At 38.2% G+C, this 956,103-nt stretch overlaps 3 protein-coding genes, 3 non-coding genes and 1 pseudogene across 23 annotated transcripts; 5 read left to right on the top strand and 2 right to left on the bottom strand.

Moving 5' to 3' along the window:
- Positions 1–59,432: 59,432 nt before the first annotated feature.
- Positions 59,433–59,533, bottom strand: LOC118923304 (U6 spliceosomal RNA; annotated as a pseudogene).
- Positions 59,534–60,724: 1,191 nt separating this feature from the next.
- SF3B5 (splicing factor 3b subunit 5) lies at positions 60,725–61,542 on the bottom strand. The gene has a single exon (XM_036906860.2). The coding sequence runs from the start codon at positions 61,348–61,350 to the stop codon at positions 61,090–61,092; it is 261 nt and encodes an 86-aa protein (XP_036762755.1). The 5' UTR covers positions 61,351–61,542; the 3' UTR covers positions 60,725–61,089.
- Positions 61,543–124,362: 62,820 nt separating this feature from the next.
- Positions 124,363–148,295, top strand: STX11 (syntaxin 11). Of its 4 annotated transcripts, none has more exons than XM_036906861.2 (2): positions 124,363–124,479; positions 146,305–148,295. In XM_036906861.2, the coding sequence occupies exon 2, from the start codon at positions 146,310–146,312 to the stop codon at positions 147,279–147,281; it is 972 nt and encodes a 323-aa protein (XP_036762756.2). In that variant the 5' UTR covers positions 124,363–124,479; positions 146,305–146,309; the 3' UTR covers positions 147,282–148,295. The 4 variants fall into 4 exon arrangements, with proteins under 4 accessions (XP_036762756.2, XP_036762759.2, XP_036762757.2 ...); XM_036906864.2 differs by having other exon boundaries at positions 124,415–124,475; XM_036906862.2 differs by lacking the exon at positions 124,363–124,479 and adding an exon at positions 124,577–124,768.
- A 16,230-nt stretch (positions 148,296–164,525) lies between these two features.
- Positions 164,526–164,607, top strand: TRNAL-UAA (transfer RNA leucine (anticodon UAA)). The gene has a single exon. It is a non-coding gene; the product is annotated as a tRNA-Leu (tRNA).
- A 46,851-nt stretch (positions 164,608–211,458) lies between these two features.
- On the top strand, positions 211,459–695,176 carry UTRN (utrophin). 15 transcript variants are annotated; one of them, XM_057489131.1, is made up of 75 exons: positions 211,459–211,856; positions 217,186–217,355; positions 303,985–304,046; positions 336,662–336,754; positions 337,965–338,042; positions 338,388–338,480; positions 341,367–341,539; positions 343,862–343,977; positions 344,668–344,828; positions 349,064–349,267; positions 350,185–350,366; positions 351,073–351,223; positions 352,403–352,522; positions 354,527–354,628; positions 357,340–357,447; positions 357,726–357,905; positions 358,523–358,692; positions 362,531–362,654; positions 366,058–366,145; positions 368,476–368,717; positions 368,883–369,063; positions 370,963–371,108; positions 372,739–372,951; positions 380,707–380,820; positions 381,466–381,621; positions 385,822–385,992; positions 387,867–388,046; positions 395,019–395,153; positions 396,711–396,860; positions 398,216–398,377; positions 398,834–398,962; positions 399,646–399,819; positions 401,464–401,619; positions 408,860–409,030; positions 414,206–414,385; positions 416,384–416,512; positions 416,828–416,998; positions 419,179–419,340; positions 419,765–419,902; positions 423,643–423,834; positions 424,716–424,888; positions 430,591–430,741; positions 431,970–432,145; positions 435,751–435,886; positions 437,206–437,355; positions 440,358–440,433; positions 445,805–446,019; positions 448,064–448,181; positions 455,150–455,355; positions 456,958–457,112; positions 468,478–468,667; positions 554,154–554,326; positions 565,781–565,937; positions 592,614–592,743; positions 606,235–606,503; positions 613,299–613,445; positions 615,886–615,964; positions 619,098–619,158; positions 632,341–632,402; positions 634,059–634,133; positions 641,132–641,333; positions 645,987–646,072; positions 650,265–650,422; positions 652,183–652,349; positions 653,246–653,357; positions 666,017–666,153; positions 671,275–671,313; positions 671,540–671,605; positions 672,676–672,741; positions 681,171–681,329; positions 681,707–681,947; positions 684,695–684,803; positions 685,957–686,049; positions 690,887–690,909; positions 692,913–693,155. In XM_057489131.1, the coding sequence occupies exons 2-75, from the start codon at positions 217,277–217,279 to the stop codon at positions 692,976–692,978; spliced, it is 10,359 nt and encodes a 3,452-aa protein (XP_057345114.1). In that variant the 5' UTR covers positions 211,459–211,856; positions 217,186–217,276; the 3' UTR covers positions 692,979–693,155. The 15 variants fall into 15 exon arrangements, with proteins under 15 accessions (XP_057345114.1, XP_057345116.1, XP_057345115.1 ...); XM_057489133.1 differs by lacking the exon at positions 211,459–211,856 and adding an exon at positions 211,934–212,184; XM_057489132.1 differs by lacking the exon at positions 211,459–211,856 and adding an exon at positions 212,244–212,524.
- LOC118923302 (U6 spliceosomal RNA) lies at positions 410,434–410,540 on the top strand. The gene has a single exon (XR_005029157.1). It is a non-coding gene; the product is annotated as a U6 spliceosomal RNA (small nuclear RNA).
- LOC118923303 (U6 spliceosomal RNA) lies at positions 581,211–581,316 on the top strand. Its single transcript, XR_005029158.2, has one exon. It is a non-coding gene; the product is annotated as a U6 spliceosomal RNA (small nuclear RNA).
- Positions 695,177–956,103: the final 260,927 nt, after the last annotated feature.

The raw sequence follows: 956,103 nt of genomic DNA, 5'->3' as shown, positions 1-956,103 counted from the left end.
TTTTCTACTTCAGCATCACCAGTTATCTTTATTCTTGATCTTTGTCTTCCACATCCATCTTCTCTTGACTTGCACTGACTCTCTCAAAATATCCTGTTCATTGATTTTTCTAGTTCATTGGATTTTTTAATATTGTTTTGGATCTCAATTTTCTTAGGTACACAATTTCTCTTTTCTTCACATTCTCATATCATCCTTGAGCTGTTTTAAAGAATCTGCATACATATTCTTTAGACTGAAATACATAAGGAATATGAATCTATATTCCTTGTTTATGTTCTTGGTTCTTCGTCTGTCTTCTGCATGCTTTCTCTGGGTTCCTACTCCCATCTCCCAAGTTACAGCATGTTTGCATAACAACTGTGTCCTATCTTTTATTTTGCTTATTCTTAAAAAGTTAACAACTGACCTTGTATTTGTGCTAATATGCTGAGTGTGAGTTCCTGGTGCACTTTCCTTTTCACCCGAGAGGTGTCTGAGTTCCCTATCCTGACCTTCAGTTTTAGGGCTGTGTTGCTTCTATCTCCTTTTTCTGTGGCCTGAGGGTTTTAGGACAAGGGGAGGAGTGGTAGGGGATTGTGGAACTCAGCTGGAGAGGAGCAGAGAACCTGCTGGGGGAGATCTGCCACACTTCTGAAATTCCTTTACGTCCTCACCAGCCCACCTTCCAGCCAGCCCAAGGAGTACCCCACCCTCAGGAGCTTCAGTTCATTTGCCTAGTTCAGGGTGGTACCCTGGACGTCGGCAAGCTTTCCTGCTTCTGGCAAGATTCAACGCTGATGTGTAAAGGTTCCTTGATGTTTCATAGGGATGATGCGGACTTCTTCCCTGCCTGGAAGGACCTTTGTGAAAATCCTCAGTGTGCCACGCAGGAGGGTGGAGGACTGTAACATACCGCCTGTCAACAGAAACTTTGGTGTCTTTGCTTTGTCATCTCTTTTCACATCTGACACTGTAACGCTGTACTTCTTTCTTTGGTTGCAGCAGGTGAGGTTTTTTTGCTGCTTTCTTTTCTTTACATGGCTTAGGGTTTGGATTTTTTGGTCATTTTTATCCATAAGACAGTCATTCAGACTGACTCCCTTAGTAATGAATTTATCTTTATGTTATTTCCGCCAAATTCTCTGAACACGTTGACTTGGTAACGGACCCCTCCTTCTTCTGAAACCTGTCTCAGCGACACATGCCTTGGCATTACAAGGTGCCCCCCAAACAGGTTCTATAGCAGAGGTTACAGACTTAAACCTCTATGAAGTTTAAAACAATGAGGAATGGGATTAAAGTGAAAAGAATATTCTTTGTGTAAGGACCAGATGCTATACAGCTCCAGCCAATCACTGCTATGTTGCAATTCGGGGCAATATTGCCAATTCTGTATAATTTTCAAGATAAACATGATATCTAGTGTTTCAATATAAGTTTCTAATTTTGGAAATACTTGTGGAGGTCAAATGAAACAGTTCTCAAGGCCAATTGGACTCAAGGGTTACTAGTGCGGTCTAAGTTATAGAGAACCTTTCAGGATGAATTTATTGATCACTTCTAACTATTGTAAGATAGTCTTGTTTCACAGACTCTTCAATGACTTCTTAAAATGTGCTTAGCAAATATAAACAAGATTCATGCTGACATATTTATAATTTGATAAAACATGTTGGGACCCAACACTTTCACAAACAGGTGTTACTATGGATAATAGCTATGATCAGGCTAAAATTAATACCATGTGAATAGAGAGTCCTTACAAATTAGGACCATATTAGCAAAATAGCAGGAAAAAATAATTTTCAATTATGCAGAAAAGGCATTTGACAAATTCCAACACTCATTCTTGGGGAAAAAAAAAAACTAGGAAAAGAATGGAACTTCCTCAACCTGATAATGGATGTATTTGCTTTGTATGGCTGCGGCAATAATTTATCACAGATTTGTGGCTGAAACAAGACATCTATTCTCTCTCAATCCTGGAGGCCAGAAGTCCAAAATCAAGGTGTCAGCGAGGCTTCACTCCCTCTAGTGGCTCTCAAGGGGAGAATCCTTCCTTACATCTTTCAGCTTTTGGTAGTTGGCATTCTTCAGCTTCCTTGGCTTCTGGCCACATCACTCCAATCTCTGCCTCCATTTTCACATCACCTTCTCCTCTGTGTGCCATGTGTTTTCTTCTGTGTGTGTCTACCTTGGAAGGATAGATGTCCTTGCATTTAGGATGCACGCGAATAACTTGGGATCTCCTCATCTCAGTATTCTTAATTTAATCTGCAAAGACCCTTTCTTTCCAATTCAGGTACCATGCACGTTTTGGGGGATTAGAACATGGGCATACACCTCTTTGGGGAGGGGGACCATCTTTCAACCTCGTTAAGGGGAAAAAATCTAGTCAGTTTTGTTGTGGAAATTGACACACTGATTCTAAACTTAACATGGAAATGAAAAGTTTAATAATATAAAAGCCTGACATGTTGTGACAATCACCAAAATCTGACACAGAGACTTGAAATGAATAAATGTGACTGGGAAAATGGCGCTGAAAGACTTGCTACAATACAGGTTCCCACAAACCTTCAATTTGTAACAAACATAACATCTGCAAAGTTCAATATAGCAGAGCACAATAAAACGAGGTGTGCCTGTATTGATTACATGCTGAAATACTATCTTAGATGAATTAGCTTAAATAGAGCATGTGATTTAGATTAACTTAAACTGTTTATTATTTTAATACGACTACTAGAAAACTTAAAGTTACATATGTGGCTTACATATTATTTCTGCTTGACAGTGCCCTTCCAGAAAGAAATCTAGGAATAAGCAAAGATTACTTGGGTATAACACAAAAAGCAATGATTGTGGAAGAACTGTAATTGGTTTTTACCAAAAAATAAAACCTTCTGCTCTTCAAAAGAAACCATTAAGAAATGGAAAAGTCAAATCACATACTGGGAGAAAAATATTCCCAAGACATATATCTGCCATACGGCTTGTATCAGAATACTTAAAGAACTCATACAACTCAATAATACAAACAGCATAACTAAAATGGACAAAGACTTGAAAAGACACATCACTAAAGAAGAAATGTGAATGGCCAACAAGTACATGACACTCAACATCAGTTACCCAGTAACCAAGGCAAATTAAAATCACGGTGAAATACCAACACATCCACACTGCAATGCCTGAAGTTCAAAAAGCCTGACAATACTGTTGCCCAATATGTGGGAAAACCAGAACTCTCACACAATGTTGATGGGAATATAAATTAGTAAAGCCACTCCAAAAAACTCAGTTTCTTTCAGTGTTAAACATGCACTTACAATATGACCTAGTAATTCCACTCCGAGGTATTTATTCAAGAGAAATAGTAACGTACCTACACAAAGACTTAGTCACAAATTGTCATGTTAGCCTCAAACCAGAAACAACCCAAATGTCACTAATAAAATAAGCAAACTGATTATTATCTCACAGATGAACCTAAGAAACTACAAAGTAAAAGAAGCCATGCACAAAATAAGACAAACTATATGATTACATTTTTATGAAATTTTAGGGGGGAAAATGTAATCAGTCAAAGAAAATGCTGATCACTGGTTTTCTAGGGTAGATAGAAGGGGGAACATGAGGGAGCTTGGTAGCAAAATGGAAATGTTCTAAATCTCGATCAGTAAGATGATTACATGAACCTATGCCTTTGTCAGACCTCACTGAATGATACGCTTCAAGTAAGCCCACTTGGTTATCTGAATTAAACCTCAATGAAGTTCACTAAAATTTTTCTATTATTACTTGCATGGAATGGGGAAAAAGCATTAGATGAGATTTTTTTTATCTTCATCTACAGCAGTTTGAATTAGAATCTACCTTCTGCTTTTCCACTGTTAACTTTTTCACTAGCATTCCCCTGTGCATTATCAGTTCATTTTCTCACCTATGAGGGTTTAAATGATAGAGATGAAGCTCAAACCCAAGTCCTTCCTGTGACTCCTAATCCAGCATTCTTTCACAATATCAAACATCCATTGGGAGCAATCACATTACACAAATTACATTCTGCTTAACAGAACTTGAAAAGATCTACTAGTGAATTCAACTCAACAAATATTTGATTAAGTTCCTAGATTTAATTTGCTCCAACCAAAATAGTGTAACATTTTAAGTCTGATACAGAGTTCTTTAGAGGTCCATAGCATCTGTCCAAACTACCTCTCACTGGCCTTATGGCTGGCCTCTCTCAATCTCCAAGTCCCTTCTTTTTTTAGAGATTATAATTCTTAGCTCACAGTACTCCTCCGCACTTCCCTACTCTTATCACTATTTGCAATGACTTCTCCATCCAGGTATCACTTGGTCAAACAGGTCTCCCATGAGAACATTTTTTTTATTTTCACCAAAGCAAAACTGACTAATGTCCATTTCTGTCTTCAACTGACCCATGTTTGGTGGACATAGTAAGCTCACAAGGTGATGTTTGGTATATGTAGTTTCTCTATTAACATTTTTTTACACTGCAAGTACCAGAAAAACTTGACCATGTATGTTGGGAAGCACAACAGTATCATCATGGTTTAGCCATATGCCAAGGATCAAGACAGTCTGTGCGAAAGAAGAACATGGCTGCCTGTGGCTTCCAAAAAAGTGAGGATGGCCCATGGATCTAAGGAGCTATGCGTTTTCTGCTTTTATAGTAAAATGTACTAGTGTGATTCAAATTACACAAAGTGTGGATATAAATTTTAAATTTTAAAGCAGGAAAATTCAGTGTCTAGCTTGAAATGAAAACACATTAAAAATGGGAACAAAACAAACTTTCACCTTTTATTAATAAGTAACCAGAACCAGTCAGAAGTACTTCAAAATAGAATCAACAGCACCAATTTTCATTCCTGTTTCATGTGGCATGAAAGAAACCCAGTTGACGACAATCAATTGAAAGTTAGCCTTTGGAGTGAAGAAATAAAAGCAGTATACAAATGCCAAATATTGATATTTATTCTGTTTTTCTCTCTACTGTAATAAAAATTTCATCACAAAATTTGACAGCAATAGGCAATAAGATATAAGAAAAAGGGAAGACGGTAGATGCTTTCATAATTTAGAAATACCAGCCACTCACTTTAAAGTAAAAGGATATGGCAGACTGAATCCACCTATTTCCTTCTCTCCCTTCCAGACCTCTACCAAAAAAAAACATCAGAGGACAGACATGAGCAGCAGTTGAGAGAGTTCAATGGATTCTGATGGACAAAAAGCAAATGCGTGAGTGGTAACTGACAAGAATGGAGACGTGCCCCCTCAGCAGTACCAGACAAGAAGAAGCTGAAGTGTAGGGGCCATCAGGAAAGCCTTGGCTGAAAGTCTTTATTTTGAACGCAGAGCAGTTAGGTGACCAGGTCCCTGTGGCACCTCGGTTAGTCAGACAGCCACGCCTCCTCCACCCCAGAGGAAACCAGAGTTACCGTCTGGATCAACTGAACTGAGAAAGATGCAGATTCAGATACACAAGGGAGGAGAATTAAAACAAGAGAATTACTGAACATCTAAAACCTGAACTGTGACACATTATTTGGCTTTAAATAATATACTTTATTAAATTTTTGTTCCACTGTAGAATTAAAATAACAGTGAACTTTGCACTAATTGTGTAACTACTTTATCATATTCCTTATTGTTCATCTTCAATTTTTCCTTTCCTTTTTGGAGTTAGCAGTTCGACAGCCTGAACTCTTGGTCCATGGACTTTACCAACAGGTGCTCGTGATTCTCAGAAGATGTATTTTACTTCCCCTCCCATAATGTCCCCAGTGATTCTTAAGCCTCTGCTTTAAAGAATAAACTCCTATACCATTATCCTAGAGGAGAGGTCAGCAGACTACTGCCTGTGGGCCAAATATAGCCTGGCATCTCTTTTTGTACAGCCTGTGGGTAGGAAAGAGTTTGACATGTTTTAGATGGCTGGGGAGAAAATAAAAAATGTTTGGTGACATATGAAAATTATATGAAACTAAATTTCATTGGCCGTAAAGTTTCATTGGAACACAGTCACTCTCTTTAAGTTAGGAGTTGTCTAATGGCTGCTTTCATGCTACAACAAGCAGGGATCTGCATGGCCCACAAAGCTGACAATACTTTCTAGCCAGCCCTTTAGCGAAAAGGGCTGACCCGTGCCCTGGAGGTCTAGGCACCATCCCGACAGCGTAAACCTCCATGTCTTGTTTCTTTGCATCCTTTGACCTCCAATCCTCAATTGTCCTCCAGGCTATTCTCATTCCAGGACTACCCTGAGCTTCCCGTCTCCTCTCATCTCTATTCCTATGGCTGCCTGTCCTACTGCCCCTGTGCCCTCTGATCCTCTCCGCATCAGCAAGCCAGGCTTCTCCCTCCTCCTCCTCAAAGCCTTTACTCAAAAGCCTGGCTCTCCTCAGAGATCCCCCAAATCTGAGGTCCTCTTGGTTGGAGGCAGTGCAATTGACTGTGCCCATCAGTACTGGTTGGGGTTAGAAAGACTGTCACTCTTACCCCCACCCCCACTTCTAAGTCACTGATCCTTCTCCTATATACTAAAACATTTCCTCTTGGACCCGTGATGTCCAGCTCCTACACTCGCTTCCTGGCCCAGCGTTGTTGTCCGTGGACTCCCTGTGGATCTTGCACAGTGGAGGGTTTTGGCATTTGGCCCGTAAAATGTCTCCTCTTGCTACCCCATCTTCAGCATCCACATGGGTGATTTATTCATTTCCCTAGTTTTAGAGTTCCTTTGCTTCTTTCTAATGGAAAATCCCTCTTTCCACTTAAGCGATCCTCTGAATCCATGACAACCTCCTAGACTTTAACAGCTTGGAACAGCTCCACTCCAGAAATTTTAAACTCCAGAATCCCCACCTCTGATCGTCACTTCCTGCTCTTCCAGGTCTCTCTCATTTACTCCCAGGATATTTACTCTGCAGCAGTACCCACAGCCTCCTCTGACTGCAGTCTCTTCCCTAGCTAGACTGCCCAGCGCATTATCTCACCACCGTCTTCATCTTGACACCTGTCTTTTTACTGAACCAAACTCAAAAGTTCTAGCCAACTATAGAAGGAATGATTTTAAAAAGTTACAAGTTGTAACAATCATAATAACTGATACATGCAAGAGTCATCAATAGCTGCTAAAACTACAGTGTGAAAATTGAAGAGGAAAGGATATTTACACAATATACGTAGTTTCCAAGCACCTATCTCCCCACAAATTACTAAAAAGGTGAAAAAAAACAGCAACTTTACATTGAAGAAACCTAAGCAGATACCACCTTAACCAAATGATGGAAGTTCATGTAATAGGACAAATTGGCACGTGCCTTGTAAGGCAAAGCACTGAAAAGGACATAACATTACTTATGTAGTATTCCTGCTAAAAAAACACAGGCCCCAAGTTTTACAAAGAGGAAACAATCGACAAACCAAAAGTGAGGTATGTTAGAAAAAAAAAACTAGACCATATGCTTCAAAAACATCAATGTTATGAAAGAAAGCTGAAAAATTCTTTCAGATTAAATGCGATTAAAAATACCACTGAAAGCAATGCCTGATTCTATAATGAAGCTTGGATTGTGGTTTGTTTGTTTTTTTAAGCTATAAAGACATTGAGACAACTGGAAAAAACTGAATATGGACTGTGCATTTAATAATATGTCAATGTTAAATTTCTTGAGTGTAATAACTATGTTATGGTTATGTGGAAGAATGTCATTGTTCTTAAGAGATAAAAGCTGGAATATTTAAAGTTAACTGGTCATAAAGTCTAATTCTCCAATGGCTCAACAATATAAAAACTATATATATGAAAGTGATAAAGCAAATGTGGCAAAATGCTAACAATTGGTAAATCTACATGAAGGGTTTAAAGGGGTTCCTCTTTCAATTTTTCATTTTGAAAAGCTTCAAAACCACAAAAATTATAAGAACTCCAGCTTGGATTCAACCATGTGATTATGAGGCTCCCATATTCAGGCTGTTGAGAACTGCGGGAAAAGTCCCACAAATGAAGACATGCATGAAGACAGAGCTGTGCCTAATACTGCCTAGTCAGCTCACATCCCATTTGCTGAGTAGCTTTTCCAAACCTTAATCCCATACCTCAAATCCCTCCAAATACCCTAACCATCTTCCTACTTCCTGGAAAACTGTGAGTATCAAGAACTCTCAACTTCCTCCCTTTCCCACTAGGTATGAGCTGTTTATATCACCCATCTTGCCCCTGACTTTGTTCACAACTAATTCCTCCATATGATAATTCTTATGCCCTTTCAACTAAACAAAAACCTGTTCCATCAGTCAACACCCCTCTATCTCCTTAAAATCCCATATTTAATTCTCCACTGGCTCTTTCCCCTCTATAAAGTTTCCCCCAACTTGAAAAAAAATTAAAAACCCAAACCCCAGATCTCCTCTTGCTGCACTTTATAGTTCTGCTTCCCCTCAAGCTTTGTGACAGTGACTTCCACCTGGGCTCCCTCCTTCTTTAGCATCATTCACACCTCAGCCTCCGGCCCCCAGTTGTAGGCTCTCCTCTGCTTCCCTCACTACTCCACTGATGCCCTTCTGGAATCAGAAAGCCAGTGGGGTGCCTGTCATCTGGGATCTCTTTGCAGCATCTGGTGTTATCCCCCCTCCTTCCTGCTTAGGATCCTCTTCATCAGGTCCAGTGGTACCCTTCTCTCTGGGCATTTGTCTTACTACTCTGACCATTCTTTCTAAGCCTCCTGGGAAAGCCAAGAGTCTCTAAAAGGACTATTTCCCAGGGAATTTTAACAACATTCCCTTTCAGAGGCTCCTGAAATATCCTTGGCCCTCTGGTCTTCTCACTTTAAAATTATACTTCAGTGACCTCATCTAAACCAGGAGTAGTGTCAAGCAGCATATACATGCCAGGCACTGCACTAGGTGCCCTTTATGTTTCATTAGCTTCTTAGATGCAATCCAGTAGGCACTATTGTTACCTATATGGTACATATGAGTAAACAAAGATGAGGGAGATTAAGGTACTTGCAAAATTCTCTCAGCTAGTTAGTAACGAAGTTCAAAACCCTCTGATTCTAGAGCCTGTGCTATGCTACTCCCACAAACTCATTAAGATAAGACAACATGCACACAACGGCAGAGGACAACAGGAACTAAATAGGCAACGGGACATTCTATGAATAGGTCTGAGTGAGTTCATAATGCATTACACTAACATGGAAGGTGCAAAAGGACTTCACATTCTGCCTTTATTGACTAACACCGTAGGATGGAGAAGGAGCCTCTAAACTTCTTTTCCATTAGGAAATTTTGGCAATTATTACTGTATTTTTTGTATTACCGTTGTAAGATTTATTAATATCTTTTCTCAAATTATTCCAGCTGTAGATAATCTTCAAGGTCCTGTTTTGTGAGTCTTTCTAATATCTTGTAGTGGCTTTCCTGTTTTATCCTTCAGGGGTCATTTTTGCAGAGAAAAATAACAACTTTTATAGAAAAGGGGGTCTGCTTTTTAATGGTGGAGTAACTACACAGAGTAAACATGGAGGTCACTCCTACGAGCAGTACCTCTGAGGCAGGATCCAGTAGATTTTTGTCCTGTTGTCATTTTAAAGTTACTACTAGATTTGTTTCACTCTGGCGTGCCTTCCTAACAGTTGAGCTTTTAGGCAGTGGGAATAATAAAATTCCACAAAGAAATTAAAGACTCTTAATGTCTGGATAATGCAGTTCTTTTCCTTTGTGAAAGCAATTAGAAAGGTAAGGAGAGATCTTTAATTGTAGCATTCCAGGAGGGTTTCAAAAGGTCAGGTGGTCATGGAATCACAGAAGTGAAAAATGAATGATACCTGCTCTCTGGAAGGTAACTTGATAATTCCTCATTTTACAGATGAGGCAACCAACACCCAGAGAGGCTGAGTAGTAGGAAATGGGAAGGAAGAGGAGATGGTAGCTGCAGAAGAGGTGACCCAACTTTCCTATTTCAATCAGATCTGGGGCTTTGAACCAGAGGATCAGAATCACCCAAAGAACTTTTTAAAAAACCACATGACAATGACAAGCCACAGACTAGGAGAAAATATTTGCAAATTACATATGTGATAAAGGACTTATATTCAGATATACAAAGAGTATTTAAAACTAAACAAGAAAGCAAATGACTCAATTAAAAAATGGTCAAAAGATCCAAATGGACCACTCACCAAAGGAGATACAAGGTGGCATATAAGCATATGAAAAGATGCTCAACACCATTTGTCATTACGGAAATGCAAATTAAGACAAGATACCACTACACATTTATCAGAACTGCTAAAATAATCTGACAACACCAAATTCTGGCAAGAATGCATAACAACAATCCATCACTGATGGTGGGAATGCAAAATGGTACAGCCACTTTGGAAGACAGTTTGGCAGTTAATTCAAAGTTAAACAGAGATATTCCATCCCATCCAGCTATCACCCTTCTTAGTATTTACCCAACTTCTTGGAAAACTTATCTTTAAAAAAAACTTGTACATGAATGTTTATAGCAGATTCATTCATGACCACCAAAAACTGGGAGCAATGAAGATGTCCTTCAATAGATGAATGGATAAACTATGATACATCTGTACTATATAATATTATTCAGCAATAAAAAGGAATGAGCTATTAATTCATGCAACAACATGCAAGAATCTTAAATGCATATTGTTAAGTAAAAGGATCCAGTTTCAAAAGACTACATACTGTATGATTCCATTCATATGACATTTTAGAAAAGGGAAACTGTAAAGATGAAAAACAAATTAAACTTACTAGGATTCTTGGGAGGTAAGAGTACTGACTAAATGAAGCACAGGAGTTCTGGGGTTTTTTTGGTGGGGGGACAGCGAAGTTATTCTGTATGGCAATGTAGCAGTAGATACAAAGCACTATTCTATATGGCAATGTAGTGGATACATGATGCTATGCATTTGACAAAACACACAGAATTATACAGCATAAAAAGTCAAGAATTAATGTATGTAAATTAAAAAAAAATCAACCCAGAGGTTATGAATGTAGACTGTGACAAAAGAATCTAACCATATTACTAATGCATGGTATAAACTCACTGAAGAGAGTCAGAGAAAGCAGGTGTTGACCTAAGTAACTTCGGAAATGACTAAAAACAAAAGGAGCTATACAGGAGCATGCACTCTAGTTGCCAAAGTTGTTTCCCATGGGGGTACAGGTTAGCAGTTCTGAAACCACTGTACGTGCATACTGGAAATGAAAAATTAGTAAACATATGGTAGATGTGGGAACCAGGTTTCTCTGTTAGAAGGAGGTTACAGATAAGAAGGTGGTGAAATCCAGAATAAGCCATGTAGTATTGGATTCAATGTGAAGGTATCATTATGAACTCATGTTTAGCTTAGCTTAATAAAGATATAGAAATAGTTATAGATATACATGAAACAGGTTCATATTTCCTAGGTCTATTGAGAAGACCTAGATGCAATGAAACCCTGTACTAATGAGCACACTCAGATCTTTGTTTCTAATACCATTCCCCAGTAAAAGGGACTAACCCCCCTTAGAGGCATTGCTGATTCTAAAGTGGGGGCAGGGAACATACTAGATGAACCTGAAGCATCTTGTAATGTCCAAAAGTGATGAAAGAACTCAAATCAAAACAATAATGGCAGTATGTCAAAGGGATACGGGTGTCAGCCCAAAAGAGCTGAATGACCAAAACTGGAACAATATGAGCAACAAAATTATTTATGGAGTACTGAATTATAAGCCAAGATATAAAATAAATATCCATTTACATCTGTATGAGTAGATACTGATATAAATAATTGAAAAATAAATAAATGGAGGAGAAGAGACAAATCCTGTGCAGGAAAATTCCAAATAATTTATGTAGATACTCTGTTCTCAAGGAGGTGGTATCCACCTCTCCAGTCCCTAGGTGTGGGCTGCACACCATGACTTCTTCCGAAGCATACAGCATGAAAAGTGGAATCAAGGGGAATGCTGCAGTGGAGAAACCTGTCAAACCCTACCTCAGCCCGGTGATCAAGGTCAACATCAACAGTGGTTGATGTCACAGTCATAGCGTGTGCCATTTCCTTTACCTCTATCGTCTTCTTCCCCCAAACCCCAGTTAACTATGGAAAAACCTCAAACAAACCCAAATAGTGGGACTTCCTATAAAATACCTGAGCAATACTTCTGAAAACTGTCAAGGTCATCAAAAAAAGCAAAATGTGGGACACAGTCATCACCAAGAGGTCCCTGAAGAGACATGAGAACTAAATGTAATGTGCTTCCCTGGATAGGATCCTGAAGCATAAAAAGGAAATTAGGGAAAAACTAATGAAATCTGAATAAAGCATGGAGTTTAGTTGATAATATTGCATTCTTGGCTCATTAATTGTGATAAATATACCACAGAAATGTAAGATGTTGATAATGGGGGAAACTAGGTGTGAGGTGTCCTGGAACTCTCTCTACTACCTTTGCAACTTTTGTGTAAATCTGAAAGTACCCTAAAATAAAAAGTATATTAAAAACACACTTGCCTGAGCAATCCCTGAAGAGCTTTGGACTGCGTCTGTCTGGGAACATTGCCATCAGGCAGCTAACAGGAATACTAAGTCATGGAGAACAAGTAATGGACAAAATATACCTTTAAAGAGTTCCTCCAGGACACCCCAGCTCTTTATTCAGCACCTAACCCAATCATTCATATACTTGATAAACACTTACAGAAGACCTACTATGTGCCAGGAACTCTGCAAGGTACTATGAATCAAATCCAACTAAAGCACTATTTTCCAAACAGTGGGTCCAAACCATTAGTGGGTCATGAAATCATTAAGTGGGGGTCATAACCAGCATTTTTCCCCTAATGAAACAAAATGATAAGCAATATTGGAATGGAATTTCCATAAGGTTTTGCTTTGGGGAAATTATTTCAGTATGTGTGTGTGTGATTGGGATTATGACATAGAATGCATTCCTTAATGTAGGTTAAAGTCAAAAGAAACTTGGAAGCTACTGCAGTAAGTTACGTCCCTGGTTTCAAGGAGCTTAAACTTACTGGGAGAAAACAGACAAGTAAAATCTTGGGAGTGAGATTTTTTTTCAAGTATAACATAACGAATAAGTTTTTTGTGTATGTGAATCACAGAAAAAGACAATGATAACCAGTTTACACAATCTAAACCTAAGTAATACCTTGTATTTTTATAATTATTTACTTATAATTTATTCTGCAATGTCCCCTGCCCAGATTCATATGTTGAAGCCTAACCTCCAATGTGATTGTATTTGGAAATAGTGCCTTAAAGGCAGTAATTAATGTTACATGAGGTCACTGGGATGGGACCCTATCTGATAAAACTGGTGTCCTTTTAGGATGAAGAGACACTGGAGTTCTTGTTCTTCATGCCCACAGAGAAGAGGCTATCTGAAGACACAGGTAGATGTCTACAAGCTAAGGAAAGAGGTCTCACCAGACACCAATCCTGATGGCACCTTTATCTAGAGACTAAAACTTTAAGAACAGCAAGAGAATAAATCTGTTCTTTAAGCTATCCAGTCCATGGTATTTTGTTAGGGAAGCTCTAGCAGACAAATACACTACTATAACCCAAAGGAATTTAAGGCAGCTAACTAGCTAAGACACTCATCTAAGCTATGAATTTAGAGACCTGGCACTCAATTTTATACAGATTTTCTCTACAAATGGCCTAACAAATCTCTGATGGTATATTTTTATAGAAATCCATATGTCCATGATTTTCAATAATTCAGTTATACCCAAGCCTCTGATTTGTTTACAAATTTATCTGTTATTTTGAATTAGAATATGCACACATTTCTAATCTCTAGATTACTTCCACAAGCATGCAGTAATGCTTAAGATCAATTAATACTTAATCCTTTGGACCCCCTACAAACCATTATAACTACTGGTAAGCCAATGAAAAAATTTCTATCTAAAGACCGAAAATGTAATTTTCACTTTAACGTTTCCAGGTTGGACCCATTCTCTTGAGGCTTCTCAAAGGCAAAATAAGCATATCAATGGAAACTTAGTATTAATATGATTTTATCTGAAGTATAAAGGTTTTAAGAAGTTAAATCTAAGTATTCATAATAAAAAGTGAAATTGCAAGTGAGAGCCTCCTTCTTGTTTCTTTCACAATTCCCAGAAAAGGGGTTAGAGAGGAAGAGAAAATAGAACAATAATAGGAAGAAATGGGGGAGAAGTAGTTCTGTATTACACTGAAAAAGAATCTATAAAAGTATCACATTCAGATTCTGAGATTGTGCAATGGTTTGACACAAACATACTGTCTTGCTCCAGGAGATGAAAGCTGCTTTAAGTGCTCCTCTTTTGACATGAGGTTAGATATTTACAACAGTCTCTTCACTGGGAAACACTTTGCTCTATAGGGGAAATTTTAATCATGCTTGTGAAACTTACTTTACATACCCATTCTAGTTACCTCAGTTTCTCTTGTCTAATATGTGTACAGACTCACATATAATAAGAACCTAAAGGAAGGATTTTGCTGATGCCCCCTAATTGCCTCAGTATCATTCAGTTTGGTGTGAGAATAAATACGCTACAGCATGTTTAGAAAAAAGGACAAGAAAATGTAGAGAAATCAAAACTCAAAAAAATGCATGGGGCTATCCCTCTGAAATCTCAGACCCTCCAAGAATTCAACTAATGGCTCATATGGCTCTTTATCCCATTTGTTTATTACCATTTTATGCTATAACCAAAGCAGAGTCCCTTTGTGAAGTTAATTATTTAACCATATAGAGTTACTGTATAAGCCATTAACTTTTCAAACATGTTACCCTCTTTTGAATACTCCATCTAAAATTAACTGTTACTCTTGTAAGTGCTCTTGTATATAGTAAGAGTATATTAGTGTAAAACACCTTTTTTTTCTTGTAAATCATATTTTTTTAAAGTCAGATCTCTTGTGGTCTGCTGAGGCAAATGTTCCACTTCAGTTGTGGTGGTAGTGCCAAGGGTAAACACATTTGTCAAAACTCAAGATGTACAGTGAAACTGGTTGCATTTTACTGTTTGTAAATTAAAAATCAACAGCACTAATAAGAAAAAAAAAAGACTCTACCAAGTGTTCTGAACGATGTAGAGAGGAAAAAAAAGGCTTAATTTAAAAACAAAACCCACTATTAGGAGGAAGAATTTAAAAGAAAAAAAATCACTATTACATGCTAATTTTAGGGTACCATTGTAATTTGAGCCGCGCTTTCTCTATAGTGAAATACGTAAAGAGGAAATGAGATCCTGATATCTCACAATTGAAGAAAAGAAGAAAATCTGGATAAACTAGCTCTGTTCTGGGCAACCATCAGTTTTCTTGCCCCACTTCTGGGCTGCTGAGGGCGTGGAGAATATCAAGGAGCTAAAGCAAGGGGATCCCACAAAGCACATATTATATGATGCATGCAGAACTACAGTACCACCTATGTTGTAGTTTTTCCTTATAAGAAGACACACTCATTTTTAGAAGTTTACAATGAACCAGAAGACATTTTGAATAATAAAATTAAAAATCTCACCATCCAGTCACAATTATTAATATGCCTCCCATGTACACCTTTACATTCCTTATATTAATGAGATAAATGATCTGGAATACAATCTTGATTGTGCTTTCAACCTGAAAACAAATATCTTCCATGACATCTGTAAAACCATGTAGGATCTCCTGTAAATATTACTTATACAGGTTGCATACTAATCCATTGTGTAGCTATATCACAAAGCAATCATTCTCCAATTATCAGACTCCGATATTATCATCTTTTAAAAAGTGCAAAGAATGCAACAAACATCTTTAGCTTTTAATACATAAAAAGCTTTTAATATGTTTAAAATTACTTTCTGAGGTAAGGAAAGCCTTCCTAAGTCTGACACAAACTCCAAAAGCCAGGAAAAGAAAATTTGGTAAATTCAACTATATAACAAAATCAAGTTTCCTGCATGACAGAACACACCATAAGCACAGTTAAAAGACAGCAAGTTGGAGTTGGGGAGGGCTGTGACTCATGACACAAGGCTAGTTTCCTTAATATAGGAACAGCCTCTACAGATCATTAAGGAAAAAGACCAATAACTCAATAGAAATATGAACAAAAGATATGAACAGACACAATTCATTTAGTAAAGAATAAAGATATGACTCTTAAATCTATTCAAAGATGCTCCTTTTAATTATAAGTGCAAATTAAAACTATGCTGTGACTTGTCACATATTATACTGGCAAAGATTTTAAGATTTTAATATTTACTGTGCTGTCAAGGGTTTGGAGAAAGGCACCTTCATTCCTCATGTATTGCTGATGGGAGTATAAATGGCTACAGCCCTATGGAAGGCAAGTGGAAAATCCCTACCAGAAGTATTTGATCTCACAATTCCACTTTATGAATACACCTTTCAGCTAAGCTAATGTGCTGTATGATATATGAACAAGATTAGACAACAAAGTATTACTTGCAAAAGCAAAGATCCAAAAATAGAAAATACAAAGTTTCACACATCCATACAATGCAATAGGATGCAGCTATTTAAAAAGGGGGAGGGAGGCGTAAAACTCTTCATGTATTGACATGTAATAATCTCCAAGCTATTAGTAAATTAAGAAGTAAAATATTGACCAGTTTAGATAGGATATTACCATTTGTGTAAAAACAGAATGTGGAGATGGGAATAATACCCACTTCTAGCCCCTGTCCCCCCTCCCAACTCAGGGATTTGGATGAATAATGCATAATATTCCTCTGAAAAGAAACCCAAGGGTTTTTCACGTACCCTAGTGTGTGGGGTTCACATTAGCAAACGAACTTTTCACTGTCCACTCCTTTGCGCTTTTTGAACTGAAAGACATTTCAATATATTCCTCTTATAAAAATAAATCTAATTTAAAAAATAAAATTGATTTCTTTAGGAATATAAACATAAAATTCTGACTGTGGAATTGCTTTCCCAAAGGGTTCCACAAATTCTATTTCTGGTAGCACTGTGTGAACATCTTTCACAGGCATTAACACAAGGTCTTTATATTTGATAAAGTGACTGGAAAAAGAAATGGCATTTTGATTTACATATCTTTTTTACTAGGGAGTCTGCATTTTTCACATTTTGTTAGCTCTTTATCTTTGCTCTTAGTCATCACCTTGTGCCTTTACATACTGGGGACAGTGTTTCTCCTAAAATGTTTATACTGTACATCAACCTTCTCCATTACTTACTGCAACTTTTTTTTTAAACCAGCATTTATCTGCCTTTTAATTTTTAGATGTTTGATGGAAGTTTTAACTTCCTGTAGAGTCAAAATATTATTTCCTCTACCTTGTTCAGTTCCAAGCATTCTTTAATTGCTACTATGTACCAGGCAATTACTGAGCTCTGAGAGTGCAGAGCTGAGAGACACCATCTATTTGGGTGACAGCCATGTAAAAGGTCACCCCAATACAACATGGTAAGTGAAGATGAACGACCTCATGCTATTATGAATACACAGAGTTGGGCCACTCAGCAGCAGAGTCCAATTTTCTAGAAGCAATGAATCTATAGAATAATTTAGAAAATAAACACATCAGCAAATACACAAAGATGAGCATGCTAGATACTATGGACTGAATGTTTACGTCCCCCACTCAAATTCATATATTAAAGCCCTAATCCCCAATGTGATAGTATTTGGGGGTGGGGCCTTCTGCCAATAATTAGGCTGAGATGAGGTCATGATGGTGGAGTCCCAGTGATAGGATTAGTGCCCTAATAAAGGGATGCTGAGACCAGAGCCTGCTCTCTGCACGTGCACGTCAAGGTAGGGTTAGGTGAGAATGTAAAAGTTCACCAAGAACTCAACCATGCTGGCACCCCTATCTCAGACTTCTGGTCTCCAGAACTGTGAGAACTAAATGCTTGTTGTTTAAGGTACCCGGCCTATGATAATCTGTTACAGCCGCCTGAACTAAAATAGAAACTGGTACCAGGAAGCAGGGTGCTGCTGTAGCAAATACCTAAAAATATGAAGGGGTTTTGGAACTGGGAAATGGATAGAATCTGGAAGTTTTGAGGTCTGTGCTAGAAGCAGCTGATTTTGCTGTGAAAAGACCTTTAAATGAGATTCTAATGAGGAAGTAAAGAGGAGCGCTGAAGACTTCCAGCTTTTTAGAGAATAATTGTGTACAGAATACTGGCAGAAATATGGATAGTAAAGGCCATTCTGATTATGAGGACTGTGCTAATGGACCATGGCAAAAGGCAATCCTTGTTATAAGGTGGCAAAGAATGTGGCTGAACAGTGTTTACATTCTAGTGTTTTGTGGAAGGTAGAACTTATAAGCAATGAAATTGGATACGTACCTGAAGAGATTTCTAAGCAAACCTTAGAAGGAGCTGCTTAGTTCCTTCAAATGGCTTATAGTAAAATGCAAAAAAAAAAAAAGGGAAATACACAAAAAGGAAGCAGAACTTAAAGACTTGGAGAATTCTCAATTTATCCATATTGCAAAAAACGAGGAAGCATGTCTGGAAGAGAACACTAAGTGTGTATCTGACCCCGACCACTGGATAAGGAGATTAGTATGGGTGTGAACCTCGGGCCTAGTCAGACCCCCAGCAGCCACAGGGCCAGTTTGAACTGAAGGTAGCAAAGATGATGTGAGTAAAATTGTAATTTATCCAGAATATCTCACCTGGCTTTAGTACTTATACATATCAACAGGAGCTCAAGGGTGGAGAGAAGTATGGATTTAGTGGATTTGCATAATTCCTCAGGGGTGGAGAGAAGTTCATCTCCAAATCAGTGGGTTAATTACTGGGCAACAGAGGGCTTATCTGCACCTGAGAGGTGAGGGGAGGGCCGGTTTTGCTGCTTCTGGAGCAGAAGAGAGATGGGCCAGACTGCAGTTTGTAAGCAACAAATGGGTTTTAAACTTTATTTCTCCCTTTGACTGATTTCAGTTTTTAGAGGTATTTTTTCCTGGGATTTCCTTTCCCCAGACTTACAGATGGGACAAAAGGAAGTCAGGCCAGACTTTTCATATCCTACTGGTCCTGGCTGTACAATTACTTGATTTCAAATACATGTTATTCTTCAAGACAAGGGAAAAAATGATACTGAAGGGGATTCAGAGATTATCAGGGCTTCCACTTCCACGGGCCCCTGGGGCAAAGCTGTCCCCACCTTGGTGTCAAAGGGTGGGGCTGCCCAGAGAGGTGGGGACGTGACCCTTGCCTAGCTGACCTGCAGAGGCAGGACATTTGCCCCAGTGGGTCCAGAAGGTAGCATCCAGCTAAAGAGAATTACTCTCAGGCCTTAACGTTTAATGGAGTATATACCCTGCTAGCTTCTGGACTTACTTGAGACCCACCATCCCTTCCTCCTTTCTTATTTCTCCCTTTTGCAATGGGAAAGTCTACCTTATGTCTCTCCCTCCACTGTAGTTTGGAAGCACGTAAGTTGTTTGGCTTCACGGGTTCACAGATGGAGAGGAATTTTGCCTCACAACGAATCACACTTCAAGTCTTACCCATAGATGACTTACGTGTATTTAGATGGGACTTTGGATTTTAGAACTGCTGCTGGGATAGGTTAAGACTTTTGGAGCTGTTGGGATGAAGTCAAAGTATTTTGCATGTGAAAAAGACATGAATTTTGGGGGATCAGGGGCAGCAGAATGCTATGGACTAAATGTTTGTGTCCTCCCAAAATTCACTGGTTCAAGGCCTAAAACCCAAATGTGATGTTATTTGGGCATGGGGGATATAATTAGGTTAAATGACATAACAGTGGGATTATCTGAAAATTATAAGGCAATGAGACTTGCTCACTCTCTAGGTGCAAGTCCCCAGGAAAGGCTGTATGGTGACATAACCAGGAAGAGTCCTCATCAAGAACCCAACCACACTGGCATCGTGATCTCAAGACTTCCAGCCTCCAGAACTGTGGGCAACAATACATGTTGATTAAGCCACTCAGCCAATGGTAATCTGTTAGAGCAATCTGAGCTATGTCACAGGTAAAAGGGAGACAAAAACACATGTGTAAATGGCATGAAATCTCCAGGTAGCTACCAGCTGCTTGTTATCGCGAGAGCCGAGACCACACAGAACGGTGAGAGCTATCGAAGGGTTGGCTCAGACTTGGGACCTACAGAATGTGAGGTAACAAGATAGGTGTTTAAGCCACTAAGTGTACATTAATTTGTTCCAGGAGCAATAGAAAACAAATATAAAGTTTGGTGTCTGGAAGTGTATGTTGTTATAACAAATACATAAAAATGTGAATTAGCCTTGGAATGGGTAGAAGCTGAAAGAATTTTGAGAAACATGACAGAAAAAGTATGGAGTGCCTTGAGTAGACTGTTAGTAGAAACATGGACATTAAGGGTGCTACCAGTGAGGACTCAACAGGAAATGAGGAACATGTTACTAGAAGTAAAGAAAGCCACACCCGAACTTGATCTACAAAACAACACAAACCATCGAAATCCCAACTCCTGTGCAGAAATTGAGAAGCTGCTCCTAAAACTCATATGGAAATTCAAGGGAACGATAACCAAAAAAAAATCTTAAAAAAACAGGTTTAAAGTTGGAGGGTTCACCCTTCCCAATTTCAAAATTATCAAAGCTGTAGTAATCAAGACAATGTGGTACTCACATAAGACTAGATATAGATCAACAGAATAGAATTGTTAAGTCCAAAAATAAACCCGTATGTCTATGGCCAGGTTTTTTTTTATAAGAGCACCACGACAATCCATTGGGGGAAAGAAAGAATGGTCTTTTCAAATGGATAAATAAAATGGTAAGTCCATGCAAAGAAGTACCCTTTGGCAGTAAAAAGAAATGAAGTACCAATACATGCTACAATATGGATGAACTCTGAAAACATTATGCTATGTGAAAAAAATCAGTCACAAAGGACCACATATTGTATGACTCCATTTATAAGAAATGCTCAGAATAGGCAAATACAAAGACAGAAAGCAGATCAGTAGTGCCAAGGGCTGGGGGGATGAAAGGATTTGGGGCAGTGACAAAGGGGTGTGAGATTTCCTTTATAGGCAATGAGAATGTTCTAGAATTGATTATGGTCTTAGATGCACAGTAATATGAATATACTGAGAGCCATGGAACTGCACACTTTAAATAAGTAAATTGTATGGTGTGTGAATTAAAATCTCAGTAGCTTAAGAAAACCACATCAAGGCGTATCATAATCAAATTGCTAGAAACCAGTGACAAAGAAATAATTTCAAAAGCAGCTGGAGGAGGGGAAAAGGACATAAAGAAAAGACTAACCACAAATTTGGAGATAGGCTTATCTCAGAATTATAAAGAATTGCTATAAATAAATAAGAGAGAGAAACAACTCAAAAGAAAATTAGGCCAAATGTATAAATAGGCACTTCACTGAATAAACAAAAATGGTCAAGAAACAAATGAAAAGATGGTTGACTTCATTAGTAATCAATTATGTAATTTTAAAATATCAGATACCATTTCACATCCTGAAATTAAGAAGTCTTGACAATATTTGCCCTTCTGATGGGGATATCAAATAACATAACCACCCTGACCAACAATTTATAATTATTCAATAAATACAATAAAGGGGTATATACTAAAAACCCCGAAATTCTTAGGTATAAATCCTAGAAAAACTTGGGTATATACAATTACTGCATGATGTATATACAAGACTGTTCATTATATATAAACAGCAAACCTGTGGATTCAAATCCAGGTAATAAACAACAGACCTGTTTTTAATAGCAAAAGGTCCAAATGTCCATCGACAAAAAAAATATGAATAAATGGTGGCATATAATGACAATCTCTGTGTTAATAAAAATGGATGAAATTAGAGTTAGGTTTAAAAAGCTAGCCTCCAAATAATTTACATCATATAATTCTACTTACAAAGATTAACAATATGCAAAACTAAATACTCACAAGTATTAGGTAAGTCTATGAAGAAAGGAAACAATAAATATAAAAATTTGCATAGTGATATCACAGGCAAATGAGGAGGAAGTGTTCAGGGAGGGACGGCCAGGGGCTCCACACTTAACAGTAGGCAGTAGATAAACAGGTTTTCAGAGTAAAAGGCCTGTTTGTTTCTAAACAAACTACTTCATAATTTTTGCATATAGTCAATATCTCATTATAAACAATTTCTAAAAAGAAAATAAAAGCTAATAGGAGGTGAAAAGGTAGAGCCAGCTAACCATGAATAGTTTTTAAAAAGCTTGAGTGGGAAGAAGAGAAAGAATATAGTAGTTAGTAGGGGACCAGGAAAGAGATTTGACTTTATTCTTTGCCAGAATAGGAAATGGTTCAGCAAATTAATGGGCTAAGGAATTAAAACCAATAGAGATTTAGAGATTAGTAGGTTAACAGTGGTAGTTGTAGTAAGAATAGGAGGAGCTACTGTTGTTCGCTTCTACCATTCATTGAGAGCTTGTGTCAAAAACTGTTAAAGCCCTTTACATACCTTAACTCTTGGCATGCCAACACTGTCAGGTACACTCTATTACTAGTCCCATTTTTCAGATTTAAAAACTGAAGCACATAGAAGTCAAGCAACATGCCCATGTTCATACATTTAGAAAGTTCAAAACCATAATCCACCTTGGCAGACCCTGATCCCAAAGCCAGAGTGTTTTGTTATTGTGCATTTTTATCCTTGTGCTGCCAAGCTGTGATTATGAGAGAGGGGGTATGACTGAGGGAGCAAAGTCCTGGAGGGAAGAAGGCAGGTCTTGACCAAGAAAGATACCCCTGGGGCTGGAGAAGAGGAGGACAAAACGGCAAGAGTGGGCAAGGATAGATGGGAAGGGAGCAGCTCACAACGCAGAGCCTCCATTTTTCCTTAATGAGATAAGAAATCAGGTTGTTTTGTTCAAAGTAAGTGGAGTGGAGGCTGGATTAAACTAAAAGATATTGATGTATCTGGTAAAAGTTGAGCAGAATTGAGACCAACTAAGGGATCAAGAGAGTCACATTCCCCATGACATACTATTCCAGGGCATACACTCATTGCATGAAATACTAGGTACAACCTCTTGCACTTATTAATTTGTTCTTCTCTTGCTCTTGACTGGCTGAACACAGGTAAATTAAATGTGCCTATAACATAGTCTACTGTGAGGTCTTTCACACCAGCAACCAGAGTTACTCAGCTTTCCTGCCCAGAACCATTCAAGGAAATTTTATCTTCTGTATGTTGTTCTCCTATCCTCCAGGACAAAAAAAATAATAATCTCTAAACTCTTTTCAGGCTAGCTTCCTTCTACATTTCTGTCTCCATAATTAGATTATAAACTTAGTCTAGGGAGTAAATTCATGCCTCGCAAAGATTTAGCATATAATATTTACATATATCTCTGTCCTGGCCTTCTCAATAATTGGGATTCTACATATATCTATGAAGTAAATTACCATGTAGACAAGTAGAATTTTTTTTCATAAGGGCTTCCAAAAATGTATTTTGCATAGATTTAAAACTCTTAAAATCTCTTTACACAGTTCTTTAACAAGCTCTTATCTGTCCAAACTATCAGTCCTGTATTTATCTAAATTATCATAAATTTCAAATTAATGATGTTTCTAATGTTTGTGAAAAACCCTAATTTAGGGAACTGTATCTGCTCTTTTATTACAAACATCTGTAGACAAAATCCACTGACAAACATCTAGAAATTAGATGAAAAGATCTTAGTTTTAAAATTAGTACGTAATACATAACAACCTATGTTAAAGTCCAATCAGCTGTAGTTTTTATCATAATCAGATAATGTATAGGACATGGCCTCAATTAGGTACTTATTTCCCCTAACTTCTACATACTATGGAATTACAAAATGAATGTATTTCAAAAATAACGAAACCACCCAATACAGGAAACCGCAATGAGCAAAAGAATAGGACACAGGGAAACCAGTAACTGTAACGTGTGTTTAATTAAAAAAAAAAATCTGTTCAGGCATATATTCAGATGATAACTTCCACTAGTACTTTCATCACACGAATTCTACTTTATTGCTACGAACCCGTAGATAAACACACACTCAGGTGGTTGCCAAAGATTATATACCTCTTATTTTTGTCACAATATCTTACCTCTCTAAATCAACGTTTCAAATGTTTCTGACCACAACCATGAGAAAAAAGTTCCATGTTGCAACCTAATACATATATTCATGAAATGTTTTACATAATATTTACCTTATTAATTGTAATGTACTCTTAACATTTTTTAAATTCTTTTTTTTAAATCTTGGTTTCATTCTACTGAATTAAAATGAGTTTGAAAAGAAAAGAATACTGCTCCAATTATTTTACTCACATATTTTTAATAACATGATCTTAGGTTGTCATTGAGAAATTGAGTATGATCTGCCCTAGGGCAAGAAAAAGGTGTAAGTGACCCTCATGGACAGACTCTCCCACATGGATCACCACAGAGAGCAAAGCAAAGGCAGACAGAACCATCCTGCTGATATCCAAACAGGGTCCTACGAATTATATGAGGCAGTGTGACATAGGAGATAGAATACTGAACTTAGAATCAAGTCCCAATTCTACTATATTGGGCAAGGTACTTCATAGCGATTCAATTTTCTCATCCATAATTAAAAGCATGGGGTTAAGGGCTCAGTCTCTTGACCCCTATTTCCAGAGTCTAGAACAGTATGGCATATAATAGGTGCTCAATAGCTATTGCTGGATGAATGAATGAATATATTGGTCATATGGTTCCAAACAAGATGTCATGCAAGTGCTTGATTTTGTTTTTAAATTCAATCTGAAATAATTGGAGACCCAAAATGCTGGCAGCTTCATGCTAACCAGTGACTGACTAAGTGTTTCCCTTTTTCCCCAAGGAAAAAAATGTAGGAGGGATTTATTTCTGTATTTTTCCTTTTACAACAGCTCATCTATATACAGCATATATGCAATACTGGTGCCTTTTTAAACCACGTATGTAAAAACTGAGCTGTTCTCCATGCACGTTAGCCATTTAAATTTTTTGCTACCATAAACTGAGATGACTGAAGAAGGTCATAAACAAAATTACAAGTCACAGTAATCAGTTTTTCATCTTAACATCAATACTGGTAAATGTTTTGATAAACAAGGATGAAATTATTTCAACTAATGCTCAATCATATTTGATTTAGCCTTATTAGCTATGACCTCACATTGCCCAAAGAAGTGAATGAGTCATTTATTCCATTTGTCATAAATTCTTGAGTTCTTTCAGGTATGATATCATGCCTGTTTCTGTGAGGAATACAAAAGATCCCAGTCTTTGCAATCTTAACATGATTCAACAGGAAACTGTCTACTAACTATGGAAAATATCTGATTAAGTAACAGAGTATAGACAATAAGTCCTTCAAGTATTTGAATAAAGAAATATCCGTCTCTGTCAAGAAACTTGTCACCTAAAATTGTAAGCTTTAGGGATGGTAAATACATGGCCATTTTCTTCATCCCCTTGTACCTATGTCAGGCCAGTTTTACTGACCATGGTATTCTTGATCTCAGGTATATATGATGTCAGGATACTTCTCAAAACATCCCTCTAGGCAGCCACAGCCAAATGTGAAACTTGTTTGTCATCTCTGGGGTTAAGCCTCTTTTAGTGGTTGGAGAAAAGGCTTTGCTTATATTAAAACCATCACACGATCCTTGTCCAAACACACACCAAAAAAAATACCTTCACTCCAAAATCTATCAGAAAAGAGGGATTGTATTCACTTATCTATGTGGTCTAACAAAATGATACCATGTAATTTTAGATCATAAGTTATTTGTCAAATGGTAATTGCTATTATAAATCCAATAAAGTAAGATACTTTATGATCATGAAGACTCATTTTGTAAAAACATCACAAAATAAAAGATTTTTATGTTCATTGTAACAAACAATACAAAAGTACTTAAAGTAAAAATTGGAAGTTTACCAGCCACTCTAATAGTCCATCCCCAGAGGCAGCCAGGATTAAGTTTGGTGAACTTTCTTTCAAACTTCCTTTATATTTATATAAGGAAAAAAGTATGTGTGTGCATTCATTAGTTATACTAGAGCTATTTTCTTTACAAAATTATTTCTAGCAAATTCTTAGTTTGTAAATTAAATGCAGTACTTTAGTAGATGAATGATAATGCAAAATTTAATGCCATTTTATTTTGTATCTAACACAGCTCAGTGTTCAAAATAAAACACAGGGAAAATGCATTAGTCTGGCACTTTTTCGACTTGTTATAGAAATTCCACCCAAATTTTGTTAAAGCTCAAAAAATGGAACTTCCTATTGAAAAACAGCTCTTACATATGGTGATACCACATATGTTGTAAAGTGTCTAATTTCTTTTTATACAGCAAATGAAATACGAGAAATGAGCACTGAGAGGCACATCCATAGATACTCAAGATATTCACAAACATACACTTGCCCTGAAACACAGGGTATTCAGCAGAGAAGGAAGCTCCCCATGCACTTAGTTTTAACACTTTCATTTTACATATAAGGAAGCAGACTCAAAGGTCACAAAGCCAAGAACAGAGGCAGCCCTAGAATCACAACCCACCATGTCTTGCTGGGCTTGCCACACAAAACCACACTGCCTCGGCATTCTTTAACATGAGGAATTGTATTATATAGATGAGGTTTTATATTGTTTAAACACAATTACTTTTGTCCTCTAATCTCGCTCTTTAGTGCCCTGGATGCATGACTTAATCCCAGGGCCCCCAGCCACACTCAAGCCTGCAATTCTTTCTCCTCACTCCAGGCTGGATTCTACAGCCTCTTCCATTGGTGATCCTCCTGCTGGTTCATCTCAACTTTGCCCAAAAGCCTGCCCTTCACATTCATGTTCAGCAAAGTCTTGAGTTCAGAAAAGGGAAATGTGGATGTGCTCGCCTCCAGATCTGGAGCCACGTTAGTCAGAGATAAATCATAGATAAATTGTAAGTACAGGTGCCTTTAGGAAAGCCAGAGGTGCATTTCCATTGCTAATGTAACAAGGACTGGAGTAAGAATCTTATCCCCACAAACGATTAAATAGCCAATGTCTTGATTTGGATATTATATTCATGTTCCAAATACATAAGCCCTATAATTCCAGCTAAATTTTAACCTTTGAAAGTTCTTATAAAAGCAGCACTCTCACTTCTGAAGGTACACTTTTTTCATAATGACTTACCAGAAGCTCAACTTACAAAACTGTTAAAAATAAAACATGTGAGTTGAAGAAGCATGTAAGGGATATTATACTTTACTTTTCCCTCATTCCTTCCATCAACCCACACCCACCTTTGGGCACCTCTGAGGAATCCTAGAGCTCCAAAGAACCAGTTTAAACTACTTCATATATTTTGATACTTTCATCTTCTTCAGCAATGTCAACACCTATATAAAACAGGGTAAATGACATTTTATACATTGTAAATGAATAATGGATAGTGTTGTATTTATCTCTTCCTTGCTAAAAACTTGGTGTCCTTATTTTCCCCAAACTTTATTTATAAATATCTTCTTTTGTATTGGATAATGTGTTTATTAATAGCTTCTTCTGATCATCGGTGTCCCCCCCGGCCCCCATCGTCTCCTTGGTGTTCCTTCAGTGTGAAGGAGCCTCAGCACCAGCTCCACTCAGGCACCTGCTCACAGTGCTCCTGAGAATTATACCCTTCCCTGGCCTAGGTGCCACCTTCCAATGTAACTCCCATATTCCAAACCTTCAAGCTGCTAAAAGTTACTATATTCCCTATGATCCTCCTGCAAAAGTGCTACAAAAATTAGCTTCATCAGCTCATGTCTCTAGCCCCTCTCCCCAAAAACCCAGTCTAGGTAATTGTGCCCGCAGGGAATGAGTTACTGGCAGGGGTAGGGGGCCAAATGCCATCCCATCTTCATCTTTCCACACTACTTGCTTCCATTTCTCTTACCTCTAGATGCTTCTCTCTTCTGTCATCCTAAAGTTCTTAGGTTTGTGGACTCTTACCAATTAATGCCTGAAGGAACTTTTTTTTTTTAAACATAGTTGTACTTTCAACCAGATTTCATTCCAAGTTTATGCTGAGCCAATACTGATTATCTTTGGTAAGAGTGACTCCAAATTCACACACAGATACAGAAGCTAAACTTGTTATAGCTGCCAAACTAATACTCAAAAGTAAATTTACATGTACTAGAATTTCTAAGAGAAATGACCTCTAATTTGGGAGAAATTATACTAACTAAATTAATCAAAATCATGAACATCTGACATGTGGTTGCCAAATATAAGCAAAGGCTGGGTGTGATCTGAAGATGCAGGAAAGGGAGAGGAGTATTTCATTAGTCACTGCATCTCTACCACTGTGTACGGGAGAGCCGGGCCCATCTGCAAGGACATCCCTGTTCACTGACAGGTGAAGGGCACAGGCTTCCATGGCTTCCAGACACCATCACACAAGATGAGTCAACTCTTTTGTTCCGTCTTCTCAACAAATAGCCCTCTAGCCTTTAATTGGTTTCCCCAACCTTGATGAAAATGCCTAAACCCACTACTGAAAAAGTAAATGGGCCTGCTAGGCCCTTTCATCTTTCAGATGTAAATTAATAATCTGAAAATGGGATGTGTTAGACAGATTCTTATGTGTTTATTTAATGTGACTCAGACCCATAGGTGCTGCTAACATTTGGGCAGGACTCTTGGGCCTTTGTGTCTGGCAACAAAGGTCCCAATGTCCTCTCCAGACGCTTCCCTTTCCAGGGATCTCTATGGCTTCCTGATCTCTAACCCCCTTTCCCAATAATAGGGAAGAACCATTTATACTTAGATAAATGTTAGAGCCCTAACCTGAACTTTCCCAGGTATTTTTACTATATTTAGCAAATGTATTTAACAAACAGACTGCCTATCATAGCTACTCACTAAATCTTTTATCATACCTTATGAATTTCAGGGAGCCTTATGATAAGCAGAGGAAATTTTGCCTTGCTACTAATATTCTCCCATGGAGGCTGCCTGCTTTTAGTCTTTTGGGACACCTGGGACAGTGCTGGGGTATCAGCCTAAGGTCCCAATTATTTCTACCTTTACTGTTTCATCTCTCTATCCCTAATACCACCCCCTGTTCATACATTTCCTAGCTGACCAGAGTTTGAAAGGCCATTCTCATCCCTACAGCAAAGGTTTACTATCCCCTGTGGGGAAAATGGAAGTTCCTAGGGCCAGGATCCTCACCTGACCCTAACCTACTTGATGAAGTAATTGGCCTACTGCTAGGCTAATGCATCCACTACCGTTAGCAATGAGCTATTAAGTGACTGATTCACCATATGAAGAGCTCCAGCTCTGGGTGGAAGCAGAGACGTAACTGGATTATGGACCTGCAGATTTCTGGATGCAGACGTGATTCTAGTGCTTGACCTACCACCATGAGAATAAAGCTGAATATAAACTCTTATACCCCAAGAACATTGTTATCATTTCTTGGTCTCAGCGAATCCACAGTGAACTTGCCCAGGGCAGAAACCCTCAGGCAAGACACCCTCTCTTCCAGGAAGCTTTCTCAAATCTTTCCAGAGCCCTCAGACACCCTCCCTCCAGGAGGCTGAGCCACACCTGGGCTTGTTTTCTTCATTGCTCAGCAGGCCAATGTTGACTTTTTACCTTGAGTCTATAGCACCCAACACTATTCTGGGCACATATATTTTTTGATTGCTTGATTGAGAAAGTTAAAAATGTTAAATTGAGAGTTATGAAATTGGGGGTCAACTGTATCTAAAAGAAGAGTGATCTATGAAGATTAAGGACACAATTTCTTAAGGAAAAATGAACCAGTGTTGTGGGCTACTCTCAAACATTCTTTATACTTTTCAGTGTCCTTTTTTTACAGTGAAGAGATTCTTGGTCATACTCTTCCATTGCAAATTACCAATCAACATTCTAATTAAAATCTGACCCACATCCATACCGTCCTGATCCCCTCCCCCACCTCTCCAGGAACCAGACATATGTGAAAGGGGATATACAAGGAAATATTTCTGCACCAGAACCACCAGCTGCAGATGAAAGCGGTTAAGTCACTGAGCAATAAAGCCATTTTTCTAGTAATCTTACAACACATTACTGGAAATTGAAGCGAGGGGTTCCCCCTTTTAAAGCTCTTCCATATATGACTTCTTTATGTCTCTCCCACTGTCTCCTTCTCCTCCCCCCCAAGCAGGAAATGACTTCCATCCATAAGCCTCAAAGAGAAAAATGTAATTTTCATAGAAATCAAACAATGAGAAGTGGAGAGTTCCTGGGTGATGGCGAGAGTGAGAGAGCGGGGACACACCCATGACTGCAGCCTTTGTCCCCTTTACACTCCAGAGAGTCAACCTCAGTCACCACACAACCAGTGACAGCTGCGCGGAGCAGAAGAACACACGGGGCAAAGCTGCAAGACAGCTTCGCCCTGCAGTTGAGCTACCCATGAGCTTTGACTTCAGCAAGTCAGCCTCTCCCACATCCAGCTTCTTCAGCTGGAAAAGGAGGACAGTGCTCTCTGCCCTATTTACCACTGGCTTACCACAAGGATCAGGTAAGGCACGAGCAAGAGCCAAGGCCACTCCTAACTGCCGCCTTATCATGGCCAGGTGCCTCCAAAATATCAGAGCTGTTAATCCTCACAAGTCTCCCGTAGATCCTATTATTATCCCTCTTTTTACAAATGAGCAGACACAGCTAGTTAGGGCCCTTGCCCAGGGTCACCAGCTAGTAAGTTATTCAAACTCAGGGCTATTGAGCTCATGCTTTAACTACACATTATAGTGCCTCCTTCCACATTTTGAAATACCTTTGACAATTAAAAGTCTATACATATGTTTAACCAAAATGTGTAAGCAAATAACTCCTCAGAAGAGCTGGCAGCCATGTTCAACTTACCCATTTCTTTTTCTCTCTTATCAACAAATGCCACCAACCTTATCTCTTTCCTCTTCCCCACCTCTGTCTTCTAGTCAATTTTTTTTATTCCTCTTATAGTTTCCCTTTTGTGCCTCTCTCCTCTATTAAATCCTTTTAAGCTTTCCTAATGAACACAATAGAACCACCAAAAAAAGAGCACAACTTTTAAAAGTGCATATAATTAAAAGTTTATCTGATTATTTTTAAGTGGGAACACAGTATTTAGTAAGAATGCAGGACACACTTAAAAGAATTTAACCCCTTTCTTCGATTAACTTTAGACATAGCCGAGACTTCTACAAAGATAAAGTGACAGAAAGCCTAGTAAATTTTTAAAAGCATCAACATGAAACTGAAAGTCATTTCTACTTTAGATTGTTGTCAGCATATGATTACACTAGAATTCTATCAGACAGAAAAGAACAGATTCCACTACACATAGAATCCCAAATGCTCGAAGCTTTTACAGAAGGGCACTGTTCCCCCAGCCTCTTACTGGTGCCATTCCCCAAGGCTGATGGAGCTGCTCTTTCCTCTGGGCCACATGGAACTTTGTTCATTCTACACTTTATCACAGTACAGTAACCCGGTTATGTTGTGGCCTGTTTTCACATCAGTTTCCTCCTCTAGACAGAGATGGCTTGGGCAAAAATCATCTTTGTATTTCAAGAATGCCGGGTACATCAAGATCCTCAATGCAGATCTGTTGAATAATGGAGCAAAAATTCCCATTTAGCAGAAAAACATGCAGCCTTCAGACAGACTGGGGTTACCACAGGGCAGGACACACTAGTGATTACTGTCTCTTGATTTGCCTAAATGGAAATAATCTAAAGCCCTTGGTTTTTGACAAGGGGAAATACACATGGTGCATTTTTCAAACTGTCCTCCACAGACGAGGCAGGCTGGAGCTTGCTGGCTTCTCATCCAGATGACAGCGATTTTCTCAGGGACAGTTCACACCAACACTGTACAGATCTGAGGGTGGGAAAGCAAACCCTCCTGTCCTTTTCCCTGGCAAGGTGATTCTCTCCCCTCTGAATCCAAACATCACTCGCAGGACCAAAGGATGTGTCCTTCGGTTGCCACTGCCCCAGAATTTTACATCATTATTGCCATTTCTCCCTTTTCACCCACTTCCACACATACTATATTGCCTAATCTTTATAAGAAGTTCTTAGGAGGCCACTTTACAGATGAGAAAACATCGTGCTTTAAATTTGTTCAGCAGTCATACTGGGCAGAGCCCAGTTCTACCTCCTGACTCCCACTTAACAAGACGCCCCCTGCAAATTCCCCAGGGAAGCTTTCACAGAAACACACAGGCCACGGCTTCAACCCCGTCACTTCTGCGTCAGGCCCTTTGGCCTGGGCCCAACAGGTGTACTTTGAAAAGCTAGCTCTCCAGGTGCTTCTGGAGGGGCCTCAGGTTAGGCAGCCCCGCACCAGGCAACATAAATTTAGTAATGTATCATAAGTTCCCTGAACGCCGAGTTTTTTCTTCTTACAATCAAAGCGACCAAAGAGACGCTGAATACCACGACAGTGGAGTAACTGCCATGGCTGTCACTTCACCTAGTTCCTATCTCGATGGAACGCGGGGCTCCTGTGGACTTCACACTCGGTAAACAAAACCAGCCCCGAGGGCTCGCCTTCCGTCGTACACACACTGAAGCACCCGCGCCGTCGCTAAAACCCAAAGAACAGGGCGCGAAGGTGCAAAAGCTGCCGCGGCCGCGCCGCGCGCCCCGCCCGCCACCCACCCAGGGCACCCGCCCCGGGACTCCCCCCTCGCTCCGCGTCGGGGACACCACGGCCGCGGGCCCCTTTCTCCCGAAGTCTCTGCGGACTTCCCCGCCGCCACTCGGGATTTTCCTTCCCATCAGCTCAGTCTCTGGGGACGGGCTGCGCTTGAACTTGAGATTCTCACGTTCGGGGCGGTTCGGGAACCTTCCGCGGCGGGACCCGCCGACACCCACGCCCCCCGCCGCGCACACCCTCGGGTCGCGCGCAGCCCGCTCCCGCCCCGCCCCGCGACCCGGGGAGCGCGCCCGCCGCAGCCCCGGCCCCAGGGCCCGCCTGCCCCCGGGGGCACCTGCCGCCCGCTCCCGGCCCGGGTCCCGCCGCAGCCCCGCCGCGCCTGCCGGCTCACCGCCGCTTCTCCTCGGGTCGTCCTCGGGCTGGACCCCGCGGCCCGGCGCCTGCGGCGGAGGGGAAGCGGGCCGGTGTGGGCGGCCGCGGGCGAGCGGCGCGGAAAAGGAGAAGGGGAAGGGGAGGAAGGGGCGGGGAGCCCCGGCGGGCGAGCCCCTCCGACCCCAGCCTGCGCGCCTCAGCCGCGCCGAGCGACTTCGCGGACTGCTCCGCCCGGCGTTGGAGACTGGCTCCCACTTGTGTCCTCTCGGTTGGCTGAGAGTTTGGGCTCCGGGGTCAGCTACCTCGGTTCACATTTTGCTGCACTACTTACAAATGTGTGATCCTAAGCCCCTTACCCATCTCTGCAAAATGAGGAAAAGAATGTACCTATTCTGGGCGAATCCAGAGTTTGGGAGACCGAAACATAAACAATGGCGGGGCTGGACGGCCTTCTTGAAGGGAGGATGCAAAACTGGACTCAACGCTTTGGGAGGGACTTGTACGAGACAGGGGGCCTGGAGTTGAAGCTTCCTCAGCTTTAGGTGTCAAATTAAATGAGGTGAACCACGTGCAGCGGGTCCAAGAACGGATCCCGGCACGCTCAACAGGTGTTTATGGGGTCAGGTGGACCTAGCAGAGAAGTAAATAACATTGTCAGTTATATGCCAGGAATCTTAAAGACACATAGCGCTTAATTCATGCACAAACTTTATGCCCATTTTACAGCTCAAAAACCTAAGGCACAGAGAAGTCATATAACTTGCTCATGGTCACAGGGAACCCAATTCCTGCTCACAAATATTAATATGTAAATATATTATTAAAACTTGTTTGGGTGAGAAAAGCAATTCCCCTATGAGAGAACAACGTGTCTATGAAATAAATGTATTTCTGAATTTTCGCTGCAAAATTTCCCCAGCTCAGTACAACTGCAAATGAACTGCCCTTAAAACCACACCCCCCTATGTGAAATATCTCTGTGACAAAAATCAATAAATGGCTTTACTTAAACGTGTTCAGGTCACACATTTGCTTGCTCTGCTAGCACTATGTGTTTACTTTGTCATCGATTATTAATACTATGGCAATTCAGATTAATAAGTTTATAATCAATCCCCAAAGGGTTTATAAACTAAGACAAACAATAATATAATGAAAGGAACTCCCTTTGTGTAAGGCATTTATCTCATGGAATATTCACATTGCTTTGCAGTAGTTATAGTTCCCCTCCTTTAACTAATGAAAGCTCCAAAGTATATTGTCTAAGTTTACACAAGTAGCCAGGATTTGAGCCCAGTTTTGCATGGATCCTAAACCTTGACTCTTTTGAATGCCTTTAGAAGAGAAGAAACTAGAAAAATTAACATGAAGTCATTTATATCTTGCCAACTGGAAAAAAAATGTCAAATTCTAGTAGTTTCTTAAATTAGGTTTTTTTTGTAGGAGAACTAAACATAAAGCTTGGACTCATAACTTGGTTTTCTAGTGTGAGGAAGGAAGTGTGCCTAGTACAGTGCCAGGCACATAACAATATATTTGCTGATTGAATGAACTCATAAAAGAATAGTGAAATGGTGGTGTCTAGTAAGTCACAACCTTTCAATAGACAAGATTCTTGTAAAATGACTATAAAGCCAAGAGGCTTTTCCCCCCTCCATGTTTTTCTCACTGTATCCATTCTTAGGTCACTGTTGGCCAGTGAAATGGGCAAGCTAAATTTTAAGAAGGAACAAAAGGAAGAAGGAAAGAACAGAGAAGAATAAAAGGACCATAGGCAAGAAAGGGAGAAGAGGATGGATATCCTTTCCATTGCCTGCTTCCCAGAGAGAAAAGGTTTTATAATTGTAAGAAATATGAAAGAAATTCAAAAGTACCTTAATTCCTCTCATTGAATTATGAAATTCAAGCCATAATTTTATTTTTATTGTATTAGTGTGAAAGTGATAATATTAAAACATCTAAGCAATCTGTGACCCTGTCCCCCAACTTGTTAGTCCTGCTGTGGCTTTGGATGGGCTGGGGGATGGGAGGTCACATGTTCAGATAAAGCCGCCAAGTTCACTACCTCTCCCTCAGGCAGGGAAGCATTCATGCAGGAAGTGAACTTTCAAAGACTTTCAAAAACAATTTCAATAACGGAAGTGAGAGGGAGGCACACATGCAACTTTCAAGGAATAGGTGATTTTTCAGAAATTCCGAGGAAGAGATGAAATGGTGGCTCTGCGAAAGAGAATCACAGCTAGCATTTTAATGTTTACCCACCCGGCGAGCTGACTCCAGAGTCCGTGCTCTTTAGCCCTTGCTGTTAAGCACTTCCAAGTAGAGCAAGTTAGACCATCTGATCCATATATGGTAGGATGGGCTAGAAAGTGAAGGGAAAAAGGAACTCCAGGTGTTTTCTTAAATGACCTGCAGAAAATGTAAGGCTCTTGAGCCTGAAGTTTAAAGCAAAGTTTAAAGAAATGAGTGAAGGGGGTCAAAAGGTTAAAAACAAAACAAAATACAGCTGTTAGATGAATGAACATGTTGACTAAACTGCAATTAGAATCATGCCTTATAAAAAGCAAGAATACATTGGCTTTACTCATTCAACTTTCATTCAATAAATATCATTTAGTATTTTTAACCAGCATTTTAATCATAATATATAACAATAGCTCATGAATGAGTAAACAAACTTTAAACATATGGAGACAAAATGGTAACTTCCATTGTACATTTTCTCCATTGACCACAAGATCAGCATTAATGTTCAGCAATTGAAATATAATTTTTTTCCAATATTCTCTTAATAGAGTAATGACAACCACTTGCTTACTATACAATTCTCTAACAAAGCCAAAAAAAATGTATTTCTGAAAAAAAATAAATAAATACAGTGATTAAAAAGGCTATTTATACTCACTGCTTGCAAGAGCCAGGGTCATAACACAATACAGCCTGAAGTAGTATACTTTTTTAATGAATCAAAATTATGGAACAACTCTATAAAATTATGCCAAATACAAAATGCGAAAAATGATGGAAATTCAAGGCAAGTTGATAAATCTGCTACTTGTTGGAGGTCATCAAGAGGATGAGACCCCCTCTTCATGCTAGAGCCTGACCCAGGCCATCAGAGACTTCTCACCCCTCCCCTGTTTTGGAAATAAATGCTCTGCCCACCATTCCCACAGTGCGAGCTGTCCAAGGACATGGCCTTGAGAAAATAAGGTGTTGTTGAGACCATCTGGGTTGTGGATGTGATTGCATCCAGTTAAGGCCTTTGTATAAACTTTTAAGATTCTGGCAGGCGGGGGTAGGGCTTTATTCATCTTGCTGCCGCCCAAGACAAGCCTCCTAAGTAAGTCCCTTACCTATTAAATTTGCTGTCTACCAATCTAGAGTGGTCAGCCTCTTGGTTTGGACTCCCCTTGCTCTCCATGCCCAGGGGCCAGTTTATTGAACCAACACAGCCACAGCAGGAGATTTCAACAGAATTACTCTAAATTACTGTTGGGTTAAGCAAACAAAAATGCTAAGGATATAGGAGGTTTGAAAAATACAATTAACAAGCTTGATAGACCAGACATACATAAAAAAATGACAATAAAGTAAATAAGCAAATGTATTCCCCAGTTCCAGATTTAGGAGTACAGCTTTCCTTAGTTACATACCTAGTTAGAACACCCCTCATATCCAAATTCCACTCAGCACACCCGGCAGTCCTCAACTTGCAAATCAGTGTCTTAGTTGTGAACAGTTGTGTACTTTACGTTAATAGCCACGCCAGCCCCAATTACCTTGCATACACCGAATTCCCTTCAGGGTCATCATCTGCTGAGAGATGACACCAGCTACTGCTAATGCGAGGTGCTGCCAGCTGCTTACAAAAAGGTCAGGCTCCTTGGGGGAATCTGAATTGTGCTAGGGACTTGTGGCCCCAATGCCCACTGCTCCATAGAGAATGATGGCGTTCTTTAACCTCTACTTACCCCAGGTGGCATCTGGAAAGAATCTGGGGGGGTCACGTCCCAGTGACTGGAACCTGCTCTACCTGTGGGTGCTGGGGTAGTTCTGACAGCCTCAACCTCTTAATGACAGCTTCAAACCCTGCCCCCTCTCCTGCTCCAACTACACAGCCTGGTATAACCCTGGGAGCCAGGTTTAATCTTAGGTGCCCAGGTTAGGGGTGCCCTGACACCAGCCGTTGTCTGTGTACCTGCTTGGGGATCCAGGGTGGTTGTGGGGAGGCTATACCTCTCACTTGTCCCCAGGCTGCTCAAGCTGGTGGAGCCCTGGCATACAGAAACCATAATGAGGAAGTTTTAATCCTTTTTTTTTTTGTTGTAGTAATGAGAACCATTTATAACATTTATGATTTTTCTTTCCTTATACGTTTGACTTTTGAATACATTTCCAGAACTCATTAGTCACCAGTAAGTGACTGTCTTAGCAAATACATTACTCCAAGGATACAGAATTCTTTCCCTCACTACAGCCTCCCGTGCTGCCCTGACATGTCTTGCTTCCTTTTTAAAAATTTCTTTATGACGTTTAATGTCTAGAACCCCTTCCTATTTTGTTTTTGAGTCCATTACTTCCATTCTGACTTCCTTTATCTCCCTACCCAGTATAGGTCCATTTTGTTTGTTTGTTTGTTTATTTTAATGCACGTATTTCCTTACTCTCCTGAGACTTCATCCCCTAGATCTTCCTCTATCCCAGTGAGAATCTCCCCCCACCCACTTTCACTGTCACTAGAATATCAGAGCAGTATGTTGACTGGATCCACTGTGGATTCATATGCTCTCAGAAGAGCATTTACCACTTTTCAGCATCCTTTGCATCCTCTCTCCATTGCATGCTCTACCTCTGCAATTTTAAACCTTTTCCATCCAAGACCTCACATGATGCATTCCTCATGCTCAAAAGATGGCATTGCTTTCCACTTCAAGTAGAGGAGTTACTTATCCCTGGAGCTTCCACAAATATTTTTGCATCTTCCCATTATTCATCTCTCTTCTTTGTTCTGAGACACCATTCCACCTTGCAAAAGCTAATCCCTGTGACTTAAACCCTAAACTCCCAACTTCTCCAAGATTGGACTCTTATCAATTGTCCCCTTTTACTTGCATTTTCAGAGTCCTCCACTTTGTTGGCTCTTGGGTCTCCACCTTCAAGCTGAGGGTTCTATTATTCTTTAAATAATAATTATTAATACTAATATAAAAATTTTCCAACAGCTCTGCTATTGCCTCAAACTACTGACCTGTAGTCAAAGTTCCTTTACCACCAAACTTTGTCAAAAAGTGTCCATTCCCATTGCCTCAAATTTTGGCCTTTACTCTGCAGAACACCTTAAAATCCATCCCTTGAAATCTAGGCTTCCTGATCATTCTACTTTACCTCCTTCCTTAGCTGTCCTAACTGCCAATCCACTGGGCTTAGTCTTCAGCACCCACTACCAAGCTGACCTGTCCCTTCTCCTTCATATTCTCTTCCCAAACACTTTATTTATTTATTATCATTAAGAAAACTTAGGGTTTTTTTCTTATTGGCATCTACTTGATATTACCTTTATTTAGAGTCTTGATTCTTTGATAATACATCAGTTTAAACTCTTCAAAACAAGCCATACTCCTGGACATCCCATGTCATCTATTAATAGCCCCAAATTATGTTGATTTAATATTCCTAGATTTTATATACTCTTTCATATTTCCTATCTATACACTTGCTGGGGAGAAGGAGGAAGAGTTGAAAGTAGCCCCAAGGAAATATCCAACATCTCTAAGAAGCAGCAAAGTGATTATCAAGAAGCTCCAGGAGATCCTACATGAAATTATCCATTCAAAGCCATTATCTCTGTGTTGAGGAAATAATGCCAGCCCTGGCAGAAAACAATTCATTCCTCACCTGGCTTCTGTGACTGGGCATTCTGGTTCTCTGAACACTCCAAACATCTGTCTCCATCCGTTCCTCTCACCCTTTCCTAAGGTTGGGTGGAGCACCCAATGTTCTAGCTCTAGATCTTTTCCTTTTTTGGTCTTCTCTTTCTCCTTTCCACTTTTGTCCTTAATAAGCTTATTATAAATCACTTGTAGGCATACACATTCCAAATCTCCAGTTCTCAAAGATACTGATTCATCTTCCCCAGGGGTTCCACCAACCCTTCTAACTCAACATTAAATCTGAACTCAGCATCTTATAACTAGTGCCACATTTCAATTTCTGTAATTCTAACAGCATTGCTATCTCCCAGACACCCAGATTTGAAACTTTACTGCCTTTCTGGTTTCTTTTCTGTCTCTTCTCCCCTATATCATACTTCCCAAATTTTGTCAAAAGTAAAGCTGGAATAAGCATGTATTACATTTTCTTAAGATACCTATCTTTGTCTTGAATTATGGTATGTGACAACTTTAAGAGAAAAATCTGTAAAAGGAAATTTAGTACTATTTGGATGCTTAAGTTGGTATCAGTAATATTATTCACTCTGCAAAAATGTTAGTTATGGCAAGTGCAAGATGTAAAACTCAATCTCTTCCCTTAAAATTTAATTCTAACAGGCTAGTTATAATACACCTAGTTATAATATTTTTGCCTACTAGAGAAAATAAGTATTATTTTAAAACTATATATCAGTCATTTTACAAAGTGATTTAATTTTATTATGTGTTATGAATTGAATTGTGTTTCCCCTGAAATTCATATACTGAAGCCCTAACCCTAAAGTGACTGTACTTGGAGATCAGTCATTTAACCATTTAATGAGATAATTAAAGTAAAATGAAGTCACAAGGGTGGGGCCCTAATCCACTATGACTGGTACCCTTATAAGAAGAGGAAGAGGCACCAGAGATGCACTCACACAGAAGAAAGGCCGTGTCAAGATAGAGACGGTGACCATCTGCAAGCCAGGAAGAGATTCTCACCACCCTTTTGACACCTTGATCTTGGATTTTCAACCTTCAGAACAGTGAGAAAATATATAACAGGTATTGAAGCCACCCAGGCTGTGATTTATTTATTTATTTTTTGGTTATGGCATCCCTAGCAGACTAATACATCATAAAGAATTTAAATATACAAAGAAGAGAAAAATAGTTAAATGAGACCCCATATAAATGCTCAAATTTAATAATTACCAATATTTTGCCACTCATGCAACCTATATAAATATCTTTTCTTTTCTTTTCTTTGCTCAAGCATTTAACACCAACTCCAGACATTAGTTTATTTCACCCTCCTCTCTTCACCATGCATCTCTTACACAACATCCATGCCATTACTTCACCATGACTGGGAACTGCATGAAACCCAATCTATATCCAAATTCTCTCTGTCTCAAAAAATGTATTTTTACAACTCTTTCTAGTATTGTTTTATTTTAATTATTTTGTTTAATAATAACACAGTTCCACCCCTTGTATTGGGTTGTTAGGTCTTCTAAGTCCTTTTTAATCTCTTTATTTTCCATGCCGTTGATGTATGGAAGAAACCTGGTCTGTGATGTCCTAATGTCCCATGTTCCACATTGTTCAGTCACTTCTTCCCTTGTGGTAGTTGCTCGCCTATCCCCACATTTCCTGAAGACTTATGAGCTCAGATTCATTTTTACATTTTGTATTTTTTCCTCTACCTTGTGGGCCACCCATAAAAACACATGCCTTTCACTGATGCTTTTCTCTCTGCATTCATCTCAGTTGGTTCTTAATCTTTCAGTAGGTACCAATTGTGATGACTTCGCCATATTCTGGTGGTTTCCCCAAGAGAAGAATGAGGACATTATATAGAATCTGAAGATAAACATAAGTTAGATGAAAGAAAATTATTTTGGAAGAAATTCAGGAAACAATTATCATTGGTTTATACAGCTATCTATGTTCTTTGATTCAGTATTCTCTATTGTAAGAATATTCTCTCTTTAAAAATTTAGTCATTTTAAAAGAAATAAAATACTCCCATACATCAATTACATTTTGATTATGAGGGCCAGGTCTTGAAGTTTTTAGATGTATAGAAGCAATTATTTTTAAATAACTAGAGGTATTAGCTTATCGGTGTGCAGACATGCTATTCTTAGTAATATATGTGGGGAATCTTGTGTTTCATAGATTAAACACTGGAGTTCAGTGAGATGAAAGGTTTTTCCCAAGTATATGTATATAGATATTATAGTTATATATTTTATCATTGTATATAACTCTTTCATAAGTATATAGTTTCTAAATATTTTCTTTAGACTTGATACTTTTTCAATGTTATAGAAATTTCATAAAGGATATGGCAAAATTATAATTGCTTACATTTATTGGGTACCTACAATGTGCTAGGTATTAGTTTGCGTTCTTTTGTGTAATAACTTAGACTTCACAACAACCCTCTAAATAGGTTCTAGAATTATGCCTGTTTTAATGAATGAGGAATCAGAGGCATAAACCAATTGGGTTCTTTTTTAAGTTTTTTCTTACAGCTAGTAAGTAACAGAGACAGGATTTGAATGTAGGCAGCTTAACCCCCTGATCCTTAGAGGCCTGATCCTGAGTCTTAGATTCTTAACCCCCAGGTTGTGCAAAGCCTGTATTAAAGTGTTCTTAACAGGGAGGGAGGTGGAAGTCACTAATTAGTTCTCAGCCGGTACAGGCCAGTGCCCACTTCCCTTGTGGCTCCAGGTGACTTCTCCAGTTTCAGATGGGCTTCAGGGAAACCCCAAACAAATAAAGCCGTGTGGGATGGATCTGAGAATACTGCTGAAGAGCAGGGGACAGCCCCGGCCATTGAGAGACTTGAAAGTCTAGCAATTTCCTTTCCTATCTCTTCCAACAGAACTAGTCAAAGTAGGTTTACGGCAACTGCGGCAGGTCCAGAAAGAAGTAGATCTAAGTGCCTCTGGGGAATGCAGACCTAGTTTGGGTAAGGCTACCCTGCCTGAATCCACCATCCTTCCAAGAACACTGAGAAGAGCGGAATTTCCATTGTGAAGATGAGTCCTGAGGGAACTGATTTTCGTGAAAAGTGGCTGGTTTGTTGCACAAGCATTTTTATCCTTCATGTTGTGTATATCACCTTAGATCTTCAAAGACTTCTGTAAAGAAAGCCTTTCTGGAATAGAAAGGTATTGTATTACAGTTGCAATTGTTTTGGCTGGGCTTTGTTTTGTTTTATTGCAAAAGTTTATCTGAAACTTAAGTTTGAACATGTTCTAAAGCTTTATATAAGTTTACCCTCACCTGCCATATTTTGTGTTTTTGATGTCATAATTTATCTTTTTATCTTATGTATCATTTAAAAAAACATTGTAGTTGTTTTTACTACTCTTGTCTTTTAACTTTCATAGTAGCTCTATACATGATTAGCTCACCACCTTTACATTAGATTATTCTGAATTTTTCTATGTATTTACTTTTACCAGTGAGATTTATACTTTGCTGTGTTTTCCTGCTAATTAGTGCCTTTTAATTTCAGCTTAAAGAAGTCCCTTTACCATTTGTTGTAAAGCCGGTCTAGTGGTGATGAATCCCTTTAGCTTTTGCTTATGTGGAAAACTTTTTATCTCTCTTTTAATTCTGAATGACAGCCTTGCCAGGTAGAGTATTCTTGTTTTGAAGTTTTTTCTTCTAGTATTCTGAATATACCATGCCATTTCCTTTTGACCTGTAAAGTTTCTGCTGAAAAACATGCTGATAGTCTTATGGTGAGGGTGAGTGATCCCTTGTACATAACAAGGTGTTTTTCTTTTGTTACTTTTAAGAATGTCTCCTTGTTTTTAACTTTTAACACTTGAATTATAATGTGTCTTGGTGTGGATCTCTTTGGGTTTATATGATTTGTAACTCCCTGGGCATCCTGGAACTGGATATCTGTTTCCTTCCCCAGGTTAGGGAAGTTCTCAGGCATTATTTCTTCAAATAAGTTTTCTGCCCCTTTCTCTCTCTCTCTTCCCCCTCAAGGACCCCAGTAATGAGAATTTGGTCTTACCCTAGCTCCTGTTTGTCTCTCAAATCTTTATGATCACCCAAGCAGCCTACTTTATTTTTAGTGGCTCCCAGTAATTGAGGGTGTGTCAAGGCCTGTCAGTGTCTCAAAGCTCAGGATCTCAGTCAGCACCTAGATTCAGGCTGATTGAAGTCCAGCCCCTCAGCCTTTAAAGTATGTAAACATACCTCTTTCAGGGGAAGACTAGGAGATGGGTGTTTCTGTCTGCTCCCTCTGTACTGAGCCTTGGGGTAATAGCCAGTTAAGAACTGTGTCTTCCTTTGAGACTATCCTGTTGAACCTGTGAACATAAGACATGCTTGCACCAGAGCCAGACTATGTGTACTGTAGGTGGCAGACACAAAAGTTGGGGCACCAGACATGTACACAAACTCCTTTCTTGGAGGCACTGATGACCCGGAGCACAGCAGAGAGATAGCATAATGATAGCACCTGCCAGGCTTTGGATTGGATCATAATCAGTCCTAGATGTATATTTAGTTAGAAGCTTGCTCCTTGAGGCCACAGCTATGAAGATAAGCTAAGAGGCCTCCTTCACAGAAAGACTGTGGGTTTGTTTTGGTCTGCTGTCTCTGCATTGTGCCCTAGGGGTGGGGAAGCCTGTTAAGAACTGTTTCTCCATTTTTAACAGTCTTATGGGACCCACAAGTGCAAGCCCATGCAACCAAGAGGTGTCCCCTGAGCAGCAGTCACAAAACTTGGGGTGCCAGACAAGTGCACAAGCTCTCCTCTGGGAGATACCAGCAACTTAGAAAGAGGGAGAGCACAAAGATGGCACCCACCAGCCTCCATCTTTAAAGATTATTTCACCAGGCTCCTCAGTGTGTGTCAAATTAGATGCCTGCCTCAAGCACATGCTTTAAGCAATAAGCCTCTTTCACAGAGAGTCTGGACCCTTTTCAGTCAGCTGCCTCTGTGCTGGGTCCTGGTCTGGGTGATCTGCCAAAAGTCCTTTAGGAACTGTCTTTCAGTTTGCTATAATGTCAAGGTTCTTGTGGATGCAAGCCCTGTTGGCTATCCAAGCTAAATGCTTTAGGGGCTATTTTGGGTACAGGTCTTAAAAGTTGGGGTACCAGATGTTGGGCCAAACCCTTCACTCCTCAGGGAGAAGCTTGGGGTTATGAGGTCCCTCCTGATTGTGGGTTGGCATACCAGGCATGGGTTTATAGTGAGATTGTATCTCAGCGTCTCCTACCCATTTCAGTGTGGCTTTTTCTCTCATTCACTCAACCTGCAGAAGTTGCTCAGCTAGTTTTTTTTTTCTCCAAAAGAAATTGTTCTGAACGTAGCGGTAGATTTAGTGTGTCTGTGGGAGGAGGCGAGTTCAGAATCCTCCTCCATTGTCATCTTGAAATGGACCTGCTCTCCTTCTATTCATTTTATTTCTATTTATTTCTCAGATTATTTGCTCTGTCTTCACTCTCCCATGACAGGTGAGAGCACCTCCTTCTTCTCCATTCTGTACCATGGCCGTCTACCTCCTTCACCCTTTCCTCTCTATCCAGTCATTTCTTCATATTGATTACAGGTTAATCTCCTAGCAGCATGACTATGAATAAGTAAATCTGCTCAGAAACCCACATTGCACCATTGCTCATGATATTGTCCAGACTCCTTCATTTGGCATTTGCCTACAACAGAGATTTCCTTAAAAACCTTCTCTTTTGACTTTCCTTGAACCATTCATTCTTAAGGTACCTGCCCTCTTAAGGTATATATTTTTACTTTCAGATTTTTCTTACCTCCTATTCTATTCCTCCTAGAATACCACCCTATTCTTCCCTTTTTGTTTACCTGAGGAGTATCCTTATTGAAATGCCAAGTTCAAGAGCCACTTATTTCAGAAGGCAGTCCCTGATTACATGATGTAACCCAATTTCAGAGAAACAAACATGTGGGGAAAATGTGCATTTAAAAAACAAATGAAATGAAGAAAGGGGACTCAAGATGGTAGAGTAGAAGGAAGATCCTGAGCTCCAAAATCTACAACCACATGTAGAACAAGTATCTCTGAGAATGAACAGAAGACTAGCAGAACAAATCTTACACAACTAAGGATATAAAGAAAAAGCCACCTTGAGACAGGTAAGAGGGGCAGAGACATGGTCCAGACAGGACCCACACCTGTGGTGTAGTGGCTCACAAGACCCACACCCGTGGTGTAGCGGCTCACAAACGGAAGGGATAACACAAGGGTAGAAGCCATCCCTGAAGAATGAGGGGTATGAGTCCCACATAGGGCTCCCCAGCCTGGGGGACCTGCACCAGGAACTTGAGTGTCCATAACATCTGGCTTAGAAAACCAGTGGACGTATGTCTGGAAAACCCACAGGGGAGTGGGAAACTGACACTGTGCTCTTAAAGGGCACACACAATCTCTTGTCCTGTATCCCAGCAGAGAGGCAGCAGTTTGAAAAGCTCCTGAGTTACACATGAAAGAGATCCATTTTTAGGGCATTGCCAGAGGGGCAGAGACCTGCTAGAATGTTCTCTGGGAGTGAAAGTGCTGGAAGGGACCATTTTTTTCACTTCTGGTAAACCCATCTGGTCTGGCATTGGCAGGAGCCATTTCTGACACTCTCTGTCTACTGTGTTAGTACAGGGTGCCCTGCCCCACCATTCCCACTATTCCTCTGTGGACTTGCCCTACCCAACCTCCTGCCTGGCCAAGAGCCTCTCTCAGGTGGCCCCATGTCCCACAATACCTGGTAGGCAGACTTGGCCAGCACCAGAGTCCCCCACAAGCAGCACCTAACCCTGCCACACCAGGAGGGTGGCCCTGGAGGGTAGTGGAGTCCCCTAAAAATGGGTGTCTGCCCAGCCACATCCTCAGGCAGGCTGGGCCACACCAGCTTCCCTCGCCCTGGGGGGCCAGCCCTGCACACAGAGTGCCTACAACTGCAAGTGGACTTTCCAGCCAGCTACGCTGGGAATCAACCCTTCATACTGGCACACCCCCAGCAGCCATGGCCAGGCCTATGAGCCACATGGTCTGGGGGCCAGCCCCACTACCAGTGTGCCTGTAGCAACTGTGGCCAGTCCTCATGGACAGCTGCTCCAGGGGACAGTCCTGTACACCAGAAAGTCCTCATCAGCTTTGGCACAGCCACAACAGAAGGGTGCACACAGACCCCTGGGATACCAGGCTCAGGGGATCAGGGAATTTTCCCTACTAAGCCCACAGGACACCTTTTATATAAAGCCACACCATCGATGCTGGGAGATGTGGCTGATCTACTAATACATAGAAACAAACACATAGAGTTAGACAACATAAGAAGAAAGTAATATGTCCCAAGTTAAAGAACAAGATAAAACCTCAGAAAAAGAACTAAGTAAAACAGAGATAAGCAAGCTACCTGATATAGAGTTCAACATAACAGTCATAGAGATGCTTACTGAACTTGGGAGAGGAATGGATGAACACAGCGAGAACTCCAGCAAAGAAAATATAAAAAAGAATGGATCAGAGCTAAAGAATACAATAACTGAAGTGAAAAATACACATCAGGGAAAAAACTTTTTTAATGGCAGACCTCTGGGACAACATCAAATGTACTAACACTCACATTACCATGGCCCCAGAAGGCGAAGAGAAAGAAGGGCACAGAAAACCTACTTGAAGAAATATTGGCTGAGAACTTCCCTCCTGGCAAGGAAACACACATCCAAGTCCAAGAAGCAAGAAGGGTTCCAAAGAAGATGAATTAAAAGAGACCCACCCCAAGGCACATTAATATCAAAGTGTCAAAAGTTAAAGATAAAGAGAGAATCTTAAAAGCAGCGAGAGAAAAAAAAATATGTACAAAGGAACTCCCCCCCCATAAGACTATCAGCTGATTTTTTAGCAGCATGCCAGAAGGGAATGGCATGGTATATTCAAAGTGCTGAAAGGAAAAAACTGCAACCAAGAAAACTCTACTAGGCAAGGTTATCACTCAGAACGGAAGTTGAGATAAGGAGTTTCCCAGACACGCAAAAGCCAAAGGAGTTCACCAACACCAAATCAGTCCTACAAGAATGGTTAAAGGGACTTCTTTAAATAGAAAAGAAAAGGCCATACTAGAAATTTAAAAATTAAGAAACTAAAAATCAACTGGTGAAGGTAAGTGTATACTAAAGGTAATAGATCAACCCCCAGCTACCCAGTATGAAGTTTAAAGGACAAAAGTAGTAAAATTATCAAGATCTACAATAATTACTCAAGGGATACACAAAATAGTAAGATGTGAAATATGATGTCAAAAACAAAACATGGAAGTGGGGAGTAAAATTGTGATTTTAGAACCTACTTGAACTTAAACTGCCATCAACTTAAAATAGATTGGTATATAATTACAGTGTTATATATGAACCTCGTGGTAACCACAAATCAAATACCTATAGCAGATACACACAAATAGTAAAGAGAAGGAAATACACACATAACACTAAGGAAAGTCACCAAATAATATGGGAAGAGAGTAAGAGAACAAGAAAGTAAGGGGGAACTAAAAAAAAAAGGAAAGCAATTAACAAAGTAACAATATGTATGCATCTATTAATAATCACTTTAAATGTAAATGGATTCAATCAAAAGACATAGTGTGACTCAATGGATTAAGAAAACAAGACCCAGCTACATGTTGCCTACAGGAGACTCACTTCAGACTTGAAGATATATATACAGACTGAAAGTGAAGGGATAGAAAAAGATATTCCATACAAATGGGAATGGAAAAAAGGCTGGTAGCAATACTTATATCAGACAAAATAGACTTCAAAACAAAGACTGTAACAAGAGACAAGGAAGGGCATTATGTAATGATAAAGAAATCAATCCACAGGAGAATCTAACACTTGTAAGTATCTATACACCCAACATAGGGGCACCTAATACATAAAGCAAATATTAACAGACATAAAGGGAGAAATTCCCAGTGATATAATAATATTAGGGAACTTTAACAGTGATATACAGAAATTGCCAGTGATATGATACTAGTAGGACACTTTAACAACAAACTTACATAAATGGATAGATCACCCAGAAAATCAATAGGGAAACATTAGCCTTACATGATACATTAGACCATTTGGATTTAATGAATATACAGAGAGGGTGCACATGCAACATTCTCCAGGACAGATCACAGGTTAGACCATAAAACAAGTTTTAATAAATTTAAGGATTGAAATCAAATCAAGCATCTTTTCTAACCACAATGATATCAAACTAGAAATCAATTACAAGAAGAAAGCTGAGAAAAACAGAAACATGTGGAGGCTGAACAACTTGCTACCAAACAATCAATGGGTGAACCAAGAAATCAAAGAGGGAATCAAAAAATACCTTGAGACAAATGGAAATTGAAACAAAATGCTTCAAAATCTTTAAGATGCAGTAAAAGCCATTCTACGAGGGAAGATTATATTGATCTAGGCCTACCTCAAAAAACAAGAAAAAATCTCAAACAATCTAACCATCCAGCTAAAGGGACCAGAAAAAGAAGAACAAAGCCCAAAGTTAGTAAAAGGAACTAAATAATAAAAGATCAGAGTGAAAGTTAAATAGAGACCAAAAATAAAAGAAACCCAGAAAATCAATGAAACTAAGAGCTGGATCTTTGAAAGATAAACAAAGTTGGTAAACCTTTAGCCAGACTCATCAAGAAAAAAAAAGGGCCCAAATAATTAAAATCAGAAATTAAAGAGAAGTTACAACAATACCACAAAAATACAAAGACTCATAAGAGACTACTGTGAACAGTTGAAGGCCAACAAATGGGACAGCCTGGAAGAAATGGATAAATTTTTAGAAATATACAATCTTCCAAGGCTGAATCAGGAAGAGATAGAAAATCTGAACTGACCGATTACTCATAATGAAATTGAATTAAAAAAATCCCTCCGAAAAAACAAAGTTCAGAACTTGTGGCTTCATAAATGAATTCTAGCAAACATTTAAAGAACAGTTAATACCCTCTCAAACTGTTTTTTAAAACCTGTGAAAGGGACACTTCCAATCTTATTTCATAATACCAGCATTACCCTGATACCAAAACCAGACAAAAATACCACAAAAAAAGGAAAATTACAGGCCAGTATTACTAATGACATAGATGCAAATATCTTCAACAAAATATTAGCAAACTGAATTCAACAATATAGTAATGGGATCGTTCACTATGATCAAGTGTGATTTATTACAGGGATGCAAAGACAATCGGTTATCTACAAATCAATCAATGTGATACATCACATTAACAAAAAGGGTGAAAATCATATGATTATCTCAATAGATGCAGAAAAAGCAACTGACCAAATTCAACATCTATTTATGATAAAAACTCTAACGAAGTGGGCATAGAAGGAACATAGCACAATGACTTAACAGTTAAATGCTGAAAGCTTTTCCTCCAAGATCAGGAGAAAGACAAAGATGCCCACTCTTACCACTTTTATTCAACAAAGAATTAGAAGTCCTAGCCACAGCAACCAGACAAGAAAAATAGATAAAAGGCACCCAAATTGGTAAGGAACACAAAAAATTGTCATTATTTGCAGATGACATTATATTATATATAGAAAACCCTAAGGACTCCACCAAAAACCTATTAGAACTAATAAATGGATTCAGCAAAGTCACAGGATACAAAATCAATGTACAGAAATCTGTATATATAATGGCCATAAACCAGAATGAAATTTTGCCATTTGTGACAACATGGATGGGTCTAGAGGGTAAGTGTTCAGTGCAAGAAGTCACACAGAGAAAAACAACTAGTGTTTCACTTATAAGTGGAATATAAAAAACAAAAGAAATGAATAAGTAAAACAAAACAAAAACAGATTCATAGACAGACAGAAAATAATCATGGTTGCCAGAGTGGAGGGGAGTGAGGAAATGGGTAAAATAGGGGAAATAGATTAAAAGGTACAAACCTCCAGTAAAATAAGTAACTCATTGGGATGAAATTTACAGCATAGGGAATACAGTTAATAATATCATAACAACTTTGTATGGTGACAGATGGCATTTAGATTTGTCATGGTGATCACTTCATGTAAATAAATGTTAAATCAGTGTTTGTACACCTAAAGCTCATATAATACTGTCGCCAACTACACTTCAATTAAGAAAAGAATGCAGCTACCTGTTATAAATACCAAACAAACAAATAAATAAGATGCAATGTACAGCATATAGTTGACTAAACATTCAACAGACTTAGAATATGTATTTGTAGTGGGCAGCTATGGTTTATTTTTGTCCAACATCCATTCACTCTTCTCCTGATAACTGTCCCCCTATTTCTCTCAGTGGATTAACCCTCTTGCTTCTTATGGGGTCAGGTCCTCTGGAGGCCTTGGTTCCACTTGTAATCCAGGGTAGAACACATGACCAGGGTTAAATTAATCAATGTATGATTACCCCTGGCCAGAATGATTGGTTCAGGGGAAGTCTGAAGTTTGAACCTAAAAGTATGTGTATATTGCCTTGAGCTAGTGGTAGCCTTCAGGATATGAAGCAGCAGTGAGAAATTAGAAATATGAAATTGAGAGAAAAAAACACAAAGTTCTGGTCAGATGTTTGAGGCCTGGATCATGAAGCATTGGACAGAAGCCCTATGACTGGTTAGTGACATGAGCCCCTAAATTTCCTTTTTGCTACAGACAGTGTAGATCTCAATACCCTTCTTTTGCAAATGAAATAATCCTGATTTAGAATAGGAAAGACAAATCCCTAGGCATAAAGACACATTCAACAAATATTTATTGCATGCCTACTATATAGCAGCACTATGCTAGAAATTAATAAAATAGGCTTTCCACTCAAGCTCCTCTTAGGAAGGAAGGAGAAATCTTCCATCAGTCTTGTGCAAGTCAGTTTGACATTCTACCTGAACTCTTGTAAACTCTGAACAGGATAAATATGAATTTCATGTGAGTGATTTCATCAGGAGGAATTTCTGTATGTATACTAACAGATACAATTTGGACTTTTATTAACCACATATTTGTGGTTAAATGCTATCCTTTTGAAAACCATAATCTCTTATTTCAAAAAATTAAGCCACGACACCATTTAGAAAAGAGATTTAACGTTATCTCTTAAAACCAGCATTGCTGTTTCAAGGAAGCTGTTACTAAAGATATCCAAATGGAATTTAGAGGGTAGTTTGAATTAAATCTTAGGTTTATGTGCTGTGCACTACTGATATTCAAGATTCAGTTACTTGGTGAAAATTTGCAATAGAAAATATTCAACAGTTTAGGCTGAAAAACAAAGAAAATATGTGCTATTCTGGGTACAGCATTTGGTGTACAAATAATTGCCATATTCACTTCAATGTTTAACAAGGCGGAGATGAGACAACTGATGTTGATTATTAATGTGTGGGGTGTATAAAATTACAAGTAGTCTGCAATGGAAAGGTTCTGGCAATTTAGAGCTAGTCATAAGAAATTACACTATGTAAGCTCATAAGAATCAATATTATCAAATCTATCCTTAAGAAAAACAAGCATGAAAAATGAGTATTAATAATGAGCTATTATTAATACTAACTGGAATTTTAAAAATCAAAGACTAAGTGAAGACACAGAGTTTCAGCAGAAATCTATACATATAATATTATTTGACACTTAAAAATGGACGTGTGAGCCAATTGTCACCTTGGTAATTGCCTAGGACCTTGTTAAGTATGATGTGAGCTGTGGGTTTGTCATATATGGTCTTTATGATTACAGCGCACATGATGCCATTGGAACCACATGCTCTTTGGATGGCTCTCTGGTGACAGTATCCAGACAGTTTCATCTGCCTTCCCAGTAGAAACATTTCCAAGATTCTTGGCCTGTGTAGCATTGCAGTTTGTATCTCATTATAGAATTTGCATATATTGCCAGCAACCAAAGTGAGTGGATTAAATAGTTAATAAATCCAAGACTATGGTCTCATTTTAAAAAATGGTTTCTTTCATTAAATCCATAACCCTTAAAGTTTTTTTCAGAAATTTGATACAAAATATGAATAATCAGCTCGAATATAATTCATACATTAAGCATACTCAAGTGCTCCCAATACAAATGAATAACCCCTACAATCTGCTTCTACTGTACCACCCATTAAAGTAAATAAATATTATCTAGCATTCAATTTTCCATTAGTAATGCTTATTTTATTGAAAAAAATGTGTGCTATCAAACTATGGAATCCTTTACACAAATATGTCTTACTTACTACCTTAAAAGTTCATGTCTCTATGACACAAACTTCAGAGTGTATGAAATTTAATTAGTACAACATGTCTTAATATGTGAATTCTAAAGAAGTTCCAGGGCTGAGAGAAAAGGTTAAAAATGTATTGGCTTTACTACACTAATTATCTGTTATGTTTCTTATCACAGAACAGCAAGAATCAAGAGGAGATAAATGGGCAGAGAGATAGTACAAAAGCCAAATACCAAAGAGACAGAGAAAAAATGAATGTCAAATCAGCTTACCACCTCATGAATGTAAATATACTGACTTTTTACAATTCAGACTCTAATAGCTACAGGACTATTTAAATTAATTGGAAAACAAGGTACATATTTAGTTCCATGCTATCACATTATATTCATCAACCCCAAAGTGGGTCCTTACTGAGATGTATTTATCTTAGATTTCATTTTCCATATATCAGTAATTATTTTCTGCTGCATATGGGAGGATATTTTGTTTTTAGCAAACTGTCCTTTCCCCAAGAAACAAAGAGTAAAAATTCCTATGTAATCCTGTAAAAATGATAGTGTGAAATTGCTTACTCAATCAAAAATGTATTTTGAGATTTAGCTTGAGGCTTGCATTTTATATGAAATTGTCAGTTATCTGAGGATTATTCACATTGCTTATTCACAGGCCAAGTGATAGGAACAAGTGTGCATTTCTTTGAAAGATGTTGAGGCTAAAACAACCACCACACCTTTCATGCTTATCATACTTGACAGAACAAGTCACTTAGGTGAGGTTTTTAACACCTCATAAAACACTCAGTTCTATTTAAGCCTAAAGAGTGGAAAGATTCATCATCAACCTATGTTCAGCATTTTCTGCACCCATCTCAGCTTTACCCAATCCCCATTGTTCCTTGTGTATTTGTTCATCTGTTCATTCACTTAATCATCAATGAATACTGTTATTGAGTGTCCACTATTCTAGAGTCTGGAGATCCACTGATGTACTGTTTCCTTGTAAATTGTGACCTTATTTTTATCATCTTTATATCCATTTGACAGCTAGGACTGTTCTTTGCATGATTCAATGACAGGCCCTATCAGTGCTGTTGGCTAACAAATATTTTTAAATCATCTGTAGTATATTGAATGTTAAGCTAGGTGATGGACAATATCAGCTAAAATCGTTGTCCTTGCTTAATAATGCTTTGCCATCTAAAGTTCGAGTTAACCTACCAGGAAGAAACAAATAATAAAAGATGCTGAAGCCCTCAATCTCATAGGAAAAAACACATTTTGTTCTTTCTTTTAAACTCATTTTTTAGAAAATTTCTTCTAAGGCTGGTTTTTTTTTTGCCAGATGGGATGGAATAAATCAGGATAAAGGAAGGTCTCTTGCAAAAGAGGTAGGGATGATAAAATGCTGACTGGGGGTGTACAATATAATACTATATACATATACACAGCTTTATAAAGACATAATTCACATATCATACAATTCACCAATTTAAAGTGTATAATTCAATTGTTTTTATATACTACATTAATTTTTTTTAATTGTGGTAAAATACATATAAAATCTGTCACTTTAATAATTTTTAAGTGTATAACTCACCAGCATTAATTACAGTCATAATGGTATTACCAGCCACCACTATCTTTTCCAAAACTTCTTCATCACCCTAAACAAAAATTATATAACTAGTAAGTAATAACTGCCCATTGTTTCTCCTCACAACCCCTGGTAACCACTAATCAACTTTCTGTCTCTATGAATTTAGGTACCTCATAAAATGGAATCACACTATATTTGTCTTCTTGGGTTTCCTTGATTTCATTTAATATAATGTCTTAGAGATTCATCTATGCTGTAACATGTACCAGAAATTCATTACTTTTCATAGTTGAATGATATTCCATTACATGTATGTGTCATTTTATTTATTAATCTGTTGATAGACACTTGGATTATTTCCACATTTTGGCTATTCTGAATAATGCTGCATTGAACATACATAAGTGTACAAACATTTGCTCAAGTTCTTGCTTTCAATTATTTGGATATATATCTATTTATGTAATATGGTTATTATATATTTACTTTTTGAGGAACAACCAAACATTTCATTTGTATAGTTTTAAAAAACACAGAACACTTTTATATATTATTTATCTATGTATCTATCATCTATCTAGATACATGTTTATTTTCATGGGTACACTGGAAGAACACTCACAGAGATTATTTTGGTGAGGATATGGGATGGACATGAGGAAAGAGGAAAACTAGGTTAGGAGTGGTCACAGGAGTAAACACTAGTTTTTATCTGTAATGCTTCCTTTCATTTTTTAGAAGGGCCACATATACATCATTTGCAAAATCATTTTAAAAGTAGGAAAGTAAATTTGGAAAAGGGGGCAAAGTTGACAAAATATAAAGTTGTCAATTTGATAGAAGGAATATCCATGTTATATTATTCTTGGTTGCTTTCTTATGTTTTTAATTAGAAAGAGACGATTTTTTCAAAAAAGTACATGTCACTTGATTCTCATATCAAAATTGATGAAGGAGATAGGACCGTGCTATTATCCTCATCGTACAAGGCAGACTTCTGAGACAGAGTAGTGGCCCGGGACCGGAGAGCAGGGCTCTGGTCTGCTGGTAGAGGGCCTGGAAGAGACAGAGGCTGAGGACGTGAGCACCGCTGCGGGTGTGAGCTCTCTGGTGCTGTGTACCACAAACCCTAAAATGATCTACTTAACTTCCCCCCATTTTTAGTGGCATGAGGACATTTCTGTTTTGAAGGCCACTGCTTTTGTGAGGAGACATGGAGGAAGACAGGATAAAGTTCATTAAAGCAGGAGGATAGAGTGATAAGAGGGAGGCAGGGGACAAGATAATAATAACTCAGAACAGTGGGTAGGAAATGAGGGAAGTGGAGGGAAGGAAGGATTCTGAGGTAAGACAGATCAGAGACAGAGCTTCAAAGGCCATTTGTAGCAGACCATTTGTGGCAGTGTGGAAGGTGAGACGGATTTTTCCCTGTCTTGATTTCCTACCAGCACCCCTTCCCCCTTCCCTGTTTCCACCATTTCCGTGCCAAGTGACTGAGTGGGGAGGTACGTGTGATGTGTGTACTGCAGGTAAGGAAAATGAAGGAGATGGGGAGCCTGGAAAGAATGTGAGATGTGCGATAAAAAGCCAGTTAAGAACAAATTGTCATCTCTCTGAAGACAGATCAACTGCTGGCTGACAGATCATTCACTAGAGGCTTTATAAGTATTCATCTTCCAGACACTAATAAAATTAGTGAGTAAAAATTTCCAATTCCTTAATAAAATTGTTTTTCTCATTCCCTTGCACTGGAAAAGAATGAGTCTTAAATAGGTTCATAACTAATTTGTGCATTATAATTAAGTCTCTTTCCTTTCTAATATCTTTAAGCTGCTAGTCTGGGAGAGATGAAAAGACTCAGAGCTGAGAACAAAGAACTCTTCACTCACAAAGGTGTTCACTTTGAGCAGAGGGAACTGCAATCCACGGAGGAAAAGGAAAGTTAGCGTGGGTACGAGTTCCACGTACACAAATTCATTTTCCTCAAGCCCAGAGTTGAATGCATTTCTTTACCCAAATTTCTTCCTTTGCCAAAAGCAGTCTACCCTCAAAATATTTCTCAGAATTATGTTGGTATTTCTTGAGAAAAGTCCAAGATCAAAAGTCGAAGAAATGTTGAGCTAAACAAAATTTCTTACTGAAGAACTTTAAAAAACGAATCTGAAGCATTCATCTTCAAGGTTGAGGCATCACTGAAACTTATTTAACAAAGATATTCCCTTTCCCTTATCTCTCTCCACCTCCCCCCAAATCTGTAACTTCATGGAATTAGAATTCTGTGAAGCATAATTTTGGAAAGTTTGACCTGCCCTGTGAAGAGGCTGGGGGTTGGAATCACCCGAGTGTAACTCCCTGTCCTACCACTTACTAGCTGAGTGATGTTAAGCAAACAACTTACATTCTCTTGTGTCTGTTTGCTTACTGATAAACTGGGGTAATACAATTCTCAGGGTTATTGTAAAGATTAATTGAGATAATTTATGTAAGTTTTTGGTGCATAGTGAGCACTCAGTAAATAGCAGCTGTTCTGTCATTATTATACCAGGATTTGGGCCTTAACTTGATTTTTTCAGTCTTACGAAGAATCCAGGCACCAAAGAGTGGAGGATCTTAGTAACCATCGGAAGTTAATGGGAGTAATGGAACAGTTTTAAATAGGAATAAATGAATGACTTCTGCCCTTACTAGGGCAGCTGCTAATATTCTGAGGCTCATAAAGCCTTGTGCTTGTCTTAATACATATAAATGCTTTATTACTTGAGTTCCTGCCTAAAAGCTTTTTTCTCAACAATGTCTTCATCCTTTCCCTCACTGGCAGCTTGCAGTAATCTTTTCCTGTAAACACTATAGCCTTTTTTCTATATCTTTCTTTAGCACTTACACTTGCTACTACAAATCAGTTATTTATCTGCTACTGAATTTATTTCCCCAAGTAACATCGTTTTAAGGGCAGGGTCCACATTTTGCTCCATCCTTGCAAACATAACAGTGATTTGTAGTATTCATACATACTTGTCAAATGAAAAACATGCTTATCCTTTCTAGTTCACAAAGTGGTTTATTTTAATCACATCACTGTAAACATAGGAAGAGTTGATTTTCTCCCAAGTTAGAAGGAAATTTCCAAGTTTTGCTCTTTTTCCAAAAAAGCGTATGCTGCCCTCCTGTGTTTGATACAAATATTACTTTATACCAGAACAAAACAGAATGACTGGCTCAATTAAATTTAGTTGGACAGCATTTTGTTTATCTTCAGATCCTTAAATGGATTTTTTTTCCCTACACAAATTATTATCCTTCCCATTAAAATTATCTTTATTCAATATATTTGAATACGTTTTTTACTTAATATTACATATGAACTATCATGTTGGTCTGATATTCCTTCAGTATAATCTACTACATTTTTACTATTTCCATTTTTCATCAACAACTAACTTCAAAATATTTTAATATGATTTGTATACACTCGGCCTGCTTGGGCAACAGCATATTTAAGGCTTTGTATTTTGAAACTAGTTTCAAATCCTGGTTCAAAGTCACAGAGTAATTGTGTGGCCTTGGGCAAGTTATTTTTCTGAACCTGTTCCATCTGTATAACAAAGATCATACCTCCCAAAGACAATGTAAAATAAAACCCTTAGACACCATAGACGCTATCAGTAGGGTAGCCATTGTTACTATTCAGCAATTGCATTTTCAAATCTCTTAGGTATTACCTATTTTGGTGAAGTTAAAGGCTGCCTAAGAATATGAATTAGAATGAGCCCCACATATGATCTGGATTAAGTTCTTTCCATATTCAACAGTCAACATTTATTCAACATTTGTGATGTGCCAGGAACTGTTCTTGATACAGGCAGTTGAGATATAAACAGACCAAAATCCTTGTCCTTATGAAATCCAACAATACAAATCCTAGCTAGTTTATGGAGGTTACTCTAAGTTACTTTCTTCCACATTCTTGCAGTTCTTATTCTCCAAGTACATATTTGATTCTTTATATAAGCTATCCTGTACTTCATACCCAGTCCCTTCCTCTATCTACAATGCAGATGTAATGTCTCTTGATCTACTGCCACAGCCTCCAATTAGGGACAGAGGCTCACTCTCACACACTTTGTATACCTTTATCAGAATTTTGTAAGGATGGAATTTATAGCCTGACTCTCTCCTATTCTTTAAAGGGGAAAAAAAAGCATTAGTGTTGATACTTTCATTTAATTGCTGACAGTTACAATCTATTCTGTTACCTTACCTCACTCCGTTCTCAACACAGCAACTAAAGGGGTCCTCTGATATAGCAGCTTGTTTTCCTTGAAGTGATGGCCCATTTCTTTGATTTTTTGAGAAAATACCTGCCAAGCAGTCAAGTCTAAATAACTATAGTTTAATCTACTATCAGCCTGTCAGTTTTTTTCCAAGCAAAAATGGTGGGAAAGGAATTTTAGGGAATCTGTGAAGTCAATACTATTTTCATAGTAATACTAAGATTTTATTTGCAGTTTTCATAGTGTTAACATTTGTCCAGATGGCACAAAAGCAGTAGTGTAGTGAGTAAACTAGCACTGAACATGAATCAAGGCAGTGGCACCAAAGTACTAGGATTCTTTGTATGCTCCACAGCCATGTATCTCAAAAAAAAAAAACACAAAACCACAAAAACTCAGTTTCACTTAAAAATATCCTTGATGAAGCAGCAAAAGGTACTAATTTTATGAACTGTTAGTCTTTGCTGACACATCTTTTTAAGTATTTCATGTAACATTGGGTGTATGCATAAAGTATTTCTGCTGCCACCAAAGTGCACTGGGTTTCTCAAGGGAAAGCACTCATCATTTGAGTTGCAAACTGAACCGGCTACTTTGTTTTTGTCTCAAGGAACACCATTTTTACTTGAAAGACTGACAAACTATAGTTATTCAGAATCAGGTATTTGGCAGGCATTTTCTTGAAAATGAACCAAGTGGATCTATCACTTCAAGGAAAATAAGAGACAGTACTTGCCACCAAGATGAAACTTAAGCTATCAAGCAAAAACTTAAGATTGTGAAAACTAGTACCATTATGGTGAATTTTCCGGCTTCCCGATACTATAAGACGTTCCTGATGAGCTCAGTGGTAGTAATAACTGTGACTTTTTAATATGTATAATGAAATGTGTCAGCATTAAAGGGCCTGTATAACGTATGACATTACAAAATCACATAGGGATAAAAGATCCAATCAAAGTTCAAGACAGTTGAATGAATCTTAATGTCATAGAAAATGAAAAGTTTACTGATCAGATTCCATATTATAACTAACTTTTAACAAATTACAACTTGGGTTTTGCTAAAGTATCAAGGAATATCCACAATTATTTGAAAAGGCTATTCAAATAGTCCTCCTTTCCCATATATTTATGTGAAATGAACTTTTTCAAATTTCAAATCCCAGTAGTCCAAATACAGAGGTGGATAAGAGAATCCAGCTGTCTTCTTTTACATACATACATATATATAGAAAGCTTCACGAATTTGCATGTCATCCTTGCCCAGAAGCCATGCTTATGTTCTCTGTATTGTGCCAATTAGTGTATGTGCTGCCAAAGCATTCTTTTAAGCCAGATCCTGAAGACACCTGAAAAAAAAACTTTTTAAAGCCTTTCTTCTCCCTATTATGTTTTGGAAAACAGCTATTTTTCATTAAATAAAAAGTTTTTTCTAAAGTCTATGGTTTAATATTGTTATTTTAAAACAAATTACTAAATATTTAAAATTTTTCAGTTCTAATTTCTAATTTGGTAAACATCAACAGCTGTAACCCTCATAAAGGCTGTGTGGAGTCTTCAAGAATTCCTAAGAATAATGGCATCCTAGGGCCAAATTATTTGAAAACCACTGATCTAAAATATGTCAGATCACATCACTTAATTATCTCACAATGGCTCCCATTTCCCTCAGAAGTTAAGTTCTTACACTGGCCTGCTGGATCCACTCTTTTCTGTTCTCCTTCCATTACCTATCCCTCTGCTCTTGGTCTTCACTCCCTCCAGCCATACTTGCTTCTGCTGTTCCTCCAATAAGCCAGACACAATCCCAGCATTAGGACCATTGCATTGGCAGTTATCTATGCCTGGTAAGCAACTTCCCCAGTTTTCTGCATGACTATCTCCCTCATTTCCCTAAGGTCTTAGCTGAAATGTCACCATCTCAATAGTCTAACATGAGAATCCTGTTTAAAATGCAGTCCTACCACTACTCCCATTCTCCACAGCATCTAACATTTGCTTACTTATGTCTACGATTTGTGTGGCTTCCCTTCCCTCCACCAGTATTAAGCCTCAAGAGTGTGGAAAAATGCCCACCACATTGAGCCCAACACGTATTTGTTAAATGTTGAAAGAACTCGTTTGACAGTTTGTCATTTCTCAAGAAATGTCAATAAAATTCCAAGAAAAAGAGACGATGCAATTTACAAAGGCACGAGAGGACAATGCCAACAAAGATTTTCTGGGTGGGAGAAAAAGGAGGTGGGCTACAAAGACCACAAACCTCAATACTGAAGGCATTATGTATCTGAAAAAAGGTCTTGGGAGAAGTCGGGGTTGGGAATATTATAAAGGTTATGCAGGGAGGATTTAAGTGTCTGGGGCAATGAACGCTGGCCCAGCCTTTGTGTAGCCGACAAACCCCTCCCTAGATGCCCCCACCCCCTCCACAACCCCCGCCTCCTATAAAATCATAGCCCTCAGAGCTCTCCCTGGATCCCATCATCCGAACACAAGTAGTCCACACCAAGAGAATGAAACATTTCTAAACTTTATGGAAAAAGCAGAGACGACAAACAACTAGCCAAAAACGGGCCTCCAACTCCAGTCTCACTCCAGCGCCGTCTTCCCGAACGCTCGCTGGCTTTGGGATCTCTGCACCGTCAAAGTTCCCAGATGTCCCGACGGGATTCCAACGCTGTGTTCCGAAGGCTCCACAGGAAGGCAGGTCTGGCGGGTTCCCCACACGCCCCCGGGTAACCACATCTGAACAGAGAAAGAACGAGAAGCAGGAGCCCTGGAAAATCAGTCCACTTGGGGCAGGAACGCGCGGGAAGGACGACAAACGCGAAGAACTCAGGAAGAGGTGTTTCCGCACGGCGGTGACGAAAAACCGGAACTCAGTTCTCCTCCGGCTTGTCGGCAGGCGGCCCGCAAGGCTGCAGCATCTTCTCCATCAAATTGAAGCGGACTCGCGCTTTGCTCTCGTTCTCCGCAATGGCGAAGTAGTTCAGAAGGTCGAAGTGGCCCATGTAGGAGCAGTAGGAGTCACGGTGCTGGTTCACCAGCCACTCCCACTTGGTGGTGTCGGCGTGGCCGGTGCCGATGTACTTGGACTGCAGATGCTCCAGTTGGCTGTGGATGGTGTAGCGGTCTGTCATCTCGCCGCTTTCCTCTTTGCTCCCAAGTCACAGGCCGCAGACCAGGAGGAGACGCTCTAGTTTCACGCCGCACAGAGCCCACGACAGTCTCAAGCTGGTCCTTTCAGAACCTCGAGAGCCCCCGCAGGCGCAGGCGAATAGCGTCACAGCGACGAACATGCGCGGACTCGCGGTCGTAGGGCTCAGAGGGGGAAGCGGAAGTGTATTCTGTCACGGAATTGGAGTTGCCTAGACGACGCCATAAATTGGCCGCCCTTGTACAGAGCCCCGCCCCCTTCGTAGAGCGTTGCATGATGGTTCATTTAGTGACGCTTTTTTCTACCAGGGAGCTTTGCATGCTGGGACTTGTGGTCTCTGAGGGTTCCTGCGCGCAGGCTGCTGGGACCGCTCGTTGCCGTCTGAGGCGGTGGGCGGCCGGATGAAGGTCGCTGTTGGGAAAGAGTGGGTCTTATTTGAGCGATTTGGCACTGAAAAGAAATGGGAAACAACTAGGACGCGGCTGCCGGCACCGGGGAAAATGAACGCAGTATAATTCTGATTTCGCGGCTAACGGCGCGGCGCATGGCAGCCCCTTCACAACCAGGGTTAGATAACCCTGAAAGTCAGAAATGCGAGTTCTGGCCCCAGCTATGTCTCTTACAAGTTGCGCGGAGTCAGTTATTTCTACGCCTGCAGAGCCGTTTCCTGCCTGGTGACCGAGCTACGGTACCAGTCCGACACGTTCCGGCCGCCACACCGAATCCCTTGTTCCTTTCCAGCCTCTTTGACGCCCTCCCTGCCAGTCCTCACCCGACCCTGCACGCCCCAGCCCGCACTTCTCAGTCCTCCGTGCTCCTCGTCCCTCCAGTCTTCGTACTAGCTGTTGCCTCTATTTGGAATGCTTTTGTTGTTGGCAAACACTTCTCTCTGCAAGTCAGCTCACAAGCATCTCCCTGCAGTCGGCTTTGGTTATTCCTTCCCTTTTTCATCTCTTTGTTATGATCGCTTTTACCCTAATTTTTGGTTTAAGAACTAACTCAAACAAACTGCCTGAGAAAAGTGGTTACTCTTTAAAAGTACCGTCCATCGTATGCTTTTTTTAAAATATATTTTTATGATATCCTAGCAGAAATTGTACTCTTAAAAAACATTTGATGGACTGAACAACTGTATGACGGCCAAATAGAAGGAACTCTTTATTGGGAGAAAGATAACTTTAAAACTGGTACAAAGTTGCATTTATGTAAGAATAATAAGTCTAGAGATGTAATTAATGTACAGCATGATGATTATAGTTAATACAGTATTGAATACTGGGAATTGGTTCAGAGTAGATTTTAGATGCTCTTACCACACACACACAAAGGTAACTGTGAGGAAATGTATTAGTTGATAAGCTTGACTAGTAATCATTTCACTATGTATTTGTATATGAAATCATGTTCACACACCGTAAACATACACAATGTTTATTTCTAAAGAAAACTACAAAAATATGGAATCAAATGCCTGTACCAAAAATGAAAGAAAAAAAGTCTTATTCTTCAGGTTAAGCTTTGTTGTAATAAACATTTCATTTCTAAAATGTAGGCACTATTATAAGGCATACCTGTCGATTCACCATCCAGATTTATCAAATCTTGCCATTTTGCCATTTTGTATCCAGCTTTTTATTTTGTTTTTTTAAATAAATAAAACTATAAAAATAAACTAAGTTCTCTGTGTTCTCCTACCTAATCTGTTCATTTCAGGATACTATCTTGAATTTAGAGTTGATCATTTTTGAGTCTATTGTTTCCTGAAAGTTTGTATGTCCAGGAACAATAGGTGTTACTGTTACGCATGTTTTAAAACTTATGGAAATGACACCCTGTATGTCTTGTTAGGAAAGTTGTTTTTTCCCCTTGTTGGGAAAATATGTACCTTTAGTTCATTTTTGCTGGTGTGTAGTATGCTACTGAATTAATATACTCTTAACATGTCCATTCTCTCAATAATGGACATTTATTTTCACATTTTTGATATAAGAAACAATGCTGTAATGAATATTTTTGTACATATATTCTTATACATGTGGATGTTAGGGCATATATATAGGACTATAGTTGTTGCTTCAAGCTTTGCTAGATACTGTGAAATTCTTCTCCAAAGTTGTTACATCAATAGGTTCTGTCACGAAGAGAATGAGAATTCTTTTTGATTCACATCCTTCCCAAAACTTCGTGTCCTCATTAAAAAATTTTTCAAATCTGATAGGTGGAATGGGGCTTTATTGTGCTTTTGATGTTCAATCCCTGCTTACTACGGAGATTGGGCATGTTTTTTATGAGTTTATTGGCCTGCTACATTTCTGCCTCTGTGAATCACATATTCATATTCTTTGCCCATTTTCTTATTGGGATGTTTGTCTTTCTCTTACTAATTTTTTTAGGGAATCTTCATGTATTCAGAATACCAGGCTTGCCAGTTACATACAGTGAAAATATTTTTTTCCTCTCTGTGCCTCATCTTTATCTTTTTTTTAATGGTATCTTTTCTTATTCAGAAGTTAATTTAAAGTAGTCAAATGTATCAGCTTTTATGATTTATGCTTTTTGCTTTGGTTTAAAAAATGAAATCAAGCAAAACTCTTCTACCCCAGAGTCAAAAAAGAAATAGTTTTCTTCATTTTTCCTATAAGTTTTAGGATTTTAGTTTTAATATTTATTTTTTAACACAGCTGGAAGTTTTCTTTTATGTTTTACTTTAGGGATATATTAAAAAATATTTATCTAGTTCCAAGTGATAACCATCATTCATTAAACAGTACATCTTTACTCAATATTAGTGCGTCTATGTTATAAGTGTAAGTCTGTTTCTGGGGTATTCTGTTCATTAGTCTTGTCTATACCCGCACCAGTAACATGAGATTTTCGTTACTGTACTTTTATCATAAGTCTTAATATGTGACAGGGTGAATGCCTGTACAATTTCCTTCTATCATAAATGTCTTAGCTTATTCATGATTCTTTGCTCTTCCATATGAATTTAGGATTGTCAGTAAAATCTTCATGGAAATTGTGGTTGTGTAGTCAAAACAAAGCCATGAAAATATTATTTCCATATCATTAGGAATGATTCTCAGGATTGAGAGAATTCCTCAAATTCAAAGGCCTTTAGAGCTAGAAAAGACATTTACATACATTAATTAAGAGCCACCGTGTATTAGTTTGCTAGGGCTGCCAAAACAAAAGTACCATAGATTGGGTGGCTTAAACAATAGACATTTACTTCCTCACAAGTCTGGAAACTTAGAAATCCAAGATCAAGGCTTCTCTCCTTGGCCTCATGGCCATCTATGTCTTCAGCGGTTTTTCCCCCTTTATGTGTCTAATTTCCTCTTATAAAGACACCAGTCACATTAGGGTCCACCCATATGACCTCATTTTATGTTAAGGCCTTACCTACAGATGCAGTCATATTCTGAGTTACTGGGGGTTAGAACCTCATCATATAAGTTTGGAGTGTATGGGGGGTGCGGGGAGGGGGAGAGGATTCACAATTCAGCCATAATGGTTTCATACAGCAATGTGAAATACATAAGAGAATTTGTTTCTTTTTACATATTTGTAAATTTATTTAGATTTGTGAAAATAAGTTAAGCATTCAAAAGGTTTTATTGAGTCAATTGCAATACTTATGAGGAAAATGAAATGTATTACATTAATAATGATTGTGAAAATTTGTTAGGCTAATAAACAGTCTACAATTTTTATCTGAGCTCAAAAGCTTAAGGGAAAAAGGCAGTTTCTCAATCTATAACTTTAATAAATTGAAAATTAACTTTTAAAGTCTAAATAAAATCTGAACAGTATTCTGAACATTTCTCCAAGTGACCCTCAAAGGCGTAAAATAAAACAAAATAAAAAATCCCTCCATTTAACAAGATCAGCTTGCAAAAACACATAAACCCTGCTGAAATTTTAATTGTAATTTCACTGAATCTATAGATTTATTTGGGGAGAATTCTTAACTATATTGAGTTTTCTAATCTATGCACATAATAAATATTAGCATTTATTTATATCTACTTTTTTTTTACTTTAAATAAAACTTGTATAATCTTCTCCATACCAGCTTATCAAATCTGTTAGATTTATTCCTAGGTTATCTCCTATTTATGCTTAAAGATGTTCCTTATGGGTCTTAAATTGTGACTAGTACGCAATATCACAGTTTCTTACACTTATTGCCAATAAGGAATTCTCATTTAGGACCAGTTACCCTGTTGGCAAGACATACCAGGAAAGCTATCATTACTTCCTTTCCAAGATTCTACCTCAAGTCAACGCTTCCTGTTAGGTTGCCTTTATGAAACTACTAAATGCTGTCTTAGAATTTTACATTCACATAAGAAAAAAATACAAGAAAAGATGCCATTGGAAAGGACATAGAATTATTAATGTATAAGGGAAAGAAAAAAATACATGTTTTTAGAAAAGTATAGTCTATTTTTTAAGTCTGGAAATGCAAGGTAACATTTTCTTTTTAGTGTTCTTGGTCTTGTGTGCAGCTTTACAGTTTGTAAAAGCCATTTCATATTTTGAATAGTCAAGGCATCATTCAAAAATAAAAGGTATAAAAAGGAATGAAGTTTACAATATCTGCCCATTTCCCACCTTCATCCTCAATAAGTAATCATTGCTATGTGTATCTTCTGTAATCTTCCAGAGACTTTTTTGGTGGATGTATAAATAAATGCAAATAGATGTGATATTTTACCCCTTTCTACATTTAGATAGTAGCCAGGCTCACCATAGTTTTCTACTTTGATTTTTTGTTTTTTGTTTTATTTTCTTTGATGTATCTTGGAGACCATCCAATATGAGTATATTAAGCACTTCCTCATTTTTTTGTCTTGTTTTACAGCTGCCTTATATTTAATGGTATGGATGTATCACACTCTAAATAACCACCTCCTCATTGACTGCCAAATGTCTTGTGTATCCAAACATTATGTTTGAATTCTATTAGTAGTGAAGAAAAATATGAACTTCAAATTGAAATTAATTAAAGTCACATTTCCTTTGGTGAAACATTCTTTTAGATACTATTTTTGTCTGTAAGCAAGTTTTGAAATATTAAAAGGATTTTCAATATGTACAGGTGTTGATACCATGTCTCCTGCTAGGTGTCGCCAAAACAGAATTTAACGCCAACAAATACACCAGTGGTTGAGAACATTTTACGTTTGGGCCCCTTTAGTTTCTCAGCCACAGTCAGTGGGAAAGGTACCTTGCAACTGAGATGCTGAAGGCAAAACTTTGGTTTGCTGTATTTTTTAAGGCAACTAAGACTTTGATAATTCAGGATGAAAGCAAGCAAGCTTTCCCTATTGTCATATAAACTCTATCTGGGGATTTTATACTTAGTTGGATTAAGCAGTGATGTGGAAATTAAGTGATAAGAAATTTAGGGAATTTTAAAAAATAAGTTTGCTAGACATGATCTTATTTTTCTGTGTTTAAAAATGTCTTTAGCTTCAGCTTTTCTATTCCCAGCCATCTTGGGTTTCATGTATCTGAGCAGATCTAGAACGCTCAGTTTTTGGAGGATTTTGCGTCTAACTGGGCATATATTTTAAAAAGATAAAGGACTCTGTATCTTATAATTGCTCCAGGGGTAAGTATGATTGCCAAGGGAAGGCATTCTGTAACTCCTCATTTGAGATTTAATAGGTTGGTCCCTCTCTGTTCTTTAGTGATTACATTAAGTCACAAGCTGGTGAAGTTTTTCTACAAAGTTTCTCCTATGAGAAATTTCAAAGAGGAACTATAAAGTATTTTACACATGTTCCACTCACTGCAGTAATATACAATTTTTTGGCACTAAGATTAGTGATTGGCATATCATAGGTACTAAGTTAACATTTATTGAATGAATGAATGTTCACTACAGCATCTTGAGTGATAGCAAAGGATTGGAAACAATTTTAGTGCCAACAATAAAGGAATAATTACATAAATTATAGTGTAATCTGGTACATATTGGTATATATCATTTGAATATAAGTTCCTTTGAAATATGTAACTTTTTTCTCCATTACATTAGCATAATGATGTACAGATTGTCAGAACTCAATAAATACTTGTTGAATTAGAATATTGTTCTCAAATTGGATTAGACTGGCATATACACAAAATCTCAAAGCATCTCCCAGGGGTTGGGACTAGCCATCTCAAAGTCACAACCATCATTTACCCTAAACTTGAGAGATATGGATTTGGGGGGAGCAATTTTTGGAGATAAAGATGTAAGACAATACTTTACAAAATTATGACTATACTAAATTTTAACTGTTTTAGAGTTGCTTCAATTAGTTATCTAAGGGATTGCAAAGAACAGTTTTACATAGCTGAGCCAGATCAGCTGAGATCTTGAGCATTGGTAATCAGAAATTAGAATATGGATCTAAGAACAAGAATTGAAATGGATGGGACTGACCTTCTATGCAACATTTCAGGTATCCGATTAAATGTGATTCATTATGGTCTACCTAGAGTAAGAGCCACAGGTGAACCTGAGAAAAGGAGCTGAGCTTATTTCTTTCCTTTGATTTGGATTTGAGCAAGTGTAAGATTTGTCTAGTTCATAAGGAAGGTTTAATGCCTTGTGGTTTTAAATCAACACAGGGAAGTCGTTTCATCATAACTTTTTAGAGCAGTTATGTGTACAGAACAGAAGTGATGGCATCCTTATCAAAGTATGGTTTCTTTCACCTTTTGCAAGTTGCACATACTTTCACTAAACAGAACCATGTTTCAAAATCTGCATGTGTATTTTTATGACTTCATTCATTTGTATAATATCTCCTCCATATATCACCTATGGCTGTTTCCTAACTGTTTACAAGGATCTATGTTAATATGCTGTGTAAAGTAGCTAAAAAGAAAACATGTATTTTACACATGTTCCAGTCTAGTATTTTTAATGCTGCTAATTTCTCTGGTAGCTTAAGGCCAAAAAGGAATTTGGAGGAGGAACAGATCGGCGCGCACAGCCATGGCGGGGTACCAACAGTGCCATTTCCCCACCTATTCTCTGCACATTTTCTTCAGCTCATGTAAACCAGTATGCAAATGTAGCTTCATGTCTCTCCCCTGTCAACTAGAGGTCTGCCTCTAAGTCTCTCTTACAAAGAGATGCTAGCATTACAGCTGCTGAAAACCGCTCTAATAATATGTTTCAGTGAGTTAATTGCTTTAGTTGTTTGAAGAACTGATTTGTTCTGCAGAGAGATAAAAATATTTCCAAAGTATCATCTGTGGGTCCCTCAAGGTACAAAATGCTGTTGTCAATACCCTTTCATTTCTACTTGTGTAGAAATCTACTTGGTTTGCTAGGATAATCTTTGTATTTGGCTTAATAGCTTTACTTTAAAAGGTCAGAAAAGCACTTGGCAGTTCTGTTCTAGTTTTAGTGTAGTTCTTCTCCTAGACAAAGACAAGAGTGGGTCTTGCCCTGGGCCCCTCACTTTAGAGGGTCCCACTATAGCTTTCCTCTGCCTGTAGCCTTCTATGAGTTGAAAAGTTCATGGGTCAAGGGGACATAGCCATTCATGTCTCCACTCTCATAACTCCTGGCTCAGACACACACAGACTAAGCTTTGAAGCACAAATTCCAAGTACAAATGGCCCCAAGGCCACTTCCAGGGCATGTGCAGGCTGCTACTGTGTCTGTTCTCCCAAAGGCTGACCTTGCCGCTGAGATGCACACCCCAGGCCCTGCAGTATGCCCAGGGAATGGTTGTTGGCTGGGTTTTTTACTTTGTGAACTCAGAGAGGCAGGTTGAGAAATTTCATCTCAAGAGTCTGGACTTGGAGGCCACTTTTAACTGAGAAGGACTCCAGTGTCCACCTATGGTTCAGAAAAGATTACTCTGTACTTAAACTTCCCTTGGGTCCCCATTGAGTCTCAGGTTTCTTACTGGTAAATAATCTTATGGCCATAAATTGTATACTTGGTAACAGTGACTTGCTCCAGGAGGTAACCTCAGTTCTCCTGAAGTGGAACTTCTGATCACCTTCAGTGTTAAGACTGACTGATTTATATTGTGATTCTATTTATTTAAAACATGTAGACCATGTATTTGACATAATTTCAAATAAAAAAGAAGAATGTGAGCAAGTTTGTAAGTGGCATGCTAATATTTAAGAGAAATGGATTTACCAAATTTATAAGTTAAATTTAGATTTACAAGAGCCTTTGAAATGCTTTGGGAGGTTTTACTTAGTAGGAACACATGCTTGCTTGCTCAGTTATTTGAAATGCTTAAAGGTAAATTGAACATAATAAACCCATTAATGCAAGTTGTTGGATACAAAATCAATATTTAAAAATGTAATGTTATTTTTTATATTCCAGCCAGAAAAAAATAAAATGACCCACACATAAATGGATACTTGATATGTGGCAAGGTATACTGCTGGGATGTGGGAGAAAACACAGTCTTTCTAATGGTGGTGCTGGATAATTGTGTACATGTGGGAAAAAATGAAATTGGACTCCAATTCATTGTACATAGTCAAGTCTAGGTGGATGTGAGATCTAATGTGAGACAAATTATAAAGTTATTCAATGATTAATATAGGAGAATACTTCATGACCTTGGGTTAGACAAGGTCAAAACTTTGGTTTCTTAAATGAGACACAAAAAGCACTAATCATGAAAGCCAAGTGGGAGGGCTAAGGGAGGCTCTAGGCAGCAGGCAACACATTCAAGGGCAGGAGAGGGTGTCTGGCTGGCTTCAAGGCCATTAAGCCTCTGAGGGGAATGGAGCAACCGTTCTGTAAGTGCAGAAGGAGAGTTCCTTCACGTAGGCCTAGTAGGAAGGCATCTAATAGTTTTGGACCAAATGAAGAAGCTCAGAACATACCTAAAGGGACAACCCCCCGCGCTGGGAGAGAGCAAGTCCTATCTCTGGCAGATCAATGGTCGTCTCTACCCACCTGATAGGAAGACCAGTGAGGTTTGGGTCCCCAGTCACTGCCACTTCACCCTTGGCACACCCAAGCCAACCCAAGGATCACGTTTTCTTATATGAGGGAAAAGGCCGGAGCGCCTCCCCCAGGGGAGAGCCGGTGAGAGGCAGCTGGGGAGGCAGACCAGGCCAAGGAGATGGACAGCTCTGAGCCTGTTCGCACAAAAGTCCTCAACCTACCAGGAGGCAAACCCAACATCTCCTGCAGTTGATTCCCAGGAGCTAGACAAGAAACTCAAGAGAGAAGGTGTCAGATATTATAGACTCTTTTGGCCCAAAGGAGTGGGGCAAGGGGAGGGGTTGTCACACATCTGAAGCCAGTTGCACAGAGACTCCATCACCATCCTGAGAGCTGGACAGGGTCCTTGCCTTCCAGACTGCAGAGAGACACAGTTTTGTCTCTCCAAGTGACAAACCTCTAGTTCATGCTCATATATAGTTGCAGATGTGAGAGAACTTGGAGATGGGTAGGGAAGGGTGACGGGTGGGAGGGGAGATGGTGTAGAGCCATAGTGAGGCTGGGTGAAGTGGGATCTTCCACATCCTTTTTGCATTAGCAATCTGCCAGCCAACTGGGTATCTAGACTTTACTAAAACAGTAGCAGAGCATAAAGCCATTGAAAGAAAAGGAAAGTCAGCCTGTCCATTGCTGGGAGATAAAGGAGGAAGGGGTAAGTAGGAACACTAAGAGAGGGGCAGGTGGCCTCTGGGTAACCACCAGCCCCTAGATCCTAATGCCTTTTACCCTTTGTGGATACGATTTCCCTTCCTGAGACTACTGTCACTAAATTCAGTACCTCTTTTTATCACCAGTGTTATGTTTGTAGTCTTTTCTTGATATATTTTGATTGCTTTTCCTCAGCAGCTGTCAACAAAAACCAAAAGTTTTTCTCAGTCTTATGCTTTATGGAAAGGACTAATGATCCCCTGAGTTACTCCATTTCTGTCACCTAAAATCTTGGCCAGAACTTACTTAGGAATCTGTCTTTCATTCACAAAGGACTAGCTTTGGTCTCTTTACAGGCTGTTTTTGCATGCAAATTGTCCCTTTCTTATCTCAGCCTTGAGTCTCAGTCTTTGCTCTTCACCAACCGTGGACAGTTCCCTTCACAAGCTACTATCTTCCTATCTCCCAGGCCTGCTTGACTTCTACAAGACTTAAAATCTATCCAGATGTATCCAGGTAATGGCATTATTTAAAACCTTCATATGTCTTACTTTATTCTTATTAAGATGGGAAGAAGAGATGCTCCAGGATCTCAGGTTTTTACATTTGAATTCTTCGATAATATTTAAAAAGTTATTTTAAAATACCAGCTTCAAATACATGATGATTGACTGGTCTGTTTCTGACATCTTTCCAGAAAAAAATCATGCTTAGGTATACCAAAGAGGAAGAAACGTTTGCTTAGGCCACCCTTTGTAAAGCTTTGCGGAACCTCTAGACGGTATTCACAAACAATTTCCGGGGAAGGCCAGGAGATTAAGTGGTTTGGCAGTGAAGTCTCAACTGGCCAATTCCAGGTTCTTTGCCAGCAAAGATAATGGGCTGGCAAGGGCTGTCCTGCTTTGATCTGTCGGGCAAGTTTCTCCCCATCAGCCCCTAAAGGGCTAGAGCCTTAATATTCATACTTCACTCAACTTGGACCAACTGTTAATGGAGAAGACTGTTTGGGTGGTGGAAGCTATCATTATGAGCTGGTATCAGGTGCTGGAATTATCTTCACTCATTATTAAAATTTAGAAAAGTAGTAACTGTGTTTGGTCACACTGCCATTGGCCTTGCTGCTTAAGTGCCTGCAGGAGCTTCCAGACAAGCCCCACTTCTGGAACTCAGCACAGTGAAGGGATCTGTATGTGGCTTTGTCAACTAGACCCAGTTAGCCTCTTTCAATTGCTCTGCTGACTTCAGAGCCAAGAAACACTTATTCCACGTGACTGTCAAGTACTTCCTGTCACCATTCTTTAAATGGTTTGCAGGTCAAAAGTTGCTAAAAGAAAGTTGTTTGTAATTCAGAGCTTTTTTTCCCCATTAGAAATGTCATCTGTGGTGGGTTAGCTTTTTAAACTCAAACATACTAACTTGTTTAATTTACAGAAATGTTCTAATGGTAGAAATAAACGATCATTTATAACTTTTATTTTTATATATACAAGAAAATGATTTTGGAATTTCCAATTGGATTGTGAAGAGGAAACCTGACACTTCAGTGCTGGCCTTGTGGAACCGCCACCGCACCCCCTGCTGTCAGCCAAGTGAGAGTAAAAGCTCTCTAGGTCCGTCCGCCTGCAGAGATCTCTGAGGTAGAGACAGAGGAAACCAGAGACATGAACAGAGGACCTGGGGAGTGAAGAAATGAGGAATGAGGAAAACACAGACTGTATTAAGAGCTCCTGGGCAGCACTGACAGAATTCTCTACCTTACTTTCTCCTCATCTTTCCCCACTTTTCTTTCATTCCCTGAAGTCACAGGAGTAAGAAGATTGTTTCGAATTCAGAACATTTTTCCCTATTAAAAATGTCATTTATGGTGGTTTAACTTTTTAAACTCAAACACACTAGTTTTAACTTACAGTGAAAGATTTTAATGGTAGAAATGAACTACCACTGGTAACTCTGTTTTTTAAATATTAATCTAATAAAAAATTTTTAGCCTCTTATTTTTATTAAGACTTAAAACTTTTTGAATATGCATTTGGTTCCAAGATTTTTCTAAGGCAGGAGCAAAAATGAAATAGCAAACCTGTACTTATGTACTTACATCACCTGGGAACATTTTAGGAAAGCAAATGCTTGGGCCCTACTTCAGATCTACTGAATCAAAAACTCTGGGGTTGGGGCCCAGTAATCTATGTTTACCAAGCCCCTAAATTATTCCAGTGCAACTAAAGTTGAGAACCACTGGCCTAGAAAATACTGTGTGCATATACATATAATAATAAATAAGCAAGAAAGTTCATAGCAGCCTTATATATTGCCACAACAGAGGTAATCCAAATGGCTAGTAAACATTGAAAAGTGTTTTAAGTTTTGGTGGGAATACATTATAGATTGTACAACCATTTTGGAAAATAGTTTGGGATAATCTGAGTTGAATATAGCCACACATTAGGTCCAAGCAGTTCCACTCATGAATAGATCCCTTGGAGAAGTGGTTCTCAAAGCAGCGTCCCTGGATCAACATCTGGGAACATTTTAGAAATGCAAATGATTGGGCTGCACCTCATAACTACTGAACCAGAAACTCTGGGGATGGGGGTCCAGCGATCTGTTTAACAAGCCCTCTAGATGATTCCAATGCAAACTAAAGCTGAGAACCACTGGCTTAGAAAATATTGTGTGCATGTATGTACATATAAGAATACATAAATGAGAAAGTCCATAGTAGCATTATTCGTACACAATAGATCCTGAAATGAAAATAACCTAAATGTATTTTTTCATATCATTAGTAGAATGATAAAATCATTTTTAACTTGGGAACAACTGAAGCATATTTATATACTGATAGTTGAGAAGAGGTGGAAGAAGAAAGGCTGAATTTAGGAGACAGGATAATTGGATGGAATTAAGTTGAATATCAGATAAAATCTAAGTGGGGAGGTTATTTGAGGAGAGAGAGGGAGGGGAATCTTCTTTATAAAAGACTAGAGAAGGAATGCAGAAGTTTTTCTGAACAAGGAGAATAGGAGGCATTGAAGAAGTTTATTCATACACAAGAGCCTTTATTTTCTTGATTAGTTAGAAATGGGGGCCACATGCAGAGAAAAAGGGTGGGGTGCTAGGTGGCATAAGGAAAGAGTTATGAAGGTTTCAAGTACTTTCAGAATGCATTAAGATGTTGAGCAGCTCAATTCTAACTACACATTTTGAAACTACTGCAAAGGGCCTAGGAATGATAAAATTACACAGAACTGCCTTATGAGCGGATTATGTTTTTATCTCTCTGGCACTGATCCGTATTCTTAATTCAATCTTTGTAAACTTTGTAAGCTTCTTTTAGGCATTAATTGGTTCTTGTTAAGATTGAATGTGATGAGGCGGAGCCAACATGGCGGCATGAGTAGGACAGTGGGAATCTCCTCCCAAAAACATACATATTTTTGAAAATACAAAAAATACAACTAATCCTAAAAGAGAGACCAGAAGACACAGGACAACAGCCAGACTACATCTATACCAGCGAGAACCCAGCGCCTGGTGAAAGGGGTAAGATACAAGCCCCGACCCGGCGGGACCCGAGCACACCTCCCCCCAGCTCCCGGCGGGAGGGAGAGGGAGCCCAGGACTGCTAAACACCCAGCCCCAGCTACGTGCACCAGAGTGCAGACACAGTGCATGCGTGGAGGGCTGGAAACTAGGGAAATAGGGCAGCAAGACCTCTAAGGGGGTGCCGAAGCTGATGCCCTTGTGACAAAGAAAAGCAGGGGCTTTTTGAAAGTCTTAAAGGGACAGGGATTTAACAGCTGGACGGAAACAGCACAGGTGACAGCCCAGTGGCTGGAAATTACAGGGAAAACTGGGCGCACTAACCCCCTGGGCAACAGCTCTGAGACCCCTCACGGAGGTAAACAGCCAAACAGCCCCCCGTCCATTACCCCTCTGGGTGCTGCGAAAGCAGACAAACAGCCTAAGGCAAAACACACCCACAGAAAGGCAGAAAGGAAAATTCCTACACTTCGGCCGGGAAAGACACAAAGACCCAGCCTACACGCAATTACACAACACAAGCCACTAGGGGTTGGAGTTGTCCCGGTAAAGAAAGGCCAGTAGCAAGTGAAAAGTTTGGCCCTCCCAGCTGACAGTCAATAGCACCTGTCAACATGAAAAGGCAAAAAAATATGATCCAGACAAGACTGACCCAGACAGCTTCGGCATCTGCTACATCTTCCCCTGAGAAGGAACCTGGGGAGATAGATTTAGCCAGTCTTCCTGAAAAAGAATTCAAAACAAAAGTCATAACCATGCTGATGGACTTGCAGAGAAATATGCAAGAACTAAAAAGGAGAATACAGAAATAAAACAAGCTCTGGAAGGACTTCAAAACATAATGGACAAGATGCAAGAGACAATTAATGGACTAGAAAACAGAGAACAGGAACACAGAGAAGCTGATGCAGAGAGAGAGATAAAAGGATCTCCAGGAATGAAAGAATTTTAAGAGAGCTGAGTGACCAATCAAAAAGGAATAATATAAGCATTATAGGAATTCCAGAAGGAGAAGAGACAGAAAAAGGGATAGAAAGTGTCTTCGAAGAAATAATTGCCGAAAACTTCCCCAAACTAGGGGAAGAAATGGCCTCTCAGATCACAGAGGTACAAAGAACTCCCATGACAATGGATCCAAGGAGGGCAACACCAAGACACATAATAATTAAAATGGCAAAGATCAAAGACAAGGACAAAGTATTAAAGGCAGCCAGAGAGAAAAAAAAGGTTACCTACAAAGGAAAACCCATCAGGCTATCATCAGACTTATCACCAGAAACCCTACAGGCCAGAAGAGAATGGCATGATATACTTAATGCAATGAAACAGAAGGGCCTCGAACCAAGACTACTGTATCCAGCACGAATATCATTTAAATATGAAGGAGGGATTAAACAATTCCCAGACAAGCAAAAGTTGAGGGAATTTGTCTCCCACAAACCACCTCTTCAGGGCATCCTACAGGGACTGCTCTAGATGGGAGCACTCCTAAAAAAGAGCACAGAACAAAACACCCAACATATGAAGAAGGGAGGAGGAGGAATAAGAAGGGAGAGAAATAAAGAATCATCAGACCGTGTTTATAATAGCTCAACAAGTGAGTTAAGTTAGACAGTAAGATAGTAAAGAAGCTAACCCTGAACCTTTGGTAACCACAAACTTAAAGCCTCCAATGGCAATAAGTTCATACCTTTCAATAATCACCCTAAATGTAAATGGACTGAATGTACCAAACAAAAGACACAGAGTAATAGAATGGATAAAAAAGCAAGATCCATCCATATGCTGCTTACAAGAGACTCACCTCAAACCCAAAGACAGGCACAGACTTAAAGTCAAGGGATGGAAAAAGATATTTCATGCAAACAACAAAGAGAAGAAACCAGGTGTTGCAATTCTGGTTTCAGACAAAACAGACTTCAAAACAAAGAAAGTAACAAAAGACAAAGAAGGACATTACATAATGATAAAGGGCTCAGTCCATCAAGAGGATATAACCATTATAAATATATATGAGCCCAATACAAGAGCACCAACATACCTGAAACAAATATTAACAGAACTAAAGGAGGAAATAGAATGCAATGCATTCATTCTAGGAGACTTCAACACACCACTCACTCCAAAGGACAGATCCACCAGACAGAAAATAAGTAAGGACACAGAGGCACTGAACAACACAGTAGAACAGATGGACCTAATAGACATCTACAGAACTCTACATTCAAAAGCAACAGGATACACATTCCTCTCAAGTGCACATGGAACATTCTCCAGAATAGACCACATACTAGGCCACAAAAAGAGCCTCAGTAAATTCCAAAAGATTGAAATCCTACCAACCAACTTTTCAGACCACAAAGGCATAAAACTAGAAATAAACTGTACAAAGAAAGCAAAGAGGCTCACAAACACATGGAGGCTTAACAACACGCTCCTAAATAATCAACGGATCAATGACCAAATCAAAATGGAGATCCAGCAATATATGGAAACAAATGACAACAACAACACTAAGCCCCAACTTCTGTGGGACACAGCAAAAGCAGTCTTAAGAGGAAAGTATATAGCAATCCAAGCATATTTAAAAAAGGAAGAACAATCCCAAATGAATGGTCTAATGTCACAATTATCGAAATTGGAAAAAGAAGAACAAATGAGGCCTAAGGTCAGCAGAAGGAGGGACATAATAAAGATCAGAGAAGAAATAAATAAAATTGAGAAGAATAAAACAATAGCAAAAATCAATGAAACCAAGAGCTGGTTCTTTGAGAAAATAAACAAAATAGATAAGCCTCTAGCCAGACTTATTAAGAGAAAAAGAGAATCAACACACATAACAGAATCAGAAACGAGAAAGGAAACATCACGACAGACCCAACAGAAATACAAAGAATTATTAGAGAATACTATGAAAACCTATATGCTAACAAGCTGGGAAACCTAGGAGAAATGGACAACTTCCTAGAAAAATACAACCTTCCAAGACTGACCCAGAAAGAAACAGAAAATCTAAAAAGACCAATTACCAGCAACGAAATTGAAGCGGTAATCAAAAAACTACCAAAGAACAAAACCCCCGGGCCAGATGGATTTACCTCGGAATTTTATCAGACATACAGGGAAGACATACTACCCATTCTCCTTAAAGTTTTCCAAAAATTAGAGGAGGAGGGGATACTCTCAAACTCATTCTATGAAGCTAACATCACCCTAATACCAAAACCACGCAAAGACCCCACCAAAAAAGAAAATTACAGACCAGTATCCCTGATGAACGTAGATGCAAAAATACTCAACAAAATATTAGCAAACCAAATTCAAAAATACATCAAAAGGATCGTACACCATGACCAAGTGGGATTCATCCCAGGGTTGCAAGGATGGCACAACATTCGAAAGTCCATCAACATCATCCACCACATCAACAAAAAGAAAGACAAAAACCACATGATCATCTCCATAGATGCTGAAAAAGCATTTGACAAAGTTCAACATCCATTCATGATAAAAACTCTCAGAAAAATGGGAATAGAGGGCAAATACCTCAACATAATAAAGGCCATCTATGATAAACCCACAGCCAACATTATATGGAACAGCGAGAAGCTGAAAGCTTTTCCTCTGAGATCGGGAACTAGACAGGGATGCCCACTCTCCCCACTGTTATTTAACATAGTACTGGAGGTCCTAGCCACGGAAATCAGACAAAACAAAAAAATACAAGGAATCCAGATCGGTAAAGAAGAAGTTAAACTGTCACTATTTGCAGATGACATGATACTGTACATGAAAAACCCTAAAGACTCCACCCCAGAACTACTAGAACTGATATCGGAATACAGCAAAGTTGCAGGACACAAAATCAACACACAGAAATCTGTGGCTTTCCTATACACTAACAATGAACCAACAGAAAGATAAATCAGGAAAACAACTCCATTCACAATTGCATAAAAAAAAAAAAAAACCTAGGAATAAACCTAACCAAAGAAGTGAAAAACATACTCTGAAAACTACAAGTCACTATTAAGAGAAATTAAAGGGGACACTAACAGATGGAAACGCATCCCATGCTCGTGGCTTGGAAGAATTAATATCGTCAAAATGGCCATCCTGCCCAAAGCAATATACAGATTTGATGCAATCCCTATGAAACTACCAGCAACATTCTTCAATGAACTGGAACCAATAATTCAAAAATTCATATGGAACCACCAAAGACCCCGAATAGCCAAAGCAATCCTGAGAAAGAAGAATAAAGTAGGGGGGATCTCACTCCCCAACTTCAAGCTCTACTATAAAGCCATAGTAATCAAAACAATTTGGTACTGGCACAAGAGCAGAGCCACAGACCAATGGAACAGACTAGAGAATCCAGACATTAACCCAGACATATATGGTCAATTAATATTTGATAAAGGAGCCATGGACATACAATGGGGAAATGACAGTCTCTTCAACAGATGGTGCTGGCAAAACTGGACAGCTACATGTAGGAGAATGAAACTGGACCATTGTCTAACCCCATATACAAAAGTAAACTCAAAATGGATCAAAGACCTGAATGTAAGTCACGAAACCATTAAACTCTTGGAAAAAAACATAGGCAAAAACCTCTTAGACATAAACATGAGTGACCTCTTCTTAAACATATCTCCCCTGGCAAGGAAAACAACTGCAAAAATGAACAAGTGGGACTATATTAAGCTGAAAAGCTTCTGTACAGCAAAAGACAGCAGCAATAGAATAAAAAGGAACTCTACAGAGGATATACAGAGGATCAAAGCCTAATTTGGCTACCCAGAAAATGAACTAAGATATGATATGAAGAAGAACTTCCAACATCAGCACTCTCGGGAAGACTCTTGCCAGAAGATGATCATCAATAAAACCCCAACAAAGATCCACGCACTGCTACAGGTGTAGATGCACTCATTCCACCAGTTCCTGGACTTGCCATGGGAATGAAGAAGGAGATATCTAAGCTGGCCTGTGCATACAGTAAAACAACAAATTTGACTGGATCTATACTGTTGGAACTCAATCAAGAATTAGGAGAAGTGCAAATTGTAGTGCTCCAAAATCTTACAACTACAGACTATTTACTGTTAAAAGAACATAAGGGATGTGAACAGTCCCCAGGAATGGGTTGTTTTAATTTGTCTGATTTCTCTCAGACTGTTCAAGTTCAGTTGGACAATATCCACCATATCATAGATAAGTTTTCACAAATGCCTAAGGTGCCTAACTGGTTTTCTTGGTTTCACTGCAGATGGCTGGTAATTACAGGTATGCTTTGGTTACGTAACTGTACTCCTATTATGTTAATGTGTGTGCGCAATTTAATTAGTAGTTTAAAACCTATACATGCTGAAGTTACTCTACAAGAAGATATGTCAAAGAAATAATCAATCTTCCCAGGTTTTCTTCCGACTGCTACTTCTATAGCTTTTCTTCTTCCTTCCTAATTACAACCCTTAAATAGAATTCGTGCCACATATTGAATTTACCGAGTATCATAATTCTTCCAAGTGGTAAAGACACCTGAAGACAAATGCTGGGCATAGAAGCCACAGGGCATAAATCTGCAAAGAAGTAAAAAGCTAACCTTTTCAAACAATAAGGCTTCTCTCTCACTTACCAACTTAACATTTCCCTGTATGGCCCCAGAAGATGACTGGTTAGCCAGAGATGGGTAAGATTCCTCAAGGTAGGAACAACCTAAGACAGGCACAGTCGCAGGGGGGCCATCAGGTGATAAAATGGGGATCAACAGAGGTGAGGCTTAGAACCTCCCCCACCTGTTGTGAGAGAAATCTTCTGCATACGTGGATGTTTTAGTGCCCGTGCCTAGCTTGGATTAACACATAGTCTACAGGCACACACCTGATCATCTACATTTGCTCTCTTACAACACTAAACTATGTTTTCTACCTTTATCTTGTATCTACCTACCACTTCAGCATTTTATTAAAAATAATAATAATAAAGAGAGAAATGTGGTATCCACATATAAATCAAGTATAAAAATCAAATGAATATTCATATTTGAACTGACTGTGTATAGTTCATAATGCATGAGCAAAACCGAAAGCTTCTGGGATGACTGCCCTTGTAATGTTCACCATGTAACTTATTCACTAGGTAAGAATTTGTGCTCCATGTAAGAACTTGTTCGTTATGCTTCAGAAGATTGGAGACTGACGAAAATTAGGCTTGAGGTGGATTAATGATTGTGCATTGAGCATTGACTCCCCTATACAGAATTTTATTGTTGTTAACAACCATTTGATCAATAAATATGAGAGGTGCCCTCACAAAAAAATATATATATATACATATATATATATATATATATATATATATATATATATACACACACTTCCAATTGTAAAATAAATAAGTAACTGGGATGTAATGTATAGCATAAGGAATATAGTCAAAATATTGTAACAACTTGGTATGGTGATAGCTGGTAACTAGAATTATCATGTATATAAATGTTGAATCACTGTGTTGTACACCTGAAACTAATGTAATACTGTGTGTCAACTACCTTCAATAAAAAATAATTATCTAAAAAATAAATAAATAAATAAATAATAAAATAAAATAAAATTCAAAGAAAAAAAAAGAAAGAGTTAAAAAAAAGATTGAATGTGATTTAGTGAAAGAGGAAGTTGTTTGGAGATGAACAGATTTTCAAAAAAATGATAGCTCTATAACTTAACAGCTGTCTGACTTTGGGAAATGTGCACATCTCAAATCAGTTCCCCTAGAACCACAGACTGAGATGGGGATTCTCCAGCAAGTGATTTATTGAGGCAGTAGTCCCTGGAGAAGGGAAGGAAGAAGCAGATTAAAGCAGGAAGAATAAGCTTAGCTTTGGCTGATCCCACAGGGAGTGATGGAGCACAGACTGGCCTTGAGGCCAGCTAGGTTCACATTTAGTATCCCCATGTCACTCAGTTATTGGAATGGACTATCTGACTGTCCCCTCTGAGAAGGGGACTTTGCTTGGCCATGGTCAATTCTCCAGAAGCAGAGGCCTTTAGCAGTCAAAATTCACAGCAGCCAAGGGGTTAGTGCACTGACGTAGCTAAGGATATTTAGGAAACAACAGCATCTACCCTTGCAGTTCATCCCTTGCACCCACTCAGCTCTATTTCCTTTTCAACGGGTTTTTGGTTAATCACAATTTCTGGGAAAACTAACAAGAGAAGGGTTAGTGGATCAAAATATAGTTTCCCACTGTTGCAGTTGGTCTCAAGGCTGTAACTGACATTTATCATCTCCATTCTCCACCACAGTCTAGATTCTCCTCCCCTCCAGCTAACACCTTGTTCAGCTACTTGCCTGGTAGGGTGATGCAGACTGAAGGTTATTTACAGATTATCCTATTCTTACTGGTCTGTGGTTGCTGTAATGACCCATTTACAGTTAAAATTGGGCATAAGAAAGCAAGTGACACTCTACTAGATGATATGAGTGCCAACTGTATTAGCTCCTTTTGATGATTAGGACCATTTAGCCCTACCAGTATGGTTAATTGCTGGCTGGTCTGCAGCAGCTTTAAGTTTAGTGGTTCTCTTGCTGTGTTCCATGGTAGAAGCATCTCTACAGAGCCTAAACTTGGGAAAATGAGCATAATTCCAAACTTGTCCCTGTACGTAATGGTGGGACCATTCTGACTTCCACTCATTGGTCCCCAGACCCATGTATTCTACTTAGGAGGATACGGCACCACACAGTGGCTGATGGGTTAAGGTATTATTCTGCCTCCTGAAGGATAGTGCCTCGTCCTTTGTAGAGTATCATCTCCAAGCTGGTACTTTAGTTGTACTTTCAAGATGCTATTGTACTACTTTTTCAGGCTAACAGTTTCTGGATGGTGCATGATCTATAATCATGCACAGTGTTATACTTCCTGTGCTACAAAGAAGGTCCCCTGGTCCAAAGACGATGTTGGGTGTGATCCCATGCCAGGATATCATATACCTCCTGAGCCTTCACACAGTGGTGACTGCAGAGGCACTACAGTCAGGACAGTTTAATTCACATCCTTAATAAGTGTCAATCCCATTCAAGATCAAATGTTTCCTTTTCCAGCAGTGAAGGGGGCAGGTATAACTGACATATCGCTAACAGACTGGCTGGCAACCTCAAGTAACAATGCCTCTCAAAGGCTCCGTCTCCGCTGCTGGGAGGTAAGACATTCAGCAGCAGCAGTAGGTAGATCCACTTTGATGAGAGGCAATTTATACAGCTGGATAAGAGCTGCTTATAACACAGCTGGAACCTGCTTCAGAGTCCTTTTCTCTGGGTCCAACTCAAAACTAGCAGTTTTCCATGTTATTCAGTCAGTAGGTTAGAACAGCATTCCCTGCCTACTAAACCCAAAGAGGCCCATAAAGCAACATGTAAAGTGAAATAATCTGTCCTTCACTCTGGAAGGGATGTATTGGCATATTCCAGAATGTCGACTCCTAAAAACTTTATTGAAGTGTCAGACCAACGAATCTTTGCAGAGTCTTATCTTCCATCAGTTGTATTACATGTCTTAACAACACATCAAGAGTGATTGCGACTTTTTACTCCTAAGGTCCGAATACAAGTATCCCCTGCTCATGAAAGTTTGCGTTATGCCCCTTCACTCTTATGAAAAATCTACATTGCTGTTTTTGCTAACGAAAAGAAATCTGAAGAGGATTTTTGCTGTTACAAAAAAGGTGAAAAGTGAAGATAGCATTCAGCGTTTGTTTTGCAGCGAGCCTTGACAGAGGGGGTGCATACCACAAGTAGCGGGAGTGGCCCCACCAAGCTCCTTCCCCATGGATACACTCAGCATCTCAGTGTCAAGTCGCAGGGGCTTTGAACTGTGTCTGGGAGCAGCTGTGCTTTATTTATTTTTTTGTGCACTGATTAACGGTATGTGTCCTAAGGGATCAGAAAAGCCTACAGGAGGTTATTTCTTGGTTCTGGGAATGCCCAAAACTTTTCTCATATAAACTAGTGGTAATTGTGTCTTTGCTTTATGCCATTTGGAGATACAAAAACTTTCATAGGAATGCCCTACTTTTGGATGTGTAGTGAGGGAATTCTGTGATATGTCATTCACTTAGAGAACCAAAGTGAAACTCTATGGAATGTCTAGATGGCCCAGATCTCCTTAGACTATCATGCAGAGAATCAGAAAACTAATATAGCATTGGGGCAAGACCGTAAATGTTTACTGTTATCCATCCTGTGTAATGGCAAGCTGTTTCTGATCCTTCTTTGACAGGTATGGAAAAGAAAGCAAATCACATACCTGCAAACCATACACCAGAGGCTGTGTAAATCTGCTATTGTAAATACACCAGAGCTAATACAGCAGATGTAAATGAACCTATTAGTTGGATAGGTTTGTAGGAGCCCAATGTCATGCTCCCTGATTCACCGGGTTTTGTTGGGCCAGAATGGTAAATTAAACGAGGGTTATAATGAAACCCATCATCCCTACATTCTTTAAAACCTTGAGGGTGGCACTAAACTCTTGCCATTCCATTCCTGGGATGTAATATTGTTTATGATTTACAGTCTTGGCTGAGAGGTAAGGGTGCAGTTTCAGGGACTTCTACTTGCCTTTCCTACTGTAATAACTCTTATTCTACAAGTCAAGAAATTAATAGGAATGTTCTGTAAAACCCTATGTCTGCTTCAATTCAGAAACTGGAGAAGTGATCTCTATGTGGATCTGTAGGTAAGCAAACACATGTACTGTGGATAAAATGAGAGTTCCTGTGGCCAGGATTCTCACCTGGCCCTAGCTGACTAGGTCACTGCACATTGGTGGGCAATATATGGCTGTTGGCTCTATACAAAGAGCTCTGCCCAATGCTCTGGGCACGACACAGTGGCAGGGCTGCAAGGCTGCAGGAGAGCAGAGCAGAGGCTGGAGTGGTGGCAGCACCAAGGACAGAGGCCCAGAGGACAGCTGTGTGGGATGGCTGTGCAGAGAGGCCCAGAGGACGGCTGTGCAGACAGAGGGGCCCAGAGGCTGCATACAGACTCGCTCTGAGTGAACAGGATTTTAGTGACTGACCTGCCACCTGGAAATAAAGTTGGGTATAACCCTTTCACCCCAAGAACATTTTACTGTCATTGACTTTGGTCACATTGAATCCATAGTGAATTTTCCCGGGGCTGAAACCCATTGGCAAGACATGCACCTGGCTAGATGTTCATTAATTACTTGACCCTCACCATGTTCCTACTCCATCAAGGGGGTCAAAATGTGCTTCGGGTCTCTGTATATTGACTCAGACTCTGTATCTAACTGTCTTCAGAAGAGCCATGTATTCTCACCTCCAGTGCATGGAGTATATTGCTATAAGATCTTTTGGGGAAGAACTGGGGGTATCACTGTTATATACACTTGCCATGGTGTTGCAGGGTCCTACTTGATGTGGACCTGGCCTCTCTTTCCATCAATGGAAATGTTCTGTGGTGGGTTTGAAAATGGGCAAGGGTCCTCTGGAAGAGTCATTCCAGAAGATGATCATCAGAAAACTTCAACAAAGACCCTGGTGCTGTTGCAGTTGTAGCTGCATTCATCCCACCGGTTCCTGGACTTGCCATTGGAATGAAGAAGGAGATATCTAAGCTGGCCTGTGCATACAGTAAAACAACAAATTTGACTGGAACTATATTGTCAGAACTCAACCAAGAATTAGGAGAAGTGCAAGTTGCAGTGCTCCAAAATCATGTGACTATAGACTATCTACTGTTAAAAGAACATATGGGATGTGAACAGTTCCCAGGAATGTGTTGTTTTAATTTGTCTTATTTTTCTCAAACTATTCAAATTCAGTTAGACAATATCCATCATATTATTGATAAGTTTTCACAAATGCCTAGGGTACCTAACTGGTTTTCTTGGTTTCACTGGATATGGCTGGTAATTGTACGTCTGCTTTTGTTATTTATTTGTATTCCTATTCTGTTAATGTGTGTACGCAATTTAATTAGCAGTTTGTTAAAACCTATACATGCTTATGTTACTCTACAAGAAGTTATGTCAAAGAAATAATCAATCTTCCCATGTTTTCTTCCGCCTGCTACTTCTACAGCTTTTCTTCTTCCTTCCTAATTACAACCCTTAAATAGAATTCATGCCACATATCGAATTTACCGAGTATCATAATTCTTCCAAGTGGTAAAGATACCTCAAGACAAATGCTGGGCATAGAAGCCACAGGGCATAATCTGCAAAGAAGTAAAAAGCTAACCTTTTCAAAGAATATTGCTTCTTTCTCACTTACCAACTTTACATTTCCCTGTATGGCCCCGGAAGATGGCTGGTTAGCCAGAGACGGGTAAGATTCCTCAAGGGAGGAACAATCTAAGACAGGCACAGTCGCAGGGGGGCCATCAGGTGAGAAATTGGGGATCAACAGAGGTGAGGCTTAGAACCTCACTCCCCCTGTTTTGAGAGAAATCTTCTGCATCCGTGGATGTTTTGTTACCCTTGTCTAGCTTGGATTAATAGTTAGGCTATAGGCACAGACCTGATCATCTACATTTGCCCTTTTACAGCACTAAATTATGTTTTCTGCCTTTATCTTGCATCTACCTACCACTTCAGCATTAAAAAATAATAATAATAAATAAGGAAGAAATGTGGGATCCACATATAAATCAAGTATAAAAATCAAATGAATAATCATATCTGACTTGATTGTTTATAGTTCATGATGTGTGATCAAAACCGAAAGATTCTGTGATATGACTGCCCTTGCACTGTTCACCATGTAAGAACTTATTCACTATGGAAGAACTTGTTCACCATGTAAGAACTTGTTCGTTATGCTTCAGAAGATTGGAGACTGTTGAGAATTAGGCTTGGAGTTGATTAATGATTGTGCACTGAGTCCCCTATATAGAATTTTATTGTTGTTAACAACCATTTGATCAATAAATATGAGAGATTCCCTCTAAAAAAAATCCACGGAAAATGTATCTTTGGGGAACTATACCCTGAACAATAACATAATACCTCCACAAAGGTAGTGGAAGGTCTTGACTCATAATATTCTGCAAAGCTGTATATAATTAAATGTGATGATAAATATGAAAAATAGAATATTCAAGAAATTTTTAAAAAATGGGCAAGGGGCCATGACTTTCACCTGGGGCCACTGAGCACAGTCTTCTGTTCATCTACTCTCGATCTATTTTGATTACATATATTAAGCAATATCCTTGGTGCATGTACATCTATCTTCCTCCTTAGAGAACACCTTAATCCATTAAACATCTCCATAGATTCCTGGAGATCAGTCCCCTATCCATTGCATTGTGAATTTGCTGACCATTACAGAAATTATACCCAGGCTAATTTTAGTGATAAAACACTACCACATGGCTTCTTTGATTCTGGGATCCTATCATTCTCATGGCTACTAGGGATCCTAGTTCTATAATAGAATTTCTTATCAACTCTGGCCTACAGAGGAAGCCACCATTGAGCTCCTCTACGGCACTAGTGCCCACTGCCAGTGATTTCCTTACTGCTTGATACATAGAGTCTTCTATGCTCTTTCAACAATCATAGTTAGCTGATAAGCTTTCCACTCTCATATAGTAAACCCTACTTAGCATCCCCACTTCTCTGGGCCTTTCAATCCTTTCCTCCACATTCTGTCTGACAGTTCTGGCATCTCCTCTTAATTTAATAATTGCCATTGATTTTCAAATCTTCCAAAGTCCATCCCAGCTATGTATTAGAACCATCTCTTGGAGCCCATACACAGACATTAAATCCTATATTAAGGGACGGTCCCTCCATGTTGATAAACTCTCCTTAGTGAGCTTTATATTCTACCTGCCACCCCCACTTTGATCCAGCACCCTCTGATTCTCTCGCAGGCATACTCCATGTGCTCCTGCCAGTACATGTTAGTAAGATTCCACAGTAACTTTGGTGTGTAAGCCCTCTCCTTCCATACCAGACCTTGCACTTTCCCAGTGAGGTCATGCTGACATTTGGTCCCAGTCATCAGTATGGTGAACAGGAAGGCAGTCAAATACTAAAAAGTACAAGCACTGTCTTATAAAGTACCTGTCTCATTTAAGGCATCTGCAGAATCTTCAATAGATGACTTGTAACTTCTAACAAAGAAGAATTAACCTACTTTTACAGACCTATAGAGTTCAGGAGAGGTTAGGGGCTTGGTGTTCAAGTGAAGTCCACCCATAAATCTCCATTCTTAGTCTTAGAATCCTACTCCTTTCCTATGAGGGCCCAAGTCTGGAGTAGGAGACTTGACTAGGCTGTGAATTCAGCCTTCTCTCAACTTTTGCCCATCTTACACTTAAACCCTATATTCTATCTCCTTCTGGCTGCAGGAGATGAAGATCTCTTTATTTGCTGCCAAGGAAGTTCTCTGACTCTCAGACTTTGCTCTAATTGCTGATTACTATATTAGACCCTGTTATTTTCTCTCTTCAGACTATCAGTGGCACTTAGCCACAGGCTTCCAATTCTCTAGTTTACAGGTACTATTTCCCAACGATTCTCATACTACAGAGTCAGTGCATTAGCTGGTGTATCTCTTTCCTTTCATAGCCTACCAAATTCACCACAGAGGAAAATCTTAGCAATCTCATCTCTGTAGCATGCCAAGAGCTACTCCATCTACTACTAGTGATGGGTTTATCTTTGCCATCTGACCAGCAGGTGAATCTCATACTTTGCTCTAATTCTAGAACCTCATTCTAGAATCTTTATAAGATTACTTCCAGGACCAGTTAGTTGTCTTAGGTTCAGATTCCTGGTAGTCAGCTTGAGAAATCCTGGAGGTGATTTACTGAAAGAGTGTTCTCAGAAGAGAGTGAGAGAAGAAAGACAGGGTGGTGGGGGAAAGGCTAAGCAAGGATGTGATCTCAGTGGGAGGTGTACTTTGCCCTGATCTTGCAGGAGCTCTGAGGCATTAATTGCATCACAGAGTTGGTCCCATCTTGAGATCTGGGGCTCAGCATTCAGTATCCAGTGTTGACCACTGGCTGCAGTTGGCCCCAGGAGGACTGAAATTCTTGGGTGAGGCTTTCATACTCAACTGGAGGCAATTTCCTGGAGAAGAAGGTACTTCTCCAAGAGCTGATAGCAGCCAATGCCTAGAGTAGCTGAAGGATGGACACAGGGGTCTGATAAAAGTAATCTTGGTGGGGCAGGTCCTGAAACTTCTGAGCATTAGTTTCCTTCATTTATAAAATAGGGATATCAAAAGCTAGTTCATAGACTTATTTGTGAGGTACAATGAAATTAAATGACAGATGACTTGTAACTTCTAACAAAGAAGAGTAGTTTGAATCAAAGTGGAATTTGGAAAAGCCAAATTGCCTCAAAAGAATTTGACTAAGCCTGTCAGTAGCCTGTGAGCATGAAGTGAGGAGCTTCCTGTGAAGGTTCATTCATTCATTCACTCCCTGACAAATACTTGGTGCTCTTCATTCATGTGTTAGCACTCTGCTAGGCTGTGAGGGTTCTGACTGGTTTAAATGTGTGGGCATTGGGGAGGTGACCTGTCAGAAGTCCTTTCCTTTATGTCTTTGAGCTAAGAAGCTTTGAGAGATGCATCAGACATGATGGCCAAGTCTGAGACATGGAAAGACTGGGGGCAATAAGAAAAACCAAAAGGAATACTTTACTAAAAACCCTAATATACTGGAAATGCGGAGCACAGCTTAGGAACTCATCCAGCAAAGTTCTGCACATGAATGGGGGTGGAGATCAGGGTGGTTCCTTCCCACTCCACAGCAGGACATCAACAGTTTTGTCATCTTGAGGGTTTCACTGCCTCCTCTGTGATGGGAGACAGCTGTGCTGTGAAGAACTGTCAATAGCACTGACTCTGCAGGTTGGTGACAGTAAGTGACAGATGCAGACATTCAGGAGTGCATGTGTGAACTCTCTGGGGATGCTCAGAAATTCCCCAGGACCCCCTCCTTAGTGTAAGGCTGATAAATCCTGGGGCAGCTTGGTTACAGCCCTAGCCCACCTAGCACACTCAGCAGCATGCAAAGCACCTGGTAGATCCTCAGCCCCTTACTCCACAAATCCTTCCCCAGTTCAGTGCCTTGACCCTGCTGCCCTCTGTCACCAAGGAGGCCACCCTATGTATAAATTTTAATGACTGTCAGTTTTGTGGAACTGACATTCGGGCTCCCAGACACACTATCCCATGTTTTTGCATTTAACAACAGAGTCTCTGTCAAAATCTGTTACTAAATTCCCAAATGGCAACTATTTTTGCAAAGTGGGTGGAGGAACCCATAATCTAGAAAATCTAGCGTTCAGAACTAACTTTGGCAAAGAGATCCTGGTTTCTGTTTGCTGCTGTTGTGCTTTGTTTTCTGGATGACCTGCCTTTCTTTGGTTTCCCCTTGCCCTATAAGTGAGCTGCCTTTCCTTCCATTAAACAAGGACTCAAAATTGAATACATAGTTAAACTAAAAATATTAACCTCACAGTTTATTTTCATTCCATCTGTCTGCTTCCCTAAGTCCTCTTCTGGCTTATGATTTGGCTGCGGTGGGGAGTCATCTTGAGCTCTGAATTGGTGTCTCAATTCTTCCCATATAACCAGGGTTAAGACAAAGTGCATGAAATAGTTTTAATCAGGTCAGAAACAAGAACTATGGACACAAAAAGAAGTCAGAGAGGGCACAGAAGAGGAATAGACAGAGGTATAAATAAAAAATTACAAAAGGGTTAATATGGAATCCTACTTTCCAAGAAGAGGTGTCCTTATATAAGGCCAATGTGGGGTTGATTTTCAAATAATTTGTTCATCTTAATTGACAGTTTATGGTTTATTTCAAATTCTATGACATATTTTTCCTGTCTGAACCTAATAGAGAGCTAATGAAATTGGCCAACATGGACAAAAGATTAATATGAAATAGGTCTTGTGGCATATTTTAACACAGAAATAATTCAATATTGAAACTCTTTTCATTTATATCTTCTGTCATAAGAAAATTAGCAGCAGCCAAAATTACATTTTTCTTTTTTTTATTATTTCTGAATAGGCCTGTGAGTTAAAAGAGAAAATAAAGTAACATTAAGTGTCACACTAAATGACCTAGCAATTGTTTTACTGAGATAAGTCATAACACTTCTGCTAAAAATTGAAAAACTGTCACTTCCTTCTTAGAGCTGAAAATAGCTCTGACAAGTTGTTCTTCCCTGTGCAAATCCATATGAAGCTTTGTGTATGAATGCAAATCACTCAAAACAATTCCAAATGAACATACAGACTTAAATCAACAATTAGATTGTTGATAAAGCATTTAATCCAATTTAAATGAGGACTTTATCCAGTAAGAGCTGACTTGAGGTTTTTCTTGCCTTCTATAAATTCAGTGCTTACATACCAACTTCATTTGATAAATATGTGTTATGCAACTGTGAGGTAAAAATTCAGAGAATAGGGGCTCCTCAGATTATAAAGGTGAATAATATGTAGTGAATACTATGTAATTTACAATATAATCATGGTTATAAATATGTAAATTTAGAGAGTGGATAGGTTATTTTGAATAGAAAGAAATATCACTTGGAATATCCTTGAAAGTCTGTGCAGTGTTTCAAAAGTTTGTAACAGGCTTTTAGGGAACTCATTCTGGCAGATAGTCTATCATGAGAAAAGTCAAGGAGAACGGAAAGTTCATGATGTATTCAAGGAGTGGCTGGTTGAGAGAAATAGAGAAGGGTAGGAAAGAACAGCGGGAATCAAGTTGAAATAGTATTTTGGAGGACACTTATATTATGTTAGAAAAAGGGTTTGGACTTAATCTGCAAGGAACAGAGACCCACTGAAGAATATGAGACAAGAGAGTAATTTAATTAAACCTGTGCTTTTGAGTTGACGACTAATGACAGTGATGTAGGAGAGCTTGAAAGTGAAGGCACTCAGACTAGTTAGGTGGCTATGATAATAATCTAGGTACAAGATGAGGTGAAATTTTGAAGAGCCTGGAAATGTTGGGCACCCGTGACAAGGGCAGCTTGTTGTCTTCCAACATCTATTTTCCCCTTCTTCCTTTGAATAAAGGCTAATCCCTGCCTCCCTCACAGATAGATGGGGCCATGTGTCTAAGACCAATGGATGTAAGTGGAAACAGTCTGTGCACCTTCTATGGAGTAATATCAGACGAAGAGGTTTCCTCTTCACGTGTGCTCCTTTCTGATGGTTAGATATGGTGCTACAGACAGAATGATTGTGCTTCCCCCCAATTCATATTTTAAATCCTGATTTTCCTTCTTCGTGAAATATTTGTTCATGTCTTTTGCCTGTTGTAGAAATGGATTGCTTACTATTGAGTTGTGAGAGTTCTTTATATCCTCTAGATATAAGGCCTTTGTCAGATACATGGCTTGCAAACCCTGCATTCTCTCTGCAAGGTCTTTCACAGCACAAAACTTTTAAATTATATCTCATGTATGTATATATGTATCTATCCATATGCAAACACACACATACCTACAGGAGCTGACCTCACACAGTTGGATCGCTGGTAAGCAGACCCTGGAAGATTGGCATGGGAGCTTGAAGTCCAGAGGACAGGCAGACAGCAAAGGAAGATAGATGTAAAGGAGGGGAGAGCAAGACCGAGTTGGAGCTCACAAGGACAGACTGAAAATGCCTGGCAGTTCGCACTGCCTCTGGCCATGATGGTATGAGGGTCCTGCAGGGTCTGAGGCCCCTCATGAAGGAACTAACCATCTAAGCACAGCCCGGGAGGTAAAGGAGGATCCGGGGCAGGTGGAGCAGTTGGAAGCCTGGCTGCTGCCTCACACCCATAAGGTCGTCCTGCCGATAAATAGCAACAGGCATGGGCTACACAGATTTCCTCCCAACCTCACACAGACTGCTGTGGCCCTTCCTAAGCAGAAACATACAGGGAGGGGAATTCCAAGAAATGCAATCTAGCCTTGCTACCATGTGTGATATTTCACTTTATGTTAGAAAAATTTTAATAAAGTAGACATGGTGATAACATTATGGGAAAAACATCTTTAAAGAGCAGCATGCATTTTTGGTAGACTGAGATCTAGTTTACTGTGTGGTCCATGTCCCAGAAGAATTAAATTGTGCCTAATGGAGAATATATCTGGCTAAGCTCCAGCAGAAAACAAATCGCTTTTAGGTGGGATTTAGATGAGAAGCTATTAAATTTACATAGGTGAGGGCCTGGTAGAAAGAACCAAGAAGGAATGCCAAGCCATCCAGAGCAAACAGTGGCTGGAGGGCCTTGCTTCCCCACAGCTCTGGGGTGCCACATCAGCTGTACTGGCCAGAACCTCAGCGTCACCTGGAAGATGTGGAGAGGAAACCCCCCATCCCAGCCTCATCCTGCCTTTGGGGGCTCCAAGCAGCAGGCAGAACGGCTGAAAATGGATCTAGGGGGACACCCAGAAAATAGCTAGCACAGAGCATGTTATCTAATTCAACCAAATTTCCTAACATTTTACCAAAGAGCCTGAAATAGTTATGATGATAAATAATCTGGTGTCGGGTTTATATTTTCTGTGAAACTTGCTCTTTTCCACTGGTGTTGAAACATATTCATCATCATCATGACAAATGCCATTAATTTTCATTTTCCCTCAAATGGAACATTGCCCTATAAATTATTTTCATAGCAAAGAGTGACTCAACTCTCCATAAAACTGATTTATGGAAATCTGCCATGTTCTCCCTCTGCTCCTCATACATTTTCTGCATGTAGTCAACTTATAAGTGTTCTGAGTCACACTAGCTCATGGTCAGGTACTGAAATGCAATTCAACTATTCTAAAGGTGAAAGTGTATAATAGGCTAATAGACCATTCAAGTAATAACATAAGAAGGCAAGCAGCTCAATAAAATCAAAGCGCTCAATGCACTTAGTTCAAAAAGTTGGTGAATTTAGATTTAAAAAGTCAATGTCATAATGAGATACACCTCATGTGTACTCCTATGTTAAGTTTAAAAAGTCAAGCATAGATCTCTGGCTGCTTGTTTGGAATACGTTTAGGCCTCACCTTCCCTCCTTCCCTACTTTCGTTCCTCTCTCCCTTTTTTCCTTCTTGTCTATTTTCAAACACTTTCATGTGCACTGTCTTATTTAATCCTAAATAGAGGTATTAACCCCATAATGCAGATGATGAAACTGAGGCCCAGACTTAAATTTGCTCCCTGTACTCAGCTAGGGTACCTACAAGGTACAACCCACACATTAAAACAGGTAACATGCTTCCAAACACTCCCAACATTAATAAAATCATTTATCATAATATAAAAGGCCACTTATTTACTTGCTGATTCTTTAACAGATACTTTCTGTGACCTGTCATCCTAAAAATCAGTCTTCTGACTTCACTCCTATGAATGCCCTGCCTTGTTAAGGGGATGTATTAATATAGCCTTCTAGAAAAGCCCTTTTAAAAATTGTCGAAACCTCTTCGCATACTTATCGCCTCCATAGTGATTAAAAAAAAAACAAACCTCAAGTAGGAGTAGTGACCTTTAAAGGTCGCCCTTTAGGTCAAGAGATAATAAAGCAGCTATAGTGACAGAAGTTCTCAAATGCACCTGAAACATATGTAACCAGCTTCTAAATCAGTTCAATAGAGGAACCCTGCCAAAAGATTATGTTTGTCTACTTAATCTTCTTCAACAAGCATTGGAAAATATAGGTAGAGTGACAGGTTTTGTAAGATATGTATTTTCAGGAAAGTCTGCTCTCACTTGCCACTATCTCTCCAGTCACAATGACAATATTAATTGTATTTATTGACTTCTTACTACTTGCCAACTACTCTCCTCAGATCTTTACATAGTAAACTCACTTAATCTTCATATGGGTTCTATGAAATAGGGGCCCTTATGATCTTGATTTCACAGACAGTGAAGGAGGCAGGGGAAGGGCAATAACTCTGCCCAGATCACCCAGCTAGAATTGACAGAGCCCGGCTCTGAGTCCAAGAAGTCTGACTCTTATGCATCCTACTGCCCTCCAGCCCAGGCCTTCATCAGGACCCACTTAGCTGTAAGCCCGTTTATCTGCAATCTTCTTCCAGAGAAGGAGCAATCCGTACCAGTAGATTGCCCAGTAGTATAAACACTCAGCAAAGTTTGTTGATTGATCAGTTGAATGAAGGAAGGAAGGATGAGTGAAAGGAGGAACATATAAACAGGTGTTCTGAGAGTCAGAAGCAGAAGAGATTGTTTTAGAATAGGTGGGCTAGGAAGAAAAGGTCACATCAAGGAGCCTTGAATAATGGTAGAATTTCAATAAGCAGAGATAAAGAAAAGGGAATTTCCGGTAGAAAAAATACATAAAGAAAGAGAAATTAGAAAGCCTGGAGATACAGTAAGAGAATGGCAAGTTGCACAAATTGGCAGTGGCTCAGTCTTGGACTATGTGAAGAGAAGTCTGATCAGGAAAGATGAAGTTTGTTTGCAGAATGTCTTAAATGGCAGGCTGAAGGAATGACTACATAAAGAGGCAGAAGCCTCTGGAGGATTTAAAGGAAGCTATGAGAGGATGACAATCTTAAGACTGTGCTTTTGGGAAACTAAAATAGCAGCAGTGTATAGGAAATTTAGAGCAGGGGCTGCTGACTTACAGTGAATGAATGTCTGGAGTCCATGGGTGAATTTTAGGGAGTCTGTGAATCCCTGAAATGCACACAAAATTTTGTCTGTATTTGTGTATGTGCACATTTCTACTGAGAGCATCCAGAACCTCTCAATGATTCCCAAAAATTGTGACCTTCCTCCCAAATAGGACTGCTCCAAGCCAATAATCCAAATAGAGGCCACCATTCTCTATATCTAAATATTTTTAAATTATAAATGAAGTTAAACTGTTAAATAAGATATGTTCTTCATCCTGTCTTACTAAATATAACGTCACAATGACAAAACTGAAAAATATATCACTAAAAGTTGGCAAATATAAAAAAATGACTAAATTTAATTCTTATTGAGCATGTTTTTAGTGTTGGCAGATCATTAATTCTTTGATAAGTAAATAACTATAATTCATACATTATGGCACATTTATCACATATAACTTGTTTTTCTATAACTTGGCCTTCATTTCAGCAAAATATTGGGTGTTATAATAAGGCTTCATATTGTTTTATTGACAGTAACAGTCTAAATGACTTAAAAATGAATAATAATAATTATCAAATTTTCCATTTTATTTTTATCAAATATGTAAGTTAATGTAAATGTAAAAAAACCCTCAAAATATTAAGCAATATATTAAAAATTATATATGAAAATTAAAAAGCAACTAAAGTAACAGTGAGATACCACTACACACCTGTTAGAATGGCTAGCTCTCATTCATTGCTTGTGGGAATGCAAAAGAGTATAGCCACTTTGGAAGACAGTTTGGCAGTTTCTTACAAAACTAAACATACTCCTACCATATGATCTGGCAATCATACTCTTCAATAGGGAATGGATGAACAAACTGAGTATATCCACACAATAGAATATTATTCAACAACAAGAAAAAGAAATGAGCTATCAAGCTATGAAAAGACATGGAGGAACTTCAGATGTATATTGCTAAGTGAAAGAAGCCAGTCTGAAAAGGCTACACATTCTCTGATTCTAACTCTATGACATTTTGCAAAAGGCAATCCTATAGAAACAGTAATATCAGTGGTTTCCTGGGCTTCAGGTAGGAGGGAGGGTGGGATGAACAGGTAGAACACAGAAATTTTTTTAAGCAGGAAATTATTCAGTATGATACATGTGGATACATTTGTTAAAACCCAGTAAGAGAAAAATCACACACACACACAAACCCTAGAGAACATGTAACACAAATAGTGAATCATAATATAAACTATGGACTTCAGCTAATAATGTATCAGTAGTGGCACATAAATTGTAATACATACATGTCCCATTATTGCAAGATGTTAATAATAGAAGAAACTGGGGTGCTGGGAGGAGGTTGAGAGAACTTCCACTCATGGGAACTCTACTTTCATGTAAATATAAAATTGTCCCACAGCATAAAGTTGACCGATTAAATTAAAAGGCAAAATGCAAATTATAATTGGTGAATATAAAAACGTATAAAGCTATTTAAATATACCAGAATGTTATCTAGTGATTAATGTATTGTGAAACTGTTATTAGGTGCATAAACTTTTAAGATTGTTATGTCTGCTTAATCAATTTATCTCTTTATCATTATGAAATTAATTTTTTTATCCCTACTAATATTTCTGCTCTGAAATGTATTTGTCCTGCATTAATAGAGCCACTCTTGGTTTCTTTTGATTTGTGTTAGCATGCTGTATCCTTTCCCTCTTTTGCTTTAAATCTTTTTTTTGTGTGTGTGTGTTTGTATGTGTTTTTATTTATTTATTTATTTTTTAACTTTTTTTTGTAGATAATTATTTTTTATTGAAGGGTAGTTGACACACAGTATTACATTACATTAGTTTCAGGTGTACAACATAGTGATTCAACATTTATATACATGATAATTCTAGGTACCAGCTATCACCATACCAAGTTGTTACAATATTTTGACTATATTCCTTATGCTATACATTACATCCCGGTTACTTATTTATTTTACAATTGGAAGTGTGTACTTTTTTGTTTGTTTGTTTGTTTGTGAGGGCATCTCTCATATTTATTGATCAAATGGTTGTTAACAACAATAAAATTCTGTATAGGGGAGTCAATGCTCAATGCACAATCATTAATTGACCCCAAGCCTAATTTTCATCAGTCTCCAATCTTCTGAAGCATAAGGAACAAGTTCTTACATGGAGAACAAATTCTTACATAGTGAATAAGTTACATGGTGAACAGTACAAGGGCAGTCATCACAGAAACTTTCGGTATTGCTCATGCATTATGAACTATAAACAGTTCAAATATGAATACTCATTTGATTTTTATACTTGATTTATATGTGAATACCACATTTCTCTCTTTATTATTATTATTTTTAATAAAATGCTGAAGTGGTAGGTAGATACAAGATAAAGGTAGAAAACATAGTTTAGTGTTGTAAGAGAGCAAATGTAGATGATCAGGTGTGTGCCTGTAGACTATGTGTTAATCCAAGCTAGAGAAGGGCACTAAAACATCCACGTATGCAGAAGATTTCTCTCACAACAGCGGGGGGGAGGTTCTAAGCCTCACCTCTGTTGATCCCCAATTTCTCACCTGATGACCCCCCTGCGACTGTGCCTGTCTTAGGTTGTTCCTCCCTTGAGGAACCTTACCCGTCTCTGGCTAATCAGTCATCTTCCGGGGCCATACAGGGAAATGTAAAGTTGGTAAGTGAGAGAGAAGCCTTATTGTTTGAAAAGGTCAGCTTTTTATTTCTTTGCATATTTATGCCCTGTGGCTTCTATGCCCAGCATTTGTCTTGAGGTATCTTTACCACTTGGAAGAATTATGATACTCGGTAAATTTGATATGAGGCACGAATTCTATTTAAGGGTTGTAATTAGGAAGGAAGAAGAAAAGCTATAGAAGTAGCAGTCGGAAGAAAACCTGGGAAGATTGATTATTTCTTTGACATATCTTCTTGTAGAGTAACTTCAGCATGTATAGGTTTTAAGCTACTACTTAAACTGTGCACACACATTAACATGATAGGAGTATAGTTACATAACCAAAGCATACCTGTAATTACCAGCCATCTCCAGTGAAACCAAGAAAACCAGTTAGGCACCTTAGGCATTTGTGAAAACTTATCTATGATATGGTGGATATTGTCCAACTGAACTTGAACAGTCTGAGAGAAATCAGACAAATTAAAACAACCCATTCCTGGGGACTGTTCACATCCCTTATGTTCTTTTAACAGTAAATAGTCTGTAGTTGTAAGATTTTGGAGTGCTACAATTTGCACTTCTCCTAATTCTTGGTTGAGTTCCAACAGTATAGATCCAGTCAAATTTGTTGTTTTACTGTATGCACAGGCCACCTTAGGTATCTCCTTCTTCATTCCTATGGCAAGTCCAGGAACTGGTGGGATGAGTGCATCTACAGCTGTAGCAGTGCGTGGATCTTTGTTGGGGTTTTCTGATGATCATCTTCTGGCAAGAGTCTTCCTGAGAGTGCTGATGTTGGAAGTTCTTCTTCATATCGTATCTTAGTTCATTTTCGGGGTAGCCCAATTAGGCTTTGATCCTCTGTATAAACACAAACAGACCCTTTGCCTACACTTTTATATGCCCTTTATACCATTGTGTAGAACTCTTTGGAGGTAACCACACAGGAACTGCCTTTTTTTTTTTATATCACTAATCTACACTTACATGACGAATATTATGTTTACAAGGCTCTCCCCTATACCAGGTCTCCCCTATAAACCCCTTTACAGTCACTGTCCATCAGCATAGCAAAATGTTGTAGAATCACTACTTGCCTTCTCTGTGTTGTACAGCCCTCCCTTTTCTCCTACCCCCCCATGCATGTTAATCTTAATACCCCCCTACTTCACCCCCCCTTATCCCTCCCAACCCACCCATCCTCCCCAGTCCCTTTCCCTTTGGTACCTGTTAGTTCATTCTTGAGTTCTGTGATTCTGCTGCTGTTTTGTTCCTTCAGTTTTTCCTTTGTTCTTATATTCCACAGACAAGTGAAATCATTTGGTATTTCTCTTTCTCTGCTTGGCTTGTTTCACTGAGCATAATACCCTCCAGCTCCATCCACGTTGCTGCAAATGGTTGGATTTGCCCTTTTCTTATGGCTGAGTAGTATTCCATTGTGTATATGTACCACATCTTCTTTATCCATTCATCTATCGATGGACATTTAGGTTGCTTCCAATTCTTGGCTATTGTAAATAGTGCTGCGATAAACATAGGGGTGCACTAATCTTTCTCATACTTGATTGCTGCATTCTTAGGGTAAATTCCTAGGAGTGCAATTCCTGGGTCAAATGGTAAGTTTGTTTTGAGCATTTTGAGGTACCTCCATACTGCTTTCCACAATGGTTGAACTAACTTACATTCCCACCAGCAGCGTAGGAGGGTTCCCCTTTCTCCACAGCCTCGCCAACATTTGTTGTTGTTTGTCTTTTGGATGGCAGCCATCCTTACTGGTGTGAGGTGATACCTCATTGTAGTTTTAATTTGCATTTCTCTGATAATTAGCGATGTGGAGCATCTTTTCATTTGTCTGTTGGCCATCTGTATTTCTTTTTTGGAGAACTGTCTGTTCAGTTCCTCTGCCCATTTTTTAATTGGGTTATTTGTTTTTTGTTTGTTGAGGTGTGTGAGCTCCTTATATATTCTGGACGTCAAGCCTTTATCGGATGTGTCATTTTCAAATATATTCTCCCATACTGTAGGGATCCTTCTTGTTCTATTGATGGTGTCTTTTGCTGTACAGAAGCTTTTCAGCTTAATATAGTCCCACTTACTCATTTTTGCTGTTGTTTTCCTTGCCCGGGGAGATATGTTCAAGAAGAGGTCACTCATGTTTATGTCTAAGAGGTTTTTGCCTATGTTTTCTTCCAAGAGTTTAATGGTTTCATGGCTTACATTCAGGTCTTTGATCCATTTTGAGTTTACTTTTGTATATGGGGTTAGACAATGGTCCAGTTTCATTCTCCTACATGTAGCTGTCCAGTTTTGCCAGCACCACCTGTTGAAGAGACTGTCATTTCCCCATTGTATGTCCATGGCTCCTTTATCAAATATTAATTGACCATATATGTCTGGGTTAATGTCTGGATTCTCTAGTCTGTTCCATTGGTCTGTGGCTCTGCTCTTGTGCCAGTACCAAATTGTCTTGATTACTATGGCTTTATAATAGAGCTTGAAGTTGGGGAGTGAGATCCCCCCTACTTTATTCTTCTTTCTCAGGATTGCTTTGGCTATTCGGGGTCTTTGGTGTTTCCATATGAATTTTTGAATTATTTGTTCCAGTTCATTGAAGAATGTTGCTGGTAGTTTCATAGGGATTGCATCAAATCTGTATATTGCTTTGGGCAGGATGGCCATTTTGACGATATTAATTCTTCCAAGCCACGAGCATGGGATGAGTTTCCATCTGTTAGTGTCCCCTTTAATTTCTCTTAAGAGTGACTTGTAGTTTTCAGAGTATGTCTTTCACTTCTTTGGTTAGGTTTATTCCTAGGTATTTTGTTTTTTTTGATGCAATTGTGAATGGAGTTGTTTTCCTGATTTCTCTTTCTGTTGGTTCATTGTTAGTGTATAGGAAAGCCACAGATTTCTGTGTGTTGATTTTGTGTCCTGCAACTTTGCTGTATTCTGATATCAGTTCTAGTAGTTCTGGGGTGGAGTCTTTAGGGTTTTTCATGTACAGTATCATGTCTTCTGCAAATAGTGACAGTTTAACTTCTTCTTTACTGATCTGGATTCCTTGTATTTTTTTGTTTTGTCTGATTTCCGTGGCTAGGACCTCCAGTACTATGTTAAATAACAGTGGGGAGAGTGGGCATCCCTGTCTAGTTCCCGATCTCAGAGGAAAAGCTTTCAGCTTCTCGCTGTTCCATATAATGTTGGCTGTGGGTTTATCATAGATGGCCTTTATTATGTTGAGGTATTTGCCCTCTATTCCCATTTTTCTGAGAGTTTTTATCATGAATGGATGTTGAACTTTGTCAAATGCTTTTTCAGCATCTATGGAGATGATCATGTGGTTTTTGTCTTTCTTTTTGTTGATGTGGTGGATGATGTTGATGGACTTTCGAATGTTGTGCCATCCTTGCAACCCTGGGATGAATCCCACTTGGTCATGGTGTACGATCCTTTTGATGTATTTTTGAATTTGGTTTGCTAATATTTTGTTGAGTATTTTTGCATCTACGTTCATCAGGGATACTGGTCTGTAATTTTCTTTTTTGGTGGGGTCTTTGCCTGGTTTTGGTATTAGGGTGATGTTAGCTTCATAGAATGAGTTTGGGAGTATCCCCTCCTCCTCTATTTTTTGGAAAACTTTAAGGAGAATGGGTATTGTGTCTTCCCTGTATGTCTGATAAAATTCCGAGGTAAATCCATCTGGCCCCGGGGGTTTTGTTCTTTGGTAGTTTTTTGATTACCGCTTCAATTTCGTTGCTGATAATTGGTCTGTTTAGATTTTCTGTTTCTTTCTGGGTCAGTCTTGGAAGGTTGTATTTTTCTAGGAAGTTTTCCATTTCTCCTAGGTTTCCCAGCTTGTTAGCATATAGGTTTTCATAGTATTCTCTAATAATTCTTTGTATTTCTGTGGGGTCCGTCGTGATTTTTTCCTTTCTTGTTTCTGATACTGTTGATTTGTGTTGACTCTTTTTTCTTCTTAATAAGTCTGGCTAAAATATTGTAACAACTTGGTATGGTGATAGCTGGTACTTAGAATTATCATGTATATAAATGTTGAATCACTGTGTTGTACACCTGAAACTAATGTAATGTAATACTGTGTGTCAACTACCCTTCAATAAAAAATAATTATCTAAAAAAAAAAAAAAAAAAAAATAAGTCTGGCTAGAGGCTTATCTATTTTATTTTCTCAAAGAACCAGCTCTTGGTTTCACTGATTTTTGCTATTGTTTTATTCTTCTCAATTTTATTTATTTCTTCTCTGATCTTTATTATGTCCCTCCTTCTGCTGACCTTAGGCCTCATTTGTTCTTCTTTTTCCAATTTCGATAATTGTGACATTAGACCATTCATTTGGGATTGTTCTTCCTTTTTTAAATATGCTTGGATTGCTATATACTTTCCTCTTAAGACTGCTTTTGCTGTGTCCCACAGAAGTTGGGGCTTAGTGTTGTTGTTGTCATTTGTTTCCATATATTGCTGGATCTCCATTTTGTTTTGGTCATTGATCCGTTGATTATTTAGGAGCGTGTTGTTAAGCCTCCATGTGTTTGTGAGCCTCTTTGCTTTCTTTGTACAGTTTATTTCTAGTTTTATGCCTTTGTGGTCTGAAAAGTTGGTTGGTAGGATTTCAATCTTTTGGAATTTTCTGAGGCTCTTTTTGTGGCCTAGTATGTGGTCTATTCTGGAGAATGTTCCATGTGCACTTGAGAAGAATGTATATCCTGTTGCTTTTGAATGTAGAGTTCTATAGATGTCTATTAGGTCCATTTGCTCCACTGTGTTGTTCAGTGCTTCCATGTCCTTACTTATTTTCTGCCCAGTGGATCTATCCTTTGGGGTGAGTGGTGTGTTGAAGTCTCCTAGAATGAATGCATTGCAGTCTATTTCCCCCTTTAGTTCTGTTAGTATTTGTTTCACATATGCTGGTGCTCCTGTGTTGGGTGCATATATATTTAGAATGGTTATATCCTCTTGTTGGACTGAGCTCTTTATCATTATGTAGTGTCCTTCTTTATCTCTTGTTACTTTCTTTGTTTTGAAGTCTATTTTGTCTGATATTAGTACTGCAACCCCTGCTTTCTTCTCGCTGTTGTTTGCTTGAAATATGTTTTTCCATCCCTTGACTTTTAGTCTGTACATGTCTTTGGGTTTGAGGTGAGTTTCTTGTAAGCAGCATATAGATGGGTCTTGCTTTTTTATCCATTCTATTATTCTGTGTCTTTTGATTGGTGCATTCAGCCCATTTACATTTAGGGTGACTATTGAAAGATATGTACTTATTGCCATTGCAGGCTTTAAATTCGTGGTTACCAAAGGTTCAAGGTTAGCCTCTTTAGTATCTTACTGCCTAACTTAGCTCACTTATTGAGCTGTTATATACACTGTCTGGAGATTCTTTTCTTCTCTCCCTTCTTGTTCCTCCTCCTCGATTCTTCATATGTTGGGTGTTTTGTGCTGTGCTCTTTCTAGGAGTGCTCCCATCTAGAGCAGTCCCTGTAAGATGTTCTGTAGAGGTGGTTTGTGGAAAGCAAATTCCCTCAGCTTTTGTTTGTCTGGGAATTGTTTAATCCCACCATCATATTTGAATGATAGTCGTGCTGGATACAGTATCCTTGGTTCAAGGCCCTTCTGTTTCATTTTATTAAATATATCATGCCATTCTCTTCTGGCCTGTAGGGTTTCTGTCGAGAAGTCTGATGTTAGCCTGATGGGTTTTCCTTTATAGGTGACCTTTTTCTCTCTAGCTGCCTTTAAAACTCTTTCCTTGTCCTTGATCTTTGCCATTTTAATTATTATGTGTCTTGGTGTTGCCCTTCTTGGATCCTTTCTGTTGGGGGTTCTGTGTATTTCCGTGGTCTGTTTGATTACTTCCTCCCCCAGTGTGGGGAAGTTTTCAGCAATTATTTCTTCTAAGATACTTTCCATCTCTTTGCCTCTCTCTTCTTCTTCTGGGACCCCTATAATACGGATATTGCTCCTTTTAGATTGGTCACACAGTTCTCTTAATATTGTTTCATTCCTGGAGATCCTTTTATCTTTCTCTATGTCAGCTTGTATGCATTCCTGTTCTCTGGTTTCAATTCCATCAATGGCCTCTTGCATTCTATCCATTCTGCTTATAAACCCTTCCAGAGTTTGTTTCATTTCTGCGATCTCCTTTCTGGCATCTCTGATCTCCCTCCGGACTTCATCCCATTTCTCTTGCGTATTTCTCTGCATCTCTGTCAGCGTGTTTATGATTCTTATTTTGAATTCTTTGTCAGGAAGACTGGTTAGGTCTGTCTCCTTCTCTGGTCTTGTCTGTGTGATCTTTGTCTGCCTGTAGCTTTGCCTTTTCATGGTGATAGGAATAGTTTGCAGAGCTGGGACGAGTGACGGCTGGAAGAACTTTCCTTCTTGTTGGTTTGTGGCCCTCCTCTCCTGGGAGAACAGCGCCCTCTAGTGGCTTGTGCTGGGCAGCTGCGCACAGACAGGGTTTCTGCTTCCTGCCCGGCTGCTATGGAGTTTATCTCCGCTGTTGCTGTGGGCGTGGCCTGGCTCGGGCTCCTGCTCCGAAGTGGTGGAGTCGCGTTGGAGGGGGAGCGGCTGGGAGGCTATTTATCTCCGTAAGGGGCCTCCAGGCTCCCTGCAGCCCAGGGGTTAGGGTGCCCAGAGATCCCCAGATTCCCTACCTCTGGATTAAGTGTCCCACCCTGCCCCTTTAAGACTTCCAAAAAGCACCCACCAAAACAAAACAACAACCACAAAAAAAAAAAAAAAAAAAAAGGTGGCCGCTCGTTTTTCTTTATTCTCCGGCATCTGCTCACCAGTCTTGCTACCCTGTTTCCCTAGTATTGGGGTCCCTATCCCTTTAAGACTTCCAAAAAGTGCTCACCAAAACAAAACAGCAAAAAAAAAAAAAAAAGGTCACTCGCTTTTCTGGTGTCCTCCGGCACCAGGCCTCCGGTGCCCGCTCACTGTTCTTGCTGCCCTGTTTCCCTAGTATCCAGGGCCCCCTGTGCACACACTGTGTCTGCACTCTGGCCCGGATGGCTGGGGCTGGGTGTTCGGCATTCCTGGACTCCGTCTCCCTCCCGCTCTGCCTATTCTTCTCCTGCCAGGAGTTGGGGGGATGGGCGCTCGGCTCCCGCTGGGCCAGGGCTTGTATCTTACCCCCTTCGCAAGGCGCTGGGTTCTCTCAGGTGCGGATGTGGTCTGGATATTGTCCTGTGTCCTCTGGTCTTTATTCTAGGAAGAGTTGTCTTTGTTATATTTTCATAGATACATGTGATTTTGGGAGGAGATTTCTGCTGCTCTACTCACGCCACCATCTTCCGATCTCCCTGCTTTAAATCTTTTTGTACCTTTATATTTAACAAGTGCCATTCTTCTAGGTCGTATACAGTTGCATTTTTTTAATCCAATCTGCCCATCTCTGTTTTTTAATTGGGGTGATTAGACCACTTACATTTATTGTGAGTATTATGAGTTAGATTGAAATCTGATATCTTGTTTTTAATGTGACTAGAAGCAGATTTTAAAAGCAGTTTCTATGAACACATCTTTTCCGTTCCACCTGATAAGCATCTTGATTTTCTATGGCAGTAGCAGCAATAACATAGGCAACATCAAGCAGAAATATCTTGAAACATTTATTTCCAACTCAAAAGAGAGCTTTCTGTTGTGTTTTTTATAAATCTGTATATTCTTTTCTTTCAGATGATTATACATGCAAAGTAGAGCTTGCTCTGAAGCTTTCAACAATGGATAGATTGAAACATAAAATCAATAAAGAAACACTGGACTTATATTACATGTTAGAATAGATGGGCTTAACAGGCATTTACAGAACATTCAATCCAATAGCAGCAGAATACATATTCTCAAGAACACATGGGCAGATCATATGTTAGTCTCTAAGACAGACCATATGTTAGTCCACAAAATACCTCTTACTAAAATTATTAAGATTGAAATCATATGAAGCATCTTTCCTGACCACAGTGGAATGAAACTAGCAATCAATTATAAGAAGAAACTTGGAAAATTCACAAATGGAAATTAAATAATATGCTACTGATCAACCAATGGATCAAAGAAGAAACCAAAAAGAGAAAAAAGCATCTTGAGACAAATGAAAATGGAAGCACAGCATACTAAAGCTTATGTGATGCAGCAAAAGCAGTTTTAAGAGGGAAATCTGTAACAATAAATGCCTACATTAAGAAAAAAAATAAAAAGACCCAAGCAAACAATCTTATTGAATATCTCGAAGAATAGAAAATAAAAACAAACTAGGTTGAAAGTGAGCAGAAGGAAGGAAGTAACAAAGACCAGAGTGGAAATAGAGACCAAAAGACAATAGAAAAAATCAATGAAACCAAGAGACTGCATTTTAAAAAAAATAAACAAAACTGACAAACCTTCAACTAGCTGACCAAGAAAAAAAGAGAAAAGGTCTATATAAAGAAAATCAGAAATGAAAGAGAAGTTATAACCAATACCAAAAACACAAAGAATCAAAAGAGACTACTACAAGAATTACATACCAACAAATTGGACAACCTAAAAGAAATGGATAAATTCTTAAAAATACACAACCTACTAAGACTGAATCACAAAGAGAAAATATGGACAGACCCATTACTAATAAGGAGATTAAATCAGTAATCAAAAATCTCTCAATAAATGATAGTCTAGGACCTGATGCCTTCACTGGTGAACTTTATCAAACATTTAAAGAATTAATACCAGTCCTTTTCTAATTCTTCCAATAAGATAGAAGAGGAGGGAACATTTCCAAACTCATTTTAAAGGCCAGTATTACTTCGATAACAAATCCAAAGAAATGAAAAGTGAATTACAGACCAATATTCCTGATGAATATAGAAATCCTCAGGAAAATATAGACAAACTGAATTCAACTGTGCATTAAAAAAGATCATATACCCTGATCAAGTGGAATTTATTCAATGGATGTGAGGATAATTCAACATCCATAAATTAATCAAGGTAATATACAACATTAACAAAATGAAGGATAAAAACCTATTCATCATCTCAATTGACATAGAAAATAATTTGACAAAATTCAATATCCATTCAGGATAAAACCTTTCAGCAAATTGGTATAGAAGGAATATAATTCAACATAATAAAGGCTACATAAGACAAGCCCATAGCTGATATCATGCTTAATGGAGAAAAACTGAAAGCTTGTCCTCTAAGATCAGGAACAAGACAAGGACATCTACTCTTGTCACTTTGTTCAATATGGTACTGGAAGTCTAAGCCACAGCAATTAGGCAAGAAAAAGTAATAAGAGGCATCTAAATTGGAAAAGAAGTAAAACTCTTTATTTGCATATGACACTATATATATAGAAACGCTTTAAGACTCAAAAAAAAAACTGGGGGAATAAATGAATTAAGTAAAGTTGCAAGATACAAAATTAATTTATAGAAATCTGTTACATTTCTATATACTAACAACAAACTAGCATAAAGAAAAATTAAGAAAACAATCCCATTTACAATTACATTGAAAAGAGTAATATACCTAAGAATGAATTTAACCAAGGAGGTGAAGGATCTGACACTTAAAACTATAAGACATTGATGAAAGAAGCTAAAGATGACACAAGTAAATAGAAAGCTTTTCTGTGCTCAAAAACTAATACTGTTAAAATTGACCAAAGCAGTTTGATAGGGATCCAATATAGTTCCTATTAAAGTTCCAATGGCATTTTTCACAGGAACAGTATGGGACTGGCATAAATACAGATATGTACATCAATGGGGCAGAATATGGAGCTGAGAGATAAACCCACACACATATGGTTAATTAATTTTTCACAAAGAAGCCAAGAATATACAATGGGGAAAAGATTGTCTCTTCAATAAATGATGTGGGAAAACTGGATAGCCAAATACAAAAGAATGAAACTAGATCTCTCTCTTACACATAAATAAAAATCAACTCAAAATGGTTTATAAACACTTGAGCATAAAACCTGAAAAAATAAAACTCTAGAAGAAAATATAGGGTATAGCTCCTTTACACTGATCTTTTTAATGATTTTTTTGGATTTGACACAAAAAGCAAAGGCAATGAAAGTAAAAATAAGCAAATGGGAGTACATTACATAAAAAGCTTCTGCACAGCACAGGAACCACCAACAAAATATAAAGGCAACCTACTGAATGGAGAACATACTAGCAAGTCATAAATCTGATAAGGGGTTAATGTCCAAAATATATAAAGGACTCATACAATTTCATAGCAAGAAAACCAAACAATCCGACTAAAAATGGAAAGAGGAACTGAGTAGATGTTTCTCCAAAGAAGATAAAGAAATAACCAATAGGTACTGAAAAGCTCAACATCACTCATCATCAGGTAAATACACATCAAAACTACGATGAGACATCACTTCACACCTGTTAGAACAGCTTTCATCAAAAAGACAAGAGATAACAACTGCTGGTGAGAACGTGGAGAAGAAGGAAGCATTGTGCACTGTTGATGAGAACATAAATTGGTGCAGGCACTATGGAAAACAGTATGGAGGCTCCTAAAAAAATTAAAAATAGAATTACCATGTGATCCAGCAATCCCATTTCTGGGTATAAATCCAAAGGAAATAAAAACAGACTATCAAATTGATATCTGCACTCCCATGTTCACTGCAGTATTATTCACAATAGCTTATATATATATATATATATATATATATATATATATATATATATATATATATATATATATATACATACACATATATGCTGTGAAAACTGGACAGCCAAATATATAATATATATAATGTAAAATATGATATATCATTCAGCCATGAGAAAGAAGGAAGTCTCGCCATTTGTGACAACATAGATGGACCTTGAGGGCCTTATGGTGAGTGAAATAAGCCAGAGAAGGACTAGTACCAACCACATGGTATCACATATATGTGGACTGATTTTTTTTTTAAGTAGAAATCATAGAAATAGAGAATAGAAAAGTAGTTGCCAGGGGCTGGGGGTGGGGGACATAAGGAGAGGTTGGTAAATGGGTATAAACTTTCAGCTGTAAGATGTAAAAGGTCTGAAGATTTCAGGTGAAACATGATGAATATAGTTGATAACACTGTATTAGATAATTGAAATTGCTAATATTCCCTTAAAAGTTCTCACCGAAAAAAAAAAAAGAAGAAAGAAAAAGATAAATATGTGAGTTGGGTGGATGTGATAATTGGCTCCATAATGGTAATCTTTTTACAATGTACATATATATCAAATCACCACCATGTACACTTTAAATATCTTAAAATTCTATGAATTATGTCTCAAAAAAGCTGAAGAAAATGTTGTGGATTGATGATTAGAGATGAATGTGTAGTTTAAAAGGAAAAATCATAGCAATGATAATAAGGATCAGTCAAATGAATGTCTATTGTCATTGAAACAAAAAAAATCATATAGATTCACAATACAACATTCCCCAAAGCATTTTTCTACTTTCAGAGCCAACATTTGTGTTTGCTTCATCGAAACAATATTAAATCAATGCTGTTTATTTAAATATTGTTAATTTTACACTGTTAATGTGTACATTGGCTTGGATTCTACAGGTTTTTACCAAGTCTGCAGACATAAGGAATTTAAACCATGCTTATGTAAGTAACATTGTATTTATATTATATTCAGGTAATTTTTCAACAATGGGTGCCATATATCCTTTTTCTATTCTTTACTTAAGTTGGAAAAATGATGTACTAAAACCATGAAAGAAAGAAGGTGAGAATAGATTGTGCCCAGCACCCACATTTACTTTGTAATCAATTATGAATTCCAATTTGAATGGGGACATTTGTTTTGTAAATGTTTCTTTGTGACTAGGGATGTAGAGTTGTGGCAAAAGTTCCTGTTTCATAATTCACCTTTGGCCATGACCAACTTGTAGAAAATAGGGTTTAAAGAAATCAGCTGAAGTGGCCTGCTTTCAACACCCAGAACTAGTGATGCAAGGCCACGTCAGCTCCTACCAAAGATTCCTGCTCACATTCAGGGCACATAAGTAAGGTAAGAAGCTGTGGACTGAGAGAAACATCTGTCAAGTTTCTCCATGGTCTCCTGAACAAGATTCTCATCCCAAGAGCATGTATCCTCAAGGAAAGACTGTTCATTGAATCTGTGAGTTCACTGCTCAGACTTCAATCTGTTTTACCTGTTATTACTTTTTGTAAGTTCATCTCAAAAACATTCATCATTTAAACATGTTTGTTTTTGCTGTTGTTTGTTTTATTTATTTATTTTTTATTATGGTATCATTAATATACAATCACATGAGCAACATTGTGGTTACTAGACTCCCCCCATCATCAAGTCCCCACCACATACCCCATTACAGTCACTGTCCATCAGCATAGTAAGATACTATAGAGTCACTACTTGTCTTCTCTGTGCTATACTGCCTTCCCTGTAGCCCCCCTACATTATGTGTTCTAGTCATAATGTCCCTTAATCCCCTTAGTCCTCCTTTCTCACCCACCCTCCCCAGTCCCTTTCCGTTTGGTAACTGTTAGTCCATTCTTGGGTTCTGTGAATCTGCTGCTGTTTTGTTCCTTCAGTTTTTGCTTTGTTCTTATACTTCACAGATGAGTGAAATCATTTGGTACTAGTCTTTCTCCGCCTGGCTTATTTCACTGAGCATAATACCCTCTAGCTCCATCCATGTTGTTGCAAATGGTGATGAACACTTAGGTTGCTTCCATTTCTTGGCTATTGTAAATAGTGCTACAATAAATATAGGGGTGCATATGTCTTTTTGGAACTGGGATACTACATTCTTAGGATAAATTCCTACAAGTGGAATTCCTGGGTCAAATGGTATTTCTATTTTGAGCTTTTTGAGGAACCTCCATATTGCTTTCCACAATTGCTGAACTAGTTTACATTCCCACCAGCAGTGTAGGAGGGTTCCCCTTTCTCCACATCCTCACCAGCATTTGTTGTTGTTTGTCTTTTGGATGTTGGCCATCCTGACTGGTGTGAGGTGATATCTCATTGTGGTTTTAATTTGCAATTCCCTGATTATTAGCGATGTGGAGCATCTTTTCATGTGCCTGTTGGCCATCTGAATTTCTTCTTTGTTGAAGTGTCTGTTCAGATCCTCTGCCCATTTTTTAATTGGATTGTTTGCTTTTTTGTTGTTGTGGCATGTGAGCTCTTTCTGTATTTTGGATGTCAACTCCTTATCACCAACAATGTATTTTTAAATTTTCTATAGAGTCACAGAAGTATGCTGGCTGTGGTCCATGAACTTACAGAAATTATAAACCACCTCTGAGGAAGGAATCAGTCCATCTGAAGAGTGTATTAAAGGGAAGACTAAAACAAATAAAGACATACAGCTGCAGCAAGGGGATGAAATGGATGAAGAGTAAAGAGAGAGGAAAACCATGTCTCAGCCCCAAAGTAAGGTTTTTGAGCAGAAATATAGTTTCTAAATGGGTAGCACAACTGCATCTAAATGAACTAAATATAGATATAAAAATGTTTAGCTTATTTGTGGAAATTACACTTCTTGAGAACTAATTTAATAATTCAAATTCAAAAGCAGTATTTAAACGTGTGTGACTAAACTATTATGTGTAAAAGGCCTGACTTATTTATTATAATTCTGTTTATGCTTCTCTGTTTCACTTTTACCAGTTCCGTAGAGCAGTAATGGTGCAAAAAGAGGTTTACCAGAAGTGAGTATTGAGTAAGAGTCTCATCTTAAAATATTTTTGCAACTTGTTATACAAAATCACAGATGCAGGCAAATTATTAAGAGCTATTAAGCAGATCAATTATACTATCTCTAGACCAGATTTTTTTTAGCCTGCTATTACATAGAATGTTCTGTTTGTACACACAGAGCAGCCAGTACATACTAAACTTCAAGTCTCTTACAAGTGAGCCAATATATCAGAGGAAAGCTTTCACTTCCAATTTGGGTTAAAATAAAAATGCAACAGTGTCATTTCAGGAATTGTAGGCAGGGATAAAATTTAATACCAAAATAACACAATTTCCACCACTCATTTTCTATGCCTCTTTGCATACCATGCACAGAAAAAGAAGTTTACTAAACAATAAGCAATCTGCTTTCTAGGAGAGTTATCTGTTGCATTCCTTCTTTTTTTCTTTCTTTTAGTAATTTTTCTAAGCTTACTTAGATTTTGACATTGCTCTTTGAGTTCAGGTAACAGGATGTAAGAAATAATTTGCTTTAGGAAGTCCTGGTTTGTTGGTTCTTCTATGGTTTTTGATGTTGTTTTGGGGTTCTTTATTGGTGTGGTTAAGAACACAGACTTTTCCGTCTGATACTAGGATTTGAATCTAGAGTCCATTGCTAGTTGGTGCTGGCACACTGGACAGGAAACTTTAAAGTTCTGTCGTCAAATGGGTTGAGTTGTGCACACTTCATAAATTTGTGATGAGAATTAAATAAGATAACATGGGAAAATGTTAACACAGTGCTTAGCACATTGTAACTGAACAATATATATATATATTGGTTATGTTTAATATATGCATTAGCATTCTCAAGTTTATAGCATTAGCAGTAAGTATTGGTTATGTTTAATATAGGTATTAGCATTCTGGAGTTATAGTTTTTTAATGATCTGATGTTTGATAATAATTGTACATTTATATCTTGAGTTTCAGGAGTGTCTTAGTCCATTTAGGCTATATGCTATAAGAAAAATATCCTAGACTGTGTGGCTTATAAACAACAGAAACTTATTTCTCATACTACTGGAGGCTGGGAAGTCTAAGATCAAAGTACTGACAGATTTTTATGTCTGGTGGGAGCCTACTTCCTCATTCATAGACAGCTGTCTTCTCACTGTGTTCTCACATGAAGAACAGATGAGAGAGTTTGCTGGGGCCTCTTATAAGGGCACTAATACCATCCTTGAGGGCTCGATCCTCATTATCTAATCACCTTCCAAGGCTGCCCTCCTAATACTATCACATTGGAGATTAGATTTTAACACAGGAATTTGGGAGGGACATAAGCATTTAGTGTATAGGAAAGGGTTAGAAACTTTTCTGATAAGCTATGTATATTGAATAATACTGGCTTGTTTGCAGCACTGAGGTACAGATGTCTTCACATATCTAAAAGTATTTTAAAGCCTATTAGATATTGAAATATTTCTCATAGACTTTTATGAGGTTGTACAATTTGTTGAAGGAGATCCACAACTAGAAATGTTATCCTTCCAATATACCACACACTGGTTCTTGATTTGTTCATGATCCTCTACCATGATAAGCTGAAAACTTCATACATAGTAATTTCTGTCTTCTCCTTCATCCACCAAACTTAATCACAGATTCATGTCAAACCTACCTACAAAAGCCTCTTGAATCCATCCCATTTTATTCTTCCACATTTTCAATCTTTAGTTAAAGACTTTATTACCTCACTTGTGGAATTATTATAGTACCTGAAATGATCTGCTGTTCCCAGTCAGTGCCAACTACTATTCTACACTTCTCTCCTGGATATATTCTAACTCACTCCAATGTATTTACTTGTATGTTTGTTTATTTATATATAAAAGTTTTATTTTTAATTGAAGTATAATTGACATACAGTATTATATTAGTTTCAGGTGTACAATATAGTGATTCAACAATTACATACATTAAAAAATTCTTACCATGATAAGTGTAGTTACCATCTGTCACCATATAAAATTTTTACATTATTGACTGTATTCCCTATGCTGTACTTTTCTTCCCCATGACTAATGTATTTTAGAATTGCAAGTTTGTACCTCTTAATGCCCTTCATCTATTTCCCCTATCCTCTTACCTCCTCCTCCCCTGGCAACCACCAGTTTGTTCTTTGTATTTTTGAGTCTGTTTCTGTTTTTTTTTTTTACATACCAGATATAAGTGAAAACATATGGTATTTTTCTTTCTTTGATTTATTTCACTTAGCATAATACCCTCTAGATCCACTCATGTGGTCACAAATGGAAGATTTAGTCTTTTTTATGGCTGAATTATATATTCCATTGTGTATATATACCATCTCTTCTTTACCCATTCATCTATCAGTGGACACTTAGATTGCTTCCATATTTTGGCTCTTGTAAATAATGCCGCAATAAACAGAGGAGTGCATATATGTTTTCAAATTAGTGGTTTTGTTTTCTTCAGGTAAATACCCAGATGGAATTACTTGATCATATGGTATTTCTATTTTGTAATTTTTTGAGGAATCTGTATATTGTTTTCCACAGTGGCTGCACTAATTTACATTCCCACCAAAAGTGCATGAGGATTCCCTATTCTTCACATCCTCACCAAGATTTGGTAATTCTTGTCTTTATGATACTAGCCATTCCGACTGGTGTGAGGTGTTACTTCATTGTGATTTTGATTTGCATTTCCCTGATGATTACTAATATGAATATCTTTTTATGTATCTGCTGGCCATCTCCATGTCTTTGGAGAAATGTCTATTCAGTTCCTCTGCCCATTTTTTAATAAGATGTTTTGTTTTGTTGGTGTTGAGTTGTATGAGTTCTTTATATATTTCGGCTTTTAAACCCCTATCAGATATATCATTTGCAAATTATCTTCTCCCATTCAGTAGGTTGTCCTTTCATTTCATTGGTGGTTTCCTTCACTGTGCAAATCTATTTAGTTTGATGTAGTCCCAGTTGTTAATTTTTTCTTTTGTTTCTCTTGCCTGGGGAGACAGATCCAGAAAAATATTGCTAAGGCTGATGTTCATGAGTTTACTGCCTATATTTTCTTTAAAGAGTTTTATGGTTTTAGGTCTTTAATATATTTTTAGTTTATTTTTGTGTGTGGTGTAAAATTATTTTGCGTGTCGTCCAGTTTCATTCTTTTGCATGTAGCTTTTGCATAGTTCAGTTTCTCAACACCACTTATTAAAGATATTGTTTTTTCCCCATTGTATATGCTTGCCCCCTTTATCATAGACTGACTGACCATATTAGCATGGGCTTATTTCTGGGCTCTCTATTTTGCTTCATTGATATATGTGTCTATTTTTGTGCTGGTACTATACTGTTTGGATTACTATAGCTTTGCAGTATAAAGTGAAATCTGGGAGTATAATACTTCCAGCTTTTTCTCCTTTTTTAAGATTGCTTTGGCTATTTAGGGTCTTTTGTGGTTCCATCTAAATTTCAGGATTATTTGTTCTAGTTCTGTGAAAAATGCTATCGATATTTTGATAGGAATTACATTGAATCTGTAGATTGCTTTGAGTAGTATAGATATCTTAATAATATTAGTTCTTCCAATCCATGAACATGATACATCTTTCCATTTGTTTGTGTCATCTTCAATTTCTTCCATCAATGTATTGCAGTTTTCAGAGTACATGTCCTTCACCTCCTTGGTTAAATTTATTCCTGGGTATTTTATTCTTTTTGATATACTTATAAATGTGATTATCTTCTTAATTTCTCTATCTGCTAGTTCATAGAAATACAACAGATTTCTGTATATTAATTATGTATCTTGCAACTTTACTGAATTCATTTATTAGGTCTAATAGTTTGTTGGTAGATTCTTTAGGGTTTTTCAACTGTATCAAATCATTTGTTTATGTTGAAGTAAGTTTCTTCTATACCCAATTTGTTGAGAGCTTTTATCATGAATGGATGTTGAATTTGGTCAAATGCTCTTTCTGCATCTATTGAGAGGGTCATATGGTTTCATCTTTCATTTTGTTAGTGTGGTGCATCATGTTGATTGATTTGCAGATGTTGAACCAGCCTTTCATCCCTGGAATAAATCCCACTTTATCATGACGAATGATCCATTTAAGTTATTGTTGAATTCAGTTTGCTAATATTTTGTTGATGATTTCTACATCTACATTCATCAGGGATATTGGTCTGTATTTTCTTTTTTGTGGTGTCTTTTGTCTGGTTTTGGCATCAGGGTAATGCAGGCCTCATACAATGAATTTGGAAGCATCCCTTCCTCTTATATTTTCTGGAATAGTTTTGGAAAGATAGGTATTAACTCTTTAAATATTTGGTGGAATTTACCTGTAAAGCCATCAGCTCTTGGACTTTTGTTTTTTGGGAGTGTTTTGATTATCAATTCAATTCTGTTACTAGTAATTGGTCTGTTGAGATTTTCTATTTCTTCCTGATTTGGTCTTGGAAGATTGTATGTAGCTAGGAATTACTCTTTTCTTCCCGGTTGTCCAATTGGCTGGTGTAAAATTTTTCATAGTAGTCTCTTATAATCCTTTTTGTTCCTATGGTGTCAGTTGTAACTTATTTTTCATTTCTGATTTTATTTGAGTCTTCTCTCTTTTTCTTTTTTGTTTATCTTTTTCAAAAACCAACTCTTAGTTTCATTGATCTTTTCTATCTTTTAAGTCTCTGTTTCATTTATTTCCACTCTGATGGTCATTATTTCCATCTTTCTATAGCTTTCAGCTTTGTTTGTTGGTTTGTTTTTTCTAGTTCCTTTAGATGTAAGGTTAGGTTGTTTGAGACTATTATTTTTCCTTGAGGTAGGCCTGTATTGCTATAAATTTCCTTGTTAGAACTGCTTTTGCTGTGCCCTAAAGATTTGGAACCATTGTGTTCCATTTCATCTATTTCCAGTTAGTCTTTAATTTCCTCTTGATATCTTCATTGACCCATTGGTTGTTTAGTAGCATATTGTTTAGCCTCCACATATTTATATATTTTCAGGTTTTTTCTTATAATTGATTTCTAGTTTCACACTCTTGTGGTTGGAAAAGATGCCTGATGTGATTTCAATCTTTTAAAATTCATTGACATTTATTTTGTGGCCTCAGATGTGATCTATTCTGGAGATTGTTCCATGTGCACTCAAAAATAATGTCTATTCTGCTGTTTTTCAATGGAATATTCTGCATATATCTGTTAAGTCTATCTAGTCTAATATGTCATTCAAAACCACTGTTTCCTTATGGATTTTCTGTCTGGATGATTTATCTATTGATATAAGTGGAGTGTTAAAGTCCCTACTATTACGTTGCTGTCAATTTTTCCCTGTATGTTTGTTAATTTTTACTTTATATATTTAGGCATTCCTATGTTAGGTGCATAGAATTAAACTCTTATAATAGAAATATACTCTTGTTGAATTGATACCTCGCTCATTACATAATGCCCCCCTTTTTTTTAATTACAGCTTTTATTTTAAAGTTTATTTGGTCAAAGTAGTGCTACCCCAGTGTTCTTTTCATTTCCATTTGCATGGAATAACTTTTACCATCCCTTCATTTTCAATCTATGCATATACTTAGGTCAAAGTGGGTCTCTTACAGGCAGCATATAGGTGGATCTTTTTTTTTTTAATCCATTCAGTCACCCTGTCTTTTGATTGAAGCATTTAGTCCACTTACACTTAAGTAATTATTGATAGATATGTACTTTGGCCATTTTTTAAAATGTTTCTGATCATTTTGTTTAAAGTTGTTTTCTTCCTTTCTTCTCCTTGCTCTCTTCTTTTGTGATTTGATGACTTTCTTTAGTGTTATGCTTGAATTCCTTTCTCTTTAGTTTTTGTGTACCTATTACAGGTTTTTGGTTTGTGGTTACCGTGAAGCTCATATATAACACCCTTTGTATGTACCGGTCTATATTAAGTTAATGGTCATATTCTAAAAGCACTACATTTTTACTTCCCACCTCTATGTTTTATGTATATGCCATCATATTTTACATCTTTTTGTTTTGTGCATCTCTTTCCTAATTTTTGTAGATATAATTTATTTTACTACTTTTGTCTTTTAACCTTCATACTAGCTTTATATAAGTGGCTGACCTTTACCATGTTTGCTTCTACCAGTGAAATTTTTTCTTTTCATAATTTTCTTACTTTTAGTTAGGGCCTTTTATTTTCTATTTAAAGAAGCCCCTTTAATATTTCTTATAAGGCCAATTAAATGATGAATTTTTAAATTTTTGTTTGTCTGGAGAACTCTTTATCTCTTTCAATTCTGAGTGATAAACTTGCTGGATAGAGTATTCTTGATTGTAAATGTTTTTCCTTTCAGGACTTTGAATATATCATGCCACTCCTTTCTGATCTGCAAAGTTTCTGCTGAAAAGTTAGCTGATAACTTGTGGGGTTTCCATTGTAAGCAACTATTTGCTTTTTTTCTTGCTGTTTTTAAGAATCTCTTTTTATCTTTAATTTTTTATATTTTAATTATTATGTGTCTTGGTGTGGATCTGCTTAGGTTCATCTTGTATGGGGCTTTTGTGTGCTTTATGAACCTAGATGTCTGTTTCCTTCCCCAAGTTAGGGACGTTTTCATGTTTTACTTGTTCAAGTAAGTTTTCTGTCCTTTTCTCTCTCTCTTCTCCTTCTGGGACCTCTGTAATGTTAATGTTAGTACACTTGATGTTGTCCTATAAGTCACTTAACCTATCTTAACTTTTTTATTCTTTTCTTTTGCTCTTCAGCTTGGTTGCTTTGTACTATTGTCTTCCAGATTCCTGACCCATTCTTTTGCATCCTCTAATTTGCTGTTGATTCCCTCTATTTTTATGTCAGTTATTGTATTCTTCAGCTCTAATTTGTTCTTTTTAAAGTATTTTCTGTCTCTTTGTTGAAGTTCTGAGGTAATCCACTCTGCTCTCAAGTCTGGTGAGCATCATTATGACCAAAACCTTTCAACTCTTTATCAAGTAGATTGCTTATTTCCACTTCATTTAGTTTTTTTATCTGAGGTTTTGTCTTATTCTTTTGCTTGGAACATATTCCTTTCTCCTCATTTTCTCTAACTCTCTGTGTTTGGTTCTGTGCATTAGATAGGTCGGCTATGTTTGCTCAATACTATGCTCTAGCTACTAATTAATGAATCTGTACCAATTAGGGTTCTAATGTAAGACAGGTGGCATCATCCAAATTAGAATGATCAAGGAAGTTTTGTAAATTATGGTAGAATTATAAAGGCGTAGGCAGGATGGAAACAATAAGGGATTCCTGGGCTATCATACTCCAAGCTAGGAATCAAGGGTAGGGGGAAGTATCTGACACCAGGAAGGAGAGGGAATCACATAGAATAGATCACCTTGAGGGATAGTGACCTTCTGTTGAGGAACACAGGGAGCTCTTCTGTTTGGAGTAATTTCCCTGACCCCATTCCCTTCCTCCATTCTCCTGATAGAGTTCCCTAGTGACCAAGCCCAAGGAAAGCCAAAGGGTACAAGGAGCCTGTTAGAATAACCCATCAAGACTAACTTCCCAGGGTCAACAGCAGGATGTAGGGACGGAGAAAGGGGATCTGAAGGGACAAACAGTGGATGACTGTATACATGCTGACCTTATAGAAATCTGGAATTTATTTTTTTCTTGTTATATTACTATTCATTGGTGGCAAGTGGCCACCCTTTAAAAATGCTATCTCAGTGCCCTGAGCTCCCATAAGTTCAGCTCAGTGCTAACTTTGGTCATTCATTCACTTATCATTCAACAAACATTTACTGAGTCTCTAATGTCCTAGGTTTCTTCTAGGCTTTGAGTTAAAAGTAGTAAGTGGAATAGACATAATCTGCCTGTGAATCTGAGAATATTTTTCAAAATTTATGGTTTAATAGATAAGTGTTCCAACTGACACAGAGAAAATTTAAATAGTTTAATAAGTTTGTGTTCATAAAGGTAATCATTAAGGGCAACAGAACTGCATGGTCACTGAAAATCTAAATATAGCATTTAAACATAAAAATCTGAGAATTTGCAGGGCAGCCATTTATGTGCTAAAGAGCCACATACTTTTTAGGCAATATATTTTCTACTCCTTAAAAGAAGGACCTTCATCTTAAATTTTAATCTGTCTAGTTCTAGAAAAGCTTATCGATATGATTTGTAAGACAAAGTAGAGGTAGCTACCATGATGTAGAAAGTGCTGTCCAATATATAAATAACCAAAGAATTGTCTGCGATGGAAATGTTCTCTTCTGCACTGTCTAATAGACTAGACACTAATAACCACTACTTATTTTTGCTATCATGTGCTTGAAATGTTACTAATGAAACAGAGGAACTAAATTTAAATTTTTGTTTAATTTTAATTTATTTAAATTTAAATAGGCACATGTAGCTACAATAATGGGCAGCACAGATCTTGAACAAGACATGAAAGGTAAGGCTGGCTGAATAGATATTGATTCATTTAACCTCATTTCTCTTTTTGACAGAATTAATAACAGTTCTTTATTTGCTTATACAGTATCATGTGCCCAGCTGGATGTCAGATAGGGAGGAAATCAAAGATAGGTTATATGAAAATAATAAGTGTTGGCAAGAAGGTAGAGAAATCAGAACCCTTGTGCATTCCTGGTATGAATATAAAATGGTGCAGTTGCCATGGAAAACTGTATGATGATACCACAAAAAATTACACATAGAATTACGACAAGATCCAGGATTTCCAGTTTGGGGTATGTTCCCCAGAAAAATGAAATCAGAGACAGAAAGAGAAACTCAGGCTTAAAAAGGAAGGAGATTCTGACACATGCTATAACATGGATAAATCTTGAAACCATTTTGCTGAGTGAAGTAACCCATTTACAAGAGACAAAGATTGTATGATTCCACTTACTTGAGGTGGCTAGAGTAGTCCAATCTATAGAGACAGAAAGTAGAATGGTGATTGCCAGGAGCTGGAGAGAGAGGGAATGGGGAATTTAGTGTTTAATGAGAACAGCTGTCAGTCAGAGAAGAAGAAAAAAGTTCTGGAAATTGTGATGGTCGCACAACAAGGTAAACATACTTGATGCAACTGAAGTTTATACTTTAAAATGGTTACATCAGTAAATTTCGTCACATATACTTTATCACAATAAAAAAGTTAAGTTAGACACATGCCTCAAGGATTTTGCAAACTAGCATGGGAAAGAGAAATAGTGATTACTACATGATCTCTCCTGCATCATTTTTTCCTTCCCTTTTAGCTTATGCCCATGAGCATACAAACACACATATCTTCATTATTAAAAACAAAATCTCTCCCCTAACTATATGTTTCATTCCAGCTGCTATCGCATTTCTCTGTCTCCATTTACTCTCTTTAATTCTCTCTGTGCCTACTTCAAACAGGCTTTGGTCACCACAGACCACCAAAACCCTTATCAACCTTTCCCCTTACCTCCTATGACCAAGACATTGCTCGGTTTTCCATCCTAATTTTGCCCATGTTAACAGCACACACCAGTGCTGATCATTCTGAAGACATATTTTTTTCACTTGGCTTCTGCAACACCATTTTTTGTTAGTTTACATCCTATCTCACTGATATATCTTCTCATTCCCCTTTCTTAACTCTTCATCTTCCTGATCTCTGAGCTGTGGAGTGCCCCAGAACTCAGACTGCAGACATCTAAATTCTATCTGCACACCATCTATATGCTGAAGACTTCCAAAGTGATATCATCATCCTGACTAAACTGTCCAACTGCTTTCTTGACAACTCTGAACTTAAGTGTCCAAAAAGGAACTCTTAATCCCCAGCAATCCTCCACTCCCTCACTCGCCCCAAAACCTGCTTCTCAGGCAGGCTTCCCCAGCTCAGCATAAGGAACCGCTTTTCTTCTAATTGCTTCAGGTAAAAACCTTGATTCCTTCTTGACTCCTCTTTCCAGCCAATTTATCAGCCAGTCCTGTCAGCCAACTCCTTGGGAATATATCCAGAACCTGCCTGCTCCTTACCAGCTCCACTGGTATACCCTTCTATCGGTCACAGTTTTCCAGAGAAGCAAAACCAATACATATCGACCCTTGAACAACAGAGGTTTGAACTGTGCGAGTCCACTTATACGTGGATAATTGTCAATAATATATGGAAAAATTTTTGGAGATTTGACACAGTTTGAAAAAATATTTTCTTTTCTCCAGCTTTTTATTGTAAGAATACAGTATGTAATACATATAATATAGAAAATATGTCTGAATCAACTGTCTATGCTATTGGTAAGGCTTCTGGTCAATAGTAAGCTATTAATAAAGTGTTTTCCAGGGTTAAAAGTTATACATGACTTTTTGACTGTATTCAAGGGTCAACTGTATATATCTGTGTGTATGTGTATTATGTGTGTACACATATACATAAACAAAAATACACAAACACACACATACATAGAGAAAGACACTGATTTGTTTTAAGGAATTGGCTTACCTGATTATGGAGGCTAAGAAGTCCCAAGATGTGCAGTTGGCAAGCTAGAGACCCAGGGAGGTTGGTGGCATAATTCCAGTCTGAGTCCAAAAGCCTGAGAAGCAAGAGAGCAAATGATGTGAGTTCTAGTTTAAGGCTGAGTCTGAAGGCAGAAGAAAATTGATGTCTCATCTTTGATACAGGCCTAGAGAGAACAAATTCTCCCCTACCCTGTCTTTTATTCTATTGAAGCTTTCAACAGATTGGATGAGGTCCACTCACAATGCAGAGGGGAATCTGCTTTACTCATTCTACTGATTCAAAGGTTAATTCACCCAGAAACACCCTCACAGATACACCCAGAATAAGGCTTAACCAAATGCCAGGGCACCGCATGGCCAAGATAAGTGGACACAAAACAATAATCATCACAGCTTCCTAACTGGTTGGCCTGCTTCCATCCTCATCCTCTAATTCTCCTCAGCACAACAACGGACTAAAACAAAACCAAACAAAAGCCATATCAGGTTGTTCCTTTGCTAAAAAAATTCTTAGATGTCTTCCTTTCTCAATCAAAATAAAATGTAAACACTTCATGACCACCAAGGCCCTACATACTCTGCTCCCCACCCCCAACTCCACCAGCTATTACTCTCTCCCACTCATCCTGTTCTACCCACACTGGTATTACTCCAAGAGGCCAAGCATGCTCCTGCCTCAGGGCCTTTACATCTGCAGAGCCCTCCACATGAAGTGGTCGTAACCAAAATATCCACATCAGTTCCTCCCTCAACTGTTGTATCTTTTCATCTTAGAGGCCTTGCAATAAACCTTTGTGTTTTTTAGTTTGTTATAGCATCTCTCATCTCTCTTATTTTGCTTTACTTTCAAAATAAACATTATTTTTTAGAATGGCTTTAGATTTCAGAAAAACTGCAAAGATAGTACAGAGAGTACCCAAATGTGCTGTTCCCTTTTTTGTCTCTCATTACCATCTTACAATTAATATGGTATATCATGACAGCTAATAAGCCAATCTTGATATTTTATTACTAACAGAAGTCCATCCGTACCTAATTCAGATTTCCTTAGTTTTTCACTAATGACCTTTTTCTATCCCGGGATCTCATCCACTGTACCACATACATCTAGTTGTCATGTCACCGTGGGCTCCTCTAGGCTGCGGCAATTTTTCAGACTTGCCTTGTTTTTGATGACAGACAACTTTGAGGAATATCAGTCAGATATTTTGTTGGATGTCCCATTATTGGAATTTATCTGATGTTTTTCTCATGATAAGACTGGGGTTATTGGTTTTGGGGAGGAAGACCACAGAGGTAAAGTACCATTTTCATCATATCATATCAAGAGTATATACGAACAATATGATTTATGACTGTTAATGTTTGACCTTGATCACTTGGCCTTGACAGTGTTTCCCAGGGATTTCCATTGTAAAGTTACTCTTTTCCCCCCTGTCCATACGGGAAGTTTGAGAGAAAGTCACTGAGCAGCCCATGCTTGCAGAGTGGGACCTAATGCTTCTCCTTGATTGCCAAACATCTACATAAACTATTAGGAATTCTTCAGGGGTGATTTCTCTCTTCACAATCTTTTATTTATTTCTTCAACCACTTATTTTTAACATATGGACTCATGAGTTGTTTTTCACTTGGGGCTGTAACCTACCTACACCTACTTTATTTGCTGTGTGGCTCAACTTGTTCCAGCTTTGGCCACTGGGGGCTTTTCCAGGGGGCGCCTGCATTTCTTTGCTAGTGTCCATTGATGCGGGGCTTGCTTGCTTCTATGAACGCTTGCTAACTTTTAAGCCTCTCCCTTATTTTTCAAAATACTTACCACCGCCTCGCACACTATACACTTGATCTGTTTATCTTTCCCCGCTGGAGCGCCAGGTCCTGTAGGGCCGGGTCTTGGGGGTGTTTGGACCACGGGAGTGTCTTCGGCACTTCAGTGGACGTTCAGTCGGTAGTGATTGGATGGCGACCCCGGCTGGTGTTAAGGGCCCCTGGAGAGGGGTGATTCCGGGCGGGTTCTGGGAAGCCAGTGTCAGCCTCGGGGTCACCCGCATCCTCCCCGCCCGCCGCCTCGAGTCGCCGCAGGTGCAGGGCGGCCGCATTCTCTCGCAGTCACGCCCACGGGCAGAACAGGCTGCAAGGGCCCGCGGCGGGGATTCCCGCGGAAAGTCCCGCGCCTCCGGGCCGCCCCTCCCAGCGCTGGGGGTGGCCGGCCGCAGCGGGGAGGGCGTGAGGAGCCTCGACCGCGCCCACCTGCGGCCCCGCGGCGCCCGCGCCCGGAGCGTCCGCCGGCCGCCAGGAGCGACGAGAGGCTGGAGCGGGGCCGCGCCGGCGCCCCCCAGGCAGGTGCGCCGGGACTCCCGGCGGGGCGGGCACGCGCGGGGCGGTGGCGCGGGCGGCCTGGGGCGGGGCCCGGCGCCCAGCTGCGGGCGCTTCCGACGCCGGGGAGGGTAGGGGCAGGGCCGTCGTCGCCCAGCTACGGCTGCAGCGCGGAGCTTGGACAGCCGTAGAGGAGCCCAGCCTCGGCCGCGAGATCCGCGGCAGGCGCCGGCAGTCGCGCAGCGGGTTTCCTTCCTCCTCACGGCGCCCGGCGCGGGACGGGGCTTCTCGGTGCCCACGTTCCGGCCCGTCCCTGGTTCGTTTTGCTCTCCTGGTACTTCTTTTTCTCTCCTTCACCGCGCAGGAGCGGGACGCGCGCGGAGAGCTGCCGGACTGGGGGCCGCGGGTTGGGCTCGCCCGGCGGGGCTCGAGGGACGCCTGCCGTGGGGGTCCGGGTCTGGCCCGGTGCTCGCGCCGCCCCTGGGCCCTCGGGGAGCGCGGCATGGGGTTTCTCTTAGCGAAGCGGTTGTCTTTCTCCCTGTGGACAGGGCACTGCGCCTTCAGAGCTTCATAGACCTTATCTCAGAGATGACCTGTTGATAGGCTTCCCTATAAAGTATCCATCGGAGACTATTGTTTTAGGTCGAAGGGCTGCAGTTTTGTTTTGTTTTGCTTTCCTTTTGAATAAGTGGAGGCATTACTTCGGTTTGGTAACCTCACTTCCTAATAGGTTGCAGTTTCTCCAAAGCACCGGAATGGGTACTTGTCTAGAACTTGACAGTATGACTCAGGAGCCAAGAAATACGGAGAAATTGATACTACTTTGAAACAGTTCCTTCCACGGTCACGTAAGACTTTCTTTTAAAAAGAGTAATGAAGACAAGAAGTAGTGCAGTGCGCCTGCGAGAACCACACCATCCCCGGAGGGATTCTAGACTCGGCTGCCGCGCTCCGAGATCTGTATTACTTCCTGTGGGTTCTCATGCATTTGTTTAAGCCATTTCTCAGCAAAGGGAGGAGCTGTTATTTCCACACGGGTTTCCAAAAATGAGTCACAGGGCTGCTCTCTTTAATTGTGAGACGTTGTTAATGAACTTTTGGAAAGTGAGGTTTGCTCTGGCTGTATTTAAAATAAGAGTAAGATGGGAAATGCATTACTGTTAAACCCTTGCCGGTGGTATAGGAGGCAGCAGTTAAAGTTCAGTTTCCTAAAGCGCCTGATGGTACAGCATGCCAGCTAGGGTCACTAGGCTGATGGAAGATAATCATTAAAATCATGTGCTTTGCCACAGAGGCTCAAGAGAAAATTAATTCATTATTCAAAAACCGGCCTCTTACGGCTTTTGCTGGTATAAGAGAAATATGTCATTTTACGTAGTGGATTGTATGTCATTCTGAATTAAAGTAGTTCAGACTGTTTGTTTTTAGGGAATTAGTGCCAAATGAAAATTTTGTCTTTAGTAGATTAGTGCCACATGAAAATTTGTGATACCAGTAGGAGCTGAGAAATTAAAAAGTTTAAGCTGATAGGTCCCTTTGCAACTGTATAGCTCTTAGGAAGGGGCTGTACACTAACTTAACACAAAGTAGAAAGGGGGACAGCATCTCTGTTGGAGCTGAGTTGAGTTCAGACCAGCAAACAGTTATTGGGCACCTTTCCTGTGTCAAGCTCTTCACCAGACTCTGGTTGTACAAACTGTGAATAAAATGAGATCCTGCCAGTAAGGTCCCTAAAGACTCATGTGGAAGGCTAGAAAATCCACCAGAAAAATCCAACGGAAGGAGGTGAGTGCTATGACAAATTTATTACTATAGTAGAGCTTCTGTCCAAATATGACTGATGTTTCTGCAGATCTGGGATTTTGAATGAAATGGGTTGTCACCGCTGGAAGGAGAAGGAAGGTATTGAGTTTAATCATCTACTATCTTTATAGGCAGCCTGTTGTGCTTATTCAATAGGTGTTTCAGTCAACAAGTGATTTAAAAATAAATTAGAAAGGTATGATTTTTAAGGTTTTTGAAGTAACCATTTTTCATATTATTTAATAACCATCTAGAAATCCGCTTGTTATTCACCCTAGACAATCACAGGCCATTACAATTAATCACCTTTTAAAAAATAGAGTGACTTCACATGACAAGAAGGATTGTAAAAATTTCTATGGAGTTACTGAATTTAAAAAAAAACCTTGTTTGAAAATATGCTGTGAGCCAACTGGGTGGGACTCAGAAGGCACTCTGAAAAAGAGGCTTTATTGTCTGGATAAAATACAGGTTCAACCAAGAACAGGTGACATCAGATGCAATTGTTCTTTACAGGTGGCTCTCCCTTTCTTCTGTCTATCCTCCGGGGGCTACCCACAAATGCCTTTATTTCTCATCCTCGGAATATGCACAGGTGTGGTAGGTGTGGCACTGCCACTGGCATAAAGCTGGAAGAGATGCTTCTGTTTCTCACCAAGACCCAAGACCAGGTCATTGGAGCAGAAATGAATGGAGTTGTCATTGTTCTGGAGCAGAAGGTGGGAGAGAAAACAAGAGGAGTATATGAACCATTCTGATTAAAGACTGTATTATTAAGTCCTTCTTTCAATCATTCCAAATATTTTACTTTTTATACAATGACCTTAAGAATTAGTCATCTATTTCCTTTGAAGTAGATGATTCATTTTTTATGCTTTATGTTCTGCCTTCCAAAAGAGTTGAACTCAGTTATGTTTGAACTTAATTTTAACAGGTACTTAATTTGTTAATTCCTCAAGAATTAATCTCTCAAAGAAAAATAAAATGGTTATGATAAAAAAAATAGATTGACTAAATTAATGGCTTTTAACTTTATAAGTTATAAATACTTTTAGTTAATATTGAAGCAACTTTCTGATCATTGTTTTTATAGTTCAAATCAATCTTTTCTAACACATGATAGCTGTATGAGACAAAATGAGAAAAATCTGTGGTGTCACAGTTTACTATTAGGATTAAAATCTGCTGAAGTGCCTTTGGACTTGGTGCCAAAATATATTCAGTTTCTCCAGTTCTGTAAGATAGTCAACTAGTGAGAGAACCAATGCTAAATTTGAGACTTTACCTTAATTTCCATACTCCATTTCTCCCTCAATAGTGTCAAAGTTACGTTTTCCATGAAAAAGAAAGGGTTGTGTTCTTTATCGTGTACTCTCGGGTCTGGGGCGGCTTTGCTTATGAAAAGTGTTAGGAAGTATTTGTTGGGTGAAAATGACCCTTAATGTAAGAGGAGGAGTTGTCAGGCAGAAGGGTCAGCATTGCACAGTCAGGGAACTCCAGCCTGTCTGGTGAGGGCTGGGGAGAGGCATCCTAAAGAGGACTGCAGCAGGAGAAGGATGTTCTGAGATATGTGTTTTAAAAAGACAGTTTAGCATCAAGATGGAGAATAGATTAGATGAGAGCAATAGGAGCCTTAGGGAGACACAGAGGAGATTATTGTACTATGTGAGAAGAGAAATTAAAGAAGGCTTGAGTCAGGCAGTGAGAGTGAGGAATGGAAAAGAGGGCAGAAGCTGACCGATGATTTATAGGCAGAACCTGGCCACATCTTTAGAAACGGGTGATGAGGGAGAGGGTGGAGTTTAGGATGCCTCTTACATTTCTAGTTAATTACTAGGGTAGGCTCACAGACGGAAGGTTTGTGCTAAAGGATAGTGAGGACCTCATATATTGCTTGACACATAATCAGTGATCATTAAAAATTTTTGAATGAATGAATGAAAGAAGAATAACAGCTAAAATTTATTGGGTGCCTATTAGTGCCACTCTAGGCTCCTTACATGAGTTCAGTCTTTTACAGCTCACTACAATCCTATGACATAGATGCTATAAGTTACTGCTTTAGGCAGGTGAAGGAAGTGTAATGTTAGTACTTGGTAGAGCCAGGAATTGATCCCAAGCACATGGCTCCAGAGCTTGGAAGGAAGGGAGGGAGGGAGGGAGGAAGGAAGGAAGGAAGGAAGGAAGGGAGGGAGGGAGGGAGGGAGGGGAGGGAGGGAGTCATGGACACTGTGCTAAACTCTAATTGGGGTCGCTGTCCCAATCCCAAGAATAGCCCAAAACATGACATGGACCCCCAGTGGCCCTATCCTGCTGCATGGCACCCCCCGACCCCCCTGCTACTTCCTCCTCAAGACATACCTGTTTGGTTTAGTAATTAACCCAAAATAATCCGAAAATTTCTCCTGGAAGTTTGGAACATTGTAATGGAGACTCACAGTGACTGAAGATTCCCAGAGTTTCAAAAACTGTGCCCTTAGCGCTGCCTTGGTTACCACCCTTCCCTGTACTGAATGTTTGGGGCTTTGGGTTTCCTACACATACTCTGTTTTGTTGCTGAGACTGTAGCATCCCTCCAGTGGAGAAGCAGAAAGGCTGGCAGGGGGGCCGGGTGGTGGTGATGGTGGTAATATATCCACAGAGCAGGGTCAATTGGTAAAAGAATTACTGACAAATGCAGGCAGGAACATAACAACTCCAGGTCTTACACTCATGGTTTGTAATCTGCTTTCTTGGGCCTATTTTGCTCCAGTTTTAAGGAAGCAGGTGCTTGTCTGCTCCTCTTGCCTCTAACTTAAAGGGTCTTTATTAAGTGGAGCTGGCCTGATGTGTCCTCTGTTCTCTTGATTTTAGCTGGGCAAAATGACACACGTTTTCTTCTTATAGGCCCTGCTTTCCATCTGCAGCATCCAGATAGATTCCTTTGGTTCTGATAAAGGTATTTTTGACTAACAACCCATTCCCTTATCTCCCCCAAATCTGGCCCCAACTCCTCACTATAATCCTTATTTCATGATTCAACCAACCTGGACTTGAATTAATACCCTGATGTCCAGATGTCTAAAACTTGAAGTTTTAAAATGTTTTCTCCACTTATGAAGAAAATATTCCCTTCCACATCTCTTTAGATTTACCAGGAAATTAAGATATTTATAGCTTCCCATTATTTGAGACTAACATAAAGCCTTTGGGGATGATCCAACCCACATATTTATTCATTGGTCTGAATTCCTGTATGTCTGTCTACAATTCATTCAGTGCTCAGATAACACAAAAAGGAAGGGTTTTGGTTAATATTTCATGTGGGTTTCTCTTGCCTCCTCAACTCAACTGTGGTTTCCCTGAGAGCAAAGAATCACTAGAGTTGGGGACCCTGGTAGGTCTGTAAGCCTCCACCCAGTTCTTACCATTATGCGACTTTTGTTGATAAGGAAATCTTCTGTCAGAGTAAGTCATTCATTGGCCATTCCTTCTGAGTCTGTGGATACCAGGAATTATTTGTGTATCTCATTCAATTCTTTTTAAAGCTCAATAATTTGGTCATTTTTAATATACGCAGAATTTTAGAATTGGCAATTTCCAGTCATCCTTCTTGAGCTAATTAATGTTTGCAACTTAATTATGTACTTTTCTTTTCAGTGGCTATATCATTAAGGTCATCTAGAAAATACTAAGTTGCCTAGAAAAGTATTCCCCATTTTATATGCTCAACTCTGACTTATTTCTCTGTTCAAAGATGTAAAATAATATTCCATTACTCATTGTGTAACTTATTGGGTAATAATGTGAATTCTGACTTTACAGAGTAGTGGAAATTCTCTGTTGCTATCTTCATATGGAAACAGACTGAACAAATACTGTTCTTCTGTTTCAGTTTCAGGATTGCAACAATGCATGTACTTCTTCCTAGTTTTCTAGTCTGTGCCTGGGTATGTTGATTGGTGACACAAATCTGTTGATTGAGATAAAGTAGGACACAGCATGTAAGCCAAATTATATAATATTAGTAAATATCCCACTTCCTCTGCCCCCTTCCCCGATTACTTCATGCTAAACCAACATATAGTAATGTTAGCTGACAATAATTATATAGCACTTCATAATTTATGAAGGATGTGCTTATACAGCTTCTCTTTTAATTCTCATAAAAGCTTGGCAAAACAGGAAATGTAAGTTTTATTACTGTTGTAGTTATATGTATAGGAATTCTATAGATGAGGAAGAAGACACTAGAGAAATTAAGTAACCACCCAAGATTACCCAACAAGTAAGGTGTGGAGGCCCACTCCACTGCTGTCAGCAATTGACTGAAAGAGGGAGGTTCAGGACCTTAGGTCAAGTTTCCTGGAAATTGAATCTGAGATTTGCATAAAGGGGTTCTTGGAAGGAGGTTTGGGAAGAACACTTGACAGGGAGAGAGAACAGCAGGATTACAGAGGGAGAAATTGAGCTGTGGGGCATGTTCAGTGGCGGCCTCAACAGCAGGAATTTTGGAGCTGGGATAGCCCTTCAGTGTTGTTCTGTCACCCCGAAGCAAGGGAGCTGATCGTTTCCAGCCCCGGTATCAGCTAGTCACTGGATGTGGGCTGCATCAGGCAGCAGGTGTAATCTTGGGCTTAAGCAGCTTCCTTCCACCTGAGACAATTGCTGGGTTTGTGAGTCTTTGGCAGCCAACATTTGGCAACTGGGACAATGAGGACGTTAGTCCTAAAGGGGATCTGTGTATCACATTATCCACATTGGTATGGAAGCGAGCGTTCTTCTCTTGCAATGGCCTTTCTTATGCCTTTCTGACCCAGACCATTGCCATGCTGAGTGGAGCCCAGAAAGTGGCATTTTGTCCAGGGCTCTTAAGAATTTAGAACTGCTGGCCAGACAGCAAGGAGACAGAGTAGCCTTAATCCTAGGAAGATGAGGTGCACCAGAGATCAGTGAGGGTAGGTTCAGATGAATGGAATGAGAGTGCCCAATAGAAAAGGGTACCCTTTGATGCCCATAGCTAACAAAAGTCCCATGGCTGTCAGACCCAGATCAACAGTGTAATGTATGAGGTCTTTGCTATAATTATAGGCTTAAAAATTGTGAAATGGTAAAAAATTTTGTACAGTATGCTGCATTTTCTCTCTCTCCTCTTCCTCCTCCCCTCTGTCATCTTTGTAAACCTTTGAAAGGCCCCAGACCAGTCCAGTGAATTTACTGTGTAGCCTGTAAATTATAAGAATCAGAATTAACTGGGATATTTAAAAATAACACTCCTCCCCCAAACCAAATAACAGCAGAAAAGAAAACAAAGGGAAGTCCAGATTCACATGTGAGATCTACTGAAACAGAATGTTTAGGAGTAGAGCCCATGAACTGACATTTTCAGCAAATTTTCCCTAGATGACTTTGGTACATGCTGTAGTTTGAAGACCATTGCACTAAACCATTATGCTCTTTGATGGTGATGAAGCCTGCTAGGATTTTTCAAATTAATAAGAAGCCATGGAATCATAGGACAACAGAGGAACACATGAGCCTTATTCCCAGCAGGCTAGAGGTATTGGCTTTCACCCTTGTCCTTTATAGCAGATTCCATGTGCCATTGCTGGAAGTCAATTTGTCAATATTTTAATATATAATATACAGTAAAAGAAAACAAACTTAAAGCTCCCCAAATCATGAGATTGTGTTGGAGTTTTTTTTAAGTTAATTTAAGAATCTGATGATAATGGCAGGAGGGTGCTTGACAGATTGCTTTTGGGTTCTGTTATAGACCAAATCCGAACCACGTTTGCTCAGAAGTCAGTGTCTGCTCTTGTCTTTGTACTTCACTTTCCAGGCCCTGGTGGAAGAGGGTGCAGTCCTGGTATTGATTTGTAGTCTCTACTTTGCAGCTCATGCTGGGTCTTTTTTTTCCTTTTCTGGACAGGTTTTACTCTTCTATTATTTCTGTACCTTCTTTCTCCCCATAAATTGTTAGCTTAGTTGAGGGCAAGGATTGTGACTTACTGATTTTTAATCTTTGAATCACCTGTAACTCTTCTATTGCAATTTATTTACATTTATTACAATAAATAAGTAACCTTAAATATAACATCTTCATTAAGAGGCAATCCCTGGATTGAGAAAGTAACCACATTGTTCTCTGTTGAGAATCTATTTTTTGTTTAACCTGGCATCACAGAGGAAATATGTCAAGTGCTAACATTGCATATTTAACCTACCTGTGAATGCCTACTTCAGTTACTGGGAATACCATCCCAAATGACTCTTTGCAGGGAAGGGAGGGTTAAGCCATCATGGAGAAGCCCTTACATGTAGGTGGAGGTAGATAGAGAATGTTCTGCTGCGTCTTGCTTAAGTCAGCTTAAACACATCCATGCCATCTAGCATCTTAAAACAATATTGATACTAAAAAATGGAGTTAAAAACTAAAGTGCAAATGAAAATATAATTCAGACTTGAAGTGTGATTTTTCATGAATGGACTTGTGATGTCCTACGATGACCATTTGCCATGTTTTCTCACATCTTTCCTCTTGTGCTCTGTCATATTCCTTGGTTTATTTCAAGTCTTAATTTATTTTCTATATTTTATCTTGGTTTTATTGTAAATATTGAATATAAGGAGTATATGAATGATAAGGAAATAATTATTGACGTCTGTTCTTACTCTTTCTATTTTGTATATTTGAACTTGGTTTATTGCTGAAGGGCAGGTAATGAGTTTAGCAACTGAATCCAGTTGAATACTTCGTTAATTGTAAATTAGTTAAACTTTTATATTGTCATTTAAATATTGGAATTTTTAAATAAAAGGCTATGGTGGTAAAATGAAATACATTCTCCTTTTGAAAATGTGGAACTCTTTGAAAGATGAAACTGGTTCCTTAAATAATCAAAATTATAGTAGTGTTAACTCATCTGAAGAGATTAACCATTGGTAGTGGATAATCCCCTTTAGTCAGCATATTGTTGTTGTTTGATTGGAAAATTGGTCAAGTTATTAGTTGCCCTTTGCAGAAACTTAGGGTGCCAAGGGCATTTTTTCCTTTCTGTTGACATCTAGATACCTCTGCCTACCACTTATAGCAGCATAAACATACAATAACTATTTTTACCTTTATTCTTTCCATCTAGTCCTAGTAACTAAGCGTAGCTAAATCTTATATCCTGATTTTTTCCCCTCATTTTTGGATAAGTTAGTAAGTCTAAACTAGTTATCTTATTTTTAATTTGTATTTATTTGCTAAATAGAATATAATTTTTATTGAGAATATTTTATCTGAATTGTCTTTGTATTTTACTCAATAATTTATTGTTGTTATTTTCTTACCATTTGGAGTTGTCTCTTCACATAATATTGAGTACCTGTATATTTTCTGTTATGTTTTGTGCAAATATTTTCTTCCAACTGCTCACTTTAATTTTTAATATTTGTTATTTTCTGTTGCACATTTAGTCAAATCTGTTTATCTTTTTTGAGATTTCTTCCATAGTCTCATATCTCATAGAAGTAATCATTGTCCCAGAATACTGATAAATATTCAACTTTACTTTCCATTAGTTTCTGTTATTAATTTTGCTTTTTAAATTCTTTGATGGCCCTGAGGCATATTATGGGGTCTGTGGTAAGGATTAGAGAGAAATAAATTCTTGCTAGTCAATTATACCAGCCTAGTTACTTAAATTTATTCCTCTGCTATTATTTTTTGATGGCTGCTTTTTCATATACTAACTTTTTATATATAATCAGTCTATTTCTCACTGTTTCATCTATGGCCTTTTATCTAATTTTATGCTTACAATATTACCAGGCTTTTAATTATTGTGTTATGAGAGGTAGTAATGTCTGCTCCTACCTCTTCTTTTCTTCCTCTCTGTTTTATGGAAAAGCATCTTCCATTCTCCTGCCTGTTGGGTGTAGGTCAGTGTGCTGGATATGAAGGAACAGGGCTTGGAGGTCCAACATTCACTTAATCCTCCTCTTTCAAGATGGGTGTCTCTGAGCCAGTGTAGATTCAGAGTTCTAGCCCGTCTACTCTCCTGCTAGTGTGGGAAGCAGGAGGCAGATACTCCCACTTGTTCAAAAGGCTTCTAATTAACCAAACTATTTGTTATCCCATCATCACTTCCTTTCCATAGGAACTCAGCCTTTAATTCTTGATTCCTGCCCTTGGGTATTTCTCTTACCTGGCCTCCTCCACTGTTAGCTTAGGATTCAGCTTTCTTATATCTGCTGGGCTAGTTATCACTTGTCTCTTGGCTTTACAACTTCCAAAATTTTGTTGTTGTTCTCTTTGTTCTGATGTTTATCCTAGTTGGTGTATGTCTGTGTATATCCTTTTTTAGTGGGATTTTAGAAGGGAGCAAAAGTAACATTCAATTTGCCAAAAATTTGCCCAGAATATAGAAGTCATCTTTAAAAGATACAAATGTGTTTTCTGGATTGAGCTTTTCAAGTGAATTAAAATCACAGAACAGACAATAATAGGTGGCGTATACACACTTCCTCTGCCAGACACTGTTCTAAGAGCTTTGCGTGGGTTCCCTCATTTACTTCTCTCCACCATCCCGTGCAGTAGGCATGTGTACTGGGGAAAGTCAGGTATGGAGAAGGTGACTACAAGGAAATGTGACATAAGCAGGGGTTTGAAAAGCACTAATCCATTAGGACTTGCCCTCTCACCCCTGGGAACCCAGATACCTGTTATACAGCCCAGGCCAGGCCCAGTGGTGGCAGAGGTGAGATCTGAGTATCTCCCAGGCTCAGCAGTTCACCAATGGCTTTCATTTCCCTGAGAAGATGTGGAATTCTAAGTAGATTCTACCACTCTGAAAAGAAGTATCCTACTGGCATTAACACCCTGAAAGACTAACAGGGCCATTATCAACTTTTGGTGGTCCTTAGAAAGCTAGGTCACATTCTGCTAATTTTATTCTTCATAGTGTGATAGCAAGAAACGTGTCTGGTCCAGAGTTGGATGACACAGGAAGGTTTGGAATACGGCGATGGAGTCACGCCGGGAAGTTGCATTTTGCCTGCCCAGCGCTCTTCCTTCTAGCGATACACTTACAACTCCCTACCTCCATTTCAAAACGGGCTCTTCAGGTTCTCAGAACCTCTTATCAGGCTGAAACTCAGCCAAGGCTAAGCTGCCTCTGTCTTTATGCTGTCCTGCCCCGAATGCCCAGGAACTCTGTCAGCATACTTCAGCATCAGTCATTTGTGCACGGCCTTTCCTGTGGAGTCTGCTGTGTGTGAGATAATCTTTTTTTAGCATTGTTTTTTTTTCTTCTCCTTACTATGATTATGACCACAACCCTCAAAAGGAAAGGAGGGCTGTCCTCAGACATGTTAAACAGATGCTCCTTTTATGTGTATGCTTTATATCGACGTTTGTGGACAATAGTGTGGATAAAATGAGAATTCCTGTGGCCAGGATTCTCACCTGGCCCTGGTTGACTAGCTCACTGCACACCTGTGGGCAATACATGGATGTTGACTCTATAAAAAGAGCTCCACCCAGTGCTCTGGGCAAGGCACGGTGGCAGGGCTGCAAGGCTGCAGGAGAGCAGAGCAGAGGCTGGAGTGCTGGCAGCGCCGAGGACAGAGGCCCAGAGGATGGCTGTGCAGGACAGCTGTGCAGAGAAGCCCAGAGGATGGCTGTGCAGGATGACTATGCAGAGAGGCCTGGAGGACGGCTGTGCGGGACAGCTGTGTGGACAGAGGGGCCCAGAGGCAGAGACCGGCTTGCTGCATGTAGACTCACTCTGAGTGAACGGGATTTTAGTGACTGACCTGCCACCTGGAAATAAAGTTAGATATAACCCTTTCACCCCAAGAACGTTTTGCTGTCATTTTCTTTGGTCACACTGAATCCATAGCGAACTTGCCCGGGGCCAAAATCCATTGGCAAGACAATAGGAATAGAATATTGCTGCGTTAAAATCAAAGTATGTCATTAGGTGACATCCATCACCAGGACAGTGATTTGGTATGTGCTGCTTCTATTTCTGTTTTTAAATTACAGCAAAACTTTTGTTCTAAGTGATGAGCATTTACGTTTCAGAAGTTATGATTTGCCCATGGTTCCTGTCATTCTCCTAGGTCCTTTTTAAAGAAGAATACACATTATGGAGTATAGAGAAACCTAAAGGGGGGTGTATCAGTCAGCTTTGCCAGTATAACAAACTACTTCTGAATCATCTTGTTATTTCTCATGGTTGTGAGGATTAAATGAGGTAATCCATGTGAAGCTTCTACAGCAGTAAGTGGCCGAGTAAGTACTGGGTGGTTCTCCCACTCAGCTCACCTGGGCTTAGGCATTCGGCTGCAGTGGTGGGTCATCTGGGGGTGGTCTCTCTCTTCATGTGGGCCTCATCCTCCAAGAGGATAGCCTGAGCTTCCTCACACTGTGGTTTCAGCATCCCCAGTCATAACTGAGAGCAAGCCCCAATGTGCCGATGCTATTCAAGCCTCTTCTTGAGTTGTGTTTTTGAGTGTCCTCTTTGTCAAAGCAGTCTCGTGGCTAAGTCCAGATTCAAGGGGTGGAGAAATTGATACAACTTCTTGATCAGAGGTACTGCTAAGAATTTGTGGCCATTTTTTTGGCAATCAAGGGCAGTGTGCTTCTGGCCAAATGTATTCACGTTTCTCCAAGAAAAATTTGCTCGCCCTCATTCTAGGATTCCCAGAAGTCTCATCTCATTATGACTATCAGCCTCTAAGTCCCAAGGCTTATCCATGATCTGCATCATTTTTGGGTATAGATGATGCTCCTCAGATACAGCTCTTGAGATGTGAATCCACTTGATCCTGAGACAGTAGGTTAAGAAAACAAGTTATCTCCCCATATACACTCAGTATGTAATTGTGAAATAGGGAGAGCAAAACCAAAATCCATTGGAAACCTAAAACAAAAACAAAAACACATGACCAGGATGCAAATAACAATCACCGATCCACTGCAGTTCTGTACAGGTGTTTACTGTTGGTCCCCCAGCTCCTGGGTCAGGGGATGATCCTTGATTAGGACCCCATTCTGCTTCTCAGGAGTGGTTTACTGGTATATATTTTCTCCATTGCTCTTGGCTTCCCTGTAGGAAACACTCTTCCTTTTCCCTAAGAAATGGCTTACTTTTGCTTCTTAATGGCTTCCTTAGCCTACTTCCTGCTCATAGAAATTGGACACCCAGAGGCCTCTTCCTTTAAATGGTCTCGGTCTCTTTTAGGTCATGCTTTTGTGCTTATGAATAAAACTCTCTTAAAACCGTTGTGGATTTCCTAAGAATCTCCTACAGTCCATGTCCCTAAGACCCAGAACCACAAGATTTTTTTAAGTCAGGGAGATCTCCCTCTTACTTTGGGCTGAGCATCAGGCTGCTCTGAATTAACACCTTTAGGTGTTGTAGAGCCCCTTCTATCCAGATGAGAAGGGCTACTAGGCACCATATTTAATTTTATAAAGGCGTTTACTTTGAGAAGAGTTCTTATTATAACAACCATTTCTTCCAGCTGAAGACACTGGAGAGGCAAAAGGTTTTATTTTCCAATCTGGTTCCTCTCTGTTTTCTCTGAACAGTGTTCATTAACTAGGTAATTCATTCTTTAGCTCATCTCTGTCCTGCAGAACCTTATATACAGCTGGAAACACTCAGTGAGCAGCCCCCACATTCTGGCTGCAGATCCTTCCAGCCAGACCCAGATGCACTGTGTGCATTTTCAGCCTTTCATGCTATCACAGGAAACAGTTTTGCCTGTTGTTTTGTTACCTTCTTCCCTGACTGCTGTCCAGCTTCCTCATCACATGTCTAGTTTCCACTACCATTTTGCACGTCATTTGCCCTGTTTGGGCTAATAGTTACTTCACGACTTTTCACCCGCTGTCTGGTCTCAAAGCTGATGCTGGATGTTTTAGGTTTTTGTTATGGCAGTGTGCCACTTTTAGGTGCCAATTTCTAGGTGCCAGTTAATTTTTTACTGCATAAGAAACTGCAACAAATCTTAGTGGCTTAAATGATGATTTGTTATTTTTCACTATTCTGTTGATTGATTGAGCAGACTTCTGTTGGTGTCTCCTGGGCCCATTCATGTAGCTGGGCCTCATCCTCCTGTAGGCTTGCTCATGCTCTTCATGTGGTTGTATCAGGGTTCCCAAATGCAAGCCCTTCTGCATAAGTACTTTTCAGGCCTCTGTTTGCATCATATTTACTAATGTCCCACTGGCCAAAGCAAGTTCCAGTCTTTTGATCCCCCTCAAATTCGAGTAGTTGAGAAGTAGTCTATACCTCTTGATGGGAGGAACTGCAGAGAATGTGTAGTAATGTTTTTTCTACCTTCAACAAAGAGTATGTACAGAGCTGGGGGGAAAGAACACGGCACTTAGGTCAGATCCAGAAAGTAGGATATGAATTGGTGGTCATCACATCATGGAAATAATCTAACAATTTGATGCTTTCGTACTTTAGATACTATCTGGTACTAAAATAGTAAAACTAGTATCAGTCATTTATCAAGGTTCCAATATTTTCCAGGCTCCTGAAAATGTATAGAAATGTGATTGTTACAAATGTTATAAATGGAAATGTCTATTCCGTAAGAGTTTTCCCCCTTTCTAATAATCCTCTTTCCATCATTATTTATAGGTTACTTAAATCAATGAGCTTCTCTTTCCTCACCTTTAAAATTAAGGCATTGTGCAAGATAACCATTAAAGTCTTTTTCTGCTTCTTTGATTTTGTGTAAGATGGTAACTGGGTTGATTGAGGAGGGAACACAATAAGTAGCTGGACTTTGACTCTCTGGTTTCCATACCAATTGAGATGTAAGAAGGAAAAAGCAGTCAGAGGCCAAAGTGTGACCTTTGTTACCAATGAAGACAAGGTTGGAGGACGTGGCTTCATCGGTGGGGAACTGTGCTTTATGTTCCTGAATCCAGAATTAGATGGACTCCTCCTTCGCGGTAACTGACCTCCCCCACTTCCACCCAGGAGTGGAGCAAAGGAGAGCAGAGGCTCTCTGTGGAAAGCCCACTCCTAAGAGAAAGGGAAGAAGAGGTTGGGCTACCAAGGACAATTTTTCCTTTCACATTCACCTATCAGATATCGTCCCCAAGCCCCATGGTAGGAGAAGGTGGAGAGAGACACCTACAGGGAAGGAAATGTCAGAGTGGACATGAATATTTCTTAGCAATACTAGCACCACTTACCCTCAGCTCTCTGCAACTTCAGTACAGGACTGAGTTGACAGAACATGAGCATAGGATCAGGACAGATGTGGCTGAAATTGCAGCCTTCTCACTTACTAACTGGATGAATTGGAAAAGGAACTTAACTTTTGCAGGATCCTGTTATTAGTTGATGGAAAATTATGAACCATCCTCACAAAGTTGCTGTGAAGGTTGTTGATGGATTACATACCAGTTGTTGAGTACAAAGACTGGTTCATACTGGACACTCAGTGTGTCACTCGGTTAGTTTTCCCTTCCTTGCTTTACGTAGTAGGTTTGATTCTAGAGGGTTGCTAACCCACAATAGCTTACCATTATTAGATGCTTCATTCTTACCTGATTTCTTAGTCTGCTGCAACCTGTAATGGGAAAAAAGGAATGTCAGCAGCAGTATATGGAGATAACAGAGCTAGGGCTGAACATATTAACTCTGAGGAAAGATAAACATTTAAAACAGTACCTCACCACACAGTTCAAAGATTTCAATAATGACGTCTGAGTCATTAATAAATTGTGTCCAGTGCCTCCTCTTTAAGGAAGCAATGCTGTATATCAATGCGTTTTAGAAGAGGATTTCCAACAAACATTAGTGAATATCTTTCATGTTTGAAGTGGGAAACTTCAGTTAGGGGAACGTCATGTAGGTGGGAAAACCTCATACATTGATAATGTTGAATAACTGAGATTTTTCTGCACTCTTGTAAAAAAAAAAAGTCACCCAAAAAGAATGATTTGTTTCCTTGGAGAACTGAAAAGGAGTAACCAGCCAACATGATTAGACTCAGTGGCACAAAGGTCTTTGTCTAACAGAAAGAGGAACAGAATAAGCAATGTAAAAGTTCTGTGGGATTGTCCTTAAGAGGCATTATGAGTTGGAAAAAAGAAAGTCATTAATGATCCTGGAAACTGTATTGATTTCTCTTTTCAGTAATGCCCCATGGAATGTTGTAAAACATGGAAGTTTAATGATAGACACACTTCCAAACTTGTCTCAAAAGATATTCCCCATCACTTTTTTCTTTCTATATAGATTTCTTCTGTATTTTCCAGCCACAAGTTTGCTTTGCATTCCAGAGCCAAGTCAACTCTTTTCATTTGTAAACCCAAGTTCTGGTAGGAGTGGAAAACCTTGCGTAGGTGACGTGAACTTCAGCTTGCTCTTCTCTTTACTTTCTCCCTTAACAAGTTCATCTGGGAGCATTTCCTCAGTTATCACTTCCATGCCCCTGACTGTCAAACTCCTGTCTCTGAGTATCAGTGCTTTGTTATTTCAACAGTCTTGGGTCAGTCATAGCCACAGAATTATCCTTGAGTGTTAATTTTGTGGGCTTTTGGGAAGTTGTAAAGAGTTACCGCCTGATTGAGTACCCTAATAACTGAAACTTTGCAGTGTTGGGAAGCTCTGATGTGAGGACATATTGTGGGAAAGGAGGTAATAGGGCTAGTGGCGAAAAGATTTTCATGTGTCCATCCAGGTCTAGGTATTAAATGCTAATAATTATTCCAAATATAAAACCTCAATTAGGAAATGGTATGGTCTGAACACCAAAATTCGTATTGAAATCCTAAGCCCCAAGGGGTGGGTCTTCAGAAGGTGATTAGGTCATGAACCCTCATGAATGGGATTAGAACCCTTGTAAAGGAGGCCCCAAAGAACTTGCTTGTCCCTTCTGCCAGGTGAGGTGCTGGTGAGAAGACCCTTTGTGAACCAGGAGGTGGGCACCTCCCAGACACAGAACCTGACCATGCTGGCATTCTGATCTTAGACTTCCCACCTCTAGAACCATGAGCAATAACCATGTTGTTTATAAGCCATCCAGTCGGTGGTTTGTCGTGATAGCAGCTGGAATGAACTAAGCAGAGATTAAGTTCCCAATAAGATGAAAGATTTTGAAACCTTTGTTGGGAAGGCTCAGGAAGAAGCAGTTAGTATAGCTCTGTGGTTCATGTATAGGCTCTCAAGTCAGACTTTCTGGATTCAGATCTCAGCTCCATATTTATTACCTGTGTGACTGTTCAAGTTGTTTAAACTCATTAGAGCTCATGTTTCCTCACCCGTAAATCAGGATTGACACTGGCACCTCACAGGTATGCACAGTGCTGAGCGCTGTGTTTGGCATATTGCAAATACCTAATGAGTGTTAGTGGAGAGCAGAATGTATGGTCTTGAATACAGGGGCAGCTGCTTTGATTTCCAGTGCATTTCTTCAGGACACACCTGAAAGCATATGGGAATAAGTAAACTCCTGACTGCCCACTGGCCATTTACTGACTGTGCAGCTTGGACTGCCTTCTGTTCAGACTTTGGCAGAAAAGTCTGGTGGAGGGGACTGAGAAGTGACAGTGTCAGGGAACATCAGATGAGTAGAGAGAAAGAGAAGTGGACACTGCTCTTTAAGGTTAGACTTCCCCAAAAATGCTTTGGAAAAACTCCTTCCTGCTTTTTGCTTTAGAGAAGAGAGGAAACAATGAGCATCTGTAATATTTCTTCTAGCCGTGAACTTTTATGATTATAATCCGTCTCAACCAACATTCTTCAAACTGTCAAATTGTGCTTTGAGGAAACCCCAAGGACTTAAAGAATTGGCTATGTTCTTGCCAATGCACTTTAGATCCAACACAAGTTTTTGTGTTTAATTAACTTTCAAGTGACAAGAAGGTATGACCTCTTTGAACTCTTTTCTTTTAGCCTGTAAGTTTTACAAGTTTAAAGAATGATGTTTACCTCTTAGATGTATCATTTTTTAAATCAAGAAATGGAGCAGAATGCCAGGTTTTATGCAGTTGAGTGAAGTTATAATTTATGGATCTGAATTAGCCTGTTTGGGAAAGTACACTTACTGCCCTTTAAGGGTTGTTACTGTGGTGTGTTCTAGAAAGTGACTGCAAAATTACTATGACCTATGGGATATTGATGGTGATGGTTGGACAGGCGTGACTGGACAAGGTGGTTGAGAAAGGAGTATTCAGGATCCCCACACACACTGGGTTGTGAGATTGTGCCCAGCTCAAGAGTGACTTGCCATAAGAATGAGAGGGGAAGTTCATCCCATGGCCAGTGCAGTGGACTCTGTGCCCTGGTGCAGGACTGCATCCGCCCAGAGAAAGGGATGGCTCTATGAAAATGTCATGTGGTCCCTACGCAAAGGCTCACTGAGGCTCCATAGAAACCAGTGGTGGACCTAGACATAAAGACATATCCTGATATTTAATAGTCATTTTCTTTTATCAAGAACTTAAAAGTTGTTATAAAATCAGGAGGAAAGAGATACAGATTATAAAATCTGAAAACCAGAACGTGGGTACTTCATTTTGGAGGTAAGGAAGTCACTACTCAAAAGTCCTCATCTGGAGCATCTATCTTGGGCAAGATCTTCTTAGTTTCTTAATAGCTGATAATCGTATGCAAAGCCCCTTTGTGTGTGTGTGTGTGTGTAAATGTATATTTCAGTTCCTGTTGAAACAAGAATCTGAAGTATCTAAAAAAATAATTAGTAAAAGTTTATTGTGCATGCTTTGAGAAGACGGTTTACAAGCCAGGAACACTCAACTCAAAACATGGGGTGATGCTCAGGGGTATACTTTTATAAAGCAGAGTGGTTACCTTGTATCAGTTTTGGAAAACAGTTTAATATGACTTCCAGAGGCGTGATCAAGAATTGACTGAGGTCTAGTTAACTTTGCAAACTAAGCTAAATTAAGCTTTGTTTGTATGACTAAACTGGTTTTGCCTGCTCAGGGAATTTTCAAGGCTGGTCTCTGGTTGTTTTTTATTTTAGCCCTAGTTATCTCAAGACCTTTTGTCAGATAATCCATCATCTTTCCAGTTATTTGAAATGCTAACTTAATTGTGCCCTGACTGGATCTATTTCTAAATTTTATGTTCTATTCCATTAATATTTCTGTCTGTGCTGATGTTAGTATTACACTGTTTTGATTAATGTAGCTTTTTAATACATTAAGAATCCTGAACTTTCTGAACTAACATTAAAAGGGAATGAGGTTCCTAAAACATTTCTTTGTCATAAATACAAACTGGAAGGGCCTTCCTTGCTTTTGCATTTGGTCTCTTCCTGTAATCTACAATTTATTGATCTTATAATAAACCTCACATGGTTTGTACATTGCCCTCTTCTGCATTGTGCATCCCCATGTCTGACCTTTCTCACTACTTGTAAAAGTACTTTAACAAATTGCTGTGAAACAGGGAAAGGGTAGTAGGCAAAATTTGATTAATGTACCTGTTGCTTAGTGTACAATAATGTATAGATTATGTAAAGACCTCCTTTTAACTTTACTTCTTTAAAGATCTGATCTTCCAAGTACAACTAATTACATTCTGAGGTTTTGAGGTTAGGGCTTCAACGTGTAAATTTTGGGGTAGGGTGATACAATTCAGCCCATAACAATGTGTGGACAATTTATTTTCTTGTTCTCCTTAGAGTAAATAAGGTGCAAAGCCTCTCTTTTACAATTAGAGGTGACTTTATGATGTGTTTATAACTGGTTCCCTTAGAAACAAGCAGGGAACAATGACTTTCATGGTCATTCTTTGTAGCACACAGTGTCTGAGTTATTTATATATTATAACCCTTCTACTCATTGACCTTCTGAGGTAGGTACAAACCTGCTTTCTCAATCTTTCTCTTCCTGTCTCTCTGAATCTTTCTTTACCAATTGTTTGCTTATCAAGATGGCCCACAGGAAGAGGACTATTTTAAGTTGTCTGGAACTGTGTGATGTTATGAATAAAAAGCTGCCATGATAATTATCTATGGAATGGGTCACAAACTTGAGTGTGAAGTAGAATCACCTGGAGATCATTCTAGACTTACTGAATCAAAAACTGTAGAGGCCCAGGCATCTGCAATGTTTACAGTTCTCCAGAAGATTCTGTTGCCTCCTCAAGTCTGAGAGCCACTGAGTTACCATCACCTCTGTTTCTGTGTTTTCTCATACATAAAATCTTATTGCCCAATGGCAGAAGTCTTATGCAATTTCCCCTTCCTTTCCTGTAGGATCTAGTTCTCAGGACAGATGATATGTGTGCTTGAAAAGAAAATTAGAAAGCAGAAGCAGATTTCGGGCAGTAGGTTGTAAATTTCTTTTGAATTCTTCATCTCCATGTGAACCAAAGCAGGATTTATTTTAGCTACTTTATGAATACAATTTACCAAAGTTTATTACATTATTCTTTATCATAGAGAGACAGGAAGGTCTCAATTGTTTGATTTTTCTTTCTCATTTACCATAGTTCCCTTTTTAGGATCTCAACAGTATAGAATCAAGCTACTAGATGTGTAGGTTGGCTTGATGCTCTTTCTGTGCCTACTTCTGTATTTTGGTATAATTACCCCCAAGGAATCATTTTAACCTTTTGGGGGACATTCTTAGAAATGGAAGCCTCTTGGTTGACTTTTTGTTGTAGTTTTACTAATGCTTGCTCCTTGGCAACCAGGACACCTTCTAAGTCAGTGGGACCAATTCATGTGGGGTTGGGCTGGGCCAGGCAAGGTGAAGGCCGCCTTCTTGTCTGCACCTCCAAAGAGAATCTGTAATTGCCCACACTGTTCCTTTCTCTCCTTACCTGATAGTGGAGCCTTCACATGAGCTTAGGCCTTCACCTGATTTAGGACCTATGCCTTGAGAAGGAATGACTATCTTAGAACATCATCTTTCATGGCCATTTTCTATATGATTAAAGTGTGCTTTGCTCTTTGTATTATAAATGAGATGATTCCCCTAAAGAGATATTTCATGGCTTTAGGAAAGCAGTACAGAGCATGGGACTTGTCTAAGACTAGTGGGAGACCAATAAACAGACCTTAATGTTCTGGTGTGTGGCGATGTCCCTCAGCCACCCCACTACCTTGTTGCAAGAAGCCATTCAAAGTGGACAAATATTGCTGCTGTGTGATGGATAAATGGAAGTGTGTTGTATTATTGCTACTAGGCTTATATATGATTGAAATTTGCTGTGTGAACTTTCTGTTAATGATCATTACCACCAGGAACCTTGGAAAAAACTTAATGTCTTTCATTTCTAACTCTGCATCTAGATTACACTGTGTGGTTGCCACTTAGTTGTATATCTTTCTGGATACCTCTACTGCTTATTAAAATCATACTTAAATATTTCCTTATCTCTTTCACTTTTAATATCTTCCATCAGAATACATTTTGGAAATTTTTGTCCCAAATATTTTTAAGCACTGAATATTGAACAAGCGCTCAAACTGAAGTATGTATCATTGATACTGGGCAGAGGAGCAAGGAAATTTCAACTTCCAAATTTTATACTTCCTTATTAGATTATTTCCTGTGTTTATTTTGTTGTTTGATTTTAAGTATGTTTACTTTTATGACATTTTTTAAGGGAAAACATTTTAAACAATGATTATATGGTAACTATTTTAAGAATTGTCAGGATGTATAGGAATGGGAGTGCTCACCAAGTCTTTTCTTATTATTCCTTTTCCTGTGTCTGTTTCAATTTGCGATTATTAGGAAATGTAAAGCAAGAGAAAGTAGTTGGTTCCCAATGCATTCTAAAATTTTAAATTGCTGATTGAATTCTAGGTCCCTGTAATACTAAACTACAGATGCCTGTAAGCTGTAATATACAACCATGTTCATGCCTCTCAGTCACATTGGTCCTTTACTTGTAAGCAAAATGTCATAGAACATAATGGCTCCTTCAGTGCTTTTATTACCTACACCCAGGAATGAAGAATTGGTAGTGCTGAACAGAACATTCCTCTATTTTAAGCTTCAATTCCCTCAATGCAAATATTTAACTGGCCGGAGGAATTTAACCTCAGTATCTCTGCTTGCAGGCAAAATGAAGGACCGGCTCTCAGAACTTAGGGAGTTAACCAAGCACTATGACGAGCAGTCCGCAGATGGGGATAATGACTTTGACTTGCCCCACGAGGACATTGTGTTCGAGACAGACCCCATCCTGCAGTCCTTGTTTAAAGACATCCAGGCCATTCAGAATGAAGTCCAGCAGCTGATGGTCGACGTGAAGCGGCTAGGAAAGCAGAACGCCCGCTTCCTCACGTCCATGCGGAGGCTTAGCAGCATCAAGCGCGACACCGACTCCATTGCCAAGGACATCAAGACCCGGGGCAATAACATCTACAGCAAGCTGCGCACCATAAAGGTGGAGACCGACGCATCCGAGTCCCACCGCGGTGCCAACTCTGCCGTGGTGCGCATAGCGCGCGCACACTACAACGTGCTCATCAGAGCCCTCCAGCACGCCATGAACGAGTACAACCAGGCCGAGATGAAGCAGCGCGACAACTGCAAGGTCCGCATCCAGCGCCAGCTGGAGATCATGGGCAAGGACATCTCGGGCGAGGAGATTGAGGACATGTTGGAGGAGGGCAGGTGGGACGTGTTCTCCGAGAACCTGATGGCCGACATGAGGGGCACGCGTGCGGCCTTGAATGAGATAGAGAGCCGGCACCGCGAACTGCTGCAGCTGGAGAGCCGCATCTCTGCGGTGCATGACATCTTCCTGGGCGTGGCGCTGCTGATGGAGGAGCAGGCAGACACCGTGAACGTCATCGAGACCCAGGTGAAGAAGGCCAGGGACTACATCAGCCAGGCCAAAGTGCGCATACGCCAGGCCGAGCACTATGAGAAGAAGAACCCCTGTCGGACCCTGTGCTGCTTTTGCTGTCCCTGCCTCAACTATCAGTCAGGCCCCCGCCGGAAAACCCTGGGAAGACCTTCTGCGCCCCAGCCTGCGGCGCGTTGCTTACGTCCCTGTGGACCTCAGACTTTAGAGAAGAAAGCGGCTTGAGGCCCAGCAATTCCTACCCAGCTCACTCTCAGGAAGATGTCCATTCGGTCCAATGTTTCTGCAGGAAGGACATACACCTGCTAAAGTTGTGGGAGGTCATTACCTGGCACCTTGCCCTCTTCTCTCTTCCTGATGCCAAATAAGGAACTGACACTGTAGCTAACTGTAGGGTCAGTGTGCAAGACTTCCTAATAAACTCTAGGAGGAAGTCAGTTCTGTGTTGAATGACAGTATGAACTTGTTATGAAAACTTAAATTAATTTACACTATCCTGAACTTTTCAGGATTCTGTTCAATTTAATATGAAATTGACCTTGGGAAAAACGATGTCTTTCAACTTTGGATTCTTTATTTGGCTTATGCTAAGAGATATTCCTACCTAGATACATATCTTCTTCTGTTCACCTCCCCTACTTATTAAAATGATATCTAACATTCACTAATTTCCTTAACACTTTCACTTTTAATATCTTCCATCAGAATATATTTTGGGATTTTTTCCAAATACTTTTAAGCACTGAGCATTGAATAAGCATTCAAATTCAAGTATATATCAGTCACATTTTTATGTATTTTTCATCAAAAAAAATAATTTAAGTTGCATCTTTGTACTTGATACTAACAATGCACATATGTATGTAAATGTAAAGTACTAATACTAATACATGTACATAACGACCAACTAATTTAATGTTGGTAAATACATGAATATCAAGATAAATGTTTTTACTGGTGATTGGTGTTGGTATGCTTGTTTTGAGTTTATCTTAACTCCTGTCTGAATCTCCATAGACCAGTTTGGGTCAAAACTTAATTTTGAAGAACACTGTGTTGATTGTGTTGGTAAAGACGGATGTCAAGGCTGAAAATGCATACGAAACTAGAGATAATAACATTCTTGGAAATGTTACTTTTGTTTTTCTGCAACCATTCCTTTCATGCACTGAAATGGAGTAATTTAAAAACACAATAATCTTATTCTTCAAGTTAGTTTAATAAACATTGTTATAAATATCCCTTTTATGTATTTGGGTCTTAACCATTCACATCTTAGTTTACTTTTCTAACTATTGTTTAAAATATTCTTCTACTAGCTGCTTGAGCCAGCATCATTGGGTGGAACTCTGAATAGAGGGAAAAAATGAGAGAATTCACATGGGGGTGTCTTGCTTTCACTTCTGAGTGACTTACAGTAGGTTAACAAAATCTTCAAGCTGTAGAGATTTGGTTTCACTTGCAAACTTTGGAATGCCCTTGCCCACATTACCATGTTTCCTGTCTTCTGAGTCAACTCATAACTCTTCTACCCATTATTTAATAAACAAGCAAGTTTATTCAGCTGTCCTAATTCTCAGGTCCTTCGGACATTTTAAAAGGAGTAGCAAGAAGAGTATGTGAACTTTTAGAACTCATTGACTAACCTGTTTATGACCATGAAAATCTAGACCTGCACCTAATTTTAATTTCATGGTTAAATATGAGAATTGTGGAAACCAAGTCCCACTGAGCTTGTCTCAGATTTCTCTCAATTTCTTTCTCAGCTAACTCCAGGGATGTTTCACCTTTGACCTAATTCCCTTTCTTTGAAAATAAGAGTCTTTACCCAGCTCCATTGCTATGTCTTTTATGGTAGAAAAGAGATATTGTAAATACAGATGACCATCTAGTTTCCACAAGAGAGAATAATAGTTCATTAATTTGACTCATTTAAACCCATAATGCATTCTTTTTGCTTAAAACCATAGAAGTAAAGGAGTTTGCATGCTGTCTGTATTTTTTAATTCCCCTCATTTCACATTGGAGAACTAGGTAAAAATTGCACTTTGATATACTGAGAGATGAGTGAACTGTCACCTATGAAAAGGCAAGCATTTCTCTTCCTGCTTTTTAGTAACCATTTGGTTACCACAGGGTTTAAGAACACAAATTCAGGCCCCACTTTCTTGGTTTAAATCCTGACTCTGCCACATCTCAGCCATTTGATGGGCATGTTACTTCTCTGTGCCTCAATTTTTCTCATCTGCAAAATGGATATAATTGGATCTACCTCACAGTTTCTGTAACAAGAAAATGACTCAATATGCAAAAGCACTTAGAATAGTGCCTGGCACATGCTAAGTGCTATACTCATTCTTGCTATTCCATAACTTTCTGGTAGACCGAGAGAGCTTTTATTGACTTAAGTAAATTAATAGTTATTAACTTCTGAGGGAAAATAAGCAATTATTTTTCTATCCATAGTCTTTATTAAAATGGAAAAAAGAAACCAAGACCATACCTTTTTTGAACATCAGGGCTTTTTCTACAATGATGAAATTATTTTCACAATGGCATTTTTATTCCTTCTTATAGCCAAACATGTTACAAAAAAGAAATGGGATGTGCCACCCAAAAAACAATGGAGCAGGAAGCAGCTATTTTGTTTGATTTGGCAACTACTCTTCCCCTGATTACTTCCCACCCTGTGAGTCAAAAAGTCCCACAAGTTCAGCTGTGGAGGTCGGACCACAGTAGGTAAAGGGAGGGGACCAGACGGCTGGCTTTTTCCACATCCTGCTCTGCTCTGTTTCCCCAAAGCCCTTCCTGGCTTGGACTCCCTTGCCAAGCAGTGGGTGAAATGCTGGCTTTTCCCTTCAGAAAGGGAGCTCCTATGCCACAAAGAGATGCTGTCGAGTTAGCTTGTTCCAGTCTTGTGATGCTCACTTGACAAACTCTGAAAGTTGACTTTGGGCAAGAAGACTTTGAGGCATATTTGCAAAGTTCATACAGTAATGTCACTTAATGTACCAATGAAAGAACCAATCACAAAGAACAATGTATCCTTCAGGGGCTGGTGGTGGAAATCTTAAAAGTATTTTAACATATGCAGGGACTTCTCCTAACTAGCTAAATGCCAAGCCTTACAGTTACAGCCTCTGGTTATAGGAGGTGACAACTCTAAGAAAGATGCTCACCTCTGATGCAGTGCTGTCCTGGATAATATGATTTAGAATTTTTTTTAAGTCAATCCATAATTCAATATATGATGGGAGTAAGTTTATCGCCTTTCAAGATAATAACTTGGAAAGAACAGTGTTCTACCAATGCTTTATATTTATTTAAAAACAGTCCCAATGCACTATAGTTAAATGTCATGCAAATATTTTTCAGGCTTTCCAATATAAAGTTCCATTCTTGACAGGAAACTACTGAAGAATGTGTATAACTTAAAAATAATAAAATGGTAACTGTGATCTTGGATTTTATGTAGAAGCCTACCATTCTATTTTCGACCATCGGACTTACTGCTACTCCTCCTTTGCAATATACCAGGTATCTCTAATTGCAACATACAGTTTACTCATTTATAATCAGAATAATAGTTTGAAACAGTTCATTGCAATCAGAGTAACAGTTGGCTTACTTTTGATAGCATAATTAAAAATCATTGCAGTTGATAAAATGGGGCTATTAGAAATGGAAAATAAATAGGTTGTAGAATGTAACTTCATCATCTAAATATTGAACATCTTTATTGCCAACATGTGTTATACAGAATGAACCAGATGTCCTTATGCATGGGAAGTTTTCTTGTAAAGGTTATACATTTACTGCTAAGAGAGAAGGCTTTGTGAACTGATGATCTGGATAAGACTGCACAGGATGCTTTAAAACCAGTGATATCCTGAAAAACGAGGAGTGAGAGACAATTTCCCAACACTATCATTTTTAAATACTTGCTGTTCATTTTACAAGTTTTTTTGTATCCCATTTTAATTGCAAGCATCTTTAGCTATTTCTTAGACCTCTTCCATTTTTCCTTAACTATATCTCCAGATTTTCATGATCCATAGCCAACTCTTTAAACATATTCCTCTGTATCCGAGCATTCTGTAATATTCTATAGTAGGTACATAAAACAGAGCATGCAAATAAAGTAAATACACACACACACACATACATATATCCTTTTCTCTCTATTTTCAGATGGGTCCAGCTAACCTTGTTCTTCAAGTTAGTTTAATAAACATTGTTTATTTATGTGTGTCCTAGCTATCTCAAGCAGAAAAGCCTGTAAAGTCACTGAACAAGAACATACATGTCACACGTGTGTTTTAATGTTTCTATGTCAGGATCTACTTTCCCATTGATGTGCCATTTACATTCCCCTTTTACTTGATTTATCTTCTTCCTCAGATTCTAGGATCCCACACCAGGGATTCATTCCAAACCACCATAAATCTATTACGGAACAAGGTAGAGAAAGAAGGAATGAATAAAGGCCCTCACATGTCAAATCTCACTGGCTGAGGCTGAGCAGCACCTCTGTTTCTAAGTTCTTCTGGAGATGGATGTATCTCATATCTGTTCTACACTCCCCATAGGTTTCCTTGTTTTGTTTCCTGTGCATATGGATTTATACAGCTTGCCTTACCTAACTCTTCACTACTCATGTGTTCCTCTCTGACTGTCTACTTTCTGTTGAACTTCTTGCTCTGACCCTCCAACTTGATTGCTGTTCATCTTCAAGTTTTCCTGGATGTCTTTTCACCCTGACCTTCAACTTATGTGTCCTTCTGAGCACTAATCTGGATCTAACCACACTTTGCTTAAAAGTCATCCATCCCACATGTCCACCCAGCACAATAATACCCATTGCTGTGTCACATTTCAATTTACGGGGTGGTTTGATCTCACTGTTCCTCATGATAATCCTGTGATGTAACATTACCATTCTCATTTTTTCTAAGAGGTGGAAACTAAGGAGGCAGTCCTGTAACATTTGACAAAGTTAGGTTCTTGTGTGTGACTATATCTTATATGTTAGAATATTCTAAACATAGTACTAAGTTCTCTCTATGAATGTTCATGCTGACATCCATCTAGAAGCACAGATTACTTGCAGATAGAATGTTTCTTTGACTAATCTCTGTAACACTCATGAAATAGGCTCCTCCCTCAATCATCTGACTGCATATTTTCTCCTCGCTTAGGCTCCTCGTTGCCAGTCTCTTTGCAGGTTTCCCTCCCTCTTTCAGGCTTCGTTGCTGAATTTGCATCTAAGGCCTTTCCTCTTCTCTGTCTGCCCAATCTCCCTCAGCTATTTCTTTTACTCCTACAGTTTCAAATACCACCTTCCTAAATGCTGATGATTTCCAGATCTGTATCTCCAGCCCTGACTTCTTAGCTCAGATGTGGGCCTGTACATACCTACCAAAGACCTGCAATTACATTGCCCACCAGTATTTCTCATGCTGCAGACCCACCATCTTCCCCAGCTCAGCTCCTCCTGCTTACCCTGTATTTGCAAGTGGCATCATCAACCACTTTCTACCCCCGTAATCAAACCAGCCCCTGGCTGCGCCTTCTGTCTCCCCCACTTTGCCTCTCTTGCACTTTATACACTTGTCTCACACCCATGGCCACTTGCTCAGGTCAGTGAGTGTCTCTTGCCTCAGTTACTTGAGCAGCTGCTAACTGGTCTCTGGCCTTGGGTCTTGCCTTCCTAATCTACTCTCTACCCCACAGTCATAGTACTTTGTTTTTGTTGTTTCTTTTCTGTCATTACTCTGCTGCGTTTTTTTTAATTTATGGTAAAATATCTGTAACATAAATTTACCATTTTAACCATTTGAAAGTATATAACTCAATAGTGTTATGAACATCCACACTGTGGTTCAACCAATCTTCAGAACTCTATTCATCCCGTAAAACTGAACCTCTGTACCCATTTAACAACCTCTCCCCATTCCCTCTCCCTCAGCCTCTGGCAACTGCCATTCTACTTTCTGTCTCTATAATTTTGATCACCCTAGGCACCTCCTGTAAGTGGAATCATACAGTATTTGTCTTTTTGTCACAGGCTTATTTCACTTAGCTTAACGTCCTCAAGGTTCATCCATGTATCCATGTTGTAACATGTGTTACAGTTTCCTCCCTTTTTATTGCTGAATAATATTCCATTGTGGGTATAGGCCACATTGGTTTATCCATACGTCCATTGATGTGACTAATATGCTTAAAACTCTTTGACGGTGGTCCATTACTGGTAGGATAAAATCCTACCCATAATTGAGTGTGTCTGAGTCTCTGTAGGATCAAGACCCCACCTGCTTCTTTAGCCTCACCCTCCCCTCTTCATTGCAACTCTCTTCTCCATCAGCTCTGGCCCTTCCCATAGACTGTTTCTCTGCCTGGAACACTTTCTGGGACCTGTCACTTCTGGGTTCTCTGAGAAGCTAACTTCAGGAAGAAATTAAACCTGCGAAGAATTTATTAGGAGAAGTGCCTCTAAGAGAAAATAGGGAGAGAGCTGGGTCAGCTGAGAGCTGTCAGACTCTGTGCAAGGTGGACCCCAGGAAAGGTGAAAGGAGCAAGGTGGCGTGGAAGTGTCCCAGACTGCTGTGCGAACTGAGAGGATTTTGCAAGGCCATCGGTAAGTCCATAAGCCACAGTCACCATCAGAGGTGCCAGTGTCTTTCAGGGACAGGCCTGTCTTAGTGTCCTTGCTGTGCTCAGTCATCACTGTGGGGTTGGGGATGGGTTAGAGGTGCATGGCCTTGGTGGAAATGAATGGATTTCACCACCTGCCCCTCAATTATGCTGGCACAGTAGGTGCATTGTGAGGCACATTTCCTCCCTTGACCAGGCAAGCTGTGCCTTCCTCTGCTAGATTGCTTTTTGACTTTTAAGAGCAGACAGTAGCAACTTGTTTCTGGATCTTGGCATTTTGCTTAGTATCTTACTTCATAGGTATTCATTCAAGTGTTTGTGCTCCAAATGCAGAAATTGAGATAACTCAGAATTTGTTTTGTGTTATGAGTGGCTTTTTGTATATGCTCATGGTGTCTATTTTATGGCAGAAGGCCCCATATCTAGCCTCCCTTCCCCGTGAAGGGTCTGTGCTGAGTGCCAGGCCCAGAGTGGCAGTGGTGTTCTGGGAGCAGGGGCAGGATTTGGTGAGGGGAAGGAGATGGGATTAGAGAAGAAGCTGCTTGGGGAGAAGTAGATCATCCAAGAGAATGGTCAATCCGTAAAGGCTGAGCAGAGAGAGAGTCTGACCAAGTCACAGGGGCTGAAGCGAGAACTGGCAGCACACTGAGGTGGGGCTAGATGCTATGAGGAAGAGCCTGAAAGACTGTACCTTGAATAAGATTGGATCCAAAGAAAATTGTAAAACTAAGTTTTATCTGGAGGAGATTTTTTTTCCTTTTTATTCTTCCAGTCACAGAAGACAGAAGTTATTTTTTAAATTTCTGGACAAAATGTTTTGGCTTCAGTTTCAGTTGTACATCTTCCTCTTTAAGGCGGAATCTATTAGGGGAATTTGTGCAAAATACTTAGTTGTCTGCTCCTACTCATAAAAGGCTGTGTTTCAGGGTGGGGTCTTTGGGCATCTGTCCTGAACTGTCCCTACTCATTGAGGTCTCTGTATATGAGGATGCTCTGAGGTGCCCCAGTCCATTCCCCCAAGTACACTGGGGTACCACCTGCCTCCCCTTTCCCCCCACCACACAGACTCCTTAGCAATCCATACTGCTTATCCAATACAGGAATGTTCAACTGCATGTGTATTGTGCCGAGAAATAACTTCAAGGCCATTCTCTTCCTGGCAGGAGATAAAGACCAAGGGGGAGATGGGAGGATCCTGAACTGCCCTTTCTTTGAGCTGTGAGCTCAGCTAGGCTGCAAGGCCCCAGCTCTCTCCCTGTGAAGCCAGCCTGATAGATGTACTGTTATGCAGCCCGAGGTGCCCCCCAGCTGCCAGCAGCTGGAGCATCTTTCCAAACACGGTTTTGGCCCACAGCAAGAAGATACTCTCCAGGGGGTAGAGAGGATATACAAGGAATGTCACTCTTAGATAAAAAGAAATTATTTAGCCTCCACGTGACAAAGGCAGGAATTCCTCTTGTGCTGGGAATGTTTAGCTAGTTCATTCCTTAGCCCTGCCCTGGGGTTTACCCTGATCTAAGGCGCCCATAAAAGGGCACGGATGAGGCAACATGTTTTCTCTTCACCGTCTTCATTCCATTTTGTAATCTGGTTCATGGAAGAAACCTGTCAAACAAGAAACGTAACAAAGTGGCAAGATGTTAAAACATGTCCTTACCCAGGAGAAAACAAAGCTGTCCAGGAAATGAAAGAAAGTGACCATTCTTTTAATGCTGCTCCTTAGCAGGGTAGCTTCTCATGTTTGGCACCCTGCATCTGTGTTGGTTATTATAAATATTTGAAGGAACCTTGCAACAATTTCTCATTTCCAAAAGGGAACTAGAGCGTTATTAGCAAAAGGTGCATCTCTTGTCACCCATAGAAGAGTTTCAGTGCTAAATTACAAATAGACTGGCAGAACACACTGGGGGACATGAAATGGTCAAGAGAAATGCCCTTCCTTCTCGATAAGAGATGAGAGGCTTTCAAGAAATCTGTCTGGAAGGAATAATCCAATGTGAATTTGAGATTTAAAATAAAGTGAAAGAAAGGAAGCTAGAAGGATGACTCATTCCTAGATGGATGGTAGGTCAGAAAACAAAGTAGCCCTGGACACTTAGAGGGCAGAATATGATTAGGGGACATGACAGAAGTGGACCAAAAAACTAGACGAGGAAGCTGGAAATATGAAAAATCGACTTTCCTGTGACCAAACCAAATTAATTTTCATCTGTGTCCTAAAAAAATAGAAATTGTGAGCATAGGACTTACTTGGCTGGCTGACATGTCAGCCAGGACAACGGGGCAACTAGAAGTTGGTAGCTTTCTTTATTTTTTCCTTCTGTGTATGCCCTGTGAGTACAGTTTGGTAAAATTAGGTATTATGGTATTCTATGATAGAATTTTGTTTGGGTTGAAATTCAGTGTGGTAAGTGGGGTGAAAATTTTGGCAATTTTTCCCAACAACACCTAAAGGCTTTCAAAGATCTCTGCTGACTCAGACCCTTTATATTCATTTGTATATTAATGTATTTTCCTTTTTCTTTTTTTATTAAAAAAATGGAAAAGGTCTTTCCCATTCTCACAATCTGATAAAATATGATTGTCACTCCTCTCTTCATCCTACTATTGCATTATTCTTTATCAATAAATAAAACTGGGAGAGAATGATATTATTGATTCCACTTAGTCTAGTGTTTCTTTGCTTGGTCTGCTTTTTTACTCAGAAGAATATTTAAAATATGTGTTTGTATTTTCAAAATTTTCACAAAGTCTTAAAAACAAAATAGATACTGAAGTTTCTATCTCAAGTCAAAACTCATGGAATTAAACCTTGAACAATTAGTTACCTCCTTAAACTATACTGCAAAAATAAAACAAAACAAAAGGAAACATTCATGCATTTGGATTTATGTTACCAACTCCTCTGATTTATTTGACAGGAGAAAGAAGCTATCATTGCCAAAGGCTACCTATAGCGTGTGGGCTTGGTTGACAGTGTTTGCCTTCTTCCTGGCTAACCCTGCATCCTACACAGCTAGAATAAATTATTAGATGTGGTTGAGGTGCCTAAGAAATAGGGGCAGGGAAATTTCTATTTCCCACAGCTGGGTAGCATGACAACACAGTGTAACCTCACATGTATTTCCGGGTCCTGGGTCAAATGAGTCAGCCCACACACTGACATGTGAAATGGCCAGAGGTTCTGCCCTTGACTCTTCCTTCTCTTTAGATCATCTCATCCATCCCAAGGCTCTGCTACCTTATAGTGGTAATCTCCAAACTTTTGTGTGGAGAAAATTGACCACTGATTAGCCCAGCAGCTCTCATTAATTTGCCTAATAAGGAGCAAGCATGCAGTCTCAACTTCACCCACGATACCCAGGTGCTGTCAGTGTAAGTGGCAGCCTCTCCGAGCAGCGGGCACCCAAGCCAGACTCTTTTTCTTCTGCTTGCTAGATTGCTTTTATTTTCACCTTTGAAAAATACTGTTTTTGAGTAGCAGGGATCAGCTCCTAATGCATCCAGCTGGGTCCTGCCCAAGCGTACCATGGGATGAGGTAAGATTATACGGGCGTTATCCTGGGACTGCCGTTCTGCCTGTGGCACAGCCTGCACTGTGTGACACTATGGCATTTGCCTGAGCCATTTTCTCAGTAATCTGTATTTTCATTCTAGATATGTAATCTAGCATGCAACCAGATACTTCATATGTGGAAGCAGCTACAATTTCCTGCCTGGATTTTCCCAAATGACTCAACAAGAAAGTGTTTCACCCATCAGGAATTATGTTTTGATTTACATTGAAATTGTTATAATCCTTTATGTTCATGTGGTTGTTCACTCAATAAATGTCTATTAGGTACAGAGCTGATATTAATTTTGGTCCAAACTTTCACATGTATTTTTCTCATGTGTATAAGTTACATGGGACTGGCTTCTTGCAGGCCTGTGGACCCACCATAATTTTTAGTAGCTCCTTTATTCATTTTCACAAGTGTCTGGGTTTGGATGATAAATTACATGTTCCTACAACATAAATATATATGATATGTAATCGGGGTGTCCCCTTGTTTGACATTTTCCAAGATTGCCCTGCCCTTTCATGTCTGACCAGTTTAGTCTGCACCCCCATCCTGAGTGGCTGCTAGAAGACCTTGCCTTTTGTTAGACTGTCCCTCTCCTTGGTGGGGAGCCCATGGAGACAAAGGATGTGGCTTTTTTTTTTCACTGCCTCTTCCCAAGGCTGTATCTCTTACTAGCCAAAAACACAAAGTAATATAAATATTCCTAAGGAAAGAAGAAATATTTAAAGCAAAATAACACATGGAGGAGAGAAAATCAAGAAAAACAAGTGTTGAAATTAAAACACAAGGGTTAAGATACAAATGCTATGAGAAATAAGCTGTTACAAGAAAGTCAAATTGTTAGATTTAATTATAAAAAGAAAACAAAAAGCTACCATCTGTGAAATGAAATAAAAATATGAACACAGACTTTAAAAAATTCTCAACTAGAGATAAGTATAAATAACTTCAAAAGAATGAGAAACTAATATTTTAAAGGAAATACAAATGAAGACGAAGGAGAAAAAGAGGCAGAACACTTAAAGAATGAAGAACTAAGAAATGGGGAAAATCAGATAAAGTAAATTAAATGAGATAATATGTATGCAGAGCTTCTCATCACAGTGCTAGAGACGGCTCCATAAAACAGAATTTGTTTTTAATGAAGTTGGAAAACAATAGATGAGGTGGAGAAGACGAGAGGATGGGAGTAAAGAGGCCTTGGCAAGATTCCCACTTAGACTTCTCTGTAGTTGAGTCCTGGGTTGCTGGCAGATGGGAAGCACATGGCAATACAAGCTTCCCTCCGCCCTGCTCCTTGTCCCATGTCCCCAGTAACTTTGTATGTTTTTGTGGTATCTCTGAGCCAGGGCTGTCTGGAAGAGCCTCACCACAGTTTCGGAAAAGCTTCAGCGTTGGTCGACCTCACACATGCTCAGCCACCAGCTCTGTTCTTTGGAATCCAGAAGCACAGCACACTCAGGCACCCAAAACTGCCTCAAAATTATTTAGTAAGGCCCAGTGTAAGCAGTCAGATGGCTTCCCAGTCTCACTTTCAGATGAGAAAATATATCCTAGTTGATGGTGTTTAGTGATACTGTTCTGAAAATCTATGATATGGCCATATTTCTTCATAATATAATTGAGATGATGGGTTTAAAAGTAACCTGGAGGTTTAAGCATTTAACTGCTGTTGAAATGAAAGGATGTTATGATTGTTATGACTATGCTGGGAAATGAGAGATTTCTGGTAAAGTGAAAGTAAAGTTTCTGGCAAGAGCAAGTCACATCTTAAGAGAAGTCAGCTTGAGGGTTCCACCCAATAATTTATATGTCTATTTATGTACAGAAAGACAGCAAGTGGGTCCTCCCCAGATAGGCTTTAAGTGTTAGGAGAAAGGTTAAATGATAAGAAATCCAGCCAATAATAGGGTTTCAATTAAGAAAGCAACTTTAGGGGATACTGGAGAATACCTTCTGCAATGCCGTCTGAGCACTCAGGAACAAATGCTTTGGCAGAAACCCCACTGTGATAACAGGGACTCTAATACCCGAGCATGCCTCAGGCTCACCCAACTCAGATGCTGACTCCTGAAGGTATGGTGGGGTTTAAGAATTTACATCTCTGACAAGTTCCCAGGTGGTCCCAATGCTTTGAGAAGCTCCCTGCTTATATTTAAAGACATGCTGGTTATCTCACATAACAAGAAGATTGGAGGTAGGTGGTTTCTGGTTCACTCACTAAGGTCCTTAAGGGCAAAGTCTCTGTATTTTCCCTCCGGTATCTTTGGGTTTTAGCTGCTTGTCCATTGTCTGGTCCCCTTGTGGCCATGGGAGGGCTAACAAGGCTCCAAGAATTTCATCTTTACACCATCTAATTGAAGGCAGGGGGAAAAGAAAGGAAGGAATAGTACAAGGTTTCACTTCCTGAGGCTCTGTTTTCTTAATTAGAAAGAATCGCTTTCTCAGGACCACCCCCCAACAACTTTCCCTTATCTCTCATTGGCCATAACTGCATCACATGCCCATTCTCCCCCCCATTTGAGCCCCAGACTGATGATTGGCAAAACAGGACAGTTATTGGTTTAGCCCAATAATGATTCTCTCCTGGCGGGGGGAAGGATTCCACCTTCCTGAAACCAAATCGGGAATGGCTGTTGGAAAAGCAAGGACACTCACTCCCAGAGGAGCATGCCTTCAGCCAAGCACTCTGCTAGATATTTTATACACATTATTTCCCTTAATTCTCACAACATTTCTTCTCAGGTAGGTATTATTATTCCACCTTACAGATGAAGAAACTGAGACTTGAGAAGAGGTTAAGTATATTGCCTACACAGCTAGGAAAAAATAGAATTTGAACTAGACCTATGGACTTCACAGTCTAAACAATACATCATGATGTCTTGTGGCCTGTTGTTCGATCTATATTTCAGAAAAATCATTGCTGTCGTGACAATCCTTAATGATGGATGAAAAGGGTAACTCATATTCTGGTTACTCTACAGGATATGCATGTATTACATTTCATGAGATTTGAGACAAAAATTCTGTAACTAAACAGAAAATTTTGTCCCTCAAAGTGATAAATCCCTAAATATATCACATACCTTAATTTTTATTATAATATGTAACATCAGACAGAGTGAGAAGGACACATCTAAAGTGACTTTGGAACCTCCAGTTTTGTATGATCATATTTGCAAGTAAGTGTAATTTATACTTACTCATAACACTTTATAATTTTATGTGTTGTGGGAAGTGAGATTCATCCTGGGCCATAGAGGAGAGTTAGGCAGATGAAAGCAGCATGGGAAAAGACAGGAGAGAGATGGAAAATGGCTTAGCATCTTCAGAGGACAAGGGGTCCCAACTGAGTATGACAGGGATTTTGGAAAGGGGTTATACATGCTACTTAATTCATTTCTATATCACTTGAACGTTATACACTTTTATAGCTTGAATTTATTTTACTTTAGACATATACCATCTGAAAAGATAGAAAAGTAAAGATAGAAGTCACATGTCAGAAGGTTGTGGGAAAACTGAAAGTAAATTAGTGGACTTGGAATCTATGGGCCATTCATTCAGGAGTTTGAAAACAAATGGAAGAAGGAAGATTGGATGTTCAGAAAGAATATAGTGTCAGTAGGATATTTTTTTAACACACATACATGTGGAAACAAAATACATGCCCGTGAATGCATCATCGAAGCTAGAGAAACTGACTTTGGCTAGTATGTGTACTAGTTATGCAAACTGCATAAAAATAACACAACTTAGCAGCTTAAAGCAGTAAATATGTATTATTTTACAGTTTCTGAGGGTCAGGGACTCAGGGGTTGGCTGGGTGGCTCTGGTTCAGGGTCTCTCATGAGGTTGTAGTTCAAGATGTTGGCCAGGGGTATGGTCATCTGAAGGCTTGACTGGGAGGGTCTGTTTCCAAGCTCATTCATGTGAGACCTCAGTTCCTTGCTGGCTGCTCTTCAGCACGTGAGCCTCTCAAAGGGCTGCTCATAGGACAGCTGGTTTCCTCCAAGAGATCTGAGAGAGAAACCAAGATGGTAGCGACAGTGCCTTCTCCAGTGTTGCAAGCATCTCTTCTGCTTTATTCTATTCATCAGAATTGAGTCACTAGATCTAGCCCCCACTGAAGGTGAAGGGAATTAGGCTCCATCTCTTGAAGGGAAGAATATCAGAGCATTTATGGATATATTTTTTAAACCACCTCAGAATGCATAAAGAATATCATGGCTTAAAGAAACACAGAGTGAAAAACAGTTTAAATAGAGTGAAACATTTCCCCATAAGAAGGATATCAAATGCAATTTCCTAAACATGAAGCCATTTCAATGTTACAAAATGTCTTAATATTGTCATTTGCTCTCTAATAGTATCAATTATAACAAATTACAACACAGTGATTTTCACATTTTGTTCCAATACTCAAGTGGATATTTGTCATACCTCACAGTTGCTGGCATCTTTTGAACACCCTTCTTAAGTTTGGGGAATTTCCTCCATTTTGAGGCCTGCTTCTTAAGGTAGAATCCAGAAGTTCACTTCCTAGCTTCCCTTGCAGCTAGGACCTAGGGATGGAACTTGTAGTCTTCCACACAGACGATCTCATGTAAGAAGTTGATTTGGAAAAGAGCAGCATGGCCTAGAATCCCGTTTCCAGTAAGGAGGGAGGAAAGGATTCTACTGATGGAATCAGGCCTTGAAATCTTTATCTTGGGACTCTGTTTTCCCTGTGTTTGCTTTATTCTCAGATAGCCTATGTCTTTGTAATGTTCCTAGTGATCTATTATAGTATCCCAGTTTATCAGTCTCAAAATTTTCATTTTCTATTGCTTCATTAAAAAAAACAACCTACTGGTACAAAACAGTAGCATTTTTATTTTGCCCATAGATTCTTAAGTCACAAATGGGAAAAGGATTAGGTGGGGACAGCTTGTCCCTGCTCCATGACATCTGGCTACTTAGCAGGACAGATTCAATAGCTGGAGGTCACTTGATAGCTAAGGGCTGGAATCAATAGAACACCCATTCACATATATTTGTAGCAGTTAATACTGTTGTTTTGGGTTGTTGGCTAGAGCAACTGCATGTGGCTACTTGGGCTTCCTCACAGTATGACAGCTGAATTCCCAGAGCATGCATCCCAAGAGAAAAAGGCAAAATACAGTACCTTTTATGATCTTGGAAGCCACATAGCATCATGCTGCCATAGACACAAGCCTTCCCAGATTCAGTGAGAGAAAACATAGACAGACCTCCATCTATTGATGGTACAGGTGTCAAAATCACAGTGGAGGAAGACAAGGTCACATGTGGGATGGGAGATATTGATGTGGTCCTATTTTGAAAAATATAATCTTGATATCTTCTCTTCATCAATAGCTCAGCATTACCTGTAACTCTGATTACACTAACTTGTGTTCCAGGCCCATCCTTATAAAGTGGCCAGAGACATTTAATACAGTCTTACAGCTTCAGAAGAGGCACTCCCTGTGATATGGCTCTGCGTTCACACTATCTTATACTAGGAGCTTGTTGGAGGCTCACTCTGGGGTTAAATGAAAATATCCTTCAAATAGTATGCTGCCATAGATATTGTTCCAGAAGATCATGGAGTATTTGATGGCTGATTGGTGGTAAAGCTCTACAATGCCCTTGAGGTGCAGCAGCACATTTAGGAGTCCCCTCCTTGTATCTGAGTGAGTTTTTAATTTGGCCTCTAAAATTCAAAATGGAGATAGAAACACTTGTTTTACAGTGTTGTTAAAAAATTAAATTAGATAATATATGTAAAGAGTTTAGAACAATGATTTGGTACTCAATCCATCATTTTATTATTACCATTTTAAGTACCTCGAAAGTCCGATTTTATGAAATCTGAGGCCCCTGATAATTTGGTGGAATACACTGGAAATGGTTAGGGGTGGGTGGTTCTGAGTCATCACCGCATGGATGCCCTGGCAGAATCCAAGTTCCCTTTTTTCTCTCAGGACAGGGTAAGGCCTAAGGAACCTGCTCTGTTTCGGTTTGCATGTTCCAGAGGCCAGGCCTCGCCCTCAGCAGGAGGTATACTGTTGAGGTTGGGAAGCAGATGCAGGCCACTAATACCACAGTGTTAGGTGGCAAAGTGGGTAGGTGGCAACTCTACTGGTTATTATCCTGAGGAGCTCTCTGAGAGGCAGGCAGTGTTCTTGACTGGGGCTCGGAGAACCGGGGCGGCAGGCTGGGCGACAGCACCCCCAGGGCCTGTCAGTGTTCCCAGGGATCATGAGTTCCAGGGCAACGGGCTTCTTACAGTGTGACCCAGTGGGTGCGGGCCCACACAGTGACGTGAATGTGGGTCAGGTGGATGCAGCGTCGGGATGATAGAAGTTTCTGGTCAAGTCCGCTGGCACTGTGAGAACAAGGGCGTGGCTGCCGATGGCGGCGGCTTCCCCAGCCTTCCCGACGCTCCAGAGCACGTGGCTGTGGTAGTTGGAGGTCCTGGATGTGGGGAATAGAGTGAAGGTGCAGCAAACGGGGTGACAGGACCCACCGAATCTCCTGTGTTCAGAGAGGAAGGAGAGCATTGTAGAACAGTTATAAGAGAACCCAAACATCCAAGTGCACGGGTAAGTCGTGGGAACAGGGAGGCCACCGCACTGCGTCTGGGGCGGTGCATCCGTGTGTGGTGCCTGCGGCCAGCAGGGAGGGCCAGTCGTGCCACACTCCCGGCATGTGGCATGGCCCAGTATTGACGCAAACTTCTGCAAAGCTTTCTTCCCGTGTGACTTGTTAGGAAGGAAAGCAGCACACAGCTTCAGGAGTCCAAGAACTCTGATGCCCCTGCAACTCATTCCTTGAAGTTTATTCTGTTTAGAATTAAACAAACCAAACATCGCCCTCTAGGCTCTGTCCGGGTACCACCAGTCCCGGAGCCTCCAGACTGCGCTCCTAGGAATCCAGATGTTTACTGGGTTTGTTGCCCGCGCCCGCGCACCTCGAAACCGAAAGCAGGACTGGCTGGGCCCGACGCCGGGCGTCGCTGCGGCCGCTCCGGGAGCGTGCAGAGCTGGGCTGCAGTTGCCCTCGACACCGCGGTGGGCTGGGGGCAACAGTGAGCCGAGGCCCTGGTGGGCAGGCCGCTCCGGGGTGGGCTGAGAGAACTGAGGGAAACCGGCGGAAACTCCTCGGCGTTCCTGAGGGAGGGCGCCGAGACGGTGGAATACAACTTGTAGGAAGAGCGAAAGAACCACCGTTCGCCTGTACCAGGATGGCCGAGTGGTTAAGGCGTTGGACTTAAGATCCAATGGACAATGTCCGCGTGGGTTCGAACCCCACTCCTGGTAGACAGTTTTTTCTTCTCTCCTTTTTTTTAACCTCCTTAAATTATTTATTTTTAAATATATATTTCACCGAGCACACCTTGGACTCAGAATTCCGCTTTCTGGCTGGGAGACGCTCAAGCCCGCAACTCGTGGCTCCGCTTCCCAAGGCCAGAGACGCAGCCAGCGGGCTGGGCATGGGGCGCGGTCCGGGTCCCTGGGCGGGAGCGGGCGGACGTCTCCGCCGCGCGGGCTGCTCGGCATCCGCGTTTGCGGGGACCAGGCGGGGCCGCACTCGGGCGGGGCCTGCGCAGCCGGCTGGGCTCCCCCGCAGCAGAGCTGGAACCGGCCAGGCGGGGGCGTGCGCTTGTGATACGGCAGTGTACTTAGAAAACTGCCTGCAGAAAAGTCAAAAGACACATCGCTGCCTTTTTCTTTTTTTTCCCACCAAATTAATTGTGTGCGTACAATTCTTCCCTTAACTCCTCGAAGGCGGAGACTGTGCATCATAGCTCTAAAGTCGACTCGTAACTTGCGAGTTGGGCTTAGAATTTCAAAATACTAATGGCATGGTCTAGTGTTTTTGTTTTTGTTTTTCTAACACTTTTAAAAAACGAAAGTAATCTAAAACCTAAACAAAAAGTGTTGCAAGTACAGTGCAAAGAACCTTATTAGAGAACATTAATTTGAGAGTAAGATGCCAACTAGATGCTCCAATACAACCATTAAAATCAGGAAATTCACATTGATAAATACTACCATCAAACCCCCAAACCCTATATAACCACCATATGTCCTTTATAGGTAAAAGTCTTCTATTCAGAATAATGCATTGCATTTACTTGTTAACGTCTCTTTTAGGCTTCTTCAGTCTGGAACGATTCCTCAGTCTGTCCTAGTGTCCAAGATCTTGACACTCCTGAAGATGACAAGCCACACATTTTGTAGAATGTCCTTCTGTCAGTTTGGGTTTGTCTCATATTTCTTCGAGATTAGATTCAGTTTATGCTTCTTTAGCAGAACTATTGCAGAAAGGATTCTATGTTCACACTGCTTCCTATCGTGTAACGTGATTTTGATGTGTCATTTTACGATGATCTTAATTCACTTGATTAAGCTTCTCTGCCAAGCTTCTCCACTATGAAACTACTCTTGTTCTCTTTGTGATTAAATGCATATTTTGAGGGGAAGTACTTTGAAACTAGGTAAATATCTTATTACTCATCAAACGGAACCATTTTATTCAATTATTTATGGAATTGTAAATGATGTTAAGTATGATTCATGATATTTTAATTAATGGTTACAATCTACTCTGTAATTGATGCTCAAAGTGTCCCAGTGGGGGTGCATTCAAGTTGACTTTTGACATGACTCCATCACTCTGTAGCACTTCCTTACTTCCTTGTCTAAGATATTCCATGCTTACCTTGTTTTTTCCCCTGACCCGGCCCTAGAATCAGCTGTTTTCTAAAGATCCCTGGTTTCCTTAATAGAGAATGGTAGTTAGCAACCAAAATCTCAGTGCTGCGTGTGCTCACTGCTTTTGATGTGTTACTGTTCCCAGGTCTTATCAGTGGACAGAATTAGGGAATGTGGTATATAGGTGTTTATACATGTCCATATTTATCTATTTATATATCCATTTATATTTATATCCAGGAATTCATACCAATACCTCCAATTCTGATCCAAAACTACAAATTTTGTTCTGGTTTCCTATCCACATTTGTAATTCCCTGAACTCCCCACCCACCAATGTAACATTTACCTCACTGGGACCTATTCAATGGCTTTAGACTTGAATTATTCAAGAAAGGGAGGGTCTAAGTAGTTTGGAAATGAACATCCTGTCATCATCTGAGAACTGAATATGAGCCAATCACTTAGACACTTGGGATGTACAAATAAATAACCCAGTCTCTGCCTCAATGAGTTTAGATACTATAAGAGAGATTTTAATGAATCACATTTATAATGAGAAAATATGAATTATATCCAATGTGCTAAAGGAGCAGTGTGAGAAGCCCCAACTCTTCCCCAAAGCTAGCTTGAGGGCTTTGGGAAGGGGAGAAGAGAGAAAGAGAGGCACAGGTAGGGGAAGCAAGCTTACAACCATGCTAAGTATGGTGCCTGAAAGATTCAAAACAAGATTCAATCTGATTAGTGTTGCATTTGGATGTCTCCCTATTTACCAAGATAGAGACTCTTGGTCCATCTATGTAGGTTTTGCGGGGGAAAGGGGGATGCATATTGAATTGGCAGGAAATATTTTTGGGGGAAAAATTGTTCCGTTTAGTTAAAAGCCAGTTAGATTGAGCTCAGGCTACCTCTCTCTTCCTCCTTAAAAGCTGAGCAAGAGGAAAATGATTTGAAGCCTTTCCAGCCTGAACAAATGGGCTCATGCTAATTTAAGTGTTTGTGATACTATGTTCATGTGCAAATATTGCATAATATTACCACAAATAGAAAAAATGTAGTATGGAATTGTACCTTGTTCCTTTAACACTGTATTGTAAATCAAACCTCTAGTCAGTAGTAACCAGTTACTGTGCTTTTAGTAGGGATGGTAAAAGACCAGCCAGTATTTTCCTTAGATTGCTGGAAATCTGACAAACAGATCACTCTGAGGTGCCACAAACAGGGACAAAACGAAGCCTAAAAACTGCTGGTCTAGAAACAAGAGAGTCTTTCAGGTAGATCCTAGGGCACTGAATCAATCAATTTCTATTGATCTGTGTGCATGGCCTACCTAACCACAATCTTAGCAGGACAATTTAGATGGAATCTTTTGCTTTACTATTTCCTCCCCTGCAAATGTTTTATTACCTGTTTCCTCTAATTAGCAGGATTCTCTAAGTGAATTTTAACTTAATGCAGCAAACCTTAAGAATACAGTTCCATTTCTAAAAGAACAAGTCACAGGATGATCCAGTAGAAAGAACCCAGACTTTGGGGTCAGTCAGATTTACCAATTTTCCCAGGTTCCTAGTCTTTCTTTCCTCATTTCCAAATAGCAAAACAATATTTACCTACAATGAGAGGTTGTGAGGCTGACTGGGTTGTTAACATTCTTCTTACAAAAGGAGATGTTTTGTAACTCTTAGTTTTCTTCCCTTTTCTGGAGCTATCTTTTGTGAGAAGTACAGAACTGCACTGTGCAGGTAGGAAGAAATCTTACCCTACACATAAAGACCACCTTGCAACTTTTCAAAATACCGTTACATTCACAATCTCCCTTAACAAACAAGATCATACACCTAGGCCCATTGTTCCTAGGTGCTAGGTACAATTAGGCACGGTTTTCCTTAATGAGTTTAAGAAGTACTGTTTTCTTTCACTCAAAATTACATTTATAGAGCTAGAGAATATCAATTAAAATTAATATTAATATTAATTAAAATTAATATTTTTAATTCTTAAAAATTGAAATCCTGTCCTGAAATGTAGCAGCATCTTTACTTTTCCTTGAAAAAGTAGACCTGCTATTTTAGCCTGTTTGTTTTTCAAAATTCTTCAAATATTTTGAATTTAAATTTGGATCATTTGTAGATATACCACCACTAAGCTTAGACTGATTTTTCAATAAGTACTTTAACAATTAGAAATCAAATCACCAATTTGAATTATAAATTGAGAGTGTGGATTTGCAAGCATTCTTTGTGAGTCTGAACTGGTTATATTATGCAAAACTGATTGTTTTCTATTGGTCATTACACAGAGGTCTGTAGGAAGTATTGCCAGTACAATGCTTAAACAGTGACACCTGCTGGTGTATTTGAAGCAACTTTATGTGTTGAATTCTGTCTGCCTTATTCTGACTATAAAATTCTGATTGTTGTTTGACAGTTACTGTGTTTAGGAGCACATTAGGGTATGTCTAATCCAGCTGTAAATTGACTTTATATTTTCTCTTTCAATCATTAATAATAAATAATAATAATAACAAATAATCATTAATAACAAATCTACCATGGAAACAATTCCCAAATCACTGGCAAAAAATGTGCATGAGTTATTATTTTAATGATATGAGTAGGTCCTTTATCTCATCATTGTCCATCAACTTTATTTCAAAATAATGTCTTTTTATCAAACTCCAAAACTATGAAATTGAAGAAGAATAGAGGTTTGGATTAGTCTTTAGCTTTAAAACACAGAAGTAAAGCTCAACTCGAGAAATCCTGAACAAGAAGCTTTCTTTGTCCTTAGTAACAATTTGGAATTTGAAGATCTTACACATCTCCTTTATTTTATGTTTTTCTGTTAGATACATTGCAGCCAATTAATGAGCTTGAATGCATGTCACACATTTGCTAATTGTTCAAATGAGATAAATGATAATGCTTCAAGTTTTAATTAGTCTGTTCAATTACAAAGATGCCACATTAGAGTCACGGAACATAATTCCAGGTTCCTTGCATGTCTGCTGGATAAAAGGCCATTGTGAACCACCTGGTTTCGTTTTCATCTAAACAGATTTTGTTGTCTCTGAATCACTTACCAGAGTGCCTGGCAGAGAACCAGTGATTGCACTGGGTCCTTACTGAAGAGAAATGGAAACTGTGCCTAGCAGAGTGTCTCTAGCATGTTAGGCAGTGTATAAATGCCCATTGAACAAATGAACGACCTCAAAATTCACTGAGTGTATTTCATAGTTCATTCTATTTATCAGCACATATAAATCCACATTTAGGATATGTATTTTTCAAAATATCCAGGATTTGTTTTAACCAGGTATGGTAAGCTATGCAGACACAGAAATAACTTTCATGAAGGAAGAATTTTTATACTCGCAGATCCCTAGACACAAGAGTCAAGGCACATGACGTAGGGTCACAGGGTCAGTCAGAGGCAGAGGAAGTGAGAAAAATCATGGGTAAAAATCTTTATTGTGGTTTCCATGGGAAGGAATGGGCCAGGCCAGGTAAGCAGGCTTGTTATTGGCTAGTTTGAATGATTTCAGCAGGCTCTGGGGTGTCGGGGCTGTCCTGAGCTGTCTGGTATCTCTAAGGATCAGGTAACCCTGGAGGAGCAGGCCCGCCCTGGTCAGCAAGACCTCAGATGCCAGAGCATCAGGAATACAGACTCTGAGAAATTACATAGTTTGGATTCAGACATTCTTATGCTTCTTCTTCTCTTCTTATTTCCCTTTTTTCAGTGAGGATAGTCCTTATCTGATTAGGCGAATCAAAATTCAGAAGCCTGACGAGGCAAACACTTAGGTAGTTTTTGAGTCACTTATATCTAGGCAGGCTATATAATATACTTGTGCAATTCAAGACCCAAATTTATCTTTGGGTTTAGGTTGTCTTTTCAGCCATTTTCTTCATTGCTGTAGTGTAATGAAGCTAGCAGTTACTGAATAAGGCAACTTTTTAAATTGCACTGATAAGGTTGATTATTAAGAAGAGTGGTGGATATTTGTCTCAATTCCACAATCTTTCTTATACACATATGATTTGTGTGTTTTTGTGAAATATATAGCATAGGTCCTTCGAGGCAACAGAGAACTGTGATTAGGAATCTGCCAGCCCAGGTTTTAATCCCAGCTCCAACCCTTGTTTGCTGTGTGACATTGGACTGGTTACTTAGCTTCTCCAGTTTCTCACCTGTGAAATGGGGGTGATAATAAAAATGCCTGTCAAATAATTTCTTGTGAGAGTTAAGTGTGAATGTGGTGATAATGTGCTTAGAAAGTGTCTGGCATATAGAATGATCAATAGATTTAAACAATTGTTATGCTTCAGTGAACCTCACAAAGTGTGCCCATGGATTGAATATGAGACCAGTTTTGCTGCAAAGGTAAAAGTTGTTTATGGAATTGGTCCTGTTGTTGAGTATACATTGTATTCGCTATAGCAATTGCAGTAAAGTGAGATTGTTAGCAAAAGACACAATTTTTAAAAGACATGAAATTTGGGAGAGGGGCATAGATTACATTCTTCTGATTTGTTCTTTTTTGTTTTTTCCATTGTAAAGTCCTTAAATGCCTAATTTTCCATCATCAACAATCTCTTCTTAAATAAAACTCGGGTAATTCCTTGAATAATTTTTATGTTAAAAAAAACAGCACAGAATTCTAAATTCTAACTTTTCAAATTCATGATAAGTGAGCTTATTGTTTTCTTCTGAGTGTCACACCCACTGGGTTAGTCACAAATAGCTATATTAAGGATGTTGTTCACATTTTTTAAACACTAGCAATTCTGACCCACCCAGTTCAACTTCAATTTTAAATGCAACTTTACTTAAAACTTTTTTTACTCCGCAAGAAATAAAAAAGCCCTGTCATTTGGAAGATGTGCAAAATAATGTATACTGTCATGTTTTTAAGTGTGGTAAAGTGCATATATAGTATAGACTGGCATTGAGGTCTCTTACTATGCAGAAGAACTGAATTTACATTATTCAATGTAATTCCTGTTTCTATTAATGCACTACAAAGAACATGTGGAAATGTACATGGAATTAAAAAGAAATTTTAAAGTGGCTGGATGAGTAAAAATGACCTCAATAATATGCTAATTAATTAATTAGTCAATTTCTTTAATGCTGATTGTGGTCTCCTATGAGTAATCCTCAGAACAAAGTAAGATGGGATGCAGCTGGATGATTCTGGGTGGAGAAGCTCTCTGGGTGGATTGGGAACGAAGGGGATCCCTCTCACTGGCCTCTGTTCTGCTTCTACATCTCAGCACCACAAGCAAGCCCAATGCCTGTTTATGAAGCACACAGCTCCTGTGTCTTTTGCCCTGCTTTCAAAATGTCTAGGAAAGTGTTGTAAAGAAATACAGGCACTGAAAGCTGGGTAACCTCCAGCTCCAACTAAGTGTTTTTTTCAGTGACTACAATGGCAATGCTGGGCTGGTTGCTGGGATACAGCACTGAATAAGAAAGACAGAATCCTGTCTTCATAGACCTTACATGTTATTAGGGAATACAGATGTCATGTTAATTCTATCAGTCATAGTTTTCTCCTGGAACTGTGGGGCATCGCTCAGAGCAGGAGAGGAGAAGCAGAGGCCTTTCACAGAGTAGACTGAATGTGAATGAAGAACGCTCAGTAGCCATCTGCCCATCACCAGGAGAGAGAGCCTGAATTCAACCCGAAGAGAGAAAGAGAAGGAGGGAAAAGAAGAGGGGAGAAAGAAAGAGTGAGAAAAAGAAAGGAAGAAGAAAGCGAAAGGAACAGGGACAGGGAAAGGGAAAGGGAAAGGGGGGCCCTAAAGCCTCACTTGAACTCCTGGACCCAGTTGTTTCAGAATCAGCCCCACACTTGTTATTTCCAAGTTAAGACAATAAATTCCTCTTTTACTTGACTTCTTATTTGAAGCGAAAAGAGCTCTGGTGAACATTGCTTTTAAGTACCGGTACAAAGTTGAGTATCTTCTTGAAATTAAAGGAGTAAAAAAAAGAACTGTAAATGTTTCAGAAGGAGAACAAGTAATGGCTTCATGAAATTTAATCATGGGTTTGTTGAATGTGAGAGCTGGAAGGGATTTACAAGACAAAGCTTGCAACAGGGCAGAAGTATCCCACAGACGCTCCCAGGAGAGGTAAACTAGGCTGCAACCCTGTGGTCCTCAGTCATGATGGCACTGGCTCTGGAAGACATTCTGAAAGAATGTGGGGCCCTTTGGGCTTATCATCATAATTTGGGGGGTCATGAGGGAGCCAGGGATGCTGGGCATGCTGTGAAGTATGCAAGTCCCATGCAGTAAAGAACAACCTTCACCCTGCATGATCTTGGAATAGCTAGCAGGAGTTTCCTCAGGTTAAAAGCCTGTTGATCTGAACTCACAACCGAAACTCCATTTTTCATACTAAACACAAAATGTTTTTGAGCTTTCAATATGCAGTGAATTTTCCAAGTACATAACTATGATGTAAATCAAGGGAAATTGTACTTTGGTTTATTCAGAATTTCATCAAGAGTGAGTGTCCATGTTGGAGAGCTCACAGCACTCACAGCAACGGGCCTGGTGGTGTTCGAGTCAACGGTTCAGCACACCTGCATCTGCATGCATTTGTAGCTATTGTGTTATTGATGAAGTGATGGACTCTGTCTTCTGTAGGCAAGCTCTAGCACTTACATGTTGAGCTAGCATGTAGAACCAGATATCTGCAACCTCCTCACTCATCAAGCTGGGCCTTTCATGCCAACCTAAAGGCTTATTTGTTCCTTTTCTATATAGGAAGAAATATCTTTGTTTGCCTGCACCTGCCGCTTCTGAACATCTGCTTCCCCAAATCCTGCTGAGGCCAGCTGAGCAGGACCACCTCACCTCTGCCTCTTTGCCACAGCTGACAGGCAGAACATAGACACCGGACTCAACAGGGCAAATTACATTCTCTCCCAATAATCTGGACTGTAAATTTACTGCAAGGATCCATAAGGGTGTTTTCTGCTAGGTGAACAGAGAAGCAAGACAATCTGATGTGCAGAAAGAGAAAAGGAGGAAGAAAAGCAAAGCAGAGATGAGTGGCCATGTGGCCAAAGAGAGAAAGACACCAGTGAGCAGCTGCTTTGCTCCCCAGTGGGTTCGCTAATGCAAGTGCAGACTTCAGGACGCCCAGCTGTGGGCTCTGCTGTCTGTACTCGCGATCAAATGATGCCTGGTGCAGAGGTCTGCCTTTGATCCGCCAGATCAGTGCACCAACTCCGTGTCAACTGAGAGTCAAGTAGAGGGAGTCGTGAGCGACCCTGCAATTTAAATGTCTCCCTAACACTTCGCTAATTCATGTATCTCATTTGAAATTATGCAATGGGGTTTTTAAAAACGTTTATTTAAAATAATTTAAAACTTTCTGAGGAGCTGCAGAAATCGTTCATCCTTTACTCAGATCCTCTGATTGTTAACATTTTACCACATATATTTCACCTCTTTTTCCCATTCTCACTCTTAGGTTTCTTTTTTTTTTTTATTAAGGTATCATTGATATTAAGTTTCTAGATCATGTGAGAGTAAGTTATAGATAGAATGCCCTATTATGCCTGCATATTTCTCAGAACATACTCCCTATATTACTACAGTGTAATCATCAAAATTAGGACGCTGGTACGTATATAATATTACCACTCAATCCTCAGATCTCATTCCAGTTTTGTTGATTTCCTCAACAGTGTCCCTAATAAACACTTTCCTATTTGGCTGTTGTCTCTAGTCTATGCTCTTCAATTGGGTATAGCTCCTCAGCCTTTTCTTTACCTTTGTGACTTTGACCTTTTTGAAGGGACAGATGAGTTATTTTGATAGAATGCTCTTCAATTTATATTTGCCTTATGTGTCCTCACTGTTAGATGCAAGCTATTAATTCTTGACAGAAAAACCATAAATATGGTGCCGTGTTCTTCTTAGTACATCATATCAGCAAGCACATGACGTCAGTTTGTCCTATGTCTGGTGATGCAGACTTTTACAACTGAGGTAAGATGACATTGGCCAGGTTTTCCCACTATAAAGTTAGTTATGAAGTTCTTTGTATTTCTACTCACTAGTATTAACCTCCATTGATTATTTTTGTCTGAAACAGTTATTGCTGTAATTTTTGCCAAATGGGGATTTTTTTTTTCTATGTCCATGATTCCTTCTATATTTCTTAGCTGGCATTCCATTATAAGATAGGCCTTTCTCTTCTCCACCACATATTAATTCATTTATAGGTTCCTGGAGTCCTGTTTTATTCAATTAGTTACAAACCATATAATCACTAAAATCTGGCTGTTTGCACTTTCCCAGATTTGGCCAATGGGACCAGCTTCATGCTCCCTGGCTCCCTCCATACATGCCGGCCTGGTGGGGCCAGCCCGCTTGCTTGGTCATGAAGAAGAGGAAAGATTCTGAACAAAGGAAGATTTAAGTTGACTCGCAGGGAGAAAATTCCCCACAGAGGAGTCTGTAAATTCAAGAGAAGGAGTGGGAGTCCTCATTGGAATACTTAGAGATGAACTGCACAAAATAACCTGACACCATCCCTAGCCTTGGGTATACCCATTTTTCAAGTAGCTGTGAATCTAAACGCTGAGCCTGACACAGTGCTTTTAATAGCCTTTATTTCAGCTCTTCTTTTACGTTACTGAGATCATCTTGAATTTTGATCCGTCATCCAATGTATTCACTACCCCTCCTTCTTCTGGGCCACCCAAGCACTTAATACATTTTTATTCAATTTGTTGATAGAATTTTGAACACAACAGGGAAAAGACTTTCCTGCTATTAAAGACATTTTTTTCAGGTGGAATTGACACAACACACACTCTTTGCATTCAACCAGTTCCAAAGTTACTTTTAATGACTATCCAGTGTGTGTCTATTCCTTATGACCTCAAGAATATTTTGAGATATTTTTTCTCATAGGGTGCCAAAATTAAAACGCATTTTGTCTATACATAATGTAGTGACCTTATAAAGTATAAGAGTGTGGGTTTGACCTAAAATGTTATTAATGAACCCATACTGGCTTCTACTGCTCATTGTTTTCTTTCAAGAGGGATTAAGTAACTTGCACAAAGTATAGCGAAGTGAAGACCTGGAATTTGAACCCAGGCTGGTATATTGCTAAAGCCTTGTTCTTTTCACAACACTTCTGTTAGTTTACATGGGGATTGGAAAAGGACCGCCTCTTTCTTCTTTTACATTATATGACTGTAATGAGATATTCTCAGAGTGCAAGTCTTAGCACATAGGTGTGCTGAAGGGCTAGACAACAGTTAATCTGATAGGGCCCAGGAGTTACTACTGTCTGAGTTCCTTGGTTACATAGGCCAGCATTCTTAACAATTTCTTGAACTCCTTCCCAAGATATCCTACTGAATTGCCCATTTGATGTATACAGAGTTGACCTTAACTTAGAAAGGCAGGTGTGAGTCTCGTTAAGAACAAAGCATTTCTAAAACACAATTATGGAGTAGATTGTTTATATGTGTGAAATATTTACCCAATATTTTTTATCTCTCAGAATATCAGTATTTCAAGTATTATGGATTTGTCTGCAACTTTTTAGTTCAAGAAATGTTCAGATTTTGTTGTTTTCTTTTTTAACACCTTTAATCTAAGGTTCAATACAGGATATAAATGCCACAAAAACCCTGACAGGTGTACCCGTGTATATGATGAAGGTGGCTTTGCTAGACAACAAAAAAGAAGAGGAAACAAACAAAAATCTCCCCAAGTACAAGGAGTGGTCTATTTAGGCTGTTTTGCTGCATTTAACAGAATGTTGTGTGCAAACATCACATTCCTGAGGTTGTGGTCGTGTTGAAGGGGTAAAAACAGAGGAAGAGGAAAAATTCTGAACAAAGGAAGATTTAAGTTGACTAGCAGGGAGAAAAATCCCCAGAGAGGAGTCTGTAAATTCAAGAGAAGGAGTGGGAGTCCTCATTGGAATACTTAGACATGAACTGCACAGAATAACAGAGGCACTTCTGTGGGGGAACAATCCCAAGCAGGCAGCCGCTCAGAGAAGTCCACCCACCAGGACTCAGCCACTTATGGCCCTGTGGCTCTCTGGGCCTCGGGATTAAGTGCTCCCTGCTTACCACCTCTCAGGGAAATGGAGTGTTGGCTTCTAATTCCTTGTGTTACATGCGATACCCACCCACGCTGTCATGTACCCAAGGCCAAGCAAGCATGAGGACCCTTTAAAAGAAACTTGTGAGTTCACTGATTTTATTCACGCAAATATCTTTTTCTCCATAAAATCTTCAAGCAAAAGTAACCTTTCCATCCCCCATTGTCCTCAGATAAATCTAGATATTTTCTCCTAGTTTTACTCATTGTTCAGGAAACAATATTGCTGAGACTTCTGATTGCGCCTCACCACACACACACCCCATCTATCCTCCACTTCATCCATCGTGATTAAAGAACAGTGTTTGATGGGACACAGAGTTGCCTGCAATAAGGACCACATTGTCCAGCTTTTCTTAGTTGTGAGTGGCAATGTGAATAAGATTTGGCCAGTGACATAGTAGAAGTTATGTCTACTTGGAAAGCTTCCAAAAAGACATCCTTAAAATACTATATGAGTGTTCCCTTTGCCTGTTCCTAGGAATGTGGATATGATGGCTGGTGCCTCAACAATCACACAGACAGCAAGAATAGGGGCCACAGCCTGGGGTTGGCAGAGAAGTAAGCTAGAAAAAGCTTTTCTCTGAGGCCTCAATAAATAAAAGCCACCGTCCCAGCTCTGGACTACCAACCTTCAGACTTCCATGAAGACTGAAATGAACTGTTATGTAGGGAAGGCTTCTTTGATCAGCAAGCAGTGCTAGTCCGACAAGATACTTGTACAAATTACTATAAATATTAGTATTAGCATAACAAATACAAGAAAGAAGTCACTAACATCACCCCATAGTAACATTTCAGTTTTTACTTTCTGTCATGTGTCTTCTCAATCTTGTTCTGAAAGACTGATATACAATTTAAGGGAACTGTCAAAATTTCAACCTGTCTACCTGAATATTTATCTAGTAAAAAATGCTCACCTGCTTAATTTTGTGTTTGCTTCTATGAGAGATTATGGCCAGTAATAAAAACATTAAAGGAAAAAAGCAGACAGCCTCTACATATTTTTGTTTGTTTCTTTAGGGCACTAAAGGAACAAAAGAGTTTCTGAAACTGAAAGCTCCGGTCCCATCAATGCATTCCTCTTCTCTGGATTTCCTCATTCTCTGCTTCCCCAAGGATCCTTAGATATACAAGATACTCAGAAGAGAGAAGGGCTAGAGATATAAGACAGGAGTCATCAAACCCTAGGTGGCATGAAAGCAAAGGGCTGAATACAATTACACAAGAAGAAGGAGATGACTGAGAAGAGGGTCTGTGATGGAGTTCTGTAGAAAGTTCACATTTAAGTAACAAGTAGAGAAAGAGAACCCCTCGTGAAGGAGTGGTCAGAGATAGTGAATTTTAAAAAAAAGTCAAACATTATCAATGTTTTTTGTTGATCACTGGTGAACTGTATCATCTTCTTGTGATCTGGAAAATAAGACATGAATTGATAGTCACTTGGATCTACCTCGGAGGTCATTGGTGGTCTACGCAGGAGCAGTTTCAGATGGCAGGGTTGGGGGGGTGGGGAGAGGGCAGGCAAGCGGCGGGGCAGAGATGCTATGCATGGACTATCCAAGGCTATATCCAGCACGCAAACTACTGGGCTGCTTTTTTTGTTTGTGTTCAATGGCAAAGTCAATTAAAAAGTTAGTCATTTGATTGATTAGTATGTGTGTGCAAACCCAACCTATGTTAGAGGAAAGAGAAAACTGAAGAGCAGCCTTTCTTGCAGGGTGAAATCTCCTTTATGGCAGACACCATAGTCCTGCCAAAGCGGCGACAGGCATTTGGAAAAGGAAGGGAAGCTGCTCCTAGCTTGAATATATTCACATCAGCCTTGAAAGTTGCCAGAGATCTAAGCAACTACTCCACTGGACCCACAGTTGGGCACTTAGCCCATGGAGGGAGGCCGAAAGGGAGAGAGAAAACCGGGCAAAGTGCCTGAGAAACTGACCTGTCTTTTGGGGGCTAGAGTTAGGATGGAAATTTGAAACTTGGAAGACTATCTGGTTTATCCCAGTGTTTCTATTTCCTACAATTATTTCCCTTTTTGCAGAAGTTTAGTATTTTTTAAACTTCTCCAATCATGTAAAGACAGTTTCTTTATCTCCATTTCTCAGTGCCTTGTGTTAGCACATGCTAAATATATTTCGCCATTTTATTTACTTCAGGCTGAAGCACTGACACCATTATGTGACTTCACATCCAACTCCAAGCTGCACATTTCAAAGATAAATCACTGTAATTATTTATTCTCTTGGATAGAAACAGAAGGTCTAAAAGCCAACCTAATATGCACCTTTAGCCCAGTTGAATGACACTTTGAAAACTGATTGCTCAGAACCCTTAACTTTGACTCCGTATTTCCAGATCCTCTAACAGGAAGAGATAATTAAGGTTTATAGAATAAGTTGGGAAATTTTACTTACTTTTCAAAGACTACCAACCAGAGCTACATATTTAACAGACTTTTTATTGAGTCCTAGATTGTTAGTCCACAGGATTGGTGAGCTCATCAATAAACTCAGGGAGAAACTGGAACCTAGAGGCCTCATCCAAGTAGCATGTTGGGAGCTCCATCAGCCAGCCCTGCAATTCCGGTCTGATTTGGAGAGAAACATGTATCCTAGAAATTCAAGCTAACAGGATGAAATGAATCCAGCAGCATAGCTTGTAGGGTATGTTAGAATTATCTGGAGGAGATTTTACAGATCTTTATATGCAAGATGCACCCTAGAACAATTAAATATCTCTTGCTGGGGTCCAGGCATATGGACTTCTTTTTTTAAGCTTCCTCGGTGTGTGCAATCCACAACTGCTGTATAGTAAAGAATTGACTGGCAGTTGTCACTGGTTCCTAGGGGTAGAGTCTAAATTCTTGGCATCCCCCCAGTGACAGAAGTGCCTTATGCTGCATGGTTGACTCAGAAATGGGGCTGGCTGGACATGCCCAAAAGACCAACCATGTGATTAGAAAGCTGAGTCTTTGAGTCACAGTGATATTAGCTCAACCTCTCAACCTCCAGGGCTGGGGACTGAGTTCAACCATGTGGCCAATGAGTCAATCAATCATGCCTACATAATGAAACCTCAATAAACCCTCTGGACCCTGAGGGGGATCTTCCTGGTTGGGGAATAAACACATCTCTGTGCTGGGAGGGTGGTATGTCCTGATTCCATGGGGACAGAGTGTGGAAGCTCTGCATGTGGGATCTCAGAGACCTCACCCTATGTGTCTCTTCCTTTGGCTGATCCTGTTCTGTATCCTTTACCATAAAACTGTAATCCTCAGTGTAGGGCTTTTCTGAGTTCTGTAAGTCATTTTAGCAAATTATCAAGACTGAAAGGGTAGTAGGAAGTCCTGAATTGGTAACCAGCTGATCAGAAGTGCAGGTGGCCTGGGGAACCCCCAAATTTGCATCTGGTGCCTAGAGTGAGGGCAGTCTTTTTGGGGAGTCCCCTTCAACCCGTGGAGTCTGATGCTAACTGTAGGTGGTCAACATCAGAATTGAATTGTAGTATTGCAGCAACTACTGAGAACCACTGTTCTAGTTAAAGATGGTTTTTTCAGAGCATTAAGTGAGTGCTAGAATCAAGTTGTCCACCCAGATCAAGGCAGGGATACTATCAGAATCTGACTAGAATGGGGTAGTATGGACGGAGGTAAAGGGAAGAAGGAATGAGAATACAGGGCCTTGGTCTCAAAGTCTCATATAGGAGTGAGTAGAAATTATGAATCAGGACATAAGGTCCATCATGCAGAGTGCCTCGTGGGATACTATAGCTTGGTGCTCAAGCAAGTTCTGTTGTCTCCAAAAGCAGATGGCTTTGGTACAGAGCCACACTCTTTTCAGTGTCATCACCTGAAGTCATTCGAAGGAAGCTCTCTATTTAACCAGGTCTGGCTTTATGACTCAGCTAGAATTGAACCAGCTGCTGCTACAATTCTCATTACGATGACTGGATGCAACTGGGAGCACTAAGCATAAGAAATAAATAGTTTAAATTCTTCCCATAAGTGGCTTCTTAAAAAAATATGCAGAACGTACAATAATTGCACTGTATCTTGGTGTCTTGGGTTTCTTGATACTGAAGGCCAAATGAGCAGCTCTTGTCAAGGATGGGTTGTCACTGGGAAAGGTGAGCTGACTGGCTGGCTTCCAAGAGGTGGCATTTATTCAAAAGAATTTGCCACAGTCCACAGTCTCTGTCAGCTTTGCAAGTGACTAATTTCCATCTTGCTGCCACTCTAAAGTTGATTCAACTCAGACCAGTTGACTCTCACTGAAGTAAACCTCAGCAGTCTGAAGTATATAACTCAGAATATGTCAGTTCATAATATATCAATATGCCTAGGTTTTCTCTGTACACAAAACTATTTGGGAAAAAAATGTTAATAAAAATGTTATGTGGTGAGCATGTGATTAAAATAAGAAAAATCGTTATAGCATGCTTACAATGCCTAAGGGCCTGAAGGTCTCTAAAATGCATGGCATCCACCTCCACCAGGGGGTTGTTTACTCCTGCTACGTGACTATGTGACTACGTGACCTGCAAAGCTTGCCTCTGCAACTGTCCCTTTTCTTTGTTTTCTGTATTGATTAATCTTCTCTGCTGATTGATTCGTCTTTCTTTAGATGTGTTACTCACTTTAATCGGGTCACTGCCAAATCAAGGTGACTTCACACAGCTCTCGTCCAGTCCATCACGTACGGAAATTATGTTTGACTCTCAGAGGATAATTATTAAAGTTATTCTTACTGCTGTCTTCTGATTTAAAAATACATTTTGAATTGGAAAATAGATAAAAATATAAAAATCATACATAATTCCCCCAGTTAGTTGGGAGATAATTATATTTACTTACGAAGTTTGTTTCCCGTTTGCTGTGAGTATTGTCTTGTTTTAAAAGTCTATTAAGATATAATTTACATATAAAACTCACCCATTTCAAGTGTACCGTTCAATGATTGTTAATAAATATATGGAGTTGTACAACCATCATCACAATCCAATTTTAGAACATTTCCATCAGTTCACATCGATCCCTCATGGCCATTTACAGTCAATCTCCCTTCCTACCAGCAACCACTAATCTACTTTCTGTCTCTTTAGATTTGTCTATCTAGACGTTTCATCAAAATGGAATCATGACATTCGATCTTTTGTTACTGGCTTTCTTCACTTAGCATAATCTTTTTGAGGTTCACCCATGTTGTACCATGCATTAGTAACTTGTCCTTTTTTTTGCAGAATAGTCTTCCATCCTGTGGATATACTGCATTTTCTTTATCCATTCACCACTTGATGGAAGTTTAAATGGTTTCCACTTTTAGGCTCTTATGAGCATTTATGTGCAAGTCTTGGCATGGTCATGTTTTCACTTTTCTTGGGTAGATAACTAGAAGTGAAATTGCTGACCTATATGGTAAATGTATGTTTCACATTTTAAGAAATCATCAAAGTCTTTTCTAAATGGCTGCACAGTTTTTAAGTTCCCTCTAGCTACATATGAAGTTACTGTTTGTTTACATCATTGCCAGCACTTGGTATGATGTGACTTTTTGATTATAGCCATTCTAGTGCGTGTGATGCAGTATCTCAGTTTTAATTTGCATTTTTCAAATAACTCATGATTTTGGACATCTTTTCATGTGTCCATTAGCCAATTGTGTATCTTCTTTGGTGAAATGTTCATTGAACCTTTTGTTTCTTTTTAAAATCTAGTTGTTTGAATTCTTATTTTTGATTTGAAAGAATTCTTTTATATTCTAGATATTAGTCCTTTATCACATCCATAATTTGCAAATATTTCCCTTTTGAAAACTTATCTTTTCATTTTCTTAATGGTGTTTTTGAAGTACAAAAGGCTTTAATTTTGATGAAGTCTAATTCAGCATGTTTTCACATGTTGCTCTATGATCTATTTTGACTTACTTTTGTGTATGATGTGAGGTAAGAATCTAAATTCATCTTTTTGTATGTGGATATCCAATTATTTTAGCACCATTTGTTGAAAAAATATTCACGTTGAATTGCCTTGGCCCCTTTTGCAAAAATCAGTTGAACAAAAATGTTTCTGGGGTCTAAATTCTGTTTTCTATTCCATTGATTTATAGGCATACCTCATTTTATTGTACTTTTGCTTATTGCTTTTTTTTTTTTTTTTTTTTTTAACAGATTAAAGGTTTGTGGCACTCCTGTGTCAAGCAAGACTGTTTGACCCTGTTTTTCTACCACGTTTGCTCACTTCGTATCTGTCATATTTTGGGAATTCTTGCAACATTTCAAATTTTTGCATTATTGTTATATTTGTTATGGTGATCTGTGATCAGTAATTACAATTCTGAAAGCTCAGGTGATGGTTAGCATTTTTTAGCAATACAGTAACTTTTCATTAAGGTATGTGCTTCTTTTTTTTAAACATAATGCTATTATTACACAGACTACAGTGTAGCGGAAACATGATTTATATGCACTGGGAAACCAAAAATATCATTTTCCTTGCTTTTTGCAATAATCTCTATTGCAGTGGTCTGGAACTGAACCTGCAGTCTCTGAGGTATGCCTGTATAGGTTTTTTTTTTTTTTAATCAATACCACACTCTCCTGATGACTGTAGTTTTGCCTCAAGCTTGAAATTGGTATGGTTCCCCTATTTCCTCTCCTACTTTCACTACCATACTTGACTGCTCTCAGGGTATCCAGTACTCAGACCCTTTCTTTTTCTTTTTCTTTTTCTTCTCCTTCCTTCCCTTTCCCCTCTTCCTCTTCCTCTCCCCACCTCCTCCTTTTTTTCCACCAGCTCATCTTCCTTATGTCTTGATCTGGAAACCCAGGAACACTGTCTTATGTTGGTGTAATGCTTTCTATTTCTCCCACTATGCATGGGTTACCGGCACAGTGAGAGGACTGCGAAATAACAGCCCGTGGTATAGTTTCGGAGTGAGGAACTCTCTCACTCACTTCTATGTCGACAAATGACATTCATAATAAAGGAGGGGATTGTCCTGCTGTGTGCCCTGGTCTTTCCTCACCTAGGGTACTGAGTTCATATATGAACATTACAAGATGACTTCTTCTCAGAAATACAACTTGCTTTCCCTCCAGGACACAAACTCTTTCCCCACCTAAGGCCATGCACCTCCAGTAAAGCTGTCTTTACTCCTTACTCCTGACCAGTCAGTGTACTAGGGCCCTCCTTTCCTGGCAATGGCCGACTCAGGGTAAAGTATGTGACACATGCAGAGCTACTAATATGCAAGGAGACTTTTTCTGGAGTTTCTGAAAGATCCCTACTCTTCTCTCCTAGATCTGAGATTATAAAAATATAAGACTGGATTCTTTATCCATTTTGCTATCCTGTTGGGTAAGCCTGCCTGAATTTCTTTCTTTGAGAAATGGTGCTGGGAGATGAGAGAGAATCCTGAATCTGGAGATTTCCTGTGAGCCACTGCTTCAACTCATGCCTTTAATAAAACTTACTCTGGAAATTGTAATTATGTGAGCCAGTGAAGTCTCCTCTTTGCCTAAATTAGCTTAAACTGGATTTTCTGTCACGTGCAACCAAAAAGTTTTTATTGATCCGGTTGAAGAGAGACACTGATAAATTAGAATAAGCCCAGAGAAGAATTACTGGGGGTGGGAGGGGGGCGGGGCTTGGGCATGACCAGAACTGTGTCAAAGTTGGAGAAATTGAAGAAAGTTCTGGCGTGTATGTGTCCCAGGAGAGGGAGGACATCAAAAGTAGGGCCTACGGTGTTAAAGAGAAACAGTGTCAAGTAGTCAATTGGAATTCATGGTAGGAAGACCCTGGAGAAACAAATTGCAGCTCAAAGTGTTACAATTTTAACAATTTAACATGTCTGAAAATGGAACAATTGCACTGACAGCATGTTTGCTCTGTCTACAAGGGTTTTACATGATTTATGGGAGATATTGTAGAGTGAATTCAAGCAACCCAATGCATGGTGTTTTCTGAATTTTAGTCATTAGAATATCAACTTCACAATTTTTACCATATGGGAAGAGTGCAATTTGTACCATTTTTTGCTCTGTATTTTCTTTGCACCAACTCCCTCTTTTGTATAAATGAATTTATTTTAAAATGAAACTTTAAATCACTACTATAAATGAAAGAAAATAATCAGTGGCCAAAAATAAATAAAACAGAACAATGTTATTAAATTCTAACTGAATGTTGCAAGGCAAAAGCTCTGTGCCTGTGATCTGGGCTAACTCTTCCTTAACAGGAAGATTAATAGTTGAAGACATAAAAACACTGCACTGATTATTCTCTTTCTCTAGTCAGAAGGACTGAAAGAGAATTGTATGGGATCATTTTTACTCACTAAGCAATTTAGTATTTTTAATTGTCACCTAAAATCATGAACCTATTCACACATTTGGAAAGCCTGGAGGTTGGGTATAATTCACACCAGAGCTTCTCAATCTCTTCCCAACTTGTTGCACACAGAGAACAATATTGTGTGGCACAGTGGGGTAAACTAAGGCAGGTGCTAACTAACTGAAACAACTGGCCCAGGGGAGCCTGACTGTGGCCCAGGTGGCCCCTACCTGGGCAAAGAAGATGGATATATGGACAAAAAGTAGCTTCCAATTAGCATTCTATTAAGAATTCTTTCTAGAAAGTCTGTCATTCTATACTATTTACTGTTTAAGTTTCTGGAATCCAAAAACTCTACTTGAAGTAGTTGCTTTATATACATATATGTCTTAAGAGCTCGTAGGCTGGCTAAAGACCATCCCTGCATCTTCTGGAAAATTCTCTTGTGGGATGATTGGCTGGCCCTTTCTGCATATGACAGCGGAGCAGCACTGAAATCAGGTTGCTATGTTACAGCAGGAAAACAACTCCCCCTTGCTCTCTGACCACCACATGAAACCACAGACAACTTCTTTCTTGGATTTACTCTACCCTTTTCTCCAACTGATACACTGGAAAGTCTGATTCAGTAAAAATATGTGTGTGTGTGCATGTGTGTTTAGAGACATCTTCACAATCCTTCTAATCTTACATGTACAAATGCACTTTAGTTTTGGAAACAATCAGTTCATTCTAAACCAAACAGACAATCAGGTAAGAGAAAATTGTCTTTAAGAGCATAACTTTGACTAGGGCTACCTTATTTGGAAGAATCTGAAATGTTACTAGGGCTCCCCGTGGCTCTATGACTGGAAAACATCTGATACCAGTTTATAGACTCCATGATTCAGTAAAGAACTTTGGTCTGTTTCTATTCCTTTAGTCCCCTGTCTTTATGCGAAAGACTTCCCATAAACAGACTTCAGCATTTTCCTAAATGGACAGATTATTTCTCTGTTTATTTGTCTGTATTTTTTCCACACTGTCTTTTTTTTCTAATTGTGGTGATTTACTGTCACTGCTGTTTTTCTTCTGAGTTCCTTTCTTGGGTGGGAGATCGTTTTTGGCTTCAGACTGGAATGTCCCAGAATAACTGCTGGTTAAAAGACTACTGTGTGTTCCAATTTTAAGGAACTCTCATGGTTGAGGCTGGGATCTATCTGTAGGCACAAAATTGAGTAGAAATACTTAGGTCTCTGGTTACTCTTCTAAAACTCCCATTACATTTAGCCCAATTCTCTACTCAGGCCTGGGAGAAGCAAAGCAAGGGGTGGATGTCTAAGGATGTGCCATAGGCTAAAAGTTTGAGCCCTCCAAAGTTTTATGGAGGGCTACCCACCAAGGTTCTAGGTAGTTTTGCTGTAAGCATGTTTGCCATGGCATTTTTGCCTCAAACATTTTTGCTGCATAATGAAATGGCTGTAAGGCAATTTTGCTTTAAAAGATGAAGTCACAAAAAATAAAAGAGAGGCATTCATTAAAAAGGATGTATGACAAATGAATACAAAATTAAAAAAGACTTTATTACAAAATATAAAACATCTGAATGCATTCAAAATACTGTGCAAAGAGCTGATTTTATTTTGTGTATTGTATGTAATCATTTGTCTTCAAAGTCTTTCATTCACAGCATACATTTTTTTTTTCCTTTGGTTGTTGATTTGTCTCTTCCTTTGGCATCACACTTATCACACTTTGCCCTTTTTCCATAAAATTTCTTCCTTCATTAAAATAGGTATCAGTTTCCAAATACCAGAATGCCTGTTTGTAACTGAGCTTTGTGTTACTCTATGAAAGCCTCCTACAGTGCTGTTTGTTCTTGGCCTATTGTCACACATCCACTGATAGATGCTCCAAAGTTCTATGGGAAATGTGGGTTCAAAACTCTGCCACTACATAGACCATGATGAGGGCTAAGATTTATATAACATAAAAATGGGAGTAATGCATCAGTGGAGAAATGAAACCAACTGTCAACCAGTTTTATGAAAACCACCTAACCATGAGAGCTTAAATGTCAAAACAAGCTGTCAACAAGTTATTTTCTAGCTCTTAAGGAAAAATTACCTATGGTCAATTAGTTATGTAGTGAAAAGGTGGCAGAAATGTTGTGGCAAAGGACATCTACATCAAGATGCTTATGGTGACAGTACCAGACACGGTTAAAACCTAACCCCCAATGTGATGGGGTTTGGTAGTGGGCCTTTGGGAGGTAATTAGGTCATGAGGGTGGAGTCCTCATAAATGGGATTAGTGCCCTTACAAAAAAGGCCCCAGAGAGCACCCTTCCTCCTTCTGCCATGTGAATTCTGCAAGGAGATAGCAATCTATCACCCAGACACCAAACCTGCTGGGGTTTTGATCTTGGCCTTTCCAGCCTCCAGAACCATAAGAAATAAATGCTTGTTGTTTGAGCCACGTGGTCTATGGTATTTTTGTTACAGCAGTTGGAATAGATTGGGACTGGATGTTATAATAAGAGGCAGGATTTTGATTCCCAGAGCTTTTCACTCCTATGGGGACCTTGTTAACAGGCAGATTCTGCATCAGTAGGTCTGGAGTGGGGACTGAGAAGCTGCCTTTCTAAGAAATGCCCAGATAAAGCTGATGCTGGTCTAGGTACCATACCTTGGTCTATAGTATTTCCCAAATTTGCCTAAAGATAAGACTCAACAGAGGTGGCTGTTACATAGAGAGAATACCAAATCTTCCTCTTAGGGATGCTGATTCAGAGCTTTGTGTTAGGATCTTCCATCCAGCATTTCAGGAACCCTTCCATGCTCTGGTTCCAAACTACCTTTTCACGTGACATAATATACCCTTGTACTATTCATTTACTTCCTACCCTTTTTTTCTTCCAATTTCCCTCTTTCTCTCCTTTTCATCTTTACTTCCAACAAATATTTGTTGAGAATTTCCTTGGGATATAGATCTGAATGAGAGAGATAGACCTTGCCCTTAAAGACAAGAGGTAAATAAACAGGAGAATAAAATTGTTTATACAAGCTGGGAAGGAAATGAATAGGGGGATGTGAGGCAGAGGGATGGGGCCGAGGTGGGAAACCAAAGTAGTGAGGGGTGTTCTCTAAGGAAGACGGGCTAAAATTCGTAACCAACCATTCAGCCTAAGCCCCACTCCGTGCTGATGGTGCCTGTGTTTGAGGACACATTGCCTTTGTTCATTTTGTGTCTTCCACCAGAGATACCTTCTCACCAAACCCATTCGCCAGTTAATTAAAGACCAACCTAAACGCCACCACTTTCATCCAGGCTTCCCCTCCATTCATGACCTCTCCTCTCTGCGCCCCCAGAGCACCTGCTATTCCTCTGATCTTGTCTTGCTCATTCTGCCTTAAAGTGTCCTTGTTTTGTGAAAACAATGGCTCCATTTTGTGAGCTCGCACTCTTAGTTTACATATGTTATTTCAAAATATCCAACAGCACTGGCAGGTGATCTTATTATATCCATGTTATAGATAAAGAAATGGAAACTCCGAGAAGCTAAGTAAATTGCCCAAGGTCACACAACAAATAAGTGACAGAGCTGAGATTCAAACTATGCCCTCCCAGTGGATTGGTTTATTTTATTTTATTTTATTTTTATTTTTTATTGAAGGGTAGTTGACACACAGTATTACATTAGTTTCAGGTGTACAACACAGTGATTCAACATTTATATACATGATAATTCTAGGTACCAGCTATCACCATACCAAGTTGTTACAATATTTTGACTATATTCCTTATGCTATACATTACATCCCAGTTACTTATTTATTTTACAATTGGAAGTGCGTGTATATATATATATATTTTGTGTGTGTGTGTGAGGGCATCTCTCATATTTATTGATCAAATGGTTGTTGACAACAATAAAATTCTCTATAGGGGGGTCAATGCTCAATGCACAATCATTAATCCACCCCAAGCCTAATTTTCGTCAGTCTCCAATCTTTTGAAGCTTAATGAATAAGTTCTTACATGGAGTACAAATTCTTACATAGTGAATAAGTTACATGGTGAACAGTGCAAGGGCAGTCATCACAGAAACTTTCGGTTTTGCTCATGCATTATTAAGAACTATAAACAGTCAGTTCAAATATGAATATTCATTTGATTTTTATACTTGATTTATATGTGGATACCACATTTCTCTCTTTACTATTATTATTTTTAATAAAATGCTGAAGTGGTAGGTAGATACAAGATAAAGGTAGAAAACATAGTTTAGTGTTGTAAGAGAGCAGATGTAGATGATCAGGTGTGTGCCTGTAGACTATGTGTTAATCCAAGCTAGACCAGGGCAATAAAACATCCACGTATGCAGAAGATTTCTCTCAGAACAGGGGGGGTGAGGTTCTAAGCCTCACTTCTGTTGATCCCCAATTTCTCACCCGATGGCCCCCCTGCGACTGTGCCTGTCTTAGGTTGTTCCTCCCTTGAGGAATCTTACCCGTCTCTGGCTAACCAGTCACAGTGGATTGGTTTTATCTCTTATAGCAGATTTTAAGCACAAGCCAGAAGTGACATTGTATCTTTGCATCTTCAAATTAAAAAAAAAATGAAGTTGAAGAAGAGCCCTGATATATGTGCAACACTAAAGGGAAAAAAAAAGAAAAGGAGAGGACAGACCTCTTTTCCTACTATGTGTTAGTTTGCTAGGGTGTCGTGACAAAGTAACACATACTGAGTGGCTTGCACTGCAGAAATTTATTCTCTCAGTGCTGTGGAGACTAGAGAGAGGTCTGAGATCAAAGTGTCAGACAGGCCCTACTTCCTCAGAAGGTGCCCAGGAAGTAATTGTTGGGTCTTTTTCCTACTGCTGGCAGGCTCTTGGCTTGTGTCAGCATAACTCCAATGTTTACATGGTGTTCTCCCCATGTGTAAGTCTCTGTGCCCAAATTTCCCCCTTGTGTAAGGACAGATTGGATTGGGGGGCCCATCCTTCTGACCTGACCTTAACTTGATTACATGTGCAACAACTGCATTTCCAAATAAGGTCCCATTCTGAGGAGTGGGGGTTAAGACTACAGCAGATGAACTTTTAGGGGACACAGTTCAACTCGTAACATATTTCTACTACAGTTTCTATCACAATGCTGTTCCCTAAGCCAGAGAACCTGATGTAGATGTCCTGTTTGCCCTTTCCTAAAACCAATGCAGCAGAGGGATCAAAAGATCAATTTAGACAAGTTTTATTGTGTCAGAATTGAACCTGGTTTCTGCTTTGATCGTCAATACATTCTGTCAGTCTGGCAGCAAATGTTAGCTTTTCACATAAGCAAAAGGGGTCACCTACATAGCACCAAAGATTCAGCCTGCTCTCCTGTCCCCACTGAAAGGGTGAGTCAACATCTGTGTATAATGTTACAATACCTAAGAGTTATGTTTTAATGCTTAAAATAATTCAACTTTGTTTCAAAATGGTTTAGTTTAGTACATTTCATTAAGTTTCAGAAGTGAAAGGAAATGAAATATTAATGTCAAGAAATATTGTTCTCAAGAAAGAAGTGGGGCTGGTAATTGAGAAAGCCCTAAATGGGAAATGGCCTATACTAGTAAGACATAATGCAAAATAGGTTAGAATGTGGCAAAGTCAAAATTTTAAATTTTGTGAAGTACATCCAATCACAGACCACTGGACACCACAATGCCAAGAATGTCAAATAAGCCAAGTACGGCATTTTGCTTAATAGACTGCAAAATTCCTCAGGAGATGGCTTCTCTCATCTGACTCACCTTTGATCCCTGACAATGCCTAGCCCAGGGCAGTGCACAGAACAGGTTTTAATACATTAAATTGAATGAAGTTTTCATAAAATGGCTTATCTCTTTTAACAGAGATAGGAAGCACTCAAAGTTAAATTTAAGAAGTTAAAGATGGGTAGTGTTTTACTATATGCCAACAATTGTTCTAGGTGTAATCAGGGAATGAGGTAAACTCTATTATCTCCATCTTAAAGATAAAGACATAGATTAAATAGCTCACATACCTAGGCTGCTTACATTTGCAGTCCACATTCTTGACCATTATACTATCTGTCAGTTACCACTGGTGAATAGCCAGAGCTTCCCTTTTCTAAGGAATACTTCAGTTGGAATGCTTACCATCAGCTAATCAATGTATTAATTATATTAATTCAATAAATTCAGCATAGTTACTAAGAATTCCATCTTTGGCATGACTCTAGACCTAAGTTCAAACCCTGACCTTGCCATGACTTGGCTATGTAATCTTGTGTTACTCAACTTTTCCAAGACTCAGTTTCATTATCTGTAAAGTAAGGCTAATTAGCCTTACCTCATAGAGTTGTGATTACATATTTAAAGCATTTGGCACAGTGATTGGAACACAATAAAAACTCAAAAAATGGCATCTAAAAAGTATATTGATTTTGTAAGTAACATTTCATTGCATGGATATACACTATTTGTTTATTCACTGTTGATGTGTATTTGGGTTGTTTCTAGCTTTTGACTATTAACAAAGCTACTATAAACATTCTTATACAAGTCATTGTATAAACCAATGCTTTAATTTCTCTTGGGTAAATTTCTAGGGTGGAATAGGATCTGTGTGTTTAGTTTTTAAGAAATCACCAGTTTTCCCAAGTGGTTGTACCAGTTGATATTCCTGCTAACGGTATATGAGAGTCCCAGTTCTTCCACATTCTTATCCACACTTGGTATGGTCAGTTTTATTTATTTATTTACAGAATTATTTTTTACTGTGGCAAAACAAATCATAAAGTTTACCATCTTAACTATTTTTACAGTGTAGTTCAGTCGTGGTAAGTATATTTTTACATTATTGTGAAATATCCTCAGAAACTTTTCATCTTACAGAATTGAAACTCTACACCCATTAAACAACTCCCCTTTGCCCTTTCCTTCCACCTTGTGCCATGTTCTTTTGACTGACATGTACCTTCATTATACCTCACTTTCCCTGGTTGCTACATCTTATTTGTTGCTAGAGAAAATATTGTTGGTGGATTTTTTCCCTTCCACCAGTCTCATGGCAGAGTCCTAACCTATTTGCCCAAGTAACTGCACACATTTCAGAGAGCTTTTGAGATGCAAGTTGGAACTCATATCTTACAAACTGATGAATAGCTGTAATTCAAGTCTTTGAAACATGGCTTCTATTTTTTTCTCACAATCTGATCTTTAGTCTTTTCCTGATGCTCTAACCCAGACATCTCCAAGCTGGGGCATCTGTTCAGAGTTTTTTGTTTACTGAGTCCATCTTCTTACAGTTATTGGTCTCAAGATTTTCTTTTTCTTCATAATTCAGTCTTGGTAAATTGTGTGTTTCTAGGAATTTTTCATTTCTTCTAAGTTATCCAATTTGTAGACAAATAACTGTTCATACTATTCTTTTATAATCCTTTTTATTTCTGTAGAATTGGTTGAAATGCCCCATTTTTCATTTCTGATTTTAGTTATTTGAGTTTTCTCTCTTTTTTCTTACTGTAATCTAACCCTTAGTTGAGAAACTAATTTCTTTGTTTCTCAATTTTGTTGGTCTTTTCAAAAAAACAAACTTAGCTTTGCTGATTTTTTTTTCTATTTCTGGATTAATCTCTTTTCCAATCTTTGTTAAATCCTTAAAATAGTAAATTTTATGTTATGTGTTTCTTATCGCAATTAAACATTTTTAAAATGAAAAAGGAGAGAGAAAGAAAGAAAGAAAGCAAAAAATAGAAAGAAAGAAGGAAAGATCATTTTGCCTGGGGAAGGAACAGGAGTGAAGGATTACAAAGGATCATGAGGAAATTCTGAGGTTGATGGATTTTCTTGGTTGTAGTGATTGTTTCATAGATAGAAACATATGTCAAAACTTATCAAATTGTACGCTTGACATATGTGCAGTTTAGCATATATCATTATACTTCCATAAAGCTGCCAAATTGTCAATTTTCTAAAAACAAGTCAAATATTTAAATTTGCAAGCATATATTGTTTATTTCTAAGTGCAGTCTATTCAAAATTCCTTAACTAAAAAGTCAGTGAGAGTATGTTCTCCTCCTTTACTTTGCATGTTGTTAGCCCTTCAATTCTGGTCCTGATCTACTATTGCAATTCTGAATCCATTCCTCTCAGCTTTCCTCAGGACATGCAGCACTGTCGTGGGACCAAAGTTCAACAGAGAAAGGTTCTCAACCATTTTTCTGTTAGAATTTCATCATCATACTTTCACATAGATATCCACCCCATCAAAGGAGATTGTATCTATGAAATGATGGTGTTCTCTTAATTTTTAAAAGCATATAGCATTTATGACACTCTTGCAGACACTTCCTATGTTTAACTTTGGAGATTTTCTTTCAAGAGCTTTATTTATCAACAGTAAAACCAACAATGATGTTACACTACCCAGATGGCTTTCTCATGCTAATTGTGTTGGTGAAATTACACAGCTTAAACCACAGATGGGACTACTTTTACACTAGCACTTTAAAAAAAATCGAAAACGGCGATTTGGCATTTTTCTCTTTGATTCTTAATTACCTGCATAATCAAATCACACGAGGTTCAACGTAATCACCACACTCTTCTCTGTTTTGCCTTCAAAACTGGAAATCCCCCCTTTTCCATCCAATTAATTCCATCATATACTCCACCACCTTGTTAACACAGAGCAACTCCAACTCTTGGTAAAAGCTTCATCTGCAATTTAAATTTTACTGGCTCCAATCATCCCTGTTGAAGGCTATGGCTTCAGTGTAATTTATTCAGCATTTTATTCAAGAGATATTTATTGAACATCAAACTATATGCCGCGCTGTGTACCAGGGACACCAGGGTAAATCAGAAAAACATAGTCGCCCTCATGGAATTTATAGTCTAATGGAAGACAGATATTGAACAAACAATTAAAAGATCAAAGAGTGTGTTACCATACAGGAAGAACAGGATGTTTGCTAGGAACATTTTTTCCCTCTGCTCTTCAGGAGGAAAAACCACCAGGCTAAAAAATGACTGTTTTCCCTCCAACTTCTTGCTCCTGGCAATCCAGAGGAGGGATCCCACGTGGGGAATATCTGTATCAAGAAGTAGGAACAATTCCTATGACTAATTTTTTTCCTTTTTTAGGAAAGTAGGAGCATCCTTCTTAACAATCCAGGCACCCTTCCAGATTAGTTGCTGCCTGCGTAAAACTGGGTATTTATAACAGTTCTTAGTTTTCTCCTGGTGGCCACAGCTCTTCTCCACATTTTATATGCTATCCCTGCTTGGGAGATGCTTAGAAACTAGCCTCAAAAACAGATTGCATTCCAATGTTTTTAAACAACAGTTAAGGCAGTTGTTAGATAATATCTACAAGTTGGTTTCAAGAGAGTTGAAGATATTTTTTTTCTTTTGTCTAAGATTTCTTGAAACACCAGGGAATTCTCAGAGAAAGAGCTGTTGACTTTCAGGCTATGTTGACAAGTTTACAGTACAGAAACATTTTTGCTATGAAAACCACGTGGTGGATCTATCTACAAGCACAGTTAGGCCCATCAGGGAGTAGGTAAATGAACAACCTGGGCATCTTCTGAAGGACTAGTGTGTTCAGCCGCAACCCCAGTCTCAGCAGCAGCTAAACAACAGAAAAAGAGGATCACCTCATATGAAAAAGAGATAAAATGCATTTCAGGGAGTTAACCTAGGATTATCCTTCAACCAGGGTTAAGCCAAATAGAAGATAAATTTATGTTTACATGCAGAATCCTTTAGTATTTATGCCAGGCCCAGAATCCAAGCTCACTTAAATGAGTTACTTTTTCTCCATGTTCTCCCCCTGGTCCACCGATGAGGGGAGAAGAACTTAGGTACCTGCCACTCAGGTCTTCTCCTCCTACCCTCAACTTCCTAAGGTGGAAGGGGTGCTCAGGGGTGGATCTGTGAGACTAGTTCAGCACTTCTATTGAGTTGATAATTCTTTTGGCTGACAAGCACAAAATCTGTCCTGGTGATAGACCTGGAATAATCAGGCAGCACACTGTCAATGTTAGCACCTTACAGTAGGAAGAGCCCTGAGCCTGGTGAAAAAAAATCACATAATGTTTCTGGGGCTCGCTTCTTCTTGTTTTAAAATGGGCTGGATTAAAAGGCTGCACATCTGAATCACTTGGGATACTTGTTAAAAGTAGGTATTTCTGGCCCACCTTGGCAGATTCTGATTAGTGTGACCTGGTATGAAGGTGGGGGTGAGGAGGTGGGAGTGGGGCTGAGGATGGGAATGTGGGTTAAGATCTGCTTTCTAAGAGCTCTGCTGGTGATTCTGCTGGGTGACCAGTCAAGTTCTGCTCTCAGATTCTCAGGGGTGATTTCAGGAAACCTCAAAGTTCATATCCCACGAGAATTACACTAGTATTGCATTATATAAAGTTTCACCATCTGTGCTGAAAAGAGTATCTGTTGCTCTTTCCTCCCATCTCCCAAAGACTAATCTGAGTTGATGCCAGGGTTATAAATAGTAATACTACTGCTACTAATATTTACTACATGCCAGGCACTGAACTAAACACTTGATATGTCTTCATAAAGTTCTCTCAACAAGCCTGTGAGATAGAGAATTACTATTATCCTCATTTTACAGATGAAGAAGCCAAAAGAAGTCAAGTAACTTATATATGGTAACACAGACAGTCAAGTGTTCCAGGTGGATTCAGGCTGGTTCAGGGGAATTTCTGTCTGGAGAAACATTCCCTTGTATGTTGGGTGACAATGTGGTTTTATGGAAGAAGTATGCACTTTGGTGTCTGTGGATAAAATGAGAGCTCCTGTGGCCAAGATTCTCACTTAGCCCTGGTTGACTAGCTCACTGCACACCTGTGGGCAGTACATGGCTGTTGACTCTATATAAAGAGCTCTGCCCAGTGCTCTGGGGGCAACACGGTGGCAGGGCTGCAAGGCTTCAGGAGAGCAGAGCAGAGGCTAGAGTGGTGGCAGCACCGAGGACAGAGGCCCAGAGGACAGTTGTGCGGGACAACTGTGCAGAGAGGCCCAGAAGACGGCTGTGCGGACAGAGGGGCCCAGAGGCAGAGACCAGCTTGTTGCAAGCAGACTCGCTCCGAGTGAATGGGATTCTAGTGACTGACCTGCCACCTAGAAATAAAATTGGGTATAACCCTTTCACCCCAAGAACATTTTGTTGTCAATTTCTTTGGTCACATTGAATCCACAGCGAACTTGCCCCAGGGCTGAAACCCATTGGCAAGACAGTGTCAAACACTCAAGTTCTGGCACAATGACTCACTAAGTTGTGTGATCTTGGGCGACCCTACTCAGCCTTACTAAGTCTTACTCTGTTGGGGATGCTATAACAAAATACCATAGACAGGGTGGCTTAAACAACAGAAGAGAGGGGAGGGGAGGGGAGGGGGGAGACGGAGGGGAGGGAAGGGGAGAGGGAGGGGAGGGGAGGGGAAGGGAGGGGAGGAGAGAGAGCTCTGGTCTCTCCCTCTTCTTATTAGGGCATTAATCTCAACATGAGGGCTCCACTCTCAGGACTTTCTCCTAACCTAATTACCTCCGAAAGTCCCATCTTCAAATACCATCATATGGTCGTTGGGAGAGGGTGCAGGGTTGTTAAGGCTTCAACATGTGAATTTTGGGAGGACACACTAAATCCATAGCACTAAGCTTCCATTTTTTATTTGTAAAATATTTGTAAGGTTAGAGAAAAAATAAGATTTTTTAAGGCCTTAGCTCAGTGTTATGAGACCAAAGAAAAGCATTCAAAAAACTTATTGGCTATATATCAGGCATGATTGGATAAAATCTAAAGGATAATTACCATTTATTGAATGCCTTGTGTTCAGAACTGTGCTAAATGTATTTATGTGTTGTGTTCATTGAGCTTTCTTAATACCTGGCACAGGTATTATTATCACTATTTTATACCTGAAGAAACTGAAAGATTAAATATTTTCCTGTAGTCGCAACTGGTGAGAGGCAAAATTTTTTAATTGAACCACAGTGTGTGTTCTGAGAGCCAGGAAATCTTGCCTCTTCTGTTTAGGCAGAAAAAAGTGAAATTCATGATTTAAAAATTTCACAAAATAAATCTAAATGAATATTTTTACCTAGGAGTTTCTGAGGTTAAAAGAAATGTTGACTATAAGCCTCAGAAGGAGAGCATTCAGTTTTTTCATCTTCCTGATGGCCTCATTTGCTGACTAAATATCAGGATACATGGTGAGGGGGAGTCAGGGAGATACTGGTCAGAGGGTAGGTACCTCATCTCAGTTACATGAGGTGAATAAGTTCTATAGGTCTACTGCACAGCATAGTGCCAAGAGTCAACAATACTGTATTTTATTCTTAAAAATTTGTGAAGAGAGTAGATCTTATGTTAAATTCTTTTTTTCTATAAAGTGAGGAAGGGAACATCAGAGGTGAGGGTTACAGTTATGACATTGTTTATGGTGGCAGTTTCACAGGCGTACACTTACCTTCAAACTCACTGTGGATAAAATGAGAGTTCCTGTGGCCAGAATTCTCACCTGGCCCTGGTTGAGTAGCTCACTGCACACCTGTGGGCAATACATGGCTGTTGACTATATAAAGAGCTCCACCCAGTGCTCTGGGCATGACACGGTGGCAGGGCTGCAAGGCTTCAGGAGAGCAGAGCAGACGCTGGAGTGGTGGCAGCGCCAAGGACAGAGGCCCAGAGGACGGCTGTGCGGGACAGCTGTGCAGGGAGACGACTGTGCAGAGAGGCAGAGAGGTCCAGAGGATGGCTGTGTGGACAGAGCGGCCCAGAGGCAGAGTCCAGCTTGCTGCATACAGACTCGCTCTGAGTGAACAGGATTTTAGTGACTGACCTGCCACTTGGAAATAAAGTTGGGTATAACACTTTCACCCCAAGAACATTTTGCTGTCAATTCCTTTGGTCATATTGAATCCATAGTGAACTTGGCTGGGGCTGAAGCCCATTGGCAAGACACTCACCAGGATGTATACATTAAATATGACCAGCTTTTTTGTATGTCAATCATAAAAAAAAAAAAAATCAAGATACATGATCATACAGTCAGACATATAACCAAAAAAGCATCTCGTAGCCATGGTCTCTGTTTTGCCCTGTCCTCTCACCCTCTACTCTTGACATCTATTACACAAGGCCAACTTCAAGGGGAGAAATATAGCTCTGAAATCATGGGCCTGAGGCAATATTCTTTGTAACTCTAGAATTCTTTAGTGTATGAGTTGTTACCCAGCCCTAAGTTTTCTGTTTCTGATTCATCAAAAGGGTGCAGAAATATTTATGCTCTCTCCTTTGGAAGAATTCCTTCCTGAACTTTTCACCTCCAGCCCAGTGTACAGGTTGAACATCTTGTAAAACACAGAAAGGCTTAGTTTTTAGGGGAACTGATAAACAAACTAAGACTGAATTTCCTTTTTAGGAGAATTTTCTAGATTAAAAAAATCATTATTACTTTTAATATTAAAAAAATTATTGGTTATGAAATTCTTGGAAAAAATATAAAGTAGTTTTGAAATTCTCTGAAGAAACTGCAGTGTAATCACGAAACCACACAACTGGTATTAGAAACCAAAGGACTGACGGAAAAGCCTCCTCTCCAACATAACCAGAAAAATGAACATAACCACTGAGTGTCTATTTGGCAGGACCGAAACCCTTGATGACTCAAGGCAACCACCGGACAGGCTGGAGGTCAAGTCCAGGGGGGTGCCATAGAGAAACCACACTATTCATCTAGCCAACCCAAGACAGTTAATCAATCACAAAGACAGAAAAAAAAGAGAACAATGAGACTTCTAGAATTTAAAGAAGTTAACCCAGGAATCTTGTCTCTGTTGATGCAGCAGGCTCCTCAAATTAATATTGGACAAATCATACCACAGACCAAAGGAAGAAATGTAAAATATATAGGGCTCTGATGTGGCTGGATTGAGCCACTTAATGGAATAGCACTCAGAGAAGGTTCTACTAGTAATGGTGTGGTAATAAATATCATTTTGTAATAATTAAACAAGGATTGTTATTCACAATAATTGTGGCATGACACTGAGAAATTAGTAAAACTGTACTCATGTTTTTGTGTCATAACATTGTTCCTGACTTTATCTTTCTAACCTATAGTTTTCATTTGGTCCAGCTTTCCTCACCATTTAGTTTCCATTTTATTTAATCATTATATAAATAATGTTAAATCCCAGAGAGAAATTGGCAGGTCACAAAATATTTAAATACTTATTAAGACAATGATAGCAAGAAATTTCCTCTCTTTTTCTCTCTCCTCTCTCTATTTTAAACAAAGACTGGTTGAGAGTCAATGATCTCAGGCTTAAAGTATTTGGCTTTACTCTTTGTTCAGGGCTCCTAGTAAGCAGGGGTGGACTAGTGATCTACAATTAAGATGACGATCGCCCCCTCTCCTCTTTTTCCCCAAGCTTTGCATGTATAAGTTGAGCCTTTGGGGTTTTACAATGTGCCAGCACTCTTAATGACTATTAATATTATTGCCTTTTTGATTGACAGATTTATAGTTATTATAATTAACCTGAGCCAAAAGATGAACTAGAGATGTTTGCAAATTCAAACAAAATTTACATTACTTAGAAAAAAACCTAACAACTCAGTTTCCATAATTAATTTCAGAGTCCAACCATCAGAATAGTATTCTTTACAGAAAAGTAGGCAGATTTTTTAAAATATATATTTTAGAGGATTTTGCAACTGCAAAATAGATGAAAGTCTGGCCACTTAAAATTTGGTTAATCAACTTTTCAAAAATCTTGTAAGCTAATTAACGAAACCTGTTTGCCCCAGCACTCCCTGATATTTCACAGTTGAGGAAAGAAAAGGTGCCTTTTCCCACCCATCCCCCACCCTGCAGGCAGAGCTGGAGCTAGAGGCCCAGTAAGGGGTCACCATAGGGAGAGGTTTATCCCTTCCTGGGGGGCTTGGGTGCACTGAATGCTACTAGGACAGGATGCTGGCTACGTACAAGCCTGGCTGGAATTCCCAAAAAAGAGGCACAGCCGGGGTAAGGCAGGCACACAGTGCTCCAAACTCACAGCTGCTATCAGTTTCCCAAACCGCTTTTAGAATCTGCAGGGCTGGGAAGTGGAATAGGTTATGCTCACTTAGTATGGTCTGGTTTGTGAATCTGGGAAGAGAGCCAGAGAGACAGTTTTCTCTCATAATTCTGATGATGTGTGCTCTCCAGAGACACGTAGAGCTACAGACTCAGAGATCTGGGCCTTTGGAGAGCATCTAGTGAATCCATCCCCTCGTTTTACAGACCAGACAATGAAGGTGCAAAATGTTAAGCACCTTGCCCAAGGTCATCACATAGATGGTCTCTGTAGAACTAGGACTCGAACCCAGTCTTTCTTCCAGCAAATTCATATTTGATAAAACAACTAAACAGTACATTGAAGTTTTCAGATGTAATATGAAGATATATAAAACACAGGCTTTGGTGCATATATATATATATATAATTTTAATTGTAGCAAAATATACATAACATAAAATTTACATCTTAACCATTTTTAAGTACACAGTTCAGTGGTATTAAGTACAGTCACATACATATATGTTTTTATAATGCCCTATATCTACATGGAAATTGAACAGGTCAGCCAAAAATATTTTTCCTTTATCAATCAATTATTGGATGGACATTCAATATGTGCTTAACACCGTATTAAGACCAGATATACTTTGAGCCTTAGAGGAGCTAATAAAGTGTTCAGGTGACAAAAATATGTAAATAGGAGGCTATAACTAACCATAAAAGGCAGTGTATGGTATATTTTAAATGAATGTACTGACAGTAAGTGTTAGGAATCCAAAGGACACAATCATTATGAGATGAGTACTCAGGAAAAGTTTCCAAGAGAAGATGGGCTTGGAGGAGAAGTCACGAGAGGACACTCCAGAAGAAATAACAGAGCGTCCAAAGGCACGGGAGTGTGCTGTAAAGACTTTTTGACAAAAAGTGGGTAACAAAGTCTGAAAGTAGCAAAAGAGCAGTTGAGTAAAATGAGATGCAAGTGGCTGCTTTTGCCCTGTAGACAATTGGATCTGCTGAGGACTCTTGAAGAACATGATTGCCTTGTAGACAAGTTGGTGTGATGGAAAAGTGAGGGATGGATAGAAGAAGTGAGAGCTGGGTCAGTGAGGCCAACTCAGAGGCCATTACGAAAGTTGAAGTATAGAGAAGAGAAGGGCTGGTGGGGTCAGAATGGGTGACAGAGATATGTGAAATATTGCAAAGGAAGGCTCAATAAATCTTACTAACCAATTAGATGTTGAGAGTGGGGAGGAGAGGCAGGAATCTTAGGTTCAAGCTGGAGTAACCAGAATTATGGTACCACTTGGAAGGACTGGGTAAGTCAAGAAAGGGAGACAATATTATTAAGGGGAAGTTCAGTTTTAGATATGCTGAAATGGAAATGATAAGAAAAAGTAGAAAAGAGAACAGACTTAGAGTACATTATTATTATTATTATTATATTTATATATTATATTATATTAATAATATAATTATATTATTAGAGAAATGTATAGAGTAACATAACTACAAGGTATTATTATTAAAAAATAAAAAAAATTCTTTCAGTTTTCACCTTCACCTTTGGGAACACAGTGTTGAATACCTCAACTTAACCAAATGAAATGGGAATGATTGAGTTGATCACAATGTGTGACATAATCTTCATACAAAAGTGTGAGGGTTATACTTCAAAGGGAAATGTCAGGTTCACTTGTAATAATGGAGAAAGATTTGGAGACATAAAAGCTTTTTAATATTGTATTCAGTTGAGAATAATCCTATGGAAAATTGAAAGTACATCCAACAACTTTAATACTGGTTTATATGAAATTGCTGGGTCAAGCATTCCAACATGATGTTATTGCTACGAAATAAATTTGGAAAAATCAAGAGAAAATACTGTGTAAAATGGTTTTGTGTTAACAGTGTTGGGGGCAAAGCAAACAAAGCTTTTTGTTTATAAAGTCATTTGATTTTCCATCATTCTGACCTAGAAATTCTGGTTCTCAGCAAAGGAAGCTTTGTTAACTATAGAGTAAACAGGAATCTCTATTTTCCTCCTTTCTCCTATAGGGTATATTTATTCATGAGCACAGTGCTTAGGGCCCTTGATATTTTTAAAAAGCCCATGAAATTTTTATTAAATTTTGCCTAAAAAGAAAAAAAAGTTGAAGTGCTTAAAATTATCTATAAAATAACTTAAAATATTGATATTATGGGGGAAGTGGCCCACAAGTCAAAGTGCCTAGGGCCTATGAAAGCCATCACGTGCCCTGCCTCCTGTACTTAGATCTGGGTCTCTGGTTCTAAGCATAAACCATTGCTTTTTGTACTATTCTGCATGAATTTATGAATTCTGTGAGCCTGGAAATATACTTTTAAGAATCAGCCCATTCTACAAAGTTTGCAAAGACAAATGTCAGTCACCTACCCCTTTCCTTCAGAACCCCTTTCTTTCATATTCCCTTTCCCAGATGCATCTACTTAGAACTTTTAAAGTTAATTTTTCTGTTACTACCTCCATATCCTAGGTAACAAGCCTGTAATGTTATTTCTTGTTTTTTTTCCCCCAGGGTTAGTATTATCTACTAACTTCCTATCATGATGATAAAGATTTAGATATCTTGTCTCCTCCACTCTTAGATATTCTGTCTCCTCCACTCCACCAAACCAAATTTCTCAGCTGTTCATCCTCTTGATCAAGATTCATCATAATTTGATTGATTCAATGTTCTAGGTTAACATTATTATGAATCTGTAAGCTATTCAGTGTTGAGTCCTATCATAAGCTATGATTACTTTTCCCTTATTGCATTTTCTTCAGTTAAGAGGTGTCTTGTTTCCTCATTTGCCCATTTTTCTGTATATACACTCATCTTCTGTATGTGCACTAGATATTTAAACATCTTCTTGATATATTATTTGTGTTGGTTATTATATCAGTTTCATGTTCTTAAGTCTCTTCTGTATGAGCCCAGATGGGTTTTCCCCATGCTTGGTGCATCAACCTGGGTAAATGCAAGAATTTCTTTGCATTTCTTCTGTGTTGGGCCTCTTATCCTGTCAATCAAGTCTTCCTTTTTCTTGATTTACTCCATTGTTTTGGTTGTACATATCCTTCAGTAGTTCTCTGAGAATAGGTGTCTGTGTGTATGGAATAGCAGGAGTAAAATTTTTCACAGAAAGATCTTTAACCCTCACAGCTAGTTGAAAAGTTGGCTAGATATTTAATTCTGGTGAAAAATCATTCCCTTTCAGAAATCTGAATGCATTGTTCAATTTTTTTCTAACTCCCTGTGTTGCTGTTGAGAAATTCAGAGTTATTTTGATTCCTGCTACTTTGTATGTGATCTATTTTCTCCCACCTCTCTGGAAACTTACATTATCTTCTTGTCCCCTGTGTTCTGAAATATCTCTATGATGTGTCTTAGTGTGGGTTTATGTTCATTCCTGGACCTCATTAAGTCCTTTTATAGTGGAAACTTATATTCTGCATTTTTCAGGAGTCTTAAATTATTTCACTGATGAAATAAGTTTTCTCTAGTCTGTCTTTGAAGATCTTTTCATTTGCTTGTGCTTTCCCTCCATTATTCATTATTTTTCCTTTTTGTTTTCTTTCTGCACCATGTCTTCTACGTTATTTCCAATCTAGCTATTATATTTTCATTACTTCAACAATGTTTAATTTTTTTGTATGTGTGTTCTATGTAACTTTATTTCTTGGAGCTTTCCTATTCCTGGTTTAACTAATTCAAAGCCTTCTGTTATCTTCTATAGATAGTAAACTAGTTACAACACTTTTTTTCCCTGCCAGCCTAGTCATTTCTTTTGAGTTGCCTTCTTCCACTTATATAATTTATTCCAACATTTATGTGAGGGGTTATCCTCTGATGTCTCATAATTGTTAATTGTTCATGCATGATTAAGGGTGTTCAAATAAAAACTAAGTGAAACTCTCAGTGCATGGGTGATTTTCATTTTTTCTGTGATGCAGGTAATGTGGGTCAGCTGTTTGTCATGAAACCTCTTTTGTCTATCTTTAAGTGTTTCTTTTTGGGCTTTTCTGGTTCCTCATAGAATGTGCTTCCAGTGCCCCATGTGGAGGATGAAGATCTGGCCTCCTGTAGTCTGGGAATTGTATTGGGAGAGGAGGCTGGGGATGTCAGCTTCAAATATACATGCTCAGTCCCCCGTGTTTGGTGTATAGTTCTCCCATCCTTGGCTTGGTTTCCTGGTTGCCCAGATTCAGGTAACACATCTGTGATCTGCTGGGTTAGGGAGAGGCAGTTGCCTAGCTGTGTGGTGAGGGCCAAGGAATTGAGGGGTGTAATTACTTCTACAACCAGTCCTTTTTACCACTCCCCTAACCCTCCTCTTCCAGGGAATCTGGTGCCTTAGAATTTTGGGCTTGGGGCTGAGACTTCAGTGAAAATTAGATGTATTCTCAGTTGCTCCAGCTGCTGACTTAGAGTTAGGCTTTTTCAAGCCTGCAAAGGCAATTTCCACTTGACCATCTGCTTACCTGCTTCAGAAGTGTTGCTGTCATTGTCCTCACCACCTCACGATCTTATGCCTTAAAATGTCTCTTTGGTGTAGTTTCAGTGAGATTTTGGAAGAATCATGAGTAGGTGGTGTTTGCAATCTCCATCTTTACCTCAAGTCACTACAACTTCAGACTAAATCTGAAGTATTTGGCTTTTTATACAAACACAGTGACTTATGGGGCTTTTGATGTTTCTGATAATATTTTACTAATCTATGATCATACGGACCTTCTTAACATAGCTGTTGTGTTAGCTCAATGTTTTGCAAACATGAGAATATTCTAACTCTATTTAAGGAAAAATAAAATCTAAAGACTTCTGGCACTGAATTACATTATAAATGAAATCTTCTGGCACTGAATTACATTATTTTAATCATAATATTATTTAAACGTGTACAAATGTAAGTATAGACAATGCAGCTCTTGTATGTTTTATAATGCACATATTAAATCAGAGAAAATCATGTATTTAATTACAGTTAACAATATAAAGTTAATGTGACAGGTGTTATTTTAATGGAACTAAATTGCTACCCTAAATATAAATATGGTGCTTATTGCTGTGTCATAAGTTCTTCTAATTCCACTGTCCATATGCTACAATGTGTTGTGTGAGAAATAAATGTGTCCATCTCTCTGAATTTGAAATAGAATCTCTTTTTCAGATAGCAAGGTTTGTTATCATGTGGGCATCATTTAGCAAACGTGCAACCTTGACCTATTGAGACTGCATCTGGGCAGCAGCCTCTTTAGAGACTATTTCCCATCTTCTTTTTTCATTCAGAAAACACAGAATGATAAAGAGGGCACTGCCTTTGTGCATGGAAACCTAGGACTCCGGCATCTGCAAGCCTGTTTCTCCATATTTTTTCACTTTCTTGTGTGATGGCTTCATTTTCTCCTTTTGTAGATATAGAACTCTAGCTAGTAGTAGGAGGTGCAAGAGAGGGCTGTGGGAGGATTGTGGGGTAGTCTCAATTTTGCTAGTTCAGTTTACTAATTCCAAAGAGAAAAAAAGAATTTTCTCTTCCAGTGTTACTGTGAAACATCTTCAAGATAAGCCTGGCCTGGATCTCCCGTTGTCCTTCTTGGATTAATCTCTGTGACTGCGGTTGAGGCCTGTGATTGGCTCTTTCTTAGACATGAGTCCACCCCCAAGGCCAGGTGGAGAAGTGATTGACAGCCCCACACAATTCGACTGGAACAGGAGAGTAGTAATTACCGAAAGGAAGGGGTAATGCTCCTTCAAAAAAAGAAGCAGAGATGCTGGGCAGAGGTAAGACAATAGATGTCCTTATGATTCTATTCATCCATTAAGGCTCAACTCAGGTGTCACTTCTTCATATCTCACTGTCCCTGTCCTATTGGGTTTCGTGTCCCTCTCCTGGCTCACGTTTCATCTTGGCTGTACTGGTGTACCCATATTAACTTGTAATTGTCTATTTATGTGTTGTCTCTCTGACCAAACAGGAGCTTTCACACAGTCACTGGGGCTTCCGTGCATTTTGCATACCCAGCCCCTTAGGAGCACCAGAAATGTTTTCAATAAAATAATGAACGAAGATGACAACAAAATTGCAGCAAATCCTCTTAAGAGAAAGAGGGAGGAAAACAATAAAGTAAAAGAGTACCAGACACTGTGATAAATGCTTTATAAGTAAGTCATTTGAAGCTCAACAATGACATTTGAGGAAGGTCTTTGTTTCTATTTCACAAATGGGAAGCTAAAGGTTAAGTTCCTCAAGCTCGTACAGCTAATAACTCCCAATATAATAATTAGTACTTAGGACACTTAAACCCAGCCTTGTTCTCTTTCAGTTACCCTATCTTCTATCTCCTTCCTTTTCTTTTCTTCAGGTTAGCAATGAACTTATATAACATAGGAATGCTCTCTTTTCACTTCTTAGTGATTTGGACATTTTCCCCCCAATAGATTGTTTTATTTTACTCACTAGCCAGTTTTGCACCTTTCATTTGTTTCTTTAGCCACAAAATTAGACGGTTGAAGGACTCTGTAAAAATCTCTTCCAGTATCAACATTCCAAAATTATGCTAAGTAAATGAAATCAGGTAAAAGTAAAAAAGGCACTGTTTTAGTCAAGAAGGTTTTCTGGGTCTCGGTGGGCAGGCACACTGAGGTGGCTGGTCTGGGTTTACCCTCCACGATCTCCTCGCTCTTCTTTCATTTTGGGGCTTCCGTTAATCTGCCCTTTTTTTTTGTTCTATCATTCTTTTCTCCCAACAATTTAGGCCTTTTATTTTGTCCTTGGCTTCTGTGGACCCTGCATTTCAGCTCCCCTCCCCTCAACAGTCCTCTCCTCCCTGTCCTCCCGCCAGCAGCCTTTCCTTCCAGAGCATTTGGTCAGGCCAGGGCCAGGCTTGGCACCACCATGCAGGCCGCATTGGGTGCTGACCACCACCCAGTGAAACCCTTGAATTCAAAGAGGTACAGCTCACTGTATATATATATATGTGTGGATTTCAAAATTGTGATCCATCCAGCCATCCAGTGTGGATTTTTTTTCCTTGTAGGACATAGGGGAGGCCAGTTTCCTAGGAAATAGTTGGTTAGCATGCAGTTCCCCAGCCATCCTGAACTAACGCTAAGCTCATGGGTTATTTGTTAAAACAGCAGCTTCCTGGGCTTTGCCAGACCCAGCTGGTGGGTAACCTGGAAAAATATACTCGCTTTTTAAGGGATTCTTAAGCTCACTACATTATGAGAAACTCTGCCTTTGTGCTAATTATTCTCTGGAAGTTTCATGAATTATTATTATTATTATTTTCTGAAAGTTTCATGAGTTATTGTTATTTAGTTCCTTAATTGTATCACAAATTAGTTTATATATCAACTTGCACAGTATTAGTATTAGATATTTAACTGAAGAATTCAGCTACAACATTTGGCAAATATTCTAGTATCTATTGTATATAAGCCACTTGACCTGAAGTTTACCCTTCAAGATCTCCTCGCTCTTCTTTCATTTTGGGGCTTCCCTTAATCTGCCCTTTTTTTTGTTCTATCATTCTTTTATATATCAACTTGCACAGTAAGATAAGAAAAGGTAAATTCCCTAACCTTTGTCACTCTTTTAAATGCTTCCGTGGGGGGCTTTATTCATAGTCAACACCAAGGGAGAAGCTGAAGGAGTGCTTTGTTATTTTTTTATAGATATATATACTTTTATTTTTATTTTTGTTTTGGTATCATTAATGCACAATTACTTGAACAACATTATGGTTACTAGACTCCCCCTATTATCAAGTCCCCCCCCTCACATACCCCATTACAGTCACTGTCCATCAGCATAGTAAGATGCTATAGAATCATTACTTGTCTTCTCTGTAAATACTACCTTTCCCATGCCCCCCCACCCCCACTACATTATGTGCACTAATCATAAATCCCATTTTCCCCCTTATCCATCCCTTCCCACCCATCCTCCCCAGTTCCTTTCCCTTTGATAACTGTTAGTCCATTCTTGGGTTCTGTGAGTCTGCTACTGTTTTATTCCTTCAGTTTTTCCTTTGTTCTTATACTCCACAGATGAGTGAAATCATTTGATACTTGTCTTTCTCCACCTGGCTTATTTCACTGAGCATAATACCCTCTAGCTCCATCCATGTTGTTGCAAATGGTAGGATTTGTTTTCTTCTTATGGCTGAATAATATTCCATTGTGTCTATGTACCACCTCTTCTTGATCTGTTCATCTACTGATGGACACTTAGGTTGCTTCCATTTCTTGGCTATTGTAAATAGTGCTGTGATAAACATAAGGGTGCATATGTCTTTTTCAAACTGGGCTTCTGCATTCTTAGGGTAAATTCCTAGGAGTGGAATTTCTGGGTCAAATGCTATTTCTATTTTTAGTTTTTTGAGGATCCTCCATACTGCTTTCCACAATGGTTGAACTAGTTTACATTCCCACTTTCTCCACATCCTTGTCAACATTTATTGTTGTTTGCCTTTTGCATGTTGGCCATCCTAACTGGTGTGAGGTAATATCTCATTGTGGTTTTCATTTACATTTCTCTGATGATTCACAATGTGGAGCACCTTTTCATGTGCCTCTTGGCCATTAAAATTTCTTCTTTGGAGAAGTGTCTTTTCAGCTCCTTTGCCCATTTTTTAATTGGCTAATTTGCTTTTTGTTTGTTGAAGTGTGTGAGCTCTTTATATAATTTAGATGTCAACCCCTTATCAGATATGTCATTTATAAATATATTCTCCCATACTATAGAATGTCTTTTTGTTCTACTGATGGTATCCTTTGCTGTACAGAAGCTTTTTAGTTTGATATAGTCCCACTTGTTCATTTTTGCTTTTGTTTCCCTTGCCTGGAGAGATGTGTTCATGAAGAAGTTGCTCATGTTTATGTCCAGGAGATTTTTGCCTATATTTTTTTCTAAGAGTTTTATGGTTTCATGACTTACGTTCAGGTCTTTGATCCATTTTGAGTTTACTTTTGTGTATGGGGTTAGGCAATAATCTAATTTCATTCTCTTACATGTAGCTGTCCAGTTTTGCCAATACCAGCTGTTGAAGAGGCTGTCATTTCTCCATTGTATATCCATGGCTCCTTTATTGTACATTAATTGACCATACATGCTTGGGTTTATATCTGGGCTAGGAGTGACTTACTTTTTATACATTGTGTACTTCCTCATGCTTCTATTGTTTGAAAAGAAACTGCATTGATATATTCTTGCACAAACTTTAGTAAGATAGTTTTCTCTACATTATATATATATATATGTATCTATATATATGCACACACACATGTATATATCTTTTTGTATGAATCTACATATGCACCATTCATATTTTCTCCCATATATTAAGGGCTTTATCTCTGTGTCATCAGTTCAACTTTTTTGAATTTTCACTGTTCTATGGTGACTGTGGGGGGAATTCAGAGTTTGAGTTCATGGTAGACCCAGGGCCATATTCTGATCACTTTCTCTGAATGCTTTACATTGGTCTCTGGGATGGGGAGACAAAACCCCACCGAATACCATCATTACAGGCTGATGTCTCTGCTGCATGGTCTGCAGCTGGACTGTGGGTCGCAGATGTACTACCTGCTACCCATCTCCTGGTAGTCTGTCTCCACTTTTCCCTAAACTCAATTCTCAGGTTTCCAGGGGAGATCACACTGTCTGCTTTATGGAAGCGTAGCCCTCTGGGGTCAAAATCTCCCACAAATGTGGTTTCCCCACTTACAATGGAAACAGGGAGCAAATCTAGCTTGGGACCTCTCAGTCCCCATCAACAGGAAGTTGTTCTCTCTCTCCCAGGGCCTATGAGAATATCAGTTTCTGCATGAGGATAGAAGGGCTAAAAACAAGGCACAGGTCCCCAGGATCATAAGCCACTGTGGCTGGGGTGTGGGTCACTCCCATACAAATGGTTTCTGCTGTCCCTTAAGAGCCTTTTCTTATGGCCTTTGGGGAAGCTTATTTAAACATCCCTTCAGGGCTTAACAACTCAGAAATTCCAGGTTCCCAAAATACTTTTTCACAAGTTTTGAGTAAAACAATATTTGTGTAGCACTTTGCAATTTATAAAGTGCTTCTTACCCACACAATTTTAGGTAATGAAATTCTCAAACACTCTGATGTGGTTTTACTTAAAAGGAGGAAATCTGAGTTTCCATAAACTCAACCAGGATACCATGAATGATAGCAGCCTTTAGGGCCTGTAGAATTATCAGTTAAAAGAAGTCTCAGTCTCCCTTGATACAGCCAGACTCATTATATAATTGATCTGTCCTTTTCTTGGGGCACTTTTCACTGATCTTGCCTATCTTTACTAGTTTACATGTCTTATGTCACTTACTAAATTTGAAGTTCTTTAAGGCAAGATCTCTATCAGATTTATCTTTGTATCATTCACGGTGCCAGGGGACTGGCGAGTCCTAAATTGGCATTTGTTAAATGAACACAGGAATGAAAGTGAATGAATAAATATCCACTTTAGGTTTATCCTCTGGATTTTATTTGGGGATATGAGGAAAACCCCCTCAAGGAAGGAAGCTAAGTTAGAGGCTTTCTAAGAACACTGCCTTTCAGGACCTCATACCCTCTCCATAGCATTTAGGACAGGGGAGCCTTTCATTTTATAACTAATAAAAGGCTAGTGAATTCTTTCTTAAAAATTCGTTTAAGGCCCCTAGGGGTTTATTTTCATTGACTCGTTATTTCAAATATTAAACCAGCAGTAAGCCAGAGCTCGCTTATCAATTAGTCTTTCCTTATTGTTTATACCAACTAGGAAATTTAGGTTGCTGTTTCTTCTTTCCCCTCCCCAAGCAAGATGATCATGTAAAAGTATCACAGAAACACGTGGGGGAATGGAATATGTAAATCAAAAAATGCACATGTGGCACAAACTCACTTCTTCCTAGACATTTTTTGACCAACCCCTCAGCCTTGAGGCAGGCTTTACACAGATGTTCGTGTGTCTATGCTGGAAAAATGGAAAAATAACGTCAGCGCAAACACTGTAGGTATGAACGAATATAAAACGGAATTTCAGGTTTATACTAATATTAAAAACGACATTAATCAAGACTATTTAAAATAAACGTATTCTTGGAACTAGGACCAAAGTATCAGCAAACGCAGATGGGGTGAGTGGAGAGGCAAATGGAGATTTATCTTTAAGGAGGAAGAATCACCTGAACTGCCCGGGTTGCCCAGGGTGGGGGCGTGACTAACATTTTCGGGTAATGGGAATAAAGGGGACTGTGTTTGCGCGAGGCGCCCATTCCGGCTCCGGACTCCCGGCACGCACGGTCAGCTCCGCGAACCGCGCCGGGCGCGCAGCCCCAGGCCAGATGAGCGCCGGGCCCGCTGCTGCGGGCGGGGAGGACACTCAGGGAGGGAGCTGATTGACGGGGCGCGCGGTCAGGTGACCCGGGGCGCCACGTTCCCGGAGTCCAGCCCGCGGTGGCCGCCTGGGCCGGGCCGGGGCCGGACCCGTAGCCGAGAAGGGCTGCTTTCCCCGAACAAAGTTGCGGGGCGGGCGGCGCGGGGCGGGAGAGCCGAGAGGCGCTGGCGCTGGAGCGGCGCCGGCCGGCGGCCGGGACCTGCTGGGCCGCCTCCCTCGCGGGCAGGCGAACCTGAGGTGCCGGCGCGGGCGCGTACCAAGGGGGCAGCAGCGCGCCCCCAGCCGGTCCGGCGCCCCACCCTCCGTCCTCCGCCCCCGGCGCTCCTCTCCAACAAAGGGGCCGGCCGGTGGCGGGGAGGAGGAGGGGCCGGGGCCGGGGCCGCCAGCCGCTCGCGCACAAAGTTGTGGAGTCGCCTTTCCTCGGAGGAGGGGAGCGGGCGGCCGCAGCCTGCCGCGGGCTTTCTCCCGCCGAGGGCCAAGGAGGAGCCTCCGGCTGCCGAAGCCGATTGGGGAATCTCGGGGAGAGGTGCCTCCCTTCTGGTGGGTCATTTCTGCAGGCGGAAAACTCCCTAGTGTTTGGCAAACTTGGTGCCCGCGCGCCCGTTCCAGCTTTGCACTTGGACGGGTTTGTTTTTGTTTTTGGCGGAACTACGGGGCAGGAAGATTGCACAAGTCAGGGGCGTTTTCAGTCGGTGTCAAAATTTTAATTTTTCTTTCGAACCTTGTCTGGTTCTCCACGCTGCATTTTTAAAAAACGTCGCACCACAGAACTCACGCTCGCACACCTCCGCGATTACTGCGACCCAGCACATTCAGAGGGGCCCTCGACCGGTCCGGGCCGCGGGCCACCGGAGCAGGTAAGCCCCTGCGTGCCTGAAGCCTCGGGCTGGGGAAGGGGACCACGGCCCGGGGAATGGGGCGTGGGCTTCGGGGAGGATGGACTTCCCTGCGGCTCCTACGCTCGGGATCGGCGTCCCGAGCCCCTTCTGCGGGCTGAGTCTGAGATGTAACCAACTTTTGCGTGCACTTTCCTCGGAACGTGAGTTCTGCTCCCCCAGGCGGGGGAGAGAGTGCCAGAAACGTGGAGGGAAATCGAGCCAGGAGGTCCTCGGAATCAGTGTAGTAGCGAAAGACCCAAACTCCGATTGGATCTGTGCTGGCTCCCCCAGCCCTCCTCCGCTCCGGGTGAGACGGTCGCGCGTCCGAGCCTCGTGGGCGAGGGGCGCCGGGTCAGTGGTCCCGGAGGGGACGGGGCCTCCTAGGAGGGCCTGTCACACACACCCCCCGCCCCGGGAAGGCGGGGCCCCGAGGTGTCTGCAAGAAGAGGGTGAGAAGAAGGTGGCTGTGTAGTAGGCGGGCGGGGGAGCGGCCCCCAGCCGTCAGCCGAGCAGGAAACGTGCTCGACCTCTGGGCCCGTGCCTGCTCCCGAGGGTGGGGCTCTGGAGGAGAGCCGCCAGTCCGTGCGTAGTCCCGCATGGGCACCTCTTCTGGTTTTCCAGGTTCTTGACATCTCTTGCTGCAACTGGTAAGGTAATTCTTGTTTCCCGTTGGCCCCGGGTCCGAGGCTCTGGTTGCCCAAGGCCACTTAGAAACCAGCGAAGGACTAATTTTAGGTTGTGCAACTTTAGAGGGCACGCTGTTAAAAGAGATTTTTTTCCTCCAAGTCCCGGAGTTCGAAAGGGACTCGTTCTAGGGTTGTTTGAAGGGAAGGAGAAAATGTGCCCGACCTTCAAGAGCCCAGGGACCTGCACTTTGTTTGACATTGAACTGGGGAGCCCCAGGTCGAACGGCTCCGCTCTGTGGGATGTCTCGGAGAGAGCCTCTTCTCTCCAAGCCTCGGGTCACCAGGGCCACGGGTCAGTTCCCCACGCCGAGCTTGGGCGGGTCGGTGCACCGGTTGCCGCGGCTGGAGCGCAACCGAGGTCAGAGGAGCCCCGATTCCGCGGGTCGGGGCCGGAGCTTGCGGCCTCGGGACCGGCGGCAGTAGCCACGTCCATCCCGTTGTAACTTGCACGCCCCAGGAAGTGCGGTTGGCCCTTCCCGGCTGGGTGCTGATGGGCGTGGGGCACGCCGCCTGCGGATAGCGCTGCAGGTCAGGCGAGACTTGGAGGAATGCGAAGCTCGTGGTGCGTCAGCCTCCAGAGTACCAGGCGGCCAGGGCCAAGGTTTACGCGGAGTCATTCCCCGCCCCGTCGGTCCGCATTTATGGGACCGATGAGACAGCTCTTTAACTGTCCTTCGGGTGTTTACTTAAAATTTATTGCTCCTGTAAACAGTATTAATCACTGTAGTATTAACCTTCCCTTGGAGCGTTTCAGAGAGTGAATGGCAGTTCTTGGCACTGGGCGGTGGCTTTTACTGTGTTTCAAGCAGAGCGGCAAATTCTTGCTCCTTTCTCTTCCCTTGCCTTCTCTTCCCACTCTCGCTAGCATTCCTAGGTTTTGGTTCCTAGTGTAAATGACTAGATAGCTGCTGCCCGCGGACCTATACCGCATTTCCTATCATAACTGCACATTGTTGAACCTATTTGTATTCTTACATTGTCTGATTCCCGAATTATTTTAAAATTAAAACAGTGGCTTTCATTGGCTTTATCTTTAAGGCAACCCCCTCGCACCCCCGGACTGTTTTATTGCCACACGCTCACGACTTCCGCTCCGTATGACAGCCAGAAGTGTTACGAAGAAAGAATTGGTGAATGTAGAGTTGATTGTATTGGTGTCAATGAGAAGCATCTGGCTAAACTTTGCAAAACGTCTTTGTGGGGGCAACAGAATCCTTGAGCAGTGGTAACAATAAATTACATTGTAGAGTACTGAAAGCTTATAAGGTGGTCTCCCATTCATTTACACTCAATTTCTCATTAACTTTGTATGGCCTTCCTTCCATTTCATAGATATGTAAGTGGAGGGTCACACCTAGGCACATTGTTAGTGATGAGACTTGGATTCTGTCTCCCGACAACCAATTATAAATCGCTGCAGCAGTAAGTGATTGAGAAGGAGGTCTCTTTCTGCCACGTTTTTTTCACCTGGAGTGCTCTGCAGGTCTGTGCAACAAGTGTCAGTCGGTGGCTACCAATGTTTAAGTGGTCTTCTGTGATTCTCCCTCTATCCTCTGATTCCCCGTAATAGTGTATTTTTGTACCATCTAAGAGATTTTGATTATCAAGAAGAGAAAATTTGAGACATTTTCTTGAAAATGGCAAAAGAAAATATTATAGTGAAAAAATATTAATGTGCAAATGAAAGAAAGTCTGGCGAAAACAGCTTACTCTTCTTTTTTTATGGAGTGGGAAGAGTTTTTGGGAAGCATTGAAGTAAAGACCCTTGGTTAAGACCAGCCATGAAGAAGTGCACCAGCGCTGCCTCTCAAAGGAAGAGTTGCTTTCCAATAAAGAGAATTTTTGTTAGGCAAACCTGATTTTCCCTAATACAATTTTATATGTATTCTTCTGAACTAAGTTTTAGGTTCTTAAATATAGTAAAATACACTCATGAATTCAGCAAATCTTTTACAGGAATGAACTACCAAAGAGGAACTTCATCACATAATAATGCCTAAAGTCTGAACAGTAGTACAGCAATACAAAAAAAGACAAAAGATTTTTATACTTATAAAACTTGGCAGACTGATGATGCAACCCATATTCTTCCCTATCAGAGAGGAAATTATTCCTAAAACTTTAGCAATCTACCACAGTTTTCATCTGCTTCAAATTCTTTAACACTTAAAACTTTCCTTGAAGTTAACTTTGACCTCTTTCTTATTAGAGCATACCCTTTTCCTGAGTGGTCAGGAAAAAATATACTAATTATATATTATATATATATTTATAGTATTATAAAATATAATATGGTATTCCCTTGAATTTTATATGTCATAAACATAATATAAAAATACTAAACATACAAATTAAAATATACTATAAAATAATAATGCCATGTGGTATGTCTTTGAATTAAAAAATTCAGTTGACTTACGTACAGCTAGCAGTCAGCTCTGGTTCTGATTATCTGTTGTAATATGTGAGTTAATGTCCATTATTTGCTGATTGATATTTGGATGTGTTGGCTATTATATTCCCAATTAAGTGATTTATTTATTTAATTGATGTGTAGGGTCCATATACCAATGGACATAAGGGACTGTTAAAATAAAGCCAAGCTGCTGAATTAAAATGGAATTCTGACTCTGTCTAGGTTGGTGGGGCAGTGTGTTCCAGGAAGTATTAGGGTACTCTAATTCTTGACCTTAAAAGGGTTTCTGCAGGATTAAATCCTTGATTTTTAAATTCTAAAGATGCTTTTGGCTAATTAATTAACAAAGATTAACAATATTTTTCTAGTGATATCTGTACTCAGCACAATTCAAATGGTGTACCTTCTAGAATAAAATATATATCAATGGATATAACATATAAGGATTGAGATTTATATTTAATCCAGACCATTTCTGAGATAAGACCTGCATATCCAACTGCCTTTTTGTTATCTCCATGTATATATCTCAGATACATAACTCAGCAAGTCCAACAACATTCATCATTTCTTCCTCCAGTGACTTACTTAGGCCCCAGTGTTCCCTTGCTTAGTGAGTGACTCACCCTCTACTCAATGGCCCATGCCAGAATTGGGCAGTCATTTGTGCATTAGTATCCTGAACCATATCCAGTCAGTTCCCAAGTCCTACTGGCATTCTTTATTTAACACTGACATATTCCACATATCCACCCATTTCTTACCATCTACCCTTGTTTAGGCCACAGTCATTTTCCTGCCTATAATATTACGCTAGAAAGAATAGAAGAATAGAATAGAAGAACACACATTCATGTGCTCTTTATCAACATTCCTTGTTTATCATTTTCCATTGTTTGCTTCATCTCTCTGTGTATATATGTGCATATACTTAGATCCCTTGCCTAATGACAAAACCATTAGCCAATATAAAGGAACTTTAATATTGATACTATAATATTGTCTAGTATACAGCCAAAATTCAGATTTTTTTGTATCATCCCTAAAACGTTTATTTTAGAAAATTCTGAATTCAATCAAGGATTTACACTTGGCTGTCATGTCTGTTTAGTCTCCATTAATCTCTGAAGTTACCTTTCCCTCAAGTGTTTTTTTTTTTTCATGAACATTGACAATTTTAAAGAGCCCAGATGATTTAATTTGAGGACTAGCCACAGTGTAGATATGTCTGCTCATGATAAGCCTCACATCTAAGATTTTGGCAAGGATACTGTTTTGATGATGTGGTATATTTTCCATTGCACCTTGATTCCCCTTATTGGTCCTTTGAAGTCTGAACACTGAGTTAAGGTTTGGAATTTTTTCACCTGACATTTTACTATGAAAAATCTTCAAACACACAGAGTAATTAAAAGAAATTTCCATTAAATACCCACATACCCATGGCCTATGTTCGTCAATGAACAGTTGTTGTATTCTGCATATTCTCCGTGGCTCCCCTCACGTGACTCTGGTCCACCTAAAAGCCAGAAAGATCTTTAAAGAAGATAAATCCGATCATGTTACATTCTGGCTAAAAACCATCTAAGGGATCTCCACTGGTCTTTAGAAAAAAATCAAAAGCCCTGACTTGGTCTTTAAGGGCCTGTCCCTGGTCCTATCTACCTACCTCACCTAGTTCAACAGATCTCTCTCCTCTCGCCTGTCTTCGCTCCAAACACACTGGCCTTTGCTCAGCTTCCTGAGTGCTCCGTGATTCTCCCTGCCACTTCACATGGGGGGCTCTGGCCTTTTTCTCTTCCCACCTCTCTTTGTGGCTAAATTCTTCTCATCCTTGAAGGCTTGGTTCAAATGTCACTTCTTCAAGAGAGCCTTCTTTAATTGTCTAGGGCAGGTCAGATTCCTCTGCTGGGTGCTCATACTACTTTCTGCCTCTCTTTGTACATTTGTAGCATATCAGTATTATAATGAAATAATTCATTATTATATCAGGAACTGCTTAGTGTCTATTAACTTCAGAATGGCAGAGGCTGTGTCTCTTTTTATATTCATATCCCCATTGCCCAGATCAGTGCCTTACACATAGCAGGCACTGAATAAGTATTTGCTGAATGTTTACTATATGTAACTGTATATGACTATATATATAAAATTATATATATGCATATATATTTTTTCAGATCAATACTATCCTTTTTCTTTTTAGGTATTGATGTCAAGCTGGACCATTACAGAAAACAGAAAGTCTTAAAAGAGGATTTAATAAAGTCTTTGGATTATACTGAAACTCAGCAAAGATGGCCAAGCATGGAGAACATGAGGCCAGGCCTGATGATGGGCAGAATGAGTTCAGTGACATCATTAAGTCAAGATCTGGTAGGTAATAGAAGCTTAAGAAAATGACATTTTATCCATAAACTACTTGGAAGACATAGGTTTTCCGGTTTGTTTTGTATTGTTTTTGTGAGACAAACTTCTTTTGAGAAGCATACTTCTGACAAATGACTGTTACATTATGGTGTCTTTGTGTGTGCATGCGCATGTGCATGCATGTGCGTGTGTGTGTGTGTGTGTATGTGTGTGTGTGTGTGTGTATGTGTCTGTCTGAGTGTCCTGTCTTCATTTCTCAACCCAATTTGGTCTCATTGTATGTTGACTAGCATTGCTTGGGGAAATTGCTACGTGTAGGTGGCTGCTGTTCATTCATAAGACTATTCTGTATTAAACACAAAATTAAACCCAAGCATTTTTTTCCTTGTGGCGTCGTTTATGAAGTTGAAGAGATTACATGCTCAAAGCAGGAAGTACTATGGTCTGTGGCAGGATGGAACATCTCGAGTTTTGCTTCCACTACCTTATACCCTCACCCCTGTCCCTTTTGGTGGCCGGGGTTAGGCCATTAGGTGTCCTACTTTGCTTCCCTTTCTGAAATTTCTCATGAACCTTCTGAAGGGACAATTTTCACCTGGGTAATTTAATGAACTAGACTAAGAGAGAGTAGTGATTTTCATGTGAACATTTACATTGGAGATCTAAGGATACCACTTCCTCCCCTAATCTTTTCATATAACCAAGTGCTTTTCAACAGACGCTGTGCAAATGAATCAACTAGGGAGTTTTTAAAAAATGCACATGCACTTTCTGTACTCCAAACCTATTGAATAGACATTGCTCTATTTTTAAGAAGCTTCAAATATGATTCTGAGACAGGCTTTTATGGGAGAGCATGCAGGGCCTTTCTGAACTTTGCAAATTACATGGAACTCCATCCCGGGTGTAAGCACTATTCTTAAGTAACTTTGAGAGTTACTTTGAGGTATAAAATTACATCCAGTGTTACTTGCTAAACAAAACAGGGACTTACAGTCTGTTTTTGTTATGTGAACCATTGTTATGTTATGTTAAGGGCCTATTTCTTAATTATTTGAAATTACAAAAACATGTACTGAAAATTGGCCCTAGAGTAATAGGGGTCTCATTTCCCGCCATGGTTCTGGGGTTGGTTGATTGGTAAAAGTTTTGGTTATTACTGTCTTAGTTCTAAACATGTAACTACTGCTGTGTAGCCTGAGGATACTTTGGGGATACAGCTTAATATCCTGTTTTAAAGTGTGCTTTGAGGATGTTTCATTCCTCCAAAATTTCTTTTGTTTGAAATGTTTTAGTAGTATAAAGTACTATATAGATAGAAGGGATCATCAATCTTTCAACAATATAGAGTGTATATTGAGAAATATGTTAAATATAACAAAAAGGAAAATGTAAGTGAGTCAGTTTAACATATCCATGCTTGTCATGCTCAATAAGTTGTGGAGAGGTGTATTTTTAAATAGCTTACCGAGTTAACCTCCATTATAGTAAGACCTTTGATATTTGTAACTACATCCTTTAGCCATGTCCATTAAAAAGTAATTATAGAAGATTAAAAATACTGTGTTTATATGATGAATGTGTGTAACTTCCAAACTGTTTTTCAAATAAAAAATTATTTTAAAAAGCTGATAATTCTCATACTCTGTTGTGGGACAGTTAGGTAGACATTATCACATTTCCAATGTGTGCATACCAGTTGGCCCAGTAACTCTATTATTAGAATTTTTTCCTAGGGAACACATAGAAATATATAAGCTAGAAGCTGGTCACAGTATTTTTGTAATAGAAAAAAATTGGAAACACCATACAAATGTAACATTGAGGATTGGTTAAATCATAATTTCCCTGAGTATTTTAAAAGGAGCACAAATTCTAAGGTATAATTCAAAAAAGGATATCATGAGCAAACAACTTCAGGTTCCTTCAATGCAGGGCATCTGAACAGATCACATAGAATCTCAATGGAGCTAAATTAGGGTGTATCCATAAAGCAGAATATCATACATTCATAAAAATGTTACAAATGTGTATACGTATGTATATAAATGAACATAGAAATATGTTCTTGATATTGTTACATCAAAAATATGTGCATTATGAAGTCATTGAGGTGAAATATATTTTTTCCAAAAAGTTTAGCAGAGTGTACACTGCTAAACATTAATTAGTTATTAGTTAATGAGGAAACATTATTTGCATTTTGGGATTATTATTTTTCTCTTTTTGCACATATGTGTATTTTGAAGTTCTTTAATGAGCCCGTATTAGTTGGTTCTTACATTTTTAAAGACTCAAATGCCTAGAGTGTTTTAATGCCAAGGCTATGACTACTACTTTTTTTTTTGTGGCACCTACTCCAAAATGCTTTGAAAAGTTAGCTCTTGCATAGCTGAGATACGAATCACATTCTTTTGGCTGGGTTATGTTGCAAAAGCCAGGAGATAAATTTGGACTTGAAAGGGCCTATTAGTCTGAATCTTGCTTTCTGGAAGAGACTTTTTTGGTTTGTTTAAGGTAAATACTAGTATATAGTGGTCAGGTTTCATGGTACTCTAAAATTTGTGTATCAAAAAGGGATTTTTAGTTCAGATTAAGTCAAAGGAATCATATAATTCATATTTTGAAAGATCTGCCTTGGACACGTTCTATGCTGTATTTGTTGCCTTTTCATTTTTTTAAAGGAATGCTTTCTTTTAGGGAAATTTTTATTCTAATTGATTCTTCTAGGTTTCTTCCTTTTGGGGTATTATTGTATGGGGGAAAGGGATAGAGATTGGAATGGAAAAAAACTAATGCTGGGAGTATATTGATACATGTAATCTCTTGGTTTATGAAGATCCTTCTCTGCTCCTTTCTCCCCAAATCCTTGAGTTTGGACAGTCAAAAAGCCTGACATAGTAAAAATACTTTTGCATTTTACTTTAAGTTATTGGGCTTGTTTATATTACCATCAATCAATATTAACTTGCTTTATGCTTTATGTGAGGTTTAAAGTTTTTTAAAAAGTCATTTCCACCATCTATACAGATATTAAGTTATCAAGGGTAGGTGTTGAAATAGTTTCATGAATATAAAAGCCATACATTTCTTTATGGTTGTTGTACCTTTGCCTTCCATTTGAATGGATTTTAGAAACAAACATGAAAGAATATGACCTTCGATGATTAAGGGTTGGGTAAAAGTAACTTAGTTTAAAGACACATAGGTCAAGTTTGACATTAATGACTGCATCTTTGACAGCCCAAATTAGTGGGCCTCAGAGAGCTTAAGAAGTTAGTAAATATTTTGAGAGAGTAGGCCAAGAAGAAGAGATTTTTTTTTAAGTAAAATATATTGCCAATGGAGTTTGTGATGCATAAACTTCTGCTTGGAACATTTTAAACATAAAATAATAAAATGGTTTGAGATGCATATGAAGTCAAAGAACATCCTGCTATTTTTTTTTTTTAAACTGGGAGTTTGTACTTCTCGATCGCCTTCACCTATTTTGATTATCCTCCCACACCCATCCCTTCTGACAGCCACTAGCTTGTTCTCTGTATTTATGAGTCTATGAGTCTGTTTCTGCTTTTGTTTGTTCATTTGTTTTATTTTTCAGATGCCACATTTAAGTGGAACTGCATGGTGTTTGTCTTTCTCTGTCTGACATTTCACTTAGCCTAATACCCTCTAGATCCATTTGCGTTGTATATGGCTAGATTTCATTATTTTTTATGGCTGAGTAATATTCCATTATATGTATATACGACCTCTTCTTTATCCATTAATCTATCAGTGGACACTGAGTTGCTTCTGTAGCTTGGATACTGTAAATAATGCTGCAGTAAAAAATAGGGATGCATTTATCTTTTTGAATTAGTGTTTTTGCTTTCTTTGGGTAAATACCCAGAAGTGGAATTCCTGGATCGAATGGTAGTTCTATTTCTCATTTTTCCTACAGTGACTTTACCAGTATACATTCTCACCAACCATGGGCAAGGGTTCCCTTTTCTCCATATCCTTGCCAACACTTGTTTCTTGTCTTTTCGAAACTAGACATTTCGTGGGTGAGGCATGAGGCGATATCTCATGGTGGTCTTAATTTGCATTTTCCTGATGATTAATGCTGTTGAGCATTCTTCCAATAGCTAACACTCTTCAAAGCTAGTAATGTAGACTAAGTCCTCCTCTTCTATTCTCAGTGCTTCTGTGGTAAGTGTTAGCCCAGAGCCCATAGAAAGGGTAAACCTCAGGGTTAAAGACTGTCAGCAAATCTTGACAGTTTGAGGGTTTGAATCAAAGTCTCTCAGATGGAAGAGGGCCATTTGTTGAATGAATTAGGTAAACCCCACATTGTTGGGTGGTTCAGTATGTTCTGTAGAAGATCTTGGGCAGGATGCCTCAGGGTAACAGTTTCATGATTTTCTCCTTCACCTTTTCTCTTCTTGTCTAATCTTGGCATCTAATTCTTGAAGGAACATTAGAGGCCATATAACTTGGCTGTGCCTGTGAGGTGGTTACCCAGCCTTTGCTTGAACATCTCCAATGATGGTATTTTGCTGGTGATGATGATGGTGATAATTCTAGCAACTTATATTTACTGAACACACACTGTGTACAGATATGGTGCTATGAGTTTAATTCTCTTAAGCACTATTTTACAGATGACAAATGTGAGCCACCCAGATGTAATTGGCCACTGGGCTTCCTTCTGTTTCTCCAAAGGCCCAGTTGTGCCTACCTCAGGGCCTTTGCACATCTCTCTTCTTCCTTTCTTGACCTGACAGGCGTCTTCTTGTCAGTTAGTTGTGGGCTTAAATTTCATCTCTGAGAGATCTTCCCTGCTGATTTAGGAAGTAGCTTTCTCAGTCACTCTTGACTTCATTGTTATGTTTAAGTTCCCTGTATGTTCTTATCACTGTCTGGCACTTTCTTGTTTTGTGTGTTTGTTAATGTGCTTCCCACTGTAATTTAAATCCACAAGAGTAGGGACCAATACATCCCTGGTGCCAAGCCTGGTGCCGCAGCTCATAGTAGATGAGCAATGAATGTTTATTCAATGAAAAAGTCTATGGAGCTAGAAAGTGCCAGAGCTGGGCTTCTCTAGGCCTCCACGTGGCATGATAGCCCTACAAGAGGAGGGCTGATTGTTGGAGACAACCTGTCTGGGCCTCTGCTGGCTCTGATCCCTCATTCTCTGTTAGGAGTTAGCAAAGGGGAACATAGCAGAGGACAAGCAGTCCTCTGGGTAGAAGGTAGAAAATTGATAATCTGTTTCTGACGTGAATTCCCTTTTCTCTTTTCCTCTGCTGCTTAAGGCTTTTCACTGGCTGGTGAAAAAAAAGGTACTGGATTTCAGATGCACTGAGATTTGGCACAGTTTCAGTCCTGGTCTGATGCCCAGATGGGTATCTGTGGGTTTGAAAGAATTGGTAGAGGTGGAGGGAGGGGGAAGGAAGAAAAGAGAGGCTAGTGAAATAAAAACAAAATGAATTATTTAATATGGAATATTATACCTGGTTATATTTATAGCAAGCCTCCTAAAAAAGATGCTGTATTTGCAGGAAATTTGCTTAACAAGAGTCATTTTTTATGCAAATTATGAGGGAGATTACCTTATTTGATTATCCTGCACAGGCCTTTCTTTAGGAAAGACAGTGGTTAAGTTGTAAGTAGGGAATCACTAGTCTACTTCTTTCTCTTTTATTTAAAGAAATATCTGTGAGGAGTTTTTCTAAAGAGCTTAAGGGACTGTGAAAAAAAGTCTTTTTTTTCCCTGAAGCTTTACTTGGCTGGAATACCTGTGCTTTGAAGGGAGCTCTCTAAGTGGGTTTGTTTTTTTCCATGAGCCCTGGGGATTTGTGGTGAGGGACACTAACTCTGACAGAAATTCATCTCTGACAGAGGGAAGCAGCTATTCTTATAATGCAATATGAAGTATTCTCTGTGTTGTTATTTGCTGAAGCAGTGCAGTCATAGAAAAGTTTTCTGTTTTCTGTACTTCTCGTGACCTGTTACTATGGTTGTGAGATCTTTGTAGGTGATCCATTCATAATTGGAAAATGTGAATTTCAGCTGAAAATGTTCGAAGAACTTGAAGTACATTAATTATATAGACAGCAGGGAAAACTCAATTTTTTTGACTTACTTGAGGCCAGAAGTTTGAACTAGGTGCTGATATGATAAATTTCCTAGAAACGAAGGAACATGCAAGATCATTCAACAATAGTAAATATTAGTTAAAATTTAATTGCAAAAGGATACTCAGGTGGCTTCAGATGTATTAGCTGGGTTTTGTTTTTTCCCTTTACGCTGTGTGTGGAGGCAGAGGTATTTACTATGTTATTATTTTCATTTTTATTTTTTCATGCCTGAACTGTTTGATATTAAATATACTCAATTCAGTACTTGAAATGTGAGTCAGTGTGAGTTTTTAATGTATATTTACTCTCAACTTGTGGACTGAGAAATCTACCAGATCCAGCTTAGATTCACTTTTTCTGCCTCTGCACCCAGATTTACACATGTCAACCTTGGGAGGCAGACAGTTTCCAGGTTCCATGTAGCCTTTGCACTGGTGCTTTTGAACAACCGAATACCTGAGGTTTATTTATGTCCTTGGGGCTTCTCTGTCAGAAGCCTGTAGTCCTGGCCTAGTTAAAAAGGGGAATTGTTTATGTGTGCTCATTTGGCAGCTAAGATTAAGGTCTGGAGTGGTATAATCGTATAGAGGTTTTGAGAACTCCATTTCTTAAAAATAAATAAAATCAGTTCTGTTTATCACAGCCATTGAACTCAAAGCATAAAGCAGGAGAGTAAAGTTTAGTAGGTGAATATTTTCAAATGAACATTTTTTTGGTGGCTGGGTAGCCAGCTAGTATGATTTCTGTCCAGTTCAATAATTTTAGCATTTAATTAAAAACAATTTTTTTTTCAAAGAGCAGGAAAAAGCCAATAATGACATTTCTTATGTAGCAGAGAAACCCAATTAAAAAAGACTTTGTGTCTCTAGAGTGATACAATTATGAAATAAATACATCTGTACTTTAACAAGTATTATCTATTTAGATATTCTTTAATACCATAGTTTTAATATTTGCAAATTTCTTCTGTTCCATTTTCTAGTTAAGAATTTGGTATATGATATTTTGTGAGGAATAGCATTTTGAGGTTGATACTAATTGGTTCTCTTGTTCCTCATAGTTTGTGTGTGAGTCATGTTATTTAAAGTTAATGCAGTAATTACATAGATGTATACATATGCTTTTATTTTGAAAGTTGGGTTTGGGGCTCATCCTGTGTGGTGTTCTTAACTCAGGCAGCATGTCAGAACCACCCTTCTGGATTCTGATTCAGTCATGCAGGCAGGTTCCTGGCATCTGGTTTTAACAAGCTTTTCAAGTGCCACGATTTATGGACAAAGAAGGCAAGTTTAAGACTCTTGGAGCTAAAGTGAAAGTGGTCTGTACGTTTCAGAGCAGGAAGGCTCTAGTCACATGTTGAAGCTCATTTCTACTTATAAACACCTCCCTTTAAACAACTCGAAAAGGCAACAGAGTTTTTTGGTATCAGACATTTTTTCTTTCGCCTTGTATTTTGAAGTGTTTGGGTTGTGCCGAGCAAGGTTACAACTGTGGAGAGAGAGTGGGTCAGGAGAGTGATGAAACTTGGTGCATTTCTTATTATGGCCCACTGAACCAGATCATAGCAAAGTATTCAGCACTGGAGTATTTCTTCATTGAGCAATTTGGTCTTCCACTCACTGTATTTCACCTCTTCCTGCTGTGAGCCTAATGTTACATCCTGAATTTTTACATGGAGGCCTTTGATCAATTCATTGTAAAAACTCATTGTGTATATTTTCCAAAGAACTATGTCCAAGTCAGGTATGTTTTTGACTCATCGAGGGGAAATGTCCGCACATCTGTCTTCTATGCCAGTTTTCTTTTTAATTAAGTTATAATTTATTTATATAATGGAATAATTTGCAATAAAAATAACAGGTTCTTTCTGTATGGATATGGGGTGATTTCTAATATATGAAAGAAAGTGTAAAACATAGTGACCCTATGCTAGTTTTTTTAATCTTTAAAGTATTACATATGTATTTTGCTTCCCTCTTTGTGTAATCTTAAACAGATGACATCTAGTACTTATATTTGATATAACCACACTCTCTTTTGATAGAAAATAATTTGTCTACCATTAATTTCAAATGAGTGAATTTTCAAGGATGGATACTTATTTTTATGTCAAGGGTGAATTCGGAGTTAAGTGATTTATATAGACCACCATCACAAGTTCCCTAAGGATCTATAAAAATACCCAGATACCTTGGGATGTCCTGGTATTCATTTAACTAAACCAAACAAACACTAAACCCCCAATCTTTTATAAGCCTTGAGTTATTTACAGTAATGTCTTTGAGTTCTAATCTTTAGCCTCTTTGAAGCCAGAGGACGGGATCTTCATTTCTTCATTGATTAAACAACCTTCAGGGTGGCTTGAAATATGTAATTGCCTCTCTATATGTCATTGTGTGAAATTTGAGGTCATGTCTCAGGATTTAATGGGAGCCGTTCCTGGGGCAGATTTAAGTCTGGGACTTAAAAAGGGGGCACTTGGGAAGGCCTGAGTGGGGTGATACTTTTCTATTTGAACAAAGACTTCTGTGCAGACCTTGGCCACGTGGAAATATGGGTAAATTTTAATGAACTACTTAGGAGGAGCCTTTTCAGTTATATTTGAAACAAATGGATCACAAAAGCACTACTGCCAAACCAATGGACTTAAAACCAAAATTTGGCGCCAAGTTGTAAACGATCCATTTTTCAAAGTGAATTGTTGTATTGCCAATTTAAAAATTATACCACCTTTTTCTATTGAGATACAGTTAACCTAACATTATATCAGCTGCAGGTGTACAACATCATGATTCTGTATTTATAGATATTGTGAAGTGGTCACCTCAATAAGTCTAGTTAACAATCCTCACCATACTTACAGACTTTTTTCTTGTGATGAGAACTTCTAAGGTCTGTTCTCTTAGCAGCTTTCAGATGTTCAATACAGTATTATTAGCCATAGTCACCATGCTGTACTTATATCACCATGATTTATTTATAGTATAACTGGTGTGTAAGTTTTCACTCTTCACCTGTTTCACCCACCCCTTCACCTCCTGCCCCTGGCAACCACCACTCTTTTCTCTGTATCTTCGAGCTTGGTTTTCTTTTTTTTTTTTTTGATTCAGCATATTAGAGAGATCATATAGTATTTGTGTTTCTCTGATTTAATTCACTTAGCATAATGCCCTCAAATTCCCTCCATGTTGTTGCAAATGGCAAGATTCCCTTTTTATGACTGAATAATATTCCTTTGTGTGTGTGTGTGTATGTATATATACACATACCACATTTTCTTTATTCATACATCCATCAGTGGACACTTAGGTTGCTTCCATGTCTTCACTACTTATAAATAATGCTGCAGTGAACATGGGGGCACATATATCTTTTTCAGTTAGTGTTTTTGTTTTCTTTGAATAAGTACCTGGAAGTGAAATTGTTAGATTACACAGTAGCTCTGTTCTTAATTTTTTTGAAGAATCTCCATACTGTTTTCCATTGCAGCTAAACCAATTTACATTCTCACCAACAAGATACTGGAGTTCCCTTGACTCCACATCCTCATCAACACTTGCTTTTTCTTGTCTTTATGATAATGGCCATCTAACAGGATTGAGGAGATATCTCATTGTGGTTTTGATTTACATTTCTCAGATAGTTAGTGATGTTGAGTACTTTTTCATGTGCCTGTTGGCCATTTGTCTGTCTTCTTTGGAAAAATATCTATTCAGATAATCTGTACATTTTAAAAATTGGATTGCTTGTATTTTTGTTATTGAATTGTATTAGTTCTTTATCTATTTTGGATATTGACCTATTGGCAGAGGTCATCGAGAGGATGTAATGTTGACCTGCAAGCTGGACCCACACAGTCAGAGGCTTCTTACCCCCTCCTCTGTCCTCTGAATGTATGTTCTGCTAACTGTTCCCACAGTGGGAGCTAGTCCACGGATGCAGCCATGAGAGAGTGATGTGTTATGCAGACCATCTGGGTGGAATATGTGACTGAACTCCACTAAGGCCTCTATATAAGCGTCTAAGATTCTGGTGGGTTGGTGTGGAGATCTATTTACTTTGCAGTCACCCAAGACTAACCTTGTATGAAAGCTCCCTTCTTATTAAATCTGCCACCTGCCAACCTACAGTGATCTGCCTCTTTCTTTGGTCTTCCCTTTCCCTCCTCCCTGTATGGGGCCAATTTTGAATTTTACCCTGGAGAACTCCTGAGGTTGCCAACAAACATATCCCCTTATCAGATACATGATTTATAATATATTGTCTTTTACAATTTAACATGTTGACTCTTGACTCAGAGCTGGGAGAATGAATCTGAGTCTTGTTTGGTGTTGAAGGTTCCTGGCCTTAAATAAAATGCCATGTGTGTTCTAGTTCACTCTGTTACCTTATGTAGTTCCTTCAAAGGCACTTAGATAATGTCATACTGCAGAATGTAAAGGTATTTGTTTTTATATTTTTACGTGATGTCAGTGGTCAGTTGTACAACATTTCAGACCCTCAATCATACATTAAATACCATTTTAATACCATATGCCTAGAAAATCAGAGTAACTGGCAGTATTTTAACTTACATGTACTTTTTCGAGAGAAGTTAGAAGAGTGTGGTTATTTGGAGAATGCACACAGATAATCACTCTCTGTGTCAGGCCAGCCTTATTTGGTGCAGGACATCTTATTCTGGGGATCTGGCATTGAGGCAGAGTGCTTAGAGAGGATGTTTAAGTGAAACATTTGGGGAAGTCTAATGCTATCCTGTCTTTCTAGCAGCACTGTGCCCCCCAACCCCGCCAACCCCAAATCCAATGAAGGAGGCAAATGGCACCATGTGAGGACTGTCCTTGACCCTATTCTTGCCTTTGTGATATGGCTTGTTTTCTGTGTTTGATTGTTCTCCTCCTCTGGAACCCCCAGTTGTGAAACCTCCATCCTTCAAACATCAGCATAGGTGCTACAAATCATTCTACTCCCCGATGATCACTGAGCCTTGAGTCAATCTCCTTGTTCACTCTTGATTTCAATTTTTGGCTCTTGCTTCTGTATTTCCTAATTTGACTTTCTGAGGCCAGCCTTTAACTTAGTCTCCATATACAGTAAGTGCTCAATAAAAGCTTACTGTGCCCTTCAATGGTTTAAAAAATTGGATTTGCTTATATGCATACCTTATATACTCAGGAAATGGTTGTTGTTCAGTCATTGTTGCTAGGTGATGGGCTCAGAGGTGAGCAACTCATGCGTCTGTTCTTAAGATGTTCTCAGACCACTTGGGAAAAGAAGCATAAATAGACATCCATGTACAAAAACTGGTGCAATGTACACAAGTTTGTGGGAATATAGGAGGAGGAAGGACAAGCTCTTGCCTTGGTGGGAAGGAGGGTAGGGCAGGAAAGAGAGTGCCCTAAGAGGAGTGCCTTTGGGGTGTGCCGTGAAGGATGCGTAGGAGATAGCCATGTGGACAACGAAGGGCATTCCAGGTGGATGGAAAAAAACAATGCCCTTTGAGTCTGTAGCTGGTAGGTGAGGGTGGCTGGAGTTTTGCAGAGGCTGGGAGAAGTTGGGACCAGATTTTGAAGGCTCTTTTGAAGCAGGCTAAGAGGTTCAGTCTTTTCCTTGCGAAGAGTCACTGCAGGATTTTAAGTGGGTTAATGGTGAGCTCAGTACTGTTTTTCAGAAAGTTAACTTGGTTGGCAGTAGGAATGATACATTTAGAAGGGAGCAGAATTGGAGGGAGGCAGGGAGCAGGGAAGAGTTGTGAAACTAATTGAGGTGACAGATTATGGGGGCTTGGAAGAGAGTGGTGCAGGTGGAGATGGAGTAGGAAGCATTTCAGAGACGGTCAGCAGTTAGTAACAATATGTTTAAAGCCACAATGTAAGCTTCACTTTGTTTTATATTTTTCAACCAGATGGATAGTTTTTAAAATCATGTTGTCACTCACGTTCTTAGCACTTTGAGTTATTAGCTCTTCTTCCAGAATTATTTTTCTTAACTTGATTAATTTCTACATTTTAAAGGTAGTTTTACTTCTTAGTTACTTTTTATTTATTTGGTATCATTAATCTACAATTACATGAGCAACATTATGGTTACTAGACTCCCCCCATCATCAAGTCCCCCCCACGTACCCATTACAGTCACTGTCCATCAGCATAGTAAGATGCTACAGAATCACTACTTGTCTTCTCTGTGTTGTACAGCTCTCCCTGTGCCCCCACCACATTATGTCTGCTAATTGTAATGCCCTCTTTTTTCCCCTTATCCCTCCCTTCCCACCCATCCTCTCCAGTCCCTTTGAAAAAGACATACACACCCCTATGTTTATCACAGCACTATTTACAATAGCCAAGAAATGGAAGCAACCTAAGTGTCCATCAGTAGATGAACAGATCAAGAAGAGGTGGTACATATACACAATGGAATATTATTCAGCCATAAGAAAAAAACAAATCCTACCATTTGCAACAACATGGATGGAGCTGGAGGGTATTATGCTCAGTGAAATAAGCCAGGCAAAGAAAGACAAGTACCAAATGATTTCACTCATCTGTGGAGCATAAGAACAAAGAAAAAACTGAAGGGACAAAACAGCAGCAGACTCTCAGAACCCAAGAATGGACTAACACTACTACTCTTTTTTTCTGAAGTATTGCCTTTTGGTCAGTTCACGTGGATAACTTTGAATTGAATTGTTAAAGTAGCATTTGTATTTTTTTCTATATGTATATTCTGAAAGAATGGTCACCCTTCAGAAAAAAGTAGATTTATTGAAGTGAGAAAAAAGAGAAAGTTTATTCATGTAAATAAAGTATAGCACAAAAGTTCTTTGAAAGGTAGCAAAGGAAGGTAATATTAATCTCATCTTAAAGTGAAGATAATAGTCTTGGACAGTTAAAAGAAAATCTATATATGAACAGAGCCTAGAAAACTATTTCAGAGGAACTTTAATTGAAGAGTAGAATGTTTCATGTGACCCTGTGAGATAATGTCATTCTATGTTACTAAATTCAGCTTCAAGAGATAGGATAGAGTAAATGCAAATTAAAAATAAATTAAGAACAGATGTTGAGAAATACCTTTCATTTAGGAAATATTTAAGTGGTGGAAAGGTCATTGGAGTTCAGTCAATAAAGCTGGGTGCTCAGGAATCAGAATTTTTCAGCAACAGATGCTTTTCCTAATGCTTTGCTCTGCCATGGGGGTTTGGGGAGTACGAAAAAGAAGTTATTGTCTGTCATCATTGTATTATTTACCTTTTAAGGTCCATCTTTCAAAGCCTTGTATTTAGTAGGCTAACTTTAAATTCTGGTATGGAAGCTGGTATTTCAGAATCGTGGTTCCCTTGACCTTTAAGGAAAAACAGAAGGGCTGGTGAAGGGCAATGAAAACTGTGATGTTGGGCTGTGTATCAGTGATGCCTACGTTTTGATTTGGCCAGTTTAATTGTCTCTCTTGGCTATGAGTCAATATAGTTTTCTGTAAGACTCAGCTCTATCTTATGTTATGGAGATGATTAAGAAAAGATCTGTCTGTCAGTCTGTCTGTATCTATCCAGTCTATCTGTAAAAGATGTTTTGAAGAGCATTTTGTTACCTTGATCTTACTATGTATTAAACACTTGGATCAGCATCTAGGTGACTGTAAGACATAGGTCTGGGTGTCAGCTGCCTTTTACTTAAGAGAGGGTTGATCTGGTCAGATTTGCTCTGCAGGAGAACAGATCACTTGGGTTGGGGTGGTGGATGGGGCAAGGCTGGAGGCCTGGAGAACCACTGTACAACTCAGTTGAAGGGCAAGTGACACGGGGGCAAGCTGGAAAGCTTTAGGAGGAGATAGACTTGAGGGACATAATGGTAGGGGGGAGAAGTCGGCTTTCCACCTTCAACACATGACAAGTGAAGCCTTTTATTATGGATTTGAGGGGAGGGAGGTGAACAATATATGTAAAATGTATCCCAGGAGAGTGACTGAGCTGGGATCACATCCTTGAAAATGGGTAGCTGGATTCTTGACTATATTCTCCTCAGTGATCTGTGGAACTCTTAAAGATATTTTCAAATTTCTAAAAATTTCAGCAGGAACTATTTTATTTCTCTGTATTTTCTGAGATTTTTGACTGACCCTAGAATGTGCACCTGGAGAAAGGGGAATTTAAGAGATGACAAATTATGGCAGTGGGAGATGAGGAATGAAGAAGTGGTTTTTGATTGTTAATATTTTAAACAAGTAGTTGACCCCTTGGGAGTTGGCTATATTAAATTCCAGGGTCCCAGGGTCATAAGAAGCTAGAATAGCAGGTGTTATTCTAGCTAACCTTATTGATTTGAGGAGGGAGTGGGAGGAATTATCAAGAAAAAGAAACACTGCACTGTGTACAAAATCTTTTACAAATGTGCCTCTGCATATTTTCTGGGAAAAAGTGTCCACAGTTTTCATTATATTTTCAAAGGAGGCCTGTGGCCCACCGAAAAGTTGAGTCTTATTAGGGATGTGCCTCTTGTGGTATTTTAGTCTTTTCTGATGAAAAGTCAATGTATGTTCTGATACTCTGGCATGAGTGTAGGGTCCCACAGTATTGCCTCCACAACTCAAATTCTGGGCACTATGTTGCCTCTTATTTCAGAGCCATTCAAACACAAGACCTGATTACTAGAATTAGGATGAGTAGACACAAGGTTTGAAGGGCAAAATTTCTGATCATGTTTGACCCAGTTTTGCATATAATGAATTTTTATTTGTTGATGAATCTTTCCCTTTTGTTACTAAAAGTGGCAAATAATCAGACATAAATTAATAATTAACAGTCTGGTTCAGATTTTAAAAAAATTAATTATTAACTTGTGCTTCATCAAGTTCAGGTGGAGTGGGTATCACAAAGCTTTTTTTCTAACATCAAAGGTAATTTATTTTCCAAAAATGTTGGTCTCTTTGTCACCTGAGAGCAGGCTAGCCAGCCTCTCCCACACTCATGGACTCAGAGTAGTGGTTCTTCCTTGCAGACATTCCCCGATGGCCTTTCACGGACTTCTCTTCTCTCATGCCTCTTGCTTCCAGAGGGCCAGGCAGTGTTCCCCTTGCTCCACATTTCAGACCCGACCTCCCAGCTTAAATCTCATGTCATAGAATTGCGTTGCCCCAAACCTCACTGTAGAAATGACACAGGGTCAGCCCATCCCTTCCTCTTGTTTCTCTGTGATTTTTAGCTCCTGGTTCACCATCACTCTTTCCCAAAGTTACTCTGTTGCACTGATTTCAATGTAAGCATAGATGATCCTTGCAACAGTCTCTCAGGTTTTGAACTTCTCTTCCTAGTGAGCTTGTCTTCTACCTCAGTGGTCATACCCTGGCAAAACCATCATCATCATTTAAGATCCCAGCCCCTTGATCACCTGAATTCTTAAGTGTTACACTTTCTCCCTCTGTATCTTGTTCTTTCAGTTAACTCCTTCTCCCATCATGACTCCAGGCATCTTTGATTCTAGCTGTCAATCTATTCCATTGATCCAGCTGCCATTAAGCTGTTGCCCATCCCCCCTCACATCCTCACCTTGCTCTTTACTGAGATTCACAGCCAGCCACAGTCCCTCCTTTACTCATGCCTTCAATTCCCTTGCCTTTCTTTAGAAGAAGCTGTGTTGAACTCCACCTCTGGTTAAATCTAACTCTGCACCTACTCTGTACCAGCTCCCATGCAGAGGAACATGGCTGGAGAAAGGCAGATGACCCTCTTTGCTCAGCTCACTGTAATTCACAATCGCACGTGAGACTTTAATGTTGCATGTCAGTCACTCTCCCACTGTTCTGCATGGCTTTCTCCTCTTTTCTAAAACATTAGCCCTTTCCTCCCTGTCCGGACTCTTAGTGATGACTTTGTTGCTCTTGGGCTATGAACATTGAGGTAAACTGAAGAAGAATCCACAAGGTCTGATACTACATCTATCTCCAACAGCACCTGCCCGAGGCCAGCCCAGTGGTGCTGTGGTATCCTGTCTTCTCTTGCTTCCTCAAGGGCATGTCCCTCCTATTTCCCTCTCTAGTGGATCCTTTCCATACAAACTGTGGAAATCTTCATTCTTGATCCCACCTTTCCTTCCAGCTACCATGGCCTTTCTCTGTTCTCCTTCATGAAAGAGCTCCTCAAAATAGCTTTGTTTACCCACAGTCCAAATTCCTCTCCTTTTGCTCTCCCTTAAAATCACTTTAAACAGGCATAGCCCCTACCACTCACCTAAAACTGCTCTCAGAGAAGTTACTAAGGACTTTCCCATCATTGCACGCCGTGGTAGCGTCAACACAGTTGGTTATTCCCTCCTCCATGAAGCATTTTCTTCACTTGGCTCCTGGGATCTTCCACACTCTCCTATCAAGCATGGTATCATCCTATCATCCGTCTCATTCTCCTTTACTGACTCTTTTTCCTAATGCACAGTCCTTGGGCCTCATAATCACCGCTCACTCCCTGGGTCATTGACAGAGTTTTCTGGTTTTAAAATCATCCAACACTGGACTCAAATTTCTTTTTCTGGCCCAGACCTCTTCCCTGAATTGCATACTTGTATTTCCAACTGTTATTTTGACAACACCATGTACGTTCAGATCTGAGCTCCTGGTCTCCCCTAGAGTTGAATGTGATCCCACAGGCTTGCCTATCTCTCTTAAAAGCAATCTGATTCTTCTAGTTGCTCAGCCCCAAAATTTGGGAGTCATCCTTGTAGTCCTTTCTTTCTCTTATAACTGGATCCAGTCCATCAGCAAAGCCTGTTGGCTCTGTTTTCCAGAAGTGTTTATAGAGAATCTGGTCATATTTTACCATCTGCACTGCCACCGCTGTGGTCTAGCTCATTATTGTTGCCTGAATTTCTGAGGTTGCCTCCTTACTGGTCTCCCTGCTTCCCTCCTTGTGCCAGTAAGGCCGGTCTCAGCCAGCAGTAGAGTGAGCCTTTTCAAAACAGAAGCAAGTCCTGTCACTCTGGGCTCACAAATCTGCAGTGACTTACCATTTTACTTTCAATTAAGGCTGAAGACCTTGTAGTGCCCACTGGCCCTGAGTGGTCCCGCCTGGCTTCATCTCCCCAAACCTTCTTGCTTATTGGATAAAGCCAGCGTCCTCCCAGCTCAGGCCCTTTGCCCTGGTGGCCCCCACCTGAGCACTGTTTTCTCAAGTAGCCAAAAGAGTGACTCCCTCCCCTTTGCTTAGTGACCTGCTTGGCTACCCCATTAAAACTGTAACCCCTTTCTTCTTCAGCACCTTCCGTCCACTTCAGCTTTATTTGCTCCATAATGCTTACCATGGCTAGCACACTCCACAGTTACTTGTTCAGTATGTCTGTCTCTTTCCACTGGAATGTAAACTCCTTGAGGGCAGGTCTTTCCTCTAGTTGATTTGCTAGTATCTAGAACAGTATCTGGTATATAGTATATGCTCAATAAATGTATGTTGACTAATTAAACAAACTGCACTTTCCATTGTGTTTAACAACTGTGTAATCCCTGAGACGATTATTAATCTATCTTCCTATGTTGACAGTAACTGAACTAGTTGGGGTGATGATTTAATAATATGGGTAACTGCTGAGCCACTGTATTGTGTACTTGAAACCAATACAAGATTGTCTATCAACTGTACTTCAATAAAAGAAAATTAGTTTAATCTTTATTGTATATTGTGCAGATTGATTAGCTCCATGATAGCCTATGACTGTTTTCCAAATGCTGGTTGGCAGATGTTTTAATAGTCAGACAAAAATGAGAATATTAAGGCTAATGTAAAGTAGATATATTTCCGTTAAGGTTGTCACTTGCTTTTCCATGATTGTCCTTTATTCTGAAATACGTAACTTTTTTATTTAGTGTGAAAGTAGCCATTTAGTGAAATAATGCTGGTGATGGTTCTATGAGATGAATTCTGGCCTAGGAAGTTTTCTTTGAATTTATATTCAAAAGGGCCCAGGCTTAGGGCTCTAGAGAGTTAAGAAGGATGCTGATACTTTAGTTTGTTATGTGATTGGGATCCTCCCTCCCTCCCTCCCTCCCTTTCTTCCTTCCTTCCTTCTTCCCTCCCTCTCTCCCTTTTATCCTTCCTTTTTTCAGCCTTAGAGGTCTCTCTGAATACAGGTGTTAGATGGAGGCCCATTTTAGGCATGTGGCAGTGCACTGTTGCTCTCTTTAATGCAGGGCTGGCAGGCAGGGTGCTTTCTCTACTCCTTATGGCTCTGGGCCAGAGCATGGCCACAGGGGAGAGCTGGCTGGGCTTTCCCCTTTGTTTTCCTGTGTCTGCTTCACTTTGCACTGAGAAGTGTGCAAGTTGGTGGGTTGGTGGTAACCCTCGCCAAACATCCATTGTTGCCCACCCCCAGCCACTAGGCCACTAAGGGTCCTTTGTTGTTTTGGAACTTATTTAAGAATCAGTGTTTTGATTGATAAATTCTAGAAAACTTTGATGCCCTATTAAAAAAAAAACAAGATAAACCTTAGCTTCAGGGAGGAGTCAGGTTCTAGTTTTGATTCTACAAATAACCAGCTTTGTGACCTTGAATAAATGACTCAGTCTGTCTGAGCAATTAATTGATGTGTTCCTAAGGTAAGGAGTGTGGATGAGATGACTTCACACTGATCTCTCTGTAAGCTCCAGGGAACCAAGCCATTTATGCCTAGTTGTCAAAGCCGTGCTAGTGAGGGCTTGGGCTCTCTTTCCTTCTTCCTCATGGCTGTAATTTCAGTTCTGTCTGCGCTGTTCTTGTGTCTTCCAAGTACTCCTTACACTTGGATTCTTACAAGCAATATTGTTGTTGGGATTACTGAAAGAATTATATGTTAGCGTTTGGGATACACATTTTCTCTCTCAATTGGGTTAGGTATCAAGAATAGCATGATGTTATTTTATACAAGATTTGAAAAACAGAATAAAAAAATCCTACAGTATTTAAGAATATGTTTAGCAGTCTATTGTAGCAATGCTATAAGGAATGGTTTTGGGCCATATCAGATAATATAGCTTTTTTCCTAGGAATGGGCACTAATTGGCTGTGTGAGCTTGGGCACATTGCTTAGCTGCTCTGTGCCTCACTTTTCTTATCAATAAAGTAGGGATTGTAAGAGTACCTAATTTCTCATGTTGCAAAAAAATAAACTAATATATATAAAGTACTCTGGTACATAGGAGCATTCAGTAAATGTTAGCTATTACCAAAACATAAATACCTAGTATAATTGTGGTATATTTCCAGTTTTTAAAAATGAGCATGTAAAAATAATTTTAATCACGTCGTACAAGCAAAATTTGTGTTTTTATTTCTTAAGTATATCCAAAAGTCTGATTTTTTATTTTTTGCTTTTTATATTTAATATGAACACATTCTAGGATAGACTGGGCATTTTCAGGTCATTTTATAGACCTTTAGATTCTATGATTAATTCAGATATGGAAGTCTTACTTTTTCTTGTGTGTTTAACAATTAGTCGATAAATATTTTGGTACGATTTTTGAAAACAATAACTCTGCATCCATACAAAATCCCTCTTCCCTTTCCCCATTTTCTTTCTTTTTTTTCTCTTGCTGAGGCTTGGTACTAGTCTTTTGTGTGGGATCATTACAGTTGACTCACATTGTGTGCCTTAGTATAATAGCTCACAAAAATCCAATTTGCAACCAGTTTACTTAGATCATTTGCAATGTGTTACTTAGAGGCTAAATGAATGTACCAAAGAAACCTCAAAATTCAGTAGCTCAAAGGAGATCAAAGCTTATTTCTCTCTCACCTTGTAGTTTGGAGTTGGCGGTGGCATGGGTGCCTCTGCCCCACATGCATTCCCAGAGGTCTGGGTTCCTTCCTTCTTATTCTGCTGTTGGCACTGTTGTCTCATCTTCTAGGTTGTAACCTGTCAACGCCAAGTCCAAGCTCCAGTCCAAGGAAAAGGAGAAGAGAGGAAGTAAAAAACAAGCAATTTCTTTTAGAAGTGTGTCACCCAGAGGCGGTAGTCATACTTCTGTTTGCCCCTTACGGGCTGCAGCTTGGTCACATGACTCCCCTTGCTGCAAGGGAGGCTGGGAAATGTGGTTTGTGGTGAGGCAGCCTTGTGCTGAGTTAAAACTGCAGGGGATGGGGGACAGAGTTATATTTCTGATACCAAAAGGAAGGGGAGAATGAATAAGGCCAAATATACAGTTATAACAACTTGAAGGGCCAGGTTTGAATCTAGAATTCTCTAACTCCTTAGAGCTGGGTCAGAACATGGTGGCAGGGTGCTGACATGGACTTTCCCCTTTGTTTTCCTGGGTCTGCTTCACTTTGCACTGAGAAGGGCTTTGCATGCAGGTTGGTGGTCACCCTGGCCAAAGCTCCACTGTCTCTCTCCATATGCCACTTGCAAACAGTGGTGTGGCCCACCCTTGGAAGTGAGTGCAGGGTTCATGTGGCGGGATGACTGGGATCCTGGGTGCCTAGAGTGTGCTTTAGGAGAAGTTGCATGGGCCCTGGTGCACATGGCCCCTTGGCCCTGTGATCTCTGTATGCCATGGGGGTGGAGTGGGGCTGGACGAGGGCCAGAATAGAGCCCTTGAAAAGGCAGCATTGAACGCAGGGCCCCTCTTGTCTGGGCCTAAGTGTGTTACTATAAAGAGAGACAGTAACTTGATTTAAATTCTTAATGTTTTCAACTTTCTCCATGCTACTGCTTCATTAATACTCATATTTATTGTTTATAGTAAAATGTTATATATGTAATTACTGAGAGTGGAATATTTTTGGAATGAATGGAGTGTCATTTTAATGGATGGTAAGGGTGGGGAAGGCTGCAGTGAGGGATGCTAGAGAATATTCACTTATTTAGTGTAATGTTTTTAACAGCTTAAAAAAAAAAAAAAACGCTTTGATTCAGTGGCAGTTTGCCCAGACTAAAGGGAGCCAGTGTTGGGAATGAAAACTAGATTCACTTTGAAAATCTAGGAAAAAAAGTGACTACACAAGTTATAGGAATGTGCTTGATGGCTTGGATCCTCTGAGAGCAAGGGAAGTCCTCCAGTCAGTGGGCATGGCCTTCCAGCTCCTTCCTCCCCCAGCCCCGGTACCTGGCCAGCTTAGACTCAGGACACTGATTCTAACCTGTCCCAGGCTGAGTCACGACTGCTCTCGGACAGCTTGCATATTGATGGGAAATGTAATTGAAATCTAGCAGATAAGACTGTTCTTGGGTTGATTCAGCAAACCGTCACCTCCTTCGGTTTAGGGATGCGTTATGATACACTCAGTCTCTTAACCAAAACCCTTGGAACCAGATGTGTTTCAGAATTAATGGTTTTTTTTGGGGGGGGTTTCAGAGAGCTTATTGTATATATGCCATATGTTAAATTAGATATATTAATATTTCTCCAAGAAAATGTGTGAATATTCACACAAAATGGGACATAAACAGGGTCATAAAAAAGCCTCAGGTCGCCTTAGGTCATATTTTACTGCTCAGTGGGTTACGAAAACCCTTCTGGTTTTCAGAGCTTTCTGGATGCTGGTCATGAATAAGGGATTGGGCACCTGTAATGGTGACTTTTTTCTAAGTGTTCACTCTGTGCTGGATATTTTCATGTATTGCATTTTGTAGGGCTCACAACAGACCCAGGGGGAAGATACTTTATTATCCTCTCTCCTCTACTCTCCCCTTCTCTCCTATGGTTTCTTCCTCTCTTCTAAGTAAAATTTAGTGAAGTCGAGTGACTTGCTTGAGGTCAAGAGGAAGAGGCCAGGACCCCAGAGCTGGGCACTTACTATGCTATAGAAAAGCTTCTGATTTGCTTGTTTGAAACTTGGGAATATAAGTGGGCTTGCAGAATCCTGCTTCGCATTTAATGGTCGCTGAAAGACAACCCAGTACCGATGGAGGCAATGAGCCTTCATACCTGTTGCTTGATGAAGTGCCTCTTACGTTCACCCAGCGGGGTCAGGAAGCCGGGCCCAAGGACTGGCCCTTGTCTGTAGCTTATCCTCCTTCCTGCCGCTTCATGGCTCCTCCTTCAGGCCTGGCAGGGGCACTGGTTGGGACCATGTTCCAGGACTGATAGGAGTGTGGGCAGGGTGTGGGTAGAATATGGGAAGTAGAGGGAAAGGTTTGGGTGTTTGGGGTCCAGAAGAGGTCAGGGATGGGGAAATTGGCCGAGGTCTGACACCACTTGGTCAGGAAACAATTCCAAACTCTGGTTCTGTCTCACAGCAGCCGCTGTGGGCACCCCAGAAGGAGGTGTCGGGGAAATGGTGAGTTTAGTGTGGTGAGTTGTTAGGGCTGCTGCTTGGTGGCACTTTGTCTTTATAAATATTAGGCCAAGCAGCTCTTGTAGGTGGCCAGCCAGCCAAAGGCCTCCCCTCTGGAGTGACACAGTCTGTTGGACACACTTACCTGAGTGGGCTGTGCCTCTATGCAGAGAAAAGATGTTCTTTTTCCTTGGAGTCACTGTGCCTGCTGATTTTCAGGCCCCTTTGCCACCTTGGCCTGGTGTCTTTGGGCAGTGGGCAGACTTCATACCTGTGTTAGACTCCTTGGAGTTGTTTTATGATGATGCAGAGGACTCGTGGCATCTTCATGTGGCCGGTGACAATGCTGTGGCTCTGTGAGCTGCGTCCACCCATCTGGAGAGTTAGTGAGTCGTGGCTGCCTTGCTGTCCCGGTGAGGACTGCTCCCTCCGAAATGCAAGAGGCAGCTGAGCAATTTCAGGATCCGTTTCTCCAAGTGTTTCATCCTCCTTTACTTCTCTTCTTTCATTATTGTATTAAAAAATGGGTAGATCGATATTGATTCTTATTTGGATGTAACTTCCTGACCTCATAGCTCTCCTTCACGTGGTTTGTGTTTCAGTGGGCTCATCGGTGTGCCATTTGAGTTGGGAAATGCAGTTATGTTAAAAGAAAACATCGGAAATGAGAAGGTCTGGGCAAATATGTTAGTACAGCAATCCCTTTGTGAGCAGTATCTTCATTTACATGACTTTCATTTAAAGTTCAACATAATCTGTTAAACTTTTACTTTATGTAATGTATGGGTCCAGAGTCTTAGCCAAAGTCAGTGCTTTTTACGAGAAGGATCTAGATATACATTAACCTTTTAAAATTGTAATCAGTTAGTTACGCCATGAAAGCTAGCAATGTGTGAACTCACTGATTGCTTGCTAAGTCAAGAGCATGCGAGGAAAATTAATTTCAGAATGAGAAAGTATTTCCTAAAAGAGGAGGAGGCAGAGAGCTAAGCTTATATGCTGGTACCGTTCAAATCCATTATTTCATTTATACCCTACAGTTATTCTATGGGAAAATATAATTGTTTCATAGATAAGGATACCTCTGAGTTTTTAATCAAGTCTTACAGTGAGTTTTTTGTACCTTTTAAGAGACTTACACCCCATCCTAGTCCAGATTCCTACAGGAAGTCATGGAAGAGCTAGAATTTGAAAAAAATAAACGAAAATGCAGAGAGAGTCAGAAATCAGTTGATTAGGAAGATAAGACCCAGAGGAGTTGTACACAGAAATTGTTTGTTTCGTGTAAGATGCCTTTTCCCACTGTTAACCTTCAGATGCAAGTTTGTCTCCAAGTGTGTGGTCATATTAGGCAAGGCAAAGAGGAAGATGATTGCATAGAAGATTGACGCTATCCATACATTTCCAAAAAGACATTTATTAATGTGAAACTGTTTTTCTCTGTTCCTGAGGCCCTCCAAAAGCCTCTTCCCTGGGACCTCATAATAGGAGAGTGAAGGGTATGAAGAAAGCTGTCTTTTCAGCTGTATGCGGCATCTGGATGAATAGAACTCCGACTGTGGTGCCCTTTATTAAGCAGGGACAAATGTATAAAATCATTTTTAAAAATAGAGCTGAAGGAAGTTCTCTGCTGACTTGCCTTCAGTCAGCAACAAATTTCACAGTTCTTTATCTTGGTAAGTTATCAAACTGTTATAAGGATAATACCTGATCTTACCTTTCTTTTCATGAATTAATTTTTCAAAAAGTGGCCCTCAGACTTTGCTGTCAAGAAGCTCCTTGCTATTGGATAACATCTCATGATTATCTTCCCATATTTGCACACACATTTCTGCTCTCACAGTCTGTAATTCTTAACTCAAACTTTCTTCCTGGGTTTTATTCTTTCCCCCTTTTCTGGAAATCTCTTCCAGATGGGATATGTATGTTTTTGACAAACCTCCAGTCCTTCTGCTTTACCATTGTTTGACCTGTTATCTCATTTTTGGCTTAGGTGCTCTGCTGTTAGGACTTTGTAGTACTCTAATATATACTGAAAATACTTGGCAGCTTGTGAACCTGCACAGTTATCCCGATGCAGTGCTCTGGACTTCTCTGTCACTTCCAGTTCTTTAAGGAAAAATCTTCCTGCTTTGTATCCCTTTGTGTTCCTTCTTCCTTTCTCTTTTAGGCTTGCTTAGAAGATAGCAAGAAATATGGAGCTGCTTAATTTAATTCCTTTATAGTGTCTATTGAAAAAAAAGGAAAAGCACAAACTTATTTAAACTTTTTTTTGAATTAAAGGAAAATTTTATAATATTTATTAAGACATTTTTTTTTCTCATTACTCTTTTGTATTTTCCTAAGTGAAGCATGTGCCTTCCACTCTTTGAACGTCATGGCCCAAGGTAATGTGCTTGGTAACCATGCGTTTTTCCCTGGGTGTGCTGGTTTTGCGCATGCCAGAGTTTCTGTAGCTGCCTGTTGCCTTTTGCCAGGGACCTTGACACATGGGAATTTGTAGCTAAAATGCTTTAAATTATTTAAGAGACATTCACTTGGCACTAGGGATTTAGATTATTGTTCCCCAAGAGTAACTTGGGTAACTAACATCCTGCTTCTTGCCTTCTCTTCATTTCTGTAAATACGGGGCCTCAAGGTTTTCCTTGTAGACTCTTAAATACCATAGAATTTATTTGGGGCATTGTATCTGTCTTCAAGTTTTGGTCTCAAGTTATTTAAAGTAAAATTTTAAAAATGTAAATTCTGCGGACTAAGCAGAAGAAAAATAATGATTCTACTACATTTTAAAGGATCTGTAGAGTTGTTCTGAAGATCCAATAAGTTAAGAGTGTTCAGCTAGATCTTACTACACTGATGGACAGTGACTGCAGTGCGGTGGAGGGGTGGACTTGTTAATATGAGTGAATGTTGAAGCCACAATGTTGCTCATGTGAAACCTTCATAAGATTGTATATCAATGATACCTTAATTTAAAAAAAAAAAGACTGTTCAGCTAATACTGTGAGAGGCTCTTGCTTTTGTTATTGTCATCATTATTATTGGTGTTATTTCCTGCCTCCATCCCTGCCCTCCTTTCCCCCTTGTGTCATTTCTTGATTTTCTGCTGGCTGTTGAGAGGCACAGCAGGTACCTCTCTCGGCCCAAGTTACCAGATCTGGCTGAATGGACTCTGACCCACGTTTCCAGCCACTGAATTGGTTGGCACACGCCTGATGCTCAGGGGTACACAGTTTGACATTCTGGTTGCATTTCACAGTGTAGGGAGAGGAGCAGCAGGAGAGTGGGGAGGTGTGTAAACAAAGGTTGAGGGGCATTCTGGAGCAAAGGAGAGTTTCTCATAGGTAGGGTTACAGAGGTAAAGACACTAACCAAAACAAATTTGTGTAAAGACATTAGTCAAAAAAATATGTACCTCTCATTGTATTTTTCACCCCTTTCTTTTGGTTGTGGAATGAAATATTACAATTCAGGCTGATGATGGACTCATAAACCTCATTTACTACTGGGAGCACTTACCTGAGTCAGCTTTTCAAAATCTGTTATGTTTTCCCACCTCTGAGATTTTACTTGGGCTTTATTTACCTGTTCCCTTATGGCCTTTTCCTGCTAATGGAGGTGGAGGGGGCATGGTGCTGGCTAAAGCACTCAGATAAGCTTACTGTGCACCAATTGCCTATATGGGTACAGATGTTTGCAATCAGTTGATAACTTTAAATAGTCTCTATCTCATCATATTGAATACATTTGCTCATGTTTAATGTTTGCTTAGCTTTAACCTGAAATGCTACATGAAGTAATTCAGGATATAAGAAGCAATGCAACAACAAAAAGAGTAGCTTAATGGTTTTTGCATGCTTCCTATGCCATCACTATTTAACTGTTTTAATATTATTTATACACACATCCATGTATGTCTTTATGTGTTTATACACACACATATGTATGTGTACATACAGACACACATAAATGAATTCATTTAATTTCCACAATAACCATACGGAAGAGGCATTTCTGTTATCATCCCCATTTCATAGTTAGGAAACCAAGGCAAAGGGTAGTTAAGTAACTTACTGACACAGCCCAGGGCATGAGTGGTAGAGCTAGAATTTAAACCCACAGAGCTGTGCCACACTCTGAATCACTATTCTGTAGTACTTCTTAGTGCTTAGTCTTTAAGCAAATAATACTTATAGTAAATAAGTCCAAAGGTATCTTATTATGAGAAAATTTAAGAAACTATATAGTTTTGATAATGAAATGTGACTTCTGTTGCTTAACTTATATGGGCCTTTGGGATTCGACTGTTTCTGTTAAGAAACATCTTTTCGTTGTCCGGATGTTTGTGTGATAGTCGATCTTTGTACTTCCCTGCAATGTGTCCTGTGTCAGTGAGCACCCGTTGAAGGTGGCCACCAGATTTATTGTTTCTCATTTGGGAGGCCATGAGCATCAGCTGGTCCAAGAAACTCTGAGTGGCTTTTCCCAGAGACCCTGCAGGTGACTTTCTGGGCCAGAAATTTATGTCAACCTTCCAGTTCACCGTTGTGACTCTCCCCCTAGGGCTCTGTCTGGCCTTAGTAGGTGTTGGACATTCAAGAAACTGACTCAGAAGTGTTTTTTACCCAAGGATCCATTAAATGAGACCGTTATCTTGATGGGCAGTGTTGGAGAAAAATTCAAAGGATTTCAAGGACAATTTTATGTCACTGCCTGCAACAATGCTTGAACTTGGGCACATTATAAAGGATTAATGAATAGAATGCCTTAGGCTTAGGACATAGGAAAATGTGTAGAGAGAGTATTTGATTTTGATCTCTTCAGAAGGTAAATCCTGTTTAAATGTAGAGAGGGGCACTCTTTTGGCTTGCCTAGAAATTCAAGGTCTAATTCCCACATTTAAGTAACAGAGATGTTTGTAATTATGAAGGAAACTTGGTAATTCTTCAATTCGGTGATTGGATCAATTATACTTTCTTCAGTAGGCTATTAAATTGTCATGACCAGTAGGTAAACTGTGGATTAAATACTATAAATATTATTTATTAATATTTTAATATCATTCATCTCCATTCTTCTTATCAAGACCAAATGATATTTATAACTGACAAAATTATGTGAATGAGAGGAGAACAATCCTCCTACTCGAACTAATGGTGACAGAAAAGAGCAAGCACATACATTTTTGGGATACTCTGTTTTGAGTGTTAGGGGGTATCAAATATTTCTGGATCAAAGCCCATGAAGCACAATATTAATATGTTTTTTTGCTTTCAAGTTTAAATTCATTTAATGGTAGTTACCTTTTCTTTTTAACTCCAGTGATCTCAGAAACATAAAGTTTTAAAGAAAACAAATGAAAGAACATGCTAATACATCTTTTGCTTGCTTTCTGTTGCTTAGTATCTTTTTGTGACACATTAAAAATATATCACAATGTGGGCAAAATATTTTTTATGAATTTCCATGACTTCCAGTGCCTTCATTCAACTGTATGTGAGCTTCTAAACCAAGTAATTTGGGCAAAAGTTTGCAATTTTATGAATTTGTTGAGAAACCCACCCTTCTAGCTTGAGAATTTTCCACACTCCTTAGGTAGACAAAGTTGATTTAACTGGATTTTGTGGGAAAATATTGGCATCTAGCTGTGAAGTTCTTTCTGGTCCAGAGGAAGATGTTGGAAAATTATTTCTATATTACAGTATGTTTCTTTTAGAAACATGTGTTCCCTTTTAACAAGATAGGAATTGCTTTCTGTGTTTTTAAAACTTATAGGTTGTCCTATCTGTTCATCGTGAGGCACTGAGATTTTGACTTATAAGAACATCTATATACTGGGTGTTTTTCTTTCATTGTTAATATACTTGATAGAGTTAAAGATTATTTTCTTTAGTGAATGTAGATGAACTTTGGGTTTCTGTGTTTATTTTAGCATACATTTTCAGAGATAACATTTATTCGAATTTTATGAAGTTTTAATGCAGTTGAGTATTTTCAGTACATAAAGTGAATCTGCATGGAGGTCCCCAAATAGAAGTTGTAATTTGGCTGGACTGAATTACTCAGCATGAAGTAAAATTTCATACTTCATAAAGGAACCTAATTTTATGCTGTAACTGTAAAATTTTGCTACAAATGAAGTTATTGTGTGTCATATTATAAATGTTGAATTCAAATTCCAAATTGGACTTAATCATGAAGAGAATAATTAACTGACAGTTATGTCTGATATTATGAACATTACTGTACAAAGTCTGGTTTAGACCATAAAGTGTTCTGCAAGATCGTCTCTTGGAATTCAAGACTGTGAAAACCAAGTGTGGCCTGTGCACGTCCACCATGTGAGGACAGTGTCCAGATTATGGTGATGAGACAATTTTCAGAGTCTTCCTAAGGATAAATTGAAGAGAGCTGAACTTATAACTAAAAGCAGAAGAGTGAATATGTGTTTAACACTGCCTGCTGCTTGAATGATGCTATACTTACAGCAGAAGAACAAAAAAGGAATGAGCTTATATGACCAAAGGGAAGTAGAGACCAGGCAGCTGTGGAAGGGCAGGGCATCACGCGCGGGAAGCCAGTGGTGGAGAGGAGATTCCTCAGGGGCTGGGGCAGGCAGTGGTAGCGAGAGGCTTCCTGATGTAACTCCCAGACTGTGCAAGCCCCCGAGTAGAGTCACCAGGACTGTCTGAGGGTGGGTGAGGGGAAGGTGGGAGAATTTTAGGGTTGAAAACTCAGAGTTTGGTTGAGACCTGAAATAGTGGATTCTGACTCCCAGTTCTTTCCCCTACGTCCACAGCCGCACAGGAGAATGGAGATTTGTACCTTCTCTGGAAAACTGGGATCCCTGTCTCAGAGAGGCGGTGGGGTTCTGGTTTGATGTCAGGAAGATGAAGACACACCAGGGCAGTGAGACCCCAGGATTCCTGAAACTATACCAGCCCCCCAGTAAGCAGGTGCTTTTACTGGGGGTATAGTATAGTTGCAGATTGAAGTTTGATTGCGTACTTTGAGCCTACTGGTTGGCAGGTGACATCCAAGCACACAGAAGGTGAGCATCTGACTGCCCCATTTTGATGACAGTAATCAGATGCTTGAGGAAAGCCTCCATCACTAAAGCCATGCCCATACAACAGGAAAAGGAAACCTAGGGGAAACAAAAGAAAAGAAAATGATACATAATATAAATATCCTCAGAAAGGAGGTAGAAAAATAATTGCATCTTTGAAACAAGAACAGAAGGCTATAAAAAAATCAGATTCAGAGAATAAAAAGATCTTGGAAATTGAAAGTGTAAGTATGATATCAGAAACAAAAACTGGGTAGAGTCTGGAAGAGTGGATATAAGAGGTAAATCCTTGGTTACTATAACAAAAATTCTGTAGATAACATCTGATGTACAATCAGAAAATAGCGGTATAAATGTAGTATTCAGAAATGCATAAATGAGTAATGGAACAAATAGAAAACAGGTGGTTGAAATCAGGACTAAGCAAGACTGCTGAGTTGTGATTTTAAAATGATGTGCATCTATTATTGTGAGAAAATATAATAATAAACTTTATAGACATTAAATTATGTAAAATATATATAAATATATAACTAATAATAAAATGAATGAAATATATACAAATTGAGAAATGTAATGAGAGATTTGCTTTGGAAATCATTTTGTTGAAAAATTGTATTGACAGTATAGAAAATGCTGCAGAATATTCCTTTTTGGCAGTCACATAAACCCCTGGGAATAGTATGGCCCCGTCAAGTGTTTCAGTAGTCATCTTTTCTTAGCACCAGTTTCTTGCTACAGTTAGGCATGGCTGTCCTTACATTTTCTGTACCTTCTGCTGGGTGTGACAAACTTCATGGCTTTAGAAATCATTATTGTATAGATCCAGATTATTCTGAGACAAGCTTCTCCTCACATTATAGCCGCACACTTTCCATATTGCTAGTGAATATGGGAATGTTTTCTGTTAGACGTTTCATATGTAGTATAAGGAATGAAAAATTTTGCATGAGCAATAGTAAGAGCAAGCAGACCTTAAAGTTGAAATGGTCTCTTTCCAGCATTTCCTGACTTAAAAAGTCCTTTTTTTTTTTGGTGGTAAGTGGCCTTCTTCTGATCTTTTCTCTCATTTCTAACCATGGATGGCTGTTACGGCAACACGGACTGTCATGGAATTTGAGAGCTGGAAGATGCTTTAAGGGGTCATGTACTCTGCTGACTTTGCCTGGTCATTGAGGGAACTCCGTCAAGGAGGGAAGAAAGGACTGTCCCAAGATGAAACAGGAGTCCCAAGCTCAGTGTTCTTTCTGCTGCTCTGGGTTCCTGGACCTCAGGGACACCTCCTGCTCACCTTCCTTGCCTCTTATTTGGCTGTTGGTGGTTGTCTGGTGGATATTTGTGCCCGAGAAGAAATGCATTCAGAAATTTCTGGGAAATATTCTGGTGGGAGTGGTGGGATGTGCACCTCTTAAAGGATTTTAGGGTTCTACTTACTTTGTAAAGTTTAGGGGGTTTTGTTAATATTTTGGAAGAGATGTGACACCTGTGGATTAAAACAGGCAGACAGTGGGCTGCAGATCTTCAGTTGGAGTGTAACCGGGGACAGGGTGAGGGAGAGAGGAGGTGGGGGGAGGAAGAGAGCAGGGCTGCAGGAACCGTGTCTTTCCTGTTATTTTTCTACCTGGAGCTCTGAACTGCACTGGCCCCAAACTGTTTTTTAATCTGTGTGAGAGAAAAGCTGTGGTGTGTTGTCTTGCCAAGCAGTCCTAATAGTGCATCTGGGGCCCACTGGCTGCCATCCGGGTTGTGTAAAACCTCTGGACTTCTTTTCTCCTGACCCAGCCCCTAGATGTTTCACTGGCTTTCTATCCAGGCCTGCCTCTCCCCCTTTTTTGATTGGAGTGTTGTGGATATTAATGGTTGGTCTAATAAAGCCAACTCACAGGAAGGTGTTAATGATTACTCTGTTATTCATCCTGGGGGGTGTTTGCATGTATGCACAGAGCTGTTATAGAAATAAGATGGGGTGAATCTCTAATTGGTAGCTTGTAACTATGGAAACTCCTGGTAGAAATAGCATAATATATTTTGTAAACCCTACTTGCCTACATCCTCTGTGGCTCAGAGATGAGTCTTTCCAGAAAAAATTTGGAGAAGTTTCTTCATTATCAAGAATATGTCAGAAAGGGGATCGGCATCACTACTCATCAGGAAAGTGTAAATCAAAACCACAGTGAGATAGCACCTCATGTCTGTTAGAATGACTGTTATCAAAAAGACAAGAAATAATAAGCTTTGGCAAGGATATGGAGAAAATGGAACCCTTGTGCACTGTTGGTAGGAATGTAAATTGCTGCAGCCTCTATGGAAAACAGTATGGAGAGTCCTCAAAAAATTAAAAATAAAAACTACATATGATCCAGCAATCCCACTTCGGAAGAAAGCAAAATCACTATTTGGAAAAGATATCTGCACTCCCATTATTCACAATAGCCAAGACATGGAGACAGTCTAAATGTCCATCAATGGGTGAATATGCAACAAAGATAGGGTACATATATACAATGGAATATTATGCAGTCAACAAAAAGAAGGAAATCCTGCCATTTTTGACAACATGGATGAACCTTGAGGGCATTATGCTAAGTGAAATGAACCAGAGAAAGACAAACCTCTATGATCTCAGTTATGTATAGAATATAAACACAAAAAAACAGAAAACCCCAAACACCTAATTTATAGATACAGAGAACAGATTGGTGGTTGCCAGAGGTAGGGTTTGGGGAGGTGGGTGAAATGGGTGAATGTGGTCAAAGGTACAAACTTACAGTTTTGAGATAAGTAAGTCCTGAGGATGTAATATATAGTGTGGTAACCATATGTTAACAATACTGTAATGTATATTTGAAAGATGTTAAGAGAGTAGATCCAAAATTCACATCATGAGAAAAAAAATCATAGCAATATGTGGTGATGGATCTTAACTTCTCATTGTGATAATCATTTTGTCATATATACATATATCAAATCATTATGTTTATGCCAAAAACTAATATAATCTTATATGTCAGTTATAGCTCAAAAAAAATGTCAAGGATATCTAATACTTGAACAGTAAAGTGACTATTAAATTTTTAAATGTCCATTGAAAATTTCTTCTTTTATAGTTGTTTTGTCCTAAAACTAATGAAATATCTTTTCTAAAGAATAACTTCTTTAATATTTCTATTTATTTTGAAACATCTTTCTTTTAGAAATGTTTTATCCCTTTCCCAGTGAGTAAAAATTAATGTCCAGTGCAGTGAAAACAGAATGTAAGTGTTTCTTGGTACATTAAATGTTTATATCTCATGATAATGATGGAGATTTGGGTTTTTATTCTTTATCTTCATTACTCCCTTTTCCTAATCATGGACCCCTTTGGTGAATCCAGACAAGTGTTTTTAAATGCATAAAATAAAATATGTGGCATTACTTAGGAAAAACAATTATACTGAAATTTAGTTACAAAATACCTAGAAAACCTGTGATAGGGTAATACTTGTTTTTTTACTAGTGTATTCAATGACAGGACTTAATAGTGGGTCCAGTAACTGCTACCTCTGAGGTGATGATGAACCAAATGATTTTTCTGCTATACTGTGATATAAAAATGGCTGTGATTTTTGTTGGCAATACAGTCAAAGGTACTACTCAGAGTGTGTTCTGAGATCTACCTTCATAATAGAAGGAGATGGAAAATATCTGTTAGATGTTAGTGAAGATACCTAATGTTTTTTTCCTATCTCCGTTCATGAATGCCTTGCCTTGTAATAACTCCTGATGAAGATGATGGTTTAAGATGAATATTTCCTCAGAGCTTTGGAATTGACTGCAGTGTGCCCTGAAGAGTATTTTTAGAGACAACACTTTGCAATGGAAATAACTCTTTGTTGAGTATGCCAGGTGCTATTCTGGGCTTGCATGGTCAGCAGAACTGATGAGAGCAGTGTGGAGTCTGGTCTCTGAAATGTGTAGGCTAGTAGAAGAAACATTTTAAACTACAGAGTGTGCGAGTAGTTGTTTCATTGCTGAGGGGAAACATGTCCTGCGGTGCTGTGATAGTGTATCAAGAGGGGGCTTCACCTGCCTGCAATCCACGGTAGTGGTGAGGGAAGACACCCTTCAGGAAGCCATATTTAAGTTGACTCTCGGGTGTTGGCTGAGGGCAAAGCCTGTGTGCAGACCCTAAGTAGGGCAGATACTGGCCCACGGAACACCTGAATGAGGACAGTGATTGGAGTGAAGTGAGCAGAGGGCTGTACCTTGAGGTTGGCAGAAAGATGCAGTTTGTATTTCTTCTAGTAGTTTTAATCCTGGTGGAAGAGACATTGTGTAGCTTTTAGCTTGATGGCCTGTGTTATTTAGGATATTAATGGACAGATTCCTAAGAGCTTTAGAGATTAGTTTGGAGTATATAGGTTAAAAAATTGTGAAATTTATGAGAATGATCTCTCGAAAGCTAGACACTTAAGAACATTTTTAATTCTTCAATTGCTAAATATTACTCCTCACCCAAATTTAAGGAGAACCTAAGGAGAACTGAGGAAGTGCTTGGGTCCTGTGTATTCTGAGCAGTTTGAACAGTGACTGTAGAAACGCATGCCTTCCTTTGCTGTTTCCAGGCAGGTAAGTCTATCACACCTCTGGATTTTAAGGTGACAGGTTCCATGGCCTGGCAGAGGCTCAGACACCCGTAGACCAGTGTTGGGCTGTGCACAGAGGCAGGAATGTAACCATTCTGGTTGGGGCAGTTGGGGAGGGACTCCTCTCTCCACGGTTCCTGTACTTTTGGCTCGGTTTTTCACTTTTACTCCATCAAATATCAGCCTCTAGCCGAGGGGTACACTTACCTTTGTGACTTCAGAAAACATGCACGGTTGGCTTGTGAATCTTTACCTTCGGAGGATATGCTGAGCCGAGGCGAAATGGAAGTGACATCTGATTCCACACAGGGAGACGACCGAGGGTCACAGGCAGGTAATGAAGACGCGCTTAGAATGTTGTGGTTACTTAAATTCTTGTCCGCTGGAAACCCAGGCATGACTCAGTGAGCCAAGAATTAGTGTGAAAATTCCTGAGCAACAGATTCTAAATGATTTTGTCCTTTGGATGACCTTGGAATTTTTTAAAAAAACATTTTCTGTTAGTAATATTTTGAAAGAAGTCAGTGACATGTAAACAATCTTAAAATGTCACTCATTAACAGCGTTTTGAAAAGATAAGACTTGCTCTGCTTAGTAGTGTTGGAGACATCTGAAGACAGGGCAATTGATTGTCAGCCTCAGAGCCTTGTACAGGGCCTTATGTTAATGAGAGCTTGGTGAGAGGGAGTGGATAGGTGTCAATGTCTACTAATACTCTGTGAAAATTATTCCATCACTTTTCTGTGATGCAGAATTGCCCTGAAATGTTTGTTGTATAATAGTCATCTGAGGATAGAAATCATCCTGGCCCCTGAACTGTAAATGAGTTAACGAGCTGTAACTATGGTGCCATTCCCAGTCTTCAATGCTGAGTAATGAATTAATGTTGGTGGTACATTCATTTAAATTTCCATTCCTCTTGTGTTGTCACTCACTCACTTTATGACTTGGTGCCAAGTTCCATGATGGACTGACCCCTGGGAAGCAAAGACAGATAAGGTATGATCTTTGTCTGGGGCCGTGAACAGACACTCAGCTCAGTGTGGTAAGGGGTACAGTGGTGGCATGTGCTAAGTGCAGTGGGACCACAGGTGAGGAAGGATTAACACCTAGAGGTTTGCTCTTCCTTGGAAGGTCAGGGAATGTTTCCTAGAGGGGGAACCTGTGGAGTAGCAGAGGAGAATGTAGGAGGGAGGGATTCCAGGCCAAGAGGAAAGTGTGTGTAAAGGCAAGGCATGTTGGGGGAATCACGTGGTGAGATGCCTTTTCTGTTTTTATAATGTGACCCCTCTCTCACTGCCTATCGCCCCCATCCATGGCTGGCTTGCAGCTCTGGGAAAAACCTCTTAACTGGCTCTTTTCTATTTCTGGAATACCAGTTCCCCAGCTCTTGGATAGTCCTTTCTACTCTTTCTGGGATGGAGCCTTGGGTTAAACTACACCTCCTCCAAGATGCCTTCCTCACCACCAAGCCCAAGTAGATTGTGTCCTGTTATCTCCTACCACCTGTCCTGTTGCTGGCTTCCGCACACTTGCCACAATGTGAATCGTTTATTTACTTTGTTGTTGATAGGTCCCAAGACTGTGATCTCCGTAAGGGCAACGACCAAGATTTTCTAGTTCACTACTGTGTCCTTAGTGCTGTGCACAGTACCTGGCTGGTTAGGGATGATAGATCCTTGTGAATTAATGAATGAAAATGAATGAAAAGATGTCACTTAAAAAACAGAACACTCTTAATGGACTTGCTAGTCCAGTTTCTTCCTTGGAGTCTGAAGTAGTTGTTAATTAGGCACTTTGGATCTCAGCTGAGAATTTTATTTCAGACCTTTGGGTGTTACCTCAAGGTAAAAGAAAGTGGGAGTTATTCTGGATCTTCAAAGGAATGACTTGAAAAAAAATCTATGGATTCATCAAACTTAATATTTATGGATGAAAGAAATTCTCAGAATACTTGAGCTATAAATAAAAGAAATTTGTGAATATAAAGAAAATTGAATGGCATGTCATTAAATGGAGTCATTTTTATAGTAATTTTATAAAACTATTTACTATACTGTATTTTTCTTTGTACTTCTCAGTTCTCTGACATCTGATGATTTTGATGCCTAATTTTCTGTGCTTTCAAATGTTATTTTTATCATTAATATCATTATTTAAGCCTTTGATCTTATATAAATCAGTGATATTCTCACACTGGTATTGTTTTTTTAATGTAATACAGTATTCATAGGACAAGCATTCTCCATCTATGCGCCCAATTTCATTGCCATTTTCTTCTACTCCTGTCAGTTTTTATAGCTTATAAAATGGCTTCATTTCTACTTCATCTTATCCACACCCATTTTTCTTATACCTGTCACATGTAGCACAAGACATTTTCCATAACATATAACCAGTGGATTATCTTTATCATGTTAAGAAGATTATACAACAAAATTTATTTTATAAATTCTGTAGTAGTGGCAGGTGGAAAATGTCATGTGAAATGGCACACTGAGGGAGAGGCAAGTCTGATGCTGGGTTGCTCAGATGATCGTGATGGTTTTTCCCACTGGTCTTCTCCAAATGCGCATTCTCTGTGCAGATCAGCTAATCCCAAGGGGAGGCAGACAGAGCTTCTCCCCTTCAGCCAGTGGGTGGATGGATGGTTGGCCCTTCCTGATTCGTTCTTAGCGATATCTCTTGCTCTTGGCTTCTAATTCCAAGTTGCACTTGGCTTCTAATTTTGTTCCTCTCTTGGAGAAATGGGAACAAATACACTTCGTACTACTCTGAAGGTTAAGAATTTTTTTTTTTATTTGCGAAGGCAATTTTTCATTTACATGCTTGTTGGTTTCATTTTTTCACTCAGTAAAGATTTACTGCCTACCTACGACATACCGGGCACTATGCTAGACACTGGGCATTGAAGAATGCTTTATTATGACCAACATTTAAATTACTTTGGAGTGAACTGTTTTAGGAGATGACTATGTAAAATAAGTCGTGTCAGCAGAGACAGATTTTGCGGTTTGTATGGTAATTTTTTTTTTTTTTACAAAATTGCTACTGGTGAGAAAATCATGATGATTTGCACTTCTGACCTCATTGCTAATGTTGGGTTTCTGTGCTTAAGACTTTTTGTGCTGCAGAGGCGAAAGGCCTTGTAAGAGTCTTAATTTCACCGGAATATTGCACCTGTTGCTAGCTATTCTTGCATATGAAATCCAGGACCTAGAGTCACTTGCTTTCACTTCCTCTTCCTCCCCCTTCTTTCCGGTGTGGAGAGGGTCAGGCTATTAACTCCTGTGAAGAGTAACCACCTTCTTCCTTCAGGGTATGATTTGAACACCCTGGGGAGCTGAAGTGTTGGTCCGTTTGTTCTGTTGCCAAAGACTCACATCCGAGTGGGCTTAAGCTTCTGAGGCTAGTGTTTGTGCCAAACTTTGGGACTGGGGTGGCTGGAGGGACTGGCTTTCAGCAGCTGCTGATGTTACCTGATACCTGGAGCCTTACTGCTGTTGAGGAACATGCATTTCCTCTTGGTTTCATATGATTCTTGGCTATGACTTTGAGGAAGAGAGGAAGTATTGTGTAATATCATTTACTTCTTGAAAAATAACTTTGAAATCTCTGGGCCTCATGTTGGTTCAGGCAATGGCACGGAAAGCCAGCGAGCTGCTTTAGAAGGCCCACAAGACAGTGGAAGGAAAGGACATAGGGCTTGGATTGGTCCCAAGGTGAAGGACCCGCATGAGAACTTGATGTTTCATTTGGTGTGGTGAAACTCAGTTACTTCATTTTTCACATCAGAGTTGAAATATTGACACCGCTTACCTTGTTAAGAATTTTTTGGGCATCAGTGAAAATAAATGTGAAAGAACTTTGAAGTTCAGAGGCCTCTAAAGTTGGTGAGTTTTACTGAGCTAACGGGAACGCTGGTATTTACAGCACTCCACCGAGTTGGCAGCCTCCAGGAAGTTATTTTAGTCCAACATTCCTAATTTAAAACGAATTTTTGTTATATTTGTTTTATTTATACTTTTACAGATAGATAGATTTACTGGACATTCTCTGGAGGAGAAAAATTGTGTGGGAAGTGGAGCTTTATGCGGAACGGCGCATAAAGGGTCCCAGCCGGCCAACTCTGTATGGTGTGTTCACCATCAGGGATGGACGGCTCTGGAATAAGAGGGCCTGACCCTGCTTTTGCCTATTACTGGATCACCTTTTTCTCTTTTGTACCTTCTGGTGTTGTTTCCACGTTGCCCCTTGCCATCTTCCTCCCTGCCCTTTGTGTCTCCTTAGAATACCTAACAATAGGCTGTTTGTGCTTTCTTGCCTTCTGCTGTTCACTCCCACCTTGTTTACTCAGCCTCTGCCTTCTCCTTTGCTTTTTTTACAGGCTTTGGCCTGTCTCAGCACTTCAGCCTGATCGCTGAGGCAGTGATAGCAAGTGCCACAACCCTCCCTCCCACAGTCACGGTGTCTGGCCTGGGAACTGGTTCCTCTGCTTCCCTGCAGGGAACAGAGCAGGTGCTCAGTAAATAGCTCAGACTGGCTCTCAGAAGTGGGCCTCCCTGGGTCTTGGGCCCTGGAACTTGGCTCGTAAGTTCTGGAGTGATAACCATGACTTGACTTCTCTGTTCCTTTCCTGGTTACCTCTTGGAAACAATATCCTTTCAGAAATCCAGGAGCTGATTTAAAATAGTCTCAGTCAGTTCCTCAGTGTTGCTTCTGCCTAGTTATTACCTGGATCATTAATTTTCTCCCCACTCTTAGCCCTGAGTTGTCGCAAGTAGATGATTATGCCTCATTCCCAAATTGAGAGATAGAACATGAGAGTCTGGGTGGGTGTGCCAGTGTTTAGACAGCACTATCTCCGTGTGGTATCAACTGCAGGCTGAATATGCAGATGACTCACATGTGTAAATCCCCATGTCTTCTGATTGGCCAACATCAGATTTGCATAAGGGCATATTAGCTTCATAAGATAGACATTGAATTGAGATTGTCACTGTAGGTGACCACAGGACAAAGTGTTATGAGTGGCACATCTGGGTCCATAGGCTGGCACACCCCATGGGGTACTTTGGTCACATCTCCCACTAGATGTTCTTACTGCTAACAACAAAGAATAATCCCCATGCTTCTCTTCTTTACACCTTCCCAAGAAGCTTGGGGGTTCTCATACCATCTAGAAACTAGAGAAGCTTTGCTCACAATGCCAGCAGGTGCACTTCAAGAAAAGTCACTGCTGGCCTTTGCTTCACAGCCCAGAAGCTTGCCAAGGCTATTGCCTCTACTTTTAAGAACTAGTCTGTCTTTTATATTCCTGAACGTGTCCTTCTCAGCTGGCCACAGCTCTCTTGTCCCCTGTGGAGTCCCTTCTCCGAGTCCTGGGGTCTGTCTCAGAGCTGAGTCTGTCCCAGAGCTGGTATTTTGGTTTGGCTTCGGCTACAGACTGTGCTGCCTCCCTTCTGCATCGTTCCTCTCACTGCCCTGGGCCACTGTCACTTCTGCTCTCATGTCTTTCACATCAGCTCATCTCTCTTCTTTCAGTAAATGCTCCTTTATTAAGTCCTTACAATGTGCCAGGTAGCAATGCCAATAAATGAGAAATGGCAATGTTTATTCTTCACCCGATTTATAAAAGCATAACATGCAGAAAATCTGGAAAAATGACTCCCTTTTTCTTTCGTTTTATTTTCTGTTTTGAAATTCCTCTTTTTAAAGCATTTGTGTTGTTTTATACATCTCTTTTAATGTCTCCTTAAATAACTATTCCTGTTTCCTGAAGAACGCTAGCAATGACCTTCCTTTCTTGTGCTAGTGTGAGATGTTTATGGCTGGAGGGGTGTCCCAGAGACCCCTGCCTTTAACAGCCAGGAGTGCGGGGTTTCTCCACTGTCCTGTCAGGTCAGATCCTGGCTTCTACAAAGCAGTGGCATCACTCAGCAGCCATGTAGTGTTGGCCTGTTCTCAAGCAGATTGCTGCCAGCCTGGAGGCCTCACCTTAGTCCACACCACTCAGCGGCCATTTCTGTTTGGAAGTAGCATTCCCCTTGCGAACGTCCACATGCGTGTATGCACACACATGTGCATGTGTGCACACACACTGCTCAGCACCCTCCCCTCCTGTCTTGGTGCTGGGAGGAAGTGTGTGAGCCTGCCACCTCTCTGTACCCCCCTTATTAAGGGATTCAGTGGTATTGTTCTTCACCTCTTAATTGCACTACTTCGGTGCAGTTTTCCTGAGATAATTGTGAGAAACATTATAAATGAATCCTGCAATGCAGCTTCTTTTAATTCATCATTCCAAGTAGATATGTTTATTTGCACATTAGAAAATAAAACTAATAATACTTAAAATATGATTTCTTTCCTCTCTCATTGGCATGTCCTTAAAGTCTGCATTTGAGGTCAGCCTCAGCGTGGCTGGGGATAAATTCTCAGCTTGTCAGTGATGGGGATTTTGGCTTAACTCTCTCTAACATAATTTTGTTGATGATAAAGTCATTCAACTGCATTAATATACTAATATGGAAACAAAGGCATGATTTCAGATTTTATTTATATCTGTGCTTTGGAAAAACAATCTCATGAGAAATCAGCCCATTAAATACCATCCTTGATGTTCTTTTTTTGGGGTTGTGTGTTTTTAGAAAACTTTTTGTGGCTTTTGCTCTTTGGATTGCTTAGTTATACCAGCAGTACCGTAGTGAGTACTTTTAGACAAATGTTATTAAAATCATGTGAAAAATTCTTTTCATGTCAACATGTGAGGTTTTGTTAGTCATCTTTAATGTGATCAAGAGCTACGGTAGACTTTCCTAGTTAGAAAAAAATAAGTTAAAAAATCCCAATATGCTCTTTGATTACTGGAGAAGTTATTTTCTGAACAATAATTACTTTGATGAAAGTATTAAAGGGAATGCATTAGAGTGGGCAAGTCTTGAAGACAGAGACTAGGCCTTTCTCGTTTCTGCATTCCTATTGGGTATAATGCTGCATAGACGGTCTGCACAGGCAGGGGAGTTGACTCGGATGGCGGAGAGCTGTGTAAACCTCAGGAGGAAGGTTGGAGTCTTATCTCTTTTCACATGGGAAAACCTTAAGGATTTTGAAGCTAGGGAGTTGGAGGTATTTTAGAAAGACCACCCTGGGGAATCTGTGGGAGACTGAATGGGAGTTAAGAGAGCCTGGTGGCGCAGGGAACATTGTGGATGGCTTTGCTGGGAGATCCCAAGAAAAGAGGATGCGGGGAAGATGGGCTGGAGATGGATGAGGCCATGGCTTTCATAGGGCTGGCTCCATGGTCCCTCACCTGCAGTTACAATAGCTCAAAAGAGCTCTGAAAACCAAAAGGTATTTTCTTTGTAAATCACTTGATGGTAAGACATGAGCTTGATCTGAACTCATTTTGGTGGCAAAATCTGACCTAAATTGCCAACGTGCTTTAAAAATCTTTACTTATCCCACTTACTGTTCATTATATATAAATATATAAATATAAATAAATAAATAAATAAATAAATAAATAAATAAATAAATAAATAAATAAATAAATATATATATATATATATATATATATAAAATGCTGCAGAACTATTACCATGTTTAATTAGGGGAAATAGCCTTGGTTCTTGCTGTTTTTTTGTTTTAAGGTAATAATGGCCTATGTGCTCTGTTAAGTTTTCTTGAATGGGAAAAGTATGATTCGGCAAAACATCTGGCTGAAGGCTTGTGAAACTATTTGACCTTTGTTTACAAGATAAGGTTGGTAAGGCTGACAGATTAGATATGGAGGGAACTGAGGAGGAAAAGAACATTACTAGCCTGGAAAATTCAATGGTTAATGATGATATGACCTCATTAGCGTGAAAGGAAGCAGCACGTTTGGGGGGCATCAGAAACATTTATTAGATTTATTGAAAAGGATGCATCTTGGATTTTTGAAATACTGCTTGTGTGTAGTACTGGCATCTTGGATTGAATCCTGAACCAGAAAAATGAGACAGTTGGAGAAATTTGAATGTTATCTATAGAGTAGTTCATAGTATTGCATCAGGGCTAAATCTCTGGATTTGATAATTGTACTCTGATTATGTGAGAGGGTAACATTTGGGGAAGCTAGGTGAGAGGAATATAAGAACTTTGTTTACTGTTCTTACAACTTTTTTGGTAAATCCAAAATGATTTCAAGTTTTAAAAAATGAGAAAAAAATGTCTCTTTTCATATCATGGCATCATCTGTGCTACTTTGAAGTTGAGAATATCTGTTAGCAGGAGTATGGTTTTCTTGGAGAATTTGAAATCTAAAAACATAAGTCCAGTAAAATTTCAGTCAGGTCTCCATCCCCATCTGACTGATCTTTTTTTTTTTTTTTAATTTTTAAAGCTGATCTTGTTTTTTAATCTTAAGAAGATTATTTTCACAGTGTGTGATCTGAGAAGAATGTTTGATTGTAGCTTAGGTTCATACAGAAGAGTCCCAAAGTGGAGCCAGTAGTGTCTAGATGGTTCCCAGGAAGAGCTGACACCTCAGTGTCCCTGCACCTGGCCTTCCCAGTTGTGGAGGGTGCGGTTTGCCTCTAGCTTTGGTCTGCTGGTCTGCAGGGTTAGCTGTAGGTTCGTTAGTTAGGAATGACAGTTATAATAAGACGTTCAAAGCCATCAGGCTCTACAGATAACAGAAAGAATGAAGAAATGTGTGTCTTTAATAGCCAAGGTCCGCTCACCTGGGTTTGGCTGGGCTGATGCTGCCAGCCAAATGGACAGAGATGGTCTCCCAGATGGACAGAGAAATAGTCTCCGATTGCCTTTGCTTCACACTCTCACTTCTACACCACCTCCTGTAGTTTCAGCTGATTTGTTTTGTAATTCTTCCTCTCATCCAGCCCTTTCTTTCCTTTGTGATGAGAGTAGACATAGGCTTGCAGCCAATTGCTATTGAGCTATAATGGAGATAGTGGTATGTACAAAATTTGATTACTGCTGTTAACACCAGATTGACTAAGAAAGTGCCTACCCTAGATAGTTACTTGCAGCATAAATAGTCTATTGATTTCACAGGAACTAGAAATGAGGTCAACATGTAATCTAGCAGAATGGGTCTATGGATAGAGTGGGTTCTGACATTACTGAACAGTTTTAAAAAATGTCCTAGGTCTTTTTAGAAGAACCTTCAGATAACTTTTGATGAACTGATTGCTGCTTCTGATTTTCTTCACTGTCAAGTATTTACAGAAACTCTAATGAAGGCTTTGCACTTAACGTTTGATCAATGGTTTGTGTTTCCTGAGTAGAATCTACTTTAGAAATTGTACTGGTTGATACAGACCATATTTGCTCCTAAGCTATGATGACATTTCCACTTAGCTTACTATGAATGTTTTAGAAATTTCCCACAATGGAATGTTCTATTTGACATAGAAAAGTTCAGCGGTCAGTTTCATTAGCTGTATGCCAAGAAATAACTAAAACAATGGACTACATAGTGCAGCCTTGGGACATGGAAAATTTCTTAGAAGGTAATATATATTGCAAGGCCTAAAGCCTTATATTGGGGAAAAAAAGTTATTTTTTAAACTTTACAGCCTTTTTGTATTTTATTTGTTATGATTTATATAGATTTCATTCTGCATAAATTTAGTTTTTCTTTATTCAGGGATTAAAAAACTAAAATCCCCAAATTGGACATTTTGGGAAAGAGATAATTAACATCATCGCACATGAATTTGTTCAAACACTGCAAGGTCTGAAAATAATGATAATTCCTCTGGATTGGATTGAATTTGATTGGATAATCTCTTTGAATTAGAAAAATGATAATCCTTTTGAATTGGATTATTTTGAATTTTGAGTTAGATTGGATGATCTCTTTAAATTAGAATAATGACTAATCACTATCCTTCTCCCAATACCACATTTTTTAAGAGGGAAGGGGAAAGTATTGCTAGTGACTAGATCCTGACTTCTTGTCCCTCTTGCCTTCTTCAATATTTGTGAGATTCTTAATCTGAAATCACTTCTGGGCTAAAATTTCTTCCTATAAATAGTTATGGCTGTTAACTTACAAAAGGCTGCTTTAATTGAGCCTCTTTCTATTTAAGAGGAAGACACATACAGAAAGACAGGTGGAAAGAACTAAGTTGTAAATGAAGTGTCATATTATGCTGAGAATTTCTTCTTACAAGTTTTCTTAAGCAGTCCTTTAGTAGAGGAAGAAGGGCTAACTGATTTAGCAGCCTCTTACTGGAGATATAATCTGAAGGCCAACAGTATTAGTGGTATGAACCTATACAGTTATACCAGTTAAAAATATTGAAATTTTTTCATACCCATTGAAAAATTGCCACTGGTAAAGGTGGACACCTTCAAGATCTTGCTTCAGCATCGTAGCTGGTATCCATTTGATTAAATGGTGCCCATGTCTTCCTGTTGTTCTGTATTTTGAGTATTTACTCCTGCCTATAAAAATGGAGACATTTTTGGGTTACTGATAAAAATTGGGCTTTGATTACCATCAGGGAAATGCATATTGAACCACAATGAGATGTTACTTCATACCCACTCAGATAGCTATAATTTAAAAGACAGATAATAGTAAGTGTGGGTGAGGATGTGGAGAAATTGGAACCTTCATGCACTGCTGGTAGGCATGTAAGATGGAGCAGCCACTTTGGAAAACTGTCTAACAGTTCTTCCAAAGGTTAAACATAGTGTTACTATATGACCCAGCAATTCAACTTCTGGGCATATGTACCCATGAAAAATACATGTTTATGTCAACATAAAAAATTGTTCACAAATGCTCACAGCACTATTATTCATATTAGCCAAATCTCTGTCAACTCATGAGTGATGCAACAAAATGTTGGGTTCTCATACAATGGAATATTATTTGGCCATAAAAAGTAATGAACCACTGCTACATACTACAACATGGATGAACTTTGAAAGCAGTACATTAAGTGAAAGAAGCCAGGCACAAAAACTGCATATTCTATGATTTCATTTATTTGAAATGCCTAGAAAAGGCACATCTGTAGAGATAGAAAGTAGATTTTCATGGTTGTCTAGGACTGGGGGATGGGGAGGAAACAGAGAGTGACTACTTTTTAGGGTGATGAAAATGTTCTAAAATAATGGTGATGGTCGTGCAACTCTGTGAACATACAGACAAGTCATTGAATTATGTACTTTAAATGGTTTAATTGAATAATATGTGAATTATATTTCAATAAGGCTATTGCAAAACAAGAATTGGGCTTTGACTCTGTGATGTAATCTGTATCATTTTGCTTTTCACGGTCTCTCTGCTCACAACAATCCGAGGAGACAGGTGAGATCACTACTCCCATTTTATAGATTTGGAGATCGAGGCTGAAGAATATTTTGTCAGAGTCATCCAGCATCTAGTCTAGGAAAATACAGAGATAAAGAGGAGGAGAGCAGGGAAAATATTGACTAGTTCTCTTTTCTGTACCTCAGGTAGTAGCAGGGGGAGAGATGGTTTTTAATTAAAACCTGTGTGTACTCTGATAAGGATCCATATTCTATGAAAATCTTTGCTTATAATTAGAAGGTTTCTATATCAAAGCAAGAGAGAAAAAGAGAATAGGGATAAGAAAGCAGGTGAAGTAATGTGGGTAATGATACTCTGCTTGTATGTGTGGCTAATGTGCATAAGTGATAGAGAGCAAATATGCAAAATAGAGTAGGCTGGAAAACATGAGTCAACATTTTTACCTTTTATTCATTTTATTTATTTATTTTAAAAATTAAGGTATCATCGAAACACAATCATCTGAAGGTTTCACATGAGCAACATTGTGGTTACAACATTCACCCATATTATCAAGTCCCACCCGACACCCACTGCAGTCACTGCCCATCAGCGTAGTAAGAGGCTGTAGGGTCATTACTTGTCTTCTCTGTGCTGTACTGCCTTCCCCATGATCTACCTATATTGTGACTCTGAATTACAGATGCTCCTTAATCCCCTTCTCCCTCCTCACCCACCCTCCCCAACCTCTTCCATTTTTTTTCCTTTTATAATTCGATGGAGTTAAGTCTATTTTTTCCATAATAACAATTCCTAAGGAATCCTTCTGAGTTTCATTTCCCTAATATATATACATACTAAAGGGAAGTAAGTCCAGTTTATTCTTTGAAGTATAGTTAATATGTAACTGAACTCTTCAGCCCAGTTGTATACCCAGGGCAAATGCCTCTATTTATATCGCAGTGGGTAGGGAGGTGGGTGGAGGTGTCCTCTATCAGCTGAGGTTGTCAAAACAGGAAGGCAAGTTATAATCTCTTTGTAGTAGATCAGAAACATTCAAAGGCCTTTAGTTGTGACAATTGAAAAAAAAAAAGCAAAAACAACCTAAGGAGTTTTCACTAACTGCAAAGTGTCACTTCCTGTCTGGTACTGAGAGGAGGTTGGGTTAGGTTTAGTCAGATCCTCTCATGGGAAAAATAAAAGCCACCCCAAAACAGGACATCCCAGTGTGCAGTTCGCAGGCAGCTTTTGTTGTCCATTTCCGCTGCATCGTTCTCCTCGGCATTTACACAAATGTAGGTGATGAGCAGCTCAGTGGCCACCACGTTTCGTTGGAAAAAGTACAGATTTGATTTGCCAGGGCAAGCAGCTCGCCAGGCTTGCAAGATATTGCCAGGTAAGTTCATCACCGGGTGCGGGACTCCCAGCCCGAGACATTTTGAAAAGAGGATGTCAACAAGGGCAGGGTCTCCTGGCCCCTTAGGGAACCCAGTTTTTAAGTAGCAGAGCCTCTGCGGGCCTGGCCTGGCTGATGGTGGGGACTTCCTGTTGCTGCTTGATCCTTCTGACACTACATCTGTTGTAGACCCTAAATCGTGGAGGTCACCGCTGTCTGCTGCATCCCTCTCTTCAGAATGTGCTAGTTTGCTAGTGACTTGACTTTTTTGGAAAAAGTGCTCTAGTTTGCTAGTGACTTGACTTTTTTGGAAAAAGTGCTCAAGGAACCATAAATTTGTTGCACAGATGTGCTTCACTTTACCTCCCTGTATTTTCAAAGTAGCCTAATGTGTGCTGACTATTTACTGTCCTATAAAGTTTCCTCTGTGCTGTTAAATAGTGATAGAGCTCATCCCATGCTATAACTGACTGTGTTGGCTAAGAAGGTATTTACTTTTTAAAATATATAGTTCAGAGATGATAAAGGGGAGAACTGGGTATTTGTCCTTTTGGGGGGACTGTAAATGAAGGTGTTTCTGATTTAGTGCAGCTTTGTCTAGGAGCAACATAAATGCAGAACTAAACACTGGCTCTGCTCCTACCCTTTTCTCTCACTGGAGTTGACTCCCAGGGAGATCTAGTTTTTCAGATCCGTGCAGACATCCTTGTCTTCTTAAATGTATCTATTCGTGAGTGGGTCATATAAGCTTTCTGAGAAAATAACCACAGCATGAGGGCCGTGTGGCGTTTGACCTTAGACATCGTGCTGAATATTGTCACTATGGGAACACCGGTTAGAATGTAAAAACATGGCTTTCTTTCCTTTAGAATTGCTTTTTCCCCTCTTAATGTTTTCTGGCCTCTCTATGAATGTGGTGGTAAATGCTTGTAGGCATAGTCTCTGTGGAGCACATTTAAACTAAAATGATTGGAGCAGTCCTTATTTTCTTGGTAACTTTGGTCTCTTGGCCAAGTAATAGATCATTGTGCTGTAATTTGCTTCTTTAGCTATTACTTTTCTCTTCTTTTTTTAAAAAGAACAATGTGGTCTCAACAGAAAATTAAAATACCTTTCAGGGCCCTGAAAACCTAAACCCCATGCAGAGGTGCAGCAGTTGTTGCCTTGTGGCTTTTCCAAGATACCTCTAGACTCCCAGTCCTCTTCCTCTCCCTGGGATCGCTCGTCTCTGTGATCTGCTAGCCTGTGTCTTACTGTCTAGCTGCAGAGGGTCCCAGTGATTGAAATCAGAAGACAATTAGAAGAAAAATATAAACAGACCTTTAAATAGTAGGCAGAATTTAACACAAGTGGACTGCAGCTTTAAATATGAATTCTGGTCTATTTCGATAACGTTCTTGCTCGTCCTTTGATCAGTCCAAAGGCTTTAGGAAAATAGAAAACATTTTTTTACAAGTAAATATTTCAAGGCATAGTCTTTTAATAAAAATAGAAAACCAATGGGTACGTGATTTCAAATTCCTCGAGGGCCTACACTATGCTCTCTTCTCATTGGTTGTTACTGAGCTGAATATTTGCTTGTATCTGTGGAGTAGATCTCTTGAGTGATCGGTTAGAAATAAAGATAGAGAAAAATACATTCTTATGGAGGTGTATTCCATTCCAACACATGTCCTTTTTTTGGTTTTCAGAGCAGTCTCCATAATATGTTAAATTTTGGGATGATTCCTTTATTTATAGACCTCAAGTAAGGTGGAAAGAGTGAAACCACAAGTGTTTTCAAAAAAACTTTTGAAATGCAGAAGCTGGCATTTCAAATGAGTGTTGTAGAACCTAAAGGGAATAATAAAACCAGTGGTAAAATGGAGTAATTTTTAGATAGAGATTTGTTCAACATTAGCATTTCAGTGTTATTTTTGAAATCGCCAATCCTTTGCTCTAAACAAATGCAGAACTCTAATTCAGTGTATTGGCCTCTCAGCTACCCATTGAGATATAACAGGGAAACACTGGGTAAGCTGAAATCTGAATCTCTCTCTCTCTCCCCATCTACCTACCAACACCTACTCTGTATCTTTGATATAGAGTCTTTTTTAATTAAAAAGTATGTATTCTAAACTTTTGTTAATTATTTCATTTCCTTTTCTTAATCTTGATGTCTGTGGACAAATGACCAAATGTTAAAAATTATCTCTTTGAGAGAGACCAAATTTAAAAATAAAATATTTCAAAATGTGAAATAAAAATTGTTTGGAAGCATTGCAGGACTTGTAGGCATTTACCAATGCAGATGATTTCTGTCTAGAAACTGCCCTGCTCACGAAGCCACTTCTGGGAGGCCCTGCCTTCCTTGCCATCCTTCCTGCTTTCTTGTCAGTTGGCAGGACTCTATGTCAGCCGTTTCCTTTGTAAACCAACAGGTTAAAGTATGCTCAACCTTGGCCGCACGTTAGACTCACGAAAATGCTGGGGCCCCACACCCAGAGATCCTGATTTAAGCTTGACTTTGTAGCTTTTCAAAAACTGTCCAAGAAATTCTAATGTGGATTCAAGGTGGAGGAGCCTAGCGGGCTGCTACTCATTCCCTACTAGTCTGAAGCTCCATGAAGCGAAGGACAAGAAGGGAGCTTTGTCGTCATTGTCCCCAGAACCTCAGTGGGTGCTTGGCATCCAGGAAGGCTCAATATCTGCTTGTGGGATGGACAGAGCAATTCCCCTGTGCAGCAGGAAGGCCGGAGGAGGGCTGGAGCTCTCTGTTTCTGGGCTGTGCTGCAGGAGAGTGCATTATATTAGACTGTGGCCAGGGATCAGCTGTCATATGGGAGGAAGCTCTTGGAAATGACTAGAGGGGAGTAGGCTATTCTCAGGGCACATTAAGCAGACCTCTCAGAAGAGACAAGGCTCTGGGTCGGCAGTATCTTCATGAAGCAAGGCAGGTTGAGAGCTTTGGAACTTTGGAATCAGAATTTCATCCAGGGCTGAGGTGTCTGTGTGTGTGAATGTAGAGATTGGGCCAGTTGGGGATACTACCAAGGGGTTCTCCCAAAAGACCTGTGCAAGGTGTGAGTTTGAAAGGAAGGTGTGTGTTTATCTTTGTCAGATATTAGGGGCTGCCTGACCCACTGGGTGGCTATATCCAAATAAAGGAACACAGAATTTAGAGTGGTCAGGGTGCAGTGGGGTTTGTCTGGGAAAATTTCTCAGGGCTTGTGAATTTTTAGCAGATCCTACTGTTTATAAAGAAAATGAATTAGTGGTTAGGGAGACCAGTGACTTGTTTGAAACCAGAGGATTTGAGAGGAAAATAAGAAGAATGATTAACCTGGTACTGAGTGGTTGGTTGTTCAAGGGATGGACCTGGGTCTCAGTCACTCTTGCCGTAGATTGTGTAAGTCACTGAACCTCTGAGATGGGTTTTTCAACCAGTAGGATTCACTGGGGGGTAGTGATCTGGATTAATGATGAAACACATTTTTCAAGCACCTTCCAAGCTATAGTAACAGTTCAAGGTAAATAAAACAATACATTCTTTACAAATTATAAAAATTTAGTCAGTTGATAGTGGGCTTTGCTACTTAGAGTCTAGGAATAGGAAATGATGTCTTATGTTCATTATGGTATTTAAAATACGCTTAAGCTGAGGCTGTGAACCTGCCATCTTTTTAGGTGTGTTTTTCCTTGGCATTACTTGAAAAGTGTACTCATGATACAGACCCTGGATCCGTTTTATGTTTCACTTGAGTTCTTTGACCCATACTTAGAGGGCACCAGGTGCTTCCTAATCTAGCCATCTGCAAATCCAGGATTTGGTTGGGGGGCCATGGGATGGACTGGTGTGAGCATTAGATAGGAGCTGGGTGCAGTGGCACCTTTTCTGCTGCCCCAATATTTTGACCTTGATTTGAACAGTTCCGTGAACTAGCTGCTCAAGAAGTTTTTTCCCATTGAAGTGGAACTTTCATTGTTTTGCAGAGGAAGATGAGTCATAGCCCAGTTTTTTTACCATTGTGGCAAAGTGAAATTTTAATCAAGGACTAAAGGAACCCAGGTCAAACTTTCTGTTTAAATCACAGAGTATTGAAACTTGGATTGTGAGCTGGGCAGGAATTAGTGTGGGCCCCCCCCTGGGGGGTGGGTCCTGAGTTGAAGAAGCCTTTTATTGTAAAACATTTCCAATCCCAAATCTAACTTTTAAGAATATTTTTAAAGTATCTATAAAAATTTCTGTACATAATCAGCTTTCTTCTTACAATAATTCAACGCAGAATAAAAATTATACAAAATGGAAAATTGCCACTCCCTCCCCTTCTCTATAACCACTGTTAATAGTTTCATTTGTCCTGCCTCACTTTTTTCTATGAATATGCAGATGCGCAGCTTTATATCTGTTTTCCACAACTTTTATATCACAGTTTTTATAAAGCTTTGCAGCTTTATATCACAGTTTTTCTTTTTGCACCAAAGTTGAAACACTGTGTAGTAGTAACATCCATTTAAAAAATTTTTGAAAAATAATGACGTGGGTACATGTATCTTAGTTTATTTGGGTAATTGCTGGGGTGAATAAGTTTGTATTGTTAAATTGCTATCCACAAAAGATAGAGAGATAAAAAGTAATATATAATTGTTTGAACTTGCTTTTTTTTTCGGTACAATTGAACTTTTTGCATATGTTTATTGGCTCTTTGGACAAATTCTTCAATGAACTGCCTTTTTATATCTTGCCCATTTTCTTCTGTTGTTTGGATCTCTAACTTAAACTCTTTCTGCTTCTGAAAGAAATTCTTACAAAAGGGCAGATTTTGGATAACTTATTTGAGTTTCTTTTGAGTTTTAAGATGGTTCATTTTCAACTCTACAGACATGATTTCTGGATCTCTGGGACAAAGGTTGGAATCTTCCGATTTAGATTCTATATTTTCTCTTTCTTCCTGGTTAGTGTGGTAGCTGTCATCATCCCAGACTCTGCTGATACTGGTGATTATTTTGGGGCCCTTGCTATTTTGTTACATTTTCATTAACCCTGATAAATTATTTTCAGAGGGATGGTACATCCCAGAGTTACTGAGAGAATAACCCCCTTTCCATGTAATTTGTGGAACATGTTAGAGTTAGCAGGGAGAGGCTCTGGAGTTAGACTGACAGTCAAATCCCAGCAAGGCTGCAGCCTCCATTTCCTCATCTGCAAAATGGAGGTGATGGGGCTGTTGCACATCTTTAAACGGGTGTGCACATAAAACCCCTGGCACATTTGTTGGCAGATTACAGGAAAGATTATATTAAATGGTGGCAGTTTTTGTGAGTAGAGCTTTCCAAGTTAATACAGGAAAAATAAATACAGATTAGAGGTTAAATGAAGATAAGACCTGAGTTTAAATGAGGCCCCACATGCCCCTTCACACTGAAAATGTTCCAGTTTGTCTTCATCCTTCAATCTAGATCTGTTAGTTATTTTCCACATCAGAGTATCAAGGTTGAGATTCTATGCTGGGCTCATTTAACTGCAGATCCAGTATGGGGCAAATACAGAGCTATACAGGACAGCAAATGGAAGGAGGGGCAGCTGTTTGGAGAATATCTTTGTGACAGTGTGCCCAAAATGTTTTTCTGTTTCAAAGTTCACTATCGTTTGTTCAGAAGGGTTTTTATTGTTTGCAAGCAAGTAAGGCAAGCAGAGGGAAAGGGCACATGGCCTGCCCTATGACTGTGCTGTATGACCTATTTGCCTTTTGGTGCTTTATATAAAGAGCTTTATTTAGTCTGTAGAGCGGACTATTTCTCCAAATAGAAGAGAACTGTCATAATGGTCTGGAAACATGATGGATTTCAGTTTAATGCCCCTAGTCCAGATACTGTGAAAGGCTGGGCTACCTAGCAGTTGTAAGATAGGCACCATGCACAGATTCTTCCAGGTCAGTTGCATATCATCAATGGAAAGCCTCAGCAGATGGCGATCCTCTTGGCCCTCTGAGAAGCAGCTGCTCTTAGCACTGACCATTTCTCCTGGGCCAGCCAGCCGCGAGCTGGGAACCTGCTCCCAGAGTGTGTCTCCTGGCCTTGACCTGTCCTGTTTTCTTATTCAGCTCCTAGATTCTATGCCTTTAGCTTCTGCTTCAACTCTTAGACAATAATTCCCTTTCTGAAGTTAGTGGCTCCTAGATTGTGTTTGAGAGAAGAAATGTATTTCCCCCAAACATTCACTGTCTCCTACCCAAGCAGTCATATCTGATAAGACTCTGAGAACTGTTTATTTAGTTGTTAATAAGTACTATTGTCTAACTCTGAATGACTAATGCTACAGCAGGAAAAGGCAAAGTATAGTTTGTGTGTGGCAGTGAATTATGGGACATTTGGGAATAGAGGAGAAAAGAACATCATGAAATGTAAATACTTATATTTTATCTCAGCCCACACAAATTCTTTAGAATAATTACTACATTCTGTCTTTGCTCACATGCATCTAAAAAATTATGATGGATTTCGTAGTGATGGATTTTTAAGCTGAGAGGTTATGGATATTTTGCAAATGGGTTGAGAAAACACTTCTCATTTTTCCCTCCAGGTCCTACTAGATCCTTCTTATCTCTCCACCTCCTTCCTACCCATTTCTTCTGCTGTTACAAGGAGAATCTTATGTTTTATGATAAGAATTTATTTTGTGACTAAATGAACTATGTGCTATTTTTTAAAAAAGTCTTTGAGATTGTGTTCTGTGTATTCACTGAATTTATTGCTAGGCCATTGTGCAAAATTTCTCTGAGTAATAAAGTCTAAATAAAAATAAATGGTGTTGAAGATAAATCTATCACTTGATTACTGAAATAAAGAATTGACATTTACTTTCCATAATTTGGAAGTCATTCAATAAGTAATACTTTATGATGAATGATTCTTGTCATATTGGGTTTGTATTAGGAAGAAAGTAAGCACTGATTTCCCTGTAATTTTCTAAAATTTCTTATCTATTTATGTTTCTTAGCATAGTGCTCAACTTTCTGTCAGCTTGAACAGAGCCATACATTTAAGAATTAGAAGTAAGAAAAAAAAAGAAGCTGAAAATAAATGATTCAGAGAACACTTATTGAGACCACTGTTTTCTGGGTCCTGTTATAGTTGATGGGTGTTTTAAACTTAATGATTCTCCTCACTAGCAGTCTAAGACCACTGCATACCCCCTGCAGACTGCACGCAGATTACGCTGGACGTTTGTTCCTGGAATGTGCAGTGTGAGGACATCGGGGAAATGCCTTTGGTCCTCATTTAGGGGTTGTTTCCTTAATTCACACTTACAGTTTCAGTTTCTGGATCTAGGGCAGTAAATTCTAAGGGCAGTGGGCTTGAGTGCTGCTAAAAATTGATGCCCTGACAATAATGAGGTGTGCTGATTGTAGGGGAAATGCACCAAAAGCGCAGTGCAAACCAGCCTTAAAGCCAAGCAACCTGGGTCACTATGGCACTTTATTTGGCCACTCGAGTTGGCTAAAATTGAAAATACCATTAGTGCAAGAAAGTGCTCTTCTGCTTGAATAACCATACAGGCGAGGGAGGGCTTATATGGTGTTTGGGGCTGCAGCATCCCACCGGGCTCTAGAATCCTGTTTGCATATGGGGTCAGACCCAACTGCATGAAAAGAAAGCCCCTTTTTCTGGCCCTAGAGTGGCTTGACTTAGGCTCATGGGCATTGCTGCTGGGCTTGCTGGCCTGTGACGTTGAGCAGCACTACAGATGATCTTGGTACAGATTCATCCCTCTGTGAGTAGGCTGTGTCCTCATGGTTTATTCTGCTGTTAGATGATCAACAGTTCATTCCTAGGGTGGGTCAAGTACCCCTTTTCCAGGAATTCTTTCCTGATGTGCAGGTGTGGATTGGGTGCCCTTCTCTCATCTGCTCCCTCAGCTTCCCTCCCGGGATCAAATTCAGAGATTCCTATGTGTGTTCATCTGTCACAGCATTTATGACAGATGTTATAGATCAGTGTTTTTGAAAGTGGGGTCTATCTCTGCAGGGTGTGGCCTGGAAACCTGCAGTTTAACCATCTCCCCAAGTGGTCATTGTGCATGTTTGAGAACCTCAGCTTTAGACTATGAGTTTGATGATACAGCCTATTTTTATTTGTCTTTGAATCCCCAGACCTACCCCAGCTCCTGGCACATTTTAGTTGCTCAGATTTTTTTGTTGTCAGTCAACGAGAGAGAATTCCAATGAGAAAAGTATGGAAAGCAGGCGTGCTTGTGATTCTAGCAATGCAGTCAAGACACCCAAACAATTCTCCCCCACTTTTCTTGATCATTTTTGTATATCAACAACAGTATGCGAAACCAAAAATTTAATATGGATATACTAGAATTAGCTTTTCTTATTTTCTTGCCCAAGAAAATAGACTACAACTTTATTATTTGTATTTTTTACCTTGCTTGAAACAAACTTGTATTCTAAGATACATAAATATAAAAGTAAAGATGGTACAGAGAGTTCCTTTATGCCCTTCAACCAGTTTCTCTCTTCCTCTAGTATTGACATCTTGTGTTACTCTGTTAGATTTACGGTGTCCCTATTAGTGAGCCAACATTGATACATTATAATTAATTTAGTTATTAGTAAAAGCATTGTTCAAAGGCCTCCTTAAGAGTTACTGTTGTTAGAAGGTTGAGGATTTAGAGGTGAAGTAATATTTATAACACATACCAAGTTTTTCTTTAGGAGGGCTTTGCATTTGGATTCTTAATGTGCAGGACAGTTGCATATATCCTTACAAGGCAAGTGGGCCAATTCCTATGATAATTAGATCATGAAACAGGTTTTTCAGGTCTCATTGGCTTTCTGGAAAAGGAGAAAGTTATTTTCCAAGGTTAATATTTGGGTAATATATCTGAAGTAGTCTATAAATAAAATATTTATTGACATCTCAGGCTTTGTTAGATAGGATAGTCATTTTAACTCTTTATAGTATGTTCAGGCAGCGGTGCTATTCAAAATATTTAACAAGTGGTATGGCATGGACCACACCATTCAGATTGATGTCCACAGAATCAGAGGGGATGATGCCAGGAAATGTGTCTTGTTAGTCCTACTAATGTCTAAACTGCCCTAAAAATGTTTTAGACTTTGCCAAGTGTCTGCTAGGGAGGAAGATCGCTCCTGGTTGGAACTGCTCGATAGAAAGCATTAGAGCAGCCCACTACTGCTTTCGTAAGTGCTATAGAAACTTTTGCTATTATTATTCCTATTGTTGGTATCTTTCTTTATTTTAGTAACATATTTGATAAGTTTAAAAACATACAGTTGAGAAAGACACACATCAGGATTCATTTATATGGTGAAATCACCACATGTATTAAAAATACAGCTACCTTTTTGATGGTAAGACTTACTCATCATTTGTCAGAGACAACTAACTACATATGGTGGAAGAAATTTCAGCTCTATCCATGAAGGTTTTATGCTCTCACCGCCTGCCATCTTCCTCTCCAACACCGCAGCCTCGTGAAGTGGGAGACTGGAAAGACAGCTCATAGGTGTGGAATAAGAAGACCAGAATGCCTCTCCCTCCCACCAGCCCGTGGTCTGTTTTAGGTTGATAACGGCTCAGCCAGAGTGGGATGTGTACTTTGGTTCATGCCAAATTCCCCTCATTTTCCCGTGATGACATTTATTTGTTATTAGTATACTGAACCCGGTTATCTATTAAGTTAATCTGCACTTCAGGGATCTCAGAAGATCAAAGCATTTTTTCAGTGACTTTATTTTATAATATATGCTCTGGATGGGTGACAGTAGATTAGAGACATGTAAGCCCAACAATTTAGTGTTTCATATTGAACCTTCCTAACCATCCTTCCTCAGCATTCTAGAAACAGGTGCTTGAATCGTTTAAACAGAAGTCCCCTCTTACTTAGTCTAAGGTATCCATTTTCCTATTGACAGGGCATAGACTTATTTGTTTAATCCTCAAATCTTTGAGAGGAGAATATCGAATGGGATGTGAGGATCAGATGAAATCCCCTCATGTTAGAATCATTGATTCCTATGGAAACTCTGACAGTCTTATTTTTTTCTCCTTTGAATCAAACTCAGCTGTTTGTGGCAGACAGTTATTTGTCAATATTGATTGATTTTAAAACTATTTACAATTTTAAAATACAGGATAAAAATTAATCTTTATAATTCAGAATTACTTGAAATACGAGATCCTGTTGGTTAAATCATTGTTATGTCTACTCAGACAAATTGGTAACGTACTTCAAAAGGTAGGTTTTACATCTTTGCATCAGGACAAGTTCATTGCTGTAGGGAGGAGAGGAAGGTTCAGCCTATCTTTCCTTCACCCCTATCTTGTCCCCAGGCACACATATTTTGTTTGAAACAGTGGGACTTTGGAGTCATACTGTCTGAATTTCAATTCAGGTGCTTCCTTTACTAGGTCAGTATGCCCTGGGCAAGTTGCTTAATTTTAAGTGTCTGTGATCTGTGCTGAAAAATGACTATAAAAGCATTTAACTCATATGCAGGTTGTGGGGATTAGATTACAGATTAATTCACTTATGGTTCAATACTTGGTGATGACAATAGCAATAATAATAATGTTGCCACTACTGATACTGCTACTATTAATAACACATAAAATCATAGTTTAAGTTATATAATAGAGCTGCTACAGTGAATCAGACTTCGCTCAATTGAGATTTGGTTCTTTTTGCCTGTTCTCTTTAGGTGATGGATGGTAAACCATAAAATAACTAAAAGAGAGAAAGAGGGGTAAATATAAAACCTAAGCTACTCATTCTTACACTGAACTGTAGTATTATGACTTCAGAATTTAAAGTACTAACATTTGTTGTTGTTCCATGGAAATCCTTCTTCCCAGTTTCTTGATATTAATTATCTTCTTAACTTGTTAACTGTTGTGTTGCTGAAGTAAGATATTCCTTACTTCATAAAGTTTAATTTTTTAAAGAAAATTCCAAATTTCTTATCTCCATTGTTAGTGTTTTTTCTCTTAAAAATCAGTTCTATTAAAGAATGCTAGAAAAAATATGTATTCTTATTTCTACCATCTTAATAACTTTTGTGTTTATTTCCCTTTTTAGTCTCTCTATGCATATCTTAAAATAACTGTAATTATATTTCTAAGTTCTGGTATTTTAGTTTTATGTTATTTCATAAGTATTTTTCATGTTTCTATTAGGTAATCAAAATATGATTTATTTAACTCTTTCCCTGTTTTTTGGTATTTCCTAATTTTTCAACTTTGTGGATAATCGTGCAGTGAAAGATTATTGATCTGTGAAATGAAGGTAATAAAATACTACAGCATTGTCCTGAGGGTTATAAAAATGAATAGATACAAAGCAGGGTTTCTCAACCAGAGCACTATTACCATTTTGGGCTGGATAAATCTTTGCTGTGGAAGCTATTCTGGCATTGTAGATATTTAACAGCATCCTTGGCCTTTACCCACTAGTTTTGAAAAGCAAAAATGTCTCCAGACATTGTCAAGTGTCTCCTGTGGGGTAAAATCACTCCCAGTTGAGAGCCCTTGATATGAAACATTTAGAACAGCCAGCACTGCTCTAGCGAGTGCTGTATAAATATTTGCTATTACTGTATTGTTGGTACTATTCTTCATTTCAGTTATTTATTTCTGGGAAGTTCCTAGAAATAGAATTTCTGGGACAAGAGGTTTAATTTTAGGGTTTCTGACATGTATTACTAAATGCTTTATAGAAGGACTATGTTAAGTTTAATGTCATCAGCTGTATATAAGTATGCCAGTATCTTTGAGATCAAGCCAGTATTCAGTTGTGAGTTCCACATATTGTTTTATTTTCAATTTTTGTAATTACTAGTCAAGACAAGCATTTCCTACGTTTCTTTATTTATATTGCCACATCGGAAAATTCTGGTAATGGCCTTTGTTGGCTTCCCCCACCTCTTTTTCTGAAGCTGCTTTACTATCCACCACTTGAAGCTGAAAAAGCCATACCTTCAATAACCAATTCTGTATTAAATTTCTTTGCTCTCAGGTTGTGCTATGTGGAGGTCCTGTCAGATTATTGTGTCCCAAACAGGCCTTTACTGTTTCCCATTAAGACACAGTAATTGACAGCGTCCCATACGGGCGAACTTTCAGGATTTAACTATAAGGTGGCATCCTCTTTTCCGAAGGATACTTTTGTGGAAAAGAACTCAACTTTGTCTTCCATGGTGTGTCATCTAGTGAACATGGTAGCCTCTAGTTTACCCTTTTGGAGATGATCCCAGTTCTCGCTGGAGCAGAGGCTATTGGGACCCTCCTGGGGCCCCTTGCTTGTGGCATGTCCTGCTGGGGCACCTGCCCTCCTTTGCCTGTGGACATTCCGTGGCTGGAAGAGCTCACCCCAGGGTTGGCAGGCAGTGCCAGCCCCGAGCAGCCCCCAGCCAATGACTGCTAGAGTATCAGTTCCCTAGCTCTCTCACGTGTTGGATGGGCTGCCTTTGAGATGAGCATTTTATTGTGGTTCTCCGAGTTTCTTGTTGGATTTCGATTCAGTGGTAACTTGCTTGAAAATGACCCATTCATTACTACCTTTCATTGCCTGTCTCACTTCACTCTCCCCCAGTGTTTCCAGGGATCTCCTCTGAACAAACTACTTATAACTTGAATCCTTGTCTCAGTGTCTGCTTCTGGGGAACCAAACTGGGATGTTAGCCAGCTTTTTCCTTGACTTTGACCTTTTCCCTTGACCTTGATGAAAGAAGAGGAAAAAAATCAGACCAGGAGAATAGAATGCTTTTGAAGACCTGGTTATTTATATAGTAAGTAGATGAGTTCAATTTTACTGATTCAAGAGATAACTCAGACAAGTAATAATACTCTAGTTTTGTTGCTGCTGGGGGTGTCCCAAGGAGTCTCTGAGCTGTATGATGCGATTTAAGCCACAGCAGGATGGCTTTTAGGGTCCCCACCTTATGTAACTTTCTACCCATTTCCTTCACACGATTGTCTGACGCAGGGGCCTGCCGGATTTCAGAAAGACTGGTTCTCAGTTCGCGGCTTTCAGGTGGTGACTGATGTTGGGAACAAAAAAATCCTCACCAATTGCTGTCCTAATTTTGTCCTTGTTTTTGAGATAACTCTTAATGCCTTGGGAAAAATTTTATCTTGCAACCCTGCTAGTTTGGCAGGCAATATTAGTTTTAATTTTGGGCCTAGTCTAGCTTGAACTGCGTTTGAGTTAAAACCATCCTGGGGGTGAGGGAAGACCAATGGATCTCTTTCTGGAGCTAGAAGGGGATTTACAGGGCTTAAGGGAAGTACCTTTTAGATTAGAGGCTCGGGTCCATTCCTAGGATTTTGGCCATTCGGCTGCCTCTTCCTTACTCAAATTAAAAAAATAAAACCAAAGGTGAAATTAATAAGAGTAATAATATAGTAATGGAAACAAAGGAAATGAGTGAAAAATTGAGATGTAAAGATTTGTATGATTAAAAAAAATTAACTCATTGGAACTGATTTCTAAAAAAGTTATATTTGGCTAGACTATAGTAGCTAAATTTCGTTAAATAGGTGGGGTCAGTATGCTGAGGTCCTGATGTGGGCCTACCATGCCAGGGTAGAAATTTCTCTCTCAGGCACTTCCTGAAAGAGCCCTTCCGGGGAAGCAGGAGATGAGCACGTACATGGGCACCTGGCTCCTGACCCACCTCACACCCTCCCATCTGCCCATCTCCCAGCTGCTTTCCTGCAGTGCAACCCTCTTCAGACTGCTCACCTCCAGGAGCACTTGTCATAAAGTCACCTAGCTGTTTTGTTTCTTCACCAGCACAAAACTGAATGTCGTTTCTAAAAAGCCAAGGTCGTTGCATGGTCTTTGGTGACCTCAGCTGTAAGTGAGTGTGACCCAGAGTCACCCAGAGGGAACGCTGGCTGCTGTAGGTTTCACATTTTCCAGTGTGAAAGTTCTTCCTTTGTTGTTTGTGATTAGTAACTGAATAGGATAGGAAGCCAATTGGTTTCATTGTTGCAGACAGACCTGAAGGTCATGTGAACCTGCGTGTTCAAATTAAACTGCCAAGATGCAGTTAAAAGGTCTGCATTAACACCTCCAAAGATTTTGAAACAAGGCAGAGAAAAAAAAAAAAAACCAAAACAGAAAAGAAATACAAATCATTTTTTATATGATGTGAAAACTGGTTTCAAGCAGATCAAGTGATGTGTTGGCTCCTTCGGATGGATGACCAATGAGGCGGAGTTTACATTAGGATAACACTTTAAGACAGGTGTATGTGTGTCAGTTGTTCAGAATGAGTTTATTGTGCCAAGAACTGTGATAAAGAGTTAGTTGTAGGTACCCCTACTTTGTTAATAGTTTGATCTGTAAGTTTTGAATTATATTGGCTGGCTATTTGAAATGTGATTTTGAATCAAGTTTTTTAGTGGTCGGTACTCAAGAATTTTATTATGCTTTCAAAAGAATTTAATAGTCATACATAATAATTGATGGAAATACAGTTGCACTTGAATTTGAAAATAGACACAAGGCACATGAAGCACAGTGTCTATGGAACTATATTTCGCGCTTATCATCTTTTCTATGGATTTTCTAGGCTTTTGAGTCAGAAGTTAGGAAAAGGTTGCTTTTTTATTGGTCTGTCCATCTTTACTTTTCTAACTTGGGGAAGGAACTGACCCAGCTCTTAGTTAAATATTTATATATTTATGTCTATTTGTGTAATGAGTTGCCACCAAATCTAGCAGCTATAACTTTTAAATCCTAAGGATAGATTCACTTTGAAAGCAACACCCAGGAGCCTGGTTGTCCCAGGACTGGTGTGATGTAAAGTGGTTGAGGGATGAACCTGGCTGGGTCCTGTTCCTTCCTATGTTAGTACTCGCCTGCTTTTCAGCTGGGTCTTCAATCTCTTCTCCCAGGACAGCTTTTAGGCCCTAAGTCAGCTGGTAGGAATTTGTGTGGTAGGAATAACTGCAGATGGGTGGGGCTGCAAACTAGTCCTATAACAGTTCCCATTAAAACTGTCCCCTGCTTGAAGCAAATGAAACCAACCCAAATTCTCCTAAAACACTGTGATTTTATGGACATATATTATTGACTTAATGCCTTTGGAATGATCAGGATTTTTCTCTCTATACATTAGGTGATTTCTTTGGTAATTCAGCAAATATTTATTGCCTATTTATAATGTGTAAGGAGCTATGTGAGAAAACCTAGGGAATAAGACAGTATCTTCCTTCAGGAAATTAAGAATCTCATTATGAGGAGAGATTAATGTGAGTGTGCATATATGCAAATATTATCAACTCCCAATACTCCCCAAAGAGTTTGCTTTAAGTAGCAAACAAAATGTGAATTCAAGAGGTGGAGGTGGGTGGGAACTCTAAAAAAGAGGGTTCATTTCATATGGAAACTGACAGGAGGGCTGGGGCTGGGGAAAGGTATTCCAGGTAGAGGGCATGGATTAGTAGGTTATAGAAAGCATGCTTAATGCCATGCTAAGTAGATTTCTTCACCCTGTAACACATACATGTACCTGATTTTGAAGGCAGTGGGTTATGTTTGGGAGGTTTTGAGTATACAGTTTCATGATTGCAAGAAGTTAATCTTTCAAAGGTGTGTAAGATGCAAATAGGAGGGAGGATAATATAGAAGGTTATTGTGATACATCAATAGAGGGACACTGAAGACCTGGACATCGAGGCTGGTAGTTTGAGAATATCTTGGCTCTGTTGAAGAATTAAATTGATTTATGGCAAAGCTCACTTCATGGTTGTTCATATTTAAGATTCTTTCACCAACAGCTGAGCTCACTTTTCTGTTGGGTGTAACCATGACTGAAAGAACATGTGTGTAAAAGATTCTTCTCTTTTGTTGCATTTGCAGTATCAGTGTCTTTGTTTAAGAGCTTAGCTGGTATCTGCATAAATTGCTTCTGATGGTGACCTGCTTCTCTCGGCTTGCTCTTTTGTGCTTTTCTGAGGTATTTCCCCTTGGATGGCTATGGGAGGTGCTTAGGCCAAATTTCATTCCTTCGGGTCAATTGGTGTGGGATTGCTCCTTGTGCAGGTCTTGTTTGTAGGGACTGATCTATGTATTTTGCCCAGATAGGGCTAGAGGCTCTGATAGGTCCAGCTGTGCTCTCTCTGGTTTTGAGTTTCTCTTTTCCGATTTTATATTTCAGTTTGGGATTCATGGGGAGAGATGAATGACAGATATGTTGCAGGGGGGTGGGTGTGTTCATTTCCTATCGCTGCTGTAGCAAATTAGTACAAATGTAATGGCTTACAACAACACAGAATTATTATTTTACAGTTTGGGAGGTCAGAAGTCAGACACAAATCTCACTACTAAAATCAAGGTGCTGGCGGGTCCGCATTCTCCCTGGAAGCTCCAGGAGAATCCCTTTCCCCATTAGCCAGCTTCAAGAGGCTGCCCACTCTGCTTGGCAGGTGGCCCTCTTCCAGCTTCAAAACCAGCAATGGCGGCTTGAGTCCTTCTCAGGTTGTGGTGGGTAACTCTTGATTTTCATTTTGTTAGAATCTATGCACAAAAAATTTAGCATTGTGGCTAATTCCCCCATCTCTCCTGATTGTCTGAAATAAATATCATTACTTCCTTTTGGCAGCTGACTTATAATTAATTTTTAAAAATAATGTTAGTTTTTCTCCTTTGTGTCCATGTGTGTTGTAATGTTTATGTTTTTCTGATGGTGGGATAAAAGGAAGGAATGACCAAGGGCTTTCAACTTGAGACACAGCATAGGATTGAAATTCTGGAATTGGTCATTAAGAGTAGGCTTAACTTTGTTTTACAAAAATGTATAAACCACTTATGATTCTCTACTTTGTATACCTCATTCTGAAGCCATATATTTTGATGACTGTGATTTAATGGTTTCCTCTCTGTGTCATTTGGCACATTATTAAGGGGAAACATCCAACATGGTGTTGAAATGCATTTGGGAAAAAACAAAGGTGTAGCCAAACTAGTAGAATATAGATGATTCTTATGAAAAATCAAGAAGGTTAGAGTTTCATTAATGAAGTTTTTTTTTTGTTTGTTTATCTATGGATTCAATGCTGGTTGGGCCTTTGGAAGGAATTTAATTTTGGTTAGATCAAGTATTATTATAGCAGATGTTAGAGATTTTCTGTTCGTTGCATTTTACTTCTGGCATAAGAACCTGGACAGTGTAATTAATACATAAATATTGTATGATAAATTCTAGCCGAAATAAGCAAGTGACGAGAGGCAACAAAGGGCCAGGTAGTTTATTTGAGTGCAACTCCCAGGTGATGTTCCACCGTCTGGGTATTACAGGCCAGGGAAATCACACCCGGTCAGGGAGGTGGGGGCTTATAAGGGGTTAGGAGGGGGAGGAGTGGGCAGGCTATCCTAGGGGGCGTGGAGAGGTGTGATTGGCTAAAGGTGACATAATAGACAACTAGAAACTTTTTTTCCTTCCAAGAGGGAGGAGGCTGACATCCAGGTCTCAGTTGGCACATCAGGATGGAATTCAGGAAGAACTGTCCCCTTTCCACATAAGGCACGGACCTTGGGGTCTGGTCTGTTCTCCTTTTATGGATCTCTCTGTTCTGTTTGCATGTCCTTGTTTTTCCTTCCTGCAGCCTAACAAATATAAAAGCTGATGTGTTACAGTATTACAATTCATGTTAATTTATGTGGATATGTGGAACTAGAGAGATGGCCTGTGGGAGATGTCTCTTTCAGGAAATCTCTACCTGTTTTTAAGAAGGGGTTGTACATAGTCAAGGACTTACTACAAAAATACTTGCAAGACAATAATCAATTACTTTGATCTGCTACTTCTTCCTTGTGAATTTTATACGTATGATTTTAATTTTATAGATATGATTTTTTCTGACCTCCTCCCCACTCATCATTATATAAACAATGCTATTCTCACTGAATAATACTTAGAATTTTTAGAATAAGAATATCTAGAATAATTTTTAGAAAATAGGTATTTCTGAAATACTCAGAAATACTGTTAGAATTAAAGTAGTGTTTGATCATAGACAATTTCATAACTTACTAGTTTAAATACTGCCTAAAGCTTTTGTTTTCCTATGACAGATTTGATTAGCTTTTATTTTCAAGGAGAAATTTATCTAATGAGGAGACAGCTATTTGTTGGATGAGGGCCAAGAGAAAGGGTATAGAAATGATAAACCCCTATGTAAGGGGAAATATGTATTTCTTTTATTCCTGGTAATCCTTACTAATGTAAGGATTGAGGTCCTATAAATTTGTTGCTATTCTTCCTTTTTGTCCCATAAAGAGCCACTGTATAGGCAGTTGGGAATTATCATATGGACATTTAAGGTGGCCTAATGCTGGACCTTCATTCCTTCAGTTTCTTTATTCTGCAGCATATAGAGGAAATGAGAAAATAAGGAAAACTCTGGGAAATAACAAATAGGAATGACATTAACTAAAGAATAATGAGCTGATAGTAGATGTTCAATAAATGGTTTAAAAAGGAATGAACCAAGTAAGTTGTTTGTATACATGATTAAAGTTACTTTAGGATAGATTCTTCTCTCTGCTTTAGAAAAGGTGTGTGTATTGAGTCTAAAGGAAAGAGAAACCTATCATTAACATTTAGAACTATAAATCAAAAGCTTCAAAATAAGATTAGCTTAGTGTTATCCTAAGAATTGCAGAGGAGGAACTGAGAGAGATTTAATGACTATTCTTTCTTGATTTAAAAGGTGTCTCTCTACTGCATTTGGATAAAGCGATTTTGTTGCTTAATTCTTTCATTTCTGTCTTGACATTTCATCAAATGAGACATTATGATTTTTTTAAAGATAATGTTATTGAACATTTTTGGGGGTCAGAGAGTCACTTTTACAGAATTGATAGAAACTGAAATTTCTGTTCCTACTCAGAATCACATATGCAAGGACATACTTTTTCTCACAACTTTAAGAGTTTATAAAGTCACTGAAACATCCAACTGTGGAACAAATATGAACTTTTGTTCATTGTTTATTTTATTCTTGTTTGTTCATTCATTTCGATGGCTTTTAAAGTTGGTAGGATTATCTGAGAGAATGCTGCCTTTGGCTCTATTTTTTAAAAAAATTAAGATGTATGTATCTATGTTTAAAAAGTCAAACGTTTCATCACATAAAAATTATGCCCTACTCTCAGGGGGGAATATTTCCAACATTAGATGATTTTTATAAATTTTCAGGGTAGGGTGGGGTTTGTGTGCATATGTTTGTATATGTATTATAATATGTATGGTTTTTATTTTTAATAAATACAAGATCACATCATATATTGTTTTACAATTTTTTTTTTTTGGCTTTGGCTGTATGTAGCAAATCCCTTTCCATGGTAATATTGGTAGACCCAGCATGTTCTTTATAACCAGCAATTCTACACACATATGAGAATTATTTGTGGATTGACTTCTATATTTAATGTGGTTGGTGGCATAAATAAGAGGAGAATAAGGAGCAATTGCTGGAATGACATCTTAGTTGCTTAAGTTCTGCTTTGTTCACCTTCTCAGAGAGTGGTTGTGTACGGCTGGGGGAGGCATATATTTTGAACAGAGGGCATTCTTGGCCAAGAAATAGGCCTCCTCCTAACAGAACAACCACTGTGATGATTTACAATGTTTGAATCTCAGCAAAAATACCACATGTATTCTAAATTCCTTTGTTTTCACTAAATAACTCAGTAAGAAAGAAAGTTTCCTATGATTGAAAAGAATAGACACTGTTGAGAGACCAAGTTTTGCCTTTTAAGGCTGAATGTGTTTTATTTTAAGCTATACTTTCTTCTCAAGAAGACTGGTATAAACAAGAGGAGGGCCCTCTGGTATTTCTATGCAAAGCACCAGTAACACTGCTTCTTTTTAAATTAATTATTTTTAATCTCACTTACTTATTTAGTCCCTATTGCAGTGGCACTGAACCGGCTCAGTATTTCTGACAGTGTGTGTTACTGATACGTGGAGGCAGCTTGCCTGGGTTGTAATCTTTGCTTCACCTCTTATTAGCTATGAAACCTCAGACAAGTTTATTAACTGTTCCCTCATCTTTAAAATAGGTGCCATCTCCTGGTTCTTGGGAGGATTAAAATAAAGATAGTGCAAGTGAAAAGACAACCCAGAATATGGGAAAAAATATCTGCAAATCTATACAGCAGTCTCCCCTTATCCTTGGTTTTGTTTTCCATGGTTCCAGTTACTAGTGATCAAAGGTGGTCTGGAAGCAGATGATCCTCCGGACTTACTGTCAGAAGGTCAGTAGTAGCCTAACGTTATGTCACAATGCCTGCGTCATTCACCTCACTTCATCTCTTCACATAGGCATTTTATCATCCCGCATCAATACTAGGAGGGTGAGTGCAGTCAGTACGGTGCAATATGATATTTTGAGTGAGAGCCCACAATTCAAATAGCCTTTATTACAATATGTTATTATAGTTATACCATTTTATTATTAGTTATTGTTGTTAGTCTTTCACTGCACCTGATTTATAAATTAAACTTTTTCATAGGGTATATCAAATCAAAACCATAGTGAGATCATACTTCACACCCACTAGGATGGGCATAAGTAAAAAATACAGAAAAGAACAAATGTTGATGAGGATGTGGAGAAGTTAGAACCCTTATACATTGCTGGTGGAAATGTAAAATGGGCCCAGTGGCTTTGGAAAATAGTTGGGCAGTTTCCCAAAAACTGAGGCATTGAGTTACTGTCTAACCCTGCAATTCCCCTTTAAATTATATCCCCAAGAGATTTGGAAACATACATCCACACAGAAATGGCAGGATTATTCATAACAGGCAAAAAGTAGAAACAGACAAAAAAATGCCTGTCAGCTGATGAATGGATCAACAAAATGTGGTCTTTCTATACAATGAATTATTCAGTGATAAGAAGAAATGCAGTATTGATACAAGCTACAGCCTACTTGAGCCTTGAAGGCATAATGTTGAGTGAAAGAAGCCTGGCACAAAAGGCCACATAGCACACAATCTATTTATGTGAAATGTCTAGAATAGGAAAACCCATAGGAAGTAGATAAGGACTGGAGAAAGGGGAACGGTTGGGATGTGAGTGCTAATGCGTACTGGGTTTTTGTGGTAATGAGAATATTTTGGAATTAGTGGTGATCATTGCACAACTTTGCAGTTATACTAAAAAGCGCTGAACTGTACACTTTAAATGGATTAATGTTACAGCACATGAATTATATCTCAATCGACAAAAAGTAAGATAATGCATGGGGAGTCACATCATGTCTTGACATGACAGAACTCTGCATATATTAGCTTCTGCTCTTACTATCATCATCATTATAAAAAGATAATTGCTTGTAATCTGCTTATATAATTTCTAGTTCTTTTCTTCAAATTACACAAATACTAGCAACTTAGTGCTTGCAATTCTTTTTAAAGGTCTGCCTTTAAACAGATTAGTGATGGAAAGCCTTTGAGTTATTGTGAGTGTATGTATTTTCCCCATTTGCTTGCACTGCATCTTCTTAGTATAAAATAAAGTACTTTCTGGCAGGTCATATGGCATTTATAGATTTTTTTCTCTTTACTGTCTTTCATTTGATTTATTTGACTGGAGAAACTCAACTCCTGTGATGGAGAGAAAGCAAAGAAGCCAAGAGTAGGAAAACCTAGAGGAATTCCTCAATCTTGATGAAATTTCCTTTCAATGTTTTACCCCACAGTTAAACAAGGAGTTTTTTCTTCTTTTGGGCAGTAGCTACATAGTAGGAGACATAGAGTTGTACAATGTATTGACCACATTTAGATGTTTTTTGAAAAATTTTATATGAAATACATGGTAAAAAGCGACACGTTTCTTTAGTCTGTGTTTGCTAAATATGTTGGCCATATCCTAAACACTGATCCCTTTAAAACTGTTATTAGATGAGACTTGGGGGCATTTCATGGCTATAAGGACTAAATGGTATTTATGTACGTGGATAGACTTTAAAAAATTACAGTTAATAACATGTTAGAATATTTGATTATGTTCAGGGAAATGCTCATGATCTGCCTATGGAAGGATCAAAAACTGATCTGAGCTGTAACTCTCATTTCTGCATTCACTCCCTTAAGCTTTTTAAAGGGTATTCTAATTTCATTATTATCAATATCAGCACAAGATCATTTCAGTTTCCTCATAGGCGGGTATCTTGGTGACTTTCGTTTTCCCCCCATGCTCTGCTTGGATGTGTAACCTTGTTGACTTGGCTTTGACTGTTAGGTATCTCTACCCCATTTGCTTTGCCTAGCTACTGATTTGCTGCTTCACTTCAACCTTTGATAAAGCTGTTACACTTTCTCTTTCCTAGCGAGGGACCCACTTGTTCACCCTGCTGCTGGGATGCTTCAGTCTTGCTTGCTGGTTGGAGTGTGTCCCCTGGATGGCCCTAAAGATTGGTATCCTCATTTCCTAGCTTTTGTGTGGGTGTTGCCGGGGGCACCTCTCTTCTGTTCTAGCACATAGGCTGGTCCCTGACAATTGCCACCTTCTGCATGGCAGTTTTAAGGCATGCCTTTTTTTCCACACAAGGGTAGCAGTCTTTTTATAAATTGTGTATTTAACTGAGTATTAATACTGAAATCTTATTCATATGTGAATAAATTTTATGGCTGCTTTGATACCTCATGTCATTCTGATTTGAATTTTTTCTAAAATAATTATATTCTAAACATTTGTATCTTTTATTTTCTTCTTATTGTTGAGAAAAGGAGTTTAATTAGTGAGTTTTGGTAATGTATATACATTTAAGAATTATGTATACAATGGCCATAGGTATCTACAGTTAAATTCTTTTATTAAAGTTTCACTTTTACTGAACTGTGAAATTTACCACAGTAAAAATGGTCTAGTTTTATTACATGACTTATAAAGTACATAAGTCATTGTTAATAGTAATGACAGTTGTATTGTGAGCCAAAGATAAGAAAAACTTTGTCACACTGAGTTGAATGACCATGATGAATAAAACTAACATTTTTCTGTGTGCAATTATTTAATATATTATACATGTGCTTATAGGTATAATTGAGTATACCATATTCTATCCTATGTATTCACATAAATCTATTGAGTTAAAATATGTGCTGCTTATCAAAGTTTGGCACAATTGTTTATTCATAAACCTGTATGATCTTCGAATTTAGTCTTGATGCTGTTTGTGTATGAAAGGCTGATGTGTGGTTTGTATTTCTTGCCATTGTGAGTGCTGTGCAGTTTCTTTTCTGGTTAGTTACTGCCAGCACTACTGTGGGGCTGCTCCCTGTGTGTGGCTTTGCCTCATAACCCGCACAGTTGGCTCCTAGACCCAGGCCATCTCTGGTTGCAAGTCCCTGTAGTATTTACTGGAAGTGAGCAACTCGGCATTGCTCCTCTACACAGTGCTTCAGTTTGCCCTTATTAGTATTTCTTGGTTCTCCCATCTGTGGGCCTCGGATTTCTCCATCAAAAAATAATCTTGTGCAGAGTCATGATCCTCCTGCCTTTATAAATCAACCCCTTTTTGGAAAGGGGAATGATTATGCATGACAACTCTAAACACTAGGATAAAATGTTCCTATTTAGATGAATCAGGGGTCAATTTTGTTTTCTAATGAGCTTTAGAATTGCTTTTCTTGTCTGCCTTAGGGACTATTTTTATGCCAGCTTTCCTTCTTTTTAATGTTTCTAGAAGTCAATGTTCCTTCTTTGCCAGTAATAAAGGGTATTTAAACATGTGAAAAAGAGGAAATGAGGAAGAAAATTTGTGGGTCATCTTGGTGATCACAGTTTTAAAATTTTGCAGAAGGATGAAAAGGCCAAAGATATAATAGAAATTGTGTTCTTTTTATTAAAGTGGACAAGTTAGAGGTCTAGATTGAATTACAGTCAGTACACAGTTTGTTTAGATTTAATGAATACATTAAATAAATTCATTTAATAATTTTTTTATCGACAACCTGTACTGCTTGCTGCATATACTATGGTGGGCAAAGTAGACATTTCTTGCCCTTATAGATGTATGCAAATCAGTATGTAATCAAATTGAGATAAGTATTAGGGTGCAAAAGAAAAGAAAACAGTATGCTTTGAGATACTGGGGAACATTAGAAGTCTGCTCTGAAGAAAAGATGCTTAAATTAGCTGTGAAATAGCCATAGGAATTAAGCAGGCTGAGAACAGAGTGAAGAGTACTGTTGACAGACATAGCAGCAAGTGCAAATATCCTGAGGAGGGAAAGAGCTGGTGCATCTGAGTAACATGAAGGCAAATGTGGCCAGAGCTAAGGAGAGAAGAGCGTTACAAGGTAATGGGGCCAGGTGATTCAGAGCTTTGTTAACCATGTTAATTTAATTGTTTCAAAGTTCTTTGTCAAGCTGGCTACCATTTAGAAAGTGGGTTAGATAGGAACAAGAACAGAAACTAGAAGCCTTTAGGTTGGTGGATTCCAAACAAGAGATGACAGTAGCTCAGACTGGGGGATGACTGGGAGATGGAGTTGTGGATGAATTAGAACTAATACAATTTGGTGATAGATTGCGGTATTAGACAGACTGTGGTTGTCTGTCAAGGGTTGGTTTCAGGGTCCTCGTGTGAACAGTGAATGAATGAAGGTGCTGGGTGCAGAGTTAAAGACTGGAGGCAGAATTGATTTGAAAAAAGACCATCCGTTCAGTTTGGGATGTGTTAACTTTGAGATGAGTCTGTGAGGTATCTTAGTGGAGATGTCAGGGAAGTGATTGGATACGTGCTGTGTTATTTATTTCCTGTTACATAACAATTTACTCTGGAACTTAGCAGCAAATTATATTAGTAATATCTTGCTGTATAACAAATTATCCCAACATTCAGCAGCTTAAAACAACAAGCGTTTGTTTCTTCATGCAGTTTCCCGGGTCTGGAATTTGGGAGTGACTTTGCTTGGGGATACTGGCCCAGGGTTTCTCGTGAGGTTGCAGTCAAGGTGTTTGTCATGGTTGCCCAGGTCCTGACTGAGGCTGGGGTATCTGATTCAAAGATCAAGTATGCACATGGCTTTTGGCAGAAGGCCTTTGTTCTTGTTGCCCTCAGATTTTACCATAGGAGGCTGTTGTTCCTTACCATGTGGACCTCTGCACAGGGCTGCTTGAGAGTCTTTATAACATGGCAAATGGATTCTCCTAGAGCAAGTGATATGAGAGGGTTCAAGGAGGACATACTAAATATCTCTTCTTTGAAAATCAACTTGAAATAAACACAATGAAAAGCATTTATTGTGTATGCTTTTTCTTCCCAACTTTATTTTTGTGATGAAATACACATATCATAAAATTATCATCTTAACTATTTTTAGTTAAATGAACAGTTCAGTGTCATTAGCACGTCTACATTATTGTGCAGACATCACTGTCATCCATCTCCATAACTTACTTCATCTTGCAAAACAGAAACTTAGTATCTGTTAAATGATAACTCCCAACTCCCCTTTCTCCCAGCCATTGGCAACCACTATTCTGCTTTCTGTTGCTGTAAATTTAACTACTGTGGGTACCTCATATGAATGGAATCAAACAGTATTTCTCTTTTTTTGACTGGCTTATTTCACTTAACAAAATGTACTCAAGGTTCATCCATGTTGTAGCATGTGTCAGAATTTTCTTCCTTTTGAAAGATTAAATAGTATTCCGTTATTTGCATAGATCACATTTTGTTTATCCATTCATTCGTCATTACCCACTGGCTTACTTCCACCTTTTAGCTTTTGTGAATAATGCTCTTATGAGGATGGATGAGCAGATGTTTCTTTGAGATCCTGCTCTCAATTCTTTTGGGAATAAAATTGCATGTGCTTATATTTTTTATTATTAAGGTATTACTGATATACGCTTTTATGAAGGTTTCACAAGAAAAACAATGTGGTTGCTACATTCACCCATATTATCGAGGTCCCCCCCAATACCCCATTGCAGTCACTGCCCATCAGTGTGGTAAGATGTCACAGAGTCACTACTTGTCTTCTCTGAAATTGCATGTGCTTTTAACTCAGACTCAGGGTTGCTAGCTTACCCTTGTCCTGAGGGAAGTGCTAAAGCTTTGAAGAAAGATTATCTGTTCAAATCTTTTTGTTTGATTCACTGTCTTACTCACTTCAAGACAAATCTTCATCATGATTGTATTTTATATAGTCTAGGACCATGGAAGGGAGAGGGTAGTTGTAATGTTCTCAGAAGACAGTGGCCCTTGACTTGCTGCAATATAAAAAGGACCCTAGTTTTTAGGGTGTCATTAGGAAGGAAACACGAAAGAAAAGAGAACATTCTCCTACCTTTGCAAAGCTAGGTTGACTGTGCACAAGGATTGCTCTCCGAGATTCTTGTCTCCTACTTAAGAAATGATTTAACAGTGAGAAAAATCTATGCAGGAAATCAAAGTCCTGGAACAAATGCATTTGGCGTTTTTATAAAGCTGACTAACATGATTAGGACTCTTCAGTCTAAAATGATGAAAGGTGGAGAGAAGATAAAATCACTGGCTTATAAAATAACTTACTTCAGAAGAGCAAACATGAACTTGTTCCTTCAATCTTCAACTAAATTAATTAAAGCAATCTTCAACCAAGTTAGATTAATCCAGGCCTTTTGATGATACATTTGATGGTACATTTTGGACAAAGAAAAGGAAGAGAGCTCTTTTACACAGAAGATAATTACCAAGTTTGCAATACCCAGAGGTGGTATAGGCTGAATTTACAAATTTTCAAAACAGGCAAATAAATGTCAGATCCACGTACTCTATTAAATAAAGGTAGTGCTGATTTGAGTCAGGATCCTAATTTTCCACAGTAACTCAGAGAATAAGTGATTACAGAGGATAACATTAATATGTCAGGGCAGTGGCTTGAATATGAGGTGTTCTGCATTTTTGTTTGCCCTATGGATTTTATCTTTTTATGTCCTTTGTCCAACCCTGTCTGAATAAAAACAAATGTTAATAGCTCATGAGAACGTTTTACATAGTTATATAAATTGAAAATGAGGGAGTATGTACTTTTCAATATATGAGACTATGTATTTCAATTTTTTTTGCTCATTCACTTGCAATTTATAACTTCTAAGCAGAGAGTGAAGTGCTTCACAGGCTGATTTCTCAACTGTGAGGTCCGTGGGAAGAACTCTTCACTCTGAGTTTTTCAGGGGAAACATAGTGTTCCTTTCTGGCATGTTCTTCCTGCTTATTATAAATATTTATCTTGAACAAAAGGTTGCATTTTAATGGACTGGCAATTTTGAAAATTTAACCTTTAAAATGACTTGTCCTCTTTTTTTAATTTTTTGACTTTTATTTTTATTAGCGTATCTGATATACACCCTTGTGAAGGTTTCACATGAAAAACATTGTGGTTACTACATCCACCCATATTATCAAGTTCCCCCCATACCCAGTTACCAAAGGGGAGGGGTGGAAGGGGGTGGGTGGGGAGGGAGGGAAAAGGGGATTGAGGAGTATTATGATTGGTACTCGTCCTCTTTTAAAAATTCTCTTACATCTTGGTTTTTAGTTGCCATAGCATGAAAACACTCTGAAATAGAGAAAAAATTTCAAAAAATTACTGCTGAAATACTTTTTTTTTAATTAAAAAAGTTGTACTTGAAGTGTGTTGTATTTCATTGATGTATATGAATAAAGGACAGCTCCTCCTCCTTTTCCCCCTAGGTGTATGTTCTTTCCTGAAAGTGAGTTAAGTGTTAGGTCCTTGAGAAAGTCTGGGTGGCTGGGTGTGACCAGTCAGCAACATTTGGGTTTGCATTAATCTTCTATTTTTGTCTTTCCATCTTAATAACTGATCAGTACCCTGAGCATTTTACCTTGAAATACTTGAATTTGTTGCAATAGGTGTATTTTAAATGATGTAACATCCTGTCTCACATTGTTTCCAAAGTGAATAGACTAGAAGATGGGAAGGGACGGACCTGCATAAGCAGTTTTGTTTGTTAGTTTGTTTGTTTTACATCTGGCTAATCGTCTCCAGACTGAAGTGAAAAACTCACTGGAAAGACAGATACAAGTAAAAGCAATTTAACCTGATAGTTTCGTGTTTAGAAATATGTGACCTTAACTGCATCTAGTTTCAGAGGTTGGCTTTTGATACCATCTTCTGGGGTTTGGCTTTATAAGGGAGCCCATCTTACATGTTAGGTGTTGGCATCTAAAGTCTCTTCCTCTGTCCTGGGTCCTTCCTGTCCGCATGGAATTCCTTATTCTCACCATCCCCCACCAAAGCAGACAGATGGGCAGACAGACGGACAGACAGACAAACCTTCTCTCAGCCCAGTTTATTTTTATAGCTGCCAAGTTCTCTTCCCTTCCCACTTGTTTTCATGAAAGTGGAGGAAAAATACATCTTCTGCTGAATGGGTGTTTCAAAGAAAGAAAGTGGTATAAAAATATTATGTATTTATTCTAGAAATTAGAAAACATAGCTAATACATATAGAATATAAGAATCTCTGAGGATCTTAGAAATAAACTACTGATATTTGGCTCTTGTCTTTCTAGTCATAAGTGCATTGTATAATGTGGACAATGTATAAATGAAACACTGTGTGTACTCTTTAATCACTTGCTCTTCAGTTCCTAAATATATTGTGAAAATCCTTCCCTGTCTTTATGTATTCTTCCTTAGTATCATTTTTAATGGTCTGCATTTATGCATGAAAATATACTTTTAAGCAATCCCCATGGATGGATTTTTGCAATTATGAAGAGTATTTTGAAGAACATCCTTTTAAATATATCTAAATATTTGTGTGCCTAATTATTTCCTTCGGATAAATTCCCAGAATATCTGGGTCAGTAGTTATATAATTCTAAAATACTTTGGTATAGGTATTGTTATATTGCTCCTGGAAACTTGTAATAATTTACATGTCTGCCAGCCTGAAGCCAGCTTCCGTTTTCTTACAACAGTGGATAATAGCTGGTTCTTGTGCTCAAATTCACCTATCTATTTTCAGCCCTCATTTTGCCCAGCAACTCCGGTAGCTGGCTTTAAGTCTGTTGAATATGCCTTTCTTCTGAAAACCTGAGGTTTTGGGATAGTTTCATCCATGTGAAGACCCTTTCCTGCCTACTCTAGTCTTGCGTTTCTCAGGCTTGAGTGGTATCTTCATCTGACTGTGCTGCTAATCTCTAATTTATCAGCTGCAAAAGAACTTCCTTTCTTCCCTAAGCAATTTCTCTTCCTGTGCTTTTTTTTTTTTTAATGTAGAGGCACTTTCCTTCATGTTACCTGAAATCCTGGGAATTTTCTTGACTTCTCTACCTCTTCATTGTCTTTACCATAATTCAGTAGTCAAGTCCTGGCAATTTTACCTACACAATTCAATACCTCTTGCATTCACATCTTTCTTTCTAATCTCATTGCTATTCTACTACTTCTGGCCTTCAGTTATCTATTGTGGGAGACTATAGGCCTCAAACTGGCTTCTGTTCTTCCTTGTGAATCCATGTTTCATATTAAGCTCACCGGAGCACACTTCTGATCATGTTGCCTCTTTGCTCAGAAAAGGTCAAAGACTCACATTGCTTGCTTGTTTAAACCCTTGTCTATTCTTTCAGGCTTTTAGGACTTTGCACCTAAGAGCTGTTCTCTCTTCCACCAATGCCCTTTACAACTGTTCTTACGTATCTGAAACATCAATTCAAGGCCTAATTAAGATGCCACTTATTCCTTGAATCCTTCTCCGACTCCCTGGTCACCCATTAAGAAGAAATACTTTTTCTCTGAATTTATGAATGTATCGGTACCTAATATATTGTTGTAATTGTCCGCCCAGTTTGGATGTACTTGTCTTACATCCCGTCAGCCCTCCACAATAGCTTCTTGAAAACAGCAGCTGGATCTTTCTTGGGACCAGCATAGCAGGGACCAGCTCAGTAAAGTATGATATGGTTTTTAGTAAATGTCACTCTCTGTTTCTTTACACAGAGTTTTCCACAAAATAGATGAACAAATAAATTTCATTTAAAAAAGTAGGAAATATAAGATTATAAGTGGTAAATGTAACTAAGAGTTGGAGATATTTCTATTCTTATTACCTATATTTATTGGACAAGAAATCTTACAAAATGACCTAAGCCAATTTGGTCATGCACAACCATTAATTTTTGCTTTATTTTTTCTCAGTAGTGTTGGCTCCCAATGCTTAAAAGTAGGGCATGAGAGATGTCCACTGTCCCACTCTGAAGGTCATAATGAAGGCAGGCTTCAGAATAAACCTGCCATGTACATTGGCCTTCATGAAATAGTCATTATTAGCAAGCAGGCTCAAAAACACTTCAAATGGCCTACTTTGTAACCTTGGGAAGCTACATTTTCCTGTCCTTTTGAAGGACGTGAAGGCTTTAGTTGAGGTAAATGCAGCAATATTGGCAGGACTGGGCAATGCAGTGTGATGGCTGCTGAGCACCTCAACTCTGATTATTAGTCAACACTGAGATGTGTTGCAAATGGGCAATATACACCAGATTTCAAAAATTCAGTAAGAAAGAGAGAATGTAAAATGTTGGTAATTTAAAAATATTCAATATATGTTGAATGACAACCTTTTACTAAAATTAATCTTGCCACTTTAAAAAAATATGGCTAGTAGAAAATTTAAAATCATGTATATGGCTTGCATTATTTCCCTATGAGACAATGCTGTTTTAGAGAGACAGTTTAATTAGACTTAGGGTTAACATCAGGTACCTAGAGTCCTCCCAGCCAGCAACTGAACACAGAGCCTTAACGGATCTTGCCTCCTAGACTCACCAGCTTTTTATTCTGTTTCATCAGTGGTCTACGATTTAATCAATGGGATATGTCTATAAAACATTTTGGCCAACCCACATTCATTGGATAACACTAAATTCCCCAGTGGGAGAGTGATTCTAATCTTCTGATTATGCCAATTATGAAGCTACAGTAAAGCACATTTCTCACATTTATTAAATTAATCAGCAAAGTCTGGTGTTAATGGCAACAAAGATAACCAGTACTTCCGTAGTGGCCACCTCTGGCATTTAGCCTTCCTAACTGAATTACAGCTTCTCTTCCCTGGCATGTTATTCTGGGCTGGGCAGTGGGAGCCCCTAGAGCATTTTCCATGCTGGCTATGCGTATTCCCCTGTGATGAGCTTTCCCGGTGGTTAAACAAGTTGCCTTCTCCTTCCTATCCTTCCTTTCTTGATTCTCCTCCTCCACTTTACAGAAGGAAGACTCACCTCTCATGCTCCCTAAATCTTAGTGTGCTACAGTATTGTGAGGCACCACACAAGGGGGGCAATAGGAGAATGCAAAGTAATGAACAGGCCTTTGGAATTATTAAAGTGGTTAGTGTCATACTGCATCCATGGCAAGGCTTTGAGGCTGCCATGCATCCATGCATCCGTCCAGCCATCCATCCTACAGTGAAGATTCTGATGTGAGCTGTGGCCCTGGAGTCATGTATGAACATGTTTTTTAAATAGAAAACCAAAGTCAGACTTCTCTTGTCAGGAAGTAAGTCGATCTAGCTTAAAAGCTTGACAACAATGAGGACTAGTTTTGCCAATTAGGTAATAGAGGAGACATTTTCGATTAATTGAATGAGCTAAATTTGCAGGTCCTTAATGATATGCCAGAAATGACATCTTTTTAGCTAATAAATATACCATAAATAATAGTTATCAATTAAAAAATGTGCATGGAATTCTTTTAGGGGTTCATGAACGAACAATGATTCAAGCCTCTGACTTAAACTAGCACAAATATAACATCACACTTTCTATGTTGAAGTCTTTTAAAGTATATTGTAGCCATCATCTGGGAAGTTTTAAGAAGGGAAATAAATGATGCAAAAGATACTCCAGAAGAGAAATGGCAAAAGAGGCAGAATCAAATGGTTGCCTCAGGTCAACCAGGACCCAAGCAGTCAGGCAGCCTCTATAGCTGAGGATTCCAAATTGGGGACCTAAGCCAAGGAAGGACCAGGAAGGGGTGCTGGAGAAGAATATTCAGGGAGATAGGATGGAGGAGGGGATTGGATGTTAAAGAAAGTGAGGTGGCAGAAGAAGGCGGTGGGTAATAAAAACGAAAGAGAGAAACTTGAGAGAAGTCCCAGCCCCAGTGATTGTCCAAATGAGGGAGTGGAGTCAAGAAGGCTGGCAGCTGGGTTTTTGGGTGTGCTCATTCTGGCCTCTGAGGTTGTCTAGGCTTGTGCCAGTGTCTAATCTTGACGAGCTAGAGATAGTTTTTCTTTGATTCTGGAGTTCCTGGAGGTCACCCTGCTCTTTGGCACCACCTGGGGACTCTCCTGCTTAGCTGAATGGAAAGACAACTCAGAGCTTGAATGGGTCGTTGTCTGTGTCTTTGTCTGTCTCAACGTGTTTATATGGCTCCTGACACACAGAGAACTAAATTGAAGTTCTAAGGAGGGAAGTCAAACCGTATTGCAACACCTTTTAATTCACTGGATTTGTTGGCTTTAGAATGTCATCATTGGCATGTACAGTGTTCATTCACTGATAATTCATTGCTTGATGCTTTTATGTGTATATATATATATATATATATATATATATGTTTTTATCTGACTGTGAGTCAGAGTCATGATTATAGAAGACACATCATATACAGTTAAAGGTTTTCTACATCAGTTCTATAGAAAATAATAGCATTCCTACAGGGGGTGCAGGGAAAAATTTGGATACTTAAAGTATTTTTTCTTTCTCTTCAGATATTTTTCTTCAAGATTTTTTTCTTGTTTGAGAGTTACTTTTTCTTGAATATTTTAATTTTATCATATGGATATATGTGAGGAATCTGAGGGAATCTCTTAGATTCCTTAAAACATGGGGAAAACAATGAAGTAATTAAAAAATAGAAAAACATGATGTAAATGTTTAGCAGTCTTGAAAGGGCATGTTTTTGCTCCTATTTTGCAAAGTAGAACTTGTCATGACAAAGTCTGAAGTCAGATGACTGGAATTTTTTACATTAAAAAAATTTTTCCCCCCATCCTCACGAAAACTCATATGCATAGATTTCCATCTATCTAGAGATATATGTTTGTGAAACACTTATTCTTTCTTGAGATTTCTGTCGATAGTTTGTAGAACATAATAGATCTTTATTTAATGGGACTAGAGTGAGGAATGAAATGTCCCAGTGATTTTCTAAGTCTAATTTTGGTCGATCACTTAAAAAAGTTTTCTATTGCCTTTTCATGACAGTGACTCATCATCTTTAGGACTCATTCAGCTCTTCCTGAATAACCTCTCCTTGTTCTATGACATTTCAAGTGCTTTTAATAAAACTCTTTCACTCCCAGGACAAAAGTCCACAGTGAAGTGTTTGTATATACAGTTTACAATTTGCACCCCCATAAATTGAGTCTTTGTCCTTTTCACATTTGCAACACATTTAATATAGTGGATATCTAAGATATTAGGAGTTTTTACTGAAGGTATATCCAAAGAAGAAAGTTTCAAACAATGCCAGATGCTTAGAAACCTTACAGACATTCTTCAAGTTAAGTTCAGCAGCTCTAGAAAGTGAAAGTGGGAGAACATTTCCTCCTGGATTCCTTATGCATTTGTTTAAAAAACTTGAGGAGCTCATTCTGGAGAAGATCGATAAGAGGCAAATAAACTGTAAAATTAGAAGATGGTCAGGAATTACTGGATATGTCAAATTCTGCAAATAATTCTTTGGGGAATAGACGAATCATTTTGCAATATTGTGTGGCTTAACTGCCACAGAGCCATCTCTGAACTGTAGCTACTTTGGAGCACTGTGCTGTGGAACTTGGGCTAGTTCAGAAAGCCTTCAGGATATTTCTGAGTTCGGGGGGTTTTGCTTGGTGGTTTTTGTATTTTCAAAAGTCACTCTTACACAGTCAGCATCATTAGTCATTAGAGAAATGCAAATCCAAACCTTGACATACCACTTCACACTTACGAGGATGGCTATGATGATTTAAAAAAAAAGGAAAATAGGTATTAGTGAGGATGTGAAGAACTTGAAACCTGTGTACCTTGCTGGTGGGAGTGTAAAATGGCACAGACAGTTGTATGCCAGTTTTCATTAAAGCATTATCACAATAGCCAAATGGTAGAAACAGCCCACGTGTCCATCAGCAGATGAATGGATAAATTCATATGCATAAGGTGATCTGTTATTTAGTCATAAAAAGGGATAAAATTCTGATACCTGCTACAACATGGATGAACTTTGAAAATATTATTCTAAGTGAAATGGGCCAGATACAAAAGCACAGATATTGTCGATTCCACTTATATGAAATACCTGGAGGAGGCAAATACATACAGATAGAAAGTACATTAGAGGTTACCAGGGCCTTGTCCATGGGGGCAGGGTGGAGAGAATTACTGCTTAATGGTTACAGAATTTCTGTTTGGGGGATGAAAATGTTTAGGAAATAGTGGTGATGGTTGTGTAACATTGTAGTTTCATTAATGTCACTGAATTGTATACTTTAATATGGTTAAGATGGCAACTTTTATATTATATCTATTTTACCACAACTTAAAACAATAACAATATTATACCAAACCCCATTGAACTGTACACTTTAAATGGGTGAATTGTATGATATGTGAATTGTATCTGAATAAAGACATTAAAAAAGGCATTTAAGAGTAGGAGTACTACTCTGTAAGGAGACACAGACCCTGGTTTGATTTCTGGCCCCCGCTAATTGCACATCACAGGATAAACTTCTGACATGTTTTGTCTTAGGATGGGAGTTTGATCAGCTGCGGCACCATTTATACCTTCCTGCTGTTACATGCTGTGATTCTGTGATAGTAAGGTGGGTAGTTCTGATGGGTTAGTTTGGTTCTCAGCTGAAACAAACATTTTCCTCCAATGCTGAAAGCGATAGAAATTCCAAGTATAGTCCAGGTGGGGCTGTGGATTTTCTGGAATCCCAAGGCTCAAGAATTGCCATGAGTTTGCGAGCAGAGTGAATGGGTAACCCTAGTAGTACATGCTTAAAGTGGTTAATTATCAATGAATCTAAGTTTTCTTAAAACATAGATTTAAGAAAAAAGAACATTATTGAGCATATATTGCTAATTCCATATCCATCTTCTTTATTATGGTTGTAAACAGTCTTCAGGAATGAAAACTCTCTGAAGTTTGGGTCAGTTTCCAATTGTTCTGATGATACTGTTTTGACATTATTACATGTTAAAGCCCTTTGCATTTTCTTACAGATACAGAATTATGTTTTAAATAAATGTGCTATTTTTTTTGTCAGGTATTGAGTCTGAACCTGAAATGAAGAGGGTATCTTTCTGTCCATTCTGTCTTACTCTTTCTTTCTAGAATGCCCTTCTCTCCATCTTTGCTTGAACCAGACTTCATCTGCCCAAGATAATATTTTAAATGCCTCCTTTTTCCCCATGAAATTCTCTCTGACCTTCTGCTCGGAAGTGCATTAAACACAGGCTTAGGAGTTGGTGAGACCTGGTTCTGTTTGTGACTGTTACTTGTGTGATGGGTGATGTGGGGCAATTCGTTTAACTTTGGTTCCTGTATCTTGGCCTTCTCATTTGAAAAGTGGGATTTTCCTGTTCCTTCTCACTTCATCCATCTGCTTCTCCCAAAAAGACCATCAGCTTGTATTTTGCTTTTTAGTGAGTGAAGCAAGAAGTCTGTTTCAAATGCAGTTTTTAGCTTTAATAACTTCAAGGTGTACGTGTGATAAACTTACCAAAATATCATTTGAGGTGTTAATTCACTAAACTCTTCATACACTTAGGTAGTTCTGACAATTTTGAAAAGCACCTTTTAAATATTAAGGTTTTTTTAGAGGTCATCTGAGGATGTCAGATTTCGAAACAAACTCAGGAAGTTGAAATGCACTGCTTGAGAGCGGTCTGTCTCTTGTGTCTGTTTCTTTGTCTATGTATTTATAATATTTTTTATAGATTCTTACATAATATGTATACATTTTCATATGGCATTTTAGTACATACTCTTTGAATAAATGAATTGGCATTCTTGAGAGGCCAAGAAATTGGTTATGAGAAAACAAGAGAGGAGCACGACATGACTAAGCCTTAGTAGTAGATTTATTTTGGGCTTGACTCAAGTACAGTACCCAGTAAAAGAAGTGGGAGTGTGGCATGAAATGCTGTCACTGCTTTCAAAATAATCTCTTTTGCTAATGAGGAACTGGCTTTCTGGGGTGTGTTAAATTTTGTGAAAGAGAGGCTTTGATAAAGGTACTCCGTTTTAAATCATCCAGTGACATTTCTTTTTTGGCTTACAGTCTAGGGACTTCGTTTCTGAATAGCTGCATTTTATGGAACTCAGGTTATTGCCAGGCAATTGGACACTCTTCAGTTGCTTTGGAAGATGCTGTGGAGGACAGTGTTTTCTCTCTAATGGTAGAGTTTAAATGGTGGTATACATGTTCCAAAGACTTGGTGTTTCCATAGGGGAAACAACTCTTAATTTCTCTGCCACATTTCCAGATCAGGATTTAAATTGAGATTTGTTGCTAAGTTCTACTGAAAGAGTTTTTGATGTGCATTTGAGCTGGCGAAGTGAAAAGGATTTCAGACCAGTTTCCTGGGAAGATGTATCAGGCACTCGTGATGATGTCTTGTGTTCACTTCTCTTACCCACAGCAGAAATAAAATTCCAGCCTAGGCAGTGGCACAGGCCCTTGGATCTGTGTGAGCATGTCAAAAGCATTTTAAGAAGAGCAAAATATTTAGAGGAAGAATTTAGAAAATCAGCCTTAAGGGATTTAACACATTTTTCTTCTCCTAATTCAGTCCCGTGTTTGTACCCCTAATGGAGAAAGGTCATTAATGGATAAGATTTGCTAAGCCAGGAAAGGCTTTTAGCAACTAAAAGGTTTTTACAAATCCAAATCTAGAAGAAACACTTATTTGGAAAATGGAATGAATATACGGAGTGTAAATTATCCTCAGTAATTGAATACATATATAAATAATCTAGGTACATGTAAGTTTGTGTTGTTGGCTTGCACATTTTTATTTGGGGAATTAAAATGACTAATTGGCTTGATAAGGGAGAATTGGATGATTTTGAGACTTTCAAAGTTCTGCTAAATTTCTAGCAAGGGCAAATGATGGATTGGAATAGCCTGACTTAGATTTTTAGTTGTCCTGCTGACACTTTGCAGGCATATTTTCACCTCCCTGAAAGAGTTACCTGGGCCAAGGCTGTTACCTTAATTATTACCATGTGGAAGGCAGTTCTGTACTCATAAGTGTTCCAAATTTGTTATGTTTTTAATCTTGCAATTGAAAAACTACAGGCTAATTCCTGTTCTTTTATGGAATTCCTGTCTGCTAAAAAGTGAGAGGGGCGTGTGTATGTGTGTGTCTAAAAAAAGGGAAATCTGAACTGAAATATGAACCCTTTTATTCCTTTTTATATTAGGAAAATGAGTACAGAAGACTGTTCACAAATTTTGGGTATATCTGAAACATTTGGATGCTGGACAGTTTATCTTTTACAAGCCAGTATTTTCTTATCGGTTACTTAACACTCATATCCACACTTTTGATTTGATGCAAAGATCAAACACTATTAATAGAATTTAAAAAATAAACATCTCTGTATGAAAATAATCTATTTTTAAGATTTGATTTCATTTTATATGTGATAAAGTTGAAAAATTGTATTTATCATTTAATAAGGTGACAAGAACATATTTCTTTGTCCACTCTGTATCTGGAGAGGAACTTATAAAGTATTAGATATTTTAGTAGGTTTTTGAAAATAAGAAGGTTAAATACTTAGAAAAGAGGTTAAGAACATATAAGATATAACACTTATATCTTAGCATTTTCCTGTTTTTATGGTCAAAAATTCTTAAGTTGTATGAATATCATGAAATTAAGAGAATTTTATATTTATGACCTATATATGTTTTTTGGTGTTGTTCACAGCAAAGGAATAATAAACAGGGCCAAATTTACAAAGGTAAACCCTTTCTAAGGTAGTGGAACAAATAGATTTTCCAAGTGCTCTGAACACTGATATTTAACAGTAAATTTTCATATTTGTGGGGCTGGTATAGCGCTCTGTGCATGTTGATGTGTGTGACTACCTTAAATTCTGTGCATAATCTCCTTCTTGGGTCTGATGGTCGAGGCAGGGACATTCAGAGTGTGAAAACAAGTCTTCTTGGTTAATAAGTGGCTTAATGTGGCATTGATCAGTGGTAGAAAGTCTGAAATCCCAGCTTATGCTGACTACATTTTCCTTTTGGAGGGAAGGCCACCTCTCAGCACAATTAACATCAAGAATTTTCTTAGAGAGCAATTTTGTTTCTCATCCAATTGCTGCCTTTGTGTCTGGGAGCCAGTCTCCAGTTACCTTTATGGATTTGTAGAAGTGTACTCTTTTTCTGGAGCTGCTGCTATAGTATTTGTTTCAGGAATGACCTTTTAATTACAAACCTTTCCTTCCAGAAGGGAGTAAGGACCAAAGATACCACAAATGTGATAAGGTACTGGGTGACTAGAGATGAGTGTGGTGGTCTGTGTTGAAAGCTCTTTGAAACTGACGCATGGAGGGGAGAGCACCCTGCAGTTGCTGTTATTATTTTGCTGTTTGATTGTGGAGGCAGCCTGGTGCTGTGGACAGCAATGACAGCGGTGGGACACCTGCATGTATGTATATGTAAGGTGGCTTTCAGAACCACTTAGAGATTGTACATATTGTTTTGTAGGCTTTAAGCCAACAATGACTCTTGCTGGTTGTTATAGAGAACCGGGGAGCAGTTGACGAGGATATGATTAGAAGTAACAAGAGATGGTAAAATGGATATTTATCTGTCTTGTTTGCATGTATGCTATAATAGTAATTATAATAATATATACACACACATATATAATAATTATATAAAGAACAACAAAGACCTCAATGCCAGCTCTTCGTCAGATTTTTCCACTTGTATTCACTAATCTTCACAATGGCTTTGCAAGCTGGAGGTTATTATTCCCATTTTATAGATGAGAAACCTGAGGTGAGGATGCATTATGATGGCTTACCCAGGGTCACATGGTAAGTGGTTTGAGATTCAGCCTCCTTGCTTCTAAAGCCCTTTGGTCTTTTTGTTCTATCATAAGGCTTCCTTGTACCTAACCAGATTATTCTGCCTCTCTTTAAGAAGTTCGGGATAATTTACTTTTTAAGGTCGATTTTCATTTGCTGTGGCTTGGAAAATGAATTTGTAATCAAATGCAAAATTGGTCATTTTTTAAAAACCTATTCTGATTTTTCTACTTGTAAAAATACATAGACCATTTTTATAGGTCAAGATCATCAAAACCTTGTTATGTCAGTCTTACTACAGGAAAACAGGCTATGGAATTGCCTATAAACCTTATATTGGTTTTTGTTCTGGAGTGTGTAGGACTTGTAACGAAAAGGAGGAGACGTGAGTTTCTCAGTTTTTTTTTAATGGACATCTTAGGTTTTTGTTCTGAACATGGGTATGTTTATATCATGATGAAATTTTACTAAAACAAACTGTGACAGAAAGCATTGTATATACTCATCTGAAAGTAAGGTCCTGATTCTACCCCACAAGCATGGATTTGGTGTTTGGCTAGGTGTGTTGGGGCTCAGGGACAGAGCGCCAGCTCCCTTGGGAAGGTGCTGAGTCCTCCTCTGCTGTAGGTGTCAGCAGACTCCATAAATGATAAACTCGTCAGTCATCACATTCCTCCTTAGCTGTGGATCATTATGCCTCATGAACTCCACTAATAAGACAATTTAAAACTCTCCAGGATAATGATGATCTTATTTAGCACCCTTACTAAAGGTACAAACTCATATTTTCCCTTCTCTCTCCTTTTCCCTTCCACAGATGAACACAATGACGTGCAGAAGAAAACCTTTACCAAATGGATAAATGCTCGGTTTTCAAAGGTAACAGAGACTTTCGAAAACCTCATGAAGATTCAAATGCTTCTGTCTGATTAATAGAGTTTGGTTGGAAGTATAGTGAGTTTTCCCAGAAAACATGACCTAACAGAACTTTCTAAGTATGCAGATATATTTATTCTTCCTTTATTCTTTTCTAAAATTCACTTAAGTGGACATTCTGGTGTAATCAGGTCATGGTGCAAACACATTCATGTATAAATAGCTCTTTATTTCTGTGTGGCACTCTCCAGATATTAAGCCAACAATTTTCCACTTTTGAGTCTGTGAATCCTGGACACATTTAGGAAATTAATATATCACTGGGGAAATTTTGGGTTCACTTAGTGAAAAAAATGATTTCATTTTGCCTGGTTAAATTCAAATTACTGTCATTCAGGTAGGCTGTCTACCCTGTGCAAGAACATATAGGGATTTTTATACCCATCAATGCAGCTAATAATGTTTCTTTGCTTTGTGGTTCTTTTTCTGTGTACTTCCTCATTTCTTTCCCCAAAGATATGTTCATTCTCAGCATTTCTAGCCACTTGGAACATAATCAATGTTTTGATCGATTCTGTTCTTTTAGGGGCAGAGCAAGCTGAAGAGATGAATGGCTGGGCTGTTTTCAGACTTGTTCTAATATAATTATACATTGGTTATGGAAGTTGGAATTTTGTCTTCTAAGTCGAAGGTGGGAGGAGAATTTTCTGGTTAATGGATTACAGGCTGTATTATAGAAAATGACAAATAAAGGTGTTTGAGGGAAATACCAACTCATGGTCCTTTAAATAGTATGAAACTATTTTAACTAAAGTTATTTTTTGAAATTTTCTGTTTGAGAAGACTGTAAAAATCAGGAAAACAAACATTGGTATTTCTTTGAGGCAAAATGAGAATGTTTTAGGGTTACTCTGAATAGCAGCAAAGTTTAACAATCACTCCATGTTCCAATATTTACTGTTGAGTGTTTGATTGCAATGTTTTCTTAGGTTTTGCAAGTTTTTTTTGAAGGATATTTATCTTGCCTCTGAGAATGTAAGGAATGTGAACACTGACTTTGACAGAAGGGTCAAGAATATAGAAGTGCTTGCGTGATTGGTGGTTTTATGGATAGGATTACTCCAAAGCACACACAGATTTTTTTTAGTGAAAAAGACACAGAAATTAATTTTAGTTTTGTTTTAGAGGAACAGTAACATTTCTGTTTTGTTCTTTGTGCTTTGGATTTGATATTATTCAAAACTCTTGAAGTATCCATCTGCACGTGGCCATATTCTGAGCAATGTAGTTTTATAGTTTTAGCAACTGGAAAAGTCTGGCTGAGAGATATTTTAGCCCAGTGGTCTTATGAGTGCTCATATGTGTCAGAATTATCCATCTAATAATAGTTATTATTATTGAGGGTAATATGGTCATTTTCTAGAAATAGCAAGTTAAGCAGACCTAGTTTTTAGCAGCTTAGTTTAGTCATTGGGGAAGAATTACTTAGAACTGATTCTGAAGATCCATTTGAGAGCATTATAGTCTAGGTAGATCTACATTTAGGGAATATTTGAAACTTGGTGATTTACTTTAGTCCCTATTGATGAGAATGGGAAGAAGTAGACAGTACAGTAGGGCATGGGAAGGGGGCAGAATAGGAGAATAGAGATGACAGTTGAGAGAGAATAATTAAAAATGTTTAACCTTATCAGTATTGCCACAAATTTGGGCCAGACAAGACATTATGCTGACAGTGTGTGATAGAATGTTGAGCTGGAGTATCACCTAGTAGCTCTCTGTCATTTCCAGGACTAGAGCCAGTGTGAATACCAAAGCTGTACCTGTGTCAGTACTGCTCAACTTCTTCACTTTGACCTTAAAAAATAACCTCACTGCAGTTACTGTCCCTTGGCGTTTTTGCCATTGGACAGTTCTCAGTGTCTATTGATCATTTAGGTCATGTACCTGAATTCTGTCAATAAGTATCTCAGTATTTATTGTGGGCCACTGACATCTTTAAAAAGGCCTCAAATCACACAAAGTCCAGCAGTACCAGAATAGTTTATCCAATGAACTTGATGTTTACATTTGTACATTTATAGTGTATATGTTATTTTGTAATATCATTAAATGAGAACTTTAAGTCCCATGTAAATTATTTGCCCCTGGAAGCTTGCAATTTTTGCCAAGACAATGAAAACACCAGGTAATGATATCATTTTTAGTAACAGTTCTAGTTATGAAAATGACACAGAATCTAAAAGCTTTTTTTATTTGGAGAAAAGGTATCAAAGGTAGAGCTTATCCTGGAAACATTTCCTTTCAGATTACTTCTGGTAAGAAATCAAAGTAGAAGGAAATTTGGGTGAGTCTAGAACAAACTTATCAAAGAAATTATGAATATTTGGATATAATGAGATGGAGGGCTCATGACAGTGGCACAAACCTTCATCCACATTTTTTTTTTTCCTTTTCTGTGGCTGTCTTAAATCCATACATCAGACAGACTGCATCCACGCTGGTGATCAGGAAAGGGAATAACACATTTCAGGGCTGGGAGGTTTCCACAGACTCTTCACCCAGCTTAATTCCTGCTGAGCTGGGAAACCGTTGTATAGGGCATGGTGTCACTAGGTAATCCAGAGGCTAGCACAAGAAAAAGATCCTGTTGAAGGGAATGAATTTGATTGCACTTATTTTTTATCTTGTCCTTTGGTATATTGAAGTGGAGTTTAAAATAGAACTATTGATTGAATCTGCTGCTTACCTGCATTGTAGGTCCCTCTACAGAGCAATGGGCTCTCTGTGCTGAGAAATCCGCATGATCGCTGATGGCATCTTCTGCCATTTTGGAATTTGTTTTAAATTCCTTCCCTGGACATTTCCTTCGTGGCCTCCACACCATCAGCTCTCAATCAAACACCGAATCTTGTTGATTCCAGTACTTATATATATTCAAAATTGTCAATTTCTCTCCATACTTACTGACACCTCCTTTCGCCGAGTCACTACTATCTGAGGTGGGAAAAATTGGGAAAGACTTTGAAATGGGCAGAAAAGATTAGTGGAAGTCCTGTCAGCTCAGCCATCTGGGTTATTTGCCTTCCATTTTCTCTGAGCTCCCGGACAACCCTGTGAGTTGTAGAAAACAGGTAATAATGCAAATAATTCTTACCCCATAAAAATGCAAAGTAGCTGGACTGCGATTGATTATGGCCCCTTGGATAGACCTGTTTTTGTGCATCTATTGTAAATTTATTTCAGTTTTCCTTTATTGCATATGCATGTGGTTTTTTGAATTCTTTGAACTGTTGTTAGCACCTTACTGGTTCCCTCACTAATTAGTGCGTTAAAGTATTTTACAGATGTTAATATTAAATTTGTATGAGAGTCATGACTTTTCCTTGTTTTGGAAAATTATCCCTGAACACGTAGACCACTGTAACCATCTGCTGCTTGGTTCCTTTCCGTGCTCCACCTTATCCATTCCTTTCCTTTTATAGCTGAAAGAGTTGACCCCTCCAGTCTACTGTCAATTTCATTTTCCTTCACTCTTGCTGCCTGTTTTTGTTGTAACCACCACTGAGAGCCTTCCGTGGCTTTGACACATGCTCTTTCCTCCCTGTTTTGTGGCCTACTCCTCTTTTTTCCTGAGCTTTAATGTCACTTCCCAAGGACATCTTTTCTGAGCTCCCAGAGTAGGGTAGATGCTCTATCCTCTTAAAGTGTTATCCTTTGAAGCATGCATCCTAATTCTAATTTAAATAATTGCATCTGAAAATATTGGTTTCTCCTCTCCTAGACAGTGGTGTGCTCCATAGGCACAGGATTGTCTATTTGTTTATGGACACAACTTCTGGCATTCAGTTAGCAACCAATGACCATATATAGGCTTAATAAATTAATGAATGACAGTGACAGAAACAGTTATTTAAACAGCTAGTACTTTATATTCACAAACCAGCTGAAAGAGGTCGTACTGGAGAAAGAGAGAGGAGTAGAGTGTGGAATTATCTACAAAATGGCATAAGTTGTATTATTTCATAGATTTGAGTACATTGGACTTTTGCTGCATTTATGCACAAGAACAAACCAATCCAGCTATGTGGTTTCTCTGTTTACCTGTTTTCGTAGAGTTGTGCTAGAAAGATTGTTAAATCACCATTTGGATTTAATACATATATGATCCTCTCATTTACTGGATGGGATTCTTCAAATATGATACACTTACTAAATCCACAGAGATGAAAAGTGACCTTTAAAATTTAAAATCAGCTCAATTCATTCCTTGATAAGGTATTTGGTAAAAAACTTGAGAATATTGAATAATATGGATCTAAAACCATCTTTTAATTTTAAGCTATATTTGGAAATAGAATAGCCAAGACAGCGTTCTCTGTAAATATATATTCTTTTTGCTGCAAATCCTTATTAATATGTCACAAAGTGCACATTAACTTTGCAATTAATGTGAAAATATTATTAAGTAGAATTTGGAGTTTGGGTATCCTAAGAAGTCGTACAGGGTAGAATTACCTAAGTTTGCTGGGTTTTGAAAAGTTATGAAGAGCTTGGGAGAAAATGATTATCTAAAGGAGCTAAGAGTTAGGAAATTAAACACTTATTCCTGAATGTGCTGCTTATTTATTTATGACCTCAGGCAAATTATTAGCCACATTTTTTCAGGTCAGTTGGTTTTTATTCCTTTTGCTATAAAACACACTTGATCATAATTACTTGCCTTATATTGCTAAGAAGTATTGAGGCATTATTGTGAAACCCTATAGGAGATTATAATTACTTAGGAGTGCTGAAGTAAGACCCTATCAGGCTCCTCTAACTTTTGGTTCTCTTGGTTTGTCTCTACTTATATTTTAAAATAGAAATGGAAAGAAGGATTGGCTCATTAAGCCCATGTTGTTCCATTGTCTGGCAGGTAAAGCTTGAGTGTTTTGTACCCTGTAACTTTAAGAGCCTCTGGTTTGTTAGTGGGCTGGCCTCCCAAGGGAGGCAGGAAGGCCTCATGGCTTCACTGTTGGGAAATTTGTTCTGAGCCTGTATTTTCTTTGGCTGACTTGTAGAGCTGCTCTTCTGGTAGCATTGAAATGTATAAATTGTAGGAGCTCTTTTATTCATTTGGTGAAGTGATTCTCAAAAGCAGGTTAACAAATAAAAGTTAGGGGAGAGAATATACACACTTAAAAATGCTGGACTTTATTTTGGGCAGATGGCTGCTTTTCCCTTTTAGAAGACCAAGATGAGCCAAGTTTTCAAAGAAGCTACAAAATCTCAAACTTGAAATTTTAATTGACAAAACTTAGAAAGGAAACCTGTGAAGTGTTTTTATAGATCTCATCTGAAGAGCTATTCTTATGTGTTCCTTTTGGAGAGTGTGGGCCATGGCTTCAAGCATCCCGTTGTTCTCTGCTCTTTGCATGTTGGAGGTTCACGGTCACAAAAGTGAGAGTCAGAGAAGACGTGCAGAGAGATTTGTAGAGGAGAGGGTAACCAAAGCAGCCTGTAGAAGTTCAGTTCTCTTTTTAGTATTGTGAGGGAAACTGTGCAGATATCCTGGTGTGACTACAAACAGCATGTGAAGTAGAGATTGGAGCTTTGAGAGTTACACATTGGGTCCACCATTGATTTATCTTCATGAATATGTGCATAGTAACTTAGCTGATTGTTTTAGATGCTATAACCAACTGGTCCCTTAAGAAGTTTCAGTGTATGTCTGTTCATTAGTAACTCTAAAAAAGCAGACAATAAAATGCATTCCACATAGGGATGTTTTGGCTATATTATGTAAGTTTTGTTTGTTTTCATTCAACCTGATTTTTTTTGTTTATTTGGTTCCAAACATTTTACTTGCCTGGTGTGCCTGTGGAGTCAGGGCTTATTCAGCCTGCAAACAATGGCTTTCTTCTGGTTACTGTGGTTGAAATTTAAAAAATATAAGGATTGTTTAATATGGTTTGTTTTGTATACATTGAGTACTTAACACGTGATTTTGACAGCTTATTAATATTTGTCATTGTTGACCGAATTTGATAGCTTGCTGAGTCTTTGTAATTGATGATCAGTTTTGAGATTGATCTGCTAAGAGGAAATGACTTTTCACCCTTAACCTAGGAAGGCATGAGCAGAGCCTTCTACCTTGTGCTTTTCCCTTCAGCCTGAGTGACGCCACCATCTCCACCTTCAGAGACGGGCTCTGATTGGTGCAGGGAAGGGTAAGCCTAAGCCAGTGTGGGCCAGTGAGCTCTAAAGAGAGGAATATTGAAGAGGTGGTTTTGAGCAAAAGAATCTCTAGGAGACACTAGGTGTTTAACAGGAATACCTAGTAGTGTTTTGTTTTTTTTCCAGTAGTACCTGGTCTATGAAGCTTTTGGCTCCAGTTCTTCCAGTTGGCAGTGTACCTGCCAGCCACGAGGGGAGCCAGACTGGGTGGGGAGTGCTGGGAGTTGGCACTCTTCTTTTTGTTTTTATCATCTGTTGGGGAAATAAAAGCAGCCTGGTGACAAAAAGGCTTCCATTCATTATAGAATACAGGGGAAACACAATTAGTGATTTATTAAGTATCAGAATAGGTGTATGCAGGTGATTGGTGAGAGACTAGAAAGTCTAGACAGAATTCCACACAAATGCACAGTAAAGTAGAAGAAAGAATCATGAGCAATAATCTGGAGGGACAAATGGAAGCACCCTCTTAGGGTCTCCTGGATATCTCCTGAGCGACTCCTGAGGTAACACTGAGGTCTCTGTTACCTTGCATTAGAGACAGATTTATCTAATTCCTGACCAACAATGAGCCAGTTATGTTTTTTAAGGAGACATCATTTAAGGGGAAAGATGGAGCAGGATGACTGCCTCTCCTTTATTAAGCAACAAAAGTGCCATTTTATTTTATTTACCTTTACATCATTATTAATGCTGTAACTAACATGTCACCCTAGAAGCTGCATTTTGAGGAACTGCATTCTATAAACATTTTCATGGCTTTGCCAGTTGTGCATATACAGAATGAGCTGTATTGTTTATGGGCCTTGCTGGCGTGCCTGTGGAGTCAGGGCTTATTCAGCCTGCAGACCTCGCCTGGTTACTTGTCCATGGAGTGCGTAGGTGGTCCTGCCTCTGGGTGCCCGGTGTGCGAGCCCCACAGGTGGTTCCTTATTGTCCCTGTTTATCAGCACTATTTGCCTGCCAAAATCAAGATAACAATTCTGTGACATGCTGCATGATGTTTGATTCTCTGGGTGATGTTATTTGGTTTAGTTGTGATTAATAGTATTTTGAAGTTTGTACAGTTTGTTGTTTTAATTCCTTTGTGAACATTGCCTAAAAATCATTGCTCTGCAGGTAATGTGGCACTAGTGTGATTACCTGAGCATCTCGTTCTGGAATCTCTCTCCTGTTCTTCCCTCTCTCTTTCTTTTTTTTTTTTTTTTTTTTTTTTTAATTAATTATTTTTTATTGAAGGGTAGTTGACACACAGTATTACATTACATAAGTTTCAAGTGTACAACACAGTGGTAGAACATTTATATACATAATTCTAGGTTCCAGCTATCACCCTACCAGGCTGTTACAATATCTTGACTATATTCCTTATGCTATACATTACATCCCGGTTACTTATTTATTTTACCATTGGAAGTCTGTCCTTTTTTTTTTTTTTTTTTTTGTGAGGGCATCTCTCATATTTATTGATCAAATGGTTGTTAACGACAATAAAATTCTGTATAGGGGAGTCAATGCTCAATGCACAATCATTAATCCACCCCAAGCCTAATTTTCGTCAGTCTCCAATCTTCTGAGGCATAACAAACAAGTTTTTACATGGAGAACAAATTCTTAAATAATGAATAAGTTACATAGTGAACAGTACAAGGGCAGTCATCACAGAAACTTTCGGTTTTGCTCATGCATTATGAACTCTAAACAGTCAGTTCAAATATGAATACTCATTTGGTTTTTATACTTGATTTATATGTGGATACCACATTTCTCTCTTTATTATTATTATTTTTAATAAAATGCTGAAGTGGTAGGTAGATACAAGATAAAGGTAGAAAACATAGTTTAGTGTTGTAAGAGAGCAGATGTAGATGATCAGGTGTGTGCCTGTAGACTATGTGTTAATCCAAGCTAGACCAGGGCAATAAAACATCCACGTATGCAGAAGATTTCTCTCAGAACGGGGGGGTGAGGTTCTAAGCCTCACCTCTGTTGATCCCCAATTTCTCACCTGATGGCCCCCCTGCGACTGTGCCTGTCTTAGGTTGTTCCTCCCTTGAGGAATCTTACCCGTCTCTGGCTAACCAGTCATCTTCCGGGGCCATACAGGGAAATGTGAAGTTGGTAAGTGAGAGAGAAGCCTTATTGTTTGAAAAAGTTAGCTTTTTACTTCTTTGCATATTTATGCCCTGTGGCTTCTATGCCCAGCATTTGTCTTGAGGTATCTTTACCACTTGGAAGAATTATGATACTCGGTAAATTTGATATGAGGCACGAATTCTATTTAAGGGTTGTAATTAGGAAGGAAGAAGAAAAGCTATAGAAGTAGCAGGCGGAAGAAAACATGGGAAGATTGATTATTTCATTGATATATCTTCTTGTAGAGTAACTTCAGCATGTACAGGTTTTAAGCTACTACTTAAATTGCACACACACATTAACATAATAGGAGTATAGTTACATAACCAAAGCATATCTGTAATTACCAGCCATCTGCAGTGAAACCAAGAAAACCAGTTAGGCACCTTAGGCATTTGTGAATGATTTGTGAAATCTATGATATGGTGGATATTGTCCAACTGAACTTGAACAGTCTGAGAGAAATCAGACAAATTAAAACAACCCATTCCTGGGGATTGTTCACATGCCATATGTTCTTTTAACAGTAAATAGTTTGTAGTTGTAAGACTTTGGAGCGCTACAATTTGCACTTCTCCAAATTCTTGGTTGAGTTCCAACAGTATAGATCCAGTCCAATTTTGTTGTTTTACTGTATGCACAGGCCAGCTTAGATATCTCCTTCCTCATTCCCATGGCAAGTCCAGGAACTGGTGGGATGAGTGCATCTACAGCTGTAGCAGTGCGTGGATCTTTGTTGGGATTTTTTGATGATCATCTTCTGGCATGAGTCTTCCAGAGAGTGCAGATGTTGGAAGTTCTTTTTCATATCATATCTTAGTTCATTTTCGGGGTAGCCCAATTAGGCTTTGATCCTCTGTATAAACACAAACAGACCCTTTGCCTACACTTTTATATGCCCTTTATACCCTTGTGTGGAACTCGTTGGAGGTTACCACACAGGAACTGCCCTTTTTTTTTTTTTTTTTCTATCACTAATCTACACTTACATGACGAATATTATGTTTACTAGGCTCTCCCCTATAAACCCCTTTACAGTCACTGTCCATCAGCATAGCAAAATGTTGTAGAATCACTACTTGCCTTCTCTGTGTTGTACAGCCCTCCCTTTTCTCCTACCCCCCCATGCATGTTAATCTTAATACCCCCCTACTTCTCCCCCCCTTATCCCTCCCTACCCACCCATCCTCCCCAGTCCCTTTCCCTTTGGTAGCTGTTAGTCCATTCTTGAGTTCTGTGATTCTGCTGCTGTTTTGTTCCTTCAGTTTTTCCTTTGTTCTTATATTCCACAGATAAGTGAAATCATTTGGTATTTCTCTTTCTCCGCTTGGCTTGTTTCACTGAGCATAATACCCTCCAGCTCCATCCATGTTGCTGCAAATGATTGGGTTTGCCCTTTTCTTATGGCTGAGTAGTATTCCATTGTGTATATGTACCACATCTTCTTTATCCATTCATCTATTGATGGACATTTAGGTTGCTTCCAATTCTTGGCTATTGTAAATAGTGCTGCAATAAACATAGGGGTGCATCTGTCTTTCTCAAACTTGATTGCTGCGTTCTTAGGGTAAATTCCTAGGAGTGCAATTCCTGGGTCAAATGGTAAGTCTGTTTTGAGCATTTTGATGTACCTCCATACTGCTTTCCACAATGGTTGAACTAACTTACATTCCCACCAGCAGTGTAGGAGGGTTCCCCTTTCTCCACAGCCTCGCCAACATTTGTTGTTGTTTGTCTTTTGGATGGCAGCCATCCTTACTGGTGTGAGGTGATACCTCATTGTAGTTTTAATTTGCATTTCTCTGATAATTAGCGATGTGGAGCATCTTTTCATGTGTCTGTTGGCCATCTGTATTTCTTTTTTGGAGAACTGTCTGTTCAGTTCCTCTGCCCATTTTTTAATTGGGTTATTTGTTTTTTGTTTGTTGAGGCGTGAGAGCTCCTTATATATTCTGGACGTCAAGCCTTTATCGGATGTGTCATTTTCAAATATATTCTCCCATACTGTAGGGATCCTTCTTGTTCTATTGATGGTGTCTTTTGCTGTACAGAAGCTTTTCAGCTTAATATAGTCCCACTTACTCATTTTTGCTGTTGTTTTCCTTGCCCGGGGAGATATGTTCAAGAAGAGGTCACTCATGTTTATGTCTAAGAGGTTTGTGCCTATGTTTTCTTCCAAGAGTTTAATGGTTTCATGGCTTACATTCAGGTCTTTGATCCATTTTGAGTTTACTTTTGTATATGGGGTTAGACAATGGTCCAGTTTCATTCTCCTACATGTAGCTGTCCAGTTTTGCCAGCACCACCTGTTGAAGAGACTGTCATTTTGCCATTGTATATCCATGGCTCCTTTATCAAATATTAATTGACCATATATGTCTGGGTTAATGTCTGGATTCTCTAGTCTGTTCCATTGGTCTGTGGCTCTTCTCTTGTGCCAGTACCAAATTGTCTTGATTACTATGGCTTTATAGTAGAGCTTGAAGTTGGGGAGTGAGATCCCCCCTACTTTATTCTTCTTTCTCAGGATTGCTTTGGCTATTCGGGGTCTTTGGTGTTTCCATATGAATTTTTGAATTATTTGTTCCAGTTCATTGAAGAATGTTGCTGGTAGTTTCATAGGGATTGCATCAAATCTGTATATTGCTTTGGGCAGGATGGCCATTTTAACGATATTAATTCTTCCTAGCCACGAGCATGGGATGAGTTTCCATCTGTTAGTGTCCCCTTTAATTTCTCTTAAGAGTGACTTGTAGTTTTCAGAGTATAAGTCTTTCACTTCTTTGGTTAGGTTTATTCCTAGGTATTTTATTTTTTTTGATGCAATTGTGAATGGAGTTGTTTTCCTGATTTCTCTTTCTGTTGGTTCATTGTTAGTATATAGGAAAGCCACAGATTTCTGTGTGTTGATTTTGTATCCTGCAACTTTGCTGTATTCCGATATCAGTTCTAGTAGTTTTGGGGTGGAGTCTTTAGGGTTTTTTATGTACAGTATCATGTCATCTGCAAATAGTGACAGTTTAACTTCTTCTTTACCAATCTGGATTCCTTGTATTTCTTTATTTTGTCTGATTGCCGTAGCTAGGACCTCCAGTACTATGTTAAATAACAGTGGAGAGAGTGGGCATCCCTGTCTAGTTCCTGATCTCAGAGGAAATGCTTTCAGCTTCTCGCTGTTCAATATAATGTTGGCTGTGGGTTTATCATAGATGGCCTTTATTATGTTGAGGTACTTGCCCTCTATTCCCATTTTGCTGAGAGTTTTTATCATGAATGGATGTTGAACTTTGTCAAATGCTTTTTCAGCATCTATGGAGATGATCATGTGGTTTTTGTCTTTCTTTTTGTTGATGTGGTGGATGATGTTGATGGACTTTCGAATGTTGTACCATCCTTGCATCCCTGGGATGAATCCCACTTGGTCATGGTGTATGATCCTTTTGATGTATTTTTGAATTCGGTTTGCTAATATTTTGTTGAGTATTTTTGCATCTACGTTCATCAGGGATATTGGTCTGTAGTTTTCTTTTTTGGTGGGGTCTTTGCCTGGTTTTGGTATTAGGGTGATGTTAGCTTCATAGAATGAGTTTGGGAGTATCCCCTCCTCCTCTGTTTTTTGGAAAACTTTAAGGAGAATGGGTATTATGTCTTCCCTGTATGTCTGATAAAATTCCGAGGTAAATCCATCTGGCCCGGGGGTTTTGTTCTTTGGTAGTTTTTTGATTACCTCTTCAATTTCGTTGCTGGCAATTGGTCTGTTTAGATTTTCTGTTTCTTCCTGGGTCAATCTTGGAAGGTTATATTTTTCTAGGAAGTTGTCCATTTCTCCTAGGTTTCCCAGCTTGTTAGCATATAGGTTTTCATAGTATTCTCCAATAATTCTTTGCATTTCCGTGGGGTCCGTCGTGATTTTTCCTTTCTCATTTCTGATACTGTTGATTTGTGTTGACTCTCTTTTCTTCTTAATAAGTCTGGCTAGAGGCTTATCTATTTTGTTTATTTTCTCAAAGAACCAGCTCTTGGTTTCATTGATTTTTGCTATTGTTTTATTCTTCTCAATTTTATTTATTTCTTCTCTGATCTTTATTATGTCCCTCCTTCTGCTGACCTTAGGCCTCATCTGTTCTTCTTTTTCCAATTTCGATAATTGTGACATTAGACCCTTCATTTGGGATTGCTCTTCCTTTTTTAAATATGCTTGGATTGCTATATACTTTCCTCTTAAGACTGCTTTTGCTGTGTCCCACAGAAGTTGGGGCTTAGTGTTGTTGTTGTCATTTGTTTCCATATATTGCTGGATCTCCATTTTGATTTGGTCATTGATCCATTGATTATTTAGGAGCGTGTTGTTAAGCCTCCATGTGTTTGTGAGCCTCTTTGCTTTCTTTGTACAGTTTATTTCTAGTTTTATGCCTTTGTGGTCTGAAAAGTTGGTTGGTAGGATTTCAATCTTTTGGAATTTTCTGAGGCTCTTTTTGTGGCCTAGTATGTGGTCTATTCTGGAGAATGTTCCATGTGCACTTGAGAAGAATGTATATCCCGCTGCTTTTGGATGTAGAGTTCTATAGATGTCTATTAGGTCCATCTGCTCTACTGTGTTGTTCAGTGCTTCCGTGTCCTTACTTATTTTCTGCCCAGTGGATCTATCCTTTGGGGTGAGTGGTGTGTTGAAGTCTCCTAGAATAAATGCATTGCAGTCTTTATCCCCCTTTAGTTCTGTTAGTATTTGTTTCACATATGCTGGTCCTCCTGTGTTGGGTGCATATATATTTAGAATGGTTATATCCTCTTGTTTGACTAAGCCCTTTATCATTATGTAGTGTCCTTCTTTATCTCTTGTTACTTTCTTTGTTTTGAAGTCTATTTTGTCTGATATTAGTACTGCAACCCCTGCTTTCTTCTCACTGTTGTTTGCTTGAAATATGTTTTTCCATCCCTTGACTTTTAGTCTGTGCATGTCTTTGGGTTTGAGGTGAGTTTCTTGTAAGCAGCATATAGATGGGTCTTGCTTTTTTATCCATTCTGTTACTCTGTGTCTTTTGATTGGTGCATTCAACCCATTAACATTTAGGGTGACTATTGAAAGATATGTACTTATTGCCATTGTAGGCTTTAAATTCGTGGTTACCAAAGGTTCAAGGTTAGCCTCTTTAGTATCTTACTGCCTAACTTAGCTCGCTTATTGAGCTGTTATATACACTGTCTGGAGATTCTTTTCTTCTCTCCCTTCTTGTTCCTCCTCCTCGATTCTTCATATGTTGGGTGTTTTGTGCTGTGCTCTTTCTAGGAGTGCTCCCATCTAGAGCAGTCCCTGTAAGATGTTCTGTAGAGGTGGTTTGTGGAAAGCAAATTCCCTCAGCTTTTGTTTGTCTGGGAATTGTTTAATCCCACCGTCATATTTGAATGATAGTCGTGCTGGATACAGTATCCTTGGTTCAAGGCCCTTCTGTTTCATTGTATTAAATATATCATGCCATTCTCTTCTGGCCTGTAGGGTTTCTGTTGAGAAATCTGACGTTAGCCTGATGGGTTTCCCTTTATAGGTGACCTTTTTCTCTCTAGCTGCCTTTAACACTCTTTCCTTGTCCTTGATCTTTGCCATTTTAATTATTATGTGTCTTGGTGTTGCCCTTCTTGGATCCTTTCTGTTGGGGGTTCTGTGTATTTCCGTGGTCTGTTCGATTACTTCCTCCCCCAGTGTGGGGAAGTTTTCAGCAATTATTTCTTCTAAGATACTTTCCATCTCTTTGCCTCTCTCTTCTTCTTCTGGGACCCCTATAATACGGATATTTTTCCTTTTGGATTGGTCACACAGTTCTCTTAATATTGTTTCATTCCTGGAGATCCTTTTGTCTCTCTCTATGTCAGCTTCTATGCGTTCCTGTTCTCTGATTTCAATTCCATCAATGGCCTCTTGCATTCTATCCATTCTGCTTATAAACCCTTCCAGAGTTTGTTTCATTTCTGCGATCTCCTTTCTGGCATCTGTGATCTCTTTCCGGACTTCATCCCATTTCTCTTGCGTATTTCTCTGCATCTCTGTCAGCATGTTTATGATTCTTATTTTGAATTCTTTGTCAGGAAGACTGGTTAGGTCTGTCTCCTTCTCTGGTGTTGTCTCTGTGATCTTTTTCTGCCTGTAGCTTTGCCTTTTCATGGTGATAGGAATAGTCTGCAGAACTGGGACGAGTGACGGCTGGAAGGACTTCCTTTCTTGTTGGTTTGTGGCCCTCCTCTCCTGGGAGAACAGCGGCCTCTAGTGGCTTGTGCTGCGCAGCTGCGCGCAGACAGGGTTTCTGCTTCCTGCCCGGCTGCTATGGAGGTAATCTCCGCTGTTGCTGTGGGCGTGGCCTGGCTCGGGCAGCTACTCCAAAATGGTGGAGTCGCGTTGGAGCAGGAGCTGCTGGGAGGCTATTTATCTCCGTAAGGGGCCTCCCTGCTCCCTGCAGCCCAGGGGTTAGGGTGCCCAGAGATCCCGGATTCCCTACCTCTGGATTAAGTGACCCGCCCTGCCTCTTTAAGACTTCCAAAAAGCACCCGCCAAAACAAAACAACGACCACAAAAAAAAACAGAAAAAATATTTAATTTAAAAAAAAAAAATTTTTTTTTAATTAAAAAAAAAAAAAGGTGGTCGTTCGTTTTTCTTTATTCTCCGGTGCCAGCCTCAGGCCTCTGCTCACCGGTCTTTCTGCCCTGTTTCCCTAGTATTGGGGTCCCTGTCCCTTTAAGACTTCCAAAAAGCACTCGCCAAAACAAAGCAGCAAAAAAGCAAAAAAGCAAAAAAAAATGGTCGCGCGCTTTTCTTATGTCCTCTGTCGCCCAGCCTCCAGTGCCTGCTCACTGTTCTTGCTGCCCTGTTTTCCTAGTATCGAGCGCCCTGCACTCTGGCCCGGATGGCTGGGGCTGGGTGTTCGGCAGTCCTGGGCCCCGTCTCCCTCCCGCTCTGCCCGCCCCTCTCCCGCCGGGAGCTGGGGGGGAGGGGCGCTCGGCTCCCGCGGGGCCGGGGCTTGTATCTTACCCCCTTCGCGAGGCGCTGGGTTCTCTCAGGTGCGGATGTGGTCTGGATATTGTCCTGTGTCCTCTGGTCTTTATTCTAGGAAGGGTTGTCTTTGTTATATTTTCATAGATATATGTTGTTTTGGGAGGAGATTTCCGCTGCTCTACTCACGCCGCCATCTTCCGCCCCTCTCCCTCTCTCTCTTTCTAAGCAAGCTTCTAATGGAATCCTTTTCAGTTCTTAAGAAGTTGTGCTGACCACCGTGAATTCCTAAAGTGAATGGCTGAGAGCCAGGCATTCAGTAATTCTTTTTTTTTTCACGTGCAATATTTTTATTTTAGACATGCAAGGAAAGCTATTTCAGAATCTCCTAATTTAAAGCAAGCAGCTGTATATAGGTAAAAGAGGCAACATGTTGTTATAGCTCAGCACACAGCATCCAAAACAAACAGGCATGAGACAATGCACATTTTTGCAGCATTAAAACCAGATGAACAACCTGTACACTGTTTTTTTAGACAAATGTTATTGCACACTTAATAAACTACAGTAGTGTAAACTTTTATATGCATTGGGAAATCAAAAAATTCATTTGGTTTGCTTTATTGCAGTGGTCTGGGACCAAACCCACAATATGTCCAAGGTATGCCTATATCCTGGGATACAGTCTTCTGAATTAACTTTGCAGAAATATGAGGTTCACTAGGTATCCAGTGTCACTCCTTGTGTACCGGATAACAAGATAAGCAATTATATACCAAGAGAGTCCAAATTATGACTTTGGTTGGCGCATTTCTTAATCCCTCTTAAGTAAGGTCTTTATGATTATCAGCAATCTACTATTTCAAAGCAGAATACATGAAATTTCAATTTCTCACCACACACATGTGCAGAATCTGCAGTTGCAGATGGTTTTTCATGAACAAATCAATTAGCTTGACTAGATAACCATGAAATGAAATGTGTGAGGTCTAATTTTCAATGTGAGCCCAAGGAGTACATTATTTAGTTTAATACAACATTTATTCTTTTTCTGTTGGGGTTTCTTTGAAAGGCATTTTATTAAAATTTATTTGAACAAAACCCACAGAAAAATACTCAATCAAAAAATAGTATAAAGGTGAATAATATGGGTGAGAAGTTGAACTCTGAACAGTTAGCGTAATGTTCATCATTTAGTGTCACAATTTTTAATGCTAACTTTTGACCATCTGTCACTTTTATTAGCTGGAAAACCAAGTTGTCTTCTATCTTTTTGAATTGTATGACTTTTAATCATATGCCAATGGTAACAAAAATATGTAAGTTTTTCCTATTCTTTAATATTTGAAACAATGGGTTTTTCTTCTACCTATAGTTTTTTTGGGTCAGCTTCAGCTAGAAATAATTTAGTTATGATAAAACTCACAGATTAAAAAAAAGGCATTCATTAATTCTTTAAGTGACCCTAGCTCGTCTTGCTGGTTTCCTTTGTCAAGGTGCTTAAAGACTTCTTGAGGCGTTTCATGGCACCCATTTCACTTTCAGTTTTCCCTTTCAAAATCCGTGCTACTTTCATTCTGTTACTGTGGGGCTGAATCACGAAGTTTATACTAAAGTCTTCAATTCATTGGTTAAACTGCACAATTTGTAATTCTGATGAACCTAATTTTATCAGTTTGCTTAATCTGGATTAGAGACACCATTCTTTTTTTTTTTTTTAAACTCCTCTATTATTTATTTTAGAGCAGTACACGTAACAGAAAAAATAGATTACAGGAGAAATCCAAAGAAAATTTTTTCCACCTACTTTTCATTCTACCACCAACAGAAGAGCCTAACATTTTTTTGGTAAAATACTTTAAACCAGTATGTGTGCATATAAACATATAATAATGAACAAAAATGGCACTGTACACCATACTCACAGACGCATTACTGATTTTTAAGAAAATGAAAAACTATAAGCACCAGAAAGAGCACTGCATTTGTTTCAGTGCTGAGACTTGGGATTCATAAATGAAAGATTGTGGTTTTAAACCTATTACAAGAAATATTAAATTACTTATTTCTTCTTGAATTTTTTAAGTAACTGAATCCTTGCAAAAATCTAAGGAATAAAGAGTGACTGTAAAAAGGAATAAAGAGTGACTGTAAAACATGTAATACATTATCATACACTGGCACATCATTTTTTAATTGATTGGGGGCAAAGAAAAAATTCAGAGAATGAAAATACATTATGACATTGATGTTATATAGGCATATGTGTACCTATACATACTATATATATCCATATGTATACTACACATGCACACACACTCATACACTGGAAATACTGGGGGTGGTAACCAAACTGTATAGACTGCCTCAAATCCTGTTTTGAAAATAGGGCATAAATAAATAACAGAATAGCCAAACAATGTCAAAAGGCTCAAATTTATTACGTTTGTAAGACGGCATCATGAAACATGTTAATTGTGAAAGCATTTGGAAACTTAGCTTCTTACTGTTCTCATTATACAGTGAAACTTGATTATTTATAATGGGATTAGGTAAATCATAGGATCAATTTTGTCTCTGTCCTGAAGCTGTTACTTGGTACAGATTTGGCAGAACCAAGCTAGTTTGTAAGTCCCTCTTAATGTGCTCACTCTGCTGTGTGGATACTGGATTTGCTTACATCTATTTAGATTCTGGGTGTGTGGGAGGCAAGGACAAATGTCAGCCTCAAACTGTTCAGTGTCAGCACAGCCCAGAAAGTGGGCACTGATCAATCTTCCAAATGGAAAAGCCAAGTCCCAGTTCTGCCTCTGGTTGGTTTGTTATTGGTACAAAGAATTAGCACCATACCCTTTGAAGACCTACAAACTACACTTCCTAAATTCTACTCTCATATTCAATCTTTTGCAGATTTTTTTTTCTATTACTGCCACTACTGCTGCTGAAAACTTGATCCATGATGGAAATAATTCTGGTCTGGGAGTGCTAGAGAAGGGGAGAGTGATCCAGTATCAGATTAGAGAGGAGAGGGGACCTGATCACATAGGATCTTTGGGGTTTGCATTGTCTCTGCCTGTACTGGGAGTCCACCAGGTTAAAGCAGGGACATGCCATGATGTGATGTGCACCTTAAAATGAGAGGTATTCTGGCTCTTAGAAGCTGAGAGATCAGTTAGTGTGGCAGTGGAGGTGTGGACTAGAGTGGGAGCAGTGATGGTGGGGAGAAGTGGTTACCTTTGGAACGTGCTTTTGGAAGTAGAAATGGGAGGTGGGTGAGAGGAAAAGGGAAAGAAGCTGCTGGTAAAACTCCTTTGTTTTTTGGTCTGAGCAAGTATTGTGACTCTGCTTGTGTTTTGCATTCAGTCATGTTCCCTAGTCCATGGATGTTGTATGTGTCCTTTCCATAGCTTATCAGTTCCTTAGAGGACTCACTATAACTCACCTGTCTGTGGTTATATCCTATGCAAGATGGCTAATCTGTCACCTGTGGTCTGCTATGCCTTGTAGGTATGATTTGTTTATCTGGCACGGTATTTTAGGAAGTTGCAAATATCAGGAGATTACACATGTAAATTCATATTTCCAGCTTCTTTTGAAAAGCCAGAAGTCCTGTCAGCAGTGGGCTGGAATTCCCACACCTTCACCATTGGCTGGAACAGGGCGTCAGCTGTGGCCTTCTGCCTTACGTGTGTCGGAGCCCATCAGAGTGCCTTTTTCAGCTGTGCCCTCACCTGTCCACATTGGCATTTACTGCCCCTGCCCTCCCACAGACCCAGCTTCTCCTCAGGCACCATGAGGACAGTTTGCTTCTGTCTCCTGACACTTTTAAATCCAGAAGCTTAAATGTTCCACCTGCAGGTATTAATACTGGTTCCTCTTGTCAAAATGGTGGAGTTAGAACTGATGTTAGGAGAGTGCAAATAAGTACACAGAAAAGGGATTCCCTTTTTTGAACATGACTGAATGCAAAAAAATGGGGCTGCCAAAGATGGCCCCCCACAGCCTGTCATCTGGATTCATATCATGTTGCCTTTAAAATTTTTCAAGTTTAAATGCAATCCGAGGCTTATCTGCATCCCCAAGTTCACGATTGTTCATATGTGCTATTTTGTATTTGTTGGAAAACTATGGAAACCCTCTCTTGTGAATGGGGAGGCTGGCCTGAACTTGGCATTTCTGCAGGGCCAAGCACAAAGGAGGTATTCACCAAGTATTTGTCTGATTGAATTATTAAACTGTATTCTCTCTGTCAGAAAAGTCTCTACAAATACATCGTTGCATGAATTAAAAATCAAAATAAGAGGTTGACTGTCAGGGTGAATCCATTTTTGTTCTTATTAAACAATGACTCCTGGCATTTCCAAACTGTTTCCCAGGGTGGATCCCATATTTAGAGCCTGCGATAGGAGAGCACCCAGATGTGCTTGAGAAAAAGAGAGTCCTCATCTTTAGTCCATTTAAATGTGATATATATCTTGTCCTCTTCAGCAAGTCACTAAATATAACTCCCTCTATTCTACCCCCACACACCAGTCAGATATTTCCTTCCCTATATGTTGAAGTCTTGTGTCCTCATAGTTTTAGTAGCTGTTCAGCACAGACTTTGAGAACACGGATTTGGAGCCAGATTTTGTGATATCAGATCCTGGGTTTGCCTCTTACTTATCATGTCACCTCTATGTCTCAGTTTCCTTACCTTAAAATACTATTGTAAAGAAACAAATAATACTTATAAATAATACATCTCTAAATCTCTTACAACATAACTAAGTGATTGATGTTACTACCTTGGGGAACATTTCATGTTTCCACTGTCTGTTTTTGTATGGCCCACAAGCTAAGAATGGTTTCTACATTTTTAAATAATAAAATAAAATAATAAAATAAAATAAAAAAATAAAAGAGAGAATATTCCGTGACATAGGGACATCATATGAAATTCACATTTTGGAGTCCACAAATAAAGTTTTATTGGAACATAGTCATCATTCTGATTGGCTCATTTGTTCATGTGTTGTCTGTGGCTGTTTTCACATTGCAACACTAGACTGAGTAGTTTCAAGAGAGACCACTTGGCTGGCCACCCTTAAACTAGGTACTCGCTGAGCCTTTACAAAAGAAATTTTTTAATCTCGCAGTAGGGCACAAAGCTCCGAATCACCACACTTACAGGTGTTACACTTCTATGTTGTAGGTAGAACTGGCTCTGTGGCATAGGCTGGCTTTTCCCCTCCATATAGAGGACATTGCTCCATTGTATTTGTCAAGAATACATAGTATTTTGTAGTAATTGGCCATGTATGTAGTGAATGTGGGTGTGTGTTTTCTGTGTAACTTTTGAACCACAGTTTTGGGTTTGTGTGAGCCCAGGTACCTTCCTTTGCTCTGTCCAGGAAAGAGATTCACAAGCTGTATTTTCCCCTCTTCAGCCATCCTACGGGTGTAGGTATAGTCCTTCTTAGGGTACCATATGGGAGTATATCACCCATCACTGGGTGCGGGGCAGGAGAGTGTTGGGAGGAGAGGACACGGCATAAAACATACTTCGTGCTGATTGCCATCAATATTTACCTGAAATTTGGAAGCAGAATAAACAAATTGTTACTGTAGGTTTTTGTTTTGTTTCATTTTTGAAGACAATAAGGGCATCGATTACCTGTGTCTGAGTGATTGACATCCAAAGGACAGGACTGTGTCTCAGTCATCTTTGTTTCAATGTGTGCTCACAGGGAACTTTTCTCAAAATGTGTGACTCTGTAAAAGAAAAGAGGAAAAGAGTGTTTCATCCAGAAAAATTAATGGTTCCTCTTAATACCTCCTACTTTGCCATTGAGCAACAGGAGTTTAGGGAAGACTCCAGTGAGTGCAGTTGAATTACACCTTGTCTCATGGTGCATCTCTGAAGCACAGGTGTTCTCCTGTTTTATCAGGTTCATTGTTTTTGAATGGGATGTATCTCTATAGGTAATCATGTGAGTGAATTCTGGACTTCGATGATCCTTCTCTATGAATTGACAACATATTCTCAGGTTCAAAACCTGCTTTTACCTTCCTGCCTGGGATGAAGAATTGCTTATTTGTTTTATCTGTCCTTACAGATATTGTTAAAATTTTATGTCACTTTTATGACAATATATAGAAAACACTAAAGTTATGTTTGTGAGATGAATGATAGCATTGGCCACTTACTGGACGTCTGTCATCTTAATTTTTAATAGGTGAACAAATGGATGCAGAAAGGCCAAATAACTTGCTCCAAGTTTTATGGCCAGTAAGAGGCTTCTTGTCTTTAGTGAGGTCATTGATGGACATGTAGTTACTTGTAATGTGAACTAATATTTATATTTACCTTATTTTATGCTGGTTTATGTTATTTTATTTTTAGAAAATGAATAGATTTGAGAAGGGTTAAATGCTGCCCAGACATTATTTAGCTATTCATGTCATCAGTAATTTCTAAGATCCTTTCTGTGCCTAGATACCCCTGTTTGTTTCTCCCATGAATTTTACTTCTTGTCTCTTTGCTCTAAGACCAGTTCAGCTTTTCCTGAAGAGGAATCTGGTTATTTTGGCAGCAATTTCGCTGAAGTAAACTGTGGTTGGCTTAGAGAGGAGGAAGGAAAGGGGGAGCAGGTGATGAGGCCACCTCTTCCCTTCGCTGTTGCTGATAGCAGGTGGGACGTCTTTGCTGTGCAAGAACCTGTCCCTCATCTGCCTCTGGAACGTGTCTCTGGAATCATACGAATCAGTTTGTTATGGCGATCGATGGCGATAACCTCTGGCCCCTGCCACCACTGCTGCTCACCAAAGTGGCAGTGGGGAGATGAAAAGCAGCTTTGTTTCAGACACGAATAAGCCGTGGTTTATTTTTTACTGATCCTATGGTGAAAGCTTTACCATACCTCCTCTCATTTAGAGTATATGAACTATCAAAAGGCCACGTTAGAAATCATTAGTTGACTGTATGTTATACTAAATTAAAAACATAACAAATCAGGAGTGGAGGAAAAGGGTTAATGCAAAGTTTTAGGAAGCTTCAGAATGGCTCTGTTACCCCTCTTCCATTTCAAGCTCAGAGTAACATTTTGCTTCATATGACTTTATGAATATGCTTTGTTAAAGTGAAAAATGAAGAAGATAGAATAATTACTGGTTATAAAATGTAATAATATATATATATATACTGGTTAAAAATATAAAAATATAATAATTGGCAGGAAATAGAACTATTAATCTCTGTGGAGATTTCTGTGAGAAGGGAATAATTTAACTTAACATAATGATACAGCATTTACTACATTGTGCTTTAGAGGTGTCTGGACATTTTCACATATTATTTGTTTGATCTTTACAATAACCTATGATTCAGAAGTTAGGTAGCTGATTTACATTTGCCGGTTAGTTTATGATGGTACTGGGATTAAAACCTAGGTTTCCTGATTTTCTGTGTAGTAATCTTCCTATTATATACAACCATCATATCAGACACAGACAGGAAAGGATCTGCCTGAGAATCGAGTGGGATTTTGTGGCATCAGATGATAGAGTATGTTTATCAGTGGAAGTTGATGCTATTTATCGGTCAGGACAGGAACTTAGGAATTCTGGAAGCTTTGTCATTCAAAATACTGGACCAGGACTGGGTTTAGACACAGAGCCAAAGGTGTCCTAATTGTTCAGAAATTAAAGCTAGAAATAGAGATCTGGCACCTGAGGGCTGAAACTCATGATGAAATGACCTTGCCCATAACAGAGATGCTGAGAGACAGCATCATACTGTGAATAGAAAGTGCAGTTATGGAATGAAAATCCACACACTTTTTGTTGCATTCAGGTGCTGTATGCCTATTTATATGTTTTCTATTTTTTATTTTTTATTTTGGTATTGTTAATGTACAATTACTTGAACAACATTATGGTTACTAGACTCCATCTATTATCAAGTCCCCCCAACACACCCCATTACAGTCACTGTCCATCAGCCTAGTAATATGCTGTAGAATTATTACTTGTCTTCTCCATATATACTGCCTTTCCCGTGTCCTGCCTCCGCACTACATTATGTGTGCTAATCGTAATGTTTCTTTTTCCCCCTTATCCCTCCCTTCCCACCATCCTCCCCAGTCCCTTTCCCTTTGGTAATTGTTAGTCCATTCTTGGGTTCTGTGATGCTGCTGCTGTTTTGTTCCTTCAGATTTTGCTTTGTTCTTATACTCCACAGATGAGAGAAATCATTTGATACTTGTCTATCTCCACCTGGCTTATTTCATTGAGCATAATACCCTCTAGCTCCATCCATGTTGTTGCAAATGGTAGGATTTATTTTCTTCTTATGGCTGAATAATATTCCATTGTGTATATGTACCACATCTTCTTTATCCATTCATCTACTGGTGGACACTTAGGTTGCTTCCATTTCTTTGCTTTTGTAAATAGTGCTGCGATAAACATAGGGGTGCATATGTCTTTTTCAAACTGGAGTGCTGCATCCTTAGGGTAAATTCCTAGAAGTGGAATTCCTGGGTCAAATGGTATTTCTATTTTGAGTTTTTTGAGCAACCTCCATACTGCTTTCCACAATGGCTGGACTAGTTTACATTCCTGCCAGCAGTGTAGGAGGGTTCCCCTTTCTCCACATCCGCGCCAATATTTGTTGTTTTTATCTTTTGGATGTTGGCCATCCTAACTGGTGTGAGGTGATATCTCATTGTGGTTTTAATTTGCATTTCTCTGATGAGTGATGTGGAGTATCTTTTCATGTGCCTGTTGGCCATCTGTATTTCTTCTTTGGAGAAGTGTCTATTCAGCTCCTCTGCCCATTTTTTAATTGGCTTATTTGCTTTTTGTTGAGGTACGTGAGCTCTTTATATAATTTGGATGTCAACCCCTTATCGGATATGTCATTTATGAATATATTCTCCCATACTATAGGATGTCTTTTTGTTCCACTGATGGTGTCCTTTGCTGCCTATTTATATATATATATATATTTTTTCTTTTTTTGAGAGGGCATCTCTCATATTTATTGATCAAATGGTTGTTAACAACAATAAAATTCTGTATAGGGGACTCAATGCACAGTCATTAATCAACCCCAAGTCTATATCTCAACAGTCTCCAATCTTCTGAAGCATAACCAACAAGTTCTTACATGGTGAACAAGTTCTTACATAGTGAATAAGTTCTTACACAGTGAACAGTGCAAGGGCAGTCATATCACAGAAACTTTCGGTTTTGATCACACATCATGAACTATAAACAATCAGGTCAAATATGATTATACATTTGATTTTTATACTTGATTTATATGTGAATCCCACATTTCTCCCTTATTATTATTATTATTATTATTATTTTTTAATAAAATGCTGAAGTGGTAGGTAGTTGCAAGATAAAGGTAGAAAACATAATTTAGTGCTATAAGAGGGCAAATGTAGATGATCAGGTCTGTGCCTATAGACTAAGTATTAATCCAAGCTAGACAAGGGCAACAAGACATCCACGGATGCAGAAGATTTCTCTCAAAATGGGGGGGGTGAGGTTCTAAGCCTCCCCTCTGTTGGTCCCCAATTTCTCATCTGATGGCCCCCCTGTGACTGTGCCTGTCTTAGGTTGTTCCTCCTTTGAGGAATCTTACCCGTCTCTGGCTAACCAGCCATCTTCTGGGGCCATACAGGGAAATGTAAAGTTGGTAAGTGAGAGAGAAGCAATATTCTTTGAAAAGGTTAGCTTTTTACTTCTTTGAAGATTTATGCCCTGTGGCTTCTATGCCTAGCATTTGTCTTGAGGTATCTTTATTACTTGGAAGAATTACGATACTTGGTAATTTTCGATATGAGGCACTAATTTTACTAAAGGGTTGTAATTAGGAAGGAAGAAGAAAAGCTATAGAAGTAGCAGACGGAAGAAAACATGGGAAGATTGATTATTTCTTTGACATAACTTCTTGTAGAGTAACATAAGCATGTATAGGTTTTAAACTACTAATTAAATTGCTCACATACATTAACATAATAGGAATACAGCTACATAACAAAAGCAGACCTACAATTACCAGCCATATCCAGTGAAACCAAGAAAACCAGTTAGGTACCCTAGGCATTTGTGAAAACTTATCAATGGTATGATGGATATTGTCTAACTGAATTTGAATAGTTTGAGAAAATCAGACAAATTAAAACAACACATTCCTGGGAACTGTTCACATCCCATGTGTTCTTTTAACAGTAGATAGTCTATAGTCGCACGATTTTGGAGCACTGCAACTTGCACTTCTCCTAATTTCTTGGTTGAGTTCTGACAGTATAGAGCCAGTCAAATTTGTTGTTTTACTGTATGCACAGGCCAGCTTAGATATCTCCTTCTTCATTCCAATGGCAAGTCCAGGAACCGGTGGGATGACTGCAGCTACAACTGCAGCAGCGCCAGGATCTTTGTTGAAGATTTTTGATGTTCATCTTCTGGAATGACTCTTCCAGAGGATGTTGATGTTGGAAGTTTCCTTCATATCTTATCTTAATTCGTTTTCTGGGTAGCCAAATTAGACTTTGATCCTCTGTATAAACACAAAGAAACCCTTTGCCCACCCTTTGATATGCCCTTTATACCATTGTGAAGAACCTATTGGAGACCACCACACAGGAACTGCTTTTTTTTTTTTTTTAAGAGAAAGGAATATTATCAGAAAAATGTACTTCCATAGCTGATCATCTGACACCCTTTGAAAGATCAAAATTAAGGATATGTAAAGCATGCATTAATCGTTGATTTGCAGTTAGTTTTATCCTATCAGGGAGTAATCCCCCTTTTCTTTCTCTTTTTTTTTGTTATCATTAATCTACGATTACATGAAGAATATTATGTTTACTAGGCTCTCCCCTATACCAAGTCCCCCCCACAAACCCCATTACAGTCACTGTCCATCAGCATAGCAAAATGTTGGAGAATCACTACTTGCCTTCTCTGTGTTGTACAGTCCTCCCCTTTCTCCCCCCCCCATTATGCATGCTAGTCATAATACCCACTATCTTCTTCCCCCGCTTATCCCTCCATACCCACCCATCCTCCCCAGTCCCTTTCCCTTTGGTACCTGTTAGTCCATTCTTGGGTTCTGTGATTCTGGTGCTGTTTTATTCCTTCAGTTTTTCCTTTGTTCTTATACTCCACAGATGAGTGAAATCATTTGGTATTTCTCTTTCTCCGCTTGGCTTATTTCACTGAGCATAATACCCTCTAGCTCCATCCATGTTGTTGCAAATGGTAGGATTTGTTTTCTTCTTATGGCTGAATAATATTCCATTGTGTATATGTACCACCTCTTCTTTATCCATTCATCTACTGATAGACACTTAGGTTGCTTCCAATTCTTGGCTATTGTAAATAGTGCTGTGATAAACATTGGGGTGCATCTGTCTTTTTCAAACTGGAGTGCTGCATTCTTAGGGTAAATTCCTAGGAGTGGAATTCTTGGGTCAAATGGTAAGTCTATTTTGAGCATTTTGATGTACCTCCATACTGCTTTCCGCAATGGTTGAACTAATTTACATTTCCACCAGCAGTGTAGGAGGGTTCCCCTTTCTCCACAACCTCGCCAACATTTGTTGTTTGTCTTTTGGATGGCAGCCATCCTTACTGTTGTGAGGTGATACCTCATTGTGGTTTGAATTTGTATTTCTCTGATAATTAGCAATGTGGTGTATCTTTTCATGTGTCTGTTGGCCATCTGAATTTCTTTTTTGGAGAACTGTCTGTTCAGTTCCTCTGCCCATTTTTTAATTGGATTATTTGTTTTTTGTTTGTTGAGGTGGGTGAGTTCTTTATATATTTTGGATGTCAAGCCTTTTTTTGGATCTGTCATTTACAAATAGATTCTCCCATACTGTAGGATGTTCCTTTTTGTTCTATTGATGGTGTCTTTTGCTGTACAGAAGCTTTTCAGCTTAATATAGTCCTACTTGTTCATTTTTTCTTTTGTTTTCCTTGCCTGGGGAGATATGTTCAAGAAGAGGTCACTCATGTTTATGTCTAAGAGGTTTTTGCCTATATTGTTTTCTAAGTTTTATGGTTTCATGACTTACATTCAGGTCTTTGATCCATTTCGAATTTACTTTTGTGTATGGGGTTAGACAGTGGTCCAGTTTCATTCTCCTACATGTAGCTGTCCAGTTTTGCCAGCACCATCTATTGAATAGACTGTCATTTCCTCACTGTATGTCCATTTCTCCTTTATCAAATATTAATTGACCATATATGTTTGGGTTAATGTCTGGAGTCTCTAATCTGTTCCACTGGTCTATGGCTCTGTTCTTGTGCCAGTATCAAATTGTCTTGATTACTGTGGCTTTGTAGTAGAGCTTGAAGTTGGGGAGTGAGATCCCCCTCACTTTATTCTTCCTTCTCAGGATTGCTTTGGCTATTTGGGGTCTTTGGTGTTTCCATGTGAATTTTTGAACTATTTGTTCCAGTTCGTTGAAGAATGTTGCTGGTAATTTGATAGGGGTTGCATCAAATCTGTATATTGCTTTGGGCAGGATGGCCATTTTGACGATATTAATTCTTCCTAGCCAAGAGCATGGGATGAATTTCCATTTGTTAGTGTCCCCTTTAATTTCTCTTAAGAGTGTCTTGTAGTTTTCAGGGTATAGGTCTTTCACTTCTTTGGTTAGGTTTATTCCTAGGTATTTTATTCTTTTTGATGCAATTGTGAATGGAGTTGTTTTCCTGATTTCTCTTTCTATTGGTTCATTGTTGGTGTATAGAAAAGCCATAGATTTCTGTGTGTTGATTTTGTATCCTGCAACTTTGCTGTATTCCAATATCAGTTCTAGTAGTTTTGGAGTGGAGTCTTTAGGGTTTTTTATGTACAATATCATGTCATCTGCAAATAGTGACAGTTTAACTTCTTCTTTAGCAATCTGGATTCTTTGTATTTCTTTGTTTTGTCTAATTGCCGTGGCTAGGACCTCCAGTACTATGTTAAATAACAGTGGGGAGTGTGGGCATCCCTGTCTTGTTCCCAATCTCAGAGGAAAAGCTTTCAGCTTCTGCTGTTCAGTATGATGCTGGCTGTGGGTTTACAATATATGGCCTTTATTATGTTGAGGTACTTGCTCTCTATAGCCATTTTGCTGAGAGTTTTTATCATGAATGGATGTTGAATTTTGTCAAATGCTTTTTCAGCATCTATGGAGATGATCATGTGGTTTTTGTCCTTCTTTTTATTATATGGTGGATGATGATGGATTTTGAAATGTTGTACCATCCTTGCATCCCTGGGATGAATCCCACTTGGTCATGGTGTATGATCCTTTTGATATACTTTTGAATTCGGTTTGCTAATATTTTATTGAGTATTTTAGCATCTACATTCTTCAGGGATATTGGTCTGTAATTTTCTTCTTTGGTGGGGTCTTTGCCTGGTTTTGGTATTAGGGTGATGTTGGCTTCATAGAATGAATTTGGGAGTATTCCCTCCTCTTCTATTTTTTGGAAAACTTTAAGGAATGTCTTCTCTGTATGTCTGATAAAATTCCGACGTAAATCCGTCTGGCCTGGGTGTTTTGTTCTTGGGTAGTTTTTGATTGCCACTTCAATTTCTTTGCTCATAATTGGTTTGTTTAACTTTTGTGTTTCTTCCTTGGTCAGTCTTGGAAGGTTGTATTTTTCTAGGAAGCTGTCCATTTCTTCTAGGTTTTCCAGCTTGTTAGCATATAGGTTTTCATAGTAGTCTTTAATAATTCTTTGTATTTCAGTGGAGTCTGCTGTGATTTTCCATTCTTATTTCTGATTCTGTTGATGTGTGTTAATTCTCTTTTTCTCTTAATAAGTTTGGCTAGAGGCTTATCTATTTTGTTTATTTTCTCAAAGTACCAGCTCTTGGTTTCATTGATTTTTTTCTATTGTTTTATTCTTCTCAATTTTGTTTATTTCTTCTCTAATCTTTATTATTTCCCTCCTTCTGCTGACTTTAGGCCTCATTTGTTCTTCTTTTTCCAGTTTCGATAATTGTGATGTTAGACTATTCATTTGGGATTGTTCTTCCTTCTTTAAGTGTGCCTGGATCGCTATATAGTTTCCTGTTAAGACTGCTTTCGCTGCGTCCCACAGAAGTTGGGGCTTTTGTTGTTGTTGTCATTTGTTTCCATATATTCCTTGATCTCTATTTTAATTTGTTCATTGATCCATTGATTATTTAGGAGCATGTTGTTAAGCCTCCATGTGTTTGTGAGCCTTTTTGTTTTCTTTGTAGAATTTATTTCTAGTTTTATACCTTTGTGATCTGAAAAGTTTGTTGGTAGAATTTCAATCTTTTGGAATTTACTGAGGCTCTTTTTGTGAGCTAGTATGTGGTCTATTCTGGAGAATGTTTCATGTGCATTTGAGAAGAATGTATATCCTGTTGCTTTTGGATGTAGAGTTCTATAGATGTCTATTAGGTCCATCTGTTCTACTGTGTTGTTCAGTGCCTCCATGTCCTTACTTATTTTCTGTTCAGTGGATCTAACCTTTGGGGTGAGTGGTATGTTGAAGTCTCCTAAAATGAATGCATTGCATTCTATTTCCCCCTTTAGTTCTGTTAGTATTTGTTTCACATATGCTGGTGCTCCTGTGTTGGGTGCATATATATATTTAGAATGGTTATATCCTCTTGTTGGACTGAGCTCTTTATCATTATGTAATGTCCTTCTTTATCTCTTGTTACTTTCTTTGTTTTGAAGTCTATTTTGTCTGATATTAGTACTGCAACCTCTGCTTTCTTCTCTCTGTTGTTTGCCTGAAATATGTTCTTCCACCCCTTGTCTTTTAGTCTGTGCATGTCTTTGGGTTTGAGGTGAATTTCTTGTAAGCAGCATATAGATGAGTCTTGCTTCTTTATCCATTCTGTTACTCTGTGTCTTTTGATTGGTGCATTCAGTCCATTTACATTTAGGGTGACTATTGAAAGATATGTACTTATTGCCATTGCAGGCTTTAGATTCATGGTTACCAAAGGTTCAAGGTTAGCTTCTTTAGTATCTTACTGCCTAACTTAGCTCGCTTATTGAGCTGTTATATACACTGTCTGGAGATTCTTTTCTTCTCTCCCTTCTTATTCCTCCTTCTCCATTCTTTATATGTTGGTTGTTTTATTCTGTGGTCTTTCGTGTTTCCTTTAACTGATTTTAGTGGGTAGTTAATTTTATTTTTTGCCTTTATTTAGTATTTGGTTGGTCTGCTTTCTTTGCTTTGATTTTATTTTCTCTGGTGACATCTGTTTAGTCTTAGGAGTGCTCCAGTCTAGAACAGTCCCTCTAAAATACCCTGGAGAGGTGGTTTGTGGGAAGCAAATTCCCTCAACTATTGCTTGTCTGGGAATTGTTTAATCCCTCCTTCATATTTAAATGATAATCGTGCTGGATACAGTATCCTTGGTCAAGGCCCTTCTGTTTCATTGCATTAAATATATCATGCCATTGTCTTCTGGCCTGTAAAGTTTCTGTTGAGAAGTCTGATGATAGCCTGATGGGTTTTCCTTTATAGGTGACCTTTTTCTTTCTAGCTGCCTTTAAAACTCTTTCCTTGTCCTTGATCTTTGCCATTTTAATTATTATGTGTCTTGGTGTTTTCCTCCTTGGGCCCTTTCTGTTGGGAGTTCTGTGTATTTCCGTTGTCTGTTTGATTGTTTCCTCCCCCAGTTTGGGGAAGTTTTCAGCAATTATTTCTTCAAAGACACTTTCTGTCCTTTTTCCTCTCTCTTCTTCTTCTGGTTCCCCTATAATATGTATATTGTTCCTTTTGGATTGGTCACACAGTTCTCAATATTGTTTCATTCCTGGAGATCCTTTTATCTCTCTCTATGTCAGCTTCTATGCGTTCCTGTTCTCTGGTTTCAGTTCCATCAATGGCCTCTTGCGTCTTATCCATTCTGCTTATAAATCCTTCTAGAGTTTGTTTCACTTCTGTAATCTCCTTCCTGGCATCTGTGATCTCCCTCCGGACTTCATTCCTTAGCTCTTGTATATTTCTCTGAATCTCTTTCAAGATGTTTATGATTTTTATTTTGAATTCTTTCTCAGGAAGACTGGTTAGGTCTGCCTCCTTCTCTGGTGTTGTCTCTGTGATCTTTGTCTGCCTGTAGCTTTGTCTTTTCATGGTGATAGGAATAGTTTGCAGAGCTGGGACGAGTGACAGCTGGAAAAACTTCCCTTCTTGTTGGTTTGTGGCCTTCCTTTCCTGGGAGAGCAGTGACCTCTAGTGGCTTGTGCTGGGTAGCTGCGCGCAGACAGGTCTTCTGCTTCCTGCCCGGCTGCTATGGAGTTAATCTCTGCTTTTACTGTGGCTGTGGCCTGCCTAGGGCCACTGCTCCGATATGGTGGAGCCGCGTTGGAGGGGGAACGGCCTGGAGGCTATTTATCTCCGTGAGGGGCCTTCATGCTCCCTGCTGTCCAGTGGGTTAGAGTGCCCAGAGATCCCCAGATTCCCTGCTGCTGGACTAAATGTCCCAGGACGCTTCTGTCCGGTTTTGGGGTCCCTGTCCCTTTAAGACTTCCAAAAAGCACTCGCGTTTCTTTGTCGTAGGTGCAACGTCTGCAGGGACCCGCTCACAGGTCTTACTGTCCTTTTTCCCTAGTATCCAGGACCCCATGCATGCACTGTGTCTGTGTTCTGGTCCGGATGGCTAGGGCTGGGTGTTTAGCAGTCCTGGGCTCCCTCTCCCTGCCCACTCTGACTCCTCTCCTCCTGCCCGGAGCTGGGGTGTGGGGAGCTGGGGGTGGGGTGCTTGGGTCCCACTGGGCTGGGGCTTGTATCTTACCCCCTTTGCGAGGTGCTGGGTTCTCGCAGATGTGGATGTGGTCTGGCTGTTGTCCTGTGTCTTCTGGTCTCTCTTTTAAGAAGAGTTTTCTTTCATGTATTTCCAAAAATATATGTGGTTTTGGGAGGAGATTTCTGCTGCTCTACTCATGCTGCCATCCTGGCTCCCCTCTGCCTATTTATATTTTTAGTGCATCTTTTTATCATTCCTTTCCAGGTATGTCATAGTAACATAGTCAAGGCATACTGACATTAACCATAGCTTTATTTTCTCCCTTTCTAGGAAATAATGCAAGTTAGATATTTCAGCTTGAAATGTTTGTGATGGATTCCAAATTCTCTGTATTTGTACTTCTTTCCCTAGAAGGCAAACTTGAATAGTCCACCGATCACCCAGACTTTTAATTGGAAAAAATGAAACCATTTATTTGCCTCACATGTACTGGAATTTCTGTTGCTGAGTTAATTGGTACTTTACTTTTAATTTTATAGAGTGGAAAACCACCCATCAGTGACATGTTCACAGACCTCAAAGATGGAAGGAAGCTCCTGGATCTTCTAGAAGGCCTCATTGGGACGTCACTGGTGAGAGGAGTCATCTGGGAGATCCAGGCTAATGGAGTGTCTCTCATCATTACTGATATTGAAGACCCTCTGGGGGCACTTATGATGTAAAGGCTGAAATAAGAACATTAAAAAAAATGTTTTAATGAATTCTTTGATAGAGCAATATTTATGCTTTATTGAGGGCTCTGTTTTGATCAAAGTTAAAATTACCTAATGTGTTGATTACTCTCAGATAGCCCAGTAGAGAATTGTAAAGAAGAATGGATATGTAAAGAGGGTGTAATGTTTTGAATAGCAGAAAACAGAGACAAATACCTTTAAATGTTATTTAGCAAGTATTTTAAGAAGTTTTTAAAATCTATGCTGTTTATTTTTTTTCAAATGTTCAGTATCATCAAATCCAACTCTGTTACTTTACCTGTAAGGTACTCTATACTTACACAGAAATAACTACTAATGAAGAAGTTGCACTTTATAGGTACAAACTTTAACACCAGAGGTAGAATTACTATGCAAGGTAAGTGGACACGCTCCTGAAGATGAATTCCTTTCTTGTCAAGGCGTGGGGTGTTAAACTCTGCCTTTTGCCTTCCAGATGGTAGTCACCTGTTAGAGAGGCTGATTGCTCCCTCAGATAAGAGCCCATGGCCAGTGAGGCAGAAGGAAGCCATGCAGATCACCTTACCCAAATGACAATTCCTGCCCTCCCAATGGACCCTTGTAGCCACTACCTGGAACCTGGGACAGCACCTTGGCATCCTCCCTGCTCTGTCTGCTCTAGTGCAGTATGGAGGTGACATGACTTCTAAATCTTCCTGTGTCCAGCCCAACTTAGATAAAAGAAGCTTTGTCTCTGGAGCACTGGTTCCCGAACTTGGTTGCACCTTAGAATCGGCAGGGATGTCTTACAAATTCCAAACCTAGACTATACCCCAGACTCTGGAAGTCAAGAGTTTTGGGGGCTGGGATCAGACACAGGCAGTGGTATATTTTGGAGCTCCCTAGGAGGTTCCAACGTTCAGGCAGGCCAGGGAACTACCATCTTAAGATGTTGTTTGATGGGAAATTTGCATTCTGTCAACATGAGCCTCCATGGTGGCCTGAGCAAGCAGCCAGAGCTCCTGGCACAGAGCGGCTCTGTGTGTTGTGGTCCTATGTCTCAGTGCAGCATTTGTCGGCAACGTGGAGGAGCTGTTGGTCTCATTTCATTTTGTGTTTTGTTTTCCAGCCGAAGGAACGTGGTTCTACAAGGGTACATGCTTTAAATAATGTCAACAGAGTGCTGCAAGTTTTACATCAGAACAGCGTAAGTTTGCAGTATGACTTTTGGGGTTCTGTGGTGCCATCTGGATTACTTATTGCAAAACCAGCCACCTGCTCTGTGCATTGGCATCAATTGATTTTGGGAAGCATTTTTCTTTTGAGAAGTATTAAACTTTTTCTACGAGTGAAGGAATAGTCCTGCTTTTTCTGATTACTTTATTGATCTCTTGTATAAAGAATACGTTTTTGAAATTCAGGTTTACCTGACTTTCTAAAGTGAAATTTCTCTTATCGTTCACTTATGTTGCTGTCCAAATGGGCTAAAACAAAAACCTGGGCTTCTGGGGAGAAATTGTCATACAATGTTATTTTTTTTTCATTTAAATAGGTGGATTTAGTGAATATAGGAGGAACTGACATTGTAGATGGAAACCACAAATTGACTTTGGGACTACTTTGGAGCATCATTTTGCACTGGCAGGTGGGGAAATTTTTAATCACTTCTTCATAGGAATTGAAAATGTATCATTTGTATATTAGTTTCTTAGAGCTGCTATCATAAAGGGCCACAAGCTGTTGGTGGCTTCAACAACAAAAATGTATTTTCTCACAATTCTGGAGGCTAGAAGCCTGAGATCAAGGTGTTGGCAAGGTTGATTTCTTCTGAGGCCCATCTCCTTGCTTCTGAGAGGCTGCCTTCTTTCTGTGTCCTCATTCTGTCTCTCCTTTGTGTGTGTGTGTGTGTGTGTGTGTGTGCACGCACGCTGATCTCCTCTTCTTATACCAAGGCCGCATACCAGATGAGGGTGCACGTACGTGATCTCATTTTACCTTCTTTAAGGACTTTATAGTCTAAATACATTCACATTACAAGGTACTTGGGGTTAAGACTCCCACATACGAATATTGAGGGACACAATTCAACTCCTAACAATTTGGAATAGAAGAGTCTGACAAACTTCTGTATTTTCCTGCCATAGAAAAAAAGTATCATTTTACAGAATACTGTATTTAAAAAGTTGACATAATTTCAGACTTATAAAATAGTTGCAAAAAGCTCAAAGAATTAGCAAATACTTGCCACTCAGATTCCCTAGACGTTAACAGTTGTCTGTGTTCTACGTTCTCTCTCCTTTTCTTTGCTGAAATAGTTCAGTGTGTTTTGTAAAAACAAATTGCTTTCCTAAAAACAAGGAATTCTCTTATATAGCTACACTACAAAAATAATATAAAATGTGTAATATGTACTCTATCTATAAAGCTAGTATTTATTTATTACACATGACAATTATACACTAACAATGTATAATTATTAAAGTAGGGAAAATAATATTGAGACAATGTAATTATATAATCTGCAGGTTTTATGGAGATTTTTGTCAATTGCCCCAATAATATCCTTTGTAGAAAAATGACCATGTATTACACTTACTTGTCCTTACATCTTTTTAGTCTTCTTTAAACCAGTTTAGTTTCTAAGTCTTTCTTTGTATAACATGATAATTGACATTTTTGAAGAGTCCTGGACAATGATTTTATAGAATGGCCCTCCATGTGGGTTTGGCTAATATTTTTTCATGAAGTGATTCAGACTATTCATTTTTGGCAGGAATGCCACAAAAGTGATGGTGAGTTCTTCTTAGTATAGCTGTCAGGAAGCACATATCCATTAGTTATTTTTTTTTTTTTTTGTAGATAATTATTTTTTATTGAAGGGTAGTTGACACACAGTATTACATTAGTTTCAGGTGTACAACACAGTGATTCAACATTTATATACATGATAATTCTAGGTACCAGCTATCACCATACCAAGTTGTTACAATATTTTGACTATATTCCTTATGCTATACATTACATCCCGGTTACTTATTTATTTTACAATTGGAAGTGTGTACTTTTTTTTTTGGGGGGGGGGGAGGGCATCTCTCATATTTATTGATCAAATGGTTGTTAACAACAATAAAATTCTGTATAGGGGAGTCAATGCTCAATGCACAATCATTAATCCACCCCAAGCCTAATTTTCATCAGTTTCCAATCTTCTGAAGCATAACGAACAAGTTCTTACATGGAGAACAAATTCTTACATAGTGAATAAGTTACATGGTGAACAGTACAAGGGCAGTCATCCCAGAAACTTTCGGTTTTGCTCATGCATTATGAACTATGCACAGTCAGTTCAAATATGAATACTCATTTGATTTTTATACTTGATTTATATGTGGATACCACATTTCTCTCTTTATTATTATTATTTTTAATAAAATGCTGAAGTGGTAGGTAGATACAAGATAAAGGTAGAAAGCATAGTTTAGTGTTGTAAGAGAGCAAGTGTATCCATTAGTTTTTTTTCTGGCAGTGTTTACTTTTGCTGTTTGGATAAGGTGGTATCTGCAGGTGTCTCCACTGCAATGGGGCTGACCTTGCTTGTCACGCAGTGTCCTGTGGGGGGTATACTTGGAGATTGTGTCAGCCTTCAGCCTCTTATCAAACTTTTGTCCATTAGTTTTAAGATCCATTTATAGTTTGTATCTGATTAGTTAATATTACGATGCTTAGCAAATAGTGCTCTTCTAATATCACTGTTCCTTCTACTTTTATTACTTTTCTTTCTACTTATACAAAAGAGTTTTCCTTTGTCTCCTATTTATCACTTTCTATCTGTCATCCATCTATTCATCTATCCATTTATCTATCTATCCATTTTCATTAATTATATATCAGTATAGACTCATGGATTTTTACTTATTTAATAGGTTATAATCTTTTACTCTCATTATTTATTTTATGAGCCCCTTTAAGTTGGACTTTTGTTCTTTTGATACGTCCACGTCATTCTTTAAGCACTTCCTTAAGACACATGTACTACTAGGAAACATAAAATTTTAATTGTAGATTATAACTATTATGGCTACCAGGATGTATTTTTCATTCTTGGGTTTATCAGTCAAAATCAAGTCAAAGTCAGTCAAAAAATTCTTCCTTTCTTTCTCATTTTTTATAGAAAGTAAACATTGAGTTTTCTTCATATTAAAAGGTGTTTGTAAATACGTAGATATCAAAATATAATCTCTTGTGGCTATGGAAGTAATGTTCACTGTAACCAAACCTAATAGAAGTATTGCTAAAATATAGACAATACCACAGTGTATACAGGTGAAGTAAACATCACCTCTAAATCCTAATGCCCAAAATAATCACAGTTAAAATGCATTTATTGTTCCAATGTTTAAAGGAAAATTATGAATAAAATGAATACCCAGTTACCTGATACGTAATGGTTAATTAATGTAATACCCCTTATTCAAGGACTTGATTCCAGTACTATTTTAAGTTACAGGCAGGCATGGTTTCTTTTGAGCAGGTGAAAGATGTCATGAAGGACATCATGTCAGACCTGCAGCAGACAAACAGCGAGAAGATTCTGCTGAGCTGGGTGCGCCAGTCCACCCGGCCGTACAGCCAGGTCAATGTTCTCAACTTCACCACCAGCTGGACAGACGGACTCGCCTTCAATGCCGTGCTCCACCGACATAAGTGAGATATGACCTACTTAGATGCGGTTCTTACAAATTCCTACCTCTTCTCTGTCCTCCCTTCCTACGCCACCCTCAAGCTCCTTCCCACTACCATTGTTCTCTCTGTACATTGCTACTAAAACATTAAGGAAGGAAATATGGAAGAAAACTACCCGTCGAGTCTTTTTACCCATAGGACTTAAATGCTCCAGTACAATGTCCATGGTTTCTTCTACATATTTATAAGTTAAAAAATGTAAAATAATTCACATTGTTCACTCCCACTCACTCAACACTAAGTGGTCATGGATACAAAGAATTGTGTTAGTTTTCATTCTCATACCAAAAGGAAAACTCTATAAATTCAATGCAATCCCAATTAAAAAGAGACAAATGATTTTTGTCATGAAACTTGTAAATAGATTCTGATTATATAAAAGAAGCAGGTTTAAGAGCTAGAACGCTCCTGAAGAAGAAAAAAAACAGGCTGAAGTATTTCCCAAACAGAAACCAAAACTAACTATGAGTTTATATTAAGACTATGTAATACTATAAATAAACACACTAAATAACAATAAGCTGAACCCTATGAAACCACCAATACTTGACTGTTTTCAACATATAAGAATGGCAGTTTAATATAGTTCAGTCTAACAAAATAAAGATCTCAGAAGGAGATCTGATATTGCAGATTAATAGATGGCATAGGACAACTGGTTATCCATATATAAGTATGTGAATTGGATCCCTACCTCACCACACCTAAAAATAAATCCCAGACGTAACAAGGATTTAAATGTTGAAGGCAGTTGATTGTATGTTTTAGTGCTATTATAAATTATTTTCTGTCTCAAGTTTCGTGCCTTGTATGTTCTTTGCCAATATACAAAAAGAAATTGACTTTTCTACATCTTAGGTCTGGAAATTTTTAAAACTTTTACAACTTTTAAAATTGTTTCCATAGATTTTTATTTTATTTTTATTTTTCAGTAGACTATCCATAAATTTGGCATAAAATAGGTTTTTCTCTTCTGTTCTCTGTCCCTTTGATTTGTGCCTTGTCCTTCAATATGGTGTTGAATTGAATTAGTGATAGTGAGCAGCATGTTTTGTTCTTGATAATCAAGGGAGTGGTTTTAATGTTTTTCTATAAGACTGATAGTTGCTGTAGCTTTTTTGATGTACTTTTTATCTAGGTAAAGAACCCCATGCCAGTCTTCTCCCACATCTCCTTTATCAGTTTAAGGAGGTTGCCCTTTCCTAGTTGATTTAAGAGATGTTATCAGAAAACTTGAGTTTTTGCCAAAATACTTTTCCTTCTATTACTTCATTGATTCAACAAGTGTGTGTTATGCTTTCTGTGTGCTAAGCACAAGCACAGGGTGTACGGCAGAGGACGAAACAGGCAGCAATCCTAGTCCTCTTGGTGTTATGTTCACATAGAGAGAGGCAGACAACAAAAAGAAAGAAAGAAACTGTAAATTGTATAGTATATAGAAATGGTAAACATGCTGAAGATAAACATATGGGGCAAGAGGGGAGAAAGGTGTCTGGCCTGTGGGAGGATGGTGGGTGCAGTGGTGTGAGCAGCGGGAGTAATGAGATGACGTCAGAGAGGAACTGGACGCGGGAGTGGGGAAGGCATGTTGCAGATGGCAGGTGGGCCTAAGATGAAAGGGCAGATACAGTGTGAAGAAAATGATTAACTTTTGGGTAAGTCAAAGCAAACAATAATGTCCAATTTGTGGGATTATAAGAAAATCAACATGAAAGAAAAATTAGGCAATAGTAATGTGAAGAGGATTGTTTAGAGGGTAGTTCTCTCAGGGCTTTTGTTTTAGGAGTATCCTGTGAGCAGATTAGAGCTGGATTCTCTATTCTGCTAATTTTGGTTTTTTAATTGGAGAATTTCGTCTGTTAACACTGATTGTTATAACTGATGTATTTAGGCTCATCTTTACCTCTTATTTTAAGCTTCCCATTTCTCTGTATCTTTTTCCTTCCTTGTCTTGTATTAATAGGTTCCTCCTCCTTATTTTATCTTTCTACCATTTGGGAAATATTACATACCATTTCTAGTCTTTTAGTGGTTCCTTCAGCAATATTACCAGGCATATTTAACCAATACTAGAACCTTAGCATGTTTTACCTGTTGACTTCATGTTTGTAAATTCCCTAAAAATATTATATATTTGACAGACCTTTGGGATATAAAGGTAAATTTTTAAATTTAAACTCACAAATAAAATAATCCAAAACTGAAGTGTATTGGATTATAACAATGACAACTTCTGTCCACATAGTTTATCTCCATTGAATTTTATTTGCATGGTGATTTCAGACCTGATCTCTTCAGCTGGGATAGAGTCGTCAAAATGTCCCCAATTGAGAGACTTGAACATGCCTTCAAGAAGGCTCAGACTTACTTGGGAATTGAAAGGCTCTTGGATCCTGAAGGTATTGTTCAGTGTTCAACTTTCAACTTTGATTTGGCCTTACAATTTTAAATACTTGAAAAGCACTCTTTTTCTCTCTTAATTTTTAGAAAGGATTATGAAAATTGAGGAGTGTTTTTCTTTTGAAATATGGTGTAAGCCATTTTATTGTGGACAGTAATCAGTACTTTTATATTTAATTTGTAGGATCCTTTAGGAGGAAGTTTAATCACATCATTGGAGAACAGTTATTTAATGCCAGCATAAGATCTAAAGTTTTCTGGAAAATATCGTTATTAGATAAACAATTTAGTATTTGGTTTATTTCATTAAAATTAATTTTAGTATGAATTTTCTGTGTATCATGTGAAAACAGTGACAAATGTTGTGTGTAGTTGAGTTCTAGATGTTTTCATATTATGAATAAAGTCTATATCATAATCTTAAATCATAGCTTATCTTAAAGCATTTTCAGGAAGCTTTGAGGGAAGATTTTTAAGAAATGGGATACTGAGCAAAAATAGGTAATTGTCTTTGCCTTTGTTACATATATTATTATATGACATAGAAATTTCCTGAGCTATGGTATTGCAGAGATTAAATACTAGTATTGTTTATGGGTACTCAGGATAGTTATTCTCTATCTAATATCGAGCAACTCATGTATTTTGGACATCTAATTCAAGCTGGTACTTATTTTCTTCACTTTTAGATGTTGCCGTTCAGCTTCCTGACAAGAAATCCATAATTATGTATTTAACGTCTTTGTTTGAGGTGCTACCTCAGCAAGTCACAATAGATGCCATCCGTGAAGTAGAGACGCTCCCAAGGAAATATAAGAAAGAATGTGAAGAAGGAGAAATTAATATTCAGGTACAGGTAGATTTTTATTCAAGTGTTTGACTCGCCATATTTGTTTTCTCTTAGGTATTCTATAAAAACACTTAGAGAGGGTTTTTTTTTTCTTGACTGAGAACACTTGGTTTCTCAGCTTACCTAGGCATGAGAGGTTCAGTTTGTCAGTGAGCAGGCTGTACATGTCACATGCATGCGATGGAAAACTGTAATTAAAAAATGTGCAATTTATCAAGAAGGCAAATATATTATTCCACATGATAGGCTGAAGTTAGGGTCTAGGGCTGTGGCCAGGCTTGACCTGCGTAAGGACCTGTGTTTTGACGTGTGTCTGACCACCATCTTTTATTACTGTTTCCATGTCTGGAGGTTGTTTTTTTCACGTCAGCCTAGTTTTGTTCTATTTACTGATTTTCTTTCCTTTTCTTTTCTTTTTGCCACTTTCTTTTTTACCATTATGTTCTCACAAAGGCTATTAAGATATAAACTTTATTTTTCCTTTCATTCAGGAGGAGAAATTGATAATATGCTACCTTGCGAGTTTTTCTTTAAAGGGTTTACAGTGATTTTCATCATTAGGATGTAAGTGAGTTTTATTTTTTTCAGGAGATACAAATAAAGCCATGACTTTTTCTTCCTAAATTCTCCTGCCCAAAATTGATCCATATTGTATCTTATTCTGTTTCAGTGTAACCAGTGCTCTTAATTCATAAAATGAAAGAATCTTAACAGTTGGATGAGACCTTAAAAAGTCATTTGGTCCAACATTTTAGCAACCAGGTAACGAAGAGCTACACATGGATTTCAAAATGATCAGAAAATCCTTTGAGAGAGGCAGAAAGCACGGCACTGAAACTTCAATTTCATCCTTGTTACTACTACTTTGGATTGGTTACTTACCCTTTCAACCACAGTTCTATCTGTAAAATCTGGGTTAAACCTCTCACTTCATAAAGAGTAAATTCAAAGTAAATGATATTTAATAAGCATTCAACTTGCTATAGTTTTCTCTTCTTAATTGTTTTGGCATTATCATTCATTCTCATTCAACAAGTTCCTTTCTCAAAATGTTAGTTAATTCTCATGTAATGATCATGGCGTTGAATTGGCATAACATTGTTTTTCTTTCTCGTAGGCTCAGAGAACTTGCTTGTTACTTTAGATGTACTTGGGGTAGTAGGTACCAATCCTTTTACTTCCTCCGTTTCCAAAACTAGCATAATTACAGAAAAAGAAAGAAAGAACTGATTAGGGCAAAGAAGGCAAGATGATAGGGCCAGATGAGCCTAGGGATCTTCTTAGTGGTTTTGAAAATCAAATGATACTGAAGAAAAACTCAGGTTTATAATTGACTGGAAAAGTGCTGAGAAGCATTTGTCTCTAGTAGCGTAGTTATTATCCTGTGTTAATGATGCTCCCTTTCAAGTGACTCAGATAATCTCCTGAGGATGCCTTTTGGTTTTAGAGTCATTTCTTTATTGGATTGGGGTTCCTTTTGTTAGAAAATGGGGTGTTTTATGTCTTACAGTTCAGGCCATTCTCTCTTAAAAAGGAAGGAAATTTCATTTGCCTTTCATGATGTGAAGATAAAATAATCATTTCTGTTTAGGGCTCAGGGTAACATGATAAGAATTGCAGAAGCCATTTGCTATTTAAGTAAGAGAGTAAGTGTGTTAACATTAACTTCTTCATTTGCATACTTTTGTTAAGTGCCTTAGAAGTTGAATTAAGTTAACTGAAGAAATAAGTGTGGTTAAATTTTAATCATCTACTCTCTGACAGAGCTTGCCATCCACTATTTTCCAAAGATCGCTAATAATCAGCTTTCCTCTCATGCTCCTTCTACAAACATATGCTGCAGAGCATTACATGGTCAGCAAATAATTCCTGAATTTCTCTTTAAATTAATCTCTCAGTTGAAAGTTGCCTCTTATGTTTTAATTAATACTATCTGAATGTTTGCATTTGGATAATGCCTTCCATCTCCTGCCTCAGAGATCCTTGTGCCTATGTAAGTGGTCTGTGCCTGGTCACCAACTTTTCTAGTTCTCAGATATCCTCATTATAGGATAGAGGTCAGATACTAAAGGATCTCCAGGGTTATTCTGACTTCACAGTAGGTCCAGAACTTACCTCATTTTCTCTTCTCTGTCATTGGCACCATCTGTCTCCTAATTATCCAGTGTTTCATCTGTGTGCTCACTGATTCATGTTTCAACTCCTGTGTTCACTTTATTTTGTCTGTTCTTCCACCAAAATGTCTTTGGTGCATGTTTTCTTTCTGTTCCAGCCCTCATGCTAATTATAGACCACATCTTTTCTTGGGGGTCACAAGACTGAGGTGCCCTCCACATTCACCTTAGGCCACTGCACTGCAGCCATGGTGGACTTTTTCCTCTCCTTCCTCAAGATTCTTGTACATGTGGGTTCCTCTCCGTGAAATGCTCCTCCACCCACTATTTGCATAGCAAGCTTCCCATCTCTCCTAAGTTTCAATGGAACTTTTTCAGAGAAGTCTTTACACACACACACACACACACACACACACACACACACACACACACACACACACATATACATTTCTTGCTCTTACAGTATTTTTGTAAACTGTGTTAAGAATTTTAAACTGCATCAGAAGAGCGTTGGGAAAGCAGTAAAAGATTTTAAGCAGGCCAGTCTTATGATGTAATTATAATTTTCAAAAATCATGCAGGCTGCTGTATGACGAGTGGATTGTGGAGGCAGGAGTGTGGGTGGCAACAGAGAAGTAAAGACACCAGTTTTCAGGCTGTTGTAGTCCTCAGGACAATGCTGCTTGTTGTGGAGATGGGAAGGTCTGCATAAATTTAAGATAAATTTTGAAGGTAGGAAATGAATATCTATTAAATGTGGGAGGTGAAAAAGAGAGAAATCAAAGCTGGCTCCCCAGTTTTTTAGCTGGAGGGATTAGGTGCCATTCCAATGGGAAAGGGTGAAACCACTCAAAGTATAGAGAGAGAAGAAAAAAGGGCTTAGGACCTAATTTTGACGGGATTCATTACTTATAGGTTGATAAGTGCTGTTGAACTAAGGGGCAAACCAATGTGTTACTGAGGAAGGGAAACGAAAGCTTCAGGAGGGTGGGGAGTGGTCAGCCATGGACGCTACTGAGAGCCTAAGGAAGAAACAGAGGGATCAGATTATTGGGTTTGCTTGGAGCAGTTTTCATTTATGACTGTTGTCCTAGCACCATTATTATTAAAAATGTTCTCATTTGTTGGTCAATTACATGGTCACGGTAAAGATGATGCTAGAAAAGAGGATTTGTTAATGGCAAAGTTATTGGTGACACTGGCAAAAGCCTTTTCTGGTGCATGGTGGAGAACAATTCCAAATCAGAGTGAAATGAAAGGGAATGTTAACAGACTATTGATGTTAAATACACCAATACTTCTTATATTGTTCTCTATACATTTTTGTGTGTTTGAAATACATAAAAATTGTGGATAAAGTGGAGACAGATTATAGGCAAATTTTAAAGAAGTTTTGCTCTGAAAGGGAACAAAGGAATGAGAGATGGATGACTTGGTTATAAAATTTGAAAGTATGTGAGAAAATACTCCATTACTTAGAAAGAATTTGAGGTATATTTAGTCCATGGGTCCTTCAAATAAAGGCCAGCAAGTAAACTCAGGACAACTGCCTCAAAAAACTATCATCAGTACCATAGCCTATATGTATGTGCCTGTATTTCAGCCTATTTAAAATGCAGTGTTAAATGCGGTTCAGTAAAGGCAGTTTAGCTAGGAGTCAAAGCAGGATTCTGATCTCTCTCCTTTTCTTTAAATTATAACCATCCTTCAAGGCCCGACACATTCCTGATCCTCTATGTAACTTTCTTATTTTAACCCTTGGGGAGCTCAAACCACATCCCTTGTTGGAACCACGGAATTTACAATTTTTGCTAATAGCCATTTAATTTTTGTTCAGAAGTGATTCATGTGGGTTATTTCTCTCTTTGCACCTATATTACCATCTCCATGAGTACAGAAGCCATGAGTGCATTCCACTTCTGTGCTCTTTGCCTTCCTAGCGTATTTAAGAAGTTCTTTCTAATGAGATCATGGCATTCCTGGCCCAGCTCCTGAGAAGTGGATGAACGAATGCCGAGACACTGTGGTGCCCCGCTTTGGGTTCTCCACACGGTGTGTCTTTATTGAACACCTTCTCATGTTCATGACGCTTGTGGGTTGCTCTCCGCTTTGTTTTCATAGAGCTCAGCGCCGGAGGAGGAGCAGGAGAGTGTCCGAGCAGAAACCCCCAGCACGGTCACTGAGGTCGACATGGATCTGGACGGCTATCAGATAGCGCTGGAGGAGGTGCTGACCTGGTTGCTCTCCGCCGAGGACACTTTCCAGGAGCAGGATGACATTTCTGACGATGTTGAAGAAGTCAAAGACCAGTTTGCCACCCATGAAGTAAAGAAACCTGTAGCTCATGAGCACGATATACCCACCGTGATGCCTGTGCCTAACCACGGGCTCTACCCTGATGTTTGTTTACTGAATTCAGTTCCATACAAACGTCATGGCCTATTTCAGGACTTGGATATTTTTAAATAGGGCTTTGTTACAAAATTGGTGTGGGTGATTAACTGTGTGTCAGAATTAAATTTCACATTTTAATCTTATCCTAACTTGTATATTCTGAGGAGCCATTGACAAAAGTCTCTGCCTAGCAACCCTTGTTGCTGAAGTATATAATTAAGAGTTGAAACTCAAAATGACTAATCAGTACACAAAATCTGGGTTTTGAGTGTTCCACAGGAAGGGATTATGTTTATTTATTGTATGATTAAGCAAGTGTCAGATCCAGGGTTCCTGTGTAGTTTTATATAATGAAAATTTCCTACAATTTCAAGGATTTATTCTATTGCAATATCTATATATATTGATTTGATTATATTATATTTGATTACATAGTTTTTTTGTGTTAGTATGTTAATTGACAGGTTTTACTGGCTGCTTTGGTTGGAAAATAATTGAAATGTTCACATTCCTTGAGCAGTTGCTCTTGGGCGAGCATGGTGTTTTTTAAATTATATATTCTCATGAGTCCACGTTCATGACCTATCAGTAGCATAATCAGCATATATTTAAAAATAGCTGGTATTATCAGATATAACATTGTCCTCTTTGATCCATTCCCCCTTTTTACTTAGGCCAGCTGTTTATTTCCTATGTTCAGAGCTTAAAAACTTCGAATCAAAGTCCACTTCACTGGCACACTACATGGCTGCCTTTTCCTGCAGCACTGATATTTAGGCATTAACAATTTATGCAGAGTTTTTTTCTCTAAGGAGCAGCTCGCAAATCATAATGATGTACCTTTCTAGGCTTTTATGCTGGAGCTGACAGCACATCAGAGCAGCGTGGGGAGCGTCCTGCACGCGGGCAACCAGCTGATGACCCAAGGAACGCTGTCCGATGAGGAGGAGTTTGAGATTCAGGAACAGATGACCCTGCTGAATGCTAGATGGGAGGCACTCAGGGTCGAGAGTATGGACAGACAGTCTCGGTGAGTGGGAGCGAAGAAAGGAGTACTTTATTCCATAGGCTGCCTTGTCCAGTTTAGCGTGAGAAGTCTGTGTATCTGTGAAAAAACAAGATAATGACAGAACTTGTCTCAGACTTTCAACTCTTTTCTTTCTGTAATGTTGCTGGAATTTTGTAGGATCTTTGTTTCCCCTTTGGTATGACAACCACATGAGAAGGTAAAAGTTGGAATCCAGAAATCAACAAAAAGGGAAAAGAACATTTTATATGGACAGTCATCTATTTGCAATATTAAAATCAGCTATTAACTCGGTAGGAAGACAAGACTACATAGTATTTATCTACAATTCTACTTTGTAATATTCCTTGAAGCATTTTTTTCCCCCCATGGTTGATTTTATTTCATGTATTGTGCATTAAGGAGCAAACTGCATTCCATTGCAATTTCCACCTATTTAATAAGCAGGAATTCCTGATTGAAGAAACAATGATTCTGATATGAACAGAGTGTGCTGTTATTTGCATCCTTTGACTGCATTTAATGGTTTAATGGACTTTGTTTAGCAAGAAAATAAACTTGCTTGTTTCTGTGTTTAAAGATGAAATGCCACTTTAACTGTTTGGACAAGAATGTGTTCCCTTGCCTGGTTTCTTTGGTGCACGGGGTATGTATTTGCTCTCTCAAAGGGAAAGGGTAGTGGAACGACACTGTGTTCTTCCCTGGACAGGCTGCACGATGTGCTCATGGAACTGCAGACGCAGCAGCTTCAGCAGCTGTCGGCCTGGTTGACACTCACAGAAGAACGCATTCGAAAGATGGAAACTCGCCCCCTAGATGATGACTTAAAATCCCTACAAGAGCTGCTAGAGGATCATAAAGTAAATGTGGCTCATATTTCTTTTATACCTTATTAAATATGAAAAAGCAGCATTTAACATTCTCCAGGGCCAAGGACTTCTCTCATTAGCAGAGAGCTGGGACACTTTAGCATTGTCTTGCATTCAGCAGCTTATACGGTGCAGCTCCTGGTGATGTGACTCTTCTGAGCCAGGGATGAAACACAGGTCAGATTTTATATGGGTGTGTATAGTCTTCTTATGAAAGGACATAGCATTCGTCTAAGATTCTCACTGATTGTTTTTGGACCTGTAAGTGCTTAATGCTGTTGGCATTAATGCAGTATGAGGTTAAAGAAGCAAACCCACAGATTTATCTGTATCTAATCCATTAAGGAAAACTGTTGTTTCTTCTCTGAGCGAGGAGAGTGTAAGGCACTATGTTGAGGAATAAAATTTGGTGGATAATTTAATTTGATCTCATATTTAGGAGATAACTTTCCATAGTCAAGAAGAGGTAGAGTAAAATTGCCTCTCTGCAAACTGAAGAATTTTATTTTTAAATGAAGCATCTAAGTAACTGATAAAGTTTGGGGACACATTAAATACAACTTGAAAGGCATTGACAATTGGTATTGTTTAATTGACAATTAAACACTATTGGTAGTGCTTAAATAAGTTACCTATGTACACATATCTAGTGACCTACCATGCTTTCCATAGAAGAGGAGAACCGAAGGCATCCATATATCCAATTGCTTCCTGGATAGCTAATCAGAACAGCTTCTGACTATCAAATAGCATTTTACTTAACTCTCACTTTATACTATGCTGCACTAGATAAAATAATTTCTGACTAAATTTAAGTTGGGGACTTTTTTTGACTTACCAATTCTATGTTCTTATCTACATTCCCCGTATAGAGACACAACTTGTTTATGCTACTTTTTAATTTTTGTTTTTTGCCACAACTTGGAATAAAAGTGGTGACATCCCATTTATAATCTGTTGTGACACTACATTTTCAAACTGCTTTGGTTCTTAATGAGATGCAAAGATATATATTGGGTTTGTTTCATTAGTAAAACACTTAGGGTAATGATTGGAAATTTAAATAGGATGCCTCATTAGGTGTCCTTAATTACTATTGACAACTGAGTGGTTTAAATAGGTAAATGTGAAAGAGTAGAAATAATCGTTTATAACTAACTTTTTCTCCAGAGTTTGCAAAAGGATCTTGAGACTGAACAGGTAAAGGTAAATTCACTAACTCACATGGTGGTGATTGTTGATGAAAACAGTGGAGAGAGTGCTACAGCTGTTCTAGAAGATCAGTTACAGGTAAGGACCCTGTAAAGGAGGATAATCCCAAGGGACCTGTGGTCTCAAACCCAACTACTCTGTGCCCCTATCTTTCAGGTCCTGTCTCATCGTTCACTCAGAAGAGTAGAGTAACCTTCTTTAGGTTGCATTTCCCATTGGGGTGCCACTCTATATGGGTTGACAGGAGTGCCTACATATTCAATATCCTTCAGCCCTTGGGGTGACTTGGCAGAGCTGTGTGTGATCCCCAGCTTCCTTGTGCATAAATTAACAAGATTTGGAAACACAGGAACTGAACTCAACAAGTGGTCCACAGACTTCTTGCTAAGAATCACTTAAGGAATTTGTTAAAATGTAGATTCCTGGGCTCCACACAGACCTGAATCCCTAGGAGTGGAGCTCGGTGGATGTGGACTTAAAAAAAAAAATGTGTGTGCCTATACAAGTTTGATCATTTCAGCAATGTAGGGTTTAATATCCCTGTTTCTTTGTTAGATCAATGTGTGAATTTCAGCAACTGTTGAGGGAACACCAAGAAAGTGTGTCATTTTCCACTAAGGGCAATTGTGTCTCTTTACAAGTCTTTGTAAATTATAGAGGCTTAGTGGTATTTCATTGGAACCATACTTGGATTACCTGATAAGATTTTTTTTTTTTTGAATTTTGGTCTTATTTATTGAACTTGCTCGTAGATCAGAAACACTGCTAATTTTTTTTTTTTTTTTGAGAGGGCATCTCTCATATTTATTGATCATATGGTTGTTAACAACAATAAAATTTTGTATAGGGGACTCAATACACAATCATTAATCAACCCCAAGCCTAATTCTCAACAGTTTCCAATCTTCTGAAGCATAACCAACGAGTTCTTACATGGTGAACAAGTTCTTACATAGTGAATAAGTTCTTATATGGTGAACAGTGCAAGGGCAGTCATCACAGAAACTTTTGGTTTTGATCACGCATTATGAACTATAAACAATCTACCTGATAAGATTTTGTTGCTGATTTATGAATTTCAGTAACATTCAGACTATGATTTCATCATATGAACAGCTTTACTTTTTTGGTAACATTTAGATTTGGCCTGTGGTTCTGGACTTCAGTGCATAGTATTTAGCTAGTACAGGAACCTGAGAGGTAGGCATTCATGTCTTGCCTATTTAACAGTGAGGAAACTGAAATTCAGAGAGCTTACATGATGTCCTTGAAATTTAAATAGGCAGTGAGTTTTCAAGCTGAGGCCAGAGACTTGTCTTCCAGCTCTAACTTCTCTACCCTTGCATCCTACACAGCTTCCTCTGGTGTTAAATATCAAAATAGTATATTCTGAATTAATTCTTGTGTACATGTAAGTAATGTAGAAATAAGTGTAACATTTGTCAATCATGATTTATAAAATGGTAATAAAATAATTTGTTGGAAAAGACACCATGAATAATGATTTTTAAAAAAATTAGCTCATCAAATTTGTTTATTCAGTATTGCTAATACTTGTAAGTTTATATTGCTGATTTTTGTGGAATTTATTTTTAGATCATGCAATGTAAACACAAATCAATTAAGCGTGTTTTTTATTTTATAAAAACTTATTCAAAACATAGTTTTTGTAAGATTGCTTTCCATAATTTGGTAACAGAGGTGAGAATTTTCTTGTCATGTAAAGGTGGTTTTTTTTGAAAAAGATAATTATAGCCTGAAAAATTTGGAGCACAAAAAGTAGTTTTTTGCTCTACTTCAAAGATGTATGCAAAAATGTCAAATTTTCATATAAAAACCACAATGAAATGCAAAGAGCAGGAATTTGGAGTCACAGAATTTAAATTCTATGGAAATTAGTTTTTCTCACCTATACATTTATAGGATTTGTCTGTATTGGTTTATGATAGCAACTTTTATGTAAACACTTTAAAAAAATTGCTACTTTGATAAAGAGCAATGGATACATGAATTTCTTTAAGAATAAGTGGTAACTCCCTCTTAAGGCTTTGTTGATGAAGGATGCTTTTCTTCCTTTACTAGAAACTTGGTGAACGCTGGACAGCAGTGTGTCGTTGGACCGAAGAACGCTGGAATAGGTTACAAGAAATCAATATACTGTGGCAGGAATTATTGGAAGAACAGGTATGAAACTGTTATCCATACTGAGCAGAGTAGCTGGTGAAAAGTAATCCATTTTTACTAATGGCATTAGAATAAAGTTGTCTTGTTTATTTTGCTTTGAAAGAAAAAATATACAAATAATTTTTTAAAAGATTTCTATCCATTTTGTAACTGATCATGCAGCTTATTCATAGAGATCATATTATATGGGTCTACTTTAATAACCCTTAATTTGACCTATGCTTCACCATTTAGAAATGCTACTTTCACAATTTGTTGGACAGTAATTTTTATTGCATTCATGCTGAGTAGTGTGTTTGACCTTGTGTCAACAGAAATATGGAGTTTGTGCTCAGTAAACAGTGAATAAATACATCCACTCAATACCCTGTCAACTTTAAATCCTAAGAATTTTTCTTAATTTTTAACCAGAGTAACTACTGAAATTAATGAGAAAATATTATTTAGTAACACCATTGATTTAATAGTTGAATACGATCATAATCTTTTCCACTAAGGGTTACTTTAGTAAATGAACCTTTTGGGCAAAGCTGCCACCTTAAATATTCAGCCAGAGTGGAGGCCCTTTGCTGCCCTTCATCCTTCCAGAAAAGCAGCCATCAAAACAGAATACAAATAAGCAAACACTTTCTCCCCAAATGCCAAACAGTTGTGGTTTAGAAAATAAGCAGATACTCTATTCCCACATCTCAGTGTCCATTTTGATTCTTTTAAATGCATTTCATTTCCACCCACAAAAAGCAACTGTATTCTTTTCAGAGGATAAAAAGAAGTGTATGATGTTTTGTGGTTTACTAAATATGGTGGCAAAGAGAACATCTTAAAAAGTAGATTGCAAAATTTGTTCCAATATAAAATGTTAATAACTACCCCTGCTCCCAATATTTAGTCAGAATATTCTTATTAAGAATCTCTTAATAGATCCCATCTGATTTCTGGGATATTACATTTCACTTACAAATACTTATATTTATTTGGATGCTTGTACTGAGGCCAAAGAGTCACATAGAATAGTTAAAATTTATTTGAGTAATGATGGCAGGAGACATTGATTGCTACAGAAAGTCATTTTGTTACTCTTCTACTAAGTAACATAATTTAAAATTCTGAAATCATTTTAACATGGTGATTAAAAAATATTTTAAAAATAGGGGGTGGCTAGTATTTTGGCCATCTGTATTATTTTAGGTATTACTTTTGAATGGCTTTCTGCTAGTGATCTGGAAGGGGAATCTTGTTAAAATGGAGAACTGGATCAACGTTGGTACTTAATATAATTTGCTTTTGCATGGAATGACACCAAATAAACTGAATCCCAACTAAAAAAATCATCTTTCTAGGGACAATCGTTCACTCCATTGTAGACTGAATTCCCAGTTGGTTGCCCATTGCTGGATTGTCAGAGCAATTGGAGCATAGCACCTGGAGCTGGTTCTTTTCCCTGCTCGATTCTCATGCGATTCCTCATGGTTTCTGTTGTTGCTTTGTTTTGCTTTTGTGGTTTTGAAAGAGTGAATGTATTTCTAGTGATTGTTTCCTAGCCTCTGTGTATTTGTCTGAGGCATGGCATCTGCTGTAGAATGTCTTTTTACCATCTCTTCACGTGTAAGTTTTCCTCATCCCTCAAGATCATGAAGCCAGCTAGAAACTCCTTCCTCTTCCCCCGCTATCCTGAAACTGGAAGTAATCTCTTCTTTGGAACTGCCATGACATTAAAAAGTATATATATATAGAATCTATCTATCTACATATATTATGAATAAATAAATAAATACATAAATAAATATTTACATATATCATAAATACAAAGTATTACTTATTTGTGGTGCCTGCACTTTCTTTTTTGTGCCATTGTTATTTATATGTTTATTTTTTCACTTTTACTACATTGAGAGCGGGATCTGTATTTGTCTTTTATTTTCTTAATCGTAATCTTTTTTTTTTTTCTTTTTGGTGGAATATGGTGACAAGGAAAACTTGCTAAATAAGCTGATAAATGAAACAATTAGAGGAAGAATTGATCCCACTGCAAACACAGAACTAAGATTTTTTTTCCCTGTCAATGTGTAGAAATGGGTTTCTGCAGTGGATGCTGCCTTTCGGGAGGAATGACCCCCGTGCAGCCCTGGTCTCTTCTACCCCTCCTTTACGTTGATCTCTCCACATTACTAAATATCTAATGTGGAAAAAAACATGCAGTGTTGGCCAGTGAAGCTGAAATATCTTTATATTGGCTTTGGACTACCCTCAGGCTTCCTTTAATCATAGTTACTACTGATCCTGGAGCATTAGTGTGGTGCTCATGGAAAAGCCACCGGTGATCTTAGACATTTAACTTGGCTTCTCTCTCTTTCCTCCCTAAAATGAGGGGCTGTGACAAGACAATTTCTGAGCTTTCTTCTGCCCCTAGAGAGTTATGGTGTGATTCTCCTGGACACTTAGTTGGATTTAGCCTTTTAGATCCACCTACCTCCCTGATTAGGTTCAGTTACCCAGTCGTGGGGTTAATGTCAGCTTAACCTGCTGCAAATCTGCAAAGGGTACTATCTTAAAGAAAGGTGTCTTTCTGGGCCATTCATATATCAGGCTTAGGCATTGAAGTCCTTCTTGCCCTTCACAGGGGTAAAGCCTCTAATAGCGTGAAAGAGATTTGGGAACGTTATTGACCTGAATCACCAATATCTATTTCTAACTTTTATTATTGCTTATAGTGCTTGTTGAAAGCCTGGCTCACTGAAAAAGAAGAGGCTTTAAATAAAGTCCAGACGAGCAACTTCAAAGACCAAAAGGAACTAAGTGTCAGCATTCGACGACTGGCTGTAAGTGATGTCATTGTTACCGTTTGTCTCGTAAGCCTGTGATAGTTTAGTGTTTTATATCAGTGGCTAATGCAATTTAGCAAATACAAATTATGACCCAACACTACAGTGCTGCCAGGTAATGATCTAGAACTGGGAGCCTTTTGTTTAAGCACTGGTAAACTACCTGGCAAATGAATTTTACTATGAAATGTACATGTTTACATTTCCTGACTGGGAAACAGGAATATAAAGTCCTGTTAAGAGAGGACTCATCTAATAAATATCTTGAATACTAGATTTTGAAGGAAGACATGGAAATGAAACGTCAAGCTTTGGATCAACTGAGTGAGATTGGCCAGGATGTGGGTCAATTACTTGATAATCCTAAGGCATCTAAAAAGATCAACAGTGACTCAGAGGAACTGACTCAGAGATGGGATTCTTTGGTCCAGAGACTAGAAGATTCCTCCAACCAGGTACCTTTTGCTTTGGATATCATGTGCCATTAAGTAGAAGTTAAATGTTCAGGTTAGTTTTACTTTTATGAAATAAAAAAATAGTAGGTAAACTAAAACATTAGTTCCTTCTACCTGGTTTATTATAAAATTGATAAATTGACATGTGAAAGTCTTCAGTTTTCCAAAGTAAATTTTAATATATCAAAAAACTTATTAATATCCAGTAATTTAGTGACCCTTAGTAACCGATAACATTTAGAGATGAAACCATTAAATGATCTTTAAATCTTAAGTAATATTATTAATTCAAAAAATATTTTAGTCATTTGATCAAAAACAAAATGGTTTCTATGTGAATGTTTGTAGCAGTATTATTTATAACGTCCTAAAATGGAAACATCCCAATGTCCTGTCAATAGATGGATGAATAAACAAAATGTGGTATATCCATACCATGGAATATTATTTGACAATTCAAACATTAATTACTGACACATGCTTCAACATGGATGAACCTTGGAAATACTATGCTAACTAGCTGCTGAACCATAACTTCAAAGGGAGAATTTTATGACATGTGAATTTTATCTCATTAAAGCTGTTATAAAGCATTAGAACTTTGATTTTTATTTCAGGTGACTCAGGCAGTAGCAAAGCTGGGAATGTCCCAAATTCCTCCGAAGGATCTTTTGGAGACTGTCCGCGTACGAGAACAAGTCACTACAAAACGGTCTAAGCAAGAACTGCCTCCTCCTCCCCCGCCAAAGAAGAGACAGGTCCCTGTGGATATCGAAGCTAAGAAAAAGTGAGAACAGATAGGCATTTTCCCAACCCAATATCACGTATAATGTGTTTTGTATTTGGTACTTATTTTGTACTAATTACTAATCCATTTGCAAATTTAGATACAATTATATGTTATGGCAATTCAGCTACTGAGCCACTCACTATCCCTGAGTCTTCTGAATATTCTACTTCACATTGGCTAAGCATCTAAATTGTCTCGGACGGTTGTATTTACCCGGTGTTCCATTTGGGAACCGTGTGATGGACCCTTCTTTCTTCCTTTCCCACCATTAACCTTGCCAGGATATGATTGTCCTTGAGTTCCTTTATTCTTTCTTTCGCTTACACAACTCCAACAATTTTGCTTGAGATAGACCTTATTCTTTGAGACTCTCCTTCCTTTTCTCACATTCAAGAATAATTCAAGGAAGTATTTCCATTTTAGCTTCCTTTTTTCTTCTTTTTCCCACTCATTCCTTTTTTGTGGGTTCTTTCATCCTTTGTTCATTCCTTTGTCAGATTCATTAATAATTCTTCATTTGGCTTAAAGATCTATCTTTGGCACGAAGTATCTTTTGATGTCATTGATTCAAAAGAAACTTAGGATCTTTAGAAGAGGAATAATTACAGCTGATATATATTGAGTATTTACTACTGTCAGACACTCTGTTAAACTGTGCTGCATCCCAGATGCTGTCCTTCACATGCACTGTGGCAGTTAATCCTCAAAACTACTCTTGACTGGTACTATTATTCTCTCCCTTTGGCAGTAGAGTCCCAGTGCTTGGGTAGATGGGCAATCATTTTGGGCCTGAATAACAACGATATGATTTCCCCAGTTTAGCTTTTGTGAGACACAGCAGAATTGCAAGTTTACCAGATGATTTTCATTTTGGTAGTAAGGCTGTGTTTTTGCTGCTGAACAGCATCTCCTTGCAGGACCGGTGTACCTCTGAAGGGCAAGGAGCAGCTTTCAGTGAAACCTTGGCTTTTGGAGCCAAGACAACATAGGATGATGCTTCTGATGTGAATATTACCAGAGATCTCTCATTTTCTGAGTGTTTATTTTCTGCTGGGTATATCTGGCAGTGTGTCTCTTCAAGGCTGACTGTGTACATTTGAAAACAGGGAAAGTTGTATAAGAGCAGGGTACATAAGTATAAAAATCCTACACATGATCATGTTCTATAGGGTACCTTCTGCTGCAAGAAACAGAATACCACACCAAAAGCGACTTAAATAGTGAGATTATTGATTATGTCACAGTACAAGGCAGTTTCAGCGGGCAGTGCAGCTCGGCATCCTGCCACTGTGACCTGCCGCTCTCAGCACCTTGGCCGTCACCCTGGGGCTTGTGTTCTCACGGTCCCCAGATGCTGCTGCGGCCCTGGACATAACATCATTGTATAACCTGCTTTATAGGCAGGAAGGGTGGGTTTTCCTAATTTGTTTTGTTTTTTTAATCAGGGAGAAAGCTCTTTCTTGTAAGATGTCAGCCAACTTCCCCGTGGTCTCACTGGCCAGGATTCAATCATTCGTCCATGCCCTGGGCGCATGGGAGGTTGAAACTGTTGAGCCTTATCAGTCTCTGTAATTGTGTTCTGGGGAACTCTGGCAGCAAGGAAGAAGTGTGGGGAAAGGGGTGTCTGTTGGGTGGGCAACCAGCTGTAAGTAGCACAGTCTTCTGGTCTGTGATTTGACTGATGTCAAAATTCCTTCAGTTAATTCCTGGGCACACAGAGAGGCCTGAGTACATTCCAGTTCATTGTAATAGAAGGTGATGAAATTTCCTTATTAGAAAGGTTATTTTTATGTCTAGCCAAAGCCTGCCCCCTCTGTGTCTGCCCATGTAGGCTAGTTGTGCTTTCTGGGCCGCATAGAGTTACACCATCCCATGTCAGTGTGGTACCTCTTCAGTACTTGAGGATAGGTTTCATATTCTCATTTCTATTGTCCTAAGTCCAGAGTATCTTTAACCATTCCTAGTGCGATGTGGTTTCCAGATGCTCTAATATCTTTTGTCTGCTCTAGAGACCACTATTAGCCTGTTTAAAATGGGCTGTCACAGCAGATGTGAGCCCTAAATAACTGCTTAGCACAGTTTCTAAAACATGCTCCAGGACTGGTGGTTTATTTCTCCTACTCTTCTCATGATGCTGCTGGTGGCTGTTTTCACCAGCTCAGGGTACAGGGGCTCAGATACCAGCACTCTCCGTCACGTGACCGGAGCCCCCTGCTGCTCTGGCACTCCCATCGCTCTTGCCCATACCAGGGCAGAAATGGCCTACAGTCTCCAAGGTCATTTTCAGTGTGTGATCTTCGGATGGCGCTCCTCTTCTCTCAAAGATCAAATCAGCATCTGTTAAGATGACGGGGGGAGTGTGCCACTGTTTGAGGGACACCTCGAGCCTTGCTTTTTTACCTAGAGTGTCACAAAATCCCCTTACCAGTTGCATGGAAAATTTATCTTGATGATAAAACGAGTATTTGTAATTCACTAGAAACACTAGAGTGAAGTTTCCCAAACGAATTGGCAATGACAACCCATGCCTGCCTTAAAGCACCTAAAAATACCCAAAAGTTGTTTTGAGAAGCCTGTGGGTAGAGTACTGGTTAAGAGGACAGACTGCCTCAGTTTGAATCCTGACTTTGCCCATTATGGTTTTGCGGCCTGGGGCAGTTACTTAAAAATCCTGTGAGCTCAATTCCTTCATAATGAAAAAGGATAATACTAGTATTAACTTCACAGGGCGGTTGTGAGACTTGCTTAGGTTAATAATATTCATAAAACACTCAGAAAAAGGCCTGGCATGTGGCTGGCAGTCAATGACTGTTCTCCTGTGTTCCTGTTCACTGTGGTTTTGACAGACTTTTCAACACCACTCAAGGCTGTGTCCTCTTTCCTTGCTTCCCATGGTTCCTGTCTTAGTTCTGGCTCCTGTTATTACCTATTACACAGCCTCTTCTCCAGTCTTGCCTCTTGTTAGTCTTTCTCCCCAGTGAGCACAGAGGAACAAACATCATTCAGTCCTGTGCCTTCAGCCCTTTGCTGGCTGCCAGGGGTCCTTTGGTCAAGCCCCAACTCCTTGATTTCTCCTGCAGGGCCCTCCAGGGACTGACCTGTGGCTTTCTGCCACGTTGTTAGTTGTCCCTCCCTGTCTTGTACCTACTATTCCAGCCACACTTAACTACCTGCAGTTTGCAAAGCTGGTTTCCCCTTTCTTTGTTCTCCCTTTGTTAGGGAAGCTCCTGGGCATGATGCTTTTGTTCTGCTCTAGGAAGCATCCCCTCCTTGGTCAGATTTGGGGCCATTCCTGTGAATTCTTGGGATTAGCACAAGCAGTTCTTCTGTTACTGCCTGGTGTTCCCATTGCCTTACTAGACTGGAAGCTCTGTGAGGGCTGGGGTTGTGTCTGATTTGCCTTCTTATCAAGAGCCCAGCCCAGTGCCTGGCATATTGTAAGCTCAAAATTTCATGTTGAATTAAAGAAGGCATTAGTGTTAGAAATGTCTGTACTGATTCTTTTCTGTTGTTATTTAACTATATCTGTTTTTCATTATCTACATGAGTTTATAAAATACAAGTGATTTCTTCTAAAGCTGAACATTTAAAAATTTTAATTATTTAAAAAATTGATTTATCAAGATTTTAAAGTTATTCCTCTCTTCATACTTTTAATTTTAAATGCATGATTTTATATTGTGTGGTTACTGTATTTCTGGGTTGCCTTTTAATTTTTTTTTTTGAGGTGTGTTTAAAAACACATGCCTGGGTGACTCGATTGTTCTCTTTCTTAAGCAAGTGAAACAGCAGAAGGAAATGAATGACAAGTAGTAACATCTGAATCTTAAATTAGGTTTGATGCTGTAAGTGCAGAGCTGTTGAACTGGATTTCGAAATCAAAGCCTGCCATTCAGGCCACAGAGATAAAAGAGTACAAGAAGATACAAGAGACTTCAGAAATGAGAAAGAAGTTGAAGGTAAAACATAAAACAAAAGTATCCTAGTGAATAAAATATTTCACAGGATAGATTTGCTGTTGGCATAAAGAGGTGATGGGATCCAAAAGCTTCCTGTAAAATAAATGTAGCCATAAGATAGCTTTTAGGACATTGTAGTAAATTTTGAATCTATTCAAGCTGGCTGGCATCACATCCTCATGTAGCGGAGGCGTTCTCCCTTCTTCCTTGGTCACAGGAAGGAGCCCTCTAATGTGATTCAGTTTTTATTATTATCTTCCAGCTTGACTTGATCTATCCCAACCTGGTATCTACTAATTTATGACTTTGTATATGCCAAAGATGTTTTGCTTTCTGAATACAATAAGCTATTTCGATTCTCAAAATATCTTCAATATATTGTCTTTAAAAAAAAGACATGTCAAAAAATACTATTAAGATATATGGTATTTTAGCACCTTTGTACCATATGTGTGTTACTGTAAATCGCCACAGGCGATCATAGTGATGTATGCTGTGGTATTCATTAAGTCCCTCTACATTCTTTCGCAAAGTATTTGGACACCTAGAGTAAGTCTGTACTGTCATCTACATCAGCAGTGAAGTGCATCTGTGAAGAGTTTGGAAACATTTACAAAACAAGATTTGTGTCAATATCAGTGATGCAGTTTACAAAGCTGTAGTTACTATGGGATTGAGAGGGAACCCGAATTGCAGTTGTCTCTATACACTGGTGAAGTCCAGAGCGTGAAGCATCACTGCCCTGGAACTTGAAGAAGCTTGCTTGGAGCTGGGCGGAAAGGGTACACTGGCCAGAGGGTGCTCCTGAGCAGAGGGACAGAGGTGGGCAAGTGTGGAATTGTGATCCTTGGACCAAATTTTTAATTTCATTTAGTGCCAGGTGTGTGTATAAAAGAAGAGAGTGAAGGTTTGGGGTCAGACCCTGGCTGACTTAGAATTTTCTTTGAAAAGTTGAGACTGATTTCTGCTTTATCATTCTACTATAACTGCTCTTGTTTAGAGGTCACTATTGAATGTTGGTTTCCAGATACAAAGGATGCATCTTTTTTCATCAGACCTGCTCTCTCCGCAGCATTTGCCACTGTTTACCCATCTCATCTTCTTACAGCCCTTGGCTTCTGTGACCATTCATTTTACAATATAAACCTGATCAGGCAGCTTCCATGCTTGCAATTAACTAATGGCTTCCCATTGCTCTGGGATAAGATGTAGCTGCCTTAGTGCCCCAGCAGATAAGGGCTTTCCAGACGGCACTTCCCCACCTTGAAGTGCCTTGGCACTTCCCATCCCCTGGGCTCCAGCTCCCCAAGTCCTGCTGTGGTCTCATGTCATCGCCTTTACCACATGTTCCTGTCCATGCTCAGTTGGCCCTTAGTAAGCCTTTGTGTTGTGTGGCCAAAATGCTCTCTACTCTGTAAGGCGCCTTTAGCTTAATTAGGGAGAGTAAAGTGATTCATTTTTTGGTTCCCTATTGCTTTCACCATACGTTTGTGAGAACTCTTACTATGTTGATGTCATTATTTGTTTATATGCCTGCTTGCAGTGCTTAGAAAGTGAGGCTAAATTTCCGTTGACTCCTGCATTTTCAGCACTCAGTAAAGCTGCTGGCTGACTGAAGGAGGGAAGGGTGACTGTGGGCGGGGGGAACGTGAACGATTGTTAACTTAGAAGCACCACAATTAGAGCCTTGTGCGCACGGAGTTGGGAGAGCCTGGAATGAGGGCTATGTTCCATCAATTTCATATGCTTCTTACAGTTCTGAAAGACCAAAAGATCATATTAATGATCATTTAACAAAAAGGCATGTGTGCAGTTTTCAAAGACATTAAAGTGTTAAAGAATTTCGAAGTTACAGTGAATTCTATGGAACAAGTCCCACAAATAGTGCTAAGTTAAATTTACCCTATGATCTAGGAACAATTTTACTTCCAGAAATTCTTCCTATAATACAATGTAATAGTTGAGGGGATAAAAATAACAAAATGTATGTTTATGTAAGGTATAATTAGCAATTCCTATGTTTTTCCTTTCATATGTATAAGTTAATTTATTTTATTGTTTTAGACAAGTGGTAATAGATGCCATAGGGTTAGAAAAAAATTGTAAAATAAAGAAAATTTAACTATTATTGTAGGGTGTAATTTTTCTTGCAAATTGAGGAAAGATCAGTTTAATTTTGTTTTAGTGAAGGAATACCTTGTTCCAAATGACTCACTACCTGGGTGGAGAAGCCTTAGTTCCATTTATGATTACTATAAGAAAATAGTAGAAAAATCAGTTTATATAAAACAGGTGATAATTTTTCTGCAGTTTGATGGTGACTTTTTACATTGGTGCTTAGTTTAACAAAAGTAAATGGTGTTTCTTAGAATCTTATTATTTCTTGATCTTTGAGTAGAAAAATGGTTATTTTACTTAGTCACATTGAAGTTTGTGCAGCTCCAAATAGGATAACTTAATTTATTTGATAGATATATTTATGTATTTGGTACACATGTAACTTATGTGTGTAGAAGTTAGAAGTGGGATTTTTCTCCAACTGCCTGGTTAAGATATATGGGCTATGTAGTTTTTGATTGTGCTATTATGGATACCAATTGAGTAATTAATAAATAATTATTGGTGGGGATTGAGGACTGGGAGAAATTTCAAATACTGATTCACATGTACACATGAGTATTTGTGTGTCTGTGTCCATGACTCTTGCTCAGTGCTTTCTTACTAATTCTAGAGAGATTTTGTCTTCCTGGTCCCTGAGTTAGAGGGACATTGAGAATATCAAACCATAGAGAAATCAATATTTAAAGTAAAAGCCACTTCTCAAACTAAAAGAAAAAAATGGTTTAGTTTGGGTACTAAGGCATCATTATTTAAAAGTTATATATGAATTATGCTTGTGGTGATCGTTTGCAATACACTTAACGTAACACCAGCAAATAATACTGCGACTCAGAATATTTCAATCTGTTTTTCTTGTTAATTGATTTTTGTTCAGTGATCTGTCATAGCACATTGGGTTCATTTGACTTAAACTGTTATTTTAATGGTATGGCTTATACTGAAGCTGTAGATGTGAATAGATATCCTGAATCTCAAATGCTAATTTAGTTTATTGCCTCTTGATAGGAACTTGGGATTACAAGGTGCAATGTTTTTCTTATAAGAGGAACCAAGACTTTATATTGTTTGTTAGAATTTACCTTTTAAAATTTAATATTCTCTGGAGTTTTGTATAGTAGTCTGAAATTGCATAGTTTTGTCTTATGGTATATTCTTTGGTAAACTTTGACTATAACAACTCGAGAGAATAGAGAGGGACATTAAACTTGAAAACTTAAAATAGCATCAACATTATGTTGAGAAGAAAGGTTGCAGTGCTCTTATACTGGGACTCTATTTCCAGGGATTAGAAAAAGAACAGGCAGAAAAAAGCCCCAGACTGGATGAATTAAACCAAACTGGACAAATCCTTTTGGAGCAAATGGGAAAAGGTGAGACCTTTGATTTTTCTTATATGTTTTTTTAGGTGGTAGCTTGAATAATATTTACAGTTTGACAAATCAAATATATATTTTAACACTCTAACCCTCTTTGCTAGAAAAGTGGTTTTCAAATTTTTCGTTTTTGGCAGGAGAATCTTTTCTCAAATGAATTCTTATGCTGAAGCTGATTATATAAAGCAGATAGAAGCAAAGTTGTTCTGCTTTTGTGTAGGGTCTGGGATCCTAAAACATAGCTCAGCAGAACAGTTAAAATCCACTTGTGTAGAAGATTCTATAATCTTTTCCTTTGGGGTTATATATTAGGAATATTTTTGGAGCCAGGTGGCAAAAGAAAATTTTACTGCAATAGCTTTGAGGAAATGAAATTACATTAAGATAAATTCATTAAGGGTTTTGATTTCTAGTCACTTGCAGTGCATTATATTCATTTACTACAGGTGTTTTTTAATAGATAAATTTGATAAGGTATTACTTGTATTTGAAATTTTTACCTGAATCAAGGAACTTTTCTTTGTTTTTTGTTTTGCCATAGAAACAGTGACTCAGAGGAGTGTAGAGAAGTGTAACTGAGTGTTAATATTTTTATTGTGCAGTTTTACATATGATTCTGTCTTTGATCTACTTTGAAAGACATATCTTGAAAGCCCTATTCCTTATTACTATGATTATAATGTCTGTTGCAATTCTTGACCAAAGCCACAGACACCCCAATCAGAGTTAGGAATATTAGTTTGACAAGATTATTATTGTTATTTTTCACAGTTTTTTTTAAAGTATAACTTACATTGAAATATACAACTATGCTGTTTTGACACCTTCACACACTTACCAATATATAGAACATTCCTATTAATCCAGAAAATTCCCTGCTGTCCCTCTGGATCTAGTCATCCCCCCCGACACTTAGAAAACCACATTTTAAAAAACACAGGTGATTTTTGCCTCTGCCTTTTAAAAAATATGTCAGTTTGCATATTGAGGATATGCAGATATATACACAAAAACATCTATGTGTCCAAAAAAAGTCCATTTATTTAGAAAGCATGCAAATATGCCACTGCTAATCCACAGACATTAGTGTGGCTTAATTTCTTTTCTTGTTTTTTTTTTTAAGAAAAGATAAATAGAATGTACTTATGAAAAAACAGTGTTTTCATTCAAAATCCACCCTAGCTCAGTGTCTTAGTTACTGGGTGAGGGCACCCCATTTGGAGATTTCTCTTTCAAGTTTGTACTTGCAGGGACCCACAGACACAGAGAGACCATAGTTTCTCTTGAGGTGCAGATTCTTTCTACAATTATAGTAAATTGTGTGTTGAATGCATGTCAATTACAATTGTAGATTCTTCACCTCTGCCTCAGCTCTGTAGCTTGAGAACCAGGCTTTATCTGGTGTGAATGGAGTGCTTTTAGGAGCCCGTGTGCTGAATTTGCCCTCCTTTCTGTGTCAGCGTTGAATCAGTGTGGTGGGATTGGGGCGCTGGGGTTGACGTAGGGGACAAGTTGGTGACAGGTGGTAGAGCGAGCAAGCAGGGAATTGAGCAATGGGAGGCCTCAAGGCTCCGTATCTCAAAAAGAGGCGACAAAATCATCAGATGTCAGTAATAAACATAATGTAGCTGGGTTTCTTTCTCATGTGTTTCTAACGTAGGTAATCTCATGGCTGCGCTGATGGTTTGGTATTTGCTCGCCCACGTGCAGCACGCCCCCTTGGCTGGCTGACGCTCCCTGGGCCTGGCTGCCGGCTCAGCATTCCTGTACTCGCAAGGGTGCTCCTAGCTCCGCGGGCGCCTGCCACTCATTTTACAACTCCTGTGACACTGCGGTTTGGTCACTACAGACTTGAGCTCCCTCCTTGTTTTTCTAGCCAGCTATATATTTTTTATTTTTTATTTTTAATGCAGAAGGTCTACCTTTGGATGTCAGAGCCCCTGGTAGTGCAGGCAGGTCATTTTCTTTCCCTGGCTCAGAATGGAGGCTGGCAGAGCAGTACAAATGGGAAGGATGGAAACACTTTCTGTACAAAAAGGCAGGGGCTGGAGCTCCACTGATGTGCCTCCACTGTTACGGTGACCATACTACGGCCAACTGCTCTTTCAAGCTCCCCCTCTCCCACTTTGGTCAAGGAATTAAACAGAGTTATTTTTTAAGGGCATGATTTAAATTGTTTGTTTTGTTAAAAGAGACTTAAGGAAGTGATCACTCATTATAGGTGACATAGCCTTAGGATTTTGAATAGATTAGAACCTTGTTAACAAATTCAAAACAAGCTTTGTAATAATACATGAAGTATCTGCTTATTTTTCATGTCTGCGTAGAAGGTATTCCAACTGAAGAAATGAAAAATATTCTGGAGAAGGTATTATCAGAATGGAAGGATGTGTCTCAGCATTTGGAAGATCTGGCAAGAAAGATCCAGCTACAGGAAGATATAAATGCTTACTTTAAACAGCTTGATGATCTTGAAAAGACCATACAAACTAAGGAGGAGTGGGTAAAATGTACCCCCCTTTCAGAGTCTCCCCAGCAGTCCTTGCTGAGTTTGAAGGACTCCTGTCAGGTAAGGGGACAACCCTTCCAAACCTGAAAGAATCCTGTGTACGGTCCTGTATTTAAAGAAGATGTTACTTGTATCATGAACTTTAGGTTAATTCTGCTCTGATTAGCTTTCTGTGAAGCGTTTCATCTTCAGCAAGTTCTGTGACTATTTTTTTCTCTTCCATAGCGGGAACTGACAGACCTCCTAGGCCTCCACCCCAGAATTGAAACGGTGCGTGCAAGCTGTTCAGCCCTGAAGTCTTTACCTTCTGCTCCAGATTTTGTCCAGCAAGGCTTTGATAGCTTTCTGGGCCGCTACCAAGCTGTGCGACAGCATTTAGAGGATCGTCAGCAACAGCTAGAGAATGGTAAATCGTGTTCTGATTTTTCTTAATCAATGATCTCATCTCCTCTCATGGTTTGCCTTAATTTAAAAATTACTCCCAATATTTACACCTTTAGCACACTTGCTTGTTTTGTACCAGCCTCACTTTCTTTTCCTCTGCGCCTGCTACTCGTCCCGGTCTTAAAGAATATTCAGACTATTTCCTGGATTTAGGCTTGTTTGTAAGATTGCCGACAGCTTTCACGTACTCTAAATTGTTCTAATAGGCTATGAGGAATTTTAAGGAGTTTTTTTTTTAAAGGGTTCTGTTTCTCCCTACCCTTGCAGGAGGCCAGCTACTACCATTACTAATAGGGCTGTTCACTTACTTCTGTTTCCTCAACATGGTTTAAGTTTTAGCAATACCATCTCCTCTTTAAAAAAAAAAACATGTCCCTCTTTCAAAGTCTGAAAAATTTCAAAGACTTTTTACCTTTGGAATAAACCTACTTTTGGGAAGTTAACTACTGAAACTTTTGAGAGCATGTGCTTCGTAAATTACATTTTTTCTCCTTAGCTATTGTGTAAGTCAGGAATTTTGTATTATGTAAAGTTTCCGGGAGTACATGCTAAACAACTATAACTTTAACCATGCCCTTACTTGTAGCAATTGCAGATTGTGTCATGAGTTAAAGAATCTGTATGTGTGTGTGGTAAGCAAGTGCATCATGCTGCTTTTCTCCTGGAGAGGCATTTGGAAACCATGCTTTTTGTTCATTGATTTCAGTTAACATAGAATGTGAAATAAGTGTTTGAAAATACTGCTTTATTCAATTCACTGGTATGAAATATGCTTTCATTTTTGACAAGAACCAGTATGCAGTTTAAATGTTTCATTTCTTGAAAAAACATTTAAAATTTATTTTTTTGTCTTTAGTTGTGGTGAAATACACATAACATAAAATTTATCATTTTAGCCACTTACGTGTGGCTCAGTAGTGTTAAATCTATTCACATTATTGTAGAGCCAATCTTCAGAACTTTTTCATCTTGTAAAACTGAAATTTCCTGTATGCACTTCATAGCATCTCTCCATTTCCTCCACCTTCCAGCCTCTGGCAACCTCCATTCTACTTTCAGTTTCTATGTGTTTGACTCTTTTTGATGCCTCTAATAAGTGGAATCATACATTTTTTTTGTATGTGACTGGTATATTTCACTTAGTGTAACATCCACAAAGTTCATCCATGTGGGTAGCATGTGTCAGAAACTTCCTTCCTTTTTTAAGACCAAATAAAATTCCAGTGACCACATTTTGTCCCTTCTCTTGATGGGCATTTGGATTGTTTCCACCCTTTGGCTGTTGTGACTAATGCTGCTAGTTTTCATAGCTTTTGCTGCTAGTTGTTTTTGCCACTTTGTGCTTCAGATGAGCTTATTTCCTTTCCACACAAGTGTTGCTTGTCTGCAACTTTACCTTAGTGGCTGAAGTAGCCACCATTCCAGCTGGCTCTGTGGTCATTATTTCTCAGCACCTGTGTCCACCACTCTGTAGATGGCAGTTTGTCTATAGCCTTGAGCTTAGTGGAAGACTGGTTGAAGGGATCTTGGTTTTCTTTTATTCTTTGTGTAGCTACTGGGGAAAAAAGAGATTATATGAGACAGAAGAAACACTGTAGTGCCATCTTCAGAGAGACATTTCGTCATGACAAGATGAAGAGAAATGACAGTAGAATAGTTGTGTTTCAGACATCAACATCCTCAGGAATGAAATCACATACTCTAAGAAATGCCAATGGAATGATTTATTTTAGCAACTAACAAAGACCCTTTTTAATTTTAATTACAGAGTTTAACTTTTCATGTATTAGAATTCACCTATATGTAATTGTGTTATGGTCCTAATAGTATTTTCTAAAAGAAAGTATTTTTAAATAAACAGAACTGAAGAGCCAGCCTGGACGTGCATATTTGGAAACATTGAAAACACTGAAAGATATGTTAAATGATACAGAAAATAAGGCCCAGACATCTCTGAATGTCTTGAATGATTTTGCAAAGGTCGAGAAGGCCTTACAAGAAAAAAAGGTAATTCATACTTTGGATCTTAGAAGTCTAGGGTCATTTTTAATAGCTCACATCACTTATTTTGAAATGGTTTTTCAGCTACTTAAAAAATATTAGTCATTTATGGTCCAAATTGGTCAAAAAGTTCTTATATTTGATGATGATTTACTATAATGGAGGGATTTAGGTAAAAGAAAAAATAGTTATTATTTATTTTTAATAGAATAAAAGTATATTTTCTCCTGCTATTGTAATTAGTCTAAAATTCTCAACCTGTTCCTAATCTGCTAAAATATTTTTTTTTTTTGTAGATAATTATTTTTTCTAATTTGACACACGGTATTACATTAGTTTCAGGTGTACAACACAGTGATTCAACATTTATATACATGATAATTCTAGCTACCAGCTATCACCATCCAAAGTTGTTACAATATTTTGACTATATTCCTTATACTATACATTACATCCCGGTTACTTATTTATTTTACAATTGGAAGTGTGTACTTTTTTTTTTTTTTTTTGAGAGGGCATCTCGCATATTTATTGATCAAATGGTTGTTAACAACAATAAAATTCTGTATAGGGGAGTCAATGCTCAATGCACAATCATTAATCCACCCCAAGCCTAATTTTCGTCAGTCTCCAATCTTCTGAAGCATAATGAACAAGTTCTTACATGGAGAACAAATTCTTACATAGTGAATAAGTTGCATAGTGAACAGTACAAGGGCAGTCATCACAGAAATTTTTGGTTTTGCTCATGCATTATGAACTATAAACAGTCAGTTCAAATATGAATATTCATTTGATTTTTATACTTGATTTATATGTGGATACCACATTTCTCTATTATTATTATTTTTAATAAAATGCTGAAGTGGTAGGTAGATACCAGATAAAGGTAGAAAACATAGTTTAGTGTTGTAAGAGAGCAAATGTAGATGATCAGGTGTGTGCCTGTAGACTATGTGTTAATCCAAGCTAGACAAGGGCAATAAAACATCCACGGATGCAGAAGATTTCTCTCAAAACAGGGAGGGTGGGGTTCTAAGCCTCACCTCTGTTGATCCCCAATTTCTCACCTGATGGCCCCCCTGCGACTGTGCCTGTCTTAGGTTGTTCCTCCCTTGAGGAATCTTACCCGTCTCTGGCTAACCAGTCATCTTCCGGGGCCATACAGGGAAATGTTAAGTTGGTAAGTGAGAGAGAAGCCTTATTGTTTGAAAAGGTTAGCTTTTTACTTCTTTGCTAAAATATTTTTAATAAAATGAAGAATATCTAGTGAATCGATACATTCTTCTTTTTCAGTGTTGAATAAAAGTGCTTCCTGGGTCATTTAGGATCTTTGGCTCTGCACTGTTCCATCAGATGAAACCGACCAGCCATTGCTCACTGCACACTTGGGCCTGGCTGGGTGTGGTTGGCCCGCTGAGTTTTGGTGTGGAGAATAGATCATGTCTGGCCCATGTACAACTCATGAAAGGAAAGCTCTAACTGTTTTGATTATGCTTTTTTTTTCATGATTATCTTAAAATAAATTTTTTCATTGAATGCTTTTGAAAAAAATGACTTTAGACTGCATATAGCCTTATTATGTCTGTACAAATTATTGTGTATATTTTTAAATCTTTCAACATTTTTTCCCCAGGTCCTTGATGACATCCTTGAGAATCAAAAACCTGCATTATATAAACTTGCAGAAGAAACAAAAGCTTTGGAGAAAAATGTTTCTTCCGATGCCGAAAAAATGTACAAGGAAGAATTTGATGATATTCAAGGAAAGTGGAACAAACTAAAGGTCAAGGTTTCCAAAGATAGGCATTTGCTGGAAGAAATTACCCCTAAACTCAGAGCTTTTGAGGTAAATCCAGAGGCCATTAGGAGTTCAAGTTTACTGCAGTAAAATAGTAATTGTCTTGTGAGACTTGAGTATCTCTTGTGTGAGTATTTTGCATTTCTTCTCATCCTACATTTATTATGTACTGAAGTTGGGATTTCTAACTTGCTTGCCAAAATCATATTTCTAATGTGCCGGAGAATACATGTATGTCCTTTTGCCTTGCAAAAAGGACTTCTTGGTAGAGGTAAACTGGACCTTAAAGATAAGCGAAAATTGCTTAAAAATGGTCAAAATAATGTCTCAAAGTGTTTTGGGGATGAAGAGCTTGTATGATAATGCAGGCTGATGATTAACTTACAGCAGTGACTTGGTTAAAGGGGTAAATGTTGCCAAGCTTGTAGCAGAGAGCTGAGTCCTAGATGCTGGTTTTTGAGGATTTTAAGCATTTGGAGTTGAAAAATCTAAACTAGGCCATTGACACACAGTGTCAGATTGAGAAAGCAGGCAATCTGTGGGACATGAGAATTCAGAAGCAGGATCCTTCGCTACATCTGAAAATGTCAACAGATGAAGCAGTGATAAAGTTTCAGAGGAAAGGATAAATGTAAGGACATAAGGAGAAAGTGGTAAGAGTCATTGTCAGGTGAGAGAGTCCGGATTTCAACAATCAACCTCTGAGGAAGATGGAGAAGTAGAGGTATCAAACCCCTGGTTTGCTAATAAGGAAGGTTTGGATAAAAAATAAATCAATCATACTCTCTTCCATATCCTCCCAGGGCCTCTTTACCTTGGTCTTTTGTGTTTTGTTATATTTTTTCCCTCTGATCTATCCCAAGGTGCACTTCTAGAACAGTACCCAGCACATTGAAGACACTCAATAAATATTTTTCAATGAATGAAATGAGATTAGTAATGGACTTAATTTTAGGAATTTTGTGTTTGGATTTAGAGTCCCAGAGAATACACACACACACACACATACATATAAAATATGTATGTGTGTGTGTGTATGAATTTGTGTAAAGGATATTAAAAAAGGAAAAAGATTGAAAATGAAAACTAAATTTATGAAAATGGTGTGTTTTCATAAACCAAAATCAGAGAACATGGTAGGAAAGGGCCTAATAGACTGTTAGGGATTAGTGTGAAGGGATCCAGAAATATGAGACAAGAGAGGTGACCTCTGATCTTGGAGGGAAGTTCTTTGACCCTGGAACCAATGGCCAGTTCCAGTCAATGACCAGGAGAATAAGATGGTGAGGGTTCTGTGTGGTGGTAGTCGAAGGATGTAGTTTTCTCTAAGTGTAAGCTGCAGTTCTACACTGAGACCTCATTAGAATAAGCCATTAATTTTGATGAAGAGTGTTTTATATGTAGCTTAATAATTTTGACTCGTTTAGCTTTGTGATGGATCCACTTCACCTTCTCTGTCTTCAGATGTAATTCTTTCCAACTTAAAAAACCAGAATTACCTTTGTTTATGATTTTAAAATTTTTGATTATGGTACAAGCACTGAATTATTAGTGTTTCTCAACCAAGGGTGTTTTGATCCCCAGAGGACATTTGTTAATGTTTAGATAGATTTTTGTTGGTTACAACTGAGGAAGAAGGGAGGGTGCTGTTGGTATCTAGTGGGTAGAGGGCAAGGTATTAGCTAATGCACAGGACATCCCACAAACAAAATAATTTTCTGACCAAAATGTCAGTAGGGCCAAGGCTGAGCAAGGCTGGATTAAATATTTCCCATCTTCTCCAAAGATCATCGCTTTCTTTTCAAATTGTAATCTGAGATATAGTCAGGGGAATTTACAGGCAAAGGTTAACCCAAAAGTTCTTTTGACCCTTGAAAGTGAGTTTTAGGGTTAGCTAAAGGTGTGCCAGTATTTCCATATGGAATTTAAAGAGAATAACTATTCTTTCAAAACAGAAATGAGAGTCCTGTGGCTATAGTAATACAGCACTAGGTTTTAGGGGGTTGTTTTTACTAGTGGAATTAATCCAGGCACTTGAAGTGGCCAGTTGGAATGCATGCCAAATTTATGACCATAAAAAACAACCCACCTCAAATATGTGGGTCTGGATATTTAGATTTTTTTTTTTGTTATTATGGTAGCAGATCTGTACTGTCCAGTTGTATTTTATTTACTTTTTATCTCCTAACTATAAGATTGTTGATAATATCTGTATTTACTAATTGTTCAACTTCTTCATTGAAATAAGTTTTTAATTCTAAAGAACACTTTTTCTCCTATATTTGCTGTGCTTTGAAGGCATTGCTTGTTAGTTAACTACTCACAATTTACTCAGGAGAACTTTTAATCTTAACCCAAAGATAACTACAATAAATAATCATCTGTAGGTTAACAGTGTTTCTCTTTTTTTCAATGAGTTGATGCACAGCTTTTTAGAAACATTTAAATTCTCTTTATCTTTAAGGCATGAGGGTTTTGATACAATGCCAACTTATGATGGTGTTTCTTGGGAATGAAGTGGTTAACTTATTTATTTTTAATTATATAGGTCATACACAAAGATTGCTCATTGTGAAGAAATTGAATAATAGACAAGTGTTTAGAGTGAACCCTTAGAGTTCCCTTTCTTCCCTGTTACCATTTCCTTTTCTGGAGGCAGCTAACAGTGACATTGGACCCTTGCTGGAGGTTAACATATTCAAAGTGAAAAAGAAAAGCTCGTGGATATTACTAATTCTAACCATTTTCTCCCACCATATTAGAAACAAGTGATATCAGAGCTCCATGAGGGACATTTAAACAGATAGTATGCAAATGCATGAGCTGGGAGTATGTATCCTGCTACTAAAAATAATAATGCCTTTCATTGACAGAGCACATTTCAACGTTGAAAGTATTTTTATAGTTACGTGCTACTTTTTCCTATTATCCTACAATAGTTGTAGGGTGATCTTGTTATTTGCATCTTAGGTTTCTGTTGTTGGAAAATAATGGCGTGGGATAGAGATTGACTGCTTGCAAAGCTGTGGACATTCCACCAGATGGGGAGGGAGCAAAATAAAATGCCAAGAATTTAGCTGTCAACAAAATGTTGGGACGTAGCTGTGTACTTTGGAATCTTATTGTCTTAAACCTGGAGTTACCAAGTGTTAGATATCCTCCAACCTTAGCTCAGGGCCGGGCTGGGAGATGGGTTGTGATAGGGTCATAGGAGCTGTTCTGATGACCTTGCATTCCTATTCCATGACCGAGCAGCAGGTGTCCAGCTGAAGTGTTTACAAATCACTGCTTTTGAGTGGTAATGGTCATGAAGAATTTTGGCCCTTCCAAACTAGACTATATGATACTTTGCTATTCCAAACTACTATGTTAGTCATTTTACATTTTTTGAGAATTTGTGAGTATAAATAGGAAGGAGAAATGGGTGCCATAAATTAGCACTTACAGTTTATTATGATTTTTGCATGTGAAGTGACATGTTTGTTTAAGAAATTTGCTAATAAAAGTTATTTTTTATTGCTTTAAGAGAACTGAGGTCCCCCCAAAGGAAGATAGAACTTTAGAAGTTATCCAATTTGAACATATATATTCCTCTGCAGAATGAATATAGGGATATATATTCATGAAATGTGTGTGTATATATATATATATATTGAATTCATATTCAATTGAATTCAGTATTGAGTTCAATTGAATATATATTGAATTCAATATTCATATCAATTCAACTGAATTGGTATGAATATACCTATATTCATTCTGCAAGTGGACGGAGGTGGAGAAAAAATGAAATATTCATTACTGTATATTAGAAACTCATAAATGAACCAGCTGAATGCTTTAACTGGGCAGAGACATACTTCCATGTGAATGCTTTGGATTTCTTTGTGACCTCTTTGCTGTACAATTGACTTACAGATGAGCAGAATTCTGATGTTTTTTAAAAGCACAGGAAGCATTTGATATAAATGGATAGAGACAATATTTTCCTTCCAGGAAAAGAGGGTATCTTGGCTAGCAGAGCAGGGCCTCCCAGCACCCACACTTACCTGCGCACCTGTGGTAGCTAGAACTGATCTTAGTGCCTTCGTAACTCTCCCCACGTGGTATCGCCACAGGATAGGGCTGTCATGTGAGTCCACTGCTACCAGGCATTTCTAAAGTCTGGGCCTTATTTGCTTGGCTTCCTTCTGCTGACTTGAATTCAGCCAGATCTCATCAGGAATATTATAAACAGTTGCTCTGACAGTTAACTTTTAGGCAGTGACAATGGTAGGACAAGCATCAATGTAGGCGCAGCAGTTGAGCACATTGCAGTGACTCTCTGCAAACATGTCCTCCCTCCAGCTGCTCACTCTTGGGACATCTCTGATGGGAATAAGCACTAGAACCTGGAGATGGTGGCTTTATGGGGTTCATCTTGACAGTAAAACACTTGGTTTAGTGGATCTTAGTAATAATAGCTACCAATTTTTTGCAGTGTGAGGTAGTTGTTGCAATTCCTATTTTATAGATGAGCTATAAGTTTATCAGTTCCTCAAGGCTTCATGTCTGGTAAAGTGCTTAACTTAGTATTCACACCATAGTCCTTCTCTTCGTGGGGCACACTGCCTCCCAGAATGCAGGATGGTCCAGATTAGGTGCAGGAGCTTTAATAATGAAAACAGCTTTTCAGATTCTTCTCACTTACTTTTTGGATGATCAATTGGTCTGCATGGCCTGTCTGTGTCTGTTGGTTTCTTCTTTCTTTTTTCTGAGGTTAAAGTGTATGAGATAGCAGGAACAGGTGCATGTGGACTGCATGTGCCCACCTGGGTCTGTGTGTGTGTCTGAGACAGGGACGAAGGAAGGGGGTCGAGCTAGAAAACTCCATCTCACATGCCAAGGACTGGGATTGTTGAGGCCACGTGCTTTAGTCAAGGCTGATTGTGACTAAAATAGCCTTTGAATATAAATGCTTCCATATCAATTTCAAAAATCCTTGGCCCACAAGAGTATCAGTTTTCTTATTCAAAACTTGATTTAATGAATTGTGCAGTTATCCCACAGTAATGCTGCCTTGAATTCCTAAAAAGCCTGGCAGGGAGGTGAGCAGTGCAGTAAGTGGCAGCAAGTTAAATGGACAGAAAAAAAAAGTCTTACATGAACTCTAGAGATATATTCATGTTTTCTCTCATTCTGCACTTTCATCTTTTTGTACACCCCACCCCACCCTGCCCTGAGCAGCTTTCCCCCCATCAGTCTTCTGTGATAAGATCTTGAAATGCTAGAGCAACCCCAGAAGAAGAGATATGTTGCCCACTGAAAATAATAAGAGCAAGAGAGTAGGGTGGGCCTGTGGGAAGAGTGACAGACAAGCTAAAGAGCAGAGGGAAAGGGAGCATGAAGCAAGCGCCCAGTGTGACCGAGAGGGCTTCCAGAGCTGTGTTTGGAGGAAGGGGCTGAGGGAGTGCCTGCTTAGGGTGAGGTCATGTTAATAGAGGAGGCAGAAAGGCCTGAACATACAAGCACTTTTTGCTTCCCATCTTCATTAGAGAATAGCCCTGCAAACATGCAGTATAGAATGGTCATTACTGAGAGTGCATTAGAGCCTCAGTTAGGAGTTAGGTGGAAAACTGCAGGTCCTTCAGAGGCCTAAATCTACATCTCAAGTAATGCAGGATTTTTACCCATAATCTCTAGGTCACATTACGCACCTTGTGAGAAATTACCAGGAAAATGGAGGTGGATGAATGTCCTAATTAAGGGGCAATGTAATTTTCTGAAAGCTAAGCTTCTAGAAATAAGCTTGATGTCCATTCCTGCAAAGCTGTAGAAAAATGACCATCCAGGGATCTTATATGTGCTTAGGAAAGAAAGCTGTGGTCATCAGGTATCAACAGCAATACTGCTCCTAAGCTATGCCCAGCCCCATTTCCTTTAAGTATCGCTTTCTTTTACTTATTTCTTTAAGAAAGGCTAGTAGACACAAAGATTATTAGACACAGAGATTCATAGTCTCACATTTCATGTACACTCATTTAATTCAAAATGCTTACAAAATTATCATTTTTGAAGTTTTGATTTCAGTAAAGTATTTGGGAAAATCTCTTGTAACCTTATAAAAAGGAGGTGGAAAGGCAGTTAGTTAAATGCCAATATTATGTAGAAAGTTAGATGCTGGTATTATGTAGATTCCCGTATTTTGAAAACTTAGTGCAAAGTTTGTTGATTAATGAATGACATGGTGTCCTCAAGGGGAACACTCAGGTAGGCACTGTCAGTGGCCTTATTTTTCAACTGGGAAAAAGCTTCAAAACCCAACAACAACAAAAAATCCAATAGAAAAAGGATACTGCGTGGTCAGACTTACAGATGAGAGAAAGCTGGGAGGAATGACTGATACGACAGTGGACAGACTAAACATGCAGATCATTTTGTTGGCTTTTTATTGTTATACTGTTGGTATTAATGTTAACAAGGCAAAATTTAATGTTTATAAATGTCAAGTCCTGAATTTGTTACAGAAGTGAATCAAGCAGTATGAGATAGGGGAAATGTAATTTTGGGATAGTTATGGAATTTTGGAGTTTTAGCTAACCATTACATTGTGAAACATACATATCTACAAACAAATAATAAAACAAAACAAAAGAAACAAGAAAGAAATAACACTACAGTAAGAAAAATAAAACAAACAATTTTAGGTGGTGTTTTGTGAGTGTGATACCTGTTCATGAATTGTCAGTAAGGTTCTGTCCTGGCCCTTCATTCCAGCCTTAGGAGAATACAGCCTTAGGAGTTGGTTTAATGTAGCATATTGTAAGGATGTTAAAAAAATTGATGTGGTTTCCAGAGCAAGTTGATCAAGATCAAAGTGGGGAGTGCCATACATGGCTATCATGTCCTAGAGACATTATGGAAGGAACTGGGAACGTTGAACCAGTGGAAGACTAAGGGTAAGACATGGTGGCTGGCTTCAAGTCCAAAGGTCTTTCCTGAACAAAATAGTAAATTTATATCCACTCCTAGGGAAGCAAAAGATTGAAGAAGGCACAAGAAAACAAATTCAGCTCAACACAAGGGTAATGAACAAGTCAGACTGAGCAGTGATGGAATGGGAGGCCTTGAAAGGAAATGACCATTACTTTCCTTTAGTGTTGGACATCAAGTTGGACCTACTTAATCACATTCTTGAAGGCCCAGGTCCAATGTTACTGCCTCTCTGAAGTCTCTTTCTTTCTGGAAAATGTGTCTTTCTGGAAAATGCTGGGGAGCACCATACACAATAACCGGATTAAGGTGGATGCCTCGTAAATGTTGGGGCAGGCATGTTGCTGGGCAGCAGACTGTCCTGTGGCCTCAGATAACAAGGCCTCCAGTAGAGGAGCGAAGAACAATCTGTTGTATTTTCCACAATGTTACTTACTTATTCCTGCTTTGAGTAGCTACCTTTAGGATAAAATTTATTCTAAGTTATATGAGAACAAGAGATTTAACTGATCATACCTAGAAAAGCATTTTTCCTGTAATTTGAATTTTTAATCATAGATAAATGCTCACATTTAAGCAAAATAGCTTGGTTTACTGGACAGTATTTTGACATTTTTAGAGTGGTCACCAAACTGTCATTTCTTGAGAATTTTAATCAATCACAAAGAAAATTGTTATTTTCAAGGTTGGAAGATTTTCAAAAGAAAATAAATGAAAATGATATTATCAAAGTTTTGAAAAGTTGCCTTTTTCCAGTAATAATAGTTCTTGAGAGGCAGTGGGTTGAATGTCACTGAGTAATTTCCTCATTTGTTTTCATGTTCGATTTAGGCCGATTCAAAAGTCATTGGGAAGTGGATGGCTGCTGTGAAAGACTTCTTAATGAAAGAGCAGGCTGTCCACGGAGACGCCGAGGGGCTGGAAAGACAACTGGACCAGTGTTCTGTGAGTTCTGCTGACTTAGGGAACCCACTGTAATAAGGAGCATTTTCTTCTTCTTTATTATTTGCTATTATTAAAATTGTAAGAATATGACAGGCAATAAGGCTAGATAAAATATCTTTCATCCCAAACCTATTTTGACTTTATAGTTAATAAAAAATGATTATTCATATATATATATATATATATGGCCAGGGTTATAGAATTGTGCATAGAGAGAACAAGAGCAATTTCAGTTCATTAGGAGCTGCTATTTTATGTTACTATGACCATTTTAGTGTCATAGTTACCAATCTGTATTGCTCTTATTGTGCCACATGGTGAAGCTTGAAGAAAAACATTGAACAAATGAAGTTTGCCAGTAATAGTGCTTGCGATTTATATTTGGTGAAATCATTAGGCTTCTCTAAATTAATTAAAAGTACGATTCCCTGGGAGAGTTAAGTATTTCCAGTCTAATTTGGCAGATGGCTATATGAAGCCCTCAGGTGCAATGCTTTTCTCAAGGCTCACTGTTCCTTAAGTAGAATGCTGACTCCCAAGTAGTCTGTCCTTACAATATTTTCAGAGATACAAGTAGACAAATTATAATTAGGACATCCACTTTGGTAGGAAGGAACTCAACATGGGCTTATTTTATGTGTTCAGGCATTTGTTAATGAAATGGAAACGGTTGAATCATCTCTGAAAGACATGAAAGAGATAGAGGCTAACCTTCGAAGCTGCCCAGTTGCTGGAATCAAAACCTGGGTGCAGACAAAACTCGCTGACTATCAAACCCAACTGGAGAAATGTAGCAAGGAGGTGAGTTTTTCAATGTTACTCAGTGGTTTTTAAGAGGTAGTATTGGATTTAATTGGGCTTAATTGAATTTAGAGTCCATTCAGTTTGAAAAATAGTGGTGTGCAGTAACTACATGATGGTAGTAGCTTAGGACAAGAAGTGGATCTTTTTTAAATGAAGGGAGGGTGCTAATTATTCAGGAAGGGAGGGTGCTAATTATTCAGTTGACTCCTGAGTGGGAATGAGGTTGGCGTGTTCAGCAAAGAACAAGAAAGGCAGAGTAGCCAGAACAGAATAAAGAGGGGAGTTGTGGGTTGGTAAGATTTGAGGTCAGAATGTAGGTGGGATGAATTGTATATGGCCTTCAAAGCAAGCATTTTGAATTTTGTTTCAAGTATAATTTCACACAGAAGGAGAGGGTTTGGGGCAAGGAAGTGATGTGTGATAGATCTTTGAAGATTACTCTGACTTCCATGTGGACAATTTGCCCTGGGAAAGCAAGAATGGAAACAGGGGGATTTTTTAAAAGAGGCTTTTGCAGTCTTAGAGAGAGAGGATGGCTCCTTGGGCTAGGAAGATAGTGGTGGAAGTCATGAGAAATGTTAAGTTTGGGGTGTATTTGGAAAATAGAGATGGGAGTCAAGTAATGGATTGAATGTGTGATATAAGAAAACATAAATAGTCAAGGTTAGCTCAGGAGTTTGGCAAACTTGCACTTTGTGTGAATTGTGGTGCTTTTTACTGAAATGGTGTAGACTGAAGGAGGAGAAGCTTTTGTGGGAGTGGGTGAAATGATGATTTCCATTCTGGAAGGGTTAAATTGGAGATTATTAGCCATGCAAATGGAGCTCTTTAGCATTTACTGCTAGAAGGTGGAAGGGGCAGAGGCCAAGGATGCTCAGAAGGAAAGGTCAGCCAGAGGAGAAATGCCAGGAGGGTGTGAGGTCGCAGAGGCCAGGTGGGGAAGGCTTTTCATGCCCAAAGGTGAGGATGGCTGAGGCCACTCAGAACTGAAAAGCAAGCTTCATATCTGACCAGATACGGACCTCGAGAAAAATAGTTTCATGGGTACTTGGGGCTGGAGAAAGTCACACTGGAGAATGTCGAGGAAAGAATGGGAAATGGGGAACTGGGACAAGTGTAACCAACATTGGGAAATTTCTCTATTCAAGGGAGCAGAGAAATGGGGTGGTGGGGGGATATGGGGATCCAAAGAGGTGTTTCTGTAATTCTTGAGATATTACAGGATATTTGCATGCCAAAAAGGAGGACCCCACTTAGAAGGAGAAAATAATGATGCAGAAGAGACAGAGAAAAGATAATTTCTGAAGTGAGTTCTGTGATTGTATGAGAGGGTGAGACCCACTCTCTCAGTGAAAGAATTGCTGTCAGGTTGTTTCTCTACAGTAATGAAAGGAATGCAGCTGTGGGGACAGTGGGAATGTGGTGCAGATCTCTTCTGATCACTTCTGTTTTGTTAGTGAAATAAGAGTGAAGTTACAGATAGCTGAAGTGAGTGAGAAAGGGATGAGAAATGAGAGGAGACAGTAGGGAATACAGGAATAGTCCACAGACAGTCCCATAGTTAGTACATATCTTGTAATACCATATTTTGTGGTCAATGTTTGCATAGGAAAAATGTATATTTGCATCATTAGGTATTTTGTTTATTTTCATTGTTTTCCTCCGAATTCCTTATATTGAACATGTTAAAATGTAAAGATAAGTTGAAATATTGGTACAGGGTACAGCAATATACCCATTCCTAAGTTTGCTAATGGCAGTGTTTTGCCACATTTGTTTTCTCTTTCTCTCCCACTCTTTTTACAAACACATGTGTACACACATACACATTTTTGTTGTTGTTAAAAATGTACTCTTGACAGGAAGTTAAAACTAACATGACCCTTCACCCCTAAATACTTGAGCATGCTTCTCCATGAATCAGGACAATCTTCTATAAAACCAAAATACTGTTATCTCATTTAAAGTAATTTTATAATATTTATTATTGGAGCTAAATGCAAATTTCTGTATAATCTGATGGTTTGTGCTTGAATTTGCTGAGGTTCCGGGGGAAGTAAATAAGGAAAGTGGTTTGACAGTGCCAGTGAGTAACAAGGAAGGCAACAGATGATAATTGCATATTTACATATAATATAAATATTTAAATCTATGTATGTTTGTATCTATCTTTACATATGTATATGAGCTTTTTAAAGATAGATAGATAATAGATAATAGATAGATAAATAGATATTCCTTGGGTCCCACTTCCAGAAAATTCTCATATGGTGACTCAGAATTAACTGCAAATTACTGTTGATTCATGTATGAGAATAAATGTATGGGAAGTTTTAAGTCCTCCTCAAGGAGGCAACAGCATGTGTGAGAAATTGTCTTAGGCAGTTCCAGACTATTTATAGTATTTCATTAAGTAGTGAGAAGGTTGAAGAAGTTTTGGACAAATGTAATGTTGCCCAGTTTTTATTTTCCTAAGAGAGGGTGGACATATAAAACCAACCAATAAATAAAAAGTCTATTTCATGTATTATATTCATGATACCATGAAAGGAATAATATTTTAAAGCCAAAAAATTGAAAGTGTATAATCTCAGGATAATTTGTTATAATTTTGAGTATTTTTTGAAACGTTCACTACACTGCCTTTTTTCCTCATTTTGCTGTGGATCCATGAAAATTGTATAGTTAGCTAGAGTGTAGAAACTACTAGTAAGGGGAATTTTCTGGAAGTGGGACCCAAGGAATTATCTATCTATCTATCTATCTATCTATCTATCTATCTATCTATCTATCTATCTATCATCTATCTATCATCTATCTAATCTATCTATCATCTAATCTATCCATCCATTAATCCATCTATCCATCTATCTGTCCATCCATCCACTGATCCATCTATCCATCTATCTATCCATCCATCCATTGATCTATCCATCCATTGATCTATCTATTTATCTTTCTATCATCTATCTATCTATCTATCTATCTATCTATCTATCTATCTATCTATCCATCCATCCATTTATCTATCTATCTATCCATCCATCCGTCCATCTATTATCTGTCTATCATCTGTCTGTCTATCTATCTATCTATCTATCTATCATCTATCTATTTATCTATCTATCTATCTATCTATCTATCTATCTATCTATCTATCTATCTATCTATCTATCTATCTATCCATCAATCATCTGTCTATCTTTACAAAGCTCACCAGGTTAACTGCTGGTCTGCAGGACCTGGGGATGAGAGCTGTGCATACAGCTGGTGGCTGAGTCCCAGAGCACCGTGTGGGACAGTGAAACCAAACCTCCTGTTGGGTCCTTGTCTGTATTTATGACTGTGATCCTGTTGGGAGAGTGGGAACAGGAAAGCCACCAGTATTCTCCTTTACTCTAGTGACAGCCATCCTGTTTCTGTTCTGGCCTTTGTGGGCAGGATAGCCCTGGCAAGGTGACCACACTGTGAGATTTAATTTGAGGAGTAGGTAGACTAGTGGGGTGAGTGCCAGATGATCTCTCTGGGGTGCGATTGCTCCCACCGTAGAAGTCACTGTGTGGATGGAGGGAGGATCTCTAGGACATATTTTTAGGCTTCTCTTGAGTGTTTCAGTAAGTTGTTGAACTAAGTTCAGACAAATGAGTATTTTCAAATATAACTTTTATGTGTGTGAAATACACAACTAGAGTAGATTATCAAAACCAGAAGTTTGTAGAGCAGTGTTTTATGAACATCTTTAATAGCACCCTCTTCTTTTCTGCTTTTAAAAGTGAAATCTTAATGGAAAATCCTGTTAAAAAGGATAAAATGGACATTTTGATTGCTTCCAGGTTTTTTTTTCTGTAATAAAGAATGCTACAGTAAATTTCTTTGAAATATATGCTTTTATTGCTATAGGTCAGATTCCTTCCTTTGAGGTTACCCTGTCAAAAGTTAACATTTTCAAAATTATAATAGCTATTTCCAGGTTAGACTAACATCCAAAATGTGATATGGAATCCCAGATACAATACTGCTTTCACTGAACATATTCCACAACTTTAGCACAAAATGTAGAGAGGATTTTTATCTGAATTTTAAAACAGAAGACTTTTAGTGGAAAGTTATCACTGTGTTTTTAGATGTTAGAAACCAGAAATTGACATTTAATGTACTAACATTCGTTTATTTGGCTGAATGGTTTTTCCATTCTAGATTGCTATTCAAAAGCGTAGGTTGTCTGAAAGTCAGGAAAAGGCGGTGAACCTGAAGAAGGACTTGGCAGAGATGCAGGAATGGATGGCGCAGGCGGAAGAGGAATACCTGGAGAGGGATTTTGAATACAAGTCACCAGAGGAACTAGGGAGCGCTGTGGAGGAGATGAAGGTGCGTCTGGGCGGTTGGTGTCAGCACTTTGGGGCTCTCTGCCTTCTTTAGCATCAGTCAATCTGTCTATCAGTCTATATATTTGTCTGTCTATCTGTATATATATTTGTCTGTCTGTCTATCTATCTATCTATCTATCTATCTATCTATCTATCTATCTATCTATCTATCTATCTATCTGTCATCTATCTAATCAAGCACAACATGCACATAGAATATCTCATAGTGGGATTTCAAATTAAAACAGTGGAAAGATAGCTGCTATGATATTAGTAGGGCAAGGTGGCTGAGCCACTTGTTCAGAATGGCGCATGACTCGAGTCCCTGAAGACCCCTGAGACAGTGTCCCGCACTCAAACCTTGGGGAGTCACAGAGTATGACTCAAATTCAGTGGCATCTGTACCATTCACAGTGTTGCGCGCCCATCAGCACTATTTCCATAGTTTTTCAGGAAGGAGGAATTATTTTTCTTTAGGAACAAGAGTGACTTCCCAATTTTGTTGGGGTTTATCCTCCTTCATCAGATGTATTCTTCCAGTTTATATGTGGGGTGTATGTGAATATCTGCATTTTGCTGGAGCATGTAAGCCTAGCAGTAGGAACATTGTCAAGGGATTTAATATTAGTTGGGGGCCAGAGGATATATTTCCTGTAAACTTATATTCCTGTGTCAATAGTCTTGAATGCCGTCTTTTTTATAGAATCAAAGAACTTGGCACCTTTCCCAAATTTCTAACATTGCCTCAAGTGTCCTTCAGGGTTCAAGCCAAAGGAGACAGTGTCTGAAAGGCTATTTTTTGAAAATGAGATTAAGCAACACTTTGAATGTTTTATGCCAAGTGTAACTTGCCTAGAAGTATAACTAAAGCAGAAATCTCTGTGCAGATGCTTAAAAAAAGGATTACATTTCATCAATGCATTATTGTTTATGAGTCAAAGTAAACACTAGAGACTTTTATTGTAGCTGTAGTAGTTTCACTGTAACAGCTCTTTCTTTTTTTAAAGCATGCCTGCTTTGCTAAGAACCATCTTATTTCATTTATTCACTTCCTTTACATATGGCATTGTAGTTTTGTGGTTTCCTAAAGTCATTGGGGATGGAATTTAGAAAAATAAGATTAAAACCCTTGATTGGGCAACATTCTATTTATTTTTATTCTTCCAAACAACCATTAGGATTTTAAAAAACACTATACTTAATTACTTTACTGCAACCTAGGGACACTTAAAACCGTTAAGCAGTAAAGAAAGCTAAAAGGGAAAGTAAAAAGCTTAGGTTGATTTTCCTGAATATGAGCCTTCATCCTAAACACAGAAGGAAAATCAGGAAAGAAGCTATTTCTAGATCACATCTTGCCAGTAAAACTTTATCATCTTTGAAATTCTCTTAACTTTCGGAAGGATAGATATATGCCTATGTTTTAAGAGAAAAAAATATGTTTAAATTGTTTTTAAATGATATCTTTACCATGGAGCACCTCAGTTTTTGTGAACATTTATTTATGACAGTATAATATGCTCAGATCTCCAGTGGTCAATTAAAATTCATTCACTTAGATTCTTATCATGGGCCCAGACTGTGGGAATACTTCATATTTGTAAACATAATTTAGGACAACTTAGGTATTAACATTGCTTGTTATTAATTGAAAATGTTTGGATGTGACTGTATATGTTGGGGCATATAATGAGTGAAGTTTTATAGTTAGTATTCCTATTTCAAAAGCACTCTTTGTAGTGATTTCCTAAATAATGTGCCACTTAGATAGTTGGGATAATCTAGGTGTTTTGATTTTGGTTTAGTTATTAAAAGAAAAGAACCTGGTTACTAAGAAAGAGAGACAGTTTTCAAATTTATGCTTTCTTGAAACAGAGGGCGAAAGAGGATGTGTTGCAGAAGGAGGTAAGAGTGAAGATTCTCAAGGACAACATCAACTTATTAGCTGCAAAAGTGCCCTCTGGTGGCCAGGAATTGACATCGGAGTTGAACATTGTCCTGGAGAACTATCAACTTCTTTGTAACAGGATTCGAGGAAAGTGCCACACACTAGAGGTATGTTATTTTTTTAGAGGTGCATTTACTATAGTGTACTATTTCCATAGCTTGGAAAAAAAACCCCTCCATTTTTCTTTTCACATACATAAAAGATCATAAACGGAAAATAGTCCTTGGATAAGAGGTTGATAAAAATCAAACAGGGTTTAAAAAAAAATAGGAGATCAAGATCCTGCCTATACTTAGTGGCATGTTCTTGGGAAAGTCATTTCGTATCTTTAGACTTCACTTTTTTTAATATATGAAATCAAGGTTTTCCTATTACAGATGATCTGTAGGGTCTGTTCCAATCCTAAAATTCTAGAACAAGATACTATGAGCATCTCCTTTGTTTTGTTTTGCCTGGTTAGTACACAGACATGAATTGAAGTTTTTTATTTAGATTGGTGTGTCTGAAGTTCGAGGGCCGCCTGAAGGAAAGAACTGGGAGGCAAGAACTTGAAAAACTGCTGGTATTTTGCTTGATTTTCTGCATAGCCATTGGAGGGTCAAGAGATAGATGATCCTATGACTTTTTAAAATAAGTTTTTATTTGTTTGTTTTTACATTAGTGTGACTTCTCTTACATCTTCCTGAAAAGAAGTGCCTTATATTAAGAAGCATTTCAATTTATAGCAATTAAATTTAAATCCGGTTGACCGTAAAACAAATGATTATATTGTGGTAAATCCTAAAATGGTAAACAATCACAATTGCACTATTTGAACCAAATTCACCTAATGCTTGTTTGTTCTGTATCTATTTTATGCTTACGTAAATATGTATTTATCAGACTAGTTAAAAAGAAAGCTACAAGTCAGACAAAACCTCACTCTTTAATGTTGATATATTGTCTAACATAAAACACCTGAGGTTACCAATTTGAGAATTTAAAGTCTCATAAATGTATATATAACGTTATGTTGCCTAATCTTAAGTCCTAATGAATGATCTTGGAATTGAATTTTACTATGGTCTTGTCCATGTTTTCTTCTCTGTCATGACCACTCTCGATTTTCCTGTTTTTATGTTTTCCTATTTATTTATAGCCAAAAAACAACTCATAATATGTTTATATGATGTACGGAGTCCTCACGTTATCCCAAGCTAACAAAAGGCCATCATGTATTGTGTCTTTCTTCAAGCTATTTTTTTTTTTTTAATAATTATTTTTTATTGAAGGGTAGTTGACGCACAGTATTACATTACATTAGTTTCAAGTGTACAACACAGTGGTAGAACATTTATATACATAATTCTAGGTTCCAGCTATCACCCTACCAAGCTGTTACAATATCTTGACTATATTCCTTATGCTATACATTACATCCCGGTTACTTATTTATTTTACCATTGGAAGTCTGTCTTTTTTTTTTTTTGTGAGGGCATCTCTCATATTTATTGATCAAATGGTTGTTAACGACAATAAAATTCTGTATAGGGGAGTCAGTGCTCAATGCACAATCATTAATCCACCCCAAGCCTAATTTTCGTCAGTCTCCAATCTTCTGAGGCATAACAAACAAGTTCTTACATGTAGAACAAATTCTTACATAATGAATAAGTTACATAGTGAACAGTACAAGGGCAGTCATCACAGAAGCTTTCGGTTTTGCTCATGCATTATGAACTCTAAACAGTCAGTTCAAATATGAATACTCATTTGGTTTTTATACTTGATTTATATGTGGATACCACATTTCTCTCTTTATTATTATTATTTTTAATAAAATGCTGAAGTGGTAGGTAGATACCAGATAAAGGTAGAAAACATAGTTTAGTGTTGTAAGAGAGCAAATGTAGATGATCAGGTGTGTGCCTGTAGACTATGTGTTAATCCGAGCTAGACCAGGGCAATAAAACATCCATGGATGCAGAAGATTTCTCTCAGAACATGAGGGGGGAGGTCCTAAGCCTCACCTCTGCTGCTCCCCATTTTCTCACCACATAGCCCCCTGCGACTGTGCCTGTCTTAGGTTGTTCCTCCCTTGAGGAATCTTACCCGTCTCTGGCTAACCAGTCATCTTCCGGGGCCATACAGGGAAATGTGAAGTTGGTAAGTGAGAGGGAAGCCTTATTGTTTGAAAAGGTTAGCTTTTTACTTCTTTGCATATTTATGCCCTGTGGCTTCTATGCCCAGCATTTGTCTTGAGGTATCTTTACCACTTGGAGGAGTTATGATACTCGGTAAATTTGATATGAGGCACGAATTCTATTTAAGGGTTGTAATTAGGAAGGAAGAAGAAAAGCTATAGAAGTAGCAGGCGGAAGAAAACATGGGAAGATTGATTATTTCTTTGACAAATCTTCTTGTAGAGTAACTTCAGCATATATAGGTTTTAAGCTACTACTTAAATTGCGCACACACATTAACATAATAGGAGTATAGTTACATAACCAAAGCATATCTGTAATTACCAGCCATCTCCAGTGAAACCAAGAAAAGCAGTCAGGCACCTTAGGCATTTGTGAAAACTTATCTATGATATGGTGGATATTGTCCAACTGAACTTGAACAGTCTGAGAGAAATCAGACAAATTAAAACAACCCATTCCTGGGGACTGTTCACATGCCATATGTTCTTTTAACAGTAAATAGTCTGTAGTTGTAAGAGTTTGGAGCGCTACAATTTGCACTTCTCCAAATTCTAGGTTGAGTTCCAACAGTATAGATCCAGTCAAATTTGTTGTTTTACTGTATGCACAGGCCAGCTTAGATATCTCCTTCCTCATTCCCATGGCAAGTCCAGGAACTGGTGGGATGAGTGCATCTACAGCTGTAGCAGTGCGTGGATCTTTGTTGGGGTTTTTTGATGATCATCTTCTGGCATGAGTCTTCCAGAGAGTGCAGATGTTGGAAGTTCTTTTTCATATCGTATCTTAGTTCATTTTTGGGGTAGCCCAATTAGGCTTTGATCCTCTGTATAAACACAAACAGACCCTTTGCCTACACTTTTATATGCCCTTTATACCCTTGTGTAGAACTTGTTGGAGGTTACCACACAGGAACTGCCCTTTTTTTTTTTTTTTTGCTTTGTTTTTGGTATCACTAATCTACACTTACATGACGAATATTATGTTTACTAGGCTCTCCCCTATACCAGGTCTCCTCTATAAACCCCTTTACAGTCACTGTCCATCAGCATAGCAAAATGTTGTAGAATCACTACTTGCCTTCTCTGTCTTGTACAGCCCTCCCTTTTCTCCTACCCCCCCATGCATGTTAATCTTAATACCCCCTTACTTCTCCCCCCCTTATCCCTCCCTACCCACCCATCCTCCCCAGTCCCTTTCCCTTTGGTACCTGTTAGTCCATTCTTGAGTTCTGTGATTCTGGTGCTGTTTTGTTCCTTCAGTTTTTCCTTTGTTCTTATATTCCACAGATAAGTGAAATCATTTGGTATTTCTCTTTCTCCGCTTGGCTTGTTTCACTGAGCATAATACCCTCCAGCTCCATCCATGTTGCTGCAAATGATTGGATTTGCCCTTTTCTTATGGCTGAGTAGTATTCCATTGTGTATATGTACCACATCTTCTTTATCCATTCATCTATCGATGGACATTTAGGTTGCTTCCAATTCTTGGCTATTGTAAATAGTGCTGCAATAAACATAGGGGTGCATCTGTCTTTCTCAAACTTGATTGCTGCGTTCTTAGGGTAAATTCCTAGGAGTGCAATTCCTGGGTCAAATGGTAAGTCTGTTTTGAGCATTTTGATATACCTCCATACTGCTTTCCACAATGGTTGAACTAACTTACATTCCCACCAGCAGTGTAGGAGGGTTCCCCTTTCTCCACAGCCTCACCAACATTTGTTGTTGTTTGTCTTTTGGATGGCAGCCATCCTTACTGGTGTGAAGTGATACCTCATTGTAGTTTTAATTTGCATTTCTCTGATAATTAGCGATGTGGAGCATCTTTTCCTGTGTCTGTTGGCCATCTGTATTTCTTTTTTGGAGAACTGTCTGTTCAGTTCCTCTGCCCATTTTTTAATTGGGTTATTTGTTTTTTGTTTGTTGAGGCGTGTGAGCTCCTTATATATTCTGGACGTCAAGCCTTTATCGGATGTGTCATTTTCAAATATATTCTCCCATTCTGTAGGGATCCTTCTTGTTCTATTGATGGTGTCTTTTGCTGTACAGAAGCTTTTCAGCTTAATATAGTCCCACTTACTCATTTTTGCTGTTGTTTTCCTTGCCTGGGGAGATATGTTCAAGAAGAGGTCACTCATGTTTATGTCTAAGAGGTTTTCGCCTATGTTTTCTTCCAAGAGTTTAATGGTTTCATGGCTTACATTCAGGTCTTTTCTTCAAGCTATTTTTATGACCCAGTGGTAACAATTTGAGAATAAGGAACAAAAGAAATATTTTGAGGGTTTGGAATTGCCTTGAGAATTACTTTGGAATTAGTTTGAGAGATGAGAAGGAAAAAGGCAAGAGAAAAATGAGATAGATAAAAGAGAAAGGATGAGGACTTGGTATCTTTGAAAGAAGAAATGGAAAGAGGAAAAAAAAGTTTATAAATGGAAATTCTCTTAAAATTATGTCAGCAATTACCAAGGCATCTTGGGCAGAAATAGCCCAAATTTTTAACTCAGAATAAAAATGCCTTTCTTTCAAAGAGTTCACTTTTATTATCTTAATAATTTCTAGATCCTTTAAAAAATTTTTTTAAATGACAAAACATTGCAAACTTAGGAGTATAGATAATGTAACTAACACCCATATACACATCCTTCAGATATAATCAATGTTAACATTTTGCCATATTTTTTAAAGAACTTGGTTTTAAAATAAAGTGTTAGCATTAGAGACCCTGTTTCCTTCTTTCTCCTTCTATACCACTTCTCTCTCCATTCTTTTGAAGTGATCCTTATCCAGAAATTAGGGTATATTCTTCTCATCCATGTTTTTACATTTTTAATATATATTTATGTATATATGTATACTTATGTTTCAGTTATCAGTTACTATGAAACAAACCTCACCAAAACAGAGTGGCTTACAAAAACAACCAATTATTATTTCCCATGGTTCTGTGGGTTGGTTTGGCTTGACTGGTGGCTCTTCTGCTCCATGTGTTGATGGACAGACAGCTCACTCAGAAGTGCATCCAGGTGGGAGCGCAGCTGGGACATTCATGATGGCCTCCCATCTGGCAGGTCTCTCTCTATGCGGCCTTTCAGTTGTACAGCTTCTCTCCATCGTGGCAGCTGGCTTTGAACAGGGAGAAAGCCGCAGCTCTCAGTCCTCCTAGAGGCTGGGTCTGCAGTTTGGTGAGCATTACCTCTGTAGCATTCTTTTGTTCCAAGCAAGTTGCAAGGCCAGCCCACATTCTAGGGGAGGAGAAAACAATTCCACCACTTAATGGAAGTAGTGGCGAAAAATGTGTGGCTATATATTAATCCACCATAGTTTTCTCTCTCTCTGGTCAAAAATTAGTTATATTCCTTCCTCATGTAAAATGCACCTATGCCTCCCCCCAGGGGCTTCCTAAGTCTTGACAAGCTCAGAAGCCAATATCTTGTGCTCTGCATCAGGTTCAAATGCAAATGTGACTCCTTGGAGCAGTTTTTCCAGGTTGCAGGTGTTTGGATGTGGCGCCTGGTGACCTGGGCACTGAAAAGATAAGTTATCTGCACTCAATATACTTAACATACAGTGATGAGGCAGGTACAGGAAAATCTCAGCAGACACTCCCATTCAAAGAAGTTGGGGAAATAGAAGGTAAATAACAGTCACTGGTACTAGTGAGTCTGCAGTCTACTAAGAGTCATTCTGAAATCTAATCGGGCACGTGTGTGTAGTCAGGGCCCAGGGACAGTCGCTTGACCCGGGACCAGTTCTGCTTCTGGGAAGTGCCTCTCTGGGAGCCAGCCTTTCTTTCCCGTGAGAAACAGGGCTTTGCTTGTGACTGGGTAGATCTCAGCCTGCTTTCTGCCTCTAGATTTTGGGGACTCGACACCTCTTTTCCCTTTTAGTTTTAGCCAGGGGTTGGCAAATTGGATCAAATCTGGCTTGTGGTCCCTTTTTGTGTGGCTTATGAACTAAAAATGGTTTGTGTATTTTAAAAGGGTTGTTAAAAAACAAAAGGAAACACACACGTATACACATACATACAAAGAATCTGTGACAGAGACTGGATATGGCCTGTAAAACCTAAATATTTACTTTCTGGATTTATACAGCAAATTTTTTTGCCCCTGACCTGGTACACATACTGCATATGGAGTGCAGGCTGGAATCTGCCTTCTCTTGGTCAGTGAATCTGAAAGACAACCAGCCCAGGAGACTCCATGCTGAGCTCTTTCTCCTAAATTTATTCATCAACTAGGATCCCCCTACACGGTGAAGGGGCTGTCCCTCCCATAATTTTGTTCCTGGGAAATGGAATATAAATTTATCCCCTGCCTCATAGGAATGGGGAATAAAAGTAATAAACTAACACAGTCTAGCTTTAGTCTAACTCCATTTTGGGTGTAATGTGTCTCTTTTCATATATAGACACCTGCATATGAATTTAGAAAAGAATTGGAAAGAGTATACAGCAGATTGCTCTGAGTTGGAATAGGGTGGATGCTGGGGAATTCCAGTTTCCTATATAATTGTTGTAAAGTATTATAGTTATGAGTACTATTCACCTTTTGATTTAAAAAGCAAACTAATAATGTTTCCATCCTCGTTTCTTATACTAATAATGCAGTTGTATTTTTGACATTTAAAAAGATACTTGGAAGTTATTTTAGTGCCAAGAGGGAGGCGGCTCCTTCCTCTTTGCCCCCAACCCCTCATCACCACTTGGTCTAATATGGTTTATTGAAGAATTGATTTTTTTTTACTTGAAGTTCCAACTTCATCAGGTTCTAAATTTCCATGTATACTCATATCTAAATGACATTATTACTGATTAGGGAGAATGTGCGGCAGTAGAGGTAGATGGCACCTCTAAATGGCTTCTTACCTAGTTTTAACTTTTTCTTGCCGACTTCAGGAGGTATGGTCGTGCTGGATTGAACTGCTCCACTATTTGGATCTTGAGACCACCTGGCTGAGCACTTTGGAAGAGCGGATGAAGAGCACAGAGGCCCTGCCTGAGAAGGCAGATGCTGTCAGTGAAGCCCTGGAGGTGGGAACCTGCATAATCCGCAGCATTTCTTTTTGTTGCATCGGGGCCAAATGAGGATGAACGTGAGGAACAGAGGGTTTTATGTCCACAAACGCGTTTGCTTCCTCACCAGTTTCTGGTGTACCTTCTGTTTCCTTCTGTGGCTGGAGCTCCTTATACAGTCATATATATTTAGGTCATTGGTGACCCGCTAATTGAGCCTCATGAGGTGCTTTAGCTGTTTGATGACTCGCACATTTTAGACATTGTAAAGCACTCTAGTGATTTTCCACCTTGTTTTTCCAGTCCCTGGATAGAATTCTGCCTTATGTTAGTAGGGCAATTGCTCTCTTGTTTCTTCATGAAGTTATTTTTTGCTCATTAGACACGGCAACGAGTGTGTTTACAATGGTTCCCACTCTGTTGTCTTCAGGTGTGAAAAGTTGGAGGCCAGGTTGGAGTGGGCATTATTTGGGATCCTATGATCATCCTAGGAGCTTGTCTTCAAGGCTAGATTTGAGCTCTTTGAGGCCAAGAAATATACCTGAGTTTTCATTGTTCCCCAGTTAACAGCACAGTCTGTAGCATGTGACTGAATAACTGTTTCTTAAGTGGATAAATATGTGAAGAAGAGGAATAAAATTAAAGAGGAAGAAGAAGGTAGATGTGCTTTTAACACTCTAGGGACCCGATATGGTAGCTCAGTGGATAACTGGATTGAAGTGTAGAAATAAATCAAACATGGTACCTAAATTCCAGGAGCCAGATGCTTTGCTGCAGAAGTGAGAATGATGTCATTTCTCAAATAAAATAACAGAGAGAGAGAAAGATGGAGAGAATTTTAAAAATTATGAAAAGCTCACTTTAAAAACATAGTTTCCTAATAACAGAGTTAAAACGTGCATTCTAGGAATATGGAAAATAGAGGCATAAAGCATTTTAAACTTTTTGGTGTATTTTTCCCTAATCATTATTACTCTTTTTAAAAATAAATATATATTAGAAGGTAGTACATTTTAGTAATTGGATCAAAGGCTTTGGAACCAAGTTGGAGACTTAGCTCTTCTCTTTACTGTGTGTGTTTAAGCAAACTACTAAACCACTCTGAACTTAGTTTTCCCATCTGTAATGTTGGAATAATAGTTAGCCTATATGGTTAATTAGATCTATGTATATATAAAACATGCATGTAAAACAGTGCCTAGCATTCTGTAGATGTAGAAAATTGAGTACTTATTTTTAATAACATAATAACACTTTGAGATAATTTTGCTTGTATAGTATTATTTACTGCCTTTAAATTTTGTATCATACCGTGAACATTTTCCCATATAATTAATAATTATTAAAGTTATTTTAATGGAATTCTATTCATCATTCATACTAAGTTGTCGATTTTATATATTTATTAATACCATAATGAATACTTTTATAAATCATTAACCTAATTTCTGGACTTGCTCCTAGGTAGATTTGTAGAAAATATAATTACCTGTTAAAAAAAAAAAGATATTTTTAGGATCCTTGATATTTTGTACATCAGTAAATGCACTATTTTCTCGCCCTGCTCCTGTCCAGTCTCTAGAATCTGTTTTGCGACATCCAGCGGATAATCGCACCCAGATTCGGGAACTTGGCCAGACTCTGATTGATGGAGGGATCCTTGATGATATAATCAGTGAGAAATTGGAGGCCTTCAACAGTCGATACGAGGAACTGAGTCACCTGGTAAGAACTGGTGTTTATGATCCGGAGCTGACCTCAAGAACTTTCGCCAAGGAAAGAGTTGGTAGCCAGTGTCAACAGGGGTGTTGAGGGCATCGAAATGCTAGTGAGGAAGAGCCGACTTAATACTTAAGAGGCAGGCGGAGTTTAATGATTAAAAAAAAAATTGAGATTGTTTCTACTGTGAACTATTTAATATCCTTTAAGGATCATATTATAGCTGTATGTAAGATTAATACCTCATTTTATTCTAGGAAATATTAGGGCCTTCAGAATTAGACATAAGGTGCTGTTCCAAATAATGCTGTTTTAAGTAATCTCTGATACATGTCCAGAATGTTCTTATCAGGAAGTAGAGAAAGGAGACTGTTCCTTTATGGAAGGGTCGGGTGGATTTTAGATGCTTTCCAAAATAATGTTGATGTTTAGATCATGAATAGCATCAAGCTTAATTCAAAAGTACAGCAAATATGTTTTACACATAAGCACAGCTGTAGAACTTGTTTGAGACTTCGGAAAAAAAAGATTTATATGTTCACTGCCAGGCCTTCTTGCCATGTTTTATATTCTTATTGATAAGCTTATTGCTAATTCCTAAAATTCTCTAAATTTATTATAAATGATGTATTATTCCTTGTTTATGCATTATGTAGGAAATCTTTTATTAAAGTGTATTTGACATACAACATTATGTTAGTTTAAGATGTACAACCTAATGATTTGATATTTGTATGTATTGTAAAAGGATCACCACAATAAATCTAGTTAACATTTGCCACCATATATATGGATACCCCCAATTTTTTTTTCTTGTGATGAGGACTTTAATATCTATTCTCTCAGTGACTTTCAAATGTGCAATATGGTACTATTAACTGTAAGCACTATGCTGTGTATTTCATTCTTGTGACTAACTTATTTTCTAACTGAAAATTTTTACCTTTTGACCCCTTCACTCATCTGTCCACCTCCCGTCCCCTGTCTCTGACAACCACCAATCTGTTCTCTGTATTTATGACCTTGTTTTAATTAGTTTGTTTGTTTGCTTGTTTTTTTTGTAGTCCATCTAAAAGTGAGATCATACAGTATTTATCTTTCTGTGTCTGACTTTTTTCATTTAGCATAGTCCCCTCAAAGGCATTTTAATATTTTATCATTGATATAGAAAGCAGTACAAGTTAGCAATTCACTGCAAGGTCAGTAAGATACTAGAAGGATCTCTTCACTGTAATGATTGCTAGTTATTACTTATTTATAATGCAGGCCAGAGTTTTAACTACTGCTTTTATAGTCTGTTTCTTACAGTCAGCTGTTTATTCGTGCTGAGTGACTAATGATTAAATTTCTCCCCTGTGTAGGCAGAGAGCAAGCAAATTTCTTTGGAAAAGCAACTCCAGGTCTTGCGAGAAACTGACCACATGCTTCAAGTCTTGCAGGAGAGCTTAGGGGAACTGGACAAGCAGCTCACAACGTACTTGACTGATAGGATAGATGCCTTCCAAGTGCCACAGGAGGCTCAGGTACTGCCAAGCACTGGAGGACTTTTGGGTCATAAAATGAGCGTATATACTTGCCTCCTCTCCTGCCAGAGAACTAGCCCCTCCCGCATCCCAACTGGGAGTCAGTGAGAAGGGTTGACCTTACTAATGGGACAGCATGTGGGGTTTGAGTTCTCTTGGTCTCTCTGTGACACCCTGGCAAATGACTGCCATTGTTAAATTATAGTTTTCTTAGCTATAAAATTGGGAAACCTTCTTTATAAATAAGTGGTGAACATTAAAAAAGACAAATATGAAGACCTTTGTGCACAGCACACACTAGTCCTACAATAAAGTGGCCCATATTATTATTATTATTATTATTATTATACTGCAAATGTACTAAAGCCTGTATAGGGGCCAGTGTATTCTTATGCATTGTACAACTATATGGAAGGTTTAAGAAAAGATATTCTCCCCTTTCTAATATCTTTGTAGAAAATCCAAGCAGAGATCTCAGCCCATGAGCTAACGCTGGAAGAGTTGAAAAGAAATACACGTTCTCAGCCTCCGACCTCCCCGGAAGGCAGGACTGCTAGAGGAGGCAGTCAGCTGGATGTGCTGCAGGTGAAGAGGGAGAGAGGCTTCCTGTTACTTGTCAATGTGCTGGGCATAAAAAGAAAATGAGAATGAGCTGATTTCTTGGGCACCTTTGGTTTTCTTTATGAAGCGAATGGTGGGATGGCAGTGATGTGTGAAGGTGCATTGCCTCCCAGGCAGGGCTACAGAAAGACTTTGTGGCATGGGTGGAAATATTGCATCTGATTTTTAAAGTTGAATTGAGAGAGAGCAAGCCAAATTTATAAGCTAGCTTTACATAGACATTTCCATTAATGGTGCACCCTCTAGAACTCTTGTCAGTTTTGGTGAGGCTGATACGCTAGGCAGTAAGTCCTTTATGGTGGATGTGAAGATGACTTTCATGCTCATGAAATGAAGGGCATTTTGATTTCTAGGTTCCTGAACAGTATTTTTCAGACAGGTGAGGAAACTAATGAAACTTTAATTCCAGTGGGGCCAACTCAGCCTTTTATTCTAAAACTGTTAAGACTGAGTGTCAAGTAATTCATGGCTCTGGGCTTTGCAGTTCACTCAGGTGATTGGGTAACTTCCCTGAGTTTCTTTAAGGAATGTTTTTTCTAGTGCTTTATCTTATAGATTCTTAGCAGTATGTGTTATACTGACACTGTCTGCTGAGAGAGCTGATCATTCTAATGTGAATTGCTCATTATTTTCATTTCTGCAAACAGAGGAAGCTTCGAGAGGTATCCACAAAGTTCCAGCTTTTCCAGAAGCCTGCTAACTTCGAACAACGCATGCTTGACTGCAAGCGTGTGCTGGATGGTGTGAAGACAGAACTTCACGTTTTGGATGTGAAGGATGTGGACCCTGATGTCATACAGAGCCACCTGGACAAGTGTATGGTGAGGCCATTGGGTGCTAATGTGTCCAGTGAGCTTTCCAGCACATGATGTAGCTTCATCTAGTGCTTACGTGCATGGTTTGTTCAGTAATGATTAATCTAAGAGTAGGGATCAATGACGGAGAACTGGTTAAAAATAGTAAGTGTGGTCCTTCCTTGAAGGAAATTAGAAGACATAAGAGAGATAGCTAGGAGAGAGTAAAATCAATTATTACAGTCATGAGCTAAGGAGACTAGAAGAGAAATGTATTTAATATGACTTACACAAACGTGGGAAATACATCTTAGTCATAGTATGAAGATAGGAAAGGTTTTGGCAGACTGGGACTAATAAGCTGAATTTTAAAGGATAAATTTGAGCTAGCTAGAAGAACCACACTTAGGATAGATGTTGGAAATATTACAGTATAAAAAAATTCACTCTCAAGGAAAGTAAAAATTAAAATTCTAATTCATAAAGTTTAAGCCTAAAATATGAAAGAAGTTATAATTAGAATGGATATCAAAAATATTATGGAACACAAGAAAAAAATCATCCTCTAGGAAAATAAAATTTTAAATTGAAGTGTAAACCTAAGATGTGGAAGAAGAAATTATTTGTAAGGTCTTACTACTATTTCAGCCTTGAACTTCAGAATGTATTGGAATAGAAATTTAAAAATAATGTGGCATGAACAATTTAAAATTAGTGTTCTGCTGGTGAAGAATCATGAAGAAACTTAAGATGATGCTTATTAGGACAAAAGCCTGGAGAGAGGTCTTGTGCTTTTCAAAACTACAATCTCCACATGCCTTTTACATACTGAAGATTGGTTACTCGAAAGATGGAATGAGTAGAAGAATGAGTAGGATAGATTTGTGTGTGTGTGTGTGGGGGGGAGTGTATGTAAGTATTTCTTTATTGAGATACAGAGGTTAACAAAGCAAGCACAGCCTTGGCCTTGAGTAACTTGGTCCTGTGGTGAGTTATTATTATGTGACAGTGACACATGAGATGCTTCAGGTCAAGATTATGATGGATGTTATGAAATAAGACCTTGCCCAGATAGAGCTTTTCAGTTTCAAGATAACTAGGATGAGGACAGCTCAGAATTTGACCTACCTAACTCAAATTTCTTATAGTTATATCCATCTTCATATATTGAGTTTGTATATATTTTTCATTCTGTAAGGAATACATGCTTGTTGTGATAGACTTGGTATTTCAGAAAATTGTAAGAAAAAAATAGAATGTTGATACTTCCAAATTCCAAGAGCCAGAAATATAGCCAGTGTTGCATTTTTTCTAGTACTAACACTTAAGATTTAAGAAAATGTAACATAAAGAATGATAGACACTCAATTTTTAGTCTCAATATTTTCCCATTTTATGCAGAAAACATGTTATCGAAACCTCGAAAATATACATCTGAGCTACTGTTTTAAACAAGTATAATCTCTATTTGCTTCTTTTCTCATCTGATTATAAAAAATGATTCCAACCTTGATTGCATTTTATGCCTTCTTTGAACCAAATCTGAGGAACATTCAGCCCTTTGATCTCCATAGTTGGTGTTTGTCAATCTGAATAAGCTGTGCTTGGTAATGATTCCAATTAATGGCTCCTCATCACAATGTGTAAAATTGGTCTTGCTTTTATTTTAAGAAACTCTATAAAACTTTGAGTGAAGTCAAGCTTGAAGTGGAGACTGTCATCAAAACGGGAAGGCACATTGTCCAGAAGCAGCAAACCGACAACCCCAAGGGAATGGATGAGCAGCTGACGTCTCTGAAGGTTCTTTACAATGACCTTGGTGCCCAGGTGAGGAAGGCAGCCATACGGCTCACCTCTTTCTCTCTCATTTATGTATTTTAAAATGTCACTTCTGGGAGAATGAATGCTTCAGTTTTATGGCGCTAATAATACATGTTTCCAATTATTCCAGGATTTTTATTATATTTCTTTAAATGTATGTGTAAATATTACAGTGATGACTAATTGTATACAAATTTAAGGTAAATATTAATCCACATTCACTCTATATTATTTGTAATGGCTACCGACATTTATAAGTTATTCTAAGGAAACTCTGTAAATAATAGTCCCTATATAAACTCAAGTTATTGATTTTTGGATTACTGAATTGAAGAGTCTACTGAGAAATGGTATAACATCAGGACTCCAGTAAATAGTGACAGGAAATTCACATGAATCTAGCAGATTTAAAATCCTTTCTAGAAATATCTATAAATTGGGCATTTTAGTGAGTCAGTGGGGAAGTTATTGGACCCTGTACTGTGAGTGACTGACTAGATCTAGTAACTTTCTCTCATTAAGAAACCAGGGAGGCAAAAATTTGTGTAGAAGTGAAACCTTGGCAAAATTGAAAAGTTCTGTTAGAGACAATATTTTAAATCCTTTTTGAATTATTAAATGTTAACTAAGTTTCTACACAAGCCCATAGAAAACTAGCTGACATTTTATCATTTTCAAATCAGTAAGAATGAACAGTCCGTACATTTCCTGGACAATTTTGACCTCCCATCTGTAAGATGAGGTTGTTGATGTGATACACTTTGTATCATTTTGATACATTACACATTTGGAACACATATTAGAGCTTCTTTTTGGTATTATACAGCTAAGGTTATTTGTTAAATATTATATATTTATCATCTGGGCATCTTATGGATGGGAATGGTGTTCCTGGTTTTAACACCAGTTGTCTAATTGTTTAGAGTTAAGTCATTTTCTTGCTTGAAGTAATTGAGACTTCATTGTTCATCAGGAGTTATGTAGGTAGTAGAGATATGGCGGTGAGCAAAATGTAAATTATCTCCTTGCTTTATAGAAATTAGGGTAGTGAAAGAATCAAGCAGTCACACAAAGCAATACCAGATTATCTGTCTGAAGCGTTAGGAAGGAATGTATGTGGTACTTTCAGAGAATATGTAATAGGTGGATTTGGCCCAGTTTGGGGTTAGGAAAGCTTCCCTGAAGAAGTGGTGCATAAACTGAGATTTCAGGATGTATAGGAATAGCCTGGGTGAAAGCAGTGAAGCTTTGGAGGTTGATGGAACAGCATGTGTAAAGTCCCTCCGGCAGGAGGCAGCATGGTTTATTTGTGTGACTCATGCAGGGAGAGCAACTGTGGGAAACATGGTGTTTGCAAAGATGGATGAGATCTGATCTACCAGTGTCTAGAATTTGTGATAAAGATTTTAATCTCTGTCTTAAGAGTAATAGCACTTATTGCAGGGTTTTAGCAGGGAGATAACATGCTCAGATATATGTTTTTTAAAAGATCACTCACTGCAGTTTGGAGGATGGATTGGAGAGAGGCAGGAATGGGTATGAACAGACCAGTTAGGAAGACATTGTAGTGCTTCTGGTGAGAAATAATGGTAGTTTGAGCAAGGGTGCAGCAGTAGAGATGGTACGAGCAGCTTGTTATGGACATATTTAGTAAGTGAAATGAGTAGGATTTGGTGATGGGGGTGCGAGAGAGAGAGAGAGAGATGAAGGATGTCCCTTGGGTTTCTGACTTGATTACATGGAAGATCACAGAATGGGGCACTGGAAGGAAAGGCAGAAACATGGAGAAATTATAAGCATGGGTTGGACATGTTGACAAATGACTGTTTTTATAAGAGTTAGTTAAATATGTCAGGTACTCACAAAATTATTCAAGTTTGGAGACATAACTGGCTGAAGATACGAATTTTATGAGTTATCTGTGCAGAGGTGGTGATGAAAGTTTTCAGTGATGGTGAGATTGCCTAGGGAGACGATACAGTGAAAAAAAGGAAAGGACCTCCACGAGCAACAAAATAAAAAATAAAAGCTTCTGTACAGCAGAAGAAACAATCAGCATCATGAAAAGATAACCTACAGAATGGGAAAAAAATATTTGCAAATCACATATGGATAAGGAGTTAATATCCAAAATATATAAAGAACTCACACAACTTAATAGCGGAAACACAAACCATCCAATTAAAAATAGGCAAAGAACATAAATAGACTTTTTTCTGAAGATATGTAAATGGCCAGCAGGTACATAAAAGGTGCTCAGTATCACTAATCATTAGGAAAATGCAAATGAAGACCACAGTGAGATATCACCTCATGCCTGTTAGGATGACTATCGGCAAAAAGACAAGAGATAAATGCTGGCAAGAATGTAGAGAGAAGGGAACACTTGTGCACTGTTGGTGGGAATGTAAATTGATGTAGCCACTCTGGAAACCAGTATGGAGTGTCCTCAAAAAATTAAGAATGGAACTGCCATATGATCCAGCAATTCCACTTCGGGGTATATCTCTGAAGGAAAAGAAAGCACGTTGAAGGGATATCTGTGCCTCCATGTTTATAGCAGCAGTATTTACAGTGGCCTAGACAGGGAAACTACCTAAGGGTCTGTTAATGGATGAATGGAAAAACAAGATATGGTATGTATATAAATGGAATATTGTTCAGTCATAAATAAGAAGGAAATCTTGCCATTTGTGACCACATGGACTTTGGGGGCATTATGCTAAGTAAATTAAGTCAGACGGAGAAAGTCAAAGACTGTATGATCTTACTTGTATATGACATCTAAAAAAAAGACAGCCAGATTCATAGAAAAAGAGATCAGATTTGTGGTTGCCAGGCGTGGGGGTTGGAGTTGGAGGAATTGGAGGAAGGTGGTCAAGAAGAACAAACTTCCAGTTATAAAATAAATAAATACTAGAGATGAGATGTAGTGTACAACCTGATGACTACAGCTAATACTGCTGTCTGTTCTATAGGACTGTTAAGAGAGTAGATCCTGTAATTCTCATCACAAGGGAAAAACATTTTTTCATTTTTCTTTTTTTTTTTTTTTTTTGGTATTTATGCAAGAAGGTGGATATAAACTGAACTTACTGTGGTAGTCATTTTACAGTATATGTAAGTAAAGTCATCATGTTGTATACCTTAAACTTATATAGTGCTGTATCACATGTATCTCAATAAAACTGTAAAAAAATAATTTTTTTTTAGAAAAGGGCCTGGACCAAGGCTTGAGTGATTATATTATTTAGTAAGAAATTTGAAGAGGTGCTGGCAAAAGAAACTGAAGTATGTATGCCATATTTTCTTCTCTTTTCTTTTTTTTAATATATCATTGAAGCACAATCTTGTGATGGTTTCACATACACAAAACAGTGGTTCAGCATTCACCCGTATTTTCAAGCCCTCACCCCCTCCGTTGTGGTCACTGTCTATCAGTGTAGTCAAATGTTACAGAGTCATTAATTGTATTCTCCATGCTTTACTACTGTCTCAATGACCTACCTATGTTGTGGTTGCAAATTTTAGTGCCCCTTAATCTGCTTCTCCCTCCAGCCCACCCTCCCCAGCCCTTTCCCTGTGGTAACCACTAGTCTCTTCTCGGCGTCCATGAGTCTACTGCTTTTTTTGTTCCTTCTGTTTTGCTTTGTTTTTATACTCCACAAACGAGTGAAATCATTTGGTATTTGTCTTTCTCAGCCTGGCTTATTTCACTGAGCATAATACCCTCTAGATCCATCCATGTTGTTGCAAATGGCAGGATTTGTTTTCTTTTTATGACTGAATAATATTCCACTGTATATATGTACTACCTCTTCTTTATCCATTCATCTATTGATGGACATTTAAGTTGCTTCCATATCTAGGATATTACAAATAGTGCAGCAATAAACATATTGGTACATGTGTCTTTTAGAATCAGGGATCTTGTTTTCTTCAGGTAAATTCCTAGGAGTGGAATTTGTGGGTCAAATGGTATTTCTATTTTTAGTTTTTTGAGGACACTCCATACTGCTTTTCACAATGGTTGAACTAATTACATTCCCACCAACAGTGTAGGAAGGTCCCCCTTTCTCCATATCCTCACCAGCATTTGTTATTTTTGGTCTTTTGGAAAGTGGCCATCCTAACTGGTGTGAGGGGATACCTCAATGTGGTTTTAATTTGCATTTCCCTTATAATTAATGATGTGGAGCATCTTTTCATGTGCCTGTTGGCCATCTGTATTTCTTCTTTGGAGAAGTGTCTGTTTATTGCCCAATTTTTAATTGGGTTATTTGTTTTTTGGGTGCTGAGGCATATATATTTTTTAATATATTTTGGACATTAACCCCTTATCAGATAAGTCATTTACAAATATATTCTCCTATTCCATAAGGTGCCTTTCTGTTCTGCTGATGGTGTCCTTTGCTGTACAGAAACTTTTTAGTTTCATGTAGTCCCACTTGTTCACTTCAACTTTGTTTCCCTTGCCTGAGGAGATGTGTTCAGGAAAAACTTGCTCATGTTTATATTCAAGAGATTTTTGCCTATGTTTTGTTCTAACAGTTTTATGGTTTCATGGGTTACATTCAGGTCTTTGATCCATTTTGAGTTTACTTTTATGTATGGGGTTAGACAATCATCCAGTTTCATTCTCTTACATGTAGCTGTCCAGTTTTGCCAACACTAGTTGTTGAAGAGGCTGTCATTTCCCCATTGTATATCCATGACTCCTTTATAGTATATTAATTGACTATATATGTGTGGGTTTATATCTGGGCTCTCTATTCTGTTCATTGATCTATGGGTTTGTTCTTGTGCCAGTATCAAATTGTTTTGATTACTGTGGCTTTGAAGTAGAACTTGAAGTTGGGGAACATAATACCCCCAGCTTTGCTCTTCTTCTCAGAACTGCTTTGGCTATTCAGGGTTTTTTGTGGTTCCATATGAATTTTAGAACTATTTGTTCTAGTTCACTGAAAAATGCCATTGGTATTTTGATAGGGATTGCATTGAATCTATAGATTGCTTTAGGAAAGATGGCCATTTTGAGCCATATTTTCTTTATCTCTTCATCCATCGGGGGCACAGGTTGTTTCCATGACTTGGCTGTTGGGAATAATGCTGCAAGCAGTCTGGGAGTGCTGATACCAATTCCGTTTCCTTTGGGTGTGTACCCAGAAGAGGGACTGCTGATCGTATGGTAGTTCTGTTTTTAATATTTTGAGGAACCTCCATACTGCTTTCCATAACTGTATAATTTAAATCTGCTAAGAGAGTAGATCTTAAGTGTTCTGACAATGAAAGAGAGGTAACTTTGTAAGATGATGAATATGCCAATAAAATTGATTGTGGCAATTATTTCACTATATATATATATATATATATATATTTATTTATTTATTTCACATTGTATACCTTAAAAAAATCACATTGTATCACACACACACACACACACACACACACATATATATATATATAAAACTACAGTAAGTGGTAAGAAGTGGTAGCATGCCAGGAGAGTCCTAGGTCTGGGAAGCCAGGGAAAGAGAACATTTTGAGGATGGTGGTGTGGGCACCTGTTTTGAATATTATTGAAAGTTAAGTATTAGATGTTCACTAAAAAATGTCCATTAGATCTCTTGCCCTTGAGGTCATTATTGCATTTAGCAGAGACAATTTCTGTGGAATGATGGGGGAAGAAGTCATAATGGCATGGCTTGGAGATAAAAAAAATGGTTTTGAGGATTTGTATGGGAAAGGTAGGGGGGAGGAAGGTCTTTAGGGGAGGTGGGGGCAAAGGTTTTTTTTTTTTTTAATTTGAGAGACTTAATTTTGTTTCATACCTAATGAGAAGGAATGGTTGAATATCCAAGAGGGAGAAGTGATAAATGGTTAGGATAAAGATTTACAGCTTGATACTGCCTAATTCAATATGCCGTGTATCTTAAAATATATTGATTAGACTGACAAAAGTATAAATTGTTATAAGTTGAAGTACATTATTTTCTAGCTGGTATATACAAGTCTTGGGTAGCATTAGGTTTTATGATGATGCAGCTGCCTGGGAATGTCAAACTTAGGTAAGTGTCATTTGAATACCAAATAGCATTTCATGTAATTCACAGATTTGTCTCCAAAGTCTGCATTGTGCTGCTGTTAATTTGGAGTCATGGATCTTAAACTCTGCAGAAAAAAAATATTTCACTTTTAAGAAGGAATTTAATAATAATCCTTGAGGAATGAAAGAGTAAAATTGAACCTGGGGACTAAAAAAAAGAAATGTAATCCCATGTTCCTTATTAAGAGAGTTCAGTCTTTATTTGTTTTATATCATATAGGAACAATTTCATCTCGTCCATGACTTATCACTCTACTACTTAAATATGTAGTTGTCTATGTATATGTGCATATAAAATGAAAACACATTTTAATTTTTCTATGGTGTTGTGATGTCCTTTAAAATGTTATCTCAGCTTTAGATCATGAATGATTGTTGAGTTTGTGAGTACCATCGTGTAATGTAAAGGGTCAGAGCAGGGTCAGTGCAACAGCCATTTACCCCTGGTCATGGCCTTGCCTTCTTCAACTTTCCTGTCTCGACTTGTAAAGGAGAAGGGATTGGGCCTATCTCAGAGGCTGTTGCTGGCTTTATTGTACAACATGTGTAAGATCCCTTAGCAAATTACAGGAGCTGTATAAAGAGCCTAATTATTCCATTCATTTTGCTTCATGTCAACAACAAGAACAAAATAATAATAAAGGTTTATGTTAAGTAGTCCTTTACTGTGTTTAAATGCTTAATTGTAAGCCATAATTGTGAAAATCGTTCTATTTCACCCCTCAAATTGCTTGAATATACAGTGTATGAGGATACTAAGACATCTTCTGTTGAAAATGATAAAAGATATTATTGACTGATTCCTTAACTTTGTTAACAAAGACTGGACCAACCTCTTTCTATATGTATTTTTTCTGATTTGATATTCATCACAACCTTTTGAGGCTGTACCTCTACCAAGGTCCCTTGGGAAGTAAGTAGTAAAGGTAAGATGAAAACCCAGGGTTTTCTGACCCTTAACCACCACAGTATATTGTCCCCTTCCAGAAACACAAGAAGGAAGTGATTCTAGGGTGTGCGAGGTAAAGGTTGTGAATGTGTTGGGGTTTAAATATGAATGAGTTTGGATCTGTAGTTAGTATTCTGATTCATTGCCATCATATTCATTTCTCCTGATTTTTCTCTTATCCTTCATTTTAGGTGACAGAGGGGAAACAGGATCTGGAAAGAGCTTCGCAGTTGGCCCGGAAAATGAAGAAAGAGGCTGCTTCCCTCTCTGAATGGCTTTCTGTCACTGAAACTGAGTTGGTACAGAAATCTACTTCAGAAGGTTTGCTTGGCGACTTGGATACAGAAATTTCCTGGGCTAAAGTAAGTTGTGTTCTATCAGTGTGACCTGTGGCATTTTGTTCAGTGCAGTCTGAGGAGGCGTCATTTCTCTCTGTTTCATAATAAACACAGCCTTGTCTTTTTTCCATGATTTTTTCCACTTCTCTGTCCTAAGAAATAAGAATAAGAATATTTTAAAAACAACCATTTTAAGAAGACATTTTTATCTTGATTCCAAAAGCATTAAACTCAGATGGATCATCAGTAAGGCCTTCGTAGGCATTATGCTTAAGTGTGGTACTTGAAAACATAATTATCACCTTCAAAATCAGTGACATTCTTTTTGGAGTATCTATTCTTCACAAACTATTGTACTGAATCTATTTATTAATTTTTCCATAATAACTTCCGTACCAGTGACTGATCTTTCTATTGCAAACTAACTGATATAAAGAGCATAGGAACAGAATTAAAAAAAAAAAATCAATTTAAAGAACCAAGAGTTTTCTGTAGTCCTATAGTTGCTTAAAATCACAGAGATTAGAGAGTTGATTTGCCAGTTCTCTATTCTGAGGTAGACAAAGAATTAAAATGGGACATGAAGTCATTTTTTACCCAGGACATTTTCTTTTCCTCAGGGTATTTCCTAATAAAGAAGCATGTGTACTAGATATGGGTGCTGGAAATAAATGATCAATACTGACAGGATCAGTTTTGACATCCTTTATAAATGTGGTTTAAGGGTAGTGAAGAGGACATGCTATGAGGGGGTCAGGGGTGATACCATTCCTTCTTAATTTGAATGCTCTGTGGAGATAACAATTGAAAGAAAGTTAAGCTGTTAGGCTGTAGAAAAAATGTTCTCAGTTTATAAAATAGCTCATGAAAAGTATAATTTTGCCATGGGCTGTGGGAAATGAAAAGAGGAGGACAAAGGGCTGTGTGATGGAAATGAAGAACATTGGATTTCATGGGTGTGTTGTGGATGAATGCAAAGCGAAGGCACCAAACTTGATTTTTTATTAAATTTAAGTTTGTCAAGGAAATACTCTTTTGTACAATATGATTTGAAAGCCATTATTTTCTTATTAGTAACATTAAGTCATATAAGCTAATTGGATGATATTTGCAGAGTGAAATACAGAAAAGAATCGAAAGTCATCTATCTTCAAAGAATACCTTGTTCTTGTTTCAGTTTTTGACAGGTATATATTGACATGAATAGGCACAAGCATATATTTAAAAAGAATTATATTGTATCTAGTGTTTCATGTCCTTGTTTTAAAAACTTATATCTTTAACATTTTCCTTTTACTTGCAAGTGTTTTATATCCCATGTTAGAGAGACATAGTATTTCATTGCATTAAAAAAAATTTCCCATTCCTCTATTCATGTCCATTTAAATGAATACCAGTTTTCATTATTGTAAAAAAATGCTATGATGGTGCCCACTTTGGCAGCAAATATACTAAATTTGGAACAATACAGAGAAGATTAGCAAGGCCCCTGTGCAAGGATGACATGCAAATTTGTGAAGCGTTCCATATTTTTTAAAAAGTGCTATTATGAATGTATTTGTAGCTAAATCATAGTATGTATTTATAATTTTTTCGTGAGGATAAATTCTTAGCCCTAAATATATTGGGTCAAGGAATATATGCATTTTAAAGTTTGGTTTTTTTTTTTGTTTTTTTTTTTATTGAAGGGTAGTTGACAACAGTATTACATTACATTAGTTTCAGGTGTACAACACAGTGATTCAACATTTATATACATGATAATTCTAGGTACCAGCTATCACCATACCAAGTTGTTACAATATTTTGACTATATTCCTTATGCTATACATTACATCCCGGTTACTTATTTATTTTACAATTGGAAGTGTGTTTATATATATATATATATATATATATATATATATATATATATATATTTTGTGAGGGCATCTCTCATATTTATTGATCAAATAGTTGTTAACAACAATAAATTTCTGTATAGGGGGGTCAATACTCAATGCACAATCATTAATCCACCCCAAGCCTAATTTTCGTCAGTCTCCAATCTTCTGATGCATAACGAACAAATTCTTACATGGAGTACAAATTCTTACATAGTGAATAAGTTACATGGTGAACAGTGCAAGGGCAGTCATCACAGAAGCTTTCGGTTTTGTTCATGCATTACGAACTATACACAGTCAGTTCAAATATGAATATTCATTTGATTTTTAAACGATTTATATGTGGATACCACATTTCTCTATTATTATTATTTTTAATAAAATGCTGAAGTGGTAGGTAGATACGAGATAAAGGTAGAAAACATAGTTTAGTGTTGTAAGAGAGCAAATGTAGATGATCAGGTGTGTGCCTGTAGACTATGTGTTAATCCGAGCTAGATGAGGGCAATAAACATCATGTATGCAGAAGATTTCTCTCAGAACATGAGGGGGGAGGTTCTAAGCCTCACCTCTGCTGCTCCCCATTTTCTCACCAGATGGCCCCCCGTTTTAAAGTTTTATACATGTTATGAAATTGTCCTTCAGAAATATTGTACCTACCAGTGACGCGTGAGAATTCCTACTTGCTTGTTTTAATCACACCTTTGACAATGGTAGGCAAATACATGTTTTGATTATTTAAGTAGAAGAATGTCCATACGTTTATAGTGCATTTTTAACTTTTTAAAAAATTGCCTTTTCTTGTAATTCTGACCATTTTTCTATCACCAGTTTTGTCTTAATTTAGAGCTCTTTGTTACAATTATTAATGCTTAGTGTGTTGTGTATTGTTGCAATTAAAAAAAATTCTTTTTGGCTACTGTAGTTTCCTTTCTGTTTTATATGTTCTTTTGGTAACAGTTATTATATATATTTTTAAAAAATAAAATTCATCTTTTTCTTTATTATTTCTGCCTTTAGTGTTTAGAAAGGCCAACTCTACTTCAAGGTTATGTGATTACTTACTTATATTTTCTTCTAGCTCTTTCATAGTTTCATCTTTTTACCTTTAATGCTTTAATCCTTCCAGTTTATGTCATCAGGTAAGGTTCTAACCTTTTTTCCAAATGGTTAACTAGTTGTCTCAGCATTATTTATTGGATAATTATGCTTTCTCCACTGATTGGATGTGGTAAGTTCGTATATTCCTTTTGCCTCTTGCTTTTCTTTGTTTTCTGCTTCACTGATGTGACCCTCTGAAATGTTCTTCAATTGTTTACCTATGTGGCTTTATAATATATTTTAACATGGAGTTAGTGGATTCCTTGTCTTTATGCTTCCTTTTTGTATACAGTCATATGAACTTTATTAACTTTATTAATATTCTCAAATTATTTTAAAAATTATGTTAGAAGTTTTGATTTGAATTGCCTTAAATTTATAGATTTGTCTTGAGGGGAATTAACATTTAATAGGTCTTTCTGTATTTTGTTATGATAAGTTATAACTTTGTTATAGTAAGTCTTTCTAGTATGTAATTATATGTAATGATATATACTTATTAAATAAATATGTATTTATGCATTTATATACAATTAAATATACACTATTAACAATAATATATATAATAAGTCTTTTTTAGTAACATGGCTTGTTTCATGGTTTGCCTGATATTCCTTTCCATCACTCCCATAATGCTTTTTTTTCTTAAAAAACATTATGTATATATGCAAAGAAGTTTATCTTACATATTTATTTTATTTTTATTGGTATGCAAAAGGTATACTTTTTCTTTTTTTTTACTGATTGCTTATAGCTGACATAAAGGTTGCATTGGTTTTTCTGGAACTGTCTTAAGTTTCCATTTAATCTTATTTTAGATTTGGAATAATGAAGATGGTATATACACATCATTTATTCACAGCACGTTCTCTTCACTAGAGTAAATCAAATGAAACATCAGTATGTAACATAATCACCCATTATTACAACATTGTGTTTTCATATTTCACATTTTAATGTATTTGTACTTAAAAATTACAGTAAATGATTTTCAGTGCAAAACTTTAGCATTTTCATTCTTGAACTTAAATAGTACTCTTATTCCTTCATTTAGATATCATTATTTTTAATGTAGTCACTTTCTTTACAATGAAATCTCCTAGCATAGATGGTATATATACTGTTTAAATTTATTTACTAGCAGTTAATTAGTTCTCAAAGAATTTTCTAGTCAATCACTACATAACCACAAAAGGAATGCAGAAAATCTTAATTCAAGAGAGCATGAATGTGGATAATTGTATTTTATTTTTTCCCTTTTGGAGAAGAATACTTGAGAGAAATATTTTAGTGCTTTTTATAAATATACCAGTAATTGACATGGCCAAGTGAGTGTTTATATCTTGACTCACTGGTAAATTGGCAATTTTTATGCCTTCCAAAATATGATTTAATAATGTCAGATAAATATAAACTTGAGCTCCTTGAAATGATTTGTTCAAATGTTGGTTTAAAAAAGTCAACAGCAATAGGGTAGATATGCACATGTTTACTTTTTGATTGAAAGAACATTGTAGTTTTAATTTTGAAAACCAACATTGTCTGATAACTCTGACTACACACCTTGCCTGGTCTAACTAATGAATGTGTGATCAAGTTATCATCATACCATCCAGAGTATTATCTTTGCATATTGTGAAAATTGGAAGACCAAAGCTTAAATGTGCTGGTTCTCCTATGATTTAGTTAAGATGAAATATTTTTTGTAATGTTTATACAACAGATTATATTTTAATTATCCTAGTTATAGGATGTTATCTTTGCAAGTAAATATCGTACACATCATTAGTTTCCTATAGTAGTCTAGAACAGAAATTCATTATAACTTTTGAGAACTGACATAGTTCTGCATTAACACCTTGTAGTTACTGAAAATGAAATTTATTCTTCACAGGTAGAGTTATGATGAAGATACTTGGTGTGTGTGTGTAATAAGTGGAATTTATACTAAAAATAAATGAATGGTTACCTGGATTTGTTATATTTTTTTGATATTTGCATAATTAAATGTTTTAATTTGTATTATGAACTTAAGAATTCTAACTATAGTAGTAAGTTATGGAAGTCAGTTTTGTAAGCCTTTGGTATATTTTATGTTAGTTACCACAGACCACTATGTGTCTGTGGAAGAATACATGTAAAAAAATAAGGTTGTATAGACTTTGACGATGTTCTGAAAGGTCAGGTGGATCTTGGTATTTTTGTTTTCTAGAATATTCTGAAGGATCTGGAAAAGAGAAAAGCTGATTTAAATATCATCACAGAGAGTAGTGCTGCCCTCCAGAACCTGATCGAGGGCAGCGAGCCTCTTTTAGAAGAGAGGCTCTGTGTCCTTAACGCTGGGTGGAGCCGAGTCCGCACCTGGACGGAGGATTGGTGCAATACCCTAATGGTATGTTTTGGGGAAAATTTGATGAAATTTTCTCTCCTTTAATTACCTAAAAATGAATGCAGCTTTGATTAGAATTCCAAGTTCTATTTTCTGTGTATCACAATAATGTTTCCTGTGAAGTAATTTAATTAGATTGCCTTTAATTTTTTCCTTTGGAAAGATAATTACTAGAAAGAGTTCAGAATGTTTCTATTATTCAGCAAACCACTTGAGTTATACATGTACTTTTATATCTTAGTAAGTGTACCTATTTAACATTGTGTTTAATTTTCATTCTTTCTTAAACTATATATATAATATTTATTCTCTAGTAATGGTGTACTAGTTAAGAGTGCAGGCTCTAACATCTGATGGCTTTAATAAAAAGTTTTGACTACTAGCTGGGTGACATTGGTCTTGTTACTTAAATGTTCTCTAAGTCTTTTTTCATATGTAAAATGGGCATTATTATAATTTCTATCTCTTGTAGGTTTTGTAATGATTAACATAAAACATGTAGTGCTCTTATATAGCTATAGTTAAAATACCCAGTATTAGATATGATGATGATGATGATGATTACAATAATTGTTAAATGTTATTAGTCTTTGGTTATACCCCTACACTGTTAATTATTTCATGAAAATAGTGACAGTTTAATTTTCACAGTGGTTTTCTGCCTCTCTTACACTAACAAATGAATAAATATATATATATATATATATATATATATTCCACCCTTAGAAGGAGTTGTCATTTATAAGTTATTATTTCTTTCTGACATATCTGAGACAGGACTTTTTCCAAATTCATAGAATTACTGGGTAATGGTTAGAGAGAGAGAACAAAAAATTATTATATGTTTAATCATTTATTGAAATCAATTAGAATGTGTAGGGAATTGAAGTTCATGGGCTTATTATATCTTGATCTGTCAAATTCATATCCAGAGCTCTTGCAGGACTTACCTGTATAATCTTGAGTAAATTATTTAATGTCACCAAATTTTATTTTTCCTATATATAAAATGGGAGTAAAAGATCATATGTGAGTTGTTAGACTTTAAATAATGTTTGTGAAACTGGCTTATAAAATATGTTCATTAAATATATTATAGATTCATTTTTGTTATAAGTAACTTTATTCCACATTCTCATGACCCTTACTTCTGTATTCTCCAGTTTGTTCCTTCTGAGTTTTCCTTTCAAATAATCTGCCCAGATTGCTTTACCTGCTTTATCAGGGTAAATAAATCTGGTGCTCATCAATTCTTTTTACTTAGAATACATATCACTGTCAAAACTTTTCTCATGCCATTTATTAGTTCTTTTCTTTTTTTAACTATTTTTCCATATTTTAGATTAACCATTTGTTTCCTTGCCTTTAAAACACTTTTCTTCTGTGTTTTCTAGTTCCCCTTATTCCATAAAATATAGTTCCTAAATGTTGATTTCATATGAAGATGCTCCACTCTCCTTGATCAAGTTGTAACTTCTTGCCTTAACCTCAGCTAACTTGCCCAGTTTTAAGCAGCTTAACTGTTTGCTTCTGGTTTCAAATTGAGTCTCAATCATATTTTATATCCTGCTTCAGGAAACATTACTGAGGTCTGTGCCTGGTGTAATAATAAGTGCTGATTATATCTAGGTGAAAAGAAAGACATTGGCCCTACCCGCTGAGCAGTGATAGTCTACTGAGCAGGCAGAATTGTATTCAGTCCATATTTTAATCATTCTTTTATTACTACTTCCTTAAGTAAGTTTTAAAAAAATACAGTCATGTGGGGCAAATGAGATTACTTGTAATACAAGAATGAGGAATAAGGGAGAGACAATGAAAGTGAAAAAGAAACTTTCACCTTTTATTCTTTTTCACCTTTTTATTGTATTGAGGTGTAAATCAAAGAAATTGAAAAGCTATTTAATCTTAGTTCTTCGAAGGTCTTTTACATGTCTTCTAAGGTTATCATCTTAAATATTGCATATGATTGTTATCAGTGTTTTATTAATTCCTTTGTAGAACCATCAGAACCAGTTGGAAATATTTGATGGAAATGTCGCTCACTTAAGTACCTGGCTTTATCAAGCTGAAGCTCTGTTGGATGAGATTGAAAAAAAACCAGCAAGTAAACGGGAAGAAATTGTGAAGGTAGCAAATGCAGAGGACCTGTGACACTGCTGGGCGTGGAAGGCTTTGCTGCAGTCTTCCGTCTGGTAGAAGGTTCCAAGTCACTGGTGCCCACATTCTTCCCTTGCAGCAGACTTACTAGATTTTATTTTGGTGGGAGAAACTGAGGTCTTGAATGAGTCCTGTAGGAACAGCTCTTACTTAAATTGATTGTTTTAAAAACTCTTGTAGGAGTCTCAGACATTTATTTAAATGACCTGTGATTCCGAGTTAGCAGCGCACCCTTGCTTGGTGTTGATTTTTCCCATGTGATAATTCTGTGTTTCTCACAATTAGCGTTTAATATCTGAGCTGCATGATGCCACCCTCCAAGTTGAAAATGTCCGTGATCAAGCCGTTGTTCTGATGAATGCACGGGGAGGCTCAAGCAGGGAGCTTGTAGAACCAAAAGTAGCTGAACTGAACAGAAACTTTGAAAAGGTGTCTCAACATATCAGAAGTGCCAAAGTGAGTGATTTTATATATATATATATATATATATATATATGTGTGTGTGTGTGTGTGTGGTGTGTGTGTGTAATTATATTTTTATATAAAACTTTTCTTATGGGTATGTATCTAAATGATAAATGAGTATTTGGTATATACATAAAAATTTTTTAATTAAAATGATATTCATGATTTTTCTTTGGAGCATTTGACCTTAGTTATCTGATTGTATCTATGAAGGAGAGAGGACAAGAGGTTATTATAATAAACCCATTTAAGAAAATTTTTCAAAGTGTCCTTCAAAATTAAAATCGGCTGTAAAATAATGAGACTAATTCCCAAGCTTGGCGAAAATATTAAACCCATTATTTTATAGTTAAGCTTTATAAATTTGTGCACAGTATACACTTGTGAACTTGTTTTTTGTTATTTGACAGGTTGATCCTTGATCCATCTAAAAGTTACAAGTCATTTCGCTAAGTTTAACCTAATGCAGAAAGCTACTGTCTGGCTTTATAAATTTGAAGAGGAGCTTTATGAGTTTAAATAAGAGGATAATAAATAAGTGCTTTCCTTAAAAAAGTGTTTGTGCTACCATATTATAATTTTCCTCTTTGTGTGCCTTTGTGATTCTCTCTCCTCTTCCCCTTGTTTCACGAGAGGAGGAAACCCAATTTTCTACTGTAGTGTTCTCAAGGCCCAGCATGTAGTGAGTGCTCCGTAAATGCTAAGCCGAAAAGATGAAAACATTGTGATGGTTTTCTGGGGGAAAAAACAAAGCAGCATAGCCGACTTTGGGGGTCCTTCAAACCAGGTATTCATTCTGACAGAGGATTCTGAGTTTTTCAGGATCCCAGCTTTATCCATAGGATGGCATTTCTTGAGTATTCAGTTAACTCCACCTCTTGAGATTTGTGTTTTGAAATTATCTAAGAAAAAGGATATAGTTTCTTGCCAGAAGTACGTATTGTCTAACTCTGCTTTAATTAGAAATGTTTAATATAATAGACCAGACTAACTTTCATAGCATATGGATAAATATACTTAGATGTTCACACACACTCAAAAAAACCCCAAAATAAACCTAATAAAAATCTTAGTCTAACTTTTATCTTCCTTGACCTTGATCTTACTGTCTTACCTTCTGACCTAAGCTTATTTATTCTTGTCAGTAGACCTATTTTTCCTGGTGTAAGAGATAAATGCAGGAGATACAGGGATGGGGTGAAAAGAAATATGAAGAAACAAAATTGTCTTTGCCCCCATGGATAACTTCTGTTAATATTTTGGCATACGTGTCTTACTCATATGTATGTGCTATTAAAATATCAAAGTCTTTATATTTTTTGTATATTCACCTTTGACATGGTTTTTAGCACCTATGGAGTATTTCGTTATAGATGTGTTATAATTTTCTGTGTCAATTTTCCACTTTTTCTGTGTTTTTATAAATATTATATCGTTAAAACCCTTTCATGCATGGCTTTTGCTCATCTCTTAATATGCCCGCAGGTCAAATCTTAGAACTCCTTAAAATCGTCACAAGAGGTGTGCATATAAACACTGTTAAATAGATTTTGCAAGAGTCCTGCAGAAAGTTTGTGCCAATTTATACCTCAGAGTGAGAGTGCCAGTTTTCCATGCTCAGCCAATACTGTATTTCGTTTTCCTGCATGTTATTTAGTTTCATTAAACTCATTACACTGAATTTAGTCACATAAAGACTTTCTATCTAGATACTGTGTGAAAATACTGCATTGAGAAATAAGTGATTTTTGAAGTTTGGGTATCAAAATCCAAAGGGGATTCCCTGGTTTCTGGGGAGAGTTAACTGGGAGGCATTCACTGGGATGTACCTGTAATGGGTGGTGGCCTTTCTTGCTTTCCGTGGCCATGGCAGGAATGGCTTTACATCATGGTACCGTCTCCTACTCTGCCCATGTGTGGTCTCAGAATCCTCCAAACAGCACACCAGGCCACCACAGTCATTTGATCACTATGTCACATCCCTGACTGGAGTTTGAAGAAAATGGGTAATTCAGAGAAGCCCAAACTGGTAAAATCATTGCAGTAAGAATGAATGAAATTAAAGTCCATTCAAATAAATGCCAGTTCCTCTTTTGACCCTCTATCCCTCTGCTATGATGGAAGGTCTAGTTAAGAATGTAACCTTTCAAATAATACTTTTCTTTCTACAGTTGCTAATTGGCCAGGAACCATTATCATACCAATGTCTGGGGACCACTGAAGCATTTGAAGCTGATACACCTTCCTCTGACTTGGAAAAATTAGAAAATGACATAGAAAACTTGTTAAAAATTGTGGAAAAACACTTGGAATCCAGTGATGAAGATGAAAAGGTTGGTTCAAAGAGATTTTCAAAACCAGGGTATTCTTATTTTTCTTCTCTGTTAATTATGTTTTTACATCAATGATGTTTACCCAAAGAATCTTCCAAACATGATAGAACAAATCCAAATGTGATTTTTCTAGCGAGTGTCAATGTAAGATTTGCCGGGTTATTTATGTAATGTATTAAAAAAATAGTTACATGTTCTGACTAAAGTTAATGTGTAACCTTCGTGTTATCTAACTGCTGCTAACCTCACATTCTTTATGTGATATTTTAACTTCAAACATGAAATATTATAAGAAAAACATGAATTTTTTGTTGTGTATTGTTCAGATGAACTTATCTTGACTTATACGTTGTAGGTTAGGAACTAATATTAAGTGACCCTGTGCATTTTTCTTTTGAGTAATTTTTTTCAATTAAACTTTCAGATTGATGAGGAAAGAGTCCAGATTGAGGAAATTCTACAAAGAGGAGAACAAATGTTATATCAACCTATGGAGGATAATAAAAAAGAAAAGATACGTTTGCAGTTACTACTTTTACGCACAAGATACAACAAAATTAAGGTATTGTCACAGGAGAGTGTTTCACTTAAATAACTGTTTGGCTCTTGCCATTGAGATGTTTGATGATGTATTCATGGACACTTCAAAAAAAACCACTTGGAATAGTACCTACCTCTCCTTTCTAATGTTCATTGCTAAATGTGTTTATATTTTTGGATGGGGCAACACTCAAAGAAAGAATCATAAAACCTTATTTTTAGTTACCTCTTTGGGATTTCTGATAATGTATTAAGCCAAAAAAGGGCCCCATCCCTTTTGGGAATGACTTCCTCTTTCAGTTCTGAATTTTATATATGGAGGTGTTGCCCATGTCAAAAAATTCTAGTTTACAAGGAAGGAAGTAAATATTTGAAATTGAGAAACTATGATTTATGCTCTAGAAAAATCTTCGCCATTAGCTCCCTTTTCAGTGACCATCTTCCCGGCTGAATCACAAATGTGCTTGTGTTTCCCAGAGTCTGTTCTTAAGTAATCCCTCTAGAATCAGTTTTGGTTGATGAAGTTGGAATCTAATAGAAATTTACAGTCTCCTGGCTTGCTGCCTATCTATCTGCAAGCATTGTAGCCTTGTAACATGTCCCAAAGTGAACTTAAAAAAAAATTGAACCCCAAAACCAATTAAATCAAAATCTCTCAGATTGGGCCTAGTTGTGGGCATTCTTTAAAAATAACTTCCTAGATGATTCTAATGTGCAGTCAGGATTGAGAACTACCAGTTTACAGGATTTATTTTCTTATTTGAAATACAGTTGACCCTTGAACAATGTTGGGGTTAGGGTTGCTGACCCCCTGCACAGTAGAAAATCTGCATATAACTTTTGACTCCCCCAAAACTTAACTACTAATAACCTATTATTAACTATGTGCCTTATTGATAAGATAAACAGTTGATAAACATGTTTTATATGTTATATGTATCATATGCTATATTCTTTTTTTTTTTTTTTTTTTTTTTAGGAGAGCAAGGTACAGGCTTTTATTTAGAAATAAAGTGAGAGAATAGAGTTCCTGGCTCATGCCAGGAGGGGACAAGAGAGTCCTGCTATATTCTTATAAGCTAGAAAAAAGAAAATATTTTTTCAAATTATTGAAAATATCCAAAAAATTTTCCAATATATTTATTGAAAAAAATCCACATATAATTGGACCCCTGCAAAGCTGTGTCATCCACAGGTCAACTGTATGTGTTAGGATATTGCAATTTTAAAAATATGTGCAAGCTCTTTATAAAATAAAGATACTAACTTCTTGTTATACTTGCTGTAAAAATATTCTTAATGCTTTTTATCTTCTATTTTAGCTTTAACATGCAACCATTTAAAATATTTGTTTAGCCACACATGAATATGTGTTATCTTTGTGAATTTTTTTTGGCAGGCTGTTTTGGGATCTAAAAAGTCTTATCCTTCAGAGAGTTGATGAATATTCAGTTCTGCTTAGTCCAATTTTTCCCTATGGTTTGATAAAGACAAGTCTTAGAAAATCTTTATAAAGCATCCACTTAAATTAAACTTTTTAATCTGTCTGGATTTTAGGTTGTTGTATGACATGAGCTATATCATGTAACACTGTCTAATTTTAGTTCTAGCTTGTAGTGTATTTGTATTTCTGTGTCCTAGCAGAATTCTTTTAAATAAAATTATCCGGAAGTAAAGTCTGGGTCAGATCTTGAGGACCTTTTTATTTCTCTCTTAGGGCATTTTGATTGATCACTCTTGGAGATAAATTCTATTTTGGGGATATAGAGAGCACATATTTAAATTTTGAACTGCCTTGCTGTTTCTGCAAGAGTATGGAGGCTCAGAAGATCCTAGATTATTTTTAGTCTGCATAGAAAAAGATAGTCGTAATGAATGTAATTTTTTTTTAAACTTGGATCTTTCTATTTACAATACCTCCTGACCTTCCCAGCTGAGTGGAAAGCCTCAGGTTTATGTGACCTTGTGGAAGGATCATCTTGTATAACTGAAAAAGCAGCACAGGATCCCTGGCCTTGTAGGGGTTGTTAAGGTAGGGAAGTGGCTACCGCCAGTTATTCAACAGAGCAGATTAAAACAAAAAAGTCTGGCATATGTTTAGTGATGCCAATGAAGAAAGTACTAGAAAGTTGAATGTCCTCAAGCACATATCAATAGCTAGAGTCCTGGCACCCCTTTTTGGTTGTGGGAAAAAAGAGGCTTTCTCAACAAGACCCTGGTTAGCAGATGAGAAAGATAAGCAGGATCCCAGTTTCTTATATAACTCTTCTGACATGACTAGTCAACCTGTAAATACTTTCCTGATGTCTTTTTCTTATTCCTTAAAGTAAAGAAGAGGAACCATTGAGCCTATTTTTTGTGATCTTCCAAAAAATCGGTCTGTTTAAAATTAAAATCTGAAAAAAAAAATTAAAAAGTTTTTTTCTTTACTTAAACAAAATTTAGTATTTTTTAATTCAAAACTGGTTTCTGGGTGGACACATTTATTTATTTTAGCCTTTTATATTTGCTAAAAAATATAATTTGCTTTAGACATATGGGTAAATATCTAGAAATGCTCTATGACTGAAGTTTGAATGTGTGGCCTTAGGATAATTTAATTAATATTAGAGTCAAATATAAATAATCCTGGAATCAAGTCAAAATATCTGTCAGCTTACTTCTAACCTGGCTATCTGGCACTGCCCAGCAATTGCTAAAAGCAATAGTTTATCAAATTCTAGGAGACAAATGTTTAACTTATAAATGCACCCCTGTTGATTCAACCCCAGTTATTGACTCAAGTTTTGTCTTGAGTCTTGGTTTCATTTAGGAATTCCCATTTTCAGGATCACTAAATCAGTGAATGTGTGTTTATGATCATTTTCACTGTTATTTTTGATTTTGCAGAAGAATATCATTTTTTAGAAGTTCAGTATAAAAAATATAATGAAAGTATCAAGGAAATTGCCTTAATTCATAAGTAGATGCATTTTGGCCATTTGCATATGGTAGACAGTGTTTATTAAATTGTAGCCCTGTAGGAGTAAAGGACTTGAACTCCTGAAGGACTGCCTAGTGGCCCATCCTGAGAGCACTTTATTGTTTAGAAAGCTCTGATAGAGGATACAGAATATACTTTATTAGAGCAAGTAAGTAGTCCACCAACTTAGGACCTCTCTGAATTTAGCATGTTAGGACCTATTGTGTTATGTAGAATATTCATGTTTTATAATATCGTTCTCAGAAGTTAAGATCATATACTGAATTGCTTGGATATTATTTTAATCAAAACCCCCATTGCATTTTTAAATTTTATATTATGAATAGGTGTTTAACTTATTTATGTTTTGAACAAATAAGGCCCAGACATATTTACTCTGTGAGATTTTAAAAAATGGGTGAAATAAAAATAGTATTAAAATCTTTTATTTCATACAGAACTTTATAATTTGCAAGATAGGGTCATTTCCTTAATAAGCTTGAAAAGGAGTTGTATGTTTCTTGTTTACTATGTGAGTTTAGGTGGCATAGGTTTTGAAGAAAAACCTTTCAAGCATTAAGTTATGCTGCTTAACAGCAGGTTACAGATGAAAATTAGATTGTTAGGATTTCTGTGTCATTGTGGGGAAGAAATATAAAAAAATTAAAACTTAGTTTTTTTATTTCGGTTCATGTTATTGAATTCCTCCGCAAAATAGTGTTGTGTTTCTATCAGTTTGCTGTGATTTGTTGTGAGGATATTTTAAGAGATACGCATTATTAATATTAATGTGTTAACAGGCTATCCCTATTCAGCAGAGGAGAACAGGTCAATTCGCTTCTGGAATTAGGTCATCACCTCTCCCTACAGATTATCTGGTTGAAATTAACAAAGTTTTACATTCCATGGATAATGCTGAATTATCACTTAATGCTCCAGAGCTAAGTACTGCTATTTATGAAGACTTCTCTTTTCAAGAAGACTCTCTGAAGGTAAATTTCCAGGCACCACATTTGAATAGCCACAGTTAATGCAGAAATAAAGCAAGGAATTTGTCATTATACCTACTTAGATGATCTGTAACTTTTAAAATTTGTGCCAAAGAATTCATAAGGAATATGAATATTAAACCTCTGTGATTATATTAAACAATGAAATATAAAAATTTTTTATTTTTTAAAAATAGGTATGGATTTTTTTAGCATGCAGTTATTCTTTGCAATGCCAAAGACTTTTTAAAATCAAACACATGCACAAACCATATTCCTTTCTTATAAGCTTGATTGTCAGTTGCTGTAAAATGTCAGCATTTATCTTGCCATTTATAATGATTTAAGATTGGCCAGTTGTTCGAGTATGAAAGCATGTAGATTGTAAGTTAATTAGGTATCTGAAAGTTTTTAGTTAATTCGCAAAACTATTAAACACCATCAAGGCCTTTTCATATAATCTGATGGCACTTTATATATAAAGTTACAATAAAATTGCTGATAAATTTGGTGGCTTTGATAGCTCATTTCTGTATTTAATTTAGCATTATTTTATATTATATAAAATATAAATAATTTCATCCTCAAACACTTCATTACCTTTAAGGAATGTATTGAAGTTTTTTTATATGTCCTGTACAAATGCCACTTTGAACATCTGTGAGGACTTTCTTTTCTGCCATTAGGGTATATCATGTAGAGTTCCTCACATTTTGCCAGTCAATATAGGCATTATTTTAAAAAAGTTTCCCGTTGTGATGAGGCAATTATTATGTCTCATTATATTTTAAATAAGCGTTATACAATATAAATCTTTGGTCTTCTTTGATCCCATTCTTTTTAACTCTGCTGGATTTTGTTAACATATGACAATATATTTGTAGGATATCAAAGACCAACTGGACAAACTTGGAGAGCAGATTGCCATCATTCATGAAAAACAACCAGATGTTATCCTTGAAGCTTCTGGACCTGAAGCCATTCAGATCCGGGATACACTTTCTCAGTTGAATGCAAAATGGGACAGAATTAATAGAATGCACAATGATCGTAAAGGGTATGTATAAATTAATATTTAATTTTTCAGAAAGGTCTATAAGTTCATGGAGCATGAATAAGGTCCTGTGCACATTAAGATTAACAAGAACATGTTTCAAATCCTCATAGTAGGCCCTATTTATGAGTGTAGTTACTTAAACAAAGAGAGATCAGATCACATATAATCCTTTGCAATGTAATATCTTAGCATCTTAATAAATTAAAGGAAGCACCTTGAATTTTTAAAATCTAAATTGTGTCTGTTTTCTTTAAAAAACTTATAAAGGATTTTCATTTATGTTCATTTTCTCCACACACTTGATGATGAATGTGAGTGAAGAACAGAGACAGCTACAGATATTAGAATTCATATATAACTCCAGACCCTTTTTTTATAACTTGTTTAATGGAATGCTTTGGAGAGTTCTCCTTTCTCAGTTTTGACTAGACCTGTTAATAAGTAGAAATAAAAACTGGTAAGATTTTTGCCAGTAGCTATGTAGTGGAAAGACAAATTAGATGTAAAATAGTCCAATATAAAGTATCATCTAAGAGGAAAGCTAATAAAAAAAATATATTGGAAAACTTTAGGGACTTAAACCAAAAGCTAGACATCATGTTCTTTATCTTTTTGTTTTAACTTACATATTTCATGTGATTATACAATCCTTGAAAAGATGACTTTTAACAGCATTTTGGTGTACTGCTTTGTATGGATGCTAAAAATCTTTTCTACATTTAGAGATTATCATTTTACACATATCTTTATAAATACTTCTGGCTAGTTAATCAGACTTGATTATTAGATGAAGACCAATTTATTTGAAAAACAATAAGATTTTAAGACTCTGGATTAAATCATGAAATTGGTTATTATAACCCTGCCAACAATATATGTGAAAGTGTCCTTCTTACTGAAAGAACCCTTGACAGGTTTTTTTGTTTGTTTCTCTTAGGCCTTTGCCAATTCTATAGCGATGGAATGCATCTCAACGTTATTTTCATTTCTTTGATTATCAGTGAGATTTCAGTGTACTTGCATATGTTTATTGGCACCAGTGTTATTTCTTCTTTCAATTGCTAGGTCATGTTCTTTGCTCGTGTTTCTATTACGGTTTTATTCTTTTTGTTTTAATTTGCAGAAGCTTTTTTCTACACTAAGGATATTAACCATTTATATTTTTTGTTTATTGCTTATTATTCACAACTTTTCATGTGCCCTTTAATTTTGTTAATGACATTCTTTGATATATATAGTATTAATTTTATATAATTATATCTTTTAAGTCTTTTCCTCTGTGATTTCACTTTGTTTATATGCTTTTTTTTCATTGTGAGGTTTAATATGTGTATTTTAAAAGGAATTTTGTTTGATTAAAGTTTTGATTATTTTGGTTATGGATTTTATTTTATCTGAATTTTATTTTGATTATGTATTTTGTGCTGAGGCCACAAGGTTGACGGTTCTATATACCAAATCCTCAACACCAAGAGTAGGGTCCATACCTTTCTACCGGTTGAATATTCCTCCGCTCTCTGAGTTAAGAAACACTAATCTTTTCTATTTTGCTTTATTTTTCTTAAATGAACCATCATTTTTTCTCAATACTTTTGTTGAATAATGCAGCTCTTTATTTTTGGTGAACTTCCTTTATATCATTTTCAGTGCATTCCTATCTCATGTTTATTTAATTCTGCCAATTCTGCCTTATTGTACTATCAGTTTTGGTCTAATACTATTACATTTTCAGTTTTTAAAACATAAAATTTTTTCAGCCAAATTTTCTCTAATAATTCTAGCTTTAAAATTCGTAGTCTTTTTGTATATTTATTCTTCCAGTAGAATTTTAGTCATTTCGATCCATTTGTGAAAAATTAATCAGTCTTTCTCTCACTGTTTAGTTCCTTTTCTGTGTCCCCAGTAAAGTTTTGAAGGTCTTTACCTTTTCCCCAGGACTACAACTCAGTAGTTTTGTGGTTTTCTCGTGTTGTAGAGTTGGTTTATGGCAACTTTTTCTACCCTATGTGCATGTGTGTGTGTGTCTGCACATGTGTGTGTGTATGAAATTTATTTTCTTGGCCTTTTGCAGTATATTGACACATCATTTGTATATAATGATAACTTTTTCTTCTTTTTTCAGCTATGCTATTCACATATATGCATCTGGCTAATATGGTAGAACTCAAGAACATATTGATTCGTAATGTTGATTGCTATCCCATTCATGCCCTTAATAAAATAGTTTATTATTTGGGAGTTTTCAAAGTTTTAAGCACAGAACTGTGTTCTCTTATGTTATAAAGGTCTCCTTTATCTTTCATTATTTTGTTTTCTTTGTTTTACTTGATTACATTTGCCAGAGGACTATCTCATTTTATTTATCCTAACACTTGGAGGCATTAATTGATTTTGTTCTTCTTACTCCTAAATTTTGCTTTGTTTATCTCTTCCAATCTTGGTTACATGTCCTAAAATGTTTATTTGTCTCCATCCCTATTTATCTACCTTTTATAAGCAATAAGTGAAAACTCTTTCTGTTGTAAAACATCAAGGCTGTGTCAAGTGTTCTCTGCTTTCAAGGTTTCAGTTATACGTCATAATCATGCCTAGTGACCAAGTCCCTCTGTCCACACTAGGTCCCTGTGCTGTTTTGCCTATGAAATTTTTCAAACTTTGTTCTCCTCTAATAAAAGTAAGATAAATCCCATGAAAATAAAATGGATCCTCTTTCTTTGAGAACTCCTTTATGCCTACTTTGTTCATGACATTAGCTTTCATATTTTTCCAAATACATGACTTTAAAACCATCTTACACAAATAATGGAACTCCCCTTTTATCTGACAAATTTCTTCTCTTTCTTTAAGCCAGTTAGTTCATCCCGCGTCCACAGATTCTTGTGGATCTTTGTCTCCTAAGAACATCTTTTTAGACACTTACCCTCTGTCTTTTCTTTGGAGGCTCTCACTGCTGTGTGGGCCAGTTCAGACCTCTCATCATGAACTTAGAAGCTTTTAACAGTGTTCTTCAGTTGGCCTAATTTCTACTACCTTGTACGTATTGCTCAAAAGAGAGTTTTCTTCACTCATTTCACGTGAACTTCTTTAAAGTTTTTTCTGTACTTTCTTCACCTTCCATTTCTGATAGTTTTTCTTCTTAATTTTATTAGTTATTCTTTCCCCATCATTAAAAAGGTTTTGAAATTCAATTTCATCATAACAGACCTTCACACCCATGCACAACAGACACATGCCTATCAATCCATCTATCTGTGTACCGTCTGTCTGGCAAACACTTATTGAGTGCTGATGAAAGCAAAGCATATGCAGCCATAATATTTAGATACACTAAATCGATAACAGTTTCTTTCTCAGGGTCCAGAGGTATATAGTAGAAAACTAAACAGGCATTTATTAAACAGTGCTTAGTGCTATGATGGGGACAACACTTGAGGTCATGTTAGGAACCCTGAGTGATCTGGGAAGGCTTCTTCGAGACTGTAGTTAGCCAGGTGAAGGACTAGAGGGAACACACATGACATAAGGTCATAGGTAAGAGAGAGTATAATGCTTTTGAGGGAATGAAAATAGTTCAGTAGGACTCTTAGCACAGATGAAGCCAGAAAGTTCTAAAGGGACCGTATCAGAATGACCTTGTGTATCATGTGAAGAAGCTTGCATTTTACTCAGAGAACAAAGGGAGCCACTGCAGTATTTTATCAAGGGAATGACAGTTTGCTGATTATAAAATGGATTGGTAGAGGACAAGACTGAGAACAAGGTGTCTGTGCTTGTCACTTGCTGGTAACTTGATTAGGAAGTGGCTGTGGAAGTGGAGTCTAAGGGGGGAAATTTGAGAATTAAACAGTTGAATCAGTAAAATGGGGTGACTGATGGGATGGTGGAGTAAGGAAGAGGAATGAGTGAAAAATCAGCCCCAAGTCTTTGGCTTGAGGGCCTGGGTAGGCAGTGGGACCCTTGTCAGAGACTAGATTCTAGGGGGTGAGATGAGTCTGTGGGAGAAGGTACCAAGGCCATTTGAAATATTTGAGAAAGTTTGCCAACTTATACGTTTCTAGTGTAAATTAAAACCTAGGATGGGTAAAGCTTGGACTTAGAGTCTTTTGACTCTGGAAGTCCACAGCCCTCACAAACGCCCTGCTGCCTCCCACTCAAGTTGGCTGGATAGAGAGTAGGTGCGGACTTCGTGAAGCCTCCTTCACGGATCTCTCTCTTTCACCTTCTTTCACATTTAATTTAAGCTGTGCTCCTTAGATTTATTTGAACTTTACATCCTGTTATAATGATAATGCTCTTTACTAAGTTTAAGGCTTATACTTTCAAAGTCTTTATGTCTTTGGAGCAGCCTGCCTAGCCACATTTTCTCTTCATTATTGCAGCATTAAAAAAAATCAGAATTTGGGTTTGTTATCTAGTTATTGCACAGTTTTGTGCAGAATAATGAGGATTGTCTTAATATCTGCTCAGGGTGTTTTGTCATGTTCAATAAAATCTTGCTTCCCTGTGGACACTCCACAGAAAGTAACCCAGTTTTCAAAAATGATTTTCATGGAAGAAGGAAATTTAAATAGTGTTTAGGAGTTAGTGTTGTCAGGGACCATTTAACTGTTTTGTAGAAATAGAACTATCTATTTTTATTCTATAAAATAAAAATTTTATTAATGTCATTAAAATCTCTGTGATGTGTTATAAATGTCTCCCAGCACCACTACTCTGAACAAAAAAGGCAGAAGGAAATTCTTTAGGATCCTAATCCAAAAAAGCTTTCCTTTTTATGCTTATTTGATGTGTTCCAAATGTGAGCAGCACTAGAGTTTGACTTCATCTCATTTCTGCAAGAGTTACTCTCCGGTAGAAGTGGAACTCTCCATTGTCCTTTGCCTCAAGGCCTAAAATGAGCTTTGCAGACACTTCCGTACAGTGCTATGTTCAGATAAATGGATACTCTGGATTAGTCGTTGCACAGAGGATGTTAATCTGCTAGGGCTGCCATAACAAGATACCCCTGATGGGGTGGTTTAGTGCTCCCGCAGAGAGGGAGAATGAGAGAGTGCTATATATATGCTGTAGGGCCCCACCCTTATGACCTCATTTAATCTTAATCACCTCCCTAAAGGCTCATCTCCAAATATAGTCATGTTGGGCATTAGAGCTTTAACATGAAATTTGAAGGACACAGTTCAGTCCACAACACAGAGACAGTGGAGGGAGAGGACATTTTGAAGTGTCTTGGCCCTTTGGATTTTGTTCTAGGTGGTAATTAAGTGTTCTGGAAGTAAAAGATCATTTTTCTTTCCTAAAAGAATAGAGTAATTAATCATATTTTACAATTCATGGTATTGAGATGTTAAGTATTTAAAGTTGGTGGGTTAATGTGCCTGCATCTAATCAATCTTGATTTTCCAAGCTGGAGAAGGCTGTCTCTTCAGCTAAAAAGCTGTCTAGTGTGTGCATGTATGTGTGCATGCCCGTGTTAGAGAGAGGGGGCAGGATGGTGTGTGCAGATTGCTCTCGGTATGATGCATGCTTCTCTAAGAGGAAGCGTTAACTGTACCCCACTAAGGCACTAGTCTTACAGAGGAGTGCGTTGCAGATTCTCTTGTGGGGGGCTTTCAGTTTAATGAGATCTCAATTTCCTTTTTAGAAAAATGGCTTCTTTATCATCCTGGAAAGTTAGAAAACATATTTTGTTTCTCATCTAGTTATTTTGACAGGATTGTGGAAGAATGGAGACAGTTCCACTGTGACCTTAACGACCTCACACAGTGGGTAATGGAAGCTGAAGAGTTGCTGGCTGACACCTTTGCTGCAGATGGTGGCCTGGACTTAGAGAAAGCCCGGATACATCAGCAGGTGAGGGCTGACGGTAGGCTGGGGGATCTGCTAAAAAGGCATGTTTATTTAGTATGTGGCATTTAAGACATTTCAAAAGTAGGGGCTAAATATATTAATTTCTCTGGAGTATGTAGACAGTTTGTAATTTTTGTTATAGTTCTACTTTCTAGTTTCAAAGGTTTAAGACAAATTAGTTATTTACAGTTTTTAATTAAGATTTTAAAGATATTTCAATGAAAACATACTAGTGGCTAATGTGAAAAGCAATTTTAGTTTTAAAATTTTATATTCCGAATAACACTTGTAAAATTTTATACCCAAGACTGTATCAAGAACAAAGATACCTGCATACCTCACCTCTGTTTTCTGTACTTAAACACTTAGGCATCTTATTTCTGTTTGTGTCAATGACAGTTATCATAAAAGTAAATTATTCTTGAGTTGTATCAAGGCAGCTGCTCATGTAAGTCTAATTTGATTTTGAGGAAATGTAACACAATAAGTCAGTTTCACTGGTAATAAATAGCAGGTCTTTAAAAATAATGCTCAAAAGCAAGCAAAATTTCAATTTACCATTGTTAAAAATATTTTCTCTTTTATTGTTTAAAATACATTTTGTGTAGATGGCTCATGAGGAGTTAGAGAATGCTTTTTTTTCTCGTAAACATGTTAATGTGTTTTTCTAATTTCTACAGTTATAACAAGTGCTTAAATTTGACTTTAAAATATCCTTTTCTAATTTGTTGCCAAAAGTTTGTAGACCAGTGAAGCAATGTCTCAATAAAGCACATTGAGGTTTACATATATATACACAGTGGGCCATAATGGTATATAGGATGGTATATAGGGGTGTATGTTTTGTTGTGTTTGTTTTTCAGGAGACGCTTTTAAGCACATGTTGGGAAGAAGATAATAAAAATCCACTTTAGTGAAACATGACTGATGCATATGTAACAGCTTCCATGTAAAAAGCTGTTATGCATTCCGTGTAACTAGGCTGTCCTTTTTCACTGTTATTTGCCTGATACATTCATAACAGTGGGTTAGGTTTGAAAATAGATTTCATTTAGGATGTTCATTGATACATAATTAAAGTGTCTTAAAATGCCTTTTTCACGAACATGAAACATGCTTCCAGGACTTTGTTTCTCTAACACTTAAATTGATGCTGCAGCACTGAGTAGATCCGTTGGGTCAGAACCATTTGACTGAGTCGTGGAGTTAATCTTGAGTTGTACTGTTACAGGAACTCGAGGAGGGCATCAGCAGTCACCAGCTCAGTTTTGCAGCCCTAAACAGAACTGGGGATGGGATCGTACAAAAACTCCCTTCCGCTGATGGAAACTTCTTGAAAGACAAGCTGGCAGGTTTAAACCAACGCTGGAGTGCGGTTGTTGCAGAAGTGAAGGATCGGCAGCCAAGGTGATTTAGCTGTGACACCTTGAGGGCACAGGGATAAAGATATTCTGGGCAGAGCCTTTTAAGATACAGTCAGATGAGTTCAAAGGTCTTTTATCATCTGATAATTCAGTAGGAGTTTACTGACCTTGGAGGCCTTTCCTGTCCATGTGCTGTGTTTTAGAACTTTGTCTCTTATGGTATTTTTAGGTAATCTCACTTTTAAAGTCTCATTTTAACACTCAGATAGCATACATGGAAGCAATACCTTTATTCCTCTTATTTCTCTTTATTATGATATGGTGTCTATGTGGCAGAAACTTGAATTAGGAGAAAGAATACATGGCTTCCAGTCTGGAGATCTGGGTGTAGGGTCAGGCTTCTCTTTTGCTCATTACCTGACTGGGCCTTGGGGTCATAGCACTAATTCCTCTGTCTCAGGGGTTCTTAGTGTCAAAGGACTTGCTTTATCTATATATGCCAGTGCTTTGTCTAATATAATATACAATGTATAATATAATAAATATAATGTATTAGTGTTTGTTTTTACATAAGATTATATTACACTACCCCATATTTTATTAGGGTGATGTCTGGTTGCAAACATATTTTTTCTTGGGAGGTAATGATAGTTTGGAGTAAAAGTTCCAGATATTTTTTCTTGCTAATTTAACTCTATAGATGATGTATTATTTTAGTGATAAACCATTGTTTTGTTAAAGGTCAGTCTGATCTCTTATCAAGTTCAGTATTATAACATAAAATGTTGAACTATGAATATTTGACCTATGGCTGCTTTTTATAAAATAACATTTGTTATTTTGTGTGTTTTGGTAAGAGACAAATAATAGTTTGTGTGCTTTGGTTGAGAGATTGCCATGTGGCAGAGACAGTATTTGGCACCCTGCACACTTTTATTTAATTGTCATGACTACCCTCTGAACGAATTGTTAAGCCCATTGTATAACTTTGGAAACTAAGGCTCAGAGAGGAGAGGTTACTTAGCTTGTCCAGGGTTTCACAGAAAGTTAGAGATGATGCAAAGCTTACACAGTCAAATACTGTTCCTGTACAAACTTGGGGAGACCACAGAGCTATCTGGCCAAGTTTCCTTCTCTGTATATGAGAACTCTGATATGTTCTCAGAGGAGTGTCATGAGGATTAAATGAGAGTATTTGTAAAAATGTATATGCCCTGATTACTCATAGTAAACACTCAGACTATCTAGTTCTTATAATATTAACCTGAAAATTATTCTCTAAGCATGTTATTGATGAATTTTGCCAGTAATGGATGATTGATTTGACCAATATTTATTGAGTCTTGTGTCTAGCTCTGGGGATACAAATATGACTAAAGAACTCAGACTAAGATGAAGAAAATGTTTAAAGAAAATGTGATTCAAGCACACATCATTAAGAAGATACAGTGTTCTCAAACAGGCAGGGGTGATGGACTATGGAATTTAAGCACCACAAGGGAGGGATCCTGAAGCTGAATTTTGGTGTATTTATAGCAATTTCCCATAAATCCTTCCTAGGGAGGGCCTTTTAGGGAAAAGAAGTAGAAGAGGCAAATGTAGAAGGCATGAAATGTTATGGCCAGGTGAGAGACCTGCAAAGGTTAGATGGCAGAGAGCTCAGGGGTTGGGGCAGGATTGGAAGCAGAGGTCACTTAGGATTTTATGTGCTATGTGAATGAATTTGCATGGAGAGTCCTTCTAGCTCGAAAATGATCTATCTCTCAGGTCTTCTTAGGGAAAAAGATGTATCTGTTGGCATGGTATTAGCAATACCTGCAGAATTTCCTCTAAAGATTTTCGAGTGGATTTCTGTGAAATGTGGTAATTACTACTCTTGGAGCTCACAAGATGAAGCTAATAAATATTTTGCTCACTTTTTGAAAGAAGAAAGAGTAATGAATCTCTTCCCTAGCATCTGTATTTTAACTAAAACAATATTTGTTTTCATAAATTCATGTGTAACTTCAGTTGATAACATCTTAAACTGGGTCCACCTTGCAATTTTGAAAGCTTCTGTATGTACTATTATCAGAGTCATTGAAAAATAGCACACAGTTCAATTTGTTTTTGTATTGAGTGTGTATAGTTAAATATTTGCATAGTGTAGCAACTTATGGTGTTATTCCTTAATGAGCAATTGTTTTCTACTATTTGAATATGAATTTATAAGTTGTTTTACTCTTAGTGATAGCATTTAAAATGTAGATTATATTTAGCTAGTTTGCAGATGAATATTTTGTGTGACTCAAACATGTCTTTCAAAGTACTTGATAATGTTCGTCTCCACAGATATATTTTCAAAATACTGAATTAGTCATGATTATGAAGCATTGAAAATTTTAATTCCCACTTTTTTTTGAAATGCAAGGTCTGTAATAGTATCTTAGGTGTTTACGAAGTTGTTAGTTTATTCTTCTAATACAGAGGGTAGATTGTATACCTATTTTAGTATTGGTAACCTTAAAAATTCTATTATTGCCTTATTATTTATTTACTATAATCTTATATCAGTGTTCTCTCCTAATGGATACTTAAAAGTAAAAACTTGTGATTTTGTAGTGATTTTCATTCATATTTTAAACATTAAGATATGCTCCTTCAAATATCACTCTCTCTTAAACATATAAGTATTTATTCAGCATTTTATTGTATATATATATTACATCAATATGTTAGGTATTCTGTGATTAAAAAGAAACAGGCATAGCCATAAAAAATGTAAATTCTTATTAGGGATGATACAATGTAATTCATTAAAAAATTGCATTCTATTTTTAAACCAGCAGCTAATTGATATCACCACCAAGCTCTAAATAGTTTTCAAACCCTTTCTTAAAAATACATAAGTTTGTTTGTCATATGAGTGCTAGTCATATTCGCATCTGCTGACAGATGGTTTATATACTTAGTGTTATTTTTATAACATTTGAAAGATCTGATTAAGGCAGTTCCTTTTTTATATTCACTTGAGTATTTGCTTACATCCTTTAAGGCTTTTGCTTTGTTTTTTTCTAGATCTCTTTTTATAACTTGGTGCTACATTCAAATATAATATTTTAATGAACTAACCAAATTTCCATCTTTTCTTGTCTTTCCTAATACTTGTACAAATTTCCCATTCTTAGTATCTTGACTTGTTCTTATTCTTTCTTTCCTATGAATATATCAGTAATACTTGCCACATAATGTGAATGAAATATCATATAATGATGCCTATCTATCTCTGTGGAGAACCCGAAGAGAATTATATGCTTTTTCTTATTATTTAGATGAAGACATTTCTTACATTTTTTCCCCAAACTTCCATTATGTTGCCTAGTATCTAGCTTAACAAAAAGTCCTCTCTGTTAAGTTTCTATATAATTTTTCATGATGAACGAAGATAACACTCTTTAGTTTCGATGGTTTTTAATTTAATGAAGAAAGGATTCTTGTTCTTACAGTATCAGATAATCTTTGTATTGCAGAGGTATACATTGCTAACACTCATTTAAGAATACATATTAAGATGATCATTAAGAATTACTTTGTATGGTGTATTTAGTCAGGATATCCTGCTTAATCGGATATTTCTTCTCAATATTTTTCCGTAATATATTCTTCTAGGCTAAAAGGAGAGAGTACACAGGTGACGGAATATAGGAAAGGACTAGATGAGATTATCCTTTGGTTAACAAAGGCCGAGAATGCTGTGCAGAAGAGATCAGCTACTGAGCTGGCAGAAAACCTGCAGGAACTTACAGTAAGTGGTTTGCCTCTAAATTTGCCAATGCTTTTTGCTGCATATACATGTACACGAAATGTGATATTGCATGACTGAAGAACAGGGGAAGCATCTCTGACTTGGTGGTAAATGTGGTGAACTTTAAAGAGGAATATCTTTTTTTCCTTTTTTAAAGAGCAGTTAAGACTTTGTTCTTGCAGAGGTAAGGCTTCACTCAGATAAAAGTGATACATCATGTTGTCTCCAAATCAGACCAAAGGTTTTCAGGATATCTTAAAACAAGCTTCATCATTTTAGAAGATGTAGTGTTTAGAATACTGTGAAGTGTAATGTTTTTTACTTTTAGATTTAGAAGATAATTAATGAACACTGTAAAATTGTTTCATAAGAAAATTAAATTACTTGAAAATAACTCACTGTACCTTATGATGGGCTTAGCATTGTGGGTGTGATCAAATTTTTTTCTTGTTGATCTGCTACCAACAATAATTGTTTGTAGCTGTATATATACAACATATATGAAAATACATAGAGATATGTAGATATGTAAATTATGCAAATATCCATACATTTTTATATCAGTACATTTTATATTTTTTGTGTTAAGAATTGAAACACTTGTTGCAGAACAATAAGCATAATGTGCTCATATTTTTATTAAAAAATTGTGTATGGGTGTGGATAGATACACGTGCATGCATGCATGCATTGATGTATGTTTCAAAGATAGCTATTAATTTGATAAGCAATTTCATCTAAAGGAGTATGCTTGAGGCATTTTGGTAAAGAAAATTTTAATCATGATTAAAAGTAGGTGCAATTAATAAGTTTCAAAATGTGATCAATTCTTTTTTTATCTAAAAATTTCAATAGCATTCTTGGAACATCCCTTTTGTAAACAATTTGGGGGGTAGTCAGAAAGAGTGTGACGGTATATCAAGGTGTAGGTAGAGATAAGGTAGAGATGGATGCATAGAATACTCTTATTTATTTTTTACTTCTCATTAGAATAGACATAATTTTCCTTATCTAAGAATGGGATGCTAAATATTGATATAAATATATAAAATCTGTAAATATAATATAATATGACCCTGTTAAGAGATGGTGGGATGGGGAGTATGTGGGCCATATGTGCTCACAAACACTGAAGGTGGTGTTTATTCCCACATCAGTTATAATTAACATAAGTTTAGGCTTCTTACATACTTATCTTCCATTTAAGAAATTAAAAGTCCACATTTATAAGGATATTTCCCAAGATATTTTTCATATAGTTCTTGAACTTTCAGCAGTGTGACCACCTTCTAAGCATACCTCTCTTCTGACGCCTTTAGGACTTAACCCAGGAGATGGATGCACAAGCCGAAAAGCTCAAGTGGCTGAATAGAACTGAACTGGAAATGCTTTCAGATAAAAGTCTGAGTTTACATGAAAGGGAAAAAAATTCAGAAAGCTTAAGAATGGTAAACTTGACATGGAGTAAGGTGTGTATTAAGAATCACTGTGATACTGTTCTTATAGTTATTGATTTTGTTGTCAAAGAAATGGAATCCTGCAACTGTTTTCAGTACACCCAAATATGGTCACATTTTGCTAATGCAGTACTTATAATTCTTTTTTTCATCTGTTATGGGCAGAAGCATATATTCTCAAAGCACACTTTTGGTTTTACATGGAATTTTTTGGCTTAAGGGATTTATACATTACATACTATATTAAATAATGAATGTATAATAGAATTAGGCAATAAAATGCCAATATTATACTTAGAAAATGAGGACATTAAAATAGTTCCCTGAGGTTGCCCATGACCTTTCACATATGTAGGTTTATTTTTAATGATTTTATTCATTCAACATATATTTACTAGGTTCCAGGTAGAATATAATGGTATGTGACTATAAATAAGACTAAGATAAGGTCCTTCCTTTCATACCACTACTTTGTTTTTGCAAATAAAACAGTTAAAGGCAGGTGAAGTCATATATTTCTATTTATTTTAGCCTGATGCTTACCATTTCAGACTTTGAGGTCTGTCTGGGACATGGAATAGATAAGTCTCTGCCCTTGGCTTTAGTATACCCCATACCAGTCATTTTCTCCCTTCTTCTTGAAACAATAGCCATCATCCTCTGTCTAATGACACAGGTGCTTTATTGATCTAGCCTCTCTGGTGAGGATTTCTGCCTGATGAGTCACTGTTACTGCTGACTCACACGTACGTACTCTGGCCTGGACCTCTCTCCATATTCTAGACTTGCATGTACAACTTTCTGCTTGGCACGTCCACCTGGATGTCTAACAGGATCTCAAACTTACATACAGAATTGAGCTCCTGATTCCACCTCTTCTCTGCACCTCACTGGACTTCTCCACCTTAGTTACTGATAATTACAGCCTTATTATTGTTTAGGCCAAAAACCTTGGAGTCAATCTTACAGTATGTGGAGTGTAGCTCAGTTAAACAACAAACACTGGGGTCACCATTATCAGCTTCTTCAAAATACCCCTTTGATGGATGGTTTGCTGGAAGCTGGGTAGCTAGATAAAGCAGAGCAGAGCAGATTTTATAACTGTAGATGCTGGGTGGCAAATGGGTATTCCCTTTACAATTCTTTCCATTTCTCTTGGGTTTGCATTTTTCATAAATTTGACTGCTTCTCACTGTTTCCATTGCCCCTAGCATACCTTAAGCCACCATCGTGTCTTGTCTTCACTCTTTCAATGGCTTCCTTCCTGGTCTCCCTGCTGTCTCTTTTGCTCTTTGTCAATCTGTGTTCAACAAAGCAGGTAGAGTATTTGTTCAAGCAGAATTCAGATCAAGCAACTCCTTTGAGCAAAGCCCACTGCTGGTTTTCCATCTCCCTCAGAGTAAAGGCTGACCCCCTTACTGTCACATGGTGGGCCCCTCATGCACTGGTGTCCTATTTTCTCTCTGACTTATCTGCTCTTCTCCCTCCTTGCTCTCCTCTCCAGACGTGTTGGCCCTGTTTCAGACAGGCTGGACTCTGCTTGTACGTATTCAGTCAAAGCACTCAAAATTTTTTTTAACACACAGGATGCCAGTAGGCCACAGTGGTCAGGCTGCAAGCACTGTGTTGACAAAGCCAGAACTTCCTTTATTGCAGGACTTCATGTATATTTTACTTAGTAATTATGAATGTCTAATACCAAACAGAGCTTAATGTGCAGAGAATTTCAAGAGACACACATTGGGAAATGCTAATCTGGGATATGTTGTTCATTCACGTATTCATTCACTCACTTAATAGCTCTTGACTGGACTCTCTCACTTTGGGCAAGGCTCCATTTTAAGAACTAGGGATATAGCAGGAGTGTAACACTGCCTCAAAACAAAAGAGTTTATCGCGGGTAAGACAAGTAGACAAGCGATTATAGCCCAGAGGTATGCAGGACAGCATAATGGTAGGGTAGCTGCCTGGCTTTGGGGGTAACCATGGGAGAGTTTATGGAGGAAAACCAGCCCAAGCTAATGTATAGAGAATGCATAAGTGTTAGTCAGATGAAGAATGGGGAGAGGGCATCGCAGGAGGAAGCAGCACCTAGTGAAAAGGTCTAGAGGAGACAGAGCGTGAGCACAGGGCGTTTGGGTCTGGGATGAAGTGGAAGGATGGAGATGCTTGCAGAGACCAGATCTTGGAGGCCTCACTGTGCATCACAAGGAATTTGAGCTCCATCTTAAGAACAGTTCACTATTTTCAGGCAATGAGCAGCTATTGATGGGTTTTAAACAGGAGAAAGTTACATGTTTGTAAGATGGCTATTGCTGTCCTGTAGAGATGGATGGACTGATCCTAGGGATGGATAACCTTAGGATGTCAGGATATCAAGTAACGCCTCTGGACAAAGCCCAGTTACTATCCAGATCAGGGTAATTGATCTGGAAAGATCAATTAGAACCATCAGACAATGTGAAGGGGAGTGTCAGGCAGAAACATGGTCAGTCAATTCAGGTTTGGACATGTCTGAATATCCAATTGACAGAGAGTTGGCTGGAAGATATGTTTTGGGGAGTCTTCAGCCTCCTAAAGCTCTAAATGATAAAGGAAAATATAGAACTTAGGTTGAAAAGCCAGAGACAGGGTAAGAAGACGCAGAAACCTACCCTGGGGAATGTTGATATTTGATGGATGGGCGAGAAGAGTGAAACATACTTAGGGGAACAGTCAGAGAGGCAGGTGTTAAGTCAGGATGCAGGACGTTACAGAATCCAGGGAGGAGGAGGGGCAGCATTAAGTGTTGCAGAGGGCTTGGGGCGGCTATGGCCTGAATAGTGGCTCAGTGGTAATGGCAGTGGCATAGGGGCTTAAGCAAGATGGCCGTGGATAGTGAAGGTGGAGACGGATGTTTCAGTGCCGAAGTGGAAGAATATTGGAACTATCGTTTGGAATAACACCTCCTCTTTCAAAAATACAACCTTTATTTATGTAGTATTCTTTTCTTTTTGTTTGGCCTGTTGCTGTAGATGTGCAGAGAAGTGCCCAGTGCATTGAGGGAACGCATGCAGGGACCCTGTTCTGTTTCTCAGACAAGAATTGCTGGTAAGATACAATTTCTTAACACGTTTTTGTATAAACATAGCAAAATTTTATGATTATGAGCATCATCATACACTCATCAGAAAAACGTATTTAAAAGTGTGATGCCATTGTGACTTGCTATTCTACTTTCAGTTATTTGAAAATACTTTTTAAAACACAAGACATGTGTCACTGCCCAGTGGGTGCAAGGCATTCCTTCTCATGTAAGATAAGACTTGAGTGGGACCTGGGCCTCCACAGAGCCAGCTAGAGAGACCCAATAGGAAAACTGGGAAATAGTTTTCTGGGCACATGCAGTTTTTTAGGAGCTCAGCTATTAACCCGCTGTGTTCACATGTTTTGGGGATGTGTAATTAGATGCTGATCATGATCAAAAACAAAAGGTCTAGATATCCTTGGAGCAGGTGGTACATAGGGGTTTTCCATCCTAGGAGAGTGATTTACTGACAAATGCTGATCATGGAGATGTGGAGAGAGAAGTGTTCTCACTGCAAATTTCCCTCTGTTTAGATTAGAGTGCAGGTTTCGGCGCCGTAGCACTGTCATCTCTGCTGATGGCGGCCTTGCAGGCTCTCTGCACCACCGTGTCTGTTGAGTCACCAGGCAAACCCCAGATGGGATTTACCCTAACTGTCCACTTCCTGTCCCAGCTGCCTCCGCAGCTGCTGCGGCCTCTCCTCCTCCACCTCCTCACTCTTCCCCCACCTTCCTCCTTAAGATCAGAATGTGATGTGGGACAAGATTCATTTTCCTTTTTTGAGATTGCAAGCTTGTTGAGGGTCAAGTTTGTGTGCTGCGTTACTTGTATCTCCCAGTACCTTGCATAAGAAATCCTGGGACTTGCTTGGTTTTGGTGATTAATATCCCAAGCCCTTGAATTAACATCAGGGGCTGGCTGCCTTGCGACACAAGTTCAGTTCTGTGACTACAGGGAGAAGACCCGATGCATTTTATAAAAGAGCAATAGGTTATCTTACTTTCTTCACACCACTGTGGCAAAGAAGCAGGGAAAATTTGGAGTAGCTGTTTGGACGTATAAAAATCTGACAGCAAATCTACACCTTTCAGTAGGTGGGCAGTTTATTCTTCATAAGATATTCATCCCTGGGACAGGTGTGACCTGAAACTAATTTCGTGTTTTAATTCATTTCCTCCTTCTTTTTTGTATTATATTAAAAAAACAAAATCATTTTAAAGTGATCAGTTCTGTAGCAGTTAGCACATTTGCAGTATTGTGCAACCACTACCTCTCTCTAGTTACAAAATATTTCCATCACTCCAAAGTAAAACCTCTTACTCCTTCTCCAGTTTTTCTCCTTTTCCCTCTGCCCCAAAGCCCTGGCGACCACCAGTCTGTGTTCTGTCTCTGTGGATTTATGGACTCTGGGTATTTCCTATAAGGGGTACCATATGGTGCTTCTGTCACTTCGCACGTTGTTTTTGAGGTGTATCCATGCCAGCTTCTGGCAGACTGTGCTGAACAGGGTGCTCAGCCCTGATGGACCTCGCTGCTGCACTCTCCTCTGAGAGCCCCGCTACCTGCCTCTCAACTAACGACCTCTCCTCATTTTCAAACCCAAAGGCCTGTTTGTCTGACAAGATCTTTCTCCCTCGCAGACTCCATCAGCTGATGTACGTCCGTGGCTAACTCCACGTGTGTCTTTCCCTTCCAGTTGGGAGGGTATTTCTTCCTTTCTAGACCATCCCCTCCACTTGGCTGTGGATCCCATCTTCTCTTGGCTCCTGTCCTCTTTCTCTCCTTCCCTCTGGATCATTCTCATTGGCCCACATTTTGATGTGTGTAGTTCTAGGATATCATTTCAACTGACATCTAGGGCTCCATCCTCACCCACTCCACTCCTTCTGTTCCCCAGTGCCATAACTGTAGACACTTTGTAACTTGAGATGACTCAGCTGCCTGAAGCCCAGGACACTTGGAGTCATCCTTAGCTCCTCTCTGCATTTCCCATCCAGTCGGGTCAGTCTCATGCCCCGTCCTGGTCTCCTCCCTGGTTTTGAAGACCTTGAAGACCCTCATCTCTCATCTGCATTAGTGAAATAGTCTCCTGACCCATCACCCTGATCCTTTTCTTGCCTTGCCACTCCTCCATGATCTGGTTCTTCTGTTAGCAGCTAAGTCATGCTTTAAAGAATTGAGTTTGATTGTGTCACTCCTTTACTCACAACCTTTGCATCACTTTGATGATACACAGTGAGTTCCAAAGCCTTACTGTGGTTCTGGAAGTCATTCATGATCTGCCTGCCACCTGTCTCTCTAATCTCATTTCTTGTTACTTTTCCCTTTGTTCACTCTACTTCAGACACATTGGTCTTGCTGTTTCAGACACGCTGAGAACATCTCCAGTTATGGTCTTTCTGCTTGCTGTTTCTTTTTTCTTTTCTCCCCAAAGGTCCTTTCCTCACATAATTGTGTGTTTCACACACTCACTTGATACATTTCTCTCCTCAAATGTCCCCTTCCTGATAGGTCTTTCCTGACCCTGACCACCATCTCTCAAATACGTCTTGTCTCTTTCCATCTTTTTGCATGAGTTTTATTTCATAGCATTTATCTGTCCCACTGGAATGCAGGTTCCATGAGGGCAGGGCTTTGAGTTGCACAGCCCCACACCTGTAGCATCTAGAGTAGTGTTCTGCACATAGTGTGTTCTTAATCTGTATTTGATGAATTGAAACAATTAATGAAATTTTAGATGTTTTCACTTTTTTTACACTAAAAAGAAAGTTGCAGTGACGATTAGGCCGAGTGATGCATGAGGTATTCTCTGGCATATAGAGTGGTGGAATCCCCAGGTCATAGAATATGGGTAACTTCTGCCTCACCACCTACTGTCTACACAACTTGTTCCAGTTTCCACTTCTGTCTGTGTGTGAGCGTTCTCATTTCTCTACATGCTACCAGCACACCAACATTTTATTCTCACTACACTTTTAAAAACTATTGAGGACCCCCAAAGAGTTTTTGGTGTGTGAGTTATATTTATCAATATTTACCTAATTAGAAAGTAAAACTCAGAAATTTAAAAGTTTATTAATTTGTTTAAAACAGCAATAATAAATCCATTCATTATATGTTAAGATATTATATTTTTATAAGATATTAACTTAAGAAACTTGATTTTCTCAAACAAAAAAATCAGAAAAGTAGCATTGCTTTACATTTTGGAGAGTCTTTTAATTTCTGGCATATTCAAAGATACCTGTATTCTCATATTGCCTTCTGCAATTGGTCTCAGGATATCACACATCGTATACCCTTAGGTACCAAAAACTGCTCTATGCTTGTGCATGGGAAAGAATGAGCTCAGAAAGACAGATAATTTATGATGATCATCGTGTAGGTATCCACACCCCTGGTAGGTTTCGGTGACGAGTCCCTATCGCGTCATTTTGTGAACATGGGTCCTGTGGAGACAGGTTACTTCATTTTAATTTGCATATCCTCAATTCCCTGGGCGGCTGAGTCTTTTTTTTAATGTTTTTTCTTTCTCTCCTCGTCTGTGGATTGTCTGTTGACATTCTTGGAGTTTACAAAAATTATTTTGGTGACTAATTCCTTGTCTGGAATATGCCTTGCAAATGCCTTCCCTCTTAATCTGTGGCTTTCAATATCTTTAGTTATGGTGCTATTTTCAGGATTCTTTAACATTAATGGTCGATGAATAGCTTCCTCTTTTTTGTGTTACATTTTTGACTTCCTTTAGTACTCTGAAATCACAAAGATAATTCTTCCATATTTTCAACTAACAGCTTTACAGTTTTGTTTTAATGTTCAGGTCCTTAATCTACCAAGAATTAATTCTCCTTAGGTTTGTGTGAGGTCAGAATCTGTCCTATCATCTCCCCATTCCAGCCATGGGTCTCCACTTTTGCAGGCATCATTTGCTGGCTAGTAAATTCCTCCTCATTGATCTTTAATGCAGTCTCTGCCAAGGTCATGTTTCTCTGCCTTCTATGCTCTGTGGCCCTTCTCCTCCAGGGGTCTGTTTGAACTTTGGGGTCCATAATACACTGAGTTAGTTATTATTAGCTAAGAAATATAACCAAATATCAGGTAGGGCATAGCCCTCTACCCAAAATAAAAATTTTTGACTGTTCCTGTTCTTTTTCTTCTCTATATTAATTTTAAAATCATAAATTTGAATACACGATTTTGTCAAGTTACACACAAACCGGTTGTGATTTTTATTAGAATTGTTCTGAATTTATAGATTGACTATATTTTTTTAGGAAATTATTTAAGCCTCATCTAAATATATCATATTCTAAAGTGAATTCCAGATGGATCTAATAATTAATTCAACTACCTCTTGTATCAAAACTAAAGAAAAACAATAACCAACCTCCCATGATTTAAAAACAAAACAAGACAAACACAGACAAAAAATAGAGAAAAAAAGTTTCCAATTTTTGGAGAAGACAAGAGTCTCGAACTTCAAAAGTTCTGGGAAAACCATCATTGAAGGCAAATTATGGATTTGATCACCCCAAGCTTGTTAATATCTATGTTAAAAAGATAAATATATATTTTTATTTATCTTTTTAATGCACATTTAAAAATACACATTTAAAAATCCTAAAATAGAAACATTGTTCCAGCAACATGCAATACAACAATTCATCTTTCCTATATGAAGGGTTCATCCAAATTGATAAGGAAGCCTAAATTTCTGACTTTCAAGGAAAACAAATTGACAACAAGTATTAGGCACATTAAATTTTTTCATATTTCTGATGGGGTAATTCTACTTTGGGAAATTTATATTAAGGTGGTAATCGGAAATGTGCAAAATGCTCTACACAAAAGTTCTTTTTTTAAAGTAAAATTTCAAGAGCTATCTAAATATCCAGCTATAGGAAAAGGGTTAGCTTAAAGTTAGTGAATATATACAGATTATTATGTAGGTATTCACAGTGATTTTATTAAGAATGACTAATGTTTATGGAAAAGAATGAAAATTTATGGGTAAAACTAACTTTCGAATAAAGGCAAGCATCTTGACAAAATAAAATAACATTCCTAATTTTCCCACAGCTGATTATTTTACTCTGTTTTCTCTTGGCATCAGTGTTGGTCACTTCCGAGTTATTGCTACCCTACAATATTGTGCCCTAGATTATTAAGCACACAATTAAACTGTGTTTAATTGGCTTTCTGGCTACCAGAGACATACAGATACTATGGGAAATACCATTGCATTTCAGTATGAAAAAATAAACCCTCTTAAAATTGTTTTACTTACACTAAATTTTACAGAAATACACATACACCCACCACCATTATACTGTCATAGTCAGAATATCCTGTTGATTCATTAATACTTTGCTACTTTGCTACGTTTTATTTCAGCTCATCCTAGTGTCCAAAAGGTGGTGCTAGCATCATCTGCGTCAGATTTTCCTGTTCACTCTCCTCGTACGTCAGAAATTTCAATACCTGCTGATCTGGATAAAACGATAACTGAACTAGCTGACTGGCTGGTATTGATCGACCAGATGCTGAAGTCCAACATTGTCACAGTTGGGGACATAGAAGAGATCAATAAGACGGTTTCCCGAATGAAAGTAGGTGCAAAGGGTAAAGGCTTGTCATGGAAATACCTCAACAGCAGAGGCAGATAAGGACCCCCGCTGTTTATCCTAAACTGGGAGAATGAGCTTTAAAGAGTTATTCGTCTGTCAAACAGCCATGCTGTTTGGCTAGCTCCAAAAAGTAAAGCTTTTCTTACTTTTGTCCTATTTTGGTGAGGTCAGATTTACCAACTTGAGCTGTAGACCCACTGTATTTTTATAATCTAAAACTGATACCATAAAGCTTGGGCACATCCGTATAAATTTAAAGTAGTGTTACAGTTAATGCCTGGCATGATATAGGATAATTTCCTGAAGCACCTTTTCAACTTTTATTTCTTGAGCTTATTTAATGGCTACCTTCAGAAGTGAGAATCTCCTGACTATAAATTTATTATTACACATATATACTCTAATGCCAATCTGTAAAGTTCTTTCTCCACAGTCAGTGTGTGCCTGGTTCTATGTTGTGTGTTGTATAGGGATACTGAAAAGAATATGCCAAATAGAAATTGGAAACATACCATAAAATAATAATAACAGCTATTGCTAACTTTTATTAAGTGCTTAATATGTGCTGGGTATTTTCCTAAGTATCTTATATACATCAACTCATTCACTTCTTTAACAATCCTGTGAAGCAGGTATACAGATTTTATTACTAGGTTACAGATATGCCCAAACTGAAGTAGAGACACTGAATGAGTCCATGGTGACAAGTCGCTGCCACAAGGCAGAATTTAATAAAAGCCAGAAGGTAGGTACCCACCACCTGTTAGTGGAGACAGGATGAGAAAGGGAAAGGCAGACAGTGGTGGAAGGCAGACTGTGTGGGATTTTGACATCTGGAGATAAAACAAATTATATTCCTGGTATGGGGAACAGAGTGAGTAAAGACAGGAGGCAGGGCAGCAAGAGGGATGTTAAGTCAACATTTGGGCAATAAAGTGTGGTGAGAAGTAAGAGCACAGGCAGGTCAGGCTCACTTTGTGAAGGAGCATGTGGACCCTGAGAAGCCCATTGGACTTTTAGTCTGTAAATGATGGGCAATCATCTCTTTTCCCTTCTCTTTTGCTTTGATAAGAAGACTGGGAAGAGTGTTGATGATAGATTGGGGGCAAGAGATGTTTAAAGGAGGGGACAGAGTCCTTTCTGAGTGGCTAATATGGTGCTATTGCAATGAGCAGAAGTAAGCCAAAGAAGGAAATAGGATGTACGTGAGCGCTTGGTTGATTTCAGCTCTGTTGTGTTGAGAGGTTCGTATGCCATTTAGAAAGAAAGGATCAGCATTCACTGAAATGTCTGGGGTTCAGGGTTAGAAGTTGTGAATAATCCATTTAGAAATGATACTATATGAGTACTTGAAGTCTGCAGAATTAGGGAATTGATAAAGAAGAAAGGCTTTGGAGAGAATCTTTGCCATACTGTATTTACTGGAAATTGTGTTTTCTCATTTTTATGTCTATTTATTGGTTCTATATTTAAAACACTATTTTCCTGATATTTTAAACTTTTCTGCCATATTTATTGGTACTAAGTACCAAAAACTAACTACAGCAGCACTTTTTCTAGATGATTTCATTTGCAGTTACTCCAGTTAGTGTTTATCTAATGCCTCAGCCCCATCCCTGTAGGTGACATTAGTTTGTGTTCCTATCTGATGTAGGACAGATATGAAAGGCATCATCAGCAGAACTCACTGCTAATGCTTTCAGACCAGTTTTTAGTTTTCAAATGGATTTTCTTCATTTAATCTCCTCAGCCTTGATGTAGCTGAGCTTTAAGTATTTTATTATTTCTTTTTGTGCAAACAAAAACACAGGTGAAGTACCTTACCTTGGTGATGCAGGTGATAATGGGCAGAGCTAGATTTGAACCTACGAGCTCTGACTCCAAATCTTGCATTTGGCTACATCGCTGCTGTCTTACTATCCCTTATAGGAGGAAAACAACTTTGATGTCAGTACACTAGTTTTGCTCTGTTAGTATTCTTGTATGGCTTGTTAACCTAATCTTAATAACCATTTCTTCTTAACAGATTACAAAGGCTGATTTAGAACAGCGCCATCCTCAGCTTGATTATGTTTTCACATTGGCACAGAATTTGAAAAATAAAGCTTCCAGTTCAGATGTGAGAACAGCAATTACAGAAAAGTGTAAGTCAAAAAAAAAAATTATGTGTCATTGTCTGCTTTCCCTGAAAATACTAACACACACACATTTTCAAAGATTTTTTTTAACTGGAAATTAAATTTGGTATTTGATACTCTTTATCTAGTAACAAATGTAGCTTTCCCTTGGTTTTTCTTTTTTGGGAACATTGTCAAAATTCTCTTATGAATTCCTTAAAATATTAATATCATTAGTTTTAAGTAGTTACTGATACATTGGATTTTTGTCTTTTACGTTAGGATTTCTTTGAAAGGAACCAAAACACCAAGTTTCAGAAATCCATAGGAATGAAAATCCATTCTCCCATTATAATGTATTCCCTCAAACCAGATCTTACTATGTCTTTTAACTTGTCTTCTCAAAATTCTTTCCAAAAATAATGTATTGAGGAGCTACTGTGTACCCAGGTGCCTGACAGTAATTTGGGAATACTTGACAAAATAAAACAAAGCAAAAAATAAACATACAAAACAGCCACAGCAGAGACCCTGTATTGAGTTTCCTTTCGGGTTGAAGAGCGTTTTTAAATCTGTATGGCGTACACAACAGTCTGAATTCTCAGGAATGTCACAAAGGGGCGATCTCAATTGGCTTTCATCCTTCCCTCTCCCACAACAGTCCTCAACCCTGTCTGTAGCTATTCTGTACTATATGTATTGTTTAAAACATCCTGACATTTCCTGGTCTCCTTACCTTTATTCTATTCTTTCTCCTCTTGGCCTTTTCTCCCCAGGTGAAATTCCACTCAGCTGCTAAAATGTCACCCCCTTTGTGAAGTCGTTCCTATTCTCTCCTGGTCCCTGGCGAACTGTATTTTCTATCTTTAGTTCCTGCTATGGCCTTTTTCTCCCATAATTTCATTGTAGATCTTAACAGTTACTTTTCCCTCCAAAGATTGTGATGTTCACCTTCCTGGCCCTGGGGCCGCCTACAGTGTCTGATAAAAATTAAGTGCTTAATAAATATTTGTGGCAGAACATAAACTGGAAGGCATTTTATTACCTTGTCTAATATTTTTCAAGGAAAGAAAGTCAACTATTCCTCCTATAAAAAGCATTTCAATTTCAGAATAAAAGTGGCAGCAGCAAGGTTATTATTATAAAGATGAGTTAACAGAGACCTTTAGTATCTCACAGTGTTGGTTTTATTTTTACTAAATAAGCCATTTCCTTCTTTCTCCCTCTTTTTTTAAAAATTAAGGTACCATTGATACACAGTCTTATGAAGGTTTCACATGAACAGCATTGTAGTTTCAACATTTATCCATATTATCAAGTCCCCCCCTCCACCCCATTGCAGTCCATCAGCGCAGTAAAATGCTATACAGTCACTACTTGTCTTCTCCGTGCTGTACTACCTTCCCCGTGACCTACCTATATTATGAATGCTAATTGTAGTGCCCCTTAATCCCCTTCCCCTCCCTCCCCACTCACCCTCCCCAACCCCTTCCTTTTGGTAACCGCTAGTCCCTTCTCAGAGCCTATGAGTCTGCTGATGTTTTGTTCCTTCAGTTTTGCTTCGTTGTTACACTCCACAAATGAGTGAGATCATTTGGTACTTGTCTTTCTCCACAAGGCTTATTTCACTGAACATAATACCCTCTAACTCCATCCATGTTATTGCAAATGGTAGGACATGTTTTATTTTTATGGCTGAATAATACTCCTTTGTGTATATGTACCACATCTTTATCCATTCATCTATTGATGGACACTTAGGTAGCTTCCATATCTTGGCTATTGTAAATAGTACTGCAGTAAACATAGGGGTTTATATGTCTTTCTGAATCACAAATCTTGTTTTCTTTGGGTAAATTCCTAGGAATGGAATTACTGGGTCGAATAGTATTCCTATTTTTAGTTTTTTGAGGAACCTCCATATTGCTTTCCACAATGGTTGAACTAATTTACATTCCTAACAACAGTGTAGGAGGGTTCCCCTTTCTCCACATCCTCACCAACATTTGTTCCTTGTCTTTTGGATGTTGGCCATCCTAACTGGTGTAAGGTGATATCACATTGTGGTTTTAATTTGCATTTCTCTGATGATTAGCGATGTGGAGCATCTTTTCATGTGCCTGTTAGCCATCTGAATTTCTTCTTTGGAGAAGTGCCTGTTGAGATCCCCCGCCCATTTTTTATTCAGGTTATTTTTTTTTTTTTTTTTTTGGTGTTGAGGTGTGTGAACTCTTTATATATTTTGGATGTGAATCCCTTATCAGATAAGATGTTCACAAATATATTCTCCCATACTGTAGGATACCTTTCTGTTCTGCTGATGGTGTCCTTTGCTGTACAGAAACTTTTTAGTTTGATGTAGTTCATTTGTTCATTTTTGCTTTTGTTTTCCTTGCCTGAGGAGATGTGTTCAGGAAAAAGTTGTTCATGTTTACATTCAAGAGATTTTTACCTATGTGTTCTTCTATGAGTTTTATGGTTTAATGAGTTACATTCAGGTCTTTGATCCATTTTGAGTTACTTTTTGAATATGGAGTTAGACAATAATCCAGTTTTGCCAACAGTTTTGTTGACGAGGCTGTCATTTCCCCATTGTATGTATGTATGTCCAGGGTTCTTTTATTGTATATTATTTGGCTGTATTTATATGGGTTTATATCTGGGCTCTCTGTTCTGTTCCATTTGGTTTGTTCTTGTGCCAGTACCAAATTGTTTTGATTACTGTGACTTTGTAGTAGAGCTTGAAGTCAGGGAGGGTAATCCCCCTAGTTTTATTCTTCCTTCTCAGGGTTGCTTTGTCTATTTGGGGTCTTTTGTGGTTCCACATGAATTTTAGAACTATTTGTCTTAGTTCATTGAAGTATGCAGTTAGCATTTTGATAGGCATTGCATTGAATCTGTAGATTGCTTTAGGAAGGATGGCCATTTTGACAATATTAGTTCTTCCTATCCGTGAGCATAGGATGTGTTTCCACTTATTGGTGTCTTCTCTCATTTCTCTCATGAGTATCTTATAGTTTTCAGAGTATAGGTCTTTCATCTCCTTGGTTAGGTTTATTCCTTCCTGGGTATTTTATTCTTTTTGATGCAATTGTAAATGGAGTTGTTTTCCTGGTGTCTCTTTCTGCTAGTTCATCACTAGTATATAGCATAGGTTCCCAATGTTTTTTCACTCAGTGCCCACTTTTTCAAAGAGTGATTCGATAATGCCTCCTTTGGTGAATTATACTATACCATATATAAAACAAGGATGAATTGTTTTCAAATTATTTTGTTAGAATAAATGAACAATATTAATGTATTACTCAAAGTATAATTAAAATTAAAAAAATTAAAAATGTATATATTATTAAAAAATAATTAAATCTTTATTAGTGAGAGGGTTGAACTTGGTGAGATGACACTAATTATTCAATGTTTGGTGTCATTTTTGTCATCAGCAATCTTGAATTGCCATGTTTCACCACTGACAATTTGTTTCTTTTCTTTGTCAATAGATTGCTGACCATGTTAAATCCTCTTTTGGCTAAATATGATGATGGAAATGCAATGAAAAACTTCTTTGCTACAGCCCATAAGGCTGGATATAAGTTGAAATTCACCTTTGAAGCCAAAATTCTTGATATCCATTCTTTAATTTCAATTTCAACTCTTCATTTGTTTACAATTCTATCAACTCCTCCTGCAGTTATAGTTGTGCTATTTATAGGCTTGAGAAGGTTCTAGTACCTATTCTGGAATAATCATGTTGAGTAAATCCTGAAATCTATTTGTAAAATCTTTTTTAAGTGCTTCCAAATGCTGGCTATAAACTGGAATGTTATCATTTGTTTTCACCAAAGCAACATTTGGACACTGATAAAGTTGTCTTTGACTCAGATTTCATTTGTTCAAGTTAAGTTTTGACACGAAGCAGAAATAGTTGCCTTGGCTTTGATCAAATTCACTGCAGAATATTAATCAAACCTTATATCACGTTCATGTGAATATTGCCCAAGGGGGTGGTGGCTGGTTCCCAACACCCCTTTAATATGTCTTGGACCAAAAATGCCCCCTTAGGTTTCTTCAGCACACACTGCTGGGTGGTACCATCCCCATTGGGAACCAGGGGTATAAAGGAATGCAACAGATTTCTGTGTATTAATTTTGTATCCTGCAACTTCACTGAATTCAGGTATTAGTTCTAGTAGTTTTTGGGTGGATTCTTTAAGGTTTTTTTACATACAATATCATGTCATCTGCAAACAGTGGCAGCTTAACTTCTTCCTTACCAATGTGGATGCCTTTTATTTCTTTGTGTTGTCTGATTGCTGTGGCTAGGACCTCCAGTACTATGTGGAATAAAAGTGGGAAGAGTGGGCATCCTTGTCTTATTCCTGATCTTGGAGGAAAGGCCTTCAGCTTTTTGCTGTTACGCATGATGTTGGCTGTAGGTTTGTTGTATATGGCCTTTATTATTTGAGGTACTTGCCCTCTACACCCATTTTGTTGAGAGTTTTTATCATGAATGGATGTTGAATTTTGTCAAATGCTTTTTTTGGCATCTATTGAGATGAACATGTGGTTTTTGTCCTTTTTGTTGATGTGGTATATGATGTTGATGGATTTTTGAATATTGTACCATCCTTGCATCTCTGGAGTAAATCCCACTTGATCATGACGGATGATTTTTTGGTGTATTTTTGAATTTGATTTGCTAATATTTTGTTGAGGATTTTGCGTCTGTGTTCATCAGGGATCTTGGTCTATAGTTTTCTTTTTTTACTTTCTCTTTTTATTAGTGCTTTTTTATTAATCCATTTATTCACTGATTCTTGTACCTGTTATAGAACTATGGACTGATCTTATTTCCCCTGATATGGCAGGGGCATCTCTTTGCTATGGTGGCACCAATTTATTGACAAAGGCACCTTTATTGTGGCTTTTCTACCATCTTGTGTTTTTCCACAACCGCTCTGTCCTAAGTTTCTTTTAAGGTTTCTTAACAGGCTATTTCTTCTCCCAAATACCTTCTCTTTCCTATTTAACTCCCTCTCTGTTTTATCTCCATTTTTCTGGTATAAAGTCTGCATAGTTTTTGTTACTATTCATTACAGGAAAGTCATTCTCAGCTGAGAGTACTACCTATAGTAACCTGCTTTTTGCACTGCTTAATGAATAGGACAATTTGTACATTTTAAAAATGATAAACCTGTGGTGTTTGTTGTCCCTTGATGCTTACAGTTTTTGTTCAATATTAAGGAGTTCTTTAAGTAGTAGAATTGATCAGTGTGCTTTATGTAACTTTTTAACTGTTAAGTAGAATATTATGATAAATTTGTCCTTACCTTACATTAAGAACTTAAGCAACTTAAACTGTAAAACAAGATAGTTAAAGTGTTAAATAAAACAGATAATCTCAATGAATAATTTTTTAGAATTATTACACATAGGTATAATTTAAATCAATAGCTCTTCATGTTTACTATAACCCTGTATTATTCCAAAAATTTTACAAAAATATCCCCTTATGACTTATCTTGTAATTAAATTCTCCTTCATCTGGTACTTAACTACCACCCTCCAGTCCACCTGGCATCTAGAGCATCTTCTAGAAGTTTATTTTGAACTTTCTACTTACTTATTATCCATAGGTTGAAGATATTGTAAGCTATTGCTTACTAGTACTTCAGTTCAAGGTCATGAACTTCTCTGAAGGAATAAATCAAAACTTTAAATTTCTTTAGATCTCTTTTTCTTTACCTTCATGATGAAAATGAGAAGGTGAGAGAAAGCAGGGGAGGGAAGGGGAGGATAGAAAGAGACAAAGAGAGAATGAAAGAAGGTGCAATAGAAATAACAATAAAAAAGAAAGAATAAAAGAGCTAATATATTTTTTTATGATACATTGCTGCTGGGTACACAGAACTTGAATATAATTTGCTATTAGTGTTTCTCTTGAACATATAAAAATATTTCCTTTTAGGGAGATTTCATGCTACATTAAAACTATGTAAGTATTCTTATGTAGTTTGTTTTCTTTAAAAATCTACACTACCTTAGAGCATCTTCTTTGAGGATGACAAGTAACTATGTCTTTTTTTTAATTGAAGTACAATTGATATACAATATCCTATTAACTTCAGGTGTCCCTCATAATGATTTGATGTTTTATACATTGTGAAATGATCCCCACAGTGAGTCTAGTCACCATCTGTCACCATACAAGTTGTTACAATGTTATAGACTATAACTTTCTTTGCTGTACATTACATCCCTGTGACTTCTTTTGTAACTGGAAGTTTGTACCTCTTAATTCCCTTCACCTATTTCACCTGTCCCTCAACCCCTCCCTCTGGTGACCAAGTTTGTTTTTTGTATCTATAAGTGTGCTTATGTTTTGTTTTATTTGTTCATACCTTTTGCTTTTTAGATTCTATCTATTAAGTGAAGTCATATGGTTTTTGTCTTTCTCTGACTTATTTCACTTAGCATAATACCTTCTGGGTCCATCCGTGTTGTCTCAAATGGCAAAATTTCATTCTTTTTTAGGTTGAGTATATTCCATTATGTATAAGTATTACATCTTCTTTATCCATTCATCTACTGATGGGCATTTGGGTTGCTTCCATTTCCTGGCTATTGTAAATAATACTGCAGTGAACATAGGGGTGCATGTATCTTTTTGAATTGGTGTTTTCATTTTATCCATATCTTAAAGTTCTGTCATAAAGTATTATTAAACTACCTTCATTGGATCAGGTTCTATAAATATAAATTATGTAGGAATGTATTTTCTTTATAATTCTTGGTTTTATCAGTTTATAGTATTGTATGTTTTTATTATGAAATGTTTTGATACATATAAAGGAGAGTTTAACCTTTTTTTTTCAAGTATGGTTTAAGAAATATATTGTGTTGATAGTGTGGCAGACATTTATGATAAATTTGGAATCAATTTTTTTCCCTTCTCTGATGTTTACCTTCTGGATTATTTTTTATAATACCATCTCCAGTGGAAAAGGCCAAGAACCAGTGGGATAGCACACAACATGGTGTCGAGTTAAGACAGCAGCAGCTGGAGGACATGATTATTGACAGTCTTCAGTGGGATGACCACAGAGAAGAAACTGAGGAGCTCATGAGAAAGTACGAGTCTCGGCTCTATATTCTTCAACAAGCCCGAAGGGATCCACTCATCAAACAAATCTCTGATAATCAGGTAAGACTCATTAGATATTTAGTTGCATTATCAGTTTGTTAGATGTACTTTTTGTTTATTGTTCACTGTAATTTTCAGGGCCCTGATCATGATGTTTTCCAAAGTTCTGAGAATATACATTGAAATTTATATAAAGAATTTGACCTGGAAGGTTTTTGAAGAATTTCTGGAGGCATAACAACCAGAAATGTACATGTATCTGAGACTTAGAGCTCACTGACTCTTTACAAATGGAACACACCCATCTTGAAACAGAATATTTTCGGGATCCCAGGAACTCCCCTTTTCTCTTCCATGTCTGCCTTGAAGGTTATTATTATTTATGAAATTCCCTGAGTCTTTCATTTGAGGGCTACTGTATTGAACAAACAGGTAATAAGTAAGTTTGGTTTCTTTTTATACCTTTATAGCCAAACTATTTTTTTTATATCATCAGAGCAGGTATCTTTTTTGTGATCAGTTTGAATATAGAGTTGATGACATCAAACATTTATGGTATTTCTAAAGTACTGTTTTAATTCTCCCTATAATCATAGAAAATATTCTTGAATTAGAGGTTATCGTTGTTAGGTTATATTTTGGTGTAACATCTATTTGCCCTTCATGTAGCCTAAGATGGACATATACATTTGGGAAGAATATAATAAGGAATATGTGGGAAACAAATTCTAAAACATAAGAGCATATTTTTATTTTTCACCTTTGTACATTTTCAGTTGTCACAATTTAAAAATTAAGTGGCCAGCTGTCCTGATTTCCTTGATCATTCTGTGTGTTTATAATATCTGCTGGTTGTTTTCTCCAAAGGACTCAAACATAATAAGCAGCAAAGCCCCTGGGCACTTAACTAAAGAAATATAATTAAAAGTGATATCCATGCTTAATCACCATATTCAGAATATTCTTTTCTAAACAACAGGATGATTCTTGTCTTCTGAAACTTTGGGGTAGATTTTTCTGCCAGTTGCTACAAAAGGCATCATAGGAACATTCAGTTATCATTTAGATGTCATGGGGAATATCTTGATCCAGGGACTCTCATAGATGGAAAAAGTGTACCAAGGAACCAATGAATATGGACACACTGAGCATCCATTTAGTTATTCAACCAACTCAGTAAATTTTGCTTGGGTGCTTGGTCCACCCAAACAGTTAACTCTGTAAACATACACAGTGATCCAGGGACAAGAGGCAGAAGGCATCCATATTGGTGGCTCTCTCTGTTCCTCCAGGCCCATTCAGAGGAACTCTAGAATAAGTTCATTCACATGTGATGCATGTTCCTGGAAGGATCAGATGTATAGCAGAAAGAATGAAAAAGACAAATGGCTTGAGGAAGTAAAATATCTCAAGGAGGAAAAGATAATAATCTTTTAATATCATCTGTTATGTATCCAATCTCTTTCTTAAACATTTTCTTTTTCACTTCCAGAATGATTTTTGTTTCAGCTTGCATGCAAGGGTTCATCCCATAATTTGTTCTCTTCTTTTGATATATCTGTGTCTAAAACATATTAAGATGTACTGAGTGGGCCAGTGTTTTGATAATACTATTTATGGAATGACTAAGTCTTAACAATTACATGTGAAATTACGCTTTAGATATTGCTTCAAGAACTGGCTCCTGGTGATGGTATTGTAATGGCATTCGACAGTGTCCTGCAGAAACTCCTGGAGGAGTATGGTAGTGATGACACGAGGAATGTGAAAGAAACCACTGAGTACTTAAAAACATCATGGATCAACCTAAAACAAAGGTAAAGCTAAGGTTCTGGTAGGTAAATGTGTATCAAGTGGAGAATTTTATTGCTTTGGCTTTCTCATGGAAGTGTGGCAAATATGTGACTACTAGAAATATATCTTATTGTTATTTTTTGTATTTTTATTCGGTGCTGAGTTAATGCAGAATGTATATATTTATACATTATTTGGATTTCTACAATGGAGTTTGTCCTTAAATAAGCATAGACCTTGCCAGTGATCATTTTATATTTTCTGATTGTCTTATGCCTCTCTTGGCATTACCTGGAGTACCTCTTATAGTACTGTGATAGTAAAGAACAGTTGGGTATTTACAGATGCATTAGGGTAATATTATACCTAATGGTCATTAAAATAGTGTGCTGTTTGGCTGGGTCATCCTCTGAGGCTGAGGACACATGGGTTCAACAAGACTCCTGAAATATGCAATGTATATTTAGGACTTTGACGTGAGCGGGTCAGGAAGTATGGATCCGCAAGGTGATGGAGTAATGAACTTAACACCCGTTGGTTGCACAAATCACACGGTGTATTTTGAAATTTCCTTTCACACGATACTCAGAGGGGATTAAGTATATCTAAAAATCACACATATCATGGATCAATATATCTCATACTGCTCACAATGGATGGTTCGGGTGCAGGCTGTCCCAGTCAGCCTCTCATCTGTTGCAAGGGAAAACGGTGCAGTGGAGACACTTCCAGTAGAGTGGTGCATTCGTGATGGAGCAGAAGTGCAGACCAATGACCGGAAGCAAGCCTCGGAGCACACATCCGTGGTCCGGTGTGAGGGACCTCTGGGATGAGCTTGCCACAGGGGCTCTGTGTCCAGTCTCTCATATAGTCCATCCATTTGGGGGTCGAAGATAAGAAAGACAGTCCACATATGGTGTTATCCAGCTCAGGTGTTCACTGGTGTGCCTGACATAGGGAGATATCTGGTTTGGGTGTTCACCGGCCTGTCTTTTAGGGTGCGGTATGTTTACAGAAGCAGTTGGTGTGAAAGCAGGCAAGCCTGACATAAGCAACTCCATACTGGAGACCTGACATGAGCAGCTCCATGAAGGATGCTCACATCAGGCTTCAACTAATATATTATCTTTTCTTTCCATTACTCTAGTATATGGAAAGTCTAGTGAGTATATTTGGAACAGTCTAAAATAGCATGAATGTTTATAAGAGAGAGTTTTCTGTCACTTGAACACCTAGGATGTGAGGAGCTATAAACAGTGGTTAGCATCTCTTTAAGACTGCATATTGATATTCATCATCAGTAAAAAGGGATTTACTTTCTGCATAGTACTGGGGATGCCTGCATCTAAATGAAATTATGGTCTCACACACCTCTTTATATATTCAAATGCAACTGCCTGAAAGCTAATTTGATATCAAAACACATTTATTTTGCAGTGAGTTAAGTGGATACTATTAGAACACTTTATGATATATATTATTAGTGATAAAGTCTGGCCAAGCATTTAATAACATTTTGAGGTGAAAGTGTTTTATACATTTTTAGAATGCCATTTCTAGTTAGAATCTCTAAAGTAGATTTTTGGGAAACTCAAAGAAATAAATTGTGAGGCAGTGTCTGAGCATGAATATGTTGCTACATATACCTAGGATTCTGGAGGAAATAAGACTGAATTAGCAAGTACAAAACTTCAAAGTGATTAAGGCAGAATAGGTATAGCACTAATCTTTCTAGCATTTTAGTACAGCTGTTTTTTCTTTTTTTTTCTGTAACAGATTACATGGATATAGTAAGGACCCCAGAACTAAGGGGAGAGGGTGAATTAAAAACAGCTTTAAAATACATACTTCCTGTTTGTTATAAGGTAAATAAGTTTAGGGGATGTAATGTACAGCATGGTGACTGTCATTAATGATACCATATTGTGGATTTGAAAGTTGCCAAGTAGATCTTAAAAGTTCTTTCATATCACAAGAAAAAATTTGTAACTGTGTGAGGTGATGGATGTTAATAAACTTATTGTGCTTATCATTTTGCAACATATACATGTATCAAATCATTTCATACACCTAAAATGAATGCAGTGTTATGTCAATTACATCTCAATTAAAAAACCCAACTTTAATGTACAGAGATAGTCTTTAAGCATCCTTTATCTATGTGTTTCCTCATATTCTATATATAAGAATGATGACTCTGTTTTTGTTGTAAACAATACCAGAAAAATTGATCATTTAGGAATGTGTGGTCTGCTTTATATAGCATCCTCAATTCTTTTTTTTTTTTGCTTTTACTTTGTAAATATTTTAAGAGAGCCTACAGCAGTAGTTAGATTAGATGGAAAAGGCAATTAAAAATGAATTATATTCCAAGGTGATCTTCCATTAATCATAGTTAAGACAATCACAGCATTCCAATTTTGTGGCAGTTACAAGTCAGTGTCCTTATTCTGTTTCTTTCTGCCTTTTTGGGGGGAAAATCAGCATTTAGACATGATTTTAAAAAATATTTAGACATGATTTATGTATATTATTAATATTTAGACATGACTTAGATTATGTTATTGTCTATAAAAGCAGGGAAAATACAACAAAACTGGCTCACACTATCCCTTGGAGTGACAGGTGGGGTTTCTATGTATTGAGAGGATTTTCTCTGAAACACAATGATTACAATTTTTAACTATTTCAATAGCGATCTTTCTAAAATACCCAAATCTTTCCTTGCCTTCCTAGACTAAGTATGTGAACTTATAATAAATGTTTTCTGAATTATTGCCATTATTATTGTGAAGATAGAATTAAGGCCCTTTAAGAGCTACGTGCAGTCTTAGAGTTCATTTAAACCAGTGTTTCTCAACCTTTTTTACATAATAACCCCCCTTAAGGAGCTTTTCAGATCTTGACTCCATGAAATTTTAATATCATGAGTATACTGTGTATCTATTTCTGTACTTATAATTGTGCTTTATACACAAAAAGAGTAAATTTTTCCACTTTTGTCCCCTTCTCCTCCCCACCAAAGAACCAATTATTACCTGTCATGAGAAAGCATGGTCTAATCTAATGTTCTCACTCTCAGAGATGTTGTTCAATGACATGTTCAAAGTCACATACCATAGTGAAGATGGTATTTTTCTATACTAAATTATGATAATGCTCTCTATGCTCTGAGTTCTGAAGAATTGGTAATAAATTTATTTCAGCTGCTGTGCTTTGTGAGATGGTGTGCATTATCTTTAATGTATAACTTTTGTTGATATCTTCTCATTGTTGGGTTTTGCACTAAACTCTGCACGTGCTTCATTTCACTTAACCCTCCCAGCAAGTGGAGGAGATCGGCAGCATTTTCATCAACACTATGAATAAACTGAAGCAGAGAGAAGTTAGGGAGTACCCATAATCACCCAGCTCACAGGGACAGAGCTGTGATTGGAATCCATGCTTTTCTGACTGTGCAGCCAGGCGCTTCCCTTCTTTAAGAAGACTTATTTTCTTTGCTATCAGAACGTCACCTATTCCTGGTGACGGTTCTGTGTACCCGCAGTCTCTTGGATCTGTCTGCGATTCCACTTGCAGTTCTTATCTGTGTTGAATTTGGAAACCGGATCTGATTAAAGATACAGGGGCCTCGGCTGTGGATGATGTAACGCCCTCCAGCACGTGGTCACCATGCCCTCTGTAATGGCCACTGAGAGGCCGCTCACCACAGTCTTCTCTTATCTCCCAGTCATATTGTGTATATACATCATCGTCAGCCAAATTCTGGAGGACTGAAGGGTTATTATACTTTTTCATGGAACACTGTGATTGGGGTATAATATGTGGAGTTTAATATCAGCTTTCAAAGGAAATGTTTTATAAGAATTGCAGTTGGCCCAAATAATTTGGCCATTCAGTTACAGGCACACAATCCCCTATCTACAATGATGAAATCTAGTAAGTTCTGGTAACAGAAAGCTTTATATTAACAAAAGGCTATTTATTATAGTTTTTATTTAACCTGCCTAGTGTAAATAGCCTTGTTCCTTGCTGCAGATGTATTAATGTGTTTCATTGCTGCCTCAGATCCTGCTTGGGGGCAATATGTCATATAGAAACGTTAATAACAATAGTTTTGTATTGTACAAAAAATTCTTAATTCTGAAACACAACCAGTTTTTGGTATTTTGGATACTGTAAGCATTGTGTCTGTCTCTAAGTTTTTAACTAACTGATATATCTTGACCACTATTTTTACCTGTGAAATTTTTTCCTTATATCTCTTAATGCCTATTGATTATTTTAGTGTAAATTGAGATAGTGATAGTTGAAATGTGCTTATAGTAACTTTTGGAGGGTGGATACCCAATTTGGGTCTGAAATGTTATTTTAGTCCCAAAGTACCTATGCATATGTAAATGTATGTGATACATACAAACATATACACGCATACATACATAATACACACATAGTTATCTATGCTAATATATTTTAAAGGAAACAAGAAACTATAACTTTGTGCTATAAAGAATATCATACATCATTAATTGCTGTGGTGGGGGGAAGATGAAAGATTGTGTGCAAAACTTCCACTTTCTTTATGATTCATCAGACATGCTGTCAGTGAGGTTGGATGTGGGACTGAGAGAGATGTGAAGAAAAAGGATCAGATGTAAAGTCAGAATCCTAGGGAGTGGGACAGAGAGCTTCTTAGGGGAAATTTCAAGTGTTGCTGAGCAGTGATGGGTTTATAATAATAAGAGTAAAGGGTGCGAGACAGGCAGAGAGGGAGCACAGGAGAGGAAGGTAAGGAGCACAGACTAGGGCTGCCCCTGGTCTGCAGTGGTGTCTGAGATGTCCATTTCTCTGGGTGTTGCAGTCCCTCATTCAGCCTGTGGCTTGGCAGGCAGATCTTGATTTGGATTTCAGACAGCACTTACCTGCTGAGGCAGTGAGCAACCTTTGTGATCACATTCAGTGACCTTGGACCTGGAGGTCATTATTTGAACATAGTGGAGACATGTCTTGTGCTTTGAAAGAGTAGCATTTTGCTTGGAAAATGGGAGAACAATGGCCCAGAAGTAGCACTGGAAAGCAAGGAGGACCCTTATTCCAGCTGCTCACCCTGGGGCATTTAGGGTCTTAGAGAAAAAAGAAAAACAATTTAAAGTGTTTCAGTGAATTGATGGCTTAGGGAAAACAGCTTTGCTTAAGATGAGGGGGAAGGGATTGGTTTGTGGAGTCTGCTGAACATAACATAGAGTTCTGGACATAACAAAAGGAGTTGTGGAGGTGGATTGGGACAGACTGGGGAAGGTGCAGAGTCCTACTGGAGTTACAGTCCAATATTCATGAGGACTGAATGTCTGGCAGTGACTTAGCTAAAAAGGAAATAAGAAGTGCTGAGATAAATCCTGTCATAGACACAGCTCTGTGGTCCTGAGTATCTGCCTGCTGGCGAGGGCAGTCCCGGGGAGAGCCTGGTTCTACAGGGTCCTGGGCAGGAATCGTGGGGTCAGGCCCCTCTCTTGAGCTTCCCAAATGGTGTGGCATTATCAGCTTAGAAAAGTCTCTTCAGTTCCCACGGAGTGAGTTAAAGCCTTCGTGATGACGGGACCTCTGTGTATCAAGGGCTGCCCCCCCAGACACCATAGGTCCTTGGGGAGATCTGAGTGCCTCATTACCTTGGCCACAACCCCCAAAGCCTGCTTTAATATTTTCCAGGTAAATGTTATTATATTTACCAACGAATAAAATTACCTTGTGAAGGTACCCATTGAAAACCTTCAGAATTGTTTCATTTTAAGTTTTCTACATGCCACTCAAACTACTGATGCTACGCTTTTCCACTCTAAAAGAGATAAATACATTTAAATCTCTTATAACTGTAAAGGTCATCTTTTAAGTATACCAGAATTTGGCTACACATATCAGTGGGTTTCCTAAGATCCTCTTTTCCTTTAAAGTCCAAAAGAGACTTATCTATTTGTGTTTAGTCTTTTGACCAATTATAAACACATACATACTTGATTAAATAATGTATCTTATAACTTAAAACATCTAGTATTATTTCACATCTTTAAAATAACATAAAAAAGTCAGTTGTGTGGGTGGCCATGTTTTGTTATGCTACAAAGTAACTATAAGCAATTTTGTCGCATATCAGCTGCTTTTGGAGCAGAAATCTCTTTAAAAGCTAGGCATTTATGTTTTAAAAATCCCAGTTCCCTTTAATATAAACTATTATAAATCTGTCATCTATGGATTCCTTAACTCTTTTATGAGAGGCTATTTATATTTTCAGTGTGCAGCGCTTCTTGCACTGAAGAATTCTATTGCCTGTTACTTCTGTTTGAAGTAAAAATTCTTGTCTCTGCTACAGTTACCCTTCTAAACTTCAAATATATCTTTTTAGACTTTCAGCCTATCCCTATTCTTTATGGTTTATAGATACAGTCTGTATTCTTTATGATTTAGCCCTATCCTTTATCATATATATATATATATAAAGATTAGAAAACCTCTGTCTTTTGTCTAGTAGCCACAATTTCAAATCATTTTTTTCTATAATAGTGCTCCTTCCCCTATATTCTCTCATTACATTTTCAGAACTTTGATAGCTCTGTTCTGATCTTTCTTGAGATGTAGCAAGCAGAACTGTCAGATATAAACTAAACTCTGCATTGAGAATTGTGGACTAATGTGTGTTCAGTGCTGGATGTAATCTTAGGAAACATCTATATTAATACTTTCAACCTTTTTGCTGGCAGCATACCTCTCATCTGCTCCTCGTGGGAACATTTCATTTACATTCAGTGATTCTGAGGAAGCCGAATGTGAAGCTATGGATCAGGGGTTGAGAATGGAAGGTGTTTTCTGGCAGGTGTGCTCATCTCTGTGATGGACTGTGTAGTTTTAAAAGGACCTCTGGAGATTCTGAAATGGGTCCTTGACTCACCTCGTCCAAGCCACTTATTTTAAGGATGGAGAAAACAAAACAAAACTGGAGATTTGAAGTGATTTACTCCAAGCCATCTAGCTAGTGAATAGCAGAGCTGGTAGAAGTAGGTTGTTTCCTTCTGAGAGCAGTGCTCAAATGATATTATTATGAAGGTAATTTCTTAGTCATAAAGTGTGCATACATATTTCTGAGCCTGTAATTTTAGCAGTTGTTTTTGGCCTTATGGTAGTCTAATAAATCACATGAAGTTCCTTAATACTGATTATGTAAAATGGAAGTGTTTGGTTTTACTAAATTTTATAGTTACTAGTTTTATATGAGTACTCTCAAAGTAGTGATTGCCTGTTCATGGTTGATTGATTGCATGTGTGTTCTCCTTTAATTGTTTGCTTTTTGATACCTTTTTGGCACAGCCTTTATTTGGTTATTCTTAATATTTTTTTCTGTTGATGTTTAAAAATTGAAAATATGGGCAGGGCTAGATGGAAGATAAAACGCCATTCCCACCAACCGCCCAAATCTTGGTGAGTAATTTTAAAAATTAAATATATGCATATAATTACAAAAAACTTAAAAGAATTGAAGTACTTATAACAAAATACAGAGGTTCTCTTACTGCTCACTGTAAGCACCATAAATCCCCCTCCCTAAGAACAACTACTCCTGTCTCTCCGTCACCACTCGGCAAGACCATTCTACTTTCTGTCTCTATGAATGTGACCTACTCTAAGTATCTCATGTAATTGGAATCATACAGCATTTGTGTTTTTGTGGCTGGCTTACTTCACTTAGCTCACCCATGTTGTATACCATACTGCAGAACTTCCTTTTTAAGGCTGAATAATATCCCATTGTTTGTTTAGACCACATTTTGCTTATCTGTTCATCCATGGATGGACACTTGGGTTGCTTCCACATTTTTGGCTACAGTGAATAATGCTGCTATGAGCATGGGTGCACAAGTATCTCTTTAAGACCCTGCTTTCAGTATTACGGGGTATTTATCCAGAAGTGGAGTTGTTGGATCATATGTTAATTATAGTTTTAATTTTTTGAAGAATTACAATACCGTTTTCCACAGTGGCTGTTACCATTTCATCATTGATTTTCTAGATAAACAGAGATTCAGGATTGACATTATTATGCCTGTCTAAACATCATTAACAGCCAAGCATTGATGTGTACTATAGTTTAGCTTCCTCTCTGTTTGTTTTACCTGAAATTAATAATTGCCTTGCTTTTATGCACTTAGGTTTCTTTGTACCTATGGCTAATCCTTCCCATATTTTCCGATGTCCTGATAGTATAATTTCCTACAAACACATTTTAAGCAGCCTGTCACTTCTAATATTTGATCTTGGAGACATCTCTGCTGGAGATATACTTTCTAGGCTTGCTGCAGAGACATAATCCTCGGGATTTTCTGTGCTTACCTCCTAGTTTGGAATCCCTATTTTGTGGATTTCATGTTTGTTTTGTTTTTTTCATCCTCTTTTGGGTTATTTCCTTGTTTGTCAGAATGTGTCCTTTGTTAGTTTTGTCAAGTGAAGACACAGAAACAGGAGTCAGAATGGGATTGACAGCCCTCATCTGGTCCAGTCTGGGCTCATTCTGTCTTCTGAGGTCTTGTTTCTCCATCAGCATGAGAGCCTGTTTTCTTCTCCCTGTGCTGAATCTCTTATTTTTATGCTTCTTGTACCTTCTCCTTTCTTCATTTACAAACTGAGTTTTGTGGAGGCCACCTCTCAGAAGTATCTAGAAAAATGGTGTCTAAGAGGTAAGTTTAAAGGCATATTATAAATAGATTGTCATTCTATAGGTACTTAGAATACCGTAATAAGGACTCTGAGAAATGTGGAGATATAAATGATTGCTTCTACTCCTAGTGAGTTTACAGGATAGGAGGACAGACAAGAAATCTTTATGATATAGTTAAAGTAAAATTTAAGAGTAAAACAAATCATAATCCAAGGGCTTTCCTAGAAAATAACATGCAGTTAATTTCTGTAAAGAGTTGTACTGACTTTTTATGAACTCAGACCAAGGAAACCTAATTGGGCTGGGATATTCCGAAGGAGGTGGTCCTTAACCCTTAGAGGAGGTAGGATCTGATAAGTGGAGATGGTCAGAAGGAGATTTTTTACTTGGATATAGATTTTTGTGTAGACACAGCATTAAGAATATTCTAGAGAAAAAGGAACTTATCATTTTGACCTGAACAGAGTATTGGAGAGAACTGGGCAAAGCAATTTGAATGTATTCTGTACATAGCCAAACACTGTTGGAGATGGTCCAGTAAGTTAATGCTGAGATGAGGTTGATTGTATTCCAGAATGTCATCTGAGTGGAAACATATCATAGAGCTTTTGTGTCTGGCTTCATTCACTTAGCAGAATGCATTTGAGATTCCATCCTTGTGGTTTCATCTATCAGGAGTTCATTATTACTGCTGAGTAGTAATCCATTGTATGCATGTGCTACAGTTTATCTACTTTCTGATTGATAACATTTGAGTTATGACCTGTTTGGAGCCATTTTGAATAAAGCTGCTTTAAACATTTCTTCTATAGATTTTGTGGGGATGTAAGTTTTCATTTCTTCTGGGTAAATATTTAGAAATAGGATTGCTGAATGTTTCTTAAGTGCATGGTTAACTTTATAAAAAATTGCTAAACTGTTTTTCAGAATAGCTGTACCATATTAAACTCCTACTTTCAATGCATGAGAGTTACTATACATTCTCACCAGCACTTGGTATAGTCAATTTCTTAAAACCATTCTAATATGTAGTGCTTTCTCACAATGGTTTGAGTTTACATTTCTCTGATGATTAATGATGCTGAACATCTTTTCATGTGCTTATTTTTTATCCATTTATCTTTTATGATGATGTATCTATTTAAGTCTTTACCCATATGTTTCCAGAATATGTTTATTAATGGTAAAAAATATACTGTCCATAATAAATTCAAATAATGCAGAAAAGTACAAATTGGAAAGTAAACCACTTTAAATCCCAGAACCCAGAAATAACTATTTTAATATTGAGTTAACGTTCCATCCATTTTTCCCTTCATCTATATGTGTATAGAAGGACAGATGGTTGAGTGGATGATGAAGGGAGGAATGAGTGGATGGACAGACAGAAGGTATATATATATATGTGAGGTCATGTTACATGTGCTGATTTGTAATATTGTGATACGATTCACATACCATGAAATTCACCCATTTAAAGCGTTTTTGTATTTTTAGTATATTTTTTAGTATATTCACTGTGTGGTGCAACTATTACCAAACTCTTAATTTCAGAACACTTTATCACCCAGAAAGAAACCCAATACCCATTAGCAATCAGTCCCCATTGTCTTCTACTTCAGTCCAAGGCAACAACTAATTTACTTTCTCTTTCTATGGATTTACCTCGTTTAGAAATTTCTTATGAATGGATCACACAGTACATGGCCTCTTGTGTCTGTCTGGCTTTTCTCACTTGGCATAATGTTTTCGGGGTCCATCTATGTTATCGCATGTATCAGTACCCTATTCCTTTTTTAGGGCCAAATAATATTTCATGTATGGGTGTACTACATTTTGTTTATCAACTTTTCTCTCAATTGATGGACATTTGGGTTGATGCTATTATTTGGCTGTTATAAGAAATGATGCTATAAATATTTATGTACAAGTTGTTCTGGGACATATGTTTTCAATTCTTTTGGTTTAAATTTCTAGGAGTGAAATTATTAATACCCATTTTTATATTAAGTTCTCTTATTATGGAGCTTTGAGGTATATAAAGTTTTGAAGGAGATACAGGTGTTTGTATTTCCTAAATCATGCAACTTCAGGATAGTTGTGTTTAAATTTTGATGTAGATTTAATGCAGGGTTTATAAAAGTTTGATTTTCCAAATGTGTTCCAAATATAATATTATTTAAATGAGCTTAAAGAACTGATTTGTATTGATATGAGTTATTTAAAAATGTATAAAGTAAGCCCTTTACATTTTTTAATTTTTTTCTTAAATATTTCTTCACATTTTACTTCTTCCTAGAATTCATTTAGTCACTCATTGTATGAATACCTATTAATATTTTCTTTGAGGGTCAGACATTATACTAAGGTATTGAAATAAAATGCATCGGGAGTGACTTACTATACAATCACAAGCTGTATAGTGTAGTCATAATTATTTTATGCTCTGGATGTGATTTGATTGATATTTCTGTGTCTCTCTCCCTCTCCCTCTTCTCACCACTCCATTACTTCTCCCATTAAAGATTATTCAAGACACATATAAATAAATCTCTGAGTTACATTAGGTACTTAAATAAATAAAATCTCCTTTGAGGCTGCCTGTTAATTGTTTCTTCAGGGTGTGCATGATGTGGACTGTCACAGCGTAAGTAATGGAGATGTGCCTGTCGTGTTATTACTTGTAGTGTTGCTGACAGACAGAGTGCCTTGGAGGCTGAGCTGAGGACCGTGCAGGCCTCTCGCAAGGACCTGGAGAGCTTCCTAAAGTGGATGCAAGAAGCAGAAACCACAGTTAACGTGCTTGCGGATGCCTCTCAGCGGGAGAATGCTCTTCAGGACACTGTCTTGGCCAGGGAACTCACACAGCAGATGCAGGCAAGTGCATGGGAAACGGCAACCAGTACTTTTATTTGCGCTGTGCAATGTTGAGGCACCTACATGCAAATTTATTACTGTTAAAAGGTGAGGTGGTCACCTTATTCTGTGATGAAATCTATGCTCCCCTGTGAATAACTGCTGTCTGGAAATAAGTTCTATAAAATAATTTTACTTAATAATTGAGGAAAAACACCTTGTTTTATGGAAGTAATAGTAGTTCATGTAGACTTCAGGGCTCATAGCATTTTGTTCTCTGTCATTTTAAACCCTGTTACAGTTAGCCTTATTGAACCCTAAATTGTAAGGACATTTCTTCTTAATATGAAATTGTTTCTTTTTCAGTTTATTATAAATACTTAACATAAAAGTCGCAGTGTTCATTGCTTAGTTTACAACAAAGAACATTAGACATGAAGGTATTTTATGTTTTTAGCTTGGTAAGTATAATTGGGTATGCAGTTTGAGGTTCAGATTTCCCTTCTACATGAAATATGATAGCAAATCTTTAAATATTTCCTTTAAAGCAATTTATGAGGCATCTAACCTAGCATGTCTGAATCCTTTTTCTTGAAATACAACTCCTTCTGGGCCCTTGAATTTCCCATTTTCTTTGTGTAAAATGACCTATTCTTTCCAGTCACAGGCCTTCTCACTTAGACCTTGGTTCAAAGCCTCTTTCAATGAAGAAGTCTCCTTGTCTACCACAGTTTTACATCTGATTACTTCTTTATGCCATGTCATTTTTACGTCATTTTGTTAGTTATTTCTGATATGCTTGTGAACTCAGGATCCAGTGTCATCTGAAACCGTGTTCTCCTTGCCCAGTTGGTCACATGGTTCTCCAAGGGTAGAAATCGCGTTACCGCATATTGTTGCCAGTCTACACAGTGCTCCGTGTGCAGTTCTAAATAAACACTTGCCAGCTGCCCTTGGACCTTAGCTTCACCATTATGAAATTCAGTATGGGGACCTTATTTAAAGAATCCTTTCTTAGGAACTCTTTTCCCTCTGGAAATCAAAATATTAACAAATATGTGGCTCTGGATAAAGGGTGTAGAAGATTTCTTGGAACTACTATTCTTCTTACAAGTTTTCTCCGAGTTTGAAGCTGTTTCATTAAAAAGTTATAAAAAATTTTACAGGACCTTTTGGTAATAGACTTATCTAGAACTTGTTCCTATGCATAAAGACTGTTAGGGTGTTCTGTGGTTGAGTTCTCCAGATTAATTTAAGGAAAATCTATGTTTACTTGCACCACTTCTTATTTCTTTATCTTGGGTATAATGCACTTGTGACTTGGTAATGAGAGTGAACAGGCAAATACCGAAGGTAAATATGTTATTCAGTCTCACCCTCTAGAATCTCATGAAGTTACTATAAATGTTAATTGACAAAACATTTAGGTATTATGTCATTTCTAGGGAGTTATAGAGAGCTCTAAATGTGGGTAGATGCTAGAATATATAATTTTTTATGATTTAAACAACTATGAGCCTGACCTGTAAATGCTCGTGGATGCTTAATTTATGTAACAGCATTTAACTCCAAAGATACCTAGGCTGTGCATGTGAGTAGGTAGCAGTGTATAGACAATAAGCAGAGGAGGTTTGAAGTGAACCTTGATAATGAGCACCAGCAAAACACATACCCATTGGAGAGTCTAATTCTCTGACACATTTTATCTCGGGATGTACTCTTATCACACCAAAAGTCTTTTCAATATTTAATAAATACCCAAACTGTGCAAATAAATGTAAATAGAGATGCTTAAAATCTTTCTAAATAAAAATAACTAAGCCCAGAATTATTTGTCGTATGGCAAGCAGCATAGAAAAAAAGGTTGCTGACTAAAATGCTAAAATAAATTATAACATGTATAGTAAATGCTTCTTAAAAATAATTTAATGGTGCTAAAATAGTCTGTGTTGGCTTATAAGATGTGTTAAAGAGGGCATTTATTAAAAGCCTATTGAAATGTCTTTGTCTAAAAATAAACTTATGTATTTGTTTATGTTTGGTGTGTTTCACATTGTGATAATTTGCATGATATTTCACTCCCTTGCTCGTTTGTTAAGTACTCTTTGTTTTAAAATATTCTCTCCATTTTATTAAAAAAATAATTCCATGGCTTTATATTTGGCTCTTTTTAGGTAGGTGGTTTTTGAGACTTAGTACCTTTTGCTGAGGCAAGAGAATTTTAATTTTTCTATGGGCTTTTGTATTAATGACTCCTTTTGTATGAGTGAACAGACAGCTAAAATGAGAATGTGTTTGCTAATGGAGAGATGTTTGTTGAAGAAAATGCATGTATAAAAGCATCTGAAATCATAAAGTGTCTGGCAGTATGGTGGTGATGGACAGTTTATGCGTACACTTAGGAAAATGGAACACAGCCCATGGTATACATGTCCTCTGGGTACACGGAGTGTGTGTGAAACTGCCTCCATGACACATCACAGCTTGTAATTGCTTCATGTCTTACAGCAGCTGGATGCAGGGCCGTGGGAGTATTTCACGAAGATGACGTTTACTGTGTGTTCAGTTTAAGGTGAATTTGGGTAAATTTTGGTAGATAGTTTGGAAGCACAGTGGACGATGCAGATGAGTTTCTGGAAGTATGCTGTGATACATGCCATTTCTGGTAAGGATGGATGAGCATTTGGATTTATGTATTTATGTTTCATTGCCCTGCTGCAGGACAGTTAAGTTTTACTCCTCAGCAGAGGACTATTAGCAAGAGAAAACCCAATCATTTGGAGATTCCCAGGAGAGAGAAGCTCTCATAGAAGGTTTTATATGACTTGCTAAGTATTTTGTATTTTAACCTAGTGGCAGCAGGAAGAAGTCTTTAAAGGATATTAAGCATGAGAGTGATGAAATGGGTTTGTATTTTATAGGAATCTAGCTGGTGGCATGATGAGGAATGGATTTGAACTGGGCAAGACTAACGGCAGAGCATTCTGTTAGGATGCTCTTGTAGCCATCTGGTCAGAGGTGATCATGACCAGAAAGGAGGCAGTGATAGGGGCAGAGACCTAATGCCTTGGTAGTAAGGGTACAGTAAGGGAGGGGGAAGGGGTAAGCAGCAAAGAAGATTGCCAAGTGTCATTAGAACCTGAGATTGAGAAGATAGGAAAAGAAAAAGTCCGGGCAGAGGTGCAAGTTAGCAGGGAGTGTGATGTATGTGGTAAATTCCATTTCGACAATGTTGAAATGAGGCATTTGAATAACATCCAAGAGGAGATGCCTGGTACGCAGTATCACTGTGAATGTGTATTCAGATAAGAATTTGGCCAAAGATGCAGAAACTTTTTCCTTTTTGCTTTTGAGTGAAAGCCTGTTACTGACTTTACAATAATTTATTAATTCAAGTGCACCTATTCTTAATTTTCTTGCCCATATTGTAGGATATTATTATCATTTTAGTTGTATTTTAAAATATAAGCTTTAGCAGCACCAATTAATTGAGTTGCTCTGATTCTTTCCTGGGTAACACTTTGCTGTCCTACTGCCTTTCTGGTTGGTATTATAATAGGGTTGTTTTTACTCTGTAATGCTATGTGTTTTGGGATTATTATATTTCCATCTCCTATGTTCTCTTTCATCTTAATTTTCATCAAAAGTCCAGATTTTGAATGTTCAGTTTGTTTCAGATCTTTCCCTGTATACCCAGCTTCATGTCCAGCAGTGTTTGGGGTAGAAACTTCACCTGCTGGTTCAAGAATTACAACATCATTTTTTTTTTCATAACAGATTTATTGACATATAATTAACATACCATACAACCTATCCATTTAAAGTGTACAACTCCATTTTTCTACTTTATTCACAGAGCTGGGCAATTATCACCATAATCAAATTAGAACATTCCCATCACTTCACAAAGAAACCCTGTACCCCTTAGCTATCAACCCCTCAACTCCCACCCCTAAACAATCACAAATCTACTTCCTGTCTTAATATATTTGCCTAATTGCTTGATGCTTTTAATTGTACCATTAATTGACTACCTCTTCCAATTTGGGCTTTATACAGATATTTTGATCTTGTGAGCCTAGCCAGAGGGAGGCAGTATAGGTTCTCGGTATAGACCTTCCTGGAAAAACTTTGCAAACAGAAGCCCACAAAAAGCACTGCTTGATAAACACGACCCTGTAAGACCCAATAGAGGACTGTAAATCATCCTGAAATGAAGGACTCAGAAGACAGATGAAGTAAAAGAAGAGAAACAAATACTTTAAACTGTAGCATTTCTTTAAAAGAATCATGACAATAGTAGTGAAAAATGAAAATGCATCATTGCACGGGTTATTAGTTTGAGCAGGACACTGATAATGACAAATGTCTGTATTCTATTCCTGGCTGTGTCCTTTGACCCAGTCATTTAATCATGCTGGGTTATCTTGCTCATTTCCTAACAGGAACTTACCCCAGTGGATATTTGTAGTAGTATTCAAGCTGCAGTAGAAAATGCATCTCATATATGTACACATATATATTAAAAAACCCCAAATTCTGTTCTGGGTTTTTTATATCATATAATCATGTCTCATATTTCTTACTCATAAAATTAAAACAGCTTTATGGCAAATAAGGTCGTGAAGATGCTGTGGAAGGGGAGATGTGGTAATTTGGAATGTTAGTCAATTATAGACTTTCTTTCACTATTAACTTTGCTGTTTAATTAGAGTCATAACCTAACATTAGAAATTCGATTTCTACCGGCTTTCCTCCTAGGCAGGCATCTGAGAGCCCATGGAAGACTCTACTTTGAGGGTATGTTAGGTAAAAACATATCCTCTGCAGTTGTTTTGTTTTGTTTTAGATGATCTTGTTCTGAGACCTGTCTGGAGGTGATTTATTAGCGCTTAATGTATGGGGTGATATCATAAGGGCCAGGTACCCTTCTGCTCTTCTCAAGATTTATAACAGTGTCTAGTCCCTCATCCCCCAGAGCACAGCCAGAACTGCATTCAGTCGGGTAGTGAACGCACCCTCTTTAGAGTTAGAGCGTGAACGCCACTCAGTTCTCTTGATGTAAACCGGCTAGAAGCCCTGCACCGCGGTGATGTGTTGAATCCCTCTTCCCAGGGGATGTCTGCTTTGTATCTGCAGCTTTAATGTTTCACTTAATATCCTTTTTGTCTACTGAGCACGCTCCTCTCTAGCAGCAGGCAGCGTTTGGCTGCTCAACAACTTGCTTCCTTTTTTTGGCCATGCCGGGCTGAGCAAGTACTGGCTGTGAGCCTCTGCTGGGGGTGCTTTCTGTGTGGCGTTTGTGTATGTTTTTCAAATTGAGAAGTTGAAGGAATACCAGCCTCCTTTTGCCTAGCATCTAAGCTCCTGTATCTTTCAAATGCGTTCCTGGAAACGAGCATGCTCAGACAACTGGCAAATCATTGTCCAGTGACCGGGAGGAAATGATCACTGCTCTTCATTTATAATGCAAATTCTGAGGTGTCTCCAGAAGTGTGGTAAACTTAAAATGATGGCTGTGGTGAGAACGTCTCTGCAGAAAGTTGTGGTTTTGTTACATCGTTTGCAAAGGATGGCAGTTTCTTCTCCTCGCTATCAGAAGCTCTGTAAGGTAACTGAGTGATTGAAAATAAGGGTCTCGGGTGTTTGACAATTCTACTGTTTCTCAGGCTCTAAAAACTAATCTTTCAGGGTTCTTGTCAAGGAAACATCCCTTTTCTTGGGCACTAATTGTAAAACCTGTTAAAGTGAATTGCTTAAGTATATTTTGCTTAAGAATCTGAAGGAAGTACTGTTTTAGTTCATGTTTTATTTTGCAGTTGACAAAACCTTGTCCTCTGAGAAGGGCTGGTGAACTGTTTGGAGAAAATATGGCAAAACTACATTCATTAAAACCTGTTACCTCCGTGATACTTGGCAGTATCTTAATGGCACATTAATCTCATGCACATTTCAGTAAATTTAAAAGAAGAGTTTAAAATAATCTTTCAAGAGATTACTTAAAAACAGTCCATCTCTTATAGTTCTTTGTTTTTTCAATTAAAAAAATTAAAGCACATTTAGAAACTACCAGATTTAATCTCATAATAAAATATCCCCTACAGTCTCGAATCTTCATATATTATAGATAAATGTGAAGGACTTATTTTTATTTGAACAGGTGGATTAAGTACACTTTTAGGAGGCAACTTGTTTGACAGTTGCAAATTTCGAATACTACGTCATCTTAAACATAAATCATTGAATGAGCTCCTGTATTTTCTTTTAAAGTTAGCTATTATATTTTTTATCATAGTTTTGTTTTATTTAAGCTATGTTCATACTATCTCATTACTTTTGTCAAAAATTGGAGCAATTTGATAAATAGGGAAGGAATTAAAGCAAGAATTTTAAAGTAATCTATACAGTACTGCAGTACCATGTACTCCCTTCGTATCATTTTTTAGTACCATTCATTCCCAAAAATGTACCTTGTTGCCTTGTTAGCTGCCCAAACTCATTTGTAATTGAAGCAACTGCCTCTAGGACAATATTATTTTTCTGAGGATATAAAATATGAACATGTCCAAACATCTAAATGGTGCGTATTACAAGGTAGCGGGTTAGGAGAGGGAAAGCAGTATTCTGTTAGCTTTATCATATATTTTTATTTCTTACAGTTTGGGCAATTAAATGTATTTCTGTCTGGAAACTTTTTTTTAAAGTTTAAGGGGACAGATTAAAGTAACAGGACATTCTTTGCAGAAATACTTAGAAATGAGAAGTGTTTTCATTTGCCTAAGAGGTTACTTAACACTTAGTACAACAATAATTAATTCAGTTATAAAAATTCATACAGTAATTATGTCAATGTGTTGTTTTTTCTGCTTCGGAGAATAAATTTATTCTAGTAGAACATTTTATATGTCCCATGAACAGGCAGTTTGAAAACAGAGAAAAAAAGCTCACTCACTAACACATATTATCTTTTTAACTATAAGTTTGAATATATAAAGCATCCTTTTATTTTTTTGAATTAACTGGGTCATTTCTCTGGTCCACTTGTATGCACACTTTAAAAAAACCAAGTGTTTTTCTCAAGTCATGTGACCAGAGTTTTAAGTTGATCTGAGATATGAAGCAGTAAAAGCTCAAGTACTGGGGCAAGTTACTTAATTAGTTTATAATTATGCCTCAAATAAGCGCAAGTTTAGCTATTGAAGTCATTGGGTAAGTTAATTCCCATCAGAAGTAGTCTTTGGACAGACTTGTTGAGATTTATAATCTCCTAAAGAAACCATTGATATTTAAATGCTTAAATTAAATGTTACTTTTTTCTTTTACAAAATGAAAACTTTGTATTATTTGCAGTTGAAGTGTTATGGTCCATATTTCTTTTCTCAGATGCAAAATTAACAACTGCTCAGATAATGAAATGAAAAATATACAATTCCAGGACTTTCCAGCAGGTGTCAATATAAGGCAGTGATATATAAGACTTTGGCTACAAAACTGGAAATCCAGACTAGGAAGTGGCAAAATTATTTTGAAACAAATCAGCCAGTAACATGTCATTTATTTGCTTGGTTATATTTTGAAAACAGATCTTATTTTTTGAAGTATATTAACCTATATGATACAAATAAAAGTTCTGGTTGCAGAATTAAATACTAAATAACTCTTGCCATCTCAAATACTGACATAGGTATCTATACCAAATGAAAATACTTAATTATATTTTAATTATCAGTAGTCTGTGTGCACTGCTTAAAGGCTCATACAGGTTTGGTGTTTATTTGCCTTAAGACACTATAAATTCTCTTCCCCTTAAACTGTAAGTGCTATAGGACTTTTATCTTTCCTTACACCTCCTACGTTCTCTAAATTTAGTTTCTTAGAAAGGAAATGCTGTAACTTTCAGTGTCTCTTCATAAAAATGTAGAGGCAGTCTTTTGTAAATACATTTACAGACCAAAATGAATAAGAAAAAAGTATTGCAGACACTAAGGGAAATGTGATTATTTAAAATTCATATCTGCATTTTGAAATCCAGTGTCAATACTTTTATCTCCTTCTTTTCCTCTTTTTTTTACATTTTATATGGAAATTCAGTTTTTCATCAGATTTTTTCTCCTGTGGTCCCATTGTGTGTCTTTGCTTATTTTCATACTTCTCTTGAGTGTCAGAAAGTAGTTTGTTACATGTTTGGAAATTTGTATCGAATCTTCTCATTTTGTGGTCTTTCCTGACTGTGTTGAAGAGGGGAGAGGAATATAAGGAGGCACTTGGAATTCACAACCCTCAGAACTAAAATAGGCTTTTCTTGCTCTCAACCTATTTACACATTCACTTGTATTTTCTGCATTTGAAAATATTTCTTCCTCATTATACCTCCCATAAAACTTGCTCTGGAAACTGAAACATAGGTGCTGCTTACTTGGGGATATAATTAGCAGCATTGAAATTGTCCTGATGACCTAAAATCACCTTATGTTGGATGCTAATTTTTCCAGATTTGGTTTTGATTGTTTCGTTCATTTAAAATATGAATGGCTATAAAGCTAAATGTAAGTGGTTAAAAAAATTAAAAAGTGAAAATTTGTGTTCATTGTTAGTTGGTTATTTTTGAAGATTTCATCATTAAATCTTTGTATTAAAAGCTGATGGGATTTATGTTGAGTCAGAAAGGGATTTTATCAGTCCTATGTTCCTTCTTAGAGCCAATTTTCATAAAATATTTATTAATTGGAGACATGGTAAAAGCAGCCTTCTTAAAGTAGATGGAGATATGAACCAGTCTAGAAAAGTGAGAAAAGTATAAACTTAGTGTGATAAATTGAATTCCTCATGATTTAAGCATTAAAAAATGTTTGATTTAAGTTATGTTAACTTTTATTTATCTGCATACATATAAACATTACATCAACTTATGAGGTTATAATCATCTCAACTTTTTTTGTCATATAGTGCTATCAATAAAAGTAGTTTAACTATATGTATGTATATATGATGAAATCTACATATACATACACACACACATATATATATATATTCATTTAAAAATTATACACATATGCCATGGTAGAGTCACATATTAAATATTAGCAGAGTGTAATTTTGTTATTTTCCACTTTTCTTGTACCCCTGTTGTTTATTTCCTACGTTTGTGTTATACACACACCATTTTGGTGACTACTGACTCAGTGAAACTGTGGCCATTCCTAGCCTAGCCTTCTGGAGCCCTCAGGCTTTCAGGAAGGGTTGTGCTGATCTCATAAAGTCATCTTTGAAAAACCTTGTCTTCTGTGGTATCAGAGCAGCTGCCTCTGAGTACTTGGTGAGAAATGGGGACCAGAAAAAAATGATGATGTCTACTCTGTGTGTGTGTGTGCTCACAGTGTAGGCAACATAGAGCTTTCTTGAGGCTTATAATACCACCAGGCAAGGGTGTATTACCACAAAGGCATATAGTCTCTGAACAGATTTTCAGATTCGCTGATGAAGTAAGTTCACACACCAAAAAAAAGTGGCTTCCCTTTATTTAGAGGTAGTTAAGGTTGATTATGTGTTTTTAAGAAGATGCGGAGTGAAATGTATTTTCAAATGATTTTTTACCCCCATGTAGTTAATCTTTTTATAGTTTTTATTCATATACATTCCAGATAAATATGTTTTAATGTCAACTCTCAGTTTCCCTCAGTTTCTCTCCATAACCAAATCATACTCATACTGTTTGAGCTGTAGAAAGGCTTGGCATTTCGGTCTCTCGCCTGGAGGTAGAACTCCAGTCGGTCATACGAGCACTGTCTCTTCTTGGTTTTATGAGAAACTTTTGGTTTAGTTACTTCAGAAAGTCTGTGAAAGCTGAGGTTTTGGAGAAAAAGCCAAATGCAGAAGGATTTGCCTCCGTCTGATGCATCTCCATTGATGCTGTAAACATGTTGCCTCCCAGCTCTGTGGACCCCAGGCAGATGACTTCCCTTCCTCTCCCTCTATTTCCACCTTCCCTCAGCAGGTTGAAGTTTTAGGCAGAATCGAGGTGGGTCAAGAGAAATACTGACATCCTTCCCTGTCAGCAGATATTTTCTTGCAGCTTCCAAAAGCAGCGGTGCTATTTTAGATGATTTCCCTGACCACTGTTTGCCATAGTTCCCTGAGTCAATGCATGTATCAGAATGATTTAAAAAGTAGTTATCTAATTAACATGTTGTTGATCAGAAAACTCATGCTATTAACAACTTTTAGCTAGAAATGGTATAATCAGATATGATGTAATGCTTTGCCAATTAACTATGAATTAATTAAAATCATTCTACAACATTGCATTTGAAATAGTTCTTTAATAGCCAAGATACCATTATTTGCCTAAGTCTAGATCTTTGGTCTACAAATTAGGGACAAACAGAAAGTCATTGGAATTGCATTATGAATACAGATAAGAGGTCTGCTTTATTTTTAGAGTATCATTTGATAATTGTGACTAAAATGTTGATGATTTGTGTTTATCTCAGGGTAAAGTTTATTAAATTTCAAGGGGGAAATTTCCAAGGTGAATGTACCACTGAGTTTTAAATGTGCAGACATTACCCACTACCTCTTACCTAGTGGCTGTGAGCATTGCCAGCTTCTCTTAGTATATTTAGAAGTTTATTTTTAGCTCTCTAAAATAAGAAATTAGTAGAACTGTCTCTGCTACATAAGTAGAAGAATATAGAAAATTTCATGTTATGGGATCTTTCTCACTTTCACAAAGTTTATTCATTTCTGGGCAAGGTAAATGAATTCATATAATTGAAACTGGAAAGGGTATAAAGTGTATCTAAGGGTTTCTTTTCATTTTTCTTCCTCTAGTTTGTTCAGTTCCATGGAATTCTAGAAGACTAACTTACAACAAAGCTCACTTATAAAAACAGAGCCTTTTGATGCTTAAAAAATAATAGGCTGGTACGAAAGTGTGGCTTGATAAAGCTTAAGCAAGAATTCTGGAAATAATGTCAAAAGGAAGAAGGTGTTGAACTGTTTTCAGAATAGACTGTTTTGCATTTGCTTTAAGAAAATTGAGAGGAAAGTGGTCAAATATAGCAATAAAATAACCAAGCTTTCATGACTGAAAAAAGTCTTGCTGCTACTGATCCAATTTTATTTTTAGGGCATTTTAGAGTTTATAGTGTATTTTCTCACATATGCCATCATTAATAGGTATAGCATTATTTAATGATTGTATTATTATTTATCCTTAAGAGATAGGAAAGAAATTGTCATTATTCCCATTAAACAAATGGAGAAACATTTGGTTTCATAAATTGACAGGTTAAGGAGCATGTCAGTAATTCCACGGCTGGTATGTGGCACAACTTGAACTAAATACAGGTTTTCTGATTCCAGAGCCAATGTCTTTCTTTTCTTTTCTTTTCTTTTTTTCTATTGTTGTTTTTTATTTTGGTATCATTAATCTACAATTACATGAGCAACATTACACTTAATTTTGGATTAGTTTTAGGACTTATACTGGCTAAAATGAGCCATGCAGTATATAAGGTATAAAAAGAGAATCATACTAACTAGTAGTAGATACAGTTTCATTCTAATTATCTCCATGTGCATATCATTACTTTTCTGAAGAAATCTAAACCTACAGTATCCTCTAAGATATGAGCTATAGAACACTGGAGGATGAGGAGATGTTGGAAACCATCTGATTCAACCGTTTATTTCATAGATGAGGAGATAGATTATCTATAATGGATATTTTATTGCTGCTAGTTTTCTGGAGTGGGGATGTACTTATTTTCTCCTAGAAGTTTAAACATAATGAAATATGTTCTTTTCAGAACTACTTTGGTATCCGGAATCTGGATATATAATTTTAAGAGAACAAATATTTTGTTCTGTTTAAACTTGTGCAGTGGATCCTTTTTTGATGTGCTCATTTGGCAGTTTTATAAAAAAGATGGATTGGTTCATTTTAATGCAAATTAATATATTTGGCTTGGGTTTTTGATTCATAATTTAGTTGGGTTTGAGTCTCAATACACAGGTATTGAATTATGTTTTCACTGAACCTAATTCTCTTTACCCAAATATAGTTTTTTATCATTATATTTAAAAGGGCATAATAGTTCTTTAAAAAATAAATTGAAAAGAGTCAACTACTTTTCCAGACAGGGCCTTTTCTAATAAGAAATCTGTCTTTTTTTTTTTTAATGATTCAACTCAAAGATCACGTACTAAATGGCTGTCGTATGTCAAAGGTACAAGTCAAACAACACACATATAAAATGTGATGTTGAATTTTCCATATAAAACAAGGAAATTTGAATAACTTGTTCTGGAGAATTTTAATGGTTCAGAGAGTTCACCCTAATCTAGAGTTAGACTGTGTGAATTCAAAGAATCCTGGCTTTCCACTTCCCAGTGATGTGACCATGGGCAAGTCATTTAACATCTCTGTGCCTCAGCTTCTTTTTCCCTTGGGTGTTGGATGTTACCATCCTTATTACTTCATCCCTGAGGAACCCTGAGATCTTAACAGGGGTTTCACATCTCACTTTCCAAAAGATTCATGCCCCACAGACTTTGATTCACTGGGTTTAAGATACATCTTGAGCTGGCCCTGCTTTTAACAGTGAAGTAGGAAAAAAAGAATCTTTGAAGTTTTTCCTAGTTGTTTCTCTGAGACTCAAGTTGAGGAAGTGCAGGAAAAAGCTTCCCTTGACCAGTAAGCTTGTGACAGAAGCTCTTGTAGGATGAGTATTCCCCAACTGATGAGGGCTCCTCTAGGTTATTGATTAGACCTCTGGATAGCACCTAAAAATCTAGTTACCCACGGTGAAACTGATATAATTCAGATTCACATAAAACATCATTAAGATGTCCTGTTCCATTACAGGAAATTGAATGAAGCAAAGAAGTTATCTTTGCCTGATACAGGAGGAAAAGCACATATGTTTGCTTAGAAGAGAATGGAAATACAGAGACTCTTAAATGTATTCTCAACACTTTTTTAAAAAGTGTGTTTTTTGATGCCATCAGTTTTGACTCTGATGTCACCCCCCAGAACATCTTAAATTACTGTTCATAGTTTAGGTATACTATTAATTGTAGCATTTTATGGACAGCTCTTGATATTTGGCTCAAAAACGATGTAGAATGAGTTATTTTTTTCAGGGTGGGCTTTGCAAGTGCTTACAGAGATAGAGGAAAAGGAAATATTTTTTTACATGAAAACATTATCTGAGTCCGTATTTACTCCAGGTTCTGAATTTTAAAAACCAAGATGTGTGTGCCTCCTCGAAGGATGAGCTGCCAAGGGACTGGCATCCTGCATGCCAGGGTGGTTGTGATATAAGGGAGGACATCAGGGGAAGCAAGGGGGAGCATTTTTTGCAATTAGGTTTCTTTTGGGATTTTATAATCTTCCTTTTTAACATTGCATGTCATGAATGTTTTTCCATGTCAAACATTTCTTATGTTGTGATTTTTTTAATAGTGTAAATAAAATTCTATTGAAAAGCTGCAGAATAAATCTTTAGGGATCCACTATGGTTACATAACTAGGTTATTACCCATGTTCTCATGATAAGTAATTCTGTGATGAACATCCTTGTCCATCACTGAGTGCATCCTGGTTATTTACAGGATGTTTTTAGAATAGAATAATTGGACCAAACTGTTATATTTACTTACATTTTGCTAAATTTTCCTCTTTTGGGGTAGTACCTGTTTACATCCCAATGCCCATTTTCCTGTATCCTCCCAGAATACAGGTGATACAATTTAAAATATATTTTATGAAATTGCTAGATGAAAACTATAGCCATGCTGTAGACTATGAACTAAAACCTTGTGAAGTTAACTGATCTGCCTAAGTGTGAGACCAAATAGTCTATTTCTAAACTAAGTTCCAGATGCTGGGATGGGAGCCCAAACACTGTAGTGTCTAAAATGGGGTGTGACAAATACCATATAATAAATCTAAAAGTTGTTTGAAAACACAGGATAAAGAAAGTAAATTCTGACTTGAAAGTGTCAAGGAAGTGTTTAGAGAAAAGTTAGTTCCTAACAGGCATCCTGAGGAGTAGGTAGAGTTTAATACAGAATTCTGGGAATAGACACCTGAATGAGGAAAGACCTAGGATGCAAAAGTATGCTCTTTATATTCATTAAACAATGAGTACTTTTTAAATCAAAATGGCCATGAAATTCACTTGTTAACATTTTCATCTCAATAAAAAAACACTTTTTATTGCCAGCTTTGTATACCAGATTATTGATGTTTGTTTCCAAAGTTCAGTCCAGTTTTAAAGGAAAAATGCTTGTGAATATTTGAGATATTCAAGCGGCTCCAAAAGGGAATTCTAAAATGAAAAACTGTGATAATTATGTCTTTGAAATAATGACATACTTCTTCTGAATGTCTCCATTAAACAGAACAACAAACTTTTGGATGTAAGTCATTTTGGTAAGTGAGTGACAAAGAAAGTTATACTTCTAATTGTGACTCATTGCTAAAAACACAATATTTCAAGCAAAAATGAAAAATAATTCACAGTAGAAGTCAGTCTATCTTGTGGTAAATTATATATAAATTTATAGAACCATAGAAATTGTTTATAGAAATTGTTTGATCATGTCCCCTTTTATATATGAAAAAACAATGCCTTAACATTTATGTGGAGCTTTGCTCTTAATGTGCTTTAATACATTATTTTATGGTGTCCAAGGTCACACAGCCAGGTGATACTTGGCCTCATATTTAAGTTTACAGAAGATTAGTATTCACTACATTTTATTTCTGTTTATTTTTATAGAATTTATATTTAACTTTGACTAGTATTATAATTCACTGTTTATTTCTCTCTTTCACCTTCTGAAATGTCAATTTCTTGAACTTGGAGCCATGTCTTATTTTAGAAGAGTCTTTTGAACAGAGCAAGTATTTGTAAACGTTGTATAAAGAAACCAAATTTCAGTTTTTTTCTTTGATTTACAGTATTATTAGAGTAGAAATGCCATACTTTGATCCCAATTTTTCTTTAATAGCCTTACTGAATATAATTCATATGCAATACAACTCTTTCAAAGTGTGCAATTCAGTGTTTCTCATATTTGAAAGTAAAATTGAAATTTTATTTTATATTTATATTTGCAGGGTTGTGGAACTCTTAGCATGATTAAATATTAGAACTTTTTGTTCCCACTCAAAGGAAACCCCGTATCCGTGAGCCATCACTCCCACGTTCCTCCTCTCTCCCAGTCCCAGGCAACTGCTGATCAGTGTTCTGTCTTTTCTCCTTTTTAACATAAGATTGGGAGAAAGAGTTGCAAACCGTAAGTGGTAGGTAAAAAGGGATGGCCAAAGAATTCTAATTTACTGTGATAATGCCCTACTTTATCTTACAGAATTTGATAGTTTTTGAGTCTTAATAATAATGGTTAGGATAACTTTTGTTAAATGATTTGTAAACCTTATAGCATTATAAAATATGTAATTTATTTTTCATATTAACTATTTAGGGTACCATAAAAGTGAAGTACAATGGGAAAAATGCTGAATTTAGAATCAACAGACCTAGGTTTGATTACCTTACTTGCTGTTGAATCTTTTGTGATACCCAAGCAATATACCAATTCTCAGTTTCTTCATCTAGTCAGAATAATATGTATTTTATATAACTTTAGAAAGATATAGGACTGATGAGTTCATGTTTATGAATTTGCTATACAGGGCAAGAGTATTACTAAAGTTTAAATATTAAATTTTCTGTAATTTCCTGTTCTGTCAACCAGTAAACAAACAAAACCAGTGACAGTACTTATCCACATATGCCTTTACTGCGGTTCACTGCTAGAATAACTTTTGAGATAGCGAAAAAAAATATACTAGCGAAAACTTGTGTTGGTATCAACTCAGGCAGCAGAATGTGGAATACCAAGCATCGCATGTCTGTCTGCAAAGTAGGGTCATTTTATGTTTCTTCTTTCCTAGGGCACCAAGCCAGCTTCTCTATTAAAGGTACATTCTCTGCCAGAAAAATCATATTATTTCCAAATAACTTAGATTCACACTGGGGCTACATGAAAGGAACCATGTCTTCAGAGCAGGACAAATGGCCTCTGAGGCAGCAGTGTCTAATCAAAAGAAATATTCTGAAATTTTTACAGTCCAAAATTAGAGCAGCCTTAATTTTTATAATCTGTACATTATATATCTCAGGTGCTGATGGACGCATGTAAAACTTGGGAAGGCTTGAGGAAGGTTTGTCTGGAGTTACATTAGTAATTAAATGTTCTGGTAATTCTTAGATGGTTTTTGCAGAATCTCTGTTTGAGAGTAAGGTTTTGATAGGTACCGAGTATCCTGAATTAATGACCCTAATGACTAAGTTCTGTTTTGCGTCGGTTCTTGAAACAAATCCTAGATTACTTCATTACATAGCCTGTCATTGTGGAAGATCCTTACATGGTGTGGTGGTAAATAAGGGGCAACATTTGCTCTTTTTGAAGTACCTGCTTCTAATGGAAGCCTACTAACCTATTATGCATATTTCTAAAAGCTAAGCAGCAAAACTTGATAAGAAGCTTAGTGAAAGGTTTGAGAAATTATAATGTAAACCAAAATCTCCGGAAGTCCTATGTGGCTGAGAGTCAGTATTTTATGACAATTAAATAATTCAGTGATTTACTTGTGCCAATATCATCCTTACTTTAAAAGCTAGAGTGGTTTCTAGAAATATATCCTTTGCACCTGAGAGTGGGGGTAGGGGCTCCTTCTGGCCAGGTGTCTCTCACACTTTTTGGGTATTTTAGGGCTCCTCTGAATTTCATATGCATATTGAAGAAAATGAAAGTGGAGTGTTCTTGTATTGAAAAAAACCTAATAACCAATGGTGATGTTGGATATTTTCAAATTTAGTTACCTTATTTTTTGAAGATGAGAAGACAGGCTTAGAGGGGTTAAGTTTTCTTTCCTGGGACATATTAATTAATAGTGGCAATGGTGGAATTGCTTTGATAAGGATATATTTCATTTTTGAACCTAATGGGACTATGTTATAAAAGCGTATTTTATAGATTTCTGAGATGGACTGCTGATGCCAAAAGAATGAAGTGGTTGGTATAAATGACTTACTTGGGGATGGTTCCCCAAAATAAATAAATAACATATCTCTTCAGATAAACACCTTTGGTAATATCTTTAAAATCTTGTTTTCAGTATATAGGTGTTTATTTTACTACCTTTCAACTATTCTGTATGCTTGAATATTTTCATAATCAAATGTTTCTAAAGTAGCAGCTGTACTATGATAAAGTTTGGAGGGATTGCTTAGAGATTCGAAAACATAACTATTGAGAATCAACAAAAAATTCAGTTACCTTCTGTGTATATTCTTCACATCGTATTAACTTAAGATTGTGACAAATACAAAATAGTTTAAAAGTCTCTTGACTTCCTGATAATATGAGTGTAGCTTTTTTCTTTTTAATTTAGTCATTTAAATTTGAACAAAAGGCATTTTAAAACTCATGTTTCCTTTACAAAAATTGCACTTAGCTACACAAATTTGTAAATTCCCAAAGCATGAAATATGTAGCATTGATACCCTTATTTATTGAAATTTACTAATTCCTGTAGAAATCAGTAAAAAAACTGTCCTTTATGAAAGCATTCATTCTTTAAAATTCAACATGATAGGGAAGTTTGCTTTGCACTCCTATTTAACAAGATTTTCCAAATCATGTTTGGAACTGATAACTTTTGCCCAGGCTGGCTTAGGGACCCTTCTGTTTGGGGTGCTGACGTAATGTTTTTGTCTTTCACACTTGTGGAGGTTAGTAGAAATTTATCAAGAAGCAGTTCTTAAACTCCGGGAACCATCCTTTTCTTTCTTTAGGAAAAACATGAGCTTTGTCAAAGGAACCATTAACTCATAATAGTTTATTGCAAAAGCCATTTGTATTTGCATCTTTTTGTTGTACTTTTCCCATTTCTCCTGAGTTGCTACTTAAAGCTGCTTGCTGCCTTATGATGTGACTTAATCACATATGGTGTGGTTCTTTGAGGACTCAAGCTATTATCTTTAAGCTTTTTGCCTTTTTTCCACCTCAATATATATATATATATAACACTTTTCACATTGCCAGATAAACTGAAATTTCCCATCTGGTGAAAAAATTACAGAAATTATAATATTTGAAATCTAGAGTTCCTTATTTACTGAAAATTATATGGAACATATTTTATGCCATTTTCCAAGAATGAATTAGAATGGCATATTGTGGAGATTATAAATAACTGAAAGAGTTGTTGGGAGATTTCAAAACATATTTATTTATTTATAACATGTAGCTTGTACTCTTGATTAATTGCTCTTGATTAGCCTACTTGCTTTTTAAATTGAATCAATATTAAAAATATTTATTGCAGTCTGGGTGAAACATCATTTATGGCTTAAAGTACTGTGTAGAGCATAGAATGTTTCATCAGAGACAGACTTTGAAGACTAGTAATCCACCACCCCATTTCCTGATATATACCTGTCCAAAGCAACGGGGAGTGTCCTAAACAGATGTATATTGGGAAATGGGGTCGTTCATTAGTCTAGAAGGAAGTAAGGAGGTACTTATTTAAATAGTTCTCCATGATAATCATTTTGCATTAAACAAAGTCTATTTCGAGGGTAAATAATGAATTAAGGTACTTGTGAAAGCAGCAAGGGGTGGGGAAGGAGCCCCGGAATGCAAGTGCGATTATCTTTCTGGATATCCTTTAACTGTATTGAGTGAAATGGGTATGTCACTTACCTTTGCTGAGCATTGGTTCTTCACCTTTATGTTGGTATAAAAAATTGTTTTTTAGAAAAACCTGTGACTTTAATGTATGACAGTCAGCTTTCGAATATGCATATATAGCAAATCACCCTTAATTTTGTTTGAAAAGTTAAAACAAATTTCATTAGTTTAATGGTATTTACATTTGTATATTCCTGGATATATTAAAAAAGAAAGTGCTCCTTTTGTAAAATGAAGAAAAAAAAAAAGAAGAAAAAACTTAGCAATTAATTTTGCTACTCAGAAGGGAATATTATTAATGTCTTTATTTCATTTCACCCTTTTTTCTTTGTGTGCATTGTGCAAATCATATTTATATAAATTTGCCATCATACTTTATATAATGCCTTTTTCCTTTTTTGAAAAATTATTTTTCCCTTTCATAACAGTATTTTATGAGCCTTTTTAGATTTCTTTATTTTCAAAATCATGTTTTTTTTTTTTTAATGGCAGTGTTAGGTATTCCATTGTATTATGTGAACTGGACAAATGCCTTTTTTCTAATTTTGACCTAATAGTGCCACAATGGATTCTTTATGTATAAATCTGTGACTGTATCTGGTTGTAATTTGTTGTTGGGATGAGTTTATATTAGTGGTTCTGCTTGGTCAAATGTTATATGCTACCAGGTGGCTTTCCAAAGGCTGTCCCCAAATATACTCCTATAGTATATGAGAATATATTGGTGTCACCATACTCTTGTTAGTGTTAAAGTTTATAATTTAAAAATGTTTGTCAATTTGGTAGTTTTACATCAGTGATGCAATTACTGATTTTTTGGTAATCATGGCAATTTTGGCAATTTTATTTTACCATCACTGATTTCCTGTAAGCATTTTTTCTTACATTTATTGGCCCTTTGTCTATTGCAAAATTTTAATTTCCTTTGAGCTGGTGTACATCTGTTTGGTGTTTCGACACCTGTTCAGCATCTATTTGATGTTGGGAAATTCAAATTACTTCGGAAGCAATTCTGTCACTGAGGTTAATAAGTAAATAATTTCCTAGATATTTGAGAGCAAAGTAGCAAGTGTAGTCGCTACAGTTTAAAATGTTGACATCTTATGAAAAAAATCAGACATTCCAGAGATTTATAAAAAAAAAAGTCAATTCACAAATATAGCCATTAGCTCCCAAAATGAAAGCAGAAGTTATAAGCATAGTCTCAGCATCATTTAAATAGTTAAAATTTTCTGGGAAATTCATATTTATACTTTTAATTAATTCTGAAAGGCTCTAGTCCACTCTTGACACAGCAGTAGTGAATCAATACTCATATTCTTGTGTAAGATTTACATAAATAAGTTTAAGTGATTTAGAATGTGGTTGGGATGTAAGACTTCCCAGAATATGAGTTATGTTGACCTTTGTATCTTTATCTTTACTTCTCTGTTTCTGTGTAATTCTAGAGCCTTGGGTCTTGGATGTTAGACACTGTTTTACAGTCTATTTTGTCACTTTCAAGCTGTATGAAGCCTATTTTCTGTATATCTGTGGTAGATACAGTAATTCATGTCTCAGAGAGTTGTCCATTAGACAGACTAGGCATGGCGAGGACCTATATAACACACTGCCTACAGAGGTAGGGGAGATACCATGAATGTTCTTTACCCTCCCTAATGCTCTTCATAAAGACCAACAGGATAGTGAGAAAGAACAGTGGGGTAGGGGAGTAGCTCCTAACCATTTCTGAATGATTTTGTTTTAAGAACTCAGTGACTTGTTTAATAATTAAAATTTAAATATTATTTTAACACTTCATAAAAGGCTGGTCATGAGATATGTTTGACATACAACATTGTGCAAATTTAGCACTGTCAAATATACAATATAGTATTGTTAACACCATGCTGTACCTTAGAGCCCCAGAGGTATTCATCTTACAACTGAAAGCTTGTACCCTTTGATCAGTATCTTCCCTTTTTACTTCACTCCTCAGTCCTGATGAACACTATATAGAAATTCAGTGTTTTTAGATTCCACATGTGAGTGAGGTCATACAGTATTACAAGTCACTTCTTATTCCACTAAAGGTAAGTTCTTCATGTTATGAGAACTTTTCTTTTTCCTCATATTTCACCTTAGTATAACAAGTAGGACATTTTGTAATTGTTGCTCCATTTTAAATATGACAGCTTGGTAGCGTGATTGAAAGCTTTAAAAAACAAAATAATGAAATCACTGAAGTCTGTAGATATTGTCTTAGAGCCTAGTCTCTTGCAATGTTGATTGAAGGATCCACTGGTCACCTGCTGTTCTTGGTTCCTCTAAGACCTGTTCCTCTTGAGTAAAATTCTACCACCCTGGCAAAGTTATCCAAGTTCCCAGTGAACACAAGATCTGTTTGGCACTGACTGGATTTACCTCTTGTTCTTTGACCTGATTGCATTGCCTTTGTACCAACTCACAGGACCTACTCAGTGCACCATTTATTTCTAACAGTTACATTTAAAATAGCAAGATACAAAATTTGTAACAAAAATAGATTTTCCTTGCATCAAAATTCTGTAGCACATCTGTCAAAGATTTACTATACACTGAAAATCACAGCCTTGATATCCAACATTGGCACCTAATAAATATTAAAAAATACTTGATGAAATGAAGTAGGATAGAATATCAGTTTGTTAGGGCATTGATAATTGAACTTCCTTTGCAGTTTTATTGTTGAACTCCAATTCTAGTTCTGTTCCCACTCTTCTTTCATTATGAGTGAGTAACTTTTCACTTGTCATCAGTTTGGCAAGAAATAACCTGTCAGTTACTTATAGAAAATTACTTAGAAATGAATCAATATTCTATTTATTGTGTCATCTCTACTTTAAAAGGCCTTATGTTTCTTGCAACTAATCTCAGAATTCTTTAACTTTAGCGTGTGCACCATTTTTTGCCTCTGATCTTTTTATATGTAACAACTGAATGTCATACAAACTATGAAGTAAGCAATTTTCATTTTCTGATTTTATCCATATAAAAGGTTAAGATAAGTTTCCTGATAGCTAGGATATTTAGAAGTTAAGCAGAAGAAACTGTTTTGAGGATTTCAGACAGCTTTTTATTCTCATTTTGGATCTCCCTTTTCTTTCCTTGAAAATGTTTTGTGTTTGTGAGTTGCTGAAAAAAATAATGTTCGGATCACGGGAAGATGGCAGCATGAGTAGTTCAGAAGAAATCTCCTCCCCAAAACATATATATTTATGAAAATACAATAAATACAACTATTCCTAAAAGAGACACCAGTGGATGCAGTACAACAGCCAGGATACATCTACATCTGCGAGAACTCAGCATCACAAGAAGGGGGTAAGATAGAAGCCGCAGCCAGGTGGGACCCGAACGCTCCCCCACCCCAAAACCAGGCGGGAAGAAAGGAGTCAGAACGGGGAGGGAGTGAAAGCCCAGGACTGCTGAACAACCAGCTCTAGAAATCCTCACCCGGAACGCAGACATAAGGTGCACGGGGTGCTGGATATTAGAGAAATGGAAAAGCAAAACCTGGGGGCAGGTCCCTGCAACCTGCGCCCCTGAGACAAAAGAAAAGCGAGTGCTTTCTGCAAGTCTTAAAGAGACAGGGACCCCATAGCTGGACGAAGTTGTCCCGGCAGCTGGGAGTACTGGGGAAACAGGCGCCCTAAACGGAGGCAGTGCAGCTCTGAAGCCCCTCACAGGACTAGGCAACCTGCCAGTCGTTCCTCCAACTGGTGTGGACCCCGACACATGGGCCCAGTAGCAGCAGAGTGGGAGTGTGCACCGGGGGTGGAAGCACTAGAAGGAACCGAGAGCAGATCCGTGCACCACAGGGCTAGCCCACAGCAGCGCGACCGAACAGCCCAGGCGTGGCTCGCGGACACCGGTGGCAGTGAAGCCAGAGCCCGGTAGAAGCCTGCGTGGAAAAGCCCCGTGCGTACCAGCGGCGGATCCAGAGGGAGCAGGCGCACTCCCAGGAGCCGACCAGAATCCTAGCCCAATGCACAGCCACCCAGGACAGACCCAAAGGCCACTGCTGCCACACAGTTGCCCGGCAGAGTCGCCGCTAGCAAGGAGGAGCGCACCTGGCGTGCCTGCCACTCCCCGCAGGACTCCGTGCTGTTCTGACGGACACCCCGCCCACAGCAGCTTAGGGGACTAACCTGGTGGCTGCTCCAGGAGTGCAGGTAGCCATCACAAGCAGTGGAGAAGGGCAAGGCATCCAGCAAGCAGGAAAGGACTTTCTTCTCCCAGCTGACACACCCGCAACCTGCCTACAGCCACTGCAATCACCATGAAAAGGCAAAAAAATCTGGTCCAGACCAAGATAGTTACACCTGAGAAAGGATCTGCAGAGGCAGACCTAACCAGTCTCCCTGAAAAAGAATTCAAAATAAAAATCATAAACATGCTGACAGAGCTGCAGAGAAATATGCAAGAGCTAAGGGATGAAGTCCGGAGGGAGATTACAGACGTCCGGAGGGAGATCACAGATGTCTGGAGGGAGATTACAGAAGTGAAACAAACTCTGGAAGGATTTATAAGCAGAATGGATAAGATGCAAGAGGCCATTGATGGAATAGAAACCAGAGAACAGGAACTCATAGAAGCTGATGCAGAGAGAGATAAAAGGATCTCCAGGAATGAAACAATATTAAGAGAACTGTGTCACCAATACAAAAGGAACAATATCCGCATTATAGGGGTACCAGAGGAAGAAGAGAGAGAAAAAGGGATAGAAAGTGTCTTTCAAGAAATAATTGCTGAGAACTTCCCCAAACTGGGGGAGGAAATAGTTGCTCAGACTACGGAAGTACACAGAACTCCCAACAGAAAGGACCCAAAGAGGACAACACCAAGACACATAATAATTAAAATGGCAAAGATCAAGGACAGGGACAGAGTATTAAAGGCAGCTAGAGAGAGTAAAAAGGTCACCTACAAAGGAAAACCCATCAGGCTATCATCAGACTTCTCAACAGAAACCTTACAGGCCAGAAGAGAATGGCATGATATATTTAATGCAATGAAACAGAAGGGCCTTGAACCAAGGATACTGTATCCAGCACGACTATCATTTAAATATGAAGGAGGGATTAAACAATTCCCACACAAGCAAAAGTTGAGGGAATTTGCCTCCCACAAACCACCTTTATAGGGTATCTTAGAGGGACTGCTCTAGATGGGAGCACTCCTAAAAAGAGCACAGAACAAAAGACCCAATATATGAAGAATGGAGGAGGAGGAAAAAGAAGGGAAAGAAATAATCATCAGACTGTGTTTGTAACAGCTCAATAAGTGAGTGAGGTCAGACAGTAAGGTAGTAAACAAGCTAACCTTGAACCTTTGGTAACCACAAATCTAATGCCTGCAATGGCAATAAGTACATATCTTTCAATAATCACCCTAAATGTAAATGGACTGAATGTACCAATCAAAAGACACAGAGTAATAGAATGGATAAAAAACCAAGATCCATCCATATGCTCCTTACAAGGAACTCACCTCAAACCCAAAGACATGCACAGATTAAAAGTCAAGGGTTGGAGAAAGATATTTCATGCAAACAACAGAAGAGAGAAAAAAGCAGGTGTTGCAATACTAGTATAAGACAAAATAGACCTCAAAATAAAGAAAGTAACAAGAGATAAAGAAGGACATTACATAATGATAAAGAGCTCAGTCCAACAGAGGATATAACCATTATAAACATATGTGCACCCAATAAAGGAGCACCAATATATGTGAAACAAATACCAACAGAATTAAAGGAGGAAATAGAATGCAATGCATTCATTTTGGGAGACTTTAACAGACCACTCACCCCAAAGGACAGATCCATGAGACAGAAAATAAGTAAGGACACAGAGGCACTGAACAACACGCTAGAACAGATGGACCTAATAGACATCTATAGAACTCTACATGCAAAAGCAACAGGATGCACATTCTTCTCAAGTGCACATGGAACATTCTCCAGAATAGACCACATACTAGGACACAAAAAGAACCTAAGTAAATTCCAAAAGATTGAAATCCTACCAGCCAACTTTTCAGACCACAAAGGTATAAAACTAGAAATAAACTGTACAAAGAAAGCAAAAAGGCTTGCAAACACATGCTCCTAAATAATCAATGGATCAATGACCAAATTAAAATGGAGATCCAGCAATATATGGAAACAAATGACAATAATAACACAAAGCCCCAACTTCTGTGGGACGCAGCAAAAGCAGTCTTAAGAGGATAGTATATAGCAATCCAGACATATTTAAAGAAGGAAGAACAATCCCAAATGAATAGTCTAATGTCACAATTATCGAAATTGGAAAAAAGAAGAACAAATGAGGCCTAAGGTCAGCAGACGGAGGGACATAATAAAGATCAGAGAAGAAATAAATAAAATTGAGAAGAATAAAACAAAAGAAAAAATAAATGAAACCAAGAGCTGGTTCTTTGAGAAAATAAACAAAATAGATAAGCCTCTAGCCAGACTTATTAAGAGAAAAAGAGAGTCAACACACATCAACAGAATTAGAAACAAGAAAGGAAAAATCACGACGGACCCCACAGAAATACAAAGAATTATTAGAGAATACTATGAAAACCTATATGCTAACAAGCTGGAAAACCTAGGAGAAATAGACAACTTCTTAGAAAAATACAACCTTCCAAGACTGACCCAGAAAGAAACAGAAAAACTAAACAGACCAATTACCAGCAACGAAATTGAAGCGGTAATCAAAAAACTTCCCAAGAACAAAACCCCCGGGCCAGGTGGATTTACTTTGGAATTTTATCAGACATACAGAGAAGACATAACACCCATTCTTCTTAAAGTTTTCCAAAAAATAGAAGAGGAGGGAATACTCCCAAACTCATTCTATGAAGCTAACATCACCCTAATAACAAAACCAGGCAAAGACCCCACCAAAAAAGAAAACTACAGACCAATATCCCTGATGAACGTAGATGCAAAAATACTCAAGAAAATATTAGCAAACTGAATTCAAAAATACATCAAGGGGATCATATAACATGACCAAGTGGGATTCATCCCAGGGATGCAAGGATGGTACAACATTCGAAAATCCATCAACATCATCCACCACATCAACAAAAAGAAGGACAAAAACCACATGATCAATCTCCATAGATGCTAAAAAAGCATTTGACAAAATTTGACATGCATTCATGATAAAAACTCTCAGCAAAATGAGAATAGAGGGCAAGTACCTCAACATAATCAAGGCCATATATGATAAACCCACAGCTAACATCATACTGAACAACGAGAGGCTGAAAGCTTTTCCTCTGAGATTGGAAACAAGACAGGGTTGCCCACTCTCCCCACAGTTATTCAACGTGGTACTGGAGGTCCTAGCCACGGCAATCAGACAAAACAAAGAAATACAAGGAATCCAGATGGGTAAAGAAAAAGTCAAACTTTCACTATTTGCAGATGACATGACATTGTACATAAAAAACCCTAAAGACTCCACTGCAAAACTACTAGAACTAATATCGGAATTCAGCAAAGTTGCAGGATACAAAATTAACACACAGAAATCTGTAGCTTTCCTATACACTAACAATGAACTAATAGAGAAATCAGGAAAACAATTCCATTCACAGTAGCATCAAAAAAAATAAAATACCTAGGAATAAACCTAACCAAGGAAGTGAAAGACCTATACCCTGAATACAAGACACTCTTAAGAGAAATTAAAGAGGTCACTAACAAATGGAAACTCATCCCATGCTCCTGGCTAAGAAGAATTAATATCGTCAAAATGGCCATCCTGCCCAAAGCAATATACAGATTCGATGCAATCCCTATCAAATTACCAACAGCATTCTTCAATGAACTGAAACAAATAGTTCAAAAATTCATATGGAACCGTCAAAGACCCCGAATAGCCAACACAATCCTGAGAAGGAAGAATAACGTGGGGGGGATCTCGCTCCCCAACTTCAAGCTCTACTACAAAGCCACAGTAATCAAGACAATTTGGTACTGGCACAAGAACAGAGCCACAAACCAGTGGAACAGAATAGAGACTCCAGACATTAACCCAAACATATATGGTCAATTAATATTTGATAAAGGAGCCATGGACATACAATAGGGAAATGACAGTCTCTTCAACAGTTGGTGCTGACAAAACTGGACAGCTGCATTAAGAGAATGAAACTGGATCACTGTCTAACCCCATACACGAAAGTAAACTCCAAATGGATCAAAGACCTGAATGTAAGTCATGAAACCATAAAACTCTTAGAAAAAAACATAGGCAAAAATCTCATGGACATAAACATGAGTGACTTCTTCATAAACATATCTCCCCAGGCAAGGGAAACAAAGGCAAGAATGAACAACTGGGACTATATCAAGCTAAAAAGCTTCTGTACAGCAAAGGACACCATCAATAGAACAAAAAGGTATCCTTCAGTATGGGAGAACATATTCATAAATGACAGATCCGATAAAGGATTGACATCCAAAATATATAAAGAGCTCACACGCCTCAATAAACAAAAAGCAAATAATCCAATTAAAAAATGGGCAGAGGAGCTGAGTAGACAGTTCTCTTAAGAAGAAATCCAGATGGCCAATAGGCACACGAAAAGATGCTCCACATCGCTAATCATCAGAGAAATGCAAATTTAAACCACAATGAGATATCACCTCACACCAGTAAGGATTGCCATCATCAAAAAGACAAATAACAACAAATGTTGGCAAGGTGGTGGAGAGAGGGGAACCCTCCTACACTGCTGGTGGGAATGTAAACTAGTTCAACCATTGTGGAAAGCAGTATGGAGGTTCCTCAGAATGCTCAAAATAGAAATACCATTTGACCCAGGAATTCCACTTCTAGGAATTTACCCTAAGAATGCAGCACTCCAGTTTGAAAAAGACAGATGCACCCATATGTTTATCGCTGCACTGTTTACTATAGCCAAGATATGGAAGCAACCTAAATGTCCATCAGTAGATGAATGGATAAAGAAGAGGTGGTACATATACACAATGGAATATTACGCAGCCATAAGAAAAAAACACATCCTACCATTCGCAACAACATGGATGGAGCTAGAGGGTGTTATGCTCAGTGAAATAAGCCAGGCGGAGAAAGACAAGTACCAAATGATTTCACTCATGTGTAGGGTATAAGAACAAAGGAAAACTGAAGGAAGAAAACAGCAGCAGAATCACAGAACCCAAGAATGGACTAATAGTTACCAAAGGGAAAGGGACTGGGGAGGATGGGTGGGAAGGGAGGGATAAGGGTGGGGAAAAAGAAAGAGGGCATTACGATTAGCATGTATAGTGCCTGGGGGACATGGGGAGGGCTGTGCAACACAGAGAAGACAAGTAGTGATTTTACAGCATCTTACTATACAGATGGACAGTGACTGTGAAGGGGTATGTAGGGGGGACTTGGTGAAGGGGGGAACCTAGTAAACATAATGTTCTTTCTCTAATGGTAGATTAATGATACCAAAATAAAATATAAAATTAAATTAAAAAAAAGAATAATGTTCAAGCTGTATGCCTGATTTAATTGTAAAGTTCAACTGCAATGATTCTTTCTGGTAAAGTTAACATAAGGAATATACTTTGTGATTTTTTTTTCTTGTCTTAACATTTTAATTTGAGGGTGTTTAAATGTTAGCACCTAATGGAAGTAAATTCTGATTGTATTCCTTTGACCTGAAATGATCAGAGATCATAAATGAACAGTTTTATTCAGTGTTTAACTGAACAGTATTTACAAAACAGTGTTTAACTATAGGAAATAAAGTAACTGATTCTTTGTCATTTTGGTGTGGTGACATCATTATGCACAAAACACAATTTCAGATTATATGCAGTTTATACATGCACAGATGTGATTGCTAATACAAATCAAAAAAGAGAGAAAGAGCTAGATGGTGGCTAGGGGCATATAATAATTAGCATTTTCAGTAACAACATCTGTTGCTGGCAATATTGGCAGTATTGTAGGAGAAAGCAATCATTAAAATTAGCTAATGCTCAGTTTAAGTACCATACAATGTAGTGATATTTTAAATATTTGTACTAGTTTTGCATTTCCTTATTCCGATAAACATGTGTTTTTAAGTTTGTATGAATACCTTGTATTACTTTAAAAATGTTCTTCAGACTTCTCCAAGTTGATCTGGGATTAAAGGTTGTTTTTCAGTGGGTCAAAATAGCATTGGTCCAAATTGTCATAGACATATATCATCCAGTACCCTTGAACGGATCTCTGTCAATTTGCCTACTTGATTTAGATCCCCTCTGAGTTAGAAATTCTCCCAAACCTGCAAAGCATGTTTTCCTATAATCTTATTCTCTTACCATTCTGAATTTTTCATCCTGGAATTCCTGTTTGAGGTTTAAGTGTCAGTATAAACTTTAAAAATTAGTAGACCTTAAGTCAATTAGTTGAATTTGACAGGTAATCTGTTGACTCTGGGTCTGTGATTCTTTACTGGTGGAAGGGTGCATTGCCCATCAAACCTCAAGTGAGCCCCTCTAAGGAGGAGCAAAGTGATGGGCTTTTGCTCCACCAAGCAGTGTCCTTGATCTTATACAGCCTTTGCTGTATACTTGTTTGCTGGTTTTGGAGCATAGCAAAGTGAAGAAAGAATAGCAATCCATATTTTCTTTCAAGGTGAAACTCGCTGGTGAATCAACATTTGAATTATATACTAAGATAGAAAAACAAATTTAGAGTCTATAATTGCTTGTGAGAGTAAATGCAGAATCAGAAATTATGTTTCTGGAAATATTTTGATGAGCAGAAATATTTCCTATTAATATCTTGTTAGTCCTGTGCTTAACAAACTGACTGTCTATTGAACCCCATTCTGTGCCGTATTAAAATGTGTATTGGGATCAGTAGTTTGGAAAATTCTGAAAATTCTGACTTCTATTAGTGCTACATGATGCTATTATATATTCAGGGCTATGAAAAATCCTGCATTAAAGAAACATATTTAATTTTGTTCATCTCAGTGTTTTTCAAAAAATTTTTTTTCTTGAGCCAGTTTTGTGATTCAATTATATATGTTTTTTATTCAATCACGGATCAGTGGTTGCTTTGAAAGTTTGCATTTTCTCTGGCAGGTTTTTCTTTGATGCCCCTAATTTTTTTTAGATTGAAAAAACTGAGGTGAAATCCACCTACCATAAAATTAGCCAGTGTGAACATCTTCGATAGACTAAACTTTGATTTTCATCTCTATACAGTTCTTGAATGTTATCTAAAAAATAACCAGAATGTGTTTCCAGTGTTTGAAAAGAATTCTTTCATCTCCCCAAATCATATGCCCAGTGCTTCAATGGACAGTCTCTCTGAAATCTATGCCAGTTCTGCTCTTATAAATCGCAAACCTGCCTTTCTTGTGCCAGTTCTACTCAAGGCACAGGTGGGCTTTGGCACAGCCAACCCACCATGGTGTTCTACCACCTGGTGAAGAAATCGGGTCAGGCATATGAGAAGACTCTTTAGAGCTTTTATTGACTATTCCTTTGCCTTTGAATCTGTAAACAGAAATCCACTATTGAATAAAGCACGATGAATTAAATTCAGACCTTGCATTATTGATTTTCAAGCAGAACTTGGGCCGTAATCCTGTTATACTGTTGGTTACATTCAGGGTCAATAGAAATGATCACCTGAGGAATCAGAGGGCAGTTTTCATTGAGATTAGATAGGAATGTGTTCTGTTTTCCATCTGTCCACATGTTTTAAGTTCTTAATGACTTAATTCCACTTTGGGATAAAATAGATGTACTACATCCCCATCCTGGGGAATTGAAAAAGGATTCTCTAGTATGCCAGTGACATACTTAGTAACAGAAACTAATAATATTCCTAATTGCCCACTTTTACATCTCTTCATTCTCTGCCATCAGTTAGTTATTCTAAAGTCTTCACTGTGATTTCCCTTGGTATTCCTTCCCTGTATTTATAAAGTAGGATAGCTGGAAGTCTGGAAAAGCAAGTGGTCTCAATTTGGTACACATTTTGCACTTGGCTACTAATTCCTCTTAACAACATCAGGAAGGCACCTTTCTTAAAACTAGGCCTCCTAAGGTTATGCTTATGAAGGCCTACACTGTGAGTGTTGGGTTGAATTTGTTTTGAACACTTTCTGGTCTAAAGTCGTTGTGGCCATGCTTTGTGGATGAACTGTAGGTTTGACTGCCTTTAGATCTGCATTAGAATGAATTTATCCCCTGTATTTGTTGAGGTCATCTCAGAAGAGTTGAGTTGGACTTCTCTTTAGGGTATGTCCTTTTTATTCATTTCCTTATAAATGTTCATCCCTCCTCTACATGGCCAGGTTGATGTAACGCTTTGTATTTGATAAGCTGCAGAGTTACTATTCCTGGGGATAAAATTTGCAGGGGATCATAAGCTCAAATTTACTACCACCCATTCAGTACCATTCAGAGCCTGCTTGAGAATTTAGGGAGAATTGTCTGAAATACACAATCCAACCATTTCTCCAGATAATCAGAATCTATCCCTGCATTTAGCAGACCATTGAAAAGTCCCTTACTTTGATTATATCATGTTGGTTTTCTAAAAAGCTTTCTTTGGTTAAACTGCATTTTGGTATTTCAAAAAAAGAATATATATGAGGGTTAATGCACTTACATTTTAATTCAGAAGATGGATTTTTTTCTGCAAACTAAATTAAAAGATAGAGCAACCCTTCAGAGGAGCCATCTGTCACTATTTGAAAGTTATCATTAGGATCATAATTTCTAATGTCATTGTCATATGTTAAAAAGAAAAGCTTTGGAACATCAATTAAGGGTCTCTTCCTTCTTTAGAAGGCCACATTTCTTCAAAATCTGGAAATAAAATGAGTATTTTTCTTTAAAATTTTGTAGTCACTTTTATTGTTGATAGAGCTTAGGAATAATGTCTTCTTACATATGATATTCCTTAATAAATATTTCTTCAATTATATGAATACTTTGGCAGAGCCAATCTTCAGTTTGAAATTTGAATTTATACTTCTGTGTATTAGGTAGATACGTACAAAACACAGGAAATTAAACTTGGATTTTAGTTATAGACTATAAAATTTTAGAGTTGATTTAAAAAATCTGTTTGCATCAAATAATTTTAGTACTTAGTAGCTAACTATGAAATTTAAAAACATGAACCCCATTTCAATTTTATATATCTATCCAGCTATTCATTCATTTCTTTGAGAAGTATTTATTTTTATGCCTACTATGTACCTGGCACTATGAAAACCTACGCTCATTTCTTTCCCTCTGTCATACTTATCTAATTTTTTTATATTAAAATACTTATGTTTATATAATTTGTTAGAGCTAAGCATGATGCTGTATCACCAAACATAACAATAATAACAGCCAAAAAAAGTCAGTATACATGAAATATGTTTGGTTTATACTCAGAAATTTAATATATATTTAGATGTAATATTTAATAAGCTTCATGGTCCATCAGAATGTATATTCTTTCAAGAAGAGGATTTTTTTAAAATTTATTTTCAATTGAAATATAGTTGACATACAATATTATACTAGTTTCAGGTGCACAACATAGTTATTTGACGTTTATATACATAAGGAAATGGAGATACCACAGTAAGTTTAGTTCCCGTCTGTCACCATGCAAAATTACTGCCGCATTATTGATTGTATTCCTATGCTGTACTTTGTATCTCCATGACTTGTATGTTTTATAACTGAAAGTTTGTACCACTTAATCCCCGTCACCTATTTCACCCATCCCCCTACCCTCTCCACTCTAGCAACCACCAATTTGTTCTCTGTATTTATGAGTAATTGGCTATTCTAAGTAATGCTGCAGTAAACATAAGAGTGCATGTATCTTTTTGGATTAGTGTTTTTGTTTTCTTTGGATAAATACCCAGAAATGGAATACTACAGTGTTTCTATTTTTAATTTTTTTGAGGAACTTCCATACTGCTTTTTGCAGTGGGTACACCAATTTATATTCCTCCTAACAGTGTACAAGGATTCTCATTTGTCCACATCCTTGTCAACACTTACCTTGTCTTTTTTACTTAAGCCATTCTGACAGGTGTGAGGAGCCATTCTGACAGCTGTGAGGTGATATCTTATAGTGGTTTGATTTACATTTCCTTGATGATCAATGAAGTTGAGCATCTTTCATGTGTCTGTTGGCCATATATATGTCTGCTTTGGAAAAATGTCTGTTCAGGTCTTCTCATTTTTTAATTGGATTGTTTGTTTTTTTGGTGTTGAGCTGTATGAGTTATTTATGTATTTTGGATAGTAACCCCTTAATCAGATATATCACTTGCAAACTTCTTCTCCCATTCTGTATATTGCCTTTTCATTTTGTTGGTGGTTTCATTCACTATATAAAAAGCTTTTTACTTTGACGAATCCCAGTTGTTTATTTTTGCTTTTGTTTCCCTTGCCTGAGGAGACAGATTCAAAAAGTATTGTTAAAACCAGTGTTCAAGAATTTACTGCCTCTGTTTTCTTTTAGGATTTTTATGGTTCAGGCCTTACATTTAGGCCTTTAATCTGTTTTGAGTTTATTTTTGTATATGGTGTAAGAAAGTGATACAGTTCTATTATTTTGCATGTAGCTGTCCAGTTTTACCAGCAACATTTTTTGAAGATACTGTTTCCCATTGTATAGCCTTAACTCTTTTGTCATAGATTAATTGACTATATAAGGATGAATTTATTTGTAGACTCTATTCTGTATCATTGATCTATATATCTTTTTTTGTGCTGTTACTATACTGTTTTGATTCCTATGCTTTGAAGTACAGTCTGAGATCTGGAAATGTGATACATCCAGCTTTGTTCTTCTTTCTCAAGATTGACTTCAGTTTTGGGGTCTTTTGTAGTTCCATACAAAATTTAGGATTATTTGTTTTAGTTCTGTGAAAAATGCGTTTGGTGTTTTGATGGGGATTGCATTGAATCTGTAGATTGCTTTGGGTAGTATGGACATTTTAACAATATTAATTCTTCCAATCCATGAGCATGGTATATCTTTCTATTTATTTGTGTCATCTTTAATTTCTTTCATCTATGTCTTATACTTTTCAAAGCACAGGTCCTTCACCTCCTTGGTTAATGGGAATGTTTTCTTCTCTTTTTGCTAGATTGTTATTAGTGTATTCTTGGTTGTAGCTTTCATTTCAGCACTTTTGGATTTATCATGCATGCCACTTCCTTATGGTCTGCAAAATATCTATTGAAAAATCAGCCAACAGCCTTATAGGGTTTCCATTGTATGTAACTATTTGCTTTTCTCTTCTTGCTTTTAAGATTCTGTCGGTATCTTTAATTTTGATATTTTAATTATTATATGTCTTGTTTTGGACCTCTTTGGGTTCATCTTGTTTGGGTCTCAGTTTTTCCTGGACCTGGATGGCTGTTTCTTTTCCCTGTAGGTCAGTTTTCAGCTATTATTTCTTCAAATAAATTTTCTGTCCATTTCTTCTTCTGGGACCCCTATAATGAAAATTTTGGCATGGCTGATATTGTCCAAGAGGTCCCTTAACCTATCCCATTTTTTGAAATTATTGCTATTCAGCTTGGAGGGTTTTCTGATTACCCAGTCTTCCAGATAGCTGATTTATTCTTTTACATCCTCTAACCTATTTTTGATTCCCTCTCGTATATTATTCATTCCAGTTATATTCTTCAGCTCTGATTGGTTCTTTTGGATATTTTCTTTCTCTTGTTGAATTCACTCATTTCATCCACTCTTTTCTCAAATCTGGTGGGCATCCTTATGACCATTACTTTGAATTCTTTCTCAGGTAGATTGATTATTTTAGTTTTGTTTAGTTCTTTTTCTGAGGTTTTGCCTTCTTCTTTCATTTGAGACATACTCCTCTCTTCATTTTGTCTGACTCCCTGTGTTTGTCTCTATATATTAGGTAGGTCAGTTATGCCTTCTGGTTTTGAAAACAGTGACTGTATGTAGAAGGTGCCCTGTGGAGCCCAGCAGCATTATCCCTCCTGGTCATAATGCTGACAGGGGCTCCAGGGATATTCCCTGTGGGGCTGCATGCACAGTCCTGTTGTGACTGGGCTGTGACTGGTGCAAGCACAGTGGCAGGTGTTGCTAGTCCATGGAGAGAATGGCTGGATGGCAGGCCGCAGCTGCTGACAGCATGCCGGTGAGTGGGAACAGACTCCCTCCCCGAGCAGGAGTCTTTTTGGAGTGGTGTTTTCTGGGTGTGGTGGGGCAGTAGTTGCTTTGGGGAAACACAGTACCTAAACATGGCTGCCCACCAGTGTGGTGGGGGAGCTGCTTTGGAGACACAGATGGAGAGTGCCAGACTGGCACCTGCCAGCACTGGGTCAGCTAGGCTGAAGGAGGGCAAGAAGAAGAGCACCCACCAGTGCCTCTGTCACTGGAGAGAATTGCTACATTGCACTGCCCCTCCAACACATGTGCTAAGGTTAGTAATCTTCTTCATGTAGAACCAGGTGCTTTTCAAACTGCTGTCTCTCTGCTGAAACTTGGGATTGGGTGATAGACACACTGGCCCTTTAAGAGTGGAATCTCAGTCTCCTAAGCTGTCTGGCTCTCCAGGAGTCAAGCCCTGGTGATTTTTGCAAAGTTCTTGGTGTTAAGCTCTGCTAATTTTCAAAGCCATACGTTATGGGGGCTCGTGTAGCACTGGAGTCCCTTGCTCCTCAAGGATATCCCTCCTGTGTGCGGGGCACTGTGCAGGAGGTTTGGTTCCTGACTGCATGTCTGTTGCTCCTACCCTTCTCCATGTGGCTTTTTCTTTATATCTTCAGCAGTGGAAGAGCTGTTCTGCTGGTCGTAATCAGAGTGAGTTGCACTATGTACATTTCGGCCTTGATGTGTCCACGGAGGAGATGAGCTCAGGGTTTTCCTGCCCCACCGTCTTCCTCTCCTTCCAAGAACCACTTTGAGATTAGAATTGAAGTGACCATGACAATTCCTGATAAAATTAAATTGTTTAGTTTCTAAAATTAAATCATTTGAAAATAGCCCATTTTATTTGATATTATTGCTTTGTGATCATAGTATGTTTAAAATCATAACTGACTCTCTTAAGGTCTTAGTAGCATATGATGAATTTGCTATTGTGTGATTAATAAGCACAGCAAATTCATATGAAATTGGTCAATATGCACATTGTAATAGTGTGCCAATGTACTGATCAGCTCTTAGATTATTATTATTAACTTTTAAATCAATGAAAGATATATGACTACAACTTTTTATTCATTAGTAAAGTGTTTTTTAAGCCATTAGGATTATTTGGCATTTAAGCAATGCTTTCTACTTTAAATGATGCCATTATCATTTGAGAACTCTGTTAGTTTGGTCAGTGTAAAAGTGCAACCCATTACAGAATGAAATAAAATAACAGTGAGGCAGAACACAGCTTTATACCCTCTTAAGCTAGAATGTGAGACAAGTCCAGTTTGCCCTTAAAACTGTTTGGTGTCTGCCTGGAAAAAGGTTTAAGTGTTCCTTGTGAAATTTCTCAAGAAGTACACAATGGTGAATATATTTCTGATTATACATAATTTTTTTCTGGAAAATTCCTTTAATCTATGTAGAGTTGCCCTGGAATCTGATTGAGCTTGCCAAAATACGCCAAAAATGAAGTCTTCCACCTTTACAATTTATAAGCCCATAATCTGGAGAAGACAATGTTAGATTGATTCCAGAGGATAGAAGAGAATTTAAATGATTACTCAAGATCTCTCCCAATTCTCAATGTGTGATTTTGTGAATTAATGTTTATATTGCAATTGAATTAGAAATAAGGAAGCCTTTGAGAACCAAGTGGCCTATTAAACATCAGACCAACCAGAAAGGGCTTTCGGTGTTTTAACCAAGAGTAGTTTACTGCATGTATTGTTTAAGTGTGTACTTTACTTGAGCCAGAGGTCTATGCCAGATATCCTGTGTGTTTATTTGAATGCATCTATCTGTCTCTTTTTCTTTCTCTTTCTTTGCTAAGAATGCAGAAGAAGTATAAGGGTTTGGATTCATCTTGTAGCACTGGTTTACTTTAGTTGCATTCTGCTTATACTGAGCCTGGCCTATTTTGGGTTAGCTTGTGAATTTAATGTGATCATAACACACTGTGATGGCCGTGAATGCGGAATGGAAAATGTCACTACTACGTGCCAGTTCATTTAAATCATTGTTAAGTGCCCACCTGTGCTGCTAAATTCTCCATTTGAATTTTATTGCCTAATATGTTTTTGCTTCAATTCCGGTTTCTTTAACTCTTACACATAGGTAAATTAATCTGAGTGTGTGTGCTGTTGCCCTTTTAGCTTCTGTTCTTATACTAATAATGGCAACATCTGCTTGATTGGTGCACAGATAAGCCTTTCTGATTTTAAAAATCATTTTGAAAAAGCATAGTTTATAAAGGGCAAGAAGATCCATAACACTGTATTATTTGGGAGATGTTCAATTTCTGCTGTTGACGTACTGAAATGTAATGGATGAGAAATAACATCCAAAACAATATTTTTTTTTCTTTTTTACTACTTTTGTCCCATCTCATGTGCATCTCTGTTTTTGTATTTCATGAAAATCTGCCTTTTCTGGTAGAGACTTGGTGAGCTGGGACGAGACAGCTCAGGGAATCAGTGTGTGTGTCTCAGAAAGACTTGTGTTTTTTTTTTTTATGTTTAATCCTGCTGTCCTCTTGGTGTCATTACCAGGAGGAGCAGGGAATAAGGGATTGGTGTAGAGTGAAATGGCAGGAGTGCGGTCTGAAACAATGGAAGAAAAGGAAGAAAGGAATTCTAACTGAAGGCAGGAGGTGAGTTTGAGGTCCGGGATCCCCTTGTTCAGGTCCAGAGGACACTTAGGTTGAGCTGGCGTGAGGAGGTGCTTGTATGGTAAGAGCACCCTGATGCCATATAATTAAGATGGTTCTGGGTCAGGGGTTAGGACAGGGCTCCAAGGGCATCCTGAAGTCACACTGTGTGACCTTGGGCTTTAGTTTTTCCATCTGAAAAATGGGGATAGTAATGGTGGTGCTTACCTCTCAGGGTTGTTATGAGGATGAAATGAGCTATTAAAGGTAAAGTGCTTAGAAAATACTTATTTAATTGGAATATTCATATTTAAAAATAATTATTAATAGTGGGAATAGCAATTGGGGTGAGTTAAAAAACATGAATTGTGAACCATTTTAGAGAGTTGCAGCTATTTGACTGCTATTGTGAACAGACCATACATGGAGCTTCCTTTCCATGGGTCTCCAAAGAAACCATACACTGTTCTGATTTTGTGCCTGGAGTTCTTTTCTTCTAGAAACTTCTAGTAGTCCTCCAGGGCTCCTTTCAGATACCATATTCTCAGTGAATTCTTTCTGAACACCTCCAAGCAGAATTAGTTTACCCCCTACCTGGGTTCCCATGGCACTCAGTTAATATCATTAATATAACACTTATCCCATTATGATTTGATTGTCCTCTTAACATTTATGTATTCCCTCTTTGCAGAGTCTGATAATTTTAATCATCAACAGGGTTAGGTGTATATGAAACAGGTGGATGTCACTGCTATTTGATTAGGGAAGGTATAGGATTCTCCTGGTGTTCACAGGAGGGATTCTCTTAATGCCTGAATCACCACCGTGCCTTTTAACCCACATGAGATCCCATTTTTGCGAGTGTAATAAATATCTGCTTCATTTCCTAGGAAATGCTCAAGGGAACTGGTCAGCTGATTTGGACAGTTTATGAAAGAAGAATGTTTATTTTCTTTTTCTTCCCCAGTTCTTCTCCTCCTCTTTCTCTTCCTCCTCTTTTTCTTTTTCATCTCTGTGTCTTCCTTCTCTATTCCTTCTCCTTTTTGGTGGTATAGTTAGTTTATTTAATGCTTCTGTTTATTTTTGCTCATCCATGTAGAGATTTACTGACTCTTAGTATAATTAGATTTTCATTATATTCATGTAGTATTTTGTCACATTTTAATAACCAGTTGAATATTTTCTGTTTATAAACTACTTAGATATACTTGTAGTATTACATCCCAATCTGTTATTAAATCAGTGTTTTATCTTAAAACAGATGGTGTCCTACAATTAAAAAAAATTACTATTATGCCTCCAAATTTAAGAATAATAGCGATATACAAACTTGTGGGATTAGTTGATAAGAAATATATACTGATTTATTATTCTTAAGTGGATTAATAATATGTGTTTTGTTTTGATATCTTTACAGGTATACTAGAAATCCTTTGTATTGTCATGCTGTGTTATCTAAACCAAGGGGAAACAAAGCACGAACATTTGTAGGCTTTTATTTATAAATGGATCTTTTAGATATGTTTCCTCTCAAAGGAAGTTTAGCTCTAGAAAACAGGAAAGGATTGTAAAAACAGACATATGATTTGGAAAGTGATTTTTGTGCTCATATTGGGCCAATCATTGTTGCAGACTGTATGTGTTTCATTCTGAATCACTTCTATTTAAAAATCAGGTAAAAGTCACTAAGTTTTAATAAGAGTGAGATTATTAGCAACTCCATAAATATTACTATAAAGGTATTTTGGAGCACCAAGTAGCAGAGGCATGGTAAAGAAATACCATGGTAGTGTTCCCAATCAAACAGGAAATTATAACAAATCTTCCATAGGAACTTAATTACTTGCCATTTTCGGGTATTTTATCACCCCAAAGTAGTGGCTCTGTTGAATAGAGAACTGAACACATGAGTGTGGCTGCTGATTTTGCAATTTAACTAGCTGCCCAAGTCGTCTGAGCCTCAGTTTCTTCATCTATGAGATGAGAAAAGTTGAAATAATTGATTTGGCACTACATTTTAACAATCTGATAGGAACAGCAGTGACATCTGTAGTCCTTATTTCAATAATCTGAGGAAGTTAGATATAAAGTGCCCTTTTGAAATTCTTACATACACTGTATTTGTAAATGACAGTGATAAGGTTTAGTGTTTAAAGCCATTTTGCAAATGATATTAATTGATTCTAATTAGCTATTGCTCTCCTCTGTTTCATTCATAGATGAGGATGGATCTCCTTTAGGACATTGGAGAAGATTTCATTTCATTCCCTGATGGGACACAGAATTTAGTGAGGAAAAAGGGAAGTCGCCTTTGAGGCAGATTACTAAATCAGAAGGTTTTTTTGGTATTAAAATTCCTACCTACAGCCTTACAAACTACAGAAATAGGAAATATGTTCACTCTCAATATTCCCAACTCTTTCTTTGCTTTGTCAGTGTTTAACAGACTTCAAGGTGTTTTTCTTTTTTTTAATGAATATTCATGGAATTTGTTCCCTTCATTTGACAACAGATTATAGTACATATCTTGGGGAAATTATCTTGCATTTGTAGTGGAAAGAAAGATATAAAGGTGAGAGATATGATGCCTTTAAAAAACTCTAGAAATTTGGAAGGCAGGTACAGCCATACTGCTGTAGCAATAAAAGAAAACAAGTGAGAGACAGGTCCACAGTCTACAGTAATTCAGACCTGGGAGACACTACTAGTTGGGAAACTTGGCAAACTGATAGATGTTTCTCAAAATGAGAATGGTAGAAAGAGGGAAAAGAGCATTGGGAGCAGAGGAGAGACTTGATCAGTGGCTTAGGACTGGGATGAAGCCAGTATTGCCAAGTAGTACCTCTTAAAAGGAGCATCATGGGAAAATAACAATAGAAAGGTATAATAATTTGGTGAGATTACAGAGTATGGATTTTGTCAAAGAATTTGAACTTGATGCTTTCTAGATTTGAGGACACTATTAAAGGTTGTTGAGCAAAGGAGTGCATGTGCTTTAGGAAGATTAATCCGGCATCTGGCCACAGCAAAAAGCATAGAAAGGTAATAAGTGGAAGGTAGGGGGAGACTCAGGTATGAAGACATCATTATTACTTCAGGCGAGGGTCAATAAACAACTGAAGAATGGAAATGTCAATAAAAATCAATAAGCAGTAGTTGAGTTGAGTGTTTAGAATTAGTAGAAAATAGGCACTGATATCTGTTTATTAGAGGTGTATGAGGGAGAGAGAGGGAAGAGTTGGCAATGCTTCCAAGATTTCACCTTAGAGGAGGAGAAGGGATGGTTGCGAGGATCAGTGCCATAAAGAGTGAAGTGAGGCTCAGGTTGGCTGGGGCTGGGCAAGGGGCCAGTGGGATGGTATGTGGGGCTGCGTTCTGAATTCAGTGAGATTTTGATGTAAAAGTCAGTTCTCCAGTGGAGCTGTCCAGCCAGCTACTGGCAGTACAGTACTAAGCTAGTATAGCAAGTCAGACCAGAAGGAGAACATTTGAGTCAATAGCCCTAGGAACATCGATTAAATGTCAGTGCTTGGTGAGACAGTGAGTATAGATTTTTTTTGGCAGTGAAAGTAAACTGATTCCGTGAACAGGATGAGGGAGCAAGGGCCTGAGAGGTTTCTTTTTAGGAAAGTAAGATAGCTGGGCATGTTTCCATTCTGAAGGACAAGAGCCAGTAGAGAGGACAAGATGAAAGATTCAAAAGAGTAAAATAATGCCTCTGAAATTCATTTGTTTTCATAGCATTGGTTAAAATTGAGATTAGGGTACTCAAATGGCTACCAAAACTGAATTACTGGATTGGTAATAAAAGCCTAATGAAGTACTAGGATTTGTACCCAGTTAGACTGTATACATGGAAGAATTGATGAGATGCTTCTGGAAAGAAACGAGGGGACATAATTGAAATTGAGCACTTATGCAAACTGAGTTTTAAATACAGACCAGGCACAAGAAAGTTCCTTAATTCCAGGTCAACAATGACTTAATGAAAACTGGTAGATTTCTTACCAAAGTTTCTCTTCCACCTTCATCTGATGCTACTTCAGATACCCATAGAGGCTACCTGGCATATGAGAGGCTATGCGATTATATAATTCTGAGTTGTATTTTTATAGATTGTACTTTCCATGGAGAAATTTGATTGGATATTTTGTTGGTGAAGCATTTGTTTGTGTAGTCAATTACCTAGCTTACCTGTGACTTACCAACTTTGTTAGTTTCCAGAGTTAAGAATTTGAACTTTGTTAAGACAGCCTTTTGTTCATTTTTTGGTTTGTCAATACTAGCTGATGAAAAATGACTACCACTAGAATTCACTTAGATTTTTCAAAGGAGGTGGTTGAAAAACTTGAGGATTCCTGTGAAGGAACTGGTATTTGTTCAGTGAAAAGCTGCTGAATTTATGAGGAAATGCAATCATAAAAATGCTTATGAATCGATTTGGTCAAAGTATTTTTCCCTCATGTCCTTTATTCCTTCATTACTTACTAGAATCAACCCTGTGCAGCCTGGTACAAAACCTAAATGCACAACTCGACTGTCGTTCTTTTTGCTTTTTTGGATCAAATGACTGTAATATATTTCATCTTTGTTTTACATGTGCCTAGATGACAAAAATAAATGAGCAACATTGAATGATGCTTATTTTGAAAATATAAACAAAATTAAAGATTTTATAAAGCCTAGTTCTAAAATTGAAATGGGTAAAAGAAAAACAGTTTCTAGCTGAAAAATTTTCTGTTGACACTGAGCTGAGTAAACAGTTTTCTTTTCAAACAATATTTCTGTAGCTGTATCACAGATATTGGAGCCTACCAACAGTCAATATACAATTCATTTTCATTGCCTCATGCTTTTAAAAAAGCAAATATGGGCTTGGAAAATTATTCATTAAAATATATGTTAAGTGATAGGTACTTAAAGAATTAATGAGAACCCTGATTTGTGTTTTTAAACTCATCTCTTTGTTATCTCTCTTCTCAATTTGTTTTCCATGGTACCACAAAAGTTATTTTACTGAGAGTCTGAAAACCCTGTTTATTGCAGCATCAGTAATAAATAATCCATTTTTCTTAGCATGGCTTCAGAAGCATCCACAGATTTTCTGTCCACGAGGTACCTTTCCAACCTCCTCTAACTCTGGCTGTCCCTCTAGATTAAGGACTAGATGCTGTAAGTACCCCAGATGGTTTCATGTCATCTGCATTTCTACTCCATCCTCGAGAGCAACCCTGAGGACTGTTTTATGAGAAGCTGCATTTCCAGTAGTTCACCATAATTTCTCTTGGAAAATGGGTGGTGTTGGTAACAGTAAGCTTGTCCATAGCAACAGCTGCCTGGCTGAGCAAGTTCCTGTCTCTGCTGCTCCCCAGGATCCTGGCCAGCCCCGGGTTTTCCCCAGCACTGATGTGGTCTCCTGTGTAACATTAATTCTGTGCTGTTGTTTTTCTGACACATAGATTGCTTTGAGCATATGGTGTCCACATTTCAGTTTGCAGCCTCTGGTGTATAGATCATTGAGGGATGAAACTCGATCTACACAAATGAAACACTGACCCAGTTTCAGGCCCTTCCAGTAAGCTTTTGCCTCCTCCATGTGTGCATGTGCACATGGTGGGAGGGTGTGGGGTGCCATGGGGTGGGGCTGGTGCTGGGCTTTGCCTCCAAAGAAGGGCTGTTGGGTACAGTCATGCTTTGCACAAGGTCATCATGTCTGAATGGTGTCATTGTCAGGGAAGAGACCAAAGATGAGCCCAAGACTAATAGTTGGTGTGAGAATTTATCAGTTTACTCGTGCTTTCTTCACATGGCTTCAAATAAGAGCCATATTTTGAATAACATTGGTATCTTTTATCTTTCCATTTTTGAATTCACAGCTCGATCTGGCTACCTTGACTATAAACATGACTCTTTTTTTATTGTGGTAGAATACACATAATCTAAAATATACCATTTAAACCATTTTTACATGTACAGTGCAGTGGCATCAAACACATTCACAGCATTGTGCAACCCTCACCACTTCCATCTCCAGAACTTGAGCATGATCTCAAAATGAAAGTCTGTCCCCATCAGTCAAGAACTCATTTCCCCATCCCAGTCCTGGTAACCACCATTCCACTTTTGCATTTATGAATTTGATTATTCTAGGTATCTCATGTAAGTGGAATCATACAATGTTAGTCCTTTGGTGTCTGGCTTATGTCATTTAGCATAATGTTTGTAAGGTTCATCCATATTATGGAATGTATCAGAATTTCATTCCTTTTTTTAACATTAAAGATAGAATATATTAATATTTATTTTTCCCAGCTAACAGGAAATAAGCCTAATTTGAACAATTATAGGTTTTATATATATATAAATTTATATAGCCCTTATATATACATATATATAAATTTCTAAAATTTTATATGTATAATTTGTGTAATAAATTACACATGGTAATAAATATACTATAAAATAATTGCTATCATATTGGTTGATTTTTTTTCTTTCTTTTTTAAAAATTGTGTATGATATAAATAAGACAATTTACTATCTTAACATTTCGAAACATACTTCAGTGGCATTAAGTACATTCACATTGTCATGCAACCATCACCACCATCCACTTCCCACGTTCTTCATCTTGCAAAACTGAAACTCTGTACCTATTAAACAACAGCTCTCCACTCCCCCTCTTCCCCAGGCCTTGGCAATCACCCTTCTACTTTCTGTCTCTATGATTTTGAATACTGTAGGTACCTCATATAAATCGAATGGTACAGTATTTGCATTTTATGAATGGCTTCTTTTGCTTAGCATAATATCCTCAAGGGTCATCCATGTTGAACCACATGTCACAGTTTGCTTCCTTCCTTTAAATAATACTGTTTTATGTCTGTAACACATTTTCCTTATCCATTTATCTGTTGATGGACACTCGGGGTGCTTCTACCTTTTGGCTATTGTGACTGATGCTGCTGTCAGGATGGGTGCACAGTATCTATTTGGATTCCTGCTCTTTATTCTTTTGGGTATATATACATATGACTTTTTAATCAGATATTTTATTCATCTTTCATAACCCTTGTCCCAATGTATATTTCTTTTGCCTCTATATACATATAGCATTCTTTCATTATTGTACTGCTGGGAGGAGGAGGGTGCTAGCCCTTTTCTTTGATAAGCGTACAAAACACCAGAGCTTGAAACACACATCTGAAACTCTTGTTTCTTATCCCACAAGAATTCCACCAGAGCTCTGCTCTTTAGAAGGTCTGCTGACCTGTTTAAACTCTGCTTCTTAAGACCTCCCAACATTTTTAGCTTTTGAGTTTTTCTTTAGTAGACATGCTTTAGGAGTAACATTTCTTAATTTATCAGTTGCTATCTGAACTGGATTTCCTGGCTTACTAACTGTACCTAATTGAGTCTTCTAAAGAGGATATGGAGATGTTTGGATGATTTTATGTCTGTTGTTGTGTTGTGATTGAGGATTCTTAGTTTATCATGAATCAAGTTCCTACTCTGAGCATTCTGAGGCCAAGGGTTACAGATTGGAGGTTCACACCCTTATCTCTTTGGGATATATCAGCCATCATTGTAGAGGTGCACCGCCCTGGGGAAGATCTGGGGGTAGGACCAGTTTAACTATCAGGACACTTCATTTATATCATGAAACCTGGGGCTGTAGAAATAGACTCTGCAACTGTTTAATCTGATTAATGATTAGTAGGTGTATGGTTAATGAAAATTGGCTAATGCATTTATAGCTCCTCTTTTGAAGAGTTCTCTGATGTGGAGTTTGGGTATTAACAACACTTACTCCATTATTTTTTATCTTTCCCTTTACCTATGAGATGCAGGCCTCTGTTGCTTATCTTGAATTTTAATGTGATGTATAAGCAATGTTTTAACATATTTACTTAACGATCACTCTTATTTTTCAAAAGATGTTACATATATTTAGTTTTAAAAAAGTGGAAGGGATGTGTAGTGATGCATTTTTCTCCCATGAATAGCCCCTGAACCAGTTTCTTGTGTGTTCTAGAGATACTTGCTGAATTGGTTTTTATTGTAAAGTATAGCCTACATACAGAATGGCATATAAAAATTATGTACCATTTTTTGGGAAAAAGTTACTGCTGGCCCTTTGCAGCTGTCTGTGTGTGCCTCCCCAGGCACAACTCCCTCTCTTCTCTAGAAGTGGCCACTCTTCTGACTGTTGTGACAACCATTCTCTGTGTTAAGCAAGGAAGCAGGGACCCTGAATCATAACTGCCCTTGTTCTGTACAATATCTAAACATAGGGGCTAAGTCTTTTAAGCACTGATGAATTGCTACTGTATGTTTTAAGTACATTTGCAGAATCTTCCATGTAATCATGGTGCTCCTCTCTGAGCTAAGACTTTGCTTCTCCATTAACCAGGACACGATTTAGATATTTGAAAAGCAATCCCACCTCTAAGAGCACTTTAAAATTAAACACACTCATGTTATCTTAGGCATATTGCACACCTGCTAATGTAGAATGGAGATTTGGAAAATGGAAAACAATTTTTAAATTTTAGAGCATCCAAAAATGGTATTCTGATTGGGAATTGCTGCATTTACATATTCTGGGAAGGATACCATTAAAAAAAAGAGCTTTGTCTTATTAATTTTCATAACTTGCAGGTTATTAATTTTCATAACTTGCAGGGTGCTTGATGCATAACAAGCTATTAGTTAACGTTTACTGAGTAGTACTGAGTTGAACTGTTTATTTGTCCTATGCGCTCCGAAGTCTTTCTGCACATGACTCAGAGTTTTTATACTGCTTGGTAGGTTGGAGATTTGGCTTGAACTTGGCATTTCTCAGGCTGACTCTGTGTCCTGTGCTCCACTTGTCACCCTCCGTGTCCTTCATTCAGTCCCCCATCTGTCACACTAAACATCTTAAGATGTTTGAGTTTCATTCGATCTGCGTGAGCAAAGAGAAAAAAACAAAGATATTTTTATTATTTGGGTTTTGTTTCTTCTCTCTTCCTTTTGTTTGTGTATTTGTAGTAGCAGTGAGGCTCCCCCGACTGTGGTTGAGATGAAAAAAGAGGCTGTCAGATCAGCAGTAGCAGAAAGACATTTCTCAGTCTCTGCTGCTGAGCCTGATAACTGGCATTCCTTCTTTGGATGAGGATGGAGACCAAATATTGTAATTGCTTTACTAGATGTAAAAACAAAAGTGTGTGTGTGTGTGGGGGGGGCGATAGTTTATAACTGCTCTTTTTAAGATGTCATGGGACTATTCCTGAGCCCTGTCCTGTCTGGAGTTCACACATCTCACCTGGCAAGCTCTAGCTCTGCTTAGCTATCTTACTGCATGACTCATATCCCAAATGTTGGAGCAAAGAGAGGAAACTCGTAAAGAAATTTCATTTTATAGAACTTGTGAAATATTCATGGTTCATCACCTTTAAAGTTCCAGAAACGACTGGGTAGTTTGTGGGAACAAATAATTAAGGAAAAAAAGGTTTTGTGGTACAGCGAGGAGCAGGCAGAATGAAGAAGTTGGCTTATGTACTGGAAAATCATGGTAATTTAGCAGGTAATCAACGGCGTTAAAAGCAGCGCTGGTCATGATTTCAAGAGTGTAGATTTTTTTCTTTCATTTTGTCTTCTGTGGATCAGGTCACCTCTAGTTTGCTTCTTCTTCCACTTCTTGTTTGTGAGGATTTCGGACTCTGTCTTTTATGAAAAAAAATCTTCTTGTTTAGTTTTGTTTTAGACAATATTCCATTTGGCATTGGGAAGACAATAATATCTTACATTTCACTGTGGCATACTGAAGCTCTGAAAACAAAGAAAAAGGAAGAAAAAGAATTTAAAAGGAATAGAGGCTAAGTTTTCCACTGTGAAGTAATTTTCTGAGAAGTCCTAGAGGACTGACATTCAGATATTAAGGATAAAGCCTTTAGAGTCTTGGCTTCTGAGGGACTTGAGGAGGCCCCAGGGCTCTTCACAATGTAAAGAAATTTATTAGAACGTGCGTCTCCGTAAGCTTTTTGAGTTCCCTGGGAATGGTCCAGCCTTTAGAGAGAAACCAAGCTGTAGTGAGAAAACTAATCTTCCTCTTAACTCGGTCCTGTTTGAAGACAACTTGTGTCTCAGCTGCTCTGAAGGATATGAAAATGAATCACGCTTTAAAAAAAAAAATTTGGTTATTGCATGATTTGATTATCAATTTGGTTATTCATAGTCTGTAGTCTGTATAACAGTTGTATCCAACAGTTAAACAAATCTTTTCTAAATATACTAAAACTGAAAAGGAAATCAAGAACTGAGAAATTTGTGGATGTAGTTGCAGATTCTCAGTAAGAGAGGGACATCTTCTCAGATATAAGATCTAGGGAGTAATAGAAACTTACTGACAGATTGAGCTAGTTTTTTTTATTTGTTTTTTTTCCTTTTCTTTTTTTTTTTAAATTAAAGTATGATTGATATACACTCCTATGAAGGTTTCACATGAAAACAAAATGTGGTTACTACATTTACCCGTATTATCAAGACCCCACCCATACCCCAACGCAGTCACTGTCCATCAGTGCAGCAAGTTGCCACAGATACACTATGTGCCTTCTCTGTGCTACAGTGTTCTCCCCGTGATCCCCCACACCATGTGTACTAAACATAATACCCCCTCAATCCCCTTCTCCCTCCCTCCCCACCCGCCCTCCCACACCCCTCCCCTTTGGTAAACACTAGTTTCTTCTTGGAGTCTCTGAGTCTGCTGCTATTTTGTTCCTTCAGTTTTGCTTCATTGTTATACTCCACAAATGAGGGAAATCATTTGGCACTTGCCTTTCTCCACTTGGCTTATTTCACTGAACATAATACCCTCTAGCTCCATCCATGTTGTTGCAAATGGTAGGATTTGTTTCTTTCTTATGGCTGAATAGTATTCCACTGTGTATATGTACCACATCTTCTTTATCCATTCATCTACTGATGGACGCTTAGGTTGCTTCCATATCTTGGCTATTGTAAAAAGTGCTGCAATAAACATAGGGGTGCATATGTCTTTTTGAATCTGAGCAGTTGTATTATTTGGGTAAACTCCAAGGTGTGGGATTCCTGGGTCAAATGGTATTTCTATTTTTAATTTTTTGAGGAACCTCCATATTGCTTTCCACAGTGGTTGAACTAGCTTACATTCCCACCAGCAGTGTAGAAGGGTTCCCTTTTCTCCGCATCCTCACAGCATTTGTTGTTCTTTGTCTTTTTTGATGCTGGCCATCCTTACTGGTGTGAGGTGATATCTCATTGTGGTTTTAATTTGCATTTCTCTGATGATTAGTGATGTGGAGCATCTTTTCATGTGTCTGTTGGCCATCTGAATTTCTTCTTTGGAGAACTGTCTGTTCAGCTCCTCTGCCCATTTGTTAATTGGGTTATTTGCTTTTTGGGTGTTGAGGTGTGTAAGTTCCTTATATATTTTGGATGTTAACCCCTTGTCAGATATGTCATTTACAAATATATTCTCCCACACTGTAGGATACCTTTTTCTTCTGTTGATGGTGCCCTTTGCCGTACAGAAAGTTTTTAGTTTGATGTAGTCCCATGAGTTCATTTTTGCTTTTGTTTCCCTTGCTTGAGGACATGCATTCAGGAAGAAGTTGCTCATGCTTATGTTCAGGAGATGTTTGCCTATGTTGTCTTCTAAGAATTCTATGGATTCATGACTTACATTCAAGTCTTTAATCCATTTCAAGTTTACTTTTGTGTATGGGGTTAAACAATAATCCAGTTTCATTCTCTTGCATGTAGCTGTCCAGTTTTGCCAAAACCAGCTGTTGAAGAGGCTGTCATTTCCCTACTGTATATCCGTGGCTCCTTTATCGTATGCTAATTGACCATATATGGTTGGGTTTATATCAGGGCTCTCTATTCTATTCCATTGGTCTATGGGTCTGTTCTTGTGCCAGTACCAAATTGTCTTGATTACTGTGGCTTTGTAGTAGAGCTTGAAGTTGCAGAACGTAATGTCCCCAGCTTTATTCTTCCTTCTCAGAATTGCTTTGGCTATTCCAGGTCTATTGTGGTTCCATATAAATTTTAGAATGATTTTCTCTAGTTCCTTGAAGAATGCTGTTGGTATTTTGATAGGAATTGTATTGAATGTATAGATTGCTTTAGGTAGGATGGCCATTTTGATGATATTAATTCTTCCTATCCATGAGCATGGGATGAATTCCATTTATTGGTATCTTCCTTAATTTCTCTTAAGAGTGTCTTGTAGTTTCCAGGGTATAGGTCTTTCACATCCTTGGTTAGGTTTATCCCTAGGTATTTTATTCTTTTTCATGCAACTGTGAATGGAATTGTTTTCCTGATTTCTCTCTCTGCTAGTTCATTGTTAGTGTGTAGGAATGCCACAGATTCTGTGTATTAATTTTGTATCTTGCAACTTTGTGGAATTCAGATATTAGAGCTAGTAGTTTTGGAGTGGATTCTTTAGGGTTTTCCATGTACAATATCATGTCATCTGCAAACAGGGACAGTTTAACTTCTTCCTTGCCAATCTGGTTGCCTTTTGTTTCTTTGTGCTGTCTGATTGCCGTGGCTAGGACCTCCAGTACTATGTTAAATAGAAGTGGGGAAAGTGGGCATCCTTGTCTTGTTCCTGATCTTAAAGGAAAAGCTTTCAGCTTCTTGCTATTAAGTATGATGTTGGCTGTGGGTTTGTCATATATGGCCTTTATTATGTTGAGGTACATGCCCTCTATACCTATTTTGTTGAGAGTTTTTATCATGAATGGGTGTTGAATTTTGGCAAATGCTTTTTCAGCATCTATGGAGATGATCATATGGTTTTTGTCCTTTTTGTTGATGTGGATGATGTTGATGGACTTTTCTAATGTTGTACCATCATTGCATCCCTGAAATAAATCCTACTTGATCATAATGGATGATCTTCTTGATGTATTTTTGAATTCGGTTTGCTAATATTTTGTTGAGTATTTTTGCTTCTATGTTCATCAGGGATATTGGTCTGTAATTTTCTATTTTTGTGGTGTCTTTGTCTGGTTTTGGTATTAGAGTGATGCTGGCCTCATAGAATGAGTTTGGAAGTATTCCCTCTTCTTCTACTCTTTAGAAAACCTTAAAGAGGATGGGTATTAGATCTTCACTAAATCTTTGATAAAATTCAGCGGTGAAACCATCTGGTCCAACGGTTTTGTTCTTAGGTAGTTTGTTTGATTACCAGTTCAATTTCATTGCTGGTAATTGGTCTGTTCACATTTTCTGTTTCTTCCTTGGTCAGCCTTGGAAGGTTGTATTTTTCTAGAAAGTTGTCCATTTCTTATAGGTTATCCAGTTTGTTAGCATATAATTTTTCATAGTATTCTCTAATAATTCTTTGTATTTCTGTGGTGTCCGTAGTGATTTTTCCTTTCTCATTTCTGATTCTGTTTATGTGTGCAGACTCTTTTTTTCTTGATAATTCTGGCTAGGGGTTTATCTATTTTGTTTCTTATCTTGAAGAACCAGCTCTTCCTTTCATTGATTCTTTCTATTGTTTTATTCTTCTCGATTTTATTTATTTCTCCTTTAATCGTTATTATGTCCCTCCTTCTACTGACTTTGGGCCTCATTTGTTGTTCTTTTTCTAGTTTCATTAATTGTGAGTTCAGACTGCTTATATGGGATTGCTCTTCATTCCTGAGGGAGGCCTGAATTGCAATATATACTTTCCTCTTAGCACGGCCTTGGCTGCATCCCACAGATTTTGCGATGTTGAATTATTGTTTGCCAAATATTGCTTGATCTCTGTTTTTATTCGGTCATTGATCCATTGGTTATTTAGGAGCATGTTGTGAAGCCTCCATGTGTTTGTAGAATTTTTCATTTTCTTTGTGTAATTTATTTCTAGTTTCATACCTTTGTGGTCTGAGAAACTGGTTGGTACAATTTCAATCTTTCTGACTTTTCTGAGGCTCTTTTTGTGGCCTAGTATATGATCTATTGTTGAAAATGTTCCATGTGCACTTGAGAAGAATGTGTATTCTGCTGCTTTTGGGTGTAGAGTTCTGTAGATGTCTGTTAGGTCCATCTGTTCTAATGTGTTGTTCAGTGCCTCTGTGTCCTTACTTATTTTCTGTCTGGTTGATCTGTCCTTCAGAGTGAGTGGAGTGTTTAAGTCTCCTAGAATGAATGCATTGCACTCTATTTCCCCTTTTAATTCAGTTAGTATTTGTTTCACATATGTAGGTGCTCCTGTGTTGGGAGGATAGATATTTATAATGGTTATGTCTTCTTGTTGGATTGACCCCTTTATCATTATGTGATGTCCTTCTTTGTCTCTTGTGACTTTCTTTGTTCTGAAGTCTATTTTGTCTAATATAAGTACTGCAACTCCTGCTGTTTTCTCTCTATTAGTTGCTTGAAATATCTTTTTCCATCCCTTCACTTTTAGTCCGTGTATGTCTTCATGTTTAAAGTGGATCTCTTGTAGGCAGCATATAGATGGGTCTTGTTTTTTTATCCATTCAGTGACTCTATGTCTTTTGTTTGGTGCATTCAGTCCATTTACATTTAGGGTGATTATCGATAGGTATGTACTTATTGCCATTGCAGGCTTTAGATTTGTGGTTACCAAAGGTTCCAGGTTAACTTCCTTACTATCTAAGAGTCTAACTTAACTCACTTAATATGCTATTACAAACACAATATAAGGGTTCTTTTCTTTTTCTCCTCTGTTTTCTTCCTCCTCCATTCTTTATGTATTAGGTATCATATTCTGTATTCTTTGTCTATCCCTTGATTGACTTTCAGGATAGTTAATTTAATTTTGCATTTGCTTAGTAATTAACTGTTCTACTTTCTTTACTGTGGTTTTATTACCTCTCCTGACAGCTATTAAACCTTATGAACACTTCCATCTACAGCAGTCCCTCCAAGATAGACTGTAGAGATGATTTTTGGGAGATAAATTCTCTCAGCTTTTGCTTATGTGGAAATTGTTTAATCTCTCCTTCAAATTTAAATGATAATCTTGCCAGATAAAGTAATCTTGATTCGAGGCCCTTCTGCTTCATGGCATTAAATGCATCATGCCACTCCCTTCTGGCCTATAAGGTTTCTGCTGAGAAGTCTGATGATAGCCTGATGAGCTTTCCTTTGTATGTGAGCTTATTTCTATCTCTGGCTGCTTTTAACAGTCTGTCCTCATCCTTGATCTTTGCCATTTTAATTACTATGTGTCTTGGTGTTGTCTTCCTTGGGTCCCTTGTGTTGGGAGAACTGTGGATCTCCATGGCCTGAGAGACTATGTCCTTCCCCAGATTGGGGAAGTTTTCAGCAATTGCCTCCCCAGAGACACATTCTATCCCGTTCTCTCTCTCTTCTTCTTCTGGTACCCCTTTCATGTGAATATTGTTCCATTTGGATTGGTCACACAGTTCTCTCAATATTCTTTCATTCTTAGAGATCCTTTTTTCTCTCTGTGCCTCAGCTTCTTTGTATTCCTCTTCTCTAGTTTCTATTTCATTTATTGTCTCCTCCACTGTATCCAACCTGCTTTTAATTCCCTCCATTGTGCTCTTCAACGATTGGATCTATGACTGGAATTCATTCCTGAGTTCTTGAATATCTTTCTGTACCTCCATTAGCATGTTAATGATTTTTATTTTGAACTCCCTTTCATGAAGAGTCATGAGCTCCATGTCATCTTTCTCAGGGGTTATATTAATTTTACTCTGAACCAGGTCCTTTGGCGTTTCATGTTTGTATATGGCGCCCTCTAGTGTCCAGAAGCTCTACTCTCTGGAACTGCTCAGTCCCTGAAGCAATGTCGGGGGTCACAGGGGAGCGGTATTGGTGTCTGGGGGGAGGAAAGAGCTGTTCCCCACCTCCCGGCTGCTGTGCCTGTCTCCACTGCCTGAGCCAGTGGGCCGGTCACACAGGTATAAGCTTTTGTCCCAGAGCAGCCGGATATGGATCCCTGCTTTCCACAAGCGGCTGGAATCCCAGTCTCCCCAGGAATTCTTCCTCTCTTAGCTTTCCAACCCCATAATCACAAGAGTATCATGAAAGCACCATGAAATGTAGGTTTGTGCTCCCAGCTCAGATCTCCGGAGCTAGGTATTCAGCAGGCCCAGGCCTCCACTCCCTCCCTGCTCCGTTTCTCTTCCTCCCGCCAGTGAGCTGGGGTGGGGGAGGGGCTGGGGTCCTGCTGGGACACAGCTTTGGTACGTTATCCTGTTCGGTGAGGTCTGCTCTTTTTTCTCCAGGTGTGTGCAGTCTGGCGCAGTCCTCTTTCCTGTTGCTCTCTCAGGATTAGGTGTATTAATTATATTTTCGTATTATATGCAGTTTTAGGAGGAAGCCTCTGTGTCACCTCTCATGCTGCCATCTTTAATCCTCTCTGAGCTACAGTTTTATCTTAACTATTTTCTCCTTGGAAAATTCCAGAAATATGAGGAATGAGGTAACAGCAAACATGGATCCCATGTCTTCTGACCCTTCAGTGTATTCTTTCTTTATAGCCAATATATGCTATTTTGTAAAATACTCTTTTTTAATACCAAACCATGGAAATTCATTTCTCCGGTGGCAGCTAATATTTAGTCTAACATATTTATTTTCACCCTATAACAATAATGAGAACACATCAATGATTAGTTTCCACAAATGTTTTGAAATGCTGTGTAATAATAGATATCATTTTGTATTCTGAACTTTTACTTTTTTAAAGTATGTTTTTAAGCAGTAATATGTGGCAGAACCATTCTTGGCCAATATTTCATTGCATGTTTCAATGAGGCACTTAACAAAATAAATTGGAAGTGTGTAAGTAAAATTCTTTTACCTTCTAAGTCAGATAATGCATTTCTTGAATGAAGGAACTTTAAATATAACTCGTGGCTTCTTTATTTTAGTCACAAGTGTATTTTTTTCCTTAGAAGTGTGACATTGAATTATCCATTGTTTTGTAGTGAGGACGTTATCTTACTGAACACATAGTTTCTTTCAGATAGTCACCAGAATAATTGTCAAAAGAAACAGTACCATTTAATGTGCTGTACTACAAGAATATTCTTCTGAGTTCTATTTGAAGGATTGATAATTTTAATGATCTGTTTGGATAGTTTTGTTTCTTTTTCTTCTCTTCAGTCTGATACATTCTTTCAAAATGATTTTATTCAACTCCAGGAAACTGAAAATAAATGGAAAAAATCTTTTTTTGCAGTTGTCATAAAATAGTTCATCAGTACTTGACTGTCTTATAATCTAAAGCATTGTCAGTATAGTGTCTGTTAATGAAGTGGACGGTTCTGGGGTTAGCTAGGCAGTGATGGGCCTTCAGTCTGCACATAGAGGTCCAGCTGCACAGCTGAGCAGAGGGGCTCAACCTGGCAGTCAGATGAGATCGCCCAGGGCACTTCCCATTGTCCAGGCACATTGAGGCAAACTAGAGGATCATGTGAGGTGGCCCAAGTGTCCAAGCCAATGGGTAAAGCACAAGGGGACAGACAAGTCCAGGCCTGGAATTTGTGGACATGCAGTCTTCACTGTAGTCAACAACTCAGGAATACAGAGCCTATACATAAGGTAAATAGTCCATGAGAACTAGAGTTTAGAAGAATCCTGACAGCTAGAACACCAAGAAGTACTGAGGAATTTGGGCCTAGAAGCACTGCCTGTCACTTTGAGACTGTTTTGCAGGAAATCTGTTGGTTATCCCTAGTAAGAGTTGCTATGTGGATGACAACTAGAAGACTTTGCACTGATTCCCTGCAGATGCATGGCTGGGGTGGTTCAGATTCTCTCTGCCTATGCAGTGTTGGCTCAGAAATAGGGCTTATGAGGTTGAGATCAACAAAACTAATGGAGGAGGGTTGACTTAATGTAGTTTTTATTTATTTTAAAACTCTTTTCATTGAGATGTAATTGACATACAACATTTTAATAGTTTCTGGTATACAACAATTTGATATCTGTATTTACTGTGAAATGATCACCACAGTAAGTTTACTTAACATCCATCACCATTCATAATTACAGAATTTTTTTCTTGCGATGAGGACTTTTTAAGATTTACCCTCTTAGCGCTTTGAAATGTACAATACAGCATTTTAACTATAGCCATCATGCTACATGATACATCCTCATGATTTACTTATTTTATAACTGTAAGTTTGTACCTTTTGACCACCTTTACCCATGTCGCTCACCTCCCACCTCTGGCAACTACCAGTCTCTGTATCTATGAATTGTGTGTGTGTGTTTTGTTTGTTTGTTTGTTTGTTTGTTTTTTATTTTCATTTATTTATTGAAGTATAGTTGATAGACAATATTTTATTGGTTTCAAGTATACAACATAGTGGTTCAGCAGTTACACACATTATTAATAATGTGTTTGTTTTAGATTTCACATACAAGTATGATCATATAGTATTTGTCTTTCTCTGTTTAACTTACTTCACTTAACATAATTCCCTCCAGGTACATCCTTGTTGTCACAAATAGCAAGATTTCATTCTTTTTATGGTTGCACAATACTGCATTGTATATACATAGTCCACATCTTCTTTATCCATTCATTGATCAGTGGACCTTTAGGTCATTTCTGTATCTTAGCTATTTGTAACTAATGCTTGAGTGCATATGTCTTTTCAAGTTGGTGTTTTAGTTTTCTTTGGATAAATATCTAGAGGTGGAGTTGCTGCAGCATATGAGATTTCTATTTTTAATTTTTTGAGGAACCTCTATACTGTTTTCCATAGTGGCTGCACCAATTTATATTCTCATCAACTGTGTGAAAGTGCTACCTTTTCTCTACATCCACATCAACACTTACTTCTTATCTTTTTAATAACAGCCATTCTCACAGGTGTAAGATATCTTCATTGTGTTTTTCCTTTGCATTTGTCTGATGGTGTAGAGCATCTTTTCATGTACCTGTTGGCCACATGTGTCTTCTTTGGAAAAATGTCTATTCAGATCCCTTGCCCACTTGTAAATTGAGTTGTTTATTTTTGTTGGTGTTGAGTTGTATGAGTTCTTTATATATTTTGTATATTATATATTTTGTATATTAACCCCTTTTTAGATATGTGATTTGTGAATATTTTCTACCATTCAGTAGGTTATCTTTTCATTTTGTTGTTGGTTTCCTTTGCTGTGCAGAAACTCTTTAGATTGATGTAGTCCCATTTTCCTTTTGTTACCTTTCCTTCTGGTGTCAAATCCAAAAAATCATCACCAAGACCAATGTCAAGGAATTCGTTGCCTTTTTCCTTCTCAAAGTTTCACGGTTTCAGGTCATACATTCAAGTATTTCATCCGTTTTGATCTACTATTTTATATATGGTGTAAAATAGTGGTCCAGTTTCATTTTTTCTCATCTTGCTGTCCAGTTTTCCCAACACCATTTTTTGAAGACACTATCCTTTCCCCATTGTATATTCTTGATTCATTTGCCATAAATTAATTGCATAATATTTATTCCATATATGCATGGGGTCATTTCTGAGCTCTCTATTCTTTTCCATTGATGCTGTCTTTTTGCCAAAACCATACTGGTTTGATTACCATAGCTTTGCAATATAGCTTGAAATCAGGGCATGTGATGACTCCAGCTTTGTTCTTTCTCAAGATTGCTTGGCTATTCAAGGTCTTTTGTAATTTCATACAATTTTTAGGATTATTTGTTATAGTTCTGTGCAAAAAGGCATTGGAATTTTGAGGGGGATTCCATTGAATGTAGATTGCTTCAAGGGATTTTTTTTTTTTCTGAACAGTTTTGTTGAGATATAATTCACATAGCATGTAATTTACTTTTTTTAATTCTACAAGTCAGTGGTATTAAGTATATTCATAGAGTTGTACAAGTTTTAGAACCATAGTCTAGTTTTAGAACATCTTAGTCATCCCCAAAAGAAATCTCATAACTTCTTGGCAGCATATCCTAATGCCCACATTCTCCTAGAGCTTGGCCACCTCAAGTATACTTTTATTTTCTATAGATTTTTCATTTAGCATATTTCATATAAACAGATTCAATTTGTGGTCTTTTGACTTTTTCACTTAGCACCCTATTTTCAAGATTTGTCCAGTTATAGCTTGTACTGCTGTTTCTTTTTTTTTACTTGATGAATAACATTCCATTGTATTCCAATGCAGATATTACAACATTTTACTTATCCATTAATTAGTTGATGGGTATTTGGGTTACTTCCTCTTTTTGGCTATTATGGATGATGCCGCTATGAACATTTGTGCACATGTTTTTGTGTGGACATATTTTTTCATTTCTCTTGGGTATTCCACCTAGGAGTAGAATTGCTAGGCCTGTTAATGCATTTTTATTTTTTTTGTATATATTTGGGAACATTGTCACCTAGCTGGAAACAGTTTTTAAATACAACTAACAACATAAAATCTGCAGTCATTTGTGACTGGTGTTTAAAAAGCCTTTTACATTTTCCTTTTGGTACAATAATGTTTTCTGAATTATTAGACCTCTCATTATTATTAATATTCAACCCTTCTTTTCTATCCAAATTATTAAAATGTTTAAATCCTACTTCTAAATTTCTTCATTTGTGACCTCTTAGATAATTATTTTGTTACCTTTTATTTTAGAATGTGATAACTTTTGATACAGACATTTGCTTATAATTTATATGTATGAATTTTAACTACCTTGAAAATGGTAGTATGTATGATACTACTTTTAAAAATAGAAAATTCTGAGATGTAATATTTTGTAGCTATTAACAAATGCTTCCCTTCTATTGAAATGCAAACTCTTGTGATTTGATTTATGACTTCATTACACGTGTAATGAGATTAATCATTTTTAACTGGATTCTCCAAGAAAGTTTTCCTTTAATGATGAAATAATACAGAAGATAGACTTCAGCAGCAGAAATGTTCTTTTCTCCATATTTCCAGATATTTTTTGTAGTCATTTTTATAGTTTACTCTGGTGTTATAACTTGGAATTACAGTGGTTGCAATATAGAATTTTATGTATTTGGATTTGCATTTGCCTCTTGTGAGTCATTCTGAAAATAACTCTTCCTTCTTCCTTTCTCTCTTTTTCTCACATACTCTCTTTCTCCTTTATACTGTTTCTCACTGGTTTTGTGAAAGAACATGACTGAATTTCTGCTTCGAGCTATGTTTACATTTGATTCCAAACTGTAATAAACTTAACACTGAGTTTCTTGATGGTACTGTTTTGCAATGATGTAGTTGAAAGCATATGCTTTTCTTTTTATCCTGTTATCATGTTCAGAATCTAAAGCAGTGACTTGGCCCTTAGGTTAATACTGCCATCCACTATCTTCTTTATTATTTTGTATTTACTTCCATTAGACTTTTAAATTATGAAATAATGCATTTCTTGTGAGAAAAACATGAATATAGTAGTGTGTAAATATTACAAATGAAGTGAAGTATCTCCTGCACTGTGATTCCCTACCTCCAAAGTACCACACTAAGTGCTTGCATATATATATTTGGTGCAGGAGTTTCCTTTATGGCCTTCTGGAAAATTTTAATATATATTTGCAAGCACTGAGAGTCACAGACTTAACAACAAAAAGAAGAAATGGTGTTATTCTATACATTACATATGTTTCAGCATCTTGCCTTATTTCCCCCCACTTGTAATCACAGTGGATCGTGATGTAACTAATTTTTGCTTTTTTGTTTTCTTTGGCAACTAGGTTGCTCTGGAGTCATTTGCAATTGCCAGGACCCCCTTGCTTTTGCTCAATTATAGTAGCCTACTATCATCCCAGTTTTCTGGTTTAATTTGTCTTCTTTCTTTCAAAAAAAATTTTAGGGGGTTTTATTATGCCTTCTTTATGTGAGTCCTTTAAACAATGGTAGTGAATAAAGAATTGATCTTATGCACCAGATATTGTTGGATGCTACTCAGTATAATTTCAGTACTTCAGAAGCTTTAAATATCAATATAATATTTAGGAGATTGCTTTTTCAAAATAATAGTTGGTACCAAAGCACTCCAAAGGGTTAATATTCCACAAGCTCAGGAAAGCTTTTTATCTGAGAGCACTACTAAAAGAAAAACACACCAGTGATTTTTTTAGTTGAAACATTTTGAACAAGTATGAAGTGTAGGGTGATTTTTTTTTTTAAGGCAGTGGCCATTTCATCCTTAAGGTAAGCCCTGTGTATCTGCCATCATCCTTGATGTAAATTATGTTTTTATTCTTTGGCACCATATTAAAATAGAAAATATATTTTATTTTTGGCGTTTCTCTCTCAGTTGGCAGAGTTTTATTTTGAATGTGGTAAATATTGATTTTGTTAGAGTTGGGACTGCATATCTCTAGACCTTAGGTCCTTCCCTTAAACATAGACTCAAAGATGATGAATCACCAGAATTTTTGTTCAACAGTGAAAGAAATCACTTTACATCAATCTGTCCTTGTTTGCCATTGCATGCAGAATTTCTTAGTAGCACAGTATCCACTTTCTTAGCTGGGGGTTCAGGTCTAGGATATATCTGTTTGGAAAATATGATTGGAATTGATTTTCAGTTAATCAGAGTTACTAACTAGTGCTCTGGATTACTAAAAAATGTTAAAAGATTATTTTTGGAAGTTGTGTGTGTGTATGTGTGTTGTTTTTCTTGAATGAAAGATTGATCATGTATTAAATTGTGACTCTTGGTTGTGATCCCTTTAAAGGGCAATGAGGTGAACTGGCCTTTTTATCACTATCAGGTGACTTCAGTGCTAGGGTTCCAGTTATTTCATTAAAAGAGCTAAAACTAGAATTACTATTCTTACATTACATATCAGTGGTTAAACTCAGCCAACTTTACTTTTTAGTGTCTGATGGGTAGGTTAGGATAAGCTGTTTTGTGACATTCATTCATTCATTCATTCATCATTCTTTCATAAACTTCTTTAAACAGTTTCTACTCATATTGTCTTGACAGCAGTTACTTCCCATTTGCCTTCAAAATAATCCTATCTAGCTTTTGCCTCAGCCACCACCACCTTGACATTGCCGGGGTCATTGATGACCTAACTGCTTATCTCTTCCCAGGTCTCACCTAATTTTATCTTTCTGTTCTATTAAAGAGATAATACTCTCTTTCCAGTGTTCTCGCCTCTTGATGTAGCACATACTCTTAATTTTATTGCTGCAGTTGGCTATTTCTTCTTTGCTTTGTTGCTTTTTTTCCTTTGTTAATACTTAATGGATTTCCCAAAGTTGTGTCCTCAGACTTCTTTCATTTTCACTTTGTGGGTTCTTCTGTTTGCTGATATTTGCGGATGACTCCCAAATCTTTACCTCCTAATAGTCCTTGAGCTCTAAATTGTTATGTCTAACTGCTTACTGGACATTCAAGTCGATGGTTTTATGGACATTTTAAAATCTAAATGCATTTCTCTTACTGTATTCTGTTCTTTGGTTAATCTTGCCAGCTACCCATGCCAGAAATTCAGGTGTCTTTCTTGAATCCTTTCTCTCCATCACTCCCCACATCAGTCAATCAAATACCAAGTCCTGTTGCTTCTTTTTTTCTTGTCTTACTGCTTTTACTCTCAATATTTCTTGAATCATGAGGCCATATAAACAGACAAGGTGGCATGTGTTGTATTAAGGCTGTGTGCATGATGCTGCTATGAGAGTTTCTATGTGGGAGGTGGGACATACTTAATCACACTTTGACATGTCAAAGCAGATTTTTCAGAGATGATCATCTGTAGACAGTTCTGAAGAATGTGTTGTCATTATTCTGGCCAAAGGAACATGAGGCATTACCAGTGGAAGGAGAGAGAGGATCTACTCCTAAGAAAGGCTCCAGCATGTGATAGATATTATGCAGGCAACATTAAGCTAAAGTGATAAAATCTAGCACCAAAAAGGAACAGGGGAAAATAGCTTAGTGGAAGAAAGTATGTTAGGGTAAAAGAAAAAGAAAACTGAGGGAGTTATGATAATTATATTCAAATAGAGGAAGGGTCATCTTTTGAGTTTTGTCTATGATATAAAAGAGGAGGAAAATAAGACATATAATGAAGGTACCTTTTTTCTGCCTTAATGAAACAAAAAAATTTTAGAATCTGATGCATTGAGAAGCAGTATCTGTTGTGTCAAATGTTCATATAGAAATTGGAAGATACTTATAAGTGTATTATAGATGGAATCATATCAGTTATAATGATCATGCTAATAATAACATGATAATATGAGATCATTATATTAATTGAATTATCATGTAAAGATAGATTAGAGGGCCTCTAAAGCTTACCCCATACATAATACATTGAGGGCGTCCTTTATTATATAATACTTAAGAACCTCAGAAAATTTATAGTTACTGTTAAGCTTGAAAATATTTGTAACAATGTACTACTTTTTAACATCTAAACTCTCTTTTATATCTATTTTCTCAACAGGTATGATAAATAATATATTTATTCTCTACTAAGATTATTAGCTTACAATTTCTTGAGAAATTGCCAGGGGAAAAATGTTTAGCTTTTATATCCCTTAAAGAATATCTTACAACATACACATCTGAGGTAGGGAAGTATATAATCATGAGTACAATTTATTTGTTCAAAGCCCTAGTCTTATGAAAATTGCCATATAAATACTTATTTTAACAACTGTTGTTATTAGGGGTTTGTATGAAAGTCCGCCAACATGGTCCCAATATTTATATTATGGATCAAAATGTTTTGAAAAGGGGTGCTTCTCCACTCTGATCTTTGTTTTTGAAATCCAAAATGTACTAGAGTTATTTTCATTTAATGAAGTTGAAATAGTTCCCATCTCCAGTGATGCCCCCCGCCCTGCTCCCTTTTATTTAAAGACTAGAAGTTCTTGGACACAGAATATCTATTTCATACTACTTAAATAAAGTGAAGTAAGAAAATTTTCTTTTCTGGAACTGAGGAAGAAATAAAAATGATGCCTTTAAATGTTAGTATCCTAGAGATCTTACCCCATTCTCACTAATGATAACCCCATTATTGAAATTATTCCTTGGTTCCAAGATAATTATAGATTCTAGATACCATGCTTATATTAAATGATTAAACAAAATGCTAATTTTAGAGTTTGAGTTTGTCTTATGCTTTCAGTAAATTTAATTGAGCAGAACTCAGTTATTAAGGAAAAAATACTCAACCTGGATAATTCCATAGATAAAGTAATTAATTTGTGATTGGTTGATTTTATGCTTTTGGGTTCACAGAAATCCTATTACTCAGGAATCTTAACACAGGCAATACAGGTGTTTACATGAATATATAATTAGTGACTATATTTAGCTGTAATTAAAATCTAGTATGGTATGTAAAACCTGTTTGTCTTTGACTGGGACTTATTTCAAGTTAACAAGATCTCAAGGCATAGAATGTATGTCCCTTTTTGAAAAGATGATATTTTCCTAATTACACTCTTTGTGTGTGGGTTAGCCATTTTTGACTCAGTTAAAAAGCTGCAAAAGTGTGTTCTGAACTTTTTTTCTTACAGCTAATTTGCCTTCAGATTTATCCTACATATACAAATACCCCCATATTATGATCCAGGAAATTTTTCAGGTGTAGATTTAGTCTGTAGTGAGGTCCATAGAGATTGTACATATTGTATAAAGCTCAGGTTTTTTCTTAGTTGCCCAAGTCAGATTTAGATCTTTCCAGACATTCTCTTTAAATTCCTGCTAATCTTATTTTCACCATAATCAATTTCTTTTGTCATGCGATCTTCTGTTTTCCTAACTCTAATCCCAGGAAGCAAAACTGTTACATTTTGAGGGGCTTGGGAGGAATGTTTCCTAACTTCTGAGTTATATGTTTGCTTTCCTCCCATTCAGACAAGTTGCTCTACTAATGCTCAGTTGCAACTGTTTTAAGCCCTAGTGACAGAGAGTCAGTGGAGAGATAAAATGTCACAAATCTAACCACCTCCTTCACCCTCTCAAGGAACTCTGTAACTATAGTAAACTATAGTTACTCTATAACTTTCTTATCTTTTTAACTGGAAATGCACTCTTTGTTTTGGGAAAATTAAAAATAAAACAAAACAAAACACTGACATATCTCCCAGTGCATGAAGCAGTCATTTGTTTTATTCTGAATGTAAGTGTATTAACCCCCCAGAATTAGGGGAATAAATATTGGTATGGTTTTATTAAATTCATTTCCCTGCATAGATTACATTTGCATAGATTATGTGCAATGCATTAAGGGATATGCCTCTTAAATAGATATTATATAATCAGGAATCAGGAAAATTTGCAGTGAATTAGCTTACCTTTAACTTTCAAAAAGTGGGGGTATATACCTGTACTGAAATAGTCTCTCTGACTAGTTCACATGGTTGATATTTAAATGTAATTTTGGATCCAGAGATCCAAAACACAGATCTTTATACATATAGGTCAATAATTTTTTGAACCGAATTAGGCTTTGGTATATAAAATATGAGGGTATTCAAAGTTAATGAGCTCTCACATGAGTGATTATGAATTTAAAAAATATATTTTAAATGTGATATTATTTAGTTTTATAAACTGTTACTATCCTCATAATAACCCAAAGAGCTTTAAAAATGGAAAATTTGATAGCTAGGTATATGTTTAATTATGTATTTGGTTATACATTAGTCATACCTTTTAGAGGTCTAATTTATATTTCTTCCCTGGCAGTTTTTTAGTCATATTTTTCCATAGTTTTTTTATTTTTTAAAAAATAGCTATCATTTGATAGTTTTTAGTTTCTCAGAGAAACCAATTTTATCTTCATTTCAGTAAATAGTGATACCAAATTCAAATCCAGTTGTCATAGAATTCTCTAAAGACCTGGAAATACATCCATGCGAGTGATTAAATTGAATTCTTAATCTCATGTAATTTTTTTTCTTAAGTATACTATAATTTAAATAATTATTTTTTTCTGTCCTACTATTCCTAATTTTATTTAATTAAATCAATAGAATTGTAGTTTACCTTTTTTTTTTTTTAAAGAATCTTGGAACTTAGGTACTATTTAGTTGTGAAATATTTTGTTTGGAAGATGTGTTTAAATTAAATGGCTCCAAAAACAACTTTTGTATTTCTCCTTGGAACTCAACTCCTAGTTCAATTTGAAAATAATAGAGAGAATACAAGAATTCAGGTAAATGGTAGAAATATGATCCACAGGGTAGAATGGTGCTTTGCGGTATTAATAAGGTGGTTGATACAAGTCAACAAGATAGTCCAAATTTAGCTCTTGGATTAATAACAGGAGACAGAATCTTAAGGGTTATTAGAGGAAAGACATAAGAATTTGAATAAAATAAAATAAAATAAAATGAGCCAGAGAAAGCAGACTTAATATTGGTGATCAAGATATCAATGCTGAACAGAGAGGCTGTTGCGGCTTCAGAGTACCAAACACGAGGTGGCGAGGCATGTAGACCACTGTGTTGGCCATGTGAGTGTTCTGAGCTACTTAGAGCAGGGTTCTGACTCTGGCAGAAAGTGGGAGCTGACTGCCAGACAGGCTCGGAGGGAGAAAGCACCTCTTTAAAAAAATTTATGTCAAAATGGGGTTCAGTGGCCCATCACATCAAATCAACACACCTTTATTGAAATCTTATTATTTAGCACAAGTTGCTGGGAGGGGGGCATATCTCTTATGCTTTGGACTTGAAAACCTTCTCTTGTTGATCTTTAATACGGGTCATTGAACAGATTCTGTTTTACCTGATTAAATACATGGTAACAGGACTTAGGTTGACTTCCTCTATTTTACTGTACTTAATAGGTCACATTGTCAAACTTCCACCCCCTCTACAAGATGAAGAAAATTAGTGGTTATAGTGTAATGCAGTTCTCTTCAGCTTGAAAAGTTATTGAGGCATGTATTTTCCTACCTTTTTAACATTCATTTCTATTTGCTAGAAGCATTCCCTTAAGTGTATGATGAGTCAATATTTCTTTTGTCTAAATCCAGTAAAATAAAAGCATTATTTAATTTAAAATCTTATAAATCATGCGCATGTTAATGTTCTTTCCTTAACATTTAATTGGAGACTTTTTTTCCAGTTAGCTCACTAAAATGTTACTAGGTTCCTCTGTGGCTGCCTGCTATTTGAACAGAGAGGCAACTAATTTGAATAATAGAACAGCATGATTGCCATTCCTGCATTTTTATAGGTTATTTATAAAAGGGAATTTTTTTTAAGGAAGCTGTACCAAAATGTATTATATTACTAAATATCTGATCCATACTCTTCCTTAAGGCATGTTTCACCATACTATCCAGACACTCCTTTATTCTCTATCATAATACCAATCAAGAAATGGGATGTTTTCCCAAGTTAAGAAAACGTCTCATGCATAAAAAGTCAAACTGCTAAAACAAATTTCAGGGGGTGACTTTTAATTTGACAAAAGATCTTCTACATTACAAAAGAATTCCTGAAGATTACTTTATATAGACAACTCCCTTAGAATGCAGAGAATGAAATCAAAGAATGCTCTAAGTTTTAAACAGTCTTTCATGGGCACACCTGTTCCTAATATTCATATGTAAATGTAACTATTTACATGTGTGTCCCAATGTGGTGGTTAAGTGAAAACTGCTCTGTGAATTACTCATGTTTGCTGATGTTGGAGGAAGAGGCAGGACCATTTAGTCTAGTCTCGCTCAGTGATTTTTCCCAGCGCACCTCTCATCTGCTTTCCAACCCTGTCCCGGAGGAGAGGATGGGAGGGGAAGTAAAACCTCCTTCTAAGTGCACTCTGTAAAGAGAGGAATCAATACGGGATAACACTAAATTTGCTCCCCTCCTCCCAATTCTAGTTCTTGGTCCCTTTAAAATTGACTTCATCTATTATTTGTCACGTAAGTAAACTGAGAGGTTTAATTGGATCCTTAAAGCCCATAGGAATTGATAGTAGTCATTTATGTGAATTCTGAATCTTTTCTCATTTGTTCATGATATCATGGAATGGTTTTCCATGTATTTTCATTGAAAGCTCAGAATGTAAGCTCCGTCAAATATTACTTTCATGTCTTCTTTTAATGGTACCTAGTACCTGTGCCACATAATAGATGCCCGAATAAAGGACCACATATATTGTGATCATTAGACATTCTGAGGGACTGTATTGCTAAAATGCGTCTTATGAATGCCATCTTATTTATGGTAACATATTACTAACGGTTCAATAATCTTGAATAAACACTTAACATGTGACAAGGACTATGCTAATTATTTTACCTCTGTTAATTTCCGTTAGTCTTAACACAAAATTATGCAGTTTGGATTTTATTAAAATACTTTATCTGTAAAGACAGGTTAAACTATTGCCCAAGCTCAGAAAGTGAATTGACTTGGGACATCCCACATTGTCATTGACTAATTTGCAGCTTTCCTGGCTTTTGCTCCCATTTTCCTCTTAGTAATACAATATTAAAAATTTACAATCTTTCATTCTTGTTACAGTGAAAATATTCCAGTCACTCATTATTTTTCAGTTACAGTACAGTTGTGAGCAATTCACCCTGATGATCCATTCCTCATGTGGTTGGAATATTAACCAGCAGCAGGAGGGAGAGACCTCAGGAGAAATAATACAATTTTGAGATAAAGCCTATTTTGTTTTAATGTTAAAGTTTAACTTTTCATCCCTTTGCAATATTTACTCAACTGCCAGTGAAATGATAAATCTTCTACCTCATTTCACAAGAGGGCAGCACTTTCTTTTACAATTTAAAGTATGACTTAAAAAATACACTATAATTATCTTTTTCTGTCAAGAAGTTAAGCTTGAGCGGTTTACAGAAGGACTGGACCCTCTCTTTCACTGGAGACATTTCTGAGTAAGATAAGTGCAAAATCTGTAGAGTAAATTAGGATCCTTTCACAAAATGGAAAGATGGATTAAAATAACCCCTAGAATGTTTTACTTGAAAGTTGAATTCAATGAACTAGTTTGGTACACTTGTGAATGTATAAGTGTCTGCCAGGATCGTGGCTTTCTCCTCAATTGTAAAGTCACATTGAGAATGTAACATTTTAATAAATCCTAATTGTTTTATTGTTGTCAGTTAAAAACTATTCAACAATGGTTGTTACGTTTAGAATTCTGTAGGTCCTTTCAAGGACAAGTAAAATCAACTTTCTTCTCCTCTCAAAGAGCTTACTCCCTCCAGGGGCTAGAGGGAAGGTAAAACAAATTGACAAAAGGAGCTGTAAACAAAACAAAACAACACGTAAGTAGAGTAGTATAATAGTACAGCTTAATGGAGGTGACCCATGTGGATAGGAAATGGAATTAAAGCTAGAGTACAGAACTTTGAATAGGAGTGGAGTGGAAATTGCAGTGGACATTGGTGGCTGGATTATATTTGGGCAGAAAAAAAGGGAGGCTGTTCTTTAAGAGAAAATAATCCTGTCAATGGAGAAAAAGTAGAGTGTGTAGTAGAGAAAGTTAGAAAAGCATATCACTGAGACTACTGTGAGGAAACCATGCCTGGAATTATAGCAAGGCCACTTGCCGCATGTGACTACTTACATTTAAATTTAAGTTAATTAAATTTAAACAAAACCAAAATTTAGTTTCTTGGTCACACTAGCCACATTGCAATTATTCAGTAGGCATACTACTCTGTTGGACATCAAAGGTAGAGAACATTTCTGTTGTCGCAGAAAATTCTACTGGACAGTGCTACAGTGCAGTTTAGATGTCTTTCGGGTTGGGATGTGAAGAACACTTAAAGAAAAGGTAGAGGGGCAGGAATGTGAGTACCAAGAACGTTGGAATTTTAAAGCTGTAGGTGGGAAAGGAATGTTTTATTTATTAAGTGCTTTCTATGGACTAAACACAGTTTGCCTGATGTAAGTGTATATTGTATAAGAGTTCTAAAAAAGTCATAGTTAATTTACATTTGAAATTAGCCATTATTATGCTAGCTTTATAGAGGAAATAGAGGGTGAGGTAAAATAAATGACAATTTGATTAACGTAGTTTTTGAAGAGAATATATTTTAGTTTGTCATGCTAATAGGACACAGAAGGTAATTTGAAATAGAGAATCAGGAAAGATGGTGTGAAGTAATCCTTTCAGAAGATGAGAGAACTGAAGCAAGAGTATAAAAAATTTTGTATTTTATTTTTTATTTTTATTTTTACTATATATTTTTAATTATAGAGATTTTCATTTTTAAGTAATTGGTAATTTAAGCATATTCATTGGTGATTCCAAGTTGTGTGAAGTTTCAGCATTTTATGAGCTTATGATGACATTGATCCGTAGTTCACTAAGTCTATTTTGGTTGTCTTCTGTGTCACAGACTCTTGTAATCTCTGCAGATACATCAGTGAACAAAATAAAAAGTGTTGCTATTTCAGAAGCCATTCCACTAAGGTGGGATGAATATTTTAGTATTTAATATTGCATTTTAATAGTGATCAGAGAAGAACTTTTTAATAATTTGTTTTTAAAAATTGGTTGCTTATAATAGCCAAGGTTAGCACAAAACATGACTATTTTTGGTGAAAATATGCAGAAATATTAAGAAAGCATACACATGCTTCTCAAAATATTCTGTTGTAATATGCTTTTCACAGCTTTTATTAATTTTTTGGAAACGTATGAAAACAGTAGAATCCTCAACTCTCACTACTGGAAAATCCAATTCAGGCACTCCTGGTAATGCATAGAATAGTATGAAAGTCTTAACTGTGCTACAATTAAAATTATCCAACTATCAGTGACTTTTTATTGAAACTAATGACCAATTATATAGCACTAGTGAATGTCTTTCTTGGTAAGAGTATTTGAGTGTTTGCTGAAGTGCCAGAGGATCATCTTACAAAAAAAAAAAAAAAATCGAAGTCCAGACAAGGGTTTAAGTGTCTTTTTCTAGGTCAAGAACTAGGTAGGTGTTAAAGATGAAATCACAAGCCAGGTCACTTGACTCCAAGAACTTTATTCTTTTTTATTTATCCCATGAAAGACATAATATATTATGGCTGGGATGTAATAATATATACATTATTACTTTCTTCTGTTATTAAAATGGTTCTGTATTGCTTTTTAGGCCATTATAGTAGTTGTATGATCTGATTCATAATTTCTAATGAGAAAGTTATGTTCTAATGATATAAATTCTTGGTTTTCTGAGGTATAGTCTTTTCTGTGAGTGTGTGGTGTTGAATGAAAGGTAGTTAAGAGACATTTAAAAAAATACACCCCAGCTAAAAAGGGATAACCAATGGTGCTGGGAGTGGGAATAGAGATGGGGTGGGATAAGTTAAAGAATATCGATATTCTTCAAAATATTTTGTAGCATTAGGTTACATTTAAGGTTTCTAGATTAGTTTCATATTCTTCAATAGTATGTAGTCTGTGTAGCATACTTAATATCATGTATGGTGATTTGAATCTCCTGGTTAATGATAGACCTTAAACTTATGAGGGCATATTTGCTTTTTGCACATTACCAACAGTCATTCTAGTGATCAAGTCTAGTGATTAAGATGAGGGTTATAATTTTGGTAGAAGTGGCAGAATACTTCCAAAAATGAGGTCAATTTTAGTATATGGATCTCTCATTAATCATATAGGCAGCTCGAAGTAATGTTTTACATAATAAAAACATCACTTGGGTATTTATTTAGGTTCCCAAGGTTATGATTTTGATGCCAGTACTCATTTCATATGCAAATACTAGATTGTGCTTTTAAAGGTTCTATTCCTTTATAATCATCCCATAGTTTTATATTAAAGTTAAAACACCTGCCAGATCAAATTCTCGATTTAAATGTGCTTTAGATTCCTTGGTTTGGCAAGATTTCCTGTAGAGCTAGAGATTACCAACCCCGTCCCTTACTTGAGCTAGCTTTAAACAACAATGTGCCTGATCTGTGTCTGATGGGTGCTTAACCTGTAGTGGTACGTTTCCTTCAGTATTTCGTCAGAGTAATCTCCATAGCACTTTAAGCATACCTTCTCCATAGGTGAAAACGGGGCAGCGGCCATGGGATTTTCTCCCTCACCACTGTAGCTTGGATCCATGAACAAAGTTGCTACTCGTATTGCAGCATCTCTTTAGCCAGTCATAAACCCTGTCTTTCTTACCCTGCCAACCCCTTAGGATGGATCACTGAGCCCAATTTGAAAGATGAAGTGATGCTTCAATTGCCTTGAACTAATTAGGCTAGGTATTCTTTTTTGGGGTGTATATTAACTTCTTTTATAACATTCCAAAATGTTTATACCATAGAATGTCATAGTATTAGATGACAGTAAGAATCCTGGTTTCCTTGGAAAGAGAATAGCTTGAATTATATAATGCCTATTTAGATACAAAGTTATTATCTAAATAAACTGGAGTTACTAGTTATAGAGTAACTTATGAGAACAAAAAGGCTTTATCTCTGTCTTCTTTAGAGAAGTTTACCATTGCCCAGCCCACTGCTGTTGAAGGCTTGTTTCTATTGAGGGCTGATTTGCTAGAATGTCAGACCATCTGGCGCCTGGACACTTGTGAAACTTTCAAAGACAAAAATGATTTTCTCGGGTGGCATTTACCTTCAAACTGAATGATGCACCATTTTCTAAAAATAAATATCTACCTAGAAAGATAAATGTATTTTGCTTGGGAATTTTCCATCTATTTATTGATTTAATTTTGTGTGGAAAAAGTACCATGTGCACCTGTGGTAAACTTTTCACACAATATAAAAAATTTAAAATGTCCCATTCTAGACATTCAGATCTGCAGTCTCTCTCTAGGAGGTAGCTGTCATTGCTGTCTTCTTACATATCTTCCCAGAATTATTTTCTGTATTTCATATGTTATACCTTTAGGTAACTGTATCATATATATGTACATATCATACATATGTACATATATATTAGAGATTATTTCTTATCAGACCATAGAAACCGTATCCCTCTTTTCCATAATAGCATAGCATTCCATTGTGAGAATCTGCCACAGTTTATTTACATAGGTGCCTCTTGATGGACAGTTAGATTGTTTTAAATTTTTTACTATGTCAGATAGGACTTTCTGAGCGTCCTTGTACATATGTCTATACATATATTTGCAGATTAAATTCATAGGGATACAATATCTGACTCAAAGGTTATGTGTATTTTAATGGTTGATGTATATTGCTAAATTATCCCCCATCCCACTTTGACAGATTTTTAAAAGTCAACTCTGCTGTTTCTGATAATCTCCAGGAAATTTAATGGCTAAACTTAATTATATCACACCCAGAATTCTTCTTTCTGTAATCACCCTACTAATTTTATTACAAACTGCAGAGTACATTGCCTAGGTTCACCATTGATACTTTACTGGAAACTTTTTGGGGAGAAACAAAGATATAATATAGACCTCATTGCTCAGAGTAAACATATAAGGAAAGTGAGATAAAAATGCACAGAAAATAAATATAACTAAAGATACTTAGGGCTAGGAAAGGATGAGAGTCTATGTCTTTTTGGGGAGCCATCTTTCTAAGTATAAGTGGTTCATGTGTTAAGTGTTTTGACTGCTTTTTGGTGAGACTGGTAAGGGCGAATCATGACTGGGGAGTCAGAGAGGTTTGGGGTGTGATTTTTTTGCAGAAAATTCCAAAAGGGATGCTAAGAAGGAAAATGGCAAGGAGCATGGGTCACAGTTGAAGTTTCAACTGGGTTCTTAATGGACTGTCCTGCACGTTTCAGAAAAGCCCTTCTGCTTAGTATTATTATACGTAGAAGCGTAGCTGATCTCACTGGGTTAGTTTGAACTTCCTCTCGGTTCACCCAATGTCCAGTTCCTTAAATACATATTCAGATTCTAGGAACAGTGCCCTCTGGGGAAGAGTACCAATTTTTTTACTTGTGAATGCTAGAGTGCCTTCAGTTTTGATTTATCTTGGTATATTCGTTGTCATTAAAATCTGTATTTTAATTTTGGCTTAATTTTCTAAATCTGTAGAGCTGGGGAAAGTTGGAAAGCCTTTCAAAGTCTTCAGAAAACCTTCAAGAATCTTCTCCAAAGCCCTGTGTGATTTAGTTGCTTATCCCACAGGCTTGGGCTGCAGTAGACATCTGGAATAGTGAGGCTCAGCCGCCCGAGGTGGTTTCACTCTTGTCTGATGCTGCGTATTTTTTTGGAAGGATATGGTTTTGAAGCATTAACTCGTCTTGGCATTATTTTTTAGTCACCTAATAAAATGCTCTCCGAATCATTAGATATTTAGAAGGTTGCCGAAGGCCAGTCCTTGCATGTGATTGGCTGGTTCAGAAGCAGATCAGCTGGCATTTCTCCTCCTCAACCCCTATCTCACCCATCCACTCCCCTTAAGATGAAAAAGCTCTTCATGCCTTTAAAAATATCTAGTAGAATCTTCTGGCTCTAGGTTATGGAAATATATAAAGTATTGAATCTTTTTCTTATGAATTAAACTTTTATTTTCCAACTGCCACTTATATAATTATCAAAGTAAATGGCATTATTGAAGAGACAAACATTAAAAATAATTCCTTGTGTATAAAGCGTATTGCCTGAACATCCTGGAATAAAAAGAGAGTTCCGCCTATCATCAGGGGGCTCAGGCCTCCATTTCAGATTGAACCTTGTGCACTTTGGGGCTGTATATTACTTTAAATAGCTAGCAGCTGACAGACTTGGTTGCCGGCTGATGTTAACTAGAAAGCTGTGTAATGTATTGGGTACTCTCCGCTTCACAGAACTAAAGCAGCAGCAGAAAATGAATTGAAATCCCAGATCACGATTAGGGTCTTGAAGCTATTTTATTTTTGAATTATAAACCTTGAGTTCGAAGGGTTATGAAAAGGAGAATTGTGTATCTTCCTTTCAAAGACACTATAATCTGGATCTTTCCTTAAGTCTGAATGGGTTTACAACAAGTAAATTTTCCTACCCATGCCTGAAGCGCTTCAGTTTGAATAGTCATGATGTACCGATTTATTTGTAATCACCTATTGACCTCCATATGCTTCACTTTAGAAGCTCCCAAGAAGCTTTTTCTTCTCTTTTCTTTTCTTATCTTCCTGTTTCTCTTCTTTTCTTTTCCATTTTCCTTTCTTTTTCATATTGGCCAATATAAAGAGAAATTTGTTAGGTTTTGCATAAAAAACTCTTTACAGTTCTTAAACATCTGAACTCTATGTTTAGTGGGGAGGGTATTTTAAGATCAACTATATAGGTAAGGGATAAATTGTTTTTCAGCAAAGCATTTCAACCACTCTTTTTGCTTATATTTGACTGAACCCTCAGGAATATCTTACTGCCTTAATAAAATTGCTAAATAAGTAAGCCATCTTTTAACAAATTAAATGAAATACAGTTTTTAGCATCAAAAGTTTTAAAATTAGCCTAGCCTTTGAAAATTTTGTCAAAGCCATATATACATTTAGCTCTCTTCATCTTGGCAATGGAATGTGGTTTTTATTAAGTAATTTAGATACAGATTGTACTGATTCCACTATTGAGTTTTCTTATGCTTCTCTGTGGGTCTGTAACCTTCCTTTTCTCATGGAACTATGTGTGTCTTTGTCTGAGATGTGGCTTATTTAGCTGGAGAATCTTAGGATATTCAGCGTTGATCTGTTATAGGGAAGGTTAGTATTATGTTTATTCTACGTCTTGAGGATTTGTGCACAATTTATTTGCACACAAGTTTAGACTGGCAAAATGCCAACTACTTCAAATTTCATTACCTAATTTATTAAGTCTCTGGTGATATATTGTTTTCACTGGGGGCCTCTAGTTTTTGTTTTAATGATTACAGGATTACAGGAGATAATGTATCAAAGAGGTGCCTTGTAAAAATAGAGCAATGGAGATGTAAGGTATATTACCAAGATGATATTTTGTACATAGAGTTTAAACTGAGAGAAAGTATTCTTATTTATAGCTTTTAAACATAGTAAAATATGCTCACAGTTATGAAAGCAATTCACATTTACATTTTACAATTCTGACTTCTAATGAGTCACTCAGTTACCGAAGAGCACAGTACTTTTAAGTAATATATTAAATATTTAGCTACTTGAATTTTATAGACTATCTTTGGATATTTACATAAATAATCATTTGTCTTTAACGCTTTAAAAGTAACATTTTTAAATGTCAGTTATACCCTGCCCCAAAAAGTGTTTTTAGATGCTTTCTAGTGTTTTAGTGAAAGTATAGTTACCCTTTTATTAAAATTAGATGAGAATTAAATTTTTTTTCCTTTGAATAGCTCCATACAGAGCATACTTTTCTCCATATATCAGTATCTTAGTTTTGATATTTTATGGCTGCAATTAGGGAGCTTTCTAAAAAGTGTTTTCTTTCTGAGCAGGGGATGTCTGTTCTGAGAAAGGGTATCGGGCATTTGCAGGAAATGTTAGGGAAGCTAGTAGTTGGTAGAGAGGCTCTGATTTCTGGACACTCCACTCTGGAGTTGCACGTGGGAACACACTCTTCCTCTCTGCTTATCTTGTGTCTGTCTCTTCTAGGACATGGTACCGATCATGCTGATTAGCTTTCCCTTACTCTGTTCTTTTGGGAAGATTCCCTAATACTCAGGATGCTGCTTCTTTTCCCTCTGAAAGATCAGCCTTGTCTAAGGATACAAGGTACTTGGAGCTCTCATAACAACATAGCATTCTTGTCATGGTCTAAGAACCCTTTAAACATAAGACTTTATTTTAGAGAAAGACTCTGGTATTCTCTGTTGCCCCCCTGAGCTTTTATTTGGTTCTCTCTTCTGATATGTGCACGGGGGACTGCATGTTCGCACATGTCTCTGATCACAATCATGCAGCGCCCTGGGTGGTAGTTGAAAGTTTGCCCAGCTGAGAAAGATCGTTCTTTTTCTCTCTCCTTTATTTATTTATTTTTGTGTGTGGTGGTGGTGGTGGTGCTGGTGATGCTGGTGGTGGTGGTGGTTCCTTTTGTCTTGTATTTATGTAAAAAGTTTATTTGTTGCTGCTGAAAGATCTCAGCTTGTGGCCCCCGAGCCCTCGCAGATCAGGGTCAGCATGGGCAGTTGCTATGAGTTTCTTTGCTCCATTTCTGATGATCTGTCTTCATGCAAATGGCAATGCTTTTTTTGAGACAAACTGTACAGATTAATTTTACCTATAAGTTTCTGGATAATTATTAGCTTACCACACTTCTTTTTGAAATGAATAGTGTCTGTGTGTAATTCTGAATCGGGCACTTTGAGGTAAAATACATTCGGCTAGAAATCTCATAAAGCCATTTTGCCCCTGGAGACATGTTGGTTTTTATGAATAAATGATGAAAATATTTTAAAAGCTTGTTAAGTTTTGTATAGATCCGCATATGTAAAACACATGCTATTGCAATTCTGATATGAAAATAAGTTAGGAATGAAATGGAAAGAAAAATGGCTTGCAAATCCAAAAATAATAACCACATTGAATACTGTTACTTCGTAGGCTTTTTATTTTTTCTGTTGTTAATGGAATCTCTTTCTCCATATGATCACACGAGTGCTAACAATTTTGATATTTAAGTAATTCAAATAGCCTTCTAGGAGATAGGCATTCTAATTTCAGGGTTTTTTTTTTTTTCCTTTGCTCTGTGCCCTGATGCAAAAAAAACAAATGATTATATTAACATCATTCCATGTGTGATAATGTCACCTTTAAGAGCATTGTATATGTATGATGAAATTCTGTACACAACTAGAGAAATATGTTTGGTATAGACAAATCTGTCATACTTTTATTAGCATAACAAATAGCTATGTAAAGCAAAAGCAGTCATGTTTGCCTTGAAGTGATGCCCATAATGGCCATGCAAGGACTGTATCTTTTGGATTAAACTTTTTCTTTTAAAGCATTACACTTAAAACATGGTAGAAGATGGTGTTTCTCTGAGTGCCAGTAATAATTTAACATCAAAATGGAGGACACATTTAAAAGTACCTGGTTAATACATTTTTTGAATAATTTCACTTAGTAAGTTTTATTTCAGAAACAAGTAAATTCCCCACATGAAACCAGTCTCAATGACTTTTAGTGGTATCAATGATATCAAAAAGCTTTCCTTTTGAAGTATTTTCCCCATCACTTTACTGTCAAAGCCTTAGAAATGATACCACTAATCACACATATTTAGTTTGGCGATTCCTATTGTTTTGTACAAACACCCCCACTTCTACTTCCACGGGTGGGCTCCAAATTGGAATATGGATCCTCTGATCCATTCTGGATCAAGACAAGTTGAGAGACACCGAGCTTCAGTTCGGGGCAGGGAGGCCTCCAGGAAGTGGGAGTGAGCCTTACTTCAAACTGTGTGAGGGGTGGTGGAAGGGAGGATGCTGATTAAAATAATAAACAACTGCTGGAGAGAGAGTGGATTACCACACTACTGTCAGATCAGTTGCCGAAGCTGACTGAGGCTGCCCGCCCCTGCTGCAAACTGTAAAGGGGGCCACGAGATCCGTTGCTGGAACTTTTCTCCAGACAGATGGAACAACTTTTCAAACAACTTAGTTCTGTTGCACTGAGAGCATCCTTTAGGCATAGCCTGACCTAGGGAAATGGACTGAAACTAGCTTGGTGGTTGCCATAGCAACGCAGGCTGCCGGTGTCTGAGAGAGAGCAAACCAGTGGCCTCTTGTCCCGTATTGGGTGTTTCTTCAGACAAGAGTACACTCCTTGCTGTTCGAACTCGACATAAGTCATGCTCTTTGAAAACTGGCTCTTTACCCAGGGTTTTTTTTTTTTCTCTTTCTTTCTGAAACCAGTCTGAATGGAGGAAGTTGGTAATACTTGGCTTTTTTTTTTTCCTTCTCTCATGCAAGTTTCCAGGATATAGCTTCTTTTTTTGCTGTGTGTAATTGAGACCAAACTCTAAGCTCGGGGCCCAGGAGAGAACAGTTGTGAGCTGCAGGTCATTAGTGAGGTGAGCAGAAGGGAATCCTGGGCTTCCCAGAGAAAAAGGAGACCATGCCAGCCTCGTGGAGCACAGCTACCAGAAATTACAGAAGCAGGGCTATTTCTTGTGAACTCCGAAGTCCATGAAAAAAAGGACCTACAGTGTGGTGGCTAAAATGTCCCAGCGCAAGCTGCTGCTGCTCATGGACCATAGCTCAAGGGCAAGGCTTGTAAAGGATTTTACAAAGGATTTTAAAGTATAGCCAGGAAAGATACAGATTGTAGAAGTTAAACGCTGCTGTGTGAAGGAAGTTTGCCGGGAAGATGTAGGCTTCAAGGGCTCCTGGACGATGATTGGTCTGAACTTCAGCTTACGGGAATTGCTGACAAAATTTGAAAAGGTATGCGGAAAGTGGACTTCAAGAATGTACCCCTTTTCTTTCTTCCTTCTCTTGCCTGTTTGTTTTTTTAAAACTATGTGTTTAGATGGTAGATATTCTACTGACTGTGATTATTTAATTTCTAAGACATATTTTGATTTGATATCCTCTTTTACTTTTTTTCCCCAGCTAAAGAGCAAATTAGCCATTTTTCCCTTTGGTCAGGAGAGCTTCTCGTGATGCCTGTCAGTTTTAGAATTCCACATCAGAAGAGATTCTTTGTACTCAAGTGGGCTGGTAATTTAACTGCAAGTTATTTTGGAAAAAAAAACAAAAAAATGAAGAGGAGAAACAACCAGCCACAGCACTGGGTTTTCCTGCCAGAGTCTGACTTCATCAGGCATGGGTTCTGCTCCCTGTACCCTCAGGTTTCCCTCCCCCAGCGGCCACGCGCTGCTTTTTCCAGCCTCCTTTCTGAAGATTCAGTTCTGAGAGTCTGGACCAGATGCCTCACAGTGACAATGGCACTCAGACTTTTTCTTTTTCTTTCTGAGTGTGTCTGTTTTAGATGTGGAGTGCACACATGCACTGCGGAGCTTTAATGCTTGGATCATTAATTTTGCCTTCGGTTCTTTTTTTCCATAGGAAAGTTCTTGGCACACGCTGGGATCGCGTGTAGCCTGCCAAATGCTACCTTACATTTATAGTTAAACAAAACAGAGAACCTCAATGTGCCGCTCATGGGCTCCTGCCCTTCTTAGCCTTTGGATGCCAAGTACCTATCTTCTTTCAACTCCTAGTCTTTAAAGAAAGAGGTGAAACGCTCTTAGTATGTGTGTAAATCAATTACAATCAGTTGTTAAAGGTGTGCTCAGTGGCTTTCACCATGAATGCCCTGTGGGTCATTACAATTACAAATATAAGAAAGACTGTATTGAGTCGTTAAAGTAATAAATGGGCTTTTTCTTTCTTTTTTCCCCCAAATTTGCAATTGCCAAAAGAAAAAGGTATACAGCCATGTCATTTGAAAAGTTTGAAAGGTTCCCCCAGATAATTATAGTTATTGCTTGCCTCCTGATGACAGAAACAGTATAATGGGAAGAGGATTGAGAAAGAAGAATTTAGCTTCTCTTTGTTGCACATGCCCGCCTCCCTCCATCTCTCTGGCACCCCGACTGTAGCGAAAGGATTGTAACCCAGGGTGCACTTTGACCTCTTGCTTTAATATGTTGTTAAGCACCTAAATTCCTAAGAGTAAAGGATGATCCCACTCAACTTGCTCACCCTTTAAAAAAGGGCAGGGGAGAGAGAGAGTGTCTTCTTTACGGCAGCTAGGAACAGCAGGTGATGGACTTTATGACCATCAAGAGGTCTGTTCGCTTGGTTTATATAGATTTGCCTGTTTCTTCCTGAAAAGGTAAAGGGCATATGTTACATGAATAAGTCGTTACTTAGACCCCCTGAGAGGCAGTAATTGTGGGCAAAAGCTGGACTTTCATGTTGTAATTGCTGCTATTACTCTTGAAAGCCTAGGTCAGATACCAGAGGTCAGTAATCTGCCTCAGCTATTTTACTGACAGTTACAAGTTCTGATCATATTAGTATGTTCCCTCTTTTAACTCCAAACCTTAGTGTCTCTCTACTACGTATTCTTCTTTTAGTAGTTGAATTGACAGTGAAAGAAGTCTGCTGGCTTATTCCTGTCAAAAGCTTGACTTGGGATTTTTTTTTGAGACAAAGGGAAAATTCAAAGAAACAGTCCTGCTGCAGTTCAAAGTCTGAAGTTCTCCAGAGATGTTTACCTGTGTGTTAGATGCCTTTATAAAAATCTGTGTGAAAGTTAATCTCTTTGCCACATTTCATTGTAGGAAGTTGTTATACATGAGTGTATTTTTTCCAGCTCAGGTTTAAAAAAAAAATCCTTTGTGTATTTTCACAAAAGCTGTCTCAGATATTTGGCCTATGCTACATTGATTCATTGCCAGGAAAACTGTCATTATGGAAAGGCACAACAGCCTCACACCTCTCAAATACCAGTGCCTGCCTTCCCCTGACTCTAAAAGCAATCGTGCCATTTCTAGGAAAGACCAAGGCCTATGGCTGTTACGCAAAAGCCACATGAAACTCCAGAAGCTGAATAGCAGTCCTTCAACAGTCCCTTCCTCTGTTTCTAGACAGAACACTAAGTGTAGTGGTTAAATACCTTCCATGTCAATAGCTGTATTTATTCAGTCCCATTTAGGGACTCATAGCAAAAAAGTCATTTTGCTGCACTCCTGCAGCCATTTCAGACATTAAGAAAACCAGGGTTCAAAGTGGGGATAGTAGTGTGTCTTCCAATGCTGATCAATCTGAAGAACCGTGGACTGGTCAGATAACAGAAATTCCCAGGTGACAGGGGACCTTCAGCATAACTTTAAGACAGCAGTTAGTGAGGTAAACTGAAAGGGGGTATTCTGGTTGATATTTCTGAATTTTAGAGAAATCCAGTGGCCTTGTGATTTATATTGGGTACCCATTCATACAGGAATGCTTGGCACATGGTTGAGGTCTATAATCTGGTTGTCTAGTCCCAAAAGGTGCGATGCCAGAATTGTAGTTTTCCAGCGCAGGCAAGGTGAACAGATTGCATGTGGTGCTCATTCCTAGTCTCCTAGAACCAGAAAAGGCGATGCCCAGCATCCCTGGCAGTCCAGCAGACAGGAAGTGTTCTCTACTGTTCTCTCGAGGCAACAGCTCACCGAGGATCAGGGAACCCCAGTTGGCAGGAACCATTTGTGTCCCAGAGTGGTCCTAAGGAGGATGTTAAGACTGGAACGTCTCACCAGGGGAGGATGGCCTTGTGGCAAGATGTCAGCAAGCAGATCCTAATCATCTAACCGAGTGGAGGGGGGGGCCATCCAGAGAGCTCCAACTCACAGTTGACTTGGCAAAGCTGGCCCACCAAACCACCTCTCTGAAATCCAAGCTGAGTTGGTTTTATTGCCACCCTGACTTTAATGAATTACTTTTTTCCCTGAAGTACTTCATAAAGAAAGTATCTGATGGCTTCAGTGGCTATTAATATACTATCATATCTGAGCTGTTTGCACGCATAGTGTCTGTTCCACTTATCTAGTAGTCACAGAGGTTAGAGTAATGGACATTTTTTTTAGCTCAGTGACACTTTGAGTGTTATCTTTTATTAATTTATGTTGTTTTGTTACTAGATAATGATAATGGTAGTTTTCTAAGGGTGTATGTGTGTGTGTGTGTGTGTGTGTGTGTGTGCGCGCGCATTCGAGTAGTAACTCTCTTGGTGAATCTTTGGGAAAGACGGTTTCCTGTAGTGATAATATAGAAAGAAACCACTCAGTGCTAAATTTCCTGTATGACATTTACCTCCTTTGGGATGACTAATTTAAAAAACTGTAATTTGAAGCTGCATTTCACTGCTCAATTTGCAATATCTAGTTTTAAAACAAATGTGTGAAGACACAGTAAACTTCCAGTTTCAAGGTCTACTTATCTATTGAACAGCTTGTAAATATTTATGAAGTGCATAGTATGTAGCAAGCACAGGGGTGAGATTAGATGGAGTGTAGAACAAGTTAGACCTCCCCTCAAGAAAGTTTTTCACTAGAAATATATGATTTAGTCAAATTAGAGGGATCTGGAAGACTAATAGGTAGCCCTAATCTAATCTGGTGCATTGAAGTCTTTCCCGGAGAAAGTCCATTTCAGCTGGGACTGAAAAGATGAGTGTAAGAGGAACAGAGGAACCAAGATTGTGTGCGCGTATGAGTCACTTGTGTTGGGGAAAGAAACGGAGAGCTTTCTGGGAAACAGGAACGGGTCAGGAGCTGAGGACTTGGGTGCTCTCGGATTATAGTTTTAAACACTTCACGTGGAATAATCCTTGACTGAATTTTTAGACCTGTTCAATTTTGATTATACTGTCTGATTTTGGGAATTAAGGTGGGGCAATTACTCGGCCACCTACAACATTTAGTAACTCTTAGGAAACTTGTGATCATATGTAGGTCAAACCTGCGCACTTCAGAGGGAGGCCACAGCATTTTAATTCACCACGATTTTATTGTGTTTTTGTAACAGCTGGTATGGACTCCAGGATTTAGAACATTTTTTTTTATGAAGATATTTTTGTTTATAGCAGTGTTAAGCTGGAATTTTAAATGTAGTTTACTGATTGTCATTACAAGTTGGTTTCTTCAAATTTCTTGAAAATGTAAATTGTGGGCTTGTTTCGCTCAGTAATTTAACTTTTTATCTACTCTATTGTCTAACTTATATTTATAATCATAGATGATGGGAAAAAAAACATTACTGGCATTGATTTCTTACGTTACAAAAACTTCTGTAGACCAGGGGATACCATTTCTGTGTCTGTCACAACGTGACTTCATAATTATTAATAGAGTAATTAAAATCTATAAGATTACTTGTTGAAAGAAAATGTAGCTTATAAATAATTGAATCATTTACTGAATTTAATAAATTAACTGTAATAAGTCATTGAATAATTACAATTATTCACTATCCCAGAAGCCTCAGAAATTCTCTCAAAGCACATTTGCATTATCACTAATAAACTTTGATGATGTTACTTATTTTTGTTATTTTTTTAGGTAACACCTGACTTAAGAAAAAAAAGTTATAATTTTCATTTCCAAAAATTGAATCTCTGGCCAAAATCCCACTGAGCTCCTGATGATCAATCCTAAGCTGTCTCTGAATTCTGGTCTTATTTTTGAAAGGAACAGTGGATTTCTTTTCCTCTAATGGTTAATTTTGTTGGTTTAGCCCGAGCTGTGGGATAGTAGGGAAGTTTTTGCTAACTTCACTTCTTCCCCTTCAGATAAGGGGTCAGGACTCCTTTGGAGAAAACATTGCTGCAGCCGTGTAGGGTTAAGTAAATATGTCATGCAAAAATAAACTAAAAATTACGTCAACAGGGCCCAAAGAGGAGGAATCTATTCTAGCATCGTTTTAGTCATTGAGGACTTCCCCATGGTACTAACTCTAAATCTGTTTCCTATCAGAGAATTCAAACAGTGCTGCGTATTATAATCTAAAGAAACATTTTTGTTTTCATAGGTAGAGCCACTATTTGATAATAGAACATTATAAAGAAATAAAATGTATGTGATATGCATTATAAAGTGTTTGCATACAATATCTCTATGGATTATAGCATTAAAGAAATGTCCCATGAAATGCAAAATTAGTATGAAAATATCAGTTATTAAATAAGTAAAGAAATAAATAAATGTTTTCCTTTATTTGTGAAGGTAATTTTGAGCAAAGAGATTAATTGTTGTCAGTGAACCTCTGTGAGCCTTTGTAGCCATTCTGGAAGGCTGTTCTGAAAGGGTGCATCTTAATACTTTTGATGGTGTTTCACTTAGAGAAAACACTATAGTCCTCTTGTTCTAACCACTGGCTCATCTTAACCTTTTACGTTATGCTTGTATTGTTTGAAGATGTGTTTTAAGCATTTCAAGTGTTCTGTTTTCCATGTTAGTTCAAATGCTTGAATACCTTGTATGGCCCCTCTGTGCACATGACCAGCTTATGTCAAATGCTTGGAAGAGCATTGCTCTGTGCTTCTAGATGAATTACATTCCCATAACTAATTATCGATAACTATTTCATTCTGTGTAATGTTCAGAAAGGCTTTCAAGTGACAGAGGTGTTAGTAGGGCAAGTCTCTCAGCTGTGCGCTGAGTAAACCCTCTTTCATGGAACTTCAATTTATTTTAGCATTTGATGCTAAATCAGGGTCCTGATCTGACAGCCTCCCATGCTGGCATTTTGATTTTAAAATGATTGCATCATTGCACAGTGATCTATGAAGGCACATGATTCATTAACTGCATGTAATTCTAAATTGCTAGTGAAAGGTTAGGCAGGGCTTTGCGGTGTAAGATTCTAAATAATTTTAGATTTCCTATGTTAATTTTTTTGAAATGAAAAGATTAAACAAAATCTCCTTTCCAGTTACTTAATTGTCGGATTTTTCCTGGGACTACAGTGGCTAATATGCCAGTCAGGCAAGATGAACTTGTTCATAGTTTCATTCAAGCAATTAAACATCTATCAATCTATCTATATCTATTTTATTAGGCTCATTCTGTGTAACAGAGATTGTGAAAGATACAGGAAAATGTTAGGATGCTTTTCTGTTTAGGAGCTCTTAATATATTTGGCCAAATAAATATGCTACCAAATGTTAAATGAAACAAAATAATGTATGTTGATTTCCTTTTCTTTGATTGCTTTCTGGTTGTTGATTTTCTTCCTAACTTTTGATGAGACTCGTATGCTGAAGGGTTTTCCATGTACTGAAAGTTACATGCCAGCATGAATATATGCTCACTGGTAATGCTCTTAACCAGAACTTGATAGAAATGCTTAGCAATCATTGACTGGGACAGTGATGAAGTTCTCTTTTAGTCCATTTGCCATCGTGGCTGAGTTGCAAAAGGCATCACCTGATCTGATGTGAGGAGCCAAATTTGCTGCATTCTCTTAGCATCCAAATTTCCTGATGTGGAAATGTGCTTGAGAGACAGAAAACTATTTCTGGATGGTGATGTACTTGCATCTTTTTACTTCTCTTGAATCTGAAAGAAAGCAAATAAGAATAGGTCAGGCTACTTGAGACAGTTGTGGTATGAAGTTTCACTGTGATTTGAGGTGTAGTCCACTGGCAATAATATTTAGGGATGTAAACAGGAAATTTGAGGCCAGATTGTCATGGGCAGTAGAGAACAGAGATGCCTTGCTCAATGTGTTGTTGAGCTTCTTGAGAAAGATGGCATGTGTATGTATAGCATAAGCTTAAAACTGTTGATCTTTTAATATTATCTCTTTGTATATCTTAAAATGCATTTCAGGACACAAAAATAGAACAGTGCCATCCTAAAGAATCTGTGCTCTTCAGGAGATGCCACCAACAAACCAACCATTCAGCAGGACTTTCCATTTTCACTGAGAATTTCTATTTGAATCATCCCAAACTACAATTATAATGAGAGGGCCATTTTACATGCATAATGTTGCCCAGCCTGCGAGCCTTGAATCAGTATCTGACTCTGTTCCCTGGTTACCCCATTAGTGTCTACAGAATCCCCATCTCTGGGATGAGGGTGTGAGTAAAATGCAGAAGAGTCCCAATCCCAGAGTTTGCCCTAATTCTGAGTATACCGAGATCATTCTTTGCAGGCAGATCTGATTTGGCTTTGTTGTTCAGGTCAGATAACCCAGAGATCGATGGGATTGCCGATTGGGGGCATAAATACTGCAGAAGCTGTCCACCAGACTCTGTTCGTTTAGGTCTCTAAAGACTGAAAGGGTGGAAGGGCTTTAGATGCTTTCATTTTATTCAGGAAGAAAAACAAAATATATTGAAGATTTAATGAGTATTATTTTCAATGTTGAAGTGTGGAAACACAAATTTTGTTTTCATGTAAGGTAAAATGACCTATTTTGCTTTTTAAAAACTCAACCATGGAATATAAAAACCTAAATCTCTACATAGCAATCACAAGTGAAGTTGACACTAATACCTTATATTTACATTATCTGTTCACTTTGTTCTCCTTAGGACATCCAGGCGGAAATTGATGCCCACAATGACATATTTAAAAGCATTGATGGAAACAGGCAGAAGATGGTAAAAGCTTTGGGAAATTCTGACGAAGCCACTATGCTTCAACACCGACTGGATGATATGAACCAAAGGTGGAATGACTTAAAAGCGAAATCTGCCAGCATCAGGTCAGGCTTGTCAATATGAAAATAAAAACAATGGGAGAGGGGAATTCTATGATTTTTATTTACCAGAAAGAGAGCAGGAAGCCTTACCACCATACTACTTCCTCAGAAATAGTTTAAGATTTAAATAGCGAAGACTATTTTTAAGGTTTTAGCTCCGTTTATGTCTAGTGCCTCTGCCAAACTGTTCCTGACTCTTTACAAATTTTCATATCATATTTTAGACCTTTAGCATTATTACCAGCACCTACTAATTATTGAGTGTTTGCCTTGACCACATGCTATGTTAGGATCTTTTAAACACGATTTTATTTAGCACTCAAAAAATCCTAGTAAGGTGAAGAGTAAATCCTTTCTAACATGAAGAAGGAGGCTTAATGAATATAAGGAATTTGCCAAGTTTTTGAGCTAACAACTGCCGAGCAAGGATTTGAATCTAATCTTTTTGACTCTTGGCAAGGAACATGTTTTGCTTCATCATGCTATTTGTACATCCAATTTGAAGATGTATTTATAGAAATTAAATATCACTTATGGATACAAAAATGGAAAACTGATGATTTCATGTCTCCATTTAGAGAGAGTAAAATGAAGTAAGGATGAATCTGAGAGATGCTGACTAGGAGAGGATCAGGAACAAATACCTATTGTGACAATTATCAACGTTGCTGGGAGTCAAAAATATTTTAAATTTAAGAATATTTATACTTAAGAGATGGTGGACAATACCTAATTAGAGAAGAGTTTTAAAGGAAACTGACTGAAAACATATCATTGAGCAAAGATCCAAAAGAGGAATGTTTTGAAAGGTCTAGATCTTGTACATGGGTCAGTTCTTTAAAGTTCAGAAACTGTCTGAATGTATTGAAAAATGTACAGCCTTAAACCAGATAGGCTTGAATTTAAACCAAATAACCTTGAATACTCTTTGACTTTACTATTTACTTACTGAACTTGGGCAAGTCACTTAGTTTCTCTGAGCCTCAGTTTTCTCAATTATAAAACCAAAATATTAACATTTAATGCACATGATTGCTGTGAAGACCAAATGGGATAATCTGATGGTGCCCTGATCTACATAGAGCCTGTATAATGTAGCATCTAGTTTACTTTTTCTTACGGAAAAGGGCTCAGTGGATCTGTGTCAACTGGTTTCAGGGTGTCATAGAGCTGCTTCATAGACAGTGGAAATCTTCAGTGACGATTTTTTGTGAATGAATTTAAAAAGTGTTTTTTCTAAAGACATATCCTGAAAAGATTTATATTCTGGGGCTCATAGAGGAAGAGTTGCACTTTCTTTTGTTTTTACACTTAAGGATGGGGGCAATGTAGCATGACTTTTGGAAGCCTCTGTATGAACCTCCTGTTGGAACTTATGTCAGCATCAGCCAGCGTGTTTTTAATGAGAGGAAAATTAGGGAGTATTGTGCAGTGGGAGAATATACTTCTGCTTATTTAAGACTGGCTTTTCAACTGGCCAGATCTCATTGGGTTGTGACTTTCCGTTCTCCATAAATATAAAATTTTTTTTAAAGTTTTAAAATGCTAACACAGTGAAAACCAGCATCTACTTGGATGAGCCAAAAGCCACATGTCTGGCTCTGGGGAAGGTTGTGCACGTGGTGCTGGCATTTAGACAGTTTAGAGGATGAGTTCTTTAAGAAGGAGAATTTAAGGAAGACCTACATCATAAACAGATCATTCCAAATGGAAAGCTACAGAAAAAAAGATCTTGGCCTTTCATGGGTGTTATTGCCTAAGCCTGTGAAGTCACATTTTTTTCTAACCTGGAAAGAAAGAACTCATAAATTACATTTGGAATATTATCTAACAAATAAGCTAGTGCTGTTTTTTGGGATTTGGGAGAAAAAGCTCTTGCCAGGGGACTTCTGCATTAAGATAAATCATACGTTCCAGTAAAATGTGTTATTAATGTGATAATGAATTAAAATAATTTTTAGCCTCATTACTCACCTCTGAAGACCCAGGCATTTATTCAAGCATTTACTAAGAACTTACTTCTATGTTTATGGCATTGCTAATTATAAATAAGCAATGGTCCTTTACCCCAGGGAGTTCACAGTACTGTCCAGGTTAAGTTGGGCCCAAAGGTGGGAATAGTTACTTTCACTTCAGACAATCACCAAAGGCTTCATTGCTAAGCTGAGTCTTGAACAAGGTGTTGTTATTCTCCAGGGTGATTACTGGGAAGGGCATCTAAGCAGGAGGCTTGAAATAACACTGTGTTTGCATGGAACAGTTAAGATGCTTGGTCTGGCTGAGCATAGAATTTGCTGTTAGTGGAGAGGGGAAAGACTGTGGCTAGGAAAATAGGTGGAGAGAGAGGTCAGATGCACATCATGAAACACCTGTGTGCAAACATGCTCCATTCCACTGGTAATGGAATGGGAAAACTTTTAGGTGCCACGATTAGAGAGGAGTGTCAGTAAGATCCCTCCCATACAGCTATGAGAGATGCATCAGGAGATGAGCACGGTTCTGAGGACAAGGAGAGCTGTTAAGAGACCCTGTCAATATCTAAGAAAGGGAAGAGAGAATGAATAGATACTGGCCATCCAGAAAAGCATGACTAACAGCCATTGGATGGCTGCCCTTCAACAGAGAGCAGTAGGCTAAACAGGGTGATAGCTGGAGGGGGGCAGTATCCAGAAGGAAGTGGTAGGTAAGCACTACGAGCAGGTGCAGCAGAGAATCCCAGGAAACCCTAACATGCAGGGAGTCGGGGAGGGGAAAGGAAGCCATCAAAAGGATCTGGGAAGTGGCTGTTTTTGGGAGAGTGGTGAACCAGAAAAAATGTTGTCAAGAGCCAGTGGAGGAGTGGGTTTTGGAAGGAACGGCAGAGTTCATAGTGTTGGCCGCTTGGCAGGGCGGAGTGAGGTCAGGGCTGCTGAGGCCAGGAGCAACGAGGAGAGCTTCAGGGGCTTGGCCAGCGCCATGTTTTGGTTGAGGTGAAAATCTGATTGCAGACGATTGAAGAGTCAGAATGGGAAGTGAGAAAGTGCAAAGAGGACTGTGTTGACACACTCTTGTTTTCTCAAGTAGCTGTACTGAAGGGAAGGGGAGGAGGAGCATGTTGCTGCAACTATTATGACATATAAGAATATCATAAAATTATAACAGCTGGAGGGCTGTAGCTGCGTCTATACTGACTTATCTATGGTACATTAGATATATTTAAGGAAGTAAATGATGTAGTCTTCATTTTTAACTTCAAAATGGGCAGAATACATTTTATTAACATATTACCTGGGTATTTATAAAAGACATATATATATATATATATATATATGTAAAATTTGTGACTATGTGTTGATGGATGTTGGTGGTGGTGATCATTTTGCAATATATACAAATATTGAATCATTATGCTCTACACCTGAAACTAATACGTCAATTATGTTGAATTTTTTAAAAAAGATAAAACAGCTTATTTATTCTCAAAAATGGGTTATCATATGGGAAGCACACCTCAGAGGGAAGTGCTGTAGCACAGTGTTTAACTGTGCTGTACTCTGGAGCTAGACTGCCTAGGGTCAAACATTGGCTGTGCCACGTAGCGGTTGTGCCACTGAGGGCATGGAACTTAGTCAATATGTGTTTCCTCATATGGAAAAATAGGAATAATAAGAGTAATTTCCTTACAGGGTTGTCATGATTATTTCATTTAATTAGCCTACATAAAGTCCCTAAAACAGGTGCACATGGTAAGCACTCAACAATTTTTAACTATTACTATTCTCATTCTCTGATTACCATTTTCTTTGGTACTAATTAGTTCAGAAGACATAGAAATTCTCCCTACCCCATCTATTTCTTATTTCACTAATACTGGGAATTTTTAAGAAGGTCCCCCAACAAATGGTGTCCCTCTTTCCTGGCTGGAGTCTGAACAAATGTGAAACAAATGTATGGCCAAGAGAGAACAATGTCAGGTCAATTACTGACAGAAGCCAGGTTGGAGGAGTAGCTACGAGTGAGAGCTAAGTGGGCTCTTAACCAAACCCCAGAATGAGGCAGGATTACCAGTGTCACTTGACAAGGTGGCCTCTCATGTGGGAAACCCTACACAGAAGAGCAGAAAAGAACTCGGCCTCTACACACCTGTTCTTAAGAGTCAAGGACAGGCCAGGCTAAGCACACCCAGTTCTTACCCAAATTTATGAATCAAATTCCTCCCTCTACATCTTCAGGGGCTGAGAGGAAAGGGGTTGAGAGAGACCAGGGCCATGCTTGGTGAGAAATCCCTCCCCAGGGAATCCAGAGGGCGAAGTGTTCTCATGAACAAATATAGCAGCTCCTTGAATAATGCGGGGGTTAGGGGTGCTGACCCCATGCAGTGGGAAATCCACACATAACTTTTGAGTCTCCAAAAATGTAACCACTTATCTACCATTTCTCACCAACTGTTGACTGAAGGCCTTACCAATAACATATTTTGTCATGAACGCATATTTTATATATTATGTGTATTATATACTGTATTCTTACAATAAAGCAAGGTAGAGAAAAGAAAATGTTTTTTCAAATTGTTACTAATCTCCAAAAAACTTTCTAGTGTATTTATTTTTTTAAAGTAGTTTTTAAAAAATTTTTAACTTATTGAGAAATAATTTCATACTCACAGAGAAGTTGTACAAATAAGAACAATACAAGTAATACCTGTCCCTAGTTTGACCTCTTGTTAACATTTTACCCCACTTGCTTAATTTTATCCATCCACCTATTCTTTTTATTAAGGTATCATTGATGTAAAATCTTATGAAAGTTTCACATGAGCAACATTGTGGTTTCAACATTCACCCATATTATCAAGTCTCCCCCACATCCCATTGCAATCACTATCCCTCAGCGTAGTAAGATGCTATAGAGTCATTACTTGTCTTCTCTGTGCTATTCCAGTATATTTATTTTTAAAAATCTGCATATAAGTGGACCTGTGCAGTTCAAGCGTCAACTGTATGTAGAGACAGCCTCCCAGGCACCTATTTACTCTCCTCAGTCCTTGCTAAACAGGAGGGCTGTTGAGCACATTGAATTTCTGCTGCCCTGTTCTCTCCTCTAATTCCTTTAAGGCACTGGCTTCTATTGTGAACAAATTCTCCTGTGTCTGTAATGTTTCTGTACTCTTACACCGCTTTTCTCTATACTAGAAAGTTGGCTTTCCCCTTAACTGCCTGCTTTACTGAAAACACTCTTTAGTAGAGTATAATTTTCCCATTTTCCTCACCTGGCAGCCAGTGGAAATATTCTGATATTTAACAACTATGGACACCAAACAACCAGAATGCTAGCAATAAACTTCATATGGTACCTGCAGACACAGGCTGAACAGAGGCTCTGCCGCACAGGGATAAGAGGGAAAGTTGGCAGCTTTTTTGCTCTTTGTTAGGTATTGCTTCTCTGTCTCTCACCAGTTTCCCCTTAGAAGCGAATGCACCCATTAATCTACCCTCTCACCATCTTATTCCTAGTTCCTCTTCATCTGTAGGACACTCTTCTATTTTACTCATTGATTGAACATCTGACTGCTTTTATGCTCCAGCTTTTCCTCAGCTGTCATCCATGGTGTTGCTATCCATTTTGATAACTTGTCATATTTTGACTTTTCCACATTTCTTTTTACTTTATATAAGTCTTTATCCCTATTCTAAGTACTGTAGACCTGGCCTTACCTCAATTAATGTCCCATGCTGTCTTGGTATCCCTGAGATGCCCAATCTCCAGGAGACCAAGGACACATTGTTCTCCGGAGCACATGTCCTGTTTTACTGCATTCCACCTGGCCATGTGCATCTCAATGCCATTGGTTTTGCCATGTTATAGAAAAGCCCTCTGTATCAAATCAGAACTGCTGTTTACAATTGCAATTCATGTTGTTTACATCACCAGTAACTGAACACTCCTCCACATTCAAGTTACAGATCTCATGAAGAGGATACTTTCCTTCATTAGCTTATTAGATACCAGGACCATTTATATACTATTATCTAACTTTATAGTTTTTTCATGCATATATAGTTCATTTATAATATTCCAACTAGATTGTTTAAAAAAGCATTTCCTCTAATATTTTCAGCTGTGGAACTCTTAGCTTCACATATTTTTAAAATTTCTTCTTGAACCTGCCTGAACCCTTTCTCCTAATCTTTAGTTGCTGAAGCCCTTCCTCTTTTCAGACTCTATCAATCCCTTAGATTCCATTTCAGTAATGTCAGGACCACACATTTTCTCTCCCGCTTTGAATTTCCTGTCTACTTTCCAGTCTCTGACACTCTGATGATCATACTCTATCTCCTGCTCTTAATTTTGGGCTTCCTAGTGTTGCAAAGAAAATGAAAAATGATAACATTTCTTCTACTATAACTTGACCCTTTCTGCTTAGAATTGGCATTACAATTCTGAACGACTTTCTTTCATATTCACCACCATCTCTATTTTTTAAAGATTGTAATTCTTCTTTAGCTTCCAAAACCTCTCCCAAACCTCCCTCTCTGCATGTGGCCTTGCTTCATTCTTTTCTGAGAGTGAGGCCATCTGATAGACATCCCTTCAGTATCAAATTGTGCTTTAATTATGCTGACATTGACGTTTCATGGCAGGTAGGATTTGCTCTAATTTATCATCATTTTTAGAAAAAAGGTCTGCCAGAGATCATAATGACAGCCAATATTTATTGAACATTCATGTGCCAGACCTACATTAACTACTTTGTAGGAATGAGACCTCCTTTGACCATGGCGTGGTCACTGGACTATATAATAATATGTGGCTCAACACCTTGGGTTAATATCTTAAGTATTATTTTGCAATCTTTCTGGATAACTTTGATTAGACATGTTAAATATTGACATATAACATGCCAAAATTCTTTTGTAATCAAAAACAATATATACAAGTATATATTTCACTCAAATTGATATGAGAAGATAGCTAATGATTGAAACTTCAACTAGAAGATAGGCTCTTAGGAACTTTGCCAATATCTTTTATTCCATGGAAAAATGTGAATTGGAAATATTCTACTGAATTCAGTAATGTGAATGACATGGTTTAAATTTTTATGTTACATTTATTTGTTCAGATTATGTTAATTACATATCCACTTATCGGCTTAATGATGTTTAATACAGATCTTTATGAACATATGGTTTCCAAGACCAGTGAAATTGCCAAATCTAATGAAAAGAGAGTTCAAGATAAAATTCTATCTTCCCTTTCATTTATAAGCCTCTTAAAAATTCAGGGCACTTTTTAAAAAGCCCTTAGAGTAGATTAACCTTTAACATCATTATTACACCTAATATTATCACATTTTACAATGCCATTGATAATGCTTTTAACCTTAGCTAGTTGATTTTGCTAACCATGTTGTAAAACTACTAAAATTTCCTTTTCTCAGACCTAATGAGGAAGATTCTGCTGCTTTTCTCTTTATTGTTCCCCTCTGGTTCAGCACTTTCTGGTAGAACTTTCTGCAGTGATGGAGATGTTCTGCATCTGCACTGTTCAGACTAGTAGTCACTGGTCCTGTGTGGCATGTTGGGCACTTGGAATGTGGCTAGTGCAATTGATGAACTGAATTGAAAATTTTATTTATTTTTCTTAACTGAAAATCTAAACTGACATCACCACATGTTGCTGGTAACTGTCATGCTGAAAGCACAGCATGGTGGTCTTTGACAGCCCAGGCTGAATTCTGAGGGTTTCACTTTTTTTTTCTCCTAGGAGGTCTCAGTTCCCTTTTTAGGAGCAAGAATAATCACCTTTTAATGTTACTGGTGATCCTTGCTCTAATAAAAGTATTTTCCTTCATTATAAATCAATTTATAATTCACGGGTTTTGCGATACACTAAAAAGAAATGTCACTTACAGTAAGAATGCCAAATTGGACATTTAATTCTGATCATTCCTTACCCAAGAAGGGCGATGGTATATTTTTGCTCCTCTTAATTTGGACCATTATATTCTTTGGTAGACCTACTTAACAAATGTATCTTTGCTTGTCTACAAATATATCTGTCAGTTTCTCTCTGCCCTCTTAAACACTCCCAGGAGGACAGACATGTCGTGGAAAGAGCTTAGTCTTTCGTTTGGATTCCAAATGCTCACCATGGCTTCCTGAGTAAATTTGTTCCTTCTCTGAGCTGTTGTTTCCTCAGAGAGCTGTTGTAGGTTTTCCTATCTCAGAGTGTATTTGGTTTGTCTTTCTCTTAACTTGACCCTAACTAAAACTTTCTATTTCTTAAACAGTGTAGTGCCGGATGTCAGAGCAGGTGCTCATAGATGTTTGTTTGTATTGGATAAATGAAAAACTGTATTTTATTTCTGTAAACACCCCTCCTTACTCACACTGCTCTCTTTTTCAACATCTGTACACTGAGAGAAGGAAGAAAAACTTGGAAAAAAATGGAAAGGTAGAGGCTCTTGGTGATTTAAAATAGATGTTAATACATAGTTCCTTTTCTATACTTTAATGATGAGAGGTACCTTTTTTATGGAGCTCTACCTTCTAACAATTTTTCACATTATACGTTTTTAAAAATAATTGGTCACTTAAAAATGTTTAGAGAGTTGTAATCTAAAAAGAGTTAACTCTGTAGTAGTCATCATCCTAGGCTGTTAATAGATTCAATCGAAATATTTTTTGCTTTACACATGCCAGGTGCCCAAAGAATGAACTGAAACAGGTGAGAGTTAGGATAGTAGTGAGTACCCACAAATATGTTAGATAACAGGCTTATAAATGTGTTAGATAAAGAAATGTTTTAAATGAAGATTCTGAAAACATGATTGATAACTGGCTGTCTACAGTCCTGGGTAAATGGAAGCTTGAGTAAAATTGAGAAAGTACTATACCAAACACAAATAGAAGGGTTCTTCTTGCAAAGCATTTAACCCAGTACTAAAGAAAAGGCTTTCATCTTAAATGATGAAAGAATTAAATTGAAACTGGAATAGTGAATGCTACTATGGAAGCATGCATTATTTGGGCATATGGTAGTAATCCACTAAACACATAGTTATTATCTATTGGAGAATAACCACAACAGATTTTTCCAGGCAAAGATTCTGCCAGATCAGCTGGCTTTTTGCTATGGGAAAAGAAAGATGCAGAGAAACACATATGCCAATATTATCTTTTTTATTTTAAAGTCCCTGCAGTATCTCTCCTAAAAAAAGAATTGCCTTTATATAAATAGTCCTTCAGGTGCTGAATGATGTAGATTTCTGTGATCAGTTTCATTATTTATGTACAGTCAAAAGAGTTAATGCATTGGAAAAGACTTTTGCATGCTCTTCAATACAATGAGTGTGTGTAACTGGATTTCAAAGGAATTAAATATCTAGTTTAGTTACTGATGATAGAGTTAAACTACAGACATAGAAGAAGCAGGATCAAATAATCTAAAATAAGAGGTTAGGGTACATGCATAAGTGTTTTGCACAAGAGACACTAAAGTACTTCTTGACTGACTAAGGGCCTCTGATCTGTCCATTTTTTTCCCCCTGCATTTAAAAATACTGAAAAGAAGTTACAATAGCTCAGTCAAGTATACTTATGGCAAAATGGTTTGTTAACTAGCAGAGAGATTTTTCAGTTAATATTATTGAAATTATTTAGTTCTGCTCTGTGACAAGTAAAATGATTGTTTATCAGGGATAGGTAATTACATATTTGGCCTAAAATTAGTAAATAGGAACACAGAAAAGCTTGTGCTCAAGCAGATTCCAGATCTTATTAAAACACAGTTTTGTATAATAAGGTCAATGATAGTACCTGTAGAATGAAGAGGAAAAGATTTTAAATGTAGGAGAATAAAATAAATTTTTTTAACTATACAATTCTCAGAGAATTATAAAATACTTCAAACTGCTTTCTGTATTTATAAATTACCTTTTAATTACTTCCTACCTAGCTTTATATATATATAAAATGTTAGAGTTTGAGTGGTTATATTTGCTGGCTGACAGTGGGACTATAAATAGATTGCAGGACAACTGGCCTTTTGTATGTTACCGAATACTGGTTCACAGTATTTTAGAGGTATGAAGAACTTCACTTCTTTTCTTTTAGCCAAGAATATTGGCTGATAGACAATGGTCATAATTTTATGAAGTATAGATGAACTATATGAACTGGAGATAGATTTATAATTGTACTTTTGAAAACATTATGAACTTTGAAACAAAGACTTATGATATCATGTGATATCTGTTACTGTGTGTACTGCCTAATGTGATCCATTGGGAAATGCTTGTTTGAGTTAAGTATGTCTGTCTGTCTCAGCCTTACAGCTCCTGATCTGAAAGGTCAAGGTAATTCTGTTTCACACAGCTGAACATTTAAATCTACACTCATAGCCTGTCCACTAAGGTGGTGCAGGATTGAGCGAACGCTGATTCCTTGAGTCTCTGGAGTTGTTTCTGACTTTTCAAATCCAGCCCATGCAGTGTGGGCTTGAGGCTGGATATGTGGGCTTTCTCAAAGGCCCAAATGTGTGCTTTTATTCACATTTCTGCTTGCAAGGGCCTTTGCTCTTATTGGAACCTTAGTCACATAAACAAGTATTTCCTAAACATGGCTCTCTGATTTTGAAGTTCATAATTTAAGAATCTTAGGTTACTTTTCTGCAGTAAAGCCAGAAATTATTATTGAAACACAGACCTTACCTTTAAATTAGAGTATGAAGTACTGCAGTCAAGGCCTCTGACTCTGTTGCCTTTTATTCATAATGGACATTTGTCACTTGACATCACTCAGCCTTAAGCCAAGTACTGTTCTGTCCCAGCAGGGCCTAATTGTCTTCCAACTTTTTGAGGTAAATGTTGATAATGTTCTGCTTTCAGTGATTTATTTGATTGGATGAGAAATCAAGTAATTAGTAATTTCCTTTCCTTTTTTGAAAGGAAAAGTAACATAGCTCTGTTGTACATACTCCATGAGTACATAAATACCTAAAAACTGTTCACTACATTCTCACTAACCACATTTAGTTTGTATCTTTCTAAACATTTTATATGCACATAAATGCTTTCTTTCCCTCTCTATCCCTTTCTTCATGCATGTGGATGAAATGACAAAAAAATTATATGTGAATGTACATATATACTGTACATAAACCACTGAAACTTGCTTTTATAATTTTTACATATATTGCGGACATCCTTTTTGAAAGCTTCATATTTATGCCTTTGGGGTGTAGAGGGGTACATTTGATAGTTTGTTAGGTTTTCCCAACATATCTGAATACTCTAGCTTATTAAAAATAACTCCTTCTTGCAGGAAATGCATACAAATATTTTTACAAAGAGTCACCTCTTTCATGGACGTGAACATTCATTGGTCATACAAGATTATTCCTCCAAGGGAAGGCACATAATTTTTTTTAACACAGTTCAAACTTCTAAACATAGTCAGTGTTATCTCTCAACAGGGCACATTTGGAGGCCAGTGCTGAGAAGTGGAACAGGTTGCTGACGTCTTTAGAAGAACTGATCAAATGGCTGAATATGAAAGATGAAGAACTTAAAAAACAAATGCCTATTGGAGGGGATGTCCCAGCTTTACAGCTCCAATATGATCATTGTAAAGTAAGTTGACACATATGGTGGGTACTTTTTAAAATTCATTTTGATTTTGGTGAAGGAAGCGCTCAAAATAAAATTCTAGATAAATGTCTGAGTTGAATCAACTATCACAGGTTTTTTTCTCCCCTGCCCCTGCTTCTTGTCAGTATTGAGGCACTTAATTTAAATTGCATGCATTGCTTCCATTTGTTTCAAATTACTTCTTTTCTTCATATTTAACTGGTTTCCTTTCTAACATTACAGGTATTTAAAGCATAATACAGCTTTTAGCTTATCATGAATTTTATCTACCTTTCTAATGATTTAAAAATATTAATATATGGGTATTTTTTTTACTACAAGTGAATTTTAAATTCAGAAATCATAGAGTCACAAAGAATTGTGAATTATCTTGTTTATCACATGAAAGTGAAAAATATAAGGACTTTTATAGTAAAAACATGGAATAGATTTAAGTCTTAAAGCAAATGAAGACCATGGTATTTAAAATCATTCTATATGTTTTGTTTTTCTGAACTTAGAACTTTTATTTAGTTTTTTTCCTTCTCATCTTTCTTTCTCTATGCAAATTTGTACTTTTACTCTGATAAGATGTGCTGAAATGTTATCAACTGAAGTTAGTAGCAAGAAGTAAGATTTTTTTTTCTTCTGGGGAAGAACTTAAAAAACAATCTCAGGGAAAAGGGGACACAGTGACACAGGCCACAGAGGCTATGGTTTTCTGGGCATATTTGAGGAATAGCTTGGATACCAGTGTGGTTGAAACAGTTTAGTCAAATAGAGATACAGGAGATGAGGCCAGGATGGGAAAGGGGGGGATTCAAATCACACAGGTCCTTAAAAGTCCTTTGTAAGGGCTTTGGGTTTTACTCTGAATGAGATAGAAATCCATGGAAAGTTCTGATAATTCCACTGCTCTGCTCTGACTCACATTGCATAGTAATTACTGGTTGAATTAGGAAGAAGAGAATGCAGAGAAGTTCAGGAATGTATTTCAATAATCCAAGTAGGGGATAATGGTGACTTGGATGAGAGTGTAACAGTGGAGATAGTAAGAAGTAACTGGCTACTGAAAATATTTGGAAGAACCAACAGGATTTGTTGATGGGTTGGACATGTGGGACATAAGAGAAGAAGAGATACAGTGTCAGGAGTTTGGACAAAATCAGGTTTTTGGACAAAGTAAATGAAAAAATGGACATACCATTCAAAGATAAGGGAAAAACTGCTATATAATCAAATGGGGAGGAAATTCAAGAGTTTTTTTATGTTTTAAGCTTAAGATATTTATTAGGCAGTTTATGGAGTTTATGAACAGTTGTATTTATTGTTCAGGACAATATCCAGTGTCTTTTTGTGATAGTGAAGTACACAAGTGGAGTGGAGAGCAAGGTCTGTAGGGAAGAACAGGTCAAGGAGCTGAGAGGCTGGGCTCTAGGGGAAGGACCATCTGTGTGGATAATAGAATCTCCATGACCATGAGAGAGAGCCTGACATCAAAATGATGGTTATGACAAGGGAGGGTCATGGTGCTATAGTCTGGGGTTCTAACATAAGAATAATGTAGGTCTTCTCAGGAGTTCCCACCTAACAGTCTGTAATTCTTTAACTTTCTGAGTCATATATTAGACAGTTTTTATGAATAGCACCAATTGAATTTCTGAGTGTGAGACAGGGTTGTTTCTCATCTCATTGCTGTATCCTTACTGGATCTAATCCTTTGTAGAAGCTCATATGATTTCTAAATTCTATAATATAACACTTTATCATGGCCTGTCAGAGTCTACCTTCCAGTTTATCAATGATCCAAAACGACGGGCTTTGTTAATATTATACATTATTAATGTTAAAAAAGCTTATTTTTAACTTAGAACTAAGAAGCTAAGATGCTAGGAGAAGTCAATTATGTAATAAGGTTTAAAGTTTGTGGAGGTGTGTGTTAGTTTGCTAGCGCCACCAAAGCAAAGCACTGTGGGCTGCGTGCCTTAAACAACAGAAATTTATTTTCACAATTCTGGAGGCTAGAAGTCTGAGATTATGGTGTTGGCCAGGTTGGTTACTTCTGAGGCCTCTCCTTGGTTGTAGATGGCCATCTTCTCCCTGTGTCTTCACGTGGTCTTCCCTCTGAGTATTGGTGTCTTCAAACTGCTCAGAAGCTCAGAATACCCTCTTTTAAGGACATCAGTCATATTAGATGAGACCCTCAGTAATGACGTCACTTTAATTTCCTTACCTCTTTAGAGATCCTATCTCCAAATATAGTCCTATTCTGTCAAAAGCAACCTTCTTTCTTAATTGCCAAGAGTAATTTTCTAATCATTGTGCATTATTACAGTGACTACTGTGTATTAATACAATCAGGATAATATTTCAAGAGGTGACACCTACTTATAATTAACACTTTCTTACTGAACTTCACCAGCCATAATCGGAGTAGTCTAACTGTAGTTGAACCTCAACCTTGCCAATGTTCTAACCTAAACATAATTCTCTAATTTAACTTCAATCTTTTCTTAAAAGAAAAATCCCCTTGGATGTGTATGTGGTTATGCTGCAGGGCAGCTTTTTCTTTCTTTAGAGATGTGTTTTTCCCCTACCTTCAGATTCTTCCTATTAGGGAAAATTGTGTGTGTGTGTGTGTGTGTATGCATGTGTGTATACAGCTCAGAAGTATGAGTTAATTAGAACTGAAAGAGGCCCAAGAAATAATTTGTCCCATCCCCTTATTTATAGTGAAAGAAAACAAGAGGCTTGGTGTGTTTTGATGAAATCTGAGTTTTCATCCTTCCCTCCTTCTTTCACTTTGAACAAATACCATTTGCCCACTCCATGTCTGGCAGCTTCTAAGATATCAGGGAGACACTGGTACAGAAAACAGACACAGCCCCGGTCTGCAGTTAGGGGAGCCTGTTTGCCCTTCTCAAACTTACAGTTCCTAATTCTTTTCTGTGCTGTGAGAAATCATTTTAGAGGATTGTGACTGGGCTGTGAACTGCACATTGATATCCCAAATGTCTTGTCTTTATAACCATCTGTTTTTCTAACCCCTAACTTTGATCCCTTGATTATAATTCAAGCATGCTTTCAGTTCATGTACACATTTATTTCTGATCTTTCTTCTTTAAGGGATTATAGAACTCTTCAAACACAGCATTGTGATGAAACTTTACAGAGAAGACAAAATTATCTTTAAACTTAATTTTTTCAGATATATGTTCAGCATTAAATTTATACCCTTTTCTTTTAGTTTTGTCTATTATGGATTCTGGTTTTTTTTCTGACTATGGTATTTTAGGTCTTTAATTATAATAAAGTTTTAAAATATATTTTTTAACTTTAATGAACTCTTGCCATATAGCTTAAAAGTACATAATTAGAATCAATCAAAATTAACCTTTAAATGGGTTGATACTAATATTAGACAAGGTATTTTATTTCCTTAAATTTGTCACAAAGAGAAATAGGCTCAAGAAATAGATTGATTTGTATTTGATTTCTGACTCATTCTCTCATCTTACAGGTAGCTGTCAGAGTTACTTTATTTTGAACAACACAGTACTATTTAGGGAAGTTGAATTAATTTGATATAATCTCTCAATGCTAAATTAAAGTGTCTGGAGATTACCAGATGGAATTCTTTTTTTAAGGACACAAAGAAATTTAACACTGACTTCTTAACTGTTGCAGGAAATATGATCTCAGAAATATAAGTCCTGAATGCCATTGTACACAAGTCTTTTAAAGATCAAGTTTTAAAAAGCAATAACATACGTCTTTCTGTTGTGGACAAGACATATACAAATCCACAAGATGCATCTAAAAACCATCTGTGCTGATGATGCACAAATTAGCACTTAAGTTTTATGTTAAAATTTCCAGTGACATTATTTGCAAAGTAACAAAGCTATGTCTTCATATCTTAGGTCGATGTGGGGTTACTGTGTGCTAGAAAAACCAGTAAGTGAAGAAGCTGTTCCCAAGGATGTTAAACACTGATGTTACAAAGTCGTGTGGAGAATTTGAATGAAATAATTATGTCACTACCTGACCACCTATACCCTTAGCAATTTATATATTCATTGAAATTTTTTTTGGCTCTTCTCATTTGGATAGTGGTATATTATCCTCTCTTCTGAGGTACCTTATCTTTGGCCTTCCTCTACAGATTTACTGAATTTAGCAGGTGGGCTTAGATAGACCTTTCTTCAGTCCCCACCCCCTGCACTCTCTAACTCTGTGATCTAGGCTTGGGGTACATCGTCCAATCTCTTCAGTCCTATTTGTGACCATCAGTATATATAAGCCATGTAGCATAGTACATATAATTAGTACTCAAGCAATAGCTGTTAGTTATTCTTCAAACAAGAACATGCATTTTCTAGTATATTTTCAATTTTAGTCGCTCCACATTTGCATTTTTGTATTTTTCCTTAGATTAATGATCTTTGGGCATTGTAAGTTTTAATATCATAACTTACATTTATTATTTTACCCTACTGATGGCTCAAATGAAAATTTAGACTACTCAGGAAATGGGATGAAGTCATTGAAACAATATTTTTGAAAATTTATATGGGAGCCTAGAATTTATATATGAGTGTAGAGACTGGAAGATGATTTATTTCTTGATCTTAATAAAAGAAAAGAGCTTATTATGGAAAGGCCAGCCCCATAAGTCCTATGTCCATGTACTGCCCTTTGTTAACTTAAAGGTTAATAAGCAAATTATAAATGCTTAACTATGAATCTAATTATATTTAAAGACAATATTTGAATGTTATCATAATTTATAAGGAACAAAATTAATATACATTATCTTATGTTTTCATTTGCACGACTTTGGCCTGGGTCCAGCCTGTTTTCACGGTCACAGATAACTATGTAAGAGACTCTGGTATCTCAGATTTATATGCCCACTCACCTTGGATACTTAGTATTGGTTTATGGAAACCCATATATTCCCAAATTCTTCTGGTACCTACCTGTATTTCCATATTCTAGTCCTTTATATGAGCATCAGTGATTTAATGCCGCTTTTCCATAACCATTCTTGATAATGGTAGTACCAATCACTTCATCATCCATCTATCCACCCATCCATCCATTCATCCATCCACCCATCCACCCACACTATTCACTGAATGTCTTGTGTTGAAGCAATGTTGAATATACAAAGGGCAATAAGGCACAATCTCTGTACTTCAGTGACATATTTTAATAATTCTCATTCCTGAAAGTTATGCTTGTGGCCATATCTGAAAGGAATATTATGTATACCTTAAATGTCTAAGGAATGGTTCTGAGACTTCCACTTAGCAGGTTCTGTGTGATCATACTTGAGAGCACCTTGTCTGTTCAAAGACCTAGCAATTAGAGATAAAATCTAAAAAAAAAAAACCACCAACATAAAGGCCCCCAAACACAGCAGGCATTCTATAGACCAGAAACAAAGCAGAAAATCAAATGGTTAGTAGGGTTGATACTGCTGGAAAAATTTAGCAGTCTCGGGGCTGAGAAGGCAGCAAGCCCTATTGCAACGTCTCTGCTCACAGTCTCTCTCTTACACATTGAAATGAGGTATTCACAGCTTGGCATCTTTTCCTTCTGTAATGTAGATGTGCAAGGAACTGAGAATATGCAACATCAATGTATTTTGGGTCCTTAATTAAATGCTTATCCTTCTTGGATGTTTTAACCAGTGACTCAGAGCATAGATGGGTTTTCATCACAATAATAATAAGTTCTTTATTCAGTGCTTTACTAACGCATACACATAGGCAGACTAATTAAATAACAATAAAAATAACATAGCAAAAGGATCTGATGGTAAAGTGTTTGGCATGATGCATGGCAGACAGTAAACAATGGCTGATATTCTTCCCAAAATTGCTGGGAGTCTGTGTTGATAGTTTTGATCATTTTAGTTTCATTTAAAACTGGCTAGAGTTTATGAATTGTTTTAATGAAATAAAATCATATTAATACCTATTATTTGCCATCTAACACAGCCCAGCACAACTAGCTCCCCATTACTCTCTAGGAATAACCTGTTAAATTAGACAGGAGTCACTAACAGTCTTTGTAAGTATTAGTTTGTAAATAACACAGCACTATTTTTCTTGTGTAGGTATATGTTTATTTCCCTCAAATATCAAAATAAATTACTACATTAAAATATATAGTTTTCATTACAATTCAATTTAAAATTTTTTTTAAATTTATTTTTAAATATTTTTTATTGAAGTACAGTTGATATGCAATGTTATATTGGTTTTGAGTATACAACATAGTGATGACAGTTATCTACATTAATTAAATTCTCATCATAACCAGTGTAATTACTGCCTGTCGTATAGAAAGGCATTACAGAACTATTGACTATATTCTCTATGCTGTACTTTCATTCCCATGATTAATTGATATTATGATTGAGATTTTGTCTCTCTTTATCCCCTTCACATAATTTATCCACCCACCCTAATCCCTCCCCTGGTAACCACCAGTCACTTATCAGTGTCTATGAATCTATTGCTGTATTGTTCATTTTCTTTTGTTTTGTTTTTAGATTGCACAAATAAGTGAAATCATGTGGTATTTACTTTGGCTATTTGGGGCTCCATATAAATTTTAGGATTATTTGCTATAGTTCATTGAAAAATGCCATTGGAATTTTGATAGGGATTACATTGAATCTGTAAATTGTTTTGGGCAGGATGGTCATGCCATTTTGGCAATATAGTACTTCATATCCATGAGCATGGGATAGATTTTCATTTATTTGTGTCTTCTTTAATTTCTTTCATCAGTGTTTTATAGTTTTCAGAGTACAGGTCTTTCACCTCCTTGGTTAGGTTTATTCCTAGGTATTTTATTCTTTTTGATACAATTGTAAATGGAGTTTTCTTGATTTCTTTTTCTGCTAGTTTGTTGTCAGTATATAGGAATGCAACAAATTTCTGTATATTGATTTTGTATACTGTGACTTTGCTAAATCTAGTTATTAGTTCTTCGAGTTTTTTGGTGGAGTCTTTAGGGTTTTTTATATATAGTATCATGTCATCTGCAAATAGTGACAGTTTTACTTCTTTCTTACCAATCTGAATGCCTTTGATCTCTGTTTCTTGTCTGATTGCCATGGCTAGGGTTTCCAGTACTATGTTGAATAAAAGTGATGAGAGTGGGTGTCCTTGTTTTGCTCCTGATTCTAGAGGAAAAGCTTTCAGCTTTTTGCCATTAACTATGATATTACCTGTCGGTTGTTTGTATCTAGCCTTTATTGTGTTGAGGTGTGTTCCCTCTATAACTATTTTATTGAGAGGTTTTATCATGAATGGATGTTGAATTTTAGAATGCTTTTTCAGCATCGATTGAGATGACATATGGTTTTTATCCTTATTGCTAATGTGGTGTGTCATATTGATTGATTTATAAAACTTACAAATATTATATCCCTGTAATAAATCCCACTTGGTCATGAGGGATGATCCTTTTGATGAATTTTTAAATTAAGTTTGCTAATATTTTGCTGAGGATTTTTGCATCTGTGTTCATCAGGGATACTGGTGCATAATTTTCTTTTCTTTTGTAGTGTCTTTGGTTTTGGAGTAGAATGAAGCTGACCTCCTCATAGAGTAAGTTCGGAAGTATTCCCTCCTCTTCTACTTTTTGGAATACTTTATAAAGGATGGGTATTAGCTCTTCTTTAAATGCTTGGTAGAATTCAGCTGTGAAGCCATCTGGTTTTGGACTTTCATTTACTGGGAGTTTTTTGATTACCAATTCAATTTTTTTCTGGTAATTGGTCTGTTCAGATTTTCTGTTTATTCCTTGGAAGATTTTACATTTCTAGGAATTTGTCCATTTCTTCTAGGTTTCCAGTTTTTGTCATATATTTTTTTGTAGAATTCTCATAATTACAGTTTTTTGAATTTCTGTGTTGTCAGTTGTAACTTCTTTTTTTGTTTCTGATTTTTTTTATTTGTGTCTCTTTTTCTTCATATGTCTGAATAGGGGTTTGTCTTATTTTGTTTACTTTCTTGAAGAACTAGCTCTTGGTTTCTCATTGATTTTTTTCCTATTGTTTTCTTATTCGCAATTTTATTTATTTATGTTCTGATCTTTATTATATCCCTCCTTCTACTAACTTTGGGTTTCATTTGTTCTTTTTCTAGTTCCTTTAGTTGTGTGTTTAGATTGTTTATTTGGGATTGTTCTTGTTTCTGGAGGTAGGCCTGTATTGCTATGTACTTCCCTCTTAGAACTGCTTTTGTGCTTTTGCTGCATATTTGAACCATTATGTTTCTGTTTTCATTTGGCTCCATGTATTGTTTGACTTCCTGGTTTATCCGTCAATTATTTAGAAGCATGTTGTTTAGCCTCCGTGTGTTCATGGGGTTTTTTTTTGTTTTTTTCATGTAATTGATATCTAGTTTCATACTGTTGTGATCTGAAAAGATACTTGATACAATTTCAATCTTTAGAAATGATTGAAACTTTTTTTGTGTCCTAATATGTGATCTATTCTGGAGAATGTTCCATGTGCACTTGAGAAAAATGTGTATCCTACTTCTTTTGGGTGGGATGTTCTGTATATATCTGTTAAGTCCATTTGGTCTAGTATGTCATTCAACACTATTGTTTCCTTATTAATTTTCTGTCTGGATGAGCTATCCCTTGATGTAGGTGGAGTATTGAAAATCCCCTAATATGATTTTGTTGCTGTCTATTTCTCCTTTTAAGTCTTAGTATTTGCTTTATATAGCTAGCTACTCCTATGTTGGTTATATAGATATTTACAGTTGTTATATCCTCTTTTGGACTGATCCCAGTATGTAGTGTCCTTTGTCTCTGGTTACTTTCTTTCTTTTGAAGTCTATTTTGTATGATAGAAGCACTGCTTATCCTCCCTTTTTCTCCCTTTTATTTGCACAAAATATCTTTTTCCATCCCTTCACTTTCAGTCTATGTATCTTTAGGTCTGAGATGTTTCTTTATCCATTCTGTCCCCTGTGTCTTTTGATTGTTGCATTTTGTCCATTTACATTTAAGGTAATTATTGATTGGTATGTACTTATTGCCCTTTTATTGTTTTCTGGTTGTTTTCTGTAGTTCTCTTCTTCTCTTAGACTCTTGTTATTTGGTAGTTTTCTTCAGTGTTATGCTTGGATTCTTTTTTTTTTTGTATTTTTTGTGTGTTTCCATTATAGGCTTTAGGTTTGTGGTTACTATAAGTTTCATAGACAGTTTCCTAAATATGTAACAGACTACATTAAGTTGGTGGTCACTCTGTTTTGAACACAATGTAAAAATGCTGTTTTATCTTCTTCCTCTTCCACACTTTATATATAAGATGGCATAATCTACATCTTTTGTTATAGTTGATTTTACTACCTTTATTTTTTTTAATTCATACTTTTAAAGTACGTGATCTACTATTTTTACTTTAGGTTTACTTAAACTGATGAAAAATATTTAGGCTTAAGAATATTTCCATCTATAGAAGTCCCTTTAACATACCCTATAAGGCTGGATTAGTGGTGGTGAATTCTCATAACCTTCATTTATTTGGGGAACTTTTAATCTCTCCTTCAATTCTGAGTGATAACCTTGCTGGGTAGAAAATTCTTGGTTTTATGTTCTTCCCTTTCAGTATTTTGAATATTTTATGCCACTCCCTTCTGCTGAGAAATCTGCTGATAGCCTTGTGGAGTTTCCCTTATAAGTGACTGCCTCTCGCTGCTTTTAAGAGTCTCTCTTTATCTTTAATCTTTGCCATTGTAATTACTATATGTCTTGGTATTATCTTCCCTGGCGTTCATCTTATTAGGGGCTGTCTGTGTTTCCAGGACCTGGATGTCTATTTCCTTCCCCAGACTGGGGAAGTTTTCAGCTATTAGTTCTTCAAAGACACTTTCTACGCCTTTCTCTCTCTTCTTCTTCTGGAACCCCTATTATGTGAATATTGTTTTATTTAGAGTTGTCACACAGCTCTCTTAGCATCTTCTCATTTTTAGAAATTCTTAAATTCTTTTTTCTCTCTGTTCCTTATCTTGATTACTCTGCTTTTCCACATTTCCAACACACTGATTCTTTGCTCTACTTCCAGCTGTCTGCTATTCATTCCCTCTATTGTAGTTTTCATTTCAGTTATTGTATTCTTCAGCTCTGAATGGCTCTTTTTCATATTTTGTCTTTTTTGATGTTCTCACTGAGCTCATAAGTTCTTTATCCCAGTTAGTGAGCTTCTTTGTGGCTGTTACTTTGAATTCATTATCAAGAAGATTGATAATCTCCATTTCATTGAGCCCTTTTTCTGGTGTTTATCTTGTTCTTTACCTTGGAACATATTTCCCTGCCTCCTCACTTTGTTCAGGCTTCTACCTCTTTTCCTTTGTATTAGATCGATCAGCTATGCCTCCTGATCTAGAAAGTAATGGCTTTATGAAGTGGGCATCCTGTGGTGCCCAGAAGCTCAAGACTCTTTCCTCACCAATGTCTGGTTCTAGGTTGTTGCTGAGCCATTTTGCTGTTGGTGTGCGTGGGCAGGGCCTGCCTTTCTGTCTGTCTGCCAGTCATGGCACAGCACTGCTGGGCTAAGTGTGCTGGGTGGAGTGAGCACACCATGGGGAGCTGGGGTTGAGCCACTGGGGCAGGTGGAGAGTTCAGAGCTGGCTCCCTGAGGCATCTGGCCAGCCGAGCTGAGGGGTAGCCAGGAGAGCTGGGAAAACCTCTGCCCTCTGCCTGCTAGTCAACAAAGTTGGACTGCTACTAGGCTGAGTGTGCCAGACATGGCGGATATGATGGGGAGCACCCCCATAGGGCTGAGCCCAGTGCAGGAGATGGACAGCCAGTGCCTACATGGGAGCAGGTTTTCACCTTGCAGTCCTACACTTCTGTCTATTCAGCACCCCTCTTTAATGACTGTTTTAGAACAAATGGATAAAGTTGAATTTTTCCATGTATTGTCCTAAATTTTTCATATCCCTTTTAAAGTTTTATAGAAAGTGAAGTCACTTATATGCAGCTTCCCTTAGAGAATGTGAGATTATCATTCAATCAACAATATTTAGGAAAAACCTACAGTGGGTGTAGTGTTCCTTTGTAATGTTATGGATTCTTTTCTAGGCATATACTTTGACATTGGATAAAATTGCAGATGCAGTTATTGCTAGTCAATTTATATTTCATTTTCATAACAATATGAGTATTAAGTTATGTAGAGGCAGCTATCAGAGCTGTAACACCCTTTCTCCAGTACAATGTATGTTTGATTTTGGAAAAGGAAGAATAATTGAAAGTGTCTGATTCGAGTATAATTGTTTGTCGGTTCATCCATTCCTTCAGGCCTTCTCTGTCCTTTGCTTAATTCAATTTAATTCCTATGTACAAACCTCACTATATAAGAGTCAGAACATTTGTGCCTTTAACCAAATTGCCAAAATATATTTGCAAACTTTCTCATTAAAATAACGAATTTGAACATTTTCTTTCAAACAGCAACAACCCAGTACTGAATTCAGGCTGTGTGTGTGAGTGTGTATGTGTGTGTGTACAGGGTGATTCTCCCTTCTAAAGTAACCTGAGACTCATCTGTTTTACGAATGAAGTTACCTAATGTTGAGAAATTGGCCTTTTTCTAAAAGTGATTAATTTCCAAGTTTTCCTCCAGCCTGTGCCACCCACGTTGACTTCCTTCTTATCAAAAGCATGGCCCCCTCGGCCTGTTGGTAAAGCTGGTACTTGTGTATGAACCTGGAGGAGCAGGTCTCTACATGATCCTGTACCAACCTGCCACACTCCATTTAGTTGTCTGAAGTCAGTTTATCTCCTCAGCCCAACATGTACCATTGGAGCTTTACCCCAAGGGGCCAAAGAATATCCAAGTCTAGAGGGAGAGGCAGGGCAACCTAACAGCTGTCAGTGTCTCATGGTAAAATTAAGAGTGGACAACAAATGTAGGCAAGAAATACAGGTCTGTAAATTTAAGCAGTTACAGTCTACCTCTCCATTCAGCCCTTCCTTTCCTGTTGAACTGTCTGTGGACATATTTAGCTCGGAGAGAATTTCATTTAGGAAATTTCTGTGCTATACCTGATATTTGCCACATATTTTGCTAGATACTGGGCATGTATCAGTTCATAAAACTGTTTTTGCTGTCATAGATTTCAATGTCTAGCAGCAGAGATAGGCTTGGAAACAAGTAACTATAGTGGGTATCAAAGGCATTGTAATGTGAGCATCAACACAGAGTCAGGGACATTCAGATGAATCATGGTTATTTTACTTGGGAAGATTGGGTAATGTTTCACAGAGCAAGAAGCCTTTCAGCTAGAAAGAGAGCTTGAAATAAGAATTCACTGGAGTGTTATCCAAACTCCTGGAGGGAAAACCCTCCTAATTTGCCATGGCATGACTTGGAGTGTGCAACAGGGAGGTGTTGCTAACCTCCCTTTTTTATTATACTTAGAATAAGGCTGAAAAAGAAACAAAATACAAATTCAGTATCTAATATAGTGCCTGCTAGTAGAAAATACAGAATACAGAATGTATTTGCTGGATGAAGGAATATAGTTTTGTGTGCATGTATTTTAAAAAGTGTAGCTATGAACACGGTTTTATTACTGTCAGAAGCTGGAGGAGTCTTATTTTTAGTTTTAGTATCCTAGAGTCCTAGTTTTAGTATCCATACTTAGTATTCTGACTGAAGCATCATTTTTTATTTCAATGGGGTGGAACCAAAATGAATGTTATATATATTAAATGTTCATCTAGAAATATTAACCAAGACTTTTAAAGCCTCGAAAGAGTATTTTTTAAAATTTGGTCTGCCTGATAATGTAAAGTAAGACTGTTTTCTTTCCCCTTTTTCATGTAGGTTTATTAGCACTATCAAATTTAATGACTGTTCTGCCCTTTTTTGCTGTCATACTATAATGACTTCAGATCCATATATGCTGATTTAGCTTTGGAAGCAAGTTGGGAAAAAAAGTGAATTATATTCTAACAAATTCTCTTTCAATTTGTTTCATTTATTTTTTCTGTGCATATTCTCCAATAAGTAGTTAAGTGCTTTTTTTGAAACTGAAAGCTAAGGAAGCATGCCATACCAGCAATACCGGTATTTGTTAGAGTTCAGATGCTCTGCATCCAGTGCTAGCTTCATGGGCATGCGTCCCACGTGACTGTGATCACACAGGCTCTACTCTTAGAAGGGACCTGCACTTGGGTTCATGCTCTGTTGCTATCATCTTGAAATTCTTAGTAATATTTGGCCAAGGAGCTCTTGCAATAGCACTTTACACCAGCCTCTGCAAATTACACAGCCAGACCTGCTTGAATCAGAAAGAAAAACATTTAATGTATCTGTTTTGCCATAACTGAAACAACACTTTTATAATAATAAGGGCCTCTTAAAACTTATCTCATGCATCCTCTTTCTCCTCAAGTAAGTAAGCCATCCAGAGCCCATATTCTCACTTAATGCCCCTCTTTGTAATTTGTCACATGTTTGTTAGTGTTGGTTGAGCTGTGACTGGTGGTTCACAGTTAACTCACTGTTACTCTGCTTTGCCTTTTGATTTGACTTCTAGCATACCACTCTGTCCTGATTTTAGTCTCACTTCGCTGGTAGCTCCTTCTCAATCTCCTTTGCTCTTCTTCCCTCTTTCCTCAGCTTCTGAATATTGGGATGCACCAAGGATCAGGCCAGGCCAACTTCTGTACCCATTCCTTCCCGAACTCATCTGGTTTCCTGGTTTCCCATGCCTTCTGTATGCCAACCCCTCCCACATTTGTATCTGCTTACATACATGTCATCCCTACTTGGGAATCTAACAGACATCTCAAACTTCATATGTCTGAACTGGATTCCTAAACTTGCCCTTCAGATTTATTCTAACTAATCTTTTCTCATTTTAATGCACAGAATCCTATTACAGTTGCTTAGGTTAAAAAAAATTACCTACAATCTTGTCTTTTAAACAGTCTTTTAGAAAATCTTGTTGGTTTTATGTTCAAAATATAGAATCTGAATCTGATTACCTCTTACCAGCTGTTAGGAGCTACAGTGATCAGGTTCTGAAATTCTCAGCACAGTAGCCAGGGTGTTCTTATCCCAATAAATCAAAACTCTGTACTGGCTTCCTACTTAATTCAGAATAAAAGACCCAATCCTCAGAATGGTCTACAAGACCCGACATGATCTGACCTTCCTCCCACTCACACCTCGCTCACCTCATTCTTAGATATTTTCTCTGTTAAACACTGGTTTTAACCATGCGGGTCTCTTGCCATGCTGTCAGTCATGCTATCTTCTAAATCAAGAATGCTCTTTCCCTGGCATCCACATGATTAACTCCACTGTTTTCAAATGTTTGCTGTGCGGCGCCTTCCCAACGAAACCTATCCAGACTTCTTTACTTGAAGTGCAACCCCCTTCTCAGTGCTGCCAATCTCTCTTACCCTAGCTTACTTTTTTCTTTCTCCATATCATCGTCTAGCATGAGTATTTGTTTTCTATTGTCTTTTTGTCTACACCTAGCACTCTAAGTGGTCAATAAATATTTGTTGAATGTTCAGTGAATGAAATATACCTGAAGATAACACATCCTTTGGTATGAATGTTCCTTTTTTGTCTTTATCACTCTGTAATCCCTTTTCACTTGGTCATGGTCAAAAGAAGATTACATTTTGAAAATCTAAATGGCTGAAACTTTAATCAAGATGATAGCTGAAAAAATGTAAGCAACAATCCTGTCTCAAGAGCTAGAAATAATTTCAATTATATGACATACTTGAAGATGCGAGAAAATTAATCAACACCATTATACTTTATGCTTTAATATTGTAGCCAGTTAAGAGGATGTTTTTTCCTGTCTTAATGCAGCCTAAATTGTTCAAATCAACAGTTTGAAAGATTTTTGCATGAGCATAATAGAATTGACGTATCTTTGATTGTTGAGAGAGCTTTTAAAATATTTCCTATTATTTTACCTTAATGTACTCAATACTGGCAGGTTCTCTCTTATGTAGACATTTGACACCTTGAAAGCTGGATAAGTTAATATTCTTAAACATAGGGAGTGGCTTAAACATATGGAGTCCCTCATTCAGTAACTGTGTTGTCATATATTATACTTTATAAGTAAATCTAGCTTCAGAGAGGCCATTGAAGTAAACCATAATGGGAGAGTTTTATGTTTGTTATATATATTAAAAGTATGCTTCTAAAACACATTTGTAATGCCTAATAATTCTTCTCTTGAAGAGGAGTAGTTTGTGCTTGTTTTGGCAGCACATGTACTAAAATTGGATGATACAGAGAAGATTAGCATGACCCCTGCACAAGGATGACATGCAGATTCCTGAAGTATTCCATATTGTTTCAAAAAATTGAAAATAGAACCACTATACAGTTTAGCAATTCCATGTCTGGGTATTTAACCAAAGAAAATGAAAATACCAATTCAAAGACACACAATGGAATATTACTCAGCCATAAAAAGGATGGAGTCTTGCTATTTGTGACAACATGGATGGATTTAGGCTGAGTTAAATAAGTTGGACAGAGGAAGACAAATTCTGTATAATTTAACTTGTATGGAGAATCTAAAAAACAAGACAAATGAGCAAACTAAGCAGCAAAACAGACTCAGAAAACAAAGGATTGATTACTAGAGCAGGGAGGGTCTGGGAGAGGGTGAAATAGCAGAAAGAATGGGTACAGTCTTCCAATTATAAAATAAATAAAACACAGGGATGTGATATGCAACATAGGAAATAGAGTCAACAATATCATAATTAACTTTCATGACAGATGGTAACTAGACTTATTGTGGGGATCCTTTTGTAATGTACAAAAATACTATATCACTATGAGGTATTCACACTAATAGAATATTGTATGTTGATTATACATCAGTATTAAATAAGTAAATAAATGTAATAATTTGTTCAGTAATAAATGAACTTGATTCCATTCAGTATTCCTTTCTTAAAAATATAATTTTATATTATGAGAAATAATATCACATTGTGGATTTTATAAAATAAAGAACAAAAAGATGGCCATTATTTTACCACTGTTATGCAACCATTTTCATTTTGTATTTTTTCCTTTTTGCCTAATCACTTTTTACATGATTTTAATAGGGAACATAGTTTTTAGTCTGTCTTTTCCACTTAAGTATATGTCATGTCCTTTCCTTCACATTGCCATGTAGTTCATTATCACATAAATTTTTCAAGGTTACATAATGGCCCCTAGAGTAGCCATACCACAGTGAACCTAAGTATTTTCCAGGTGTTAGATATTTAAATTGCTTTCAAAAATTTTATGTCATAAATAATATTAAAAGGAAAACCTTTGTGTGTGTAGCTTTTTCTGGATCATTTTCTTGGGTTATATTCCCAAAGGGGAAATTCTTGTTTCACACAATATGAACATAGTAATGATTCTTGATACATTGCCAACTTACTGTCCCAAATGACTGAACCAATTTTCTACCTCTAGCGACATATAAAAGTGAAGCTTCACTGCACCCTGGCCTGTGATTTCTCATTTTTGTCCCTCTTCCTTGTGAACCGTGTATTGTTAGCAGTAAACTGTTGATATTCCATGCCGATATAGGAATTTAGAAAGCAGTTTTAGGATGTCAGATGTCTGACTCAAATTTCTCCCCCAAAGAAGAGGAAGAGAATTGGTTGAATGTGTTTGATTTAGTTGTGCCTAAAGGGATACGAAAAAATGTTGTCCATTGTTTGTTGGACTGATCAGTTTAAAATTTGGTATTTATATCAGATTAGTTTGTATGATGTAATTAACCATTTTTACCACCACAGAGCTTTACATTGCTGTTTTATTCTAGAACAAACTCATTCACAAAAAATTTATTCATTGCATATATTTGTTTGCTTTCTAAACATCTAAAATGGCATAAGAGCCTTACAACACTATTTTATGCTTACTAAATATTTTGGCTTAATCATGGAGGATCACATAAATCCATTTTTCTCATAATTATGTGACTTATCCCTTAGACAGCTGAATTTGGTTGTTCCTATAATGGAGGGTTGGATACTGTTATCCATCATGCAAAGCTATAGATAAGACAGCCAGAACTTTCCTCTGCAAGTAGCAGTGAACAGACACTGAGAAAACAAATTTGGTCTTAGAGAAAATCTGAGAATGATGTTAAGATTTTAGATTAGCATCATTTTTTATAGTAATTAGTTATTCTACAGCACCAAATAGTTTCAAAACATGTTCACATTTAGTATCTCATATGTGAAGCTAGTAGAACGGGAGATTGTGTTAGCATGAAGGGAAGTTATGGGACAAACTCAAGGGCTCGTGGTGGGTAACGATGTGCCTACATGGTGTTCACTGGACTGTAAGACAAGGCTCTTGGCTGCAACTCTAGGTTGGGTTTTACTACATCACAAAACAATTTTAAATATCTCCTTATTCTTTCATACAGAAATCTATTGAATTTCCACTTTCCCTCCTAGGGCAGAGATTGAGCCTTTGGAGAGTGCTCAGCCTGGAGTAGGAGTCAAGTCTGCAGACAGGCCAGAACAGGCATATTTGTGAATGCCCCAGCAAAGCGGGCACCAGGAGCCGTAGAGGCACAGTGGAGGGCTCGCTGGCTCTGCTGGACGCCAGGTGATGTTTGCACTGGTGCAGGGCAGGGTTGGAGCTGGGTCCCTAAAGGATCAGGAAGGACGACCCATGTAAATCTCTATGACTTTGACCAGCAAGGGTCAGTGAGATTGCTTAGGAAGTGCACAGATACTGTCTTGAGAAATAACTTATTCTGTGAAGGCCTATGAAGAGGTAATACCACCCTCCTCTGCAGCTTGGAGTTATTCTATGCCATTTTCTTCCACAGACCGACTTCAGATGAGCTACTCCCATTTCCCAGGGGTTTTCCTTCCTTGATTCTCACATTTTCTTTCCAGTTTACTCACTTTTTCATTCATTTACCCAACAGATAATGCTGAGTGCTGAGATCTAAATAATGAGAAGGAGCTGGCCATTGAAGATCTGAAGCAAAAGCTTTCTAGATTGCGAAGGCCATGAGGAGGGAAAAGCTTGGCATGTTCTAGAAACAGAAATAATGACTGTGAGGCTAGAGACTAGGATATGTAAGTAGAGGAGGTTGGAGTTGGGTTAAGTCCAGATCTTTGTAGGAAATGTAGAATTTGTTTGAAGTGCAACAGGAAGCCATCAGAAGGTTTTAAGTGGAGAGCAAAATGATCTAATTTATCTATGATTTTAATACTATGACCTAGAAAATTTTAAGGAAGTGCCTCGCAGTGAACCTTGGCACTTGATATCCAGACAACCTGGATAATGTTTGAAGTTAAGGAAAGGAGAGGAGATAGTTGTTACTTGAAGAGAAGAGGATAACACCAGGATTTAGTACACACCCACATGTTTGCATTTTTTCTTCTCTTATCTCAGTTTAGGATGACAGCTTGCCTGTTTAGGACAGAAGGGGATGGTAAGGATTTCTCTCCTCCCACCAGGTTCTCTCAGACCCTGTTTTCATATTAAGAGATTTGCAAGATCCTGTCGGTGTCAGTACTGCTAGGAATAGCTGATATCACTACTGTTTGGTTGGCAGCCCCTCAGCCATTAAAATGAGACGATGCTCTGCCCACGTTGAAAATGAATAGCAGCTGATTGACTTGAAAGACTTTCTGGCTTAAGCTACCTAGTCACTCTTTATACAGATGGTTCCATTTCCGATTATCCTCTCTCGTGACGCTGGACGGGGGCAGCGAGCCGCAGCTCCCCGTCAGCCACGTGATCACAAGGGTGAATAACAGATACACTGACGCCCATCCTGTCCCCATACAACCATTGTTTTCACTGTCAGTACTGTATTCAATAAGTTACATGAAATATTCAGCACTTGAGTGTAAAAATAGGCTTCGTGTCAGACGATTTTACCCAACTGTAGGCTAATATAAGTGTTCTAAGCGCGTTTAAGGCAGGCTGGGCTAAGCTGTGATGCTTGGTACGTTGGGTGATTTAAATACATTTCTTGCCGAACTGTATTTTCAACTTATGATGGAGTTATTGGGGGCATATCAGGGAAGATCTTTACTTTCTTATCCTTTAATCCCTGCCCTTCGCACTAAGTTATAGCAGGTGGGGAGAAATGTTCTGAGACCATTACGGGAGAGGGGTTGAGAATCTCTCTTTATGCATTTAAAGTTGAATTAAGGAACAATTTGCTGTGCTGCCTGGCTCCTCATAGGAACACAGCAGCTAGGAAAGAGCTTCCTGAGTCTGAAAGGGACAGAGAAGTGAGAGGAAAGGTGGACTCTGCTAAACGGTGGACTCTGGGGAGCTCATAGAAATTCTGTTGAAAATGAAATACTGATTTTATTAGTTGTTAAATTCTGATACTTGGATCAGGTCTTCATTAATCCGACATTGCAGGGCTTTATTTATTTTAAAAGAGCATGCAGAAGCTACTTAACAGGGGAAAACAGTGAGAGACTAGATTCCCTGCTCATTCTGTTCTCTTGGATTCCTTTTCCCTTAATTACCTTTAATCTAATTCCACTTTCTTTTTCAACACATAGTTCGCATGCATTCAAGAAGGTTGCTTGTAGCCCCTCCACCTCTCTCCAGCCTCTGTATATTTCCTGAGTGCCTATTTTCACCTTTCTCAAAGATTTGTGGCTCTTACCACATTCTGACTAGCATCCTTTGCTCCTCTTTAGACTAGGTTCTATAAAGGGTTGGGATCATGGCTGATTAGCTGCTATCTCCTTTTGTACCTAGCATATTTCATTATAGGTTGTATGAATATAATATGTGTTTTGACACTCTTATTTTGGTGGAAATCTTTGTTGGAAAAGATTTATATATTCTCATGCCATCTTCAGATGGAAGAGGAATCAAACATTTTCTTATGGCCATGGGATAATCATTGTACTCTCCATTTATTATTTTTAACTTTTGAGGTATCTGAGACCCTGTCCCCTTATATTAAACACCTTGGAGCATGTGGCTTTTAGAATACAATGTTAACTTTAGATTTTGGAATTATTTTGTATCTTCTTCCTTGTTAAAACTGATCCCTGGTCTACTGCTTGTAGGCTAAGGCTTCATTTTACATGTGCTTGTCTGGAAGGGGGATTGAGGGCTTTCCAGTTATCTATGAGAATGGAAAACGTGTAAGCTTTTTGACAGGTTGCCACATACAGCACTTACAGGTCAGTGGCCAAACCTTGAGTCAGTACAGTAGCCGGATGTCTGCTGTGTGAAGAAGTTTGTGGTTAACTAGGTGTCTCTCCTATCAACCACAAAGACTTGCTTCCCTCTAGCTTTCATCGTACACAAATAGTTTTACATTTACATCCTTGGTTCACTGAGCTCTGACAGTACCATCCTGCCAAGCCAGGCAAGCCCTTCCTCAGGGCCTTTGAGCTTGTAGTCCCCTCTGCCTGGATGGCTCAGCCAGATACTCTTATGTCTGGCTCCCTCACTTCCTTTAGATCTTTCTTCAAACAGCACTATCTTGGAGCTGGCTTCCGTGACCACGCATATAAAATATCACCAACCCATATACCTGCCCCAATTTTCCCTTTCCACCTTGTCCTCTGTGGCAGGTTGTTATAGTAATGAATCATGTGTTTCTGTATCTTAGCTCCTGTGCAGATGATCATGGCTGTTCTCCTCACTGAGAGATGCATTACATCTCTCTGTTCTCTTGAAGCTGTGCTGGCCTTATGACTTGCTTCAAACAATAGAATGTACCAGAAGTGATGTGCAAATTCTAGAGCTGCACCATCTCATATAGAAACCCTGAGCTATTGTATGAAATTAAACTTAGCTAAAATCTTTAATTCAGTTCTACAGTGGTGTTAGTTGTAATGCAAGGACCAAAGAGCACCAGTAACAGTAGTTGTCATGTTGGGCAGCATAGTTTTAGAACATTTCTATCAGTGAAGAAATGACACTGGACAGAGCTGTTCTAGAGCTTGCCTTAGGAGATCTTGCAGCTTTCCCTCTGCCCTCTGGGAACACTAATCACCATGCATTCCAGAAGCTCAGTCCAGCCTGTTCAGCTATTAGAGACCACAGAGAGGGAAACTGAGGTATGCCAGCCAGTAGTGAGCAGCCAGCCATCATTTCCAGACTTGTGAGTGAGCCCATCTTGGACTTCCAACCCCCTTCAAGCCACAGATGTCTATAGCCTCAGGAGTAATCCCTGGTGGCACTGGCAGAAGAGCGGGTCAGATGCCAAGCCACAGAACCATGAAAAATAAATTGTCATTGTTTAAAGCCATACATTTTAGATGGATTTGATACACAGTAGTAACAATGGACATAACCTTCAATCTAATGACTGCAGTAGTTTTGAAACTATGCCCTATGCCGTTACCTCATGGATTAGGATGTAGATAAAAGGGGGAAGGTAGAGTGAGCCCATGCCACCTTTTCAGTGAGATAACATTCCTTGTTTATCTTGGGAGAGAAAAAGATACTTGTATTAACTAAGTAATGATCACCAGCAAAGTAAAATTTTTGGTTTTTACTAGCAAATAGATGATATAAGAAAACTAACTTTGCATCAAAAATTATTTACCAATAATTTGCAAAGTGGATAGTTTAAATAATCCAGAGCTAACTGGAATCCAGTAATTTTTAAATTTAGGATAGTGGGATTTGGGGGCTTTGTTATATTTTGGTCTGCCATATTTGGAATCCTACACAGTATTTAATTCTGAAAGCATTCCTTCTTTTATCATTACTCCCAAAGCATTTATTGAGTATTTTCTATACATGTCTAGGCAGGCACTAAGGAGAATTTCCAGTGAGTCAGATATGAGCCTTACTCTGGAAGCACTGACAGTTGAATGGAGGGGACAGATGCATGGTCACAATATATCAGGATGAGCTCTTGAGAGAAATAGGAAGTGCTCTGGGAGCTCTGAGGTGATAACATATTAACTGTATGGGATGAACTGTTGCCCTGCAGATGGGTGGGGATAGGGGTTAGAAAAGAAACAGATTGCTTAGACAACGTTTTTTGGGAGAAAGAACAGAATTATCACTTTATTTCAATCATAACTTTATCGAGATAATATATATACACCATGAAATTCTCTCTAATAAAGTGAACAACTCAGTGGCATTTAATATATTCACAGAGCTGTGAATAACCACCATCACTATATAGTTTGAGAACATTTTCATTATCCCCAAAAGAAACCCCAAATCCATAGGCAGTCACGCCTCCATTCTTCTCCCAGTCTTCCAGCCCTAAGCAACCACTGATCTACATTCTGTCTCTCTACACTTAACCTATTTGGGCATTTCCTAGTGATGACCTCTTGCATATCAGTTTGTTCACTTAGCATAATGTTTTCAAGACTCATCCATAGTGTAGCATGTATCAGCATTTCATCCATTTTTATTGCTGAATATGATTCCATTGTGCGGATCTATAGTATTTTGCTTATCCATTCACCAGTTGATGAATGTTGGGTCGTGTCCACATTTTGGCTGTTGTGAATAATATTGCTATGAACATTCATGCTCAAGTGTTTATGTGAACATATACTTTCAGTTCTGTTGGGTTTTTACCTAGGAGTGGAATTTCTGGGTCTTATGGTAACTCTGTGTTTAACATTTTAAGGAGCTGCCAAATTGTTTTTCAACGAGGCTGCACCATTTTATCATTCTACCAGCAGTGTATGAGGATTCCAACGTCTTCACATCATTGCCGATACTTGTTACTGCCTGAGAACAGAATTGTTTTGAATGAAAATAAAAAGTCATTAAAGTAGAAAGAAATTCCAGTTAGATTATGTTATACTCATTTAAGGCTGCCCAAATATCGAGTCATGTGATATTAGAACCTAAAGCTGAATGCCACTTTGTAGCTGTGTATACTAAACAACTCCTTTGAAGTCTAATTATCTTATCATTAATGCACCAGGTGGTTAGGGAACACTGGTTTTCTTTTTTGTTTAATGAGAGGTAAAGGATGGTGAAATGATTCTATGTGTAGTGCTGTTGAAAGTTAAAGTCATTTCTGATATGTAATTAAATATAATTGCAATAGGACAGATTGAATAACAAAACTAAATTTGCAAAATAGAGTATGAATAGATATTATTCAATGCAACTCTTCCCTAGGATATTTGGGTGGTGAGTTGGCATTCTGGCTCGAGCCCCACATTTTTCTCACTTGGTGTCATTCCCACCTGCCCACGCTTGCCGTCTCTACTTTCCCTCCCTTGGCACATCAAAGGAGTTCATGAGACATTGCCCTGCCAACACCCTGTGCAGAGAGGATAGTTTTCTGAAGTGCTGGAGTTTAATGTGGTTGGAAAGGAAAATAGATTCTCCATTCCTGTGGGACTTTCTTGGAATCAGACTTGTTTTTCATGACTCTAGGGGCTGTTACAATGATACTATATAAAACAAAAATGTAAATCTCACCATCATCCTGCCTGACCTTGTCGAGTTCTTCAGTGGCTTCCCAGTGCTCACAACTGGTTAAGTCTCAGATGCTTAGGACACCATACAGTGGTCTTCATGACCTGTATCTGCCCACCTCTTCAGCACCAAACATTCCCTCACTGCACACACTGTCAAACCCCCTTTTTCTTGCACTAATGCTTCATTTCCTCGATTGAGAGTTCCCTTCCTGCTTTGCAACACTCAGTTTAGATATCATGTCCACTAGGAAGCATTTCTGCAACCCGAGCTCTATAAACCCCAGGGCACTGATGTGGGTGCCTTTTGTTCACCACAGTGAAAAATCCAGAAAAGGTCCTTGCCTTGTAGAGATTATATTTTATCTGAGAGAGACAAACAATAAGCGTCATAACTATATGCCTGCCTTGCATCATAGAAGGTGATACATGCAGGAAAGATACAAATAGTTAAGCAGAGTGATGGGGTGGGAAATGGAAGGGATAGAAAGCTGGGATTCCCATTAAGCAGGGGGGGCAGTCCTCACTGAGAAGGCCTCATGTGCTGAGGAGCCAGCCATGTGGGTATCTGTGGAAAGAGCTTTCAGGCAGAGCAAACAGCCAGTTGGTGAAATGACCCATCATGAGAGCATCTGTGTTAAACGGACAAAATCCCAGCAACCAAGGGAGCTGACAGGCTAGTTTTTCCAGGTATCCTTTCTGTAGACAGACATCTGTTTCCATTTGGATTTTTGAAATTCTAGAGATAGTTTGAAGACAAATCTCTCCTTTGCCATCTCTCCTCCCTATACCCCTGTGCAGTGCACATTTTGTGGCCTAACGGCAATCCAGAACCCTGTCAGGACTTGTACATTTTGTGGAGTAATGGAAATCCAGAACCCCAGCAGGACTCACTATACCAACCTGTCATGTGGATCATCTCATCTGCTTCCTCTGCTGTAAGATCTGGGTTCACCCTCTGAAATCTATGCCCCATAATCACTTCATGTTTGCAGAGGACCAGTACTGCTTCTGCTCTCCTTTCTGAGTCACATTCCTTTATGGTCCGTCTTCTCTCAGTTTTTAATTTCCTTCCACCTCCTCAGCCAATTGGTGTTTCCTGGCTTCTCTCTTGTGTCAAGTCTCTAAATACTGTCTGTGGTTCCTTCATCCTCTCGGATAAACCACATCTGAGGAGGTGTTCTTCCTGCTGCTTCCCTTTGCAAAAGAGGAAATCCAGCACAGCCCTTGCACATCACGTTAAGAATTTTACCCCACGTTTACCTCCCACATTTACTGGTTAGGTTTGGGTTTGGAGAATAAATGCTCTCGATATCACTAAAAATTGTAGAAATGATTCGGCTGCGTTGCTCCCTCTTTTTCACTACCATCTTTTAAGCAGCCTGCCTTGCGTATCATTATTTTACATTTTATATTTCCAGGTGGTTTGGGAAGTAAATAAGAAGAGTATTTTCATTCATCTGGAGCTTATTGCTAGAACAACACAATAATCTAAGTTAAAGGAGTTGGCTCAACACCCATCAATGTGAATATATTTTTCTGGACTGAAAATGTATTTTCCCCATTTCTCTTGTGTCTCTTATTTCCACTTTTATCAGAAATCTGAAATGTCAGAAAGTCATCTCGTTCTCCTGGAATAGCGTACCTTGGGACTTCTGCACAAGCTGCATTTTTTTTGAATAGAGATGGTAGAGGTTTTGTCGCTTTTTCCCCGTGTAGTGACATAATGCTCATGGCTGATAATTGGTCTGGAAATTGATAGGCACGTGCTTGGCTTCACCGTCCATCTTCAGTTAAATAGATGCTATGACAGACACATAAATGGATTTATGGAATATTAAAGAAAGTTTATTTCATTGCATCTCCTGTTCTTTATGGCTGTGTCTTAGCTGTGAGTCGGTGCCTTTGTTGTTTTTCAATTTTATTCTTTTAATGTAATTTTTTGTCAGACTAAAAATTGTACATAGTTTCGAAGTCAAATAACATTTACAGTGCTTATCACAAAAAACAGCATTCTGTCGCTCCATCTCTTTTCTTCCTCCACACCCAGGAAGTTCTCTTTTAAATTCTTGACCAGTGTTTCCTGGTGTCTGGCTCTGGTATTTTATATCAGATGACTATTCCGGTATTTCTAGATTTTCTTCTTTGACATTACTCTGGAAGATGAAGATTTAGCCTGTTAAGACCAACATAGTGACATCAAATGCTATTGTAAAAAATAGTTATATTCAGAAAGAAAAGACTTTGATTCTGAAACACTATGAGAGTACAATATTTTAGAAAATGAAAACTGAGTTTTCATAAGGCATTGCCAGGGAACTGTACTAAAAGCCAAATATGAGAGCCATTAGGTGTTTATGATTTTATGAGAGTGACAATATTAACAACAATTCTGATTTGATTTATTAAAATAGCACATGAGAAAAAATCTTCATTTCCTCTTATCTTGCAGTAGTCAATGACTGAGTTTCTGTTGGTTTTAAACCCTAGCCAATTAGAGTGTTAATCACCAAACATTTTATAGGTGCAGAGGTTAAAGTTTATCCCTACGTAAAAGAATGAAAGTACTAAAGACAGACTGTTCTGAGAATCATAGATTTGCATGAAAAACCTCACATGCGAAAAATCGTAATTGTCTCAGCATGGGAGATGGAACATATTTTAAGATAATTGGAGACTGTCTTTAATGTGTTCTCTTTGGTTTAGATTTCATGTACTTTGATTGGTTTCTATTTCTTAATTTTTTTCCGTAACATATTCTAACACATGTAAAAGACTTCTGAGGATCTCATTACTACTTGTGAAATTGCCTTCTTCTGTACCATTAGGTGCAATTTTTTTTTTGTCAGTCAGTCTTACAAGAAAAAGGTATCTTTGGACAGGCTATTATATTTTAGCAATCTGACAGAAGTGATCACTCTAAAAGTATATTTTGCTTAAGTTCAAATATACTATAACTGTTTCCCTTAGGTGAATATTGAAAAGGTTTTTTTGTTTTTGTTGCACATTTAAGTTCTGCAATAATCATCCTCTTGCTTTTATTTACATGCTTCATCATTCTTATGTGTAAAATTTACCTTCCCTTCTAACCTTGCTTAAAGGGTTATTAGTCTTCCCTTGACAAGTGTGGTCAGAAGTATTCTAATTGAAAATGTTCTGTTACTTGGTGAATGCAGTAGGTTACAAATTCAACTTCTGCTTCTCTTTGCAAAGGTGCTGAGACGGGAGTTAAAGGAGAAGGAGTATTCTGTCCTAAATGCCATTGACCAAGCTCGAGTTTTCCTGGCTGATCAGCCAATTGAGGCCCCTGAAGAACCAAGAAGAAACCTACAATCAAAAACAGGTGAGAACGGTTTCTTTCCTGTATTATAAAAAACACATGAGGACAACAAAAACCTGAAACCAAGTAGGTAATTTCCTGACAGCCTTTCAGTATCTGAGACTAAACATTTTCTTCTAAATAGTACTTAAATCAACATGTTATTATTTAGTAAATATCTACATTCTTAAATTAATAAACCAAATGGCTGTTTACATCAATGTCATTACTTTCAAAGGAAATTAACTGCAGAATAATTGATTTATTAAATGGCATGCTATAACTAAGAATAATTTGAGAAATAAAAATTTACATTCTTCAACAGATTACAAGTAGACTGGTATTTAAAATACAATAGTAAATATATAAAATCTTTTAATATCTATAAAGTCAGATTTTTTTTTTAAACCTGTTTCTCAAGATTACTTTTTAAACTAAGACACTAAAGCCCCTTTCTTTTACAAGCAGACAATATAATTTATTTAAAAATAACCTGTAGTTTTTATGTACTTTGGCTTAAAATTGAAAAAATAACTACCTTATTAGCAAATAGCAATAAATCACATAGTAAATTTAAGACATGAATTTGGGGGCCAACATCTGTCTTTATTATGAATTTTTGTTGCTGGCAATAAAAGCATTCCAAGACATTTTAAAAAATAAACATGCCATTCAAAATATTTTTCCATCATTCACTTCATATAGTAAAAGCAGACCTGCAAGACTGTCTCATGCTGTGTTCAGCAGTGTAATTCATGAGTGTTTATTACTTTTGAGGAAAGTACAGTTGGAAAATACTTTCTTTGACTGTAACTGAAGATGGATCAGTCATTTGGACAAATAGCCATTTCCCTTTCTTTCTGTCTCAGGGAAGATCTACTTCCATCTGAATAAATTTCCCATCAAGATCATCGTTCTCTTGACCCCTTAAACCTAGTTTTATATGTGTATGTGCACACATACACACACACACACACACACCACATCTCTTACCTTCTCTAACATTAGTTTTTATTTTCTGCCGGTCGTATCACTATCTTTCCAACCAGTGTACTGGACACTTGAGTCATTGCTGAGTCTCCATTTTCCAATGAACCCACGAGTCTGCAACTCACTGTTTCTGTCTATCTTTGAAGAGTTATTCCTTCTGAGTAGTCTGTTATATGTGTATCACACACACACATACACGTACGCACACAACACACACACACACATGCACACAGTGGGTGCTTACTACATAGTTTTTAAATGAATGCCTGCATGGGCCGAGCACTGTCAGGGACGGATAGGAAGTGATTAGGTTCAGGGAACGGGATGACCAGGCTGGAACAGGACCATTAGAAGTGGCCGTCCAGCAGTGAGGAGCAGAGTGTCTGTGTCAGAGAGGTCGGCAGAGCAGCCTGGCCAGGGGGTTCCGGGCTTCTGCCTGGATAGGAAGTGTGCGCTTGTACGTGCTGTCTGGTTCAGATTACAGAGGCCCTGCAAAATCGGGCAGAACCTTTCAACTTAATACTGCCAGGAAGAAGTCACTATTACAGTTCTTATTTAAGCTTGCAAAAGAAATAAGTTCACTTGTCTCACCTTATCCGATTTAAAATCTACCTTAAATCTGCTTTTCTCATCTCTTTGCTTCCCCAGTACTTTCCAAAGAATAGAGAAAACATTTTTATAATAAGCTACTTCATAGCAGTAAAATGTGTTATTGTATCACGAAAGCTTCACTTTACTGTAAATTCTCCTCCTTGGTGGTCAGAAAGTTTAAGGGCTAAGGTGTATTGTTTTTTGAGTTTTTATTTTGCTGTTACATTCAGAATTTTTAAAGCCCCATTTAAAATACTATGTTTGGGACAAGAAGAAAGTCATGTCAATTTAACTTTACTTTTTTTTTTTTTTGGTTTGGGGTTTTTAACAATTGGCAATATTCATACTTTCTCCTTTCCTGATATTTTCTGTAATGCTGGGTGATATTACCTGGTGCTAAAAATAAATGAAAGAAAGTTATCTGTAATAGCTTGTCTACTTTTGTTGTTCACCGTGACGTATGTAGAGCTATCAGAAGTAGAGAGCATTTAAACATTAGCAGTCTTTGTGACACTACTTAAAATACTCAGTGTTGCAGGCAACAGGGTAGGGAGAAATCACATGATTTTTAAAATTCTATTTAATAAGCATTTGTTTACTGCATATGCTTTGTGTATGATGCCATAGTCGCCCACTAAAGTAGGTCCATCTCTTTACTGTAATTATTCCAGAAAATACTTCTCCCAGTGGTTTTTCTCCCAGTGTCTTTTTCCCTCCCATCTCCTTTTTTCATATTTTTCATTATCAATTATCTTATAGTATCACATATGTATGTGTGTGTGTGTGTATATAATGATAGCCTGTGGAGTTTTATTTTATTACTGAGAATCATAGGTATGAGTTGTTCTGCTATTATAAATAAGCAAACCATTTCAATCAAATGATCAGTTGCTGACAAAGAATCCCACCAAGTCTGCTCTGCTAGATACTTCCTTTTTCTTTCCAGTTTTATTGAGATACAACTGACATGAAATATTGTATAAGTTTCAGGTGTATAACAGTGATTTAATATATGTATATATTGGGACATGATTACCACAATAAGTCTAGTTAACATCTATCATCACACATAGTAACAAATTGTATTTTCCCTATGATGGGAACTTGTAAGATCTACTCTCTCAGTAACAATACATTTTAAATATTTAAAATCACTGCTAATGTCATTGCCCTGCTTTCAGCCCTTATCATCTTTTGCTAGGAGTATTGCAAACTTTCTTAATTGGTTTCTCTATATCAACATAGATGCAGCAATATACCTCAAACTCAGAACTGGCATTTGCTCCCTTGTGGTTTATAAACTGCCAGTAGCCCCTGGAATGGGATCTGAGCCCCTTCACCTGGCATGCAAAGTTGCTCAGGGATTTGGCCTCAGTTTTCTGGTGCAGTAACATCCCATGCCTCTCTGCTCCAAATTAATGTTCATTTGATACCAGACCTCTCATGATATCTTTCAGGTAATGGTCTTCCTCACCTTTATCCAGTTGCCCATCATCCTGGTCTTGCCTGCCCTTGGGTCCCTCTTGCCTGATCTACGATTCCTCCTCCTTTTCCTGCCCAGCACCTGCTCATCCTGTCCCACTTAGCACGGGCTGTGTGTCTTCCTGGACACATTCCTGTCCTGGCCCTCCTCTGTTTTTCCTGTAACACCTGTCATCTCTCTGTCTGTTACCAATATCTGTGGCCAGAGCTCAACCCTTCCCTTGCTCAGTCACCTTTCTCATTTATTGAGAATCTTAAAGAATGTGACAAATGACCTGAGCAGCCAAGACTGATATTACATAGAAATATAAGATGATCCTATTCTTAACTCATAGAACAGCTCCTCTCTCAGAGGTATTGACTCTGACTTTAGACACTGTTGTAACTAGTTTGACTTGTTGGACCAATAAAGTATGGGTATGTAGCAAAATGGAAATGACAGGACGGGGGAAAAGGGTGACAGTGAGAAGTGATGACTGTTGACAATGTGAGAGTAATAAGGAGAGACAAAATTACAAAAAGGATATATGAGAATTCTAAAATAAAATAAAACAGTAGGCTTTGGGGCTTTACAATAAAAGAAAAGCTGAAGCTATGAGTTATGGTCTATTTTTGAAGACAGAATATAAATCAGTTAAGAGAAGGCATGGGAATTTATATGATATTTTAGTAAATTTCCTTCCAAAATGGCAACCGTTAAAAAAAACAGGGCCAGATGGGTGAAATGTAGCTGGGACACAAGTCATCCAGACTAACTCAGTGTGTTTGTGAATGGTTACTAAGTAACTATAACTTTTAATTGAACCCAAATTACCTGAATAATTACAGAAATTTTACAAAGTTCACAACTTTGTCAGGAGTCCCCTGATCTTGTTGGAGCTGTATGGAACTGTTTAATTTGATTTAGTCTCTATCGTGTCAGTGTATAATTTTCTCTTTGAGCTCAGTTGAATTGTTTTTCATTTTACTTTAATCACCTGGTTCATATCTGTTAAAAAATAGAATAGAACAATAAATCTCTCATCTCATTTGTATCATTCTTTGTACTCAAACCACTTCGTGTTCTCCTAACTAGCCCAATGCATTGGGCAGATCATACAGTATGTCTATTAAAAACATTTTTTTTAATGAAAACTTTTAAGTCAAGAAGATACTGTGGTGCTGACCAAGGTCACCAGCTAATGTACGGTAGATTCAGGAACAGACTACTAAGCTTCTATGTTGGTGATTTTCCTTACCCCCTGCGTTTTCTGCTGGCTTTTACTCACCACTTCCTTTTTTATCTCCTCTCTCTCTGCTCATTAGCCACTGACCTCCTAGCTCCTTCTTGATATTCAGTGGCTAGAGACTCCTAACCCTGCAGAAATGTTTCTTTTCTCCCAGCCTCCCCTTGCTTTTCCCAGTCCTAGATTTGAATACCTTTGAAAACCACACAGCTGCTTAGTGAAGGTAGACGTGCAAGGATTCTGTGGGACTCAGCCACCTGCCGCCTTAGCCCACTCCTGCCTCCAATTCTTGAGGCAGTCAGGGAATACATGTGCCTTCTTCCTTACTCGTTTCCTACAGCTTAGGTCAAAGGTCAAATTTGCACAAGGGAGTTAGAGCTTTATGTCTAAATGCCTCTCTCCACACCACATAGAGAGGCAGGCATGCACACACACATATTTTATGATTTGAGGTTGTGGTATCAATTCCTAAATAAAACAGCCAACACTTTAATAGGATATTTCATCTCTAAGAGTGTTTAGAACATTGTACAATTCACTGTATATAACTGAGTGTAGAAAAGCTCTTTCCCCTGTTCAGCTTTTGATTTTTAGGATAAAAAAGACTGCATTTTTTATTTGTTAATTTCTCCATGAGTCTTTAAAAAAATTTTTCCACTGAAGTCATTACTATTGCTACAACTATTATTATAGGCTGTCTGAACATTATTTCTTTTTCACCCCAGTGTAGTTGATTAGTTGATTTTATTTCATTTAAATGACAGTCATAGAAAAAAACAGCTATTACTTTAGTGTGTCCATTAATTTATAGTTGTATGTATATATGTATTTATATACAACTTTATATAGTTGTTTGTGATTGTACCTATAATTAATGGTTAATAATAATCATCTTTTCAGTTAAAAAGTTATGTGTCGATTAAGTTTTTCCTTTTTGGTCTTTGACAACTGGCTGTGTATATTTAGTAGTAGTTAATAGTTTAATTCAGGGTGACTATTTTCTTTTAATTATTAAATGTTTCATAATATTTTGGAAAGTTAATTATTAGGAGCATTTTCTTGTATGTGTAATCTCATATATTTTATGATATAACAAAGATGTAATAAATAACATTTCTCCATCTACTATCAGTCCATTTTATGCCTATATTAGCAAACTTGTGCAAATATAATTTCATGATCATTAAATGAGTGAAATTGTAAAATTATCATATAATTTACATTTGAAGTTCCTTTATACTGATTCTTGGTATAACTTAAGGTGAATTGTTAGCTGCTGTCCAGCACACATAACTGACTTGAATAAATTACATAAAAAAGATGGCAGTAATTATTTCCTTGCATCTCATAAAATCGGACCAAAGTACACATTACCTAACATAAGTAATTAGGCTAGTAAAATGAATGGGTGTTTTTTCCCAGGGCAGTTTTGTTTCCCTAACACCACCGTATTAATTAGAGCTCCATGCATTGTAAATGACAGACACCACCTTCCATAAGCTAAGGCACGAGAGGAGACTGTATTAGCCCCCATGGCCAGGTTATAATAAGGGCAAGCTCACAGGTGGCCACAGGGACTGGAATGTCACCAGAAGCCTTTTCTCGACTTTTTCTTTCTGCCTCTCTCCACATGTTTTCATTTTTAGCTTCCCTGTGACCTTCTGCCTCGCCACCTCATACGAGGGAGGGGTAGTCCTTCTTCAGACCCAACACGTCCTAGGAGGGGGCTCTGGCTGACTCAGCTTGAGCCACATGCAACTCAGGGTCTGCTGGGATTGGCAGATGCCCTTTATAAACATAATGTGAGATGGAGGAGTAATCAGTGCCCAAAAGAGGGAGGGACAAGAGAGCAATATTAGTAAACATAGATGTTCAGAAGTAACATTTATCAGGTGCTTCCATGTGCCAGGCACTGTGCCAGGCACCTCACGTGCCTTATTTCCTTAAATTCTCATGATAGTGCATCAGTATATATGTTGCTAACAAGAACATATGCGACTATAGTCTCACAACCAAGGGTGCGTCTCCTCGAGTGTGAGTACTGTCATGAGCCACTCAGTAGATGAGAAAACCGAGACTTTGAGGTTTGGAATCAGATTGCCACCTGTGTAACAGAGACAAAGCACCAACTCTGGTTTGTCACTAAACCTGATGCTCTTAACCACCATAGGTCTTAGCCACCCCAGTAATCCTAAGTGCTTCTAGATATTCAGTAGGAAAAATTTTCTATGTTCTTGTACTTAAAAAAATTTCATAAAATAATTATGTTTATAGCCTTTTGCTTTTCCCTTTACTGTTGTTGTTTTTTTTTAATGAAATAACAGGCTGCTTAATAGAATAACATACCAGTTCACTTATTTCCTAGCATCAAGAGAGACTATGTTTAGGCAGTATTAGACTTTGTCTTTTTAATTTTGATATAAAAATGTGAAAAAAATGTAAAGGATAAGTAATTGCTTTCAGGCCTCTAGACCAAGACAATAATTTAATTAGCTTCTCAAGCCCAAATTAGATTAGTAAAGTTGTAATGCGTGAAAAAGCTCAGAAAAATATAGTGTTACTCTCTTTTTTAGTGTTCTTAACTACAGAGGAGCAATGTGATCCTTCCAAAATTAAAGTTCTATGATGGATGTATGGATGTAATAAATCTAGTCTTCAGCTTTTCTAACATATAGTGAGTCAGTTGAATAATAAGCCCATTGATTGGGTAAAAATTTCAAATACTTTGTTGCATGCTGATGAATGCCATTGTAATGAAATCTGATTTAAATAAACAAATCAACATTCTTGATGAAGAATAATGGATAACAAAGGTTAGTTTGATTGACACAACATTTTAAATTAATTGTTCACCATCTGTTATATTCTCTAATCCCTGTTACAACAATCCATAAATCACATTTGCCTCATAAAAAAGATGGCAATAATTTCCATATATGTATTTTACTGTCATCAACATCTGGGATATTACCTCCTGATTTAAACATAAAGAATAGGAGAATGCCAAACTCTTAATGTGGTGGTGTACTTATTTTGTCGTTCCTGTTATTCCTCTTGAAAGCTGGAATCTTCACGAGTGAATTAGAGGGTTTGCTAACTTTTTAAAAAGCATAATCCTAGCAAAGGCATACATTCTCCTCTTAATTAAATTCTTACTTATTATGGCAGTAAATAAACATAAGATATACTTAACTTCTTTTATAAGAGTGGCTAAACTTGGGTAGATACTTTATGACTTCTTTTGCAGCTTGATCAATCTTAGCTGCTGTGTTCACCAGGGAAGCAGCCTAGGGAGAGACGGGCAGCACTGCGACAGGAAAGGGAAGACTTTTAAGACTTCCGTCCTTTGATTCTTCCAGGAGAAAGGGGAGAATTTTTTTTCAAGTCAAATATATTTTATAGAGATCTATTCATTCAACAAGTACTTACTGCCCAAAAAAGGGAGGGAGAAGAAAGCAAAATTAGTAAACATAGATGTTCACAAGTCAAAATTTATCAGGTGCTTCCATGTGCCAGGCACTGTGCCGTGTGCCAGGCGGTATTCTAGACACTGAGGATACGGCAATGAACCAGACATGTCCTTGCCCTCCTGGAACTTACATTCCCAGCTTCTCTTCTTCTCTCTCAGTACCATCCCCTTGCCCACAGTGAATTGTCAGCTGCTGTCCAGCACACATAACCGACTTGAGTAAATTACAAAATAGTGATTAGTGTGAGGAAATCCAGGGAGTACTCAGTTACAGAAAATTGAAAGCTTGATCTCAAGTTGCTTAGCTAGGTACGTTCCAGGGCCTCTCTTATTCCTGATTCTTTCCTTAGAGGTCAGTTTTTCTTAATGGTCTGTGCCTTCTTCCTAAGTTCCATGTTGGGTTTATTGACTTTGACCCCCTTTACAAGAAGAGTAAAACTTCAAAGTATTCAGCTTCTAGTACTGGCTCCCTTAGTTTCTGGTCATAAGTACCATTTATCTCCCTGCACATTGTGGTCTGTGTTCCTTTTTCTTCTTCATTTTTCTGCCTCTCTTAATACCTTGCATTTTCGTATTTGTGAAGGATATTCCCTAATGCCCTTTACTTTGGAGTTCTTGCTTTTCCCTAAATGTATCTAACTGTTCATTATCCTTTTTTGTCCGAAGGATTTGAGAAGTCCCTTGGCAGCAAGGATGGATCCATATGATCTTTATCAAATCCCTACTGAAAGATTTAAGCTACACGTTAGCAGGTTAATCCACTCTTGGTAGCCTCTTTTTATTGTCATTCTTATCATTTATTAGATGAAACATAATTAGAAACATTACAATAATCATCTCGATGATGTCCTTGTAATCTGGTTCATAATGAATTGTCATCAGTCATCATACACAGTAAGAAGTGGGCAGGGTCTTCTTGAACACTGATCATTTTAGAGAGATTGAGTTGATCTTAATCATGTAATCAGGTAACTGGGGAAGAATATATTTCTCATTATTTTAATCAGAAGCATCTTTTGGTCATGAAGGAGACAGAAATGGAGCACAAGGCTGTAGGGAGCGAGTGAGGGAGGGAGATCATGTCGAGTCTCCAGAGATAAGGGGATGCTTTGTTTTTTCCTGTGATGTTTTATTGGCTAGTCAGCTTGGTTTGCTTATGTTTCAATCTCTACTGTCTAAACCTCCCAGACTTAGTAATAAAATAAAAAGAATTAAAGGAATTAACCTTGTTGACCCCCTTCTGTGTGCCAGGCATGTACCTGTAGCTTTATAGATATTAACTGAGGTTCAGAGAGATAAGGAATGTATCTATGACTGTATAACTAGTTGATACTGGAACTGGCTTACAATTTCCTAATCTTTCCTAACACCATAGTGTCCAGGAGTAAAAATGCTACTCTGTACAATTTTTTAAAAATATTTGTTTGTCTTAATATTTCCCTTCTACCTCTTGGTGAAATAAAACATTCATATTGCAATACATGCAAAAAAAAAAAAGCAAATGATACAGGTTGAGATACTTGGAATTATCATATTTGAAAATGACTTTGTAAAGTTATCCTGTCAGAGTAAAAACCTTTTTATAAATGCTTTACATGGGTGTAGGGAGGAAGAAGAAAAAATAAGTGGAAAGATTTCCACCTAAAATTATGAAGTTGAATGTTCTCAATAAAGAGCAAAGCTAAAATTCCATTCAATCCAAATCAATTCAGAAATTGTATATTGAAGACATGCCAATCCCCAGACTGGGTATTGCAAAATCACAATGGAAAGAAATATAACATGTGTGACATAGGCTTTAGAACCTAACAATACAAAAATCACAGTGGAGATTATAAATATCAGTTCCATAATTGAGAAACAAAATACAATAGATATGGAAAATATTTATTTAAAACAACTGGGCTGATTCTAATATATTTGACTAGTATTTCATAGGAGAAACATATACTTTAAATTTGTATGTAAGCACACAAAAAGAGATTTTTTTCCCTCTACTGTTAAGACTTCTTAGAGATATACAATGACTTTGTCTTTCTTATATATAATTGAATTTTAGAGGTAAAAGAACCCCTTGGTGTAAACTGTTTTCCTAGCATGAGAAAATAAGGTTCCCACTTGGTAAAACTGGGGTGAGTAGGTCATGTGGTTCATACTGGAGCAAAGGGCAAGATGGGGGGCGTCTGGTCTCTCCTCCTGAGTGGCCTTTGTTTCCCACCTATATTCCAGTGAACCATGTTTTATAGTCTTTCTCTCCATGGTGTGAAGGAGAGCTTGGTATAAATGCCGTTCAACTAATCTGCATATTTGAAGAGGAAAGATAACTGAACAAGAAAGAAAATTTCAGGATTGATCATTCCTTTCTCCTCTTCCTTCTTCCTAAGAGATAGTTACCTGTTCTTCCTAAAATATCTTTGTGACATAATAAAGAAATGGTGATTTTTCATTATATAAATGTAAAAGAACTATAATAATGTATATTATATTATATATAAATGTATACTATAAATGTAAAAATTAATATACTTCTACCTTTGAAGAGTGACCAGTTAAATGGGAAGGTCTGAAGGGAAGAGAATGGGAGAATGGGGAGTGAAACAGCACTCTGCCTCTCAAAAAAAATCCAGAAACCCACACCACACAATCCGGAGTAGGCAGGTGACACAGGAAAACACTTCTGGTCTGAGAACTGCTAATACATTTATTTGGTTTTATCCTGCTGTTTCCTCCGTCTCTCTGATTAGCCTCTATTACTGCCTTTTCACATGCAAATTAGATTACCCTCTTATCACTGAGCTTCATTTGCTCTGGGCCTTCAGTAGTTAGTGGCCCTGCTCTGCGTGGGAATGACACAACAACTCACTGGAGTGGAAATAACTCTTGAGCTTCAGCAGCAGGAACCACAGGAATCGATTTATAAGCCAGTAGGCTGGCAGTGCACCATTCTGGCTACACTTTACAATCACCTGGGGAGTTTAAAAAATATATTCATGCTGCCCTTACCTCTAACCAACTAAATCAGAATCTTTTAATATTTTGGTGCAGGGCCCCTGGGGATCAGCATTTAAAAGCAAGCAAGCAAGCAAACTAACCTATTCTCAGGGTAGTTTCTAAAGTCCCCAGCATTCAGAACCAATGGCCTAGAAGATTCTCCACTTCTGCATGAGGATCTTTACAATTCACTGGGCCAAAAAAATGCAGAAAATTTGAAGCAAACTATGTCCTTGAGTTTCAAATAACTAGAGGATTTTCAAAATGTAATTATATTCCTTTATTTTCATCTTTAGACCTTTTTGCTGTTTTCAATTGTTCTTCTATTTTTTTTTTCACCCCAAATTGTCATAACTTGATAGTTCACCTGTTGCTTCTCATTACCTGTTTCACAAACATTCTGGAAAATTTCTGTTTAGCTTCATACTTTGCCCTCTGTTCTTGGTTTAAAGTATGCATTAAACTGAGATTGTTGCTACAGTAGGAGGCATTTTATTCTACTGTGATTAGTTAATATGTTTCCTTTCTGGCAAGCAGATGGTGAAATGAACATAGAGCTTTTCTTTTCTTTTGAGTAGCTGCTTGAGTGGGGATTATATAATAAATACTACTAAAGAACTGCTCAATCAAAAGATTTTATATTAAGTGAAGACAAAAAGTCGTAGCCAGCATTGGGTGTTTTGTTGCAGGACAAAGAAGCTGTGTGTCTCCCTGCCAGGTTATTCAGTGACTGGCTGAGAAACAGTTTTTACTTTATCTGAGGAAAAATCATCATAATTAAGTTATCTGTTCTGAAATTGGTACTGTATTTTTTTCTTTTTACAAAGTCAGTGAAACACAGGTGCTTAAAATACGTCTTTGAAAAGACCCGAGTGATTTATTAACAAACAAGTGTTGCTATCATAAAAATTGTCAACTCCTTTTCTCATCAGGTGATTAAAATGATTTTTTTCATCCCCAAAATAGCATTTAACATTTATGGAAAATATATATAAGTATTACGTATTTCTCATTTTCTAAATACCTTGAAGGTGTAAGGATTTAAATCAGGTTTTCCTAATGATGTACCTTTCCTCCCAAAGTTTTTTCTCAGGACCCTTGGAGTCCTGGCATGTTGCATGTTTCAGGATTTTTCTCCAGGCTGCCTAAGCCCCTCCCCTGACTGTAGTACTGGACTGAATCTCAGCGTACACGTTCCTTGAAGCTGAGTCTCTAATTCACTTGTTTTCCTTGTTTATCTTTTACTGGTGTATTCAGCCTACCTACATATCATAACACTTTTTCTTCTGGTGGTCAGTTCAACTGCTAAGGGGCTGTTCAGGATTCTCTGCATTTTAGCAGTGCCACTCTGAGTTCTGTGGTTGCTAAGCTCTTCATAGTCCATTTGGTTCCCAGAGATTTATAACAGCTGCTTTTAAGTCTAAATATTGATGTCTAGAATTTTTGGGAAATTTAGATAGATGAAATATGTGTCCTTTTTTATTTGGCTGTTAAATAATACTTAAATAAAGACATACGGGAAGTAGACAAATTTATGTTGAGTATGAAAATGACAGATTAGAAGAGCTTGTTTTAGTTCCTCTTTTTTCACCATGAAGTTCCTCTTACCAGGAAGTTAGATGAACTTGGGTTCATTTTATGAATGATTTGAAATATTTTGAACTGGAGTAGATACTGCAAATGTGATCGATACTAAAAGGTGGTGCATTATCACAAAGAAGAATATGAATTTCTGTCTTAAATTAACCTACAGTTTACCTTGATTGTATGTTTCTGAACTGCATCTCAGTTTCCAGTGGACAAGCAAGAAATCCTTCAAACCAGCTGGATAAGAAAGGAGGTATCATTGAGTATTGAGGGTAGTAAGGCCCAGGAGTGTTTAGCTGCAGATCTGTGCAGCCTATTACGAGTATCTGCTCTATGTCCATCAAATTCCCCTTCCCTCCTCAGCTTCTCATCTCTATGTTTCTGACTCTTCACTTTGAACTTGACTTTCATTCCTGTGTGTATCCTTTGTCTTCTAGACTCTTGACCTTTTTTCTTGCCCCTTCCCTGTGGCAGGGCCTTACATTATGCCTGCCCTTTCCTATCTGAAAGTCTAACCTTATTTCAGACATTCTGGAAGCCCTCTTGCTCTATTAAATACTTAGGATGGTCCTTGATATCTTGCCATCTTCCTGTTGAAATGTTTGTAGACATGCTACATGTCTGGGCTATAGAAAATGCTCTGTATTGAAATGCCACACAGATTCAGCAATGATGAAGCATCTTAAGATATGTTACTTGCTTTCAGGTGGTTTTTTTTTTTTGAACATGATCAATTGATCTGATTTTCTCAGAGTTTCTCCTCATAACTTAAAGCTATTTCTCTCTTAATTATACTTCCCATTCCTCTTGAGGACAGTGAAATGAAAGCCTGTCTTTGGATTTTACAAAACTAAATTTATGGTAAAAAAAATTTGTTTTACATCTTGAGTTATCTTGTTACATTTCAAGGTTTGAAAATATATGAAAATGCAAGAGTCACCAAAACCCCTGGGCCACTTATTACTTTAAGTAAGTTATATATTTTCTTTTTATAAGAAGTAGCCGGGAATTAATGGAAGAAATCTGAAGAAATTTCTTCTTCCCCTGACTCACAGAACTGTTTCCATGTACCCTTCCAGCAACCCTTTGAAAGAGTTGGTATAAAGAATCACACTTGGCTATAGAAAATATAGAGTTGATCAGGCTTCCATATATTCCTTTTTTTTTTTTTAATCACAGAATTAACTCCGGAGGAGAGAGCGCAAAAGATTGCCAAAGCTATGCGCAAACAGTCTTCTGAAGTCAAAGAGAAGTGGGAAAGTCTAAATGCCGTGACTAGCAATTGGCAAAAGCAGGTGGACAAGGCATTGGAGAAGCTCAGAGACCTGCAGGGAGCCATGGATGACCTGGATGCTGACCTGAAGGAGGCGGAGGCTGTGCGCAGTGGCTGGAAGCCTGTGGGAGACTTGCTCATCGACTCACTGCAGGATCACATTGAAAAAACCATGGTCAGCACCACTGCCTCTGATGAAGGATGTTAAGAAATGTTTTATTAAATATAACCCAAAGAAAGCCACATACGTAAATTCTTACAAGGCCAACACCATTATGCCCCCCACAAAACCAGGATATAGAACTTTTCCAATCACAGCAGATGTTTTCCATATGCCCCTCACCATCAGAACTTCCTTTCCCCCAAAATAACAATTAATGTGACTTCTACAATAATTTACTTTTATTTTCCTTTTGCCACTCAGTTGTGCATCCCTAAACACCTGTTTTTTAAAAACATATTTTAAAGCCCCTTTTAATATCCAGATTTCCTCCCTATCCATTTTTTGTTTTCTTTGCAGTGTATTTGTTGAAGAAACTGAATTGTTTGTTTTATAGTGTCTCTCACGGCCAGGATTTTGCAGAATGGCACGCACATGGTGCAGTCTGACAGGTTCCTTTTTACTTCATATTTCCTGTCAATTGGTAGTTAGATTGACAGGTTTAATCAAAAGGGTACTATTTTACTGGGAGTTCTTGTGTATAAATTGTATCTCATTTTTTGAGTATGTTAATGAAGGATCAGTTTAGCTACCAATTCTGTTGGTAGTCAGGAGTTGTCCAAAGTTAAGGGTGTTAGACCTGTGGTCTAGATCCCCTTTGGCTCCCATATTCTAAAACATATCCAGAAAAAAGTTAATGGAATTTAGGCAGTAAGAGACACAAACAAAGGATTTAGAATATAGGAGCTTTAATAGCATCATAGTAAACTGTATGCTGGGAAGTCATGAATTGAATCAAAGAATAACCCAGTGGAAAATCAGAAGGTATTAGACTGCAAATATCAATATCATGAATCTGGTTTTATTACAAAAGCACACATCTTTTGTGTACAGACATTAACTAATGCTCTCCCTTGGTGTGTATGTGACTGAATAGGAAAGAGAAGGAAGGTCTAGGAAATTAACTGAATACTCAGCCAGATTACATAAGTAAATATGTGACTGTGTAGACATAGGAATGATAATAGCTAATTGAGGCTTACTGTGTACCAAGAATTGTGCTTAGTCGGTCTGCATCAGTATCTCTTTTAATTCTCACAGCAACTGAACAAGCTAGGTCTTATTTTTATGCCCATTTGGTCAGTGATGAAGCCGCAGATACTGCTCGGGTTCACAGCTGATCAGTGGTAGAGTTTTCATTTCTTTTTTGCTCTTCTCTTTACTGTAGAGACCTCATTCACACCAATGAAATTAAGCACAATTCTGACCAACTGTTTGAATTCAGAGTTTTAAAACTTACATATTGAATTTTAAACTCAAAAAGATTTTACTACTAAAGTGGCATTGGTGCCTGCCAATTTCATTGTAAATATACATAAATTTCCAGCGACCCTGTGTATTAAATAGGCTTCTTCCTACTACTCTAGTATCCTAAAAACCATTTCATGGATGAAGAATCTGAGTTTAAAATAGATTCTGTGGAAGTTGCACACTTCCTGTATTTAAAAAGATGGTTTTTTATTAACTTGTAAAAATCTTTAAGTCAGTGGTTTACAAAAAGTGTGTTCTTTTGGACTGCAAAAATGCCTTTTGATCGGCACAAGAATTTACTCATTTGAGTTCGAAAATATCATTTTTAACACAGGATGATTTAGTTTTGCAGGAAAATGAAAAGCTGTATCTGGGATTATAAAAATTTGGGAGTTGTTAATCCCATTTGGTTAAATAAATTATGCACCCCTGCATCTAAATCCTTTTGTTCAAATCTCCGCTTATCTGGAAAGCCAGCAAAAATACAATTAATACTTAAGAGAAAGGAATCAACTGTGGACAAAAATATTTTATCATCTTATTAGGAAAAAATAAAAATAAAAATCCAAGTCTCATTTAACCAAATAAATGGAATCAAAGTCTGGGGTGTTTTATATGTGCTCTAAAGCATAGCCCAAATATTATTGAAGCTATAAGCAGATAAAAATAAGTGCTGATGATTGCTAAATATTGTAAAATATGCCAAAACATCTAGAAAACAAAATCTTTCAGGGTAATCAAATAATTTCAACTCCCTCAAATTGCCCTTAATCATTCTTATTTGCAGAATTACACACCTTCTGAGTGGGGAAGGGTTCAGGAGTTACCTCTGCCAACAGGCTGCCAGTCAACTCCTTTAAAACTAGCAGATGTTTCTGTTTTAATAGCAAGGAAGACCACATAGACTTTTATTTTCCATAGGAAAGTGCAGCCAAAACATGATAACTTGGTTCTTTGTATTAGGACACATCACAGATCTGAAACCATTTTAAAACTTGCTTTATGTCAAGCCTCTTAATTTGGAATCTCTTAAACATTCCTAATAGAAACATAGCAGATAAACGTTCCTAATAGAAAGATTACTCATTGCCATAAAACACCTGACCACAAAAACAAGAACAACACCAAAGACCTTGTTTGTCAAAGGGGTCCTTTAATATTTTCATCTGTGTTTTGTAAGAGAAAAACTTTATTTTTTTTTTTTGAGAGGGCATCTCTCATATTTATTGATCAAATGGTTGTTAATAACAATAAAATTCTGTATAGGGGACTCAATGCACAATCATTAATCAACCCCAAGCCTAATTCTCAACAGTCTCCAATCTTCTGAAGCATAATGAACAAGTTCTTACATGCTGAACAAGTTCTTACATAGTGAATAAGTTCTTACATGGTGAACAGTGCAAGGGCAGTCATATCATAGAAACTTTCGGTTTTGATCACGCATCATGAACTATAAACAATCAAGTCAGATATGATTATTAGTTTGATTTTTATACTTGATTTATATGTGAATCCCACATTTCTCCCTTATTATTATTATTATTTTTTTAAATAAAATGCTGAAATTGTAGGTAGATGCAAGATAAAGGTAGAAAACATAATTCAGTGCTGTAAGAGGGCAAATGTAGATGATCAGGTCTGTGCTTATAGACCAAGTATTAATCCAAGCTAGACAAGGGCAATAAAACATCCACAGATGCAGAAGATTTCTCTCAAAACAGGGGGGGTGAGGTTCTAAGCCTCACCTCTGTTGATCCCCAATTTCTCACCTGATGGCCCCCCTGCGACTGTGCCTGTCTTAGGTTGTTCCTCCCTTGAGGAATCTTACCCGTCTCTGGCTAACCAGTCATCTTCCGGGGCCATAGAGGGAAATGTAGTTGGTAAGTGAGAGAGAAGCAATATTCTTTGAAAAGGTTAGAGAAAAGCTTTATTTTTATAAAGGAAAATTTTAAAGTTCTTTATGTTCTATAAAAATTTTTAAATCTGTCTTGAAATTTAAAAAACATACTGTCTTCAGAAATAAAACCAGTCATTTTTTAAAATTATATAAATCAGAGACCACTTTCTACCATTTCATCTTAATCTATTATACCTACGAAAACAAAGACATTGATTTTAAAAGCTGATTAAATTCTCAAGTCCTCCAAAGTACTCCAGGAAAGAATATTAATGTATAATGTTAAAATCACAACTGAAGCAGCCTTGGCAGATTCATTTGAGTTCTGTAATTATTCTTGTACTGAATCTGAATGAGCCCAATTCTCTTCAAAGTCCAGATTGAAAAATTCTTTCTTTACCTTAACTCCCATCTCTCTCAGTCCCATGCTTCTTAGGTTAATTATTACTTCTTTAGACCTATAGTGCCTCTGTTGTCATATAGCTGCTTTTCTCATTGACCTGCATTTGTGTGTCTTCTGTGTGTGCACCTTCTGTCTTCAGGAAGACCAACATCTGCAGCTGGAAGAAAAATCATCACCATTCTAAATTCCTTCTCTTTCTGTTTTGCAGCAATTCGTATGTTTGTGAGCTTCCCTTCCTCTACCTGATTTTTAAATGTTGGTGTCATCAGGGATCTAGCAATATATCTTACTTTACACATACTAATTTCCGTATTCGTTGTTTCAAATGTCGTTTGCACACAGCTACCTCCAGAGTCCGTATTCCTCACTCCCACTTTGGGTTCCACATCTGTTCTTCTGATTGTCCACCTTAAGCTTCTTTAGGTGGCTTCTGAGCATATTCAAAAATGAAACACCAAAGAACATTCTCTTATTTACTTAAAATTCATATCCTTTAAAAAATGTATATCCTTTAAAAGGTTATATTCTGTTTTTAAAAATTTTGATATCATTAATATACAATTACATGAGCAACATTGTGGTTACTAGATTTCCCCCATTATCAAGTTCCCACCACATACCCCATTACAGTCACTGTCCATCAGCATAGTAAGATGCTATAGAGTCACTACTTGTCTTCTCTGTGCTATACTGCCTTCCCCATGTCCCGCCATCCCGCTACATTATGTCTGCTAGTCGTAATGCCCCTTATTCCCCTTCTCCCTCCCTTCCCACCCATCCTCCTGCACAGTCCCTTTCCCTTTGGCAACTGTTAGTCCATTCTTGGGTTCCGTGAGTCTGCTGCTGTTTTGTTCCTTCAGTTTTTGCTTTGTTCTTATGCTCCACAGATGAGTGAAATCATTTGGTACTTGTCTTTCTCTGCCTGGCTTATTTCACTGAGCATAATACCCTCTAGTTCCATCCATGTTGTTGCAAATGGTAGGATTTGTTTTCTTCTTATGGCTGAATAATACTTCATTGTGTATGTGTACCACATCTTTATCCATTCATCTACTGATGCACACTTAGGTTGCTTCCATTTCTTGGCTATTGTAAATAGTGCTGCAATAAACATAAGGGGTGCAAATGTCTTTTTGGGACTGGGAAACTGCACTCTTAGGGTAAATTCCTAGGAGTGGAATTCCTGCATCAAATGGTATTTCTATTTTTAGTTTTTTGAGGAACCTCCATACTGCTTTCCACAATAGTTTGACTAGTTTACATTCCCACCAGCAGTGTAGGAGGGTTCCCCTTTCTCCACATCCTTGCCAGCATTTGTTTTTCCTATTCTTTTTGATGTTGGCCATCCCAACTAGCATGAGGTGATATCGCATTGTGGTTTTCATTTGCATTTCCCTGATAATTAGTGATGTGGAGCATCTTTTCATGTGCCTATTGGCCATCTGAATTTCTTCTTTGGAGAATTGTCTGTTCATATCCTCTGCCCATTTTTTAATAGGGCTCTTTGCTTTTTGGGTGTTAAGTCGTGTGAGTTCTTTATATATTTTGGATGTCAACCCCTTGTCAGATATGTTATTTACAAATATATTCTCCCATACTGTAGGATGCCTAAAAAAGGTTATATTCTTAACACAATATTGATTTTTATCAACCATACTGATTATTTTCAGCCTATACATGTTATATATGAGGGGGATTTATATAGGATAACTAGTTCTAGAAGAAAGGAGCATTTGGAAGAGAGAAGGAGGGAGAGAAGTGGTTAAAGAGGCTTTCTTTTCATAGTTATTAAGAAGATTACTTAATACTGCAGTGTTCTGACTTCATAGTCTTCACAGCACTTTGATAGATGTCATTTCATTAACCTTGGTGTAATGAAAGAGAAGAAAGGAGTCTCATAGATATGTATCTTGTCTCTTAAGGGATGGCCATGGTAAAAATGGTAAAGCCTGAGGGCTGATGTGTCTAACTGTGTGTTCACGAAACTTTATGTCAAAAGTTCACTTTAGTACATGATTAACTCTAATTTTGTGACATACTGAAGAATGAAATGTGTACTGTTCTCATGTAGCATTCCAGTTCTGTTCCCAGTTGCATATTGACTTCATCTTGATTCAAGTATATCATTTTTGTGGCCCTTCATGAATGGAAATGTGTGGTGCTACTGTTGAATTACAGATTTTTTGCTGAATACCAAAAAATCTGTAATACACTTGAGAGTGTTTGTTCTCAAAAAGCTTCTGTTGTACATGAGGGACTTCAAGAATATGGATGCTTAGAATACCAACTCTAAGAGATGTGATAAGGCATGATGTTTAAAATACATAACCTCTGGTTTGTATGGTACCAAACAATCAGAATGACCCCACTGTACAATGTGGTTTGTCTGTCCATCTGTGTGCTGAGTCCCGACTGGGTTGAGGAATGCACAGAAAATGCTGGGGAGCATGCGCAGGGGCCTCCAACCAAGACTATGGAAGGAAAGGCTTCAGGGAAGTCGCCCTCCAATGGGACGGATGGGTGGGACACCTGAGTTGAGCCTTTTAAAGGATCAATGGAATCTAGAGGCAAAGGCTATAGGAAAAAGGGAACATGCACACAGAGGCAGGTGGAATTCGAGAATAGAAAAAACTTGGTGCTTTCCTAATTCTGTTTGTTCTCATGGAACATGTTTCTGTCAGTGGTCCAAAATGTTTCTTGTTTCTTCTCCTCTTCACATGAATCCCCACCCCCATCCATATCCCCTCTTTTGTACTGTGCCCAGAGGTGATATTTATCAGTTCTACACTTCACTTACATCTTTTTTTTATAAACCTCTAACCACAGAAAGACCATAAATGATTTTGAGGAACAAAACTCACCTCACTGGTATATAATTGGCATTCATTCTGTGGTCAGGAAAGTTGTTTTTATTGGCCAGTTTCTAACTTAATTTTAAATTGGAAATATGTTCAAATCAAGTTGTTGCGTCAGGTGAGAAAATATTAAGGGAGCCATATTAAGAAAGTAAAAAGAAGGAAAATATGAAAGAAAATAAAAGATACAATCAACACTAGGAATCTGGATAATAATGGCAAACATTTTCCAGATTAAATTGCATACAATGAAAAATTTGAAGGAACTACATCATCATTTAAATAAGTTTGCATTACATACATTCTTTTCCAAGGACATCATTCTTCTCCTTTTCTTCCAGGCATTTAGAGAAGAAATTGCACCAATCAACTTAAAAGTTAAAACAGTAAATGATTTATCCAGTCAGTTATCGCCACTTGACTTACATCCATCTCTAAAGATGTCTCGCCAGCTAGATGACCTTAATATGCGATGGAAACTTTTGCAGGTACCTTTTTCCTCTCTATGGTCCAGGTGTACACCTTGGTTGGTCTTTAAATCCCACTTTACTCTTCTGCCACACACCGTCGTTTTCTCTTTCTTTATTGGTTGTATTGGAGAACAAGTTTATAGCCTGTGATGTCATTGAGTATTTGTCTTTTGGTATCTTGGACCCAAAGGCCTCACTTATTTATGAATATAGATTTTAATATAATTTTATGATGTACTATTCATATGGTATTTGTAGAAAATTGCAAAAGGTCCAATGAATCATAGTAATGGAAACCTCTGGTAGGTCGCAGAAACATTTTTCTCATAATGGCTCATAAAGGAGTCATTTTTCTTATTTTAATCATGTATTATTTTTTTCTTTCCAAAAGAAAAATGTCTCCATCCTTCTTCCACTGCTTGCTGTTTGATATTATGCTCATTTTTTTTCCAGCTAGCATATTTACACTATTACGGTGTTCACCTTTAGTTGTTAAGATCTGAGTTGTTCTGATGCAATTGTTTTAATGACTCTAAACATTACTTTCTTACCCCAGATTTAATAGAGCCAAACCAAAAGAACCCTCATAGATATTTACTATTTACTAGGTATTTAAAAACCACCATCCATGCCCATCAGTAGTTTAGGCTCAGTCTCTGTAGAGCATTGTCATGTTCAGTGGCCGGTTCCTACAAGTCATCATACTCATTTCTTTCCCCTGAAAGTATAGCAAGAGAAATTCAATGAAAGATTGAAAAAATAATTTTTACTACTTTCTCTATATTTGGCCTAAAATGTGATATTTAATGAGATAAATATGAAATTTCAGGGTGGCACACAAGTGGGCTTTTTTTAGGTATAATATTTTATAGTATAATAGGTTTCCTAAAATTCAAATCTTGAAACACCTAATGGTTTATATGTTCTTCATGAAATTGAAGAGGTAAGAGAAAAGTGGATAGTATTAGACAGTCTTTCCTATCTTGGAAAAGAGTGTTAATAATCTGCGATTCATAAGGCAGGTTCTTTTAAATTTATATGTGCTTTTCTAGTGAGTGGAGTGTAGAAGTGTTTGACCTTTACACTTTTTTTTTTTTCTTTCTGCTCTATTTCTTTAATCCGCCATCTTCATGTAGGTATTCCTGTGGTCCATCTTGATTTCCTGGCCATTCAGTTTCTGTTATCACCATCTCCAAAAATTAGAGGGCTGGGAATACGTTATGCTTGAAAGAAGATACGTATTTTGTCATCCTTATCCCTGAGCCTGGTAACCGCTAAAGCTCAGATGTTAGTTGCTGGCTGAATAAGGGGGAGAGGAGCGGAATCTCTGCTGGCTGCAATGTTGTTAAATTGTAGGAGTAGCATCTTCTTTTCTCCTCCTGAACAAAAAGTGTGGCATTTGAATGCTTTTTGGCTTTAATGAACAAAGTTTTTGCTAATGCAGTTTAACTAGCCAGCCAGGATAAACTAGAACTACCCAGTGAGCCAGAGCTACACACGTTTCATTTAAAGGCAGCTGAAAATAAGATCAGCAGTCTAAGTGGAATGGCTGACTAGCGCTCATAAGCAGAGACCAGGAAAAAGAAAATGGAAATGTCAATAGTCTGTGTGCAGTTGTTGCTGATTTGCATTTAATTTCTCTGTGTACCCACTCTGCATTTTCATAATGTGGAGTGGTAACTGGAGAATGTGTGTAAACATATAGAATATATTAATTGGCTGGTATACACTTGAATACCCCCAAGTCAAGATGATAAGACACAAACTTGGGGGAAAATAAGGAATTGTTCCATAGTCATATGTCTTTCTCTCTCTCTCTCTCTCTCTCTCTCTCTCTCTCTCTCTCTCTCTCTCTCTCTCTCTCTCTCATCTAATTCTCTCTATTATCTATTTCTGTCTATCATCATTATTCATTTATTTTTTCCCCTGGAGTATTTTAAACTTCTTCTTCATTTACCCCTTTGAGTATTTTTGCCACTTCCTTAGGAGAGAGATGAGTAACCCCTGACCCTATGACCACATCTTGACCTCAGATGCTCTAGAGCTTTACTGCTTTCAAGGCAATGTAGAGTAACAGTAAAGGAATAGATTCTGGCACCAGATGAGCGGGATATGGACACAAGTGCTGCCACAGAATAACTTTATGTCTTCAGACACCACTTTGCAGCTCAATTTCTTCATCTGTAAAATGATGATAATAATGAATAATCCTTATGCACTATGGTTATTGTAAAGGTAGTTAATCCATATAAATGGCTTAGAGGAGTACCCGACACTATTTGCTGTTACTTGGAGCCAGAAGGACTCTATTTTCATACCAATACTTTGGTTCCAGAACTAGAGGAGGAGTCTGTACAAACAATTATCTTGGGCAGTAGCATTATTTAGTATAACTAATCAAGGGTTTATTGAAGTCATTGTTTTGAAATCAAATGGTTTCTTGCATAAATATGTGCAGGTCTCTGTGGATGATCGCCTTAAACAGCTTCAGGAAGCCCATAGAGATTTTGGACCATCTTCTCAACATTTTCTCTCTAGTAAGTATTAATAAACTTGACTAATTTCATTAATTGAGTAAATCAGCATACACTTTCACTTTGACTCAAGAAGCCATATTCTTCCCTACAGAAATATTTACTTCAATAAATGTATAGAAGGAAATATTAACATTAATGAAAATATTATTTATTGGTTTTTATTTATAATACTGTGGCCACAATTAAGTGGAACAAGAATGAGTTGTGGTTTTTCACCGTCAGTTATAACTGATATAGTATCAGATCATCATTGCTACATCATAAGCAAAGGTTATGAACAAGAAAGAAAGAACAATAAATAATTTTTTTATATTTTAACATTTTTAATCAATGTTTCTCCTTAAAAAGTGTTTATTAGGTTAAAATGAACCTGTGACTTAAAAAATAAAAATAATTACTCGCAAATCTTTGAAATTTTGCTTGTAGGCTCATGATCATACTTAGCTTTTCTTCCGGTCAGGTTTTACAGATTTAGCCAAACCATGTGTGTAGGCTTTTACGTAATGTTCTCCAACTGAATTTTTTCTTTTTATACTGTTAATGAGATAAACAAATAAATAATGTGAGCTCCCACTTCATTTGTCATTCACTGCTGAGGAAACCAAAGAATGTGGGATTCAGAGTCTCCCAGGTTGAGATTAAAATATTAATTTTGATTTCTACCAGATCTGTGAGTCCCTGAAAGTGCATTTCTTTCTCTTAAAACTATTATACTAATACCAATTTCCTCTGATTGCCTTGAACTTAAATGAGAAAACATATGGAGTTACACAGGCACCGAGCGCAGTTATTGGCACAAATGCTCTCACTAAATGTTAATTCCTTTCGCTTTTCTCTGGCCAACATATGTATGAAAGCAACTTGCTTAATTTAATTCAGTGTAAGTCAAGTTTGAAACATAAAGGCAAAGCTTATTTCCCAATTGTGATAGCTTCTTTGTATCTGTAATCAGAGAAAACTGAAGCAAACCATATCTTCCAACTAAATTGACTACATTTATATTTTCTCTTAATCTCTTGTCATTGTTGATGATCTGCTTTACCTCCACTCAAGGGCAGGTTTTTTTAGCTTCACAATTTCAAGAATCTGAATCCATCATTTCCTGCCCTTTCTCCCTCTTTCTCCTTCCTCTCCCTGCCCCCAACATGTTTCCTGTTTCACCTGAGCCTTTCAATGGTCTGTCTTTGAGTGAGGTATAGTTCTTCCTGGCATGTGCTGTCTACTAGTGCCAGGATACATTTATGAAGTTTGGATATCATCAATATTGGTGAAGTAAATAGGTTTGCAGTGTACTCATTAGGTATGAATTACTCCATATTTCTTAAGCTTAATTTTATAGGATGTAAAGCTATGTGCTAAAACCAAATTAAAGAGGAATTTAACAAAAAATTGAGGCTCTATTTACAGTTATAAGAATTAATCATCTATTAGTATAGAAGAAACCCTGCACATGCACCTAGCAGCCATTCTTTTGTAATAAAAATCAAACTCATATTCTTTAGGAAATGAAACATTGTAAAATTCATATACCCATTGTGAAATTCAAGCACATTGCCTTTTACTGTCTAGTGCTGATAGTCCAAGGAGTTCAGAGTTATTCAGATCAAAACAATTATTAAAATGGATGGAGAAGAGAAAACAAAATTCCAATTAATAAATTTAATAATTGTTATGCCTTGCTTCTTGGAGTCTTGACTTTATTATATTTCTTGGACTTACGCGTGGTTGTTAAAAAGGAGCCTGTTTAGTTAGGCACAAAATAAAAACTGACCTATTCGCCTGGTGCCAACACCAAAACGATGTTGGCTCTAATGAGAAATTTAATATACCTAGTTCCACATTTTCATCCCCTTCTTAAACTTTCATAGTTATATTTGGAGAAGGCAGTGCTAGCATTTTATGAGGAAGAATTGTTGAAGAGAAAAATTGCTGGGCTAGTGGTCAGAAAACCTGATTTCATGTCTGAGTTTGGCCATTTTTTTACTGGGCAAGTTATTTCACCTCTGAGTTTATCTAAGGAAGCTTTAATATATATCTGATTGGATTCCTTATAATAGATGCACTTGAAAATGCTTTCCAAAGTTTAGTATGCCATTTGTAAGATACTATTATGACATGAAATTCAAAAAAATTGGTGACAACTGGTTATATGAGAGTCTCATGAAGTTAAAAAAGTTTTGAGTTTTTTAGTTCACTTATCAAAATTCCTTAATCACTGTAGATTCACATGTACAGCTCTTTTTTAAAAAGTCTTAAAATAATTGGTTTAATGTAGGAAAAATATATTTTTATAAGTAAGGAATAATTGAAATTGTAAAGAATAAGTACCGCAGTAAAACGAAACATAAAATCTCAATCTTAGTTAAGTCTACTGTTAAACTAGTAAATTGTGTTTTCTGTGCATCTCGGGTTAAGTATTTGGGATTTTCCTATACAAATATTAAATCCTATCCAGGTACTAAAGTAGATATTAAACTATTTGGGGAAAATGACAGTTGCTCTTCACACTATGCTGATTCTAAACCATTTTTATTTCTCCCAGAAAATCCATTTAAAAAGTGTTTGTACCTTTCCATCTATGCCTTGGTTCTTTACAACCCCTTTGCTTATATTTATTTTAATTTTCCCTTCTTAAAATTCAAATAGTTGAGTTTGTTTAAATGCTACCTATTCTAATGGTTATTCCTGTAAATATGAAGCAAAGGAATGTTATTAGTGACCTAGGAAATTCAGTCTTGAGAAATCTGGTTTATAAACTGGATGCACCAGAAAAAATAAATTGTGCTTTAGCTTAATCAAAAAATATACACAGACTACAGTTTCCCGATAGCACTAAGTTTTAAGTTGTGGTGGTTATAAGCAATAAAACCTGATTTTTAAAAATATTTTTATCAACAGGTTCAATTAAAGTTGGCATTAGAAATAGAACCTGTGTTGTTTCTTTCCTTGCTTCAAATGGGTCTTTAAAGCCACCCTTTGTTCGGCCTAGCAGATTTCATAATTATAGGAATTCAGCTTAAAAACCAGAGCAGTCGTCATTGAACTTGTTATAAAACATGTTCAGTTGTTTTGCATTAAAGCATAAGGCTTTTGGGTTAACAGTGTGTCCAATAATCTCCCTTTGTTTCCTTAGCTTCAGTCCAGCTGCCGTGGCAAAGATCCATTTCACATAATAAAGTGCCCTATTACATCAAGTAAGTTAATTTTAATTCTCCTTTATGATACCAAGAAAACCAAGTTATGTTGATAACTTAAGAGAGACTTTTTCCCCAATAACTTTTAAGAAAGAATTCAGACCTATTATCTGCAGGAAGCTATATATGTTTAATATTTGAAAGAAATTAGCCTAAAAATCAGAATGATATGTGTAGTTTACCAGGCTAGAGCCAATGTTGTATTTAACTGATGTTTTTTTAAAATAGATATTCAAATATTTGGGGAAAATGACATTTCAAATACTGTTGGTTGGCATAATGATGTTCCTCTGACTGTACTGAATCTAAGTCATTTTTATTTCTCCCAGAAAATCCACTTAAAACGTGTTTGTGCTCTTCTCATTTTAATCCACAAAAAGAAAGTGTTTTTTCATGAAAAAGTTCAATAATATTTTTCTTCGACTTATGGAATTATCTGCAATATTAGTTTAAACTTGTCATCCTTTGTTTTTGTTGTCTATTTGTCAGTTTCCCCTTTTTGCATACTGCCTTTCTTATTATACAACAATTTAAATATTCTGTATGATTTACACAAGTTCTGCATAGAATTTGATCCTTAGCTTAGTTTAGGCATTGTCACAGGACAGAATGATAAAATGAACTTCTTTAATCCTTTGAAGTATAAATTAGCAAAGCTATTAATTTACAATGTGATAAAGTGATGAGAGCCATATTTGACTCTATTTTATGTGGAAAGTGAACAGTGTCATAATTGTGAAAAGAAAAAAAAGATCTCTTACTATCATTGGCTCACTCTGTCTCAGATTAGCCCCGTGGACCTTAGCCAAGTCAGGTGAAGATCTCTGGTCTCTGGGCCGTTTGCTTTGCATCGTTCCTAAAATATCAGTTGGATCTCCAAAATCCATGCTGACATGAATAATCTACTCTTCCAGAAAATTTTCTGTATGAAGTTAATGTCTGTGAAATATTTCTGTATGAAGATGGTCTAAGATGTATCTTTAGGATAAAAAAAAAAAGAAATGCCATACCATATAACAAATATAATAGACAATATGTGTTCCATTGTCTTAAGGGAATTTAATACTTTTATCTGTAGTGTACTGAGTTGTGATAAGCTTAAGAGTAAAGTAGCAAAGTAGTTGAACAGGCATATTTGTGCAAGCATGAAAGAAGTAAGAGGCTGGGCAAATTGACATGTCTTTATTGAGAGAAGATGTAATCATCTGATCCAATTGGAAACATTTAAAATGTTTTTACATTTTCATTCCACAGTATAATGAAATAATAATATAATGACATAATATAGTACTAGAGAATCCTAATTTTATGCATGAGTATTGACTTGAATTAAATATTATGGGTTTAGGTATAAATCTGATGCACTGTAGTGGGCAGAACCATGGCCATACAAAGATGACCACATCCTGACCCCTGGATGTGACTACGTTAGTTTGCATGAAGATGGAGAAGGGAGCATAAGCCAGGCAATGCAGGCAGCCTCTGGAAGCTGGAAATGGAAAGGAAATGGGATTTTCTCTTAGGAACCTCCAGAAAAGAACGCAGCCCTGCAAACCTTTATTTTAGCCCAGCATTTATTTTGCAATAATTTGTTATAGCAGCGATAGAAAACTGATATCTGCACTATACAAAATATAGACATTCATGCAAGTTAATTGAAATTAATTAATTGATTGAATTGTCCTAGAATCCTGTATCATCTGATTTTTGGAAAATGTAAATTGGATCTAATAACGCAGATTATTGTTTTTACTAGATAAAAAATTATGAATCTCTTGATTATGTTTATGCAATGGTTATCTATTTGATTGGGCACTGTAAAACATCCATCCTTAATTTTAGCACTACTATTAAAAGAAAATTATGTTCAGGTCAGTTATATATGACTGAGAATTATATTGCCTAAGTCAGAATGTCACCAGTTCAGAATTTTTATCATTTTGGAAAGCTTTAGCAGGATTGTATCCTTGCTCAGTTTATGAGTTCTTATAGGGCAGCTAGTTTATCTGTCATCTCATTGGCTAGAGCTCTATAACCAGCACTTCAAAAGAAATACAATGATGGCCAATATTTTTCATGTGACCTGTAGGATTGTAGCATCCTAAAATATCTTCAACATCATTAGTGAAAGATTGGATTCTCTTAAATATGTGTAGTTTTAATGTTAAACATCTTTTTAGGACTTTCAAATACTTAAAAATCTGCCCATGTGTGTAGAATGCATTCTCTTATTTTTAAAAAACTTTCTTTAACCAGATTTTTTCATTACTTGCTCTGTTGTGTAATTTAACAGATTATTTCCTCACTAAGAAGCAACATCAATCTGTAGAGGTAGGGTTACATGAGCCAGTATTTCAGGTGAAGAATTGTTAGGAAAACAATTTAATTCCCAAATAAATTAATAAACAAGTAATGATTAATGAAAAGACTTAATATACACTTCCCTTTGCATGGCTGCACATCTAAGTAGAAGAAAATGTTAAACAAATTTAGCATGATTGTCATGCAACATGAGTTTCCTGCAGCATATTACAATGTATTAACTTGGCCAACAAGAAACTAATATTCAGGCATGAATATTAGATACTTTCAATATTTAAGTATACAATTTTACATACTCAAATGTCAGAATATAGCAATAAAGTTGAAAGGAGAGGACAAATTATTTTTATTTACTACTTGAATTTTATAGATTAGTTAAACATACTTTGGTAGCTCATTGCATTTCTCTCTACATAATTCTTCATTCATAATTTGAGGTGTACTGCGTGACTCATTTGTTTCTAGAAAATGATAGAATACAGATCTGAGCTCTACAGGTCTATGTAGTATAAGTCCCTCTATGTTAATATCTTAAGTTCAAACTCATATTTTTATATTATTATCTGCTGTTTCTAAGGAAGACTTTCTCAAACTGATGTATTTTTCTTTTCTTGAATAGTTCAATGGCAGCTTATTATTCTATCAGTTTAAGAAAATGTGAAATGGCTCTTGCTGCCTTCATAATATACAGAAATCTGCCATAAAAGCCAGACCTCTTTCTCTGTAAATTTTAGTCATGTGTTGTGTTTTGCACAAGTTGTTGATTTATCAGATAAAAGTTAATATCTAGGGAGTTTCAAGTATAAAGGCAATGATGACTAAAAGCTTTGGGTTGAACTTTCCTAATATGTCACATTAATCATGTAAAACTCATTGCTTCTCATTTTGATCTAGAAATAATAATAATAGTATGTATCATGGTAGATGATAATGATCATTGTAATAATTATATTTTTGGAATATTTGTTTGCCAGCCCTATGCTCATCCTATGCACGGTTTACCTCCTTTAATGGGTTCTCACAGTACCCAGGGAAGGGTGGGTGCTATCATTACCCTCATCACAGGCAAGGCTTAGATAGTAAGTGCACGTGTAGCTTGCTTGAGATCACACAGCCGAAAGTGGAAGAGCTGGTGTTCGAACCCAGGGACGAGCTCTAGTTTCTGAACTCTTGATCAGTGTGTCCTACTGTCTCCTGCTCTCTGTTATTAGCTGAGGTAGAGAACAGAAACTTTTAGCCACATGGGAAACTTAGGGGGATGAAGGAGTACATTGAGGCAGGAGCAGTCACATAGAATGAACATGAGCAGAAACCCTTCCTTTCATACTACAGACCGCTTACCATTCATTATGTACCTACTCTGTGCCTGCGGTTGAGCACAGAATCATATGAAGACCAGGCTCAGGCTTTTTCCACTACTCCACACTGCCTTTTCTATAGGCTGATTTTGTAGCTAATACATGTTTTATATGTTTAAGGAAATTTCACAGTGTTGTCAGGGTATAGACAAAGGTGCTTGTCTATAGATAGGAAAATGTCATTCTCCAGTCCTGCCGGTTGGATCTTAACAAGGAACTCTGAGGTGGAGCAACAAACTGTGTGGCCCCCCACGACCCTTCTTCGTCCACACGATCAGCTCTCCATCACTGGGTAGCTTTCCGTCCACGAGTGGGATGCCTAGCAAAGCTGGCTCACAGGTCCCATGGGGCTTCAGTGTAGATGGTCCCCTGCATGGCCAACCTGTTGGTAAGGCATACTGTTTCACAGAATTTAGTAAGGTAAGGTTAGGAAATACAGCTTTTCTTTCTGCCTCTGCAACATCTCTAAACCCCACATGTGTGACTTTTCAGCAAGTAGTAAGCACTAAGATGTCTTGGTACAAATGATTATGCTGCTATTGTGACAGGGCTTTATCATGACAACTCTGTAGCTCAAATTTCCCACTAGAATCTGAAGGGCAAATCTTAATCCTTTCTAGAATCCTGAGTCATTCACATTCACATAGCTTTAACATGAACATTTCATCAATCTCTGGCTATATAGATAATGCATATCACATTCTGTAAACCAACATTCCTTGATATTAGAATGTATTCACCAGAACAAAATTAATGTGTATCTACAAATACCGCTACCGTGCTCTGCCCTGTTCTAACCCCTCATTGTGAATTGGCCTAAATCAAGATTTTCTTCAATTTTTTACATCTCCTTTATATTTTCCTTTTCTTTTTTTGTGTGTTCATTATGGATGATCCTGCAATACTTTCAGACCCTTTTCTTGCCCCCCAAGGGTACCCTCTACTGCCCTACTCTATCAATTTTGGGGAAAAAAAAGTGAAGTTTATAGTTGTAAATGAAACCTTGGAAAGCAGGTAGTTGCTCTATATAGTAGTCAGGCAATTTGAGTAAATTGTATATACTTGTGTCATTATATATGTGCATTCTGAAGGAGAGAATTAATGCTTAGTTCTTTAGAGGAATCACAGACCCCACTTGATGATGTAGGTGCAATATTTCTTTCTTAAACAAGAGCAGAAAGGAGTGGCAGCAATGGGATTAATTATCCAAATATCCAGCCTAACAGGAAACTCAGAGCTAATAAAGATATATGTATACCAATAACAAAAAAGAAATTATCATAAAATATTTAATCTTTAAAGGTTACAGAAAACTTATCCAAGAACAAAATAAGTCCATGACAAAGATACAACTAAAGATTTAACTAACAATGAAAGATGCAGTTCTCTCTGAAAGACTTCCTGCAGCTGTCTTCATCTCTCTCTTGCTTCTTAATCAAGATGAGCAATTGAATCCATTTGGTTCCAGGTTTTTAAGTGGAGAAGTCTTGGGACACACTTTTAGTCTCTTTTCAGAAGTGGAGCTTGTGTTTTGGTTTTAACGAAGAAGAAAGAATGAAATAGAAGTATAAAAAAATGTACTAGAGGGTCTGTTTTTCCAAGAAATGATCTGTGACTTTATTGAGAATAAATATTTAAAACTCACTGGGCCAACTCTGCTCAACCAGGAGGTAAGAATGAAATTGCCTTATGAAAGAATGTAAGCACCTTGGGGTCACTAAACCTCCTGAGCTGGCAGGCAGCTTCAGACAAATGAGCATTGCTTGGCTAATAGAAAACTAAGCAGCAGACAGCCTGCCCTGCAGCAGCCAAAAATCAGCAAACCAAACATAAGTGGGCAGCTTTGCCAGTGTCCTGGTTTATTGAGATGATTTAGATGGAGTTGACATTATCTTAGAAAGACATTAACTAGTTCAGTACTTAAGATATTACCTTTCCTGCTATTCATCTATACATTACTTGAGCCAGAGTTACTGTCATGAAATGGGATTTTGAGTTCGAATCTCCCAGATGACTCAACTACATTGAATTATAATGGCACCGTCTGTCTTACTGTACAGTTTGATTTTTAGGGTCAGGGATACAATTAATAAAGGTCTAGTAAGGATCACTGTGGGGCCATTAAAGAAAAAAGATAACTGTACTTTAATTTATAAAGATTAAGTTTTTAAACTAATCACTAGTATTAGCAAAAGTACAGAAGTAATGATCAAATAATGAAATTAAGTAAGTGTCTTTTATTGTACTGATTATGAAGTGAAATGATGCGGTAAAAAATTCAGTACAACCATATAGAGAAATTGGAATGAATTTTTCCTTTAAAAAAATTTATGAAGGAGATAAAGTAGTACCTTAAAACAGTAAATGTATACATTCAGTTTTAAAAACAAACTAAAATGACACACTGATGAATTCAACTCCAGGGATACACCCACACACCATCCCTTCAGGCAGGGGCATAGAGGGCTCCCCAGGGACGGGGACACACACACACCCACACACACACACACACACACAGGGACACACCCACACACCATCCCTTCAGGCAGGGGCATAGAGGGCTCCCCAGGGACGGGGACACACACACACCCACACACACACACACACACACAGGGACACACCCACACACCATCCCTTCAGGCAGGGGCATAGAGGGCTCCCCAGGGACGGGGACACACACACACACACCCACACACACACACACACACACACGGGAGGTTGCAGGAGATAAACAGGTGGTTAAATAAAGGGACATTGGGGTAGAGTTGAGTGGGGAACGGGACTTCCCATGAGTTCTGGACCAGTACCAAAGTAGAGGCTCCCCTGGGCTTGCCGAGGGTGTGCACGCTTCTTCTGCCACACGGTCTTGCACTGCCCTCAAAACTAAGTATCACTTGGACCTCCCCTCCCACCCAGGCACAACCGTTAGTCATTAATCCTACTTTACTTAAACACAAACAACCTTGTCTTCTTCTTTTTCAACGAATTATTATGTCAGCCACACTAGGAATATTGACGTTTGTATTTGTGGGTGTGCTGTAGCCCCTGTTTCTGTATACCCCTTTATGTGCTTGAGTCTTTGAACCTATTCCTGAGTGTGAAATTATTTTAAGTTGAATTTATGGTCGAGTCCAACAGATTTGAAGTTATCCTTTGTTTACAATTGAGTCTTCCTGCCTCGTGTCTTCATTATCATGCCAAGTTAACGGCATATTTTTTAGAAAGGCTTTATGCTTTTACAATATCTATCACTGAGTAAAATCATATCTTATTTGTATTTTGAACAGAAAGGTCTTTTTCTTGAAATGTTGACATACAGACTTAGGTTTTTCCTAAAATTTGCTCTTTTATTTGTCGAAGTATAACCTTGGGTTTCCTGCTTTTAAAAGCCCAGAGGACAGTAGATGTGAGGGTTCAAGAAGCCACATGTTACCTGAGGAACATATGAATTTGCTCCCCATACTTCTCCATCTCCTGCCCCACCCCATCCCCACTAGCCACTCAACCCAATTACGTTCACGAGGCACGCACATACACACACACAGAATCAGCAGTACTGATGGGAATACTCCATATTCTTCACCTATTCTAGTTGCCGGTGAAACAAAGATTGAGAGGATTATAAATTCCAATAATGAGAATGTCACCTCTTAGATCTTTAATGAGGTATTACTCGGCTACTTAACATCACATCAGATTGCCAAAATTTGTTTTCACTCTATACTTTGATCACCTGAAGGCAAATTTTATTACTTGGGAGCTCCTGCTTGAGTGCTCTATATGACTCTTTTAAGCATATGGAAAGAGAATGTTAGCAGAACTTACACTCTGCCTATGTCACTTTCATTTTGGAGATCCTGTTTTTTTAACAGCACGTCTCAGCTTCTACTCCACTGTATAACTTATGACATTTATTATCTCTCCTCTGTTTCTCCCCATCCTGAGAGGTCAAGTAAGTGAGTTGATGATGGAAAAGCAGCCATTCTGTCTGACAATCGGGAGTTCAGATTTTGCCAGGACCAGCTGGGTGGTGGAATGAAACTCACGACCGAATGGAAGTGGGTTGAGTAGTGAATGGGGCAGGAGAACATGCACAGCTCATTGAAGGGTTTTTTTCTGTGAGGAAGAGAAAAAGGCTAATAGGTGGCAGGAAGAGTAGGTTCAAGATAGAGGTGAATGTGTATATATGTGTGTCTATGCCTGTGTGTTTAAGGAGAGCAAATCCTTCAACATTTATATTCTGAGAATAGTCTTATTGAGCGAGGCGTTGATAATGCAGGATAAGATATTTTTTTTCAGAAACCTTTGGGAAGAATTGGCCTTAGATTGGGCAGGGGGGATTTCTCAGTTGAAGGAGAAAAGAAGACATTCTGGCTGAAGGAGGGAAGTTCATTGATTTGGTGGTGGGAAGATGAGGAATTTTGATCTGGTGGTTTTTAGTTTTTCAATGAAGTGTGATATCAGTGAGGTGGGGAGGGAAACTTCCTTAAGTTTGAGAAAAGAGAAGGCATTAGTAAATTGTTATCTTGGGGTTTGGGAAGCAAGTTTATTAGCGAATGTAGTACAGTTGTCAGCAGTTGGACATTTGAGGTTTAAAGTCAAATATTTAAAGTAAAATCAGTCTGTCTGTTGAGTGATTTTCCCCAGCTGTGTCCATGCACAGCTGCTTAGGTCCAGAGAAGGCAAGTAATTGAGCTCATCCATGGTTGGGCTTTGCCAGGAGTGATAGAGAACCAAGAGAGATGAAATTATTTATAATGATTATAATGATGGACTGTGACCTCAGACTCAGATTCATCAGAAAGATTTTAAAGCCTCAGTCATGCAAGTGTACTTCATATTAAGAACTCAGGCTTAAAACTGGACCATCTAGGTTCAAATTCCATTTCTGCTACTTACTATGTGATGTTGAGCAAGTTATCTAAGCACCCCTGCCCTGGTTTCCTTCAGCTGTGAAATGGCGATAATATTGGCACGTAACTCACAGAAGTGTTAAGAAGATTGAGTTTCCACATAGAAAGAGCTTCAAGAGTACATGGTACAAATTGGACACTCAAGTAATAGGCTATTACCTTTAATTTCTTTTCTCCTATATGCCTTTATAATTGCAACTGGAGTGGAATGATAAATGGCAAAACTCACAAAATCCAGTTTCAAGCATAAAATTGGATAGATAAGTAACAAGTAAGTGTATTTGGCAGAGTGTCAGTTTTTGGATAAGTGGGATGCCTTCTCATCAAAGGTTTCATGGCAAAAACGATACCACTCTAATGAGGACAAAAGGGATTAATAAGGATCTTCCCCAGAGCAATCTGTTGCCCAGAAATCAGTATTTTATCAGTCTATCAGAATTACATGTACTTTGCTGTTGGCTCATTGTCTCATATACTGGACAGTGTTTTGACACATTTTTGTGTTCTGTGCATTGGTGTACAGTCTTGGTGTTTTTGCTTTTTGTGGCTTATCAGAATACATTTGAATAAAAATAGGTAGAAACATATACTACTTACTGTTTTAATTTTTCATTAAATTCTATAAATTATAGGGTCCAAATGTTATCCCACCTGGGATGTGTAAGAGTAAAGAAGCACTTTTAACAATTGTGCAAGACAGCAGGTATAAACCAAGACTGTCCCAGGTGTGGAAGGATCATTTAAAAAAAGAGGTAATGGAGCTCTCATGCATAGTGTAATGATTATAGGCAATACAGTATTATAACTTCAAAGTTGCTGAGAGACTGTATCTTAAATGTTCTTACCACACAAAAAACATAATTATGTAAAGTGATAGAATTGTTAACTTAATGCAAACGTGGTAAGCATATTACAATATAGAAATGTTTCAAGCCAACATGTGGTACACCTTAAATGACCAGTGCTGTATGTCAATTATATCTCAGTTAAAATTTTAAAAAAAATTTTTAATAAATAAAATAAGAAATAGCTAAATCTTGATTCTCATACAAACATAAAAAGAGCATGTGTCAAAGATTTCATTTAACTCAGCTAATTAATAAGGGATTAGGTAAGAAATTAGAGAAGGAAAATATTCCAAGGAAAATACTAACAAACTAGCATCTTCATACTCAAATAAAGGATGCTAAAATGAATTTACAGTTAGATGTAAAGCTGACATATTGGTCAATAATCTCAGAAGAATGAGCAATAATCAATTGTATTCCAGTGGACACAATTTGCATTTCTATGGACAAAATATGATTTGCATTGCTATCAGTCTTCCTCAGTTTGCAGAGTTGAAAATAGCTCAAAGACAATTTAAGCCTCACAGGGCACCCACTAATTTTTTGCCACATCAAAGGCCTTCACACTTTTTCCCTCCAGAAGCAAAAGTGACATAGGGGGGCACCCTAGTCACATGTCACATATTCTCACTATTCTTTGCTCCAAATGGTTTGGGCTTAACTGTTAATTGCTGATTTGTTAGATTTTAAATTTTTCTTTTTATTCCTGGATTGTTCCCTCCTAAAAAGATTTTTAGTAACAGAATTACAATTTTATTTTATAATTTATCAAGGCATACAATATGAAGTCCTATTGCCCAGAACCTAAACTGTTGTTATTTGGGGGGGGTGAAAAATGCAACTTTTATTCTGTTTGGGTTGCCTACTCTGAGGGGACTGGGAGTATTTTGGCTGGGTGAGCTGAGCAATCCGCAGCTGTTCAAATACTTGGAGCCTTTGGGTTAATTGTGGATTTTGCTTTAAAACCCTCCTACCACTTAAAAGAAAGAAAAGGGAAATCCAACAGCCAACTGCATCTACTACTTTCTTTTTCTAACTGTTGTTTGGTAAGCTGCAGCTATACTCTTGTAACCAGAGGCTGTGTTTATTTTCAGGGTTGGCAGTTCTGCCTAATGAATCAACTGTATTGCATTCACAAAGGGAAAAACCGTTTCCCTCCTTCCATCTGTTTGCCAAATGTGTGTGTTCCCTCAGCTCCTAGCAGTGGTTTCACTAAAAACGAGCCATTAGCAAGCGGGTGGTACTGAATTCCCAGTTCACTGCCTGACTACATAGTGGCATTGTCTCCTTATGGTTGCATAGGGCGTATTTGCTAAAGCACTGCCCTTGTAATTCTAGGGACAGTGTACTTAGAGTCACTGTATAAGTATGAAGCTTGGCTCTGCATTACTCATAGCTTTAGTGTTGGTCTCGATCCTTGGTTTGGTCCTTAACAATGGATGTCTGCCTCTGTACAGTAGTATTGCCATGGGGATTGAAAGGCAGGAAATCAAGTGACTCCTGGGAGGCTGTGTAAGACTAGGAGCTCAAGATGAATTTATTTGAATTACATTGTATTTCTAGAAAATCCTCCTTTAATTCTTATTGATGGTACAGAGGAAGTTGTTTATTAGCAAAATTTGGAGGTATCTTCTTAATCTTTTTTTTTTTTACTTTGATTCATACACTTACTTTTTAGGTCAGTGCTTCTCAAAGTTGAATGTACACAGGAATCATTTGGAATTTTGTTAAGTAGAAGATTTCGATTCAGGAGGAGTAGGTGCCTGAGAGTATCTATTTCTTGCAAGTTCCAGGGCACACTATGAACAGTAAGAATTTTAGGTCATAAAGCCTTTATACTTTCTCCATGGTCTTTGGAGCAATTAGATAATAAAAAGGTAGAATGGTTGGGTTGGTGTTCAGGAGCAGAATACAAAGTGGGAATATTTGCGTCTACATTCATGTCACGAACCAGGTAGGGGAGCCAAACAACTTGCCAACTCTTCCTAAGATCTTCACGTTATAGGTTATTTTGTGTGGGATTTTGGAATTTCCAGAATATTTTACATACCCAATTTCAAATCTAAACTTTAAATATTTTTCAAAGAGAAATGATGAGTTATTTGGGGGTACAGTGATTATATCCTTTTCCCAGTGACATACCCTACTTCCTGATATATTAGATAGGTTTTTAAAAATAAGTTCCCTTAAAATTAATGGTATGAATGTTTTACTCTCACTCTCCATTGTGTACTGTGCCATTTCACTTAGCTTACTAAACAGTTTTGTAAGAACTGAGTGTCATCCAAGAAGTCTTTTGAGTGCTATTAAACGTTATTACTCTATTCTGACCTAGATAAGGGACAGTTAACTATTTTTAAATATAAGGCCACCAACCCATTGAAGAGGCGTTCACCTCACACATATACAAAAAGAAGGAACCTAATTTAAGCACAACATGGATCTATTTTATGCTCATCTTATTCTCAAAAGAGTTCTAATTCTATGAATTAGGTTTGGAATTTACAGAAAAAGTGAAAACATAAAACTTGCTTTTAAAATGAAGAGTAAGGATCATGAGAAAACCTGTTCAATACCTATTTAAAAAAGCGCTGGTTAGCTGAGGGATGCTGAAAACTGAGAGAGGAGCGTGAAGTCATATGGTGAGAGAAAGACATACACGTGAGGGGAATAGAGAGTCCAGATACATGTGAAAAGGGTGTCAGGGAGCAAAAACTTGACCTCTACCCTCTTAGGTTCATTTTCTGGGGGTCTGTGAATTAAACTCTGAAGACAAGTTAGCAAGAGAAAAGTTCATACCATCATGAGTAACTCAAATGGGTAGTTAGAGTTTGGGGCTTCTATACCCAACTTAGTAGGGGGGAAGAATAGGGGAGGGAAGACTCCTATGAGGAAAACCAATAGGTTTTTTTCAGGAAAGACAAATGTTTTTGAGGGACAACAAACACAAGATATGAAAGTTTGTGATAATGTTTGTTTATGCAGGTGCAAGTGGTTTTCCTATCTTCTTCATAGCCATGAAACTCCTCCAAAGAGGATTTCTGGTAACCTCATTTCCCAGAAGTTGCTGCTTTTAGTCAGATAAAGGAAGCTGTGAAAAGACTTCTTTCCGCATCTGTTGAATCTTAGATGTCTTCATCTTAGGATAATCATCATACCAACTCCAGAGTTTTGAGTGCATTCGGGAAAAAGGGCAAATTTAGATCAAGGGAGGAAAGACTTGAGGTTAAAAAGAAGGGAGCCTCAATTGATTGGGAGGTGGAGATGTTATTCAGAGTTAAACTCTTCATTTCTCTGTTCTTTGGAAATTTGATTAGGACTTCTAAAGTTTAGCAACTCCTCACAACACATCTGCTCTCAGGGGATTTATTCTGAAGGAGAATCTACATCTGCCTAACACAAGTAGAATTATTCTAGAGCCTACACTGATTTGACTAGATCAAGCTTGAATCCCCAGGATCCATGCCATTCACACTAGGTCTTGTTAGTTGTAATTCACTCTGAAATATGTAAATCAAAAATGTTCATCCATATTTTCACAATGTAATTGATCAAGTAAAAGTTTATTGTTCTTGTGAATATTAAGTAATAATTGGTCATCAGGTTTCTGAGTGATCCATCATGGAGATAATTTTGCATGTATTTTTAAACATTTGAATAAGAATTCTGTTTACATATTTTCTATATAACATACATTATTTAATTTGTTCTTTTATTTCATTTTACTGTTTTTTTCCCTAGCCATCAAACACAGACAACCTGTTGGGATCATCCTAAAATGACTGAACTCTTTCAATCCCTTGGTGAGTGTTATTTTATTTAGTAGTAATGAATTAACCTAAACAACCGAGAATTGTATCTTCTTAAAAAGAAACGAACCACCAGCTGTTCTTTCATGGCATGTTATGTTTAAAGGATTATGTCGTTGACTTATGAAAGCGGTGGAATTTCTAAGGGCAGTGCAGTCAACGGGTTTTCCCTTTCTAGTTAAGAGAATGCATGGTTTGAAACAGCATGAGCCAAAGGATGATTTTAAAAGGAAGAACGCAGTTGGAGATTTTACCTCCCTCAAAGTCACCTTAAACTTCAGCTTTATGAGAAAACAAAAAGAAAAGCAATCACAATGCAGCAACCTCCATTCCATTGCTTTAAATTTGCTTTTAGCTCACTTTTTATTTAGTAGATCTTATTAAATTTGCTTGCCTAGTTTCCTTTTTGTCTAGTCATGGAAAGCTAAATTCATTTTAATGTAAACATGCAAGAGACACATGAGATGAGAATCCTGATCTTGAGATTTCTAGCTGAGTATGAATTTGAACTGCTTATGTAGCCTGAGTCTTTTAGGTTGGGCCAGTGGTTTTGGAAGAGTCTTCTCTTTGGGTAGGTAAGGTGCCAGACAGGGAGGGCAGCACCCTAAAGCTCCTACACCCACTTCCATTGCAATAAGAAGAGGCCACCCCTTTTAGCTTTTTAAATATCAGGCTTCTGTTGAGCTTTTATTTGGATAGGTGTGGGCAGCTGCAAAGGTTGAACAAGTAAGAAAAGCCACAGGTTTGTTCAGTTTGTAGAAAGAGCAGGCACACTGATGATTCCTGAGGTTTTTTTCCAGCTCCGTCCATCTCTAATACCAGTACTGTGTTTTTAAGAGACAGGGAAAGAAAGTGCAATTTCTTTCTTTTTTACTTGGTGCCAAGTCTTTAAGATTTTTAAAAATTGAGATATAATTGACATCTAACATTGTATCAGTTTCAGGCATACAATATAATGATTTGATATTTGTATATATTGTGAAACGATCACCAGAATAAGTCTAGGTAACATCCATTACCACACAGAGTTACAGATTATTTTTCCTTGTGATAAGAACTTTTAAGACTTCTCTTTTAGTAACTTTCAAATATGCAGTGCAGAATTATTAAGTAGAGTTCATTTTGGTTCCTAAAGATACGAATATGGATTACAGGAAAATTTTAACCAGATCTATACAAAGGCAGAAGCAACAAAGAGATCAGGACAGAAGGAGCATAGAAATAAGACTAGCATTATGAGCAGTGAGATGGACAGCCTGGTTGACAGAAAACTGTTCTCAGGGAAAATGCCCCTGGAGGAGAATCCCTTGTAGCAGTAGGGAACGAAGGGCCCTCAGCCAACAGTATGATATATTTATTAAGCCATCAAAATTTAACAGTCTATATAGTCTTTTCCTTAGTGCCCTCTTTCCCTATTTGAAAATGCTTTTTAAAATCTACCTAACACTGTGTTGGAATGCATCCTGCTATGGTGCTAATAAGCGTTTAATTAATTTCTTAAATAAATGCTGTGGATTTTAGGAGACTTTTTAATGCAAACAGACATAATACTTTTCCATCATCTGAAGTAAACAGATACATTCTTGCCATTCAATGTAAGTTAAATAATAAGCATGCTTTGAATGTGTTCTGTTCCCTTTTCCATTGCAGCTGACCTGAATAACGTACGATTCTCTGCCTACCGCACAGCCATCAAAATCCGAAGGCTACAAAAAGCACTATGTTGTGAGTTATTCTACCAAAGTTAATCACTGTGTTGTTTGGATTGCCTTTTTTGTTTTTTTAAGACCAAGATAAATGAAGAGGGTGATGTGTTTGTAGAGTTAATCTGACTTTCAGCATACCTCATTCAAGGAGTTGGCTGTGTTTCTATAAATGATCTATTATTTGCCCCATCAGCGTGCATGCAGTAGAAAAACAAATGAACATATGCCATTCTCAGTTGGAGAACAAAATTAACCAAAATACAGGAGTAACACAAAAAGCTTTTGCAAAAATTATGCTGCCACCCAATTTAGAAGGATTAAACCTAGGAATCAAAGTAGTAGATCATTGCCTGTTTAGCACCTCGTACTCGTTTGGAGGTATAGGATACCGAACAGTTGGTTTCAACGCAATCATAACATCAAGAACACTAAACCATGATGTTCATGATCCAAATTTGAACCGGCATCTAGAAAATTAGATAAAAGGCTCTATATTCATTTAAATGTGCCTTGAAACATTTGGTGTTTTCAATATGAACTTTTCCTGTAGCAAGTGTATTTAGCATGATATTCTGTAATAGTCGTTTTACTATAGGGTTATCCACTCCCACCCCCCACAAATAACCTAAATTTAAGTTAGCAATATGAATACTTATAAGAGAGCATAGATTTAAGCTGTATAGAGTCTATTTGTGGCTGTAGTTTTATGATTGAGTCTACTCGAAGAACATTCAGACCTTGTCAGATAGTTAATTTGGAAAAGGGACATTTGCCTGTACTTTAAAGACAGGGTAATTTGAATCATTCTGAGTATTCTTGTTTGCTGCCTTTTGTTAACAGCTGTGATATGTCTAGGCAGTTCAGTGAAGCTTCGAAAATTAGCCTTAGGAAAACAACATATTAGGGTTAAAAATCTGTACGTTAGAAGTCAGTAGAAATTAGAAATATGTTTTAAACTGGTTACATGGAGGGAGTTGAGGAAAGAGAGTGTAGAATCATTCAGAGAAAATACAGCAATGCAAAGCTTTAAGATAAGAGAAAGTTGAGCTTTGTGTAGAAGTGAAGTCTAAAGGGCTGGGAAACACATCCGGATGAGGCATTGGAAGGAAAGGTGAGATGGTTTTGACCCGCAGAACCCTCAGAACCCCAAAGATAACTGGCAGGTTGTAACACTTATAAGCAAGTATTGTAGAATTACCAGTACAGAAAAAACAAAGCCAACACACTCTAGCTAGTGATCTGTATACTGAGCCACAGGAAATAGGAAGCGCATTAGGAAAATACAAAAGGGATGGTCAGTGAACTCAGTGAGTCCATGGTGACATCAGTTTTGAAGGAGGCTCGGCTGTGTGTCCAATATCCAGCTGACAGATCTGGAAGATCTTCTCAGGCCTGATGAGCTCTAAAATGAGGACAGATGACTCAGCTACAAAATCTCCATGGGCAGAAGACTGCTTTGTATCATTATGAACATGACCCAAGTCTTCAGGAATCCTCGTGGGTGGATAAACATATCGACACATTTGATGTTTTCCTCTTTGGGTCCTTTTGAGTCCTAAATTAAAAAGCACCCTCCGTCAGCTCATTCCTTCACATCTGAGATGGTCAGAAGAGAAACGCTTCCCACTTCCAAACTAAATGACATAGATGAGGCACACTTAGAAGTGCTGGGTTGCGTTGGATTGTAGATATTCGAGGTGATGATTTTAGAGCCACCTGGCCTCTATTTTTCCTGCTGCCTCTGCCCTTGCTGCTGTGCAGCCTGGGGCCTTTGTGCCCCTAGCCAAGCTCGCCTGTTTATGATTAATCTGCTTCCTCCTCTCCCATCTTTTCTGTTTACTTGAAACGCCCTGACCCTTCCTCTGCAATGGCCTGTAACCCTATATTCCTCCCAAATACTGTTAAAAATTTACTACTTTTGGAAACATTTACAAGCTAATTCCACCTGCTTCCAATCTTTCTGGAACTTTATGATTGCCTATAACGACTGTTTCTCACAATACGCACCATATGAGTGCCTTTGTGTGACAAGTAATGTTAGGAGGATTGCCCCACCACCATTGAGAACTGCTTGAGGTCAGGGGTCATCTCATATTGTGTGAATCCCCACCCAGCATGATGTCCTCATGCAGAGGGTGCACTGACATGGCTGTGACATTAGTCATTCATTTATGGGGCTCCAAGATTGTGCAGGAGATAAAACAATGCAGACATGCTCAGTTCCCACACTCAAGGGACATAAAGTTGGGGGACAGTGGATTACCCATGGACACAGTTCCCCTGCTTTCGGCAGATTCCTGTTGCCCTCAGAATGGAATAGCCTTTGCCACAGCCCATCTGTGCTTCCACCTCATGCATTATGCTCCACGGAGGGCTCTCTTCAGTCTAGTGGTCCACTGAGATGGCAAGCTCTGTACTCTGTTCCTGCTGCCCGAGGAGCTTTTGTCTTAGCCGTTGTGCTTATCCTCTCCCCCTGGTAGGTACGTACGTTCACTTCCCGCAGGTCCCAGTTTGAGTGTCACCTGTCTTTAATGATGCTCTCTGGTTATTCTACTCTGAAGAAGGCCACTCCTGATATTCCATCTCAGAGATGCAATTCCTGCTTTATATGACACTTTTCATAATTTTTGATATTCTCTTTGGTTTCTTACACCCTGTCTGACTCTCTAAATGAGCCAAAGTGTTCATGTGAGGGATGAGTCAGCTTTCTCTTCTGCACTGGGTCTCAGATGACTTCTGGCACAGAGCGGTCTCCTGGAATATATTGAGTGAATGATCTGCATTTGAAGGTTGTAGGAGTACCCCAGAAAATGTGTATAAGAAGATTAACAGTAGTACTTCTAATAGTAAAATTTGTTTAATTTTGGCATATCCCTAAATGTGATTTGGTCCAGGAGCAGAAATAAGTGAACTAGTAATCAGCAGAAACATGGCTGTATCTTGGAATTACAGTTGAATGAAAAAATCAAGTGGTAGGAGAAATACATACAGTTTGATTCCATTTCTATGTCATTCAAAACCATGCAGAGCTAAATGTTGTATTACTTAGGGACACTTAGATACTTTCAAAAATTGAGGGTGAAATATAAAAATTAGTGGTTCTCCATCTGATTGTGAGGGAGAGAATTGAGAAGGTTTTTTATGGGACCATTAGCAGTCTATCTCTTTAGCTGTGTGAAAGATTAATGGGTGTTTGTTCTACTGTTTGTCTTTAGACCATGCATATGTATTATACATATTCTTTTGTATTTTGATTTAAAAACTTTAGGTGATAGGCTGTAACAGAGAAGCCAAGATGGGGTGCAGTCAGAGTGGGGAGAGATTCCCTTTGCTTGAAGAACAAGGCCAGCTTCACTGAGCAAGAACCTTATTAGCCAAGTCTGAACAGCCACACAGGACTTAGGCACGTGGTTGTTAATTGAGGGTAAGAAGGAAGGAAGGGAGTTAAATGCATGAAAATCAAAGGAATGCATGGAGTCCAGGGAGCATCAGGTAACATGGCATCTGAATGGAGTAGCTTATGAGCTATTTGTGCAGTGTGCAGAAATAACCTTAAAATCAGTTTACGTCCTCTTTAAAGGTCTTTTTTCTATGAAATCTTTCTTTATTCCTTTAGTATTTTTGTTCCTCATGCTCTTATAATGTTGTATTTAATGTCTGGATTTTTTAATAAAGTGGGGTGCTATAGAACTATTTTCTGTTTTGTGAGTTAGGAGATAGGGCCAGATGTGGATGTATGCTTTAGACATACATCTAAGACAGGTGGAAGGAGCAAGTGAACCGAGGACAAGGAAGTAGGTCAGGGGGAAGATGATGGAGGCTGAGCTGGCCTGGGGCAGTAGCAGGGGGGATGAGGGAGTGGGTTGGTAAGGAGGAGGGAGAACTGAGGTCTGGGGTGGGGGATGTTGGTAGCTGATAAATCACAGAGGGAGAAAGAAGGGTGTCAGGCTATCTCAGGATTTGGAGACTGATGGTCTGTAGAAGGCAGTAACACCTTACTGGATTTCAGCATTAACAAGAAGACAAGACGTTTGTTTGGAGCACAGTCAGGTGGTGGTTTATGAAAGAGAATTGGATAGCTCTAGTGGAAAACAAGAGTGGCAAGAATGTGGATCAGGTATTCAGGCAGGAGATCAGGATGAGAAAACAGAATGGGGTGTCATCCAGAGAGAAGTAGTGGGGCATCATCCAGAGAGAAGTAGTAATTGAAGAAAGAGCCATCTGGCTTCTGGAGCAGAAAAGCTAGTCCTTGAGTGCCACCTCTATTTCTGACTACTTGAGATGTCTGGGGAAGAGGAGATAGGAAAGAGCAAAGAAGGAATGGTCAGTAATTTCAGAACAGAAGAGTCACCGAAGGCCAAGGTCAGGTGCTAAACGTGGTGTTTTGCAGAACAGGAGAAGGACAATCCATTTCTGTCTGATCTCTTGAGCCTATGTGGGATTAAAGAAAAAGCCTGAAAGTTGGTTTCATTTGCCACATGACTGAGCTGTCATTTGTCTGCTTTTGAAAAGAGAAAATCATAATTTTCTGTGATTTAAATGTAGTCAGTTCTTTAAAGATACCTGAATGTGACACTTGAGGACGATGCATGCCTGGCTCAGGCACTCAGGCAAATGTCAGAGCGAATTGCTAAAAATTGAGGACATGAGAGTCTGTGGGATGTGGCAAATTACCGTCATAGCTACAAAGATTATCAGAAAAGCAGCTTTTCTCAAAGAAATACAAGGACAGCCTGGTCCAGGAAGTGGTCTTTTTGGAATTTGGGCTACTGTCACGTTTTGCAAAGAAGGGATAAAATAGCAGTGCTATGTTTCTGGCATACTTAGTATTGAAATTCAGAAAACTTAGAGCACTTTGGCAGTGTTGGGACATGTTTCTTTGTATCTGGTTGGAATTATAGTTCTGTAGCTATTGTCATTTATTAAGGACTTCTCTTTGTCAGGCAAGAAGAATGAATTTGAATTTTACTCCTTCCCTCTGGGAGTTTATGGTTGGAAACAGTAAGAAAAAGTGGGATAAAAATGACAATGAAAATTCCAGATGCTTCTTACTTTCTTTTCTGACACTATCTCTAGCTCATGTGAAGCTTACACATTATTTTTTTTAATTAGCTGAAATTTTGCCGGTAGTATATCTGATATCTGAAGGAAATGGATTGACCTTTTATCCAAATTGTGTGCTTCATATTTGTCTCTTTCTGTTTTTTACAAAAATGTCTCCCCTGTTGAGTTGTTTTAGAAACAATTTTGATCCGTATGATTTTAAAGCAGCCCTCTCCCATTGTAGATAACTTGAAAGAAAATCATTCAGTGGTATTTATGTAGCTAGAGTGGCCACATTTCATACATGTCTTTAAAAATTCAAAATTGGTGGTTAGTGGTTAAAAATAGATAAACACAAAGGAAGCTATTTGGTCATTTTATTTAACTGTCAAAATACATCATTATATTTTGTTGAGAGAACAGTTTTGCATTAGGCAAAGAGGAAGTAGTTGGTTCTATTTTTTTAAGAATTTCCCCAAGCTTATTTTTTTAAATGTTGAACAGTTAAATATGGAGATGACAGAAGAATTTTTATAAAGCATTAATTTCCATGATCTTAAATTCATGTTGCTTCTGTAATTTTCCAAACCCATATATTAAGATTTAGAAACGTCATCGCCACACTCAATAAATGTGTAGATACATGGTAGTTTGGTAATCTACTCCATTTCCCTGTTTTCAATTAACTAATGAATGACTCAAAGTTGATTAAAAAGAAAGATTACATAAAACTTTCTTTTTTGTCTGAGCTGGCCTTTGTGGGCCTCTCCCCTGGGCAATGTGTGCCTGCCCTGTGAGCTCCAGGCGTCTGCTTCACTGTAACCACGTATCACCCTTGTGTAAGCCATGCACCATCCATGCTGCTGTCTATCATTTCTCAGACCCCCTAGAGCTCCTTGAATTCATGACTTTTTTCAAGCAGCTTGATCTGGGTGGAATTCTTTCCTTGCTTTACATGGATCTCTGGTGTCTTCTCTATTCTTTAAGGCCCACTTCAAATCCAGCCTTCCCAGGGAGCCTTTCCAAGCTATTTCTACTCCCCTCAAAATAATAGCGCTCATAGAAATTTAAGTGTTCTTCTCTTAGAGTATATTCACTCCTTTTGGTAAAGTTATCAGTGTGCTTATCCTCCATCTTGGAATAGGCATCTTTGAGAGCAGGAGTCATGCCTTATCCTTCTTTGCCCATGATACATGCTCACACTGGCTATGCCCACTAGAGGTGTCCTACCCATGAAGGGTAAGGATGGGAGCAAATACACAAAGGCCCATGGATGTGGGACCTGTAGTGTGTGACCTGCTAGTAATCCTGCCAAGCTACCAGTTGCCTAAATGCTAAAGCATCATAAAGAGCAAATCAGGTTAAGGCTAGATTGTGCGGGACTTATAGATCGGGCTTTATTCAGTTAGGCAGTGGAGAACTATAATTTTTCTACAGAACCTGTCTTTGTAACTGATATCTTCAGTGAACTTTGTATCTCATGATGTCCATGTTGAGAAACTGTTTAAGAATGATTGGTTTGGCAGCCATATAAAGGAAGAATGGGAGGATGGTGAACAGGCTGTTCTCAGGAGTAAGAAGAACAATGAATATTTAGATGTTCTATCATTTGGAATAGATTTCGTTTATGTCTTCCATATTTAAAAGTAGAAAGAGCCTAGAGGGAGAACAGCCAGCAAAGGAAAATAGGAAAAATTGATATTCCAAAGAACAAAAAATGGGATCACATTGAGAAGCAACAGTTTAGATTCAAAAGCATGAAAATGAAAGATGTATTTATTCATAAATAGAAGAACTTAGAAATATAAGAATGGAAATGCTATTTATTTCTTTAAAAATTAATATTAGCTGGAAAGGGTAGATTCTTAAATTGAAGAACCAAGCTAAATACTTAAGACTAGAAATGTTTTTGTTTCAGTGTTGTTATGTAATATAATGACTATGCATATTCCTTGTTCTTTCTCACCTGCTTAGTGGATCTCTTAGAGTTGAATACAACAAATGAAGTTTTCAAACAGCACAAGTTGAACCAAAACGATCAGCTTCTTAGTGTCCCAGATGTCATCAACTGTCTGACAACAACTTATGATGGTCTTGAGCAAATGCATAAAGATCTGGTCAATGTTCCGCTCTGTGTGGATATGTGTCTCAACTGGTTGCTCAATGTATATGACACGTAAGTTTGCATTTTTTCTCATTAAAATGCAATCATTGAGTGAAGTATGTTGACAATACAAAAATGTCTAAATTTCTAAAATGTATTTTTAATAAAGTACTTTCAAAGTACTTAAGCCAGTGGAAATATGTGTTAATCATTGAAAAATGACTTTCCAAAAATTGAGCTCTTAACCAACAACAACAAAAAAAAGTCCACCAGTTTTTTTAAAGATTTTGCTTCTATTTATAATGGTTGTCAAACTTGCAGTGTTTTCTGTTACTATGCTAGGGGATACCTAATATAAATGTAGTGTTTTCTGTCACCATCCTAGGGGAAATCTAGTATAAATAAGTCCTATTTCTTTCTCTTTGTGGAATGTCTTACAGTATTTCTTTTTTCAAAAGATAAAACTTTATATTTATTGTTATGAATTAAAATAATGTATTGGCTTATAACAATCCACTCTGCAATATTTGTATGGCAACTTAAGAGCAACTTGAATGACAAAGGGATTTAATATATCTTTTGGTATTAGCTTTACTTATTGCCATTGGTGGTTATGTGTATATTTAGGCTATAGGACATTCTGAAATTTGTAATTTAATTAGATACTCACTGTTACATAAAGAGCATTCTCAACTTCCAGCATAACTCATTTGCCATTAGTATGGCTTATTTGAATGAAGCAATGCATTGGTAAAATAATCAAATCTAGAGACCTGCTGTGGGCTGACATTTCTGAAACATGAGAAATTATTCATTCTGGTAGGGGGTTAAAGTATGCAAAAATGAAATAAGAAAATTGGAACACTTTCTTTTTCTCAGAACCTGAAAGTTATTTTCTGTTCATTAGATGTTTGAAAATTTGTCAGTCTTTTATTTGATCTGGAGAGAAAGAAGATAGATGATAGTTTAATAAATGCACATATGTTAAGCAGCTGATTGATTCTGGGTAAGAAGTAAATGATGACAATAGCTCTGGAGATAATTCAATTAATTCTTTTTATTCTTTAGATTAAAAAAGCCTTTTATCTTTCAATATTCACAAATATCATAACAAAGTCTTTTTTAATAATTAAATACCCGTTCCATGGGGGCTCTTAAGAAACTCACTAAAGACCAGATAGCATGAATCTCGGTTACCATAGAAGTGGGGTTTCCTATATCCCTGCCGGGTATCTTTTAATACATTTTATTTTAATGCAAATTTTTATCCTCCTTGGATAAAATATGACTTTAGCATTCACTATTATGTTCATCTTCAATTTTTTGAAGCCTCCAAAAGAGACATTTTCTATAGTTAGTTCACCAAAATAGCCAGTCAAGTAGATGTTTTAACTACAAAGCCTATAACATAATTTTACATCCCAGGAAGAATGCTAAAGTCATAGGATACTTAGTTAAGAACTTCTTTATGTCCCATGGAGTATGGTAGGGAAGCACATTTTGAGCCAAACTTTAAAGGAAGAACTGGAGCAAATGTTAAACCACTCTCCTTTGACATCATCTGGGGCTCTAACACACTACATTAGTTTGCTCGGGCTGCCATAACAGTACCACAGACTGGGGGGCTTACACAACAGAAATTTATTTTTTCACAGTTCTGGATGCTAGAAATCCAAAATCTGGATGTCAGCAGTGATGGTTTCTTTTGAGACCTCTCTCCTTGGCTTATAGATGGCTTTCTCCTCCCCAGGGTTCTCATGATCTGTTTTCTGTGTGTGTCAGTGTCCTGCAAGAACATGCATGAGTCACACTGGAATAGAGCCCACCCAATGATCTCATTTTAACTTCATTACCTCTTATTGACTCTATCTCCAAATATACTCACATAAAGAGGTACTGGAAGTTAAGACTTCATTGTATGAATTTTGAAAGACTGGAACTCAGTTTATAACACATAGATACTTGCTCTGGGAAGGGAATAGTTCCACTGGCAGAACGCAATACATGAAGTGTTGTGGTTCATATTCTAGGGAGTTAAATGTTAGTGTGTTTCCACTTTCTATCATGAAATGTGAACAGGTGGGAAATCCTACACAAAGGTACTTTTTCTTATTTAGAAAGACAGTATCTTAAAATTTTCTATTTTAAAGGAAAAAAAGCTTTTAGAATTTATCTCCCTTCCTTGCTAAAGAAATATGACAGAGAGCATGCTGGGTCAGAATGGTGTCCATTCAGTCTAGTTTTCTATCTTGGAGAGGAATATCATGAATTAGAACCTAAGGAAAAACACAGTTACTCCTATGATGGTGGTCTCAGCTAGCCAGAATTGATTGCCCAAATTTCGCTAGCAACTGTGACTTCATCATTTATCTAAACAAGAGTTAATTAATTATTTTCAAGTCATTAGTAGTCCCTTGGAGAATCTGTTGTACTGTGATCTACCCTATCCAATACACCAGGATATTATAGACCCCTAAGTAGTATCTGAAACTGGAAATAGTATCATGATCTAACACCTCCATTCATTCACTATTCAGATATTCATTCATTGACCATATATTTTTGACTGCTTTACTTTGTGTAGTAAGGTGCAGCCAGAACTGGTATTTTCAGTTCTGTATATTCAACCAGTTCTTTAAACAATGAGTGCACACAGATCAAAGGGTTCTTGAAGTAGAAGACTTTGAGGATCTTCCATTCTGCCCTCTACATTTTGTTGATTGAGAAACACCCAGAGAAATGATACAGTTTATCCATAACAACTATTGCAGGTAATGGTAGATATGGAGCTAATATTCAGGTTTTTTTATCATCATTTGCTTATTCCCACCATACTGCCATATCTTAAGAAGAATAGTATTCTATAAATTCTACTAAATCTATTGTTTCTTTCAAGTTTTAACAACTACCCAGTTCCTAATATTCTGAATTTTGTGAAAACAAATCTGTATTCTTCTACTGTGGATATCAAGAATCCAGATTTTCTGGTTGCCTTTTAACTTGACAGTCACATAACATTTGGCATCTCAATTTCTCATCTTAAAAATTACGATGAAAATGTCCGCTCTGCTTACTACACATCAGGTAATTGTGAAGGGCAAATGAACTAATATGTATAGAAAGGACTTTATAAACTATAAAGATAAAATTGATTCCATTTATGAGTTCACAGCCTTATTTTCCACTTTAAACAACCTTAATTTCACAATCTTGCTTTTAAATGTAATGGAAATCAGAAGTGTTTAAATCATGATTTAAAGCAATAATCTGGAACACCTGATTTAAGTGCTTTTATCCCGACAGAAAATATTAACTTCATTTGCTTCAGTATTGTCATTTCTTCCACTATTTCAAGATGGATGTAATTTTGGAAGGCACATATCTTTCTAGTTAAACTAATTTTTAGGAGTTACTTATGAAAACTATCAGAGAACCAAATACTTAAATTTTAGGTTATGTCACTCACTAACAAATTTCATTGCTTCCCTTTTTCAGTCTCAAATCCAGATATTTAACATCAAAGCCCTCTATCATCTGGCCCCATATAACCTGGACAACTTTATTTAAACATTTAACATTGAGCAATTCCTTATTGCACCTGAATGAGTCTTGTCTCTGGTGCTCATATCCCCATCTCTGTCCCTTTGCCCAGGCTCTTTCTATGATAGTATACTTTCTCCTAGTTGGGACAGTCCAGGCACATCATGCCTTCAGTGTCTGATTTTAGATGTATCTTTTCCATCAAATATTGTGATACTAATGACTACTCAAAGTAACCGCCAGCCACAATTCTTTTGTTCTTGCATAAAAGTTGATCTCATATTTTCTTACTTCGCTGGTTATTTTCTTGTCTCACCCCTCCAGCTAGTGTGTGTGCTTTTTCGTAGGTAGGAATCATGTCTTGTACTTTTCTATTGGTCCCTATGGAACACAGCACAATGCTGGGCTCACAGTAGGCCTTCATAACTGTTGATGGCATGATGAGTGGATGATTGCCATTTTCAATAGTCTTCCTGATGATCCTTTCTTGTGTTGTCACCATACACTGAAGGTCATCCTCCAATATATTTCAGTTTGATTTTTTGTTCCTGATGGGATTGTCTTGTCTTCACCCACAATGTACTAGTCCATCACACAGCTTTTTGTTATCTTCTCCAAGTCTGTTGTCTGACTGTGTCCAGAGAATAGTATTTCCTGCTTTTTGGAGGGAAGAAAATAAACAGAGCCTATTTTGGTGAGGTTATTAGGAGATACCTAAAAAATAGGAAGTAGAAACCCAACTTGTAGCATGGCTACAGTTAATTTGAAACTAGTATTTCTATAATTGAGAAACAAATGAGTGTATTTTAACTTACGTTTCTGCTTATAATGGCTATATTTATTTTAAAATTTAAGAATTACATATTTCATAGACCAGTTCTGAATGTTGTTGACATGTTGTTACATTATATGAACTAAAGTTTCAGTAAGTTTATTGGGTATGATTCAGTATACATTATAAACTCAAGGCTGTTCTTGCAGACTAGGTCAAACATACTATTAAAATATTTAATGAAATTATGGCCTGGGCTTAACATTAATTATTCACAGTGAATAGAAATGTTGCATCTTTAAGATGCAATTATTTTTTAATGATTTCTCCTAAGAAAATAGATATTCAGAAATATTAGCCTAATGTATACAGTCTTAAATACATTTAACACATTGAGATTCTTATAATTTTAGGGGTCGGACTGGAAAAATAAGAGTGCAGAGTCTGAAGATTGGATTGATATCTCTCTCCAAAGGTCTCTTGGAAGAAAAATACAGATGTATGTAAGACCTTTCCTATATCAGTAATGTTTTTAGTAATAATAGTGATAATTTATTGGAGCCTTACGTAATTTTCTAATAATAATAGTTCTCATTTTATTTTTAACCCTTACTATACATGGACCCGGCTAGACAAAGGGTTTCAGTGCAAAGTGATGTGGATGTGTGTGAAAGGGAAAGCTGATTGTAGGATCAAGAGGTGAGGTGCCTTGATGTAGGGAGAATGAGCTACAACTTGTATCTCATTTAATTCTTAAAATAATGCCCCATAATGTAGGCATTGTGATTTCCCTTTTCCAGCTGAAAAAAATCAATGCTGAGATAGTCAAATGTTGCAGACAATTGATTGTGGGGGTATTATTAGACTATAGAGTTTTCTGACTCTAAAGGCCAAGACTTTTCTATTTCTGTGTGCTCCCAATAGTTAAAAAAGAATTAGGAGAAATAGAACATTTATACTATACTTACCACTGGAATCTTGTGTGTTTCCAGTGCTAAAAAAAACAAGATGCATTAGAAGTGTTCACATAGACAAATTTATTTCCCAGTGTGAGAAAATTAAAAGTGATAAAAAATTCTTAATTTTGTTATGTTTATTTTTTTATTCATCACATAAATCAGTGATGTTCCATTTCTTGTCAGTTAATGAAGAGCCTCTAGGCATTTGGACAGGGACAGGCTTGGGAGCCAGGGAGACCTGCCTTCAGACCTCAGCTCTACCACTCAGTGGCTGAGTGACTCTGGGCAGGTTATATGATCCCATTGAATGCTGCCAGCTAACAGGCCACACCGCTCCCATTTCACATTTCAGAAAGCTGAAATTTAGCAGATTTTCTTCAACTGAAGAATAAAGCTAATAATTCTCGCTTTGAAAGCAGTTTTGGATAATATGTGAAAAGTATCTAGAAAGAGCAGTTGTTGAATAAATGGTAGCAATTGCTGTTGTGTCTCCAAACTCTCTACTATAGAATTATTTTGATGTATTTTGTCCAAAAATTGTGAGTAACTTGATCCTGCCATGCATATCCCCCCAGATCATTCTTTATAGATATATCCACACATTTGGGGAGAGGGATAGAGATATTACATGAATGGAGAGACACCAAAACAAGAGGATATTTGATCACAGATCCTGTAAACTTGGTTAGGTGTTGTGTCTTCTGTAAACATACATACATTTTTTAAAACTTCTGTTTTCTGGGGACTGCTGTGAGGTGATTTGACTTTGAATTTCAGGTGTAGATTATGATGGCTTGTTTTTCTTACACAGTTTGACAAGAATGTCAGTGAAAAGAGATGCAGATTTGTATGAAATGAAAAGCTGGTAGTAGGATCAGGAGGTGAGGTGCCTCGATAGAATCAGAACCTATTAAATCATGCAGAAAAAAGCTTTGCAAAAGGCTTTTGTTGTGTTGCACTTTATCCAGAATTTAAATCACCGTCAGCATCATAACTGTCAAAAGGTGCCTTTTCAAAGTGAAAAAAATGTATTTTTATAGTGGAAGTGGGGGTTGTAGGGGAAGTTACTGAAAGCATCAGTGTACCAAAATTACAAAAGGACTTTTGTATTGTTTGTGATTTGGGGTATTCACATGAAAGAATTTAGGGTTCTCTTAAAGTAAGAACCATGTCATTGTGCCTTTCTTACTCTGACACGAATGCACATTCAACTTCAAAGTTTATTAAGAGTCTTAAAATGTAAGCATGGTTTGTTTCTCTAGATCAATATTCCCTCTCCCTCTCTTTTTCAAGCTGATTGTCAGGGAGTAATCTGAAATCGAAAGAGAGTGACAATATGGTACTGTAGGTATAGAGCAAACACCAAATCCTACACAATATAACATATAAAAGATGTTTTTTTTATCTATACTCATACACCTTCAAATGGATTTCTGAAATGTATGATCTTTTACATGAAGAGGGTATTTCAAAATACATGTGTTCATACTTATACCACAGTGGACACACTTTCTGCAAATGTCACGAAACAATACTTGGTATAATTCAACATCAAACTCTCAGACTGCAGCAAGGGAAACAGCCCTAAATGAAATTTTCTGATATTTCATTTAATCCATGAAGCATGCCATTTCAGGGCTTAAATCAGAAATCTCTTGGTTGAAACCTTTAAATCTTTCATGGGGGTATTGAGACTCTGGAAATGTTCTAGCTTTTGTTTTGTTTATTACTTCGGGGTCCTTAGCAACTGATTTCAGCTTTGATTTCCCCAGTGATATCAGAACACTTCCTAGTTATTATTTCCTTTGTTAGAATTAATATTCAAGATAATTTGCTCTCCAAATTCAATGGCAGAGGTGCCTTTCTAGGTCATTTGGTATCTGTCTGAACATTGATTTTGCAAAGGCTAATGTCAGTATTTTCACCCCGGTGACACCTTCCTCTCTCTGTGCCTTCCTGAGAATATCCCTTGATTAGGTTTTAACAAGATCCTGGACTTCCTGCTTATAGCTGAGTGAACACATTTACAAAGTTCCTTTTGAATGGCTTTTTGCATCTCTGCTGTACTTATTATTTATTGGAACTTGGGTTTTAGAGTGTGGCTTTCCTTTGGCCCATTCCCACATCCTGAAACTCCTTTTTTGTATCTGACTATAACAACAAAATGCACACTTTTATAAGAATTCAGGACTATGCCAAAATGTTAAGGATTTTTTGTTCTTACATTTTGTGTATACTTTACTAGTGGCATAGTAATAGACCTTTCTATAAAAGAGGAAAATTGGGTATATTGATTTCACGGAAAAAGTCCACTTCTCTATACAGATTATTATACATATGCATCAACTCCATATTTCCCAAAAAAGAGGTTTAAAATGTGCATCATAATCGGGATCCTGGATAAATAATTTCTGCCTATGATTGTCTTTTTTTAACAAACGAAACAAGTAGCACTCTAGCCAAATCAAGTGAACAAATGAAAATAAAAATTAAATTTATCTCAATTGAATTTGCTTTCCCTCTGTATGCTTATAATTAAATTCATATTTCATTACAATTGCTGTGTCAGTATCACTGAGCTTGGTTCACTTATTTGAAATTCACTGTTGACAGATTTAGATGTAGCATTATTTCCCTTATGAAAGTGAGGACTGATACATTTTGATTTGATACTCATTTATCAGATATTGTTTGAAAATGGTTTTTAGGATCCAATAAATATTCACTCTCCTTTTTTTCTGTTCTTGAAAATATCACATGAAAAGCATTTAGAATTTGTGAATTTTGAATTTTTAGCATTTGGGAATTTCTTTCCAAAAAGCATTGGTTTGTATAATGAAGTAGTTTATTTCTATGTGAAATTTTTACCTATTCCAATGTAACTTATTTGAGCATATTAGCTTGACTGCTGGAAAAAAAGTGATAGTTTTAAACTTTAAAATATTGCAAGTGGTAAATGGAAGATAAGCCAATCCTGGAAAGAAGAGAGTTTTAATTTTATTGAATAAAACATCCATTTTTTAAAAAATGAAAAGAAAAGCCTCAGAACTATGTGAATATGTAGATGAATTTTTGTTAATAAGTCCTTTAAATTTGAATAAGTATATTTTATTACATGAAATGAAGTAGAACAAAAATAATTTTATAGCTAAAAAGAATGAGAGACTGATTGAGCCTAAAAAGAAAAAAAACTAAGAATAAAAGACACCTCATGCTTTTTAATGTTTCTTATTCTTACATAAAATAGATTTGAGTGTAGAAATCTTTAGAAGTGAAATGTATTTATTTAATAGGTTACTGAATTTAAGAGTGAACAAAAAAAGTTGGTCAACAACTCTGTGAAATTGATGACTTGCTACTTAAAAGTGGTACATTTACTCCTTTGTCACATCATGAAGTAAGCTTCAGGGCCCACAGTCTTTCTCAGTAAGAAGGGAAACCTCACTGACACCACTGAATGAACCCACATGCGTTTATTGCACCATTTAGAAAGGAAATTTCTATTTATTGGTCTGTTTGTATGTAGTGACACACAGCAGTCGATTGTCTTAAGAAATACGTGACTAACCAGTTCCTGACTAGACACTCAGAATATTAAGATTGGGAGAAATCAGGAGACAACTAATGTGTTTCATGTCCCCTCACATTTTTCGAATCTGCATCATTCAATCCCCATAACCAAAAGAACAGCGTAAGCAGATGAAGTTAACCTCTTGCCTGTCCCCCTCGTAGACCTCTTCGGGGAAGTGGCGGGGCCGACGGAAATGTGTGACCAGAGGCAGCTCGGCCTGCTGCTTCACGATGCCATCCAGATCCCCCGGCAGCTGGGGGAAGTGGCGGCATTTGGAGGCAGTAATATTGAACCCAGTGTTCGCAGCTGCTTCCAACAGGTAAACACAAAGGATTGTTGGCATGTAGGATGTGTTGGGAATGGCATCGTCTGAGAAATGGAACAGGCGATTTGGGCTAGAACCAACTGGCAGAGGACAACGGGTCCCATCCCAGGGCGTCTGTATCTATTTCTTAAGGCACAGTTGAGTCTAAGGATAGAAATCCCCTCAAGGACACTTGCTGGTTCTGAATGGGGAAAAAGCCCAAATCTTTCACATGTGCTATTAGATCGCTGTGACTCCGTCCTGCTTTTGTCTCAGCCTCATGGTTTATGGCTCATCCCCTTGCACTCAGCTTACCAGATGAAACTGTACTGTTTTAACTCCTTCATTTCTGCCTCAGTGCTTTTGGACATGTGCTCACTGTTCAGAATGTTCTTCTTCCCTCTAGCTACAAACTCCCTTCTCATCACTAATCCTTTTTCATTCTTTAGCTCTTTGCTTGTATCCCACAGCCTCTAAAAATCCTTCTTTGACTCCTTCAGGTGAGGTTATATGTCCCTGCTATATCCACCTGAATCTCCTCTGCCTTCTGATGATTCTCATTACAATTGTAACAACATACCAAGTTATATGATGGGATATTTAGTGGGTTTTTTTTCTTCTGTGTAAACCTAAGATCCACACACAAGGATTGTTTCTATCTTTTAACTATTATTTCTGTATGTAAAGCGGCTTAAACACCATAGCTACTTAAAAAATATCTGCTAAATAAGTGAGCAAACAGCAAACATGCCCTGAATTCCTTGTAGGCAAGATTATTTTTAAATACAAAGATATTAGTAAAATAGCAGACTTTTCTTTGAGAACATATGTACAAGAGGAGAATGACGAATGGTTTTATACTGATCTCAGTTACTAATGCTAAACTGGAGAAGCCCTTTAATTTTTTTTTGATGCTTACTGTATATAAAATCATTTTAGAAATGTTACCACTGATGTTATACATATGCATAGAGAACAAGCCTACAGATTTTTTGCCAAAGCATATTCAGTGATTTATCATTGCTGAGGAAAAAAAAATGCTCACACCATCTCTTTAAGGAGAAATGATGTTACGGGTTATTACATTCTATAATGCCCCTTTTTCTTGTTTTAGAGATGCAAAAAGTGCCAAATGAAAATTCTAAATATGGTTTTCGCATGTACTGTTTCATAGAATGGCTTTGACTTTAGCAGAAGGGTGTTGGTACAGATTTAACTTTGCACATATGAAAATGATTTAGTATTAGGATTTAAAGAGAGACCAGGATGTTTCATACAATTTATCATGATAAATTTGGAAATCCTGCTAAGTACGTTCATAGTAATATGCTCCAGTGTGGTAATTCACTGCACTGAAGGAGGGCACAGAAATAACAGTTTTTATTTAGCATTTACAAGAGGCCTTCAAGTTTGGGAAGTTATGAGTGAGTCTTTCTGTCACAAATTTTTACTGTCTTACATAAATGAGTTTTATAAAGGATTTAAGTATTTATGTGAAAAGAGCACCTAGAATTGTGTGCTTTTATGTTTTTGCAATTTGAGTCAAAGTATTGGGCTATTTTTCTTCTTTCTATGTAATTTCTACTTTTTTTCTATTTTTTTTTAATTCTAGGATTTCCTTTCCTTGAAGAGCCTTAAATATTTAACTGATGGAATGAGTCACATAGCTTTTCTTTTACTTACATACAGATTTTTCAGAAGATTATGAAGCCAACACTTGCTGCAATGTAAATGAAGAAAATTCATCACTTTTCATGTATTTGTTTCTTCACCAGAATAACAACAAGCCAGAGATAAGTGTGAAAGAGTTTATAGATTGGATGCGTCTGGAACCACAGTCCATGGTTTGGCTGCCAGTTTTACATCGAGTGGCAGCAGCTGAGACAGCAAAACATCAGGCCAAATGCAACATCTGTAAAGAATGTCCCATCGTGGGCTTCAGGTCAGATGGTCTTCTGCCAGGGGTGGTGTTCTGTTCTTGTGTCATTTCAGTGTGTGTCCATCATCCCTTCCCATGTGTTGTTACTCGGAGGTTTGCCTCCTTCATGAATGGAAGGCTCAGCATATTCCTTCTCTCTGAAAATGGCATTCCTTTTTATAACCACCAGAAGAAGCTTATTTTATTATAGTGATTATTATTGTTATTTATACTCTTTTGCTCCAGACCCAGAGATTTTTCTGCATTTCTGTTTATATAGGTCACAGAAATGTTCATGCATAATGATCACATGACTCATTATACAATGTAGCCCAGATAGAATTCACTGGTGTTCTGAGTTGGGGTCAAACTTACTAAGTGGGAAGCAACATTTAAATGCTGAGAAAGTTATTAAATTACTTCAGTTACTTCTGCCAAGTCAGGTGTGTGGTAGATTAACCCCACTGTTTACTTTCACATGAGGAACCTTTGTCCGGGAATTTTGAGATTCATTTCTTAATGGTTCTGTAATTGATATTTTAAAATTTGATGTGTAAAGCTAGTGAACATGACCCTTTTCTGCTGTACCATTTTGCATTCACATTCAAACATGACAGAAAATATTCGGACATGGGTATTTGTCTTCTAATCATGTTGAAACAGATGGAAACATGCTTTAAAAACATGAATTCCCAAAATTTTCTTTTTGTTTTTACTTGGGAGGTGGTTTCATTAATTTACAAAACCTTGTAAAATTCAAGGTTTTCCTTGTCCTAATTCGGAGCTAAGATACTAAGTAAACTCCACCTTTATGGCCAACCTACCTTTTATTTTCATGAATGAAATTCTTTACCACAAATGATTGATTTGGACTAAATCATAGGTGTGCAAGCTGATAAATTTTCTTTTCTTCTCTTTAGGTATAGAAGCCTAAAGCATTTCAACTATGATGTCTGCCAGAGTTGCTTTTTTTCAGGTCGAACAGCAAAAGGTCACAAATTACATTACCCAATGGTGGAATACTGTATACCTGTGAGTACTGAGCAACTGTTTGTTACTTTTGTTTAAAAAAAAAATTGCTTTTGAATTAACTAATGTCTAAAATTATTCAGTTTATTCTGTCTTAACTTTTCCTGGAAAAAGAATCACTTTCAAGGTTGCTTCACCATATATTTTGTCGTTTTGTTTTCTTTTAAACAAATACATCTATGTTGAATTAATTATCACAGTCATTACACCTTTTTTCAGAAAAATTAATTTAGTAAACTTTATTTACATTTGTATTCTGATTTTCAGCTTAACTTTCTTGGAACCACACTTTTTAAAGCATTCGCATTGAACTACGTTGAAAATGGTACAATGTGATGAGAGCTCAGAACAGAGAACTTTCTTTGGACATATCTAAAATATGTTTTCAAAATGTATACTATATTAACACTAGCTAAAATGTAGAAAATGGAGAAAGTAAAAAAAATCCATGAATTAGCTTCTAAGTAAACTATCTTCCAATATTATTCCATGTCATTAATTTTAAGACTTATTTTTATCTTTATGTGATTTTGATTCTTCTTTTTTTCACTGAACATAACTGTATACTGTTTCCCCATGCTGTCACACAGCATAGTTTTTTCTAGTTTTAGACTATTTGGCTGAATAACTATAATTATCTATTTTTTTAAATTTAGTTTATTTTCAGTTTTGTGTTATTATAAACAGCCCTCTTATAAGTATCTTTGTGAAAATAGCTTTCTCTCTGTATATTATATAAATTACTTTTCTATAGAATAAAGCACTAAAAGTAGATCATCTGGGTCAAGGAATTAATGTTTGTATAGCCAAAATAATTCCTGGTTTTTTTTGAAAGAAGCTTATAGCACTTTACATTATTATGTTAAATGTCCTAATTGTACTACAGTCTCCCTGGCATTAGGTACTAATTCTTGTTGTTCCCTAGATTTTTTTCTGAAGTTATCTTCATTTTTTTGTCAACAGCTATTTTTTAGCTTCCTTCCAGACAGTGAACCAAAATTTATTCATAGAGCTGTACATTTTCTTTGGGTTAGGGAATTGAGTTACTTTTTGGATCATAAATTCACAGAAAGGCATCAATACTTCTAAAATATACTCATATAAATCTCACATTCTTAGATATCTTATCTCAAATAGGTACCCCATATGTGGAAAGGAAATCTCTAGAAATGTTGCTGAATTATAATAAATGAAATACTTATAGGGCAGAATGACTTTCAACTAGGAAAAAAATTCCCCCAAGAAAATTTGTGAAGCACCATATATTAGTATGATTAACATATTTATTCACTCAACAAATAAATACAGAGTACTTGCCATGTGTCAGATGCTGTTCTCATCTCTGGTTATTTATTAGTGTACTACCAAGATAGACAAGACTACTGATTCTCCTGCTACTTTTCCATTTAGGAGGAGGGGATGGGTGACAATGAACAAGGAAACAAATAAATGAGGTCATTACAGATTGTAGTAAATGCTTTTAAAGAAATAAATAGATAATGAGATAACAGATGAGAGGAGACACTTTAGGGAAGGTCTTTCTGAGAAATTAACATTTGAGTTGAGATGGAAGAATGAAAAAATCAGCTGTGTAAATAACAAGTAGAAGGGTATTTTGGAAAGAAGACACAGTATGCTCAGTGGTCCGGAAGTGGGAAGGAGGTTGGCATGACTGGAGCACAGATGAAGCACAGGAGATAGCACTGGCCATGTAGTTTGAGGTGCCCAGACCAAAATGAAAATGGGCTCCTTGTTAAAAAATTATTATGACTTTCAAGATGACAACAGTAGAGCATTAAGCCAAGCTCGGGGAGCTTCTGAGTGTGGGACCCATGAAACTGTCCAGGTCACACATTCGTGAAGCCAGCCTGGAGGTAGGAAAGAGGTGGGAATGACTATGTGGGAACAGACAGAAACTAGAGTGAATTTCATGAAGTATAAATTTCTCTCTTCACAAAAGGAGGAACGGTAGAGATAGGATTATGCAGAACTTTGCTAGTTATTGTAAAGAATTTTAATTGGGGAGAGATGCAGTATTAATATTTGCGTGATTGCAGCTAGAAATTTAGGAAACTGATTTTAAAGAGCTAATATCAAAATGGGAAAAATCATATACCTATGTTAAAGAAGAATAAAAATGATTACATGTTTACAGATAAATAAAGTTAATAAAGACATATAAAAATACTGTTTTTCTTGGCCTTAAATAAAATAATTCATAACGATTGTGCAAAATACCCACATGATTAGAAATATACATCTCTTCAATGTCAGTCATTGGTCAGTGGGGGCATGCTTGAGAATCACTGATTTGCTGATGAATTTTACTTGCCAACTATCCTTTTACATATATCCTTTTAAAATAAAACCTGCAAGTTACCCAAAGCTTTTCTTGTTCCATAGTCTTCACAAAGTCACTGTTACCATGCTCAGGTTCCAGTTTACCATGCATCATGCAGGACACAATTTGGGAGGTCCTTTGCTGCTTTTCTGAGGTTTGCATAGTGATCTTAATCAGCAGCCTACTCATAAAACATCTTTTATGACAGGTTATTTTCTGCATTTGACTCTACAACGTTTGATAAAATGACTAGAAATATATGTAAATTGAATCTTTGAAAGGCATAATCTGGAATTTAACAGTAATGAATTAACTGCTTTCCAAATTTCCTTCGTTTTCATCCATATTCTTTGAATGCTTGCTGTCCTCTTTTAAGTAAGCTATATTTTTGCTTCATCTGTCTTTTACCCAGTATCAGCTAAAGTCATTTGATGTCTGCCTTAGAAAAGGAACTCAAATGTGAATTTTTCAATACGATGATAATAAACACCACTTGAGTGTGAATTCATCAGACCTTTCCAGTCAGGTCTTGATGTTTGCATTTCTCATAGTGCATCTCTGTTTGTGGTTAGGAAAATGCTCTAGTAATATTACTGACTTGATTTCTTTCCCCTTTAGGTTCTTTCTTCAGCAGAATCTGAATGTTTCTATTGTTAAAAGTTTTCTGAAGCCTCATTTGAATCCCTCAAAGCTCCAGAAATATTTCTTCAAACATAGCAGCTTATTATCTATGACAATGGTTGTCTTTAGATATAAGAAGACTAATGGTGTGTGAAGCATAATCATATTTATGAAGGCATTTTATGAAATTGATAATAGAATATTTATATACAGAAATGAAGTAGAATTTTTCTTGCTCTAGAATATGATTTTTTTAACTTTTGTCACCCCCCACCATTCTGTAATCCCAATTTGTACATTTAAGGATTCATACATTAGGCCCAGTAAGAGCTCATCTAAAACAAACAACAGGGCATAGAGTGTATTTAATGCCTGTCACTATTCTCTCACCCTTCACCCAGATCCCACCTTTTCACAAAAAACAGCTCAACTCTTACTTTGTGTGTGAAATCTTCCCAAACTCCTCTGGTTTCCCATCACTGAAACAGGTCACTGGGGTCTCTTACCAGTAGCCTCTACTTCACCCGTTGGTATTTGAGTCTGTGTTACCTTGTATTGTTTTCTCTGTGATGTCCTTGCCTTCTTAACTATCTTTTTAGCTTTTCAAGGGCAAGGGTGAAACTTATACTTTTCTTATTACACTTAGTTAAATCTGGCTCATAAAAGCTAAATGGGCTTATATCTAACTTTAGTAATACTAATTATAGAATATTAAAGCTGGAAAGGATCTAAGAGATCCTCTAACTCCTCTTTAAAGAAAGAACTGAGTCTTAGCAAAGGCAAGTAAGTGATTGTTCAATGCTGGTGGCCTGGATTTAGTGATTTAACTCCATTAGGGAAATGTATGCACAATTTGACACATTAGCAAGCAGTGTTTTCTGTAAACTTGCAGGAATATTATATTTCTTGGGTTTCCTGTTACATATCAGGCATTTTGCTGGGGTCTGGAGATACAGTGAAAATACACTGAAGAGAGAAGAATCTCTCTCAATGGTGAAATTCAAGACTATATATTTTTTAGAATGACCAGGCTTATGGAACAAGATAACAGTTAAAGTTTTTCTTGTTGCCTGTGCACTACATGTTTCACCTGGGGATAATTGTTTATTAAAAAAATAGTTCATTTTATATGAAAGGTATCTTGTTTGGATTTGGATTTCTGTTGGACTAAGAGTTTATGATCATTTAAATTCACAGTGAAAATTGCCCAAAGTGGGTAATTTTAAAAAGTCATCTATATTCTCTGTTGCAAATCACCAAAAATTTAATTTGAATTAGAGACATTTTTGTAACTTAGGACATATAGAAGATAGTCATTTAAATTGGAGAAAGGTGATGATGAATTTCACATATAATTTATAAGAGTTCGTGCAATTGCTGACAGAGCTGGTTAGGGTTAAATATTAAAGAGGATGGAAAATGTTTGGAATTGCTACTGGAGGCAAGCATGAGTCACCAAGAGATGAGTGAATTGATTGCTAAGGTTGCCACAGGGGGGCAGCTGAGGTTAATTGGCAAGGATTTGCAGTCGGTGACTCAATCACTGCTCAGCTACTTTGAAATGAAAACATGGTAAGTATAGCTGAAGGCCACGGGAGTGAACTATTCAAAGATGTTAATAATACTGGGATTGTTTGGGGCTGTCCCCAGACTGAAGAAATCCGGAAGAGGCTCCACGGGCAAGAAATCAAGATCAGAAAGAGCAAGTTTATTCATATTAAAGAAGTAAAAGCAAGGGTCAGAAGGCATTTTCCAAGTTATAGATTTGAAACTGACCAGTATTTTTGGTTACGATGAGGCCTGAGGTGTGGCCACACCCCACTATGTGACTGAAGTGGGACAGAAAGGTTTTCGACATGACATGGTGTTTAGAAGATCATCACTGGGTCTCTCAGGGTGAGGTGAAGGAGAGCTGTGTCTGGCCATGGACATCAGAGAGGAGTGGATGGGCACATTGGTTTCAGGAGCTGACAAGGTGGTGGCTGAGGGGGAAATGGCACACACACCTCCTCTGTTCTCAGCCTTTATGAAAGGAGAAATTACACAGCCCATAATGGAGAGGATTGCAGGGGAGAGGAAGTTATTGAGGAAGCATCAGATTCATAGAAGGAGAGGGTGAAATCCAAGTTTTGAACAATATGTAGGGGAAAGTGTTCATATAACAAAGAAAGAAAGGTAAATAGAGTCTGTGTGCATCTGGTGAGGGGCAGTGGCCCAATGCAAGTACGTACGGAGAAGGAGACATGGGGAACGGCAGCAGGAGAGTACTTACCTGTTGGTAAATACAGGTATCAGGAATGGACTGGCAGCAGGGATGGCGAGGTGTTTTGAGACACCTGTTAGCTCAGGGAGAAGGGTTGGGATATTTATAAAATTGTGTTGCTAGAAAAGTCAAAAGCATCACCTTTTCCGAGTGTTCAAATTGATGGAGTGGAATCGCTGCAGAATTTCTGCTAATGGGCCAGGTTTGCATAAGCCTGGTTTGTACTGATAGTTTTGTTGAGATTCTGGTGAGGAGAGAGAAGGATGGGGAAAAAAATACCTTGGTGAGAAACAGTTTAGGGTCATAACACTTAGACTTGTATTGCTTTTTTTAAGCAAGTGCATGTTACTTTGTAATGCAACAGGTTCAAGCATATCCTTGTCAATATTGATTAATCTATGGAGAAACAAACCAGAATTTCATATTTTGTGTGTTTTTAGAAAACTGTAGAACAGTCACAGTTCTCTACTGGTACAAATAGAAGCTCTCCTTTTAAAGTTAAAAGTGAAATCATATCTTTTTTTTTTTTTTACAAACTATCATTGGCAAAAAACAAACCAAAATGAAAAGAAAATAGAAAAAACTAGAAATAGTTCTTTTGTCCACTTCTGTCCACCCCTGCCAGTATCAATATGTCTGTAAGACTATAAAAATCAAATATAAGAGAATGCTGATTCATTCTTTGGAAAGCCCTACATTGAGTTAGTGTAGTTTGATTTTGGCAGCCTTGTTTCTTCATATGAGACTTGGGTTATTTGCCAATATGCTAAAAATGCGGTATCATTGCTCTCTCTCTGACTTCAGCATCCTGGAGTGGTTTTTCAGTGTTGCTTACCTTACATTGCTTTCCCAGTAAGTTGAGTGCATTTAGAGTATCCCATTAGCTTTTAAGATAAGGTTTGGACAAAATCCACATTTCATTTTGGATGACTTATTACCTTGTTTATCCTTGACCTATCGGTGAGTCTGTGAATGCTAATTTTTTAGTTTCCTTACTTTCCCATTAGAACTTGGAAGTATCCAATCTTGTTTTACTGATTTCCTCCTATCCATGGAATTCAGTGTGGCTGAATTTCAACTTTTTGACACCAATGAAACTTAAATAAAAACTGAGAAGTTGTTTTGCAATTAAAAGAAAAAACTATTGAAATGTCTTTAAGATAAGTCTTACGATAATAAAATGTACTCCTTAGAAGTATGCATATACCATTTGGGACTCTTGACTTATACATTTAAGAAGTAAATCTTACTAACTGAGGGTGCTATTCAAGCTGATTTTTGCACTTGTGCATTATCCAAGTGATAATGTTTAATCTACTCCTGTGCCAAATGACTGTCTTGTTTCTTACATACATTTGGTTTTCCTCTTTGTACTTCCTTGTTTTCCTCTGTCTCTAATTCATTAATATTTGTAGTTAACAGTTAAAAATCTAATGTTAGGAGTATTTTCTAAGGAATTAGGTAATATTTCCATCCCAAGTGATGAAATGACCAAAGAAATTTTGGAGAGATTTAAAATATACATGGTTGTGTTTCTTTATTTGCAGGTCTTTTGGTGTTTTGGCCTTTAGGTTATTTGGCATCATTGCTAACAACCCCTTTTATTGTTTTGCTTTGTGGATCTTTGGTGTTAAGAGTAGGAATCTTTTGAGCTGAAATGGTAAAGCAATTTATTCAAGGCCCCGCTTGACTGTAATACTCTAAGGGTTAGCATTTTTTAATTCTAGGTTCTTTTGCATCCTAGCCTTGTTGCTCCTTACAGTGCACATTAGTGAGAAGGGAAAGACTTTTGGTCATATTTCGATGTTCTTGAAGTTCAGTAATGCATAAGTGTCAGCATTTACAATAGCATATACAGTTTGAAACCTGAACACGGTATGTAGAATAATACACATGCATTTTAAATGTAGATATGCAAACACAAGCAAAAGGTATGTTAACCATAAATTCTGCTCTGTAATGATGTCTATGTTTGTTCTCAATCAAGGAATAAAATGAAGGAAAATCTAAAACACTCTCAACTTTGGTTGGAAAACAGAATTCAGGAGTGACAACCCATCTGATGGCCAGCTCACAGGGGAGTGTTTAGAGTTTTGATGGAGAGTTACATGAATGGACTTATCCCAGGGTAGATTGTATAATTCAGCAGCATCTTTTTATATGTTTTCATTCATTCATATAGACAGGGAACAAGTTGAGAACTAATTACTTCTTATTTTCCAAGTAAGTTTTTATTATTATCTCATTGCTACTTAATAGCAGCATAGCAGAGAGAAATATAATTTGAGTATTCACATGCCCACTTGTCTGTGTAGGTTTAGATCTGAATCGCTTTTCAGAGTGACTCACCTTCATTAGCTTTCCAAAAATGACAGTTTGAAAGACTGTCCTCATTTGGATATGTGAGGTCTTATCTGCTTGTTAAAAATCAAACCAGAAGGATTGGGGTAGAGTTCAGTAGCAGTGGCTTCAGTCTCTTGCCTTTGCCATTTTCTCCCATTTGTAAAGTAGTTCCATAAAATGAGAGCAACTAGACAGCAAAAACAACCCCCAGACAATGTTTACAACAAAAGTAGGTAACGTGATATCCCCACAATAAGTCTGGGTGGTGACCAGCCACAAAACTTGCAAGATATTCTTGTCTGATAGAGGAAGAAAATGGAATAAAGGGTGCCTGAGAACTGGAGAGCCTCCAGATGGGCAACAGATACTGAGTGGAAAGTTCAGGTGTTAGTTTGGAAGCAGAGCTGTGGCCCTGGAAGGAGCCTGGATGAGAATGTCTGAAGGTGCTGGAGTGCGCTGGCCTCCGGAGCCCAGCCCTACCCCACCAGGGCTTCCTTCTAGGAGACAGCCTCACTCTGGGTAAACTGCTAGGAATGGACCCAACACTGTGCAGATCAGAGCAAAGGAGATGAAAGAAAGAAATGGTCTAGTCCAATGCAGGGGAGGGGCACAGGGCCAGGAAATCTCAAAACTCAAGTGCCCTATTTTGGAATACCCATAAAAGCAAAAGAAGAGGGAGCTCTGTAAAGTTGGAAAAGCTTTCCTGAACCCCACTTCCTTCTAAAAGCTTAGGAAAATTAACTTCACAACAACAAAATTGAGCAACAAAAACTGTCAAGCTCCAATCTGTGTAAAGCAATCATAAGAAGAAATATAAGAACAAAATTACATCACTACAAATAAAGTATGCCAGAAACATGTGCCCATTGAACAGGTCAAAATTATAGCCTACTATTTCAACATAAGCTATAAACTTTTAAGAAAACTATACACAAGATGAATGAAAAATCAGAATTGGAAAAATCCCAGAAATGAATTGATAGAACTTGGGAAGGAATTAGAAATAAAATTTAAAAATAATTTCAAAAATTAAGACTAATTTTAGCCTTAATAAACAGAATAGAGGTTAAAAGATACAAAAGTGAATAAGTGGCAAACATTAAAGCTCAAGAAGAAATGAGGAAAGCAATATAAAGGAGTTGAGAGAAAATTACAGATATTGGAGAAACTCAAGGAAAAAAATGTGTGAACCAAGGGTTTTAAAGAAAAACCAACCTTCTAGAATCTAGTAAAGGACATGGGAAAACTGTCATCCACATGCAAGAACTCAGGTGATATTCATCCTGTGAACACTTCCTGAGGAACTTATTGGAGAACTAGGCTTCAAACAACCAAAATAACTAGAGAAACACCATCCTAAGGCCTGGTGGAGAGCATTGCACACATGGTTACCTGTAGAGCTTGAACTCAGTGGGCTTAGCTGGAAGAGGCCCCTGCCTGCTGACTGAAGATGGGATACTTTGAGCTTCAATAATGACAGTAATCACAGTAGGTCAAAGTCCATAGAATTTGTTAAAAATCCATGAACTCATGATGATATTTAAAAAAATTAAAAAGCCTGTCATCCTTGGAACATTACAGAAACCCAATTCATTACTGAGAAAATGGGTCAGTAAAAGGGAAAAATCAAATCGAACCTGTAATCCTGCTTTGGCTAAATGAACTGTACTACTAAGTAACTGTATAGTAGATGAGGGGACCTGTCTTTATAAAAGTATTTCAATGAATAAATGAAAATCAGTGAAAGAATTAGAATATCACCATTTTGAAATCCCCATTGGATGAATATAGACAGCATGAAAGTTGCCAGGATCACAAAAGAGAGGTGACCAGATAGAATGTGTCTTCCATAATCCCACCAAACCCTGATAGTCTTGCCAAACAATCACCTCTGAGTCAGATGCACTCTCTGGATCCAGCCGCCAATTTGCAAGAGATCCGGAGGATGAAGGAACGTCCTGTACTGCACCGAAAATATGCAGTCAGCAAAATCTGTGCTCGAGAATACTCTACAGTACTTTAGAATTTTTGCCTGAGTTTTCTAACATAAATCATAAGGAAATGACAAGTATAGAGGAGAAACAAGTAGATTAAAAGGTACCAGATTTTTTTACCTGAGCAACACTAAACTACAGTATTTAGAATAGACATTGGAGTGATAAAACTGTTTTTAAAACACAAGGAAGTTACTATGACTTATAAAAATGAAGAAAATGGTTATTAGGGAGAGGGGGGAAGGGCTATCACTGGAACAAAGCATACGAAAGAGGTTCTGGAATGTCCAGCAAAGCTCTATTTCCTGACTGGATGGTATACACCTTGTAATCATTCATTATGCTCTGTATTTTTTTATATGTAGTTTTACATATCTGTGTTTTATTTTACAATAAAAAGGATTAAAAACATCAGTCACAGTCTTTTTAAGAGTGGTTATCTCTGGTGGTTGAAAAGCTGGCAATTTAAACTTTTCTCCATTTTCTCTTTCATGTGTATTTTTTCCTAAGTGTATTGAACACTAAACATGTTTTATATATGCAGTTTAAAAGTTATAAAATGACATTTCAATACAAATTTTGTACAAACCAGCCACAGGATATCTTAGCAGTACTTCATGTAAAATGCAGGGAAAACTCAGAATGTAATAATAGGTATTTTAGTCAGTGGCTAGCGGTTTTTTCTCTTACACAGTTTAAAACTGTTTCATTTTTCTAGGAGAAGTGATATAGTGCTGGTATAGGGCAAAGACCCAGGTTTGCAAGGGCAGCTTTCTGCTCCTCACTGACCTTGTAGGTCTGAAAACCTGGAGCCTGGGTGTCAGTGTCGTTGCAGGTCAAATAGTGATGGGAACCCCACGGCCTTTGAGGGTCTGGAGAGGCTGAAGAAAGCTGCAAAGTGCAGAGTTCTGTGTAGTTCTCGCTTCATCTAATGAGATCCACACAATCTTTTTTTCTCCTTTCTTTTCTTACAGCAATAAATGAAAACCTAGTCTTTGAAGAAATGCATGGATAACTTAAAGTGTTAGATAATGTGTAGAAACCAGTGATCCTTTCAATTCCATCTTCATAGCAGAACATCAGTAATTATTTGCTTAAAAAAGAAAAAGAACAAAGTACCATACCTAGCCTAAAGATAGAGTTGAGTTTGATTATATTCATTATGCTAGGTGGGTGGTCTTCATTTTAGCTTTTTACCAAACCATTACTCTAGCACTTTAAAGTAGAGAAATATTAGGTACTGTCATTAGACAGCAAATTAGACTAAATAGGTATAAATACCTTTTAACTTCTCCTTGGTGAGAAATGGGCGTAATTCATTTCTTGGCTCTATCCCAACTAAAGATTTACATTCTTTTGACATGAATATAAGACCTAATTCTTGTGGGATAAATTACTTTCCGCTTTTTCTTTTAAAATTGCATAAAGGTTATGGCATTAGTGAATTTAGTGCCTGTAGATTACAACTGTTGGTGGTAGTTTTTTTCCTCAATGTGAAAATCGATGAGGAAGTAAAAATGTGCTAATTCTATATGAGAATGAACTGATTTTTTAAATAGTAAATTTGTATATTATCAGAGACTAAAATTTAATTTCAGCCCCTGCCCTAACTTTTTGGGAGGTAGATAGGCACTTTTGGTTTTTGTGGGAGAGTGAAGGCTTTTTTGTTGTTGGTGGTTGGTTTACTTTGCTTTGTTCTTCTACATCTGCAGTGTATTTAGCTAAAGAATGTATGATATGGAATTGGACTCATACTTTCAAATGATATATCATTTTTTTCCCCAAATAAGAGTTCATGTTGAAACCCAAATATAAGTAAGCCAGAAGAACATTGTGCCAAGTGGATGAACTTCAGATTATAAAAAGCTTGGGTTTATTTATCTCACTCTGAAAGCCCACAAAATCATTCCCTTAATTGTTTACCTGAAGCAGACGTATTTAGGTGGAATGGGGACAGATAGAAAGTGACAGAAGTACATGAGGGTGGGCTCAGAATTTAGTTGTTTTAAAAAGTAAACACACTTTTTAAGCTTCTGTTTGCAAATGAAGCTTATAATTAATACTGAGCATGTTTATAAGCATGCTGGTCTTGAAGGAAAAGATGCAGAGGGTCCCAGGAGAGGAGGCAGGCAACAGTTAAGCCACTGTATTCTACACTAAGTTCATTACTATAGAAAAGTTCTCTGGTGGTGTTTTGTACAGCTATTGGTTGAGGTCTGTCTAGTTGTAGACTGGAAAGCCAACTGAGTCAGAAGACCAAGGTTTTAACTCACTGCTGTGCAGGTAGTATAAATATTTTAAATCCGCAGAATGTCTGAAATGGATGTCTATATAACATATTACAAATAAAAATCTAGAATTGGTGTTAAAGAGTAGAAAACTGGGGCTTAGAGAACAGGTCATGGGAAGGGGCGAGAGTGGAGTGAGAGTAGATTTTAGCCCCCTCACCCTAATGATAGTAATTAAGCATCTTGAAATGCTTAAGGAAACAGTTAACATTTTATGTCACCCTTAAAAATTTAGTCCATGTCCAGTTATGTTTGTATGGGGAGAAAAGGACAAAGAGACTGATGTATTCCTTACACTCTAAAGTACCCGTGAGGCCCTGCTTGTTCTCTCTTATTGATTGCCTTCTCATTTTCCCGGCTGTAATATATGCTGGCTTGTGTAAAGTCAGTACAAGCTGTATAGCTCACCCTCATTTTTTTCGTCTTAATTAAAACCATATAACATCTAAAATACTTTGTCATTACTGAATGTTTAGCAGCAAACCGCAACTTTTTTTGTGATAAGAGTCAGTCAATACCATGCCAAAACTAATTCCACTTTTTGGCCCAATTTTTAAAATATTGGGGAAATCAGCCATCTATGGTTTATTTTCAACAGAAGTTTAAAAATTATAAACTAATTGCTGGATATAATTAATGGTGGTTCCTGATTGCCATGTGTTTTCATGGCACCATGTATTATTCCAAAAATATGTAGACCTCTGAAACAGATGTCACTTAATTGCATCAATTTACATCTGCTCTAATTTTATTATAAATAGTTATCTTCTCCCATTTTAATGAGTGAAGTGGAAATTTTTTCAACCTCGTAGACAACATCTGGGGAAGATGTACGAGACTTCACAAAGGTGCTGAAGAATAAGTTCAGATCAAAGAAATACTTTGCTAAACATCCTCGGCTTGGCTACCTGCCTGTCCAGACAGTTCTTGAAGGTGACAACTTGGAGACGTAAGTTTAATTTTAATATTAAAACTTCTACATACTCTTATATCTGATATTGTCTTTGATTATGTTAGGGACACAAAGAAATTGTCTGAAACTGAAAAGAATTTGTGCTTTGGTAAAATAAGTCCTTTTAAAAGAGTTAAATTAAACTTGGAATCAATATGTACAACGTGAATTTTTACTATTTGCTTTTGACAGTGTCACGGCTAAAATGCCAGGTTGAATTTTGCATGTATTCCTAAACCTCTTAAATATGTATTAATGCATCAACCTTTGTATTGGTCATTTCTTTCCCTCTTAAAATTGCTTAAAGCAAATTGTGATAATATATATATCTTTCACTATTTTATTTATTTTCCATTTTTTCCCCTTTGAGGGATGTGTTTTACTGTTTTCTGTATTGTGTGTTACACTGACGTATTTTCACTATACATTTACTAGTAATACTCGCTTCAGCTATATACTTATGATAATATCTCATCAAAATCTTATATTACATTTCTAGTTTTCTTTTTCTTGAACAAAAAGACAACAAAACGAGGCAGACAAGTTTTCTTAGAAGCATATAATTTGAGCTTAAAGCATAAATGAAACAAAGTTTCAAGGTAGCAAAATTGCTGTAAGATTATAAAGTGAAGAAAAATAACAATTTATAGCCTAAAATGAAAAGAAAAACTTTTTTAAAAGAGCTGGAAGAAATGCAAGAAGTAATTTAAACTTATACTAAACAATTATGTCAAGAGCAAAATAGATATGATTTTAAATATTTGAATCATTTTTTAAAATAACATAAACATGCCTGCCAAGGCAATTTCCTTGTGCTTGCATCTTGGGGAAAATTGCCTTTTATTGCTAATCCTCACCAGAGTGACTAGTCATAAGGAAGAGTGAAGTTCTAGTTACAGAAAGGTCCTCTCCAAAATGACTGTAGAAGAGAAACTCAGAAGCTCACATGTGTGAAGTGCAGAGTTTTCTACTTTATAAAGTAGAGAAAATTGCAGTAAGAAGCATAAAAAATGTGTTGAGTACAATTTTTGTGAAGTCAAACTTTCTTTAACCTTCAAAACTCATAGTTCATTTTTGTGTGTATGCGACAGCTGATCAGAAAACAGTAATAGTGCAGTGTATTATGACAGTCCATGTCTCAGAGATGTCAACAGAGAGGCTATTTCGGTCTGAATTTTTTTCCATAAAAACCCTGTAGACGAGGAGCTTTGCTACACTGATGTATAAATGCATCTTTTCCTGGAGCTACTAACAGAGTTGAAGGAGAACCAGAGCTGTACCTAGTAGTTATCTTTTTCCCTCTATAGGTCATGCTGTAGGTGGGCATACAGAAAGAAATATAATACAGCTGAATATGGAGATAGGTCCCAAAATACCACATACCTTTAAAGCATACAAAAAATTCAAACTTACTGGTAACTTGGCTTGATAGCAAATTCTGTACAATTAAGATATAAACCTCTCAGTCATTTTTTTCCACATTACACTTTCAAAAACCTTTTACTGAAACAATTTCAGTTTAAAGAAAGCTTATTCAAATACCTAAAATCCATTTGAAAGGTAGCTTTTGGTTTTTCTCCTGATTGGGTGGGTACGTTTTTGTCCTTTTCTTCAAAGGTTGAATGATGATATATCCTTATTTGTTTCAGTATCCAGTATATAGTTTGTGCTGAGCACTTCATGATAAAGATAAACTTTTACTTTTCTTGGTATCAGATCTAATTCACTTTTGGAGTAGTAGCTGCCTGCAGTACAGAATTATCACACAATGCTTTTCTTTACAGGGTAACCTGATAGGTTTAAATTAGTGATGTGCCTTTCATTCTTTTGATAAACGAACCATTGGCATTTTGTGTCCCAAATATCTACATCCATCATATGAATCATGAGTATTTTAAGCATTTTTGATAATTTGCCTTTCAAACTCAATGTCAAAATAATCTTTGACATCCATCATTCTATTGTGCGTGACTCAGTTAAAGTGGAAAAGAACAGAATAGCATGCCAAATACTTTTGTGCAATGATTTTTGGCTGTAAATCTGGATATACTTTATTTTAACTGACATGAATTTTCAGAGAAAGGAAACAAAAGAAAGAAAGGAAGGAGTGTAAGATTAAATCCGATGTCACAAGATCCTTTTTGGAAAGGACTTATGAGCTAAGGGATACAGTGGACAGGTTCTCTTCCCTTTAATCCTGTAACGTGTTTTTAGAGTCGGCATAGTTTATTTTTCTGCTAAGCCCTTTCTAATACAGGGCCACTTAATCTCCTGCTGTAACAATTTATGTGAGTAGGTAGTTAAAAAGTTTGATTTAGTTTATTCTCCTATTTGTGGGAGGAGAACGTTGGAGAAAAATCAGCGAGGTGGTAAATGTGTTGAAGTTATTTATGAAGCTGATTAGAATTTTCTTATGCTTCTTTCTGTCTCATCTTTGCAGAATGGTATAACATCTCCCCTATACAGTAATGATATATGCGTGGAGGGGATTTATGGGGAAAACGAGTTATTACAAAGAGGAGGCAAATGAACCCATGCTTGCATTTATTCAATTAATTTTATAACTATTTATGCAAGATTTTTCAAAAAGTTATTCAAAATAAATGAGAAGAGAGTTTGATTAAAGAATTACCATTGATAATAAATGCCAGAAACAAGCTAAAACAGTGGCAAAGTAATCTGAGAATTGTGAGAGATTATTATTGGCTAAAAAAGGTAGGTTGGGTTCCTTAAAGATTAAAGAAGTAAAAGTAGACACCTGTTCTTGGTGTTGGTTCGGGTGGAATAGGTGAGTTTCATGGTTTTCTAAGTTCTTACTGTAGCAAGAACCAACACACAGTAAGTGTAATTGTGGTCATGGAAGCATTGGACCAGGAGTGTGACAGCTACACTGAGACCAAAAGATCAATAGGGCCAAACGTTCAATGTTTGGGGTAAGACGATGGAGAGAGTTTCCTGCAAAGGAAGTGTTTTTAAAAGCTTGGAGACAAGATCATTTTGGAAACTGGGGTGGGAAGCTGGGAATAGTGACAAGATATGAGAGTGGGAAGAGAAGTAGGAACCAGGTAATGAAGGGCTTTGTAAGCCAAGGTGTTTGGAGTTTATCCTGAGAGCAGTGAGAGCCCTTGAAGGTTGACATTAGGAGCACGCTGGGACCCCCTTTCTCTATTCTGGGATAAATGGATTGCAGAAGGCAAAAGACTGGAAGCATAAGGAACAGTCTGCTGAGAGTTTAAAGCACCAGAAGAGCCCCTAAGTTCTACAGGGAAAGTCTGGGTTGTATTTCGTGTAATATTAAGTATGTGTAGTCTAGTCTGACTCCTTGCACATTGGGTTGTGATTAACCAAAACACCCTGTTCAGCCACCATTCTGAAAAACAGGGATAGGCTGTGCTTTTAAGTAATGCACTAACACACAGGTTGGTCTTATCTGTAACCCTTTTTAATTACAGACTAACTATGCAATGGGGATATTGCCTTATATTTTCCTTCCAGAATTAAATAAGAAAGCTTATGACTTAAACTTTGTTGTCTACAAATCAGAATACTTTGAAGTCATTGAAGCCTGAAGTTTGATTTTTTTTAATCTTTGGTTTTTTTCCTTAGAAATTTTCTCTGTAAACAAAAAAACTATCTTTCGAGAAACTCAGTTCAGCTTTCTGCCTCTGCCATTCTTGTCTTAGTTCAGTGAGCCACTTCTGTGCTAACGGAACTAGCTTCATAACAACCAGTCATGCAGTTTTGCAAAGCTTTTCCAAGTTCAGTTAAAATCAAAAGTACGTATTTTTCTTGCACTTAAAGCTCATGGCAAATGTGCTACACTTGAGTTTAAGAAACGATCTCTTGAGCAGTTAGTATTATTTGGAAAGTGGATAACAAATCATGCACCTGACTTTTAACATCCATAATTCAGAGTTAATGAATTAGGTAGTGAAATAAAAGGACTGTTGGATAATACTGTGTTGTTTCATTGTCATTGTATCTATTGTTTACATGATAATTAAATCTATTACATATATTCTGACAAACACAGACCTGATAAATGCCTATTTTTGAAAGCAGATCCAACAAGTCTTCCTTTTTGATCCCCTTCTAGCTCTTTTTTAGTCTTTGCTATTCAGATAACAGTTTGTGCTTCTCAATAGAAGATAATGAGACGAGAAACTTTTTCTTAAGCACGTATGTGTAATAGAAATAGGAGAATCAAGTAGATCTAGAATAACTTGAACTTCCCTTCTTGTTTCAGTCAGCATTCATTTTTGCAAGATATTTTATTAATTAGAGAACCAATGGGTATGAACTAACTTTTAATTAGGATCAGTTAACTTTCAAAAGATATTTCATGAAGAAGTGGGGATTTTGAGGTAGGGCTCTGACATTGCAGGGTACCCCCAGGGGTAGGAGTAATACTAAATGGGTCAAGCTCCAGACTCAGCCCTGATTCAAGCAAAACAAGTTTCCCAGATCAGTTTCATAGATCGAACTTTTGGATACAATTTTGTTTGCATAAAGCATAACATGATCTAGAGAAGTTACTTTCAGTTGGTAATGTGAAATTTTTGGCTTCGGTGTATCTGTGAGGTTGAGCTACTTTGTGTACGCCTGGATTTGAATATTTATATTTAAAACTGGACAAAGAATCAGAAAAATTTCACGTAATTATAACTCTTCATCAATATATAATATAGGTTTTGGTATTCCACTTTACTTTTCTGACCAAGCTTCTACTCCAGGAAAAATAAAAATCTGATTGCATCTCCTCTCAGTATGTTCTGAAATATCATCTTTAAAATTATTTCATCATTTCCAGCTATTTTTAGAGCATTTCTTTCTGTTCTCAAAAAGACTATTCAAAGATGTGTGTGCTACCCTTTAACAAAATATCCTGTGATATCTGTAAAAAGCACCTGCAGATGCTTACATATACAGCATCTTTTCTAAAATAAACTGACCTCTGTTACTTTTGCCTTCCCTGCAGTGCACCCCAGGGCAGCTAAACTTAAGAATAGAAGGCAACTAAACAGATTTCCTTCCCCCACCCCAGCCTTACAGCTTTTGTCTTAAATTGCTCTGAAGTGTTTGTTCCATGACTTTTGTCTCCCTCTCCCCTCTCTGCAGTCCTGTCACACTCATCAGTATGTGGCCAGAGCACTATGAGTGAGTATTCACAGCTCCATCTGCAGAAGATGACATTCTGATCAGTTTTACTAGCATGGGGGTGATTACTAAACTCTTGTTCTACCATAATAGTTCTGCCTCCTGGGTAGCAATCCTAGGGGTGTGTGTGCATGGCAAATTCATGCTTTAACTAAGCTAACATTCCTAATAGTCACATCTGTCAGTACTTGGGTGTAAAGCAGTGTCTTTGCTCTTCCCTTTGCAGCCCCTCACAGTCTCCTCAGCTATTTCACGATGATACCCACTCAAGAATAGAACAGTACGCCACACGGTAAGAACCTTCAACGGGAGCCCTCTGCTGCACTGCCACCCAGAATGTACTATTTCTGTATGAATCTTCTGTCATTAACATGCTTTGATTTAAGGGATACAGTTTTGTAGGGGTTGGGATTCCATTATATTTGGAATCTGGGTTCTCATCTTGCCAAGTTGTAATTTGCATTTTACCGAACACCTGCTATCCATTCTCTGATGAGTAAATCACTATAGGATGTGATTATTGAGCTTATGAGAACCCAACAGTACAATCAAGATTTAGATAATGTAACCGAGTTTCAGTGAATGAAAGTAGAGACGTGAAGGTGTTCTCAGGAGGTGGTACACAAAGGAATGAGAATATGTAATTACATTTATGCCAGTCTTTTTTATAAGGGTTTGTTTCAGAGTCCCCAGACAACATAAAGCACAAGCTGGTCTTGATGGTGTGCATAAAATTTCGGGAAAGAAGTATATACTAGGTGTCTGCAGTGCTAGCAACTAGCTATGCCTAAGAAAAGTTAATTCAAGCACCATAAAGAGTTTAACATTTGAACTGGCCAGATAGAATTTCTGGAAAAGGCAGGGTTAGACTAATGGAAAAACATACTCAAAAGCATCAAGCTGGGAAAGAACATGGTTTGTTTAAAGAACTGCATGTAGGGGAAGGACAAAAGAGTAAGAGTGAAGGAATAGGAGCTCAAGTCTGATAATGAGGGATCTGCTTGCTAAGGAGTTGGATTATATCCTTGGGTAAAGGGTGTCTTGGACAGTCTTTGAACATGAGAGGGACATAATCAGATTTGTGTGAGAATGAAAACTGGTTTGCAGGTCTGGGGGATCAATTAGGAGACTAGGTCAATTAGACTGTATTACGTGGTGAAAGTTAATAGGCCTAGATGTTAAGGCACTAGTGATAGAAATGTAACTCAAAATTAGATGTTGTTTTAATTGTACAATCTTGTTCAGAGATCTGGACCTTTCTGTATTTTGCTGGAATTATGACAGTTTAAGAGTGACTGAGAATGCACCTCCAGTTGATCTCATCTTCCATAGCCATTTTAACCTCTGACTTTCATTTTTCAGGCTGGCCCAAATGGAAAGGACTAACGGGTCTTTCCTCACCGATAGCAGCTCTACCACAGGAAGTGTGTAAGTAAATCATGAAATTGGCACTGCTGGGAAGGCTAGTTGTTATATTATAGCTGTCGGGAATAATGTTCATTGATTGTGGCTCCGAATTTTGACCCCAATCAAAACTGATAAGTACAGTTACAAACGTGTCTACATAGATTTTATGCTCTTAAGCCATGATAATATAAATTAGCTATGTTTATTTATTTAGCTTCACATACCTTAATGAAAATATCTTGTATTTGTCAACTCATCGACTTCAGGAAAGCAGATTTTTTATTTATAAATAGAGTTGGAGATACGCATTCCATTTGTCTGATGTTTCTTGTGGATTTAATGAATGTAATCCCACAGAGCACATGTCCCCTTCCTCCTGCTGCTCCCATCTTCTCCATAATCCTGGCCGTTTAACAGCTATGACCCATACCTATACTACCCCCCACTTCATTGAAAATGTTAACTTCTCTGCCGGTATTTTATTTTATTCACAACTAAGAAAAGCCTCGTTGATTTGAGAATCCTTTTAAAAAACCTTTCTAGGCAGGTATTTTATTTCTGGCTATCCCCCAGTTGTGTGTCGTCCTGCTTTTGAAACTGTTCCTTTGTTCTTCCCCTCCTTGGAATTAGCATTTTTAATTCTGAATGATGTCTAAATGATTTTAATACTGTCAGGTTTATGTGACTTGCACTCGTTCGTGGTGGTTTAGATCTGGTAGGAACAATCTGTGAGGAAGCCAGGAAAGTTGTCGAATATAATGCTTCGATGTTTCATAAGAAAAAAGACCACTGAAGAAAGCCAAGTTGAAATTGCATGAGCATTCTAATATAGAGTATCTCCCTGTCAGTATTTTTAAAATTGTTTTACTGTTGTTAAGCTTATAAATAAAAGTTCTCAGGAGATTTTTCCATTTAAAATTTTAAAGATCAGCATGTTAATACTTTACAGGAATACAGTAGTGATTTATACATTATTATGCATACACTATAAATGTGGAATAATTCCCAGACCAAGATAATAGCATATTCATAATGCGCTTAATATTTAACCTACTTGCACATGTATTTCAAATAAAGTATTTCAATATCTTGAGTATCTCCTAAATCAACATAATTTCCACCAATGTTGACAATAGTCAAAGAATGAAATTAAATGACAATCATAGTTAAAACCAAAATTATTTAAACAAAATTTAAATTCTTCTAAATGTATTTGTCATGCCCTATGAACAGAGTAAGGTAATGTTCAAATTTAATGCATCCTATCTTCAAATTAGAACAAATACTATTTTTTAAATTAGCATTTGAGAAAGAAACAAAAAATATCAGCTAATAGTTGAATACATTTTACTATACTCTTATTAGATATATTAACTCATTCAACTCTCCAACAAATATTTGTTATATACTTACCAAGCACAATTATGCTAGAGCCATCTGTCAGAGTTGATTGTTTAAATTTTCAGGAAGTTTGTAAGCTGTTTGTCAAACAGGACCATCATTAAAAATTAATTTACATATACTTATGATTGAATAAATTTAGATTAAATAAAAACAAAAGTAATACTCAAAACTTATCATGCCCTAGTTATTTTACTATTAGTATGTTCTGGAGGTAAATTACTGTATTTTTCAGGTGGTTTACAACTGTGTATCTTTTTCCAATTCAACATTCATTGAAGTCATTACTTGAAATTGGCCATGATGAAAGTATTTAAATCACAGAAATTATAAATGCTACAATTCAGGACCTTTTAATTTATTTATCTCTTGGAGAGCCTGTTGTTAACATTTACCAGCACACCACTGCCCTGCACCCAATGCAGTCCAGGTCTACATGTGCAAATACTGCCTCATGAGTCCTACAGGCTAGAGGGAGATGGAGAAATGCTCCTACAGGGTAAGAATGTAGTGAGAACATCTGTGGTAGAAAGAATAATGGCCCCCAAAAGAAGATCACATCCTAATCCCTAAAACCTATGAATATGTCACTTTTGTGGCAAAAGGGACTTCACACATGTGATTTAATTAAGGATTTTGAGATGGGTAGATTATCCTGGATTATTAGGTGCACCCAGTGTAATCACAAGGGTGCTTATAAGAAGGAGGAGAATTGGTTAGAGAAGGAAGTATAATCATGGAAGTAGAGGTCAGGTACAGAGAGATTTACAGATGATGCACCACTGGCTTTGAAACTGGAGGAAAACAGTGGCCTCTAGGCACAGAAAAGGCAAGGAAATAAACTATTTCTTATATGTAAGATTAAATGAAATTGACAGTGTAAAAATGTATGAACCACTACAGAGGAGTTTTCCAGTGTCTAGTGTATTAACATTTTCCGAATGATTATGTTAATAAATCCTACTTTGATAAAGCAAGTTCTGGAAGTTGTCCTTGTATTGTCCTTGTAGATTTTGTTTACTGACTATCCTGGGGTTCCTTTCCTGTGAACCTGCTGTGATTTTGCCGATGAGTGAGAATGCTAACAAGGATGGGGAACCACGGAAGCCCCATGCTGAACCTAAAATCTAGTGGTTTAACTTGGATTTAACCTTTTCCCCCTTCCATGTATATATTCACTTATTTAAACATCCCCATTTAATAAAGCAGCATTATTGATTTGACAAGGTAAATAAGTATTACACGTACTACAATAAATACCTTTTCTGCCAGTGGATAGACCATTACAGGGTGGATGGTTATTGTCTCCTTTGGGCTGGTGGTGCTCCTCAGGATTTGTCAGGGAAGGTTAGGAACTAGCCCCACTGTTTCTCTGGTTCTCCTGTGACTCCTCTCTAAAATTTAGCATGTTTGGATCACAGGATATGGGAAAAAACATTCACTGCTTTTAACAAGAAGCCGTGCGGATTCTTCTTGACTTTTAGCTCAGGTCAAAGCTTCCCTGTTTCTTAAGGACCTTACTGCAGTAGCAGGAAGTATACAATATACTCTAACCCCCCGAGTTTCCCTGGAAATTTCCCAAAACTCCAACATGGGAGGCATGCTCAAGATACAATCCCAAGAGCCACTAACAGGTGATGGTTTTCAGTACCACTTAACTGTATCACCAGCTTCTGAATTACGGTTCAGTGGCTTCTCCAGATAGCCTTCCCTTCTTCTTCACGATCAGGTCTGACTTGAGAAAACCAACATCAAGGTATTAGCAATTTTTATTGTTGTGGGAAACATTAAAAACTGAGTAAAACAGGCTCAAACAAAAAATGGTATGTCCTTGCAAATTTCTGAAATACATATTTGGAATTTTTCTCTTTCTTGAATTTTCTACCTTTCCCCTTGTCCCTCTTGCTTTGAGGGTTTTGTTAACCCCAGCTGAGTCATAAAAATATTATTTGGTTTGTTTGAATAAAAATAGTGTTGCCGCATAAGAGCCACCTTCTCCTCCTTGATCTAGGGTGTGCCAAGAGCTGGATACTGTTCTGAGTACTTTGCCTTTCTGCCTATTTAAAACCCCCAGAACCCTACAAGATGATGCTCTTGCTTTTGTCACCACCATTTTACAGAGTAAATTAGGGCCCTTAGAGGTTAAGGAGCTAGCCAGGCACTCCCAGTCCCTAAGTGGTGTGACTCAGACCGAAGCAGCCTGGCCCCTGTCCATCCCTGACCGCCTCAGGGTGCCACCTCAGCCTCAGGGGAAGTGGGAGCTGCCATGGGGTGGGTGGGAAGAGGTCAGAGCATCCACAGATCCATCCGGTCTTCCTGGGGGTCCTCGCTCTCCTGTCCTGATTGTGCCTGTTCTCCATCCACTCCCAGCCTCACAGTCCAGACCTAACTAGATTTTGTAACTCAACACCTCCAGGACCAATCTTCTAAATTTAGCTTTGGGTGATCTCAGCCCAGGCAATAAAAGAAAATCTTATGCTTTGAGGTGTGAATGTTGAGATATGAACTTGTAATTCTGCCATTTGCACATTTATAGGGAGATCTAACTGGATCTCCCTGCGGAGGGCAAGGAGTTCCAGGCTTGCTGGGGATCAGTGACTCCTCGGCACTTCTGCTGCAAATGACTCCTAGGCCTGGAGTCTTTTGCATCTTTGAAAGCAGCCGTCCCATCCTGTGACCTAAGTCTTCCTCTGTCCCTCACATTGGTCTGTGGACCCAGGTCCCTGGCCCCCCACAGTGCTCATCTTCTGTGACACTGGCTAATTGGTTGTTGCACCTCCATGCCTCGAGGGCTCTGAACCCCCAGCCTACACATGAATCAGTTTCATGGCTTTTTGCCCCTCCTAGATCCAATTCTCAGCACTTGCTTTTTCCCTGAAAGTCTGACTCTGGACAATTTAAAAGACTATTCATTTTAAGGGTACTACTTTTCTCTGAAGGAGGAATTGAGCAACCATATCCCAGACATTGGACCCAGGACAGTCCTGTGGAATCTCAGTCGCAGACACTCCAGGAGAGTCAGGATGTCCATTGCCATCAGGATGTCCACTCCATCTGCCATCTGTCCTTGAGTGACACTGCTTTATGTGGAAGGATCAGATGGGGAGGTTGGCATGGTTGATACTCATGTTGCTCTTTGCAACTTCGAAACCTGGAACAGAATAATCCTTTGAAGGAAGGATATTATTGTTATTTTAAATTACATCTTGCTTACTTTCAAAAGGTCATTGAGTGAATCACAGTTTTTTCTGTCATCTAGTATGTGCTAATTTTGTAATCTAGACAGTATTTACTATGTATGACTTAGATTATCTTCCATCTTGGTGGTATTTTCTTAGTGCAGAACTAATTTTTGCAGCATTTTCTATTTTATCACTAGGCCTGCTATTGAGATTTAATGACCCTAATCTGGTACCTCACGGACTATCTGCATTTAAGGGGTATGCTCTTGGTTTTCATTATATCTAATTAAGACCATGAATGTTGCTATTTTTATATTTAACTTTTGGGCCTAATAGTCTGTGAAAAACAGGACTAAAATTATGTGTTATATATAAATGATTTTCTTGTAGAATTGCCTTAATTCCTTTCCAGATAACTTAAGGAAAGAATGTATTCATAATTATAAGTTAAACCCCATCACCTTCCCAAAAGAAATGCATCTGTGTAAATGTTGACAACAAAATGCACCTCACATCTAATTGTGACTCATTTGTGTGTATATTTGTTTCACTGTGGCTAGTGCCTAAATCTCGTAGACAAAAATCTAGTTGGTGTTAATATGGAGCACTAAGTATGATCCCTGAGGTAGGATGCTTTTGGGTGTGAATGTTCTAAGGGCGTAAATGGGCTCGAGGTGCCTTGTGATATGGGAGGAGCTCTGTGCTGTCATCTATGACTAAATCATATATCCACCAGGCAGTGTACAGGACCCAAGTTTTCCTTTACCTTTTTTTGTCCTTGTAACAGTTTCTAAAAATCTTTTACTTTAGTCTTTAATTTACTCTTAGGTGAATTAGTCAGAGGAATCATATAATTAATTGCTTTTTTTAAACCAATATGAGAATCATTTATTACTTGCAATACCTGAGATGACCACCTGCTTCTGTTCTGTTTGCCCTATCCTTAATTGTTTGTTTGACCTTTTGCTCAGTGGCCGAAGGGCTTTGCTGTACATTTGTGTGACCTGGCTGGTCATATGAGTGGCTGGCTTAGGACTCTGGACATTGCTCCAATGTCTTTTCACAGCATCTGTACAGAATAGTACAGAGGTTAGGAGGCTAAACTTTTGTCCTCCTCTGCAAATGATTCACTGTTTTGTCTTGATTTCTGGCCAATTGCTTAAAATGTTCTATCCTTAAAATATAGAAATTTCACTGAGATATATGTGACTGTTTCTCTTTTTGTATTATTTTATTTCTTTTAGATACTCAGTCTTTTTAGTTCCTATACTTTTCTTTCTATAGGCCTGAGAAATACTTAAAAATGTTCTACTCTACTCCCACTTTGCTATTAGTTTATTTTATACCACTGTATCTTTATATTTGTACATTTTTCCTGTCTATATATTAGATCTGTACCTTTCATCCTCCCTTATTACAGCCTCTCTCTCTGCATGAACTGGTGGTGGTGGTGCCTCCAAACACCACCAGGAATAGGGATTACTGACAGCGTCAGCACGCTCAGCAGCTGATTGGTGTCCCAGGAGTGTGGGTGAATTGGTCTCGTAGTCTGCTTCTGCCCCCTCATAATGCAGTTAGGTTTAGGGTATTGGGTATTTATATCCCATCCAGAAAATACCCCCCTGCCGCACCCACCCCTGACAGATTTCTTTCTCATTTAGCTGCATGGACATCCTAGGAGCTTCCAGATGCTGCTGCTCTGCAGTGATACGGGACGCGTTCTCTCCTTTTATCCTTCTAAATCCTCGTCTTCTCAATTTAGAAGCAAGCATGAGATTCTTCCAGAGGCATCTTTATTTCCTGTGATGCTGCATTTTCTCAGGATATGCAGTCAAAGGATGATGCCCTAGCTTGCCTCAATCCTCTCCCATCCCTGTTTCCAGCTTCTGACTGTGCTGTAAGGGTTCCAGTCCTCCTCCTGTTTTATTTGATGGTAGAAGAAAGGTGAGATTAGGTATCATTGTTTATGTTGTTGGCTTAACTGAAGTGTATGACCTTTATTTTTTTTAAATTTATATATACATGCACACACACACACACACACACACATACATATCTATATCTATATATATCTAGAAAGAGGGAGAAGGAGCTAGAGAATCAGGGAGGGGAGGTTTACCACCTAACTCCTTAGGTAAAAGAAGTCATTTACCACCTAAGGAGGTAAGAGCATCAGTGGCTCCTCTGCACTTTGCTTTGGCCCACTTGCAGGCCTACCACTCATTTTCTCCTTTGCTTCATTGCTCTGATCTCAGTGCTCAGGGCACACCTTTCTCAGAATTCACTAACTCTCAGATGCAATGTCAAGTCCCTTCTTTCTCAGAGGAAACTGAGATAACACAGGGTTGGATTTTCAAATAGGACTCCGAAGAATCGGCGGTCTCCCCCAGTACTGAGCATTACTTATCAGCCCAGGGCACAGACAAGCGTCCGGGACCACTAGCACCCTCTCCAGGCCAGGTTCCTCCCGACTGCATGCTGGTGTGCTGTGACCCTGTGTAAGAGATGAGGTCTCTAAGGGACATTTGTAGTCACTCATTTGCACAGAAGACAGCTGGTTCATGGCTGTCTAATAGGATGGCTAATAACTTAAGTGCTGTTTTTCTGAAGTCCTGTCCTATAAATCCATAGATTCCGGGGTTTGTCTCCCAAAGCCCCCAAATCAAACAAGGTATAATCTGCTGAAGGTATTCCACAGCAAGATCTCCAGCTAGCATTAGCTAGGAGATCTGCCATTTACACATTTATAGGGAGATCTAACTGATCTCCCTGTAGAGGGGAAGGAGTTCCAGGTTTGCTGGGAAGCATTTCCTTCCCGCAAACATATTAACTTTGTCTGTTTGATTATGCTTCTGCTTCTGTTTGTCATTAGATTTGACCGTATCATTAGTATGTCTAGTTCATTAGGCAAGTAGTAGAACCTGAGTTAATGAGATGTAGTTTCTTGTTTGAATGCTGAATGATTGATCCTAGAAACGATATGCTGATAATATCAAGTAAACTATCTGTAGATACTTTACAAATATCTACAGTTACAATTCGTGCTGTTATTTAAATAAAAGAATATGAGGAGTACATTCTCTTGTCCTATGCATTATTAAATGTCTTTCAATCAAATACTAAAGACATTGAAATCAACTTATGTCTTGGTCCATTTGGGCTGCTGTAACACATTAACAGACTGTGTGGCTTATAAATGACAAACATTTATTCCTCACAGTTCTGGAGGTGGGGAAGTTCAAGATCAAGGTATCAGAAGATTTGGTGTCTGTTATGGTCCTCTTCCTGGTTAATAGTTGGCTGTCTTGCATTTTCCCAACATGACAGAAAAAGAAGGGAATTCACTAGGGTCTTCTTTTATAAGGACATTAATCCCCTCATGGGAGATCCATCCTCGTCTCCCAAAGGTTCATCTCCAAATACCATCACATTGGAAATTAAGTTGCAACATATGAATTTGGGGGAGATAAAAAACATAGTCTATAGCAGTTTATTTTAAACTGAGTCTTTTAATCTACTTTTTTGACAATTGACTTACGATTTTGTCTAAAGTAACTTCTACAGCAACTGTTTAAGTGAAGTACTTTGATGTATCCTCTGCCGAGAAAAATACCTCTTCTGAGGTTTGTGCTGTATATATGTTAGACATGTAAAAAGCAGGAAATGTTGGTATGTGTAGTACACATACCTGTTAGATAAAACTTCCTAGAGTTTAAAAGGGAGGTCCCAGGGGGCATGGAGCTTTAGGGCAAACTTGGCCCCCGCCCACATCCATATCATCCTTGTTTCTACTTCCTTTAAGTCCAGAGACCTCAGCGCCCACATGTGAACCTGTGTGTGTGTTTGCTCTGTTTGTGTCGCCCCTAGGGAGGACGAGCATGTCCTCATCCAGCAGTACTGCCAGACGCTCGGCGGGGAGTCCCCAGTGAGCCAGCCCCAGAGTCCAGCTCAGATCCTGAAGTCGGTAGAAAGGGAAGAACGTGGAGAACTGGAGCGGATCATTGCTGACTTGGAGGAGGAGCAAAGGTGTGCTTGACATGGGAGAAGATGTGTCACCCTGGGAAACTAATGGGAGGAGACTCTTTAATGAGGACCTCACTATGGTCCCTAACCACCCTCTTTTCAGAATCATTGTCTGAGAAGGCACTGTGGGGTCAGAGTTTTAGAGGACATTAACAAGCTGGGCCTGGCTGCACATGACACCTGCATTTGGGGGTTCAGGGATGATGACTAGTGGAGCCCTTGCTTAAAGCCCCAGTCTCACTCACGCTTGCTCATTCCATGGCTAATGTTTTTACCCAAGAAGAAATAAATAGCATGAGCTAAATTGGGAGCTCAAGGACTGTTTTGGAGAGAAGATGGTCGCCACAATAGTAATCCCAGCTGTTCCTTTTCTACATTAGAAATCTGCAGGTGGAATATGAGCAGCTGAAGGAGCAGCACCTGAGAAGGGGTCTCCCTGTTGGTTCACCTCCAGACTCGGTTGTATCTCCTCACCACACGCCGGAGGATTCAGAACTGATAGCAGAAGCAAAACTCCTCAGGCAGCACAAAGGTCGGCTGGAGGCTAGGATGCAGATTTTAGAAGATCACAATAAGCAGCTGGAGTCTCAGCTCCACCGACTTCGACAGCTCCTGGAGCAGGTAGGGTGTGCAGACCTCAGCGACGCCCTACCACACGGCCCATGCCTGTCCCCTCTCTCAGGCATGGGGCGCTTCCCAGTGTGGGGAGAGAGGTTCGCTCTCAATTTCTCACCTCCACAGTTAATTCAGATCCATTTAGAAATCCTTCTTCAAAGGTAAGCAGTAAATCCTCACTGACACAGAAAGTGTGCTTGCCCAGCTTAAGATAGAATTCCCCTTTCTTCTTGAACACTGAAGAATCTCAGCTCGGAATAGGTTAAGGGAAAAGATCCTGTAGCAGACATCTGCATAAATTACATATGGGAAACATCTGTAGCGATTAAGGGACAGGAAGTGACCTGAACTCTTCATGCTAAAGCCTTCCTCCCAATAAGCTATTTTCAGGAAATTAAAGAACAGATGTTTACTCATTTGCAGCTCTTATTTCCTAACACTGGGCCATGTTTTATGACAGTTGATTGCAAACTTTCTTGACAATAAGAAATACAATTTCCATTATGATGAATGGATTCATGGATGGTGAATACAAAATAATAATTGCCGTCACAAAGAAATGCTGTCTCTTATTTTCTATTTTTTTTTCTTTCCTTCCTTTCTCCCATTCCCTCTCCCTTCCTTTCTCCCTTTCCCTCTCCCTTCCTTTCTTCTTTCCTTGCTCCTTCCCTCTGTTCTCCTCCTCTCTACCTTTCTTCTACTTTTCTTCTCTATTTCTTTCTTAGTGCCGGTCAGGACCTAACCAAATCAATTTTATACCTCCTCAATGGGTAATAGCCTGCAATTTTGAAAAATACAGTTGTTTGGGTTATAAAAGAAGCATTAGTCACAGTTTCTGCCTTTTTGGTGTCTGAAGTCTTGTTACAGAGAATAACAAGATAGTATATATGACTGGACACTGTCACATCTGACAACACAACACACTGTAGAGAATTATGTGCTTGATTACATCTAGCAGTAAAAGAAGAGAAGTCAGGTCTTAGAACTAGTAATGAAGACACCTTTGTAGCCAGGACCTAATTGTGTAGAATCCTAGCAAATGGGCCTCTCTCTCTCTCTCTCTCTCTCTTTCTCTCTCTCTCTCAAAGAATCCCTGATCTTTGATTCTCAAAGAATCAACATTCATGTGACCTTTTGCTTTTGTTCCTGGTCTGTGCAGGGTGGGCTCCCTGGGCAGCACAGAGATGATTTATTGAATCAAAGGCAGAAACAACTTTCTCTGCGGTGATTTTTCTCAAATTTTGGAAAATTGCTCTCAGAGTTGCTATCAGTATCTTTTAACTTATCAGAGTCATTCAAACAGTGTAATTTCTGCATTATCTGCACAATGGACCACACATCACCCCTTATATCTCGATCATATACTTTTCTGTCTGTCACTGTTTCAGAATCTGTGCAAGATTGTTTGGGCCAAGGCTTCCCTTGGAGCCTCCAAATTGTGCATCATTAGAAAATAATAATTCTCCAAGAGGGACCCAAGGCCCAGCTTTCTCTAAGTTCTCCAGAATGTTTGGTGTGCAGTGATGCCAGTCACATACATTGGAACAATTACATTGTTAATATTGTAAATGTGAGGTTTCTGAGTAGTGCCTGTGTAACGGATGAATTTTCACATAAAATCCCTTATTTGGAATATGAAGTGTTAGTGTTAACCTAGTGCACAGATTCACTGCAGAAAGAAGCTGTGCTCAAGACCTTTATGTGCCTCGGGCTGTTGATACTCTTAGCATAGCTAATGGCTCTTCAGCCTACCCTTACCCCCTACCTCGTCTCTCCATCCCATTTTGACAGAGCTGCCTAATGGCTCACATGCCTTCAGAATTTCACAGTAATGCTTTTAGAGATAGCTGATATCTAAATAGCTCTGTCTGTCCAAGACTGTAGGGCTCTTATCTCTTCTTAATGACTTAGCATGAATGCCAGAGTAGATGGAAAATTCAGCTCCGACAGTAAAAACTGTCAAAACAACCAGACTTCAACTAGTATAGATTTAATGGAAAAACTGGCCTCTGAAACACTGTAACTTCTGCATACCCTGTACAATGGGTCCTTTCTGATTTGACCACTACTTGTCATGTATCAAGCCTTTGCAGAGTTCATTTACAAAGGGTTTACCAGGTGTCAGGTGCTGCTCCAATTGCTTAAAAAATACTAATTGATCTCAAAACCCTCTGAAACAGGCACTCTTATTGCCATCCCCAGTTTATGAATAAAGAATCTGAGGCACAGAGGGTTACAAATTTTGTTCAGAATTACATAGCTACTGAGTGGTGGAGTTTGAACCCAATCATCTGAATCCAAAATCGTGCTAACCGCTCTTCACTATTGCTTTTAAATATTGATTTACATGTGAAAAATGAGCTGCTTTTGGAATTGGATAGGTTTACTGTATGAGAAGCAGTGCCCATTTTTTAAAGATGAATGAGGCATGTTTCCAAATCCACTTGGGTTGACAGAAAGATAATAGAGGGAAAAATTGAGAGATCGAACTGACCTTGATAAATAAATATTGCAGTATCACCAATGAGGTTGTCAAGTAGCCCAGACTAAAAGGGAAGGACCACTTGGTACTCAGGTGGTTCCCTAGTAAGCCTACCCAGCTGACAATAACAGGTATTTAAAAATGTCTGAAGGCAAAGAACTCCACACGATTTAATTAGCCATGGTCGGAGAGAGGAAGCTAGAACCAGATATGTTTTCCCTAATAGTTATTTGAGTGCTTCCTCTGCTCTAACCTCTGAATGTCATTCCAGCCTGAATCTGATTCCCGGATCAACGGCGTCTCCCCCTGGGCCTCACCTCAGCAATCCGCCCTGAACTACTCACTTGACACGGACCCTGGACCACAGTGCCACCAAGCAGGTTGGTGTCCCCAGGAAGGCTGGCTACTTTGCCATTTGTTTTTCATGTAAATAGCATTCTTATACGTGAGTGTCTTAGGGCGTCTAAGCTGAGTACAAAGCCATTTTAACAACACCAATAAAGCAAACATTTTAGAAAAGTAAGGTACAATTACTTACATAATGTATAGTCATAGTTTACATTTTGGTGGAAGATGAAAAAAGGGTTGAGCAGCAATTTATTTTTCTTTGCCTTAGGAATTTTTTTAAATTAAATTTCCTGTTTCTAAAATTTCATATTTCTGCATATTCAGAATATAATACTAGAGTGTATTATACCAAATATGGTTTTCTTTCCCAAGTCTGGGAACTTCTTTCTTTCCTTCTGGTTCTTTTCTCATCTGGTTCTGCCTTCTCCATCTTGGTCTCTCTAGACATTGCCACCCTCGTGCCCCCATCCGAGGTCCCACCCAGCCTGACACTATCACAAAGGGACCTGTCACTGCTGCTAGGAAGGGCTCTGTCAACTAGGCATTCAGGAATGACATTTTGTTATTGATGAAACTTAAGTTCTAAAATTCTACTCAGGACCACATTTGTTAACCAAATAAATTTGTTTATGGGGTATCTTTTGCTACATTAATCAGAAGAAAACTTAAAATTAATGGTATTTAAATTTTTAAAAATAGGGTTATTTTTTATATTGGTTTTAGAACAGAAGATGTCAAAGTAAAAAATACCTGATAATGTACCTCAGTTTTGTGGCACATAAGCTAGCCAATGCTCAAGTCTCCAAAAAGAAAGGAAGGAAGGAAAAAAATTATTACAATATTTTTTTCATATAAAAAAAATACTTGCAATTAAAAATACTGGAATTCCAACTAATAAACTGAAATAATGTGACTACATTATTTTCTACTCACGAATTTTCCCCTGGCACATGGATTTTTTCTACAGACAACTCTAATATACCTTCTTTATATAAAGTTATATTACCGACAATCAACACAAAAAATGGTTTTGGTGTATTTTCCCCTAAAATTGACCTTTTCAAAAAGAACTGTTTTCATGTTGATATTTAGAGCCCAGGACTAGTATTTTCTCCAGAAGGTGGTTTTTGATGGAAGGCTGGACATTAATTTCAGAATGTCTGTTTTTTTAATCTGCTGTCACAGCAGCAGAGGACCTGCTGGCCCCCCCTCATGACACCAGCACGGACCTCACAGAGGTCATGGAGCAGATCAACAGTACATTTCCATCTTGCTGCCGTGAGTATGAGCAATCATAACACTACCACTACGTTTTTTTCCTTCCATTGCTTTTGCCTGCATGGGGTGCTTTGTCTTCCATGGTAAGATTTAAAAAAAAAAGACATGAGAAACAGGATTGAATAATCTTTGAAAATAAATCAAACGTTCTATAGTCAACAAAGCAAATGAAGCTTAACCTAGATACCATCACATCACTCGGGGCGGTGACTGTGCAGTCTTGTGCTATTGAGATTTTTCCATATGTCTTATGAGTGATAACATGAACGCAAATAAAACAAGCTGTTTTTAAGAAGAAATTATCCTCTTCAATGCAAGCTATAGTTAAGAAACGTGTATCACTTCAGAAAAGAGCTTTCAGCGGTGTGCCAAACAAAGCATGCTTTTTCCTAAAGTCATTCCCTCTCTTTTCTAAAGAAAAGATGTCACTGGATTTGGGTACAGAAAGGGATTATTTTCAAATATTTCCCTTTTTCCTTCTTTCCTTCTGGTTTCTTTTCTCATGGAATGAAACAGTCACTGCATAAAAGCCAAACAATCAAAGGCATAAGATTATGACCCTGTGAATTTTCTATATGAACAACCAAGAATCAAAAAATAACCAAATAAAAAGTCCAAATCCCAGAAGAAATCATATAATGACTATTCATTTTTTCCAAACATTTCATCTTCAGCACCTTGCACCTTGCAGATCTGCTGAACTCTCCCACCAAAAACACTTCTGCTGGTTCAACCAGAAACAGTTTAGGCGCATAAGCATGCATTGCTACTTAATGCCTCAATTATATTTTAAATCATCTTTTAAAGAAATATGAATATATTTATAATTTTTAGGGTGATGTCCTCTCAAATTTATTTTTCAGTCTAGACAGCCACTAAACTAAGACTGTAGTGTATATATATGCTCTCACATGTCATATTTATATAGTGTATATATGTATTTATATAAGACAGCCTCTCATGTCATGCTTTTTCATTCTCTCCTCAGAAAATACCATTCTAAACAAAAAAAGACACATTATCAGGAATGTAGTGTAGCTAAATAAGATATGTTGACTTAATTTAAAAAATAAGTTTCGGTTTATAGCACTCTACAGCTTACAACATTGTGTCATAGTGGAAGTGGAAACAGCTATTTGAAAGTTTTCTGTGAATTTTCAGATATGTGCCTAAAGGACATAGTATTGTTTCCACAAACACCTAAATATATTTGTATTTGAGGATGTGTCATTTTCCAGGTTATTATTGATAATTCTGCTTCTCAAGTTTGCTGAGTTATATTCACTGTATGTCACTCTCCACTCTTAACCCCTCAAAAAGTAAGTGCACAGATGCATGCATGCTCACTCACATGCGCACACACTTTTTTGGCCTTCTACAGTCTCACAAAAGTTTAAGAGGATCAGTTGAAGCCCGTGTACTATCATATTGTTGCTTATTTTTTAGGCTGTATAACTGCCATAATAGATGAGCAGATTATATCTTTTATATTAGTTATAATTCAAAGTTGAATTTTTTAGAGATTTTGGTCCTGAATTGCATGTTACTCAATGGTTAGATAAAACCTCATAGTCTTTATAAGCTGGAAGTTCAAAATTAAATTTTAACTGAAATTATTTTTTAGTTCAGCTTAAATCCAAATATATAAATAATTAGTTAACAAATTCTGTAAATAAAGCCCATTTAGAAGCTTTTATTTAAATGTCATGATGGACATGTTCAACTTAAAAGTAGTTGGCAGTAAGAGCTAAGATGGAAAGAAAATATGTATAAGGTTTATAGTGAATATAAGATTTGTAATTTCCCTATTAAAATTTTTATACTAAAAATTCATGGTGTGTCTTTTTAAAATTTTCTAAAGTAGTTACTCCTAAATCTTTTTTTTAAGTACATTTTTATATCTAAACTATATGTAAAAGATATATCTGTGTCATATTTTAGAAGAGAATATAACTAAACATAAGTGTCATTCAAAATTATATGGCAAAAATGAATCTTAAGAGGTGAATGTGTTCATCTCATTTTATGGTTCCCCCCTTAAAGACACATATAAACTTCCTTTCGGTCAGAATCTTATTATCTGTGAATAGCTATTATTGATTCCCGAGAAGGGTATCTATCCTCAATGGGTCCACATTGCACTGGTGCCCTCTCCAGCTGTGTCAAATTAGGAGGGTAGGTTCTGGAGCCCCAGGATTCCTTAATGGGATGCTGGCCCTGTTGTATTCTCATAGTCTAGTTTGTACATTCACAAATATCATATTTATAGTTTTATGTGGATGTGCATTACTAGTCATGAGTTACTTTGAAGAGCTCAAGTATGTCCCATGTAAGAAATGACAAAGAGTGTATTTTAGAATCCTTTGAAATTTTGAGCTTATTTTTGTTTTCTGAAGTTCTGCTAATAGTTTGAATTTGATCTGCTCTTCTTGGTAGTTCTATTCAATATTTTGCTTATATACTATGAAAAAATCTCCAAGATTGAGACAGCTTTCCATAAAAATAAAGGATTAATTAACTCATTTATAAACTTGATACATTTTTAAAAATTCTTTGCAAAGTTATTAAACCTTTTAAAAATTGATGCAGAACAGAAATGAGCACCTGATTTAGACTTGGTGCCCAACACATGATGCTGAATCAAATGAATGAATGAATGAATGAATGAATGATTACATTTTCTTACTGGGAAGGTTTAGTTGGTGAAGTTTCCCCAGATACTACTCAGAAGGTTCTGTAAGATTCATTTGCTTTGTTGCCCCTGTTAGATTGCTCAGCTAGTAAGTATTTTAATAAACGTTTGCATTCCCAGTATCCACCTTTGGAGGATTTTTCTTAGCATATTGGATTGGCACCCTCCCAATACCAAGCCAATCCCTGGAGCCCCTCTAACTAATGAGAACTTTAAAATTGCTTGTCACCAGCATACAATGAATTGATCTGCATGTTAATCTTGACTTTTGATCCTTTGTGGGTTTAAAAATTAGCATGGTCACAAGTGAATTTCCACTCTGGCAATCTTGGAATTAAAATGAAACCGTATTCATAAATCCTAATTGCATGAATGGCCTATTTAAACATGACACTTTTTTTTAACTGTGTCTGTATATTGTTGTGCAGAACACTTTAGAATTCCTCTGTCTTAAATTAATCTCCCAGTTGGTCCTGATAGCATCCTTGAATTATGGCCTTTTAAAAGCTCCTTTTCATTATTTATTGTTTTTCAGAGTAGAGGGGAAGGCCTTTCCATGTCTTCCTGGCAAAGCGTTAATGAAGGGAATTTGTGTTGCCTTTTAACCAACATACATACTAAAATTTCCCTGACTGCTGTAACTTATTTTTTTACTGTAAAATTTTTAGTCAGTTTTTCATTTATGTCATGCAAATATACAGGCTGCTAATAGTAAGCTGAGTTGTGTTTTTTTTTTTTTTTCTGATAGAACAACAAATGCTTTTAAAATTATGTTTTACCCACAGGCATATTTTCACTGTGAACTGCCTGTGTTTGTTAAACTTGAGTGACATTCATCAAAAACTCAAATCTTACTAGAATGCAGCGATTTCCTTTTAATATATTTGGGTGATTAGTTCAGGGAAGTAACCCAGAGTCTTTTATTCGATAAAAAAGCTGTGGGGTTAAAAGTGTTGATTTGGAGCAAAATGGAGTCAATTCCTGTTTGAGTTTAGCCAGTTGTTACTTAGAAGAGAGGCATCTCTCTCTGTCTGTAGTGCAGTATTCATGCAACTAAACTCTCTTAAGCTCCCCTCAGGTGCAAGACGTAAGGAGGCCCATGGAAGGAGTTCCACTCTCTTTTTCCTGATGTAACTTACATGTCTGGGAGTATACTAGGCTGTTTTTACCCCAGTTCTTCCCCTCAGTACTACTGGGGCTCACCTTTTCCCTCCAGCCATCATAAGAAGTTTGCCCTTCTCACTTTCTCGTTTTTTTCTCTCGAAGCACCCACTGTGTGGTCACAGATATCTTTCTTTTCCCTCAGCACAGACACATAAGAGAGGGAAGGAATGCAACATGCTAGATGATTAGGGACAGTTTTTGTTTGCCTTAGAACAGATGTTACCATCACTGGAGGGACAGCGCTTCCCTCCACGCAGCTGCGCTCACCGGCCCAGCAGATCAGCGGCATGGTGCTGTGCCCTTGGAAGCAGGAAGAAATTGAACTGCTTAGATGCAAAGGAGAATTAGACACTGCGTTCTGATTTCTCTGATGCTCTTACCTGGGCCCCTCAAAGGCACAATTATTAGCCCAAGTGCCTAGAAGACTGTCAGGGGGCAGGTCAGCCCTTTCTCTGATGCAGGACATGGGCCACCATCCTTCTAAGGCCTTTGGGATAAGGGTGAGCCAGTGATGGCAGACACTAAAGACTCATGGCCCTTCATTTCCCTAATGATGTCTTGGTCACAATTTTTACTGTTCAGCAAAACATAAGATCTCGCTGTTCTGATACATAAACCAAAATACATGACATGACTTCTATAGGAAATTTTGAGATCTTTTTTTGGGGGGGAGAACAAATTACTCACCGAATGCTTTAGTGTATAATTGAGAGAGCCAGCATATGTTTTGCATATTTTAGTGGAATTAATTTATCTTAAAGCACATAGGATATAAGAAATTAACCAGGGAAACTAGCCCTTGTTAACACATCTAACCCCTCACCCCTCCAAAAAAGACCACCCAAGACCTGTTTCTTATTTTCTTACTAGCATCTATTTAACAGCTGGGAGTGGGACCTTGCCCACTCTCGCCAGCCTGAGAGGGGGAAGCACCAGAGCACCAGCCCCACTTCCACTGATTTCTTGTGTTTTCTTTTTCAGCAAATCTCCCCAGCAGGCCACAGGTAAGAGTCACTGGGATGCTGGGCTCAGGGTGTTGTTAATGACAGCCTAGAGTAATTAGCTACTATCGGTTTTTGTGCTACTTTTTTCCCCACATAAATAGGTAAACTTGCTTGACATTTAAATGTTGGTTGATTCAGGACAGCAGTTTGTCAGTCTGGGAACGGGGAGCCCCCCCCCCCACAAAACCAGGTCTTCCCAAAATGCCAAGTGCTTGATCCTTGTGTTGTAACAGCTCTTTAACGGCCTCATGTATCCTGTAAAGCCACCCTGGATAGATTTGGCTGATCACTGTTCTCCCAGGTGTCTACTAAGGGTGGCTGGACCTTGACTTAAAGACCGTAACTGGAGTGGCACACAAAGTGGTTTTGTTCTGATTTTTCATTAAAAAATTTGCTGAGAACTGTCATCAGCTTTAGCCTTACGCTTTTTGGTGTCTTCGTTCTTGGGCACTCTGAATAATAGCGGTCCACAAGACCACAGTAACTCTTCGGAAAACATTTTCTTTCATGAACTTGTTTATTAATCTTTTTGAACGGTGAGCCTTCTGAGTGTGTAATTGTCCCAATGGCAAGGGGAGCTGGGGCTTAGCAAGAAGCACGGTTAGTTCATCATTAGGAACTGGAGAGAGGATCAGTAGATCACTGAAGTACATCAGTGCATGCTGTGTGAGGGCTCCTGATAGCTTCTGTTGTCTTAGTGAATCAGAAGCCAAGGTTTCTGCAGAGATTGTGGACAGGTGGTATGCCACCACTGCTTAGAGGTCAGGAGAGCAAGTGGGCAGGGAGATAGAGTGTGACTGCCAGGCAGCGTCCAAGGCCACCACACCCTGCCTGTGCATGAATTTAACATGAGGCATATTTGTTGCCTTCTGGCCACATTCAAGTTCGTGAGCACAGGCACCAGAGTAGGCTGAGTGTTGCATTTAACCAAAGTTGAAGTTCTCGTTTGACCAAGGGAATATAACAATACAAGGGGAGAAGCAAAGGAGTGATGGGAATGATTGATCCAGGCACCAGAGCTTGGCAAGGAAAGAAGAGAGGATGCATAAGGCGTGGGAGAGAGAAAGAAGGTGGCAGGATCAGTGGATTGTGTACCAAAGGATGGGTGAAGTCGCAGTCCGAGAGGAAGCAAGCTGAAAAGGTCGTGGTGGCTGTCAGGAGGTGGGGTGACTACAGTTGAAATGCTGAGGGCTGCAGGTATTGGTAAAGGTGCATAGTTGGAACTTAAGAGTGAGTGGCTGAGAAAGGTGAAGGTGAGGTTCACTGGAAGAGAGGAACTCAAGACTGAGAGGCCAAAGTTTGGGAAGAATCATCTACATGGCTATTGAAATCACTAAGATTCAAAAATAGCTTTAAAGTGGGTGACCATGAGCTAGGTCTTCTTCAAGCAGTAGGGGAACACGACCCAAGGGATCAGAAGATGGCTGCATGGAAGGTGGTGGTGTCTGATGGCATGAGAGTCAAAGCTGGGTGTTTTTAGGGGAGAGAGAAAAGGCCCTGGAAAACACAGTGAGCCCCTAGAAAGGACTTGTCCAATATATGACGAGTGGGAGTTGAGAAACAGTCAAGTGTGAGAGGGTGCTGGAGGAAGCCGTGTCTTCAGGGGCGATCTGGATATGGAGGAGAGCAAGCAAGCAGAGGATGCATTCAGAAGGTTTTAGTGATGATGGACCCAGTGTTTGACCTTTCCTCCAAAGGGTTGATGCTACTCCCCTAAGTGTGGCTCACATATGTACCCTCACTTGCCTATATACATCGGCCCTGAGCCTTTAACTGGCACCACTGCATACCCTTGGACTGTGATTCCTATCTTGCCTTCTGCTTGTCTGGATCCCAGCTTGGGATGAGACTGGTTGGAATTGTCAAGTGCACCCCTTCTGTGGGCGAGCTCCTGCAGTTCCTGAGGGAGAGGCAGGACTGGCTTGCACCAGCTTCATCCACCCACCATTGGTACTTCCAGCAAGAAAAAAGCCAAGTACTCTCAGTTTTAACTTGTTTTCCAGCCTGGGCAAGAGAAGAATCTTCCAGACTTTATCTGTCAGCTGCATGATCAAAAGCAGACTAGGTGACTTCAGGATGAGAGAAGATTCATCCCAGGGATCAAAAGTCACATGGGAGTAAAAGGTTCCCTTTGAACACAGCAAAATAGGGCTCAACTAGTTCTGAAAGAAGCAGTTGTATTTCCTGGAAGAGTTGACCAGTCTCTGCTACCTGTAATGTTGTTCTGACAGCACTCTTTTCCCTGCCCACAGGCAATGTGAAGTATTCATCTAGCCAACCAACATTTCCTGACTTACAGTATTGCCCTTTTCAGCAAATGCCAATTCCAAGTTCCATTTTATCAGAAGGTCCGTGGCTCTGTGGCTCCTTGAAACATGCTGTTGAGTGCTGACTGTGTTCTACTGAAGGAGTAAAACACTGACTATCCAAAGAGAAAAGGATATTTTCTTTTTATAATCACATATTATTGTTTCCTTCTTCCCTTTCTATGCAACTGTAAATTAATGAACAGAGTGGTATTTGGAAATGGTAACACATTTGTCATTGATTTGTATACTGTATACAGCGTTGGGAACGGGGGTGGGGGCTTTCTAATACAATACCTTCTTTTTAATAACCATGACAACAATTGCATAAGAATTAGAAGATAATTTTACATTTTTACATTCCTTCATATTAACCTTGTACGATAGCTTCATTTATTTCTTTGACTCTTTTACCAATATGTTTTGGTTATTTATAATTTATCAGCCACATGACCAAATAGATTTCCTGTATTTGTTTCCATGATTTGGCCAAATTAATAAATTCACATATTTCAATCAAATATTATATGTATATGGATTAGGCTACAGCTCTGTTATGCTGTTTAACTTTATTTGACATCATATACTTAGTTATTTAGCGACCACTTGAATAACCACAATAGAATCCCATGGGCTGAACTGGCATTACTATTGGGATTTTTTTTCCCCCTGCATTTTACTTCTCTGCTCTGTAGAAGTAAGTCTTGATTTCTTTATTTATTTTATACCCTAATCTATATGATAGAGGAGACTTACAGCAGGATTATAATAATCTCAAAGATTATTTTACCAAAGGGTACCCAGTTGAGCATATTTTCATTTTGACACAGAAACAAAACTTACTACATTTCCTACTTCCTAAGTCTTGGTTTTCATCATTACACAGCAGACCTTTACCTAATTGTGCTACCAGAACACATCTTTTTCTCAAATTGCCTTTGAAGAGAGAATGTTATTGCTGTTTATGTATACTCAAGCTATTTATAATTCTTAAAACTCCCAGTTATTATCTTTCTGACAGCAGACACAAATTTAATGCATGTCTCATTTTATCTTTTGGGCAAATGAATACATGTTTTATTACCCTTCATTTGATCAATACATTTGGGAAGGATGCTTCTCAAAAGCCTATGTTAATACTTCTGTAGAAGAAAGAAATTAATGCTTAGATGGTGGTACCCCTGCCTGTACCATTAAGTACATTCAGTTATGTATTTGGTTCAGCTTCTGATTTAATATTTAATTGATTCAATTTCAACATGTTCTATAATTACCAAATGTAGAGAAACCAAAAAAAAAAAACTGAAAATAATATGTTTTGATTCAAGCATATGTGCATTTAAAACATCAGGACATTGTAACTTTGGGTTTTCTTACCCTGGGATTAGGCCAGAAGGAGGCTTAAAGTTAGAAATCACTATTCTTTTAGAATAGGTTGGGTGGGTTGGGGGATAAGGGTGTCTATTTGCAGCATAGATATTTTGAGAAGAAAATTGTTTTATATAAGAGGAAAGCCATGACCACCTTTCTACCTCAGAATCCATCTTCATCCATCGTGTTGGAAATAGCTTTATGCCACTACAGTCTGAAAAATCTGGAGCTTTTACCAGGCTACATCATACCCAAGGAAAGCACCTATTTAAAAAAAAAAATCCCCTGAACTCTGGACTATAAGTTGTAAATTTGGCGTCTTTCTTGTTCTTACTTTGAAAAGTTGTGTATTAAATAATTTTTTCCTGCCTGTAATTGTGTGCAACATGTCCTCTATTGGCTATTAAGGAAAAGCTACAAAAAACACTACATTGTAACCTAAGTAATAATAAATAAAAAGAAATATATTGCAGTAACAACTGAGGGGAAATATGTATGTAGTTCTTTTGAAGTATGTGTTAAAGAACTGTCATCTAATCTGGTCACATATTGTATTTTTCATCCTGAATAAAAGTAATTTTAACACAAGATGACTTTGATATTCTTCAGCTGTGTTCAGTAATGGAATCTGAGCTTTGAATGTACATTTATGAAAATAAAATATAAAGAGAACCCATATCCTGATAAGTCTACATATTTTCCTGCAGTTCCTCTCTCCATGCTAATACATTGCTCTCTCTTGTTCTCACTGTCTCACTCTCTCCTCTCTGTGCCCCTGTCTTCTCTCTTTTGTATGTAATTCTTGATTTCCTTCACAAACAGGCTTATTGATAGGGAAAAAGTAATGTTGGGTTTTAAAAAACATGTACACAAAGCCTATTGAGCTTTTGTTTAAATAACTTAGATGCTATTGGTATTTAGCCAATTACTCTTTCAAATCCACTTTTAGCCTCATGCTCTTAGATCATGTGCTTTTTACTTGTACACTGGGTAGTAGTTATAACCGTTCTGATTGCAGGTTTGATCCATTTCTGAATTCATCTCATTGGAAACAGTGCTGAGAATTTTTATTTTATTTAAGAAAACTGATACATTCTAATGAAAATACATTTTACACATCTTGTATACTCCAAAGTAATGTTTACCTGAAGCATTACTGAGGAAACAATTGTTGGTATCCAGCAACCTCTTGAGTAGAAAACGGAAGTGGGAACAAATGACAAATGTTTCTGTTTTCATCCTTAGCCTTCAGCTTGTTACTTCTCCCTGTCATTGAGACTATAGACATGTAGTTCAAGAATATAGTTTGCCCTTGGCTCTCTCCCCAGCCAGCACCATCATCCTGCTGTTTCAGCAGACCAAGTTTTTCAGAGGCCTTTCTTAATTCATTATTGGGAATTCAGTGCAAGTACTGCGAAAGAACACTAGCCCTGTATCACCTGACCCTGGAAGCAGGGTCCCCAAACTTCATTGGCTTACCAGGTCTGCTTGTGTTTTGTGCGGTTAGGGTACAGGAGCCAATGCCAATCATATTATATCCGCTATCTGTGGAATTAGTTATCCTGTGCCACAATAACAGGGTGTGGCAGCCATAAACCCTTCATAATTAGCACTTATTTAGCTCCTGGCATGTGAGAGTTGGCTGATCTGGCTGCGGAGGACTCTTCTGACTCCAGCTGTACTTGCTTTCGTGTCTGGGGTTGACTGACTATTGAATGGTGTGTGATGGTGAATCTGGGTGACTATAGCAACTCCACTGGGTTCTTTCATCCACTAGGATGCTAACCAGGGATGTTCTCATGCAATGGCAATGTGGGCATGCCAATGGGAGGCTTTGCTGAGAACTGGCACACCATCACTTCTACTGAATTCTGTTACAGGGCTAGGTATGGGGCACAGATTCCACCTCTTGTGAGAGAAACTGCAGAGTCATAGGATAAAGGGTGTAGCTACAAAGAGGGGCCATCAGGTTTCACACAAACTGAGACAGGCCGACCAGAGCACTTTGGCCAGAATAAAATGTCCATTTCCTTGAGCGTCATGTCCACTCCCTCAACAGAGTGCAAAGGAAATAGCATTTTAACAAGACTTTCTTTTAAAACAAAGGCTACCAATCCTATTTCAGAAAGAAAAGCAAGTAGGGAAACAGCATGTCTGTGTCAGAAATCCTATGAGGAGACCTCAGGACTGACAGTATAGTTAGAAAAACTAAAAAGCAAGAAAGAAAAACACTCAGTGAGAAATGGAGTAAACAGGATATTATAAACTGCTCAGAAGGTTTGTTCAAACAATTGTTTATTTTTAGCTGGAAGAGCACACAATACTTAGGAGGTTTTTCACTTTCACCAAATGGGTAGGCACATGTGATATTGTGCCCCTGACAAGCATTTGTTTAGAAACATGTAATTTATTTGCACTTTGTATAAATTTACCAACTTGGCACTAATCTTTCATTTGGAAGGCATTCATTACAACTGGTGACATACTTTTCATATCTTAGAATGTTTGCGGTGTATGCTTGGGTCCAGATATGCTTTTACACACACCACTTATTTTCTGGTACTGTTTTGAATTTCATATGTCAGTAATTAGGAAAAATTAATTGACAGTTTGCCCTCTGCCGGCTCTGTTCTCTCAATCCAGAAACCACAAATGTCGACTGTGTAATTAAATGAGAAGGGTTCCCAGGCTGCTGTGTAATGACAGTGGGTTCCTCATATTACTTTTTAGACCATTTTTCAGAAGTATTAAATATTGGATTAAAAACTTTTACATCTAACCAATTATTTTTTCTTTTAATTTAGACAAAAGAAAATTACATAAAGCTGTTGGAGAGATTTGAGTCATTCTGGTATAAATCTGATTGGGTGAACCTATCAAATTCTAGAACAGTCTCACTCATTATACTCTGTGAATCCCATGAGGCTTGTTTACCCATTGGCAAACAGGACAACCACACGTGCTGCTCAGGATGTCTGAGTGGTTTCAGAAACTCACCCCTGCCCCCCATAACCCTTCTGTATCCTATTCTCTCCCCACTTCCACACCTACCAAGCAGGTTTACATTGTCAGTGATATCTAATATAAGATACTGCTGAGTACAAAATAAAGTGCATTTTAGATATTGTAACTCCAAAATGTCAATGATGAATTTGTAAAATTAAAAATGTAAAGAGGAATCTTACGATTAACTGGAGGATGTTAACCATGGATAAAATTCTGCCTTGATTTGAAATTCAGAGGCTATAGCTGCCTCAAAAACCAAATATCCAATTGCCTGGAGGTACGAGGCACTGTTCAAGTTGTCTAAAACAGAGTGAGTGATCAGATCCCTGCCTCAGGAAGTTCCTAATCTAATGCATAAACCCAATGGTAAGTAAATAGTTACAATAGTAGTAATGGGGGCTGGAAGAATTAACAGGTCTCTATAAGAACATGTAGTGCACTCCAGCCTGCACAGATGTGTGTCCATGTATAGGCAGATAGCTCAAGAAAGAAAAGGTGAGGAATTCACCACCACCACACAGTCAGATCCTAGTAACTTCACTGTGATGTTTCCCTATGCTTATTTGTGACATTAAGAGTCCTGAGGAGACATCATACTGATCGCTAAGAATGCAGTGGATGTAGCAGTATTTGCCTCAAGATTCCCTTATTAAATAATTTTGAGAAACAGTGCATGCTCTAAAGCCCTTTGGATATTCACAATGCGATAAACATATTAAAAGCTTTGACAAATCCTGAAGTAAAGAAACCTTCCCAACTGTATGACTGCATTTCTAAAGCATTTAACAACAGAACCATTTTGTCACTTACCTCTTAGCATTCTGCAGCATACACTTTGGTTGCTAAATTAATGTCATAAGGCTTAATCTTATATATATATATACAGGTGGTGATCCCATGAAGTCCAGAAAAGTGACAAGTGAATACTAAGACAATTATTAGTATTCAGGATTTTAAAATACAAAGTAACCTTGTGTCACAACCAATATATTCTTACCATTAAAGAGGTATGCTAAAGCATGGGAAAGTTTGCCTTCAGCTTAGCTCCATCCTCAGTTCAGAAGGCATTTATATTTCTAGAGGAAAACAATTTCTGTTCCTAAAATCCATGTTTTTTTAGATGAGCCATGCATAGCAGGCACAACCAAACCAGGTATGAGTTACAAAATCAACAGTGTCTAGAATGGCTGGGTATCCAAATATTGTTTCTTGAGATGTCACTTTTTATTTCTTTGCTTAATTAATAATTAGACTTCCTGGTTTTTGCCAAACTGACCGAAACATTATCCAATCACTACATGACTGCCATGTAATAAATGGAGTTACAAATACTATTTATTTTCTCTCCTCCAAAAACCCCTTTCTTTTGAGGCCTGGCTCATTTGCCTACAGATAAAAACTCTGTCATATTTTCCCCAAGATGTATCCATAAGAGTTTCTAAACAATGCTCTACATTGTCACAACCTGTTTGAAATATGTTCTAAATCAATGCTTTTAATGTATTAAGCAAATATGTACTTATTGTTAAACTCATTTCCCACATTTTATTGATAGATAAAAAAAAGAAGAGTCCCAGATAACAATTATTGGAATGTGCACTGTGCATGTGAATGGATCTTCCCGAGATAAGTTACCAAGTATTAAAGCTCTTAGGTTTTATCTCCCATAAATAAATCGTTTAAGCAGAATTCCTGAATCAAAACAGTTTAGACCCAAATCCACAAAGAGGACAAGAGAATGTGTCGCAACAATCAGCCTAGCCTCAAAGACTAGTTAATTTAACCTTAACCAGTTTTTGAAAGGATAAACATAGACATTACAACATTAAACTGTAGTCCGTGTTTGTATTGTGGATCTTGTTAGTCATATTTTGGATCCCAGAAAGGTCTAGAGAGATGTAATCCCAACATGCTTCCTCTAAAATGGCACCTGTTCTCTGGAGAACTCCATATTATATGGCAGCTCTAGCCTGAACCACCTGACCTTTTCCTGTTTCAGCCTTAAGATATGTCCCATCAATAAACAAAACTAAGCGTTGACTTCCTAAAGTAGTTTCTAGCACATCTATTCAAGGGCCTAGGTAGTGAGATGGCCTAGAGGTTAGTCATATGCCCACTTCTTAAAGAAAATGGAAGAAGAGTAGCAGGATATAAGCATGACAAGGATGCAAAGCAATATGTGAGTGAGAAAAGAATAGGATTTCCTAGGAGGTAAGCCTGCTTGTCAAGAGGTGTTACTTTCAGTGAGCAATGAAAAATGTGCAAAATACACCCTGAACTTGACAAGTGCACAGACCCTCGACTAGCTTAGCTACTCTGGCCAGTGCCCTTACCAAGGTGAGCAGGCCTTTGCCACTGAGGCAAGAGAGAAACTATAGTAAGCTATTGGTCTCAGGTGATTCACAAGAACTGTAGTCAGAAAACCCAGGGCTTGTTCAAATCTCTCATATTATATGTAATTAGACAAGCTTGTGATAATTAGATAGGCCCTGAGTGGGAGGTCTTTGAAGAGTTAACTTGAACTCGTGAAAGGAGCATTTGTGCTTAGATTCTAGAAGAGGTTTGTTGACTGAACATTTCGTTGAGTTGTGAAGTGATATAGAAATTCGAAAGCTAGGAATAATGGTAGCCAGTGAGACACAGGAATCCTCCTAATTGTCTCTCTGTTACTGGCCTGGGAAAGTTTGGAAAGACCAAGTCTGTTAAGAGAAAGAAATTTACCTCCTTGTCATATTCTAGATAAGTCATATTCTAGCTAATGAACTTTGACAAAATTGTCACTTTTCTTCAGAGAACTTATGCCCTTTCTGAGCTAAAACAATAACCAGATAGGTGGAATCAATCTTAGAGCTCACCCCACCTTAAGAACACAACAAAAGGTTGTCCACATATTGGATAAGAATAGAATCACAAGGAAATTTAGGTCCTTAAATTGATTGAAATCTTGCGAAAATGAGAAGGTGCTCCAATAATACTTTTGGCCATAGCAGTCCAGGTACATTGATTTTTCCAGGAGAAGACATACAACTATTGATTATTTTGGCCTAAAGGGACACCGAAACAAGCAGAACACAGATTTAATATTGTAAAATTATAGCCTCAAGAGCCACCAAAAAGAAAATAGTATTTGGGATTAGAATTACAGGGAAGTAGGAAAAAACTCTCGTCCTAATTATATATTCCATTCCCTGGGTTACTAACAGGGATGACAGGAGTGTTATAGGGAATGCTACAAGGTGTAATGAATCCTTTATTAGATTTTGGCTTTTGGTTGTAGTTCATCTTTAAGAAGCTATTTTGCAAGTTTGAATTAGCGTTTAGATGGGGCAATCTTAAGCTTGATGCGTCCAGCCCCAGCTATGCTATTTATATCAGTAGAATATTTTGCCCACAAGAAGTCTGGGGCTTCCTTGAGACTTGCAATGTGTGCTTGATTTAGATACACAAACATTGGTAAGTCACCGTCCAAATTATGCCATTATGATGACTAGGGAGAAAAAGAAAGTGATTTCCAAAAAGGAACTATTAACAAATTTAGTCTGGCAATTTGATTTGCGCTGTAAATCACTCCCTATGAAGTTAGCAGCTGTGTGTGTTCATTAAGGAGGAAAATATGTTCCTTGGCTAAAGGGTGACAGTTATGGACTGGGACACAGGGAAGGTCTGAAGATTATTAGAGACACCCACCATGTGAGTATTCTCATAGTTCTGTGTTCTAATATATTCTAATAGTTCACACCCAAAGAGAGGTTGTATAACAGTGGCAGGATTTCAGGTGGATGTTGCAGCACCTGTACCAATAAAAAATTTGCAAAGTTCCCTTTGATATTCAGAAAAATTTCTCCTTGTGATTAAGACTAAAACAGGAAATTGGGTGCTGATTCACCATTGGAGCATTCTTACTGTTTATTCACTCCATTTTGTTCCTATAGTTTCTTGGCTAACACAAGATATTTCTTTTTCCAATACAGTTTTGTTTAACTACTCAGGTCTTCACGAAAGACTGCTTTTTTCCCACAGAGAATGACTGGGATGGAAACATCTAGCTGTTTTGCGGGGGTTTGTGGTTTTTGTTTTCTGTAAAGCCATACATTTATCCTGGGTCTTACTCTGTTTTTGTTCTAAGACTTTTTCAAAATATTCATTAAGGTATTGGAGGCCTGGTAATGGAGCTATTTCGTATTCTAATTTTTGCTTTCATATTAAATCCCCTCTTTCTAGCTTAAGGCCATTGACAAAAAGTGAGAATGAAACTGGGCTTCCCATCTGCCTCAGGACGGACTTCTAAATTCTGCCTAAAGGTAGTAAAGAGCCTGTCCTTTAAATATCAAATGAACTTGTCTTTGTTTGCTTACGTTATGGTATCCTAGCCCAATCTAGCTTCATAGGGAAGCCTTTGGGAATAGTCACCAAGAGAGGGTGCTCAACACTTCCAGCTTTTCCGAACCTCTCTAGATCCCTATGTAATTAAAACTCTGAAGTCACCGTTGAGATCCCCCTATTCTGCCTTATTCTAATTTTCTGCATCTCAGTTGCCACTAATAAATTAACTAACTGGTATAAATCAGGAAGCCCTGGATTACTTAAGAACCTAAGAGGTAAGCCTGCTTGTCGAGAGGTGTTACTTTCAGTGAGCAATGAAAAATGTGCAAAAAACACCCTGAACTTGACAAGTGCACAGACCCTCCACTAGCTTAGCTACTCTGGCCAGTGCCCTTACCAAGGTGAGCAGGCCTTTGCCACTGAGGCAAGAGAGAAACTATAGTAAGCTATTGGTCTCAGGTGATTCACAAGAACTGTAGTCAGAAAACCCAGGGCTTGTTCAAATCTCTCATATTATATGTAATTAGACAAGCTTGTGATAATTAGATGGGCTTCTAAAACTAGCCTACATTCCTTGGCAGATTTCTTTCTTTTATAGGGAAACTATTTGACAATGGTTCTCAGCTCTGAGTGAGACCTGGGCTTAAAACCAACCATAAGAGCTTTTTCCCTGTTTTGAAGGCAGTTTAATTTTAAGAGTTAATTGAGCTGTGGGGGCTTCTGGCCAGCCAGATTGGAAGAGAAGAATGCCAGAGGGAGAAATTCAGCAGAGGGAAATGAATGTGTGTAGTATGGTGGAAAAGGAAGAAGATAAAGGATATTGATTCATTTTGTGATTTGAGGGACTCAAAAAGGGAGACAGCTTTATAGTTTTCATGTCATCTTTTGCTTTGATCAATAATTTTCTTAAGGAAACAATTTTAGATCTGAATTTCTTTCGGGCACTTTCTCATACCAATCAAAATTTACAGACAACTGGTTGTTTGAAATTTTGTTCCCTTTTCAGTTCTACGGTGCATCTCCAGTGAACAATTTTGATTACATCCAAAGTTCCCCCAAAGTGACTACTGTAATTCTAAATTATCCTTGGTTAATTATGTCATTTAGAAAGCTAAGCTCATGATTTGGAGTTACGTAAAAAACGTGAGAACTAGACTTCTGGCCCAGAGGAGATGCAGATGTCTATGTGGAAGGAGATGAATCCATAGGAATCTGGGAACCATTAGGCAGAGGAGTGGTTTGAAGACCTCATGGCTCAAGGTCCCCCGCCTATTGGCTGATCCATCTCTGATTAATCACAGAAGACAGAAAAGCTTGGGGAAATCTTTTCCAGAACTGGACTCCCATGGACACAACAGTCAAGACTGAGGAAAGTTCTCCTAGGTTTGGGAAGTGACCAGCAGTCCAAAGGACACATTCTGACAAGAAACCTTCTGAACACTTCAGTTTCCAGGTCAGTTTGATGAATGGACTTCTTGGGACCTCTGCTTGTCCTCTTTTCTATGAACTTTTCTCTTACAAATGTACAGCCAGAATGACAAGGACAGATAGAAACAAGCTGTACTAAGGCAGTTTACACCAAGAATAATTTTTTTTCCAAATATGAGTAGATAACAAAGAATTCCTAAAATGAGTTCCTTTTTCTTAGAAGTTAAATTCAGCATTTTAGAAGCTCACCACCGAAGTTTTTGATTGAGTAGGTTTTGGAGATGAGGTAGGGTTAAGAATGCGTATTTCTAATAAGCAACCCTAGCAGAAGGTCAATGGGAAAAAGTAGCAATGTCCTAATCAGGGGTCTTGAGCTACTAAGGTGATGAGGTCTAGATTGGATGTTGGTGGGAACTCCAAGATTGTCAAATGCTGGGTTCCTGGAAAAAACCACCAGCTCATTGATAAGACAAAGTTGAGTTTATTTTTGCAGCAATAAAAGAGAACACCGCTTGATAGCCTTGGGTAAGAATATATATGAGCTTTTTGAGTCTGACTTAAGGTGGATCTTTAAATGCAGGCGTTTGATTAGGATTGCCTAAGTATCATGATATAATGGTAGAATTTGTGGATGCAGCAAGGCAAGGATTTTAAGGCAAAGATTTTAAAGAGCTGTGAGGAATAAACAGATGTTCAGTGCTATCTGTTGATGAGTTGAACAATTTGATGTTCATTTAAATGGTGTTTTGGGAAGTTTCTGGAGTAAGCAATGGAGTTATTTGCAACTTTTATCCTCTTGGGCAAGTGATTCTTCAAATAATAAAACCATGTTGACACAGACAGTGGAATGCTAAGTTATGTTAGTGAACACAGACTAATGGTAAAATCACAGTAAGCTGTGCTTTTATGTATTTGGAGATATATATTTTAATTTCATATCAGAGGATTGCATATACACAAAATGCATATACCTCTATTACTGATAAAAATGGACTGCAAATTTAGTGATATCAATATTAAAATCAGCCAGTGAGCATGCAATTAATAGGGTTTACATAACACATCTTCACTCTAACTTCATCTTCCACATCATAAAAATGTCAATTGAAAATTATATTGTGATTTTATATTTTGAATCTAAGGAAGCCTCATGTCAAAGGTTAAGAAACAGAACAGGTAATTTATCTTGCCAGGGGTAAGGTGTGGGATAGGGAATGGGGCTGTCTTTTTTAGCAATGTAAACTAAAAATACTAAAAAAACACTAAAAAATACTTCACAGATTTGTTTGACTTATTTTTGGATATAACGAATTTTGATGAAGGGTATGGAAACAGTGGTCTCATATGTTCAAGATAAATCCCAGTAACATTTAATGAGAAAATGGTTGTCAAATTTATGGGGAAAAACAAGAGCTATCATTGATAAAGTGGAATCTTCAGACAGGTATCAGCTGATCTTTCTAGGCAATATTGCCAATAAATTTAGGCTTATTTCAGAAATTGTTTCTCAGAGTGTTGTTGCTGGGCCGTCAGTATCAGCATCAACAGGGAATTTGTTAAAATTACAAATTCTTGGGCCCCACCTCTGACCTACTGACTCAAAACTCTGGGATTGGGTCTAGTAATCTTAATTTAACAAGCCCTAGAGATGATTCTGATACAGGTTCAAATTTGAGAGCCTCACTGTGGGGCAGAATGAAACTGCACTGAAACACACATCACCATGTTTCTTTTGAATGGTTTGGACCCCAAAGATTACAGGAAGTGAAGGAACCAATCAGAAAGTCAACTGAGGCCAGGACAGTCTCTGTTATATTAATTAGAGTTCACAGCTGTTTTTAGAGATCTCTGAGGACCCATAGAGTCAGAAAGCAATTGTTCTAATTTTATGTTCAAAGAACATAAAATTATGAGTTTCATAACGACAAATATATAATGGACACATTTCAAAATTTTTATATAACTCATTAAACCAGTGGAGAAAAAAGATGTCAAAGTCATGCAGCTGAATATTTCAGACTGAAGCAAAAGCAAAGGAATTAAGACTAGGGCTTTACAACTGAGATACATGAACTCTTTGAAGGAAAAAGTGTAGACAGTAAACAGTAGATACCAATGTATTTCAGGAACTTATAAGACCAAGAAAAGCCATAAAAATTGATTAGGAGATCATTAGAAACTTGAATACATTTTTAGTCAAGGGTATATGTAGATCACAGGAGACCACCTGAATAAAGGGGTCATGAGAAATGGTGTGTATTTCCTCATTGAAGAAATGTAACTGTAAAAGGGAAAGGGAGATGTGATGTGAGCTATAGAGTAGCAATGGAGACATACAATTCCTTTAAGATGGGGTATCCATTTTGGGTGGTTTTGGTTTGCAAAGGCAAGTTGTCAAGGGAGAAGCAGCTAAACTCAGAGCAAGAGAGACCACATCTGGAATCTTAGTATTCTCTTTCAATCTACATAATACCCATGGAGAGTATGAGATTTAGGAAAGTCCTGTGTCTGCTTCTTTTGCAGTTGACAAAGGGAGAAGCATCTCTGAAACTTTACTTTGGGGACCTAGATCTTCTCTCTAATAGAGAGTTGACCTCTATCCATCTACTAGTAATTGTCTGTCTTTCTGTCTCTCTTTCTCTCTCTCTGTCATACACACACACTCAAATCTCAAGGCAAAGAGTAGTAGGCTCTAATTCTTAAATTGACAAAAAATTCCACATAGAAGTTACAATGCTCATTTGTCTGTAATTATCCCAAGCTGGACCCCATTTACCATTAAGCTTCATGGAAAACAGGAGGAAAAGATGATGATTTCTAATGTTGGGAAAGTAATTTTGTTTTAAAAATAGGAAGGAGATTTTCTGTTTTTAAATAGGGAACACTCTGATCTTTTGGACAGGAAACTTTCCTATTTAGCCATTTTTAAAAGTTGGTGAGTCACTGCTGAGCAGTACAGGTCTTTCATGTTCGACTCTTCCTAGGTCTCAGGTCGCCATTTTCTCTGTGATTAACAACAACAAGGTGTTTTCTTCAGGAAATCATGGGATAATTCCTTTGACAACATAATTTCCAAAAATGTTGAGAAAGGATATGTTCTGTTGCTAATGAACTCTTACAAATATGCTTAATTTTGGCTGTTAATTAGTAGCCACAGAATTTCATGCCTTCATGTTTTCATATATGACTTCCCCAGTGTAAAACCTGTCACTAAATCTGGTCACTAGTTAATTGTCTTTTGGCTTGGGAAGATGCATTCAATCACCTCTAGGCTCCTGTATCCATTCTTCCCAGGCATTTCACTAGAAAGTAAAACAATCCACTGTGACTTTATTAAACACTTCCTATGTTAGGCTCTTGTGCTAGACTCATTGCATGTGTTGCTCCAGTCCTCATCAAAACCTGGAGGACATGTCATTCATTCCCATCTCAAGGTGAGAGAACCTGTTCAGCAAACTGATTCCTCAGCAGGTCACAGGAGGGCCTGGGCTCTGAAACTAGACATGCTTCACTCCACAAGTATGTCCTTACCTCAAAAAACAGCCTCTCAAAAGAAAACGTGTGTCACAGACAATTCGACATCAATTATGTGTTAAAACTCCAGTGAGGCAAAGACATCACGAAATAAAGTTTGGAAATCAAAATTTAAAGTTTTTAGCCCAACTCCAAGTTTTTTTTTCATGCTTATTACAAGATAACTTTACAAAAGGTAGGTTGGATGTTTTTATTGCTGTCCCCAACTCCCTCACTTCAGAGATATTCTGGGCATGGAGTCACTTCTCTCCTTTGTTCGACATGTGTGGAGGGCTGAGGTAATCACAGGCTCTAGGTTCATGTCACACTACTGCCCAGCTTGGTGCCAGATCTCTTGCCTGTTTTTATCTGTCTGATTATTTCCTTGTATCACCATTACCCACTCTCCTTTTTTTTCAATTTACCACCAAGGTGAATAGTTTAATGCGTCTAATGCTATCTTCTTATTTTACATGTGTTTGAAAACCCCTATTGTGGTTTCTCTGCAAGTGCATGAATGTGAAGGCTTTACCATGAGGCATAAACCCTGTGCTAGGAACACCCTGAGGGCCAAGAATGTGGACTCCAGGGCCAGCCCTGCCAAAGGCATTTCCAAGGCCAGCTGTCTGTCTGTGAGCCCATTCCTTTGCCTTGAAGTAAAAATAAGGCTGCCTGCCTTGCGTCTTCTCCGTGGTTGTAGAAACCAAATGAGATGATGATTCCAAAGACATTTTTAAGTTATAGAACATTTATACTATGAACCTTTTAAAGCTATAAAGCTGACATGTATGGTTTGATCTCAGAACTCATCTGTGCTTTGGTAAGTGGTAGCTATTTTGACAAGACCACTTTTTTAAGTTGCCATGTAGGAGAAATCTGATTCTAAACTGTGACTGTGCTGCCCTTAAATTCATTATGTTGAAACCCTAACTCCCACTGAGACTGTATTTGGAGGGAAGGAGATGATAAAGTTAACTGAGGCTGTAAGGATTGAGCCTTAATTCATAGGACCAGTCTCCTGACAAGGAGAGAAAGAGACACCAGAGATGGCTTTCTCTCTCCACACGTGCACAGAGGAGAGATATTGTGAGGACAGAGGGAGACACAGCCATCTATGTACAAGCCAGGAAGAGAGTTCTCACCAGAAACCAACTTTGACAGCATCTTAATCTTGGCCTTCTGGCCTCCAAAACTGTGAGAAAATTAATTTCTGTTGTTTGAGCCTCCCTGTCTGTGGTATTTTGTTATGGCAGCCTGAATAGATGGATAAGTTCTAACCCTTGGATATTTCTGACATCCTGGAATGATAACATATTCTCAATATGACATTAATTTGCATTTTATTGAACTTACTAGACTTTATAAAAACTTAATTAGGTGGGAGCCAGTATTGCTACAGGTGACAGCAGAGTGGTAGGGCCTCAGGAAGGGAGGGTCACTCGTAAGTTGTTCCTCCTGGGATGTGTTCCAACAGAATAACACAAAATTCTGGAAAATCCTCACACTTGCTATATTGGCTATTATGAAAAAGACAAAAAATAATAAGCATCGGTGAATATGTGGAGAAATGAGAACACTGTACACTGTTGGTGGGAATGTACTTTGGTATAGCCACTATGAAAAACAGTGTGGAAGTTTCTCAAATAATTAAAAAGAGAACTACCATTTGACCCAGTAAATCTGCTTAGGTATGAACCCAAAGAAAATGAAAATACCAGTTCCAAGGGATATATGCACCCCTATGTTCATTGCATTGCTCTTGACAATAGCTAAGATATGGAAGCATCTTCAGTGTCCATGGACAGATGAATGGGTAAGAACATGCACACAAAAAATGGAATATTACTCAGCCAGAAACTAGAATGAAATCTTTCCATTTGCAAGCACATGGATGGGCCTAGAGGGTATTATGTTAAGTGAAATAAGTCAGACAGAGAAAGACAAACACCATATGATTTCACTTATATGTGGAATCTAAAAAGCAATTAAATGAAACAAAACAGACTCATAGGTACAGGAAATAAACTGTTGGTTACTGGAGGGGGCCAGTGGTTGAGGGGGCAGGCAAAACAGGTGAAAAGGATTAAGAGATACAAACTTGCAGTTATAAAATAAATAAGTCATAGGAATATAATGTACAGCATAGAGGATACAATCAGTAACACTGTAAAAAAATTCTAGCCAATGCATTTGTTGCTATCTTACATGCAGAACAGGAAAACAAGATCTGGGAAAAATCTGGCTAGGTGGTACATAATAACTCACTTTTTTCCTCCTTTGCTGTCTCTGTGTTCAACCTCTTCTTTAGCATTAGCGGATACATGTGTCATTTCTGGGATGGTTGATAAAATTGAAAAAAAGTAGTCAATGTTATTAGATAGACATCTGGCACCAGAATTCCCCTGTAGGAAAGAACTATTTGTGTGTTTGGAAAAATGCCCTGGCAGACCTTGGAAAGCCAGTAACATCTCCTGGTTTCCTGGAAGGAATACAACCGTTTCGTGGAAGACAAAGGGAGAAATGTGTCTATTCTGAAAGTAGCCAGGGAGGAAGGAGACAGAGGAGGTCTTGGGGTCAATAACAGAGAGGGTTTGCTGAGCGCTGCATATTGTGTGACAGGACGCACCCCTAAGGGTCCCCGTTTCTCTGGTAAAGTTCCTGTCTCCATGTGTGATGTTCAGGTGTCTATTACGGACTTAGGTGAAAGGTAAGCCTTGTACCTTGGCCGTGACCGAGGCAGCTCACCTGCAGAAAACGGAGAGGCAGCCTGTGCAAACTAACCATCAGAAATTGGGAGAAATGTGAGAGCTCTAGGTTCCTGCAGGTCTTAAAATTAACTTTTTGAGTCACATTGACCTACAAGGACCCAGGTAAACATTTAAACCATAGTAACAGAAGGAGAGCCAACTTGCCCAAATTTCTCAGACATCTGAATGGAGTTTGTAGGAAAACATCTCCAGTGCAGTGTAACCCTTTCTCTCCCTCCGCTTCACGCTCCCTTCTGCCAGCTGTCCCAGGAAGCGGGAGTACAGGAGAGGCGAAGGGAGGAACAGGGATGGTGTCAGGCTGCAGGAAGGGAAACTAAGACAGTCAGAGCTACGGGAAATGGCTATACAGGAAGCCTGAGCTGCTGAAGGCAGCTAGAGAGCCGACAGACGTAAGCTGGCAGGTTAAACACACTTCTGAAGCTCTGACTGACTCCTAGGTGTTGAGCTAATGAATCTGTCATTCTTCCTCATGGCTACGGTGAATACAGAATCCTACATTTGCAGACATGTGGGGAGCTGACTGGCCATAGGTGTGAGTCTGATATTTCCTGGATATTTCTACCCTCCCTTCATTTCTTTGCTAGCAATCATCTTGAAGCTTGCACTCAGCGTCTTCCTCTGTATAATATGGGCAAAAACGTAAAATGGCTGTATTATTTTAAAATCAGAAAAATAGAATAAGAAAGGGTTAAGAAAGTATAGGACTGGCAGTTTTGTTCTGAGGCTACAACCAGGATAGAATCCATCTTTCTGACTCTGGAGAGGTAAGGGGCCAGTTTCACTTTTTGCACCTTCTCTTGGTGGATGGTGCAGACCAGGTTTTAATTCCGAAAAGGAGGACAGAGTGGCAAGCAGTGTGTCTGTCTAGGTGCCTCTCCTTTGCCTCTAAGGACCCTCTGCAAGCAAAAGAGTGGTTCTGACGTCTTTCTAACATTAATTATAACCCTTATCAATTTTCCATAAAAAGATAGATGTGGAAAAAAGTGAAAACTTGAAGGAGAAAGATATGGGGTTGAGTAAGAAGTTCACTTCCCCTCCTCTGTTGCACATTTCTCTTTACTCTAATGAACGCATTCCCTTTGAGGCAGAAAGCCAAGGCTAGCTGTGACAGAAATGGATATCGAGCAATTCAGGTTCAGTGCCATAGAAGTGCTATGATTCAGTTTCACTAGACAAGAGGTACCCAGGGAGTCTTCTTGATTCATACATTCTAGTTCATTCTCATCTCTAGTCTTCACTACATTTTCTTAATTGGAAATTAGAATTACGTTATGGAGATAAGCATATTCTTTCTCCCCCTCTAGAGCCATCACTTGGAGCATCATTATACCGCATCCACTCAGGCAAATATGGAGGGCTTGGGGGAGACAGAATGCTTCCCTGGAGGCGAATTGATAAATTCGGACTTTTTCTTGCCTGCTGGGACATGCATTGGAAATAAATCTAGAAACCTCTGGAGGCGTTAATATGGAGCAAGCTAGAAAGAAACATTCTGAAAACTGGCTCCTTTTTAATGCAATTGCAGGTCATTTGGAGAGCCCAGTTTCACAGTAAATTTGTCACCCAGCTCTCAAATATGTCATGATGGCAAAAAAGACAGAGTAGGGGTATGACATGGGGCTGTGTGTGCGGTTCACGGGCATAATGTCAGGGGACCCGCTGATGGACTCCGTGAGGCAGCGCTGGGGAAGACAAAGACTTGGACTGGCCTACCTGTTGTTGTGCTGCGCTCACTGCAGCTCTTGACTGTGTCTCCTTTACTCTAGCACAGAGACTGATAGGACCAGAGATTTCCTGGGTGTCAAAGCCTAATCACGCCAGGAAGAGAACTTTATTGGAAACGCAGGAGGAAAAATACACCCTAGCAAACCCAATGTGGGTGAAACATTGAGTGTTCAGAAATTGGAGAATGATTGATAGAAACACAATCTCTTCTTTCACTGCTTTCATAAATGACTAATTACCAGTTTTCCCATATATAGATGACATGAGATAGCATCAGGACTCTCCAGTAATAGACCTTGACAGTTTTGGGAAATGTTTACCTAGCTTGGCCAACAAGAAATACCCTAGCACTTTCCTAAAACTCATGAAGTTCAAGGTCAGCCTGTTGTGCTCAGAGAAAACCTTGGTAGAAATCCCTTCTTGTTAGCTGACACAGCAGACAGAGATTTTTGAAGGAGGAGGCATGTGGTTGAATGTTGCTTATCTGCTTTGATAAATATTCAGGGAAACAGCATTGCCCCGTGTGTGGAGATAAAACCTTTTTGACTCCTGCCTGTGGGAGTCCTCAGAGTCTGACATTTGTAACAGAACTCAGCATCCTGGCCAGTCAGAGAATAAGACCACAGCTCTTAAACATACATGGAAATCCAGCAAACCTGTTGGTGGCTATTGTTGTAAATCATGAGTTTAAAAGAACCCATGTGGTTCTGAGCCAAGGGGCTGACTCCACTTCAGAAGGCTCATGGGGCCCGAGTGGGCAGGGCACTGCACAGACCGTGAGAAAAGCCACCCTTTGAGTTCAAACCCCCGGCAGCTCCACCTCAGGCGGCCTCAGGCCTGCTTTCCTGGGCCCTCACCTACCAGATGGGAATGAATGTCCTCAGTGCCGCAGGGACCTGCTGGTCTGCTTATGCCCAGGAAGGATTTTTTCCACTGGTGCCACAAATCCTTTCCTTCACTGTTATGAACTGAGTGGTGTCCCCCAAATTTATATGTTAAAGCTCTAACACTTCACAACCTCAGACTGTGACTGTATTTGGAAAATGGCCCTTTAAAGGAAGCAGTAAGTTAAAAATGCGGCTGTTAGGGGGGACCCTAACACAGTGTGACTGGTGTCCTCATAGGAAGAGGAAATTTGGACACAGACAGACATCAGGCGAGTGCTCAGAGAGGAAGGCCACGCGAGTGCCTGGGAGGATGGCAGCTGTCTGCGAGCCAAGGAGAGGGGCCTCAGGAGGAGCCAAGCCCTCTGACATCTTGATCCTGGACTTCTAGCCTCCAGAACTGTGAGGAAAGAAAATTCTAGTGTTTAAACCACCCAATCTGGTGTTATTTTGTTTGGGCAACTCTAGCAAACTAACACATTCCCTGGTTTCCTTCCCCTTCTCCCTTCTCCCTCCTGGCTTTCTCTTTTCTATATGAAAATGCAGTTTAAAGAAAACATCTCAAAGGTGAAAATGAAAAAGAGCCTTGAAATGTCCCCCTTTTCTGGGATGTCATGTCACTTGAATTTATTGTGATCCCTACCATGGGTCCCAGGGTTGAAGACCAAGTGGATGGCCAGGCACCAGGAGGGATGTGGGAGGGCAGCTGTTCTCTCCGAGTGGTCCTTGCCCATCAGCCTCTGACTCTGGCGCTTACTCTGAGCTTCAGGCCAAAGGTCAATGTATGGGCCCCAAACTGACCTTTGTTTCCTGGGGCAACCCCCACTGATGAAGTGCCAGGCCTGCAGGTAGGATATCAGGGCCCCAGTTTGAAGTTTAGTGGCCTCTCCCAAATGCCCCCATTATCTTCATTATAAGGAATCTTCAGCTGAAAAGCAGGGAAATTCCAAACTCCAACTATAGTTTCTACATGGTACTAGGAAACCAACTCAAACGGGTCTAAACATAAAAGACTTTTTTATTTTGAATAATGGCAGTCCTACAAGGGGAACTGGCCTCAGTGGGATGCATTAGCTCAGGTGCTTCACCAAGGATCTGCCTGCCTCCAGCTCTCTTTTCTCTCCTCAGCATCATCTTCATTCTCAGCCATGCCAGCAACCAGAAGAAACGCAGTGTGTCATCCTGTAGCTTTTTCTTGGCAACAGGAACACTTCCCAGGAGGATTTCTTGCTGTCAGGTTCCTTAAATAAAGAAAGCTACATGGGAGAAGAGTAATGACTGGCAGTATCCCTTGCATCACACACAACTTCCAAGTTATTATCAGATTTGAGAGAACAATGAACGCATAGGAAAGGGTGTGTTGGTTGAGGCCCTTCGGTGGTCAGGAGTGCACAGCCACCTCCAACAGTGGGAATTCAATATGATGAATGGTACCAAGAGAGACTGGACTGTCCAGGGAACCCAGAATGGCCATGCCTGGAGATGCGGGGCAGCTTCAAGATCTCGCTGACCTAATGCATTTCACCTTGAGACTTTGCTATTCTTTTGGTTTCTGCTTGTTGTGGTACCTTTTATTTTTATTTCTTTCGCTACCCACTCACTGGCTATTCTCTCTTACTCTTTATCAAAATTACACACAGAGATGGTCTGTGTGGTCTGCCTGGCATCACTTTTCACTCCTGACCACTGTGCTGGACCTGCCTGACTGAGGACCGGGATGCCTTAGTCCAGGTCTCTCTGGTCCCAGCAAAGATGGCCTCTCCATCTTCAGCAGACAGCTAGAGATAGATCAGGAATATTGGCATTTTCCATGTAGTTATCTCATCTCTCTCTTGTAAACTCCACAAGCAAATCTGTATTTAAATTTTCTTAAGTGTGGTAATACTAAGTGAGAAAAGGCTGGTATGGTCCAAATCAAAATTAAATAAAGGTTTAATGTCATTATCTTCTTAAGTAATGGCATATGGCCTTCAGTGTGTAAGTAGGGAGAAACAGTAAAGGGCAAGGACTCCAATTATTTATTTTTATATTGTACTTTTAGACTAATTAGATTTTCAGGTACTGCAACACTAAAATAGGAAAGTATTGAAGGATATTAGCAAGTCTCCAAGTGCCTTATTTTCATTGTTATCTAAGTGCTGTTCCCTTTTTGCCATCGCGGAGTACAGAAGAAGAGAATAATGCAAGGCTTTAAAAAATCCTGAGCCACATATTATTCCTGCAGAATCCTAGGCTACCATCAACTAGGTAGACTTATAGTCTGTCCAAAGCCAGGACCCAAAGTCGCAGCTTCTCCTTCTCTCATCCTGCCATCTGGGAACATCCAACGAGGAGACAAGGATGAAGGACATGACTCCATCCTTATTTATACATCTGATCATTCCCAAGATATTTACTGAGGGTAGGTCACTGTGTTGAGCTACCAATGTATCCACTTTGGCAAGAGCTCTTACCTTGCCTAACTGGGCAGATAAATGCCAGATGAAGGTGGTGCTTCCAGAAAAATCTACGTGAGAATGGAGCAAGAGGAGGAGAAGAGTCTGTGGGAATTCAGGAACAGGTGTGAGTGGGGGCGGCTGTAGGAGATTTTGGATAGGGAAAATTTTATTAAACTCAGCAAATTGTATTGCTTTATGACTTTTTCTGCTTGTTTGTGTCTCTTCTCTCCTGGCACAGGCCTTACACACGCATAGAGGGCAATAGCAATACCCTGGGCGTGTAACAGGCAGTCGAGGAATCCTTGTCAAGTTCACCAATAAAGGAGTAAGTATGAACCACCATAATCCAAGTGATAAAGAAAATTGATGTGATAATCAGTTCAAGTGTAATTACTAAGAATGATTGTTGTAGCAAAAAGCTAAGGCTTAAGCTGATGTTAAGGGATCCATCTAGAAAGGAGTGTAATGAAGGCTGGAAAAGAAAATGAAGAAAAGAAAAGAACTTAAAAGTGCATGTCCAAATGTGAACTCAAGTGGATAGAGTTAATGGAAGTTTAAGATAAAGTAAAGCACAATGGGAGAATGATAGTCATACTGCGATGTCTCTGGAGTTGAAGCAGAAATGAAACAAGATGAGTAAAGTGGGACCTGTCATGGTCTGATACACATACCCTATTGAGACCTGTTGTGCTTAGGGAGAGTCTGAAGTGAAAGAGATTAGAGATAAGAAGACACCATGATAATACATGAAAATCACTTAGAACTGTGCCTCTATACAGGAAGAACTTAATATATGTTAATATTATCAATATTGCACAAAATTGTCAGTATCTCAGTAAATGCTAGATTTTCAGACTTCAATTTTTTGTGATCATATACCCATCACTTAGCCATTTCTTTCCTTTTGGATACCACCCAGATCCATGTAGTTAACAGACAGATGTGTGACTTTCTTTTATGCCTGCAAACATGCCTGTCACAGCTGTTGTGGATGCCCAGGAAAGTTTTGATTAATAAAAGCTTTATTTTTTTCTCATTAAAGCAGTGAAAGGGCTTAGCTATACTAATTTCTATTTTTTAGGAGATAAAGAAAAACTACCCTTGGTTGAAATAGCAGTCATCTTACCATTATTCAGGAATATTCAGATTTCCATGTTGACCAAGTGCTTCCATGTCGCTGTTTGCTTACTAGTAGCAGTGGCTGGGGGAATTGTTGAATCTAGTTGACACCTTGCTGTTTAACACCTCCATGATCACTTATGAATACATTGTTTATGTAGAAAAACTGTTGCCAACTTCTTGGAATTTTGAATAAAAGCTAAGGAAATGAGATTTCCTCAGGGCATCACATTCAAACAGACGAAAGCTGCCATCTGCTTCTCGCTGATGATAGCTGGCCACTCTGAATGAATTATAGTACCTGTGAACTACCTGTGTTTCTCTTTCCTGCTTTTCCTATATAAACATTAAGGAAGTTTATTTGAACACTGAAAGTCTGTATCTGTTCATGAATTTTGTCCTTTGCTTTTCTTTCACATTTCCCATGCAAATAGTATTAAGAAAATTCTAAAAACACTTATGATATATTTTAAAACCCATTACAGTAACACATTTGCAATTAGTGGTTCAAATCTTATCTAAGCAAGTGATCTTTATTTTGACATCCATTTTAAGATTGAGCACAGAGTGGTATATGGTTTCCCTTGAAAGACCCCATTAAAATAATAGTAAAGAGTTATAAATCCACAAAAAGTGAAAAGAATGGAAAGGAAGCTAACTGTAGATGACACTTTTCAACAAATACATGGTATATTAGGGTTCTCCAGAGAAACAGAACCAGCAAAATATATATGTACATATTAAGAGATTTATTTTAAGGATTTGGTCCATATAATTGTGTCAAATCTGGCAAATTTGAAATCTGTAGGGAAACTCAGCAGGCTGGACAGTGGGCAGGAGTAGATGCTGCTCTTTTGAGGTAGGATGTCTTCTTCTTTGGGAAACCTCAGTATTTGCTCGTAAGGCCTTCAGCTAGTTGGATGAGGCCCACCTACATCATGGAAGATAATCCCATTTATTTAAAGTCAACTGATAATAGATGTTAACCACATTTACAAAATACCTTCTCAGCATCACTCAGACTCGTGTTTGATTAAATAACTGGATATGGTAGCCTAACCAAGTTGACGAATAAAACTAACCATCACATGCAGTGACTGATGAAGGAGCAAGATGAAAATTATAAATGGAAATGACTACAGCCCAGAAGGACTGATCATTCGCCTTCTACTTAACAAACAAACAAAAAAGTCCACACACACACACAAACACATACACCTCTGCTGCTATACTTAAGCACAAAACACTCAGAAGCCAGGATACCACTACTCCATGTTGTAACTTGTGGTTGACAGCCCTTAAGAGATCCCCAATGATCCCTCCCTTCTGGCATTCACACTTTGATAAACCTCCATGTGAGTGTAGCAGGACCTGTGACCTCTTTCTAACTACTTGATTGCACTTTCTAACTACTTTGATATGACAAAGGTTGCAGGATGTCACTCTTGTGGTTATATTATATTATATTAAACCTCTGTTTTCCAAGAAGACATGCTCTAGAGATTTTTCCTGTGGCTTAATGAAGTAAACAACTATGTTGAGGAAGTCCATGTAGCAATGATTTAGAGGTGACTTCTTCCAGCTGAAATTGACCTCCAAATGAATTCTTCCAGCAACCTGAGCATTCTTGGAAGTACATTCTTCACCAATTGAACCACCACATGAGAACTGTTTATATTCACATATGGCATGATCTTCTGTAAGGAAAATCACAAAAAAAGCTACTAGAAGTAAAAAGTGAGTTTAGCAAGGTTGTAGGATGTAAGATTAATTTACAATAATCAACTATGTCTATAAGCAAATAACAAATAACTAGAAATTGATATTTTAAAAACAATACCATTAAATATTGCATAACAAATATAAAAATACTTAGGGATCAAATTAACAAAAGTTGTGCAAATTCTGTTCATGGAAAATAACAATATATCACAGAGAGAAATTAAAGAAAATCTAAACAGATTGTAAGATATATTGTATTCATGAATTAGAAGATGCAATTTTTTCAGATTAACCTGTAGATTCAGTGTAATTCGAATAAAACTATTAGCATGGTTTTTCAGTAGAAATTAATAAGCTGATTCTGAAATTAAAATGGAAATGCAATATAAGGCATCTAGAATAATCAAAATAATCTTGAAAAGGAAAACAATATTGGAAGAATTCTTCCTGACTTCAGATCTTATTTTAAATCTGTAATAATCAAGACAGTGTGATATTGCATAATGATAGAGGAACAGATCAATGAAACTGGATAGAATCCAAAAATAGACTCATATATATGGTCAATTGAAAATTCAATGGAGAAGGGATAGGCTTTTTCAACATCTGGTACTGGGACAACTGGATATACATATGCAAAAAAAAAAAAAACAGAACCCTGAACTATATAAAAAATTAGCACATAATTATAATTCTGAATGTAAATCTGTAAACTAGAAAACTTCTAGAAGAAAGCATGCAAGAAATATTTGTGACACTGAGTTAGGCATTATTTTTTAGACATGTCATCAATAACACAGTACCTAAATAAATATTTATAATTTAAACTTTATCAAAAGTAGGACTTTCTACTATTATAAACAGACTGTTAAGAAGATAAAAAGAACAGAACAAAACATTGGCAAATAGAATATCTGATAAAGGACTTTTATGTAAAATACATTTTTTAAAAACCCAAGAACATAGTAATAAGAAAAACAAAATAAAATCCAATAAAAATGGGCAAAAGATTTGAAATAGCACTTCACCAAAACAACAACATGAAACAAAAAACAGGTGTATGGATAGAAAGCAAGTCCATGAGAAGATGCTCAACACCATCAATCATTAGGTCAATGCAAATTGAAACCACTATAAGATACCATTATAGACATATTCAAATGACTAAAATTAAATAGACTGACCATACTAGGTATCCCTAGGGATATACAGCAACGGAAAGTTATACTTATTGGGAAGAATGTAAAATGATACAACACCTTGGAAACACTTTGGCATTTTCTTAAACATACACTTCCCGTATCACCCAGCTATTCCACTCCTAGGTATTTATCCAAAGACATGAAAGCCTATATAACCATATAAAAAAAAACTGTACAAGAATTTTGGCAGCTTTATTTGTAATAGCCCTGTATTAGTTTCCTAGGGCCGCTGCAACAAATTACTACAAACTTTGTGGCTTAAAACAACAGAAATGCGTTATCACAGTTTTGGAAGCCAGAAGACTGAAATCAAGGTATTAGCAGGGCCACACTCTAAAGGCTCTAAAGGAAAATCCTTCCTGCCTCTTCAAGTTCCTGGTGGCTCCAGGAATTCCTTGGTTTGCATAAAGTCATTCCCTACTTCTATTTTCACATGGCCTTCTTCCCTGCCTTTCTGTATTTCTTTTCTGCCTCAGATTTTTCTTATAGAGATACCAGTCATTAGATTTCGAATCCACTCTAAATCCAGGATGATTATATCCCCAAATCCTTAGCCTAATTATATCTGAAAAGACCCTCCAATTTCCAAATAAAGTGACATTCTTGTGTATGGGTGGGGGTGAGAAACTGGGCATATCTTTTGGGGGAACACAATTTAATCCATTACAGCCTAAATTAGAAACAACCCATAAGAGGGAATGGACAAATTATAGGACATCTTTACAATGGAATACCACTTAGTAAAAAAAAGGAATGAAGTGTGGAAAGGGAAAATAAACTCTGATGATACCATTTGAGTTCCCAGATCCAGCCATTCCTGAATCCAGAAATCACCTTGGACTTCCCAAATGAATGACACAAACATTCCTTTTTTAGGCTTAATGTAGTCTGAGTTTCTATCACCACGACTGAAAAGAAGATTAACTCACAAAATGATGAATCCAAATTTGCATCACTCCAGAGCCAAAGCTCAAAGCCACAGTGCTACACCATCCCACTGAGTGTCTTAGTACACAAGAACCAGTCCAGTGGAAATGTTTCCTTAGAAGGTAATGAACGATTAAAGGTTATACAATCCAGATATGCAGGGAATGACAGTAGTGTTTTCTATAATATATGAAGATACAGACATTAAATAATTTAAAAATAGGTCAGATATCTACCTGAAGAATGAGCATGTATTGTCTTTTGCAGACAACAGAGTAACACAGAGTAGAATTGTCCAGAGTGGGTACGGTCAGGCTAGCTACCTTCCAGTCAGAATAAAATGCCTGACTGGTAGACTAAGGGCACATTTTGCTGTAGCAGAACGTTAGGTTTCAGACAACTCAGCCTCACTGTTTGATTTCGGGAGAGCTGCCTCTTTGAGCTCTCAACTTCCTCTTCTGTAAAATGAGGCCATTTCTACATTTGTATTCTTCAATTCCAAAATTTTTTTTAAGGAGGAGGAGGTTTGGATGATGGGATGGAGGGATGGGTTCCAGAATGCCCTCTTTGGAGGGACCTCACCAGGGCCCCTGAAGGCTGTATCTTCCTCTGGAGCAAGGTCCCTCAGCCTCAGCACTGTTGATGCTTGGAGCTAAATAGTTCTTTGTTGTGCAGCTGTCCTGAACTGTCTAGGATGTTTAGCAGCATATCTGGTCTCTACCAACTTATCGCTAGTAGCAACCTCCTTCCCTGAGTGGTGAAAACCAAAAAATGTTTCTGGACACAGCCAAATATCCCCTGGGGGGCAAAATCACCCCCAGTTGAGAACCTTTTGCAGCTTTGAGGCAGAATGGAGTGCTCCATTTGGGGAGGCTTTCAGAAAGGCAATGAAGCGGGGGTTGCCAGCACCTTGGAAAACAGGATCCGAATGAATCTTAAAGACTTACTTATGGGGTGTGAGGTAAATGGCAGAATTTCCCACCTAGCCTGAGTTCATTTAAGTATCAGTAGGGATTTGCCCCCACAGAGCCTACCACTGATCTGGGACAAAGGGTGGAGAGAAAACCGCCATTCTCTCCTCCCCTCTGTTCCTGCTATGTAATTGGTCTGGTGCTTGCCAGTCACCAAGGACCCGCCCATGGAGTTCCTGCTGGGAACAGTGGGCGGAGGAGAGAGCGAACTGGAAGAGACAGACAGAGCCCTGCCCGGTTGGCGAACTCCAAGGACTGTGAGAAATAAAAGCCTTTCTCCCAACCTGCCCTTCCCCTTGCTTTACTTCCATTTCACTGGATTCATAGGGGAATTTGATCGGGGAGGGGGACCACCTTCCCCGCAGAGCTACAGAGGAAATGGACAGAAAAAAACCAGCTGGTACTCAGTCAGATCTGGTAAAAGGCAAGGCACCTAGAAAAACCAAAGTGTATTCCCATAGGATGGGAAAAACAAGCTGGGGTTGAGTGCGCAAGGAACAGAATTTGGGTATCAGGGGAGAAAGACTCGGTAGTATAAAACTGGTGATAAAGAGGCAAGCTGTGACTTGGGGTGTGGAAGTCATTTTTAATGAAGTCTGGAAGAACTGCATTCTCCTTGGGTCCGAGCTAGCTGCACAGGGTCACCAGCCTGTCCTACATGGGCCTCTGCTACCCCAGCCCTGGAGAACCGGTAGTTAAGGAATCATCACAGACGACTTGTGAGGAAGGACTCTTCAGCCTGGACAAGAGGTGGCTGCTATTGGCTGATACGGATGGATGGCAAAGTTCAGCCCACAGACGTCAGAGCTCACCTGCTGGGTGGGCTTCTGGGGCCCCCCAATCCACCACACCTCCCCAGGGGTAAGTTATTCTTTTTCTTCCATTCTTCTTCTTATGTGTACTTTGACAACTCACTTTGATCTACTTAACCTTTGTTCCTTTCTTCTGATCATTTTGCTCACCTTAAGGGGCTGACTTATTGCTGTCACTGAGTCTCCCTAGAGACTGATATATTGGACCCTGTGTTGAATTTGCTCCATCTCGTTGCTTGTAGTCCTGCCTTTTGCTTGTTGAATATCATGGGTAATTAAGTTTCGGGTTACAGGCATGTCGAGTGGGAACTGTCTTTGATGGAATTCATGCAAAGATTACAAAAGAAACAATTGTTGATTCCCCCCCTTTTCTTAAGACACTATGCATCTTTATCTCAATAAGGACAAGTAAACAGTGGGAAAGATAAATAAGGACCAGGTAAAAGAATAAGTCAGGCCTATGGGAAATGAAGAATCACAGGATAGTTTTTCTCTGAGGAACAGAGTGTGGTGAGTCAATAAAGAGCATAGGATTTGTAGTTACTGGTGTGGCTATGGGTTGGAATGCAGAAGGTAGCGGCCAATTTACTCACCCTAACTTGAGACTTCAGAGAAATTGTACCTTTTATTCTCCCATTACTGATTATTTTTAGAGCCCCGACCCATTAGCTAGCAGGAGATGTAGGATGTGAGGATGTGTGGGGAGGGAGAATTGATTAGTTCAATCCAATAATCTTAGTATGAAAACAATAGCATATTTTTCTGATAAATAATTCAAGCTCATTGTAAAAAAATCTGACCAGTTCATAAAGTAAAGAAGAAAGTAAAATCACTTGAAATTTTGCCGACTCTGCACATGTCGGTGACCACCCTTGTGCTGATTCAATAATTTAAGCAGCCTTTCTGGGTTGAATCCTTGTTTTTCAGGCCTCTTCCCCCTCCCTTCTCTTTCCTAGAATGGCATCTGGGTGCGCACAAAGGCTTCCTGTGACTTCCTGCCAGTGGAGGGAAGGGTTTCTAGATCTGGTTCCTCTGCTCTCTGTAACACTGCTTTTGCCCAGTCTCTGCTGCCATTTGTATTTTGAGGTTGAAGGTTGATATAATTCATGATTTTACATCTTTCTTGGTTTCATCAGAGCCCTCGGTTTAATTGGTCTTCCCTCAGCAACTGCTGGGACCATAGACCCCCTCTGAATCTCTGTCACAATCTCTGTTTGGCTCCTTTGGTCCTACCTAGACAGGCCTGTGGAAGGCCCAGTGATGCCCAACTGAGCTGTTTTCCCAGGTCACCTGAGGGCAGCAAGATGGCTAAGTTCTGGGGATCTAATACAGCATGGTGACTGTAACAAAAAATATTGCATTGTATAGCTCAAATTTGCTACGAGAGTAGATCTGAAGCATTCTCACTTTCCAAAAAAGATAACTGTGTGAGGTGATGGATGTGTAAATTAATCTGATGGTGATAATTTCATAAAGGATGTATATATCAAATCATCACGTGGTATATTTTAAATATATACAATTTCATTTGTCATTTGGGAGAAAAAAAAAGAAATTTCTGCTACCTGTTCAGAAGTGAAGCTTCAAGGTAATCTGTTCTAGAATCCAGTGTGAACCAATGCAAAAGCTTGTGGCTCACGTCATTCTCGTGCTTATCTGTACCACCTTCACTCTGTTGGCCAAAGCCTGGAGCTGCGGCATTGGCTGTTTCACCAGGGCCCCAGTCTGCAGGGCTGGAAATGATGGGCCTCTCCCCACATCAGCCCCAGCTGCCCACCCCCGACCTCTGCGTGCTCCTCCCTGCCCAGCAGCTGCTCTGGTGGATGAGGTGAGGAGATGAACTGCCTAATCAGTTGCAGATGCATAATGCCAGTTGCCAGGAGCAGCAAGGGCCAGGATGCTTTGAATGGCAGGATGGCCCACTGAAGAGAGAATGAAAGGAAATGGATTATGACCCCATATGGAGGATCTGGCTTTTGCAGTGTTCTTGAAGATGATAAGATTTCTCCCTTTCTGGAAGTTTTAAGATAGGATGTCTTGGTTGTAGTAAACCTGCCCCAGTCTACCCCCAGACAGAAGGAGACGCTACTACTTTGTCTCTGAGAGCCTACGGTTATCAGGTACCTAGGCTGCTGCTTAGTCACCACGGGGGAATAGCTGGAGTTATCCCAGGTTGAAGCCTCTGCACCTAGTCCACTGCTTGGCACGTAGTTGGCTCTCCATGCACATGTGTTGAAGGGAAGAATGCCAAAGGAAACGATGGCTAAATGCTGCTCAGCATAGCTAGACTTGTGTGTTTTGTTTGAAGACTGAGGAACAAAGATGGAATGCATGCACAGACCATTCCAGTGCAGTGGCAGTCTGGAGTTGCTTGAGATAGCCCTCTTGGGACAAAAACGCCTGCTTCTTATGCTCCTGCTCTGAGTGTGCCCAGCTGTCTAATCATGCAGGTCGTGGGTGAGGCTGTGAGTCTCTACACCTTCCCATGGCTAGACAGCAAGATATTAAAATCTGTCAAAGTTTGCATGCTGTCCACCTAGCCGGCTGCTCTGCTCAGCACTGACATCTGTAAACAGGTGATTTGTATTCTTCTGTCTCCTGCTTTACTCTGAAGGCCTATCCCTCAGGTTCACAGAAATTAGTTATCCTGCAGGCTGGACAGATGACAGATAGGTGGCTTTTTCACTGGCGTCGCTTGGTTTGGAAAATGCCAGATGCCTTCAGTGTTCTGCGTCTGCAGTTGATGTGCGTGATTAGACAGCCAGGGGCACACTCAGAGCAGGAGCACAAAAAGCAGGCATTTCTCTCCCAAGGGGGCTATCTCAAGCAAGCCCCGACTGCCACTGCACTGGGGTGGTCTGCATCCTTTCCATTCCCCACTTTCCCCCAAGAGAGCCTGACTGAGTTGCAGCCTTGGAACGAGAAGGCTGCCAGCCTGTCATCTTCACTTTTCTCAGCGGGGTCTTTCACTGATAATTGTCCCATTTACTCTTCCTGTTCTCTTTTAAAAGCCTGGCATTCAAAGCAGAAATAATGCTGTCCTAAGATGTTGCAAGGGATCAACATGAAATCTGCCTGTTTCTGAATTCCAAAATCCATTTTATTTCTTTGCTTAGATAAAAGCAGGAAATTTGTTGATTTGTGTTCTTCTGACACCTCACCCTTTTTTTTTTTTTTTAATTCTCAGGCAGAACACATTGCTTTGGCTGTTCTGTCAATTAAGATGGAAAGGACGCTCAAGTTCCTAATGTCACCCAGCATCTGTCTTTGGGACAAACCTGGTCACAGCCGTGGGGCACACAGGGACATAGGCGATTGGCTCAGGGGATATGCTCTCACCCTGACTTTTCTAGTCCTAGGATATCATGAGCATATCATGAAATAATATCTGGATTTCATCCTCCATTCTTATCTTTTGTGTCTTAAGACTACTCCCCAGCAGGCAAACTTTAGTGTATTACTTGTAAACACTCTAAGGAATGTGTATGTTTTTTAGTACACTAATGATAGGACCATCAGCAGATTGTTTTGTCATTTGTCTTTCTACAGAATCCACAATGCCTGTGAGGAGGGGCTTTTCTGACACCTCCCATTTCTTACGAACACACATTCTCCATTGCTTGAACATGTAGCTCATCTTTTGAATCAATTCAGATCAAACACTGTATTAGTCTGCTAGGGCTGTTGTAACAAAAAGCATAGACTGGGTGGATTAAATAGAAGAAATTGATCTCTCTGTCTGGAAGCTGGCAAGGCCAAGTTCAAGGCATCATGTCAGCAAGTATGGCTCCTCTGAGGCCCCTCGCCTCAGCTTGCAGACAGCTGCCTTCTTCTTGTCCTTGCATGGCCTTTCTCTGTGCATGTGAATCCTTGGTGTCTCTGTGTCTCCAGTTTCCTCTTCCCATAAGGGCACCACCCATCAGAGGCCCTCATTTGAACTTAATTACCTCCGTAGAGGAGCAGTCTCCCCAAACAGTCACATTCTGAGGTACTGGGGGTTAGGGCTTCAACATTGGAATTTGGGGGGGGGGTGCAATTCAGCCCATTACAAACACCTGAGGTTTTTTAAGAATATTCTTTTGTGTCAGCCACTGTGATGGACACTTAGGCTCTTGTTTGATCCTCACCATGATCATGAACCACAGTGTTGATTGCCTGCCTGGTCAGATCTTTTAAGCCAGCCCCACCCACCCGTCGATCACTCACAAGGTTGTCTATGGAAACTTTCTGGCAATTCACCTAATTTCTAAGCTTTACCTCTCACTTCACCCCTCCAGTACTGCAGCCTGACCTTTCACCCATGACCTTAGGTTCCATACACCCATTTCTCCTACAATGTGTGTGTCCTGGGACCTACAGTTTCCAATTCTTTCTTTACAGAGCCCAGTCCAGTAAGAGCTGCTTTACAGAGGAGAAAAAAATGAAAAAAAGAACTCAAATGACTTCTCCAAGGTTCAGCATGTGACAGAGCCATGATTCTGGCTTCTGAGTCAAGTCCAGCCCTGCTTTCTCTACCTATGTAGACCCCGCTCAATGACTGGAATCAGTTGGAATGAACACCTCTGCTTAGAATCCTCAAGGCCCTCTCATCAGATCTTCAAAACACGTATTCTAAATAAGTAACCTCATCAGCCCTGTTTTTATTAAATCAATTAATTTGTCAGTGCAGGTAGAATAATTTCTCCCTTTTCCGGTGAGAAAAATTCTTCATCTCCTTTTAGAAGATGCATAGAGTGGAATTCTATTTTCACCCTGATATAGTTATGAAGCTGTTTCTCCAGTGGTGGTCTGAGCAACTTGGGGCTAGTTGTTGGGATTTCTGAGGCCAGGTGAAGTTCAAAGCCTGCTGGGCTCAGCATCTATTATTTTCCACCGGTGACTCAGAGGTTTTCTTCCTGAGTGGCTCCAGTCCTTGCCTTTTATTTGTAATGTTCAAACAAGATACTCTGACTATGTTTGATTAGGAAAAGCATAATTTAGGGCCCTGAGCACTCTTTCTTGATCACAGCCAAACTGATTTTCTGAGGTTTTCTTTCATGATGAATTGGAAATTTTTCTTGGATCTGATTTTGGTCTCTCTTCTTGGGGAGTTTCCTGAAAGTTCCTCCTAATTAATGAGGTAGTTTGCAATCAGGTGATGTAAGGCTTTATGGCAAGAAAAGCCTCCCTCCTTCTTGCTCCTGTTGGTTTGCCAGGAAGAAATGTGCCCTGCATTTCCTGAAATGGCAAAGATAACATGGAAAAAATTTTCCCTCTGTAATTTTGTTAAGTATGCACTCACTCTTGGGAGCCCTAACTATATAAATAGCCTTAAATATGTATGTCCTACTGCTGTTCTTATTTTTTTAAAACAACTCTATAGAGGAGAAATATATTTTTAAAAATCACAATTTTAAGGGAAGTGTTTAATGAGTTTCAACAAATATGTAGACCTGTGTTACCTTCACCAAAACTATTTAGAAAGTCTTTCCATCTTCCCCCAAGGTTCTTCCTGCCCTTTACAATTGATAACCATACTTGACACTAGCCACACACAAGAACTAATCTCATTTCTGTAATTATAATTTTGCTTGTTTTAGAACTTCATATAAATCGAACACAGTATATACTGTTGTGTCTGGATTCTTTCATTAAGTGTATTTTTTTTTTGTGATTCGTCCAAGATGTTAGGGGTAACAAAAGGTATTTTTGTTGTGAAGTAATATTGCATTGTGTGGAAGTACATTACCACCATTTTTTTTAAGGTATCATTGATATACAATCGTATGAAGATTTCACATGAGCAACATTGTGGTTACTACATTCAATCATATTATCAAGTACACCCCCCACACACACCTCATTGCAGTCACTGTGCATCAGCATAGTAAGATGCTACAGAGGCATTACTTGTCTTCTCTGTGCTATACTGCCTTCCCCGTAACCCCCCTACATTATGTGTGCTAATCATAATGCCCCTTAATCCCCTTCTCTCTCTCTCCCCACCCCTTTCCCTTTGGTAACCGCTAGTCTCTTCTTGGAGTCTGTGGGTCGGCTTCTGTTTTGTTCCTTTAGTTTTGCTTTGTTGTTATACTCCACAAATGAGTGAAATCATTTCATTACCAACATTTTTTTAACCATCCATGTGTGGATAAACATTTGGATAGTTTCTGTTTGGCAGCATTTATTTTTTTTATTAAGGTATCATTGATATATACTCTTAGGAAGGTTTCACAAGAAAAACAATGTGGTTACTACATTCACCATATTATCAAGTCCTCCCCTCATACCCCATTGCAGTCACTGTCCATCAGTATAGTAAGAAGCCAGAGTCACTACTTGTCTTCTCTGTCCTACGCTGTCTTCCACATGACCCCCCACACCCCATGTGAACTAATTATAATACCCCTCATTCCCCTTCTCCCTCCCTACCCACCCGCCCTCCCCTTTGGTAATTACTAGTCCCTTCTTGGAGTCTGTGAGTCTTCTGCTATTTTGTTCCTTCAGTTTTGCTTCATTGTTATACTCCACAAATGAGGGAAATCGTTTGGTATTTGTCTTTCTCTGCCTGACTTATTTCACTGAGCATAATACCCTCTAGCTCCATCCATATTGTTGCAAATGGTAGGATTTGTTTCTTTCTACAGCTGAGTAGTATTCCATTGTGTGTATGTACCACATCTTTATCCATTCATCTACTGATGGGCACCTAGGTTTCTTCCATATCTTGGCTATTTTAAATAGTGCTGCAATAAACATAGGGGTGCATATGTCTTTTTGAATCTGTAATCTTGCTTTCTTTGGGTAAATTCCTAGAAGTGGAATTCCTGGGTCAAAAGGTATTTCTATTTTTGGTTTTTTGAGGAACGTCCATATTGCTTTCCACAATAGTTGAACTATACATAGTTGGCTGCAATTTTGAATAAAGATGCCATGTACAAATCTTTGTTTTCTAGTTTTGGGTTAATACTTACGAGTGGAATTACTGGTTACATGGTAAGAGTAAGTTAACATTATAAGAATGCAACCTATTTCCCAAAGTGGTCATGTGATTTTACATTCCCATCAACAATATATGAGTACTCTAGTTGTTCTGTGTCCTTACCAGCAATCCTTGGTATTGTCCGTTTTTTCAATTTCAGCCCTTGTGGGTTTGCAGTCTCTAGTTCTAATTTTGATTTTTCTGATGACTAATGATGTTAAGCATCTTATCACGTGTGTATTGGTTACTTTTCACTCATTCGAGCATAATGGTGAATTCTTATTCACCATTAATGTGCTTATTAATAATGTGATTATTAATATAATTCATTTGTTAAAATGTTCTGCCCATTCTTACAAGGTTGTCTTCTAATTGCATTTTAGAATTTCTTTATAAATTCTGGATATAAGTATTTTGTCAGATATATGTATTGTGAATCTTCTCTGCCAGTGTTGCTTTTTCTTTCCTTAATGTTCTCTCTCAAAGAGCAGAAGTTTTAAATTTTGATGAAGTCCGATTTATCAGTTTTTCTTTTCTGCTTTGTGCTTTTTGTGTTCTAAGAAATTTTTGTCTAACCCAAGGTTAGGAACCTAAGGTTTGTGCATTTTTTTCCTGAAAGTTGTAATCTTTCTTTTAGCAGTGTTATAATTTAGCTTTTATACTTAGGTTAACACTTCAAGTTAATTTTGTGTGTGATGTGAATAAGGGGTGTGTTTTTTTTTTCAATGTGGTACCCACTTTTGCAAGCAGCATTTGTGAAAAGTTTTCCTTTCCCAATTGGTATTTTTTCAAACTCAATTGATTGCATATGTGTGTGACTATTTCTGAACTCTATACTGTTACTTTGATTCATATCTTTATCCTTACACCAGTATCGCCTTGCTGACTTTTATGTTATAGTGCCTTAAAAACCAAATAGGGCAAATCCTGCAATTTTGTTCATTTTAGAATCATTTTGTTTATTGTAATCTTTTTGATTTTCTATAAGTATCTTAAGACTACACTGTTCAATTTCTACCTAAAAATACTGCTAGGGTTTTGTGAAGTATGATGTATCTGTGGATTAATCTGGGTAGAATGGATATATTAACAATATTAAGTCTTTTAATTCATTAAAATGATATATCTGTTTGTATTTCATAATTTTTCTCAGCAGTGTTTTGATATTTTATTGTACAGAGCATGCACATATTTTGTTAAATTTATTCCCAAATATTTTATGTTGCTGATGCTTTTTTGAAATAAACTTTGTCAGATATTTTTTTAAATTTCATTTTCTATTTCTAATTTTTTTGGTAGTATTTAAAAATACAATTTTTTTTCTGTATTTACCCTATATGCTAGGACCTCGCAAAATTCACTTACTAGTTTTTTGTGACTTGTGGTTTCCTTGGGATTTTCCACATATATTATTATGTATCTGCAAATAGGAACAGTTTCATTTCTTTCTTTCTAATCCATATGCTTTTAATTTTTTTTTTCTTACCTTATTGAACTGACTAGGCTTTCCAGAACTATGTTGAATTAGAAGTAATGAGAGTAAAAGCCTTGATTCATTTTTTATTTTAGGTGAAAAGAGTCCAGGCTTTTTTCTCTTACTAGCTTTGATTGACATCTCCCTGTCTCTCTCACACACACACACACACACACACACACACACACACACACACACACACACACACTTTATCAGGTTGAACTGGTTTCCTGTTACTAGTTTACTGAGAGTTTTTAAAATGATATAACCTCTCAGCTTTTGCTTGATAAAGTTCTTTTATTTTCAGTTGGGGAAAATTAGTTTTATTTATGTGTTTTTTTATTGAGGTGAAATTTACATAATATAAAATTAACCCTTTTAAACTGTACAATTCAGTAAGACTTATTATATTCACAATGTTATCCAACCATCACCTCTTTTTAGTTCCAAAATATCTTCATTACCTCCAAAGGAGACCCTGTTATGAAGCAATAACTCCTCATTTTTCTGCTACTCCACTAATCTGGCATCACTAGTCTGTGTCAATGGACTTACCTGTTCTGGATATTTCATGTAAGTGGAATCATACAATATGTAACCTTTCATGTGTGACTTCTTAATGTGTTTTTGAGGCACATAAAGATACTCCATTCTTTCTAACAGCTGGATAATATTCTATTGCATGGGTACACCACAATTTGTTTATTGATTCATGTACTGATGGACACTTGGTTTGTTTCTTCCTTCTGGCTGTCATAAACAGTATGCTATGAACATTTACATACTAGTATTTGTTTGATTTCCTGTTTTCAGTTCTTTTGAGTGTATACCTAGAAGTGGATTGCCAGATCATGTGCTACTATGCTGTTTAACTTTTTGAAAAACCACCAAACTATTTTCCACAGTGGCTGTACCATTTTACATTTCCACGAAGAACATATGAAGGTTCCAATTTTTCCATATCCTTGCCAACACTGGCCATTCTTCTTATTATTATTATAGACATCATACTGAGCATAAAGTGGTATCTCACCGTGGTTTTGATTTTCATTTCCCTCATGCCTAAAAAGGCCATTGCTATCATGATAGAGATTGCACTGATTCTGTAGATCACTTTAGTGAGTATTGCAATCTTAACAATATTAAGTAGTTCAATCCAGGAAGACAAGATATCTTTCCATTTACTTAGGTATTCTTTAATTCATTTCAACCTTTTATGGTTTTCTGGAATTTCCAATATTATATTAACAGCAGTGGTAAAAATGAGCATCCTATCTAATTCTTGATCTAGGAGGCAAGATTTTAGTCTTTCATCATTGAGTGTAATGGTAGCTACCAGTTTTCACAGATGTCCTTTATCATGATGAGGAAATACCCTTCTATCTCCTAGTTAGTTTAGTGATTTTATCATGTGTCAAATGTTTTCTGTGCAACAGTTCAGATGATCATATAGTTTTTTCCCCCTTCATTCTATTCATGTTGTATTATACTGATAGATTTTTGCATGTTGAACTACTCTTGCATTCCTGGTATGAATTCCACATGGTTCACCTTCACTGTTGAGGAATATTTTTGTTGGACATAGACTTCTAGATTGACAGTGTTTTCCTTAGAAATTGCAAATATCATACCATTTTTTTCTAGCTTTTTCTTTTTTTTTCTGACTTGAATTCTTCATCCATTCTTTTTTCTCTGGCTGTTTTATAATTTCTCTTTATCACTGATTTTCAGCAGTTTTTTTATGATGTGCCTTGATGTAGATTTTTTTTTGTTTCTTTTGCTTGAGGTTTGTTAGTTTTTTGGATTTACATATTTATAATTTCCATTACATTTGGAATGTTTTGTCCATAGATTAATCAAATACTTTTCTGTGCCCATTTGAAAACCCTTGGGGTTTCAATTATAGTATATCAGACCAGGATATTGTCTAAGAAGTCTTGAAGGAGCAGTTCTTTTAAAGCTATTTTAAGTCTTTTTTCTCTCTGTGCTTAAGTTTGCATAGTCTCTATGCTATGACTTCAAGCCACTGATACTTCTTTCTTTCTAAAGCATTTAATCTTCTCAAAGTAGCAAGACTACTATGATATTCTTTGTTTCCCTCTTCCTGAGCTTCAGTACAGAAAATAATTCCAAGCAGAAATCCAGAGCAATTGTAATGCTCACTTCATCTGATTCCCTTTTTCAGGGATCATAGTATTATACTACCTGTGGCTTAGTGCATGAAGGTACTTATTTCAGAAATTTTACCCAGTTTTTAAGCTGTTTAAGAGGGTAGGAACTTTTGGTATTAGTTACACCATCATGGCCAGAAGCAGAATTTCTCAGTTGCTTAATTTTCTTTATGTAGTGCCCAAAATATATTTTGGCTTCAACTTCTTAACTGATTACCTTGACATTAAATGTCTCCAGTGGTTACTTGACTCTGGAATGGATTGAAAAATCAAAAGAAGTAGAGGTTGTTTGGGCTCAACAACTGCATTGAACAAATCCAAAAACCCAATTACATAACTGAGGTTCTAGGTCTTGAAAATATAGGATAGGATGAACTTCTCTTACTCCAAGGTTAGTTCTCTTAACAACATATTTGATTTCCATACCACCTGTCTCCAAGGAACAAGTGTCGGCCTCAAGTATTCTAAGAGATGCCACTATTGCCAACAGGAAACCATCAATGGTCAACATTACTTTGCTCCTATTCATATTTCATGTGTCCATTTGTCTGGGGAACACCATAAATAATTTGATTTCATACATAGAGTGCAGAACAAAATAGGAACTGCAATTTCAGAGGGATTGGAAAAACAGTATCAACAAAAATGAATTATTACAACTACCATATCCTGTATGTCTACTATGTTCATTATATGTAGTATTTCTAATCCTCATAGCCACCCTAAAAGGAAGAGAGTCTAATTACATTTTACTGAGTCAGCAAAAATGCAGTGAAATAAAATGCTTCCGAGTCGCAGTCTATGTGACAGACAGCTAGAATTAAAATTCCTATCAGATGTATTCAGAAGCCTTGTTCTTTTGTCTGCATCATATTTAAACCCACATTTTTGTAGCTACTCTAAGGACTAATAAAACTTTGCCTACTACTTGAAATATGATGTGAGAATAGTAAGGTATAGTTTGAAAATATTTTCAATAGTCTGAAATTGAAAGAAAGTTTTCCAGGTACAGAAAACAAATTGAGGCTGCCTGAAAATCACTTGCAGTGTGAGGTTTGGAGCCCCTATTCATAAAATGTGTTTTCTTCCTATTTTTTCCAATTGACAATAACATTAGCTCCTGGCTTTTGACAATGGTTCATTTCCAGGTATTTTATAAAATGCCTGAAGGCAAAGAGATATTTTTTTTCATTCCTATAATAAAGACACACTCAATTTTTCTAGCAATATCTGAATTGCAAGGATGCTATCATTTCATAATTTGCCAGCCATTTTATGGGACCAACAAGTTGCATTTTGGTCAGAGAAAAGGAATCAAATTTTAAAATTATAAACATTAATAATTCTAACAATAATTTAAAGATGGACCATGAACACAAAGGTGCCATCTCTTTTGCTTATCTAATTTTGCCATTATCATTCATTTAGGAATACAATCATAAAATGATAGTATCTCTGTGCTACTTTCATCTTCTTGCCGTCTTTTAAGCAATTTGAGGCAAAGCCATGACATTAATTATCTTTGCCTCTGATATAGATCTTACAGCATGTATGACAAATAACTGTTTGTGTTGTATATTTAAGTAAATGAGAGTTCAAATTATTTCATTTCCTACAATTTTCACAAAGATGCATTGTCAGCTTCAATTTGTGGGAGATTCTCATGAGAATTTATTGAGAATTCTCTACCATTGTTTTATATATATACATACACACATATATATGTGTGTATGTATATATATATTACAAATTTAAAAAAATTTAGAATGGAAAGAAGAATACAATAAATACCCATATTCCTGCCATGCTGAATTAACAATACATACATGATTGTATTTGTTTCCTTTAAAAAGAAAAAAGCAAAATATCACTGCAGATACAGTTAAGGTCTTTTTTAAAGGCTCCTGTTCCATCACCACCATCCCCCATAAACCACAGAACCAACTATTATTATGTATACCCAGAAATAATATATATTTGTGCACACTTGTTTTAATTTGGATAAATAGCATCATGTGGTATGCAATGATTTATATTCTGACATTTTTACTCAGCCTAGTATTTCTGAGATTTGTTCATGTAGATATGTTATATATCCATTTCACTTTATCTAATGTCTGTGTAATATTCCAGTGTATGTGGCACCAATACCATGTATTCACCCATTCTCATATTGGTGTTCATTTAGGTTATTTTCAAATTTTGGCTGGTGTAAGCCATTCTATGCTATACACACTTGCAGCTCTCCTTGTGCACATTTATAAGAGTTTCTTCAGATTGTATACCAGAAGTAGGATTGCTGGGCACAGGCTGTGTCTGTTTTCTGTTTTATCGCATACTAGTAAATTGCTCTCCAAATATTTCCCATATCTTCACATCTTTACCCATCTTGGAAAATGCCAGAGTACTGAAATTTTGCCTTCTGGTGAATTTGAAATACAATCTTATTATTGATTTCATCTGTGTTCCTTTGATTATTAATGAAATTCATAATTGTTTCTATTGTTCATTGTCCATTTGGATTTCCTATGTTGTAATATGCCTGAACACAATTACTGCCCATTTTCCCATTTGATTGTTAGATTTATCTTAATGATTTGTAGTATTTCTTTACATATTCTAGTACTTATTTGACATAGACGTTTGAAGAAGCTTCTCCTCTTTATCACTTGCCTCTTAACTCCTTCCTTCTTTCTTTTCTTTCACTTTCTTTCTCTTTCCACATTTTTGCCATATAAAAGTTTTTAATTTTGATGTGTTTATTTCATTAAGTTTTTCTTTCATTGTTTGTATTTTCTGTATTTTGGTTAAGAAAAGTATTCTTACCTTGAATTCATGAGGATACTCTTCTACATTTTCTTCTAATAGTTCTAGATTTTTTTTTTTTAGTTCTTAATCTTCATTCCATTAATATACTATATTTCATCAGATCTAAGATGACATTAATTTAAGGTGCATCATTACTTATGTTTCACTAAGAAAGAAAACATGCTGCTGATAAAATAAGATATTCTATCAATTGTAAGAGATATCATGATTTTAGAATGTTGAATTGTAAGGGGAAATGTGTCTTAAAAATAGATAACATAATCATGTGAAGTAGGGATTTGCTTTTTCTGATGAGGGCCAGTTGTTCCCAAACCACTGTTTAAAGAGTTCATGCTTCATACATTGATTTGTGATACCACCTTTGATGTTTGTTGTTTAGTGGAATGCTATTGATTTTATAAAGATGTTTTGATCTCTGTAGCTCTGTAAGATGTCTTGTTACCTCCCTTCTTCATTTACAAAGCTGTCATTATTATTTGCATTCTTTTTCTCTTCCAAATGCACTTTTAAAATGAGTTTTTCAAAGTCTCAAGATATACTGTTGGAATTACCATGGAATTACATTACTTTATTTACTACCTCAGTGAGCATGCCCCAACCCAGCTATAAAATAATCTTTTTCTTTCATGCCTTTAATGATGTATTATGCTTTTCTCCTAGAAAATTTTGTACACTTTTTGGTTGTTTTACTACTTTATACCTTATTGCATTTGTCTATGGTATCATATATTCTAAATACTTATCCTTTTTGCCTATAGACATTTATAATATTTTCTATCAGGATGTGGCATGTACTGTCAAAGTTTTATGGTATATTTTTATTTGCAGAATTTAAAACTATTAATATGGTTTAATTTATTTATCTTTTCTGAAATGATTTATTTGGTGTGTTTGTGTTTGTGTTGTTCAAAAAAATTCTATGCTTTTGCTGTGGACTGAATGTGTCCCTCTAAACTGATGTGTTGAAGCCCTATGTGATGGCATGTGGAACACGACCCACGGGGAGATAATTAGGTTATGAGGGTGGAGCCCCCTCATAATGGGATTAGTATCAAAAGAGGAAGAGAGCTAGTCTTCTCTCCATACCATGTGAGGATAAAATAAGAAGGCAGCATCTGAAAACCAGGAAAAGGACTTTCACTAAGAACCCCACCATGCTGGCACCTGGCTGGCACCTGGTTTCAGACTTCCAGCCTCCAGAACTATGAGAAATAAATGTTTGTTGTTTAAGTCAGCCAGTTTATGATATTCTGTTATAGGAGCCCCAGGTAACTAAGACATCTACTTTGCTAGCATTAAGGTATTCTCATATTTATATATTTTTTACCTGCAACAATTTTAAAGATAGGTTTTCAACTTAGGACTTTAATAAACCTGAAATTTATTTTGTTAACTGGTGTGAGGAGGGATGCAATTTCATTTTTTTCTTCTATGTGGATTACCAATAGTTCATCTTTTCTTCAAAAATATATAATGCAATAACTCTCTTCTATTGTTTCTGTATGTACATGGATTTTGCGGGGGCTTGCTCTTCTGTCCCCTTTGCTTGCTTTTCCATGTGCCAGTTTTCACTGTATTAATTACTAGAGTGTTTTAAGTTTGGTATCCAGTAGGAAAAGCCCTCCATTATATGAAAATTATTCTCACTTATATTTGGAACTTGCCTTTTCTGTATAAATTTTAGAATCACTCTGCCAATATCTGTGAAAAAAAAATAGATTGTTATTTGAATTCCATTGAATTTAGAGATTAATTTGCTGAGAATTGCTATTTTTATGATTTAGACTCCCCAGCCATGAATCTAGTTTATTAGATTTATTTGTAGGTACTTAATACTTTGTTAAAAGGTTTCTTCTTTTAAAAGTTATATTTTCTAACAAAATATTTGATATTAAATACAGTTATTTTCTTTCAATGATCTGAAGTTATAATTCACACCTTTCCTGTTTTCAGTTGTTGACATCGATATATCTGTAGTCAGTTCATTCTATGGTAGACAATATTTTCTTTCTTAAAAAGAAAACTTTTTAAAGTTTTTGGTATTCCACATATTCATTTTGCTAGTTGTGGGTTTCTTTTTATTTATCTTGCCTTGGAATAAGAAAAACAAATTCCAAAGAATATGTCACCTGATTCTGGTGATATATATTCATCTATCAATTCTGGAAAATTCTGAACTTTTCCCCATCTCTCTAATCTCCCCTTCTGAAACAGTGTTTAAATGAAAGAGATGTATTTTGCTTCCTCTTATTCTATCTTTTCTGTCTTATTACTTCTCTTTCATATCTTCTGACTATTCAATTCTTTTGATGAATTTGGGTTTAATTTCTTGAACTCAACCTTGCATTTTATTAATGATCTCTTTAGTGGTGGTAATTACTATTTAGCTTGTCAACTGAGAGTTTAGTTTTTTAAGTCAATTCAAATTCCTTCTATAAGTATTTAATCATTTTAATATTTGAAACTTTATCTCAAGTTCTTGGGGCATAAGGTCTGTTCATGGTTGTGCCTCCCAGCTTCTGCTCGCAAAGAATTCCCTGTTTGTGAGCTCATTTGGGGGCATGATTTGTGGGACCCTGTGTGTTCTGAAGAAGGTAATTTCTTTCAGAGAATATGTAGATTTCCTTATGTAAGGACTCTGAACAACTTGGGACAATTTTTATGTTGATTTCTCACTCTTGGGGGTGAGATGACATGGATAGTGTAAATTCACACTTAATTTGTGTGAACAGAGGACTGAGATCTCTGGAGAGAATTAATTCCATAGAGAGACAAGAGTAATTGTCATCTTCCTGGGCTAGTGTTTGATGGCCTTCTAATCTGTACTTTTATGGAGGGTACAGCCCATCAGGAGCTCTAGTTTCATGTAAAAGTCATCAGTTCTAAGTCGTTGCCTCATATGAGCTCAGGGCCTCAAATCCTTTCCCTGCATTGCTGTTAGAACCCAAGTCCCTTGATAACTGGGGAATGTATCCCCACTCCATACAGCATCAGCTTTTGCTTGGTGCTTGTTTATAAGTATCCTCTTTGTTTTGATCCTTGGAAATTTATAATTCTTGAGAGATATTTATTATATGCCCCAGAATTTCTAGTATATTTTAAAGAAGAGAGTATTTCCAGTTATTGTAGCATATCAAATTGCCAGAAACTGATGTGTCTATTGAATTTTCTATGTAGATAATCATGTTTTCTGTGTCAAATAGCAACTTTATTTCTTCCTTTCAAGAATATATATATACATATATTCTCATTGTTTAATTTTCTAGAACCTTCAGTCTTGAACTTAATGGTAATTTCACCATTCAGAATGATGATGGCTATAGATTTTTGAGGGATATTTTTTAATTACTTGAAGAATGTTTTCCTCTAATCCAAATTTTTTAAGGGTTTAAAAAAAATCATAATGGGTTTGAATTTATTATATGCTTTTCCTCCATGTGTTAAAATAATTATTTTTCATTAATCCCTGGGTTTTGAGAGTCATATTGATAATTTTTCTAAAGCTGAACTATGTTTTTATTTCTGGGATGAATCCAAATGACCATGATATAATTTTGCCCCAACCTTTTTATTTTGAAAAATTTCAAACCTATAGAAAAGTAAAAAGAAATAGTTCAGTAAGCAACCATATCTTTCATCTACATCTGTCAGCTCTTAGTCATATTTGATACATCTTTGTCTGTGCACACATACACATGAATGACAGGTAGCAGAATATGTCATCTCAAAATATGTTACTTTGGCAGAAGGATTATTTTGAGTTTAAGGTGATTAGTTATAAGCAGATATAATAAAAGCTTTGTGTCCTCTCCACTATTTGCCTAAAAGCAGCACCTAAATGTGTAAAGGTGTCTCTTCTCCTGTTTATATTAGGAGAAGTTAATCACTGGAGACAACTCTAGACCTTATCAGTCCAGAGACAGCACCAGAAGAATCTATATAAACCTGGCTAAAATTATCCCTTACCTACTATTAGTTTCTCCTATATTTGCCTTCCTGCAGTTGGTCCTGCTAGAAGCTCAAAGTTCTCTTCCTTTTCTTGCTACTTCTCTAAAAATCTATGTTTCTTTTGTTAAGATGCTGTATAAAGCCCCTTTGAGTTACTCATATGATGCACATTAATAAACTTTTTTTTTTGTTTTTTGCTTGTTATTCTGTTTGTTTGTCTAATTTATAGGGCACTAGCCAGAGAACCCAAGATGGGCAGAGGGAAAAGGTGTTTTTCTTCCCCTGCAAACATACATAGCGTATTTTAATGAACTCTTTCAAAGTGATTTCTAAATATGTCAACATGTATCTCCTAAGAAAAAGACCATTTGTACTTAGCAAAACTATTATCACACTCAAAAAATGTCATAACACTCATACCCCATCATTAATAAATTCGCTAATGTATATATAGTTCAAGACTCAGATGTAAATATGGATGAAGATTGTTGTTATGGCAAGCCCACAGCTAGCCACAGGACAAAATAAAATGTAAAAATGAAAATTCATGGCTTGCTGGGCTGACATGACACGTGGGTGGGAGCGTTGCCTGGGGTTTCCCAAGGTGTGGGTCAGTGCTGACTCTCAGAAAGGCTGCTAGGAGAGTGGTGGAGATAAAAGCCTTTACTGGAGTGGGTGGGAGAAAGAAAGGATGGGAGCAGTTAAAACAAGGAGGCCAAAAACCCTTCTGAGAAATTTTCCCATGAAGAGGAGCAGAGAGATAAATAGTAGCTGGAGGGGGACATGATGCCATGAGGTTTTCTTTTATTTAATTAGGTCATATTAAAGCGTGTGTTTTTATGTCAGTTAGAATAACCCAATAGAGAAGCTGTATTAATAATAAAGAAAAAAGATGGTTAATTGTACAAGTGATGCTCATGAGAAAGTGAGTGTACACAGGAACGGAGGGGTGATGTTAGCTGGAGGAGGGCTAATTCTCAAGCACGGGTTGGTTTCTGGGAGAATAGAATTGCTCTAGGCCAGGAGCCAGCAAACCTTTCTGGAAGGGGTTCCATGGTAAACACGTTAGGTTTTGTGGGTTGCTCTGCTTCTATTGCGACTATGTAACTGCCATTGCTTCATGAAAGCAATCGGAGGCAATAAATAAACAAATGAGTGTGGCTGTGTTCCAAAAAAACTGCTTTACGGACCTTGAAATTTGAATTCTCATGTGTCATGAAATAGTATGTTTTTTTTCTTTTTTCCTGGTCATTATAAAATATAAAACCCATTTTTAGTTTGGAGGCTGTACAGAAAGGAAGCTGGGGACCAGATTTGCTCAGTAGGCTGTAATTTGCAGATCTCTTTTCTACACTGACTGCAACTATTTTTCTATTAGGTATGAGCTAAGGCTGTCATCAGCTGACAGTGTGGAGAACAGAGGAGTGAGATGCGACATTTTGAGAAAGGTTAAAGAAAACCCGAGCTGCAATAGGAGAAAAGAAACCTCTACAGAACTGGGCTCAATTCCAAAATCACACAAATGAGATTTATAGCTAAGGGGGAGATTTTGTGGGGGATGGGAGTTTGTATATAGAAAATTACAAAGAGGAAACATCAAGGGGGCATTCTTGCTAAACTGACCTAACAGGATTCTTGCTGAAAAGCAGGCAAGTGTGGCCAGTCATCACTGCAGGATCATGGACGATGAGGAATTTGGTCAGATATTGAAGGTGATCAAATATCAAGGATGAAAGATTCAACTTGGACTGACTTAGCCTTGTTCTTCCTAACCCTGGGTTACTCAGGCCTGGGGGTGAGGCCCAAGGATGAAGCCTCGTTGAGGAAAGGGGTCAGAGGAGCCTGACTGCAGTTGGGTCGGGAGAGACTCTTTCTCAGGGGAGAAAAGAAGATCCTTTTGACCTGAGGGAGATAACCTTTATTAAGGTTATATAGTAGCACTATTTTGACAAATTCATTGTCCAGTTGAGTTTTCTGGTTAAAAAACATTTAAGGTGAGTCCATTCAGTACAGCTTTGTGATTTTCTCCAGGCTCATTCTGCTGATTTGGTACAAATGAAGAGTTAGGGTGGCTGCTTATACACGACCAGAATGGGGTATTGCCAAGGGAGTTCCGGGGAGGGAGAGACTGCAAAGACATTAACAGTGTTTGTTCTACACTGAATCCCAAATAGTTACAAGAAGTGAGGACATGATCATCGCATTATTCAGTAAGAACGTACTATTATTTGGAGTCACAGTGTGGTCAGAACGTTACTGGAATGGAGTTGCTAGAATATACTGGAATACAGAAGTTGAGAGAAAGAGGGAAGTTAAACAATGATGGTTTGGAAAGGGGGCCATCTTGCTTCTTAACAAGTTATGAGTTGCATGGCTGAGGTAAGGTTGACAGAAGAATAACTGTAGGTAAAAACATCAAGAACCAAAGTGGATGTTGAAATCACAGTAATTGATGCCAGGGACAATGGTGGAGGGTTAGACAGCCAAGCAGATGCCAAGTCATTGGTGAGTGAGGGGGATGATTAAGGAGCTGAATGAAGCAAACCAGAGTGATCAGGGCTTTTGAGGGTGGCTGATAATGCGCTTTAAGGGAACAGGTGGTGTTTTTTGTTTGTTTGTTTTCTTTGTTTCCAAGAAGAAAAAAAGGAATTGTTTCCTGGATAGCATCTAGGCACGTATTTATTTTTTGTTCTTGGTCGAATGCTTCCATGAACCAAATATTCTAAATGAAATGCATCTTTCCGGGTCAGGTTTAGAACTTTTACACTGTCTTCTCATTGAATACATTTCCTTTAGGATCACAATTCTTTTTAACTGTGTCCTACAGAAGAGTCCTCTTCCTGAAACCCCAAATAACTCCCAATATAGTAGTTAAGAGTTCCCTGTTCTTCATAGAATTCTAACTTAAATTCAAAATATAGCACATAAAGCATTGTTTAGCTGCATATTTGTGTATTACTGGTAAAACACCCTTGCTATTGACTTGCCTCACAAGAATCAATAGACCATTGCAAATGCAAAACAAAAAAATGGGGAGAAAGAATTTTCCTTCTGGGCTGAAGCCACATTTCTTCTTCTGGTAGTTGGAAACCAAAAATCTCCTTAAAGAAGCTCTTTGTGTTACAGTCACAAATCATAGACCAATAGTTGGGTTATACAACATTCACTGATAGGATGGGAAGGAATCAGTGAGCCATACACCCATGGTGGGCTGCAAACACTAGCTGGTTAATATGAAGTCTAAACAAGGTGAGGGCTGGGCTGAACTGGTTAATTGTCTCAGTTTAATATCTGCTAAGAGCTTGAGAGCAAAACATTAAGACAAGGATAATATTTATTATGATGAGGAGAAAGATGATTGTTTACCAAAAAACCTAGAAACTTGGATGAAATGAACATTTTTAAAAGAAAACAGTATAATCGACTTAAACAAATAGAAAGCTTACATAGATTAGATCATATGGTTATTACATAATAACCATTAGAGAAATCAAATTCTAATAAGAATTTTTCCTCTACCTACTCACCCATCCCCCAAAATAAGCCAGGCCAAGTTTATAAGCAAATTTTTGCAAATTTTCAAAAAGTAGTTAAACCATATCTTATGAAGTACCTAAAAATATAAAAAGAGGCTAAAGCTATTTGATTCATTTTTATTGCATTGATATAAAAACTGGAAAAAGAGTACAGGAACATAAATTGTAGGCTAGGAAGTTGACTCTAACAGCATATTACAAATACTGATCATATCTAAATTGGTCTATTGCAGAATGAAATGGTAGTTGAGCACTGGAGTATCTGTCAGTATAATGCTCCACATTACCTGGGTGCTTAATAAAGAAGAACCACGCATAGAAAAAAAGCATCTGATGAAATTCACCATCAACTAATGACAAATCTGGTAGCAATAAAAGCTCTTGGCAAACCAAGAGCAGAATGAAATTTCCTTAAAGGATATAAAACATCAAAAGTAAACATGATGTTTAGTACTCAGATATTAGAATGTATTTCCATTAAATTCAGGAATAAGACACTGCTTATTCTGCTATTGTTTACTATCAAAGTATATGTCCTGGTCCTTCTACTCAGAGAAAGAAATGAAATGAAAGGCATGAAGGTAAGAAAGCAAAAGGTAGAACAATAAAAAGGTAAAAAAGTAAAAAAAGGAAACTCTCATTATTTGAAAATATTAGCATCTCCAAAGAAACAAATTAAAGCAGTAAGTGGATAAACTCTTTGGGCATAGAGAGAGGTCACTGTCTGCATAATTAAATAAGACTACCAATAACTAATGAAAAAATATAATAGAAAAAGTATCACCAGTTTTTAAAACTAAGAAAATATGTAAGTCCCTTTTGTAGAGGTAGTCAAAAGTATGGGCAGGCTGAGTGTTGAAAAGATGAACTTCACTGCCAGGGGGAAATTGGAACTAGAGAAGAGCAGAGTCCAATACTGTAATGTTCTCAATGACTTTTGATTATCTGTCTGTGTTCTAGACTCCTGCCTTTGAAGCAGTTTAGTTGTGTTAATTCTAATAATTCCCTCCCACAGATCCCTCTGATTGAAATGCCTTTCCTAGTCATCTGCTCGGTTACTTTGCCAAAGACTTGAGCTCCTTGAAGGTCTGAATGTGTCTCATTCACTGAATTTTTAGTGCCTAACACAGTGTTTGAGATGTAGAGAGGGCACAGTACATCTTTCTTTGTTGAATGGCTGGCACTTGGAAGAGAAGATCTTACTGCACATATTCATATATATTTTTTATGTGCTGGTCACCTGATACAAGAGATTGAAAGTGTCTTCAATGGGACACATGTGGAGATTGATATTATAACTTTTGTATTACATAATGATATCATGTCTAAAAAATAAGATATGTAACAGCACTAAAAAGAGACTAGTTTGTAGAAACTTTAAGCTAAGGACACTGAGTTTGTGTTTGTGATGACATGCACTTTTTCCAGGAAGAAGCTGAGTAAGGTGGTACTTCAAAATAACATCAGGCTCATAGGCAACAGAAAATACACCCATTCAAGGATTCTGTGTAGGCCCTTAACACTTTGATTGTGAATTGCATACTTTGTCATTCATTTGGAGCTGCCTTTTCTCAGGCTTTTGCTTTGAGGTAATCAAACCAGGATTGAGTTTTCATCCTTCTGCTTTCTTCCTTAAATGATCTCTTTCAGTTGCTTCTGATAAACGAAAATTGCTTTTTACAAGTGGACTGCATCTCGGGGAGGGATTGTGCGAGGGAGATAGTTTTGCTGCACTACTTGCCCTGAATCTATAGCATCTGTCGATTTGCTAGGATCCAAATTGCATTACCCTCTTTCTTTATGATTCCTTTTTGTTTCTTAATGAAGATAATAACAATAATACCTTACCCTTATGTACTGTTTTTTTAGTTTATAACTTTCCAGGGTTTTTTTCAATTAAAAAAAATTTTTTCCCTTCTGTCTTCAAATAAAATATTACTTGGAAGCTTAAAATAAATAACCAGATTAAAGGGCTGAGATGCTCTGTTTAACATGTGTGTATGTATGTGTGTGTGGTAGAAGGTGGGAGGAAAGGAGTGTCTCAGAGTCCTAAGGGGTCTCTCTCAGGTGGATCAGACTTCAAAACCACTGCCATGGCTCATTACCTCAACCCTTCCAACCAGATTGGGCAGATCTGATCCTCAATCATATTAAGTGCCCGTGATATGTTCTCGTGTCACTGTCTATCATATATTTAATTTTTCATCATTTTGCAATTATTCAACATTTTGTGATTAGTTGATTGATATCAATCTCTTTCACAAGATCCTGAGCTCCAAAAAGTTAGGATCAATGTCTATTTTTGTTCTTTTTGTCCTGTCATGGAAAATAATCTAAGACTTAAAAATGACTGAAAGAGGTCCCTGGATGTCCTTTCATTTTCTAGTGGACCCTCTGTAGGAAAAGTGGAAGTTACAATAGCCAGGATCCTCACCCGACCCTAATCTACTTGCCCAGATGCATGCTTGCACACCTGTCGGCGGTGAGCCTAGTTGTCTATGTTGCTATATGAGCAGCTCCTCCCAGTGCTCTCCCTGGGGGTTGAGTGGAAGTGGAAAGGCAAAGGGAGAGATGGAGATGGATTGAGAACTTGCCAAAGGCAGATGTGATTCTAGCCCTCTACCTGCCACTGTGAGAATAAAGCTTGGTATAAACCCTTTTACCCACAATGTTCTGTTGTTATTTGGTTTCACTAGATCCAGAGTGAACTTGCCAAAGGGTCAGTCCCCCTCAGGCAAGACACCCTCCAAAGATGATCTGACTCTGTAAGGGTTTGCATCTTTGATTATCTTTCTACCAACTAAGCCTGTCTTAGAGCTCTGTATGTGTAAAAGCTGAGTTACAGAAAACTGATAGTTATGCAAGTGATTCTTGTCAATAGAAATGTAAAGAAAATGCTTATGCCTTATTGTAAAGGTAACATCCCACACATTACATTTTATTGCAGTATAGGCTATTAACCAGTTTTGTATCTATTAGTTAATTCCAGCATTCTTGATTTTATATATAAAAATATATATGTATAAATATGTAAAAAAATGTAAAAAATATGTAAAAATATAAATTCTTCTAACCCAGTTTTGAAATATTATTACTTCCTTGTTAAGTCAGAAACTGTGAAGTGCCTGAGATGTTCTCTTGCTTGCAGACATACCAGACCCTGAGAAGGGGTCACACCTTTGTTATTCATGACAATAGCAGGGTAGCACTGGTTCTCATGCCTAACACCATACAGGGGCATGTGATGAGAGCCAGAGGGTTATACCCATGCATGTAAGAGGTGGCACCACAGGGGAGAAACTCCAAAATTATGACTCTTGGTGCTTACATAGGAGCTGGAACACCCATCCCTCATCCCCTCTAGAAGAAGAGATTATTTTTACTTATAACTTAAATCCTTTCTTGGAGGAGGGGAAGGTCTCTATCCTGGAAAGTACATTTCACTCTGGGCAAGAGAAGAACAATTTTATTCATCTTTGAATGGGAGCAGATGCCCCTAATATGAAGGATGCAAGCAACTTCATCTGGAATACCCTTTAAGTGTGAAGAGCAAATGCTTATGGGTAAGAAAAGGAGACATTCCCTATCATTCTAGCAAGTCAATTTCAATGCTCAAGAGGCCATGCTGTGTAGGAATATGGAGTAATATAGGGAGAATTACTATCAGCAGTTCTCTCATTTATGACTTGAATAACATCTTTGATGTGTATTCATTTTGCAATTATTCGAAAGTCAGAATTTTAGCTTTTCAATATTATACTTCAGAAATTCCAGAGTCTTTCATGGTACCCAGTACCCAAAAGATGTTCAATATTTTGTGAATAAATAAGTAATAAATGAATAAAAAGGTAAGATATTATTTATTTTCTCTACTCTCAAAACAAGGTTATGGAATTTTAATGATTTAAATAATACTACAGAAAATGCAGCCCACTCTGCCTGCTGCCATTTCCAGTTTTTACTGGTAGGACTTGTGAAGTAAACATTATTAATTGAGCTACTTTATTCTAAAAACAAGTCTATCTTACTTTGCACATTATGTGCCGTATTCTTTCATTTTTTTTCAAGAGACTAGCCCTTAGTCATCACACATCCTACACCAGCTAGTGGTAAAGGCAGGTTTGAAGATCTTGTGTGACACTTTGAGAAGGAGAAAGGGTCTAAGTATAGGTAAGTTCCAAACTCCCTTGGCTACAATTTATATTGATTATGACTCTTTTGCTTGCAAATAACAGAAAATCAATTTAAACTACTCTAAGCAAAAAAAATTTTATTGGAGGGCTAATGGACTATGTCGTTGAATTTGAGGGCAATGAGGCAGCTGAAACTTAAGAACAAAACTAGAGTTTGCAATGATGCAGGGAACCCCGAGAGTCCTCTCCTCATCTCTCATTTCTGCGTCTCTCTCTATCTGTACATCTATCTCATTTACTCTCTTGCACTGCTTTCTTATTAGCTGCATCGCCTGGTAGAAAATGGCTGGCGCCTCCTGCTCCAAAGTGTTACTTATTGCAGACTGGTGACCCAGTAGGAAACAGATCTCTCGCTTGCTCAGGCTAAGGAATTGCTTTCCAGTTCCCAGGGAAAGGACTGATTGTTCAGCTGTGTCAGGTTCCCAACCAAAGAGACCAGAGGATGGGGGGATGAGGTGACATGCTTGTAGGAATGCGTCAGCATCTGGAGTGACCTTGTGGATAAGCAGGGAAGGAGGTAATTTCTAGAAAAGTAGCATTAGATAATCCAATAAGTGCTCACTAGAGTAACATTTCAAAATAATTTGTGAAAAAAGGAGACTATCAATCCAGCAAACTGGGAAAGCATAAAAGAGGATAAAGGCATAGTCTGGTAATTAAGAAAAAGAATGGAGAGTGTAAGGTTGTGGAAAAACAATAAATGAGATGCAGAGGGAGAATGGAGAACTGGGAAATTTTCCAGTAGGGTGACGATGGAGCTCGCATTTTCCTAGAGGTGTTTGGAAGTGTACCGAACAAAGTTGTAAAAGCATTTCATCATCTTCCATGTATTGTACCATTTAGTAGAACTTTCTGGAATGACAGAAAAGTTCTGTAGCTGTACCTTCCAATCTGGTAGTCTACTAGCCACGTGCAGCTATTGAGCGCTTGAAATATAGCTAATGTGACTGTGCAAGTGAATTTAAAATTTTTTTAAATTTTTTATTAATTTAAATTTAAATAGCCACACATGGCCAGTGGCTACCATTTTGGGTAGCACAGCCTTGCACTGAGGGGCTGAATGTACAAATAATGGCCATACCGCAATCAAAACAGAACGCTTGCCCACAGCCTTCAGCAAGCTGCCAGGAAGCCAAATCCCTTGTCTCCAAAAACCAGCCTAGGAAGCCAGCCTGCTGTACGTCAGACTTGGTAGGAAGCCAGACCACTGTGTCTAGTAATAGCCAGAAGCCAAACAATCACCCCTCTAACATTTGATCACAAATGGCTAGGACTCAACTGACAGCTGAAAGCTGTACTAATTTTTGTTCCTGCCCCCAGTTTAGGAACAACCAGAGAAAGCCAAATACTCCCTCCTAGCCAGTCATGTGGGATGCCCAGCTTCTAGTTAGCCATCTCCAGCTTCCTCATGCCAGTGGCCTCCATTGGGGCACTGCTGGAACCCTCCCTTTCTTCACTAAAAAGCCTCCCCACTCCTCTGCCTGCATTTGAATCTCTGCCAAATGCATGTGACGGGGGCTGATTCCTGTGCTATAGCAATTCTGAATAAAAAAGCCTTTGCTTGTTCTCATTTGGGTGGTCTTTGTTTATTTCCATGTAGCATTGATTTAGTGTGTCTTTATTTGTTCCTGTATCTATCATTGGAAAGGCCAGAGGGTAAGAGATGACCATGCCTGTAATTGGTCTGGCATGTGTTCCTCAGGGCTGTACTTTCATAGTTTTCATAGTATCTTTTTTTTTTAGGGCATCTCTCATATGTATTGATCAAATGGTTGTTAACAACAATAAAATTCTGTATAGGGGGGTCAATTCTCAATGCACAATCATTAATCCACCCCAAGCCTAATTTTCATCAGTCTCCAATCTTCTGAGGCATAACAAACAAGTTCTTACATGGAGAACAAATTCTTACATAGTGAATAAGTTACATGGTGAACAGTACAAGGGCAGTCATCACAGAAACTTTCGGTTTTGCTCATGCATTATGAGCTATAAACAGTTCAAATATGAATATTCATTTGATTTTTATACTTGATTTATATGTGGATACCACATTTCTCTCTTTATTATTATTTTTAATAAAATGCTGAAGTGGTAGGTAGATATGAGATAAAGGTAGAAAACATAGTTTAGTGTTGTAAGAGAGCAAATGTAGATGATCAGGTGTGTGCCTGTAGACTAGGTGTTAATCCAAGCTAGACACGGGCAATAAAACATCCACGTATGCAGAAGATTTCTCTCAGAATGGAGGGGGTGAGGTTCTAAGCCTCACCTCTGTTGATCCCCATTTTCTCACCTGATGGCCCCCGTGTGACTGTGCCTCTCTTAGGTTGTTCCACCCTTGAGGAATCTTACCCGTCTCTGTCTAACCAGTCATCTTCCGGGGCCATACAGGGAAATGTTAAGTTGGTAAGTGAGAGGGAAGCCTTATTGTTTGAAAAGGTTAGCTTTTTACTTCTTTGCATATTTATGCCCTGTAGCTTCTATGCCCAGCATTTGTCTTGAGTTGTCTTTACCACTTGGAAGAATTATGATACTCGGTAAATTTGATATGAGGCACGAATTCTATTTAAGGGTTGTAATTAGGTAGGAAGAACAAAAGCTATAGAAGTAGCAGGCGGAAGAAAACATGGGAAGATTGATTATTTCTTTGACATATCTTCTTGTAGAGTAACTTCAGCATGTATAGGTTTGAAGCTACTACTTAAATTGCGCACACACATTAACATAATAGGAGTATAGTTGCATAACCAAAGCATACCCGTAATTACCAGCCATCTCCAGTGAAACCAAGAAAACCAGATAGGCACCTTAGGCATTTGTGAAAACTTATCCATGATATGGTGGATATTGTCTAACTGAACTTGAACAGTCTGAGAGAATTCAGATAAATTAAAACAACCCATTCCTGGGGACTGTTCACATCCCATATGTTCTTTTAACAGTAAATAGTCTGTAGTTATAAGATTTTGGAGTGCTACCATTTGCACTTCTCCTAATTCTTGGTTGAGTTCCAACAGTATAGATCCAGTTAAATTTGTTGTTTTACTGTATGCACAGGCCAGCTTAGATATCTCCTTCTTCATTCCCATGGAAAGTCCAGGAACTGGTGGAATGAGTGCATCTACAGCTGTAGCAGTGCGTGGATCTTTGTTGGGTTTTTTTTCATGATCATCTTCTGGCATGAGTCTTCCAGAGAGTGCTGATGTTGGAAGTACTTTTTCATATCGTATCTTAGTTCATTTTCAGGGTAGCCAAATTAGGCTTTGATCCTCTGTATAAACACAAACAGACCCTTTGCCTACACTTTATATGCCCTTTATATCATTGTGTAGAACTCATTGGAGGTCACCACACAGGAACTGCTTTTTTTTTTTTTATCATTAATCTACACTTACATGACGAATACTTTGTTTACTAGGCTCACCCCTATACCAGGTCCCCCTTATATACCCCTTTACAGTCACTGTCCATCAGCATAGCAAAATGTTATAGAATCACTACTTGTCTTCTCTGTGTTGTACAGCCCTCCCCTTTCTCCCACCCCCCTATGGATGCTAATCTTAATGCCCCCCTTTTTCTCCCCCCTCCCTTATCCCTTCCTACCCACCCATCCTCCTCAGTCCCTTTCCCTTTGATACCTGTTAGTCCATTCTTGAGTTCTGTGATTCTGCTGCTGTTTTGTTCCTTCAGTTTTTCCTTTGTTCTTATACTCCACAGATGAGTGAAATCATTTGGTATTTCTCTTTCTCTGCTTGGCTTGTTTCACTGAGCATAATACCCTCCAGCTCCATCCATGTTGCTGCAAATGGTAGGATTTGCCCTTTTCTTATGGCTGCGTAGTATTCCATTGTGTATATATACCACATCTTCTTTATCCATTCATCTATCGTTGGACATTTAGGTTGCTTCCAATTCTTGGCTATTGTAAATAGTGCTGCGATAAACATAGGGGTGCATTGGTCTTTTTCATACTTGATTGCTGCATTCTTAGGGTAAATTCCTAGGAGTGGAATTCCTGGATCAAATGGTATGTCTGTTTTGAGCATTTTGATGTACCTCCATACTGCTTTCCACAATGGTTGAACTAATTTACATTCCCACCAGCAGTGTAGGAGGGTTCCCCTTTCTCCACAGCTTTGCCAACATTTGTTGTTGTTCGTCTTTTGGATGGCAGCCATCCTTACTGGTGTGAGGTGATACCTCATTGTAGTTTTAATTTGCATTTCTCTGATAATTAGCGATGTGGAACATCTTTTCATGTGTCTGCTGGCCATCTGTATTTCTTTTTTGGAGAACTGTCTGTTCAGTTCCTCTGCCCATTTTTTAATTGGGTTATTTGTTTTTTGTTTGTTGAGGCGTGTGAGCTCTTTATATATTCTGGACGTCAAGCCTTTATTGTATGTGTCATTTTCAAATATATTCTCCCATACTGTAGGGTTCCTTTTTGTTCTATTGATGGTGTCTTTTGCTGTACAGAAGCTTTTCAGCTTAAAATAGTCCCACTTGTTCATTGTTGCTGTTTTTTTCCTTGCCCGGGGAGATATGTTCAAGAAGAGGTCACTCATGTTTATGTCTAAGAGTTTTTTGCCTATATTTTTTTCCAAGAGTTTAATGGTTTCGTGACTTACATTCAGGTCTTTGATCCATTTTGAGTTTACTTTTGTATATGGGGTTAGACAATGGTCCAGTTTCATTCTCCTACGTGTAGCTGTCCAGTTTTGCCAGCACCATCTGTTGAAGAGACTGTCATTTCGCCATTGTATGTCCATGGCTCCTTTATCAAATATTAATTGACCATATATGTCTGGGTTAATGTCTGGGTTGTCTAGTCTGTTCCATTGGTCTGTGGCTCTGTTCTTGTGCCAGTACCAAATTGTCTTGATTACTATGGCTTTATAGTAGAGCTTGCAGTTGGGGAGTGAGATCCCCCCTACTTTATTCTTCTTTCTCAGGATTGCTTTGGCTATTCGGGGTCTTTGGTGGTTCCATATGAAGTTTTGAATTATTTGTTCCAGTTCATTGAAGAATGTTGCTGGTAGTTTCATAGGGATTGCATCAAATCTGTATATTGCTTTGGGCAGGATGGCCATTTTGATGATATTAATTCTTCCTAGCCACGAGCATGGGATGCGTTTCCATCTGTTAGTGTCCCCTTTAATTTCTCTTAAGATTGACTGTAGTTTTCAGAGTATAAGTCTTTCACTTCTTTGGTTAGGTTTATTCCTAGGTATTTTATTTTTTTTGATGCAGTTGTGATTGGAGTTGTTTTCCTGATTTCTCTTTCTGTTGGTTCATTGTTAGTGTATAGGAAAGCCACAGATTTCTGTGTGTTGATTTTGTATCCTGCAACTTTGCTGTATTCCGATATCAGTTCTAGTAGTTTTGGGGTGGAGTCTTTAGGGTTTTTTATGTACAATATCATGTCATCTGCAAATAGTGACAGTTTAACTTCTTCTTCTTTACGAATCTGGATTCCTTGTATTTTTTTGTTTTGTCTGATTGCCGTGGCTAGGACCGCCAGTACTATGTTAAATAACAGTGGGGAGAGTGGGCATCCCTGTCTAGTTCCCGATCTCAGAGGAAAAGCTTTCAACTTCTCGCTGTTCAATATAATGTTGGCTGTGGGTTTTTCATAGATGGCCTTTATTATGTTGAGGTACTTGCCCTCTATTCCCATTTTGCTGAGAGTTTTTATCATGAATGGATGTTGAACTTTGTCAAATGCTTTTTCAGCATCTATGGAGATGATCATGTGGTTTTTGTCTTTCTTTTTGTTGATGTGGTGGATGATGTTGATGGACTTTTGAGTGTTGTACCATCCTTGCATCCCTGGGATGGATCCCACTTGTTCATGGTGTACGATCCTTTTGATGTATTTTTGAATTCGGTTTGCTAAAATTTTGTTGAGTGTTTTTGCGTCTACGTTCATCAGGGATATTGGTCTGTAGTTTTCTTTTTTGGTGGGGTTTTTGCCTGGTTTTGGTATTAGGGTGATGTTAGCTTCATAGAATGAGTTTGGGAGTATCCCCTCCTCTTCTATTTTTTGGAAAACTTTAAGGAGAATGGGTATTATGTCTTCCCTGTATGTCTGATAAAATTCCGAGGTAAATCCATTTCGCCTGGGGGTTTTGTTCTTTGGTACTTTTTTGATTACCGCTTCAATTTCGTTGCTGTTAATTGGTCTGTTTAGATTTTCTGTTTCTTTCTGGGTCAGTCTTGGATGGTTGTATTTTTCTAGGAAGTTGTCCATTTCTCCTAGGTTTCCCAGCTTGTTGGCATATAGGTTTTCATAGTATTCTCTAATAATTCTTTGTAATTCTGTGGGGTCTGTCGTGATTTTTCCTTTCTCGTTTCTGATACTGTTGATTTGCGTTGACTCTCTTTTCCTCTTAATATGTCTGGCTAGAGGCTTATCTATTTTGTTTATTTTCTTGAAGAACCAGCTCTTGGTTTCATTGATTTTTGCTATAGTTTTATTCTTCTCAATTTTATTTATTTCTTCTCTGATCTGTATTATGTCCCTCCTTCTGCTGACCTTTGGCCTCATTTGTTCTTCTTTTTCCAATTTCGATAATTGTGTCATTAGACCATTCATTTGGGATTGTTCTTCCTTTTTTAAATATGCTTGGATTGCTATATATTTTTCTCTTAAGACTGCTTTTGCTGTGTCCCACAGAAGTTGAGGCTTAGTGTTGTTGTTGTTGTTTGTTTCCATAGATTGCTGGATCTCCATTTTGATTTGGTCATTGATCCATTGATTATTTAGGAGCGTGTTGTTTAGCCTCCATGTGTTTGTGAGCCTTTTTGCTTCCTTTGTACAGTTTATTTCTACTTTTATGCCTTTGTGGTCTGAAAAGTTGGTTGGTAGGATTTCAATTTTTTGGAATTTACTGAGGCTCTTTTTGTGGCCTAGTATGTGGTCTATTCTGGAGAATGTTCCATGTGCACTTGAGAAGAATGTGTATCCTGTTGCTTTTGGATGTAGAGTTCTGTAGATGTCTATTAGGTCTATCTGTTCTACTGTGTTGTTCAGTGCCTCTGTGTCCTTACTTATTTTCTGTCTGGTGGATCTGTCCTTTGGAGTGAGTGGTGTGTTGAAGTCTCCTAGAATGAATGCATTGCATTCTATTTCCTCCTTTAGTTCTGTTAATATTTGTTTTAGGTATGTTAGTGCTCCTGTATTGGGTGCATATTTATTTATAATGGTTATATCCTCTTGATGGACCGGTCCCTTTATCATTATGTAATGTCCTTCTTTGTCTTTTGTTACTTTCTTTATTTTGAAGTCTGTTTTTTCTGATACCAGAATTGCAACACCTGCTTTCTTCTCTCTGTTGTTTGCATGAAATATCTTTTTCCATCCCTTGACTTTAAGTCTGTGCATGTCTTTGGGTTTGAGATGAGTCTCTTGTAAGCAGCATATGGATGGATCTTGCTTTTTTATCCATTCTATTACTCTGTGTCTTTTGTTTGGTACATTCAGTCCATTTACATTTAGGGTGATTATTGAAAGGTATGAACTTATTGCCATTGGAGGCTTTAAGTTTCTGGTTACCAAAGGTTCAGGGTTAGCTTCTTTACTATCTTACTGTGTAACTTAACTCGCTTGTTGAGCTATTATAAACACGGTCTAATGATTCTTTATTTCTCTCCCTTCTTATTCCTCCTCCTCCCTTCTTCATATGTTGGGTGTTTTGTGCTGTGCTCTTTCTAGGAGTGCTCCCATCTAGAGCAGTCCCTGTAGGATGCCCTGAAGAGGTGGTTTGTGGGAAGCAAACTCCCTCAACTTTTGCTTGTCTGGGAATTGTTTAATCCCTCCTTCATATTTAAATGATATTCGTGCTGGATACAGTAGTCATGGTTCGAGGCCCTTCTGTTTCATTGCATTAAGTATATCATGCCATTCTCTTCTGGCCTGTAGGGTTTCTGTTGAGAAGTATGATGATAGCCTGATGGATTTTCCTTTGTAGGTAACCTTTTTTTTCTCTCTGGCTGCCTTTAATACTTTGTCCTTGTCTTTGATCTTTGCCATTTTAATTATTATGTGTCTTGGTGTTGCCCTCCTTGGATCCCTTGTTATGGGAGTTCTGTGTACCTCTGTGGTCTGAGAGGCCATTTCTTCCCCTAGTTTGGGGAAATTTTCGGCAATTATTTCTTCAAAGACACTTTCTATCCCTTTTTCTGTCTCTTCTCCTTGTGTTATTCCTATAATGCTTATATTATTCCTTTTTGATTGGTCACTCAGCTCTCTTAAAATTCTTTCATTCCTAGAGATCCTTTTATCTCTCTCTGCATCAGCTTCTCTGCGTTCCTGTTCTCTGTTTTCTAGTCCATTAATGGTCTCTTGCATCTCGTCCATTCTGTTTTCATGTCCTTCCAGAGCTTGTTTTATTTCTGTATTCTCCTTCCTTAGTTCTTGCATATTTCTCTGCAAGTCCATCAGCATGGTTATGACTTTTGTTTTGAATTCTTTTTCAGGAAGACAGGCTAAATCTATCTCACCAGGTTCCTTCTCAGGGGAAGAAGTAGCAGATGCCGAAGCTGTCTGGGTTAGTAGTCTTGTCTGGATCATACTTTTTTGCCTTTTCATGTTGACAGGTGCTATTGACTATCAGCTGGGAGGGCCAAACTTTTCACTTGCTACTGGCCTTTCTTTACTGGGACAACTGCGACCCCTAGTGGCTTTTGTTGGGTAATTACGTGTAGAGTGGGTCTTTGTGTCTTGCCTGGCCGGAATGGAGGAATTTCCTTTTCTGTGGGCGGGGTTTGTCTCAGGCTGCTTCTCTGCTTTCGTAGCGCCCGGTGGGGTGATGGATGGGGGGGCTGCTTGACTGTTTGCCTCCGTGAGGGGTCTCAGAGCTGTTGCCCAGGGGGTTAGTGCGCCCGGTTTTCCCTGTAATTTCCAGCTGCTGGACTGTGACCTGTGTTGTTTCCATCTAGCTATTAAGTCCCTGTCCCTTTAAGACTTTCAAAAAGCCCCCGCTTTTCTTTGTCACAGGGGCATCAGCTTCGGCACCTGCTCAGAGGTCTTACTCCCTGTTTCCCTAGTATCCAGGGCCCCCCGCACACGCACTGTGTCTGTGCTTTGGTGCGGGTGGCTGGGGCTGGGTGTTCGGCAGTCCTGGGCTCCGTCTCCCTCCCGCTCTGCCTATTCTTCTCCCGCCGGGAGCTGGGGGGAGGGGCGCTCGGGTCCCGCCGGGCCGGGGCTTTTATCTTACCCCTTTCACCAGGCGCTGGGTTCTCGCCGGTGTAGTTGTAGTCTGGCTATTGTCCTGTGTCCTCTGGTCTCTCTTTTAGGATTAGTTGTATTTGTTGTATTTTCAAAAATATATATGTTTTTGGGAGAAGATTCCCACTGTCCTACTCACGCTGCCATTTTGGCTCCGCCTCCTTTCATAGTATCTTAATGGGAAACCACTATTTCATAGGGATTTGTGTTTTAAAAAAATAATTGATAAAAGCCCCAATCGTTTTTAATATAAGGGCACATGCATTCAGTTGTCTGCTTATATTTATTATATGTGCCTGCTTAGAAGTGTATAGATTAAGGTTACCAGAGTTAATAAGCAAAAATATAGGATACTTGGTTAAATTTGAATTTCAGATACACAACAAAATTAATTTTTTGTGTAAGTGTGCACTATTTGTCCTATTATGCTAATTTTTTTGTGTGTAACCATGCAATATTTGTCCTATTATCCTAAAAAATGATTAATTGTTCATCTGAAATTCAAAATTAAATTGGCATCCTGTTATTTATCTGGCAGCCCTAGTATTCATGCTCCTGCCAAAGTGTGAATATGTCTGTTACACAGCCTCACACTGGCCAGGTTTTATATAGGGTATAAACTTCAGGAGGAGGGGCAGACAGAACTAGAAATGTTTCTAGATAATTCTATTTTGTCATGTCCCTCTTACCTTGGGTGGAAGGAAGGAGTTACAGTGAAGGTAAAAGAGGGAAACAGAGCAGAGCATTGGTGAGGTTTGCATTTGGTTGGGTAGGGGTACCAGATGGACAGAATCCCCAGGAGACCAGGATTACGGTGGTTGTGGCATCCCTGCCTAGTGCCCAGTGCTGTGCAGGATTCCAAGGGAGATTCTATAGCCTCTGAAATCTTTCCAGGACCCCAGAAATGCAATCCATCTTACTGAATTTGGAGAGGCTTTTGTATCTACCTTGTCTCCTTGATCCTGCCTCAGTAAACTGTAGAACACACTCATTTATTAACAATTTTAATGAGAATCTACTATGTGCCAAGCATTGTTCTAGTTCCTGAGAATTTTGCAGAGAATCAGATGGAAAAGACCCATGTCATTTCATTACAGATCATTTATTCTACTCTGGCTGGGAGAAAGATAATAAATGTGTAAAAAATAAATGATTATATATGTACCTGTTAGTAATAAATGATATGAATAAAACTTAAGCAGAGTAAATAGAAAGTCACCAAATCACCAAAATAAGCTGCTGATAAAGCAAAGCTGAGTTAATCACTACTGTGATTTTCTTGCTGAAAAGGAGAGCATGACCTTGACATTCCTGTAAGTGTCTCGGATGGGGAGGGAAAAGGTGAGATATTGATGAGTTTGGGAGTCTAGTTTAAGGCCAGCTTTTCTATATCAAGCCTGATTGGGATTATTAGAAAGGGAGGCATGAGTTTGGAAGAGGGCTTTGAAGAGGAAACTACATTTGAGGAGCTTAGCTGAGGAATCAGTTATCCCAAGAAGAAGAAATTGACTTGGAAAAAGTCTCGTGTTTGTATAAATGGATATTAGGAGGTTTCTGAAATAAGCAATAATGTTACCTGCAAATTAATTTTCCTGGGCGTTTCCTAGGAAGGTGAAGTCCTATTGCAGCTAACAGTGAGCTCTGTGATGGGGATCATTTGAGGGCTGGAGTCTGTTTCAGTTAATGTGGTCAGGGAAGGCCTCTCTACCGGATGACCCCTGAGTAAAGGTCTGACTGATGTGAATGGTAAGCCACAGGCAGTTCCAGAAAAGAGCATTCCAGGCAGGAGGAAGGGAAGGGCCAACCCCTTGGAATGGAAATGATTTTGAGCATTCAAGGACCACTGAGAGAACCGGGGTAGCCGAGGAGCTTGGAAAGCAAGGAGAAACTACTTTGGACATGTAGTCAGGAGGCAGCTTGTTCAGGACCTTTCCAACCCTAAGAAAGGGTTTGGATTGAATATCAAGCGTTACAGGAAGCCATTAGCAGTTTTCAAAAGAGGAGCAATGCTATTTTGGCAGGGAGACCAGTTAGGAGTCTTCACATCGAAAATCAGATGGCTTGGTCTTTGGTTGTAGCTCTGGAAGTGATGAGAAGTCACTGATTAGAGATACATTTTAAAGGTAGGTGGGTTGAATGTGTGATGTGAGGGAAAAAGAGGAATCAGAGGTACCTCCTAGTATTTTGGCCTGAACAACTAGGTGATGGATTGTTTTGTGTTATAGACTGAATGGTGTTCACCCAAAATTCATATATTGAAGTCCTAACTTCCAATATGCTTATACTTGGAGATAGTGCTTTTAGGGTGGTAATTAGGGTAACATGAGGTCATAAGGGTAGGTAGGGCCCTGATCTGATAGGACTGGTGTTCTCCTAAGATCCCTTTTTCTTTGTGCCCACACAGAGGAAATGCCATGTGAGGACACAGCAAGAAGGTAGCCATTTGCCAGCCAAGAAGAGGGCTCTCACTAGAACCAAACCTGGTGGCACCTTGATCTTAACTTCTGGCCTCCAGAACCATGAGAATATAAGTTTCTGTAGTTTAAGCCACCCCTTCTGTGGTACTCTGTATGGCAGCCCTAGCAGGCTAACGCACCGTGTCATGGCATATGGACTCTGGAAGGAATGGATTTGGTGGGGAGGAAGGGTGAGCTGGAAATCAGGAGCTCTCCTCATGGAGGTGTTGTTGGTTATATGAGTCTTAAAATCAAGTTAGAGGAATATTGAGTTAAAAATGCGGGAGTCAGAGTGTGTAGCTCAGAGACTCTGATCTCCTTTTTCTTCCCTGAATTTTTGGCTCAAGCTTCACTACCAACCTCTCTGGTACCTACTGCTCTTATGCCATTTCTCATCTTCCTACTAAAATCTACTCTTTGAAAAGGATTAGCTGTGGTGTGGCATAACAGTCTCTGGACATGGCGTTAAATATGCTGCATTCAGGTGCCATCACTACCACTTGCCATCTCTGGCCAGTGAGTCCTGGGCAAACAATTCACTTACCCACACCAGGCATCAAGCTCTTCCCCTGAAATAAGAATAAGGTTATTTTTCTTACAAGGTTGCTATGAAATAATAATGCATGAGAAAAGTGAACATGAAAGCATTTTATAAATTGCAAATTTCAATAAAATATATGAATTCATTGGCATCAGTCAATTATATTTTGGTGTGGTGAGTAAATTTCCCAGGGTGATTGCCAATAAATTGTGTAAGAAAATACTTCACCCATGAAAAACACGTCTATAATTAATGATGCAAGAGAACTTCTCTTCACTCTCCTTCCCCAAATCTCTTTATATGAGTGACTGATCTATCTAAAAATAGCACCAGTTTCATTCAATTCTCTATAGAGTAGATCTGTTTCTCTTTACAAACTAGACTGCCCTGTTCTACATGATATGATACAGACTATAACACAGAGTTATGGAATTATAGGATGTTTAAGTAAAAGAATCCTTAGATATATTTCCAAGGAGGGTAAACCTGCACCTTAACTCACCACTCTCCTATCCTTTTACCATTGGAAACATTGCTTATTGATCAGAGTATACTTTTCTACTGTGTCCTCATATAGTTCCCAAATCCTTTTCTTTATGGTACTTATGTAGCTACTACCATCAGTTCAATTGGAAAATTTCATTTCCCATGTGTGATTTCAATTAAATCCTCTCATTGTTCAGAGAAACCGAGATCCTGAAAATTAATTTGTTTAACAGTATACTACCCAGACAGCTGCATTCTTATATGTGTAAAATAAATGTGCTTATTATGAATATGTATGCCATCTCCTCAAAACCCCTCCAACACACCTACAAATGATTATTCATTTGAGATCCTTTTTCTGGTTGAAGATGTTCCTAGCAGAGCTGAAAATTCCATTCATTCAATAAATCTTTCTTGACCAACATTGGCAGTATTAAAGCACTGCCTTCTGAGAGATCTGACTCTTGTCTTTTGCCTAATTAGTTAGTTATTAAGTGAATAAAATAAAAGTAAAGACAGTAACTATTAGATTCTGGTAATCCATTGTTTACTTAATGCATTACAACCAAGCTCTTCCATGGTTAAATCTCTTTTAACTTTTGAAAACATCAGGCAGAGAGGTTCTTCTCCTTTGATCTTCTAATACACTAAGTGATCTTTGATACACTAAGGGATGCTATCATGTCTCAGGCTGCTAAAATATAACACTTATAACACTGTGTACTCGCTAAACATAACATGCTTCTGACAATACACTCCTTTGACAGGCATAATTACTTGAGCATCCACAGCAGCCTCTTAATGAAACTTTCTGTGTTTGTGGTCACTTTTGTTTCATTTAATTAGCTATCTGCATGAGCAGCACGGAAAGACAGTCGTCTTCTTCCATAAGGAAAGGAGAATGTCAATTCATTTCTAAGCATGGGCTAAATTGAAGGTGCCTGATTAGAAGAATCACTTTCCTTCTGGGCTCAGTAAGCCCTCAATATACAAGCCCCAGTGTTACAGTGGTATGATTGCCATCTAAGCTCACCTATGTTTTTGCAAATCTTTCATCAGATTACTCTTGTAGCATGATGTTAAAGTAGGACTCCTCTTATCTCAATTCCGAAAACAGTAGATGCTTTCTTCTTAAGTGAATTGTAAGTCAAGCCACCATGGTTGAATTCACTCTTAAACCACATTGGAGACCTCCAATGTGTTCAGTTACTGGGTAATATAAGTATTTGAGGAGGATTTCTTTGGAGACATCTGCTTACTGAGTCCACCCAACCAAAGCAGAGAAGTGTGTGTATACAGGCGCAATTGCTTCCTAATCCCAAGTCTAGTGAAGGGAACTCCAGTGAGATCATATTAAGCTTGGAATAGAATCAGGTATAATTGAGGTGTGGTTCATGCTTGAGAAAGCCAAAGTCATTTCTCACATGGAAGTGTCTGGAAAGTACTGTTTTTCTTCCAACTTCAGCTCAGAAGGCATGAATCCTAAGAACAATATGGGACCCACACTGGTAATGTCAGCCTGAAGTAATTTTAAATAAGCTAGCCTAGAGAGATTTCCAATTATGGTAGTCTGAAGAATCCTATCAAATTGGGCAAAATTTTAAAAAGAAAAAATATTTTAGTGCTCTGGACCACAAAGTCCAAATTATGGAGACCACAATTTGAAATGCACATACTCTTTAAAAATCTGATGTACTCTGGGCAGTAACAGCCGAAGTCTATGGCCTTTTTGCCTGGGCTGCTCTTACCCTCTCTCCCACCCCAGCACAGTCGGCAAGAGTGAGTTTTGTCAGTGTGGAGCTGCCCACAAAACCCAGCAGATCTGTTGCCTGGGGTTGGGGCAGAATCAGTTTGGGGAAGAAAGCAAAAATCTGTCACTGTGTCAGCTAAAAGTGAAGAATTTGTAATAAATAAATAGGGAAAACCTATAGTTTTGCCTGCCTAAGTCTGTGGTTCTTGTTAGGGTAAGTTATGGATGAGCAAAAAATGTAATGAAGAGCTCCTATAAAAGAGATCTGTAGAAGGGCTGAGATAACCTCTCCATACATCCTTGGCCTACTAGGAAGCTATCTTATCCTAGCTGTATTGCAGCAGAAAGTGTAAGTCAAGGGAGGTTTGAGAAGTTGCTGCCATGTGGAATGTACCTCTCAGTTAATACACAGATCACCAGGCAGGAGGCCTCAACCCAAATTATTGCCTGGTCACCAAGCTGTGCCACCACAAGGATGCCTGTGAGAAGCCAGGCTAAAATATAATAAGAAGAAAAAGAAAACTGAGCAAAGACATCAATCAGTAAGTGCACATTTTGGGGAGATAAAGATTGCAGTTCATGTGCAAGCAACTAAAAGCAACTCTCAGGAAAATAAAACAAAATCCACACTTGCTATAATAGGATAACTAAAATGTCTAGTTTTCAACAAAAAAATGAGAAATGCACAGAAACAGAGTGTGACTGACCATATGCAAGGAAAAATACAATGACTAGCAATGACCTTGAGTAGGTCCAGGTGTAGACTTGAGTAGACAAAGACCAACACATCCATTATAAATGTGCTCAAAGAGCTAAAGAAGAATATTATGACAAGGATTCAACAAACAGGGAAACTTGAGAGAATAGAGACCTGAAAAAAATAACCGAATACAATTTTAGAATTAAACATCCCCAAAACTGAAGTAACAAATTCACTAGACGAACTCAAGAACAGATTTGTGACAGTAAAATAAATAATCACTGAACTGCAAGTTGGCTAAATCTTTGGAACAGAGAAAAAAAAGATAGAAGAAAAATGAAGTCTCAAATGACAGAATCCTGTGGGATAATGTTGGTGTATACACGTAATGAACCTCGCAGAAAGAGAGGAAGGAGGGAAAAGGGCATAAATAAGTAAATAAATAAATAAATAAATAAATAAATAAATAAATAAGTTTGAAGTAATAATGGCTCAAAACTTCTCAAATTTGATGAAAACATTAATTTACAAATCCAAGAAGCTTGACGGAGACCAAGTAAGATACACACAAAAGGCCCACTCCTAGACCATTATAGTGAAACTGATGAAAGCCAAAACAAAGGTAAAATATTGAGAAAAAAGTGCCTTAATGTCAGTACAAGGAATGGTTGACTTTTTATCCAATCCCGTAGAGTTCAGAGGGCCATGAAATGATATACTCAGCATGCTGAAGGTAAAACATAACTGTCCATCAAGAATCTTATATCCAATGAAACTCTCTTTCAAAAGTAAAGGTGAAATATAGATACTACCAGATAAATAAAAACTGGGGTCTCTGTTGCTGGCAGACCTATTCTACAGACAACAGCAAGAAAAAGAAAGGGGCTCCTTCAGGCTGAAAAGAAATTACATCATATAGTGGCTTGAATTCACAGGTAGAAATGCAGTGAATCAGTAAGTATATATAAGACAGTGTATGTATGTGTGTGTGTGTGTGTGTGTGTGTGTGTGTGTTTCTCCCTTTCTTCTTCTTTAAAGATGCTGGCCTGCCAGGTGAGGGGCCAGCAGTGAAAAGCTGGAACAGAAACAGGGGGAATCAGGAGTAGTTAGTTGGAGGGAAAGACTGTGCATGGTGATAACTGCAGTCAGAGGGGCCCAGGAGGAGAGACTGTAAAGAAGGCCCAAAAGAAAAGCCCTTGGGGAAAGAATAAGCTTTAAATAGTTGCCAGATTCCGAGTATGAAGCCAACTTTATACAGGAATAGTCAAATAAGAACTTTCCAGTCCCCCTACCTCTCCTTCCACCTGGTTCTGTTTCCATTCTGGCAAGGGTTGAAATAGCAGTTAATGGGGATTGTGAAATAAAGGATTGGTGATACTTTTCACTATTGAAGAGAGGCCAAAAGGGTTAAGAGCCTGCTCATCCAGGAGCAGAGGCCTTTCTACCCAACACGTTTAAAGGGTCAGTGGGAGACAAAAAAGTGGGAATCCTCCTATGAATTCATTCCATCCTTTCTATGTGATGCATATTCTGTATGCTTGCTTGTTCTTCACCATTACTGAGATTCCTAGTCCTTCAATCCTTCCATTTTTTCCTCCCTGTTCACTCTTCTTATGATTTAACATTCTCATTTGTTCAGTGAAGACTTCACAGTTGTTACTTCAACCAAATTCTTCCCTATGTGTTTAGTGATTACCTCTGTTTTTCCATCATGCAAATCTTGCAATCTAACCTTTAGAGAAAAACACACACTTGAGTTCTTGGTACCAGGGTCATTTAATGGTCTCTAACCTCAGATCAACCCTGTACACTACTCATCAAGACTTCTGTCTTCCTCTGGTCTGTTTCCTTTTCCATTTCTCCACAGTTATCACAGATTTTAACTCCTCTGTTCAAGCTCTTATTCCACACTTGCCCTTTCCTCTTTTAGCTGGTGAGCTGCATCCTAAAGATAATTGAAGCTGAAATGAGATAAACTCCATGCTCACTCTCGTCTTCTCTTCTTCCCCTCTAGCCTTAGGGGAAAGAAGCTTCTATTTACAGCTGATCTTGAGCTCATTCATCCTCTCCTGTCTCTTCTATATTTACCCCTCTTCTGTATTTTTAAACTTATCCTCTACACTGGCTTCTTAACAGCATGTGAGAACACTAAAACTGCTCTCACATGAAAATTAACCCCTCAGAGTAGGGACCTTTATAACCAAGCATATTGCAAAATTAGTCTTTATTTTCCATCTTCACCTTTTCAGATCTCTTTCATTCTGGCCCTAGAAATAAATGTTTGTTTATATCTTATATTTGACAAACAAAACACCGTTTTCTCACGGGCCCTGTGAGATCTGGCACTGTTGGTGAGCCCCTCTTCCAGCAGACCCTCGCTTCCACTGACTTCTGGACACTACTCTGCCCTGCTTATCTGCCTTCCTCCCTGGTGCTTTATTCCCTCTGCCCGTCCCTTCTCTATTTCTGAGAGTTCTGATGGCTGATTTTGATTCTTTTACTCTGTTATTCCTCCCTAAATGCTGGCATCTGATCTCAAAATTTTAACTGTGGCCCCATGACAAGCCAGGTCCCTGTACCAGGTCTCTGCATGTTCAAGACCCTGGGCTTCCGCACTTGGCTTTCCATTCCTGAAGCACCACAAATGCTATGTGTCTAACAATCATCTAATCTCATCCCAGCACATGTCTTGCAGGTCTTGGTGAAGGGTCTAGCTATCGTTTTGCTCTCTAAATCAGTCACTTGAGATGAGTTCTCACCTATTTAATTGACTTCTCTTCTACCAACACATATTCAATAGATATTCAATCATTTAGATTTTGCCCTCTTGGTATCTAGCTTATGCTCTTCAACCTCTTTGGTTCAAGTCTCTGTCTAGGCCCTCAAAATTCTCATGGGCTGTTGCTGCACTCTCTTTGTTTCTGCAACTCTTCCAGGTTAAATGTTTTTAAATGCACTTTCCTACTTAAATGTTTTTATTCCCCATAGCTTTCAAATTAAAGCCTAAACTTCTTATCATGCTTTAAGTTCTTTCATGATACAGTCTCTGCCTTCCTCCCAGATACTGCTCTATTCCCTACTCCCCTGGATAAAATCCTTGCTCTCCCTTCTCAACACTACTCAGCTCTTTTTATCTTCACTGAATGATCTGTTCTTATTCACATCTACTGCATGTTTTATGCTTCTGTCCATTTGTGCATGCAATTCCCATTGTTTCTATGCCCATTTCTTTACTTACTACTCACCTTTCAAGTCTCAGAACTTTCTGTACCTTAATACAAATGTTTCCTCCCTTGTTTCTCCCTCTCTTCTATAAAGACATCATTGTGTCAGTTTGGGATTCAGTTGAGGTTCCTGTAAGGGGGGCAGAACCTCTTGTACATGATTGTATGCACAACACAGAGTGCAGTGTCGGGCACATAGTAGGCGCTTAATCAGTATTCCTTCAGTATAATTGAATTAATAGCAATAAATTGCTATGTCTAGATAGCACACTTCTTTCCTCTTGCCACCCTTATTCCTTCAGGTTTTGTGTGTGGGTCCCCCCACACTTAGGCTCAGATTTCATCTCTTGTAGGCAAGCTGCAGGTGGACTTCTAGATCTTTCTCTGGATCTGTGCTGAGACCCTCCAGTGAGCAGTGACTCAGTTCAAGTGCGAGAGGTCCTATTTTGTTTTTTTTCTAGATATAAACAATCCTAGATTGCTTTTCCTGTTTATTTATTTTTAAAATAAATAATGAAGAATTTTGGAATACATGCCCTACAATTCCAGTCAATATTGTAATGTTTCGCACAGGACAGGTCATTTAAGTTTCTTTAATTGGGAAAATAACCTAATGCTCAGTGTTGTGTCTTAATTTTTCAGAGAAATAAAAGCATGTGAGTTTCATTGACTTTCCAAAGGTGATTTCCAATTTTTTGGTAAATTAGAAAAAATGCTTGCTCCTTTTGTATCCAGTCCTAGGCCCCTTCCCATATCCTTTTTTTTTTTCTGTCTCCAATGTATTCTTTTTGTTGTTGTTGTTATCATTAATCTACAATTACATGAAGAACATTATGTTTAGTAGGCTCTCCCCTTCCCATATCCTTTTTAAGAAAACTAGATAATAAAATTAGAGTGTATAGAAATGTTCTCCTTAAATTGTTAGTGTTTTAGATGGATTGTTTTTTACTTTATTCACTCTCTTATCACCTAACCCATTAGAGGATATTGGCTGGCCACCCTTTACATAAGCCATGGAGCTACATCTGAGACTTGCAGTCACCTAGAGTTAGTCATAAATCTCACCCTGCTGCTAAATAGCTGTATGATCTTGGACCAATTACTAAACCCCCTTACGTCCCAGTTTCTCAGCAGTAGAATGCATTTGGAAAGAGTATAAAAAGACATGATTGACTCTGACCCTAAAGATCTGTGCTTTAACTAGACACATGTACAGAGTAGTCCATTAGAGAGATAGTGCCCCAGTGTAAAGACATAAGTTGCCAGACTGCAGTCCCCACTGTTTAGGAGAGGGGGATTAGTCAGAGGGGGTGAGCAAGCCTTTGTGGAAAGGTAGTTGAAGCTCCCAAATATGAAACTTATGGGTAAGGAGCCACTGGTTTCTTTTCATAAACTTGGAGTGTCATCTTGGCACACTGATGGTGAAAAAAATTGCCTTCTTTTGTTAAAACTCTTCCATCCTCACCTGTTTTCCCCCATTGCCTCTCTTCGTGGCAGTGGCCTTCCTCTAATTCTGACCTTTTATTTGGTGTTTATTGTTCACAGTCTAATTGTGAACTATTAGCCTGTCAGGCAGGCTTATTTTCTACCTGCTCTTCCTTTAGAACCTGGAAAGCTCGTTGCTCTGGTTGATAAAGCCCTGGTCCATAGCTCCAGAATTCTAGAGATCTAATTCTGGGGCAGAAAATCCATGGCTGATTTGGGGGAAAGAAGCCATTTGTCATCATTTTGTTTTATCATACTGACTTTGTAGATTTGACCACATATAACCTAAAGAAGGGACGTCAGAATCTCTGCTTAAGCACTGACAGTTCAAAATAGTTCATGTTTTTAATACTTATTAGTAAAATACCCTTCTGAAGGTAAAGTGTCTTCCCTTGATTTATTCCTTTTTTCGCTTGTCCCCCCATACCTTTGAAAACTGTCAAGACCTATCCATTATATAACCACAACACAAATAATCCTGGTGAAGGAGGGCTGCTTAGCAAGGCATCTGGCTTCCCTTGCATGGTCTGTTCTGTACCTGGCCCTGGCATCTACCACAAACATCAAGGGGCAAATCAAAGTCAGTTCGTGAAGCAAATATTTGAGGTACAGTTAGGATATACCAAAGTGCTGTTTCTTCTTAGCAGCAGGGAAAATCAGGCAAGTAGAAGGAGCGCCTAAAGCACTGATCCCTCTGTCAGCCCAGGCAGGGGTGAGCCGAGAGAAAACTACACAAAGGGAGTTGAAGGTACTTTTCCTTACATTGTAGAGTTCACTATGGAATTCTAAACAAACAAGGGAAGGTTCTAATTGTTGCAGTCCTCCAGCATTAGGAATAAACAGACTGGAATATTGAGATAATCCTTAGGAGAAAGTACAGAGAGAATACTGCCTATCTGATGCCAAATGATTGTTCTGCTTTCTGGATGACGGCTATGAAAAATTTGTGGAACCCCACTTAGTGATGATTTTCAGGAGTGTCTCTTCAGTTGCCTGAGAACCTCATGGGCTTGGTTCATTGGCCTTAGAGTTAGCGATAGGGGTTTTAACATCTTTGTGGAGATTATTTTATAAAAGGCTTTATGATGGCTAATTTTGACATGATAATCTCAGGTATATGGCTTGGAATTATGTATCTCAGAACTCAGGAATACAGAAATAAGAAATCTTGGGATTTAGAGAAAAATGGTGAAGGGATCATCTACTTAAAAGTAAATTGTGTGAAATGGAAGAAAAATCTGCTAGAATTCAAAGATAAGGTGACCTGATAGGGCCAAGGACAAGCCAAAAAAGGAATTATTGCTGAAGTCGTTGCTGGAGCACTTTGAGACATTTTTCAAGTATATTCTCTCCTGTGATCCAGTGCCATCACAAATAAAAAGGACGCTGAGATATGTCTGGGAATCATTCACTAAATGACTTTAAAATGTTCTCTTTAATTAGTGATGACAACTGGCTGGCCAGTTTAGGGGCCTCGGTGGACTGGGTTAGATTAAGTCTGCCGGGGAGAGTGTTCTGTGACCCAAAGAGGAAGACCTCCCATCTCATCAGAGCAGCAGGGAGTGTAAACTCCGCGTCTGAGCTGGCTGAAAAAATGTCCTTTTGACTTTTAGAAGAGAAATTTTAAAGGTGAGGATGATTGAAGCAATGAATTTTCTAGGAGAATGAGGCATGAAGGAAATTGACTCCACAGAGAGCAAAGGCCTTTTATCATAATAAAGACAGAGATGAAAAACAATGTGCTGGACCCTCCCAAGGCACCAGAGGGCGCACTTCCCTGGGGAGCAGAATAAACTGCTGTGTTCAACAAATCTGGCGTTTTCTCTCAGTATGCCGGCCCTCATGGAAGATCACTTGGTCCAAAGTGATGGTACCTGGATTGTGCCTCTATCATTTGTCCTGTCACTGAAGTAAATGTAGAGTGATAGCAGCGTTAGGGACTCAGAGAGTGTCTGGTGACCCAAAAGGACCATCACACTGTGGAACGTGAATGGCCGCATAGATACTTGGACTGAGGTCTCACAACTTCCACATCTTTGTCTGTCTCTCTCTGCTGTCCATCTCTCTCTCTCTCTCATTCTTTGTTTTCTTTTGTGGCCAACCCCAAACTCCCCAAACTCTTACTGCCCCAGCTGAGGAGGTCAAAGGATCTGTTAGGTGATCATGCTCTTGATTTTGAAATCCTTAGATGCCTCCTGGAGTAAGCCTGGGACTATGTTATCCAGATTGCATACATCATCATGGCCTGGGGCTATCAGCAAACTTATTATTTTATTTCATAACTTTATCTTATTACTTGCTCATATGAAGTAATATCTACATCAGACTGACAAACACAGAATAACTGAAAAATATTTAGCCATTTCTTACTACCTTCACCACCACCAGTCTGGCCCAAGTCACCGCCCGTGCTTGCTGGGATTACTTCAGTCTCTCTAATTGGTTCTTGCCCCTGCTCATTGCCTCCTTTTGGTCTATTCTCCATGAGTGGCAGATTTTAACATAATTCTGATCTTTGCTCGAGAACCTGCAATAACTTCTTATTTCATTCCTAGGAAAAGCCCAAGACCTTACAGTGGTCTCCAAGGGTCTGGATAATCTGCCTTCTCACTAAATTTCCCTTCAATCCTACTACTCTCCTCCAGGATCACTACTTTTCAGCCACAATGGCCTCCCCATTGTTCAAACACGTCAGGCCTTTGCACTTGCTGTTAGCCCAGCCTGGAGCACTCTCTCCCTGAGATCCTCACAACTCACTCATTTGTCTCCTTCAGGTCTGTTTCACCCACTAGGGTCTAAGTTCCATGAAGGCAAGGACTTTTTACAGTATCTCCAAAGCTTAGAATATCATTTGGTGCATAATAAGTGCTTGTTGGATTAATGAATGCTTTGTTCATGCTGTTCTCTTTCCAAAGGTACAGCCATCTTCCTCCTTTCTGTGTTCTTAGGGACACTTTACCATTGCTTCTTTGTGCCCACGTGTGCTCTCTTTTCCAATGCTTATACAAGAATGAAATCCTTAAAGTTACAGAGCCTTGGGAAACTTCTTGTACTGTAATCCTGCTTGTTGATATGGGAATAAAGATTGGCATACCAAAAGGGTTCATATATTTCTACTAAGTCAAAAAAAGGAGGCAGCTTTTGATGTTGAGTGTCTTGAGCATCTTGACTGGCTTTACCTTGGATGCTAGTGTGAGGGATTAAACTATACAGGTCTTTCATGAAGGGAATGTATTCTGTGATGGCCCTGTGACACACACTATTCAGTGACTGAAAAAACAAGTTGGAAATTGTGAGAAAATATTTGCAAAACTATTAAGGGCTCTTATCTAAAATGTACACACAACACTTAAAACTCAACAATAAGAAAACAAATGACCCCAGTTAATAAATATGCAAAGGAAATGAATAGATACTTCACCAAAAAAGATAGACAGATGACAAATTAGCATATAAGAAGTTGCTCAACATCTTATGTCATTAGAAAATTACAAATTAAAATAACAATGGGAAATATTACACACCTGTTGTAATGGCAATGGCTAATATCCAAAACAGTGACAACACCAAATGCTGGCAAGGATGTGAAACAATAGGAACTCCCACTCACTGTTGATGGGAATGCAAAATGGTACAACCACTTCAGAAGACAGTTTGGCAGTTTCTTACAAAGCTAAACACAGTCTTACCATATGATCCAGTGTTTGTGATCTTAAGTATTTATGTAAGTGAGTTGAAAATTTATATCCATACAAACCAGTCAATGAATATTTATAGCAGCTTTATTCATAATTGCCAAACTTGGAAGGAACCAAGATGTCTTACAATAGGTGAATGGATAAAAAAAATTTGGTACATTCATACAATGGAATATTATGCAGCAATAAGAAGAAATGAGCTATCAGCCATGAAAATATATGGAGGGAACTTAAATGTATATTGCTAAGTGAAAGAAACCGGTCTAAAAAGGCTATGTACTCTATGATTCCAGCCATATGACATTCTAGAAAAGATAAAACTATGGAGATAAAAAGATCAGTGGTTGTCAGAGTTCAGGGGGAGATTGGGAGAGATGAATGGATGGAAAATGGGATTTTTGCAACAGTAAAACTATTCTGTATTATACTGTAGTGGTAGATACATGGTATTATGCATTGGCCAAAACCCATAGAACTATACAACACAAAGAGTGGATCTTAATACATTTACAAACTTTACTTCATAGTAATATATTAATATTGGTCCATCAGTAGTAACAAATGTGCCACACTAATGCAAGATATTAAATTATTAACGTAAGGGGAAACCTGGGTAGGGGAACAGGGGATATATGAGAATTCTTTAAACTGCTCTAAAAAGTAAAGTCTATAAAAAAAAAAACTAGATACAGGTCTTTCACAAAGGTGTGTTCTTCTAATCTAAGTTCATGGGCAGAGAGGGGGAAGGGAAGAGTGGGATGGAGATGTGACCTAGGAGTGCCTACAGCATGTCATCCCACCCTTTATTTATTAAATGGCCCTGGGGGTTGGCCTGCTGGGGAGAAACCTATTCCAGAGACGATTTCTCATTTATCTGGTGTAGTGGACCCTGATGAAGATCAGTTTGGAAGCTCTGATGTATCAAAAGCTATCCACTCAAAGTTCTCTCTTATCTGATACCATAAAAACGTCTAAGGTGGGAGGCGGACTGAATCCCAGAGTCAGAAAAGACTTTAGACATGGTCTCTCTGTGGACTGTGGGCCTGGATAATGCAGAGGCAGGCTCTTGGACTCAGGGGTCAGCCAGTCTCTGTCTCATCATCCTGATCTTGAGGATCCAAGAGAATATGTGGAACTCATACTTGGTGAACTGCTCTCTTAAGAGATATTTATGCTTCTGAAGACACAGCACAAGAGCTTTGTTCTCAGGTGTTCTGAAAGGTGTGCTGGTTAGTTTGAGGTGGAATCCAACAGGCTCAAATTCAGGTGATGTAGATCGAGGACTACATTGACTGTTGACCTAGCATGGGGACAGTTGCCAAACCTGGAATGGTCTGCGGTCCTTTAGTATCCTAGTCAATCCAGAAGTAGGGATGACAGAGGACACTGGGGGTCAGTGGGAGGCAAATATACTGTCCTTCCTCAGCCAGTATATTAAAGAGACCAACATGATCTTCTCTGATGCACACCCTGGTTAATGCTAGAACCAAACACCAGCCCTAAGGTTAGAAGAAATCAGCCCTCCCAGATTGGAATATACACCAAAGATCAGTTGCATCTCTTGTCTCAAATATTAAAGCAGAGGAATACAGTCTCTCTGATAATGTATTAGCTCCTGATCTTGGACTTAAAGTTATTTGTAAGAATAGCCCATTAAAACCTCCATGGAGAATTTTATTATATCCACAGTGCCAGTCAATGTCTGTGAAGGGCAAATAAGATTCCTGTTCTTGAGAAACTGAGGTGGGCCAGGCTGTGACTCTGTGTGTGGTCGGAGGATCATATGTTTTGAAGTTGTTTTCCTGTCATTGAGAATGGGTTGCCCTGTGATAAGCACCCACGTTTGCCTTATCCGTCCTTGTAGGCTGGCGTTTAGCCTGAATCTTATGCCCAGAGAGGAGACTTGTTTGTCCTGTTTAAGCATTGAGGACAAACCTCAGATGGCGCATGGAACAAATTTTTTAAATATCAAAATCTGGTCACTTAGTTCTCCTGCTAAAAACCTTCAAAGCTCTCCAGTACTCTTAAAGAGGCCCTACGATCATGCAGAGGCTGACTCATGTCCACCAGTCTTGTTTTCTGCCACCACGCTTTGCTCACAGTGCTCCAGGCTCAGTGACCTTCCCAGAGTTCCTTGTATTGCACAAGCTGGTCAGCAGCTTCATATCAATTTCCACTGTTTCTTCAGTCTCAGGTTAAATGCCACTTTGAGAGGAACCTCATCACCTGACCTCTAAAAGGGTAGGGGGCCTGAGATTTTATTATTGCATATTGTACTGTCATCATCGTTGCAGTTACTCAGCTGTCTCTATTACTGGACTGCAGACTCCATGAGGTTTGGAGCTGTTTCTGTCCCAGACTTTGCTCTAACTTCAGTTCTTTGCTCAGGGTCTGGCACAAATTAGTTGGTCAGGAAATACTTCTGATGATCAAATGATTTGTAACCAGGACCTTAGACATTTTAATCACATGCTGGGGTTCTTGGAAAATGAACCTAGATTGCTGAAAAATTCTTTTAGGGCAAATATTTTAAGCGTAACATAGGGAACTCACTTTTTTTTTTTAATGTAAAAAGGCAGCAGTGGAACTCTAGCAGAAATAAAATTGTTAGGAGAGCTCAGTCTTCATGCTTCAGAGAGTAAACCAGTCACCATTTCAGGGTAAGTTGGAAGATGTTTCCCTCTTGCCTCATCCATCAGAATATTACGGTTGGTAGACTTTATTATGAATGCACTTTTTTTTTTGTAGATAATTATTTTTTATTGAAGGGTAGTTGACACACAGTATTACATTACATTAGTTTCAGGTGTACAACATAGTGATTCAACATTTATATACATGACAATTCTAGGTACCAGCTATCACCATACCAAGTTGTTACAATATTTTGACTATATTCCTTATGCTATACATTACATCCTGGTTACTTATTTATTTTACCATTGGAGGTGTGTACTTTTTTGTTTTTTTTGTGAGGGCATCTCTCATATTTATTGATCAAATGGTTGTTAACAACAATAAAATTCTGTATAGGGGAGTCAATGCTCAATGCACAATCATTAATCCACCCCAAGCCTAATTTTCGTCAGTCTCCAATCTTCTGAGGCATAACAAACAAGTTCTTACATGGAGAACAAATTCTTACATAGTGAATAAGTTACATAGTGAACAGTACAAGGGCAGTCATCACAGAAACTTTCGGTTTTGCTCATGCATTATGAACTATAAACAGTTCAAATATGAATACTCATTTGATTTTTATACTTGATTTTTATGTGAATACCACATTTCTCTCTTTATTATTATTTTTTTTAATAAAATGCTGAAGTGGTAGGTAGATACAAGATAAAGGTAGAAAACATAGTTTAGTGTTGTAAGAGAGCAAATGTAGATGATCAGGTGTGTGCCTGTAGACTATGTGTTAATCCAAGCTAGACAAGGGCAATAAAACATCCATGTATGCAGAAGATTTCTCTCAGAACAGGGGGGGTGAGGTTCTAAGCCTCACCTCTGTTGATCCCCAATTTCTCACCTGATGACCCCCCTGTGACTGTGCCTGTCTTAGGTTGTTCCTCCCTTGAGGAATCTTACCCATCTCTGGCTAACCAGTCATCTTCCGGGGCCATACAAGGAAATGTAAAGTTGGTAAGTGAGAGAGAAGCCTTATTGTTTGAAATGGTTAGCTTTTTATTTCTTTGCATATTTATGCCCTGTAGCTTCTATGCCCAGCATTTGTCTTGAGGTATCTTTACCACTTGGAAGAATTATGACACTCGGTAAATTTGATATGAGGCACGAATTCTATTTAAGGGTTGTAATTAGGAAGGAAGAAGAAAAGCTATAGAAGTAGCAGGCGGAAGAAAACATGGGAAGATTGATTATTTCTTTGACATATCTTCTTGTAGAGTAACTTCAGCATGTATAGGTTTTAAGCTACTACTTAAATTGCACACACACATTAACATAATAGGAGTATAGTTACATAACCAAAGCATACCTGTAATTACCAGCCATCTCCAGTAAAACCAAGAAAACCAGTTAGGCACCTTAGGCATTTGTGAAAACTTATCTATGATATGGTGGATATTGTCCAACTGAACTTGAACAGTCTGAGAGAAATCAGACAAATTAAAACAACCCATTCCTGGGGAATGTTCACATCCCTTATGTTCTTTTAACAGTAAATGGTCTGTAGTTGTAAGATTTTGGAGCGCTACAATTTGCACTTCTCCAAATTCTTGGTTGAGTTCCAACAGTATAGATCCAGTCAAATTTGTTGTTTTACTGTATGCACAGGCCAGCTTAGATATCTCCTTCCTCATTCCCATGGCAAGTCCAGGAACTGGTGGGATGAGTGCATCTACAGCTGTAGCAGTGCGTGGATCTTTGTTGGGGTTTTTTGATGATCATCTTCTGGCATGAGTCTTCCAGAGAATGCTGATGTTAGAAGTTCTTTTTCATATCATATCTTAGTTCATTTTTGGGGTAGCCCAATTAGGCTTTGATCCTCTGTATAAACACAAACAGACCCTTTGCCTATACTTTTATATGCCCTTTATACCCTTGTGTAGAACTCATTGGAGGTTACCACACAGGAACTGCCTTTTTTTTTTTTTGGTATCACTAATCTACACTTACATGACGAATATTATGTTTACTAGGCTCTCCCCTATACTAGGTCCCCCCTATAAACCCCTTTACAGTCACTGTCCATCAGCATAGCAAAATGTTGTAGAATCACTACTTGCCTTCTCTGTGTTGTACAGCCCTCCCTTTTCTCCTACCCCCCCATGCGTGCTAATCTTAATATCCCCCTTTTTCTCCCCCCCTTTATCCCTACCTACCCACCCATCCTCCCTAGTCCCTTTCCCTTTGGTACCTGTTAGTCCATTCTTGAGTTCTGTGATTCTGCTGCTGTTTTGTTCCTTCAGTTTTTCCTTTGTTCTTATATTCCACAGACAAGTGAAATCATTTGGTATTTCTCTTTCTCTGCTTGGCTTGTTTCACTGAGCATAATACCCTCCAGCTCCATCCATGTTGCTGCAAATGGTAGGATTTGCCCTTTTCTTATGGCTGAGTAGTATTCCATTGTGTATATGTACCACATCTTCTTTATCCATTCATCTATCATTGGACATTTAGGTTGCTTCCAATTCTTGGCTATTGTAAATAGTGCTGCGATAAACATAGGGGTGCATTGGTCTTTCTCATACTTGATTGCTGCATTCTTAGGGTAAATTCCTAGGAGTGCAATTCCTGGGTCAAATGGTATGTCTGTTTTGAGCATTTTGATGTACCTCCATACTGCTTTCCACAATGGTTGAACTAACTTACATTCCCACCAGCAGTGTAGGCGGGTTCCCCTTTCTCCACAGCCTCGCCAACATTTGTTGTTGTTTGTCTTTTGGATGGCAGCCATCCTTACTGGTGTGAGGTGATACCTCATTGTAGTTTTAATTTGCATTTCTCTGGTAATTAGTGATGTGGAGCATCTTTTCATGTGTCTGTTGGCCATCTGTATTTATTTTTTGGAGAACTGTCTGTTCAGTTCCTCTGCCCATTTTTTAATTGGGTTATTTGTTTTTTGTTTGTTGAGGCATGTGAGCTCTTTATATATTCTGGACATCAAGCCTTTATCGGATGTGTCATTTTCAAATATATTCTCCCTGAATGCACTTTTTTCCCTCTGAATGATCTTGGATGTGTCCTGGTGTATTTCTTAATGATACCACACAGGATAGAGCAAAAGAATATTCCAAAAGCAGAGCTGTCTGTGGCCACAACTTAGTGTGAAAAGCACATGTCCAAAAGGTACCACTTTCTCAAAGCCTACTATTTCTGATAGCTGAAGGATGCTTGTGGCAAAGTTAGTCCATTTAGACTCATTCCTAGTGCTATGTCTGCTAAGACTTTTAGTTTTCTGAGAAGAGCTTCTATTTCCAAATTCAGTAAAGGCAGAACTGTTTCAACTCATGAAGGAGGTCTCAGAGATATTTTGTTCGCCCACTGCTCAGAGATTCAAGACCCCTCTTTGTGAATGGGCACAGAACTATTTTATCATCTTTAAATTCAGGGCCTTGGCAATATTTATAATTAGCTTTTATGAGACTTGAGTTTGAATGAAAAGACGTGGTACAGATTATTATATTTTATATGCTTCCGTATAATATGTTAGTGTTTATTAATCATTAACATTAGGTAGAGATCTTCCTAATATGAACATGTACCTTCTCCTTATTTAGTAAATTCAATATGTGAAGAAAATCCACTTTTCCTTTAACACTGGGGATTTTCCCATGCCTCCATGTTGTGAATACTGGTTTTAATTTTTTAGAATTGTGACTGCAAATACAGAAACTATGAGAGATTGGAATAAATCTGTCATATGTCAGATAATAAATGAATATGATGTCAGACCCAAGGACATAATATGAAAATTTCATTTCTTGGTTCCTTAAATACTAAGATGAGTTTATATTCTCTTAACTTATTTCTTCCCTTAAAATTAAAAACCAAAAGATAATTCCCACTGAAGAAGTCATCTAATTTGAAGAGTTCCACTCTTTTGAATACTTATCAAATACATAAATTTAAGAGATGTATAAGACATTTTTAAATGATGTCTCCCCCAAAAGTATTCCACAGAAGTGAAATTTATTTGGTGTGAACTTACAGAAAAACCAACAAATTCACCTGATTTTTTTATTTTGAGGAATTGAGTTTTTATTGAGTTTGAGAGGCAAGTTGTAAATAGATGTGTGTGTGTGTGCGCACGTGATTCCTCCATTCCAAACAATTACCTATGGAAGAATAGCTTTTATTCTATTACTATTTACTTTTATTGGCTGCCTACGCTGATGTAAGAATGGTGAAACTTCTAGAAAGCCAAAACTGTTCTATTGTAATCAGTAATTGGGGTATCCCAAGCAGAAGTCAAGATGTATGAATAAACATGGAAAGAAACTAGGCAGAGTGGAATGATTTTTCTCTATTCTTACCTAACAAAGGAAGATTTGTTTGCAGGTGATACACAGAAATGATGCCATATGCAAAACATGAACATTCCATAAGGAAGGGAGCTAACACTGTGGGCCTGCTATATTCCTGATATTACGCACATTTACTTCATTCCATCTTTACAGTAGATTTATGAGGTAAATGTTGTCCACACTTCAGAGATGGTAGGGTACTTGTCACAGTGCATGCTTTCTGTAGGAAATTCAAATCAGGTCTCTCTTATTTCAAATTTTATGATCTTCCTGTTATACTTATTACCTATCACATAAATATAATCAGATTTTGAACATATTCAGGACTGAAATAAGGGAAATGCCTAACTAGATCTTGATTCTAGGTGAAGGAAAATTATAATCCCCCCCTGAGAATTCATAACAAGTCTGTCCACATGTGGGTTTGAAAACCTCAAACCAAAAATTTTATTTACAGTCTCAGATTTGACCCCCAGTCTCCCCATAAATAGTCATAAAATATACAAGGAAGCAAGATACCATGAGCAAGAATAAGGACAACCAACGGTCAATAGAATCAAACCTGTAAAACTTGCAGTATTGAAATTATCAGACTAAGAATATAAAATAAGTATATTTAGCATAATCTGAGATTCAAGATACTCTTTAAAAAATGTACCAAGATCAAGAGACTAGAAAAAAAATGACTAAAAGTATTTGTCAAAGAAACAACTGGAATTTCTAGAAATTAAAAACATTGTAATTGAAATTAAAGAGTTGATGGGTCTAAACAGAAGTTTACAAAGAGTTAGAGAAAGAAGCAAGAAAATACAGGGAGGAAAAGAAAGCAGTTAATGAATTTGGAGCATAGAATGAGAATTTATAATATATCTCTAATCCCAGAAGGATTATATATAGAGAACTGGAGAAAAAGGAATATTTGTAGACATACAAGCTGAGAAATTTAAGAATAATTAAAAGACATCAAATCTGAAATCCATAATAACCATCGGGGCAAATGAAAAGACACATCATAATGGAGAACATCAATGACAAAGAGTAGATCTTAGATATATGCAGAGAAAAGCAATTAGACAGAGGGTTACATTTCAACAGCAACCAAAATGTGTAAAGTGAGCAAATGTTAGTTTTAATATGCTGAGGAAAATCCCTGAACTTAGAATTCTACACTCAAAGAAACTACCTTTCAATAATGAGGGCACAATACAGACATTTTCAGTCAAGTTAAAAATTGAAAGAGTATATCACTCCAGACCCTCACTAAGGGAAATTCAAAAGGATGTACTTTAGGTGGAGAAGAAATAACTTCATATGGAAGGGCTAAGATCTACAGATGAATGACAAGAGAAAAAGTGGTAAATATAGGGGGTGAATCCAACAAACATGGACTTCATAAAAATGATAATAACAACTTCTAATTTATGGCATTATGAAATAAGATGAAATGAAATTATTGGACAAAACAGACATTTGGAGGAGATGACTAAAGTTAAATTTCCAAAGAACCCTGTATTCTTCAGGAAATGGGAAAAGCTTGACCTTGAATGTAGTGAGAATATATATTAAAAATAACTTAAAAACTAGTAGAAAGGAGAAAAAAGGGTGAGAAAACAAAAAATGACTTGAAAGAAGGGGATTAAGGAGAAAAAGGAGAAAAAGAAACAGAAGGGGTGAGAAAAAGAAACAGAAGGGTTTAGAAAAGTAGAAAGTACAAAATAGACCAATAGAAATAAATCTAAATGTATTGGTGATTATGATTACAAATGGGCCAGATTTTCCAGTTAAACAATAAAAATTGTCATACTGGATGAGAAAGCTAAGGTAGTCACATGTTAGAGGTCCCTGCTCTGCCTACCTTGCCATCAGATGAGTTTGGGAGGCCAAGAGGTTGTGGCGGTCTAGAACCTCTGGCCCCTTTCTAGACTACACATGAAGTTTCTGGGACCCCCAAATTCCCCACTCAAATGGTCTCAAGCCAACCCAAGTCTGTCCTCCCTAAGCAGACCACTGACAGCAGGTACACCCCTAGGCCCCAGGCATGTCATAGAGCAGTGGTTTAGGGAGTGGGAAGGTGGGGTGGGGCATGTGATTGGAGCTATGTGTGTGGATTGAGGTGTCTATGTGTGTGAGCACAAGGCTTCTCGTTGTGCAGAATAGAGTCTGGAATGAGAAATGAAGAGAAAACAGACTGGAAGCTAGGGGACCTGGGTGAGGAGGGTCTGGCTTTCCCAGGTCTACCATATTCTAGAATTGTAAGGAATCCAAGAATTCTCAGTTCAAATTTAGCCTCCCAGGCCTTTTAAAGGTATCTTATCAAACGTATTTCATTTAGCTGCTTGTTTCCTTAGTTCTAACTTTTCTTCTATGATATTGTGCTATGTTATGTTACATGGAAATCCATTTGTACTCTTGCTCTGGGCCCTGCAAGTGTTAGATGCCACAGAGAGTCATAGATCACAGAATATCAGAGCTAGAGATCATCAAGATCAATATTGTGCAATATGCTTTAGAGATTGACAAAAACTTGTAGCTCTATAGATTTTTTGATGCTGTAATTCAGGAGATATGATGCTTAAAACTGGCTTCAACCATGTTAATTATTGTGTTTGAAATTTATCAGAAGATACTGGCATTTTATTGAATGCTTCTGCACTTAAAATTTTTGTTAACTTTTCCTGATAGGTGGTGTTTGGAAGTGTACAGGTGAATTAGAGTTCAAGCCTCACACTCCTTCCAGTAGCCACTGCCTTCTTCTAGGAGGTCCTGACCTAAGCCCTTCAATGAGAAGTAGACCTAAGTGGATCCTCATACCTGGTGACCTGATACTCAATTTCACCAGATGCCCTCATCCTGACCACTATTAAAGTCACCACGAGCAGATGCGCAACTCAAGGGACCCCCTTGACTTGCAAAACCCCTATTAGATGGCTGCTAGGATTATTTGTTTGACAGGGATATGAATGACTAATTAGACTCTCTCTTAGGAAATTTTTATGTAAAGTACAGAGAGGGTATTTGGTATTGGGCAAGTATTGAGGGGAGAAGTTAAGTGTTGCTCAGAGAGAAAGCAGACTGGGAACATCATGAGCAAGAAGAAACTGGAAAGGCAGAAGCAGTGAGGTCAAGCAAGGAAGCCAGAGACACAGAATCAGGGAGAAAAGCTGAGTCATGTTAGTGGTGAAGACTGGGTGAGCATGATCAAATCTGTAGCTGAGGTGGGGTGGAAATAAAATAACGTAGTCATTAGCATTACTCATGTTCTTAGACTTATCAGTTCATGATATTCCACACTAGATGAGGCCTGCCTGACTGAAACTGATTTTTCTTCCCAAGAATTCTTACCATTTAGCTTTTCCTGGCCTGAGACACCTAAAACAGATAACAGATAACATTTATTGAGCCCTGCCTTTTTGCCAGAACTGTTTAAAGAGTTTTTCAAGGATTTTCTCTTTAATCCTCAGAACAGTTGTTTGAAGTATGTAATTCACTAACATTTAAAAATATCACTCTGTTTTAAAATAAGAAAACCGAGACAAGAAAGGTAGATAACTTGCCCAAGTCATATAATGAGTAGGGAATAGGACTTGAATTTTAAATGTAGGTAGTATGATTTAAAGCCCATATTCCAGTCAACCACACAGTACTGCTTCTGCGAGGTTGAGATTTGTTTTCTGTATCCCTGTGTTTATTATTATTTTACTGCTCACCCCAACAGACCATATTCTAGAATAGGTTTATGTTCCTTGAAACCCTAGCTCCAAGCTAATCTAATTCTTGGCAACAGCAGATCTGCCAGTCTCAATTGCTAGGCAATCAATTTTAACTCCCTTTTCATAGGCATATAGTCAGAAATGTTATGTTGAGCCTGCTGTTCATATAAGCAAGGCAACTCCTTGGAATACAGTATTTCTCTTTGACCTATTCCTCTTAGGAGTGACCTTCTATCGTAGCATATCCTGTCCTAAACTCAGCTGAATTGCTGTTTGTTTCCTGTCCTGGACTGAAATCTCCTGAGAGCACAAATTGTGCTTGTATGTTTTTGTCTCTGGTACTTCTCACACTGTCTGGGACAAAGTAGCTGCTCCAAAACAGCTCAGCAAATGAACACAGTGCCTTCTTAGTTGCACTCTGGAGTTCAGGTGTCTACTCACAGTCTGTCCTAGTCTACCTTGGGAACAAGCCGACCGGTCAAAGGAGAATTTACACCTTACCCAAGGTGGCTATCAACTCAGTGGTGAAATAGAGGCATCACAGAAAATTACTTTGGTATTAGAGACAGAAGAAGAGACCAATAACTTTGTTTCATGATGCATATTGAGTTGATTATACATAATTAAAAATAGTATTTTTATTTGTGCAGTACTTTATAGAGTGAAAAACATTTTCACTTAAAAGTTCTCATTTGATACTCATGGTGTATCTTTGAGGATTTATTATTCTGGTCATGAAGACTGCTCCTTCCTAAACTATGGTGGGCAGCCACATGGGCAAGTGGGGTCTTCTCTGCTGCTGCAGTTTTGTGGGACCCTCCACTCTGTGGGCCACTGGTGGCCACACAAACCCCAGGATGGGTGGAATAGGGGTAGGGATGGAGGAGATCACCCACAGTTCCAACTGTGATCAAGCTTTTAAATGGGATTTGGGGGAGAGGAGATCATTTTTTCCTTGGGTTTTACACTCCTTCTTGTCACTGTCCCTCTAGTCTTCCCCGATTTACCACACAACCAACTATGACAGAGGTTGAAGAATTTATCTAAAGAGCTCAGATTTCAGAGAATATTTTCTCTATTTAAGGACGAGCCTCAAAAGTAGGGTGAACCATACAAAACTTCCCTGATTGCTTTTGTCTCTGCCCCTCTCCTTCCTATGCTGTCTCTGTCTTCAGTACCTTCTCTTCAGTTCCCTGCACCTTTCCTTGAGAATCTCCATCACTGTCCACATGGAGATGCTCCTAACACAATCTCTGCCTTCCTAAACCTTAGCCCAATTATTCATTCAAGAGGCTCTTGTCTGCTCAGTCATTAATTATTCAGAGAGGAGAGTATGGGCCCTGGTCCTGCAAGTGATGGTGGACAGAGAACCTCAAATCCACTTCGATCACCCCATCAGAGATCAGTCAAGTGAATTTCCTCACAGGTTTACCTGGACACTGGCTCACACTGTCATAGCCAAAATCACTTCTTTTGTGATAATCCAGTCAAACCTCACACACAGGAATAATCGTCACCCTACCCTTTGAGAACAATAAACTCTTAATTGTAATGGACTTTGACTCTTTCTGGGCCTGGATCAAGTTACCAGAACCTCTACTAGGTACAAACCTGTTTCTTTTCTCTTTGCCATCCAAGGATGACCCATTTGATTAATTTTTAAACATTTCAAATCCTTTCTTCTTCTACACCAAGCTCAGTTTTCCTCACCCAAGGGAGTGGGTCAGTCGATTGAACAACAGTGCTAAACAAACGGACCCTTAGAGAAATTATGTGAATTACTAAGCCATGGCTGATACAGGGCTCAAGATGTCTCGTTCATGAATATTAATTGTATACTTTGCAAGAGACTTACTGGCAGCTCTGGGGAAACTTCTGATGGTAAATTGTTTAGTCTACTTGTTGATCTAATTTTCTACATTTCCTTCATTTTCTTTCCAGATACCTCTTTTTTTTTCTTTTTCAGCAGTGTTAAATACATTCAAAGATCTTGATTTAAAACGATCAAGAGGTAAAGTGGACATTTCTGAAGATAATAAGGCAAAGGTTAAATATTTTTTATGCAGTAACTTCTTTCCAGATGCCCTAGAGTTAATGCTGATAGCATTTATATTCGAAGGTATTTCCTCCTCCAATACTGTGCCTCACACAGTCTGTTAGAATCCTCTGTATGATTTAATTGAGAATATTTGACACAGATCATCCCAGAAGTCCAACACTTGCCAATAATATTCATGCCTGGTCAATTTTCCCACCAACCAGGACTGCTCTGACATTGAGATTAATTTCTTAAAAATCATATTATGTGAAAGTTAACATGTTCACCAAAACGAAAGAATCTGGAAAAAATATTTTTTTCCACTTTATTTTTTAGGAGTTCCAATTCTGGCAGAACAAGATTCTGGTTCATTATTTTCTAAGTGATGCCTTGTCTAAGAAGATCTACTCTTCCCTGCCTTCTTTTCTCAGCTTTTCTGGTCAAGCTAAAGACTTATGCGTTTTGAGAAAACCTCTTCCTTACTTTGCCTCCCTCCAAAAATCTCATTTCACCTTTGTTAACGTCCCAGCCCTGCCCCTTATTTTGTGTCCTCTCTCTCATTCTCTCTCTCTCTTTCTCGAGATGTCTCGCCTTTATTTAATGCACACCTGTGGAGAGGGAATTTCCCTTGGCTAATGCTTATTACATTTGTTTTAACAATTATTTTATGTGCTGGGAATTGGTCTTTCCACCTCTGTCAGCAGCCTAAGCACCTCTGGGCCATATTTCCAGATTTTTCAAGAAAAGAAGCCCTGTTTTCCAGTTAAGGGCAATGGGCTCCTTTCTTCAGTCAGTGGGTGTGCTATAGGCTGGGGCGGACCCAGTAGCCATGAAAGAATGTGCCTGACATTCAAAGGCATTGCTTGCAAATGCAGGTGGTTGTAGATGAAGTTGCCCCTCCTGGCAAGAATGCAGACTTGGAGCAGGTACCTGGATAGGATGGATGATGGAAGGCAGATAAACCCACTAACACCTTAATAGAATGGGGCCTGAATAATGTTTATAGCAGGATTCTAAATGAGATTCTTCTTGCTGTTTGACTTAGAGCTGAGAACTCTTCAGAACTAAAAGCAATCGGTGGCAAGTCCTGCCCATTCTGAAGAGGTGCTTGATCACACCTGGAAGACGGGGATTTCCTTGAGGCAAGGGAATGGACGGCTGTGCAGTTGCATTCTCCTTCCACTGGGGAGAGGATAGGATGCTTCCCAAACACAGGAGAGAGGCTGAGGGCTCAGGAGACCTCTTCAGAGCCGGTAGGATTGGCTGCCAGGATGGAGACTGCCACTGGAAGCCCCTCCTCATGGTGTGCACATTATGATGCAGAAACTTGCCATCCTGTGTCAGCAAGGGGCTACTCCAGGATGGGAGCAGAGCATGGAGAGAAAGTTCCTGGAGAAGTTCACCTACCCCTCCTAGACCTGGGGTATCAGAGGTTGTGTCTGGTTCTCATTTGGAAAGTCCACACGTGAGCAACTGGCTGACATCACCTTTGACCGCAAAGTGAAGAAAGAGAGGACCACCCACTTCCTGATTTGGCAGGGAAAGGTATTGAGCATCTTGCTGAGAGTGAGAACAAGATGAAAAAAGGGCCAGGCTTTTGATCTTGCGAAGGGTCTCACTCCAAAGGGCTGCCTGCCACCCAGGAAGGAGACCGCAGAGAGCAAAGCACTGAGCGTGGGACCGAGGACTGCTTCCAAGGGTCCAGCCAGAGCTGCAGAGGCCAGACAAGGGACTGGTTTGGGGAGTGGTATCTGTGAGGTGGGGGCTGAAGGGTCTCCAGAAGTGCCCCATGAAGAACCATTTGGTTTCATCTGGTGACAGCTCACCACTGCAGTAGTCGAAGGCGTCTTTTTAACTGTCACTCTTCTGCCCTTCTGCCCTGCTCCTCCTCTGACACCCAGGGCTGCACAGGGAGAAAGAGCAGTGGTGAATGAGGATGAGGAAGAAGTGGTGGCCAGGCAGAGCCTCCTCCTGCCCTTCTGCCCTTGGGTTTTTGAAGCTGAGTAAGTCCCAGGTCAGAAGAGCCAGAACAACTTTAAATCAGTTGAGAGACTGAAACTTGATATTAGAAAGAATGAGATTTTTTTATACCCAAGATGATGACACCCAAAAGGCGCCTGGGAGGTATGAGATCTGCTAGAGAAATTGTCCCAAGAGAGAAGAAAAAGCACACATGAGAAAGAGCAAAGATTTCTCTTTTTCTCTTTGTACTCAACTGTGTCCAACTCATTCCATAAATCAGTTATATGTTCCATCAGTAAATTTTTGGCAAAACTTCACATCGATTTATTTCCCTTCTGTTGAGAAACCCACATGACCAGATACCCTTCAGTAGATTAACCTCAAACAAACGAAAGGAATTCCAAATGGCTTGGGTGAGAAGGGAATATACATTATGAAGATTTGAATACTTACTACAAGCTTTTTTTGCATTTGCTCAAGATGCTCATGAGTTCTTCTTAGGCTGCATTTCAAATAAAAGTGCTCTTTATGAATGAAATACAGCTTTCAGCAGTTCAGATAATGGCTGTAGCATTGGTCCTTGCTAGAATCTTACTTTGTAGAACACTATATATTGTTGGGAATTATGAAGAAGTTCATTATCTTCCTTTGGGAAGGAATGCAGGGGAACTCTTTATTTAAAGTGTTACCTCAGGTCACGTGTGACCTCTTAATCTTGCTAAACTTTGCTCTGGCCATATATTCATATGTAGATATTACACATGGACTTAGAGAAAATTTTACTGTGGTGAATTGAATAATTTTGGGGGATGGATTATAAAATAATTTTTGATACTCACTGTTTGAGGACTGGTTTTGATATGGTCTAAAGCTCTAGCCTGTAGTAACACAATGTATATTAGGCTCATATGCAATAAATTTAGGGCTTCTGTGAAAGTGGTACGCATTTTACAAAGTGCACACATTGAGAATTGGGCCTATCCTATGCAATTGCCAAAGGTTAGATGCCTTTTCTCTCTAGAAGAGATTACATTATTGATCTCCAAATACAAGAAGAAATGTGTAAGTGAAGGGTAATTAGTTTCTTCTTTCTTTTTATATCCCATAAGGATAAAGCCAAAGAATTAACTATAATATATAGCATCTTAGATTTAGATTAGACAAAATAAGAAAAAAAATCAAAAAGATTGTTAAGAAAGAGTGTAGAGTCTCTTGGACCAGTAATAGAGCCAAGGCCATGCTCTGGTTTTGATGTTAGGATATATGTCACAAAAGGGCAAGAGATTGGGCTCTGGAAGTCCATCCAGCGCCCTTAACTGCATTCCCCACATCCCTATATTTCACCAAATATTTCAGTTTAGGGCGGAGAGAGGTCTGTGAAGTGCTGGCATCCTCTTGCATTGCCTTCCACTTGTGGGTTCCCAGAGAATCAGACAAACCTTTCTCTTTGATATAAATGAGAACCTAGGTTTAAATGTTTTGAAACTAAACTGATTCTTCTAAAGAACTTCATGAAACTTTGATATTCAAAATGAAAATGAAGAAGCATATTTATAACAACTATTTAAAAATCATTTAAAAATTTTACTTATTTTCATTTGGGAACAAGGGTCCTATTTGCAAAAGGCTTGGAAATAGGTATGTATGCCTTTTCAGAGATTTTCCTGGAATCCACCCTGTTAGAAATTACAAATGCACACATCATTAAATAGGGTATTCCTGTTATGTGGTTAGTAGGTAAAAATCTAACACCCTGCAACTCAATCATAATGAAATCTAATCTGTACTCCTAGTTAAGTTCCTCAGTGAAATCATTTATCATGAGCTTATTGTCGTGAGATACAAAGCAGAAAGTTTCTATTATTGTTGTGCAAGCAAACTCCTTAGGGAAAATATGAACACAGATCCAAAGAATCTGTGAAAGAAAGTTAGTTTCAATATTAGCCTGCATATTTATATAATCCATCAGCATAAAATTATAATTTAAAAAAACTCATGCAAAAGCACCATTCATTTAAAATTTCCTCATTGTATTTTCCTGGTGGTATCTAATCCTGGATTTAGGATACAACTAATGCTCCCAGATGCACCAGCTCTTCAGCATTTGTCTTTCTGCCCAGTTGTTAGTGAAGCAGCAAAGTTTATTTAATGTCTATTCAAAAGAGAATCTTAAGTTATTCACCTTAGAAACAAGTTATAGAATTACTTTTTGCAAAATATTTTCTGCACTCAAAGGTAAAGCTTTTCTTCCTTTATATCATGTTATTTCCATTTCTTCCCACTAACCTATGCTACCTATAATTCTCTTCTTGTATTTTTATCATCTTAAAAGAATTCATAGGCTATAATTACATCCCCTCAAGTCTCCCCTTTTTTACTACATAAATTTAGCTGTCCAAGGCTCTTAATATGTCATCTTATGTGACCCATCATTCTGGGTCATCCTTCTTTGCATCTCCAGAGGGTTGTTATTTGTACATATTTGGCCAAATTTTTGGGAGCTGAGGTGCACATAAGGTCCTTTGTGCAATCAGTCCCAGCCCAGTATAATCAGTCCTAATATACTGAAGCTTAAATCAGATGCCATCTCAGATTGGATGGAGTCTACCAGATTCTGTGCCTCCTCAGAGTGGGGCAGGGGCAGGAAGAGCCACTTGTACTGCTGGCTTTGGCTTAGTGAGGTGGTGGGAGAACAGGCCATGGTCAAAGCAGATCCAGCACCTTCTTTCCCTGTGTCTTCCTGCAGGGGACCTTTGCTGCCTCCCAGAGCCTCACCTACACCTGCAGAAAGGCAAAAGCTGAGGAGCCAGTGCTTCCATGAGCTCTGGCCATATCCTAAATCCAGGGATTTTCCTTAGGTCAGTCAAGGACTCTGGTCTGTTTGTTATCGGATCAGGCTCATTCTATTAGAGTCATGCTGTGAATAAGGCAAAGATGATATCACAAGTATCTGATAAAGTAAAAATCAGTATCTTGGGGATTCTGGAATATCCAACACATGGCATTTGAAAATAGATCCAAATTCTCTGAGCTCTGTCTGACCCCTGTATAGAGAACTAATAGAAAAAGTAACAGCACCAGTGGTGTGCTAGTAAATATTTAACAACAGACTCTCTGAAAAGAAAATCTGTGCACATATACATATATACATATAAAAGTGTATTATAAATGTTACTGATATAAATCTGAATTAACAAATAATAAAATATATAATACTTTTTGTTATAAATTCCGTATGGCCAATTGATTCTAACAGAATGCTCTAGTTGATATTTGCTGAACTCTTTATTTGTCTCTAGCCAGCCTTGGTTGCAATTGAAGAATGAGTGTGGTTCTGTTATAAATGTTGGTTGATATTTTTATTTACATTGAGTAAGACTAAAGTGAAAACAAAACACTGAAGATGTATGTCAGGACTTCATTAATGTGTCAATGATAAGAACAACACTTTGCTTTAAATACTGAGAGAATAGTCCTCAATTTTTTTATGGTATTCTCAATGTAATGGCTACAAACATAAGTTTAATCTGCATTATTAACACTAACTCCATTACTTCTCATGTCTAGACAATTAACAAAGGAATATATCAAGCTTTTATCGGTAGCCACCATGATCAATTTAAAGCTGCCAACATAGCATTACTGATTGCAGAGTCGGGAACAGATGCTCAGCAGTACATTACCATATATTCTCCCTACCATACAGGTGGAACAGGTCTAAATAACCTCAAAGGCATAGATGACAGAAAAAATGTAGTACAATTAGGATGTGATATGTTTGGAGCATTTATTTTTTATTTGTAATATGATTCATTTAAATGTAAGTTTACATAATGTAGTTTTTAATACTGGCTTTGTTTAACAACTGGCTCACAAAATCCTCAAAAATTATCCATCAGCTCTTGTATGCCAGCACAGGTAGGCTCTAGAACACCAGACACAGCTCAAAAATATCAAAATATCGTAATGATGGGAAATTAGAAGTGGAATGGTTCTTACCCATTATCCCTGGTACATGTGGACTCTGATATGTCATGATTTGTATAGGGAAGAGTAAGTTCTGGTCTGGGTCTCGGATTCCAATGTTAGGAAATCACTGAGAAAACATCTCCAGCACTTGTTAGCCCTTCGCAAGGAAGCTTGGCGGGAGAGTGGCATCTCCTGATGAGGGCCAAGCCCACTTCTGTGTCTTTTTGCCGTACTTCATGTTATGTGCATGTGCGTGGGGGAAAGTGGGGCAGAAAAAAGGGAGATTTTGAGTAGTTCCATCCTACCACCCAGGCTTCTAATCTGGAGCTTTGGGAATATCTGGGTTCCCCAAAGATGAAATTTTCTCTCTATATTCAGGAACAGTCAGCTGAGGGTAAGCATGGAAATGATAAAGATTTAGGAGAAAAAGGAAGTTGCAAAACTGTGATTATGCAGAATGGGAAAAGGGAAAGTTAAAATCATCAACTCCAGCTGGGACTGGAATCATAGTAGCTAAGAACAGCTTAACATTTACTAATTCACTGCATATTTATAATATGCTAAGCACTTTACATGCATAATGTCACTTACACTTCACCATAACAATATACAATAGATACTGTGTTTCTCATGATTTTTCAAATAGGGAAATGGCTGAGACAGTTGCACAAAGTAATACAGATAGAAAGAGGCAGAGCAGAAATTCATAAAAACCACAAGCCTTTGAATCATGAACGCACGTAATTGTGTGATTTTCTCCATCAGCTGCCTGTGTATTGGGACCAAGAAGAACAGTGTTGGGTCTTACTGGAAGCATGGATAAAAAAGCAAGGGAGGGGAAGGGAAAGAGAGCTGTTCTCAGTCCTCTGGGATACTTCTCTGTGACCAGGGTGAAAAAGGGGACCAACCCAGCCCCTGCTACCACTATTACACCCTGGGTCAAATACCCCCATCCCAACTACCAGGAATAACCAAGTGTTGTGAATAACCAAAAGATGATCAAACTCCAGGGTCCCAGACCCCAAGGACGAAGACTGTCATAATAGTTCCCTCACTTTAAGCTCATGGAACCACTTAACTATTTGTCTTCAGATTATTCGGATTATTTTTACCCAAAAATGAAATCTGAGAGAAACAGAGGCAAAGCACTACTGACTGTCAGACTGGAGACAGGGGTTAATAAAGAACCACTAGGAGCATGTGGAGTAATGTCTCAACATGCTGGACTGCAGCTGCCAAAGCTCTACTCTAAGTGGGAGCAGAGCGAAGAGAGCAGGCACACCATCTGTCAAAGAAGGGCCTGTGGCAGGTCCTGTATGGTTCTGCTCCACTGCGGTCCTGAATTGGTGATTTCAATCCAGTGTAGTTTCGACTCCTTGTACTCAGCCCCACTTATCACCTTCAAGGTGGTAAAACTACTGGCAATAATATTCTTTCAATTATACAAGTCATCTCTCAGCTTGTGTAATGTTTAAAAAAATTAAAGCTTATTATGATTCTTACTATGGCAGTCTTTAAGGCTACACCCAAATGCAAGTCTAATAACAAAGATAAGGAGAAAGGTGTACACTTACTGATGTTATACGTGGCAATTTTAAAACACGGCCTCCAAATGCCAAGGTGGGGGTCTGTGTCCTTTCCACATGAATTTGGCTGGATTTGTAACTACAGTTACAGGCCAGGTGGTGGTCTCTGAGTCCAGGTCAGAAAAGGCTCTGCAGCTTCTGCCTGGCCTTCCTGGAGCCCTCTGGGGCACTCCCACTGAGAACCCAGCCTCTGTGACACGAGAAACCCAAGCCATCTGGAGAGCAGCATGTAGGTGCTCTTTGCGACACTTCTCATTGAGCTGTTCTTCAGGTCATCTCAGCCTAGGCCCCAAACACATGAATGAAAAAACCATCTCAGGAGGGGCTTCCTCCAAGCTATGCCTCCTTTCAGCCATGCTATTCTTTCTGGCTGAGTCCCCAACACTGTGGGGCAGAGAAAAGCTAGCCCAACTGTGTGTTTCCTAATGTTTGGCCTGTGAGCATAATACAGCGGACATTGTTTTATGTCACTAAATTAACAGTGGTTCGTCCACCTCAAAGATTATTGGAACACATACCACAGAAGCACCTCTGCAAGCATAAGCACCAGAGCGCAGCTGGCACGTGCAAACACTGCTGTCAAATCGTTGCTGTGTGCATTCAGGAGCAAGAGCTGCCTGGCTTCTTGGTTCCTGGAGAAGTGGAGGTTCTGTGGATCAGCAGCCTCTCGCCAACTTCTGAGAGAACTGGCAGTGACCTAACATCTCACTTTAAAGCTGATAGAAGAAACATGAGCACAACCAAGGAATAGGGGCGGTACCTATTAACCTTATAATCCTCTTAATAGTTATATTAGACTTCTATTTTCACTGCAGTGCTGATATGGGGCTATTTCTGTCTCATCTCATCCTATTTGCACATAAGCCTTTGAGAGTTTGGGGTGCCTAATGTTAGCAAGCATTCAGAGCAATATTGATGTGCCCAGTGGTAACACGAAGCACAGGAAATGCTCCTACCCTGGCCCAAATCAAAGAGGGAGTCAAACAGCCCAGGCCTCTGGCTGTTCCCCAGAGACCACTAGGAATGCAGTTGCTCTGGTTCCTGGGATGACCAGATCCAAGCAAACTGTAGTTGACAATTGTTCCGGGGGTAGGAGATTTCTACTTCCAAACTTCCAAGGCAATATAACCAAAGTGAGCTATGTATTGAAAATAATGTGCGAAGGATGCCCAGTTTCTGCACTTGTATCAATAACAAAATGGTCTTTTTAATGTAGTTTCCTGTTGATTTGTTATGGAATGGCTTCTGGGTGAAATTTCACTTTTTTAAGACCTGAAAAACCAAGAAGTAGGTACTGATTTGGGCATGTTATATGCAAGTTGTTTGGATCTTTGGGTTAAATAGGTCACTTGTTTAATCTATCAACTGGTCATTTTCTTCAGTATTTGGTAGCTTATTGCCTAAGAATTCATTCAGCAGTTTTATTGGATGAAATAGTTGCTTTAATGTAACATTCTTGTAGTCTAGTGCAGATATTTTCAATAATACAAGGAAATAAACATTAGCATTATATGAAGGAAATATTTGCATTACCTGCAATCAAAATAATTGTTCTACCATCTAGAGTTTTTCCTCTAATAACAGAAACCAGAGAGGTTTGGGGTAGTACATTAATTGAAGAAAGTGGAAATATTGTATCTCCTGGGAAAACCCTCATTAACTTCAACTTTCTTCTGAAAAGGGGTGTGGACCAGTGAAACAGGCATGAATCTTGTGTCTCCCACCCCCTGTTTAGAGCTTGCCCAGGCTGGGCAAGGGAGAAAATATTTCCTCTCTCCTTGTAAAGGGCAGCCATATATCCCAGGTTTCCCTAAGCTGTTCAAATTTGTATCTGTTCTCCTGACACAGTTATTATTAAAACCCTTTTTCACCCTCAAAAATGTTCTGGTTTGGATGATAAATTATATGACCATTCTACTTACAAGTCTAGGTAAAAAGCTCTCTACCACACACAGATATACTGTGTACAGATTCCCTTTGTTCATGTGAATCTGGCCACAGCATAGAATCCTGTGTCCAATTTCTTCCATTGTGTGTAAAACAGAATCCACTAAATCTGTAATCCCCTTGGTTTTCATTATAAAACCAAATTATCAGCAACTGAAGCCCAGTTTGTTTTGTTTGTATGGATCAAACACCTGTGACTTTAACTGAACATCTCTGGGATTGGTTCAAATTTTGCAACCATTTCCAATCTTTAAAGGCTTAATTTAAACATAGTACTCTAGGATGGACTGAATATTGTTTCATGTAAGGATTTCTTAGTTTTGTCTAGACTGAAAGGCTGCATATAACGTAGAGGAAAGAACATCTTGGGGCTGGAGTTCTATGCTTCAGTCCATACTCTGCCGCCCATGCCCCGAGGGACATGGCATCACCGTTTGCCCAGGATTGTCCCAGTTTACACCTGCTGTCCAAGGTAGTGGTTAAGAGTACCCCTTTTCATTCTCAAAAGCGTCCTGGTTTAGGAGCTAAATGACGTGGTCATATAAGCCGTGTAGAATTACTAACACTTTTGTGTCTCCATCCCTTATTTGCATAAAAATATCCATACCAGGAAGTTCTTTTGAGGAATAAATGAGAGTGCAAAGAGGGAAGAGCTTTTAAAAACTCATTATACAGCAAGTGTAGCATATTGGATGAGTGTCCTGTTTTTCCTACTTCTGCCCTGAAGTTAGCAAGGTCATGGATTTGTTGTAGACTTCCATGACTGAGCCTGACTGATGCTGTCCGGAGCAGCTGCTGCACTTTCTATCAAGGACCCAGCCAGCTCAGTGAGGGGGCAGTGCACCTTCTGTTTCACTCAGGCGAGACTGTCCATGTACTCCACACTCATTCCAGCATGTTCTACCACCTTCTGGAATATCTTCATCTTCCCACTCTTACTGTTCACATTCTTAGCTAAAGTCCAATCTCAAATCATACCTTTTGAAAGGACGCTTCTTCAGTTAGTATGTTTAGGGGTTTGAGGTGCTAAGATTCCGGCCAATTAAATTTAGGCACAACAAACAGTAAGCAGGAAATGAAGCAAAGCTTTATCAGTTTAGGGAAGCACTTGATGCCACAACGCAGAGCCCTGATAATAGCTGGATTAGCTCTAAACTGCAGTGGGGAATTCTGTTTCCTGGTCCAGATCCAGATCTTGAAACTCCCCAACTTAGGTGTGCCAAGGGAGGGAGAGAGGGGGAGGGAGAGGGAAAGAGGAGAGTTGGCATTCGGAGATGACTCTTAGCCCACTCCTTCCATGACTGCAAGCCTCATCCGTGAAATCGTGGCAGGATGACAAATTCTTTCATCCTACACTAATTATTCCCTCCTTTAAGCACCATTTTTACTTAGAGGCAACGTGGCACAGTTTAATGAATTGTTCTCTGCTTGTTTCATGTGATCAGTTTTTAAACTGTGGCCATATTATCACCTCCTGGACATCACTGACTGGTTCTTCATTTCTTCAGTATCTTTGAAAGAATGTAGGGTAACTTGGACTCCTACTAGATAATCATTTAATAGTTTTTGGTTGAATGATTGCATGTTTAAAAAGGTGAAGTTCTGGGGAAAAACATGACCTTTTCTAATTTGATAAGATCACATGGAATGATTACATGAGCGCATACACATGTCTGGGTTTATCAAGCAGTCCCTAAGATTTGTGCATTTTATGGTATGTATCTCAATATAAATTTTCAAATTAAATTTTGTAAATGAAAAAAAATCCCATGGTAGGTTTGTCCCTGATTCTGAAAATATCCCTGTCACTATGCTGCTGAAAAGGCCTTCACACCTTTCTAAGAGGGAGAGATGCTGAGATGATATCAGAAAATACTTCTCTGACCCTTCATGCTCCTGAAAACATCAGGATAGAGGAAGCGTGGGGAGTCACCCTAAATGCCTATGGGCGAGCCCAGAGGCTGGCCAGCAGACTTGTCTCCTCTTCCTCCTGTCCGTGCAGCTAGATCTTATTTCCTAGCCTCCCTTGCAGGTAAGCGTGCCCATGTGATGGGTTTCTGGCCAATGGAAACGTGGTAGATGTGATGTAGGCTGCTTCTGCCCACACGTGATGTTCCATACAATTATTACCCTCCCGCTGGCCAGGAAGGAAAAGGCCCGCAGGGACGCCCTGAGAGCCCTGGTTGGAGGCTTTCCCTGTGAGTTGGTCCCTACATTAGTGCTTGGAGGGGCACAACCCAAAACAGAGCACTAGTATTGAACTGAGACAAGAATAAACTTATTATCTTGAATCACTGCAATTCGAGGCTGGCATGGGTGTTACTATGCTTTGCTTTCTTGATCGTATCGGAATAATCAAGGTATTTTTTCTCCCTCATGCTCTATGTCACTAATGACAGCTACTATAAAACTATATTGACTGTAAGATGCACAATGATTTCATGGAGGATAAAGGTGAAAAAAGATGTGTACCTTAGACTTGATGAAATAGGATAATCCAATGTTCCCGTGCAGAATTTTTCATACCAATGTCTGAGTCCTACAGCCAGTTCGTGAAGTGTAGAAAAACTACTACCTCTGATGCTCAAAATGTAGGCTCCTGGAGCACTTAAAATTTGCCTGCTTTATTCATCCTCATATCTCCAATATCCAGAACATCACCTGGTATAGTGTAGGAACTCAGCAAAATTTATAGTGTAGGAACTCAGTCACATAAGGGATTGATCTTCATATTTAAAAAATAAAACGGTAATTTATTAACTTGTGATGAGAAATCTAATTTGATCATGCTGCCTGCAGCATTCAGGTCTGCTTGAGGAGTGAACTCTCCATCTGTAGTTAAGCTTCATGGGAAATGGAATACCAGAGTTATTTTGATGAATTGGGTGTTTAGTTGGCATCATGGTTTGATGCATGTTAACAGGACTTCTGAAACTTGTGGGAAGTACATGGAGGTACACGTCTCTGGGACTCGGGAGAGGAACACACACCATGTCAAGAGGTTGGCCTACTCATGTGCCTTGAGTTGGCACTTTGTGGCAGGACAGTAAGCAGGGACTGTGTCTTGCCCATTGCGGTATCCCCATTGCCCAGCAGAGCACCTGGTGCGGAGTTGCTGCTCGATGCACATTTCATGAATAAGTTGTAATTATTATTTAAAATGGCCAAATGGATGACTCAAAGCTGAAAACCATATCAACTCCTATGTGGAGTTGGAAAATATCAGCCCTATTTTTTTGAGAGTTTATTATGAGCCAGGCACTTTATACATATTATCTTGTCTAATACAGGAGGAAAGCACTAGAATCGTTTTTATAATACAGAGGAAGTTGAGGCTCAGAAGGATAAGCCATTTGCACGGAGTCACAAAGTGAGAGAGCGCCGGCGTGAGCACAGATAGGATGTCAGACTAAGCCATTCCTAACCACAATGCCTACTGGGAAATGGTGCACTTTGAGTGATGGACAAGGCACAGCTCCAACTGCAGATACCCCTACCTTCTTGGTGGAGGCACTGGATCTCAATCAGTGAGCCCACACAAAAATGAGTAATGCAATTTTTTGAGAAAAGTAGTTCCGGTGGAGATGCACCTTTTCAGGTACCAGTCGGAGGCATCTTTGACACCAGGTAAGAGAGCACGGCGACCAACCACATGCCATCTCTACCTCAGCTGCTGAGGATGTGCAGGTAATTCCAGACACCAGTTCATGCAGCATAATGTCACAGGCTGAGTGACCAAAATGTTTGCAAGGGCATTGACTTCTTCAAGGCCCTAGGGATAGGTCTCCCTGGGAAATGTAGATTGCAATGTCGCCATTCTTTAAGTCATAACAAAGCACTCATACTTTTCCTTTTAATCTGAATGAAAAATCAATACATTTTTCTGCCTGTGGCAGAATAGAAGTGGGACTTACGTTTCAAAATAAACATCTCTGACATCCTGTTTATACAGTTTATGTTCATGCAGTTGTCTTTCCTCTAGGAATTTGTGGGGGCTGTGTACGTGTCACCCCCTTATCCCCTCCTTGAGTTCTCACCCGTTTTTACATTTATTTGCAGCATCACACTAGCCACATGCACTGGAATAACTCAACATATTCCATGTTTCGGATTGGCCAGTGAACACATAATCTCTGTTTTGTTCAGTGCTTGGAACTCAACCCGCTAACATAATTCTCAGGGAAGGTTATCTGTCAGGCACCAGTTTTTGTAACAGTAGTTTGCAGTGGTCTTTGCAGAAACCACAGTTGGAATGCTCACTGTTCTCTGAGTCGAAAAACCAAGGGAGTTTTGCAAAAAGGATGAGTCTTTCCAGAAATTTTCAGAGGTTACAAGACCAGTGAGGGTCTCCGATTACTGTGCAGCAGGGGTTCTTGGAAAAACCCAATACCAAGGCAGAATATTGTTTTGTTCAAAGAAGTGCTTAAACCCTAGTTTTGGCTTAAACAATGAAGAAAATAAACTATAATCACAGAATTGAAAGCTAGTCACTTTTTATACTTTTTCTGAAAAGGAGATAAGAATAAATATCTTTGGGGTGTCATGGATGATCCTTTGAAAATTATTGTCCATTAAATAATGCCCTTAATACTTTCCATAGCTGGAGTCATACCTCCCTCTATAATGATATATGCTTGTTATTAACCTCTGAGTATTGAGGTGGTGTTCAGAAATAACCAGTATCTCACATGGAATATTGAGATAATAGGCATGGATTTGCAACTGCAATTTCCACCTGGGCTTGCAAAACGTATAGGATTTCTTTAGTGCCAAGTAAAATCTATCCTGAGTCCTCTGTCTTGTTAGGTTGGTGAGAAGCTGGTCATAACTGGGGACTAGGAAGTTTCCAGTTCATTAGAAACCAACAATGACAGCAGCAGTGGCAAAAGTAACAAGAAGCATGTAACTTTAAGGTGACCCCTCTAGTTTTCTATAAGAATGAAACTATCCAAACTTTTGAAGTCCCTAGAAGTCAGTGTCCATGTGGCTTTCACACCTCATTTTGGCAAGGGGATGTCTTAATGCCAAGAATTCCACCTTGACAGGCACACGTCTTGGTCCTTCTCCTTGGAGGTGCTTACTGGTCAGGCACAATGACTTTGCTTTCTGATCCTGGGATTTCGTATTCTTCTGACAGGAGGTGGATTTCTTATAAATACTAGAGAATACTAGAGAACTATTATATGAATACTAGAGAAATTATACAACTATGTAACTCACTAAAACATGGCAGCAGACTAAAAATAAATTTGACTTTTTTTTTTTCTTTAGTTCACTTAATCTTTTTTTTTTTTTTTTTTTATTGAAGGGTAATTGACAACAGTATTACATTACATTAGTTTCAGGTGTACAACACAGTGATTCAACATTTATATACATGATAATTCTAGGTACTAGCTATCACCATACCAAGTTGTTACAATATTTTGACTATATTCCTTATGCTATACATTACATCCCGGTTACTTATTTATTTTACAATTGGAAGTGTGTTTATATATATATATATATATATATATATATATATATATATATATTTTGTGAGGGCATCTCTCATATTTATTGATCAAATAGTTGTTAACCACAATAAATTTCTGTATAGGGGGGTCAATACTCAATGCACAATCATTAATCCACCCAAAGCCTAATTTTCGTCAGTCTCCAATCTTCTGATGCATAACGAACAAATTCTTACATGGAGAACAAATTCTTACATAGTGAATAAGTTACATGGTGAGCAGTGCAAGGGCAGTCATCACAGAAGCTTTCGGTTTTGTTCATGCAATATGAACTATACACAGTCAGTTCAAATATGAATATTCATTTGATTTTTAAACTTGATTTATATGTGGATACCACATTTCTCTATTATTATTATTTTTAATAAAATGCTGAAGTGGTAGGTAGATACGAGATAAAGGTAGAAAACAGAGTTTAGTGTTGTAAGAGAGCAAATGTAGATGATCAGGTGTGTGCCTGTAGACTATGTGTTAATCCGAGCTAGACGAGGGCAATAAACATCCATGTATGCAGAAGATTTCTCTCAGAACATGAGGGGGGAGGTTCTAAGCCTCACCTCTGCTGCTCCCCATTTTCTCACCAGATGGCCCCCTGCGACTGCGCCTGTCTTAGGTTGTTCCTCCCTTGAGGAATCTTACCTGTCTCTGGCTAACCAGTCATCTTCCGGGGCCATACAGGGAAATGTTAAGTTGGTAAGTGAGAGAGAAGCCTTATTGTTTGAAAAGGTTAGCTTTTTACTTCTTTGCATATTTATGCCCTGTGGTTTCTATGCCCAGCATTTGTCTTGAGGTGTCTTTACCACTTGGAAGAATTATGATACTCGGTAAATTCGACATGTGGCACGAGTTCTATTTAAAGGTTGTGATTAGGTAGGAAGAAGAAAAGCTATAGAAGTAGCAGGCAGAAGAAAACCTGGGAAAATTGATTATTTCTTTGACATATCTTCTTGTAGAGTAACTTCAGCATGTATAGGTTTTAAGCTACTACTTAAATTGCGCACACACATTAACATAATAGGAGTATAGTTACATAACCAAAGCATACCTGTAATTACTAGCCATCTCCAGTGAAACCAAGAAAACCAGTTAGGCACCTTAGGCATTTGTGAAAACTTATCTATGATATGGTGGATATTGTCCGACTGAACTTAAACAGTCTGAGAGAATTCAGATAAACTAGAACAACCCATTCCTGGGGACTGTTCATATCCCATATGTTCTCTTAACGATAAATAGTCTGTGGTTGTAAGATTTTGGAGTGCTACAATTTGCACTTCTCCTAATTCTTGGTTGAGTTCCAACAGTATAGATCCAGTCCAATTTTTTGTTTTACTGTATGCACAGGCCAGCTTAGATATCTCCTTCATCATTCCCATGGCAAGTCCAGGAACTGGTGGGATGAGTGCATCTACACCTGTGACAGTGCGTGGATCTTTGTTGGAGATTTTTTTTTTTTTTGCTGATCATCTTCTGTCATGAGTCTTCCCGAGATTGCCGATGTTGGAAGTTCTTGTTCATATCGTATCTTAGTTCATTTTCGGGGTAGCCAAATTAGGCTTTGATCCTCTGTATAAACACAAACAGACCCTTTGCCTACACTTTTATATGCCCTTTATATCATTGTGTAGAACTCATTAGAGGTCACCACATAGGAACTGCTTTTTTTTTTTTTTTAATCATTAATCTACACTTACATGATGAATACTTTGTTTACTAGGCTCTCCCCTATACCAGGTCCCCCCTATATACTCCTTTACAGTCACTGTCCATCAGCATAGCAAACTGTTGTAGAATCACTACTTGTCTTCTCTGTGTTGTACAGCCCTCCCCTTTCTCCCACCCTGCTATGGATGCTAATCTTAATACCCCTCTTTTTCTGCCCCCCCTTATCCCTCCCTACCCACCCATCCTCCCCAGTCCCTTTCCCTTTGGTACCTGTTAGTCCATTCTTGAGTTCTGTGATTCTGTTTCTGTTTTGTTCCTTCAGTTTTTCCTTTGTTCTTATATTCCACAGATGAGTGAAATCATTTGGTATTTCTCTTTCTCTGCTTGGCTTGTTTCACTGAACATAATACCCTCCAGCTCCATCCATGTTGCTGCAAATGGTTGGATTTGCCCTTTTCTTATGGCTGAGTAGTATTCCATTGTGTATATGTACCACATCTTCTTTATCCATTCATCTATCGATGGACATTTAGGTTGCTTCCAATTCTTGGCTATTGTAAATAGTGCTGTGATAAACATAGGGGTACATTGGTCTTTCTCATACTTGATTGCTGCATTCTTAGGGTAAATTCCTAGGAGTGCAATTCCTGGGTCAAATGGTATGTCTGTTTTGAGCATTTTGATGTACCTCCATACTGCTTTCCACAATGGTTGAACAAGTTTACATTCCCACCAGCAGTGTAGGAGGGTTCCCCTTTCTCCGCAGCCTCGCCAACAATTGTTGTTGTTTGTCTTTTGGATGGCAGCCATCCTTACTGGTGTGAGGTGATACCTCATTGTAGTTTTAATTTGCATTTCTCTGATAATTAGCGATGTGGAGCATCTTTTCATGTGTCTGCTGGCCATCTGTATTTCTTTTTTGGAGAACTGTCTGTTCAGCTCCTTTGCCCATTTTTTAATTGAGTTATTTGTTTTTTGTTTGTTGAGGCGTGTGAGCTCTTTATATATTCTGGACATCAAGCCTTTATTGGATGTGTCATTTTCAAATATATTCTCCCATACTGTAGGGTTCCTTTTTGTTCTATTGATGGTGTCTTTTGCTGTACAGAAGCTTTTCAGCTTAATATAGTCCCACTTGTTAATTTTTGCTGTTGTTTTCCTTGCCCGGGGAGATATGTTCAAGAAGAGGTCACTCATGTTTATGTCTAAGAGGTTTGTGCCTATGTTTTCTTCCAAGAATTTAATGGTTTCGTGACTTACATTCAGGTCTTTGATCCATTTTCAGTTTACTTTTGTATATGGGGTTAGACAATGGTCCAGTTTCATTCTCCTACATGTAGCTGTCCAGTTTTGCCAGCACCATCTGTTGAAGAGACTGTCATTTCGCCATTGTATGTCCATGGCTCCTTTATCAAATATTAATTGACCATATAGGTCTGGGTTAATGTCTGGATTCTCTAGTCTGTTCCATTGGTCTGTGGCTCTGTTCTTGTGCCAGTACCAAATTGTCTTGATTACTGTGGCTTTATAATAGAGCTTGAAGTTGGGGAGTGATATCCCCCCTACTTTATTCTTCTTTCTCAGGATTGCTTTGGCTATTCGGGTTCTTTGGTGGTTCCATATGAATTTTTGAATTATTTGTTCCAGTTCATTGAAGAATGTTGCTGGTAGTTTCATAGGGATTGCATCAAATCTGTATATTGCTTTGGGCAGGATGGCCATTTTGACGATATTAATTCTTCCTAGCCACGAGCATGGGATGAGTTTCCATCTGTTAGTGTCCCCTTTAATTTCTCTTAAGAGTGACTTGTAGTTTTCAGAGTATAAGTCTTTCACTTCTTTGGTTAGGTTTATTCCTAGGTATTTTATTTTTTTTGATGCAATTGTGAATGGAGTTGTTTTCCTGATTTCTCTTTCTGTTGGTTCATTGTTGGTATATAGGAAAGCCACAGATTTCTGTGTGTTGATTTTGTATCCTGCAACTTTGCTGTATTCCGATATCAGTTCTAGTAGTTTTGGGGTGGAGTCTTTAGGGTTTTTTATGTAGAGTATCATGTCATCTGCAAATAGTGACAGTTTGACTTCTTCTTTGCCAATCTGGATTCCTTGTATTTTTTTGTTTTGTCTGATTGCCGTGGCTAGGACCTCTAGTACAATGTTAAATAACAGTGGGGAGAGTGGGCATCCCTGTCTAGTTCCCGATCTCAGCAGAAATGCTTTCAGCTTCTCGCTATTCAATATAATGTTGGCTGTGGGTTTTTCATAGATGGCCTTTATTATGTTGAGGTACTTGCCCTCTATTCCCATTTTGCTGAGAGTTTTTATCATGAATGGATGTTGAACTTTGTCAAATGCTTTTTCAGCATCTATGGAGATGATCATGTGGTTTTTGTCTTTCTTTTTGTTGATGTGGTGGATGATATTGATGGACTTTCGAATGTTGTGCCATCCTTGCATCCCTGGGATGAATCCCACTTGGTCATGGTGCACGATGGTTTTGATGTATTTTTGAATTCGGTTTGCTAAAATTTTGTTGAGTATTTTTGCGTCTACGTTCATCAGGGATATTGGTCTGTAGTTTTCTTTTTTGGTGGTGTCTTTGCCTGGTTTTGGTATTAGGGTGATGTTAGCTTCATAGAGTGAGTTTGGGAGTATCCCCTCCTCTTCTATTTTTTGGAAAACTTTAAGGAGAATGGGTATTATGTCTTCCCTGTATGTCTGATAAAATTCCGAGGTAAATCCATCTGGCCTGGGGGTTTTGTTCTTTGGTAGTTTTTTGATTACCGCTTCAATTTCGTTGCTGGTAATTGGTCTGTTTAGATTTTCTGTTTCTTTTTGGGTCAGTCTTGGAAGGTTGTATTTTTCTAGGAAGTTGTCCATTTCTCCTAGGTTTCCCAGCTTGTTAGCATATAGGTTTTCATAGTATTCTCTAATAATTCTTTGTATTTCTGCGGGGTCCGTTGTGATTTTTCCTTTCTCGTTTCTGATACTGTTGATTTGTGTTGACTCTCTTTTCCTCTTAATAAGTCTGGCTAGAGGCTTATCTATTTTGTTTATTTTCTCGAAGAACCAGCTCTTGGTTTCATTGATTTTTGCTATTGTTTTATTCTTCTCAATTTTATTTATTTCTTCTCTGATCTGTATTATGTCCCTCCTTCTGCTGACCTTAGGCCTCATTTGTTCTTCTTTTTCCAATTTCGATAGTTGTGACATTAGACCGTTCTTTTGGGATTGCTCTTCCTTTTTTAAATATGCTTGGATTGCTATATACTTTCCTCTTAAGACTGCTTTTGCTGTGTCCCACAGAAGTTGGGGCTTAGTGTTGTTGTTGTCATTTGTTTCCATATATTGCTGGATCTCCATTTTGATTTGGTCATTGATCCATTGATTATTTAGGAGCGTGTTGTTTAGCCTCCATGTGTTTGTGAGCCTTTTTGCTTTCTTTGAACAGTTTATTTCTAGCTTAATGACTTTGTGGTCTGAAAAGTTGGTTGTTAGGGTTTCAATCTTTTGGAATTTACTGAGGCTCTTTTTGTGTCCTAGTATGTGGTCTATTCTGGAGAATGTTCCATGTGCACTTGAGAAGAATGTGTATCCTGTTGCTTTTGGATGTAGAGTTCTGTAGATGTCTATTAGGTCCATCTGTTCTAGTGTGTTGTTCAGTGCCTCTGTGTCCTTACTTATTTTCTGTCTGGTGGATCTGTCCTTTGGAGTGAGTGGTGTGTTGAAGTCTCCTAGAATGAATGCATTGCATTCTATTTCCTCCTTTAGTTCTATTAATATTTGTTTCAGGTATGTTGGTGCTCCTGTATTGGGTGCATATATATTTATAATGGTTATATCCTCTTGATGGACTGAGCCCTTTATCATTATGTAATGTCCTTCTTTGTCTTTTGTTACTTTCTTTATTTTGAAGTCTGTTTTGTCTGATACCAGAATTGCAACACCTGCTTTCTTCTCTCTGTTGTTTGCTTGAAATATCTTTTTCCATCCCTTGACTTTAAGTCTGTGCGCATCTTAGGGTTTGAGGTGAGTCTCTTGTAAGCAGCATATGGATGGATCTTGCTTTTTTATCCATTCTATTACTCTGTGTCTTTTGATTGGTGCATTCAGTCCATTTACATTTAGGGTGATTATCGAAAGGTATGAATTTATTGCCATTGCAGGCTTTAAGTTTGTGGTTACCAAAGGTTTAGGGTTAGCTTCTTTACTATCTTACTGTCTAACTTAACTTGCTTGTTGAGGTATTATAAAGACAGTCTGATGATTCTTTATTTCTCTCCCTTCTTATTCCTCCTCCTCCCTTCTTCATATGTTGGGTGTTTTGTTGTGTGCTCTTTTTAGGAGTGCTCCCATCTAGAGCAGTCCCTGTAAGATGCCCTGTAGAGGTGGTTTGTGGGAGGCAAATTCCCTCAACTTTTGCTTGTCTGGGAATTGTTTAATCCCTCCTTCATATTTAAATGATATTCGTGCTGGATACAGTAGTCTTGGTTCGAGGCCCTTCTGTTTCATTGCATTAAGTATATCATGCCATTCTCTTCTGGCCTGTAGGGTTTCTGTTGAGAAGTCTGATGATAGCCTGATGGGTTTTCCTTTGTAGGTAACCTTTTTTTTCTCTCTGGCTGCCTGTAATACTTTGTCCTTGTCTTTGATCTTTGCCATTTTAATTATTATGTGTCTTGGTGTTGCCCTCCTTGGATCCCTTGTCATGGGAGTTCTGTGTACCTCTGTGGTCTGAGAGGCCATTTCTTCCCCTAGTTTGGGGAAATTTTCGGCAATTATTTCTTCAAAGACATTTTCTATCCCCTTTTCTCTCTCTACTTCTTCTGGAATACCTATAATTCTTATATTGTTCCTTTTCGATTGGTCACTCAGCTCTCTTAAAATTCTTTCATTCCTGGAGATTCTTTTATCTCTCTCTGCATCAGCTTCTCTGCGTTCCTGTTCTCTGTTTTCTAGTCCATTAATGGTCTCTTGCATCTCGTCCATTCTGTTTTGAAGTCCTTCCAGAGCTTGTTTTATTTCTGTATTCTCCTTCCTTAGTTCTTGCATATTTCTCTGCAAGTCCATCAGCATAGTTATGACTTTTGTTTTGAATTCTTTTTCAGGAAGACTGGCTAAATCTATCTCCCCAGATTCCTTCTCAGAGGAAGATGTAGCAGATGCCGAAGCTGTCTGGATTAGTCTTGTCTGCATCATAATTTTTTGCCTTTTCATGTTGACAGGTGCTATTGACTGTCAGCTGGGAGGGCCAAAATTTTCACTTGCTACTGGCCTTTCTTTACTGGGACAACTGCGACCCCTAGTGGCTTGTGTTGGGTAATTGCGTGTAGAGTGGGTCTTTGTGTCTTGCCTGGCCGGAAGGGAGAAATTTCCCTTTCTGTGGGCGGAATTTGTCTCAGGCTGCTTCTCTGCTTTCGCAGCGCCCGGTGGGGTAATGGATGGGGGGGCTGCTTGACTGTTTGCCTCCGTGAGGGGTCTCAGAGCTGTTGCCCAGGGGGTTAGTGCACCCGGTTTTCCCTGTAATTTCCAGCTGCTGTACTGTGACCTGGGTTGCTTCCGTCAAGCTGTTAAGTCCCTGTCCCTTTAAGACTTTCAAAAAGCCCCCGCTTTTCTTTGTCACAGGGGCATCAGCCTCGGTACCCGCTCAGAGGTCTTACTCCCTGTTCCCCCAGTATCCAGGGCCCCCTGGGCACGTACTGTGTCTGCGCTCTGGCCCGGATGGCTGGGGCTGGGTGTTCAGCAGTCCTGGGCTCCGTCTCCCTCCCACTCTGCCTATTCTTCTCCCGCCGGGAGCTGGGGGGAGGGGCGCTCGGGTCCCGCGGGGCCGGGGCTTGTATCTTACCCCTTTCACCAGTGGCTGGGTTCTCGCTGGTGTAGCTGCAGTCTGGCCACTGTCCTGCGTCTTCTGGTCTCTCTTTTAGGGCTAGTTGTGTTTGTTGTATTTTCAAAAGTATATATGTTTTTGGGAGGAGATTCCCACTGTCCTACTCACGCCGCCATGTTGGCTCCACCCCTCTCAATTTGACTTTTTATATATCTTAATTTCAGATTAATTCTGTATATTGATATCCAGAATTATGAGTTATATACAAATTCAGATCTTATGAGTAGCGAATATTCTAGTGGAAGCCAGAAAATGTGACAAACAATCCTGGCAAAAGGCAATTTGATGCAAAAAGATAAAACTTGGCAAATGAAAAACTCTATTATTGCAAAAATTTGTATGGTCACCAGAGCACATATGATTTAAACATGTGTTTCTTGGGGAAATTAATTGATTTCTTGGAGAAATTAATTGATTTCTTAAATACCATGCTTGTTCTGATAAATTTGATTTAGCATTGTTTAATAAAAGAAAGCTTTTTTTTCAGTATCATAATGCCAGTAATATTTAGATGGAATGAAACAATGTTCAACAGACAACAGAGATACTTTTGAAGTAGATATTATGAACAAAAATAAACAATGTTCAAATTGACACGAGATTCCAGCTAGTGATCCAAAAGAAGACATTGTGTATATTGTGTAATTTATAAAGTATTTCAATAAGTCAGACATAACTTCCTAAAATATCAGCCAAATACAAATGAGTTAGTTGAACACCTTGAAGAATAGAGAAAATAGTTTTATTGATAATGTTAGTATTACTTTTAAGCACTTAAGAGGGTAGTTATGCCTATTACATTTTTAGATAAATAGGATTTGCCCTTTAGATGGTACAATGAAAAGTTTAGGACCTGGTGATAAAGCAGGTGCTCAAAAAAAAAAGAATTTTAATGGATGAAGAAAGGAGAAAATAATAATATAGCCCAAACTATGTTTATCACGTTGAAGGAATTCTTCAGACAAAGCCCTAATTCGTGGTTGTACTAAACAAATGAATTACCAGAAAGGTCTTGCCTAGAATCCCTCTCTCCCTCCCTGACTCAGACAGCCTAGGGTACCTGTGTGATACTTCCTCTGGTCATTCCAGGAATTGTGATGCAATGGTTTCTTCCCTCCCAGTTGCCTCCTCCCTTGAAATGAGTGTGCAAAGGGTGTATTTGCCCATTTCTTTATATGTTTTTCCCAAGGTTCATTCCACTGCAAAACCTAACATTCTTTTAAGGCATCTAAGGAAGATCTTTTTTCTCTTCCTTTGTTGCAGTTCCGAGATAATAAATATCCTCAAACCACTGCACAGTGCACAAACCATGTGCATATTATATTTTTATTAGAAAAGGGAAGCCTGCTTTTAAAATACATGAATAAAACACATACTTACTAAGCACAGGTTGTGCTGTGCAAAGGAGACATAGAGATGAGCAGGCCAGACAGTGACCCCAATATCATGGAGCTTATCATCTAGTTGGGGAACCAGGATTAAAGAAATACTTAGAACAAGTAACTGTACTAATTCCTTATAATTATAAATGAGATAAATGCGTGAATGCCCAGCCCAGGCTGCTATGCTACTTCATTAAGGGCCCGATCTTAAAGAGAGAAGCAGCAGTGTGTTCAGAGAATCTGAGCTCAGAGGAGCCTACAAAAATTGAGAAAGAGAAAAAGTCTGTGAGGCCGGAGCAGAGAGGGCTAGGAAGGGAGTGGCTGGAGATGAAGTTCATTAACAGAGTGGATAACAAAGCAGCAGGTCAGTCTTGAAGTCCTCCCTTGACATCTTGCAGAGGTTCTTTTTCAGACTGAGTTTCTTTTCTTAGGTTTATTGGTTTTTTGCTGTGCAATTATGAATAAAGTCACAAAATCCTCCCCTCTCCCCAAATTCGTGCACTTTAGCCAAATATGGGGTAATTTTAAGTGTCTGTGGACACGTGCGGAACTCCAGCCATCATTTATGTGTTTGCCCCTGGGGAACAAAGCCCCCTGAAACTCACACAGCCCACTTACCATGTTCTTCTGGAGCACCCCATTTCCAAACTGGGGAGTGCCTGCATCACTGCCCAGATCCCTTGTCTGTGAGAGCTGCTGAGGGTTAACCGTTAACTCATCCTGAATAGCAAATGATGCAGCTCTTGGAGCTGTCCGCGAAATTGTGGTTCTCAAAAAAAATTTTTTTTTTTATGCTGAAGAAATAGTTGTCATGGTGACAATTTACATAACTTTGAGCAGCCGTTGGTTAAGTACTGATAATGGTGTGCTTTCAATACGCAAAGAAAGTACTGCATAATGAGGATTTTGCTCACTGCTTTGTGGGAGTAGGTGTATTTCCCTGGTTTTCTTGACATAATTGATCAAGTTGTCAGAGGCTCAGGTGATGTCTTTACAGGTTTATTTTAATCCCTCAAAATGTTCCATTATGTCAGGTAACTGTCCCTCTGCTTCTTTGTGTTTTTAACCTCATGCTCAATTCTTGCAGTTGTTGGGGTTACAGAATGCACCTGTGAGATTCGAGTCTTGGCAACTCCAAAATCATTTAATTGAATTAAAAAAAATGTTTTTGAGTGACTACTATGAGCATGATATAATGCTAGGCCCCACGGAGGATAGAATGGATTCGGAGATGTGTCTAAAAAGATGCAGCAAAAAAATTTGGAAATAAAATAAATGTTGCTTGATGTTAGGATGAATGTAGAGTAGCAGCGCCATGAGTTAGAATGGGCGGCACATGCCATGCGAGAGTGAGGTTGGTATGTGAGGATTGGTGGTCCCTGGTGAATTGCCTGTACTCCTTTCTGTTCTTGTAAAAGGGAAGCAGCAGAATGTGAGCATTAAGAGTGGAATCTGGAACTCCTCCATTTAAGCATGTTTTTTATCTTTTCTGTTGTTTCAGGCTGCTCTCTGTAAAGGGAGGTTATAGACCTATTTTCTTTTGAGATTCATTTGGGCACCAAATGAGTTACCATACACAGAGTAATTAGAGCAGTGACAGCATAAGCTAAACAATTAGTAGTAATGACATCATCATTATCATTAAGGGATGGTGGTCCATTTCGGCACAGCTGGCACATTATGGTTTCCTGGTTTAGTCCGACTTTGGGTCTGTCTGATCAATAAGTCATCTGGCTTAGAGAGATGGGCATTTTCACCCATCCATGCACCCATCCCTCCAGTGATCATTTTATTTAATAACATGAATGGGCAGTTGCAGTGTTAGGTACTGGAGATACAGTGATGAATAGACACAGAGTCAGGGGAGGAGCAAGATCAGTGGTTGTAGTCATTTTGGATTTCATGGAGCAATAAAATTGCAAGTACACATGTGTAGACTGGCACTAGGTTGCTAACATTTTATTTTGCCAAGTAAGGATGTTAAAAAGAGGCAATTTCGTTTTGAATCACCATATTTTAACTCTAAAACAGTAGGAAGAGCATAATATCAGAACAAATGAGTCTGTAAAATTAAGTTTAGCATTGGGGGAAAAGAGCTGACTGTTTACCTGGCACCAAACAGGTGCTCCATCATGATTTGTTGAATGAATGGGCCATTTCTTTGTTTTCCTCAGGCTTCTGCCGACCAGTGTTGAGGGATAGGGAAGAAAATGGGCTTCTGGCTACACCTTTGGATTAGGATCTGCAGACACATTTTACTCCGTGCATCCTCAAGGAGAAAGGTAGATGTGAAGAGTAAGGTTATGTGATTTACAGAAGGTAGTGAATGATGGATGCCCAAATAACAAAAGGTCATTGAAGGTAAGGTTTGGAGTGCTGTTTCATAAATTATGGGAACGAATTTAATTTCATAAATCAAACATTTTTATGAGTTTTTTCATCTTTATATGCTTTGTGGTTGAAAGTTATGTTTCTGAGAGTTTAAACAGAAACTTCATGGTTAACATTTAAATATCTTAGGAAGCACCCTGCTTGCTCTCAGTAGTGATAAGACGACAGGACCAGTAGATGTATAAATTGAGAGACCTTTTATCCACTGGGACCATCATTTATCAATGCCTTTGTTCACTGTGATCCTGTTTTCAAGGAATGTTACTATTCTCTCACCTTTTATTCTTTATCTTCCCAGCACACACTATAATAAACCTATGGCAGCAGGTTGCTCCCTCCCACAGCCTATTAGATACCATGGGGTGCTACATTTCTCTTAATTTTAACCAAGGCAGAAGAATTTCTTTTTTCTTAATAGTTTTTATTTCCACAGGAACCACTGACCAAGGAGAGGCTATAATCCAACTAATTTCTTATGATCGAAAATGTCAACATTTCTTTACACAGAATGTAATACATTTATCTCAAGTGAGGGTGACTTTGCGCTTTTGCAAAGTGCTAGAATTTGAAGGACAGCAAATTGCAAGGGTGGACCTCTCTGCCTTGTGATTGTCCTTACAAACTTGGATTCTCTGGGATTGAGAGAGACTGACTGATGAGTGGGGTAGAATTTGTTTTTGGAGACATCACGTTGCAGACTGCACCTGAAGAGTCACATTTCACATTTAATTAAGAAGACAGGGAATCAGAGAGTCTTCTTGAGGCCTGTCTACAGTGAGCAGTAACGGACAGATGTGGGATGACCATACTAGGAAGTCTACCTCGGCTTCCCTGGGATATAGAAATTAAATTATCTCCAAGACATGGCATTATGATCATATAAATGTTCTGTTTCGATTTTTGAATTTCCTATGATATAAACAAGTAATTTTTATAATCTCTGATAAGAGTGTTAGTATGCTTTTTTAAATAAAAGGTCAAGTAATATATGTCAAAGACCTGAAGTTCTTGAACAGCAACTCACATTTTCATTCAAAACTTATATATCCTTATTCTAGACACAATTCCATTATGTTTGGTTATTTGTTTTATTAGCTTGTGTCAGGAGTAAATAGGAACAGGAGTAAATAACAGAGGATAAAGAACTTACAGCTACAAAAGCAAAGGGACAAATTGTAATTTACAAAAAAATGAAGGTAGGAAGAAAAGTGGTAAAATATTCTTAAATCTAAACACAAAAGAATTAAAAAAAATTTTTTTAAATGCTACTCCATTCCACTGAGTCTAGGAGAATGAACTTTGTTCCTTGATTCTCTCCCACAACAAAGGTGATATTATGTTTAGTACCTTTAAATTAAGAAGGCAAGAATATGAAAAAAAAATCTGGGAGAAGGATTAAAGATGGCGGCGTGAGATGAGAGACAGAGGCTTCCTCCTAAAACTGGATACAATTAGAAAATTTACTTGGCGCAACTAATCCTGAGAGAGCAATAGGAAAGAGGACGCGTCAGACTGCACACACCTGGAGAAAAGAGCAGACCTCAGCAAACGGGGTAACGTACCGGAGCTGTGGCTTCGCGGGACGTGATCCCCTCCCCCACCCCAGCTCACCGGTGGGAGGAAGAGAAACAGAGCAGGGAGGGAGTGGAAGGCCTGGGACTGCTGAATACCTAGCTCCAGAGATCTGTGCTGGGAGCACAAACCTGCATTTCACGGTGTTTTCATGAGACTCGCATGACTACTGGGATGGAAAGTTAATACAGGCAGAGTTCCTGGGGAGACTGGGATTCTGGCTGCTTGTGGAAAGCAGGGACCCATATCTGGCTGCTCTGGGACAAAAACTTATACCTGTGTGCCCGGCCCACTGGCTCAGGCAGTGGAGACAGGCACAGCAGCTGGGAGGCAGGGAACAGCTCTTTCCTACCCCCAGGCACCCGTACTGCTCCCCTGCGACCCCCGACATTGCTTCAGGGGCTCAGCAGCTCCAGAGTAGAGCTTCTGGACACTAGAGGGCGCCATATACAAACATGAAACGCCAAAAGAACCTTGTCCAGAGTAAAATTACTAATACAACTCCCGAGAAAGATTTAAATGATATGGACCTAGTGACTCTTCCTGAAAGGGAGTTCAAAATAAAAATCATCAACATTCTAATGGAGGTACAGAAAGACATCCAAGAACTCAGGAATGAATTCAGGTCAGATCCAGTTGTTGAAGAGCACGATGGAGGGTATTAAAAGCAGGTTGGATATGGTGGAGGAGACAATAAATGAAATAGAAACTAGAAAAGAGGAACACAAAGAAGCTGAGGCACAGAGAGAAAAAAGGATCTCTAAGAATGAAAGAATATTGAGAGAACTGTGTGACCAATCCAAGCAGAACAATATTCACATTATAGGGATACCAGAAGAAGAAGAGAGACAGAAATGGATAGAAGGTGTCTTTGAGGAGGTAGTTGCTGAAAACTTCCCCAATCTGGGGAAGGTCATAGTCTGTCAGGCCATGCAGATCCACAGATCCTCCTACACAAGGGACCCAAGGAAGACAACACCAAGACACATAGTAACTAAAATGGGAAAGATCAAGGATAAGGACAGACTGTTAAAAGCAGCCAGAGGCAGAAATAAGATCACATACAAAGGAAAGCCCATCAGACTAACATCAGACTTCTCAGCAGAAACTTTACAGGCCAGAAGGGAGTGGCATGATGTATTTAATGCCATGAAGCAGAAGGGCCTGGAACCAAGATGACTTTATCCAGCAAGATTATCATTTAAATTTGAAGGAGGGATTAAAGAATTTCCAGATAAGCAAAAGCTGAGAGAGTTTACCTCCCATAAACCATCTCTACAGTCTATTTTGGAGGGACTGCTATAGATGGAAGTGTTCCTAAGGTTGAATAGCTGTCACCAGAGGTAATAAAACCACAGTAAAGAAAGTAGAACAGCTAATTACGAAGCAAATGCAAAATTAAATTAACTATCCCCAAAGTCAATCAAGGGATAGACAAAAAGTACAAAATTTGATACCTAATATATAAAGAAAGAAGGCAAGAATATATATAATGTTTAAATGCTTCTTTTAAAAACATGTTTAAAAAGAAATTTAAGGAGAAACTGTCATTATTTGGCTAGTTCATTTCCTCAGCCAGGGAATTCTATTAAGTGCAACCTATTTGTAAAAGAGGCAGGATTATTATCCCAACCCTCCTCCCAAAATCTCCTGCCCCCTCTGTTTTCATGCCTCTGTTTAGTAGTCTAGGAAAATCAGCCAAAGAAAAAGTTAGCAGACTGAAGCTGCAGGCCTATTTTATATTTCCTTTATGAGAAAATCTAGAACACTCATTCTCCTTTTCATGGTGACATCCTTTAGAATCTAAAGGAAAGGCAGGATTTATATGCTATGGGTGGTGATGAGGTGGACTTTTCTATTCTTTTTCTAAAGTGCACTATGCATGAGCTGCCCCATGGTATTTTCTGAGACATGCTCCTTGTTTACAGCATTTCTACATCTGGGTAGCTTTGTGCTCTTTTTTCCATTTCTCAGATTAGGTCATAGCCACAGCACAACTTAGAGCCTTCCTTTCCATGGTCTGATCACTCCAGGATTTACTGATTTATGTGTTTTCTGATCTCCTGTAATGTTTGTCATTTATTCCAATGAATTGAATCCTTTGTGACCTGGTGACTTCCATTGCTGCTTTTCCATTCTGCTCTTCATAACACTGAGATAGGGTTGGATTAGAAGCTGCACAAGGCTATCTCATATCACTGCTATGCCACCCACAGAGACTAGTTCTGTCTGTGCACATAGCTGACATTCAGTAAACGTAGGATGACCAGTTAAAATTTTAAAATCTTAGTTTAAAAGGAAATATATTTAGAACTAGGGACATATATAATGTTCATAGTGTTATATTTTGAATGTATTTATGTGTTTAGAATTTGAATCAAAAATAATTACTAAGGCTGAATATATCTACTTACTTTTTATCAAGACTTCTTACTTGGTATTTCCCTAATTTATTACTACATTGATATGGGTAAACATTGTGAAGTCCAAACAAGGTTCTGTAAGTCCTTTACAGAGCTGCATACTTCTAAACACTATGTAAGGATGACTCATTTATACATGTTTATTGCACATCTCCATTCTGTAACAGTAACTCCAGCTATAATCTTTTATCCCCACCCTGATAATAGGTTTTCAACATATGATTCAAAGAGCAACAACAGCTACAGAGGCACATTTATACCTCATCTTGAGCCTAAGGTTTAGAAAACTATCTATAAGAAAGGAATGAGTTATTTCTCGAACTGTCAATTTGTTGTGGACCTGTATATTTGTAAAATACAATAAAAATGGACTTGGATATTGTAGTAGTATGAATATTCTGCCTGCTTAGTCTCAATTTTTGTACTTATCTCATTGCATACTGGTAAAAGTTTGCAAACTAGCATAGGTCCACAGACCACCCTGAGGAGCAATGGTTTAGAAGACATTAAGCCTAAAGGCATTATGTGCAATTTCCCTATTAAATTACTGTCTCCAGGAATCATGTCAGCTGTGAGACTCTCCAGATCATGGAGAACAGCCAATGCACTCAGGCAGTTGGTATTTTAATTGTTCTTTCTGCTTAGTAGCTGTGTGACCATAGGTGTCTTATTTACCTTTTTGAGCTTCCGTTTCTTCATCTCTATAATGGGCTCTATTAGTAGTGAATATTCTCCAGAGATATAGAACCAATAAGATGTACATATATATATTTACAAATATACAAATAGATAGATATAGATAGATACAGATGGATAGATAGATGAGATATGAGACTTGTTTATATTATCATACTTATATATATATATGCATATATATAATTGGATTATTGTAAGGAATTAGCCTGCCTCACTATGGAAGCTTTGAAGTCCAATGAGCTGTCACCTGCAAGATGAAGTCTCAGGAAGCCAATAATGTGGTTCAAAGATCCAAGAGCCAGAGAGCCCATGGGAAAGATTCCAGTCCAAGTCTCAAGGTCTGAGAATGAGGAGCACTGAGGGCAGGAGAATATTGATGTCCTGACTCCAACAGTCAGGAAGAGAGTGAATTCAACCCTCTGCCTTTTTGTTCTAGTCAGGCCCTCAACAGATAGGATGTTGCTCACCCACAGTGGGAGGTTTAAAGAGATTAAATGCTAATCTAAATGCTAATTTAAAGAGATTAAATGCTAATCTCTTCCAAAAACACCCTCACAGACACACCCAGAAATAATGTTTAACCAGCTATCTTGGCATCCTATGGCTCAATGAAGTTGACACACTGCATTTACCATCATATTAACATCTGATATTAACTATATCATAATTCAGGGTCCAGCTAGGAGACAGAAACTATACAGGAAGTATTAAAGGAGAAGTTTAGTATAAAAAATTGTTAGCTGTAATAGGATCTATATAGTGAAGGTTGGCTAATGGGAAGGAAGAAAACTCTAAAGAGTACAAGAACAGTAAAGGTAAGGAGCAGCCACTATCCGGAGGACTGAGATACAGCCACCGGACAAAGGAACACTCCAGAACTAAGATCCAGACCTCATTAGAGAGGGCATGGCCATGGCTCCCTGGACAGCACAGAAGTTACTGTGGTGTATTTCTTTCTAAAAATCCTGAGGTGCCGGGGGAATGTATTGTGAACCTGCCTTGGGCAGTGGGTGGCGTGGGGGCATTTCAGTGGAAGCTTCTGGATTGGCATCCAGAACACAGAAGGCTCTCTATTCCCTGGTCTCTAGTTAACATTCTCTCTTCTGCCAGGTATCCCCAACTGTGCTCTGCTATGAGACAGTTCAAGTTTCTGGAAAAGGTGTGAGAAATTCTTAAGTCTCTTGAAAAAAATTGTTAAGGGTTAGGGGAAGTGAGGAGAGAGTGAGGAAAGTGTAATACATGCACTGAAAACGTTAACGGCCTTCTCCAGAAGGATTTAGGGCTCATTTTCAGCAATATGCTGTAAATATAATTAGCTTGGTGGTTTTTAAGCTACATCCCAAAGGAAATATTAATTTGATTTCTTTAGGTTGCAAGAAACAGAAACCAATCCTTTCCAGCTTAAAGAAAAAAGGATTTCATTGGAAAGGTATTAGGGAAGCTTGTGAAATTAAAGAGTGGAATAGCCTAGAGTTCAGAGGGGAAGGTCCTAGAGCAACACTGGAGTCTCAGCAGCAGAAATTAATGTCCTTTCTATCTTCAGCTGTTGCAATGGCTTCAACTCAGCTGCAATAAATGTCAGTCTGCAGGCCTCACCATTAGGCATAGAAGACAGCCTCTAACCGATCCAGCTTGGGCAAAATGGAATCCCTTCCTGGACCGTCCGCTGATGGCCCAGGGTACAGGTTACAGACTGTGGTCATGACCAACAGACATATGGACTGAGTGTCATTCAGAACCAGAAATGCTGGCAGCCAATAGAAAGAAAGCTGCTCAAAGGAGAAATGTTACCTGTAGCCTGTTGTGGCTAATAATACGTGTGAGTTGCTATCTGGGAGCAGCCAGCCCTGTCCTCTCAACCGAGAGCTGGTCCTCATTTGGGAATCTTCAGTTTGTGACTGGTGACTTCCATTTCCATCAGATAAAATGTGGCAATAACGAACATCTTCCTGAGAACTCTTGTCACCCTTTCCCAAGGAGCTGAAATGGTAATTAATGCAAAAGCCGTGTTTATTGGTTCGTGAAATTGAGTGTGTGCGGTCTTTTGATACTATGTTTTCTTGATAGTGAAAGTTTGGGAGGAGGCGGGAAACATACTGCACATTAAAGACTCAATTTACTTGACAAGAAATCACAACAAAGACAACCTCATGTATATGAAAATCTAGTGCTTTTGTTTGCTTTGCCAAAGTCGAAAGAGCAGAGTAAGAAGCAGGTATGCTCGCTATTCACTCTCCTCTCTGAACCCAGACCCCCTCCTGCCCTTTGTTTACCTCCTTAAAAAGGTAGCCACAGGGCCGGGGTGACATTTTCTGTTTCCCTCAAGGACACAGCTTAGAGCTTTGTCCCTCAAACTCCTCTCATTCTGAGTTCTTTGTGAGAGGCTAGGGTGAGCAATTTTATCTGATTGATTCCCAAAACCCTCAAGGAAGCATCCAGGCATAGAGGGGTGGAAAGACCCCTTCTGCAGCAGATAAGAAACTGTGTTTAAGTATCAAGGATTCTGCGACTGGGAGCCTTAGAGCTGGAAGCCCTGATTTTGCTCTTCCTTTCATAATTTAAAATTTTGAATTTTGGCTGTGGCCAAATTTGGATTGGGTAGGGTCTTGTGATCAAATATGAGTCACGATGGAAGTGAAAGAAATGCCGAGGGGAGTCTCTGAGGTATCACACATGTGCACACACACACACACACACGAGGAAGAGGCAGAGACTGGAGTGTGGCCACCGCCGAGGAATGACCTCATCACCAGAAGCTGGAAGGTGACTGTAGGCAAGAGTTGGAGACGGAGGAGAAATAACAGGGAAGATGCTGGAAATTTGGGAACTTCCAAGGTTGGCAAATCCAATGCTTTGGGACTCTAAAACACTAGTTAATGAGAATGAAAAGAAGTTTGAACAAAGACTCATGAGGATTTTTTTAGTTAAACAGAAACCTTACTCTTGCAACAGGGAAGATATTATTAAGGATGTTTCTTTTCCATCAGAGTCTATTTTTTAGGGGGGCCTCAAAGAAGCCACCATTAAAATGCAAAAGGGACACAAGGTCAAGAAAGCCATAACATGAAGCAGTGCTGAGTAATGGCACAGGTGCCCTGACATATTGCTGAATAGAAACAATTGGATCAGTAGCCGAACAGGTTTTTGAAGGAATTGTACTGTCACAGCCATTATAAGCCTAGATTTTTAAAAGTTTATGATTGTAAGTCAACCTGAAGTATCCCAAACAGTACCAGTAGGACAAAGGCTGAAGATGCTGTGTAGCCCGCAGGAAAGAAACATTTACCAATGCCCAATTAGCACATGACCATGGGAGATAATAGAAAAAAAGAAACTTCCGGGAAACAGAATTGGGGACTAAGGGGGGGCTATTGACAAGAGAGTTCCTCAGAGAAAGCAGAAGCAGAATCACAGCACAGAACTTCTGCCATTGCTCAGGCAGAGGATCTTCATTGTTTCTTCCTGGAAGGATTTCTTATTACTGTGGACCATGGCTGCTAGGTATCGTCTGTTCTTCCCCTTCCACAAAGAGAATTTTAATTGCACGATGAGTCCCTGGCCCACAAGGACTCACACCTGTCCCACCAAAGGATCCTGGACTTGGTTGCAGACATAGTGACTAGATGGAACTTAGGATGACTTCCTTGGAGAGGCAGTGAGTGTATTTTATGTGTGGGATGCAGAGCACCAGGGGAGCAGGCTGTGCAGAGATGGCTCACTGTCCATAAATATCTACCTTCTGTACTGTTGCTGGGAAATGATCCTTGCCAAGGGCCACCCTACCAATCTTGACTACTTCAAATGAAGTCACATGATCAAAACTTACCAAGAAAACATGAAAGGAAGTGATGTGCATTATTTCTGGCTTAAGAAGCTGGCATGGCATTTCCACCCTCTCCCCTTCTGCCTGGATGCAGTGAACTCTTTAGGGACTTTGGGGAAAGGCAGAGCCCCAAGATGACAGGAGTGAGGATCCCTGACTACTGCACAAGGGAAGAACATTCACCTACCAGGAACACCTGTATTGGGTTGTTACATGGGAAAGAAGAAATGGCTCTTATGTTAAGCTGCTACATTGCAAGATATTTGTTACAGAATTTTGTGTCATATTAATGTATACCTCATATATACATACCACATGGACATGCACACACACATCATACCACATACTACTCACAGACCCCCCATAACACACACAGAGCACAGGTTCTTTCTCCTATGCCTTTGTAGACTCTTAATTCTGTGCTGTATCAGCACATGTGACAGAGGGTCCCAGGATCCATGACCTCTTTGGACCATAAGGGCATATTTTCAGTTAGGAGAGCAAACTTTTGATTCGCAAAGACTGATATTGTAGCTGGGGATTATCCAAAATGCTTTGTTTCTCTTGAGTCTTATCTCTTCTAAAAGGGCGGCAGCCCCTTTTATTATCCACAGAGATGGGTAGGTGTGATGGTAGAACAGAAGTAGTTAGCACTGGAATGGACTTAGGCATAATTACGTAGAGGCGAAGTGAAGCAGTTTTGAGGAGAGGATGACTGGCTGGTGGTAGCTCTGGATTTAGAGGTGAGATATGCCAATTCCCTGTTTGGTGATCTTGCTACCTGACTGGTCTTCTGTCCAATTTCAGAAGCCACTGAAATCACACATCAGGGACAACTCAATAGTTCTAAGAAAAGGCTTATTCCTGGAGGAAATTAAAACTTGACAGCAGTGACGTTCACGATTACTTGTAAACTCTAATCATCCCTCTATACATAGCTTCGTGAATGATTAAATAGAGGTGGTTATGGCTAAGAGTCAGCACTCACTCTTCACTCATTAGGGGCTTTACTATTCTCTAGGAAAATGTTTTCCAATTTTTGTTTTTATTATTGTTAACTTTATTGTTTTTCTCACTGTCCCTCTGCTTTTCCCTCCTTGAGCTCTGAGCAGATGGCCATGCTGTATGAACAAGGATTCTGGAGATGATCATCAGGAGTTGTTTTAAATCTCAGCTCCTCTCCAAACCTGCCTCTGCTGCTTCTCTTCATCTCACCTCAGAAGAACAGGAATTCCTCTTCCTGCCTAACTCCAAATCCTTCCACTGTGCTCATGATGCCGTTTCTGTCTAGTTCTTCCTGGAGTCTGCATCAACTATGCTCTCATTCTCTCTTTCGTATGTTTAAATTCTCATCTTAGCCTAACACATGCTTATGTTTCTTTAAAAACAATACCCTAATTAAACCTTTCAACCTTGAGCCCTCTTCCAGCTATCCTTATCTTCTTCCTTTCCTTGATTATCATCAAAGTTCTTACATTTTCCATATTCTCTCTCTCCACCTTCTCATACATCCTTTACTCGTTACCTCACTATAATATAAATGTTCTTCCATAGTCATTGGTGAATTGGTAAATTGTGAAGCATTGGAATCACTTTTTTTCTGCCATTCTTGGACTTCTATGTAGTAACCAACATGGGATATCACTCCCTTTCCCTCTTGACTCTCTTCATTCTCCAGCTTCCAACCTTGTCCATCTCCTTTACCACTTCCTGTTCCCCATGGAAGGTACAGTCTAAAACGGGGATATCTGACTGGTCTTCTTGGCCTGGGGATTATTGTGTGAATGAAATGATATAATTTGTATAAAAGGTATGACAGGTACTTGGGACAGAGTTAGTGTTCAGGAAAAATGTAGTCACTACTAATGAGTTCAGCTTTAAATTGGTCAGTATGAAATGCTTGTGACCTCCCAAAGGCAGCTACATACAAGGATCTTGGCTTCAGGAGTGAGAGCTGGCCTTGTGGATGTGATTCATCAGTGCACAAGTGACAGCTGAAGATATGGGAGTTCATGAGATTATCCAGAGAGTAGATGCCCATCAGGATAGGTTAGGTTATGCTGAGGTAACATTCAAGACTTAGTGGTTTTAAGCAAAAGAAGTTCTGTTCTCGCTCTTGATAGGTGTCTATCATCAGTCTGCAGAGGACTTCTCCTCACTGTTATCATTCAAGAAGTCAGGCTACCTGAACAGCTCCCAGCTCAAATGTGAACAGTTACACATCAGAGGGCAAGGAGTTCTGGAGGGTCTCGCATAAGCAAGAAAGTGCTCTGACATTGCAAGGGATCCAAGTTCCTTTTGATCAAAATTTATTGGGTAAAATGTATCTCAAGTATGGTTAAGAAAGTGCATTCTACCATTTGCCACAGAGGTGGAGAGCTGTAAATGTTTGCTAAGAGGCACTAATCACTACCTGAGTACGTCTAGAATGAAAAGCAAAGAGAATATACTTAGGAGAATACAGTCAGTTGCCTTTCATTATCTTCTAACTTTTCCTTCCCCAACTCAATGCCTACATTGTTTTTCAGATCTCACTTTTTCAGATACTCAGGCTTGATATCTCTAAATATCTGCGACTCTTTCATCTCCTCACCCTTTACCTCTAATTCAATACAAAATTGTATCAATTTAGGAAGACATGTATTTGCTGAATCCATTCCCTTCTATCATCTCTGGGACTATTAGAAGAAATTCCAAATTGCTTTCAGTTAGAATGACCTTCTAAAATACAAATTTTGTCATCCCACATGGTTTTAAAAATATAATTTCTTTCTAATAAAAAGAATTTCAGGATAGGATAACAATGGAGTAATGACCACTATGTACCAAAGTTTTTATTTATTAAAATAAGGGCTAGGAGTGACAAACTTGTAGAAAACAGAAAAGTATAAAGGCACAAATTTACATATCTCCCTGCAACATGTCTCACAATCACCTGCTCCTTCTTAAGTACTCATGTGATTCTATAACTCTCTCTAGTTTTCCTACTCACTGCTTATCTGCCCTTCATCACCTGTTTCTTCCTCTGCAGGATGCTTAGATAATGGTATTCCTTAGAGTCCTTTTTTTGGTTCAAGTCTCCTCTTCTCTTATACTGTCTCTCTTTACATGACTTAAGCAAGCGCTATTGTTTTTTTCTAAACTAACTCTCTCTAGTTTTCTTACTCTCTTCTTCATCTCCAGTGCCCACTGCCTTAATTCAGGCACTCATCGTTTCTCACCTGGGAACTGCTAGAAAGATTCTTTCTTTGTCTTCTTCTATCCCCTAATCATTCTCCCAACCCTCAACTCACCAATATATCCTGGCACTGCAGAAGTAGACTGGTTCTTCCAGAACACAATGTTGATTATGTTGTTCCTCTTTTAATTCTTCAGTGGCTCCCTATTGATCCCAGGATAAGATCTGAGGTCCTTAGAATGGCACAGAAGGCTTCCGTGATCTGGGTCTTGCTTGCTTCTCAGTTTTGCTTACAGTCTTATCTCCTCCAAATGCCTCAGGTGCACATGAAATTCAGAGATGCCAATTTTTGGTCCTTTTAAGGTACCACCTGGTGACCTTTCTATGAAGGTCATGTGCTCCCCTCCTGCATGGCATGTTCTTTTCTTGTCCTTGTAGTCTCCACACAACTTTTTTCTTATGAAGTCATGTATGTTCTACTCCTACTCATCATTTAAGATTCCACACTGGAGTAAACTATTCTCAAAAGTTTTCTTGACACTCCTGAAATCTCCCTCTCTTTCATAGTTCCATCCTCTGGTTTCCATAATTCTGTATTCACCTTTAACTTGGCAATTGATTATCACACTGTAGGTGATTTTGTATTAACATGAATTACTTGAGGGAAATTACATTGTATCCCCAACACCTAGAATAGTGCCTGGCACAAACTTGGCATTGAGAAATGACATTTTATACAGCCCTTTTCTCACTGCCTTGTAATTATTTCATTTACTTATCTTCTTTTACTAGATTATGAAACATCCCCCATATTTACACAATTCTATACACAAAAAAAGTACTACAGACATGTTACCTGATACGGTTTAATTTGAAAGTATCTGTATATTTTAAAAATACTGTTCAGTGTAAGGATTTATTTCAGAGTTTAATGTAAAGCAGGATATATGACCTGTTACTATTTTACGGCAACCATACAATATAGAAATGGGGAGAACCTGATAATAATTTTATATGGACTTTCTTTCTCTTCCACAGTTATGCTAATTCTCTTGGTTCTCGAAGATTGTTCCTAGCATATATAAGTTGTACCAATGCCTTCCTAAGGAAACGAAGGCATAAAAGGGAAATAGGAACAGAAGGAAAAGGAAAGAATGAGGAAAGGGTGAGGGAAGGGCAGGAAGGGGAAGAAAAAGAAAAGGAGAGACAGGTATAGGCAGGAAAGTTCACTCATCCAAAGTTCTGATATTTATAAAGAAATAAGGAAAATTTTAATTAAAATTTTGATTTAGAAGTGTTAATTATTCAAGTATTCCATTTCCTAAAACAGACTTAAAGTATCTTTGCATATATTAAAAGCCACATTTATATATTTATATAGTTTAAAGAATTAATTAACAAGTGCACTAGATCTAACACCATGCTGAGCTTGTAGATTTAACATTTATTAGAGGAAATGAGTATGTTTCATTCCCCCTGTTGTTCAGTACCACCCTTTGTTATATACCACAGTGAAGAGAAACTGTTGTAATGCAAGCATAAAAGAAACATTAGCATTTCCAGCACATCTTATATACATATCGGCAATAGATGAGAATAACAATTTCTGATGTGTTTTTTCTTATCTATGCCATTTTTGTATTTTAACAAACTTCTTAAACTTGCTGGTTAAATCTGTTCTATCAGTTCTGAATTATTTTCTTGGGAGGAATGATCAAGGAAAAAAATCTCTCACTAATATGAGTTAATCAAAGTACAGATAAAAGAGGATTAAACTCAATGAGGCAGCTACATTTCTAAATACATTTTCTATCTCTTCAATCAAGATGAGGGTCTTGTTTTTAAGAGGCTTATAATGTAATTAGGGAAACCAAGCATACACATAAAAAGATGAATAACACTAGCAGAATTCAAATGAGTAGTCCAGACAATAAATGTTTCTGATTTCAGAGTCTGGAGTAGTACCTGAATGCTAGGGTGGCTGGGTCTTGAATTGATCTTCAAAAAAATGGGGGATCTTCAACAAGGGACATGGAGTAAAGGGAATGGCTGTTAATGCATACAGGTTTTTTGGGGGTGATGAAAATGTTCTAAAATTGTGCTGACAGTTTTACATCTCTGTGAATATACTGAAAGTCAATGAATTATACATTTCCAATGAGTGAACTGTATAATATGTGAACTATATCGCAGTAAACCTGCTATATTAAAAAAAAAATCATCTATGGTCTCGGTCCAGTGACAGTAAAGAAGGCTGCAGAAGCTATGGATATTGTCTCCCTCCTGCCTTTTCCTTTCTCTATGTTTTTTGTAAAGGGAAGTTGGGGGTGCCTAACTACAATTTAGTTCACAAGTCACTAGACCAATGAGAAGCCATATCCGAAATGGAAGTGGATAACTGCACATCACCTGGAGTTCCTGAATTATTGAGGCAATATAATGATTGAGGGGACTTAGTGTCTTCTTCCTTTAGGAGAATATGAAAACAATGTTCTTCCAAAAATCTTTGTAATGCATTAGATAGAAGTGTGGTAGTGTTGTATGAGCGCAAAAAATGGTGAAGGGCAAGAATGAATGCAGAGAGACCCATTTTTGGCTTATTAGGCTCTCAGACCCATTCTTTGCTCTGTGACTGCTCTGTATACCCTCCCCGGGGTCTGTACAGGGGTGGGGAGGAACTTCGGTGGATTGCATGTCCAGGTTATAATGACTACTGGCCTCTGGATTGGTTGGCCGGTAGGTGGCACTAGCTGAGACTGGAGTATGACAAGGAGTGAGAATCCAGGGTATTTCTCACTTTCTCTTCCTGCCTTGAACAGCATTTCTGGCAACAGCTGCATCCGCTCTTTTGCTGTAGCTTCTGCCACGGCTACGGCTTCTTCTGGGTGATGTCATATCTTGCGCTTTCTGTCAAAATCTCCTCTCTCCACTTTCTGGCCAAGGTTAGGTATTGCTAATCCCCATGTTGCCTCACCATCCCGTTTGATTTCTCAGCTTTTCACCCATGTTACCTGTGTAACCAGTTTCCTGTATCAAGTTCCCTCTGTTAAAAACATTTTGAGTAGTTTCTGTTTTTCTGTTTGAGTCCTTAAACTAACACAGTATGAATTTAGTGAATGTTTGTTGAGTGAGTACACTTAGTGAATGGGACACTGGAAAAATTCTGTGGCCTACGACAAACAGGGAATGCGGGAGGTGGAGACATTTGGGTGAAGATAATGAGTGATTTTGGGAATTTGGGAAAATATGGCAGTAATGGATCATTGGTTAAAATAAGGGAAGAGGTCTGGGGCTGGGAATACAGAACTTGAGATCTGTTTCCATAGAAATGAGTCCTGAGGTATAAGCAATAGTAATAGAAAAAACTCACAAGGCAGAATGTGTAGACGATGAAGAACCATAAAACATCATGGACTATTAGGGAACCAGAAATCTAGAAAAGTTAGTCATAAAGTTGGGGATAGGATGTGCTTAGCTTTGAGGGCAATGTCATGGAAACCAGTAAAGAGATAGAAAGAAGGAAGGAAAAAAAAGTTAAATGTTAAGTAATACAAGGTAATCAGGGAAGAGGAAGAATGAAAAAAAATGATTACCAGGTTTGTGACTAGAAAGCTATTGATGATCTTAAAAGTGGTTTCATCAATGGCCTAATGGCTGATCACCCACTGCCAAATGATTAAGTAGGTGAAGAAAAAATGGAGGTTGAAAGTATACAGAGATAATTTGTAGAAATTATCTCAGAAAAGAAAGACAGGCCTAGTATAATAGCTAAAAGGAGTAAGACAGGTGGTTGTTTTTTTTTTTAAGGAAATGTGAAATCTAAACATGTTTATAGATGAAGGAAAAATACCAATGATTATTGCATGAGTAAACATTAAGGATATACAGAAGGTAAGTGATGGAATAAAATGCTGAGAAAAGTGAGCAACAACAGGGTTCAAGGCACAGGGAATTAGATACACTTGGAAATATGTGAAATACTTAGAAATAGAAAGTAACAGATATTTAGAGATGGAATGACAGGTTTGGAGATGGAGAGTAAGGTTTCTTAAAGAGCTTGTGAGAGACACCCTGGTAATAGTGAGGGAGTCAGAATGGGATGAGCAGTTTGAAGAGGATGGTGAAGGTTAGGGAGCAAGAGATCCATGAGCCAGGGGTGTCAGCAGCCAAAGCAGTAGGTGGGCAAGAGTAAGGGAACACTGGTGGCTGAGGGTAGGTTTAAGTAGGGGTACTGGGAAGTCGGTAGCCCTTGATTACCACATGAATAGGACACCCTGGCAGTGTTAAGTGAAGGCTGACACCCAGCTTATTGCCAATGAAAGGGACTGTTTCTGTGGGTGGGGATAAGTAAAAGATGATGAGCTTGGTGTGTGACCTCTTAAGTTTGAGCTGTAAGCATCTAGCATGCAACTGGGGAGGTTGGACTAAATCTCAGAGAAGCAGATGTAAATTTGATGCCTATAGAGAGGAGTTCATAGTGAAGCTCAGAAAGTGAATGAGAGCTCAGAGGTGCACAGTGTAGAACAAGAAACATCAAGTGCTGAGGACTAAATGTATAAGCACCTCTGGTTATGAGAGAGGAAATCGAGTTCAAAGAATAAGCAGATACGAAAAATTAAAAACCTTTTCTCAAGTGGAAAGTAGCAGTGCTTTCTCCCTAAGTTAAATCCCCCCCGACTCAAATGTTGCTCAAGTGGAGCTCCTGCTTTTGTCCACATCCTGCACATTTGCATCCCTAATAGGCATCTTGCAAAGCACTTTGAATGGCACTAATGTTTTTCCACATTTAAGAAGATGAGCCCATTCACAGAGAGGCACAGTGACTGAAAGAGAGATTTCTGCAAATGGTTCGTAATAGGCCCATTCATGGTCTACAAAGCGCCCTGGCAGTCCCTAGAGACGCATGAGTAAGAGCTGAATAGATGCATGTGGATGGTTGAGATCAACAAAATGGAATTGTCATAGTCAAGGCTTCAAATTCTTTCCTGAAAATTAAAAAAATGGCTTTTCTATTCCAAGTCCTTTGAAATCAATTCTGCACTGCCATGTTCTCTCAGGAATTCATTGTGGCCTAAGATGACACACGGTGGCTAAGTCTCTTGTAGGACATCTGACACATTTATGAGACACGATATTATGCTATTCATCTAGGATAAGCTCTCTTTACAACATAAAAAGCTTTAGTTCCTCAGAGTTGACATGCTTTTGAAGCTGTAGAGAGCATCCTGGTCACAGTCATCTCCCATCCCCGGTGGAGTCAAGCCAGATGACTTAGATCATGAGCCAGTGCACAGGGAGGGGGTAGGAGCAGGGGGTGCATCAATATCACATAAGAAATATTTGGAAATACACATGCTCTGGGATCTCTCTCCTTTCCTCATTGCATCCCTCCCCAAATACAACAAACTTAAATTTACTTCAGAGTGTTCCCTTAAAATTGTTCAAGGAAGTTTATCATTTATAATGAATCCAACTTTCTGTTTTGCTAAAAAAGTTCCATTTCCCCAGACCTAGAAGTATCTAAATATTTCTGTTCCAGCCTTCCAGCAATTCTAATAAACCTGCAGGTTACATGCTGGCAAATTGAAATCTTAGGCACAGAAGATGATTCTAACTTCATGAAAGGGCTCAGATCTACCCTCTTCTCTCCATTCTCACTGCCAAGTATGGCTCAAACTAACATCAACTCTAGCCTGATTACGAGACTTCTTGCTTAACCCTCCCCTTAATCATATTCATGAAAATTTGTTTTTTCATATTGCTATCAGAATAAACATATTAAAACACAAATTATTAGTCATTCATGTATTCACAAAGATGAGTAAAGCACTAACTATTTGTCAGACACTATATTGGTTGCTGGAAATACAACAGTGATACACAGGAATCCACTGGGAAAGACATAAATCAAGTAACCACACTGCAGCGCGTAGGGATATATAACAAAGAACCTGACCTACACAGGGATGTCAGGAAAGTTTGGCCTAATAATGGAGGAGGGGGTGAGAAGTAGGGAGTGGGAAAGGAGGGGTGATCCAGACTGAGTAAACAGCATGTGCAAGGTGGCAGTGCAGTGGGGCAACATGATATGTTGGAAGGACTGAGAGAGGCCAGAAAGGCTGCAGCCCAGAGAGTGAGAGGAGAAGAGCTGGGAGAGGTAGCAATGGTCAAACTAGACAGGTTCCTGTGGGCCCTTTTTCAGGACTCCGCTTTTCTTCATCAGGGCATTGCAAAGTAATAGCTTCTAAACATGGTAAAGGCAGGATTAGGTTTGCATGTTACAGATCTGGCCATGATGTGAATGTCGAATCAGTGTATTTGGGGAGACTGGACAGTTCTTTAACACCATAGTCCAGATGAGAGGTAGTGGCAACTTGGACTAGGGTGGTGACAGTGAAGGAGGAGATAAACTGATGGACTGGTGAGACATTTGAGGAGTGATTTGGTAACAGGATGAACATGGGATGAAGATTTAATACGAAGGATGCTGCAAATATTTCTGGCTCATGAAACAGCACAGATGCTGGTGATATTCACCGGAATAGTGTTTAATGGCTTCCCATTACCAAAAGAGTTAAATTGAATCTCTTTAACATGGTGGCATCAAATCTTTGTGACCGACTTTGTGGCCTGCCATCCACCCTCCTCAGCCCCTCCACTTTGGCCACTCATCTTCTGTCATCCTGACATATGGTCCATATTTCAACCATTCTGAATCAGTGGAAAGTGCCTGAACACCCCAAAGTATCACATAGCTTGAAAGCTTTGCAAACACTGTTACTTTGGCTGGACTAGAGTTCTTTCCATCTACTTCCAGAATGCCAGGTTAACTCTTGTTCTTCAAGGCTCAGTTTCAACATCATCTCCTCGAAAAAGTTCCCTTTAGTTTGCCCTAACCTTATGTACATGTGTGTTTATGTATGTGTGTGTATGTGTCCATGTGCACACACATACATATGCACACACATATGTACATAGGTGTATATGTATATGCATACAATTATTTATGATTATCAGTTTATAGTCTCTCTCACTAGATTGTAAACTCCTTGAGGTGGGGGACTCTGTTTTGCTCATTTCTATAAACCCAGTGTATAGCAGTCCATCAGTGAATTCAGTGATGAATTCTGAATTATTTTCCTTCGTTCCAGGAAAATGTTTTTTTTTTTCTGGATAATTATTTTTTATTGAAGGGTAGTTGACACACAGTATTACATTAGTTTCAGGTGTACAACACAGTGATTCAACATTTATATACATGATAATTCTAGGTACCAGCTATCACCATACCAAGTTGTTACAATATTTTGACTATATTCCTTATGCTATACATTACATCCCGGTTACTTATTTATTTTACAATTGGAAGTGTGTATATATATATATATATATATATTTTTTTGTTGTTGTTGTTGTTGTTTGTTTGTTTTTGGTGAGGGCATCTCTCATATTTATTGATCAAATGGTTGTTAACAACGATGAGATTCTGTATAGGGGGGTCAATGCTCAATGCACAATCATTAATCCACCCCAAACCTAATTTTCATCAGTCTCCAATCTTCTGAAGCATAACGAACAAGTTCTTACATGGAGAACAAATTCTTACGTAGTGAATAAGTTACATGGGCTTATGTACAATGGCCATTACAAGGGCAGTCATCACAGAAGCTTTCAGTTTTGCTCATGCATTAGGAACTATACACAGTCAGTTCAAATATGAATATTCATTTGATTTTTATACTTGATTTATATGTGGATACCACATTTCTCTCTTTATTATTATTTTTAATAAAATGCTGAAGTGGTAGGTAGATACGAGATAAAGGTAGAAAACATAGTTTAGTGTTGTAAGAGAGCAAATGTAGATGATCAGGTGTGTGCCTGTAGACTATGTGTTAATCCAAGCTAGACAAGGGCAATAAAACATCCACGGATGCAGAAGATTTCTCTCAGAACAGGGGGCGGAGGTTCTAAGCCTCACCTCTGTTGATCCCCATTTTCTCACCTGATGGCCCCCCTGCGACTGTGCCTGTCTTAGGTTGTTCTTCCCTTGAGGAATCTTACCCGTCTCTGTCTAACCAGTCATCTTCCGGGGCCATACAGGGAAATGTGAAGTTGGTAAGTGAGAGAGAAGCCTTATTGTTTGAAAAGGTTAGCTTTTTACTTCTTTGCAGATTTATGCCCTGTGGCTTCTATGCCCAGCGTTTGTCTTGAGGTGTCTTTACCACTTGGAAGAATTATGATACTCGGTAAATTCGATATGTGGCACGAATTCTATTTAAGGGTTGTAATTAGGTAGGAAGAAGAAAAGCTATAGAAGTAGCATGTGGAAGAAAACCTGGGAAGATTGATTATTTCTTTGACATATCTAATTTTTTTTATTAAAGTATCATTGACATACAATCTTATAATGGTTTCAGATACACAACACAGTGGTTCAACTTTCACCCATATTATCAAGTCTCCACCTCCTCCAGTGCAGTCACTGTCTATCATGTAGTAAGTATTATAGAGTCATTAATTGTGTTCTCCATGCTGTACTACTGTCCCTGCAACCTACCTATATATTGTGATTGCGAATCATAGTGCCCCTTGATCCCCTCGCCCTGCCATCCACCCTCCTCAGCCCCTCCCCTTTGGCCACTAGTCCCATCTCAGTGTCTGTGAGTCCACTGCTGTTCTGTTCCTTCTGTTTTGTCTTTACACTCCACAAATTTGGTACTTGTCTCTCTCTCCACCTGGCTTATTTCACTAAGCATAATACCCTCTAGATCCATGCATGTTGTTGCAAATGGAAGGATTTCTTTTCTTTTTATGGCTGAATAATATTTGAAAATGTTTTTAATTTTTGGTTAACATAATCAGGGACTACCGACAAGACTGAAAAATCAGAACTCATGTACCTGTGAAAGATGTATATTAACAATAATGAACTGAAAAATTTATCAATCCTTGTTTCCCTGACTGATCAAAAGTAAAAACCCCAATTAAAAAGCTATGTCTTTCATAAGATTCATAGAATATCATTTTAACATGACCCCATAAACGAAGAAGTAAAGCCAATATAAAAAGTAAATTTGCTGAGATTCTTTTTCCCATTTATAGAAATGATATGGGTCCACTGGGAAAAATACAGAAGAACACAAAAAATTTAAAATGTAATATAATCTCACCATGGAGACAGAGCCACTTTTAATATTTTATTTGAAAACCTTTCCTATCCTTCTTCTGTGTTAGCATATACATTTTTTCCAGCTTTCCAATGGAGAAAAACATTAGATGTGCCAAAGGCCAGCATTCTAAGCCACCTTTTAACTGGCTATTGATGATGTGTTAAAAAAATCCATGAAGGCTTTGAGCTTCTCTCCAGGGCCTGCACCTCTTGCTTCCTCTCTGTAAGAGGTTAGAAGACAAGTCAGGGCAGGCTCACCTTAGGCAGGCTGGCCGTTCTCTCTCTCTCTGTCTCTCTTTGCAGAAACAAATGAACTTGGTAGCTCTTAAAGTCAGATTTGAAAGGAGTTAGTCAAAGACTACATTGGGTCCCCAAGGCCTGAGCTTTGTGTTCAGTGCAGTTTTAAAACCAGCACCAGCAGGCTTGCTGTGGAGGGTATTATTCAATTGCTGGGAGTTATTACCTCAGCTGCAGGAATGGGTGGGTCACACTCTGAGTCAGATTCAGTTTCTTACACACACCCCTCTAAAGAGGTATGTGGGGGGGACAGATGATTGTTAAGCAAGTACTCAGACATTTCTAGGTTCCCAGGAGAAGGATGCATTTGAAATTCCACATCTGAGTTCTAACATCATATACCTCATAAGATTAAGGGATAAAGTGGTGGCAAAAAGCATATATAGACCACATGTTATCCAGCCACATGGAGAATCACAATACTGTCTGAGCGACCATTAAAAAAAAAATATATATATATATATATATATACATACATATACACACACACAACACATATGTATGCATAAAAACATATATACATATGTACATTCACTTGCAGGCACAAACACATTCATCAAAAAGGTAAGTCCTGGATCTAGGTTATTTGTCAGAGTTGTTTCTGTTCATTTTATGATGATCCTAACATTGTAACATTTTGACAATTCCAAATATGTTTGTTGTACCTTTGTTTGATTTTACAAACTGACAGCACTTTTAATTAGTTGGTATAGTGTAATTCTAATATGACTGAGTGGCTTGTTCATCATTAGACATCTTTTCCCTGAAGTATTCATTCATTCCCTGATTATTTGTTCAGTTACTTGGCTGAAGAGAAATGTCACAGTAAGTGGTTGTAGATTCTTAGCTTAGTTTTTAAGTTACCATGAACACTGTCTATGTTTCCCTCGCTTTGTCCATGACTGTGCCTCATTCTGCCATCTGCTCACGTGTAGGTGTAGCAGTTTGTATGGACTTTATTTATGGCCTCAAGCCCCTGTTGGCTTCCTACCCTGTGAGTTACAGTGCAGGTGGTGGAAAACAATAACAAAATGCCAAATGCACCAATCCTCCCCAGCCTTTCCTGTGCGGTGCCCAGTCCATGCCATCCCTAAATGCACCAGTTGTCTGCCTCATCTACCCAAAGCCTTCTCATCCGGGAAGTTTTTGAGGATTTCGAGGTAACAACCGTGTGACCAAACACCATTCTAGGGAGATAGCAGTCTGTTCAAAGGAGCCAGAAAGAGTACTGGGGTTTCTTTGATCTAGAGGATCTGAGCGTGCTACTCTCCCTGCAGTGTGGATCAAGCAGATGGGTCTAAAATAGGTCTCAGCAGTGGCGCAGCTGTTCTGACGATGGCTCAGGGACACTTACTCTATCAGGCAGCCATTCAACAAAAGAACCCAGTGGTCCATTTGGAATAATCTCAGCTTAAAGTTATCTTTTATTATTAAGTATCCTTCTCTGTCATTCTTTTTGTCTAAAGTTTCCCTTGAAATAACAATTTTTAAATTCAGCCAGAATTGTGTTATTTGTTTGGTTGTCTATCCATTCACTCTGAAATGTAAGTGGCTTTTGTTTAATCTTGGTCCTTCTTCGAAAAACTGTATATTCTTACTCATGGAGAACCCAGCTCATAACATAAATGTACCTATAACCCTGTGCTAAAGATTGCTGATGCACATTAATCACCTTAGACATTTTTCTAATTAAAGAAGGGAATATATCCTGGGCTTTTTCAACTCACTTTTTAAGAATTTTGTTAGATACTGAATAACTTAAAAGTTGTGTTTGAATCTATTTAAGTGATTTATCCCAAATCAATGACACAAAAACTTCATAGTCAAAAACACAGTAAAACAAATACCACGGGTTTGAAAATTACATCAGCCGAAAGGAAGATATTTGTATTAGATGCTGTAGTGTCTAGCCAAGAGTCTCTCTTGAGCACCAAGATATTTATTCATAAAAAATAAATTATTTTTTTCACCTAACAAATGATAATTTCTCATTCTCCATTATATAGCAGATGGTGAATAACACAGGCATGCTCTTTACCCTCTTTTAACAGAATCTATCAAGGTAGATGAATATGGAACAAGAAATACATTTTATAACTAATTTGAAAAGAAACACAGGATAATGTAAGAAAGTTACATTAAAGATAATATCCCAATTTTTATTACAGAAATTGTAGAATAACAAGAAGACAGTTTCTTGAATTTGGAAGTTTCTTGGAAGCCCCTTTCAACAGACAGAAATATAATCTGATGATTTGGAAAATAAGAATAGCACCCCATGCAGGTTTATTTGGAGCTCAATATTGTGCTCTGAGTCTTTGCTTCTAGCTTTCTCATGGTTGGCTCCATCTCATTTTTCAAGGATAGGCCCCATTCCCTCTTTTCCTGACCATATTTCTTTTCTGTATCCTGCTTATTTTCATCATAGTGCTTGATATTAATAATTACCATTTGAAATTTTTAAATTGCCTGTTTTTTGTTCTCAAATGACAGAACCCATATCTGTTTATTTACCTATATGTTATCCAACAACTACCATTATGTGGGCACATATTTTGCCCTGGATAAGTATTTGATGAATGAATGGATAAGCAAAACTTGTGAGAAAATGAGACAAGGTTGGGTTTCTGGTTGTCCTGGTGAATACAAATGATAGTTGCCCTTCTGAACATTACTTATTAAATTATGATCAGTGAAGTTCCAAGCAATTTTATTAGTTGTTGTTTTAAAGGGTTCAGTGGTTGGATAAATTTGCCAATCATTGACCTAAATAAACAATCTGATATCCTTACTGCTGGATTTATCAGGATATATACATAATAGTACATATGTATGTATATATTCACATACAGTATATGTGTGTGTGTGTGTGTGTGTGTGTGTGTGTGTAGTCTCTATGGTGTATAGTTGGGACATGCTTGCTTACTCTGTTAGCAGGTGGAACCTTTTAAGTGACAGATCACAGAACTGTGCAATCTAGTTTAGCAGTGAGCAAGAGTTAGCATGGCTGGGTCTGCTTTAAAGATAGCTTCAGGAAAGCGCTGGTACATGAACTAACCAGATGTGTTGTACCTCCAGCCTTTTGGGACTGGTAGACGTTTGTGTAAGGCTACTTCCTAGTCACAGCAAAGACCTCTGCAGCCTGGGAAAGAATAGAGAAATAATCAAGAAACTTCCTGCCCTTTGCTGAAATGTTGCCTGTGCTCTGTCCCTAAGGGTGTTGCCCGTCTTCTTTAAAGCTCATCCTGTTGAGATTTTTCATCTCCTGGAAAATCCCTACACCACATTTGCTATTTTTTTCTTGAAGGTAGCCTGTTTGTTTTACCGTTGCCCTCCAAGAATACAGAGCAAGAGATATTTTAACATCAAGAGGAATGATGCTCTTTCCTATCATCTGGACAATGCATGCTAAGAGGCCATGTCCCTGCCTAGCAAATGTTCTCACTTTCTGGCTCTAAGCATAAGACCCTCTGCAATGACAGAGATATAGACCTCTGCTGAGAGTCCCTCTGGCCCCTCCCTTCAGCAAGTGGTCCAAAAGGTGACTTGTAAAGAAGAGAGTAGGAGAGGTCAGTCATGCCTTTACCTCAATGTGACCACCATCTGGTCATTACCCCCATGTCTGGTGACATAGTCTCCTGAAGTAACCTTCTGGGACCCACATCTTCCCAGAGCTATGCTCATCTGGAACAGGGGAGTTGGTAAATGGAAAGGAGCCTTCCAGACACTGGCCACTGCCATTCAGCCTGTGCAGTGGCCCTCTCATCACCAAGGCCTGACGATGGCATTCATTCTCACTCTCCTTGCCAGGTTCATGTATTCACATCCTGCTTGAAACTGAAACTTAATTTGATAATAGCAACACTCTTCAAAATCTTTATTTGCCTCCATCTTGATTCTAGCCTATTCAGGTGTATCTCAACCCTACACTATGGAAATGAATTCATCTAGCATCGTGGGAAATGCCACCTGTCACAAGAGGGCTACAGGATGGGTCACTGCTTTTCCCTTTTCTGCAGGTGCCACTTAGCTGCTAGGAATTGCTAGTGCTGCAGTCTGCCTAGGAGATGCTTAACACTCTCTTGTTGGCAACTGTTTCTGCTCAGAGCTGCCAATACTTGAGTTTTAGAAAGAGACCGTTGCAATATTCTGACTTGAAGTTGACTGGTTTTTTTTTCCATTGAATTGCCGTTGCTACACATTCTTACATTGGTTCAGCAGTTACCCATATGATCAAATCCTCACCCCTACTACTGCAGTTACTATCTGAGTTGACTGTATTTTTTTTTATCTTTAAATTGAACATGTGAGTATTGGAGAGATGAATAATAGTGTCTTCAATGTCTTCTAGCCCTAAGAAGAGTTGAGGTATTTTCTTCTTACAACAAGATTATTGTGAGAATGTAATGAAATATGTAATGTGCCTTGCACATTATTTGGCACACGTTGGATACTTAGTAAATTTTAATTCTTTTCTCTCTCACAAATCTAATGCCAAAAACATGAAAATATGTTTGTATGCTTGCTTCCAGTACTCAGTTTTTCTATACCAGAGACCTAATGCTCCTAGGTCAGAATTCTAGAAGTTGTAAAGTATAAATTAAATTCTTCTGTGGGTCACACTGATAATAGGGAGGATGCTGGGGGTTTCTCTTTTAACCCATGTATTTTATATCATGGAACACAACTAGAAGGACCAGATGGCATGGGGTGATTAGTCACTTCCCTGGATCTCACTGACATACAGCTGAGCAATCACCTTCAGCGTTCCCAGCCCTTCCATTTCACGGGCCCATAATCTTTTCTTTCTGTGCGGAATAATAGTATTCTTGATCCTGATTACCTGGATTAGTATTGAAAGACCTTTTCAGGCTGGTGTCCTAGAAAAATTGAAAGTTCCTTTCTATTTTCAGTGACTTAAACAGTGAGGCTGGATGGAACAAAGGACTCATTTCCTCCATAATCATCTCACCTTGTCACTCGGAGTCCAATTAAATAAATGACTCCCTGATCTTTTGTCAATTGTCAGCAGATCTGGCTTTCACTTTTAATCAGCCTGCACATCATTTGTCTTTTAAATTCTCTTTTCACCCTCTCCTTTGTCTGTAAATATGATGAGAGTAGGAGTTGAAAGAATAAGCTTAAGAAGATAAATATGCAGATTTCTCTAAGCATTCTTCATATTCTCTTTAAGTCACCTTTTCTCTTTCCTCTGCAAAAATAATGAGGTTTCTGATTTAACTTGTCAGTATCAGTGAATGACTTTTGAAGGCCTTGGGAGCCTTCCATTCAGGAAGATGTTTTTAAGGACTGGTTTTTCTGATTTTCACCGCTATTCCTATCTTGAAAGCCCATAACTTCCATGGAAACAACAAATCATGATGCTCTTCAACTGGAAACTGGTCGGGGGAAAATAGGTGCTTGGAAGCAGGAATGTATTGTCTCTCTTTGAATTACTGGGGAGTCTGTCCTCCTCCTCCGTGAGTCTGGTCCTGTGATGTTTCTATGCTACTCGGACTGGATGAGAGCTGATCCTTTTTCTCAAGGAAAAAATCCTTGATTCAAAGAGGAATGCAACACCCAGGGACACCAGAAAGGCAGACAGAAGTGTACCAAAAGAAGAAATAAGATTCAGCAACATGCACACAGGCTGGTCAGCAGTTTAACCTACGCTTGGGGAGCCTCCCCTTCCATCATCCCTGTACTGCAGGCACCAGGAGCACCGGGAGGGGAGTCTCTGAAAGTAGGAGTCTTCCCTGGCAGGAGCACAGATGTCCCAGCACCTGGGAAAAGTTTACCTATCATCCTTTCTTTACTTTCAACCAGAGGAAGATGGCAGCTTTCAATTAATGTGTGCCAGGACCAAAAGCAAAATAGCAAAGGCAAGTTAAGAACAGCCTGTGAGACTTTCATTTTTAGCGATATGACCTACCAGGTTCTCCACTACCCCAAAAAGGTTCCTAGGCAAAATTTAACAAGATACTTTGGTGGCATGGCTGAGTTTTAAAGATAGAGAAAAGCTCCAGAAGAAGAAGGTGTAAATCCAAGAGCTGGTCAGTCTTAGAGTCATCTGCTGGATTTAGTGACCAGGTTTTAATTGCCCTTGGGGTGAGAGACAAAGACGTGTGCTCCATAAGATGGAAGTCAGTTAACTTACTCCTATAAAACCAATATCTAACACTTGGTCAAAGGATAGCGTAAGGAAAATAATATATACTTATTAGCAAACACTGATGCTGGCCTTGGTGATGAGTGGAAGAAAAAAAGAAGTCACCTCTGAGAATCTGTAACGTAGGCCTGGCATCATTTCATTCAGTGTTTGGAAAGATAATGTTTACCTGCTGAGAACACATGAGGTGATTGTGTATATTAGCACGGTCCCCAGGGGACACTTAGCTGAAGCAAATGCAAACTCTTTAGGGCCATGCTCTCCTCACAGGCCAGGAGCAAGTGTCCCTGGATGTAACAATAAGCAGATTTAGGTCCCCCAAGAACTTCCAATAATGGAAAATTGAGATTCATATTATTTCCTTTACAAGTGTAATACAAAAAATTATGAAAAGAAAAGATGAAATAAAAATATGACAAGTTAATAAGGCATTAGAACAAAGCAGGCAGGTTTAGGAAAGAACCAAAACACAATTTCTGAAAATAAAAAAGGTAACTGTAATGAATCACTTAATAGATAGGTTAAAGGATAGATTACATGCAGTGAAGAAAAGAATTTGTAAGCTAAAAGCTAAGCATAATGAAGTTCATTGGAATATAGCAAAAATAGATAAAAAGATAAATCTGAGAGGGAGATTAAAAAGTAAAGTACAGAATGAGGAGCTTTCATATATGTTGAACTTGCTTCCAGAATGAGAAACTAGAAAAAGTGAGAGGCAATATTAGAGATAATGAGCGAGAATTTGTGAGAACTGAAGAGAGATACGAATCTAAAAAATAAAGATAGTCCTAAGCAGGATACATTTCTTTTTTTAAAAAAATCCCCACATACATGCATTGTAATGAAACTGTAGAACACCAAAAACCTTAAAAGCAGCCAGGAAAAAAAGAGGTTACTTATAATGAAGCCACTCTTAAACTGACAACAGATTTCTCAACAGCAATAAGGGAAAAGAGGGAAAATCATTGGAACATAAAAACAGAATAGAGAGCTCAAATAAGCTGGTATAATAAATAAAGTTAAAAAAAAACAGTATTTGCAATCAAAGTTAGTAGACTAAAATCAACACAAAATTTTTCTTCACTGAAGAACTTTGTGTGATTCTTTTTCTTTTCCAGTTAAATAGTAAGAATTAGTCATTTGCTATCAAGGACGCCATAGTCATTTGCTAAATATGAATAGATTCACTTCTCTATTTCCAGCACATAGTAGGCATTGAATGCCTATTCTGTTCTTGGTATTGTATTATGTGCTAGAAGTGAACGGAAATGACAATGTTCTCTATTGTTATAGATCTTATATTTATTCAAAAACCATTCACTAACTGGCTATAATGTACAAACCAATTCTTAAAAGATACCCCCCCCAAAAAAACAAAAACAAAGGTTTTAAGCCAAGGATATTTTCTTAATTTTTCTATAAAAAAATACAAATTTTCTCATTTTTACTTGTTCAGTTAAGAGCTCATAAAAAGTCACAAAACTCTGTAACTAAGATTGAGAACTATACTTTCACAATATGATCACAGTTCAATAACCATTTTTGCTGCTGACTTAATGATATCTGAAAAATTTCTGCTAAAACACTTCACTGAGAGTTGAGGAAATATCAGATAACTAAATTTAATTCAATAATTAAATCTACTAAGTAGTCATATCTTACTGGATAAAGAAATGGTCAGGACATTAAGGAATTGAATTTCTAGAGTTTATTTTCAGTTGGCTATAAAACTGTGCAAAATCCTCAGGAATTGGGACTGTATCTCCTTTGTTTAGTGTTCTATCCCCAGAAAGCAGCACAGTCCCTGGCATGAAATAAGTGCTCAATAAATACTGATTGAATACCTTATTGTAAATGCAGGTCACCCAAACTAAAATGCACTGTGAACAAAATAAATTGCATTTTCCTTTCTATATTCTAGGAGATTGGAGAAATAAGTAAATGAGAAATAGGAAAATACTTTTGATGCTTTAAATGATGTTCCATATGAATCGAACAGTGATAGTTCTTATAGTTTTAAATTTTATGACCTGAAATCATAATTGGTTCTTCACCCAATTGTATTAAATAGCAGCATAAATATAGAAAACCCAGTCCCACCATCTTGTCAACCAGAACCACTCACTGGCAAATCTGTGTGTTTGGGATTAAATGGATAACACTGTGTGTACAAGAAAATTAAGTACAATGGTTGCCTAACTCTGATAAAAAAAAAATACCCTCAACATTTGCTGACCTCTTCATTTTTCTGGTGAGAGGGTAAGATCCAGATCAGCATAAAACAAAGTAAATTTAAGGTGTATTTGCACCAGAAAATTCTGTCTGTATTTTTTCAGCCAGGAATGATCATATTTTAATCCTACCCCAAATCTAATTAATCTCAAGAAGAAAGCCTTGAGGGGCCAAAGAGCACATCTTTTAACTTTTGTGCAAAGCACCTGGCATGGTGGGCAATGTGTAGGTCTGCTCCATTTTCTCCATTGCAGTAATGGTGGTAAACAAAAGCCCATTCAAAAGGTATGAAGCAGCCTCGCCACAACATGGACTTTGAAGTGGCAAATATTGCTACAGGGCAGAAGCCCATCATTTCAAACTCTTAGGGTGAAGAATATGCTCAATAAAATAAACACCAAGGATCATTAGCAATTGGCTTTAGCATAACATATATTAGAAATGGAAGTCTTTTGAACTTAAACTGATTTGGGTTTAAAAAATTGATGCTATTGATAATTGGAATGCATAGAATCATGCCCACAGGCATAAACTGCAGGAAAATAAAGAGGGAAATGTATCTAAATTAATCTCAGCATAAGATGCTAAAACACTTAGCTTGCCCAAATCAGAACAAACAAATACTAAAATTGGCCGTTTAGGCCACTTACCTAGGAGTATACCAAGTAGGGGAAACCATACACATAAGAGTAAGTCTCATTTATCAATGGTTTTTAAAAAGGGGGTCAATTATAAAGATAATGGGGGAAACAGGACCTTGGAAAAAGTACTAGGGAGTTACTTGCTTGAAGGAGCATACGTGGACTGGTCTGGGGTCCTCTGGCAGCCATTTCTTGGAGTGTCACCATTGGCAAATATTGAGAAATGACATCTTAACTTTTCCAGAAGATTCAGAATAATCATATGCACTTCTTCTTAATTCATCGTTATGAAGATAGGGATTTTTTTCCTTTTCCTAAGTAAAATATAGTAAATAGAATTCAAATACTTTTCACAACTTCTCATTATTGTCCTAATGTAATGACTGAAGACACAGCACATTTTTAATTATTAGCAATCTGGCTAGCACTTCATAACAATGTCTGCTTGCTAATTGAGATGAAATGTGTTTTGTCATCAACAAACTGAAACAATATTGTCTATGCATACTGCAATATTTGTTCCTCTCTTTTCATATCCTAATATGAAAACATCATTAGTTTAGCACCATTTGACCATCATACCCTGTCTGAGTTTCAGAGCATTTCCAAAGGAATCAGATATTCTAATATAATGCATGCAATACAATACATTGAGTTCCGCTCATTAATTTTGGAAATTAAGGGGTTATGCTTATTAATGTGAGCTTTCACCACTTTTCAGGCTTTCAAAATGGAACTGAAAACTGGCATTACATGAATCCACAATGGGAAAATGTGAATAATGCCAGTGTTCTTTTTTTGGTGGGGAAAGGATTCTTCAAGGGCAAACCAAATTGTTGCTCTTCTGTATGCATAGGTTGGAGAGAAGCAGCTTATCAAAAAGACAGGAAATAAAAGAACAGGGTAACTATTACAGAACTTCAATTTAGAATTTAGAATTTTTGTGGCCGGCCTATTGTTCATGTTGGTGCATCTGAAAGACACAAAAATCAATATGAGAGGGTTTTAGAAGACACACAGAATGAAGGTCCCATCTGGTGCCTTTCTGCCTAACTCCTTGGGTCTGGGAAGGAAAGTAATCACTATACATTTTTTGGATTTAGGTGTATTTCAGGCTGGGATACCTTCTTTAAAGAACATGGATATGACTATGTAATTGGCCCCAGCATCACCCCCTGACCAGAGTCTATTTTTCTCTTTAAATCAATGTCTAGATAACACAGCAGAAGAATGCCCTCAGTTTTATCTTAGCATTCACGTACGCTGACACAGCATGAAATCAAAGTATGCCAAGAAAGATGAGAAAAAAACAGTGTGAGAAAGTTTCAGATGAATTGTGAACTTTCTTACTCTCTTTATGTAATCTTCTGGGGTTCAATCCATAACATTCAAAGTCAGGTTTTCTCGTTTCTGACACTTCCTGCAAAAGGCATTCATTGGCCTTACCTGGGTTAAGAATGGTGCTGACAGGCAATAGGAGTGACCTGAACAGTTCCATCTTCTACACTGTTATCCTGTATCCCAACCATTTGTCTGAGTCTGCCTAGACCTTAAAGAAATGAGACTGCCATCTTCTGATGGCTTTCCGTGTAGTTAGGTGACTATTAGTATAGGCATTTTCTGTGCTGTACAGATTATTACCGTTTATATCATTAAAATATGCTTGTCTTGGGTTTCAGGACTAAAAATTCAGATTTGATCAACAAACTAAGAACAGACTGTGTGCCAACATTTTTACCACTTTTTTTCTTTCAATATTCATCACAACCCATCTGTGTTTGTAGGTATTGCCAGTAGAAAAAAAAATTAACTGATGATTCCTATGTAGAATCAGTGCATTGGAAAAATATTGTATATAGTCAAAACTGTATGAGAAGAATTGCCTGAGCTCCTCATGAAGTGTAACAAACACTGTTTTCCATATGCAGTCAAGCATGGTAATATGGTAATATCACAAGTATACAATGTATGCAGTATGATTATATATAATAAAGCACACAGATGTAAAATATAATTTTACAGTGTTTTTTAATTATGTAAAAGAGAACCATATGGTTGAATATCCAAAGTTAAATGAAATATGACATCTCTACTTTGAGACAATTAAAACTCAGATGATACATGCCACAAGTCACATATTATAAGAAGCAAAATTAAATGGTATACTAATATATTCTGAATCCAAACCTGGTGTCAATTGCTGTCTAGTTATAAGACTTAAAGGCTTGTAGAAAAGACCAAATGCATTGGAGTGCAGGATTTTTCAAGATAAAATTTTCCGACTTCTGTTTTCCAGTTCTGATATTTGTTGACTGGTTTAGTGATGTCAAAATATTTCTTCCTTGCACCTGCTCTTTCTCATGACTTTGTCTATTTGAACAGATACCATGTATCAGTTCATTTCTTGTCTCTTTTACCAGAGAGAATTTAAATACCATATAACATAAGTTGTGTCAAAATAAACTCCTCTAGTTCTCAAACTGTCTACCCAGATTATACACTATCTTGTTCCAGAAAAGGGGATTTGAGTTGTGGAGTAGACAACCCGAAGACATGTCTACTGCTCAAGAAAAATCTGTGAAGACAGACATTAATAGTAAGCATGACATTTAATACAACATGGTCTATTACTACTGGCCAAAGGATACTGGAAACACATTTGTATCAAATAAAGTCAAATTCATTAGAGAGATTATTGAATCATACCAAAGTAACTCTAGAGTGTTTCAAAGAAAAAGGAATTAAGGAAAGTTATGTGCAGGCTGGAGTGGATCATAGGCTGGGCTTCTCAAGAACTGGTCAGAATTTGTAAACTGGGGAGTTTTTCAAACAGAGGTCTTAAAAATCTAGGCAAAGTTAGATAAGTTTTTGGTTTTATCTTGGAACATGTGGGTCTGAGCAAGATGGGAAATTTGAGCTTAGATAATATGCTTGCATGTCACGGCTTGGTACCTGTTTTATGAGTCTGAGGACAGTTTTGTAAGGTGTTTATGTTTCAGTTTTTGATACTGAAATTCATTGTGGGCAGCCTTGATTCAACAGAGATAAAGTTTATGATTCTTCCCTCTTACCCACTAACAGTTGTTCATTTTTTCTTCCATTTAACCCATTCATTCTTCAAATATTTGTAAGTGATTAGATATGTGAAAGGCACTGTGATTGCTGCATGGAGTTCATAATCTAGCTAGATGATGATTTAATTCTATGACTAAAACAGATATAATTAGGCTTTTGCAGTATGTGCCTGCATTTTTAAAAAAGATTCTCATTTTTAATTGAATTACTCTATGCAATGGACTGAATGTTTATGCTAAAATCCTAACCATCAATGTTGATGCTAAGGGAGGTGGGGTCTTTGGGCGGTAGTTATGTCATGAGGGTGGAGCCCTCATAAATGCGATTTATGCCCTTATAAAAGGGACCTCAGAGAGCTCTCTCAATCTCTTTATATCATGGAGCATACAAGAAGATGGCAATCTGTAACTTGGAAGAGGACTCTTAGCAGAACTCAGCCATCAAGGCACCCTGATCTTGGACTTCTGGCCTCCTAAACTGTGAGAAATAAATTTCTGTTGTGTATATGCCATCCGGTCTACAGTATTTTGTTATGGCAATCCAAACTAAGACTCCCTCTAATTCACATAGGTTTTTACCTACTCTGGCAGAGAATGTTGACTGATTTAGCAATAGGGGTCTTGATTTGTAGATGATCACATGACTGTGTGAAATTACAACTTAATTTTTCTACTTTCTATAATTAGATGCAGCCACTTGAAGAAATTATGGCAACAGGCTGTAAGTGAAAATGGTATTTACATTTCAGATTCCAGGACACATGTTCAATTCAAAAGGAGGTTATATGCCCTCTTCAAACCTTTCATTCCGATAGCTGGAATGAAGATGTCATGGCTGAAGGTTGATCAGCCATTTTGTGCAATGAGGTAGCATCTATATGGTGAGAATGACAAGACAATCAAAGTAGAAGAAACCAGAGTCTCTAAGGATCATTGAGTCCCATGAACCACTTACCTCCAGAGTTCATTTACTTGAGCAAAAAATAAATGTTTATCTTGTTCAAACTGTTTCTATTTTGGGGTTTCTATTACTACTTAAACCTACTCTGCTCAAGAGTGAAATAAGAAAGAATTTAAACTATTGCATTGCATTAACAAACCTCACAGCAATGGATAACGGTTAAAATTGAATATTTTAAATTTTAGAAATTTTCAGTCATGAGACTGCAGTTTCTTACATGGTACTTCTAACATTTAAGAAAAATTTTCAGATGTAAATTTATTTGTTCCTTATAGCAAACTTGTAAAGCAAACAGAAAAAGTATTAATGACCTCATGTTAGGAATGAGGACACTGTGACTCAGAAGAATTTTCACATACCCCATCTACATTCAGGGCTAAAATCCAGGCCACCCTGGTCAGAGATTTTTTTCTACCACAATTCTTGAGTGTTAGCTCATGGTTTCACTTATACTCAATGGTCATGAGAGGTTAACCATGCTTTGTAAAGCAACTTTAGTTTGAATCTAAATCACAGCAGACAAAAGGAGTTTATTCTTTCCAGAGGTACTTAACTGGAAAGGGTAGAAAGTCTGGGAGCCTTGGATCCTAATTCTGACTTCATTCTAATGTGACTCCTTGTCTATGTAATGAAAGAGGTAGGAAAAAAACGTATCTCTAAGGAATACATTCTCTCTAGGGTCCCATCCAGCACTGATACCTTCTGACTGGTTACAGAGTCTAGACAACGTATACCTGTTTGCTTTCTATTTTTAAAGAAATTCTAAGGAATCTGGAGAATGTTCATTGGTGTAGAAAAGAAAACACTCTCATAGAAATTTAAAGTGCTTCTCTATTGGCACTATGAGAAGGCAGCCACCTGTAATCCAAGGAGAGATGATTCAGAAGAAACCAAACTTGCCAATACATTGATTGTGGACTTCTACCCTCCAGGACCGTGAGAACATGAGCATCTATTGTTTAAGCTGCAAAAAAAAAAAAATGCTGTTCTATTGCAGGAATCCTTATCTGAGAATAAATATTGTGAAAGCTTTGTATGAATTGGGAATTACTTCAATTTCTATTGGTTTTGATGGCAGTAGGGTTGCCATAATTAACAATTAAAAATAACAATGCCCAGTGAAGTCTGAATTTGGGGTAAACAGTGGATAATTTTTTACTGTAAGCATGTCCCTTGCAATATTTTGGAAACACTTATACTAAGAATTATTTGTTATTTATCTGAAATTCTAATTTAATTGGGTGTCTTGTATTTTTTCTGGCAATCCTATATGGCAGATGCTGGAGACTGGCTGGTTCACCATTTAGTTCAACATTCTTTTACTGACTATAAACCGTGGAAGCTGTAAAGCATTTTGTATGTGATGTGGGTACTGTTAATTTCATGCACTTGCCCAATACTTAAATTCAGAACTGGGTTACATGGTAAGAGAAAGAAGGCGTGCAGCTGGACTCACTGGGGCAGATCACGGAGAGGCAATCTTCTGGAGATAACAGATGTAAATAGAACTTTCCAGTTTTGCAAGCTGCTTCCTTGGTCATGGCAGGAGAAGCAGCTTTTTTGGGGGGGCCCAGTTCTGTGCTACAGCCTTGGGAATCATCCCTGGAATCTCAAGTCTAGTCTGTTTCTTAAACCATTGCCTTGATCCTATAATAAATGCTATTCTGCTTGATTTGGTTGGGATGGTTTCTTTACTTGGTAGCTGGGCCTTGACTGATAGGGTTCCCAAATTGTTATTTTAAATAGTAAAGGGAAGGGGAGAAAATGAGATGCTCTCCATGTTTAAGGTTATCAACACCATAAAAGTAAATTTAAAAAAAAATATATGCAGCCTCCCTCCCACCACTCTAAGTAATTCTGTATTTCAATTCACCAAAAAATGTTTGTATTTCTTCAGCCTTAGTTCATACACAAACATCATTTTACATATTAGAATCATAATGCAGCTATAATTTTGCATTCTACTTTTCTCCCTTAACATTATGCCATAAATACTTTCCATGTTGTTACAGTTTCCATGATTTAAATGTCTGTGAAACAGTTCTTCTAGTTGATGTATCTTAATTCATATTATTATTCTTTTATTTTTATATGTGAAGGTTTTTTTTTTTGGCCACTATAAGTAATTCTTCAGTTAATAAGAGTGTTTTTCCTTCTTCTGAATTATTTCTTTAAGATAAATTCCCAGCAGTGGAATCACTGGATTAAGGGCTGTGACTATTCTGTGTCTCTTAAAATTTTTTCCCAAATTGCTTTCCACAAAGGATGTAATGATTTTAACTGGGTGGCAAATTTTATCAAAATCAAATTAAAGAAAGTCAGTGAAAGCTAAATATCATTCCAAGTGTATGTGACCCAGTTGTGCACAACCTACACACAGAAGGACAAAGTGCATGGAACATGTGGCCAGAGAGTATGAAACAAATAAAAAACATATTACAAGGCTTTGTTCTTAATACAACATGACCTTCTTTGATTCTTTACATGAAGAGTATCACCATTTAAAAGACTGGATCTTATTTACTCACAAGTTTTAAAAAAAAGCTTTGCATGAGGGGCCAGAAGTAACTTCTCTGGCCGTCCATCTCACGTTCTCATTTCCCCAAACTTCGCCTCTTATTCAGCAAATGGAGTGAACCATCAAGAATATGTTTCTTTAATGAATGCAAATTAATACCAAGTGCTTAAAATTTGGTTTCAGACCTGGCTTAGCAATATTGCTGTTGACTCTACTGCTTTATACAGTTGGCTTCCTGTGAAGAGAGGATGGACAGGAACTTTATTATTAACTAACCTGTTCTTTCAAATTTCTTCCAAAGATTTTCAGATTTGGAGTTTTTCCCAGTCACTAAATTTAATCTAGATTTATGAAGGTCACATCTTCTTAACGTTCCCAGCCAAATTACCCCCGATGTGGCTTTTTCAGTGTTCAACACTAATTAACTGGAGGTAGTGTCTGGGAGAGAATGCTTAATATAGAAGAACCTGGCTTCAAAGAACCATGAGAAAATAGTAATTTGGGTCCCATTTTGAACCATCGAAACACAAAATGTTTTCAAGTGTCCTATCACCTTAGGACATGTTGTTATCTTAGTAGAAAATTTTGGACAAACCACCTACACAATTACTATGATGGTAACTGACTAACTTTTCTCAGAGATGACAAACTTTTCTCATAAGACAGGAAACAGCAAATTTTTCTCTAAAGGGCCAGAGGGTAAATATTTTCAGCTTTGCAGGTCATACAATCTCTGTCCCAGTTATTTAACTTTGCCCTTGTAGTGTCAAAGCAGCTTTAGAGAATATAAATGGATGGGTGTGGTGTTCCCAAAGAAGTATATTAACAAAATCAGGCTGCAGGCCCATTTAGCTACCTGACCATTGTTTGCTGACCCTTGGCTTCAGGAATCGGGCTTTAGATGACCTCTAGCAGTAATCCAGCTTTATTTCAGAAATCTCAACACTAATAGAATCATCAACTTAACACTGAAAGAAAAAATGTAATAAGAAAAAAAATACTTGGCTTAAAATGAACTCTGATGATGCCTTAGAAAGAAATAGAGGTTGTGTATGAGAAAAACCAGACACAGTAAGAAAGAATACTGATACTTATACATAAGTTGAATGAGCTATCTTGAATTTGAAAGGGGTTTGGAAAATGGATTCCCTCAGAAAAATCCAGTCAAAATTAGGACAGAGATTGAAATAGCTGGTCAGCCTCAGGAACAATACCTATGCTGTCATCCTCACCTTGTCATAGTTTCCATCTCTCACAGTCTGAGTCAACCTCAGGCAGAGTTACTGACCTTTGGACAAGGTGTTTTACTGCCTAAAGTGGATCGACATCTTTAGAGCTTCTGAGGCAGACAGCGGCACTACACACTGCCTCCAACTCCACCGTGGGAGCCCTGGCAGACTGTCAGAGGCTGAGTCTCTAGACTGAGGAGGACTTGGGGGGAAGCGGGCATCATTCCTAGTCCCCTGTAGTGCCAATCCATGCGAGGGTCAGAACAACAGCTAGAAGTACCAATTAGACCTCGATATCTTGCTGATATAAAGGAACACCAATTTTTAATTTTTTATTTCAAGTTTAGTCAATAGGTTCTCTTCAGTGGTATGTGCTTATTTTTCAGCTATCCTGCTGTAGTAAATATAATCCACATAATAATGGCTAACATTTACTGAATATACCTGGAGGCCCATGTAGTACTGAACATACATTTTTCAATTCTCACAACTCTATTAAGTAGGGAATATTATTATTCACACTTTGCAATGAAGGAAACAGAGGCACAAAGGGCTTAGAGAGTTTCCCTGAGTTCCACACTGAATGTGGACCATTACACATGCAATTTTCATAACTGTAAGTCCCTTAAACATGACATTATACTGCCTCCTTTTGGTTAGCCCTTAATCCAGTGATTCCACTGCTGGGAATTTATCTTAAAGAAATAATTCAGAAGAAGGAAAAACACTCTTATTAACTGAAGAATTACTTATAGTGGCCAAAAAAAAGCCTTCACATATAAAAATAAAAGAATAATTAAATGAATTATGATACATCAACTAGCAAGAACTTCTATTATTTCAAGTAAGCAAGTGGGCAAAAGTGAAAAATAGAACACTCTCTGTTATGTCAGAGATGTCTGGTCACCTTTAAAAATAGTCTAGGAGGAACTTGAGAAGCTGACCTTTCTGCCCATACAGGAATGCTAATCTGGCTGCACTTTTGTCTATTCACTAAGGAAAGCCCACCATTGGGGATGAAAGCAAATGTTCCTCTAGTGGGTACAACCCTGTGGAGAAGACAATGAAGACAATGATTCTTGTCCTTTCCACAGAAGCAACAGTGTCCATATTTCTTCTCAGTCTCAGCCGTTCCCTGTGGCTTCTCTTGCTGCCCTTAGGCCCTCCAATAGCGGCTGTTCTTCTGCTCCTTAGCATTGTCTGCATTCTCACTTCCTCCAGCTGCGCCTTGGCTTCTGTCCTTGGTTCTCTGAGGCTCGAGCACAACTAGAGATGTTAACTTTTCTTTAAACTGGAGTGACTTCTCTCCAACTTTCAGAGGTTGAAGAAGTGAACGTGAAGGCAGAGACATCTGAGTAAAGACGCAAACTGCCTTCTTGCTCTACATTTCATGGAAACTTATTTTCTATAGTCCTGATTCCTAGGCTTTACAGAGTATCAAGACATGAATGACCAAAATATCAAAAACATTCAGATGCCAATACAGCTTGGCCAAATTTTAAACATTGTCCAGTAAGAACACTTAAAATAAATAAAAACAAATAGTTACCACACAATACTATCATTTTATAATAGGAAAAATATTTTTAGCACCAGAAGTTGGCTATTATCTCAGAAAAAAGTTTTAAATTGAATTCATTTTATTTTATAAAAAACTGAACTACATTGTCCTTATATTTTTCATGTTGCCTCTGACAGTTTATAACTTAATTTTGAGCTGGCCCAGGTCCAAGGCCTCGTGTTTGGGAAGTGATGGTGGAATGGAAAGAATCCTATCTTGGAGTCAGTCAGATCTGGCTTCAAATCCTGGCTTCTACCCTTGACCTTGAGCAAGTCAGATGTTGGGTCTCAAGCTCCTAATGAGGGCAGTTGGGAGGCCCTAGAGGGGGCAGGGCTGACTGGGCGCTGTGCATTCATCTGGTGCAAATCTTGTCCTAATTCCTGTCCATTCTTTGTCTTCCTTTTCTCCTTTAGTATCACAACCAGTGAACAATAACAAACAAAGGCTCCTACCATGACACTATTATTATTTGTTTTGTTTTTATTGATATAAGCACATTAGTTATTTGAAGCATAGTCTTTCTATAAATTCACAAATATCAATTAGTAAAAACAGCTTGGGCAATTTTGAAATGATGTCCTCTTGAACAGTTGGCAAATCCACGAAAAGAAAGTAAAACACACACAAGCAACAGGTGGGTAAATCTCAGATCGTGGGCTAACACACCTGTTAGTGTGAAGACCACCTAATGTATCATCTGACAAGGGCTCTTGCTCCTTGGCCAAACCTGAGTCAGGTTCCTCTGAGCCTTCTTCTCATCTAGGCATCATCCTTGGCCAGCCAGGCCAGTTCAGCAGGACTCCTGTCAAGCCTGGAGTCCCTCCACCCTTGCTATCAAACCAGGTTCTTCTTAATAATTTCCAATCACTTCCTCACCCTGTCCACTTACTATAAATCCTCAGTTGTCCCTGATTGTATTCAGAGCTGCGCTCAGTCTCTCTCTGCTGTGGCAGTAGTCTTGACCCCTATTTTGGCAGTCTTAAATAAAGCTTTACTTGCCTACAATACACAATAAACTGCATTCAGTGCAAGTTTTCTTTGATACATCCAAGCCCACACCATGCCGAAGAGAGATCTATAGGGGACCATGCAGCAGCCACATGAGAAACTAACCCCAGGAACAGGCAGCTCCAGGCTTTATAAATTATTTTCTTTAATTTCAGGGATTAAAACCAGATGGAATTCTAATTTGATTATTTTGGAGAAAAGAGAAGTCAGTTTCCATCCCCAGGGGATAAACCACTAATTTGGGAAGGTATGAGGTGAAAGAAGAGCCATTCCTTTTGCATTCAAGAAATGGCTAGTAAATGCTTTACGTTACCATAATTCTTTCTCTAGCATGGAGAAGACAAGCCAGGAAGGCTTCACTGATGACAGGTTTGTTAGAGGTAGAAGTGCCAAAGGTTCCTTTCCAGTCAGTGTCAGCGCTGAGACCGCTATTAATAATTACCTCCCCACCAGCACTTTCCCTGCCTGCAGCTTCACCTCAGCTTCTTAATTACGGAAGAGAAAGGCATCCTGAGGGAAGAGAGAAAACAGGTGATTCAGGAAGTTGACTTCTTTCTCTGCAGAGCTGCTCAAGAAGCCAGTGGATTTGCCCTGTGCCTTTTTGTCCTGCAGGTTTTTGGTTTTTGTTTTCTTCCTGCGATGGTTTCCAGTCATTTCACAATGTGGCCCATCCATCAAGAGCGCATATGCCTTTGACCCTCTGGTGTCATTCTGTGAGCTGTGCTGCTGACCTGCCAGGGTCAATGAAAATCTTTTTCAAAGGAGCATAAAATCTTTTGTATTTTTTTCTGTCAAAGCCAGTGCGAGTGGCACAGACCTGAGGACACTCTGAGTGGGTGGCAGTCAGCTCATCTGAGTGCTCACTGCACGGGGCCTTCCTAGGTGTTCATCATGCAGCTCGCTGCCTCTGACTTAGGCCCTCTGACCTGCTGGCAGGGCCGTTTTTCTAGTGATGCTGTATAAAAGGACCTGTAAGAAGACCACTTCAAAACGCTCCCAACTTGTGGAACGCCAGAGTCTGGGAACTGGCAAGTGGAGGAGACTCAGATGCCTGAAAAACTGAAGTACTTGCATGACGTCATGCGGACTGGTGGTGGCTTATTTGTGCAGCGGCAGCTCCGTGCCTGCATTGGAGGAAACCGAACTCGGGGGAGCAGGGCGCTTCGGCTCCAGTTCTGAGGTCCGAACAGTAAACTCTGCTCTTGGCCCACATCACCCCTTCATGTCAGGGACTGAATCTGAGTGGTTTATTATAGAACAAAATCCAGTCCATTGTCTTCTATATAAAAGCCTTGATATTTACTCAAACACATTATTAGTGTTAATAGAAATGCTAATTATTAATGCCAGTGGACAAAAACAGTCTTAAAAATATAGTTTGAGTGGCATTCTGTGTTGGTCCTGTACCTATAAATGTGTGAAGATGGCCACAGCTATTACAGCAATTCTGTGGGGGTGTGAGCTGGGTAGGTAGGGCTGCTCTAACCATGTACCATAACTGGGTGGCTTAAAACAACACAGTTGTTTTCTTATTGTATTGTTACTCTCTTATAGTTCTGGAGACTAGCAGTCCCAAATCAATGTGGTGGCAGAACCATGCTCTCTCCTAGCTTCTGGGGGTTGCCAGCAATGCTTGGCCTTCCTTGGTGTGCAACTGCTTAACCCCAGTCTCGGGTGCATCCTCACCCAGTCACGCAGCAGGCTGCCCTCTGTGTGTCTCTGTCTTCACATGGTCTCCTCTCTGTATGTGTCTGTCCCTGAGCCTCTCCTCTTCTTACAAGAACATTAGTTATACTGGATTAAGGGTTTATCCTACTGCAATATGTCCTCCTCTTTAACTTATAATTACCTCTGCAAAGACTATTTCAAATAAGGTTGTGTTCACAAATACTAGGGGTTATGGCTTCAACAAATCCTTTGGGGGAACACAATTCAACCCACTACAGTAAGGAGAACTTGTCTTTTTTTAACACTTACATAATATGTCATGTTGCTATACCTGGTTTATGCAATTCTTCTTCTAGTACTATTCAAGTTGTCGCTACTTTTTCTCTAGTATAAATAATGCACTAATATTATTTTTGAGTCCCTTATTCAAATATTTGTTCATCTGTTCTTTGCTCATCTCCCCTCTGATGTCAAAGACTGTGCTTGTCTTTTTTATCATAGTCACCCCAGCTCCTAGCACATGTCCACGCATATACTTTTAGCAATATGAACCTCTGGAGGTAGATTAAAAATTTTAGACCTATCGGCAGTTTGTTCACAAAATCAGCTATACCAATTTGCATTCCCACCAATTTTGCCCATTGCCACTATGTATTATCAATGTTTAAAATTATCTCCAATCAGATGAGTAAAAAAATGGCTATTTCATTGTCATAAAATGACTATATTTTTCACCTGTCTTACAAACCTACTTGCTTTAAGCTCCTCAAAAGCAGGACCCAGTCATAAGTCTCTGTGTATTCTCTGCAGAGCCCCAGTTGGGCATAGGAAGTCAGCACTAAATAGCTGTTGAATCTACTTGGCATCTGTTTTTGAACTTCTCATCTAATTTTCTCCTCAAGTCTGTGCTAGTTTCCTAGGGCTACTGTAACAAATCACCCAAAACTGGGTAGCTTAAAACAACAGAAATTAATTTTCTTATAGTTCTGAAGGATGCGTGTCTGAAATCAAGGTGTTGGCAGGGTCCTGCTTTTGCAGAGGGCTGGGGGAAGAATTCTTATTTTTATCTTCTCAGCTTCTGGTGCTCACTGACAATCTTTGTTATTTCTTGGCTTGCACCCTGTCTTCACATGGCCTTCTCCCCTCTGCCTATGTCAAATTCCCTCCTCCTAATAGGATGCCAGGCATTAGATTAGGGCCCACCCTTATTCAGGGTGACTTCATCTTAGTTTGATTATTTACAAACTACCTACTTCCAAATGTCATATTCAAAGGTCCTGGGTAGACATGATTTTTTTGGGGGGTGTCACTACTTAACCCAGAATAAGGCAAAAGGAACCCTTCACCCCTAAGGGATAGCAGAATATAACACCCCCAAATATGCCACCTACACATATAAATTATTTTTTGCTGAAGGCACCTGAAAAGAAGCAGATAAAAGGAAAGCTCCCTGCCCTCTACCTATTTGCTTGCACAATTAATTACTTAATTGCAGGAATTAAATGTGTCACACTTCTCTCTACCAGATGGGACAAAAATTCATCACCAGACACAGGTTTAGACCCTATTAGCCTGGAGATGGCATCAAAGGAATCTACAGAATAATTCTACAGCTAGCCTGCATAAACTATTAGTTTCCTCCCATGCATTTATCTTCCTACAGTCTGTCACCTTTAGAAGCCAAAAATGCTTTCCTTTGTCCTGTCATTTCTCCAGAAATGTATTATTCTTTGTTGAAGATGCTATGCAAGATGGGGTTTTAAGCCATCACTTTGTATTACTCACTTTTCTCTGGGTATCTTCCATGTGTGTATAAGGTGCCTATGTTAATAAATGTGTGTATTTTTTTCTTTTATTACAGGGGTCACAGCCAGGAGAAAGGAGAGGGAAAATTATTTATTCTCTCTTAATCCCCATATCATTTTAGACATTCATAGTTATCTCTTTAGCTCACATTGAGATAGCTCTTGGATGACCACATATTAAAACTCACTTGGTTTTCTTTTGGCTCTGAATTAAAACCTAAAAATCCCTTGATGCCCTTGATCATAGTTTTGAAGTGCTGCCCAGCTTCTCAGTTTTTGCCCAGGGGAAATAGCTTTTTCTCCACATAGCTCAGCCAAAAAAAAAGGAGAGAGAATGCAACAATCCCAAGAGCTTGTTCTTCTAGTGTGAATCCCTCAAGACTGTCTTTTTTCAATCAGGATGAATAATCTTCCTCCTCTGACTACTTGCTCTTCCTCAGATCCCTGCCCTTTGAAGCCTGGAACTAGTGTAAAGGCTAATTTGAAATTAACACAGAATTTATTTCTTAGCTAACTTCCCCTGGCTTGCCTCCAACTTCTTAACTAGGCCTCTCACAAATACCTTAGGCACTGATTTATTTCCATTTTAAAGAGCTCATACCTGTTTTTCTTCAGGTAATACTGAAACCTATCTATATTCTCCCTGTGTGTGTGTGTGTAAATGTGTGCAGGGACATGTGCAAAGCAAAGGATGTCCTGTGATGTCCTGTCTACCTCAGTACCTATGAGAGCAATACAAAGTTTCATCTGGAAGTAAACGTCACTTTTCTTTACTTAGCACTAAATTTCCAAAGTTTTCCATGGTGCTCACACTTCAGGGGTAAATGGTTGAAAAGACATGCAAGCAGTTGATCTCACAGGATGCTGCCTCAAAGACCATGCCTTTTGTCTGGGAGGGTAATATCTTTTGCCAATCATTGTGAATCTTTTCATTCCCACCAGGTGCCAGGAAGGCTCGCTCTGATTAAGCGACATCATTTTGGACCGTTGCACACCAGGTCATTAAGCAGTGCCACCTGCAGGTGTGTTCCCTCTGACTTTGTGGAGGGGCTTCATCACCTTCCTTCTCATGGCTACCTCCTCCTGAGCTTGCCACACCTAATCAGTTCACTGTTGTTTGGGTATTTTATTTCCCTCCCTTATTCCCTGTCCTCTTCTCAAATATTTATTGAGCTTCTATTCTTTACTAGGATTTGGGGCTAGAGACCAGTCAGAAAAATTAGAACAATACATAGGGTTTTCTGTAAGAGACTAAACATCCAAACAGATAATGGACAGACCATATATGGCTATAGTACTCTGACCCCCGACCTCTACAGTCACTGGCCTGGAAGGTTAAACCACCACCTTGGGCAGCTAAGAATGGTCAGGACTTGGTCTTTGAGTTTCAGCTTCCCTATTTTTGTCTCTGCTTCCAACTCAGGACCAATAAGAGAACACCAAATATGCTCCCCAAACCAACCACACAAGAGGCCTTGCTGAGAGTCAGCCTGCCTCCTGCTGCCCCATGTCAACAAACCTCTGATCAGAGCATACATGGAGCCTTCCTTCTGTGCACTATAACAATTTACACTTCCTTGCCTGCCTTTGAGTCTCTGCCAAGAACACGTGATGGTGACTGACTCCTTTGCTATGGTGAACTTTGCATGAATAGCCCTGTTTGGATACCCTTTGTTTATCCCCTCGGTTTTCCTGCAGGTTCCACCAAGATCCGCTCGGCACTGTCCATCACCTTGGAGCCTGGCCTTTGACCAGGTGTGATCTCACGGAGGCCCCCGTGCTCTGCTGCTTGAGGTTTGTTGAATCCATGCCACTGTGGTAATCAACAGCACTGGGTCTGAACTTGGCTTTTTTTACATTGACTTCCTTGGTTACCTATTTTCTGTTTGGTGTAATCTTATTCTGGTTTTTGTTATTGGTTCCCATTTGTTTGGCATCTCTGGTGGGATTAGAACATTCTTTTTTAGCCCGTTCTGCTCTCTTTTATGTTTTCATTTTATGTTGTGTCTCTAAAAGTCTTATTTGTGATCAGAAGAAGCTTCTGAATAAAACAGAGGTATAGACCCTCTAAGCCTGTTGTTCAAAAGTCAGCGTCACGCCTGGTGAGTTTATGGTTTCTCACCAGGTCAGCATCCATTTGGAAAGTGTTTATTGTGTTACCAGTAAAACCAGATAAGGTTCTCCTTTCATCTTTAATGTTTGATCTGAGAGCTTGGCTTTGAGAATTTTGAGAGTTTTCTTGCTGGCTAGGGGTGGGGGGTGGAGTTGCAGACTGTCAGGTTTGTGTTTGGAAGCAGCCAAACGTTAGCTGGGGCCCAAGGTATGAGGCGTACAATAATCAATTTCGAGCAACCCTTGCTAGCTGTCATGGTTTATCTAAGCCTACAGCCTCTCTTTTTCTTGGAAAAGTTTCTGATTCTTATATGTGCTCTTTTAATTCTCCCATCTACCTCTCTAATGGCATTAACTTCACTGGGGAAGTTGATTTGGCCTCCAAAGGCCAGTCTGGGGAACATTTGACTTGAGGACAATTGTTCATTTGAGAGATACCTTGGAAAGAAAAGGGTATAATATTTCTCAAAGCCAATGGGAAGCATTTTCTGATGGCTAGCAGAGGCCTTCTAACAAAATTCTCATCAAAAGCTGCTTCACTAAAAGATTTTTAGGCCAAAGAGAATGAGCAATTTGACAAACTCATGAAACAAAAGATTAGACTCATTTCCCAGGCAAATATTCCCCATCCTTTTCTTCCAGTTACCTCCCTATATCCAACGCTTCCTCTTCTCTACCCTTCTGATATCTCCTCTGCACCCCTGTTGACTCCTTCCTTCTCTTCCTCTTGTTCAGATCACCTACATTATCCCAAAGATTCTTTTAAGAATCCAAATGTCTGTTTCCTCTAGAGCTCCGTCCTTCCCATGAGTCAAGTATGTAGGCAACTGTAGAATTTAAACATTGAAACCAAACTAAATTAAGAGCTGTAACTGAGGATTTCCCCAAATGTAGACAAGACCAGAAAATATTAATAGAGTTAAAAATTTGGGGGTGGGTGGGTGCATAAAATCCAGGGTGGCCTGATCCATATTAAGTTGTAAACATGTTGGTTGGAACTTTGAATGCTAAATTCTGGATGGCCAAAGATAATTGGATGGATCAGATAGGGAACTATGGGATCCTTCTCTCCAAAATAAACTTGAGAGATGGTAAAAAAAAAAAACACCCATAGGAAAAAGTCTTCTAAACGCCATAACCAAAATATTTGCAATAGAAATTGAAGATGTGTTGCATAATAGTGTTAATATAATTAACACTACTGAACTGTACATTAAAAATTGCTCAGGTGGTTAAGTGTTATGTTATGTGTTGTTTTTTACCACTATACAAAATCTAAACATTTGAAGCATAATTTAATCATACAAACATAAAAGAAATGAAGATAGGAGATTTTAGAAAGATTAGAAATTACCTCTCAAAATATTTGAGATTTTAAGGAACAGTCCTTTCATCTCATTTTGACAATGGAGTTTAATATGAAATTAGAGATCTAATTCAAAAAACAGAAATTGGAATGGTAAGTAGTCCATTTACCTGAATTGCACCTGAAAGAACACTTTCAAAGGCCTTTAGAACAAAAATGAGATGGAACTCAAAATAAACTTGAGGCCCTATAGATTCAATAGTTAGGTGACCCATTTCTTAACTAACCACTTATTGACAAGGACACTTGTGTTTTTGCCCAGAAATGACACTGGAAAAAAGACAGCCCCATCTTACAAAAAAAAAGCCAAGGAAAGACAAAGCCTTTAATTCAGATGAATGAGGGATCCTTCAAGGAAGGACAATGATAAAACTGATCTTGTTAGCATCACACTACACCTCATTTGCCTTAGGAGTAATATTCTGATAACTCTCTGTATACAGAGAACTCTTGGTACACAGAGAACTTAGTCTTCAAGGCTGAGGAGAAGATATTTTGTTATTACAGCTCTATAAATAATGAAATTCTATATTATTTGCAATTCTATAAATCAGTTGTGAGTTCCTAAAAGACAACACGTAATCACACTCTACCTGGAAGAACTACTGACTTACTTCTCATGCACTTACTGCAGTATTCACAATGGTGGAAATTACACAGATAGAAAAGACTGGAAGAAACCTACTCTGTCAAAAGTTATTAACATTATCACCTCAGCCTTAGATGGAAAATAAATCAGTTTCAACTAGTTGGCATGGGTAGCATGCACACTTGCAGTGCTCCTTCTTGTTGGCTAGTTCTGGTGGCCTCTGTGACATTGCTGATGCTTTGTGCTGTACTTGGATCAGTGAAATGGGCACAGGGAAGGTAGAATGAGGCTGGCTTGTTGTGTTTTATCCAGAGCCATAAATACATAAAGACTTAAGGGAAAATCTACTTGGCTCTCTAAGGCTGATCCTCATAGCATATAGGAGTTATACTCTCAACCTGGGATAGGCAATTGGGGTTCCTGGCTCTCAGTCATCTTACAGGGACTATTCATTATTCCTGTTCTTGTCATGTGGGTCATGATGCTGGTCTGTTGTGTTTTATCCAGAGTCATAAATACTTCTGCACATCCTACTCAGGTGGTTGTCATGATGATATAACAACAAAAAAGTCAAGAAGATTTTGAGATACTATTAACAATGGAGACAACTAATCTTCAAGAAGTAAAGAACTTGATACCTACCCTTTCCTGAATTGCTCATTTCTCTGTAAGAGAATGATAAAATGGGGAGACTGAGAGACTGATTTGTAAGTGGACAATGATCAGACTACTTATGACAATAGAATTCTGACCTACAATCTCTGCAGTAGTTTGCCCAGAATGGCCAGAACATGGTAAATGACTACTAGCTTCCCTACTTTTTGATTCTGCCTCTGCCTCCAAGTTCAAGACCAACTGGAAAGCCAAATATGCTCCCCAAACCAATCACATAAAATGCACCTCTTCTATTTAGCCCACCTCCTGCTTCTTCATGCCAACAACCTCCAGTCTGAGCATAGCTGAGGCTTCCCATTTCAGGCATTATCAAGCTTTCCTACTACCCTTGCCTACGTTTAGTTTCTACCAAATACAAGTGACAGTGGCTGACTCCTTTGTTATAGCAAGCTCCAAATAAATAATCTTTGACTGTTTTCATTTGGGTGGTTGTGTTTATTTCTGTAGTTCCTCAAGGAGCTCATAGCCTAGTGGGGAGAGACGGTGTTAAACATGTAATTATCATTCACTAATAGAAGAAAGCAATAGAAAATTATATCCTAAAAGCTATAGAGGAGACAGCAAAAGAAGGAGTAATAAATACATTTTTTTTCTTGATTGGCTGTTTTATTGTATCACTTTCTCTTACTTTTGGTGAAGAGTATTGAAGTAGCCTGAAGATTCTGATAAATTCCTCAGGAGATTTTATTAAGTGGTAGCTGAGGAAGCCAATGAGTGTGGATGACATCTACTCATTACAGAGGTGCTGCCTCTGGAGCAGAGCCCCTGGTACTGCTAGTTTACATGGACAAAGCAGTAAAGGACATTATAGCCATCAAGATGTCTATGGCCATGAAATGCTGAAATAGCTTGTATAGAGTCCTCCTCACCAGGACCTGGCTGGTAGTAGAACATGATCCATGACTAGAGGCTGAGCAGGAGGAGGAGCTGTACAGTTAGGGTATTACACTGTTACGATTCTAGCTGGGAGAATCATTGACACGGCTGCAATGAAAGGAGGCTTTCCTGAGGGAGAAGCTCTTCTGCAGATTTACTCTCTAAGTCCAATCGAATGTGAGCATGTGATCTTCCTACAATAGGGTTTTTGTGATAGTTGGGTACTGTTAAATAGAATCCTGTCTATCTCAGAAGAGAATGATACAACTTTTTTGCTTATCAGTCCTCCTGGAAATGGAAACTTTCAGGAATAAGCCCGTCTATCAGCACATGCAAAGCAAATGGATTTCTCCTGCCCTGTGGGCCTCATGACAGTTATTCCTCCTGCTCTCTAGGTGCCAAGAACAAACTAAGTATAAAAATTGGGAGTCTAAAAATTGAAGTGGCTTGGGAGTTTCCACAAAATGCTTTGGCTATTGTGCAAAAAGGTGTGATGGCTAGACTATCCTTTTGGGGGAAAGGAGGCACAAGGAGCCCTGGTGGTAGAATTTTAGTAGTAGAATCTTATTTATTTATTAGAATAAAGTTGATATGCAATATTATATCGGTTTCAAATGTACAACATAGTGACTTGATAATTATATACATTACCAGATGCTTGCCACAGTAAGTGCAGTTTCCCCAGCTACTGTACTAAATATTACAATATTATTGGTTATATTCTATATGTTGTACTTTCATTCCTATGACTAACTTATTTTATAATTTGAAGTTTGTACCTCTTTTAACCCTTCACCTATTTCACCCATCGCCCTCCTTATGGTAACTAATAGCCTGTTGTCCATATTTATGGGTCTATTTTTTTTTGGTTTGTTTGTTTGGTTTGGTTTTTACGTTCCACATATAAGTGACATCATATAATATTTGTCTTTCTCTCCCTGGCTTATTTCCTGGGCATAATACCCTCTAGGTCCACTGATGTTGCTGCAAATGGTAAGGTTTCCTTCCTTTTAATGGTTGAGTAGTATTCTATTGGCAATATGTATCACATCTTCTTTATCCATTTATCTGTTAATGGGCATTTGGGTTGCTTTTGTATCTTTGCTATTGTAAATAATGCTGCAATGAACATAAGTGTACATATATCTTTTCAAATTAGTGATTTTGTTTTCTTTGGGTAAATTCCCAGAAGTGGAATTGCTGGGTCATATGTTATTTCTATTTTTAGTTTTTTGAGGAAACTCTATACTGTTTTTCACAGTGGCTGTGGTTTTGATTTGCATTTCTTTGATGATTAATTATGTTGAGCATCTTTTCATGTGTCTGTTGTCCATCTGTATGTCTTATTTGGAAAAATCTCTATTCAGGTCCTCTGCCCATTTGTTCATTGGATTATTTGTTTTTTGGTGTTGAATTGTATGAGTTCTTTATATGTTTTAGATATTAACACCTTATTGGATATATCATTTTCAAATATATTCTCCCATACTGTAGGTTGCCTTCTTGTTTTGTTGAGGGTTTCCTTTGCTGTGCTGAAGCTTTTTAGTTTGATGTAGTCCCACTTGTGTATTTTTGCTTTGGTTTCCAATGTCTATGGAGATGTAGCCATAAAGAAATTTCTCATGTTCATGTTCATAAGACTTTACCTGTGTTTTCCTCTAAGAGTTTTATGGTCCCGTGTGTTACATTTAGGTTTTAATCTATTTAGAATTTACTTTTATGTATGGTTTAAGATAGTAATCTAGTTTCATTCTGTCACATGTAGCTGTCAGTTTTCTCAACACCATTTACTGAAGAGACTGTCCTATCCCTATTGTATATTCATGGCCCCTTTGTCATATATTAATTGACCATATATATGTGGGTTTGTTTCTGGGATCTCTACTCTGTTCCATTGATCTATGAGTCTGTTCTTATGCCAGTACCATACCATTTTAATCACTGTAGCTTTCTAGTATAGTTTGAAGTCATGGAGCTGAATACCCCCAGCTTTTTTCTTCTTTCTCAAGATTGCTTTGGATGAATTTTAAGGTTATTTGCTCTAGTTCATTGAAAAATGCCAAGAATTTTACCAGTAGTAAAATTTTACTAATAGTAGAATTTAACACTATCAGTACCAAAATCAGCATAGGGTTTATTTTTGGAAAGTTGTTTGATGATTACAAGTGAAGACAGCCTAATACATTCATCTTCACTCTTTGAATATGCCTTCCACTGGGCCAGTTCTTAGGTTAGACACACTATAGTACAGACAAGGTTGGCTTAATAATGTCATTATTGCTGTGGAAGATATTCATTCTCTCCTTCCTTAGTTAAATAAGCCCCTTTAATATGGCATACTGTTTTTCTTTAGATATAACTGTTTTTTCATTCTAATTGTAGTTAAAATTTGTGGGCTTAGGTACAAGTCTTTTTGCTAAGATGGATTTGTTTAATTCTTGCCTAATCCTTTAAGCATTGATTTTTTAACTCTTATAGAACTTATTTATTTTATTCTAGAGCCTGAAGAGATGCCTTCCTCCAACCCACAAGAACTGTCAAGAAGTCTTACTTTAAAAATAATCCCTTTTCTTATTCACTGATTGACCTGTTTCTTGAGTGTCAATTCTTATAATTATTCCTTGGTAAAAAGATCAGAGCTGTAATGTAAAGTTTTAGAAATTGACTCTCACATTCTAGAGGGGAAGCTTGATGTTATATTCTTATTATTAAACCTAGCATATTCCTGGGCCCTAGTAGAGACAGAACACCTGACCATGGGCCACCAAGTGCTCATTTGGACAGAACTGTCTATTATGAGCTGGATATCATCAGATCCATTGTGGCCTAAGGTAGCAACTAACCATTCATAGAATAGATGTTCATCTGGGATCAGTCATAAATAGGACCAAGGGCACAAGCAATCTGAAGAAGCACATAGGCCAGGCACCCACTTTCTCTACTACTGTTGTCCCAGTGGCTCTCTTTCACCAGGATCTATGGTAATAGGAATCATTTTATACCAGCTGACAGAGGAGAAACAAGCCCAAGCACAGTTTATAGGAGGATGAGCTGAAAATGGGCAGTGGTTGCACTGCAGTACAAACAGTATAGAACTTGTATTCGGGCATGTTCTTGAAAGAGGGTGGTGATAAAGCCCTCCCACTGGGGAAAGCTTCAGGCAGTGCATCCAGTCTTCTACTTTATGGCTCAAGGATGAAACATACAAGCACATGGGCAGTGATAAATAGCTTGGTTCTCTTGTCTGGGCTCTGTAAGGAGAAAGATTAAAAGACTAGGGACAAGAAGATCTGAGGTAGACGCATGTAGATGGAGATATGGCACAAACACCAAGTGTGAAGATCATTGTACTGCATATTAACACCCACTGGAGAGCATCCACTGTGGAAAAGTTGCTAAACAACCAAATAGATTGTTGAAATGAGCCAACTTTTATCTTCATTTACTTCAGTGCTGATGCATAGACACATGAAATGAGTAGCCGTGATTACAGGGATGCAAAGTCTGCATTGAGTCAGCAGCACTTAGGAAGGCTAATTGAGCTGACAACGTCAGGAGCACAGACTGGTACTGAGCTGCAAATACAGTGCCATCCCTTGGAAAGACCAGTATTGACTTGGTGACATGTTGTCTACATTTGAGTCCTGCAATCCTGGAAGGAGCAGTGATTCATTTTTACAGGAATACACACCTATTCCAGTATGGGTTGTTTGTCTTTCCTGCCTGCAGGGATTCAGCCAGCACCACTACCACAGGGCTTACAGAGTGATCCCCAAGCAAGGATTCCTCTGCATCAGCCCAACAGACACACATTACAGCAGAGGAGGTAGAGGTGGGAGCCCATGACCATAGAATTTACTATTAGCAACACATCACCCAGTAGTGGCCAGCCTGATAGAACAGAGGAGCAGTCTGTTGAAGGCACAGCTCAAAAAGAGCACTTTACTAGACAGGGCTTCATCCTCTAGGACACAAAATACCTTAAACCAAATACCTTTTAATGGGGCTATGCCCCTAATAGGTGGGATAGATAGAGTAATAGGTGGACTATACAGTTCAGGAGCCAAGTCTGGAGGAAGCAAAAGTGACTACACTAGCCATCACCACCATGGATCCACTTGGGAAACTTGTGCCTCCCATACCTGTGAGTTTGAAGTTGTTTTTCTCAAAGGGGAAGCATTTCCATCAGAGGACACAGCAAAAATGAACCACTGAACCTTAAGCTAAAGCTGCTGTATAGGCACTTTGGGATCCTCATGACAGAGAACAGCAGGCAAGAAGGTGAATTTCCATTTGGACAGATAGTTGATGCAGATCAGGAGGAGGAGGTATAGCTATCGTTACACGTGGGAACATAGAGGAACACGTCGTGCACCGCCGGGACTCACCTGGGTACTTCTTGGTACTCCTTTGCCCTCTACCAGGTGTAAATAGCCAAGTGCGTCAGACACAACAAAGGGCTTGGTGATCAGATCCCAAGGACAAGGGTCTGAGCTGTCACATCGTCGGGTCAATTCTGGAGTCCAGAGGAGTGCTGCGGGGCTGAGAGGAACTGAGACGGGGTAGAAGAGGCGGGAGACAGTGGGTGTCAGCTGCGACGCTGAGATCAGCTCCAGCAGAGAAGGCTCTGGTCTTCTCACTGCTCTTCCTCTTCTAATCTTCCCCCAAGAAGAGAGGCCCACTGGGGTCCTGGAGGGGCTGCCCCAGAATCCACGGGAAGAAGTGGATTCTCATGCTGCATGGGCAGGTGTGATGGACATGCGACGTGCTGTCCAGATGCGTTTCAGAAATGCAGGACTTAGTCTCCAGCTGCCGTGAGCACTGCTGGGAGATGGCCTTGGCTGCTGGTCCCTCTTTAAGAGCTGCTTCCGCTGAGGAAAATAAGGTCAAGGTCAAACTTCTTTCCAGGGCCAGCCTGTGTCCCGCACCTCCAGTGAGAGGGCGTGATGGCCCTGGGTCTTGCCCTAACTTGGATCAACTCTGGGCGGTTCTCATGAGCTGCCCCGGGCTGTTGGCAGCCTCGCAGGCCCCACGCCTCCCTCCCAGCCCTGCTCCCTTCCCCTCACTCTGTTGCTGGCGTTCCCACTGCTCCTGTGAACGACTGGGCCTAGGCTACATGTTTGCCGTGAGGAACCAACCCCCGGGCCAAGGAAAGAAAATCCAGACTCAGGGGAGAGGCTGAAGTTACTGGGGCCATATTTTTCCTCCTGTAAAGTTAAAATTAGGACCTTCAGAAGTTGGGAGGGTTTCATGTGGGGAGCCGAGGTAAAAGGTCATGTAGAGTGTGTGTTTAGTTGGAGCTGGAGGATAAAGTTAGCTGAGTTAGAGACGGAGAATAGAGGATAAAAGGCATCATTTATGAGGCAGGGCCATGAGAGGGAGAGATTTGGAGTCCCCGGCCTGCCTACTTTCTACTTCCCAGCTCTGATCAATTAAGGCCAACTGTCTCTCCTTGACGCTCCCCTGAAACAGACACCCCCACTTCTAAATCTCCGGATGCACTCAGACAAAAAACTGCTCCAGGTTTGCTTGAGCTGGTTACTCTCTTTGCAACCAAGGATCTTGACTAGAAAAATTATACAGTTATCTTTAGCTTTCAAAACTGTTTTTATATGTTTTTGAATTAATATACAAATGCAGCTAATATTTTAAACTGAGCTAATGTTTTAGATGCCCCCAAATGGAAATGAATTGAAATTGGTGTTAGTCAGACAGTGCTCCACAGAGAACCTAATGCTTCAGTGCATGAATTCTTGGCCTAGGAAGTAAAATAGAACTAGGGCAGAATTGTTATTCACATTGTTTTTGTTTCATTCAAATGTCTTTGGAGCAAGGAGACATTCATAAGAATGGAAAAGCTGCTTTGTTCTTCCCACTGAGGCATTTTATGAAGGGTTAGGATTGGGAGTCAGGGGCAGGGAGAGAACAAGAGTGAAATCATACTCATGCCATTTCATAAGATCAAATTTATAATTAGAATTCCGATGAATGTGTCAATTCTAATTTCAGAAATTAATCACCATTAAAAAAGTAGTGAGATTTGATGAATGATATTGTGCATTATCAAAACAAATATGGGAAGTTAGTTCAGAGGCTGTGCCACCACGGGAGAGTCTGTTCTGCAGACAGGGAGCAGTGCTGCCACGAGTTCAGCATGCCTGGAAACGCCCTGTGGGGATCCGGGACAGGAAGGAGGGAGTTTATTGATAGACCAGTGATTTTCAAGGGGAGATCTCCAGATCTGCACCAGCAGAGTCACCTGGGAAATTTCTGGAAATGCCCACTACCCCATGCCTACTCTGGGGGATTCCCTAACCTCTAACCTACTGAAAACAGCATCCTATAAACTCCATTGACTTTGGATGTCAGCCCTTAAGGTAACTTGATTTTCTTTCCCCAAGTTGATGTATCTTTGTAAGAAGAATTAATATTTGCCTCAGATTTTAGGAATAGAGATTATTTCATAAGAGTTCAGTGACATGGGTTCCAGGAAACTGGAGCCTCATTGCCTCAGCCCTGGTAGTTTATAGTTTATGGGGTCAACTGAGGTTTACACACTGGGTTACCCCTGAGAGCCAGACAGCAGAAGATGGCAAAGGAGGAAAGGAGATGTGGAGTAGGAAATGTGAGTTAAAATCTTACTTTGCATTCTTGCCCCTAGTTTATCCGTGCTCCCCTTGAAATGTAGTACTTGACTTGATGATGATGGTACAAGATTTTTATGGGACAAATATTTTAATTGTATAATTACCAAGTCAAATTAAATCAAATCTGCCTTCTAAACACTCTTTTAGAAATTAACTAGAATATACATCTAGTACTAGGAGTTGACATGTATCTTCCTGACTTACTGGGTTGTCTGAATCCATTTTTTTCTACTTATCAGAGATGCTACATTCAATCTGGGTCAAAAACAAAATCACCCAACTGAACTAAAACCCGAAAAAGGAGTAGGGCACAGAAGATACAACTGTTTCTTCTGCAGTCTTTAAGTCTTCATGAGTATTATTGGGCTTTCTTAAATTCCTCTGTCCAAAGCCATTTCTACTATTACTTATTAGATGATCTACCATTGTGTGAGAAAGATTGGCATTAAAACCCTAGCGTCTATTGTCATAAAAATAAGTGGTGAAACCATAGTGCTTTCATTGAGTCTCAAAGTACAAAGAACCAGTACAGGATTAGTAAGGTAGCATGTTAGTCAATCACCAAATTTATTGAACTTAAAGTCAAAAACCTAAATAACTACAGTTTTTTATTCCCAGAGTCACTTAGCATCACTCGAGAAGCAGAACCTGGCTAATGGAATAAAATTACATATACACCATTATATAACTTACATTTTTCCCACTTGTCTTTTTTTTCCCCCTCCTTTCATGTTGTAAAAGTGAGCAAGTGTAAGGGGGATTCTAATCTAAATTTGATTTCTCAATTCCTGAAATTTGATTGGAATTTGGTTCTCTGGGTAGATACATAGAACTTGCCACCAAGAGTGCAAGATGGTTTGATTAGGAAAATGAGCAAAAAAGGAGGGTCAGGGTCTCTGTCATCTTGATTGTATTTCATCCAGTTCTGTCTGGTTCAGGTATCCATGCAGAGAGCAGCCAATTCCTACCTGGTCCTTCAAACATGTCATGATCACCCCAACCCTGTGTGATCCCCTACTTTCTCTACACAGTTCTTTGTACCACTTATTGACACTGATCATCTAGTGCTCAAGTTTTCATATCTGTTTCATTCTACCTGACAACTGGATTGCAAACCCCCTGAGCAGAGGGACAGTCTTTTCTAACCCATGCATGTTAGAACCATAAATTCTTGCAAGAAAATCTAGTCCAGCTTCCTCCTCACTTGGGTCGATAAATATTTATTATTTTTAATGTACTATACTAATAACTCTCCTCAAGGATTTTCTCATAGCAAGAACAACAAAATGTCTCCCTAAGAATCTCAGAAGTCATGCAATTCAGCAGTATTCTAGTGAATATTGTTCTCTAAGGCATGCTTGACAAGAAAGCTGTAAAGGGAGAAAAGAGAATATTACAAAATTAGGCAGAAGTAAATAGTGGCACATCTGAAAAGACTGCATACATAACTAAAGAAAGCCAGATGGTTCTCATCATTAGACTGATATGAAATCTGATACCAACATGCAGAAAGAATTTGGGTTGTCAGCTTTCTTCAATTCTATACTTGACCTTAAATTACAAGTTAAATTGTTTCTCCTAGAAAATTCTCCTAAGTGCCTTATGATGATATTTTAGTTCTGGGGAATTAAGCTGGTTTTGTCCTTACATGTATCCTATCTTGCTGACTTTGGAATAAGTCCATTCTCTCTTTTTAAAAAATGTTTCTACATTTTACTTTATGTAAATCTAGATATTAAGTCTTCCTTCATATCTAACTTCCTGCATTTTCTAGTTCTGTGTTTCTCTCTCCGATGTTCTCGCCGCCTGTCCTTTCTTCCTCTGTTGTTTGTGTGACTCTTGCTTCTGATGCCTAAAGATAATCTGTTACCAACTTCATGGCTTAGTGTCAGTATAATACAGCATTATAGTTAAAACCCTGCCATTGGGGTTGAGCAGCATGTTTTTATTATTAAGTGAAATTTGGTCTAAAGTAAAACAGTTCTATGAAGATCTTATCTACATTGGTTGTATAATAACACAGATTTACAGTGTATAAAATATGACAAAGACTTAAAATTCTTGAGAAAGCCAATGATGTCAAGTATATGGAAACTTTCTGCTTGTAAGTTGATAATAGGCTGTATCCAAACATATCCTCAAGTATCTGTGACATGCATCTTTTTGTAGTCCTAGTACTAATTTTTTGTGGCCTTATATGTAATGCTCAAAGTCTGGTCACTGGCATTTAGGGCAAATTCCCTCCATTCTCTAGAAGAATGTTATCTCCTCATCTCACAAAAGTATTTGTACCAAGGTAAGTGACTGAGGCTTTTATAAGTCAGAGCTGCTAATTATTCAGGGCTCATTGGGTAAAAATAGTGTAAGCATTTCCAGAAGCAATGTGTTTGCAAAGAGGTTAGTAACTTAGTGTCCATGGGCCCTGAGGGAATCTGCATGGGCTTTGGGGAGCTCACAAACCCTCTGAAATATTAGCTATCTGTGCAACTGCTTTTTTTCCCCCTAGATAAATTGATCATTCTGTCAAATTCATAACAAGGCTAAGAATCATGATCCTGAAGAGAGGCAGCATAGGAAAGCTGCATGGAGATTTTAGTGTGAAAGCCTATGTTTAATTCATTGATGTAAGAGTGGTAGACAATAATGACCTACAGGAAGCTGGTGCCCATGCCATTTGCCATACAGACAATTCTATACCTTATCGTTTCCCATTTTGTAGAAACCTATCATAATGCAGATGTGGCATTTCTTTTTGAACTGATTCATCAGTGTCCAGAACCTCAGTCAAGGGTGGGAAAGACCCATTAACCACCCCCTCCATGCCACAAAAGCTGATTCCGAGAGGGTGGGCTGGATGTAGGGAACGTTTCTGGAAAGAAACTCCTGGTGGTTTTGCTCTCCCTGGTGTCAAGAAGTTCACTGGAAAATTCCCTACATGGGTTCGAGTTGGTTTGGACAATTAAAGAATCCAATCTCAGGCTGACAGAAGCAGTGGAGGTTATTTCTGGATATTAACTGGTTCTGCATTTGATAGGAAATAAGAGCTCAGGAAACTTGATAGGAAATTCTCAGGATTTGATAGAAAATGAGCCCTTCTGGCTATCTCTTAGGTTTTCTATCTCAGTGCAGTAAGTAAGGGCCCAAGTACCATTCTGCCTAAAGTGTAGAACCTATTTTTCATAGGCTTTGGGACCCTGGGATTTTCAAGGCTGACTCAAGCACCCTGATGTGCTCTGCACTCTGTTTCCCTCCTCCCCGCTCCCTTCTCCTGTGCGCCTCTCCCACCTGTCCTTCCTCCTCCTCCTCCTTTGTGCCTGGACAAATGAAGAGAGCTCCAGAAGAGGATGCAGAATTTACCCAACAAAGTTGTAGGATAGTTACTCAAACAAAGCAGTTACCCAGGTCAAACTCCTACCATGTGTGAATTTATTCTAGAACATCTTAAAGCATGCTTGTCCCCAGATTTGCTTAAACACCACCAAATAGGCTGAAATGTATGCTCTTTGCAGTGGGGCTTTTGGGATTTGGAGGTTGGTTCCTAGGGATCCTCTGTGCAGGTGACAGTGAAGAGTCTGGAACATCTGACATAGTCCCCAGGCTGGGTAGATGAATACAGGTTGGCATGCATCTTAGAGTCGGCCAGTGCCCTCCAGATGCCCATGGAGCAAAGATCTACTTCCTCCTCCAAGTTCCTTAAGTGAATACACACTGGTTTCCAGAGGAGGCTTGAGTTCCATAATGCTGGCCTCCTTCCTGACAATCTGTATCACACTCTAACTCTTACTGGCATTTAGGGCCTCATTAACCTTTCCCTACTCAGTGTCTCCCCATTCTCTCTACACACCAAACTGTTCGGAGACCTGGCTTGGTCCCATGGGCCTCTCCAGCCTAGGTGTCCTGGCTGGATGTCATCAGAGGTTCACCTCTACAGGTACTTTCTCTTCATAGCTGGAGGGGGCCCTCTGGCCCTAGGGAAGGTGGGGTTGAGGTAATAGAAAGAGCTTCAGTTCTTGGTTCACCTGTGCACAAAAACGGCGCTGTGGTCTCATTTTCTCCTGAAGTTTTGAACCCAAACATATGGTGACCATGACAATTAATTTTTTTTCTTTTGAAATTTCTCCAAGTCTAGTTTCCACAAGAAATGGTTAACTCTCTTTTTAACAAATCTTAGTCATATGTCTTACGAAATAAAAAAAAAACTCAGCCTTTTCAATATACAAAAGCATGATACTTTTTATCTTTGAGTTCCTCTCTACCTTACATCTCAATGAAGCTGGGTTTTCAATTTCATAAGAGAATTTCCCCCTTTTTTGGTGTTTTAAAATGCATTTTTAAACAAAAGGAAATGCAGGTAATTGCACAATTTTTTCTAGTTTTCCCAAATTGCTGTTTATGATGACTAAGTGTGATGACTGTGTGGAGGAGTAACCTTAACAGAAAGCATTTCTGATGTTAAATTTTATTCTTGTTTCCTGAGAAATCTTAATGAAAGGAACTGTAACATATTCTCACAAAGGGTAGCCTATGAAATGATGGAGTGCCTTATTCACATGCTACCATCCAGTAATCAGGAGACCGCTGCACTTCACAGAACACCATGCCTGTGACAGCACCTGGGACAGTGAGCTAATAGCAGCCAGAAGCACTCAAGGAGGAAGCGTATGAATCACGAACAGACGCTATTGTCATTAGTAGTGAATATAGAATAAGGGAATAGGGTTTTCATCATTACTGCTATTGCTCAGACTATAGATTTGTTTTCAGAGTTTGAATTAATGACCAAATAAAACCAAGAACAGTAGCCATCGAAAAAACAAAATGTAAGTTAATGTATTACCAAGGCCTTGAAAACCAACCCTTACTAATTACTCTTAACTCATGGCCTGGATATTTACATGTGATGGTAACTGCTGAAATGATGAGGTAGCATTTTCCAAACAGTGATCTGGAGGCCTAGTGATTCCCGTATATTCCCTCTGGTGCTGTGTTCAGTGAGGTTGGGGGGTGGTGAAAGGGTTGGGGGCCTTTTCCCTTTCATTTCCTACTCAAATCCTAACTTCCTTTGAGGCATACTTTAAGACCTCTCTATTCTAGAAGCTTTCCTTGGCTCCTAGACCCCCTGTTTCCAAATCACTTATTATTTGAACCCTGCCTATTGTCACTTAGGCACCTGCAGCCTGACACTGATGGACCTCTTCAAAAACTTCTAAGTTTATTGAGGTCAGAGTCTGTGAATTATGTTTTTTTTTTTTTATTTTCCAGTGCACATGGCATTGTATACATGGTAGGCACCTCCATAAAAAATTGCTGAACTGTATGCAAATGATATAATTAGAGTATTTTTGGCCTTACGAGACATTCATAAATCATTTAATTCAAGTTCCAGTTTTACAGATGAGGAAAATGTAGCCAGCAGAGGTTGAGTTCCTGCTCAATGTGATATGATGAAGGTACAATTTAAAAGTGATCCAAGCATCATTTTCTTGGAAGTAGTTGTTTCACTCATATTCTTGCTTAGTCTATTTATTTCCTTAATAGATTTCCCTTTTCACCAACAATTTTAAATTGCACCTCATCCCTACTACTGCTGGGGTAAGGGAAAATTTGAAATATTTGCCATTTTCTTTAGAGCTCCAATGCTGTGATTAATATGCACAAACACGTTTGCTAATGCTTGTAAACTTTCTTTTTTAACTTGATAGTTTTAGGCTTCATTGTCAAATCACTATCCTTTGTTCCAATCAGAAATATTGCATCTCTCTACTCATACAGAGCTTTGTCTCTGACTCAGTTTTATTGCTTCCCACAATTAGACGTGTATTGTGGTTTGATGAATAGATGTTTATCTACCTTTATTATTCTGGGCTGTTTGAGAGTGAAGGAATCACATAATGATCACCTTGTCCTCTCTGTATCACTAGCCCTGTGAATATGGTAGGAACTTCAAAAATGCTTAAAAATTGTTCTGTCCAGTCTAATATAATGAAACAATAATTACAAAAATGTTTCAGAAAAATATGTGCATGAAAATGCTAACTAAATCCTATTGCCCATTATTTAAAAAAGAAAAAATATAAACCATTACATGGCAACACAAAACAACCAAACAATTTCCTAAAATGTAACTAAAACCCTGTAAAGTGTCTCAGTAGACTAACTACCATGTTAGGAAGGAAGAAGTTTAACCATCTTTCCCTGATCACAAATACTTAGTGAGGCTATTAATAATGTTTTGTATGCAGTAACATGTATAGCTTTTACTCCAAGTTATAAATATTTTATTTATGATAGGCCATAGAAATGAATAATATTGTTAGGGGGAAAAAAAGCAAATAAAAGTTTACAATAAAAATTCATTTCTTATAATGAATTCTTTGTCATCTGCAGCTTGAAAAAGGTTGAGAGTGGAATTGATGAGAAGGGTTGAAGTCATTGTTTGTCAAGGGTAATGGAAAGAGGTGGTGCCAACTCGCTATGACCTGGTGACAAAAGGACAGTTCAAACTATGACAATCAGAGGAAGTGGTATAGAGGTCCCACATTTATGAGGCTGCTCTAAGGGCTTCTGAACAATAGACTCTGATCAGTCTTCAGGGAGCTGGTTGAGGCTTAAGGATGCATCAACTTTGCTTCTTTAAAAGAAAAATTTTTCACCAGGATTCTTGTCATATCACCAATATGTTCCAGCAAGATGTTTGTCATTGTGTCTGCATGACCCTGTGCTCTATGCTCCTCTCTTAGTGCTAGCCACAGCAGCGACACCCCCACACCCTTTATATGCCTGTGATGCTTTATTTTGAATGTAACTTAAGACTTTTATCTGCTCATCATGTGGTTAATAATGTTACACTGAGTTTTGGTTACATAAATATAAACTTCTTCCTTCATCATTATTGGCAGGAAAACATTGTGTTTAAAGATGCATGTGTTCCACAACCTAAGACAGGCACAGTCGCAGGAGGGTCATCAGGTGAGAAATTGGGGATCAACAGAGGTGAGGCTTAGAACCTCACCCCCCCGTTCTGAGAGAAATCTTCTGCATACGTGGATGTTTTATTGCCCTTGTCTAGCTTGGATTAACACATAGTCTACAGGCACACACCTGATCATCTACATTTGCTCTCTTACAACACTAAACTATGTTTTCCACCTTTATCTTGTATCTACCTACCACTTCAGCATTTTATTAAAAATAATAATAATAAAGAGAGAAATGTGGTATCCACATATAAATCAAGTATAAAAACCAAATGAGTATTCATATTTGAACTGACTGTTTATAGTTCATAATGCATGAGCAAAACCGAAAGTTTCTGTGATGACTCCCCTTGTACTGTTCACTATGTAACTTATTCATTATGTAAGAATTTGTTCTCCATGTAAGAACTTGTTTGTTATGCCTCAGAAGATTGGAGACTGACGAAAATTAGGCTTGGGGTGGATTAATGATTGTGCATTGAGCATTGACTCCCCTATACAGAATTTTATTGTTGTTAACAAGCATTTGATCAATAAATATGAGAGATGCCCTCACAAAAAAAAAAAAAAAAAAAAAAAGATGCATGTGTTCCAGGAAGTTTGCTTATTACAATCTAAGAGGAAGTTTGCTGAGAAAGTGTTAATATGGAATATATCTGTGGCAATGTGTGTAGTCTCAGTTTGCTTTGTTCCACCTCAAGGGGTATAAAATTCTTCCAAGAGAATAAGGTTCTCAAGTCATTAAAATATTTGTTAAGTGCATAGAATGTTTATAGCTCTGTGAAATGTACTGTGGAGGAGACATAGATGAATCAGATGAGGATCCTGTAATGAGGCCTGTCCAGAATCAGCTCCATGACGTGGAGGGAAATGATCAGATCTAAAAGCACTGTATGGGAGTCCAGAGGAGTGTGAACCTATGTCGCAGAGGGAAGAGCTGCATCTGGAAGGAATTGGTAGCATCTCCTGGGGTGAAGGTAGGAATTGAGCATGTCCGTGAGCAAGGCTGCCCCCTTTACTTAACAGGAAATTTATTCTTCACAATGGAAGTCATTCCCATGGGGAGCAGGGGAGAGGGTGGTTCTTTATGTTTGCAAGTTAGGTTTGCATATGTAGGTGATGGCTTCCCATTAAGACGGCTCTATGGAGACTGTAGCTTACTGAGGACAGTGTGCTTCAATCTGAGGTTTTGGTGTGGAGTAAAGCCAAAGGTCCCATATGCACAAAGCCTTTTGTCTTTGGTCCCTGGAAAGGCAGGAGAAGGGGATTGTGAACTCATAAACACATAATACTGTGGCTGTGTTCAGTGTGAAATCACAGTGACTATGAATTCATGGTGGTTTAGCACTAATTTAGGGGCTTTAATCCTTGCAAGGGACTTTGCCTTAAGATGGCATGGCTTGGGTAAATACAGATTTTTCAGGAGAGAGGAGCTAAACAAAACTTAGGTAGCATCCACTGTATGTGTGAATATCTGTTGCTTGCTGCCTAGTATTCATTCTCCCTCCTAAATTTCCCTTGGCCACCTCCCCCGCCACTCTCAGCCATGGAGGGTGTGGTTTGGGCCTCCTGCTGTATCCAGATTTGAGTCCTGACTGTCTTGAATCTATCAGTGTATCTCTTTCCCTCAGTCTAGTGACAGGATCAGGGCTATTTCTGTCATACCAGGGGAGAAAATTAGATGTGAGACGTTTTCTGGGGCAGCCATTAAGGAAAAGTTCCTACAAGAAAGGAAGAAACTTCTCTTTCTCTCTCCTTTGGACAATGTAAGCAAGTAAGATCAGAACTGACACTGTCTTTTATTGTTGCTATTTGTTTTTGTCTTTTTAAATTTTGTTTTGTTTTTATTTGCTTTTGGCTTTGGCTTCCATGGAAGAAAACCTGGGGCTCTTGGAGGATGGAGTGGGTGCCTCAGAGTGCGTCAGGGTGGGCTGGGTCAAACAAACGCTGTGGCAGAGTAGCAAGACAGAAACCAGGCCCTTGGTGACAATAGGCCTGACACTGACAGGGCTTGGCCTAAAGTTGCTCTCCACAGGCATGAAAAATATTTTTGATGCTGTCATACCATAAATCTCATAGGTATTGATTTGGCATGATTCTTTGTGTGTGTGCAGGCATGTGTATTCAATGTGGGCATGGGCAGGAGGGCCAACCAAGCTTGAAATAAGGCTGTTATAAAAATGGGCACGGGATGGCTCAGAACAGAGTGAGGCCGTCATCTCACAGCAGTGGAATGACCTCTTTTCAGAGTCAATACATCTAAAATTGTCTTGAAAAGTCCAAGTGAATCAACTGAAAGATTTTAAATTGATGAGCATTCAAAAAGACACCTGAATCAAGAAAAATGCCCCCAAATCAATACTTCTTCTCTATAACAGCAAAAACTGTTAAGCAAACATAATGGAAAAAAATTCCATTTATCATAGCACCCCAAATCCATTAACTAATTATGAACCAATACAAAAAGAGATGTGTGAGGTCCATTATAACAAAAATTACAAAAATTTAAGAAAGCTACAAAAGAAAATGGGCATACTTTTTAGCTATATGAAAGGACTCACTGTTGCAAAGGTATAAATTTTTAAATGTTCTAACACTACTAAACTTCAAATTCAAAGAGCTTTTTTCTTTCTCAACTTGACAAATGATCTTAAAGTTTTTATGAAGTATTTATAGGTGAGAAGAGCTATTTTAGGAATTGTTATATTTTATCTCTATATCAAAAAGGGTCTCTTCTTCTTGCCAGACCCCAAATTAATTGAGCCTTTTTATAGGGTAGTAAGTAAAAGTGCCAGAGCTATGAGCCAAACAACAGTATGAAGGGTTTTTCAACAAAGTTATTTGATTTCCTCCCCCAGATAATATTAAGTTAAAAATCAAACATCATCTGAATTGATTTCTCTGCCCCTCTATTGATGGTAACTTTTTCCAAGAAGTCTATTAAATGTCCTAGAGGATGTGGAGATTCATTCACCATCTCCTGTGGGACCCTGGTCATAGCCTCCAGTCCAGAGGGACCTGCCTCCTCGAGGGGCCAAAAAGATATTTAGCAGTGGCGTCAAATACAGCTTTCCTGTCTCTTAAGGCACTAGGATAGGTTTCTTTAGACCACCAACAGAGTTATGAAACAACACAGACCAGAACATTTTTATGACAAAATGAAGCCTGAAGAACAGATTACACTGCGCTTCTCTCCCTCTTATTAAGATTTTTATAAGCCCTCTCAAGAGGATAAAATGAACAACCTAAGGCTGGCTGCACTCCACTGAGTGACATCTGGTTACAGTAGGGAAGACACTTTCACTTTCATAGTCACATTTCAGATTCCTTCAACAGATGTTTACAGCACTGGTTATCAAAGAAATGCACATTAAAACAAGGAGATAACTTTTTTTGGTGGCCAATCAATTTTTAAAAGATAAGATAGATGGTAACTCTTAAAACTGGTGACGGTGTAAGGAAAAAAGTACCCCCCGTGCACCGGTGGTTGAGTGTGCAAACCAGCACAACTTTCTGGGTGAGCAATTCAGCAATATGCACTTAGATATTTTAAATGCTCATTTTGTCTCACCCTATAATTTCACTTCTAATATTGTCTCCTATGGAATAAGATATGTGCCCAAAGATGGTATTAGGGTATGGAATAAGGTATGTACCTCATATTAAAGTAGAAAAATATGGGAATATAAACATTTAACAAGGAATAAATTACTAAAGGATGATGATGAAATGGCATCCAACCCTTAAAAAATTAAAGCATATTTCTTCCTGCTCATCATTTATCATTTTCTAAACTGAGCTAAAACATAAAGTGCACCAATTTTAAATTAAAAAGTCAATAAGTTTTATATATTTATATAGCCACATCCATGGAAACCACTCCCCTTTTTGGAAGTAAATTCCTGGCACAGCAGAAGACCTCTCATGTCCCTTCTTACTCAATGTCACTCCCCAAAGGTAGCTGCTATTTTGATTTTTATCACCTTGACTAGAAATTACCCATTTTTTCCTTATTTAAATGGAATTGCACAGTACACACTCTTGTGTCTACCTTCTATGATGCCGAATGTGGCTATACCTCATTCATTTTCATTGACACATAATGTTTCATTTTGTGACCATATCAAAATTTATTTATCTATTTTGTGGATGGATATTTGAGTTGTTTCCAGTCTGGAGTTGTTAGGAAGGAAGTTTCATCTTTTTAAAAAAATCATATTTTTGCAGAGTAATGACATAAAATATTAAAAATAAGGGCTCATATTAAAAATCTGGAAACACAAGTCTGATGAAGTTCGGTGCCAATTAAAAAAATTTCACCTGCACTGTAAAAAAAATTATTTCTTCACCATTAGAAAGTAATACAAGAAAGAATTGGCTGTGGTTTATTCAGATGGCAGAGCCAGAGACAGGCTTGTGCATGAAAGGATAGTGAAATGGGACTCTCTCTCTCAGTTTTGATAAAAGGATCCCAAAGCCCAAGTTCAGGTGGATTCAGGCTGTAGATACCCTCATTGTATTTTGACTATATTGAAAGAGAAGTGCCTTACAAGGTTGGAAATAAGCAAAATAATTTATGTGGGTAGACGTCTCTCCTCCTCCAACCAGCTGAGAAGTCGTTTTGTCCAAATCTCAAGCCTCATGAGAGAGGGATTCATGAAGAACACTTGATGGCCACCCAACGTCCACACAAGCTGAAGGAACAGAAAGGTGAAAAGCTGTGGCCCAGGACAGCAGAACAGGGGTGGGATGGGGACGAGATTGCACTGAGTGTTAGTCCGTGGATACACACAGTATGGCAAGGATGCTTCCACATGTTGCCTAGTAGGCTACCCCGTGGAGATGGGAGGTGGCCTGAGGCCCTTTACACCCTCACTATTGGAGGACCTAGCTGGAGGAGGGCTGATGGATTCTAGGGTCCAGGGGAGGAAAAGTTACTGGCCAGCTCAAGGAGAACGTCATTGCCTGTGATATTAAAAGCCCAGAATGATGAATCTAGTGAGGCCTCAAAGGAACCCATGAAGAGTGGCCCCTGAGAAAAAAGGTCAGCTTTCAACACCCAGCAGGCCTCGAGGAAACCAGCACTGATCGCACAGGGGCCATGTAGGCAGGCTTTCCCTGACTCTTCTTTCTCCTTCAGCCTCTCTAATCTTAGAGCCACCAGACACCTCAATGGCCTGTGAAGGGAGGGGACGTGAAGGGCTACAAGCAAAAGAGAGAAGTCAACCACCTCCTCCGATCACCCACTTACAGGTTTCCAACTGCAGTCAGGGGAGGGGAGATTTATGTTGTAGAAAGCTTAGGATTTTCATTATTATGCAGACTTAGGCACTTAAATTGTGTCAATGAGGTGATTATTGTGACTAGCAGTTATTAGTGCCCTTTTTTCTTGTTTGAGAATGATAATTAATTTCTTTGAACCTGCCTTAAATTTCACTGAAGGACTGAGGCGGAAGCAGCCACAGGGATGAACTTAACCAGGCGACAGGGGGCAGAATGAAGTTCTCTTCAGACGCCACTCTTTCGAATCCTGCTGCCAGGTATGTATGTTTTCCAAATTTTATGCAACAAACATTTGTTAATTTTTTAACTAAATAAGAGTTAAAATAATTCTTAGTAAAATAAAAGGAAAATATTCAGCATGGAAATGTAGAAACAAAGAGTCAGAGGATTAACCCAACTGGCGATGTCCTTTAGAGCAGCTGCCCCGACTTCCAAAGTTTGGGAAACTTCTCACATTAAAATTCCCATCTTCCCAAGGTAAAACCAGGGAAATCCCTTTCTTGGACTTCCCTGCAGCTAAGGTGCAGTCACGTGACCTCAGCGTCAGCACTCAACATGAAACCTGGAATCAGAAGAATGTAAATGTAACATGGGGAAGCAGATGCTAAGCAGATTCCAATTGTTCTGGTGTGAAAGGCAGCACAGTTGTTTTGGTCTGTTGGGAATCAGTGCGTGAGGTTCTCATGCCCAGCACCAGCAGTGTGGGTGCAGTGTCTGTGCCCAGCAGGGGCAGAAGTTAGGACATCATCAGAGCTCTTCCGTGGTGTGATTGGTGTTGTCCTTGATTGCTGCCAAGATTCTGGTCCTTTGAAGATTCTATAAACTAACTAATGCCCTTTAATAAATAGTTTCTCTGCTTCAGCTAGCTCGGATAGATTCTTTTATTTGCAACTAGAGAGGTGCATGCCCTGGACAAAGCATCCTTTGCTCCCGGTGGCAATGTATACATTGAATTACCGGAGCCTGATGCCATTGAAACATTTAACGAACTCTGTAGCTCATGAGACAGCTTCATTATTATCATTTGCGTCTATGGGGAGAAGATGCACTGAAAATGCTGATGCATTCTAGGTGCTGAAACATTTATGCTTCTCATTTTTAATTCATAAATTATAATTCTGGTTTGTGCACAAGTCTTTTGTGAGCTTGGTTTATTATGAATTAGTCCTAAGAGATGGATTCACTCTGTGTGCTAACAAAAATCTAACTGCTGAACTTAAAAGTCAGGCTCTTTTTATACATTTGAGTTAGTTGACTTCTTGTAGAGACACAACCAGCCCATTTCTTGGTGATACTTTGATATTACTGTGAGATTTTCTGTTCAATGTTTGTAGTTATTAATACAATTTTAGAAGACTTACCTATAGGACCCTTTTTGGGCATGTTGAATATATTAATAAACTATACTTTTTAAGAGGATAGAGCAATTCACCTTTAACAGCACTTTTTTTTTCCACAAATGCTTTAAAGTTTCAGTTTGATCCAAGTAGCTGCTCCCTCTTCACGAACCCACACAACCTAAGTGAAAAAAGAAAGAATCAGACATAGGAGTTAAATTCAGGTTTACAGCTTTACATGTAAAATGGGAAGAGAAGCAATGGATAGAAATCATTTTAGATACATAACAGATAATTTCTTTCAGATGATAGGACAGTTCTTCACTCTGCAGTAATCTGTCTTTATGGGAATGACTCCCCTTTAATACTGAAAAAATCTTATTGAGTGTTATGAGGCTCTTTGTACCTGAGCTACAGTCTCGCATTTGCTCAATATCACGATTTCTTCCATATTCTTTCAAGTAATTGAATCAACATTTTAAAAAAAAATTAGCTTTGTGACCAAGTAAATAAGAAGCTGCATGTCGAGAAATAGTTTGATGATTGTGATTCAGTCTCAAAAGCTTCTTCTATGAGAAACATTAAGTGGAAGTGTTCAAGGGTACTTCGGGGAATTAATGGTCAAATGGAAAATGGTTTCAGAGGGAGTCGTAAGCGCCAGACTTGGATCAAAGTCATGTAGGATTAAAAAAAATAACTAGCTATCAGAGAGTAGATGGTACCTTATAGCAAAGGCATCCTATAGTGATCATTAACATCAGGACATTTCAATCACTTGGATTTACATTTTCTCAATCACTTGGATTTACATTTTCTGGAGCAAAATCAGTTGAAGGAATAACTTTGGAACATATGAATAGGTAGATATTTTTACAAAATGTTGGACAAGTGGAGTAACTGAAACTTTTTTACATTGCTGGTGACATTTGGAATAGCAATCACATTTGGAAATTGATTTGGAAGTATTTACTAAAACTAAACATATGCCTAACATATGAACAAGCAATTCTACCCCTAGATTTATGCCCAAGAGGATGAAAGCATGCACCCACAAAAATACAAGATTCATAGCAGCTTTATTTGTAATGGTCCAACTGGAAACAATAACTAAAATCTCTTTCAATAGAATAGATAAACAAGTTGTGGTATATTCATGTACTAGAACAATAAATAGGGAGAAAATAACCCAGAAGAAACTCCAGGTACACATAATAACAGATCAATTTTACTGATATTATGTAAGCGTGAAAGAAGCCAGAAACAAAACAGTACAAATATGATTATAGTTTTATGAAGTTCAAGAACAAGGAAAGTAAGCTATAGATTTTTAGCAGTCAGAATAAGGGCTACCTGTAAGTGAAGTACTGACTGGGAAGGGGTACATGGCAATTTCTGGGGTTTGGGGAATGTTCTCTGTCTTGGCACACACAGAAGTTCATTGAGCTGTACCCTTGTGATTTGTGTGCTTTATTGTATGTATACCTCAATAAAACAATTTTTCAAAACATAATAAAGTCACTATTTAGAGTAGAAAATCATACTTGATTGCATCTTTCTTTTTCTCCCCACTTCTCAACTAGACATTTTTAGCTTATTAAAAAAATAATCATATTATCACACATTATTAAATAGAGCTAAAGGCCAGTTGGCTCTCTAACTACAGCTTAGCTGCTAGTCTTTGTTGGGAAAATCCCTTGTAACCACTGTATTTCCCAACCATTAAAACTAGTGTGAGGACCAAGGGCAGGCAGCCCCAAGATGTGCCACCTTGGCGTGTAGGTTAAGCTGAAAACAAGTCCCAAAAAGACTCAGAAGGAAACTTTGATCTTCCTCCTCAACTGCATAAAAAAAATTTAGGTGGAGGATTTGTTCCAGGAATACAGCAATTACCATAGATAATTATAATATAATATGAATTAGGTGTCGTACACAGGGAGGCATTTGGGAAAGTCTGTGTTAAAATTCTTCTGTCCCACTGTTTTTGTGAAGTCCAGCAAAGATTTGCTTACAAAGCATTTATCCTTTCATATTCCTGTGGATGGCTTTTTCTTCTCTTTGAAGTCCCACACCCCTGTCCCCTCGTCCTTAGTTCAGGATAACATATGTAACTCATTTTCCTTGACTGTCTTTGCAATCTCATATCCATAGATTTCTCATACATACACAATTAAACTTTGTTTTTTCCTCATGTTAAACAATATAATGTCAATTGGATTTTTAGACCAGCTAGAAAAAGCTTGAAGTGTAGTGAAAAATTCTTCTTCCCCAAAACTAATGTCATCAAAAGCCTTTCATATTATATCACCTACCTCTTCTTGAGTGGCATTCATAATAGTCAAAAGTAACAAGTACTGTTTTCAAAAAGAGACATTTTTCTCATTAGTTGGCTTGCTGTCATCATGGCTTCATGATCGTGGCTTTGTCCATTCAACCATATGCTGATCTCTATGCAGAAATGCTGTGCATTGAGCTGGCATCACTTGAAAATTTTTTCCCTTTGCAATTAAAAACAAGTTATGTATTTTGTCTGAAAAAATAAACTACAAAAACAAAGCTAGAAAACATACAAAAAACAAAGGAGATAAAAGAGTCCAAACTAAATAAATGGAGAAGCATGTAGCACTTGGACAACTAAAGGACAGAGGTGAAGTGCTAAAAAGAAAAACAAAGATTTAAACGAAAGTCTGCAAAATAGATTTAATTTCTCTACCCTATTCTTTTCTTTCCACTTTGTTCCCAGAATGCTGGCTACCAGGTATATGACCTTCAGCTTTTCTTGACTAGCCAAGGAGAAAAGATCAGTAGATACGATCACTTGGACAGCAACTTACTCCCTTTCCAAAAAAAGGTCATGATTCTTTCTCAATCTTCACACAGAGATGCAATTGTTACACTTGTTCCCCCATTCTTATACGTGAATGAAAAACGAAGTACACTGTTCATGCTCCCAGCATAAAAGAAACTTAGGAAAAAATAGAATAAACAAAAAACTAATATCATTTAAAAGCTTATAAATAATATTCTTCAGAGAAGATATTGTTTCCATGAATGGTGAAGAGGGTACTATAAAAAAATGGAAACAAAAAATAGCTCTTAGAAAATAAAAACGCTATGGTAGGAATTTTAAAGAGATCCATAGAAGAATTGAATGCAAAAGTTGATCAAATCTCCCAGTAAAAAAAAGGGTTAAAATATAAAGAGATGGAAGTAGGAGAAAGAACAATCAAGAAGGCACAATATCTGGTTAGTAGAAATTTCACAAATAAAATAATAGTGGTGATTGGGGTGGTTGTCAAAGAAATAATACAGAATATGATTTTACATTGAAAGGACCCCTTGTGACTCAGACCTACTCTGAGTTTTTCAACAATATATTGCAAGCTAGAAGACGATGAAGCGATGACATTAAAAGCACCAAGGGAAAATTTTTTCTGAAATTTTAGAATTTTATGTCCAGATAAACCAGTATAAATGTAGAATAAACTTTTTTTCATATAGGCAAGATCTCAAAAATTTTTACCTCTCACACAGCCTTCTTGGCAAGCTAATGGAACAATTAATAAATAAATTAACAAAGAGGAATACATGTCATCCATAAAACGGAGGATTCAACAAGAATCCTTTTTCCTGAAAGGGCCGATGATTAAAGGAAGTCTCTTTGTAGACAACTGAGTATTAGGGAGAGAGACAGAATGGCTCCAGTGACACACACACAATGGGTCAGACCAGCCAAAGCTCTAGGGAGACTCCCTGAAAGAAAAATAAATGGATATACCAGATTCCCTGATGTGAGTGACTGCACTGAGTGGTGAATTTCACAGCTCTTGTGAAGACTTGGGAAAAAATTAGTGATAAGAACACAGACATTAAGAAAAGAGAGTGAGAGAAAAGTTACAATCATTAGCTTCCAGAAAAATAAAATTATGTAAAAAAAGTGACATAACCGTTGTATACTTTATGGCTCAGCTGGGGAAAATACTTACATGGTAATACTATGTAACAATAGTATTGTACATCATAATACTATGTAACAATAGAGAAATGTAGATGTTCAGGTTGGAATAAGAGCATGTATTTTCCAAGATGGCGCTGCCAATGTTTCCCATCCATATGACATCTCCCACCAAGGTAGATTTCACTTCCCCTCTCACCTATGACACAAATGTTACCAATAGGCTGCAGAGCAAGTGATACTGAGTGATTTCCAAATGTAGGTCAGAAAGACCAAGCACCTTCTGTCTGGTTCTCTTGCAACGCCTACTTTAAGGCTTCCACTTGCTGCATAAGAAGTCTGTTTACCCTGAGAGTACAAAGACAGACCACACAGAAAGATAGAGACCATGCAGAAGCCCACAAGCCTCAGCTGGTGCCTTTGGGCATGTGAGTCATTGCAGCAAAAATTATATATGAGTGCAGAAGAGTGAGCCAGCCTCGGCTGCCATCTGACTGTGGCCACACAAAGGACTGTAAGAGATCTGGACAAACCTACCCGGGCCTAGTGGATCCAAAGGCTGTGTGAGAAGTGATTATACTCTGTGGTTGCCGTAAGCATTTATATTTTGGAGTAGAGTTTTATAAAGAAAGAGATGAGCCAAATGACTGCTAATCTTTATTTTTCATAGAAGTCAAAGAACAGCATATAAAGTAAACAAGCCAAGGAATAGGAAGATAGCTTAGAAATGTGGCTATAAATAGAAGAAGAAACCCAAAGAGATAAGAGTGGCTTCTAGAGCATAAGGTAGGACGGGTGGCCCATTGTTCTTAGGTGAGTCTTACAGTGATATTTCACTTTAAAAGCTAAAAATTTATTTGATAAAATAAAAACTAAATTAAAAATCAACAACAAAAAAATGGGGCTATCTACCCTGAGAATCATCCTGTGAGTGCAAAATTTGTTGGGGAGGGAACATGAACGTGGAAGCACGTTGAAAACTCTACAATACTGTCCAATAGGCTACACTTATCTGTTCTTATTTTCCAATTTTCCATTCTGTCTGTAAGCTTATTATTCAACAAAAGTTTGAAAAGAATTCAATTTAATCTATGGCTTCTAGTACCAGTTTTGTACTCAATGTACAAACTCTTAACCAATTTGGGTGTTAGTTTCCTAACTTATTCATAATGAAGGGAGTAGGAGTAGATATGACATGGAAGATGTCACTTCCAAAATGTTAAAATATTTAGCATCTCTTGAACTCTACCCTAAAGCTCATCATTACTAGGTTCTATGATGATTGCTTTAAAATGGTTTAGGACCAGAGTTCGCACTTTTTGTTCTCAGGATCCTACTACACTTTTTAAAGCATTGAGGACCGCAAATAGCTTTAGTTTACATGAGTTCTATCTTTTGATATTTACTTTATTAGAAATTAAAAACAAAAATTGAAAATAAGTTATTTGAAAATAACCATAAACCAGTTACATATTAGCATAGTTTTTAGGAAAGCAAAATCATTGTTTTCCTACATAAAACAATAAATGGGAAGAGTGGTGTTGTTTTACATTTTTATAATTAATGTTGGGCTTAATGGGTGAGAGTTAAATTTTCATATCTGCCCCTGCATTAATCATTGTAATATCACACACTAGGTAACCTCTGGGAAACTCCACAAAATGAGAGTGAAAAAGGTAAATAATGTTTTGGTATTATTATAAAAGCAGTTTGATCTTCATAGATGCCACGAAAAGGCTTTGAAGACCTGTGGCCAAAGGCATTAAGATGCACTGACTTTGAAGAACTTTAAGGACTGAATGTCTAAAACAGTCAATCAGTCTTTAGAAAGTTGGTAGATAAGAGATTAGAGATGAATCATATTTTTTTGTTGTTTACAAATTATGTTGTATCAACAAACTCAGAGAAGTATATGTAATGGTTAAGAGCTCTGCCTCTGGTATCAGACTGCAGGGGTTCAAATCCCAGCTCTGCTTTTATCAGCTGTGGCACCTTACTGAGTCTGTCTATGTCTCATGGGTTATCACCAGGGTTAAATGAGTCAATATCTCTAAACTCTTTGAATAGCACATAATGAACACAAGCCTATGTTCATGAAACAATAGGAGTTTTTTGCAGGGGAAAATAGGAAAATGCAGTTCATCATGTGAATGTTGACCATGAAACAGAGGGTCTTGCTGTCTATCCAGGCTTTACCTCTTATGAGTCACATGACCTCGAGCAACTATTCAACCACCTGACCCCTAGTTTCTCTGAGTGTGCATCCTCTACATGACAGCTGTGAGTCTCAACTGAGATGATATTTGTAAAAACAGTTCAGAAAAAATTCCAAAATACATTGAAATAATGAATATAAAGGGTTGTTCTTCATATTTGTACCTCTGGGATGATCTGCTTTAAATCACCGTTACGAGTTTTGGTAACTTTAAGTGTCTCCAGCCTTCTGGATTTCATTTGCTTTTGGGTGTCAGCAATGCGAGTGGTGAAACAGTCCTTTCTCTGCTTCTCGGCATTTTGATTTCTGTTTTCTGTAGTGTTCCTTTCCAAAGCAACCCCATTAGGCAGCTTTGGGATGTATGATTTGGTTTTCACATCTTGTAACAGTTGCTGAATTTATTGATCCCCTGGGGCCCCCACAGGGCAGAAGTGGGAGAGAGACAAAAGCTTTTAGAAATACTGTTATTATTGTAATTATTCACTATGGCAGAGGTGATTTTATTTTAGATTCAAGCGTTGCTGGCTGGAGGGGAAAGGAGAGCCAAGCCAGGGAAGCTGTGTTGGCCGGGGAGCACTTTGGCCGGGACGTCTGGCATGCTGGAAGAGCGAGAGGCCATGGGAAGTCTGCTCCCATTCTATCAGGCTTAGACCTGAGTGAAACGAAGCAGACGTGGCAACCAAGCGCTCAGTCTCACACAGCCAACGTCAGGCTCTCACGGAGCGCTGACAATGGATTCGTTCCAATGGTGCTGCAACTAGGGATTTAGATTCCTTAGTGATTCTGTGCCCTATAAAATATAGTCAAGAATATTCTGCCCCACCCGCCCCAGGGAACTATGGGAGCTTCCAGAACCAAGTGCTCTTTTGCCTCGTGGCTTTTGCATACACTGGACCTCTGCCTGGTATGCCTGCTTTAGGCAAAGTTTTGCTTTTCCTTCAAGATTCAGGTCAGTTATTAACTCCTCTAGGACTCCTTAAACAGTTCCCTTTTGTCTACTTCCATCTAGGTCTAACTTACAGCATCTAGACTTAAAGCCCGTAGGACATTTATTCATAAATGTTTGGTTGCTAAGACTATTTCAACACTGGAAGCTGAGTCTTTTGTGGGCAAGAGCTCACACCACACAGCACACATTTCTGTAGCCTTAGGACCTTTCACATTTTTGCGTATCAGTTAACTGTTCGTGGAATGAAGAATGCATGAGAAATGCCAGCCTTGTTACATGTCTGGAGTCCTACCGTATGGGAAAATGTTGATCAACCCTGGAAACTTCCTTCCTTGGATCCTAGACATTATGCTCTTGAGGCTGATGACCAGAACCTAGGCAGAATAAGTGGTGGCAATGGGGAGGGGGCTGTGTAGGTGGAGGTAAGTTCATCTCCTAGCAGGACTGTTATACATGGGTGAAGGCAGGCATGGGTGACATGGGATCAGGGTTAGCCAGAGAACACTGCAGTTCAAGGCTGCATCTGCCCAGCACTGTTTAGATGATTAAAAACGTAGATTTCTGTCCCAATTCAAGAGGTAAGGTGGTGCTGCAGATGGAAATTGGGCTTTCGGTTCCACAACCTGTTCCCCCTGCCCCACTCCATGGAAGCCTGATTTTTGGATGAGTTCTAAAACTACATCCAATCTCACTTTCTTTGTTTAGTTCTGTTCTAAAAGAGGACTACATATTCTTAAGGCAATGAGGAGTTTTACAAATTAAAGGTGACCGATTTTGTCATGCTCCATGTTCACATTTCAGCTCAGGCACTTACTGAAGTCTTTGGGCAACCTCAGTTTTGCTAAAAATAGTACCTAGGTGGTTGTAAGCATTAAATGAGAGAATGAACACACGTAAAACGCTGCCCATAATGCCTGACATAAGAACTTAATACATGTAAGCTAATATTCTTAGTGAGTATGTGATGCATCCAGCACCTAGCAAGGCCTCCTCACATGTGAGCTCCCATCCCCGTCAGTATGATGGAGTGGAACCCTCCGGTTGGCTTGGCCCTGTCAGTGGTCAGTTACTTTGATAAAAGGCAGAATGAATGAATTGTATGAAAATGTGAACTCTTTCCTTCCTTCTTCTTCCTTCCTTCTGAGCTGTTTAGAGCATTGAAATGACACAGGTGTGCTTCCTGCCCTCTTGGAACATGCGTGGGGCTTCACACAGTGCAGGCATCACATTCCTGGAGTGGTAAATTTTCTGTGTAGCCTGGGCATAAAGAAGCAAAGGCTAAGGGCCGTTCCTCCCAGAAAACCCAGAAATCACTGTGCTGCAGAGGGTCAGCTTCAGAAACTCTTGTTCCTGCTATTCTGTGACTCTGATGGTGAACCGCAAGCTCACCTCCACACTGGTGTCTGGGAGGAAACATGGGAGCTGACAAAATGCAGTTCAACGAAAAATAAAATGACATGTTTTGAACCTATGCTGAAAAAGTAAGCAGCAGAAAAGGCAGGGCTTTGGAGGAGGGAGGGGAGAGGAGCTTGGCTAGAGCTCCTCTTCTGATGGCCCTGACATGCAGGCCCCTGAGCTTGTGCTGGGGGTGCCTGTGCAGGGCCTCAGGTGCATTCTCAGCCTTGTCAAAATCCAAATGAAGTCTTTTTCCCCTTGAACCTGCGGAAGCCAAAAAAGACCTCCCCTCCCCAGCAAGGGGTTGGGGGAGCCTGGTTTAGGGGGTCAGTGTGCTGCACAGAAGCTTCAGCAGTTTTATTTCAGATGAGACAGGGGTATCTCAGAGACATTGTCACCTGTTCAGTGGCGTATGAGGATTGAATGTGGGTAGCTGCTATTGAACAGCAGCTTTTGAACAAATTTTTTATAGGCCTCCAAAAAAGCTTACCTTTGTTTCTTGACTATGCTATAGTTTCCTATGTGTTGACTCCAAATTCCTGAAAACATTCAGGGAAGAATTGCCCAAATGTAAGCTATTACAGCTATCTTAAGATCCATATTCACTGGACAGCTACATGCAAGAGAATGAAACTGGACTATTGTTTAACCCCATACACAAAAGCAAACTCGAAATGGATTAAAGACTTGAATGTAAGTCATGAAACCATAAAACTCTTAGAAGACAGCATAGGCAAACATCTCCTGAATATAAACGTGAGCAACTTCTTCCTGTCTGCATCTCCTCGAGCAAGGGAAACAACAGCAAAAATGAACTCATGGGACTACATCAAACTAAAAAGCTTCTGTATGGCAAAGGACACCATCAACGGAAGAAAAAGGCATCCTACAGTGTGGGAGAATATATTTGTAAATGACATATCTGACAAGGGGTTAACATCCAAAATATATAAAGAACTTACATGCCTCAACACCCAAAAAGCAAATAACCCGATTAACAAATGGGCAGAGGATATGAAGAGACAGTTCTCCAAAGAAGAAATTCAGATGGCCAACAGACACATGAAAAGATGCTCCACATCACTAATCATCAGGGAAATGCAAATTAAAACCACAATGAGATATCACCTCACACCAGTTAGGATGGCCAGCATTGAAAAGACTAAGAACAACAAATGCTGGCGAGGATGCGGGGAAAGGGGAACCCTCCTACACTGCTTGTGGGAATGTAAGCTAGTTCAACCATTGTGGAAAGCAGTATGGAGGTTCCTCAAAAAACTAAAAATAGAAATACCATTTGACCCGGGAATCCCTATTCTTGGAATTTACCCAAAGAATACAACTTCTCAGATTCAAAAAGACATATGCACCCCTATGTTTATTGCAGCACTTTTTACAATAGCCAAGATATGGAAGCAACCTAAGTGTCTGTCAGTAGATGAATGGATAAAGAGGAGGTTGTACATATACACAATGGAATACTATTCGGCCATAAGAAAGAAACAAATCCTACTATTTGCAACAACATGGATGGAGCTGGAGGACATTATGCTCAGTAAAATAAGCCAGGTGGAGAAAGACACATGCCAAATGATTTCCCTCATTTGTGGAGTATAACAATGAAGCAAAACTGAAGGAACAAAATAGCAGCAGACTCAGAGACTCGAAGAAGGAACTAGTGGTTACCAAAGGGGAGGGGCGTGGGAGGGCGGGTGGGGAGGGAGGGAGAAGGAGACTGAGGGGTATTATGTTTAGTACACATGGTGTGGGGGATCACAGGAAGAACAGTGTAGCACAGAGAAGGCACATAGCGGATCTGTGGCATCTTGCTGCACTGATGGACAGTGACTACATTGGGGTGTGGGTGGGGAGTTGATAATATGGATAAATGTAGTAACCACATTGTTTTTTCATGTGAAACCTTCATAAGAGTGTATATCAATCATACCTTAATAAAAAATTTAAAAGAAAAGATCCATATTCAGAAACAATTTATATCTGAGATGGGTGCCTTAGTCCACTCAAGCTGCTATGTAACGAAATGCCATAGACTGGTTGGCTTTAACAAACATCTGTTTCTCAGCGTTCTGGAGGCTGAAATCCACGATTATGGTTCTAGCAGATCTGGTGTCTGGTGAAAGCCTGCTGTGTCCTCACAGGGAGGAAGGGAAGAACTTGGTCTCTTCATCCTCCTATAAGGGGCTAATCCCTTATAATCTCCTCCACTCTCTGGACCTAATCCTCCCCAGGTCTCCACCTGCTACTACCGTCACACCAGGTCGGGGTGCATGTGTGAGGATTTCATCATATGAATTTAGTGTAGGGAAGGGGGTAGTCACAAACATTCAGTCCAGAACAGGTAGGTTCATTCAATTTTTCACAAACAGGGCCGTCGTAAATGTTAGGATAGCCACTGATACTGATAAACAAGATTAAAAATAGGCAAAGTCACAAACCTTTGCTAAGATGGAAACAGTTGTGTGCTTCTATTAATTCATCTGACTGCCATCCAGGGCGGGGATGTCATTATCCGTTGATTGTATCCATCACAGGAGGAGGAGACTACTGCCTCTGGGCACAGTCATAGGCCTTCGTGCACATAAATACATGCTTCTGCTAAGAGGGATGCTGCCAGTACTTTGGGGATTAAATATCTGTAACTAGGCAAAGCAGAATAAAATAACATTGGCTCACCCAATGAGCCAGAGCTCTTAGTAAGACCTTTTATCTGCAGAATGACTTTAAATAAGACTTCTTCAGAATAATGTCTACTTATCTACGATATTTTTGAATTCATGGATTTTTAAGATGTAAAATATACCCTAATAGTTTCAAGTTTAACTTGGGTTTTAGAATCAGTTTTAAGGCTAACTGTAATCCTTGCCATTTTTCACCTTTCTACATTTGATTTCCTCAGTGTGAAAACTGGTTGTATTGGGGTTGGACTGGATGATTAATCAATTTCCTTCCAGCTCTAAAAACTTATTGAAAAAAATTCTTTGTAAAGTAATATACAGAAGACATAATTTATTCCTAAACAATTCATAGATACCAGTAAATAGTGATGCAGTCATTGGATCCCTGTATACTATGTAACCCAAAACTATTTTTTTAAGTAAGAGAAGAGAGGATGTTTTGTTGAATGTTTATCAATCAGAGCCACAGTCTCAACAGGAAATGGCTGGCACGCTCAAATGGATACATTTAGGAGAATTTAGGTGAAATAGCTATTCCTGAGTATGGGTGGGATTGAAGGACACCAAGGTGAGGGGAATACTCTTAAACAAACAACGGTAGGAACTACTGCTTCTCTTGGGCCTGAATAAGAGGTAAGAGGACAGAGGGGTTTCTCTCCCAGAAAGACCGAGAATATCAGGATAGAAAAGGGCTGTTAGACAGGTGCCACAGCCTTAAGTAGGAGGGACACAGTCATTGCTAACCTATGGCCCTACAGGAAAGGACAGGGAACCTCACTCTGTCTCCTCTCGCTGATCTTCTGTCTGTGCCTCTTATTATCCAAATCCAGACCAAACCTGTAGAATAGGGAGCCTATGGATATTAGTCAGTGTTCTCAAAAAAACAGAACATATATGTGTGTGTGTATGTGTGTGTGTGTGTGTGTGTGTGTGTGTGTGTAAAGAGAGAGGAGAGAGGGATTTATTGGATTTATTTTAAGGAATTGGTTCACATGACTGATTGCAGAGGCTAGTAAGTCTGAAATATACAGAGCAGCTCAGCAGGCTGGAGACCAGGGAGGAGCCAATGCTGCAATCTCGGGCCTGAAGGTATAACTCTTTCTTTCTCAGGGGATCTCGGTCTCTGCTCTTAGGCCTTCATCTGATTGCAAGAGGCCCAACCACATTATGGAGGGTAATCTGCTTTCCTCAGAGTCTACTAATTTAAATATTTACACCTGAAAATGCATTCACAGCAACATCTAGACTGGTATCTGAGTAACTGATGGGCCAACCCATGTCAATACCCAAATTAACCATCACAATATCGGCATAAGCCAGCTTTTAGAAATACAGATTGTTGGGAAAGGGGGAGAGAGGATCTGAGGGGAGGAGGACATGAACAGAGAAGAGTTGGCACCTTGTGTATATAGAAATTCCATCCGACTTCCCATCCTTTCCCACCAGGCTTCCTGATGGAGAAAGTAGGAGTTTTTGCTCCGGCGGGTTCATAGTGCCTGGCTGACACCATCACATTCTACAGTAGATTCCCCCAGAGTGTTAGTTGAATTGACTTGAATGTTATAAAAGCAAATTCCAAGAAACAAGTGTTTAGTGGGGCGGCCCTGGGGAGTAGCAACATCTCAAGGCCAATTTGCAAGCAAAAGGTAAATGCCACCACAATTTGCTATCATCTTTTGAGTATAGGCTGAAGCACCACATCAAATTAGTTAGATGTAATCATCTCTTCTGAGGTTAAGACCACATGACATTTCCAACCTTCACTCCATGCCTATTTATAGAATAAATGTAATCATTGAATTGGATGATCACTTATGCTGTCAAAGACTGAAATTGTCCCTTTGTAACCATGCAGTTATGTAAAGGACTGGTTATATTGCTGGGCTGTGATGGAAGTTATTTATCAGGTAGATAATCTTGAAAATAATCTAGTTTTAATGGCCCACACCCGTGAGGAATATGACAACAGATTTACTCCCAACAAAGAAATAGGCTGGGAATCAGAATGCATCTTACGGGTCTCAGGACAGCGAAGATAGAATGCAAATGGATAAAGTTGAAAAGACCTGGAACTAAAGTGCACCCTGGCTTAGGTGACACATTATTTTTGAAGTCACTGAAAGGGTTGTTCAAAAGCTCCTGAAATACTGCCCTTTGAGAAATCAGGTTTTTGGCCACTTCATTTTCATCATCCTAAAAACAGAAGCAGGGAAGCTGTAAGAGAAACACATGTCTGATGGTGTGATGAAGGTCATGCAGATGCAGAACAGCACCTCCAAGGCCAGTGTCACCAACCAGCGCAGCGGCTTCCAAAATGCCCATTTGGCTTTGTGTGTCACTTGGTTCTGATAAGAATCTCTGGTTGCTGCTGTTCTTGGTTTGCTGTCAGAATGGGCAGGTCTTTTCAATGCAAAACTAGTCACTGAGTATCAGAGAACAAATTCAAAGGCAATACGTCAATACTTCATGCAGGCCTGGGGGTGGTATAGGTGGTTCCAAGTCTTGTGACCTGTTATAAAAAGGGATTTGTCTTACAGGGCAGCCAGAGGCAAAAGCATAAAGTGGCTGAAAGTTGTCACTGTAATGCTTGCTTTCTATACCTGTTCTGCCCCAGCTGAAGGTCCTTACCATTCCTCATACACACACACACACCATCTCCTGCAGCTGTCCTGGGTCTTAGTCCCACAAAGCTGGATATAGCTATTTCACAACCAAGCTGGAGTCATTGGCTTCAACTCTGTGTCCCCAGGGCTTTGCATAGCACTCAAGAGTGAAGGTGCTTGATAAATCTTCCATGAACAAATGAAATTCCAGTAAAACATACATAAAGTGGCTCAGCCACTTCTGGGGTTGGAAGTGTTTACAATTTAAAGAGTTTCTTAAAGGTAGGATCTCTAATGACAGCATCTCTGGTGATGTCATAGGCAGGGGCCACATACGTGAGCAGCTGGCACTGCCTAGCAGTGATGAAGTCACACCCTATTCTGGGTGTTTGTAAGGAGAAGGCAACTCGTGGCGTTTCTCAGAGTTCTGGGTTTCTGTCTCCCTCAGGAGCACCAAGTAGCAGATGACTGCTGGGGTTGGCACCTGAATGCACTGCTCCTGAATGACTGGCAGCCTGGAGGGCGCTCCTCTTTCCAGTCCTCAGAGGGAGGCCTGGCTAACAGGGCCCAGCAGGAGCTCCGTCTTTGCAGGTACCACCGTGTGTGTTCAGTCACTTGCTTCTCCAGAGTGATCCGTTCTACCAAGTGAACTCAAGCTCGGGAATGGTAGGCCTATGTCTGTGTTTCCCATCAGAACCTACCAGAATATTTCATATTCTGAAATAAAACTTGTTAAATAAATCATTTTTTGGCTTGATCGATTTCAACTTGCTGGTAAGAACTTCAAGTCCTTGAATCCCTGGCTGCTTGAGGGAAGGTACTTTTGAATCTTTCAGTGTCCTTTTCTTTTTCTGGTTTAACATTACACATATAAATTCTTGCTTAGAATATTCTCTGACTTCTCATTCCAAAGGGCAGTTGTTATCCTAACCCGGATGTTAGGAATATCCCACCCACACTGCTGAAATCCCAGCGTGCTCAAACACTGACACTCATTTCAGTCCCAGATGGTTCACACAGGGCACTGTGTAGCCTGGGGCCTTGGCCTGGTTGCCTCTGGCTGGGCACAGCATTTCTGCTGAATTCAATTTGCTGTTCATATGTTACCATTTTCCTTGTACACCATGATTTTGAGGGAAAAAAAGTTGAAAGACATTGTTTATTGCAGGCATCAGCAATCTTTTTCTGTAGAGGGTCAGGTAACAAGTAATTAGGCTTTCGAGGTCAAATACTCTCTGTGTCAACTAAATTCTACCAGTGTTGTGTGAACGCAGCCACAGACAATATTGAACAAATGAGAGTGGCTGCATTTCTACAAAGTTATGTAGAAAGTCAGGGCAGCGTGGGGATTTGGCCCACGTCCATGTTTGCCCACTTCTAGTCCACAGGATGAAGAGGACTCCCCTGCGACTGTGGATCTCCCGCGGTCCAGCACCTGTCCACCTTTTCAACTCCAACTCTTCTGCTGACTCAAATGTCCCACGCCCTGGGAAGCAGTCCCCCTTGTCTGGGAGCAGTGTTTTGTGGCCTGTGTCGGTGTTCTCCTATAGACATGTTCACACATCTTTCCGCTTGGATGTAATAATATGTTGGAAGGTCAGTTTCCTCCATCAGAATGGAATATGTTTTGTGGTGGAGACTGTTCCAGTACTGTCTGTATGCATTAGACACAGCACAGTGTCAGCCACCTAGTTGGTTCTCCATGTTTATTCCATGAAGAAGTAAGGAAAGGTAGATGGAAAGAAGGAAGAAACAAAGAAAGGAGGGGAGGAAAGATTCTCTCTCTGAACATTTTAAGTAAAGTTTTAATTGCCTTCAAAGAGTTTGGGCATCAGGGAATAAGTATTGGTGATAAAGGAAGATAGGTGAGTGTAGTGAGAAAATGAGTACATGGTAGATTTCGAGAGAAAGTGTGGTGAAGGGCACTAGGAAGTTGTCTGAATTCTACAGAGTCCATGGGTTGGCTGAGTCTGCATTATGTGTTAATTACTTGATATTGTCCCAAATAAACCATCATAAAAATATATGCCTTAAGCAGTGGGATAAAGGTTACTATGGTGAAAAGCAATTCAGCAATGCATTTACTATGCCTCTGGGGCCCTAGAATTTATGACAGGCAGATGAGTCAGAGGTAAATGAATCAGAAACCATAAAAAGAAAAACTGCATACTACAATTTAGTTAATAATATAACTCAATTATGAAGTACTTCTAGAAACTTTATGAATTAATTTCTTTTTTCTCTTCTTCTTTCTTAGGAATTGTTTCCAGTTTCCCCTGTGGGATAAATAATCATATCATTTTTGTATTAATTTAACTAATATACATTAATATAATCATGTATTTTCAGTACAGTTTCATTTCATCACAGCCAAGATCTGGAGCGAAAACTTCCCCATCTTAAAAAAGAAGTGCAAAGTTTCATGAGTTTATCTTAAGTGTATCTTGTTTCTCTAACTATTAGGGCTTAACCCCCAAATATTTTAATGATGGGTTATAATATAGTGAAATTCAGGAAATAGAATTCGGAAAACTACCAAAACTTAGGATAATATTCCTATACTCATGCCATATTTTTAAGTTATAAATAATTTATTTCCATATACATAATTTCAATTTGTCCTTAAGTTCCAAATATTACAGGAACAGACTCTATAAGTACTGAGACATTCCGTCTTTCAGTCTTTTACTATTGCTTTATGTGGCCCACTTAGAGCCATTGAAGAGAGAGGCTAAGTGGAATTTCCATGTCTCCCACCCAAATACCAAGTTCCTACCAGCATGCAACACTACCATTTACCTGGGAAAAATAAGTTTATTTTTTCTATGATTCTTTTTTTCTTTAGTTTATACTAAATGTTCCATTGCACAGTGCTATGACTTAATACCGAACAAGATGTAATAGTGTACCAAGTGTTACTTGATAGCTAGTTGCTTTTGAAACTAATTTCCCAGGCTGGTATCACCAAACTTTTTCAGTTCTCCCAAAGTGATCAAGCCTTTAATATCTAGAAGATAAAATCTACTAGTTAGAAGATTCAAATTAAGGGGGTGGTAAAAGGATGAAACAGAATATATATGCTTGTTCTTGTGCAGAAGTTATAATGTCCTGAGATACGGTTGTTCTGTTGAGGTCCGTAGAGCTAAGGCTGCTTGGCTTCTCACTGTATTTACAGCCTCTCAAAAGGGGGATGGCCTTTCCTCATGTCAAGGGCAGGAGGAAATTCTCAGATAAGAAATGAAGATTGTGAAAATAGGTTTTAGGTAGAAGGAGGAAAACATTATCTTTGTCTCTCTAAGTCTTGTTCTCTTTCTAAACAAAAGTTTATAAATGTCTAGGTCTGTGTTTGCAGGAGGGACACTTGGAGGATATGATGGCATGCTTGGCACCTGCTGTATGGAGATGGACCCAGAAAAAAGGATGGGTAAAGATACTGTGAGCCCCAGAAAGCAAATGACATCCATTAAGTAGAAGTATCTACGGTCATATTACTCTAGGATTATTTTTTTCCCTTTTGTTATGGCTGAAACTTTGAGAAAATCTTACCCAAATGTTTCAGCCTTGTATCAACTATACAATCAGGTGCACAAGGCCAGGTCCTGCTAGCTCCCTGAAAGAACGACAGAGTTCTCTGAGACCAGCAGGCAGGCAACAGTGGGAAAGAATAAGCTTCCTGAGAGTGAGCGGAACTTAGGACACAGCTGGGACTCCGGAATCCTGTGACCACCATCCATGCAGAGATCTTTCCTCAGGTTCTTAACCTTGGTTCATTATTGAAAAAGCCATAGTGCTTAGGCTGGGTGGGGAACCTCTAAAATGATGTAGTCTTTTCCACAGGCTTTTGTGATAGGATTGAAGCAAAAGCAGTGTCAGACCCACACAGAAGTGAAACAACATTTTGACCTACAACACTGCTTCTAGTCATTTCAACTCATGATAATAATGCTCTGATAACATCAAGTAATTTGAAAATACATAAGATAATAGTTAAATTATGCTTTTAATGATAGTAGTTTTTCTCCTCAGCTGTCCTTGATTCCTCTAATATTTACTGCTTTTGAAAACATACCAGTGGACAATATTTTTTTAAGTCTTAAACACATTCTATGATGAAGGAAGTAAAGCTGAACTAGTCCACAAATATAATAACTTCTCCCTAGTTGTTCTAAACCAGTTAACCTAGGGCATTTCCATCATTGCCAAAAGGGGGAAATATTTTTGGCTTTTACTTATGCTTAACTCACATCTTGTCATAACCACTGTAAATCTTTTCTTATGCATGTTTCTCAAAAATTAGGAAACTCGAGAAATCATTCATCACCAGGTAGAGTACACAGTAAGCTCACTTTTGTTAAAATGTTTCATTGGTTTTTTTTTTTTTTTTTACCTGCTGTCAGTTGTGGTCCTGGGATACACTGGGTTTATGTACAGGCAATATTCAGGGCATTTGGGTAGTAAAACTTCCCTGAGCTCTCTGAGGAAACATATTTCACTGGCCAAGTGAAACACTCCTTTTATTTAACCAGCAACATAATGGAAGCAAATGTTTTTAGCGTCATTTCCCTTGGCCCAATATATGTTTTAATGTTCTATAAACTTAAATGATTTGAAATGGCCTTATGTTCAGGAAACAAACACATAAACAAGATGCAGAGGAAATTTTCCTTTAGTGTTTTTCTTTTTAATGTCTATTTGGGGAGAAAAAGAAATACAATTGTATGTTTTAAAGAATATATTCTAATCCCTCAAGTTTATCCCTGGAGTACATCAAGGGATAATTATATATTAGGATTATTATTATTATTACTTCATGTCTAGGGTTATTCATTATTAGGATCTAATAGCTGACATTTAATATTTACATGACAAAATTTGCTTTACATTTTTTTAATATTTAAAAATGTTTTGAGAGAGGATTAAAGATGGTGGCGTGAGAGGAGAGACAGAGGCTTCTTCCTAAAACTGGATACAATTAGAAAATTTAATTGGCACAACTAATCCTAAGAGAACAACAGGAAAGAGGATGGTGCCAGACTGCACACACCTGGAGGAAAGAGCAGACCTCAGTGAACGGGGTAACGTACCAGAGCTGTGGCTCCCGGGACCTGAGCCCTTCCCCACCCCAGCTCACTGGCGGGAGGAAGAGAAACGGAGCAGGGAGGGAGTGGGAGGCCTGGGAGTGCTGAATACCTGGCTCCGGAGATCTGCGCTGGGAGCACAAACCTACATTTCATGGTGCTTTCATGAGACTCACATGACTATTGGGTTGGAAAGTTAATACAGGCAGAGTTCCTGGGGAGACTGGGATTCTGGCCGCTTGTGGAAAGCAGGGATCCATATCTGGCTGCTCTGGGACAAAAACTTATACCTGTGTGCCTGGCCCACTGGCTCAGGCAGTGGAGACACGCACAGCAGCCGGGAGGCGGGGAACAGCTCTTTCCTACCCCCAGTACCGCTCCCCTGCGACCCCCGACATGGCTTCAGGGGCTCAGCAGCTCCAGAATAGAGCTTCTGGACACTAGAGGGCGCCATATACAAACATGAAACACCAAAGGAACCTTGTCCAGAGTAAAATTATTAATACAACTCCTGAGAAAGATTTAAATGATATGGACCCCATGACTCTTCCTGAAAGGGAGTTCAAAAAAAAAAATCAACATCCTAATGGAGGTACGGAAAGACATCCAAGAACTCAGGAATGAATTCAGGTCAGAGATCCAATTGTTAAAAAACACGATGGAGGGTATTAAAAGCAGGTTGGATATGGTGGAGGAGACAATAAATGAAATAGAAACTAGAGAAGAGGAATACAAAGAAGCTGAGGCACAGAGAGAAAAAAAGGATCTCTAAAAATGAAAGAATATTGAGAGAACTGTGTGACCAATCCAAGCAGAACAATATTTGCATTATAGGGATACCAGAAGAAGAAGAGAGAGAGAAAGGGATAGAGAGTGTCTTTGAGGAGGTAGTTGCTGAAAACTTCCCCAATCTGGGGAAGGACACAGTCTCTCAGGCCATGGAGATCCACAGATCCCCCTACACAAGGGACCCAAGGAAGACAACAGCAAGATACATAGTAACTAAAATGGGAAAGATCAAGGATAAGGACAGACTGTTAAAAGCAGCCAGAGGCAGAAATAAGATCACATACAAAGGAAAGCCCATCAGACTAACATCAGACTCCTCAGCAGAAACCTTACAGGCCAGAAGAGAGTGGCATGATGTATTTAATGCCATGAAGCAGAAGGGCCTGGAACCAAGATTACTTTATCCAGCAAGATTATCATTTAAGTTTGAAGGAGGGATTAAACAATTTCCAGATAAGCAAAAGCTGAGTTTACCTCCCACAAACCATCTCTGCAGTCTATTTTGGAGGGACTGCTATAGATGCAAGTGTTCCTAGGGGTGGATAGCTGTCACCAGAGGTAGTAAAATCATGGTAGGGAGGGTCGAGCAGCTGATTGCGAGGCAAATGCAAAATTAAATTGACTATCCCCAAAGTCAATCAAGGGATAGAGAAAAAGTATAGAATCTGATACCTAATACATAAAGAATGAAGGAGGAAGAAAAAGGAGGAGAAATAGGAAAGAACCTTTAGATTATGTTTGCAACAGCATACTAAGTGAGTTAAGTTAGACTCTTAGATAGTAAGGAAAGTAACCTGGAACCTTTGGTAACCACAAATCTAAAGCCTGAAATGGCAATAAGAACATATCTATCGATAATCACCCTAAATGTAAATGGACTGAATGCACCAATCAAAAGACACAGAGTCACAGAATGGATAAAAAAACAAGACCTATCTATATGCTGCTTACAAGAGACTCACCTCAAACCCAAAGATATGCACAGACTAAAAGTCAAGGGATAGAAAAAGAAATTTCATGCAAACAACAGGGAGAAAAAAGCAGGTGTTGCAGTACTAATATCAGACAAAATAAACTTCAAAACAAAGAAAGCAACAAGAGATAAAGAAGGACCTTACATAATGATAAAGGGCTCAGTCCAACAAGAGCATATAACCATTATAAATATATATGCAACCAACACAGGAGCACCAACATATGTGAAACAAATACTAACAGAACTAAAGGAGGAAATAGACTGCAATACATTCATTTTAGGAGACTTCAACACACCATTCGCTCCAAAGGACAGATCCACCAGACAGAAAAGAAGTAAGGACACAGAGGCACTGAACAATACACTAGAACAGATGGACCTAATAGACATCTATAGAACTCTACACCCAAAAGCAACAGGATACACATTCTTCTCAAGTGCACATGGAACATTCTCCAGAATAGACCACATACTAGGCCACAAAAAGAGCCTCAGTAAATTCCAAAAGATTGAAATCCTTCCAACCAACTTTTCAGACTACAAAGGTATAAAACTAGAAATAAATTGTACAAAGAAAGCAAAAAGGCTCACAAATACATGGAGGCTTAACAACACGCTTCTAAATAGTCAATGGATCAACGACCAAATTAAAATGGAGATCCAGCAATCTATGGAAACAAACAACAACAACAACACAAAGCCCCAACTACTGAGGGATACGGCAAAAGCAGTCTTAAGAAGAAAGTATATAGCAATCCAGGCATATTTAAAGAAGGAAGAACAATCCCAAATGAATGGTCTAATGTCAAAATTATCGAAATTGGAAAAAGAAGAACAAATGAGGCCTAAGGTCAGCAGAAGGAGGGACATAATAAAGATCAGAGAAGAAATAAATAAAATTGAGAAGAATAAAACAATAGCAAAAATCAATGAAACCAAGAGCTGGTTCTTCGAGAAAATAAACAAAATAGATAAGCCTCTAGCCAGACTTATTAAGAGGAAAAGAGAGTCATTACACATCAACAGAATCAGAAACGAGAAAGGAAAAATCACGATGGACCCCACAGAAATACAAAGAATTATTAGAGAATACTATGAAAACCTATATGCTAACAAGTTGGGAAACCTAGGAGAAATGGACAACTTCCTAGAAAAATACAACCTTCCAAGACTGACCCAGAAAGAAACAGAAAATCTAAACTGACCGATTACCAGCAACGAAATTGAAGCGGTAATCAAAAAACTACCAAAGAACAAAACCCCCAGGCCAGATGGATTTACCTTGGAATTTTATCAGACAAACAGAGAAGACATAATACCCATTCTCCATAAAGTTTTCCAAAAAATAGAAGAGGAGGGAATACTCCCAAACTCATTCTATGAAGCCAACATCACCTTAATATCAAAACCAGGCAAAGACCCCACCAAAAAAGAAAATTATAGACCAATATCCCTGATGAACGTAGATGCAAAAATACTCAACAAAATATTAGCAAACCGAATTAAAAAATACATCAAAAGGATCATACACCATGACCAAGTGGGATTCATCCAGGGATGCAAGGATGGTACAACATTCGAAAATCCATCAACATCATCCACCACATCAATAAAAAGAAAGACAAAAACCACATGATCATCTCCATAGATGCTGAAAAAGCACTCGACAAAATTCAATATCCATTCATGATAAAAACTCTCAGCAAAATGGGTATAGAGGGCAAGTACCTCAACATAATAAAGGCCATATATGATAAACCCACAACCAACATCATACTTAACAGCGAGAAGCTGAAAGCTTTTCCTCTGAGATCAGGAACAAGACAGGGATGCCCACTCTCCCCACTGTTATTTAACATAGTACTGGAGGTCCTAGCCATGGCAATTAGACGAAAGAAATACAAGGAATCCAGATTGGTAAAGAAGAAGTTAAACTGTCACTATTTGCTGATGACATGATATTGTACATAAAAAACCCTAAAGACTCCACTCCAAAACTACTAGAACTGATATCGGAATACAGCAAAGTTGCAGTATACAAAATGAACACACAGAAATCTGTGGCTTTCCTATACACTAACAATGAGGCAATAGAAAGAGAAATCAGGAAGATAATTCCATTCACAATAGCATCAAAAAGAATAAAATACCTAGGAATAAACCTAACCAAGGAAGTGAAAGACCTATACCCTGAAAACTATAAGACACTCTTAAGAGAAGTTAAAGGGGACACTAATAAATGGAAATTCATCCCATGCTCTTGGCTAGGAAGAATTAATATCATCAAAATGGTCATCCTGCCCAAAGCAATATACAAATTTGATGCAATCCCTATCAAATTACCAACAACATTCTTCAACGAACTGGAACAAATAGTTTAAAAATTCATATGGAAACACCAAAGACCCTGAATAGCCAAAGCAATTCTGAGAAAGAAGAATAAAGTGGTGGGGATCTCACTCCCCAACTTCAAGCTCTTCTACAAAGCCATAGTAATCAAGACAATTTGGTACTGGCACAAGAACAGAGCCACAAACCAGTGGAACAGATTAGAGACTCCAGACATTAACCAAAACATATATGGTCAATTAATATTTGATAAAGGAGCCATGGACATACAATGGGGAAATGACAGTCTCTTCAACAGATGGTGCTGGCAGAACTGGACAGCTACATGTAAGAGAATGAAACTGGATCACTGTCTAACCCCATACACAAAAGTAAACTCCAAATGGATCAAAGACCTGAATGTAAGTCATGAAACCATAAAACTCTTAGAAAAAAACATAGGCAAAAATCTCTTGAATGTGAACATTAACGACTTCTTCATGAATATATCTCCCCAGGCAAGGAAAACAAAAGCAAAAATGAACAAGTGGGACTATATCAAGCTGAAAAGCTTCTGTACAGCAAAGAACACCATCAATAGAACAAAAAGGCATCCTACAGTATGGGAAAATATTTTCGTAAATGGCAGATCCAATAAAGGCTTGACATCCAAGATATATAAAGAGCTCATGCTCCTCAACAAACAAACAGCAAATAATCCAATTAAAAAATGGGCAGAGGAGCTGAACAGACACTTCTCCAAAGAAGAAATTCAGATGGCCAACAGACACATGAAAAGATGCTCCACATCACTAGTTATCAGAGAAATGCAAATTAAAACCATAGTGAGATATCACCTCACACCAGTAAGGATGGCCACCATCCAAAAGACAAACAACAACAAATGTTGGCGAGGTTGTGGAGAAAGGGGAACCCTCCTACACTGCTGGTGGGAATGTCAATTAGTTCAACCATTGTGGAAAGCAGTATGGAGGTTCCTCAGAATGCTCAAAATAGACTTACCATTTGACCCAGGAATTCCACTCCTAGGAATTTACCCTAAGAATGCAGCACTCCAGTTTGAAAAAGACAGATGCACCCCTATGTTTATCGCAGTGCACCCCTATGTTTATGCACAATTGCCAAGAAATGGAAGCAACCTAAGTGTCCATCAGTAGATGAATGGATAAAGAAGACGTGGTACATATACACAATGGAATATTATTCAGCCATACAAAGAAAACAAATTCTACCATTTGCAACAACATGGATGGAGCTAGAGGGTATTATGCTCAGTGAAACAAGCCAAGCGGAGAAAGACAAATTCCAAATGATTTCACTCATCTGTGGAGTATAAGAACAAAAGAAAAACTGAAGGAATGAAACAGCAGCAGAATCACAGAACCCAAGAATGGACTAACAGTTACCAAAGGGAAAGAGACTGGGGAGAATGGGAGGGTAGGGAGGGATAAGGGTGGGGAAGAAGAAAGGGGGTATAATGATTAGCATGTATAATGTAGGGGGTGGGGGAAAGGGGAGGGCTTTGCAACACAGAGAAGACAAGTAGTGATTCTACAGCATCTTACTATGCTGATGGACAGAGACTGTAATGGGGTTTGTGGGGGGGACTTGGGGTAGGGGAGAGCCTAGTAAACATAATGTTCTTCAAAAAAATAAAATAAAATAAAATGTTTTGAATCTTCATAACAAAGTCTCTGATTTTATTGCTATTACCTCTATTTAAAAGGTGAAGAAATGGAGGCACAAAGAATTTACTTAAATAACTTCCTCTACTTACTCCCCCACCACTTAACAGTAGAGGGAGTGTTCAAACTTGGACTTGCTTCAGAACCTGTTTCTCTTAGCCGCCAAGCTACATTGCACCTTATCAACTACTGAATACCATATGCCTTAGATGCAGTGTTGCAAATATTGCCACAGCTGTGGAGCAGACACTATTACCTAGATGAGAAAGAAGAGGCTCACCATGACCGAGGAACTTGCCAGAGCTCAATGGCTCATAAGGAAAGGTCTGGGGTATGGGTTCTGATCTTCTGATGTTGCCAACTTCATTCTTTCCAAGACCATACACTTTTGCCCAGTTCAGGGCTACTCAGATGCTTGAAGTTTTCTTTGTGCAGGCAAAGATCTAATTCAGAAGGAGGACTAAATTAAGAGCTAATTCTAGAACTTCCAGGGGAACTTTCCAAGGGACTTTGCATGTTCATAGAGTGAATTAAATTTAGGACCAAGTTCCCAGGATGCTTGTAACTAGAGCTTGTGACTCACAGGCAAGCTGTGAGTTGAGGGTCAGCCTGGACTGGACTTCTAAAAAGGTCCCCTGGGAATTTAAAAGTGAGTGGTAAAGTGTCAGGAAAAAAAAGAACTGGTGTCAATACAAAAGACACTTCTGTACAGTACCTAGGCTCAGGATTTGGGGGTCTCTGAAGACTCCATACCACTTTTAGGAAATCAACTGCAAATGGGTCAAAATCCATAAATACAACTAGATAAAACTTTTGCAAGTAGATACAACTCTATTTGATTTTTTGAATTAGGCTTTAGGATGGTGAGTTATAAAGCCTACTAGTATCCCATTTACAGCTGCTATTCAAATAATGTGTATTGTGTTATTCTTGAAACATACAGGAGTAATTTCCACTCTTTAGAACAGCTAGAAGAGAACTTTTAAACTACCATGGGGAATACAGTTGACCGTACAAGTGAAAACCAGGGGTTGTTTTATAAAAACAGGCCATTACTCTATTCAGAGGCATATAATTTATTTAGCTATTTTGTGTCCATCAATAAACTGTTTTAAAGCACAAGTATAAGAGATAAAAAGTCAATTAGTTAAAATATTTAAAAGACCTAGTAATAATGCTAAGAACAGCAGGATAAAACCACAGTTAGATAACTGAAGTTAAAAAAGTAGCTGAAATTTCCTCTCCCAGCAGGGAAGCTCGGTTGATAACGACATTGCCCTCAGGAGGCAGGGAAGGGAGCTGAGCTGAATTAGACCTAGCAGAATGGTAAAACGCCTCGGGAGAAGTAACGTTTCTATTTGCAAAGGGGACTCAGCTCTGGGTCTTCAGAGTAGGAGAACTTCTCCAGCTGGCAGGGCGGGGCTAGCCTTAGGCAAAATTGCGTGGTAGGGTGAAGTTAATATCTCCACCTTATTCATTTTTCCATATTTCCCTCTCCTCCCTCTAGGTTGGTCCTCCCAGACAAGTCCTTTTCCTTATAGAGTGAGCTTCACTCTGAGCCAGTGGGGATTTAGTGTAATTCACCCTGGACCCTGTTTAAAAGCAGGATTAGAGGGAGAGGTGTGTATGTGATGGGTAGTGGAGGGGACTTCAATCAGGGTCTGTTGCAGTATTTTGTGCACTGTTGGCCATACTCCATCAGCAGGCAAGTATTGTTTCATGAAGATTTTACTTTAGGAGACTACACATTTTGTATGTGTGTGTGTACTGAGAGGCAATGAGAGCTGCATTTCAAATTGTAGGTCGTGGGAAAGTACATTTGCACTCCAGCGGTAGTGCGGTTAATAATCTGGATTTGTGAGCCAGCATGTAATGGTTCAAACCCCAGCTATGCAACTAAGTAGTTCTGTGACTTCAGGCAAGTTATTTAGCTCACTTGTGACTTAATTTCCTAATCTTAAATAGATGTAATAATTGGGCCTTTCTCAGAGAGTTGTTGTGGTCATTAAAATAAGTTAACAAAAGCAAAGTACTTAGAACAGTGCCTGGCATAAAGTGCTCAATCAGCGCCATTGGTTATTAAGATTGCTGTTGTTCCATTGATTACTGTCACTTGTGTAGGCTGGCTGACTTGCTGCCCAACGTCCTCTGGGAGAGACTGAGAAAGAGTGTGTCCAGGAGCAGCATCAATCAGGCTGTCCACACGGGCTGTGCTTCCCAGGGCTCCATCCGGGGACTGAGGTGCAATAACCGGTGAATGTCAGTTGCAGCTGCTTGTGCTCATAGGCCAGTTACCTTTGTTTGATCTCCCTCTGGAGTGAGGACAGGGATTTGGTCACCCAAGGCATGCGTGTGCATTAAGCAACATAGACTTGTGGGGTCTTCCTAGGAGCCAGGAGCTGTTCTAGGTGCTGATGGTGCATCTCTCTCGTGAGAGAGATGGCTGAGTTTTCTGTCCTCAGGGATTTTTCAATGGGAGAAGGACAATAAACAAGTACATGTTTAATATGATAGAAAGTAATAAGTGTTATAAAACAAGGGGTCAGGGTAAGGAGGATGGAGATTGAAATGGGGGCAGGAACACTGCTATTTTCTTTGGGGCGGCCAGTGAAGATCTCTGATCATTTGAGCACAGACCTGAGTGAAAAGTGGGGGGAGGCATATAGCTGTCTGGGAGAAGAGGCTTCCCAGCAGAGGTAGCTTGGGGCCTGAAGTGGGAAGGTCTATGGTGTGTTCCTTGAACACTGGGGAGGCCAGTATAGATAAAGAGCAGGGGGCAAGGAGCAGAGTAATGGAGATGAGGTCAGAAGGACCAGAAGAAGCTAAATCATTCAGGGCTTTGAGGCCATGATAAGGACTTTGGATCTGCGATGAAAGGTCTTGGGAGTATTTTGATTAGAGAAATGGCCATTTTCAAAGAATCACTCTGTCCTTTGTGAGAAGAGTACACTAGGGCACAGCTGGGAACAGGGAGATCTGGTAGGAGGCAAACATCCAGATGATAGTGGCTAGAAATATGGTGGTAGTTCTCAAAGACACGAGAGGTGGTGGGATCGTCAAGAAAAAGCCAGTGGAATTTGCTGATAGATTCCATCTGAAGTACTGAGAGAAAGAAGGATCAGTAAACTCATCTGTTCTAAAGAGTTGCGAGCATAAATGTTGTTGCACCAGCCAGGCTTCTTGGTTGCAAGTGACAGAAACTCAGTTCACACTAGCTTAAGTTTTTATTTATTTTTAAAGCATGAAAGCAAACTGAAAAAAGCAGGAAGGATGCCATGTCTCAGACAGCCTTTTCTCAGTCTCTCCCACCTATTTTCTCTGTGGTCAGATTCTTCCAACCAGAATAATTTCTCCATGCAGTGGGCATAGGGCTGTGGGCATCTTATGAGCTGCCCCCTACCCTCAATCAAGAGCTTATTGTTGTGCCCCAAGATAGGTCACCTCTCTCCCCCATCCTACTTCAGTTCCCCAAGTAAGAACATAGAAAAGTTCAGAAGCCACAGACTTCTAGAAGCCTAACATTGTGTATTGGGGGGAAATTGCAGCTGTTTGCAGACCAAGAGTCAAAAGGATGGGCAGCAGAGGCAACTGTGCTGGAGAGGGTGCGGCTGGCTGTGGGTCAGGCCTTCACTGGAGAGGGCGCGGCCGGCTGTGGGTAAGGCCTGCTAACTTAAAGCAACCCCACTGAGAGTGGAAAGGCCCATTCTTGTTTTTAAAATCCTTTCACAGTTTATTTTATCCACACAGTAATCCCTGAAAATGAATGAGTTAGGAAACTAAGTGCTACGTTTCCTTCACTCTTTTTCTCTCCCCTTCCCTTGCCCAACCCTTTAGATGAAGGAACAGGGGATTCAGAGAGTTGAAGTCATCGTGCAAGGCTGAGAGCTGTTAGATGGCAGCTTTAGGTATGGATACCTCACCCTGTCAGTGCTGCTCTTAATTGTGTAGAAATCCGTCTTGGGTCCCCTGTCTGTTCTCTGAAGTAAAACTGCAAATGATTCTGTGGCTTTCATAAGAGGTTTACCAGATTGTGAGGGTGCACTTTGACAATAAAACGAAAGAAACCCAAAACACCAAGCAATTAAAAATAAATCAGACCATTCTCAGGCTGAGAAATGCAAACTGGGGCGCAGAAGTTTTGTGGGACACTGTTATCAAATATTTTGAACCAAAACATCAGGACCATATCTGATGGGAAAGCAGGCTATCTAAAGAGCAAAATGCTCTAAAACAAACAACAAACAAACAAAAACCACCCAAAAAACACAAACCTGAAATGAATAGGCATGTATTGGAAGAGTGGTTGGTCATTCTCTGACCCAGGTAGCCCCCCATTTCGATCTTGGTACCCATGGCATCTCCTTCAGAAGTCAAGGGCAATGATCTGACCTGGTGAGGACAAGTTGGTCATGCAAACAAAATTTTTCATGATGAGAGTTTGTGAGAATTCTTGTTCAGTTTTGCTCGAGGCAGTTTCTGAACTGACAGCAATGATAGACACAGCTTTCAATGCTTTGTTTTTCTAAAGTCTAGACATAGAGTATGCTTTTTTTATATACCATGTGCAATTAATCTCCCTGATATAAATGGTCTATCCAGTCCACAGATTCTTATAACAAAGCTCCAATATTTGTTTATGTGAAGGATGTTTCCCAAGCCATTGTTTTCATATCAGATCAGCATTTATTTCTTTGTTTGCTCATACATTCACCCTCCTTCTCACCTTCCTTGATTTCACTAAACATTTCATGAGTGCCTAGTGTGTACAAGGTTCCAGGCTAGATGGGACAGGGTCTTGTAAATGGGTTGTGCATATGATGAATGGGGGAAATTCTGTGGTCAGTGTTATTGATGTGGCCAATCATCAAAATCAAACCTTTGCCATGTGCTCAAGTTTTAAACAAGATTATTTTGTTCAGTCAGTCAGGCAGTCAGCCTACCCCTGGGGTCTTGCTGTCACCTTTTTGCAGTCTTCTTGTTTTTTTACTAGTTCTCATTTCCTCTCCAATTATGAGAACAATTAGCTAGGGATAGGGATTTATCCATTGCAAGCAATTCTATATAGCCTTTGGTCTATGCATTCTTTCGCTGACCGCTGACAAATCTGACATTCAGATGTACGTGGTTTCTGGTGCAGCTTTTACATGTTCATATTTATTTCTTTGAATGAGGTGGCGATTATTGCCAAGGATTCATTTTAGAAGCACAAAGAAAGACTTTGCTTATATCTGGCCTCTTCTGCTTTCCCAAGGCTCTCAGACTAATTTCCTCATCTCATTGCTTGTCCTTATAAATCATAAACAGTAAATGCTAGTTGGAAGCTCTTTAAAAAAAAATGAAAGGGGGTGGGGGACGTAGGGAGTGTTCGGTCTCAGACATTTTGGCTGAGGAAGTAGGGAAAAAACTTAAATGATGATATTCTATAGCGCTCTCCTAATTAGCACCCATGACCTGACTTGCTGATTATCCATCTCTTTTATTTTAAAAGAGGAGTGCTCTACTGTTCTGACAGCCATGTTGACTTTGAAGATACCACCTATTTTTTGGCTCATTTGAATTAGTTCTGAGCCCCCCAAAACAAAACTGTGTTCTGTTCCTCCCACAGTGTAACTGCCAAATGAATAGAGTTTAGACGGCATCTTTTATCATTATCCTACCTACCTAGATCCAAACAGTGAGCACTGAGATCTCACTTAGATAATTTCAGGAGATTTAAAACAAATTCACAAATTTCATGTTCAAGATAAAGGATTATTGGAGAGGAGGGATTAAAGATGGCGGCGTGAGAGGTGAGACAGAGAACTCCTCCCAAAACCACATACAATACGAAAATACAGTTAATACAGCTAATCCTAAAAGAGCAACAGGAAGGAAGGCTGTGCCAGACTGCAGACACCTGGAGAACAGAGCAGACCTCACGAAACAGGAGTGTCTATCAATGAATGACACCTTAATAAAAAAAAGATAAAAGATTATTTATTTTGTTTTACAAAGAAGTAAATTGCCTTGGAATACATTCATTATTTTAACCCAGAAAAAAAAAACATTACTGACCTCTACACCAAAACAATGTTTGCCATTAGGATTATTGCTCATTTGACATCTGGAGCATGAACAAGAACCATGAAATAACACAATATCCTTGACATTTTTTATTGTTGTAATAGTTTAATGTCATGACTCTATGGCCCCATTTGCCCATGTCACAATTGTATCAGGGGACAAGGCAGAATTTATCCTTCTGATACAGTGGCTCACTTGACATGTTTAAGTAGCCTATCAATTGTAACCTTATTAGATGCACAGAGAGCTTTTATTGCACACTCAACATACTTAAAACTCCTGCTATTGTTCCTTTACTTCCCCCATAACAATTTATTACCATCTCCTATATAAAGGCTGCTGTGTAGCTCTGCTCCAGTTGTTGACACTAAGGAAAAAGATGCCTGTCAAAAAGTCCTGGAATGTTTTTAAAAAGTGAAACACTAGAGCAATAGGAAGATTCATTTTACAAGTCAATCCTGTAAAATGCCTCTGCACAGGAGAACTGAGTTCAAATTGTTGCTACATCACATGTAGGTTTGAGAATCAGCGACCTGTATTGTTTTATCTTTAACACCCCGGATGAGGTCAGAGCTACCTGGGCAGTAGCCCCCTCCTCTTAATAGGTTGATGGGCATCCAAGAGGCTGCTGAACACATTCCCTTTTGCAGGTGGATTTAACATTTAGGAATTGCTCTCAAGGACATTGGGAAAACTACTCTTCTTTTTCTCAGAGTGGTTGGCTTTCAAATACACTTGAAGATTCATGTCAAAGTCACAATATCTAAACCCCACATGGGATCTCTGCACTTGGCAACAACATATATTATGATGCCAGATGGAGCTGTGTTCCCCTTGGTGATTCTCCACTGTCATCAGTGATTGTGTCAGTCCTGAGAGGTTACATGGCACCATATTTTTGAGGGACAAAGAGGGACATGTGTTGGAGATCCCTTCGGATCTGATTTTTTTATCTTCAATTTTGTGTCACGAAACATGACAAATTTCTCAAAAAATTTTAAAATAGGGGTTTGTTAAACTAAAGGAGATGCTCCTTTGAGGGATGTGGTTATCATGTGTGCTTTAAGTAGCTCTACATGTAATATAGATAATATTTTCCTATGGAAAATTTTTAGCACAATTTTTTCTTATGTGCTGGAAATCAAAGTGTTCAGGGGTATAGTGAGGCCTGAGATAGAACTTGGTAAAAAAGATAGAGAAATATACTTGTGTGTGAATATCTAAATAAACTTACTGATGACAAATTTAGCTTCTCAGTAATATAATTAGGGTTTTCTTTGTCTTTTCCATTTTCTCCCCAAACATCAGAGAAAAAATCTTTCAATATCTATTTTTTTAAAATTTCCCTCTGACAGTCTATTTTGAAAAATGTCAAACCTACAGAAAGTTTGCAAGAATAGTACAATCAACACCCATATATCATTTACTCAGATTCACCAATTGTTAAATTTTGCCACATTTGCTTTCTCTCTCTTACTCTGATTATTTGATGATCCATTTTAATGTCAGTTGCAGATAATTACGAACTTTGAGTACTCTATTTTAACAAGTATTCTCCAAGAACACGACTTTCTCCTACAAAATTATGCAATTATCAGCTTGGTTAATTCAACATAGTTTTTTAATTATTACATAATGTATAGCCCATGTTATGAACATTTCCACATTAATCTCAATGACATCCTTTACCTTTTTTTTTTTTAAACCCAAGATCAATTAAGGATCATACATTGCACTTAGTGGTCATGCTCAATATATCATTTAAAGCAAGAAGAAGAAAACCACACCCTTTGAAAAAACTGATAGTATTTTTTTTATCTACAAAAACTATCATCCTTCCAAATCGAGAATGGTTGCTGGGTTTGATTGCTCCTGCCATGAGCAATGCCCATTGCGGTTCTGTTTGCTCTGTCTAGACCTTTCTGATAGCTCTCCCTATCAACTTAATTGATGCTGGTGGGTTTTTTTTTTAATAAATATTTTGAGTTTTATTCTCATAGGACCATTCTTTCTCCTGAGATAAGGAAGGCAATATGTAAATCTAGGCCAGTGACTGGCAATTTTGTTCTGCAAAGAATCAGATAGGAAATATCTTAGGCTTTCTGGGCTTAAAATATTCTCTGTCCCAACTACTCAAACTCTGCCTCTGTAGCTTGAAAGTATCATAGACAAGATGTAAACAAATGGTCATGGTTGTTTTCTAATCAAACTTTATTTACAAAAATAGGCAATAGCTAGGATTTAGTTCTTGGACAATGATTTGCTGATGCTTTGGCTAGGCTAACATGATAACAGGTGGTAATAATTAAGGAAATAGTTGCCTTGGGTAGCCTAGTTTAATGTTAGCTGCAGCATTCTGGAGAGAGTCTTTTTATAGGTAAAAATATTTTTTCTGGACCTTGGCAAATATGTAACAAGACCTCAAGAGATCCACAAACACCAGTTTAAAAAATTATTAAATCTTAGTCTCTGAAGATATTTTTCAGTTGTGTATTGTCATTGCAAAAGAAACTTAGTCTTTATAATCACTGAGTGTTCAAAGATTTTCATGCAAATAAAAGAACAAACCTATTTAGAAAATTTTATTGGAAACCTCAGACACACATTTTTTAACTGCTATCTTGATCTGTTGGTATGAACTTCAGAAACTGTGGCTGGTTTGGGGGAAGTAAGCTTCACTGGGTGGTTGGGGGTTTTAGTGGAACTCTAATGACCCTAAAATATAGCCTCATACTCTGTCTACACAGGAGACTGGGAAACTCCTCTCCACTTGCTTAAATACGAATTGGCATAAACTGTGCCAAGACTGGTCTGCCCAGACCCAGAATAATAATCTAGGTGTCAGGTCCAGAGCCTTCTGGTGCTGTCAGGAGCTGGTTGCCAACTTGCTTCCCTTATCCTCTGTCCCAAGCTCCTGAGTTTGGTTGTGTTTACTACTAAATAGAAAAACAGTACAAAATCACTGCTTAATACAATTAAAATTTTTTTAAATTTATATAGGAAAAAAGGCACAAATAAGTTTACTATCCTTCGGTGAATATTTATTAAGAAATACACCCACGTAACCACTATTCAGATGAAAGATAAAGCATCATGGATTCCCAACAGCCTCCCTTGTCGTCCCTCCCCGTAATCTCCTCCCCACCAAAAGAAATTACTACTCTGACTTTTATTCCATAGATTAGTTTTGCCTTTCTTGAATGTTATATAATTGGAATTGTATAGTGCGTACTTTTTGGTATCTGACTTCTTTTGCTTGATGTTGTGTTAGTGAGATTCAAACATTGCTTGTATGGCAGTAATTTATTCATTATCAATGCCATAGAATATTCCATTATATGAATATTTCACATTTTATTTATTTATTCTACTGTTGATGGAAATGGAGTTGTTTCTAGATGTTGCTAGTGTAACTAATGATATTATGAGTTTGCTTGTTCATGTCTCATTGGTCCTGTAGAACACATAGTACAAGGAATGGAATTGTTTAGTCATAGGCCATATGTATATTCAGCTTTAATGGATACTGCCATTTCTCAACATAATTACACCAATTTGCACCCCCACCCATTGTATATGAGTTCTAGCCGTTCTTCTAAAATTAGGTTGTCCATTTTTTCTTATTGACCTATAGGAGTTCTTATATAGTTTAGACACACAGCCTTTTTAGGGTGTACATATTACAGACATGTTTTCTCATTCTGTGATTTGTCATTTCACCTTCTGAATTGTATTGTTTGATGAACAGAAGGTTTTGATTTCAATAACATTCAATTTATCAATCTTTTTCTTTATAGTCAGTGTTTGCTGTGCTCTGCTTAAGAAAATTTTGCTTTTCTCAAAATAAAGAAGTTATTCTTCTATTTCTATCTTCTGGAAATGCTAGTGCTTTACTTTTCACATTTAATTTTTCAACTCATCTGGAAATGATATTTTTGTGTGATGTGAGGTAGAGGTCAAGATTCCAATTTTACCAGATGGGTATCCAGTTGACCCTGTACAATTTATCACAAAGGCCATTCTATCCCCATTGCACTTCACTGTTAATGTGGTCATAGTAACTTATACCATATATGCTTCTCTGTTCTGTTAAAGTGGTTAATCTGTGTTTTAATAATAATAATTAATAATTAATAAATAATGGTAATAAATAATTTACTACTGATTTCATCTTAGCCTGGAAATTTTGTTGTTGTTGAAAGGTTTTTAATTAAGGCTTTTATGTTTATCTGAGATGTATATACATAATACATATGTGTGTATACATATATATATTTTTTTCATATGTCAGTTTTGATACTTATGTTTTTCAAGAAATTCTCTAAACTTCCAAATGTATTGCCATAATATTAATAGCACAATCTCATACTTTTTAATGTACATAAGATGTATAATTATGCACTATTTTTATTACTAGCATTTGTATTTTTTCCTAGCCTTTCATTTTTGCCTTGACCTGTCTCACAAGGGTTTATTCATTTTATTATTCTTTCCAAGGAACAACTCTGTGTTTGGTTACTTTTTTTCTAGTATATATCTGTATCTATTTAATTTAATTCTATTCTTATTTTTACTATTTTCTTCTACTTGTTTCAAATTTAATTTGCAATTCTTTTCCTAACTGCTTGAGAAGAAATTGATACAATTTTCAGATTCTCTTCTTTTCTACTATATGCATTTAAGGAATGCTATTCACAGTTATGCTATACTCTGATATAGTTTTAGCTACATTGTATGAACTGTTAGGTCATATTTTTCACTATTATTCAGTTCAACTATTATCTGATATCCATTCTTGTCCCCTGCAGCTCAAAAAACAAGCAAATACCTTGAGGAAAAATGTGTAGACTGTCAAACTCATTTCTTTGAGGTTATCTTTTCTTGAGCATCTTGACCTCTCAAGTCCTGAATACATTTTTAACCCTGAAATTCTGGCTGCAAAAGGCTTAAATTATCAGTTTCTGCTCAGCCTGAGTGTTGCACTAAGTATGGATCAGCAAATCTGTAGAAAGGGAAAATGGTGGAGACTATCATGCACTTCAATGGCTTTCCTTCTTTTTGGGATCTTTCACTATCACGTCCTTCATTGCTCTCCCATTTCTTTTTTTTTTTTTAACAGCTACCGTTTAGTCTATTCTATTCCGAGTTTTTGTAGATCTCCTCAGTGGGAAAGCTGGTCTGAATCAGATATTCTGTCATAGCAGGAGCACAGGTTGTCTCAGTAAATAGCTTTGGATCTGGGGAAAACCTTGGAGATTAAGGTTCTTGCCTGGTAGTTCCATACCTAGTGGTACACCCAGCAATATAATCTGTATTTCCTGATTCCTCATAAAGAGCATGGGGACATGATTCTGGGGTCACAGATACCCACACATGGTTGCTGGGCCTACACATTCCTCTCTCCAGCCTCAGACTTAGGTGCAACTATTTCCTAATCCTGTAAGATCTCCCAAATGCCCCAACAATGTGAATCATAATTTTATGATTATGATTCATACTGTACACCCAAACTGTCAACCTCTGTTGACAGTGGATATGTTATGAAGCACTGTTCCTGTGTTTGCCACATACTAGGATTTATGCTGGGACTGTGGATGCAACGATAAAAAGCACAGGTTTTTCCTCAAACAGCTGACAGGGAAAGAGAGAGGCAAACAAACAACAAGAAAATTACCTTCATGGGGAGTAGACAAAGTGCCCTGGGAGCACTGCCAAAGGTGCAGAAAGTGCCTGGGGAGTCAGAACAGGCTTCACGAGGAAGCGCTGAGGTGACTTCCCAGGTCCGAGGTAGAGCCGCTCCTGCTGCAGTGCCACGTCACGTCAGCAGACCCAGACGTGGATAACTTCCGTGTCCCTGTAGATGCTCCTCTTGACCAACAACAGTATTTCCAGTCAGCCAATTCCCACATGCCAAGCCAACTTGGGCTCTATACTTATGTTCTAGTTCCTTATTTATCCATATTTTCCTCTTTACCTACAAAGCCTTATCTTTATCCTATAAAGGCTTCCTGCCTTCTGTCTCCTTTTGTAGTTATCAGGACCCTTGGGAATGGAGACTGTCCATTTCATAAACTGCTTACATAAAAGTATGTGTGTCACCTAAATTGTCTTCTTTAAAAAAAAATTACTTCTAACATGTCCTAACATATATACTCATACACACACACTTAAATATATATATATATATATATAAAGCCTACTGAGCTGAGCCCCCTCCCATAGATCAACAGACCAACACACATTTTTTAAACTATGCATCCAACTTCATGCACTTTCATATTCCCTTGCTCCAAATTATTTTCTTTTATATAACCCAAGCTGTCAATCTGTTTTTGCCCTCTTGATTTGTCCCCTGCATCGCTCTGCATTCACCGCTCAGATCTGCTGCTAGATATTGGCTATCTATTCCAGCTCCATCATAGGCATGAGCCACAGTTTACCTCCATATAAAGGCCCTCCCAGATCTGCAGAAGTTCCTGGAACCACTCAGTGGTGTCCACAGGGCTCCAGATTTACCTTGCAAATCTTGGAAGTCAGTTAAATATATGCTGACCCTACTAGCCAAGTCTCAACCCTGTAACTTGGGTAATTAACTATCTGAAACCCATCCCCCTCTTCCCATTTTCATCTCTTCCTCTGAATTCTACAATATTTTTTCCATTCCCAGGAAAAACAATGGGCAGCAACTGAATAAGTGACTTTATCCTGCCTGTTATAAAGAAAAAAATCAGAAGTTTCCCCTCTTCCACCCTGCCTTCTTCCCACCTTTGCCTACCCTACCACTGTTTATAATGGAAACTAGAACAAAAATATTATTAAAACTTATATAAACATTTTCCCTTAGCATGTATTAAATTCATACTTGTGCCAGGAAACGAGTAAGGAATAGCGATTTAAATGTAAATAAGAAAAATCACCTGAATTCAAGTAAACCAGACAACTAAAATAAATATGGTAAGAATTATGGGAATATACAGAGGACAGAATCATTAATCTCAGTATTTTGAAGAAAGAATAAAAATTATTCTGTATTTGAACTATGCCTTAAAGGTAGGATAAAGACTGCATGAAATTTCTTACATGCAACCAATTGTAAAATTAGGTTTGCCTATCTTTATTTAAATCCCATGAATTTATATATAAATATATAGAGAGATTTAAATAGCAAAAATCTTAAGACTGAAGTACTTCTGAGAATGGATTGGAAAGGAGAATTGAAGGATGGAAGTAAATTCAAATATACAGCCAATGTACCAGGACTTAACATCTATTATATTAAAGAGCTTCGTCCTTCTGCCCTTCATGGCAGAATAAGAAATACTGACCAGAGGGATCTACTGTATAGGAGTCACGTGACATTCTATTCTCAGCTCCATAACAAATGTGCTTCCTGACCTTGGATGAGTGAATATCTAAGTTTAGTTTTCAGAATCATTCTGTTCCATCCACATTTGGATTATTTTCTTTATGTGTAGCCATCCTCACGGGTCTGTCTTCAATGTGCTCTCATTTCCCCATAAAAATGAAAATGCACAATTGTTTTTGCTCAGATTTGCATAGCAACTTCAAGAGGCTTTAAACCCAAGGCTGTAAAATGAAAATAGTTCCACTAATCAGGGTAACTGGTGCAATCAGAACCAATTCCAAAATTCCATGATGAAACCTGTGGAAAGATCCATATTTTTAAATGGTGAATTTGGAAGTTCCTTGTTTTAATACAGACAGTGTTCCATGAACACACCCTTAGAGAAAAGGGAAAAAGAATGGCTAAGAATTGAATAGAACAATGAAGCCGGTGTATATGAAACCCAAATGCAACACGTGGGACAGTCCTCTAGTTCCCATGAGAGCTGGATGGAGCAGAGGAAAACGCTGAGCTGGGACGCTGACCACACTGAAGTCATGGAGCTGACATGACCCCTCAGAGTTGTCCCACATGCAGCCAAAATGTCCTTGAGATTTAAATATCCTCCGAGCACAAAGGTAGGCTACCGCAGGCTCTATTGGCTTGCTGCAAATGTGTTCATGGCAAATATCTTTTGGTGGTTTCCTCACCACACGCCTTCATGTGATCCCTCATTTGCTCTCTGCAGGTGGTCCATCATCCTCAGCCCAAAGCTCATTTACAGCTAGAGTGATATGTTAATACTATGAGCAGTAAACTAGTTTCTTGTGAATCAAGAGAACTGCTGGGGCTGAAAACATTAAGTTTCTGTGCTTACGTTTGGAGGATCTCCCTGGCGCCATGTGGAAGAGGTCCCTGTGGGACTGCTTGACCCAGGCAGCTGCCTTTCTCACCCTGATCCAGCCCATAGTTGGGAGGCAGGAGACAGTTAGCCATAACCCTATTTAGGGTCTATAGCCATATATCCACATCTGCATAGCTCTAGATCTAGGTCTACAGCTATTCTGTCTGCCTAACTGTCTAGTTACCATCGTCCCTGAAACACTCACATTAAAACTGAGGGCAAAACTTAGCTGCATACTCAAGATTGCAAGTTATCTTGAAGCATGCCTTCTTTCCTTAGAAGGGACCCAGAATCACCCATAGTCACACAATTATGGAGAGAACATTCACTTCATAGCACTGGGGAGACTGGAATATGGGTGATGTACGCCAAGCACACATGCCCCAGACTGCATCACCAAGTCTTTTTTGTGTCATATAAAGTCCTCTCTGAGGGCAGAAGGGGAATGAGAAGGGCTGCGTGGAGACAGAGATGGCCCTTCTTCTCCCACCGGAAGCCTTCAGGAGTGAGGCAGGGACCAGGAGTGTGAGTCGAGGGTACTCTGAGAGTAACCGTAGCTGTGAGAGGTGTGGTTTAAACTGCAGTCACTCTGCGTGAGGTGAAAAAGAGCCCAGACTGAAGGCGATCGCACGGCAGGGCAAGAGCCTGAGCACTGGGAACTGAACCGGCAGCTGTCAGAGGGGTCGCATGGCTGCAGGGACGGATTTAGGGAATTCCTGGAAGACTGGGGCCTTGCTGTCTTGTAGGTGGGCACTTTCGAGGGACTAGACGTGTGGATTTTCTCACTTTACCTCATCCTCCTTTAACTCTGCTGTGATTTGCTCTGACAAATTGGACAGGTTGGAGAGATGCACCTGAAAGCAGAACAAGAGTATTGTCCTTGAATACCTTAAGTCCTTGAATATAAAATTGATTATATGTTGCTCTATTTGCTAAGTCTTAGGGAATGGTGAATGTATTCAATGGAGCTATTGCCTTTATTTTAAAAAACAATGTGATCATTCTTGTGCAGATACAGGGATTCTGTATGCTGCCAAGGTGCTATGGGCTGTGCAGAGTGCCACTTAAATACTGAAGGGTAAGCATTATTGTAAAAAAGACTAGCGCAGCACCCTACAGAGAATAAATAATAATGAAGGATCCCCCACATTTTGCAGGTGAGGAGATAAGGCTTAGAGAGGTTAAATAGCTTGGCCCGTGTCTCACTTCTGACAAGAGACAAACTCTGTTTTGTTTGATTCCAAACCTCAAGCTTTGAACCACTATGCTCAAAATTGTTCAATAAATGTAACACAGAGGAAACGTGATCCCAAAGCTGCTGTTATGGAAATTCAGGGGTCCTGTAAGGCAGGAATTGCCTCACAATCTTGTCTTGAGCATCTTTTCTTGTCCTTATTTTCTCAGACTGGTAAGGACAGAACAAAGCAATAGGCTCCATTAGAAAGCTACCAATCCAACTGCCATCCATCTTCTATCACTACTTAGAGTTAATGCTAGGAGGATCATGAACTAAAAACCGTATATCTATGCGGTTGTTGGCAATTTACAAAATGTTTTCACACACATTCTCTTCTTTCATTTGATTATGTTTCAACCCTATGGAATTTATCAGTTCAGCTCTTTCCTCATGATTTCACATATTGAGTGAAATCTTTGGGGAGAGAGGATGTGAAAATTGGCCAGTCAACCATGGCTGGCTACTTTGTGTCCTGGAAACACAACATCCATATGATTGATTGATTTTTTTCCTACTCTATCAAGATGTTTTCTTAGAAGCCTCAATCTAACCTTTAAAAAAAGGAAAAAAATAACTTAAATATATATTCAATATTTTTCATCTGGCAGGTTTCCCAGATATTTCAAATATATTTTACTTACTAGCATAAGAAGTTAAAGTAGGCTGCTATGCAGTGTTATTTCTTTCAATCATTTTTTTTAACCATTCCTAGCTGCCTTTTGAAAAATTCATTTATTCATCTTTCAGATTCATACCAATATACATAAACACACACACACATACATCCCCAGAATCAAAATACACAAAATAAAGTTTGGTTTAGTGATATTTCATATGATATATTGGCAAATACTCATATAGAAATTATGAGCTTTGAATGATCAAAACTAAGGTTTCTGACATACTATTTGATTAATCAGAATAAAATTCATTTTATTATTATGCCATTAAGCATCTATTGGCTGTATTTGGTTATCAGAATTATAGATTTAAGTGGCTGGAAATTAAAGACTAATAAGACAGTCTGACCCATGATTTTCAACAAAATGCCCCTAATTCCTCTGTTGCCACCAATTTGAGCTTCTCAATATAATTGCTTCATATTTTAGAAGGCCATTCATGAAAATCAAAGCTCCTTATTTAAGTTGCTATGAGCTAAAGCACACTTGGGATTAAGTGTTAGAAAAATATGCATGTTTAATAAACTGTTATGCTTATCTTACTATTGTCCTTACTTAGTGGTTAACACAAAGGTTGTGACACCCTGTATGTATCTTTTTTCTTCTAATTCCTGGGAGAATTAGAGCTAAGTGTTGTCTTTATTTCCAGTTGGTGCTCTCCTTAATATTGACCTTGGACTGTGTTTGACTATGTATCTTTCACCCTTAGTGATGTGTATTCTTTATATTAAAAAAAACATAATTAAAAAAAAAATGTTCCCAGTATCTCAAGAGTGAATTCTGTCCCAGTTAATACCTAATACATCTAAAAGTCTTCAATTTCCACAGCAGTTATGAAGTCCTTGATGAATCATCTCTCCATTGATGGATGGGGGATCTTTTCATCCTTGGTGCCGCCCACCCGGATGTGGTTACAGCCACCATAACAGCCTCCAGTACAGTCGCTGGGAGTTGATCACACTGTGCATCTCTGTAGCTATCCTCACGGAGCTCTTGGAGACAAAGCACCTACTTGAACACAAGAGTGGCATCTGGTGCTCTTGCAACGAGATACTGGTTCAAGAAATGCTCACATCAGAAAGATGGCCCAAATATTCACTATTTAACCCCTTCCTTATATCCTGAGATTTACCTCAGGATTTGCCAACTGTTGGCCCACATTGTGTCACGTCACCTTTGGAGCTACAGTGCTCTTCCGGGTTGTGGGTGAGTTCATCATTCCCTGTATCTCAGCTGCAACCTCAGAGCTAGTGTCAACCTCTCAGGTGTGGTGTATTGGGGGGTTCCATCCCCAAAGATCTCCACCCTCATTGTTTGGAGGTTGATGTGATGTTTTGCTTGCTCCCCAGTCTCCACATATTGGGCACCAAGAGGCCATTGGTATTATTACCTAAGATTTTCAGAGAGCAATAACAGCACAAAGCCTGTCCCTATTTAAGTGGAATTAAGAAATCTCTTAAAGGTACAAACCTTGCAAATGCTGTACTCAGGCTCCTGAACATTGAAAGAGGAGACCTCATATAATAAATCTAGCCAGAAGGAGACAGGGAGGTTTGATTTAGGCTCCAAGTCCTTGTCCTAGAAGTCTTTTTGATAAATCACATTAGCTGAAGGCATGGATATTTGAAAAAATAAGCCTGGTCATCTATTCTAGCAAACAAGTCAAAGGGTTTTCTTGAGGTATAGAAATTCTGGTCTGGGAAACAGTAAGCCAACTTCCTATTCCTGTTTTGTTTGTTTGTTTGTTTGTTTTCAGATAGTGCATCATCACAGTTACTCAAGCTACAGCTTCAAGTCATTACAGTCTTGAAGATCAAGACGTTTGATTGTCTATAAGGAAATAACATTTTGAATGGGAAAATACACAACAGAAGGCAAAAATTGTGTACCGTGAAGGGACCTTAGAAATAATCCACCAAACAAGTAATTGGTCTATAGAGATGCTTTGGAGGATGCCAAGGAATTTTTTTAAAGGAAGTTAAGAACTCTCTTGTTGACAGAGATTACAAAGCAAATGCTGTTACTATGCCAACAACTGAAAAATTCAGCAGAATTGACATAGTATCCTTGCCAAGGGAAGAGAGTTCCTAATTTTAAAGAAATTCATTGCAAGCCTGAGCTTACCAATTATTTCACTACCCAATTAAAGAAAGCTAGCAATTAGAAAGAGATTATAAAATCAATATAAGGGATTATAAAATAGGGAAGGGAAGAGAAAAACAGCATGATTTTTAAATCTACATGATTACTCAAAAAGGATACATTTGCTACTCTCAGTAGAACATGAAATATATATTTTTTCTTCTGCTATTCCAGAAGCTCAGTTTCTAAAAACCCACCACTCTTTTTTATACATCATCTCATGCTGCTAAGTGATATCTGTCTCTCTTGAACTTACAACCTTTGTCATTTCAATCTCACTAATTATATGTTATAGCATCAGTAATTTTTATAATACCAAACATATCCCCAGATATGAGAAGACAGGAGAAATGAGCAATTTAGGGTTTATTGTTTATCTTCTTTCTGATGCAGGTGAATATGTTTTTGTTTTGATTTCCCCCCACAAGGCCTTCCTAAGTGTTCCCCTATATAATTTTGGCATTAGCAAATTCTTTTGCACCCAATGCCTTTTGCTAAATTGGTGGTAGGGGGATAGGTAATATAGGTAGTAGAATCAGACAGACCTAGGTTTATATTACAACTCTGCTACTAAAAGTCAGTCTAGATAAATCATTTTAATGCTCAGAGGTCCACTGTGCTCTGGTAAGAGTGGTTAATAATATCTAGTTGATGTGAGTGTTGTGTAACTGAGTTGATGTTGTCAATGCATCTAGCTCGGTGTCTTGCACAGAACTGGCACTCAATAAGTGGTAGGTTGTGCAGTACAAGTGGAAACAAATTTGCTTCCCAGAAAAATTTACCTGGTTTCTTTTTTCTAACCAATCTCTTTGAGGTTTAGTGTCTTTTTCTTTTTAAATGAACACTATGATACACATAGGCTCATATACTTGGTCAGCAAATAAATGAATAAATGAAAACACTCATCTATTACATTACCTGAGTTCTCAGCAACCCCTTTTGCTCAACTTTTTGTCTTCCATTCTCTGTATCCCTCTACCCACCTTCTGAACATTAATTTATTCTTACATGGGTCACCGCTTACTAGATTACTTAGTGCATATTCCATATGAGTTCATGAAAATGTCTCTCTTAAGGCCTTAACTTTTTAAAAAAGAGTTATTATTATTCTCAATGATTCTTGATTACATTAGTTTTTTAGCAGTGAGATAATATATATAAAATACCCAGGAGGTCATGATACAAGATAGAAACTCAGGTGAAATTGAATTAAGGTCTCTCCTCAATGTCTCCACCTTACCCTAGTATAGTAATTAAAATTACTTTGTAATATATAATTTCTTGGCTTTTATGTCTTCCAATAGATGGTGAGTTCTTCTAGGGCAGAGTCTTTGCATATAAAAACCCCAGCACACGGTCTAACTTATAATAGTCCTTTAATACAAATTTATTGAATGAATAGAATGGTTTGCCAATATTTTAATAAATACTTTTTTTTACCAATTTTACTTATAAAAATGTTTACCATAAACAGAATGTAGTTTTATGATACAATCACTTCTGCCTCTTAACATACTTTTTAAAAATCTAGGAGTTAGCACATTTGTCTGTTTTAATTAAATTGAGGAATCTCCCATATAAGGAAGTATAATGAGATATTCATTCTAAGCCTAAAATGATTCACATAAACCAAACAAAAGAGTGGTCATCTGGCTATTCCCAGGCTGAAAGAAAGCTTGCTTATTGTTGTGTTAGTGAAGTTCAAAGCTCTAGGATCAAAGACTCCCTATATTCCTTCTGCAGAGGTCACAGCCCATGGGAGAGGATATGACTATGGAGCTACTCTTGGTGATGCCAGAGAATGAAGGTGGGGGAGTCAGCAGTCCCACCTGAATTAGTCAGGAGAACTTAAGTAGGAAATTAGGTTAGAGAATCACCAGTGGCCTGAAGTAAACCAGGCAGAATTAGGAGAACTATCCCCTTGGCAAGGAAGTAGAGCTTTCGCCTCCTCTCCTAGGCCCATGGTCCTCAGCAAGTAGAATCCCTATCTAGGGCATCAAATTTTATAACACTGGAGCTAATTATTAACTGACAACAGTGTCCACTGCCAAACAAACTCACAAACAGGTTGTTTTGGGGGTCCCTTCCCTATTTATAATGCCATATAATATATTAAAATGTATTTAAATAAAACTCATCGTAGAATATATTTAAGTATTATACAAAGAGGCCATTTCTGTGATAACTGGAAGATGGCCAGTTGTAACAATGCTGTATGGATTTGTTTCCTTGTCTACAATACAGTTTGTTCAGTGACAGTTCCTGATGAACCAATGTAATAACCTCTTCTTGATTGGGTGGGAATCATTCTCTGTAATGAAGACAATGTTTTCTTTCCTTCTCCTGATTTTATTTATTGCAAACATGATATTTTCACAACAGAAAAAAAGTGCTATCCAATTTACCTTTATGGTAAGTCTGCACTTGGGTCTTTAAAAACCATGATGTGTGTTTTGTGTGTGACCTAAATTGTTGGAAAGTAGAGGAAAAGAGATTAATCATTTCAGTGGAAGAAGGAGTGAATTGAGAAATGTCTCAGAGGAGGGTTGTAAGGAAATAACGCACTTTGCAAAGAAAATTGCATTAAGATCTTTGTTTCCTGACAGGCAAGAAAGTTTTTAAACATAAAACTGAACTTTTTAAGTGTTCATGTAAGGAGGCTGTAACATGTTACTTGTGAATGTTCATGGAAAGACAATATATTCTTCCAAAAAAACATTTATTAAGCATCTGCTGTGTGCTAAGCATTTTAGCCCTGATGAAAAGAGAACCCTGCAGGAAATACGCAAACAAATATTGACAATGAAGTACAGTGTTGGCAGTAAAAGAGGTACATGTAAGAGTCAAGGAAATCCCAGAAAAATTAACACTTTAATTTTCTCAAAGTAATCTGAAAAGATGTCACTGGATTTTTTGCATCTATTATTCCCAACAACATCCTAACTAACAGCTTGGACTGACCTGATATTTGTTCTATCATCACCAAAACCATCTCTCCACACCCATCCACTCCTTCTTCCTTACACCCAACACCTGGAGCAGTTCAGTACAAGGCGTTGGGGTAAACTTCTCCTGCTGCCCTCTCTTCACTTGGGGCTCATTTGTCTTCACCATCAGAGTGACTAGAAACCTAACTCTGATTAGCTTTTGGACCTAAAGTGAAGAGCCGAGGCAGTCACTAAGCCTGCTTTTAGTGAAGGCCATCAGCCAGAGACAGTCAGTAAGTCTTTCAAGTTCATCTGTGGTCTAGCTTGGACCCTTGCTATCTGAAACCAAACTGTTTTATTCATTCATTTATGAGTTATTTATTGAGATCTACCAGTGCTAGGGTCTATTCTTGGAGCTGAGGATAAGGCAGCAAAACTAACAGAGACAGCATTCACCTTCATAGGAAACTGAGGTGGGGAGAGGTGAATTTATTTACTGAGGGTCAGACTAAGAGTCACTGGCAAAATCAGGCTTAGCCTCTCAGGTCTCCTAAGTCCTAGAAATCATGGAGATATTTTTTTACTGTTGTAGTTTTGCTACTTATATACTGACTTGAAATGTTCAGGATCCTGAAAGTGTGTGTGTGTGTGTGTGTGTGTGTGTGTGTGTGAGAGAGAGAGAGAGAGAGATAAACACACACACACAATCATATATGTATAAACCCAGCTTACCAGATTCTGCTCATCTATTCAGCTCACTTAGCCCATTGTTTACCTTAAATATGACCTAGTCTATGTCCTTGATAATTTTATTCTCTATTTAGGTAAATTTTAGATAGCATCTTCAGCATAAGAAGTCCTCAGTAAATATTTGTAAAATGAATGAATGAATGAACACATAAAATGTGAAATTGCTAGTGAATAATTCAATACCAGAACTGTATTCATTGTTCAGAAATAAACAGTGTAATAAACAATTCCATACTGGAAAAGAATCCCAGAATGAGGATGATAGCAGAAAGTCAGCCCTCTAATTTGAAAATGGTCTGTTTCCAAAACAGGCTCCCTTCTAGTTTCTTCACCTAGGGTCAATTATTGAATTGGTTTGTTATTAAACTGATATCCCAAACCCATTTTCAAATTTGGCTAGGATTTCCTGAAAGGCTGACAATGGTCCTTTCACCCCGCAAACGCACTCGCACCCCGAATGCTGGAGCTGCTGCACAGCAGGTGATGCGATCACTTCAGCTCTTCAGCAGTCAACGTGAATTACTCTCTGCCATCATACTGATTGGGCAAGTGGCTGAAATGGCCAGGACACACATATATTCAGCCCAAGTTTACATATATTTTCCCTTTCAACCTGCCTCTCAAAGTTTCTTTGTTATTACTAATTAACCATTATTATTACCTCAGAGATCTCATGAGAGTAAAAGAATTCCATTTGTTCAAATGAACATGATTTTTTGAACTTGTAATATACTCTTGATGGCATTTTTCCTCTCCTTGCCATGGTTCCAGGGCTAAATTATTTCTGTGGTTACATTTTATTTCTCTGGGGCCTGCTTTACTGGCAAGGAGGCAAGCTTTAGCTCTGACATCCACGGTGTGTATTCAAGCCACAGTGAAAATTGTATCTAATTTATTCTCTGAAATGCAGAAAACGATATTGGAGAAGAAGCTAGAAATCGAGTAGTAATAAGGTTTGAGGAACAGTTCTCTCACAGCTGTCAGAATTCTGATAAAAGACAGTTTGTTTTCATTTTAATCAGTCATTTTGAAGTTGGGAGAAGGACAAGAACAGGGAGGGTCTTGTATTTTGCTTCCCCAGTTACTGAAAAGAACCTTCAAGAAAGACGGATTTGAGGCTCCAGAGCTGAGGGTCAGTGTACCTGTGTCATCTGTGATAAGTCCCATGCTCAAGTCGGATTGGACCCTCACCCCACCCCCACCCCTTCCCAGGGAGCAGCTCTGACCTAGTGCCCCTGGCTTCCTTGGAGCAGAGGAAGGATGCTCTTGGAGGAATTCCCCACGATGGACAGCACCTGGGGTGGGGTGTTTTGCTCTTTCATTCTTTTAATAAAACAACATTGCACTGAAGAATCTTTATCAATCCAAAGAATGTCTATTTGTGCAGGAGTCAGTAGTAACTTTTAATTTCATATTATTTTATATGTTTATTCATGTGTTTTATATATTATATATTGTATTATTTAGTATGCATATGATATATTATTTATTTATAGTTATTTAATAAATATGTTTAATGTTAAAACATAAATACTTTGGGGAGGGTGGTTAACATTGGGTTCTCCTGGGGCAAAGCCAGCAAACAACGGTTTGGGTGCAAGTAGTTTCTTTGCAGGGTGTTCCTAGGAGGCACTGACAAGAGTAGGGAAAGAAAACTGGGGTGGGAAGGAAGGCAATACACATGTGTAAGGAGCAGAGACTGCTATGGGCACCTAGGACTCAGGCAATCAGCAAGCTTCTAGGCCGCTTTCCGAAACACGGCTCAGCGTTCTCCTGTCCCAAAGGTGAGGAACATCTGCTCCATTGCTGGTGGAGGGCTGCTGCCAGGAGCTCTGGGCCTGAATTTAGCACAGACTGAGCACACTCCTATAGCCAGAAAAAGCCCTTGAGAACGTTAGAAGTTGGTCTTAAGAAGCTGTGGGTGTACCTAGGGGTCACGGGCACTGGGGAGAGGTGGACAGGGCATCAGTAGCATCTGCTGCAATGCGCCAATCCAACCCTACGTGGGGGGAGTAAGTTTTAGAGGGACACTAAGTGAACAGAACAAACAATGAAGAATGAGAATCCGGCCAAAGGATTCTGGGAGTCGTGAAATTGCTCCTCCTCCTTTCTTTCCTCGTCCTTGGTGACTTTTTAAAGTATTTTCCAAAAAGAAAGAAAAACCTTCGAGAACTGCATGTAAATAAGAGGAACATAAAAGCATTCTTCCCTATTTTCTGCAAACAATCTCCAGTTCTGTTGCTTTCCCAGACAACTCTGGCCTTAGCTCATGACAGTAATAATTTATTATTTTTAAACTTTTAGTTTTCAAAGTGTTCTTACTCTTATTAATTCATTTGAACATTCTCATCTACATTTTTGCAAGAAGAAGCTTAAAGTACATAGAGCCAGGGATAGAATCTCGGTCTCAATAAATATTTATGGAACATCTATATTCCAGAAACCATGTTCAGTTTAGGAAATATGGAGATGAATAAGACATGGCCTTCATCCTTGAGGAAGGCACTGGATCCTGAGAGAAACGAATGTGTAAAGAATTCAATAATCCAATGTGGTATTCACTAAAATAGGTTTTTAACCAAATACTGTAGGAATACAGAAGAGTTAGCAGGTAAATCTTCCTGGAAAAGCTGAATGGGTGTTATCGGTCAAGATGGGCAAGTTGTAGTAAGGGAAAAAAGAGCTAAAGACTTTTAGAACCTTAACCCAACAGGGACTTACTTCTTATGAATAAAAGTTCGGCTGTGCTCTGGTCACTCCTCTAGGCAGCTGTTTTCCACATGGTGATATGTTGCAGGACTGTGGGAAGATTCTCCATTCCATGGCTACATAATCCTGAACAGTTGGCCTCAGCTGGCTTATTAAAGGAAGAAAGAATAGAGAGAATTGTGCACAAGCTTTTTAAATGTTTCCACATAGAAGTGACAAATGAACTTCTCACACCACTTTGACCAAAGCAAGTCACATGGCACACCTAAATTCAGGGGGATGGGGAAGAGCAACCATATGTATCTGGAAAGAGAATCACAGATATTGCTGAACAGCATAATAGGGTTCCAAAAGGAAGAGATATTTAATCATGATGGGGGAAGGCACTCTCAGCAGGCAAAAGAATCTATGGAAAAGGCATAGAGATATGACATGGGCAGACATTTCCAGAAAACAATGTTCAGGAACTTTGGGGAACTAAGAGTGTGCATAGGGAAATGGTAGGAGATAATGTAAGTGAGGTTAACAAAAGCCAGACAATTCAAGGCTAAGTGATTTTGGGATCATGGAGCCAGCAGAAGTTTATAAGCATGAGACATACATGATCAACTGCAGTTATTTTCAAGGGGATCCCATGACAATAGAGAAGCACTACATTGTGACCCAATTTCTAAGTTTATCTGAAAGTGACTGAATAATCTAGCAAAGAGAGGATTTGAATACAGAGGCAGCAGCAAGAGTCTGATAAGAGAGTTGGGCCCTGCCATATCCACCCTGGCCTGGCCTCATTCCCAAGTGGTACTTTGGGTTCATGAGTGCCAAAGCATGTAAGCAAGATCCATCCTTCATGTACATCACTGACAGGGCAGAAATGGAATGGTCTCTGTCCCGTGTGCCCTTGTTGATGACTTCCTCCTGCAAGTGAGTAGTCGTTTCTTTTCTATCTTATGAGTCATAGAATGAGGTGGTAGATATTTTTACTGTTTTCAGGCTTAAATAAGATAGAACACACTTTTCGTATAAAAGATGGGTAGCAAAGATGGAAGGCAGGTCTCAAAATCAAAGGCTAAGCTTTAGGTGTGAGCCAAAATAAGAGTATTTGCAAATTTTGTCATCATAGAACTGATTAGAAAATCCCAGTTCACTAATCTCTACCTTGTCCACATGCCCTTGAGGAAGAAGTATATTCTTGTGTGCTTAAGTTTAGGAGTCTGTGGTTTATTGGGTACTAACATGGGAATGGGAATGGGAATGGTAGGCACATGGTAGGTCCTTTATAAAGAGAAGTGACTTGAACTAAATTAATCATTTATGTTTCTTTCCTCACTACTCTGTAAATTGCTTAGGAAATGACTATTCCTTGTCCCTCTTTAAGTCCCCAGTGCATAACTCCGTGCCTGGTACATTGGTGCCTAGTGTTCAATAAATGCCGATTGAATGGATATGAATTGACCAAATAACCACTCCCAAGGGCTAATTGGTGCTAGGCCAGCCTAAAAGAGTTTAACACATCTTGCCAACATGTGACTAGATTGCTCTACAGTATCTAATCAAGCCAAGTCAAAGCAGATCATTTGTTTGCAATATGTACCTAAAATGGTAAGGGAAACAAGCTCACAGCTTGATCCACAGACACAGTCTTAAAGAATAAGTGTGCACCATCAGGGAGGCTGAAGGAAGCCATCTGCCCTGATGCACTGGGCCAGTTAGATATATTACTGTAATTTAGCTGCAAGCAACACCCAGCTCACTTTCACAAAGGGCCTGTGAGAAGGTCCTCCTGCTGACTCCAGCCAGCAGTTCTACTGAGAACAAAGAGCCTGGAGCATAGCTTTCAAGAGATGACCTGGCTTTGTTCAGATTTCCAATCAAGCCTGGCCAAGACCCTGCAGATATACCTTTGTGGAAGTGCCTTCCAGCCAGACACTCAGTCAAGCCACTGCAGTCGGTTTGGTGTCATCATCTTATGACATATGAATGGACTGAAATAGAACTCTGCAAATTTAGTAACTATGTCCCTGATAGCTCATCTTGCTGTTTCCTGTTCTTCAGAGTCTCAGGGGACCAACAGAACTGGTGTTCCTAATTTTGTTGACCGCTTTGCTCCTTATATATTGCAATCCTTCACACTTTTATTTCTTTCACTCATCTACTAAGCCTTGTTGATTTCACTGAACAGTTACTTTAATTTGTCTTTTTTCTGCCTCCACTATCACCACCACCTCCCTACAACCCATTTTTCTTCCTTCAGCTAGAATGCTTTAAAATTAAAATCTGGTTATGTTATTCCTTTGCTTAAAAGCTTTCCCTGGTTTTTCAAGGCCATAGCCACATGCCACGGGATGCTTTGTGCTCTCACAGCCACCAGACTCTTCAGGTCCACCTCTCCCCCTCTCCCCTCCACCCCATCATGCCCACCACACTTTGCCTTCCCTTCTCCTCCTCCCACTATGCTAAGTACTCCCCTGCCCCAACACACACACCCTCCTTTTAGTCTAATGCACTTCTGTTCACCTCCAACTCCACTTCTGCAGGCATATCTTTCCTCCCTGCCTCCAATCCTAATTCACGTCCCTCTCTTAAATGATCTCATAGCACCCTGCACTTTTCCTTCACAGCCCTTAGAGTTATATTTTTGTAATTCTGTCTAAGAAATAGGAAGGCATGGGTTGGGTCCGTTTTGCTCGCCATTGTTTCCCCAGGACCAGGTGTGGGACCTGGTCCTTGCTGGACCTTTAATATATACTTGTGCAATATTGAATGAATAAAGAGTGCCTCCTGTTTGCAAGTCTACGTGTGGAGTGCATAACAGGGTGAGTGACCTGGGATTCTTCAGGGAGCCTACATTACATGCAAAACATCTCTAGCAAGCTATTTTTGATATTCAGGTATCCAAAATAGGCATACTTCAATTTTCACTCAATACTAAGTTTTGAGGTTCCAGGGTAGAATGTGAATGTATGTTATTTCTGATATTTAAATTAATATTATGCTTGCATTCTTGGTCATATTTTTATTTAAGAGCCACTTCTTTTCCTTTCACAGCCAAATGAGAGAGAACTATATTGTCTCTCTCTACCCTTTTCTCCCACCCATGCTTCAACCCATTGCAATCTGGCTTTAGACTTCAGTTTTGCAATGAAATAGTTTTGTGTCGGTCTCAGTCTATCTGTCTTGATGATATTGTCTAGGAATCCCTGGAGGCACTCACCTAGGCCCATATTGCTTGTGGCAAGCTCCACAGGCATTTTCCTAACTGGAGCCAGTATTGTGGTTGCATCGGCCTTTGTGGTTCTCACTATGATTTCAAGGCATACTTTAGCAACAGCCATCAGGGAACTTGAAAAAACAAGTTGTATTGCTCATAGGTCCTGGAGAGTACATGGCATGCCCAGGGCTACACTGCAAAGTCACCAGTAGAGAAGAGAGAGACTGTGGAGCTGGGGTCCTTCTTTTATTGGGGTCCAGTGTGAGATACCTAGAGCTTCAGGGGTTCACTCTTTCCTGGCAATTTAAAAATATAAAAGCAACAATTAAAGGGTGGGAGGGGAAAAGCAGGGTCACTCAAGTGGTCAGTTATCTAGGTCACCAGGGCTTTCTAAAGGTGGTGGTAGGATTATCTAGTTGTGTAGCCATAAGTGTATGTATTCAAGATGGGAGTCTGGAATGGATACCTTGACAATCAAGCTTACTGTCAGGCACTTATATTACCATCAAAAAAGCTAATTGTGAGACTTACAGAACACCAACCCTTCCCCTTTCCCTTGGAGTGGCATGAGGACTCCTCTCTCAGCAAATTTCAGTTGTAACAGTACAGTGTTATCAACTATAGTCACTATGTATACATTAGATCCTCATACCTTATTCATCTTATAACTGAAAGTTTGTACCTTTTACCAATATCATTATTCTCCCCACCCCGAGCCCTCAGTAATAATTTTTCTGCTCTCTGTTTCTATGAGTTTGACTTTTTTGTTAGCTTCCACATGTAAGGGACACCATAGAGTACCTGACTTTCTGTGTCTGGTTTATATCACTTAGCATAATGCCCTGAAGTTTCCTCCACGTTGTCACAAACGTTAGGATTTCCTTCTTTCTCATAGCTGAGTAATATTCCATTGTATATGCACACCGCATCTTCTTTATCCATCCTTCAAACACTTAGGCTGTTTTCATATCTTGGCTATTGTGAATAGTGCTGCAATAAACATAGGGGTACAGATATCTGTGTGATAGCCTGTTTTCATTTCCTTTGGATTTATATCCAAAAGTGGGATTGCTGGATCATATGGTAATTCTATTTTTAATTTTTGGATGAACCTCCATATTGCTTTCCAATATGTATTTAAATATGTTAAATACATCATTTTTCTGAAGACATCCCAAATCTCAGTATTTCATTTCAAATTTTTCAGTTCCAACCTATTCTTTATTGCAAATCTTTTTGAAGTCACTTTGTGTCTAATAAATACTTTGGCATTTTTAGGGCTTAGGTTTTGCTGTGTGAATAATGACTAAATTTTCCAAATGAACAAAAAATAAGTCTCTTAACTATTTAGAAGTTCTATAACAATTAGGATGGCATGGAATATTTGTAATGGTTTTCATGGATTTGGGTATTTTTGCTTTATATTGAGGCATAACATGGACTCAGCAAAATGCAGACATGCTGGAGATGCATTGCTCAGTGAATTTTAACATATGTATATGCCTGTGTAACAAGTCAAGATGTTTATAGAACATTTCCTGCACCCAGAAAGCCCCCTGCATGCACCCTCTTTCCAGTTCATTATCCTCCAGACCTCCCTCTGACCTCTATTATGACCTCTCTCTGGCCCCTGTAGCCATAGATTAGCTTTGTCTTTTCACACAGCTTTAAAAAGAATGTCCAGTTTGCATCTGTCCCTAATCCCTGCTGCCTCAGCTGCTGGCATCTGGGCAAAGGGGAAGAAAGACTGAGGCTGCCAGCGCCACGAAGGGGAGCTTGAGGACTGAGGCAGGGAAAGAGCACGCATCCCTCAGACCCCTGAGCCTTGGCTTCTGACAGTTCTCCTAGATCCTGCCAGTCCAGCCAAAGTTAAGTATTAGAATTATAATACTTATAAACATTATAAATAATTATAAAACTTATAAAATTGCCTTATAAACAATTAAAATAATCTATTTTTGATAAATGCATAATGTGGAAAGTTGATCATTGGATGAATTGATTGTTTAGTGTGTTGTCTTTTGGTGAATCATTTACTGGCTGCAGACTCAGGTGAGACATTCTGCATCCATCGCAGCCTCTCTTATAATAGCCAAGCCATGATACCCACTGATACCCATTAAAGGCTGGCTTTGGCACTGGGAGGGAAGCAAGAGGTGAGCTGCACAGGCTTGCAGAACTGCACCCCAGGACAGCTCTCAGTTGTGCTTCATCCACCAGAGAGACTGACAGCAGAATCAAACTCAGGGGCTTCATGGGGAGAGGAAGCTAACGGCTCCTGACTGAGGAGGGAGCGGGCCTGCCCAGCCAGACCAGGAGCTAAACCACAGTCCTGAATGCTGAGGTGAGGGTGGCCTTGATAACTCCAGGTAAAAAGCCATAGTTTGACATCAGAACCCATTTGTCACAATGATGACGATTATCAGCTCAGACTCCGTGTAGAATTGGTAAAACCTTATCACACATTGTTTGTTTGTGTGAACTGAGGAAAACAGAGAGAAACAAGGACAACCCGAAGTTATCAGGCTTGAGCAGCTGAATTCAAGGTAGTGTCATCTGCTAACTGGGAAAAGTAAAGATCCGTGGGAAAAATAAAGATCTCAGTTTTCATGAGGCTACATTTGATTTTCTCACAAGATGGCCAAATGGATATGGCAAGGAGGCAGTCAGATTTGCACGGCTGGAAGTGAGAGGAGAAAGATAAATTTAGATTCTTCTTCAGCATATAGATGATATTTAAAGTCATGGGGTAAGAAGTGTTTTTAGAACTGTGAGTCACAAACCATTAGTGTTATTGAATCAATTTAGTGGGTTAAAACCAACATTAAAAAAAATGAAATAGGAAAGGTTATAGTGTACAGAACAGAAACATATCAGAAAGAGTCATATAGACTCATGAACTATTATTTTGTGAAACTAATTCGAGTATAGGTATTAGGGAAATTATACATATACACATGCACATACATGTACATATATTGCTGACATACTTGTCATTAAGAAGCGAGTGAAGAAGAAGAGAGTCCAGAACTCAGTCCTGAGTGACACAACACTTAGAGATTTTGCAAGTGAGGAACTGGGAAATAATACTGAGATGAAATAGCATGTGCTGGCATAAGTAAAACTGGAACTAGAAGGAGCATAGAATTCGGGAGAGAATGTTTCAAGAAGTAGAGCATGCAATTATGTCTAGTAATTCTGGGAGGCAGGAGAGATGAGGGCAGAATTCTGCCCATTGATTTGGTCCCCTGGAGATTGCTGGGACCTTGGAAGAAGTTCGTTGAGTTGGAACTAGGGAAAGAAGCCATACTAATGAGGGCTGATGAGAGAAGGGGGGTGAGGAAGTGGAGACAAGGTGTATATAGAATTCTTCTCCAGATTTGACTCCAGAGGGGCTGAAACTGAAAGGGCAGGATGGTACAAGCTGGTTTTATTTTAAATCAAATAATAATCTAAGTAAAATTATTTTTAGAGATGAGAGAATATAGGGCATATTTGTATCTCTACTCCATTCATTCTAGCTCTGATACTAGTTTTTTGGCTTAGACCAAAGACGGCAGCATAGATGGGTGGGTGGGAACCCCTGGGGCAGTACTGAGAAACATTATGGGGCTGTTAGGCAATACATTGCTATCCTGGACTTAGATTGAGATGTTGGAAGACAGGTAAATGGAAAATGATTTTAAAGAGGGATGACAGTGTTTAGTGGTTAGTTTGCTCAGTAGACTTAACAAAAAAAAATCCCAGAACAATATCATTCATTGAACAAAAATATACTGAATAACTATGTGTCAGGGATGTACCAGGTAGTGTTAAGAAACAAACAGAAGGAAACAAAGCTATTGAAGAACTTATAATAAAGATAGGGAGGCAAGGCAGGCGCACAAAACTAAGTAACAGCACGTAATTTCATGCCTAAATGACCAGTAGAGAAAGTAAATGCTACAAAATGGGATGGGATGATTAAAATGTGCTTCAGGAGTTGAGGAAAGGTTCAGAGGGCAGTATTTTTTGAACTGTGAATCTCAACCCATTAAAGCATTGTGTTAGTTTTCTAGCACTGCTGTAACAAAGTGCTATACCCTGGTTGACTTAAATGTTTAACAGACATTTATTTTCTCATAGTTCTGGAAGCTAGAAGTCCAAGGTCAAGGTGTCAGCAGGGATGATTTCTTCTGAAGCCTCTCTCCTTGGCTTGTGTGGCTGTCTTCTTTTGGTGTCTTCACATGGTGTCCCCTTTATGTGTGTCTGTGTACTAATCTGTTCTTAAAAGGACAGCAGTCGTTGGATTAGGGCCCACTTCGTTACACCTGAATTACCTCATTAAAATCTTATCTTCAAAGACAGTCACATCTTAAGGTGCTGGGGGTTAGAACTTCAACATATAAATTTTAGGGGACACAATTCAGACTGTAACATAGCATCATGAGATCAATTTAGTGATTTAAGACCAGCACTTAAAAAGAAGTAGAATAGATTATAACATAGAATAGAAAATGATCAGTGTGCATCCTATAGAATCATGTTAAATAATTTCTTTTTATAAGTTATAGTAAAAACAATAGTTGTAAAGTCACTATCATAGAGAACCCTGGAGTATAATAATCTGTGTTAATAGGTGGAGGGAAAGAGGGAAGATTATATGAAAACAGAATGAGTAGGAGGAGATAAGAGGATACCAAAGAAATTAATAAGATATCTTCTTGGAAGAGACAATACTCACCTGCTTAGAAGTGAACTCTTAAGCCAATATGTAGTTAGACCTTAAGGTTGGATCATACTACAATCTTGAAAGATAAGAACATGATTTGATCCTATTGGCAAAGGAGGATATAAAGCAGTAATGAATCTGGTACTCTATCAAGATTGTCAGGTGAATTAGAAGTGGGAGGGACCAAAGCAAGAAAATTATTTGGAAGCTGTTGGGTTCCTCCAGCATAGATTGAGAAAGGCCTAAAATAAGCTGGTGACTCTGGCAATAGAAAAAAGAAAGATGGCCACTGGATATATGTCACAATATATATATACATATATCAGTAGGATTTGTGGACTGAATTAATGTAGGAGATAGAGGAAGACAACAAGTGAAGGTGGGAGGGGATTATTTCTTCACTTTCTTGGTTTTAAGGAATTATACAGAAATGTATTGTCCAAGATAATAACCACTGGCCACATGTGGATATTTAAATTAAAGTAATTAAAATTAAAAAAATGTTCAGTTCCTCAATCACATTAACCACATTTCAAATGCTCAGCAGTCCTGATGTGACTACCGGCTTCTGTACTGGATAGTGGAGATACAGAACATGCATCTGCACAGAAAGTTCTATTGCACGGCCCAAAAGAATGCTTCCTAGTGGAGAACTTTGTTCAGAGATGCTAGCTGGACATCCATGCCTTCCATATTTAGAGGCATTTTCCACTATAACTCTGATAAAATTATTTTATGGTCACTAAAACCATCCATCTGATCTTAAATAATTTACTCATTAGTCTATTGTAATTCCTACCCTTAGTTTTCGTTGTGTGGGATTAAGCCCCGTATAGATCTAATTAAGTTCCCAATACTCTAAAAGAGGCAAGAGGAAACAATCATGAGGGTGTTTTAAAACTATTATTATTTTTTCCTTTTTATAGCAGGAGGTGTATGGTTGTATGGAGAAGTTCACTAATTTGCTCAAGGCCATTTAGCTAGTAAGCGACAGAGTCAGGACTTGCACTCAGGTCTTTTGACTAATTCCACTGTTCTTACGAGTTTTAGCCACCTCTTCACAGGAACATATGCATCTCAGGTTGCTGTCTGGCTGAGTGATAGGCTGTATCAATTAACTTAATTGTTTCTGAGAAACTAATATGCCCTAAGGATATACTTTCCTTTTTTTTTTTTAACCTGGTTTGAAGGTGGCTGGTATTCAAAAGTTTGGTGTGTAATCAACACTTGGGAAAACTGGTAATGTTCAAACATTTCACTTTTTTACACTAGCTTAGTCCTATCTAATATCTACCATAGAACAGCTATCTGACTGAGTTTGTCATTATCACCTACTGAGATGTATTTTATTGGTAGGACTGTTTCCACCTTTATGGACTCACTGAACACCTTAAATTTAATTCACCAAATATACCCCAAAATACAGAAAAATCACATCGTTGGGCCACTTCACTAATGAAGTGGACCTGTATGCCAACTTTTTGCAATTTTTTTTTTCAGGTTTGCAAGCAATGTGATTTAAGATTCTTAATGAGGTAGATTGCTGCCAGAAAAATATTTGGTTTTATTTTGTAGGGGTATACACTTCAACTCACATGTAGATGATGTCATCCCATGTGAGATTTCTCTAATTATTAATACACATGTTCTTCCCATTCATAGGCACTCATGGTGTGGGAATAAAAATCCTGCCAAAATTTCATTGAGGCCATGAGTAACTTGCTTTTCCAGATGTATCACACATACTATGTTGAGAATTATGTCAGAATTAATTTTTTTTGTAGGTTTCAGCAATAAGAAGCCCAGATTGCATTCCTGGGAGGCTAAGTAAAGGACCTTGTATAACTGGAATGTATTTCTGCCTGCTTCTGAAAGAAATCGATGAAACAAGGAGAAAAAAATTTCTTAAATTGCTTCCACAATCCCATATCTCTAATGCCCATATCCAGGGGTTACCCAAAGCCAAAATCCCTCAAGAAATTGGAAGACATTGAATTCAATATGTAGTAAGACTCAGAATTAGGAAGAATGGTATTATTAATTGTACACCTCAGAGTAGAGAGTAATATGAAATAGTATTTTCTCAATGCAGGATATTATATTCTCATCAAGATACTTTTAAACCATCAACTTTTCTGCTTCTGACAGATTTTATAGTTTCAGGGTCTGCTTATCAGAGATAACAACTCCATTAAGGGATTTCTATGCTAATGATGTGGCCTTCCTTGTCACATCAAATGACACTAGTTTCACCTCAATATTCAAACCCAGGCCTCAGTGTGTGTGAAGCTGCCTGTTTCTTGGTTCCAGATAGAGGGGAAATGAAATGTTTTTTGGTGAATTAGAACAATTCCTCTCAGGGACCGCTGACCTCGGGAGGTGCATCAGATTCCTATTGACTAGAAGTTTCTGTTCCTCTGACAGGAGCTCCTTTGTACCCTTTTGTATCCACTTCAAATTGCCCCGTTTTGATATTGACAATCATCCTTTCTTTTCCCCTGACAGGTTAGGCATCGGTCTCTATCCTGCCTCAGGCCTCCACCAGCCTGGCCCGCTGACCGTGAGCGGAGTCTGTGACACATCTTCCTCCTGGCTGGGTCTCTGTCTTGCAAATATCTTTCTGCTTCCTTCCTTGGCTCCTTTTTTCCTCACACTTATGTCTGTGCCTGCATGTCTGTGCCTGCAACTTTTCCTCCACTCTCTTTTCTCTTTGCCTGCCCTCAAGTAATTTCATTTACTTAATCTCTCTACCTCACTTGTGGATAGTTGGCTTCTATATTCATTTCCAGCCTTAAGCGTTCGCTCACTGTATTCTTCCATTTTTTAAAACTTTTAATGGAAAATTTGATGCGAACATCAAGTAGAGAGAATTCAATGAATTCCCACATCGCCACATCACCTCGCTTAAAAGTTACCAATGTTTTGCCAATCTTGTTTCATATATACCCAATAACTCCTGCAAATTAATAGTTCAATCTAGAGGCTTGATTATATCCCAGTTCAGTTTTTTAGGAACAACTATCTCATGCCCAGGAGTTGCTGTGTATTTTCTAATGCATCATGTAAGTAGGCATATAATAACGTGTCTTATGTTACTAATGCCAATATTGGTCATTGAGTTCTCTTATTCTCAATCTGACCTATTCATTGTAAAGTTTCCCATCAACCTAAAGACTATAACACCTTTTAATAATCTTTGTTTAGATCCACTCTTTCGTGAGGAGTTGGAAAATAGTGATTTTTCTAATTACTTAATTTTCTCTTTATTTACTTGGAACTCTGTAAGACCTTTCCTTGGACAATGATTTAATTACCCTGAAATATAATTTATATAATAAAGATAACATGCATATTTTATCTGTTCCCTTTTTATCAGTTCTCAGAGTAATTGGTGATGCAGCAACTATCAATGGTGATGAGATTTTTAAACTTAGTTTTCTGAAGGGGTCCATTTCATTCTGATTTCATGGAATATATATATATTTTAATATGTGGCCTGCTTCATTTCACTGCAATCATTGTCATTTGGTTGTTCGTACTGGCGCAGATGAGGCTGCAGGAGCCCCTTTGCAGTGGGATTGTGTCCTTTTGACATGATACTGTTCGTTTTCTCTAGTTTTCTTGCTTCATAGCGCAACAGGATACCCCAAGAAAATCTCACACAGTCCTACCCTGGACACACAACAGTATTTTACCACAGAGTCCTGTTTTACAGAAAAGTGGTATTTAGAGCCATAATACAGGATTTAGGGTCACTGCTTCTCAGCCTTTTCAATGGAAAGAGCTAGGAAATACCCTCCACCCTCTTCTTTTAAAGGCAGAATGATGAAGCATACTAATATTTCCAATTTAAATATAACCTTTCATGACTTCCACTCGACTTCTTTGGTTTTATATTTGTACCTCATTTCTCTTATTCTCAAAATTTGATTCCTGATGATAGCAACCCAATTGCTCATTTGCTTCATCACATACAGCACCTATAATGGTTTGAAAATAACAATTCCATTTTTTTAACAAGTCTACAAAATTGTTTTTAATTTGGCTGCGGCTATTTTGGTTCATAGAATACTTCCTGCTAGGGATCTACAGTTAAAGCACTATATTTTAAAGCCTCGTGAAGCAAATTATTTCCCTGTTTTTGACCATGCTACCGAAGAGGTATATAGTCAGTTCATTTACTTTGGTAAATGAATTAATTTTTTAGGGAATTTTTTCCTTTAATTTATTTAATCAATTTTAGATTATGTAAAAATTTTTATGTATCATCAAAGTCAAAATTTTGCTTTTATTCCTGTCTCATCCATCTTTCATCGGTAACACTTTCTATTAGTTATTATTATTCTTTCATTGAATCATTGTGGAAACACTATAAGCAGCTATTATATAAATTTATATTGTTTTTTATATGAAAGTGAACTGTTAATACTTCTCTGCACTTGCACTTTTTGCTTAACTGTATATATTGGAGTTTACTAGTGTGTAGAAGTCTTCCTCATCAGTTGTCATAGTAGCATGTAAGTCCCTTGAGTGAATGTGTATAAGCATAGTTTATTCAACCAGACCTCTATTGCTGGACATTTGGGTCTTTCTTGAATTTATAAGTAAAGCTATAAAAAGCTAAGAAAAAAATTAAAGGAAAAAGCTATAGAAAGCTAAATCAATACTATAACAGCATTATTTATAACAGCAAAGGACAAGAAAGATGCAAATGTCCAGCAATAGAGGTCTGGTTAAATAAACTATGTTTATTCACATCTGCTCAAGGGACTTCTATGCAACTATGACAAGGGATGAGGAAGACTTCTACATACTAGTAATCTCCAGGATATACTGTTAAGTGTAAAATGCAGTGCAGGACAGTATTAATAGTTTATTAACTTTTGCATAAGAAAAGGGGGAGTATAAATTTATATGCATGATTGCTTAATTTAATATTATATTTTTATATTAAATATAAATAATATTTGTATATCATGTGATATATTAATATGCTATTTTATATTCAATGTAGTAAACATGAATATTGCCGTATATTAATATGATATATTTTTCCTCTCATTTTTTTCCCACTGTACCTTTGAAATACGTTCCTAAAAGTAGGATTACTAGGTCAAAGGGAAATGAATATGCATGTAATTTGGTTATATTTTGCCAAATTTTCCTCCCACCAACAATACATGACATTATTGGCTTTCTCACAGTTTTACCAAAAGAGACTATGGATTTTGCCACCTGATAGGTGGGAAGTGGTTTCTTACAGAGGTAAGTTTTGTATCTCTTATTTTAAGTGAGGCTAAATGTTGTTTCTTGTGTTTAAAGACCAGTTAAATTAATTTTTCTGTGAAACATTCTGTGAACCCATTCACATTTTCTGTGCGTGTGCATTCCTGTTTTTGTTTTTATTAATCTCAATGTTTAGGAGTCCTTCATGTATTAAGTTATAAGTATTAAGTATTAAGAATACTGTCCTTTTATTATAAGTTGCCAAAATGTTATATCCAGATTTGTCATTTGTCTTTAGAGTTAGCTTATGGTGTTTTTTGTCATTCAAAAGTTTTCATCATTATATCGTCAGATTTATTAATACTTTAATTTGTTCCTGGATTTTGAGTTTCCTGTGTTCTTTCCAGTAGTCATTTCATGTATACATTTAGATCTATAATTTCTTTCACTTTAGCATTTTTAATTCAAAATAAATATATCAAAAATTAATTTCTCTTCTTCCCCTTTTGCCTAGACTGTCTTCTCTTGACTTGCTTATTTCTATTAACAGCTCACCATTACCTCCTTGCCATTTGAGCCCAAAATCTCCTAGTCATTTTTGATTTCTTGCCTGTCTTTCTTACCTCTGAATTGATTTCTTAAAATTCTTTGTGATCTTCTCACCTGATAGGAGAGAATTCCACAGAATATTGTGAAGATTATAGAAAAATGTTGTAAAATTCAGACTGATGGAGGATTGGATTTGAAGCCTATTTTGGTTTAAAAGTGCAATTAACCAAATATAGTATTTACTGGTCAGTAATACTCAACTGGAAGGACATTTTTATTTTCCTTAAGTATGATAATTCAATTGAACTAATAATTAACAGACCCCAAATTCTCTGAATGGGTCTCAGGAAAAATTTAATCAGTGAGAAATAACTTTTTTTTTTGACAGCTTAGGTAAGATGGACAATTCATGACCATGCCTGCTTCTGATGAACATTTAAGTCAGGGGTGGGACAATTCAGTAGCATATCTTGTTTGTTCTAAGATCAAACATCCCTGAGAATAATTGCTCAATAGCTTCCAGGTCATGGTTCAGTAGGAGTCATCAACATCAAATCCATTCAGTGACATCTAGTTTGTAGAAGACACCATAGAACAAAATGTCTCAGATCAAGAGTATATGAATAGTGGTTTGACGATTGGTGTTGCTTCTGTTTTTCTTTTCTGCCTATTATTACCCAATAAATTAGCTCATTTTCTTTTTTAAACCACTTGTGAAGCTTTGAAGTTCAGTGTGGGAAGCTTGTGGTCAGTTCACATAAGGTATTGCTTAATTTCTAAAAGAAATCCAGATGTCCATTGTTATTTGGTAACTGATTTTTAGGACAGAATAAAGTTTGTAGAGAACAGATATGGGAATGTTGTCAGTGGTTTGTATAGTTTATAAAATGTAGTCAACAAGAAGAGAATATTACTTTCATAACTATTAAATAGTTCACACAATTTTAGGGTTACTGATGATGCATCCAAAAATTATGAGCAGATTTACAAGTAGGCTATCAAGACAATGTTAATTTTCTTTCATGTTAAAGCAACAGCTTTTCACATTTCATTTTATTATCTTTACATTTGCAAAAAACACTTCATGACTCTCAGAAATTGAGCAAAATGAGGATAGCTTTAAAGAATGGAACATAAAAGGATAGTTCTGACAAGAAACAGCAAAGATCTTAACCAGTGATATTTAGAAATAGAGTTATAAAATTTTAGAGTTAAAAATGTGTACTTCAAACTGAAGTACACATTAATTCAGAAAACCTGTGAAACTAATAAGAGATAATTTGTGTGATTTCACAAATAATGATGAAAAGTAAAAGTCCAAAGGCATAAGGATATAATATAAACCAAAGCATGTAGGCATATCATTGATAGTTAGCTTTCTACTCAAACACTGCCTGACTTTCCATTTTCTTCCATTATTCTTCTCCCAGTCATTTTTTGCCAGTCAGTGCTGTATAATTTGTAGATGATTTGTGGTTGGCAAATAAGTAACATGCATAGAATCCATTCTAGTCCTGGTCTTACCTATGACTGATGAAGCCTCAGTGACACAGTTTCCCCCCAGTTGTCTAAGCAAAGCACTGGACTTCTAGACAAGTTTCAGGTAAGTTTGCTCTGTGTCACTTTGTTTGCGGGCTATTGTTTATGAAGCATCTGTTTATACATATTATCTGACACTAATAAAACCAGAGTAAGGATATTTATGAATTACATTATTCTGAATTGCATAACAGTTTGTGGAATTTCCCCATGAAGCAAAAACAGTCTAAAAATAAATCTAAAGCTTTTTTCATTCTCAAGGATTTCTGTTTCCATCAGTACAACAAATTAGATAAATCGAACGACTCTCCTAATTGAAACAAGTACAATTGTAGATAAAATATGTTTTTGAAATCTTTTAAAAGACAGTGATAAAAAGGAAGGAATATGCAGAGGCAAAACCTAAGTGAAACAGGACTGCTAGAGAGGAAGCAAGTATTGATCCTGACTTTTATTCCATGATTATCTGCGCTGAGAACTTGAGCTTCCCTTCTGAAGTGTACAAGCAAAGGGGATAGAACCAAGGCTTCAGAACTATGTCAGGTGGAGAGCCTCTCAAGAGAATTACAAATAAAGCCGAAATCCCAGGGAATTACATTCTTCACAATCTTTATAAAGGGATGAATAAGAAAGAATTGTCATGAAGAAGGGGAAAGCAAGGAAACGTAACTATTTTTACCTTGATAAGGGGTGGAGGAAACAGTAATCGCATCTGAGAATTGTAACTAAATTCAGCCCTCAAGAAATGGGTGATTTTGATTTATTCTATCTATATGGTCTGAAGAAACCTCAAGCTGCAAATTTAAAGCTGTCCATCTTTGGAAGTGATGACAAATTAGTGACACAAGCAAACATGAATTTGAAGAAACTTAACTTCAACCCAGTATTCAGAGTTTCTAGCGGAGAGGAAAGTGAGCAGCCAGCAATAAAAAAATCACAGAGGACACACGGTCTCATGAGAACAGATGAGAAAAGAGACACTGGGACAGACCCATAAGGATGTTTTGTATCATCATAAATTGAATGTAAAATAACTATGGAATATGTCCAAATAGGTTCAAAATAAGCTTGAAAATTAGAGCAGATAAGAGTATAGAAAACAACTTGGAAAAAGAGTCTTCTAGAACTTACAGAAATAAAAAATGTACTAATTAAATGTAAAAATCTGTGGGTGGATTAAGTAGATTAAGCACACCTGAAGAGAAACTCAGTAACTGGAAGACGGGTGTGAAGAAATCATCCAGGATACAGATCTAAAAAGACAAGGTAAAGGGAGTTATGCAAGGCAGATTAACTTCTATGGTTATGAAGGAAAAAAGTGGTGAAAGAATATATGTCCTATATATAATTTTAGAGGTAAGCAATAGAAATTAGATGGAAGAGGAAATATCTAAAGATAGTGAATGAGAATTTATCAGAATTGTTGAAGGGCACCAATCCTCACATGTAAGGAACTCAATAAATTACAAACAGGAAAAAAAATCCACATACATACATATTATCAATAAGTAACTGAATATCAAAGAAAAAGATCTTTGAAGAAGAGAAAACAATAGACTACTTACAGAGGAACAGAAGTTGCACAGATTTCAAAATCATAATGGAAGCCAGAATGGTATCTTTAACATGCCAAGAAAAAGATTAGTCAACTTAGTATTTATCCCCAGGAAAACTATCTTTCGTTAATGAGGATAACATACAGACATTCCAGAACCAAACAAAGGCTGATAAATTATCATCAAAAGACACTTACTAGAGGAAACAATATTTTGTTCATATAGTAGAATAATGAAGAAAAATAATGGAATGACAAGCAATATTTGGGATGAAGATTACCTGAGGGGGAAGGAGTTAAACAGGGGGTAACCACTCAGGGACCTCAAAGATATTGGTAATATTCTATTAATCTTGGTGCTGAGTTTATGTACATTCATCATCATATTATTTTTTAACTACACATATAAGTTTTGTAGATTTTTATTTACATGATATGTTTCACAATGTAAAAATAAAAAATTACTTCAATGGATAATAAATTAAGGAGAAATTGGTTTCAGGGTAAAACAGATTAAAATATCTATGTTTTAATAGTTTGGGTAAATATATTTAGTGGTTCATAAATTTGCAATTTAAAAAAGTACAAATCTTTACAGAAAGCAAAACTCATTCATCCATCCTTTCAGTGTATCTTTATTGATCCACTTCTATCAAGTACTGTAATTTTTATATTTAGATTATTATTTGATTAAACAATATATATTTGTTTTAGATACCTAAGATGCAATATTTTTAAAAGATTGCCTGAATATTTTGGTCATGCTTAACTGAAAGGTAAAGTAAAATGGATACTGAGAGAACATACTGGAGAGAAATTAAATGACAAAGAAAATTACAAAAACAAGTTATCTTACAATATATGTAGTCGATCAAGAAGATGTCTGTGAAGAACTGATAGCTTAAATTTAAGAACTAACTTCTGACCAACACCCTCATTTTCTTACAATATTCAATCGTATTTATTTCCCTCTATTTCCAGGTCAAGGTACTCCACTGTATTATAGTCCATCTCCAAAATATGGGTATTGGGTTTCTCATAATGTCACAATCAGCTGCTGGAAGTATGTAATGACCTATGTAATTTTTCCAGTATTCCCCTAGTGCTTAAGTGTCTTCAGAGGAGTTTCTGAGCATAAAGTTTCCTGTGCCCAGAAGCAATGCTGAGTGCATCATGTATGAAGATCAACTTGCCAGGGGGCGGCTAAGAAAAGCAGAAGCAGCAGGAGTCCGTTGTAGAGAAGAAACCTCTGGGTGAATATCATCCCCAGCATGATATTTTAAGGCCCAGACAGTTAATACAGAGAAACAGGAAATTTGGTAGTCAGGAAGACTCAAAGAATGAATGTGCTGTCCCTCACATTATCCCTCAGTCACTCAGTTGTATGCTAATATTCCAGTTCAGGGACATTTAGGGGAGAGAAGATACTCAATGCTTCACAAATTAAAGGAGGCAACCTTAAGTTTGACACAGTTTCTAAAAAATACACAATTATTTATGAGTACAGGAAGAGTAAAAAAGGAATTTAACATTTTCCGTGTCCATGTGATAACCCAAATGCTATGTTAGGAACTTTGTTTGCAGGGATGTTGCACCACTTAAGAAATCCCATGGAGAGCTATGAGGCACGGTGCTCAGAAAGAGGCCAGGTATTTCTGTTGTTTACTGACCAGCATCATTTTCCCTTTTTTCTCATAGTACTACCTGAATTTCTTTGGAAGAACACCTGTTCCCTATGTGGTTTGACTAACAATGACCTGCTCCACCACTGGAGGTGCGCCTGGCTTGGTTTCCGTTAACGCAAGTGGCCTCGTATTGGAATTTGCCCTGGGGTAATCCAGCTGTGTGCTCTGTACTGCCACAGGGAAGGCTGGGGCTTGGGCTTCTTCTCTTCCATGGGACCGGGACAAAGATTATCCCTGACCAAACTCTATCAGGCTACTCAGAGCCAGAGACTAGGCCCCCTCCTTGGGCTTGTCCTCAAGAGCCCAACTTCAGCAAGAATCCTGCTAAGTCAGTTTATCATGAATCCCATACCTTTGATCTATGATCACTCTCAATATCTGATCACATTTCTCCTCCATCGCCATCCCCCATGTGATACCTGGTTACCCTGGCGTGCCTTCAACAGGAATCATATCAAGTAGGTTTAGCCAGAATCCCCCTTACCTCTGATCTTTCCTCTTAGTGATTTTCCATCTACTGGCCCCTTACCCTGCTCCCTGCCTATAAATCCCCACTTCTCCTTGTGATTGGAGCTGAGCCCAGCTTCTCTGCCCTACTGCAAGACCCCATTAATGTAGTTCCTATGCTGCAATAGTCCTAACTGGAGTCTGCCTTATGGTTTTAACAAATGTCCAAATAATTTTTTCTTCAACAGCTGATATAGCTAGGGGTGCTATTTAGGGGGAGCTTACAGAAGAAAATTGAAGAAAAATAATCCACATGTTATGATGATGGTGAACCTCTGGACAACCCAGCTTGGGAAGAAGTCTTTCTTTTTTTTCCTTCTTAAAGTAACTTGGATGAATTCTGTGGCTTTGGTCTGAAGAATTCTGAATTAATATCAGCAAGCAGTATACGAGTAAGTGCTAAATTGGATATTTAAAATATGGTTGCCTTGAAATCTCTGCTTGTCACTCACTTTGGTGCTTTCTGGGTCTTAAGAACAATTAGAAAAAAGTCTGCCTTACCTCCATCCACTTGGGAAAAACACTTCAAAACATAGATCCTAACCATTATTTTATTCTGCCAGTCCTGGTCGGTACATGAAGAGAGAAAATACTGAGCTACAATTCAATACATTATTTGGTAGCAATTTTTGTTCAACTTTGTACATCTCTTTCGCTGATAAGAGAGAGGCAGAATAGGAATTAAAGGCTAATCAAGGCTCAGAGAAAGAAAGGATGAATAAAAGCAGAATACAACTCGATCAAAATATTCTGATAATTGGATTTTCTACTTCTGACCTTTTGGAAAACCAGAGTGTTACAAAAAAATAAAAAAGGTAGCACTTGTGGATTGATTTTGCTGGTAAAAAGAACCCCAAATTCCTTTGTTCTAGAGAAGCAATGTTAACTAAACACCAAAACCCCTGACTACTACAAACAGCTGGTCGCTCTGCGTGTCAGGATGAAATCGCACACACATAGCAATTAGTCACTGTAGACATTTGAATGACATTTTTACGGGCCCTTTCTCTGAACAATGATTTCCATGCTTCACCTGCCTTTGCTAAAGTGTGACCCAAGGACATGTCCATCAGTTGAGGCTTATAGGTCATCTGTAGCTAAGGAAAGGAATAGGGGCTTGGGGCTTCAAAGTGGGGGGTGAGGGTCATGCACAGAATGATAAGAAGAGTGGAAGTTTGGTAATTAGATGTTTGCCCTGCTATACAGATAGGTCTGGGGTAAAAATCTATCTCTGGTAATAGCTCTTTTTTCTGGGCCAGCCTCCCTATCTAAATTCTTTCAGGTGGTTAAGGGTGAGGTAGAGGTTTTCTTGAGGCTGCTAAGTCCTGATTGCCTTCAGCTCAAAATAATCCACATTGCAAAGTAGCATATTTGGGAGTCACATATTTTGCTCTTCTTATCTGGCATTGATTTAATCAACACAGATGTGGTAAAAAAATTTTTTTTGTAAGCATTCATCATTTCTCATAGTAAACCTAATAGGGAAAGAATGCACCTCAACTTTTGTAGACAGAAAAACAGGTGCAAAGAGAGATGAAGTGCCTGTTGATGTCAGTGGCGAGATGTGCTACATAACGAGCTGGTTAGTTCTTGGGGTCCTTGTAGAAGTTCAGGTCTATTCTTGGTGTTTCTTCTGCCCGCTCTAGAATCACTGAATTTACCCAAATATTTGAAGGTTACCAAATATGGAGGGGAGAGGCCCAGGAGAAGCCCATGAAGTGGACAAAACTATCCCCAGGCCAGTGTTTCCTGAGGAAACGATTGGATTCTATGGCCCACCCCTCCTTGTCCACTAGGAGGAACCATTCTTGAAGGTAACAACTGCTGCAGGGAAATGATTTTCACTCAGTAAAACCTGGTGCTTTGTGTCCTCAGGTTCAATGGTGTGTGCGTGCATGCGTGCGTGCGTGTATGTGTGTGTGTGTGTGTGTGTGTGTGTGTGTGTGTGTGTGTGTAGATTACCCTCAAGTCAGAATTAGCCCTTGGATACAAAGAAGTTTGAGGTATGCATGTACACTTATTTCCACAGCAATGACAGTTTTCCCCTGAATTTAGGCCTTCAATGTCAATTTGATGCCTTCACCCTGAACTTCAAAATTTCTTAACTAATGCTTATTCCATTTACAACTTTTCAGAATTCTAGCAGGCATAAGTAACCCTAGACCTCACTGTGGTCAACGAAATGAATGGTCAGCTTTTCGGTCAATTTTGGAAGATGTAGCTAAAGATAATAAAAAGGAGCTGACATTTCCTTGTTTGTTAGTTTTTCTTTTAAAATCTATTCTGTTTTTCCTCAGGAGTATATGAGGCCATTTGAATAAAAATTATGGTAGGGTAGAAATGTGCCTGAAACAGCACCATATTGGACGCATTTATTATGTGTTAGTACCTTGCCAGTTCTTGATGACGTTGGGATCAGTCACTCGCTTTCCTGGATTGAGTCATTTCTAGTGAAATCCCAATTCTAATTCTGGGCTGTGTCAAGGACCCCTTAAAAATTCAAATGTTCAAATAGTCCCTCTTAGTTTAAAGTCTACCTGGTATTATTTTTAAAATATCATATTTTGGCCACAAACTGTGCAGATAATTATTTTTCAAAGCTCTCAGGGAATTCTGTTGACATTTATACTTGATATTCAAAACTTTAAAAAGATTTTCTTCCAAACTCCACACGATGATGGTGGTAAAGAGGCAGGATCCTTTATATTTCTACTTTTAAGTCCCAGAGAAGAGTAAGAATCGTCCTGAGAAGCAATTTAGAAAGGACACACCATCCCCAATTATACAAATCCCAAATAATCAAGGATGGAGCCACCTATGGTCCATAGCTCCCCAGAAGAATTTCTGGAAACAATTGAAAATCCTAGGATATTGAGGCCTGGAGCCCTGAAAGCAGCAGATCATGTAGATAATGGCTTCCTTCAGAGGAATTGTCACTTCTCTCTTGTCCCTTTCCTTAGTCATTGCTGCTCTTCTCTTTTGCCAGTTTAATTTTTACTCCAGGCAAACCTCCTGTGAGGCAAAAAAAAAAAAAAAAAAAAAGAGGGTGGGAGACTAATTAGTGTGTCAAGGGGAACTAGAAGGTATGCTGAGAAATTCAGAATCTCATTTTCCTTTTCCCCCTTAGAATTGATTTTGCTGTCACCACTTAAAAAATAACAAATGGATGTGCTTCTATTATTTGATGGAGATAAAGTGCTTTCCTCCTCTCTACATATAACTAACTGGCTGTAAATTCTATTAACCAAATATGTATTTTAGAATTAAGATTATTAAAAATTCTGCATAAGTCTTAAATAGTTTGTTTATGGCCATGGAATGATTTTTATTTGTTTATATATGTAATTAGGGCAAATTCAGGTAAAAGTAAGGTAAAAAACGTATAATCAGATTAGAGGGTCTGCCAGAAAAGTAATGATTTTTTTCAAAGCGATGCATTAAAGGAGGGAAATTTTGCCATCTGCTGTTAAAAGTGTTCTATTTATATCTCTCATTTAGTTGCAGATTAAATCAGAGATATGACTTTTTGTTTGTTTTTAATTCACTTTTAGACTCCTGTCCTGGTAGAAAGTATTGCTTATCCGTGGTTTGTGATTGTTGACAGAAAGTTTGCAATAAGAACTCTTATTAATGTCTTTTTTTATCTCTTACTGATGAAGTGGGTGGGCAGGCACTAGCACTTTGCGTAAACTACATTTATTTAATACTGAAAGTTCTTTTCACAGGACTTTAAACAACTAAGTTGAAAACAAATGGACTTTTATCAATTAACAATAATTATTTGCCTTTTCCAAAAAAGTGAAAGATGATGGTTAGGAGTTAGAATAGAAATTTGATTCCTTTCCATTGCTGTCTTTTTTTAATTAGTGTTCACATCCTTCCCAGTGGGCATGGGGATAAGGAAAAATTAGACTCTCTTGCCAGGGCCTTACTAATTGAGGTTTTCGGTATTGAGCAAGTCAGTGTTAACCCTATACTTGAGTTCCATTATTTTGTAAGCTTTGCTGGTTTCTGCTCTCTTGTTTCCCAAGTGATCAATTGCTGTTGTAGGCCTGTTTCTAACTGGATTGTTTTCCTGAACGGTTTGACTCAAAGAGATCGATGTATTTCCCCTCTCCTTTCTCTGGAATGGTACCTTGATCTTATTTTATTTTATTATTTATATTTATTTATATTCATTAATTTGATGGCAAAAAATTCATAGTCTTCCTTTTTTCCTCCCTTACTTCTATGTAGAAACTTATGTTAATGATGATACACTATATTTGGTTAACAGCAAATTCACACGCTCTATGAATGAAGGCATTCTATTCCCACCATGGGGAGTTAGCCTTTTCTTTCTTCTCTTTTTTTCTGTCTTTTTCCTTCCTCCCTTCCTTCCCTCCCTCCCTTTCCTTGCCTATTACATGCCAGCTGTGCTTCAGGAAAGTATATTTCAGTTCTTAATAGGGGAGTCAGGGCAGGTACCAGAAGGCCTTGAGTTCGGAACCCAATCACCCAAAACCTCAAAAAAGAAAATTAGGTGGGAGTCCTTTAAGGAATGGGTACAATTTTCTGTCAGTCCCTTCAAGGTCTGGTTTTCATCATCACCTGTGGTAGGCTGGACCAACATCTTGCTCTTTTCACAGAACTTTAAACAACTAGGTTGAAAACAAGTGGACTTTTATCAATTAACAATAATAATTATTTGCCTTTTCCAAAAAAATGAAAAATGATGGTTAGGAGTTAGAATAGAATGACTGGGGAATAATACATATCTCCTAAGATTTTTGTGAGGATTCATTTAGAGATCACATTTACCCTGGACTGGGTCTCTCTGATGGTAGGAAACTTGTCTTCTGGACCTCTCTATGCTCCAGGATCTAATACAGTGCCTGGAACATAGTAGGTGCTCAGTAAACATCTAATCAAAAGGAAGAGAAAGACAAGGAGCCTACAAAAGTAGGATATTAAAGAACTGGGTCAGAAAGATAAAGGAAAAATGGAAAGAACACAAAAGGATAGGGGAGGCGTGGAGCTGGTCAGGACCTCCGGTCAAAATTGTGAGTTATCCTGGAGCCGTGGTCCCCTGTTTTCACACCTCCTGGGGAGGGGCTCTTCTTGCCCTCTTTTTCTAAAGCCCATCAAAGTCTAAATTGCAAACACAGGATGAAAGTACACAGTATTAGCATACTGAGAAGGCCTCTTTTTAAATGAGTTCATAAGCCAGACCCACTTTGCCCTGTCAAACATTGGTGGTAGTTTGTTCAAATATTCCCATCTCAATCTATGGATTCATGAGAACTACAATTTCAGTGCCACCACTCACACTGATCCACATGAGGCAGCCACTAAAGTTGTCCTCTTTCTCATCATCCCACTTATTTAGGCTAGCAAGCACTGAGAAGTGGTGGTGAGTTCTGTGTTTTGTTTTGTTTTCTCAGTGATTTTTATTAATCTGCATTTGACAACTTGAGAAATGTTCATGGGTTATAGATGGCTAGTTCAGAAAGGTCACCTAATGTCAGTTCAATCCATGGTGTATTGCAAATGAATCTTGATGGCAGTGCATGGCATTTTAGTGGTTTATTTATCATAAGTTTTGAATAGTTCTCTCATACATCACCCTACAAAATCCATCATGTCTTGAGGCATTTGGGGGAATCACCCTCCTCTGTTTATATCAAGATGAAGAACTTGATGTTATCATGCAATTTTCTGTCAAGATACTTTTGATGCTTATTAGTGTCTCAAAACTCAAAATAATAAAATCCACATAGATGAATAAAAAAAGGCAATATTATAAATGGGAATGGACATTCATAAAAGAGAAGGCCCTAATTAAAATGCAACTAACTAAACAAAACAACAGAAATCTCAAAACAAAATTGAGGGATATATTTTAAAAACCCAAAATTTTAAGGTAAATGCAAGACTTGGGCATCTGTTGGGAAAAGGAAAGTTAAATGAGAACATTTCCATCCAGCCCAGAGCCTCCTCTATTTTGGGGCTGTCATCACAGCAGTTCCCTGGTCATCACTGTGCACTGGCTGGTCACTCTAATCACACAGCTAATCAAAAGGAAGAGAAAGACAAGGAGCCTACAAGAACAGGATATCAGGGACTGTGACCTTGAGCTCTGAGAAGGGATGGCAGCTGTACTCCTTCCCGGACATTCTTTCAGATCCACGGAAGAGTCCCTCCTTGGGACGCTGAAGCACAGGATGGTGAAGTGTCCCAACTTACTGCTCTCCTTTCCACAGCACAGGTAATATCTATGTTCAGGTCTATCAACTTCATGCCCCTTGTGCATATGAAATTCTCAGATCGAGCAAGGAAATTTGATCTTTCTGAATGGGCATTGAACTGCAGGGCCCAAGGGCAAGCCACCCCCAAGATGTGCCATCCTGACATGCAGATGATTTCAGAGCTGAACACAATCAAGGCCCAAAAGACTCAAAAAAGTTTGACTCCCACCCCAAACTACATAAAAAGAATATAGATAGAGGACCTGCTACAGGAAGAGAGCTCTCACCATAGATAACTCTTTCCTTACATAACCCAGGGTGGTAGACAGGGAGAAATGTGCCTTTAAATTTTTAAAGTCTGTTAAATTCCTATGTCCCCTTGTTTCTGTGTGTCCCAGAAGCATTTGTTTACCAAACATTTACTCTTTGATATTCCTGTGAATTCCTTCCCTCTTCCTTTGACATCCCAGACCCCTACCCGTTCTCCTTAGGTCAGGCTGCCATACATACCTCATTTCCACTGACTGTCTTTGGAATCTCTGGTCTATGGATTCCATGTGTAGACCTAATTAAGCTTTGGCTTCTTTCTCCTGCTTCTCGGTCTCATGTCAATTTGATTCTTAGATCAGCTAGAACCTTGAAGGGTAGAAGAAAATTTTTCCTCCCCAACACAACACAAGAGGAGTATTAATGAGGAAGGTGTAAGACATGAGATACAGTATCAGTAATTTTAATCAAGCACCTACTATGTGCCAGCACCATGCTGGGTATTTCCAAACATGTAGTATAGGTGATCCTCTGAAACCTAGCCAAAGTGAAGCCATTTTGTTTAAAAACACCATTTTAGAACAAATTGCTGGGCTGCACTCCTGGACTACAGTTTCAGGATCAGGGTGGTGCTCCTCCCTGTGAAGCTAGGGCAAGGCACAAAGAATGCAGAACTGCTTTGTGTCTGAAGAGAATCATGTAGAAAAGAAGGAACTCCATGACTGCCTGCTTTTCTAAATGCAATGATGTGTGTTCCTGCAGGTAGCACCCTTTCCTCCTTCCCTGATAAAAGCTAGCCTAGCAACAGTAGGGGGTAGTGACTTCAGAAGAGCTGCTGCCCGAATGCTGTCCACCTCTCCCTAAGTAATCCCTGAATGGAACTCAGTGACTTGCCAAGCTGGACTCGTCGAAGTCATTCTTTGGCCCATTGGGTTCCCATGCAATTCGAGGGTGGCATTTCTTTTATGTCCCTCTAGGAAATTCTCGTAACAAAACAGAACAGGAAACATGGTAGCTACAGAGGGTTGGCACACAGCTTTGCATCTTGAATATTGTCAAGGTGACGGAGAGCGTGCAAGTCCTACAGTAAATTAGGTTGAGGATCTTTCTTGTTTTTGTTTTCCTGGAAATGTCAATGTAAAAGTTCGGTTTTGGGGAATAATTCACTTACTCTATTAGAGGGATAAGTGATAGGTCTTTGCTAAAGGAAAGAGAGCACAGAGCGCCACTGAAAATAAAATGCCCTTGGATTCTATCTAACATTACTCATAAACTTGTGACACGGTGTTTCCTCTACCTTATAGAACAGCATTTCCTCATGCTGTTATAAGGGCTGAAAGGTCATATAGCCTTTGGTTTATTATTCAGAGCTTTCAGAGAAGGGTTTAGTATTTTTAAACAACATTTTCCCCTCCCCTCTACATTAGAAGCATGTCAGATTGGAAAAGCCAGACTAGGATAAGCTAAGGTGTTTCCTTTCCCTATGATAAGGAGCAAATTTTCCAATACTAAAAATGAAATATTTACTCTGAAAGAGACTGTGTTCTCAAATATCCCCTTATTTGTCTCCATAACAGCCCTGCGAGGTAAAATAATGGAGTATTATTACTGTCCCCTTCATACAGATGTGGCAACTGAGGCTCAGATGAGATGTCTTGTCCAGTGTCATTCATGGGTTCATTGTGTGGCTCAATAAATATTTGTAGTCATACAGTAATTGGCAGAGCACAAAATACAATTTGATTTCCCAGCTATGCTTTCCCACTAATTTGGGATTCCACCAGCTTTCAAATAACAGGATTTGAAATGTTAATTTGTATCAGTCTGATCCTCTAGGATCTCAAATGCAAAAATGTCTAGGATAGAAGGGAAGTATCCCTGATTCAGATCTCGTAACACTGACAGCCGTATAGCCAGGCAAAAAGCTCAGCCTTTGGAAAGCCCTTTCAATAAATTTTCAAAATGATATCTGTCATCTTTCACATATGGAAATTGACAATGAAATGATAATATATAAATATTCCTGGCTTATTTACCAACAACCTCAAGAAACATTTACTTTGTTCTCCCCGTTGTGCTAAGCCTTTATCTTATCCATCTTAGATTTGCCCCATCAGCTTTGTACTTGTGACCGTTGGTTCGG

The sequence above is a fragment of the Manis pentadactyla genome, chromosome 12 (assembly GCF_030020395.1).
Source record: "Manis pentadactyla isolate mManPen7 chromosome 12, mManPen7.hap1, whole genome shotgun sequence".
NCBI lineage: Eukaryota > Metazoa > Chordata > Mammalia > Pholidota > Manidae > Manis > Manis pentadactyla.
The sequence above is the reverse complement of the archived record's forward strand: the minus strand, read 5'-3'. Positions and strand labels throughout refer to the sequence as shown.

What these genes read in the sequence shown, in the direction of transcription:
- UTRN (XM_057489128.1), top strand. Translation starts at nt 263,978, where the DNA reads ATGAGCAGCTCAGTGGCCACCACGTTTCGTTGGAAAAAGTACAGATTT. An exon ending in CTGTCAGTGAAGCCCTGGAG is followed by an intron (nt 395,154 to 396,710) that starts GTGGGAACCTGC and finishes GCTCCTGTCCAG; the next exon opens with TCTCTAGAATCTGTTTTGCG. An exon ending in GTGAAGGATCGGCAGCCAAG is followed by an intron (nt 432,146 to 435,750) that starts GTGATTTAGCTG and finishes ATATTCTTCTAG; the next exon opens with GCTAAAAGGAGAGAGTACAC.
- SF3B5 (XM_036906860.2), bottom strand. Translation starts at nt 61,350, where the DNA reads ATGACAGACCGCTACACCATCCACAGCCAACTGGAGCATCTGCAGTCC.
- STX11 (XM_036906861.2), top strand. Translation starts at nt 146,310, where the DNA reads ATGAAGGACCGGCTCTCAGAACTTAGGGAGTTAACCAAGCACTATGAC.